Source organism: Heterocephalus glaber, unplaced genomic scaffold (assembly GCF_053883595.1).
Source record: "Heterocephalus glaber isolate CG9 unplaced genomic scaffold, H.glaber_assembly_v1.0 deba00001610, whole genome shotgun sequence".
Taxonomy (NCBI): domain Eukaryota; kingdom Metazoa; phylum Chordata; class Mammalia; order Rodentia; family Bathyergidae; genus Heterocephalus; species Heterocephalus glaber.
In genome coordinates this window covers 24,998,231-26,151,663 of record NW_028258381.1, presented here as the reverse complement: position 1 = coordinate 26,151,663, position 1,153,433 = coordinate 24,998,231, and the positions used below count along the sequence as shown (strand labels likewise).

At 40.6% G+C, this 1,153,433-nt stretch overlaps 8 protein-coding genes, 3 long non-coding RNA genes and 6 pseudogenes across 19 annotated transcripts; 10 read left to right on the top strand and 7 right to left on the bottom strand.

Annotated features, from left to right (window-relative positions):
* Positions 1-165,036: 165,036 nt before the first annotated feature.
* On the bottom strand, positions 165,037-176,803 carry LOC110348239 (uncharacterized). 2 transcript variants are annotated; one of them, XR_002393290.2, is made up of 3 exons: positions 170,275-176,800; positions 168,959-169,058; positions 165,037-166,174 (listed from the first exon to the last, which is right to left on the bottom strand). It is a non-coding gene; the product is annotated as an uncharacterized LOC110348239 (long non-coding RNA). The 2 variants fall into 2 exon arrangements; XR_015445482.1 differs by having other exon boundaries at positions 168,959-176,803.
* A 17,991-nt stretch (positions 176,804-194,794) lies between these two features.
* Positions 194,795-355,610, bottom strand: LOC106008990 (uncharacterized). Its single transcript, XR_015445481.1, has 11 exons — positions 347,022-355,610; positions 334,846-334,994; positions 333,450-333,737; positions 312,314-312,401; positions 272,848-272,959; positions 272,666-272,760; positions 272,281-272,523; positions 268,581-268,743; positions 248,834-248,905; positions 246,216-246,303; positions 194,795-243,553 (listed from the first exon to the last, which is right to left on the bottom strand). It is a non-coding gene; the product is annotated as an uncharacterized LOC106008990 (long non-coding RNA).
* Positions 344,331-345,125, top strand: LOC147822666 (bridging integrator 2 pseudogene; annotated as a pseudogene).
* A 5,771-nt stretch (positions 355,611-361,381) lies between the features above and the next one.
* On the bottom strand, positions 361,382-363,853 carry CUNH7orf25 (chromosome unknown C7orf25 homolog). Of its 2 annotated transcripts, none has more exons than XM_004840247.3 (2): positions 363,750-363,853; positions 361,382-363,030 (listed from the first exon to the last, which is right to left on the bottom strand). In XM_004840247.3, exon 2 carries the CDS (start codon positions 363,007-363,009, stop codon positions 361,744-361,746), a length of 1,266 nt encoding a protein of 421 aa, XP_004840304.1. In that variant the 5' UTR covers positions 363,010-363,030; positions 363,750-363,853; the 3' UTR covers positions 361,382-361,743. The 2 variants fall into 2 exon arrangements, with proteins under 2 accessions (XP_004840304.1, XP_004840305.1); XM_004840248.4 differs by having other exon boundaries at positions 363,678-363,847.
* Positions 363,854-369,038: 5,185 nt separating this feature from the next.
* Psma2 (proteasome 20S subunit alpha 2) lies at positions 369,039-379,299 on the bottom strand. Of its 3 annotated transcripts, XM_087196394.1 has the most exons (9): positions 379,101-379,153; positions 377,340-377,416; positions 375,485-375,561; positions 374,525-374,657; positions 373,156-373,278; positions 371,993-372,074; positions 370,613-370,686; positions 369,406-369,463; positions 369,039-369,320 (listed from the first exon to the last, which is right to left on the bottom strand). In XM_087196394.1, exons 2-9 carry the CDS (start codon positions 377,354-377,356, stop codon positions 369,204-369,206), a joined length of 681 nt encoding a protein of 226 aa, XP_087052520.1. In that variant the 5' UTR covers positions 377,357-377,416; positions 379,101-379,153; the 3' UTR covers positions 369,039-369,203. The 3 variants fall into 3 exon arrangements, with proteins under 3 accessions (XP_087052520.1, XP_004840303.1, XP_087052521.1); XM_004840246.4 differs by lacking the exon at positions 377,340-377,416 and having other exon boundaries at positions 379,101-379,299; XM_087196395.1 differs by lacking the exons at positions 373,156-373,278; positions 377,340-377,416 and having other exon boundaries at positions 379,101-379,299.
* A 19-nt stretch (positions 379,300-379,318) lies between these two features.
* On the top strand, positions 379,319-384,143 carry Mrpl32 (mitochondrial ribosomal protein L32). Its single transcript, XM_004840245.2, has 3 exons — positions 379,319-379,510; positions 381,352-381,533; positions 383,616-384,143. The coding sequence occupies exons 1-3, from the start codon at positions 379,381-379,383 to the stop codon at positions 383,868-383,870; spliced, it is 567 nt and encodes a 188-aa protein (XP_004840302.1). The 5' UTR covers positions 379,319-379,380; the 3' UTR covers positions 383,871-384,143.
* A 189-nt stretch (positions 384,144-384,332) lies between these two features.
* On the top strand, positions 384,333-392,419 carry LOC101702033 (DDB1- and CUL4-associated factor 5 pseudogene; annotated as a pseudogene). The gene has a single exon (XR_015445480.1). The product of XR_015445480.1 is annotated as a DDB1- and CUL4-associated factor 5 pseudogene (transcript).
* Positions 392,420-428,785: 36,366 nt separating this feature from the next.
* On the bottom strand, positions 428,786-430,959 carry LOC147822665 (erythropoietin-like). Its single transcript, XM_087196396.1, has 3 exons — positions 430,396-430,959; positions 429,952-430,131; positions 428,786-429,577 (listed from the first exon to the last, which is right to left on the bottom strand). Exons 1-3 carry the CDS (start codon positions 430,480-430,482, stop codon positions 429,422-429,424), a joined length of 423 nt encoding a protein of 140 aa, XP_087052522.1. The 5' UTR covers positions 430,483-430,959; the 3' UTR covers positions 428,786-429,421.
* A 106,282-nt stretch (positions 430,960-537,241) lies between these two features.
* Hecw1 (HECT, C2 and WW domain containing E3 ubiquitin protein ligase 1) lies at positions 537,242-938,649 on the top strand. Its single transcript, XM_087196392.1, is given in 29 exon segments — positions 537,242-537,984; positions 537,987-538,036; positions 721,517-721,841; positions 733,952-734,059; positions 760,050-760,144; positions 791,753-791,828; positions 796,348-796,517; positions 830,713-830,855; positions 835,557-835,657; positions 837,183-838,529; positions 842,375-842,476; positions 846,308-846,458; positions 852,831-852,970; positions 855,861-855,982; positions 858,116-858,301; positions 868,085-868,219; positions 876,280-876,385; positions 877,284-877,380; positions 884,430-884,513; positions 884,880-884,989; positions 890,595-890,715; positions 891,693-891,806; positions 892,667-892,819; positions 925,916-926,014; positions 927,137-927,266; positions 928,393-928,539; positions 929,993-930,107; positions 932,802-933,000; positions 936,854-938,649. Coding segments are annotated over 29 exon segments (4,908 nt in total). The 5' UTR covers positions 537,242-537,914; the 3' UTR covers positions 936,966-938,649.
* LOC101723665 (pre-mRNA-splicing factor SLU7 pseudogene) lies at positions 643,632-692,812 on the bottom strand (annotated as a pseudogene).
* LOC147822664 (E3 ubiquitin-protein ligase Mdm2 pseudogene) lies at positions 811,362-816,456 on the top strand (annotated as a pseudogene).
* On the top strand, positions 908,179-909,100 carry LOC147822663 (putative elongation factor 1-alpha-like 3 pseudogene; annotated as a pseudogene).
* Positions 938,650-953,331: 14,682 nt separating the features above from the next.
* On the top strand, positions 953,332-982,628 carry Stk17a (serine/threonine kinase 17a). The gene is made up of 7 exons (XM_004840241.4): positions 953,332-953,643; positions 961,001-961,213; positions 964,376-964,520; positions 977,205-977,331; positions 980,355-980,403; positions 980,493-980,672; positions 981,595-982,628. Exons 1-7 carry the CDS (start codon positions 953,441-953,443, stop codon positions 981,914-981,916), a joined length of 1,239 nt encoding a protein of 412 aa, XP_004840298.1. The 5' UTR covers positions 953,332-953,440; the 3' UTR covers positions 981,917-982,628.
* Positions 982,629-982,713: 85 nt separating this feature from the next.
* On the bottom strand, positions 982,714-1,018,211 carry LOC147822662 (uncharacterized). The gene is made up of 6 exons (XM_087196393.1): positions 1,017,828-1,018,211; positions 1,002,089-1,002,140; positions 992,811-992,887; positions 988,897-991,983; positions 988,659-988,777; positions 982,714-982,794 (listed from the first exon to the last, which is right to left on the bottom strand). The coding sequence occupies exons 4-6, from the start codon at positions 989,091-989,093 to the stop codon at positions 982,733-982,735; spliced, it is 378 nt and encodes a 125-aa protein (XP_087052519.1). The 5' UTR covers positions 989,094-991,983; positions 992,811-992,887; positions 1,002,089-1,002,140; positions 1,017,828-1,018,211; the 3' UTR covers positions 982,714-982,732.
* On the top strand, positions 1,014,000-1,059,974 carry LOC147822661 (uncharacterized). Its single transcript, XR_015445479.1, has 4 exons — positions 1,014,000-1,014,150; positions 1,033,132-1,033,318; positions 1,052,053-1,052,209; positions 1,057,089-1,059,974. It is a non-coding gene; the product is annotated as an uncharacterized LOC147822661 (long non-coding RNA).
* A 26,546-nt stretch (positions 1,059,975-1,086,520) lies between these two features.
* On the top strand, positions 1,086,521-1,089,079 carry LOC101723305 (ubiquitin carboxyl-terminal hydrolase 25 pseudogene; annotated as a pseudogene).
* A 17,697-nt stretch (positions 1,089,080-1,106,776) lies between these two features.
* Positions 1,106,777-1,150,283, top strand: Blvra (biliverdin reductase A). Of its 4 annotated transcripts, XM_087196390.1 has the most exons (9): positions 1,107,123-1,107,228; positions 1,122,829-1,122,861; positions 1,133,195-1,133,313; positions 1,134,234-1,134,355; positions 1,136,745-1,136,864; positions 1,138,454-1,138,551; positions 1,141,560-1,141,667; positions 1,144,463-1,144,634; positions 1,149,689-1,150,283. In XM_087196390.1, the coding sequence occupies exons 4-9, from the start codon at positions 1,134,291-1,134,293 to the stop codon at positions 1,149,945-1,149,947; spliced, it is 822 nt and encodes a 273-aa protein (XP_087052516.1). In that variant the 5' UTR covers positions 1,107,123-1,107,228; positions 1,122,829-1,122,861; positions 1,133,195-1,133,313; positions 1,134,234-1,134,290; the 3' UTR covers positions 1,149,948-1,150,283. The 4 variants fall into 4 exon arrangements, with proteins under 4 accessions (XP_087052514.1, XP_087052516.1, XP_087052517.1 ...); XM_087196388.1 differs by lacking the exon at positions 1,133,195-1,133,313 and having other exon boundaries at positions 1,106,777-1,107,228; XM_087196389.1 differs by lacking the exons at positions 1,107,123-1,107,228; positions 1,133,195-1,133,313 and adding an exon at positions 1,107,324-1,107,620.
* The last annotated feature ends 3,150 nt before the right edge of the window (positions 1,150,284-1,153,433 follow it).

Sequence of the window (1,153,433 nt, the reverse complement as noted above, 5' to 3'; positions counted from 1 at the left end):
CCAGAGCGTCCTCCTGTAGATGTCCTGTCCTGTGCTGCCCCTTACCTCACTGTAGAGAGCTGTCGTAATTGGGATTCCCTTGGAAGGAGACCTGGGGACAGTGATTGAGGTGACCCCAGAACTGGCAGAGGAATGGGGAGGTAAGACAGAAAAGAGCTATGTGCTGGAGCCACTTGTTCCTATAGTTAATGGGAAATCTAAGAGAATGTGGACACCTGTCTCAGAGGTATCCCACCTGAAGGATACAGGAATTGGGGCATTTATCTGCCCCTTCCTGTTAATAGCTGGGGACAGCTGTTGAGAGTGAGGGTGGGGTGGAAATGATGTTAGTATTTTCTGGAATTTCCAGCTTTCTTTGCCTTTGCATTAAGAAGAGAAAGGCATTTGGAACTTTGGCTGTTGTGCAATTGTACACAGGAGTAATGGTGGGCGCCAGTGCCTCAGTTTCTCTCCCTCCCTGTGCACTGGCCCTAGGAGAACTGTTTGAGTGACGTGCATTGCTTTTCTTATCAAAACCTGCTAAGTACCCACCTATAAGTGAGATAGCTGTGCTTAAATAGCATATTCTTCTACTCAAACATGAACATTTCTCCAGTACAAAATCCTCCCAAGAGCCAAGCATAATGGTGCATACCAGTCATCCCAGCATTCTGGGAGGCTGAGGCAAGAGGATTGCAAGTTCAAGCCCAACCTGAAGAATTTACCAAGACTCTGTCTCAAAACAAACAATAAATGGCTGGAGATGTGGCTCAGTGTGAAGGCCCTGTGTTTAATCTCTTGTATCCTGGTCTGTCTCCACTAGAGACCAATATAAACATGCTTGCTTGCTTTGAGACTTAGATGGAATAAGCCACAGCAAGCTCTGGCAGGAAAACAAAAGGCTGTGGTGACCAGTAAGTCGCTGTCTCCTGATCATTGTGCTACCAACAACCTGTTTTTCTTCTGAAGCATAAGAAAAATGAGGCATTTCTGTTTTTCCTCTTTTGCTAAACATTTTTCTTCAGCTACAATATCATTCTTGTTCCTTTGCCGGTCTCTTTCTGTCAAAGAGTTCCATGTGATTTATAAGGAGACTGCCCCAACTGACTCCAATCCACCCGGCAAGTGTTATTTGCAACATTGTGGTTGTTGCTCTGTAGCTGCCATTTTCCTCCCAGATAGGCCCTTTATTGTCAGTGATTTTCTTTCCCTCACATCTGACTCTTTGGCTCCACGTTGCTTTGGCCCCAACATCTCTCCTCCTGTGATCCTAACCACATTAATATGTTTCTTTTCTATCACCCCTACTTTCGTGTCATGGAATATTTCTTAGAGAAGGGGTCAGAAAAGAGTCTTTGATAAAGAACAAAATAGAAAATATTTTGTTTGTGGAGAAGGTGTTCTCTGTCAACTCTGCCATGCTAGAATGAAAGTGTCCATATACAATACATGAATGAAAGAGTGTGGCTGGGTTCCAATCTTTTTTTTTTTTTAAATGAGACTTGGTCCAGATTTGGCCAGTAGGCTATTACTGTTTTTTGAACCCTGACTTAAAACATAGCAACAGCTTTCTTTTAGAAAACCTGGAACATAGTTTTTCAATAAATATTTGTTAATATGTTTTTGAGACATGCAAGAAAATAAATTAATACTCTTCCCTAAACAGAGATGTTTAGAGGAAACAATAGATTTTATACCAGTACACTGAAGAAATTTACACAATTTTCTCCATCAAAATGAATGAGTAGCACATTATTTTTTAGATAAAAGAAATCACTATATATAATTGTACTTCTTCATCTTTCCCATGATTTCTTAAAATCTGAACTACTTTCAAGCTAATTATATAGCCAGAGAGTGCCCTACATTCTCACACCACTTGTAGCAAGGATGATATCTCTAAAATATTTCAGCCCATCTCTTATCTTGACTATCTCTGATTGCATTAATGAGAATCCACTTCCTAGGCTATGTTGCTGTTGAATATTCCATGAACTGCCACAGCAAAAGGTATTGTTTGCACTCATTTTGTTATTTAGTAGAACTCTAATACTGAACAAAGATAACTGAAACACCTAGAGCAGCCAAACATCCTCAAATATGAATTGTTAACCAGAGTAATTGATCTCATATCGACTATAATGTTATCGATGAACATACAAATAATTGATGGTCTGGTAAAGTGCTTTGAAGTAAACTATAGACATCATAGGGAAAATAATGCCTAGTGATGGAGAAAATTTTGAACTCTTTTTTCCTGAGACACAATCACTTAATTCATATTGCTACCAATCACCCCAATTTCATTGATTATAATAAAAATGATCATGGTAAAGTATCATCGTGGTCTCATTTTCTTTTTCTCTATTTCCTTCCTTGAAAAGAAGTTGATTTTTCTGTCACAGTTTATGACCCTGGAACAGCACAAAGATGAACATTTACTCAGAGTCAATGTATAGTTTAAACTCCAAGAAGGCCCAGAGGGGCTGCCTTAAGGGAGATCCCTCATCATGAGAGAGTCTCAGGAAAAAATAGCTCTGAACTGAAGCTTCTGTGGCTACTGATAAAATCAGGAAGCAAGGATAAAGGGCAAAAGAAGGACACCTGTGCAAGAACTCATGTAGGGGACAAGGGAAGGACAGGAGAAGGACAGGGAAAGGACAGGGTGGTCTGTTACATGACTGACCTCATGTCAGAGCCAATCTAAGTAACAAATCAGAGTACGGGGAAGATCAGAGCCAGAGCTTATATTCCTTAAGGCAGTGTGTTTTGATCCTTCATGGATTTGTGGACCTACTGTAGGCTATCTTTCCATCTTTAACCATGCATTATGGGAGGTTTGGGGCTAGTGGCCCGAAAAGCACCTTATCTCTGTATATCCACGTCATACATACCTCTAGCCAACACTCTCACATATCCTCTTTTTTGTTTCGTACATGGGTTTGGGAAAGAGGGATAGAATGAAGGCAGGAGGGACGTTAAGGTTGACGGAGAAAGGTCATTATGGCTTAAGCATGCAGTGTCTACCAAAATAGTGTATGAGGGCTCTGAGGATTGCAAGAAACAGTAAATAGAAAATTATTTCAATAGAAATCAAAATTCATATGTGTAGATTGAGGCCTGAAAATTCAGTTTTGGGATTTAGCCAATAGGCAGTATCATTGAGATGATCTAAAGTAATATTACAAGCTTCAAGTTGAAATATATGTAACTGGGCCTGTAGTCAGCCTTGGAGAGTGGAAATCTCTCCATTGAGATTAGAATGAAAGGCACCATGGAGCATGTGCTGGACTTTGCCCCAAGATTTAAAATAACTAAATGGAATTGAAGTGATGCACACGGGACAGTAACCAGCAACACAGCTGAGCCTACTATGTGTCTAAAGAGTTGATGTTCACTGAGCCATCCTACTGTAGCTTGGAGAGGGTTCAGTCTTTGTAAAATTTCCTTATCAAGATTGGTTTGAGTTAAAGGCTTGGAAGTAACATTTTGAAAATAGCCATACATGGTTTGGGCAGTTTGGATGGAGTGAGTCAGGGTGATGGCTGTTGTGGCTGCAGTAGCTTCCAGTGCCATCACTGCTAGAATGGCAGCAATAAAAACACCCAAACCCACTTTTGTCTGGTACATTCAAGAGCTGAGGTAATTTGTTTAAGAGCAGAATTTCCCATCCATTTGTGTGTAAGACTGGTGGAGAGTTACGCTTTAGCCCTTTGTCAAAACACCATAATGTGAATAATATTTAATTGAGAAAAATTATTATTAGTGACACATGGAGTGAGCCATATGGAGTTTGCAGGGAAGGTAATATTGAAAGCTTTAAAAGGTCAGTGCTAAGGAGTGGATGATTGTAAACGGTGAAGTTTCCTCCTTAGTGAGGACCAAAATACATGAGTGGAAAGTACAGATCATGACATGATCAGAGATATTATTAGCAATCCATGTGCGCTTATTTATATGTTGATAACTGCCAATTATGATAATGTCAGGAAAGAAAGAAATGGCTGAGACTCAAGACTTTTAAAAGGGGATATAAGTAGGTGCTGGAAGAGAGACGTAATAAAGGTACAGAAAGCCCAGGATTCCATGACGGGGGGCTGCCACAGTGATTAAATGGTAAACTATAATTTCAGGATGAATTAGACTATAACATCATCAAATTAGGGGGCCCTCAAGTTTTTAGGGTTAGGTTCTAAGCAAAATGAATAACAGAGAGATTAGTGGACTCACATGAAGTCCATCCAAATCTACATCATCTCTCACAGGAATGTACAGATGAGAACACACAGGAATACTGGGATTTAGAAGGTACCTGCCAGACACAGAGGAATCTCAGTCTCCAGCAGTATTGATGAAAACTTGATGACAAGTCCCTTTAGTATGGTTAGGCCCCAGAAAAATATGAATTATACACCATGAGGCTGAAAAAGAATACAGTGGTTACTGGAGACAACATCAGTGACCATACACAGAAGGAACTACTTGGCCAGAATGTACCATTTGTGTGGCAGTAAATGCCAACCATTAGAGCATCCAGAGTGGCCATAATCCCTACAATAATCCCTTAAAGGGCCAGGAGAGGGCATCCAGGCTCTGCCAGTGTAAGAGGTGTCCTTGGAGGAGCAGGGAGGCTCAGCCTCTACTCCTAGGCGACTATATCAAAAATAAGATACATGCGGCCAATATACCATGCCACTTACATTTGATGTGCATTTAAACAAAAGCAGAATACAAAAAGGGATCCTTTTACCTTTGCCATCTTAGAGTTATGGGTGGCTTGTGCTACCATTGTCAGGAAGAGGTTTTCTGAGGTACAAGGGATGCCAGCTTGTTGCAGCACCTGTTCAGCCATGCAGTGTGCTGTTTAATCTCTTCCCAGGTGGGCCCAGAGGGTTGTATTTAAAGAGTAACAGATCCACTCTCTTTTCTTAGGTTGTTCATATCCAGAGGGGAAATGCCATCTCCTGCAGCTCAGGGATGGGGTTGGTTCTCACCTAGTGATAAAACAGATGTATACTTCCTTCCCCAATTGAGCAGTTCCATAGGGCCAAGGTTTTGTGGGCCAGATAAGGTCTATCCTTTGTGGAAATAAAATGTTTTTTCACAGCTGTGAGGTCATCTGAGTCACAATTTTAATGTAAAGACTGCTTTGTATAATTATTTATGTGGATAAAGTCTCTATCATAATCCCCTTTTTGTTTTAATAATTGAGTTTTAAATAGTAAATCTTTCTCCCAGAGGGTGAATAGTAGATCAAGAACAAAGGGCTCTAGGTAGACTTTTGCCCCTCTGGGCTGACACAGGTGAAAGGGAATTTGTTTTGGTGTGGGTTTTATAGATGCCAAGTCCTGAAATATTTATGAAAGAAAAAGTTGTCTGTCAGAAAGGAGGCATATATGTAATCAGAGTAGGTACCAACAGAGACATGAATTTACTTAAGTTTGTCAAAAGATTCATAGTCACAAACACATGTAAATTTTATTGTCTTTTAAACCACAGGGATTGACTTTTGTCTGAGGAGTAGATTTTATAAATCATAGTTGTTTTAGAAGTTGAATCCTTGTAAAGTGAGAACAGATAGCAATTATAAAGTTTTATGAAGAAAACTTGCAATCAAGGGCAACATAACATTTTAGCATAACAATCATGATGACATATTAGGAATATTAGGCTTTGTTATTATCTCTGAAACATATATAAATATTTATCTTAGTGTGGAATAACATTTTAGTCATTTATCTTTATCTATTTATAAGATATTAAATAACATAGGACAAGTAAAGGAAAGCCTGATGTTTGAGCCTAAAGAAGTTTATCACCATAAATAACTTTAGCTGGAAGTCACCAGTGTGATAAGCTGTTTTTAGTTTTTTTTTTTGAAGGTTTGTATACTTGAGAAATACAAATATACCATTTAATATACCATGAGGTTAGCAATAATTGGTATCACAGATATATAGAAATCTTTATATGTTTTATTTTTTAAAGACAAGTTTTAGACTCCTTGAACAAGTTTTATAAGGTATAAATATATTGACAATAATTAAGGACATTTTTACAGCTTTGATAAGTTTAGGAAACAGTGTTAATGACCACAAATAGACGTATTATCCAATCTCATTTATACAATAACAAAATGTTTGTTTAATCAAAGCCAATAAATATGGATCAACTTTAAATGTCACAACTAAATTTAAAGACATCAAATTTTGAGCATTTTATATGTTTAAGACCTAAACATATATGTACAAAAGACAGCACCATTTGGTTACATTGTATGTATTAAATTTTCATAGGCTTAACTCTATAAACTTAACTTTAAAGTTTATACTCACAGCATATATATGTAATATAATATATAATATATGTCAAATATGTGTTATGTCATAAACTAAGATAATAATTATTTATTTAACCACTCATGATCTGATTATTGAAAGCATTTTATATGTTAACATTTAAAAATTCTTTAACTCTTAAACCTCACACTTTAGTAACCAAAAGCCAAAAGATGAGAACACAAGAAATTTATTTTAGTAAAATATAGAATCTTTGTTTTTAAATTTAGTTTTGTAAGTTTAATCAAAAGCATCTCAATATTTTTGGAAAACCATATCATTTTAGACATAGAAAACATAACTTTTTAATTATAGCCAAAAATAATTACTTTAGATGACTCATCATAACAAATAATGCTTCTTAAAAGCTATATACATTATATTTGACCAAGAAAATCTTTTAAATTATGGTACATAGACAATAATAAACATCACATTTATAAAACTGATGTTTGATATTATTTTGGTTACCTAAGAACCTGGATGGAAAAATGTATGTTACCAACTTTAAAGACATCTTTACTCTTACCAGATGAACTAAATTAGTCTACTTTTTTAAGCTATAGGAACTACAAGCATTTGAGACAATGTCTTGAGTGTTTATAAAACAAATTAAATGAATATGTACTTAAAGGAAATGTATACTTAAAGTTAACACACTGAAACACACATATTTACCTAAATCATATGCAACTTTTATGTAACCAAACTTTAAGGGTTTTATTTTTATGTAAGCCTCGAGCCTGTCAGTTTTTATCTGGTAATGTTTTAAATAAATTTGGCTACCCTGAAAACTTACATAAATAGTCTTTTTATGGAAATCTCATAAAGAATACCCCAAAATTTTTTAATTCAAAAAATGTTTTTTAAACAAAGAAGGTATAGGCATTTTAACTAGTTGTTAACACAGATTGAACATATACAGAGACAAACATACAGACAAGACAGTTGTTTTTAAATCAGAGTCCACTCTCAGAGGCCAAGGTGAACTATAACTATAACAACCCTTATATAGTTTTTGGGTTTGTAGCTATAAATAAACTAATCAAAACTTTTTTGTACTTCATCAGTTAGCAGAAATTTCTTATAATAAGGATCAGAAGGAAAAAACCACTTTCACACTTGGGAAAATAAAGTCCATTTTTAAGAATGGACTCAGGGTGATGGTTTATCTTATTGGGATAGATTTGTTTTTGTTTAAAACTGTTATCAAACTCATAGGGGTCCCTGGGAATACTCTTTATTTTATCAAAGAACTTATTTATACCATAAAATCCAGCCAGTCTTCCCTGTGGTACAGCATTTTGTTTTTGTTAAATTCTTTTATTGGTACATTGTAGGTATGCAACACAATTACATTTCTCATTGGGAATTTTACCTTTACATAATGCATCTTGGTTCTTGTTTTTTCCCCATTCCTAGCCCTCCTTTCACCTCCTCCACCCTTCCCTATTTACAAAGACTTTATTTCCATTTTTTCCATTTCTCATCATTTTTCCTTTCCCTTCTTTCCTTTCCCCTGCCCCTCCCACTACCTCTACCCCTTTGGACCTTTTCTTCCTATTTTGCATTATCGATTATTCATTTTAATCATTGGTACATTTTAGGTATACAATATAATGACATTCATCATTGGAAATTTGTACCTTTACATAGTCTCTCTTGGTTCTTATTTTTCACCCTTGCCCAGCCCTCCCTTCAACCCCTCCATTCCTCCCTATTTACAAAGATTTTGCTCCTGTTTTTCCATTTTCTCATATTAATCCCATTCCCTTCTATCCTTTCCCCTACCCCTCCCACTTCCTTCCCCTTTGCCCCTTTTCTTCCTATTTCACATTACCTATTGTACATTTTAGTCTTTATTTACACTTTCAGTTCCTCACACCAGAGAAACTATTTGGTATTTACACATGTGTGTCCTATTTATTTCACTTAAGAGTATCACCTCAATGTGCATCCACTTAGCTATAAATGTCTCTAATTTCTCATTTTTTATGGCGGAGTAGTACTCCATTCTATAAAAAAAACCACATTTTTTTTATCCAGACTCCAGTTGATGGGCATTTGGGCTGTTTCCAAGTTTTAGCTATTATATATCACTGTGGTATGATTCTTTTAATTCTTTGGGGAAGACACCTAGCAGGGGAATAGTGGGGTCAAATGGGACTTCCAGTCCTAGTTCTTTGAGGTATCTCCATACTGATTTCCACAGTGGTTGCATCAGTCTACACTCCCACCAGTAGTGGAGCAGGGTTCCACACAGCCCCACCAGCATTTGTTATTGGTTGATTTCATGATAGCAGCCATTCTTTCTGGAGTGAGGTGGAATCTCAGCATTGTTTTCATTTGCATCTCTCGAATGACCAGAGATGTTGAATATTTTTTCATGTATTTATTTGCTATTTCTACTTCTTTGTCTGAGAAATGTCTGTTCATTTCAGATGCCCATTTTTGGATTGGGTCTTTAAATTTGGGAGGTCTGATCTTTTTAAGTTCTTTATAGATTCTAGATAGTAGACCTTTGTCTGAGGAAGAGCAGGTAAAGATTTTTTCCCACATTGTGGGTTGTCTCATCACACTGCTGGTGGTTTCTCTTGCTGTGCAGAAGCTTTTTAATAAGAAGAGATCTCACTTGTTGATTGTTTGTGCTAATTCATGGGCAACTGAGGTTTTGTTCATAAAATCTTTCCCTACACCGATGTCTTCAAGAGTTCTACCTAACTTCTGTTCCAACTGGTTCAGAGTTTCTATTTTAATATTTAGATCTTTAATCCATACAAAGATTTAAATTTTGATATTATGATCCTTTCTTGCAGTCCAGATACTAGCATAATTAGTAAAATGCTAGTGTGTAAATGGGCAAAAGTTTTACTAAATAAATAATAAATGTATATAATAAGTATAATAATGTATATAATGAGTTTTTCAAAGGTACTAGAGACAAAAGAAAAGAGGAAACTCAAGGAATTTATCAACTTCTTATTTTGGCATGTGTAATTTTCATTCTTTTTCTCCACTTTGCATTGTGTTGATGAAATTACTTTCATGGTATAATCAAGTTTTAGTTCATTCAACAAATATTCACTGAATAAATCCTGACTTTCAGTTCCTGGGATTCAAAAGAGAATTAAGTTGACAAAAAGTCCCTGCCTTTGCATAGCTTATGTGCATGTAGGAAATGAGGGAGGGGGAATGGTCAATAAATACTGCATATTACAACAGATTGATATACGTACTGGTACTAAAGGAAAAGAAATTACAGTAGGGAAGGGGGCCAGGAACATTGTATGATGTAGGGAGATCAGAGTGTACCTTTCTGATAGTATATCCTTTGAGAAAAGACTTGAAATAAAGAAGGAAGTCATGTGGATTCCTAGTAAAATAGTGTCCTATAGAAGGATAGTAAATTAAAAACTTGGTGTGTATGATAGTCAATGTCTCAAATTGACTGGGCCATGGACTGCCCAGGTATTTGATAAAAAGTAATTTTGAGTAATTCTGTGAGGTTGTTTTGGGATGGCAGTAACATTTAAATTGTTAAATGGTGTAAATAGTACCCTGAATGTGGGTGGGCCTCATTGAATCAAGTGGAGGCTCTCGTTAGAAAAAAAGGCTGACTTTTTTTCCCTCAGAGCAAGAGAAAATTCCTCCCCAGCCTTAGGGATATAGGCTCTTCTAGATTCTATAGGGTTCATTTGGCTTTTTTATTTGAACTAACACATTGGCTCTCTACATTTTATGAATGTCCTAGCCTTCACAATTTCATATATAGATGAAATCAATTAATTCAGATTCTCTGGAGGACCATGCTTAATACAATGGGGGAAGTGATGATCAGCTGTTTGGATGTTTCAGAGAAAGGATGAAGGAAAGGAAACTAGAGAAGGACTAAGACAACCAAAGCATATAGGGACTTTTAGGCCATTATAAGGAAATAGCATTTAATCTAAGTGAGATGCTATGGAATGGTTTTGGACTGAAGGTAACTTACATTACTATATGGATTCAGTAAGAGATGACTGTAGACATCTTGAGTTGTGGTCACAGTGACTGCTACAGGTAACCATAGTTATTTGTTCCTGTGTAATTTCCCAGCAAACTGTAATACAAGTGGTGATTCAAAAATACAGTGAATGTTGAATACTTTGAATATTTATTACAGTAAAGACATATTACCACTAATCCTCATCCAAATACTCACTCCTCTCACTTCAAAAGCACTTATCCCTCCATTCTTGCCACTTGCTGAAATACTTCTGGATGTCCTCTTTCCTGAGTGTCTTTTTAAGGTATAATTAAAAAAATAAGGTGAATGTGACTTCCAAGTGCTGTGAAATAGAATGGCAGGCTCATAAAAATAATACAGAGCATGTTTAACCTCTTTATTCACTGGATCTGGCACTGTACACTTTCTGGTTCTTCCTCAAAGTCAAAATAAGGATGAAAGGTAAAATTTTGACTCAATTCAGAACATTGAGGTAGCCACAACAGTGCAACTCAAGGCTCATGAAAGAAGAGCCCCAGAATTGCTTCAGACAGTGACAAGAATGATAAGATAAGTACTATGTTCAAAAGGAGAGTGATTATTTTGAGGAGGATTACGATGATATGTCTTGTACTAAAATAATTTTGGGGGTAGTATGGGAATCGAACTCAGTACCTTGTGCTTGTGAGGTAGGCGGTGGCACCACTGAGCTAAATCCCCAGCCCAATAATTTTTTTTATTTTAACACACATCATATTTGTTGATCACGCCTCATAAACAAAACCATGAAAGTGATCTATGAAGCTTTTCAACTGAAATCTGGTGTGAAGAATATGCCTGGCTCACTGATAATTAGTTTAAGGTACGCCAGGTACATTCTGAGTTGAATGAAGTCACTTTTATCTGAACTCATATATATACACCCTTCCTCTGACTCACATTATAGGGATCCACTTGTTCCTTCTGCTACCAAAAACCATGATTCTGTCAATAAGTCCTCCAGTAAGTTGCACTCTGCAATCCTAGATCTCTTTCTTTGGTCTCACAGCAACTTGAGGTCAGTTTACATATACTTGTGTGGGTTATTCTGGAATAACTACATTTTAAGAGGGTTGTTCTAACTGCTAAGTAAAAAAATAGTCGGTTGGGGGCCATAGACAGAATGTAGAAGACCAATTCAGTGGTTATTTTGTGAGTTTATAGGAGTAGGATCATGGTGCTGGCTAAGCAGTTGGTGAAAGGTTATCAAATTTTGAATATAATTTGAAGATAGGTCTGACAGGGTTTTCTCAGGGATATGGAATATAAAACAGAAAATTAGAATAGATTCCATATTGCTTGTCATAGGAACTAGAAAAAATGATATTTTTATTCATTGAGATGGACAAGAATGTGAGACTTGCAGGTTTGTTAGCATTTTGAGTTGGGCACTGTTAAGTTTGAATCCAATTGGATATTCAAACCAAAGAGAGATTTGAAGTTACATGGTAAGATATCCACATACAAGGCTTGGGAAGATATTTCAGACATAAATTTGGAGGGACCAGAATATAGGTGGTATTAATTACCATGAAACCAAAACAAGGCTCCCAAGAAAGTGAATATAAATAGAGAAGCCTAAGATGAGTTCTGTGCATTCAATACTTAGAGCTCAGGGAGATGAGGGTCTGACAGAGAAGATAAAGATGCTGTCAGTGGAATGAGAGGAGAACCAAAAGGGAATGGAGTCTCTAAAGGTTTGTGGAAAACTACTTTAAAAAGGAAAAAGTGTTCAATGTTCTTACATCTCACTGATAGATCAAGTAGGATGAGGGTTTGGACTGGGATCTAACCACTGAATCTGATGAAGTACAGGTGAAGGAAGGAGGATCTTAAGGAAAGTTATAATGATGGAGCAATGTAGGAGAAAGTTTGATTGGAGTCAGTTTAAGAGGAATGAGAAAAAGTAATAAAACCAATAAAAATGAAAAAAGTAAATAAAAGTAATAAAAGAAAAACTACAATCATTTAGGAGATTTTTGTGTAAAGGGAGACAGAGAAGTAAACTATTAGTAGGAGAACAAATATTATACAATGACTATTTCCAAGCTGATGAAAATGACCTGATAGGGAAATTGGATGATGTAGGAGAAATATGGGAGATGTCTTTGCATGTACAAAAGAGAGATGGGCATCGGTACACAAGGGTAAGAGTAGGCTTTGGATAGGAAAGCACTTCAAGGCAAAAGTATTTGGAAACTTTCACCCTTTTGCAAGCCTTTCCACCCAGAGAACACTAACTACTCTGTGAAGTGCACTAGTGAACAGAAATAAATGTCATTGTAAAATTAATTCTAGCCCTGTTTTCGTTTGTGAATAGAAGACTTAATCTCCAGTGGAAAGGTATGATGAGAGGGCAGTAGAGAAATTCCATTCCAGTCAGAAAAAAGTGAACTCTGTCCAGCCTCAGATTCCTGTCCCAACTAAGGAAAAAAGATAAACCATACTTTTCAGAAATGGAAGGCTCAAGGGAATTAACTAAGAATACCTCAGGGTAAATGCAGCCAGGAAAGGAACAGAAAACAGGATAGGGATGAAAATCTACCCTGAAATGAGGGACAAAAACACTTGTAAAAACCATATTCCAAAGACATAAAGTCACTACACACTACAAAGAGTGAGACTTCATCAGAATATTAGAAATAGTTTGTCTCCCAAACTCTACTACAATAACACCCTCCAGTAATAATAAAGCCATTGGAGTAGAAAGAGCTGTGATAGACAGAATCTTTCTGGGAGGTAACATAAAGAGAAATTTCCAAGCCCAATAATGAAGATAAAACAAGGTGGGTGGAGAAATTTTAAAGTAACTAGTAAGCATTATAACAGCAATTATTAATCACAGACCAGACCTAGCCAGATTAATATGGATCTCCACAATAAGACCTCTGTACATTAGTATCTACTGCCCTTTAGGACAAATCTGGCTTTAAATTAAAAAAAAAAAAACAACCACAAGATATGCTAAGGCAAGAAAAATCACCAAAACCATAAAATAACCATCACAACCAGACTCAGGTCTGACACATGTCAGAATGATCAAATAGGGAATTTAAAGTAACTATGATTAATATAGTAAAGGTTATACAGGCAGAAGCAGACTACACACAAGACCAGATAGGTAATTTAAGCAGAGAGATGGGAATTATAAAAATTAAAAACAAATGGCAATGCTAGAAAAAAACCCATAGAACAACAGAAATGAATAATGCCTTTGATAACTTCAACATATGCTCAATAAGTCAAGAAAAATGCAAGTGAACTTGAAGATAGGTAGAAAACATAAACTAAAATGCAGAAAGAAAAAAAGTAAAGCTATACACAAAACAAAGCATCCAAGAACTATGCGACAACATCAAACAGTGTAACATATGCTTATTTCAAATCTCAGAAGAACAATAGAGAAAGAGGCAGAAGAAATATTTGAAGAGTTAATAATTGAGTTCTTCCAAAATTATGATAGGCATCAAACCAGACAGGTATATAAGAAGCTCAGAGACCACCAAATAGGATGAACAATAACATCGAAACAACACAATCACAAGCAAAAAATACCCATTAGTCATATCACATTCTAACTGCCAAAAAGTAAAGACAAAAAAGAAAATCTTAAATGAAACTAGAAGAAAAAAACATAAAAATACGAATTATGGCAGACTTCATAGCCATAGCCATGGAAGGAAAGAAACAATGGGGTGACAAATTTACAATGACGAAAGGTAGGAAAAAACCTGTAAACTCAAAGTTCTATACTCAGTGCAGATATCCTAACTGTGAGAAAGAAATAAAAGACTTTCTAAGAGAAATAAATAAGTAAACAAACCTAAAACAAAAAGCATCAAAACAATAATAATCGCACTAACAACAACAACAGCAACAATAATAACAACAACAAAAGAGTTCGTGGGCTGCAGATCTACCCTAAATTATAAGCTAAAGGAAATTCTTTAGGGGTAAGAAATATTAGTATAACATTTTTAAATATACACAAAGAAATGAAGAACTTTAGAAATGGACTACCTGAAAGTAAACATAGTCTTTTCTTCTTATCTTTAATTTCTTTCAGAAATAACCATTTAAACCAGGTAAGAAACAATTAGGTGTTCACATAGCACATGCGACAGGTGAAATGTGTGACAAACACATGAGATGGAGGGAAGGAATATTCTGTTATAAATTGTATTTTTTTTCCTGTTTGGAACTGTCTTTTAAATTGATGTCTAGTTCAATTGCATTTAGTGTAATTACTAATATGTTTAAGCTGAAATCTGACATCTTACTATTTATTTTTTACTTGTTCATCCATTTTATCTGTTTTTATCCTCATTTTTATTGTTATTTCTTTTTTAATGTTTCATTTCTTGCATCTGATGTGTCTATGTGAATAATTTGTTTGCTAACATGTTAAAGTGCACCTTAATTTTTTTGATAGAGAATGGAATTTAAGACATTTTAACTACATTCCCTGCCCATCTCCACAGTCTTCTTTTTGCTATTTTCAGAAACCCTGATATTATGCACACTTAAAATTTAATTAGACATTATTATTAAGGTTTTACTAGCCAGTATTGGTTTAGATTTATGCAGTATATACTATTTCCAAATGTTCTCTAATTCTTTTTGCATTACTATGTTTTCATATCAACTTATTATTCTTTTTCATGAAGTAGTTTAGTCTTTCATCCTCCTCAGCCTCCCCCACACTGGTGAGCTTTCCTGTCACTGAACACAATGCCCAACACCCACAACTTGAAGGAAGAGGTTTAATGTGGCTCATGATTTTAGTTTATGATCAGCTGGCTCCAAGGCAAAAACTTCATGGTAGAAGGTTGTGGTGGAGAAAAGCTGCTCAATTCATGGCAACAGGGAAGTGGAACAGGAAGACAGTGCCAGTGAGGAAGGGGCTAGGGAATGGACATAGACCCTAAGGCCACACCTCTGTGACCCACCCAGGTACACCTAAAAGTGTGCTCCACTAGTCCTCTGGGCATTCTGCAGGGCTGTCTAGGGAAGTGTTTCCCCAAGTTCAACCATCCTGGCAATCAGAGGCTTATACAGTCATTGTCCAAGCAGTTTAGCTTACTGCTCCATTTGGTGGCAGACCTTGGTATCCATGTGGCACTGCAGTTTTAGGCACACAGAATGCAAGAGTTGTGAGATCATTGAGGCTTCCATCCAGATTTCAAAAGAAGGCCAGAGAGGCCAAGCAATGTGCCCTTGAGAGGACTATGTGTGGAGCTGTGAGAATGAAGCCAAAGGTATGATGGAAACTCCAGGAAGTTGGTGATGCCAGGAACATGGATTTTCTGCTGAGGAGAGTTGTAGGCAGTGAGCAGAACTGACTTATAAGAGAGACAATGAGGGCTGCCACCAGCAAGGCCTTAGAGGTGGCGCTGCCCAAGTCCTTTGGAGTTCACATCTGGACACAACCTTCCCTGGATGCTGGACATGAAGCTACAGAATTTAATGTTTGCCCTTCTAGGATTTTCTCTTGCTTTGGTCTGATTCATTTCTACCCCTTCCCACACACCCCATATTTGGAATGCAAATGTTTACCTTTGCCTTTTTATGTTGGAAGTTTGACTTTGTTTTGACTTTTTTTTTCTGGTACCAGGAATAGAACTCAGGACCTTGCACTCGTGAGGCAGGCACAGTGCCACTGAGCTAAATCCCTGGCCCTTGTTTTGACTTTTAAAGGGGCTCATAGCTGAGAGTTTGCCTGTAGTCTCAGATGAGACTTCAGACTTGACTTTTTAGCCCTGCTGAAACCTAAAATTTTGGTGAATCTTAGAAATAGACCAAATACATTTTACATAATGAGACAGACATGAACCTTTTGGGGCCCAGTGGCAGAATGTTTAGAACTAGAATTCTCCCAAAAGTCTCATGTGTTCAGAAGTGGGACTTATGAAAGGTGATTGGACTATAGGAGTGCTATACTCATTAGTGGATTGATCCACTGATGAATAATAGTTAAATGTGCTGTTAGGAGGTGGCAGCTGGTTGGAAAATAAAGGTACACTGGGGGTGTACCTTTACAGGCTACGTATCCCTTTCTGGCTCCTCCTTTTTGTCTGTTTCCTGGCTGCCATGAGGTGCCATGGGCAACTTTCCTCCACTATGTCCTTCTACCTGAGGGCCAAATTAAACTTCTCCTCCTTTCAGTTGTGTCAGGTATTGTGTATAAGCAACAGGAAAGCCAACATATTTTTCGTTTTTTTTTTCCTTGTGCTTCAACTTAGTTATTTTCTATTTGCCTATCATCTAGTTTATTAAACTCCCCCTGTACTGGATTTAGACATTTATTAAATCCATGTGTTCAATTCTTAATTTGAATTATTGTGTTTTTAATAATAATAGTCAAACTACATATATTTTAATAATTTTAGTTTGATGACAGTTATTCATGTTTTATTTTCATTTCTTTCATATTTTATACAGTTACAGTGTGTCTGATAATTCCAAATCGATGAATAGCGTGAATGTATTTCAATGATTTGTTTATTACCCTTGGACTTGGCCATTTAGTCATATTTCCTGAAATGATTGATAATTTTTTGGCTAAATGTCAGTTCTTTTAAAAGACATATTACAGAGACTCTGGAAAATGTTATCTTCTTCTAAAGAGAATTTAATTTTTACTGTCAGAATATGATACATGAATCTCAATTAAATCCTGTTGGTACTGCCTATATCTGCTACTTCTTACCTTGTATTATTCCTTAATTGACTTCAAGTACATCGTGTGTTATTGACTCAGGTCTCTCCAACTTAAGAGGCTCTGAACTCCAAGTTTTGTTTTCTCAACCCTTTGAAATTAATGAAACTTCCAATTCTTGTAGCAGCTCTCTCTCTCTCCCCTTTGGAAAATATAAAATTAGGCAAATATCTAGAGAAAATACCTATAGAATATATAGTTTACTTGTCTACAGTTCCTTTTTTCAGCATTCTGACCCTTCAAGTCCTGGGCATTCTTGTAGTCATCAAACCCAATGAGACTGTGCAAGACCGGTGGTGTCCAGTATGGTAGTCATGAACCATATGTCCCTACTGAGCACTTGAAATACAGCTATTTAGGAAAGAAGGCAATGGAATTAACATGAGAAAATGAAAAAATGGAAACAAAGTCTTTGTAAATAGGGAGGAATGGAGGGGTTGAAGGGAGGGAAGGGGAAGGGGGAAAAAGAACCAAGAGAGATTATGTAAAGGTGCAAATTTCCAATGATGAATGCCATTATATTGTATACCTAAAATGTACCAATAAAATTAATTTTAAAAAGAATTTGTATTTGCTTTAAATGTGAAATACACATTAGAGTGTGAAGTTGTAGTGCCAAAAGGTAAAATATCTCTTTAATACTTTTATATCAAATATATGTTAATAATTTGAATTTATTGGATTAAATAAATGCATGCCTATAATCCCAGTATTTTGGGAGGCTCAGACAGGAGGATTGCAAATTTGAGCCCAGCTGAGTGACTTAGCAACTTAGTCAGAACTTGTCTCAATATAAAAAAATTTTTTTAAAAAAAGGCTAGGGATATTGCTCAGTGCCAATAGCACTGTGTTCAATCCTCAGTATTGCAAAAAGAAAAAGAAATTTAAAATAAAACTACTTTTTGCTGTTGTTTTTATCTTTTTTAATGTTGTCACAAAACCATTTACATTTATACCAAATGATTCACAGTATTTCTATTGGAAAGAACTGCTCTAAATTACTGTTTTCTGTTTGGACTGCATCCCATACTATCATGGGCATTTGCTTCAAAGAGATCAAGTTATTTCAAAGGTAGGGCTTCCTTCACTATGCCTCTCCCTTCTCAAGAATCTGAGCTCTTCAAATTCTGGTTGCCTTGACTATTAGCCAATCCCATTAAGCACTTTTTAAACCCCTTGAAACTTCTTTCCTTCCTTCCTTTCCTCCTTCTATCCTTGCTCTCTCCCTCCCTCTTTCCTTTTCCTCTTCTTTTTCTTTTTTGTTCATCTTTTGCAATTTTCTAGGCAACAGGGAAATCTAATGTCATCCATATGTCACAACCCCAAGCCAAACTTCCCCATTTGATTATTTTAAAAATTGTTTTAGCAGATGCTATCATTGTCCCCATGTTCCCCTTGGACATTATTCTGTGTGGTTACAAATTACTTCTAACTGCTGGTATCTGCCCTTCTGTGCCTGCAGGCTTTTTATGGGACCACAAGAATATTTCTTTTCTCCCTCATAGGACCGGCTGGAAGTGTGCAAAAAATAACAACCTGTGCCAGCAGCTTTCACCAAGACTGATAGGAGGAAGAGACAGGAAGCCTCCAGCTTCTTCTCTACACAGAACAGCATGGAAGCCTGTGTTTTATTCTAAATAATATATATTCTTTTGCCTAGTTTTTTCTTTGTGTGTCTTAGTTCTCATCTGTCTAGTGTTTTCTTTTTGTGAGATTCAGCCAAGTTTTTATGTAGAAAAGTAGATTTTTCGTCTTGCTGGTAAGCAGTGTTTTACTGTATAAATGCATGTATCACACACTTTGATTATCCAATGAATTTTTTTTTTGGAAACATGCCATCATTCTATTGGATCAGTGTCCCTAATACCTGGGCCACAGACCATACAGGTCCATGGCCTGTGAGGAGCTGGGCTACACAGCAGCAGGTGAGTGGTGGATGAGGAGTGAAATTTCACCTGTATTTCCAGCCACTCCCCATTGCTTGCATCACCACCTGAGTTCCTGCTCTTCTCAGATCAGCAGTGGCATTAGATTCACATAGGCATGCAAACATACTGTGAGCTGCTCATGTGGGAGATCTGGTTGCTTCTTTGAATAAGTCCAAAACCTTCTTCCTCTATTCCTCATCCCAGGTCTGTGAAAAAACTTCTCTTCCACAAAACCAGTCTCTGGTGCCAAAATGGTTGGGGACCACTTTCATGGCTAATTGTCTAGAAGTAAAATTGAGGGAACATTGAGTCAAGATATTTTTTTAAATGTAAAAAACAAAACTTAAAAATGTAAAAAACAAACTTTCAACAACTCCCCATGATGAATGTATTCATTATGCATTGCAAACATGTACTAATGACAAATAAATTAAAAAGTAAAAAAAAGAACACCTTCAATTTTCCAAAATAATTTATGAGGTTTCCAGTTAGTCCACATCATCATTGATATTCAGTGTTGTCATTTGTTTAATATTAGCCATTCCAGAGGATTTTGAATTGTACTTCATTGTGATTTTAATTTGCATTTCTCCAATGACTAATGAACATTCTTCCATATGTAGCAATGTGTGTTCTAGTACTTAATTGTTGATGTTCTTTAGTTCTTGTTATATTCTACATAGAAACCCATTGATAGCACACACAAATGTATATAATTATATATATAATGTTTATATTTATATACACATGTATATATGTGAATATTTTGTTCATTCTGGAGGTTGCATTTTTATATTTTCACTTGATGAGCAAAATTTTAATCTTTGTGGAATCTAATTGATTGTTTTTATTTTATCATCAATTTTGTATCTGTATAAGAAATATTTGCCAGTATCATGAAGAGAATATCATGAAGATATTCTCTTAGGTTTCTTTACTAGAGGATTTATATTTAGTTTCATGTCCTACTTGGTTTTGAAATTGACAATAATTTGATTTTCTCTTCTTTCAGACCTTGACCTCAAAATTCTCACTAGTTTGCTAGCTCTTTGATATTTCTGAAGCCAAATTTTTAAGTATTTTGTCTATTTTCCTTCTTATATTCTGATTGCCTGTTTATTTATGTGTAAAACTCTCATGGAATTTCTTTTAGCATAAGGTTCAGAAGAAGCTTTGTCATGGGCTAGCATCAGGGAAAATTTTAAGCTAAAAGTTTAGGACATGATTTTTGAATGAGAAACCTAGAACTCTTTAATTCTACGTTTCAGAATAATGATTAGAGCAAAATTATGAATATTCTAATGTGTTACATATGTTTATTCAGTGCTATTAGGTTCTTCCTACCATGCATTTAATATAAGGAATACTTTTCTTTCTGTTTCTATTTTTGTAACTGAAATAGTGCCACTGTTGACAGAATGAGTAGTGGATATCTCTCAGATAGTTTCAATCTTCTCTCAGATCAATTTCACTGAGTTTCCTTGGGCAAACAGGAAGCAAAAAGAAACCTTCCCTTGTTTTCCGTGAATAGTATGCTTTTAGTAATGATTGGATAATATGTTCATTTCTTAAATATTTTACCAATTATCTGATGAATGTTCTTGCAATTCAAAACATGTTTTTGGTACTGTATGAACTTTATTTTTCCTTAAAATTTTCTAACATGAGGTATTTCTCCATTTCTTGAGATCCGGTGTTGGTTACGGTAGGGACCTTTCCTTTTCTTACTTACAGAGTTATGGAACCCCATGTCTGACACTTAACACTTGGCTGGTGGCCTAATCAAATTCTCCTTACTTCAAACTAGCTATTTCATCCCTGTAATTAGTAGAATTTTCCCCCAGATTCTGGCAATGGCTGTTTATATGTTCTAGTTTTCTCTGTTGTTGTGTTTATGTTTTTCCGGGCCTTTAACAGGTAATTTAGTAGGAAGTTGGGAAACATGTTTTTTAAAATATATATTATCAATCAAATTGTTGATATAAAAATGAATGAGAATGATTAGATTTAAAAAAAATAACCAATCATGACCAAAATTACAGTGCATTCTAATCTAAAAATGCCAGGCTCTTGCAATGAATATTTTCAGGCAATAAGCGATTTACTCCAAGTTATACATTAAATAGGTAATTATCTTCATTTGTTTAGGAAAAAATGATCATCCCTGAAGAACTAATAACTTGCTATTTTCTAGATTGTAGTGAAGTAGATTTTGTTGCCCTCTTTAAAATGATAGCCTGTAGAGTTTGACTTCTGAGGTTAAATGGCACACCCACCCTTCAAAGGTTGAATGCCACATTCAGGTTATTGTCTGTGATCTTCCTCTGCACTAAGAAACTAACTACAATTCTGTTGCCTTTAAAGCATAAACAAAGACGCAAGATTCTGTGAACAAAAGATGAATCAACCAGTTACGAGGTAGGGAGAGCTTGCCAGTTACTAAGCTCAGCCAAGTCTCAAGTACTTCAGCCCTCACTAGTATTTGTCCTCAGCCATCCTGTATGTCACTTGTGCTGTCATCCACAAAAACATGGCTTTTCTAATCCCATTGTAACGAGTAACTGAAAAATGCAGGCAGTTCTCAGTATGATATTTCTGATTGATAATGTTTCTCAGTGAGGCATTTCCAATCTGTAACGAACAGGTCATGGCAAATTCTAGTGGTGTTTCTTGTGGCAAGAACCCATTGAGAGAAAGAAACAAAGAGAGAGCTGATAATATGTTAAAGTTTACAAAGCTAAAGTAGAAGTAAAGACTGGACACAGAATCTACAACAGGTCCCTCCCTAGCCACCCCCTCTGAACTGTATCTAGAATTTAATCATTTGGAAACTTTTTCTCAGGATGGGCTCAAAATCTTCCTAAAGACTGAAAAAATAAATAGGAACAGCATTCAGCATAGACATGGGTGGTTTCCTTTAAGATTTAATATTTCCCAAAGATTTGAGATGTTGTCAAAAATTAACATATTGCTCGGTATCCTGATTAAGACATTAATGATACATCTCAGAATGCAAATATTTTATGAAAGAAGATAATATATTAAATAATGGTGAACATTAAAGCCTAATGAGATTATTTTCTAGAAATTAGATAACAATTCATTTAGCAGAGCTCTGAGGAACTGTGAATAAAGCAGGTAGTGTAGATTAGAGAGAACTGATTAATCAAGATTTGAAGTATTGGGGCCATCAGAAAATATTTTTGCCAGTTGCAGAATTTTTGTTTTTTAGAATTTATTTAATAAGGAATCTTTAGTAAATTGTCCCAGTCTTTTCTGCCTATTCCCTTTCATGATTATGTACTTGTACCTCATGAAGGAGTCATGGCAGAAGCCAAAACTAAAATCCTCAGTTGCATTAGTCAGCTTTCCACTGCTAAGACAAAATACCTGAGAAAAATCAACTTAAAAGCAGAAACAGGTTATTTTGGTTCACAGTTTCAGAGGTTTCAGTCTATGGTCACTTGTGCTTTTCTGCTCACATTGAAGCAAAACTTCACGGTGCCTTGTCATTTCCCAGAGGCCCAGGGTTGTGAATTATAACACAAAACAAAGTGACATCAGGAATTGTTCTTCTGGGTTGGTGAAAAGGAGAAGCCTGTTCTGAAGTGCATGCCTGACTGAAGTGGTTTCCCCCAGAGGATTATGTGTGGGAAGCCTAGTCCCTGACTGGTGGTTGCTGAGATTGTAGAATCTTTTTCAGAGGTGAGGCCTTGATGAGAAGTAATTTAGTCATGAGATCTCTATCCTCAAATTGTTATCTCTTGGAGCTGGGTCAGGCCTGCTGGAACTGGGTTCATTCTTCAGAAAATGAGTTGTTATAAAATTGAGCTTGGCTCTTCCTTGTTCTCTTGCTTCCTTGTTGCACATGTGCAAGAAGGCAGGCCTGGTTTGCTTTTGGCTCCTTGGGCATTTTATGGTAGAACCAGATGGTGGCCCCATATGCTGGACTTTCCAGTCCCTAGAATCTTAGGGCAAATAAACCTCTCTTCTTTCTATACTATCCAGAATTAGATATTTTGTCATAGCAACACAAAATGGACTAAGGCAACTCCTGTACTCAAGTGTGACTCTGTGTACATGTATTGTCTAAAATCCATCTCCACAGACCAGTTTAGTGGGGACTCTTACATGGCGTGGCACTGGCCCAGTGGTTTGTGGCATGCTTCCCAGAGGAGTTGTTGAACAGACAGCATCTTGGGGGGAATAATCCAGACATAAAATTCCTGGGAGACAAGATAGGCACAGGACCTGGGTAGAAAATGCATAAACAAGTGATGAAATTTGCAAAGTTATGGTTTTGCTATGGCTGAAAATCTAACCAAAGGTACACACTCCCAACGACCTCCTGAATACTCAGTCAGCAGCTCTAAGCAGAACTACAGTGTTAGAGAAAGTCTCAAGCTACTCTTTATTTAATATGCTTGAGGCTTGTTACACAAAGTCAATTATTTTAAAATATTCTAAATGGAACACAACTTAGCCTTAAATGAAATTAATTTTCTCTTAAAATAATTATAAAAATCCAGCTGGTCAACCAAACTTGCATACTCAAAACTTTACGGGTAACTTTCTTCAAAGTTTCTTCTGTGACTGTCTGTGTTGACATCTAAGACCTTTTCTAGCTTTAAAATTGTATGTGAATGAGATCTAAATATACACATCGTAGGAACTAGAATATTACTGCTGGAGTAGAAAGAACCTTACTATCACCTGAAGCATCCTCCTCCCTCTGCCTGCTGCATGAATCTACACCAGGGTAACTGCAGTGAAGGGGGGTGCATGCCATCTTGTGCCTTCTGGGATAAGCTTCCTTCTTAGAAGGGATAATTTCTTTGTACCATCCATCCATTAGCCTTAAGCTTATGGCTTAGTTGCATAAAGGCAACTCCATTCTCTTCTTTAAAATCTCTAAAAATCAGTTACCAGATTCTCTGAGACTTGAACTGACCCAATGTTAAAGTAGTTCCTTCAATGAAAAGACATTGGTATCATTTTGAGTAATTTTCTCATCTATCCAATTTTCTTTCTGAAAAGAATTACACTTTTCATATATTGAACATAATTGGACAGCTTTCTCAGCAGACCTAAGATTTAGTTCTCAGGATTCCAACTGCAGACTAAAATGCTTTTCAAAGCTTTAGTTATTTTAAATGATAGATAATTCTCTTCAAGAATATAAATATTATTAATTACAGATAAACATTGAACAGATTTAAAGCTTATTTATTCATTCAGTAAGTAGATCTTCCTTCTGCCAGGTTCTGTTTTGTCTTGGAGACACAGTGGGAAAAAAAATATAGCAATATCCTCACAAAACTATGCTTGGGGAAATTAGCAGAAGAACAGCAGATTAAAGTACAGTACATTAGAAGGCCCACAAAGAGCAGAGTAGGTCCACCGAGCAACTGGGCAGACTTCTGAACAAATCACAGAAGCAAAGGCACAGGTGTCAGGGCAGGGTGAGCAGGATTTTGCACAACAAAGTGCACCATGTTTGGCAGAGGTGAATGGTGTGGAGGAGATCTTCTGAGAGGGAGGATTATTGGGGCTAAAGATTTTCAAGCGGGAGAAAAGACACATTCAAAACCTGTCATTGCTTATACATGACCTGAAATGGAGGAGGAAGGGGGAGAAAGAAGAGAGAAAGAAGAGGAGGAGCAAAAGGGGGAAGAAGCGAAGAGAGAGTCAGGAGTAGGGAGTACAAAGAGGGTAAGGGCTACAATGAAGAGCTGAGTGAGGCCATGCTGTGACAGTCTTTGTCATCTTGCCAAGAGCCTTTTGTCTGCCGACAATGAGAGAGCAGCACTGAAGGATGCTAAAAAGACTCACATCTTAGAGAGATCACGCTGGTTGAAGCATGATGTGGAAAAGGGCTGAGGATCAAGACTGGATGTGGGGACATCAATCATGAAAGTGCAGGGACAACTGAGTCAGGGAAAGGCTGTGGCCTGGACCCAGGTTGCACCTGGAAGATGGACAGATCTTGGAAAATGTGAAATGTGCTATAAAAAAAGAACAATCCAGGTAACAGGAGGAAAACAAATGTCAGTACTGACATCCAGGAATCTGCTTGAGCAACCATGGGAGGAAAATGGCAGATGGAAGGAAGAGAAAATTGTTTTGGTTGTAGTTGTGTTAAGACTGATGCATTCAGCTGGATGTGGTGGCACATGCCTGTAATCTCAGCACTCTGGAGGCTGAGGCAGGAGGATCATCACAAGTTCCAGGCCATTTGGGCCTACATAATAAGTTCAAGGCTACCCTGAGCTACATAGTAAGACCTTGTCTCAAAAAGCCCCCCTCAAAAAATTGATGTCCTCTAGGGGAAATCTGAATGATAATATGTAGTAGCATATATATGTGCCATAAATATATCTGTATAACATATATTACCATATATATAGCATATATATGCTACAATATATTATATACACATAGACATATATACAAATATAATCAGAGTGAAAAATATACATGCACATACATATATATACTCTCCTAAATTCAAAGCTCAGGAGAAATTTTTAGGATAGAGTCAGCAACTTTTGAACTCGGGACATTGCGCTGAAGGTGGTGGCATAACCACTGAGCTAAATCCCCGGCCCAAGTCAGCAACTTTTAAGCAGAAATAGAAGCCCTGTTGTTCAAGGAGAATATGAAAGACTGAGATGATCAGGAGCCCAGGGAAGGGTCCCTATGGGGTGATCAAAGAACGAAGTCTTTCAATAAAAGACTACTGAGTGATCTAAAGAAAACTGTGCCCCTCCCGTGAAGGAGGAATTGGCTAAGGAGGAGGAGGATATAGCAACATCAGTGTCCCTCCCTGCAGCACCCACCAGCATGCGTGTGGCTCCAGCTGCCGCTACTCAGCCAGCCCAGCTTCCATGATTCTGGTTCTCCAGGCTGGTTCTCGAGGTATGTGGACCTTGGCTGAGGGCTCTATAACCACTGTCTCTTCCTATTGGACCTCCAGCCCTGGGATGCAAGCACTTCTGTGCCACTGTGAATCTTTAATGCATCCTCTTCCTTTGCTGGCCTCAGCTCTCCTGTGGCCCATGTGACCGAGTCCTGAAATTAAATCCCTGCGGGCAAACGCTGGAAACGGTTTCTTCTTTCCCAGATGGACTGATGCTGTCAAAGGGCCCCTCACTCACAGCACCTCTCATGCTCCCTCTCTTCCTCCAAATTCTGAAGACAGCTATTTCTTCCGTTTTTGTTGTGTGGTCTCACTCCTACACTAACTAGAAGCAAGAAGGACTGGAAACCTAAATGGCAGACCTAGCTCGAGCAAAGAGTTAAAATCCAAGGTTTCAGAAGAGGTCCCAGAGTTATGATTGTAACAAAAACAGCCCCTAGATTTTGGTCGTTGGGGGTTCGGTGCTTCTTGGCCACACCACCCCATTCCCACAGCACAATCTCCACTTAGGCTCTTGTCAGAGACTCGTCTCAGTCCTTTCTTGACTCTGCAGATGCAGCATGTCTGTGGAAAAGTGCTGAGGAACCATCCTTGTGTTCACTCCATTACTACCACAACTTTGTGGATTAGGAAGCCCCTGCTAAGGACTTCTGGCCACGGGGTATGTTGATTTCACTAGGACATGGGAGAAGGGTATAACTTTTTCTCCTGTTACCATCTACATCTACAAGGAAGAGAAGACATTCTCCAAGCAATGGGTTCAGCTGTGAAATACAGATTCATTCTGCAGCCCACCGTAAGTGCAGGAAGGGGATATTTTTTCCTATATCTTTTTATTCATTGTTTCACCAATGAGACAGCTATATGTTGTAGAAAGCCATCATTCCAACCCTGTGTAATTTGCAAGAACTCTGCATTACATCATCATGACCTGACGACCCCACAGCTGGCTTCCCGTCTGTCTCCTCAGTTGCACTGTGGGCTTGTGTGCCCACCGCACCTTTTTCTAATTCTCTTCAGGAGGAAATAGAAAGAGGAGGGGAGGATATTCATTCAACAGCTTGTAGAAAAGACCTGAAAGACCTATCTATTATCCTGTGGTCTAGAGGGAATTTGTTTCTGGGGTTTGATTTCAAGTCAGATATAATGAAGGAAAGTAAGTTTCAGAATCAAAGCTCCTCCCCCTCATCACTACTGGTCCTAGTGATGCTTCTGAACTCTCTCTAGTGTGTCTGCCTTGGACTTTGGCTCTCTCTCTCAAGCTCTTTTGCTCTGCTCTTCTCACTCTCTCCCTCTGTTCAACTTCACTGCTTCCATTCTCATCCTATCCAATGATTTCTTTGCTTATTCCTTGTTCATGTTCTCTTTGGCTCTCACAGTCTCTTCAAATCCTTGATCCCTTTCTATTCTAATGTCAAATAACTAACATCGCTGTTAGGACCACTCATGCCTTAGTGGGACTCTTTCTTCCAGAAACTCTTTATAGCAGTGTTTCCTAAGTCTCATTTCATGATTTTTTTAAGTTTCTCTCCGCAAGCAAGTTTGAGCTCTTCACTGTTTTTCTTCCTTTAGTATCTCCCTAGCATCATGACACTGTGTCCTGTGCAGAGAAAGGGTAACAACTTCCTGGCACCCGCTTCTGTGCATTTCCTTAGATAGAGGGTGTGTACAGTAGAGGTAGGTGCTCCAATCACAGGCACCAGTGTGTTTGTACTCTGTGGTGTGCATGCCACTTTGCAGGGAGACTGGCTACCTCTCTCATCAGGGATGGGGTCCATTTCTCTAGTCCTTAAACAGTCACTTGCTTGGACCAATGCAATAAGGGCAGAAGTCATGCAAACAGGATTGAAAGTGCTCAAACCCTGGGGCTTGCTCCCTTGCTGTGAGGAGCCTCCTTTACCAAAGGAGCAAAGCCAGGCTGGCCAGCTGCATGGTGAGGAGTGCATGCTGGCTGAGCGGACCTTGCAGAATTGTGACATGAACTCTTGGGGTGTTCTTATGTCCTTTGACTCTTCTTTGCCTTTAAATGGATATTTGGCAAAAGTTTAAATTTAAAAAAAACCTTTGAAAACACTGTTTGACATCATTTCTTTGTGAATTTAGATTTTTAATTTCTTGTTTGTACATTTCAATTTTAAATCTCCTTGTGGTTTAACTAGCAGGTTAACCAGTGGGATATGTTTGTGTATTAATTCATTCTTGGCTTGTGATTGTGCATCAAGTCATGAAAGTGTTGTTTGTTACTCTAATTCACTAGCTTTGGAGTGAGTCGCTGGGCTGCACAATCTACTCGTGTCTATGTGAGTTAACCAATACACAACATGGGATGTTCAAACATGTTGACTGAATGATAAAAAGGATGTCTAACTCATTCTTCAAATTGAAAGTGAAACATTTCTCCAATTTTGAGTTCCTCTTATATGAAACTCTAGTATACTGCATTTACTTCCTCATATCTTCTTCTTAACAGAGATAAACTAATTTTGCATTTGTAAGTTTTTGTTTTGTTTTTGCCATATTTGTAATTGAACCTAGGGATTTTGCACTGAGCCACATCCCCAGTCCATATTTTTTTTATTTTTATATTTTAAAATTTGAGACAGGGTCTCACTAAATTACTAAATTGTCCAGGCTGGGCTTTAACTTGCAAGTCTTCTGCCTCAGCCTTCCAAAGTAGTGGGATTACAGGCATGAACCACAAAGCCTGGCTTACCTGCACCAATTTTTGATACTCACTTAAGAGAGAATTACAAAAGGTGGAACTAGGAGTGGGAAAGAAAAGGAAATAAAGCAGCAGGCAAAGTTGGGAGAAGTTTTTACAGTGTGGTCTTAGCTCAGCTATAGGAAGCAGATACAAAATAAACTTGGCCTTAACAATTCTCAGGAATGGGTTGGGTGAAGTAGGCACTTAAGAAGCACTGAAAGAAAAGGTACTTCTGCTGTCTTTTCACATGTGCATGAGGTAGAGTTAAGGCTGTATTTAACTTTTGTGTTTCGGGGACAGGTTGAGAAATACCTACTTAGCTTTGGCAATATGACTGAATTAAATAAACACTTCCCAGACTGTTCTTATGTCAAACTTCCATGCTAACTGCAATGTGAGACCTTAAAGGCATGTTTCAACAGGCCCTAATTACAAAGCATTGAACATTTGAACTGAAGACAGAGAAAAACAAAAACAAAAGAAAATATCAATCAAATGGTTTTTCTCCATATATGATCAGCAAAATGAATTTCAAGAGTTTCATTTATACTTTAAAGAAGGAAGATGTTATGCATATTGAGACCATACTCCTTTTTTTAACATTTAAAAATCAAGCAGAACAGAAGTAAATGTTTTATTCTTCCAACTAAGTTCCAGTACTACAAGGGCAGTAAAACAATGACACACTGGAAAAAAATGCTGCAATAAACATTTGTTAAAAAGACTGGTAGAATAAATAAAACTACCAAAAAATCATATAAACCCATTCTGAAACCCCAAGAAGTCCTGGAATATAGAAATGCCCTCCTCTTTCACTATTTCCCAGGAAGCACTGTAGGTTATTTGCTTAACATGGTCCTGGGGTTACATTCTAAATTATTAATAACTGGTTACAGCTTGGTTGTAGTGCACAATTAAAATCACACTAACTTCATCTGAAGTGTCATTCTACAGTTTTATTTACACAACCAGTGAAGGGCACATCTAGAATACCAGTTTATCTTTTTCAAACATATTAATATAAGAAGCCAAATTGTAATGATACAGCAAAATGAGGCCACTGGTATTAAAACAGGTAGCAAAGGTCCACATTCAGGTTGTACTGATGTCAGGGAAATTTCCAAAACCAGTTGCTGCTGCCTAAGAGTGGTTGTCACTGATGAAAGCTTGAAATAACCCGTATTCACGGGGCTATTGGCACTGCTGCATGTCATAATTGGGACCTCCTCCAGCAATTTGACAAGGAACAAGGCAGCCCACAAGTGCAGAAAATGTGATTCATGAAACATAACTAGCAGGCTGTTCTCCATATCGTCGCATTATTTGATCATGCATAAACTTCACAAATGCATCATATTGTTCTGCAAGTTTTGAGGTCATACTCTTAAGTGAAATAAATAGGGCACACGTGTAAATACCAAATAGTTTCTCTAGTGTGAGAAATTGAAAGTGTAAATAAGGATTAAAATGAATAATTGATAATTTGAAATAGGAAGAAAAGATACAAAGGGGTAGGAGAAGTGAGGGGGAAGGGGAAAGGAAAGAAGGGAAAGGAAAAATTATGAGGAAAGGAAAAGTGGAAACAAAGTCTTTGTAAATAGGGAAGGGTGGAGGGGGTGAAGGGAGGACAGGGGAATGGGGAAAAAATAAGAACCAAGATACACCATGTACAGGTACGAGCACCCAGTGATAAATGTAAATGTATTGTATACCTAAAATGTACCAATAAAAGAATATAAGCAAAAAAAAAGGGAAGATGTTAAAATATTTCAATTACAAGGAACAAAGGCTGGCAAACTATAATCTGGAAATCTAGTCTGGCCTGCCACGTGCCTTTGTAGATAAAGTTTTATTGGAACACAGACATACCATTCATCTATATAGTATCTATGGGTACTCAGGGGGGTTCAAAAGCAGAATTGAGTATATGGGTGCAAAGCCTAAATATTTACTGTCTGTCCGTGTGCAGAAAATGTTTTTCTAACCACTGACATAGAAGCAGGTAAATGATAACTGCATTTATAAAGATCTGGTCATTGGAAGTATGTAGAGCAGTGGTCCTCAACCTTTTTGACACCAGGGACCAGTTTCATGGAAGACAATTTTTCCATGGACCTGGATGTGGGGAAGTGCGTTTGAGGTGATTCAAAGGACCATACAACCTATGTCCCTTGCATGCGCAGTTCACAGTAGGATTTGTGCTTCTATGAGAATCTAATGCTCACTGATTTAACAGGAGGCTGAGCCCCAGTCAGAGGAAGCAAGAGCTGCAGAAACTCACTTTCATGGGAACTGGGGGCCTCTTTGGAGCATGAGGGGTGATAGAGTCAGGACAACAGGTCACCAAGTAAGAAAACACTGGCAGCCAAAGAGAGGCATTTCTGAGTACAGTTCAGGTCCAGTTATTGGAATTTGTTTTCCAAACACAACTTCATGGGGTTAATTTCTGCATCCCCATGAAATCAGGGCCAAAATTATTCTAAAATATTTCACTGAAGTCTCTTGAAGAGGTCAGTTATATTCAGTGCTTCTATGGGATCACTTTGAAGGGGCGTTAACACACACACAAATGAAGGAAAGAGAGCATCTTTCCCTACAGTCCAGGTTAAAAAAAATATATCATGCAGTTTGGGCAACATTTGACTTTGGTGAGATTTGAGTGTCAAGGAAGGGAGAGGCCAAGATGGTGGATGGTGGATGGTGGTAGGACCTGAGTGACTGTCTAATGAAGCTTGGTTGAACAGAAAGGTTGAGTAGAATCACTCTGCCTTGGAACTTGGTGTAAACTGCAGTGTAAGTGCACAGAGAATCTCAGAAGAGCTCCAGAGGGAAGACTGGCAGAGCTGGATGGTATTTGGAGACAATCACTCATCAGTGATGTCTCAATAAACTTTCTAAGTTGCCTAAAAGATCACCTTTAATTGGAAGAAATTAACATTTTATCAGAGTTAGTTTTACATTTGTTTAAAGGTAGCTGAAGGAAGCTGGGTGTGGAGGCTGAGGCAGGAGGATCACTAGAGTTCCAGGCCAGTTTAGGCTACATAGTGAGTTCAAGGGCAGCCTGAACTACATAGTGAAACCCTTTCTCAAAAAAATAAGAACAAACAAAAATAAAGTAGCTGAACGAATCAAAGTAGATGGGAATCAGAAAATTAATCTTAGACCAGCAGAAATATGAGGAAGAGAAAATGTGCCTAAGTTAGCTTTTCCTCCTACCCTCAATCTGCATATTTGTTCTTTGATTTAAAAAAACAATGGGCCTGGAACTATGTATTTTTCTCTGCAAGTTTATAGGAGCCAGTGCAAGATTCCCTTATCTTCAGGGGCTTTGAGATCAAGCTCTAAAATTGCTATCACAAAGAAAGACCAGCTCCTAAGAAAATATAGCCTCTTCACAAATCAGAGAAAGATTTATTTTTCACCTAACTTCAACCATGTCATTTAATATTTCATAGTCTGTGCTAAAACATGGTCTACTTATAGAAAGATTCTCCCAGGAAATGGGTCCCATGTCTTTTAATTTCACAAAGTATTTATTCTATAACAGGTGTAATATCTTTTCTGGAAGAATGGTTTACATGTAAAAATAATACGTCACCTACAGACCACTGCAAAATAGCTTCAGATTCATCACGAAAGCAAAGTGAAAGGAGCAGATGTTAGCTAGTTCCACCAAAAAAACCTTCTGTCTTTCTCATCATATATACTAGAGAAGTGCTGAGTCAGAAAATAAATGGCTTGTTTTCTTCTAAATTCAGGTTCTTAAATATGCCAATATGTAAAGCACAGTTCTGTGAGGAGGATATAATTTAGAGTCATATTCAAATGTATTAACCAATGGGACCCTTTTGTGTGTCATAATATCATGCAAAGTACATTTGGTCTTTGTATGTTTAAAAATCTCTACAAGATAGGAATTTGCTTAGGGTAGAAGGAATCTGAGATTATTCATTGTATTAGGCAGAACTCTTAAGGATGAAGGTAATAAAAACTACAAAAACAGAATGTGCTGCCCATAAAGCTGAGAGAGAGCAGATGTTCAAAGGGAAGACTTCTTCTCCTGTCATTCCAAGCCATTTCTTTCTTCTTCCACCTCTCAGCTCTGTTTTTGCTTTGTTTTGGTTTGGGCTGGGTTGAGTTTTTGTGTTTTGTTTTGTTTTATTTCTCCTCCAGGTGGCAAATGTGAAGTTTCAACAGGAAAGAACATCTCTTTTCTGAGAGTCCCAGCAAGATTCAATGACTGTGCTCACTAGCCAGCTTGAGTGCCATGTCCACCCTTAACCAAGGCACAGTGGACAAGTGGGTGCAGAATTGGGAAAGGGGACGTCTAGGTCATACTTTCACCCCGTGATGGAAGGAAGAAGGATGTCATTTCCAAACCATGTGGAGTAGGTTCTTTTATTTTTTTATTAGTATATGATTGCCATACCTAAAAATTACATTCGTCTTGGGGAACTGGTACACGTACATCTCACATCTTGATCATTTTACCCCTCCTTCCTTTCCTTACTTTCCAGAGCTCCTTTCCATCTCCACAGAGTCTACTTCTTTTTCTTACCATCTCTGTTTTATTTTGTTTTCAAAATGGTTTATATTTGTGGTCTCTCATTCTAAAGAAATGATATGATTTTTTAGCCTCTGTGCCTGATTTATTTTACTTAATAGTATACTCCTAAAATCCATCCATTTTCCTACAAATGACTCAATTTTATTCTTCTTTATGGCTGAGTAATACTCCATTGTGTATATATACCACATTTTCTTTCTTTTTTTAAAATTTTGTTAAATTCTTTTATTGGTACATTTTAGGTATACAACACAATTACATTTCTCATTGGGAATTGTACCTTTACATAAGGTATCTTGGTTCTTATTTTTTCCCCATTCCTAGCCCTCCCTTCACCCCCTCCACCCTTCCCTATTTATAAAGACTTTATTTCCAATTTTTCCATTTCTCATCATTTTTCCTTTCCCTTCTTTCCTTTCCCCTTCCCCTCCCACTACCCCTACCCCTTTGGACCTTTTCTTCCTATTTTGCATTATCGATTATTCATTCCAAACAATGGTACATTTTAGGTATACAATATAATGACATTCATCATTGGAAATTTGCACCTTTACATAGTCTCTCTTGGTTCTTATTTTTCACCCTTGCCCAGCCCTCCCTTCAACCCCTCCAGTCCTCCCTATTTACAAAGATTTTGTTCCTATTTTTCCATTTTCTCATATTAATCCCATACCCTTCTATCCCTTCCCCTAGCCCTCCCGCTTCCTTCCCCTTTGCCCCTTTTCTTCCTATTTCACATTACCTATTATACATTTAGTCCTTATTTACACTTTCAGTTTCTCACATCAGAGAAACCATTCGGTATTTATACATGTGTGTCCTATTTATTTCACTTAAGAGTATCGCCTCAATGTGCATTCATTTAGCTATAAATGTCTCTAATTTATCGTTTTTTATGGCTGAGTAGTACTCCATTTTATTTAAAAAACCACATTTTCTATATCCAGTCTCCAGTTGCTGGGCATTTGGGCTGTTTCCAAGTTTTAGCTATTACAAACTGCACTGCTATGAACATGGGTGCACATATATCACTGTGGTATGATTCTTTTAATTCTTTGGGGAAGATACCCAGCAGTGGAATAGCAGGGTCAAATGGGACTTCTAGTCCTAGTTCTTTGAGGTATCTTCATAGTGATTTCCACAGTGGTTGCATCAGCCTACACTCCCATCAGCAGTGGAGCAGGGTTCCTCTTTCCCCACCGCCCCACCAGCATTTGTTATTAGTTGATTTCTTGATAGCAGCCATTCTTTCTGGAGTGAGGTGGAACCTCAGCAATGTTTTCATTTGCATCTCTCGAATGACCAGTGATGTTGAACATTTTTTCATGTATTTATTTGCTATTTCTACTCCTTTGTCTGAGAAATGTCTGTTCACTTCAGATGCCCATTTTTGGATTGGGTCTTTAAATTTAGGAGGTCTGATATTTTTAAATTCTTTATAGATTCTAGATAGTAGACCTTTGTCTGAGGAAGAGCAGGTGAAGATTTTTTCCCACATTGCGGGTTGTCTTTTCACACTGCTGGTGGTTTCTCTTGCTGTGCACAAGCTTTTTAATAAGAAGAGATCCCACTTGTTGATTGTGCTAGCTCACGGCCAACTGAGGTTTTGTTCATAAAATCTTTTCCTACACCGATGTCTTCAAGAGTTCTACCTAACCTCTGTTCCAATTGGTTCAGAGTTTCTATTTTAATATTTAGATCTTTAATCCATTTTGATTTTAGTTTAGTGCATGGTGAGAGATACAGGTCTAGTTTTAATCTTTGGCAAGTTGAAGCCAAATTTTTCCAGCACCATTTATTAAAGAGGCTATCTTTCCTCCAGTGAGGGTGTTTGGCTCCTTTATCAAAGATGAGATGGCTGAGTGTGTCTCGCATTGTTTCTGCATCTTCTAATCTGTTCCACTGGTCCTCAGGTCTGTTTCTTTCCCAGTACCATGCTGTTTTTATCACAGTAGCTTTGTAGTAGAGTTGCAGGTTGGGGATTGTGACAACCCCTACCATGTCTCCATTACCTAGAATTGCTTTTGCTATTCTGGGTCTCTTCTTGTTCCAAATGAATTTTTGGATTGTTTTCTCCAGGTCCATGAAGTATGCTGCTGGGATCACAATTGGAATTGCATTAAATCTAAATAGCACTTTTGGAAGTATGGCCATTTTCACTATGGTGATCCTTCCAACCCAGCAACAGGGGATGTTTGTCCATTTTCTGATATCATCTCAATCTCTCTTTTCAGAGTGCCATAGTTTTCAGAGAAGAAGTCTTTGATTTCTTTCATTAGGTTGATTCCTAGGTATTTCAGTTTTTGGATGCTATTGTGAAAGGAATTGTTTGCCCTATTTCTCTCTCAGTGAGTCTGTCCTTCATGTAGAGGAAAGCTATTGATTTTTGTGTGTTGACCTTGTAACCAGGTACTTGACTGAATTTGGTTATTAAGTCTAGAAGACTTTTGGTGGAGTTCTTGGGGTCTTCTATAGAGAGTATCATGTCATCTGCAAATAATGACAATTTGACTTCTTCATTTCCTATCTTTATTCCTTTTATTTCTTTCTCTTGTCTAATTGCCATGGCTAATGTTTCCAGAACTATACTGAACAAGAGTGGTGATAGTGGACATCCTTGTCTTGTTCCTGATTTGAGTGTGAAGGGTTTCAATTTTTGGCCATTTACTATGATATTGGCTGTTGGTTTTTCATAGATGGCTTCTATCAGTTTGAGGTAGAGACCATCTATTCCAATTTTTTGTAGGGTTTTTATCATAAATGTATGTTGGATTTTGTCAAATGCTTTTCCTGCATCTATGGAGATAATCATATGGTTTTTGTCCTTGGCTCTATTGATATAGTGTATTACATTGATTGATTTGCATATATTGAACCATCCCTGCATCCCTGGGATGAATCCCACTTGATCAGGGTGTATGATCATCTTGATGATCTTTTCATTCTGTTTGCCAGTATCTTATGAAGGATTTTTGCATCTATGTTCATTAGTGAGATTGGCCTATAGTTCTTTTTGGTTGGGTCTTTCTCTACTTTGAGGATCAAGGTGATGCTTGCTGCCAGGAATGAATTTGGGAGTATTGCTTCCCCTTCAATTTCACTGAAGAGTTTAAACAGTAGTGGCAGCAGTTCCTCTCTAAATGTCTTGTAGAATTCAGGAGTGAGGCCATCAGGGCCCAGGCTTTTCTTAGTTGATAAGTTTTTATTTACCTTTTCAATTTCATTGGTTGATATTGGGTTGTTCAGAATTTTTAGGTCTTCTTTGTTCAACTTTGGTAATTCAGATGTATCTAGGAATCTGTCCATTTCTTCTGTGTTGTCCATCTTATTGGCTTATAGGTTCTGGAAGTAGGTATTGATGATCCTCTGGATTTCTGCTGGGTCTGTTGTAATTTCACGCTTTTCATTCCTAACTGCATGGATTTGAGCCTTTTCTTTCCTTTTTCTCATAAGGTTGGCTAAGAGTTTGTCAATTTTGTTGATTCTTTCAAAGAACCAACTCTTGGCTTCACTGATTTTTTGTATCATTCCCTTAGTCTCCATTGCATTGATTTCTCCTCTGATCTTTATAATTTCCTCCCTTGTATGAGCTCTGGGGTTGTCCTGCTCTTCTTTTTCTAGAAGCTTGAGGTTCAGCATCAGGTTGTGTAATTGAGTTTGCTCTGTTTTCCTCATATGAGTATTCACTGCTATGAATTTCCCTGGTAAGACTGCTTTCATTGTGTCCCATAGATTCTGATATGTTGTATTGTCATTGTCATTTAATTGAAGGAACTGTCTGATTTCATCTTTAATTTCCTCTGTGACTCATTGGTTATTCAGAAGTTTGTTGTTCAATTTCCATGTGTTTATGAAATTTTTTGAGTTTCTTTTGCTATAAATCTCCAATTTCATCACACTATGGTCTGATAATATACAGGGGATAACTTCAATTCCTTTCTACTTACTTAAACTTGTTCTATGTGTGAGTATGTGGTCTATTTTGGAGAATGATCCATGTGCAGCTGAGAAGAATGTGTATTCTGATTTTGTGGGGTGGAAGACTCTGTAAACATCTGTTAAGTTCATTTGTTCAAGAGTTCGATTGAGTTCTAGTATTTCATTACTTTTTTGTCTAGTTGATCTATCTATTTGTGACAGTGGGGTGTTGAGGTCCCCCACTACAATTGTATTAGTGTATATATGACTTTTCATGTCCGTTGGTATTTGTTTTATATAGTTGGGTGCACTAGTGTTTGGTGCATAGATATTTATGATTATCATCTCTGCCTCTTGGACTCTTCCCTTTACAAGGATGTAGTGTCCTTCTTCTTCTCTCTTAATCAGTGTTGGTTTGAAATCTACTTGATCTGCAAAGAGGATAGCTACTCCTGCTTTTTTTGAGTTCCCGTCCCATGGAGTATTGTTTTCCACCCTTTAACTTTCAGTCTATGAGTTTCCTTTTGAATGAAGTGTGTTTCTTGTATGCAGCATATTGTTGGATTTTGCTTCTTGACCCATTCTGCCAGTCTATTTCTTTTGATTGGTGAATTGAGACCATTAACATTGATGGTTATAACTGAAAAGTATTGACTTGTCATTGCCATGACTTTTTCTTTTAGTTGAGTTCTCCCCCTTTACATTTAATTTCTTGTCATGCCAGATGGGTTCATTCTGCTTTGCTTCCTGGGGTTGTGATCCTCAATGTCTGTTCCTAGGCTATTGTGTAAAATTCTTTGGAGTGCTGGTTTGGTATTCCTGCAGTTCCTAAGGTGCTCTTTGTCATGAAAGCATCTTATCTCTCCATCAATTTTGAAGGATAGTTTTGCAGGGTACATCAATCTGAGTTGGAGGCTGTTTTCTTTTAGGGCTTGGAATATGTCACTCCAAGCTCTTCTTGCCTTGATGGTTTGTGTTGAGAAGTCTGCTGTGATTCTGATGGGCTTTCCTTTGTATGTGATTTGTTTCTTTTCTCTAACTGCTTGTAGAACTGTATTCTTCTGTTGAGTTTCTGGAATCTTAACTATTATATGCCTATGTGTAGATTTTTTTTTGATCAAGGCTATTTGATCAAGGCTATATGCCTCACTTGTATGTATGTCAAGTTCTTTTCCCCTGCTTGGGAAGTTTTCTGCCATTATTTCTGTGAAAAGTTTTTTTATGTCATCTGCACTCTGTCCTGTTTCTTCATTGACTCCAATTAGTCTTATGTTATTCTTCTTTCCATCATCTAGCAGCTGCTGGTTTGATTTCTCATGTCCCCTTATAATTTTGAAGCAATTTTTCTTTTCCTGGTCACTAATTGCAATCTTATCTTCTATATCTGAAATTCTGTCCTCACATTGGCTCATTCTGCTGTGTAGACTTTCAGTGGAGTTTTTCATGTCCTGGAAATCTATTTGCATCTGTTTTATGGATTCCATTTGTTTCCTGTGTTGGGATTCCATCATGTTCCTCAGCTCCTGTCTAGATTTATCAATCATGTCTTGCCCTAGGGGCACAATTTCTCCTGTTATCTTAGAAATTATTTCTGATTTCATTTTTTCCAGACCCCCTTTTGTTGCCAGTTCAGTGGGTCCAGGTGGTTGAGTATCAGAGTGTTCCTTCTCATTTCCCTTTGGTGTTGCTGTAGGTGATCTGGAAATCTGGTTTTGAGACTTATTTATGTGTTTTCTCATTTCGACTGGCAAGGGGGGTGCTGTTGGTGCCTGCACAGATTACCTCTTCTGAGCTGGGAGAGGTGGGACAGGGGCCAGGAGCAGTGGTAGGGATGGTGCCCCAAAAGCCCTTTCCTGTGGGCTGGGAGCAGTGGGAGGGATGGTGGCCGGGAAGCCCCTTCCTCTGGACCAGGAGCAGTGGGACGGTGGCTCAGAAGCCCCTTCCTCTGGCCCGGGAGTGATGGGACTCAGTACTGTGGTCTGGTGGTTCGGTGTCCTCTGCATCTTTGTAGTGTGGAACCAGGTGGCTGTGCAGAGGAGCGGGGTGTGGGGGGCTGTCCAGTGGATTGTTGCTGGGGCGTGGGCTGATTTGGCATGTTCCGCGTGACTCGCGACCTTGGTAGGGTGTGTGCAGACGTGCCTGTCTATAGCAGGCTCCACATTTTCTTTATCCATTCATTTCTTGATGGACACATAGGCCACTTCCATGATTTAGCTATTTTGAGTTGTGCTGCTATAAACATGAGTATGTGTGTATAATTGCAATATGATGACTTTAACTCTTTTAGGAAAATACCCAGGAGAAGTATAGCTGGGTCAAATGGAATTTCTGGTCTTAGGGTTTTGAAGAATCTACATACTGATTTCTATAGTTCTGTAGTTGTACTAGTTATATTCCCACCAACAGTGTAGGTTCTTGATAAGGGAATTCTTTTAACAGAAGTCAAAGAGATGCTAGACAGGCCAATAATCAACAGATATCAATTAAATTTTCCCATGCATATCTATTAGTCATCAGATTGAATTGGTGAACTCACTGGGAATGAAACATTTCTGACACTCACATTCTCCTTGACCTTGCACAAATTACTACAGTAACTCTGTAACCAGACAATACAAAGATTCTCTCATAGAGTCATCCTCAAAGTGCAGTTCTGGAACAATACTACCAATATCAGCTGGAAGTGTTAGAAAGGCACTTCCTGAATCCCTACCTTAGAATCTTTTAAACCAAATATCTGAGAGGAATCAAGCTATTTGTATTTTCTCAAACCTTTCAGGTGATGCTGAAAGAGGCTAAAGTTTGAAAAGACTGCTGTCTAAGTCATTGGTCACCCCAGAATATTAGGTGGCTGCTTTTTCTTAATAATCTCCATGTGGAGCTCTTCTCTGATCATTCTGATTCAACAGTTCTTGAATGGTGTTTGTTCATCTGTATTTTACAACAATAAAATAAATCCAAATGCACAAAGTGTGCAGCTCCTATTTGAAAAGAGCAAAATGATTAAGTTAAGGCTGATGGCTAAATTTCAACAGTGCTGTGGCAGCCACGCTGATCCAACCACAGCCCTTTCCTTGGAAAAGATTGGAAACTGAGTGATCCCAGGATTTGAAAGCAGTTGCTGCAGAGAGAGCTGGAGCCAGGCTAATGACATGTGATGTGGCGTGACTGAGCCACACTCAGAAACCCAAAGAGAGACAGGCTCCAGAAACTCAACAAATGGGGAGAGATTTGGAGGGCACAGAGCCAACAATGAGAGGAGAGTGCTTCAGCAAAAGCATTAGGTAATCTTGCAAGGGCAGGAGGCAGAGCTCCAAGCACCAATAGATTCTGCAGCCAGGTTGTGAACAATATTCATCCAGACATTTCTAAGATGACAAGTCTCTTATTTCAGCCCTCCTGACACACATGGAAAACAACTCATCAGCCTTGTCATCTCACACTATGGATGGCAATAACATCCTCAGTAAGAATCTTGGCAGCCCTGGGCATCTCATTATGTATTAGAAATACCAGGCACAAGTGCTTGATTTCCTGAGGGATAATTACATGGAGAATAGCAACCAGTTGTTCTCCCTTTCCAGAGGATGTGGACTTTAGTGACAACACTGGGGATACACATCAGCATAAGGAAATCTTTTCTAACTGTGTTGAGATGGAGACAGCAGCTGAAGAAGGCAGTTCCCCAGAAGATGCCACCTGCTGAAGTGTTGCCCATAGTGCTCTGAGATGGTGCACACTCCAGCCAAGGAAGCAGATATGGAACAGGTTCTAATGGCTGGATTGCCAAAACATCAAGGACTTGATAGAATGAGGGAAACAGAGACTGTTAGTTTTCACTACTCCTCTGAAGGCTCCATTGAGTGCTCCCTGACAATCCAAATTAGAGCATGAGATCAGCCTGCTCTTGGTTATATAATATGAGGTGTTTGCATTGGTGGATTTTAGTGGCCTTTGCTTCTTTTTCCACCTACTTTTAATCATTTCACTGTCTCTTTGAACTTCTATCAAGTGCTAATGATGGATGGAAGCTGAAATCAGTTTTGCTTTAGGGTAGTAGCTCTGCTACAGGAAGTGGCCTCCTAAAAATGCAGAGAGATCAGAACTTAATAAACTGCAGAGAAGCGAGGACCTTCTGTTTGGTCTATCCCCAGAACTGCGCAGTGAAGGAAAGATGGTCTGGGGGTGATGACTGATCTGACCTCATTCTCTTACATATTGAACTTCTGATCATCACTGGTAAGAGTGAGATCACACTACTTACTCCATAGGGGATCCCTGTGAAAACCAAATGGGCTAATGAATGTTCAGCATGGAGCACTGTGTTCCCATCCTGTTGGTGCTGCTGAGCAACAGAACACCAGTGAGTCTTCCCAACAAGATCCCAAAACAAGGTGTGAAGGGTGGAAAAAGAAATAAGGCAGAAGGAAAAAAGAGGCAGCCAGAAGTGGGAACGTAGGAGCTGAGTCAACAGCACATAAGTCACCAGGGCTGTGGCTGTGTCTCTGATGTTTCTGACTGCTATTACTACCACCACCATCCCTGCTACCTTCAAAATGATTGAAGATCAAGTAGTCAAGTCCACTCCCTCTGACCGTCTTGTCAGTAAGAGGCAGGTCCTGGATCTAAGCCTATATATGCTAAAATCTAAGGTTATGCAGCATTTGTTATACCCCGAGTGATAGTGAACAAGGACCAGATACCAAAGAAACAAGGCTTTCCCTTGCTTGTAAACTGCTTTCCCTTTTTGTAAATTGATGTCTTGCTTTGTTTTGTATTCCTTGTGTAGATGTGCACTACATTAGGTTTCCTAAGCTTACTCTTGTTCCCTAAGATCTGACAGAGTGTCCACACATAGCTTTGGTTCTTTTATGTTTCCACTTCAAATCTTCAGTTTTGGAGATCAGTCCTTCAAACAGAAACTAGATCTTGGACACTTCTGTCTTAAGATAGTCGGTTGGTATTTTAAATCACCTACTGGGAACTGTATTACCTGCATCCCACAAATTGCAACATATTTTCCTTTTTGTTATATTTTTCTAATTTCCTTTTAGATTTCCTCTTTGATATAATGATTGTTTAGACTGTGTTGTTTAATTTTCAACCAATGGGAGATTTTACCACTATCTCACTATTATTGGTTTTATGTTTAATTCCATCATAGTTAGAAAACGTGCTTTGTATAATTTTATTATTTTAAATTGTCATTTGTTTTATGACCAAAATATGGTCTATCTTGGTGAGTGTTCAAGGGCACTCAAAAGGAATGTGCCTTCTGCTGTTGTTGGATAGAACACCATATAAGCATCAGTCAGATCCAAGTGGCTGTGGTGTTCTTTTGTTCTGTTTTTGCATTGATTTTATCTCTTTTTATTCATTACTGAGAGGAGTTGTGAGGTCTCCAACTATAACTTCTTCTTTTATTTCTATCACATTACCACCCTTCTGTTTTGAAGCTTTGTTGTTAGATATGTAAACATTTAGGTTATTGTTTTTAGTAGGTTATACAATATTTTCCTTGCATTGAAGTCTACTTTTGCTGATTTTTATGTAGCAACATAGTCTTTTTTATATCATTGTTTTATGGATTATATTTTCCATTTTCTTACCTTTATTTTATCCATATCATTTTTAAATAGGATCTTCTTGTATAGTTTATAGTTGAATCTTGCTTTTATCTGTCATGACAATATCTTTTGTAAATAGTACATTACATCACTTACATTTTACATAATTATTTTTATTGTATTTGGATTTAGGTCTACCATTTATTTTTGGTGGTACTGGAGATTGAACCCAGGGTTGTCACATTGAATTCCACCCAGTCCTTTTCTATTTTTTATTTTGAAACAGAGTCTTGGTAGGTCAATAGGTTGCACAGGCTGGGCTAATAATTGTGACCATCCTGCCTCAGCCTTCCAAAGGGTGTGTGTCACCACGCCCCATTCCTTGTTTATTTCCTTTTATATATTCTTTTTCATTCCTTTCTTCCTCCTTTTATTCTTTCTTCTGAATTATTTGAGTTTTTGAGTATTCCATTTATTTTCTATTTAGTTTATATTTCTTCATGTGGATTTTCAGTCATTGATCCAGAAATTGCAAACTCTAATACACATGCTTAATTTTCACAGTTTCCTGAAACTTGATAGAGTACTACTTGACAGGAAACACTGAAATCTTCCCACCATGTATTTCTCCTTATTCTTCTCCATCATTTGTCATAGTCATTACACATCTATATTTTTTAAACCCCATCAGTAAATGCTACAACCTTTTCTTTCAACTGGACAAATATTTCAAAGAACGTAAGTCAATAGCTACAATCCCTGTTTATAAGTTCACCATTTTTTTCTTCTTCCTTTCTTGTTATCATAAGTTTCTGTCTGGTATTATTTTCATTCCACTAGAAGAACATTAGTAATTCTTTTATAACAGGTCTATTATTGACATATTCTCTTAGACTTCTTTTATCTGATAATGTATGATGTATTTATTTCTAAGAATTTTTTTCTGGAAAAACTATTTTTAATGGATAGTTCTTTTCCTTGAGCACTTTATCTATATTGCTGCCTTTCACCTCCAATGGTCTCAGTGTTTCTCACTGTCATTCTAACCATTGTTTCCTTACAGGCAATGCATTGCTTTCCTATGGATGCTTTCAATTATTTTTTTTCCATTTTAAAAATTCACAGCTGTTAGAATATAATGTGTCTGGGTGTGGATTTCTTTGACTTATCCTTTTTGGAATTTGCTCCACGGTGATTTGAAAGTTTATGTCTTTTGCACAATTTAGGAAAATTCCAATCATTTTTTTCTCAAGCTAGTTTTCTGCAATACAGTCTGTCCTCTCCTTCTGGGATTCTGATGGCACTTTTATCTTTTGTTTTTTCTAGAGGCCTCTGAAGTTTTGCCCTTTTTTTTTTTTGTACCAGGGATTGAACCCGGGTCCTTGAGCTTGAGCAGCAGGCGGAGAAACCACTGAGCTAAATCCCCAGCCCCAATTTTTGCCCATTTTTAAAATCTTTTTTTTCTGCTGCTGCTCAGATTGCATAATTTCTGTCTTCAAACTCATTAAATATCCTGTAATTCTCATTCTGCTGCTAATGCCATCCACTGAATTATTTAGGTCACCTTTTTACTTCCCAAATTCCCATTTGGGTCTTCTTTATATTTTCTAATTCTTTGCTGAGATTTTTTAATCTTTCTATTTATACTTAATCTTTCTTTTTATTTTATGAATGTTCAGCATAACTTCTTAGAGCATGGTCAAAAAAGCTATTTTTTATTATCTTTTTCATTTATTGTGAGCTGAGATTCATTTAGTCTCACTGAGCAATTTTGGACTGTATCTCAGACAATTTGAATAGTATATCATAAGACTTTGTGTCTTATTTAAATCTTAAAGAAATTGTTGACTTTTGTTTTTTAAAAAAGCAAGAAATTTACCTGGTTAGTTTAATTCCACAACTTTTGACCCACCCGTTTCCAGCCATGGTTCCAATTCCATTACTTTTCCATGACTTTGAAGTGCTTTTTGTCTGTTCCATATGTGCAACCCCCGTGACCAGCCCAAGGCTTGGGTGGTGGTCTGTCCTTTTGTGAATTTATCAAAGCCTGTAGCAGGTTGTTTAAGATTCCATACACCAATGAGTAGCTCTCAAGTGAGCTTAGGAATTCTTAAACTGTGCTATGGGATGGATCTCCTGATTGACTGCTTCTCTTCAATCTCTCTGAAGTTTTCATGGCCTTATCCTCCCCTCTCCTCTTCCTTCAGACTCGAGTTGGAAAGCCAGGGCATTTTCTCTGTTCTGCTTGAGAATTTCCATGACAACATCTATAATGAGACTGAGAAGCTTGAGGAGAAAAACAGAGCAATAGGAATTGCCTTGCACTCCTTGGACTACAACTTTTCTGGAGAGTGACTCCTCCTCCCTCGGTGTGGTTCCCTTTCAACCACTGTCCGCACCATCCTCAACCCTGCCATGCTATCAAGCTACTGTGTAGGGGGCAGGAAGGAACAGGAAAAGCTGCACTTCTCCCACTCTTCATAGCATTTGGAAGTCTCATTCTGTGTTCAGATCTGTAAGAGAGAAATTCTTTTGAAAATTTTTCTTTCTCCACTTACTGTGAACTTCTGGCTATTTTGGAGTCCAGGTGGGAAGATCCTGAAGGCAGGAGAAAGGAGAAAGTCCCTTCTCAGTGTCATAGTCCATCAAACTGTGGTCTCTTGTCTAATCTGTGTACTATTGCTTACTTTTCAGGATGCTCAGATAGAAGTTTCATCCTTCTGTCCATAATTTAGATTTAGATTCAGTGACAGAGTGTCAAAAGACAGTGTGTTTCCTGCATCTAGCCTGGAACCAGGACCTCAGAGACAGGAGGACATGTTTTGGAGTTAATTTTTGTTTCATGAGGAAACAGCTCAAATCATTGCTTCTGACTGTAAAATGTTTTAATTTATTTTCTGACCCTAGTGTCATTGTCCTCATGAAAACAGTTTTGTTTTGAATGTTTCATCCTCAGAGTATATCCTGATGCATTATTTTTCAGTCTCTTCTGAGAATATTTTATTTTATCCAAAAAAATCTATTATATTGTATGCTGGACTTGGTCTTTGACAAATTTCATTAACTGCTGTTACAGCCTTTTTCAACACTAACCATTACTGACATTGATCATTAGCACAGAATGCATTTACGATTGCTTTAGGACCTAAAAATTTTATAGAAGATGCAGTTCAACTAGATGAGCATAATTTCACCATCCTATTCAAAGAGATGCCTCATCCTGAAATAAAGTGACAACTCAGCTATTTATCTTGGACCAGGTTGAATAAGAGTAGAGAGGAGGATAGAAGCTCAATATTTTATAGAAGCCAATAATTAGATATGGTCAGTATGAAGCCCGACTTTCTGAGGCTGGGACTTACGATGTGTGCTATGGCCTGAATGTCCCCTCCAAGACTTATGTTGAAATTTAACCCCCAGTGAGAGATATTAAAAGGCAAAACCTTACACCCAATATGGTATTTGAAGATGGGACTTTGGGAAGGTCATTAAGGTGAAATGGGACCATGAAGAATGGAAGAGTCCAATGGGATTGTGGTGTTGAAGGAAGAGGAGAGATCTGACACTGGATGTCCCATGCCATTATGCGATGTCCTGTGCCATTCCGGGAATCTGTGGAGTCCCCACTAGCAAGGAAAGCCTCTGCGGATTCAGCTTTTCAGTCTTGCACTCTCCAGACTTCAGAATAAACTTCATTCTTCATAAATTACTTACTCTTACATATTCAGTTATAGCAATAGAAAATGGTCTAAAATAGTCTGTGTTACAAAAATGAAAACTGGTAGAGACTCATCAAAGAAGCCAAGAATAACTTGTATTTTATTTTCTGATACCATAAATTGGAAGTGTAGAACCTCCATTAGATTAATACTCAAAAGAGGTCCCTAAATTATTAGGTAAAATAATAGCTAATCCATAAATGTCAGAATCCTTTCTGTCACACAGAGCAAATGTCCCATTTTAGGTCACATATGTTGAGCTATTTCTCATGCTCCATTCAACTAGATGCCAAGATAATTTTCTTGTTTACTTGGCACAAAATTAAAATTTAACTACATTCATAAACACAGCCTCTTTTTTTAATGCCAAATTTATTTGAGTGCTTTGATTTTCTTGATATTATTTACAATATGGTAAGAAGATGAACAATCCTTTATATTTAAATTTTGTCCTAGCAATCACTGTATATGTTTACAAAAATCAAAACAAATTCTATTTGAATTTGAAAATCTTATGAAATTCTCATAAGCCTCTTACTCATAATAACCCTGTGGGCATAAATAAATGCACATACACAAACACACAGAGATGACAACACAGGCTACACACAAAGCAGAGTACACATGGAAGAAAGGATAATGATCCACTAAAAATTTTTATACAGAAATCCAGGGAAGGTGTGAACAGATTACCTTACATGATAAAAGACACTTTGTAAATGCATTAAGGTAAGCATCTTGAGATGGGGGGATTATCCTGGAACATCTTGGAGGGCCCAAAGCAACCACAGGCTTCCTCAGAAACGGGAAAGTTGAGTTGTCTTGATGGCAGAAGCAGAGCTAAGAGTGATGTAGCCACAAGCCAAGGAATTTGAGGAGCCCGATGAAGATTGGAAGAACAAAAATGGATTCTTCTCTACAGCCCCTAGAGAGTATAGCCTTTCATTTTAGCCCCATAACACTCATGTGAGACTTTCGACATCCAGAACTGTAAGATAATTAATTTGTGCTTTTGGAGTCCTACGTTTGTGGTCACTTGCTTCTGCATCTGTAGGGAACTATACCAAGTTTCAGGGGTAGAATCACAACTGTCACATAATTGTGCCTGGTTCCTAGGAATCTGTCTGAGGGAGCAGAAAGGAAAAAGGAAGGAAAGAAACAGAAGCTAGACTATTTTGTTAAAGCTAGAAGGCCAGCTAGAACTTCTGTTCCACTTTTGATTTTTCCTGTTTCTGTAACTTGAGTGAAAATTTCTCTCTGTCTTTTGTTCTTACATTGCTTGCTCTCTCCTTCAAAGGTCAGAGGTGAAATGTTTCAGTCCTGCAGTATTATCAAATTCACTCAGAAGGTTTTAGGCTTTCCTGAAGAATCAAAGAGAAAGACTGCTCATGAAACTTCATTTAGCTAATTATAAAACTGGGCACATTTGCTCTTGATTAAAATGATATTTTAAAATTTGAGTTGGCTCTTTTTGGTCTTCCTACTTAAAAATATTTTAAAGATGGATTTCCAGAGAAGAACAGCAAAATCAGCAGGGATACATCAGATTGTCAGCTCTCCTTTTTTTTAATTTAAATGATGAATGGAAGTGAAATTACAGATAAACTTCCTTGAGTGTGGGGAATGCCATCCACCTACTAAAAGCTTCAGGGAACACAGTTAGCAGAGAGTCCTATAAATCAGACTCCTTTCCTGAGAAGGAGCAGCTGCCTGCGAAGTCATCAGAGAGGTTTCTGGTAAAATACCCCCAAGGTCTCCTAAATCAGAATGAGAGCCAAAGGTAAGGAGAGACCAACAAGCTTTTGGAGCCATGTGGAAGTCACCAGATGCACTGGCAGGACACAACTGGTTGAAGGACAAGGACCGGCAAGAGGAAGGGGAGGAAACACTTCTCCCCACTGGAGTTCGAGTGATACTAAAGAGAAAAATGAATGAGGAGTAGAACTTGTGTTTACCTTTGTTTTTTTAAATACAGTGAAAAAATATCAGAACCAAAGGACAGGAAATTATAAATTGACTTCCCCAGGTTTCCCTGGAAAGAAAATAAAAGTACAGTAAATGTCATTTTTATTATTATTTTGGTTCAAAAATTTCAAGAAGGTGCTTATCACCTGGAAGAACTGTAACTCATGTTTGGCTATAAATCAATATGTAAAGGAGCAAAGAGAGAAAAACCATCAACTCTTTGGAAACATAGTGCATGCTAGTAGAAGAAAACTTCCCTACAAAATCAGACAAACTTGCTGCCAGGAACAGGAGAAAAATTTAGAGAATTTCTCACTTTTAATTTTAAATGATTGAAGAGGACATTTTTATCTTTGCAGCAAGTTTGCGAAATTATGACTATGGCTCAGGGGAATCTGCATAAAGGATATAAATATATATGAGCTGTTGGAGGGATTATAAACAATACAGGTAGAGAATGACAGATGAGCTTTTGTAAAAATCACATTGGCAAAAGATATATATATAGATATATATATATATAATTTAAAAATTGCATGGGAAAGGTAAGGAGAGAAAAATAAAAAATAAAAGTTAATTTTTCCTCCTTGTTCCCTTTCCCAACTTACACAGTTGGCTGATACAGTGGAGCAGTGTCTGAAATGTTATTGTCCCATTAAATGATTCATGATTCAATATCTCATTCTGCAGTGAAGGGAGCAGGAGCACTGACTTTGTCCAACTACAAACAGATTTCTCTGGACAACATCTTGAGCAGCAGAATCTTGGAAATGGTGAGAGCTTGATATTATGGATTAATGTCCTTGGCCTGCGCTTGATCAACGGTGAGAAAGAGTTTAACCATAGTTCATATATGTAATTTGATGACAATAAATTTATTGACAAAAGCAAGTTGATTTGTAACTTCATTTTTAATTTAAGGTTGAATTGGCTACAATAATGAAAGTTTGAAAAAATTAATGAAAACATTCTGTGAGAACAATTGTCCATGTAGAACACAGAACAAAATTTATTGTTCATGCACTATTCTCTTATAAATTGTGGACTATAATCCTTCACATCAGCAAAATTTATTCTAAACCTGTTAATAATTTTGTATAAATCTTAATGTTATATAAATATAACTTTATAAAAATATATAATAAACACATGTACATGTTTTTCTAGAGCCAATTGTTGAATATTTACCGGCGCATAATTGTGACCAATAATTACTCCTTTTTTTAGTCATTAAGTATATTGGTGCATTTTAGGTACACATAATGATCACATTTATCATTAGGAATTTGTACCTGTACATGATATATCTTGGTTCTTTTTTTTTTTTTTTGGTGCCAGGGATTGAACTCTGGTCCTTGCGGTCGCGAGGCAGGAGGCAGAACCACTGAGCTAAATCCCCGGCCCCCTTGGTTCTTGTTTTATCCCCATTCCTCTTCCTTCCCTTCCACCTCTCCACCCCTCCCTAGTTACAAAAACTTTGTTACCATTTTTTCTTTTCTCATATCTTTTTCTTTTCCTTCTTTCCCTTTCCCCACCCACCCCCCTATTTTCCTTTTGGACCTTTTCTTCCTATTTCACATTATCTATTATACATTTTGGTCCTCATTTACATTTTCAGTTTCTCACACCAGAGAAATTGATATTTACACACATGTCCTATTTATTTCACATAAGAGTATCACCTCAATGTGCATCCATTTAGCCATAAATGTCTCTAGTTTATCACTCTTTATGACAGAGTAGTACTCCATTTATAAAACAAAACACTTTTTTTAAATCCAGTCTCCAGCTGATGGACATTTAGGCTGTTTCCAAGATTTAGCTATTACAAGCTGTGCTGCTATAAACATGGGATATATATATATATATATATATATATATATATATATATATATATATATATTGCTGTGGTACAATGCCTTTAATTCTTTTGGAAAAGATATCCAGCAGGGGAGTACCTGGATCAAATGGAACTTCTAATCCTAATTTCTTGAGGAATCTCCACACTGATTTCCACACTGGCTGCACCAGTCTACACTCCCAACAACAATGGAGAAGGGTTCCTTTCTTCCCACAGCCCCTCCAGAATTTGTTATTGGTTGATTTCTTGATAGGAGCCATTCTTTCTGGAGTGAGGTGGAATCTCAGTGTTGTTTTCATCTTCATCTCTTAAATGACAGGTGATGTTGAACATTTTTTCATGTGTTTATTTGCTGTTTCTATTTCTTCATCTGAAAACTGTCTGTTCACTTCAGATGCCCATTTTGGACTGGGTCTTTAAATTTGGGGGGTCTAATTTTTTAAGTTCTTTATATATTCCAGATAATAGACCTTTGTTGGAGGAAAGGCTGGTAAAATTTTTTTCCCATATTGTGGGTTTTCTCTTCACTTTGTGGGTCATTTCTCTTGCTGTGCAGAAGCTTTTTAATAAGATGAAGTGCCAGCTGTTGGTTCTTTGTGCTAGTTTGTGTCTAATTGAGGATATGTTCATAAAGTCTTTTCCTATGTGAATGTCTTCAAGAGTTCTACCTAACCTATATTCTAGCAGGTTTAGTGTCTCTGTTTTAATATTTAGGTCTTTGATCCATTTCAATTTTAGTTTAATGCATGGTAAGAGATATGGCTGTAGTTTTAATCTTTGGCAAGTTGAAACCAAGTTTTTCTAGCACCATTTATTAAAGAGGCTATCTTTCCTCCAATGAGGGTGTTTGGCTCCTTTGTCAAAGATGAGGTGACTGAGTATGTCTGGAGTTGTTTCTGCATCTTCCAATTTCTTTCATTGATCCTTGGGTCTGTTTCTTTGCCAATACCATGCTGGCTTTTTTTTTTTTTATCACAGTAGCTTTGTAGTATAGTTTCAAGTTGAGGATTGTGATATCCCCTGCTTTGTCTTTGTTTTTTTTAAATTAAATTCTTTTATTGGTACATTGTAGGTATACAACACAATTACATTCCTCATTGGGAATTGTACCTTTACATAATGCATCTTGATTTTTATTTTTTCCCCATTCCTAGCCCTCCCTTCATGCCCCCCACCCTTCCCTATTTACAAAGACTTTATTTCTATTTTTTCCACTTCTCATCATTATTCCTTTCCCTTGCCCCTCCCATTACCCCTACCCCTTTGGACCTTTTCTTCCTAGAATTGCTTTTGCTATTCTAGGTCTCTATTAGTTCCAAAGCAATTTTTCAATTGTTTTCTCTAGTTCTTTGAAATATGTTGTTGGAATTTTAAATGGGATTGCATCGAATCTATATAGCAGTTTTGGAAGTATGGCCGTTTTCACTATGTTGTTTCTTCCTACCTAGGAGCAAGGGATGTCTTTCCATTTTCTGATATCCTCTTCAATCTCTTTTTTCCAAGTGCTGTAGTTTTCAGAGTGGAGTTCTTTTACTTCCTTCATTGATTGATTCCTAGGTATTTCATTTTTTTGGATGTTATTGTGAAAGGAGTTTTTCTCCAGTTCCTCTCTCAATGAATCTGTTGTTCATATACAAGAAGGCTATTAATTTTTGAGTATTGGCTTGTATCCAGCTACCTTACTGAATTTGGTTATTAAGTCTCAAAGACTTTTGGTGGAGTTCTTTGGGTCTTCTATATAGAGTATCATTTCATCTGCAAATAATGAAAATTTAACTTCTTCATTTCCTATCTTTATTTCTTTAATTTTTTTCTCTTGTCTAATTGCTGTGTCTAATGCTTCCAAAACTATATTGAACAGGAGTGGTGATAGTGGACATCCTTGTCTTATTCCTGACTTTAGCTTGAAAGATTTCAGTTTTTGACCATTGAGTATGATGTTGGCTGTTGGTTTTTCATAGATGGCTTTTATCAGGTTGAGAGAAAGACCAATATTCAGTAGGGTTTTTACCATGAATGGGTGTTGGATTTTGTCAAACACTTTTACTACACCTGTTGAGATGATCATATAATTTTGTCCTTGGCTCTATTAATATAGTGTATTGAATTTATTAATTTGTGTATGTTGAACCATTCCAACACCACTGGGATGAATCCTACTTGGTCAGGGTGTATGATCTTCTTGATGATCTTCTACATTCTGTTTGCCACTATCTTACTGAGGATTTTTGCATCTATGTTCATTAGGAAGATTGACCTGTAGTTAAGTTCTCTTTTTTGGTTGGATCTTTCTCTGTTTTAGAGATCAAGGTGATGCTTGCTTCCAGGAATGAATTTGGGAGTGTTGCTTCCCTTTCAATTTGACTGAAGAGTTTAAACAGTAGTGGCAATAGTTCTCTAAATGTTTTGTAGAATTCAGCAGTGAAAGATATCGGGATCTAGGCTTTTCTTTGTTGGTAAGTTTTTAGTTATGTTTTTAATTTTGTTCATTGATATTGGGTTGTCTAGAATTTTTATATCTTCTTCATTCAACTTTGTAATTCATATGTATCTAGAAATCTATTTCTTCTGTGGTTTCCATCTTATTGGAGTACAGCTTCTCATAGTAGGTATTGATGATCATCTGGATTTCTACTGGGTTTGTTGTAATTTCACCCTTTTCATTCCTAATTGCATGGATTTGGGCCTTTTCTTTCCTTTCTTTTTGATAAGGTTAGCTAAGGATTTGTCAATTTTGTTTATTCTTTCAAAGAACCAACTCTGATTCATTGATTTTTTATCACTCTCTTAGTCTCCATTGAATTGATTTTTGCTCACATCTTTATAATTTCCTCCATTGTCTGAGCTTTCAGTTTGCCTTGCTCTTCTTTTTCTAGAAGCTTCATGTTCAGCACTAGGTTGGTTATTTGAGCTTTTTCTGTTTTTCTTTTATGGGTAATCACTGCTATAAATTTCCCTCATAAGACTGCTTTCAATGTGTCCCATATATTCTGCTATGTTGTATTGGAATTGTTGTTTAATTGTAGAAACTGTCTAATTTCTTCTTCAATTTCCTCTGTGGCCCATTGGTTGTTCAGGAGGGTGTTATTCGATTTCCATGTGTTTATGAAGTTCTTGTGGTTTCTTTTGTTATTGATTTCCAATTTCATTGTGTTATGGTATGACAATATATAGGGGATACCTTTAATTCCTTTGCATTTACTTAAGCATGTTCTATAAGCTAGCATGTTGTCTATTTTGGAGAATGATCCATGTGCAGCTGAGAAGAATGTGTATTCTGATTTTGTGCTGTGGAACACTCAGCAGATATCTATTAAGTCCATTTGTTCAAAAGCTTGGTTCAGTTCTAGTATTTCGTTGTTGATTTTTTTGTCTAGTTCATCTGTCTGTTTGTGACAGTGGAGTATTGAGGTTCCCCACTACTCTTGTAGTGCTTATTTGATTTTTCATGTCTGTTAATATTTTTATATAGTTGGGTGCAGTAGTATTTGCTGCGTATATGTTTATGATTGTCATTTCTTCTCTTGGATTGTTCCCTTTACAAGGATGTAGTGACCTTCCTTGTCTCTCTTAATTATTTTTGGTTTGAAATCCACTTTGGAAATAGGATAGCTACTCCTGCTTTTTTCCAGTTTCCTGTTGTGTGGACTTGTTTTCCATCCATTGACTTTCAGTCTATGGATTTCTTTTTGAATTAAGTGTGTTTCTTGTATTCAGCATACTGTTGGATCTTGCTTCTTGATCTATTCTGCCAATCTATTTCTTTTGATTGGTGAATCAAGACCATTAACCTTGTTGGTTTTAACTGGTATGTATTGACTTATCATTGTCATGATATTTTCCTGTTATTGGCTCTTATTTTTTCATTTTTTGCACTTTCCATTTAATTTCTTTCTGTGCCTGATGCTTCATTCTGTTGGGGTTTATAGAGTTGTAGTCCTCATTATCTTTTCTTAGGATATTGATTAGAATTGTTTGGAATGCCAGTTTGGTATTCATGAAGTTTCTCAGGTGTTCTTTGTTGTGAAAGTCTCATTTCTTTATTGATTTTGAAAGATAGTTTTGCAGCATACATCAATCTGGGTTGTACGTTGATTTCTTTTAGGGCTTGAAATATTTCATTCCAGGCTCTTCTTGACTTGAGGGTTTATGTTGAGAAGTCTGCTATGATTCTGATGGGCTTTCCTTTGTATGTAATTTGTTTTTTTTCTGTAACTGTTTATAGTATTTTGTTCTTCTGTTGGATTTCTGAAATCTTGACTATTATATGCCTACATGTAGATTTTTTTTATATCATGGCTAGTTGGTGTCCTGTATGCCTCACTTATCTGTATGTCAAATTCTCTTTCCCTGTTTGGGAAGTTTTCTACCATTACCTCTCTGTAAAGGTTTTTTATATCATTTACACTATCTCCTGCTTTTTCATTGACTCTGATCAATCTTATGTTATTCTTCTTTGCATCATCTAGCAGCTGCTGGATTGATATTTTTGTGGTCCCTTGCTAATTTTAAGAAATCTCTCTTTTCATGATCACTAACCATAATCCTGTCCTTTATATTTGATATTCTGTCCTGACATTGTCTCATTCTGCTGTGTACACTTTCAATAGAATTTTTAAACTCCTGGATATCTATTTGAACCTGTTTCATGGATTCATTTTATTTCTTATGCTGGGCGTTCATGATTTCCATTTCTTTCCTATGCTAGGTATTCATGGTTTTCACCTTGTTCCTGAGCTCCTTTTTTTTTTTTTAAATCTGTATCTGTTCTACAGTCACTAAGCATATATTCATTCTGGTCACCATCTCTGTAGTTATCTGGGAAATTATTTCGGATTTCATTATTTCATTTTTTTCCAGAGCCTCTTTCATCTGATTTGTTACTTCATTTGTTACCAGTTCAGGGAGTCCAGATGGTTGACTTTTGTTCCACCTCAATGGCCCTGGATTTGCTTTTGGTGAGCTGAAAGTCTGGGTTGGTGTCTTGTTTTCATGTTTTCTCATTTTTCTTTTTTTGTTGTTGATGTTTTTGATTTAATTCCTGTATTGATACTTGTATATTGCTCATTACAAGTATCTTTTTTGCTACTATTTAGAATGCTTAGGGAATGACTACTCCTCAGAGGTGTCTTTCAGTATAGCTGGTCTTTGGGTTTTGAGTCTGTAATGACCCTTAGGTAATCTCAGTTTTGGTATACCAGGAAGGACAACTGACTAAAAGAATCATGTTACCTTGGCCAAAGTAATACAATAAGCATCATCAATAGCACCAAACACAGCTTAGAAAATGACAAATTGTGGTATTAATCTGTCACCTTTAACCACATGAACTAGACTTGTGGTTATATATCAAAATCAAGGACCAATCAGAAATATTTGCAGTAATTAAGCCCTTCAATATAGTAAATTTACCCTCTGGGCAGAAGATTTAGGAGTTGGAGGGGAAGGATAGAGAAAGAGGAGAGGGAAAGTTTAGAAGTAGGGCTAAAGGGCACAAGAATATCATGTAAAGTTTGGGAAACTGGTGCAGATAGGAGGAAAAGAGAGAAGTAAGGAACTAAAGCAAGAACAGAACAAACTAATGGCAACAGGAAAACTAGAAACTGTATTCACACTCTTACAGAAATAAAAACAATCAAGAAAAAACAAAATAGGAGACAACAGGAACAAGAAATGAAGAGGAGGAAGAAAGAAGAAAAGAAGAAGAAGAAGGGGAGGAGGAGGAGGAGGAAGAAGAAGAGAGAAGAAAGAAAAAGAAAGAAAAAAATGTCCTCTTCAAGGAAAGTCTCTGCTGTCACTCATAAACAAAGTGGGCAGCAGCTTGCAGATCTGAGTTGATTAATCTCAGTGAACCAGCCATAGTCCACTGAGATTCAGGCTGGTTTCTGTCCAAGAGGCTGGAATTGAATTTCCTTTACTCCTGTGCATTTGAACTCTGGATGATTCTGTTGCAAGTTTGAGTTGCCCCTCCCCCATAGCAAGTCTGGGTTCCAAGAGGAGGTGCTGAACCCAACCACTCACCAACCGGTATAGTCCATGCTATCCCAGTGGGCTTCAGTTCTCAACAACAAGCCTTGGAGAGGTCCTCTCTCTGCTGCTCACCACTCTACCATCTGCCAGAGCTCAGAATGATGGTCTTTCTCCTCTCCACCGCTGTCTGGATTGGTCCATTGATCTTGCCAGTGGTTCACTGGTGATGACACACATGGGCTGTCCTGCTGGTGCATGCCCACATGGGCCAAGGTAACTCTTGTAGATGGTGATAAAGCAGAGATTTGACCATAGGAAGTGTGGACACAGAGCCTGGATTATTAAGTAATGCACTGCCCTGACTCATGAGATGCTGATGATGGAGAGGAGCTTATCTGCCAAAAGTATTCACTGTAGGAGGCACCAGTCAATGTGTCTAATAGGGGAACCAAGGGCATTGGTGATGGAGATATCTGTTACAAAAGTTACTATAGATCTATTTTAGAAAAGCAATAACTAATTTAAAGTTATCATAGAACCCTCAATTCAAAATCATAATGAAATACTATTTCTCACCCACTAGTTTAGCTAGAATAAAAAAGTTGGATAATAAGTATTGGTGAGGGGCGAGGGATTTAGCTCAGTGCTTCTGCTGCCTGCCTCACAAGTGGAAGGACCTGAGTTCGATCCCCATACAAAAAAAAAAAAAAAAAGAAGTATTGGTGAGGAAGTGGTGAAATTCAAATGCTCAGGTAGTGTCAATGGTGTAGTCGGTATGGAAGATGGTCTGACAGTTACATAAGTGGTTAAATGTAGGGTTATGATATGATCCAGCAATTCTACTCAGAGGCATCTACGCAAGAGAAATGAAAATATATGTTCACACAAAAACATATACACAGATATCCCCTGAAGCATTTTCCACCCTAGCCAATATGTGAAAATGCATATGTTTCATAACTGTTTTAAAAATCTCAATAAAACTCTTAAAATATATATTAATAAATGTAATAGGAAATATACTTATTTAATGTGGAAAAAAGTGTTATAACTTTGATAACAGACATAAAACAAGACTTAAAATAGAGAAAGGTAGATTTAGACAAAAGGAATTTTATAAAACAACATATTTAAAATTAATTAATCCATTTAAGTTATATTTTAAATTTACATGCGTTATTTAATTTCAGTGGAAATTTCATCTCTTCCCTTTGTTGTACTTGTCAAAAAGTTCCTAAAGTTCATTGAAATTTTAGAAATGATGGTAATTTTCTTGAAGTTAAAAAATAAGAATAAAAAGAAGAGAGTTACTGCACTACATATAAGGTATTATTAAATTTCAATACTTCTACAATCATAGTAGGCAGATATTAAAACTGAACAGAGAATCCAAGAACATACTTTAAGAAATAACTAAATTTGTATACAAAATAAGTAAGGAGAGGAATAATTATTAAATAAATTATACTGAGACATCTTGGAAAAGATAAAATTCATTTCATAGTTCACATTGAAACACAGTGGAGATGGATTTTTAAAACAAATGTAATCTACTTAGAGGTGGAGACAAAGCTCAGTGGTAGAGTGCTTGGCCAGCATGCACAAGGTCCTGTGTTTAATTCCCAGCACCACACAAAAATTGCAACCTACCTAAAAAATATAAATCTATAAAATAACCAAAATGGGAAAAAAATGTCATTTCAGTTGAGAAAGCATATCTTTCTAGGAAGAAAATCTATAAAGGAAACAAATTAATATGTTGACATATACAAAAATCTGCCCTCTATCAAAAAGTGTTATAAAATTTAGAATAAAAAAGAAGGGGAAAAATATGTGTAACATAAATGCCTTTTACAAATCCAAAATAATATAATATCCTCAATGTGCAATGTGTAAACTGCTTTTACAAATCACAAACAGAAACCATAAATCACATATATAGTGAATTTATTTAATAAAAATTTACTTATGAAAACACACTGCCATACATAAATAGTAGATTAAGTGCAAATCCATAGGTCATGAGCTTTTTTTGCAAACTTTGAAAAATTTAAAATGAGTGAAGTAAAAAATAATTTCTTGAAAATTTATAGTTTTTTTTAATAACAATTTCAGACAGAAATTATCCTAAGGGAATAATTAGTGATTTAAAAAGTCAAAGACCTGAGGACATTCATAATTGTATTATTTCTTTTTTGTCATAATTAAATAATAGAAGCAACTCTAGGGTACACACCAAAACAAATTATAATAAATCCACATGACTGAAATTATGTAGCCAGTAATAATTACAATTTTAAAAGAATTTCATTGTATAACAAAATATTAAGCCCAAAACTTAATGTACACAATTCCAGTCATTTTCTGGGTACACACACACACACACACACACACACACAAACTCTTTACAAAACACACATGAACTGAAAAAAATACAAAAATGTATTTTATGATTACCTCTAGTCATATATTTCTCTAGTCAATAATTTCTATTTTTGTTTTCTATTTTATTTTATGAAAAAATAAAACAAAATTTCATAACAAAATAAGGAGGATAAGAATAGTTAATTCACTATGTACCATTATCTTCAAAGTAGTTACTCAGAGTACAAGACTACAAGACATAAACCAAAATCACCAATAATTTCTATTTCTTCATGTAGTTTTAAATATTTTCTAAATTTCCTATAATCAACTTATTTACTTTAATACATAGAATTATATTATTAAAATATAAACATATCAATTTTGAAATTGAAGACATTGCAGAAACTTTTATGATTCAGCAATACTCAATGAACAAACATTTATTAATCATTTACTACGTACCCAGCACAATTCCAGGCACTATGGGGCATAAGTTTTCTGCCTTTTAGAACCTTATATCCTAGTAATAGACCACATAAAACATTTCCCCTAGACTTTGCTGTCAAAAAGTTTATGCTTTAAGAGTGCAAAGGCTATCACTGATAGGGAATCACGAGCCACGTGTTCTTATTTCAACTCATCTATCTCAGGAATGCTCTATCTGTGTAAACAGTGGTGACCGTGGACTGCACAAAGTCCTTCACTTATGAATATTTGAGTTGGGAACTTTCACAGATAGAAATGGACCTCACATTACAAACATTTCTAGATGTAAACAAATCGAGTAAGTAGCTCACATGTCTGCTAGACATTGTCACAGTTGTGCTTCCTGTATAGTGCAATAGTGTACAACAGTACAATGCTCAATCAGAGCCCAGGATGTCTGGAAGCAAGAGAAAATGCAGTGACGATGTGGAGGGACTGCTAGGAAGTGCAAAGGAATAATCATGGAAACAAAAGTGAAAATAATTGATATTGAACTGAGGTGAAAAATGGTAGACCTCACTCCACTATCTCCCACCTACCCTCCCTCCTCTAGTTAGTAATTCTCTTCTTGTAAGTTCACTCGTGCAATCCCCTGTATGCCAGTTGTTATGCTCTACTGTACCACCATTTTAAGGTAATGGTAAAAGTAAAAATCGTTTACAGTATTTTGTGTTTTGTTTTTTTTATCCTTTACATTGTACATTTGTATCAAAGGTGTATAAGACTCACTTTGTTGGATTTATGAATGAATCTGACTTACAATCATTCTCCCAGAATGGAACTCATTCATAAGTCAGGGACTTACTGTACTCACAGGTAAGCCACAAATGCGTGTCACAGTGGTCACATATCAATCGACATAACAGAAGATAAAGGTTTCTGTGTTAGCTTTCTGTTACTGTGACAAAACACCTGAGAAAATCAACTTAAAAGGTTTACTTTGGCTCATGATTTCAGAGGATTCAGTTTATAATAGTGGTGTGGTCATACTGCTTTGGCCCTGTGTCAGCACAGTACATCATGGTGGGAACACATGGAGAAAGTTTGTTCCCCTCATGGCAGCCAGGAAGCAAAGAGAAAGAGGAGGGAGGGGCCAAGGTCCCAATATTCCCTCCAGAGACACACCCCACAATGACTTCACTTCCTTCCATCAGGCCCCACCCCCTGATAGACTCCACTTCTCCCCACAGCATCCTGGGATGGAGACCATGCCTTCAACATATGGCCCTTTGGGGGAACACTCTATATCCAAACTATGGCAATAGCTTATGTATGGACTAGATCTTCCTAGAACTTGGATTGCAATCCTGTCTTTCCAAAGTTTGGCATTTCAAGGGTCTGTATCTTTGTAGAAGATTCATAGCCTTTCTACCTCATGGTTTGTGCAAATTTATTAGTAGTCCCAGACCAAGATAGCCAGAGGGAGAGAATGTTTTTCAGCTCTGTCAGTTAAACAAATTCAGCTACATCCACACTCTTTTGTCCACTTTGGTTTCTAAATTTCTGAAGGACAGGGGCCCTATAGGAAACTTGAAAGTTTGTATAGACACGAATTTAAGAACATTAATTTTTTAAATTAATTTATTGGTACATTTAAAGTATACAATATAAGGATATACATCATTGGAAATTTGCACCTTTACATAATCCACTTTTCTTCCCCATTCCCCAGCACTCCATTCAACCACTCCACCCCTCCCTATCTACAGACTTTGTTTCCATTTTTTCTTTTTCTCATATTAATTCCATTCCCTTCTTTCTTTTCACCTACAGCTCCCGCTTCCACTTCCCCTTTGCAATTTTTCTTCCTATTTAACATTATCTATTGTACCTTTTTGTCCTTATTTACACTTCCAGTTTCTCACAGTAGAGAAATGATTCAGTGTTTACATGTGTGTCCTATTTATTTCACTTGAGTATCACCTCAGTGTGCATCCACTTAGATATAAATGTCTCTAGTTTCTCATTCTTTATGACTGAATAATACTCCACTTTATTAAAAAACCACATTTTCTTTAGCCAGTCTCTAGTTGATGGGCAATTGGGTTGCTTCCAAGTTTTAGTTATTACAAACTGTGCTGCTATAAACATGGGTGTACATATATCACTGTGGAATGATTATTTTAATTCTTTGGGGAAGATCCCCAGCAGGGGAATAGCTGGGTCAAATGGGACTTCCAGTCCTAGTTCTTTGAGGTGTCTCCATACTGATTTCCACAGTGGTTGCACCAGTCTACACTCCCACCATCAGTGGAGCAGTGCTCCTCTTTCCTGACAGCCCCACCAGCATTTGTTATTGGTTGATTTCTTGATAGCAGCCATTCTTTCTGGAGAGAGGTGGAATCTCAGCATTGTTTTCATTTGCATCTCTTGAATGTAGGTCTAGTTTTAATCTTTGGCAAGTTGAAACTCAATTTTTCCAGCACCATTTATTAAAGAGACTATCTTTAACAAATATCTTTAATAATATCTCCAGTGAGGGGGATTCTTCGGCTCCTTTGTCAAAGATGAGGTGGGTGAGTGTCTCTGGAGTTGTTTCTGCATCTTCTAATCTGTTCCACAGATCCTCAGGTCTGATTCTTTGTCAGTACCATGCTGGGTTTTTTTTTTTATCACAGTAGCTTTGTAGTGTAGTTTCAAGTTGAGGATTGTGATATCCCCTACCTTGTCTTCATTGCCTGGTATTGCTTTTGCTATTCTAGGGCCCTTCTTGTTCCAAATGAATTTTTGGATTGTTTTCTCAAGGTCTGTGAAGTATGGTGCTGCAATTTCAACTGGGATTGCATTGAATCTATATAGCAGTATTGGAAGTTTGACCATTTTCACTATGTTGATTCTTCCTACCCAGGAGCAAGGGATGTCTTTCCATTTTCTGATATCCTCTTCAATCTCTTTTTTCAGATTGCTGTAGTTTTCAGACTTGAGGTCTTTTACTTGCTTCATTAGATTGATTCCTAGGTATTTCACTTTTTGAATGCTATTGTGAAAGGTATTGACTGCATCATTTCTCTCTCAGTGAGCCTGTTTTTTGTGTATAGAAAAGCTATTGATTTTTGTATGTTGACCCTGTGTTCAGCTATTTTACTGAATTTGGTTATTAAGTCTAGAAGACTTTTGGTGGAGTTCTTGGGTACTTCTATATAGAGTATCAAGTTATTTGCAAATAATGACAATTTGACTTTTTCGTTTCCTATCTTTATTCCTTTTATTTCTTTCTCCTGTCGAATTGCTGTGGCTAATGTTTCCAAGACTACATTGAACAGGAGCGATGATAGTGGACATCCTTGTCCTGTTCCTGATTTTCATGTGAAGGATTTCAGTTTTTGACCATTTAGTATGATATTGCCTATTTTTTTTTCATTGATGGCATTTATCAGTTAGAGATAGAGACTATCTATTCCAATTTTTGGAGGGTTTTTGTCATAAATGCATGTTGGATTTTGTCAAATGCTTTTTCTGCATCTATTGTGATGGTCATGTGGTTTTTGTCCTTGACTCTATAATATAGTGTATTACATTGATTGATTTGTGTATATTGAACCATCCCTGTATCCCTGGGATGAATCCTACTTGGTCAGGGGGTATGATCTTCTTGATAATCTTCTGCATTCTATTTGCCAGTATCTGAGTAAGGATTTTTGCATCTATGTTCATTAGTGAGATTGGCCTATAGTTCTCCTTTTTGGTTGGGTCTTTCTCAGCTTTGGGGATCAAGGTGATGCTTGCTTCCAGGAATGAATTTGGGAGTATTGCTTCCCTTTCAATTTCATTGAAGAGTTTAAACAGTACTGGCAGTAGTTCCTCTCTAAATATCTTGTAGAATTCAGCAGTGAAGCCATTAGGACCCGGGATTTTCTTAGTCGGTAAATTTTTAATTATGATTTCAATTTCATTGATTGATATTGGGTCATTTAGAATTTTTAGGTCTTCTTCATTCAACTTTCGTAATTCACCTGTACCTAGGAATCTGTCCATTTCTTCTGTATTTTCTATCTTGTTGGCATACAGGTTCTGAAGCAGGTATTGATGATCCTGTGGGTTTTTGCTGGGTCTGTTGTAATTTCACCATTTTCATTCTTAATTGCATGGATTTGGGCCTTTTCTTTCCTTTTTTTTGATAAGGTTGGCTAAGGGTTTGTCAATTTTGTTTATTCTTTTCAATAACCAACTCTTGGCTTCATTGATTTTTTTTTTGTATCATTCTCTTAGTCTCCATTGCATTGATTTCTGCTCTGATGTTTATGATTTCCTCCTTTCTATGGTCTTTGGGTTTGTCCTGCTCTTTTTTTCTAGAAGCTTGAGGTTCAGCATCAGGTTGTGTAATTGAGCTTGCTCTGTTTTTCTAATGTGAGGATTCACTGCTATGAATTTCCCTCGTAAGACTGCTTTCATTGTATCTCATAGATTCCGATATATTGTATTGTCATTGTCATTTAATTGTAGGAACTGTCTGATTTCTTCTTTAATTTCCTCTGTGACCAATTGGTTATTCAGAAGTGTGTTGTTCAATTTCCATGTGTTTATTAACTTCTTGAGGTTTCTTTTGCTATTGACCTCCAATTTCATTGTACTATCATCTGGTAATATACACAGGATAGCTTCAATTCCTTTGCACTTACATGAATACGTTCTATGAGCAAGTAGGTGGTTTATTTCACCGAACAACCCATGTGCACGTGAAGCTGAAAAGAATGTGTATTCTCATTTTGTGGGATGGAATACTCTGTAAATATCTGTTAAGTTCATTTGTTCAAGACTTTTATTGAGTTCTAGTATTTCATTATCTATTTTTTGTCTAGTTGATCTATCTATTTGTGACAGTCGGGTATTCAGGTCCCCAACTACTATTGTATTAGTGTTTATATAATTTTTCATATCCGCTAGTGTTCATTTGAAATCCACTTGATCTGCAGAAAGTATAGCTACTCCTGCTTTTTTGTGGGGGGTGGTTCCTGTCACATGGAGTATTATTTTCTGCCCGTCAACTTTCAGTCTATGGCTTTCTTTTTGAATTAAGTGTGTTTCTTGTATGCAGCATATCATTGGATCTTGCTTCTTGACCCATTCTGCCAGTCTATTTCTTTTGATTGGTGAACTGAGATCATTAACATTGATGGTTATAAGTGATATGTATTGACTTATCCTTGTCATGAGTTCTTCTTTTTGTTGGATTCTCCCCCTTTGCTTTACTTTCTTGTCATACCTGATGGATTCATTCTTATGGGCTTCTTGGGGTTTTGATCCTCATTGTCTTTTCCTAGGATATTGTGTAAAATATTTTGGAGTGCTGGTTTGGTATTCATGAAGTTCCTAAGGTGCTCTTTGTCATGAAAGTATCTTATTTCACCATCAAATTTGCAAGATAGTTTTGCAGGGTTCATCAATCTGGTTGTTTTCCTTTAGGGCTTGAAATACATCACTCTGAGCTCTTCTTGCCTTGTGGGTTTGTGTTGAGAATTCTGCTGTGATTCTGATTGTGATTACCTTTGTATGTGATTTGTTTCTTTTTTCTGCTTGTAGAATTTTGTACTTCAGTTAGGTTTCTGAAATCTTAACAATTATATGCCTATGTGTAGATTTTATTTTTGATCAAGGCTAGTTGGAGTCCTATATGCCTCACTTATCTGTATGTCAAGTTCTTTTCCCCTGCTTGGGAAGTTTTCTGCCATCACTTCTGTGAACAGCTTTTTTATGTCAGCTGCACTCTCTCTTGTTTCTTCATTGACTCGAATCAGTCTTATGTTATTCTTTGCATCATGTGGCAGCTGCTGGATTGATTTCTTGTGGTCCCTTACTATTTTAAAGAAATTTTTCTTTTCCTAGTCACTAATTGCAATCTTATCTTCTATATCTGAAATTCTGTCCTCTCATTGGCTCATTCTGCTACATGTACTTTTAATGGAGTTTTTAATCTCCTGGAAATCTGTTTTGCATCTGTTTTATGGATTCCATTTGTTTCCCATGTTGGGATTCCATCATGTTCCTCGGCTCCTCTATTCTTTTTTTATCTGTGTTCTCTCTAGATTTATTAATCATGTCTGGTACTATGGGCATAATCTCTGCTGTTATCTGAGAAATTATTTCTGATTTCATTTTTTCCAGGTCTTCTTTCATTGCCAGTGCAGGGAGTCTAGGTGGTTGAGTATCAAATTGTTCCATCTCATTGCCCTTTGGGGTTACCTTAAGTGATCTGGAAGTCTGGGTTTGAGACTTATTTACATGTCTTCTCATTTTAACAGATATAGCCTGCTGCTTCTTTATTGAGGCTACTTTTTGCTCACCTGGTGGTGTTTAATTCTCATCAAGCCACTGGGCAACCTTTATGCTGCTGCTCACCAGTACACCAATTCCTGGGTTCAGAACAGTGACCTTCTGGATCCCTGAGCTGACCTGTTGTCTGGGTTGGCTTCTGGCTGGGGCCTTTGCACACTTGGAATGGTATCTAGGTGTGCCTCTCACTGGGGCTGCTATGTAGCTGTTGTCTGGGAGGGCCTTTTTCTGGGGGCTGTGCACCCCATTTCCTGTTGTCTGCACAGGCTTCTGGCTAGTGTCTCCATGCACTTAGCCATAGTATCAGGGTGAGCCTCTGGCTGAAGCTTGTGCACCTGTGCAGCTCTTTTCTGGGCAGGCCTTTGGCTTGGGCAGTTTTTCCTGAGCTTCTGGGGTTGGAGCAGAGCCCTGGCTGGGATCCACCTGCATCCGCGCAACTCTGGTCCACACAGCTGCTCCCTGGGATCTGCACGCACTTAGCAAAGGTGTGGAGGGCCTCTGGCTGAAGCTTGAAGCACACTAATTCTTAATAAAAATCTAATGCTTCATGATGATTAACTCTGGGCTACTGAGTACATAGTAAAGGACTGTGCACATTATCTGATGAAGGACTTACCTGGGTGCTGTATAAATATGCTCTTACAAACTTGTCCATACATGCTTTGCTCGCCATGCTGAAAATCAGGTTTCCAGACTATTTTACAAAATTGAGCTGATGCTGAGAGAAAAAGGAGTTATTCTGAGTTAAGAGAATGTATATCCTTTTATAGCAGCCCACAACACTAGAAGAACACAAAATAATTTTGATGTGCATTTCTCTCTTGTTCTGCCACATTAACAGAAGCAGAATTGTTGTCAGGCATACATTGTTTTCATATTAAAACTTATATTGAATATGTGAATAAATGGCTTACAGGAATTCTGTATTTCGTTGTCCTATCTTTTCCCTTCCTGGACAAAAAAGCCTGGCTATTTTAGTGTGTTCATCATTTTGCTCAATTAAGACACTTGGGCAGTTATTAGGAGATCTAAGAAAGTTCTCCCAATCTATGTGGAGCACAGAAGAACATCATCATCATCTATCTATCTAAAGCCAGAATTTTTAACCCTTTGGAGAGCATCAAAATATCCACTAGGGCTTTTATGAAAAATTTCCTGGACTCAACTTTCAGCAATTATGGTTTTAGAGGATTTGGCTTTGGCCAAGGATTGGTATAAACAAAACTTACATAGATGATTCTGATAAGTCCCCAAGATAGAGAATCACTTATCTGAACACGTATTAATAACTTCTCAATGATTTAAAAAATTATATCAGAAAATTAGGTGTTCATATAATAGAGTTTTCTATATAATTTAGATATGTAAAGTTAATTCAAAGCTGGGCATGGTGGGACACTTCTGTAATCTCAGGACTCTGGGAAGCTGAAGTAGGAGGATCACAAATTCAAGCACAGCCTTGGCAACTTGGTGACCCACTAAGATCTTGTCTCAAAAAAATACATAAATAAGAATTAAAAGGCATGGGGATATAACTCTGTATGAAGATGTAGTACTGAAAAAAAGTTAATTCAATTACACCAATATTTATGATATACATACTGTGTATAAGTCACCTTACTCTGATTAAGGAAATAGAAAGACATGCCATGAATAAATAAATAAATAAAATGAAACTACTGCATAGTAGTTAAACTCCAAGGGAGAATCTGATAGGATCTACAAGAGATAGAAAAGGTGCTGTCCTCTTAATGCCTTTTGATATTTAAAGGAAGGAGAGGTTTTAATCCCATAAAATCATGAAAATCTTATTAAACAGAGAATATGTGCAGTAGACAGTAAGAGACTGATGGGAATTGGACAAGCAGAAGCTTAGAGAAAAGCTGGAAGGACATGGTAGGAGAAGGCAGTGGGAAAGTATGGGGCAGATCAGCTGGAGCTGAGCGGAAAAAACAAAGTGAGAAAGTTCTTTTGGGAAATTAATTTCATTGGCGAAAACCTAGTTCAAGGAAAAGAGAAAACTCCTTTACTTTCACAGAATTTAACCAAAGCTCATTTTCAGAGAAAGCAGAAAAATAAAAGGAATAATAAAAACAATAGAATGAAGTAGCAAAAAAGGAGATTGCAAAGTTAAAGAAACAAAATAGGGTACAAAACACCAATATTTAAAACATACATTGGAAATAACAGGAAGCAGAATAATATGCCTAAAATATAATTATTAAAATGAAGCTTGAGATATAAGAATTAGTGAGAGAGGAAATACAAAAAATTAAAACATTTGGATAAATGATGCCATATTTCATTAAATCAAACATGCTGTCATTTGTAAGATTTACCATTATTTTATGTACCATTTGAAATGAAAAAAAATGTGCTGCCCATTATACTCTGACCCAATGGTGTCATATTTTTGAGAATTTTTACGTTTACCAAAGCAGCTCATTTAATCTTAGACAGAGTTTTGTAGCACATAGCATTCTGATGTATACAACAAGAAAACTATAAACACAGTAAATAAGTTAAATCATTCCTAGTTCTTCACATTGTGTCCAAATGTTCTGAATTAGTTTTCAACTCAGAGTCATTGATATCTGTGTTTTTCTGATTAAACATCTCAGTAACACAACATAATATTTTCTAACTCGGAGTAATAGTAATGTGTGCTAAAAAATATATGACACTAGATATATTTATGTTTCAGTGATAATGATAGATGTATCTGAATAAAAAATTCAAAGGATAGATTTCAAAGATATGTTCAAAACTTTAAAGAAGAAGTATGCAAGAAAAAAGATATACTCTGCCCCAGAAAAAAATGGACTTTGCAAAAGGGAGCAATAATATTAATATGAATAAATTATCATATTTCAAAAAATGGATGTGGTTTGTCTGAATTAATCACACCAAGCTGAAATTTGGACTATCAGGCCTCAGATTACAGTCTTCCAATCTTCACAGTGCCCTCCCTGATAATCTGTGCCCCCTCTCTGGGGACCAAGATAGCACATAATCTCGTGGGATTATCTTGAGGAGTAAGAAGCTGCTAATAATCATTCAGAGTTCTAGTCAGGATGGCATGGAGAAACAGAGACTCGATTTACCCACTAGTCCAGGATTTACCTGTCAGAAACTAAAAACATGGGTCAAAACTTGAAACAAAGGCTTTCAAGACATTAGACACCAGGCAACAAGCCACAGGAATGCCCGAGAGAGTAAGAAACATGCTAACTCCTGAGATAGCCCCATTTTTCTGCATGGTGAGTGTTTCTGACCTGCAGTGCAGGTGGGGGGCCCTGGGCACAGGCTAGTGGTTTCCTGGAAAGGAGCTGGCAGGAAAAAGTGTCTGCGGAAGTCCAGGTGTCCAGATTCCACAGGACAGAGCAGAGGAGAAGGTGGAGCTGTGTGGCCAGCCCTGCAGATGTGCTGAGGGCATCATGCTAAGAAGAGCTGTGGGTTTAGCTAAGTAGTGATCAGTACAGACCCGGGAAGAAGCTTCCTGAACCAGGTGCAAGAATTAGAGAAAATGATTTCTAGCCTCACACAGAGCCAGCAACTGCCCTGTTCCCATGAGCCAGACTGGAACCTCATAATTCCTGGGCCATTGGGTAGGGTGCTTAGATGCCTCCAGTTTAGCTTTCCATGATGATAAGCTACATATCCCTGCTACCCCACCCCACTTAACAAACCTTAGAAGCAAAACCCAAGACCTTTGGGGACATGTCTGATCACATCTTTTGCCTATATTTTTAGTTGAGGTTTTACTGAGTTTTCAGAATTCTTTATATGGCTCAGAGCTTGGCTACCATAGGTGAGACCCAGGGTTCAATTCCCAGTAACAATGACAAAAAAAAATAGTTGTTTATATATTTTTTATACAAGCCCTTTATCAGATATGTGGTTTGCAAGTGTCTTTTCCCAGTGTGTGGTTTGTATTTTCATTGTCTAAACAATGTCTTTCAAAGGGCAAAACTAATTTTGATAAATTCCAGCATATCAATACACACACACACACACAAACACACTAATATTCATAGTAACCTTAATTGTAATAGCTAAAAGCTGGAAAAAATTCAAAGCCATCAACAGATGAATGGATAAGTACATTTTGGTATGCTCATACAATGGAATACTGCTCAGCAATAAAAAGGAATGAACTATTCATATACACAACAATGTAGATTAATTTCAAAATACACTTATTGAAAAACATCCAGACTCTCCTCCAAAAGCAAGCATACATACTATGTGATTCCAGTAATATATAACTCTAGGAAATCTAAATTAACATGGCATGACAAAAAGTGGATCCATGAGCCAGGTACAGTGACAAATACCCATCATCCCAAAACTCTGTGAGGCTGAGGCTTGAAGGTCACAAGTGTGACCATATCCTGGGCAACTTAGTAGCCTATCAATGACCTGTCTCAAAATAAAAAATAACAAAGCACTGAGGATGTAGCTCAATGTGAAGTGCCTGAGTTCTACTACCAGTTCTACAGAAAAAAAAGTAGGTCAGATGATCCCTGGGGAGGGTGCAAATCAAAAGGGCAGAGCACAGCAATTATAAATGGGCACAAGGACACACTGGGCAGTGGTGGATATATTCAGTACTTGAGGCTGTGCTTATTTCATGGAAACACATGTATTTCAAAACCTAACAAGTCACACACCATCATTTATGCAGTTGACTGCCTGTGAGTTATACCTTGATAAAGCTCTACAAATTAATTATTCAATCTTTGAAGCATAAAAAGACAAATACAACTAAAGATAAAAAGATCATGCTAATGGCAGATTTCCCCATGGCCCTATCATTTCATTTACTTAAGGATTTTAAGAAGGTAATTGATAGACTTTCTCAAGTTTGCAAGCACCCAAGCAAATAGCATGCACGAAATTTAAATGAATAAATAATAAATAGGATTCATTCTGAGTGTAATAACTGTATAGCATACTCCAGAAGCTACTGGAACACATCCCAAGGCTTGATTCAGTCTAAGTACCCAAAGATGGTGTCCCTAGGGAGAGTACATCTGTACGAAAAAAGTTTTCTGGGTGAACAGAAGTCTGAGGAGTATTGTTAAAAGAAAGAGCCTGTGGGGAGGGGGTCTTTCCTGATGAGGGGCTGAAATTTGCTTCTGAGGAAGCAGATCTACAAAACTCCATTCAAATATTTCAGGGTTTGGCTAACGTCTCTCCATTAAGTGGCAAAGACTCATCAAAACCTGAACAACTCTATTTCACCTACTGAATCTTTATTTTTATTTTTCCCTTTTATGTTAGTACATGTTCGTGACACACGGTATATTCATTCATTGTGGTGAACTAGTACATGTATGTTATGGTTTGTATCTAAATGTTCCCCCAAAGCCCCATGTGCTCACAGGTGGGACTTTTTGGAGATGGTTGGATCTAGGGTGTGTGAATATGGGTTAAGGATGTGTGATAAATAAATGAGCCCACTGACTGGTTTAGCATAGTTCTGGGTGTGACTGTAGATTTTCTGTGAATAGAGAACAACCAATAGGCTTGTAGCCTGAATAGGATAAAGAGGGAAAGGGCAGCTCACTGTTGCTCCTTGGCTGCCATGCCATGGACTGTTTCTCCTCTGCCATGTCCCTCTCCATGCCACCTTGCCTTGGAGCTAGCCAACTATAGACTGACACCTCTACAAATTGTGAGGCAAAATAAACCTTTCCTCCTTTAACTTGTGGGTGTCAGGTATCTTGTCCCAGCACTGATAATGTAATTAAGACAATATACATATCACATCTTGATGCTTTTTTATTTCCCCTTCCCCACCCCTCCTTCCCATCTGCCCCCATCATCAAATGCCCTTCCCATCGTGAAAAGAAGTCAATAAAATTTTACCTTGTAAGCCAAACAAGGGAAGAGTCCTACTACTACTGGGAAAACACAGACATTTTCAAGTAACTGCTTTTTGAACAGAGACTTCCAAAGGCTTACCAATTTCTTTCTGGATAAAATTCAAGTAGAGTTGCATGAGAAGCAAAGCCCTCACTATTTGCACACCACTGATTTCAGCAAATATTCGGTGCCTATCTTCTTCCTGTGCCTTCCACTCCTATTGGATGGCTTCTAACTTGCTGATGTATGGCTGACTTCTGCCTCTGCTGGCTCTGCTCCCTCTGCCTGAGACAGGACCCCTTGCACAGCCTTCTACCTGCTAAGACTCCTCTTATCTGGTTGCTCACTGCTTGGAACAACCTTTGCCCAGGTGTGAGTCACACGATGAGCCAGCACGAAGGCTGTGTGCTGTCACAACTGCACTGCATCCCTGTCATGGCATGCTGTGAAAATGCATTAATTATTTGCAAAACCTGAAAGCAGTGTTGACAGAGAGGTCTGAAAGGTAACCAAATTAAAATGGCAGCATGTCATGGTTGATGGGCAACACTCAAATTCCCTGGTAGAGAAAAAACATTCTGAAAGAGTTAAAAATCACTCTGTGGAGAAGTCTTTTTCCAACAGTGGTTGTTAACTGTGGAGCTTTTTCTTTTTCCCATGTGAAACATTAAGCATGCCGACATATAGTACAGGTTAAAATGGGACTTTATCTGTAAAAGTGTAATTTATAACTTCACGTGTACAAGAGCCATCAATACAAACAATGGAGCAGATTTAGGAACACCAAATGTTGGTATCTAGCTCACAAGTATATGTGCTTTTTAATTATAGTTTTACTAAAAGTTTTAAATATGTTTTTCAAAAAGCCCATCAAACATTTGCAGACCCCACAGCAGTCTTACACTTGGCTTGAAAATTACCGCATAAGTCAGGAGGAGCAGGGCTCAGCCTGGAATCAACGAGCATCCAGGGAATTCAATGGTGTTGCTTGAATTAAGCCCAGATCTTTCCAGTTCTGAAACCCTGTGCTCTTTCCATTGCATCACCCTTCTCCAGGCTCTGCGAATTTGCCCTGAGGAGTTACAGACAGGCATTTGCACAGGCTTGACTCTTTAATTAACAGACCAGAAAATGCAAGGGAGGAGGTGGGGTGTAGAGGCCTGAGGACTCCACAGTCTGCTAACTACTCCCTCTTCTTTTGTGCTATGCCTTGGTCCTAAAGCCTTCCAGGAAAAAGCATTTGGTGAGGTCACAATTAACTGGCCCTGGGAAGCTTAACAGTGATAACGGTGATAATGGTGATAACGAGGGAAAGTATTTAACTTCATCCAATTACTTTCCGGAGCAACCAGTAGTATCAAGTGCATTTGTGAGGTTCCTTCACCTCAATAGGAGCAGATAGCTTCTAAATGAAGTGATTGTGCACAAGCTTAGAGGAAATCTGAGCCACTGCCAAGCCACAGGAGGATAACAGGCATCTCGACACAGCGACGGGAGTTACAGAAGGCTAATACACATGGACACTGTGAGCTTCAGGCCGGCAGAAAGGCAGGGAGGTTGCACGGTATATTACAGTCACTGAATTTTACAGCTAACATCTGGCTTAAGGACAGCTGTGGTCAGGTTTAGTGAAAGACTTCAGTGAAAAAGGGTAAAGTCAAAATATTTGAGCCTCTCTGCACTAAAGCAATTTGTTCACCGGTCAATCTGCATTGGGACTCATATTTACCAGCTTCATTTTACTAACAGCAAAAGTAAACTTCTCCAAGAGTTAAGCATCATCTTTTGGACTCAAGAAAGTTTTAGCCATATAGTGCTGTCTTTTCTGTTTGAGAAACACTTTTATTGTTAAGAAATGAAGAACGTTTCTCTTAGCATCCCTCATATTTTGTTCACTTTGGTATCACTGGCATATGGGGGATGAATAATGTGGGAGGAGCATGTGAAATGATCCACATCCAAGCCAGCCTCTCTACAGCTCTGAGATTTTGAATAAAAGTATATTTAGCATAAATAGCAACCCCTACATTGGAAATATGAGGACAAAATGGAGGTATTTTATGTTCAGGGCAGAAAAGTTGCAGCTCAAGATCTGTTGAGTACCCTTTGCAATCTGTTTCTAATCTCCAGGAAAACACAACATGGATTTAATGTGACCCTGAAGAGTATAAGAAAAACAGGGCTTGCCCTCCAAGCCCCGCTTTGAAGCTTGTAGAATTCACCCAGCCACATTTGAAATGAATCAAGATGGGTAACAGCTGCCTCCTTTTATTAGAAAACTTCTCTTTTTATTTATAAATAAATACTTTGTTTGGGAGCGATTGTGAATTCCATTAGTCTAAAGGCTTGTGTTTCCTGAACAATTTAAGCATTATCTCAGGAGCATGAGCCTCACTCTAAATCTCTCTAGGATCTATCAGTGGACACAGAAAATGGGAAATAATTTGCTAATATACTGCAGGCATCTGCCCAGCCCCTGTGGAAGCTGATGCAGCCACACCAAGGAATCTGGGGGCATTGTCTGGACTTTTCGATGTGAGCACAAGGGCATGGTGCTCCTGAGAGGCCAGTGTTTCCACATTTGCTGTTTGTCAGGGCACAGAAGGGACCATGGTGACATTACATGCTCCTAAGCCTCCTCAGTGTGACTGCTTACACTGAGGATCTGGGGAAGGTAGCTTGTTTAAGGGGCCAGGAGTATTAGAAACTATGTCCTTAAAGAGGTGGAGTCTTCTTCCATTGCTCTCATGAAGCTACAGTGTGTGGCTTAGCATGGCTCCCAGAGACACCACAGGGATGTTATCTACAGTGCATTGAATGGGTGCAGAATTTGTGAATTCAGGTATGTTACTCAGCTTTCCCATTACTGCAACTAAATACCTGGTACCTGCAATTTAAATGAGGAAATGGCTTCCTTCAGCTAATGGTTTCAGATGGTTCAGTCTATGGTTGGCTGGCTCCAAAGCAGAAACATGGCAGAAGGGCATGGTGAAGCAAAGATGCTTAGTTCATGGTAACCAGGAAGCAGAGCAAGGGAATAGTGACAGAGAGGAAAGAATGAGGGATCAGACTTAGGTCATGCCTACATGACCCATCTAGAGGTATGATTTACTCATCCCCCAGGGGCTCCCAACTCAATCAGGTTGACACAGTGAAGTTTAACCACCACATCAGGAAAACAGGTTCTCTATAAATGCTAGACCAATTAGAAGCCTGAATTGAGAGTCAATCCTTTTCACTGAGAGGACCAGAACCTTTCACACTTACCCTCCCTTCAAAGGAAATTGATTTGCTATGAGCAATAAATTATTATAGTGTGACTTTGGATATGATAATTCCTTTAGAGTTATTTCTCTAGTTCAAAAACAGAACATTGACATTTTCATAATAATTTTCACATGGTGACTTCACTTACATTGTATAGTTAGTGCCCTCAAATAACACTGATGGAGACATAATAAACTGACTTATTTAACCCAGGAAGAAAATGAACAGGATTATATTTTCTGAGTTTAAAGGGAACATTTAATCTATTATAAAAATCAGTGTGGATTTTTAGACCTGTTTAGAAAGGGAAGGGGGCTCTTATCTTGGCTTTGATCATTTCAAGTCACTAAAATCAAAGGTGTGTAAGAACATAAAAGTAAAAGCTATCACCATCCCATTTTAGACAGGACTTGATTGAAGGAAAAAAACTATTTTTGTAAATATGTCAAGCCAGGTCCCTGGAACCACCAATGGAACACAACAACAAGGAGAAAGCAGAGTGAAATATTTTTTCAAATCTTACTAAAGCTCAGTTGTTGTGATACAAATTCCTCGAGGGCACAGATTGTTGTCTTTCTTTTATACTACTGCATCTCCAGCACACAGAATAGTAGGTGGTGTATTAGGCATGCCACAAATGTTTGTTGAATGATTGATTTGGTAAAGTACCCAAAGCAGCAACAACAAAAGCCAAATATTCAGGCCAAAATTGAAGCAACAATATCCACTTTGGGAGGCAAGCACAGAATTTCATCCATCATTTTACCTTGAGATTATTTGCAAAGTCTCACAATTTGTTATGAGACTGTGAGCTGCAGAGCTCAGAAAGTAAACATCTGTCTCTTCGAAGTAAGAGCATCATATGGAAGATGTCTCCCATAGAGTTGGTACACCAAAACCTTGCACTGTAACTAGAAACAAATTCTCTCATCCTCCTACAAAAAAATGGTAAAAAGGAAACAGGGGAAGGGGAGTGAAATTGCACATTCTCCAATCTTAACAATAAGTAGAAGAGAAAGACCTTAAAAATTATATCTACAAGGAGGCCTACCATTCCATCTCCATCAGTGAGTGCATGCAGATCCCAGGGGAGCAGCTGTGTGGCCCAGACAGGCATGGCTGCGGGTGAATCCCAGCCTGGGGGACACCCCCCCAATACCAGAGGCTCTGGCACAACACCCCAGGCCAGAGCCTGCCCAGAGAGGAGCTGCATGGGCACATGGGCTCCTGCTGGAGGCCTGCCATTCCATCACTAACTGTGGGCAGATCCTGGGGAGCAGCTGTTTGGCCCAGGCCAGCACAGCTGTGGATGAATCCCAGCTGGGGCTCCAGCCCAACCCTAGAGGCTCTGGCACATGCACCCAAGCCAAAGGCATGCCCACGAAGGAGCTGTACAGATACATGGGCTTGAGCCAGAGACTCACCATACCTTTGGCCACAACCAGGGACCAGCTTGGAAAAGAGCTGTACAGCCACACAAGCAATACGCAGAGAATTGCCCTGATACCACTGATAAGTGTGGGGAGATCCTAGCCAAAGCCTGTGCAGGCAACAGAAACTGGGGTGCACAGCCCCCGGCCAAAGGCCCTCCCAGACAATAGCTACATAGGGGCTCCAGCGAGAGGCATGCCTGAATACAATGCCAAGTGTCTTCAGGCCTCAGGCAAAGCCCACCCAGACAAGAGGTCAGCTCAGGGATCTGGAAGGCCACAATTCTGAATCCAGGAATTGGTGTACTGGTGAGCTGCATGAGCAAAAAGTAGCCTTAACAAAGGCACAGCAGGCTGCATCTGTTAAAATGAGAAGACATGTAAATAAGTCTCAAAACCAGACTTCCAGATCACCTAAGGCAACCCCAAAGGGAAATGAGATAGAACAATCTGATACTCATCCACCTGACTCCCTAAAGTGTCAACAAAAAGGATCTGGAAAAAATGAAATCAGAAATAATTTCTCAAATAACAGCAGAGATTGTGCCCATAGTACAAGACATGATTAATAAATCTAGAGAGGACACAGATAAAAAAAATAGAGGAGCTGAGGAACATGATAGAATCCCAACATAGGAAACAAATGGAATCCATAAAACAGATGCAAACAGATTTCTGGATTAAAAGCTCCACTGAAAGTCTATGGAGAAGAATGAGCCAATGTGAAGTCAGAATTTCAGATATAGAAGATAAGATTGCAATTAGTGACCAGGAAAAAAAAATTCTTTAAAATAGTAAGGGACCACAAGAAATGAATCCAGTACCTGCTACAGGATGCAAAGAATAAAATAAGACTGATCCAAGTCCATGCAGAAACAGGAGAGAGTGCAGATGACATAGAAAAAACTGTTCACAGAAGGAATGGCAGAAAATTTACCAAGCAGGGGAAAAGAATTTGACATACAGATAAATGAGGCATATAGGACTTCAGCTAGCCTTGATCAAAAACAAAAAAACTACACATAGGATATAATTATTAAGATTCCAGAAACCCAACAGAAGAACAAAATTCTACAAGCAGTTAGAGAAAAGAAACAAATCACATACAAAGGAAAGCCCATCAGAATCACAGCAGACTTCTCAATGCAAGCCCTCAAGGCAAGAAGAGCTTGGAGTGATGTATTTCAAGCCCTAAAGAAAAACAAACTCCAACACAGATTGATGTACCTGGCAAAAATATCTTTCAAAACTGATGGTGAAATAAGATACTTTCAAAGAGCAACTAAGGAACTTCGTGAATACCAAACAAGCACTCCAAAATTTTTTTGACAAAATCCTAGGAAAAGATGACGAAGATCACAACCCCAGGAAGCCCAGCAGAATGAATCCACTGGGAACGACAAGAAATTAAAAGCAAAGGGGAAGAACCCAAAAAAAGAAAAAATCGTGACAATGATAACTCAAAATGTATCAGTTATAGCCATCAATGGTAATGGTCTCAACTCACCAGTCAAAAGAAATAGACTGGCAGAATGGGTCAAGAAGCAAGATCCAACAATATCCTGCATACAAGAAACACACTTAATTCAAAAAGAAACTCACAGACTGAAAGTTAAAGGGTGGAAAACAATACTCCATATGACAGAAACCTGAAAAAAAGCAGGAGTAGCTATTCTCTTTGCATACCAAGAGGATTTCAAACACACACTGATTAAGAGAGATGAAGGACACTACATACTTGTAAAGGGAACAATTGAAGAGGAAGAGATGACAATCATTAATATATATGCGCCAAACACTAGTGTGCCCAACTATGTCAAACAAATGCTAACAGACATGAAAAATTATAGAAGCACTAAAGCAACAGTAGTCAGGGACCTCAATACCCTACTCTCACAGATAGATCAACTAGACAAAAAATAACAATGAAATACTAGAACTCAATCAAACTCTTGAACAAAAGAACTTAACAGATGTTTACCAAGTGATCCAGCCCCAAAAATCAGAATACACATTCTTTTTAGCTGCACACAGGTCATTCTCCAAAATAGACCACACACTTGCTCATAGAACATGTTTAAGTAAGTGCAAAGGAATTGAAGTTATCCCCTGTATATTGTCAGATCATAGTGCGATGAAATTGGATATCAATAGCAAAAGAAACTGCAAGAATTTCATAAACACATGGAAACTGTACCACGCACTTCTGAATAACCAATTGGTCACAGAGGAAATTAAAGAAGAAATCAGACAATCCCTTCAATTAAATGACAGTGACAATAAAACATATCGAAATCTATGGGACACAATGAAAGCAGTCTTACGAGGGAAATTCATAGCAGTGAATACTCATGTTTGGAAAACAGAGCAAACTCAGTTACACAACCTGAAGCTGAACCTCAAGTTTCTAAAAAAAGAAGAGCAGGACAAACACAAAGCTCATGCAAAGGAGGAAATTATAAAGATCAGGGCAGAAATCAATGCAATGGAGACTAAGAGAATGATATAAAAAATCAATGAGGCCAAGAGTTCTTCAAAAGAATACACAAAATTGATAAACCCTTAGCCAACCTTATCAGAAAAAGGAAAGAAAAGCCCCAAATCCATGCAATTAGGAATGAAAAGGGTGAAATTACAACAGACCCAGCAGAAATCCAGAGGATCATCAATACCTACTTCCAGAACCTATATACCAATAAGATGGACAACACAGAAGAAATGGACAGATTCCTAGATACATATGAATTACCAAAGTTGAACAAAGATGACCTAAAAATTCTAAATGACCCAATATTAATCAATGAAATTGAAAACATAGTTAAAAACTTACCAACTAAGAAAAGCCCGGGTCCTGATGGCTTCACCCCTGAATTCTACAAGACATTTAGAGAGGAACTGCTGCCACTACTGTTTAAACTCTTCAGCGAAATTGAAAGGGAAGCAATACTCCCAAATTCATTCCTGGAAGCAAGAATCACCTTGATCCCTAAAGCAGAGAAAGACCCATTGAAAAGAACTATAGGCCAATCTCACTAATGAACATAGATGCAAAAATCCTTCATAAGATAATAGCAAACAGAATGCAGTAGATCATCAAGAAGATCATACACCCTGATCAAGTGGGATTCATCCCAGGGATGCAGGGATGGTTCAATATATGCAAATCAATCAATGTCATACACTATATCAATAGACTCAAGGACAAAAACCATATGATTATCTCCATAGATGCAGGAAAAGCATTTGACAAAATCCAACATGCATTTATGATAAAAACCCTACAAAAAATTGGAATAGATGGTCTCTACCTCAAACTGATAGAAGCCATCTATGAAAATCCAACAGCCAATATCATACTAAATGGTCAAAAACTGAAATCCTTTACACTAAAATCAGGAACAAGACAAGGATGTCCACTATCACCACTCTTGTTCAGTATAGTTCTGGAAATATTAGCCACGGCAATTAGACAAGAGAAAGAAATAAAAGGAATAAAGATAGGAAATGAAGAAGTCAAATTGTTATTATTTGCAAATGACATGATACTCTATATAGAAGACCCCAAGAACTCCACCAAAAGTCTTCTAGACTTAATAACCAAATTCAGTCAAGTAGCTGGTTACAAGGTCAACACACAAAAATCAATAGCTTTCCTCTACACAAACAACAGACTCACTGAGAGAGAAATAGGGCAAATAATTCCCTTCACAAGAGTGTCCAAAAAACTGAAATACCTAGGAATCAACCTAACAAAAGAAAGCAAAGACCTCTTCTCTGAAAACTACGTCACTCTGAAAAGAGAGATTGAAGATGAGATCAGAAAATGGAAAGACATCCCTTGCTCCTGGGTAGGAAGGATCACCATAGTGAAAATGGCCATACTTACAAAACTGCTGTATAGTTTCAATAGAATCTCAATTGAAATCCCAGCAGCATACTTCATGGACCTTGAGAAAACAACCCAAAAATTCATTTGGAACAAGAACAGAACCAGAATAGCAAAAGCAATTCTAGGTAACAGAGACATGGCAGGAGGTATTACATCCCCCAACTTGAAACTATACTACAAAGCTACTCTGATAAAAACAGCATGGTACTGACAAAGAAACAGTTCTGAGGACGAATGGAACTGATTAGGAGATGCAGAAACAACTCCAGACACACTCAGCCACCTCATCTTTGACAAAGGAGCCAAACACCCTCGCTGGAGGAAAGATAGCCTCTTTAATAAATGGTGCTGGAAAAATTGGGTTTCAACTTGCCAAAGATTAAAACTAGACCTATATCTCTTGCCATGTACTAAACTAAAATCAAAATGGATTAAAGATCTAAATATTAAAACAGAAACACTGAACCATCTGGAAGAGGTTATGTAGAACTCTTGAAGACATTGGTGTAGAAAAAGATTTTATGAACAAAACCTCAGCTGCCCGTGAACTAGCATAATCAACAAGTGGGATCTCTTCTTACTAAAAAGCTTCTGCACAGCAAGAGAAACCACCAGCAGTGTAAAAAGACAACCCACAAAGTGGGAAAGAATTTTAACCAGTGGTCCCTCAGACAAATGTCTACTATCTAGAATCTATAAAGAACTTTAAAAAATCAGACCTCTCAAATTTAATGACCAAATCCCAAAATGGGCATCTGAAATAAACAGACATTTCTCACACAAAGAAGTAGAAATGGCAAATAAACATATGAAAAAATGTTCAACATCATTGGTCATTCAAGAGATGCAAATGAAAACAACGCTGACATTCCACCTCACCCCAGAAAGAAAGGCTGCTATCAAGAAATCAACCAATAACAAATGCTGGCAGGGCTGTGGGGAAAGAGGAACCCTGCTCCACTGCTGGTGGGAGTGTAGACTGGTGCAACCACTGTGGAAATCAGTATGGAGATACCTCAAAGTACTAGGACTGGAAGTTCCATTTGACCCAGCTATTCCCCTGCTGGGGATCTTCCCCAAAGAATTAAAATAATCATTCCACAGTGATATATGTGCACCCATGTTCATAGCAGCACAGTTTGTAATAGCTAAAACTTGGAAACAACCCAACTGCCCATCAAATGGAGACTGGATAAAGAAAATGTCCCCCCCTTTTTTTTTGTAAAATGGAGTATTACTCAGCCACAAAGAATGAGAAACTAGAGACATTTATAGCTAAATGGATGCACATTGAGGCCATCCCCTTAAGTGAAATAAATAGGACACACATGTGTAAATACTGAATAGTTTCTCTAGTGTGAGAAATTAAAAATGTAATTAAGGACTGAAAGGTATAATAGATAATGTGAAATAGGAAGAAAAGGGGCAAAGGGGAAGGGGAAGTGGGAGGGGTAGGGGAAAAGGAAGAAGGGAATGGAATTAATATGAGAAAAAGAAAAAATGGAAACAAAGTCTTTGTACATAGGGATGGATGGAGGGGTTGAAGAGAGGGCAGGGGAATGGAGAAAAAATAAGATCCAAGATGGATTATGTAAAGGTGCAAATTTCCAATGATGAATGTCATTACATTATATACTTTAAATGTACCAATATAGTTAATAAAAATTTTATCTACATGGGCAGCTTGTGCATGAAATTGCTGCTCCAGGTTCATTGTACCCACATGGTCCCAAATTTTTTTAAATGCAATTTTGTTTGAGAACTGATGTTTTTGTTTTTGTTTTTGTTTTTGTTTTTGGTACTGGAGATCGAACTTGGGAACTTGCACTTGCGCAGCAGGCGGCAAAACCACTGAGCTAAATCCCCGGCCCAAAATTTATTGAGAACTGATGTGTTTTTGTTTTTGTTTTTGTTTTTTTGAAATGCAATTTTGTTTGAATTATCCTATCCCTAACAGAGAAACATAAAAATCATCTTCAGAAGTATCCACTTTTGTCTTAGCCCTTGAAAGATTCCTGTACGCACACAAAGTTAGCAGCTCCCATTTTAAAAATCAAAGCAATTTAGAAACATGAGAACCAGCAGAGAACTGTTTTCTCTTTGTAAAGACTTTAAACATAGAAACAAAACAATTGTGTTTGCAAATGTTTAAATAAATTGAAGTAACAAATTTGCAGATGATACAGGGTGGAAAATCAAAGACTATAAAGAAAAAACAAGAAGATTTGAAATAAAAATCAAATAAAACTTCTCAGAAGGAAACATAATGATGAAAATGCTAAACTCATTGAGTGTGTTTGAAAACAGATTAGACAAAGCTGATGATTAAACCACAAATTGGAAGATTGAGATGTGCCTTTATCTAGAATATAGAACAAAAAGAAAAGTAGCTATACAAGGGGATTGAGATATAAGAGTAAAATTAAAAGATCTAATTTTACTTAATTGGCATTCAGGATGGAGAAGAAAGAAAGACTATGGTATTTCTCTCTAATAGAATAAAGGAAGACAGAGACAAAAGACAATTTACCTTCAAAAGTGTCAGACAGCAAACATGGACACTAGAAGATAGTGAAATGTAATTTTCATTATACTGAGAGGAAAAGTAAACAAAGAAATCAAAATAAACCCAACAATTCTTCAATGTAGAGTCTATAAATATATCATATACAAACAATATATACATATACATAGATATCTTAAAGCCTTTCAGCTTTCTAGTAAATAACTGAAAAGAAATCAATCAATTGCCAAATAGACTGGGACATATTTATCCAATGGAATACGGTAAAGTGGTACAAATGAATAAATGACTGCTTTATATATCAACATAAAAGAATCCTAAAAACACAATAATGATAAGCGAGATTATCAAATCATAGAAAGTCCAGACAGCATGATTCCATTCACGAATTTCAGAAACAGGCCAAAGTAAAAACAGCCATTCCTCCTGCAATAGTCATGGTAGACTGATTCCAGTACCCCTTGGCAGATTCCAACCCCTGGTAATGGTAATGTACCTTATACAAATAATGCCTATCTTCCTGTATAACTTAAATTGTTTCTAGATCACCTATGTACTGAATACAATGTAAATGCTATGTTAGATAGTTATGCTTAGCAAATAGTTACAAGAGTAGGTACATGTTCAGTACAGACACAATTTTTTAAGGAATATTTTTGATCCATGGTTGGTTAAATTTATAGATACAGAACTGGTGGATATGAAGAACCAACTGTAACAAATAACTTGGATCCATTTGGAAGTCATAAAATCATAAAGAAAACCATAGCATTAACTAAACCTAGAAGTCAGCATACTCACTACAGTTCCTGGGCCGGCAGAGGTGAAGCACGGGCATTGGAGGAGGCATTTCAAAAAGCAAAATAATTTACTTCTTTATCTGAATCTTAGGTTCTCAAGTCTTCGCTATACTACTTTTATCAAACTTGTTATATACAAAAATGCACATATAGACACATACAAGCTGGAATATATAAAGCAAAAGATTCTAACCATTCCAATCTTGAAATCTCCAAGGCACAAGGCCACTAGTCAGATCTTACAGCTTCAAAGTTATTGAGTGTTACTACAGCACCCTGGGAAGCTGAAGGAAGAGGATTGCAAGTTCGAGCCCAGCCTGGGCAGCTTAGTGAGATCCTGTCTCAAAAGAATCTCCATTATTAAAGGGATGGCTCAAACTTGGATGTATTTGACTTGAAAATTCACATCCTTCAGCACAATATGGACCACTCCTGAAATTCTCAGCCTCCCTCGCAACGCCTTGTTTCTTTCCTCCCAGGTGAATCCCATGGCCCTGTGCTCAGCTGCTTCATGATCTCAGTGGACAGCTCCATGTCAGCTGCTACACTTGAGATGTTGAAAGAGGATCGGAAGATTCTCAATTCTAGGCATTACTGCAGTTACTATTCTGTAGTCTCCTTGTGATAGTTCTCTTTATTTGATTAGTTAGGGCTTGTTGACAGTACGTAATAGTTTTGTCTGAAGATCTGAATCAATCCCTTCTGAGTGTTCTTCTTTATCTCCACCCTATCTTCTCTTCTGTCTCCTTTCTTTTAGTTCCTAAACTCATTCAAGTGTCCCTCAACAAAACAAAACAAACCAACACATTAACAAAAACTCTTACACTCAATAATTTCCCTCATTGGACCCTTTTACATTTGATGGATCCCTCCTCTTCTTTTGTAAATTAAGTGTCCTGAAAAATTGGAGTGTTTCCTCTCTACATTCTTCCACTGCCCAGTCTCATCTCAAATCCTCCTAATGCAGCTTCTTCTTTCACTAACCCATGAACTGCTCCAGCAAAACTCACCAGGATTCTCCCTATTAACATTTTAAATAATTTCTTCTTTCACTATCCTTGATCCTCTGCCTAATTTGAGACATCTTACTAACCCACTTTTTATAATTCTTTACACACCTTTCTTCTTATACTGGCTTCTTGATGTGTCTTCCCTCCAAGGCTACTCTCTTCTTTACTCCTATCTGAGATACCTTTCCCAAACTGAGCATTTTTTCTCAGTCTCTATTTGGAGCTTGATGCTGTAGTTTGGATGGTGAATGTCCCCCAAAGATGTGTTGGAGGCCTGATCCCAGGCTGTGGCACTGTTGGGAGGTGGGGCTTAGTGGAAGGAAGTTAGATTACTGAGGATACCCTTGAAGGGGGCATTGAGACCCTGGCCCCTTCCTCCCTCTCTTTTTCTTCCCACCCACCTCCTTTACCACACGGTACCACTATGATGCACGGTGCCACCAGGCCAAGTGACCATGAAATGATGTTTCTGCAATCTGAGCCAATATGAATCTTTCTTCCTTAAAAGCAGATTATCTCAGGTATTTTATCACAGTAATGGAAACCTGGAGTCCCTCCTTGGATCCCTGGCTCCTCACTTGACTGCTGCCCCAGGGGATTTTTACCCACAGTGATGGTTCATATACCACCAAGGCTGCCCAATCTGGACTTCACACCAGTGCATCAAACATGCATGCGCACTCGCCCTGTGGAGATCCAATGTGCTGTTATTTTCCACTGATGCATGTTCCCTGTAATCCCTAATTCCACCTGGTCTGGCTCTGCACTGCAGCAGCCACCTAGGCTGGAAATCTGGGAATCCTTTGAGACTCTCCTCTCCCCTCACTGTCCAATATTCAGTTATCCACTTTTTATTTCCCCTCCTTTTTTTGTTTTTTTTAAATTTTGGCAAGACTGAAGATTGAACTTGGGGCTTTCGCTTTGAGTTACCTGCCTAGCCCTTTAAATATTTCTGTTTGGAGACATGGTCTTGTTGAATCACTAAGCTGCATGTTCTAAACTCAAACTTGCATCCTCCTGCCTCAGTCTTCCACAGTGCTGGGATTATAGGTAAGCACCACCATGGCTGGGTTCTCCTGTTTTTAAAACTTTCTCCCTATTATCTGCTATTTTGGGGCCACCCCCCACCCAACTTTTCTCCCTGGTTCTCTTATGATCTTCTATGTACTCCATTCTGCCACTAGGCTAAATGAAAGCATCACTCAGTGCTTTTCTTAGTTTGTTTTGTTCTTTTGCTAGGGATTGAACTCGAGGCCTTATGCATGCTAAGCAAACACTTTACCAGTGACCATCACTCAATTTTTTAAAAACAATCTTGTCCTCAGCTCCCTGTTGCCCGCAGAGCCAATTTCAGGCCCCTGAGAGGCCAGGCTCAGCCTCCATGGTGTGTGGGCAGAAGCCAGGCCTCCCGTGCCTCCATCTGGCTGTGGCCTGTCTTGGAAGACCCCAGAGGAAGCACACAGAAGCACCTGCTCTGTTTTGCTGACATGAAATCTGAACACGCATAAACCAGCAGCAAGGTGATGTAATCCCATCCAATTTTCACAGATAATATCCAGGGTGGAAATGTTTCCAAACCACAGCTGAAAGACACATGTGGTTTTATTTGGCATGAAATTCAGCAAGTAATTAATACTCAGCCCTGTCATGCTCCTGGAAGCAGGGCCACTCTTGGGGATTTGGGGAGCGAGAGTGAGACCCTCAAGTTGGCCTGTGCTGACTCCCTTTGTCCCAGCCCAGAAGTCCAAAGCTTCCAACCTACTTCTGGGTAATCGCACACCTGTGCTGGCTGCTTCTTGGGGTTCATGGAGATGTGTGGGAGGTTCTGGATAATTACACAGGGGGCTCCCTGAATCAAAACCTTTTCGGGGACCATCTGGAGCTGGTTCTGAGATTGATTCCTCTCTAACTCTATCCAGCAACTGTACACAGTGAAAGACATTCTACAAGAAAATATAAAATCACACAAAAGGCCGATACTAGACTAACATATCAAATGATACAAAAGCTCATGTTTATGCTAAGCTCATGCAAACTACAGGGACAAATGACACGGAGTGGCCGAGTGGCCAGGCTTCAGTGAAACACACAATAGATGACCTTGGCTAGAACCTCACTTCCAGGGAAGCTTTATAAACACTTGCCATGTCCAATGTGGAGCTTTCCTTTCTACTCTGTCCTTTCCTTTGTCCTTGCTCCTGCTAGACATAAGTACGTCTTACTTGATCCTATCTTTACTCTCCAACTCTATTTGATAATTGACATTGGTGATTTTCATCATTTTTTGGTTTTCAATCGTATTTTGACTTTTAATATTTTGGGACTTCTTTCAGAAACAAAATAAAGTTATGCACTTTCCCTCCAGGACAAAACCTAAATAATTATAATTATGACATATTCTTATAATCCAGAGTTCATATGCTTCTCTTCCCCCAACAAAGCACATCTACAGCCCTCACAAAGTGTAATAAATCTTCCAAATGACAACCACCAGGTATCTGAAGAGAGCTTTCACAAACTACTTCCTCTTTCGACCTGCCACTGGAATTTCCTTCATTGTCATGTTTCTCCTGCAAACTGAATCTGTCCATTTTCATTTTTGAGTAGAGTATGGCACTGCAGATATGCACGGTGGGATGGGCCACTACATCCTCTCTAAGAGCACAGCAATGCCACCAGCCCAGTGGGTCCTCTGCAGCAACTTGGGCAGACCTCATGGGACGTATCCCCAGCAAGAATGCTGAGGATGTTCCTGGAGACATTGTTGTCAAACTGCATCTCCATGAATCTTCACTTGTTGGGTCTCTAGGCATGGTACAGAAAGGCCCCACTCAATTGTAATCCAAGAAGGCAGATTAAGAGGATGAGGACCTAGAGTCTGCTCTCCAAGGGAATAGGAGCAGCTGTTGTGCTGGAACCAATTGCAGTGCTGGAGGAATCCAAGGTAGCTCTGCATAGGGCACCTTCCTAGAGCACCCATAGGCACAGGCACTGGTTACAGAGCCTATGGTATCATCTCAGCCCACCAATGGATGGAAGCAAAGGAAAGCACATCCATTTACCCAAAGAACCCGTATTCCCTGTGCTCCTCCTAATTCCAAGCTCTGTACTCCATGCCTAGAGAACAATGATGAGAAAAAGTGGGCATGGGCCTACCTTCAGAAGACTTCCCGTCTAATATGTCATACCATCATGATGGTGTGGTCATTGTACCATGGAACTAAGTACTTTATGAAACTTTACAGAGAACTTAATTGCATACAGGACATACTTTGGGAGGAATCTGGGGTAAGGCTCAGGGAATGCTCCTAACAAGGCAGGGACACCAGGGCTGAAGTGTTCAAGGTCACTAGCTGTCAGTTGAGCATTTCAGAGGGTGTCTGTGTGCTAGGGATGGAAGGTACAGACACTGGGTACAGAGGCCAGGGGAATAGTGGTGACTAGGGGCAGTTGGCAATGAAGAGCAGAAGCTAGGAGCTCCAAAGCAGCAGATGTTGCTAGAGAGTGTGCAGGGTTTTGATGGCATTCTAGGAACAGGAGGCTTTTAAGCAGGGTGTGATTAAAGTGGACATGAATCCCAATTCTGAGCAATGCAGTGGAAGTCTGGTACCTGGGCCAGTTTGGAGCAGGGTCACACCTCCCTCCAACTATGGCAAGACTGGGTGGGAGAAAGGAGGGAGACCCATCAAGGCCCAGTCCTTCCCTGAGGGGTGGTTAGCAAAGCTGGGGTGTACACAACAAGGGCCCTTGTTTCTTTTCTACATCTGTGCCTCCATTTCCCATACTAGCAAAGAAGGTTCATCCATTGAACTCCTTTACTTTCCCTGCTTTTCCTAGGAGAGGAGCAATTTGGTGATGCCCAGAAATAACTGAACACTATAGGGAGTCATCAGGAAGTAAGTACAATTACTGGCCCTTTGCAGAACCTCACACATGCAGGCGCAGAGGACAGCCCTCCTTGGGATTCTGGAATTCACCCATAATGCCTGCAAACTCCACATCTTTGCAGACCAAGCAGACTCAGGAACACGAGTAGTGAAAGCAGGGAGGTGGGTGGGACTCGATCTTAGGCGGGATCTGAGGTTTGTGGGCGGGACATGGTGGTGGGCGGGGCCGAGGCTCCGTTATTCTCTCACTCGGGAAGTGAGCGAATTGTTGATTAAACTTGACATGTCCCGCGGGAGCAGAAAGAACAGGTGGGGCTTGTCTTTTAATAAAACTCACAACAACAAGCTTTTGAATGTCTGTTTAAAAAATGTTGGACCTGATGTGCAGAAAAGAAGAGCCATTTACACTTCTTTTGTTTGAGCTCCTAGGGGATGAGCTACGAAGTCTGTTCTGCTTCTCTCTCCCCAGCCTTCTCCTCGCGGGAGGGCTGCGGCTGGCAAGCAGAGCCCTTTCCTCCTGGAAATACCGCGATGCACCGCTGCACCGTGTCTGCTTCTGCTTAGAGGACAAAAGGGTCCCAGGTGACCTTGTGCTGGCCCCGCCCCAGGGGGCAGAACCCAGCCGGGCAGCTAGCTACCTGGCACTTCTGGGAAATCATAGGACCCTCTCTTAAGTACTCATCAAAGTGCAGGTCTCTGACCAGTAGGAAGCTCTGGAAATTACTTTTGCTGAGAGAATCCCGGTGCTTGCACCTGAATTAGGTTTTTCCGGGAGCTCAGAAACCGCGGATGTTTTACTGAGCCCTCTATTTTTGCAGCCAGCTTGTAAGTCCTGGATGACACTTGTTAAATGGGTTTCCGAGGTCTTGTGTGCAGCCTGTTTATGAGTCAAACTGGAAAACTCAAGCCTTTCACGGGGAAGGTTCCCACCCTGCGTGTGTGGGTGAAGTTTGAGGGCATCTGGGATTATCTTGGCCTGAAAGGCAGCGGAACGTGTTTGTCCTGCTTTGGTTTTGAAAGCACTTACGTAATGCAGTGTCGGGTGGGAATAAAACTACCAGGTCTGTTCCCTAGAGCCAAGGTTAAAAAGAACAGAAGCTGAATCCATAACCCCCAAGCGCCTCAAACCACGGAGCCCCTCACTCAGGCAGCCCATCTCCCCTGTTCAAAGAATTTATTCTTCCTCCTCTCAGAGATGGAGGCAATTTGCAGAGTCCAGTGGATTCCATCAGTAAATGTTCTGTGGAACATTTATGGTGAGTGATAGTCAGGAAATAGATACCTCCCATGTCACTTAGAAGCCTGATTAAAGAGAAGAAAGCCAGACTCTCCAGATCGGAAAGGGGTTAAGGGTCATCACATAGACTGACCATCTCTGGGAGCATAGATCTCCTGGATTATCTTCTTATCTGGCAGGATTTGAGCCCAGGAGGAACAATCCTAGTGACTCACTGTGCCCTAAAAGCACTAGTCCCTCTTCCAGGGAACAGCCCATCAAATATCCCAAATCCAGTGCCCACTGACCCCTTTGGATCCATTCTGGAGCCTTCAAATGTCCTTGACATGTGGTGCATGGAAGGACATTTAAAGTTACTGAAACTCATTCCACTCCTGTGCCTGTAAGGCTGATTCCTTAAGTCTAATGTCAGCATCTCCTTTTTAATCTTTAATAACTATCCTTTTTTGTATTCATTCCAATATTTTGTTCTAGGATTGAGGTCAACAAATAACCTACAAGCCAAAGGTGGTCTTCCACCTGTTTAAGAAGTACCCCTGTCTAAGAAGTCTTTTCTCGTTTGTAAATTGAAAAAAATCAAAAGAAAAATTGTTAATGACACATGAAAGTTTTAGGAAAGTACTACAACCCTCAGTTCTAACTGGCGGTTTCTAAAGCCTGCAATACTTACTGTATGGCCATTTATAGGAAAAGTTTGCCAAACATTTAATTCTGTTGTTGAATATGGCATAATCCATTCCTTTTTTTTTCACATGGACTCAAATCTATTAAAAATGATGTTTTATGTCTTCTATAAAAGCTGCATACAGAGTAGGACAGCATTAGGGATAGAATGCATCCTGCTGTGTGATATGTGAACTATTACTGGGGTAATATAATCAAATAATCAATGCTTACAATCATGCCTATATTTAGGGATATCAAGATAATGGTACTAATGATCTGACTGACACTCCAATAGACATACTCAATATTCCAATGCCACTCACTGCAGTCGTCTGGAGGAGTTGATTCAAGGAAGACTCTGACATAAATCTCTAGATGCCAGTCTCCTTTTCTAACAACATGCAAGATGTGGGACAAGATTTTTCCAGTAGTAGGCTGTATGGTTTCTGGCCTGAGGTTAGATTGTTGCTTGTTTCTGAAATAGGCAAATTCCACCATCTCAATGGATTAGTGCAATACAAGTTTGTTTCCTTCTCAGAGCCATTTGTAATTCTTCCAACTTCCACATCATGATTTAAGGACTTCATCACTCATGCCTCTGTCTTCCCCCTAAGGCTTCAGAGCAGAAAAGGGATGCAGGGACGGTGTGCCTGCCCCTTGGCCCTCTGTCGTTTTTATTTACCTGTCACTGATGAGAACCAGCATGTGGCTCTACCAAAAAGGAGCCTTTCCCAGTCATGTGCCACATTCTAAGTCATGGAAAGGAAGTGTAAATGGAAATCATTGAGGGCAGCTATGATATTTCCTTTTTCTTTCTTTCTTTTTTTAAATGTGTGGCACAAGGAATTGGACCTAGGGGCACTATACCACTGAGCTACATCCCTATACCGTTTTACTTTTTATTTGAGGCAGGGTCTCCCTGATTTCTCAGGCTGGTCTAGAACTTGTGCTTCTACCTCAGCCTGCAGAGCAGCTTGGGTTACAGAAAATTGTAACTATACTACAAATATCTAAATTGAGGGAGGTCTTTTTCTCTCTCATCATTTCTCCTTGTTCAATGACAAAGGTATTTGTTCTGACACAAAAGCACAAGACCTAGTTTTAAAAAGATGTTCTGTTCGAATTACTTCACTTACTAATACAAATCTTATTGCGGTTATTTTATTTATTTATTTATTTATTTATTTATTTATTTATTTATTTTTGCTGTTATTTTAGAGACAGGGCCTTGCTCTGTTGTCCAGGCCAGCCTTGAACACCTACACTCAAGTGATCCGCTTGCCTCAGCTTCCCCAGTAGCTTGAACAACAGGTACACTGGCATGCCTGGCTAGAATTACTTCACTTATTGAGAGATTCTATTTCCACTTTAAAAAATTCATTCTACCCCTTTAGGTCTTAAGATGCTTCTCTTTAATTGATATCTACTTAACAAAGACTGATAGAAACCCAATTTAAAGTAGCACAAATGAAAAAAGACAGTACTAGTTGTGTGAGAGAAATAAAAGCCCTAGGAAGCCATAACCTTGGGGATTAGAAAGGGGATTTAATAGATCTCTTTCTCCCACTGCCTCTGAGATGGTTAAGTGTGAAGCATGATTCTCAGCTTGACTGTTGAGAGACACCTAGAAGATGAGTAATGCACACTTCTGAGTGTCACTGGCTGTGTCCAGGATTATGGGCATGTAGACCAGCAAATGGAGAAGGGAGGACCCACCCTGACTGTGGGTGGCACTATCTAATAGGCTAGCAGCCTAGATGGAAGGGAAAGAGAAGAAAAGGAAGTCAGTTTGCATTTAGTAAAGTTCTATTCTGCTTGAAGGGGTGTGTCTTGTGCTGCTGCATTGCCTGTGGATATTAGACTCTGGCTTCTGCCTTTCCACATGGATTCACATTGGGGATTTCCCAGGGAGCTTCCCTCTTTCAGCTTTAGATTGATGCTGCATCCTTGATTCCTCTTGTTCTGCAGCTTCCAGCTTCTTGGACTGAAGCAACTATTGGATCCTTGGGCTCTCTAGTGTATGGACAGCCACTGTGAATTCTCCTAACTGTGACCCATACATGGCCAATGTGGACTCTCCCACCTCTGATCCTCTGAGACTACCTTGTAAAGTCACTTGCATGATATCTATGTCTATATCTACATCTATGTCTGTATATCTGTAGATATTTATTCTTTATGTTCCTCTAGAGAACACTGTCCAATAAAATCTTTCATTTTTGTCTGACTTTTTTCTTTCTAACTGCAAACACCAGCAGCCCCACATGCCAGTCTTAGAGCCCCAAATCCTTCTCACTTAACGTTAGATAAAGAGATGAGAGATAAGAAAGCTGATTGGCTAGACTTCAGACACCCACAAGCTCCTACACCAATCACCAGTTGACAGAAATGGGAGTAAATTCATAGCCACGTCCAAGCAAGTTTGATACCACCACTACCCTGTCACCTATCACTCTGCCCTAACTATAAATAGCAAAACCCATAACCAGAAATGTCTTGGTCATTTTATTGTTACTGGGACACAATATCTGATACCCATAGTTTAAAGGAGGAAAGATTTAATTTGGCATACACTTCATAGAGGATTTAGTCCATAGTAAGCTGGCTCCAAGGCAGGAAGGCATGGCAGAGGAACAAGGCAGAGGAGAAAGAGCTCATGGCATGGTACAGAAAGTAGAGAGATCAAGGGAGAAGGGAGGGAGACCATACCCCCAGGACCCCATCTCCTCAGATAAGGATTCAGCTCCCAACATCAAATTTAGCTATAAACTCATCAGTGGACTCATCACACCCCTATGATCCAGTCACCTCCCCAAATACCCACCTATGACCAATGAGGCTTCGCGGGGACATCTAGACATAAACCATAATAGGAATGTTTGGTGAACACATACATGCCAGCAATCCCCAATCTCTACTGAGGGACAATGGAAGTCCACATGCTGTCTACTTGTGTTTATATATAACATGTTATTCACAGACATTTGTATTTGTATCATTTACCTTGACCTAAAATTTCTTTGGTTTCTTATTTTAAATTATTAATTTTTGCCTTTATCACATGTACACATGCACACTTATACATACTGCTAGAAGAGCATGTTTACTAATAGTATGTTATAATTGAAATATGTACACAGTGCTGTAAAAGTTTGGAGTTAAGAGAGATCTTATGTTATGATTTGAGGGATAGATAGGATTTCAGCTAGCAGCTACAGAGGAAGGGGGAAGAGCAGTTGAGGCCATCATCCCAGGCAAACTAAAGGTTCTGAGAAAATCCTGAGCAGTGACCTTTATTAGAGAAGGGACAGGGTGAAAGGAAGGGTGGAAGAGTTCCAGTGAGTGTTTTGGGAACAAGAAGTGGATTACCCAGGTCTGGCAGAGGCCTAGGGAGGCCAGAGAATCAGGATACATAAATTCTGGTACATCTGTGTGAGAAACAGTCTCATTTCCTTATCATCTCTTGGAGATTCGGTTTCCCTCATTACATTCCAAGCTCCTAGAATCCCCAGGGAAAGAAACTCTTTTAGAGAAAGTCAGCTGCATGCTGATGTTTTGTTAAGTCTTCATAAATCATGGGCGCCCTTTCATAAATCACGCAGAGCTGCCTTCCTTTTGCAGCTGCAGCACACAGATACTTCAGGGGAATGCTTCTATTTGTTCTGGGTTGAACCATCAAGACTTTAGCCATCCGAGACCCCTCTGTTTCTAGATGGTACCTCTTCCCAACCCTTTCATTTGCCCACATGCCTTTTGCCGTCTTCCCTCCCTTTCTCCCTTCCCCCCCCACTACCCCTATGAAAACAGGAAAGACTCTGTTATCAGCCACTTATACTTGATGATGGATTGATTAATTGCACTTCAGCTGAAACCCAGTCGTACAGGTATAACCCCCTGCTCCCAACTGCTCATTTGCACTTTAATCTTTTTATCTTCAACATGGAAGAAAAAACTATTTGACACGCTAAAAGAAATTCCAGGCTTTAACTAGTTTACAGGGCTATTTTAGATGTGATGAAGGAGAAAGAAAAAGAAGAAGAGATCAAAAATAAGAAAAGGAAAAGGAACAAGCTATAGAGCAAATAGAGAAGAGGAGGAGACAATAGAGAACAGGTAAAAAAGGCATAATAGAAGCTGACTAGAGTGCGCTGGATAAATAAATGTCTGTAAACTTTTGCTGATTGAATGGTCGCATTTTAAATGCACAGCCAGTGGATGCTAGATTTAGAAAAATAGATAATTTTTCTCTTTGCACCTGGAGATCAAGTTCTTTGGAACTGGGAAACAAGAGTTTTTAAATACTATGACAACTAAGATCTGCTTCTCTATCCGGGAAATAAGTAGACTCCTAATGAATGTATGCAGATTGAAATGTTACATGCATATTTAGTAAATATTGCCAAAATATATTTGAGGCTTGCAGTCTGCCAGTGAAGCATTGATTCAGAAAGCCCCAAATCTCTATCTTTTATTTGTAGACCCTTGGCTTTTAAATCATCTAGCTGTGTCACTTTAGCCACCAGGTGATCTTTCTGTGCCTTGTTTCTTTCTGTGCTCAGCAGCTGCACATGATGGCAAATTTCAACCTGCATTCTATGGAACACTAGAGGTTTGTCAAAGTGCCCCTGAAGCCATCAGGAAGGGGACAAGAAATAAGCCAACTGGCAAAGGTAGAATGCTCTCCAGCACTGCCCTGCTTCAGTCTCCCCTGTCCTCTTCCTGCAGCCTGGAGACAAGGAAAGCATCCCTACTTTTGCCTTCACCAACTTTAGAGCTCTAAGTAAAGTTTTCCTTGGTGAAGAGAAAAGTTTAAAGATGACTTGAGTTAAATTTTGAGGTAAAGATACAGGCTTCCAATCCCAGCATTCTGGGAGGATGAAGCAGGAAGATTACAAATTCATAACCAGCCTGGGCACTTAATAAGAAAGAGAGAGAGAGAGAGGAAGGAAGGAAGGAAGGAAGGAAGGAAGGAAGGAAGGAAGGAAGGAAGGAAGGAAAGAAAAAGGCTGAGAACATAGGTCAATGTGAAGGTCATGGATTCAATTTCCAGTACAAAAAAAGAAAGCAAGGCAGAAAGAAAGAGAGAGAGAGAGAGAGAGAGAGAGAGAGAGAGAGAGAGGGAGGGAGGGAGGAAGGAAGGAAGGAAGGAAGGAAGGAAGGAAGGAAGAAAGAAAGAAAGAAAGAAAGAAAGAAAGAAAGAAAGAAAGAAAGAAAGGAAGTTGAGGTAAACTCAAAATGTCTTCATCTCTCTTATTTATTAGTGTCAGGACATTTTTCCAAGCAGTAGTATCTCATGGTACCTTCTCAACTTTTTATAATTAATATCCTTAAAATTAAGAATTCAAAACAATACAATTTCTAAAATCTTTCTACATGTCTTTGTATAATAAACTGAAGATAGATTGAGATGATACTAGAATTACTGTTAGCATATTTTGAAGTGTTCTGAAATAGTTGTGAAATCCTGGAAATATATTTATTAAATATTTCTTAAATTGACAGTTATTAAGATTAATTTGTGAAAACATCTTTTAACCTAAGCAGAAAGTTGTCATATTTTGTGTGTTCATTACAATTAGTGATCTCTTTGCTATGTTGTAATTGAAAAAATATACAGTTTTATATTAATGAAGAATTGAGCAAAAAATAAATTTTCAAATGATTGACATCCATATTGGTTCCCCTTTTCTTCTGGGGATACATTCCCAGATTCCCAGTGGATGTCTCAAACTGCAAGTAGGATTGAACTCCAATACACTATGCTTTTTCCTATACATATATATCTATCATAAAGTTTAATTTATAACTAACAACAATTAATATAAACTAGAAACTAATATAAACTACAAATTAACAACTAATAATAAATAGGACACTTGTAACAATATACTGTAATAAACGTCATGTGAATGTGATCTGTTTCTCTCTTTCAAAGTATTGGACTACACTGTTCTTACCCTAATCCTAAGAACACAAGCATTACAATACCTTAACAGTCAATCTGATCATTGAGATGGCAGCCAAGTGACTAATGGTTGGGTAAGTGTACATAATGTGGATACCTTGGACAGAAGATTGACTCTTGTCCTGTTCAGGATGAAACAGGACAGGCCAAAATTTTGCCATGGTAGTCAAAATGGTATGCAAGTTAAAACTTATGAATTATTTATTTCTGGAATTTTCTATTTAATATTTTTGGATCACAATTGACCATGGGTAACTGAAACTGTGAAAAGCAAAATCACATGTAAGGAATAACTGCTATAGTCATTTATTTGGCTTATAAAAATATGAAGATCAAAGGTAAATATAATATTTAACCTCTACTTAATGATAACAGTATCCATACTCAAAATGCTCTATATATGTAACCTAAAATGATGTCTAGTGACAAAGAGGAGGTGGGAGAAGATGGAATAACTTATATGAATTATAAGTGACTTTCAAATTCATTGACACTTCTATGCCAAGAAGGAACAGCTAAAGGCCAACCTGTGAGTAATTCAAGTAGATGTATAATTGTATGTGTGGCCTCATTTAACGCAGTTGATCAAATATTTTTAGTGCATGGCATGCCTTGTAGTTGGATGGTGTAATGTGACTAGTTCTGGGCAATATTCAATGTAGGTGGATTCAAGACTACTATGGCTTGTATCTAAATGTCCCTGTAAAGCCTTAGGTTGTCATAGGTGGGAGTTTTGGGAGGTGGTTACATTGTGTGACGCTGGGATTAAGGTTGTGATGCTGGCATTCATTCATAGTGCGATGCTAAGATTAAGGGTGTGGTTCTGGGCATGAGTGCAGCCTGCTCTAAGGGCTGGTAGCCTGGCTAGAACACAAGGGACAGAAAGAGGGCTGTGGTTGTCACTTGCTGCTGCTGCTGCTGTTGCTTCCTTGCTACTTTGATGCTTTGTTGCCTTCTGCCTGTCATGAACAGTTTCTCCTTGGCCATGCCACCCTGCCTTGGTGCCAGCCAACTATGGACTGAAACCTCTACAAACTGTAAGCTGAAATAAACCTTTCCCCCTTTAACTTTGGGTGTTGGGTATTTTGTCTCAGCAATGAAAATGTAAACAAGACAAAGGCTAAGCATATAATTATTAATGGAAGAACTTACGGGGCTCTCTTCTCATGTGACAGAAATCTTGTCAAAATCTAGGTAGTGATTGCTCCCCAAACTCTGATGATCAGCGACCCCATGGGGACAAAGGAGATGTACTTGTGTAACATGAACGAGAAATAAGCCACTGTAGTTTTTAACCACTAAGATTTCAGGGTAAATCCCTGCAGCATTAGCTAATAGAATGAGAGAGGAATTTGTTTCTACCAGCTAGCAAGTTAACTTCTTTTTCTAAACAAATTGGAAAATTTCCAGTACACCCCTTTTGAAAAAGGGGAAAAAAATCTTACTTATTCCTCAGGATTCCATGGAATACTTAAATACTGTACTTGTCTGTGAGATTGAAAGAACTATTTTAATTGGAAGCACATGACTTTTATTCTCTCATCATAAAGATTTTAAATGGCATGTGTCATATTTATTTGAAAACAAGACTAATGGAGGTAAAAAAATAATTCTTGTAATGTTTCTCATTTGAAAAAAACTCTGAAATTTTTCCACAAAGCTTTATTTTTCCAACTCTCTTTTAAATTTTGAAACAAATGCTAGAGGAAGAAAAAAAATTCTTCAGAACATCTCCTGTCCCACAATCCACTGTCTTCAAATACATGATGATTCATCATGTGCTCCTTTTTCCAGGTACCCTGATGGCTCTTAAAATGCCTGGTATAAAGAGCTGGGGTACTGGATGATGGAAGTGGTCAAGTCCCTTCTGAGAATGGTAGAAGAAAGTTCTTTCCCGGAATGAGTCACAAGATCCACATGGCTGCTAAGTTGAACGATTCCTCTTAGCCAGTTTCTTCCCCCCTCCTTCTTTTTACAGCAATATTAATTCCATTCCTATGAACTGAGGTTTGGCTAAGTTCCCCCTTGATTTTTCAAAAACATATTAGCAGTAAATCAGGATGGGCCCCCAAATAAGAGAAAAATTATACAAAACTTCTGCATGGTTCCATTCATATTAGACCATAAATTCTTCAGTTACTTATACTTAATACTTTTTCCCATCATTTAGTCTTACTGGAAAAAGTGATTAGAATATTTTCATATCCATCCTCCAATTAACCAAATAGTTACTGAAACTTTTATTCATTGGTAAAATTAAATAGGATGTAAATCATTTATTTTGGTGATACTCTTTGAGAATTTTTTAACATAAAGTTCATATCTTTCTCCATCTCCCATCACTGCCAACTACCACTGGTATTTTATAGTGTGATATAGCATGGTATAGTGTAATCCACATAGTCCATGGTATTTAACTTCCATGGTATTTTAAAAATACATAATATTTAAAACCACAGTGCCCAAATATAGCTTTAGTTTTTTTCAAGTCAAGTTGTATTCTCCATGTTTAACCCTGGAACTTGATAAATTGACACTTTAACAATTGCACCTCAGAAGACTTTAAAGAGAAAGCTGATGGTGAACACCATGGCCTAATATAGTCCATTAATAGTTATTGTTAGTTTGTTATCACTTGGTACACTGAAAAAGCAGATAACTTTCTTGCTGGGCCTCCATAGAAGAACTTGCTTAAAATTGTGACTTTTGTTCACTGGTAGTCATAACAATGAATATGTCAAAGGTGCTTTTATCCTTATTGTTGGAGCCACATTTCTGACACTAAAACAGATGCTCTGATCTAGTTTAAGGAATAAGAAGAGAGACAAGTGCCTTTTGGTCATCTGCTAGGATAAGATACGTGAATAATATTAACTTAATTGCCCTTTGATGAGGTTCCTCCTGGAAACCATACAGGTTGGTAAGTGTGCTAAATCAGTGGTTTGGTGCCTAATGTCAGGCTCAAGGGAAGGAGCAGTGGAAGGCATGAAGACCAGTGGGAACCTGCAGAAGGTCTGTGATGTGATGTGCAGGGTGCCTGAGCTCACAGCGTTCTCACCAATGCAGAGAGATTCTGTGTGCTGCTCCAAGTGTGCAAGAACTTGACCGTGGCCTCTGGGGTGCTGATGAAATGAGATTTAAAATTGGTGCTGCAAACAGTGGTAGCAGTAAGAGAGCCATAAAAACATTAAGCATCTGTAGGAATGAAAATCATAAGTTCAAACCCAGCCTGGGCAACTTAGCAACTCAGCCAGAGCCTGTATCTAAAATTTTTTTTAAAGTAAGGGGGAACTGAAAATGTAGCTGAATGTGAAGGTCCTGGGTTCAATTCCTAGTCCCTCAAAAAGAAAAAAAAGTCACTAGTTTTATGACCAAGAAAGGACCTTGTTGGTTTTGTGAAATAATAAGTGAGATAATCAGGGAAATGTTAGATTAGTGGAGTTTTATGTCAGTAAGATGTCCAAAGTTATATTAGGCAGTGCTGTATGTATAAAACCATATATGTTTTTTTAAATGGATGGATTTATCTTCCCACTGAGCTACATTCTCAGCTGTATATATGTATGTATGTATGTATGTATGTATGTATGTATGTATGTATTTTTGAGGATCTCACTAAGTTGCTAAGTTGCCCAGGCTAGTCTTGAACTCTGAATCCTCTTTCCTCAGCTTCTTAGGTGTTGGGATTACAGATGTGCACCACCATGTTCAGCTGCCTTGAGCTTTCCTTAAAAGAAGTGAATTTTCCTGACCAAAGATGCCTGAGCAACTCTGTATCTGTGGATTCAACACATAAATATATACTCTTGTATAGACATGTTCCAACTCTGATGGCTCCACTTAGGAATTTTTTTTGACTTTACAATAGTAGAAAACCCCTTAAAATCATTCTGTTTTCCATGTCCAGCATACATTCAATACATTGCATGAGAGAGTCAATACTTTCTTATGAAATAGGCTTTGTGTTTGATGATTTTGCCCAACTTATGTTAATTAAGTGTTCAGAGCACATTTAAGGTAAGCTGGGCTAAGCTATGATAGTCCATAGGCAGGAGGTATATTATATGTATTTTTGACTTGTATATTTCCAACTCACAGTGGCTTTATTGTGATGTACCACCATCGTAAGTTCAGAACTACCAGTGGATATTCTACATATATGTCATTTTAAATTTTCACATTATAATTTTCCAGTTAAGTGCTTCAATGCATGAGTCTTGTGTCATTTAGATATTCTGTAAATGCCTACAGAAGGAATATGTGGCATAACAATAGTCTGTAGACTACCTGGAGAAATTCATGCCATCTTGTCCCAGCCTATGTTGTGGTTTGCATATGCAAATATTCCTGAGTGTGGAAATGTAAATGGACCAAGCTAGCAAGAGAGTCAATCTAGATCCTAGCCATCTGTTTGAATGAACTTTCCTTTAAGGATTTCTTCAAGTATCCCAAGCAGACTGTGTTTTACATATAGAGACCAGGACCTAAAAAAAGAGAGGTCTTAGACACTTTTAGACTAAAGTACGTATTTTTTTTTCTCGGCAGCAGTTTGACTTCTGGATTATCACCTCCTATTCTCTCCCTTACATTTCCATCCCCAAAGTATAATAGTTCTATGCAGCCCAGTGAAAAATTTAATCTTCTGGACAAGCATAACTGAGTGGCCCCTCTGGGAACATGGCTCAAAGGAGGATTAGCTTCTAGCTGGAGTGCTGTTTACTTTCATGAGGTCTCTGTGAAAGATAAGCCCCAGCTTCTCTTGTGACTGCTCCTCCATCTGTCACAGTGGACTCGATGGCCACCTCCACCTTCTTGATAGGGGAATAGGGAGAACAGAGTTAACTACAGACTGAATGGGTTTTCTTGGGGGAAGATCTGCCTTCTTTAGCTAGTGGTCTGCAAGGTTTGCCTTCCATCTTTAAGATTCCCAACACCCCCTACTTGGTCTCATTACTGCTAAATTGCACACAAACAAGTCCTTTAAGCCAGCCCTTTTCCAGGCATCTTCATTTCTCCTGGTTAGGGTTCCACGTGAGTCCTGTCTGCTCACATGGTATTACATGTGGGGAAATTGACTAATAAATCATAGTTATCCTAGGCTCCTTATATAAATAGACTTTTTCTTCATATATCTTCTATTTGATGCAAAAATGCATTGAGGACTGATTTTCTATGAGTAATTGTGTAATTTTATGCATTTGCAAGAAACCAAGCCTTTAATAAATCAGACCTTTTGAGTCCTTGAAGTATTTTTTTCTTCATACCTTGGATCTGAATATTTTGTACGGTTTGTGGCTGGTCATTTGTTGCTTTTAATATTCTGGCTGGTTTTCAGTTCACTTGGTGGTGTTGGCTGCAGACTTGTAATTTCTGCTAGAGTTGAATTTTCCACTCAGCACAATTTTATAACTCTCTGGAGTTCAGAGAGACCAGAAGAGACATTTTTTGCTAATTTAACCAACTTCATTGACAGACACCGAATCATAGGTGTCAGCCAGATAATGGATGTGCTTCGTATCTCACAAGCACCCTTTCTGGTTTGCCCAGGACCTGATGCTGACTTCTTGTGAATAACATTCTCCAGTCCCTCAGTGATGTGTCTTGGAGTATGTGAGGTCCTTTCTCACGTGGTGATGCAAATGTTGCCCCTTGTCCCCAGCACTTACTTAGTGTCTGGGTCAGTTGAATCCTTTGAGAGAGCTGTAAATGTCCACACAATCATGAATCTCTTTCTGCATGATTATGTGTGAGGTGAAAGAGTGCTTAAATTTCAAGATTGATGCTGAATTATCACTCATCCAACCAATAGACTGGTTTCATGAAGAAAAATGCTATTATAAGAGTTGATTGCATTGGAAGGCTAAAATGATTTTAGAGACTCCTTCACTGTGTTCCAAAAAACTGATCTCAGGAGAATGACAGATAACCCAAATGTCATTTAAGGATAGCTGACATAAGGCATTACTTGCCTAATGTCACTTATCAAGGCAATGAACATTCAACACTCAGATCATTGTATATAATCTAGGTTGAGCTAAAATTAATGCTAATTATTATACATGAGCAGGTATTCTAAGTGAAGTTCAGTTCCACCCAGGAAACAAACCCTTTAGGGAAGCTCAGGGAGGGGAATTAGCAGTATCTGAGCACCTGGTACATGACCCATGCCTTCCTTTTATTACACTTAAGTAAATGTGAAAGGACTAATGAATCCCATGTTATAGATTAACTACTCAAAACAGAACAATGAAGCAGCATCTCATGTTTCTTTCACTCCTGCATTCCATATGCTTCCCACTCTACAGTTACCTCCTTAATTATACAGTTTTAAGTTTAAGTTCTGAATCTTTTACAAAATTTGGCAAGCTCCATTGGAGCTCAATGCCCTTTCCAACTCCCCTGCCCTTGAGTTTGAGAAGATGTTCAGCTAAATGTGCTCCCTTCCAAGAGTTTGTACAGTGCCTACAATCCAACGTTGTGCTAGGGACCAATGAATACACCCATGAAATAGAACACCCTGCCTTCCGGAATGTTGTGATCTAAGAGATGAGGCATGAGGTAACCACAATAATAATTTAGTAACAAAACAAAGTATTTATATCCACTTCCATGCATTTATTCATCCTTTCACTCACAGTCAATGAAAGCTAATTTTTCTATAGCATTATTCACTTTTACATCAATTAAAACAGTTTTATGGTGGCAAAATATGCATTATATGAAATTTACCATTTTATCCACTTAAACGAACATTTTTGTGGGACAGAGTACATTCAAACAAGTATCATGTCAACCATATCCAGAACTTTTTATCTTCCCACTAAATAAACTTTACACCTGCTAAACACCACATCACAACCACCTCTCTCAACCTCTGGAAACCCCCATTCTACTTTCAAAATGTCTCACTGCATTTGAATACATCTAGGTATAAGTAGAATCACATAATATTTGTCCTTTTAAAACATAAAATTTACTGTATATATTTAAGATCTATAACATGTTATAAGAATATATATCTGCAGCAAATAGGTTACGATAGTGAAACAAGTGAACATACTCTTACCTCACATGATTAACCATTTCTGCTTCCCCAATCAAGAACAGCTATAATCTTCTCATTTAACAAAAATTCTGAATATGTCTTCATGCTGTAATAAAATCTTTGTACATACCTGCTACTCTGTATCATTTAATTTATATGACCCCATTTCCTCCCCCACCCCAACACTTGTAACCAGTTTTCATCTCTCTGTTCATATTTCTCTCTCTTTCTCTCTCTCTCCTCAAAAAAAGTGAGATCATGCAATATTTTTCTTCCTGCATCTGGTTTATTTCACTTAGTATAATGTACTCTACCTCATCCATGTTGTGGCTAATGCCATGATCTCTTTTTTTCCAACTGAAATACAGTGACTTATTTCATTCCCTCTGTGAATATGCCAGAAGAGGGAATGCTAGGTCATATGGCAATTCTGTTTTTAATTTCTTTAGAAAGCTCCATAGTGTTTGCCACTGTGGCAACACAAACTTACCTTCTCATTTACAGTGGGCAAGAATTCTCTTTTCTGCCTACCCTCTGGCCCTGTCTTAGTTACTTTCTTGTCATTGGGACACAATACTCAACATCCACAACTTCAAGGAGAGGTTTGTTTTGGCTCACAGTTTGTAGAGGATTCAGGCAACAGTCAGCTGGCTTCAAGGCAGGGTGGTATGTCAGAGCAGCCTGGCAGAGGATAAACAGTCCATGGCATGGCAGACAGGAAGCAGAGAGGGAGATCAAGGAGGAAGGAACGAGATAGATACTTACAGGCCATTCCTCCAGTGACCTATCCCCTCACTAGGCTTCACTTCCCAATATCACATTTACCTATAAACTCATCAGTAGACTAATCTACTGATAAGTATCCCACCCCCATGCTGCAATTACCTCCCCAAAACCTATCTATGAGAGCATCTAGATATAAACCATAATAAGACCCACACTGTTACCTTTTTGATAATAGCTATCTTAACAGGTTTGCAGTGATGTCTAATAGAGGTTTGGATTTGCATGTCCCTTACAATTAATGTTGTTGACACCCAGAAGGAGGCTCCTGCACCAACATTCCACGCTCCTAGGGCAGAGAAGCTGAGCCAGTCCCAGCACCCAGAAGGAAGCTCCCCCGCCACCATTCCACACTCCTAGGGCAGAGAAGGTGAGCCACGTGGGTGCCAGAAGCACCCCCCAATGGAAATGAGAAGACACATAAACAAGCCTCAAAAACAGACTTCTGGATCACCTACAGCAACCCCAAAGGGAAACGAGATGGAACAATCTGATACTCAACAACCTGGACTCTCTGAACTGGCAACAAAAGAGGATCTGGGAAAAATGAAATCAGAAATAATTACTCAGATAACAGCAAAGATTGTGCTTATAGTGCAAGACATGATTAATAAATCTAGAGAGGATACAGATTAAAAAAAATAGAGGATCTGAGGAACATCATGGAATCCCAACATAAGAAACAAATGGAATCCATAAAATAGATGCAAACAGATTTCCAGGAGATTAAAAACTCCATCAAAAGTCTGCACAGCAGAATGAACCAATGTGAGGGAAGAATTTCAGATACAGATTGTAATTAGTGACCAGGAAAAGAAAAATTGCCTTAAAATTGAAAGGGAACACAAGAAATCAATCCAGCAGCTCCTAGATGATGCAAAGAAGAATACCATAAGACTGATTGGAGTCAATGAAGAAAGAGAAGAGAGTGCAGATGACATTAAAAAATGGTTCACAGAAGTGATGGCAGAAAACTTCCCAAGGAGGGGAAAAGAACTTGACATACAGATAAGTGAGGCATATAGGACTCCAACTAGCCTTGATCAAAACAAATCTACACATAGGCATATAATAGTTAGGATTCCAGAAATCCAACAGGAAAACAAAATTTTACAAGCAGTGAGAGAAAAGAAACAAATCACATACAAAGGAAAGCCCATCAGAATCACAGCAGACTTCTCAATGCAAACCCTCAAGGCAAGAAGAGCTTGGAGTGATGTATTTCAAACCCTAAAGGAAAACAGCCTCCAACCCAGATTGATGTACCCTGCAAAACTATCTTTCAAAATTGATGGAGAAATAAGATGCTTTCATGATAAAGGGCACCTCAGGAACTTCATGAATACCAAACCAGTACTCCAAAAAATTTTAGACAATACCCTAGGAAAAGACAATGAGGATCACAACCCAGGAAGCCCAGCAGAATGAATCTGTTGGGCATGACAAATTAAACACAAAGGGGGAGAATCCAACAAAAAGAAAAAGTCATGACAAGGCTTTTAAAACTTTTAACTTCATCTCCCTAATGAGTGTATAATTCAATCTTGTTCATGTACTGATTAGTATTTTTCTGATTCTAGAGTTGCACACCTTTCCTTGTGCTATACTGGCTATTTATCATCTTCTTATGTCTACTTTTTAATTGGGTTGTCTATTAATGAGCTGTAAGAGTTCTTTATGTATTCTGGTAATAGGTTATATGCATTGTAAATATGGTCTGTTTAAGGACTACTTTTCATTTTAATGATGTCATTTAAAGTTCTAAATTTTGATGGAATCTCATTTATCAACATTTTTCTCTTGTACCTCATGTTTTTTGTATCCTAGGTAGTTCTTGCCTACCCTAAATTCATAAACATTTTCCCTTATAATTTCTTCTTAGAGTTTTATACTTTTAGGCTTTCATATTTAGGTTCTTAGATCCCTTCAAGTTATTTTTATGTATGGAAATAGAGGGTTGAGGTTAATTTTTATATACGGATACCAGGTGTTCTAGTGCCATTTGCTGAAAACACTATCTCTTCCTCGGCTCTTGAATTGAGTTTATATGCTATAAAATGCTAATGTTAAATAATCTTTCAAAACTCAGTGGACCATATATGTGTGGTTCTATTTCTAGATTCTCTGTTTTATTCAAATGATCTATATGTCTTTCCTTACACACCAACACTGCCTTGATTGCTATAGTTTTAGAAGAAGTCTTAAAATTAGGTACTAAACGTCTTCCAACACTGTTTTTTTTTTCAACTTTTCTAGGTCCTTTGTACTCCTACATAACTTTTAAATTTCAATATCCAATTCTTCATTTACAGCAAGTATACACAGACCTGAATTTTTATGTATACCTCGTGTTTTCTAATCCTGCTAAATTCAAATAAAAGTTCTAGGGGCTCCTAGAGATTTCTTAGTATTTTCTCTGTAGATGATCATTTCATCTACATATAAAGATTTCGCTTCTACCTTGCCAATCCTATCCTAATTGTGTCATTTTATTGCCAGACTATTTTGGTGGGCCCTAGGTTTCAAAGTTTAATGGACAGATAAAGAGTAAGCATATCTGCCCTTGTTCCCCACCTTAAGGAGAAAGCATTGTATCTTCTCCATTCATATAAGACATTCTTGCTGGAAGTATGGAGTACATGTCTTTAATCTGTTGAGAAGGTTCTGTTCTACTTCTAGTCTCCTGATAGCTTTTACCATGAGCAGCTGTGGAATTTAGTCCAATACTCTTTCTCCAACTAGTGACAGGATCATATGGCTTTTTCCTTTCCTCTGTTAAAATGATTACTTTTGGGGGTGGATCTTCCAAAGCTGAACCAACACTGCCATCCCTATAACAAAACCACTTTCTACATCCTGCCAGATCTGACTTCTAATAGTTTGTTTTGTTAAACAAATTTCTATCTATGTTCATACTTTTTTTCTATTATATTTATCGAGTTTTAGGATTTGTACAATGTTGATTTCCTAAAATGAGAGGAGAAGTGTTCATTTTTTTTCTGCTTTAAATGTTTGATATAATTCATCAGTTAAAATGTATATGAGCCTGTTGTTGTCATATGGGTAGGTTTTCAAGCTAGGAGTATACTTTCTTTAATAGGTGCTATTCAAATTTGATATTTCCTCCATGGTTAGTTTCATTAATTTGTCTTCCAAGGTACTTCTTAAAAGTTGTCAAATTTATTTCAAAACAGATTTTTGAAATATACTTTCTATATCCTTTTAAATTCTGTAAAATCTGTGGTAATGTTTCCTAGATCTTGATATTTTAATTTTAAAAATGTGTAATTGATATTGTGTAACAGGAAGAAAAGGTCTAAAGGAGCAGGGGAAGTGGGAGGGGTAGGGGAATGGAAAAAAGGGAAAAGAAAAAATATGAGAAAGGTAAAAAAATGGAAATGGGATCTTTGCAAGTGGGGAGGGGTGGAGGGGGTGAGGGGAGGGCAGGAGAAGGGGGAAAAAAATAAGAACTAAGATTCTCATGTAATGGTACAAGATCCCAATGATGTATGTAAATGTATTTTATACCTAAAATGTACTGATAAACAATGGTGGAAAAAAATGTTGAGCACTTTGTCTTATCTGTTGATCATTTGCATGTCCTCTTTGGAAAAATGTCTGTCAGGTTATTTGCCCATTTAAGAAATCACATTATATGTTTTCTTGTTATTGATTAGAATGAGCTCTTCACAAATTTTGATATAAGACTGGAGTGGTAGTGTTTGCTTGTGATCCCAGCGCTTTGGAAGAGGGACACAGGAGGATTGCTATTTCAAGTTCAGCCTGGCCAATTTAGCACCTTAGTGAGACCTTGTCTCAAAATAAAAAGTAAAAAACAAGCCAGGAATGATAGCGCAAATCTGTAATTCCAGCACTCAAGAGGCTGAGGCAGGAAGGTCACAGCAAATTTAAGGCCAACCTGAACTACATAGTGAGTACAAGGCCAGCCTGAACAACATAGTGAGACACTGTCTCAATAAAAGAAAAAAAAGGGAAGGTGAGGGATGTACTTCAATGGAAAAGCCCCAGGTTCAATCTATAATATAAAAATAATTAGATACCACACTATTATCAGATACCTGTCTTGAAAATATTTGTTCTCCCAATCTGTTGGTTGTCTCTTCATCTTGTTGATTGTTTGCTTTGTTGTGCAGAAACATTTTAGTTTGATATAGTCCCATCCATTTATTTTTGTTTTTTTAGTCTGAGCTTTGAGTGTGACATCCAACTTACTTGAAGTTTATTCAATTCCAGTATTTTCTTATTAATTTTCTGTATGGTTGACTTGTTCATTGTTAAAAATTGAGAATTGAAGACTCCTGGTACTATCATATTGATATTTCTCCCTGTATTAGTAATTGCTCTATTAATATTTGCTTCATATATTTAGGTGCTTCAAAATTGGGTACATTGTATTTATAGGCATTAGATTCTCTTGGTGAATTGACCACTTTATCATCAAATAATGACCTTTTTGTGTCTTGTGGCACCTTGACTTGATGTCTATTTTATCTGATAAAAGCATAGCCACATCTGTTCTCTTTGGTTACCATTTACATGCAATATTTTCTTCCATCCCTTCATTTTCAGTCAGTGTGTGTCCTTAAAGATATGTAAAGTGGAGCATATAGTTGGATCTTGTTTTGTTATCCATTCAGCCACTCTGTCCTTTGGTTGGAGAATTTAATTCATTTACATCTAAAGTCATTGTTGAGCCCCCGTCCCATGCTCCGCTTGGCATGACCAACCAGCACAAGTGGAGGAGCCAGGCAGGGTGAAGCCCCCTGCCACTCCGTTCTGGGCTTCGTGCATGGCACAGTGAGGACCCAGGCGCTGCTTGGAGCCCATGCTCCATCCCACACTCTGCTTAGCCATGTGGGCACCTGCAGGGCCCAGTCCTGTTCCCCCTCACCCCCGTTGTCCATGTCACCTCCCTCCCATCCCCGGCCTCTGGCCTCCTGGATGTTCTGCTACCTGGTTGCACAGTACAGAGGCACAGGGGATTATAAAGGCCCTTGTCCTGAGTGCCACAAGATAGAGCAGAAGTTAGCAACAGAAAGAGGGCTTCTCAGGCTCCTTGATGAAAACTGAAGCTCAGTGGAAAAGTAAAGATAATCTCTACAATAAAGGCACACCAGACCACTGCACCTGGTAAGTTGGAGGGATCATTACCTGGGATCATCACCTCCCATCGGAACCTACACTATTTTCAGGGGAAGGGCAACTGGAACCTGAAGTAGAACTTTCCAGAGTTCAACCCTGCAGGAGGACGGGGAGCTCAACTTGGGACTAGCATCCAGAAATCTACCTGAATCTCACAGGTCTGCTACTGGCTTGCTGAGACTCATTGACTTGTATATGCACACGGCTGCCTACCTTGCCTACTGTGACAGCAGAGACATACCCTGAAGGAGGCCCATCATTTTTATTTTTTGTTGTTTGCAAAAAAAATTTTTTTTCTTTTATTTTTAACTCTTAAGTTTTACTTTTTTCTACTCATTTCAAATTTTTACTTTTCTCTTTTTCTTTCTTTTATCTGCTCTCTCTCTCTCTCACTCATTCTCTTGCTGTCCCACATTGCTCTTCATCTCCCTATTTGTTCCTTTCTGGATTGAATTTGGATTTCTCCTTTATTCTTTTCTTCTCTTTTTCCTTCTCTTGATTATCATTAGTTTTAAAGGAAAGCAAATACAGTATCTAGCCTCCCTATTGCTGTTAGGTGGTTCTGTTCATGTCTTTGTTCTTTCATTCTGCCTTTTCCTCTTGCCTTTAACAAATTCTTAGAGTTTGTGTGATCTTCCTGTGTCTTCTGGCCTCACTGCTAAACTTTTCTGATCTTTCTACCTGCCCCTCCCCCCCCCCAAATCCTTCTAACTCCCCATCCCAAAGGGTAAAGTTGCTATATTGAAGAATTTATTCACTATAAACATATGTTGGGCTGGTCCTCAGTTTTGATTTAATTCACACAGTTAAATGTGATAGATTAATAACTACCACAAATTGTCATTTTCTAAACTGCGCTTGATGCTATGGTGTTGTTGATTGTATCATTTGGGCTAAGATGCTGTGATTGATTTAATCAGTTTTCCTTCCTGGTACACTGAAAATAAAAGAGCCTCAGAGTCATTAGAGTCTCAAAACCTAAACACCAGCTATATCTGGGAGACACCTCTAAAAAGCAATCATTCCACAAGGGTTTTACACACAAGCAACAAAGATACCTACATTAATCAATTTAGAAATGTCAATCCAGGAATTAAACCAAGGACAGTACCAAAAAACAAAAATGAGAAGACATTTAAGCAAGGCACAAACTCAGGCTTCTACCCCACAAAAGGCAAATTCTAGGGGAAATGAAGTGGAAAACTCTGATAATCAACTACATGAATACTCTGAACTGATACCACAGGAAGTAACAAAACAGATGCATGAGGTGCTTGAAAAATTTAAAGCAGAAATAATCTCCCAGATAGCTACAGAGATGGTGAGCAGAGTAAAAGACATGATTAGAGGCTCTAGAACAGAAACAGACAAGAAAATAGATGAGATCAGAAACATGCTGGAAGCCATGAATACCATAAGAAAGAAATGGAAACCATGATTGCCCAACATAAGAAAGAAATCGAATCCATGAGACAGATTCAAACAGATATTCAGGAGATTAAAAACAATCTTGAAAGCATGCAGAGCAGATTAAGAGAACCTGAAGACAGAATAACAGATATAGAAGACAAGATTGTGGTTAAGGACCATGAAAACAGAGATTTCTTAAAAATAGTAAGGGACTATGAGAAATCAATCCAACAGCTGCTAGATGATGCAAAGAAGAATAACATAAGACTGATAGTCCATGAAAAAACAGGAGAAAATACAATTGACATTAAAAAAAACTGTTACAGAAGTAATAGTAGAAAACTTCCCAGAAAGAGGTGGAGAATTGGACATATAGATAAGTGAGGCATGTAGAACTCCAACTAGCCATGATCAAGAAAAATCTAAAACTAGACATAATAGCCAAGATCCCAGAAACCCAACAGAAGAACAAAATTCTACAGGCAGTTAGAGAAAAGAAACAAATCATCTACAAAGGAAAGCCCATCAGAATCATGGCAGATTTCTCAACACAAACCCTCAAATCAAGGAGAGACTGGAGTGAAGTATGTCAAACCCTAAAAGAAAATAACTTCCAACCTAGAATGTTGTATCCTGCAAAATTATCTTTCAAAATCAAAGGGGGAAATTAGATATTTCCATGACAAAGAACACCTCAGAAATTTCATGAACACCAAACCAGCACTCCAAACAATTTTAAGCAATATCCTAGAAAAAGACAATGAAAGTCACAACTCCATGAGGCCCAACAGAAAGAAGCCACCAGGCAGGGTAAGAAACTAAAGGGAAAGGGGGGGAAATAAGAAATAAAAGAGCCAACAAGAGTAAAACATTGTGACAAGGATGAGTCAATATCTCTCAATTTTAACTCTCAATGTTAATGGCCTCAATTCACCAATCAAAAGAAATAGACTAACAGAATGGATTAAGAAGCAAAATCCAGCAATATGCTGTATACAAGAAACACACCTAACTCAAAAGGAAATTCATAGACTGAAGGTAAAAGGATGGAAAACAATTCTCCATGCGACAGGAACCCAAAAAAATGCAGCCATAGCAATCTTATTTCCAGACAAAGTAGATTTCAAACCAAAACTAATTAAGAGAGACAAAGATGGTCACTATGTCCTTGTGAAGGGAACAATCCAAGAGGAAGAGATGACAATCCTAAATATATATGCATCAAGTACGAATGCCCCCAACTATACAAAACAAATATTAATGGACATGAAAAACCAAATAAGCACTAATACAATTGTAGTGGGGGACCTCAACACCCCTCTGTCACAAATAGACAGATCATTTAGAAAAAAAAATAACAATGAAATTCTAGAACTGAACCAAGCTATTGAACAAATGGACTTAATAGATGTTTACAAAGTCTTGCACACCACTAAATCAGAACACACATTCTTTTCAGCTGCACACAGGTCATTCTCCAGAATAGATCACATCCTAGCTCATAGGACATGTCTAAGTAAATGTAAAAGACTTGAAGTTATGCCCTGTATATGATCAGACCATAGTGCAATAAAATTGGAAGTCAATAACATAGGAAACCACAAAACTCACACAAACACATGGAAATTGAGTAACACCCTTCTGAACAACCAGTGAGTGACAGAGGAAATTAGACAGTTTCTAGAAGTAAATGATAATGCCAGTAAAACATACAGGAATCTATGGGACACAATGAAAGCAGTTCTACGTGGGAAATTCATAGCAGTGAATGCCCATATTAGTATAACAGAGAGAACTCAGTTAAATAACCAATGCAGAACCTCAAGCTCCTAGAAAAAGAAGAGAATAACAAACCCAAAGCTCGTACAAGAAAGGAAATTATGAAGATCCGAGCAGAAATCAATGCAAGTGGAGACTAAGAGAATGATACAAAAAATTAATGAATCAAAAGTTGGTTTTTTGCAAGAATAAATAAAATCAATAAACCTTTAGCCAACCTTATCAAAAAAAGGAAAGAAAAGGCTCAAATCCCTGCAATTAAGAATGAAAAAGCTGAAGTCACAACAGACCCAGCAGAAATCGAGAGGATCATCAATACCTACTTTGAAAACCTCTACTCTAATAAAAATGGAAAATACAGAAGAAATGGACAGATTCCTAGATAAATACTAACATCCAAGGTTAAATGAAGAAGATATAAAAATTCTAAACATCCCAATTACAATGATTGAAACTCAAAATGTAATAAAAAGTTTACCAACAGAGAAAAGCCCAGGTCCTGATGGCATCACTGCTGATTTCTACAAGACATTTAAAGAAGAACTAATGCCATTACTCTTTAAACTCATCAAGGAAATTGAAAGGGAAGCAAGGCTTCCAAATTCATTCCTGGAAGCAAGTGTTACTTTGATTCCAAAACTAGGGAAAGACCCAACTCAAAAAGAGAACTACAGACCAATCTCCCTAATGAATATAGATGCAAAAATCCTCATCAAGATACTGGCAAACAGAATACAGAGGGTCATCAAGAAGATCATACACCCTGACCAAGTCAGATTTATCCCAGGGATGCAAGGATGGTTCAACATCCATAAATCAGTAAATGTAATACACTATATTAACAGAGTCAAGGACAAAAACCATACGATCATCTCAATAGATGCAGAAAAGGCATTTGATAAAATCCAACACCCCTTCGTGATAAAAAAAAAAAAAAACTACAGAAAATTGGAATAGAAGGTCTTTATCTCAACCTGATTGTGGCTATCTATGAAACACCAACAGCCAACATCATACCAAGTGCTCAAAAACTGAAAACTTTCACGCTAAAATCAGGAACAAGACAAGGATCCCCTCTATCACCACTCCTGTTCAATATAGTTCTGGAAACATTAGCCTCAGCAATTATAAAAGAGAAAGAAATAAAAGGAACAAAGATAGGAAAGGAAGAAGTTAAACTGTCAGTATTTGCTGATGATATGATACTTTACATAGAAGGCCCAAAAAACTCAGTCAAAAGTCTTCTAGACCTAATTGACAGATTTAGTAGAGTAGTTGGATACAAGGACAATACTCTAAAAACAATAGCCTTCTTATACGCAAATAGCAGACTCATTGAGAGGGAAATTTGGGAAATAATTCCTTTTACAATAGCATCTAAAAAAATGAAATATCTAAGAATCAACCTAATAAAGGAAGCAAAAGACCTCTACACTGAAAATTACAGCACCCTGAAAAAGGATACAGTAGAGGATATAAGAAAATGGAAAGACATCCCTCGTTCCTGGGTAGGAAGAACCAATATAGTGAACATGGCCATACTTCCAAAACTACTATATAGATTTAATGCAATGTCAATTGAAATTCCAACAATATACTTCACAGAGCTAGAGGAAACAATCCAAAAATTCATTTGGAAGCAGAAGAAACCTAGAATAGCAAAAGCAATTCTGGGCAACAGAGACATGGCTGGGTATTACAATACCCAACTTGAACTATACTGCAAAGCTACTGTGATAAAAACAGAATGGTACTGGCAAAGAAACAGATCTGAGGATCAGTGGAATAGATTAGAAGAAGATGAAGAAACAACTCCAGACATACTCAGCCACCTCATCTTTGACAAAGGAGCCAACCACCCTCATTGGAGGAAAGATAGCCTATTTAATAAATGGTGTTGGAAAAACTGGATTTCAACCTGCCAAAGATTAAAACTAGACCATACCTATCAGCATGCACTAAACTAAGATCGAAGTGGATTAAAGATCTAAATATTAAGACAGAAACACTAAACTTGCTGGAAGATAAGTTAGGTAGAACTCTTGAAGACATTGGCATAGAAAAAGACTTTATGAACAAATCCTCAGTAGAATGGGAGCTAGCACACAGAATCAACAACTGGGATCTCATAATATTAAAAAGTTTCTGCACTACAAGAGAAGCCACCAACAGAGCTAGGAGACAACCTACAATGTGGGAAAATGTTTTTAGCAGCTCTACCTCAGACAAAGGTCTACTATTGAGAATATATAAAGAATTGAAAAAAATCAGACCCCCCCCCCAAATTCAAAGACCCAATTCAAAAATGGGCATTCAAAATTAACAGACATTTCTGACAAAGAAGTAAAAACAGCAAATAAATATATGAAAAAATGTTCAACATCATTGGTCATTAGAGAAATGCAGATGAAAACATCACTGAGATTCCACCTCACCCCAGAAATAATGGCTGCTATCAACAAATCAACCAATAACAAATTCTGGTGGGGGTGTGGAAAGAAAGGAACCCTTCTCCATTGTTGGTGGGAGTACAGACTGGTGCAACCACTGTGGAAATCAGTATGAAGATAGCTCAAAGAACTAGAACTAGAGGTCCCATTTGACCCAGCTATTCCCCTGCTGGTTATCTTCCCAAAAGAATTAAAAGAATCATACCACAGTGATATATGTACACCCATGTTTATAGCAGCACAGTTTGTAATAGCTAAAGCTTGGAAACAGCTCAAGTGCCCATCACCTGGAAACTGGATAAAGAAGATGTGGTTTTTCTATAAAATGGAGTACTACTCAGCCATCAAAAATGAGAAATTAGAGACATTTATAGCTAAATGGATGCATATCGAAGCCATACTCTTAAGTGAAATAAATAGGACACACATGTGTAAATACTGAATAGTTTCTCTAGTGTGAGAAACTGAGAGTGTAAATGAGAATTAAAACTATTAAAATGAATAATTGATACTTTGAAATAGGAAAAAGTCCAAAGGTGTAGGGGTGGTGGGAGGGGAAGGGGAAAGGGAAAGGAAAAAGGGAAAGGAAAAATTATGAGAAAAGAAAAAAATGGAAACAAAATCTATGTAAATAAGGAAGGGTGGAGGGGGTGAAGGGCACATAGGTAATAGGGGAAAAATAAGAACTAAGATACATCATGTACAGGTACAAGTACCCAATGATAAATGTAAATGTATTGTGTACCTAAAATGTACCGATAAAAGAATTAAAAAGAAAAAAAATAAAGTCATTGTAGATAGCCAAAGACTTATCACTACCATTGTGTTCATTGTTCCTTGGTTGACTTGTAGGTCCTTGGTTCCTTTCTCTTTTGTTATTTACTTTTATGATTTGGTGACTTTTTGTAATGGTAAACTTTGATTAGTTATCATTTGTATAGTTGCTATAGATTTTTTGCTTTTGTGGTCACTAGTAAGCCTAGAGATGGATAGGGGAAACAGAAAGGATAAGGGATGCAAAAAAGGAACTGGGATGTGTTATGTACATGTACCAATTCCACACAAAGAATGTAAACATTATGTACTGCAAGCATGTACAAAAAATATAAAGCAAGGAGATCAAGGGATGGCTTGAGAGGGGATGCAGGGAAGGGAACTGCAATGAAAAAAGAATTAAGGTCTGTTAGGTACATTTACTAACTTCCTACAAAGAATGTAAACATTATGCAGTACATACATGTACTAATGAACTTGAAAACACCTTACAGTTATTTTAGACCATTTTATACTGATAATTTAACCTCAGTCACATGCAGAACTCCAGACTTTTACCTTCCCTTCACAATTTATATTCTTGATGTCACAAATTTACATTTCTATATTGTGTGTTTCGTAATAATTTTTGTAGCTATAGTCATTTTTGACTGTTTTGATTTCCAACCTTTATACTGGAAATATGAGTTACAGACCACCATTTCAATATTAGAATATAGATTTAACTTTATCAGTGAATTTTACATTTTCATGTTAGTAATTATCATCTTTCTGTTTCTACTTGAAGAAGTCTCCCTAGTAGTTTGTATAATTCTCTCAGCTTTTGCTTCTGTGAAAAAGACATTTCCCTCTTCACTTTGAAGGGATGGCTTTGGTGGCTGCAGTGTTCTTGGCTAACAGCTGTTTCCTTTCAGGACTTTGAATATATCATCCAATTTTCTCCTGGATTCTCAAATTTTTTTGCTGAGAAACCTGCTGATAGTTTAATGGAGATTCCCTTCTCCATGGCGTGATACTTTGCTCTTGCTTTTAAAATTATGTGTCTCTGATTTTAACAGTTTGATTATATTGTGTCTTGGAAAAGATCTCTTTGGGTCGAAAATGAAGTTTGTGAATCAGGATACCCATCCCACTGCCAAGATTTGGAAAATTTATAGCAATTATTTCATAAAATAAATTTCCTGCCCCTTTCTTGTTCTTGTCACCTTCTAAAACTCAAAATGCTAAAGTTTGTTTACTTAAGGTTAGCCCATTAGTCCTGTAGGATCTCTTCACTGTTCTTGTTTTCTTTTTTCCCTTTGCTGACTGGGTAATTTCAAATAACCAATCTTTGAGTTTAGAGATTCTTTTTACTGCTTAACCTTGTCTACTCTTGAAGCCATCTATTGTGTTTTTCATTTTCCTTGTTTAATTTTTCATCTCCAAGATTTCTGTTTGTTTTTTTATATGTTGTTAAATATCTCATTCAGATCATGCATTGCTTTTCTGATTTTGTTTTCTCATGTGTCTTTCTAAGTTTCTTTGAGATCATTATTTTGAATTCTTTTTTAGGCAGTTTGTAAATTGTCTTTCCTTTGAGGTCTATTGCTTTAAGGTCCACCTGCATGTCCACATCCAAGACACATTTTCCCACTTGAGCAACAGAAGACATACTGAAGAAGTTCCTAAGAAGCTTTCTTCAGGATAGCCATGACACAGAAATCACCCAGATACCCAATAGTAGCAGAAGGATGGTTGACTTTGTGATCAAGTGGCAGAGACAGAAGGAAGGTTTTTCCTTTTGTCCTTTGTGGCCACCTTAAGCTTCTGCATTCTGTGAGGTTTCTACCACTCCTTTGACGTACTCCATTTGATATTTTCATCAAAATTTGAATGTTCACTCATTACTTTATCTGTCTTTGTTGTGGAGGCATGACTCATCCCTCTTGCTGACCTCATCCTAGAATAATTCATTTAACTCATATTTCCAAAGTATTTGAAGTAGTTTATCATGTTAAAACATACGTGATGCAAAACATTTAAAATAATACTGAAAGATGAAAAACAGTTCAGAAAAGAGAATATTAAGCAGGAGTCTCTTAACAGTTGAAACAAAACATAAAACTCAATGGACTTTGATGTTCTCCTTAGGTCCACCTGAGGATCAAACACTTTCCTGATGCAAAATGTAAAGAGAATTGATTAAATGGATCCATAGAAATGTTGACATGATCAACAATGTGTCAGAATCTCACAGGATTGTCCAGGAATTGATTATGATTAACAAGAGTTTCTTTTAAACAGTATTACAGAGAACCAAACTCTTGGATGGCAATGCAGATGATTGTAAAAGTTAATATTATCCAGCAATGAATACAGTAAATCACAAAATGAAAAAGACATCTTATTTTCAATATTCTTTCAATAAAATTGCTTCCATTTGATTCTCTGAGTCATAATCTCTAGCAATTGCTGGATTGACCTTTTAATAAAGGAAATTTCATTCCATTGATAAGAGTATTTAGTTATATTATTTAAACATAATTTTATTTTGTTTTATTTATTATCATGATTTCTTTCTGTTTATGATAAAGGAAAGTAGTTGTCTATTTGTGATAAAAATATAAAATTTCTCTCTACAATGAGTTTATGTTTACAAAAGGGTAACTTTTCACCTATTTCACTAGGGGAAATTAAGCAGTCTGTGAAGAGGATTCATGAGGTCCCTGTGTATGACTAGTGGAAGAATAAAATTAGTATGAGTATTTGGAGTCCTATATGCCTCACTTATCTGTATGTCAAGCTCTTTTCCCATGCTTGGGAAGTTTTCTGCCATTATTTCTGTGAAGAGATTTTTTTATGTCATCTCCACTCTCTCCTGTTTCTTCACTGACTCCAATCAGTCTTACATTATTCTTCTTTCCATCATCTAGCAGCTGCTGGATTGATTTCTCATGTCCCCTTATAATTTTGAAGCAATTTTTCTTTTCCTGGTCACTAATTGCAATCTTATCTTCTATATCTGAAATTCTGTCCTCACATGGGCTCATTCTGCTGTGTAGACTTTCAGTGGGGTTTTTCATGTCCTGGAAAACTATTTGCATCTGTTTTATGGATTCCATTTGTTTCTTATGTTGGGATTCCATCATGTTCCTCAGCTCCTCTCTAGATTTATTAATCATGTCTTGCACTAGGGGCACAATTTCTCCTGTTATCTGAGAAATTATTTCTGATTTCATTTTTTCCAGATCCCCTTTTGTTTCCAGTTCAGTGGGTCCAGGTGGTTGAGTATCAGAGTGTTCCATCTCATTTCCCTTTGGGGTTGCTGTAGGTGATCTGGAAGTCTGGTTTTGAGACTTATTTATGTGTTTTCTCATTTCGACTGGGGCGGGGGGCTGTTAGGGCCTGCATGGATTACCTCCTCTGAGCTGGGTGACGTGGGGCAGGGGCCGGGAGCAGCGGTAGGGATGGTGACCCAAAAGCCCTTTCCTGTGGGCTGGGAGCAGCCAGAGGGATGGTGGCCGGGAAACCCCTTCCTCTGGACCAGGAGCAGTGGGATGGTGGCTCAGAAGCCCCTCCGTCTGGGCCGGGAGAGGTGGGAGGGATGGTGGCCCAAAAGCCCTTTCCTCTGGGCTGGGAGTAGTGGGAGGGATGGTGACCGGGAAGGCCCTTCCTCCGGACCAGGAGCAGTGGGACAGTGGCTCAGAAGCCCCTACCTCTGGGCCGGGAACAGTGGGACTCAGTGCCTTGGTCTGGTGGTCTGGTGTCCTCTGCTTCTTTGTAGTGTGGAATCAGGTGGCTACCTGTCTGCAGCGGGGTGATTCGGTGTCTTCTGCACAACTCAGGACCTTGGTAGGGCGTGCACAGACCTGCCTGTCTGCAGCGGGCTGATTCGGCATGTGTTCCACGTGACTGGGGATCTCGGTAGGGTGTGGGCAGACCTGCCTGTCTGCAGTGGGGTGATTAGGTGTCTTCTGCACAACTCAGGACCTCGGTAGGGCATGCACAGACCTGGCTGTCTGCAGCGGACTGATTTGGCGTGTGTTCCACGCCAAGTATGAGTATTTGAGAAAACATTTTGTCATTACTTCCTTGAGTCAAATATTTGCCTACTCTAAGGACCCATCATTTCCATCTAGATGTCCACATCCAAGATACATTTTCATACTTTAACAGCAAAAAACATACTGAAGAAGTTTCTGAGAAGCCTTCATAACCAAGACATGGAAATCACCCAAATACCCAATTGCAGCATAACACTAGATGAATAAATGGTAAATTCACATCATGTAATATTATATAATGGTCAAAATGAATGAGCTATAGTGATACAGAACAGTATAAATAAAATGAAAAAAGCAAGAAGAAAAATAACATGCAGTCAGATTATGTTTTAAGATTAAAATCAATTAAAATGTAGATTTTAGGTATGCATGTTGATGAAATGGGATTATATACAAAAGTAAACAATAGTGAACACCAAATTCAAGGTGATTTTAAAGTGGTGGTAGGTAGTGGTAGAGACAGTAGAAAGATGTTCTGTAGTTGGATTTGGTTTTAAGTGGTTTATAGATGCTTATAACAATATTAAAAGTAATTAAGTAATTTAAAAATAGGGAAAAGAAAGCCTTGAGTAAGACAGTGAGAAGAGTCTGTCATGAACCAAAAATTACAATTTACTCAAATATGTGCATTTAAACTTCACTATAAAAAACAAAGAAAAGAATTGAAAGAAAGATAGTAAAGAAACATAGCCAAAAGAATATACATAGAATGGAATTTGAAAAATATTGCAGTAAAAAAGTTCACAGGAAGAGTTCAAATAGACTAAACCTTGGAAATTAGGTCAAAGACAGCTTGCATCTCTAAATGTCAGTCACAGAAGTTTTGTTAAGACTTACTACTGTAACCAAGAAACAGAGGGTCGACTATTTTATCTATTCCACCATGCAGTATCCCTTTTATTAATCCTAAATGCCAACTGCTCTTCCCCTAGCTGGCATTTCCTAAACTCAATGTTTTACATAGAGAGAAACTATTTGACCTTCAAAATCAAGGACTACAGTGTGGAGTAATTCAGGAGAACTCTGAATTTTGAATGTAATAATAAAACTATATTTCTGTCTTAGTTAATTTCCCATCTGAGACACAGTACACAACATACACAACTTAAAGGAGGACAGGTTTATTTTGGCTCAAAGGTTTTTTTTAGAAGATTCAGTACATAGTCAATGGATTCCAAAGAAGGGCATGGAGAAAGAGTTTGGAGTAAGCAAGCAACTCACCTCATGGTGGTCAGGAAGCAGAGAGAGAACAGAGGAGCCAGAGTGAGAGACATAGTCTCCCAGGCCATGCCCCTGTGACCGTATCATCCAACTAGGTCCTACCTCCTAACAGCACATTCAGTTCTGAACTTTTCAGTGGATGACTCCACCAATAAGTAGAGTACTCCTATGATCCAATCACCTTCCAAAAGCCTCACCTCTGAACATATCAGACTTTGGGGAAATATTCTAGTACTAAAGAATAACAATTTCTACAGTATTTAATAATTCAAATACATATGCACTGATGCTATCCTGTAAAGTAGCTCTCACAGGCAATTCCTGTTTCACTAAAATTAGCTTCTTTTCATTTTTTTCCCTTTCTTATAGTACTAGAGATTGAACTCAGGGCTGTTGCATGGATCTACATCCTGAACCATTCTTATATTTTATTTTTTACTTTGAAATGGGATCTTGATGATAAGTTGACTGGGCTAGGCTTGAACCTGCAATCTTTCTCCTTTATGCTCCCAGGGGGCTTGGATTACAGGAGTGCACTACCATGCCTGACAGAGGGAGGGTGTTTCCTGATTAACAATCTTATAGTATTCAAAGAAGCAGGAAGAGGTAAAAATGACCTTTCTCAGCTCAGAGAAGGAGGCTTCTGGGCCTCCACAGCACTGCTCCCAGTGCAGAGGAGGAAGCTTCCTGGCTGCCATAGCACCACTCACAGTGCAGAGGAGAAGGATTCTAGGCCACCATACCACCACTCCCAGGGCAGAGGAGGAGGCTTCCAGGTCACTGGAGCACTGCTCCCAGGGCAGAAGAGGAGGCTCCTGGACTGCCGTACCACCACTCCCAGCACAGAGGAGGTGAGCTGTGTGGGTGCCAGCAGCAACCACCCCCTGTTGAAATGAGAAGACATGTAAACAATCCTCAATACCACACATCCAGATCACCTACAGCCACCCCAAAGAGAAACAACATGGAACAATATGATACTTAACCACCTGGACTCCCTGAACTGGCAACAAAAGAGGATCTGGACAAAATGTAATCAGAAATAATTTCTCAGATAACACCAGAGATTGTCCCCATAGTACAAGACATGATTAATAAATCTAGAGAGGACACATATAAAAAAATAGAGGAGCTGAGGAACATGATGGAATCCCAACATAGGAAACAAATGGAATCCATAAAACAGATGCAAACAGATTTCCAGGAGATTAAAAACTCCACTGAAAGTCTACACAGCAGAATGAGCCAATGTGAGGACAGAATTTCAGATACAGAAAATAAGATTGCAATTAGTGACCAGGAGAAAAAATTTCTTTAAAATAGTAAGGGACCACAAGAAATCAATCCAGCAGCTGCTACATGATGCAAAGAATAACATTGATCCGAGTCAATGAAGAAACAGGAGAGAGTGCAGATGACATAGAAAAACGTGTTCACAGAAGTGATGGCATAAAACTTCCCAGGCAGGAGGAAAGAACTTGACATAGAGATAAGGGAGGTATATGAGACTCCAAATACTCTTTATCAAAAAAAAAAAAAATCCAGAAACCCACCAGAAGAACAGTTAGAAATAAGAAACAAATCACATACAAAGGAAAGCCCATCAGAATCACAGCAGACTTCTCAACACAAATCCACAAGGCAAGAAGGGCTTAGAGTGATGTATTTCAAGCCCCAAAGGAGAACAACCAGATTGATGTACCCTGCAAAACTATCTTGCAAAATTGATGGTGAAATAAGATACTTTCATGACAAAGAGCACCTTAGGAACTTCATGAATACCAAACCAGCACTCCAAAACATTTTACACAATATCCTAGTGTTGGGAGCAATGCTACATAATTCTAGGGATAAATCATTTGGTTAGCCTAGTTCTCTTGCCTACAGCCCAGCTACAGAATAACTCCAGTTTGGCCTCCGGTCACAACTGAGACTTCAGTGATCCAGTGATGCTGTGATTCTCCAGGACAAGAAACATCCTGGGAGAACAAACATCTGCTCAGTTCCTCACTGTTCTTGGACTGATTAACATCTTGTTTGCCGGAGATGTACTGAACTCTCTGCACGCCTTCCGTTACACCTTGTTTATCCCAATGTGAACTATTGAACGCTCTGCAAGTCATTTGTTACATTTGTTTCTCCCGATGTACTGAATAAAAGGTGTGGTAAGCTGGGGGCTTTGTCTTTGCTGCCCAAAGCAGCACTGATCAGACCCAAAGCTCAGCTTCTTCTCGGTCTCATTTTTCTACCTTTCCTGTAATTTGCCTTGTGCTGCCATGGCTCACAGGAGACCAGGACTCACTGCAGAGGTTCTGGTAACGTCCCCTTCCCCTGTCCCCTACATCCTAGGAAAAGACAATGATTATCACAACCCCAGAAAGCCCTGAAGAATGAATCCATTGGCCACTACAAGAAATTAAACACAAAGGGGGAGAATCCAACAAAAAGAAAAAGTTACAACAATGATAAGTCAATACATATCAGTTATAAAAATCAATGTTAATGGTCTCAATTCACCAATAAAAAGAAATAGACTGGCAGAATGGGTCAAAAAGCAAGATCCAACAATATGCTGCATACAAGAAACACACTTAATTTCAAAAAGAAACTTGTAGGCTGAAAGTTAAAGGGTGGAAAACAATACTCCGTGCAACAGGAACCTGAAAAAAAAGCAAGAGTAGCTATCCTCTTTGCAGATCAAGTGGATTTCAAACCAACACTGATTAAGAGAGATGAAGGACACTACATACTTGTAAAGGGAACAATTGAAAAGGAAGAGATGACAATCATTAATATACATGCGCCAAACACTAGTGTGCCCAACTATATAAAACAAATACTAATAGACATGAAAAATCATATAAGCACTAATACAATAGTAGTGGGGAACCTCAATACTCCATTCTCAAAAATAGATAGATGAACTAGGCAAAAAAATAAGCAATGAAATACTAAAATTCAATCAAACTCTTAAACAAATGAACTTAACAGATGTTTACAGAGTGTTCCACCCCACAAAATCAGAATACACGTTCTTTTCAGCTGCACATGGGTCATTCTCCAAAATAGACCACATACTTGCTCATAGAACATATTTAAGTAAGTGCAAAGGAATTCAAGTTATCACCTGTATATTGTCAGACCATAGTGTGATGAAATAGCAAAAGAGAGCATAGTGAGATCAATAGCAAAAGAGATTTCTTAGTATATTCTCTGTAGATGATCATTTCATCTACATGTAAAGATTTTACTTCTACCCTGTCCTAATTGTGTCATTTTATTGCCAGTCTATTTTGGTTTGGGCCTATGTTTCAAAGTTTAATAGAGTAATAGAAAAGTAGGCATATCTGTCCTTGTTCCCCACCTTAGGGAGAAAGCATTGTATCTTTTCCATCCATATAAGGCATTTTTACTGGAAGTATGGAGTACATGGCTTATCTGTTGAGAAGTTCTATTCTACTCCTAGTCTCCTGATAGCTTTTACCATGAGCAGCTATAGAATTTAGTCCAATGCTTTTCTCCAACTACTGAGAGGATCATATGGCTTTTTCCTTTCCTCTGTTAAAATGATGACTTTTGGGGGTGGATCTTCCAATGCTAAACCAAGACTGCAATCCCTATAATAAAACCGCTTTCTAGCTACTACCAGATCTGACTTCTAATAGTTTGTTTTGTTAAACAAATTTTTATCTATGTTCATACTTTTCAGTCTATTACTTTATCCAGTTTTAGTACTTGCACAATGTTGATTTCCTAAAATGAGGGGAGAAGCGTTCCTTCCTTTTTCTGCTTTAAATGTTTGATATAATTTATCAGTTAAAATGTATATGAGCCTGTTGTTGTCATATGGGTAGGTTTTCAAGCTAGGAATATACTTTCTTTAATAGGTGCTATTCAAATTTTATATTTCCTCCAGAGTTAGTGTCATTAATTTGTCTTCCAAGGTACTTCTTAGAAGTTGTCAAATATTATTGTAAAAAAGATTTTGGTAATATGCTTTCTATATCCTATTAAATTCTGTAAAATCTGTGGTAATGTCTCCTAGATCTTGATATTGTAATTTTAAAAATATATAGTTTATTTTGTGTAATAGGAAGAAAAGTTCTAAAGGAGCAGGAGAAGTGGGAGGGGTAGGGGAAAGGAAAGAAGGGAAAAGAAAAAATATGAGAAAAGGAAAAAAATTGAAACAAAGTCTTTGCAAATAAGGAAGGGTGGAGGGGGTGAAGGTAGGGCATGGAAGGGAAAAAAATAAGAACCAAGATACTCACATAAAGGTACAAGATCCCAATGATGAACGTAACTGTATTTTATACCTGAAATGTACCAATAAACTTAATGGAAAAAAAATAGCAAAAGAAATCACAAGAATTTCATAAACACATGGACATTGAACAACACACTTCTGAATAACCAATAGGTCACAGGGGAAATTAAAGAAGAAATCAGACAGTCCCTTCAATTGAATGAAAATACCAATACAACATATCACAATCTATGGGACACAATGAAAGCAGTCTTACAAGGGAAATTCATACCAGTGAATACTCATATGAGGAAAACAGAGTGAGCCCAATTACACAACTTGATGCTGAACCTCAAGCTTCTAGAAAAAGAAGAGCAGGAAAAATCCAAAGCTCATACAAGGGGGGAAATTATAAACATCAGAGCAGAAATCAATGCAATGGTAACGAAGATAAAGATACTAAAAATCAGTGAAGCCAAGAGTTGGTTCTTTGAAAGAATAAACAAAATCGACAAACCCTTAGCAAACCTTATCAGGAAAAGGAAAGAAAAGGCCAAAATCCATGCAATTTGGAATGAAAAGGATGAAATTACAACAGACCCAGCAAAAATCCACAGGATCATCAATACCTAATTCAAGAACCTATACGCCAATAAGATGGAAAACACAGAAGAAATAGACAGATTCCTAGATACAGGTGAATTACCAAAGTTGAACAAAGAAGACCTAAACATTCTAAACAACCCAATATCAATCAATGAAATTGAAAACATAATTAAAAACTTACAAACTAAGAAATACCCGGGTCCTAATGGATTCACTGCTGAATTCTAAAAGACATTTAGAGAGGAATCACTGCCACTACTGTTTAAACTCTTCAATGAAATTGAAAGGGAAGCAATACTCCTGAATTCATTCCTGGAAGCAAGCATCACCTTGATCCCCAAAGCAGAGAAAGACCCAACCGAAAAAGAGAGCTATATGCCAATCTGACTAATAAACATAGATGCAAAAATCCTTAATAAGATCCTGGCAAATAGAATTCAGATGATCATCAAGAAGATCATACTCCCTAATCAAGTGGGATTCATCCCAAGGATGCAGGGATGGTTCAACATATGCAAATCAATAAATGCAATATACTATATTAATATAGTCAAGGACAAAACCCATATGATTATCTCCATAGATGCAGGAAAAGCATTTGACAAAATCCAACATGCATTTATGATAAAACCCTAAAATATTGGAATAGAGAGAAATACCTCAAACTGATAAAAACCATCTATGAAAAACCAGTAGCCAATATCATACTAAATGGTCAAAAACTGAAATCCTTCACACAAAAGTCAGGAACAAGACAAGGATGTCCACTATCACCACTCCTGGTCAATATAGTCTTGGAAATATTAGACACAGCAATTAAACAAGAGAAAGAAATAAAAGGAATGAAGATAGGAAATGAAGAAGTCAAATTGTCATTATTTGCAGATGGCATGATATTCTATATAGAAGACCCCAAGAACTCCATCAAAAGTCTTCTAGACTTAATAACCAAATTCAGTAAAGTAGCTGGATACAAGGTCAACACTCAAAAAATCAATAGCTTTCTTATAAATGAACAGAATCACCGAGAGAGAAATAAGGCAAGTAATTCCTTTCACAATAGTATCCAAAACCCTTAAATACCTAGGAATCAACCTTACTAAAGAAATCAAAGGCCTCTTCTCTGAAAACTATAGCACTCTAGAAAGAGAGATTGACGATGATATCAGAAAATGGAATGACATCTCTTGCTCCTGGGTAGGAAGGATCAACTTAGAGAAAATGGCTATACTTCCAAAACTGCTATATAGATTCAATGCAATGCCAATTGAAATCCCACCACCATACTTCATGGACCTTGAGAAAACAATCCAAAAATTCATTTGGAACAAGAACAGAACCAGAATAGCAAAAGCAATTCTAGGTAACAGAGACATGGCAGGAGGTATTACAACCCCCAACTTGAAACTATACTACAAAGCTACTCTGATAAAAACAGCATGGTACTGACAAAGAAACAGTTCTGAGGACGAGTGGAACTGATTAGGAGATGCAGAAACAACTCCAGACACACTCAGCCACCTCATCCTTGACAAAGGAGCCAAACACCCTCGCTGGAGGAAAGATAGCCTCTTTAATAAATGGTGCTGGAAAAATTGGGTTTCAACTTGCCAAAGATTAAAACTAGACCTATGTCTCTCACCATGTGCTAAACTAAAATCGAAGTGGATTAAAAATCTAAATATTAAAACAGAAACACTAAACCAGCTGGAGAAGAGGTTAGATAGAACTCTTGAAGACATTGGCATAGGAAAAGATTTTATGTACAAAACCTCAGTTGCCCATTAACTGGCACAAACAATCAACAAGTGGGACCTCTTCTTACTAAAGAGCTTCTGTACAGCAAGAGAAAGCACCAACACTGTGAAGAGACAACCCACAATGTGGGAAAAAATTTTCACCTGCTGATCCTCAGACAAAGATCTGCTATCTAGAATCTATAAAGAACTTTAAAAAGTCAGACCTTTCAAATCTAAAGACCCAGTCCCAAAATGGGCATCTGAAATGAACAGACATTTCTCCCACAAAGAAGTACAAATAGTAGATAAACATATTAAAAAATGTTCACTACCACTGGTCATTCTAGACATCCAAATACAAACAATGCTGAGGTTCTACCTCACCCCAGAAAGAATGGCTGCTGTCATGAAATCAACCAATAACAAATACTGGAGGGGCTGTGGGGAAAGAGGAACCCTACTCCACTGCTGGTGGGAGTGTAGACTGGTGCAACCACTGTGGAAATCAGTATGGAGATACCTCAAAGAACTAGGCCTAGAAGTCCCATTTGACCCAGCTATTCCCCTGCTGGGGATCTTCCCCAAAGAATTAAAAGAATCATACCACAGAGATATATGTGCACCCATGTTCATAGCAGCATAGTTTGTAATAGCTAAAACTTGGAAACAGCCCAAATGCCCATCAACTGGAGACTGGATAAAGAAAATGTGTTTTTTTTTATAGAGTGGAGTACTTCTCAGCCATAAGAAATGAGAAGTTAGAGACATTTATAGCTAAATGGATGCACATTGATGCGATACTCTTAAGTGAAATAAATAGGACACACAAGTGTAAATACCAAATAATTTCCCTAGTTTAAGAATGTCAAAGTGTAAGTAAGGACTTAAAGGTGTAATAGGTAATGTGAAATAGGAAGAAAAGGGGAAGGGGAAATGGGAGGTGTAGGGGAAAGGAAAGAAGGGAATGGAATTAATATGAGAAATCAAAACTGGAAACAAAGTCTTTGTAAATAGGGAGGGATGGAGAGGTTGAAGGGAGGGCAGGGTATGGTTGAAAAAATAAGAAACAAGAGAGATTATGTAAAGGTGCAAATTTCCAATGATGAATGTTATTATATTGTATACCTAAAGTGTACCAATTAAATTCAGTTTTTTTAAATGACCTTTCCGCTTATGCTGCCTTATCAAATGCCAAGGTGTCATTTTTTGGAGTAGCATGTCCTTAACCCCATCAGGATCAAATCTTATAGAAAAGGAAAGTAAATAGAGAAGACCTGGAATATTGCCGAAGCAAGGAGTCACTTTCATTTTGGAATGGTGGAGGTGGGTCTTACCTCAGAACTTGGAAAGCAAGTTGGTTGTTAATGTGAAAGAGTGGAAGAATTCTCACCTGTCTCTGTTTTCCAGGAACACAGGCTCAGATGAAGTCCAAGGCTGTCAGTCCCAGTGTATCCTACAGCTTGGATCTCTTTCTCCCACCTTTGCTGTCCTTGCCCTTGAGGCCTGCTTCTTCATCCTGATCTGATTTCCTTGAGTTCTGATGGTTACTTCTTTCAGTCTACCCATCTTCTGACAAACTTGGAGCTTATAACTTACCTTGACATTCCAAGTCTCCCTCTCAGCCACAAGAGCCACATTTGTGGGCCCCAGCACTGTACCCAAGGCTAGTAGCCCATGAAAGCCTTTCCTGGTGATGTCTCCTTCCTGCCCGAGTAGATTTCAAGGTCTCCTTTCCCCATGTTCTGCTCACCTATCAAAATATTGACATCACACTCCCCTAGTGTCTACCACTTCATAGACATGGGCATTTGGATATTGCTCCCAACTCATTGGGTCACTCATACTATCTGCCTCTACAGTCTCCACCAGTTACCAGGTTTGGATATTTAGCAGGACTTTGGCTGTCACCATCTCCTCCCAGGACCATTTTATCTCACTGAATGAACAAAGCCTCGGATCTGAATTATTAATTGTGATAAATGGTCCAATATCACAGAAACAGAAGGAATAGCTTTTCAACTGCATACCTTGAGTCAGCAGGTGACTTCAGGAAATTTCTCATTTTATACTTTCATGTGCATCATTTATAGAAAAATGTTGATACCTGCTATGTGATCTGCTCCATAGGAAATGGAGGAAATGGAGTTGAGTGAAAAAGAAAGAAGGAAGAAAGGAAAGGAGAGAGGAAGGGAAAAAGGAGAAAAAAGAGGGAGGAAGGAAAATAGTGTAATATATGCCTTTCAGACAGTTATTGGAGGATTAAATAATTAATTATATGCAAAGTGTTTTCAGCTTCCTGGAAATTCACTGCTTAAATCCCATGTTACTTTTTGTTGTTATCAACAATAGACTAATAGTTGAGTCCACAGAGGCTCGATGCTTTTTTAGTGATGTCAAGCTCACAGATACTGTGGTTGTTAACTATTAAGAGAATTATAAGCTCAAAAGCAGAAAAAACACAGCAAAAACAACAAGAGGGCCTCTGAAGGCAGGCAGAAAGTGACTGCATGAGCAGGGAGGAGGGAGAGAGATCCTGTGTCTTCTGAGGGCTCTAGAGGAGCAGGGGGATCTCAGGAGAGGCTCTGTGAATGGCTGGCTCCTTAATCAAGTAGCCTTGTGTGATCAATGATAGTGCCTTCCCCTCTCCTGGAGGCTGCCAAGAGTGGAGCCATCCCTGCAGCCCCAGGAGAAGCTTCCCCCCCAGACTTCAGGAGGGAGAATTCCCTACGCCTGTCCACCAGACCTGTGTCCTTTCTTCCCTAATCGCTGGGCACTGGGGATTGAACCCAGGGCCCTGCACGTATTAAACGTGCTCCACCACTGAGTTGTGCCCCAGTCCTTTCCCGTACTGTTTTTGCATCTTTATATTTCTTTTTTTGCTTTAAATTCTTTTATTGGTACATTTTGGGTATACAATACATTTACATTTATCATTTCTTTTGATGGTGCTATGGCTTTTGCTGAGTTTTTAATGTAGCTGTTTGCTTGCTATGTGATAAGCTTAGGGAGTTCTTTACATGTTGTTTATTCAAATATTTTAACAGATTTGGGATTTGCAAATACTTTTATCCCAGGCTGTAGTGCATGTTTTAGTTCTCTTAACTTTGTCTTTCACAGAGCAAAAGTTTATATTTTATTTTATTTCATTGTTTTTGCAGTACTGGGGATTGAACCCAGGGTCTTCCCACTGAGCTACATCCCCAGCTCTTTTTTATTTTTTAAGACAGAGTCTTATTAAGTTACCCAGTCTGGGCTCCGATCTTGTCTCAGCCTCCCAGAGGACTGGTAATATACATGTCATGTTCACCACCAGGCCTGGCTAGAAGTGTTTAATTTTGGTGAGATCCAGTTTATAAATATTTTCTGGTCTTTTTCATGCCTAAGAATTTTGATCTTTGTTATCTTGTAAAAGTTTTATCAATGACCTCTTTGAGGTTAATTTTTATATGAGGTGTGAAATTTATGTTAATTTTATATGAGTGCACTAATAATTTGTTAAATTGTTTTTGCACCTTTATCAAAAATCAATAGGTCATATTTGTTCATGGGCTGTCTCTGGATTGCTCATTCTGTTCCACTGATATACATGTCTAGTTTTTCACTGCTCTCAGAGTATTTATTACAGCTCTATACTACATCTTTAAATCTCATAGTATTATTCCTCTAACTTTATCTTCTGTCTCAAAATTATTTTAGATTTTATGAGATTCTTTGCTTTTACATATAAATTTTAGTATTAGTTTTTCTGATTAACAAAAAATATTCTGCTGGGGTTTTGATTGGGACTACATTTCATCTATAAATATATTTTACAAAAAAAGATATCTTTATTATCTTGAGTCTTCCAAGTCTTGAGTATGATAGGTTCTCTTAGTTCTTACTTGAGTTTTCTCATTGGAGTGTTATAGTTTTCAGATTGCAGAAATTATATGTTTTGTTAGATTTATCTTTAGCGATTTCATTTTTAATACCTCTTATAAATCATATATTTTTAAAAAATATTCCATTTGTACATGGTTAGTGTATAAATATGTATTTCTATATATTTTAATATATTGATCCTTATGTATGTTGAACTTGTGTCCTGGATACCTTGGTAAACTCACATATTATTTCTAGGAGTTTTAGTTTTGATGATGATTCCTTAGGATCCTCTATATAATCACATTGTCTATAGATAAAGATAGCTCCATTTTCCATTTTCCCATCTGTATCCCTTTTTATATATAGTTTTTCTTTTTTGTTTATTACTCTAGTTAATATTTATAGGGCAATATTGAGTAGGAAGTCAGGTATGGTGACACGTGCCTATAATCCCAGCACTCTGGGAGTTTGAGATAAGAGGATTGCAAGTTCAAGCCCAACTTAGGCAACTTAGTGACTTAGTGAGACTGTGTCTCAATATAAAGAATTTTTAAAAGCACTGGAGATGTGGCTCATGGGAAAGAACATCTGAATTCAGTCCCCAGTACTTCTAAATAGATAGATAGATAGATAGATAGATAGATAGATAGATAGATATTTTAAAAGGAAAGAAAAACGAAGTTAGGAGGTCTTGAGAATGGAGAGTCTTGCCTTATTCTCAGTCTTAGAAATAAAATAGTTAAGTCCAACATGATAAAGTACAATGTTGGTTGTAAGCTTTTTACAAATTCCCTTTACTGGGTTCAAGAAAATTTCTTCCACTGCAAATTTTTCTAAGAGTTGTTAATGTGAAATTATATTTTGTTTGCTGGAAGAAATTGGGTAAAATTTGTGTTACTTTTGCTTTAAGAGTTTAGTAAAAATTGACAGTGAACATATTTTGGCTTAGCTAATTTTGAGATGCTTGACATGAATTTGATTTCTTTATGTTTATAAGACTACCATATATAGGTTACCTGTTTTCTTATCTTGTGTGAATTTTGATACTTTGTAGATTTTGAGGAATCAGACATTTCAATGAAGTTACTGAATTTATGCATATACCTTTCTTATTTTCCTTTGGGATGAAAAACCTACAGAATAATTGTTCCACTAAAGATAATATGTCATTTCCTCTTTCCTGCTTTTTAACATTTTTATCTTTATTTTTAGCCTTTAATAGTATTAGTGCATATTTAGACATGGATTTCTTTGATTTTTATCATGTTCACTTTTTTAATTTGTAGGTTTGAGTTTTCCACCAAGTTTGGAAAGTTGTCATCCATTATTTCTTCATATGTTCATGAATATCTCACCTCTTCTTTCACTGAGACTTTGATAATATTAGACCTTTGTTATTGTATCCCTGTGGTTCTCTTTCTTGTTTTCATTCTTATTACTCTCTGTTGTTCAAATTGGGTAATTTCCATTGTCCTCTCCCCAAGTTCATGGGGTGCCTCCTTGTCATGTCCATATAGTGTCTTTAGGTCCATCCACTGAAATTTTATTTCATGTATTATATTTTTCAGTTCTAAAAACCTTAATCTGGCTCTTATTTATATCTTCTATTACTGTTGAGATTTTCAAATCTGACATTTTTTCTAGTAGCACTTACAACTGCTACTTTGAACATTGTTATAATAGCTTTTGAAAGTCTTTGACAGATAATTCTAAAATCTTTATCATCTCAGGTTGTGCTGCTATTGATTGTCTTTTACAATATGAGTTATACATTCCATCAGTTTTCATAGCCAATGTATTCTGGAAATTTTGCATATTAAGTTCTGAGATTCTAATTCTGCCTCTATAGAAAATGTAGATTTTTTTTAGAAGATAGAAAGTAGATGAACTTAGATTCAGGCTGAAAGTTTCAAGCTTCCTTCTGCGGCTTGTGGTTCAACTGACAGAGTTCCGTTTTCTGAGTCTATAGACTCAGGTCCATCATAAGTCTATGTCTCTATGTGGCTAATCTGGAACATGGGCAGTGGTCTGTGAGTCTAGGTACACGGTGGCTAATTGGGATCAGGTTCACATGTATGTAGCTCAGAGATCATAAATAACTTCTTGGGGTAGCTTTCCTGAGCTGCTTTCTCCTCACAGTTTCAGGTTTGGGGGCCTTATTTTGACTCTTCTAGTCAGAAATTTCTTGAGGCTTTAGATACCACTTTGTTCTATTTACTACCATGGTAGAGGACAAGCAATAGGAGCAAAGAAAAAGGAAGGAGAACAATGGATATTTATCTTTCTTTCTTGGAATTGCAGCTCCACTGAATGGGGAGGGAGCTTCCCTTCTTGATTTAATCAAGACTCTTCAGGGAAACAGAAACTATGGTGTGTGTGTGTGTGTGTGTGTGTGTGTGTGAGAGAGAGAGAGAGAGAGAGAGAGAGAGAGAGAGAGAGAGAGAGAGAGAGAGAGAGAATGTGTGTGATCTTATTCTGATTTATTCTAAGAAATTGGCTCTGAGAATATGAGGTTTGGAAGCCTAAAATCCCAAGTCTGGCAGGCTGAAGACCCAGGAAGTAGTGGGTGTAATAGCTCAATCCAAATGTAATATTTTCTCTGGGAGGAAAACTCCCTCTTCCTTGAAATCTTTCATCTTTTTCTCTTAGGGCCTTCAGTTAACTGGATTGAAGCCCACCAATATTATGAAAGGTAAGATGCTTTACTCAAGAGTCAAATGACTAAAATGTTAATCTCATTTGAAACACTACCTTCATAGCAATATCTAGACTGATATTTGACGACATACCTGAATACAATACCCAAGTTTAATCATAGAATTAATCCTTGCAAGTCAAGCCCTTGTCAACTTGGCACCTAGACCCATCTCCTTAAACCACATTTAGGGCCCAGGATTTAGCTCAGTGGTGCTGCGCCTGCCTGTCAAGTGCAAAGTCCTGAGTTCAGTTCCTGGTTCTGGAATCCATGAACTATGTAAAGACAAAAAAGGGAATACTTCCATCTAACACAATACACTCTTCCATATAAAACAGAAAACATGCTTGCTAATCTTTTCCACAAAACAGAAGGCAGTGGTGGCTACTCCTTTTGATATTCTGAATACTGTGCTGTGAAGTTAACAGCACTTAAATACTATGATGTACAGTCAATATAATTTATTTTATTTGATAAGGGGATAAGAGGGAATAAAGCAAAGACATTTTCTTGATATGCACATATGCATCATATATACATACACAAACACATGCATAACAAAATACAAAGGAAACACTCACGATGATTATACCTTCCTTGGAGTTTTGGCTTCCTCAAGTTCTTCTTATCAGCTACCTCAGGATTGAGGGTTGGATGAGGAGAGAACAGAAACATTAAGAATTTACTTTGCAGGTCATGGCATCCAAGCAAATGTCCCAAGCGGGGCTCTGAGAGCCCCCGGCGGGCTAGACCGCCTTCGGTGACTTCTGCTGGCTGCAGGCTGCATGGGAAGAACTCCGGGGATCGGGAGCCACGCAATGGAGGGAGTGACTTTTGAGGATGTGGATCTGAACTTCAGCAGGGAGGAGTGGGCTTTGCTGGATGCATCCCAAAAGAAGCTCTACAGAGATGTGATGTGGGAAACCTTTAGGAACCTCACTGTCACAGGAAGAAACTCAGGTGACCAGCAAATTGAAGATGAGTACAAAACTTGCAGGAAAAGTCCAAGATTTTCCTCCATTCTTACAAAGAAAATTTAAGCATCGAGAACACTGATCTTCACCAAAGCCGTAAACCTCATAGCGATCGTTTCTCCCACGGTGAGGGGCACGTGTTGGCATCGGGACCTCACACATCACAGACATGAAGTTCAAATATACTGCTCATGACTAACGATTTTATACATCTTAGAGACACTGAAGACAACAACGTCAATAAGTCTACCGTATACTAGCCCACAAAGCATTCCTATGTAAATACAATAGAATCAAAATTATTCCATGCATATTATCAGATCTTAGGGCAATGACACTAGAAATGTCAAAAATGTATAGAAACTATGGGAACTTGAGAACACTATCTTCTATTAATGAGTCTTAGAACAAATTAAAGAAAACATGAGTTTCTGAAGTCCAGTTATAATACCATTTGTGGGAAAATGGAAGCACCTTAAGACCATAATATTACGTGAAGTAAATAAGACACACAAGCTTAAATAATATTTGTTTTCTCCTAAAGGAAAGCCACAATATATAACTGAGGTGCAGAATAAAAGATAGGCAGGAGGAAAAATCAAAATGAATGTTTGGCATGTGGGAAGTGAACTGAGAGATAGGAGGAAGGAAGGGAGGGAAATGAGATTGGAAAAGAGTGAGAAATTGTGAAGTGCTGTGTACATGCACCAAGTCTCCATCAAGAAAGTGCTCATCATGTACTACAAACACACTGTAACTAAGAGGCCCAGTGGATTCAGGGAGGGGAGGGGAAGGGTAACCATATTACAAATTATGTACATGTACCAACTCCTCACCACACATGTAATCATCATGTACTGCAAACTTGTACTACCAAGAAACAGTTTAACAGTTAAAAACATCAGACTTGGGCCAGGGATTTAGCTCAGCAGTTCCACTGCCTGCTTTGCAAGGGCAAGGTCTGGAGTTTGATCCCTGGTACCAAAAAAAAAAAAAAACAACAACCAAACAAACAAACAAAAATATCAGACTTGCAAGCTTAAATATCACATGGTCTGTCTTATATGAGCAACTGAAAAAAGTAATTTGAAGAGAAACATACAAAGTACATAGTAGAAAACAAAGAGAAATTTCTTTTTCCAGAGTTGGGGTCAAGAAATGGATGGAGGGAGAAAGAGGGAGAAGTGGATGAAAACAGGTGAAGATGTGTTGTATGTATGCACCAACTTTCCATGATGAATGTGATTATTATGTACTGTGAACATTTACTGATACAGATAAATAATAAGAAAGATTTAAAAAAAGAATTTACTTTGCAGCTCCTTGAGCTGAGATGGATCGTCCTCTTAGCATTCTGTCTGAGCCTTGATGATCTCTTCCCAGTTTGGGGAATGTGTTAGGTATAGGCCAGAGAAAAGTGGAAAGAAAAATAGTAAATTCACCATCATGTCAATGCTACTTCAAATTGTGATGTTCTTTCCCAATCTTTCTGTTACTATTTTCTTTTGGTATCCTTAGATAGCTGCGTGCCTGCGTGCATTCTGACCAGGTTTTATACTTGTAATCAAAGGAAGAAAAGGGACAAGTGTATTTATTCTATTGCACCCAAAATCTGGACCTCTCATCTGTTTCATTTTACCTTATTTAATGTAACTAATAGAAAATCTTACTTTTCAATTTTATCGCTTTTGTTCTGAAGACTGAACCCAGGGACTTGAACAAAGTAAGCATGCATTCTACCACTGAGTTATACTCCCAAATCTGGAAAAATTTAAATTACATATGTGGCCCGTATTTGTGGCTTCCATTATATTTCCACTGGACAGTGCTGGTCTAGAAGTTTAATAGACAATAAAAAAATCCATGATTGGGGACCTACTCTGTGTTAGACATTTTGCTAAGTTCTGGGTTTTGGAAGACTGCAAACATACATTAGGTGTTTTCTAGACTACTTTCCTACATCTTCAACCATAGAAGTCTGGTGGAGAAGAGAGGGAAGGGGGGGAAGGAAGAGGAAAAAACATATGTTTGTCATCACCCTTTTTACTCATGCCTTTGGGCTCTACCTAAGGACACTGTAGAATAAACTCTCAACAATGAGAAGTGTTCTTGCAGCTCTCATTATCAAAGTATAGGTTGGAAAATTATGAGGTGCAGAGGAATGACAATGTGAGTGCACAATAATCATTCAAATGTGTAGCAGCAGAGCGAGGACCAAGCCCAGACCTCCCTCCTATTTGCCACAGGAGAGCAGAGGTGCTGACCTCGACCTCTTTCAGGCTGGGCTGCTTTCCATGTTCCCTACTCAGCTCTCACTGGCTGGGAGACAGGTCTCCATTTTCCTCATCTTCCTACATACAGCTAAGTTACATTGGTATACTTTTAAAACCATTGCCTTGTTATACATTTCCTTTAATTTTGAGACTTCTCTAAATCCAAAGGGTGGGATGAAATCAGTTCTAGAATTTTTTGTGGACCTGTATTTGAATTAGGACACATATGTTTGGATAATTCTTAAAAGAATACTGCTCTAACATTTTTATGCTGAATCTCTTCATTGCCCCTTTATCAATTCTTTCTACATTGAGAATACTGATATAGAATGTGTAGGTTTTCCTTTTATATAAAACAAAGCCTCAATCTCTCTCAGCTTGACATAGGTGATTTAACTCATTACAATGCTGATTAGACAGTGGACAGCCTTGGTAATAGAGTTTTGGTGGCTTGGATCTTTTCTAATCCCAGTTTAGCTTCCCACAAGAGACCTGTGGACATTAGTTATGACTTTCCCAGCCCTGGAGAAGAAAGGCATTTTCCTGACTTGTAGCACCAACAGTTTTTGGTGAGTAATACATAGAAGCATTTGTAGCCAGAGCTACGAAAGAGTCTAGCCTGGGCAGATAATTACAACTTGACAATTACCCAGCTGATAGAAGGTTTTGTCATGTGCTTATCTAATGGGCAGTCATATTAAGGGTTAAGAAAGCAAAGGTGAGATTTGAGGGAGCAAACACCCATGTCATTTGCTTGGTCAGAACTTGTCACCCAGTATCACCAGTAGATCAGAGGTTTATTCTTAAGTACCAGATAAGCAATATTTGATGGTCCTTTTTCTACACATGCCTGTCATTTGTGGTCAATCCAACAAGGATGGAAGAGGAAGAAGTGACCAACCATGAAAAGTCAGCTCTGTAGAGCAAGGGCTGGGCAGACATGTGTACATGGATTTTGCTTTAAAAAACTAGGCAAGAGGCAAAGATTTGTGACCTGGGAACTGCTTTCACTGAAGCAAACAGCACAAAGAGCTGGCTGCTTGTGGGTCCTGGCTGTCCAAGATGGATTGTGATTCCTCTTACTGTTGGTCAGATAAGAATAAATATGCCACTCACAGGAAGAGTGACCTGGAAGACTTTCCTCAGGCATTCTGTAGGACATCCTCTCCTCTCACCACATCTCCCACTTTCCCACTCCAAAACTGCAACTTTCCCATATGGCAAAGCCATTGTGAATTTAAGGTATGCTGATGGCATCATTAGACAGTGTCAACGAAGAGGTCCGAGGTCAAGACCAAACAACACCTGAAGAGAATGCTCTATCCAGTATATGCCAAGTTGCTTGAGCATGTAAATAGATGTTTTCCTAGAGAAAAAGGAAGAGTTGAAGACAGATAACATGACTGCAAACCTCTTAAGGACCACCAGAAGGAAAAGGGGTTAAAGGTCTGGATTTACCAAGAGTTGGTATTGCAAGTGGAGAGTAAGATATAAGCAAAAGTAAGTGATCATTTGCCAAAACAATTCATTTTCCCTTTCATATATTTATTTTGCCCCCTATAAAAATGATATAGTGTTATTGCTAAGCTAATCATTATCATACACTATAAAATTACTTTTTTTCCATATTTATGATTTTAAAGTCCAGTATAATATTATTCAATTAGATTAAGTTTCTCTAGCGCTTCCTAGCAAAACTTCAACTCTAAAGGAAAATGAATGAAGGTACAAAAAATTCTATTTCAAGGTAGTATTGTAATGCCTGTGTTAAAGTAGACAGAGGAAATCATCTCTTAAATCTTCCTACCCTTGTATTCATATTTTCAGTCTGTATTTTTCCTTTTATTTGCCACACCACACTCTCTTTTGCCCCAACTCAGACATGCACAGAAACAGCCATTTCTTCTGGCTTTCAGTAAACATTGGGCCTTAATTAAACCTTAGAATTAATAGCATACAGAAAAGGCGATGAAGATAGTTATGAACCCACATTTCTTTCCTATGCCATGATTTTTAATGGCAAGCAATAATGACCAAGAGACCAGAAAGCCACCAAGAACCCACACTGTAACTCTCACTGTGAATGCCATGTTTTCTCTTAGAGTATAAATGTTTAAAATATGAGCAAAGTTTTAGATGGTCACAAAAGTTCGCACACAGCAGGTTACAGAGAGCTTCCAAACCACTCCATCCTCAACCCTGCTCCTCAGTCAAAGTCTAGGCATATACCAGCTATTTCTGGAAAGCCACCTTCCCTCACTGCAATGGAAAAACAAACCAGCCCCAACATTGAGACTAACAGACAGTGTCCAGGAAAAATACAAATGATCCACCTGTGACATAAAGTTGGATACATTTGCAAATAACTCACAGTGATGACTTCCTTCTGCTTGTCAATGAGCAGTCTTCTCATTCACTCTAATTGCTGGGTGGACAGCCCAGCAGATGATGTAGCATTACTGCCTGAGCCTCAGTGAGACCACAGGGACCTTTCTGTATTCTGACCCTTGAGCTCTTCTGTGACAAGAATCTTGCCTCATTTCTCTTGTAGCCAAATGCTTAACCAACTTTCTTCCTGCAGCAGGCACTTGGGAGTACTTACCCAAATGAATTTGAATCCATGGCAATGAAGAAAGGTTCTGGTCTTGCAGGTTGTCTTCCAGGACATAGGTGGGCAGGTTTATTAAGGATTTGTTGATTTTTAAAGGATCTTTGGAAAGGTCCATACTGTTTCCATACTGAGTTATTTTGCCTGGATTCATGGACCTTCAAACTTACAGGATTTCTCAGAGGTCATCTGGTCACAGAGATCTGGTGTATTTATGCTTCTCCTGCACAGCAGTGACTTCTCAGCTCCTCCAAAGGTCACATACTTCATCACCATCACTCAGGGAGAAACCCACTTCTGTCCAATAAAATTGGTGCTCAAGCTTGCATTCTAACTCGTGGATAGAATTTTTTTATTCTCCTTTATCTTATTGTCAAGGAAACAAAATGGGTAAGAGAACTATTAAGTGTCATATACTAATCTTCAGTTGCATTATTTTTACAAGTAGAAGACATTTGAAATTGAATAGAAAATACCAAATGCTAAATTAAATCAAAGAATACTAAATAGTATAATATTCTGTGTATGTATGACATATGCACCTATGGTGCTAGATTAATGTGCAACATTACTAACTATGTGTTGTGCCCTCCTTAGATAAAGAAAAGAAAGAGTTAGAATCCCAGAGAAAGGGAGCATACCCAGGAAGATGTAGTGACCAAGCCAATTAAAGGAAAGAGAAACATCAACAAAGAGGCAGGGAGAAACAAAGATCAAGCCAGAAAGAACAAAGAAGAGAAATGAAAACAAAGACAGAGAAAAGAAGCAAAAGAAGGGGAAAGAGCCAAAGGAGTCTAGTAGGAAGAGAAGAAATAGAGGGCCAGAGAGAAAATGATAATGAAGGCCAGAAAAAAAGAGAAATTTAAAAATCTTAATACAAGAAAAACTATACAATAACAATTAGAAAGATGTAGTTTGAAGTCTAATCACATACGAAGAAATACCAACTCTTTCTTACTAAATCTGGGATCTTGAGGAAGTCACTTTACTCTTTTTCTCTCAACTCTTAAATGGGAGTAATCACAAAGCCTCCCTCACAGAGCCACTATAATATGGTGGGACGTCGTGATCACTATACAAAAGTGTTTGCTTTTGTTATTATCTGCTAATCTGCCCTCCAGTCTGGGGTGCTTTAGCTCTCAAGTATCTTATTCATTGTCAAAATCTAACAATAAGCATTTGTGAACCATGTCTTTCTTATTTTTAAGACCCTGAATATGCAAGATATTTTCTTCTATTGCCATATGTTTTTATCAAACTCAGATAACTGGTCTGTTCAAAGCAATTGTGGTGACTACATTTCTGAAATAATCTGAACTTTAAATATTCTTTCCCACTGTCACTATAAATAAACCATGTTGGACCATATGCTCCTACTTCCTCAGATACACAAAAAGTACAGTTGTGCCTCAGTGTACATGGAGTTTAGATCCTGAGCCCTACAGACACCAAAATCTGTGAATGTTCAAGTCCTTTATATTAAATGATGTAGTTACTATCCAAATCTTCCCATATACTTTAAATCATTCTTAATTTATCATACAATGCTAATGCTATGTAAATAGTCCTCATACTGCAATGTTTAGGGGAAAATGACAAGAACAAAATCTCTGTAGATGTTCAGTACAGATGAAAATTTTTTCTGAATATTTTTTATCCACAGTTGGTGAATCCATGGATATGAAATGCTCAGATATGAAGGGCCAAGTATTGTCCTTGTTTGGGCATACAGAGTGAAGAGATTCCCCAGGAAATGAACACAGGAGTGCTAATTCATGTGAATTTCAGTTGCAATATGCACTTCTCTAAGTCTTTTAAACAAAACCTTTCCTTGAGTCACCAAATTGTCTCTGTGAACCCAACTGTCCAAGTAAAATTGATGTATGTAATTCTTATTTGTTCTTCATTTCTATACCCTACACTTCCACTCTCTCTATTCCTATCAGCCAATTATATTTCTAGCCACTTAATTCGCCTGAATCTGACATTTCAGATCAGTTGCCGGAATCCCAATTTGGATGCTTTTTGGCATCAAGGACCAGTTTTGTGAAAGACAGGTTTTCCATGGATGGAGTAAGGAGGGGGTGGTTTCAGGATGATTCAAGCACATTATATTTATTGTGCACCTGATTTTTGTTATCATTACACTGTAACACAGTCATCTTTGCTAATGTACACGCAGTCATTCCCTAGTGCTAGCATCACTGCCTCAGCTATGGCTCAGGTCATCAGGCCTTAAATTCTCATAAGGAGCACCAACCTCAATTCCTGGCATGTGCAGTTCACAGAGAGGTTTGCACTCCTATGAAAATCTAATTCTGTAGCTGATCTGACAAGGAGGTGGAGGTTAGGCAGTGATGTAAGCTATGGGGAGCAGCTGTAAATACAGATGAAGTTTTGCTCACTTCCCTGCCACTCATTTCCTGCTGTGCAGCCCAGTTCCTAAGAGGCTATGGGCAGATATGATCTGGGGCCAGGGTTTGGGGACACCCGTCCTAGAGGGAACTCCTCATTGACATGTTGGCCATGTGAATGTCCCTAGAATTCAAGATGGCTTTAAAATCTGAAGAAATTGAATGTGCATCTTGAACCACTCAGACTTCTTGAACTCACAGTCATAAAACAAGCAGAGCAGATATTATGGTCTGACCCCTTCAGATTTCTCCACTGCTGTAATGAGTATGTAATCTACAACTAGTAAAACATGGATGATTTTATCATTACTGTTTCCAGTAGTGTGCCTTTGGTGCAACTGACTCAGGCAGCGCAGAGTACCAACATTAATCCATTCATTAAAACACAAAATACAGAATTGCTGCCGTTATTTAAGAAAACTTCAGTCCCTGTCAGGATGATCCAAAATAAAATTTCGTGGGAATTTTCCAGTTGGGAAATCCTGAAAAATTCCATAAAGTTCACCTGGGCTTTTAGGTCATGATGCTAGTTCCCTGCTGGGTCCTCACTTCTTCACCATTAGCAATTTGGAAAAGTTACCAAATAAATATTTATTGGAGCTGTTACTTAAGGATGCACTCAGACTCCACATTGCCTCTCATTAAATATGGGTAAGTGGCCAAAGACAGTATGATGGAATCCACTACTGCCTGCCTTACTTCCACTGAAGTGTTTTTACTTGCTAGGATGATTCTGAACTTAAGAGCACCACTTCAGATATTGACTATGGAAAGAAAGGGACCATGGGCATTAAAGTCTGAAATCTTGAAGCATACAGAAAGGTGTGCTTCAGAGGATTGTGCCCAAAAAGGAGGTGGTAAAGAGAAAAAAGAAACAACTCCTGCCAGTTCATACTGGATCTTCTGTGATATGGCTGTTCCCCCTTAGCTCTTTAACCACAATTAATTTTAATATACTCTATCACATATGTGCATGCACATAGTATACATACATATTGTATGTGTGTGTAGACAAACATACCTTATAAACCCCTGGGTATTCAGTATGCATTTATAAAAGCAAAATTAAAAATTCACTGAAGTCTCCTTTCTCCCCATCTCCAATATCATTTTCTTCCCAGTACACAGAAGAGAATATTATCTGTTACTGAGTATTCAGATACAACACCAAATATATTATAGAGAATTGTTTTGTATGTTTGATTATTTATTTGAACTATTATGTAGTTCAACTATTAAATCCAAGGCCACCTGTCATTTTACAAGGTGATCCTTTCTGTCATTAAATGACTGGGCCTTATAGAAATGAAGTGATGGGCCGGGGATTTAGCTCAATGGTTTTGCTGCCTGCTGCACAAGTGCAAGGACCCGAGTTCAATCCCCGTTACAAAAAAAAAAAAAGCAAAAAAAGAAATGAAGTGACTTAAAATGGAGGTAAGAAAATGAAAGAAAAGCCTATTGACTGCCAACAGTTCCAAATTCCATGAGGGCAAAAATGGGCTTCCTTTGAAGGCTCTACTGTGTGTCCAGCACCCAGTGCAATGGCTTGATGTGTAGCTGGTGCCCAGGGAATATTCACAAGGTGAACACCTGAGGCATGAAGATGAAGAGGGGACTCTCACCACAGATACATGCTGATGTGTTCCCCTACTCTTTCCTCTTGCAGTAGAGCTTGAGGGCTGAAATCCACATTTCCTTCCTCCAACACACTCATGGCAGGGAACAATTTCTGCTAAAGAAGTCTGCACTGCACTTTGGGGTTGTAACCGGAGAAACAACACAACTATTACAATCCTCTAAACTCTAGTAAAATGTATTCAGGCAGGGCCTCCATCAATAACCCTGGAGTTGAAGAGAAAAGAAGGAATTGTTGGCAAAGCTAACTTATCTTGTTTGAATGATTTGATTTCCTCAAAATACAAGGTCACATATGGTCAATTTAATTCTTTCTACTCATAAAGAACTCCAGATCAAAACAAGTAAATTGAACCCAAATTTCACAGTTCTTTTCCCTTAGGCCTGACTCAGAAGCTCAGAAACATCAGTGACTGATGATTTTTATGACAAGCTCCAGTCTTGGCATAATGGGGTCCCTCAGTTAGTTTTAAGACTTTTTCATGTGTGAGATAACAGCTCTGTTGTTGGCAGCAGTCAATGACATCGCAGTCATAAAACTCAGCAACAGCAAGAAGATTGTTTGGGCGTGGAAGTGGGATTTCTGCTGTGCCAGCACCACGTTGTCCTATGTTCTCTGTTCCAGTTCAATGTTCAGGCACTGACTGTAACCAGCTATGGGCTACCGCCAATGTGTAGGGCTGCTCATTTTTCATTTCTGCCTCCAGCTAAGAGACACAATTTGTCCCTGACATTTTGCCCCTAGGACACTCCTCTTTCCTGGCCATCAGGGTCAGTAAGTAACTCAGGAGGCCACATCTATGTAGGTCTTTGGTAAGTGTCTCAAGAAATTTCTCCACCAGAATTGGGTTCAATTAAATCAGACTTCATTAGACTTATTAAAATCCAAAGACTCGAAGGACAAGGCCATCAGCTTTCTGTGATGGTGTCACATGGCCCTGTCCCTCCTCTGGTAGCTGGCTACATGCCCACCCCACCAGCTCCAACCCCACTGCGGGTTAAGGTTAAGGTGTCTATTGGGCACTGGACAACGTAGGCACTGAGATGGCACGAGAGCCAGGACCAGAGGGCGGCAGAAGCACACATGGATCTCAGCAATCAGCCATTTGTACTGGACAGAGACAAGAAAATTGTCCACTCACCCTCCATTTGCCTTAAATATTATTAAAAATAATCAAGAGTAGAAATAAATGCAACACAAAGGGGTCATTGTAGAGAGAATAGCATTATAAAAGTCCATGGAAAAGAACTAAAATCTCGGTCTCCCTAGGTAAGAAGCAGATGTGAAAATGATTTTAACAGGAGGTATATACATGAAGTCACAGCCTCGGGAATGGCCACTCCACTTTCCAGATATTCTGTAGGAAGCACAAGCTTTGCAGACAGGGGCTTTCTGCCTCTTTTGCCATGAGACAAACACAGATTTTTTTCTAGGAGTCAACTCTATTCTTGCCCTGCCTGACTCCATTCTCACTCTGTCTGTTATCTTAGGAAACAAAAACAAACAACATCCAAACAGGACCTCAGAATATTATTCTCTCAGAGGACCAAAAAGTGTTTCTTGAGGGCCCCTGACCTGAGGCAGTTCTCTTACTGAGTTCAGCTGAGCTTGGATAAGTTCATTTTCTCTGTCCATGGGAAGGATTTTCTCCCTACTGACCAATTAGGGCTCCTCACAAGGGCTCCTGCTGTTCAAGGTCCCTGGAATTCAGGTCAGTCTTTCACCATTTCCACAATTACAGCGGGCCAAGAACTTCTCTTTCTGTCCTGGGTACTGTGATTTTAATTGCTCTTCCCTGTGTCCCTGAAGCCCTCCATGGAGCCACCCCCACAGCAGGATTCTCCAGTGCCCGCACATCTACTCTGCAGGCTCAGAGACCAAAGCTGATGGCTGCAGATGTGGGGCCTGGGGCTTTCTTCCAGAGCATCCCAGGGAGAGCTGATCTCACTAGCGTTCTTGAAGACTCTTAATGACAGCTGCTCTGAACTAGTTCCATAGGAACAGTCCCTCTGCTCCTTCTGACTAGCACTTCATTATGTGCTACCTGTGCCCCTGCTCTGAGTCCCTGAAAGACTTTTATCATCAGGCTTTTTTCAAATGGTTCTGAGACTGGGCTTGGCATAGCATTCATTCCAAGGGATAATAGGTGTTACACACACACACACACACACACACACACACACACACACACACACATATGTGCTCTCTGCAGGCACCTATACCCATACCTGCTCACACCATGCATCTATACACACTGCTGTTGCACATATGCACACACTACACGCATATATATTATGCAACTATACACTATTCAAATAGTTTATACACATGCGTATTTCACACACCATGGACCTATACACTTGAGATAGTTAAGCTTCATTGTCAATTTGATTGGCTTGTGCACTACCAGGGAATTGGTGATGCACACTTCTGGGTGTGTCTGAGTGAGCTGTGCAGGTGTGATGTTGGAAACCATGTCTTTTTCTGGCCCCTTCCTCTCCACACTATTCCCTTGCTCTACTTCCTGACCACCATGAACTAAGCAGCTTTGTTACCATGGAATGAGCTGATACAGTCCAGGCTCTTGTGTATAATGAGGAAAGAATTGCCAGGTGCACACCCACCCAGTAGCCAGTGGCAAGCAGCTATACTTACTGAAGATCATAGACGTTGTGTTCAGGACAAGTCTGTGCCCACAAAAGTTATGGCACAGACAGAGAATTGGTGCCAGAGTAACAGAAAAGTAAAAGCACTGCACACAGGTCACAGTACACACAATCAGTAACACAAGAGTACATGCATAAATCAGGCTTTTGGAATTTAAAGGAAATGCACTTCCGCCCAGTTGCCTTCCCCTGAATCCCTAGGTGATTGACAGGAATGACTGACACGGTCCTGAGCCATCTTAGAAGCTCTCAACATCCATGCTTCTCCCAGAATTCATTCTGATTTTAATTAATGCATGACATGTAGTACATATTTCTGAACGCTTAATGAGGTGGGACTAGGATGAAGGTGACCAAAGGTTAGGCGAGGAGATTCAACACACATGTGCTCTTGCCTAGAGCATCAGAAATCTCCTGGTTTTTGTTTTGTTTTGTTTTTGTTTGTTTGTTTATCTCTCTTAGGATAATGAAAGAAAGAATAACCATAGGGTGCTATTTTGAATTAAGTGGGTGGAAGGCAGTGACTCCTTCAGCTCCATCACTTCTAACTGTATTAATTTTGCTCCACTACACCTTTCAATCATGATGTTCCTGCCTTGGAGCCAGCTAACCATGGACTAAGCCCTCTGATATTGTGAGCAAAAATAAATCTGTCCTCCTTTTAAGTATCTTATCACAACTGCAGAAAACTGATGAACATGATTCTAATATGCATTGAAGACCTTTTAAAAAAAATTTTTATGCAATGTTTCCTAACCTATTTCCACACAAACTCTTACTTTGCAGAAAATACCTTGTGGGTGGATAAATGTGCCTTTTTATGTGCAAAATATATCAGAGCAATGAGAAAAAGACTGGTTATACATGTAAAACTGGAGTGACAACGTCAATTATTTTATTAATATTAAAATTATTTTTCAAAAGTTTTGAGATAAGACATCAGGGGTAGCAAACTATCACTCATCAGCCAAACCTAGCCTGTAGCCCATCTGTACGTCCTCTGAGCTAAGAACACTTTTATACATTTTGAAGTGTTATGAAAACAAAACAAAAAGTGTATGTGACAGAAACCATCTGTGGTCCACAAAGTATTTCATAGAAAAAGTTTATCGCTATTAGCCACATGTGTTATTTAAATTTAAATTAATTGAAAATTAACAAAATTAAAAATTCAGTTTCTTGGTAGCATTAGCTGCATTTCAACTGATCAGCAGCTACATGTGGCTAATAGCTGCCATATTGGAAAATGCAGATACATATAGGCTTTCCCAATATTGCAGGGAATTTGATTACATTGTGCTGACCTAGATAAAACTTTCTGTTGATGTTAGGGTAGTGCTGTTTGTGGCTGTTTCTTGTTGATGCTGGGTTTAAGGAAATTGACTAAACAATGTGGACGATGCTAGTCTTGCCGAAAGCATCTTGACTGGTTTCTGATGGATTTGCATCTAAATGTGTTTGCAATCTGAAGCCATCACTTGTACTCTGGGCTGCTGCAGCTCCCAGAAACTAAATCTAGGCTGACCCCAACATGCCACCAGCCCCACACCAGACTCCTGTCTCAAGAGCCTGAGACAAGCTATTAGGTAACAGGGAGATTCTCACTGGCTATTTTCACAGCACCCAGTTATAAGTTATTTTGGTCTACCTTCTATCATCTTCAAGTTTCTGTCAGCTGCATTGTTTCTTGAGTTCTCTCCTTTCTTCTACCTTCCCTGTTAAAATGCAGTTCCCTTCACTTTATTATTTGGAATAATCTGTTCCTCATTTCTTTCTTGGCTTTGAATCTGTATTTACATATTTTGAGACTCATAAATATATTCTGCTAAACAATGTGTCATCTACTAAGTTATCCTTTAATATGGAAGAATTGGCAAAATCCTTGAAATTTTCTTTCTGCCTTCCACCACCAATCTGCAACCGGAAGGACATAGTATCAACACTTAGTTCCTCGTGTCTTCGCGTACATGTGTGTGTGTGTGTGTGTGTGTATGTGTGTGTGTGTAGAGGTGGGTGTGTGATGTATAAAAGTCTCCCTTATGGGAAGGGCAGATGCAGAGATTTTATTTAAATGACATTTTTTCTTTGCTACACTAGGTTATCAGGAAGAACAAAACAATTATTAGAAGAAAGAAGGGGACCAACATCATCAAATGCTAAAGAGGTAAAAGAAGATGAAGACTTTACCAAACATTTTATGGGGTTTCTGAGAACTTTCTTAAAGTGATTTTAGCATAGTGGTGGTTGTTGAGAAATGGGTAGGAGTCAGTATAAACTACAATTTTAAGGAATGGAATTTGAGAATGAAAAAAAACAAAGAGCAGAATGTGCAAGTGAATTATATCATTTTAAAGTATAACAGACCGGAATATGTAGACTCCAGGTTGAGGGGAGGCAGTTATTACAGGGAGAAAAATATTATTATGAGAAATCAAGCAAGTTTACAAAATAGGCAGATGTGGGGTTAGAATTCATATCTGTGTGGTGCGGCAAACAGCAGCCACATCACCAAAACATAATCCCATCCAAGAGTCAAGAAATATCTAGGGGCTCTACAGCACCAAATAAAAATTTGCTCTGTAAAGTTAGGGTTAAGTGTTAGTAAAAAATTACCTTAAATCGTTGTCCACATAAATAACCTCTTAACATCATATCCATTTTTATTAATAAAAAAGATAAAAAAGTAAATATATTAACTTACTTTAAAAGTCATGTATGTACAGTAAAACCTTGGATTGTAACTTGTCCTGCCAGTGTTCCACAAGACAACCATTTCTAATAAATTTTAACTTGATAAACTAATGATGTCTCATGAGCAGTAAGTGATGCCAAATGTCACTTGATCACAACTGAGCCAATGATTCCTCTCTCTCTCTCTCTCTCTCTCTGAATGTGGGTGATCATTTCCCAACACCAAAAAGTTATGAAGTAGATCTCATCTGCAGAGAGGAGGGGAAAAAGGCAGAGGGATCCGCCACTTCAAACAAGATTTGAAATATGTGTAAAATGTGGGAAACAGCACAAAAGTTTCTAGAAAAGCACCACTTGAATAAGGCCCAAGCAGTGTGAACGATGAATCTGCTTAACAACAATGCAATACACATTGATGTGAAATTCTCAAAAGGATGTAAAGCAAGTGCCATTGGATAGGTTCCTTGTTAAAACTGCATGAAGAGGAAAAGATTGCACTGAGCCAATAGATAGCATGACTCCATTAGTGATGGTGAAAGTCCCCATACACAATAACCCTCCTCTCTCTTGTCCCCTTCCCAATAGCCGTGAAAGTTTTCAAAGGTAAGTGCAGGTTAATTTCTTTATTTTTCTTTATATTTTATATTTTCTTTATTATTATGTATTATATTACAATACTGTAATCATTTTCTTATTTTTTATTTATTTATTTTTATTTTTTTGGTACCGGAGATCAAACTCGGGTCCTTGCGCTTGCACAGCAGGTGGCGAAACCACTGAGCTAAATCCCGGCCCTGTACTGTAATCATTTTATATAAGTCTTTCTGAGTTGTGGGATGAATCATCTGAGTTTCCATTTCTTATGGGGAAATTCACTTTGACCTACAAGTGCTTTGGATTACAAGCATGTTTCCAGAATGAATTATTCTCACAAACCAAGGTTTTACTCCATGTTACAGCATGTGTGTAGATGCCCCCTCAAAGCCTCATGTGGTCATAGGTGGGGATTTTCAGAGGTGGCTGGATCTAGGGTGTGTGATGCTGGGATTAAGTGTGCGAGGCTAGGATTAATTGTGCCCCATCCAGGGTGTGATAGAATATAAGGGACAGAAAGAGGATTGCTGTTGTCAGTGCTTGCCACCTACTTATTTCTTCCTTACTCTTCACTGTTTTGTTGCCTTCCTGCCTCCTGTCTGCTATAAACAGTTTCTCCCCTGTGATGCCCCTCTGCCATACCACCCTGCCTTGGAGCCAGGCAGCTATGAACTGAAACCTCTACACACTGTGAGCTACAATAAACCTTTCCTCCTTTGACTTTGGGTGTCAGATATTTTGTCTGAACAAGAAGCAAAGTAACTAAGACACAGTACTTTAAAATATTTAAGTGCATTTCATTTTAACTAAATTTCATGAAAGATAAAAATGGCAAACAGAAACTAACAGGGTCACTGAACATGAGATAAGTACTTCTTCACCTGCTCTGCATTCACACAGACCAAAGAGCCTGGGTCACATGTCTGGATCTTTTTCCCTCACATGTCTATGCCTGAGGTGCCGCTCCCACTTTGATTCATTCATTTAATAAATATTTACTGGTGCTAAAATTACTGTGGGCCTTGGTATTTACAGTGGCTATCTGTAAATGGAGTGGCTTTGGAGGCTTGAAAACATGAGCCAGTAGGCCAGGCACTTCTATAATTGCAGCACTCCGGGAGATTGGCACAGGAGAATCACAGGTTTGAGCCCAACCTGGGCAACTTAGTGAGTTAGGTGGAGCCTATCTAAAAATTAAAAAAGAAAAGAAAGGGGCTGCTGATGTGGCTCAATGTAAAGGCCCTGGGTTCAATCCAGAAAGGCTGACTTAGAACCTGTTACTCTATCTGTAAAACAGGAAAACTAAGGACTGGATTGGCAGCCCTGGAAGTTTGATTTATATGCTTTCCCCTGCTGATGATGGAAAGTATCTTCCTTTCCAAACTCACAATGCATACTGACCTGGTCTGAGAGCACAGTGATCTAGGGGTTCTTTTCTTCAGAGAGTGTGGCTGTTGGTCACTGAATGCAAATCTTCTATTGATTTTTCTAAATGGTTTAATTTAAGGCATCAGCACAGAGCTACAAAGAACATATGATTAAGGAACACATAGGTTCAATCCTCAGCTCCACAACTTACTCCCCAGTAACCTAGGGCAATTTTCTTAAACCCACTTTCTTTCCATTTTTTCACCTGAGCATTCGGGATAATCATGGGACCTGATATGACATTAAATTATTTAATGTAGTTGGACAAACAGAAAACTGCTAGTCATATAATGAGTACTCAATAAACATGTTTAGCATCAATAATAATAACACTGTAAAAATAGTTGGTGACCAAAGACTGATCTGAATTACTGGAGAGAAGGAGGACAAAAAGGAGGAAGAGAATAAAAGCTACAAAGGAGAAAAGAAAGAATTATCAAAATAAAAAGAGGATGAGACTAAGCTATGACTCATGTGGGACAAAGTGGGAGGCGCTGATCTCAAGGTGAGCCTCATGTGTGAGAGCGTAGATTTGCTGTACGACAGAAGGAAAGCTGTAGGTGATCTGGACCTGCAAAGGGCCATGGCTTGTGTTAGATTCAACCTGTAGGCTGGTTTTTGCAACCAGTAGAGCAAAGCTAGCAGAATCAAGGCTTTATTGAAAATGGAAATATTACTCTTAGATACCAAATTGATTTGACACACGTAGATTCTTGATTCCGTGTTTTTTCATCATGCATTTCCAAAACAATTTTCTAGAGATTGTCTATGTAGATTGACACACTGTAGTTCCATGTCAGTCCCTTAACATAACAGTATTATTCTACTCAATAAAAATATATTAAATCAGGACTAAACAGATAGCATAATTCCACATAATGCAAAAATAAATCAAAATGAATGCCAATCACAAACCATCCATAACCACACTAGTCTCGTAGTCTTCATTAACTTCGTTGCCTGATCTAAAATGTTTTTGTTGTTTTTCAGTTGGAACCAGTTTTTTTAATTCATTAAGTTTGTTGGTATATTTTAGGTATACAATATGATGACATTCATTATTGGGAATTTGTACCTTTACATGATGTATCTTGGTTCTTATTTTTTGCCCCATTCCCCTGCCCTCCCTTCAACCCCTCCACCCCTCCCTAATTACAAAGACTTTGTTTCTGTTCTCTCCTTTTCTCATATTTATTCCTTTCCTCACATTTATTCCTTTCCTTTCATTCCTTTCTCCTACCCCTTCTCCTTCTCCTTCCCCTATGTACCTTTTCTTCCTATTTCACATTATCTATTATACATTTTGATCCTTATTTACACTTTCAGTTTCTCACACCAGAAAAACTATTTGGCATTTACACATGTGTGTCCTATTAATTTCATGTAAGAGTATGGCCTCAATGTGCATCCATTTAGCTATAAATCTCTCTAGTTTCTCCTTCTTTATGGCTGAGTAGTACTCCATTTTATTTTTTTTAAACCCATATCTTCTTTATCCAGTCACCAGTTGATAGGCAGTTGGGCTGTTTCCAAGCTTTAGCTATTACAAACTGTGCCACTATGAACATGGGTGCGCATATATTGCTGTGGTATGATTCTTTTAATTCTTTGGGGAAGATATCCAGCAGGGGAATAGCTAGGTCAAATGGGACCTCTAATCCTAGTTTTTTGAGGTATCTCAAATACTGATTTCCAGAGTGTTTGCACCAGTCTATACTCCCACCAAAAGTGGAGAAGGGTTCCTTTTCCCTACAGCCATTCTGGCATTTGTTATTGGTTGATTTCTTTGTTGCTTTTTGTTTTTTGGGTACCGGGGATCGAACTTGGGTCCTTGCGCTTGCGCAGCAGGTGACAAAACCACTGAGCTAAATCCCCAGCCCTGGTTGATTTCTTGATATCAGCTATGGAAACAATTTTTTTAAGCCAACCTCCAACCCTGTGATCAGAGCTTCCAATCAACAACACTGTGCACTGCTTTTACAACAAAGAACTAGCCAAGGGCCACCACAGGCCAGAAGTTCTGAAGTATGAGAGACAGAGTCCACAAAAGAAAAATTAAGGCAACTTAGATAAAGCAGACTAGGCAAGGAACTGGATGCTTAAAAATCTATTATTATTCTCAGGGAAACAAATTAAATAGCATTCACGAAACAAGAGTTGGCACTGTAAAAAAATATTGAAAAAATTGGTAGGAGTTCTTGGAAATTAAAAACTATGCTAGCCGGGGATTGAGCTCAATGGCACCATGTCTGCCTGGCAAGTACAAGTCCTGAGTTTGATCCCTGGTACAATAAATAAATAAATAAATAAATAAATAAATAAATAAATAAATCTGTGCTAACAGAAAAGTAAGATCAACAGTTGGGCTTGAAGATATGTAAAGTCTCCCAAGCAATAAATAGAGCTATAAGGACAACATTGAAAACAACCAATACACCACAGATAATAAAACTTCAGCAGTTATTCAAAACATTTCCAGAGATAATTCCAAAAAATGCAGAATTGAATAAAAAGAAAACTTCAAGGATAATTCAAAAAATTTTCAAAATTTTTCAATTGGAAAATTACTGTTTAGTGACCAAGAAAATGGATGAAACTTGGCAGGCAACAGAGCACAGTATGAAATATCAATACACTGAGGATAAAGAAGACTTCCTAAGAACGTACTTCTTGCTACGTTTGGTGGTACACATCTATAATCTCAGCTGCTCAGGAGTCTGAGACCTCTCAAATTTAAGCTTAGCTAGGGCAAATTACTAAGACCCTGTGTCAAAATAAAAAGGGAGGAGTATGTAGCTCAGTGCAGGGGCCTGAGTTCAATCCCCAGTACTAAAAATACAAAACAAAAAATGACTTCTTAAAAGCAACATCAAAATGTAAAAGACAATAGAATAGTCTCCAAACTTCTGAATAAAAATTACTTGTAATATTATTACATAGGTATCAAACTATTATCCAACTGTAAAAGTAAATCTTAGTCCATTTTTCTGTTGCTATAACAAAATACCTGGGATCAGTTAACTTATAAAGAATAGAAGTTTAGTTGGCACATTGTTCTGGAGGCTGGGAAGGCCAAGGGCAGGACACTAGTATTTTCTCAGGGTTTGGTGTCATGTATGCCGTGGTTTAAATCTATAATGTCTCCCAAAGGCTGAATGTTCAGAGGTGGGACTTTTACAAGGTGACTGGATCATGGGGCATTGTAATCATCAATGCATTTGTCCTCTGAAGAGTTCAGAGCTGAACATACTCTTAGGATGTGGGGCCTGGTTGGAAAAAATAAATTACTGTATGCGTGGCCTGAAAGGATGGCTCTCCCTCCCCAGCTCCTCCTGCAGCCTTCTGCTTCCTGATCACCATGACTTGAGCAGTTTGCCTTTGCAGGGCCTTCCGTCATGACCCTCCTGCACTGGGGCCAGATGCCTATGGTCTGAAACCTCTAAAATCCATGAGTCAAAATAAACATCTCCTCTTTTGAATTGTGAATGTCAGGTACTGTGCCCAAATGACCAGAAGATAAAAGAATGTGATAGAAGGTATTACATAGTGAGGCAAAAATCATTCAGGCTCAGGTGTTTCTTACAAAGCCACTAATGCCATGATGTGGGCCTTACACTCACAACTTATCTAATGCCAACAGTTCTACCTCCAAACAACATTAACCAGGAATTTGGGGGCTAAGTTTCTAACAATAGAATTTTGGGGGGAAACATTCAAACCATAGTGGGATAAGATAAAAATGTTATACATAGCGGCAGCATCTAAAACATTATTGAATTTACTTATTAAATAAAGGACAGGTCTGGCTCCCAGTTGCCCGAGTTGGGAGTGTCTGCCCCCAACTGCCTGAGCTGTGAGAAGGATCTCAGTCTGTTCCCACATCCTGTTGCCACCCCATGTTGTACTCAGATATGCTGTCTTACAGAGAAACATCAGACTTTGCTATGTCAGCTGCTGCTATGTTGCCCCACAGCCACTGCCACTCAGCTATTCTCACCTCCCCAGTCTCAGGCCTCACCCAGTCTAAGCCTGGTCAACTAACGCTCTATAAAAACCCCATTCAATAAACCCCCAGCCGTCTCTCCTTTGGAGTTACTCCCAGAGTTCCTCTTTAGAAGTCTAAATTCAGGATAGCTGAGTTCTTTTACTGGGTTGTTACGGTTTTACCTAACATCTGGTGCCAAAACCCATTTTACCTAACAATGAAGATTTACTTTATATGTTTATGTGAATAATTAAAACTAAATATCTATTTTATAGTAAAATTTTATTGTAAAAATGTATGTTTCCTGTGCATCTTTCGTAAGCAGCTGATGAAGCTTAAGTAGTCAGGTTGTTGCAGAAAATAGACATCACACTGAAAGAGAGCGAAGTCAAATCTCATGGAAGTGATCTTTGCAAAGGTGGGAGCAGGTAGGAAGGGAGTAAGGAGGGAAGCCCTCCTATACTAGAAATGACCAGAAACAGTTAATGCCCCAGGCCAGAAGGAGCAAGGAAGAGGCCCCAAAGAAGTAGCTTTGATTTTAGTAAGCTATTCAGAAGAGTCTGTGGGCATCAGTGAAGGGAATGTGTCTCTGGGAAGTGTAAAAAGGCCCCTTGGACCCATGACAAATACAGACAGTGGAAACGCTGAATGTTTAATCATCATGTTCCGTCCATTTAAGGAGCCCGAGAGCCATAAAGAGTCATGGGTATTCAGTCAAGCACAAAGCAGCAGGTGAATGAGAAGAGCAGAACTTAACACGGAAAAGCAAATGCCAATGGGTAAATGCAATCCGACACTTAGGCCCTTGGGGTGTTTGTTTCCTGCTTAACTACAAAGTTCTGGGTGCAGTTTGTACCCCAAAGCCTCACAGATTGCTGACCTTCCAAGCAGCCTGGTGATCTGGGCTGCACAAAAGCTGTAGGCATGACAGGGCCAGGATCTGCTGGAGAAGCAGCATGAGAATTCAGATGGGAAAGTTGAAAAAAAAACAAAAAACTTCTGGCTACTGTTGCTTCTGAGGGTAACTATGTGGGTGACCAGGAGCAAGTAAGAGCTTACAAGAATGTTTACAAGGGGGTTCAGCATGCAGAAAGTGCCGCCTCATCCCAAATGCTGTACAAGTTAGCAGTTACTCAGCATTTACAAATTTCAAATAGGGTTTGATGACATTGGTTTCTGGATGCAATGACTTAATCATAGGCATGAAGCAACTTTTCTAAGGTCAGGAAGTAGCCAGTCTAGGATATGACTCCAAATCTGATGCTCTATGCTTTCCAGCAAGCTGTTTCAAGTCAGATCTCTGGGCTTCAGTCTCCTCAGCCATCAAAACAAGAAGACGAAAAAAAAAAAACCCCAAAAAAACCAAAACCAAGATCACAACAAAGGATGCTTTCTACTTTTCCATATTTTCTTCCCTAGCAATGGTGGTGCTGGGATCCACTCTGAATTCCACAGCCTTTTCCACATGCAAAATTCCTGAGGACAGTCACCATGACTTGTCCTTGCAAATTTGCTTTTGGTCTCTGAGACTATTGTTCGACAAAGGAATGTGAAGAGTAATGACTTCTTCCAAAGCTGGGGTAGAATCCATAACAACAGCTTGGTGACTTCTCCATTTATGAGAACTTTTCTTGGAACTGACAGATGTTGAACCAAGGTTGGGTGCTCCATGTTGGAGCTGTGGTTGGAATGAGCAATGGCAAGATCTTGAGGCTAGATGTATTAGTGTTCTACTGTAGTGTAACCTATTACCACAAATCTAGTGGCTTAAAGTAACTATTGCAAAGTAAAATAAATATTTATTATCTCAATTTCTGTGCTTCAGTGTGTTCTGGACACCACTTGGCTGGGTTTTCTGCTTAAGATCACACATCGCTGTAGCTGATAGATTGCTGGGCTCCATTTTCATTTGAAGGCTCTACTGGGGAAGAATTGGCTTTCAGACTCACACAAGTTGTTGGCAGAATCATTTTCTTGTAGTTGTAGGTTCTAGCTCCTAGGTATGGCTGTCCTCAGCTCCTATAAACTGTTCTGAGATTGTAGACTTTCCTAGCACAACCTTCTTAGTCCAGCGGGCCAGTGACAGCAGTCTCTAGATTGTGATTTGCCTTTCCTCCTACTGGATACATTAATGGGAAACTGCTTAACTGGGCATCGTGGCACACACTTGTAATCCAAGCACTCTGGAGTCTAAGGCAAGAGGATCAAATATCTGAGCCCAGCCTGAGTAACTCAGTGACTTAGGGAGATCTTGTTTCAACACTTAAAAAAAGAAAAAAAAGAGCTAAGGATATAGCTCAGTCAAGGGCCCTGGATTCAATCCCCAGTACTTGAAAAAAAAAAAAGAAGAAGAACTGTTTTTGCTTAGCAGTAGGTATGTGAAATATAGATTTTCCTCCAAAGAATTTTATGGAAGACTGCATGTATAAATACCTAAATGTTAAGTAAGTACCAAGTTAATAATGGAAATACTCTAGAATTAGATAGTGGTGATGGCTATTCAACTTTGTGAATATAATAAAAATGGATATAATAAGATCAAGCAGTACAGCTTAAAAGGATGGATTTTAAGTATTTAAATTACATGCAAAAGCAACAACAAAATCCGAATTATTTATTAAGTGTGACTGCAAAATAAAAATTTTCATATATGCAAGGATTTAGAAAATGTACTTTTCATGCACCATCCTTTGAGAGGCATCAAAGAGTGAGTGAGCCATGGGAAGACAAAGGATTTCACCAAAAGAAAGTCCTTGAACCTGAGGAACCGCAAGGACGGAGGATAGGTTTCAGAATAAGCGCTGTGCTCTAGGCCCCATGACGTGAACACAACTGTCAAGTGCTGCCAGAATCCCCCAGAAGGATAAGCTGGATAGGCCAGAGATGCTCAGCAATAATTTCTACCAGCAGCACATGTGGCCTTTATGATGCCCTAATCTTCCCTGGCAGAGGGAACACCCCAGAAAAAGACTATTATTTAGAGACCTTCAGAAAGCCAAGCTGGGAAATAAAACAGAAATTTGGCCCTCTGCCTGCAACCTTGGATCACTAGGAGATTCTATTAAAAAGATCTCAAATTTGACTTAGTCATTAACGTGGTAGCTTAGTTAATGGGTTTTTATACCTCTCCTTTTAACTTCAGGAAATGAGGGAGGCATATTTGATTTTCAGAGAGAGTAAGATTCGCTTACAACTTATGGCGAAGAAAGAGTTTCTTGAACATTATTGTGGGTACCTCGAGTAATGAATGTGTACAGAATTATATTTGAAATAATTACATAGTTATTTGGGGTGAGGAAGGAGATAACAGGTAAACGAGCCTCATGCCTGTATTATAGGAGGAAATAAAAGGATAATATCTACAGGTGATCAAGGAAAACAGCATTTTTGGAAGCAAATGTTTCAAGTATGTGAAAGCAGCCAAAAATAAAATTATAAAACAGAATTGATTATACAACAAAGTGACTATTCTCAATATGCTATACTTAAAAATGGCTAAGATGGTTAATTTTATGTTATGTATATTTTACTACATGGAAAAGTTTAAAAAGTTGTACTTCCAGCTGCAAGTAACAGCATTTCCAGCTAATTAGTTGATTGGGTAACAGATAAGTAGAATTTAGGGCTGCTGTATTTTATGAAAAGCCCTACAATAACATTTAGGTTTCTTGGTCATGTACATATAATATTTTGATAAGTATAAAACAATGATGCTTTATAATCAGATAAAATTGCACCATGCATCATTAATGACAGGGCTACACTGTTAGGAATGTGTCCTGAGACCATACTGCCATTGTGTGAGCATCACAGAAATCCTGAATGTAGGGATAGCATCTTATACCTGGGTGGCCTGGGTCAGCCTCCTTATGTGGCCTCTTAGTGAGGAAAACCTTAGACTCCTGCATGCCTACAGAGCAAGGCAGACTGTTTCACAGCAAGATTTTGGTTTTTTGTTTGTTTGTTTGTTTGTTTGTTTGTTTTGGAAAGATTTTGTTTTTAATAAGTATGAGGAGTCCACTCTAAAATAGTGATCAAAAGCAATAAATGGATAGAACGTGTAGTCTATATAGACACAATGAAATATTATTCAGCCATAAAGAAGAATGAAAGTTTGTCATTTGCAAGAAAGTGGATGGATCTGGGGACCTTTATGTTGAATGAAATAAACCAAACTCAGACAAGTATTATTTGTTCTCTCTAATATGTGAATTCTAAAAAACCATGACAAGAAACTAGAAGGTAGATGATTATTAGCCAAGAGAAAAAGAATGAGGGGAAATAGGAAGGGGTATAAGGGTGGATAATAGGAAGATGGATATGACCAAAATACATCGTACTTATTGAAGTTGCCTCCCCCAAAATGTGAAACCAGGGAGGAGGACTGGGCTAGGAGGGTGATAGAGGAGAGGGTGGAGGTGGTGTGTGAAAACAGCAGAAAATAGAGTGAAAGAAAAAAAAGAAGCATATTTAGACAGGAGGAGTACAGGATACATACTTCAAGTGATGGATATATTAACTGATTCAGTCATTCCACATTACACACTCATGTCACACCACCACTTTGTAGCTCATAAGAAGATAATATTCTATAAACATTTTTAGAAAGAAGAAATCATGATGAAAAAAGTGATAGAGCAAATACATAAGCCAGTAACACAGTGGTTTATTATCATTACCAAGTACTATAGATTCTACCCAATTCTCTGTGTTATGCTTTTACATGACCGGCAGGACATCAGGTTTGTTTTTACCGGCATTCCCACAAATACATGTGCAAGGCCTTGTGCTTGGGCATTATGGTGGCTCCAGTGTCACTAGGTGGTAAGAACTACTCAGCTCCATTATAACCTCATGGGGCCATCATGATATGTGTGATTATTGTGGAGTATGTGGTGCCTGGCTACAATTCCAGCTGCAAGTAACAGCGTTTCCAGCTAAAAGCGGTATGAAAAATAAATGATGTATGATCTCATATGAAAAAGAGTCTGGAAACAGAGCTGGCTTAGGCTAGGCTTGGATTGGCAGGCTTCCCACGCCATCCTGGACACTTTTTCCTGCCGTTTATCCATTCTCCTCACCTGTGCCAGTCCTTAGTGCACTGCCTCTCAGTCCTTGTCTCTCTCTTCTTTGCTCTGTTTTGTAATGCTGCTCTTGGACTCTAAAAACATCTCTCTTTGGCAGAGGACTCCATGTGAAGCTTCCCCCACCAAAGGAGTTCGGGGATAAAATACCTAACATCGAAAGTTAAAGGAGGAAAGGTTTAATTCATCTCACAGTTTATACCGGTTTCAGTCCACAGTTGGCTGGTTCCAAGGCAGGCCAGCATGGCAGAGGGGCATCGCAGAAGAGAAACAGTCTGTGGTGTGGCAAGCAGAAGGAAGGGAAGCAGCAAGCTTCCCTTCTTTCTGTCCATTTATATTCCATCCAGGCTACAGGCCTATTGATTAGTGCCATCCATATTCAGAGTGGAGCTTCCATTATCCATACTCTTAGTCCTAGTATGACACCCTTAACCCACATTCACACACTCTAAATCCACCCAGTTCTGAAAAGCCCTACCTATGACTACATGAGGCTTTGGGGGGAACATCTGGATATAAGCCATAACAGAGAGGAACGGTCTTCTTTCCTGGTTGTGTTGAGCTCTTCCCACTTGCACCAGTAGCAGTTGTAACTTGTAGGCCATGAAGCTTACTAGGTGCCCTCTCCCCTCCAAACTAGGATCTCTAGTGAATCCTGCTTCCTGGCCAGCTTCCCTGTGAGCACCAGGCACCACAGCAGACACCCCCCCACCCCCCAGCATGTCTCAGGGGCATCCCAGAGGGCAAAGCTCACCATTACCCTTTGTATCCGCCAGCGCTCACTAGAAGAAGAGATTTAGTATAAGATATATATGTATATGGGTGCACAAGTTAGGCTTACAGTGGCTGCCCATGGAGTCAGGTGTGAAAGAGTACAAAAGGGCTGTTGGCCTGCTGGAGATCCAAAGGATCCAGTCAAAGGTAGAAGACCTGGAGCTCAGAGTAGTGTTCCTTGTGAGTCCATATCAGGAAGCTGAAGGGTCCGTGCTGGAAGGCTAAAGGGTCTGACCTGGAAGCCAGGACATGACGTCCAAATTGAAGGTGAAAACTGGAGCTCCTCTGAAGAAACAGAAATGAGATTTCCTTCTTCTTTCCCTTTTTATTCTATTCAGGTTACAAGCCTATTGGTTGGTGCCACCCATACCCAGGGTGGGTCTTCCATCTTCATGAAATCCATTCAGTCACACCCCAAAATATGCTAGGCCAGTCAGTTGGGTGTTTCTCATCCAACTGTGATAACAGTTAACTATCACACCCTGTTCACAACAACTTGCACTTTTCTGAGGGAAGACAAAGTGTGCTTTCCTGGCACATTTTGCCAGCATCCTGATGGGCAGTTTGCTGCCTGCCAGCCCTGCCCTGGGGCCCCTCAGCCCGCTTTGCCGCTGCCCAGAGGACCTGTCGTATTCTAGAGTGAGTGGTGACTGCAGTCTCTCAGGGGTTGGGCTTTCTTCTAGATTTGTTCCTTCCTTAGCTACTCTACAGCAGCTCCGAAAGTCTGGCTTTTCCTTAATCTGCCTTTTCTTTATTCTTCAAAGTTCTCCTTATCTGTTTCTAGTGAATCTCCAGTTTAGTTAATAATCCTTCATGGTAAACTCTCCCTGTCAAGTTGCTGGCTGCACCTCAGAGATGGACAGCTCACATGGACAATGTGTCCTCTCAGAGTCAAAATTTGACCCCTACATACCAAGTATCCCACATGGGAAAAATGATTTCTGGAGAAAGACACTGAGGGACATTCCCTCCTATGTCCAAGCAGATTTCCTTTCCTGCTCCAGGACTAGACTAATGAAAGGAAAACTAGAAAATTATGTACTTGCCTTTTGTGGGTTGATAGGCTGGCAGCAGTGTCTGTCACAAGCCTGTAGGGCACAGCAGTCAAGAGATGCCATGTGACAGGGTGCGATTAAGCACTAATGAGAAATGAAAATGTCTTGGGCTTTACGGGTAAATCTTAGTTAGGTAAGGGGGCAGGACTTGAGCTGGAATGTGAAGATACACAGCATTTAATAAGCAGGGAAGGGGAGGCTCAGTATTTTACATAGAGATGAATTACATTAGTCTGTCCAGGCAGCTGTAACACAATCTCATAGACTGGATGGCTTATAAACAACAGAAAGCTGCTTCTCACAGTTCTAAAGGCGGGGTGGCCCACACTGAAGGTGCCAGCAGATTCAGAGCCTGGTGGGGACTGCTTTCTGGCTCACAGATGGCTCTCTTCTCACTTTGTCCTCACACAGGAGAAAGGACAAGAGACAGGAACTAATGCTATTACTTAATCCCCTCCCAAGGACCTCATCTCCTTGTATCATCACCTTGGGGGTTCAGATGTCAACATATGAACTTTGGGGAAAAACACAACATTCAAACACAATCAGTGACTAAGATGAGGAGAGACAGAGCACAAATTTTATTCTGTATGCAAATGCGGTTGATTTTGGAGAAGGAGTGGTAAACGAAATTGACTCTTTCCGGTGTAGCCAGGTCGTCAGAGCTAGTGACACCCTTAAGATCGCTTTCCTCTGTATTTCTGGATGCTATATTTAAGCTGCTCTAGTGCAAAGTTCTTGGGAGATGTAATCAATTGTGATAGTTAACTGATTGTGTCAACTTGAGCAACAGTCAGTGTAGTTCTGAGGGTGGCTGAGGGGGTTTACTGAAGACAGAAGACCCACTCTAGAGCAGCTTGTCACCTGAATGATATGAAGGGGAAACAAAGGAGGAAGGCTCGCCCCTGTTTCTTCAGAGGAGCTCTGGTGTTCACATTCACTTTGGACATCATCTCCTGGCTTCCAGCCCAGACCCTTCAACCTCCCGATAAGGTCTCTCTCGGGATACCACACTGAGCTCCAGGCCTTCAACTGGATACTTCAGGTCTCCAGCGCAGAGATAGACCTGTTAGATTCTTCCACACCTGACTCTGTAGGTGGCCACTGTAAGCTAATCTTGTAAATTCTTTTTTTTTTTGGTACCGGGGATCGAACTCGGGTCCTTGCTCTTGCGCAGCAGGCGGCAAAGAAACCACTGAGCTAAATCCCTGGCCCCAATCTTGTAAATTCTTACATATTTGTATATTTTGTATTAAACCTCTTCCTCTAGTATGCACCAATAATACAACAAACAATAAATGATACAGCAAACAAGAAATCTCTGCTAAATGATAATATAAATTACACTCTATTTGTATGTTTTCATGACAACCTCCTTTATATGAATTTCTTTAGGAAAGAGCAATGTCACAAGCACCACACATCTTGCTCAGATACAATAGATCTGCAAAGCACTTTTTAAATTGATTTCTAAAAAAGAATAAAACTTTTAGGTATACTGTGCATGTCTATGTGTAAGTAAAATATGCACAGTTACACTCTTTAGAGCAAACACAAGAACCACTTTGATTTTGAACCCCTGGTGTGTTAAACACACTCTTCTGCCCTCCTGTCCTCAACATCAGGGAATGAGAATGGGCAGAGGGCATCTTCCAGCTGACGTGGTACTTCTACCTGAGGCTGCAGTTCTCATGTAGTGCCTGTGGGGCTTCTCGGGGCACTCTGTGCTCTCCATGATCACTGATGAAAACCCATGGTTTAGAAAGATCACCCTGAGTGTGGGGTGAGGAATGATGGGAGGCCAGGAGACTGTGTAGGTCTGTCACAGGCATCTAGCCACGTAGGAGAGCAGCCACCCGTGAGCAGGTAGGTGCGAGTGGCAAGAAAAGGCTGTGTGGGTCAGGTTTGGGGACTGAGTCCTGCAAATGCTGACAAGACACAGAAGTCTTTCTCACCCCCTGGACCATCACACATGTTCAAAAGGACATATTGGAGAGTGGTACCTCTCTTCCCTAATAGCGCACCCTACAAAGACTCTTATAGCTGCAGTGGACCCCACGAAGGCCTTCTTCATAAGGACCTTTTAGTTATTCCTGAGGCTGGCCCTGTTCTCCACAGGCTAACCACCTTGAGAAACTGGTGTGCTTGCCCCGCTGACCTCTGCCTTCACCCTGCAGTGACCACCACTCAATCCAGCCTCTTGCACTCAGGATTTCCCATGCCAGGTGGGAGCCTCACCATCCATGGCTGCAAACTCTCAGAGTGACACAAAATTATCCTGAGTTCTCTCCCCTACACTTCCCACTGCTGGGCTGGCAGCCCTGGTGAAGGCCTGCAGCTATCATAGCTCAGCAAATACTTCACTGTGGAGGAAAGTGCAGGGTCCCTTTCTTTCAGGGATACCAAGTTTTCAGGCATAGTTTTCTTTGTGGCCTTCTCACTTGGCTTGAAATTCAGTTAAGGTTGCAAAATCAAAACGTTGAAGCTTTCTCCACTGTATGCAAATCTCTATACATTTCTAGTCTTTTCTTCTTAGGAGTATGTGAGGTTTAGGATAAACCCACTCAGGCCATCTCATAGTGATCTCTGGAGGGAACATGGGCACTTACAAGCGTATGCAGGACTTAACTCTTGTGCCAGCTTTGGGCCTTTGACAAAAGTGTAAGATGGCAGAAAAAGTACAAATCTTGGTTTATCATATATAATACACGTATGTGTTCCTACATATATGCCCAAGCATTCCTTTTTTTTTTCCTTCTCTTCTCTTTTCTTTCATTTTTCTTTTCAGTATTGGAGACTGAACCTAGGGCCCTCACACTGAACTACTTTCCCATAGATCCCCAGCTATTCATTCATTTATTTATTTATTTATATTTATTTATATTTTGAGACAGGATCTCACTATGCAGTTCAGGATGGCCTTGAACTCAGTGTGTAGCCCAGGTTGCCATTAAATTCACCGCAATCTTCTTGTTTCAGCCTCCTGAGTTCTGGTATCACAGGTGTGCACCACCAAGCCTGGCTTATTTATTTACCTTTTATTTTTATTTTGAGACATGGTTTCTTTAAATCACTAAGTTGCCCAGACTGGGCTCAAATTTATGATCCTCCTACCTCAGTCTCCAAGTGCTAGGATTACAAAGCTGCATCACCACACCCAGCTTATCCCAGCTTTTTGTTTTGAAAAAGTGTGTACAGCTGCAAAATGTTTAATAAACATGGGTAAGACCCAGAAAAAATGCATCCAATGCTACAAAGATACCACAGATACATCTGAAGAGTTTTGAGTAGGGAGTGATGTGAGGAAAAAGAATGGTTTAGAGAGATTACACTAAGGGTGGGAAGAGGGATGAAGACAGACATGAAGACCATTAAGGTCTGTCAGAGGCATCTAGCCACATAGGAGACCTGCTACCCATGAGCAGGTCGGGGTGGCAGGAAAAGGCTGTGTGGGACAGGTCTGGGGACTGAGTCCTAGAAACACTGACAGGAAGTAGAAGTGTTTCTCACCCCCTGGACCATCACACATGCTCAAAAGGACAAGCTCAAGGGCAATGCCTCTCTTCCAATGGCAGGTCTCCAGCTTTCTTGCCTGGACAATTTCCTCCAAAATCTCACTCATCAGAGTCAGCAGAGCTGTACACATGAGAACTGGTGGGCACATTGGATGAGAGCAGCCAAGCTTTGGGATTTTGCTGAATGCTCTTTAAGCAGAGGGGATGGGGAAGGGAAGGAGGGAGAGAAGGAGGGAGGGAGGGAGAGAAGGAGGGAGGGAGGGAGAGAAGGAGGGAGGGAGGGAGGGAGAGGGAGGGAGAGCAACACAGAACACAAGTGAATCAGCACTAGCTGAACTCCCACCCCTACCCCTGCCCTGAGGGCGGTCCTCACCAGATAACCAGCACTATATTAGATTTAGGAAAATAGCATAGCGGTGCCAGCTTCCACAGTAAATCATCCTTACAGTCACTCAGAGCAGAACAAACACCTTGTTGCTCCTGCTGTGGAAGAAGCTGTGTCTCTCCAGTCCTGAGTCACCCTGGACCACCTCCAAATGTGGATTCACAGGCATTTAGAAGAGGCTCCAGTTGAGCAGCACATCAGGCTGACATATTTCTGGGTCGTCCAAGATGGGCTCTCCAACTGTCCTTCATCACGATCCAGAGTTCTCTACAGTTCCCAGCCTGGCTGCTTTGAAATGGTACTGGGCGAGTCCTCTGGAAGGTTTTGCAGCACCCTTCTCCACAGCTGTGGAGACAGCTCTTTGGGTGAAATCCAGCCTGATGAATCACTCATTTCCTGTTCTTGATCTCAGAAATTTCTGTTTGATGTTGCTTTCTCAAACAGAAAGAAAAAAGAAACAAAACCCAACATGATTTTTGGAGGAAAGTATTTTACATAATGTAGCCTTATGGGCTATAACACTACAGCCTCACCATTACCATCATAATCATTTTCCTAGGGAAAGTTCTGGATGTTGAGAATAACTACATTGGCCCTGCCATGACGTGAGGAGTTGGATGTTGCAAGCAGATTTCCCAGTTCTGTTTATACCACAAAGTTGAAGATATTGCTCAACTTGTCACTAACAAGTCAAGAGAGGCTACCATTTATAAAACTGTCAGATGCATTTGCTAGTACGACCCAAGACTCAGCTGCGTGGGTTTCCAAGTTTTCTATCTCATGGGAGCACTACCCTTCTCCTAATGTTGAAATTAAAATGATTTGATTCCACATTCCTCCTTTAGCTGACTCCTGCATTTCTCAGGAATCCTGGGGACTTTCCATTTCTCATACTTACTCCCTCACCTAACAGCCCTCTTTTGTTTCATTGTCTTTCTCTTGGGTTCTCACCTCTTGTGACTCCTCCCTATCTCTGCCTCAAAACTAATGTGGAAACGCGGTTGCTCCTCTGAGATTTTCCCAAGGTATCACGCAGCAAGATGGTACTTTTAGCAAAATTCACTCAAGGCTACAAGTAAGGGAGCACATAATTGAAAGCTGCCTATGAAAGCACATAGGGTTTCCACTCCAGGAAGTCTCCGGGGCGTTTCCCTTAGGCAGCATCTCCAGGGCTGACTTCTGCCTCCTCCAACAGCTGGCTTTACCTCCTGTTCCTTCGGAAACCCTCTCTCCTGCTTCTCTTTTCATGTTAGCTCTTTGTTTTATTGGGCATTCCAACTTCATTTTCTTTGTCTTATTCTTCCTCTTTACAGATCAAGGTCTGGGTCTGTTTCCCGCCAAACATTCAAAAACCATCAATTATGCTGCCAGCCAAATTTTGTTCCCCACTTCCCATGCCCTACATTAGCTTTGAAATTGTTAAGCTAAAAAGTTTATACAGATATTGTAATTCATCTATTCTCAATGGAAATCAGGAAGAGAAGAGAAAACAGAAGTGCTCTGTTTCAGAGCATACCAGTCTTATATATATTTCAAGAATTCCATTTACTTGACTCAGAAAAAAATAATGTTTGTATTCCACAGTATTTAGACTTTTTCTGGGGTCCCTGTTGGAGGTAAAAGGGGGCTTTATCTGTGGATTTCTATGTGGACAATGGTGTCTTCTTCAGACGAAGAAAGAAGAACCTTCAGCCAAAACCGACACATTCCCTGTTCTTGTAGAAGAGAGGAGACCATGAAAATGCTCCCATTCTCCCAATATATATAAGAAAAGGTACACAAAATGCATGACAGTGTTGCTATGCAGAAATACACACAATGTACATGCACTGTGAGAGAAAGGGATGATGGGATCTTTCTGTGGAGTTTACCACTGCAAGATCATTAATAAAAATACACAAATGGGCCATCAATTTTTATCGAGGAATCCTCCCTAAGAAGGTGACCTCAAAATGCTGGTCCAAAATGCAGAATGGATGCCATTCTGCAGTAAAGTGGGTTTTTTTGTATATCCTTTTATTGGTACATTTTAGGTGTACAACATAATGACATTCATCATTGGAGATATGCACCCTTAACTCTCTTGGTTATTATTTTTCCCCCTTCCCTTACCCTCCCTTCAACCCCTCCATCCCTCCCAATTTGCAAAGACTTTGTTTCCATTTTTTCATTTTCTCATATTAATTCCACTCCCCTCTTTCCTTTCCCCTACCCCTCCCACTTCACCCTCCCCTTTGCCCCTTTTCTGCCTATTTCACATTATGTATTATACCTTTTATCATGAAATCAACCAACAACAAATGCTGGCGGGGCTGTGGGGAAAGAGGAACCCTGCTCCACTGCCGGTGGAAGTGTAGATTGGTGCAACCACTGTGGAAATCAGCATGGAGATACCTCAAAGAACTAGGACTAGAGGTCCCATTTGACCCAGCTATTCCCCTGCTGGGGATCTTCCCCCAAAGAATTAAAAGAATCATACCACAGTGATATATGTACACCCATGTTCATAGCAGTACAGTTTGTAATAGCTAAAACTTGGAAACAGCCCAAATGCCCATCAGCTGGAGACTGGATCAAGAAAATGTGGTTTTTTTAAATAAAATGGAGTACTACTCAGCCGTCAAAAAAGAGAAATTAGAGACATTTATTGCTAAATGGATGCACATTGAGGCCATACTCTTAAGTGAAATGAATAAGACACACATGTTTAAATACCAAATAGTTTCTCTAGTGTGAGAAACTGAAAGTGTAAATAAGGACTAAAAGTTATAATAGATAATCTGCAGTAAAGTTTTAACTGGTGTAAGACAAAAAGAGAAAATTAAGGGTAATGTTATATTTTCAAACACATCTATGAAGAGTTTCCAATTTCTGTGGCAGACATTGCACCATGAGGAAAAATGGGAGTCTCTCTCCATCTGACATTGCTGTGTTCTGATGTTCTCTGCTACATGAAATGATGGTAATTTTAGATAGTTTTGTGGGTTTTTTAAATTGTTGTACTAAAGCAAACTATGTCCTCAGTTTAAAAAAAAAAACCATTCACAAATGTCTGGGAAGGAGATGTCTACAAACATATTTAAGAGATTCAGAAACACAACAAAATCTAAATTATAAACCTCCCAATATCCTAGAACTTAAAGTAAAATCACACAGTGCTTTTTGAAGTTCAGGAACCAGAAAAGCTGTAGAAGAGGCTCACAGATGGGACTTACCTTCTCAGGAAGGAGGGTGTATGCCAGGTGTGGTCGAACAAGCTTGTACTTCCAAGTACCTTGGAGACAGAGGCAGGAGAATCGAAAGTTCGAGGCCAGCCTGGGAAATTAGCAAGACCTTGACTCAAAATGAAATGTACAGGGCTGTGGATGGTCCTCACTCTTGGGTTTAATCCTCACAACACACACACACACACACACACACACACACACACACACACACAGAGTCTAGAAAGGTCTCAGGGCCACACACAGACTTGAGAATCAGCCTCCCTTCTAATCTGTACCCATCCATGGTTCCTCTCACCCCACACTGCCAATCTTTTCACTCCCTAGATGTTCATATTTTCCCTAGGGAACACTAGAAGACACTATGTGAAATGTTAGATGCATGGAGGAAAGAAGATGTGATAAATGGAAGTGAAGGAACATGCCTGTGCTACTGGCACTCTGGGAGGCTGAAACAGGAGAAATGCAAGCTGGAGCTCAGTCTGGGAAACTTGGCAACTTAGTGAGACCCTATTTTGAAATTTTAAAAATTCTCTAAAAGGGCTGGGAATGTAGTTCAGGGAGAAGGTTTTGTATTCAACTCCCAGTACCCACAAAGCATGAGGCAGGAGGAGATACAATTAGAAGATTTTAACCATTTATTTTTAAAACTAGCTGTGCTAATTGCAAAATCAGAGAGAACCCTATAAACTGTGCCTGTTTTCCAGGTAGGCGAAAGCAACCTCAGGGGAACTTTGGAGGTTTCTCAAGGGTCCCATCCTGCTCCCCAGCACATGGATATGATTTGACTGTTGAACTTCTTCAGAAAAGTAGTTTTTCTAACAAATCCTCTCCCTTTCCCTTCATGTATCCGATCTTTGGGAGACATCAAATTCTTACTACATGTAAATCCAAAATGCATACAAAATCAAAAGTTAGGCAAATGCTTTCAAAGCCTCTGGTCTGTGTTTGCCAAGAAGGATAAAGGTAATACAGATTTTATAGCTCAAAGAGATCTTGGAGATTTCATTCAAGATGAGAAACAGTGATGCCAAAAGCCACACAGTAAACCAGGTTGCCCAGCTCACTTGCTGAAACTTCTGCATCCAGGATCCCTTCAACAAAGCACGAAGCACATCACTCCTCTTATTTTCCAGCCTTGTATCTTTCCAGGACATAGATTTACTATACACTTAACAGCAAGTTCTTTATCTTCTCCTTTTTTGACAAGGATAGGCAAATATTTGTGCTCTGAAATTTCCCAGTTTTTTATTCCATCTTATGAACCTAGAAGATAACACTAATGGGTGATACCTTCTTTATCTTACCTTATATTTCCTATTTCTTCTTTGATTCATACCATTGTTCCTCTCCATGCTTCTGTCCCTGCCAATAAGCAAACTGCACATGACATTCACATTTGTTGAGCCCAATCCATGATAAGTTAAATCAAATACACATGTAGATCATGCATGTAGACTTTCCTCTGTAAGTTTAGATAAAAAGAGAGGATGATACTTTTTTAAATGCAGTGTCTCATCTTTCATCCTTCTTTCCACTTAAGAGGGTAGAGCTCAAAGGTTTGCACCTGGTGAGGTCACTTTCCAAGATTTCTGCATTTTGACAGATTCTAGTTCTCAAGGGCACTGTGCTTAACAGGAAAGTATGGATCTTAGAAACTGTGGCCTGAAGAAATACAAGAAAAATGCAATGGTGTAGCATTGAAAAGTTGCAAACTAGCTCAAGGTGCTAAGTGAAGACAGGGATAAAGCAATCACAGATGGAACAGAGGGTGGTAACCATGGAGGGATTCTGAAGCAGGCATGTGTCCCTCTAGGCATGACTTCAAACCAGCCTGCAGATGCAGTAAGGAGGAAGAGGCAGGATGAATGGGAAACTGTTGCAAAACATGAATAGGAAGGAGGAGAGGTGTGGAGGTATGATCACTAGCAGAGATCATGAATGAGGCTGTCCCTCATCAGCAGAGAAGCACTTAGGCAGGCAGAGGGGCTGATGTCCTTGCACACAGATTTGAAGATGGAAGGCAGTGGGTGGTGAAGCCATTCACATCCCATCCCTTTACTCCTTGATGTCATTGGTGGTTAGGTCGTGCGTATAGTACTGGTAACAGCTGAGTGGGGAGGAGAGGAGCATGGTGAAGATCTGCTCACTGCCACAGGTTGCAAGCAAGGACAGGAGAAAGACATTGCAACGAAATTATGGGCTCAGCTGCCACTGCGGACCATCAATGTGCTGAGACACTAACCTGCATAGATGGGGGCTTTTCCCAAAGGAGCTGAGATACAGGAAAGAAGATGAGGTATTTCTGAACTGATCTAGAGTAGAGGGTTTTCAGGGCAGGGTTTCTAGAGAGAGTAGGGTTTGGAGACAGAGTACAAGGTGCTGATGTCCAGAAGAAGAAGAAAGATGGGGCTCAGAGTATGGTATGGTTGAGGGGTCACTGTAGCAGGAGTGAGTGTGAGATGCAGAGCACAGGTGGAGGCCACAGTTTTTGGTATTGCTGTTTGCTTGTGGTTCTGGGGACCCAAGCCAGGGCCTTCCACACACCAGGCAAACTCTTGGCCCCTGAGTTCTATCCCTAGCCCTCAGAGGCTGGTGTTGAGGTGCAGTGAATCCAGGATTGGCTCCAATTGCAGTGGGTTGGAAAACTGGAAGGATGGTGCTTGGCAAGAATCTGCACCCTGAGCAATCTCCCAGATAATAGAAGGAATTGTGTTCAAGAGGAAGATTGAGCAGGGCACCTGTCTACATCTTCAAGAAATGAAATGCAATAGCGGGGTGGGGGGCATCATTGCCATAAAATATGAACTTCAAAGGCAAGGAGATGTTTATTAAAAAGAAAACGTCAAAGAGCAGGAAGGACACAAATATGATGCTAGGAAGCTGAAGTGGGTGGAGACTGAAGTATTTTTGAAGGAGGAAAGAGCACAGTGTCCAGTATAAATCCAGGGAAAATGGGCTCTGTGGAGTCCAGGCTCTGCTCCCAACCTGCCTCTGCAGAATGGCATGATCAGCAAAGTCACTTCTCAGTGGAAAATGAGGCTTTAAATCAGCAAGGTCTACAGTTCTTCATAAGTAAAAAGAAAATGAAAACAAAAGAACCCACGGTGTAGCCTCTTAAGAGCAAATCAGTGGCTCTACCTGTGGCTTCTCCCAGTGTCAACTGTTGGTTTCCTGGATAACAAAGACTTTCAAGTGAAGGCACCAGGTTGCTATGTGCATATTAATTGATTAATTTTTTGTGATACTGGAGATTGACTAGGACTTTTGCACTCAGCTACGACCCAGTCCTTTGAAAAATAATAATAAAAAATATTTTTGAGACATGTTCTCACTAAGTTGCTAAATTACCCAGGCTGGGCTCAAATTTGCAATCCTCCTGACTCAGCCTACCAGAACACTGGCATTGTAGGCCTGCACCATCATTCTGGGCTCATTGGTCTTTATTTTATTCAGCCCCCATCCATCCATTCAATCCATAGGTGCTGAGCACCTTTTCTATACCAAGCAATGTGTTACAGATTAGGCAAATTGTGTCACACAAAAATAGAGGGGTCCCCTTTCCCATAGCTCTTCCACTCTCATGGAGGGGACCCACCTGTTCCAAAGTGTAACCCCCAAAATGAACAGTTACAGCTGTGACTGTAATGAAACCCACATGAATGTGAGCCCTGATCTATGGTGGGGATCATGAGGGGCTGCTCCACCCCACGTTTGACCTAAGATCTGACAAGGACTTGGTGGTGCAGACCTGTAACCTCAGCACTCTGGAAGGCTGAGGTAGGGAGGATCGCAAGCTGGCATCGGCCTGGGCTCAGTGAGACTCTGTCTCACAATAAAAAATTGGCTGGGGATGTAGCTCTGTGAGAAGGCTGTAGGTTCAGGCCTCAGATAAAAATAAATCAAGGAGGGTAGTTCCAGAGCACATAGAGGGCTCAGAGCAGCCCCACGCTCTGCAGCCAGGTGGACGAAGCGCCCAGAGACCACACAGCACACATGAAGCCAAATAGAAAGCTCTGCACATGTTCCTGAAAGAATGGGGAGTGACTGAAAGGTTGGGAATGAGGAAATAACAAAATTAGATTTGCTTTGAAAAGATCATTCCACCTTCTCTGTGGAGAATGGATTGGGGGCAAGGGGCAGAGCAGGTAAGATTAGGTATGGAAGATTAGCTGCCTTCCGGAAGAGATCCAATGATACCAGACATGGGCGCACTGAGCACAGCACCTGCAGGGAACAAGCATGCCACGAACGTTAGCAGTTGGAGCTGTGCAGATTTCAAAGGGAGAAACCCAGCTAAGGTGGGATTATTTAGGTTATATAGTATTTCTGGTTTGCATATTATATCTGTTAAATCTATTTTTCCTTTACCTTCTAAAGTCAGTCATAATTTTTTTCTTTTTTGGTACTGAGGATTGAACTAAGGACCTTGTGCTTGTGAGGTAGGTGGGAGAGTTATAATTTTTTTTAAATAATGGAACTGAAGCAAAGAAAGATGAGATACAAAAATATGTTCAATCCACCGCTTATATATGTTCTCTTCTTTTTAAAACTTAAAGTCACCCTGGTCTTGCTCCTAAATGGGTGCCAAGCACAGGTCCCCGAGCTCTGCCTGTGTCACATGATTCCAGTCTTGGTCACCATGGCCCTCTCTGCCTCTCGCCATGAGACCTTCAATTTCAGTTATTGTCCCTTTCATCTCTAGTACCAGCCTGGCAGAAGCAATGAATAAAGTCAAATTGTTTCTTTGAAAACCAGAATTTATTGTGCTCCAGTGTCACTTTTATTAATTGTTGAGTGTTAATGGTATCCAGACCTACAGGACTTTGTATAAACATTTAACTTTTGTTTTTCACCAAAGGGAAACCTCTCTTATCTTCTATATACGGTGTTATGCCTGCCTTCTGTTGCAGACTAGTTATACATCCTGAATTTATTTACACCAGGGAAGCTAGGAATTTGACCTTTGAATAACATCACTGAGAGAAATATAGGGAGCTGAACCAACCACACAAGTTCACAGGAGTCTTTTAAACTGTGTTCTCACTTGGCCTCCTGAAAGATTCTCCATGTGCTTGTCCCTGTCACCCAGGATCAACTTCTGCAGTCCATCTCAGGGTCTTAGGGAGAAGGACCCTCTTTCTCAGGTTCTGAGCCAGGACCACTTAGAAAGAGGAATAGAGCATTGTCTTCTAGATAACATGAGGGGGAGAAAAATAAGATGCCTTTTGCTTTATTTTTTTTTATCCTAAACTTTTAAAAGCAAAAGTCTGGGGGAGATATCAAAGGAATCCTAACCTCAATGTTAGGAATATTTTAGCAAACACAACACCCCGGGGGAATAAGAAATGGTTCAGGATGCATAATTTCTCCCTAGGGTAGGCAAAGTCCTTACAATCATTGTCCCCCAGGAGGATCTTGTACCTTGCAGTTTGAAAATAAATTGCGAGTAGACATTAGTAGCTAGGACAGAGGTCAAAATTCACACCTGTCACCCCTAACTTTTGGGACAAGCATGTGGGCTTCTTGCACAAGTAACCCACTGATCAACTGCCTACCTGAATGCCTCTCAATGGAGGAAATGTACAGTGTTTATTATAGAGGGAACACTGTCCATTTAGTTCTAATCTCAAGATTGAATGGTGAGCATAATTCCTAGCAATGCTGCTTTAATTTATGTACACCAAGTTCATAAAAGCCATTTCATTAGACGAGCTGGAGTTGCACCCTATGCTTGGTGTGTTGCATGTGGCAGGCAACTTGATTTATATCCTGGCGCCCAGTCTGCCACGGGCAAGCATTTCAATGCTCTGCCTTTTATTTAGATGTATTCGGCGTCGCGCCCTTTCTTGCCAATGGATACTAAGCTTTCTCCAGAGCTCTATGTACATGTCAAGATATTCCTTTCCTCAGAGAGATGCCAAAACCAGATTTATCCTCTTCCCCCAAGGTTAAAGAAACGAGGGAGATGTCCTTTGCTTTTCTCTACTTCTTACTCTCAGAAAATAATTCATCTACATCCACACAGTGACAGCTCTCGGCATGAACAAAGGTGTCCCAAGCAAAGCCAACAGGCATCCATGTAATTGTTCATGATTGTATCATTGCCTAGTTAGCATATTTGTAGGACCTGAGGTTTCAACACCAGCCTTACTCAAAATAAAGCAAAGCAAAACAAAATTTTTCAATATTCTGTTGTTTTTAAATTGTATTTTAGAATATGGCTTACAAAATACCAATGTAGTCCAGCAGGTGAGGCAGTCTAATACGGGGGTCTCCCAGGAAAATTCATGAAGCAGTTTTCACAATAAGGTTCTCTAATTTTCTTCTTTGGCTCTGCAGTCATTTATATATAAAGTCTATCTGCAATCACATATGCTGAGCTTTTTTTTTTTCTTTTTCTGCATTAGTATTTTTCTTTTCCCTGTGTCATATGTACAGGAAAACTTTATGCTAATATTGACTTCAGCACACACCCACATGTGCTTAGGGTGAAAGGAGGGACAACCACAGAAGACAATATATAGAATCTATTCCAGTGAAAGAACTGTTCTGAAAGGTTGACTGTTTTCTTCTCTCTTCTTTTATTTCTTTAAGCATCCCTTAAGAAATTTATTTTGAGATTGGCAATTATTTCAGTATGTACAAGTATCTCATTAAGTTATTCTCAAGCTATATGTTCAATCAGCTTTAAGCACAACAGATCTTATTTGCATTTTATAGACAGAAAAAGAAGAGATACCTCAAACAAACCCAGCCAGAACAAATTGGAATTTGCCCAGTTCAATTTATTTCTATATACTGAGCAATAAACACATAGAAATTGAAACAAAAATATTATTTACATCAAAAAGCAGGTAACACTTAAATACAAATTTATCAAAATAGGTTCAAAATGTGCATATTGAAATCTACAAAATATTCCATGAAGATTTAGACTGGGAGATTCAGTACTGTTACAATGTCAATTCTTCCCATCTTTACCAATAACACAATTCTAATCAAAATTAAAGTAGATTATTTATAAAAAGCAACTTAATTGTAAAATTTTGTGGAAATGCAAAGGATTTGAAATAACCAGAATGATTTAGAAAAATGAGTATGAAGTTGAAGGAGTTACTATATGGGATTTCAGGACTTATTATGAAAGTAGTAAAAGAATGGATTTGAGAATTCTAGATTGTTATGGCCTGAATGTTTATGCACCACCCGCCCCCCCCAAGTCATATTTTCAGACCTAATCACAATCTGATTGAATTCACAAGTAAGGCTTTTGGGAGGTGATTAGCTCATAAGGAAAGAGCTCTCCTGAATGGTATTAGTGCCTTAATAAGAAAGGCCCCAGAGAGCTATTTGTCCCTTCTACCATGTGAGGACATAGCCAGGAAGTATGGACCAGAAAATGAGTGCTTTCCAGACTTCAAATCACCAGGCAACTTGATCTTAGACATCACAACCTCCAAATCTGCGAGAAATAAATTTCTACTGTTTATGAACTACTCAATGTATGATGTTCTGCTTTAATAGCTGTAACAGACTAAGACATAGATTAGTGAAACAAAATCAGGAGTCTAGAAATAAATGCACATATATTTTCCTAACTGTTGCTGTTCAGCAAAGGCACTAAGATAATTCATTGTAGAAATGATAGTTCTCTTTTCAACAAATGATATGTAAACAACTAGATATCCACATTTTAAAAAATCTCAATTCCTATTTCATGTCATAAACAAAATTTAATCCTACATGGATCATAAACCTAAAAATAAGGACTAATATATAAAACTGCTAGAAAAAAATATAGGAAAAAAATCTTCATCTTGGAATGATCAGATATTTCTGAGATAGAAAACAAAGGCACAAAAACTTTTAAACTATGATACATTGAACTTTCTTAAAATTAAAAATTGCTCTTTGAAAATGTTTAAAAAAAGAAAAAGCAAGTCAAAATTTACTTCCAAAACACTCTTAGCACCTTAAAAAGACAAACAATATAGTAAAAATAGGGAAAATACTTGGACAGGCACTACACAAAGGAGATATTTAAATCAAAAAGAGACACTCAAATCATAAAGTATTCAAATGGCCAAGCATCACCTAACAAGATGCCCAACATCAATAGTCACAATGAGATACCACTGCATATGCTTTAAATATTTTTTAAAAAGAAAAAGACAGTGCCAAGTCTTGGAGAAGATGTGGAGCAACTAGAACTCTCATACACTGTCAGCCAGAATGTAAAATAGTGCAAAAAACTAAAAAACAGTTAACATAAACTGTCCATACAGTCATCTCAAGCCCACTTATTTGCCAAAAAGAAATCAAAACATTAGTCTTTACAAAGATTTGTATTTGAATATTCATGGCAACTTTATTCGTAATAGTAAAAAACTGGGAGCAAACTAATACCCATCAACATGTAAACAAATAATCATAATATATCTGTATAATGGAAAATTGACAGTCTCCAACTTATGATGCTCAAGTTATGGTATCTAGCCCTTACAATGGTGCAAAAGTGATTTGCATTGAGCTGAAACTGAAATTAGAGAGACAGGAGTCAGGATTCTATCAAGCGGTAAAGACAGTGGCCCCAACTTGGAGTCTGCAGAGTCACGACTCTGCAGGGATCTTACAAAAACATTGGCTCAAGGGCATATGGACTCTGCGTGGACACTGTGTGAACAGTGCAGATTGGACCCTAAATGTATAGATTATAGATTCTATTGCTTAAAACACCAGAGCTCCCTTCCAAAATCCCTTAAAAACCCTCAGACAAAGAGCCCTCCTTCTCAGAACCTCCTCCCAGCTAGCAGAGGCTTTATATCTTTTACTTCCTTGCCTTTATATGTTTTAAGTAAGCTCGCTTGCACCCTGCCTCCTCTGTCCTGCGGTTTCATTCTTCATTGCCTTGGGATGAAGAATTCCAGTAAAATGTGACCAGAATTCCAGTAAAAAAACTACATTTCAAATTTTAAATTTTAGGGTTTTTTCCTGGGCTAGTGATATTCAGATCTACCTTTGAAGCTGAACAGCAATAGCAGCCCATAGCTGCCAGGTAAACATGCAGCCATGTGATTGAGCACATTCTCTTTATGGTGCATTGTGTGGCCAGCATGTTTTGGCTATTGTGGTTTCTGTTCTATACCCATACAACTATGCCATTTTTCACTTTCAGTAGCAGTGCTCAATAAATTACATGTGATATTCAAGACTTGATTATAAAACAGTCTTTGTATGAGATACTTTAGCCCAATTATAAGCTAACCTCAAGTGTTCTGCGTGTGTCAAAGGTGGGTTGACCTAAACTATGATGTTCAGTAGGTGAGATGTATTAAATGCATCTTCAATTTATGATGTTTTCAGTTTGCAATGGATTTATCAGGACATAGCTCCATTGTAAGTTGAGAAGCTTCAGCATTAGCTAGATATGAAAAGGAGTGAACCACCAATATGCACAACATAGATGAGTCTCAAAAATACGCTTAGTATATTAAAATAGAAACTCTGAACCAGTTGGAACAGAGGTTAGGTAGAACACTTGAAGACATCGGTGTAGGAAAAGATTTTATGAACAAAACCTCAGTTGTCCATGAACTAGCATAAACAATAAACAAGTGGGATCTCTTCTTATTAAAAGGCTTCTGCACAGCAAGAGAAACCACCAGCAGTGTGAAGAGACAACCCACAATGTGGGAAAAAATCTTCACCTGCTCTTCCTCAGACAAAGGTCTACTATCTAGAATCTATAAAGAACTTAAAAAGATCAGACCTCCCAAATTTAAAGGCCCAATCCAAAAATGGGCATCTGAAGTGAACAGACATTTCTCAGACAAAGAAGTAGAAATAGCAAATAAATACATGAAAAAATGTTCAACATCACTGGTCATTCGAGAGATGCAAATGAAAACAAAGCTGAGATTCCACTTCACTCCACAAAGAATGGCTGCTATCATGAAATCAACCAATAACAAATGCTGGCAGGGCTGTGGGGAAAGAGGAACCCTGCTCCACTGCTGGTGGGAGTGTAGACTGGTGCAAGCACTGTGGAAATCAGCATGGAGATACCTCAAAGAACTAGGACTGGAAGTCCCATTTGACCCCACTATTCCACTGCTGGGGATCTTCCCCAAAGAATTAAAAGAATTATACCACAGTGATATATGTGCACCCATGTTCATAGCAGTACAGTCTGTAATAGCTAAAACTTGGAAACAGCCCAAATCCCCATCAACTGGAGACTGGATAAAGAAAATGTGGTTTTTTTATAAAATGGAGTACTACTCAGCCATAAAAAATGAGAAATTAGAGACATTTATAGCTAAGTGGATGCACATTGAGGCAATACTCTTAAGTGAAATAAATAGGACACACATGTATAAGTACCAAATAGTTTCTCTTGTGTGAGAAACTGAAAGTGTAAATAAGGACTAAATGTATAATAGGTAATGTCAAATAGGAAGAAAAGGGGCAAAGGGGAAGGAAGTGGGAGGGCTAGGGGAAAGGATAGAAGGGAATGGGATTAATATGAGAAAATGGAAAAATAGGAACAAAATCTTTGTAAATAGGGAGGAATGGAGGGGGTGAAGGGAGGGCTGGGCAAGGGTGAAAAATAAGAACCAAGAGAGACTATGTAAAGGTGCAAATTTCCAATGACGAATGTCATTATATTGTATACCTAAAATGTACCAATGATTAGAATGAATAATCAATAATGCAAAATAGGAAGAAAAGGTCCAAAGGGGTAGGGGTAGTGGGAGGGACAGGGGAAAGGAAAGAAGAGAAAGGAAAAATGATGAGAAATGGAAAAAATGGAAATAAAGTCTTTGTAAATAGGGAAGGGTGGAGGGGGTGAAGGGAGGGCTAGGAATGGGGAAAAAATAAGAACCAAGATGCATCATGTAAAGGTACAATTCCCAATGAGAAACGTAATTGTGTTGTATACCTACAATGTACCAATAAAAGAACTTAATTTTTAAAAAAATACGCTTAGTGACAGAAGAAGAGCACATACTACATGATTTCCTTTATATGGAACTCCGGAAAAACAAAAACAATCTATAGAGACAGACAGTGGCTGTCTGGGGCTGGGAATTAGGGGGGACTAATTGGGTAGAGCTTTGCGGACCAACTGAAATATTTCAGATCTCGTTCATCATGGTGGTTACATGTGTGTGTGATTTTGTCAAAGCCATCGTAAAATATACATCAAAAATCTTTGATTTGGTTTTGCTTTATTTCGGTTCTGGTTCAGTTTTTGTTTATTTTTATAGAAAGGCTGCAGAGTGAGTGTTCCCCATCCATCAGGATGTTGCGCATCAGCCTCTGTCTCCCACTAAGGAATGCTGGGGATATCTTTCAGTCTACTAAGCCAGTTCCCCAGCAACTAAGAAGAGAGAAGCCAGCTTCACTGTCTAGTTGCATTCAAGGAGGAAGCAAGGGCTAAAGGAGGGTAGTGTCACACAAAGACTGATTCTCTACTCCGGTTTCACCTCTGTGCCTCACAACCCCAGGGACCCATACTGCAGCTCTGTTGAGTCATTTCTACTTGAGGGATCTTTTGTTGTTTTACTGTTCTCAAATCCTATTCTTCAGGTCACCTTGAGGTGGCTCATATCCCCCTGCCTAGCTGCAGAGAAGCCTCTTCTCAGCAGATGTGGCCACAGTGCTCTGCTGCTGTGGAATTAGAGCCCCTGCCCTCTCCCTACTCACTTCCGTCCTCCCTCAGGAGGGAGGAAGGCCTAGGGTGCACCAGCTCTCAGCTCGTGCACCCTAAAGGCACCAAACTTCAAGTCCAGGGAAGAATCTGCCTTCAGCCTGTGAGGGCTATCAGCAGACACAGAGGCTGACACGACTACATGGGTACCTGAGTGCCCTAGCCAGCAGCTGTAATCAGGCATGTGGGGCTGGTTCCCTGTCTTTGTTCCTGCTTTCCCAGGCCCTCCCCTTTACTGTAGGGTGTGATCACCCTCTAGGGGTCAGACTTCTCTTTGCACCCACACAAATTTTCAGGCCAGGGGAAATCTCTGGCCTTTCAGACTTGGAGACTTTCAGGCCAGAGGAAATCTCTGAAGATCTGAAGATGTGCACCTCTGATGGTCAAGCAGAAGCATGCGGTAGGAGGTAGAACAACATGGCTCAATGTGGCTCAGTGTGACTGGGAATATTTGCATAACTTGAAAGGAGGCAGGTATAAGCCAGCCCTGTTCCTATTGTCAGCCCATCACAAGTACACAGAGGGTGGGGACTGGCTCTATCATATACTCACCCCAAAATGCAGCCCATAGGCCCCTTCTCTTTCAGCTTCTAACTCTGATGTCTTCCTCCCTGCCGTGCTTAACCCCTTTTCCTTTATCACTCACCCAGTTCACTGTGAGAGAATTGGATGGGAAGAAATAATTCAAGTCCCAGCAGCCCTGATACAGAAACCCATGGGCCATTGGGCACATAGGGAGCTCCTTGCTGACCTGTCCTCCCCTCCCTCAGGCTCTTTCCCTCTTCCAAGCTCCTCCTCCAAACTGCAAGGGCCAAATTCCTGTCCATCTCTTTCCTGTCTAAACCATGCCCAACTGGCCTTATTTGTTTTAATTACCTTAAAGTATTTTCCTCACTAAAAGCTAATTTTGCCTTCTAAGACAGTAAGTTATTGTACTTCCAGACTGCTCTTCATATCTGCGTGTACATATGTGTGTGCTTTTGTGTGTGTGTGTGTGTGTGTGTGTAGGTGAGTGCTTATGTACATGTATATATGGGTGCACTGGATGGTACATTTGTGCATGTGAGTATGTGTATTCAGAAGTTAGTTTATATGTGTGTTTTGGATGTGTATGCGGATGTGTATCTGTAGATGTCTGGAATTTACATGTGTGTTGCATGTATACATGGGTATAATGCATGCTATGTGCATATATTTACATGTGCATTCCAGTCATTAAAGAGTTCTTTACTTTATTGATTTTGGAGAAGAAGAATGAATATTTACTTGTTTATTTATTTATTGTGCGGGGAATTGAACCCAGGGCCTTGTACATGTTAAATATGTACTCTACCCCAAGATAATCTCCAGCCATAGGAAGGACAATAATTCTAATTGGGTCCTATTAACCATTTTATTTATTTATATTGATTGATTGATTGATTGATTGATTGATACCATGGAACGAACTCAGGACCTTGCACTTGTGAGGCAGGTGCTGGAATCACTGAGTTAAATCCTGGCTCCCTATTAACCATTTTAAACTTTTCAACTATTTAAGTGACAAAAAAGCATCTTGTTACACAATTACAAATTGTACACAATTTTTCACATTGGCATGGGACTTTGCAATTGGTTGATTATTGGACTATTCTCCCAAACACTAATCCCTGAACAAAAAAATTTCCCAGTAATGGTTTCCTTCCCGTCACCATTCTCCCAAAAGCCTTCCATGAGTGTCTTTGAAGCTAGCTCAAATCACAGTTCCCAGAGACACAGAAATCAGACAGATTTTTCAAACTCCTCTCACACACTGTACCTCAGGGAAAGGTGGATGCACTCCCCACTGACTGAGGCCTCCCTGAGCCCTGGATCGTGGCTTAGAAGCCTCCTCCTCACTCACTTTCCTCTCTTGTGCTCACGAAGCAACCGCAGTAGCGCCATGTCTTTGTTCCCTCCAGAAGCCAATTAACCCTTTGGGTAAGAAATAAATTTTCTGACCTAACTCCAGTTTTTTATTTTCTAGTCTGCCCTTCAACACCAGACATAAGAAGCAGCCAGGCTTAGCCTCGGTGTGGAAAATATGACTCAAACTCAACACTCACTCCTTCCAGACGGCAACATGGCACCTGACTGTAAAGCAAACTGCAACAGAAAACCTGGTTTTCATTACAAGAGAGGAGTCTGTGTGTAGCTAAAAAGAATCAGACCAGAGAGGAAGCAGTCAGTAATTCTATAGGCTCAAGAACCTAATGATGCCATAGCAGAGAAGAACTATGAATCAGAGGAATCTCGAAGCCCTGGTGGTAATGTGTGAGAGCTCTGCCATGGTGTTGAAATCTCAGAACATTTATTATCTTCCCTATGTCAGCGCGTCTTCCTCAGTGCTTGTGATCTTTGCCCCCTTTGCTCATTGCAAACACCTGGAAAGCAGGTGTGCTTTGTCCTTGGCCCTCTCTTGGCTTCCTTTTTAGTCTCTTCCCCCTTTCCCACCCTTTGTCCTCAAGAAAGCACAATCCTCCAGTGGCCTCTAGCGAGGTAAGTACTTTTCCAGCTCCTGGAATACCCCTAGGATGCTGCTATCATCAAATATTTGAGGGATACTGGAGTAAATGATTCCCCTTCCTTGTCTGACTCACAGAGATGTGCTTGACTGCCTTTATTTATCTAGCTCAGTTCTCAGCCCTAGTGAAGAAGGTCCTGATACAGAAATCTGCACATATCTTCATCAGTAAATCAGCTCAGCAAGGGTCTTCATAGAGACACTGAACACTCAACAAAGACAATTTTGATCATGACAGAACACAGAGACTCAACTATTACAAAGATCCCAGAAATAAAATGTATCAGAGTCCTCCCCATTCCCTGGAAATTATTTTTAATGAATGATAAGCTCTTTGAAAAACAATGTTGAAATGAACACATGATCATAGTCCACTGGGAGATTGAGCTTCTTTCTCTACACGATGATCTGGACGAGTTTATTTTATTTCCATGTGAGACCCCATCCTGACTTCCATTCTGCTGAGGATCCTGTGCTAGTCCACAGTGCTTTGGAGCCAATCTGACTTTTCTGTCCACCCTACTCAGCCCCCTGGTTTCTCCTGAGACTCAGAATCAGGATCCCCACTTCCTCACCCCTCCATTGAGGGGTGGAGGAGGTTGAGGGACATCACTCAGTGTTTCTGTACCCATCTCTCACTCCAGGCCCTGAGCCTGATGCACCGTGCTTAAGTGCCAATGGGTGACTTCTGGGGAACTGCAGAATCTTGGCTACCTGTCTTTAGTGGTCCTCCAGGCTTTGACCAGGCAAATTCCCCATGTAGAACACTCTTTCTTATCTCTGTCTCTGGACTGACCAACTCCCACTCATCCTCCACTTTCCAGCTGACCCTATAGACTAGGAGCCTCATCCTGTCCTACCACAGTGTCTGGTAAGTTCCTTCATATACCTCATTTGTAGCAGTTTGGTTATATCTTGTGGCCCCCCCCCATAGGATTATATGGCCATGAGAATCTTGCCATCTTAGCAGTAGGCTATGAAAAGAAACTTGCAAAGAATTGTTGAATTAATCACAGCTGTACCTGGAGGTAAATTGGCTATGTCCTGCCAGACCTTATCACAACCAGAGTCATTGCATTAAATTTGAGTAGAAAAACCATAACTTGGAGAAGTGAACAAAAAAGAGGGGGAAGAAAATGTTGTAATATACCCAAGGAATGATGTTAAATATTTGTGAAAACATAGAGTCTGAAGGCCTGTTATTATGGTTCAGCTGTACAACTCTAGAAACATCATGTGACTTCTTTATGCTCTGTTTTCTTCAATTGTGAGTTGGTAATAAGCCTGTTACTAAATTAAGCTGGTGTGGTGGCACACACCTGTAACCCCAGCACTTTGGGAGCCTGAGGCAAGAGGATCACAAGTTTGAGCCCAGGCGAGCAACTTAGCAACTTAGGGTGGCCTGTCTCAAAATTTAAAAAAGAATCATACCACAGTGATATATACGCACCTATGTTTATAGCAGCACAGTTTATAATAGCTAAAACTTGGAAACAGCCCAATTGCCCATCAACTGGAGACTGGGTAAAGAAGATGTGGGTTTTTTTATAAAATGGAGTACTACTCAGCCATAAAGAATGAGAAACTAGAGACATTTATAGCTAAATGGATGCACATTGAGGCTATACTCTCAAGTGAAATAAAAGGACACACATGTGTAAATACCGAATAGTTTCTCTGGTGTGAGAAACTGAAAGTGTAAATAAGGATTAAAAGGTATAATTGATATTGTGAAATAGGAAGAAAATATTTAAAGGAGTAGGGGAAGTGGGAGGGGAAAGGAAAGAAGGGAAAAGAAAAAATATGAGAAAAGGAAAAACATGGAAACAAAGTCTTTGTAAATAGGGAAGGGTGGAGGGGGTGAAGGGAGGGCAGGGGAATAGGGAAAAAATAAGAACCAAGATGCATTATGTAAAGGTACAAGTTCCCAATGAGAAATGTAACTGTATTGTATACCTAAAATGTACCAATAAACTAAATGGAAAAAAAGAAAAAAAATAGAAAAGGCCAGGGATATAGCTCAATGAGAAGGCCCTGGGTTCAATTCCTAGTAATAGAAAAGACTATTAGCAAATTACAGGGCCAAAAGCTAATAAGGCCACTGTGGAGTCATACATGCACATAAAGCACAGTTGAGAAAGAGTTCTTTGCCATCCTCATCCCAAAGCAGGGTCAATACCTTAATCAAGGACATGGCAGTGACAGTGTGCCAGATTCATACCTTCACCATCGTGGGCCATTGACCCAACCACTCCTGTCATAATCCATATGCTCGGACCAAGACTCATGGTGAAGTGACATAAGATGTACCTATTTCTCCCCAGTTCAAGTCTGGCAAACTTTGCCAAAATACACTTGGCCATGCATAAGAAGAAAAAAGTCAGGAGTGATTAAATTCCAACCAGAACTGGACTCACTGGTTTGCCTGGACAGGCTCCTTCTCTGTGAAGACACCTGTGACAAATGGTGGACCAGGGCACCAAAGTCCTGGGCACCACAGCACTCGGACTTGCTGCCAGGACCCAATCCTAACACTGCAGGCAGCATCATGATGCTTCCTGGGATAATTAAGGACCTTAGCACTCTGCTCTGTCAACTGAACAGAAAAGAAAGTTCTAGGACAGAGTGAGCTGTCTTGAACCTAAGCAGTCATTGGTTCTTGGCACCAGAGCTGGAAACAGAAGTTGGCTCTAAGTCAAAGCTATAAAAGGGGTTGTGTGTGGAATAATGTGTAGTTAAGCAGCTGCTGACATTGCAGAGTTCTACATAAAATCTTTAGGTCAGTTTCAGACATTACAACCAGGAGATCTCTTTATAGCATTCACCGGCAATTTCAGGCAGGATTCCTTAGGGAATAGAAGGGGCCAGGTTGAAACAGCTAAATATTCCAAGCCTACGAGTCCTGCATCCTTCCTTCCACAGTTCAGCAAGGGGAGGAATGTGAGTGGGACAAGGTGCAAAGAGAAGTAGGGGGCAATCCCCAAGGCAGCTGAGTTAGGAGAGAGGATTGAAGATTGGAAAGGAGATGCTGGAGTTAAATGCAGTGTTCAGTGACATGATAGGGAGCTAATGAATTATTCGGATGAAGCATTTGTTCCAGCTAACCTACATAAGATCCGTCTAAAGAATGAAGCTATAAAGAACCTGAGAAATCTTTCTCAATCAACAGCCTGAACCTCTCCCAGCCTGCCTCTCACCAAGACTGCCTTGTTAGCAACACCACTCCCCGTGCCTCCCACCCTGGAGGAGTCCATGAGGAGTAAACATGGCCAAAGGGCATGCAGCCCAAGGGAGAGAGAAGGGGGGAACTAAGGCCCCAGATAACTTTAAATTGTACAATCAGGTTCCAGAAATTTTACTTCATCTGGGTTAAGGGATTTTTAAAATATAAATCTTCTAATCAAAGAATGTTAGGACTGGAAGAGACCTTTAAAAAGATCCTTAGAACCTTATCTCTTTAAGGGTATAGATAAGGCCACATTTATCCTGGAATAAGGGACTGATAAGAATGTTTCAGAAAATAAATTTCGGTGGTGTAGTAATTCATGCACCTGACAAGATACTCAGCGTGTTTCAACAAGAGATGGAAAGGCATTAGGTTTAAGAAAGAGGAAATGATGTTTTGGAAGAGACCCTGAAAGACAATTTAGAAATGAGGATAGAGGATATTCAGAGTGGTTCCTCAGCACTAGAAGAGTTAATATTTATTGAAGACTCACTATGTACCACGTGTTTTCAGATATCCTATTTCCGTTCATCCCTGTCACAAGGCCTTTAGATTGTGTACAAAGGCCACTTGACCAGCCTGTGTGGGTAAGAGAGAGGCTGAGAAGACTTTTTGAGGTGAGTAGTCCTGAGCTGACTCTTGAATGCAGGGGTGTGGTCAGCCACATGGCAAGGAGAAGACTTGCTCCTGAGGCAGGAACAACAGCATGAACAAAAACTCTAAGGCCAGAGGGGTATAGTGCATGAGGGGTTTTCTAGGGCTCATGGAAACAGGAAGCAAGGGAACAAATGATCACGATCTTAAGGAGTGTTCAGAAAACACAGTGAAGATTTACATTAAAAATATTACAGTAAAGACACATTGCCGTGAATCTCCCTCACAATCCTCCCCCTCACTTCAAATGCACTTGTCCTATCATTCTTGCCACTTTTTGAAGCAATTCTAGAGTCCTCTTTCATGAGGATCTTTACAAGACAGGATCAAAAATATAGGGAATGCTACTGCCAACTGCTGCCCAGTGAGTGGAAAGGCAGGATCATGAAAACATTGCAGTGTGTCCTCATCCACCTCATTCCCCAGATGTGGCAACCTGTGATTTCTGGCACTTTCTCAAAGTCAAAATGCCCATGAAATGTAAATCCTTGGGATGGGTTCAGGACATGGAGGCAGCCACAACAGGAAACTAAAGAGAACTTCCAGAGCTGCTTCAGAAAGTGCAAGACTGATGCAATACGTGTGTTCAAAGAAAGAAGGAGTGTTTTGAAGGAGAGGGGTTCATGGCAACGTTATAAATTTTTAAAAATTTAAACACACACTGTAGTTTTCCAGTCACACCTTGTATTTTGCAGAGTTGTGTCAGCCAGGTCTGGACCTGCGACCCTGGTCTTTAAAGACATGAGGAACCACTTGAAATAATTCAAGGAGGAAGTGTGAGAAGAGAAAATGAGTATTTTTGTCAACAAAAACTGTTCTTGTTCTAGTTTATTGGACTATAAAATTTGAGGCAGAGAGATCAAGGAATAAGTTTCCAGGAAAAAAGTGCTAAGAGGAATGAAGAACATACTTTGCCCTTTTTTGATCTGTCTAGAATATTTCCAAAGTGTGAGAGATAGTCCACTGTCTAGTAAGTATGGTTGATAGTAAGAAAGAGGTTAAAGAAGTTGAATGTTAAATAAATGGTTTGCAGCAGAAATCAGAGAAAGATTCGAGTTTGTAGAAGAAAAAGAAGAGTTTCCAAGATATTTAGACATTAAGTCGGTCTAGTAGGAATCATCATTGCTTCATAACACAATTGCACATCCCAAGCGAAACCACAGTATAACCAGGCACAAGCAAAGAACCATAGGACAGTGCTTTAAAAAGTCAATATTAGTTTATAGCCTGGCTAATTTTTTAAAATCAAAAACACTGTTATACAGCTATCTGAACAAATGGGAGCCTTTCTTTAACAGCAAATTTACTACAAAAGTGGAGGCAGATTTAATTTCCCAAGACCTATAAGATGATACGTATTTAATTTTTCTGGTACGGAACAAAAAGCTGAGGTCTAGAGAGAGTAAGTGACCTGCCTGAGGTCATATACGTAGTGGAGCTGGGGCTCAAACCTACCTCAATCTCATTTCAAAACTTGTGTTCTTTACCAGTGCACTACATGTGCCTGTTAAATAAAAACTTGAAATAATTTATGTTCTTTAGAGAAATATTAGAAAGTATTTGCAGGAAGACTCCATGAACTTTTTTTTGAGGCAGGGATTTTCTGTATCACTAAAGTTGCCCAAGCTGCCCTCCAACTTGCAATCCTCCTGCCTCAGCCTCCCAAGAGCACTGGAATTAAAGACATGCACCACCATGCCTATAAGCATTGTTGTAAATGTTGAAGTACTGGTCCTGGTCTGTATCTGATAAATGGTTCTGATGTGTGTTTTCTATGTAATTCCAAACTGGGAGATAAACAATAGATCCACATCAAAGAAAATTGTATTTTCTTATTTTTATTAAAGACTTTTAGCCTTTTAGTGAAGCAACACTTTTGGTTTTAATTGCAGTCCTGTCTTTTCTTCCCACTTGGCCAAAACTTGGGTATGTAAGAGTTACATACAAGAATCAGATTAACTTGTCCTTAGACCAAATTAAGGATATAGAGTTTTTTGTAAGAAGTTCCTGCTTACAGCCCTTGCAGAGTGTTTGGCCATTTCATGTTTAAGAACTGATCATAAAACCTCTGTGGTATAGATTAATGTGTATCTTCAGGCAATGACTAAAGGAGTTAGTCACTACTCCTAAAGTTAGTTAGGAGTTGGTTGGTTTTAATAGACCTGTTTATAATCCCTAACTAGGTCCAGTCTTAAGAATACAATCAATTATAATAGACCTTTATCTTTGGAATTGGACTTGGTTATCATAAAGTAGGAAGCATAATGATCCCACATGGCTCCACTGTCTCAAAAGAAATTCTAAAGGAGCTAAGGAATTCATGTGGTCACCGTGATACTTGTATAACCACTCAAGACAATTTCTTCAACAGACAGCATTTATCTAGTTGTTTAATTTTAAAATTAGTCCCTTTACTATTAGCTGTACCTTAGGCATCACTCTACTTGAAATGTATGGTAGAGGGAGGGAACAAAATTTGATAGCTTTAATGAAGGCTGAAGGAAGCTTCATATCCATACCAGCTGTTGGCATATGTTGCATTTTACATTATGTCCTTCTCCTGGGAGTCATTCATTAATAGGGGTAAAGAATCATCCTAAACCATTTTTTGGCAATTTCACATTTCAATGGGCAAGTGCTAAACACTAAAGCATTATATTTGAAAGTAGGAGGATGCCAAACTATGCCAAACTGTACATTTTTCCCAGTAGCATTCGACTTTAAGTCTGCTCTGTCTTAATCCATAGGAGAGGAAAACTTAAACCAAAAAGAAAAAAATTGGAAGACTGCCACATATCTCTGCACTATAAGTTGGATATGAAATAACTTTAAAATGCAGTAAAACTCAGTAATTGAGCACGTAGGTTAGTGAAAATGTATATGTTTTGTCGAGGGCTGCACACAGATGAAAATCCCATTTCTAGACACCAGCACATTGGGTACTACACGACCTCAGTTTACTTTGTTCATTGTGGAGTCTAGTTTTATTTGTAGTTTTTGTGGCAAAATAGTTGGTACTAACTGCAAAGAGCAAGCAAATGTCTTAAGAGTGATCTTTGCTACCCACATTCATATCGGCAATCAGTGAGGGGGAGAAAGTGGGTGAAGCAGTGAAATATAGACCTGCCAAGTGATTGCAAAAATTAGGAAACTCTTCTTGAAAGAAAGTGGTAGGAGATATATGGATGTTCTAACCTTTCATGTGTTGGATGTACCCCACTAGTTATATATCTCTGCTGTCAGCAGCCACATGGAGGTAGATAAGAGGAGAGATTCCCCTCTCTCAACATTCTGTGTATTGTTTCCACATACAAATATCTGCTTCAGTGTCAGATGTTCTGTAGGCAGAAAAAAAATCATGTGGAAGGGAAGAAAGGTCTAGGCAGCTGGGGTCTGAGCAGATAAGGTTGTCACCTTTTCAAGATTGATCTCAACCATCCTGGAAGCCTAGGTAACTAATTCATTCTAGTGGAGAAAGCCTGTGTCGAGCATTTTTAGCACCCTGGATTTTCCAGGATTTTCATAAGCAAGAAGTGCAGCAATGCTAGTGATGCCAGGCCCGGAGGAGTTGGGGGCAAAGACAGTGTGGCAGTTAGGGTGGACTCTTAAATTAATTGGCTCTGTGATCCACCCCTGGAGTTGGTGGAGTGTACTTCTAAGTAAACCTGGCTGGGTCACTGAAGTGTGGCCTTGAGGTCTAGGTATGGTCCTTCTCCCTATCCTTTCTGGGCTATATCCCTGGTCTACTTTCAGATTGCCATGAACTGAGCATCCTTCCTCTGCCACACCCTTCCCCAATGATGTCTTTGCCTTGGAGCCAGCTGATCGTGGACTGAAGCCCCTGAAATCATGAGTCAAATAAACATCTCCTTTAACTTATGGGTGTCAGGTATTGTGTCCCAGCAATAGGAAAACTGGTACTTTACCTTTTGAACCTGGAATTAATGTGCCAATAAGATCTCTTTTACTCACTATAAAGTGACAAAAGAAAAAAAAAAGCCAAACCAACCCAGCAAATGAAAATGATGAATAGTGAAAAGACCAACCAGAATAAGCCTAGTCTTGGTCACACTTTTCTTTGGCTAGTTCCCCTTAAGAAAGCATTGTCTATTTTTAACTTTTTATATTTCCCAGATTTTCTATGATTGCTTTCCTTCTCTTAATCTCCATATGGTTAATTTTTAGGTTGGATTTATTTATTAATCTGTACTTTCTAAACCATGTCATGTTTCAATGTGTTGAGATTCTGTTAAGCTTATGATGTAAATAAAATGTTCTGGAGAATTCACTCTGAGTCAGAAGAGAGATGAATAAAATCAAAATTATGAGTTGAACCTTCAAGGACATTTCAATAAATAAACATAATCATTGCATTGAAGATAATTAAACACCATCTGGTGAAGACCAATTCCTGAAATGGAAAAGCTGGGAGCCAAGTTAATAAAGCAGGAAACAAAGTCCTTCTGGTCAGGAGAAATCTAGAGCTCTGAGTTGAAGTTCAGAGTGAAGTACTGCATGTTTGAATTTTTTCCTTGGCATCTGCAGTTTGCAAAACTCTGTTTTTCCTGCTCACTAACACAGGGAGTGACTTTGAAGTTCAGTGGTGGTGGTGAACTTCAGTTTTGCCATCTAGGGAACCTTCAGGAATCAAATACTTCATCTCAGCTCCCCAAGGAAGCTGAAGTCATTGAAAGAAGCAGAAGAAACTGTGCAAAGTGCCGTGACAAGTTCTTTGGAGTTAACAGGCTTTATCATACACCTACTGTGCACCAAATATGGTGCCGTAGACCCTAAAGTCATGTGGACGTAGCAGGACTTTTGGCTTCTAGCACAGAGTTTTGAAGTAAGTTAAAAAGAAGTCTCCAACTTAAACCTTGGCAGAATTCCAAAGTGAAATTAAGCAATATTTGATAAGAGTCGGGGACCTCCTTTGGCCTTGGCTCACTCAATGCTCAGCTTGGAATGCTCTTCCCTCCTCTTTCTCCTCCCTCTTCCTTGTCTCTCTCCCAGCTGTGGGCAAGGATGCCTTGCACACAGAAAGGACTGGGAAGTCTAAATAGTGGCTCCAAAGGGAGTCAAAGGTCACAGACAGACCTCAGAGGATTCTTGGTTTTCAATCTATAGACCTTAGTGCCAGGCCTTTATCAGTTTTTCAAAGAAACAGAACCAATGTGGGCTCTCTCTCTCTCTCTCTCTCTCTCTCTCTCTCTCTCTCTCTCTCATCTAAACAAACAGATTTGTTATTAGGAATCAGTTCATGCAATCATGAAAGCTGTGAAATCCCAGAGTCTGCATTTGGGGAAAGAAAATCTGGAAAGCTGATAGTTTAAAGGCAGTAGACTCTCAGACAGGAAGAGCTAATCGCATCCTCAGCCTTTTGGTTCTATTCAGACTCTCTGCAATGGAGAGAGCAATCTGCTTTCCTCAGTCTCCTGATGCAAATGATAGTCTCATCCAAAAAGACTTTCACAGACACACACTGAATGTCTAATCAAATATCTGTCATCTTGTGGCCCAGAGAAGTTGACATACTTTTATATGACTTTGAGTCAATTGGGTAATCTCGGAGCACCTCAAATATTGTCTTTGTGAAAGTGGGGCTCATTTCTCACTGGGGTTTTGGGTTTAAATTATAGACAAAGTCCTTGGTGTAGTGGCCATATAGGGATAAGGGGTCAATAATCAACAGCTGTCAACTACATCTAGGACATTACATACTCCAAGCACTTTGTAGATGTCAAGTTCTACAGTACCAGCATTTTATATATTATCTCACACCATGCTCACTCACATCAATCCTATGAAATGCTTTACCTCTATTTTAAGGATGAGTAAACTGAGGCTTCATGAGTCATAACCTGCTCCCTGAGTCACACAGACAGTAGGTCACAGAGCCAATATTTGAACCAGATGTTCTGACCCCAGAGTGAGCTCTATGTGCTCACATTATACTAGATTTCCCCAAGCTATAGGCTACACAAAATACATAAAAGTTAATTAGCCCACCATTATTTTTTAATTTCTGGTGTTACAATGGCATCATTCTCTTCCATTTTTACTATAAACACAAAATATTTCAGCTATGATGCATTAAGTAGGTTTTTATGAGCTAGCCTGAAAACCTAACTGCCATTTATAATACTCTTCCTAAAATATGGTCTGAATTTTAAAGAACTAACCCCAAAATGAGTTTTGAATGATAATGTTTCCAAGTTGGCTACTACCTGCCAAAATTTTTGAATTTGGACAGTGTTGATTCTTGGCTGTTTCATGAAGATTTGATTTTAATTTTTGGAAGAGATTTATGTGAAAAACTATGCCAGGATCTCTCATAGTAATTTATGTTAAAAGAAAGGCTAGTTCCAGGACAGAAAATCTAAAGTGCTCACTTCCAGCAGACAATATAATTGCAGGTAAACTCTTGAGGAGAGAAAAGTAGCCCCAAATTTGCAAGCATGGTACTGAGACTGCAGAACCCTGTAGCCCCACACACATACTCACACCCCACCTCCCTCTGTCCAGAGGCTCTGCTAGAGATTGCATCTTGTGTGTCCCCCAGAGGGGGACATGCTTTAAAGTCTTGTTCCCCAGAGTGACACTGTTGTGAGGTGATAGAACCTCAGAGAGATGGACCCTATGTGGGAGAGGTGTTTAGGTCTTTGGAGAAACCTGACTCCTTCTTTCTCCTCTTTTTTGCCTCCTACCAGTGAGGTGAACAAATTTGTTTTACCACAAGCTCCTTCCAGGATGTGTCACACAGACCCAAAGCAATGGGGTCAATCACTTGGGGACTGGAAACTCCAATCTTGTAACCTCAAATAAACCTTTTCCCTTTATAACCTGATTATCTCAGGTACTGTGTTTCCCCCAAAATAAGACCTAACCGGAAAACAATCAGCGCTTGAAAACTAGAAACCAAAATGCCAGTCCCAGTCAGCCTATCCCTGCCTTAGCCATTACAGAGTAGCCACTGAGCAAGAGAACAGTGAGGTATAATCTTGTGCATGACACTGGCTATCACCATGGTAATGACCAGCTAGGCCTTATTTTCAAAGTAGGTCTTATTTTGGGGGAAGCGTGGTAGTTGTTATTGTGACAGGAAGCTGATGAACACAGGCTCCCACTTGCCCTCAGAGCAGGGGCCTCATGCAGACGGTGTAAACACAGGGATCTCCTTACGGCTTCAAGCTAGCGAATTACTAGCTGTGCAAGCTTGGTTTCTAATTCAGTGCCTCCGAACCTCATATATTACATCCATAAAAGAAATCTGTTAGCGGTTCTTTGTAGAATTGATCTAAGGATTAAATAAGATTTTTTGTGTGTAATTCCTGGCAACCTGGTGCACATTCAGCCTGTATACATTATTAACTGCTTTTCTTCTATTTTCTATGATAATTTCTGAGCAGGTTGAAAATAGCGGTAACAGCGATTATTACCAAAGGTCTGAGAGCACAGAATGCTAGCGAAGAGGTAGATGGAGAGAGGAGACTGGGACATGCCTAGATATTTGGCCATAAAAAAAAAAAATCAAAGAAAACTCCATGAATATTCCCATTAAGGAGGATTTCTAGGATCAGGTTTCATTTTTAATTTTTGCTCTGAAGATGTGCCGAAATACTTCAAGTCCTCCTGGACTGGGGCAGAGTGTTTATGGCTGCATGAATACCAGGCTCTTCCTTGGAGAGCAAAGGAGTCCCTGCCTGGTCTGGGAGTCAGAATCTCACAGTGCCACAGTGCTTCCTCTTCTCTTCCAGCTCTGTGTCCACCCTGGAGAAAGCCTGGGAATGCTGACCTTGACCCTAAACCTGGCTTCCAACAAGATAATTCTATTAGGTAAGCCCTTTGGTTCATAGAGAAAATGCTTCCAAAGTATACTACCATTTAGAAATACAACTAAGAAGCCACATGGTAATAATACAACTGAAGGGTCCACACATTAAAAGTCAAACCCTTGTGCAAATAAAATGCTGCTATATAAGACACTTCAGTCAGACCAGGAATCCCGTTCATTCTTGGGTTCTACATATTCTCTGTTCAATGATACAACTAGCGAAAGCAGAAATGAAGCAATGGATGTCTTTCAGTACCCAATCAGTCATTTGGCCTACCAAAAACAAAGACAGAACCTACCCCGTGGTTCAGTTCTCAGTCTGACAATAATTAAACAATTAATTAATTAACTAATAGATTACAGATAGATAGATAGATGATAGATAGAGATACGGATATAGATAGCAAAATTTAATCATCCTTTAAATAACAGTGTCAACCTCAAGTCCTTTGACCCCAAGATCCACAGTAATTTCTAATACATATCAACTGTCAGGAAGTTTCCAATATATGTAGATATTGCAAAGCAAATGTTAGACCATTTTTTAGGCTGTTGCTCACGATAAAATTATCTTAGAAAATGAAAATTTACTGAGAATTGTTTTGATTTTACTAATGCACAATTAACTCATGATTATCCTCAAGTTGACTGAGACACGCCATCTGTATAGAAACACTTCAGGGACAAAACAGGATGTCCAGAAAGTGAGGTCCTCCTGTCACAGGGGATGACACCCAGCTCCTTGGACAACCTCAGACTCCTTCCTCAGTGCAGATTGTCTTGGCCTTGGAGTTTTTCTGTACAGATGGAAATCATAACTCAATCAACTCGAGTCATTATAAAGCTACTTAGTAAGTGAGTATGATGACCTCAAATCAGTGCTATGGTTTTCATTTTGAGGACCACTGAGATGCCAGGAAGCAAAATGATTAATATAAGGGAAAGTAAGGTTTTGCCAAGCAGGTCACTACTCCACCACAAGAAACTATCCAGACTCTGTACTGTAGAAGGGCCTCAGGTTGACCCAGTAGCTGAGTGCCACTCTGGGGCTCTGACTTCTTGATATTCTATGGCACAGGACACCTCCAGTGGTTGACATCAAGGTGACCCTCCAACTGTGAGTTGGCCTGACAAAAAAAGCTGCTCAGTGAGATTGTCTCTGGGGGTGGGGGGGTGGGGGTAAAAATAAGATGCAATCATTTATTTTTAGGATGAGCAGAAGATAAAATGATGCGGAAAAGGGAAACATTTGGAAGCCTCAAATAAGTTCAAGTTGTGAGTAAATCCAGGAGATAGTAGATGGAAACTTCAAAGCAACACCAACAATAATGAGCAATAGTATACCATACTTACAAAATATCAGGCTCTATTTTAAGGACATTATATCTATTGACTCATTTACTCTCAGCAACAAGCCCTCACTGTTGTCCTCAACAAGGAGGTAGGTGACTCACAGAGTCACAGTGCCAGCAACCATAGAAAACGGTAGAGTAGCAACAGGAGATCTGTCCCTGCAGCCACCCAGCCTTGCAGATACCATTCAGCACTCTTTCCTGCACGTCCTGGCTCAAATATACCTTTCCCTGAGATTCCATCTCCCTTAGTGTCAATTCCTTCCCTAAATAGAATCCCATTACTTGAGGTAGCAGAAGTGAGTTTCTAGTCTCTGCAGCCCCAAATTTTGAACAGACAGAGTTCATCCACAACTGTATGGAGGACAGTCAGAAAAAAGTACAGAGATCTAGATCCACAGGTACTTGCTCTGAGGTCAGGAAGGTAGGAGGCTCCCTCCCATAACCCCAGAAGGGGGTCAAAAAGGCTTTCAATCTAAACCAACAGTTAGACTAAATAAATACAGTACTGTGCATTGTATTGCATGAGTACTTTGGCCTTTTGCATGAAATCAACTAACTGTATCATCTGGAATGATGCCCAGTATTTAGCACTTCAGTAAATGTTTGAGGAATGCAATTGAATGATAATGGGTGTGGGCCTGTGTGTATAAAAATATGCAGTATTTTATAATCATCTACGCATGATACCAAGCATGCTGCCAATGTTATCTGTTATTTACAGATATTGAAGAAATAACAAAGCAAACCCCAAAAAGCTTATGAGCTAAGATGCTGCCTAAACCCCTCCAGGTTCCTAATGCCTTATAGGGACAGTCCAGAAACTCCCTCATGGGGTTCCTCTTCAAAAAATTACTGTGGCCACTGTGGTGTTTACTGCACTATGTATCTTTTAAAATTTACCTCATCAATTTTAATAAAATATTCTGTAAGTTTTAAATAAAACTGTAGCAAACTGTATTGAAATTGTTTTTAATACCATAATTTCAGGGCTGGTTTTATTTTACCTACCTTTTTTTCTCTTAACCTTAATTAAAAATTTGTTGTATGTCTTTCTCATATATTTCATCATAAACAACTACATATCCTTTGTGTAACTAAGCAGAGCACAATTGAGAAAAGGTGTAAATAAATGTTTTTCTGTGTGTTTTGTGGGTAAGCAAAGTGTTCTAGAATTGTAATATCTTGGTAGAGTTAAGATTTTCTACATTTCTGATTATCTATCCCATAGCACAGAAAGACAAATACAGATATCAATTTTTAAAAAGTGTGCAAAATTGTAGACTAAACCTACACTAAGTCCAAAAGAAGAAAAGACTTGTTTGGGTTGGGGTAAGGAGATAATTAATCCAAGTTATTAATACCCATTTATTTTCCTGCATATGGAACACAGAAATGTAAAGATATTTTTATTCCTCATTAAATATGTATTATACTGCACCTTTGTATAAAACATGAACACAGACATAGTGTTTTCAGCTGCTGGCAGAATTACTTCACTCTCTCCAATCTTCATTGATCTAATTTCAAGCTAAATTCATATGACAGTCACCTTGTGTGAACGTTTTTCAAAATGGCATCACTTTCCTTTGCATTAAAAGTGCTTCCCCTCCTTTGTGGTGCTAACAATGGTCATTACCTCTAAGAGTTGTACTCAGCACTAAAATAATGCCCTACAGTCTAGAGATTTCAAAGCATCTTTTACCTCATTTTCCTTGTACCTGTCAGAAATGTAAGTGTAGGCCCCATTTGATAGATGGTGGAGTTTAGGTATGAAAAATCAAAAGACTCATTGCACTTCTTCCATTAGAGCCTGATGGAGTGAAAAGCACAGATTGGCCAGTCACCTGGTGACATATAACCTTTGTGGACAGCCCAGCCAGGTAATACTTACAGAAAGCGCTCAGGATGATGCAGATGGGCGGTTGGGGGATCAAGCCACTTGCACGATTGCTATGCTCTGCTTTCTTTGTGAGTCCCGGAGCTAGTCAAAACCAGCATGCAGTGGCTTAGGGTACAACAGGCTTCCAGTCTTAGTGTCCCTCCTATGAGTTGCTCATTACCCAACATTTCCAAAAAAGGGTGATGGAGAACATAGGTTTTAAGAAACATGGATAGTATAAATAAGTGAAAACCTTGGACACATAGGTTTGGAAATGTTATAGTGTAACAAGTTTCCATATTGTAAAATTTGTAAGATCTCTTACTGTGCTGTTAAGAATCTCCAAAAGATACCCACGTCCTCAAAGTTTTTGATAACACCATTTCTTCTATTATACAGCAGAACTCACTGGAACTAGTGTGGCACAAAACTAACTCCAGGTGCCATTGTTTTGTAAATCTTTCAAAGAATACATCATTTGAGAATCTTCTTCTGGTATGGAAGATTTGCTACCAATTTCTTGCTTGAATGGTGTAAGAGTAGAGCAAACAACTGTACATTTCACTTAACATCGAACTGCCCAAGTTAGAAAGAACAGATTGTGCTCATTTGAGAAAGTCAAGATCTTCTCAAATTCTATGTATCTTGCCACTGAAGGTCAGGCTGGAGAGAATCATCTTGCCATTTTAAGATGTCAGAAAATATGAATCCATGTGCCCAAAAGGATAGTAAAATCTTTTCACTATCAGCATTCTTTTGGGCCATTTCCCACCTCCTTGTCTTTCAGTTGCTGGCAAAATATAGACTCTCTGGACCCTCAGGCTGACTTTCTGACACTCCACGAGCAGGTACTTGGCCCAGGCTAAGGTATGGAAGCAAGATGGCAGGATGTGTACTGTGCAACCTCAGCTGGCTTTTCTGAACTGATAGATACACATGAGAAGCCATCTTGCCCCAAGACCATTAAATTCTCCAGCCCAAAATTTCTGCCAGATTGGAGAATAGGATACCTGATAACAGTTTAGCCCAAAAATCTTCACTCTAGTGAACCACTGTGTTTTTACATTTCAGAATCATTTCTGAGAATCCCCCCAGAATGTTTCAAGACCAAACACCCTTCTCTAGGATTTCAGATGCTTTCCTGTAAGAATGGTTCTGCCCAGCAGAGGATCCAAGTTTGAGTAGAGCCTCCTGGGTGACAACAGGTAATTGGGCATTTCCTTAGCCATGTGGATGGTGCTCTGAATGGGCAGAGATTTGGCAAACACAGGAGACGCGAATTCTGAGATCTACCACTCTCTACTGTGCAGTTAGGAAAGTTACTTCAACCTCTGAGACACAATTATCTTACCTAAATTAATTAGTGAATAATACTCTCTCATAAAATTGTTGAGAATATTAAATGCAGTGACGTATTCAAAGCACCAAGGATGATTCTTGGCACAGAGTTAGGGCTCAATAACATAAAAAGTCCAGTATCTCTTTATTCTGATTAAATATTCACTGGTGTTATTCCCTTAATTACAAAAGAAGTTCAGCAGTCCATCAAGACTTCAACTGAGTGAAAAAAGAAGTGAAGATCATGTAGAGCATAAAAATCATCAAGATTGCCAGGCTGAACCAAAAGTCAAGACTTGGTAGCCTATTATCAGAGACAAGTGAGCCCACTGCTTTGCCTTCCATGACAGACATTAGTAAACAACACAATCACACAGAGAAGGAAGGAAGTAGCCATGAATACCAACTCTCCTGCAGGAAGGTGGAAACTGGTCCTGAATAAAGGAGATGCACCTGTTCTCTAAGAGTATAGATTTTGTCAGGCAGAGAATCCACCCTTCATATTCAAGCCAGTGTAGGTACATACACTCTTGTGATGCAGACCAAATTCCTTACAGATTGGAGATGGGAAGCCCTGTTGGAAACCTGATTGGTGCCAAAGGTTTGTCTGAGAGGTGGAGCTTCTGGCTGGGCCCTGTTGGGTTCTACCTTGCTAAAACAGCTCAGAGAGTTTAATTTCTTTGAGCAGTTTTTAGTCTTCTAGGCACAGGATGACTGAATGGATAACTATGGGACTCAGAGATGCTACCATGTACCTCATCTGAGAAAAGAGTTGTTTACATGGAGACTGTATTAGTTCCGCATTGCTGCTGTAACAAATTAACATGAAGTTGGTGACTTCCAACAGTGCAAACATTCTCTTCAAGTACTGGATATCAGAAGTCCAGAATGAGTGCTATGGGGCTCAAATCAAGATGTCAGCGGGGCTGGTTATTTCTGGAGGCTCTAAGAGAGAATCCGTTCTATGCCTCTTCTACCTTCTGGCAGCTATGGACATGCCTTGATTTAGGCCACATCATTCTAACCTCTGCTTTCAGCTTCACATTGCCTTTTCCACTTCTATAGTTTAATTTCTGTCTGCCTCTCTCTTATAAAAACACTTGTGATTACATTGGGCCCAGCAATTATATGTAATTTTCCAGAATAACCTCTCTATTCCAAGAGCTTTAATTTCAACACACCTTCAAAGTTCTTTTGGCCATATAAGGAAACATTCACTGGTTCTAGGGATCAGGACCTAGATATCAGTGAGGGCCATACTTCAGCTTACCATGGGGATAGACAATGGCTTTCCACAAACTAGGTCTCCAATGCCTAAGAACTTGTCCAGATTATATCTCTGCTGGGAATTTTTCAATGGATCTTCTGATGGACTCAGTGTGCCACTGGAAAGTGGACCACTGGCAGAAATGGAGAACTCTGGATAATGTTGTCTAAAGTCAGAAAAGTGATTGTAGGAGAAGATGATCAAGGTTATAGATGGAAGAATATTACTCAGATCACCAAAACCAATGGGGTAGTTATAGTTGATGCAGACATATGGCCACTGTTGAAGGGTGGACTGAGATTGCGCTGGTTTTGAGGAGACAGTTGGTCCTCAAAAGAGTATAGTATGATGGATTCTTATGACAGTTTCAGGTGTCAGAAAGCCGTGAATAAATTCACTGGGAGTCCAGGGCCCATCATTGACCTATGGCTGAGTATTCATTCATTCAATACATATTTCCTGAGGCTTTGGAATAGATCAGTCTACAAACACATGAAGATCTTACCCTTCTGTGGGTCATGGGGAAATCAGAACTTGAAGGTGTCATTTTTGACATAGGGCTAGCAAAGCTTCTGTGGACATTTGAAGGAGCTTGGAAAGGGATTGTATTGAAACACAGCCCATTTTTGGGAACACACTTCTCCTGGGAGTCAGAGCCTCCTGTTCTGGACAGCCAGTTCTCTGTGTTCTCTGTTATTGGACAGATGTCAGCCAGGAGCTGTGGTGAATAAACACTTGCCTGCCTCTTCCCCTGAATCATTGCTTCAGCTGTTAGACACTGTGTGGGCTGAAAGCCTCTCAGGCCAGAGGGTTTCTTGAGGTTCTGAATCTCTCTGGATATTTCTGGGTATTCTGATTTATACCATATATTTATCTGCTCAAGAACTTGGATATACAATTGATAACATCAAACTTGAACCATTGGAAGAACATGGACTGCCTTACCTAGCAATAGCTTAATTTCAAATATCCACGGTCAAATCATGTTGTCACAATGTACTGAGACATTTAAAGTTATGTCTCTAAGCCATTAGAGGGCTCCAACTCCACATATCCAGTTATCTCTCCTGCTAATAATACTGTGCTTTCTTTTATCAGCAGCCTCAAGGAGGGTAAGAATAGGAGATCTGCTACCTATGGTCATGTAAGATTTGCCTCTCAGGAACATCTTTAGCATCATACTATGTAGGAAAAGCTTTCCTTAAGGGTGGACAGTGAACAGTGTACAGGGGAGTCCTGAAAGAAAGGCCTTCAAAGTACAGCTGCAGGCTGAGACATAGGACTGTGACCACTGAGATGTCAGTAGCTCTTGTGAGCCTGTCAGGGTTTGCGGCATGGCCCATAGTAACTCTGGAACATATCATGGTGTGGGTGAACACCTGTTAGTGAGATCCAAGTGTGGTAGGTGTGACTGCTGTTCCAAGCTGGATAACCAACCAGGGACTCAGTGTTTTTCTGGAGGTAGGGTTCTCTTTTCTCTGGAAAATGAAGAGAGGTCCAATTTCTGGAGGTGGCATGAGATCTTCATGTTTAGTTGATGAGCACAGGTCAGAGCTGAGTGGTGAGATGAGGTCCAGAGAGTCCATGTTTTCCAGTGAGTCACCAAAGACAAGTATCAAAGCCAGGACCATGAAGCCAAGAATCTCCAAGCCAAGAAGATGAGAATCCAGGAGATGCACGGATACCCATCATCGGCTTTCTACCTGGAAGACTAATTGAAAGCATTAATTTCACCACTGAAGTCACTTTTCTGATAGAGAAACAAGGGCTGGAATTCCAAGAGACTTGCCAAGGAATGGCTGGACAGACCAATTTCCAGGTTCCTAAAGACTTCCAGTAGGTGATTCCTTTCCTCCTAAGTTCATGAAACATCGGAATCGTACTTTCCTAACCATGGGCTACAGCTTTGTAAAAAGCATCTTTAAAAAGAGTAGATTGTGTCTCTCAAGTCTCCCAACTCTTCTCCAAAGTTACTCTGAGATTTTTCCTTCTATCACTGCCTGACAGGCCATCCAGGCCTCTGGTGAATATCTGATTAATCTGAAGATATTTCAGCCTACATCCCCAATAGTTTTTTATTTCTGAAGATTTTTATCACAGGTAAGCCTGAAGGTTTGCTAAGCTTGCAGAGTTCTTTCTAGAGTGAACAGGCAACTGAAGGGCAGGCCTCCGTCTCACTGCAGACCTTCGGCCAGGAGAGCAGGCATTGACACCTGAGTCCACAGGGTCTAGTATGGGGTCCCTCATGGGAACTAGATAGCAGATGAGCAAAGGACAAGATCTGGCTCACAAATGTTCCTGGGAAAAATGAGGGACAAGGGGAAATGCAAACTCATAATGGTCTAAGTAGCCTGGTGTATTTTATGATCCTGAATTCCATAGGCTTCTTAACACAATATCTAAGATGCAGGATGACTGCCCTACAGCTGGAATGAGAACATGAAGGGGAACAAACTGATTTTTATTTGCACAAACATTCCTGAGATGGAGAAATGATGTGGGCGTTGTGGCTACAAAGTTCTTAGTACATTGATTGTTGGCAGGGACTTCAAGGAGGTAGTTCTGACTATTTTTTTCCCATGTTTCCATTCAGCATCTTAGTTCTTGAGTTTTGAGAATCTCCAGCCCTTAATCAAACCTAAAAGCTCTCTGGGCCTACAAGTCTGCTTTTGGCTGTCTTCCCAGTAGAGATGGAAGGGTGATTTCCTTGGCAGAGAAAGATGGGTGTAAGGAACGAGCAGCTCTCCATGTGAACACCACCATGCTCAAGGAGGGGCTTTGGAAGCCACTGTGTGGGTCTAAATGGCTTTGCAGACATTACCCCCAAAGTCAGTATCTGCAGCCTGCTAGTTTATCAAGGTGCTGCTACCCAGTACTTGCTCTCTTTCCTTACACAGGTCCTCCAGTTGTGATATGGATTCTTCTCTGGCTCCACCCCTTACTCCTTCTGGTGAATATTAACCATCCCTTCCCTACTGAATGGTCACCAAGACATAAAGCTTCACTCGAGAAATATTCCTAGGAGCTTCCTACCCACCACCACAGACATAAGAAAATTCACCAGCAAACAAGGCAGATATAATGAATGCCTTCTTGGGAGATAATATATAATGATTACAAAATAAGTATGTCACTGGAAACATTTTAAAAGTACCAAAGATAACCATTAGCTGCCATGCAGTATATATGAGGGGATATGTCCAGGGGCTTGGGGTTAGGTAGGTTTCTCTGGGACGGCACACATCTGGGTGGACAAGGGTCAGTAATAGATGCAAGCCATCTACTTCATGGTTGATTGTTTCTTAATTTTGAGATTTGTCTCTTCCCATCCCTAAACCTGCATGTTTCTTCTCCCTTTGTAGAATAAATCTCTGTATGTCTGGCCCTCTTGTTCTCCTCAATTCATTGTTGTGTGGCTTCTATTTCTGCTCTAACTCCAGATCTGTTCTAGCAAGGTCACAATGACCTCCTGATTCTGAACGAAGGACACTATCTACTCTGTGTTAGAGTGGAAATTCATTAATAGTGTCCAAACAGAGAAGCTAGTACATATGGACTTCAGGACTTATTGCTAGGGTGTGTAGGCATAACATCTCTAATCTCATGAGATTAAAGTGAAGAATAGGCGATGACATCAAGCATAAGAGATAAAGAACTTTACAAGAATAATATATTAAACGCTTAGTACTTAATTTGAAAATCTCAACACAACAAACTAACATCTAAGAAAAGGCAAATAACTAAAGTTGACTCAAAAAGAAGTAAAACACTTGAATTTTAAAAAATGAAGCCACCAAAGAATTCTTTAGTGATTTTGCATGACATTTTTTTCTTTCTTTCTCTCTCTCTCTTTCTTTTTTTAACAATATCAAGAGATATACACCTCCTATCCTATAGATGACAGATGCTACATCTCTGTTCTCCAACAACATAACCACTAGCTCCAGTCAGCTATTGAGGAGTTGAAATGCAGCTTGTCTGAGTCGATATGCTCTGTACCTGGAAGCATACACACAGTTCAAAGGCTTTAGATGGGGAAAGGATGTAAACTATCTCATTCTTATATTGATTAAATGTTGACCACATTTTTATTTGTGATGACAATATTCTTACTTAAACAGACTCTTACAATTAATTTTAGCTGTTTCTTCTTACTTTTTAGTATGGCCATTAAAGAAATTAAAATTATGCTTCTGATTTGCCCCATATTTTTATTGGACAGAGCTGGACTAATAAAAGAAGGGGCAGGGGATACCTAGCATAAAAGTAAGGGTGCTATCAGAAAGAGTAGTAGTGACATCTAGCATTTCCTGCAATTTTACTGTGCACCAGTGGGATGCTAAATGTGTTACAGAGATCACCTCTCTTCTGGTCTAGGAACAGGTACGCAGGCGACCACAGCGGTACTGTGACCTCACTCAGGTCACAAAGCCATTGTGTGATGGGTTTGCCAGACACATGCTCCTGTCCAGCTTGACAGCTTCCTCTCCTCCATCCTCCAGCAAAGGTTAAGAAGGACATTTACGGTCACTCATTTGAACATGAGACTTATTTCTTAGCTGCTGTTGAACTTTCTGTTTTCTCAGTTCTGGGCTCAATTGCTGATCATGACAAGGGAAGACACTGGGCCCTTCATGACCGAGTAGATTATTAGGAATGGAACCCGTGATGTGTATCTGGAAGCCCAAGAAAGATGCATAAAGGTCCCCAGGGCCAGGCAGGCCACAATCTGCTGCCAGTGGTTTGACCATTTGGATTCCATTTGCGTTCCCTCAACAGGAACAGGCCTTTTCAAATGGGCTTAGCTCTCCAAATCCACTCAAAATGTCACAAAATTAAATGAATGGTTTCTTAGACACCACAGGGAGTAGAAACCCAATAGCAAAATACTAATGGTTTCCTTTGCAGGAAGCCCCTTTGAGGATAAAAGAATTCATCTAAGAGTCAGATCCCTTCTTGGCCGGTGCATCCGTCTGCCACATGACAAGCGGTGGGGAAGTCAATAGCACCCTCACCCCTCTCCACCTGTGATCCTGCAGAACAAGGGGAAGGAAATCCTGATCCTGTGATTTCAATTACAGGGAGGTGAAGAATTATTTGATATCCGAGCTGGCTAAAGGCTCCCATTCCTTCTGCTCCAAAGATCTTTCCTGCTAAACTGAACAAAAGAGGAGAAAGAAGTGGAGATGCATATTGAGGGGCAAGGGTGGTGGGGAAGAAAAGCCAGCACGGCGGGTGGGGAGGGGAGGACAATGCAGACAAAAGGAAGAACTTCTAAAGATTCTTTCTAAGAAATGGAATTTGCGCTGCGCTGGCTCTTTTATTCGGACATCTCGAACCTTGCTTTATACCTCTCACACCAAGAATTAGATTCTGAGTTGTGAATCCACGCTGAAGGCACAGATTTGGTTGTTACTCTCCAAAAACAATGTCTCCTCAGCCTCTGAGTCTGATACTGAGAGAGCAAGCTTGTTGCAGCCCCACTGGGGGCCCTTGTCAACCCTTGGCAAATGTCTACGTTGGTTTTCCTGGAAACGTTTCTTTTCCAACTAAATAAAGACACAGGCCTCTATTAACTGTGGCCTGGCTGAGACAACTTCTCCCTAGGAGAAGGCATTGTAGGATGCTGACCTTGTATCCGATAGACCAGCATTCACACCTGCCTGGACTTCCCGCTGGAAGATGTTGACAAGTTATCTCAACTCCCTGAGCCACAGCTTCTCCATCTGAAATATAGGAGTAAAAAGTAGCTGGTAGGGCTGTGTGAGGCTGATAGAAAACACACATAAATTATTTGAGTTAATATTAGTACTTCATGTTTCTAGAAAACAGCTCTCCTCTGCGTAAAGAAAGGATGGTGGGGGTGCACACTTGTAATTCTGACACTCTGGGAGGCTGCAGCTCCTAGGAGGATCACAAGCTCAAACTCAGCCTGAGCAATTTGGGAGATCTTGTCTCATGATTAATAAAAAAATTAGAAAGGGCTAGGGATGTACCTCAGTGTAATGGCCTGGGGTTTAATCCCTAGTATGAATGAGTGAATGAATGAATGACAGGAAAGAAAGAGAATTAGACTTTTTCAAGAGGAAAATTTCTTGTCCTTTACTAGCTCAAATTATAGTATCCAAACAGTGAAGTACATTTGTCCCCGTGCCCTTTTACTGGTTGAGCATCACCAGCACTCTGTCTAACTTCACCTTCAGGTCCTCAGGGAGGGTCACTTCTGGCTACATGGAGGCTGAGAAAAATCATCTTATTTGTACATTTCTGCTGTCCAACATAGGTACTATAAACAAGTTGCAGTGCAAAGTTGTGTAACTTTAATATAAACATTATGTAATTGGAAGTGATAATATTTAATATAGAAGCACATAAGGGAGAATTAGCCATGTAAAACTTCTGGCATGCTTGTTTTAAAGCCTCAGTCCCACTACCTTAGAGTTACTCATTATAAATTTGGTCTCTTCATTTAGGTTGTAAATTTGCCAAAGGCAAGAACCCTTTCTAACATCTGTATTTCCTCTAGCATCTGCCTTTGCATCGCCAAGGGATTGTCTAATTAACATTTGTTACTTGGCTGATTGATTGATTAATTAAAAGACTAAAATTCCTCATTTGAGGCTACAGAGGCTGAACTAAAGGAGGAATGGTTCTCCTTCCTTTCTAGACACCACACCCTCACACTAAGTCTCTGGGCGCCATCTTTGTGTAACAGTCCTGCCAAAATTGGCCCACTGGGAGTTGGGGGCTGGAAACTTCCCACCAGGCTCTGAAATGTTTGAAAGTACAACTTCGTTTCCCTGCCCCATTTCTTCACCAATGAGCTCCTCTTGTGGAGAAGCTGCCAAACAAAGCTGAGACCTCCTGGCAGTACACCTAGGCTAAGAAACAGATGGGCCCAGGCTGCAACTGAGCAAGCAGGCCCAGGGTTGTTAGTGGGGACTGTTGTTGGAAGTGGAGAAACACCAAGGAGGTTCCAAAATCTAGGCAGGAAAGGAGTAAGAGAGGCTTGGGATGTCAGGAAAAGATTACTGTAGGAGACCCCTAGTAGTCTGTTAAAGGAACTGCTCTGTCTGGAATTCCAATCCCTGTTGAGCTGAGCAGGCCTGGGTTCCATGAGCTGGCACACACAGCCAGGGTCTCATAAGACTATCTTGGTAGGCACCTGGAGCAGGCCAACTCCTCAGTGCCTCACTCTCACTGCCCACCAGGTCTGAGTGTGCCCAAAGTGAGGCCAGGCCTGACTGGTTATTGAATCTAGAGTCACAGTGGGTGGTGGCCGGAAGGAAGCAGAACTCAGGCATTTAACAGACATCAGTACCCACCACATTGCATCTCTGGACCCCATCAGGACACACACACACACACTAGCACCTGCTTTCCAGTTGCTAGTATCTTCCTGTTGGTACCAAAGTGGCCCTCGGTGCCCACCCTGGAAGTAGGCAAGAAGACCCAGAATTTCCACCCCTCCTTACCCAGTAGCTCTCCAGCAATGGTTGAAGAGAGGGAGGCAGCACAACTCTCATATCAGAAGGAGTAATACCAAGCCACATGATCTACCCTGGTTCCCAGGCTTCTCTTGTGGGGCTAAGCACCAATGTTTCCTGAGATCACTACTCAAAGAAATGACGTGCACTGCAGTCCTTGATACAGGCCTGCTTCTTGCAGCTCAGTACAGAGACCACCCTGACACTGATACATGCTGCAAGGGTGGCCACATGGGAGGAGGTGAAGGTCCCAGCTGTGGGTGCAGAGCCTCTGAGATGCCCGGGTACACAATGTTAGAATGGTCTGGGCCAGCCAGTGGTGGGTAATGCAAGTGAGAAACTCTTCCTTCTTCCCTGTCACAGGGCGACAGACGTGAAGACATGCCACATTGCCTTGGCAAAGATGCCAGGCCACAGCATCCTCCAGAAGTCCATGTAGGACTTGCATGCTTAATCTTGCACTGCTTCTAGTCTCTTACCAAGTGAATGAGAACCTCATGGAATCCACACCCTCAACAGAGATATCCAGACTAAAATCATAATCTTCAGAGAAGCCACAAGAACTACTCGGGCCATGGCTGACTCTAAATTGGGCAAAGATTAATGAACCATCAACAGCCAAAAACAGTCCTGTAGCTGTAAAAGAGCAGTGACAGCCCAGCCAGGATGCTCAGAGGGAGCATTCTCAGAGCACAGGATTAATGTGGAGCAGCAGGTCTTTAGACACATAGGCTTGGAGGACAGATATTTGGGTGCTTCCTGGTTTTCAGGGAGCTACTACCACCTGGCATCAAGTGAGCTGCTTGGGTGTGGAGACATCAGAAACTCCCAGAGTTGGTAGGATGGCCAGGGGCCAAATCCCCTTCAGAACTCCAGGCTTCAGAAATAACCTTAAATGGAATGAACCTCCATGGGAAATTTCTCATACCCAGCTGTCACTCTTTGATGCTCATTTTATAGGACATTTCAACAGGCCTAGTTGTTCGCTCTCTCCTTTTATAAATTGACTTTTTGAACTCCTTTGCCTGTCTGGTCAGATTTATGAGTCAACATTTCTGTGTGTTTTATGGGTTTGGGGGTGGGTGAGTTTTAACTTCTCTAGCTCCTTAAGTATGTCAGGATTTTTCTTTAATGAGAGGAATCTGTAATTGTCATACTTGATGATGATTTTTATATTTATGGTTCTCCATGGCAAACCATACCAATTCTAATTTCATAGCGTGTTCTGATCCACCGATGTAAATGTCTTCTTTTTCCTAAAGTCATGAATTAAGTAATTTCTCCAGATTGTGTTATATATCAGACCCCCAATTGAGTGCCTTCTCCCTGACTACTGTGTTCAAGATATGATCTGAAACAGGCAACCAGAATCCTGGGAGAAGGTATCCACGTGACACCTTATTTTTCTATTACACGTCGTCATTCCCTGTCAGGAAATATCCACTTTGTCATTCTGCGTGTGCAAATTTGGAACTTTTCATAGCTATTAAGGAAAAAAGACAAAACATGTAAGAAAATATATGCAGACATGCAAAAAAGAACAATAGGGACATAGACTTTTCTGGACCACTTGGCAAGGGTTGTAGCAGTTCAGGAAAGGAGGGTGTAAAAGGCAGGCACGGCATCAAGCGATCCGGCTTTGGATGAGTCTCCAGATAGTGCAGAGGGAAAGAGTTTCAAAGAGCAGGCCAATTGGTTGATGTCCCCTGGAGATCTTTTATCATTTTTTCTATCTCATTGGTTCTCACAACCAATGAATACTCCTTTCTGAACTTAGGACGCTGGGTATCATCTGTCTTCTAGTGTGAAGGTTGAAACTGGAGTTGTGTCTGTTGGAAACTCACACTGACAAGCCTTAATTCATTTCTTTAAGTCCAACTGAAAGAGAAGTTCTCTATTACCTCAAAGATATTAAGTCCCTGGGTTTATTTCAGTGTGCCTTCGACAGATGTATGACAGGTCAGTGCCCATGACTGAGAGATGTGTCAGAAGCCCCTTTATCCTCCTTCATTTCATCATTTTAGAACCCAAATCAGGAGTATGTGAGGCTGTGCCTGATTTCTCTTCCCATTACTCAAAATGATCACAGGGCACACTTTTAGGAGAATGTTGGGGATGTGATTCAAGCTTGTCTCCTGAAAGTGATTTTGTGTTTTGACTGCTTGTGAGACAGAGGGGAACTGGGTGACATTGCAATGGATTGCGTGAAGATCATCCACAACAGACAGGCAGGTAAGCTTGGCAAGGGTGGGGCCTTTAAGTCCAATTTGTCTCTTGCTCAAACTCTGGAAAATAAATAAATCTGCACACCAATTTAAAAATCATTTGAATTGCTAAAATAACGATAAATTACGTAAGTGTGGAAAAGGCAGCATGATATTCTCACTGCTTAATTGGCTAGAGAAGGAGGGAAATTTCCCTCTCAAATATTTGGTGCAAAAAGTTCCATGGCATCCACAATTTGTTTCAAAGCTCAGAGTAACATTCTGAATTTTTCATCCATAAATGTTTTGAAAGCACTCATCCATTTCCCAATAGCTCACAGCAGATCGATTAGAACTGCCAATTCCATGCACACATGCAATTTGAAATCTCACAATATAGCCAATTTACCTGGATCTAGGTGATATATAACTCTACTTTCTATAAAAATGCATGTATTAAAATATATTTTTTTCTGGTGTCTACATCTGTGCACAGTCTGGCAAATACTCTGGTAATGATGTAAATATTGTCTCTGCACTTCAAATCCTGCCCTATAAAAATCCCTTAAGGATTGCTGGTGACTTTCCTCCCATCTTTCATAAAGATAAAGGTACTGGCTTAAAATGGGATTAATATTCATTTATTATCATATTCAAAGAATGACTCCAGAGTTTCAGTTTGGGTGACAACAAAAAATCTCCAAAGAAATTGTAGCAATTTAAAAATAAGTCTCACTGAAAACCTGAACTATCAGCCATCTCTTGATAGCAGAAAGAACAAAGGCTATAAGCCCAATTTTGATCTGCATTGAGAAATAAAGTGATAAAAAGGAAAGCAGAGTGGGACCATCTCACCTTTTCAAGATCAGGAAAAGATCATTAGTATCATTAATGTTAGGAAAACAAGATCAAAAATATTCAAGTCATGATTACATGGTATGAAACTCTAGAATTCAAGTGGCAAAAGAGTAATATGAATCTCTCTGAAAGTTACTCCAAATAGCAATTGTAAATAATCCAGATTTTTTAAAATACGGAAAAATATATTAACTACTTCAGAAAATCTCTTAAAAGCTCAGATTTTTGGATAATGTTATAAAGATGGTTTGATGTCATAGAAAATATCCAAACATCCATTGAATGTTCTTTGTGGTTTGAAACTGAGATGCTATGATTTTGCAATTATATAGTATTCTTTCACAGTTGTAACTTCAAGTTGAAACAACACCAGTATTTCAAAGACTCCCTTAAATGATAATTCTGATAAATTTCCAAGTTTTATAGCTATTCTCCAAACCATCCACAGAGTTTTCATTCAGTGCATACTAAATAAAACTCAGGTCATACAAGATTAACATAGCAACCTGACTGACTTGTTAGCAAACCGAACTAATGTTAAAATTTTGAGCTTTAAAAACTAGAGAAATAAAAATGCTTGCATGATGCTTCTGTGGTAGGATTATAAGCCAAGGGAATGGACCAGCCCTGACTTTGTGGCAGGAAACTACGCTCACATGTTTGAGTTACTGTGATGAACATCACTGGGATTCTGTAGAGCACACCAATACTCTAGATTTCCACAGGCTGCATTATACACATACACAAACCCTTTTAAGCCTGAAATTCCTCTCTGTTCTCCTATATCTATGCTCAGATTTGGATCCTGAATGAGAATTTATTTTTTACTGCACCAAAGATTGAACCCAGGGTTTCCTCACTGAGCTACATACCCAGATCTTTCTTTACTTTTTTTTATTTGTTTATTTGTTTGTTCTGGTACCAGGAATCAAACTCAGGGCCTTGCACTTGCCAGCCATATGTGGCACTAGTGAGCTAAATCTCTGGCCCTGTTGTTTGCTTTAAGACAGGGTCTTGCTAAGTCACTAAATTGCTCAGTCTGAGCCGGAATTCATGATCCTTCTGCTTCAGCTTCTCAGAGCACTGGGATTACAGGCATGCACCACCATGCCAGACTTGGGTAAGATTTAAGGGATCCTTTGGCGTGAACCTAAATTGGTTGGAGCATTCTGTTCAGGCATTGTCCTTTGCTTGTCATCTAAGTGAGACCTTCAAAGTTGACCAATAAGAGTCACAAGGAGATAAATACAAGAGAAAATGTTTCTCTCCATACCTAAAACAGAGATGGCCTGTTGTTTCTGTTCCTGTTTTCCCTGAACCTGTCCTCAAATGGCCTTCTAAGGTTGAGTGACAGAGTGCCAAGGCAGAGCTATGCCTGCTTTAGAGGAGAGAACCAGCCTTCTCATAACAGTCCCACAAGAGGGGACAGAACACAGAGAATCAGTCCCAAGAGAGAACATGATTTTCAACTGGGATCTGGAGGTCTACGGATTTATTATCAGATATCTGCAAGTTTTCTACAAAGATTGTTCTCTTAATTTCATTTTTGTGACAACTATCACCTAAAGTAATCAAATATAAACATATCCTAGATGTCCTTGATAGTAACTTTGTAACATGGTATGCCACACTATTTCAGTCCTTGCATTTTTACTTAAATGAGCAAAGCTATTGCCACAAAATTATCACTTAAATGATGCCATTTCAAAGAAATACAAGTTTTCAAACTATGTTTTCCAAATCTCCTGAGACCAAGGAGGCCCCCACGTCTCCAGTGTGAAAAATACCATCAAAATGCATTTTATAATATGATTCTATTTACAATCTCTCTATTCCTGCTCTAGAAAAATCTATTCTCTTGGCCTCATGACCTGATTGGAACCCATGTGGTCCTAGGCTAGTATCATGGACCATTTTGCTTGATAGTAATGAGCTATGTTCAATGACCACAAGACGGAGAGAGAAATAAAAAATGTCAGAGGGTCCCAATAGGGTTTAGAATGCCTAGCCCATATTGTTAATGGCTTAACCCAAGTTCTTAATACAGAAATTAATATTATCTGAGCCCACTGAATGTGTTCCATTTAAATATAATTACACCTTGAAACAGATTTCATAGCACTATGTCACTACTTTACATAAACAAAATATTTTTCTCCTGTCAACCTTATTGAAAATGAAGAACCCAAATGTGTCTTGTTAATTAACCGGTAGTGATCAGCAGGGTAGGGACAGTATTTGCTTCACTTCTAAGATCGCTTAGTACTCAGCAAATTAAGCATGAAAGTACTTGGCAAATTAAGCATGCTATAGTGGATGTAATGACACATGAATTTACTTTCTTACCTCATCAAAATATCCATGTCAAAATGTGCACCTAAGGATGAAGAAGGCCAACCAAAGCTAACCCATCAATTTACCAGATACAGAAAAATGACTGCAATGTGCTATTGAAATCTTTCATTTTTAAAAAATCCGATCATATGCAAACATATACAAAAGCTTCCACATTAATGATATTTAAATTTTAGTCCAAATATGTGCAAGGCCTGGGAACTTGTTATGAATGCAGATTCTCACACCTCACCCATGACCTCTTGACACCCTGAATCAAAATCCAGCAAGCTCCCCAAGCTCATGTTTGAGAAGGAGTGTTCTACCTGGACGACAGACAATCCATGCACATGTCAAATTGATAGAATTTGCATAATACATATTCACAATGCATGTAGACATATAACTCATATAGTCGTAACTCAGAAATTTAACTCAATGCAAGCAATCTGGGTAAGTTCTTGATCCATCTTTGCTAGTTTCTCTCTACTCCCTGTCTACCCTCAGGACAGTGTATTACAATGGCTTTTTACCCAGTTAGGGGTTATTTTACAGGTTAAGCTGATTGCTGAATTGGAACAATGCTTATATTTATTAAGAGTTCCCAGCAGAATACATGGCACATGGTTATATTTTCAATGAATGTTTGTTGCATGAATTAAAACTTATCTGTATAAATGGAACTGGAAAGAAGTAATAAACCATTTTGGAAAAAATAAATCCAGGCAATAGTGCTGCTAAATGAAATCATCTAAGTTGTCCTCACAAAAGCTATTGGACTCTAAACTTGAAAATATAAGCAGGAGGTAAATTTCAAAATGAATCTATCTAAATTTCCAAAGTTTTTATTTTCATGCTGTGTAAATACTGTCAAAAGCATCCCTAGTTTTCTTTCCCAACACCATTGATTGGTCCAAAATAGCTTATAATTCAAGTTTAATCTTTGACAGTCCAAGTGAACTGTGGGTCTGCCAAGTGTCCTCCAGATCTACCCAGCTACACAAAATTAGAAAATGGAAAATAATTTAAGTAGTTCATTGTACACCAACATTGGATATGCCTATCAGATATGTCTTTGTCTTCAACATCTTTCTTTCACACTGTAGTTACTACTCTAAATGCATAAAATTGCTAATGTTCTATGATTTTACTGCAGTTATTTCACTTTAGCTATAATTCTTCCACAAAAATAGGCAACACTCCTAGAACCCAGTGAACTGCTTACTTTGGACAGTCAGCTAGAAATTTGAAATGTCTTTTTGCACTACATCACAAATGTTAGAAACTGCAACACGTATCTTTTATTGAATGAATATAACTGGAAAATTTTTTAAATTTATAATTAATCTTAATGAATACATAGGGAATATTAGTAGCTAAGCAAATATTAAGCCAAATCATCATATTTCTTCATTTTTAAATCCTTTCTTCAAATTAATCAAAATCATAAATATATGAGACCGAAAGAAAGTCAATTGTAATTATTTTTAACACTGGAATAGCTAGTAAAAAAAAAAGAAAAGAAATATGCTAATAAAAATTTTCAATGACATGCGTTCTTTTTCAAATACTCAATAAAACATGTAGATGGTTTTAACATATTACAAATAATCAGACATTATTTTTAAATAGAAGCTACCTCTTTCATTGTTAGAACCAGAAATGTTTCTCCTCTTTATCAAAAATTGAAGTTTAGGCTCACACAATAATTGTAGCAGTCAAGGGGCATTCTTTAAGCAATGGAGAAACCCATGAACTGTTGTTGATGATGTAGAAAATTATCCAAGATCCTCATGCCTAGGCAATCATTCATTCCCAACAGAACTGGAAAAGAGAAACTCATGTTTATGGAGTGCCTATTATATGCCAAGAACTCTTACATTCTATTTCATTTATAAAATCCTCACACAATTATAGGAAAGAGCTTTATCCAGTCTCATTTTTACTGATATCTGAGGAGTCCAAGATTATATTGCCACATGTGGTCAATATAAGCCAGTAGTGGAATACAAATCCTAACATATTTTATAGCCAAGGCCATTATCTATAACTCAAGGAAAGCTTAAAACTAGGTGCCATTTCATCTTAACTTTAGAGCCGAGGAAAATCGCACACAGAGAGCCCAAGATGGCGCACCTAGGAAGTGATAGAGTCAGTTAGAACTCAGACTGGCCATTAGACTTCTTGATGTTAGCCATGATGTCTTCCAGCCTCATCAGACTTTTGGCTCAAGATGGTGTACTGAGGATGTGTACAAACCTTGGATCCACCCATAAGCTGACTAAAATAATGACACCCACAAGTCTTTACTGCTGTGTCTTTTTAAAAAACATGATAATAATCAGTATTTTGATAAGACTTAAACATCAACGTGAGTATAACACTTAAAATTACAGTAAATACAAAAAGAAGAGAGATCAGAAATTATTGGAAGCTGTGGTCTCTGGGGAGTGGGGTTTGTTCACAGTGGCGCACAGAGGTAAAATTTACTTTTTCCTTTAGATAGTTTGAATTTTTATTACCATGTGCATTTTCTATATGTTGTTTCCTCTAGAGAAAAATAACCAAAGAAAGAAAAAAATGAGACAAGGAAATAGAAAAACGAAAAAAGAAATAAACATGCATGAAGTTCCACACAATGAAACATTAAATGTGCAAAAGATTGGAGCAGAATTAGCAGATTGTCCTGCTTTGGAAAGATCTTTATGATCTATTGCTAAATTAAAATAATCCTAGATTTCTGTGTGTGTGTGTGTGTGTGTGTGTGTGATGCAGTTGATTGTATAATACAATGCTGTACTTATTGGCATATGCATACAAAAATACGGAGAAAGATGCACATCCAGTCTAAGGAATAGAATTAGGTCTGGGGAGAATCACAGAGGAGAAATTCACTTACTACTCATTAATGTAAATATACCTATACTGTTCATCTACCTCTATGTCTTATACTTTTATACTACTTCCACAATAAATTTAATTTTATGTATAATTTTTATTAGTATGTTTACAATATATACTAAGTACATTCACTGTGGGAAATTGGTACATGTACATATTGCAGTCTTAATCTTTTTTACTTCCCCTCCTCCCATCCCCTTCCCATCTCAACAAACTCTTTTCTGTTTCTTATTATCTATCTTTATTTTGGTCATTAAATTATTTATACTTTGGTTTTCTCATATACAATAAACTATGGGATACTTAACCTGCGTCAGATTTGTTTCACTTAACATTATGTTCTCAAGGTGCATCAATTTTCCTACAAATGACTTGGATTTATCCTTCACTATGCTGAGTAGCACAGTGTTATGTATAAATACCACATTTTCTTGATCCATTCATCTGCTAATGGACATATAGGGTGCTTCCAAGATTTAGCTATTATAAGTTGTGCTGCTATCAACATGATTATATACATACCACTGTAGTATGATGACCTTAACTCCTTTGAGAAGATACCCAGAAGAGAAATAGCTGGGTCAAATGGAATTTCTATTTTTAGTTTTTTGAGAAACCTTCATACTGATTTTCATAGTGGTCGTACAGTTTATATTCCCACTAACAATGTAAAAGGTTTCCTTTTCTCACAACCTCACCAGTATTTGTTGCTTCTTGAGTTCTTGATGGTAGCCCTTCTTTCTTGAGAAAGGTGGAATCTTAGTATCATTTTGATTTGCATTTCTCTAAAGACTAAAGATGTAGAACATTTTTCCTATATTTATTTGGCCATTTGTACTTTATCTTTTGAGAAATGTCTATTCATTTCACTTGCCCATTTTTGGATCGGGTCTTTTGATGGGCCTAATTTTTTGAGTTCCTCATATATTCTACATGTTAGTTCTCGGTTGGAGGAGTAGCTGGCAAAAAATTTTCCCATTCTGTAGGTTATCTCTTCACTCTGTTTCCTTTGCTGTGCAGAAGCTTTTTATTTTGACATAATCCCATTCACTGATTGTGATCTTATGTATAGTTTTTTTATCTTTAAAATGAATAGAGATACTGAGTCAGTTGAGTTCTCCAGAAATAGATATGGAATGGGTAGGTTATTGAAGGACACACCAGTGCAAAAGGAAAGGGAGAGGAAGTAGAACGAAACAAAGGAAAGCCTTCAGGCTTGCAGGCAACTATTTCACCAGTGAAAGAAAGAGGAAGGAAGTGGCATTTGAGAGAGAAAGGAAATAAAGAGACAGAGAGAGGTAGAGAAGGAAAGGAAGGCTATTGTCTTTCATTTATAAGATGGTGGCTCAATTCTTCACAAGATTCTTTCTCTTGACTCTTATTAGCAGTTCAACTAAACAGGGATAATTCTTTAAAAGAAATCAAAAACATACTCATTCTGGCTCACAAACAAAAACAACTTTCTCTTTCATAAAGGCAAATCCATACTTGAGTTTTATGTATTTAGTGTATTGTGTACTGCCGCAATTTGTAGCATTACTATTTCACTTTTTTATTCTGAGAGAGAAAAGAAGCATGAGATTGAGTTATTGAGGAGAGAGAGAGAGAGAGAGAAAGAGAGAGAGAGAGAGAGAGAGAGAGAGAGAGAGAGAGAGAGAAAGATTCCTCACATTAACCAAAAGCATTCAGGCAATAAAGTGACCCAAAGCTTTATCATCCTGAAATAATCTGGAGACTCTAAAGTGCTACCATCCATGTCACGCAGGCAAGTACTGTTTGCACTGGCATTTAGATCCTTTGTGGGGGGTAAATAGGCTTTGGGCTGGGGATTGTTTCTCAAGGGTAATGCAGCCAGTGATACTTCCCATGGAGAAAAAGGGGAAAGAAAGCTTATAATTCCACAAGGTAACAACACTTGATCATTCAACAAATATTTATTGGGATCTTACAATAAGCCAGGAAATGTTCTAAGAGGTAAGGATAAAGCAGTGGATAAAACAGATGAACATTTCTCCTCTCACTAAAAGTACCAGAAAAAAATTCAATGAATTTGGGCTTCATTAAAATGAGAAACGTCTGCTATGTGAACTTAAGAGGATGAAAAGACAAGCCACAGACTGGAAGAAAATCTTTACAAAACACATATCCATTAAAAGATAAAATACACAAAGAATTTTAAAGCTCCAAAATGAAAAAACAAACAACCTAAGTTAAAAATGGGCCAAAGATGTTAACATGTTGACACTTAACCAAAGAGGGTCCATGGGTGGAAAATAAGTATATAAAAAGATGCCACTAGGAAATTGTAAGCTAAAATGATAATGAGATACCACCACATATTAGAATAGACACAATGTAGAACACTGACAACATCAAATAATGGTGAGAATGTGACGCCAAAGGAACCATCACTTATTGTTCCTTAAAGTATGAAACTATTCGACTACTATGGAAGAGTTGATAATTTCTTACAAACCTAAACACACCTTTACCATTTAATTTTAGAATTGTTTTCCTTCCATTCATCCAAATGAATTAAAAATACATACCTATAAAAACCCTACATAAATAATTATATTCATAAGTGAAACAGGCAATTTTGAGGGCAGAAATCAACTCAATATTATAATATAATGGTGGATAAATGTCATTATACATCTGTCAAGACACACAATGTTAGGATGGACAACACAAAAATGAATAATAAACTTTAGCAAATAATAATGTACTCATCAACTGAAACAAACATACTGCACTTATTATGATGTCCATATGGGAGAAAATGTTGGAGGATAGAGATGAAAGAGTATATATTTGGTGCTTAATTTCTTTTACAAATGTAAATCTACTCTGAAAATAAGTCTATTAATATAAAAAGATCCTACTCCCATAAAACTTATACTCCAGTGTATTAGTCAGTGTTCCCGAGAGATAAGAATTAATAGATTATATATGATTTTTAGGAGAGGAACCCTTCTCCATTGTTGGTGGGAGTGTAGACTGGTGCAACCACTATGGAAGTCAGTATGGAGACACCTCAAAGAACTAGGACTAGAGGTCCCATTTGACCCAGTTATTCCCCTGCTGGGTATCTTCCCAAAAGAATTAAAAGAATCATACCACAGTGATATATGTGCACCCATGTTCAAAGCGGCACAGTTTGTAATAGCTAAAGCTTGGAAGCAGCCCAAGTCCCCATCAACTGGAAACTGGATAAAGAAAATGTGGGTTTTTTACAAAATGGAGTACTACTCAGCCTTAAAGAATGAAAAACTAGAGTCATGTATAGCTAAATGGATGCATACTGAGGCCCTACTCTTAAGTGAAATAAATAGGACACACATACGTAAATATCAAATAGTTTCTCTGCTGTGAGAAACTGAAAGTGTAAATAATGATTAAAATAAATAATTCTTAATGGGAAATAGGGAAAAAAGGTCCAAAAGGGCAGGGGAAGTGGGGGGGGGGCGGGGAGAAGGGAAAGGGAAAATTATGAGAAAAGGAAAAAATGGAAACAAAGTCCTTGTAAATAAGGAAGGGTGGAGGGGTTGAAGGGAGGGCTAGGAATGGGGAAAAATAAGAACCAAGATGCATCATGTAAAGGTACAAGTACCCAGTGATAAACGTAAATGTGTTGTATACCTAAAATGTACCAATAAAAGAACCTAAGGGGAAAAAAAGGAAATTTGCTAGAGTGGCTCACATGGTCAGAAGCTAGACAGTCCCATAATGGGCATCTGCACACTGGAAAACCAGCAGCTGCCCTGTCTAAGAAGTTCCAAGAAGCTGGAAGCCTTGGAACAAGAGGGACAAATGATGCAGTCTCAGTCCAGGGCTGGAGACCTGGCTGATGAAGTCCATGTTCAAGGGCTCAAGAAGAGCTGATCATGTGTTCCTATGCAAGCTTTTCCTTTCTTCAGTTTTTGTCCCATCTGGGCCTTCACCCTGTTGGATGGTACCAGCAGATTCAGAGCAGTTCTTCTCTTTCAGTTGGCTGGCCCACATGCCAAACATCTCTGGAAACACCCTCACAGACATGCCCAAAGTGTGGTTTCCCAATTTTCCAGGTGTCTCTTAGTCTGATCAAGTTGACAACCAAGATTGTCATCAACCAGTGAGGGGAAAGAGAGGATGCAGGGAAATGATGAGCAAACAAAACAACTACGGATAGTCTACAGCCATGTGAGGAGAGTTTCATGGGGGCATGGCGCAGGCAAGCTCTAAAATGGTGGGAGGGGTGTCCCACAGGGGCAGAGGAATCCCCAAGTGGACCCAAACTCTCTCCCAAAGATTGCGGATCCCAAGCAGCTGAGAGATCCTGTATGTGTTTATGTCAATTTAAGGGTGGGCTCCCAAAAATATTTTAGCAATGCTATCTTGAAACACTGAATGTGTTATCTGTGCACCACCCTCCATGAAGCATTCCAGTTCTGTGACCTGTCTCTTCACTACAGTTATTGATACCATGATGACTTGGAGACTTCACTCATTTCAATGATTTTTTTAAAAAGTATATAGCATGTCCTGGGATCAAGTAATTTCTTATGTCTCTAAACCAGTAACTGTCAACAAGGGCAAATTTGCCACTTCAGGACACATGTAGCAACATGTGGAGATTTTTTTGGTTGTCAAAACTAAGGGTGTTATTGGCATGTAGTCAGTAGAGGCCACGGAGGCTAAACATCCTACAATCCATAGGACCTTTCCCCACTACAAAACATTATCTGATCCAAAGTGTCAATAGTGCCCAAGATGAGTCGGTCTGATTTAACACCTAATGTGTACTGCAAGTCCCTTTTCTCAAGGGCCATTTTTATTATCTCAAGCCCAAAATGAGTGTTCAGGAAGATCTAATTTGTCTTCCATTTAACACACCTGGAAACTTAGTAGAACTAATAGGTAGAATTCGTGATACAGTAAACTTACTTAAAAGTTCCACTCTCCTTCTTCCCAAATTTGCCAGTGTCCTGGTTCAGGAAGGGAGGGACAAGGCCCTAGCAGACACAATCTCTATCTCTACATCTTGGAGTCAGTAGCAGCAACAGTCAGTCTGTCAGTATTTCCACCCAGGGGACCAGAGCAGGGACTGGCTGAGTTGGGGTCTTCTGAATCAAGATGAAGAGGTCTCTCCCAGTAAGAAGGATCTGCTCCTCCAGCTTCTTATGTTGCTTCGTGTCTGAGAGACCTTGTCCAGGGGGACTTCCTTTTTCTGGCTCCAGGCTGAGCTTCCTGGGGTGGGTCTCCCACAGATCTGGGAGTCCATTGATGTCATTTTGGTCCATCGTCAAAGTCAAATTCCATGGGTATGTGTGGTTTCTCCTCCTCTTCTTCTTTAGCCTCTGTCTCCTCATCAGATCTTTCCTCTTCACTCTGAGATTTGGGCCGGCTATGCAGAATCTGAGCTGGAAGCTCCAGTGTACCTGAGACACTAGCCGTCCATAGGGCATGTTCTCCACCCTGCCAGTCCAAAGGCACCTCCACCTCCTCATCCTCATCTTCATCACACACAGCCATCCTGGGAGTCCCCCCTCTGCCTGCTCCTCCCTTCCCATGCTGGGGGCTTTTCCTTGTGCTCCCTGGACCCCAATCCCTCATGCTCTTGGCCTCCTCTTAGCTTTCTTCCTGCTCTTACTCAGCCTTATTGGCAGACAGAGGGGCCTCTGGTATCCTCATGCCCAGACCCTGGAGACCGGAAGTCACTTCCCCTTCTTCTGACATAGGCACCTTCATGGTGGCTGCAATGTCTCCATAACCCCATCCAAGAGACAAGAGCCACTAGGAAAAGGGTCCAAGGATATGGGAGATGCTGGAGTACCAAACCTGGGTTCCCCTACCCCAAGGGACTAGGATCCCCAGGGGGTTAGGAAATCCTCTCCAACCAATTAGGCTCCAACAGCTGTCTCTATGGCTAAGGTGCCCACCCCAGGAGGAGGCCGACTATTCTTCATCTTTATGCCTTTGGGAATGACATGCATCTTGTGAAGAAGTGGAGAATGTGTACGCAGAAGTTCTACCATAGGAAATCTGACCCTCCTAAAGTAGCTTAGTAAAACATATATGAGTTCACCAGTATTTTAATTTGGAACTATAATCTTTAGCTAGGCTTATATCATTTTTATTCTCTGAAATATGTGTTAGCTCATCATACACACCTCCCTGCCCAGATTATGGTTTGATCCAATGTCTTAGTTACTTTTTCTTGTTGCTGAAACAAAATACTCAACACCCAAAGTTAAAGGAGGGAAGATTTGTTTAGTTCATGGTTTGTAGAGGTTTCAATCCATAATTGGCTGGCTCCAAGGCAGGGTGCCCTGGCAGACAGGCATTGTCTGTCTTGTCGTCCACAAGGAACCAAAAGCAAGCAAAGAATGGGACAAGACAAGCCTCTTTCTGTTCCTTATATTGTATCCAGGCTACCAGGATTGAGATGGTGCTAAACCAATTAGTGGACTGATTTAGTAATCACACACCCTTGATCCTAGCACCCTTATTAATCCTAGCATTGCACCATGAATCAATCACACACTCCAGATTCAGCCACATATGAAAAAGCCCCATCTATGACCACATGAGGCTTTTGGGGGGCATCTAAACACAACCTATAACACTCAACTTCCGTGACATTTGCTAATTTACACATTTACAAACAAGGGCACAGGCACAGTACACCACCACACAGACTACCTCTTATTCTCATATGTTTCTGAGAAGTATTTTCCATATTTACACCAACTCTGGTCTGGCCCTATGGTAAGATAGGTTATGCTGAGGTTCATTAGACAAAATTTTTCATATTCCAAAATCAGTAAAGGAGAGAATTACCTTTCTTTTGCTGCCTAAAGAGATCATCACAAATTTAGCATACTCTGCAGCATACACACATTTTATTTTAGTCTGTTCATGTTGCTATAACAAAATACATGAGACTGCATAATTTTATAAAGAACAGAAACTTATTTCTCACATTTCTGAATACTGGGAACCCAAGATCAAAGTGCCGTAGGGTTAGTTTCTGCTCATGGCTCAGAATTGCTTCTGAGATTTATGTTAAAAGCTGCATCTTCCAGAGGGCATAAATGCCATGTTCTCATATGCCAGAGAGGATGGAAAGGCAAAAAGGTGTTGTACCTAGTTCATTCCAGCCCTAGTATCATTCATTAGATTTTCATTAGGTCACTAATTCCATTCATGAGGGTTCTACCCTCATGATTCTATCACCTCCTACAGGTCTGATCTCTTAATGCTATCATGTTGATGAATAAGCTTCAACACATACATTTTGGAGGACAAACCACAGCAGAACTGTTATAGTTCTGTGGATCCAAAGTCCAACACAGAGGTCACTGAGCTAAAGGAAGGCAATGGCACTCCAGCCTTTGCTGCCTTCTAGAGGTGGCCTACATTCCTTGGCTCATGCTTCCCTCCTACCATCTGCAAAACCAACAGCATTGCCTGGCGCTGATCCTTTTTCTACTGTTTTATCTCTCCCTATCACCATGCCTCACAAAGGTCCTCAGCTTTGGAAGACCCATGTTATTAAATAAAGCCCATCTAGATAGCCCAGGATAAACTCTCCGGCTCAAATTCCACAACCTTAATCACATCTGCAAAGTCTGTTGTACTATTTGCAATTGCATACTTGCAAGTTCTTGGGATTGGGGTACAGACATCTTTCAGGGTCATAGTTCTTCCTACCACAGGAAATATGGAAGTGACAAAACAATGAAAAGGAAATCCTAAAGGAGCGCATTAACAGTACAGTCACTGCTGTAAGCACCTGAGACTCAGTCCCCTGGGACATATAGGAAGTGGTGTTAAACTGAACTCACAGTTGTCCCACCCTACTGGGCAATGTATCAGTCCATCACTGGCTGAGGGTTGCTCTTAATGTTTCTTCCAAAAGCCATTAAGCTAAGAGTCATTTTCTAGGTAGAAGCTGGTAACAGAGCCCCTGGGAACTGTTGGTGTTGAAGAAATGTGGGTGATGTGTCAACAGCACCTGCTATACACAGAAACAACGTCACGTGGAAGTCACAGAGTCCCTGCAAAGAAATGGATAAATTCTTTGTGATCTCTCCATCTCTTCAACTATAGGTGGCAAAATAGAATGATGTAACCAAAAACTGGACACCTGTGTTCATGTCCTTTGTCTACCACATAGTGTTGGATTATTGGCTCAAAAACTTACGAGACTCTGATTCCAGTCTGAGAAGTTAGACCAAATAAGCTCAAACTTCCTGCTAGTTCAGAAATGGTATTTTCTATGACTTTTCAGAGTTCCTGCCCCAATGATAGCTTAGACAGACACATAGGTAGCATAATAATACACAGTAGTCTTCAAAAAAGATAGGAAAGTCTTTCTCATCTCTGTGGACTTGACAGAACATGTTTCAAGGTCTTAGCTCCACACTTTCCTAAGACATCTTCTGCTTCCATCTTTCCACTGAAGTTGAAGAACACTTATGGATATTTCATTTAAAAAAATCCACATTACAGCAAGGCACAGCTAAAACTTATGCACTTTTTCCAAAGTCAATTCTAAATGTTAACACATAATGCACTTACAAAAAGTGGCAGGAAGCAAAAGAGAATTATTTAATGGGAGGTTGTAATTGTACTGTAGGCCATCTGCAATTGACTTAGGATGCTAACCAGGGAAAATCAAGAACTAACTAACCTAGACCTTGACTAACCATAGGGAAGCTATAAAATTGATCAAGTGCATCAGACTGAAAATGGTCTTGACTTTGGGAATGAGTTCTTGACCTTGAGAAAACTTTGAATCAATGCAAAATTTCCTGGGAGTCCTTGATGCAGATTTGAAAATGGTCAACAGACACTGAATTTACAAATGATTATGGTTCATCATAAAAGCTTACTCCAGGGAAGTGAGAACTGTCTTAATACAACATGAGAGGAGGTTCCAGATAGAAGCACTGGTAAAATGCAGAATCACTTGGCTTTCCCTTCAGTGTATATGTTTGAAACAATTGGATCCTATCTCAGTCATTCATATGTATTTCCTTTTTGTGTTCCCACAGGCTTCTATCTTTATAATTAATCACTTGGACATACAACATAGTCAATACCATTTGCTCTTGACCCTGCTAATCACACCTAATGTATTTATAGAATACAATGCAGGACTTGGGAAGGTTACCAGCTTGAACGTGTGGTAGCTTAGCCTTTGTCTTCCAAAAAATTAAGCTGATGTTTGGGATTCAGAGTCTTGTCTTTTGTTTTGTTTTGTTTTTTACCCTTATAGGAAATTTCAACCCAATATTGAACAAGTGCTATGAAATGGATATACATCTGAGTGGTTTGTTTTTAAATTTGTTGGCAATCAAGTTAATGTGGACTTATATATAATTATGCTTGGTTGTAATAATTTTAAAGTAATAACTGTCTTTCATGGATCACGTTTTTACATTCCTGGGTGAGTGTTTGGATTTCCTCCCTATATTGCTTTTAGATATTAAAATTGGACAGGCATGAATTTAAATAATTTTAATTATTCAGTATTTGCTTCAAATTACAAAATAGGGAAAAGCATTCTTAATTTAATTGCTGGACTAGAAGGTATCTAAACCATTTGTAGTTGACTCTATGCAGTTTAAATAATACATTCCAATTATAAACTGAAAATGAAAAAATCGTGTATAAGCTTACCTTCATGAATGAATAGCACTTGGTAATTCATTAAGCATGCTTTTCTTTGTTATCCCTTGCATGGCTCCTTAGGTAGAAGACAAGCATTAACTTATTTGATGTAAAACAAAACAGATACTGAGAGAAGGAAGCTAAGCCACTTGCCCAGGGTGATCAGATGCAGTGCTAAGAGCTCCAATCCTGGCCTGGTTCCATCCTCATTCACACAGGGAAAGGACTTCGGTCTGCTAGCCGCACAAGATCTGCTAGATGGAGTAAGATGGGTGACATGGTTCCATGTCTCCAAACTCTTTGTTCTATAACTTTCCCCTCTTTGGCCCTTGTGAATGTCTAAAGGCTCTCGGGCTAATTTTGCAGCACAATTCATGTTCAGGGAGAGCTTAAAATCAATTAACATTAGCATGTAGTCTAGTGTTTTCCACACTTTTCATAAAGCACCAACACTTAAACTGTAGAAGTAAACTTTTTGGAGAACTTTGAACTGGAAAACCCAGATGGAGTGTTGGGGTTTTGTGGAAAGGAGTTGTAAGACAGGAAATAAATAGGCAAGACGACATCTTTACACACCAGTTCTGTAAGTCCATCACCATTAAAATAGGTTTTTCTTTTCCTTTATTTTAAGCCTTCTTTACTCCTGCTATCCTCAGTATTCTTTATAATGTTAAAATAAAACTTCTTTGGGGAACTTTGTTGTGAAATGGAAAATTTGAGGCTTTATTCCAAAACATGGTTTCTCAAAACTTGTTCTCTTAGAAACCAAGTGGTTTGTGTGGTTTAGATTTTCATCACTGGCTGAGACACATTTTCCAAAGCAGAGAACCACACATGCCCACTGGGGCTCTGCTGGTGTTGGCAGCCCTTGAAAGCTGTTTTATTTTTTGGTGACTTTGGACATCTAACACTTAGTTAACCTCGCAGACATCACATAATTATCCACAGGACTCTGCATATGCATTTTTAAACACTGATCATGAAAGTTGGGAAATTGCAAAGTTTTGACTGTTTCATTTGATTGATACTTCAATACTCTTCATTTAGCTTCTTAAAGTTTCATTCTCTTTATCTCCATACTTGCACAGATAGAAAAATAATAACAACCACCAGAGGTTAAAAAAAAAAAGAATGTAAGATCTCAGAGGACCTCTGATATGTTTGGAAGGAGGAAAGTGATGGGTGTCGTTGAAGGAACAGAGATAGAAGAGAGAAGCTAAGAATATCCTTTAGTCAGAACCAAGTAATGAATTTGTAATCAGAAACATACATTTAAGTCTGGACTCAAGCCACCAGTAAGCTGTACAAATTTAGACAAGTCATTTGACACTCATGATCCTCTATTTTCTCAGCTGTAAAATGAGAGGTTGGACAACAATATTGTAAGAATCAAACCAGCATTCTTTGTTTCCATGAAATCCAGTCTACAGCCACAAGAAGCAGAAAAAGCAGTAAGAAACTCACCAAGTTTCCACCCCAAAATCTTGGCAAGAAGCCAGCCCTGAGATGGGACTCTGTGGGTAGATGAATTCAATGGTTGAGCCACTAACTTTTAAATCTAAGGAGAGAGAGAGAGAGAGAGAGAGAGAGAGAAATCCAAAAAAGATACACACCTCAGGGAATTTTAAACCTAAATAAGATTATATGTCTTTCTCAAACAATCAATAAGCATTATAACTTAGGGCTAATTAATTCACTTTTAAGGGCATAAACTCCATGACTTTGAATTGATGTCTGAGATACAGATATTTAATAAATTTTTAGACTTTATTCCCAGAAATGAGTCAGAAAGGAAGAATATCCAATTGCGCATTATTTTAATCACTCTAGTTGAGTATATTTTACTATTTGGGCCAGAATTCACAGACTAAGCCCAGTGGAGCTCATAGTACAAAATCAATCTATACTAGGATTTGAGTTCATTGAGTACAAATGTTCACTAGTATCTGTAACAAGAGTAGTTAGCTCTAAGACCCAAGTGGAAAAAGATACCCAAGTATCCCAGAAAGAAAGAAAAAACAGTAAATTTAAAATTACAGTTCTACAAATGCCCTAAAATTTGCACTGGGCCTTAGGCCTTGCTTAGAGTTATCAGCATGTATAAATGTTACTGCAACTTGATTCTCGTGTATTTGAGAATTAAATTAACTTATGAAAATTTAGCCACATTTTTCTTTACTTATTGACACTAAAGGCCCTAACCAAGCAAAATAAGTTTTCTCCTACAATAGAATCATTAAGATAATCCAATTATATTAGTCAGCTTCTCCTTACTACATCAAAATACCTGAGATAACTAACTATAAAGGAGAAGGTTCATTAGCTTCATTTTGGATCTTCAAAGTCAAATGGCGTAGAGCAAGCAGGCTATGTGAGGGCTGCCCCTTAACTGTATCACTTTGTGGCATCTGGCTGACGGAAATGTGAATTAGGGGTGGTACATCTCATTCCAGGAGAAAGAGAGAGAGAGCGAGAGCCCATAATCCCCTTCAAGGGCATAAACACCATGACTAAAGCCTCACTCACCTGTTGAAGTTCTGATATAACCACCCTGCAGACCAAGCCTTTACATATGAACTGTTGAGAGACACTCAAATTACATCTAAACCATAGCACCAGTGTATCAATTTGATCATTTTTCATCCCTTCTATAGACATTTGGTCTAGTGGTGTTTAGTCTATCCAATGCATGTAAAGGAAGATCTATCCAAACATGCACCATTATTCCTAGATGAGGGGTAATGCTGATAGGCAAATCACAGAGAAATTGTGAGAGTTATACTGGATTGTCAACTGGATTGGTTTGAGAGCAGCTCAGGGAATGAGTCAACCACATTCTGAATGTGTCTAGATGGGTCATGGAGGTTTGACCTTGGGAACTCTATCTGGTCCCTGGGCCCTTAATCTCAAGTCCTTCCTCTGCTCTGCTTCCCAGCCACTATGAACTGAGCTGCTTTGCTCCAACATGCCTTTCCACCATGATGTTCCTGCCTTGTACTCAGCTGACCACGGACTGAATCTCCATAAAACATGAGCCAAATTAAACCCCTCCTTCTTTAAACTGTGGGTGTCAGTTATTTTGTACCAGCAAAGGGAAAGGTAATATAGAAGGCTAATTCTTTTAAAACCTGAAAAAATCCCAACCCAGAAGTGACTAATCTAAAGAAAAAAGAATTTTAGGGAAGAAAACTATTGTTTTTGTTTGTTTGTTTGTTTGTTTGTTTTGTTTTCTTTGTTTTGTTTGTACCGGGGATCAAACTCTGGACCTTGCACTTGCAAGGCAGGCAGCAGAACCACTGAGCTAAATCCCCGGCCCTATTATAATTTTTAGGACTGAATGATGGTAGCTTTGGGCTAGATTAGGAATAAAACGGAACATAACTAATAGAAATTTTCACATAAAGATTTGGAGCTAGGAAAAAAATTAGTTACTTTGGTGATGAATTATGAAATACCAAAGTAGCTATGGGTTCAGCCATGGGGGCAGCTCTGCTTCAATAAAACTTAAAATCATGGGTCCAAAGCCAAGCCCCCTCCTAACACCCTCACTCCACCTGTCCTGGAGTTGATATGTATGATGGACTTTTTTAGACTACATGGAAACAGGTCTATGCATGGGTACTGGGGAGACAAATGGGAAAGAAAAAGATAATGAAGGATAATATGATCATTTTGAACCCTTTGGGCTTTCTTGAACATGAGCATATCTGTTCCTCAGCCCAGATTACATTGTCTCTGAGCAACTGAGAAATAATTGATGAAGATTCTGAAGAGAGGCCAAGCTTCTTTGCATGAGGAATGAGGGGCTAAAATCTAAAAAATTCAAATATCAGTGTTCAAAATGAGGTCTTAGACACTTGTAGCAGCCTAGCTCAAGTTTATGTCTGCTTTCTCTCCCCCCTCTCACTCTGTAGCTCCTTTGTCTTCCACTCCAACTACTCTACTGAAACATACTCTCCTTTTAGGCAAATTCTCCTGTATTTCCATTACTGACTGGCCTCCGCAGCACTAGGCCACAATGCACCTTTCTCTAATGGCTGAGAGCCACCTCACCCATTCTCCTCTCTACCTCACAGCAATCTTTCCACCTCCTACCCAATTTTTTGATCTTTTCCTAAATATGAGTTCCACAAGGCCATTTGCAGCTCTTTGACTTAAATTTCACAGCAAAACTGTGTTTATGTAAGATGCCACTTCTTCGTGGAGGAATTTAATATTTGGTAAAGACTTGAAAAGTTTCTTTATTTTACCTGTAGCCATTCACTACCATTATATTTCCTTCTGAGTAATTTTATTGCATTTAATTTTGTAAATGTTATTTCAGCTGTTGCATTCAGAAATAATTAGATCAATATAAGATTTCTTGCTTTATTGTACAGCTGCCTCCTACAATTATGTTATTCACTAGTGCTTATGATGTCATGGTTTGTTGCCATGGTAATGAATATGCAGTCACAAGTATCTCATTGTCTTTCCATTAGACTGCTGACATATTTATGTATTTAGGAACAGCATAGCTCCTGTAAATAAAATGCTCCTATTTGCATACAGATACACTTCTTCCTCAACTCTACATTTTCCCCTGTAGTTTCCATTATTTCCTACACAAACTGTATACAGTTTGTTTATTATGTATGGAGGAAAAAAAAGAAGGCTGGTTTAAAAAGAGATAAGGCAATGTTTAGATATTAAAACAAATAGATCTAAGAGAGATAAACCTTTTATGATAAGAAATTCAATGTAGTGCTTCATTGCTACCAAAATTAAGCTACTCAGAACTTAATGAATATCAGGAATTACCAAATGTTTACTAAAAATATTAACCTTAAAAATGAGAAACAGTAATTTTTTTTAAGTAGGAAGATATTTATTGATAGGAAAGTTCCCAAGGGGCAGGAGGGGTCCTGAGAGGGCAGCCAAAGACCCCCCCTTTACAGAGAAGTTTTATAGGATGGAACCCACTTGGGTACAACGTGGGCCACAGCTATGAACATCCAGTAAGATTACAAGTACAGTCACTTAGGGAATGGGGGTCCAACTGGGAAGCGAGTCACAGAGCAAGCGTACAAGGACTTTCAGTAAGGGTAAAGGTCAGGGATATTTCTGGGAGAGGTTGGGTTTAGACCTTAAGGCCCCTCCACCCCCCACCTATTTAGAATATCAATCACTGCTATTTATCCCCAGGGGAAGCACAAGGGTGTGTAGTTTCTCTCCCTTTACAATTGTGGCCTTTAGTGAATGTGCCTTGGACCACAATTGTCCTCTGTGCGGAAGGCCCAGCCCTGTATAACTGGCTGTAATATTTATAGCTAACTTAGCTGTCTACAGTACCAAGAGCCCCCAATAACCTTCCAGCAAATCCCCTTGGCTTAGTTTGGTTTGTCCCTCTCTGTGCTACAGCCAGGAAGTCTAATTGATGTGTGCTGTGGTTTGTTTCACCTTTGTCCTAGCCTTCTCCAGGATTTAGCCCCATCTGATTGCCTCTAATATTTCTTTTCTTTTTCTTTTTTTGATACCGGGGATCAAACTCGGGTCCTTGCACTTGCGCAGCAGGCGATGAAACCACTGAGCTAAATCCCCAGCTGCCTATAATATTTCTACCTAGCTCATCTATCTATGATATTCTCCCCTCTGAAGAAGTATCCCCAACCGCCATGAGGGGGCAAGGGGCTATGACCGCTCAAGCTACTTAAGGCTGAAGGGGGTCGTAGTTGTGGTTGGCAGTCAGGGATACCCTTCAGAAGGTCTATCTAAAGGTCCTCAATAGGCATCATGCGAGAAACAGTAATATTTTAAATAATCTAGAATTTCCTTTTCTTGGAGCATAAATTACATATCCATAAAGAGATACTTGAACATTTTAAACTCTTATGATGTAAAGCAAGCATAAATTTCTATTCATTTAAGACCTGAAGACTAATAAACAATATCAGGTCACACATTTCAGATCATTCAATGAATATGGCTCTTTATTCTTGCCACCACCATCCCCCTGCCTTTTCATGAATCCTACTCAGAAGTAAAGCATTTATTCCGTTCAGGGAGATTCTCTCTGGAGGGGAAATAATTTTATCAGTAAGACTCCCTGGTGATCATGCTGACTTGGAACTGCTGCTAATCAGCCTTTTTGACATGCTAGCTTGAATAGCACTTCCCATGATGCCTTGTGATTCTACCTCAACACTTTCCTTTTGAACTCACCATGACTCATGAGAGCCTTTTTCTCTCTTTGTGTGTCTGAAGTTATCCCACTATTAACTTTAATTGGAAAGGTTCCTTTTGTTCCACTACTTAGTCAGACACTAACCATTGAACTCTCCAGACTGAAATTTCAGGGGTAGTAAGAACAAGTTTTTAATAATTAAGGAGAATAAATAATGACAACTCTGATAACTTTATAGTAGTTAATAAGAACTTACTGAAATGGAAGGATGAAAGAATCACATAAATTTGATATTTTAAAGATGTTTTGGTGCAAAGGTCCGGCATGAGATGGATCTGTGTTCACTTTAGGATTTGACAATTCCCAAATAAAAGACTCCTCCAAAACAGTTGAAAAACAAACCACAGATAAGGAAGTGGGAGTTCCAGGAAGATATTTGCATGTGGATCAAAGTAGCTTCTTAGCAAAGAAGTAACTGTGGAGAAAGGGAAGGGTGAGAATAAGACCAGTATCTCACCATGGGAGGAAAGAGGTGATGTGAGCACCAGTAGTTAGGTATATGCTCCAACAGTGCCATCTAGCTTGATCCCCAGGGACTCCTCCCTGGCCATCAGGAATGGCCTTGCGAGCAAATAAGAAAAAGCTGCTACACTTGAATTTCTGGAAGATTTCAGGAGCAATTGGATGCTTTGCTTTGAGCCCTGGAGCCAAAAGTTCAAGGAAATGGACTCAGCCATCATTTTCGTGTTCTTTGGAGCTCCCAGTAAACCTGCCAGACTACCTGCCTGACAGACAGTATGGCCATGGAAATCAATCATCAGTCACCAACTCAGACCTGCCCACATGTCTGAGCATCACCTGAATTGGGACACCTTGTCTGACATCCCAAGTCTAGTGCCCCTGGTGGGCATTAGGTCATAGGCTGCTTCACAGAGATAAGAGACCGAGAGCAGATCACAGAAATGCATGAAATGGAGGCTTCCATGTGGGGTGGAGAGGATGCATTTGTGGATCCATCAAAGATATCCTCAAAAGTATAGGGACTGTGGGCACAGGAGCATTTCACCGGGGCAGACAGAGGTGAGAGCTGTGGAAATACACTACTGTTGCTGCCTAATGACCATCTAGTTGGCTCAAGAGTCTGGTGTGGTCTAAGAAAGTGCAGATTATTATACTGGAGGCACATAGTTTGAAGGCCATACAGATCACTGTGAGCCAAAAAACCTCTTTGTATGTTTATATTTGCTGTCCTCCTCATTATCCTTACAATCACACTTTTCATAATAAAGTAAACAAGTCAAGTCAGATTGATATTTGCAGCTTCAAGAGTGAAAACAAGGTCAGTTTATATTTGTTTTTATTAAAAATAGCTTTTGTCTCATTTCAGTAACTTCATAATGCTACAAAGCACAAAGAGTAGTTGAGTCTTTCTCGGGCAAGAAGCAAGATTGTTCATCCAAAGGAGAGGGTGAGAGAGATCCACCAAATATTTGAAGAAGAATTTTATTGCCAAAATAATAATAGATCCTTTTATATCAGTCTGTGGGGAAGTCTGAGGGATTGGAGTATCTAGATTCTAGCCTCAGCTTTCCAGGACCCTATGACCTTTAAGTAAGTCACCTAACTGTTCTAAATGTACATTTCCCTATATTTAAAATTATCTTAATAACATTCATCCTACTTCTTTCAGCTTTGTAACTATGATGCATAGCAATGACACTTTAGCTACAATTTCTGGTTTCAGCTGGCTTTGAGCTAGATATGCCTCCCAATAACTTTTTACCGCTGTACCTTTGATATGGTCTTCAGAGAAACGATTGTTCACTCAAGGCCTCTGTGATGAAGCAATCTAGGAGTCTACAGACTTTAAATGGCATTGACTTAATACATGACCCCATCAACAAATAATGAAGCAGCAACTCCACCCTTCCTGCAGAGTCCTCTCTTCTGGCATAAATAAGAAGATGAAGAAAAGAGTAATTGTTTCCTGATTAATTTTATCTGTGTTTCTCTCTTTAAAACTCTTACTCCTCTTTCTTCACTCCCTTTTTCCCCCTCAGCCTGTTCTTCCAGAACACTCTCCCTAATATTCATTCTGAATTTCTTTCCCAAAGGCTCCAAAGTAGCCCAGTAGGAATAAAAGACTATCTAGCCTGGGTCAGGGTGACCTGGGCTCAAACTCTGGCTCTATTATTTATTAGTCATGTGACCAAGAAGAAATTAGTTACCCTTCCTTAAACTCGATCTCTTTTCTATAAACTAGTGCCAACAATGCCCCTGGAATATGAGGTGTCTGGTGCACTTTGACTTACCAATATTTAATGGATATCCATTATGGACAAGGCCCAACTCCAGACACTTGAGAATGCAAAATTGAATGACAGACCCATTAGGTGCAAAGTAAAAGTATTTATTGTTCTTTCTCCTTTCCCATTTTACAAAAAGCCTCTAGATCCAAGGTTCTCCTAGCACTGCAGAGTTCCTCCGGTATAATGGGGACTCCCTAAACCTGAATCTCACACACCACAAAACCAGTGAACAAAAAAGAGGCAAATCATGTTAACCTTAACATACTCCCCTGGCATACCAACCAACCAAGAATATTACAAACTTGATATCTACAAAAATAGGAAACTAAGCATCCCACACCACACAAACTCATGCTGGGGAGGAGAATCAGGCAGGGACTGCCTTTGCAGAAAACAGAAGCAATTATCCACAAAGAAAGGGTTCACCCTGAGCAGAGAAATACTGAGTAGAGAATAGATCTGATTACTGGTGAAAGAGACTGTGTCCCCTAAGGATCTGAAAGGGAGGAGCTTAAAAATGTGTACAGCCAGAGGTGGCACTTTGGGAAGTCAGGGGTTCTAGAAGACAGAAAGACTTGGAAGGCGCTGGCAGCCCTTGTGGTGAAACATTGAAAGGAAGCAATTGTTAGAAAGAAATTTAAAATTCAAATGTCCCAGCTGCCCAAAGGAATCATCTATTTTAAAAATCATAACATTCATGAAAGAAGCCTTCCAGAACTGCTTCAGAAAGTGGCAAGAATAATGGAATAAGTGTACTTGAAGCAAGGTGGAATATTTTGAGGTGTGTTAATGCCAATGTGTCTTACTGTAACAAGTTTTTAAATTTAAACTTCACCATAGGTTTTGACCCCACCTTATATATGTCCTTTATATAACATATATATCCTTTATATATAGGAGAGGCCTATTATAAAGTATTGGCTCCTAAGACTCTGGATAAGTCCCATGACCTACTGTCTCCAAACTGGGGCCAAGAAAAATAGGGGTACAGCTGGAAGGCCTTACAGTCAGCAAGACAATGGTGTAGACTCCAGACTGGGCTTGAAGCCCTGATAACCAGGAGGACCAGTCGTAGAGAAGACCAAAGTTCCTGCTCTAACAGACAGAAAGTGAATTTCTCCTCCACTACTTCATGCTCTACTCAAACCCTCAGTGGACTGGATGACACCCATCCACATTGGCAAGGACCACCTGCTTTTTTCAGTCCACCAATTCAAATGCCAATCATTTCAGGAAACCTCTCACAGACACACCCACAAATAATGTTCTGCCAGATAGCCAGGCACCTCATCCAGTCAAGTTGGCACATAAAACTAACCATCACCAAAGTCTGACAAATATCTCAACACCTCTCCCTTACCTACTAGTGACACATAATGATTGTAGACTAGGAAGACGTAAGAAATTTAACACAGTATACCAATGTAAGTTAAATGTCATTACATCATAGTATTTGTAAATGACTTCCTTAATGAAAGAGTATCTCAAACCAAACATTTCAAACTCAGGGAATACATGAACAGAAACACAAGGATGGGGAACAGTTTATCAAACTCAGGAAAGGGACTGAGTGAAAAATGAAATGAATAAATACAATTTAAACATGAAGGCTAAATTAGAATGTACTTTAAGTAAAAGAGAATTGGTTAGAAATATAACCATGGACACTGAAGAGGGAAATAGCTAAGAAAACTCATAAATAGATTAAAAGGTTGTAAGAAAGCATTGCATAGACAATCCAACATATATTTAACTTGAATGTACTTAAGACTACAAAGTAAGACAATTTTCTAAAAATAAAAAATTTGAATGTATATATTGAAAATACCTACTGTATATACTATTATCAGCTCCACAGCATAGTTCAGGAAAACTCTAAAGACTTTAATGAAAAAAAAATCTTCAGGCAGAAACAACCATGCCACTTATAATAAAAAGAAAATCAGGTTGGGTTCAGATTTCTTGACAGCAATATTAATGCTGGACAACATGGCAGCAACATTTTTGAGAAACTCAAAGTAAGAAATCATAAGCTCAAAGTTCTTATATGAGGCACACAGATTAAAGAAAACCCAGTTAAATCTCAAGAACCCAGAGAATGCTGTGTTCCTGGCCCCTTCCCGACACATGTACTAATGGTTGAGTTTTCCTAATCAAGAGGTGACTGGAGAAGTTGTCAAAAGTTCTGACAATAAGAACAGGGTATATCTGAAAGAGCTGATACTAAAACAGAGATGGAGAAAAAAGAATGGAAGAATTTTATGTAAGTGTTATATTTCACCAAAGTAGAAATCATTCAACTAAGAAAATGAGAGAAGCAGGGAAATAAAAAACATGGGGAAAGCTCATTGACTATACTATAAATAAGTGAGAGTCAGAGAAAGAGAGCTTTCTTCATCCTCCTAGATGACCACCCAGGATAAGACTATCTCAGAAGAAATAATTAATGTTCATCACTACTGTGTAATATTTTATTATAATAATAGATATTTTATTTTTTCTCTTTTCTCTTGTATTTTCTATTATCTTTTCAATTTTTAAATGGTTCCAGTGCCCAAAACTAGCCCCCATTTAATCCCATGCAGATTATATGCCATTCACTTTACACAACACTAACTGATTTGACTCTGGGATTTTCTCCTAACATGTCACTGACTCCACTTTTATTTTAATCAGGTTCAAAAATAGACCATACTTTTCTGAATTTGGAGAGTCACCTACTCTGAGGCAGAAGAGGAAAACTCAAAATAGGAGTTCTTTGAATGCTTGCTTCAATTCCCTGAAGCTTGACTTAGAGATCTACTGGGTGAGCTGAAAGAAATGAGAAAGTCGAGAGAGGAATGATGAAAATCAACAGGCATGAAAATTGGAGTCCGAGAGATGGATGGTAGAGAACCTGGGCCAGGAATCCACATGGCAGGAGTCATATGGAAGCTTCTGGAGGAAACAAGGCTAACCAGCTGTCTTCCTCAGCAACCTGCAATATATGTAGCTTTCATAGCATGTCCGTGTTTGAGCAGGAGGGGCTTTGGAGTGAATGGAGAAAATTATCCAGGGTTGAGCTTAGGCCAAGAGATGTTTTACATAACAGAAAATACTGATATTTTAAACAAACCAGCTCCCTCAAATGTCTTTCTTTTCTTGTTACTCCAATGCCATGTGTAAACATTTCATTCTTTTCTGCTAAATTTTGATGAAGAATCTCTTTAAAGACTGAAAAAGCTTCAAGAAGCTCATGGAGACATTGTGGTTTCTGTGACAGATCATAGTTTAGGGGAAATCCTGCTTCACTTGCTTATATTTACAAGATACATTAGCTTGGAAGCCAAGAACAAGGTTTTAGAGATAATCCTGAGCACTGGCCATTTTGAGGACCTCAGAAAACCTAAGCTAATTTCAGGCATAAATTGGACTCCTGTCACTATTAAATGTAACTGATAGTTAATGTACTAGTAAATGTAACTGGTCGCTTCTTATCTATATATTATTGATGATTGATGGTTGATGGTGACTGCCACATAAGTCTAGCCCCATCAAACCCAGATACCCTTCTGAGTTTATAAAAATTCATCTCTGTCTAGGGACATGTTTGTCACATCAGCCAGTGCCTCCTAGAAGATGTAGGAGAGGTAAATATATTTTCTTCCCTGATACCCATGATTTCCCAACTCAGGGATTAGGCCTTTACCACTAAAATTCACTAATATTCATTAATTCACTAAAAGTCATCAATAACTCATGTTTGTCACATTACTGAACTAATTTTATAAGTTTTTCTACGTTTTCCTTTTTGTTCCTTCTATTTTTTATGCCACCTGTATAGCATACACAGGTGATCAAAATATATAATGAATGTTTAAATATTTTTAAAGTTACAATAAAACACACTGTCATGAATCCCATTCAAAATACTCCCCCTCACTTCAAACACACTTATCGCATCATTCTTACTACTTTCTGAAACAGTTCTGGAAGTCTTCTTTCATGAGCATCTTTACGAGATGGGATCCAAATATACAGTGAATGTTGCTGCTAAGTGCCATCCAATGGAAAAGCAGGCTCATAAAAATATTACAGTGTGCCCTCATCCAGCTTATTCACTATATCTGGTACTGTGGAACTTCTGGTTCTTCCTCAAAGTCAAAATGAAGGAAAACATTTTGAATCAGTTCAGAACATCCAGGCAGCCACAACAGGACAACTATAAAGACCCTCACAAAATAGGATTTCCAGAACTGCTTCAGAAAGTGGCAAGAATGATGGTATAAGTATGTGTGAAGTGGGAGAGAGGAAGTATTTTAGAGGGATTCATGGGCAATGTGTCTTTTACTGTAATTTTTTAAATTTAAGCATTCAAACTATGTTTCTATCAATCGATATTTACACATTAAGATGGTTAAGGAAAGAATATTACTTTCAATTTGATTAGTACATAAAGATTCTATAAGTCATTTGGATACTAGCAAATGGTAATATCTTGTTAAATAAACTTCTTCGTGATTCCCCCTAACTTTTATATCTATGAAGGATCTCTTCTATACATCAACCCATGCCAATCAAAGTAAAGGGGTGTGTGGAGGAATCAAAAATTCTCAAACTCACACTTGAGTCCCCTTGAATGCGCCCCAGGGTCCCCCTCAGGTAGCTCCATATTAGGCTTCCAGAACCTACCTTATGAGCTTTTCCATACTGGAAAGAATGTCTGAGAAACAGACTATAGGGTTTATAAACCATTTCTCTCTTACTTCCCAAAAAGCTAGCTGTTGGTATCTGGACACAAGCTGAGCATTACAGTTATTGTTTTAAATTTTAGATAGATCTTAAAAACCCCTTTGATCTGACTTAAAAACATAAACAGAAGAGCCTTTGGCCAATCTGAATTTGACATGTGTCCTTTGAGTCTGTAAATAATCAAATTTCAACATAGTGTGTCTTACAACCACAACTCCAGACCATGGGGTGAGGCACATTTTTGTTGTAAGAGGATAATTTGCTTTTATTAAGCAATATTTTCCAACAATACAGTCTTCTTTCTGAGGGTCTCAGTATATTCCTTCATCAGCATAAGTACTAATTATTTCTTTTGCTTATCCATCCCCATAATTCTCAACAATAAAGGGACATTTATTTAAATGAAGTTTTTTCCACAAAGAGAAAGGGGGAAAGTGCTTTCAAAGTAACCAAAACCAAAGCTATTCAGGTCTGTTCAATCCATGCCTTCTGGGCAGCATGGCTTCTTAGTGCAGTGTGATTAGTAGAATCGCTTCACCATGGAGACCTGAGGTTAGCACTGTCTGGACGTCATCCTCACAGAAAGCACAAGGCCCAGAAAAAGAGAGGATGATGGAGGAAGCAAGAAAATATTTACTTTCAACCTTTTAAGTTAAGGAACACAAGCCAGCAAGCTTACTTTCTTGGGTCTTTTGGCCTCTGGATATGTAAGGCCTGGAGCCCCAAGGAGTTTATAACCTTGAGACCAAGCTTCCCAGAGCAACAGTCATTTCTGAACTTACAGGGTGAAATGTATTTAAAACCCTTCCCCAGAGTGAGCTGCAAAAGTTGGAGGTTGTTTCACTGTCAGGGTCAATTTGTATTTAAGAGAGTGCAGAAGATGGGGTCTTTGCCCATGGGGCTTCCTAGGAAAGAGAGAATTGACCTATTTTTAAGGGAAATGAATTCCAGAACTCAGTCTCTGTGGCCCATTCCCTATCCATATCTATTTTCTGTTCTTCCAGTGGAAGAGAGAATGTTTTGCAAATCACTTCTGCTAACAATTTTCCCCCTGACAAGAAACTGCCAGGATCTGTGGGTCCCTGACCCATGTCATTCACTTTTACCAGGCAAAGATCCTCATGGAATTTCAAAGCCAAAAGTTAAATGCCAAATGCAATTTGCACAGGGTATTGACTTGCTAACATAGCAATATTAGCTCCTCTTATTCCAATACTAATAGTATTAACTTTTAAAATGTTTATGTCTTCCTCAAATAACTATTAATACAGAATAACCACTTGACATAACCTGGATGGAGAACACTCAAGCTTTTGTTTTTTCAGAAATTCTGAAACAGGCTTTTCCATAAAAGCTCCTTCGTAAGTCTTCTACAAAGCTTGTATCTTGAAAACTTAAAAAAAAGGGAACCAAGACATACATATATCTCCACTTGCAGCCAAATCACAATTACAGAAAGCCTTATTCTAAATAACACAGAAGTGGCTATACCGTGGAGAAATTAGAACTACATCAACCTGCCCCAAGTGTATTCATACAGTAGATTTTATGAAGTAGATATGTCAATTCTAGACACCAGTCTAGAATAAAGAATGCAGTATGAATACTTATTTCATATTACAAACAAGACATGTCATAATCCTTCCCAAATGCTGAAGATCTATTTTGATAAAAGTTGTATGAAAATTTTTTACCTTTCTCTGTTCTTTCAGTAGCCACCAATTTTGCTTTTGTTTAGGTTTTTTCAGACAGGATCTTTTTTTTTTTTTTTTTGGTACTGGGGAATCGAACTCGGTACCTTGTGCTTTCGAGGCAGGCACCGGAACCACTGACCTAAATCCATGGCCCTCAGACACGATTTTGCTACATTTTAGGCTGGTGTAGACTCACAGTTCTCCTGCTTTAACCTCCCAAGTGCTGGGATTATAGGCATGCCCCACCAAGCTTGGCAATTAGCCACCAAAATTTGTAACAAGTATAGAAATATCTTGCAGAGAAGGTAAATTGCTATATTTTTCTAGAAATCTTCACAGTGTTTTCATTAAATCAGATTCATCTGAAATCACCTTTGTGTTCCTGCTGTCTTATTTCTACATGCACAAGAGAAAAACAGTGACCATCTCTAATCATTCCTCACACAATACAAATAGCACTTAATATCAGCTGGAACCCAGTGTAAAGAAATGTCTGAAATGTATGCTTCTGTTGTTTCCAGTATTACATTCTTAGCACAAAGGGTCAGATTCCACAGAAGACATAAGGACTTTTTGAACTGTTGAAGGAATCAAGTTTGCCTCTGGAATCTAGTACCTCTCCTGTGGCTCTCTACTAAATGGCTCAACAAGCCAGGTGAACATGGGGCTTCTTACCTGTACCCCAGCAAAGAGATTGGTGTGGTCCATTTTCTTATTTTGGTTCTTAAATGGCAAAGCTGGGTTTAGGGGGAAAAAAGAAGGAAAAGAAACAAAGGTACGAGCTCAACAGGACATGTTTATTTCGGAACAAACCAGAAAGGGACCTTTCTCACACTGAGACCAGACTTGATCCTCTTGTACAGGGTACAGGGTCTTTTAGAGGGTCATGGGATTGGGGAGAAGTTCAGTGAAAGGAGGTTGTGACTACCTGCCAAGAACAAGGCTTGAGAAAACACAAGAGGTAATGGTTTCCCAAGGATGAGGCTTGAGAAAATGCTGGGAGTAGTGGTTGCTGTCAATAGCAGGACTGATAATAATATGAGTGACTGAGTATAGCTGTAATGGGAGGGGGAGCTTAGTGTGGTTTTTGATCAACCTAGGATGTGGTGGTCATATTCCTTCGTTCCAGACACTATGGATAGATAGGGAAAACAGGCAGCACATTTCTTCCTTACCTACTTCCTGTTGAATAGGGGTGGTGATGATCAGAATTTCATCTGGACTAAAGGAAGAGGATCTTATTGTTATGGCCTTTGGCAACTGCTGGTGAAATAGCCACAATCTTCTTGGTGAAAAAAATCTTTGCAATAGATTGATTAGACATGGCAATAATAAACAGGTGAGTAAAAAGAGAAGAATAGGCACTGTAAAGGGAAGAATCCAAGATAAGATAGTGGTCTTTCATGAACCCCATGAATTCTGTGAGGCATCCTGAAACATTTGATATACTGCCTGAACCTCCTGTGTTTATCTCCTATTATCATGATTATCTGGGATGAAAGTACAACGTGTCATATGAAGCATGGCACATGTGCCCCTTGGGCAGTCTGTGCAGGGGCAATGGATCCAAAGCACTTTTATCATTGGTTCCATCTGCATGCTCATTAGGAGTTTGGCAGCACCTAGGTGAGAATAAACAATCTTTACCAAGATGTTAAAGTATTCATAACCAAAGCATAAGCAGCAAAATGGAAAGACAAATTGGCAAAAGAGCCACATTAAGACACTGCCCTTAAGGGACTGGAATAGCAATTATAGCCAGTTGGTTTCTAGACCTGTATACAGGTGTACCTAGAAACTGTTAGCAGGGGTCAGTGATTGGAGCCCCCCTTTTGTGTTTTGACTACATTACTCTTACTTTAATATCTCTTTGGTTAAACTTTTCTGTTGAATGTTCAAGATCAAGTTAAAGTGATACCTGTGTTAATCAAAATTAACCTCTTGCTATTTATCAAGGTCAGTTAAGGCTCCTCAGGTATTACTTTTGGAACTATATGCAGAGCCTCTCAGCTCCTCTGTCACAGCTGCCAGGATGAGTCACAGCCTTTCTTACCATTTGGCTTCCTGTGGAAGCAAGGGAGATGTTTTTCTCTCTGGTGACTCTTTTTTTTTTAGCACACTGCACATTGGTTTACTCCTATTCTTGAAGGTCTAAAAATTTTCCTGTTCAGGAGTTTGGGGGACTCACCAAAGTTGTAGTATCCTGGAGAAAAGTTCTCCCCATGTCCTGGGTCCTTGTTGACCTTGGAGGACCAGGGCCAAAATATTGGCTATCCTCTTAGTCCAGTTATCTTTTTAACCCTGGTCTTCAAAACTCAGTTGTTAAACGTCCTGGAGATCAGTTATCTTATCTAGATATGAAGCACCTTGAAATACACAGCATGCCCAGGGAACTGTAATTTCCTTACCAATCATGGTTGTCTTAGAAGTTGAATACCTGCAAAATGTTAACAAGTAACAATTAAAAAACCTCACTGAGAAATCTTGAGGTGAAGGGAAATATAACATTTCAGCATAACGATCATGATGACTTTATTATATTAAATGACATGAAGAAATTTTATCTATATTTGTCATCCTTCAATAGAGTGCATCTAAAAAGAATGCATCTGTCCATAGATGCACCTTGTGTGACACTGAGTAGACTCTACTGTGTATGAGCATCTTCCTTCTTTCTTAAAGAAAGAATAGCTGGGCTCTTTCCCAAGGGTGGCTGATAATTTCAGCAGGGTTTTGAGGACAGTCAGGCCTCTTCCTCCTCTACAGGAGAATACAGGACCTCTTTGATCTTACCTGTTATATTTTTTGTGCATAAGCCACTTTACCTCTTTTTATTTTCTTTTGCTAAACAGGTCTAATTGGCATATGGTATTGTAATTTAGAGCCTCCTTGTCATTTTTCCAGTGGTCTATGTGTAACTTCTTTCTGTCTGTTTATTTGTTCTTAATCAGGCCTCATCTCCAGGGTTGGGCAGAGAAATTTTGGTGGGGGAAGGGGAGAGAGAGAGAGAGAGAGAGAGAGAGGAGAGCAAAGAAAATTTAGGCATAAGAGACCTCCTGACATTTTCCTGCAGGTAGTTATCAAGGTTGTGAGGAATTTGGAAATCAAATGTGCCAAATTTAGGCCACTGGCTGAATAAAATATGAAATGTTTAGGCCAAATAACTCCTTTTAAACTGAGGGTCAAGAGATTTTTTATAATGCAACCCAAAGGGTATCTGCAACCCTGCTCCAATTTCTCCAGAAGTCCACCACAGAGCTTTACCCTGCAGGACACCCTGGGGGTCTGGAATTCTTTACATGGCCAGGCTATGTCATAGAAGGTTTTTCTGGGCATTTGGGTAGAAATCCCAAAGGGGTATCTACCAGAATTTGGGAAATTTAGAAGCCCATAGTAACTGATAAGAGAACATCTGGGAGTCCACAGCCTTGTGCTGGACCATCCCCCAAACAGGACTAGCGACCCAGAGTTCTCTACATGGTTCAACCACATCAAAGAAGGCTTTTCTGAGAGATTTAGCAGGTGTCCCTCCTGCAATTTCTGTGAAAATCTACTGCAGAACTTGGCCCTAGGGGACCTGCCACCTCCCCAGGTCTGGGACAACAAACCTACACTTCCCAGGCACATGGGAAAGGCAAGGACTTCTCTTACCAGTCCTAGGCTGGATAATGAAGTATTCAGTGTTGAGTGGAAGGTTATCAGGAAACACCAAATGAGCTCCTGGAGCTCATAAGGAAGAGGGAGGGAAAGGAAGCTCACAAATGGAAGAAGTGGGGGATACTGGAATAGTCCCCTCAACCTACTTGCCCATATGGGCCACCATAATGTTAGGAAAAGGGGAGAAAAAGAAACAAAGGTATAAGCTCAGCAGAACACTTTTATTCAAAAAAAAACCTGAGAAGGACTGCTCTGGCACTGAGACCAGACCGGATTCTGCCCTACAGGCTATGGAGTCTTTTATGAGGTCATGTGGGGAGGAGGAAGAGGGGAATTCAGTGAAAGAGGGTTGTGCCAAGAACAAGGCTTGAGAAAGGGTAATGATTGCCCAAGGATGAGGACTGGGAATGTTCAGGAAATAGTGATTGCTGTCAATAGCAGGGCTGATAGTAATATGAGTCACTGAGTGCAGCTGTGCTGGGGGGTGAACAGGGCTAGAGTGGTCTCTGATCAGCCTAGGATGCAGTCATCATATTCTTTCACTGATCACTATTGGCTCCCAACCAGCTGTCTGGCTTACTTTACCAAATATCAATTTCTGCCTCTCGAAGATAAGGGGATCAAATCACATGATCATTAAAAATGCTCTATAACTGGTGGTCTGTGTTTATTTAGACAACTGTGAGGTACCTGTGATTAACTGATTCTTAATAAGGACAAGATAAAATTAACTAAATCTATTCTATATGAAATCATCTTAGAGATACTACTGAAATATTTTTCCAAGTATTTCCAGTATTACAATAGTAAGCAGAATTAACTCATTAACTGTTATACAAAAACTGATAACATGGAAACATGCAAAATTCAAAAGGGTTACCTAGAAACTAGATCTAGAGATGTCATTGGAAATGTATCATTTGACTCAAGGATTTATTCCATCCTGAAATAAAAATACCACTATGAGAAATGACAATTTCTTTTCCTTAGAATGAATAAGCTTAATGGTTTGTTTTCTAAGAGAAGCTTTGCAGAGGTAAAAATCAAGAGAGAACTTCCTGGTAAGAGATAAATTTCATGGGGGGAAAGTATGAAGTATAAACCAGAAAGACCTGTAGCAAACCTGATTCTCTCTGAGGCTGATTTGAATTATAGAAAAAAATCAAAATCTTTTTTTTCAACTGAATTATCATTTTGTCAATAGAGAAGGAACATTAATAGGCAGCTTCTGGGTCAACTACAATCTAGTTGACCCTAGGTTAAGGGGTGCAGAGATTCTTAGCAAAATGTTTTCTTATCTAATTAGCTGGCATACATGAACTAATTAGGGTCTTACCCCCTGCCAGCTGGAAACTTGGGAAGTTCGGTCTACACATGGAAAATCTGATTTCATGTTCAAAGGTTGTGACACCTGCAATGAATAGGGGAAGAGAGGGACTTACTCAAGTCTAAAGAGAAAGCTGGTGTTCCCAGTTTCCATTACATCATTCATTAATAGGGTTGTGCTGCAGGCTCCCCGTGTCATGTTCCCTGCATGATGGAATGGAGCAAGTGATTAGACAGTGAGTTAAGGGGTGCATAAGTGCTTGGCAATAGCTTTAAATGTTTATGGAGTGTTTAGAAGACTGACTCCAAGGCAGAAGCAAATGACTGCAGCCACATGGATGAAACACAAAACCACTGAACCGATCAGCAGAGCTGCTATCTTAGATGAAGGACTTTTTTTTTTTTTTTTAGTGGAAAGGCTCTAAGCTTCTCTGTGAAAGACTTATAGATGGGATATCAAGTTACACAATGTAGGCACCAGAGTTCAGATATTCAGTTGAAAACAATCCATATCTGCCTTCTAACTCTGCATTCTAACTGCATGACCTTGGCTAAGTTCACTTACCTAGTTTCAATTTCATATGGTTAACCTGAGGCTGTGTTGAGAGCATGTTTATTTTTTCTTTTTACTAATTTCATCATCTTTGCAAAAATTTTCATGCTTTTTAAATATAGTCAAGCAATCTAGAAAGCTTCAAAAGACAAATGACAAATCACCAAATCCCTAACATACAGAAAAATCTGTTAAAACTTAGTAAACAAACAAACAAACAAACAAAAAACTTAGTAAACATTCTTCAAGATCTCGTTCAAGGTTAGATGGATGGATGAATAGATGAAAGGGTGGATGCACAGATGGCCACATCACATGTTATTTTTATGTCTGTGATATTTAATTTAATTCCCTCAAATTTAGCAGAAAAAGGAAATTAAAATGACATTAAAGGAATTGCTGAGCATTAATTTGAAAACAAAATTATAAAATCAAGCTGTATATTTAAAAGATTTGTATGAACAGACATCCATGTAATACAACAAAGTTTAAGAAATTTTAAAACTCCCTATTGTTTTTCCTGGATTTCATTCCCTTCACCTCCATTACTTTTGCAATAATCATTCCCTTGCTTTATTTAGTATTTTTCCTGTAACAGAAGGCATTCCTAAACACTATTTGTTTAGATTTACCTCATTTGAATATTATACACAAGAAGCCGCAATATATTCATTAGTCTGTGGCTTGCTTCTTTTGCTCAAGATTATACATCTAAGATTTGTTTGTGTTTATAGAAATAGTTGCACTGCACTCATTTGTAGTATTGTATATTATTCTATTACTATATGAGCAAGCTACAATTTATTTATCCATTACTTTTATAATGGACATTTGGGTTTCCAGTTTTTAGTTAACAGAAATCAGGCTTCCATGGATATTTTAAGCTATGTTTGGTGTACATGTGCAAGAAAGTCTGGGGTATATACTGTGGAGGAGAATTGCTAGGTTGTACACTATGTAAACATTTCACATTTTTAAGGTAAAATCAACCTTCTGTTATATATTCATTAGTTATATGTTTCATGTTATATATTTATTGATTATGTGTTTCCTCTTTTGTTAATAGCTTATTCAAATGTAAAATATTTGATCACAAAATATTGTCTACTTTTGTATTTGGTTGTGGGTATTTATATAAAATAGATTTATAAGAGATAGAAACAAATGATTGGCAGATACTTATTGATTTATAGATACATACCTTTTAAATATTAATTTTCCAATTAACATCATCTTGTCTTTTCAAATCAATCTATAATTTCCTCTGTGATTCTAAAGGTAAGCCTATTAGCTACTGCTGTATAACAAATTACTCCAAAACCTAGCAAATTAAAACTACAAACATTTATTTTTTCCCAGTATCTGTGGGCCAGCATTTAGCTGCACTCCCTGCTTTACAGACTCTCAAAAAAGCATCAATCAAAAAAAAAAGCATCAATCAACATATCATCTCAGAGTGGTGGTTTCATCTTAAAGCTCAAACTGGGGAAGAATCACAACCAACCTTCCACAGTGGGGTTTTGAGATAGAAGATAGGCATGGCTGAGCTTGGCTGGGAAAGGCAAGCATAGCTGTATGCCAGAATCTACACAGCTCCACCTCTCAGGTGTATGTAGAACCTCTCCCTGTATGTAGAACTTCTTGTGGGGTCCCATGAGATGTGGAAGTCATAAAAAAGACTGGGTGCCATGAGGAACCCACAACTGTGACTCTTCACAGTAGCCCAGCCTGAGTCTCCCAAACCCAGGTTGAATAGTGCTACCTCAGTTCATGAACTTCATTCTTTCCACAATTCTGGTTGCAAACTGAATTGGTTGAGAAAAAATTCAAATTTCTCGATAAAGTCAACATTAAACCTACCCATTGAATTTGATTCAGTTCTCAACCAATTCAGTTTGCAACCAGAATTGTGGAAAGAATGAAGTTTGTGTACTGAGGTACCACTGTACTTTTATAGTTTTGCTTTTTCTCTTTTCCTCTTTTGTTCAGCCCAAGTTTTCTCTGCAAGACCAGTTTCTCCTTTATGTCTTCACCCTCCACTTTTCAAATAAATTTTTGGCATCATTTTTGGCTTTTTTCTCTCAATTCTTTGTTCGAGGGATGAAGAACCTGGAATACATCTGACTGGTGAGCCATTTCTAAAATAACAAGTTACTTGAAGACTATTATTCAATTACTTACAGTTTCAGGTCCTTACTTGCTGTGAAATGTAGATTTATTCCACATGCAGCTTCCTTCATCAAAGCAAGAAATCTAAAAAGAGAACAAGAGGATAACTGCAAGATGAAAGCCAGAGTTTTTAATAACTGAAACTCGGCAGAGGAGGTGAACTTTCTGGGCCACCATACCACTGCCCCAGCGCCAAGGAGGTGAGCCACAGGGGTGCCAGCAGCATACATTCTCCCCAAGCCCCCGTTGAAATGAGAAGACAAATAAACAAGACTCAAAACCAGACTTCCAGATCACCTAAAGCAATCCCAAAGGGAAATGAGATGGAACAATCTGATATTCAACCACCTGGACTCCCTGAACTAGGAAAAAAAGAGGATCTGGAAAATTGAAATCAAAATAATTTCTCAGATAACACCAGAGATTGTGCCCATAGTGCAAGACATGATGAATAAATCTAGAGAGGATACAGATAAAAAAATAGAAGAGCTGAAGAACATGATGGAATCCCAACATAGGAAACAAATTGAATCCATAAAACAGATGCAAACAGATCTCCAGGAGATTAAAAACTCCATTGAAAATTTAAGCAGCAGAATGAGCCAATGTGAGGACAGACTTTCAGATATAGAAGATAAGATTGAAATCAATGACCAGGAAAAGAAAAATTTCTTTAAAATAATAAGGGACCAAGAGACATCAATCCAGCAGCTGCTAGACTATACAAAGAAGAATAACATAAGACTGGTTGGAGTCAATGAAGAAAAAGGAGAGAGTGCAGATGACATTAAAAAAGCTATTCATAGAAGTCATGGAAGAAAACTTCCCAAGCAAGGGAAAATAACTTGCCAAACAGATAAGGGAGGCATATAGGACTCCAACTAGCCTTGATCAAAAAAAATCTATACATAGGCATTTAATAGTTAAGATTCCAGAAACCCAAAAGAAGAACAGAGTTCTACAAGCAGTTAGAGAAAAGAAACAAATCACATACAAAGGAAAGCCCATCAGAATCACAGCAGACTTCTCAACACAAACCCACAAGGCAAAAAGAGCATGGAGTGATGTATTTCAAGCCCTAAAGGAAAACAGCCTCCAACCCAGATTGATGTACCCTGCAAAACTATCTTTCAAAATTTATGGAGAAATAAGATACTTTCATGACAAAGAGCACCTTAGGAATTCATGAATACCAAACCAGTGCTCCTAAAAACTTTAGACAATATCCTAGGAAAAGACAATGAGGATCACAACCTCAGGAAGCCCAGCAGAATGAATCCATTGGGCATGAAAAGAAATTAAACACAAAGTGGGAGAAACAAACAAAAAGAAAAAGTCATGACAATGATAACTCAATATGTATCAGTTATAACTACCAACTGACCAATCAAAAGAAATAGACTGGCAGAATGGGTCAAGGAGCAAGATCCAACAATATGCTACATATAAGAAATGCACTTAATTCAAAAAGAAACTCATAGACTGAAAGTTAAAGAGTGGAAAACAATACTCCATGTGACAGGAACCAAAAAAAAAGCAGAAGTACTTACCTTTTTTGCAGATCAAGTGGATTTCAAACCAACACTAATTAAGAGAGACAAAGAAGAACACTACATCCTTGTAAAGGGAACAATCCAACAGGAAGAGATGACAATCATAAATATATGTGCACCAAACATTAGTGTGCCCAACTATATAAAACAAATACTAATAGACATGAAAAATCATATAAGCACTAATACAATAGTAGTGGGGGACTTCAATACTCCACTGTCAAAAATAGATTAACTAGACAAAAAATAAACAATGAAATACTAGAACTCAAACTCTTGAACAAATGAACTTAACAGATGTTTACAGAATGTTCCACCCCACAAATTCAGAATATACATTCTTTTCAGCTGCACATGGGTCATTCTCCAAAACAGACCACATACTCACTCATAGAGCATGTTTAAGTAAGTGCAAAGGAATTGAAGTTATCCCCTGTATATTGTCAGAACATAATGCGATGAAATTGGAGGTCAACAGGAAAATAAACCACAAGAATTTCATAAACATATGGAAATTGAGCAACACATTTCTGAATAACCAATGGGTCACAGAGGAAATAAAGAAATCAGACAGTTCCTTCAAATAAATGAAAATGACAATACAACATATAGGACTCTGTGGGACACATTGAAAGCAGTCTTACGAGGTAAATTCATAGCAATAATACTCATATGAGGAAAACAGAGCGCATCCAATTACACAACCTGATGCTGAACCTCAAGCTTCTAAAAAAAGAAGAGCAGGACAAACCCAAAGCTCAAACAAGGGAGGAAATTATAAAGGTCACACCAGAAACCAATGCAATGGAGACTAAGAGAATGATACTATAAATCAATGAAGCCAAGAGTTGGGTATGCAAAATAATAAACAAAATTGACAAACCCTTAGCCAACCTTATCAGGAAAAGGAAAGAAAAGGGCCAAATCCATGCAATTAGGAATGAAAAAGATGAAATTACAATGGACCCAGCAGAAATCCAGAGGATCATCAACACCTACTTCGAGAGCCTATATGCCAATAAGACGGAAAACACAGAAGAAATGGACAGATTCCTAGATTAGTATGAATTGCCAAAGTTTAATGAAGAAGACCTAAAAATTCTAAACAACCCAATATCAATCAATGAAATTGAAAACATAATTAAAAACTTCCCAACTAAGAAAAGCCCAGGTCCTGATGGCTTCACTGCTGACTTCTACAAGACATTTAGAGAGGAACTACTGCCATTACTATTTAAACTCTTCAATGAAATTGAAAGGGAAGCAATACTCCTGAATTCATTCCTGGAAGCAAACATCACCTTGATCCCCAAAGCAGAGAAAGACCCAACCAAAAAAGAGAACTATAATCCAATCTCATTAATGAACATAAATGCAAAAATTCTTAATAAGATACTGGCAAACAGAACTCAGAAGATCATACACCCTGACCAAGTGGGATTCAACCCAGGGATGCAGAGATGGTTCAACATATGCAAATCAATCAATGTAATGCACTACATCAATAGATCCAAGGACAAAAACCATATTATCATCTCAATAGATGCATAAAAAGAATTTGACAAAATCCAACACGCATTTATGATAAAAACTCTACAAAAAAATTGGAATAGATGGTTTCTACCTCAATATGATAAAAGCCATCTATGAAAAACCAGCAGCCAAATCATACTAAAGGTCAAAAACTGAAATCCTTCACATGAAAATCAGGAACAGGACAAGGATGTCCACTATCACCACTCCTGTTCAACATACTTTTGGAAACATTAGCCCCTGCAATTAGACAAGAGAAAGAAATAAAAGGAATAAAGATAGCAAGAGGAGAAGGCAAACTGTCATTATTTGCAGATGACATGATACTCTCTATAGAAGACCCCAAGAACTCCATCAAAAGTCTTCTAGACTTAATAACCAAATTCAGTAAAGTACCTAGATATAAGGTCAACACACAAAAAATCAGTAGCTTTCCTCTACACAAACAACAGACTCACTGAGACAGAAATAGGGCATACAATTCCTTTCACAATAGCATCCAAAAAACTGAAATACCTAGGAATCAACCTAACAAAAGAAATCAAAGACCTCTTCTCTGAAAACTATAGCACTTTGAAAAGAAAGATTGAAGATGATATCAGAAAATGGAAAGACATCCCCTGCCCCTGGGTAGGAAGGATCAACATAGTGAAAATGGCCATACTTACAAAACTGTTACATAGATTCAATGCAATCCCAATTGAAACCCCAGCAGCATACTTCGCAGACCTTGAGATAACAATCCAAAAATTCATTTGGAACCAGAAGAGACCCAGAATAGCAAAAGCAATTATAGGTAACAGAGACATGGCAGGGGGTATTACAACCCCCAACTTGAAACTATACTGCAAAGGTACTGTGATAAAAACAGTATGGTACTGGCAAAGAAACAGACCTGAGGACCAGTAGAACAGATTAGAACATGTAGAAACAACTCCAGACACACTCAGCCATCTCATCTTTGACAAAGGAGCCAAATATCCTCGCTGGAGGAAAGATAGCCTCTTTAATAAATGGTGCTGGAAAAATTGGGCTTCAACTTGCCAAAAATTAAAACTTGACCTGCATCTCTCACCATGCACTAAACTAAAATTGAAATGGATTAAAGATCTAAATATTAAAACAAAAGCACTGAACCGGCTGGAAGAGAGGTTAGGTAAAATTCTTGAAGACATTGGTATAGGAAAAGATTTTATGAATAAAACCTCATTGCCATGAACTAGCACAAACAATCAACAAGTGGGATCTCTTCTTACTAAAAAGCTTCTCCACAGCAACAGAAACCATTAACAGTGTGAAGAGACAACCCACAATGTGGGAAAAAATTTTCATCTGCTGTTCCTCAGACAAAGATCTAATATCTAGAACCTATAAAGAACTTAAAAAAAAATCAGACCTCCCAAATTTAAAGACCCAATCCAAAAATGGGCATCTGAAATGAACAGACATTTCTCACACAAAAAAGTACAAATAGCAAATAAATATATGAAAAAATGTTCAACATCACTGGTCATTGGAGAGATGCAAATGAAAACAATGCTGAGATTCTGCCTCACCCCAGAAAGAATGGCTGCTATCAAAAAATCAACCAATAACAAATGCTGGCAGGGTTTGGGGAAAGAGGAACCCTGCTCCACTACTGGTGGGACTATAGACTGGTGCAACCACTGTGGAAATCCGTATGGAGATACCTCAAAGAACTAGGACTTGGAAGTCCCATTTGACCCAGCTATTCCCCTGCTGGGGATCTTCCCCAAAGAATTAAAAGAATCATACCCCAGTGATATATGTACACCCATGTTCATAGCAGCACAGTTTGTGATAGCTAAAACTTGGAAGCAGCCCAAATGCCCATCTACTTGAGACTGGATAAAGAAAATGTGGTTTTTTAATAAAATGGAGTACTACTCAGCCATAAAAAAGGAGAAATTAGAGATATTTATAGCTAAATGGATGCACATTGAGGAGATACTCTTAAGTGAAATAAATAGGACACACATGTAAATATCAAATAGTTTCTCTAGTGGGAGAAACTGAAAGTGTGAATAATGACTAAAAGGTATGATAGATAACGTGAAATAGGAAGAAAAGGGGCCAAGGGGAAGGGGAAGTGGGAGGGGTAGGGGAAAGGAAAGAAGGGAAAGGAATTAATATGAGAAAATGGAAATAAAGTCTTTGTTGATAGGGAGGGATGGAGGGGTTGAAGGGAGAGTAGGGGAAGGGGGAAAAATAAGAACCAAGTGAGATTATGTAAAGGTGTAAATTTCCAATGATGATTGTCATTATATTGTATACCTACAATGTGCCAATAAAATTAATTTTAAAAATCAAAATTAAAAAATAACCTAAACTTGGAAATGTCCTATAACTTTTTTCCTATTCTAGCAAATCTCTGGGGCCAGTGCACACTCAAGAAAGTGAATTACACAGGGCACGAACATGAAGATCATCGAGGTCCAAGCCTCTTGCTGCGGGCCTGAAATCTATACTTTCCATTATCAGTGAGCTTCTGTTCAAGTCCATCGATAAAGAGGCCTAGAGGATATGAGAGAACAGAGGAAGAAGAAAGATACTGTGCCTTTCTATTGCCTCTCCTCTTAGTACCACTGCAACAGTGAAATGGCTTTTCATCTAGGAAGCATCAGGTAGATACAGAAGCAGTTGATTAGGTCTCCGTGATTGTTTTGTTTACTTTACACTCCCAGAACTGATCTTATTCCACCTTCTCACAGTACTGATATGAGTAGGGTGGTGGGTGTCCGCTCACTGAGGCCTGGACTCCAGCTCCAGGACCTCCTCCAAACCATCCAGAGGCACTGCTCTGCAATGCTCTGAGTCCCAACTCCTCCAGGCCCTTCTGTCAGCTCCCATAATTCCACCACTTCCTTAGGGTTCCCACCCCTGCTCTAAGGGTAGTGACCGCTTCTTGCTGTGACTACCTCCACCTTACCTTGGTGCTTTCTTTTCACATCTCAGGCTACTACCCTGATTTTACCAGTTCCCTATATTTAAAAAAATAACATGCATGGTTTCTGACTGGTGTACTGATATCATGTCCCAATTTAAGAGATTTAAATCAGAACTAAAAATACCATTTCATTCAAAGACTAACAGCTTAGTGAGAAAATAATACAAAAGGAAAAATAACTATAATACAGAGAGAAACTGACCAATGCCATACTAAACTGCAAATTAGGACTTTGCATGTGTATGGGGCAGGGGGTGGGGGGGTGGGGGCCGGGTGCTTCTACCTAGGAGAATCAGATAGTCTCCATAGAGCAAGGAGGATATCAGTTAGACCTTAAAAGGAAGAGCACTCTAAGAGAAGGGAACAGTAAAAGAAAGGCAAGAAAGAAAGCATAATAGTAAACAAGGTTAGAAATCTAAATACATATGGGAGGAGGAGTTTGTCTCCACACTAGTGCTGTCTAATAGAAAAATTCTGTCAACCACAAAAGAAAATCACAAGAGTAGTTTTAAATTATCTAGTAGCCAACTTTAAAACAAAAAGTGGGGAAAGGAACAAGTAAAATGAACTGTATCTTATTCTATTTATCTAAAATACTATCCTTCCAGTAAGTAATATAACTCTTAATGAAATATTTTACATTCTCTTTCTTTTTTTTTTTTTTTTTTTTGGTACCGGGGATCGAACTCGGGTCCTTGTGCTTGTGCAGCAGGCGGCGAAACCACTGAGCTAAATCCCCGGCCCTACATTCTCTTTCTGATACTATGTTGTGTGTTGTGTATTTTATACTTACAGCACTTCTCAAAGTAGACATGTCACATTTCAAGTGCTGGGTAACCACACACATGGCTTGTGGCTACCATCTTGGACAGTGTGACTCTAGATAATAGGGAACCACTGAAGATTCCTGAGCAAGAAACCAATATAATCAGAAATTTTAATATTGAAAAACTATTCAGTGGACAGACACTTATTGAACACCTAATACTTAAAAATAACAATAGAGAGCTGCTATATACAGAGTGAAAACTGTTCAATAATCCAAGATATTTGGAGTATTTTTAGAGGCAGAAATTAGATGTTCTACTCTAATCTTTTATTATTTTTAAACTTCATGAATTTTATAAATGCAGTGAGAAATTATCAAATTTCCTAAAATAAATTAAATAGAAAACTTTAGGTTTTCTAAAAAGCATTCTTTTTAGAAAATCCAAGGATATAAAGCTACATTTTGGATTTATGCTTCTTGAATATTAGGATCTGCCTATCTACCTACTAATCTCCTCCCCATAGAGACTTTTAATATGGGTAATTACTGACATTCTTTCTAAAATGATAAAAATACAGGAAATGTCATTTTAACGATTGTGGGTTTCAGCTTTTCCAAGTTACAAGATTTACATGAGAAATATTTACAAGTGGAGCATGCTTTTCCCCCTGAGAATTCATTTGGCTCACCTGGATTTATGGGTTTTGTCTGTTTTCCATTCCATTCTATAAATGTTAAGCTGGCTATTAAGATAGGAAACACACATTGGTAATGCACAGGGTGGGAGCACAACCATGCTCTTTGCATAACCAGCAACACTAGTGTTCTCATTTTATTTAAATTTTGAGGGAGACTCTGTGTTTCTCTTTTTATTTTAAATATTTGTTTATTATTCTACAAAAAGAATAATTTTGTAATTTTTATCAAATTCCTTTTGAAATCAAGATGAGTATAAACAATCTTCAATCAATCATAAATACTAATAAAATTTCTCTGTAATTCAATATATTTGAGTGGACTCCATAAATGTGCTTTTCCCCTGAGCATGGTGGCACATGCCTGTAATCTCAACATTCTGGGAGGCTAAACCATGAAGATCAAAAATTCAAGGCCACGCTGGCAAGTTAGCAAAACTCTGTCTCAAGATAAAATTTTTTTTTTAATTAGGCTGGGGATGTACTTAAGTACAATGCTCTGGAGCCAATCCTCAGAGAAGAAAGAAAGAAAGAGAGAGAGAGAGAAAGGGAGAAAGGGAGAAAGAAAGAGAGAGAGAAAGAGAGAGAGACAGAGAGAGAGAGGGAGGGAGGAAGGAAGGAAGGAAGGAAGGAAGGAAGGAAGGAAGGAAGGAAGGAAGGAAGGAAGGAAGGAAAAGAAAAGAAAAAGTACTTCTTGGTTTGAGGTCAGGCCACATGATTGTAACAGAACAGAGGAATCTACTTCTGATCAGAACCTCACTAGCTGCTAAATAACTCAGGACCTGGCCTTGATTGATGGTAGTGTGGAAGTAGGGGAGGGAGGAAAAGAGAACTGAAAATAATTTTTAAATTTCAGAGTGTTTTATATATGTGAGGCACTGGTTTATACCAGGTGCCTATTTTTAAGCACATTTCCATACGTGATTGGGGATGAGTAAGGCTGCAGGGAGGAGATCTGTTTGGCAGGGGAACATTGCTCGTGAGACTTAACCTAATGTCTGTGGAAGAAGACAGGGTCAGACTGAAGGGAGTTAGCCTTGACACAAATCCCACAGTTGACACTGATACTAACAGAGACTGTGGCTTCAGAGGTGTCTTTTCTCTAGGTTTTCATATTTTCATGACTGGGTACACCTGGTTGCACCTCTTTCCAAGAGAGAATCACAGAACAGGAGTGGAAAGGGAGTGGTCTATGGACATGATGGATTCGAGGTTTTGTAGGTTGAGAGGACCATGACCACAAGAAAAGAGACATCTGGGTAGGAAAGACACATTTCAGAACCCAGGTAATTGAAGGGATGATGGTAGATAAGCACTGCTGGGAGGTGAGTGGAGAGAAGAAAATAGAGCAAGGACAGAACACTAGGGTAAGCAACACTAAAGGAAAGAAAGAGAAAAACTAGTGCATCAAGGATTATGAGAGTGTTGATGATCACCTCGTCCCCTGCCCACATCTGTGTGGTTGGTCTCCATCTGGGCTGCAGAACAGGAGCTGACAGTTGCCTGTCTTTCCATGTCACTGCCTGAGATTTTGTCTGGTACCCAGAGATCTTGCCCATCAAGCAGCCTAAATGTGCTGAGAATTCACAGATTTGAGTTTAGGTGGAGAGGTAATCCAGCTTCCCATTCAGTCAGGTCCGAGACCTGTGCTACAAGGTTCATCAGAGACCCCTTAGGAAGGGACCCCTGTTGCCCACCAGACTAAACTGCCCATCCACACACCCTTATTGGCTCTTTCCCCTTCCCCATTTCACCTTCTCATTTTCTTTCCTTGTGCTTCCTGAGATCACTTCCTAAATCAAGTATTTATTTCACATCACAAGCCTTCCAAAAACTATCCATTTCAGGATGTTGGAGGGAAAAAACAAACTAGGACAGAAGGAAAGACTAAATAAGTAAGAGTCAGTAGAGTGGAATGACATAGGAGGTAAAACAGGAAGGATAGAGTTTCAGGAAGAAATTGAACAACAGTGAAAATTAGTGCAGAGATACTGAACCAGATGAAAAGACTGAACATATTTCTCTGAATTTAGCAGTTGGAAGGTGACTTTGACAGGAGCATCTTCAGTTAAATTGTAATATTGAAAGGTAAATTTCAGGCACAGTTATGTGATTGTGAGTTGAGGCAGTAATAAAGGAAGGAGAAATGGTGAGGAGAATTGTTTTAAGTTGTTTAAGACAGTCTGGACTGAGTGTGCCACAGAGGAAAAGAGAAGGAGAAATATTGCCAGTAGCAGAGCATGGACAATTGATAGAGTAGAAGAAGCCCCTTGGGAGAAGAGCTGCCATCTTGGACTTATCTTGTCCACAAAAACCAGACCAAATGATAAATGGAGAATGCCAAACTTCATGACATTCTTCATAAGTAGGAAAGAGACAAAGTTCCTAACTTGACTTCTATTTTCTCTACAAAAAGGAGACCCATTATTGGTCAACCCCTACAGCAAATATGATTAGGAAGAGCGCTTTGAGGACAGTGGTGAGGGCCAGAAAAGTGATGTGGGGCCCTGGTGCCTCAGAATGTGTAGTTGCACAGAAAAATGGCTGGGAAGAAGTGAGATCCCCACATGACTATAGAATGTGATTTTCTAGTAGCTGTCATCCAGTGGATTGGGTTCAGCAATGCTGAGACAGATGCATAGAATCCTGAAGGATGTATTTATTCAAAGTAAGGTACACACATATGGCTATATTAGGATTCTCCAGAGAAATAGAACCAATAGAATGGGGTGACAGAGCCTGATTTATGTCAAGGAACGGACTCATGCATCTGTTGGGGTTGATCAATCAAATTCTACAGGGCAGCCCATCAGACTAGAGACTGAGGGAAGAGTCGATGCAGTTCAAATTCAAAGGATGTCACTGAAGGCAAAATTTCTTCTCCCTCAAGGGACCTCTGTCTTTTTCTCATGAGGCTTTTAACTTATTAAATGAGGCCCACCATATTAGAGAGGGTTATCTGCCTTACTCAAAATCCACTGATTGAAATTTTTAATCTCATCTTAACATATCTTCACAGTCATATCTAGATTGATGTTTGACCAAACATCTTGTATCAGAGACTAGATAATTTGACACATTAAATCAGCCATCACAATAGTGATAATAGGACAGAGATTTAAATTACATCTAAAAGCTCACACTGATTATAAGTAAAGTACAGCAAGAGAAGCGTGATTTCCTGAGGAAAAAACATGAAAGAGTTGTCTGTAGGTCATGCACTAAAGTCATGCAGGGTATTTATGAAATGCAAATTTCTAGGCATTACCCCAGACACAAGTAGGCAGTACAATCTATGGGGAAGGATTTAGGAACTTGCATTTTTCATGATCCTAGAGTGATTGTTATATTCATTAAAGTTTAAGAACCACTGGATTAACAGAGACTTGCTGATTAAGTTGCCATGTAGGTGTGGTAAAAATAAAAGAGCAAGTAGAGTTTAAGAAATGAGACACTGTGTCTAAAGTGTGAAGATTTTTGTGCTGTCCAGTTGTAAGATGATGGCAAAGGACTACTGAGAGGATGGCAGAGTGGTGAACAACAGAGAAACACCCTTTCCAAGATCTGGTGTCCAGGCGCTGGAATATAGCAACATGAGGAAGAGAAGAAAGAGGGCCAGCAAGGGAAAAATGAAGGGAGAATTGAAGTCCATAGGGTGAGCCAAGAAAGAGACCTCAATGGAGAAAAGGGAGGTGGTAAGTGGATGCTTTCTCCCTGACTCACAGTGCTGGAGGAGCAGCTCAAACCTGCAGATGTACAGTGACTACTGGCAAGCCCAGAGGCCTCCATGTAGAAATGCATCAGTGGAATGGAGCAATCGAAACAGTGGACTAGAATGGATGGTGAGTTATTCAGGTTCAGATGCCCCTCAGGAGAGGTCAATTGGCCAGTAGCCATCTTGGAGAGGAACCAATTGTGTTCAGAACTCAGAGCAGCTGCAGGCTGGTTCCATTTAGCAGCTCCTAGTGTCGGGGTGAGGCAGAACCAAAGTCGAGTCAGCAGGAGGTCAAGGAGCTGAGTTCAAGACAGCAGGAAGGTGAGTTCAAGCTGGCCAAAGACACACAGTGTGTTGCAGACAGAACAAATTGGGTTCCAGCTTCACAGGCAAAAACCAGCCTGGACTTCAGTGGAACTAAAGGTGCAGGCTTCCTGGGATTATCCACTGCCTCACCATAAATCTACAGCTGGCTTACTGGTATTAATCAATGCAGATCTGGGTTCTGTCTGTCCATTCTATCTACCAGTGACAGCAGAGACACACCCTAAAATGGTCATTTTTTTTCTTCTTTTCTTCTTCCTTTTTCTTTTTGTTTCTTTTCTTTCTTGATAGTTTTTTCTTGTTTTTAATATAAGTGTGAACATTGCTTCTAGGTTTTCTTGTTTTTGTTCTGTTTTCTTGTTTTTATTTCTTCCTTCTCTCCTTCCCTCTGTTTTCTCAAGTTTCTCAAAGTTCTAATAATCTTCCTTTGTCTTCCAGCCTTGTTTTTAATTCCTTTATTTTCTTCTGTTTCTCTATTTTTCCCCCAATCCCTTTTAAATTTTCTCTCCTGAGGGTAAAATTTTCACTTTTTCATTTAGATTAGATAATTTCTATTGCTCTATATTTTAGTTCATTGATTCTTCTCTGTGTTTCCTCCATAGTGCTTTTTTCAGACTATTCAATAAGACTTTTATTTCAGTTATCATGTTTTTCATATATAACATTTTCATTTGTCTTATTTATACCTTCTAAGTCTTTGCTGAGGCTTTGTATTTATGGGCTGCAGTTTGCTACTTTTTCATTTGCTTTAAGAATGTTTTATATTTCTCATTATGTAATTTGTTATCAAAGAAACTTAAAATATTTGTCACATACTTCTAACATTTATGTCATCTTTGTATTGGTGGTTATTGAGTGCTTTTTGTGATTTCATTTGAGGTATTCTTTGTTCTTAGTATAAGAGTGATTCTCAAGTGCAACTTGGAATTTTTCATATATGTTATGAGACTATGGATTTTATTTAAATATTCTATCTGGATGTGCTGCATTGAATAGTATCTCCAAAATTTCATGCCCACCCAGAATCTTATAAAGAGATCTTACTTGGACATAGGATCATTGCAAATGTGATTAGACTGCAGTGAGGTCATAGGGTCAGCCAGTGACTTGTTTTTTCCTATAAGAAGATAGAAATTTGGACACAGGGACACACATGAAGTAAAGAACATCATATGACAAAGACAGTAATGATTGGAGTGATGTCAAGTATTGTCAATAGCCAAGAGGCAAGGAAGGATCTTTCCTCAAGCCTTTAGATAAAATATATCCCCAATGACAGCTTGATTTTGGAGCCCTAGCCTCCAGAACTGTGAAAGAACAAGTTTTTGTTGTTTTAAGCCACCCAGGTTTTGGTCATTAGTTATGAAAACTCTATGAAGCAGGCACATTGACTTTTTCTGCACTGCCAGGGAGTGGGAAGTGCTAGCTTTTATTTCTAGGTGTCTGTAAAAGTCTAGGATCTTCAGTTGTCCTCCACTAACATACAGGAAGGGGGTGCTCTTGCAACAGCTGACCAGAGTGTGAATTCTTTTTACAAACTCCATGTTTCTGTGGTAATTGGCTGGAGTATGATCTGAAATTACCCTTATTGGTAGAGGTTTCAATGTATTTTATATCATTGTTTTGAACTCTAATGATAAAGTCTTCTGTTTTAAATGATTCAATCCTTTCATTTCTTGTTTCAACCAGAGATGATAACTTTTAAAAAATTAAGAGGAGCACATTAATGGTTCCATGTAAAGCCTCCCATAGATGGCCAGTCTTATCTCTCCTTACTCCTGTTCATTTCCTATCCCTGTCAATAATATATTTATTTTTAGATTGAAAAAATTGATGATTTTGTTTCAGTAACATTGTTGGAGCTGTGTGATTACTCAATAAAAATATTTTCTTATTATTATGACTACCTATATGCAAAATGTATTTTTTCTCTGATCCTAAGAATATACTAAATTAAATTTCATTCTTTGTAGATTAAGTATCATAATCACTGTGTCGTTCAAAGGAGAATGACCATGGTACTGCTTGAGGTTTAAAATTCAAGTATATTTTCCTTGTTCTTCCTTCCCCTTACACATTTTTTTTCAAATTTTTCTAATCTCTAAATTATACAATCTCCTTCATTATCAAATTTAAGCTAATTTCTTCCCCTATAATTTACTTTCTAGATTAGATACACTCTTTCTTGAAGAGTGGTCTATATTTCTTCTTTCTTTTTGGTTTTCTCTTATTTTATTTGTATGCATCTTCCATTATATTTCTAAGAAGGGAAACTGACTGAGACCTTGGTATTACCTGAGTTCTCTCTTGCAGGAAACAAAATCTTTTGCATCATATCTTAAGAGAGAAGAGAATAACTGGAGAAATTTGGGGATCTCAGAGTTGCTGTCTGTCTAGGAGACCAAGATTTGGAGCAGAGGAACCAAGAAATCAGAAATCAGGAAACAGCCACTGTCTCCCTTGGAGGAGTATCTTGGAGAGGATGCCAGTGGTCCCATTTCTCTGCTGTTGCTGGAATCTTTGTGAGGAGGAGTTTTAAGAGTTTATGTAGCCTTTGCATTCACAGTCCAATGGGCAAGAGACCTTTTGGTTGAGCTGAGACCATGGGCCCATATGTTATGCAGCATATATCATGTGGCAGAAAAAGGAGAAATTATCTTCTCTGTTTGAGCAATGGCAAGTAGGAAGTGGGAGGTCAGTCAGGAATCTTCCACTAAGATTATACATAATGTGGAAGAAGTGAATCTGTAAACATATTAGGATACTACTAGGAAGGATGTTGGATGCTGGACAACTGAGACCTGAGAAATCAAGTAACCATTACATGGTTTAACCTTTAATCATACATGTATGATAAATCTGAAGGGCGAGAATGATTGGCCATGATTCTGAAAATCATTATTCTATCATCTCCTAACTGTACTGCTGAGATGCATCATGCATCATGTTTGTTCCTTTGGGGCTGAGAGTTTATTGAGTGCTTTACTCATTGTTTAGAGTTTATAGGAATCTCTTTCTCTCTCTCTCTCTCTCTCTCTCTCTCTCTCTCTCTCTCTCTCTCTCTCTCTCTTTCATTCCTTCCTTCCTTCCATCTCTTTTTTATGCAATACTGGGAATTGTACCTAGGGCCTTCACATTGAGCTACATTCCTATCATTTTTTAATTTTTTAAAAAATTTGGGGACATGATCTCAATTCTCTAAGAGGCCCACGTTGGGTTTGAAATTGTGATCCTCCTGCCTCAATTTCTCAGAGAGCTGGATTATAGGCCTGCGCCACTAGGCCCAGGTAGACCCTTTCCTTTTCTCCAGTGTTCTGAAATTTTATACCATACCTCTAGGTAGAGATATTCATTTATTGACCTGAGCATTTTCTGGGCTTTTTCCTTCAGTTTCAGGAATTGTCTTTTCTTGTCAGTGTACAGCTCTCTTTGCTCCCTTCCTTTAATTCCCTTTCTAAAATGTCCATCAGGAGGAGATTGGATCTGTGATGCTGTTTCTCAATGTCATTTTCTCTTCCCTTTTTGTTCTGTTTCTGTGATTGATTTTGATTGAGTTAATTCTCTTCCACCTCATCTCTTAAATTGTTTCTACTTCACAATATGCTATACTTGATTTGAAGATAAATATATTCTCAAAAATTTCTGAGGCTATTAACTGGATCAATTTAAAATATATATTACAGTGTTCCTTTCATATATGTGTAGCTTCTTTTGTCCATTTTTTTCACTTGAACAATCATTGCTTAGGAGCACTCCGTGTTCCTTATTATGGCTTTTTTTCTCTTTTTCTTTTCCTTTCCTTTTATTTCCTTCTTTTCTTTACTTTTTAAAAAACTATATCCTCAGTCTCTGATACATTCTTCTTTTAAAGATCTTTGATTCATTTTGAATTAATTTCTCATATAATATGAAGCAATGGTCCAAATTTATTATTTACATGTGACTATTCAGTTGTCACAGAAATATTTGTTGAAAAATAATTCTTCAATGAAGTAATTAAGCACCATTATTGAAAATCATTGAGAGGTAATCCACAAACAATACAATTTACCCAATTAAAATGTATAACTGAGTAGTTTTTAGTGTATGCACAGATCTCTGCTACCATAACCATTATAAATTTTAGAAGAGACCCTACCCCAACTAACGCCCTTTTACTCCTCACCTCCTCCAGCTCTAAGCATACACCTGTCTCTCTCCTGGGTGCAGTACATTAGTGGAGTAAGACACAATGTGGTCTTTTGTGGCTAACTTCTTTCACCTAACACAGCCCTTTTAAGCTTTACCCACTTTCTAGCATATATTGGTACAACTGAGTTTTCATATCTGCAGGTTCTGCATCTGTGGATTCAACCAACCATGAATGGAAAATATTTGAGAAAAACCCAATTGTATTTTTACTATACATGCAAGTATTTTTTTCTTGCCATTATTCTTTAAACCGTACAATATAACAACTATTTGCATAGTATTTACACTATTAGGTATAATAAGTAATCTAGAGATTCTTTAAAGTATGTGGAAGGACATGTGCAGGTTCTATGCAATACTATGCCATTTTGTATAAGGGACTTGAACATCCACAAATTTTGATATGCAAAGGGGTCCTGGAACCAAAATCCGTGGATACCAAAGGAAACTGTTCTTCATTCCCTTTATATGGCTAAATAATAGTCCATGAAATGAATGTCCTACAGTTTGTTTATACAGTAGTTGATGGACATTTGAGTTGTTCTCATCACTGAATATGATGAATAAATGCTGTGATAAACAATCATATATAATACTTTGGGTGAAAATATATTTTTTTCTTTGGGTGTATGCTTCAAAGTGGAATTCCTAAGTCATATGGTAACTATGTTTAAAATTCCCAGACTATTTTCCAAAGCAGCTACATCATTTTACATTCCCACCACCAGGTATGAGTAAAAGAATCTGACTGCTGCCATTCTCACAGAGACTAGTCTAAGTCCCTCCCACCCCCAGCACAGCTACATTCAGTGACTCTTATCACTTTCAGCCCTGGTAGTGATAGCAACCACTACTCCCTGTACATTTCCAAGCCTCATCCTTGGGCAACCATTACCCTTTGGGTCCTTGCTCTTGTGCAGCAGGCGGTGAAAACACTGAGCTAAATCCCCAGCCCCTCTCAAGCCTTATTCTTGGCAGGTAGTTACAACCCTGAAACTACTGAAACCACTCTCCCCACCTCATGACCCTATAAAAGACCCAATAGCTGTATGAGAGGAACTGATCTGATGTAGATGCCAGAGTGATTCCTCTCACTTTGTTCTGAAATAAATCTGTCCCATTGAACTCATATCTCTTTCCCCATCTTTTCCCCAAAATTATTGTGGCCCATTGGGGAAGGAGTGAAAGGGACTACTCCAGTATCCCCCACTTCTTCCTTTGTGACCCTGCCTTCCCTTTTTCTCTCTCTTCCTTACAAGATGCAGGAGGTCATTTAGCATTTCCTGTTAACCTTCCACTCAACACTAGACACTGCCTTATCCAGCCCAGGATTGGTAAGATTGGCCCCTCCCTTCCCCCCGTCACCAGGGAAGTACAGGTCTGCCATTTCAGACTCCAAGGGGATCCCACAGGGCCAGAATCTATGGTGAACTTCTGAAGAAATTGGAGTGGGAATGCCTGACCAATCTCTCAAAAAACCTTGGATGTGACCAGTCCATATTCATGAGAGATTCCATCTGGGTCCCTAGTTCTGTTTGGAGGATGCCCCAACACAAGGCTATGGACTCCTGGCAACTCTCTTATCAGTTACCACGGGCTCTCAACTTTCTCAAATTCCAGTAGATATCCCTTTGGGACATCTTCCCAATATCCCAGAAAAACCTTTGATGTGGTTGCGCCAAATAGAGTATCCCAGACTCCTGTGGGGTTCTGCAGGGCCAGGCTCCATGTGGACTTCTGGAGAGATTTGAGGGCAGCAGATACCCCTATGCATTAATTTGGCATATTTGATTTCCAAATTCTTCATGAACTTGATAATTACCTGCAGGAAAACGGTAAGGAGCAGGAGATGTCTTATGTCTAAGCTTTCTTCACTCTCTGCTCATGTTTCCCTCTCTGCCAAAGTTTCTCTGCCCACTAGTTACTCCTTCTGGAGGAAAAACCTACACTTAACTCCTTAGACTCTGACCCTCACCCAGCAGATGAGCCTCTGTCACACCAGCTTCCTCCCTGTGGCAACTCTTGAGCCAACTCTGCCTCCCAGCCCAGGGAACCACAGAAGCAGCTTGACCTTCTAGCCCTTCTCCCTTACCCTCCCCACCAGTTACATGAGCTCATTGCTGTGTGACCCCTGCTGCTCCTGAAATCTTTTCACTAACAGCCAAAAATGTAAATAAAAATTCTAGGCCTAGGAAAACAAAGATGGATACATTTACTTTTGGCTTCCAATTTGAGTTGGTATTTTTGTTTACTTAATATATGTAACACATTTCTTGAGCTTTGTAAATTCTTAAACTAAAATTACAGGGTTAAATTTTTTTTCTGCTTCTTTCTGGTACTAAGATAATTTATACTATTCAAGGTTACTTGAAAGTCTGTTGGCAGCTAGTCAAAATTTAAAATGTAATAATCTGAGACCAAAGAAAGGAGCAAAAAAAGAGAGGACACTTTAATATCCAAGTGGCAACAGCCAAGCTTGTTATAAAAAAAAATTTCAGCAAGTAGGAAGAGTAGAATATGAAAGAAAGCTATATATTTTTGATGTTGAGAAAAGTTTTGTGGAGGATGTGGTATATAGAAATATGTTTGCTCTTATTGGTTTGTTCGAGCCTAGGCTGTTCCTTCTAAAATCTACTTGTTGCTCAAAGGAGACTAGGAAGTTATGGCCCTGACTCTCATCATTCACTCCTCCTCAGGTCCCAACTTTCCTCTCTGGTCTAACTGGTGCTTTGAGACAAAGGTTTGAACTCTCATTTCTGAAATTAATATTTGTCATGGGATTTTCTGCATAACTAGCTGGGACTACCTAGACCACCTCCTTGGGCAGTTCTGACCTGATTTGTGGCACTCATTATTGCTGACTTCATGGCATCTTAAATGTATTTGTTTCCCAAGTGTACAGGTCTTTAAAGATGCAAAACTGAAATACATCTCATCATACCGATGACTTCCAGACTAAAGTTATTTATGGGTGAAAATTTTCATCTTCAAGCATTGGGCTTACCCTTACTTGTGTTCCAGCTACATGTGATAAGATGTATATATTAACCTGGCATCAGCCAGCCAGCCAAGTTTCTTCATGTCATTTATGTCATGATTGTTATGCTAAAATGTTATGTTACCCTTGATCTTAAGTTTTCTCAGTGAAGCTTTATAGTTGTTATCTGTTAACATTCTGCAAGGATTTAATTCCTAAGACAACCATGATTGGCAAGGAAATAAGAGTTACCTGGTCATATTATAAATTTCAGGGTGCTTGATATCTAGATAAGATCATAAGATTAAACATACTGTTCCAACTACAATCCTGATTTAACTGATTTCCTGGATGTTCAACAACTAAAGTTGGGAGACCAGAGTTAAAAAGAATAACTGGGCTAAGAGGAAAGCAAATATTTTGGCCCTGGCCCTGCAAAGTCAACAAGGACCGAGGACATGAGGGGACCTTTTCTACAGGATTCTACAGCTTTGATGAGTCCCTCAACCTTCTGATCAGGGATAGTGTTGGACACCATGAGACAAGAGTGAACCAATGTACAGTGTGCTAAAAAGGAGGGTCCCCATCCATGATTCCATGGGAAGCCACATAGTCAAGCAAGGCTGTAACCTATTGTGGTAGCTGACACCAAACATCTGAGAGGCTCTGCATGTAGTTCCAAAAGTAATGCCTGACTGACCTGATAGACAGGAGGGGGTTAATTTTTATTAACATAGGTCTCACTTTAACTTGGTCTTGAACACTCAGCAGAAAAGTATAACCAAAGAGATATTAAGGTAATAGTAATATAGACAAAACATAAAAGAGGTGGTGGACTCTAATCACTGACCCCTGCTGACAGTTTTCAGCTATACCTGTAGACAAGTCTAGGAGACAGATAGTTACAAATGCTATTTCAATCCCTTAAAAACAATATCTGGATGTGTCTCCTTCTCCAATCTGTCTTTCCATTCCAGTGCTCATGCTTTGGACATATGTGCTTTAACATCTTGGTAAAGTTTGTTTATTCTCACCTAGGGACTGTCAAATTCAGAGTGGTCATGCAGATGGAACTAATGATAAAAGTGCCTTGGATCTACTGCCCCCACACAAGTCTGATCAAGGGGCACATACATCATGCTTCATATGACATGTTGTACTTTTATTCCAGATAATCATGATAATGTAACAGCAGCTCTGCAAGAGATAAACACAGAGATTCAGGCGGTATATCCAATGTCTCAGGACTCCCTAAGAGTTCATGGGACTCACGGAAGTCCACTATCCTATCTTGGATTTTTCCCTTTATAGTGCCTGTTCTTTTTATTCACCTGTTTGTTATTGCTATACCTGATCAATCTGTTTCAAAGATTTTTCACCAATAGGATTACAGCTATTTCACAAGCAGTAGCCAAAGACCTCATCAACATGGTTCTCTTTCTTCAGTCCAGACAAAATCCCAACCACCACCAGCCCCAATCAGCAGGAAGTAGATAAGAAAGAAATGTGGTGCCTGTTTTCTCTATCTAACCATAGAGTCTGGAATGAAGGAATTCAGCTGCTGCCATTCTGACAGACTACTCTAAGCAGCCTCCCAGCGTAGCTGCACTCAGTGACTCCTATTACTTTCACCCCTGCTATTGATAGCAACCACTATTCTCTGCACTTTCCTAAGTCTCGTCCTTGGGCAATCATTACTCTTTCTCAAGCCTTGTCTTTGGCAGGTAACCACAACTGCCTTTCAATGAACACCTCCACCATGACCCAGTAAAAGACCCCATAGCCTGTATGATTTGATCCATTCTGATCTCAAGGGCAGAGTGGTCCCTCTCAGGTTTGTTCTGAAATAAACTTGTCCTAGTTAGCTCTATGTGGGCAAATATTTGGACACATCCTACAGTTAGTTAGACACTTTACTGTAGTTAGTTTCTTAAATTAATGCTTTTCACAGTCTTGCTAATGGTAAGAATGAGTAGTTTCTGTCTTATATCATTTTTGAGCATTTTTGGTCAAGGAATTTAAAAAAACTAAAACTGTTTTTGTTTGTGGTAATATAAAATATGGAATTGATCTTTCTAAAAAATTAAGTTTTTGAGTTCTGTATTCCATTACTAAAATATAGTATTTAACATTTCATATAAAATTATATCAAGATTAAAATGTTTTTCAGTAAAACACTGTTTTGATTTCTATTACTTTGTAGCAAGTTTTGAAATGAGGAGGGCCTAAGTCTTAAACATTGCCATTTTTCAGAGTTGTTTGGGTCATTCTGGTCCCTTGCAATTCCATGTGAATTTCAAAAGCAGCTTGCCAATTTCTACAAAGACATCATCTGGGCTTCTGATTAGTATTATGTTGAAATTATCTGGTGTATTCATAAAGAGCAAAATTCAGAGGCTTGAGGCTACAATACCCTTAGTGACTTATCTAAGTAGAAAATTTTTATCTGAGCAGAAATTTTGTTCAATTCATTAAAAAAATCTTTTTTTGTAGAATAAAACAAAGATATAGAAAATGATATAAACAAATATATAGTTTAATAAGTAAATAGCAAACATTCATATCCACTCAGTAAAAAATTTGAACATCATTAGGTATTACAGAAGTCACTGCATGTGTGATTGGAAATCCTAACTTCCCTCCAACAAAAAGTAATTGTTCTCCTGACTTTGTATTAATCACTTCTTTATTTTATCATGTTATTATCCTCATATGCTTCCCTAGAAATTACCACATAAACTTGTTATTAAAAATAGATACTATTAAAGTACTTTTAATCTATAAGTCACTCCTCTGTTCATTTCATTTTCCTTACAGTGTATCTGATGAATAACCGGTGAAGTTTTATTACAGTCTAGATTCTGCTGACTGCATTCTCTTGGTGCCAGTTAAAAGGTTCCTCTATTCTTTATATTTCTTATAAATCCATAATTGGGCCTTGAGCCTTGATCATATTCATGTTTGATCCCGTTGGCAATACCAACAGAAAAATATATGATGCTAATAGCAGTTGGTGCTCAATGCCTAAATCTATTAATTCATTGTATAGGAAAAATAATGGTATAATTATCATTAACAAATAATAATCTATTATTTACAATACTTTTGTGATTCTAATTATATCATTAATAAATAATAATCTATTATTTACAACACTTATAATTCTAATTATGTCATTAATAAATACTAATCTATTATTTACAATACTGTTATAAAACGGTAGTATTCCTCAGGTACTATTTTGTTATTCTGATATAATTCTTATAGGGAAAGATGATTGATTTTTTTTCCTTCCTGTTCACCAGTTTTCAAAGTAATGACTTTATTACTTATCATCACCCAAGGAAATCAGGTTATTTTAATATTATTATAAATTCATAGATTTAAACATATTGTATGTTTCAATCAATTGCAATTTTCATGTATCTCCTCATTACCTTTTGCTTTTGTTAAGGAATGATCTGTATTTTTGCTTGCTGTTGATCTTTCTAACTTGTTTTAATTTCCGGCATGTTTTTCTCCTTTCCGGAGTTCTGTATTTAAACTTCTAAGTATGTGTAGTTCTGATTTATGTTGCTTTTTCAAATTTAGGTGCTGAGAGTACAAAAATGAATCAGCATTTGTCCTTGCCTTTGACAAACCACAATCTGGTACTCGAGATAATTGCAACAGACTGTGATACATGCATCATGAAAAAAATGTATAAATAACACAAAAGAAATGGGGATGAGTAACTAATAATTTTAAGTTTGTGAATTCTATGTTTAGGTTATTAAAATATAGTACTTAATATTTCATATAAAATTATATCAAGATTAAAATGTTTTTCTTAAATCTACACATTCCATCTCAGCACTAGTTCATTAAATAAGGTTTGTGGGGTTTTTTTGTTTTGTTTTGTTTGGGGGTTTTTTTGCTTTACTTTAGTGTTGTAAGATGTAAAAGTAGAAATTATGGCAGGAGCGCCACTATTCTTGGTTTTTATTCTCCAGGCAATGAACTCTGAGATAGAGGATACTGTTTTAGATGTTTATTAAGTAGTTTTGTTGAATCAAATCTGTAAAAAGTACAAGGAAACACCAAGAATGGGCAGAGGAAGAGTTAAGCTGTCCTGTAGGTCCACCAACCTCAGCCCACCCCATGGGGAACTCTGGGTATAAATTATCTGTCAGAGTTGTTCCATGTTGTGCCAGAATGGCTGGTCCTTGACATCTTTGCCTTGATGAGTCATTAGATGTTGACTGTCCCCAGAAGGCTGTGGCCTTGGGCGAGACAGCTTTCTGTGGCTGAATCAGTTTTGGGAGGGACTGTTAGCTGAACACTGTCTTACCCCTGCCAGAAATGGGGACAATCAGTCCTCTTTTGAAGGGGCATGAGTGCCACATATCCACGTCTCCCACCTACTATGATGAGGGATTGACCAAGGGGACAATCACAATTTGGTTTTGTGTTTCTTACATCTCTCACCTACCCCACAGGCATAACACAATAAAATGAGAGATTATGATTGTAATTACTGAAAGAAATATTAGACTTGTGATTACTCCCCACCACCTTTACCTTCTTTATTTCCCCGTAAGTTTGTTGGTGCATTTTAGGTATACCTTATGACCACATTCACCTTTAGGAATTTGCACCTGTACATGGTATACCTTTGTTCCTGTTTTTTCCCATTCCCCTTCCCTCCCTTCCACCTCTCTACCCCTCCCTAATACTTGGATGGGACACCCTTACCTTCTTAAATCAAGGCAGAGAGGCTGCAACAGGATCAGGTAAAGAGTACCACGTGTGTCCACTACAGCTTAAGGGATGCCATGGGTTGTTGCTAAAATTCTCTTGAGGAATCAATATGCTGAGATATGGGCCACCAGGTCATGTTAATGGAAGACTGAAAGATCAGTGACTTCTTTGGGCAGTGGACACTCAAAGTGTTTGAAAGGACTCAGGCAGAGAAAGCATTTTCCAATTGTGGGATATCTGTAATAGAGAATAGAATTGTTATTTTCATGAAAAATGTGGAGAAAAGAGATTTAAATGTAAAAAATTTCTCATTGAGCTAGGTACCTAGGAGCTAAAGAAGGAGTTATAAGTGAGCAATTAGGGAAAATGCACTACATACATCACAGATATAGTAGATTGAAGATTTCCAGAGACAAAAGAGATTGGATCCCCCAAGCTATGCAAAGTCCCCATGAAAGACCCTGGTTTAGACACCTGTAAGAGTCAGAGAGCATGTCATGAACTCACAACTGTAAACATTGAATCCCCTCAAATACTCCCCCTTTCTTTGAGCACACTTACTCCATTTTTCTTGCTATCCTCTGCAGCATTTCTGGACATCCTCTTTTGTGAGTGTCTTTAGTTTCATTGTCTCGGCAGCCTTGATGTCCTGAATTTCATGGTCATTTTGACTCTAGGGAAGAGCCAGAAAGCACATGGTGCCAGATCAGGTGAATATGGTGGAGAAGGACACATAATCATGTTTTTACCACCCTGCCTTTCCATTGGATGGCACTTGGCAGCAGCGTTCACTGTATTTTTGGCCATACCTCATAAAGACACTCACAAAAGATTTCTAGAACTACTTCAAAAGTGGCAAGAATAATGGGAGAAGTGTGTCCAAACTGAGAGGGAAGATTTTAATGGAGATTAATGACAATGTGTCTTTTATTGTAATAATTTTTTTAAAAACTTAAATAGTTACTGTATATTTTGATCACACCTTGAATTTGCTTAGGTAAATTCATAGACTTTTCAGAGCACTGATATTTCTAAGCAGTTGTTTCTAGTTTATTTAGCTGGACTTAACTCAAGGACTCTCTGAATCCTCTAAGAAAAATTATGCGCTATTTACTATAACTACATGGAATAGATTTCTAAGGAGAAATCTGATCCTCTAGCTATTAGCTCATGTTGGGAGCAGAATAACTCCAGACCAGAATGATCCTCACTGTGAAAGAAATGAAGAAGGATGTTAGAGAAAGGTAGTTGTTAGTCTGAATTGGATCAGACTGGGGATTGCAAATGCCACTAAGAATCTGGGCCTATCAGTTATCATGGGTGTACCAGATATCTTTCCAGAAAGCATTTATAATCTGGTAATATCCATAATTGAGATCTGCAGCCACTGCTCCCATATTTTAGGGTTCAAGCTAATTTATGGCCCTGGAATGAAGTCAGTACCTATCATACACTTACTGTTTTTTTTTTCTTTCTATTGAATATTTCTTGGATGTGGTAATTGTATGGTCTTCATCACAAAACGACACACATGGGTAAATGCCAAATAGTTTCGCTAGTGTGAGAAACGGAAAGTGTAAATAAGAATTAAAATGAGTAACTGATAATTTGAAATAGGAAGAAAAGGGCCAACAGGTTAGGGGAACTGGGAGGGGAAGGGGAAAGGAAAGAAGGGAAAGGAAAAATTATGAGAAAATAAAAAAATGGAAACAAAGTATTTGTAAATAGGGAATGGTGGAGGGGGTGAAGGGAGCACAGGGAATGGGGAAAAAATATGAACCACGCTGGAAAAATTGGGTTTCAACTTGCCAAAGATTAAAACTAGACCTATATCTCTCACCATGCACTAAACTAAAATCAAAATGGAGGGGCCGGGGATTTAGCTCAGTGGTTTCGCCGCCTGCTGCGCAAGCCCAATGACCTGAGTTCCATCCCTGGTACCAAAAAAAAAAAAAATCAAAATGGATCAAGGATATAAATATTAAAATAGAAACACTGAATTACCTGGAACGGAGGTTAGGTAGAACTCTTGAAGACATTGGTGTAGGAAAAGATTTTTATAAACAAAACTATAGTTGCCTGTGAACTAGCAAAAACAATCAACAAGTGGGATCTCTTCTTATTAAAAAGCTTCTGCACAGCAAGAGAAACCACCAGCAGTGCGAAGAGACAACCAACAATGTGGGAAAAAATCTTCACCTGCTTTTCCTCAAAGGTCTACTATCCCAAATCTATAAACTTAAAAAAATCAGACCTCCCAAATTTAAAGACCCAATCTAAAAAAGGGGATCTGAAATGAACAGACATTTCCCAGACAAAGAAGTAGAAATAGCAAATAAATACATGAAAAAATGTTCAACATCACTGGTCATTCAAGAGATGCAAATGAAAACAATGCTGAGGTTCCACCTCACTCCAGAAAGAATGGCTGCTATCATGAAATCAACCAATAACAAATCCTGGGGGTACTGTGGGTAAAGAGGAACACTGCTCCACTTCTGGTGGGAGTGTAGACTGGTGCAATCACTGTGGAAATCAGTATGGAGATACCTCAAAAAACTAGGACTAGAAGTCCCATTTGACCCAGTTAATCCCCTGCTGGGTATCTTCCCCAAAGAATTAAAAGAATCACACCACAGTGATATATGTGCACCCATGTTCATAGCAGCACAGTTTGTAATAGCTAAAACTTGGAAGCAGCCCAAATGCCCATCAACTGGAGACTGGATAAAGAAAATGTGTTTTTTTAAATAAAATGGAGTACTACTCAGCCATAAAAAATGAGAAATTAGAGGCATTTATAGCTAAGTGGATGCACACTGAGGCAATACTCTTAAGTGAAATAGATAGGACACACATGTGTAAATACCAAATAGTTTCTCTGGTGTGAGAAAGTGAAAGTGTAAATAAGGACTAAAAGGTATAATAGATCATGTGAGATTGGAAGAAAAGGGGCCAAGGGGAAGGGGAAGTGGGAGGGGTAGGGGAAAGGAAAGAAGGGAATGGAATTATTATGAGAAAATGAAAAAGTGGAAACAAAGTCTTTGTAGATAGGGAGGGGTGGAGGGGTTGAAGGGAGGGCAGGGGAATGGGGAAAAATAAGAACCAAGAGAGATTAGGTAAAGGTGCAGATTTCCAATGATGAATGTCATTATGTTGTACACCTGAAATGTACCAATAAAATAAAATAAAATAAATAAGAACCAAGACACATCATGTACAGGTACAAACACCCAATGATAAATGTAAACGTATTGTATACCTAAAATGTACCAATAAAAAAATTTAAGCAAATAAATTAATTAATTAACACCATACTGAATGACTAATACAAAAAAGGAATTGTACTTTGAGTTACATTTAAATTACATTTAAAATTTTTATTTTTTTTATTTTTTTTATTTTTTTCAGTGTTGAGGATGGAGCCCAGGACCTTGCACATGCTAGGCAGCACTCTAACCCTGAATTGCACCTCACAGCTGAAATTTAATGTTTATCCAGGTATGCATATAAATAGTTTTAAAATGCAAATAATACTGCAGGGATAGTAATTAAAAAAACAATTTCTTGCTTCATCTCTCCCATCCTTCCCCCTGCCCAAGTACCTCTTTCTGCAGAAGAAACCAATTTCAGCTCCTTTAAATAGTTCCTCCTGTAATTATTTCCATATTTGTATAAAATATACTTAAATTGTCATTTCCTGATTTTCTCTCAATATTGCACTTCCTGCTACGGAAGATGGAGATTTAGCTTTCCTACCAATCCTGCACCTTACCTCCAACTTCACATTTCCCTCCTCCTTTCTTATGTAGCATATATAATAACTTTTACTAAATAAATATTTACTTTAGTATGACCATGTGGGTATTATTTGTAGCCACAGCTATAAAATGTTAAGTAAAATAGAAACTGTTGGACATTTCTTTGAGTAGAAAGAAGTTTAATACAAGAAAATAAATCTGTAAAAATTAATTAAAAATACAAATATTGCCAGAAATTTGCCAATAGTTTTAACTGCCTGTAACCTAGATGTTGATTCTTAGAGAACATTTCAAATTTCCAGAAGTTGCTGCTGCTGATAACAATCATAGATTCATATGGACCACTAAAAGTTTTAGAGCATAAGAATCAGAAATTGTCAAATAGGACATTTAGACAAATCCACAGTAATAGAGATTCTAGTACTCCTCCCTTAACAACCAGAAGAAAAGTAGGCAAAAATTCAGCAAGGACAGAAAATCTGAATATTGTCACCAACCATCCTGACTTAAATGGTATTTATAGAACACTAAACTAACAATTGCAAAATACAGCACCGTATAGGTAGACTTACCAAGGAAGAAACAGAGTAGACAAAAGTTACTACTATCAGGAATGCAAGAGGGGACATCAATATAGAACTTATTAAAAAGATAATAAGGGAATATTAAAACTTTATGCCAGTAGATTTGACAGCCTATATGAAAGAGTACATTCCTTGAAAAATGTGAATACTAAAATAGAAATAACACAAATTATCAAAACAGAAACAAAAAATGGACTCTATATCAATTAAACAAACGGAACTTATAATCTAAAACTTTCCCTTACGAAACACTGCAGTCCTAGCTCTTATTGAATATTTAAAGAATAAAATAAAGCTACTCAGAAAATTCTTTCAGAAATGTGGGGAAAGGTAAAACTTTTCAATTTATTTTATGAGGCGACAATTTCACTGTTACCAAAATCAGACAAAAAATGTGGCAAAAGAGGGAACTACAAATCAGTGTCTGTCATGAACATAGGCACAAAGATTCTTAAAAATTAGCAAATCAAATCTAACACTTTATGTATGAAGGATAAGACATCACTCTGGGGGAAGGTACTTCATCCTAAGAAGGCAAAATTGTTTTCATGTTTGTAATAAATGAAGCTCACCATATCAATAGAATAAAGGAGAAGGAAACATGCAATCACTTCAAAAGTCAAAGAAAAGCACTTGATACAATTCAACACTGATTTATAAAAATTTCCATGAAAGATGGGTTTTAGAAGGCAAATTTCTTAATCCACTTAAGGCCGTCTTCAAACTAGCAACTGTAAGCATAAAACTCAGTGATAAAGTTCAGTGATTTCTACCTTACATCAGAAATAAAGCATTTCTGCTTCAGTACCCTTACCTATCATTTTATTACAGATCCTAGTTAGTGCAATGAAGCAAGAAAAAAAGGCTTGATGGCTGGGAAAAAAGAAGTAAGGTGCTGTTATTATTTGCAGATAACCTGAACTTAGGGAATAAAAAAAAAAAATCCTAGTGGAACCAATGAACTTAACAGAGTTATAGGATGTATAACATCAATGTACAAAACCAGTAACATTTACATGTGCTAACAATAAACAAAAAATGAGATAAAACATACCATTTACAACAGCATAAAATTAGTTTGGAGAGACTTAATAAATTCAAAACCTAGAGTAATTAATGAATAGATATATGTACTATCAGTCTGAAGACTTAATATTGTTTAGATGCCAATTGTACCCACAGTAATCTACAGATTCAATGAAGTTTCAATTAAATTGTGAGCAAGACTTTTTTGTTTTGTTTTGTTTTCGCTTCTTTTCTTTTCTTTTTTTGGTATCAGAGATGGAACTCTGGTCCTTGCACTTGCAGGGCAGGCGGCAGAACCACTGAGCTAAATCCCCGGCCTGCAAGATTGTTTTTCAGGAAGAATGTAATTTTAAGATTTATAGATAAGTAAAATATTTGGTACATCTTAAACAATTTTCCAAAATAGAAATGAGGTTGGAGAATTATGCTATTTCATTTCAAGAACTCCTATTAAGCTATAGTAATTTAAACAGTGTAGTATGGTACAAAGTAGACATAATGATACCTGCAACAGGATAGAGAAATGGACCCACACTCATATGCTTAATTGATTTTTCACAAAGATGCTAAGAATATTTCCTCTTTTTTTCTTTTCTTTTTTGGTACCGAGGATTGAACTCAGGTCTTTGTCCTTGCGAGGCAGGCAGTGCAGCCACTGAGCTAAATCCCTGCCCCACTAAGAATATTTTCATGGGGAAAATGTATTATTTCCAGTAAATGCTGTTGGAAAAGCTGAATTTCTGTGAAAAAATAACCTAGGCCCTTATGCTATTCAAAAAACTAACTCATAAGAGATCATAGACTTCAATATAAGCACTAAGGCTCTTCAATTTTTGGAAAATTAAATAGTTGGGAGTTGGAGATGAAGAATGGGGAGAGTTGAGGTGATAGTTGTATCAGGTATATGTTATTTTAGGAATTACCTAAAAATGTACGTAGCTAAATGTTACAACTGTAGAATTGTACATGAGGCTATATGAATGTTTGTGATATACTGTAGTCCGTTATTTTCCATATGTAGAAAATATTTCATAATTAAAATATAGTAACACATTATAGTGAGGAATAGTAATGAAGTAATTAACAGTAATGAAGATTATGTGTAAAATAAAAAGCAGCACAATTCATAAGGGCTAAATCTTGGAAGCAGGCCATCAACAGATGAATGAATAAAGAAAATGTATTTACAAACAATGGAGTATTATTCTGCCATAAAGAAGAATAAATTAGTCTTTTGTAGGGAAATGAATGCACCTTGAGACCATAACGTGAAGTGAAATAAACCAGACATACAACTATACATATCACATGCTTTCTTTTATATGAGAACCCATATACCCCAAATAATGAATAAAATAAAAGGTAGACAATAAGAAGTAGGAAGATAGATCTTTCTCGTATGGGGAGGGGATTAACAGATGAAAGGAAGGGAGAGGAGAAGGCATTAGAAAAAGAATTCAGATGTGCCATGTACATGTATCAATTTCTCATAAGAAATACAATCATTATGTAGTGGAAACATATACTAGTATAAAATAAAAGCTGAGAAAAATAATTTTGCTGTTAGATTTCCAGGCAGATAGGCTTGACTACGGAAGACCTAAAATTTATATATGATAAAACATAAAAAATCTTGAATGATTTTCAGTACAGGTAAGAGTCAAAATGCTGGTAAAGTTAAAATATATAGTTGCTTTAAATTCATAATAGATGCAACAGAAAAAATAAACAGCATACATAATAAATTGACACAAAATATACATAAAAATAAGAAATGATTATTTCACTAGTAATTAAATTCTGAGAAATAGAGACCACTTTTTGTATATTTGATTGGCAAGGGTAAAATATAATGCTCATGGTTGGCTGGAGTGCCAGGAAATGCTCAATCTCACACACTGCTCGGAGAAGATGAGGTGATACAACAGCTGATCAAAAAATAGGGTGTTTTGTTTAAATTTTTTAAATTATTACAGTAAGAGACACAGTGCCATGAATTTCCCCAAAAATACTTCCCCCAGCTTCAAATACACTTATCCCATCATTTTTGTCACTTTTGAAGTAGTTCTGAAAGTCCTCTTTCCTGAATGTTTTTTCCAGATGTTACCAGAAATATAATGAATGCTGCTGCCCAATGAAATCCAACAAAAAGGCAGGCTTTTAAAATGATGGTGTGTCCTCATCCATCTTATTCATCGAATTGTCATGGGACTTCTGGCTCTTCTCCAAAGTCAAAACGATCATGAAAGGTAAATGTTTTGAACTGATGCAGGACATCAAAGCAGCAAAGACATGCAACTAAAGACACTCATGAAAGAGGATTCCTAGAACTGCTTCAGAAAATGGCAAGAACGATGCGGTAAGTGTGTTCAAAGCTAGGAAGTATTTTGAGTGGGTTTGATGCAATGTATCTTTTACTGTAATAAATTTTTAAACAATTTAAACTTTTATTTTATTTTTTGACCAAGCCTTATACAACCCTTTTCTTGGTCAATTTGGTAATGTATAAAAAGATCGTCAAAATTATGACACAATTTGGCCCAGAAATTTCACTTATAGGAGACAGCATAGCATTGACAGAACCCACTCCCTGGAGCTAGAATTTTTTGGTTCAAATTCTGGCCCCACAACTTCATAACTGTATCTTGGGAAAGGGTACTTTACCTATTTGGGCCTCAGTTTCTCTGATCTATATAATTAGGGAAAATAACCCCTGGGTGTTTTTTGATGCTTATATAGGTATATACAATAATGACTTAGGACACTGTTTGTCATGCAGTCAGTACGCTATGTTTGTTTCTCTTCTTTCTCTCATCTTCTTTTGTTTGTTTGTTTGTTTGTTCTGTAATACCAGGGCCTACACACTGAGCTACGTCCTCAGGAGTTTTATATTTTTCATTTTGAGACAGGGTCTTGCTACATTGCTAAGGTGCCCGGCCAGGCTTTAACTTGCAATCCTGATCCTCCTGCCTCACCGTCCTAATGTGCTGGGATTACAAGCGTGTCCCACCAGGCCTGGCTTCTCTTGCCATTTTATTAGAATAAAAATTTCAATCTGCTTTTCCCTGACCTCTAACTTTGATTTTAAAAGGAAGTTTCTTCCCCAGGTTAGCCTTAGCAATATTTTCTTGGACCTCTGCTTGACTCAGTAGCAGAGTTCTTGGACTCTGTCTCTGAGTTACAGATTCTGCCCTCTATGGACCTTCACCCGCCTCGTGTTAGTGTCATTAAGTTACCTGGAGTGGGTCTAACTCACTCATCTCCTGCGTCTCTTTCTACCTGCCCTGTTGTTGACTCTGGGTTGAAGCTTGGTTAATCCTGGGCTCCCCGTGTCACTTGACAATTTGGAAGCACTACAGGAGACCTATGTTGGCTATACCCACTGTGTTTCTTGTTTGCACAAGCTGAAATAAGGGTGAAAGGGAGAAGAATGGAAGAGGTCTGATGAAAGATCCTCTCCTTCTCACGTATGTGAATTAGACATTCCCTCTGGGAAGACTCAGAATCACTAATTCCCAACATGTAAAGAGTGTCCCATTTCTTGTCTTAGATGGGGACTCATTTAACTTCTTAACACTCATCAGCACTTCTTTATGGAGCACATATTCTCTGGCAGGGCCTGAGACAGACACAGTGGATGCAAGTTTGAATATGATAAGAGCTTGGCCCTAAAGCAATTAGATCATCATGTAAACAAACACAAAAAAAATTACAGGGCATTGGGGGTAAAGACAAGCACAGAGTTGTGTGCCTGTTTCCAGGGTGGCACGAGAAGAGAGGGGCTGACTTGGTCTGAGTCCAGCGGTGAGTTTACGTAGGACTTGACTTTGATCATGTTTCACATGGTGGGGCGGGGGGGCATTCCCAGTTATGGGACAGGCATATCTGAAAGCACAGATCTGTGCCAGGAGTCTGGTGGTTTCCTCTGTACCAGTAATGCCTGGTGTGTCCAGAGCAGGAGGCATAGGTATAGGAGGGGTTTATGAAGCCATAGCATCAACCAGAGGCCACACCTTTTCAAAGATTACATATAATTTTCCAGATAATGAGGGCTTTAAAGCAGGGGAGTAACGAGATCAGATATGTGTTTTATTTAGGCAATTTGTGATAGGATGTGGAAGATGGATTGCACATGAAGAGATGAAATCAGAACGTTCCCCTGTAGCCTAGGTATGAGGAAGAGGGGAGGTGGGAAAGGAGAGGTGGAGAGCCTCAGGTGTCAGCACCTGGCAATAAATCAGATATTGTGACTGAAAGTGAGCGAGCATTAAAGAGGGATGTGAGCTGGGTTTCTGACTCAGGTCACCAGGCAGATAACAGAGCCTCAGCCAAAACAGGTTATAGATGAGAACACTGGGTGCTAAAGATATTTGGAAATTTTGAATATGAGATACCTGTGGGATACCCAGGGACAAGTCTCCAGAATATCAATAAAATACAGGTCGGTTGCACAAGAACAGAAATATTAGCAGCAGATCTCTACCTAGGGTCTTCATCCTATATGTAGTATTTAAAATTGTTGGATCAGATGTATTTGCCCAGGGTGAGCACAGGGAGGTGTTCAGTGCATAGAAGGGGAAGTGTGCTGACGTTAGCATGGAGAGTGGACACAGCAGATTGTACACTCTCCCAGGCACTGATTATCACAGAGGGCAACCCCTGACATTGCAGAGTATACAAACTGTGTGGCTGTATTTACAAACAAGGGGAAAGACCAGAATATTTGCATAAGACTAAAATGAATAGTACTAGAGGTAGGAGGAGAACGGAGAAAGAATGTAACACAGAAGCCATGGTAGCAGAATATTTCCCAGGGGCTGGAGGATGTGATAAACTGTGCCTAGGAAAGCTCACATATTGAGGGGCTGCTGGATAGGAGCTCTTTGGCACATCTTAGGGGCGAGGCTTCCATGCACTGGCAGGGACAAAACTGAGGGTCAGGCTTCTCCAAGTGGTGACATTGGAACATGTGGAGTGAGGCAGTGAGAGAAGAAAAGGAGGAGAAGTTCTCACAGGGGAAACAGGAAGTGCAAAGACCAAGGAGTAGGTTCCCGCTTAGATCTTTCAGGTGCTGACGACCATCCTAATCTAAGGCAAGGGCTACCATATGTAGTGTGGCGGGCTGTGGTGGGGAGTTTTCCTGCTACCAAGAGGATTAGAAGCTGTTCTGTGGTTTAGATCTAGAATGTCCCCCACAGTGTGTTCAGAGGTGGGACTCTTAGAAGGTGACTGGATCATGGGAGTGGTATACTAATCCAAGGGTCCAGTCGGAAGTGGTGGTCACTGGGATGTGACCTGGAAAGATGTATTTCCCTCCCTGGCTCCTCCCTTCATTCTCTGCTTCCGGGTCACCATGATGTGAGCAGCTCTCCTCCTCTGGACCTTTCCGGCATGCTGTATCTGCATTGGAGCCCACTGGCTATGGATGGAATTTTCTAAAACACACGAACCAAAATAAACCTCTGCTCTTTGAGTTGTGGGTGTTAAGTAAGGTGTCCAAAACAGGAAATTGACTGAGATAGAGGTTATTTTTTTATTTATATATATATTTATTGATACATTTTAGGTATAAAATACATTTATATTTATCATTGGGTGTTGGTACCAGAACATGATATATATTAGTTCTTATTTTGTTCTCCCATTACCTGTGCACCCTTCCCTATTTGCACAGAGTTTGATTCCACTTTTTTTCTCATAGTTTTTCCTTTCCCTTCTTCCCTTTCCCCTTTCCCTCCCACCATCCTGAAACCCTCGGACCTTTTCTTATTTCAAATTATCAATTATTCACTTTAATCATTTTCATCCTTATTTACACTTTCAATTCCTCACATTAGAGAAACTATTCAGTATTTACACATGTGTGTCCTATTTATTTCACTTAAGAGTATGGGCTCAATGTGCATCCATTTAGCTATAAATGTCTCTAGTTTCTCATTCTTTATGGCTGAGTAGTACTCCATTTTATTAAAAAACCACATTTTCTTTATCCAGTTTCCAGTCGATGGGCACTTGGGCTGTTTCCAAGCTTTAGCTATTACAAACTGTGCCGCTATAAACATGGGTGCACTTATATCGCTGTGGTGTGATTCTTCTAATTCTTTGGGGAAGATACAAAGCAGGGGAATAGCTGGGTCAAATGGGACCTCTAGCCCTAGTTCTTTGAGGTATCTCCATACTGATTTCCACAGTGGTTTCACCAGTCTGCATTCCCACCAACAATGGAGAAGGGTTCCTTTCTCTCCACACCCCCGCCAGCATCTGTTATTGGTTGATTTCTTGATTGCAGCCCTTCTTTGTGGGGTGAGGTGGAATGAGATAGAAGTTATTAAAGATGTTTTCTCAAAGGCTCTTTCAAGCCTTGGGAAGAAAAATCATTGTTGATACCAGTTTGGCTTGTGATTAGATGTCCCCCCAAAGCCTCATGTTTTTTCATAGAGTGCACAGTTGATTCATGATTGGTTTAGGCCTGAAGGCACTAGGTATAAGGGCGTGAGTGCTACCTGCCCTAGGTAGTCTGCATGAGGTAAAAGAGGCAGAAAGATGCTGTTGAGGGCTCTTGTTGCTTTTGCTCTCTTCCGCTGCCATGAACGGTTGCCCCTCTGCCACCCTGCATTGGAGCCAGCTGATTATGGACTGAAACCTCTATGAACTTTAAGCCAAATAAACCCTTTCCCCTTTAACTTTGGGTGTTGGGTATTTTGTCTCAGCAATGAGAGAAAAATAACTAACACAAACCGGAAGGCAAATATGTTGTTGATTTTCTCTTTCTTGGTCTGACTCTTCCTGTGGAGTACTTTGTTAATGTATAATTTTATTTTTAAAGTTTTTACTGTCCATGGATTGTCCTAGTCAAGAGGTACTGAAGGCTGTCTGATACAGAATCCAAAATGCCTCCTGGGAAGAACAGAACCCAGGATTCTGCAGGCAGAGACTCCAATTGGAAATGTGTAGCAGATTGCAGCATAGAGATTAAAGTCTTGCTTTGGATGTCTGTGATCCCAGCACTCTGGAAGGCTGAGGCAGGAGAGTTGCAAGTTCAAGCCCAGCCTGAGTAACTTAGTGACTTAGCTAGACTCTGTCTCAAAATAAAAAATAAAGGCCAAGAGGCACACAGCTGTAATCTCAGAATTTGAGAGGCTAAGAAAGGAGGATCACTGCAAATTTGAGGTCAGCCTGGGCTACGTAGTGAGTTCAAGACCAGCCTGAACTACATAGTGAGACCTTGTCTCAAAAATCCAAAAAAAAAAAAAAATTAATCCCCAGTGGCAGAATAAATATTCTTCTAAGAGAGGTTAGAAGGTTAGAACAGAGCAAAGAGAGCGCTATGGTTAGATCTAACGTGCTCCCAAAGCTCTGTGTATATGGAAGACGATAAGGTCTTGGCACTGTGCTCACAAATGTGAGATTTGCAGCTGGTATCTGGTTGGAAGAAGCAGAGCACTGCGGGTGACCTGGGAGAGTAGACCTCCCTCCCTGGCTCCTTTCTTCTCTGCTTCCTGATCTCTATGACCCATGCAGCTCAGCTCTCCTCCATGGAAGGCCCTCCCACCACTCATTTCTGTGTTTGAGGGTGCTACTCATAGACTGAATTTTCTAGAAACCATGATCCAAAATAAACCTCTCTTCCTTTAAGTTATCGGTGTTGGATGTTATGTCTCAGCAACAGGAAAGTGACTAAGCTATAATTCAAATTCTCCCTAACCTCATGAAATTACCTGGCTACAATTCATTATCTGGTAAAATTACCAGATTTAGCCTACAAAAATGGAGGATTTAAAATATTACATAAGACACACATGCTAATAAATTATTCATTGTGGATCTCAAGTTCAAATTTAACTGACTGGCTGGAGATGAAGGTGCATGCCTGTAATCCCAGCCCTCGAGAGGTTGAGACAGGAGGATAGCCACAAGTTCAAGGCCAGCCTGGGCTACATAATAAGTTCAAGGCCACCCTGAACTACATAGTGAGACACTGTCTCAAAAAAATAATTAACTGATGTCCTATATTTTATCTGACAACCTTGTTTCTAAAGGTGATGACCCAGGGGATGATAATCTATTGGGGAAAACAAGTTTTTAGCCAAAGTTTTGCTCTGCATTTGAGATTAATGTCACTTTTTCAGAGAAAAGAGCAGCTACCTTCTGGTAATATCTCCTTAGACCTACAAATATATCTGTTGCTTCAAAAATCTCATATTTCTCATCAAATGAGGCTACCTCTGCCCTTCATCATTAGCTGGGTGCCTTGTGACAGGCTGCTTCACTTTTCTGAGTCTCAGATTTCTCAGCTTTAACTATTTTGAGGACAGCCTTGAGACATTAAAGAAAAAGTGCTTTGTAAAATTGTGAAGTGTTATCTAGGTATAAGCAGTAGTTATTATTTCTTCACTGATTTTTCATTTTATCTCCTTTTCTATGAGAACTATGAAACAGTTGTTGGTATACTTTCAAGTTACTATAACTTTATGGATTTTTCCAGAAAAATTACATATTCTTTCAGAGGGAAAGATGTTTCATGGTTCCCTTTCCCATGCAGTCCAAGTTGGTTCCCCTCAGGAAATCCTACTCTGGCCCCTTGGGAAAATCAGTGACCTTTGGACTTCAGATAAACATAGCAATGGTTCCAAAATATTCTTGCTTTTTTGACCTAAGTGCTGACCAGCATGAAGTTTCCAAATCTCACTATTTCCTGTTGATCCCACAACCTAGGAGGCCATGTGGTTACTGGTGATCTCATATGACTTCACTGATACTCTGTAGCTGAACAGTCAGCCGATCCATGGATCCCCTAAAATACCTTCCTTAGGGGCTTGGGCAAGTGGATTGTCACCAACCTCCATTACTCCCTGCCAATATCTTCCATGACCAAACCTGCAAGTAGTCATGGTGGCACATGCCCGTGATCCTATCACTTTGGGAGGCTGAGGCAGGGAGATCACATGTTTGAGCCCAGCCTGGGCAACTTAGCAACTTAGTGAGACCCTGTCTCAAAATTTTTAAAAAGATTTAAAATGGGCTGGAGATATAGCTCAGTGCAAGGCCCCTGGGTTCAATCTCCAACTTAAAAAAAAACAGAGAGAAAGAAAACAAATTGAATCTACAACCATTGGTAAGATTAATTGTACAAAATGTTCAAATTGCAGAGAAGTCTGATTAAAGAATTAAAACTAATCAGCAAAGAAAAGCACTAGAGGCATGTTGATATATTTGTTTATAAAAATTTGTATAGAGTTAAGATCATATATAATACTGTGAAATAAAAAATCTTGGGTCCTAGTTTTTCATGTTGCATCATGATTGTTTTTCAGACTGCTATATAGTTTTCAAAATAATTTTTAAAAATTTACTTCATTTCCTTTATAGTAGTCCATCATTTGGATGAGCCATCATTCATTCAAGAATTTTCTATATGTAGAAGCATTTTAAGCATAGCAACTACATTAAACAAGTACTATTCTGAGGATATGATCAAAGTTTATATTGATTTTTGTACCTCAAGATTTTTCCTTATCCTAGGACAAGATCCTTGACTCCCCAGGTAATAGAAGGTCTTTGGGCTTCCCATTTGACAATTAGCATTCTCAGGCTGTGTATATTTCAAAAGCCCAGAACTTGATTTTGAGTTATACTTTTCCTTTCTGCCAACTGGCTGCAGGCAAGAAGCTGCTATCTATGGCACCTCTGGGCTTCATGCACTTGTGGCCTGGCTGCTGTTCAAAGCTGGTGATTTTCTGTAGGAGCCCATTCCTGCCTACCTCCTTGGGTCCCCTGTTGGGATTTCTTGACTACACTCTGTGATCTTCCACCTGCATTCTCTTTTGCCATCTCACCTTTGACAGGAGTCGCCTTGGACAAGATCCCATTAAAAATAACCCCAGATCCATGTCCCTGCTTGAAATGCTGTGTCTGATCTGTGAGGCTCAGGCAATTTTGAAGAGACGCTGCTCTGTTCAAGTCTTCGTCTGGACGTATGTTTTCATTTCTTTTCTGTAAACACCTAGCTGTGGGAAGGCTGGGGCATAGTTAGGTTTTACATTCCCACCAGCAGCGCACAGGGTTCTAGTTAATCCACACACCCACCAACGTTTGGTATGGTGTCTTCTTAATTTTATCTATTCTAATAGATGTGCAGTGGTATCACACTGTGATTTTAATTTGCATTTCCCTAATGACTAATGATGTGACAGCTTTCTCCTTACTCACAGTCAGAGTGCAGAACATTCAAGATGCAGAATTTTTGTGTCTTACTTGGGCAGGGAGAGCACAGAAGGGTCAGGCTGAGGGGTAGATTGAGGGAACTGCAGTCATGAAGACTAAGGTAGGAGCTGTGGGCACCTTCAAGACCAGACAAGGTAGTGCCCACCAATTAAAGAAGAGGAGGCCACAGTGAGCAGCAGAGGGTACCCAAGGACAGGACAAAAAGCAGACTCCACTCTCCTGTTGCTTTGAGGACATTTGGAAGGAGAAGAGAAAGAGATCCCATTGGAGGAAACCTTTTTGCTTGAGTCTGTACTTTGAATTGACTGGTTATTGGCTCAAGAGAGACTGTTTTAAAGCCAAAAGGATTCATAAACCAAGCAGGGCATTAGAATAAGGATATGCAAGATGAAACTTAAGGGATAGAACAGATGATTACACAGAAAAGAGACCCATTTTTTTGCTGGGTGCTATGTGGCTCATGGGACCTGATGTGTTCCTGAGCTAGTCAGAAGGGTTTAAAGCCAAATTGGGGTGAGTCTCTCATGGTTGATCACTGCAGAGTATATTCTCAAATATCTCTAATCTCCTTTTATAAGTCTGCATTTAAGCCAATTTTTCCATTCTGCACTTATACAACTATATTTTGGAATCCAAATCAAGGGATTTTTGAGTCCTGTGTTTATCTTGTTGAATTTGGACTATATTTAAGTCTTCTAAAAGATTTTTATATTTTAATTTCCTCACCAATAGGGAACTATAGAGAAATGATAATTTTGGAGACAGAGTATTTGTATTGATATTTGATTTCTTTACTTCTGGATTGTGGAAGGTCACTCAGTCTATATTACCCACCTTTTCATTGTTGTCTCTTCAAAATGCATCACCTATAATGACCCAATGTGGATTAAAATACCCAACAAATAATGTTGGTAGTGAGTAGTGTGCTGGTCAACAGCTAACAACAGGTCTGTTATTTGTGTGTTAATTTCTGTGATATTGATACTTGCATCACTGCTGGTCTCAGACTATATTGTGATGTGTAACATTGGGAAGAGATGCATGTAATCTGCTCTTGTGAGCTAGTGGGTTGATCATAGTCATAATTTGATTCTGTCCACTAAGGTACTGGGGTCATCTATAAACAAATAAGCATTACTTCAATATCTTTATCTAAATCACAATTAGCATTTTTATTGGAATAGGAAAGAGACTTATAATTTGCTAGGAGGACTCCTTTGGGTTGTGACCAGTTTGTTTCAGCTAATTTAAACATTTTTTTCAGCAATTAGTTTTTAATCAGCATAATGGTTAAACTAAATTTGATCTGAAGATAACCTTCATCCTTGTCTTTTCATAATGCGTTGTAACCTATGGTGGGTAACTAACTGAGACTCTTACATAAGAGTACACTTTTGTAACAAAAAACTGATTCTCAGCTATCACAGCAGCCATCTTTCAATCACATAAAGCCAACTAATCAGACCACATTTAAGTAATGCAAATGTCAAGGTGTAGTCAATCAACCTGACTTTGGATTTCATGTCTGTTTTCCATTCAGAAATGCTGCCTCCCAGGCTGTCGAGTGGAGTTCTCTGAACTTCTGGGTCCAAGAATTGCCCATTTAGTGAATTATTCTTTGTTCAATGAAATGCTAATAAATTTAATTTGTCTACTTTTAAAAATATAATTATAAGATGATTCACTCAACACTTGTCCATCTCAACTATGATGCCATCTTGAAATTTTGTTAGATCTCTTCTTGAAGTTGTATTCCATTTTTTCCAGTACATTCCCTAACTTGGTGGTTCTCCTCACTCACTATGAGAAACCCCCCGGATATTTGAAAATACCCCTAAGGCCCAGCTCAAGACTGGCTACATAATTTGTGGGGACCAGTGCAAAAAGAAAATGTGGGCTTCTTGTTTAAAAAATTAAGAATTTCAAAATGGTGAAAGCAGAACATTAAACTAACTGTAGGGCTGTCTGGAACCTGCACCTGAGGCCTCTGTCTGGGGTGGAAATGCATAAACCAGATCCTTTTCCAGCCTCATCTACTCACTTACTACTTGGTAGAAAGTGAAATATGGGAGTTTGTAGTTTTTAAAAACTTCCTAGGATAGCCATGAGTCATGAACTCAGTGAACCTCAGACTTATAGCTGAATGACTTGGAGAGGTTGTTAAAGCACAGATGGCTGAGCCATGTCTTAAGAGTTTCTGTTTCAAAAAGTCTGGTGTAGTGCATGTCTTAATCACTTTCTCATTGCTGGGATAAAATATTCAATACCTACAACTTAAAGGAGGAGAGATTTATTTTAACTCATGGCTTTTAGAGGATTCTGTCCATGGTCAGCTGTCTCTAAGGCAAGAAGGGCATAGAGGTAGGGATGGAAAAGGAAAGCTGCTCACATCATGGTGGCCAGGAAACAGACAGTGAAGACGGGCACTGGGGAGGGATATACCTTGCAGATCATGCTCCCAGTGCCCTGAAACTTCCACCAAGACCCCACCTCCTAATAGCATATTCAGCTATGGATTTATTGCAGATTAATACACTGAGGGCTTCTGGGTTGCCATACCACTGCTCCCAACACAGAGGAGGTGAGCCACGTGCGTGCCAACAGTACACCCACTGCCCACCCCTCTGTTGAAATGAGAAGACACGTAAACAAGTCTCAGAACCAGACGTTCAGATCACCTAAAGCAACCCCAAAGGGAAACAAGATGGAATACTTTGATACTCAACCACCTGGACTCCCTGAACTGGCAATGAAAGAGGATCTGGAAAAAATGAAATCAGAAATAATTTCTCAGATAACAGCAGAGATTGAGCCCATAGTGCAAGACATGATTAATGAATCTAGAGAGGAGCTGAGGAACATGATGGAGTCCCAACATAGGAAACAAATGGAATCCATAAAACAGATGCAAACAGATTTCCAAGAGATTAAAATCTCCATTGAACATTTAAGCAGCAGAATGAGCCAATGTGAGGATAGAATTTCAGATATAGAATATAAGATTGCAATTAGTGACCAGGAAAAAGAAAACCTGCTTCGAAATTGTAAGGGACCATGAGAAATCAATCTAGCAGCTGCTAGACTATACAAAGAAGAATAACATAAGACTGATTGGAGTCAACGAAGAAACAAGAGAGAGTGCAGATAGCATAAAAAACTGTTCACAGAAGTGATGGCAGAAAACTTCCCAAACGGGGGAAAAGAACTTGACATACAGATAAGTAAGGCATATAGGACTCCAAATAGCCTTAATCAAAAAAATCTACACATAGGCATATAATTGTTAAGACTCCAGAAATCCAACAGAAAAAAAGAGTTCTACAAGCAGTGAGAGAAAAGAAACAAATCACATACAAAGAAAAGCCCATCAGAATCACAGCACACTTCTCAATGCAAACCCTCAAGGCAAGAAGAGCTTGGAGTTATGTATTCCAATCCCTAAAGGAAAACAGCCTCAAACCCAGATTGATGTACCCTGCAAAACTATCTTTCAAAATTGATGGAGAAATAAGATACTTTCATGACAAAGAGCACCTTAGGAACTTCATGAATACCAAAACAGCACTCCAAAAACTTTTAGACAATATCCTAGGAAAAAACAATGAGGATCATGACCCCAGGAAGCCTAACAGAATGAATCCATCAGGCATAACAAGAAATTAAATGTAAAGGGGGAGAATCTAACAAAAAGAAAAAGTCATGACAAGGATAAGCCAATACATATCAGTTATAACCATCAATGTTAACGGTCTCAATTCACCAATCAAAAGAAACAGACTGGCAGAATGAGTCAGACTACTTTTCATTTTCTTAACAATGACATTTAAAGTTCTAAATTTTGATGGAATCTTATTTATCAATTTTTTTTCTTTTATACATCTTGTTTTTTATATATCATGTTTTTTATATCCTAGGAAATTCTTGCCTACACTAAATTCATAAACATTTTCCCTTATAATTCCTTCTTAAAGTTTTATAGTTTTAGTCTTTCATATTTAGATTCATAAATCCTTTCAAGTTATTTTTATGTATGGAAATAAAGGGTTGAGGTTAATTTTTTACATACAGATACCAGGTGTTCTAGTGCCATTTGCTGAAAACACTATCTTTTCCTCTGCTCTTGAATTATGTTCTATAAAATGTTAATGTTAAATAATCTTTCAAAACTCAGTGGATCGTATATGTGTGGTTCTATTTCTAGATTCTCTGTTTTATTCCAATTATCTATATGTCTTTCCTTACACCAACACTGCCTTGATTGCTGTAGCTTTAGAGGAAGTCTTAAAATTAGGTAACAAACGTCTTCCAACACTCTTTTTTTTTTCTATTTTACTTTTTTAGGTCCTTTGTACTCCTACATAACTTTTAAATTTCAATATCCAATTCTTCATTTATAGCAAGTATACATAGACCTGAATTTTTATATATACCTTGTGTTTTCTAATCCTGCTAAATTTAAATACAAGTTCTAGGGGCTACTAGGGATTTCTTAGTATTTTCTCTGTAGATGATCATTTCATCTACATGTAAAGATTTTACTTCTACCTTGCCAATCCTATCCTAAATGTGTCATTTTATTGCCAGACTATTTTGATTTGGGCCTATGTTTCAAAGTTTAATAGACAGATGAAGAGTAGGCATATCTGTCCTTGTTCCCCACCTTTGGAAAAAAGCATTGTATCTTCTCCATTCATATAAGGTGTTTTTTGCTGAAAGTATGGAGTACATGGCTTATCTGTTGAGAAGGTTCTGTTCTACTTCTAGTCTCCTGATAGCTTTTACCATGAACACCTGTAGAATTTAGTCCAACACTTTTTGTCCAACTAGTGACAGGATCGCATGGCTTTTTCCTTTCCTCTGTTAAAATGATGACTTTTAGGGGTGGATCTTCCAATGCTGAACCAACACTGCCATCCCTATAATAAAACCACTTTTGGGCTGGGAATCTAGCTCAGTGGTTTCGCCGCCTGCTGCAAGGCTCAAGGACCCAAGTTAGATCCCCGGTACCAAAAAAAACCCCACTTTCTACCTACTGCCAGATCTGGCTTCTAATAGTTTGTTTGGTTAATTTATCTATGTTCATACATTTTTCTTCTATTATCTTTATCCGTTTTTAGTATTAGCACAATGTTGATTTCCTAAAATGAGGGGAGAAGTGTTCTTTTTTCTGCTTTAAATGTTTGATATAATTTATCAGTTAAAATGTATATGAGCCTGTTGTTGTCATATAGGTAGGTTTTCAAGCTAGGAATATACTTTCTTTAATAGGTGCTATTCCAATTTTACATTTCCTCCAGAGTCAGTTTCATTAATTTGTCTTCCAAGGTACTTCTTAGAAGTTGTCAAATTTATTTCAAAAAAGATTTTTGTAATATGCTTTGTATATCCTCTTAAATTCTGTAAAATCTGTAGTAATGTCTTCTAGATCTTGATCTTGTAATTTTTAAAATGTATAATTGATACTGTATAATAGGGAGAAAAGGTCTAAAGGAGCAGGGGAAGTGGGAGGGGTAGGGGAAAGGAAAGAAGGGAAAAGAAAAAATATGAGAAAAGGAAAAGAATGGAAACAAAGTCTTTGCAAATAGGGAAGGGTGGAGGGGGTGAAAGGAGGGCAGGGGAATGGGGAAAAAATAAGAACCAAGATACTCATGTAAAGGTACAAGATCCCAATGATGAAAGTAACTGTATTTTATACCTAAAATATACCAATAAACCCCATGAACCAATCATCTTCCACACACATGAGAATTTTGGGGGACATTTTAGATCTAAACCATAGTAGGGCCCTAGACTTGGCATTTCTGATACAGTCCCTGGGGTCCTTAAGACTGTTAACCTGAGAACAACACTTTGAGGACCGTTGATCTAAAGAGTAAAACTCCAGGTTCTTACCCGGTCTGTGTGTCTATGACCTGGCCCTTGCCTATCTCCAGATGATGGAGTCTTCATCTTAAGCTATGGACAACTCTTCACCACTCTTCAAATTTCCAGTTCTCTTCCTTCCTCCATGTAAGAATCATCCTTCTGGTGTCTTTGGGAATTTTTCTTTTCCTCCCTCAAAGTCTCCCATTGCCAGTCCCCAACCCCATCACTCCTTATGCTGAATGTTGTTTGCTTCTCTGACAGCAGATGGGTATGTTTTTCATCTGTGTCTTCTTGGAGCCTACTACACTATGACTATTCCAAATAGTCCATTAAGAGAATAAGTTATTTATTGTATGCAAATGCATGATTGTTCTTCATGATTACTCTTGCATGACAGAATTTAAGAATGAAAAAAAGGAGTTTATTTCAATGTAACTACTCCATAATGACTTAAAAATACACACTGATGGTCCCAAAGAGCTAGAGTCAGTTAATTATTGTGGATCATTCCTTTCTACAGTTCAAAAAGCTATTCAGATTATATTTTCAACTGAATCAGCAGTTTGATTTTTGCTTTCAGTAACCCCTCTTTAAAAGATGTCTTCAGTTCTATGGCAAAGTACAATGGTAGCTTAGGAAAAAAGTCCATCAGCATTTGGGATTTATTTTTCCACTTGACTACATACAACCAAATATTCACTGGGTTAGGAAATGTGTGAAAGTGAGAACATACACATATGTGTCTAGTTGAAGAACTAATGTCCAAATATCCAAAATTTTTTGGTCAATGCTTGATCAACAGAGCATTGTTTGGGGAAGGGGGGTGCGAGTGTGTGGGGTTGTGGGTGTGATTGCGTGTGGCATATTTGGGGCTGTGCGTGTGTGTGTGTGTGTGTGTGTGTGTGTGTGTGTGTGTTGTGTGGGATGGGATGGAGGTGGCAAGGAAAAGAGAGGTTGCTTGAGGTTTCTCCCTCAAGGGATCACACACACCCACATAAAATCCAAATATAATAAATTTCAGAATGCAAGCACAGATTATCCATCTAGCTGCAGAGGTGGAAGGCTGCCTTCAGACATGGAAAATGACAGATAATTATCCAGTCTTTTGACAGCATGTCTGCTACCTAATAATTCAAACTACTGGTACGAAGAAAAAAGCCAAGAATCTTGATGAAGTTGGAAAAGGAGCTTAGCAGTTTGCCTCTACCTCCTGACTGGAGTCTGTTCTTCTATATTTAGCTGGAGAAGTGGCTAAAGGTAGCCAAGCAGAGAATTCCCACACTTAACAGAGCTGCAGTTTTACTTTCAGTTTATGTGTGGTACCTTTTTCTGTAAATATTAAGACAAAGTGCAACTCCAAAGAAATATTTAATAGTAACAATCCCTTACCTTTGCCATGTGCTTCAGAAGTTAAAAATGTTTGCATTTATTTCATTGGAACACTAACTTCATAGTGAAGCCAAGATAAACATTATGTCCCTGTTTTACAGATTGGGACATAAGACAGCCACTGGCATAGCTAACGATAATCCATACTTACGACTTTTCGTCTGCATATTCCATTTAAATTAAAACACAGTACTACTTTTATATTCATGATGTTAGATTTTAATAAGGAGCACTTAGAAGTGCCTGAGAAGTTTTATTTGGAATACTCTGATTAGTGTAGCTGATTTCACAAATTTTCTCTTTACCCAAAAAGGAGTTTTAAAGGAAACCATTATATAGATAATTGTCTCAAATTTTTACTTGATTTTTCTTCCATCTACTCACACATTCTTTATTTATTACCTTGCTTTTCTACATATGATCTAATGTAACAAACCTCAAATGATACATAAATCACTACAGTATTGTCAGCATAATCAGTTCTAGTTAAGAGGAGGAAGCCAGCCCAAGGGCTACAAATACACTATGATATTCCGTTTCATTAGTTATCTGATTTAGCTCCCTAGAAAGAAATTCACCATTAGATTATATGATAAACATTGCTCAAATGTATTTCTCTAATTGTGAATACATACACACATATGGAATTCTGACTTACAAATTGAGTGTCTGTAACCCAAGTTTTGCAGTACAGGAAGACTAAAAATGTTTTCCTAGGTCCCAAGTGATCCTGGTGGAAGGGTGATATGTGGTGAACCGAAACTCAGTGCCTTATATTTTCTTTCACAAGAAAATCAATTCATTATTCAAGGAACAGGGAGGAATTTATCAAAATCCCTTGAAAACTATTTTTATTCAAGTCTTTTGTACTAAATATTGAAACGATGTGAGTACTTTCCTTTTAATTTTTGGGTGAAATGAGTGTAAAAAACAATAGTTCCCCAATGAGCTTCTCTTTCTTCCCAGCTGATGATGTTGTCCCTGGGGTAGATGGAAAGAGAAAACTTTCCCAAGTTCTTCTCCACATCATTCTCTTTAGCCAGATTTTGATTAGCTCACTCTGGTGTTCTCATGCTTTGAGAAAAAGCCAAGACTTTTGGTAAAGTCATTAGGAATCACCATAGGGGGTGTAGCCATATCCCAGGCAGGAAGCTGGGCCTCCAGCAAATGCTGCTCAGCTTCTCTGGACCCATCAGTTTTTGGAGGTGAAACCAGCTAAGGAGGGGGGGTCACGCTTTTATCCTCTGTTTTTCAGGACAGGGAGGACAGCCCTGAGCAGCTCTGTGTACACAGCCAGCTCTGAAGAACTCACCCAACCCACACTGGACATCAGTGACTATAGACACACATGAGGGTCTCCCAAGGACCAAGCATGGCAGAACCTCATCCTTACCATTTCACATCTGGTCACACAGACCCAGTGTGCTTTGCTTTCTCTTTCCTTCGTATTTTTGCTCCTGCTATTCACTCATCTGAAATTCTGTTCTTTTCATCCTTCCTTCCCAAACAAGCTAGTGATGCCTCTTCCAAGAAATGTTGGGGAACTAACCAATGTCTTTACTGGTATATCTGATGGGATTTCCCCCGGGATCAAAATGATTTGTTCTACTTGGAACCCAGCACAAAAGCCAATCTGGTGTAATCATCCTGTTACAAAACAACTTTCAAGGGCACTGACTTTTCTTAGCCCCCAATTCTAGCTAATCCTTAAGATCCCAAATCCTGGCCTCCTTGACTTCTGTCCCCAAAGGCCCACAAGTCACTGAGCTTCTTCTCATGCCCCAGACCCCCTTTTACAAACTCCCTTCCCTCCAGCATTTTCATAGTGCCCCTGCCACCGCTGCTCCAAGAGAAAACCAATTTCCTTTATGTTTGATGGCTCTTTAAAGAATCAAACCCTTGTCTGGAGTAGAATCTCCAAAGAATTGTTTCCCCTGCTGATTTCTTAAGAGGGCTATTCTTCCCACACCTAATGCAGTAGAAGGCCAAGAGAGACGGTTTTTTAAATACTGTACCTTACCTTCTGCTCCTATCACTTTAATGTATCCCTTTTGGTTCCTATTCTCTCTTTAGTTATACGTTGGTCATCTATCACTCAACCCCAATCCTGGTCTCAAACAGGGTGATGGACAATGAATGGCCTAGGCAGCAAGCCAGTGTCCCACCCAGTCCCTTGGTCAAGGAGGCCATACTGATCTTGGCCTTCACTTCAGACACCTGTGGCTTTGTCATCCTCTTTTGTAAAATTTATTTTATTGGTACATTTTAGATATACATATAATCACATTCATCATAGGGACTTTGTAATTGTGCATGATATATCTTGCTTCTTCTTTTTTCACATTCCCCTCCCTTCCCTTCAACCCTTCATCTTTTTATTTACAAAAGCTTTGTTTCTATTATTTCTCCTATTTATTTTCTTGTCCCTTCCTTCCTTTTCCCCTCTTCTCTCCATTGTTCCCTGTCCATTTAAACACTTTCTTCCCATTTCCTAATGTCTATTATACATTTTGGTCCTTATTTACACTTTCAGTTTCTCACACCAGAGAAACATTATGGTATTTAAACATGTGTGTCTGATTTATTTCACTTAAGAGTATGATCTGAAGGTGCATCCATTTAGCTAGAAATGTCTCAGCCCTATCCTTTATGGAAGAGCCTATCTTTATGGCAAAGTAGTACCACACTGACTCAAAAAAAACCCCACATCTTCTTTAACCATTCATATGTTGATGGGCATTTGGGTTGTTTCCAAGATTTAGCTATTGCAAACTGTGCCACTATAAACATGGGTGTGCATATATCACTGTGGTATGATGCTTTTAATACTTTTGGGAAGACACCCAGCAGGGAAAGAGCTGGGTCAAATGGAACCTCTAGTTTGAGTTTTTTGAGGAATTGCCACACTGATTTCCATGGTGTTTGCACCAGTCTACACTCCCACCAACAGTAGAGAAAGGCTCCTTTCTCCCTACAGCCTCACCAGCATTTGTAATAGCCATTCTTTCTGGAGTGAGATGGAATCTCAGTGTTATTTTAATTTTCATCTTTCAAATGACCAGTGATGTTGAATATTTTTTATATATTTATTTGCTGTTTCTACTTCTTCATCTGAGAAGTGTCTATTCACTTTAGATGCCCATTTTTGGATTGGGTTTTTTAATTTGGTGGGTATGATTTTTTTGAGTTCTTTATATATCCTAGATATTAGTTCTTTGAGGAACAGCTGTCAATTTTTTTACCACACATGGGTTGTCTCTTCACTCTGTTGGTGGTTTCTTATTCTGTGCAAAAGCTTTTTAATAAGATGAGATCCCAGTTGTTGATTCTTTATGATATTTCCTGTGTGACTGGGGTTTTGTTCATAGTCTTTGCCTACACCAATGTCTTCAAGAGTTCTACCTATTCTATCTTCCAGCAGATTTAGTGTTTCTGTTTTAATATTTAGATCTTTTATTTCTATTTTAGTTTAATCTATGGTGAAAGACATGGGTCTAGTTTTAATCTTGGGAATGTGGAAAGCCAGTTCTCCCAGCATCATTTATTAAAGAAGCTATCTTTCTTCCAATGAAAGTATTTGGCTCCTTTGTCAAAGATAAGGTGGCTGAGTGTGTTTGGAATTGTTTCTGCATCTTCTAATCCGTTCCACTGATCCTTGGGTCTGTTTTTGGCCAGTACCATCCTGTTTTTATCACAGTAGTTCTGTAGTATAATTTCAAGTCAGGGATTGTGATGTTCCCTGCCTTGTCTTTGTTGCCCAGAATTGATTTTCCTATTCTAGTTCTCTTCTAGTTTCAAACGAATTTTAGGATTGTTTTCTCCAATTCTGTGAGATATGCTATTGGTATTTTAAACAGGATTACATTAAATCTGTATAACAATTTTGGAAGCACAGTCATTTTCACTATACTAGTTCTTCTTACCTAAGAACAAAGGATAGCTTTCCATTTTCTGATATCCTCTTCGATCTCCTTTTTCAGAGTACTGTAGTTTTCAATGTAAAGGTGTTTTAATTCCTTCTATAGATTGATTCCTAGACATTTCATTTTTTATGCTATTGTGAAAGGTGTTATTTCCTTCATTTCTCTCTCACTGAGTTTCTTATTTATGTATAGAATGCTATTGATTTTTGAGTATTGACTTTGTATCCAGCTACATTACTAAATATTACTGGTTATTGAATCTAGAAGTCATTTGGTGGAGTTTTGGGGGTCTTCTATATAGAGTATCATGTCATCTGCAGATAATTATAATTTAAGTTTTTCCTTTCCTATCCTTATTCCTTTTATTTCTTTTCTTTATCTAATTGCTCTACCTAATGTTTTCAGAACTATACTGAATAGGAGTGGTGATAGTGGACATCCCAGTCTTGTTTCTAATTTTAGAGTGAAAGCTTTCAGTTTCTGCCTGTTTAGTATGATGTTGGCTGTTGGTTTGTTACAGATGGCTTTTATCAGTTTGAGATAAAGACCATGTTTTACATTTTCTGTAGAGTTTTTATCATGAATGGGTGTTAGACTTTGTCAAATTTCTTTTATGCATCTATTGAGATAATCATGTTTTTTGTCTTTGGTTCTGTTAATATGGTGTATTACATTTATTGATTTGTGTATGTTGAACCATCCCTGAATCCCTGGGATGTCACCTACTTTATCATGCTGTATAATATTCTTGATAATTTGCATTCTGTTTGCCAGTATCTTATTGAGGATTTTTGCATCTATGTTCATTAGGGTGTTTGGCCTGTAGTACTCTTTTTTAGTTGGATCCTTCTCTGGTTCTGATATTAGGGTAGTGCTTGGTTCCAGAAATGACTTTGGGAGTATTATTTTAGTTTAAAATTCATTCAAGAGTTTGAAAAGTAGTGGCATTAGGTCTTCTCTAAGTTTCTTGTAGAATTTAGCAGTAAATCTGTCAGGACTTAAGCTTTTCTTTATTGGTAGGTTATTAATTACATCTTCAATTTCATTGACTGATATTGGTTTATTTAGAAATTTTATATCTTCTTGATTCAACTTTGGTAAAACATATGTATCTAGGAATCTGTCTATTTCTTTTGAATTTTTCGTCTTATTATAATACAGGTTCTTGAAGTTATCTTCTGGATTTCTACAGGATCTTTTGTGATTTCACCCTTTTCATTCCTAATTGCATGGCTTTGAGTGTTTTCTTTCCTTTTTTAGGGGGGGTGGTAAGGTTGGCTAAGGGTTTGCTAATTTTATTTAATCTTTCAAAGAACCTACTCTTTGATTCATTGATTCATTGTATTGTACTTTTAGTCTTCACTGCATTAATTTTTGCTCTGATCTTTTCTTTATAACTTTCTCTGTCTTATGAAATTTGGGCTTGAGTTGTTCTTTTTCTAGAAGCTTGAGGTTCAACATTAGGTTGTTTATTTTAGCTTTTTCTGTTTTTCTGATATGGAAATTCACCACTATAAATTTCTTTTGTAAGAATGCTTTCCTTGTGTCCCATAAGTTCTGGTGTGTTGTATTTATTGTTTAATTGTAGAAAGCATCCAATTTCTTCTTTAAATTCACCTGTGACCCATTGGTTGTCAGGAGGGTGTTAGTTAATTTCCATGTGTTTAAGTAGTTTTTATGGTTTCTTTTGCCATTGATTTCCAATTTCATTTACTATGGTCTGATAATATGCATGGAATAACTTCAATTCATTTGCATTTACTTAAGCATGTTCTATGAGCTAGTATGTAGTCTATTTTGAAGAACATCCTCTGTGCGGCTGAGAAGAATTTGTATTCTGATGCTGTGGGATGGAACATTCTGTAGACATCTACTAAATTCATTTGTTCTCAGATTTAGCTCAGTTCTTGTATTTCTTTGTTGATTTTCCTGTCTAGTTTAAATTGTCTATTAGTGACAGTGTGGTATTGACATTCCCCATTACAATTGCATTAGTGTTTATTTGATTTTTCATGTCCATTAATATTTGTTTTATATAGTTATGTGTGCTGGTATGTGGTGCATATATATTTATGTTTGTTATCCCTTCCTCTTGAATTGTTCCCTTTGCAAGGATGTACAGACCTTCTTTGTCTCTTTCAATCACTCTTGGCTTGAAATCCACTTCGCCTGCAAATAGAATAGCTACTCTTGCTTTTTGCCAGGTTGCTGTCACAAGGAGTATTGTTTTCTATCTTTTGACTTCTAGCCTTTGAATTTCTTTTTGAATTATATATGTTTCTTGTATGCAGTATATTGTTTGATTTTGATTCTTGATCTATTCTTCCAGTCTGTTTCTTTTGATTGGTAAATTGAGACCATTTACATTGATAGTTATAACTGATATGTATTGACTTTTCATTTTCATGTTATATTCCTGTTGCTGGTTCTTTTTTCCTTTTCCTCCTTCTGTTTAACAACTTGTCTTGCCTAGTGGGTTCATTCTGTTGAGCTTCATGGAGTTGTAGTCTTTGTTATCTCTTTCTACAATGTCTTTCAGAAGATTTTGGAGTGCTGGTTTGGCACTCAGGGGTTCTTTGTTGTGAACGTATCTCATTTCTCCATCAGGTTTTGAAAGATATTTTTGCAGGATATATCAATCTGGGTTGTAGATATTTTTTTTTAGGGCTTGAAATATTTTACTCCAAGCTCTCCTTGACTTGAGGGTTTGTGTTGAGAAGTCTGCTGTAATTCTGGTGGGCTTTCCTTAATAGATGATTTATTTCTTTTCTCTAACAGCTTTTCATATTCTGTTCTTGTTGTTGAACTTCTAGAATTTTGACTATTATATATCTTAGTGTAGATTTTTTAAATCATGTCTAATTGAAGTTCTATATGCCTCATTTATCTGTATGTCAAAGTCTTTTTCCATGCTTGGGAAGTTTTATGCCATTATTTCTGTGAACAGGTCTTTTTATATCATTTGTGTTATTTCCTGCTTTTTCAATGACTCTGATCAATCTTATGTTATTCTTCTTTGCATCATCTAGAAGTTGTTGGATTGATATTTTTGGTCCCTTGATATTTTTAAGAAATGTTCCTTTTCATAATTTCTAACTGCAATCCTGTCTTTTATAACTGGTATTCTGTTCTCACATTGGCTCATTTTGCTGTGTATACTTTGAATGGAATTTTTAATCTCCTGGATATCTGTTTGTATCTGTTTCATGGATTCCATTTCTTTCCTGTGTTGGGTGTTTGTGGTGTCCATCATTTTCCTAAGCTCTTCTATTTTTTAAAATCTATATCTGCTCTAGAGTCACTAATCACATCTTTCATTATGGTCACCATCTCTGTAGTTACCTGAGAAATTATTTCTGATTCAAACTTTTCTAGAGACTCATTCATCTGCTTTGTTATTTCAGCTGTTGCCAATTCAAAGAGTTCAGGTGTGTAGCTTTAAAGTTGTTCCACCTTATTGTCCCCTGGGTTTCCCTTTGGCAAGCTGGAAGTCTGGGGTTAGATCTTGTTTCCATGCCTTCTCATTTTCTTTTCTCTTTTAATTCATGGGTTGATGCTTGTAAATTACTTATGGTAGGCAGCTTTACTAGTAGTATTAAGAAAGAACTAGGACTGGAAGTCCCATTTGACCCAGCTATTTCTCTGCTGGGTATCTTCCGCAAAGAATTAAACAAATCATACCACAGGAATATATGGGCACCCATGTTCATAGCAGCACAATTAGTGATAGCTAAAACTTGGAAACAACCCAATTGCTCATCAACTGGAGACTGGATAAAGAAAATGTGGATTTTTTTAATAAAATGGAGTATTACTCAGCCATAAAGAATGAGAAACTAGAGATATTTATAGCTAAATGGATGCAGGTTGAGGCAGTACTCTTAAGCGGAATAAATAGGACACACATGTGTAAATATCAAATAGTTTCTCTAGTGTGAGAAACTGAAAGTGTAAATAATGACTAAAAGGTATAATAGATAATGTGAAATAGGAAGAAAAGGGGCAAAGGGTAAGGGGAAATAAGAGGGGTAGGGGAAAAGAAAGAAGGGAATGGAGTTAATATGAGGAAAAGAAAAAATGGAAACAAAGTCTTTGTAGATAGGGAGGGGTGGAGGGGTTGAAGGGAGGTCAGGGGAATGGTGAAAAAATATGAACCAAGATGGATTATGTAAAGATACAAAATTTCCAATGATGAATGTCATTATATTGTATACCTTAAATGTACCAATATAATTAATTAAAAAGTGCCAATTAAAAAACAAGTGATATGTGTCCTTATCCACATTATTCACCAGATCTGACACTATGCAACTTCTGGTTCTTCTCCAAAGTCAAAATGTCTATGAAAGACAAATGTTTTTAATCAAATTAGGACATTGAGACAGCCAGGATAGTGCAACTAGACCCAAAAGAGGACTTTTAGACCTGCTTCAGAGAGTGGCAAAAAGGATAACTGTGCTCAAAGTGAGGGTGAGGATTTTAGGGGAATTCATGACAATGAATCTTTTACTGTAATAAAATATTTAGGCATTCACCATATTTTTTATCATACCTGTAAGTCACAAAACTTGAAAGACCTCTAAACAGGATAAACTCCAAAAACTTCACACCATGAAACATGACAATTAAATTCTAAAAACTAAAAAGGAACAAAAAAAATTGAAATAAATCAGAAAAAATAAATGACACTGAAAAATCCATGCTGAGACAGCAAATTTTCTGAAAAAATCAACGAGTGACAGAAAATATTACATCAAAAACACTAAAGGTCAGAAAAAAGTGGTACGGTATTTTCTACTTGCTGAAAGAAAGCAACCATCAACCCAGAATCCTGTATTTATCAAAAATACTCTTTAGACATGGGGGGGGGGAATGTTAAAAAAAAAAAGAAAAGTAATGAAATGAGGAGGAAGATCAAAATGTTCTTAGAAGAAAGAAAACTAAGAATATTTCTCACCAGCAGATCTACCCAAAAAGAATGGAAATGAAATGATAAAAGAAGGAATTTAGGAACTCAGTTTGACCTGTATGCAGCCATCTTGAGTTTTAACTGTGATTACACTTATGTAGCCCTGGTCTCTTTTCCCTGCATAACTTCCCAGCATAGTATTTTTGTTAAGGGAAAGACCCTTTAGATTCATATTCAGAGCTTTATCAACTGGATTTTGGTGCTGTCGATGCCAGGAATGTGCTGATGCCTTTGAGATAAGCCAGGTACACTCTGGCTTGGATGAAGCCCCTTTTGTCCTAACTACTATATAACCCCCTATCTCTGGTCCAAATGAGAGAGATACACTGGTCTTGCTGCTGCCTTTGACCATGTTCTTATACATGTTCCCTCATAAATTACACACTGCATAATCCTGAATCTTCCTCTTTCTACAGCCCTTCAACACTTGGCAGCCAATTCTGATACACTGAGACCAGATATTTTTGGAACAAAGAACTCTTTAAATGTCAAGAAGCAAAAAATATAGGGAAGCACTATATACTTTCCTTCTCTTCATAAGTTTTCTAGTTCATGCCTGATAGCTGAAATATAACTATAGCAATATCTGATGTGATCAAAGCAATTATATTGTAAACAAGGAGAATAAAAAGATGTAAAGGAAAGTAAAATGTACATACTTCACTTAAACTGGTAAAATGATGGGACCAGTAGATTATGATAGGTTATGTAATACCTCTAGCACTAAATAAGTTATATAATGTGATACCCATAGCATTAAAAATAGCAAAGAAATATACTCACAAAAATACAGATAAATCAAATAGAATGCTAAAAAATAACCCACACGAAGTGAAGAAAAAGAAAACAAAGGAGAAATAGCAATGAAAAATAAAATACTAATATCCTAGTAATTATATTAAGAAAAACAGTCTGTAAATATACTAATTAAAGAAAGGGGTTACCAGAGAAGTTTTAAAAAATGATCTCCTTTATTCTATCTACAAGAAGTCCCATTTCAAAATAACTATTTAGGCATATTGAAATTAAAAGAATAGAAAAAATGATCATACAAATACTAATCAAATGAAGCCAGAATATACAGGACAAAAATTTATCCAAGAAAGAAAGGGACATTGTACAATTATAAGACAGTCAACAGGCTCAAAAGACATAGCAATTCTAAATGTATATGCACCAAATAATAAAGCAAGAAAATGAGTGAAGAAAAAACCAATAGGACAGAAAGAAGAAATAAATCTGCAATAGAATTGGAGACTTCAACACCTTTTCTCAAAAATTTATATAACATTTACAGAAAATGTCAATGAGTATATAGAATAACTCAACAGTACCATCCATCTAATAGATTTTTTTCTCTTTTATTTTGCTCTTCAAATTATTTATATTTTGGATCTCTTATTAGACAAAACATGTAATAGTTAAACTTCAGTGTCTGGTTCATTTCATTTAACATTGTCATCTCAAGATTCATCCATTGTTCTAAAATGACTCAAACTTATTCTTCTGTATGGCTCAATAATACTCTATGGTGTATATATATTACATTTTCTTTTTTCTCTCTCTCTCTTTTTTTGGTACCAGGGATCGAACTCGGGTCTTCGTGCTTGCGTAGCAGGTGGCGAAACCACTGAGCTAAATCCCTGGCCCTATATTACATTTTCTTTATCCATTTAATTGACTTTTATGGAAGCCTCCATCACAAAGTACTAAATACACATTCTTTTAAAGTACCAATGAAGCATACACCAAGTTAGACCATATTCCAGGTTATGAAACAAACCCAACAAATTTCAAAGAACTGAAATAATACAGAGTATGTTTTAACCACAGTGCAATCAAACTATAAATCAATAACAGAAAGATTGCAAGAAATTTTTGGTTTTTCCCCAGAATTTTAAAAAACTTTGAAGTCACTTCATCAAATAAAAATAAGAGCAAATAAAAGGTTGAAATGAAAAATCAATTACTCTTCTGAGAACCATAAGAAAACCAAAATCATACTATGAACTACTATCTCCAAAACAGAAAAGACAGATAAGCAAATAGAGAAAATCCCAACTTACTGGAGCAGGAATCTATGTGGAGAAATCTTATCAAGAACCAAAGCTAGGGTGGGAAAATGTCTTAGTTGCTTTCCTCACCATTAGGACAAAATACCTGACACCTGCAACTTAAAGGAGGTGAGGTTTCTTTTGGCTTGCATTTTAGAAGTTTCCATCCTTGCATGGTCACCAGCTCTAGGCAGAAGCAGCATAGTGGAAGGGTCTGGAGGATAAAGCTGCTCATATCATCATATTCAGGGAGCAGAGAGTGAAGAGAGGAGCCAAGAAGGGAAATAGGGAAATGTACCCTTCCAGGTCATGTCTCCCAGTGACCAAACCCCAACTTCTAACAGCAAGTCAGCTATAATCCAATCCATACCCATATTCCATAATCTAAGCACCTTCCAAACACACAAGGCTTTGGGGTTATTTTAGATCTAAACTATAACAGAAAATATAAATTATAACTGGCAAATTGCTGGCAGCTCAGAATGGATAAGTCTGAACATTAAAAAGTACAGAGACAGCAACTGGGAAACATCACACTGCTCTCTATAGTTTTGTGAAATTTACCTGCTGGAGCCCTACCAAATTCTGAAAGAGAAAATTTCCCTTGTTCTTCCACAGAGGAAAGGGAAAGGAAATATCCTGAAATTTTTCAGGGCATTCTATTCTTCTCAACAATGTCTGTCCTCAAAAGAAAATATTTTACAAGGGCCTAAATTGCTGGAGTCTTTTAAGAGCCTAACTGACTTGGGGGAAATGAAATACTCAAGTTCAGCTAGCTCTTGCTTTCAATATGGAGAAAGGAGCATACTCAGTTCCAGTCTTCTCTGGCTTTCTATCTGGATAGAGGGAAATCAATTTCAATCAATTTCAGCTGCCTCCAGCCATCCTCTCTCATATAAGAGAGTAGGGGAGAAAGAAGAATATGAAACATTTGTGAAGTTCCCAGTCCAGAGGCACAGGTTCATTGCAAGACTGAAATCTAACCCCAGGACAATAGAACACTTCTCCTTATTTCCACACCTTACACCACATTATTTAAAGGAATTCTCTTAGCTTCTTGGTTGAACATCAAGTCTAGATGTAAAATTTGATACACAATAAAGAGCAGAAAATACAGTTTGAATAGACAGAGAAATCACCAGAGCCAGCTTAGATATGGAAGGGATGTTGAAATTATCAGACCATGAATTTAAAACCAACTATGCTAATTTTCATACTATGTTCTTAATATGCTAAGGGCTCTGATGAATGGACAGGGTCCAAGAACTGACAAGTAACATAAATAGAAAAATGGAAATTCTAACAAAGAATCAAAGGGCAATGCTAAAAGTCAAAAATATTGTAACCAGCTGGGCATGGTGGTACATGGCACTTGGGGACACTGAGGCAGAAGGATCACAAGTTTGAGACCAACTCAGGCAACTTAGTGATTTAATGAGATCCTATCTCAGAATAAAAAGTTTAAAAGGTCTAGAGATGTAGCTCAGTATGAAAGCCATAGACTCAATTCCCAGTACGAAAAAAACTGTAAAAAAATAAAAACTACATTTTATGAGTTTATTAGTCAACTAGACAGCTGAGGAATCTCTGGGCTAAGGATATTTTAGTAGAAACTCCCAAGGCCATAAAGCAAAAAAAAATGTATCTAGGGGAAAAAGGCATAACATATAAAAAATAGGAACACCAGAAAGAAAATGAAGAAATAGAAGAAATATTTAAAACAACAATAACTGAAAATTCCCCCAAATTAATGCCAGACACCCAACCCCAGATCCTGGACACTCAGAAACAGCAGCAAGGTAAATGTCAACTACACCTTGGCATTTCTCTTCCAAATAAAAAAAAAAAATCAGAGATTAAAAGTCCTGGAAAGATCTAAAGGGAGAAAAAATCTTGAGGTAAGAATTACATTCAACTTCTCAGAAACTACTCAAGCAAGAAGAGAGTAGAGTGAAATATTTAATGTGCTGAAAGAAAGAAAGAATCAACCTAGAATTCTGTACCTGAAAATCTTCTTTCAAAACTGAGAGAAATAAACTTTCACTGACAAACAAAAATTGAAGAATTTATTGGCAGTAGACCTGTCTTGGAAGAAATGTTTTTCTATAAAGTTCTTCAGTAAGGAAAATTAAATAGATAAGAAAATTAGATCTACATAAAGAAAGGAATAAAATCAGAAAATACATAAGTGTATCAAAATAAAACATTTTATTTTTCATACTCGTAATTTATCATAATACAATATAATATTTACATAGCATTGACACTGTATTACATGTTATGAGTAATCTAGAAATTATTTTGTGTATATGGGAACATTGCCTAGTTTATATGCAAATGAATCATTTTATGTAATAGACTCAAGCATCCATAAATTTTGTCATCCAGGGGATCCTGGAACAAATTCCCACCCATTCTGAGAGGCAACAACTGTATATATGCTTATGTAGAAGTAACATAAATGACAACAATGATACTGGGAACAGAAAGGAGTAATTAAAGTTATTATGTTATTATAAGTCACTACCTGTGAAGTGGCATAATGTTATGGGAAAGTGGACTTAAATTAGTTGTAAATGTATATTTCAAATTCTAATTCAACCACTGACGAACACAAAATGGGGAGGCAAACTGACATACTAAGAAGGGAGAAAAATAGAATAACATAAAATGCTCAGTTGAAAATACAAAAGACAGAAAAGAGTAACCTACAAAAACAGGAACAACGAATATAAGCAACACACAAAAATAGTAACAAATATGAGAGATATTAATATAACTATTAATAATCGCTTTAAATTCTAATGGTCTAACTGCACCAATTAAAAAACAGAAATTATCAGAGTGGATAAAAAAATAAAAATAAATCAGCTTTAAAGATAAAAATATGTATAATTTAAGTAAATAGCAAAAGGCATACCACATTAACACTAATTTTAAAAAGCAAGAGTAGCTTCATTAACTTCTCCCAAAGCAAATTTCAGAGCAAGGGGTAGAAATATGACATAATGATAAGAGAATTAATTCTCTAAGAAGACATAACAATCCTTAATACTTATGTGCCTAGCAACACAGTATTACATTTTGGCATGAGGCCAAAACTGATATAAATGGAAGAAGAAATAGATGAATCCACTATACTAGTTAGAGAATTCAACATCCCTATATCAGAAATGGACAGATCCAGAAGACTACAAATTAGCAAAGATATAATTGAAAGCAACAATACCATCAATCTAGATTAACTGACATCTGTAGAGTACTTCATCCAACAAGAGTAGAATACATTCTTCTCAAGATTCGTGGAACAGTCACCAAAATTAGGCCATAAGACATACCTTAACAAATTTTATAAAACAGAGATCACATAATTTCAGCTCTCAGAACACAATGAAGTTTAGCTAGAATACAACAACAAAGATAACTAGAAAATCCCAAACCTGGAGATTAAGAAGCACATTTCTTCCCACAAGGAATGTGATCATTATGTACTACAAATATATACTAATAAAAAATAAAACATATTTCTTAATAAAAACATGGGTCAAAGGAGAAATCTCAATAGAAGTGTTTTAATATTTTGAACTGAATGAAAACACAACTTATTGAAAGCAACACTTAGAAGGGAATTTATAGCAGTGGACGCATATAGAGTGGTACATCAGTTCACGAACTTAATTTGTTTTACAATTTGGGGGAAGATGGCCACATTTGTGTTTGTGTGGGGAAGATGGCCATGGTTGTGTTTGTCACCTGATGTAGACTTTGTCAACAGAAGCAAAATTTTGTCAAATGCTTTCATTTGGGAACTAAATTGTGAACTGAAGAGCTCATGGACTGAAGTATTACTGTATTTGAAAGAGGAAGAGATCTAAAATCAATAAGCTAAGCTAACCTCTTACAAGATTAGAAAAAAACAAATTAAATTCAAAGTAAGCAAAAGAGAAATTGCCGGGGATTTGGCTCAGTGGTTCTGGCGCCAGCCTCATAAGCGCAAGGACCCAAGTTCGATCCCCAGTACCAAAAAAAAAAAAAAAAAAAAATTAAAAAGAGAAATAAAAATATAAAGCAAAATTAATAAAACTGAAAATAAGAAATCAATAGAGAAAAGTAATGAAACCAAAATATTGTCTTTTGAAATGATCAGTACAATTAATATGCCTCTAGCCAGGCAAAGAAAAAAAGAAAGGACCCAAATGATTAATATCAGGAAAAAAAGAAAGAATATCACTAAAGAGCCCATGGACTTTAAAAGGATAACAAAGAAATACTATGATTTACACTAGGCCTATAAATTTGATAACCTAGATTAAATAAACATTACAGTAAAAGACATCGCCAAGAATGATGAAATAAGTATGTTCAGGGAGGTTCTTTAAGGGGCTTCTGGCAATGTGTCTTTCACTGTAATAATTTTTAATTTGGATATTCACCTTATTTTTCAATCACCCATCATTGATCAAACATTTATAGCCATTTCTGCCAAATAAAAACACAATAATGTGTCCTCATCATCATATTCACCAGATCTGACACCCTGAGACTTTTGTCCCAGAATCAAAACAACCATGAAATGTAAATGTTTTGAAATGATTTAGGACATTGAGGCAGCCAGGGCAGTGCAACTGAAGACACTCATGAAAAAGAACTTCCAGAACTGCTTCAAAAAGTGTGAGGGAGGATGTCCAAAGTGAGGGGCAGTATTTTGAGAGTCATTAATGATTTCTTTAAACATTAACCATATTTTGTGATTGCACTGCTTCTAATGATACATGTGTCAATTCTACAGAAAGATATAGGATTAAGAGGACCTAAATACTTAACACAAGTATTGTCAGAGCTGAAGACAGAAACTGACATCAATACAATCATAATGGGAGTCTTCAATGGGAGAATATGAATAGAACATCAAGAGAAAAATCAAAAACCAGCCATTTACACAGCACTACAGACCCCATAAACCTAAGCAATATATACAGAACTTTCTATCTAAAAGCAAAAGAATATACATCCCTCTCAAGTACAAATGAACTTCCTCGAGGATAGCTCACATGTTAGATCACAAAGTGAAACTTAAGAAAAAAATTTTAAATTGCAGTCATTCCTGACTATGGGAATGAAAATTATCTTTTCTGGCTCCAATGGAATGAAATTAGAAATGAGTAACAACAAGAAAATTAGAAATTTCACAAGCACAGAAAAATGAAACATCACATTCTTAGTTCAAAAAGGAAATCAAAAAGGAAATTTAAAAGTATCTTTAAACTAAAAAGAAATCACAATGTATCAAAATCTATGGCTTGCAGCAAAAGCAGTACGAAAAGGGAAATATATAGCAATAAATGTCTACATTATAAAAGATGAGAGATTTCAAGTAAGTAACCTAACTTGACATTCTGGAAAGACAAAAGTGCAGATATGGAAAACAGAAAGTGGTTGCCAGAGCTCAGGAGAGATGAAGGGTGAGAAAGAAGAAATGTGGTTATCAAGGGGCAACTGGAGGGACCCTTGTAGCATTGGAACTGTTCTGTTCCATTCCACAGACACTACTGCACCAGAGTTAATATCCTTGCTATGAGATTGGATAGAGGATTTGTACAATACCTTTGCAAGATATTACCACTGGGAACAACAATAAAGTGTATATGAAATCTCTCTATTATTTCTTGCATGTAAATCTATCAATATCTTAAAATAAAAAATATAGTTAAATATATATAATAAAAACAAAAATACATTGGGAGCAAAGAGGTGTGAGGAAGCTACAAGCCCATTTAGCAACACCAGGGACAGCAATATACAGAGTTCAAAGGCAATTTTAAAAAATCAGTGTAAACTCATGCTGGCAGAATAATTATTGTACAAAATCGGATTACTTAGAAATATGAGTAATTCCCAAATAATAAAAGTCAAAAGTGTTTGTCTATTAAGGACAAGCTTTGAGAGGGAGAAAAATAGAGAAGAAAAAAGGTAATTTCATACTAAATTCCTCTGTAGAGTTTTATTAATCTATGTGCATCACTTCAATTAATTTTTAAAATTAAGGTAGTACTGGACTACCTCTGAAGAATTCAACTGTATGTGTGTATCCTTGCATTACTGCTCATCTTTATTAGCAAATGGCTGGATTCAAGGAAGGCCTTGAAAGACATTTTCTCTCGACCTTTCCTTATCATAGATCAATTCCTTTGCCAGATCAGAAATAGAAACAAATGGGAAAAGTTCAACTTACTTCCTTCACCACATTTTGTTGAGTTCATGTCAACTCACTCATGGTTTTCAGTCCTCTGAGAATTCCCAGGAACATGCACTTTGTGCCCCTTAGGATGAACAGGAATGAAATTTCACATTAGTCATTCATTCCTGAAGCTTTAATCTCATCATTCTTTTTCAGCAGAGATCTCTTCACAAAGAGTCTAAAAGATCTTCTCATTCTGAACACATTTGAACACAATTTAAAATCAACTCATTAGTTCAAATAAAGTTATACAACAGCTTCTTCCTAATAGCCCTTCCTTTTGTTACCCAAGCATTTATGCACTTCATTAGGCTACAAATGCAAATCAAGACAGTTTCCCAGACCCTTGGTAAGGTGCCAGATGTAAGGATGCCATTGTTCTGCATCTGGGAAGGAGCCACTGCCAGGAGCAAGCTACTCTGAACCCACACTCCGCCATCCATCTGTGAACCCATGTTCCACCATCAGTGGAATTTTAAATGATCACAAAAGAAAGTTGAACTGAAAAAGACAAATGCAGAGAGAAAAAACAGGGGGCTTGTGGAACTGTGTTCATGGGTGTTATGCTCAGCAGGTAAAGCTGTGTCAGAAGTTTTACAGTTTAAGTCAAGTGAGATAGTATGTGTGCTGCAGCCTTGGAGTTTGGGGCTGGAAATCTGTTCCCTATGATAAAACAGAGAACAGTTCATATGTATGACATATTTTGATTATGGCCAGGCCAACTTTGCCAGTAATAATAGGGCATCCAATTTCTCATTTATTGATTATATTGCATTTGCCACAGCAGTCCAGTCTGCCATAAGATACCATTAGATGAGGCTTGTACAAGAAGCAGGACTCAAGGAGCAATATACAAAGAAACTCAGGGTACTTTCTTCACTATCCTTGCTATTGACAATCATTTTTCTCAGTATGACATATGTTCATATGTATGACAGAGTTCGCTAAATGTTTTTTCTCCAATCAAAGGCTTAATAAGCAATATTTTGAAAATAATGTTGGCTCCTTGCATAAATTCATACCCAGAAGGGAGTATGGCCACTGGAAAAACACTCTCTTTGTGTTTTAGAAAATTGGAATTTAGGAGCCAGGCCTGCTGGTGCACACCTGTAATCCCAGCACTCTGAGAGGCTAAGCCAGGAGGGTCACAAGCTTGAGCCCAGCCTGGGATCCTTTGAAGCATACAGAGAAAGAGAGATCCTGTCTCAAAATGAAAAATAAAAATAAATAATGGACTGGGGATGTAGCTCAACAGAAGTTCCCTGGTCCATTCCCCAGTATGGAAAAAAGAAAAGAAAGTTAGCATGAATCCTTTCCTTTACATTGCTGTACCACTGGGAGAAATAGGCGGTGGGTCTGAGTCTGCAGCATGAGGACCTTCCAAAAACCTTCCCCCATGCCAATCCTGCCTCCTTAAGGCTATGACACATCACCATCCTCTTTGCATCCCATGGAAATAGTTGTGCATACACAGGATGGTTTCCTCATCTTGGGGAAACAGACATTAACCTCAAGATGATGCATTATGTGGGCTAGGAAGTCCAATTTATTTCGCCATTGAATGTATGGCTTTACAAGTCATTTGGTTGAGCTAGAGGCCCTACATCTGGTTTGGTCCAACTCCAGCACATTAGGTTTCCCATCCTTCAGAGATCGCATCTGTGCATTTGAAATCCCTCGCCAAAATGCCACTATGAGGCTCTAGTTCTGGCTGGATATAGCACTCCTCCTAATCAGAACTGATGCTTTAATGGAAAGAAAGCAAGCATCAAGTCTCCAACAAATCCATTCTTTGGCACCTCTTTTAGCTTTTATTAAGACTGATGTGAACAGGGGTGATGTGAAGTCTAATAAATACAGAGGACAGAGAAAGTTCATGTTGGATTATGGCCAGGCCAACTTTGCCAGTAATAATAGGGCATCTAATTTCTCCTTTATTGATTACACTGTGTTTGGCAGAGCAGCCCAGTCTGCCAATAAGATACCATTAGACAAGGCTTGTACAAGAGGAAGGACTCAAGGAGTAATATACAAAGAAACTCAAGGTACTTTCTTCATTGTTTCGCTATTGACAATCATTTTTCTCAATTTTGGAAATAAAAAATTTTAAATATTAATGTGAACTTGGCCTTACAAGTTAAATGTCTGTGCATTCAGACGTGCTCACGTGAGTGTGGGCTTTGATACATGTACACATTTGTAAAATCTAATTCTTTGATAACTTGCTGCCCTGGTCATACTTCTTACCCCCACAGATCTTGCTATTGGAGGAATTCCTCCTGAGTTTTAACAGGAAAAATTTAGAACATTAAGTTCCATTAGCAGAGGTGATTAAGATATTCATTCACAGATTCTTGTTCATCCAACTTTAAAAAATTACAAACATTCACATTTGGACACTGTTGAAATTAAGGTTAATGTCTACTTATAAATTAATATTCTCTTCCAGAATCAGTATTTAGAGCTTAATGATCATGACTTCACCATTTTCATAGTTTCTGACCTACATTATGTTCAACTCATTCAGGAATATTTTAATACATTATTTGTTTAATACAGTGGCACAAACATCTTCTCAATAGGCCTGGATTTTATTCCCTCCTAAAGGCACAAAGAAAAGAAGGACCACTCTTTGATCCAGACCCAAAGGTGTAGACCATTGAGATATTACAGTTTGAAAATACACATGGGTTCTTTTTTGGTACACATTTGGTTTTCATTTGGTTGAAATAGTTTTGTAGCCTAATAAAAAAAAGAACTTACATTTTTATATAAGGAAGTTAACTGGCTGTGGCTGGACGGTTTTTCCTTTTTCACTTGGTTATTTTAAGTACATTATTACAGTAATGTTCAACACTCCATCAGAATAATGGCAACAAGCATTGGCTTGATTTAGGACCTTTTACTATTCATTCTCTAAAATGCCAAATTTGATGCCTACAGATGGTGCTATGGCCTACCTAAAACAAGAGACCATTTTCTAGAAACAGTAGGTCTTCTATAGCATAAGGTACCCAAGTACCAATCATTCCTTAACCAATGCCACAAAAAGAAAAATCAAATAGTTAAGCTGTTTCCATGCATAACACTTCTATGGACTCTAACCAAGTGAATGATTCTTAGGGATCTGAATCTTAGGAAATCTCCTATACAGAATAAGCTTAACTAATTTGAGTTCTTGAGCAAGGGGCATCTCACAGATCTATCAGAATTCAGCACATTTGACCATTCACACATTCCCAACTTTCAGGCTTAATTCAATCCTTAGGAGTTCCTAACCACAGGTGGAATCATTCTAAATATTTGTACCATATACTCATTCCCTAAAATAGCAACTAACAAACACCATCAGAAGAATTTTTAAATTCATGAGTTCCAAATACAACCCAGAACTGAGCATTTAGAATCCCCATGACCCAAGTATCTAAAGGTTTACCCTACCTATGCTTAGACATCAAATAAAGAAAGAATATAAAAGCAAATGTTCAGCAGAAAGCAAAAATCCCAAGAAATAAAATCCCAAAGAGACTATATCCCATAGGTCAATGTTCATCTCTCTTATTCGGGGAGGATTACAAGAACATATATTCTTCTTCACCCAACCTCTTAAGAAAGCAGACAATAAAAAAAAAATTTTTTTAATAAAAAACGAAAGCAGACCATAAGCACTAATGTGGGGGCAGGAAAACATCCCACCTACGTACAACAATGGTTGCCCATGAGTGTTGTGCATGTGACCAAACACTTCACAGGCCTCTCATCTTTGCACATTACTCAAGAAATAGTAAGACAGGGATTATTGATAGTAGCAAGACAGCTAGCATTTCTGCTTTAGATTAATTATTTGAGGATTCTGGAGGGTAAGTGACTTGCCCAAGGACACCTAAATTAGAAAGGAGAGCTTGAAGTGCTTTGAAGTGAGGCTGAATTATGGCCATCTGTACACTGGAGAAAAAGGGAAGGGAATCAGACCACTTTCCTCATAGCTACTCCCTCTGTGACCATCTTTCTTTTTATTTCCTACTAACACCCATGTGGCAAAGGAGTGAACCAGATGGAGCTATGGGAAGGAATCAGGGGAAGTAGATGAGTGGGGAGGGTTTCCTCAGTCCCAGAATTGTCTGTGCCTGATCTGGGAGTGCGTGGTGATTCTTGCACCTGGCCAGCATCATCAGTGCTCCCTAACTAACTCACACACTCTGCCCTTTTTCTAGTCTTCAATGTTTCCTTCCACCATTTTCAAGTGGAGGGCAGCTTGGGGTGCTTGGGTTTTCCTCTATCAGTCTCCTGCATGGTGCTCTGAAATGTAAGAATTTATCCAGAATCATCTTGCCAGTGGCTCAGCCCACCGGATTTTGTGACTTTGTTGTTACTTCCTGCTTGCCTCTCCTCCCTATTGAATGTGATCATACTTCTCCTTCTCTACTGGAAGGAGCTCAGAAGGAGCCAAATTATTGGCCCTGTGTTCATAGTAAAGTCCCCAAAACAGTTTCTGACACACAGGAGGTGCGTGATACTCGTATGTTGAGTTAGTGACTGAAAAAATGAATATAGCTAGTGATTAGCAAACAAACAGGGACCCCATTGCTATGGTCTAGAGGAGGATGATCTGTTGAGACAGGTTCTGTGGAAGAAAGAGCCAGTCATTCCTGGCACATGATACTTGTCATCCAGCAGAAGGAGGCTCTGGTCATTATTGTCACTTGGGGAGCCAGACTCAGCAGCAGCTTCCATCCCTCTCTGGGGCTCTTTGTTTAAAGGTGTGGAACTGGGAACTCATCCTCTGATCTAGAAGTGAAACACACCAGTGTCAGCAGCCACTGACCCACTGTATCTCAAAAGGTCAGGAATTACAAACCTCCCATGGCCTGTACTGCAGAGAGCTGGGAATATCCAGTGAACAAGACAGCACTGAATGGGAGCACTGACAAGAAATGGAACAGTCACTGTGAAGTGCCAAAGTGCAGTGTGGAGATTCAGAACACTACAGCCATGAAAGGGTAAGGAAGGGAATATCTAAGGTCAAACAGCCAAGGGTGGTGGTGCACACCTGGAATCCCAACACTCTGGGAGGCTGAGGCAAGAGGATTGCAAGTTTGAGGCCAGCATGGAAAACTTAATGACTCAGCAAGACCCAGTATCAAAAACAGAAAGATAGAAAGATGGGAGGAAAGAAAGGTAGGTCTAGGATGCAGCTCACAACAAAGGTCCTCAACTCAGTCCCCAGCACTGCAAAAGAAGAAGTGGAGGAGAAGGAGGAAAAGGAAGAAGAGGAAGAAGAAAAGGAGGAGGAAGAGGAAAAGAAAAGAAGAAGAGGAGAAACAGGAGGAAGAGGAACAGGAGGAAAGGGGAATAAAAATGAAAAAGAAAGGTCAAACAGGCTTCATGCAGCCCAGCATTCTTTTGTAAGCTGTTCAAGGCAAGATTTGTCTTGTGGTGACAGCCACACTGTGTAGCACAGTAACTGACACATAGGAAAAACTAAAAAAGTATTTGCTGGATGAAGGATCACACAAATCATGAATTCTGCAGACACAGGAAGGCTGGCCATTGCTACTTCTATCTGAAATGATGTTGTTCCATGGAAGGGTGTGAGGTTTGTACATAAGCCAACCAAAAAAAAGAAAGAAAGAAAGAAAATAGCTCATTTGTCTTTTGTTTCCCTGGAGTTTAAAAATGTGGCTCCTCAGAGTTACACAGACAAGATTGCTGAAAACCAATATATTGGACAATAGGCCACAATCCTAAGGCCTGGGACTTCTGCCATGTGACAACTACCCACCGGTCCTGGAAGCTTTTCTGCCTCCTGAGACAGGGGCCTAGATTGAGTGGTCCCCAGCCCTGGTCTCCTTCCAACTTTGAGACACTGCTGCTTTCTGATCCTGGGTTTGGCTTTAGCACTGAGTTCCATTATATTTCTGAGGTCATTGTTTATTCTACCACATGATTGTAGCAGCCGCATTTTATAAGTGAAGGAATAAAAAATAAGAAAGTTCATGGAGAGTCCTGCCTCACACCCTGGCTTCCCAGCAAGGGCTGGTTTTGAAAGTGAGCCTGAGATTAGCTTGCAGAAGAGGCCAAGACTGCTCCATGTGGCACATGACTGCGAGGAAGGTCCTCAGGCATGGCATTGTGCATGTCTTCTGACATATAAAGCCAAGGTGCTCTGAAATTCCTGCTCAAGTTTTAAAAGGAGAGAGAATAAATACCAGGTGTGATCAAAATCTACAGTGCATGTTAAATTTTTTTAAATTACAATAAAAGATACTTCGCCATTAATCCTCCTCTAAATCCTCCCCTTTTTCAAATACACTTATCTCATCATCCTTGCCACTTTCTGAAGCAATTGTGGAAGTTTTCTTCTGTGTCTTTATGAGGGGTGGTAAAAATTAGTGAATCCTGCTTGCTGAGTACCATCCATGGGAAAAGCAGGCTTGTAAAAATGAGGGTTTTAGGGCATGTCCTCATCCACTTTATTCACTGGATCTAGCACCTTGTGACTTCTGGCTCTTCCCCAAAGTCAAAATGACCATAAAAAGTAAAGATTTTGAATCAATTCAGGGCATCAAGGCAGCCATAACAGTGCAACCAAAGACTTCAGGGAAGAGGACTTCCAGAAGTGTGTCAGAAAGTGGCAAGAACAATGGGATAAATGTGTTCACAGCAAGGGGGAGTGTTCTGAGGAAGATTCATGGCAATGCATCTTTTACTCTCATAATTTTTTTAAAAGTCCACTGTATTTTTCGATCACATCTAGTGTGAATCTGTGCCTCAAATTTGAAGGCTGCTCCAATTTGGACAGAAAGCTCCCTCTGCTGGCTCCAGCACTCCTAGTCTTCTTGTTAATCAAGGACCCAATTCTCCACCTGGGCAGGTCCCCTGAGGAGGCCAGACAAGGTACCAGAAGGGAAACCAAAGGATACAGGGCAGCACCACTTGGCCTTGGGCCAGGGAAGGCAATGCTACTGACAAATGCTGAGCCACTTTCTCAATAAAAGGTCCAGAAATGGATACATGATACAGCATCTGTAATTAACACTCCAATCATCTCTGCCAGCATTTCACACACTGTAAGGCATTTGGAGTACATTTTATGTTTGTGTATAGTTTTCTTAGGAACTTCTAGGAAATAGGGACCCAAATGAAAGCTCAGCTCAGTGAGCCGCCAGCGTTACAGACAGTGCTTATTTGGAATGAACTCCCTCTCCGTGGTGGAGATAATGATCCTGGCTCAGAGCTCCCCCGATGGCCCAGGGATGTGGAGGAAAACAATCTGTTTAGTGGAGGAACAGGAGGCGTCTGTCATCTGAATGGCTGTTCCAGCAGAGGTCAAAGCACACCACATCCACAGTGTCACGTATACCACATGCACACCCCCCATACACGCACATAAACCACACACACATGCGCAAACCACACACAGAGCCAAACACAGGAACACTAAAAGTCACACACAGGCACACATATTCACATATCATACACACGCTGTACACACAGTCACATCCACTACAGACACACACCACACACACACATTCCTCGAACACATTGTGCAACACATACCCCATACACACACCACACATAACACACATCCATACACTCACAGTCACACACATTACACTTGCACACAGAAGCGCTTACAGATCACACCACACACTCATACTCACATCACACACACAGTCACGTGTGAACAGACCACACACACAAAATAAACCACCTGTTTATAATTCAAAGCTTTAAAGTTAGCATGTTCATATTAAAAATTAGAATTTAAGAGGCTATACCGCACTTGCCCAGTATGTAGAAGGTCCAGGGTTCAATCCCCAACACCACAAAAAATAATTACTCTACATCCTGCTCACTCCAAAAGATGTTTGAATTATGCCTTCTGACGGTTTTGACATTCCTGAGTAACTCATTTCTTAAGAGGTCACTCCAACCTCTGAAACAGCTTATGCAGGGAGGAGGGTGCCAGAAATCGCTTGGCCTAATGAGGGTAGTTTTGTAAGTAGCTGAAGAAGGTGAATAATGATTTGATTATATTTTCCAGAGTTTGGGCAACTGTCTCTAGCCCTCAAACACTTCTCCTACTTTCTTTTTTCATACCTGAATACAGAATTTAAGATCTCCTTTATTTTAACCTAAAGCCACACAGGCTTTAAATAATTTTTATAAATATTTAGAGTTCTAGAGTCATTCATACCCAGAACATTGAATCTCAGATTGGAAAAGCAAGAATCACCTGAAGGGTTTGCCAAAAACAAGTGCTTGGTTCCCCTGACAACTCTTAGCTGAGACTGAAGAATGGTGATTTTTTTTTCTGTCGTGGGTGATTTGATTACAGACGACACTTTAGGAAACAAATACTGCATGAGCTCAATTAGAGGTAGAACCTGAAATAGTGAAACTCACAGGAGCAGAGAGCACAATGGAGATTGTCAGAGGCGAAGGTGGGAAGATGTTAGTCAATGGATACAGGACTTCAAGTGTGCAAGGTGAAGAAGCTCTGGGAATCTAGTGTACAACATGGCACAGCTGACTATACTACACATGCTTGAAGCTTGCTGAGAGGGTAGGCCATTAAAGTAATGTGAAAGGTGATGTGTGTATTAATTAACTGGATTTTAATGAACATTTCACAATGTATACAAGAGGTAAAAGACGTGATTAATGTTTAAATTTTTTTAAATTTATTACAGTGAAAGATACATCTCCAAGAATGAATAAGTGTGCTCAATGTGAATGGAGTATTTTGAGTACTTTTAGCAGAATTAATGGCAATGTGTCTTTTATTATAATAAAAAATTTAATTTAAATATTCACCATATCTTTCAATCACCTTTTGTTAACCATTTACAGCAGTTTCTGTCAAAAAAAAAACAAAAACAAAACACCATGATGGTATGTCCTCATCCACCTTATTCACTGGATCTGGCACCATGCAACTTTCTGACTCTTCCCCAAAGTCAAAATGACTGTGAAAGGTAAATGTTTTGAATCCATTCAAAGCCATGACAACCCAACTAAAGAAGGAAAGAGAATTTCCAGAACTGCTTCAGAAAGTGGCAAGAACAATTGGATAACTGTGTTTGAAGATGGGGTTATTGAAGGGGGTTCACAGCAATGTGTCTTTTACTGTGTAATACATTTTTTTAATTTAAACATTCACCGTATTTTTCAATCACATCTTGTATGTATACCAAAACATTAAATTATATACCTGAATATATACACAATTTTATTGTTCATTATACTTCAAAAAAAGGCTTAGACCAAGAGGCTATGAGAGTCTCTCATAAGAAAATGTTGGATGGAGGGAAGGGATAGGGTATGTGATCTAAAGTGAAGTTGGAGGACAGTGACAACACCAAGAGGAAGAAGGTTCTAGAGAGAAGAGCTTTGAAATTGCTGAGGAGATACTGTATCCTGTTATGTTCTTACTAAACAAGGACATGGTTTTGTGCCATTAATGATTAGTGGTTGCTCATCATTATTCCTACTTACTGAGCACTATGCCATGATTCTCCTGTCATGAATGCCCTCACATTCTTATGAGGAAGGTATGAATCCCTCCATTTTACAAACAGAAAACCTAGGTTTAGTGTCTGAGCCAGGATTAAAGAGATTTGCTCTGAGGAAAAGTCTATACTGCTTCTGGCCTAATAGGGCTGCTCCTATAGCCAGGGATGGAGTTTATGGTGGATATCATGGGATGTCAACTTGACTGCCCTTGGGATTCATTGGCAGAATTGCTGGGGCACACTTCTAATGGTCTCAGTGGGTCATGGAGACATGGCCTTGGAGTCTGTGTCTGGCCCCTGGCCCCCTCATATCTGGTACAGTTCTCCTGTTCCCAGCCACCATGAACTAAGCAGCTTTGCTCCACCATTCCCTTCTGCCATGATGTTCCTGTCTTGGAGCCAGCTGATCATGGACTGAATCCACAGGGAATGTGAGACAAATTAAGCCTCTCCTCCTTAAATTGTGAGTGTTGAATATTGTATCTCAGTGACAGGAAAGCTAATACAAATTTATTATAATTTTTTCAATGTTTTTAAATCACTAATAGGAATTAATTCTGATAATGCCAGAGCAGTGTCTTATAAATGCTGGGACTTTCTCCATAGTCATCTTTAGTTCCTTTCATTTAAGGATAGAGATTCTGAAGGTTAAAACAGGCCAGTAACATGAAGCAGCATCACTCACCTGATACTCAAGCTCCGCCCCCCCACCCCACCTCACCCACACACACACAGCTGGAGAACAGCAGGACCAAGAGACAGCACATGTTCTGGAAAAGACTCAAAATTCACGTGCAAGTATTCACAGCTTCACTGAGGAAATAACTATATGTATATTTTCATATATAATTCTATAACTACCTCCAGGTTTGTAAGTGAAGAAATATTCATATGTCAATATTTTAATTACATTGTATAGTTCTTCCCTTGAATATGTTTGCTTAATTTAAAAAAAATAGTTGTGGTAATCCCAGGACTCTGAGAAGGTGAGGCAGGAGGACTGCAAATTGCAGCTGAGCCTGGGCAACTTAGCAATTTAGCGAATCTCTGTCTCAAAAAATTTTTTTTAAAAAAGAGGGCTGGAGATGTAGTTCAGTATAATGGCCTTGAGTTCAATCCCCAGGACTACTAAAAAATGTTCTACAAGTTCTCAAATTCCAGCATCCATAAAATACAGATGAACCAAGTGGACCTACTGTTTGTCCCAGGAAGCCTTGTGCTATAAAGACTTCGCATTTGAAGCCTTCCTGAGAGGAAATGGGCTTTTGATTTTACTGTCTCCAGGAAGAATGTCCCAGCACTCAGAGGTTTGCTTTCCATTTAAAAATCCATTTATCAAAGTTGCAAATTCAGAATATTTAGTTCTCCCTTACACTTTTACATTTAATCTATACATCTTACTCTCGGGTGTAAGTCACTTGAGAGAGACCTTTCGTTCATGTTTGATTCTATTTACAAACTTCACTTTAAAGTTCCAAATAGGTAAATGGCATTTAAAATATTCAGACTATTGACTTCCTTTTAATCATTTGATTGAACAACCTTTTCCTACCTATGTAAATGTTACAATATGAATTTAATAATTAAACTTACAAAGAAAAACTTCATTTTTTCTAACATGATCTAATATCATTTATTTACATTGGAGCAATTTTAACTTAGAAATGACAAATCAATTAATCCCACATTTTAAATTTATTGACAGGGTTGAGTTATTCTAATAAGCTAAATCTTATAAACGTATTCAGATACCTTGTTACAAAAATATTAACATTAAGTTTTGATTCTATTACAATTTTTTGTCACAATACTGGGAATCGCTAGGCAAGGGTTGTACCACTGAGCTACACCCCAAGCCCTTTTTAAATTTCATGTTGAAACGGTCTCACTACATAGCTCAGGCTGACTTCAAATCTGCCACCCTCCTGCCTCAGCCTTCTGAATAACTGAAATTACAGGCATGGGCCACCTTGTCCAGCAGAACCTTTTTTTTATAGTCTATGGGCCCATTTTGTACTCAACAACTACCCATGAAATGAACCTGGTAGAAGTTGTCCAGGTTAGGCCTGCATATTTGTCTATGAATTGCAATCTTAGTGAACTACAATTATTTTTGTAGAAGAGTAAATTATCATTGTAAAGCTTTCTATTGTTCATTAACAGACTTTGTGGGCCTTTGTGCTTAGCCAAAGGCAATTTTCCCAGGCTTAATTGCTACTGACAAGTCTGAGGCTTGGGAGAGGGATGGACACTGGACTGACTTGCTCAGCATCCACTGCAGGCTCGTCTCATGGGCCCTCACTGCAGAGGTGAGTGGCCAACCACAGGTTCCTGAGCTCCTCTGTGACTAGGGTTCAGCAAGTGGGAACCTCAGCAGGTGTGGATGAGTCCGAGGGTTCCTGCAGCAGGTGCCTGAAGAGGATGGTGTTTTAGAAGGTGATGGTGAAGTACATCATGCTGGTTCTTTCACCTGACATCCCAGATGTGGGGACTTTTGAGCCTTCTGCAGTGACAGAAGCAGAGACCAGTGACGTCTTAACTTTGGTGGTGGTGAGAACGGGTGATGATGATGGTGATGATGATCATGGTGATGATCATGGTGATGATCGAAATGATAATGGTGGTGAAGATCAAGATGGCGGTGTTGGTGATGGTGATGAGGATGTTTTCTTCTCACTTCCACTCCAGTGTTTCATCTATTTTTCCCCCACGTGTGGTGAAATCCAGAAAAGTGGTTTTCGGTGAAGGGTGATTCTTAGCCTCCCAGGAGGCACTGGGCAACATCCAGAGATATTTTGATTGTCAGAAATGGGCATGAAGCAGGATGGAGTGGAGGCATGACTGGTATCTACCATAGAGAGGTCATAGATGGCACCAAACATCCTGCAACACACAGGGCAGCCTCCACAGCAAGAGCTGTCCAGTTCAAAGCGTCTTCCGTGCTGAGGCTGAGAAACCCTAGCACCATACAAAGGGCTCAGTGTATTCACTAAGTGACTTTGATCTGGGAATCTGCCTGTATTTGACACCACAACATGAAGAGATAATGAATGAGAAAGTCGCAGAGAGGCAGAGCCTGAGAATATTGTAGGGAACAGAAAATTTATTAGTTAGCAGGTCACTTGTTTCCATTTAATTTTAATGAGTGATTCTAATTTTCCAATGCTAATTTTTCTGCACAGGAAGAGTGGTCCTAATTTGTCCTAAGAGAGGAACATTGAGGAAATTTTGACCATTATAAATCTGTTGACATTCCATAGATGGTCACTACTCAAATGTGATTTAGAAGCCAATGCCATTGGTACTGCTTGAGAGTTTGTTAGCAGAGCTTTTAAACAACATTCTCATTGTGAAAAGAGAAACACGCAGGAGACTAGAATGCACATGGAAAATGTACTGCCCAGGTAACACCGACAGGTGTGTGTGTTTCAGAAGGAGAACTTTTAACTGGCACGGGGCCTGAAGGTTGAATTGGCTGGTTTCATACTTTCAGCAACCTGCCTGATTAAACGCAAAATTTCAAAATCAGACATATCAGTACATCTTCAGATCTGCTCTGCTTTTATATCTGATTGCCACTTAAACAGCAGTGGCCTGGAACACATCAATCCTTTCTTTCTTCCCCAGTTAAGTATTTAATGATCTGCAAATGAGCTTGGAGAAGATGCCATTTAGAGACCCAGTGGTCCTTTTCTCCTGTGAGTCATTTCACCCTTATTGTTTCATTTTGTAAGAAAGAAGCATAGATGCCAGTGTTGGGTGTGAGGATGTAAAAGGTCCTTTTGGTAGACAGGCACCCCCACCAGACAGGCAAACCCTGGGACTGAAGGAAGTACCCTCCCAGCTAACTGCCTGTGACGCCTGTGTCTCTGTCCACAGAGGCTCTGTGGACAGCACGCCTTGGTGACCCTCTGTTTGTCCCTTCCCAGATCATATGCAGGCTGTGGTTCCACATCACAAAAATCACTCTGGAGGCAGCAGATATCTGTCAAGGAGGAATAGGACAATACTAGAGGAAAAGAAAGAGTCTCCAAACCTTGGTCCATGGACCCCGGGTGTCTCATATAGCATTCTCCCGGGTGGAGGGATAGCTGAGTCGTAGGCTTATGGGAGCCTCCATCTGCCCTCCAACTGGAGTACATGCATCTGTTTGTTTTAGAGATTAAGTGCTCAAAACTTCATTTGAAAAATGTACTCTATTGCCTATAAGAAAAACTTGAAGGGGCCGGGGATTTAGCTCAGTGGTTTCACCACCTGCTGTGCAAGCACAAGGACCCAAGTTCAATCCACAGTACCAAAAAACAGAAAGAAAGAAAAACTTGAGGGACATGGGACCAAGTGATTGCTAAGATCTAGATAAGTTGCATCGCTGGATAACCTAAAGTAACCAAATATATGAACAACAAATAACCAAATGACCACTAGTAATAGCATATGAACAACTAGTACCCAAACAATATGGACAACTAGTAACAGACATAGGGATAACTGGTAACAAATATATGGACAACTAGTAAAGAAACATATATACAATTAGTAACCAAACATATGGACAACTAGTAACAAACATATGCACAACAAGCATATGAAAAATGTTTTCCCTTAATCAAACACAATTTTATTTTTCCTGCCAGGGATTTTTTCCATTATTTTATTATAAACAAAATTTTAAAGCACTCACAGCTCACTGGGATGAATAAAAAAAACATTTATGCATATGTAGATGAGGTTTTTTGTTAGTTAGTTTGTTTTATCGTACAGGGGAACGAACTCGGGACCTTGTGTTTGCGAGGCAGATGCAGGAACCACTGAACTAAATCCCCGGCTAGATGAGGTTTTAAGGTGGTAAAAAATTTGTATGAGTAATTGGAAAATATGTATCAAAATCTATAAAAACATATGTTTGCTAATAGAGAAATTTCACAACCCTTTATCAGTCCAATGATTTAAATACAAAATGACTAAAAATTGCATAATTTTCTGTTAATTTTTATAAAATAATATAATAGGAAATATAAAAATGACCATTTCATCAAATTTATTCAATACAGGAACCAACTGGTTGACTTGACACCTGCCCAAGCGATGCTCAGGACAGTCAGTACATAAACACGTTCACTGACAGAGGGACACTCAGGGTAAACTGATAAGTGGTTAAACTCTTTCATAGGGAGATAATTCAAAATTGATTCAAAAATCACATATACTAACATTTATTACACTATTTCCTAAATTAGAAAAAAGGAAACCATCTAAACATCTAAAATAGTATAATTAATGAAGTATAATTATAATTACTATGTAAAAGCAGAATAAATACTTATGATGCCATGTTAAGATAAATAAAACTTTTAAAGTGTATAACTTACTTTGAAAGTGTATAACTTAGGAAGTGTATTACTTCCTAAGATTTTATTATGTATAAAAAGAATGCTCACAGTGGTTGCACAGTTGTTGAAATTATCATGGGTCTTTTTTCTTGTCACTGTCTTCTGAGTTTGGTACAATTTGGATAATATCCTGCTTTTACAATAAAAATAAATATTTTAAAGGATCTTAACAGACTTAAGGGCCTACCTTAAAGATATATTTGTAATCTTTTATATAAGGGTCACTGTCTAGGAGGGAGGGAGGAAGACAGGGAAAGGGAGGGCAAAGGGGAGGGAAGGAGAGGGGAAAGGGGAGGGAAGGGAATGGAAGAAATAAAATAGATCTCACTAACAAAGAATTCAGTATGGTAAGGTCGGAAAGGGAAGTATATCTAAATACATGCAACGAAGGGGGCCCAGCAGTTGAAGGAGCTAATTCTGATCCCTGAGGTGAGCTTTGAAACATATTATATACATATTAAGGTCATGACACATAAGAATACTTCTACCCAGCTTCATTGCTTTGTAAAATTGACACTCTCCTCCCCTCAGCACTCTTTTTTTTAAATTAATTCTATTGGTACATTTAAGGTATGCAATATAATGACATTCATCTTTGGACATTTGCACCTTTACGTAATCCATCTTGGTTCTTATTTTTTTTCCTCCTTCTCCTGCCCTCCCATCAACCCCTCCATCCCTCCCTATCTACAAAGACTTTGTTTCCATGTTTTCTTTTTTTCTCATATTAATTCCATTCCCTTCTTTCCTTTCCCCCACCCCTCCCACTTCTTCTTCCCCTTTGCCCCTTTTCTTCCTATTTCTCTTTATCTATTAAACCTTTTAGTCCTTATTTACACTTTCAGTTTCTCACACTAGAGAAACTATTCAGTATTTACACATGTGTGTCCTATTTATTTCACTTAAGCGTATCACCTCAGGGCCGGGGATTTAGCTCAGTGGTTACGCTGCCTGTCTCAAAAGAGCAAAGACCCAAGTTTGATCCCCAGTACCACAAAAAAAAAAAAAAGAAAAGAGTATCACCTCAATGTGCATCCATTTAGCTATAAATGTCTCTAGTTTCTCATTCTTTATGGCTAATACTCCATTTTATTAAAAAAAAAAATTTTCTTTATCCAGTCTCCAGTTGATGAGCATTTGGGCTGCTTCCAAGTTTTAGCTATTACAAATTGTACTGCTATGAACATGAGTGCACATATATCACTGTGGTATGATGCTTTTAATTCTTTGGGGAAGATCCCCAGCAGGGGAATAGCTGGGTCAAATGGGACTTCCAGTCCTAGTTCTTTGAGGTATCTCCATACTGATTTCCACAGTGGTTGCACCAGTCTACACTCCCACCAGCAGTGGAGCAGGGTTTCTCTTTCCCCAAACCCCACCAGCATTTCTTATTCGTTGATTTCATGATTACAGCCATTCTTTCTGGGGTGAGGTGGAATCTCAGTGTTGTTTTCATTTGCATCTCTCGAATGACCACTGATGTTGAACATTTTTTCATGTATTTATTTGTTATTTGTACTTCTTTGTCTTAGAAATGTCTGTTCATTTCAGATGCCCATTTTGGGATTGGGTCTTTAAATTTGAGAGGTCTGATATTTTTAAAGTTCTTTATAGATTCTAGAGAGTAGACCTTTGTCTGAGGAACAGCAGGTGAAAATTTTTTCCCCCATTGTGGGGTGTCTCTTCACTCTGTTGGTGGTTTCTGTTGCTGTGGAGAAGCTTTTTGACAAGAAGAGATCCCACTTGTTGATTGTTTGTGCTAGTTCATGGGGCAACTGAGGTTCTGTTCATAAACCTGAACACTCTTATACTCACAAAAGATATGAGTGCTGGGGGAGGACTTGGCTCCAGTAGAGGGATTTATGTGGGCCAATGTTCCAGTCTTACAGAACTCTGGGACTGAAGAATGTACCTTCCCAGCTAACCACCTGTGATGCTGACCCAGCACCGCATGGGCATGCTGTCCAACATGCACAGACACCCATAGGAGGATACTGGTTTTTGCCAAAAGAGTTTTATGGAAGAAGACAAGAGGTATGTTTAAATCTGCCTCATGGATTGGCCATAAAGAGCTTAAAAGAGCTTTTGGGAGCTAATGAGACTGATAATGTCTTGGGTCTTGTGACTTTCGAAATTTTTACTATTTTAGTCCCATGTGGTAATGTTACTGTCAGCACCCTCACTTTTGACTTAGGCCTCACAGCTCCGAGTCCTGAATCTAAGGTTCTGTTGGTCTGAGACTGAGTTCCAGGCAGCTTGAGGTCATCCTTAGGTCAGAATTTAAGGTACCTCCTGGGACATTTTTCCGTGAAACATCTTACACAGCAGTTAGAAATGAGGATGTTACCTTAAAATGCTTAGCAGCAGAGAAAGAATGAGCTCCATTCCCATTTGGGGATTTTAGGAGGGGAAAGTAGAATGCTCAGTACAGTCAGAGAGGTAAAAGGCACAAAGGGTTGGTTCATGTGAATGAGAGGAGGCCACTGTGTCTGTGAGCTGGTGATTATCAAAGTTAGGAGTCTGTCTTCCATGGAGCCTTGGAGACAAGTCTCATTCTTTTGATGATTACCTTCTTGGGCTTAGCTCTCAGGTCCTTGAGAGAAGCTTCTCAATTGTGAGGTATGCGTATATAAGATAGGAAGCCCCTTGGGTAGGTACTTACCTGGCAGTAAATTGTGGCCTATTGCATGAAGGCTGGTTTCAACAGGAACAAATATGGTGCCATGGTGAAGAATCCAGGAGACATGGACATGGCCCTGTTAGCTTAATGCTTATAACATGTACTCTCCACCTGAATCCATAAGTTGAAGGATTTTTATGTTTGCTACTAACTTGTTGATAGATGAAGAATGGAAAGATGCTTAGCTTAACAAATTAAAGACTGAAAAATTGTTAGACCTTCATGGAATAAAGACCAGCAAGTACTCATCTGCTTCTTTGTCCAGACTTCTTGCTCATGATCTGTTTGTTTCATACTGGCATGATAGGTGATTCGATTAGGAATAGATTAACTAATTGTTAACTAAGATTGAAATCTCCAGGGTACTATTTTGGTGTAGAAAGAAGTAATCTACATTAACTGCTACATTTACTGTGTGTTGGTCACTGTGCTGGACTCTTCACAGATTAAATTCATTAAGCTGGAAAAAGAGGATCTATGTCAATCTCTATTAAACAAATGTATGAGGTATGTGTTAGTAACTGCATTTTACAAATCAAAAAACTGAGACTCAGAGAGCTTAATTAAGCTGACCATCACACACTATAATAAATGGCCTGCTATGAACAGGAAGTGGTCCGTCAGAATCCTGATGCCTCTGGTCTTTCTACCAAGTCAAGTGATCAACCAGAGTCAAATTGGATTCCAAGTGTACCCAGCATCCTAGGCAGAGCTGACTGGCTATACTGACCCGGAAGCATCAGTTGGGCTGTACAAAGAAAAAAAGCTGGGCATGGTGGCACACACCTATAATTCCAGCCATGTGGGAGGCTGAGTCAGGAAGACCACAAATTGAAGACTGTTCTGGGCAACTTAGCAAAACCCTGTCTCAAAATAAAATAAAAGGACTGACAATGTAGGTCAGTAGTAGAATGCATGCTTGCTGGGCATGCACAAGACCCTGGGTTCAATCCCCAGGAGAGAGAGAGAGAGAGAGAACAGAGACAGTTTTAGTAAGCAAGGCAGATTGCTGCTTGACCTTACAGCAGATCTGCCAGTTGGTTGATTCAGCCTTGGTTCCCTTGTCTCATTCTTACATGTTAAAAAGCAGCATCAAGAAACCAGATGCTGGGCCAGGAGAAATCTGAGATAAACCTTAAACATTGGCCATATCAAATTGCAACAAAGATCCAGAAGTCAATTTGAATAAACTCCCACTAGCAAACATAACACAGTAACTGCAGTAAGTTGAAATACATCGCACATGGTTAAATCCATGAGTTCATGAAGATTACAACAACAAAAAACTTTATTGGTCACCTTTGGTTGATGCTAGGTAATGGATACATTAAGAAAACTGGTAAATAAAGGAAAAGCCTCAAGCATTGATCTGTCTTTCCTCTTTTATTTGAACCATGGAGAATCAAGTGATTGATGAGATGAGGTCTCTATAGAAGTATTCTAGCTAATTTTTAAAAATGAGAAGCCAGGCATGGTGGCACGTGCTTGTAATCCTAGCACTCAGGAGGCTGAGGCAAGAGGATCACTGTGATTTCAAAGCCTCTCTGAACTACACAGCAAGACCCTGTCTCAAAAAAAACCAAACAGCTCTAATCCTAACTGTTCAGTATGACTAATCAGAGTAGCTGACAACATGATAGAGAAACAAATATGGTGGGGGGAGAGAACATCTAACCAAACTTCCACTCTAAACTCCCACTTTACAGGAATTGCTGTGGGTAGGAAAACTTGCCAACAACAAAGTCAGAAGCCAACAGCAAGATCAGACCGACGTAAAACCCTCCACGACAAAAGACTCAGTTTCCTTAACAACAAACAACAGAAAGAACATCCCAGGAGGTGTCAGAGAAATGTCACATAGCCCGGTGGAACTGGGATGAAAACAAACTGCTAAAAACTTTACAAGACAATCAGGAATCTATGAACATTGACTGGGTCTGTAATGACATTAAGAAATTACTTTTAATGACCAGGGTGTGATAGTAGTGTGATTAACTTAGCTTTTAGAGACAGAGCGAAGTTCAGTCAGGCCATGTGTGAATTCAACCAACCACCAGTTGAAAATATTAAGAAATAAAGTTATGTCTGTGCTGAACATGTAAAGATTTTTCTTACCATTATCCCTTAAACAATATGGTACAGCAACTATTTACACAGCACTCAAGTTGTATTAGGTAATCTAGAGATGATTTAAAGTATACCACGGGGGGGGGGGCGTGTATGGTTTCTATGCAAATATCATGATATTTTATAAAAGGGACTTGCACATACGCAGATTCTGGAATCCCAAGGGTCCTGGGGCTAATCCTGCACCTACACCAAGAAACAACTGTATAAGGAAAAGATGTCTGGGATTTGGTTCAAAATAACTTTAAAGTGTTTATAATTAAAATAAGATGCCCCAGGTGTTGATATTTATAATTATGTGGATAAGTAATAATACACCAGGTTCACTATGCTGCTACAGTATAGTACAATATAACGCATACTACACACATTTGACATAGTCAATAAGAAGAAAAATGTAAGGGCCAGGGATTTAGCTCAGTGGCACCGCGCCTGCCTTGGAAGTGCAAGGTCCTGAGTTCGATCCCCGGTACGACAAAAAAACATAATAATAAAAGACCTCAAAGTCACCTATAAAATAGCATTGTTTTTCTTTCCAAACTTGACGATGGATTATGTTTACTGATAATAGAACCTGAGGGGTCTGGGGCTTATTTGCAAATTTAATAATTTTTTCAACTCTAAATATAACCTGTTACATATAAGTCATTTCCCACAAAGGAATCTTGCAATATCCTCCTACTTTAATTTGACTCTGATTTTCAGTGACAAAGGCCACTTCAAATGATGTTGGTGATATTGTCAACAAAATTGGTATCTATTTAGTTGATCAAATTGCGGCCATCGTCCGGGCATGGGCGTCGCTAATACGTACTGTACTGGGAGAAGGCGAAACTACAGAGAAAAGGCTTAAAGCGCCCCTGTGTGGCCAGTGCAGGTTATAACAGGCAGTGCCCTTTTGATTCAGCACGTAGATGTGGCTGGGACCTCATCCTTTCAGTCCAAAGGGCAGTTGTAGCCAAAGATTTTTTTAAAGAGCATTTCCTTTTCAGATCTGATATCCTCTTAAATATTAATCCAAAGTTCCCATCATACTAATAATAAAATATAAATTTTCCCAAAAGTTCTGTATGGAAGAGAACCACCACCAAAAAATCCTTCAGTAATGACATAAAATGATGTCATAGTTTAAAATGTGCCAACTTTTGCAGGCAGTGAAGTAGAGTTCACAAGGATACACGCAGACCCAAGGATACCCCACAAACCCATTCGAGTGGCCAGTGTGGAAGGAAGTGAGGTTGGGAGAAAGAAATTAATTATTTTAAGTGGAACAAGAAAACAGCCTGGCATAGACCAATCATGCCGATGAGCTGAGAGTATCCAATGCAAATCTCTCCATTTGATTTGGGAATAAAGGGAAGAAAGCAAGGTGGGAAGCAAGGGTGGTACAGGACCCCCAAATCCTAGAATCTTACCTCCATGCATCGGGAGTTGATCTCCCAGATCTTGCTTCTCCAGCAAAAGTTCTGCTCCTGGTTCCTGGGTCCCTCCTGACCAGCCTCCCCAGCATGACTCAGGATGAGTTCTGCCAGGCGTGGTGAACTCAGAACCCACCCAGGACAGCTGCTGCCAATGAGGTGCAGGGGTCTCCAAAGATGCTCCTTTGCCCGGAGACTGCAGATTGCCCTTCGGAGCAACAGGGGGCAGCAGTGCTTCCTTGGTCAATCCAGTTCCACCAGCAACAGCAGCATCTGAGGTGCTCCCTGCGGGGAATTCTTGAGTGTGAATTCTAGAAATAAAACATCTTTAAACAACTCTCCAGATGACTCTGATGCACAATTTAGGTTTGGAACCAATGAGGGTAACAGATTAGAATTACAAAGTGTTTGGTTTTTTAGAGAAGTTTTGGAAATATTATTTGTCAGCTAATTATGATAAGAAATGCCCAGATTACATAACACAAAAAGGTAAACTGCTCCAAGGTCTATTAGACTACTTATTCTCAATTTACAAGTGACTAAATAGTACTCTTTACTTATCTCATTTAATATAATTTTTTTTAAATTTTGAGACAAGGTCTCAGTAAGTTGCCCAGGCCAACTCTACTGCCTCAGTCTCCTGTACCCGGGACTACTGCTCATGTGCCATCCCACCTGGCTAATGTGAACTATTTCTATGTTTTACTGCTGAAATATTAATGTGATTCTGTTTAAAGAGTGCTGCCTGAGATGCCATGATACATGCTATAATGTCTTTTTGCTAAAATCCAAACTATTACAAAATCCAAAATACATCTAGCTGCAAAGATCTGAGATGTGAGGTTGTGAAAAAGAATGTTCTGGGAAAAGAATGCAGCATAACATAACCTACCTTCTCATTGGGCATCAACAATTCTTCATTATTTCCCTGCTCCTGGAGTTTTTCCCACTGCTTGGGAAGGAAAGATCTAAAGCCTCCTACCCTAGACCCATGCACCTGGAGCCCTGCTGTGTTTCTTTTTGCTTTTGTGGGAGTGGAACTCAGAGCATGTGTATGCTATGAAAGTTCTTTACTGCTGCGAGATGCACCTAGCCCATGGGGCTCCATTTTGAGCCGCTACCTGGTGGTACAGTACTTAACTCCCACATTTGGTTCACACCCTAGTCAATGAGGTGCTCTGAGTCACCTTTGCTCCTCTGAATCTCTGACAGAAACTGCTACTAGAGCTTTCTCAAAATTATCCCTAGAGCTTATCAAATTTTCTTGATAGAAAGCTCTTTCTAAAAAACAAATAAAAGAGCAAATCACTGCCCCCTCCTCTGACCTTCTCAGAGTCATATAGCAATAATGTCACCTGGGGCCAGCATGTGGTATGTGTGTAGCCATACTGACCCCTGCAGCCAGGCCTGACTCTGTGTCCTCAGAGAAGGCAAATTCTCAGCCTCGAGTTTCTTCTCTGTGAAATGCAGGCACATGTTCTTCTGCAATAGTGCTTCTTATCCTCAGCCTCCAGGATTGGCAAACAGGCCCCAGTCTGAGAGCTAAACAAGCAAAAACAACAAACGGATACTTTAATAAGTTATCTATACTCTAAAAGATATGATATCCCCTAAAAGAATCAGGAGAAACCAAGCTAAAAATGAAGTCAGTGATGGAAGGGAACAGCACACACATATTTAAGAAACCAAGGAACACTAAAGGAATGCCATGAAATGTTAAAAAGGTGCCAGGAACTGTCAGTGGTCTCCTGTGCTCGTCAAGGGAAGAGCTTGGACCATTATAAGCATCCAGTCAACTCCTCTGAACTTGCTGTAGGCAGCTTCTGAAGATGCTCAGTATTTCTGTGTCCTGGCCTCCCTGATGGTGCACCGTGGTTCCTATTGTACTAAGGTCCTTTAGTGTACACTAGGTCTCAAATATAACAGTACTGAAAGGTGATGGAGCTCTTAAGGGGCGGGACCTAGTGGAAGATGATTAGGTGATGGGATTCCCTGTTGGAAGGGGTTAATGTCATTCTCTTAGTTATCACCGGAGTGAGTTGTTATAGAGTTAGGCCATCTCATTTGCCTGGCTTCCTCTGCATGCATCTGTTTACCTTCTCACTTCTCTGCCATGTTGTGGTGCAGCCAGCGCAGCCCTCACTAGAAGCAGATGCCATGATGTTTGCACTTTCCAACCATCAGAATCATAAGTCAAATAAGTCACTCATTTTATCCAGCATTGAGTATTTCATTATAGCAACACAAAAAAGATATACGTGATTAGCAGACAAGAGCATTCTGGTCAGCTTTGTAGTATTAGTCTTTGATAAAGACTAGCACAGCAGCATTTCTGTCAGTTTTCTTGTGAATTTTTTTGTGGTGAGTCTGCCCATGGCCTGCCTGGTCTGTGACATGGAGGCCACTGAATTTATAGGCTAATGAAGGTAGGGGCTATGGCAGCTGCACCTTTAGACCAAACTGTCTCTTCCGTGTGCATCGCCAACCACCCAGCTTTGTTTGTGTGGTCCCCCAGGCCTTTCTCAAGGCCTTACTGCTTTAGATCTGTATTTACCCATGACTGCTTTCCAGCCAAGAATAAAATCAGCTTGCCTCAAACTTGAAGCTCCATAAAGATGCCAGACTGTTTTTCTTTCTAATACCAGGAAACAAAACAAATCATTTAGAAAGGTTCATTTAGGACAAGCCTAAAGAAAAGGTATGTTTTCAGAGGTTACCTATGATAGGGGAAAAAAAATCTAGCTAATTCTCAGAAAAAACAAAACCATGTCTAGACACACATCTCAAGGAACAGAAACCATTGCCTGAAGAAGTCTCCCATCTGTGCTGAACTCTTGGTTTAAAGGCACAGCACATCTTGTTATTTCTGAAGTGTGTGTGTGTGTGTTTGTGTGTAAACATCCTCTGTAACCAATATTTCCATGACAGCTGTATCTGAAGTAGGTTTGGAAGGGAGGACTGGTCTCTGGCCACCTCCCACCAAGGGTTAAACGCTTGCTGTTGTGTCTATATAGCAAAACAAACCCCTGTGCAGCCAGACCTTGCAGGGATTGGATGCACACTGCATCAGGGGACATCAACAATATCTTTCAAAGGTAAACTCCAAGGCTCTTCAGCCAAATTCCCTCGCTCACTTTTCCTAACAGCTGAGCTGTTCCCTAGTGCCTCTCTTCATGCCTTTTTGACTCTCCTTTTGTGTGGACATGTCTAGAATAATCTCCTTTGGAGGGGGGTTCTCTGACACAATCAGCATGATCAGGAACAGGCTGGGGAACAGAAAGATTGGACTAAACAGAGAGCACAGGCACATTCAAAAACTTGAGGTCAGAAATCAAAAATTTGGATTGAATGATCCTTAAGTTTAAACTCTCATGGATTTCTTTTCATGTACATGACCAAACAACCTGGATTTTAACATCCTATCCTGTAAGTTTAAAGATAATGATCTCACCATTGTCCATTTAGTAATATTACAAATTTTATTTTTAAAATATTCCTGCTTTGAGACTGGACCATAATAGTTCCAAATTCTTAATGATATTCTAAAATTTCAAAGCAAAAAAAAAAAACCTAGTAAAATTTTCAGAAATGTGTGTGTAGTATTTCCAAGGGGGATAGTGGTCATTTATTTTTAGGGAAAACAAGAAGTTTTGCTCTATTTTTGATGCAGTCTTTTTCTTAGAGATTAAGGGCAGATACTCTGTGTCTTCAGTTAGCACCACATAATAACGAATGCCTGTTCCATTTAAATTATGCAAAAATCTACCCTACATTCTTACAGAAAAAATAACCAGCATTTTTCCATGTAAAGAAATCAGCCCTTTGCCCCACTGTTCTTGAAGACAGGATTTAGAAACAAACATGATAATGTCCAAGATACAAGTATTTTAATTGAGGCAAGGGGGAATTTTTAAGCACTATCTATCATATTTCCCTGTTTTATAAAGATGATGTAGCATATATATTGAAAACAGCGACAGGAATGTACAACCAAATGGCTGACAAAAAAATATATCTCCTGCAGATGAGACTGGAAGGGACAGTTTATGGTTTCATTTTACATATTTCTGGGAAGCTTTCATTGTTCAGCTTACGGAATCAGAAAAACCCCAGGAAAAAGTTTAAGCTGGCTATGACTTTGAGGTACCTACACTCTGGCTTTTGGAAACAGGCTACATGTGATAATCACTTTCAAAGTACATACCAGATTTGCCCACACAAATAAAACCAGCGGAGGGATGCTGCCCACTAGCCTTTTTACTCAAAGTGCTGGGCCCTGCTGGAGGCGAGGAAGGCAGAAACTCGAGGTGAGACTAGTGGGGAGGCCCTCTTCCCCTAGCCAGTCTCCCCAGCCTTGCTCCCCCTAAGCCTGCGCCCGTGGGCCAGGGGGCTGCACCTGGGGTGGGGCAACAGGGGAGCAAGGGGAGCTGAGCTAGGGAAGGGACTTTGTTAATGAAGCCCAGTAACCCGGGGATGTTTGCAGGCAGCCCAAGCTTCTGGCCTCTATTCTATGCCCATATCCAACCTCCAGGTCCTGGGGAAGAGCAGGCAGGGAAGCAAAATCCCAGGAGAAAAAGGTGAAGTCCCGAGAAAGAGGGAAGGTGATGGCCATATGGGGAAGAATAGAGGATGTGGGTAGGGTGTGAAGAAGGAGACTCTAGAGTGAGCATGTGAGTGTGAGAGAGAGAGAGCTAGAAAGAACGAGATAGAAAGGTGGCCATGGGCTGGGACTTAGCTCAGTGGTGCCGCCGCCTGCCTTGAAAGCACAGGGTCCTGAGTTCGATCCCCAGTACCAAAAAAGAAAAAGAAAAAAAACAAAAAGGTGGCCAGGAAGTTCTCAGCATGCTTCCTGGCTTCAGGAACCAAATCCCCCTGATTCCCCCTCTCGTCATTCCTGCCCGTTGGCCTCAGCTTCTGTAAATGCAGAGGGCCTTGAGCCTGGGCCCCTTGGGTTGCAGATGCTTCCAAATCTAACAAGGACCAAGAAGGGGATGCAGTTCCAGGGGGATGGGGGGTGCAGAGGGAGTGGGGAGGCCCAACTGCTGTGCCATCCAGTGACCTCAAGAGGATGCTGGGCCAGCAGAAATCATTACCTAGATGCAGGCAGAAGCCCCCAAATTCAGGAAGAGGTGAGAGTGGAGAGTGGGTTAAGAAGTGACATCGCTCTTCTGCTTCCGGGCACAGCCTCCCCAGACACAGTACTCTGGAGATGTTTCTGCCTCAGCTCACTAAGGGGAGATGGGGGAAAGTAGGTAAGGAATGGCCTATGTCACAGGCATGAGGAACGAGCCACAGAGTGAATGACGGAGGAACGCCTGTCTCCTCCACTTGGAATAATCAGTGGGTCTAACCCAGCAGTGGAACTGAGCTACTCCTGAATTCAAGTTTGAATTCTTTTTTATTAATGAGTTAAAGGAAATCCTTCGTGAAACTGACATGTCCAAAGTAAATGATTTTATAGTGAAGTCCTTTTTTAAAAATGCAGTGCTTAGCCAGGCACAGTGGCTCACACTGGTAATCCCTGCTTTTTGGGAAGCTGAGCCAGGAGAACGTCAAGTTGGAGGCCAGCCTGGGCAACTTAGCAAGACTCTTCCTCTAAATTAATTAATGAATTAAAGCAGTGGTTTTTACACTCTTGATTTTGGTTGTCTGACATCTTATGTTTTTTCAACCGTATTTGCAAATACATGAATGAGTACTTCCTGCCCTGTCAAGTAGAAACCACTGGTAAAGCCAGTTCTCCAACTATTTGAATACAGGCTCTTTATTCCTAAAATAATTAAACCTGGGGTTTGGACCTAGAAGCCCTAGGCTTTAGGTTCCACTCAACTACTGACTTGAGCAAGTTACCTCTCTGCAAATCACTTTCCTCAGCTGCAGAAACTGGCTAAGAATGAAAATTCACAGAGCTGTGCCAGGGAAAATGAGAAAAAAAACAGAAAAATGCATTGCACAGCACCCAGCACATCTTAAACTTAGTTTGCTGCCCTTTCAGATTACTCATTTGCTTTGCAAAAATATTTTCCCCCATCAAAAACTCAGCAAACTCTAGGTGAGTATTGAGATGCATAATTTTAAATTGTGGGTATATGCAGTCATTAGGTTATTTATCATAATGACTTATTATGATTGATATTAAACTCCATTCTAACAATACTTCTTCTTTTTGCAGTATTAGGGATTGAACCCAAGCCCTTCTTCCTGACCTACATCCTCAGCACTTTTTTTATTTTTTAATTTTGAGAGAGGATCTCTCTAAATCACTCAGGTTGGGTTAAAACTTATGATCCTCCTGCCTCAGCCTCCAGAGTGGTAGGGTTTTAGGCATGCAGCACCATACCTAGCAACTCCTTTTTAATATCAACACAGAAAATCAAACCATTCTAGTCAACCATCAGCTCTCAGTCCCTGGCGTGACCATCATGTTACTAACAGTCTATCTTGGACTGATGTTAGCACCCAGTCCTAGTGCGGGTTTCCCTCTCATTCCTATCTATGTTTGGGCTCTGGGTCTAGGCTGCATCTTCCTGAACTGACCTGTGTGGACATCTATCCAGCACCTCTACTCTCAGTTAAAATACTCAAAAGGCAGAAGTAGGGGTCTATGAAGGGGGCATTGCTAAGTGAACATCAGCAACTCTGTCGCCCTCTGCCGACCATGTCCCGGGAAGTGCTGGCAAGAGAACATGTATTCATTCATCAGTTTCCATGCTGAATGTGATTTTCATCAATATCACTTACAAGAATTCTTTTATAGGCTTCAAAATTTGGCTGAAATCAGGACTGCGGCCATTACCAAAATTAAAAACTAATAGTTCTATATCCAGTTTCCAACGTTGCATGAATGGGCCAGCATCCCTGTGGGCACCGGCACAACAGACACTTACCCAGCATGCCTCAGTGGCATCCCAGAGGGCAGAGCTCACCATTACCCTTTGTATTGGTCAGTTCTCACTAGAGGAACAGATTTTATATATGTATGGATTTACAAGGTAGGCTAAAAATGTCCACCTGCAGAGTCAGGTGTGGAAGAGTCTAGAAGGGCTGGCTGTGCACTGGAGAGCAGAAGGATCCAGTCAAAAGTCAAAGGCCTGGAGCTCACTGTAGAGACCAGGAGGGTCCATATCAGGAAGCCAAAGGATCTGCACTGGAAGCCAGGCAAGAGACACCCAAGGCAGTGCTGAAGACTGGAAATCCTTCGAAGACCCCAAAGTGAGACTTCCTTAGCAACTTATTGAGACCCTGTCTCAAATGGAAAAAAAACCAACCTTTCAAAAGGCCAGGGATCTAGCTCAATGCAAAGGCCCTAGGTTCTATCCCCAGTGCTGAAAAGAAAGCAGTGACCTTGATTGAAAATGAGAAAATTCAACAGAGGGCCGGGGATTTAGCTCAGTGGTTCTGCCACCTGCCTCGCAAGCGCAAGGTCCTGAGTTCGATTCCCGGTACCAAAAAAAGAAAAAAAAAAGAAAGGAAAATTCAACAGAATGATAAAAATAATCTTCATAGAGCCATGTTTGTTATTTTTCAGAGCTATCTCAAACCTAGCTACCTGAGAATATAAGTCTGAAGCTTGCAGAATAAATGAGGACTCCACTTACCGTATTTTCCCCAAAATAAGACCAGGTCTTATATTAATTTATGCTCCAAAAGACAAAGTACAGGATGCATTCTTTTTTCATGTACAACAATCTACATTTATTCCCTTTAAATCTACCATTAAAGATTTACAAAACAGGAATGACAGAAAAATTATGACAGTTAAGAATGAAGGTCCACACAAATGCAATGAAAAGTTACGGGCCCAAAAATTCAGAAAACATTTCTTTTTTTCACTTGAATGCATTAAGTACATCCATTACAACACATGAAATGTTGAATTATGAATATTCATATTAGACACAACCACATCCATTCTTTATCAAGTGCATATGTTATTCGTGCATTGTGTCAGTACTCCGACTGGTCATTTGGCAGTGAGTCCTGAGTTCATCTGTTTACATATGTGTTTACCTCTTGTCCAAATGTACCCACTTGGGTATTTATAAATACTTAATTATAATTTATATTAGCATTTATTTAAAGTATTAATGTCAATTATATTTAATTATATATGAATACTCTTATTTTATAATTCAATACTTCCATCATGTGTTGCAATAGACACACTAAATGTGTCCATCTAGCTGATGATTTTAACTGGGGGTTATTTTGGGGGTAGGGCTTATAAGTGTCCTGAAAAATCATGATAGGGCTTATTTTCCAGCTAGGTCTTATCTGGGGGGAAATATGATAGTTAAGGAACTAGCCACAGCATAACAGAGGGTCACAACATGGTTGTAGAGCTAATTGAACACAAAGACACCACTGAGGGACCATAGGACGTGAGTCAGGAGCCCACTTAGGCCTAAGCCCTGGCAGTGTGATTGAGGGATGATGGGTAGAGGTCAGAATCCAGGGGCACTGCTAGTGACACACCAGGAGCAGCCACTATGGATTCCATTCCCTGTAAGCAAACTCCGCTTTTGGACTTTATGTGGAGACAACTTGTTAACTTTCCATTGCAAATTTTGCTTTTGTTAGAATTAATCTATAGGTCTGTTTTCCCTTTTCACTCATGCACCTGTACAATCCACCCCTTTGCTTAGCTTCCTCAGTACACATAAGAAGAAAACAATGCTCTGCTCCAGCTAAGCCACAGCCTAACTCAGTTCTCAGAAATGAATAGGGTCTATTAGCATCCCCCATTCGATTTTCTTCCTGCAAGACTTCCTTTAGGGTTGTAATCTTATCCTTCCGTCATATATTTTCTTTTAGACCAATATTCTGTATTCTAAAAATCATGTAGGAAGAGTATGATATAGCTCCTCAGTTCAATGTGCTCATGCAAAAGAGAAAGAGAAAGAGATACAGCATGGAATACGCAAGGCACCCTCTTGAACAAGCAGGAATCAACTTACTCTGTGATTCCAACTCACACCTTTCCCATTTATTTTTCTTTTATAGACCAAGATCACAAGAATCTTCAACAGAAGAACTGCCAAGAGGGCAAACATTATAATAATGGAGCAAACTAGAACTGACAATAGATATATCAAGTCTAAAAATGACACAAAGTATATAAATATTATGAGGTGACTCCTTCCAAATTCTTCCCTATTTGCCAAATATCTTCATTCTCTTTCTACGGTAAAATACGGAAAATGGAATCACAAATCACAGTCAAAACTGTTCTTCTGGTAACACATATGACTCACACTTTTGTCATACATGTCTTTAAAATAAATCAGTGGATAGTGGATACTAAAGTCACAGAATGTTTAATAGGAGCTTATTTTACTTATATTACCTTAGCAATTCCCCCCAAAAAGGATTTAAGATGGCTTACAAGGAAAGATGGAAAAAGATAAAAAAAGGTAAGAACTTTACCTACCATAAGAATTGAAGTTGATCTTTTAGGAACAAACAGCACACTTCTCCTGGATGTTCAGTGTATGTGACCAAGGAGAATTTGGGTCATCAGTCCCACCACTGTCTGCCTCAAGGGTTCGTATATGGTTTGGCAAAAGCGAAAGTCACAATTTGCTGAATAAGTAGAAGACTGCAGATGTATAGATGAACAGTCTTGAAGCTGGGGGCCAAGAGTTATTTCTACATCTGGGCAGTCTTTGAATTGTTTACCCTCAGCATTGAAAGTGCTCACACACAACCTGCTGCTCACAAAAGTCCCATCTTTTCCCCAATCCACATTCCCTCTTTCATCCCCAAATACACCAACAGGAAAGGGGTCTCAGTCAGTGTGCTCTTCACCAAGGATGCTGAACACATGTTCCAGAAGGTGTTTGTTCATGAAGCATATCCTGAAGCCCCATGAAGTCCTCTGGTTGCCACATCTGATTATTGAAACAATTATTACCTGGGGTGGAGTAATTGTTCTTAAGACTCAAGCAAAAGAACCAGAAAGATTGGGAATTCTCAAAATGAAAAGTAGTTGAGATGCAAAACAACAGAAGATCAAGGAAGAAGTGTTTGTGTGCATGTGTTCATGTGACATGCATCATATATAAATATAAAAATTATTCAAAAAATAATTAGCCTGAACATTACAAGCAATTGCACTTAAAAGTTATGGGGAATATGATAACTAACCAGAGCTGATAGCTACTAGCCCTGTGTGCCAGATTCTGCTCTAAATGCTATATAGTATCTTATATCATTCTAATGCCCAGAAGAGCTCCATAAAATAGATATCATTCTTATGTTACAGATAAGAACACTAAGCTTAGTGAGATTAAGCCACTAGCACTGGGTCAACCAGATAATGGCAAAACTAAGAATCAAATAAAGACTGTGTAACTGGAACAAAAACACAGTTAGATAGGAGCAATTTGTTCTGGTGTAGGTTAACTACAGTCTGCAATGATGTATGGTATACATCAAAGTAACTAGAAAAGCCGTTTCCTACATATAGAAATGGTAAATGTTTGAAAAGATGAAACGCTAATTACCCTGATTTCATCATTAAATGTTGTATACACATATCAAATTATCATACTGTGCTCCATAAATATGTATCAATTTTGAAATAAATTAAAATTCTTAAAAACAGCCTGCCTGATTTCAAAGGTCAATGTCTGTCCGTTGCATTATGCTGCCTCCTAGTGGGAAGAAATTGGTAATTGGCAAACTGAATTTTGCCTTTATTATTTCTCTAGAATTCTTTCTGCACTTGAAACATAAGATGATCTCCAAAATGCTTTTTTCTTTCTAGCATTGTTCATTGCCCCCAAGTTAGGAAAACATCAATATATTAAATTGATTATTATTCCTCAGTGGCCTGCAGAAACCACAGGGTGCAGGGCTGGGTCAGCCGCCAGCAGGATGGGCAAGGGCAAGGCTGGCAGTGACACAGGCCTCTTCCCAAGCAGGTACAGAAGAAGTGCAGCAGGACTCAGGAGAAGATACCACAAAACTTAGAGAAAACTACAGAAACTAAAGATGAGCGACCCGAACAAAGTGCCAGGAACTTCTACCAACAACAGGCAGAAGTCTATAAGCTGTAAAAGAACCTGAAGAACTTTCTTAGTGGAGTCAAGGTAATGCATAGAAGTTCAGAGAGTGTCAGAGACGCTGCAGGAGACCTACAGCAGTGAGGAGGGTGGGCCCATTGGGAATCCTTTGGGTAGACTTTGAAGAGAAACTGAATGATCAGGCTTTGGGGACCATGGAAAACTATGTAATCCAGTTCAGTGAGATTAAGAAGAGGATTGCCACGCAGGTAAGAAAGTTGTGGACTGTAGCAGTGCCTGATACTATTCAGAGGTGGTGCAGAACACTAAGAAGAGAGATGAGGCCAAGACTGCCCAGGCAGAAGAAGATTCAACAAAATCCAGCTTCTGTTTGACGATCTGAACCAGGAACTACTGGAGGAACTGTCTATTTTTTATTGTAGTCACTTTGGTGGCTATGTGACCATCGTCCAAAGTATTTCCAATTTGAATGATGACTTTCACAGGAAGATGAGCAAGCTGGAGAAGCACCATTCCAACAGACTCTTTGTGGTGAAGGGATGGTCAAGCAGCAGCAGGTCCACTGCAGTCATCTCTCCTCCAGTTTGAACATCTACCATTAACAGCTCTCTTACCTCACCTACCAGTCCCTCAGAACTTTCCTTGATGAGTGAGGGGTAAATCTGTCTCAGCAACTGAAAAAGAGGTGACACCTAATGCAGCCCAGGGAGAAAGTAATTCTGAGATTCAAGAAGAGTCCTTAAAAGACTAGGGAGTGCAGGAGGAGAGGTCTGAAGCAAGCTCCTCTGAGGAGGAAGAGCCTCTGCCAACCTGCAATACCCCAACCCAGTCCCAGGCCTCTCCGACCACTGAAGGTGACAAGTCCCAGAGGAAGTTCTTCCTTGCTCCCCAGCTCCATCCAACAGAACTCGGACTGTTTCCGATCCATCTTCCTCAGTCCCAGAAGTAACCCTCCAAACCCACACCTGAAGTGAAGGATCTGAACAACCAAAGGGAGCCTCTCTTTGGAGGGCCTCAGTGCCCTCTGGTAGGCCTCCTCCTCCCAAAGCCCCTCCAAGCCCCAGGACCATCTTGGGGACTGGGACTCCAAGTCCTGGGGCCTCCGTAGAGGCCTCTTCTAATCCAGAACCACCAGAGAAGCCACTAAGAGCTCCTGGGGTCAGAGAAAAGGAAAACACCCCTGAACAGAACACAGAAGAACTTGAAATTTTGACATTTTCCCCCACCTTGGATATTTCTTGGGGTTTTTCAGAACCTAGAGATTCAAAGAAGATGGATGACAAAGAGAACAAGCTGATCTCAGCTAACTCTCCTGAGGGCCACAGCAATCAGATTTATGTCTGTGTGGTTCCAGGTTTTTGTCTGTGTGGTCTCAGGTTCCCGTCACCTGAGCCTCAAGAAGAGGTATCTGCAAATGAAAATGTATGATTCTGAAGGGAAACTGCAAAAGCCTCCCCTACATGCATCTCCCCAGAGAAGCTTCTCAACCAGAGGGTACAAGTCCATGGAATATAAAGCCAGCATTCATTTCCAGGTTCTCAGAGGGTACAGATGCTGATCATCTCTAAAGACCTGGCAATAATGGAGGCTGAGGAGCAGCCTATGGAGGGAAGGTGAAAGGTGTCAGGAGCCACCATGATCAGGAGGTGTCTTGCCCACCTCCTGCACTTCATGACTTCCCTCTCTTTGTGCCTCGATTTACCCTGCCAAAATAGCCCAGAGTGCAAGGAAATGTTCCTTGTTCTCTGTTTATTGTAGTCCTCCTTGACATGGTCCTAGAAACAGCAAGCTTGCATATCCCTGTTCCCACCAGCCTTATCAGTCAGCTAGTCTCAGAATGTATTAAACCACAAATTACCAAGGACAGTCACCCTGCCCCATCTCCTTGTTTATACTTCCCCTCCTCATTCCTTAAATAAAGTGACATGCAGCCTGTGGTGTTCTTCTCCCCTCAACAGGTGGGAAGCCCCACCCAGTCCTGCTTTAATTCTCTTTTGTTTTCTGCATCTTCCGTCACCCTACTCAGGCCCCAGACCTTTGCTGCACAGGACATGGCAGAAAGGGAGACAGGCAAGCTTGGAGAAGAAACTTTTAGGCTCAGGGAAAATTGTAATCCAAGTTTTAGCATTATCAGAATAAGACTTTATATAATAAAATGGGCTGTAATGATGCTTAAAAAAAAAGTACCTACAGACAAATGTGCTTGTCCATACAGAGACACAAAACCACCCATACTGAGAAGATAGTGAATAAATATGCCTTTGACTTAGTTCTCACTTTGCAAGACTTAAAAAGAATAGATTGTATGGTTTCGACTCTTTAGAAAAAAACAAATTGATTCCTAAGTATCTTGATCTCATAATCAAATTTAGAGCAATCCATTATACCTAGAATTTACAAATTACATATTATGATTAATTAGTATGTCTCACATCCTAATGAGAACTATACAAAGCTCCACAAGAACCATAACCAAGAGGGTCTCATTCACTTTTGTTTTCCCAGCCCTAAGAACAATGTCTTTGACATTGGATGTACTCACAAATGACTAGAGTGTCCACAGGAGTAAAATAAGATGAAAGCACATCTGTGGCCTTCTCGTCTGGAAAAAAAAAATGAATTAAAAAGTAGAAACTATGGACATTCAGGGAGGGAACTGAAGTTAAAGAACATGTATTTAATTTACTCTCTTTGTTTTACAGGTGATCAAATCAGGCCCAGAGAGGATTTTTTGTTACCATTGATATTGCTATTATTAACAACAATCATTATCATTGCTATTATCATTGTCTTCAACTTCTAAGGTATTTCTACTGGCCGAGTATTGTACCTTTTCCATCCACTGTGAAATAGCACAAGAGAAAAAGTCTCAAGGGCTCTTTGCCCTTTTATTCTGAGCTAGAGATTTAGGAACCACGATATTCTATCTCTCTGCCTCTCTCTCTCTCTCCATATATAGACAGATTTCCATCAATATATGGAGAGACAGAGACATGGATCACTCAATCAGAAATTCCACTTTAAATCCTTCACTTATAAGCAATTATTGTCCTTACTAGATTCTGGAAGAAAGTTACAATTTTTATTCAAATGAAGAATATTATATGTATATGTATAATCTACTTCTGTGTCATTTGTGTATCATGAAAGAAATATCTACTTGAAATTAATTTTAATTTAGATTTGTAGTCATTATGTATGATTTCTAAACTCTTTTGTTACATATCCCAAGATGAAGGGATAAAAATAATTCGTTCCTGAATGAAATATTGTACATTAAAAGTGTCTATTTCTTGGGCTAACTCTAGTATCCAAACCAAAATCAAACACAAAAACAAAAGCAACTATAAAAAAAACTTTTTACACTGATATCTAGATTATTTTCTCCTTTGATGCAAAGAATCATCCAAAATTTTTCATATCCAAAGAAGTTCTTTCAAAATCCAATGATATAACAACATAATATCTCTAAAAACTGCATGGACTTAGCAATAAAGAAAAATTGGAAACATAACAGGCCAAATGGCAATGCTCTTTAAATAGGTGGGATAGTCTGGCAGGACACAAACCTTCAATATCTGTGAGAAACCTTTACTTACATTGGACTAGTCTTCAAATTATATTGAGGTGTATCTGAAATGATATTCTATTAGTATAATATGGAAATTCAAACTAGAATTTTGTTCACTGAGTAATAAGAAAAATAAAAGTAGCAAAAAATTATTTTTTTATTCTGGAAGATATTTCATAGGTTATGACTTCATATTATATCCAGAAATAAATCACAAACATATGTATATTTAATAGATCAAACATGTATATACCAAACAAAACCAAATAAACACTAGAGAAAAGTGTGAGTGACTTTTTTAAGTAACTTTGGCTGGAGAAAGCCTTCTAAGATGACATAAACCCAGAAAATAGAAAACAGAATGAAAAACTGCCAACATATTTTATTACATAAAAATCTTACAATTTTATGTAATCAAAAACATTGAAAGCCCAAAGACAAGCAAGCAGGAAAAAAAATTTGCAATTTATATAACAGGGAAATGGTTGCTTCCTCATGAAGGATTAAAAATGTTTGTAAAATCTGTACTGCTCTTCTCACCAAGTGCTGGGACCCGGCCCCTCCTGTATAATCTGAGTGTGGCTGAGATTGTTTTAACTACTTTAGGGCAGTTCCTGTGCTGGCCTGGGGTTGGCTATGTTTTAAGAGACTAAGGCTTTGGCTTTCTATCTCCTAGAACACTACCCTCCACATGCCTGAGGTGCCATGAAAGAACTCCAATACTCTGCTGATGAGACTATGTGAAGATTCCTGAGCCCTCATAGAGAGAAAGAGGGCTCAGCTGAACACAGGCTCCCAGACACTCCTGCCAAGGTGGCAGCCATGCTGGTGGTGCCATCTTGGAATCTCCAGACACTGCCAGTTTCCAGCTAAGCACCACTGAGTGACTCTTGCCAATGCCACATGGAGCAGAAGAATCACTCAGCCATGGCCTGCTTGAGTTCCTAACTTATAAAATCATGAGATAATAAAATGGTGGTTATTTTAAGCCACAAAATTTAGGAATTACTAGTTATGTAAAGATAGATAAACTAGAATAATTCTTAATTTATATAAACAAGATTTAAAAATCAAACATCTTAAGTATATGAGAGAAAGAAAATAGCAATAGACAATTGTCATGGTTTGTGCTAGCTGCTATAATAAAGCACCATAAACTGGGTGGATGAGAAACAACAAAAATATATTCTCACAATTTTGAGGCTTTGAAGTTGAATATCAAAGCATTAGCAGATTCAATGTCTGTTGAGGTATAATGACACCTTCTCACTGTGTCCTCACACAGTGAAAGGAGCCAGCTAGCTGTCTGGGGTCCCTTTTATAATGACATCAGTTCTATTCAGGAGACCCCAACCCACACATTAGGGGAATAATAGGATTTACTCAAGCTTTCCTTTTCAAATCTTAATCTTGTTCAAAAACAACTTCACAGATACAGCCAAAAATAAAGTTTAAACAAATATCTGGGTACCCTGTGGTGCAGTCAACACAACAGTCACAGGTGGATCTATGGAAAATTTCAACACAAACTTGCATGCATGTGTATGCCACTCATATGCATATGAATTGCACACAAGACACTTAACATAGACCAAGTTATAGGCTCATAGAACAAGCCTCAACAAATTTCAGGTAATTTAGACTATATATTTTATATGTTCTTTCACCCTTATGGAATTAAATACTCAGTAACAGGAAGATAAATAGAAAAAGCAACATGCCTCAAATTACCTATAAATTAATAAATAAATGACAAAAGGAAGTAGAAAATATTGTGAGCTGAAAGAAAAAAACAGTAAATCAAACTCATAGTATATACCAAAGAGTGCTTTAAAGACTAAAAATAACTTTAAATATATATGTAAGAAAAGAGGCAGAGGAGGTGACCCTTCCAGGCCCCCATAGCACTGCCTTGAGTGCATAGGAGCAGAGCTGTACCCAGCGCACAGGAGGTGACCTTCCAGGGCCGCCGTACCACCACCCTAGGTGCGGAGGAGCAGACCTGCCCCCAGTGCAGAGGATGTGAACTTTCTGGGCCACCATACCACCACCCCAAGTGCAGAGGAGCAGAGCTGCCCCAAGCACAGAGGAGGTGAACCTCTCAGGCCTTCATACCACCTCCCCAAGTGCTGAGGAGGTGAGCTGCATGGGTGCCAGCAGCACACATCCTCTCCCCACCCCACTTGAAATGAGAAGACATATAAACAAGTCTCAAAACCAGACTTCCAGATCACCTAAAGCAACCCCAAAGGGAAACAAGATGGAAGAATCTGATACTCAACCATGTGGACTCCCTGAATTGGCAATGAAAAGGATTTGGAAAAAATGAAATCTGAAGTAATTTCTCAGATATCAGCAGAGATTGTGTCCATAGTGCAAGACATGATTAATAAATCTAGAGAAGACACAGATTAAAAAAAATAGAAGAGCTGAAGAACATGATGAAATCCCAACATAGGAAACAAAAGGAATCTATAAAACAGTTGCAAACAGATATCCACGAGATTAAAAACTCCATTGAAAATTTGCGCACCATAATAAGCCAATGTGAGGACAGAATTTCAGATATAGAAGATAAGATTGCAATTAGTGACCAGGGAAAGAAAATTGCTTCAAAATTGTAAGGGATCATGAGAAATCAATCCAGCAGGTGGTAGATGATGCAAAGAAGAATAACATAAGACTGACTGGAGCCAATGAAGAAACAGGAGAGAGTGTAGATGACATAAAAAAAACTGTTCACAGAAGTGATGGCAGAAAACTCCCCAAGCAGGGGAAAAGAATTTGACATACAGATACGTGAGGCATATAGGACTCCAACTAGCTGGGATCAAAAAAAATCTACACATACGCATATAATAGTTAAGATTCCAGAGGCCAAACAGAAGAACGAAATTCTACAAGCAGTTAGAGAAAAGAAACAAATCACATACAAAGGAAAAGCCATCAGAATCACAGCAGACTTCTCAACGCAAACCCTCAAGGCAAGAAGAACTTGGAGTGATGCATTTCAAGCCCTAAAGGAAAACAGCCTCCAACCTAGATTGATGTACCCTGTAAAACTATTTTTCAAAATTGATGGAGAAATAAGATACTTTTCATGACAAAGAGCACCTCAGGAACTTCATGAATACCAAACCAGCACTCCAAAAAATTTTAGACAATATTCTATGAAAAGACAATGAGGATCACAACCCCAGGAAGCAGAGCAGAATGAATCCATTGGGCATGACAAGAAATTAAACGCAAAGGGGGAGAAGCCAACAAAAAGAAAGAGTCATCACAAGGATTCGTCAGTACATATCAGTTATAACCATCAATGTTAATGGTCTCAATTCATCAATCAAAAGAAATAGACTGGCAGAATGGGTCAAAAAGCAAGATCCAACAATATGCTGCATACAAGAAACACACTTAATTAAAAAAGAAACTCACAGACTGAAAGTTAAAGGGTGGAAAATAATACTCCATATGATAGGAATGCAAAAAACAAGCAGGAGTACCTATCCTCTTTGCAGATCAAGTGGATTTCAAGCCAAAACTGATTAAAAGAGATAAAGAAGGACACTACATCCTTGTAAAGGGAAGAATTCAAGAGGAAGAGATGATAATCATAAACATATATGCATCAAACACTAGTGTGCCCAACTATATAAAACAAATACTAATGGACATAGAAAATCAAATAAGCACTAATACAATAGTAGTGGGGGACCTCAATACCCCACTGTCACAAATAGATCAACTAGACAAAAAATAAGCAACAAAACACTAGAACTCAATCAAATTCTTGAACAAATGAACTTAACAGATGTTTACAGTGTGCTCCACCCTGAAAAATCAGAATACACATTCTTTTCAGCTGCACATGGATCATTCTCCAAAATAGACCACATACTCACTCACAGAACATATTAAGTAAGTGCAAAGGAATTCAAGTTGTCGCCTGTATATTGTCAGACCATAGTGTGATGAAATTGGAGATGAATAGCAAAAAAAACTGCAAAAATTTCCTAAACACATGGAAATTGAACAACACACTTTTGAATAACCAATGGGTCACAGAGGAAATTAAAGAAGAAATCAGACAGTTCCTTCAATTAAATGACAATGGCAATACAACATATCGGAATCTATGGGGCACAATGAAAGCAGTCTTATGAGGTAAATTCATAGCAGTGAATACACATTTTAGGAAAACAGACCGAACCCAATTACACAACCTGATGCTGAACCTCAAGCTTCTAGAAAAAGAAGAGCAAGACAAACCCAAAGCTCATACAAGGGAGGAAATTATAAAGGTCACACCAGAAATCAATGCTGGAGACTAAGAGAATGATACAAAAAATGAATGAAGCCAAGAGTTGGTTCTTGAAAGAATAAAACAAAATTGACAAACCCTTAGCCAATCTTATCAGGAAAGGAAAAAAAGGCCCAAATCTATGCAATTTGGAATGAAAAGGATGAAATTACAACAGACGCAGCAGAAATCCAGAGGATCATCAATACCTACTTCGAGAACCTATATGCCAATAAGATGGAAAACACAGAAGAAATGGACAGATTGCTCAATACATATGAATTACCAAAGTTCAATGAAGACCTAAAAATTCTAGATGACCCAGTATCAATCAGTGAAATTGAAAATGTAATTAAAAACTTACCAACCAAGAAAAGCCCAGGTCCTGATGGCTTCACCACTGAATTCTATAAGACATTTATTGAGGAACTACTGCCACTACTGTTTAAACTCTTCAAAGAAATTGAAAGGCAAGCAATACTCCTGAACTCATTTCTGGAAGCAAGCATCACCTTAACCCCCAAAACAGAGAAAGACCCAACTGAAAATGAGAACTATAGGCCAATCTCACTAATAAACATAAATGCAAAAATCTTTAATAAGATACTGGCAAATAGAATGCAGAAGATCATTAAGAAGATGATACACCCTGACCAAGTGGGATTCATCCCAGGGATGCAGGGATGGTTCAACATATGCAAATCAATCAATGTAATGCACTATATCAATAGAGCCAAAGACAAAAACCATATGATCATCTCAATAGATGCCAAAAAAGCATTTGACAAAATCCAACATGTATTTATGATAAAAACCCTACAAAAAATTAGAATAGGCAGTCTCTATCTCAGTCTGATAGAAGCCATCTATGAAAAACAAACAACCAATAACACACTAAATGGTCAAAAAAACTGAAATCCTTCACACTAAAATTAGGAACAAGACAAGGATGTTCACTATCACCACTCCTGTTCGATATACTTTTGGAAACATTAGCCATGACAATTAGACAAGAGAAAGAAATAAAAGGAATAAAGATAGGAAAGGAAGAAGTCAAATTGTCATTATTTTCAGATGACATGATACACTATATAGAAGGCCCCAAGAACTCTACCAAAAGTTTTCTAGATTTAATAACCAAATTCAGTAAAGTAGCTGGATACAAGGTCAACACACAAAAATCAATAGCTTTCACCTACACGAATAACAGACTCACTGAGACAGAAACAGGGAAAACAATTCCTTTCACAACAGTATCCAAAAAACTGAAATATCTAGGAATCAACCTAACAAAAGAAATCAAAGACCTCTACTCTGAAAACTATAGCACTCTGAAAAGAGAGATTGAAGATGATACAAGAAAATTGAAAGACATCCCTTGCTCCTGGGTAGGAAGAAACAACATAATGAAAATGGCCATACTTCCAACAGTGCTACATAGATTCAATGCAATCCCAGTTGAAATTCCAGCACCATACAACACAGACCTTGAGAAAACAATCCAAAAATTCATTTGGAACAAGAAAAGACCCAGAGTAGCAAAAGCAATTCTAGGTAACAGAGACATGACAGGGGGTATCACAACCCCCAACTTGAAACTATACTACAAAGCTACTGTGATAAGAACAGCATGGTACTGGCAAAGAAACAGACCAGAGGACCAGTGGAACAGGTTAGAAAATGCAGAAACAACTCCAGACACACTCATTCATCTCATCTTTGACAAAGGAGCCAAACACCCTCACTGGAGGAAAGATAGCCTCTTTAATAAATGGTGTTGGTAAAACTGGGTTTCAACTTGCCAAAGAGTAAAACTAAATCTATATTTCTCACCATGCATTAAACTAAAATCAAAATGGATTAAAGATCTAAATATTAAAATAGAAATGCTGAATCGGCTGGAATGAAGACACTGGTGTAGGAAAAGATCTTATGAACAAAACTTCAGTTGCCCCTGAACTAGCACAAACAATCAACAAGTGAGATCTCTTCTTACTGAAAAGCTTCTGCACAGCAAGAGAAACCACCAGCATTGTGAAGAGACAACTCACAATGTGGGAAAAAATTTTCACCAGCTGTCCCTCAGACAAAGGTCTACTATCTCGAATCTATAAAGAACTTAAAAAAATCAGACCTCCCTAATTTAAAGACCCAATCCAAAAATCGCATCTGAAATGAACAGACATTTCTCACACAAAAAAATACAAATAGCAAATAAACATATGAAAAAATGTTCAACATGACTGGTCATTTGAGAGATGCAAATGAAAACAATGCTGAGATTCCACCTCACCCCAGAAAGAATGGCTGCTATAATGAAATCAACCAATAACAAATGCTGGCAGGGCTGTGGGGAAAGAGGAACCTGCTCTACTGCTGGTGGGAGTGTAGACTGGTGCAACCACTGTGGAAATCAGTATGGAGATACCTCAAAGAACTAGGACTGGAAGTCCCATTTGACCCCGCTATTCCACTGCTGGGTATCTTCCCCAAAGAATTAAAAGAATCATACCACAATGATATATGTGTACCCATGTTCATAGCAGCACAGTCTGTGATAGCTAAATCTTGGAAATAGCCCAATTGCCCATCAACTGGAGACTGGATAAAGAAAATGTGGTTTTTTTAATAAAATGGAGTACTACTCAGCCATAAAAATGAGAAATTAGAGACATTTATAGCTAAATGGATGCACATTGAGGCAATACTCTTAAGTGAAATAAATAGGACACACGTGTAAATACTGAAGATTTTCTAGTGTGAGAAACTGAAAGTGTAAATAAGGACTAAAAGGTATAATAGATAATGTGAAATAGGAAGCAAAGGGGCAAAGGGGAAGGGGAAGTGGGAGGGGTAGGGGAAAAGAAAGAAGGGAATGGAATTAATATGAGAAAATGAAAACATGGAAGCAAAGTCTTTGTAAATAGGGAGGGATGGCGGGTTTGAAGGCAGGGCAGGGGAAAGGGGAAAAATAAGAACCAAGAGAGATTATCCAAAGGTGCAAATTTCCAATGATGAATGTCATTATATTGTATACCTAAAATGTACCAATGAAGTGTCATCTATATTTATTGCATAATTGCCCAGTGTAATTTACTGATATTGCTGGCAATAAATGTAACCATCCAAGCTGTGAATCAATCTGGCCCTATCACCTGTTTGAGAACAAAGATATTCTAGACTGGTTTCTTTTCAGGAACCTTTCCTCTCTCACTCCAGGAACTCTATGTACTCTCTGTTGTCTTGTGATAAATCGTATTATTTACTCACAATTCTTTATAACCTCCTTGTTCTATCCATGAGTTTATTGGTGATGATGAATATGTTCCTGTCTCCTGATTTTGGATGTTCAATGTCATTTCCTTTGATCAAAAGTATGTGAGACGTTAAAAAGTTTCCTAAATTAAAAAGAAAGAAAGAAAGAAAGAAATTAAAGAGTAACATCAGAGATCCTGCGGTGGTAAAAATGTCCTCTATTTTGACATAACCAACATCAGTATTTCGTGGTCCTGAATTATTCCTTTCAAGATGTCACCACTGGGGGAAGCTACACCATTCTTTCAGCATTCTTTCTTATAATGCATGCAAATCTGTAATTATTATTTCATAATAAAATTTCAGTTAAATCTATAATTATTTCATAATAAAACTTTAGTTTAAATATAATAAGTCTAATTTCTTTGTGCACATGAAATATAACTACAGTCCAAAAAAGTAAAAAAATGGAATTGCCTTCTTTAAAATATTAATATGATGTTGTTGAAGGTAACTATTACACCAACTCCTTATTCTGAAAATCACTGAATTAAGGATATATACTGCATTCCAGACGGGTAACCAAATCTCCCCAGTTCCTAAGGGAGAGTTCTTCCTTATGGAAGAACAACAAGTATTAAGTATAAAAGAAAATGACAGAATTGTAGAAATCACCATTTCATCTCTAGCGTGAATAACTGATTCAAGTAATAATCATGATGCATGGTAAAATCACTAAGTAAAGGGCCTTAGGGCTCAACACTCACACTCGTGCACAAGTATTATTTCATAGTTGGCTTAGTAGTTCAAAGGAAGAAAATAGAACTTTACAATGGAGAGCTGTGGCTATTACCACCTCATTCAAGAGGCAATGCTTCACACCAATTACAGTAGAAAAAGATATTTTGTATGTGCTGGTATAATGAAAATTAGCAACACAAATTCACCTATAAAGTATCCTTTCCCAAATGTCTAAATGGAAATGATGAATCCAGTCTTTAAATCTCATTTCTAGCCTCAGGAAAGACAATTTATCACTGCAAACAATCAGATAAATAAAGCGTAGGTCATTATATAAAACAAAACTGTCCTGATGTCTTTAAAAAGCCAAAGTCATAAAAGAAGGGTGAGAATGCATTAAGTTTTAGGTATAATTAAGAAATAGTAGACACACAGAAACTCAGTTAAGAAACATAAGAAACCCACATTTACTGCCTGGTATTTGACTGCACCCTAGCTAGGCAAATCCCCTGAAATCTAGCTATCAGCTGGGCTTTAGCCGAAGTGCAGAAATAAGGTTAATTTTGTTAGACATGTTCATGGAATCATGGCTTCATAAAAATATTGTTCTTTTTAGTGCTGAATACTGAGGGATATATAAGCCAAAGTTGGTGGTGTCTGTGACTTACTCTAAAATAATTTCATCAAAAGAAAAACCTACATAAGGCAAATAATACAAAATGATATTTTTTAAACCTAGGGACTGGACTCATGGTGCTCATATTCTACTCGAATTCTTTTCTATATATTTGAAAATGTCTCTCTTTTTCATGGAACAAATAAACCTTAATATTAGTGAGAAATGTTTTCAACCTCATGTGATAGGAAAGCCAAGTGGCTTAAACAAAATGGGGCTTGACTTTTTTTTTCTACACAGGAAGAAGTCCCAAGGGAAATGTGTGTCACCACAAGGTCCTGGACATGTCCTTGACCTTTCTCTCACTGCCATACACATGCACAGCCACTCCCCACAGGAGGGGGCACGTGAGTAGACTTCCCCTGTGACTCTGTTGCTGGTCTCCCTGGTGAAATGCCGGCCTGGGAAACTGAGGGTTTCATTGTTCCCTGGCAGGCAGAGGAAGTGAGAGCTATGAGCAGGACCTTGGACTGTCAGTCCTCCCAGGATTCCTGGCTCACCTTGGCCCTTTCCTCATGGTGCGATGTTCTCTGCAGGTCTTTTGGGACAAACTCTCCCTGTCACAGGCCTCTGCACTACTCTACCTGCTAACGTCTGCCTAACTATGGAGCTCAGTGTTAGCAAACACACTAGCTGCACATCCTCCACTCAGCTTTGCAATGCTTTGCTACAAGAAATATGTTAAGTCTCCATCTAGTTTGAGTACTTTTTCTCTTTTTGCCAGAACATAGATAGGGAACACTTCAGAGACTTTAAAACTCACTTCGTAGTTGGCTATTACACATATTTTACATATTCTATAATGTTCTATAGTCATATGTCATGTATATTACTATTAAGCTCTTGAGAAACTAATGCTCCTCTCTGTTGCGGACTCCCTTGGGGTGGCAAACCCTAACCCTAAATTTCCCATTGTCAACTCAATCAATCACTTACTTGTTCTAGTGCAATCTCTGAGTCTGGGAAATAGAAGTGCCCCTAAGTCCAGAATGTGTATCTCTGGCAGGTGTCTAAGGGATAGCACTTGCCTGGGGCCAATTCCTACACAATCTCACATCCCTGTTCTCCCCTGTGACCTCCTTAACAGATTTTGACTCCCTGTGGAGCCTAAGCAAGCTTTGATTTCTCTCAGACTTCTTTCTTCTCAGAACGGCTTGAGTCAAATTCCCTTGCTGTGTCACTGCACTGAGTATACAAGATCCTTTCACTGGGCCTGCAGCCTTTCAACGGCTCCAGCTTCAGAGGCAGGCAGTGTTGGGGTTACCATTTTGCCTCAAGAGTCCTCACAGCTCTGATTCTGGCCCATCAGAGGATAATCCTGACTAGTGGGATTCGCCTGCTCTTAAAAGTTCGGGTGTTTTCTGTCTAGACTCCATTTTATCTGCATAGCAGTTTATTTGGGATGTTTGTATGTATATTCTTACTAAAACTGTGTTGCATCTTGTATTTTATGCTATCTTGTAAGTTTGGGTGCCAACACTATGCCCACAATCTATAAAATAAGTTTGGCAACGTTCTCAATACAGTGGTGCCCAGTCAACCAGCCTACTACTAACAGGAGGAAAGTTACACCCCACAGGGTCCCTTCTTTCTCTGACAGGAGTGAACGAAAGTTCTCACCTTGGAGCAGAGGAAGGAGAATAAACCAACTCATCTTACTATGCTAAAAATCTCAACCCTACAGATGGTCTTAAGTGCCATATTCCTAGAGTAAGGGGGTTATTTGATATTTAAAAGCAAGAAAAAAGACATTTAATGAAATCAACTTGACTGGAACATTGTTTGAAGCTGCTTAACTACTTTAACATTTTTTCAGTGACTATTGCTTACTTAAGCTATTTCTTTAATTCTAATGCATATTTCCAAAGAAAATGTTTCAATGAGATTTCCAAATCTATCAAAATAGTTGATAGTACATTTCCCTATAGTTAATCTTTTCCATGGCTATTTTACATCTTTTTTTTACCTTGCAGCTCTCTTATTTTATATTTTCTGTGTTCTTTGCTTCCTTTTGACTTGGCTTTTTCTACATGGACTACTGTGGTTTAATTTATACTATCAGTTATATTTCTTGTTTAATACCCTATATTATGTTGGTCTATTTTTTCAATAGTAAAAGCTTAGTTATCTGACTTCCCTCTAAAATATTTTTAACATGCTTTTACTTTTCCCTATCACTTCTAAGTCCCAGTTTTGTCTTTTCTTCATTCTCACTTTTTAGACATATTAACTGCACACGCATTTTGTAACTTCCCACACTTTTCCTACTCTCATTTTCTCCCTGTACGAACTGCTATCTTTAGTCAGCTAGGTGTGCTGTATAAGTATGTATATGAGGTTTCTAGACAAGGGCCTATTTCTTCCAGGAGCCAGTGCCCCACTACTTGCGCCTTCTTTTCTTTGCATTATTTATTGCATAGTTAGGAATTGTAATCACTGAATGTCTGGGAAAGGATAATGGTCTTTGACAGGGCCGTAAGTGTGGCCATTTCTAAGAGCAGTTTCTCCATAATGCTGTGGTTGTCCACTTTCTAATCAGCAAAATTCCAGGTTCTTAGGAACTGATTCACAGTGAGCAGAAATAGAAATTAAGTCTTTTGCATGTCCAGCTCTTCCTGACACATGGAAGGCACTAGATACAGTAAATGTTTATTAAATGACATTACTATCCCAATTCTGCCTCAAACAAATCCAGCAAACATCCATGACACTGCATCCCATCATTCTCACTGTGGCTGTGGTCATTATAATAGTTTCATTTTTACCCTTTTAAAGTCTTTCTTCACACTAGGTTTCTGTTGTTTTCCTGAGATCTGATCACAGGCAGCCCTTTCTTAAAAATCATCAATGGCTCTCTAATGCCAAACTCTAGGCAACTTCGACTACATTCCTAGCTTCATCTCTAGTTTTATAACTGTCCACTTGAGCCCGGTCCACAACAGGCCCTCATATTCATACTTCCATACTTTTCCAGTCCCATTCCCTGGGCTTCTGAGCACCCTTTTTTGCTTGTTAAGATTTTACACCCAACACCCCAAACATCACTTTGACTTCCTGATTCCACAGCAAGAATTACTCCCTTACTCTATACTTTCAGTACTTTAAACATAATTTACTATATTAATTATATTTCCCTCCAGACTAATTCCTTAGAGCAATTATTTACCTTTTCATAGCAAACTATTGTAAGAATGCTTGGTAATTACTACTGAGTACTTTAGCACCGTAATGGTTATGCAAAAAGCCTCAATTCATTTTCTAACATTAGACAATATACCTCCCTACACTACATTAGAAGCCCAATCAAACACAGCCTTTTGCCTAGCAAATATTGTTCTCATTCAGGTGGTTCCCCTCCCAAGAAAACCACCCCACACATTTAGTTTTGCATTCATATTAGTGTTCTTGGATCCTGAAAACCAAATTCTACTTCATCAAACAATGTTGCTAGATACTGACTTTCCCTTCTCACAATAAGAAAGCAGGCAAGTAGAAAATCTGGATGTGCCTACACAAATCAAATTCCAATAGTAGTTTCTACGACTCAGCATAAGTTAATATTTAAGCTTCAAGGTTCAAATTCTCACTTTTAAAAATGTGGTCTTCCTTTATTGCAAACAGAATTTTTAAAACCACTGATTAAAGGTGGCCATTTAAGTTTATATATTTATTTCTTTAATTACTTGTGTGTGTGGTACAGGGGAATGAACCAAGGGCCTTTTGAACTGCACCCTCAGGCCCATCTATGTGAAATTTTGACACAGGATCTCAATAAATTGCCCAGGATGGGCTCAAACTTGCCATCCTCCTGCCTCAGCCTCTCAGAGTGCTGTGATTAGGGGTGTGCCAAGCTTGGCTGCAGAAAATTATTTTTAATTACAACCTGTGTCATGAAACTGACATGGACTCTTCCATCACCATTGCATGACTAAGTTAATGCAGCTGTCACTTGCCACTTGCAAACGGAACAGGAAACGTGGTATTTATAATTCAAATACTTGAATATGGGGCAGATGGACTTAAAATAAAACCTGATTTTTAAAAGTATTTCATGTCATTGTTTTTCAATTTATTCAAACTGGTATTTTACTTCATAGGTTCTAGGTGTATTTTATAAGAGTAGGATTGTTTGCTATCCTTCTTTTCATCAAGATGTATCAATACATTCATAGCACTTGCATGATCAGAATTCACCTTCTGTATTATGTACTCTTTATGAACAAACCCACCAGACTGTGCCTGACACACAGTAATCAAATGTCTTCATTAATGGTCATTAACTTTAGACTCTAATTATAAATGATTACCTCCCAGCATTAAGCCACATCAAGTGCTAAACCAATACAATGAAAACCAGGCTTCAGATTTCTCCAAAGATTTAATGAATGCAAGATGCAGTGTAGCCATATTCTACAAAATGTGATTGCCAATAGGGAGGATGCAGCCCTTCTCAAACGTAAGTATTACAAGACATCTAAAAGTCATACATAGATGTATTGTTTATAATTGCTATCATGTAGACAGTCTGATAAATAAGGTCATCTCTTGTGCTTTATCTACTTTAGATTATATACTTTAAATACAGATGCCACACATAAAGAAATTCTGGTTTAAGAGTTCTAAGTATTACTTTTGCTATAGACCTTATTCTCAATTTATATGGGAAGACCCAGCCTTTGGTATAAATAACTTATTTTCATGACAGTTTTTAAAGGGTACCACTAATGTTCACTGTCATTTGTATAGTCTTTTGGTAAGGGGGTGGCCAGAGCCTCTTTACTCTCAGTAAGTGCTCTAGGGTGATGGATAAACACACTAAATTTAACACCTTGGTTGTTTGCAGCTCTGACAAAACCACTATTGGCAGTCATCGTGATGGCTTTTAAGGTGTCTCCCGTCCCAAAAATCGTTAATGAACGGCTATTAATTTTTGAACTGGCCACTAGTCTTAAGGCACGCTCAGAAGGCTGGTCTGGCACTACACTGATTCGCTTAATTAGCACAGCAGCCCTCTCTCTCTCCCCGGGGCCTCCTAAGGTATCTAGAATAGACTGAAAATCCCTGACAGCAGATTCACAAGCAAACAACTCCTTGTCCTTCATAAATGCCTCCAGCTGAGGTAGAACCTGCTCTTTCCTCTCTTGCTCTGCTTGTTCTGTGAGTACTTTTTCTTTGAAGATAAAGTGGCAACCTCCATAACTAAGAGCAGACACATAGGTGATTAAGGTAGTAATGTCCAGATTGACTCTTTTACACACATCAACTTTGATCTCCGTTGGAAATGCAACACTTGCTAGGATGTTTTCCCGGTCTACTCTGGTCACTTGCAAGAGTTCCAGGCCCTCCTCATCTGATTCACTCTCACTCAGCTGTAGCTCTTCAGGGTGATCTAGCAGAGAGTTCACTGCCACTATGTCTCCTCTCACAGATATACCCATTTCTTTCAGCTTCTCTGCCATGGGACTGGAAACACTGTTGTAAAATGCAAAGACGATGTGGGGGTTGCTATACTGTACCGGCTGTTGGTGACTGGCCTGGAGGAAGTCTTCAGCCTGCTCAATGATGCTTTTGTCACCATACTGGCCCCTGCCCAGCCAGATGTTATGCAGTGCTTCAGCCTTTCGGCCAATGGCTTTCACCCAAGTATGACCACCATTTGCAACGACATCCACCACAAGGGTCTGCTTTTCTCCCAAGGTATCTGTGTAACCGAAGACATGGAGAACACTAACAACTTCTTCCAGGTTTTCTGCCGATTCCACGATGGCTCTCAAATGTGTTAGGTTCGTGCTTTTCAAATGAGATTCTTTAACAGCTACTTTCCCAGCTTCTACTTTCTGTAAAAATTTTAATTCTGCCTTCAATTTGCTGCACAGCTTTGCACCCCCTTCTATGCCACCTTTTCTAGATAGAGAAAGTGACTCGGCTCTCTTGATCAGTTCCTTGGCTATGGCGATTCGTTCACAGAGCATGGAGTGTGCAGACATGCTGACAGCATTATTCCTTTCCTATGAAAAGACAACAAAGTTCAAACCCTTCTCCAAAATTTCGAGGACTAAAAACCTCAATCTAGAAACAAAGCTTATGGGGGCCAAATCTATCAACCCGGACTTCTGAGTGTTTAATTTTGAAGGGACTCCTTCCCTTCACCGCTAAGGAAAGCTATACAATACTTTTGAACTTTCTGTAGGTATTCTGGAACCTGGAACACTTGTTTAGAACTTCATTTCTTCAGAAGCCAGAGGCTCCATTGCTGTCCCAGAAAAATTCTAATAAAAGTTTCAAAACATTCAACTAAAAGCTTAACATGAAACTAGGCACACGGCAGCTAGTCAGCAGTGTGCAAAACTGGAGAGTGCAACCCTGACCGAACCACGTTCGCCTCCCCGGCCTCCTCCCCTCCAAGCGGTCTTTAACCAGCTGCTCCTACACTTGCCAGGCAGTAGGTCCCGACACCGGGAATCAGGACCCGCTCCGCTGCTCGTTAACAGACCGAGGCGGCCCCGCCCGGCCCACGCTCCCTTTAGTAAGGCGCCGAGGGACGGACGGAATGAAAAGGGGCCAAGCGGAGCGCAGGGCGCAGGCCGCAGCAGAGCGGGCTCCGTGCCGGAGACGCACCGCCACCCTTCCCTCCCGCGGGCCGTCTGCTTCTCACCGGCAGTGCCCAGGACCGCGAGCGTGAGCGGGCGGCGCCGGCACGCGGAGCCGGGACCCCTGAAGCTCTCACCCCGGCAGAGCCCGCCTCACTCGGCGCCGGTGCCGCTCTGCCAGAGCGAACCCGCCGCCTCCGGCGCCTCCGACATCACGTGACCCCCGCGCCGGGTGACGCCGAGCCCGCAATTCCCAGGCGACAGCGCGGCCTGAGTGGCGCTGCCGACGCCGGTGTGGCAGCCATGTTTATTGAGGGCACACCCTCCCACTCCGCCCCCCCATACCCTGCAGTCTTCCACCCGCTGGACTAGCTCCGAGGGACTGATCCCCTGGCACCAGGAGAGAGCGGGGGCGGGGCTCCAGCTCAGCCGGGGCGCGTGGGGCTCCACTGCACTATCCAGGGCTCCCCACAGAAAGTCTGCTGTTACAGGACAGGTATGGTGGTGGCACGCCTGTAACCCTAGCACTCTGGAAGGATGAGACAGGAAGATCACAAGTTCCAGGTCAGGCCAGGCGATTTAGACCCTGTCTCAAAAAAGAGCTGGGGATGCGGCTTTGTGAGAAGGTCCTGTGGCCCCCTCCAGACCCCTAAAAGTGTGCTGTTCCAGAGATGTGCTGCCATACTGAAGAGGGTTAGTGTCCAAAGCCATCCAGAATGATTGGATTGAATGTAAACTAATTCTAAATATTAAGACTTCCAGTCAAAATTAATCCCAACTATTCTGCTCCTTCTCCACACCCTACTTAAATGACAGGAAAAGTGTGTGAAAGGGGAAAAAACAAAACAAGAGACGATACCGCAGACAAGACAGACAACACTTTCAGAAGACAGCAGTAACTCAGTGCCGCGACAGGTACAGTTCTAAGTGTTCTATGCGTATTATTCAGTCTTCCTAATCTAAAAAGCAATATACAGTATTTATAGGTAAATGAGCCACAGATAAATTATTTAAACGCAGGCGACCTCTCTGCAGATGTAAGTCGGCAGAGTTGAAAGCGTGCCTGCCTGCAGAAGGGGTTATTAAGCCAGTGAATTAAAGTGATTCACAAAGCTAAGGGCTTTGCACCTTCAGGGGCCTGGAAGGTGGGAGGCAGGATTGAAGTCGGCCTGAGGAACACGGAGGTCCTCTCTCCTACCCACTGCAGGTGGGCCATTCCTCCCCTTTCCCGGGGCAGAAGACTAAACTTGGATCCTGAAGACAGGGAGCCAGAGGTTCCAGACAAAAGATGGGAAGAGGTGCCACTTGTAATACCCTGTTTTCCTACTGAATGGGGGCCTCTGCCCCTCTACAAATGCAGGTTCCCCCTTCCCTCCCACTCCCACCCAAATCCTATTTTTCTGTAGAGAAATTAAGCAAATGAAAGACCCCAGAGAAATCTGACATTCAGCATCTCCCAGGAAGTAGGGCAGACCTCATTCACAAAGGCTTCCAAACATTTTTAAGGAAATGCAAAAAAAGTATCTTGTAACTAGAACCTTCAATTAAAAGACTATTTTGGCCATAAAACAAGGATTTCTTTTTGAGAGATGGCAGAGGACAAGTAACAGTTCCTCAAAAGTAAAAAGAGTATCTCCAAAAAAGTTGAGATGTTATGTACATGTACCAGTTCCCCATAATGAATGTAATCACTATGTACTGCAAACATGTATTCATAAAAATAAAAAATTTAAAATAAAATATTCCAAAAAATCCCAAATTTTAAATAACAGATAAACTGGGAGAAAAAAATCTACTAGAAAGATTTTTTAAAAGTCAAAACAAAAAGGTCTAGTAGGACCAGGGGTTGAGCTCAGTGGTTCCACCACCTGCCTCGCAAGCACAAGGTCCCGAGTTCGATCCCCCAGTACCAAGATAAATAAAAAAGGTCTAGTATCCAATTAACAAGTTTTAGAACCAAAAATGAAAATTCACTATGAAACTTCGGAATACTGCAGATGAAAGAAAACCTAAGAGCCCTGGAGGGGGAAATCATAAACAAAGGATTTGGTATCACATAAACAACAGCATTAGGATTCCATCAGCAATACTAGAATAGAGAAGGGCATAATGCTTTCAAAATGTGGAGATAATTTATTTCTAATCTAGAATTTTTGAACCCAGCCAACTGAGAGAATAAAGATAGTTTCAAGCAACCAGTTAGCCTGGGTTGTTAGAGGGAGACAGAAACTTCTGGGAGATGTAGAGGGGAGAATTGTTATAACTTATACATTAGCTGGCCATGAAAACAATATACAGAGGGTTTTCTAGTTTTCTTGGGGGAAGCTGGCAAGCATTTGAGGGACAGTTACACAAGAAAACAAAACAAAACCCCCAGTGAAGCAATATAAGCTACAAAAAAGTTACAAGGAACCAGTCAAAGCACACTTGAAGTCAGAAGAAAAACCTCTTAAACTAAGCATGATTAACTGAGTAAACTGAGGCAGGGAAAGGGGCTGTGACAGTGATAGGACTGTCATTATCAGGACTGTCATTATCTGACAGAGTAAAATGTCAACAGAGGGGCTAAACTTCAGGAATCCAAAAACCATTATTATCCTATTTTGAAATATGGAGTCCAGGAAGCAACTGATGAAAAACCTAAAAAAAAAGTAAGGGCAGAACTCAGGACATCGCTGATGAAGTATTACTTCACATTTTAAGCACATCCTCATGCTTAGTGAGTTATCATTCACTTGGCTGCCAGGTATTTCCAGCCCCCTAAACAACAGGGTAGAGGGCAGAGCGTTAAGTTGAAGAACCACAAGGCAACATGACACTGACATAGGACCCTTGGACTGCTTTTCAGGATATCAGGATTCTAACCCAAGGGCTGACCAGCTCCTCCATGTTCTTGGAAATCATGAAACATGTTTGCTGTTCTGTACAGTGCGGGGTCAGAGAACTCCCCTACAGTGGCAAGGAGAATCTTGTTTACAGATGAGGTTACTCACTGTTAGTGGGTTCCTCCCATAAAAACAAGTGGGCAATGTGAGACCTAACTAACTCCATTTTAAAGTTTGACTCCATCTTAAAATAAGACAGTGAAGTGGCCTTGACATAAATTCCACTTCACTGAAGTCAACTATTCCCCTAGTCTCCTTTGTGCCCATAAAATGATGATAAAATGTCCTTGCTGTGGGACAACAGATAAAAAAAGGACACAGCTCCTAACTCAATCCTCTGTCTGCCCAGAAAACAGATGCTCCCGGGCCCATTATCTATAGAACATTCTGTCAATGTGCTGATTGTTCCTTTTTCCCATAAACTCTACATGTAGCCACCCCTCAACCCCCCATGCTTGCTAAATATCAACCAATCATGTAACTGCTAAATGGAACATCCCCAAACCTTGCGGTAGCCACAATAAAAACCCTGCTGATTTGGAATTCGGGCTCTCAATCCTGATCCGCTGCATCGGTGACGGTTGAGTGCCCCTGCTCGAGTTTGAATAAACGACCCTCGTGTGTTTACATCGGAATCGGCTCCTTGGTGGTCTCTGGGGACTTCGCGATCTGGGCACAACAGGCAACACATGAAAATTCCTGATGTTCCTTTACTGATGTGGAATATTTTAGCACTCAGTAATCATAAGCTCTGTGTTAGTCCTCTTATTTATCCCTCCTCTCTTGCCTATATGTGAATTTTAAACATTTCTGTGTTTCTCTGCGAATAACTTTTATAACTGTAAATTCATGGTTCAGTAAGGAACTGGGACAGGGAAAGGCTGGAACAAAATGAAGATAAAAGTTTTTTAAGATACAAATTGAACCCAAAGTAGGGGGCTGTGTACATTAGGAGCATTATGATACTTAAGTCTCCTCTCCCAAGAACTGGACAAAAAGGAACAGCTTAAATAGTAAGGACAATGAAAAGAATAACTGAGCACAAAGGGAGTGGAACTGGAGGCAGCTTCAATTGGAACTGGACTCTGGAGCAGGAAGCAGAAAACTGAACCTGGATCTAATCCTCTTCAGCCAATTTTTCCTCCTTTATTCTGTAGGATGAATTACTGGCACTCAATAAAAACATACAAGCTTTTTGTCACATTTATGTATCTTTACTCTTCCCTTCTTTGATTTGTAGAAATCTGGCATTCCTTTGGTTTAATACTAGACACTAGAAAGGGCCTAAGTAAATTCAAGGGCAGCTAACAGGGTATTTAACTATTAATCATGCCAGGCTTTACACTTGCTTTATGAAATTTAGTCAAAAAAGAAACAAAAAGCCCTCTGATGTAATTACCTTTGCCATTCCTTTCACTACTATGTTCACTTTTAAGTGTGCTGGAATCACAACAGACCAACAGCTCATACGAGGTTTAGCAGAGATGTCCTCAAGACAGACATCGTCAAGCAATGCCAAGTTGCCATAGCCCATCTCCTAAGATGCTTCCTTCACCCTAACAAGACACGGGTGCCATGGGAGAAGTAGCAGAACTGCAAACCCTGCTAAAAATGCTCTAAGGTTAGGCTCTTTCTGTAAACTTAGCTAAACCTTAAACAAGTGTTTTAACTATATTTAAATAATGGAACTGCCTACTCCCTCTTCATGCTGTTAAAGACTGACAGTCATGAACTCTGTTCTGCAAACCAGACTAATGATCTGATTTCTTTTTCCTAAGAGGCCTTAAAAAAACTTCCAAAGAAACAAAGCTATCTTATATGTGAACACTGCTGTTTGCTTCCTCCCAAGAACCTTACTCAGAGCATAGCCTCTGACTACAAGATTAGTGAGGGACAGCCTTAGGCTGGTTCTGATATTTAGGTTTAGTATTTTCTTCCCAGCACTTATGTCCACCCTTGAACTAAAAAGGTCTGAACAGTTTAGGAGTTTTAAAAAATATTCTTACCTACTTGTGACAGGCAAACCAATAGGACAAGCAGACCATGGCTTATTTACTTATAAAATACGTCTCCCCCAGGAGACCTGTGTGGCTTGGTTCCCAAAGCTCCAGTGCAGCTGTACCAAGCACTCTAGGACAATGATAGCGAACCTTTAAGAGCTTTCAATGGTAAGCAACAGCCCACCGTGGCAGATGTGGCCTAAGTTCACCACCACTGCGCTAGGATCTCACTGATCCCACATCTAAATGTACGCAACACCTGTGCTTGTCTCATGAATCTGTGAGGCTGTAGATTCTCTCCACTCTAAACGTAGTTTACCAAAACCCACATTGTGCTTTACAGAAACACAGGCAGCATCTGCTATAAATGGGGTGGGGCCTGACTGAACTAAAGTGCATAAAGCAGAAGAGTGATTTCATCATTCTGCCTTGCAGTATAGTTTCTAGAAATCAACTGTAAGGAATAGCAGGAAATAAAATGCTCAATGTTAAAATCTCCAATGAAATGTTAAAATTTTACTAACTCCTAAAAATCTGGAAGTTGCATTTAACAGTTTATTATGATTTATAAGTGTCATTTTAAAAACATCAGTCCATTAAACCATGTAGAAATAAGTATGCAAAAAGTCTGCAAAACAAAACATACTTTAAACATGTTTAAGTAGATGGATTATCTGAAATTTCAGGTCACTCAGTCACTTCATTATTATGCAATGGCAGCCAAGTAGTCCTTAACTTCTGTCGGTGTGAGCCTCCGGAAACCAGCTTCATTGCAGATGCCAACCTCTATGTTATCTTCTGTCATCTGCCCTTCAAAGCTCTCCTGTTGGGCAAGGGAGGAAAAAAAGTCAACTTTTCAGACAATCAGTCAGAAAACCATAAATCCAGTTGGCAGATGCTGAGCTAACCTTTAGGGTTAAGATGGCTGTGTGAATGGCATCTTCAAGCTCCAAATCTTCATTGTATCTAAAGAAATTTTTTTAAAATTAATTTATGGTACTGTTTACATTCCTTATGATTACACAATGACAGCAACAGCATTAAGGTTTTCTAAAAATCAAAGAAACTCTTAAAACATTACACATTAATTCCTCTAAATCACTTCACTTTGGAGACAGATGTCCCCAAATAAGGAATTAGGGCCAGGGATTTAGCTCAGTGGTTCTATCGCCTGCCTCGCAAGTGCAAGGTCCCAAGTTCGATCCCCAGTACCAAAAAAAAAAAAAAAAATGAAAGAAATTGACTATGACTTAGTACTTAATCCTAAACATTATAGAAAGACTATAATTCTAAAATGAATTTATTTTAGGAAACTTCATAAGTATTAATGCATTCATGTAATTGGGGTGTGGCACCAGCACGCATCGCAATAATTTTAAAAAGTAAAGCAAAAAACCAGACCTCTGCTAAAATCTTGTTTGTCCTTATAACCTATCAGATGTTACGACATGTGAACTATTTGGAAGACTCACTAATAAGTACAAGTTAAAGAAAAGTGTTTTATGATCCCATGGTTAAGTTTACTACTCATCTGTAATAGCCTTGGTATTAACATTATATGAAGAATGGATGGAAGGATCATCTGTCAGTCCAAGCCAATTACACAATCTTTCTGTTCAAAGGCAGGCTGCTGTTGGAAGACCACATAACAGTGAGTGTGGATACAGCTGGGATACGGGACAGCAGCCAGCCGTGCTCAGAGGGCTGCAGACCTTATAGTGCCCCACCACTACATCATGTATTAAATCTGCTCAACACCAGGTACTGGGTTCTCCAATTTTTATTATCATTATCATTAAATCGCTTAAAATGTTTTCTACTCTAAATATAATGTTCTTCTTTTGTTTATTTTTTTAAATGGTGGGAAAAATGAAATAAAACAATATAAAATACTTAGGATACAACCAGAAGAATGTAGAAAAAGACGTCCTTTAGAAATAAATAACTCCTTGATACTGAACTTTAGGTTGCCAGGATGTTGACAAGTTTTGTTTGCCTGTAACTAGGTTCAAATACAGACTGATAAGACGAATTTGTTCAGATTCATGAAATGACTAAGTAGTGCTGAAAATCGTAAAGTGAGTTTGCCAATGAATCCAGTTACAGTGAGCCTACCTTTTCTCAAGGAAAGTTTTCCCATTCACATAGTTCTTTCCCATTGCTGTGGCCTTCCAGGCAAAGTAAGCTCCCTAATCAGGAAGGGAAAGAGCCTTATTTAAAAACATTAATACAACTACATGCTCTGCCTTTTGCTTTTTAACTCTACACTTGTTCTCTTAACTTCTATGGTCAGAGTATTTACTGGGATGGAATGGAAACATCACAGGTTATTTTTTCAAAAGGTTATTAAGAGGGATAGATGACAGACATGAAGGAATCTGAAAGCTAAGAAGTTTGGTACCTTGAATGTGATGATGGTTTCCTCAAGTATTTACATAGATCAAAATTCATCAAGCTTATGATGCAACTTACTGTACATAAATTGTTCAAAAGCCAGTAAAAGGAAACTAAGGTTAATGTACAGCAAATAATCAAGGAACTTAAAAATGTGTCATTTAAATTTGAAAACTAGTTATCAATTCATCATTACTGAATACATTAAAAAGGCAGTTTTTCATTAAAAACATTCAAAGGGTCTGATATTTTATAATCTGAGGTGAAATGAAAGCAGTAGCAATGTCATATGTAACATAGCCTCATCTGTTGAAAAATATACACATGTACATAGAAAAGAATCCTAACAAAAATATATCAAATACATTAAAAGACACAGTTGCCTTCTAAATACAAGAAACAACAGGCCAAAGATGAGCATAATTTTATAGACAGTGGCTTTTGCAACCCACTGGAAAGCAAGGGAAGAGGGCTTGTCATTTACCTTCAGAAGCTCAGAGATGGGGTAACAACACTGTCAATAGTTCCCAAAATACTTACTTTTCTGATTTAAGTAAAAGCCAAAATATTTTTCTTTTGCCTTTTAACTTTGTAGGGTTAGGTCATAAGATTTGCATTGAGTAACCTTGTAATTATCTAATAATCCACAATGAAAGATGAAAGTTTTCCTCACAGCACAGGGACAGGTGTAGAGTGGTATTTTCTCTAGAAACACCTTACCCAGATCCCAAGCTCCTATAGTAAGAGTCCACAACTCACTGAAGATATTGGTTACACACTCATTTTGTAAAACACTGAATGAAAGATGAGGAGAAAGATTACAACAATGTCTTCCAGGTCCACATCTTTAATTGCAGTATTTTCCAAAATAACAAACTTCTATAGATTTAATGAGAGTGGGTAACAACTATTTCAACAAGTCACTGAAGTATGTGGCGTTAATGAACATGATAGAATAAGAGGGCAAAACTAATGTAGTTTGTAACTACTTTACATATTCTAAGGCCCAAATGAAAAGGAGGAAATTGTTAAGTTTTCATGGCTTCTATTTTTATTAGATATTCAAAGAGCAATCCTTCAGATATACCAAATAATACTTACAGATGGGTCTGACTGAAATAAATATGGTCGTCCCTCATTCCAACCACAAATAAGTAAAGAAACACCAAATGGACGAACCCCACTGCAGAAAGAAAAATAGCAATTGGTATCTTTGTGGTGTTAAAAATCATCCTCAAGTGCGAATCTATCAATACTCTCAAGCAAAGTAAGTTATCAAGTAAACTGAATTCGACCGAAGTTTATTAAAAAGTACTTAACTCCTTTCTAAATGGGTCAACTGAAAATGAGTTTTCTTTAAGGCAGAGAGGAAGAGTAATTCTGGAGCCACACCTGGCTGTGGTGCTCCCTGAGGCTCATGTGTGGAAGTTGGCTCCTGACCTGATGATGCTGAGAAGTACTGAATCTTTAAAAGGGGCACCCAGTGGAAGGCACTGTGGTCACAGGACACCATCCTGAGGAAGGACTGCTGCTGGTTTCTTAGAGTGGGCCATCTTGATGGAGTGGATTACTTCTCCCAAGAGTGGCTGTTACAAAGGAGCAAGCCGCTCTGCCTGCCCTTGCTTCCTTTCTCAACATACAAACTCTCTTGCAAGAGCTCTAGCCATGCAGTGCTACCTGCCAGAAGGCCTTCATCACACCAGCACCAGGCTGTCAGGCCTCCAGAAACGTGAGCCTCTTCTGTAAAGGACCCAGCCTCAAGTGTCAAACACAGTTAAGACAAGAAACATCTAATAAAGACAATGGACCCACTAAGTGTGGAGTAACATTCAGTGCCCTAATAAATACAATTTTCAACTAGTGCAGACTTTCCCAGGTTTACATATCAACAACTACGTTTACACTACCTTACTTAAACCCAGACTTAAAAACACTGGAATTAGAATCGACATAATGTCTTTCACCATGTGCTCAAAATCATTTCCGGCCGGAAAGATAATGTAGCAGTGCAGATTGCCCATAAATAAGTATGTTAAGAACTCTGCATCTACAAGCTTTCTACTACTGTATGAATGAGGAAACATTCACTTTTTCCCTAAGAAAATATTCTAGGTCCAGTTAAGAACAGAAACATTCAGCATAGTGATTGTCTCTACTTGTTATACAAATGCAGGAATATTAAGTCTCCTCCTAAAAACTCACCCTTTTAAAATGACTTTTTTCCCTCCTAATTCATGACATTTCAAATAATAAAAGCACCTTACCCTGACTGGGTGTACTCCTGCATCACAGAAGCTACTCTCTGTACCAGCTGGGCTGTGGGGATGGGCTCCTGGTAAACAAGGTAGTACTGCTGGGCCAGTTTCCGAGCTCTGTGCACAAGCACTCTAGCACACAAGGAAGATGGTAGCATCAGTTAAAATTAAGATGCTCTACTACTTGAAGACCCATTCCTTTTCTATAAGCATACATGTTATCTTAAAGACAGCTGTTGGTCAGTCAATCTTACTCTGCCATCCGATTCCAATCGATTTAGAAGAACAAAGTATCAGAGGACCTCACTGATAGGAGATAAAGACAAGAACATGGCAAAAAGGAGGAAAAGCAGGAACTAGAATACCTAGTTTAAAAAGTGAGGTTTCTTTCACTCCATGGATTCTCCAAGGCTGCAACCCTTATCCCCAGGGCAGCTACTCTGTCTTTTTATGTCTCACCATGTCAACACCCACAATATACATGTGAACGCAATCCCAGGATATTTTTTTCTCTACCTCTATCTTCTCTGCAGACTGCCTACACCCCAGAATACTCTTCAGAGGTTAAGAAAGAGTAAAAAACTACTTTTAACTTTAGGTATATTGTCAAAAGTTATTAAGGATCTACAACAAACAGATTAGCCCGACATACAGAATTTATCTTTACCTGCTCATGTATCACAGATCTGAAATACATTATATACTCACCTAAATTTATTCTATCAGTGGTGGCACAATGGCCATGACCCTTCCATTCACAGTCACCCCACCCACTATAATGGAGCCTGATCACATTCCAGTGACCCTGTTGGTTTTTCTGACCCATTAAAGTGAAATGTTGGCTTTATCTCGCTCTACAAAAATCATGAGTATTAAAGATTGACAAACACAGCAAGCTGCCCATCACTTTCAACTTGCTGGTGAAATACAAAGGCAGCGATTCTACGAGCATCTGTATCCCAGCTGGCTGTCACTCTGTAACATCCAGTGGCCTTTGGGAATTTTGATCCTTTGACCAGAACAGAAATAATGATAATGAGGTTAACTCTGAATGGTAATGATTTCTTTTGCCACCTGATATTTTTTAAAAATCACTAATTATAACGTGTATTGCTTTGATCATTTTTAAAGTGCATTACAGAACACCAAAGCTCTTTATGCTCTATTCCTTTTTTTTTTATGCTCAATTCTTAGATGGTAGAAGAGGACAATTATCAGAAGGTAAAGTCCACTAAACAAGAGAAATAAGTAGGCACAACAGAGGGGTACTGAGTTCCTTAAAGTGACCCAATCCAGTTGCCAATGACTTTTCTCCTTAAAGTACAGATTACAATCAATTCATGAGATAGTGAAAAACTATATAAATAACATAAAGTACCTGTAATCTGGGCCCATGCCACTGTACACCAAACCTATGTGCTTGGTAATTGGCTCCACTTTGTGTACACTTCGCTCATCATACAGAATAGACTTCTGTTTCTTCTCAGTTGCTAATACCACACCATTTGCAGCTTAAAGGAAAAAAAAAAAAAAACCTGTATGTTTAATCTTCTAAAAGATATTATTTCAACAGCTTTTTAATTATGGATGTATTAAACCCAAACTCTTTATTTTCTGTAATTTGTAAAACCTTTTCATCAGGATTTTTTTTGGGGGGGAGACAGGTATCAAAGATGGAACTCAGGACCTTGCAAGGCAAGCGTGGTGCCACTGAGCTAAATCCCCGGCCCGATACAGGATTCTTGTATCGGAATTACCTAAGAAATAGTAAAATCCATTTTACCCTCACTGGCCCATTTACATTGCACTAAAAACATATCCCTATAGCTAATGGTATTACGCAACCTCTCTTAAAGTACTCCAGGATACCTGCAACCTTATAGGTTTTAGAATAATGGATTTCTGCCAACTTGATCAACTGTTCTTTTAACATAAAAATTTAAAATAAATGTAGATCCTTTAAAAAAATGCTAGGAAATGAAACACTTATAGAATCTTTAGGCTGTTTTATAATTAGCCTTTTTAAAAGATATATGTGGGGAGGAAAAACTGCCAAGGAACAGTGATAAACAGTGGAAAAAATGAAAGAATATTCAATTTTCTGAGTGATAAGAACTATCTGTGGGCTATCACAACTAACACATAGAGGAACTAAATTTACTCTGAAAGGAAACTGTAATCACTTCATAAACTTACTATTTTCTTTAAAATTAAAAATATGCTAACAAAAAAGAGCTGCTAAAAATTATGCTGCCATAGCTATTATTTATAAATTACTAATTTTAAAAAAATAGGATAATGACTAAAAAACATCTCAAGGTAGGAAGCACTTCCTTACCTTTAATTCCCACTGAAGGGGCTCCTCCAGCTACAGCAGCCAATGCATATTCAATCTGGACAAGTTTACCAGACGGGCTGAAAGGAAACACAGCTATGTGTGAAGGTCACATATTTTCAAGTATTTATTGTTGGACATCTCTGAGAAAGGGCAGATGTGTCAGTCAAACGCATTAATCAATCGTACCCCGAGGAACAGCTGGCCCTTGAAATCTGTCATGAAGTTATTCATTCATAAACTAAGGCAATTTGAACTCGCTCATAATGAAGCGCTGCTTCTCTTTCCTTCAACTGTCTTTCATCTGCCACTCAGAGCAGTATTACTACTTATGCCTCTTTTACCACTTACCAACCCCCTAAGTGTGGGCAAATTGCATGACCTTTCAGTGTGTGTTTTCTTATCTATAAAATGAGGATAATCACCATTGTGATGATTAATGAACTGATACCTGTAAGATTCTGGCACAAAATTAGTGAGAAGAAAGTACTGAAAAATAATATTATTAAGAATAAATGTCTCTTAAAAACAAAATAAGATGTTTTTCATGTGCACTTCTTTTAGAAAGTAGACAGAACCTAAGATGTAAGACCTAGCTTATTATTCACAACAAAGTAGTCTCTGTACAATGGTACCTTGGTTCACAAACTTGATTCCACAATTCTGGTCGCAAACTGAGTTGGATGAAAACCAAATCAAATTCCATGGTTAGATTCAATGCTGACCTTACAGGAAAATCTGATTCAATTCTCCTGCAGTTCGGTTTGCAACGAGAATCGTGCAGAGAATTGAGTTCGTGAATTGAAGTATTACTGTATTTTACTTTTGTATTATATTTGATTCCTAATTCTAGGAACCATTTGATGGTCGATCTTAACAGATCCAGTCCCACTGGTTTGGTAGCTAAATATCAGTCCCAAACTGGACCTTTAGGTCACACTTTCACACTAGTCATTCAGTTAGTGATCATAAACATCACAAACTAACCTCATTTTATAAAGAAAAAAATCCCCCAAAATAATTTTTGCAACGTGACACAACTAGATCCACATCTCCTGTCTACTACTGAAAAAAAAATCGTAAATTTCAGAAGGCCAACTGTTTTCATTTCATACAATTATAATCTGTCACTCTAATCTCAAGACATCATTCCACCTTGCTCCAGTCATACAGACTAGTCTTAAACCTCAGAAACTCTTCCGACAAGCTAATTCCCCTGTCTCTGAAATTCATTTCTCTATTCCCTGGTGAGCTCCTTCCTGGCCATCCTGCAGTCCTTAGTGGCTGTGCCATGTCCTCAGGAAAGCTGCCTGAACTCTCATACAAGACCAGATGCCACACAATCATGCCTCTGGTGTCCTGTACTTCTTCCTCTTTGGCTAAAGCTCATCATATTTCAACTATTTCAGGATTCCAGCATATAACCTAGCAATAGAAATCCACAGTTATTTGGATGATAAAGATACATTTAGACTGATTTAAAAAATAAAACTAAGAGCAGCAGCTTAAAGACAACAAAATTAGCTGACCTGAGAAGAAAACATCAGTAATTATTCAGATTTTAAAAGTTAGGCTGGGGCCAGGGATGTAGCTCAGCGGCACAGCATCTGCCTGGCAAGCACAAGGTTCTGAGTTCAATCCCCAGTACCAAAAAGAAAAAAAAAAGGCTGAATATTTGCTCCTTTAATAGTCACTGTTTCAGTGACCCTCTGGGTCTACCCAGCTTTCAGTATTGTTCAATACTTAGTTCACAGACCTGTGAGGAATATTTAAAAACTCATGAAAACTTATTTTCTCCACTCCCATTATCTGTCCCTGCCTCTATCACTGCATCATTCTGTGTGTTAAGCTCACTAACCTGGGTATGCTGAACATTCAAACATCTTCTCTGGTCTTTAATGCCACTATCCCATTCTAAAGCACCAGTATCTCTACCTGGGATAAATGAAAGATCTATTAGTTTTCCTCGCTCACCTCCAGCCAGTTATCTTTGTACATCACTCCCACTTAAGTCCTGTAATAATGTCCTGGCTCACTTAAAATAAATATTACTCATTTTACAAGCCCTCAATCACATTATCTCCTTGCTTACAGTCTACTCTCTGTCAGCGGTTCTCTCTACTGCTGTATTTTCGAATAGCTGGCTTCTTTTCAGCTTCTGGTCTCAAAAATCTTCCCTAAGCATGGCCCTTTCCTGACAGTTATGTCCCTTGTTTCATCCTTTTTAAATAAAATTCTTAAATAAGAGAAAAACATTTTCCAAATTCATTAGTAGGCACCAATTTGCTCATCTATTGTTAATAACCCCAACTAAATGTAAGCCACAAGAACGCCTTTCTGGTGTCTAGTCACTTGCCCCAGTGTAGTTTAATTCTGATTACAAGACAGAAAGTTTCCTTTTTTGTCTAAAAGAGTTGAATCCATCATGTTAAAAAAAAGTTTGTTAGGGGCCGGGGATTTAGCTCAGTGGTTCCAGCGCCCACCTCGAAAGCGGAAGGACCCAAGTTCGATCCCCAGTACCAAAAAAAAAAGAGTATATGTCCTTAGTACTTATTAAAAAGTTGCCAAGAGGAAGGCATTTCTAATTTCAGAAAGACAACATGATGTAATGGAAAGTTTTAATTTCTGTCATCAGAAAAAATTTAGTTTGAATGTCAACACAACTACTCATGGATAACCTTTGTCTGAGGAGTGGTTAGCTCATCTGTAACAGGCTGACACAACATTCATCATAGATGGTAGTGGAAAGCAAAAGAACTGGTCAAGTTGCACCTAAACAGAAAATACTCAACAAGTGACATCCCATCTGTCTTCAGTTGTTCAGACAGGACAACAAATAGTGTGGCAATAACAATCCTTGAGAAAACGGTCAAACTAGAATCCTTCCCTGGTGGATTTAAAGAATTTTTCCGTGATTTTCTTACACTGGGTATAATTGTTTGTCAACTGTATTTTGAAAAGTATACTTATTACTTTAATTCCCTGTTCTACAATAGAAGGCCTAAAACCTTTTGAAAGTATACCTCCATTCGAAGATTTAAAAAAAAGGATTTAGCATGTATTATAACCTAACGGTTTGGATCCACAAAAAACTGTCAGACAATCAGTGCTTTCGTTTCTCAGTCCTCGTGCTTCTATCAGGGGCCTTGGACAAACCGAAAGCGGAAAGTTTCAAGAGTCCAAAGAGAGACCAGCACTCCAACCTAACAACAAAGCTAAGATTTAAACAAAACACGCGACTCCACGCATTGACTAAGACTCCAAGCTTCAGAAGCTCCCGCCCGCATCAGGCCTACTTGGAAGAAAATCCCGAGTTCTGAACGGGCCACCTGGAAAGAACTGGTACAAAAGTGCCTTTTTCTTCAGTCTCCAGGGAGAAGGCGAATGACTGCCTAGAGCCCCCCAGGAACGCAGCCCCAAGTTCGCCCTGATCTCCGGGACCCGCTCTTCCGGGCCTGGAGTCTGCCCTACTAATGACTATGCAAAGCCGCATTCCCACCTGCGTCCCCTCTTGGACTCTCGGAAAGCACCAAGCCAGAAGCAAGGACGCACAAAGCAGAGTTGGGCGAGCTCCTGCAACCTTTGTTACGCCGAGGTACCTTGAGGGTCCCTTCCATACCTGAAAGTTGTCAGCGAAAAGCTATACCCGCGTTCCGCCATCTTTACCCGGAGAGCCCAAGCACATCCGCACACATGCGCACTATAGTCACTTTTATTTTTACTTCCCGTCCCCAAGCCCTCCTTTCTCTCTGATTGGAGGAGAAAGTCAAAGCCGTTCCGTAGGAATTTTGGGAGTTATAGTTTCAGAAGCCAGATTTGCCCTATTCTGGATCTGTGCGCATGCTCGAAGAAGGGGCGGGACCCAGCAGCCCAGTGAGATCAAACTTCCGGCGAGGAACATGGCGGGAGCCTTGCTGGTGTTGGTGGTTCCGCGGGGGCCGGCGTCCCGGGGATTGCTCCGAAACTGTTGGGATTTTCTGCAGCGGAAATTCCAGCAAAGCTGGCCAGGTCTTCCCAGTCCTCCGTGGGGTAAGTGCAGAAAGGCTCCTCGAGGAGTGGATTGATGCGGGGACCCCAGAGTGCGTAATTAAACGCTGCTCTTAGATTTCGCTCCCTCCCTCGTTTGATCCGCTGCTCAGCATCCAGAATGTACCCAGTGCCTTTTGCTTAGCAGCAGCTCACTTAATTTTGCGTTCTTCACAAAAACAAAACAAAAAGGCTGTGTCTGCTAGCTCGCATCTAGCAAAGTTAGGGTTCTCTTCCCCCACAAAGACTGGGAGACAGAGCCCCTGTCCAGACTGGCTGATTATATTTCAAAGGAATTGCCTCCGTGCCTTGAGCTCATGAGCTGCAGGGGATGCATCTGTACAGTTGTTAAGTCCTTTGCAGTTAACGCAGTAAAAGAAGAGGGGCGGGGGTCAGGAGCCTGTCATAAGTTGGTGTTGGTGTATGTGTATTGACGAGAACAAAATATATTTTCCTGGCAACATTGAGTTTTCTCAGTTAAGCACATTAAGAGGAGCTGAGGTCATCCTGGGGACAGGATCTTACGCTGCTGGCGGTCTTGCTGGAGTTTGGATAGAGTTGTGCGTGTACAGCGCCACAGCGCCGCAGTTCTCTTTTGGCCTCAAAGATGGTCACTCTGGATCTCTGTTGTCTTTCCTTTTCAGACCTCACCACATGCACACGGGATGCAGTTTGTCCTGCTGTGTGATGTTTAAGCTTTATGAATCCGAATTCTGATGCCTGTATTTACTTCAGGAACTAATTTTAATTAGAAATATCTTGGATGTAAAAGCTGTTGTCTTTTTGACATTTACAAAGTATCTCAAAAGAGATAATACCCGGGCAGTATGAACAGATACACGCCAAGAAGATATGTATCACTATGTACTAATCACTGTGCTAGGACAGTTTTCTTTATGTGCTGTCGGGGATAATCTTAACAACACTGGTAGGTGTCTTCACTTTTTCAGGTGAACAGGTAGGCTCAGAAAGGTCCTAAATCACAAGGTCAATCCAGAGCCTGTCTTACAAAACACCAGGCTGTTCTTAACAATACTTTTAGATCTACGGAAAAACAACACCATTTGTTAAGTGTACTTAAGCTTTATGTACTTTGAAGAGTTCTTAAAATCAAAAGAAGTATCACAAGTCTGAAGAACAGCAAAGAAGATAAAGGAATTTCTTTGATTTGTAAACAGTTTGGAAAAACAAGATTGAAACATTGATAGTCATGTAAATAGTACTATACATTGAAGTGGAGAACTAGCTCTTTTTCCTAGAGAACAAATGGGGAATCAAGATTACATATTAATGAAGAACTTAATGACAAGGAATCTACCAAGTTATATGATAAAAGGCTCTGTGTTTGAATTTAAAAAAAAAAAAAACCAGTACAGAATGATCTCAGTGCACGTTAGAAATACGTTTATGAAATCTCAATCTTAGATTTACTTGTACCTTAAGTAGATACTGTTACCAAGTAAAATGTGGACAATTGAATAACTTCTTTTAAAGTTATGCACTTGTCAAACTTTATTCATGTTCACTACTAAACCCTTGAGTCTTATATTTCATGATGTAAGAAACTAGAATTTCACTCATCTCATTTCAGCAAGTTCCATTAAAAAACTTCAGTTTGTATTATTTAAAAATGCCTTTTTTATTAGCTGTAGTACTATATATTTTAATGGCTACATTTCCTGTTCAGTGTCTACAGAATTTAACATGCTAAACTGTCTATGTATATGTGTATTTGTGTGTGTGGGTCTTGACATGTCCCATTGGATTATGAAGGAGAATGATATTTATAGATAGTCATTTAGGAGCTGGAAATTGATCCTATATCTCCATGTTTTATTTTATAGGACCAGCATTAGCTGTCCAGGGCCCAGTGATATTTACAGAGCCAGCAAATGATACCAGTGGAAGTAAGGAGAATTCCAGCCTCTTGGATAGTATCTTTTGGATGGCAGCTCCCAAAAACAGACGCAGTATTGAAGTTAACCGGTGTAGAAGAAGAAACCCCTGGAAGCTTATTAAAGTTAAGGTAATTTATTCATTTCTGTGAGTATTCTTTTCCTCAAGTCCACAGCATCCAATATTGTTATGGTTATATTCATGTAGCCTATGGATGAATTATTCTCACATCTTATATGTCTACTGTCTGCCCTAGCTAAAATACAGTAGTCTCATCCTTTAAATCTACTGTCCTCTGTCCCAAATACTAAAAACACAGTCAAAGAAAAGGTTTAGAGATTTGACAGAGGACTAGGTTGTGAAGAGCTCACATGACTTTTAAATTATGAGCTGTATCAGTCATGGACTGAGTGATTTGAATTACAAATGGATAAACATACTGCAGTAATACTGAGATTAAAGTCAGAAGTGGTGGGCATGTTGGATCTTGGATTTTACTAGTCCTTATATATTTCACATATTCTTTACTATGTCCAATAAAATACTGTGAAGGACAATCCTAGCCTCTGATACATCGCTCAGTGCTTTCTGTGCATTGTCCCATCATATTCTCATATCAGTCCTCCAAAGCAAACATCACTTTCTTCATTTTATAGGATGAAGAAATCGAGGCCAAAAGAATTTGTCTGGGATCACAGAGCTATTAAGTGGAAAAGCCAGAATTTGATTACTAGAAGTCTGATTTTTGAACTCATATTTCTCTTGAAACTTTTCTTTGTGCGCCCAGACAATTCCGGGTTCACCTACCCTGTAATATAGATGAATTCTGTTCACTGATCTAACTGAAAAAAAATTATAATACTTATAGTGTTAATTTGTGGCTATAACAGTTACCATTTCAATTCTTGCTTACTTCATGGCATTTCACCACAGCAGCTCTGTGTGGATGAAATTCAAGAGCCGAGTTTCTACACTCACATTTAAACCCTTGGAATTTAAACCAAAAAGTATTTCTGAGTCACGGTAGGGGCTGAAATTTAGATCTGGAACTGAAAAACATTTTACTTAAGACTCCATAAAATTTGATCTTGAGGATTTAGGATTTTAGAAATGAGATCTTGTACCAATCAGTTACCTAAGTTCTCTGACTGGTCTTATCTTGTGTATACATTTTCTTTTATAGGTTATTTCCTGCTACATGTCCTACTATATTGTGTTGTGTGCTTTGAGCATGAAAAGACCAACTGACTGGTTGTCTTTTCATATCTTTAGGTGGACATGCAACCCGCCATAGCAAAGTAAAATGAGACTATGACGAGGCCAGTAATTACCGAGATTCTTTGTCCTTTCAGAAAATGAAATTTCTTTGCTCTCAGCCTCACACATGTTAGTATATTAATCTAATGAAGTATTTGAAACTTCTTCAGTGCTCTTGTTTTATTCTTTTTCTTTGTATTTTTTCAAGTCTACCTTGAAAATATGTTGATGTTTTTTAGAAGGTATAATTCTCATAGAGTTAAAGTTGGATAAACATGTATCAAAACTCATTAAAATACTCTTAAATTGTAAGTAACATCATGAGGGTTTTACATTAAAGAATAATAGATCATGAATAAAAACAAAATTACCATCTACCAAACCCATATTCTGAATAGGAATTTGAATTACACTAATAAATCAGGGGACTCCAGCTTATAAACTTACTTTTCTCAAGGTAGATTGAAAGTGAATTTACTTTTCCTTGGCATCTTATTTGAGATGCTGTCTGTATTGATCACCCCATTATGCTGATGGACTCCTTATTAGATATTTGGAGTTAGAGGACTAAACTAAAGACCACTGCTATGTTTAAGAACCAGATGTAAAGTTGGCAAACATGAATTCTAGTCCTGATTTTCTACTAATTCAAACTCAGTGTTGTTATTTTTAGTTTCTTTATTAAAGTAAGGTTGAAAGCTGGGCATGATGGCACACACTGGTTATCCCAGCACTCAGGAGGCTGAGGTAGAAGGATTGCTGTATCAGAGGCCAGCCTGAACTATATAATGAGTCCCTGTCTCAAAAAAATCAAAGTGAGATTGAATCTAGTGATACGACCTCATGTAACATGAACATTCTCAGAAAGCTAGACTGTGAACATCACTCCTGTTGGGGATTATTCGTGCATCATTTGCCTCTTGTTAATAAATGTGTTTGTTGTTTTTTTTTAAAGAACAATATCGATGTTTGTCCTGAATGTGGTCACCTAAAATTGAAACATGTCCTTTGTGGCTTTTGCTATGAGAAAGTACGCAAGGAGACTGCAGAAATCAGACAACATATAGGGAAACAAGAAGGAGGCCCGTTTAAAGCTCCCCCCACGGAGACTGTGGTCTTGTACGCAGGAGAGACACCATCCCCACACAATCAGGGCAAGAGGATCATTGAGCAAGACAAGAAGCGGCCATCCTGGTTCACCCAAAACTGACAGCAAAGATGTTAAAAGGGTAACTTCACAGTAAAACATTTCTCCTGAAATAGGAAGAGGCTTTGTTTTTTATGTTGTTGGGCTTGTTTTTAAATCAACCAATATAAAGTATAATTTATATGCAGTTATATGTGAGATAATTTGAAGAATATATGAGTAAACTAAGTGTTTATGCAAAGGTTCAATGAATTAATGTCTGTTTCTATTACAGTGTCTGGTTTTAAGGAAACAAACATAAAATTTCCAGAACAAAAATAAAATTCATAGCAAGAATTGCCTGTCTTGCTCTGGTTTTGTTTGTTTGCAAGACTTAACACAAATATTTTCATTTAAATAACATAGAAATAGGCTTTTTGAATACGTGGTATTGTTTTGTTAAGATGGTAGTCATGTCGGAATAGATTTTATTCCTTTTGTTTGTTTGTTTGTTAAATTGGAGGAATTCACTTTTATATGGACTACAGTGGACCCTTGACTTAACAAACTCAGTTTATTCACATGGGCTGATTATAACTGAAGTTGTTTGTAAGTCAAATCTATTTTTCCCATAATAAATAATGGAAATACCCATAATGCATCCCGAGTCTCCCAAAGCACCCTTTAACCTTTTCATAAAAAGGGGTTGTATAATATACGAAATTTATCAGAAACACCAATAATTTTCCTAGTATATTCACTAAAAGGATAAAATTGCCTAGTTTACCAGAAACAACAATTTCATACTGTACTCACCATTCAAGTTGACATCTTTGGCTTGCAGGAAGGGAGGATGAAAAGAAGGTGGTTATTGTTGGGAAAGAGAGCGCCCTTCCATAAGAACATCAGGAATCTGGCTCTCCAGTATCCCTTCTCTCCTTGGGAGAGTCTGTAGCCCACTGGGACCTGCTTCTGGCTCACTAGTGCTCAACCTTTTCAGAACTAAAAACTGGTCTATGGTTGTCTGTTTCTGTCTTTTCTTTAACACTGTCCTGTTGTATGACATGACATTGTCATTAGGCAGGTGAATGCAATGATTGGCTTTTTCTCTATCTGGGTGGGTTTTCTCTACAAATGTTTGTAGCTCTGTCCATTTTATCAGGATTTCCTTTATTTCAGAAGAATTTTACTGTGCTGATTATGATACTCCCCTCTTCAGAAAGCTCCTCAGCTGCCATTCTCTGTTGTTAGCCAGAAGTTGCTGAAGTAAGTTCCTCTGTAGACAGTTCCTCTGAGTGTTCCTCAACATCACCACTGTCTGCCTGCAAGCCTGTGGACTCTGCCACAATGACATTGTCATCAACCAGAGGTCAGTTGAAGGCTCAGGCTCCTCTACACAGCCTTCAGAGTCTCCTGTGTAATTTTAGACCACACTTTCTTCCAGGCAGATCTCAGTGTCCTTAGACACCGGAAAGACCAACATTTGAGTCGTAACTCAAGACTTTGGTCATAAAATTCCAGTCATAACCCATGTTGTTTATGTGTGAGGCTGGTCATAACTCAAGGGTCCACTGTAATTTACTTAGATGATAAAAATAGTTTCTTACATTTTAAATCAAAATGATATTAATTAATTTAGGTAACTCGTGAAATTTGTACTCTATAGTTTGGGGAAAGATTTTTAGTAGACAGGAGCAAATTCCATTGAACACAGAAAATATAAGGACATTACTTCTGCATTTCCTTCTAGTATGTCCATTTATTTTACTATTTTTTATATTTAATTTTATAATTCTATATTACATATTTATTTTATGATTTATTTTATAATCTTTTACATTTTATAATTTTTATATTAAAAGCCTCTTTAACTTCCTGTAATTAATTTCTTTCTTCCTCCTGTCCTGTTCTTGTGTCCACCTTGAGCCCAACATTTATTATTTTGTCTCCTGCTTCTCTTAAAAAGATAGCCTATTGAAACAATAGAGCAGCAAGAAGTAAGGGAATTATAGTTAAAAGGGAAAATCAGTAAATAAGATAAAGCTCGAGGATATACTTAAAATTCATGCCACAATAACTTGAATACTTATTAGGATTAGGCAGCAGATTCAATACTTGATCTTTATTTTCTTTGGAAAGGAGTATGTATTCATTTGTATGGATCAGTCTCCATAATCAGTCTGCAGTAGTATCTTGGCACTAAGGCCTAAGGCACACTTCTCCCATGGAGCTTTATAATGAAGATGGTGTAATGGAATAGTCCACATTGACATAACTAGAGGTAAAATGACTAGTTTCTTGGTACAGTATAGGCCAGTGATATGTTGAAGGGCATTTCCATAAAGGGAAATCTTTAGAACTTTCAAAGTATTGGAACTTCAGTAAACGGCTCCCTCAAGGTTTGGCCAGGTCCAAGCCAAGAAAAGGGTTCCAGAGCCATTGATTTTCTGCATGCTATTAAGGCTGTTTTCTGCAGGTAATTATTTTATACCTTGACAAATCACAGGTGCTATGTATTAAGGTAGATGTGCCTGAGATAGAATCACTGGTTTATGAAAGCTAAGCCTGACTAGGTATATACCTGAATATGTTCCACTCCTTACTCAGTATTGCCACTTTGGCTAATAAACTGCAAAGTGTACCTCCAGGTAACAACTTGTCCTTTGATGATGTAGACTGAATGTCTTCCCCCCCCAAAAAAGTATGTCAGATTTAATGTCTACTGTTTTGGTATTAAGAAGTGGGGCCCTTGAGAAGTAATTAGGCCCTAAATGTGAAACGTCACAAATGGGACTGCCCTTTTTAGAAGAACTGTAAGAGTTTTCTCTCAGTTCTCCATCATGGACAGATAGATTGGTTATAAAATACACCCCCCAAATAAGGCAATTATTAGATGGCAAAAGCAGTTCATGTCAGGTAACCATGTCACAAAGGAAAATGCTTAGGACTCTTTCAGGATGGTATTTTCCCCTCAGAATTACTTCTGTGGTGCATTTTATCACTTCCTACCTCAGTTTTTATCACAGAAAAGGAAAGCATCCCAATTGTATTAGGGTTCTAGGAACAGACCCAATAGGACATATAAGCGGACTTATTAGATTGGCTTACCCAGTCAAGGCTGACTTCCACCACAGCTGTTGCAACTGGAGGGCCATGTAACCCTGTACCTCCTCAGTCCAAGAAGCAGGGAGCCTCAGAACAAGAGCGACCAAGGATGCAGTCCCAGTTCAAGGCTGAAGGCTTGGAAATTCCCTGCTCAGCCATGTCTATTTGAAGGCTGAAGAATCTGGGGTCTGATGTCCTTGGGCAGCATCATTAGGCTTGGAAATTCCCTGCTCAGGCATGTCTATTTGAAGGCTGAAGAATCTAGGGTCTGATGTCCTTGGGCAGCATCATTGGCAAAAATGCACTTGCTCAAGAACAGTTGAGTGTGGATGCATATGTGAGCTTCCCCTTCTGCTTTGTGTCCCATCAGGCCACCCTGCCTGTTGGTCAGTGCTTCCCACATTTAGAATGGGTCTTCTCCGCTCCGTTTAGTGACCTAAACGCCAGTCATCTCTGGAAATGTCTTCACATACACCCAGTGTTTTATCGGTATCCTAGGCATTTGTCAACCCAGCCAAGCTGACACTCAGGATTACCTATCCCAAAGACTTCGAATGTAATCATTTACATAACTTGATTCACCCATGTTTTGAACATTAGAAATTAACTCCCTTATCCTTGGTCTCCTCCTGCATCAAGATACTGAGACCTTTGGACTCTTCCAGAGGAGTTACCCAAGTTGCTTAGAGGGGAATGCCGCCAGGCGTCGGCACACCTCGCTGCTCTGCCATGGCTGGCTAGGGCACCATCTGGAGCACCGCACAGCGCGGGGGGGAAGGTGGGCAGGTGGAAGTGGTGGCCACACTCGAGGCCGAGGGAGGGGTGGCGGTTCCAGCATGAAGAGGACAGCTGGCCTAGGGGGCAGCATGAGGTCAGTGGTGGGCTTCTTGTCCCAGCGGGGCTTGCATGGGGACCCCCTGCTCACTCAGGACTTTCAGAGGAGATGCCTGTGGGGCTGCAGAAACCTCTACAAGAAGGACCTCCTCGGCCACTTGGGCTGTGTCAATGCCATTGAATTCTCCAACAATGGAGGCCAGTGGCTGGGCTCGGGAGGAGACGACCACCGGGTTTTGCTGTGGCCCATGGAACAAGCCATCCATTCTAGGGTCAAGCCCATACAGCTGAAAGGAGAGCACCATTCCAACGTTTTTTGCTTGGCTTTCAACAGTGGGAACACCAAAGTATTTTCTGGAGGAAATGATGAACAAGTTATCCTCCATGATGTTGGAAGCAGCAAGACCTTGGATGTGTTTGCTCATGAAGATGCAGTATATGGCTTGTCGGTGAGCCCAGTAAATGACAACATTTTTGCCAGCTCTTCAGACGATGGTCGAGTTCTCATTTGGGACATCCGGGAGTCTCCTCATGGAGAGCCTTTCTGCCTGGCAAACTATCCTTCAGCCTTTCACAGTGTCATGTTTAACCCTATGGAGCCCCGGTTATTGGCCACAGCCAATTCAAAGGAAGAAGTAGGACTTTGGCATATTCGAAAACCTCAGAGTTCTCTCCTGCGCTACGGTGGCAATCTATCCCTCCAAAGTGCCATGAGTGTGCGATTCAACAGCAACGGGACCCAACTCTTGGCCCTGAGGCGTCGCCTGCCTCCTGTGCTGTATGATGTCCACTCCCGCCTGCCCGTCTTCCAGTTTGACAATCAGGGTTACTTTAATTCAGGCACCATGAAAAGCTGCTGCTTCGCAGGAGATCATGACCAGTATATCCTTTCAGGCTCTGATGACTTCAACCTGTACATATGGAGAATCCCTGCAGACCCAGAAGCAGGTGGCATTGGCAGTGTGGTCAATGGAGCCTTCACGGTGCTGAAAGGGCATCAATCTATTGTTAACCGGGTCCAATTTAATCCCCACACCTACATGATCTGCTCTTCTGGGGTAGAAAAGATTATCAAGATCTGGAGCCCATACAAAGAGCCAGGATGTACCGGAGACCTCGATGGCCGCATTGAGGATGATTCCCGCTGCCTCTACACCCATGAAGAGTATATCAGCCTGGTGCTGAACAGTGGGAGCAGCCTGTCCCATGACTACGCCAATCGGTCTGTCCAGGAGGACCTCCAGATGATGGCATTCTTTGACTCCCTGGTCCGCCGAGAGATCGAGGGCTGGAGCTCGGACTGGGACAGTGACCTCAGTGAGAGCACCATCGTCCAGCGGCACACAGGGGTCAGTGAGTGCTCCGGCTACACTGACTCAGAGTCCTCGGCCTCGCTGCCCCGCTCTCCACCCCCCACCGTGGATGAAGCCGACAGTGCCTTCCACCTGGGGCCCCTGCGTGTCACCGCCACACCTGCGGCAGTGTCCACCTCACCAGCCGCTTCCTGTGAGGACTCTGCCTCTCGCCAACAGCGCCTCTCAGCTCTGCGGCGTTACCAGGACAAACGCCTCCTAGCCCTGTCCAATGGGTCAGATTCAGAGGAGAACGCCTGTGAGGTCGAGCTGGACACAGACCTCTTCCCCCAGCCCTGCTCACCCAGCCCTGAGGATGGGTCCAGCAGCTCCAGCAGCTCCGAGGACGAGGAGGAGCTGAATGAGTGCCGCACCTCCACTAGGCAGTGGAACGCTGCACGGAGGAGGCAGAAGACGCTTCGGGAGGAAAGGCCTGGTGCGCCCACCAAGCCCACCAGCACCTACATTGGCGAGGACAATTTCGACTACCCTCAGATCAAAGTGGATGACCTCTCTTCCTCCCCAGCCTCCTCCCCTGAGCAAAGCACTTCCACCCTGGAGATTCAGCCGAGCCGGGGGTCACCAACCTCAGACATAGAATCAGTTGAGCGAAAGATTTATAAAGCTTACCAGTGGCTCCGTTACTCCTACATCTCCTACTCAGATAACAAAGCCGGAGAGGCCTCCCTAGTAGCAGAGGAGGCAGATGAAGGGAGAGCAGGAACCAGCCACAAGGAAAACCCTGCCCCTTCTAGTAAGGAAGCCTCTCTGAACACAGCCTTGGCCCAGAGGAATCAGGACCTGCCCCCAGAAGGCTGCACCAAAGATGCAAGTAAAGAAGGGATGTCCACTAGAAATCCCAGCAGTGGCCCAGGCCATGAGCTCAGCAGCCACCCTCGGGCAGAGGCACCAGAGGGCACCTCTCAGGACACCAGCAATGGTAGCTCTGTAGAACACTCTTTTGAAACAAAGAAGCTCAATGGAAAGGCCCTGAGCAAGGTCCTGAGCAGCCGGGCTGAAGAGCCACCCTCTCCCCCTGTCCCCAAGGCATCTGGCTCCACTCTCAGCAGTGGATCTGGCAACTGTTCTAGGACCCAGTCTGATGACAGTGAGGAGAGGAACCTAGAAACCATCTGTGCCAACCACAACAATGGACACTTACACCCCTGGCCCCCTCATCCCCACAATGGGCAGAACTTCGGGGAGCTGGAGGTAGTAGCTAGCCTGGTCTTCCCTAGAACACTGAGACACTGACCATGTTAACTCACCCCTGACAGGGACTCTCATACACAAAGATTGTTGTGGGTCTGAAATGGCCTGTGAAACCCCCAATGCTGGAACAAGAGAGGACCCCACTGACACCTCAGCCACAGACAGCAGCAGGGCTGTTCATGGCCACAGTGGCCTCAAAAGGTACCGAGTTGAGTTGGAAGACACAGATTCAGAGAATTGCTCCTCAGAGAAGAAACTAAAAACATGATAAATGGAAAGGGAAAACAAAAAGCTACAAAAAATAGCCTTCAGAAAATATTCTTGTTTAGTGAACACAGCAGAAAGGAAAAAAGTATTAAAGGCACATAAAACCAGGGCCTGAAATTTTGTGTCTGCTGCTGCTCCCTTCTATTCAATATTCAACCGTGGGTCTGAATGTCTAGCTGGCTTTTGGCCTGTGTTGTGTTAGGAATGGGGAGAGGTCCAAGTAACTCTTTTCTAGTGAGACAAGAGCATTGTGCCCCTGTGCAAGGATCTCTGAAAGTCATTGTTGAGACATTTGACCTGTTCTCCTCTGTGTGTGCACACTGGCACTGTGAGCTCACTGTCTTGTGAGACTTTTCTTCTAGTTGTCCATCAGCAAGGACCTGTGGGTTTGTAGTTTTTGCCATCTCACCCTGTTCACATGTCATAGGTGTTCAGGTCTTAAGGAGGAGTGCCTGATAGATCAGGTTGTGCAGCCATTAAGTTGTAGGTTTATACCTGCAGAATATAAACAAGCCTTCAGCCATTGGCTCAGCTGGAGAGGAAATCATGGTTCCTTTCTTAAACCTTCCATGTTTTCTCTAACACTTCTTCAATGAGCGTATAATATGGAGATACAAAAAGTGAAGCATTTTCATTTCTAACAAGAGGTTAGCACTTCAGATTCAAGAACATATAGCTCCCTGATGAATTTCATTGTTTGCGAATATGTCATAAATTATTGACTAGTCACGGATAACGCACTTTAACCAGTTAGGTGCTAGTTCCGAAGAGACACTCAAAAGGCCAGGTGCTTCCTTGGCTCTGACTGATGGTGACCAAGCATACTAAAGAAAAGGGAAAGACAGCTCTCCAGAGCTTTGTGTCCAGACGACTAAAGTGGGTGTTAGAGGTGTGTTAATGAAGAAGTGTAGTAAAGACCAGAACATGGTATTCTTTTAATTCAGCCCAAAACCATTGGTCAGAATTGATGGGACTGTCGTCTTCCCTTGGGCTTGCAGTTGACCGAGGCTGTGGTATTCTAATTGAACTTTGCAGAGCAATAGGCATCTTTTAAAGTCACAGATTCTTAGTAAGAGCCAGAGGGTGTGGGAAGAGGAGTCTTTGCTTTAACTCCTGGCTCCCAAAAGAAATTCAGTTCTGTTGAAGTAGGTAATGTTTGAGGGGGGGAAAGGCCAAGAGATTTTCAGCATTGTAATGGTGGTGGTTACAGTCACTCAGTTATCAGTGAAGGGTTGTGCAAGACAGGAAGACCTAATAAGAATGGTCAGATGTCTTATTGGCACAGACATCGAGAAAGGCAGAATACTGGCAAGGAAGAGAGAGAACAGTATACTTTTCTTGAGTGCAAAGGTACTAGGCAACTAGGAGCTTTATAAAAGGACAGGGGTTGGTGTAAGCCAAGAGGAGCTGCCACCTTGCTAAGCTTTGTGGAAAGGAGGACGTGCCTAGTATATATGTGATGGGCCTGCGTGTGAGAGCACTGTTTTTGAGGGCATGCAGGAGTGTGAGTAGAGTGGGATGTTCAGTTCAACCCCTGGACTCTTACTGGGGGAGTGGAACGGTGTTTCTGTAACCAACATTAGTTACTTTGGATTTGTAATTAAAATGGTTCTATGATTTGTCTTTAACTCTTCACAGATAATTATAAATTCTGGTTTTATAAGTCCAAGTTATTTTACATTTGCTTTTCCAAAATGTATTAAATTGGAATTTTGTAATCCTTTATATACAAGAAAGAAAAAAAAAAAAAGTTGCTTAGAATCTGAACCTTCATCCCCATCTGCACTGCTACATCCTGGTCAGAGGCTCCCTGGTCTTGCCTAGAATATTAAAATTCTGTCCTCCTTGGGTTCCCTGCTTCCACTTTGGTCTCCTGTGGTCTATTCACAGCACAGCAGCCAGAACCCTGGTCAGAGAAGAGGTCATGTCTGTTCTCAGTTCAAACTCCTTTATGCAAAACTTTTAACTCAAACATGAAACACATGCACATATATAATTAAGTATCTTCATGCAAAAATTATGCCTCATGGGCCTTTTTTTTTCTTTTTGAGATTTGATCTGGAATTTGGGCCTACTTAATTACAAAACCTATAAACTTCCCATTAAATTATATTTTTAATCTAAATTACAAGAAGGATACATTTCTTACCACTTAAAGCTGAATTGCCAACTTTACCTGTAGAGATAAAAATCACTATGGTGAGCATTTCCAGTTATGCTTCCTCATGACGGAACATAGAAATGTTTTTTTATTGAGTATAATAGACAAAATCATATATCTATATTTAAGGTATACAACTCATGTTTGGAGATGGATATACCTTGTGAAATGATGGCTTCAACCAAGCTGATTAACAGATCTACACCTTAGAGAGCAATTCACAGTTTCCTCTGTTCAGAAATAGTTTTATAATTTTTATAGTCAGAAAAGTGCTTGGCATCACATTCCCATAGACAGATTGAAGCAGTTAAGTGAACACCATTCTAGGTGATTTCTTGATTTCTCTCTACATTAGTGCATTTTTGAAAGCAAAACATTGGCGGTGCCATATATACCGTTTTGTTACCTGCTGATTCGCCTGAGGGAGTGTAGCAGATCCCAACATAATCTCTTACTGATACAATTGATAACTTTATTTTCCATCTTCTTCATTACCATCTGTTACACCTCCCTCCCTACTCCCTTATTCCTTTCCTCTTGTCCAGCAGTCGTGTGCCTTCTACTTTCACATCATCTTTTGTAGATTCCGTACATTAGGGAGAACACATAATACTTGTCAGAGTCTGGCTTATTTCATTTACAGTAACATGATCTCCAGTTCCATTCATTTTCATGCCAATGGAAAAATTTCTTTATGGCTGAATAAAACTCCATTGTGTATTACATCCCACAATTTCTTTATCCATTCACCTGTTCGTGGGCAGTTAACTGTTCCATATCTTGGCTATTGTGAATTGGGTGGCAATAAACATGAGTATTCAGGTATCTCCATAGTATTCTGTCTTTAATTCCTTCAGGTATATACCAAGGAGTCATATAGCTGGGTTGTGTGGTAGTTCTATTTTTACTTTTATGAAGAGGAACCTCCATATGATTTCCTGTACTAACTTACATTCAGCAGTGTAGAAGGGTGCCTTTTGTCCACATCCTTGCCAGCATTTGTTTTATGTATTATTGATGATCGCCATTCTGACTGGAGTGAGGTGGAATCTCAATGTGATTTTGATTTGTAGTTCCCTAGTGGTGAAAGAAGTTGAATCTTTTCTTCCATTCTATAGGCTGTCTCTTCATTCTGTTCCTTGTTTCCCTTGCAGTGCAGAAACTTTTTAATTTGTTTTAATGCCATTTATTGAATTCTTGCTATTATTTCCCATGCAATTCAGGTAGTTTTTGCCTGTGGCTATGACTTTGGCTGTTCTCCCTGCTTTCCTCTAGCAGTTCTAAAGTTTCACATCTTAAGCTTAGGTCTTCAATGTGTTTTTCATTGATTTTTTGCATAGAGAGAGAAGGATCTAGTTTCAGTGTTCTACACATAAATACCCAACTTTCTCAGCGCCATGTTAAAGAGGCTCTTTTCCAGTGTATGCTTGTGGCTCTTGTCAACTAGCTATGGTTGCGTGGATTTGTTTTTGTGTCCACTATTCTATTCCACTGGTCTATGTGTCTGTCTCTACGCTAGTCCCATGTTTTTGTTACTATACATTTGTAGTTTAATTTGAGGCTCCATGCTCTTCATAAATCAAAAATACTTTAGGTGAGCTGTAAATGATGTCAATTTCTTTTAAATCTAATTTTTAAAAACATGAAATTTTTTTTTTGCATAGTTGGGTGTTGCAAATTCAAGATTTCTTCTTTTAAAACATTACAAAGAGTAGGGGCCTTTAACACTGGTGGAATGGAAATTGCTTTCACCTTTTCAGAGAACTATTTTGTATTCCTGCCCTACCCTCCCATGTGCATTTGTTCTGTTTCAGGGGTAGGATTTGTGCCTCCAGGTTTTAAAATCTGTACTCAGAAACTGCTCTTGATTAGCATTTTCTTTTCTTGGGATATGCACAAAAATAGATGCTCTGTCTTCAGCTGGAACTCTTAAGGAGCAGTGTCATAGCATTGCTCATAAGGAGCAATGTATTTTGAATAACATTGTCATCTGTGCCTGTACGACAGAATAGTGTCACTTTCAACTGCTGTTCATCAACTACTGTAGCAAAGGGCATCTAGTTCAGCAACACCAAAGGCAAACGGACAGCATGTTCCCTGTTTTCAATAGTTTCCCTGACCCACTCTTCACAGGGCTGCATTTAGTTTTCTGAGAACACTCTTTGCAATGCTCATGCTCTTACATTACCTGTCCACGTTCCTCTGCTGTTCCCAGTGACGTGTGTTCACCTTTTCCACATTTGTGAAGTGCCTAGTGAGTGTTAGGGATGCAGTTTGGGGCAAAGATAGGAGGACACTAGAGGGCTGACACATTTGTATCTCCTTGATCCTGGTATTCAAGCTCAGAGCCAGCTTGACAAATTCAGCTTTGAAATCAATATGAGGAAATGCTAATAAGCCATGCTTCACTGTGCAACCTCACTAGAGGGCAGCAGGTGAATTGCACTGAGTCTTCTCACATGAAGTAATAAATAGTCAGGTCTAGCATGCTGCGGACATCGCCTCCATCTACCAAAGCTATCAGCCCACAGCTATGAGATGAGGCAGGTTTACTGCAGGGAGACGGGCTGTCTGCAACATGGAGTGAAGGCTACTGGCTTCAAACAAATTAAGCCTCATCCATAATTGTGTTTAGGACTTCTCTTCCTCTGCCTCTGTCTCTGCCGGTTAATTTTAATTATCAACTTGACTGGTTTAAGAGACTTCCATGTGAGCAGTGGTATACTCAGAGCTGAATGTGCTGTTAGGAGAGAGGCCCCAGCTGGAGTAGCTGGGTCCCTGGAGATGTGCCTTTGGAGGGTACATCCCTCCCTGGCGTTCTTCCCCTGTCTCTGCCTCCCGGCTGCCATGAGGTGAGCAGCTTTGCTCCACCATGCCCTTCCACCATGATGTTTGCCTCACCTAGGACTCACAGCAATGGGACCAGCCAGCCATGGCTGAAACCCCTGAAACCTTGAGCCACACTAAACCTGTGTTCCTTTAAGTTGTGAGTGTTGGGTGTTTTGTACCAGCAACAGCAAAGCTGACCAATGTACTACCCTATCCCTTGGGTGCCAGCTACTCAGTTGTAAATTCCTTCCCCAAAGTATTTTCAGGATAAAAGCTTAAAATGTCCCCATTTAGTAGCTATTTAATATTTCCCAATATTAACATGCTAGTGGCTAGGGAGAAAGACTGATTTTATCTTTGGTATTCTAATCCAGTAGTTCTCAATCGGGGCAGTCCCTTCCCACACTCGGGACATTTGTCAGTGTCATTTTTGGTTATCATAACTGGGAATGTGGAAGTTAACTATTACTGGATTCTGTTAGGTAGAAGCCAAGGATAGTGATTAGCATTTTCAGACCCAATTAAATAAGTTCTATTTTGATTGAAAGATGTGATATGAAAATACTTTAATTCATAAAAATCTCACTGTACCAATCTTGTGTTTTCCATACTTTAAATGCTCAGAAATAACTCTCACATCTGTGCTCCCAGATCTAATTTTCCTGTTGATCTCCAGACACATATACCCATGAGATTTCTGTTACTACCTCACGGAAATCTTTATCACATCACAGCCTTAACAGCTTTCCCAAACCATTCCCCTAATTCTGCCTTCTCTGGTAGTCTAACTTGGTTTACTTATCATTCTACAAGTACGTCTAATATTTCTGTATACACTTCTGCTTAGCTGACATTTCAGGGTTACCACATCAAAAAGAGAACTGTTGGTCACTTCTCCCTCATCCCCACCAGCCAAATTTGTACCTAATCCAAAATTTCCCACTTTGATTAAAGTCCACTTGCTTCGGCAAAACTCTAGTCATTCTTGATTTCTCTCTTTCCTTCTTATACCATGTACAGTTAATGAACAACTCTTTTTAACTGTACTTTCCTAATGTGTCCTGACTCCCCAGAGGCACTTTGGTTTGGAATGATGAGACGGGGTGTTTCAAAGAGAATACATGGAGTGGGGGGATGCGAGTGGGTCCAGGGAGACAGGACCCAGGTCTCCGGCTATTATGTGGGCCAGGGATGAGGTAGCATAGACCAGGATGGTGGCCAGGGATATAGAGAGAGCAAGAGGGAGTTGAGAAAGATTTTGGAAGCAGAGTGGACAGGACTTGGTGATTACTTGTGGTAGAGAGGCTAACACGGATGACTGCCAGGTTTCTAGCTTGAGCAGCAAAGGGGCTGTGATTAGGAAGCCTGTATGAAGTGAAGGCAGGTTATGGGGGAAACTCGAGATTCCCATTTTCAACCAGCTGTATTTTAAATACTTACTGGACATCCAAACTGAGATGGCAGGAGGCAAACGTATGCAAGTGTATAAATTTGGAAACGGTCAGCAGATGGAGTATATTTAAAGTTATAGAAATGAGGGAGATTATTCCAGGCAAGTACTCAAGAGAGAGAACCTTGCATGGAGCCCTGAGGAGGGGGAGCATGGACCCTGAGAGGACAGCATTTCAGGAGGAGGGAATCACCCCTTCTGTCAAACGCTTCTGGGACGTGAAGTAAAGTGAGATGAGGGCGAAAAAGGCCCCAATGATTGTGGTAAATGGAATTCATTTGTGACATGACAAAAGCAATTTCATTTTAGTGTTGGTGACAGAAGCCAGATTGGAGTGGGCTGGAGAATAGCTGTTTGCTGGGTTGGTGGAGGCAGTATTCCTAGAAAATTCTTTCCAAAAGTTTTCTTCTGCCAGGGAATAGAGAAATGAAGTAACAGCTAAAGAAGGACAGAGGAGGATGGGGCAGGGAGTAGAGAGAGAGAGAGAGAGAGAGAGAGAGAGAGAGAGTGTGTGTGTGTGTGTGTGTGTGTGTGTGTGTGTGTGTGATACTGAGAGATCACGTATTATTGCTGATGGGAATGATTCAGGAAAGGGAGAGACCATTGATACAATAATGCAGAGAACGACAGATAGAGACAGATAACCCTCTGTCTGGGACTCAAGGTGGGACCCAAAGCTTGCTTTTATTAGAAAGAGGAATCTGTCCTCTATTATAGCACTTGAAGGTTGAACTAGAGGAGGACCTGTAGTAGTACCCTAGAAATCAGAAAGCCTGACTCGTTTTCATTCTCTTGGACATACCTAGAAACCTGAGTCTCAGAATCTGTCCTCACAGCAACCCTGTCTCTGATTTTGCTCTCCTGTTTTTTGCTGCCATTAGGTTTAGATGAGGCAAGTAATTCCATTCTGTCCAATATATTGATGATTTAATGGCTGGTGTCACATGTCATGTGTTGTTCCAAAGGCTTAATGGTTATTTTTGCTGATACTATCTTCTACAGTATGAAGACCGAGAACATCAGAGTGCATAGTTTGAGTTAGCATAGGATGTGATTTACAAGAGCTAAAAAGATAGTAATAGATAAGGCAAATTCCCAAAGCTTTTAAAAAATCAGTATTTCCAGTGAATTTCTTCATTCAAAAACTGTTAGATAGGGCCAGGGATTTAGCTCAGTGGTTCCGCCGCCTGCCCCAAAAGCTCAAGGACCCGAGTTTGATCCCCAGTACCAAAACAAAAAAACAAAAAACTGTAAGACAGTTACTAATATATATAAATATTTAATATTTTTAAATATATACTTATTAATATAATGTTGCATTTTTTACATTGAGCTCAAAATCATGTTTCTTCAATATGATGGGTGATATTTACTGAATACCTGTTATACCTCAAGCATTTTACATGTTATAAATATCTTCAAGATAACACTGGGGCCAAGTAATAATCAGAGCCACTGTTCAGACAGTATTTAAATATATTAGGCACAATGCTAAGAGTTTTACATGGATTACTTATTAAATTTTATATGGGTCAAAATTATTATAAGGTCTTAATATTTTTCAGGAATTATTTTTTCAGTGGTATTTCTGGAATTATTTTTTCAGTGATATTTCTTTCCTTCTACCTTTTGCCTTTGATCTGCTTCAGGGAGCCTAAGCACTTTATTTAGGATCAAGGAAGAAAAAGCAGGAAGAGAGAAGAAGGAAAGGAAAAACTAAAATAAAATAAATTATTTCGTGGCAGACAGGAAAAAGAGAGAAAAGGAGGAGCCACAGACAATACACCCTTCCACCCCAGTTTGTTTGTTTGTTTGTTTGTTTGTTTTGTGGGGTCGCAGATTTAACCCAAGGCCTCATACATGCTAGGATAGGGCTTTGTCACTGAGCCACAACCCCAGCCCTAAGAAATACATGACACACAGGAAAATGAAAACCCTTGTCCACAGTCCAGAGCCCATGGAAAGAAGTTGGTGATGACCCGAACATAAGCTCTTCCATGTTCCTTGCTGCCTCCCTGCTAATCTAAAAGCTACGGTGTTTCGGAAGGAAGTAGGCATTTACAGTGGAGTAGGTTATACAACTCAAAAGGACATGACCTAGTCCAATGGCTTCATTTTGGAGCTCTGGAAATACAGCCCCAGACTTGCCCCAAATCACAAAGCTAGTGAATTGTAGAGGTGGGTCTAGAAATATGTATCTGAATCAAAATAATAACCATGCTTAACTTTTAAAATGTTAATCCTTTTAAAATACAAATACTGATATTTACAAATTTGAGATATGAACTTCCCAATGGTTTCAATACCAGTTTCTACAAAGAGTAGTGAGTATAGGAGATATGATGATTTTCTCCTAACAGTAGGATGACAATATAATTTATCATCTACCTGACTCACTTCTGAAAGTGAAATGGATATATTAATAATTTTGTCAAGAAAATACACATGAATAGGTTGTGTCCCTCATCAGCATCCACTGTACCAGACCCCATTATGGAGCACTCATGCAGTATTCATGTTGCATGGATACCAAGGCTGGCTCTGATGAAGCAATTTAAGATTATGTTTTGCTACAGTCTGGTTGTGGTTTGACCCCCAGAGATCATGCATTGGAAGCTGGGTTCCCAGTGTTGGGAGGTGGTGGAGGCTTTAAATGGGTGGGCCTAGTGGGAGGTAAGTTAGAATTATCCTATAAAAGACACTTTCTGGTACCGATTAGAGTTGCTTGTCCTAAAACATAGGACTACAGGAAAGACAGGACAGACAGAATTTCTTTCTTTTATTGGCCAATTTTCAGAATATGGAGTTGATGTCCTTGTACCACTAAGGGTGATTGGATATAAATCATGTTTTGGGAATCACAAATTCACAGGGCTGTACATAATATTTAATGCATTCGATAAATTTTTGGCTCCTTTATCAATTTTCATTCAATATTTGGTTGTTAAAATTTTTTAAATATAAAGAAAATTTGGAAAAACTCCAAATTTGGAAATTTGGAAGATTCTACTAAGAATATTTTAGTATATTTGCTTTGTTCTATCTATCCATCTGTTATGGTTTATATCAGAAATGTCCCTCCCACGAAGGCCCATATACCAAAGGCTTGTTCACCAACCTCCAACCACTGGAAGATGGTACAAATTTCAGAAGTGGTAGAAGGAAGTTAGGTCATTAGAGGAATGCCCTTGAAGGGGACATTGGGACCCCAGCCCTTCCTTTCTCATTCTCTCTTTGCTTCTCTAAAGCAAGCAGCTTTCCTCCAACGCACACTCCCCACCATAAGATTATGCCTCACCACAGACCCCAAAACAATGAAGCCAACAGACCATGGACTGAAAGCTCTGAAACCATGAGCCAACATAAATGTTCCCTCCTTTTAAGTGGCTTATCACATAAGCAGTTTTATAATACAGACAGAAATCTGACTAATACATCCATTGCTATACTATCCATTCATCCTTACTCCTTTTCTGATGAATTTCTAAGTAAGATGAAAACATCAGTACACATCCCCTTAAATATTTCATCAAGGATAATGTTAACTAGATTTGGGTATTTATAGTTTTTTCCTGTGTTCTTTGGACCTTAGTTCATTAGTCTTTTGGAGCTTTCTCACTTTCTGGCACAAAAGATGTCCACATCTCACCTTACATATTTCTTGTCCCAGAGCTGGACCCAGCCAGTCTTCCAAGAAATCTTGATTCTGTTTAATGCTTCTATCAGTTTCTGCTATGCAGCCAAATACCTTCAAACTTAGAATATACCAAAACCACACTTGTTTAGCTTCTAACTAGGGATTGGCTTGGTGACTCCGTAAAGTCTAGGACAGCTTGCCTTGGCTCTGCTCATCCCTCTTGTGTCCCTGTAAGAAGTACACAGGCAGCCAGATGGTCTGGGCTGAATTTATTCACAGGGCCAGGTTTGAACTTGATCGGTCATACATGGCTTTCCCTTCTAAAGGGCCCCACATTTGGCTGAATGCTCTGGAGTTGCCCTTTTGAAATTCTTCTTATTTTTTATTTAGGCAGTGCACATTTTCATTTTGTACTTTCCTATAATTTCTGTAGCTGGTCCTGCTCACCTGCCTTGCCTTTGGCAGGCCATGGGCAGCAGGGCCAAATGAGCCGTGTTGCTCACCTGACAGTCAGCCTGGGATCCTCTATACAGCAAAGAGAATAACCCTATGGGACAAGTGCTTTCAAGCCTCTGCTTGTATCACATTTGCTGATGTCCGATTGTCCAAAGGAAATCAGGTGGCCAAGTCTGGAAATGAGAGAAGAATGCACCCCAGCATGTGAATAAATACAAGAATTGTTGGGATCATTGCTGCAAACAATCTCACAGGGTTGACAGACATTTAGAAATATTTATCTGCTCATTTGAGGTGCCCAATTCTTCCAGGCTGTCTTTGCCTCCAAGCTTTTTGGTTTTTTGGTACCAGGGATCAAATTCAGAACCTTGCACTTGCGAGGCAGGCGAAGGAAACTCCAGGCTTTTTAAGTAGTTTAAACTAAGAAATACATGTTTTTGAAAGAAAAATAATGAGTTTGTACTGTTGTGCTCATTTCAAATACAATATTACAGCGCCTTTACTTCTTTGATTGTACACTTGCTTGTAGCTTTGCTGTGTGCAGAAAATCTCAATATTGACGTAATTTCTATACTTCCTCAATCTTATAGTTTAGCCACGTGTACTTCAAAGCAACACCACTGTTTAATGATGGTAATATTACTGAATGAGTATTTCTTCATAGCTCTATTTCCACTTACATTTCAATAAAGAGATCACATCAAAATACTAGGTTCCAAAGTAGTTTGAAGTAATTGTGTTTTTCATGTAATTATGTCACTAACTTGAAGTACAATTGGATTGTTTTCATTTTCTTTCAATCGATATGACATGCTTTTTATTTTCTTGTTTTATTTTGATATTTAATTGAAAATTTGGTAATTATGGATTTGTATGTAGTTGTCAGAAATAACACAGCGAAAGGCTGCATGTACCCTGCTCGGTTACCTCAATGGTAAAGCTTGTAAAACTAAAGAATAATATCACAACCATATCATTGACATTTGAACAATCTGTGGACCTTAGAGTCCCTAGGTTTTACTTTGACTCATGGGTATAAGTGTGTATATGTGCATATTTAGCTCTAAACAATTTTATCACATGTGCTGCCACCACTGTCAAGATAGTGAACAGTCCCACAACACAAGGACCCCTCTGTTGATTCACTTCTATTTTTTGACTATGAAAAATAATCACATAATTAAAAAGTTATCAATCTTGAGGTTTAATCAGAGCAGTCTGGCTTCTGTCCACATCCTCTTAACTCTATTTCCTCCTTTTCCTCATTGATAATCTTTTAGAAATTAGTTTTTCCTTCATTCTCCAAGTTTCTTTTTGAAAACATAAGCAGGTATATGTATCTATTCATATTCTTCTCTCACGTCAGGACACATAAGTGTTTCCCACCACTTGCCTTTTCTATGGAACAATGGTATATGTCAGGAAAGGCGAGGATCCACTATGTTAAAACTACACTGAAATCTCAGTAATTTAATGAAACAAATTCATGTTTCATCTCACAGTCCATGTCCCTGTGGGCAGTGGTGACACTGCTGTGCCATTGCTGGTCTTCCTGTGGGAGGAGGCCAGTGGGCAGCTATGCCTGATGCAGTTACTGTGGCAGAGCCCACAGTGACTTCCAAACGGACTTGGCTACATTCCTGCTGACATTACATTGCCTGATGAAAATATCATAGCCCTAGCTAACTTCAGGTAAGTAGGGAAAAATGATTTTATGATATGCTTGGTATATTTCCCAGCTTTACCATGCCTGGGGCAAAACACTGACACCCAGATCTTAAAGGAGGAGAGCTTTATTTTGACTCAGTTTCATTGGGTTGAGTCCAAGGATGAAATGGCATGGTGAAAAGGCCTGGTGGAGAAAAGCTACTCGTGTCGGGGTGGCTGGGAAGCAGAGAGAAGGGAGGAGCCGGGGATAAGAACATCCCTTCCAGGTCACACCCCAGTGACCACCTTCCAGCAGGCCCCACCTCCCAACAGCACTTTCAGTTAGGAACTCATCAATGGGTGGATTCACTGATGGGTATCGCGCCCCATGATCCAATCACTTTCCAAAAGCCCCACTTCTGACCAAGAGACTTTTGGGGACATTTTAGATCTAAACCATAATACTTGGGAGGAGAGGCAGAATATTTATGAACAGTCACAACATAGATCAAAGCCCACTTTTCTTTGCACTAAATATTTGGTTCAAGCTCTTTCCTGCGTACAAAATACACTCATCTTCTCCCAAGGATGCGAACATATTCATGGCATTAATAGCATCTACTTCAGATATGTATCTCTCCATTGAATCAGGAACTTTATACAACAAAGGTCTCTGTCTTCCTTATTAAAGGCCCCTTGTCAGTCAGCTAGGAGAGCTGTTTTGTGTCTCTGTCATCCTGACTCTGAGATCTAAGCTACTAGAGCAGCCACAAACTAGAACATTACCTTGGCAAAGGAAAATAACAGTCATGCTGACTCTTTGCAACTCCAGGTAAAAGTGATCCATGCACGCTACCTCCACTCATATTTTATGGGCAAAAGCAAAGTCAAGCGGGCAGATACGATATTGTGAAGTATGTATATTTAGCCTCCCTCTCTTTTTCCTGGCACAGAGCACCTAAAATCCTTGGCCTCTCCGGAGAGAAAAAAAATGCCTCAGCCGGGCATGGTGGTACAGGCCTATAACCCTAACATTCTGGGAGGCTGAGGCAGAAGGATTGAAAGTTTGAGCACAACCTGGGCAACATAATGAGACTCTGCCTCAAAATTTAAAAAGAGCTAGGAATGTAACTCAATTCCTAGTACCAAAAAATTTTATTTTATTTTTTGCGTGCTAAGGAGATGACTGGTGGCTGGACTCTAGACAGCTTGAGGAAGGGGGGCTGGTTACCAGACTTTCAAGACATAACCCTTCACCTCCAGAGAAGCTAAAGATTAAGCTAACGAAAGTCAGCGATGTCCCCAGTCATGCCCGCATGAGGTTCCATAAAAACCCAGGACAGGGGGACCAGGGATTTAGCTCAGTGGTTCCGCTGCCTGCCTCGAAAGTGCAAGGACCTGAGTTCAATCTCCAGTACCAAGGAAAAAAACCCCAAAAATCCCCACCCAGGACAGGGATGGGGAGAGGCTTCAAGAGAGCTGAAAACCGCGCGGTCCCTGCAGAGAGGTGCACCTGGCTGGACAGGCCCTGTGCACCTCTTCCATCTCACCATTCATCTGTATCCTTTCTGACATTCTTTATAATTAACAGGGAAATGGAAAGCAGTGTTTCCCTGAGATCTGTGAACCACTCTAGCAAATTAATTGAATCCAATTAGGATTCAGTTGGGAAGGGGTTATCCAAACCCCACTTCATAGCCAGTTGGTCAGAATTACAGATGACACCTTATGACTTAGGACTGGGATCTGCCACTGTCCCAGTAGATAGTGTCCACACTGAATTGAATTCAGGGGCACCCACCTGTTTCCACTGCAGTACTGCCTGGTGTGGGAAAACTCTCACACATCTGGGGTCAGAAGCTTTGTGTTGAGTGACGGAGAACATGGAGTAGGAAACACTTTGGTTTCTTCCTTTCCTATAGAAGAGAAATGCACTGCAGTGATGTCACCTGGAAATGTCTCCACAGCAGGGTGGAGAGATCCCCTTCATTCTAGCTAAAGCTCCAGAGATTGGGCAGTGCTCTGTTGCTTGGATGTGACATTGTTCATTCAACCTATGGCCTAACAACTGATGCTGGGCTGTTTGTATTCCTTTAGTAGTAGTAATAATATGATGATAGGGCCGGGGATTTAGCTCAGGGGTTCTGGCGCCTGCCTCGCAAGCTCAAGGTCCTGAGTTTGATCCGAGGTACCCCCCCACCAAAAAATAATAATGGGATGATGATTAACCTTGTGTATAAATTATTTTGCATTTTTATTAATGTATTTTGTTTTTTTGAACTCTTCTTTCGTAAATATTCATTTTAACTGGTATCTTAGGCTTAATTTGATTTTTTTGCATTTCCATAATTTTGACTGATTGACTCACCTTACAGTCAAATTGACATATTTTGATGTACTTCTCTGCATTTAATGTTTCTTTTTGTTCTTTTTTTTTTTTTTGCTGTGTACTTTATTTTCTAGCTTGAATAGGCTATGCTTCATTTATTTTCGCCTCTGAAGTAAGATAGATATTAGAAATCATGCCCTAAATCTTTAATTTAAAACCATTTTCATTTTAAGTATATGCAATAAATAATAAACATATATCAGGATAAAACTATAACATTTGCTCATCTTTTAAATATAAATGTAACTAATTCTGTGAGTCAAAATTTATTCATTTTATTTGGAAATATAGGTCTAGATTATTACTGTAATATCTCTTCTCTATGTCAACAATTCACCCCACAATATCATTTTTGCTTTTGCATTCAATGTGTTAATCATAGCTACAATGGTCATTTTTATGTAATATTAAAAGACTTCCAATCAGCTGTATCTTCTCTTTCTGATTTTTTGGTTTTGCTAATCTACCTAGATTGTATCTGACAGGGTTGTTGCTTTGTTTTCCTTTTCTTTTGCTTTGTGTCTTGAAGGAGCAGCAGAAGGGTCATACTGAGCTTCAGTTGCACTCTGATTCTCCGTGCTCCTCTGCCCTCTTCGAGCATTTGCTGTTCCCCTATAGTAGCCCTGTAAAGGCTGCTGGTGTCCTCCAGTGCGCTGTCTTCACCCCTCTTTCTTCCTCATTCTTTGGACTCTTTTTACATCCAGGACTCCAGCTATTATCCCTATAGAGAGGACTTCGTATCAATGCCCCTAACCAGATACACCCTCTCCATTAAGTACCCTGTGTGTGTGTGTGTGTGTGTGTGTGTGTGTGTGTGTGTGTGTGTGCGCCAAATTGTCCTGTCCAGGACTTGGAGGATAATGCAGCTCTAACATTTCACTCTTCAATCTGCTCTTGCTTTTGTTTTGCCTTCCTTTAAATCACTGCTATCATTCAAGGCACTCAAGCGAAAGTCTCTTGAAATCCTTTTAAGTCCCCTAAATCCTTCTTTGTTATGTCTGGTCAGTTCCTAAGTCCTTCAGGTCCCTCTCTGGTGCTTCCTTTCTTTTCCAACTCCACATTGCCTCCCTCTTTCCTCAGAATACTCTCAGGTTGGGCTCACTCTCCCCACTCTTTCTCATCCGATCCGATGCTCATATCTGCAGTTCCGATTAAGAACTTCATGCACAAATACTTGCCTGTCTGGCACTCAAGGGCTTACAAAGCCTGTTGCCCACTTGCATTTGAAATGTGAATTTAAAAAGCCACCCTGTCCACAGATGATACCACTCAGCTGAAGTGATATTTACTACATACAGAAGACTCTATCTGTTTTTTGCAAACATGCTTTTTATTTTGAATTACTTGATTGCCAGAAAAGTTGAAAACTTTCCCCACATCGCTCTCACCCGTCTCCTCCACCAATAACCATTACATCAGTACAGTGCATTTGTTACAATGAACCCAATATTGACACCATATTATTAATGTCCACACTTTTTGGAATTTCCCTAGTTTTGACAAATGTTACTTCTCTGTGCCAGAATCTTCTTTAGAACACACCTTCCATTTAGTTACCATGTCTCTTAGGCTCAATAATGGTTAATTTTAGGTGACAACTTGACTGGATCATGAAGTGCCCAGATATTTGGCAAATGTTTTGGCTGCTTCTGTGAGGGTATTTTTGAATGAGATTAATATTTTAAATCAGAAAACCGAGTAAAGCAGACAGCTCACCATAATACAGGTGGGCCTTATTCAATCAGTTGAAGACCTAAGTAGATCAAAAGGCTGAGTCTTACCCAAGGAAGATATCATTTCTCCTGCCAGATGGCTTTCAAACTGGGTCATTCTGTTTCTCTGGAGGACCCCATACAGGCTTCTCCTGGCTGGGACAGCTTCTCAGATTTTCCTTGTTTCTGATGAACTTGGACAAATAGTGTGCCCCACAGTCTGGGTTTGTCTAAAGATTTTTTTTCTTATGATTTGACTACACTTAGGCCTTTCACTTCATAGCAAGTGCACATGTTTTCAATAACAGTTGTCTTTATTATTGCCAGCCTCCACCCCTCACCACAGCAGCTCTGCCAGCTTTCTCTACAGTAAACTCATTCCCTCTTCCATATTCTACTCTTTAAAACAAGTCACTAAGTAGAGGCACCCTGAAGGAGTGGGAAGGTACTTCCTTCTCCTCAAAAGGGGAAGAACATACGTAAATTATTTGGAATTTTTCCATATATGAGATTTGTCATATATATATTTATATCGAGAGAGAGAGAGAGAGAGATTTCCATATATGAGATTTGTAGAGAGAGAGAGAGAGAGAGAGAGAGATGGATGTTTATTTTGTATTTTGTATTATAATCCAATACTATAACTTTTGAGAACATACTTTGAAAGAGAATAGCTGGGTCAATTTCCTTTTTTTTTTAAATACACTGATCATTGTGTCTCAGTTTACTTGATTTCCTTGATAATTCTATATATTTTGTGATGTGGATTTAAAATCTACTCTGAGCAAGGGTCTGAGGACTTCACTGAACTGCCAAGGTCGATGTTAGAAAAGGTTGAGTCTTGGGGCCGGGGATTTAGCTCAGTGGCACGGCGCTTGCCTCACAAGCGCAAGGTCGTGAGTTCAATCCCCGGTACCAAAAAAGAAAAAAAAGGTTGAGTCTTAACTAGTTGGAAAGGTGCATTTTACAATCCCAGCACTCTGAGAGACTGAAGCAGGAGGACTGCAAGTTTGAACCCAGCCTGGGCAACTTAGCAATTCAGTGAGAATGCTGTCTCAAAACAAACAACAACAAAAGGGCTGGGAATGTAGCTTAGTGTGAAAGCGCTGGGTTTGATCCCAGTGCCAGGGAATAAATAAATAGAAGGTAGGGCAGCCCCTGTTCTGGAAGAAGGGTCCCTTCCCTTCTCAGAGGTGAGGATTTTGAGAGCCTTCTTCCATCCCCGACCCCCTTGGCACTGTGTGCAAACTTAGAAGCAGCTGCTTATTTTTGGTGTACTGCTTGTCTGACCCAGACTCTTGCTGTACAGGTCAGGTGGGCCTCAAGTTTAGATCCTCCTGCCTCAGCCTCTTGAGCACTGGGATTGCAGGTGTCCATCGCCATGCCTGGCCCTGGTGCACTTCTTTTTCTTTCTTTTTTTCTTTTTTTGGGGGACAGGGTCTCGCTCTGTAATTCAGGCTGGACTTGGACTCACTATGTAGCCCAGGTTGGCATGGAACTTTGCAGTGATCCTCCTGCCTCAGCCTCCCAGAGTGTTGGGATCACAGGCATACACCACCACACCCAGCCAAGGTGCACGTTTTTGATAAATGCTCCCCCCACCCCGCCTGCGCCCAGGGGGCCTTCAAGCCCCAGTCAGGGGCGGGGTCCTGCCAGCCCTGTCCGGCCAACAGCCACACCAGCGCCATCGGATTCCCGGTCTGCCAGTGCCTGGTCGGGTACTACCGCGCCCGCACAGACCTGCGGAGTGCAGCCTGCACCAGTAAGTGGCCGGCCGCTCCTCAGGGCGGGGAATAGACTCCCAGGCGCTCCTCCCTCCATGCGCCACCAGCCCTGCTGATTGCTGACTGCTGGCTTCCGCAGCACCGCCCTCGGCCCCCCGCAGCCTGGTGCACCACCTGAGTGGCTCCTTGCTGCAACTGGAGTGGAGCGCGCCCCTGGAGTCGGGCGGCAGGGAAGACCCTCATCAGTGCCTCAGCTCCCCGGGGCCTCCCACTGCGCTCAGACCTGGTAGCAGACGCCGTTGGTGGTGCACCCACAGTTGGCCAGGGGGAGGCTCTGGGTGCTGCTATAGGCATAGCCAGGCAGGCTGGCACAGCCTTCCACGCAGGGCCCTCACATTACCCAGGGGCCACCAGCTTGGCACAGGACTCCGGGCAGGGTGTCACGCAGCTCTGGTACACGGTGTTGGGTGGACATGCCAAGGCTGAGGGGGTAGAGGCATGGGCAGGAGGTGGGGCCAGCAAACAGCGCAAGGTGGAGCGGGAGGCGCAGTGTCAGTAGCACAGAGTTGCCTGGGGGCTGGGAAGCCAGAATGAGCACTGGGGACATGAAAACATTCGCAGGATCTGGATAAGCAAAGATGGAGTTCCAGACAGGAGGAGCAGGATGGGGTGACCAGCAGGAGGAGGCTCCCGGGAGGGGCAGAGAAGCAGTTGGCCTGGAAAGACGCCCTGCCTCAAACTTGCTGCAATCGAGGCATGAGGGACGGAGGGAGCAAGACGGGGAGCCTCGGGTGAGGACGGATGGGAGGAGTTGGACAAGGGTGGAACGGCTGGCAGGGGCAGTGCCTCACGGCAGTGGCTGTGGTCCAGCCTGCTGGCCACGCTGGCACCTGCCTCCTGGCAGACAATGGCCTTCCCTACCCGCTGAGGACCCGGCCTCGGAGCTCCTCTTGTTCTTTGGGGTCCTGACTGTACACATATCCGTCACACAGTGCCTGGGGTGGAGGGGGACTGTCAGGGACAGGGAGGCGAGGAGAAGAGGGCCTGGAGCCCGGACAGAAAGAACCCAGGCGGAGTCGTGGGCCAAGCCAAGCTGGAGGGCGTCCCTGGCACTGAGCAGGCACAGCTGAAGGGCAGAGCCGGCCCGGCCCTTCCCCCACATCTTGGGCCCCTGCCTCACTCCTGGAAGGGCTCGGGGCCACGGTGTGATGACAGGCAGCAAAGGGGCCCTGCGGGTCCCCAGCACCCCACAGGCCTGGGTGCCGCTGATGAGTGCCCGTTGCTCCGGGCTGCACCAGGCCCCTGCTTGGGAGCCTGACTCTTCCTCGTTCTCCTCTTCCTCCTCCGGGAGGGCCCTGGAGCAGAGAAGCCAGGCCCGGGAGGGCCTTGAACTTCAGGAGAGGCCAAGGCCACTCGGGGTTTCCGGGAGCGGTGTGTGCGGAGGACCAGAGGGGCGGCTGTGCTCACTCACGGTCGCTGGGCCCCCAGCACTCACCTTGGGGAGCGGAGCTGGGCAGCATGAGGTTGTTCCTGTGATCGCCATCGTAGTTCCTGCACAGGCTCGCACCAGCCTTGGGTCCGTGCTGGGCAGAAAGATCACTGCGGGACCAAGCGGGGCCCGGGTGAGCCTCTCAGCAGCTGAGGACCCCATTCTCAGGCAGGGCTCTGCTCCCCACGGTTGGCCTGAAGGCTGCTCCACCTCCCCATCCCACAAATGCACCTCTCTCGGGTACCTGCATTGTTCCCTCCATGGAAGCTGAGGACCAGCTTGAAGTCTGTGATCAGATACAGCCTCTGGCCGAGCAGGGTGACCCGCAGGTGCTCACTGGGCCTGTAGGGCACGGCCATCTTCTGGCTGTTGGCCTGGAGAGGGAGGACAGGAGCTGCTGGATTGCCTGGCTTTGTCCACGTCTCCTTCCCTACCTGCTTTTCTTTCTTTTTTGGTGGTATTAGGGATTGAACCCAGGGCCTTAACACTCTGCTACATCCCCATTTGAGCTCACTGAATCACCAGATTGCCCAGGTAACAGTTGGGATCCTCCTGCCTCAGCCTTCCAGAGTGCTGGGATTACAGGCCTGCACCATGCCCAGCCCCAGGCTGCTCTCTTACTAACCAGAAGCACCAGATCCTTCTGGAACTGAACTCTGTAGCCGTAGACGGTGGTGATCACTTCGTGCAGGAAGATGGGGCTCGTGGGCGAGTACATCTTGTTTCGCCCCTCCACGACCAGGTGCTGCATGCCGTCAGGGAGCGTGCCCACTGTCTTTACCAGGATGTAGGTCATGCGGCCCTGGAAGCGGTAGCTGCGGCTGTCAAACGTGTGGTAATGGGGTCCCCGAAGACAGAGCAGTGTTGTGACCCTGCCAAGGGGAGCACAGAGTGGGCATCACACCAGACATGGGTCCCCGGAATCTGACCCCACCACGGTGCCTCCTGTCCCCCCACTTAGGCCCAGCTCCCTAGATACTTGCTTTTCCACTTTCTCTCCAGGCCCCATGACCCCTTATTGTGGATCTTCTCATTCTGCCCTTTTGTCCCTAAGGTAGGGGACACCAGAGGCTCAGTAATTTGAACGTGGCTGTGGTTGGTGAGAGCCCCAGTTCAAAGCTAGGCTGAACCCCTGCTAGCCCTGCCAGCCACTGTTAGTGCTAGCTCCCCAGCTTCCTACTGTTGGGGGCGCAGTTGCTGTCCCCGTCTTCGCTGTGCTGGCAGTGGGACCCAGGAGGGCAGTGGAAGGCTCAGCACTGAACGATTCCTTCAGAGCAAGTGCAGCTCTGGGTGCAGCTGCTGGAGATCCAGGTCTTGCCCGCCTGTAGGAGCCACCAGAAGAGAAAGGGAGTGAAGTCAGGTGTGGTGATGCATGCTTGTGATCCCAGCACTTGGAGGCTGAGGCAAGAGGATCACTGCATGTTCAAGCCCAGCCAGGGGTACACAATGAGTTCAAGATCAACCTGCACTGCAAAGCGAGACCTTGTTTCAAGAAAAAAAAAGAAATGAAAAGAAAAAAATTGGCACTGTACTGAACGTACACAGTCTGTCTGTCTGTCTCTCTCTTTTTCTGAGACAGAGTCTTACTAACAGCCCAGGCTGGCCATTATCCTGGCTATTAGAAGTCAACCAGAGATAATTTAAAGTCTGCAGGAAGACATGAGAAGGCCCTGTGTAAACATTAGGCATTTGACACAGGGAACTGAGCCTCTATGGGTTTTGACATCCTTGGCAGACCCCGGACCAGCTACCCTGGTGGAAAGCCAGGGACAGGCGTAAAGTGCCCTGGCCAGAGGCAGTTCCATTGGATCTCTGTGTCCCCACCTCCCCTGTGAGGTACCGTGCTTGGTGTCTTCCGTGTGTGTTCAGGTGGTGCCACATGTTTTCCAGATGAGGAAACTGAGGCAACAGAGCTCAGGCCTGGGTCCTCCTCACCAAGGCCCTGACCTCTGCACTCTGCCCTGCTGTGTCCCAAACCCAAACCATGGACCCCAGCCCTCGCTCCCCAGGGTCAGCCAGAAAGGCAGGGTGCCCAGCTGAGGAAGGACGCCAGTGCCGACCTCAGGGCTGTGCCCCCCACCCTGTTCCCGTCCACTCACGGGGATGAAGCCACCCTGGGAGTCCTTGCAGCCACAGTGACTTCTGGGCACACATTTGTCCTTGCTCAGCACATAGCTGGGCTGACAGACACAGCCCTCGGCACAGGTGGAGGGGACCCTGGCGCCCTCACAGTGACCATCCAGATCCCAGCAAGACGCTGGGCAGGAGGGGATGCAGGTGGTGTAGCTGCTGTGCGCTGGGCACTCCAGAGCTGCAGGCAAAGGGGAGCGGGTGAGTGGTGAGGCCCAGAGGGCCCTGGATCCAGGCTGGGGTAGAGGGGGTGACCAACAAAACCTGGGGCTTCTTTTTCCTTTCCTTGTTTATTCTGAAAACGTTTACTAAACACAGGCTGTGGGACAGATAAGCGAGGAGAGAAAAGAATGGGAAAGACTCTCCCAAGTCAGCACAGGATCAAGGCTGTCAGCCAGCAGCAGCAGCTCGACTTTGGGGTTTGCAGAAGTCAGTGTGGAACTGGCAGGTGTGTGCAGGCATAAAGGGCTGCAGAGCACACAGGTGCTAACTCTATTAGGGGAGTTAAAGAAAGGCCTTTAAGCCGGGCAGGGTGGTGCACACCTGTAATAACAGCACTTGGGAGGCTGAGGCAGGAGGATAGTGAGTCTCGGTTCACGACTAAGTGAGACTCTGTCTCAAAATTTAAAAATGAACGATGGGGATGTTGCTCGGTGCAGGTGTCCTGGGTTCAATCCCTAGTACCTCCACACACAAAAGAATATATAAGGGAAAGAAGTTGTGAACATATGGAACTGTCATGCCTGACCTGAGTGAGACCCTCTCAGCAAACATGTGGCCCTCAACAAACAACAGGAAACCACTAAAGGGCCCCGCTGTCCTCAGTAAACAGAACAGATGGCCATAAAGGAAATTTAGGACAGGACACACAATCTCCCCAGCTCCAAGAAGCCCAGTATTATCTGCACCCCTGCACTGACAGTCCTGGTAACTTTGACCCCAAGCATTCCATCCCAGATTCCTTCAAATTATAATCCCCATCCCCAAACTCTATAAAAACTTAACTTCTCTACTGGCCAGCTGCTGACATCTTTCTCGATCTCAGCTTGCCTGCACCCAGGCAGAGTAAATCAGCTCTTATTGCTCACACAAAGCCTGTATCCAGGTGATTTCTTGTGCACCATTTATTATAGAAACATTCATTTAATATGATCCCAATAAAACAGACCAACAGGTTGTATGTGTGTGTATACATGTGTGTGTGTGTGTTTAATAGGATATGGTAATTCTGAAGGTGCAATGAAAATTAAGCAAATTACAAAGGTTAGGGAAACTTTTAGAAAGAATAGTGATTAATGAGGTATCTTTGCCAAAAATTAAAATGCTTTTTTTTGTTTTGTTTTGTTCGTTTGGTTTTTTTTTTGAGACAAGTTCTCACTTTGTAGTTCAGGCTGGCCTTGAACTCACTATGTAGCCCAGGCTGGCCATGAACTCACAACGATCCTCCTGCTTCAGTCTCCCAAGTGCTGGGATTACAGGCATGTACCATCATGCATGCACGGCATCCAACACATTTTAGATTTTTTTTTTTTTTTTTAGTACCGGGAATCAGACTCAGGAACTTGTGCTTGTAAGGCAGGCAGCGGCACCACTGAGCTAAATCCCTGGCCCACATTTTAGATTCTTGATGATCACAACATTGCATTACTGGCATATGCAGACATAGATGGGCCAATTGAACAGGTAAGAAAACTCAGATCTGCATTCAGTTGTATGTGGAAATTTAGTCTATGATTAATTAGGGCATCTCGGTGACTAGTTGTTTAAAAACAAGGGAACAACTTGCTAGTGTTCTAGAAAAAAATTTTTTAAAAGTTGACATATTTCTTACTGTTGTAGACAGCTAAGTTAGTTAGAAATATTACAGGCAGTCAGACAGGCCTGGGCCCTGGACGAAGTCAGTGTAGAAGACAACAGTGGCTGGAGGTGCATTCATTGAAGGTTTCAAGACAAAGAGAACTGACTATACCCACGTACATCCCATCCTGTAGGGAAGAAGAGCAGTGACTGATATGCTAAATAGGCATGGATCACCCAGGTGGGGGATGAAGACATTAACCCATCCCTTCCAGGAAAAATCCTTGTTCCTTCCATGTACCCTTGCTACATCACTAGCTTCCCCATTTGGTGCCCATTTAATCACTATTACCTAAGTGACTGTACTTGGAATCTTATTAGTTGACTGTAGATGTGCCCCACCTTATACCCACCTCGTCTTGTGGTTTTGCTCTATAAAACTCCCTTGAGAAGTGAGCTCAGCTGGCAACCCATTTTCTGGCCCCCTTTTGTGTCTTAGACAGAAGCTTTCTTTCAACAAATTCTTCCTACTCTTAACCTCTGTTGTTCCTAGAATTCATTCTTCGATTTTAGAGAACATGAACTTGACCTCAGAATTTTAAAAAAATGTCTAGGGAGCCGGGTGTGGTGGTGCATTCTTGTAATCTCAGCACTCTGAAAGCTGAGACAGGAGCATCGCCACAAGTTCAAGGCTAGCTTGGACTACTACAGAGTGAGTTCAAAGCCAGCCTGAACTACATAATAAGGCCCTGTCTCAAAAATCAAACAAACAAAAAGTCTAGGGAGGTAGCTCAGTGAGAAGGCCCTCAGTTCAGTCTCCAGTACCAAAGGAAAAAAAAGTACAGATGCACACAACTCTTTTGAGGTACCTGGGATCGAACTCAGGACCTTGTTCTTTCAAGGCAGGCGCAGTGCAACTGAGCTAAACCCTGGCCCTTACAATTCTTTTGTTTTGTTTTATTTTTTGGTAGCCGGGATCCAACTCGGGTCCTTGTGCTTGCGAGGCAGGAGGTGGGGCCCTTACAATTCTTGACCCTACACTTCTACTTCTAGGAATTTGTCTTACAGACAGCCATACACATAAAAAATCATGCATGCACAGGCTTTTCCCCTACAACATTGACTGCAATAGCAAAAAGTTAGAAATCACCACGAAGTCCATCAAAAAGAAAGCAGTTAAATAAATTATGGTAGGGCAGGGGTGTGTCTCAGGGACAGAGAGAGTACTTGCCCAGCAAGTATGAGGTCCCGAGTTTGCTCCCCAGCACCACAAAAAGAAAAGACAAATTACAGTATAATAAAGTGATAGAGCCTAAGGTGTGGAGACACATGCCTATAGTCCCAGTACTCAGGAGGCTGAGGCAGGAGGATCAAAAGGACAAGCCCAGACTGGACAATTTAGTGAGACCCTGACTCAAAAGATAAAAAGGGCTGGGGATGTGGCTCTGGGAAAAGGCCCCAGGTTTAATCCCCATACGCAGAAGAAGGAGGAGGAGGAATAGAAGGAGGAGTGGTGAGGGGGGCTGGGGGTGGGAGGGGAGGGAAGGAGGGAGGAAGGAAGAGAGGGGAACAGCCTGAAAGGAGACTGAAGGAGCTCGGAGGGACAAGGGAAGAACAGGCCTCAGGAGGGTTGGAGTGACAGGACACTCAGGGCAGGAGCTGCTGCTCCTCCAGAGCGGGACCCTGACACCCTGGCTTTGGCAGGTGCCCCGAAGGCCTGCAGGGCCTCACACAGCGCCTGGTTGAGGCCTCCGAACTCACAGAGTTTGTTGGTGCAGCCCAGCAGGAGGGGCTGAAAGGCCACCTGGGTGGCGCACTCGGCCCAGGCCAGAGCCTGCAGGGCCACCCGGCAGTGCTCCTGGGCCACCTCGAGGTCCGCAGGCCTGCAGTTTCCGTTCAGGTTCTGCTCTGCCTGCTCATCCTCCCCCTGGCAGCTGGAAGGGAAAGGAAAAGATCAGCGTAGGGAGGGCCACTCTGCCACCCATGACAAGGATGTGCTGCTCCCGAGTGACCCTGAGACCCTGAGGACTCCTGGCCCCTCGCGTCTTCATGGGAAGCCGGTCTGAGCTGGGGCCAACTTCACACGCGGCCTCTTGTCTCCTCCTGGGTTTCTTTTCTTTCTTTCTCTCTCTTCTCTCTCTCTGACTCTCTGTCTCTCTCTCCCCTTTTTTTTTCATACTGGGGATTGAACTCCAGGGCCTCTGCACTGAGCCACATCCCGTTGTTTATTTTTTATTTTGAGACAAGGTCTCGCAAAGTTGCCCAGGCTGGACTTGAACTTGTGATCTGCCTGTCTCAGCCTCCCAGAGTGCTGGGATTTAGATGTGCATCATCAGACCAGGATCCTCCTGCATTTATGTCTTTTTTCTTTCTTCTCTTTCTTTTTTTTTGTTTTTGTTTTTGTTTTTTGAGACAGGGTCTCACTATGCAATTCAGGCTGGCCTTAAACACACTATGTAGCCCAGGCTGACCTCTAACTCACACAGGTCCTCCTGCCTCAGCCTCCTGAGTGCTAGAATTACAGGCACAGGGCACCATGCCAGGCTTTCTTTTGCTTTTCTTTTGTTTCTCCCTCCTGTGTTTCTAAGCACAGAAAGGGAATTTCCTACTTCCCCAAGTCGGTTCCACCAGCCTGAGGCCCAGAAGCCTCCTTCCTCAAACCACGGCCCTGAAGGGACCCCTGCTCTCCCTGCCCCAGATGTGCCCTGCTGTCTGGCTTCCCCGCTCCCGGTGTCACCCCCAGGAGGAGGTGGGGCACTGTTACTCTGAGTGAATGTCCTTGTCTCTCCAGCTGTCTATGAACTCGTGCTCGCTCTGGGCCGGTTCGTCTCGGGGCATCACCAGCTCATCTTCCAACTCGCCGTGGAAGTTCCCACACACGCCGCAGACCTGGGTGGGCAGGGGGCTCTCAGCTCTGGGAGGCCTGAGAGCTTTTTTGTTTTAAAGCAGTACTGGGGCTTGAACCCAGGACCTTCTTACTGAGTTATATCCCCACCCCTTTTTCTTTTTTCTTTTGAGGCAGGGTTTCGCTAAATTGTTAATTTGCTCAGCCTGGACTTCAAACTACGATCGTCCTGCCTCAGCCTCCTGGAGTGCTGGAATCACAGGTATGTGCCCCCACCCCAGCTCCCAAGGGCACTGTTTGTTAGGACCTCCCCTCTCCCCCAGGAAGGCGACCTGACCTCTCTGGAGCGGGGAGATTGGGATGCTGCCCCCACCCCAGGCTGCCCCCCGCACCGAGTTGCACCTTCCCATCGTAAGCCGTAAGCCGCAGGGACTTTGAGCTCTAAGAAATGCGGGCCCGCAAACTTGACTTGCACTCCAGTCTGCAGGGAGACCAATGGTGTAGATGCCGCGGGAAGCGATGCTGAGCCCTGTGATCCGGGAGGTGGCGGGAAGGGTGACAGGTGTGCCATTGATCTGAAGAGGAGGGTGGCGACTGTGAGTAGGAGGAAGCCCAGAGGCCTCTCCCCAAACTCCCTTCTCCCTCCAGGGCCTGTCACCATGCCCAGCTCACCAGCACTTGCTGGCCTTCTTGTAGAGGGACCTGGACATCGGTGACGTTGATGTAGACCTGGCGGAGCTTGAAGGCTCCGGTTCTGCCCTGGTGCTGCTGCTCGCTCCTGGCGCTTATCTTGAAGACAGGCAGCTCCGTGTTGGGGTGACACACCTTCACCAGGACGTGAGGGCAGGCGTCCTGGACAGGGTGGCTACTGCCATGGAAGCCCACGTACTCAGAATCCCCCAAGGCCCTGCAGACCCCTGCACCTGGGGGACAGCAGTGGCTGAGGGGTCACCCACATCGCTGAGATTGGGCCCTGCATTCTCCCCCCCTGGAAAAGACCAGGGAGCCCCAGCATGGGGAAAGAGGAACATCTGGTAAAAGGCTCAAGGCCCAAGGGCCAGCTGGTGTGTGGCCTGGGGTGCAGGGGTGTGAATGACATCCCATCTCGTTCACAGTCACCACGGGGGAAACACAGGTGCTGTGCTTTGGAGGTTCCCTGCCCCATTTCCTGTGTTAGAAACTCAATTCCCAAAGTGGCATGGTGAATGGGATTTTCAGCGGGAGCCTTTGCGGTGTATTGTGGTTTACATATAACATGTCACCCAGGGACTCATGGATTGAGGGCTTGAACCCCAAAGCAGCGGTGATCAGTGGTGAGGCCTGGGGAGGTGACTGTGGATCTCGGGGTGCTGACCTCATCACTGGGTCAATTCCAGCCGGGTGGGCTGTTAGGAGGCAGGGCCCGGGAGAGGGAGGGAGGGAGGGCACTGGAGGTGCTCCTTCGAAAAGTGTGCGACAGGTGACCGAAGTGTACGGTGAATGTTCACATTCTGAAAGTTTATTACAGCGAAAGACACATTGCCACATGTCCCCCTTAAAATCCTCCCCCTTGCTTTGCATACATTCGCCCCATCCTTCTTGCCACTTTCTGAAGCAGTTCTGGAAGTCCTCTTTCGTGAGTCTATGAGGTGTGATCAAAAATACAGTGAATGCTGCCACTCAGTGCCATCCAACAGAATGGCAGCTTGTGAAAATGTGACAGCATGACCTCATCCACTGTATGCACTGCCCCCCCGCCCAAGTCAAAATGACCATAAAAAGTTAATGTTTTCAATCCATTTAGGGCATAGAGGCAGCAGAACTAGAGACACTCAGGACAGAAGACTTCCAGAGCTGCTTCAGAAAATGGCCAGAATGATGGGCCGATTGTGCTCGAAAGAATGGGGAAGATTTTAAGGGGGATTCATGGCAATGTGTCTTTTACTGTAATAATTTTTTTTTTTGGTACTGGGCATCAAACTTGGGACCTTGCGCTTGTGAGGCAGGCAGTGGAACCACTGAGCTAAATCCCCGCCCCCGGCTGTAATAATTTTTTTAATTTAAGATTTACCGTATTTTTAGATGACACCTTGTTCTTACCCCTGGCTCCTTCCCCTCTCTCCTTCCTGGCCACTAGGCGGTGAGCAGCTCTGCTGCCCCACACAGTCCTGCCATGAGGACTCTGCCTCACCACAAGCCCAGAAGGAATGGAGTGCCGTGACCATGGACTGAAATCTCTGAAACCATGAGCCCAAGCAAACCTTTCCTCCTTTAAGTTGTTATTCCCTGGTGTTTTGTCACAGCAACCAAAAGCTCACTGCCAGAGCAGTGACAGAGTGGTCAGGATGCTGCCCTCTCTAATGATTTATCTCTTCATGGAGTAATGGACTCATGAGTTGTCAAGAGAGTGGGTTAGTTATCAGGAAACTGGGTCCATACGAAGGCCAGTTTGGTCTCTCGTGAGACATCCCCATACTGCCATGTAATCCCAGCACTCCGGGAGGCTTAGGCAGGAGTTCGAGCCCAGCTTGGGCAATTTAGCAACTTAGTGAGACCCTGTCTCAAAATAAAAGGAGCAGGAAAGTACCTGAGTGCAAGCCCCCCACCCACATCCTTTTTAAATAAACCACCCGGTCTCAGGTGTTCCGATGTGGCAATAGAAATGGCTAGGCCAGTGGGTGAACCCTGAGGTGCCTTCCCGAATGCTGCAGAGGAGACTGGGGGCACTGTGGGCCCCTCAGCACAGCGGGCTCCTACCTGGGGTCCAGCAGCCGAGCAGCCCATTGCGGGCCCAGCACACCTGGTACTCCTGGCAGGTGGTCCGGCGGCAGGTGATGATGGTGTGGACCAAGCAGGTGCAGCGGGAGGTGCAGGTCCTCTCTGGGTACCAGCTTTCCCCGGCCTGTGAGGCGCTGGGATCAGCAGGGCCCACAGGACCTGGGAAGCCGGAAGTGGCCAGAGCCTCGGGAACCCGGGCAGCTCCCTAAGTCTGACGGTGCCTCCATCTCTGCCTCTGCATTGGGCCTCATCCCCCGCCCAGGCCTGCCCCACCCCTTCGACCCTTCCCAAGCTCTGAGTCCTCGGGCTGTCTGGCCTGAGCTCGTCCACACCCACACCCCCAGGCTTGCAGCTGGGAGGGCAGAGCGCCCCCTGCCGGCTGCCCGCTCACCGGTTGGTAGAAGCCCTTGGGGTCGACGCAGCCGCACCGGCTGAAGGGCACGCAGGAGGTTCCGCTCAGGACACGGCCTTTCTGGCACTCGCAGCCCTCGGTACAGGGCAGTGCTGCCGGGCAGTCCTTGGGGCTGCTTAGGCTGAGGCAGGTGGCCGGGCAGGGCCTGGCACAGGGGCTGTAGCTGCTGTTGGGTGGACACCTCGGAGCTAAAAAGGACACGCGTGTTAGGAAGACAGGCATGGAGTTTCAGCTGTTGACCTTGGGGGCTTCCAGAGCTCCTGGGAATGTCCACTGATTGATGGGGGAACAGACGCATCATATGCAGTCTATTCAGGCGATGGGCTGTTATTCGGCCTTACAGAGGAAGGATGGGCAGGCCTGGTGATCCACACCTGGAAGGCTGAGGCAGGAGGGTTGCAAGTTCCAGCTCAGCCTGGGCAACTTAGTGACTTAGCAAGATTCTGCCTCAAAATACAAAATAAATTTTAAAAGGCTGGGGATGTAGCTCAGTGTAAAGGCCCTGGATTCAGTGTCCAGTACTGGAAAAAAAAAAGTCAGATCTGATATTTGAAAAAAAAAAAAAAGTGACTATGGTAACTTTTGTTATATATATTTTGCCACAATTTTTGTTTTTGTTTTTAGTACCGGGGATCAAACTCGGGTTCTTGTGCTTGCGAGGCAGGCAACAGAGCCACTGAGCTAAATCCCCGGCCCATTTTGCCACAATTTTTTTAAGTTTCTGGGGAAGGCCCAGGATTTAGCTCAGTGGTTCTGCCACCTGCCCCGAAAGTGCAAGGTCCTGAGTTCCATCCCTGGTACCAAAAAAAAAAAAAGTTTCTGGGGAAAAGAGGAAGGGAACAGAGCTGGCCCAGGTAAAAGTGGAAGGAGGCAGTAAATAGGTAAAAGCGGATGTGTGTGTGTGCGTACGTGTGTGTGTGTGTGTGTGTGTGTGTGTGTGTGCTGGGGATTGAACCCAGGGCCTTCACACTGAGCTACATCCTTCCCCCCTTTATTTTTTTATGTTGAGGCAGAGTCTAAGTCACCCAGGCTGGGCTTGAACTTGAGATCCTCCTGCCTCAGCCTCCTTCAGCGCTGGGATTACAGGTATGCGCCACCATGCCCGACTAAAAGCAGACGTTCTGATGAGGTGAGAGCCAGGGGACAGCAGAGGAGGGGGCTGGGCCAGGAGTGAGGCCCTGTGGAGGGTGAGGGCTCTGCAGGCAGAGGAGCAGGGCTGAGGGCAGAAGGGGCTGGGGCTCCCCGGTTCACTCACTGCCAGAAGGTGCTGCTGCACCAGGCAGGAGCCTGGCCGGCCAGGGCGCACAGAGACGCGTAGGCCTGCAGGGAGCTGCACGGGGCCAGGGCGTCGCCCTTGGTCCCACATTGGCCCTGTACACAGCTGGCGAAGCTGGCCTGCGGGGGCACCAGCCGGTGGCAGTTGGAGAAGGGCCCTGGAGGATGGGGAGGGAGAAGGGTGAGCCCGGAGCTTCCCAGGTTGGTTTGTTTAGTTACTGATTGACTTTTGCAGGTCTGGGGATTGAATTGAGGGCCCCGTGCTCACTAGGTAAATGCTCCAGAGTGAATTACATCTCTAGCATTTTATATTTTATTTTGCGACTGGGTCTTGCTAAGTTGGTCAGGCTGGGCTCAACTGTGCGACCCTCCTGCCTCAGCTTTCGGAGTAGCTGGGATTACAGGCATGCGCCACCACCTCCAGGCCCAGGGAGGAGGACCAAGCTTGGCAGTGGGGCTATGTCTCACCTAGAGGGTTCACCAAGATCTCACAGTCCTTACTCCACATGTCCTCCGTGTTGTCCTCTGAGCAGCTGGAGGGCTCAGCGCCCCCCAGGAAGCAACTGGGAGGAAAGGAGAGAAACAAGCTGGGGAACCATCCCCCAAACGGTAGGGGTGCCAGAGAAGAGATGGAAACAGTGCCCTCAAGCAGGAAGGCTAGGGAGTGCAGCCGGAAGGAGCAAGGCTAGCTGGCAGGAAGACTTCCTGAGTGGGCTTGCCAATGGGGTCATTAAGCATGGGAGAACAGGCTTTTCAAAATTTAGCCAGGGTCGGGCAGGGTGGTGCATGCCTGAAATCCCAGCACCCTGGGAGGCTGAGGCAGGAGGATTGCAAGTCTGAACCTTACTTGGGCAATTTAAGTGACTTAGTGAGAACTTGTCTCACAATAAAATTTTTAAAAAGGCTGGTGTAGCTCAGTGTGAAGGTCTTGGGTTCAATCCCCAGTACCACAAAATAAATTTTAAAAGAGAGAGAGAGAAGCAAAGCAAAATGAAAAAACACAATAAAAAATTCCCAACCTCAGAGCATCAAGAGGAGACCCCTGGCTGGTTTCCTGGCAGTGCGGGGTACAGCACGGAGGGAGCAGGGGCTTGGGAGACAGACACCTCCAGGCCACCCCCGAGGCTCTGCCAGTGATCAAGCTGCTCCTGCCCAGGTCCCCAGCTCACCCAGGCTCGGAGCCTCCTGAGGACCGCCAGGCGGCCCCCAGCTGAGAGGCGCTGCCCGCAGGTTTCCCATCTGGGCGCAGATTGTCATTCATGCTGTTGTTGTAGTTCCCTGCAGGGGCGGGCAGTGGACAGAGGAGACAGAGGTGCCACTGGTGCCCCCAGCTCAGGGCCACCCCCACCCCCCACCCCCAACCAGAACAGGGACTTCTCACTGACGTCCCCTCTGCGCACTCGAGCTTTCCTTTTTCTCTTTTTCAGTAGTGGGGCATTGAACTCAGGCCCTTCACACTGAGCCACATCCCGAGCCCTTTTTTATGTTTTATTCTGAGACAGGGTCTCACTAAGTTGCCCAGGCTGGGCTCCGATTTTCTATCCTTCTGTCTCAGCCTCCCAGAGTGCTGGGATTACAGGCCTGCACCACCAAACCCCGCCTCTCCAGCTTCCCTGAGCTCCTGCGCTCACACCCAGTGTCCCCAACTGATCCATCAGTAGATGGGCAGTTAGGACACACAGTAGAGTTGGGAGGAGGTGCAGGACACAGCCTCATGTGCCCCTTGTCCCTGCTTCTCCCGGGGGTGCTCAGGGAGCTCACCACAGAGCCCGCAGAGCTGGCCAGCATAGGAGGATGGTACTGTCACTTCCACCAGGTGGTTCCCATCGTAGCGAACCTGAAGCCCAGAGTTTGTGTAGAGCAGGATAAAGGAGCCACTGAGCCTAATGGCCACCCAGCCTTTCGACAGCCACACAGGTAGGTTCACCCGAAGGCCGTTCAGCTGTACAGATGGGGGTGGGGGAGACGGTGGGGAGAGTCAGGCACTTGGGACACCGACCAAATAGGGGCAGAAATCTGGGGTAGGCTGGGTGTGGTGTGCACGCCTGTAGTCCCAGCACTCTAGAAGGCTGAGGCAGGAGGATCCCAAGGTGATCCTAGACTGGGCAACTTAGAAAGACTGTCTCAGAGTATGGGATGGAGAGGTAGTCAGTGCCAAGGCTTTGGGTTCCATCCCCAGTACTACAGAAGCAAAGAGGCAAGACTTGGGGGAGGAGGGGAAATGAACCTACACACTGCCGGTTGTGTAAAAGTATACGTAGCATGTGAGGCCCTGAGTTCCATCCCCAGCAGCCCAAACAAACAAACAAGCAAACAGTTTCCAGTCACTCTTCAGTGTGATACCAGCTCCAACTCCAGCCAACCCGTGTGTACTTCGTGTCATGTCGACACGAGGAGGCCACCTGCAGTGGCTGACTACACCATCTAGAACTGTGTAAGTGCGCTCACTGTGTGATGTCCCAACAACGAAACTGCCCGATGACGCATGTCTCAGAACACGTCCCCTTGTTCAGCACACAGGGAAAGGCAGAGAGGCCAGACTAGAGGGACATGGAGCGCGAGGACGGGGGTGGAACCCAGAGCCTTTGCACTGAGCTACATCCTCACTCTTTACTTTTTACCTAGAGCAGGATTTACTAAGTGGTTAGGTTGCCCAGACCTGCTTGTATCAACTTCCTAAACGGCAGTTCTGCGTAAAATCTCAGCCAGAAGGGTGGGGTTGCTGCTTTTTAAAAACCCACTGAGGGTGGGGCGGTGGCTCAGGGTGGAGCACGTGGTCAAGGCCCTGGATTTGATTCCCAGCACCCAAAACAAAACAACAGCCCTGACCCCTTCTTCACACACACAGCTCACGGGGCCGGAGGGTGGGGTCTGGGCAGTGTGCTGAGCTGTCCCAGGTCCAGATTTCCTGACCCACCCCGTGCAGGTGTTCCCAAACCTTCCATTTCGTTCCTTCTCCTCGGCAGCCCACCCCCACCCCCACTGTCAAGTCTAGGCTGTGGGCGGTAGGCAGGCGCCCGGCCTTTCCCTGGCCATTGTTCCGAGCTGTCCGCCAGGGGCCAGCGCAGCCTTGCACAGTGCCTAGGAGGAAAGTCCGAAAGGCCCTTTGTAAGCTGGGTGTGGTGACACACACCTGTAATCCTAGCTACTCAGGAAGCTGAGACAGGAGGATCCCAAATTTCAGGCCAGGCTGGACAAACTAGTGAACCTGTTTCAAAATTTAAAAAAAAAAATTTTTTTTAAGGGTTGCGAATGTAGCTCAGCATGAAAGCGAGATGCAAGGGTCCATTCTGAGGGGAGAGAGCCCTGGGCCTCCTTGGGTCCCATCCCAAGCCCTTATGCACCCCTCAGCCATGCTAGGTCAGCAGAGTAGTGAGCAGAAGGGACAGGGCCGGGAGACGGTTAACCCAGGGAGGAGCAGCAACAGTGGTTATTGATGTCCAGCGCCTCCTGGTTGGGCAATAATAAGTCCTCTGATGGCTGCTCTTACTGACCTCCCTGGCACCCCAGCGCTGGGCGGTCACAGCTTCCAGTTGGTCTGGAGGTTGGCGTGATTGGAGCTCAAGGCAGGACAGAAAGTTGGGGGTGGTCCGCTGGGTTCTGCTTTTGGGGGAGCCGGGGACAGAGCAGAGACCCGGAGACTTGATAAGCTTGGGAGCTGCAGGAATATAACATGAGGACTGGGATTTGGGAAAACGTGGGAAATCACCCTAGAGTACAGGACCCTCCACACACGTGTCTTCAGGTACTTTCCTCGCCCTTTCCAGGCCTTCATTCCATTTGACAAAGGGAGGGAGATTATATCAGCACAGTCAAGGTTTTTTCAAATCAGAAATCTACATGTGTAGTTACATGCATGATTTTCTTCCTTTTTCTTTTTTGAGATGTGCTCTTATTTATGTTGCCCAGGCTGGCCCTGAAGTCTTGGGACAAAGCAATCCACCTGCCTCAGTCTCCCAAGTAGCTAGGATTATAGGCACCACCACAACTGACTTAGTGATTAATTATTTTTTGAGGTACTGGGGACTGAACCCAGGGCCAACTGCACTGAGCTACATCCTCAACCCCTATTTTATTTTGAGATAAGATCTTCCAGGACCAGGGATTTAGCTCAGTGGTTCCACCACCTGCCTCGAAAGCGCAAGGTCCCTAGTTCGATCCCTGGTACCAAAAAAGAAAAAAAAAAGAAAGAAAGATCTTCCTGAGTTACACATGTTGGGCTCAAACTTGTGATTCTCCAGCCTCAGCCTTCAAGGGAGATTACAGGTGCACACCACCACGCCTGGCTAATTTTGAACAGTCAAGAAGGAAGTTTACAGACCTTTGGATGTGGCTCTCATAAGCTGAGGAACTCCACTACTCTGGGTTTTTTTCTGTTGCCAATAATCTATAACATCACGGTTTTATGGTAGAAGAAGCCTTTGACCAGCTTGTAAGAATATCACCAATACTCACCTTAGAGTCCAATGATGAAAAGATCCCATTTAACTAACTCTGAATGAGTATTTGTGGGAAGGACTCAGGTGACTTGGGAGCCAGCCCCAGGCAGGTGCATTTGGCCGCTCTGCTGATTGGCTGGAGAGGACCCAGGCTCACGGGTGGGGTGGGGCGGGCCCCTCCCTGGGGAACTCGGGTGGCTTGGTGGGTGGATGGTGGGCTCCTGCCTCCTCCTTTGCACACTGGGGACCCCTTTCCATCACTCCCTTTCTCGTGGGGTTAGGAAAACAAATGAGGAAATGCCAAGAAAACTCCTTGTAAATCACTGAGCTCCTGCAGCAGCAGGCAACACGGTCAGACAATTAAATAACCCTGAGTCTCAGAACTGCGGTGCGCTGGCTCCCGTCCCTGCTAGGAAGTCAGCAGAGCTGGCTCGGTCACTTGCCTAGTGGAACTTGGCTTGCCCGTGTGACAAATGGGGGTAACACTTAGTATACGCCTGCTTCGTGTCGTTAAGATGAGAATCACAGCCGGTCATGAGATGCCAGAGATCCAATGTGACATTAATTATCAACATCACAAGCATTATCAGAGAAAGTTCCTTCCCTGCAGGACCCTCTGAAATGTGGCCACACCCTGCCGTGTGTCTGGGCCTCTCTCAGCCAGACTCTCTCGGCCCCCTGAGCTTCTCCACGCTGTGGCCCTTTTCTTCCCAGGCCCCACCTCAGCACTCAGTCACACACCAAGCGGACTGGGTCTAATTTAATGCGCTTCTATCTTTTCTCCCCAGGGGACTGTGCGCTCCCGGACGCTGGCTATGTGTGGCACAGACTGAGTGTCATGCCACATATTCTGGCGCTGGGGGCAAGACTTGGCATTCCACAAGTGTGGAATGAATGAATGGTGTTTTAAATGTCTCCAACACATCATCCCAGCACACTTGGCCCACGGGTGGTCATAGATTTCTGGTTCAACAGCTACAATTTTTTAAAATTGAAAGCAGTAAGAAGCCTGAAGAGAAGTAGAGAATAAAGTCAGTGACCCTGAATCCTGGGGAGAAAAAAGAGCCAGCTACTCTGGGCTGGGATGCCTGTGTCTTAGGCAACAAATCAAGCCGAGGGGTGGACAAGACTTTGGAGTTATGAGTCCTAAATCTTTTGTTCAGGCCCCAGCTGTCAATTATTAGCTGGATTCCTCGGACTTAAGAACAAGCCTGCCAGATCCAATTTCACCAACCTAAGGGGAGGTTTGTCCCTTACTGACCCACAGCAGTGGAGAGATGTCAGATGTCACTTGTGGAAACCACATTACAGATTTGTATTGAAATGCCAGGGGTCAGAGACCTCAGGGATTCTAGAGCTTGTAATTTCTCTGGCAGTTCCCAACAGTGCCTGAAGAGGGCACTGTAGCCCAGGAGCAACCGTAGGTGGCCACGGGGAAAAATTGGGGGGGAATCTTCCTCCTTGCCAGGTCCTCTCACCTCAGCTCGACCTTTCTCTCCACCTCCCCAACACCTGGTAAATGCAGTACCCTCCAACTTCTAGCTTGCTTTTAGTGTTTGTTCTTTCTTCTCTCTCTCTCCTTTCTTTTTTTTAAACTTTTTTTTTGTTTTTGAGACAGGGTCTTGCTATGTAGTTCAGGCTGGCCTTGAACTCACCAGGTAGACGAGGCTGGCCTCAAACTCACAGCAATCCTCCTGCCTCGGCCTGCTGAGTGCTGGGACTACAGGCATGCATCGTCAGGCCTGGCCTCTTTCCTTTAAGCCAGTCCTGGAGCTTAAACCCAGGGCCTTGACATCAGGCTATATCCCCAGCCCTTTTTATTTTTTATTTTGAGACGGGGTCTCACTAAGTTGCTAAATTGCCCAGGCTGAGCTCGAACTTGCAATCCTCACACCTGTTGTTTTTCCTGCCCCAGACTGCAAAACACTGTCTCTCTTTTGCTTATGTGCAGAGGTACAGACTGACCTCTCTATGTCATTTTAGAAGCAGAAAGACCAGCTGCCACATATACGATAATGGCCAGGGGTCCTCACATGTGGCATCTTTTTCTGGCTGCATGGGTCTCTCCTGGGTGACACTTCCTTTCTAGGTGAAGCATTACTTCGAGGAAGGAATCAAGTCATTGCCAGAGTCAAGGGCAAAATTAGAAGTAGAATCAAGAGTGGAGGCTGGAGTGAGCATGGTGGCACCTGCCTGTAATCCCAGCACTGGGAGGCTGAAGCAGGAGGATCCCAAGTTTGAGCCCAACCTAGGCAATGTAGCGACTTAGCTATACTGTCTCAAAATAAAGAGTAAAAAAAGGCTGGGCATGTAGCTCAGTGGGGAGACCCAGAGTTCAATCAGATGAATTCCTCCCACCCTGCAAAAAAGGGTGGAGGTTGAGTTTCTTGGCCCTGAGGTCCATGCCCGCCACCCCAGAGGAGTAAAGGGGCAGATGGGGATTACCTGGGAGGAAGAGCAGATGAGGGAAGGAGTGAATGGGGGAATTGGGGATCCTTGTTTTCTTGGCCCAGATAAGTTACTTTGCTTCTTCCTCTGCTCAGTGGGAACTGACGGGAGTGGCAGCAGGAACGTGTCACAGGGTTGTGTGAGGAGATATAAGGGACCACCGGGATGGCACCTGTCACAGAGCAATGTCCCAACAAGACAACTGCCTGTGAAGGTGGCTCCCGCTGTGCCTGTCTACCTGACCTTCTGCAAGGTGCACGTGGGCCTGAACGCTGACAGTCCCTAGGCCACTAGATTTAAGGGAGGATTTTGTGCCCAGCTAGGAGGCTGATGCAGGAATGTGGCATGACCCAAAGGGGCCAAGAGGAGGGGCAGGGAATAAGGGTCTGGTAGCCCCTTTCCAAAGGGGGCCCCCTCCCAGCTCCGGTTTCCTCGATGGCAGCCTTGATTGTTGCGGCGGGCTGGCAGCTGCCCACTGAGGGACAGCCTTGACTGGGGCCTCCTTATTGACCAGCGTGGGCAGAGCCTGTGGCCTCGGGCCCAGTGGGGTCAGGAGGTCACCCAGGCCATGCGAGGCAGCACGTAGGGCCCAGCCCCCTCCATCTCCGGCTTCCCAGATCTGACGCCCCGCTGCCAGGATGGGGAGAGACTGGGGAGTAGGGGCTTCTGGGAAACAGACAAGCCAAGAGCCATGTTGGTGGATTCAGCTCTTACCAGTGAGGTTTAAAAAACACAAACAACTTGGACACACACTCCCACGAGAGCCAGGAGCCAGCCCCATCCCATCTTTCTAGCTCCCACCACCCCCATTGTCCAGTGGGCTCTGTGGCCGTGGGAGTCCCCGCGAGACCTGGAGAATTCATGTTTGCCACCTAAATTCTCCACTCCATCCTGTCCCTGCGTGGTGCCTGCAGAAAGAAGCATCGCCTCCAGAGCTTGTGGCCGTGTCACAGTTCTGCAGGGCACCGAGTGAGGTGGGGCAGCTCCCCAGCGCAGCTCTGCCGAGTTTCAGGCCAGTCTCTGCATTCCTCCTGCTCTGGGCCTCAGGCTGGGCCTGTGACACCCTTAGAGCTCAGAGCTGAGCTCTGGACAGTTTCTCTGGCCCGAGATGTCATCGCCGGCTGGCACTGGAGTGTCCGTGTGACAGGCTGGCGCTAGGGAGACAGCCCCTGGGGGGTTGCGAGTGGCGGAGGGGAGGCGTGGCACAGGCAGCAGCAGTGGTGGTGGTGGTAGCAGTGGTGGTGGACGAGCCTGGGGGAGGCACCTGGTCACCTGTCCCCTCTCCTGCAGGCCTCCCCTGTGTACAGCTTCAGTTTCCCCCGGAGGAAATTGGAGTAGACCCGGAAGAGTTTGCACAGAGAATCCACAGTGAATGTTTGGAGTGGAGCAGGGGAGGCTGCATCTGGAGGCAAGATGGGTTCTTTCTGCCAGGGGAGAACAAGAGGTTACCATGGTGCTGGGGACCCGGATGGAAATGGGATCAGGGACAGAATAGGAGGGGGTCATGGAGAGCACCAGTATTCCTTGGCAGGATTCTCTTCCCCATTTTTTTTTCCTTTTCTTTTTGCAGTACTGGGGATTGAACTCTGGGCCTTTACACTGAACTACATGTCCACCCTTTTTGTTTTTTGTTTTGAGACAAGGTCTTGCTAAATTGCTAAGTTGCCCAAGCTGGGCTTCAACTTGCAATCCTCCTGCCTCAGCCTCCCAGATTACAGGCATGGTGCCACCACACCCAGCCCTTTTCCTCTGTCTTACAGAAAGGACAAGTGGAAATACCCATGTCCCTCCTGCTCACCTGAGCCCCCAACATGCGGAGCAGGGAGGTGAGGCTTCGCAGGCCGCTGACCGCTTTGTCCACATGCAGCCGCAGGGTCTCTGACGGCTGGGAGGAGTTGGCCAGCAGGGCCTGGCCCCGAAGGATGGCTTCTGAGAGCAGTGCCAGACCTTGCCACACCTCTGCGGCTCGCTGCCCCACCTAGAGGAGCAGAGACTTGGAGTCAGCTGTCCCATGTCACCTCCTCCCTCTCCCCGACCAGTGCAGCAAGCTGAGCAAAGAGGTTTGCAATAACGTTCTTTGAATGAATGAATGAATGAATGAGCAGCATCTTTGCTACTCGGTTTCTTTTTTCATTCCCTTCTACCCTGGCAAAGACACACACACACACACACACACACACACACACACACACACACACACACACACACCCCAAGAGGAAGAGGAAGGAAAAGCTTTGCTTACCTCCATCCTCTTCCAGGCACAGAAGTTCACTTTGGTGTCTGGGAAGGTGATGTTCTCACCTAGGTTGCAGCTTTCCATGCAACTCATCTGAAAAGCACAGTCGGGGAGTCACACCCCCAGGGGCTGTGGCTCTTGGCCCTTGGCCCAGAGTGCTCTGGCTTTGCCCCCTGCCTAGCTTCCAAGCTTGCTTTTGGGGGCACCAGATTTATCTTGGGAGTGTTGGGTCTGGCTTCCACCTCCACCTTGAACCAAGTACCAGGTTCCCGGACCTGGGAGGAGACCCTGGGAGCCCCAAGAGTCAGAAGAGTCAGTCCCGTGGAGTGTGCCCGGGAGGGGACCTCGCCGTGGCGTTCTCGGCGTCCTTGGCCTCCAAGATGTACCTCTCCAGGACTCTGCTGTCACAGATGAGGCGTGGGGGGCGTCCAGGGGGGCTTGGAGGCCCAGAGGAAGCAGCAGCAATGACAGCAGGAGCCAGGTAGGACTTTCTAGAAGAGAGGCAGGCTGAGAGTGAGGCCGGGTTCTGCCCCCAGCCAGTCCCCGCCAGCCCGGCCGTGCGAGCGCACAGCCTTCATTCAATTCCGCCGCGCGCGCACCCCACCCCCCGCGCCCGGCAGCTACGTCTCCGGTCAAACTTCAATCCCAGTGCGCGCCAGAGCAGATCTCGCCTGCTGCTCCAGGACCCAGGTATCCGCTGGTGGGCTTGCTCCCCACCCACAGACCGGCGCCTCTCCTTCCCGGACTCTCAGACCTCGTCCCCGGCTCCGGATCAGGTTTTGGCCATTCCCAGGGACCCCGAGGTCCTGCCGGGCACGTGGAGGCTGCCCCACCCCCCTTCCCCTTTCGCGGGTCCTCGGGCCGCGGGTCCTTGAACCCAGCCCGCCGGGCCGGCAGCCCCGGGGGTAATCCCGCCTCCTCCCGCAGCCCGCGAACACTCACCGAGCGCCCCCATCTCCGCGCCTGGCGGGGCTCTCAGCCACCCGGGGCTTGGCCGGCACCCACGCCGGGAGCCCTCATCCCGGGAAGCTCGCTGGGACAGGGACACCCCACTGGCCTGGAGGAGAGGGTCACGGGCACGTCGCGGCCGCCCAGCCGGGGGTCGGAGGAAAGCGGGTCCCGGAGGACGGCGCGACACAGCGACCGGCCAGGGTTGGCCTGGGGACACTGCGGCTCCGGCGGGGGTCGGGGCTGTTATCAGCCTGTGTGCGTGCGCCGCGGGGGTGGGGGTGAGGCTGTGTGCGTGAGGGGTCGCCGGGGGTGGGGGCCACGCGGGGTCACAGCCAGGGGCAGGACGCCTGGGTCCGGGGTTCGCGGGGCCGGGGCAGGGCTGCCGGAGGCGCTCGTGCAGGCACGGGGCGCTCTGGGCCGGCGGCCGGGGGCCGGGGTCCCGGGACGGCCGGGATACCTGGCCCCGGGCTGGGGGCGCTGGTCTGGGAAAGAATGGGGACCCGGAGCCCTGCCCTGGGGTGGGGGCTAGGAGCGTCCCAGTCTCGGGCAGCCACTCAGGGCTGCGGGGTTCTCGGGTTCTGGTGGAATCGCTGGTCTGGAAGCCTGGAAGCAACTGGGCTGCCTTCCTTCACAGTCTCTGGGCGCCGTCTAGAAACCACTGTGGTGCACGTTGAGGAGTTGGATGGGGTCAAATGGAGCAAGGAAATTGGAGTTCTTCTCCTCCCCAGTCCTCAGGTCCTCACTTCCTAGGACCCTGAAAACCCACTGGTACCGATTCAGGACACTCCTGTGCTGTGACATCAGCTTTTTTTCCCTCTTTCTTTCTTCTTTCTCTCTTTCTTTCTTTCTCTCTTTCTTTCTTTCTTTCCTTTTTTTTTTTTAGACAGGGTCTCACTACACATACCACACTGGCCTTGAACTCACTATGTAGCCCAGGCTGACCTCAAACTCATGGTGATCCTCCCGCCTCAGCCTCCAGAGTGCTAGGATTATAGGTGTGAGCTTTTCTTTTCTTTTTTCTTTCCTTCCATCTCCCTTCTTTCTTTCTCTCCTACCTTCTTTTCTTCCTTCCTTTCTTCTTTCTTTCCTTTCTTTCTCTCTTTTTTTGCTGCTGGGGATTGAACCCAGGGCCTTTGCACTGAACTACATCCTAACCCCTGTTTTATTTTGAGACAGGGTCTCACAGAGTCACTAAATTGCCCAAGCTAGGCTCCACTTGTGATCCTCCTGCCTCAGCCTCTCAGAGTGCTGAGAATACAAGCGTCCACCACCATGTCCAGTTGACGTCCGGTTTTTTGACCTATGATATAGGTAACCTGCTGGTGAAATTCTTACAAGCCTAGAACTTGAGCTGATCCCAGGAGTGCTGGCAGTTGGGATTTGCAGCTTAGCTTTTGTGGCTTCTGGAAGCTTCGAGGCAGAGGGGCAAGCTCCTTGAAGCAGGCTAGCTGGCCTCTCAAACCTTAGAAAGTGGCCTCAACCCAGGGCTGGGGATTTAGCTCAGTGGTTCTGCCGCCTGCCTCATAAGCACAAAGACCCAAGTTCGATCCCTGTACCAAAAAAACCAAAACAAAACAGCCTCAACCCTTGAGCCTCAGTGTTCTCACCTGTCAAATGGGTATGAGGAACATACCATCCTTACCTCACTTAGAGGTCATAAAAATCAGCAGTCCTGGCCCAGGGATTTAGCTCAGTGGTTTCATCGCCTGCTGTGAAAGTGCAAGGACCGGAGTTGGATCCCCGGTACCAAAAAAACCAGCAGTCTTACAAACGCAGAGGTTATAGCTAGTCCTCTGTGCTCTACCCAGTCACATAATATTAGAGCTATCTTACGTGTGCATTCGGTGCTTACTTTGTTTCATGTTTTATTTTTGCTGTGCTGGGAATCGAACCTAAGGCCTGGTGCACGCTAGGCAAGCACTGTGCCACTGAGCTGCACTCCTTTGTGCGAGACACTTTGCAGGACAAAAAGAGATGCTGAGACCTAGCTAGCTCCGGCGGCCTGGAGTTTGTAGCATGGGAGGACTGCGATGACTTGGTTACCCAGGGCAGTGTGAGGGCTGCAGCCTGCAGAGCTGCTCTGTGCAGAGAGCTGGAAGGAGGCGCTGCCTCCAGCTGGGGGAGGAAGACGGATGGGATGAGCAGGATGCAGCTCTGAAGAGTGGGCGGGGTTCCAGAGGGAAGAGGTATGAGGGGGGGGGGCCCAGCTCTCAGAGTTGAGGGAGGGTCGGAGATGCGGGGGAGAGCAGGAGCTGAGGTCAATGTGGCTGGGGAGGAGTCAGTTATGAAGGGCCTTGAATGCCACCTTGAAGAATTTGGATTTCTTTTTTAAAAGGTAGGAAATCATTCATTCATTCAAGAAAATTTTTTTTAAAGAAAGAAATGTGTATGGACTACATACTCTGCCAGGGACCCTGGGAGAGAGCTGTGAACCACACAGACAGGAGTGGTGGCTTGCACCTGTAATCCTAGAACTCTGGGAGGCTGAAGCAGGAGGATCACAAGTTTCAGCTCAGACAGGGAGCTTATCGACTTAGTGAAAAGACCCTGTCTCAAATTAAAAAAAAAAAATTAGAAGGGCTGGGATGTAGCTCAATGTAAAGGCTCTGAGTTTAATACCTATCCCAGTACTGAAAACAAAATAAGAACCCCCTCCCCGCAAAAAAAGCTCCAGGGAGCAAAGGCCATGAAGGGAAATGAAGAGTTTGCAGTTTGTCACTGAGGCAGTCAGGGATGCCACGCTGCGGCGACCTGCTGGGGGTGAAGAAGGGAGCCATGGGGCCCCAGCGGGGAGAGCATGACCGAAGAGGGGTATGGAAAGACGGAGAGGCCCGTGGGAGACGGGGCTGGGGAACGGCCGGCTGGACGAAGGAAGACCCGATGCCTGCCTTGCGCTGCCCTCCGCTCACCTTGGGCCTGCTCCGGCCTCCCCTCTGAGCCCAGTGCAGCTGCGGGCCTCGCACATGCGCACACGTGCACACGCGTCTGTGTGTGCGCTGTCCCGGCCCTGCGCCCCTCCAGGCTCTGCTCCCCAGGGCCCCTGACTCCTGCGTCACTGTCCTGACCTGACCACGGAGAGGGGGCCAAGGCAGAGGGCTGGGGAGGACACAGCCAGAGGAGAGGGAGGGGACTGCCGGGCCGGGGACTCGTTCCTCCACTCCTGCCACCAGAGGGCCCGGAAAGGGCCTGGCCCCCAGCTCTGGACGCTGGAGCCTGCGGCACAGGGTGGCTGTGCTGCTCAGGTGGTTTCCCACTAAAGAGCCTTGTTCGTGTCACCCCTACCTCGATTGTTCGTGTCACCCCTACCTCGAGCAGGAACCTGCTAGAGCTGCCCGTCCCCTCACAAGCCAGACCGCGGATCCTGTCACCTACCTCCTTCCAGTGCACCCTCCTGCTGTGCCCACTCCCGTGGCCTCCATCATAGGGGCTGAGCTTGGTGCTGGTCATTGCTCAATCTGTGCCCTCTACCTGGGTGACCCTCCTACTCACCCCTCCTCCCCAAAGCCTTCCCAGGCCACCAGTGTGAAGTTGCCTCCTCCCTCATGTGTGTATACAACGTAGGTTTCTCCGTGGTGGGGCCACCATGTCCATCTGTCAAAGTTGAGCGCTGTACAACTCCAGGAGGTATTAATAAAGTCTCAGCTAGGGGCCGGGGATTTAGCTCAGTGGTTCTGCCTCCTGCCTCGCAAGTGCAAGGTCCCGAGTTCGATCCCCAGTACCAAAAAAAAAGAGTCTCAGCTAGGATTGGTTCCCTCTGCGGTAACACCACATGGGGGCCCTGATACAGAGAGCAGAGGAGAGCACACGGCAGATCTCGGACCCCTTTGTGCCCACTGAGAACCCAGCATGCTGCCCTTGTATGGCCCTTCATGCCAGGGAGTACTCGGTTTCTGAGCTGGCGGCCACGGAGCCAGGCTTGAAGGGGACAGTTGTGAGGAGTCAGTGGCGGGGGTGGAGGTCACTTCCATACCACACACCCCTCCTGGCAGCCATTTCAGGTCGAAGATCCAAAGAGAAGCAAATTTATGGCCACCTGGAGTTGTCCTCGACCCCAGGCAGTGCCGATCCCCCGCTCCTCCCCTCCGAGCAGCTCAGCCAGCCACCCCAAGACCTTGTGTGCTGGGAAGTGAGGTGGCCGGGGGGCCTGCAAGGGTGTGAGGCCGGGAGGTCTCAGGAGCCAAGGGAGAGCGCTGGGAAGGGATTCCTGCTGAAAACTGCCAAGTCAGTTTAGAGAAACTGAGATTATGGTACACAGTATGTTAAGTATTGTTATTCTCTAATTATTTTATTATAAATTTGGGGGTTTTTTCATAGAGGTAAGAAGAATGTTTTTAAATATTTTTTTATTAATATATACATGTATTACGTTCAAATAAAAATAAGTAAAAATGTTCTAGCAAATAAAAATACATGTGTAGAAATACAAGGTGTGTTAAAAATACCACGCATATCTAAACATTTAAAAAAATTACTACTGCAAATAAAAGACATATTTGCCATTAATCCCCCTCAAAATACTCCCCCTCGCTTCAGACGTACTTGTCTCATCATTCTTACCACTATCTGAAGCAGTTCTGGAAGTCCTCTTTTGTGTCATTAGTTGCACTGCTGTGGCTGCCTGATTCCAAAAGAAAGATTTCCCTTGCAGGGTCATTTTGACTTTAGAGGAGAGCCGGAAGTCACAGGGCGCCCAATCTGGTGAATGAGGTGGGTGAGGTCAGACCTCAGTGTTGTTACAAGCCTGCCTTTCTACTAGATGGCACTCAGCAGCAGCAATCACTGTATTTTTTATCACACGTCCTAAGGACACTCATGAAAGAGGACTTCTCAAACTGGTTCAGAAAGCGACAAGAATGATGGGATCAGTGTGTTGGAAGGGACGGAGAGAATTTTGAAAGGGATTAATGGCAATGTCTCTTTTACAGTAATAAATTTTTTATTTAAATATTCACCATATATTTCAATCACCACTTGTATCTCTTACTAGAAATTGTAATTAGTGCTATGAAAGGAAATGAACAGGGTGTGATTAAAAAAATGATGGGGGGGGCGGGGATTTAGCTCAGTGGTTTCGCCGCCTGCTGCGCAAGCACAAGAACCCAAGTTTGATCCCCGGTACCAAAAAAAATGATGGGGAATCTACTTTATGAAAAGCTTCTCTGAAGACTGAGATAACCTGAGACTTGAAGGATGAGTGATAGGTAGGTGGGCCACAAGGAGGAGAAGGAAATTTCAGGCACAGGGCAATATGGGTGTTCCAAAGTACTAAGTCAACATCTCAGGTGACTTTTCAGGGTGCCTACATGCTTCTGTGATGTGGTTCCAGATGTTAGCATACTCACTTCCAACATGGATAGAGGAAAGCCAATGAAGGATCTCACAGGAAACTCGAGGAGCCTAGAAGGTAATTATTTCTGCCTATATTCTACTGGCTAGAATGAGTCACATGATCCACCAAGAGGCGAGGCACCTGGGAAATGTAGTTTTGCTGACTTAGAGGAAAGAAGAAACCAATGAATCAACACAGAACACCATCTCTGTTGAATATTTTACAGTACAGTTTGTAGAAAATCTTGAAGAACATCACTGTAAGAAGACTTTTCAAATGCCTAAAGAATTATATTCATTTCAAGCTATCTTCTCTCTTTTCAGGGTGAGAGAGAACTATTTTTCTGTAACCTTGAACATTTTCCCTGCTCTTTTCTCTGGCATTTGGAAGGCCTCCAAGCCCCTCATCATTTTTCAACAGCCAGGCCTCCCGCAGTTTGTTCACAGTTTTCTCAAGGTCAAGTTTTTTACAGGAACACAAATGCAGTTACTGCTTTTAGAGGACACAGTGAATCATCTCCATTAGGAAATATAGAACGCCCCGTGGCCTTTGCAAATGGTCCCACCATACCTACTGCCAAACCAGAAGCAGAGAGGCCAGACAGTCTGGGTAACCTGTTGTAAGTAACCGTCATCTTTTATCCCAGACCTAATGTTGAGACCTGTTACTTATGTCTGGGAAAGAGTAGTGGATGGCTTTCTTTCTTGCTAGGTTGCTTTCTTGCTTTCCCCCTGCCTCAGCCCCTCAAGTGCTAGGATTAGAGATGGGTACCACCACATGCAGCTCTATTCATTTATTACAGTTCTAAGCATTGAAATCCAGGGCCTGTGTGTACTCTGTCACTGAACTGCTCCCATCCCATTACCAGCACCAGCACTAAAATAGTGGCTTTAAAGTTGGAAGACATGAGTTTTATATCCAATTTCTCCATCTATTGAGTGACATTGGACACATTCCTGATGCTAAAAGGTGTAGGATGCACCTACTGTGGTCCAAGTACATTAGGATGGAGGTTATGAAGATAAATTATGGGCATTGAAGGAGCTTACTGCAATGCAATATGGGAAATGTTCTCCCTTTTCTCCATGTGTCTGCAGTTGCCCACAGAGGAAAGGGCTTCTGTCTCCTCAACTTGGTAGCCCTCCCCTACTTGAGGGACGTCACAGTCATTTCCGTAAATGATCTATCACAGGTATCTGTAGATTTAAAATAAACACAGATTTGTATCCTTTCTTTGTACAAAAAAAAAAAACCTCGAAAAGCCATGTAGAGAGAAAAATACAATGAATCCTTACATTATGGTTTAGATTTAGAATGTGCCCTCAAACTTTCATGTGTTCAGAGGTAGGGCTTTCGGAAGGTGATTGGATCATGGGGGCTATGTTCAGTGGTGAGTTAATCCACTGATGAGTTCAGTACATGAATGTGCTGTTAGAAAGTGAGTATGTGTTGGAGGTGGATTGCTGTGAGTGTGACCCGAAAAGATGTATTCTAATTCCCATGTTTCCCTTTCTTTCTCTGCTCCCTGGCAGCCATGGGTTGAGCAGTTTTTCCTTCCCCATGCCCCTCTGTCCTCCTATTTCTGCCTTGAAGCCAGCCAACCATAAACTGAAACTAGGACCCAAAATAAACCTCTCCTTTAAGTTTCAGGTGTCTGGTATTATTTCTCAGCTACGAGGAAGGTGACTAAGTCTCCCTATATTGTCTTTAGTCAGTTTCAACAACTACCAGGGTCTTGTTCTATCTATCCTGTTTTTCTTTCTTCATTTTTGTCAAAGTGTTTTGAAGCAAATCCTGTATATGCATTGTGGAGGACGTAAGGATTCAGTTTGTACCTGCAAAAGTTATGGACGTGTTCCACGACACCGCAATACATCAGCAAACTTATTCTGGTAGTAACTGTTTTTGGCTTTCCAGCTCTGTGGTCTCTGTCAAAATTACTCAACCTCTGCTGTGATAGAAAATAGCCTCAGACAACACATAAGCAAACAAGTATGGCTGTACCCTACTAACACTGTTTACTACAGTAAGTGGCAGACCATGGTTTGCCAAACATAATATCCAGTCGGTGATGAAATTTCCCTGACTGCCTCAAAAATGTCTTTTTAAAAAATGACTATTTTTAAAACTTGAATCAGGATCCAAACAAAATTTTATGCTGTTTTAAATGATTTTTAAAATTTCAAACATATTAATAAATACCAATATTTCAAGTACATATTATTTTTGGTATTGCCAGACATATTCCATGAAAAGAGATTAATAAATTCAAAATATGTATTTATTCCTGAGAAATTAGAGAAGAACAGTAAGCAAACCTAAAAACATAAATCCTTCATAATCCTCTCAGAATAACCAAGATTAATATTTTGGTGTATATGCTTCTAAGTGTAAATCTGTTGATACAGATTTATACATAAATATAAATCTAAAGTAAAAATTTAAATTAACAAGGGAGCCAGCTGTACATATTACTTTGTAACGTGCTTTTTTTCCTCTGCTATGTGAGGTTACATGTTATAAGATAACATTTTATGTTAAAACATCTTTTACAACTTCTGCAATGATTCTATGATGGGATTGCTTTATCTCATTGTTTTGATATCAGCTGGAGATGTAGTTGCACCGTCCTGGCTCCCTTGATGTCCTGAATTGATTCAAAACATTTCCCTTTCATGGTCGTTTTGACTCTGAGGAAGAGCCTGAAGTCACTTGATACCAGATCCAGTGAATCAGGTGGGTGAGGACGCACCATCAGGTTTTTATGAACTTGCCTTTCCATTGGATGGGACTCAGGGCAGTGGCATTCACCGTATTTCTTAGTAAAGACACAAAAGACACTTCTAGAACTCCTCCAGAAAGTGGCAAGAATGATGGGATAAGTGTGTTCAAAGTGAGAGAGGTGTTTTGAGTGTTATTATTGACAATGTGTCATTTATTATGATGACTGGTTAAAAGTTAAACAAGCACCAGAGTTTTCTATGACTCCTTGTGAAAACCCCGAGTGCAGCTTTCCACTTACCCTACAGAGCTCAGTCTCACTGCTGAAAGGAAAAGTTTCTCAATTAACAGTGATAGTTAGGGCTTGGGATTTAGCTCAGTGGTTTCGCCCCCTGCTGTGCAAGCACAAGGACCCAAGTTTGATCCCCGGTACCAAAAAAAAAATTAACAGTGATAGTTACAGGAGCCAGGCACTCAAACACATGGCTGACAGGACAAAAGTCATCAGTAGCCAGGCCTTAGGGACTCCAAATGGCCTATTTACCATCTCCAACATGTACCACTATGGTGGGCACGTCCATTCCAGGGACATTTGGTAGCACAAGTTCTTCCTGTGGGTTGATTTCTGTCAACCACAGAACTCTGTCTTTGGTCCTCAGTGTTTTTAGTAGATATTCTCTGCCAAGGGCATAAAGTTCTCTAGACCACTAAGAGATTTAAGGAGGAGGGAGGAAGATGTACCACCCTAAGTGTTATAGCACAGGAATTCTGATTGTCAGTCACTGATTGTGGCTGTCTTGTAAGATGCCTTCTGCCCTAGTTACCTTTTTGTCACACATACACAACGCCTGGCACCCACAACTTAAAGGAGGAGAGGTTTATGTTTGCTCACAGTCTCAGTCCATGATTGGCTAGCTCCCAACACAAAAACAGGATGGCAAAAAGTCCGGGAATAGGAACAGCTGCTCACATCATGGAGGCCAGGAAGCAGGGAGAGAATGAAAAAGGTGGAGAGGGACATAAGACCCTTACAGGCCATGCCCCTAGTGACTCCTCATCTGAACAGGGCCCACCTCCTAAGGACTGTGTGGATGCTTCTTGAGATACTTGAATTACAAACATGCTATTCTCATGCTTTACTTAGGCCATTATTCAGCACCATGAGGATTACTTGAACACAGGCACTGTAGTGCTGCAACAGTCATCTGAGACACCACTCAGTGACCAACAGTGAGTGGCAGCATATACGGTGTAGATACGTCTTGTAAACAGGTGGTTCATCCAGGACAGAGTGATTTCATCACACTATCAGAATGATGCACAGCTGAAATGTATGGGTTGTTTGTTTCTGGGATTATGTATTTAATATTTTCAGACTGCAGTTAACTGTGGGTAACTGAAACCACAGAAAGTAAAATTGTGGGTAAGGGGAGGTAACTGTATGGTTTGTGGATTGTAATTAAGGTAGAAATATGTAGAATTAACTAAAGACAACAGAGCCAACAATGCCTTCTCTATGCCGGCAGATCATAGAGTGCTGTAAGAATAAGAAAATAAAATCAGAGGGAGTGTCTGTGTGAAAAGATAGAAAAGAATAAAATGGAAAAGGCATAATTTGTACCACTTAAATCTGTGCCTTTATCTTTTACCTTCTGATTGTGACCGTAAGTGATAAATCAAGATAATAAAAGCTGATAAATGTGTTGCCTTTATCTTTCCCACTGGAGAGGTGAAGGAAGATGGAAGAACACATGCAAAACAACCCCCCGCCAGACACTTCTTGTGACTTTGCATTTTACTCTCTGACATTGAAAGGCTCCAGGGCAGTAACTGGTGTATGTAAGGTCGTAGAGGAAGTGGGTCCTGGGATCCGAAAACAACAGCTGAAGCCTAGGCAAGGTCATGGAGAGCATCTTCCCAAGTAGGGGGTTTGGGAGAGCTCTGGGGGCTGTGGGTCTTGTGCACAGACCCTTGTGCTCATGAGGCTACTGTCTGGGGTCCACTCCTTGTCATCAGAGGAAGCAGTGGGTGTTGCTAATTACTTTGCATTTGGGAGTTTTGATGTCAGGGGGAGTTAACCAAGGAGGGACGGAATTAGTCTCCAGTTTGTCAGATTCCTAGCTAATGTACATCTCCTGAGATTTTATGTGAAACAAGAAGACATTATAGACACCTAGTTTTTTGGTCTTCTTTTGTTAAAATGATATAGATGGAGATGCATGAGACCTGGAAGCCCAGGAACCAGTTCAGGAAATGCTCCCTGCTGGATTTGTCATCATGTGAAGTTGTTGGCCTTACCCAACAACTGATTAATAGATTGGATGTCAAGACTGATGACACTTCACACAGAATTTGAAACCAAGTTTATCATTCATACAAAGCTTTCTTGAGGGAGCAGGGTAAACACAAGACAATCTGGCTTGGCAAGACAGGAGAAAGTGGATTGGGGCTTTTTAACGGCTGACACAGTGGTGTTCCAGTGGTGGTCACTGAGACGAGACAGTGAAAGAAACATGAGAGACATGCAGAAGTGATAGACAGAAGAGGTAAATGGGAAGAACCAGGAGACAACAGCAGTAAGTTGAAAAGAGTTTGAATTGGTGGATAGGAAAAAGAAAAACAAAGCAAGCTTCTTTCATCTTACCACCTGCCTAGAATGACCTTGCACCTCCTCTTCTTCAAGACAAAGTATAAACTAACTTCAAGGTCTTGTGAATAATTTTTTACCCCACGGAAGGCCTCTTCTGCCTCTCCCATGCCATGGTGCTCTTTCCCTTCATCTGCATTCTTTCACCAATCTGATCAGCTCCACCAAGACTCACTACATCCTACCTAGGAACAGTCTTCCAAACTTCCAGAGGAAATGTGGAAGCAAGTGTGGCATATGCTTATAATCCCAGCACTGGGGAGGCTGAGGCAGAAAGATGGATGCAAGTTCAAGACCAGCATAGGCTACATAGTGAGACCCTGAGAAGGAGAAGGAGAGGGGCAAGGGGAAGGGGAAAGGAAAGAGGAAGAGGAGGAAGAAAAGAAGGAGGGGGAGGAGGGAGGAAATGACAATGAGAAGAGAATGTGAACGGAGACACCCCATGATTGCTTCTTTCATGGTAAGACTTTATAGTAGTACTCTACTTTGTAATCCTCTCCCAGTAGCTCAGGCCCCTCAACTGCTCTCTGTGGACAGCTCAGTGAGACCTCTGAGGGAACAGCTGCAATTGGCAGAGAAGTAACAGATTGCTCATCCTGCACACACTTCACACGCTCAGAAAAAAAGGAAACATTTTCCCTGAAATCCTGTGCATCTCCAGAATGCAAGGGTTCTCAGGGAAATTGTGGTCACTAGATTCTTGGTTCTCCAGGAGCCTTCCTTCCATTCGCAAAAACACAAGTGCCTGCTACCAGGGCAAAGCTATTTAATTAGCTCTCATTGAAGTTTCTTCTTTTCCCCACAGGTGTACTTTGGGCACCAAGCATGTTATTTTGAACTTGACTCAACATAAAATGATATTTATTTTCAGACTGTCCCTGGCTCCAAAGAGGGAGGCAAAGGCACATTCAAGGCCTACAGAGCTTACCCTTCACTCCCTAATCCTCTACCTGGGAGAAATCATGCACAAGGACGTTTGCCAAGCAAGTTAAAAAGCCATTCACTCTTCCTGCAGATACCATTATGGCAAGCAGTGTTGAAGGTATTCTAAAAGTGGTTATACAGACAGCATTTTATTGTCATGTACCAAAGTAAATTTCTCTTTGGAAAAAAACAAAAAAGAGAAATTGTAAACTCAGAATTAAGCCTATGCTTTGCAAAAGAAGTTTGATCTAAGGATGCATCAGATCTGGCACAACTCACCCACATCTGACAGCAAAAACAGCATGTTTTCTCCACCGGCTCTTCTGATGATTTCAGCTTGGTTCTGACAATTTCAGCTCCGTTGTTTGCTCTTCGATGGCCCCTTGTAATGTACAGCACATGCAATTCCTGATCTGGCCACAACTCTCTAGCCAGTTTCACCATTTGCCACTCTCCCTATGTGTACCTTCTACTTCTGCCAAGCTGGATTCATTGCATTTCTTCAAGTGGGTCATATTCCTTCTCACCTCTATTCCTTTCCCCATGCTATTTTCTTCTTGGCACCTATTCACACATACACATACACACCCTCTGGATTCTCTGGTTCCTAAGTAAAATTCTTAGGGTCTCAGGTGCTCTTGGCATTGTGTTAGGCACTAATATGCAAAACATGCATAGAGCCCCAGGAGCATGGGTAAGATGTGCCTTCAGAATCCAGCTTAGCAATACCTTCTCCAGAATCCACTCTAATCTCTTAGCTTTTAGGAGTCAATGAGGGTTCCCTCTTTTGCACTTTTCTGTACTTCATACTCCATTGTAGTCAGTTGTTTACTGATTATGTCTCCTACCATAGTGTCAGCTTTTTGAGATCAGAAATAATATCTTCCATTTCTATCCTCATTATCCCCATCCCTAAAGCCTGGAACTTATTCAATAAATATTTATCGAGTAATCAGAAAACAAATTAATGAATTGGAACTAGCAGAACTCAACAGTATTCCTGAATTAAGGAATAAGAATAGGGAGTTCAGGAATATTAAAGTGTCTAGAAATCACAGACTAGAAGAGCAGAGAAGAGAGAACAAAAGGAAGAGCCAGAATATGAACTCTGAGGATCTAAAAGGAGTTCTATTTGAGCATCAGCCAAATACTGACCAGCACGACAAAGGCGAAGGAAAGAACCGCTCAAAGAGATTAGAAGGAACAACACTGACCTCACACAGGGCCAAGTACAGTATAGTTCCTTTTTCCATCAGCCAGAGTAAAAGACCTACTAACTTGCAGATTTTTCACAGTGTACTCACAAGAGTTTTGCCTCAGCAATAAGAAAAGCATGTTCCTGAATAACAACTGCTCTGGTTGTGCCTAAATACCTGACTGAAAGCAAGACACACGATATATTACAGAAAGACAAAGATATCTGTCACGCTAAAAGGAAAAATCACAAGGTCTAACATCAAATCAAAAATTGTTAGACACTCAAAGAGGAAGACAAATATTACTAATAATGAGCAGAAGTAAACAATCAAAACAGGAAATTATACAAAAGACAATGTTAGGAAAAAACATTAAAACAATTTTTATGACTGTTTCATGTGTTCGTGAAGCTAGAAGAAAAATTGAACATGCTAACTAGACTTAGAACATTTTCAAAATCCATGTCAAACTTCTACAAATAAAAACTACAATATCTGAGATTAAAAGCTTGTATGAGATAACTCTTTAAAAGAGCAATGTAGAACAAAAGCTTTGATAACCAATGAAATAGCTAAACAAGCTTCAAATATATGAACCAAGATAATGAGAGGTTTCTTCTAAGTCTACACAAATATGAGCAAATGTGGCAGTGGTAGTCTCTAATATGTCACATTTGGGAGAATACATCTAAATAAGCATAGTTGTATCACAGTTTTTCTTAAATAAAATAAAATCATTCCTTGATGTCAATAAAAAAAAGATATAGATGGAAAAAAGAAATCACAGGGCATGAACTCTACTTTGTAATAACAGGTCTCACCTCCACAGACCACCAGAGTGTATCTCATAATGTCACTTTCTTCTCTGATGAGAAACAAGAGGCAAACAAATAGGAGAGATGATCTTTCAGGTCCCTTCAAAACAGGAAATTTCAAGTTTCTATGAATTCAGAGTTACTTTATAAAACTGGCTTAAGCAAATAATTTCTATTACAGCATTTCTCCAGAGTTCCAAAGAAGAATCAAATATACACTAGCGTTCTTCTTGCTTCCCTGGGTCAAACTCATGTTCAACAGCAACTAGGCTGATCCCAACCTCCAGGAAATGGCCAAGGAAGAAAGCAGGGCTGGAATAATCTGCAAATCAGAGTATAGTCCTGAGTAACCACGTACCAGCTGAGGCTCATGGGCCTTCCTCCCATTGAAACAGCAATAGCAGAGACCAGGCCACCAATGGAAGTCACTCTGTCCCTTACCAGCCAGCAGGCACTGGCAGCCTGAGAACCTGAGGCCCAGCAGTAGAATGGATAACTTGAATCCAGGTCCTGGCTCTTCACTTTCTCATTAGTTCAGCAATGGTGAACAGATGGGTCAACTTCTCATCTGTCAAATGTGCACAAATGTACAAGTGCACTTTGGCAGCTTTCTGCTGTGCAGCAGGGGCTCAGTAAAACACTACTTTTCTTGGTAAATTCTTCTTAGTCAGTGTCATTTCTCCTCCTATTATCTTTACTGAGACACAGGAAGAAATATACCTCAAAATAAGCATCATAGAGCTTCATCCTATGGATAGGTAAAATGAATAATTCCTCAAAAATAATCCCTAAAGGAGATGCTCAAATGGGGATTTAAAGGAGACATTAGCTAGAAGAATCAAAGAATCTTTGGAATGGTGGGATTTAAATGGTGCCTTGTAGATGGAATGTCAAACTCCATAGCCAGCAGAGGTGGGTTGAACTCAGGAGAGAGAAAGAGGAGCAAAGTGGAGCTGTGGGGAGGAGCGGGCACAAGCAAAGTTCATAAAATATATAAAAAGGAGTCCTGAGAGGTAAGCCCACAAAGCTAGGTCAAAACTAGACCATGGAGGGACTATACCACCACGCTTAAGAGTTGGGCTTGGTTTCCATGTTTTAAAATTCATCTGCTAAATTGTTAAACTAGAGAATGTAACATGAGCAGAATATGATTTAGGTCAGGCTGCTGTGATGTTCCCCACTCCATCCCTTCTCCATGCACATTATGTCCTTTTCCCGAAAAGAAGTTAGCCATAGATAACAACCCAACTTTGAGGTAATTGTGGAGACAATTTTGCTTGATTGTGATTTAATTGTTGATTCAGTTAACAAACATCTAATGAAGACTCTGTCTCACAAGCATTTTATAGATGGCACTAGGAAATGGACAAATAGATGTGGTTACTACCATTGCAGGACTCAGATCTGTAAACTATAAATGCAATGGAAAGCTAAAGTTTTTTTATATAAAAAAATGATGGGATATGGTGGTCAGAAAAAGTAGTTAAATTTGTCCAATGTAATATATAGTCCATCAAGAAACATTCAAAGAGGAAACGTCACCGGAATCTTGAGAGCCAGTACAAGTGTATCAGACAGACCCTGAGCTGGGGGCAGGAGAGAAGAGGTATTCCAGGAAATGAGGGGCTGTGGAAGGATATGACTTGTAAGTGGAGCAAAGATAGGAAGATGACATCTCACCTTGTGTGAAAAAGTTTGAGCTGTCTCTTCAAGACCAAGGGTGGGGCATTGGATGATCACATTTCTAGCACCAAAAATGTGCAGAAAGAGTGGAAATGTCTAGATTATAACAAGGGAGACCAATTAGTAGACTATTCTAATGATCTGACAGATGACAAAGGTTTAATTAAAATAAGAGTACCAGGAAGGGAAGAGAAGGGAAAGACATAGGAGATGTTATTGAATTAAGAGATATAATTAGGAAAACCTTAACCTTAATTAGGGAGATAAATAGAAGTACAGAGTAGGATAAAGGGAATAAAAATAAGTAACTATAATAAAACTGGGTTTTGTGCAGATCATTGATATCAATGTGCTATGGAGGAAAAAAATTGATTATCCATATCTCTGTGTCTGATATCCAAAAGAGAAAGCTAAAATTCTATGCATGGTGGCAAATGTCTATAATCCTAACACTGCTTTTAAGTCTTTTAGGAAGATACCAAGAGGGGAATAGTTGGGTCAAATGGGACCTCTGGTTTCAGTTTTTGAGGAACCTTCATACTAATTTCCATATTTGTGGCACCAATTTACACTCCTACCAACAGTGGAGAAGGGTTCCCTTTACCCCACAGCCTCACCAGCATTTGTTATAGTTTGATTTCTTGATGATAGCCATTCCTTCTGTGATGAGGTGGAATCTCAGTGTTGTGTTAATTTGTAACTCTCAAATGACCAGTGATGTTGAACATTTTTTATATATTTATTTGTGGTTTCTAATTCTTTATCTGAGAAGTGTCTTCATTTCATTTTTGGGCTGGGTCTTTAAATTTGGGACATCTGACTTTTTTGAGTTCTTTATATATTCTAGATTAGTCCTTTGTCTGAGGAACAGCTGGTAGAAATTTTTTCCCATTCTGAATTGTCTCTTCGCTCTACTGGTAGTTTCTCTTGCTGTGCAAAAGCTTTATTTTGGTACCGGGGATTGAACTCAGGACCTTGCGCTTGAGAGGCAGGTGCCAGAACCACTGAGCTAAATCCCTGGCCCTCAAAAGCTTTTTAATATCATGAGATTCCAGTTGTTGATTAAAAGTAATCCTGACTTCTTTCCTATCTTTTGCTTCCTCCCTGAGAACATCTCAGACGGGGCTTACAGCAAAAGCCAAAAGTCTTAGTGGGGGATTTTTCTGCCTGACAGGACTTTGGTCCACTCCACTACTGGACCTTTAAAACAGGAAGATTAAACTGTGTGACATAAATCTTTGGATCCATAAAGCTGAGTCTCAGCATAAGACCCTCTGTCCGATCTTTCCATTCACATTCTCTTGCCGCCCAAATGCAAACCTAAACTCAACTTCAGTTTCTATCTTTGATCTCACTTCACCTTTAAACCTCCAAGCATTTGATCTCAAGTTTCTTTTATGGACTATGGATTTTCTCAGTGTTCCAGTCTCCTACTTTTTCCTTTCTCTCACATTGAAATTTTCTGTTTCCAGCCCCAGCCTGAGACAATTGCTCTTACTTTGACCAATTGGCCTAGCTACCAACCTCCCTTCAGAGAATCATCCATCCCAGCTGTTAGATAGAGGACATTAGAAAAGTTAGGTCCAACAGAGTAAATGATAGGCTTCAATCTCCAAGTCATCATTTGCCTTTGTAAGACCTACAGTGAAATTATTATATCAGGAGTTTGAATGACTTCCATTTCCATAACTAAGACTTAAAGGTGTGATTTGAAATGCCATTGTCCATTGAGTGCTTCAGATTTTTAAAAAACATTCTAATCAGAATCTGGTAATGTTAGCTCAGGTAATGAGGTCTTTTTTGATCAGATTCTGAGAATGTCTTTTGGAGAAAACAGTATCAAAACTCAAAATCATGCCTGACTTTCAGTTCTCAGAGTAAACATAAATCTTCAAGACTTCAGCTTTACAATTGGAAAATGATAACAGGTCAGCAATGCTTCAACTGTTTCAACTGCAAAAAGACTCTATTACGATCTTTGGGGCATACAGAAAAATAAAGATCAACTTTATCTTATTAAGAAATTATACCTTATCTTATTAATTCAATTGTGTCACATTATATGTGATAGTGAGTAGAGAGGGAAACTTTGCCTGACTGAAGCAGTGGTTAATTATTTATTATACTGCAAACATACAGTGGAAGTATTTTGAAGTGTTGTTTTATTTTGAGAGAGAGAGAGAGAGAGAAAGAGAAATGTAGTGATTAACATAAGCCCTTAGGAATTCACCCCTCTTATTTAAAAATTCAACTTTGGGGCCAGGGATTTAGCTCAGTGGTTCCGGTGCCTGCCTCACAAGCACAAGGTCCAGAGTTTGATCCCCAGTACAAAAAAAAAAAAAAATTCAACTTTGTAAATGAATCTCTATACTGAGTATCAAATGTGTCTTGAATTAAGAGCCAGGGTAAGTCCTGTCTCTGATGCTGGTTTCTTTCTCCCCAAGTTAGCCCTAAACTTGAATAAATCCTAAATCCAACTCTTGAATCTCCAGTCCCATCACCAGAGCATCTGAACCTAAGGATATCATCTACTATTGTGGTTTCAGCAATCGAATTTTTGCAACTTCCTATCTTCAGATCAATCACTCTCTTGAACTTCTGGGGCTTGGATGTCACACCAAATTTAATCTGTACAGCTGAGAATCTCCAACTAAAACTGTTCTTCTTCCTGGATCCCAACATCTTCCTTCTTTTTAGAACTCCAGAATCTTGACTCCTTTAGTGCTGTTGGTAAGGGAATTAATTTTAATCTGCTTGGGAAATTTATTCATAAATTCACAGATCCTTTGCCATGGCCATTCCCAGGTCACACTGCTGGTAAGTCTAAAGGGAAAAGCCATAGCGCCCCACCCCCCACTATTTCATGCCTGATTTTCTTTCTTTTTTCTTTTTATTGGTACTGGGGATCAAACTTGGGTCCTTGCGCTTGTGAGGCAGGCAGTGGAACCACTGAGCTAAATCCCTGGACCCTGATTTTCAGTTTTCAGAATACACGTAAACCTTGGAGATTTCAGCTTTCCTGTGGCTTTCTAGTACATTCATTAATTTTCATGTCTGTTTCAAAAATAGAATTCCAAAATATGTACCCTTGGATACAAAATGGCAGGGTACTCGAGCATCTCCCAATGAGCTATTCCTAAATATAAATTTTTGAAATACCGAGTACTTTTCCCTAAGTATATTCTTTTTGGAGTTACTCTTGATTTGAGAGAAAGTATCAAGTCCTTTTCTGTGATCATTGATCACTGGGATAAGACCACATATTTACAGTTTTTCCAATCTTAGAGATCAAGCACACTTTTCATTGTTTTTCCACTCTAAAATTTGGCTTTTTTTGGGCCTTACATGTGAGCTGAACTAATGTTTTATGAGAGTGTATACTTAGATGCTACAAGCTGTGGTCTGAATTCTAGCATATATGCACTTAAAGATCAGTAACTTTTGGGAGTGAATGGAACATAATGTTGATGTTTTAGGCAGTACATAAGCTATACTTATGGACAAGAAATTCCCTTCCACCCCGGTACCCGCCCCAAAAAAGAAATTCCCTTCCAAACCCCACCTCCTCGTTCCTTTTCTAACAGTTTTAAATATGTAGGAACTGATTGTAAATAAGGCCGTTTGTTTTCATCCATACTGTTAACTAGAAATCTTCTTTATTGTAAGTTTGTAGAGGAGAACATTAAATACTGAGTTAAAAATAAATGTTGCTTTTCTTGCGCCAAAATTAAAAGATAGTTTGAAAAAGGATTTGCCTTAGAGCTATTTTGGACTTGAAAGAAGAAATTCCTAATAAACTTTGCTTTTTATCAACCCACCTATCACACCATCGGAGCTACTGAAAAACAACATTGCAAAAAGATGGTGAAATCAGATTTCGATCAGCTACACACTTTTGCAACTTAACTAAGAATATCTGTAAAATAAGAGTCAAGTATAATCGATATTCCTAGCAATTCACTCACAAGGACAAATTTCTATAGATAAGAAACCTTTTCTGCCCCAAAGAAAGTGAAATTGCCCCATGAATTATGAAGAGGCTATCTCCACGTGTGGCTCTTTAATCGTATCTGGCGCGGCTCTGGAGCGCTCCTAATGCACTTACTCCTGAATTAGTAATAGCTTTGTTCTTGCTTGAGTTTCTCCCTCTCAGCGATCAACCTTTTGTGGTCCAGCAGGCTGCATCCACAGATGCGACTAGCATAGTTTCCCTTTTCTTTATTTCTTTATTTTAAAAAAATATAACCCCAAATGCAACCTGAATTTATAATGATCTTGGTTGAAACTTCTCCTTGTAGTGGTTTAGGATAACAAGAAACATCTCTTTCTCCCTCCAAATCTGACTGAATTATTTTAATACTAATTAAGCTCATAAAACACATTCTCTGAATCTTCTCATGTTCAGCTTCTGATTCTTTTTATAATTTAGAAGGGCTAAGAAAAAATTGACTTAAAATGAAGTAGGCTTTTAGAGCCTGAAAATCAAATGTGGTCATTGGGTTGTTCTCACCTGCGATATTGCTACAAAATTGACCCTGCAATACTGCTACAAGAAAGATACCTTTAACACAAAACAATTTTAGCTGTATATGTGGTGTGATCAACCAATGCATAAAAATGTGTACATTTAAAACAATGTATTAGAGTAAAACACACATTGCTGTGACTCCTCCACAAAATCCTTCCTGTCCTATCAAACACACCCCTTCATTCTTGCACTTTCTGGAGCAGTCCTGGAAGTCTTTCTTGAGCGTCTTTACAAGGTGGGATAAAAAATGGGGCTGGGGATTTAGCTCAGTGGCACTGCACCTGTCTCACAAATGCAAGGTCCTGAGTTCAATCCCCAGTACACACACGCGCGCACACACACACACACACACACACAAATGGCAACTGCCAAGTGCCATCCAACAGAAAGCCAGAATGATGAGTGTGTCCTCATCCACCTTATTTACTGCATCTGGCACTGTGGAACTTCTGGTTCTTTCCCAAAGTCAGAATGACCATGGAAGGAAAATGTTTTCAATTGATTCAAGACATCAAGGCAGCCTCAACAGCACAATCAAAGACAGTCATGAAAGAAGACTTCCTGAATTGCTTCAGAAAGTGGCAAGGATGATGGGGTAAGTGTGTTTGAAGAGAGGGGGAGAATTTTGAGGGACATGAATGGTAATATGTCTTTTACTGTAACACATTTTTTAATTTTTTATTTAAATGTTCACTGTATTTTGTGAACATTTAAATAAAAATTTCATTGGTGGGCTGCAGATTAAATGTGTCCAACTTTGATTGCAATAAAAAAGGAAAGTCATTTTTCGGGAATGATGGCCTTCTATATTTTTATTAAACTTATTAGTACTACAAGAAATGATTTTAAAAACTAAAGAAAGTCTAGAGCTCTGGGGCCCTAAAATACTTCTCTTTGATTCTGAGGATAAGTTACCCAAAGGATGTATTTATCTGAGACCTGCATTTCCAAAAATGATTCATAGCCAGCTTGCTATGATTGGTCAGTCCTACTGAGAAAATTCTCTGTTTACTCTTATTTTACCTGTTTTCTTTTCTCTATATTAAAATGTTTTTCTTAAATCTTGTCATGATGAGTCTTCAACACCTGATTATGAAATTAGTAAGGACCAAAGTCAGATTAGGCTTTTGGTTTTTTGTTTTGTTTTGTTTTGGTACTGGGGATCCAACTTGGGACTTTGCACTTCTGAGGCAGGCGGTAGACCCACTGAGCTAAATCCCCAGCCCCAGATTAGGCTTTTGAAGCATCATTTGAATAATGCAATCTCCTCTTGGCTAAAGCCTTCTCTTTTTTACCTATTACCCCAGAAGGAGTCTTCAGAGTGGCTTGCAAGTTGTTCTTAAAGTGGCACTGAGTTGCTGCCTCTCTCCTCTCACTCCACCCAGTACCCATTTAAGCTCTATGCTCTCTACTGGTCTTTATCAGGCTTCTTTGTGAGTTTTGCTCATAATTCTCTTTTGGGAGGCGTTTACTTCCTTTTATGCCTGAATATCTAAGCCAGAAATGTTAAATTATGATAAATGCAATGCCAATAAGAGAGAAAAATATCATCAATTAGAATTTTTTGAAAATATGGAAAAATCCAGAATCTGGGCTTTGTTTTGGCTTTTCATTTATGTTGACATAGTCTGCGTTTTCTCATGAGACAACTGGACTTTTACCGAATCCTTTCCAAGTGTTACATCAATGAGCCATTGTCACAGCAGTGATATTTAACAAATCACCATAAAATTCAGTGTCTTGGAATAACTGCATGGCTGATTGGCTCTGTGCTTTGCTGGACTTGGCTGACCTAACACCAGGTCAAAGGTTGGGCTCCACCTCCTCCTCCTGTTCCTCATTTTTCTGGTCACATCAGGCTATTTGAAGGCATATTCTCAGCATAATAAGTACAAGAGAGCAAGTCCAACTACTCAAGCACATTTTAAGTCTGTTTTTGGTGTCACATGTTGATAAAAGTACATCACAGGCCAATTCCACACCTGGAATGGCAGGAATGTAGATTCATGCTGATTGTTCTAGGTAGGTGAAGAATTGAGATCAATAAACGAATCAACCATACCCATTTACTCATGATTCTCTATTTTATTTTGTCAGTTAATGGATGTTCCAATGTTCAACTATTTTTTGTCTTGGAAAAAAACCATTTTGACGCATTATCACATGCATTTCACTGAATTTGGTTTGCTCACATTGTCCTTAGGGTTTTGGAATTGATGAATGTAAGTGACACTACTAACTTTCTCATAATATCTTTGTCACAGTTTAGTAATAAGGATATGTTGGTTTTATGAAATAAATTTTAGATAGTTTCATTTTATCCTTTTTTTAATATACTATGAAAGAGTTTGTGTAAGAGTGGATTTATTCCATCCACAAATGTTTGCACTGTTGTGAAGAGTTTTAATTTCATATTCAGTTTCATTAAAACAGAATTATGCAGAGTTCCATTTCTTTTTAGGTCCATTTTTAAAGGTATAACTTCTTTCTTTCTTTGGTCTTTTGAGCCAGGGTCTTGCTATGTAGTTCAGGCTGATCTTGAACTCATTATGTAGCCTAGGCTGGCCTCCAACTTATGGCAATCCTCCTGACTCAGCCTCTCAAGTGCTGGGGTTATGGGCATGCACCACCATGCCCAGCTAAGATGTAACTTTTTTTTTAAGTAGGAAAATTTATTGGGGACTAGGCATGGGGATAGGAATAAGAATGGGAAATAGGAATAGCTCCTGAGAGAGAGTAGGGATCCGCAGTGGGTTGCCAATGAGCGTACTTCTCTGAGAAAGTTTTATACAGCAAAGTCACAAGGGGTGGGCACAAAGTGGGTCAAATTATAATCAACCAATATGATGACAGTATAGCCACATAGGTAATAGTAGCAAGGGCATATAGTTGACATCAGTAATCTTAGTGAATAATCTATAGTCTTAGTCTTGTCTTTAGTCTTAGTCCTAGCAGTTTTAGTCTTAGTGGGTAAGAGAAGATGGCCTACCCCTAATGAGATAGTGGTTTATTTATGGGAAATCTCCAAAAGGTGGTAACAATAATCTCAAACTTCCTTAGGGAAGTGTGTACAATGTGGCAAAAAAGAGAGTCATCAAAGAAGAAAGTCTCCCATGCTTTCACAAAAAGCAGCATGGTCAAGTAAGACAGTGACCCATCCCAGCCACTGACACTGACCAATGTAACATTTTCAAAAGAATTTAACATTACATTAAGATTTAATAATATTCTCTTATCATTTGTATTCCATAGCACTTATAGTGATGTTACTTTTTTCATTCTTGACATGGATTGTTTTTGTACTTTCTCTTTTAATTTGATAAGCTTTCCCCAAGAGCTTTTCAATTTTATTTTTTAAAAAGTGAATCCGATTTTATTTATTAAAAATAATTTTTTAAAAAAATTCACATAAAAATTTTAAACAGGAAAAATTAACATATGGAATCAGAGTTCAGACTAATAACTTCTCTTGTGAGAATAATTAAAGAGGGGGCATGATCAGGCATGGGGTGCTTGCTCCAGGTGCTGCTTGCACGAATGTTCACCTTGTGAATATGATGTGTGATTTTTCCGTATGTATGATATACATCAATAAAAATAAAATTCAAAGACAGCTTTTGGTTTGTTGATTCTATTTGTGCATTTACTTTGCATTACATTATCTATTGTACCTGTCTTCATTTCCTTGCACATTAGTAGTTTTTTGGTGCTATTCTTTTTTATAATATATTGAGGTAGACAGTTATTACTTTTCATCATATAAAGCTAACAAAAGTTCCTTTTATTTGTAGCTTTTGATATATCTAACACATTTTGATATGGAATAGTTCATAACGATTTAGCTTGAAATATCTTCTAGTTTTCATCGTTCTTTTAACTTCAACTTAATTTTAATTTTCCACTATATATCTTTTTTCACCCTAGATGATTTATAAACATTTTCTTAACTTCAGAACAGATGATGTTTTATGAACTACACTTTAAATTTATTTCTTTGTTAATTGCACTGTGGCCAGAGAAGACACTGTATGCTTTTAATCTTTTGTAATCTTTGGAGACTTGTTTTATGACTCAATAGATGATCAATAATTGTAAGTGGTCCATTTACTTTCGAAAATAATGCTCATTCTGCAGATGTTAGATACAGTACTCTATATATGTCTTTTAGATTTAACTTGGAGACTTTGTTAGTCAAATATAAACTCATGCTGACATTTTGTTTCTCAATGACTATTAGTTGTCTACTGATTCTTATATTTATCCAATTTTTTCTTTTCTATAAGATCTTGTTATTAGATGTTTATATGTTTAGAATTGTTATATCTTTTGAAAGAATTAGATCTTCCATCATTCTGTTGTGCTCTTCTCCTATCTGGTAAGTTTTTTTCCCTTAAAAATCTACCTTGATATTAATATTTCTTTTTTTTGGTACTGGGGATCAAACTCAGGACCTTGCACTTGGGAGGCAGGCGCCGGAACCATTGAGCTAAATCCCTGGCCTGATATTAGTATTTCTTTTTCAGCTTTGTTGTAGTGTGTGTTTGTGTGATTTTTTTTAGTCCTTTTATTTTCAGTTTTGATCCTTGTGTTTTAGACATGTCTTCTTTAAATTACAAATAGGTTTTTATCAGTGTTATAAGTCTTGTCTTTTATTTTGAGTTATATTTTGTACTGAATGTCATATTTGTATATTTAAATATAAATCCATGATCTACCATATAATTTTTATTTTCTTACTCTATTTTTTCTTGTCTCTCTTTAACTTTTTCTAATTAAAAAAAATTATTCCATTTTGGCAGTTTGGAAAATGTGCACACTTCCACTATTTTTATTTATTATTATTATTTTCTTTTACTTCTTCAGATAATCTGCATCCTGACTTGACAGAATTTAACATTACTTTGCACTTCTACCTGCTTCCTAGGCGATGCCAGGAAGTCAGAGTGCTTTAATTCCGTTTAATCTCCCCATCATTTAAGTTTAATTCTACCTACAAAGTAAACCTTACAAAATTATATACAGTCAATATTCATTTTGGTTAATCTACATATTTGTAATTTTCATTCTTTCTTGTTTCTCAAACTTTCCATTTGACTTTGTTATTTTCTTGAAAGTAATCTTTTTGTCTTCTTTTATGATTTTCATTTTAACTTGTTTCCCCTACTCCCACCACTGGTTTTACTCCCATGTTTTTAGATGTGGAATTTTTTAATTTTTTATTTTTTTGCTTTTCTGATTTGGAATTTCTTTGAAATTCTTGAAACTGTGAATTAATATTTTTTGTTAGTTTTGGAAAGTTCAAACCCTTTATGTACATTTGGATTTTTAAATATATTCCCAATATTTCAATCTTCTGCATTTTCCATCCTTTTACTTTATGTTTTTTGATTGAATCCAGAGCCATTGTACTAAGCTACATCTTCAGTCCTTATTTTTTAGTTTGAGACAGGTTCTAAGCTGCCCAGGCTGGGCTCAGAGTTGCAAACCTGGAATTACAGGGATATACCACTCTGCCTGAGTTTATTTTATGATTTTTAAAGTATATTTTTATTTTGACCCTGAATCAGTCAGTATTTACTAGAGAAACAGATATATAAATATATCAGAATTTATAAGATTGGCTTACACTGGGCACCCACAGAGTCGGATGATGAAGAGTCCAGAGGGTCTGTCTGCACACTGCAGACTGAAGGATTTTAGTCGAAGGTCTGGAGCTCACTGCAGTGTTCCATGAGTCAGTGTCAGGAGGCCTATGTGTCTGCAATGGAAGACTAAAGAGTCTACACAGGAAGGAAGGCTGAAGGATCCACACTGGAAGCTGAAGAGGCTGGAGATGATGCCCAAGGTGAAGTCAGAAGCTCCTCCAAAGGAACAGAGGCAGTGCATCCTTCCCCATTTCTGCTTTTTAGCATCCAGGCCACGAGTAGCCTAGGGTGGATCTCCCAGGCTCTAGGGCACGGAATTGCTGAGATGATTTATCTGAGCTTCTCTTAACCAAGCTTCTCAAGTTGACACACTCACTCAACCATCACAGATCTTTTATGCAGTTCATTAATTTCCTCTTTAAATTTCCTAATCTACCACCAACCCTAATGATTGAGTTGTGAATTTCAGTTATGATTTTTAAACTTCTATACTTTGTTTGGTTTTTTTTCAACGCATGATTATTTATGTTTTCTAGTAAATATGCCCAATATTCTATGCATAATATTCAGTAGTGTGTTTTAGTTCCTTGACCATAATAAGACGAGTTATTTTAAAGTCAGTGTCTAACAATTCCAGTGTCCGAAACCATATAAATCTGTTTCTACTGTGTGTTGTTTCTTCTGGTTCTTCTTTATGTGGGATAGATTCTAATTCTGACTGATTTCATTTTTATTGGGTTCCAGGAATTGTATTTGAAAATATTTAAAAGTAAGTTGAGGATAGGAGCTGTGCTGTTTTCTCCTAAAACATGATTTTCAATTGCTCATGCTACATGGGGGACAAAGCCAACATGGAATCTAGGAATCCAGATTCACACTGACACATTTTCAGAGTGTGATATTTTCCCAGCCACCCAGATGATGTGATTCTGAGATAACATCAGAATTAATGCATGCTGTTTGCCAGGGATCTACCCTTAGTGACCTGAGATTTTTTTCCTTTTTTTCCCTTCTCCACAGATGTGAAAAGTGTGGGTGCCTCTCAGCTGCCTCTTCTGGACTGGCAGTCGTCCCTGGGCAGAAAGATGCCTTGAATATTAGCCTTCTCTCTCTGCATTTTTTGATTTTGTTTCCTTCTCTCAGATTTGATTTAATAATCTCTCTGATCTGACTTATTAACCTTAAAAACATCAGGTTAACTCTGATAACTTCAAGCAAATTTTTTTTTTGCTGTGGTAAAATATATATAACACAAAATTTACTTTTAATCATTTTCAACTGTACCATCAGTGGCATTAAGTACATTCACAACCGTCACCATCATCCATTCCCATGCTTTTTCCTCATCCCAAACTGAGCCCACTAAATATTAACTTCTCATTTCCTCCCTGCTACCTTTCTTCCCTGCCAGTCTGTGGTAATCACATTCTACTTCCTGTCTTTGGAAATTAGTCTCTTCTAGATCCCTCATTAAACAGAATCATCAGATACTTGTCCTTTTGCATCTGGCTTTTTTCACATAGCTTATTGTCTTCAAGGTTCATCCATGTTGATGTGGTGTATTTCAGAACTCCATTCTTTTTTCAAGCTGAAGGATATTTCACTGCATATACGTATGCACCACATTTTGTTTATCCATTCTGCATGGATGCATGGGTGCACAGGTGGATTCTCCCTTTTGCCAATTGTGAATAATACTGCTATCTTTGGGGCATAAATCCATAAGGGTACCTACTGGATCATGTAGACATTTTATGTTAATGTTTTAGGAATCTCATATTGTTTTACATAGCAGCTGCACCATTTTATATTTCTACTGGCACTGCACACATGTTCCTGTATCTTCACATCCTTCTGAACACTTGCCCCCCCCTTCTCTCCCCTAATGAGTGTGAAATGGTATCTCGTGGTGGTTTTAATTTTCAGTTCCTAATTCTTAGTGATGTCCAATGTCTTTTCAGGTGTTTATTGGCTATTTGTACATCTTTTGAAAAATGTTTATTTAAATTCATTCCTCATTTTTAATTGGATTGTTTGGATTTTATTGTTGAGTTTTGGGAGTGGTCTATATATTCTGGATATTAATTTCTTGTTAGATATGTTCTTTTCAAATATCTTCTTTCATCCTACCTATCTTATGTCAATCATATTGGCAACACCATTCAGTAGAACTTTCACTTAGTCTGCGTGCTCAGTGTGTCTCCTCACATTTACCTCTGCCACACCTGTTTCCTGTGGGTTCTATGCTATCTGAATCTTCTGGCTATTTCTCTCCTATCCTGTTTTCACTGCAGAGGTGATATGCTTTTATTCTAATGGTGTCACTTCGGAGAGGTGGCAGCAGGGAGCAGGGGTGGTAGTATGTGTTTAAGCCCCAAGGTTTAAACTTGAGGGCCATCTAGTTCTCTCAACTACACTTACTGTGCTAATTTTATACATGAAATTTCATGATCACTTGGTTAGTAGGTGGTAAGTCTGGATTTGGTATCCAGATCCATCTGATGCAGAAGTATCTGCTACTAGGACATTTTATTGTATGCTCATCATTATTGTACTAATCACTTTCCCCTTGCTGGGACAAAATGTCTAATACCTACAACTTAAAATAGGGAGAGGTTTATTTTGACTTACAGTTTCCAGTGGGTTCAGTCCATGGCTCCAAGGCAAAAGCATCATGGTTGAAGGTGTGGAGGAGGAAAGTTGCTTAATCCATGGCAAACAGGAAGCAGAGAGAGGGAAGAGGGGAGGAGTTGGATCAAGAACTTACCCTTCGAGATCACAGGCCTGTGACTCACCATTTCTAAATAGGTCTTTCCTTTCAATAGCACATTGATTAACTCACTGATGAGTATAGCTGCTGCATGATTTAATTAGCTTCCCCCAAACCCCACCTCTGAATACAGGAGATTTTTGAAGGACATTTTAGATCTAAACTGTACCACTTATGTGATACCTTCTTCTCTAATTTACCAAAAGCTATCCTTAAAGAAAATACATTAATTTAGTGCAAAAAAATCTTAGACAAAATCAAAGTTTAAATTTTTTCTGATAAAGAAGGAAACTTACTCCAACATCCCCCGGTAATGATGCACATCTCAGAAAGTAATCTTTCAACTCATGTATTGAACATCTTCACTACAGCATGTAAGAATTTAGCTTTCAAAATATCAAAAGTAGAAAATACATATCTGCTTCCTAAACTCAATATGCATCTTATTTTCAAGGAGTCTATACCTTGCATAATAGCCATGGGCAATCTCTTTCTGTGCCATTAGTGTACGTTTCTTTTAATAGATGTGATCTCCTGAGGCAAGAGAGTAGCAAGTAATCCTTAGAGTTCATGTGCTTTATCAGCAGCCCCCAGCAATATTATTTAGAAGTCAAGAACTAGAGGGTTATCTGGACATGAAAACCATTGGAAAACTCTACTTTCTTGGCTTTAGGTTACATGAATTGGCTGCCTAGTTGATTAAGTATTATTTGATTTTTTTTTATAACAGGAAAAACAATGAAAGTCTCTTATTGTATAACTTTCAAGATAGGAAGGAAGAAATATAGAGTGGTGGCTGATGATTGTATGGACTTTAGAACATAACTGAGCTTTGTTCAAATCTGGGGGTCTATTGGTGTGATCCTGAGGAGTTGCACATCTCTAAACATACACATTCTTTCTTTAGAAAATAAGAGAAAGAAGAATAGTGTCTACTTCATGGGGCTTTTATAAATACTGAGGAAATACAGCTAAAGATTTAGCATGCTGTTAAGCCCTAATTAGAATGTAATAATGGCGAGTATTCCCAGACAAGTGTTCAAAAGTTTTATAGTTTTACTGAGAAGACCCCTAGAAAGGCTAATGAAATGGAAATAAAGAAAGGAAATAATGAATGGTAATGGGAGAAGTGAATTTCTTGAGGGTCTGCTGCACATCATGCATCACGTGGTTACACAGCTGAATCATTTACATTCTGCAGCATCTTTTAAAGTTGTGCAGATTCCCTTATTTCCCAGACAAGGAGGAAAGTATGGTGGTCACATGAAGATGGCAACAGAATCTGTTTGCCTGGCTCCAGAGTTGATTCTCAACCCAATGGCACTGGCAAGGCAGGATTCAAGCTATCTGTCCATTTATATTCTATTTTTGTTTCATTAATGTTATGTTATTATGTGTCAAGTATAAAATTAATTCCTCCTTCTTTCTTTAATCATCCTTCAGGAGGGTTAACAATAATTGTTCTTCATTTCTCACAGGGCATTAAAAATAATAACGTCCTGAGTTATTTCAGAGGGCAAATCCCTAGATAAAAAGAACAATCAAACTGAACTGAAAGAGCCTTTAGCAATCAGCTGGGAGAACCTACTCTTTAGGCAGAGGAGGAGACCCAGGCTTAAAAGAAAAAAGCAGCCTGGAGTGGTGGCACAGGCCTGTAATCCCAGCTACTTGGGAGCCTGAGGTGGAAAGACTGTAAGTTAGAGCCCAGCTTGGGAAATATAGTGAGAAACTTGTCTCAAAATAAAAAGGGCTAGGGAGGTAGCTCAGTGAAAAGGCCCTGGTTTCAATCCCCAGGAGGGGTGGGGGGAGACAAAGAGAGACAGAGAGAGACAGAGACAGAGACAGAACAGGAGAAGTAGGGGAAAAGGGGAGGGGAAGGAAGAGGAGAGAAGGAGAGAAAAAGACTTGCATAGGTTCTGACCATGTCTTCCTGGGAGGGTGTTGGCTTCCCAGCTGAGAAAGAATGGGTTGAGGCAGAATGATGCCCTTCCTCACTGAAGAAGAGGCTGGGGAAGAAAGGATTAAGCCTTTGCGTGAGTTTTGCACAGCCACAACCTTCAGGGATCCTTCCCTGTTTGCCTGAGGGAGAGGAAAAGCAGCTTAGCCCCCCCCCCCCCCCCCCCCCCGTTCTGGAGTCAGTCACCACCCACGTCCAAATATTCTAATCCATTCTTGCAAAGCTCCCTCTGAAACCACTCATAGCTAATCGAAGTAGTTCCTAATAACAATAATAAGTGGATTTAACGTAAGAAATATTTATAGAATATCTTCATTTATGATTTTTAATGATTTTTCCCCTCTCTTTTCATCTTTCCCTGTTTAGCAGAGTCTAGGCAATGGGGGTTCCAAAGTATTCCCAAGATTACAGAACACACATGTGGATGATCAGACTTTTAGACATGCACTAGGTATCTGTGGAGAGGCACAAGAGGAAAAGCTCATTCTAATGACACTCCAGACCAAATATGTGTCTTGCTTTCCAACACCGCTTGCTCTATTTTTAGTGACAATTAAAACCAGTAATCTAGCTAACTCTTTCAACAGATGTCCATTCAATTTTTAGCTTTGAAAAACAATCACTTATTAATGACTACAGTAGAAATGGAATTTGATTTCTCTGGCCAGTTGTGGATGTAGACTGCAACAGCAGTTCCCCAAATCACAGTCCCAAGGAGAAATATGTTGCACACAGTACACAGAGGAGGAATTAAGCTTCTTGTCACACCATTATTAGAATGTGATCAGGTGCTGAACTGTGCATACATTAGCAGAACACAATAAATATTAAGTTACTGGTCCAACCTTTTGTGCTGGTGACAGCAAATTGAGAACAGGACCAACCATTACAGTGGCTCCAGTACTCAAAGTATGACAACTGTGAAGCCATATTTGGTACAGTTTTTTGTTGTTTTTGTTTTCTTAGTTTTGCAAATTTGAGCTTAATTTACTCAAACATATATCACCCTATCATTAAACATCAGGAAAACAGCTTGAAAAAATATGTAGAAGAATGCTTCTGATCTGGATTGGGCTTTCTGGTGGAATTCACCAAATCATTACTGTCAACAGTCAAGGCATATGATCATACCACATGGGGCCCCTCCCAAAGAGACATTATAAAAACCAAGAAAAGAGTTACATAGCTTTGCCCATTGGCCCCTTAATTGATTGTGGTGATTGCATTCCAACAGTACGAGAAAGAAAGGAACATTAAGAAACAAAGTGGTTTGGAAGTGAGGTCCAACACCCCACAGAAAGAAAATGGCAACTCTGAGAGACTGCAGGCATTGCAGTAGCAGCCAAGATTGAGTCTTTCTACCTCACAGGGGTGGCCTGCGTCCTTTTTCTTCCAGCCCTTTGTTAAGAGTCTCTGGCAGTTAGAGAAGAAAGAAAAATGATGTTTTTCACCTGGCAAAAATTATTAGAACAAATTATTGAACACTGAAATTGAGAATTTTTATGAGCTCACGGTAATTAAGGGAATTTTGCAAGTTTCCCCCAAATCCATTTGTGAGTCTGTATAAGGAAAAAAAGAGTCATTAACAACAGGAAAGGAGGAAGAAATTATTAGCTGGCACTGTTGAAAGCAAGTGCATGTGGTATTTCTTTGTTTATCTTTCAAGCATGTCTCAGCCTCCTCACATAGTGACCCCACCCCGCCCTCAGGTTATGTTCAAAGGGAAGGTTGGACTCCCTCCTTAATTACACTCTCTTTTTCCCTTTCCTGTCTGCTACCACACTCTGCCTTGTTTTGTAATTTCCTAAATCTTATGTGTGGTCCCTCTGAGATACAATTCTGTCTACAGCTTTCAGGAGTAAAATGAGAAGTCAGAAGCTTGTGAGGAGACTGCAGAGACAACTGGAACAATTCTGAGAAACAGCTTGTTCAATCCATACCTCTCAACTCCTCCAGTGACTATAAGTTGAAACACTTGATGCTATCTAGGTCTTGACCTAACCCTGTCTTCAGGTAAGAAGGATACCAGAGGCCCTGGATTCATCATCAAGCAAGTGACTTGACGGGGAGCAGAGATAACAAGTTCCTTGGAAGCAGAAACCAGAGTAGAGAGTCCTCCCTGTGGGACAGCATGAACTCGAAGACTATAATGCTGGAAAACTCAAGAACCAGTAGAAAGAAACTAATAGCAAAAGTTGGGGGAGAGGTAGAAAGAGCAATGCAATAACACTGTAAAAATCACCCTCATGGCTGGCCTCAGGCTGCCACTGAGATCCTGCATTGTGGACATCTGGCATTTTTATCAGCCCCACTGAGAAATGAATATTGACCAAGACCAATCTGCAACAAGTAAGGTTACAATTGCTCTGGGAAAGTCAATCTCAGGAGGGAACTGAAATTGCTATTGAACAATTTACTGGAAAAACCCCACTTCATGTCTTCCAATCTACTAAAAGCACCTTCCACTTACCCTACTCATTCCTCATTTCCAAACCTGACTCCCACATCACCAGAGAGTCTCACCTGACCTCCTCAGCCCTAGTCCCACTAAAATCTAGCCATGAATTTCCTTCTGGATGAGACTTTGTTAGTGTTTCCCCTTGCCAAGCAAGACTACGTTCAACTTAACCAACAATTCTCCCAAATAATCTTGCAGGATCCTTGGCATTCTCATCTGGTAAAAGCTCTTCAAATGGTCTTGGCAGAATTTCTCCATCCTCTCATCTCCAGTATCTTTGGGTCTTACTGGCTTCACCTCCACTTCTAGTGGCAAATGCATGGGTCCTACCTAGGTAACTACCGCATCCCTCTTGACATTTGAACTAGTTTTGGACATGTGAATCATTCCAGGCTGTCAGCACCCATGATAGTCAACCTCAGGGTTTATTGGTAAATCTGTATTTTTTCTTTCCATTGAGATTACTAAGTCAGCAAACTCCAAGTCTGGAGATTCCAAGGGCTTTTTTGAAACTTATGAAAGAGACTACTTGAATCAGAGAGAAAGTGAATTCTGGGGGTAGATAGTATCTGTGAACATAGATCTGGCTTGACTCAACTCTTGTGCTTGTAGTTATGTGACACCATTAATTCCTTTTTTCATCGAAGGTGATTTGAGTTACGAATCTATTGCTCGTAATAAAAATGTTATACGTCAAAAATCAGTAATTGAGTTTCTGCCCATTCTGTGTAGACAAAAACCTGCCTTGGACCTCTGCTTGTAACTACTCTTTGTCTCTCATCCTCTCCACTAACCCATCTTTTCTAATTTTGTCCCCAAATATTTGCCCTTGCTCTTCAATATGATTTTACATACCAACTCTGCTGTGCTTTCCCACATCCTAGTACATGTGGTCTAGACTGGGTCCAGCTGTACTTTGGTCAAAGAATTATAAATGGTCATGGCATTGGCTTTATTTAATGGCTTTCTTGCAGTCTTACCCTCTCCCAAGGTCTCATATAGAACCTTCTCCCTGTCAACCTAGAGTCTGACAGATCTACACCCATGTAACTTAAGCAAGAAATAGTCTTGTTTTTGCTGTTATTGTAGCCTGCTCATATTTCTTCTACTTGTTTATCATTATTCTAAAAACTGAAACTGCTTAGTTAATCTTGGCCTAGGGCTGCCTTAATGCAACACTTCTATTCTTAATCTTAATGTGCCATTTTTTTTATTTCTTTGGAAATTTTTGGGATGCTTGTATACCCATATATTAGCACTAATCGTCACTATTTTGGGGGGGGGGTACGGTACTGGGGATCGAACTCAGGACCTTGAACGTGTGAGGCAGGCGGAGGCACCACTGAGCTAAATCCCCGGCCTGCAACATTTCTATTCTTGGACTTCCAATGGCAAGCTTCTGTTTCCAGCTGCCTGTCTGAACCTCCTAAGCCCACAGGGAGCAGAGATAACAAGTTCCTGGGAAGCAGAAACCAGAATAGGGAGTCCTTCCCCTGGGACAGCATGAACGCGAAGACCCTAGTGCTGGAAACCTCAAGAACCAGTAGGAAAAAAAAAAAAACCTAACAGCAAAAGATGCGGGAGAGGTAGGAAAAGCAATAACACTGTAAAAATCTAGATTTTTATATGGACCAAGCAGTAGTTTGGAATCAAGGAGTTGGAACTACTAAGGGTAAACAAATGAAGCCTGGCAGATCTGAGGAAGGTGTAGTGTGGGAGAAATAAGTCCTGAATCATTTTCTGCGTCTACAATAAAGTTCTATGATGGACACTACTTCACTTACCCTCCAAGGGCTGGGCTGGTTTGATGCAGGTTAGGACATTTTTGAGGTATAGAAAGATAGATTGTTTAAAGTACTCTAACCCATATCCTGACAGTAGAACTGAGTGTGATTATTTCCAGGAGCCCATCTTTCTCACCATCTTCTGAGTTATTTCTCCCTCTTACACTGTTCATGCGGGATATTGGATAGGATGTTGGGATTTCGTGTTGGGCTCTTTGGAGAGGGGGATAGAGGAAGCTGTGGAATGGAGAACAGAGTCCTATGATGCTGAAGTGGAATGCTAGAGAACCAACATCTGTGATGCCTTCTAGGGAGCTGTATTTTTCCCAGAGTAGTTTTCCTGATTTCAGGAAGAGTAGGTTAAATATAATTGTCAGGAAAAAACCCAGCCAGGTCTTCAATTCAGATTGTTTTCCCTGAATCTTTGCCTGTTTGCCATTGGTTTTTGTTGGGTGTTGGTGTGTCAGAAGGTGTTGTGGCAGTGATTGGAGTGCTAAAACCCACGGAGGGGCACAGTTGCCATAGAGTGGCATTTTCTAGGTACAGTGCAGTGAGTTGCTACCCCCCATTCTGTGATGTGAGGGTGGGTTGACTCATTACAGAGCCTGCAGATGTGCAATAATAAAGGGGCAGCTTTTGTATGATCCTATAAGATCCACCAGTGTGTGAAGGGTATGAAAGACAGAAGAACAAGGTCAAGTGCTCTTGGAAGCCAACTTTGAACAATGTTCTCATGACTGGAAAGGAGGTGAGACTCAGGGGCCAGGGGATCCCAGAAGGTGGAGAATCTCCCCGTGTGCAAAGTATGTGAGGCAAAAATTGGATGGAGCCAAGTGCTGCGAAGCAGTTGGGTGGCAGAGTGACATGGCTAATACCTTGCTTCTATTTTGGTTATTTAGCTGCATAGTCTACTCTGCTGTTAAATTCTAAGCTCCTTGCTTTCTTTCCTATTCACCCTCTTACCTCCTTTAACATCAGAATTGTTCCTTGTATCCTGGGTGCTCAACAATAATTGCTGAATAATAAAAATAATAGTGGCCACAAATGGCTAATTAGATGGATGAATGACATAAATCTATACAGATGAACTGCCAAAGTAAAATCTGCTTTAAGATCATGCTGTTTTCAGGGCCTGGGATTTAGCTCAGTGGTTTTGCCGCCTGCTGCGCAAGCGCAAGGACCCGAGTTCGATCCCTGGTACCAAAAAAAGAACATGCTGTTTTCATAAAGTAAAATTTATAGAATTTTTGTTATTGTTAAAGATGGAACTTGTTTTCATGAAAAAAGTTCGACGACAGTCAATAAAACATATTTAATTGCTCATTCTAGGTTTAGAAAAAGAAAATGCAATAAGCAGGAAAACAGTAAATAAGGAATATAGCAAATGGGTTTCACAATAATTCCTGGAAAAGTAGTCACTTTCCAAAGCAGTTCACATTTTATCACCTCCATTAAGGACATCACACAAGGGAGCTGTGGCATCCTCTGAAAAAGGCACCAGAGGTATTCAATCCTTTGTCACCTAATAGCAAATCCCTTAACCTGCTGGCTTGCCGGCTAATCTCATGGAAACAGGTAGCTGGTAAAGCTGGGGGAAAAAACCCTGCATAGTTGATTAATTATCTAGGACTTCAGGGTAACTCTTAAAGAAGGGGGTGTTAATTCTCATACCCTCTCAGGAAGACTCTGTTGATGTTTTTCTTGCATCAAAATAAAGAGTTCATGTACCACTATGGGATAGAATCTCTGAAGAAGTATTTCTTCTCAGAAAAAAAATGCCTTTGAAGAGTTGAGGGTATACACAGCCCCAATAATAATGTAGTGCACAAAGTAATTATGTGCACAGAATCATTAAGTTTATAAAGAAATTTGAATATTTTTTGAATGAGGATGGTAGGTTTTTGTTTTGTTCTGTTTTGTCTTGTTTTATTTTTCATTGTTTTGAGTACCATTATGATCATGCCATGATGGACAATATTCTTGGTGTTAATTTATCATTATTTATCCCCAAAGGACCTGTTAAAATTATTTATTTTTTCTCAGCACCAGGGATCAAACTCAGGACTTTGCACTTGCAAGGCAGGCGCAGTGCCACTGAGCTAAATTCTGGGTCCCAAGACCTGTTAAAATTAGCTGAGTAAAGTATGATTCATTTCCATCTCTGTCCACCACACAAGTTTGGTTAAAACAGACCAAAGCTAACAAGGATTCTTCCACTCACCCACCATCAGTATCTGGATACATGGCATTGTTTTGGCAGTAGCAGAAATGGATAGGTCCTGATATATTCACATATCTTATTGACTTTTACCTAATGGATGATTGCATTTGGATAGCATAAATATTTTGGGCTCATTTAGCACAACAGTTTAATAATCAATCAACCTCAATAGATACTCATTGAGATTCTTTACGAAATACTATAGAGGTTCTAAATCATAAAAAATAATTACTATCTTCAGAAACTTACCTTGTTCTAAACTCTCTTATTCTAAACAATGAAAAAATAAGCACTCAGCCCCTTTCTGATTCCCAACCAGGTTATCAGTCTTTTGGAAAATTTAACCAGAATAGTCCTAGAAATAGGAAAGAGAAACTGATTAGCCATAGGTCAGGACTCTGTGGTAAGTAGACAGGAAGGAGCAGAAAGCACATGAGAGAAGTTAAAGGAGAGTTATTTCCAAGTTGGGTCTCCAGTTTTCCGTGAGGTATAAATAATCTGAGTCCCACTACTGGCTCCAAAGTTATAGTAACTGTTTGAGGAGTTCAGAAAATCAGAGGCCAGGAGGGTATTTCATTAGCATTAGTGATGATGGTAAAACAAATAAACCCTGGTGGAATTAAGACTGTGGGTATGTTAATTCTTCAGCTCAGCCTATGAAGCTTTGTATTCCTTCTAAGATAGTGATCCTTTCCAGGGAACAGAGCAACTAAAGAGACCATGATTAAGGATTCTATCTTCAAAAGGGATATTCATCTATAGATTTTTCTACCAGCTTTTGGCAATAAATAAATAAGTAATTAAATAAATTAAAAGTCCTGTGCCACCAGTCACGTGGGCTACTAGGGGAAGAGGAAGATGAAGGAGTTTAGTACAAGTCCATTTCAACCAAAAAAGAAAAGATATTTTAAAGTATTTGTCTTTGTGTGGATATTTGGTTTATTCAGTTAAACTACAGAAAGAAAACAGCCTTCTTCGAATGCAGGAAATTTTATTTTGTTGTTGGTAAGTGACTAATAGTCATCATGAAATCTACAACTGTTTTTAAAAATCCTTTCACAGCTCACTGCTGAAGGAATATATCAATGTTTTGGTCTTCTCACCTACTTCTCTAGATCCAAGAAAATTAGGCCACTATCAGAATAAACATTTTCTTGGGCACTGTGGCAAAAGTTCGGTTAAATCAGACAAATTAAGTCACAATGACCTGCAGGAAGCTCTGTCTGAGAATTACAAAAAGGGGAAGATCTTAGCTAAATATCTGTGCAGTTAAATACCTGGTGTAGCCTGACAGGCTGTGCCTTGGAAGCCTGTTCTGACCTCCGGTCTATGCGGATGCCTGCTCTGTTCAGAAGTATCCTGCACTATGGCTCATGTCTGAATCCTCCACATTTCACCTTCTCAGTCCCACAGATTCATTCTACTTTTCTTATCTCAGTGTATAAAATGCCCTGAAGAGTTTACTAATTGGAAAACACAATAATCTTATTACTCCATAGTAAACTACAAGCTTGCAATAGTATGTATCTGTCAAAAGAATAAACAAAAATATAACTTTTAAAAATCTGGCCCACAAATTAACATTTATATAGAAAACAAAGGATTCTTTGTACACTCTATAAGTACTCCCAAGTGATTTTTCCTGATGTATACCACGGTTTTGAGGGAAAGTGGAGCTTTTCCATTGAAAAGGATGTGCTAGCTTTCTAGATCTGTCAATAAAGTACCTGAGATAATCATCTTAAAAAGAAGAAAGGTTTATTTTGGCTCACTGTTTTGAAGGTTTTAGTTCGTGGTAGGTTGGCCTTTTGCTTTGAGGCCTATGGTGAGATAGAACATAATGACAGGTGTTCATGGTACAGAAAGCTATTCACCTCACTTTCTAGTGACCAGCAAGCAAGGAAAGAGGCAGGAAGGTACTGATGTCTCAATATCCCTATTGAGGTTCTTCCCCTGTTGGCTTATCCTCCTTCCACTAGATCCTACCTCATAAGGATTCGAATACCTCCCAATAGTCCCATGGGCTAAAGACCAAACCTTCAACACCTAGGCTTTGGGGGATACATATTCAAGTCAGAGCAAAGGAAAAGGGAGGAAACAAACATTTTTAACTAAACACTGTGTGCTAGATGCTATAGTAGATGCTTCATGGATATCATTTCCATTACATTTCATTTGTGGGAAGCTTTAATGGTATTTGCAGTTGGCAAAAATTTCAATTTTCATCAGGGAAATGATAAAAGGAATTGAGGATAACTGGAAGGACAGAGTAGCATTGAAAGAGAAATCTGAGCCAAGGTACATTTGGCAGTTGGCATATAATTGATGATTTTGAGAGACAGCATAGGTCAAGATGTTAATAGTCATCTCTATGAGCAGGCTTGTTTTATGAGGAAGTGCAATTGCAAATATTGGTTGGCTGAATCATAAATAAGAGGAAACACAATTAAACCTACATTTAGGAGGATAAGAAGAGTAAAACATGAATGACATAAAAAAGCAATAGAGAAATTATGATTATGTGCATGATCAGCTGCTTTTCAGTTTAAATTTACCCCTTCCCCTGTTGTCATGAAGGAGAGGACTTTCCCATAACTTCCCATCAATTGCATGTCACCTAATTTAAAGCTGTTTGCCAAACTCAAAATTGGTCTAGGCTTTTAGAAGTCAGAACAGTGGTTGTCTTGGGGATGGGAAGTGGCTGGATAGGAGGACCCCAGGGGAGGAGGATTCCAGGGAACTGGTGAAGTTCTGCTTTTGATCTGGCTGCCAGTCACACATGAGTGCTCAGTTTGTGCAAGTTCAATACACTGTATAATTATCATATACATATTTCTTGTATATGTATTATAGTTCAATATTATAGTTCAAAATATTAAAAGAAGTTTGACAATCTATATAATCTTGTTACAGTTTTAATGTGAATACCTCCATTCCCTTTGAGATTGAGAAATCTTGCATGTTGAATGTACCCCACAGGCCATGTGTTGAAGGATTGGTCTCCAGTCCACTGTGCTCCTGGGAGATGGGACATGGTGGGACCTTCCGGTAGTGGGCTCCACTGAGAGGAAGTTAGGTCACTGGCATGTGCTCTTGAAGGAGAAAGTAGAACTATGGCTGCTCTTCTTTTTCACTCCTTGCTTCCCGGCTACCAGGAGTAGCATGCTCCACCACACCCCACCTGCCATGATCTCTTGCCTCAGCACAAACACAAAGCCAGTGGAGCCAAGCAACCTAGACTGAAATCTCTGAAACCTTGAGCCAAATAAACCTTTCTTCTTTCTAAGCCAATAATCTTACTTATCACAATAACATAAACTTCACTAAAACACCCAGCATCTTTTTATTTTATTAATCTTCTATTAATATTTCCAATCCATGCATTGATTGAAAAGACCTCAATGCATCACAGTGAAATTCTGATTTTCAAAATGAAAGAAAAATCTAGCAAAGCATCTAGATACACACACACACACACACACACACACACACACACACACACGCACAATGCATACTTCACACATAAACAGAAAACAAATTTTGTTTCACCGTAGAAAAATATGTCTCCTAAATTATGTATAAAGAAAAAATGCAAGTTCAGATTTAACCCTCACAATATTAAATGGTATATAAGAATAAAGACACACAAGAAGGCAACAGGAATACTATCACTTGCGGAATAATTGTAAAATAAATCTCATATGTCCTCTTATAACATTTATTAAAAGCATTTCCAGATGATTGAGAAAATAATAAAAAGAATAGGATCATTAAGATCTAAACAAATTTCAGGTTAACATTAACACCTACAGAATTTAAAACTAGTACTAGGCATGGTGGTGAACAATTATAATCTCAGCATTCTGGGAGTCTGAGGGAGGAGGACTGCAAGTTTGAACCCAGCCTGGGAAACTTAGTGACTTAGCAAGACCCTGTCTTAAAATCAAAAGAAATGGGAGTAGGAAAACCAGCTAGCAGCAAGTAGGTCCTGGGGCATAGGTTTGCTGGCTAGTGCAATGGCAGATGAAGAAGATCCTACCTACAGTGTGTGATGTATGGGTTCGGGGGTGACCAGAACCCTGATAGTAAGTCAGTGTATATTCTTAAAGACCTTGTCATAGAGTTCATCGCTGAAATGACTCACAAGGCAATGTCAGTTGGAAGACAAGGTTGAGTACAAGTCCAGGATATTGTCTTCTTGATTTGAAAGGACTTGAGGAAGTTTGCTAGCATTAAAGACTTGCTTACTATGAATAAAGAATTGAAATGAGCTAGAAAAACATCTGATGAAGTAAACAATGGGTCTTGTCACCTTTTGTACTTTCTGAAACTTCATTACTTTCTGTGGACACTATATATGATAACTTTCTTTTCTGCAGTCATGTCCTGATATCTAGGCACATACATGAGAGGAAGAAACACAAAATTTTCAACCTTCATTTTCGTGTCTTTGGTTTTAGAGTCTTTGATTTGAGCCTTTAATTGCCTGCTTTGATATGATCATACTTAAATTACATACTGGGTTTTAATGACTACGTATACTTTAAGTACCTTGCAACCCATGCAGTTCATTCAGACTTTGGAGTGTCTGAAGAATAAACTCGTATTTCTTTCTGCCATTATAAGCTTACTTTGGCAGTTTAATATGTAAAATCTAAATGCCCTTTCTGACTATGACAGGTGAGGCATTTGCTTCATGTGCTCTGAAGCTTTTAGACAACAGCTGTCTGTGAGGTTATTAAAGATAGCAAACTAGTTTGTGTTTCTTTTAAGGAAATGATATAGGAAACTACAAGTTTTTGTAAGAATGTTTACCTATCTTAAAAAATAGTTTGTTTTACTATCTTTTCTAAAGATAACTTTATTTTTGAGAAACTAAGTTTCATGTCAGTGCTTCTGCGTTAATGCTTTCGTGATCTAAAAGACTTTTGGCTTCTATTATTTGTTAAGTTTTAGGGTAACTCATTTTCCTGGGTCAAGGATTCTAAAACTAAATGCTTTCAATAGGAGGAAAAGCAGTGCTTAAAAGGCTGATGACAAGATAAGCATTTGAAGTAGTGTTATGCTAGCATATTTGTAAGTACTTGCTCCTTGTGGAAACATGCACTTGATTAAAACCATATGTGGCCATAGAAACCCCTTTTGTAACTCAAGATATACAAGTTTTGTGTGTACTTAGCTTATTGCATTAAATTATTATAGCCCTTAGCTTAAAATAAGGATTAAAATTGTATTTAAAGAGACCATGTAATGTTACTTTGTGAAACTGAGCTTTTTAGTCCTACTTATAAACATTATCTATGCATCATTATTGGGGAAATTTTAATTTCTTAACCTACTGATACAAGGAATAAAGTATGAAAAAAAAATTTTTTTTTTGGTACCAGGGATCGAACTCTGGTCCTTGCACTTGTGCAGCAGGTGACGAAACCACTGAGCTAAATCCCTGGCCCTAAGTATGAAAATTTAAAAAGAAAAAATAAGAACTGGGAGCCAGGTGTGGTGGCACACGCTTGTAGTCCCAGCACTTGGGAGGCTAGGCAGGAGGATTGTTTCGACTTCTAGGCCAGCCTGGGCTACATAGTGAGTTCAGGACCAGCCTGAACTACAAAGCAAAACCCCATCTCAAAAAAGAACTGGGAAGGTAACTCACTGTGAAGGACTGGGCAAAATTCTCAGTACCACAAAAAAGAAAAAAAAGGTTGCATATGTATCAAAATCATTCTCATACGTAGAACAACTCTAGATAAAATATACAGAAGATAGAATAGAATATGGAAAACAAAATAAATCGAGGATAATAAGAGAAAACAAAGCTAAGATAAAAACATTAGTTTATATATGCAGTTTATACTAAAAATTATGTGCATTAAATCCTTTTATTAAAAATTAAAGAGAAAGCTCAAATTAAGTGAAATAAACAGCTTCATTTTAATAGTAAGAAGGCTAAATTGCTATCTTTTTCCTTTACTCGAAGGTAAATGCTCATATCTTTTTAATACCATTCTTAAACAGAATCCATTTCCAGGAGAAACAAACACAATTATCTTTCACATAATAACGAACAAACAAGAAGTGAGATGACTGCAAAATGCTGCAACTCAAGGGCCGGGGATTTAGCTCAGTGGTTTTGCCACCTTCCGCGCAAGCACAAGGACCCGAGTTCGATCCCCGGTACCAAAAAAAAAAAATCTACTGCTCAAAACAGTGGGCAAGATTCTGAGTTAAATAATAGATTGGACACATTCGTTTTATCTTATTCCTTCCCTAAACTCTACTAAAATCACATAAAAAGGACATTAGCAGATAACACATAAATCCACAAGAACACTGAGAACAAAGGAGAAGACACTGCAACACACTTCTGGCAAATGGGTGCCAGGAAACAGGTGAGGTTAACCTGAGACAGTCCTGGGGAAGGCCGAGGACCAGGCCTGCTGGATGTGGCTTGTGAACTGCAAGGAGCTGCTGGGTCTAGGGGCTGAGCTGGAGCTGCAGTCTTGGCTTGCTCCTCCAGCAGGCATTAAGCTCTGTCCCGACACCTCAAAGTCTGCCCTGAAGGGCTCCCTCTGCTAATTCATCCTGCCGCCATGTGCTCAACTACATCTCTGTCCAGAGTGCACACTTCTGGACATACTCATAGAGCTTAGCAGGACTGTCCCAACTTAATTTGCAACCAGAAGCCTCAAAAGGCTTGAGAACTATTAGCACCAAAACTGAGATACTTGGGGCAAAGGGGCTGCTAAATTAAGGAAAGGTCACATAAGTTGTTGGGACGCACCCACATCACTAGATCTTCTACCTCACTCACTGGGCAGCTGTCCTTCACGGCTCTTTCTTCACACTGTCTCCCAGATGTCTGGATATTTTCCCTTGGAGACTAGAATGGGTTCCTAGATTGGAAATCCAATCTGGAGTCTCTGGGCCTGAACAAAACCAGAGGAATTAGGAGACTCCAGCATGCGGAGCCCTGACTCCCAAGACACTGCCTGCCAGGCTTGGGCCTTATTTGAAATATCACCAGCCAGATCTTTACTTTTCAGGTATGACGCCCTTCTGGGGAACATGCCCAGATCTAAAGCACAGATATGAAAACACCGACACAAGGGTAGCCCAGCCAGCACCTCCCCAAGATAAGCCTGTGGTGAAGCTTGAAGCCGAGAAACACTGCCACACAGCAGGAGCTTAGTCTCCTCGTGGCTCTGCTGCTCCTCCACTTTTAATCTTGACTACTCCGTGAAGAATTGCCAGCCACCAGAAGAAGCCCTTCACTTGTAGGAGACGACAACAAAAGGACACTGTAGGAGATAGTTTCCTAGTTAGGCACTAAAGGCGCTCTGAGGAGGTAACTTTAGGGCAAACTCTTGAACGGAGTGATAAAAGGGTGCATGTGAAAATCTGCAGGAAGAACTTCAGGCCAGGGGAAGAAGAGACCTTCAAAGACAGAACTCTGCCTGTTGTTCACACAAATGCTTGGTTATGTAGTTGGAGTCCCAGGTAATGAATAGGAGTCAATGGTGGGAACTAAGGTCAATCCTGGACTAGATATTTGTAGACATGATCAGTTATGCTAAGGGATTTGGCATTTGTGGTGGAAGGTGAAGTCACTGTTGGGTTTTGCACTAGAAAGTAACAAGTTACGTGACTTGACTTTGACTTTAGAAGTATACCCTTGGCTGCTGAGTGGAAAAGGAACTTCAGACCAGGCAAGACTGGAAGCACAAAGCCCATCTTGGAAGCAACTTATCGTGATAGCCCAGATGAGAGATGATGTGGCTTGGACCAGAGTTTAAGAGACTGAGTTCTATTAAGTTTGGGCTGAAAAACTGAGAGTGGCCCTGAGGTTTTTGGCTCAAGTAATTTGATGAAAGGGGGTATTGTTTCTGGGTATGGAAAAGATAAGGGAGGACCAGCTTTGAAGAGGAAAAACTAAACAAGTAGTTTGGCCAAGTTAATATTGATATTCTCAGATATCCAGTTGGAGGTATCATGTACACAATCATTTAGATTTGGCAAACCAGGGCAAAGTTGGAAGTTGGAGCTAAAAGTTAGGATCTGTCAACAAAGCCGTGGAATTGACTGTGATTATGCACAGAACCACTGCTGACTGAGAAAGAACAGGTTGCATGCCCGAGCCCTGGGGCTGTCAGTGTTTAGAGCTCAGCAAGACAAGGAGGACCTTGTACGATCCAGAGAAACAGCAGCCAGGGAGGACTGAGGAAAACTGAGAGCTTGGCTTCCCAAAGCCGACATAGCTTCCACACAAAAACGTGTTTGACAGTTCTTAAGCGTTTGTTAAAAGTTTGCGCAAGAAACACATCAACATATTTTATATAACACTTCAGAAAAAAATAGAGAGAGAGAACACAAAAGTAAAAATCTTCACTCTCCATTCTTTCAGTTTTAACAAAAGAGGTTTATTTTTAACTTTTTATTAACATGTTTACAATGCCTATTGAATACATTCGTCATGAGGAATCAGTACACGTACACATCGCACTTTAATCCTTTTTACTTCCTTTTACTTCCCCTTCCTCTCCTCTCCTTCACATTCCTCCCCATATCCAGATCACCTTCTTATCTGCACAAACTCTATCTCCCTGTTTCCTATCATCTGTCTTTTATTTTTCTCTTTAAATTATTTATATTTTGGATTCCTCATATAAGAGAAATCATGGGATATTTAACTTTCTTTTTTTTTCCCATTAAGTTTATTGGTACACTTTCGGTATAAAATACAGTTACATACATCATTGGGCTCTTGTACCATTACATGAGTACCTTGGTTCTTTTTTTTCCCCCTTCCCCTGCCCTCCCTTCACCCCCTCCACCCTTCCCTATTTGCAAAGACTTTGTTTCCATTTTTTTCCTTTTCTGGTATTTTTTCTTTTCCCTTTTTTCCTTTCCCCTACCCCTCCCACTTCCCCTGCACCTTTAGACCTTTTCTTCCTGTTACACAATATCAGTTATACATTTTTTAAATTATAATATCAAGATCTAGGAGACATTACCACAGATTTTACAGAATTTAAAAGGATATAGAAAGCATATTACAAAAATCTTTTTTGAAATAAATTTGACAACTTCTAAGAAGTACCTTGGAAGACAAATTAATGAAACTAACTCTGGAGGAAATATAAAATTTGAATATCACCTATTAAAGAAAGTATATTCCTAGCTTGAAAACCTACCTATAGGACAACAGCAGGCTCATAAACATTTTAACTGATAAATTATATCAAACAATTAAAGCAGAAAAAAGAAGGAACACTTCTCCCCTCATTTTAGGAAATCAACATTGTGCTAATCCTAAAACTGGATAAAGATAATAGAAGAAAAAAATATGAACATAGATAGAAATTTGTTCAACAAAATGAACTATTAGAAGTCAGATCTGGCAGTATGTAGAAAGTGGTTTTGTTACAGGGATGGCAGTGTTGGTTCAGCATTGGAAGATCCACCCCCAAAAGTCATCATTTTAACAGAGGAAAGGAAAAAACCATATGATCCTGTCACTAGTTGGAGAAAAAGTATTGGACTCAATTCTACAGCTGTTCATGGTAAAAGCTATCAGGAGACTAGAAGTAGAACAGAACCTTCTCAACAGATTGAAGACATGTATGCCATACTTCCAGCAAGAATGCCTTACATGAATGGAGAAGATACAATGCTTTCTCCTTAAGGTGGGGAACAAGGGCAGATATGCTTACTCTTTACCTGTCCATTAAACTTTGAAACCTAGGCCCCACCAAAATAGTCTGGCAATAAAATGACACAATTAGGATAGGATTGGCAAGGTAGAAGCAAAATCTTTATATGTAGATGAAATGATCATCTACAGAGAAAATACTGAGAAATCTCTAGGAGTCCCTAGAACTTGTATTTGAATTTAGCAGGATTAGAAAACACAAGGTATATATAAAAATTCAGGTCTGCGTATACTTGCTATAAATGAAGAATTGGATATTGAAATTTAAAAGTTATGTAGGAGTACAAAGGACCTAGAAAAGTTAAAAAAAAACACACAAACAGTGTTGGAAGACGTTTAGTACCTAATTTTAAGACTTCTTCTAAAGCTACAGTAATCAAGGCAGCATTGGTGTAAGGAAGGACATATAGATGATTTGAATAAAACAGAGAATCTAGAAATAGAACCACACATATATGGTCCACTGAGTTTTGAAAGATTATTTACCATTAGCATTTTATAGAATATAAACTCAATTCAAGAGCTGAGGAAGAGATAGTGTTTTCAGCAAACGGCACTAGAACACCTGGTATCTGTATATAAAAAATTAACCTCACCCCTTTATTTCCTTACATGAAAATAACTTGAAGGGATCTATGAACCTAAATATGAGAGCCTAAAAGTATAAAACTTTAAGAAGAAATTACAAGGGAAGAGGTTTATGAATTCAGGGTAGGCAAGAACTATCTAGTATACAAAAGACATGATGTATAAAAGAAAAAAATTGATAAATGAGATTCCATCAAAATTTAGAACTTTAAATGACATCATTAAAATGAAAAGTAGTCCTTAAACAGACCATATTTACAATGCATATAACCTATGACCAGAATATATAAAGAATTCTTAGAGCTCATTAATAGACAACCCAATTAAACAGTAGACATAAGAAGATGATAAATAGCCAACACAGCACAAGGAAAGGTATGCAACTCTAGAATCAGAAAAATACTAATTAGTACAATAACAAGACTGAATTATACACTCATTAGGGAGATGAAGTTAAAAGTTTTAAAAGCCTTGTCATGACTTTATCTTTTTGTTGGATTCTCCCCCTTTGCATTTAATTTGTCACAGCCTATGGATTCATTCTGCTGGGTTTCCTGGCGTTGTGATCCTCATTGTCTTTTCCTAGGGTGTTTTCCAAAATTTTTTGGAGTGCCGGTTTGGTATTCATGAAGTTCCTGAGGTGCTCTTTATCATGAAAGTATCTTATTTCTCCATCAATTTTGAAAGATAGTTTTTAAAAATTTTTTATTAAATTCTTTTATTGGTACATTGTAGGTATACAACACAATTACATTTCTCATTGGAAATTGTACCTTTACATAATGCATCTTGGTTCTTATTTTTTCCCCATTCCTAGCCCTCCCTTCATGCCCTCCACCCTTCCTTATTTACAAAGACTTTATTTCCATTTTTTCCATTTCTCATCATTTTTCCTTTCCCTTCTTGAAAGATAGTTTTGCAGGGTACATCAATCTGGGTTGGAGGCTGTTTTCCTTTAGGGCTTGAAATACATCACTCCAAGCTCTTCTTGCCTTGAGGGTTTGCATTGAGAAGTCTTCTGTGATTCTGATGGGCTTTCCTTTGTATGTGATTTGTTTCTTTTCTCTCACTGCTTGTAGAATTTTGTTCTTCTGTTGGATTTCTGGAATCCTAACTATTATATGCCTATGTGTAGATTTTTTTTTTTGATCAAGGCTATTTTGAGTCCTATATGCCTCACTTATCTGTATGTCAAGTTCTTTTCCCCTCCTTGGGAAGTTTTCTGCCATCACTTCTGTGAAGTTTCTTTATGTCATCTGCACTCTCTCGTCTTTCTTCATTGACTCCAATCAGTCTTAGGTTATTCTTCTTTGCATAGTCTAGCAGCTGCTGGATTGATTTCTCATATTCCTTTACAATTTTGAAGCAATTTTTCTTTTCCTGGTCACTAATTGCAATCTTTTCTTCTATATCTGAAATTCTATCCTCATATTGGTTCATTCTGCTGTGCAGACTTTTGATGGAGTTTCCAATCTCCTGGAAATCTGTTTGCATCTGTTTTATGGATTCCGTTTGTTTCCTATGTTGGGATTCCATCATGTTCCTCAGATACTCTATTTTTTTAATCTGTGTCCTGTCTAGATTTATTAATCATGTCTTGCACCATGAGCAAAATCTTTGCTGTTATCTGAGTAATTATTTCTGATTTCATTTTTCCCAGATCCTCTTTTGTTGCCAGTTCAGAGAGTCCAGGATGTTGAGTATCAGATTGTTCCATCTTGTTTCCCTTTGGGGTTGCTGTAGGTGATGTGGAAGTCTATTTTGGGGGCTTGTTTATGTGTCTTCTCATTTCCATGGCGGGGGGGATGCTTCTGGCACCTGTGCGGCTCACCTTCTCTGCCCTAGGAGCTTGGGATGGCAGCAGGAGAGCTTCCTTCTGGGTTCTGGGACTGGCTCAGCTCCCCTGCCCCGATATTTAACTTTCTGTGTCTGATTTATTTCACTTAGCCTTATAGACTAAAGGTGCATCCATTTTCCTACAAATGACTCAAATTTTTCCTTCTTTATGGCAGAGTAGTACTCCACTGTATGTACATATCACATTTCTGTATTCATTCATCTGTTGATGGATATATAGGCTGCTTCTAAGATTTAGCTATTATGAATTGTCCAGCTAAAAACATGAGCATGTATCAGTGTAATATGATTTCTTTAACTGTTTCTGGAAGGTACCCAGAAGAGGTATAGCTGGGTCAAATGGAATTTCTGTTTTTAATCTTTTTTTTTTTTTTTGGTACGAGGGATCGAACTCGGGTCCTTGCGCTTGCAAGGCAGGCAGCGGAACCACTGAGCTAAATCCCCAGTCCTCTATTTTTAATCTTTTAAGCACTTTCCATACTGATTTCCATAGTGGTTGTACTAATTTACATTCTCACCAACAGTGTAGAAGGGTTCCTTTTTCCCCACAGCCTTTCCAATATTTGTTGCTTTTTGATTTCTTGATGACAGCCATTCTTTCTGAAGTAAGATGTACTTTCGATGTTGTTTTGATTTGCCTTTCTCTAACGTATGCTTTACTTTTATTCTCTAGCATAGAGGTAATCTCTGTCAACACTTACTGTATATCTATTTTGGTCAAGTTCTTTAATTTTAGATGTATGTGTGTGCACAATTTTTACTCTTTATATAAATAGGATAATCTGCTCATATTTCTACAAAATGTACTTTTATATTAAGAATACATCATCATTATTTTTTCCAAGTCATGTATAGAAATCCACATCATTTTTCTTTAACTTGTGTGGATAACCCTACAGTTTGGAGGTCCCATATTCCACAAAGCTCATTCATATTGTACATATATGCGCAATTATGAACACCACTACAAGGAAAATCTTTGCATGAGCTTTCTGTATATTTACTCCCAGGTACAGAGCGCTACAGGCTGAATTGTTAGATTCACATTATGCATTTTTAAAATATTGGTATACACACTATATTCCTTGACAATCCTGAATATTACCAGTTGTGTATGTTGCCATTCTGGTGATAGATACATGATATTGTTTGGACTTTTCCAATTCCTGGTGAGGGTGACTATCTTTTACTGATTTTAGACTATTAGTATTTTTTTCTTTGGGAAATTATCTGTTCATTATTGTTAGATTTTTCTGAGGAATTTATTTTTTTTAAAGAAGATATTGTCTAACCTATGATTCCAAAAATGTTTAACAATATTTCTATAGTTTTTTACAACTTTTAAAAATGTTTAGGTTTGTTGTTGTTGCGATTTATTTTGTTTTTGCAGTACTGTACTGGACATTGAGGCTTTGCACTGAGTTAATTCTCAACCCTTTTTAATTTTGAGGCAGGCTCTCCCTAAGTTGCTCAGATAGGATTTGAACTTGTGGTCCTCCTGCTTCAGCCTCTTCTGGTGCTGGGATTACAGAAATGTGCCACCACACCCAGCTTATTTTTAGGAATTAATTTTATATACGGTCTGAAGTCTAACACTTTTTTTCCCCAAAGTGAACAATTAATTTTTCTAACACATCAGATGGAATTTCTGTGTCTCTTCGTGATCACTAGTGTTGCTGCCTCCTCTGGCACTGAAGCAAGGCAAGAGATAAGAGGCATAAAAAGAACTCTTACCTGCTTCTGATACAAGATACAATTGACAGAATCGGCTGCTGCTTTCCTTTGGACACAACAGTGGTTTCAAGCTAATCTTTCTCTAGGGAACCTTTAAGGACATCCTGGAAATTCGCCTGCTGGGCACCTGCAGCTCAGCTCCATGTCTGCAGGACAACATTTGACCTTCACAGGCCACCTGCAAGTGCCCCCACCTCTGCATCCAAAGGTATGTGTTTGAGTCATCCAGACACCTGTGCGACTGTTCCTTCACAGAAGAAATGGTCTCACCTTCAATGTGACTTTTGAATACTTTAGTAAACATAATTGAAAACACAATTTATAATTATGTAAACCTAGAACCAATTCCAATTCACATAGATACACAAAGTAATTTTGCATGGTTTTAATATGCTCCAAATTATCTAGAAGTGAACATGGTGACTAAATCAAGGGTAGATTTCATTTTGTGTTGTTCAACATTTCCTCACAGTTGTCCAACACTTCAGAAAATCTCATCACCATGACAACAAGGTCCTTGACTCACTAGTGCCATGCCCCTGTATCATTTAGCTTGGTCACTGTCACTATCCTGGTGATCCCATGTACAGGCACAAACATCCTTATATTAAGTACTTCATGATGTGGGTTTCTTTTTTTTGTTATTGTTATTGTTGTTTTGTTTTGTTTTGTTTTGTGCAATACTGGGAATTGAACCCAGGCCTTTGCAATGAGCTGCATCATTACCCCCTCTCCTTTTATTTTTTTATATTGAGATGGGGTATCACTAAGTCACAAAGTTGCCCGAGCTGGGATTCAACTATCGATCCTCTTGCCTTAGCCCCTTAGTGCTAACATTACAGGTGTGGCTACCACACTCAGCTATCTTCTGTTTTATGTCAGGTGTAAGCCTTCATAGAAAGGACATATTTTTCTTTGGCAATCTTTATGCTTTACAGTTATTTTCATTTTGTATTTAATTTTCTGTTATGTATAGAGGGAAGTTATGGCAATAAGAATTAATTTCATCTCAAGGAGTATTATATAGAAGGCACTCCAAAATATTTATTATAGCAGAGTTGAAAATCACTGCTGTTCAGAACAAATTCTAAACTTCTCGGCTTATCAGCCCAACCCCTAGATGTTTGGGCTTCCCTCCCTGGTCCTTCCCTACACATGCCCTGCTCACCAGGCACCTGGAACAGGTTGTTGTCCCCTCAGCATGCAATGCTCATGTATAGTGTTCCCCAGCATATTCAGTGCTCCCCAGGCCTGGAGTGAGTGCCCTCCTACCCATGAGCCTGGCTGGCCCACGCTGGCCTCCATTTCTGCCCACAGAGTCTTCTCTACAGGGCTCCTGCATCTTGCTCTTAGTGGTGTCCACATTGCCTTCCAGTTTAGCTGTGGACATTTCTCCTTCCCCACCTGGATTTAAACTTTGAGCACAAGGTCCAAGGACTCATATGATACCTCAGATTTTTACCTTATGCCTGTCTAGCAGTCTGTCCAGCAAATCACAGGTGAATACCCAGTATTGATTAGACTCATTTGATTCCCACATGGCAAAAATCAAGAGCTAGACATTTCTGTAGTGGTATCTCGGTCCCCTGGAGTATAACTTCATGGCAATGGGCGAAGGGGAACGAGTGAAAAGAGATGAAGAGGAAAATGAAGCATTGGCCTGAGCTGTCACCTTCTTTGAGAACCCCTTTTCCCCAATCCTCTGTTCCTCTTTCCTTTTGGCAGTTCCTAGAGCTCCAGCTACCCACTAGTGGGGTAGGAACCCAAAGCACCTAGAGGAGGCTACACAGTGTGCTTGTTTGAAGGGCCCTGGCTAAAGTCTGAGAGATCTGGCAGAAACTGGCCTTGAAGAACAGGTTTTGGGTCCTTGCAGGACATGGGTCATTTGGAAGTGTCCCTGAGTGTCCCAGTTACATGATCACAGACTACAGACCTAAGAGCATCATAGGGGATCCTGTGAATCCCAGGTCCTTCCATCATTCTACCTATGAGATTATGCAGCCCTGAGAGGGAAGAGAATTTCCTAAGCTATAATGCCGTGCATGTTGGAAGCTTGCTTGGACTGCCTGGGCTCTGGCCTGCACTCAGATCCCTAGTAGGGCTCTGACGTATTTCTGACTGAAGCACTGTCATCCAGAGTGAAGCTTTTTTCCATGCTATACAGCTGGTTAATATGTGCATACTGATAGACAGACACAGAGAAAATGGACTAGAACTATGGAGATCTAGAGGTACTACCTATCCATAGGAAATTCTGAAAAGGAGCAGAAGAAATTATATTTACCTCTGGGGACTAGAACGTTGGAAACATGTCAGGAACCTTAAAATTTTTTTTTTTGCCACCATGCATCTTTCTTTTTGCTATTTCAGTTCTTTTTAATCACACACACATTGTGATTTACAAGAAAAAGTAAGTTATGTTTTTAAAGAACAAGCTTTAGATTCAAAACTGAATCAAAACAAAAGCCTTCCCCCAAAGCGTTTCCGATATTAATAACTGACTGCACTCTCTCCTGAAGCATACATTCTCTTGCTTTGTAATATGCATCACACAATTTCAATTCCCTCCTTAGCACTCCAGCTTGCCTCCATGCTTTGATATTCAGAACTACAATGCATGACTGCTTTCACTGAAATTCTTCTAACCATTTCCATCAGTAAGTAAGTAAGCCACCACGGTGCTGTTTTCAGTAGGCAGACTCAGAGCTTAAAGATGGCTGCAAGCCTTTTATGTCAATTAAGTTTTATCTTTTTTTCTCTTACAACCAGCAAATCCCTCATTGTAGAAAATTAAGAAAATTCAGATAAGAATTATGCATATTACAACTAGAGAATTTTTTTTCCAATTTCCATGAATGTTTACCTCCCAAATCATATTATGGTTCAATTAATGTTTGCTTTTTCTTTGAAGAGGAAAAGAAAGGAATGTCTGTGGGTGTCTCAATGTAATTGTGTGGTACTCACATATAATTAGGATGCAATGCTGAAGAACCCATTTTGAAATTTCTGCCCCTGTTCATTAAACCACCGAAGGATTTCTGAAAAGCAATGTGAATGATCCATTGCCTTAATTAGACTACCTTAGGCTACTCAGAGTGGTAAGAGGGAAAAATACTATGCCTGTTAGTGGGAAATCTTGGAAAAAATAGACAGAGGCAGCTAAATGAAATCTTCCAGGCAGAGAAATTCTTACTATCATTTTCTCTTCCCAAGAGGATTCAGTTTTTTAAAAAAACTGGGATTACTCCATGGCAACTGACTGTCACACTGGATGCATTTCATTTGTTGATAACTAGGTTCTTTTTTTAAGCAACACTTTCAGTGAACAACTGTAGACTCAAAACGTAGCATTGTGTACCATTGGCATAAAAGCAGGAGTTACTGAGTTACCACAGAAAACTGGCAAAGAATTATGCCATTATTGCAAAGCTACTTAATTATCTGGCTTCAGAATTTCATTTCCAAACTGAGTCCCTGGAAAGGAGAAGAGGGAAAGGAATATATTGAGGACAGAAAGGAAAATAGAGTCACAGTGCTCTTAGATAACTGGAGGTCAGTGGAGAAAAGATTGTGAGCAGGTGTTTCAGGCCCTGGGGTTTGTCTCCCCAGCCTCCCCTGCTGACATCTGTTATTCCAGCAAGTCCTCCAGTGAATATGAATCAGACTCCCATTTTGCAGGCCTAGGAGGCAGGACACAGCTGCAGACTGTAACACTACTGAAAGGCTTGGAGCCGTGAGAAGGCTTCTAGAATCTGTCTTGGAATTTGAGGATGCCAGGTTGAGCATCCATCTCTCAGGGGAGAGATTGGAGACCAATGGACAAAATGTAGGAAAAAAGAGTAAAGGACTCAATTAAGATATTCAGAGAAATACTCTCTCAATGGCAGAAAGCTCAGTTCATGGGTAAAAGAAAGGCACTCGTCAAAGTGAATGTGGGGGCAACTGTGTGAAATCTCTCATAAAAAAGAGTGGCTTAGGTAAAGAGTGAGACATAAGAATCAAAAGCAGGATTTCAGGATGGGGCTTGGAGCCAATCTTTCCATTACCATATGAATGAAACAACATACATTCTAATACTTTACTCCCCACCAAAATAGACAAACAGCAAACAGGAAAAGTAAAGAACAAGACAATACAAAAATATGAAAAATACTTTCAACTGAGATAAATGCAAATGAGTCAAATTCTATCTTTAAAACAATAATTTTCAAATGGGGGTCAGAAAAAATCTAGCTAGTTTTCAAAAGGATGCAAAAACAGATTAAAGTAAAAATATTTTTTAAGAAGATGGGTAAAGACACACCAGGTAAGCACAAATAGCAAGTAGAAAGACGTTAAGAGGAGGTCAGCTAGAATTAAGGAAAAATCTCTTGAACAAAGGGGGCTATTTTATAAATAATAGGCAGAATTCCAAGTGCAGATATAATAGGAATAATTAAGGGACCAACAGAAGCATCTCACTGAAAGATGAGATCAATTCTCTTAGTAAACAAAAGAAGCCAAACTGAAAACACAATAGAGGATTGCTGCATATGGTAGGGCTATATTCCTAGCCCTTTTTATTTTATTTTGAGATAGAGCTTTGCTAAGTTGCCCAAACTTGAAATACTCCCACCTCAGCCTCTCAAATAGCTGGGATTATGGATGGCCACCACCACATTCACATACTTTGGAGAGTCTAAAAAATTTTAATGTTTGCATTAGCGTCTTCTAGATATCTGAGTTATTTCATTGTTGCTGGGACAAAATACTCAACATCCACAAGTTAAAGAAGGAAAGGTTTATTTTAGCTCACTGTTTGCAATGGTTTCAGTCCATAGTCTGCTGAATCTGAGGCAGGGTGGCATGGATAAGGAGCATGGCAGAGGAAAAACAGTCCATAGCAGGGTAGGCAGAAAACACAGCAAGAGCAAGCTCCCTTTTCCCTTTTTATTCCATTCAGGATACAAGCCTGTTGATGGGTGCCTCTCTCACCCAGGGTGGGCCTTTCCTCTTCAGTAAATCCATCCAGTCACACTCAGAACTATGCTGATCCAATCAATGGCTAATCCAGTTATCATACACCTATGATCCACTATCACACACCCATGATCCAGTCACTCCCCAAAGTCCCACCTAGGGACACAGGAGGCTTTGGGGGACATTTTAGATATAAACTATATCACAAGAGAAACAGTGTATTTGAGAAAATGACCCATTTTAGAAATTGGCTTATGTGATTATGGAGGCTGAGAAAATCCACCATCTGCTATCTTCAAGCTGGAGAACCAAGAAAAGCTGGTGATGTCATTCAGGGCAAGCCCAAGGGCCTGAAAACCAGAAGCAATAGCATCTGAGAGCAGGATGAATCTTCCAGCTCTGAGAAAGTGAATTCACTCTCCCTTTGTTCTTTTGGTCTCTTCAGGTCCTCAGTGGATTGGATGGTGGTGAGAATATTTTCTCTACTTGGTCTATGGATTCAAAGACTAATTTCTTTTGGAAACACTCTCACAGATATTTCCAGAAAAAAAGTTCCGTGGCTAGCTAGGCAAAAGAGCCTCGTCAAATTAACAGATAAAATTAACCACCACAATGTTTAATTCTATTTTCTTCTTCAAAGTTCTTTCATTCATATTTTCTAAATTTTTTATTGAATACTTAACCAAGTATTCTTTCTTGCTTAAGAATAAGAATATATAAAATCAAGTATTTTCTTTTGAATGTGGCTTTGACCATATTCATATTGCTTGAGGAATCAGTGTCTCATTGAATAAGTTGTGATTTGTTTTAAGATTTCTTGCTTACTCAAGACTTATTTAGGGGCATCTGCTTTTAATTCTCTAGGACTTTAATTTTCTTTTTTTTTTTTTTGGTACTGGGGATCGAACTCGGGTCCTTGTGCTTGCATAGCAGGCAGCGAAACCACTGAGATAAATCCCTGGCCCCTCTAGGACTTTAAGATTAATCCTAGATTCTTCATACTCAAAGAGTTGGACTTAAATAAATATTATAAACATTTAATGTAAATTAAAAATACACACTTCATTTGTAATATGTGACATTCTTATTTATCTCAATGTTCTTAATTTTCTAAAATAAGCATTACTATCTTCATTAAGAGAAAAAGTATGCAACAGTTAATTGACAGACTCAACAACAACAGCAAATAAAACCTATTTAAAATGGGCAAATGAATTCTCCAAAGAATGATCTCAGGTTATAAGCACTTCTCCAAAAAAGGTATACAGATGGCCAAAGAACACATGAAAAGATGGTTAGCATCATTTGCCATTTGAGAAATACAAAACTACAGTGAGCTATCACTTCCCAACCATCAAGGTGGCTTCATGAATAAATAAATACCTAAATAAATAAAAAAGTGTTAGTGAGATTGTGGAGAAGTTGGAAGTCTTGCGCATTGTTGGCTGAGATATACAATGAGAGCAACAGTTGCAGAAAATAATGTGGTGGTTCGTCAAAGTACTTAAAAGTAGAGTTACTATATGATTCAGTAATTCCAATTTTGGGTATACCCAAGAATCAAAAGAAGGGACTTGAATATAGTCATCCTAATAAAAACATTGTTCACAACAGTGAAAAGCAAACCTTGGGTCTCTTTTGGTATGAATGGATAAAGAAAATGTGATATATATATATATATATATATGCATATATATGCTAGAATATTATTCAACCTTGTAAAGGAAAGAAACTCTGACCTGTGCTATAAAGTGGATGAGTCTTGAGAACATTCTGCTAAGTAAAATAAGCCAGTCACAGAAAGATAACTGCTGTGTGATTCTATTTGTAAGAGGTACTTAGTGTCGCCACCTTATGGAGTCAGAAAGTAGAATGGTGGTTGCCAAGAGATGGTGTGAGAGGAGGAAAGAGTGCTGTTTTGTGAGTGCAGAGTTCCACTTTGAGATGATGGAAAGGTTCTAGAAGTGAGTGGTGGAGATGCTGTCCCATAATGTGGATGCAATTAATCCCACTGAGTTGACCACTAAAATGACTACATTGGTCGATTTTGTGTTATGCATACACTATGTATGTAATGTATAGTATAGTTATCTACATATGCATAGTAAGAATTGAGAAGAGAGATGCTGAGAAGAGTTGACAAGCAGACTAGTCTTGGGCAGCTCCTGAGAGCAAGTAAAACCCAGGAGGCCACATCCTATGTTCTGTGGCTTCAGAGCTTCTCTTTCTTCCTCACCAGTAACATGTGCTGGAGATGAACGTCCATGCCTCAGCTCCCTGGGAGAAGAGGAGATGGGAGAATAGTGGTACTCCTGTGCCTCGGCTCAGCCCAGGGTCTTGTCCATGCTCCACTTGCAGACTGTGCCGACCTCTTTACTTTTTCCTCCTTCCCTCTGCCCCCCTTGAGTCCTCCAAAGAGACCAGAGATGACAGAACTCTTCTACCTTCTCTTGCTGCTCTCGCGTGACCCGCTCCTGTGCAGCATCCTGGCTTCCTGGCTGCTTCTTGGTCGTTTAGGGAGGTTCCCACCCAAAGATCTGCCCTGCCCTGGTCCACTCTTCTCCTCAACTGCCACGTGGTTCCCACCCTCGATCTTCCCAAATGCTTTTCTTCTAATCTTTCCAACGAGGGCTTCTCTGACTCCCTTACATTTTAAAAAAAATTTATGTTTATTAGTACATGAGGGGTGGTACAGATGCATAGCATATCTTAACTTTTTTGCTACCCTTAGCCCTTCTTTGCTTCTTTCCTCTCCCCATCTCTGAATCTACCTCCCTATTTTGTATTATCTATCTTTTATTCTGCTATTTATATTATTTATACTCTGGGCTCTCATATGAGAGAAACCATAGAATATTGGTGCTTTGTGTCTAATTTACTTCATTTAATATTATGGTCTCAAAGTACGTCCATTTTCCTACAAATGACTCAAGTTTATCTTTCTTTATAGCATAGTAGTACTCCATTATATATAAATACATTTTCTTTATCCATTCATCTGTTGATGGACACATAGGTGGCTTCCAAGATGTAGCTATTATGAGTTGTGCTGTTATAAACATGGATATGCATGTATCACGGTAATACAATTTCTTTAACTCTTTTACGAACATACCTAGAAGGGGAATAGCTGCTGATTCCCTATTTCACATTGAAACCTGTCCTGCCTCGGCCCTGTTTTCTTTTTCTTTAAAAAAAAAAGTACTTACTATTTTAAACATATTACCAATTTGTTCATTAATATATGATATGCGGTTAAAAGTACAACGGATGTTTAAAATTTTAAAAACTTATTACAGTAAAAGACACATCACCATTAGTACCTGGGAGTCATTCTACATAGTTTTGGGGGTAAAAATCATTTCACAATTAAATCATTATTAAAGCTGTCTGAGGCCTCAATGGTCCCATGATGCTGTGAAGCTCAAGGGCAAGATTACATCAGCTGAAGACACCCTGGTTCTTTGAGAACCGAGTAGTAATACAAAAAGAGAAAGGTTTCACCTGGGAAGGGGCAAATTTCTTATCAGCTTAACTCATCCCACCTACTGTTGTAAGAACATTTTGCTCATCTCACTGTCCTAATCAGCATAAGCTCCTCATCCACCTTAGATCCTCATCAGCATAAAATACTCATGGTCATAGGATTACTGCCACCCTCTGAGACATCTGATACTCTCTCTGATTATACGATCCTCCTGAATTTAGGGTTATTGCTGCCCTACCACTCACTGAGTCATCTGATACTCCTTATGAACCTAATAAAAAGTGGCAAACTTGGAGTGTCTTTGTGTTTGGGTGCTCTGAGACGCTGACCTCCGGGCATCCCATATTCTTTGAAATTATGCAAATCTCTATAGTCTTTTTTTCTTTAGCCCTCACCATCCTCCCTTCTAGGCAGTCAGAGGATTGCTTGACCACTGCTAAGTACCCCTCAAAATACTCCCCCACACTTCAAACACAGTTATTGATGGATCTGGCCACTTTCTGAGCAATTCTGGAAGTCCTCCTTCATGGATATCTTTAGCTATATTATTGTGCCTGCCTCTATGTCTTGAATCCATTCCAAATGTTTCATTTTCCTGGTCATTTTGACTTTGGGAGGAGTCAGAATTTGCACATGCCAGATCGAGTGAATAAAGTGGATTTGAATACTCAGTGATGTTTTTATGAGCCTGCATTTCCATTGGATGTCACTAGGCATCAGCATTCACTGTATCTTTTATCACACTCTGTAAAGACACTCATGAAAGAAGAATCCCAGACCTGCTTCAGAAAGTGGTAAGAACTGTGAGGCAAGCGTGTTGTAAGTAAGGGGGAGTATTCTGAGCTGAATTGATAATGAATCTTTTATTGTAATATGTTTTTAAATTTTCACTGTATATTGTGATCACCCCTGGTAGCTCTTATCTTCTGCCATCCCCTGCCAGAATGTAAGCACCATAAAGACATGGATCTTTTTTTGTTTTGTTCACTGATGCTCCAGTTGCCTGAACCAGGCCTGGGACATGGCATGTGCTCACTATGTATCTGATGAATGAGCAAGAGACAGAGTGAATAGAAGGCAGGCCAAAGCACGCAGAGCTCCCTGTTGAAATGAAAATGTCACCATGCTTTAAATATAGGACATTGGTGGGTGATGCAAGTCCTCACGCAATGTGCAGGAGTGGAGGTTTATAACACTCCACCAGCCAGCCCTCAGCCCCTGGTCTTACCGTCCAGATCCTTCTGCTCTGCACTGATGCCCAACAATTCATTAAGAGAAACTAAAAGGATTGCATCAAAGATTTTTTTCTGCTTTCACAATGATTGGATTCAAAACCCATTTATTGCAGATTCAATAACATCACAAGGCTGACATTATTTTCAGATGAACCAGTCAGCTTTACAAATTAGTACTTGACATCCCTGCAAAGTAGCTGTTCAAAGATTGCTTGCTTGTGGAATTTTGGCTAAATATGAGGTCTGTTTAATCTGAACTGAAAAAGCCTTGAAATTATTAACATCATTTGGCCCATCAAACTTATCCAAAAAGGCATTCTCTAACATTAATTTCACCCCAGTTAAAATATAAGAATGAATTAAACATAGAACTAAAATTCAAGCTGCCCCTTTCTTATATTAAGTCCCACTTAAATGATAACAATTTCCCCCAAACAGTATCAACTATTATTTTACATTAGTGTGGCTAATATGAATTTTTTACACTTGTACTTAATTTTAAAGTTTGTTTTAGTTTACAGCCCAATTTATAGAGTGTTTATATTTAGTTTCATGTTGTCATAAAGACTTGAGTTTAAGAAGATCTCCATCTGCCATCTACCAGGATTTGGAACCAGTTCCCCAAAGGAATGCATATGAAGCTTTACCATGGAAAGAAATAAAAATAGGGTTGGAGTTCCAAGAAAAAGCATGCCTGGGACCCTTCTGCCTTCAGAGGAGAGGCAGGGCCTGACGAATTTGATGGGCATACAATCAGGCTGGTGGGTCTTCGCCTTGTGGGTCTTCCTATTTACAGGGCAAATATACATATGCAATTTTGTCAATGGGGAGTGAATCCAATGGCAGGGTGCCAACAGCTGGGTTGTGGGTGCCAAGCATTTGCAGAAGTGGTCTAGAAAGGGCAGCCCAGGCTCTGCTATTAGGGGAAGAAGGTTACTGGTCTGGGAAACAAGGGAAATCACCTGGTCCCTGGGTCTGTATAACCCAGGCCATCCAGCATGCACAAATGATGACTCTGACGAGTACATCACAATGTTTATTGTATTTTAAGCAACAATATAATTAAAAAATCATTTAAATCAATGATTGATATCTGTTACTCACCTTTTATGGATTCTAAACAATACTCAAGTTTATTTGAAATTCTGCCTCATAGGCAATATCATTTATAAATAGCCTCATCCTGACAGGCATGGTGGCATACACTTGTAATCCCAGCACTCTGGAGGCTAAGGCAGAAGGTTTGCAAATTCAAGCCCAGCCTGAACAATTTAGGAACTTAGTGAGACCATGCTCAAAATAAAAAAAACCAAACAAATGAAGAAGCCTGGAGATGTAGCTCAGTATGAAGGCTCTGGTTTCAATCCCTAATAGCGCACGCACACACACACACACACACACACACACAATACTACCAACCTATTTTTGTTTATTCTTGGGAAATATTTTATGACCTATGACTACTACCTAACCCCACCTAAATCCTTCACTGCAGGGAATTGAATTTTGAGGATTTGGGATGAGTATATATAGAAGTAAGTCACTGGATAATTTCTACTTTATGGAAATGATTTTTTTTTCCCCCTTGGAGAGTTATTCTGCGGCTTTGAGATTTTCCAAAGATTAAACAAATACCAATGTGGGACCTTGTCAGAAAAGAGTTGGTCCACCTCTAGCTTCAAATTTCAACAAAATACAACCAATGGTTCAGTCAGTAGAGAATCTGTATTTTCCCTTGTCAAAAGGTATTGGCATGAGTTTAAGATCAGGCTGTTATAGACCACTTACATACTAACCAGATAAGGACTATAAAGGCAATTGACATTGGCATTCTGTGAATTGAGCTTTAAAAAAAAATAATTACTCTTTAAAATTATGTCTGTGTATGTGGCTGATGAAAATCTTAAAGGATAATGTTATGTATTTGATTTTCCAGCAAGGCATTTTGGGCAACTACTCTAGTCTCCAAAGCCTGGGCACTTTAAATTTGAGAAGACCAATCACAAATCCCACTAGTTGAAGATGCATTTTCCCTCGTGTTCCCAAAATTGCAGCAACTATTACATTCCCTGAAGAAACAATTATCTTCTCCACAGGACCTGTTCCACTTTGTTCGTTATTTTGACACTATCACATCAACGAAAATCTTGTGCAATTAGCTGTAGTTCATTTGAAATCAATATATCTCCTTCAAGAAGCCTTGTTGGAGGCTACATTTTATGATGACTTTCTACTTTATAGGCAAGGAGTTTTTCATGAAGAGCTATAAGGATTTCCTTATGTTTAAACTAGCAATGCAACCAAGCTGGCAGGTTGTTTCCAGGCTTCTAGCAGAGAAACCAAACTTAGCTTGTACCAGATTTGCATTAGCCCAGTGAGTAAGCATTGATCAGGGATAGAATATGATTAATTTGTGGAGCCCCTTGGCAGTTTACAAAGCATCCCTTATGGATATTTTTTTTCCAACAACCTTGGGAAAAATCTATTGTCCTTCCTAGGATGTGGTTAATGAAGACCTAGAGAAGTTGAAGCTTACCAAGGTAAGTACAAATGAGGGAAGAATCAGAGTTTTCTGATCGTGAGTCCTGTGTACCTTCTACCATGTCATGCTCCCTTCTGATCAGTGTGAGGCAAAGGGTGACTGCTGCTTCACACCCACTTTCACACCCACTGCCATGGACTGAGGAGGGCTCTTGCTGTAGTTCAGATCTTGAATGTTACTCAAGGGCCATCCATTGGAGGCTTGGTCTCCAGTCCATGGCACTACTTGGAGAAGGTGGAATCATTAGGAGATGGGGCTAGCAAAAGAAAGTTAGGTCATTGGAGGCATACTCTTGAAGGGGACATTGGGACCCTTCTCTCTCTCCCTCCCTCTCTCTCTCTCTCTTTCTCTCTCTCCCTCTCTCCCTCCCTCCCTTCCTCTCTCTTTCTCTCCCCTCTCTCTTCTCCCCTGCTGCCACCTTCTTCTGCTACATGCTCCCACCATGATGTCCTGCCTCATCATGGGCCCGTAGGAGCAGGGTCATGCACCATGAACTGACACCTCTGAAACCATGAACCAAAGTAAACCTCCCTTATTAAGTTGATTATCTCAGGAATTTTGTTACAGTAACACAAAGCTAACCAATAGTGAGAGTTTGCAGTACCTCTTCTGCATTACCACCGTGCAATAATATCAAAACCAAGACAAGGACCACTCCACTTGCAAAATGTGTTGAAATGAAAAATCAGGTCATTCTTTAAAAATACCCTGAGGGATTACAGTGCTTGAAATTCTATTTTTTTAAAAAAAATACCTTATTTTTTCATTATTAATTAACTGCAATACTATTCAGTTTTTCCCTGAAGGATTTCTGGGAGAGAAAAAGATTGACTTACAAAGCCAAAATTAAATCACATGCAAATTAATATTAACAATTATCAATAAAGTTTTTGACATATGGTAGTTTTGTGGCCTGTGGCCCATATCACCTTCTACGGGGTGACAGAAAATTAAAGGAAGCAAAATGGAAGATTAAAGAGAGCAAAATGAATGCTCTTTAAGTCCAGTGCCTCTCAGCACAGTCCGAACTATGATGAAGAGAATCAAGACACTCACCTTATGGGAGAAGTTTAAGAAGATATCCTCACTCAGTAGTGAGGGTAAGTAATGTTTTAATGAAATCTTTTGAAAACACAAATGAATGCAAAAAATTGATAATGAATCAAATAAAAAATAAAGGCAGGATCAATATTATTGCTTTTCCTATTGTCACAGGCCTCAGCGTGGCTCAATAGAGCACCAATACTGATCCTCTGTTTAATATTTTGATATTTTGTTCACCGTGAATTTTTTTGTATTAATCTTGAGTTTTCAAAAATATTACACTAAAATATCACTGACAGATTTGTCACTGGGCCCTGGCTGTCAACGATGTCTGAGAGTGAGAGACAGCAAGAAGAGAACCTGAGAAGAAGCAGTGGTACAATTCCTCTAGCCAAGATTGGGATCTGCCCGTCTCCAATGTGTCACTGAGGGAAAAGCAAAATGCTGGGTAACTGGATAGCCTGGGTGGGGAGCCTCAGGGGCAACCTGTGAGTTCGGCCGCATCTCGTTCCCACAGCCACATAGAAGGGAGGAACTGTCATCTGCAGAATATAGTAGAGAAAGCACGCTCGGCAAGGTTGATCAGCTTGTCTACAGTCACACAATGAAGTGGCGGAGGCGAAGCGGCAGAGACTCCATACAGCGTGTTTGACCTCAGAGACCATAGTCTTCTCACCCTATGAAACAGCCTTCAGAACTTCTTTTTCAAAGGCATTTGTAACATAAATAAATACTTAAACCAGCATGGCCACTCCAGTATGGCCAGTTTTTGCAACCAAAAAGCAATAAGAAAAAGCCAAGCACCATACTGGTAAAGATCAGTAAAAGTCAATGACTCCAAATGAGACTGAAATCGTGAGGTAAAAGACACTAATGAGGCTTGAAGATGGTTTGAATTCACAATAAGCCTGATTTCAACAATGGAAAGATATCAACTTCAATATCAATTCAAACTCAGCATGTCAAGTTCTCTTGGGATGCTTAGGAGAAACAAGGATGATACGTAAGATATCCTAAAACTTTCCTCTATGATCTGTATTTTTTATGTTATTTTATTGTGAAAGATTTTATAATGTTGCTTTTGTTTTTCAAACACATTTCATTGCCTTCAGTTTGGCATCAGGCACCAAATACACAAACTACAAATATGTTTAGATTTGGACCAAAGACTTAGATATTTCAGGGATTTTTACAGTAAAGTTTCCAAAACCTAATTCTACAAAACAGAAAAAAAATTCAACATTTTATTTTATGATTTTGGAATAAATAAGATTCTATTTTTACTTCCATCAGACAGGAAGATGAATTAAAGTAGGTGAAGTTTCAGTGAAGATGTGAACATTGTGTGATGCCCAAGGAGATGCATTTCACAGCATAATTGAGCTAGAGCCCATATACTTGTGCTGAAGTTCATTGCCATGTTTGAACCAAAGCAGTGTTTCCCATGGGCTGCTCCCTGCCAGCAACTGAGTGCAGCGGGGATTCTAGGGCAGATCTGTTTTAGGGAGACATGGGACCCCTCTGACCGCCAACTGTGTGTCAAGGATGCCTGAAATCTTGGTGAACCATCGTGGTTGCCAAATGGGGTCTGAGATAGTCCTGACCCAGCTTCCTTCCCTCTGTCCTTCATCCAGGCCAGCCTTCCAATCCAGGCTGACAGAGTTCCGCTCTATCCAGCTATTCCCAGCCCCCTCTTCATTTTCTATTTTCTCAGCCCACAAAACCCTCACATGTTTAATCCTGTTGTGATGTTGGCTTCTCTAAGTACACGGACTAACATAGAACATAAACATGAGGGAAAATGACGGTAACTTGTTTGCTTAAATTTTGTATTCATTTCTAAATTTCAGAGCTTAATGCAGTTCCTTTTACATAGTATGTGCTCAATCACATTTTCAAAAGAAAAATGAATCAATGAATATTATAGTAAAAGTGGGTAGAATATATAGTTTCTAATTATTAGTAAGCCTTACATATTTCTGATCTTAGAGTGTTTTGTCCATATAAGATAAGGAATATGTCTAATGGAATCTGCCCCCCAAAATTATATATTTCTAATAATAATTGGAAACCAAAAACATTTTAGGCATTAGATTAAACCTCTACTCACCACTTTAGTGTAGGCAGATGATATCCATGTGTGTTACTAAAAAGAAGTCAGGAATATTTCTGTTACCTTACTTTTCCTTGTCATTTGTAGTATTATCATGTCCTAAATATGTGGCTTGGAACCAAACTTTACATTCCAGAATAGCATAAAAGCATCAAACCTATGTTGTCACCAACCGAGTGGCTCTGGGGAACTGTGCCTTTGCCCTTCTGGTAACGATCCTTTTATCCTTTTTGGCTATTCTAGGATGCTCTCCAAGAGCCCCATGTTATTGTAGTTTAGCCTAAGCAGAAAATAAAAATCCTTTGAGCACTTACCTTATGGTTTTTAATAAAGTGCTTTTTCACTCTCGTACAAGCTAGACAAAGTTAATTAGCTGGGATATGAGAAGCTGTTCCCTGTCCTCTTTCCCCTCCAAGCTCTAATTAATATAAATGAGTAAAGGGATAAAATTACTAAGTACTCCTATAATTGTACTTGCGGATCATTTCCATAGCATGAGCCTGAAATGTAGATAAATAAGACTTAACTGTGGACTATAAACCAGGAGAGAAATGCCAGGCCTTCCATAGACTTTATAGAAGCTCCTCACGGGAGGCTAACTCCACCTTTAGGGAAGAGGATTAAGAGGATTATTGTGCAAAAACAGATTGATTTACAGTGATAGGTTTCCCCTTTCCCTTCCTTCTTACTGCTTTTTGTCCCCCTTCCAACCCCAATTTGGCAGGGAGAAGCAGTGAGATTTGAGATTCTGCCATGCAACTAGTTTTAACTCTCTCACATACAAAGCCTTCAGACTTTTATCCCAACCCTTCTTCTTCTTCTTTTTTTTCTTTTTTTTTTTTTTTTTGCTTAAATTCTTTTATTGGTACATTTTAGGTATACCATACGTTTATATTTATCATTGGGTACTTGTACCTGTACATCATGTATCTTGGTTCTTATTTTTTCCCCATTCCCTGCACTTCCCTCATCCCCTCCACCCTTCCCTATTTACAGAGACTTTGTTTCCATTTTTTTCCTTTATCCCAACCCTTCTTGAGGCAAAGAAGATAAAAGAGAGCCCTACATTCTTTTTTCTTAAACTGAAGCCCTTGAAGGAGGAGGATGTCAAAAAGTATGATAAAACGGAAACCTGCTCTGGAAATTGAAAGATGATGTCAAGGTTTGTCAAAAGCAAGGCCCTGCTCTTCTGGCTGCTCTTCGAGGAGGCAGCTTCAGCAGTCATCCTCTGCTAGTGTTCCCAGCCCAGTTTGAGGTAAGAAGCTGTTTTCCACATGTTAATTAGGCTGCTGAGATGTAGGACCAAAAGAAACCCTTGGTCTGCAGGGAATCACATCCTGCGATTGAATCACTTCTGCTCCCCACTTCAGCTCTCCCAGGGACAAAATCTGATCCAGCGAAGCTACTCACCACCAAATACTGAAAAAGGCATTTTGAGGAGGTGCTGTGTCTGAAAAACAAGAAAGGATTTTAAGAAAATGAAAAGGTAGGCATCTTTTAAAAGGCAGTCTGTTGTGTTAGAATAAAAACAACAATAATTTGTTGTAAGATGTATCCTGATAAAAGCTATGCTTATATTTAGTGAGACGCCTTATAAACAGAAGGGAAATTTCACTTATATGTACTCAGAAGGTTTTAAGCATCTTGGGCAGGAAGACAAATAAAGCAGCTCTACGGGTGACTGACAGAAACAGGGAAAATACAAATCTCAGTTATAATTATAAGTCATTAAAGATATAGCCAGATGTATCCAGGGATGGCGAGTCTCCACAATATTTGAGTTCTGCCTGTCTCCCCCACAAATATCTTTGTGACAGATTCTGGCCTCATGAAAGCTGCACATAAATGAAAGAAATACTTTCTTTCTAGGTTGGGGACAGAGTTTGGGGATGGTCCCAGGGTTTTCAATAAAGCAATGCAATGAGGCATGGCTGATGCAGTCAGGACCACTGGGTGTCCCACAGCCATGTGTCACAGGCTTGTCAGGTGGCCATGGCTGCGCAAGAGAACACCTAGGGTGGGAAGGTGCTGCAGCTCCTCTCTTGATGAAGTGGCATCAGGGAGTAGTCCTTGCTAGCAGTCTGCAGAGCCTGCTACTTTGAGAACTCTTCCTGTCCCTTGCTACTACCAGAAGGACTCGGAGCGGGTAGCCAGGGGAGGGAGTAACACTTCATCCCATTTTTCTTTCCTTCCTCTGAACTGCTATTTGGACAAAACTAGATCACAGCTCACATGTCAAATCAGACTCCATACTCCCGAAAGAAATGGAACTGCACAGAATATGTATCTATTTACATTAAATGCCGATAAACTGAGCATTCCTTTTCTGGAAATATTTTTTCTCTGTACCATGCTATAATAATTCATAACAATGTCTGTGAGGTGAGGGTTAGCTGAGAAGTGACCAGGAACAAAGGAAAATTTTAGGGGCTCTAGAACTTTTGTTTACTGTCATACTACCCTTTACTCTGCAGTTAAAGGCGAGCTTTAAAAAGCAATTATGCCTAAGGAAGGGAAAATACGAGGCGTACTTAAGTAAATGACATAACCCCCCTCCTTAAAAAAATGAAATGATAAAAGCTAGGCCTGGTGGGCCAGATCTGTGATCCCAGCACTCTGGTAGGTTGAGGCAGGAGGATGGAAAGTTCAAGGCTGGCCTGGACAACTTAGCAATTTAGGGAGATTCTGTTTCAAAATAAAAAATGTACTGTGGGTATAGCTCAGTGCAAAGGACCTGGTTTCATTTCCAAATAAATAAGTAAACAAACAAACCTGTCTCCTGGCCCATGGCTTGGCTCATGTGTTAGAATACCCTTCTTTCTTCCTGTTTCCTATTACAATGTCACTTTCTGTTTAGACGGGACTAGGTGAATTCTGCCTTCAGTAAACCCATTTGCCCCAGTCTTCAACCCATTGTCCTTTGGCTTTGGTTTTTATGTTCCTCCAGAATGCTTGTGCCTGAAGTTACTAACCACGTTCTCACCACCAAACTCAAAGCCCTTTATTCCACTTGTATCCACCTGGCTGTTCTGGAGGTTTGGAATTTCATAAATTACAAAATTCTGTCTTTTCTTGGCTTGCGCAATACCATTTTCTCATTTCTTGTCTTTGTGTTATTTTTATATAAAATCTCAACCCCTGGACCCAGGTTTTTTATAGAAGGAAGGAAAGAATCTGAATGGAGCATCCTCAGTCACTACTACATAGCTGAATGTAAGGAAAGCAGCGTGTGTGTGTGTGTGTGTGTGTGTGTGTCCTCCCACAGTGACTGCACATATGTGTATTCACACATACAGGAGGCTGTTAATGCCAAACCAGCCATCCCAATTATTTATCTCCCTTTCTAAAGCATAGGAAACTGCAGTACTGGAGAAACAAAGGTTGGCTCTCAAGATGGTCCATATACAATGGTCCCACAGCTCCTAAAAGCTAGAACCTTGACATGTAGATGTTACAATTATCCCTCCCCAACACACTCATCTTTTTTCTCTACCACTGCTTCCTTAAAGCATTACAAATAACAGTGGCTGAGCATTCAGTCCCTCCAGGAAGGTGGACCATTAGCACCTCACTAAGTTGCAGACCTTGTCCCATGTTAACCTGTCTATCATACAGTTAGTGGTGGGAGGGAATGCAGCAGTCACACCTATGGCAACAACAGATGGAATGACCAGCATTTTGCTAACACATGGGATTCCCTTGGTGCTCAGTGTGTGGTGTTTGTTACCATTACTTAGCCTGTAATCCAGGGAGAGTTTAAGTTCAAGAACATGAGCCTCATGCAGAATGTGGCTTCTCTCTTACATTCTTTGATGCGACTGACCATCTGAAACCCCCACTCACCTTGAGCTCATTTGCAGACTGGCCATGGACAGGTGTACTGCTCATGCATTAGCATAATCCCAGCCTTTTCCGATACGGACTCCTGGAAAAGATGACAATCCATTTCTGACTGACAGCATACATATATGTGCCCAAGAAGATGGTTACTGCAAAGAATTCTTAGCTCTCCTTGAGCTTCTTGGCCCCAGGTGCCAGAGATAGCTGAGTCAGAGGCACCAGGTGCCAATGATCAGGGGCATGACAAGGACAGGAACACTAGAAGGCTGTGTGGGTTCAAACCCAAACTCTACCGCTCATTCCCTGGGTGGCCAGTAGGTTACTTTACCTTCCTGTGCCTCTGTTTACTTAGCTAAAAAGCTGGAAATAATGACATCTACCTCACATAATTTTGTAAGCCTTAAATGATTCAATAAATTAGAAAAGTTTATAATGATGCCCATTACATAGTGAGTGCCATATGAAAGTTAATTATTTTTCTTTGCTTCTTCCTCATCTCCTCCTCTACCTCCTCCTCCTCCTTCACTTCCTCCTCCCCTCTTCCTCCTTCTCCTCCTCCTTCTTCACAAAGATAGAAGGTTTCTGAATAAGTGTCCATCAGGTTGAAAAGGGCAAGGAAAAATCTAATATATCCCAAACGAAAAACAAACAAAAGCCCATATATGTGAAACAGATGCAAGAAGTTTTAGGAAGACAAATTTGTTTGTTGATTAAGATTGAAGTCCAGGGATTTTTCTGAAATGTTAAGTTTTTATAGGCTCCCAAGTCTCCATAGGCAGCTAATACAATGGCATAATTTTGTTTAATGGAAGGTAGCACATTTGAGCTTCTACTGATCTGAGGTGGCCTAGGTTCATTATGTTCATCTTTTAAAAAGTGAAAAAATAATGAAAAATTTTGTGAATATGTGACATATCATTCGACAACTCTTACAGTAATTGACCCATATAATTAAATAATCACTGATAACATATGAACCAGTGATATGCAAATGATATTGAAATGAGCATTTGACTATTTGGATTTCCAAAGGTCTGAGTTGAAGTGGAAATTTAATATCATATTTTGGCCAGATGCTGAGAGGTCAAAGCTGCATTTCAGAACATCCCTATAAATCCTACAAATTTCCGATTAAATAAATCAAGAAGGGAGAGGGAAAAGCAAAGATAAATAATGTTAAAGTTGAAAGCTAAGATGAAAAACCAATACTATGCACAACTTTATGACAACGTATTTTAAAACGTGGACCAAACAAATTTCTACAATAAGATAACTTACTAAAAAGTAACTCAAGCTAAAATAGAAAGTTTGAATGCTTCTATAACCATTAAAGAAACTAAAAGTCTTCTTACAAAAACATCAGTCTCAAATGGTTTTATAGTCAAGAGCTACAAAACTTTCAAAGAATGTATTTTTCCAATATTACACAAACTTTCTCAGGGAATCAAAAAGAGGGAACACTTCCCAACTCATTTTGATACCAATGTTGGAAAATGACTTTTTTTTTTTGATACCAGGGATTGAACTCGGGTCCTTGCACTTGCGCAGCAGCCAGTGAAACCACTGAGCTAAATCTCCAGTCTGGAAAATGGCATTTTTGACAAAGAAATAGTATAACCTAATATACATAAAATAGATGCAAAACTCAAATAACAGAGTAATAATCTAAATCCAGTGATGTGGAAAAAATAGATGATATAACACAACTGAGATAAATGCTAGATACACAAAAGTTAGCATTAAAACAATCTATGAATGTAACTTACTTCAAGAAGTTTTAAAATGTGATCATCTCAATCCATTTAAAAAAACCTTTTGATAAATCCATAACGTGTTCATGTTAAAAATGACTAGTAAATTATAAACATACATAAGCTTTTTTTTTTTTGGTACCAGGGATCGAACTCAGGTCCCTGCAAGCAGCAGAACCACTGAGCTAAATCCCTGGCCCTCAAAAACTTTCTTAATATGATGAGTCATGTCCACAAAAATTTTCAGAAAATGTCATTATTAACAGTGAAATAGTAAAAGTCTTTCTTTTAAAACTGAGAATAAAATACAGATATCTAGCACAGTTACTTTATCCATCATTAGCTTGGCGATCTTATCCAGTAGAGTGAGTGAGAGGGAAAAAGAAGAGAGAGTGTTGGGGGCTGGGAGTGTAGCTCAGGGTAGAGGACTTGCTTAGCAAGCAGAAGGCCTTGAGCTTGATCACCAGCATCTCCAAAAAGTGGCAGGGGTGGAAGGCAGAATACATAGTAAACCAAAAAGAAGGACCAAGGCTGCAGATACTTGTATATGATATGATTGTTTACATAGGAAATCCAAAAGAATCTACATACAGATTATAAGGAATATAGGGGTACAGTCATCCCTCACTACCTACAGGGGATTTGTTCCAGGAATCCCAATACCAAAATCCAAAGATGCTTAAATTCCTTGTTTAAAATGGCATAACATTTGTATATACCCTACATAGGTCCTTCTGTGTACTTTACATCATCTCTACATTACTTATAAATATAATACAAGAAAAAGGAGCCTTCACATGTTCAGAACAGATACAAAATTGTTTTCCTAACATTTTCAATTCTTATTTGTTTGACACCACAGATTCAGAACCTCCTGTACACAGAGGCACCTGTCTGGCAAGCCTTGTGGATTCAGAGCTAAATCAGTTGCATTTTTTGCACACCAGCTATAGGGGGCGCTTTTTAGCTAATGTTGATACCTCCGAAGCTTTGAAGCGGGATTTAAACCTGAGCAAAGGTCACTACCAAGGTGATGGTTATACTTGCACAGCAGTACAGTCAAGTTGGGTCTGAGAGTGAAAAACAAACAAACAAAAACCAGGCTGGAAACTGGAACCATTTTGGCTGGAACCAAATGTTTCTACCATGGTAAAGATCATTGTTAGAGTGACATTAACAAGGACAGGTCCCTGGTCCTGCCTTCCATTCTTCCTTTTGTGTTCCTTTTGCAGAAACCAGAAGAAAGCTGAGTTTGCAGAGACTTCACTTACGTCACATGGCAGAGTACAGAAGGGTGGGGTTTAAAATGAGAGGCAAGAGTTTAATAATCCAGCCCATATGTGCACAAGATATTTAACATTTAGAATATTTTAACATTTAATTACAGGTATTTAAAAAATGTAAGACTGAACCAAGTGGAAAAATTTACAATATTCATGGCAATTAATCATACTCCCGAAATTTATGTATAGATTCACCAGAATTCCAATCCAAGTTCCAACAGGCTTACTTTTGATAGAACTTGTCAAAATAAGATTCTGAAATTTGAACAAAGCAACAAAAGCTCAAGAAGAGTGGAGCCATTGGTGCAAAAAAAAAAATTAACAACATACCCAGTTATTGTTTTGGAAATAGCAAAGCACACATTATATTTTAGGGGTATAATTTTTGAACAGCCTTTTTAGGTGTTCAGTTCTGCGTTTTGACAAATGTATATAGCCTATAATTCTCAGTGCAATCAAGATGATCTCTATCTCCTCACCCGCATCTCCTGTTTTTTCAGTCAATCCCCTGTTCACTCCTACTCTGAGCAATCTGACTTCTGTCTCTATAGTTTTAACTTTTCCAAAATGGTATATTTAAAACCAAGTTTTAAAGGCAGAGTTAAACATACTGACCAAGGCACCAAAATAAAGAGCCCAGAAACAGACTTGTGCATATAAGAAGATCTGATACATGACAGAGGCGAAATTGCCCATCAATAGAAGGGTAGATTTCCCAATAAATTATTAAGAAATAATTGACTCATCCACATGGAAAAAATGTCATTAAATTTCTCTCTGTTACCATACACTAAAATTTAATGGATTAATGACAAATACAAAGGCTACATAAGGGGAATATTTTTGAAACTTTCAGAAGAAAATATAAGACACTATCTCTCCAACTTTAAGATAAGAAAATATTTCTTAAACAAGACCCTAAAATCATTAACATAAAAGAGCAATAAAATTAAAGATGTTAAGGTTAAGATTTACTATTCTTCAAAATATGCCTTAATGAAAATAAAAAGAAGCCACAATCTGAGAGAATGTACTTGCCCCCCATATTACTGATGAAATTTTAAAATATAAAAAATTGTGACTTAAAAAATAGGCAAGCCAATAGAGAAATGAGTAAAGTATAAATAGTCATTCCATAGAAAAGCACTTGATAGTGATAGTTTGGAGGGTGGGTAGGATTGATGGATAGAAGATAGATAAAAGATCTAGTGAGGATTGATTAAAAGAAGAATGGGAAAAAGGAAAGCAAGAAAAGTGCTTAGTAGTCAGGGAAATGCCAAGGAAGAACGCATTTTGTTAAATGGATAAATACATAAGAATTTTGGGGCCAGGGATTTAGCTCAATGGTTCTGACTCCTGCCTTGTGAGCAAAAAGTCCCGAGTCTGATCCCTGGAACTGAAAAAAAAAAAAAAGAAAAAAGAAAAAAGAATTTGGGCAACACCAAGTGTTAGGATGCAAAAGAACAGAAACGTGGTTCCGCCACCTGCTTCGCAAGCACAAGGTCCCGAATTTGATCCCCCATACCAAAAAAAAAAAAAAAAAAAAAGAACAGACAGAAATGCATGTTGTTGATGTATCAACTTGGCATTAATTTTAAAAATTAAATACTCAAGTTTCTTGCAATCCAGCAATTTCATTCTCAGATATATTTTCATGAATATATTCTAGGTGTCACGTGTTAAAATGTTCATAGCAGCATCATTTGATATTTCAAAACATTGGGAAAAACTCAGATATCAATTGATGAGAGAATGAATAAAGTTCTGCAGAATATCTACATGAAATAGTATATAGTAGAGAAAAATGAGCATTTTGTATCTAAATGAACAAAAATGGATGGATCTGAGAAATAATTATCAGCATGAAAGAGTAAGTAAATAAAAATCAAATTATAGAGGAATATTTTAGGAACGGTTAACTTTTTTTAAGGTTCAGAAACAAGTAAAAGTGAATAATGAAATGCTTAGAGATCTGTACATATGTGGAAAACTAGAGATTTCTTGGCTGTGGCTGGCCGGAGTGAAGGGAACAGGAAGCGCACATGAGTAACCTCAGGGACACTGGGAAGGTCCCAACTCACAATCTGACTGTGAATCCACAGGCATACATTTCATTATTATGCTCACATCTCAGATCAATGTTATATAGATACAACTCTTAGATGATAAAAGCAAGTTACTGAGTGAGAAGCGCTATTTTTTTTAAATGCCAGGTTTTTAAAAAAATGCTCATTAATTTTTGGTTCTAAAATATCGTGAAAAAAAGGTTAAACACTTGGAAACTTAAAGTCTCATTTTTGTCAAGATAAATTGCTTGTCTAAGTAGACGCTAATGCTGAGATGGCGAACCTTTTAGAGACTGAGTGCCAAACTGCAACCCTATGCATCCTTATTTATCACAAAGTGCCAACACTACAATTAAACCTGAATATTGAGGTTTTAGTTTTTTAAAAAACTCTACATTAATATCTTTGTCTTAAAAGAAAAACAAATAACACGCGTGCTGTAGGTTCGCCACCACTGTTCCAATGCTACCTTTGAAGTTGTGGTGTGCACCAAAGGGAGTGAGAATCTGTAGACACCGTGTCCTTCAGAGATTTTATTACAGCTGTTCTGAGGGCTTCAGAGGAGAAGACAGCTTCCTTTTGATAGAGTATTAAATTTTCTGTGTTAAAACTGTGGAAAACAATCTTCTTCTACAGTATCTTTTTGAAAATAGTGATGCTTTGAAGACATAATTGCCATTTTCCCTTGCACTTCCCAGTTCTTAAAATAAGATTTTCTTCAACAAAGATTTACCTGTTGGCCCGAATCTGTCAAAACCTCGTTTAATATTCTTTTTAAGTTCCTGTGATAAGTGCCAGCACACACATTCATGATTTCTGTATGGGTCAGTGATGGCAACATATTAACTGCGAATGTATAAACTTCATTATCTTTGAGGCTTTAAACGTATTTCTACTTGGGCAGCAAAAGAAAAAACAGTACCCTGAATTGACATAAAAATAGAACATAGAATATAATTAAGATTATTGTGAATATACTTTATTTATACATGTTTGACATATTTTTTTCCCAAGTATGTTCAGTATTTATTAAAGTCATCTGGCCTCCCACTTCTCTACCTTATTTTTCTTTGCCCATACTTTCTTCCTTACTTTTTTTTTTTTGGTTTGTTTTGGATTTAAATATCTTTTCCTTTTTGATTAGCATATGTTTGTGGTACATAATGAATACATTCATTGTGGGGAATTGGTACAAACACATACTACATCTTGTTACTTCTCCTCCCTCTTCCTTCCATCTCCTCCCGTCCCCTGACTTCCTTTCCCACTCCCTTTTATTTTCCAATTCAGGGAACTGAACCAAGGGCCTTGGGCATGGTACACAAGAACTCTACCACTGAGTTGTATCTCCAGTGTTCCCACGTCACCGTATTTTAAATGGAATTTCATCTTGCCTGTTGGTATTTGTGCATACGTATCCTTAAAGAATATTCCAGGTACTGTACAGATGAATAAAATAACTGATGAAATAATTATATACTTATATCTATATCAACACATATTTTTAAAATCAGAAACTAAAAGTACCTAACATTAGTAGATTCTTTTACCTAAGGAAAGGGGAGTCCTGATAATCCGGGGCAAATGGGGAGTGAATTCCAGATGGGGCTGAAAGAAACTGAGCAACAGAGCACCCAGCCCAGACAGACTGGGCTCTAAGACGGACTGGGGTACAAATGCTATAATAGCCCATCCAAATATTGAGGTACCTGCATAAGTGCACCTCTGCAGACTTCCACAAAAGCAAACATGACAGATTATAATTGTACACTATATGCAGAATTTTCTGCATATTATGATGTTTTGACATCTTGAAAAAACATTTCTGATTGGAAAGAGACTGCCTCTCCCTGGGTTAGCTAGTTCTCAGAGGTAACAAAAGAATCAACCCAAGTATTCTTCTTGGAGCTTAGAAAGCAATACCCAAAGTACAGCGCTTGGCATACCGAGTGTTTTTTTGTTTTTCAGTGCTCTATTTTGAACCCAGGCCTTCACACTAAGCTACATCCTTAGGCCAAAGGCCTCATTTTTTTTTTTTTTTCTTAAAATAGTCTTTCTCTAAGTTGCCCATGTTGAGCTCACACTTGCAATCCTTCTGCCTCAGCTTCCTAAAGTCCTGGAACTATAGCCATGCATCACCATACCTGGCTGCCTAGTGCTTTGAATTAAAGAACCAAAATCTCTCACTTTTGTTTCTCCTCCCCAAAGCACAAGAAAGGGCTTTCCTTGAAGTCCCTTTATCTGCCGAAAAATAAATCCTACCTCCTGTCATGGACCCTCTCTCTAAGATTCTCATCAACCAGGGAAGAGAAGTCACAGGAGAAAAGGCTGGAGTCAAGCTCACACCCAAACGGACCATATCACGGGCATCACCCATTCCTCTGAGAGCTGCTCTGAGATCAGACAACTTTAATTTTCTAAGAGACTTTTTATCTGCATTATCTGCAGATAATGTTCTCTGGGTGTTTCCTCCCTGCACCCATGGCCTCAGCTCCCAGAAGTCCCAAGTCCCATGCCCTTCCTCCTCCCTATAGCTCCAGATGTTCTAAAAGCTTCAATCATTTGGCCTTCTTTGAGTCTCATATGCTGTGGAACTCCTGCGTGTATGTATGTAATTAAATGCTTTTTGCCCAAGTTAATCTGATGATGGTCAGTTTATTTCATAGGTTCAATTATGGAAACTTCAGAGGAGAGAGAGGAAGTTTCCTCTCCCTTTCACCTTGGAAGTCCAGACTAATCAACCCTCATTTGTGTCAGGCTCAGGCATCCTGGTGCCTTCACCTCTCTAGGCCCAGGTACCTGGCAAACAGGAAACACATGCATACCTTAGGGTCTGCTGAAGTTATTCAAACTAGCCAGCCTAAACCATGTATCCTGTGCCACCTTGCTTTTCCCGTGAAAACCAAAATAAGGTTTCTGGATGCAGCTTTCGTCTTTCTACTTTCTCTGCCACTTAGCATTCTCCCTGTAGCTCCGGTAAAATACTGTGCACCCTTAACCTAGTGTCACCGGATTCTGGGGTGCTAGCATCTCCTTTTAGAGGTGGTTTCTAGATTCTTCCTGTCCTGAACAAAGAATTGGTCAAGACAAGCACAAAATGTAGGGAGGTTTTACATTTATTATAGGTGTAAAAAGAAAAATGCTGGGCAGAGCAAGTTGGAGCCAATTAAAGGTTCGAAAAGAGATGTACCCTGAAAACAACAACTCTCAACTGAGAGAGTTCACACTCCTCAGGCTGATGTTAGATCTAAGCCCTCCTATCAAAAACCTGTTGGAGTTTTCCGAAGAACAACTGAAGATAGCCCTCTCTGACTGGTTCCAGGTGCAGGGCTCTGGGAACTGTTTTGCAAGTGTGTCTTGGAACTCTGTGATTAGCACGTCATGCCCACTCCCCCAGCCACTTTGCCAGACCTTAATCTCCTCCCTCATTAGGACCTAGGAGTATGAAAAGCTTTGTTCTCTTGTGCCTCTCCTATGTCCCCTCTTCTGATTGCCTGTACCTGACCACCACACAAAAAAGCAAAGAGCAAAATACTGAACAGCAACCGATGACCCTAAAATAGCAGAGAGCTAGGACAGCAGCAGGAAAGAGAGAGCTTGTACACGACTGTACGAGCATTCTATGCTAAGACCCCTAAGGTAGGACCTCGGTAAGTGACACAAGCAATCACTCATCTCTAAACAGCCCTAGGAGGCTGTTCCCATCTTTCTGTTACAGATGAGGAAACTGAGAATTAACAAGGCAAAGTAATCTGCCTGCTTCACAGTAAGTTTAGTTTTACAAATTTTGTATCATCATACAGGATGTAAGAAATTTAATTGCTTCTTATTTTCAAATCAAATGGAACATCAGTGCTGAAAAAAGATTCGGTCCCTGACATTAGTTGGCTCCTTGACTTGCCGGGGATTATACAAAAGGTCCCAAAGAATCATGCCTTCCAAAACAGTTCCTATGGTCTTTGACTCACACCAGTAACCAGAGATGAGCCACTACTCAAAGCTTTGTAAAGTCTTGATGGTAATATGACCCTGAAAGGTCTTTTCACAGCCTAGCACCTTGGTATCTATTGATTAGTCCCCCGGGGCCCCACACACTAGTCCTTTCTGAAGCCTGAGCAACCTTCCTCTCACTGGCTCCCAGGTATCAAAAGAGAGGGAGCTCCCTTCTACCACCTTTGTTATGGTTTAAATCCAAAATGTCCCTCCAGAGGCTCATGTGTTCTGCAAGGTGAGTGGATCATGGAGGTGTTGTATTCTTCAGTGAATTAATCCACTGAAGAGTTCAGAGCTGAGTGTGCTGTTGAGAGGCGGGGCCTGGTCAGAAGAGGTGGGTCACTGGGGATGTGACTTAGAAGGTGTATCTCCCTTCCTGGCTCCTCCCTCTCTCATTGCTTCCTGGCTGCCATGGGTTAAGGCTCTTTTCCTCTGCCATACTGTTTCCACCTTATAGCACTCAACAATGGACTGTGGTGTTAAGGTGTTTTGCCTCAGCGATGAGAAAGTGACTAAGACATTATCCCTTTCCTGGAGGACATTCTTCCAATGTTTATCCCTTCCAACCCAAGTGCTGTTCCTCAAACTCTACACTCACGCAAAATCACAACCATCAGGAAAACCACACTGCAGAAAACAGAGTATAGTGATGGCTTCAGGTTGCAGTCAGGTAGATGTGGTTCCCACAAATGAAAAATGTGCTTTGGTAGCATTGCATACTAGACATGTCATGGTTTTATGTTAAAAGCCATTTTACCAGATTGTTATCCATGGACTTAAAACTTAAGAGCAAAAGAGTTTTTTAGGGGGAATTATGCCATAATCTCACCCCTCCCAGGCTCTGGCTGTGTGTCTGTGGATGAGGGGATCAGCATACAGCAATGTACATCATGATATCCAAAATCAGTTTCAGGGATCTAGTATTACTGCACTGTGTGACATGTTTGGCATTGGCCAGTACTGAGAGCATATTTGCTGGGTACATTCTGTGGGAAATAGAGATTAATAAGTGGTAACAACATAGGGAAATGACATGGCTATACCTATGCCTCTTTAGAATCACTCCATTGATAAACAGACATGATACGGTAAGTAATGACACCAGAAAGACCAGAATAGCCCTTGACATCTATAGTCAATTCTCACTATTCCCAAATTCCAACTTTACGCAGTTGTCTACTTGCTAACTTTTATAACCCCTAGATCAATACCTGCAGCACTTTCAAGGTCATTCACAGACATGTGCAGAGCAATGAAAATTTCAGTCACCCAATGCACACATTTCCCGATGTGCTCAAACAGGCCAAATGTCTACCCTCTTGGTTCACTGTTCATACTGTACACAGGTGGCCTTTCTGTAGTCTGTGTTGTGTCACATTTTTCATAAGTTCATGTATTTGTTGGTGATTTCTCTGTTTACAGTGGCCCCTAAGACTATCTAATGTCCCTAAGCCCAAGAAATCTGTGCTGTGCTTTATAAATAATTGTACGTATATATAATCTTCATTCAGGCATGAGTTGCTGTGCTGTTGGATATGAGTTCAGTGCTAATTGATCACCAATGTACACTAAGTAAAGTGTATTTAAACCAACAAAAAGCACACAAAATGAGGTTATATATTGATCAATTGACAAAAATGTTGTGACTAGACTTTTGCAGAAACCCAAATGCATGTTTCTCCTAGGAGTAATGAGTCAGTATGATGTTAGTTAGCGTTCTGTAACAGTAACAAAATACCTGAGATAATCAGCTTGGAAGAAAGGCTTATTTTGGTTCATGGTTTCACAAAGATCAGTCTATGGTCACTTGACCTGACTGCTTTTAGGCCACGGCAAAAAATCATGACAAGAGCATGTGATGGAGGAAACTACTCAACTCATGATAACCAGAAAGAAAAGAGAGAGAGAGAAAAATGGGGTCAGGGTCCCAATATCCCTATGAAGGGCATGATTCCAATGACCTAACTTCCTTCTACTAGGGCCCACCTCCACCAATAGCTCCATGGGCTGAGACCAAGCCTTCAAACACAGAGAGCTTTGGAGAACATTCAAATACAAACTATAGAAAGTATTTACTAACTCAGTGTATGTGATGACTTTAAAATGCATTACTAGGGCCGGGGATTTAGCTTAGTGGTTCCGGCACCTGCCACTCAAACACAAGGTCCCAAGTTCCATCCCTGGTAACAAAAAAACAAAACAAAACAAAAAAACAAAAACAAAAAGCATTGCTACTCTGAAACACAATAATAGATTGTATGACCACATAAGTATTTCATCTGTTTTTATTTGAAAACCTGACAACACCACCCATGGACACTGAAAAGGCTCTGAATACAAGTTAGCAAACACAAAGTCTGTGACAGCCTCTGCTCAAGGATGAACAAAACCATCACAGGCAGGAGGCAGCATGCTGAGCAGAGAGGATGCAGAGTCGGGGAAGCAGAGTAAGATCAGAAAGTCTCAGAGGAAGCATAGAACTGAAACTTTCACTTACTGAGGCCAGGAGAATTTTTGTTAAGCTGTATCCCCAAATCAGATTGAAAACATGGTCTCTGAAATAAATCCGTATGGAAAGTACAGTCAGAAAAATTAAAAGATGCAGAATAAGATTGCTTACTTGAGAAGACCACACAGGGGAATCCGAAATACAACAGAATTAAAACACAAATAATGACAGAAAATGTGGAATAAAAAATCTTGCTGCTACTGAGTAAATGGTAGGAAAAAAAAAGCTGGTTAAATCCCCAAGCGTACAAATATCTCCCAAGAGAAAAGGGTAAAAACTTAAATGCTTCCAGAGGCCCAGCCTCTAAATGCCACGTGGAGAAAAGAGAGCCAACCACAGAATTATAGGTTTTTTTAGGCAGGAAACAAAGATACATGAAATAAGCAGTGGAAATTAAAAACATTATTTAAGAAAACTTTCCTTAGCTGACAAAACATCAAATTATGCAGATTGAACAGCTCCACAGTGTCCTGAGCAAAAATCAACAAGGGATTTACATCTACACCCATTCTATCAAAAAAGGCTGGATCACACACTCAAAAAATAGGTAAAAGAGCAACAAAATGTCCAATATTGGAGATGTTATGCTAAGATATACTATAGCTAACTGGGAAAAGGAAGTAAAATTAAGAATTCATAAAGAGAAAGTAATGTGCTAAAAACCCTAGTAATAAATCACACTGAAAGAAACAAAATGCCAAGATAATCCTACACAACCATCGCCACTCTAAACATGAAACTGAATTGCCAGGTCAAAAGTTGTTCTTAAAAATATATCTATGTACAGTATAAAAATACTTGTGTATTGGCAATAACGTAAACCCACATTTTATTTATAATATATTATTAATGAATTATATCACATAATGTACTTATATTAACAAATTGAGAACTGTATGAAAAAGGAAGGAAGGAAATTTGAATGCTTAGAGAGTCTTCATCTCTAGTAGGATGAATTGAAACATACAATTTTGCTCCTTACTAGACACTAGAGAAATTGATTATAAAACACTTTTGAAATCTGTAGAGAACTGTATTAGTATGAGTAAGCAATAAGTTGCTATAACAAAATCCTACTGAGAATGCAGCAAAGTTCAAGGCAATGATATTCTCTGATTGAATGGCTCTTGTCAGGAGTTTAGGTTTTTCTAATACATGATTCCACTATCTTGGAGGTCTTCACTTCCAAGCCATGTAGAAGAAGAGAGAAGGTACATGAGGAAGATTTCCATGGCTCTTTTTTGACCAGCACTGACATTCTCTCAGATGATCACAAAATCTTAACTGGATATAGAGTAGGGATGGGAAAGTTGCTAGGACATATAGCTTAGCTTTGGTTCAGGAAATATTGGATGTTGGTGAAGAGTGGATGCCTTTGTTATAATAATCAGTACATACATATTTACTCTCCAAAGTACTAGGGAGAATAAAGATACTTAAAATATGCACCACATAACCAAAGATAGAAATTAAAGAAGAATGGTTATCATGTAAGAAAGCCTAACTTGGCCTCCCAGAGGGTGGCAGGCCATGAAGAGGGAAGAGCCTCACAGAAGACAGTGCCAGAGCTAGCCAGATAAGAGAGGTTGTCCTGGACCAGCAGGCTGACACATTGCCAAATGGCTTCAGATGCTTGAGTGAACATAGCTGATGCCATTGGAACCTGAAGAATTATCTAATTGAGCTCAACAGAAATTGCCAGCATGAATGGTAAACAAAGTAATAGTTATCTATGAGTTATCATATTAATTTTGGAGAAAGTTTACTGCATAACAGTATATAATTGATTCAAGTAGCTATGTAAAATAATGAGTTCAAAGCCAGTCTCTAAAGAGTCTTCTGTTGTCAAGCAAAATGGGGTAACAGCAATGAGATTTACTTTACTTCTTTTCATATATTCAAAGCCTGATAAAAATTCATGAAACAGGGATGTTCAAATATTGGACAATGAGCAGCATAGGGCAGCAATCCTTGAAAGGAGAGAAATAAGTAACCCAAGTCCTATGGTTGTTTCAGCTTCTTGCCTAGAGATTTCCCAGGCTCCAGGGTTGGGAGGGGACACCCACAGGGCCTGGTCCTCTCCCTGAGTTGAGGAGAGAGATGAAGAAGTTGGTAGGTCAGGGAGCTGGAATTTACAGCCCAAGGGATGAGGAGATAGTACTGCTAATAGAGAAAAAAGTGGCACAGCGAGAGCCTTGGAGACCTATAGTGGTTTTCCCTCAAGCCTTAGCTGAGTACAAGTCAGAGCATGCATATGAGCAAGGTCTTTGAGACTGGAAAGGAACTACCAGAAGAAATAATCCTGGGAATTCACACAGGGCCAAAAGTAGCTTGTATTTTTGTCATTCTGAATAAAGGAATCGTGCTTCGTATGTTCATGTAGGCAGAGGAGAGAATAAGCATGTTAACAAGGGACAGAGACAGGGAGGGTATTTTTTAAAAGACTCAATTAAGTGTCTGAAAATGAAAAATCAACAGCTGTGTTGGAAACTAAATATGATGGGATTGATGGAAAATTGGACAGTGCAGAAGGAAAACTCACTGAATGCAAAACATAACATTAAAAATTATATAAAAGAGAATGGTTTAAACATAAATGAGGTATCAGTGACCTATTGAACAACTCAAACAACTTCAAGCTGCCTAACATACATGCACTTGAAGTCTCATAAAAGAGCAGGGACTTATTTTTTTAAAAAGATGGCATAGTATATTCCAAATTTGATGCAACTAACAACCCCACAAATCCAAAAAGCTTAATGTCTGAAGCACAAGGAACATGAAGATAACTTCACCAAGGAACATCGTATAATCAGACTGATCAAAATCAGTGAACAGAAAATCATAAAAGAAGCCAAAGGGAAAAAGACACGCCCTATACAGAGGGGAAAAATTAAGGCTGAGAGGGGTGGCACATACCTATAAACCCAACCCCTGGAGAGCTGAAGCCAGGAGAACTGAAAGTTTGGCCCAGCCTGGGCAACTTAGCAACCTTGTCTCAAATCATTAATTAGGTAGACAAACAAACAAAATTTTAAAAGGGATAGGGCTGTAGCTTAATGCAAACTTGCCGAGTTCAATCCCCAGTACTCAAAAAAAACCACAAAAGTGTGAAGCAGACTTTTTGTTGGAAACTATACAAGCCATTATAAGCCAGAAGACAGTGAAACAGTATCTTTAAAATGCTAACAGAAAAACAAAAACAACTGAAAAAATCAACCTAGAATTTTATACTTCTCAAAGAAATCTTTCAAAAACAGAAGTGAAATATTTTTCAGACATACAAAATCTTAAAGAATCCATCACCAGTAGGCCCATACTACTAGAATATGAAGGAAACAGCTAGATCAAATAAAAAGAAGGAATAGAACAAGAGATGGAAGATCAAAGAGACCAAAGGTTAACAATCCATAGGAATGATTTGAACTCTATTATTAGATGATGTCTTAGTTGTTTTTTTGTTGCTGAGATAAAACACCCAATACTCATAAGTTAAAGGGGGAAAAGTTTATCTTTAGCTCATAGTTTGTAGAAGTTTCAGTTCATAGTGGTCTGGCTTCAAAGGAGAGCAGCATGGGAGAGGGGCATGGCAGAGGAGAAACAGTTTGAGGCATGGCAGACAGGAGGCAGCAAGCAGCAGCAAGCCTTCCTTTCCCTTTTATTCCATTCAGGCTACAAGCCTATTGGTTGGTGCCTCCCATACCCAGGGTAGGTCTTCTCATTATCCACATCTAGAATTCTGCTAAACTAATCCATGGATGAATCCAGTTGTCACATACCCTTGATCCATATTCACATGTCCATGATCCAGCCACTCCCCAAATCCCCACCTGGGCGCACATGAGGCTTTGAGGGACATTTTACATATAAACCATAATAGGTGACAATGAGCTTTATGTTTTGTCCCCCAAATTCTGACTGTTGCTGCCTATGAGTTTGTCATCATTTTAAATGAGGTTGACAAATTATTGAATACTTCTCCCCAAAATGTGGAGCCTCATTCTCCTCCTTTCAGTGAATATTTAGTGACTAATGAAGAGCATATGATGGAAGTGATAATATGTAAAAATTGAAGGCATTAAAAGGCATTGTGGCTTCCTTCTTACAAGATCATTAATAGGTATTGTGCGCTCTCTCTCTCTCTCTTTCTCAATCACTCCAGTGGAAGCCAGCTATCATGTTGTGAGGATGTACACGACATGGAACCAGGTCATCCTACCCACAGTCAGTACTATCTGGTCACACATGTGGAGGCGCCATCTTGGAACGAGACCCTCCAGACCCAGTCCAGCTCTCAGAAGACTCTGTAGTCCCAGAGACATCATAACTGAGAGACCTTGAGCTTTGACCATCAATATTAAGCCTCCTGAGTTTCTGATACACTAAAACAGCAAAGTAATACATTTATTATTAATTAATTATTTTCTTTTGGTACCTGGGATAGAACCCAGGAACTTTTGCTTGTGAGGCAAGCATGGTGCCAGTGAGCTAAATCCCTGGCCCCCACTTTTTATTATTTAAGCCACAAAGTTTTAATAATTTGTTATGTGGCAATAATCAGTGATAATCAGTTATTAAGATCTCAAATAAAATAATGTGTTAAAACTATTACAATGGCTAGCATCATATAAGGGAGATGAAAACAAAAATACTGTAGACGTCATGGTAATATTAGTAGATGTAAATTTAAAACCCATGTATGCCAAATTTTTTCATATCTGAATCTGGAAAGGAGATTTAACCAGCAGTAAATGAGTAGATGAGCAGCAGTAAATGATCTATGGTACAATTCATGATAGTCTGAGATGGAAACCTAAGGAGAGAAAAGGCTGGTACTCAAATTTTTCAGACCTAGAAGACTTGCTCACTGCTGCTACCTGTACATAGCAAAGGGCAGACCAACATGTGCTACTTATTATTATCCAGGATCAGATTGAATCTTTTCTTTTATAAAAACTGAAATTCAAAATGAATCGTTCACTGTCATGCACTTTGATGTCCCAGATAACACTTTGAAAAAGTATATAAAACACAATTAGAAATATAAAGAGAATTGATAAAAATACAATATTAGTAATAAACTTTGCCCAACTCAAAAGACAATTGGAATGTCCTAGAAGTATTTGAACTTGGATTTACTCACTGTTCCAAGAATTTATTAAAGGAAACATTGCCTACAGGGTTGGGCATTAGAGAGATCTTGCAAGTCTGAGGCCAGGACCCACGGCTCCCAGAAGGCCTCTCTTCCTTGAGGACTGAGGCCACTTGACACAACCGCCCAAAGCTAAGTGCCTACAAGCATTTTGGCAAAAGAGGTTTTTGGAATTCCCCCATCTAATCAGGAGAGCCTGCATCATCCTCAACCATTGTTGTGTATAAACCTCTTTTTTGTTGTTGTTTTTTTCTTCAGCAGCTTTTTCCATTTAATCTTTCTGTTTAGGTGAACTTGGTCACCTAGCTTTAAGCATCTCAACTAACTCTTGCAAATATAGGGAGGTTTGTAAAATATTCTCAATGATGAAAACCACCTGGTAAATCTAAGCAATGAGTAGATGAATTATGTTAGCCTTCCAATTTTTAAAACACATTTGAAATTTTTAAAAAGTAAAACTTCTGGAAGGATGTTGCATATTAAATAAATAACATTGATCTAAGATATGGGTGGCAGTGGATAAGTGAGGGTAGAGTTGAAATGTGATTAACCTTGAGTTGTAATTGTTGAAGCTCTGTAGTGGATACATAGATGCTTATTATATGTATATGTTTGAAAATTTCCACAATAAAATCTTAAAGGAAAAACAATTGTAGACTAAATATAGTATTATTCTATTTTAGTAAAAACAAAGAAAGACACCAAGACAGCATGATATCCTTAAATGTATGGCATGATTTAAGGCCAAGGGCCAGCATGCGTCATGCCAATATTTCAACAAGATGGGTGAGGTGGCAGGAGGAAATTTACCTTTGCCATTATACCTATTTATTATGTACTGTTTGACTTATTCTAGAATGTGAATGCATTATTCTCATAATTTCCAAAGCATAAAAAAGAACATTAAAAATACCATGAACAAAAATATATTTAAATGTGTTCAGGGCTGAGGAAGATGATATAGATATGTGACCAGGCCTAGGGGTGTGGAGCACTGTAGGAAATGGGTATGAGCCAGTTCATTTAAAAGCACACTCTTTGTGTCAAAGAAAATACTTCCACTTTTCAGCGTCTGGACAGACACTTCTTCAGTATGCACTTCCCAGGTTACTTAGTGTAGCATCCACACTGAGAATATTATTCAGCTTTACATTGCTGGGACAAAATACATGACATCTGCGGCTTAAAGGAAGATTATTTTGCCTCATGGTTTCAGAGGTTTCAATCCATGGTCCACTGGTTCAAAAGCAGAAACAGCATGGGAGAAGGGCATGGAGGAAGAAAGCTACTCAACTCATGGGATCCAGGAAACAAAGAGTAGAGGAAGAGCCGAAGAAGAAGGGACCAGGAACTAAATATGATCTAAGGTCACATATGCATGACCCATCTAGACCCACTTAGAAGTGCACCTTGCTAATTTCTTAGGAATCTCTCAAGCAAATCAAATTGACAGTTGAGATGAACTATCTGAAAGGGCTTCCATTACACAGCTCTACACATTGCTCATTTGTAATTCCTATCACTGGTTCAGGACCCAAAAGTCAGTTCTTGCTAACATCACATGGACTTTACCATACCTCACCTCAGCTTTTGCCATGTCTAGGACTCTGGGAGAGATATAAACTGGAATAAAATAAATCAATGATCATGAAAAAAATGGGACCATTGTCAAAAAACTATTGACTCAAAATATATTGCACTAGACTTTCATTGGCCATTTGTATGCATTCCTTTGAGAGCAGCTGATGCTTCTGTTTGCATAAATTGCTAACGGGCTTGGATAAACTGGAAATCTTCCCGACATATTGTGGATAGCTATGAAAATGCCAACAAAGTTAACACAGCACAGAAAATCATTGGTCATTCTTGATTATAAATGTAGGTAAGAACAGATTGAAACCAAGACTATATAAAAGAATGTGGCATCATAGCCCAGTAGAATTGTCTTTCCAGGTAGTCAGCATTAGGATTGTAGTAGCACATTTGTTTCACTTTAATAGATTGAAGGACACTGCCCACTTGATAACTTCAGTGGCAGTAGAGAAACCATCCTTTTGACTGTGTATAGGTGACTGTTCAGGGAACTCTCCACCTTATGACTATTAAGATGAGACAGACAGCAAAATGGAAAATGCCTGTTCTCCCAGCTTCTCTACATCTAGGACATGAGCACATTACTAGGTGTGGCCAACTATACCAACACCAGAAGTGAATAAAGATTAAATAGGTAAGGAAAGTAAGGAAGTGAAGTAGGAGGTCACTATCAGACTCTGGGGTGGCAGGGCAGCTGTGCCAAGGTAAGATTTCAGGGTCACTCAGAAGTGATCCACAGTGCAGGTTTCATGGAATGATTTGGGTGAGACATCCTGGCTGATGCCTCACTTTCCTGAGAACTTTGGAGCTTCCTTACAACTTCTATGGAAATGAGCTGGCCTGTGATTGGAAAAAAAAACAAACAGAACAAGCTTGCAGGCTGCTCTGGGCCTCTTCTGAGTATGCACCTCCCTGAAGGGTAGGGAAAATTTGTGGATGAAGGAGATGTCTGCCTGGTGCTCATTTGATGCTCATTGGAATGCCATTCTCTGCTTATAAAACCCTGTGAGCTCCAAGTAACCTTTTGCCAAAGTCCTTCATCCTGCAAATGGGCAAATGCCAGGTATAAGCCACTCCTCATCTGGAAGAGAGATCAAAAGTGGCTGCTCTGGGGGTTGCACAGAGCTGGGACCTACATGTGAGGATCTTTTAGTGTGGGATGGAACTGAGGTGGGAAAAGGGGAGCAGGCTGAGGATGGAGCCAGGGTTGGCTCTCCCACCACCCACTCCCATCCTAGCTCAAAATATCCCAAGAATTTGAATTCCAGCCTGGTTTTCCAAGTCCTTATTAAGGCATATCTATCTGTGCAGCAGGAGGATACAATGTGTGTTCTATAAGAGTTATCTTGATTTATAATTTTAATGCTTACTCACATAGTTTGGGAGTCTCCATTTGAATTCTTCCCTGCCCTTTGTACATGACAGAGGAAGGCTGCTGAAAGAAAACCAGGAGATAGCGTGAGCTTGGGGCAGGATGGAGCCGTGTCTTTCCCTTATTACAGAGAGAAGAATGCTGTCATGGTATGAGTCAGGAAACACACAGGCGCCATGACAGAAATGAGAGAGATCTCTTATTTGAGGTAAGAACTTCTCTGTATATAAAGATAAGAGCTTTGAGAAGTGATGATGCTTGGATTAAATTCTGGAAAGGAAGAAGCATAACTAAGGAGAGAGTTCTTCTAAGCTTCATTTTCCCTCTCAGTGTCCTAAATATTTTTCCATACCATATATAATCATTTCTGCATAATAGTCCACTTGAATGATATACCCATATTACAGTTAAAATTTCATGATTTTGGATTTGAGCATTGTTTATAATTTTTTCAATTATAAAAAGTACTCCATCATCATCACCATAGATAAGTATCTAAACATATCTTAGATGCTTTCTAGGAGGAAGTCCTAAAAAAGTGAATTTTTAAGTCAAAGAATGAGATTTCAAAAGCATTGTCAATTTGATTTTCACAAATTTGAACCAATTTACCCTTCTATTCTTACATTCCAGATAAATTTACAAGTTCTATCACCATCATTAGGTGTCTTTCTTTTCATTTATCATGAGTATCTGTGGATTTCTTAGGCAAAAAGACTCATAATTGTTGTTTTAAAATTTTTATATCTTAGAACACTAGTAAAATGGAACTTCTTTCATATTTATTGGTTACTTCTTTCATATTTATTGACAATTCTTCTTTCATATCTAGATTGTTCATTTTGGTTTTTCCCTAATGCATTTCTCATTTTTCTCCAAGATTTGTAATTGCTCTTTAAATATTACAGATTTCTCCATTACATGGGTGACAACATTTTTGCCTAGGTTTTCTTCCTTTTTACAATTTATACTTGTGCTCATAAAGTTAGGGTTGTAAAATGCAATGTGAGAAAACACGACTTGTTGAGACTTCTTTTGTCTTTTTTCTAAAAGATAATGAGAATATAAAACAATTTTTCCAAAAATCATACTCTTCAGGAGAAAAAACATACATCGCAAAATTAATCTTTGCAAATATATTTCTAATTGTGGGTGTTATTTAAGGAACATTACACATCTTATCCTTTTGACTAAGGCAAATGTTGAGGGGTAGTCGCTTCATGGAGACAAAAAGAAGAGAATGGTTCTCCAGTAGGACTCTACCTGGGTGTTGTTAGTACGAACTCCCTATAATTCTGGGAGAAAGAACATGCTCTCTATCTTTCATAGAAACAGGATTGTCACAATGGAGCTATATCCAAGAGAAACCTGAATGGTGTTGAGACGTGGTTAAAAAGGAAAAGATGTCACACTGATATCCTGGGGTGTGTATGCGTGTGTGTGTGTGTGTGTGTGTGTAAAGCATGAGATTTGGTATATTTTCCTAGCTAGTAGCTGGAGAGGTAATTAGTATAAAGTCTGATATAAAAAAAATGAGTCTTGGGAGGTAAGTGGTATTTCAATCTTGTTGTGGGGTTTTTCAAAATAGCCCCCGCTCAGCCCCTCACTGACATTGTGCACATTATTTTACACTTTCTGGGAACTAAGAAACTCTTGGGTCCAGTATATGATAATCATATTGAAAAAACAATGATTAATATTCACCAAAACCTCACCTGGGGGCCAGGGATTTAGCTCAGTGGTTTTGCCACATGCTGTGCAAGCGCAAGGACCTGAGTTCGATCCCTGGTACCAAAAAAAAACCTCAGCTGGGCTAGATAGACACTATCTCCCATAAGTTTGTTTAACCTTTATAATAAACTTGTGAAGATGACATTATTATATCCTTGCTTTCAAATGAGGGAAACTGAGAAAAAGAAAGCGAAACACAAATATATGTGAGCCACTCCTGCTGTGGGGAAGAAAAAGAAGGATCTGGGCCTGGGACTACTGAAGGCAATAGAGAAGGCTAGAATTCGAGAGTAGAATGTTTGCTTTGGGATAAATGAACCCTGACTTAGGAAGAGTCTTCTGGGAGTAGTTTTGTCTTTTTGGGAGGGGTGGTTCATTCAACATCTGTTATTTCCTCCTGAACCCATAGGTGGATTCACTCCAAAAGCAGTGAGAGGAGAATGTCCCAAGGCAGTGCCCCAAATCATCCTGAGACGGGCCTGGCTGGGGTTCCAAAGAAAGAAGCACTAAGCTCCAGGGTGATTAGTTCAAATAATTTATTAAATGAACTTATGTACCAAGGGCTAAGTATAAGCGGACAGCGATGTTCTACCAAGATGTATCCATAACGAGGAGGGTAGAGCGGTCAGGTAATGAGGGTTTGAGAAACATGGCTCAGGATCAAAGCTAGTTTCTACAAGTTCAGCAGCATGGTTGGTCTGCTGTGTTTTGAATCAAAACCTAAATGACTTTTTCACTGCCTGGGGATGTTCGTGATCCTGGCTTGGGGTTCAGGTCAGAGAGAAACATGCAACTGTCCAGGTCACAGAGCAGTCAAGTTACTCTCTATTTCTTGGTCAGTACAAAGAAAGCAGGCGTAACTGAAAGACTACTGTATCTCGTCTGTGTCAACACGGTGCAAAAGCATGCAGAAGGAGCTGTCCATGGGCAGATATGACTGAGAATGTGAGCACCTCAGGAATTTGCAGGACTCTCAGGCAGGCTTAGAACTTCACAGACTGTGGAATTTGAGAATTTGATGCAATTGTGATGGCATCAAGACCACAGTGTGAAAAAGTCTGAGCTGACATCTAGATCACAGAAACACCAACCATTTGGGTAAAAATCTGATCGATGGAAAAGGACGTATTTTTAAATATTGGCAAAAAGCAAAACTAATTTAGATCCTTGACTTTTTATATGCACACTGCTATCCTGGCTGGATTTTCTTAACTGCTTTAGAATTCTTTAACAAAGAAAATGGCAGACTTGGTTTGATTAGTTCACTCTGTGAAGGCTGCTGTGAAAGCCAGGTCTCCATGACATGGTTTTGGGAAAGTCTTACATCCTTCAGCTGCAGGGGACCCTATGCAGAAAATCAGGCTCAGAATTTTACTGTAAAAAAGTGGCAAGGCTGTAAAGGACAATAAATGCTCAGCTTTGATAGGTCATGTATGTCAAAGTTAGGTCCTAACTTTAGATAGGCAATGACTGGTACCCTGAGACCTGAGAATGGGAAATTTGGCTGATTTCCCTGAGAGCCTCAAGCCAGCAGAAGTAGTTCTTTGTCTCCCTGTTAAAAGAGAGTTCTCTTTGCTTGAAAGCCTTACAAAGAATAATCGAGGCAAGGACCTTATACGATGAAGTTTGTCTTCTTAGAAACTTGCCCCCATCTCTGGACATCAGGCCCATCCTGATAAATTAGGATCAAGTCTTAGCATAAGAACTAATGGTTATTGTCTGTCTTCCAGGAAAGAGGAAATAGGTTTCACTCTATACGAACTGCAGGACCTGCTGATGTGTACTAGTGAGATCTGAGATTTTGCAGCTAAGACCTAGGAAGAAAGAACTAAAAAATATTTGTCCAATAGAGGAAAATGTGAAGGAATAAAGAATGTTTTGCCCCATTAACACAGTACTATAAATGGAGTCTAAAATGTTTTATTTCAGTGTTCTAGAGGTTTATTTTGTAGCCTTGTATCTAGTCTATTTTTAAAAATGTTTCATGGCTGGCTCAATAAAATACATCTATTTGATTTTTAAAATGGAATATATGTCTGCTCAGAGTTTCTGTGTAACCTGACACTGACTAGTTAAGATCAATTGAAGTCAACTAAAAAAAGATATTAAAAAAATTCTCTCCTTAACATTCATTAATATTTTAATACAAGGTGATTCGACACATTTTGACTTTTAAAACTTCTTTCTAAATAATTGATATCAATATAAAATTATTCATTATGGATTTCATTGTATAGCTAAGGCTTGAATTCTGACAATAAGATTGCTTATGCTATTTTAATAAATCATGTATATTCTGTCTGCTTTCCACTTTAATCACTTCAAATTACTTCATTTTAGTCTTTTAATTTATGAAATGTGTATGTGACTTAATCTGTTGTATCTATATTAAAATCTGACAGAGAGATTTTCAAGCATATTTAACCTATCTATTTCAAACAGGTTAACTTTCTTCAGCCCCAAACAGTATGTTTGATCTCAAGTCTGTCATTGCTATATGTATCCTGTCTTTACAAAGATGGGCTATGAATATGTTTCCTTCTATCTTCCAGATTGAAGAAATGACTGCAATCTTTTTTAAAATTCTAGTATTTAAGAAATTGAAATTCTGTTTTATGTTCTACTGAACTTCATCAAAAATTTTAATCAACTTTGTACTTATTTCATTACTTGCCATTCAACCATAGGTTTCCTTGTCCTTATCAACCCAATTTATGGAAACACAATTATTAATTCATCATGATTTTTCATGTGTATCTTCTATTACAATATGAGAATTAAAACAATTTTGCCTTTGATTATGTAATTATGTGTTAGCTTTCTGTTGTTGTAACAAAATACCTGAGACAATCAACTTAAAAGAAAGAAATATTCATTTTTAACTTATAGTTTCAGGGCTTTCAGTTCATGTTTACTTTGCCCTGGTGCCTTTGGGCCTGTAATAAAGCAGGAAATCATGGTGGGGAGTTGCATGACAAAGGAGGCTGCTTACAGTATGGTAGACAGGAAACAAAGAGAGACTGAAAGGTCCTGACGTCCCAGTATCCCCTTGAAGCACATGCCCCATAGTTACTTAACTTCCTTCTACTTGGCTCCATCTCTTAGAGGTTCCACCACCTCCCAATAGCACCACAGATTTATGACCAAGCCTTCAGTACATGGGCTTTGGGGGAACATTCAAAATTCAAACTACAGCACCCCATTTATCAGTCACAAAGAACCCTACATATTTAATTGGTTTCAGTACTCTGTTGTAGTCTTGTATATTTTCATTTTTGTTTCTATTTTGTTGCCTGGATGTATATTTTAGAAAAGTGTTTTATGGTAGTACAAGAGTGGTATATTTCTGAATTCCTCTATATCATGAGGTGTATTCTGCAGTTTTACACATTAATCACTTATTAAGGTAGAGATTGTTAACTTGGAAAATACTTTACTGTCTTGAGTGTTGTTCAAATATATTTTAACTTTTGATGTTGCAGAATACAAATATGAATCCATTTGGTCTTTTGTTCCTTTGAGTTAATCTATACTTTAATCCTATGACTTAAATAACTTTTTTCAGTGAGGATAATAATTTAAAATTCAGCATATGTTTAAAGGTAGTAATGACTTTTGATTAGCAGACCCAATGATTACAGCATCTCAAGAAAGTTTGTGCATAGGTTAGCTTTTCATCACTGTGACAAAATTTAAAGAAGAAAACAATTTAAAGGAGAAGAGGTATATTTAAAAGAGAAAAGGTATTTAAAGCTTTCAGTCCGTGGTCAGCAGACTCCAAGGCAGTAACATCATGGCAGAAGAGCATAGTTGAGAAAAGCTACTCTTAACAGCCCAGAAGCAGAGTGAGAAGGAGGGGAGGGGAGAGAGAGGTGGGGAACAAGAATATTCCCTTCTAGGTCTTGTCCCTGTGTTGTACTTCCTCCAAGGCTCAAGCTCCTAAGAGCTCATTAACTAATTAACTCATCAATGGAGTAATTTATTGATTAGGTTAGCACCCTATGACCCAATCACCTCTCTAGGCTACACCTCTGAACACTGCTGCATGGAAAATCCAGCTGTTTTTTCTGTCTTATTTGTACCTCTATCTTAACTAATTTTTTCCCTTTATATTTCCTGGATGAATTTCATAAACAGGAAATAGCTCCTGGTATTTAAAATATCTTTTTCAGTAGAAAGTCATTTCATAGATAAAATCTTTTCTAATTTCTCAGAACAATATTCTCTCTTTCCTTAAAGTACACTTCCAGAGCTCCCATTTTTATGTTTTTGAATTCTCAAATGATCAGAGAGTTATCCAGGTTCAAGGGTGTCAGGTGAGCAGAATACTTTAGCCTCCTCATTGTGCACTTGAGTGTTTTCCTGCTCTGAGATACAGACCTGTAAGCCAGGTGTAGGCTTATACTTCATCATTTTCCAATGCCTTCCAGGCAACATGAGTCTGGAGAATGGTGATTGGATGCATACATTCTTTAACAGTTTGGATTATTTAACTAAGTTAGAGAGTTGGATTACAGTTATTTGAATTGCATACACAATTTCAGACTGCGCTCCTACTCCCTTCTTCGCTGCTTGTCCTGGGCCCGTGGGACTTCATAAAGCGTTCAGCATGGATGACTAAGCACTCTAGAGAGCCATGTGTTGCTGCCTGGCCCTTCTGTTCTGTGTCATGTCTGTTGTCTGAGATATAGATCTGAGTGGATGCGTGGGGGTGGGGGAAGCAGTTGCAAGATTTTCTTTAGCTAGTTCAGAAGACAGATGTCACACAAGTTCAAGGGGCATCAAGAAAGTGGAACACTGTAGCCTCCTCACTGTGGTCCAGGGGAAGGAAGGATGGCCACTGGTGTGTTTAGGTTAATATCTCACAGAAAATGAGGTAGGAGGAGGACTCCAAGTTTTATCCTTCCTTATTTGAAGTTATATGATCTATGCTAGATTCTAAAGGTTGGAGCATGTGATATATTGCCCGAAGTCGCACTTCTCAGTCCTTCACATCAAAGATGAAACTGTAAGAATTCTGCCCAGATTTTTGTCCAGCACGATCATTTTGTTTCTTCTTGTTTCTGCTAATGTGATCACTTTTAGTCCCATTTTTACAAGTCTTTCTTTATCTATATCATTTACACTGGGGCCTTGCAATTCGAAGATCAGTTTGTTTTCCCATCCCTTGAATCTGCGCTGGATCATAAGGGGCTCTGGTCAATGAAAGAGAAGTGACAGTGTACCAGTTGTGAGACCAGACCTCAGAAGCTTGCCTGCTTCTACCAGCTCTCTCCTGAGTGCCAGCCGCTACTATGAAAACAAGTTTGGATTAGCCTCCTAGAGGATGGGTGTTGTGACCACATGGAACAGAGACAGCCTGCCCCAGATGAGGTCAACCAGATCAGCCAGCTCCTAGGAAACCTGCCAATTGCCCACACAAATAAGTCCAGCTGAAAGGAGTTTAGGCTGTCAAGATCAGCAAGGTATGCTTAATTTATAGGCTTATGAACACATTGCTATTCTTTTAACCAATTTTGGGGGATGGTTTGTTATGTAGCAATAACTGACTGATGCATTACATTTAACCACAGGAATGTTTTTAAACCTTAAAATAAGTTACAGTTGTTTATCTGTGTTATAGTTTATATTTCAATGTCCCACTCCTAAAGCATCATGCTCTCATAGGTGGGGCTTTGGGGAGTGACTGGATCATGGGTGTGTGACACTGGATTAGCCCACTGATTGGTTTAGCACAGTTCTGGGTGTGGGTGATGGAATTACTGCAGAGGGAAGACCCATCCTGGGTACAGGTAGCACCAAACAATAGGCTTATAGTCTGGATAGACTATAAAGAGAAAAAAGGAAGGCTCATTGCTTCCTGCCTGCCATGGACTGTTTCTCTTCTGCCATGCCCCTCTGCCATGCCACCCTGCCTTGGAATTAGCTGACTATGGACTCTACGAACTGTGAGCTAAAATAAACCTTTCTTCCTTTAACTTGTGGGTGTCAGGTATTTTGTTGCAGCAATGAGAAAGAAACTAAAGCAATCTGATAAGTTGGCTTACTTTTGTACTAGCAGAAATTCAAGTTCCAGCCTTACTGCATCCTGACTAGTACTTTTGAAGATGTACCAGGCCATTTTTCTGTTGCTATCACAAAATACCTGAGCCTGGATACTTTGTAGAGAAAAGAGGCTTATTTAGCTCCAGTTTGGGATGCTGAAAGTCCAAGATCAGATGGCACCATTTGCTCAGCCTATGGTGAGAGCCACTTTGGCTGTGTCTTAACATGGCAGATGGCATCATGGTAGAAGCATGTGCAGGAGGGAGAGATCACATGATGAGTTAGATCCAAAGGGATTCAAGCAAGCTTGCTCTCTTTCTAACAGCCTACTCTCCTGGGAACTAGCCAGGGTGTGAGGAAAATTTCATCAAACTCTTCCAAGTGTGGTGTCCCTGGTAACCGCTTTCCACTGTGCCCCTCCTCTTAAAGATTCAGCCACCTCTCAACTTTGCTACCCTGGGGACCAGGATTCCAGCACATGAACCTTTGGAGAACACACTCACAGCAAATCCAAACCACAGCAGAGAGCAATGAAAATGCCCTCTTGTTTTAGCTTGTATGTATGCTGTATGTTTTTTTCTCATAGAACCATTTTATATGCTATTCTTTCGTCTTAGGTTGTCTTTTAGCCATGCAACAATGTCTGTTCTCTTTTTAAAGCCCTAGCTTCCCCAGTTGGTGTGGCTGTTCCTGTCTCACTGACAACGCACCTCTAACTCTTAACACTTGCATCCTATTGCACTCATTGAACTTGACCACAACTTTATGTGCTCTTTAAGAAGAAATATTAATCAGACAGAGTCAGAAAAACAAATACCCCATGTTTTCCTTCCTATGTGGAATCTAAAAATGATAAGAAAGTAGAAGGAAGACTATTATTAGATGAGGGGAGGGTTATAAAGGAGAGTAACAGGGAAGAGACATGAGCAAAATACAAATATTGAAAGCTTCCCCCTAAAAACTGTGAAACTGGAGGGAAGATGGGGCAAGGGATGTTATGGGACAATGATTATATTATGTGCATGTACAAATCTACCAAAATAAAACCCATTGATCTGTATAACTAATAAAAGTAATGAAACAAGAATAAATATTAATCATATTTATGCTGCCGGTCATGAATTAGAATCTCCATAATAAATTATTTAATTAATAAATAAAATGAAAATATGCGGGAAATAGAAAGGGTAGCCATTGAGAAAAGGTGAGATAAAGAACGAAAAGGTACACTGATTGGAAAGCAAGGAATAAACGTCTCTCAAGTCACGGAGTACATGACTGTCTAAAGAAATCAACACAAAAATCTCTTGGACTAATAAATGAGTTAAGCAAGGCCACGTGCTACGTGATAAATACATACATAACCAGGCACAATGGGACATGCATCTGGTCTTAGCTACTCCAGAGGCTGAAGCAGGAGGATGGCAAATTCAAGGCCAGCCTGGGCAACTTAGTGACATCATGTCTCAAAATATTTTTTCTTTTAAAAGGGAGGGCTGGTAATGTAGCTCAATGGTAGAGTGCTTCCCTGTCATGTAGGAAGCCCTGGGTTACAGCCCCAGTATTGCAGTCAATCAATTGATCAATCAATCAATACACAAATTAATTTCATTTTTTCTAGTTTAGAAAAAACTTATTTCCTGTATTTTATTATGTTTTGACATGTTGGAGGCCTCACTGGTTGGGGAGAAACTGCCCCTCCCAGGCCAACTCATTCCTAGAGATAGGAAACAACTGGCCTAAGGAAATCAAGCCAGTCCTAGCCTCTACTCCCACCTAGCTCCTTTGTCTCACTGTCACCAAGCCAAAGCTTCACCTGCTCTAATTCATAGACCAGAGCCAAGGACCACCCGATGACCCTGAGCCACTGAAATTATTCGTGCTATCAGATCCTATATCCTCTTTCATTTGCCTACTTTGCCTCACCCACTCCTTCCCACAGAGCAATGTTCCCCTGGCTCTTCTGGATCCTGACAGGGCAGGCTACTTCCAGAGTGGCCTGTGTGGCATGCATGGCTCCTGTCTTTAGGGATCTATGAGTATGATCTTCTTCTTTCATGATAATCACTTCTGGATTTGTCATGTCGTATGTCCCTACCAGATTAAAAGGAATTCTAGGTACATTTAACACAAAGTGAAATTCAAAATTAAAATGAATATAATAGTGCCTCAGTTCATGAACTTAATTATTTCCATAATTCTAGTCACAAACAGAACTAAACGCAAACTGAATCAAATTTCCCTATGAGGTCAACATTAAAACTAACCATTGAATTTTTAAAAGTTAATTTTATTGGTACATTCTTGACATATATATATATATATAATGATTGCATTCATCATAGGGAATTTGTACATAATATATCTTAATTCTTTATTCCCCTATTCCCTTCCTTTCCCTTCAATACTTCTTTTCCTCTCCATTTACAAAATTTGTTTCTATTATTTTCCTCCCATTCTTTATTTAATGCCTATTTCCTTCCTTCCCTTCCCCCTCTCTCCTCCCTTGTCCTTCTTCCCATTTGAACATTTTCTTCCTACTTCCCAATATTTATCTATCCTACATTTTGATCCTTATTTACCTTTTGGGTTTCTCACACAAGAGAAACAATACAATATTTAAACATATGTAGCCAAGTTATTTCACTTAAAATTATGTTCTCAAGGTACATCCATTTACCTAAAAGTGTCCTAAGTTTCGTCTTCTTTATAGCAGTGTAGTATTCTGTTGTATAAAAAAACCACATCTTCTTTATCCATTCGTCTGTTGATAGGCATTTGGGCTGTTTCAAGATTAAGCTATTACAAATTGTGCTGCTATAAACATGGATGTGCATAGATCACTGAGATACGATGCTTTTAACTCTTTTGGGAAGATACCTAGAAGGGGAATAGCTGGGGCAAATGGAACCTCTAGTTTTAGATTTTTGAGGAATCTCCATACTGATTTTCACAGTGGTTGTACCAATTTATACTCTCCCCAACAGTGGAGAAGGGATTCTCTTTCCCTACAGCCTCACCAGTATTTGTTTTTTGTTGATTTCTTGATGATAGCCATTTTTTTTCTGAAATGAAATGAAATCTCAGTCTAACCATTTAATTTGATTTGGTTCACAACCAATTTGGTTTGCCACCAGAATCATGGAAAGAATTAAGTTCGGGAACTGAGATACCACTCTACCTTTCACAGTAATACAAAAAAAATTCATAGATCTATATTTAACAAAATATGTGTAGAATCTATATGTTGATAACCTCAACTACTCATAAAATAAAACAAATAAATGCAAAGATACACAGTTTATGGAGTGGAAGATGTTAAGAAATTGAAAAACTGAAAAGATCAATTCTTCCAAAATTGATCTATAAATTTAATATAATCACAACCAAAATCTTAGCAGGAATTTTTAGTAGCTATTGACAAACTGATTCTAAAATTTAAATGGAAAAGCAAGGAAATGAAAGTAGTTAAAACAATTTTAAAAAAGAAGAGAGTTTCAGGACCCATATGAGCTGATATGATAGCATACATTTATATAATTAAAATAATGTAATACTACAAAAAAAGATAGACACAGATCAGTGGTACAGAAGAGCGACTCAAGAAAGAAACCCTTACAAATACGGCCAATTGATCTTTAAAAATTTGCAAACGCAATTAAATTGATAAAGGATAGTCTTTTCAATCAAAGGTACTGGAATAACTCAACATCTAAATGCAGAAACAAATAGGCAAACAAATGAAAAACTATGACCCATCTCAGAACCAAAAAATAATAATTCAAAGTGGACCAAAGAACTAAGTGCAAAGTGTATAACTCTAAAGCTCATAAAACAAATCATAAGCAAAACTCTCTGTCACCTTGGTTAGTCAAAAAAGTTCTTAGGTATGATACCAAAAGCATGGTTCATAAGAGAAAACATTGGTAAGTTGAACTCCAGTCTTAGAAATGTTTGCTCTCTGAAACTGCTAAGAGAATAAGAAGACAAACATTTTTTTGAGAAAATATGCAGAAACTGCACATCTGACAGTGAATTTGTATCTAGAATGTATAAAGAACTCCTCCAAATGAACAGTATTGAAAGCAAACAATCCATTTTGACAAAACTTTTGAACACTTTACTAAACTTGATACAGGGATGGGAAGAAAGCACAAAGTGGTTGCTCACCATAATTAGCCACTGGGAAAGCACAAGTTACTACACACTGAGGGACCATCACACACTCACGCATTTCCATCAGCCTGAAATCTCCTCGACTGTGATACAGACTTCACTGCCTGTCTTCTGACCTTGCCGCATGAATCCAGATACTCCTCTCCCACTCCCATCACCTTCCAGCTCCTACTGATCCTTTAAGTCTCAACTCAGGCACCAAGAGGTCTGCCCCTGAGTTCTACTCTCTCTCTGCCGCTGGAGTCTTAACTGGGGCTGTGCACTGTGCCACAGATGTCAGGCTCCCCACTGCATATATACTGCGTAAATCAAATGTACAGTGCTTGTTTATTTAGCTAAAGGTTTTAACACCCTCAACTCTAACCTCTAAGAAAACAGATATTCTGTCTTCTGCAAGGTTATATCCCCAGGAATTAACACATTCCCAAGAATGGTGAATGAATGAATAAATATGATAAGGGAAGTCCTATGATCCCTCATCGAATTGCAGCCTGTACTTGATCCACTGTGGCTCAAAGTCACCCTGAGGTTTTCATTGTTGTCAAGAAAGCCACTGCTACTCAAGTTTAAGTTTACTCACTCTTTAAAATTAAAAATCCTCAGCCAGCTGTGGTAGTGCACACTTATAATACCAGCACCCTGGGAGGTGGAGGCAGAAAAATCACAAGTTTGAACCCAGGCTGGGCAACTTAACAACGCGGTGAGACCCTGTCTCAAAAAAATAAAAACCAAACATGAGTATGAAAAAAAAAAAAGAAAAAAACCAATCAGTGCAAAGGTCTTGGGTTCAATTCCAGTACTACAAAGCAGCAAGAACAAATCAAAACTCCTCTTACTGTCATTATAGAAAGAACTTGTTCCTCTAGGTAATTTGCTCAGCTGACCAAGTCAAACACCCTGGACACCATGTTCTTATCCCAAGCCTTACCACTTACGGTGTCCAAATGATGACCGCGTATGGCCACCTGCACTTTAGCTCTGTGGAGACGTTGTGTCAGACATTACATGACGAGCACAGCTCACATTTCCATCCTCTGTGAGGCACTCGTTTCTAACAGCACGGTAAAGGTCTGCTGCCAAATAAGCCCCCGATCAGTTCAAGCCAGTTTTCTCACACAGTGGAGACCATTTGTGTACGTGGGGTGGGGGGCTGTATTTGTTCCTTTTTATCTGCCTGTGGCCTGAACCCAGCAGCCATGCAAGCCCCTTCCCCATCTGCAGGGCTCAGTTACAAAAGGTGGAAGCACTAGACTACATCAGCGTTGGGGTAATACAGGTGTCTGCCTAGGCTTCATTGACTTATGTATCATTCAGGATTAGTACTGAGCTGGAGGTGTGGCTCAGCAGTGGGGCATTTGCCTAATACTCCTGAAGCCCTGGGTTTGATCCTCAACACTTCAAAAAAGGAAAAAAAAAGAACTATTTTTGAGAGCATCAGCACCATGACATTACTATTGTATTTACAACAGCGTTCTGAGTATAGTGAGTATATCAGAAGCTTTATACATATGACTACTAAGAGAATAGCTTTAAAATTCATGCCAGCTTTCTTCCTTTGTCCGCCATATACTTGTGTCTTTAAGGTAAAGGCAGCTGACATCAGTTACCTCTAGATCAGAGGATTTCTCATAAGACCTTAAGGGAATTACAGAACCCATGTAGCTTTGTTTGTTCTCTGTAAAATAGGACAACACTATCCAGACTATGCTGGGACTATTAGGAATAAAAAGGCAACACACAGGAGTCTATTTAGTGCCCATGCATTGGGAAGGTAGAAGCTGTTTTACAAGTTTATTTATTGAAAGCATTGAGATGGAAAACTGTGTATTTCTACTTTAATATCTTTTGCCTTTAGTAGGAGAAAAGAAAGGAAGGAAGGAAGGAAAGAAGGAAGGAAGAGAGAAAGAAAGGAAGGAAGAGAGAAAGAGAGAAAGAAAGAAAGAAAGAAAGAAAGAAAGAAAGAAAGAAAGAAAGAAAGACTTCCCCAGGGGAAAATGAAGCTCATCTCAGGATCGTTACATCAATAACCCTTAAGAGAGATGTTAAGCTGTCATGTCATCTCCATGATAGATAGAACAGGGAGAAACTGTCCAAAGCAGGCTCAAGCCACATCTCTGAAAATAATGCAGTGAACATCCTGCAATTAATTGAGGTAAAGAATTATCCTTTATTGTGGTTTGGTGGCAATGTGCCAATTTAAAAACCATGCACAATGGTTTATGCAGGAGGCATTTCTCTTTCTTTCTTTCTTTCTTTCTTCTTTCTTCCTTCCTTTTTCCTTCCTTCCTTCCTTCTTTCTTCCTTTTTTCCTGTTGGAAACACAGTTGGTTTATACTAGTGTTTACTGCTTCAGCCGGCCAACTCCATTCTCAGAGGCTCTTCTTCGTATAGTAGTTGATATTAATTAAAATGCAAAATCTGGAGAAATGTGTGTCCAGAATTCTGTGTGGATCCTTAGTGGAGGTTTGAAAAGTGGTCAGCTTTGAGCTCATCTGACCAAAAAATCTGACTCCTGCCAGACAAAGAGAATGGTCCCGTGGGAAAGGACCAAGCACCCAGAGTGGACTAAGGAAAGGGAGAAGAGGTGTTTCTTGCAGAAAGGGGCACAGCTGGTGAGGCTGCCTTTGCCAAGTGCAAGGGTTCCATCCCTGGAAGGTGCCCACCGTGAGTGAAATCAATGCCCAGAGGCAGGCCAGGGAAATGGGGCCATTAAGAAGTCACCCCTGGTCTTGGTGAGAGGTGCAGGCCTTGGTTTGTGCAAGTCTGCGCTCATGTCTTCAATGAGGAACTCTGGAGCCAGGTCCACCTTTTGTTTATCCTAGAAGAGTCTTGGGTTTGGGATATGGGGAAGAAGATAACTTCTCAGGATGTGAAAAAATGGCTTATGCAAAGAGTGTTGGGCAGGAAAATGGAAGAAATAAATAAGCATTATGAAGAATGCAGTTAGAATCAGAGACAATACGCCCAATATCTCAGCACCCTAAGTGAACAGGCAGAAGCCAAGTATGGACCAAATGCACATCCATTTACATTCAGGAAGCAGCCAGCACCCACAGAGGCCAGTGCGTCATCTTCCTTTGGATCTTGGTTGTCTGGACAAGGAGAGGGTTAGACTCTTTCCCTCCAGTTCCAGGATTCTGACGCTGCGTCCAGCTTAATACCAAACCCTCCTTGAAAGCCAGGTTTGGCTAAGTTTGCTAGGTTTGGATTTGCATTTGTAATAACAGTGTTAGCTGGGCGCTTTCACCGTGCAGACACAGGACGGGGTCCCAAAATGTGTCCGTGAGTGGTCGTAACTGTGTACAAGATGGGTGAGGAAAGTGTGTAAGGCAGAGGCCAAGCACACCTGTCACGGGGCACCTGCCCAGGGTGTCTGTGCCGCATCCTTTTCACAACACGCCCTTCGCATATACACAAAAGGGCTGAGGAGCCGCGGTTGACGCCGGATGGGCCCAGCACAGGCGCTCGTGTTGGAAGGACTGGGCCGGAGGGAACAAGAATCAATATATATTTACGGCTGGGCGGGGGCGGGAGGGGGCGCGCGGAGGCTGCGGGGCGGGGCGGCGCCGAGCTGAGCCAACCGGGCTGTGGTTGGCTCCGGAGTCTGGTATCCACCGCGGAGCGGCGGGGAGGGAGGAGATGCGGGCGCGAGGATAAAGCGAGGAAGTGCGCCGCGCTGCCGCGCGTCAGGCGCCGCTGTGGGAGCCTCAGCCCCGCGCGCCTCGGTGCGCCTGGCCCCTCCTCGTTCGCTCGCAAGCGCCAGGCACCGAGTGGCTGGCGCCCCCGGGGTCCCCGAGGCAGGTCCCCCGGGGTCCCCGAGGGAGGTGACTGCGCGCGGACGGAGATGCTCTGCGCCCAGCCCGGAGCTGCCGAGGTGAGCGCGCCGCGGGCACCCTGCCTACCGCCCCCGCCCGACCCCAGTCACCGCGCGGCTCCCGAGAGCGCGAAGCCTCAGCGGTGCTCTCCTTCCCTGGGCCGGGATCCACCTTCCTCTCCACCTTCTCTTTTCTCCCGCGAGGTTCAATTATCAGCCTGGGGTGCGCCACCGCCCGCCGGGCTGGGTGCGCGGCTGGGGACCCCGGCTGGGGTGGAGCGGGCTCGCCGGGCCCTCCCGAGGGGCGCGGAGGGAAACAAAGAAGCCCCCCAGCGGGCTCGCGGCGAGGAGGTGCCCGGGCAGGGGCGGAGAGACCTACGTAATCCTCTTTCCTAGCCCACACCCACCCTGGGGACCCGAGCTGGTATCGGCGCTCCGCCTCGGGCTAGCCGTGGGCGATTGTGTCCCGGGAGACGCCGGCCAGGGTCCCCCTGCCTGCGCCCAGGTCCCCTCACGAGCCAGCCTGCGCTGGGTTCGTTGCGGGGCCAGGTCCGGCCCCGGCTTTCCCGGGCGAGGATGCACCCGGTCCCTGCCGGCTATGCCCTCCGCTGGGCCTGGCACCTGAGTTGGAGAGGAAGCAGCCCGTCACGTCGCCTACCGTATTGCGACCTGCACCCCGGCGGGCGGGAGGGAGGAGGGAGGAGCTGGGACACGCGCGTCCGGTCCATTTTTGGCTGGAGGTGCGCTTCCTCCTACCCAAGCATTCCGGGACCGTCACAATGCAGCAAAATCCGAGCGCTCCAGCAAAGTGGCCCCTCCATACCCCGCATCCCCCAGGGCTTTCTGATTGCTAGGCTTCTTTGACTTCCGAGCCACTTGGCCGATTCCGGGAGCGCGGATGCGTGGTCTGCCTTGCACACAGGCTGGGCACCGTAACTTCTCCCCTGCCGAATTTTAGCGCGTGGGGGTGGAGGGGCAGTTGGCAGGGACACAGGCTGCAGAGACGCCCGTGCCTCCGTCTGCATTGGGCTGACACCCATTCAGAGTGGGGATTTTCCTAGTTGCCAGAGATACGATTTGACATTGCTGTAGTTTTGTTGCTTACTCCTCTTGCGATCTGCAGTGGCGTGATTACCCCCTTGTGTTTTGTTTGTTTTTTGTTTTTGTTTTCTTCTCTCTTTGAAAAGATAACAATGCTGTGCTCGGCAGAAATGGATACAGGAAGAGCAGCGTAGTTCAAGGATTAAGGGAGAGGCATCTTCTCTCTTTTCCTGGGATTTTAAAGGCGATTGTAGAAGGGCAGATGCCCTACCCGAAAAGGCCAGCCTGTGCACACCCCAGCGGTGTCGTGGTCCAAGGCGTCTCAAAGCAGGTGGCCGATCTGCGTTCCTCATCAGCGGACTCGCTCCCGCTGTGGCTATTACGGTAATTCATTCTAGATTGGGGATTCATTTTGCAAATGTGTGTTTTCCACTAAGAAGGGATTAGAGTCTACATGTCTATCCTAGTATGAACGTGTGTGCCTGTTTGGTAGAGAAATAGATTGTGGGAGAATGCCCTGCCCCCCCCCCCGTGGAAAAATGCTACCTCCATTGGAAAATTGAAACATTATTTTAATTGCTAGACCTAGAGGCAAATCAGACTTTAGGGGATTTCATTTGATAACTATGTTCTGGCTGATTCTGCACTCGGATCCCAGTCTACCGCAGTCGGCTGCTTTGTGGAATGACAGTTTTCTTTTTGTCTGAAGAGGTTTTTTCTTCAAAGCCAGTTGCCTAAATTTGCTGGGATTATGACATTTTTGACTTGGTAGGAAGGCCACGTTCTGAGCTGGACCAGCCTGTCAGTGCATTAGTATGGAGGGAAGATGGGTCAGAGTATCATTTGACTCGATTCTGTGTATGTGTCTAAAGATGGACATATTAAAAGATCACTTTACGCTTTACCTTCTGTGGATGAGTGTAATCAAGCAAATATTAAAGTGCAGAGGTGATGACGAGAAAACCACCTCTGTCTCATTCCTTCTCTACAAAGTAAGTTGGACCAGCTTGTTCTCTGGTTCTTTTTGGCTTCAGCATCCTGTGATAACTGATAGAAGAGTCAAAAAAGTTCCACAGCTTAGGAAAGAGCCCACACAATAGCAGCAAAGGATTTACTATAGAATTTATGGTCACGTTTACATCTCGAAAAATTTTAACTTCAGTGCCTGCATTTTTTTCCCTATAAATGAAAGTAGCCAGCAACTCAAACAGGTAATTTTTTTGTCCACTATAGAAAAAGATTGTTGGGGGGAGAAAAATTTGAGTTAATTGGGTTATAGGTTTTCTTCTTTGTGGATTTATTCATTCCAATCTTGTCTTGAGTAATTAAGAGTTTCCGTATTTTCAGTGATTGATTTTTGTTTATTTGTAATGAAACACTCTAAATAGCTGCTTCATCCTACGCAATAATTAACAGTGGTATCAGACAGCCCCTGATCTAATTTGATATTGCTCATAAAACCTGTTAGTGCTATTGTGTGTTATAAAAATGAGCCAGGCAATGCTGGTTCACACAGACAAGCAAAGTGTTTTCATGTGCTTCCAGTAATTATTACAATTTAGGGATGGTTGAGGTATTTAGTCATTGATTCATGCTTAGCCACACCATTTTCCATGGTTATGCACTCATTTTTTTTTTTTTTAAAGTTACAGTCCAAATTCACAGCTCAGAGTAACAGTTCTGCCAGGCATAATTAACCACTTCCTTGCCTGTTTTCCCTTTAGCCTTTCATTCATACAGCGAAGGTGGCCCTGATCACACTGTAGTTCCCCGAGTTGTAAATGTGCCACAGCCTCCTTGTTCAAACATCAGAGTGTCTTCAGGACAAGGACATTGTTAGAGCCGTCGCTCCTCTCTCCAGCACCTAGCACTTTGTCTGGTACGTGGTAGGTTCTCAGGAATGCTTAGTGAGTGGATTTCAGGTCATAAAAATGCCCTGCGATTGAACAGGCAGGAGGTAGGTGGGAACCTCAGCTTTGGGAATCAGCTGTGGGAATCAGAGGGGTTATGTAAGATGCTTAAGGGAAACGGTGAGCCAGGATTCAAATCCACACCTTCCAGACTGTCACAGAGAGAAGCTCCACCCCTTCAGAAAAACAAACAAACAAACAAGCATGGAGAGTATCCAGTTCAAATGTTTGTAGGTTTGGGTTATTTATTTTTGGTTGAATGATCTGGATTCTCCATTTTGACAAATTGACCTGGTGGCAGTGCTGTGCTGTCTCTCCTCTACAGGAACCTCATCTGTCCCAAGCATCCTGTCCTCAAACCAACAGGGTGGGCATGCTTCTGCCCATTTTCTCTCCAGGTCTTCATTCCACCACACGGAGCTTGCTAGGATGATGGGCATAGCTAGGGAAGGCCACTCACTGGCCACATTTAGCCCCCCTCACTGTGCTTCTGAAACAACCCAGCAGTTAGACCAGAGACACCTGTCATTCCTGGGCCGGCCTAGTGGTGACTGTGTCCCCAGATAGGCCGATTTCTGTACCAACAAACAAATGTGACTTAGAGACCTTGAAACCCTTGCCTGCTTCTCTCCCATTTGCCTGCTCCCTTTGTCACTAAGAACGGGGTGGTTACCATTAGGAGACCAGGGAGTTCAGTACTCAGGGGTCCTTGTCCTTTCGATACCATAGACCCGGGCACATTTGATGTTCACGGACTTTCAAAGACGACAGCCTGAACTATTCTGTATGGCTTTCTTCCAGTCACTTTTCCTCTCTGAAGTTTCATTTCCTCTTCTTTAAAAGTAGGAACGGGGGCTGGGGATTTAGCTCAGTGGTTCCGCTGCCTGCCTTGCAGCAAGTGCAAGGTCCTGAGTTCGATTCCCGGTACAAAAAAAAAAAAGTAGGAATGGAAGCAGACAGTTCTATTGCCGTGATTTTGTGATTGTTTTTGTTATTTTATTTCAGCGATCCAATTGGAGAGTGAAAAATACAAAGGATAATTTATCTTTGCAATATATGTACTACGTAATATATGTAGAAATACGCAAGGCTTTGTGTGTCCATCGGTGGGCTATCTGATAACCACTTTAAGCCTTTTGTTAATGCTCTTTTCTATAGCTATCTTGGAGCAATTGTTTCTTAAAACTGAATTTGCTGTATTAAAGGGAAAGAGAGCCATGTGTGGCATTGCACCTATAGTCCCAGCTACTTGGGAGGCTGAGGCAGGAGGATCACAAGTTTGAGGCCAGCCTGGGCAACTTCGTGAGACAAAATTTTAAAAAAATGAAAAGGGTGAGGGCCTGGGTTTAATCTCTAGGATTAGGAAAAAAATGAAAGGAAGGAAGTGGGGAGGGAGGAAGGGAGGGAGGGAGAAGAAAGGAAGATTGACTTTTCAGTAGTGAAAAAGTATACAGTTTAGAATTCAAGTCAAGGACCTAAGAACGGCAGTAAAGCACTGTCCTTCTCACCCTTGAGTGTGTTTCCCAGCTGAATAACTCCTGTAGTCGAAAGTGTTCCCTGAGATTCATCCAACAATTTCCCCTTTCAGTTCCTCTTTGGTTTCTTATTTTGCTCTTTCCCCACACAACCTTCTGGGACCCCTCCCTCCCATTTCTAAGACACACCTGAGAATTACACTGTCAGGCACCCTCACCTGGCCCTGCCCAAGGCAGGCTTGAGAGTCTCATACACTTCTTACTGTCTCAACCATTTCTGTTTTCTAGGGCTTATTTGTTGGTATTGCTGTCCTAGTTAAGATATCATGAGGTAGACCAAGCTAGTCTTCTGATGACTTTGTAGTGTACCTGTCTTTCTCCCAGACTTTCTGGCCATCATTTGAAACTTAAATACTAAGTGCTTGTGACTTAAGGCTTCTTTAAGCACTTTAGAAAGCAAAATAACATGTTGATGATTGTGTGTATTCCCATGCCTTAATGTGTGGATGTAGGAGCATTGGTAAGAGGCGCATGTGCTCTGTAACATAGGCACTGTAGGAAAAATGATAAGTGAAAGACAGTAATGTCGCTACTTATTGACAAAATAGCACTAGACTTTTAGGTCATCTGGATTTCCATAGCAACAGGTGATGTGCAGAGTCCACATTATCTGTCTAGAAACTATTGTCTCTGCTTTATTGGCCCCACACTTGATGTACTTAATAAGGATGTAGCTCGTGGATGGGCTCTTCTGCTGCTATCAGGCTTCTATTGCATGTGATATTTTTGGGAGAATTCCGCGGCTGAAACTTAAGCTGGTGTTGGGGGGCGGGGCTGGGGTGGGAGCTGGAAGAGGATGCCATCTGTGCCCACAATGACGAATGCTATCGTGAAGACTTCATTTGGGGTCCCTTTTATATATTTAGTGGAGCAGATTTTTCATTTCACACTTTCTAGATATATTTGTATTGCACAGATGTCAGGGAAATATCATGTGTGTGAAAGAAAAAAATAAAGACCAAAATTCACATCCGTGGCCGGGGATTGTAATTCAATCAATTTGTCCTTAAATTGACACCTATTTAACTTGCCTGAATGTTCTCTGCTTTTTCTTTGGGATTTTGAGCAGAGTGCTTTGAGAAACAAAAAACTCAGGGTCTTGCTAAATTCCTGACTTGTCCAGGCTGGACTCAAATTTACCATCCCCCTGCCTTGGCTGGCTCCTGGAACGTTGGGATTACAGGTGTGCGCCACCACACCTGGCAAAAATCTCAGCCTTATACATTATTAAAAGTCCGCATTGAGTTTTTGAGGGTAAAAAGACGGAGAGGGCTAGAATTAAACATAAAAGACCTTGCTGTAGTGCTATGGGCCCCAGGGCTGATGGAATCCATTAGCATCATCTTCCTTCCTGTATCACAGATAGGGACACAATCAATAGATAGCTTCTCTTCAGAAGGACTTCTTTTTTTTCTTTACCATTAGTCATAATTCCTTTTACCATCAGAACTTAAAACCACTCAAGTTTTTGTTCTCTGTTTTGATCAAGAGTTACTTTTGTAGGAATCTGCTTTTGGAAATTGAGAAAAAAATAGTTTTGAGGGTTTTGCCACTATTATTTGTCCCTCTCCCACCTCCTCAGTATGATGCTTCAGGTCCCCTTTGTAATCCACAGCAGGGTGCAGGTCCTGCGTGTACAGGGGATGGTAGTGAGATATGCTTGGTATTCAGAGGACTGAAATACATTACATGTTATTAAGTCTCTCCTGTGGATTCACTTCCTCCTGCGATCAATTTTCTCTTCTCTTTTGTAGAATATGCTTCCAAAAAATTATCTCACTGGCTTTCTTCATTCTCCCTGTCTCAGACTCCAAAGACACTTTTGTTGTGTAAGGTTTGGTTTGTACAAACCACGCACTTAACATATGTGTAAATTATGAAACAAAATAAAACAAATACCTTCTCCGTGGTTCACCTGAAGCTACCTCTTTTTATCTGCCTCTTCACTCCTCTGCCTTTCTTGAGAGCCATCTATGGGACTTTTGTCCCTGTCACTGCCCCTCCCACTGTTGTCATGGTGGTCACCAATGACCTCTGCCCTTTGACAGACAAAAGCCAACGCCCCGGGCTTCCTCCAGGGCACAAATTTCCCTGGTCCTCCTGCTGCCTCTCCGGGTCTGCTCTCTGATTTGCTCCTGAATTTTAACCCTTGAATGCCGTGTCATCTTAAAATGAACATGTGCAAAAATACTTCCACATATCGTCACTCGCCAATTCAGACCTCTTCTTTTCTTATCTGTATTCCTTCTGTTGGTTTCAACATGATCTTCGTGCTGATGATCCTCAATTTTTCCCCAGCCCTGACTCATTCCCAGAGTTCCAGACTTTAATAGGCATCCACCCAGTACCTTCCCTTGAATGCCGTGTCATCTTAAAATGAACATGTGCAAAAATACTTCCACATATCGTCACTCGCCAAACCTGCATCTCCTCCAGGGTTCTGTTTTTCTGGAAGGGCAACTCTGTCCATCTAGTGGCTCAGGCTGAAGTCCTGCAGCTCCTCCTGACTTCTTTCTCTCATCTGTATCTAACTTTCAGCAAATCTCTCTCTCTCTCTTCCTTCCAGCTGTTCCATCCAGCATGACAATTCCTGTCTACACTACAGGGAGCTCCCTTCCCCGCCTCCCTGCATTCCTTGCCCATCTGCATTCTGTTCCCTATACAGCAGCCCAAATGTGCTCTTAAATATGTAAGTCGCATCGTATCATTCATTCACTTGTTCAGTACTGACTAAATATCTGCTGGCTTTAACTGCAGTGATGTGGCAGGAACACAGCACAAATTCTCGTCCTCCTGGAGTGTAGGCTGCGTTACTTCTTAGCCCACAACCTCCCAATAATTTCTTCCTCCTCAGAATGAATCCTAGACTCCTTATTTGGCCTACAGGGTTCTGGATCTGGCCTTCCCTGGCTCACTGGACCCCAGTGTCCTGGCTTTTCCTAGAATGTGTGTGGTGTGCTGTCACCTTGGGTCTTCACTAGACCTGGGGCGATTGTCCCCCAGCTCCCAATCAGGTGTCTTCAGAAAGGTTTTCTCTGACCACCCATTGACAATATGCTCTCTTCCACCTCCTTGGTTTCCCTTTCTTCACACCACTTAGCATCATAGGATTTGTTAAATATTTTATTACTCATGTGCTTGCTGCTTGTCTCCCTTTCTGTTACAGTTTACCTCTAGAGTGGCTCCAGAGGTATCATGTATTCAGAAGGTTTGGAAGGTAATTGTGTGCTATCCTCATCAGCTGATTGCTCCGTTGATGAGTTCCTAGCTAAATGTGCTGTTAGGAGGTGGGGCCTGGTCGGGGGTGGTCACTGGGGGCATGGGCTGGAACAGTGTATCTCTGTCAGGCTCCTCCCTTCTCACTCTGCTTCCTGGATGCCATGGTAAGCAGCTTTTCTTTGCCACACCCTTCTGCCAGGATGTTTCTGCCATAGAGCAAGGTGACCATGGACTGAATCCCCTTAAAGGATGAGCCACATTAAGCCTCTCCTCCTTTAAGTTGGGAGTGTCAGGCATCATGCCCCAGCAATGGGAAAGCTGACGGAGACACCACTAGGAACCTATTTACTCCATACTTAGAACAGTGCCTGGAGCATACCACAGACTGTACTAGATGTTTAGTGACTGACTGACTGATGTAACAGGGCTCTTTTTAACTGAAATTTAACCTCAAAATGCTCTCTGACTCCATTTTATACCAGATACAATCCCATTAAAATCTTCTGGAGCCTAGTCTGACGATATTTTCAGGTCTCTCTGGATCCTTTGAGAAAATGCTTTTCCTTTCCCACAAACCATTTCCCCCTGGCCTACAAGGTGGTGGCTGAGGAGTCCTCATTGCCTAGACACTTTGTAGGTACTGAACCTCTGGATTTTTCTCCTGCCTGGCGTTCTCTAGTCGTTAAAGAGAGGTGCTACCTTGCACCTGTCTTTTTCCTCCTCAGCACCCAGCAGTAGTAGTCAGTCACTCCATTATTGTTGAATTGAGTCACTTATTTGCTGTTATTCTGTTGCTAGGACTTGATAAAAACTGCTCTTTGCCCTCCGGTTTCTGCTTTCTCTGGGTCATGCTGACTTTGTCATCTTGAATGTGAGCATGTCATTCCAGGGCTCAGAATCCGCTGGAGTGGCTGTTCTATTCAATAAAGAGCTAGCTCCCTGGGCTGGCACCATAGCGTGCAGGCCATGGCCAGTCCATGTCCCCATTTGCTCCTTCTGTCCCTTGCAATAGCTACTTAGATCTTTTTATTCCTATTTTTCAAAACCTGCTCTGCTTTTCTATAATTATAATATTTTTCCTTATGCTGTTTCTACTCTTAGCAATCTCCCCACTTCTCTAAATGTACTCTTTTTTTTTTTTTGGTACCGAGGATTGAACTTGGGTCCTTGCGCTTGCGCAGCAGGCGGCGAAACCACTGAGCTAAATCCCTGCCCCTAAATTTCCTCATTTTTAAGATCCCTCTTAATTCTTATCTGCTAAGAAGCCATCACTCAGTTTTTCAATGGAATATGATATCTCTCTCCTCCCCCAGAGTACCCAGTGTGCTTATCGTTGTGTGCTCACTATTAGGATTGTGTTGCATTTATCTTAGGGTTCCCAGTGTCTACCCCTGAGTGGAAGATGAATGAGTGACTCAGAGAACCACCCAACAGTTGAGAAGGTCCCCAGTTTTTTGCGTGTAGAATGTTATTTGCGTGCATGTATCCACAAAGGGCATACCGGAAAATGTTATTGGAAGTAAAGGTCAGGACTGCCTGCCACTCAAGGGCCAGGACCCATATCAAAGGATGAGAGTTGCTGCTAAGAAATCAGGGTATTCAAAGGCTAGCAATCTCGAGAAGATAGAGGGACTGCTCCTCAAAGCTCCATCTTGGGGGCTCAGGGGTGCACAGGAATTTTATAGGGAGGGAAGGAAGCAGCAGGCAGGAAGGCTACATGCTGAGCAGGGTGTTCATTATCCAGGGCATGTTTCTTTTTTATTTTTTTCCAGAAAGTCACAATGGACCTTGACCTCCTGGGACTACCGTGTTTCCTTGAAAATAAGACCTGGCTAGAAAATAATCAGTCTTGGAAAGTAGAGATCAAAAATGCCAGCCGCAGTGCTCGCTTCGGCAGCACATATACAAAAATGCCAGCCCCAATCAGCCTCTTTGCCTTACGCACCCTAAAGAGTAGCCACCAAGCAAGAGAATAATGATCGCAGGTCAGGCTGATTGGGATTGGCAGTTTTGATCTCTGGTTTCCAAGGATGAATATTTTCCAGCTGGGTCTTATTTTCGGGAAAAGAGGGTAGCTCCTTTTAGACACAACTAAAGACTAAGGAGGAGCATTACAATTGTTCTGGGTTCTGTAAAACTAATGCAAGATTTAGCAGTCCGCATCTTGACAGCTGAGGTGGGGTTTCTCTTCAACAAAAGGACTGGAGCGGAGTAGAAGTGCAGAGCAAGGGGAGAGTAAAGGACAACTCTGAAAGAGCAGTCTTGCTGCACAGGGAAGTTAGAAGAGGTGAGTTCCACAAGACAGGGATTTTTCTTTATCTCGCCATCCTGCTAAGTGTCTAGAACAGTAGTACTGTGTGGTCAACAACTGTTTAAAGTCTGGGTGAAGTGTATAGGTAGCATTTTAAATGTCTGCTACCCTGGGTACATAAATGACCAAACTTGAGAGCTGGAGAGGCTGTCCCAAGCTCACATAATTAAGAGGTGGAGCGTTGTTTTTCTGTAGAGTGTGTCCTGTGCTTCCCTTGCTCTCCAGTCCTGAACAGTGTCAGATCCGAATGAGGACTGCTCACTAACCTTTTCCAAGATAATGTCCCAATGTTATGATATCTGAGAGACTCCTTTCTTTGAACCTGGCCTGATTTTTAGATCTTTGGAAAAGAAGCAACAGAGTAGAAACTTCAGGATCTCTAAGGATTCAGGCACTCAGAAGAAGATGTGGCTTCTTCATTCTTCCTACGCCTCAGCACATCTGGGCCCCTTGGCTTTGGAGGGTTGACACACAGGGAATTTGCTTAAACCTGTGCCATTGTGGAAGGGTGAGCTGGTGGTCAGTGCCTCTTGGAGCCTGTCTAAGGGCAGAATCAGTTGGCAGCGTCGAAGTTATCTGGTTGTAATTTCAGCAGGAGCTTTTATCGGCAGTGTTGCATTCTTCGCTCATAACACAGTGTTCAGGAGCAAGCTAGTACAGTTTTTGATGAGCCGTCTCTCATAGGAACTTTGCAAGCACTTTCCTTCATTTTGTTGCAATGAAATAAAATTTATCTTTCTTAGAACCGTACATTCTGATCATGGCATGACATCTTTGGGAAAAATAGTGAAGTTCTCAAATTGTTATGTTACCTTTGTCTCCAGAGAGAAGAAAAATATTACTAAACATAAACAAAATTGGGGAGGTTTCCAGTTTCTAAAGAGAAAATTGATCAAGGAACCTTTGGAATCACAAACAAAAATAAGAATGTATTATATGTGTATATATATATACACATGTGTATCTGTACTCAAATACTATGTAGAAATATATGTATGTACAATATATAAACACATACACTGTTTTAGGGACTGGGGACTGAACCCAGGGGCTTCACACTGAGCTACATCCCCAGCCCTTCTTATTTTTTTTTATTTTTGAGCAGAGTCTTACTAAGTCACCAAGTTTCCCAGGCTGGGCTCAAATGTCTGGGTATCCCACCCCAGCCTCAACTGAGATCCACTGCCTGTGCAATGCCCTGTGTATTTAAAAATTTTTTGGGTTAAGTATTTTCAAAGAAATTTCTCATTATTTATTCATTCAGAAAACATTTCCTGAGCATCTGTTATATGAGGAGGATTTATGCTTTTTGTATGTGAGATTTTTTTTTCCCCCACTTAGACAAAAATCTATTTATATAGTTTTGGGTGAAAATGTCTGAAAACAAAGCAGATTAAAATCGCCACAGTGAAGAAACATCCAATTTAAGAAGCAAATTTGAAGAAGTTGTGGCCTTTAAGGGTGATTATTTTATTTTCCACACGATTTATGGAGCTTCTATCATGGGCTGGGAACTGTTTCCATGATGAATGGCCCCGCAGCCGCATTTCTTGTTTTCATAAAGCTCAGAATGAGATCCTGAAATTTGCAATATCGCTTCCTAAAGAACAACTCATAGTTTCATCATCAAACAGAACATTGCTTTTGTCAGTGGCTTAGAAATCTTTGGGATATTGTTCAATTAAATTAATTTAACCAAGACTGAATGCCCTGGATCTTGACCACCCTAGGGCCAGGACACAGAGTTCATTAACTGAGCAACCCCCGCGGTAGGAATTGCTCCCTCAAGTCTTGGCGCTTTGCTACAAATGTCCCCTTGCCCAGTGATGCAGAGAATCTTTGAAATATCCCCTGGGGACTTGAACAGCTGTGTCGAAAGACACTGTGCAGTTCAACCTTGCCTGCAATTCACGTTTCTTTGGTTTCTGCCCACTCAGGACCCAGAGGCAAAGTGAAGGGGCCGGCAGGGTGCCCATCCCTAGCAGGTGGGCCCGCCGGTGGCAGATGTCCCCAGACACTGGGCCGCCTGATGCTGTGGTCTAGGGTCCCATAGCCCTCAAGCGCGGTGGGCTTTGGGTTGAGGAAGGAGGTGAGAAGACCAGGCCCTACTGTCCAGAGCTCTATGTCCTACTCTGAATTAACTGGCGTTTATCACCTAATCTGGGATAATTTTGGTTTGTTGGAGAAAGCATTGTATGAAACATGTCAGCTACATAGAGAAGGTGGAGGGTTTCTGGCAAGAGAAATAAAAAATTGAAACCCTAATTGTACCTACAGGTGTGGGGCTGATGGGCATGGGAGCAACTGGGAGAAAAGCATTAAGGTCTCAGGAAGGCTGTATTTAATCTTTGTTTTGATCCCTCTTTCAGGTGTTCACTTGCCTCTCCTCAACATTATAATCAATGCGCCTTTTGTTTTTTTTCTGGTATTGGGGATCGAACTTGGGACCTTGGGCAGTGGCACCACTGAGTTAAATCCCTGGCCCAATGCACCTTTTAAAAATAGAACTATTAAACTTTGTGGTGGGAATTTTTCTTAACGATTAGCACTTTTGGCTTGGAAATGTCATTGTATAGGCAAAAGAGAGTGAATGGCTTTGTTTTTTTCCATTGCTCACATCTTGGTATGAATTTGCAAATGGCTTTTGAGGGATCCAGATATTGTATTTTTCAAATCTGTTTTTTTTTTTTTTCAAAGTGCTATTAGCAGGTGGAACTCATGACTTCAGGCATTTTTCAGGCGATGAGCTCAGTGAGATTTGGAAATTAGCTAAACCATTTATAGATTCATAGAATGCTGGCTGGGTGAGGAATCTAAGCTGAGTGTCATTTACCCTCTGTTTTTCCAAACAGTGGAACTCAAGCCCATCTGTCTCCCTGGGTCACAGAACTTGCATTTGCTCAGCTGTGTACAAGACCCTGTCTCTGGGCTTGTGGCTGTGTGTGCAGCCTGCTTTGAGAGCTCAGTAAGGCAGGAAGCTCCGATGACCCCCGGCTCAGGCAGGTGGTGTAAGGGAGGGAGCAAGAGGCCCGGGGTTTTAGTGTGCTGGGGTGGCTGGTGGCTGGTGGCCCAGATCCTGCTGGCTTCTACTTAACTTCCAGCTCATTGCTGGTGCACGGGAATGTGACCTGGGTTGCTAAGTCTTCAGATTTTTCTCCAAGAAAACTGAAAGACTAGAATTTGTAGGAGAAATTTTTAAGATGTTTTTGTCCATTCAATTTAATGATTTCCCAATACTAGGTGAACTAACTAGGCACAGTTGTAATCCTCTAAATTAGAAAAACTAATTTCAACTAAACTGTTCTTTTAGGGTGTTTTAGTCTGTTCAAGCTGCCATGGAAGTGCACCATACACTGGGTGGCTTTTGAACAGCAGACAGTTATTTCTCCCAGTTCTGGAGACTGAAGGTTCCAGATGGGGGCAGTGGGTGAAAGAAAGCAGACTTCACCTTGCAGCCTCACAGGATGGGAAGGAGGCTGGAGAGCGCTGTCTCTCTCTCTCTCTCTCTCTCTCTCTCTCTCTCTCTCTCTCTCTCTCATTGGTTATTGAACCTAGGACCTTCGCATTGAGCTACAAACCCAGCCCTTCTTTATTTTTTATTTTGAGACAGGGTCTTACTAAGTCACTGAATTTTTCAGACTGTGCTCAAACCGGTGATCATCCTGCCTCTGACTTTCAGAGTGCTGGGATTACAGGTGTGACCCACCATGCTCAGCTTCTGGGTCTCTTATACAGGCCCTAATGGCACTCAGGAGGGCTTTACCATCGTGCCCTAATTACCTCTCAAAGACCCCTACTCCAAATATTACTACACTGGGGGTCAGGATTTCAACATATAAACCTGGGGGAGGGGGAATCCAGCCCACAACAGGATCTCCAGAGAATGAAACAAAAGGTCAAGATTGGGGATTCCGGGGCCAGGATTTAGCTCAGTGGCACTGTGCCTGCCTCGAAAGGGCAAGGTCCTCAGTTTGATCCCTGGTACAGAAAAAAAAAATATTGGGGATTCTAATAAGCAAACTCTGAATAGTGGGAGGAGCTTAGCAGCTCCTGTTCCGAGTCAAGAATAAAAACTAATGGGTAGAAGAGTTTGACTCAGTCGTAGGCAGTATTTTCTTATACTCAGAATTAGTCTGAAGAGAGTGGCATTAGTGTGCCAGACACCCTGAGCAAAGGCCAGAGGTCTGGAGAGAGTCTCACTGCAAGGATCACTAGCACTGGTCCTCTCCTAGCCAGAGAGGTGCTACCACAACCTCAGGAAGGTCCTGCCATCCAGTTGGCTTTGCACTTCCTTGAGAACCTCCACCTGCCATGGGAAGTGGTCTAAAAGCTTTTGGACATACTCCTTTTAGATCACAGGTGTGCCTCTGTAGTCTGCTCTGCACTTTCTTCTCCTTTCTTCCTTCCTTCCCTCCCTCCTGTCATTCAGTCATTCATTTGTTCTTATGCATTTTTAATTTTGAGACAGGGTCTCACTAAATCCCTAAGTTTCCCAGGCTGGACTGAAACTTATGATCCTCCTGCCTCAGCCTCCCAGAGTGCTAGGATGGGAGGTGTGGCCCACCACACCCAGCTTGCTTCCCCACTTGCTTATTTGACGAAAATCCCACCAGCCCGTCTTCTTCTGTTCTGACTGCTTGCACTTTGTCTTCTTTTGTAGTTGTTCTAATTTCTTTTGTCAAAAAATGATTGTGCAAACCTTCTTCACCTTCTATATTTCTGCTTCATCTCTAGGGAAATCCTCTTTCCTTGTTTTTTCCCATACCTTCTTTACAGTTTTATCTTAAAAATATAATGTGTATATCATTATGTAGAACATAGGTCAAGAAACTGGGGTTGCCTGGTCTTTCTTGTAGATATGATTTTATTAGAAAATAATCATGCCAGTCATTTCCATAGCATCTTTAGCAGCTTAGTGTGACCGTGACAGAGCTGAGTGATAAAGACAGATATTGCAGACCCCTAAATGCTGCAATCTTAGCTGGATGTGGTGGTGCACCCCTATAACCCTAGCACTCTGGGGGGCCAAGGCAGGAGATCGCTGCTAGTTCAAGCCCAGCCTGGGCAATTTAATGACTTAGATCCTGTCTCAAAATAAAAAATAAAAAAGGAGCAGGAGTATAGCTTACTGTGAAATCCCTGGGTTCAATCCTTAACACCACACACACACACACACACACACACTCACACACACACAGATGGAATCTTTATTAGTTGACCTTTAGGAGACGCTCGACCCCTGATTTATATGATAACAATTAAATTAAATTAAATAGATAATTTCTAAACAAAATAATGTACAAAGAATAAAACAGTCACCCCCAGTGCAATGGCAGATAGAAGAACCGTTTGTGTCTTAATGTATTTCCTCTAAGCATGCATACATTACATTATTGAAATTACACCATAAACACAAGTTGTGGTCTTTCTGCAATTTATCGGGGGTGTTTTCTTTTCATACTATTTCTACATTGTGTGTATATAATTTTAATTGTCTATATAATAATTTATATAATACTCCATGTATATGTATATGTGTATATGTATATATTTATAATGTATTGATGTGTGTGTGTGTGTGTGTGTGTGTTTGGTACTAGGGATTGAACCCAGGGCCTTTGCACTGATCTACATCCATAGCCCTTTTTATTTTTTGAGGCAGAGTCTCACTAAATTGCCCAGGTAGGACTTAACTTGCAATCAGCCTACCTCAGCCTCCCAAGTGCTGGCGTTATAGCCGTGTGCTACTCCACCCAAGTTGCATAAACTCTTTATTGTGGCATGTTGCTGTGTGTTTAATACAGTGGAGCCTTGACTCAAAAACTCAGTTCATTTCTGAGAGCTGGTTGTAACTCACGTTGGTCAGTTGAAGGCTCAGGCTCCTCTACAAAGCCTTCAAAATCTCTCTCCTGTAGACAGGCAGATCTCAATGTCCTTAGAGAGACATTGGCCCAGGATTTCTTAATTAACCCCACACAGGAAAGGATGTTGTAGTGTTCCTTCCAGAACTCTTGAAGGGTTTAACGTGTATCCATCTGGAGGCATAAACAGCCGGCATTTGGGTCGTAACTCAAGACTTTGATCGTAAGTTAAAACTAGGTCTGGTTGTATCCAAATTGTTTGTGTATCAGGCTGGTTGTAACTCAAGGGTCTTAAGCTCATGCAGCAAGTAGCATTAGCTCCATTTTACAGCTGGGAACCTTGAGGCTCGCATAGCTCTATTCTCTGGCAGACAGCCATCCCTGCCCCTTCAGCCACTCATCTGTTCCTGGGCCCTGCAGTGACGTTTGCTTTTAGGACGGTAAATCTAGAAATATTGAACTGATGAACACAATGTATGCAGTTCATTAACTGCATTTTATATGGTTTCCATACAGAGGATTCTCAAAAGCAGAGCTGGTGAATCTAAAGGTACGTGAAGCGTTCCTCCGATGTCAGATACTCGCTGAGGGAGGGGCGGTGCCCCATCTGCGCCTCCGCCCCCTCCCACTCAGGGGGGCGTGGCCTGGGAAGCTGGCCTTTTCCTGCCGAGATGGGACCCTGGTGGCTCCCTGGGCCTCTGCCCTCTGTCCCCTCTACTCTTCCTGCTGTGTGTGAGCCTGGACGGCCAGTGGAGGAAAATGCCTGTGTCATAGAGCTGGGAGAGACCTCGTTTAGGGAAGTCCGTGCTCTGCCCAGACAGGAGGGCAGAGGCGACCTTGGCCTCTGTGGTCTTCACCTGACAGTCCGGTAACCATGTTTGCCTCCGGGTTTCTGCAATTCTCTCTCCTGGCGTCCTCGCCTCTAAGCCGGTCAAATGAGACCTTGGTGTTAGTTTTACCAATCTGGATGAAGTCTTTGTGTCGTAAAGTTTTTTCGTGGTATTGGGGATTGAACACAAGCCTGCCTACTGAGCTACAGCCCCAGCCCTTTATGTTTGTATTTGTATTGTTGAAGCTCTCACTGTCTAATTTGCCCAAACAGGGATCAAATTGCAATCTCCCGCCTCAGCCTCCCAGAATGCTGGAATTATAGGTGTGTGCCATCATAGATACTAACTCTATCATCTTTGAGGTTTAAGATGTGTCTTTTAACTTTACATATGGGACCGTACTGGTTAGGGTGATGATCTTCAGATGTCTCCACTAAAGGGTACAAACCCTCATCTGCACCTCAGTAAGGGGAACGAATCTCTTTTCTCCAGCAACCTTTCACTTAATAATTTTATCACACCATGGATCTGCCTCTGAATCCATGATTGCATTGGGTGTTGCCAAATGGTGACTTTCCAGCTGAATATTTTCTCCTTTATGTATTATCGGTCATTCTTCTGTGAAAATCTCTCTCTTCTTTTGGGGAAAGGGCATCACCATGTTCCTGTAGATTTTTACTTACTCAGTATGATATAATAAATTAGAATTATTCTTTTCGATGCCCAAATTAACCCAGTTTAGCTCAGTTTTAGCCTTTTATATTATCTCTAACACAAGGAATTGAGTGCTTAAATTTCTTTTTAATTTTGTACTCCTTCCTTCCCTTCCCTCCTCTCTTCCTTTTTCTTTGGTTGGGGGTACGAGGAGGTGCTTATAATATTGGCTAAACTCAAAGCATGGATGTGATGTCATGCTGATTATTGTCTTAAATTTAGAAAGCTTCTATCTGTAAACTGTCCTGTGTTTTACACCTCCTTGAGGGCCAATCCTATTAATTCGTTAACATGCTTATCAGCCTACTTAAGAGTTTCTACTTCTACTTGACACAAATGATCTCTTCTAAGAAAATTATCCCTTTTCCTAAATTCAGAATTTTGATCATTATTCTTCTATAGCGTTGAGTTGCTTCTTAATTTGTGGTTTTAGTGTCTTGATTTTTAAAATTTTCTGTTTCTCTCTCTCATTCCCCTTCACCCTTCCCTCTCTTTCCCTTCCTCTTTGCTTCCCTCCCCCTCTTCTATTTCTTTCTCTCTTAGTAAATGAAACTTGTTTAGACATTTTTCTATTTTTTTAACCCAAGAACTATTGTTGGTATCCATTATTTCACTTCCATCTTATCATATCAAATGTTTTGTGTGTGTATGTGTGTATTTGGTGGTGCTGATTGGGGATCAAACCCAGGGCCTTTGCACTGAGCTACATCCCCAGCCCTTTTTATTTTATTTTTTAAAAAATTCTGAAACAGGGACTTACTAAGTCGCTAAGTTACCCAGACAGCAATTTGAGGTCCTCCTGCCTCATCCTTTTAGAATGCTGGAAGTACAGGTGTGCACCAAATTGTATATTTTTAATAATACATTCATCATGAGTTTATGAGTGTCATCTGGTGTTTTTACACTGTGTTATATTTTAAAATGTATTTATTCATTTATTTCCATCTTGTCATGGGAATACTTTTAAGCCAATCCTTCTCTCCTGATGAGCTTAGATATGACCTAAGAATTCTCCTCAACGCAGAGCTTTACATTGGGAAGTGTTCAACAGAAGATTCTACTGTGTTGTTTTTTGGAAACCACAGTTGCTACAGGATCTCTCTAACTTGTTCAGATTTACTGAAATTGTGATCTTTTGCAAGTTTTGCATTCTTAAACTTTAAGAATAAACTTATTCTGAATTCTGAATGGAATGAGCTTCCCAGCCATTCCTACACTTTGTGGAAAAGCTGTTTTTACGTCATTCATGTATGGGGGACTTTTTTCTTTCTTAGACAGTATTTTGGCTGTGACTGTCATCTTTGCATCATGACTTTTCCCCAAGACTCCTAAGATATTAGTCGACCTTTAGTAATCTGGGGAATTCAGAGGACAACCTAAAATTCTTCGTGGATAATCTTCAGATTTTTTTTTCCTGGTTTGGGTATCTTTAAAATTTTTAAAAATGGAGTGAGAGCGTTTTGCTAAGCTATCAAGGTATGTAGGGTTTTGTTGCTGTAGTTCACTTTATGGAGACATGAATAACTCTTCTGATTTACATACTCAGTGCAGGAAAATCTTTACTTCCTATATCATGTGGATTGATTCTGCACCTTCATTATTGTGTTTCTCAGGCTGTTGTTTATCTACCGATCTCTCCTCTCCCTTCTCCCCTTACTCACAGAACCTGACTTAATTTGGAAACAGTCCCAATCTAAAAGCTTTATTTCCCAGGCTTCCTTGCAGGGAGGGGCAGTCATTGGCCTACTTGAATCCACTGAGATATATTTAAAGGTCACAGAGTGAGGCTTCTGGGACAGCTCTTTCAAGGGAGCTGACTCATCAGATGGGCTGCATTTTCCGCTTACTCTTCCTCCATATTGCGTCTGGGATGTGACTGTGGTGGCTGGCGTCCCAGCAGCCATCTTGTAAGCTAGGAAAGCAGTCCAAATACTAAAGATGATGGGTGAAAGGAAAAGTAGTCCAGGTCCTATGGCACCGTGTAGCTGCCCTACTGGCCCAAATCTCTGGACAAGGGGAAAATAACTCTGTTGGCTATGCTAATGTTAGTGGCTTGTTGGATCTCTCAAACAAACTTCCTCTCTGATAAACAAATAAGGTAAATTATCTTTCCATAATTGTCACTTTTCATTCATCACGTTTTCCTCTAACCTTTCACTTGTATTCTTAGAGATCTCTTTATTTCCTTCCTACATCTTTCATTTGAATTTCCACTCCAGTGCTGACTTTATTTCCACTATTGCCTTTTATTTTTTTCTTGATCGATTTTTCCTTTTCCCTTTTTTTTCATTTTCACTGGTACTTTGAATTAAAGTATCTTCTGAAGTCAGATTTAAGTTCTTTTTCACCTTGTTTTCTCATCTGGTTTCACCAGGTCTTTTATGTATTCATGACATTTTATTCAGAGTGTAAAAACAGAAACAATTTATACTTTTTTACTATTTTCTAGTATCTACTTTATAAACTCTGCTTTTCCCCAAATCCTTAGAGTTGCAGTCTCCTTATTTGACTACTACTAACAATTTGGTTTCTTCAATTTCCACCTTTGGACAGTTAAACCATCCGGACTGCTGTTTACAGATGAGCAGGGGCACATGCTCGGTCCATTCTCCTAGATGCTAGGTGGGTTCTGCCAGAATCACAGGGCCTCCAGTATTAATTAGGGGAGAGGGTGGAATGTACAGATCGAGGCAAATTCCAGTGCTTCTTTGGCGTTTATCTACCAAGGCTCATCTCTAAGGCGTAGTTTAAGAATCTTCTGAAGTGGCTGCATGAGTCTCTGTGGTCACTGCCGCAGGAGTCTGTGCTGTTCTGGAGACAGCATGGACGGGTGTTCCCACAGGCCACATAGCTCTTCTTTCCCAAGAGGGACAGATTTCAGTTCCAAGCCAGGGAGCAGCCTGCCTGGTCCTTTTTCCTCTGCTGGGTTGAAATCATAGGGAAGCACTCTCACCTCCCAACAGATGTAGAAAGAGGCTACTTAGGAAAGAGAATTGGGGAGAACAGGTCACCTGAGGGTGGCCTCTGCTATGGGAATGACAGCTGTGGGGTGTGGCTCTTGCCTGAGCCCTCCTCTATCTAAAACCAGTGTATGCTACAGGCAGATGCTTCCACCCATGTATTCTCCGAGATGCCTCCTCAACATATCAATTTTGCAAGCCTATCTACCTACAACACAACTAAGAAATTTCTCCCATGGTTCTGCAAAGTATTGATCAGAGCTGTGTCTTGGAGAATGTTACAGTTGATGGACGTTCATTAGTCCAAGATTTTCCTGACCTAGCTCTGGTCTCAGTAGGGAATTTAAAAGCATTTCATCTGAGAAATTGTCACCTTACTTTAGTCAACTTTCCATTGCTGGGACGAGATCTCTGACATGCACAACTTAAAGGAGAAAAGGCTTATGTCGTTGGTTCACAGTTTTAGAGGGTTCAGCCCATTGGTGGCTGGCTCCAAGGCAGAAATATCATGGTAGAAGGGTGTGACAGAGGAGAGCTGCTTACCTCTTGGTACCCGAAGCAGAAAGAAAGGGAAAGAGCCATAGAGAGACTTATATACCCAGTGACCCATCTCCTCCTATTGGGTCTCACCTCCTAATACCCCATTCAGCTACGAACTCGTCAATACATTGACCCATTGAATCAGTTAAAGCCCCCAGGATCCATTCACTTTCCAAAAGCCCCACCTCTGAACACATGAGACTGTTGGGGACATTTTAGATCCATACCGTAACACAACTCAAGTTTAATGTATGCAAAGCCAAAATTATGACTTCTCTTGGTAATGACATTCTAAATCTCCAATCACTTCAGGCTTGTAGTTAACTACACAACTGGACCATGTCCAAGCCAGCACGTTGGAGTTAAGCATCCAGACACAAATGCCACCTAAATATCCTTGAGATCGTTCCATCCTTACCATTCTCGTTGCCATCCCTGTTGTGCAGGCTTTCATCACTGGGGGTCTGAATCACCCAAGCAGCATTCCTGTTCCTCTCCAACTTTCTAGCTCTTCCTCTTACCCTCTCACCATACACATCAATTCCAGGTTGGTCTTCTTTTAAGCAGAACTTCAGTCCTGCTGCTCTTATCCAAGAACCACCTCTCCTCGCTGTGCCCTGTGGTATTGGTTCACTGACCTGGACTGAACCTTCCAGATGCTATAGGTGCACTCCTAATTAATTAATTGATTAATTCAGATTCCTTCCCAGCACTCTGTAAAAGAAGAAATCCCAGACTTCTCATTCATTCACATCCTCAGCAGCTGGATTTGGTCTTTGATGATTTTTCTACCTGGAATACTTCATTCTTCTCACCAATTTACATCTTACCCTCTCCCAAAGATCCCATTGAATTCTGGTTGCATATTATCCTGATTAATTTTTTTCTAAAAGATTCTGATCATTATCATCTGAATAAGAGACATACACAGTTGGACATTATTTCAAGGATTTGTGTGCTTCTTCTTTTACATCACTCTGATTGAGGTGTATTACCTGTGCTGTTCCTCCAACAGGTATGCAATAAATAGACCTGCTTTTCCCTCTAGCTCTGAAAGTCAGGATGTCAGTCCTTGAGTCTGAGAGGTCCTGTAAGAAGATGCTCTTCTCTGTTGCTGACATTGCTGCTGCTCTGATGTTGCTTCCTGGCTAGGTGGCTGGTGATTTAATTGGTGCTGATGATTAAATATCTCTATTGAAAACATGAGGTTTTGTTCTGATTTTGTTTCTGTTTCCCTGATTCCTTTTTTTCCTATTGGATCCCAAAGCACAGGTTGCTCCTGCACTCCCAGTAAATTAATCATGAGGCACCAGCTGATTTTCCCCAGGGAAGTGGGGGTTGAGTGGCGCTGTGGAGAAGTTCACTTATCATCTCTTCACTTCCACGTTTCTAGCTTCCACAGTGCTGTTATGAAAGGCCCAGGTTTTCCATCTAGATGGGTACTTGCTTCATGGTATATTTATCACCCGATAAAATCATCACCTTCCAGATAGAATCATCATCTTCCTGTTTATTTTTCAATAAATTGGACAATGAATACAGTGGTCTTTGCTTTACTTACATGACTCTCTCTCTTAGACCAAGTGATCTAAAATCTTAAGCAACATTGATTTTGAGGTACTGGGGACAGAACCAAGGACCTTCGCATTGAACTCATCCTAAGTCCTTTTTTGATTTTTCAAGTTTTGAGACAGAGTCTCCCTCAGTTGCCCATGCTGGGCTCAAACTTGTGATCTTCCTGTTTTAGCCTCCCAGAGTACTAGGATGAAAGGTATGCACTGCAGTGCCTGGCTCAAACAGCATTTTTAAGACAGAGTTTTCCAAAGTGCTTTCTACAGAATTGCTTTAGGATGAAAATAGAATTCTTAAAGCAAAAAATGGAACTAAGGGTGAGGAGTGATGTCCAAGATCAGAATATGTGGTCTGAACAGAGCCACATTTCTCAGGGCTGTTGGCTGCTGCTGCCGCGCATGGTAACGCTCCATGGGGGAGCATCTGCTACAAGCTGTGTAGTGCTGCCAGAGCCCCACAGTGAGCAAGTAGTACCCCCGGGAGGTGTGCAGGGAGAGGACCCCAGAGGGGGCTACCATTGCACTCCAAGATGCACTGCGCTCGCACCTGGTTTTCTTCAAAGAATTCTTTTTCCCAGCTTCTCAGTAGGCTGAGACAGGAGGATCACAAGTTTGAGGTCAGCCTGGGCAACTGAGTGAGATCTTGACTCAAGACAAAAAAAAAATTTAAAAAAGCTGTTGGTGTAGCTCAGTGATAGAAGCTCACCTAACAGATGCAGGGCCATGGGTTCAACCCCCAGTGCCGCAAAACAAAAAATCTTTTAAGATGGTGTGCAGTGGGAAACACCACTTCACAACTCCACCTAAGCTGTCACAAATCCTTTAATCAGGGTAAATGTGGAGTTTGCCCCAGAGTTTGGCCACAAAAATGTGATCCCCAGGTTGTGGGCTCATCTTGTGTGTTGCTGGGAGATTGTGCTGTAGGAACCACTTGTTCCTTAGGGCTCCCATTTTCCTGTTTCTGGTATTCGGGTTTGATTGAAGAATGAGATGACTCCTTTTGTTCCTTACTGTCTGGTCTGGATACCCTCCCTGCAACCAAACCATTTGAGGGGTGCTAATTAAACATGCAGATTCCTAGCCTCCCAATATGAAGCCCTCAGTTATACTGCCTGGTACTTGGACAACCCTGTAGCTATCACCTAAAATCAGCATTTAAAAATTATTTCTGTCTTTTCTTCCCCCCTCTCTCTCTCTCGTTCTTTCTATTACTGGGGGCTGAACCCAGGACCCTGCTCTTGCTAGGCAAGAACTCTGGAGCTGATCTCCACCCCCAGCTTAAATCAGCATCTTTTAAACGATATTCAGGAGTAATTCTTAGACACGCTGCAGGGTTCCTCTAGGGAAGACTTGTCATCCAAATAGAGAACCCTGAGACATGTAGTCCTGCAGAGATCCTGGCACATGGAACTGTAGCACCAGGGACCGATCTGGCAGATGTGGGCTCCTCCTGAGCCCAGCAGTCAGATCTTCCCCAACTCAGCCCTGCCTTGTTGTTGTTCCATTTACTCCCCATACAAAGCCAGCCTACCTTTGTGGTATCATCTCAAAGTGAAACCAGGCTGGCTCTTTATCCTTTCCCATCGCTTTTCCCTGTGGCATGGCCTCTCAGCATCTTATGGGGCTTCCAAGTTTGTTTTACCCCTGGAATTTGACAACACAGCTTTTGGATGTGCTACTATGCTTAAACCTTGATTTTTCTTAGGACTCGAATTTCAGCATCCACTTGTTAGGTTTCTGTGTCTCACACTCAGAAATGAGGGGTCTTGGCTTGTCTTGTACCCACCTGTCACGGGCATATGCAAGATGGAGCACAGTATGTAACATCGATCAAGTCCTGGAACTTCAGGACCACTTGGGTGATGGATGCTATGTAAGCTACACCTGGGCTCTGCAACCTGATACTTTAGATGAGAAAGTATTGATATCACACATTCAAAGGTGCATATATGAAATAATACATGCAGTGAAATAATTTCAACATAATTAAAGAAAAGTGTTGGGGAAATAACAAGAGACATCCACATTTAGTAACAAGAATGTTATGGGAGGCATTCTAGTTGAACATTTGAGCTAAACAGAGGCACCGAGGTACCTAGGGGCCTGACAAGCTTGGCTTCATTGCTCATCCACCTCATTCTGGTTGTGTCAACAGAGGAAGGAGAAGTGGAGGTGTTTGGTGTGAGTTATAACTTTAAAATGCAGTCATTTCTTTGTGGATCGATTAAATGAATTACCACATTTTGGGTCTCTCATAAGCATCTTCAAAGTTGACAGTTTTATTAGTTTATAATGAGAATCTTATTCTTTATCCAAATGATGTCCCCTGCATGCTAAATTTAGGCTCACTATGGGAACCCACTTTTACCATCCTTCAGAGCTAACATATAAAAGCTAAATATGTAGAAAACTCAGGTCAAATGCTGCTAATATTTGAAGTTTTTTTTATCTCATTGAGTACACCTGTAGTATTATTACTGGATAGTATATTTTGATTTTTAGTGTTTATGTCATTGTGAAATGGATGGCTCTACATTTAGACATAAATAATTTGTACATATATCATTGTTATTTCTTTTTTATTTTTTTTTAACTTTTGAATCTTTCAATACGTGAGCTATACTTTGGGTGCATGGTATAAAGTAGATATTTTATATTTTTTTCCAAAATAAATGAATAGTTCTCTCAACAAGGTTCATTTTATACTTTTTAAGTGTTTTTTCCTTGGTCTTTCAACCTTGTCTATGGATTGATTGATTGGCCTGTGGGTTAAGCTCTATGAACTCAGTTGAATGTTCCGGGCCCCTTCATTCCTGACAGAGTGGATCACTGATAAAGTCAGAATTGTTTTGTTCTTTCCTTACTTCTTATATTTTAATTAACACATTCTGGAGGCAGCAGTGTTTCCCTGCTGTAGAATTCTAGAGAATATATTTCTACTCAACTGAAAAGTATCTGCTCCAGCTTATTGCCAAAAATTATGGTTTCAAACTCTGTTGCCCAGCTATTATCCAGAGAGTGGTTGTCAGAAACAGAGTGCAGTAGACAATTTCTGAAGGATCTGCTGTCCACCAACCACTCTCAATCTTCTGCATTACCTCCAGGCTGGAGCAGAGCAAAAGATAACAAAGAAGAGGTTGACGTGATCTTCTAGGCTGGCTCTTTTGTAGTACGGCTCTTGCTGAATCACATTGGCTTTTGCCCTTCTTCACACTAGTATGTTTTGTGAAGCAGCTACGCCAAGACAACATGTGGAAACGTTGGAAGATGTGGTCCTCCCCACCATGCTGTCTTTTTTATTCTGACCTTATGAAGAGTTATCAGGCTTATAGGCCAGAAGGAGCTGGTAGTTTTTATCTTTAATCAGCATGTAAAGCTATGGTTCTCCCTCTTTGGTTTTGCTGATAGGAAGCTCAGAGCCAAATCTATGGGCCATTGACAGCCAAACATTTGCTGCTGACTGGATTTTACTATCCTGCTTTCCCTTTGTGCATTGTCTTATTTTCTTTTCCATTGATTTTTTAATTTGTTATTGGATTTAGAGTTTTTCCCTGTGTTGGTCAGCTTTCTATCACTATACCAAATACCTGAGGTAATCAACTTATAAAGAGGAAAGGTTCATTTGGGCTCCCAGTTCTTGAAATTTCAGTCCATGTTCATGTGCTCTGTTGCGTTGGGTCTTTGAGTGGCACATCTTTTGGTGGCAGAGCAAAACTGCTCACCTCACAGGAACTGGGAAGTAAAAAGGCAAAGGAGGAAGAGACTAGAGACTAGAGTCATACAATCCTCCTGGAAGACATATCCCACTGTCTTAAAGCCTCCTGATAAGCCTCAGCTCTTAAAAGTTCTGCTACCTCCCAACAGTCATGCTGAGGACCAAACCCACGGGCTTTTAGGGGGCACTTAAAATCCAAACACTTCCCCTTGGTCCTATTGACATTATGGACTAGATCATCCTTTGTTATAGAGAGTAGTCCTGTGCTTTGTAGGCTCTTTAGCAACATCCACTAGTCATACCCTGCACATTGCCTTACAGCTGAAAAGGTATCCAGAAATTTCTGTGTGTTCCTTAGGGAGAAAAATCACCTTTTGTTGAAAAGCACTTGATTATATGTGTTTATGTCATCATTAAAATATTTTTGGTTACAAGTCAATGCTTAACATTTTGAATTAATTATAAATAATAAAATGAATATTCCTCAACTGGTAAAAAAATGAGAGAGTAGAACATATTTATACAAACCTAGAAATTATAGTGTTAATAAGTTCCCAAAGCATCATTGTTAATAGCTCTGACCCAGTGATCATTCTGCAGTGGAATTTAGCCATGATGGTGTGGTGAGTAAGGTAATTATGTCAACTTGAATGGCTTTGGAGCCACCAAGGGGGACTAGTAAAGAACATTTCTGCATGTGTTTGGATGGATCATGGAGGTATGACCTTGGGTCTATGTCTCGTCCCTGGCCCCTTTCTCTCTGGTACTGTTCCCTTGATCTGGTTCCAGACACCATGCAAATTAGCAGCTTTGTTCCATCATGCTCTTCTGCCATGATGTTCTTGCTTTGGAGCCAGCCAACCACAGACTGACTCTTCTGAAACCATGAGCCATATTAAACCTGTCTTCCTTTATGTTGTGTGTATATCAGATATTGTATCTCAGGGATGAGGAAGCTGACTAACAAGATGTCATGTTTTTAAAGGGAGAAAATTTTGAAGAGTTGAAACAGAAAATGTTTAATAGGTAAGGCTCTTTGGCTTGCCCACTGCTCTTATGTACAGCTGAGGAAGGTAAGCCAAGCATGTCAGTAGCCAGAGGGCATTGGTCAAGCCCACTGTAAGTACTTGGGCAGTTCATGGCCTGTAGCTTCTGCCACCCTTGAGAGAGTGGCACATAATCCAGAGCAGTGGACATGTGGAGATGAAGACGGGAGCAGGAGTAGATCATGAAGATCCTCAAACTGGGACACAAGAGCTAAGTTATTTAGCACATTGAGAAAGGGCATTTATTGCTTCTAAAGACTATTTTAAAGCTGCATTATATGTGAGTACAATTGTATACCCCTTGAGGACCTTGCCAGCAGTGGGTAATGGAAATTTTGTGCTTGAATTTTTTTTGTGTGTGAAAAACTATTAAAATTGTCTGTCGTCCAAGAAAACCTGAAGTAGGCTTTCAAAGCCAGAGCTAAAAAATAATAGGTATTGCCCAGGCACATATTTTAATGTGCCTGTGCTGAATTTTCTAATGGTAATACAAATTCAATCATGCAAGGATGTGTGTGTGTTTAACAACACTCCAGGCCAAGAGATCTTTCATCATAGTAAATAACTGAGCATTGTGCTTATGCTGTTTCAGCCTTGTCAAAGAGAGACACAGAGTGAATTTTTCCCTTTGGTTGAAGAAACATGATTTTGTTGGCTTTTAGGGTACATTTCTTTGCAATAGAAGCCCAGGGTAGTTTTTCTTTTATGGCTGCAGAACAGTTGATATGAAGGCATAGAGAAACATATAAAAAGTACTTTTCAAAACAGAGCTGTAAGACTCATCCTACTTGACATCTTGGATATCCAGAAATTACTTACCCCTGTCTGTGGACTTTTTGCATCAAGGATGAGAAAAAAGTTTTTAGGGAAACTGAATTTCTTCAGTTTGAAATCCAGTCGCATGGCTTTTATTGTTAAAAAGCAAATGGTGATAACCTATCTCCTGACTGAGGTTCTCCAGGGATGGCCCTCGATGGATGGAACTGTGTAAGTTGTAGATAGCAAGAGTTTGGGTAAAAAGGGGGTTGCCTGCTGGCTTTGGAGATCTTGCCAAAATTGTGTTTTGGTTAACTGCACAATCTTGTTTATGCTAGTTAGCAAGCACTGCTTTGTTAAACTCTGTATCCCTAGCTGAGCTTGGGCCAGGTGCATATTAGGTACTTGTTAACACATATTTGGGTCAGTAGCTATGTAGTGATAGTGGACAGTATGTAACCCCCCAAAGCATAACAGTTGTATTCGTAGCAGTGGCTCCCAACTCAATTTAGGATCCCAAATGGACTCTGAGCATAGAGAGTGCTCCTGAGTTGAAGAAAGAGGCAGAAAAGGGACTGAGCTGAGGGAGAAGAGGAGCTGCCCACAGACGGTCAGGAGACCCCATAGCACTCTGGAGTGGACAGTTAAGGCCAGATGGCTGGGTCTTGACATCATGTCTTTGCATGTGAGTTATCTTTGGATGTACATGCCCTGGCTGAGGCAGCACTCTGTCATTGAGACTGACCCGGTAGACGCAGGCGGCAGCTGAAGTCGTGTGCCAACAGCACACCCAGTGGCTGGGCCACCGTCCTTCCACAAAGGGGGATTTGCTTGGACTTCTTCCTGCCCTCACATCGCAGCCAGCCATTCATCCGGGTGCTTTCCACCTGTTAGCTGCTGGTCTTCACTGTGATCCTTAGGGTACTTCCCCCATTTCCATATGCAGACCCTGAGGCAAGGAGTTTCCAGGTAAACAATGTTAATTATTTAAATTCAGGTCCAGTCCAAAGCCAGTATGCTCTGGATTTCTTTAGGGATGAGGTCAACCAATATAGAAAAGGAGAATGAACTGAGATTTGGGAGAATGACTTTAAGTGTGACCTTAATTGGCCAATTCTGTTAATAATAAATGTGGACCTGAAGTGACATTTGAAGCACAAGAGCTCCTCGGGGATCTTGTTAAGATTCAGATTCCAATCTGGAAGGTCTGGGGAGGCTCTGAGTCTGCATTTCTAACAAGCTCTGAGGTGCCAGCCTCTGAAGTCTCGGATGACTCCACAGTTTCCTCCAGCTTAGTAAGTCAGTGGGTCTTAAAAATGTAGGGACAGCTCTTCTCCATAGAAGGATCCAAACTGATCAATGCAAAAGAAATTAAGAAAATCAGAAATCATCATTAGGATATCACGGTAATATTGTTGCAGGTAACATTCATGGATGGAGGCTGAAATTAGATGAAACTTTGAGGAGAAATACAATATTTGCATATTATCAAAGTATCTCATCTGAATATTTATTGAGGTAAAAGTAAGTTTGGAGCAAATGCCTTAAATAGGTGATCAATCTCATCAATAGTAAGATTACTGACATAACATACCTCTTAACCTCATGCACTGAGAGCGACATGTCCCTTTTGTGTATACTTATGAAACATACAACCTCAGTCTAACTATGAGATCATATTAGAAAAGCCCACACTGAAGGATATTCTGCAAGATAATTGACCAGAATTCTTTGAAAGTGTAAGAGTCATCAAAGGCAAGGAAAGACTGAGGAATTGCCACAGATTAAAGAAGACCATGGAGTCACAACAAATACTGTGGAGGATCCTGGATGGAAAAAAAAGATCAGTAAAATGTGCAAGTCTATATACTCAAAGATCACAGTATTGTGCTGGAATGCAGTTTTGACAAATGGATCTTGGTGATATAAAATCACATGTTAACATAAAAGGATGCTTGTTGGAAAAGGCAACTCTGTTCTATGTTCCAGCTTTTTTGTAAGTCTAAAATTATTTTTAAATAAAAGTAAAAATAAATGAAAAGATCTGTAAGTATATTCTTCAAAGCGTTCTTCTAATACACTTTTAAATATATGTGCTCATACAACAGAGTTGTTTAGACATTGTATAACACATGATTTGCAAATAATTATACTTTTGCTCCTATTTTTTTTTTACTATTCATAACTTATTTTCCCAAAAATCTAAAGCACAAACAATTCTGAATCATTGTAGTGGTCTTAGATATCCTTGTAGTATTGCTAACTCTAGCACTTTTATGGTTGGAAATAATGTGATAACCAACCGTTATTGCATTTACTGTAAATCAGGCACTGTGCTGAATCTTTAAATGCCTTACCTCATTATTTTTCCCATTCACCCTATTATTATGATGACATTACAGGTAAATAAATATTTAGAGCTGTAAGAAAACTTGCTCAAGTTCACATAGTAATTTGTGAAGTCAGGATTTGAACCTAGGTCATATAACTTCTTGACTAAGCTTTTAGTTATAGCATCTTGATCACATTAAGAATTGATTTGAGATAGATTTCTTTTTTGGACCATAGAACGATCCTATCACTGAATCATCATTTAGTAGATGCAGTCATAATGGCAAAAAAACTGACTGGTGCTTTATCCTTGTCACCTAGTATATATAGTCAGGTCATCTAGGGAAGATGGGAGTGCCCGGCCAGCTGGCCCCTACCCTCTTGCTTAGAATGGGTAGGGATGGTGAGGGTTTCGAGAAGGAAATGAGTTCATGAAAGACTCCAGTTATCTTTCCTAGCCTCTCTCCAGACCCATATCTATGTCCTAGAACCCAGGCTAAGTAAAGTGGGGAGAGGAGGTTCCAGCAGACTCCTACCTGAGCAGGTCTCCAGCTAACTCCAGGTTCACACAACAGAAAAGAAGAAAAGGAAAGGAAAACTTGGTTCATGTGCTCTTTCCTGATTTCTCTGGGCACCTACAGCTCTGACTGCAGAGGTGGCTGGTGGTCCCAAGACAGAAGCTGGAGGAGCCAGTGAGGTTGAGGGGCTGAAAAATCTGAAGTCACTTGGACAGAATCCCAAGGTAGCTAGCTGTGTCTTGTCACCTCAAGGTAACCCCTGGGAAGAGTAGTAATAACATTTACCTTATAGGGTTATTTTGGGGTTTTACGTGACTTAACATTTACATTATTTAGTGCAATGAGTGGGTTGCAGAAACCACCCAATAAAATTTTTTTTGTAAAAAACGATTCATTTTCATTTTTATTTTATAAACACAGACAGACAATGAATCTTACCTGAAGACATTCAGAGGGAAATGATATGTCAAAAAATGTATACACAGTTCAGGAAAAGAAAAACTTGTATTATATACATATATATATATTTTTTTTGTACCAGGGATCGAACTCAGGACCTTGCATTTGTGAGGCAGGCAGTGGAACCACTGAGCTAAATCCCTGGCCCTTGTATTATATTTTTATACTAAATTTATTGAGACATCATGAGATTAATACAAGTTACCTTTGGCCTCTACAATTACAAGAGGGGCTCAAAGCAGTGCCCGTGAGCTTCCAGACATGAGTACAGTAAATTGCTGTTTGGGTGTCGTGGTCATCGAGACTGCTGCACGTGCATTTTCAGTGTCTTCTCTAAGGACTTGCAGTGCAGTGGGTTTTCTGTGATATATAACATCCTCTAGGGTCTCCCATATGAGGCTAACACCATCTGTTGAAAAAACATCATACTATTTTTCTTTTCCTGAAGTCTGTGTATTTTTTTTGAGTGGACTCTGTGTATGGAGGGAAATGTGAAGTGTTAAAAAAAATACACAAAATAGAATTAATTTTTAAAACTAGGAGAAGCATTAAAATATACCCCAGTTAGCAATCTCAAGGAATGCTGAGGGGAAACATTTAGCCAAAAAAGTGGGACTACAAAAAAAGGAAATACCAAATTTGATTGCTGAATGAGCCCCAACAACATTGGTAAAAAAATGCCAATCAAGCACTGCTAAACATTGAATGAGGGATACAGAAACTAACTTGAAGGGTCTTCATAAAACATGGAGCAAAAATATGAATGAATAAGAATTTTAAAAGATAAGGGGTTCAGAGGATAGATTTAGTATATCCAAAATACGTCTGTTCTCTTCAGCTACTCTATTTGGAGCAGATGGAGAAAGCATGATGTTTAAAGATATAGCAAAGAAAATTCACTTGAGCTAAAGGAAGATTTGAAATTGCTGGAAATCCCAAGCCAAACAGGATAGCCAAACATTAATAATATTTTAACTTTATAGGCAAAGAGAAAAAGTCTATAAATCTCTAAACCAAAAAGAAAATCTGGAAGAGATCAATAATGTTATCAGATAGCTTACTTGCCAAACTAATTGTCTTAATGAGAAAGGAGCAAGATTCACCAGGTCTGTGAACCTAGATTACTTTGTGTAGCCAAACTAGCATTTGTACCACCTCAGAAGAAAGATACCTTGAGATGTGCCAATACTTAGGAAGCATTCTACCAATCTTTTTCTGGGAAGAAATGTTTGAGAAAATATACTACTCATTAAAATACATCAGAATGTTTAACTACCAAAAAAGATAGTGAATACATGAGACATTTGTAACCACTGAAACCAATAAGCTCATAGATAACCCAACATATATTTTAGAAATATGTATTTTCAGAAGTTTAATATTAATATGAACAAAAAGATCCTCAAATAAGAAGCATAAGTTAACATTGTATTAATAATCTGGATCTAAATTCCAACTAGTTTAAAAAATTTTATAATGAATAGAAGAAACTATTTTTTGACAGCTTTATATTACTCCTTATTGTTCTTTTTTGTAGACTCTTTATATTAGAGTTCTTTAGAAAAACAGAACCAATAGAATATATAATTATAAGAAGAGATTGATTATATTGACTTAGAGCATTAGGGGCTGGATGGCCACCTGTAGGCTGGAGCCAGAAAAACCAGTAGTGGCTCTATCCAAGTAGCTGGAAGCCTCAGAGCAAGAGGAACCAAGGATGGTGCCCCATTTCAGGGCTGGAGGCTTGAGAGCTGTCTGAAGAGTCACTGATGAAAGTCCATGTTCAAGGAGTAAAGGATCTTGATTCTGGAGTCCAAAAAATGCACTAGCTCAAGAAGATTTGAACATGTGCATGCAGACTCCCCCCCTTTTTCTGCATTTCGTCCCATCTGGGCCCCCAGCATACTGGATGGTGCTACCCACTGTCAGGGCAGGTCCTCCCCACGTATTTCTGTGACTCACAGGACAACTGTCTGCAAACCCTTTCAGAGACATATGCAGAAGAGTGCTCGAACATTTATCTAGGCGTCTCTCCAACTAGTCAAGTTGACAGCCAACATTAACCATCATTAACTTGTTTCATGGAAGAGCTGTCTCATATAAGGGTATAACATGACTGTTTTGTTGTTAGTTTTCTTTTGCCCCTTGATACCTCTGTTTCTTCCATGTTCTTTCTCTCAACCTGTTTGTTTATTTTAGTCTTTTTACTTCCTATTGAAAGCCTTCTTCCAATATCTGGTGATTCTTGGCTGACTGGTCATATGTAAGAGTGAGGTTTAGTTTATCAGTTAGTGGACCTCACTTCATTGGAGAGCCCTCCCATCCTGTATCTGCAGGTAACCCTTTACACTGGTTGGTTTCTCAGGGAAGAAGCTTCTAGACTTCCTTCTGTGGGTGTGAGCTTGACTTCAGAGCTCTAGGAGCCAGGAAGGGCTGGAGCCAGCAGGCATCAGATCAGTCATGCACCTTTCCCTTTCCCCTCCTCTTGTGCCTGGTGCCTCTTAGTCTAGAGATTCTTTTTTAAAAATTTCCTCTGAGAATAGACTTTCTATTTATTGCTATGGCAAAGGAGAGGATATGAAATCCAACTTTAAAAATGTATACCTTCTCCTAGTTTGGTTCCTGTCCTTTCCAATTCTGGAAGTTTCTTATGATTATGTGATCTAAATTGGCATGTCTTCTGTTTTCTGCCAACTTCTCTTTGTAGGGGCTACTTCTCTGTCTCTTCTTTTCTTTTTTTAAACCACTTAAATCCTATAGAGTCCATCATGAAAAAACATACAGATGTTTCTCATTTATTGTCATTATCTCTCCTATTTGCTTGTCTTTGTGGATTTATGGCTTTTCAAGTCTTCTAGTGCATCTCATCAGCATTGAAAGTGGGGAACAGGGATAAGCATATGTATCCATTCCCTGTTTTGCATATCAGTGAACCTAGGGGTAACATTTCCATAAAAGAGTGCCTCCCCTCAAGAAAGTAAGCTCCATAGGGATTTGGGTTATAGTTACATTTTAAAATCTGCACATTATTTTGAGAAAGAAGAAAAGGACTTCTTTTTTCATAGCCACTTTTCCCATCTGGGGACAGTGATGACTATATCCAGTTCAAGGTCCTCCCTGCAGCATCTTGAAGATTACTTTGTAGGGGTCACACAGCTGGCCAGGAGACAGGGGCAGTGGAAAGACTTTGAAGCGGCTTTGAAGGAAGACAAAGGTCTCCAGCTTTCCTCTTTCGACTGACTCAATTATCTGGCTTCATTTTCCTTAGGTCCAACAGAACATTAACATAGCTTGTGTACTTGTGAGAATCAGAAGGAGCTCATAAGAAGCATACAGAATTGTGATTTTAAAAGTTATAGATGATCTGTACTACTTTATTAGTATAAGGCTACTTCTGGCTACATGCCTCTCTTGGTCCAATTTCTGCTGCTAGAACAGATAACATAGACTAGATCATTTATAAGAAACCAAGAGATGTATTTCTCACAGTTCAGGAGACTGGAAAGTCTGAGATCAAAAGGCAACACTGGGTGAGCGCTTTCTCGCTGCATCATGGTATGACAGATGGCATCGCATAATGAGAAGGCGTGCACTAGAGAGGGCAGGAGTGAGAGGACACGCAGGCGGTGGAGGCTTTAACCAACCCACTGTGCAATAACTAATCTACTTCTGAGACAGCTGTCTTTTTTGTTCCCTTTAAGTTTATTGGTACATTTTAGGTATAAAATACAGTTACATTCATCGTTGGGATCTTGTACCATTACATGAGTATCTTGGTTCTTTTTTTTTTCCCCTTCCCCTGCCCTCCCTTCACGCCCTCCACCCTTCCCTATTTGCAAAGACTTTTTTTCCATTTTTTTCCTTTTCTCACATTTTTTCTTTTCCCTTTTTTCCTTTCCCCTACCCCTCCCACTTCCCCTGCTCCTTTAGAACTTTTCTTCCTGTTACACAATATCTATTATACATTTTTAAATTTACAATATCAAGATCTAGGAGACATTACCACAGATTTTAAAAGGGTATAGAAAGCATATTTCAAAAATCTTTTTTTGAAATAAATTTGACAACTTCTAAGAAGTACCTTGGAAGACAATTAATGAAACTTACTCTGGAGGAAATATAAAATTTGAATAGCACCTACTAAATAAAGCTTGAAAACCTACCTATATGACAACAGTAGGCTCATATACATTTTAACTGATAAATTATATCAAACAATTAAAGCAGAAAAAAGAAGGAACACTTCTCCCCTCATTTTAGGAAATCAACATTGTGCTAATCCTAAAACTGGATAAAGATAATAGAAGAAAAAAGTATGAACATAGAAATTTGTTTAACAAAGCAAACTATTAGAAGTCAGATCTGGCAGTATGTAGAAAGTGGTTTTGTTATAGGGATGGCAGTGTTGGTTCAGCATTGGAAGATCCACCCCCAAAAGTCATCATTTTAACAGAGGAAAGGAAAAAGCCATATGATCCTGTCACTAGTGGGAGAAAAAGTATTGGACTCAATTCTACAGCTGTTCATGGTAAAAGCTATCAGGAGACTAGAAGTAGAACAGAACCTTCTCAACAGATTAAAGACATGCACTCCATACTTCCAGTGAGAACGCCTTATATGCATGGAGAAGATACAGTGCTTTCTCCTTAAGGTGGGGAACAAGGGCAGATATTCCTACTCTTCATCTGTGGGACAGCTGTCTTAATCCACTCAGGAGGGTGGGACCCCGGGACCCAGTCACCTCTTAAAGGTCATACCTCTCAATTCCACCTGAACTGCAAATAAATTTCAGCATGAACCTGGGGAGAAATAGTCAAACCACAGAGACACCTGTGTATTTTATTCTTTTGTTGTTGAGGTAAATGGATGTTTACTTTCTGTATTTTAATTTTTTTTCTTTAACATTTTGCTTGCTTGTTTTGGGTGCTGGGGATTGAACCCAGGGCCTTTGCACTGAGCTACATCTTCAGCCTTTTTTTATTTTTTATTTTTTTTGGTGAGACAGAATCTCATTAAGTCACTAAATTGCCCCAGCTGGGCTCACTTCCGATTCTCTTCTTGGGCCTCTCCAAGTAGTGGGATTACAGGCGCGAGCCACCACACCCAGCTTCAGTTGTATGTTTGATAGCTTTTAGAAAATCAGTTTCTCTTTGGGAATAAATATATCTTTAATTCTGATATGTTACTCAAATTCCACATCAAATGTAATAGTGAAATCAGGTTAGGCCCAGATACACCTAGACATAAATTCCTTAAATTGTCTTCCAGGAAAAGTCTCCAGGGCTTTCACTCATGATTCTTAAAGTTCAGAGCCAGCCTTTCAAGAATGGACATAAACAGAAGCAGCCAGCTTATTTGGTCAGTGGTGTCCGTTGTGCAGAACGTAACTTCCCCACAAGGAAATGCACCTTCTCTTCTTAGTCTATCAGTGAGCAACCTGAACTCCTCTCCTCTCTGTAAATTTCCCCAACTGTAAAATTACTGACTGACAGGGGACAGATTTGAGCTTCTAGCTTCTGACCTCCTTGCTGATCAGATGTACAATAATGCTTTTTCTTTTTGCAAAAACTCATCTGCATGATACTGGTGTCTATGCACGTGGGACGGTAAACCCTCGCTCATTAGCAGTCGTGTTTTTAAGTCAGTTCTTGTGTTTGCAAATAATGAATGATTATCTCTATCTTTTTTTTAACCTTCTTTTTGTTAGTACATGTTTCAAATACATGATGTTTACCTTCATCTTATGGAGTGGGTATATGTACTTCATATATTTCTTTTTATTCTCCTTCCCCTCCCCACCCACTGTGGCAAAATATTAACTTAGTATAAAGACCTTTACAGTAGTTGTTTATGTGGGTCCATGTCCAGAATTTTACAAATGATTCTTAATATTTTTGCATTGCAAAATAGAGTGATGGGGTTTATCAAATGTGTTGATGCAGTTGAGCATCTGCCATCTACAAGGAAGACACACTTCCTGTTTATTCTGTTTATTGACATGTAAATTAATTTGTCCTTATTAATTAAATATCAGAAGACCAATTTCATTTATTCATTCATTCATTTGCCTATGTTACCTGTCAGAGAAAGAATTTTGGTAAATTCTCTCCTGTTTCATGTCTTTTCTGCCCCCTTTACATATCTAGGTTGTTAGAAGTTCTTCCCATTTTCCGGTGAATTATTTTTTCTTTGTGATACTCAGGGTTTTTTACAGGCATTGCACGTTGTCTTTCTTCACATCTTTGATGTATTTGTGTGAAGAGGTGAAGAGTGCATGTCAGATAATAATTGAATTGAAAGAAATTTTCACCCTTACTGTTTAAGAGGAATTTTCAAGAAAGCCCTGTACTTCCCATCTGAAGGTAGGAATGTTTAAACCATGCTGTGCTGTTTGTTTTTGAATCCAGGCTCACTCAGAGGCCTGGGGAAGTACTTTCCCTAATTGGTTGCTTGAGACAGTGTCTAGCTATGCTGCCCGGGCTGGCCTCCTGCCTCAGCCTTCTGAGGAGGTAGGATTACAGGTATGTGCTAATGCACTCAGCTTTCCTCTCTACGAAGATGCATTTTTGTAGAGTAATATTTCTCACAGAGAGAAACAATCTTCTCCTGTGGCAATGTTAGGGGCTACCTTTTTGTATCTTTAAAAATTATGTGACATTTGCTATATAGACAGTGCCCGATTTCACCGGTTCAACTTTGCAGTGCTACAAAAGCATTTCCACACAACTTTTCTGTTTTTCACTTTCAATATAGTAATCATAAATTACACAAGATATTTGACACTTTATAAAATAGGCTTTGCGTGGCATAATTTTGCCCAACTGTGGTCTACTGTAAGTGTCCTGAGCCTGTTTAAGCTAGGCTAGGCTAAGCCTTGGTGTTCAGGAGGTGTGTTCGTGAGCTTTCCATGACTGTAACAAAATATCTGGGTCAGAAAACTCAGAAAAGGCTTATTTTGTTCCACAGTTTGAGAGGTTTCAGTCCATGGTTCGTCAGCCTATTGTTTTGGGCTCTGTGGTGAGGCAGACATCACAGTGGAGTGTGTGGTGACAGAGGAAGCTCTTGCCATCATGGCAGCCAGGAATCAAGAACAGAGAGGGAAGGACTGGGGTTCCAGTGTCCCCTTCAAGGGCCCACCCCTAATGACCAACTTCCTTCCACTAGACCGTTCTTACAACTTCTACCACCTCCCCAAAAAGCCACAAGCTGGTGACCATGCTTTCAACACATGGCCCATTGGGTGAAACATGGCAGTAGATTAGTTGTGTTAAATGCATTTTTTTTTTTTACTTACAGTACTTTAAAGTTTTTATGAGTGTATCAGGACACAACCCTATAATAAGTCAAAGAACACCTGTATAGAGAAAGTAACTTCAGAAGGAAAACATCACTCCCTCTGTGGAATCCACTGGGTGTTCCTCCCCTTTCCACTCCTGACTTATTGACAGCACCTTTGGAAATGGGTACAGATGGCTACACAAGGCCATGGATCTCATGACTTAGAGAGTCTGCCTTTTGCTTTCAATCTAGGCAGTAAACCGACACATCTTTTGAAAAACAGCATTTCAGTAGTTGGCTAACTTTTAGCATAACCTTCAAAAGAACAAACTTTCTGCTTTTGCTTTATGAAATGAGACAAAATTCTTAGAAATTATAAAATCGCACATGAAAGTAAATGTCCCCAAGAGGATTCAATATACTGCTTCAAATTTAACAGCTTTTTAAGTTGTCCTCAAGGCAATAAAATTACTTTAAATAAACGATAAACAGAGAACAGGGCAAGAGGGCTAAGCTCCATGGCAACCAGAAGTGTGTGGTATAAGGAGACGGGACAAAAATGATTTGGAACTCTTCAGACATTTTTTTTTTGATAAAACACAACATGAAAAGAGTAATCAATGAGCAGAGGAAAACATAACTACATTGTAACAAATTTGAATTTATTAAAAATTACAACACAGTGTTTATGGAGATTTGATTCAGCAAAAGTATTACAAATATATATTATTTAAATAGTTTGTATAATACATGTGTGAACATTGATTAAAACATGCTATTTGATATCGAGTAGCTATTCCTGTATTCAATATTAAATTATTATTTTGCTCCTTCTCTATAATAATTATATTATCTCCAAGATAATAAAAGCTGACTGGCATTTATCATGGGATACAAAGGACAGTTATTTTATGAAATTTGTGTGATAGAAACCCTTGCACTCTGGCTTGTGGTGCTCAGGTAGGCCCCTGCCAACCTCCTGTGTCCAGGACAGGCCCACAGCTGTGGCAGTTAGTGAATTTATAAATGAACACAAAGGGCATGCACTCAGATAGGTCTTTTATCCATAGGTGAAGCCACTGGAGCTGGCAACACACTACATTTCCCTGGTCTCTTTCTTATTCAGTGTTTGACATAATAAATCTAGAATGAATCCTGTTACAGTAGTGCAGGAAGAAAATTATCAACTGCAGTTCAGTACTTACAAACACTTCATTTTGAGAAATAAATTGTACCATGTAAACTCTAGATGAAACATATTAATCATTGGAAAGGTTTTTATTTTTCTTATAAAAGTAACACAAGAAATACAAGGCAGAAATCTAATTCCCAAAAGACTACCATATAAAGAAAAGATTATTCCTTCTAACATTCTCATGTTGGGATGTATGGTACATCTTAGTCATCTTCATACTTGTAAGCGCCTGGGACAGAGCAGGCCTCCAACAGGTATTTGCTGAGTTGAGTGAATAAATTATGGGTAGCCCTCAAGCCATTCTGCTATCTCCTACTTTTATTCTGGGTCATTATTAATCAGTGGTTAGTTCTCTTCACACCTACAGAAAGATGGAACTAATGAATGAAAGTAAAATTGATATGAATTTTCCCACACAGTGAGATACAATGAATCGATATTTCTTCAGGATCATTCTTGCAACCTCAGACATATATAACTAAGCTAACTATTTCTATGTTTGTTTCAATTAGTCTCAAGAAAGATAAACTGATGTAGGTACCAACACCAGCAAGTAAATGTATTAATAAGGTCTAATTAATAACACTGTGATTCGTTCTTGGAAGTTTTTGGAGCCATTCCTACTATTATTACCAAGTGTTCTTGGCTCTTCCTTCTGTTCCCGTGGTAGTATTGCCCTTTTCCTGCACCTTGAAATTAGGTGTACTCATGTGACCTGCATTGTCCAATGGAATATGAGTGGAAGTGATGTGTGTTTTTGGTAGGGGGTACAGTGTAGGAAGTCATTGGCTATGTTCTCCTCTCACACCAGGGTGATCAGGGAAGTATTGCCAAAGCCAAGTTTCCATCAACATTTGTTCCTGATAAGCAGCTTTTCCCTGGAAACTCAGATTATACATGCATGCGAAGTGACTGAGAAAGAAAACGTTATTGGTCTAAGCCAAGGAGATTTGTGGGTTGTTTGTTACCACAGTGTAATTAAACTTACCCTGATCACATTCATTCACAAATGATATTTCATGCCAGGCACAGTGGGAACCAATTCTAATAAAGTGTGCATCTTTATTTCCAAGGAGTTTGCACTCAATAGGAGTGGCAGATATAGAAAAATGTACCACTCAGACCAGAAGGACAATAAATCAAACATTTGTAAGATAGATTAAACATTATGAGAAGTATTGTTTCAGGTATAGTGGCTTGCATTAAATATTCTTCATAAACTTCAGAGAGTTCATGGTTGAAAATGAATTCATTCCAATAGCTTTTATCAAACATTCAAAAAATGTTTATCAACAGATTAATTCCTCTGGCTGTATTATTTAAGATTGAACTAAGAAAAGTAAGATGTTTTCGCATTTGATATATTAAATTTTATCTGAATAGACAATACTTTTGAATGTCATATTAAGATATCAATAAGAGGGCCAGGGATTTAGCTCAGTGGTTTTGCCACCTGCTGCGCAAGTGCAAGGACCTAAGTTCGATCCCTGATACCAAAAAAAAAAAGACAACAATAAGAAATCCATAACTCTATTTTTAGGGTAGTAAATTACTGTGAAATTATGCAGGAATTAGGCTTTTCCAGGTTTACTGTTTAAGCGTAGAATTGATATATTCTTTTCAGAATCACATCCTCTCGCATTCACAGATTTTGCCTTACAGTTCTGAGCTGAATTCTCATTCTCCACTGAGAAGCGAAGTTGCAGGTTAATAACTTCATGTATCTTAGCTTTCATTTCCTTATCCGTACAGTGGAAATAATAAAAACTTTTGCCTTTTAAGCTTCTCATGAACACTGATTAAGATAATCCAAGAGATACTTGGTTCTCAGGGTTGTATTTGTAGCAGTCAGTCAAAAGGTGGTTACTAAATCATACTAATTATTACTCATTATATTTTTCTCTTCCTGTAGACATGTTGTTTCCAAAAATTTGTTAAGGTAAAAGGCAATAAATGTTGACTAATATGGGTGATTATCACTCATAACATTAAAAAATTAAGGTATTGAGAAAACATAGTGGTTGCACAATGTTCTTTGAAATTATGTTCATAATTTTGTTTAAGTAAATGCATTACATTTTCTTTCTGACACGGTTATTCTGGACTGTTAGAAATATAGACAAGCCTATAACAAGAACTTACCCATTGTCTCAAGGTCTGGGTATAACTGCTATTAATACTTAGAGATGTCCTGCAAGGATTTTTTCCATACACATATGTGGGCGTATATAAAATATGTGTGACATATATTTCTGGATAAAAAAGAATGTTGGACTTCTTATACAAGTTTGATATTTCATAAATATCTTCCAGTTGAATATTCTTTTGCACAATCCTTTTCGATGGTGACATGTTCTGTCTTCCATTTGCCCCTCCAGGGCCATCTTCTACCCTTGTGATCTAATAATTTTGGTAAAGAGTTCCTTTTAAAACTCTCAGACTATCCAGTTTGAGTGTCCAAGCTAGTTCTTTCTGGGACCATGATTTGTGCACCAACCGAGAGGTTCTCAGGGTATATGAGCACCAGAATCCCCTGCAGGTTTGTTAAAACTCACATTTCTGGGCATTAGCCACTGGAATGTCTGGCTCAGTGGGTCTGGGGAGAGCCAGAGAATCTGCATTTGTAACAAGTTCCAGATGCTGCTGGTCTGCCCTTACAGGGGCCAGACTTTGAGAACCATTGTGCTGGGATTCCTTTCATTGCATGAATCCAGTAGTTTAGGTAACCAACAATGTCACCCTCATACAAGTAACTCTGACACCTGTATTCTTTTAGCTGAATCTTCACACACAGACATGTGAGTTTCCTTCAAACATTCCTGAAAGGAGAACTTGTGTGTGTGACTCTTTAAGGTTTTTGGTATTTATTGCCAAAGCGCTCATCAGAAAGTTAGTATGAATTTATATTTCAATTCACAGACACAAAAATCAGCATTGCTTTCTATCTTTGAAAGTATATAATAGCATTTTATCATTTATTAAAACCTTTGGCAATTAAACCATTGTTTTCTTTGAATTATTTTGATAACTGGTAAGATGAAATGGTTTTGCATGTATGTTTGTCCTTCTGACCTTACTGATTTGTAGGAGGCCTCTCTCTCTCTCTCTCTCTGTACTGGGGATTAAATCTAGGGATGCTGCACTGAGCTATATCCCTGGCCCTTTAAAAAAATTTTTAGAGAGGGTCTTGCAGAGTTGCTCATGTTGGGTTTGAACTTGCAATCTCCCTGCCTCAGCCTCTCACTGCTGAAATTATAGGCATGCACCATCGCACTCAGCTTCTGTTGACCGTTTCTCAATTGGCCTATATGTCTTTTGCTTTATAGTGTAAGATATCCTTTATTTGTAAAGAATACCAATTATATTAGATATATATTAAAGAAAATAAATATCTATATAAAGTTTTTGTCCTCATTCTGTGGTCACAGCTCTTAATCCTTCCCTTCTGAATGTTTTGGGTTTTCTTTTCTTGTCATTTTTCTTTTCCAGTACTGGGAACTAAATCCAGGGCCTTTGCAATGAGATACATCCCCAGACCTGTTTTTGTTTTTGAAATTTGACACAGGATCTTACTAAGTTGTTAAATTGCCCAGGCTGAGTTCAAACGTGTGCTCCTCCTGCCTCCTCCTCCCAGAATGCTGGGATTTCAGGAATGAAACTTTATTTTGATAATATAGAAAGAGATAAAATCCAAACTCTATGTCCACAGGTCCCACATCCATTGGATCAAGCAGCCACAGATTGAGTATGATCAGAACAAATTGTGTCCTGGACATAAACAGACCTTTTTTCTTGTTACTTGCCCAACAACATGGCGTAACAACTTCTTACATGGCATTTACATTGTGTTAGGCACTAGAAGCAATTTGTAAGTGATTTAGAGTCTGAGGAAGGCAGTGTGCAGACTCTGTGGAGATGCTGCACCATTTTATAGGGGAGACTTGAGCATCTGAGGACTTGGATGTCTGTGGGGGTCCAGGACCAGACCCCCCTTGGATACCCAGGGATGCTTGCAGCGTGTTTTCCTTCCAGAAATATCCTACCACCATTTGCTCAGTAATTCTTCAAATCTGTGTTGGTTTGGGAAGGATGTTTTTGTCAATCCCAAAGTAAACTGGAGTTTATGGTTTTTGTCCCGTGAATCTGTCAACCCTTGTACCAGAACCACGTTGTTATCATCACTTAAAGTACTTCTACTCCATCTCCATTTTCTTTATTCCTCTCGACATTTCTTCAGCAATTGTAATGACCTACTATTTCCAGGTAGATAAGATGGTATTTTTTCTAGTTCCCTCAGAAAGGCCAACATTTTGTGCCTAATTGGACCTCAAGGACCAGATCTTTCTTTCAAGAGTTTTGGTGCTGTGACTGCTCTGCTCCACAATTCTATTCTTTCAACTATGGGTCGTGTGTGTGTGTGTCTGTGTGTTTATTTTTTTGAGGCAGAGTCTCACTATGTAGTTCAGGCTGGCCTTGGACTCACAGTATAGCCCAGGCTGGCCTTGGACTCACGGCGATTCTCCTGCCTCAGCCTTCCAAGTGCTGGGATCACAGGTGTGCGCCACCATGCCAGCCATTTTTTTTTCCCTTTATTTACCTTATTAAGTTTGCTTGTTTGGCAGTACTGTGCTGTGGACTGAACCCAGGGTTTTTACAATGAACTACATCCCCAGCCTCCCTTTTTAATTTTTTTTTTTGTATTTTGAGATGGTCTTGCAAAGTTGCTAAATTGCCCATGCTAGGCCTGAGTTCATGATCATCTTGCCTCAGCCTCCCAGAGTGCTGGGATTTCAGGTGAGTGCCACCATGCCTAACTCCTTATTTAATTTTTATAACTTCTCTCTTCATCTCTGTAGCTTATTTCTCCTAAGCCATCAGCTTCCTTGAGGGGCTTTGGGCTCCAGGTGTGAGTCCCTAGGCTCCATGGGGTGAGGCAGGGCACCCTCAGGAGACTTTGGGCCTTTGGAAACTGAAGACCCAGAGCAGGGGCGTCTCTTGGCCAGAGACAGGGGTAGTAAAGAAGGGCGACAAATGAATTTGAATTAGTCACTGTTTCAAAAGAACAATATCAGTCGTTCACTGTTTCCATGAAAAGGTTTTGGCGATCAGTTTAGATTTTTTTAAATCCTATAGGTACAATTACTTTTTCATTATTCTCTTTAATGACATTCATATGGGAGATCTTTTAGACTTGGCCTGAGAATGAGAAGAGCCGGAGAAACAGATTTGAACTCAGCCTGGTCCTGGGGCTTCTAGGGGTTCCCTCTTTGCTCACCCAGCATCTCCTATTGGAAACCAGCCCCTCGGCACCAGACTGTCTCAGTCTCCCTCTTTATATCCTGCTTTATATTTTATTCCATTGCCCTTGTTACCACCTGACATGCTCTGTCTTTCCTTATTGGCTTTATTTATTGCCCGTATCTTCTGCTACTTATTTTATTTATTGTCCATGTCCCCAACCAGAGAGGAACCCAAATGAGGCTTGGATATTTTATTTCTTTTCTGTGTGTTCTCAGAAACTGTAACAGACTCTGGCACATACTGAGAAGGCTCAAAAACGTTTGATAAATGAGTGACAGCCTAGACACCATCCACTCTGGGGGTACCCCACACCTTCTGTGCATATAAGGGGTGATGGGGAACTACAGTAAATGTTTAAATAAAAAATTGATTACAGGACAAGACATATGGCCATGAATCTCCTTCAAAATACTTCGCCTTTCTATGAACACATTTATCACATACTTGCTGCTTTCTGAAGCAGTTCTGGAAGTCCTCTTTTGTTAGTGTCTTTATGAGGTGGGATAAAAAATACAGTGAGGGCCGGGGATTTAGCTCAGTGGTTCCGCCGCCTGCCTTGCAAGTGCAAGGTCCCGGGTTCGATCCCGGTACCAAAAACAAGAACAAACAAAAATACAGTGAATGCTACTGCCGAGGGCCATCCAACAAAAAAGCAGGCTTGAAAAGACACCTTGCTGTGTCCTCATCTTCCGTATTCATAAGATCTTGTACCATGTTACTCCTGGTTCTTCCCAAAGGCAAAATGACCATGAAGGGTAAATGTTTTGACTCAATTCAGGACAGTAAGGCAGCCAGGACAGTGCAACTAAAGACACTCAGGAAAAAGAACTTCCAGAACTGATTCAGAAAGTGGCAAGAATGATGGAATAAATATGTCCAAGGAGAGGGGGAGGATTTTGAGGGAGTTTCAGGCAATGTGTCTTTTACTGTCATAAATTCTTTATTTAAAACACAGTATTTTTCCATCACACCTGGTACATAAACTTACACAGGCAGGGACTTCATCAGGTGTGTGACTGAGCTAGTGAGTTACCTCTGGCAGACCGCGATCTGCATTGATTCTCCCTCCAGGCTGGCTCCCCCTCCTCTGCTACCCCATTATAATGAATCTGGGCCTGAGCACTAACTGGCTCTTGAGTCTCTGGACCCCACGTATATCATGGTACGAGGCTCACAGCCCCAGGCTATCTGTGAAATTTATCAATGCAAGAATTGTGCCCAGCTCTTAAATCAGAACCAGCACCAGTGAACGTATGATACAGGGACGTGTTTTTGCTTGCTTTAAAAAAGACATTTCAAACAAAGCTTTCAGGTAACACAGACTTGTGAGGCAGCGAACTTCCCATTCCTGGAAATATTCAAACTGAGGCTGATAATAATCATCAGTGGCTTTGGTGGAGGTGATTACGACTTCCATGATCTCAGAGGGCAAACTGAATGGTTTCTAAGCTCTCTGTGTTATAAGCTTTATGATTCTGCTATTCCTGCTGAGTCAGGCGTATGTTTTAGTTTTTTCTTTTCATTTTTCTCCTTCCACAAATCCCCTTTATTCACCTTTGTCTGAGTTCAGTTTGTTGTACTTGGGTGTGGGTTTGTGATCTAGGGTGCCATATGATGCATTTCCTGGGAAAGCGGGAGTTCCTTGCACGCTTGCTCCTTTTGCCACCCATTTGTCTTTATTGAATATGCAAATTGGCGGCAGCATCTGCCACTTGCTCTGTGATCTCTCTTTTCTCATAACTGATGGAAAGGAAAAAAAATGATCTCAGGTTACTAAACGCCATAAGCAATTGGGTCCTTTACAATGAGCATCATTAATGTGTTGTGATGGCTTCTCTTTCTTTCATTATATTTTGTAAGGAGTTCAAAGAGATGAAGATCTTTTAAAAAACTGTATTTGGCAGTGTGTGTGTTTCCTGAGGTCTCCCATACCAAATTATCACAAACTTGGTGATTTAAATGATGGGAACGTAATTCTTCAAATCTCTAGGGGTCAGACGTGTTAAAGCAAGGTGTTGGGAGAACCATGCTCCAAAAGGGCCTGGGGGGGTCAGGTCCAGGGTCCTCCGGGCCTGTTGACCCCAGATATTCCTTGGCTTGGGGCTGCGGTGGTCCACCCTGTCTCCACAGCCACCTCGCCACCTCCTCTCTGTCTCTCCTTCAGAGTCTCCTATAAGAATTAAAAGTCCACTGGGATGGTCCAGGATGACCATCTCAAGATCTTTTTGTCCATTTATTTATTTGCTTATTTAGCAGTGGAAGGAACTGAACCCAGGGCTTTTGTATTGAACTAAATCCCCAGCTTGCTGGCTTATATATGTATGTATGTATGTATTTACTTATTCATTCTGAGATAAGGTTTCGCTGACTCACTAAGTGGCCTGAGTTGGTCTCAAAATTTTGATAAGAGAGGTGATGTGGGGAGAGGGGTGATGGAAGTAGGTTAGGAGGACGTACAAATGTGCCAGAATGAAACCCATCAACCTGCATAACCAGCATGCACTAATAAAAAATGCAGAAAAGAAAAAAATTTGTGATCCTCCTGCCCCAGCCTCCCAGAGTGCTGGGTGTCTTAATATCCTAGCTGTCTTGATTATATATGCATTCTTTTTCCACATAAGGCCCCATTCACAGTTCCCAAGGATTAAGACATATTCATATCTTTGGGAGGCCACCATTCATCCTACTGTAGGCAGTAAGCCAGAAGAGAAGGAAAGTAAGATGTCACTTGCAAGTCTTGGGACTGCTACCTTATACTGCATTAATGGTCCCTATAAGCAAAGCTCCTATACTGCCACTACAACATTCTAAAAATAGCAGCTCTGATTTATGGAACACCTGCTCTGTGTCAGGCATTGTTCTAACTTGATGAGCATTGTCTCAGCTAATTCTCTCAGCAACTCTGCCAAGGGGCAGCTCTGGTTACTGTTGTTTTATAGTTGAAGACGATGAGTTTTAGAGAAGTTAAGGGACTTGCCCAAAGCCACATGAGCAGTGGGCTGAAGAGTCACTTTCTGTTGACTCCAAAGCCTGTACTGGTCCCCGTGAATGGTGAGCTCACTAAAAGAAATAGCATCTTCTGACCCATCCAGGTGAAGATCAGGGAGCTGATCAGGAGCACAGGGTACGAAGGAACTGGGGAACAGTCACAAAGTGCTCTCTGCAAAACGAGAAACACTCAAACCAGCCTGGTTTCCAGAACAGTTTCCCTCTACTACCCAACTATTGGAAGAAAGGAATGCAAACCCCACTGAAAAAGTGCACAAAATCCACCAGATTTAGCCTTTGTCTGGAGGTAGCAAACATGTCTCATCTTTCCCTGCATCATTTCAACTTTGCTAACTGTACTTGGAAAAGAAACCTTAGTTGATGAGCGCTTACACACACATGAACACACACACACCGTGTGCACATTGACGGAACTGTTGTTTCTTTGCCCACTGCTACCTTGTTCTGCCAAAAAAGGGGTCCTGTGAGGAGTGGGAGTGGAGGCTGCCTCTGCTTTAGCCTGCATTTCTCAACCCACAATAGCCAAGCCACCTGACCTGCCATTTGAAGGTCCAAGCTCATTCCCGGACTCTGGAGCAGTCACCCACAGAGTTTGCCCTGGGTAACTCAGGGACCATACTCCCATGGGCTCCTGGACTTCTTGCCACTGGTCAGAATCCAGGATCAGTGCCCCACTGAGTGCGCCTGGGAAACAGTGGCCCCAACTCTGATCAGCTGGGTCCCCTAAATAGCCTGTGTTTTGATTCTGCTACTCTTATGCGTTCTCTTGAATGCACGTACATGTACATGTACATGTACATGTTGCCACCCAAAGCCACCCCTAAGACACTCCAGGTCGAGCATTGTCTTTCTATTTTTAGAAGGAAGAATCTGCACTCAAGTCCAGTCCAGGTCCTCAGATTCCATGGAAGACTTTGGACAAGCAGAGATCGAGCATCCTGCAGCGGAAACCAACAGTTGAATGCAACTGTGGAGAACAAGAGCCGGAGTGGAGGCAGGCTATTCTTGTGAGCAGAAAATTCAGAGTGGCCCTGTGTGGTGGTTTAGATCTAAAATGTTCCTCCAAGCTCTCACGTATCCAGAAGTGGGGCTTTTGAGAAGTAGTTGATCACAGGAATGCCATACTCAGCAGGGGAATAATCTACTGATGAACTCATAGCTGAATGTGCTGGTTAGAGGTGATCACTGGGGTGTCACGTGGAAGGTGTATTCTTGTCTCCTGCTCCTCCCTTCTCGCTCTGCTTCCTGGCTGCCTTGAGGTGAGCAGGTGTCCTCAGCCAGGACCTTCCACAGTGCTGTGTCTGCCTTGAAGCCACCAGCCGTGCAGGAACTGAGACCTCTGACACTGAGTTGTGGGTGTCGGGTATTTTGTTCCAGAGGCTGGAAAGCTGACTAATACACCCCGAGTGGTAGGTTTTACACGAAAAGGGTTTAGGGAGGCAGAGAAGTGAGAAAGTGGTGGCCCAGGCTCCAGGGGAGGCAGTGGAAATGAAAAGATGATAAATGGGAGAACAGAAAGGGAAACTGAGGCCCGACTGGGGAGTGAGGGCTGAACAGGGAGAAGTCAGAGCTGGCCACATTGTGGTATCTCAGTGCCTGGGTAGGACGCAGGCAGGTGCTGGGAAGGAAGGGGGAAGAAGTACTCAGCTACTGGTGCTTAGTATTTAGTATTTATTTTTTATTTATTTATGCCATAATTACTTTAAAAATTAAACCACCCAATAAAAAAATACATGAACAATGAAACCTTGAAGTGCATTTCCAAAAGGTTTGATACAAATGGAGCTGAAGGGCCTAGCGGGGACCCTGGGAAGATCCCAAGGAGTCTGGAATCGGGGGCACTGGTGTCCTCTGGCTGGAGACTGAGAGTGGACCGGGCTGCCTGGCGCCCACGCTGTGCGCCTGTGCTGTGTGCCCTGGCTCCTGTGAGAATGCTGCAAGGGTGCCCTTGTCCCCATCTCATCCCTTGTCGGGGACCAGCAGCCCTGGCCCAGCCCAGCCCGTGGAGCATGGCAGGTAAACGGTCAGGGCTCTGGCCTGGGCTTGCGTGCAGATGCTTCTTCCAAAATTAGAGATGATGCCAGCCAGGAGCACATGCAGCGGGTGTGACTCAGCGTGTCAGTCCTGCTCTGTTAGGGACCCTGAGGTGGGCGCCATGGTTGGAGGCAGAAGATGGTGTTACCTCTCTCCTGCCAGGAATAAGCCCGTGTCTTTACTGGAAAATGCCCCTCTTTGCTCCAGAGTCTGCACTTCGGGAGAAATGCCAGAAGTTACTCTGGCTTGAAGCTCAGTTTTGATGGTGAGGGTTCCTTACTCCCTAGATAATGAAAACAAGGAAATAATGAGCATAAAAAGTTTTTTAGTTTTCCGCTGGCATATATTTCAACAGGGCATTGAGTAAATGGTCTGCAGTGTTTATTGCATGTGTAAATTTCCCCCCCCCCATATTTTCAAAGACCTGTGTGTCCACAGTTGGACATTTCTAAAACACTCTAGTAGCCACACATATGACATTTCTAATTTTAGCACCCTATGCATGAAATATATATGTGTGTGTGTGTGTGTGTGTGTGTGTGTGTGTATAAATGGGATTAGAAAATTAAGTAGTAATGTAAGGGGAAATGGACTCTAGAGGGTCAGTGTGTGATTAAACATTCTAACATCATCAAAACCTATTAATAACAACTCAATAAAGTAGCTGTAAAAGTGCAGGATGTTTTTTCTGTGAATTTTAGTTTATTTTGAGAACATTAGAGGGTTTTTATCTTTGTTCTTTGTACATTTGAAGAAGACATAATTATCCTATATAGTTTTTTCATTTATTTGAGGTTTTTATCCATATGTAGTTATTATGAAGCCATCCTAATCATTTAACATTTTTGGTAATTGTTTTCCTACCAATTGATCACGTGAGCAGCTATGAAAACATGACAAGATTTATGTTCAGGCTAATAAAATTGAGAGACTATGTCCCCTGCAGAAATAACTTCCCTGTGGAGCCTTCTGTGCATTAATTATGCCAGAGACATTGAAACCATGTTTTTGGGCCATTGGAATGTGGTAAGATTTGGGTCTCAAACCACATTTTAAAAGGACTTTCCCTCTCACTCCTTGCTTCATTCATTCATTCAGTCAGTCGACCAGTGTTTAATGCTACAGGCAAGTTAGCATGGCTGAGTCACAAGGATGAATGGGACATGCACAAAATCCTTACAATCTGATGAAGGAGACTGACAAGGAGTGAGATGATTTACATGATAAATGACAAACTAGAAGTCTCCCCAAAGTATAATGCTTCCACATATCTAGAAAAAGGATCCAACCTCACTTCAGGGCAGAGATGGGTGAGGGAAGGCTGATCTTGAGCCAATTCTGTTACTATGGATATTTTTAGAAAAGTTGGGGATTAGTCACTTTACCAACCAAAGCTTCCTGCGGTGGTTTAGCTATGGTCTGTGTGTGTCCTCCAAAGGTTGGAAGCTCGGGCTCCATTGTAGCAGTGTGGAGATGGTGGGCCTGGTGCATGGTGGTCAGCTCATGTGGGGACTCAGAAGACACTAAGGCAGCTAGCTCTTCTGGGACTCTGTTATTTCCGTGCCAAGGTTGTTAGAGAAGAGCAAGCCTGGCCCCTCTCTGCATCTCCCCCACTCCCCTGATCTCTCTGTTGCACACACTGCCACCGAAGTGGAGTCCACTGGATGTCCAAACCACAGCCAAGCCAATGCAGGCACTGACCCGGAGCATCGGGAACTGTGAACTAAAGGGAGGGAAGAGGGAGTGAAAAGGATCAAGATGTGATAATGCGTATGTATTCACTCCCCACAATGAATGTGTTAATTATGTATCATAAACATGTGCTAATAAAAACAAAGGGGAAAAAGGGAAATGAGGAAGAAGTTCAAAAACAAAAAACAAAAACCAGGAGGAAAAATAGAAAGCATTTTCCTTTCTTCTCCAGTCTCTCAATTCATCGTAGTGTTTTTTATTTGGTATTTGTTTTCATTTCTAAGTGAAGAAAAATTAAATTTTAAATTATTAGTATAAAACAATCTCCCTTCATAAAGTACCTAGCCCCAGGTTATGCTTTATAGTAATAGATATACTGCCTTTCACCACAAGTGTTTTATTTATTCTACATTACACTTCAGATTACACTTTATAGATTATTAGAACTGATTTGTTGCTTGAGAGAAAGCCTAACAGAAATATTTGCCCATTAAAGAGTGATAAGAAATTAAGATCAATAACTACTGCAGTTCTTCTGTTCATCAGACAGGGAGGGCTCCTTTGGATTATTGATTTGAAAGAGGAGTGACCCAACAGGCCTCGGGTAGGGCTAGGAAAAGCACAAAAGCCTAGGGTGTGGGCCAGGTGATAGCCAGGTGATAGCCCCTCCCCGCCCCCCCGGAGAGCTCAGGGCTAGGGCCCAAGGCTTTGCCCTTTATTCCAGAGGTTGTACAGCCCCTGAAAGATGGTAGGCAGGCAGGAATTAGGTCTCTCAGAAGATCCAGGGGCATTCCTTTCTGAGGGACTAGTGGGACCATTTCCCTGGGCTGCTGTAACAAGTTGCCACAAACTTCGTGTGCTTCAATAGGAATTTATTCTCACATAGTTCTGGAGGCCAGGAGTTTCCTATCACAGTATGGGCACGGTCATGCTTCCTCCAAAGTCTCTGGGGAAGATTCCTTCTTTATCACAATCTTTCAGATCCTGCTGGCTCTTGACATGTCTTGGTTTGAGGCAGCATAACTTCACTTTCTTCTTCTGTCTTCTCAGGGCTTTCTCCCCATGTCTGTATGTCTGCTTGTCTTCTCCAGGAACATCAGTCATTTGGTGTAGAGCCCACTCGAAAACTAGGATCATTTCATCCCAAGATCTTTAATCAGTCAGCATCTGCAAAGACCCTATTTCAAATAAATTCACATTCTGAGTGGCCAAGTGGATATGAATTTTGGGGGTATGCTGTTCAATGCACTGCAGATGGGGAGAGGTTGGAAGAAGGTCAGAGGATGAGGTACAGAAGAACCTGGGGGAACTTAGAAGGAGAGGGAATGAGTGTATAGGGCAGGATGGAGAAGGCTTCTGAAAATGTGTACATTCAAAAAAGGAGAGAAGAAAATGTAAAAAGGATGAGGGATTGTGGAGTAAAGACCTAACCTTCATGAAATTTGCATTTTGCATACCTGGGAGTTTTCTGTTGATTAAGACCCAGTTCAAATGCCACTCTGTCTCCTGTGATGGCTAGCAGAGCTGTTACTAAAATTACTTCATTTAATTCTTACAGCATTTTCAGAGGTGGATGCTATTTTCATCACTCCCTCCCATTATAAAGATGAAAGTCTGCAGCTAGGATAGGTCAAGTGACCTGCTAGGAGATAAATGCTGGAGCTGGGATTTGAGCCAGATAACCGCACTAAGCCTGAGCTCTCGACCACTCACATGTGCCATGCCCTCCTACTTCCAACCCCATTGGTAAAATCACAGCTCCTTTCCTCCAGCCTCCATAGCATGTGATATGTGCTTTTCTTGAGGCTTTTGTCAATTTCAAACTAGTTTATTTCTATAAATCAATTAGCATACCTGTCTTGAAGAGAGGGTCTGAACCTGTTTCGCCATTGTGTGGCACCCCCAGTATTACACACCTTGTGATGCACAAAGATCATGCTTCTGAGTGTTCCTTGACTAAAGAAAGGATGTTGTTCCATTCGGCCACAATTATATATGTCGTCCAGCCTATTCAGGAAGAACACATGGTTGTCACACAGTATGTCAAGTGCAGGGATACAAGGGCTGATCCAAGAGTGCAGTGTGTTTACATTTTAACAAATTATTATAGTAAAACACACATTGCCATGAATCTCCCTCAAAATCCTCCCCTTGCTTTGAATACACTTATCCCACTGTTCATGAGACTTTCTGAAGCAATTCTGCAAGTCCTCTTTCCTGAGTGTCTTTACAAGATGTGATCAAAGATGTGGTGAGTGCTGCTGCCATCCAATGAAAAAGCAGGCTCCTAAAGACGTTAAGCTGTGTCCTCATCCTCCTGTTCAGTAGATCTGGCACAGTGCAACTTCTGCCTCTTCTTTAAAGTCAAAATGACTGACTGTGAAAAGTCAACATTTTTAATCAGTTCAGGACAATGAAACAGCCACAACAGTGCAACTGAAGACACTCATGAAAGAGGACTTCCAGAACTGCTTCAGAAAGTGGCAGGAGTGGTGGGAGAAATACTTTTGAAGAGGGAGTATTTTGCTAAGAATTAAAGATGCTATGTCTTTTACTGTAAGTTTTGCTTTTTATTCTTTTTGGTACCAGGGATCAAATTTGGGACCTTGTGCTTGCAAGGCAGGTGCTGGAACCATTGAGCTAAATCCCTGGCCCTTTTTCTGTAAGTTTAAAGAAACAATTAAAACATTCCCTGTATTTTGTAATCACACCTCAGAGTGGTGAGCACACAAGGACCTTGAGATAGGCCCATTTCAGGCGGAGTCTGGGATGGGGAGAGGGATAGAGAACACGGCTACAGCTCAGAAGTCAGAGCTGTGCCAGGGGGCAGATGTGGCCAGGGCAATGTGTCAGGCAGAGAGACTAGGTTCTGTCTGGAGCCTAGAACTGGACTCAGTATGTCTGGAAAGGAGGCTGCTGGCCAGAGAATACTTGGGCAGCAGGAAAGTCAGCAGAACCTTTTGTGTTGTGTTGTGCAGAAGAAACAACCAGTTAGGAGTATTTTAAACAACAAAAGCAATATCTTTAAAGGAAACGGGGAAAATTTGACTTCATTAATCTCGAAAACTTCTGTAGGAAAGAGGACAATGTGTAAATGAAATATAAGTAAGGAGGAGGAACCTGGAGAAACTCTATGCAAGGCACGAACTTATTGAAGCATTTTATGTGCTCAGGAGTGGGGAGAGGGACATTTGAATACAGACAGAAATGAGAAGTTAGTGAACAGCTGATTCACAGAGGAAATAAGATAGTCAATAGATACACAGGAGGACCCTCAATTTCACCTGTAATTAGCAATATGCAAGTTAAAACAACAAGCTAGGATTCTGTTCCCATGCAGTTGATGATATAAACCCCTTGAAGTGCAGGGAATTTGTCTTTGTTGGTTATAGAAAGCTGTACACCAAACTGACAACTCACTGACGTGATTGCTTGTGAGAGTGGAAGGAAGGGGGAGGTTGCCAGGAGGACTTTATTTTTTTATCTGTGATGTTAAAATTGTTTTACCAGGAGAATGTGCTCATGCATTACTTGTGTGAAAACAAGTATTACTTGTCTTTAATGTTAATAAAGAAAGGGATCCTGTGCTCCCCACATTTTACATTATTGGGTAATTACAAGGAGTCTCGTGCTGCACATAACTGAGAAAGGAATTCAACTACCAATTCTGGCATCTCCCCCCACTTTTTGATGATTAGTGAGACGGGATGTGGAAATGAAGGCAATACCAGTTTGGAGGTAATATATGGAGCCAGAGCAGCATTTCTTGGGAACTGCATCATGGGGCCAGACTCTCGCTCGATGGGAGGCTGCCCCTGGATACCACCAGAGCCCCTCCCAGACTGTGGCAACCACTATGTCCCTGGCATTGCCACATTCCCCTGGACCTGGAAGATACGAAGTGCGATCAGAATACATGGTGATGACATAAAATGTATTACAGCAAAAGACGCATTGCGTGGCTCACCTTCAAGAAACTCCCCCTTGCTCTGAACTTATCCCATGGTTCTTGCCACTTTCGGATGCAGTTCTGGAAGTCTTCTTTTCTGAGTGTCTATGAGGTGTGACAAAAAACGATAGCGGAGTCGCTGCCCAGTGCCATCCAGCAGAAAAACAGGCTTGTAAAAACATATCGACATGTCTTCACTGACCTTCTGGATCAGGCACTGTGCAACTTCTGGCTCTTCCCCAGAGTCAAAATGACCAGAAGAGTAAACTTTTTAATTGATCCAGGACTTGAGGCAGCCAGTGTAGTGCAACTAAAGACACTCTGGAAAGAGAACTTCTAGAATAGCTTCAGAAAATGACAAGAATGATGAGACAAATGTGTTCACAGTAAAGGGGAGGATTTTGAGGGGGGTTAATAGCAATGTGTCTTTTACTGTAATAATTTTTTTTTTTTAAATGTAAACATTCACTGTAGTTTTCAGTCACACTTCATATACAGTCTCCTCCCTCCATGGAGGACCACTGGTCTAGGGAAAGCCCAGAAAAAAAATGTAAGGGTTCAAACTCAGCCAGTTCCACTGTGATGAGAGTGAAAAATAAAGACAATTATATAGTTACTCTATTCAGCTATGTTGGAGGGCAGCAAATTGAAGGACTGGACTGAGCGGCATGACCTCTAGCTATGGCACTGCTAAGAGGTAAGATCTGTTAATGTGTCCTGCCTGGCACCTGGCGGGGAGCGAGGGTGCCTGGAGAGCCAGGCTGCATTTAGAGGGCCTTGTCATGGTGTGAGGAAATGGACAAAGAGGAAGTGAAGGGTATCAAAGCCACGAACCATTGGGCTGGGGGTTCAGAGAGGACCTGCTTAAGTGCATGCCAGCAGCAGATGACAGGTGAGAGCAGCCCAGCTGCTCATGTGACAGAGCAGAGCAGGTTCACAGACACCCAGGAAATCATATAATTGGGGCCACTGAAAACAACGGATGGAGCAGCTCACATGCAGTGCTGATGTCCTTTTGTACACAGCAAGGAAAAGAAATACGTGCAAGAGGCAGGTGGGTGAAGGAAACAGCAAGGAAACCAGTGTCCTGGACTTGGAGAAACAGCCCTACTGTGGCCGGGTGACATTCGCAGCTCCTCCACCAGCAGTGGGGCTATAGGAGAGTGCACAAGCCTGTGAATTTGGTATCTAATGTGTCCTTTCCTCAACTCCTAATTTTCAAACAAAAACAAATGAAAATAAGCGTGAGTTCATGCCCCGGACTCCCTTGAGTGGGATGAAGGTCACAAGTAGACAACAAAGCAAATCCAAAACTACTGGGGGGTGTTGCTGCACTAAATGTTGGGGGTCTCAAACTCGGGAATCAAACACACACACGTTTTGATGTTTAAGTTCGGGTACTTTGTTTTTATAAAGTCCCACTTTTTCACACCTGTATCTCTCATCCTGTAAGTCTGATACTTCTTTATTTAGGTCTTGGTCAAAGTTTGAAAAGTACCTGTAAAGGGGTAAGCATCACATTTCTAGTAAGGTTACTGTGTGCTGGCCACACTTCATGCTTATTAGGGCTTTTTATTAGGGTTTTTGAGCTTCTCATGAACAATCTACTGGGAAAGACAGTTTCATAAAAATACTTCATTTGGGGCTAGGGGTGTAGCTCAGTGGTAGTTTACGCTTGGCATGTATGAAGCCCTGGGTTCAATGCCCAGGACGAATATAATAAGGACAATATTATTCCTTTACAGTGGGCTACAACAGAATGTGTGGAGTGCAATGAAAGGAAAAAAGAGGTTTTTAGCTCGTGTCCTAGACAATTCTAAAGTCTGAAATTTTAAAGAATTTCCCATGACTGATAAGCCATCAGACTTGAAAGTATTTAATATAGAATCTTCCTCATAGGGCTGGGCATTCTTGTTCCTTCTTCCTGTTCTTAGCTGCATTGCATTGTCATTTTTTCAGTGAGATGGCTCTTGTAGATAATAACAGTAAAATGCTTCGGGGTTGGTTTATCAGACAGCTTTTGAGATTAGTTTAATGTTGCTTGTGTGCTGTGAGCTTAGGTTCTGAGGAGTTGAATCTTAAGTGGATGCAATATTTTTCCAGTTACTGAGTGTTATTTATGTCCATTATATGTAAGAAACAAGCTAAAAAAGTACAACTCTTTATATTTTCACTATTAGGCTTTAAAGACGTCCAATATTTTTCTCACAAACTCTTTCATATATGCCTGTTTGTCCATCCAACATATAGATACACACAGACAGAATTAAATTACACTTGTGCTTTCTAATTAAGCTATTACTGTGTGCATTCAAATGTAACACGTTAATGTAGAATGCCACTTTTATACCCCCGCTTTCAGTTTCTGGGAAGTAAACAATCAAAAGAGACACAGGGTGATTAGGGTTCAGCCCTTTCTGCTCTATCTCCCTTCCCCAGAACTCAGAATCTTCTTAATTGGCACAGATCCCTTTAGGGAACAAATGTGACAATTAGAAGTCTGCCCTAATTATAAGAGGCTCCTGGGAATACCTGGTGCTGGGAAATACTCTTATTATCTGCATCGAGTTGTGAGCAGTTCTCTCACGCAGTGTGGGGAGGCTCCTGTGTTTGGGGAAAATGATGTTTTCTCACTGAGGATGCACAAACAAATAGCACAAACAGACCATTTCACCCCTACCAGGCTTGCAGAGTTTGCCCTTGTCATGTCCTTGGCTATGCCTGTAAGCGTCACCTGATCTGGGAGCCCAGGCCAACTCCAAAGTAGTGGTTACACACTTCTGTCCCAGAAGCCTCAGAGTTCTGACCCCCCTCCTCTCCTAGCCCCCAAATCTGTTCCTCTATTTTATATGTTCAGGTTCTATGCAAAATTTAGCCTGAGACCAGGGCTCCCTGAGGTGAAATAAACAAACACGCAAACCCCAGCTTTCAGATGCAAGTGACCAGCACCGGAACATTCCAGTCTCACCTGGGCCACCTGAGCATGGGTCTTTGTGGTTGGTAAGGGAGGCAGTTTTCCCGCAAAGGAGACAGTAAATCTTGGGATCCAGGGAGAAGTCCTAAGAGTCATTCCCAGTGGATGAATGGAATGGGCAGAGCAGATGAGCTCCTAGGATTCTAGAAATCTAGTCTCCTCTTATCCTTTCGTGAAGGAAAGACTGAAAGGGAAGCAGAGGAAAATGAAAGGGCCGCCATTTTGCACGGCTGAGCTGGGCTGACTGGTTTTGCTGTCTAGTTTCTGGAAAGAAAGGATTGGTTTACATAGGACCAATCAAATGGAAGGTTTCAAAGTGGCTTTTAGAGGGTTGAGGATGTAGCTCAATGGTAGAGGCCTGCGGTTGCTTCTCCCGGGCACCATGTGACCATACGTTACCTGTGTAAATGTGCATTCCTAACCATGAGTTAGAAAAACTATCTGGTTACCTATAGTTGTCTAGGGAGCCAGTGATTCTGGGTAAGACAGTAAGACTTCCGTCATGTAGATGCCTGTTAGAAGTGAATCATGGTAACAGATTGAGACGATAAATCCTCCCACGTAAGATAAAGGTTTGTCCCCCCACTGCCTTTCAAAGCCCCAATTTCTGAAGCATTATCCTTGCTCTCGGGACCCATGGAGGTTCCCCATGCAGGCAGCTGGGTCCCATCATCCCAGTGTCCTGGGTCCTGTGCATGACATCCCAGCCAGAGCCATCCCCTTTGCCCCACCAGTTTTCCATGTGTTGTTTCTCTCGTAGCTTCTGCAACCATTCAACTTCTTGATCCAAATTTGTTTCTTTGTTCTGCTTCCTATTGATGTGACTTTAAGATAATCCTCATTCCTTTTTCTGCTTCCTTGATTTTCTCCTATTGTCAGGGAAACCAAGAAATAACTCTCAGCCTGCCTCCAGCCAAGGTCCTGGCTTCTTGGGAGCTAGAATGAGCTCAGAGAATGCCTGCCTCATCCCTGCCACCTACCCTCATCAATAATTATCTCCTTTGCATTGAGTCTTGAATGCTTTTGGTATTTTGCTCATAAAAAACCTGTCCATTCACAATAACATAATACCTCTAGGGAATTTTGCTTTTTGCAAGATGCACATGGTTTTTATTTCAGTGCACTCATTAGCCCTTTGGGGACCTTATCACAATGCTTCTTCTTTTGCTGTCCCATGGACAGTAAGCAAAAGAACAAAATAAAAAACAGTGCTGAATCGCTGACATTTAGCCACGCCCCTAAAAGCAACTCAGGTGTGATATACTTAATTAACTCATGATTATCTCATTTTTGTTCTATTTAAGTGTGTGTGTGTGTGTGTGTGTGTGTGTGTGTGTGGTACTGGGGATTGGACCCAAGACTTTTGTACTATTATATATGATATTTGATTAAAAAGAACAGATGGTGAACGTATATGTACATGGTGAGACTGTTAATAAAACAAGCCTGAGGTGGACGGGTATAGCTCAGTGGTACAACACATCCTTAGCATGTACGGGGTTCCATCCTCAGCACCAAATAACTGGCTGAGTGAATAAATGACCAAAAACTCATCTCCCAACTTAAGAATTAGAACAGTTAAAACTACCTAGATGACCCCCAGTTCCATCACCCTGGTTTCATGATACGATTTTCCCAGTATTTTGTTGTGAAATTTTCTTTCTTTCTTTCTTTTTTCTTTCTTTCTTTCTTTCTTTCTTTCTTTCTTTCTTTCTTTCTTTCTTTCTTGTTAAGGTATAACTGAGGCATTTCATGTACAAATACATGGAAGCTAATTAATGTGAGCTAATCAACATACATAGCCATCTCCTTATAAATGTATCATATTCTTGTTATGAGCACTTTCAAAATCTGCTGTTAGGGGCTGGGGATTTAGCTCAGTGGTTCCTCTGCCTGCCTCGCAAGCACAAGGTTGTGAGTTTGATCCCTGGTACCAAAAAAACATCTGCTGTTAGCTGGGCAAGGATGCGTGTCTGTCATCCCAGCATTCTGGGAAGCTGAGGCAGGAGGATCTGGAGCTCCAGTCCAGCCTGGGCAAATTAGCAGCTTAGCCACATCCTGTCTCAAAATAAGATAAATAAATAAAATGGATGGTATGTAGCTCAGTGAGAAGTTGTTTGGTTCAATCCCAGTACCACCATTAAAAAAAACAAAAACAAAGCAGAGAAACTGCTGCTGGCCATATTCAAGTATCTGATGTATGGTTATTAACTATATTCACCCAGTTGTACAGCAGCTACCCGGAACTTACTCCTTGTACTGACATTTTGTGTCCTTTGACCAACATCTCCCCAGAGGGTTCAGTGCATTTTATCATGAACATTACTGTTTATTTATTTATTTATTTATTTTTGAGATAGGGTCTCTCTATGCAGTCCAGACTGGCCTTAAACTTTTGCCTCAGCCTCCCGAGTGCTGGGATTACAGGTGTATGCTACCGTGCCCCTGGGCTCATTACTGTTAAAGTAAAAAAAAAAAAAATGTTTTTCAGAACTGGGGAAGACTGAGTTTGCATAACATCAAAGCTGGTTGATTTATTCAAATGGGAAGTTTCGAGTTTTCTTTACTCTGCAGGCTGTGAATTTGCAGAAGAAAGGCCTTTTAGGAATTGCCAAAAAAAATGCAACTGATTCCAAGGCCAGCAGAGAGGAGTTTAATTTTTGCCAGACCTTGTCCTGGGACCTGAGATGAAGCATTGGGAAGTGCATAAAGCAGCCTTGTGTAACAAGGGAGTCAGGGCCGCTGGAGGGTGTGGCTTTTCTCTCTTCCTGCCCACAGACCCCTCTCCATGATCAACACTGGCTTTGCTACTCTAGACAATTTTTTCCAGCTCCCAGACACACCTTATATAAACATTCTCTCTGTTCTGCTGCTTTTTCAATATCTAATTACGCCTTGAGTTTTATTTTTCCCTAGCCCACCGAATCACATTTCCTCTTAATGTTCACAGTGGCTAACAGCTGGCTCACATTTGAGTAACCTTTTAGATAATTCTTCCTAGTGAGCCCATGATATTTTTCTCAGCATAATGTTTACCTATTCGGCAAGGAACACTCTGGGAAGAAAAATGGATTGGCTGGTGTAATAATGGTGTTTGCAGAGAAAGAGTAGCCAACATGGACAACTATGGGTAAAGGATGGTGGGTCTTATTTACCCCTGGATTTAATGGTGGTATCCATTGCTGTGTGCAGAGGGCCTCATGGGTGCCCCCACCCACTGTCGCCGTTTGCTCCCTCATATTTTTTCAAAAAGAGATAGGCTACCCAGCCAGAAGAATTATACAGTGCATCGATTGTGAAGGGCCATGAAATAGTGCTCATTTTGTCTTTTGAATTCATTTTCAGTATGTAGTGTTAATGCTCTAGAATAAGAGACAGGACTTCTTCTAGAGACAGGCCTCCCCTGGGACGTGGTTTCTAGATGTTGTCTAGAGGCCACTTGCATTGACAATGCTGTGCAGTCCCCATTCACATGGAGATTCCTGGACCCAACCACGAAGCTCCTGGATTACTATATTGGGAGTGGCATTTGAGAATTTGCATTTTAACACACTCTGGCTCCCCCTCAACCTCTTCCTTTCCCTCTTCTTCTACTTCTTTTTTTCCCTCCCACACACTGGCAATTGAACCCAGGGTCTTTGCACTGAGCTACATCCCCAGCCCCTTTTAAAAATTTTATTTAAAAAAATTTTTAGACCAGGTCTCCCCAGGTTGCTAAGTTGACCAGGCTACGTTAGAACTTGTGATCCTCCTGCCTCAGCCTCTCAGAGCCCTGGGATTACAGGCGTGCACTACCACACTCACTATTCTTTTAAGTACATTAAAGTGTAAGAATCACTTCCCTTGAGTTTCAGAGTTGGAAACTCCCCAAAACGTTAGGAATACATTTTTATGATTCACATATGAACACTTTTTCCCATGGAGGTCCAAGTATTTGAAACTATTATCCTATAAAGTAGAAGCCTTGGACCTTGAAGAAATTAACAACGCTTCCCTCACACATCTTTGGTTGAGTGGCTCAGCTTCTGAGAAAAATGGCATTGAGAGAGACTTGATTTCTTGAAGAATTTTCTAGACCCAAGGCCCATCTCCAGTCCATCCGTGCTGGGATTTCCACGGAGCCTGGCAGACAGTGACAGCGACAGGGTGATCTCAGACCCCCTCTTCCAAACCGACCCCTCTCCTCCCAGCCGCTTCCCAGGCGCACCCTATGTTTCCCTGCAGGGGGCGCGCTCGCGCTCTTCTGCACTGTAGTTCTAGTCTCACCTTTCTGTAGCACTAACCGCCCCCTACTTGGCAAAGCTTTTAGGTCCCCCTTTTTCCGCTCCCAGGCTTCTGTGGGCGGAGACCCTGTCTGATCATCTCCCCTGGCAAAGCCTAAAGCTGCCTTGCACTGAACAGTGCTTAGGTGGAACCTGGTTTTCAGGCTGTTCAAGTTAGAGGGGAACTTTAGCAGGTGTTTCCCACCTTGCTCGGAAATTCACCCGGTTAAGCAAGGCCCTGCAGAACATGGGAAGCAGCAGGTTGTTGGCCTCTGCATGGCTTTCTGCCCGGAAAGCTCATATTTCTTTAGCTAGGTGATGTTTATTATGCACCTGCCACTAGGCAGCTCTATCTCACACAGTACCCACCCTGGCCCTTTGCTGTGGGTTCCCCCACATCCACTTTAAGGGGAGAAAACAAGCCGAAAGGTAAGAAATGTGTCCACAGGTGCCATGGTGAGAGGTTGGACAGCCCAGGGGAATTTATGCTTTCAGCCACCCTGCCGAGTGCTCCACCTCCCTGGGCTGTTGTGACTTTCTCATTTTACAAATGTCCTTTCATTGTCCTTTCTTAAATGAGGGATGGGTTGGGAAATAGAAAGCTCCATTGCAAGCCAGGTAGGGCAGCATAGGCCTGTATCCCAGCACTGTGGGAGGCCGAGGCAGGAGCATCAGGAGTTCAAGCCCAGCCTGACAACTTAGTGACTTAACAAGACTCTGTATAGAAGGAAAAAAAGAAAAAAAAAATATGAAAATGGCTGGGGGGGTGTAGCTCAGCATGAGGGCCCTGGGTTCAATCCCCTGTACTGAAAAACTAACAAATAAAAAAAACTCAGTTGCAAAAGTAACATTTTCAGAAGTCTTCCCCAAAATATCTTTCTTGTGGAGGATGATACCCGATTCAAATTTATGAAACCCTGAAAATAACGTTGCCAGGAGAAAAAAAACCTTAGAGAATATCATCCACTTTCTTGGAAGTGCCAAGCCCTTCACAAGAATCACCAAGAAAAAAAAAAAAGCATTTTCTCCAGAATAATTCATCCTCTTTGCTTTCGTGCAGTGAGAAGCCATCAAAGTTGTTGACACTCAAAAAAGACAGATTCTTGCTTTACCCAGGAAATTATAGATGGAAAACAACCATTCTAGGCTGCTGGGGAGAAGGCCTGACAGCTGTGACCACGGCTCCAGTGTGAGGGGGCTGTGTGACAGGGAAGGCCTCCCTGGCGAGGCTGAAATGGCCCTCGTGCAGAGCGAGGGGCACAGCAACAGATGCTCTGGCTCCCAAGTCAGAGCTACGAGTATCATAAACGTCAGCCTTTGATTGAGTTATGCCGCACTCCAGCAGAAAGGCCTTGTTTAAGAGCTGTGGTAGGTGGCTTTAAAACTGAACGGCCTTTATGTTTTACAGGAACCTAAGCCCTTACCGTGGTTATAGTCACCCATTAAAAGGAGACCAGTGGTTATTTGGGGAAATTTTATGCATGTTGTGTTGGGTTTTTTTTGGTTTTTTTTTGGCTGAGAGATCAAATATGTTGGGATGCAAAAACTATACTTCCATTTAAAAAAATGAATACAGAAAACTGCAACATATCTGTATTGTGCATTTCTGTACTGAACACTGCAGCAAGGCAGGTGTAGTGGGACACACTTGTAATCTCAGCACTGGGGGAGGCTAAGGCTGGAGGATCGCAAGTTCAAGTCCAGCTAGGCAACTTAGTGAGGTAGGGAAAGACTGTCTCAAAGGGAAAGGACTGGGGATGTAAATTAAGTCTGCCTTAAGTTACACCTGAGAGAAATTAGACCTCAGGCCTCAGGACATGCAAAAGAACCTAACCAAGAGTTCCTTATCCGGAGCATGACTGTTTTACTTAACATCATATATATCAACCTTGAAATATGTTAGCAATTACCTTTCACAGGTAAAGTGGGTAGAGCCTCCATTGGCCAGGAGTGTTCAGCTGGCACTTGTACCTCCTGATAATTGGACATTTCCAGTAACCTTAGCTCCTACCCACCTTGGGGTCCCTAGTGGGTGGAAGTCTCCGAACCACATCAACAGCTTTCTTTATCTTCCCATCTAGAGTTGATAACATTAACATTTATGCAAGATAATCCTTGCAATGCCCCACAGGACGAAGGTTGGGGACAGCCCCAGAATCTAGCATGGGTTGTGTGACTGAGTTTGGGCCTGCAGGCCATGCAGGTGACTGGACAGATGACTGCACAGTAGCTCCTGGAACAGGACCCCTCGAGTTCCTGCCTCCCTTGTAGCTGGCAGCTACACAGAGTACCTGAGGGTTCTAAGCATTCAGTCAACTCAGGCTCACTTATACTGACTAGATTCTTCTTATTTTCAATTATTTAAGTGTCACCAAAGCTATGGAGATTGTATAAAAGGCCATGTGGACTTTCGTAGCCCACATGCCTACCCAAGAACCTCACCCAGTGTCCAGCAGGGGACAGAGCCTGCATAAAACTCTGCTGGCTGTTCACAGCCATCAGGGGAGAGAACAGCACTCACTGTACCTTTATTTTACTGCAGGGTTTTGCCTAATATTTACTGAGCATCTCCTGGGCTTTGTCCTGTGAGGGTGGGTGCATGGCGGTGGAAACAGGATGCAGAGGCATAGAGCGTGGTCTTTTGTGCAGATGGTCACCTGCCATTTGCACTTGACCTTACCACTTTGGTTACAAATTACAGATGGGTGTGGTGGAGGAGAGCTGTTCATAGCATAGTAGATAGAGAGAGAGAGACAGAGATAGAGACAGAGACAGAAGGAGATAAGCCCTCCCAGCCACACTACCAGTGAGCTGCCTTCTCCTACCAGTATCTGTCTCCCTGAATCACATTTGGCTCTAGACCCATCCGTGGACTAATCCACTGCTGCAAGTCACACCTCGTGATTCAATCACCTCCCCAAACCCTACCTAGGATCCTATGAACCTTTGAGGGAACATCTAGATATAAACCATAACATCCCCTAGACATTTCTTCAGTGAAAACAGCTTTTCCAGCCTGCTTTGTCCATCCGGAAGGGGAATAGATAGATTCCCATTCTCCTGCCTTATTCCTGTCCTCCAGTAAAGATGCCCCAGCATCCTGCTCCCTCATGCATACAAAACTCTGGGTGTTTATTAACAAAAGTGATGGAAGGACTACACCCAGCCTGAGTGAATGTCAGTGGTACACTGGTAAATGTTTAAAACCTGGCCATTTTTGAAAAAAAAAATATATCCTTTACTGACATAAAGGATGAGCTTAGCATGATGAAATATAGTCTTCTTGATGGCAAGTCCCATAAAGTCAATTGATTTTCATAGAATGTTGTTTTGATTGTTGCCACTTTTCTGTATCCATAATCAATCTATGATTGCAACTGCCTAGTAAGTATAAATCAGATTGAATGTTGGTTCATGCTTTTGTTTATTTTAACCAGTAAGTCAAAACATGAAGATGTATGTTCGAATGTTACTCATCTGCTGTGATGTGAGCTGCCATATTGTTGAACTGAATACAATTTTTCATTCTTTGGTTTTTGTGGTACTGGCAATTGAACCTAGAGCATCACACTGAGCTATATCCCAGCCCTTTCTTATTTTTTATTTTAAGACAGAGTCTTGCTAAGTTGCCTGGGCTGGGCTTGAACTTGTGATCTTCCTGCTTCAGCCTCTCATAGTGCTGGGAGTACCACCCTTCCTGGCTTGGATGAAATTTTTTAAATACTGGAAAATATTTCCTGAATAATTGCTGCTTTTCACAATGTAGCAAGTACAAAAATGACGCATGTTTAAGTTTAATCTGTCCTGCTAAAATTTTCTCCATCGCTGTTTTAAAACTACACAATTTTTAAAACCACTAGATCCAGAGCTGCTATGAAGCATTTACCAGTCCTCGTGGTGAATCAGAGCAGAGTTCAGGCTTTTGATGGATTGCAGGTGATCCTGGAGTTGGGGAGACATGTGCGGCAGCTGACCGTAATTTCTTTGTTTATTTTTGGTACTGGGGATCGTGCTTGTGCGGCAGGCGCCGGAACCACTGAGGTAAATCCCTGGCCTAGCAGACAGTTACATAGAGTGATGTCATGAAGTATGTTTGGTCTTCCTTGGGTTTCCTGAGGAAGAGTGCTTCAGCCTTTGGAAACCCCAGAGAGATAAGAGTGCCATTAGTATGCTAATGGGACGTGGCTGGGCTCCCAGAGGGCTTCAGGATGGGACTGGTCATTAGAAAGAATGTTAGAGCAGTGGGCCCAAACTTTTTGGCATCAGGGACTGGTTTTGTGGAAGACAATTTTTCCATGGATGGGAAGGAGGAATGGTTTTGGGATAATTCAAGCATGTTATTTTTTTGTGTATTTTATTTCTATTACTATTACATTGTGTCCTTTATTACATTAGATTCTCATATAGTGCACAGAGCTTAGATCCCTCACATGCACAGTTCACAGTTGGGTTCGAGTTCCTGTCAGAATCTCATGCTTCACTGATCTGACAGGAGGCAGAGTTCAGGGGGGTGACCTGAGCGATGAGGGGTTGGGTTGTAAATAGAGATGAAGCTTCACCAGCTGCTACTCACCTCGTGCCATGTGGTCCTGTTCCTAACAGGCCACCACCAGTACCAATGGGTGGTTCATGGTTCTAGGGGTTGGGGACCCCTTCATTAGAGAACTGAGACTTTCAGCCCCACCCCCAGCCTCTGGGAAGATGGTGGCTGGAGGTTAGGTTGATTATTGATAGCCAGTTGTCTAACCAATTGTGCCTGCCCAGTGTGAAGCTTCCATAAAAATCCAGAAGGATTGGGATCTTCCAGACACTGCAGCACATGGAGGCTCCTGAAGGGTGGTGCGCCTGGAGAGGTCAGGGAAACTTGGTGCCCTTTCCCTATGCCTTGCCCTGTGCATCCCTTCCAAATGACTGTTCACTGTATCCTCTTTACTGTTCTTTGTACCAAATGACAGAAATGTGATTTCCTACGTTTTGGGAGCAGCTCTAGCAAATTAATTTAATCAAAGGAGGGAGTTTGGGGAACCTTGATATATAACCAGTTGATCCAAAATGTAGGTGACAACCTGCTTCTTGCAACTGGCATCTGAAGTGGGGACAGCCTTGTGGGACTGAATCCTCACCCTGTGGGATCTGACATTACCTCAGAGGAATGACCTCAGAAATGAAGTGGAGGTCAGGAGGGTCCACTGGATCATCAGCTCAAGGGTGGCTTGGTGAGGAGAAATTCCACACAGCTAGGTGACCAGGAGTTTCAGAACAATTGGTGAATGAGAGAAGGAAGAACACTTTGGCTTGTTTTCCTATATTTAATAGTAGTGTTTCCATCATATAGATTCAGTAAACAAACAGTAACCTCAGAAGCACAGATGATTGTATAATGCAGTAAAATAATTAGGATAATATGTATTTTGAGTATTCATTGCCCTCTTAAACTGTAATTTAATTTTATGTAATGTAATTATTTAGTAATAATTTATTGGCTGACATACACAATTCCTGAAAACTTAAGTCATTTCTCACAAGCCATTCTGAGCTGGCTCCAGTGTGCAGAGACAGGATGGGTCCTCAGGCACCTGCAGCCATGAGTGGCCTGCTCCACCTGCTAGGTCCTGAATAGGGAATGCTTCCCATGCCTCACCTGCTCAAAGGGCAAGAGTACAATTATTCTTCAGAGCTCCTTTGGGATTCCATGCTTTGAGATCACCTCTCTCTGGGATGGAAGCTCCATCAGAACAACCCTTCTCTGTCTCCTTCCTACCTTCTACAGATGATTTTGTGTTAGTCAGCTTTCAGCTACTGTAATAAATAGCTGACATAATCAACTTATAAGTAAGGAAAGCTTATTGTGGCTCACAGTTTCAGAGGCTTCAGACCAGGGTCACTGGGCCCATGCCTTTGAGCCTGTGTGAGAGAGCACATCATGGCAGGGAGGGTGTGGTGGAGCAAAGCTGTTTCCCTCATGGTGGCCAGGAAGCAGAGGGAAAAAAAGACTAGTATCCCACAGTCATTTCCAAGGTCACACCCCCAGTGACCTCAAATTTCCTACTAGGCCCCACCTCTTAAAGTCTTCCCCACCTCCTAATGAATCCAGAGCTGGAGACCAATCCTTTCATCCATGGGGCTCATACGTTCCATACCTAAACTATAGCACTTTCTCTGGTTACTTATAAAAAGAGCTCTAACAGTTTCTATTTCTGCTTCACCAACTATCTGGAACTTAGTAGTTTCAAGTAACAAATACTGATTTTTATCACACAGTTTCTCAAGGTCAGGTGACTGAGAGTGGCTCTTCCAGAAAGTTCTGGCTCAGTCTCTCAGGAGATTGCAGGAGGATGTTCACCAAGACTACAGTGTCTGGAGGCTCAACTGGTCCCAAGGGCCTGCCTCTATCACAAGGCACAGAGCTGTGGCCCTTGCCACTCAGAACTTGAGTGTCCTCACAATATGGCAGATTCTTCTGCCTGAGCAAGTGACCCCAGACAGAGTAAGTAGGAGACCACATGTCTTTGAAGACTTAATTTGGAAAGTCATGTATCATCATTTGTGCATTATTTCATTCACTAGACTTGAGTCACTAAGCCAAGGACTGTCAAGTGGAGAAAAATTAGCCTCTACCTTTTGAAAGTAATGTCAGAGCATTGCTGTTTATATTTTGTACTACCACATACCGTAATTTTAGGTGACTTTGCCTCATTTTGATATTCTGATTTAGGTTGTCAATATTTAGAATTTTTATTTTACTTTTTAATTGTTTGTCATATTATACCGTGTTCTCATAGGCACCCTTAATGTTTTGTCCATTCTAAAATCTTTTTGTGACTTCTATCACCAGTATTCTTAACTAATATTGTTTGTCTCAAGGCTTTATTTCTATATGTTCAAATTTTGGCTTTTGACTTGCATTGTAAGTTGCTTTTCCATCTTAATTATACTATTTCAATAACTGGATTTATTTCTTCTTAATGTTTTCCCTGGCCCTCTCTAAGTCCACCTTATCACTCAATTTGAACTGATAAGTTCTTTGGATAATTGTCAAGCTCTTTTGATCATTGTTGGCAGCCTCTAACATCTAGATGTGCATAGGAGCTGTAACTCACAGGACTTGCCCACATTTGCAAACACATGCTCACAAGCAGACCCAGAACAACTGTCTGTCCCATCTGGGAACTTAAGACTCCCCCCGTCCCGCAACTGTCCCTTTGGCACCTTGACACACCCTTGTGGGAAAGGCAGAATAACACATATCCTGATGACAGGATCAACCATACTGAGGGTGGGATCAAGTGAAGAATGTTCTGTGGGCTCAGGATGGAATGCAGTTCTGGACCTGGAATGTTCCTCTATAGGTGCTGGTGGTCTTGGCTTATTAGATGCATCAACTTCATTTATACCAAGTGGGAAGTGTCTGGAGTGCTACTCATCAATGAAAAGATATTTCCAGATCACACAGACCAACTCGTGATCTTCTCTGATGGTGACTGAGATTGGGGATTTTGAAGGAAAACCATAGTCTGTCCATTACTCCTGCCTGGTAGAAGGCAGTGCTGGCTCCTAGGGAAGAGGAGTGGGATTTCAGATCAAGGACCTGCAGGTGTTCTTTAATCACCTCTAGGTATTGATTAAGCTCAAGCACTTCATCTATACTGAGAAATTTTAAAATTAATTCCTGATAGTATAACATTTAATGCCTTAAGTGTTATTTTAGCTTACATATTGATCATTCATTTTACTCTTTGTTGAGTTCTTCTTACCTTTACCTTGCCAATCTCTCATCTTCTTATTATGCACATTTAAAAATTTACATTCTCTTGATATAGAATTTATTATCTATATTTTATTTTGTTTTATTTCACTGAGGGTTTTTTTTTTGCAATCATGGGCAGGAAGCATGAAGTATAAGTATGTACACTTCACCAGAAACAGCAGGAGCCCCCCAAATTGAAAGACTTCTTCTTTACTTCTCTTTCTGGAGTTGCCCTCAGAATCTCCTAAATAACTTTAATAGTTTCTTAAATAGAGGTTTTCTCATCCCCACCAAATTTCACATTATTTAGCTATAGAGAACAGGAGATGAAAAATTTCTGCAGACAAATAAAGACTTTCTCTTTGTAGAACACTCATTTGCATCACTGATGACCTATTGATCATGTGAATTTTGTGATTTAATCCAAGTGCAGTCAACTATACACTCCTGTCGCCATCAGTATGGACTAGATTCTGCTGCAATAAACCCCAGAATGTCAGGGGCTTCACATGTCACAGATATTATGTGGCTAAGTAGCTGGTACCACTGATGCTGATGTTTGAGCCATAGGGAAGACTCTCACATTCATAATTATGCTTGCTCATGACTCACTGGCCAGATAAGCCTCCTGTCCCTCTGTACTTTAGATCTGAAATGTTTTCCCGAAGGTCCATGCATTAAAAACTTTGTCCTCAGCTTAGTGCTACTAGCAGGTGGTGGAAACTTTTAGAAGTAGGACAAAGTGGGAGGTCTTAGGCCCCTGGAGATTTGAAGGAGAATGTGGGATGCCTGTATCTTCCTCTCTCTCTCTGCTTCCCAACTGCCATTTGATAAGCAGCTTACCTTGCCATACACTCCCACCATGATGTATGTACTGCTTCACCACAAGCCCCAAAGCCATGGAATCAACTGGCCAGGAACTGAAACCTCCACAACTGTGAGCTAAAAGTTGCATTTGGGAGCTAGCTTCTGTGGACATCAATCAGAAAAAAAATCCTGTCTTTGGTTTTATTATGAAAAATTAATGTTTGGAGGTAAAAATGTCAGGTGTTTTTGAAGAATTCACTACTTAAGAAAACTTTTCTCATTAATTGACCAATCATATTGGAGAAGAGGGCTTCTGCCATATTATCTTAAAAGCACTGTTATCAGTGGAAATTGTTAGGATTCTTGTCAGTTAACCAAACTGGGCTTGAACCTGTATAAGCAGATACATCACACAAAGTCTCGGTTAGCTCCACCACATTGCCCAATGCCAGGGGATTCTTTTGCATGGAATTCAATAGCAGATCTGCAATGTAATTTGAACCTTAGGGCTTTTTGTGAATTGTTTTGCTTTCCACTATGAGGAAAATTATTAACTGTGGTCTATATTCAACAGTGTCTGGGTGAGCAGAGAGGACGACTTGCTGAGTGGATTCAAAACAAATAAATGCTCTTCAGTTCTGACATTTTCTTCACATACCCATGGTCATGCCAAGGAAATGTATTTTATAGTCACAGTAGGAAGGAAGTGAGGAAGTAATGTATTTCTCCTTTGTACTACTAAATCCTGATAAGCTTGAGGGATTTTGAAAATAATGACAATGAAATGTATTATATGTGGGAGCCATGAATTAGGAATTATTTCTCATAAAATATGCAGTTAATCAGTGATATGTTTACTGAATAATTTCAGCCCTCATATTTCTAGACCTTTTCCAAGGGCCAGAGAACTTGCTGCTGTAGGATAAATGGCCCCCCTTGCAGTCATCTTTGCAGCCTAGTCTTAGCCTTCTAAACAAAGCTACCTGCACATCCTTTGCACAAGACTCTTCTACCTATGCAAGTCCTGCAAGTCTATACGGATTGTTCTGCACAAAATATTTCCTCTTTTATTTAGGCACAGTCTTGATTTTTCACTATTAATAAGTCATTGTGCACTCTGAGATTCTGAGGTAGGAGGGTCACTAGTTCAAGCCCACCATGGGCAACTTAGTAATACCTTGTCTCAAAATGAAAAATAAAGGGTTGGTGATGTAGTTCAATATGAAGCCCTAGATTCAATCTCCAGTGCCATGAAAAAAAAAAAAAAGAAAAAAGAAAAAGGTCACCGTGTGCCTTTATGTTAAATCTCAACCTGTTTTAAGGACCATTCTGTGGGCAACAAGGACAGTTTCTTCTTCCATATGTTGTATAAGGAAGGACTTTGGTGCAAGTGCCTACTGAGCAAGCTATCCTAGAAATCATAAAATAGAAAAGTTCATCACACTGGATTAGTCAGCTTTCTGTCACTGTGATAAAGCACCTGAGATAAATCAACTTTAAAATGAGAAAAGTTTATTTTGTCCCCCAGCTTTCAGTCCATGATTGTGGTGGAGAACACAGAGTGGGGCAAAACTGCCCACCTCATGTGCGCCAGGAAGCAGAGACACAGAGAGGAAGGGGTGGTATCTCCCACAAGGCTACACCCCCAATGATGTCACTTCCTTCTACCGGGCTCCACTTCCTAGAGGCAGGTGGAAGCCCTCTCTTGTATGAGAAACTCAAAATATAAATATAGAGCAAAATAAAAGATAGATAATAGGGCTGGGGATTTAGCTCAGTGGTTCTGTCACCTGACTTGCAAGCGCAAGGACCTGAGTTTGATCCTTGGTACCAAAAAAAAAAAAGACAGATAATAGCAAATGGAGAGATCTTTTAAAAAAGGAAAGGGGGATCAAGAGATGAAGGGAAGGCAGGGGAAGTGGATGGAAAAAGGACTAAGATGCTATGCACATGTCCCAGCTGCCCACCGTGATTGTGATCATTGTGTGCTTCAAGCATGTATTAATAAAAATTAAAATAAAATAAATGGTGAAGGGCTGAACTCATCTTCATCCCTCTCCATTGCTGTTAGGAGATATTCTTCAGTGTTTGGTTCTGAATTTTTGACATTGAATAGTGTTAGGAGAAAAGAAGGAAAATTGAGAGAGGTACGAGCTCAACGGGACAGGTTAATTTCAGAACAATTGTGAGCGGGACTGCTCTGGCACTAGAGACCAGACCAGTCACTCTCATACAAGCCATGGGGTTCTTTATAGGGTCGTGGAGGGGTTCAGTGAAAGGGGAGCTACCTCCCAAGGACAATGCTTGAGAACAGGTCAAGGAGGAGGCTTGGGATCAGGAGGGAGTAGAGGTAGTTATCAGTAACTGGGCTGAATAATAATGGGAGTTGATATCCACAGCAAGGATGATAAAGATGCGAGTCTCCAGGTACAGCAGTGCTGGGAGGAGGGTTTAGAGGGGTCGCTTTTGGGCCTAGGATGGGAGTGGTCAGATTCCTTCAAATGCAATTTCAAGCTCTGTGTATTTTTAAAAGTTTGCAGTTGCATAGGTATTCTAATTGAAAAAGCACACAGGACCTCTATCTTTACCTGATTTTATCTTAGCCCAGAAGTGTCCCATTGTTTCTAAGGCAGTTATTTTCTTTCTCAGGCCTGGGAAGGACTTGTCACATTCAGTTGTTTCACTTTACCTGCAGTGAACTGTGCATTGATGACAAACAGCACCTCTGTGAGGGTCTCATTTAGCATTAGCCTCCAGGGCAGGTTCCATACTGGGGCTCAGGCTCTGGGAGTGACTGTAAGTGGAATCCCCAGCCTCTGAGGGGGGGTGCAGGGGCTCCCCTGAGTGGAGCCAGCCCTGGGCTGGGGAGAAGCTCTAGGAGTGCCATTTCCTTTCTCCTCCCACACTTTCTTTGTACCAGGATATAAAGTAATTTCATTAGTGTATATTTAAGTTTTGGAATTAGATTGCATAGCATCATGTATTAAATTTAAATCTGGGCGATTTGAAAACTCGCCTGAAGAATAATTTGTAATATTTTACACTCATGTACATCAGAGAGTGGGAAAATAATTAAACTACATTTAAAAGAGTTTTATTTCCCCTTCCATTCCAGTGGGTCTTCCTTTTTTAAAGAAGTAGATACATTTCTAAAATGAATGAGACTCGTGTGTGTGTGTGTGTGTGTGTGTGTGTGTGTGTGTGTATGTGTTCATTCCCTAAAAGCACTGCTGTGGAAGGAAATTGGTGAATAAGACAGACAGATTCAAATCCCTCAGACTTATTTGTATTATCCAATAAATTAAATTCTTTTTCTGGTTTTTGCTGGTGGTACTGGGGATCGAACCTGTTACCATCCAGCTGGTGAGTTCTTCTCTCAACCCAGAAAGAATGTAATTCTTGTAAGACAGAAATTCAACAGAGAAGCGTACAAAAGCATTTATTGGGGTTCAAAAGCAGAATGTTCCCAATACTAGGAGAGGATATGAGCGGGTTGCCACGGGGATCGAACTCAGGACCTTGCGCTTGCGAGGCAGGTGCAGTGTCACTGAGCTAAATCTCTAGCCCTGTCTAGGGGTATTTTTTATACATGAAAATGACTACATCTCAGACTACTCTGGGGCCAAGTTGCGGTGAGCCTGTGGGGTTACAAGCAGGAAAGTTTGATTTAAAAGTGGGCGGATAGGAACTCAGAGCTTGTAGCAAGCATACTTTTTTGCAAGTGCCATTAATTATAACTTTTCTAAACTTAGCAGAACTAAAGCACCCTCAGAGAGGTGATACAGTATTGGTTATCTTTCACCTCGTTTTTGTCGCATCCCTGGACAGGAGGATCCCACTAGTTTAACATGGGACCCTTGTTCATCAGGCCACCAGAGCCCTGGCCTTGGTCATCAGGTCCCGATCCTGGGGCCTGCCTTTTTGTTAGCCCTCAGTCCCAGGCTTTATCTTGTCTTGTCCTTCACTAGGTCATCCTGACTCCCTCTGGGCCTGGCTTTTCCCTGGCTACCTGTCCTGCCTGCTTAACGCCCTCTGCCTTAATGCCCTCTGCCTTAACACCCTCTGCCTTAACGCCCTCTGCCAGAACAGTACTGGATGTTTCCTTTCAGGGAAACTATACCTAGGCCTTAAGGAAACAAAACCAAGCCCAGTTATGCATGTGTGGAGGGCTTGTGGTTCATTTCCCCCAGGTTGTCGGTTGATTCCCTGATTCAGAACCCAGGGGTGCTCTACTATTGAGCTATATCCCCAGTGCCTTCTTATTGTTTTGTTTTGGGGCTCCCTAAATTGCCCAAACTGGGCTGGAACTTTCAGTCCTCCTGCCTCAGTGTCTCTCAGTGCTGAGACCACAAGCCTGTGCCACCACACTCAGCCAATAAGTTAAATTCTGAAATAAAAGAAAAAAGCTTGATCCAAGTACATTGAGTGATGTAGTCAAAAGTGGACTTTTAGAAAAATATTTCTGATTCTGTGTATGCTCAAGAAAATTAGGAAAACAAAGAAAGGAAGAGAAAAGAAAATCCCTTCTTTTCAAGGTGCGAGTGACGCTCACTGTCTCCCTGGGTAGATAATCATCACGTGTGGGAGTGAGGGGAAACAGCCCTTCTGCTCTTTCTCCATGATGGATTATGCAAATTGGAGGAAGGGCCCTTGTCCTCAGAACTGCCGAGATAAAGCCCCCCTTAAAACAGTGCCAACTTCTGGGTGAATGCTGTCACCATGCTGTCCGTTTGCTCAGCCACCCGCCACAGCTCAGAGCAGTGGCCCTGAGGAGAGATCCAGGTGTCTGGCCACAGAGCAGTTGCTCCCCAGAGCAGCCTCTAGCTCCCCAGACCCTGCACAGTTCCTTCCTTTTCTGACCTGCTAGCTAAGGCCCTGCTTCGTGATGCCACAATATTAAGCAAGTTAGTCACCCACAGGACATAGGACTGGGAGATGATGAGGAGAGGATGATGAAGTGTTTCAAGACCGGGTGAGTCATAAAAAACCCCTTCCAGGATGGGCTACAATGTGGACCCCAATGAGAATGGAAAACATGAGACATGGCCTCAACCAAGATAAAACCAACCCAAAGAGAACAAAAAAGGATCTTGCTTATTTGGGGCTTATTAAGATTATAATTCCGAGACATGAAATTCAACCAGCCTTGAAAATTGCACTCTGAAGTTTACAAGATGCTGATTGTTTTTGTAGCTGAAACTGCAAGAGCTGTTGTTAGTTACGTCTCCTGTTTGTGAGGAATTGATTGGCACTGCAAAAGTCTGGCACTGCTGGAAGAAGGAACTGGCAGGCTCAGGAAGCAAGGGGCCGGTCTCATACACAGTTCCAGAGGTTTTGCTGGTGGGTTTTGCTGAACAAGCGTGAGTTAGCCTAGTTCACAAAGTCAGTGTGACAGGATGGGCAACTGCAAACAGCTCAGTTCCAGTGTTTAGCTGTGTGCAAGTCTGAAACTTGCCCTGAACCATGTTGCGCCACACTGATTTCTTCCCTGACAACACCTTCTGCAAAGTTTCTTCAGGACTTCAAGATGGTAGCTGGGCCTGGTGGCACAGGCTTGTAATCTCAGCACACTTGGGAGATAAGACAGGAGCATCCAGAGTTTGAGCCCAATCTGGGCAATTTAGTGACTTAAAAAGAAGAGGGGGAGGTATAGCTCAATGTGCAAGCTCTGGATTCAATTCCCAGAGGGCCCCCCCCGCCCCACGATGGTGTTAGCAGAGCATGAAATTGAGTGCATAGTTTTAAGTGCAAACATTGGGTTCTATACCCACAAAGCCAAACCTAAGCCCTTTTCCTCCTTGGATGTGACCCATCAGTGTACTCTGAACAAGGGAGACCACATCTTTCTGGTCTTCCCCTAGGCCATCCTGACTTATACTCCACACACACACACACACACACACGCGTGCGCGCACACACACACACACACAAACTATTGTAATGGGACAGTCTGGGTCAGTGTCTCACAAAATGTAAGAATCAAGTTGAGGATAAAGGAGGTAGACAGGAGAAATATTTATTAAGAAGAGAGAACTAGCTCCCACTAGTTGAGAGGGGACCTGAAAATGGATTGCCATGGGGAATCTTTGTCTAGGAGTTTTTATACCAAAAATTGGCCAAGGCTCAGACTGCTCTGAGTCAAACTAAAGTCAACCCGGAGGACTAAAACAAGCTTACTTCAACTAGGAATGGGCCTATGAGGAGGATTTCTGCAGGTGCCTCTTGGCCTCTAGGCCATCTCAGTGGTTCATTAAAAGAACAAAGTAAGAAGGGAAAATAAATTTTCCAGATATTTTGGGGCAGAAGTGGTGGTCATGGGCATCCATCACCTTGCTTGTTTTACCATGCTCGTTACATCCAAGAACTTAACTGTCTATCTGGTTCTTACTAACTTTTAAAAAAATTATTCATTGGGCCGAGGATTTAGCTCAGTGGTTCTGCCACCTGCCTCAAAAGTGCAAGGTCCAGAGTTCAATTCCCAGTACAAAAAAAAATTATCCGTTAAGTTTATTGGTACATTCCTATCTTGGGCCCAGTGCCTCTCTAGCTTCCTGCTGTCTTCTACCTAACTCACCTTTCTATAATACTGTCTCACTCACTCATACTCACACAGACACACATACTACACTTCCTCTTTCTTACACACACACACACACACACATACACATACATACACACATACACGCTGTCCTTGTTGCTCTTTGAGCCCACAGCCATTTAATTCTCCCTGAGACAGTAGATAAAATGGGAACCAGACTTATCTATCATCATTCTTGTCAGCAGGAGCAAACTGGAAATTATCTCTCTAAAGGTTCTAACTGTGCTTAGAACCCTGTATTTGCCCAATGATTTTCCTCTCCAGTTCCAAAGCTGCAAATTGTTTGGCACTTCCTATATTACATAGTCCAATATTCTACTTTAACCCTCAGAATTCTCTGGAAGCTTATTTCATAGTTCCTCCATTGCCTTCCCCAGGCAAGGGAAGCTACTGAGTTGTCAGCTTTCCATCACTGTGACCAAATATCTGAGAAAATTGATTACTTATGGTTTCAAAGGAGTTAGTCCATGTTGCTTGGTCTCATTGGTTTGAGCTTGAAGTAAAGTCAGTTACCATGTGGAGAGCATGTGGTGGGGCAAAGCTGTTCACCTCTTGGGGGCCAGGAGGCAAAGGGAGAGAAACAGAGCAGGGACAGGGAACAAAATATGCCCTTTCAAGTCATGGCCCCAGTGACATACTTCCTCCAGCTGGGCCCTACCTCCTAAAGTTTCCACCATCTCCCATGGTTCCATGGAGTAGAGACCAATTCTTCAACATATGAGCCTGTAAGGAACATTCCAGATGTGAACTATAACAGCTGCCTCTCATTCAGGGGCTATACCCTGTTTTCTCTCATTCAGAATGTTCTGTCATGATTACAGCTCACCTGCATGTCTCTGTCTCTCTCTTTGTGTCTTTAGACCATACTCTGAATCAATCTCTCTCTCTCTCTCTTTCTCTCTCTGTCTCTCTCTCTCATTCTCTATAATAGTGGCCCCCAGACTTTTACAAAAGTACCCTAAAATAATTTTTTAAAGCTTTAAAAAATTCAAAACAATTTTTTGTATTTTTAAGGTTGGCATTAAAAATGTTCTCCATATGTTTATAAACAGTGGCAAAGTATGTGATTCTTACTGACTTAAATACTGACATTTTATCATAAAATTTGCATCAATAGAATTAAACATTATAGACACCAGTAATCATCATCCTCAATTTATGAAATACAGTAAAGCTTTTCTTTGACAGTTGGGCATTTGCACTATTCTTTTTCCCTAGAAATGATATTTTCATTTCACAGACCCCAATTAAATTTGACCTAATATTTTTTATGCCAGGAAGTCTTAATGATCACTTTATCCCTATCTTCCTATGTTTTAGATTCAAATAGTGTTTGTGAATATGTGTGGCTGAGATACCCACCTCACTTCTGAATTCTCCTTTAAATATAATCACATAGATAAGACATAGACATTTACCATACTGCCTTGCCTGTGGCATAGAGTTCTCCTGCCACCAGTACTTTGTAAGAAGCTCTTTGTTTTGCTCTTATGGGAATGACCCTTAGGACCCATCCATTATTTGGCATCAGTTGGTAAATGAAAGAGGCAAGGACTTGAAACATGATTATCACTTTGTCCTCCTATTTGGTGGTATGTTTTATTATGGGATGTAGAAATTTGGGTCAAAATGCTAATCTAATTCTGAGTCCACCCTTAATGACAATAGTTATAAAACAGGAAACCTTACCAAAGCACCATAATGGGAAGCTTCATAAAGGACATGGTCGCCTTAATCCTCTTTTTATTTTCCAGAGAGTTTTCATATCCAGCATTGGTGTACAGGTAAGGTATGATCAAAATACATGTTGAATATTTAAATTTTTAAACATTTTTTTACAATAAAAGACACATCGCCATAAATCCCCCTTGAAATACTCTCCCTCGCTTCAACTTATCCCATTATTTCTGCCACTTTCTAAAGCAGTTCTAGAGTCCTCTTTCATGTCTTTATGAGATATGATAAAAAAAATACAGTGAATACTGCTATTGAGTGGAATGTAATGGAAAGGCAAGCTCATAAAAACATTATGGTATGTCCCTATCTACTTTATTCACTGGATCTTGTGGTATCTTGTAGTATCTTGTGGCTTCTGGCTCTTCCCCAGTCAAGAGGGCCACGAAAAGCAAATGTTGTCAGTTGATTCAGGACACGTAGCCAGCCACAGCAGCACAACTAAAGACACTCATGAAGGAGGACCTCCTTCACTGCTTAAGAAAGTGACAAGAACAATGAGATGTGATCAGAGCAGGAGGACACGGGAGTATGTTGAGAGGGGGTTAATGGAAATGTCTTCACTGTAGAACTCTTTGGTTAATTTAAACACTCACTGTATTGTTCAACCATGCCTCATAAGATTCACAGTGGGGCAGAGATCTATCTGTGCTTTTTGAATTGTAGGAGGAGAGCAGCTGAACAAGGAAAGGTGTGTACCTACCCAGTTTAATGAATGTGGATTGAAAGTAACAGCTTTACTCTAAGCTCGAATCCATCACATACTGGCCCTTACAGTCTTTTGCATCAAAATCTCCCTTGCCTGTTCTGCCTGACTCTCTCCTTCTAGCTGGGCATGATGAGTTAGAGGACCATTTAAGTGGAAGAGATAGTCCCAATCACAAGGCATCAGTGCAAAGTGTTCTGGAAGCTAGGTTTTCAGATTTCTGGGTCGTCATCCTAATGGGATAGATAAGATCATGGAAGTTCATGGATGTATAGAGGCAGGATATGTGGGGAAGGAACTCCAGGACATCCGAAGCAAACCATGCTGTTCACACCAAGGACACCTAGAAGCTGAACTGAGAATCCAAACTCTCTGTGATGCTCGATATCTTTCTACAAGCCTGTAATGTCCTTAGCACAATTACTATAAGAAAAAACTAGGGCTGGGGATTTAGCTCAGGGGTGCCGCCTCCAGACTCACAAGCACAAGGTCCAGAGTTCAATCCCTGGTACCGGAAAAAAAAGAAAAGAAAAAACTAGTATTGAAACAATCAGCATTATTCCTCTTTACATTTCGCATCACAGATGTGTGGCTTAAGATATGCCCGTGGTTAAAGGTACCATTTTCAGCACAGTCACACAAGTCTTTTCCTTGTACAAAGTCACCAGAGGAGTTCAACAAGTCTCCTACACCCTAGGCTAGAGAGCCTTTGAGAATCTGTGTGCAGTGGCTCAGGTATTTAGAGAATGATCTCATATGGAGAGAAATGTTGGTGCTAAGTTCTTACTACTTAGTGAAAAAATTATGTTCATGAAGATTTCATTAACTATTTATAAAAGTAAAACAAAAACACCTAAATATCCAAATATAACTAAAGGACTCACTAAATAATGGCGCATGTTAGAAGTGAATGTGATTGTTACTCAGGGATGAAATTCCTGTTTTATTTATGAGAGCTTCAGAAATATTTAACAGGGCGCCTTCTGGGAAAGGGGTTCTTTGGTAATAATAATAAAAATAATACTTAGCCAACATTAAAGTATTCATGTTGTTCCAGATATTGTTTTAGGTGTTACTCATTTAATACAGTAACTGTGAAATAAAAGTAGATACTGTCAAGATTCTCATTTCACAGACAGGAAAACCAAAGGCCATGGAGGTGCAGTAACTTGCCAAAGGGCACCAAGCTTGGCAGGGGCAAAGCCAGAATGTGAATCTGGTTCTAGAGCTTGTATTATGTACCCTGCCCTAATGGATTTCTCATGTTTTGGTAAAGAGCCATATTATATAAGACTTTTTTCTCATACTTTGTGTGTGTACTTTGGGGATTGATAGGGATTCAAAACACTGTCAATTACAACAATAATTACAGACCTAAAAAGACAAGTCCAAACACATACATAATTATTATAAAGTATGATCATAGCATTGATAAAAACATTTCACCTTGCTTTCTATACTTATCATATTTCAAAAGATTTCATTTCACTGCATTGTCTTCATAATAGTTGATTATGATAATTGTAAAATCCTCCAATAAGTTGTAGCTCCATAATTCATTCCAGCAATCCTCTCTTGGTTTTCTTTTGTGTGTGGAATATTGTGAATAACATGGCAGTGAATACAGTATTTTTTTCCTTCTTCTGAGTTATTTCTTAAGGATAAATCCCAGACTGCATATTGAACAAAAAATAGGATATTTTTCTTCCTTGAAAAAATAAAGCTACATTATTTTTCAAATAGGTGTTTTGTCTGTGGTCATCAATGTAGTGTGCTCTACATTTCTCTGTGATTGCAAGTATTGTACCTGAATGTTAAAATCCTTTTGCAGTTGTATCTTGTTTTAGTCACTTTCTCATGGCTGAGGGAGCATTCTCAATACCCAAAACTCAACGGAGAGTTTTATTTTGGCTCACCATTTTCAGATGAGTCAGTCCATAGTCAGCTGGTTCCAAGGCAGGAAGGCCATGATAGAAGGTTCTGGTGGAGGAAAGCTGCTCACATTGTGGTGGCCAGGAAGCAGAGGTCAAAGGGAGGAGGCCATAAGGTTAATATACCCTTCCACATCACACCCCCAATGACACACCTCTTCTGACCAGGCCCCGCATCTTAGCACATGCAGTTATAAATTCATTAGTGGATTCCGGTATAGTGCTTCCTTGATCCAATCAGCATCCAAAAGCCCCTTCTCTGAACACATAAGGTTTCTAGGAGACATTCTAAACCTAAACCATAATGTACCTACTTTCTTAAATTATATGTTTTAATGACTGACAATTTTGGACATTAAGGAATATCTTTTATTCATTACGTTTAGATATGTATGACTGAAAAAGCATAAATTGAATTATAAATGCATTCTCTTTGTCTTACCCAAATGGTTTATTTTGAAGTTGTAATAACAAATGAGATGGTGTTTAATAAGACTGCTGATTGTAGCTATTTTGCTCAGAGTATGAATAATTCCCACAGCTTTTGGCAACTTATGATTAGAAAGCCTCTGCTGCTCCATAAATTAGATAAATATTTTTACTTTTTTCAACAGTAGCTATCAGTTAATCTTTTTGCTCCACTATTGTATAAGTTCATTCTTATGAGAAATCTCAGAAGAAGGTTTGGAGCCAGAGATTATTTTACGTGACGTGTGTAGTTTGTTGAAAAAAAAAAAAAGAAATTTAAGGCCATGAGCTCACTCTGTTTCCTAACTGGCAGTAGATTTTGTTCAAGAAATTCTAAATCATTTGCTTTGTGGAGTAGTTTGTCCAGCACTGTGTGTTTTGTAAGATGGCAGTGAAAGGAAGCAACTCACTTGCAAATCAAGTGCAAAAATCTTATACTCATTTTGCATTATACAAATATGTATTGTGTACCTTCACTATAAAACAGGCATAGCCCTACCCTTGCAGAATTTTTGGCCCAGCTGGGCACTGTCAAAGAAAAACCAACCTGAACCTTAGGTAGGGCAGCAGTGCCACTGTAGCAGGAAATCTATCTCAGTTAGCTCAGCTCAGCTCCTCTGAAACAAGGTGGGAGGCCCTTGAAGACCAGTGTACGTTAAAGGAAAGACACTAAAGGAAAGTAAGGGGTTTGGTCTCTGTGACTAGGCCATGTGATCCAGGGTTGTTAACTGGTATTTATCTGAAGGAGAAACAAACTTCTATCTTAAAGCAGGACATGGTTATGAAAATCGAAGGAAGCCTTAACCAAGTCAGGTTCTTACCCTCCCACAGGAGCTGGGAGAAAAGACCCAATCTCTCCAGATGTTTTAATGTCAAAGAGGTGTCTCCTGGGCCCTTGAGGAGACATTTCTGGGTGGTAGAAGAGTCACATCTCAAAGAGACAGGTAGAGAATTTGTGATTGCAGACTTTCTAAAGTAAATCTCTAAAAAGAGTGCGCTCAGGGGCCTACCCTCCTATGCTGGCTGGAACAAACAAATTGGTGTGGCCGTCCTGACTTTTCTCCAAATTGCAATTCTTCTAGAGCAGGTCAAGGATTAGCTGAACCCCTCAGTCATGTAGGGCACAGCCAGCCTGGCCACATCCAATAGTCCTGTAACCAAAGCTGCTAAATTGGACAGAAACATTTCTAGTTCTCCCAGTTCCGTCTTGGTCAGTGAACAACATCCCTTTGTTGCCAGCTAGCATGAGTCCTTGCTTTAGTAGGTATAGAAATTAAGACTAAAGCACAAATTTACAGGAAGAAGCTTTAATTGCAAAGCTAGAGGGAAGACAGGGAAGGACCCTAGCTACGGTGGCTGGAGGGGGTGCTCTGTGATACAGGGTCCAGACTGGCCCACTCACCAGGGTGGGGGCCCAGCTTTCAAGGATTGGCTGGCGAGCTGGGCCAGGGGTGTCATTATCTTCATCTTGGGTCATAGCTCTGTAATCCTCATGCTGGGGAGTGGTCTCATCTTCAGGAAAGGACACTTCTGTCTGCAGTGGTCTCAGTCATGTGGGGGCTCTGCCTTTCCTGGAATCCAGGTGGTCACAGGTTCAGGACAATGGCTGGAGACTTCAGGGTGCAGCTGAATGTCCCTATGAACCTCTTGTCTTGGTGCTCTCAGTCTTGAGAGACACCTCCTACCTGACCAGCCCCTATGCTGAGCTGGGAAGAGATCTGACCCAAGATTTACATTAACAGGGCACAAACTGAAGGTCTAGCTTTGGTTTGCTTTTAGTTACCCATTGGGCAGCTGTAGGTCCAAGTAAAGAGTCAAGGTTCATAGCAGAAATGGTTTTTAAGTCCTTGACTATGTCAGGAAAACCCAGAAATCATGCTTCTAATGAGTTGCAGGTAAAGGACCAAGGTTCTGCCTGTGGAGATCCCCAACTATGTCACACCTGTGTCACCTTCTGTTCTACCCCTGCTTGAGATGTATGGGGGGGCAAAAATGCCCAGGACTGTTAGGCAATTTGGGGTCCATAGTGCAGGGGATAGGGCCACACTGAGCACAGCTCAGCCACACTGCCTTCCATCCTGTCCTCTGGTCCCAAGGAGAAAGTCTTTGCTTACCCTGCCCCTCCCCACCCATGAAGTTCCACTCCCACCCTCTCTTCCTTAAAAGCTAAAAGCCCTATAAACCCACAGTGCCTATCACCTGAGGCTGTCACACCTCCTGTCTTTGTTTCCTTTTGCAGCAAACTGGGGAGGAAAACCCATCCTTTGGAGCCAGAGAGCAAATAAAGAGCACAGGAAAGACAGGGATTAATGTTGCCATCTTAGAATCTGTCATGGCCACCTACAAGGGAGCTTTCAAGGGTTCTGGGAGCAGAAAGCTGTCCAGGGCAGAGCTAAGAGAATCTTTCAGGAGGCACTGACATTTCTGCCCATCAAGGGGTTAGAGGGAGAGGAGAGGAAAACAGTACACAAGAGAGTACTGGAAAAAATTAACTCATCATACAGTACTTTGAGGGGCTCCCCCCTCCCTTCTGCTTCCCATTGAACCAACCACATTTTCTTTACAGCTTCCTCCCCTCCTCTCCCCAACCCCATCCTGCCCTCTGTCCCCTCTGGCATGGACATTATGTGTTCTATTTCAACTCTTGTAGTGAGTACGTTTACATGCCTAAGAGGCACAGTTAACTGTACCAAGTCTAAGCTCATTTTGAATCTGTGTTTTCCTCTAACACATGTCCAGCTTCTCCCCACAGCACCCCCACTTGGGACTGCCTTTCTCTCCTCGCTTTTGTAAACTTCCAAGTCTGATCATGTATCATTATTCTTAGTCAGTTCACATTTAAATGAATAAAAGTTTTTGGCCAGTTTCTTTGCTTCACAGAGTTACCTAAATCTAAACTCGCTTCTAGTTTCAATATCCTTTGTGCTGAAATAATCTTTAAGCTATTCAGAGTGGGAAATCTCTGTCTTTGTCATCTCTGAGTTAACCCTTACTCTTGAATTATAGACTTGCTAAATATATAATTCTAGGGTAGCTGTGATATTTTCCTTTGGCACTTTGAGTATATTATTATATTGTCTCCTGAAGTGTTTTACTGCTTTGTAAAAATGTGGTTTTGTCTATTTTACATAATTTTTCTTTTCCTTTTTGGTAATTTTTAAAGTAGCTGTCTCTTTATGTTCTGCAGAGTCACTATGCTGTGTTTATGTGTAGATTTATTTAATTTATTCTGCTTGGGAATTGCTGTGCTGTCTCAATCTTAGGAGTTATATTTTTCTGTACATTGGGAAATTTCTGCACTGTCATCCCATCAAACATCACCCTTTTCCCATGTATTTTTCTAAGTTTCTAAAGCTTCTGTTAATATTCTTCTCTATTTTCATTCTGCTTCCATAATTATTCAAACTCTTCTATTTTCCAGATCTGACTTGGGTGCTGCCCTAAATGATTTTCTCTCATCTTTCTTGCAATGGATTAATTCTCTGACGTCTGCTTTTTCCATCTTTCTGTTAATTTCTTTATTTCAATGAGCAGATATTTCATGTGGAGAATTCCTTTGGTTCTTTGGAGAATCAATTTATCTTTGCCACAGGGTCTTGTTGTTATGATTCTTAATTCTTCCTTTATTTCTTTGAACACTTTAAAGTGGCTTTCTTATTTAAGTGCTCTCTCAGGTTGTTTTACGACTTTAAGTTCTTGGGGTTCACAGTCTTTCCTTGTCTCCCTGCAGACTCTCTTTTAGTGGCTTTCTCTCACCAGGAGTCCCATGGACCTGGTCATTGTAGTGTCCCTGTGGCATAGCTTACATTCACCTCTTCTGAGCCCCATGGGAGTCAATGGATCAGGGCAAAGGGTGATGTCAAGTTGGCTGGGTGTGTGCGCATGTGTCCCTTTATTCCCTTTGTAGTAAGAATTCTGCCCCGATTTCTATTAGAAGTTTGGGTCTGGGGCACTTTGGAACCTTGGCCTCTTTGGAACCACTATTTCCCTGGGCTGGTTATCTCTTTTCTTTTCTTTTTACTTAAATTCTTTTATTGGTACATTTTAGGTATACAACACATTTACATTTCTCATTGGGAATTGTACCTTTACATGATGCATCTTGGTTCTTATTTTTTCCCCATTCCTAGCCCTCCCTTCACGCCCTCCACCCTTCCCTATTTACAAAGACTTTGTTTCCATTATTCTCATTTCTCATCATTTTTCCTTTCCCTTCTTTCCTTTCCCCTGCCCCTCCCACTACCCCTACCCCTTTGGACCTTTTCTTCCTATTTTGCATTATCGATTATTCATTCTAATCAATGGTACATTTTAGGTATACAATATAATGACATTCATCATTGGAAATTTGCACCTTTACATAGTCTCTCTTGGTTCTTATTTTTCACCCTTGCCCTGCCCTCCCTTCAACCCCTCCACCCCTCCCTGTTTACAAAGACTTTGTTTCCATTTTTCCATTTTCTCATATTAATTCCATTCCCTTCTTTCCTTTCCCCTACCCCTACCATTTTCCTTCCCCCTTTGCCCCTTTTCTTCCTATTTCACATTATCTATTATACATTTTAGTCCTTATTTACACTTTCAGTTCCTCACACTAGAGAAACTATTCGGTATTTATACATGTGTGTCCTATTTATTTCACTTAAGAATATCACCTCAATGTGCATCCATTTAGCTATAAATGTCTCTAATTTCTCATTTTTTATGGCTGAGTAGTACTCTATTTTATAAAAAAAACACATTTTCTTTATCCAGTCTCCAGTTCATGGGCATTTGGGCTTTTCCCAAGTTTTAGCTATTACAAACTGTACTGCTATGAACATGGGTGCACATATATAACTGCGGTATAATTCTTTTAATTCTTTGGGGATGATACCCAGCAGGGGAATAGCTGGGTCAAATGGGACTTCCAGTTCTAGTTCTTTGAGCTATCTTCATACTGATTTCCACAGTGATTGCACCAGTCTACACTCCCACCAGCACTGGAGCAGGGTTCCTCTTTCCCTACAGCCCCACTAGCACTTGTTATTGGTTGAGTTCACAATAGCATCCATTCTTTCTGGAGTGAGGTGGAATCTCAGCATTGTTTTCATTTGCATCTCTCGAATGACCAGTGATGTTGAACATTTTTTCATGTATTTATTTGCTATTTCTACTTCTTTGTCTGAGAAATGTCTGCTCATTTCAGATGCCCATTTTGGGACTGGGTTTTTAAATTTGGGAGGTCTGATCTTTTTAAGTTCTTTATAGATTCGAGATAGTAGACCTTTGTCTGAGGAACAGCAGGTGAAGAGTTTTTTCCACATTGTGGGTTGTCTCTTCACCCTGCTGGTGGTTTCTGTTGCTGTGGAGAAGCTTTTTAATAAGAGATTCCACTTGTTGACTATTTGTGCTAGTTCATGGGCAACTGAGATTTTGTTCATAAAATCTTTTCCTACACCAGTGTCTTCAAGAGTTCTACCTAACCTCTGTTCCAGCCGGTTCAGTGTTTCTGTTTTAATATTTAGATCTTTAATCCATTTTGATTTTAGTTTAGTGCATGGTGAGAGATATAGGTCTGGTTTTAATCTTTGGCAAGTTTAAACTCAATTTTTCCAGCACCATTTATTAAAGAGGCTATCTTTCCTCCAGTGAGGGAGTTTGGCTCCTTTATTGAAGGTGAGATGGCTGAGTGTGTCTGGCATTGTTTCTGCATCTTCTAATCTGTTCCACTGGTCCTCAGGTTTATTTCTTTGCCAGTACCATGCTGTTTTTATCACAGTAGCTTTGTAGTATAGTTTCAAGTTGGGGATTGTGATACCCCCTGCCATGTCTCTATTACCTAGAATTGCTTTTGCTCTTATGGATCTCTTCTTGTTCCAAATGAATCTTTGGATTGTTTTCTCAAGGTCCATGAAGTATGCTGCTGGGATCTCAATTGGAATTGGATTAAATCTATATAGCAGTTTTGGAAGTATGGCCATTTTCACTATATTGATCCTTCCTACCCAGGAGCAAGGGATGCCTTTCCATTTTCTGATATCATCTTCAATCTCTCTTTTCAGAGTACTATAGTTTTCAGAGAAGAGGTCTTTGATTTCTTTTGTTAGGTTGATTCCTAGGTATTTCAGTTTTTTGGATGCTATTGTGAAAGGAATTATTTGCCCTATTTCTCTCTCAGTGAGTCTGTTATTTGAGTAGAGGAAAGCTATTGATTTTTGTGTGTTGACCTTGTATCCAGCTACTTTACTGAATTTGGTTATTAAGTCTAGAAGACTTTTGGTGGAGTTCTTGGGGTCTTCTATATAGAGTATCATGTCATCTGCAAATAATGACAATTTGACTTCTTCATTTCCTATCTTTATTCCTTTTATTTCTTTCTCTTGTCTAATTGCCGTGGCTAATGTTTCCAAAACTATATTGAACAAGAGTGGTGATAGTGGACATCCTTGTCTTGTTCCTCATTTTAGTGTGAAGGATTTCAGTTTTTGACCATTTAGTATGATACTGGGTGTTAGTTTTTCATAGATGGCTTTCATCAGTTTGAGGTAGAGACCATCTATTCCAATTTTTTGTAGGGTTTTTATCATAAATGCATGTTGGATTTTGTCAAATGCTTTTTCTGTCTCTATGGAGATAATCATATGGTTTTTGTCCTTGGCTCTATTGATATAGTGTATTACATTGATTGATTTGCGAATATTGAACCATCCCTGCATCCCTGGGATGAATCCCACTTGGTTAGGGTGTATGATTTTCTTGATGATCTTCTGCATTCTGGTTGCCAGTACCTTATTGAGGATTTTTCATCTATGTTCATTAGTGAGATTGGCCTATAGTTCTCTTTTTCAGTGGGTCTTTCTCTGCTGTGGGGATCAAGGTGATGCTTGCTTCCAGGAATGAATTTGGGAGTATTGCTTCCCTTTCAATTTCATTGAAGAGTTTAAACAGTAGTGGCAGTAGTTCCTCTCTAAATGTCTTGTAGAATTCAGCAGTGAGGCCATCAGGATCTGGGCTTTTCTTAGTTGATAAGTTTTTAATTATGTTTTCAATTTCATTGATTGATATTGGGTTGTTTAGAATTTTTAGGTCTTCTTCATTCAATTTTGGTAATTCATATGTCTCTAGGCATCTGTCCATTTCTTCTGTGTTTTCCATCTTATTGGCATATAGGTTCTGAAAGTAGGTATTGATGATCCTCTGGATTTCTGCTGAGTCTGTTGTAATTTCACCCTTTTCATTCCTAATTGCATGAATTTGGGCCTTTTCTTTCCTTTTGCTGATAAGTTTGGCTAAGGGTTTGTCAATTTTGTTGATTCTTTTGAAGAACCAACTCTTGGCTTCATTGATTTTTTTGTATCATTCTCTTAGTCTCCATTGCATTGATCTCTCCTCTGATCTTTATAATTTCCTCCCTTGTATGAGCTTTGGGTTTGTCCTGCTCTTCTTTTTCTAGAAGCTTGACGTTCAGCATCAGGTTGTTTAATTGGGCTCATTCTGTTTTCCTAATATGTGTATTCACTGCTATGAATTTCTCTGGTAAGACTGCTTTCATTGTGTCCCATAGATTCCGATATGTTGTATTGTCATTGTCATTTAATTGAAGCAACTGTCTGATTTCTTCTTTAATTTCCCCTATGACCCATTGGTTATTCAGAAGTGTGTTGTTCAATTTCCACGTGTTTATGAAATTTTTCCAGTTTCTTTTGCTATGGATCTCCAGTTTCATCGCACTATGGTCTGCTAATATATAGGGGATGAGTTCAATTCCTTTCGACTTACTTAAACATGTTCTGTGCACGAGTATGTGGTCTATTTTGGAGAATGACCTATGTGCAGCTTGTGTATCCTGATTTTGTGGGGTGGAAGACTCTGTAAACATCTGTTAAGTTCGTTTGTTCAAGAGTTCAATTGAGTTTTAGTAATTCATTACATATTTTTTGTCTAGTTGATCTATCTATTTGTGACAGTGGGATATTGAGGTCCCCCACTACAATTGTATTAGTGCATATATGACTTTTCATGTCTGTTAGTATTTGTTTTATATAGTTGGGCGCACTAGTGTTTGGTGCATGGATATTTATGATTGTCATATCTTCCTGTTGGATTGTTCCCTTTACAAGGATGTAGTGTCCTTTTTTGTCTCTCTTAATCAGTGTTGGCTTGAAATCTACTTGATCTGCCAAGAGGATGGCTACTCCTGCTTTTTTTCGGGTTCCTGTCACATGGAGTATTGTTTTCTACCCTTTAACTTTCGGTCTATGAGTTTTGTTTTTAATTAAGCGTATTTCTTGTATGCAGCATATTGTTGAATTTTGCTTCTTGTCCCATTCGGGCAGTCTATTCCTTTCAATTGGTGAATTGAGACCATTACCATTGATGGTTATAACTGAAACATATTGACTTATCATTGTCATGACTTTTTCCTTTTGTTGGGTTCTCCCCCTTTACGTTTAATTTCTTGTCATGCCCTATGAGTTCATTCTGCTTTGCTTCTTGGGGTTGTTATCCTCATTGTCTGTTCCTAGGATATTGTCTAAAGTTTTTTGGAGTGCTATTTTGGTATTCATGAAGTTCCTAAGGTGCTCTTTGTCATGAAAGTATCTTATTTCTCCATCAATTTTGAAGATAGTTTTGTAGGGTACATCAATCTGGGTTGGAGACTATTTTTCTTCAGGGCTTGGAATATGTCACTCCAAGCTCTTCATGCCTTGAGGGTTTGCATTGAGAAGTATGCTGTGATTCTGATGGGATTTCTTTTGTATGTTATTTGTTTCTTTTCTCTAACTGCTTGTAGAACTTTGTTCTTCTGTTGAGTTTCTGGAATCTTAACAATTATATGCCTATGTGTAGATTTTTTTTGATCAAGGCTATTTGGAATCCTATATGCCTCACTTATCTGTATGTCAATTTCTTTTCCCTTGCTTGGGAAGTTTTCTGCCATTACTTCTGTGAACAATTTTTTTATGTCATCTGCACTCTCTCCTGTTTCCTTGTTGAGTCCAATCAGTCTAATGTTATTCTTCTTTGCATCATCTAGCAGCTGCTGCTTTGATTTCTTGTGGTTCCTTGCAATTTTGAAGCAATTTTTCTTGTCACTAATTGCAGTCTTATCTTCTATATCTGAAATTCTGTCCTCACATTGGCTCATTCTGCTGTGTAGACTTTCAATGGACTTTTTGATCTCCTGGAAATCTATTTGCATCTGTTTTATGGATTCCATTTGTTTCCTATGTTGGATTCCATCATATTCCTCAGCTCCTCTCTAGATTTATTAATCATGTCTTGCACTACGAGCCCAATCTCTGTTGTTATCTGAGAAATTATTTCTCATTTCATTTTATTCATATCCTCTTTTGTTGCCAATTCAGGAGGTCCGAGTGGTTGAGTATCAAAGTGTTCCATCTCATTTCCCTTTGGGGTTGCTCTAGGTGATCTGGAAGTCTGGTTTTGAGATTTATTTATGTGTCTTCTCATTTTGACCCAGGGGGGTGGGGTGTGATGTTCTTGGTGCCCACTCAGCTCACCTCCTCTGACCTGGGATCAGTGGGACAGCAGCTCAGAAGCCCCTTTCTCTGGGCCAGGAATGGTGGGATTGACAGTGGCCTGGAAGCTCCTTCCTCTGGGCCAGGAGCGGTTGGACGGTGGTTCAGAAGCCCCTTCCTCTGGGCTGGGATTGATGGAATGGACAGCGGCCCAGAAGCCCCTTCCTCTAAGTTGGGAGCAGAGGACTGGTGGCCCAGAAGCCCCTTCCTCTAAGTTGGGAGCAGAGGACTGGTGGCCCAGAAGCCCCTTCCTCTGGGCCAGGAGGGGTGGGCAAATGATGGCCCGGAAGCCCCTTCCTCAGGGCTGGGAGTGGTGGGATGATGGCTCAGAAGCCCCTTGCTCTGGGCCGGGAGCGAATCTCTTTTCTACTAAGTCAACAAGACAGCCTTTCATGGATCTGGCCTCTAGCAACGTATCTCGGGTCTGGATTCATGTCCTTTGGAGAACATCAAAAGCCATAGCCCTGAGCTGAAGGACATGTCCTGCTCTGTACCTGTCTTTGAGGTAGGACAGGTTCCCTCAGAGATTGGTATACATGAAATCTCATGCCCTTATCCTTGACCTCTTACCCAATGAAAATGGCAGCATCCCTTCCCCTGTCCTCCCTCATTAGCAATGTGTGGAATACACCCTCCCCTTAACCCTCCTCTTATTATCCCAGGGACCAGACATGGTGTGCCAGCAGAGGAGAGGCCAGTATATCTCCAAGGATGTGGGTTGGGAATGTAACTCAGTGACACAGTGCCTGCCTGGTAAGTTCGAGGCCCTGAGTTCAATTCCTGGTACCAAAATTAAAAAAAAGAAAAAGATGAGAATGGCCATGATCTAAACCTTACACTATGAGGAACTCCCCTAAACATGAAGCCATACTCACGATGCAGTGGGAAGTTACCAGTCCCTTGCCCACCCCAGGAAAGCCATAAGAGCTTGTCCTAATCTTGCTACTTTCTTTAAGGCCAATCTGATCATCAGATTGTGACTCCTTTAGCTGCTAAGCTAAATTTCTTTTTCTTTTTTTTTTTTTTTTTTTTGCCTTTTAACTCTGTCTAGTAAACCTGCATGCCTATGTCTCTCTGTAATGAATCCTGAAATCTTTTTTTCTGATGATAAACTTGATGAATACTCTGTATGGGATCCAGGGGAAAGCTGGTGTCCCCGTCTCCTCTCTGGGGGACCCCATTTGTCAAAATATCAATTTGGTGATTTTCATCCAAACTGAGCAAAAGACCCTGTCTGCTTTGTAACACTTTTGGTTTGAACACTGGCCCAGTTGTTCCAGCTTTTAGTTAGTTTTTTCTTTATTCTTGGTACCTCTCTGGGTGATGAACTTGAATATATGCCCAAAGTAGATTCTGATCCCTTTGATCAGGTGTGACAGCATGAGGAGCGGCAGGTGGGGGCTTCCCATGCCAGCTCAGCTTGCCCTGTGGTCTGACACCCTGGACTGTTTGTAAAAGCAGCACAGGGGTGACCTCCAGTCCGCCGAACCTAATCATCAGCCTGTGTTCCTGACACAGTGGATGGCATTGAGATGATGATCACTACCCTGGCCCGTGAAGACTGAGCCTTACTGGTCACTGCTACTGGCTCAGATGCAGATGACACCATACAGGCAGGTCCTCTGTCAGCCTGGGGTCTATGACTGTGACGTTCTCCTGACATGAGAAGCATCCTCTGCTTCTTGAGAGACTCATGCTGGATTCTGGTCTCTCTTCTTCAGGGTGATGAATTTTTTCTTTCTCAGGGATGTCTCCTCTGAGAGCACTGGAATATTTGAGAGGTCTTCCCCTACCTCTTTCCTCTAACAGATTGGGTTTAGCAAGAAGGAACTTCTTCCTCCCCCTTCTTTTTCCTATTCTTTTTGGAAAAAAGTTAGGGTTGGAGAGTAAGTTTGTAGCCAGGATACAGCTGGGTAAGACATGAGGGAGATACCGAGGAAGGAAGCCAGGAATATAAATGTCTTTCCATAGCCTGCAGAGAAGGGGAGAAGATAAATAGGTTACTTGAGTGAGAAGGAAGTAGGAGAAGAGTGAACATATTTGAATGCTGACAAGAAGAAGCTGAAATAAAGTAAAAGGTTAAGAGTTCCAGGAGAGTGAAAGAATAATTAATAGGTTGGAGTCGTGGAGAAGGGCCAGGCACAGTGTTCTGTCATATGCTTATCTGACTTACAGGGCCCCGAAGTTTCCATTTAAGGCGATGCAGTAGCTACATCAGAGGGAGAGCATTAAGGCACCGTGGCCTGAAGCTTTGGGTTCTGTTCCAAGAGTGCAGACAGAATTGAGGGTTATTTGAAACCAACAGCTTTTTGTTTCTTAAGTTTAGTGACTGGCAGCTTCTTGGCCTGTCTGGGATTGGCCACCAGTGGAATCAGCTGAGTGGCTTTGCTTCCCCAAAAGACCTCTGGAGTCTGTAACCTTACCTGGATTGGGAGAGCTTAGTAGTCAATGAGTTCCTTTTTTTTGTTTTGAATACTGGGGACTGAATCTAGAGAGTGTTGAGCTACATCAAGGGCCTCTCTACGTTGTGTGGGTTGACTGTGTTCCTTGTGCCTCAGCCTCCCAAGTAGTTGGAATTACAGGTGTGCAGCACCACACCAGGCTGAACAAGTCTTTTAACCAAAGGCTTTTCCTAGAAGCTGATGTGTCTATTGTCACTGTCCCAAAAGAACTTGTGGAGATAGGTCATTAAAAAGATAGGTGTGATGGCCTAAGAATAGGACAGTGCTCAGAGAGTGAGGCCTGGGGTGGCTCTGGTTGAATATCATAGAGTGTATTAGTCACTTTCCCATCACTGGGTCAAAATACCTGACAACCCACAACTTAAAGGAACAGAGGTTTATATTGGCTCACAGTTACAGTGGTACAATCCATGGTAAGCTGGCTCTAAGGCAAAAGCTGTGGTGAAAGGGCTTGAAGGAGGAAAGCTGTTCACATCATGTTGGCAAGAAAGCAGAGAAGAAAGGGAGGAGATGGGGATGAGAATGTACCCTTCCAAGTTACACCCTCAGGGACCACCTCCAACTAAGTCCCACCTCTTAACAGCACATTCAGCTGTGGACTCATCCATGGATGAATCCACTGGTGAGTGTAATCCTACTATGATCCAGTTACCTTCCAAAAGCCCCACCTCTGAATATATGAGACTTTTGAAGTATGTTTTATATCTAAACCATAAGAGAGGGACTCAGAGTAGAATCTGTGCATGCTCAGGGAAGGCTAATTCAGGACTCAAGAAGGGTTAAATTGAAAATCCCTCTCTGTGTGTCTCTGTCTCTGTCTCTGTCTCTCTCTGTCTCTCTCTGTCTCTCTCTGTCTCTCTCTGTCTCTCTCTCTCTCTCTCTCTCTGGTAGAAAGAAACACTGGCTAAAACTCAGAATGAAAATTCTAACCTTTACAATTTTACATAAATAAAACTGCTTTTGCCTTATTGAAGCAGTTCCCATCTTTTAATCTGAAATGCCACCCTTTTCTTTTGTGAATGATTGAACTAATTCCATAAATGTTTATGTGTGATTGTTCTGTGCCAAGCACCAGGGCAGGTGCTGGGGATGCAGGGCTACTTGAGTTGATCCATCCTCAAGGAACTCACACTCTTCTGGGACAATGTGAGTTCCCTGGGGAAAAAGAACACTTTCTAGGGGTTACTCAAGCATGGGGATGCCTTGTGGAATTCTGCTCTCAAGCCCTCAACTTCTGTCTGCTTTTTAAAATTGATCTGCTAGAATAAACCTGTGTTTATAATCATTCTTCCCAAGCAGGAAGTGCTTTCTTCACCTCCCTCAAATGTGACCCTGTTCCTTGCCCACAAGGTGTGATACTTTGAGGACATCCAACAAAGAGAAAACCTTTTAAAATGATAAATCAAGATAGCATAACCCCCTGAAACATCTTCACACTTTGCATCTTTTGTGTTTCTGTGAAGCAAAGCATGGTGTTGGGGAGGGGAGGCTTTGTCCTGTCTGTTTTTGGTGTCCATAGACCTCTGGTGTGTGACAGGTTTCATTTTAATGACTTCCCTCTCCCATTCTCTTTCTGCTGTGAAAGGAGTTCTTAAGGGAGACTTACTGAAGAGCACAGAAAGCATCAGTAAGAAATCCTGAAGCTGGGACAAAGTAAGCAATTCTTACACCTGTCCTTGTGGTCACCCTATGATAAGTCATCTGCTGCAAGAACAGTCTTTTCAAAAACACAGAGCTGTTCAGGCTCTTTTTTGGGGAAACTGCCTCTTGTAAATGCAATCATGATGTTTCTCAGAACTATCGACATTTTCAAGGCTGTTAAACAAAATCCATGAATAAAACTTTTACCCAGTTTCTCTCAGATTAGGAATATGTCATGAAGAAAATTAAAACTTAGTTTATCAAACCAGATCCTAAGAACTCGCTTAATTCTCATTTGTCTTAATACTCAAATCTTATTAAACTTTGAATATTTTCTTCCCACTATTATTACAAAACAAAATTATACATTAGGTGCTTAACTGGTTATTGTAGCAATATGTTAGTCTCACTTTTAAAACTCTATTAAAAATTGATAATCATGTCTAGCAATATTATTGGAAGTATTTCTGGCTTTATTCATGAGATTCATTTAATTGTCCCTCAAATTTGAACCGTATTCACACAGCATGGAAGAAACACTGGACCATTAAGCCCTACTCTCCTTACGTGAGTGGAAATTTCAGCTTCTGATTGCACCATACCAAATTAAGTAATGAGAAAGATTTATTATTTTGTTTATATAACTTACTTTACAATGGAAATTTTACTAGATCTTCATTATTTTAATCTTCCTGGAACATTAATGATTTACTTTATAAATTATACATTTTACTTTATTTCTAATCATATTTATAATTATTCTTTAAAATGTGTGTTAGTGCATTTATTTGGGTTTAAGACTGAGGTCACACTTTTTTTCTAACCAATGAAAAAAATCTGATTTGGCTTATTTTATGTATTTATTTATTTCTGAAAGAGACTCACTATGTAGTTTAGTCTGGCCTTGAACTTACTCTGTAGCCCAGGCTGGCCTCAAACTCATGGCAATCCTCCTGTCTCAGCCTCCTGAGTGCTGGGATTACAGGCAGGTGCCACCACACCAGGTTCTGAGCTAATTGGTTTGATAAAATGACTTTGCCATTTGTTATATTGTACATGTTTTCTATTAATAGAATGATTAAATCTGTAGCTCTATGGTTATGATGAAATATATTTAAAGTATGAGTTAATCTAAAATCAATTTATCAAAATATTATATTGGTAAAATGAATGAAAATAGTAATATGTCAATTTTCTCACTTTTCTTTGAGTTAGTCTATGTGCCTCTCAGTAAAAAAAGAGCAGGTAGGGCCGGGGATTTAGCTCAGTAGTTCCGGCGACCAAGGTCCCAAGTTTGATCCCCGGTACCAAACAAACAAAAAAAGTAAATCTTTCCTCCATACTTCCCAGAAAATTAATCACTCCAGGACTGGTAGCAAACTGTCCCAAGGCAGACATTTTCCAATTAATGTTTTACTTTCTTTTAAAAATTTTTTATTTTTATTAGTACATGTTTGCAGTACATAATGATTACATTCCTCATGGAAAGTTGGTACATGTACATACTCCATCTCAGTCCTTACATCCTTTTCCTCTCCTCGCCCTCTCCCTTTCCTCTTTTACTTCCATCAACTGAAGCAGGGCTTAATTAGTTGTTTATTGTAAGTCAACAAAAATGATTTTCTGATACGTGCCATTTATCTTAAATGACATTTATATCTTTTTTGTTTATATCAACTGTGCACTACTGAATAATTTTGACAATGATAATTGATTACCCAACCTAGAAGAATTTGTTTACTGTAACTGGTAATCATAAGAAAAAATTTTAAAGTCTAGTTTAACTCTGTAGACATTTTTGTCACAGAAAGACAAAAGATGTAAAATATCTGTATGTTGTGAACATCAAATCAATATGTATCTTTTTCAGAAAATTGAGTATACATCAGGATTTTGGAATTTATTATAGTAGACCTCTAGAAAATTTTTGGTTCTTTAGAAGCTATTTTCCTATGAATGGAATTATGAGCTCTCCTTATAGTATTAATATTATTTATTTACTTTTTGTCTGTAGCTTTTCTTTCTAACTTTATGTGTGTGCTTTCATTTATGTATATATGTATATACACAGACGTATTTCTGTAGTATTTTATTTTTATTTCTCTATAGTTCAATTTTAGTTTTTCAAGTACATTTTTGTGTATGTATGCACATATATATATGTAAAATTAGAGAAAATAAAGCAAATAAGATTAGTAATATAAAAGAATATTTATAATTACTACTGATGGGGCAAGCAGCTTTTAAAAAGTAAAAAAGCCAGCTAATATGCTGAGGTAACAAATATAAGGAGATAACTTATTCAAGAAAGATTATATTTAAATATATTCAATACAATTTCTGAATAATTATAAAAATCGAGAGAAACTAGAGTTTCATATGTGAGTGTGTTTATGTGTGTTTCCTTGTCAAAAAGGGCTGTTTAATGCAGATTACAATTCCACCTGCCCATGTTTTCTTTCCCAATATTTGGACATTATGGTAGTTGTTATGGCTTGTGCTCATAGGTGGGACTTTTCAGAGGTGTCAGTGTCTGTGAATATGCATTAAGGTTGTATGATATCTGGATTAGTCTCCTAGTTGGATTAGAATAGTTCTGGATGTGGCTGAATGGATTTGCCCAAGAGGGAAGCCCCACTGTGGGTGTGGGTGGCACCAATCAATAGGCTGATAGCCTAGATGGAATATAAAGGCACAGAGAGAAGGCAGGCTTCCTGCTTGCTGCCTGCCCTGCCATGGACTGTTTCTCCTCTACTGTGCCCCTCTGCCATGTGACTCTGCCTTGGAGCCAGCCAATTATGGACTGAAATCTCTACGAACTGTGAGCTAAAATAAGCCTTCCCTCCTTTAACATATAAGTATCAGGTATTTTGTCCCAGAAATGAAAACAGTAACTAAGACAGTGATGCTGGCTGGTAAATCTCAAGGTGGTTAATTCAAGGAGAGGGACTCTTCGCTGAGGGATGGGCAGTGTGTGGGAGATCACACAGCAGCCAGGAGGCCTGGGAGCTACTGCCTGGAGGAAGGAGGATTGGAGCCTAGTGGAGAGGACACGACTGGGGCTGGGACCTGAGGCACCCAGCAGGACTCACAGTCCACAGTTGAGGCAGCAGGGAAATGCTCTGCCATACGCCTTCTCCCTCCCTCCCTCCCTCCTTCCCTCTCTCCCTCCACATTTCTGTTTCTGCTGAACCAACCTTAAAGACAGTAGGGAAGGAAGTCCATTAACTCCCCACCAAGTCAGCTTCCAGGGCCCCAGGGCAGAAAGAGGAGGGTGGAACAGGAGAGGCAAGTGCACATTTAGAGTGTTTTTCCTTTTCACTGTTCACTATTCTTCTTGGTTTTGTTTGTTTGTTTGCTTGGCTCTTGTTCCCCCCATCCCATCCCTATCCTAGAGATTGAACCCAGGACCTTTACACTGAGCTACATTCCCAGACCTTTTAAATTTTTTTATTTTGACACAGGATCTTGCTTAGGTTGGACTCAAACTTACCATCCTCTCGCCTCAGCTTCCCAGAGTGCTGGGATCATAGGTGTGCACCACCACATATGGCTTTATTTCCCTAATTTTAAGAAATCTAAGAATTTAATGCCAAGTGCATGTGTTTACATTTCCCTGTTTGGCAATGAAAACAGTTAAGACAGAATATTTACTTACCTGTAGCTACATGGGTCCTGACCAGCCCGAGTGGACACTGTCTTTGGGACTCCAGAGGGCCCTTGCTAAGATTGGACTAATCTGTTAACTGCTGCATCTTGGAAGTCTTTGGGCTCCTAGGTGAAAGGCTCGGGGTGGTACAACTTACCAATCCATTCAGCAACCTTTCCATGCTTAAACAGGCAGCATGGTCAAACCAGGATGTGCTGGCTACATAGCAATCCCATTTAAGGCTACGAGTTCTCCTCTTGCATATTGTTCTGTTTGTGCACCTTTTATAGCATTCCCATTGTCACTGACTTCTAAACAGCCTATAATTGTAATTTAAAATTCCTTTTTAACCAAAAAGCTTTTCCGTATTTTTGGAAAGTTCAAATTTGTGTTATATTACTATCTATCCTAGTTACTTTCTGATCAGAAAATGGATAACATCTGACCCTTGTATAATAAATTCCTATTAATTGTCCGTAGATATTAGAAAACAAAGCTTGTTTCTTTTTTATTTTATTTTTTATTAGTACATATTTGCATTATATAATGATTGTTCCTTATGGGGAGTTGGTACATGTACATAACACATCTCAATTCTTTTTTAAAATCTGCTTTCAAAGCTGATTTCCTGATTATAAAGATGTTGAAAGGCATTTACTGAACTAATGCTACTTTATTCATGTTCTCTGTGTGCTGTTATCTTTCATCAACTTGAGGTGCCAGATGCTGAAGGAGCGGGATCACCATCCTCTGCCATGCATGTGCTTTTCAGTAGCTTTGTTCTGGTCTTCACTGTTTCACAAGAACACAGAAAGAGAGTGTGTGGAAGAGACTCAGGCAGACGCAGATGATTACACTGCCGTTTCTTCAAAGGATGCAAGGTGTTCAGTTCTCTAATGGACACAGGCACTGGTACTCTGAGTTAGGGAGAAGACAGAATAGGAAGTCATATGGGTGTGCCTGTCATATCATGTGATCTTTGTTTTCTAAGGTGAAACCCGAGTCCTATGAGATAAAGCAGATTTTTGAGGCCTTGTCGGTCCCTGCTATGTGGATGGTTTGTCATTTTCATCTCCAGCACTTACTGGGTTTCTCTATCTTTCCTGCACCATAGATGTTAAAGATGTTGCTCAGTGCTGCCTTCCAGAGGATGGGTCCACCCAGGACAAAGGTCCATGGCACATGTTTGCCTTTGGCAGGTGACAAACACAGTGCGATCTTAAAACACTATTGGCTAGATCTCAAGGAGAAAGACTCAGAGTCTGATCATAGATGGAATTGGAGTTTATTAGCCAGCTTTCAGTTACCATAATGAATATCTACAATAATTGACTTACAAAACAAAAAGGTTAAGTTTTAAAAGTTTTACCCCACAACTCATAGATTCCATTGCTTTGGGTATCATGGCCGAAACATGTGGAGAAGCAAAATCACTCACCTTAATGCCTGGAAGAGAGGATAAGGGAGAGACTAAGGTCTCAAAAAATCTCCTTTGCCCAAGGGCCTGGCCTCAGTGACCTCCCACTAGATCAGTCATGCATGTCAGTAACCACTGTTTAGTACCAATTATGCTATCAAATTGGCCCCTTCTTTAATAAAAAGGCATTAACAATATACTACAAGACTCTTAGAGTCTCACCTTTCTCATCTCTCTGTATTTTGTTTCCTGGGCCATTTATGTTTGAATTCTGATCCTGGACCCACTATGTAAATTATAATTGAGTCTTGGTTAGCTATGAAAAATACACTCTTGGCTTCAGCTAATGAAGTTCCTCTCCAGGAATGCAGATAAGAAAGAAGAAACATGCTTTTCCCTACTTAAAGTGCATGAGTTCTGTTAAATAGGGTGAATGTTGGATGATGCTTGAATGTCTATATCAAATTAATGAGATATACTGAGGCTTCATTCCATTTGTATTTGAATTAGAGTATCCTAGAGAGGAAGGTCTGTCTTACTCCGTCCAGAATCACTGCATGCCAGGAAGAGAAACTTACTTGAGCTGATTTAAATTAGCAAAAACACAAAAAAAGTGAGGAGTAGAAAGGAAGCAGTGTTGTACACTTACAAAACAACAGATTCATCTGGAGAATAACAAAGGCCTAGGAGTCTCCCTCTGCCCCTTCTGGACCATTTTCTATTACTTGTCCATGTGCTTTACATGGTCTTTGGCCTGAGATCTGGGTAACTTCACAGCACTGAAACCTTTCACTCATATCTTTTAGAATCATCAGGAAAGGAATTATTTTTGGTCACTGACCAGCTCATTAGCTGGCACCGTTTGGGAGCTGCACCACCTCTGACAGACAGCTTTGACCTAAGAGTGTTGTCATCAAGGGCAAGCATGGCCACCAGCAGCTGCTCCTTGTGGGACTGGAGAGCAGAGAATGCCCCAGAAGAGGCAACTCCCAGGCAGGAGGACAGGCAGGGACTTGTGTGGTTATATTCTCCTTCAGTGGAAACAAATATAAATGGCCTCGCAAAGTGTGCGTCAAAAGGGATTTTGAAAGCCTTAGAAGCAGAATTTTCTAGGTGGAAACTGAGAGTTTGCCTTGTACTTTTAAGTTTAAAAATCAATATCACAGTGTTGGGCCATCCAACAGAAGATATCTTTAGATCACTGATAGAATTATTGTTCCTGAGCAGCAACTCAATCTGTAGAGCAGGAGAGGAGTCAGGAGGCCTCACCTCTTTCTCATGCAGCAGCATGGGGTCACCTGGAGCATCTTGCGAATTCAGTCCTCATTTAATGGCTGAGTTCAGTTTCTGCAAGCAGGTCATTAGATGAATCGGTCGCTAAATGAGGAATTGTATGTAGTATGTATATTGTAATATTCAGAACAGAGAAATATTCAAAGGAAACTCCAACTTGATGACTTCGCTTTAATTTGTATAACTTACGTGCAATGCTCTAATGTACAACAGAATATAAAACTACAGTATTGTACTGTGCAGTACAGTCCGCAAAATTATATACTGAATAAACAAAGTGTACTGTTCAAAAAAAGTCACTGAGTCCTTATAAATAAGATGTATAGAACTGTGCAAAAAAGTTTTTTAAAAAGCTGTGTCATAAGTCTGAACAAGTCATTAAACAGATAGGTCACTAAATAAGAAATATCTGTATTGACCTCTCTGGAGCTAAGGGCATTTTTTCCAAACAAGAGGATGTATCAGATTCACATGTATCCTAGATCTGATAATGGATTCAGGAGAGCACGGCTTGAATGGATAGACTTAGCCTAGAAGCAACTGGGACTTAATAGCTTATGTTAGTAGAGAAGAGAAGGGTGCTAGAGTAGGGTGTGGTGGGGCTTATGGAATAAACCCAGCTGTTGCGCCTGACCACAGGACAAATCACAATGGCCAGGCATCACCTGCCTGGGTCCAGGCAGTACTTCTATCCAAGAACATTTTATTTATTGGTAGGCTGTGAAAGCCATGGTGATCTTCTGGATTGGTGATACTTGATGAGCAAAGTCCAAAGGAAAAAACATCATGTAGTTTGAAGGAAGAAACCTGCTGGGTTAGGAGGTGTATACGGAAAGATTCTTTTAAGGGAAAAATTGACTTCTTCTCCCAGATCGGGCCAGGCCTCCTGTGCACTGCTGCTGGGGAAACTGACAAAGACTCTTGCAGTGGGTTCTGACACCTAATACCTGGGTTCAGTCCAGACTTCATGAGTCATTTTCTGGCCTATAGAGAGTAACTTCACTATGCTGGCAAGTTTGTGTTTTATCTTGGAGGCAATCGGAACATTGAGCGCTTTAAGCCAAGAAATAACATGGTTAAATTGATGGCAGGTCAGTACCTTTAGCAGAAGTGTAAGGGGGATGAAGCCTGGCTTCTGGCACTTTGGAGGTTTGTCCAGGGCCAGTCAGTGGGCTGAGGAGATTCATGGGCCTACAGAGCTATCATAGCATGGCTGACTTGTTTTTAAAATGCAAAGCTACCTGAATATGGTGATGCATACCTATAATCCTGGAACTGCAGGAAGCTGAGGCAGGAGGACCCCAAATTCAAGCCCAGCTTGGCTGTGGATGTAGCTCAGAGCAAAGTCCCAAAGTTCAATCCTCAGTACAGGAAAAAAAAAATAAAACAAAGAAAAAACATAAACAAAACACATGAAGCTCTGACTGGGGAATGAAATAATAGGTGCTATTAATAAGAAAAATATAAACTAAACCCCTTTCACATCTATGAAGTTAAAAATGAAAGGCGGCAGGAGCAAGTACCAGCAAGAATATAGAAATATGGGAAATGCAGTGATGGTGGGAAAAGACCTGGATGCATCCACTCACTGTACCAGAGAACCTGAGCTTGTGCAGCCCTCGGACTTCTCATGTGCATGGGTGATAGGGTGTGGATAAGAAAGCAACAGTGCTTATCACAGCAAAAGAAAAACATGCTCATTGGTAGGGAAATCAGATTTGCAAGAGACGTTGTTATGGCTGTATCTAGATGTTCCCCCAAAGCTTCATGAGCTCATCAGTGGAGCTTTTGGGAGGTGGCTGGACCATGGGTATGTAATACTGGGATTAAAAGTGTGTGGTTCTGGATTAGTCCACTGATTGGTTTAACATAGTTCTGGGTGTGGCTAATGAGAAGGCCTACCCTGGGTGTGGGTGGCACCATCCAATAGGCTTGTAGCCAAGATGAGATAAAAGTCCAGAAGGCTTACTGCCTTCTGCCTGCTCTGCCACAGACTGTTTCTTCTCTGCCATGCTCCTTTGCCATGCCACCTTTCCTTGGAGCCAGCTGACTATGGATTAAAACTAAACAAAGTGTGAGCTAAAATAAATCTTTGCCCCTTTAACTTGTGGGTGTCAGGTATTTCGTCCAGCAATGAAAAAATAACTAAGACAGATGTCACTGAACTTTTACAGAGTAAGTAAACCAGAAAATGAGAGCTGTACTAATGTAGGTAAATATTCCACACATAAAATTTTATTTCTAGACTATGAGGAACTCTTTTTCTACACCAATGTGAAATTATTTATACCACCAAAGAATAGTAAAAAACCATGACTAACATTGGAATATCCTGTCTTATTTTTCATGAGCTCAATCTGGAATATACATAGGAGACAGTGATTATTTAGTAGACCTTTGATTGTATTTTATTAAATTACTTTTAAGTGCCTACACGAAAAGTCAAAATGCCACTAAATACTATCTTTTATTTTATAAACCAAATAATAATCACTAATTTTGTATGAATTTAGGGATCACTGAGAATAAATTGGGAAATTTTATGAATAAAAATTCAAAAGGTATAAAGCTCTTGTATCCTTGCTCGTGTCATTTAAACTTTCCGAGACTTCTGTTGATTGCTGTTATGAAATGAGGACAGCAGGTTGCCCCAGCAACACTGGGGACCTAGGGGGCAGCCTCAGGTACAGGGCCTTTGGCAGGGTGACACTCCCAGTGCTTGCTGCCATTATCTCACTGTCCAAATACTTTCTCATCTTGTCAAAGTAATAAGCTTCAAAATAACATTGTCACTCAACCTCCACAGCCAAGAGGACAATCGAATAGTTGAACTTTTCTATTCACAGAGCAAACCATGCAGGGCCTGGGTTATTCCAGATCCTCTGAGAAGCAGGTGCTAAAATGGAATTTGACAGACAAGTGATTAATGAAGGCAAATAGGCAAGGAGCTGAGGCTGGGAGGCAGAGCAGTGACCTTCGGGAAGGAGACAAGAGGGAAGGAAGGTTGATGGTGTGGTTCTAAAATGCTGTCCTTCAGAAAAGTCTAGCATCTTCCAGAAAGGGGCCTTTCTTGGCTTCCTGCCATACTGGGTCATTGGTTTGCATTTTTGTTTGCTTGCTTTTGTGGTTCTGGAGATCAACCTCAGGGCCTTGTGCATGGTAGGCAAGGTCTCTACCACTGACTTATTTCTCCAGCCACCTGTAACAGCCACCCAAAGAGGCATGGCCCCTTGTGACAGGTTCTAAGCACAGAACTCAGGCATCTCCAGCAGCAGAAAACATTGATCTTTATTTTTATGACTTGCATTTACATAGCTGTCACAATGTCATGAAAATTTCTTACTTTATATATTTGATGATATATGGCTGCCATTATTTTTAACGAAATGGCTTAGTAGCTAACATATTCATTTGGATAATATGACGTGGAAATTAACGCTTCTTTCACTATTGACATTTCACTATTAACTATTTCACTGCTTATTAGCCATGCTCCTGCTTCATTTTAAATGCTTTCCTGTCAGTGGTAGAAATAATATAAAATTTATCATCATTTTTAATGATTATTTAACATTAATCTTAACATTACTAGCCTGGCTAATGAAATAAGATATGAAGCAAAAGCTATGAAGGTAGATGTTGTAAAGTTGAAAACAAATGGCCATTATCATTTCATAAATGATTGTTCAACTGTAAAATATGTAGCTAATTATTTGAATGAACAAGATAGTTTACAAAGTTAACCATATTCAAATATAAAACTAAAAAAGTCATTTTAAAAGTATCTGATTCATAATGGCAATGAAAATGTAAAATAGCCATACTGTAATCATTAAATGGAGAAATTATGTAAATAAAACTGTACAACTTTACTAAGAAATAACAATTTAATCTATAGACACCCTATGTTCTTTCATGAGAAAATTGAAAATGGTAGTTATCTCATTTCATATTAATTCATATATAATCTATAATGTTATACATAAAATATCCATAATTTTTCCACTAATTAAACTTTCATATTAGTTGAAATTAATAAAATAATTTTAATTTTTCCTGTTTCTTTTCTTCATCATCACTCTCTGAGCTGCTCTTTTGGTGCTTCTTTTTCTTTTTCTTTTTCTTTTTCTTTTCCTCCTCTTGTATGTTTTCCTGGTGCATCTCCATGAAGGTCTGAGGTTTTTTTCATAGATTCTTCTCCACTTATATCATTTGTAGTACATTCCTCTGAATTAGTGACCTCCTTCCCAGCTTCACCTGTACAATAGGAATATTTGAAAAATGAGTGGCAGCATTTGTATTCCCATTTGCCTTCTTTAAATCCCCAGATATGTGTGTGATTGTTGATCTTCACATCTTCCTCGCACTTGGAGCAGGCAATGGCCCGCTCCTGCCCTTTAATGACTGTGCCAAGTCTTGAGTACTCCACACAGTCTTCAGTCTGGGCTAAGAGCAATTCAGCTGGAGGCGCATCCAAGTGTTCTTGACCACCATACTTTTCCAGGATGCTTTCTTTCTGCTGTTCTTTGAAATCTTCTTTTTTGACTTTGAAGGACTTATACAACAGCTCTAGTTTTGTAGGATCTGCCTGTAGATGAACTTCGGATCCTCTGTCATAGGCTTCCCAAGCAAACAACTGTGTCTGAGCCATTGAAATAGTATCTCTTGTGTATCTAATGAGGTTATCTCTAGCATAACTCACTTCGTCTGGATTCTTTCCTGCGTTGGCATATGGATTCTCTCTCATTGCTCTAGTTTTTGGATCATAATAGGCAGAATTTGGATCCAAATTTCTCAAGTATTTTGCAATATCTTCTCAAATCCTGAGATTCCAGACAGTAATTTGTCTCTTAGAGTCAAAATTCTGTCCAGGCATGTCAACGTCATCTGCATATTTATCTTCATCCTCATCTTCACTGTTATGATCTTTTTCCATCTGAGAATTTGGTTCCTCTTCTCCCCACTGGTGTTTTGGAGAATTAGCTTGTTCGACTAATTTTCCTGAGGCTAATTCTTCTTGAAGTTTCTGGGCTTTCAATGTTCGTTTTGCCAGATCAACTTTGGCATACTCTTCCACGATTTTCAAGTGTTCTTCCAGATTATAGCCATTCCACCGATCTCTCTTTCAATCATAGTCAGACATCAACTGAGGCTGGACGTGTTCATCTGGAGCTATATTAGTGCCTGTAAGTTTGGCTCCAACTTGCCTCGGTCTCTCAAAGCAGTCTTCTTTTTGTGTGTCCTGGCCCCACAATGCTCACATGCTCCTTTGTGGCACTTAGTAGTTATGGAATTCTCTTTTACATCTCTCTTGTACCATTTACGGATAAGCTGAATTGCTTTTGTTTTTCTGGTTGTGGTCGCTGATGCTTTAAAGAAGGTCTTTTTGATGGATCAATGTACCATGGCACTGAAGAAATATACTGACGAATATGAGGATTGATGTCTTTTACTTCTTCATCAACTTCTGCAGGGGCATTGCCCAATTTTTGCTGTTCTTCTAACTCCTTCTTCTTTCTCCAGTCCTCTCTGGTCATATTCTTTGGTTCCTCCAAATTCATCTCTTTGGATCCTGACAGGGGTGCAGCATTAACTGTATCCACAGCTGCTGCTGACAGGATGACGGGGCTTCCCAATTCAGCCACCCCGACTCCAAAACCATCCAATGCAAAGGTAGTTATTAAAGTAATTTTAACATATCTCTTCCTCCAGAAGAGGTACACTTTGGGAGGGCAAAAAAAAAAATGAATTCAATTAGATAGCAATAACTTAACTTTTTAGTTAGCTAGGCAAGAGAATTGAGCCCAGCCTGGATAACTTAGCAAGTTAGCCAGACTGTTTCAAAATTCAAACAAACAAACAAAAAAATGGGCGGGGGATGTAGCTCCATGCAAAGGTCCTGGGTTCAATTCCCAGTACTTTATTTTTTACGGCAAAGAAAAAAGAAAACACCCTTTAATGTTTTCTAATCCTCCCTAAAATTAAAACTCCCCACCATGTCCTCCAACACCATATATGACAGGAACGTTATACAAAGTAACTGTCCGATACTCTTAAAAACCAGCAGTGTCATGGAATACAAAGAAAGAAAATTGAACTACAAATAATACTGTATCATCCTGGATCTTGGGTTTTCCGTCTCCATAAAGGGCATAAGCAAAAAAGTTGACAAAATGTAAATAAGGTTTATAAATTAGGTAACAGTGCTGTCAATATTAATTTCCTAATTATATAATTTTATAAGAGAATTTGATATTTGGGGGAAATGTACACCAAGTGTTTTGGAGTAAAAAGTATTCTGTCTACAGATTGCTCTCAAATGGTTCAGAAGAAATTATGCATATATATATATATAGGAATATGGGTAAACATAAAATCCAATGCCTTTCTCACACACAGGAGATAGCAAGGAGAGCAAAGAACACAAAATATATTTGGAGAGTCAGTTCATTATAGTGTTAGAGAGTTCGTTACAGTATTCTTGCAATTTTTCTGTTAGGGAGTCTGTTACCATATTCATACAAATATTCTGTAAGTCTAAAAGTATGCAGAATTTTTAAAAAACATAAAGCAGAAAGAACTGGAAAGTTTCAGCCTCCTCCAAGATGACCCCCTCCTCTCCTGAACTTGACGTACTTACTGAACTCTCTGTCTCAGAGCTGCCATGTGTCTGGGGTTGTTCTTAAGGCCTTTTATACATCTCCCTACCTGAATCTACAGAAAACAACCAGGCAATTACAATCCTCATTTACAAGTCAGAAAGTAGCATCCGAAGCAGCTACATAACTCACTTAAGGCCTCAGAAACAGAAAGTGGCAGCAAGACTTGAACTCAGGTTTCTCTCCCTGCCTCCACTAACGTGGCTGGAATCATCGCCTCTCCCACTGCCACCCTTTGAATCTCACTCTTTTTGCTCTGGATATTTGTATATCTGAAAGCCTCCCTGTGCTCCTTGTCCATGACGTGGCTTCATTGATTGCTTTGCACGAGGGTGAGTTATCACACTCCGCTCATTGTACCACCATTAAAATCATGCTGTTCTGCATCTAAAATCCCTCAGACTATTGGATTCTAGTTAAGGAAAATGAAGCCGTGACCTATTTCATTAAGTCTATTAAATTGAGACCCTTGAAGCACTTTGCCTTCGCGTGAACAATCTCTACCATCCTCCCGGCTCCATTTTGTCATGATAAGCAGCAGAAGGGGACAATTTGATAACCTCCCTTGGCAGGTCCTCCTCCTGCTCCCTCCCCAGCTGCTGTGACTTGAAGCAGCTCTCATCCTCAATGCACATGCAAAGCTGAAGTCTGCTACACACTGACATCATTCTTGTTGGTGTCCTAACAGGGACTAACTTGCCAGCTCAGGAGACTGTGAAGGATGCAAGACAGTAGATTAGAGGAGGTGCAGGCCTCAGAGGGTGCTAGAGACTTATGTTCCCCTGGTTTCTACACTTGGAGATTAAAAACCTAGCGAAGATGACGACATTTAGTTTGGGCCCTCCAGCAACATAGCAGTGCACCCCAGTATAGACTCCTTCCCTCTCCTTTGCTGCTAGCAGGGGTCGAGTGCCCGAGGGGAGCATTGAAAAAGGGCACACAGAATCACAGCTTCTGGGAGGAATTCAGTCTGAGAGCTGACAGCAACCAGGGGAAAATGTTCATTAAAAAAAAATTTTTTTTGAATTTCAGTGAAAGGGAAAGATCAGAATATACATAAAGGAAAAAGTAGAGGACTTGGCTGATTGGGATAGTTTGAGTGGAACACCAGGGAGAAGAAACACGCCTCGTGGTGCTACCTTGCACACCCCTGATTTGAGCTGTGAACGCTCTCCTGCTTGTGACATAGGTGGCTTCTCTTCTGAGTAAGCCAGGGAAACACCAAGTTCAGGTTGGCATAAAAGAATCAGGATGTGTGTTCTGATTTAGATCTGGAACCCCAGAGGCTCATGTATTCAGAGGTGGGGCTTTTGGAAGGTGATGGGATTATGGGGTGCTGTACTCATCAGTGCATTAATCCACTGAAGACTTCAGCATTGAACGTGAAGTTAGGAGGTAGGGTCCGGTCAGGAGAGGTGGGGCACTGGGATGTGACCTGGAAGGGTAGATCTCTGTCCCCAGCTCTTCACTTCTCTCTCTGCTTCCTGACCGCTCTGCCATTCCATTTCTGCCTTGGAGCCCATGGACCATGGGCTGAAACCTTGAGCCAAAATAACCTCTCTTCCTTTAGGTTGCGGATGCTTGGCATTGTGTCTCAGCAACAAAGAAAGTGACAGAAACAATATGACATCTTGCCCTGAGCAGGAGGATTAATTCAGAAGAAGGGTAGAAATGGAGGCTGGCTGCACAACTGTGTTAGTCTGATCGGCTAGTTATGCTGTGAAACTAACATCAACACATCGGTGGCCTCCACACCAAAAGTCTGTCTCTCACACCTGTCCCGTTTAGGCTGTGGGTCACCGCAGCTGTCCTGCATTTTGAGGGTTGGGCTCAGCTGTGCCACACGCACCGTCTTTCTGACATCCAGCCTAGAACCAGGACATGCGGTTCTCATGGGACAGGGACCTGGAGAAAGAGAAATGGTGAAAACTCAGAGTGCCTCTTTTAACTTCTCTTGCAGAAGTGGACGTCATATTTAATTAAACAATGCATGGCCTCTGGACAATGCCTCCATGAGGCACAGAGCAGATATTTCCCCTCCCCATGGGCAGCATGAGAGGTCAAATGTTAATGACAGGGACGAGTGACCCCCTAAAGTGTAAGATAGGGTGCGGGACAGCCACAGTGCACTGTGTGATTGGGAACATCATTACCGTCCCAGGCAATTCGCCTTTTATTTCTATATCTGTTTTTATTCTAACAGAACGCTCAAGGGTTCAGGATCAGGGGACAGATTAATTACTATAGCAATCTTACCATCATTTCCTCACACCCAATTCCCCGTGGGGTGAAGTGACAGGAGCCAGATGTGCCCCTTGTGTGCACAGGTTTTTGCCACCGGAGAGAACCCTAAAAGGATGGCTCTTAGAGTTTACATAGCAGCCAGGTGCTGGCACATCTGGCTTCCTCCCCTCTGGCATGTAAAATACTCCTCTCCAGGGAGAAGAGGCAGAACACTCAGGGCTGATGTTCATCTCCAGAGGAGAAGAGATTTTACATCATTCCAGAAGTCCCTGTGTAGGGTAGCCATCCATCATCCATTAACTGAAGCACTTTAGCTCAGAAATACCTGGCCTCAAAACATGAGATATTTGTGGAATACCACTCTCTGACCCTTGTGGTTTTAAAAAATTCTGCTTACTGTGTGGTCTTAGACATCTATGTTTTCAGGGTGCCCCTCCCCACAAGTTCTTAGCTCATGTTTTTGGGGTTCAAAATAAAAAAATTCTCTCCCTCTTTCCACCTGTTGAGATTATTTCCTAGAAGCCCCTTCCTTGTACATCTGGAAAATCTGTGATTTCATACACTTTCAATGTGAAAATAATAGTTACAAAAAAAAAAAAGAAAAACAGTTTGGATATTATAAGTCTTCTTGCCTACAATGCCCTCAATAACTTTATTATTAAGTAATATACTTTATTTAGTCCTGTAACTCTTTAGACACTATTGTGGAAAAGACAAGAGTTGACCACACAATCATACCTATGTGGGTCACTGCAAGTCTACAGATTTTCATATATGTAGTGCACAGTGAGTTAAAAAAATACCTGCTATTGTTTGTTTTTCAATGTCTGAGAAACTCTTTCTTGTGTCTAGAGTCAAAATATTATCCAGCAGGAACTTGTGTTACTGAAAAAGATGGTGGTGATAATCTACTCACAGGGTTGACAGAGTAGGAGTGATAGATGTTACTGGATGCTCACAAAATAACTTCCATGAACATAATTTTATGGAAACTTCCAAATGATGCAAAATTATACTGCTCTGGAATCTAGGAATAAGGATGAGGATATGTGGTGTGACCAAAAGTACAGTGAATGTTTAAATAAAAAAATTATTACAGTAAAACACATATTACCGTTCGTCAACCTCAAAATATGCTCCCTGGCTTCAAACACACTTAGCCTGTCACAGTTGCCTCTTTTGGAAGCAGTTCTAGACATCCCCTTTCATGAGGGTCTTGAGTTGTCCTGTCATGCCTGCCTCCATGTCCTGAATTGATTCAAAATGTTTACCTTTCATGGTTATTTTGTGTTTGGGGAAGAGCCAGAAGTTGCATGGTACCAGATCCTGTGAGTAAGGTGGATGAAGACATAGCGTGATATTTTTGTTGCCAGAAATTGCCTTCAACATTTTGAATTGATTCAGGACATGGAGGCAGCCACAGAGAGACACTCATGAAAGAGGACTTCCAGAACTGCTTCAGAAAGTGGCAAGAGTGATGAGATAAGCGTGTCTAAAGTACAAAAGGAGTTCTTTGAAGTGGGTTCATGGCAGTGACTTTACAGTGATAATTTGTGTTTATTTTAAATGTTCACCACACCTTTTGATCATACTTGTATATGACTCCAGAACCGATTTCCAGAATAACAGTGTGCCTGGGACCCTGAAAATAGATGAGACCTCTGCCTATTTGCAAATTTTGTCTTCCCTTCATAACTCCAGGCCTTCACCAGTCAGCCTGCAACCTTGAGTTTGCTCTTTTCTCCCTGTTTTTGTTGAGGCTCTCAAAAATACACAAAGCTGGAAGTGGATACAGAGATACAATGGGATTATTGTATCTGCAATACTCACAATCGAAAAGCGGGAAGAGAGAGGGACACAGGAGCAGACTGTATTTCCTGGCATGGGGAAGATAAGCTGCTTCATATCAGTCAGAAATAAGCATCACCTCAGCAGTCAGATGAGCAGATCTAGAGCAGCGAGAACCCCTTCTCGGTCGGCAGGAGCTGTCTTGGTCGAAGGGATCGCTAAATAAGCAGGACAGCCAGGGCCTTCGAAGACTGTTTGCAATACAGCGCTGCTGGAAGCAGCTCTCTTCTGTCTTCATTTCTGACCAAATTTTCTCCCCTAAGACCACCTTCATGCCTGGTCTGGATTCCTGCAAGGTCTCCCAGCTCCCTCCTTTGCCTTACCTTCAGTTTTCTTGAACCAGAACCAGCCACACGACTGTACATGGCTGTTTGGGGCTCCCCAGGGGCTCCCCACCTCCTACCTCTCAACACCTGCACACCAGTGTCCTTCCAGTGAGCGGGAAGCCTCACAGGACTTGGCCCCTGGTTTCAGCTCCCACTGTACTTTCTGTTGGTCTCCTCTCCATTTCTGGAGTCTCTGCCCTTTCTCAGGAAGCCCCGGGCTCTCCTACCACAGGACCTTTGTACTTGCGCTTCCCTTACCTGAGATATACTTTCCCTGGACGTGCGTGGGCCCTTCCTTTTCTTCTTGCAGGTCTTTGCTCAAAGTCTTCTTATCTTTGATACTTTCTTTCCCCAGGAAAATTTCATCTCCTACCTACATCCTAACATTTCTTTTCTCACTTGTTGCTTCTTGTTATAATCACCTGCTCTCTTAGCAAGCTCATTTTGCTTATTTATTGTGTTTATTATTGTTCCCATCTCTCAAACATGAGTTCCATCAATGAGGGCTGGTGGTCTGTGTTGTACACTACACATGGCACTCTCTGCAGCATCTGGCCGTGGTTGGCCTCCAACAAACCTGTGTTGCATGTGTGAGTGAAGGAAATGCCTTCTTCACCTGAGGTCTTCAAAGGAAACACATGCACCTAAGTTTAAAGTCACTTTATGACCATTTGGGCCCAGACTGGCCTTAAATTTAAGATCCTCTTGCCTCAGCCTCCCTGAATTCTGGGATATAGAAATGGAATCATGTTAAACCAGGGAAAGCCACTGTCCCTTTGAGGCCTGGCTGTAGCATAGGTGCAGTGGGAAGACCTGGACTGGTCTGGTTGGGAGAGTCATCACCTGCAGCCAGTGAAGCAGGGCAGCGCTCTGCCCCAGGACCTTATAGGAAGAGCCCACCTCAGACTTGTTGAATTCTGCTCAGCACCCTCTCTGCCTGCATGAGCAGCTTCAGTTGGAGGGGTGTGGCTCCCAGGGCTGGAGGTCCTCAGACTGGACTCCTCCTCCCTACCCTACCCCAGACCTGGGGTGAATGGAGCCTGATAAAAAGATTCTGAAAGACACAAGAAGGAAATAAGGTAGTGCTATTTTTTAAAAGTGCAGAATAAGGAAAACATCCTTAGCTGGGGCGGTGGGGGTGGGGGCGCTGGACTGGGGGCCCTAACCTGTAATCCCAGCATTCTGGGAGGCTGAGGAAGGAGGGGCACAAGATCAACCAGCCTGGGCAATTCAGAAACTTGGTAAGGCCCTGTCTCACAATAATAACTAGAAAGGACTAGGGATGTAGCTCAGTGTGAAGGCCCTGGGTTCAATCCCTGGTACTGAAAAAAAGTTCCTTTGGCCCAAACCCATGATAATGTCAGAAAACATCGTGAATTCTTATGAAAGAGAAAGGAAAACTGGGTGACGCATGCCTGTCTTACCAGCACTGGGGAGGCAGACACAGGAGGATCCCAAGTTAAAGGCTGGCCTGGGCTACATAGACAGACAATTAGAGAGAACATGGGCTCCAAAACAGTAAGGACTTCGTGGGACCCACTTGAAAATGAGGAATATTAATTTAGGAAGTCAAAATAGGGATTTAAGTAGAGAACGAATTGTGTACTTGGCATGCTTCATGTGCAAACCTTTCCTTGAGCCATTCGTGGGTTCCGTTTGGCAGCACTGACAATGCACGGAGGGTTTTATGCTCTGGAACACAGCTAGCTGCAGCTTAGGGCAGGGGCTCGTTGGGGGGGCCCTGCCAGCACTGCTGTCCCTGTGGCGGCTGCCTGTCCTCCTGGCTCCGCCCCTTGTGATGACCATACCCTCTGTTCCACATTGTCACGAGAGTCCCCCTGGCACACACTACCCCAGATCTCCAAGTTCTAGAGAGAAAAATGCAAGCACAGCTAGAAGTTATTTCCAAAATTGTGGAATCTGTACCCCTCAAGGTGGTATAATTTGTAAAGACCAAGTAAATACGTTCGTGTCTAGTCCAACTCTATACCTGCATACAAACATTAAAAGTTTGTGTGTTGGCATAAAAATACCAACAGAAGGGATTGCTAGTCTTGAATTAGACATGAGATTATAAAAAATTTAATATATTCTAAAATATTAAATTATGACTTAATAAGCATTTGGAAAATTCTTGATGGGAAAGATAAAATTTATAAGAAAACCATTTGAAGTAAGCATTTCAGAAAGATCAGACTATCATGTAAAGTGGAGGCTGAAGGAAAGAAAAAGAAAAGAAGGAGGGAGGAAAGAAGGAAGGGAGCAGTGTGGGAAGCTGGGTTTTTCTAGGATCTGGTATGTTGCTATAGCATTTTAAAGGTATTTCTGGCCACAGAAAATTTAAATCACCGAGCAGGAGCTGCCCAGAGCCCCTTGCAGCTCTTAAATTTAGAATCCTAACATCCCATTGTGAATTTCATTTATCTGTTCACTGCATGTCCCCCAGTGGAATGTTGGCTTTTAGGGTATGGACCATACCAGCCAGCAGGTACCAAGCAAGGATTGTGGGCTTGGGTTCTAGAGCCCTAGCATGGCTACAAACTCTACCTCTGTTCCCTACTATTTATTTGTGTGACATTGCGTGACCTGGAGAGTCTTCCACTGCCTCAATTTCTCCATCTGTAAGATGTAGGCAGTAAGAGCAGCTGCCTTCAAGATGGTTGTGGGATTAAATGAGTTAATATATGCAAAGCATTTAGAACCATGCCTGGCAACTAGGAAATAAGTGCTAGATATTGGTTTCACCACTGTATTTCCACTGCCTAAACCCATGCCAGCTGTGTGGGACTTTGTCACTAAATATTGGGTGATTCTGAGCCTGGCCTAACTAAATAATACATCTCTGCCTCCCTAAGGCAATAAGCAAACTCCCCAAAGATATGAAGCGTGATTGAAAAATATAGTTAATGTTTAATTTTTTGAAAAAAAACTTATTACAGTAACAGACACATTACCATGAATCCCCCTCATAATGCTTCTTATTCTTCAAACACACTGATCCCATCATGCTTGCCACTTTCTGAAGCAGTTCTGGAAGTCTTTTCACGTGTGTCTTCTATTGTGCTGTCTTGGCTGCCTTGATGTCCTGAATGGATTCAAGATGCTTCCTTGTCGTGGTCATTTTGACTTTGGGAAAGATCCAGAAGTCACAAGGTGCCAGATCCATTGAATGAGGTGGCTGAGGACTCACTGTCACGCTTTTGTAAGCCTCTCTTTCTATCGGATGCCACCACGCAGCAGCAGCATTCACCATATTTTGGATCACACCTTGTAAAAGAGCTCACAAAATAGGACTTCCAGAACTGCTTCAAAAAGGGGCATGAACCATGGGATAAGTGTGTTCAAAATGAGGGGGTTGATTTTGAAGGGTATACATGGCAACGTGTCTTTTACTGTATTCACATTTTTAAAATTTAAATATTCATATATTTTGATCATGCTTTATAATTGGTGACATATTTTGAAAGTAGTGGCAGCAATGCAGTTCCCTAGTCTGTTATATTTTAATGTTTCGCTTTTTTTTGCTTCTTGGATCATAAAACAATCACTGACTAGGACCTATTTGTTACCATGCCCATGATGGCAAGCTTAAATGAGATACCGAACCCAGTAGAAGCAAGCCCCATGTTGCCGAGGGCAGAGTTAAGCTGTATGTTTTGCATCTTTCTGCCTCATCATATTGCTTATTGTGCAAGGGAAATGTTTTGATCATCTGTCGCTGAAATCTGTTTTTAATGAAAACACCCGGGGATCAGCTATTATTCTTAGAAGACAGCTTTGTTGAGGAATTAGTTATTCGAGTATGGAGCTCTAGAATGAGTGCTTCCCTATCACAGATGTACTTCTGGGGTAACACAAGAGTTGGGGGGCAAAGTAAACAGACTCTAGCTGCATGGTGATGAATCACAGCCTCAGGAGGGAGGGAAGCGGCGTGGAGAAGCCACGGCTCATAGCCGGACTGCCTGGCTAGGCTGTGTGCTCACGCTTGGGCTCGGCCCTCTCCTTATCTGACTTGGTCCCTCTGCTGCTTAGAGCTGGATCTGAGGAATACGGTGCTGGGGAGGACAGGCTGCCCCCACAGCTGCTAGATACTGTCAGGTTGCAGAGCTGGAACTCTCCCTTTAAGAACAAACCGGTCATCTCAGAATCAGTCTTTCTTAGAGCCAGGATGGGTCCATCTGGTGGGGGAGAAAAATATCAAATGAGAAGCTTAGGGAACTTGGAAGTGTAAAGTCAAGCCAACCTGATTTCCCTAGGTGCAGCAATGTTTAGCCATGGGACTGCTGGGGAATGGAAAATACATGAATAAATGAAAATTTAAAATATATGAATAAAATAAATATTTTTAAAAAAGGAGTATCCCACTGGCTATGCCTCTAAGTGCATGCTTCTCAAGTAAATCCTGGCTTGCTTATGAAAGTCATGTTTTTTTGTTAAATTTAGTCAAGATGATCTATAAGAGTGAAGGAAACTGAGAATTTAAGGGGTGTCATAGGTCTTTATTGATACAGAAGGAGGCTGTTTTTCTTGGATCGTGAAGAGATCACCTCTGAAAAAATGAACTCAGTGACAGTAGCACCATCAGGTACTGTGATAGTCACTTTTCCATCTTCTGAAAATATAACAGCATCAGGAAAAGGGGCTGAAAGAAAATAGATCGGGACAAAACCAAACCAGTCTGACCCTAAGTAATGATGATGGATTCCCTGTCACTAAAGTTGAGGACAGGACTTCCAATGGGAACCAAACTGTTGCTTTTCAAAACCTCCTCTCCGTGCTGGCTGTCAGCAGATCACACTTGCTGTGACACCGGTAAAGGGTGCAGACCCAGCGAAACAACTTGCAAGTGGAAAAAGTTCTTCGCATTGCAGAACAAAAATAATTTTGTTAAATAACCAAATAAAAATGCCTCGTCCTTATGAAGAATTTTTAATTCCATTCACAATATATGCATCTGACCTTAGTTTGTCCTTCTGAGTAGGTCACGTGTCTGGGATTAGACACCTGCAGGGTACTCACAGGGTCCTTCCTCCTTTTGTGTTCCTGGATGGCCAGGATGTCAGCACATCTTTATCACTGGCCTAGGGTCTCTCTATATCTTAGAAAGTGAGGTAATAAATCTCCTCGTAGGGTTGGGGTCCCCAAACAGAAATTGTACATCTTTAGCTGTCTCTGCAACTTGGTGTCTCTTGCTGGAACTCTAAAGCAGATCCTAAAGGGCAGTGATCCACACTTAGGACAACTTAAAATAATTGCTCTTTTGTGAGAGGTGCTTGGGCTGGCTGACTGTTCTCTGGGGACATCAAGTACACCTACTTAAAGGGAGCGGAAATGATTTTCAAAGCCTTTAAGGGGCTTTTTTCTGTGATGCTTACCTCCGACCAGTGGGACCCAGAGGGACTTGTCCCTCCTAGAAGGCCACACCTTGTCTGGGCATCTTTCAGGCCACCTCTTAGCAAAGGAAATCTTATTCCAAACTGGAAGCTCTGGCTTTATTCAGGCATGGGATGGCATGTGACTTCTTAGGTTGTCATTCATTGTCTGTAAGACTTGGCTTTTTTTAATAGCAAATGTATGTTGCTTCTATAATTATGGAGAAGTTTTCTAAAGTGTGTCTTTTACATTGCTAGTTTATATACTCCCTACCACGATCTTAATCTCTTGTTAAAAATCCTCCACTTGGGCCAAGGATTTAGCTCAGTGGTTTCACCGCCTGCTGTGCAAGCGCAAGGACCCGAGTTCCATCCCCGGTACCAAAAAAAGAAAAAAAAAAAAAAATCCTCCACTTATCAGACGATAGACTGGAAGGAAAAAGAAGGATGCTAAACAGCAAAAATGCAATTATAGTACATGATAAGCACTGGGTGGTCTGAGGGCTGAATGTTGTCTTTTGTTATTTGGTTTCTAACATTTGTTCATTTGGGTAGGGGCACATCAGTATTAGCCCAGAAGTAATATCTGATTTATTTTATTTTTAAAAATCACAGCCGGATTTGGTGGTGCATACCTCTAATTCCACTCTCGGGAGGCTGAGGCAGGAGAATGGCAAAGTTGGAGCGCAATGATTTAATGAGATGACCTTATCTCAAAATAAAAAAGAAAGGGCTGGACATGTAGCTCAGGGTGAAAGTCCTGGGTTCAATCCTCAATTCTGGAAAAAAAAAATCACACCTCTGCCCAGGTGACCTAGCAGGGGTACCAGAGCATCCGGCCATGGAGGTGGTGCTGCCACCTTCCAGCACCCACCAGGAACGACAGCCCCTGTCCTGTATTAACTCATGGGTGCTAGAGAGGATGCAGGAGGCTGGGGGCTGAGGCAGGGGGTACGGCCTTGTGAAGGGCTGAGTCTTAAAGGCTGCCCCTGCTCTCCTGTCACCATGCCCAGGGCCTCCAGAATGCCCTCCCTTGACATTCCTGCAGCTCTGTGCAGGGCTGTAAGAGTATGTCCCCAAGGGTCACAGCACTGGCTCTCAGGAGAGGAGCTGGATACAGTTGCAGATAAATCACTGCAAAGTGTCTCAGGTGATTTACACAGTGAAACTTTGTTGATCCGTAACAAGGTTGCTCATCATCTCTTGAGGTTCCCAAATCTTCGCATTCCTTCCCTGCAGTTGGGCTGGCTTCCAGGGTAGAAATGCAAAGCAGTGCAGAACTGGAAAGCCAGAGTCAGCGAAGGCAGGGAGTGGAAACACGTTCTTCCTGGCAACTTTCGCTAACAGATCACTTGGTCCCTGTCTGATTCCTTACTGGGCTCAGGCCCAGAGGGTCCCTTCTGAATTCTTCTTGATCAGGTGGTGTGAAATTTCAGGGTCTAGAGCCGGTTCCTCGTTCACTTTCCTTAGAAAATCTCCACTTCTGCTCTCATTCTTCTCCTCTTTTGCAGAGTCACATTTTGCAGTTAAATAATTAATATACTATACTATAAAAAAATTTACAATCTGATCATAGTGATGCATGCCTGTAATTACAGCACTGTGGGAGGCTGAGCTAGGAGGATCAAAAGGTCAAGCCCTAGCCTGGGCAAATGAACGCCTTAGTGAGACCCTGTGTGAAAAAGAAAAACAGGGCTGAGGGTATAGCTCGGTACAAAGACCCTAGGTTCAATACCCAGTACTGCACAAAACAAAAAAAAAACCTTACAGTAAACCATACAGTGAAATACATTAATATTCCCAGTGATAAATGCTAACTAGATAACATTTGATTTGAATGGTCTTCTTATTCTTTTGTACTTACCTAACATGCATGTGGTTTGATTAATTGGACCAACATTTGGCTCAGGACAGATGCAACCAAAGTTTTCTTTTCTATCTTCTAATATCTAGACAATGGATTCCTCAAGGCCAGAGCCAGCCCTGGCCGTTCATACATTCACCAACCTCTCGTGGACATAGTGAGACTACTGGACCAAGGCTCCTGCTAAGTACTGAGATGCCAGCCCAGTCCCAGAGAACTCTTAAGTCTACTTTGCAAGACAGATGCTGCATACTTAGAGAAAGTTTTTAACTATCAGAGTAACTGCAGGGTGCTCTTCCAGGTTCTCTTGCCTGGAGTAAAGGGACCCAGAGGAGGCTGGGGATGAAGATCAGGGCAGAAGAAAGGCTGAGGAAAGCAGATGGCAAGTGGAGGGAGAAACAAGAGCCCCTGAACACTGTAAGAGTCCTAGCAAGGATGGAGCGAGCAGGAAGGCCAGAACCAGATCCAGCTTGCATGTTTGTGGGAGATGCATCTCAAGCTAGTATTTGAGACTTGAGCTTCAAGGAAGCGAGAAACCACTAAAGCAGGGAATTTACACCATCAGGTTTCCATACATAAGAGGTGTGATTGAAAAATACAGTACATGTTTATAGTTTTTTAAAGATGTCTTACAATAAAGACACATTGCCATGAATCCCCCTCAAAATACTGCCCCTCACTTCAAACACACTTATCCCACTCTTCTTTCCATTTCTGAAGCAGTTCTGGAATCCTCTTTCTTGAGTGTCTTTAGTAGCACTGCTGTGTTTGCCTTGATGTCCTGAATCAACTGAAAATGTTGACCTTTCACGGTCACTTTGACTTTGGGGAAGAGCCAGAAGTCTCACAGTGCCAGATCTCATGAATAACACGAATAAGGACAAACCTTACATATTTTTATTTGAAAGAAATTGTCATAAATGTTTTGAATTGGTTCAAGACTTTGACAAAGCCATGGCAAGACAGTTGTTTGGGTGGTCACAAGATGTGGGTTGGATTTGAACTGCAAATGAGTGCTCTGAACTGGCATAGACATTGAGGAGATGCCAGTGTTGGGAGGGCCATGGAAACCAAGGGCAGAGATTTGGGCCCATGTGTGAATGAATATTTGAGGCTCTGAGGGCTGCCAAGCTGGAGAAGTTAAGCAAGAGAAGGCTGCAAATGAAGCAGACCTGGGGTCACCAAAGAAGCTACCAGGAAGTCAGTGGTCATGGGGCAGGGGGCTGGAGGAAGGAATGTTGCATGGTGTCCATCACTACCTGGAAATCCAGTAGTGCCCGGTGTGGTGCTGGGCAAAGGTTAGCACAGGGCTGCTGACTTCTCTCTCCCCTACTCAAGTCCGCCCAGACCAGGGGTTGAAAACATAATCCGTGTGCCTAGAACGCAAGCTTGCTGTTCATTTCTTACACGAACTCATTTGTCAGCAAAGCTTCAGGTTTCCCTGAGTTTGGGAATGCTGACATCACACACTGCTTTTTGTCTAAAATAAGGCCATATTGATTACTTTCATGGCAACTCTGACTTTGGTGGAAGAAGATGAGGTTATAAAATCAAAATACAGATTCATGAGCCAACTTGATCTACAGATTGAGGGACCCTGATAGATATTGTTAGCAGTTTTCCTATTCTGTTCAAATTCCTTATGTTCATTTTTTGCATGGTTGGTAAGTGCCAATGGGTGACCAGTGACTTTGGGGTGACAAAGGCTCCACTGGACAATTCATGGAAAGGGATGGGACTCCCCCTGTGTCTTTCATATCTGAACACATGCAGGAGGCAGTCAAGGCTTTGATCTGAAGTCAGCATATTTATAGCATATTTATAACATTCAGCTGGAGTAGATTCAGTGTCTTATGGTGAGGGATCTTACAAGTGAAATACCGCCAACCATACTTTTATGTATGGAGAAATGGGGGAACCCAACTTCCCTTCCTCCACAGACCCTGCCCCCAGCAGCAAATCCTTGCTTAGTGAAAAGGAAAAAGACATTGTTTTTCTAGGCTCATGATCTTACTCCTTAAGGTACAATGTAAAAACCAAATCAAATGATTGGTGAGAGAGAATGATAATTGCTTGCTACCTTTTATCCGTTTTATCAGAATGAGTAGGACGTTTGTGTGGTTTTTTGCCCAAGCGAGATGTGGGAGCAGGGTGGGGGTGGGTAACAGGGATCTCTGTGCAGATAATGTCACTGATTTCCTTTGCCCGGATGCTCCCTGAGTTAACCTCGTTGGACTCTTCCCAGGAACTGATGCGTGTGCGCGTGGTGGGCCATTATGCTGCTGCACCTGTGTAGTGTGAAGGTCAGTGTGCTTTTCTGATTATAAGAAACCATCCATGCCATTCCATTATAAACCCTCTCCACTCATGATGGAATGTGTCTCGGCCCAGAGCCCGCTCCAGCCACCCTGCCCGGAATTACCTCCAGTGCACCCCAGACATTGAGATCCATCACCCACTTCCTGCATCTCCCCTCGATCCCCCAGAATTCAACTGTGCTGCATTTTGAGATGATGTTCTTTGCATGTCAAGTCCTTGTGTGATGTGAACATACTGTTGTCCTAAATGAATTTGTATCTGGAAACAAAATCTGTAATGATCCTTCCAAATTGACAGCCGAGAGCTCCAGTGCCTTACAGCTAATGTGGACATGTGGAAATTCACCTTGAGACAAGAGCACCAAAATCTCCTCCTCACTCAAAATCAGGTCACCAGGAGGCTGCAGGGTTGGCAGAATGGACCTGTTGCCTCTTTTTTGGGTGACTTTCCCTGGAAAATGCTTTCCACCATCTCCCCCCAGACTCCCTGCCAAGTCTCCTTCCTGGGTCTCCGTTTTACTTATGGCCCTGGTTTACAAGAAACACAGTTCACTTGCTGTGCATGATTTCCCCCACGAGCCCTCACTGGAGAGGTAGGTGTGATTCTCGCCCATGTGTATATGAGGCAGCTGGGCCACCCTGGCTGCAGTCTCCACAGCTTCCCTGTTGGTAAGTGAGGGATGAGGACTCAGAGGCGGCCCAAGGGTCTGAGCAGGAATCCACACTCACGGGGCCCTTGTGCTGCTCTGCTCATATTCCCTCAGCCAATACTTAAAGGAGGCCTTTCAAAAAAAATGAACAAAAACTCACATTTGTATAGCGCCCTGCAAGTTTACTAAGCAGATCCACCTGTATATTCAGCAAATCCTTGCACTAACCCTGCAGCAGGGAGAGGGATCCCAGTGCTGATCGGTGAGTGTCTTGGTGCAGGGTAGGTGGCGGGAGGGTGAGGCCACCTTCTCACACCCTGACCAGGAAGCTTCTGTCCCAGGGCCCTGCTCCTGGCTCACACAGCTCATACAGAGGGTAACTTCCTTCATTAGTCATTTCAGTGTTACTAAAGAATGATGCGTTGCATTCAGGAAGCATTAAATTAGTGCCTAACCCATGCTTCCAAATACCCAGGGATGGGCCCAGTGCAAGAACTTTAAGTCTCTGTTTTTCTTATCAAGTCTCCCCATCTGTTGTGCTGGTGGGAAACACCTGCTCTGTGACATTGTGACATGTTAGAATTCTGCAGAGGCTTCATTTTTCTCAGCTCCTATACAGCCAGGCTTCCCCACTTGGAAAAGCTAAGCTAAACATGTGGGAAGACAAAGTCCTCCCGCCACCCCGACCTCTGATGCACAGCACCTCTGTCTCTTTAACCCCCACCCCTCAACGTCTGCACTTTTTCTTTGGCTGCAAAGTTAGGGTGAGAAGTTCTTTTTGAAATGCCGAATCACTCCTTTGAGGTGTCCCCTTTTTCTTCTTTCCTGGACTAATGTCCTCAGAAAAGTAGGGTTTCTCAGTCCTAGAGAAACTCAGTTCATGTGCATATTTGTGTACAAGCTTTGCCCTGCAATAAAACTGCTGAAACTTGACAGCAAAGCTCAGTGTACACACACATCATCACAGGTGATTTTATTCAATGATCCAGGAAACATGGTGGCTATGCTTCTCCCTTGACATTGAGCTGAGTGACCTCTCCCTGAGAAACAGGGAACAGAAGACTGGATCTCAACTGATGCTCCAAAGCTCAGCCCTTGGTGGACTTAGTTTGTGAAATATGAGCCTAACCATGGCCCCCTGGGAACCATAAAGGAATAATACAGGGACCTATTTTCAATTTCCAGTGCCAAATTCCTTGCCCCAAGCTCTCTATAATCATGGAAAACTTTGGCTCCATAACATTTGTATTTTTGCTTAAATCTTCAAAACTGAAAATGATACCAAAGTTTTCTGCCCCTTCTTAATATTTTCTAAGAAGTTTAACTGTACTCTGAAATTAGTCTGCAACATTACTAGCTGGACTTCAAAATATTTGGAAATGAACTCAGAACCATTCAGCAGGCAATTTAAGGTATGCACACATTTGATCCTCTGGAATGATCTTCGGCTGACAGATGCTCATCTCAGAAAGAGGCCTAAACAAGAAGGAATTCCTTGCTGCAGTCACTGGCACTGCAAACCACCAAAGATACAAAAGTCTTTGGAGTGATTCTAATATGCATCCCTGGTTGAGAACCACTGGCTAAAACTGATGGAAACCAGTACTCTGTGTGTCTGTAAATAAGAGAACGAGAAAGAGATCTATGTTGTAGATCTTTATGCTACAAAGTTAAGGATCTCGTCACTCAAAGATGATTTTCTGAAGCTAGTATAAGGTCCTTTTTGGAAAAACAAAACAAAACATTAAGGTGGGGTGTATGCACGGGAGTGGCTAGCATCTCTGTGTTGGGCCCCCTGGGATGTAGATATTGATTTTTGTAAGAAAGAAGTAAAACCAGTGGAAGACGAAGGGAGGAAGGATTGTGTAGGGACCTGCAGCCCATGGGAACTCCAGGAGCGAAGACTGCTCTTCCAGGTGGATGGAATTGGCTTGGCCTCTGTAACCCCAGCTAGCTCCACCGTCAGCTGGACACCCTAAGAAGACCATGGGAACCTCTCAAAACTGAGGTGGACTTGAAGGAGTTGGCAGCCTTCTAGCAGCTGAGCAGGGTCCTTTCTTGAAGGGGTATCTGTGTGACACATGTTCATGTCTGCCACACTCTCTGACAACTTGAGAAAATCAGTTCTTGGCTTTTCAGAATTTGGCTAAAAGCAGCTAGAGTCAGGAGGCAATGCTAAGGGGTGGTCCTTTGCCAGAATTCACTGCCTTTTGCGGGGTATGAAGCCACAGGAATGGAAACCATAGGGAGACTAGATTGGCTCATTTGATTGTGGCAAGACTTGGAAGAGGGGGCATTAACATTTGAAGGGTCATAAAAACTTCTCACATGGAAAATAAGGCCCAGAGAGATTATCTGACATCCAAGCCCAGGCTCCCCTCAACTTCATGCTACCTTGACAGGTGTCTCTTGTCAGTTCATCCTCCTTGATAGCAAGTCACACAGTAAAAGAAGGCTAGGGCTGCAGAACTTTAGTGTCCTTGCTTCCAGAGGAAAAGTGTTCCCAAAGTTTCCTACCTTCCCCCACACCACCATATCTTTAGTTGTATCACTCAGCTTTCCATTTGCTGCAACAAAGTGTCTGAGACTCACAAATTAAAGGAGGAGAGGTTTAATTTAGCTCATAGTTTTGGGGGTTTAGTCCATGGTCAGCTGGCTCCAAGGTGGAAGAGCATGGTGGAGAAAAACTGCTTACTTCCTAGAGTCCAGGAAGCAGAGCCAGAGAGGAAGGGGCAAGGGATCAGGTGTAGACCCCAAAGTGACACCTCTGTGACCCACCCAGAAGGATAAATTTGAATCATTTGTAGGAAAATGTATGCACTTCACATCCATAATATCAAGTGAAGTAAATCAGACTCACACATTTAAATATCACATTTAAACTCTCTAATATGAGAAACCCACAGTATAAAAGAATAAAGTGTGTCCCACCAATCCCTTGGGGGTAGATCCCAAAGCCAATCAAATCGACCCTCCACTCTAACCACCACATTAGTCTAGAGCAGTGATGGCAAACCTTTTAGAGCCTCCAGTGATACAAATAGCTCTCTGAGGCACACATGCCATAGGTTCGCCACCACTGGCCTGGAGGGTGTTAGTTGACAGAGGTGTAGATCATCAGTCATCAGGAGCCCACAGAGTCCTACGCCACTGTATTGTAATACGTCCTGGAGGACAGGTGATAAATGTCCCTGCATATGGAGCCACACCTCTAGACTCCACAGAGTCAGGGATCACAGTGACCAGCGCAAGCTCCCCTCTGTCTCTTCTCCAGTCTCTGCCTGGAGCACAGGCTTCTTGGCCTGAGGGAGAGAAGTAGCATCATCCAGCAGTGCCATGTGTGAGCTGAGTCATGCCCTTGGCAGGGTCAAGGAACCACCGCCAGGAGGACAATGACCCTGTCTGAGTCTTTCTCCCAGGCTGCTTGCCCCCTGCCTGCAGCCCACTGGTGGGCCCTGTCCCCTGCCCAAAACTCAGATCATCTGGGCTCCCTCAGTGGCTGCCTGATTCCTGGTGGTAACTCTGCCACCAATATTTTCCCATCAGGAAGCAGCAGTCTCAGCACAGAAATAAAACTCCTGCTGACTTGCTTACAGCCTGTCCCAGTAACTGTTCCAGAGTGTCATCTTGACACAGCACCCCAGGAGGACCACACCACATGGGCTGCCAGCCTTTCTGCGAACCATGCCCAGCAGGACCAAGCCACAAGCACAAATCAAGGCCATGGCCACTGAGCAACTTCTGAGCCTGCTCTTTAAGAAGGTGCTCTTGTTTTCAATACATAATCTGTCCTGTTCTTTCAAAGTAAGTGCTTTTCTAAAGGGCCTGGACTGTCTTTTAAACATAGCTATTTCTCACTTAAAGGGAAATGTATTTCTGTCTAGAAGCAGGGAGAGTTTGAGGAAAAGACTTCAGTGTGAAATCCAGGCTTGGTTTAAACTAGGGCATGCACCTTGTATAGCTATTTTCTTCATGCTGCATGTGGCAGAAAACGTGTGTGTGTGCATGCATGTGCACGCGCGCGTGTGTGTGTGTGTGTGTGTGTGTGGTCACTGTTTTGAGCTTTGCCTATTTGAAGTCCTGTATAGTAAGTGATTTTGTTCAAGCAAGGGAGTTTCAGCTTTATTTTCAGCCACAGATGCCTCTCCTCTCTGGTAGTGCTACATTTAGACCAAAAAATTTTCTTTTTCAGCAAGAACTAAAAGTTCCCTAGCATTATTGTCCCCCCAGCCCCCGCCATGCCCATATGCATTGTGCAGAATTCTTAGAGAACGCGGCATTGCTAACACTCTGCAGCAGCCTCAGTAGAGCCCTGGGTGTCAGCAGATATGGGCCCGAAGTCTGTTTGCTCAGCACTGCTTTTCTAATGCAAGTTCTTGCTTTTCATGGTTGCAAAAAATAAGCCTGTGTTTTCATGATCCTAGCTGACTATGTGCCATAAATTTATGTTCCTTTCTCTATTACAGATTTTTACACACACATGCACAAGCACACGCGCATGCACTCCAGAAATACAAAATAGAAGTAGAAGTAGTTTTAAGAGTAATTTATTCTCCTTGAAAATGTCAGGCAGGGATCACAGCAGCTTCACAAAGACTAGGAGTGAGATGGCAAACCTTGAAATCTGGGCCTCCTGACACATCTCAGACTGGCTGGGGTTTTTCTAGATGGCGGCATGGAATAGTCATTCATTATTCAGCCAGCAAATATTTATTAAATATTTACTCTGTTCCAGACATAGCTGAGGAGCTAGGGAGACAGCTGTGAATAGGTCTCTCTTCTTGTGGTGGTTTCATTCTGGCATGGGGAAAGGAGTGTCAGAAGATGCAAAACACAAATCAGTGTAGAATGTGACCTAGGAGCTGGGAGATGCTAAGAAAGAGAAAACGGGGTACAAAGAGGCAGAGATGCCCTGTATTTCCTGTTCTGCCTAAACTTGGATGCAAAAAAAAAAAGCCTGCAGGTTCCCAACTCTCTGCTCCCTAGTGAGGCTGTTTTATTTGCCTGCTAGTGGATTTTTTATATATGATTTTGTTGATGAATTTATTATAAAATAAATACTTTTATATAAAAATTCAGAATCTTAGCTTCTCTTGGAAAAAAATAGAAAGCTCTTTACAATCCCGAGCCCCCTTCTGCGCAGGCCCAGTTAGCAGAGCGGAATGAGGAGGCGCTGTTAGGTCAGAGAGGCAAATAAATGACCTTCGAGTTGTCGGAGTCCCACTCGGCTGAGCATCCCGCTGGCCTCTGAAGGTGACCTTCTCCCACCCTGCTTTGATGCCAGCTCCACAATCATTTTCCTTTCCCGAGATGGCGATGGTAGATTCCCTTTCCTATTAGATGGGCCCTGTGGACCCATCCGCTCTGTTTTCCTCTGCTTTCTCTCCCAATCATTGTGCAGAGCTTTGACTCTCACTGAAGGTGTGAAGTTATCAGAGTCCCATCCCATCTCATCGCAAGCTGAGCCCTGTCCTTTTGCAGTTCTGTATTGCTTTCCCATTGCCTACCCAGACAGGTGGCTCGGTGTGGATTCATAAAATTTGTTGGTTCTTATTCACCACAGTCACAGATCTAAAAACCAAACATGCTCTGGGAGATATGGATTCATTAGACTCCTACCTGTTTAAACTCAAGGCCATGCCCTTTCATCTTGACTACCTTATCCATTTTATTGATAAGTTTTATTGATACATGGTTTCACCTTTTCTGCTTTTACCAATTTCACCCACCAGAGCTTTCATAGACTTTCCCTTCCCCAAGTAGAAGTAGCCAATCAATGTGTTATTTTGTTCTCATTATGATTTACTTTATTTCTATGTGGCTTTTAAGAGTATTCTGCAGTTACCTGACAGGTAGAGATATGACCACCGTAATCGCCAGCGGCAGCATCATCAAAGCCAGACCTGGTGCTCCATGGATCACTTCACAAGAATGACAGGCATGGTGGTACAAGCCTGTAATCCTAGCACTCTGGAAGGCTTAGGAAGACCTCAAATTTGAGCCCAGCCCAGGGAAATTAGTGACTTAGTGAGACCCAGTCTCAAAACAAAAAATAAAAGAGGTCTGAGGTTGTGGCTCGTGCAAAAGCCAAGTGGACATTGAGTCAGAAAAGCACTAGCTTATCCCACTGCCCAGTGTGGATGCAACATTTTGTGTCTACTTCTGTGTAGAGCTCATGGCTTCTCATGGCAAACTCTCTTCTCCAATGCACGGGTGTTCTCTGATCACTGGTTGAGTTCCTGCGCGTAGACATTTCCCCACGTTTTGTAATCTTAATCATTAGTGGTGAGACACCTCAGCTATAGGTAAATGCTACCATGTCATTAGCGTCAGTCAGAGTATAGAATATCCTTGAGAGCAAAGCCATTCATCATAAATACCTAAATGGTTGTTAGGGGAAAAGCAATCTCTCAGTGTAGATTCACAGTGGATGCAGAATGTGAAAAAAAAAATTAAAATCAACAAAAGACAGTTGTTAAATTAAGTAGTCTGAGTCACCAGTCAGACAAAACAAACTGATGAAGAGCCAGCAGAGTACCCAACAGCTGACCCAGGGTGGAGTTAGCTTTGCCTCTAGCTGCAGAACCCCAGGAAGTTACTTGGTCCAGGGATTCACAGTCTTGCCTGCTGAGGAAGGTCCTTGTCGAGCACGGAGATAGATTTTCAGCTGCTGGGATGGACCGTAACTTGCTGGCCAGGCCTAGGTATCTGGATTTAAAAAACCTCCTGGGCCATTTGGATCTAAGCTTGGGAACCCTGGCAACTTCTTGGGGCCTCTAAGGCCTCTTTTCCTGAATGAGGACGAGGGCAGAGCAGACTCCTGGGTTTTTAATCTGGCGGTCCCATGAAGGGAAAGATCTTGCCGCACACCCAGCCCAGAGTCATCGCTCTGCCACCGGTAGTGAGGATGGTAGCGATGACAGTGAGACAGGACGATGGGCTTGGTGATAAGTAACGATGACGCAGGCTCTGTGGACACAGCAACTGGATGCGCAGGTGCCTAATCTCCTGTTTTCTGAAACGTGAGATTTGCTTTGTATACAAGTCTGCTTAGAAGCCCACAAACATAAATCGTCAGAATAAATCAGATTACTTTATTGGGGCTACCAGTATCTCTCTGCACCAGGCTTGATGCTACCTTTTTAATAATTCTGTCTTATGTTTTCCAAGTGCTTTCTGTTTTCCAAGCACTGGAATGCACATCATCTCCCTTGCCATTCTCACATTCCTTCCAATCTTAAGAGTTGTGAAAAGCTACCTCATGAATGAAAGAATTTTTTTTTCAGTATTAGAAATTGAACCTAGGGTCTTCGCACTGAGCTACATACCTAGCTGGGGTTTTTTCCCCATTAAGTTTATTGGTACATTTTCGGTATACAATACAGTTACACTCATCATTGGGATCTTGCACCATTACATGAGTCTCTTGGTTCTTATATTTTTTCCCCTTCCTTTGCCCGCCCTTCCCTATTTGCAAAGACTTTGTCTCCATTTTTTTCCTTTTCTCATATTTTTTCTTTTCCCTTTTTTCCCTTCCCCTACCTCTCCCACTTCCCCTGCACCTTTAGACCTTTTCTTCCTGTTGCACAATGTCAATTATACATTTTTTAAATTATAATATCAAGATCTAGGAGACATTACCACAGATTTTACAGAATTTAAAAGGATATAGAAAGCATATTACAAAAATCTTTTTGGAAATAAATTTGACAACTTCTAAGAAGTACCTTGGAAGACAAATTAACGAAACTGACTCTGGAGGAAATATAAAATTTGAATAGCACCTATTAAAGAAAGTATATTCCTAGCTTGAAAACCTACCTATAGGACAACAGCAGGCTCATATACATTTTAACTGATAAATTATATCAAACAATTAAAGCAGAAAAAAGAAGGAACACTTCTCCCCTCATTTTAGGAACTCAACATTGTGCTAATCCTAAAACTGGATAAAGATAATAGAAGAAAAAAATATGAACATAGATAGAAATTTGTTCAACAAAACGAACTATTAGAAGTCAGATCTGGCAGTATGTAGAAAGTGGTTTTGTTATAGGGATGGCAGTGTTGGTTCAGCATTGAAAGATCCACCCCCAAAAGTCATCATTTTAACAGAGGAAAGGAAAAAGCCATATTATCTTGTCACTAATTGGAGAAAAAGTATTGGACTCAATTCTACAGCTGTTCATGGTAAAAGCTATCAGGAGACTAGAAGTAGAACAGAACCTTCTCAACAGATTAAAGACATGTACTCCATACTTCCAGCGAGAATGCCTTATATGAATGGAGAAGATACAAATCTTTCTCCCTAAGGTGGGGAACAAGGGCAGATATGCTTACTCTTTATCTGTCCATTAAACTTTGAAACCTAGGCCCCACCAAAATAGTCTGGCAATAAAATGACACAATTAGGATAGGACTGGCAAAGTAGAAGCAAAATCTTTATATGTAGATGAAATGATCATCTACAGAGAAAATACTAAGAAATCTCTAGCAGCCCCTAGAACTTATACTTGAATTTAGCAGGATTAGAAAACACAAGGTACATATAAAAATTCAGGTCTGTGTATACTTGCTATAAATGAAGAATTGGATATTGAAATTTAAAAGTTATATAGGAGTACAAAGGACCTAGAAAAGTTAAAAAAAAACCAAAAAAACACAGTGTTGGAAGACGTTTAGTACCTAATTTTAAGACTTCTTCTAAAGCTACAGTCAAGGCAGCATTGGTGTAAGGAAGGACATATAGATGATTTGAATAAAACAGAGAATCTAGAAATGGAACCACACATATATGGTCCACTGAGTTTTGAAAGATTATTTAACATTAGCATTTTATAGAATATAAACTCAATTCAAGAGCTGAGGAAGAGATAGTGTTTTCAGCAAACGGCACTAGAACACCTGGTATCTGTATATAAAAAATTAACCTCACCCCTTTATTTCCATACATGAAAATAACTTGAAGGGATCTATGAACCTAAATATGAGAGCCTAAAAGTATAAAACTTTAAGAAGAAATTATAAGGGAAAAGGTTTATGAATTCAGGGTAGGCAAGAACTATCTAGTATACAAAAGACATGATGTATAAAAGAAAAAAATTGATAAATGAGATTCCATCAAAATTTAGAACTTTAAATGACATCATTAAAATGAAAAGTAGTCCTTAAACAGACCATATTTACAATGCATATAACCTATGACCAGAATATATAAAGAATTCTTAGAGCTCATTAATAGACAACCCAATTAAACAGTAGACATAAGAAGATGATAAATAGCCAGCACAGCACAAGGAAAGGTGTGCAACTCTAGAATCAGAAAAATACTAATTAGTACAATAACAAGATTGAATTATACATTCATTAGGGAGATGAAGTTAAAAGTTTTAAAAGCCTTGACGTGACTTTTTCTTTTTGTTGGATTCTCCCCCTTTGCATTTAATTTGTCACGCCCTATGGATTCATTCTGCTGGGTTTCCTGGGGTTGTGATCCTCATTGTCTTTTCCTAGGGTATTGTCTAAAATTTTTTGGAGTGCCAGTTTGGTATTCATGAAGTTCCTGAGGTGCTCTTTATCATGAAAGTATCTTATTTCTCCATCAATTTTGAAAGATAGTTTTGCAGGGTACATCAATCTGGGTTGGAGGCTGTTTTCCTTTAGGGCTTGAAATACATCACTCCAAGCTCTTCTTGCCTTGAGGGTTTGCATTGAGAAGTCTGCTGTGATTCTGATGGGCTTTCCTTTGTATGTGATTTGTTTCTTTTCTCTCACTGCTTGTAGAATTTTGTTCTTCTGTTGGATTTCTGGAATCCTAACTGTTATATGCCTATGTGTAGATTTTTTTTGATCAAGGCTGTTTGGAGTCCTATATGCCTCACTTATCTGTATGTCAAGTTCTTTTCCCCTCCTTGGGAAGTTTTCTGCCATCACTTCTGTGAAGTTTCTTTATGTCATCTGCACTCTCTCCTCTTTCTTCATTGACTCCAATCAGTCTTAGGTTATTCTTCTTTGCATAGTCTAGCAGCTGCTGGATTGATTTCTCATATTCCTTTACAATTTTAAAGCAATTTTTCTTTTCCTGGTCACTAATTGCAATCTTTTCTTCTATATCTGAAATTCTATCCTCACATTGGTTCATTCTGCTGTGCAGACTTTTGATGGAGTTTTTAATCTCCTGGAAATCTGTTTGCATCTGTTTTATGGATTCCATTTGTTTCCTATGTTGGGATTCCATCATGTTCCTCAGATCCTCTATTTTTTTTGTCTGTGTCCTCTCTAGATTTATTAATCATGTCTTGCACCATGAGCAAAATCTTTGCTGTTATCTGAGTAATTATTTCTGATTTAATTTTTCCCAGATCCTCTTTTGTTGCCAGTTCAGAGAGTCCAGGTGGTTGAGTATCAGATTGTTCCATCTCGTTTCCCTTTGGGGTTGCAGTAGGTGATGTGGAAGTCTATTTCTGAGGCTTGTTTACGTGTCTTCTCATTTCCACGGGGGGTTGGGGTGTGGATTGCTTCTGGCGCCCGCGCGGCTCACCTTCTCTGCCCTAGCAGCTTGGGATGGCAGCAGGGGAGCTTCCTTCTGGGTTCTGGGACCGGCTCAGCTTCTCTGCCCCAGGAGCTTGAGATGGTGGTGGGGGAGCTTCCTTCTGGGTGCTCTCCCCAGCTGTTTTAAAAATTTTTTTTTTCTGGTACTGGGGATTGAACTCGGGTCCTTGTGCTTGCACAGCAGGCAGTCAAACCACTGAGCTAAATCCCTGGCCCGTTTTGAAAAATTTTGAGACAGGGTCTCACTAAGTTGCCTAGTCAGGACTCAAACTTATGATCCTCCTGCCTCAGCTTCCCAGAGTACTGGGATTACAAGGGTGGAACACCAGGCCCAGCTAGCCATAACTTCATTTTATAACTGAGAAGAAAGACTTGGAGAAGTGAAGGGCTTGGTTAGAGCCACTTTCTGAGTAACCTAGGGGAGGTTCTGGCTTTCGGACACTAGTCAGTGCTGACTGCTACTTTTTCTACCAAAAGCTCATATGAAGAGGAGGCTTCTAGGCAAACCCCTTTGATTGACTGCTATGCAGTCTCCCTGGATTAAATTAACAGCAGCCTTGGAACCAACTCTGTTTCCTGAGTTGGCTCCAATTTAGTCTCATCAAATGTGAGGAGACCGATACAAAGGGTCCGTTTCTTCAGTGGAGAATCAGTGACCACCAAGAGCAAAATAATGAAGGCCTGCTTAGATTAAAAACAACCCATAAATTAGATAATTATTAGTGAGAAGGAAATATGGCATGGTCTACTCACCCTGATTGCAGCACTGGTCTCTGCAGTTTTTCATGAATTTCCTTAGGTAATTCGTTTGAGGGAATCTTGCCAGGTGGTGTGTTTCTGCCTTCCCAGCCTTTGTGAAGATACTAGATGAGTAGAAAAGCCCTTGTACTGGAAAATTACGCCAAGGAGTCCCACAGAACGTTCAGATAGCAAACCCTAAGTCAATGTGAAATCTGTTGACACCAAGCTCAGGGTGCTAACAAAAGCATTCTTGCCTCCCCCACCCTTGTTTTTCCACAGCAGGGGGTCCATCTTCAGCTCCCTCAGAGCATGATACATGGAACTATGGGAGGAGCCAAGAATTCCCTCTCAAGTCCAGCTCGGTTGGACTATCATCCCTTTTCTCTTCAGTTTTAGCTTCTCTACTGAAAACCATAGAAGTTGCTGTAACTGTTACCTATCTGTACTTGTTTCTTCCAGAGTCACTTATATACCTAAAACCCTTTGGTGCCAAGGGAAGAAGGGATATTCCCTTACTCCTCCTTGTTGGGTGTCCTCTTGTTGACAAAGGATTGCTTTGTGCTGAACAACAGCATCTGTATGCACTCAGCCTGGTAATCCACTCCCCACTCAAGTATGAAAAAATATAGTTACAGGTACAGGAGAAGGAACACAATGTCCTAATGAATCAACATAATACATTAGAACTCAAGAGTCAGGTTAAAAGGTAGAGCGTTATTTTGGTCCACCTTTTTGTCCCTATAACATGGTAGGAGGTTGTAGGAACTTGAATGAGAGACTGGATGATTTATAAAGAAAAGAGGTTTATTTTGGCTCATGGTCCTACTGGCCAGGAAGTCCAAGAGTGCACTTCTGGCTAGGGCCTTGTGCTGCTTCAACTCACAGGAGAAAACAGAAGGGCATGTGGGTAACACACAAAAGAGACAAACTGTATAACAACCCACCCTCATTGTAACTAAAGCGGTGCCACTACAGCAAGAGCTCCCTCACATGAGAAAGGTATTAACCCAGAGACCTCCGGCCCCATTACACAAACAGCTCCTGCTAGGCCCTGCCTCCCAGCATGGCCACAGTGTCAGCCAAGTTTCAGCAAGAGTTTTGGAGAGGACCAGCCACGTTCAAGCCACAGTGGCATCTAAGACAGGACTACACAGTGTGATTCTGCGAGCTCACCTGTGTGTATTGATTCCTCTTCCGGAATCCTACTTCCAAGCAGGAGTTTGAAAAAGAAACAATAGGAGTTGAATAGAATTTCAGATACCCTGTTATTTTATTTTGATAACTTTAGCCACCATTGCATAAAGCAAGATTTACTTAACAAATATACACTATTCCACATATATTGATCATAAATGATTTGTGGAATGGCTACTCTGGACCAGATATTGGGTCTGTCAGGGGATGCTGTGACAGGCCAAGCCAGCCTGGATTTTCCAGGTTTTCAGTCTAGTGAAGGAGAAAATCACTCAAATTATGGTCCACGTGAGTGATCTGCAGGAACAGAACACAGCTCTGTGAGCACAATAGGGGTGGAAGATGCTTTCGCTGGGGCACTTTACTTGGGCTGGAGTTCAGAAAGTCTTGGAGAAAGGAATGCTTACCTTGGTAACAGAAATGTGAGTTGTAGTTAATCAGGTAAGAGAAAAGGATTTCTTTTCCTTATGATAAAAGTAGTGTCATCTGCTTCTGGGAGGATATGGCCTCACTATTTAGTGTGAAGAGATATGGAAGTCAAAATGAACTAATGTTCGTCATATCTAAAACTGTCTTTGTGATCTTTACAGCACCCTGCTCATTATCTTGGACTCTATCTCTTAGAAATGGTGGCTCCTTTCAATGGCCAGTTGCTCTTTGAGTTATTGTACACTCTACCTCCATAGTAGGCTCTCCTAAATATTTTTAATGTCTTCAAGAAAAAGCATAAAGACTGCTAGTGGCTTCATCCTATTATCTAAGATAATAGAGGGAAAATGTTAGTATGTGAGCCTTAAAGCTATGGTTGGCAGCAGAGGTCTTACTGAGCAGCATGAGCAGCATGAAAAGGAGGAATTATAGTTCACACCATATAAAGTCATAATAGAGTAAAAGATGGACTCCAAAGTAATTTCTCCTGATTAATAATATCATGGCAAAGTACTAGAATAATTAATAAGTAATGCATTAGCCTAGTGTGCACCAAGGGAGTGATCAGTTAAGTAAAACCTCCTGCACTGAAAGCAGCATTTTCTAGAACAGAAACTACTTTCTTTTATCTTCTTCTCTGCCAGTGATTTCCCTTTACCCCAAGCCCAGCCCCACCAAAAACTAAGAGAAAGAAATGAACACATATGATGTATAGAGGATCATTTATTTGGTTCCATTTATGTCAAGGCTGAATTTCAATCTGAGATCTGAACATTTTAGGAAAATTGGTACAGAAATCAAGAAATAAGAAAGGAAGAATGCTCTCTTCTCACACTAGAATTAACAAATACTATTAAAATGATTAGTATTAAATATTCCCTCATCATTTCCATCATCCATTCATTCTTTGAGGGGTAACTGATTGCTCTATTCAGTGTGGTTATGAGGCTACCCACATGAACAAGACAGAGGTTCACGCAAACACAGTATATGTGTCAATACTTTGTGTTATGGTTTTCTTAATCTACTATGTAGTAACTCATGATTCCTTGGGTAGACTTTGGGAATCACTAATCTGAGCTGTAGAACCACACTCTGCCTTCAGGTTAAGAAGGATATTGGCCAGGTTGGACTCTCCAGAAGGAGGTAGGGGTTCAGATCAGATTCTGCTTCTGATGGAGAAGTAGCCACAAACCTGTAGTGGAGAAGAGGCAACACCAAGACATAGCCCAGCCAGCCACACCCAGCCAAGTTGATGAGGGCTGATTGTGTTTCCATTATTTATTAATTTTAATAATTTGAATTATAAGTAGTAAATGCACTGGGTTGAGAGTTCATAAATGATAAAGACAATGGGCTCTTGCTTTGTTAAAGTTTTGTTCAGTGCTAGGAAGAATTTTTTAGGTTTATCTATCCATATTTTATCTTACGGACTTACATGACCTGAGGTAAATTACTTCAGCTTTCCAAGCCTCAGTGAATTCATATGTAAGTGTAAGTAATAGTAGTAGTAGCAGTAGTAGTTACTGCGGAAAACATCATGAGGATAAAAGGGACACTGCAGGTGAAGTGCTCTTCCCATCCCGGCACAGAGCAGGTTTTTATTAGTGCTGATTATCAAGTGTACGTGAATCCTGCCAGTCTCATGAAGCATATCCTGTCTTCTCTATTTCACAAGTATATATATTAAGGAAGCAAAATTCAAAACAATTAATAAGATGCCTGGGTCACACATATAAAAGGTAGTGGACCTAGTGTTTGAACTCAGGTTAGTTTCGCCCCACAGCCCATGTTTTATCTAATGGACATGCCATCGGACTAATTGTAGACAGTGTTTACAGGTAGATCTTGACCAGGAATGTACCAAAACTGGCTTGAGCTAGTGTAGTTAATGGTTATGTAGATAGCAGAAAGACTCAGCCTCTTTTTGATGTATTGGCGCAGCAAAGCCAGAAATATTTTGCTTGATCGAACAGGAATTAAGTAAAATGAAAAGCAGTATGTTTACTTGTTAAGCTTTCTGTGCTCATAGAGTTATTGCTGGCCTTGGCATAAGTGTTTAGCAATAATAGACATATTTTTTATGTATTTGAGTTAGCAAAAGCAAATTTTGTGAGCTGAATAACACTTAAGGTGCTGAGGATGAAGAATAGCTTCAGTGGGGTGAAAGCTAAGATGGAAAATCCCTACATCTGTCAATGGAGATGAAGTCCAGGTTTAACCAACTCAACTCTTAGTACAATGTGAATAACTGCCTCTTCCCTGTGGCCCTCAGATATAAGTAAATGTTAGCATTCTCCAGGAAGAAAAAGACTTGACTGTGCTCTAGTCTGCATTGTTCTTATACAATGTCTAGTCTATAATTCTTTAAATTATAAGACATGAAAAAAGTAAGAAAATATAATCAATCAATGAAAAAGTACTACCAATAGCAGTAGGCCCATAGATGAACCAGATATTGGAAATAGCAAAGAAGAATTTTTAAATATCTGTTAGAACCATTCTCAAAGACTTTCAGAAAAAAAGATAGCCAGAAAAGAGGAATAGATAAAGGATTTCAGCAGAGAAATTAAAACCATTTTAAAAAAACCAATTAGAAATTCTTAAGTAAAAGTAAAAGATGTGAAATAATGAATTCAATGAGCTTAACAGTAGAATACCAGTAGAAATGGAAAGAATCACTAAATTCAAAGATTAAATTGGCCCAGTTAAAGCACAGAGAGAAAAATGTTGAAAGACACTTTACAGATTTTGAGTGGTCTAAAATATGAGTGGTTGCAGTAATAGAATGGAAAGAGATAGAGTGGGCCAGAAAGTAATGGAGGAAATAATAGCTGAAGTTTTAGATGCAATGGGAAGATATCAATCTACAGATCCAAGAATCTCAGTGAACTCCAAGTAGTAGAAATATAAATAAAATCATACACAGCAACATCACAGACAAATTTCTGAAAACCAAAGTTTTTTTTTAATTCATAAAAGCAGCCACAGGGGAAAAAAATGGACCATCATGTAAAGGGGATCAGTAACAAAAAAATTATAGCTGATTTCTTATCAGAACATGGAAAGTTGAAAGGCAGTGCAAAGTCATCTTGTATTGAGTAAGATTCTGTGGCAAAAGAATGCATCATGCTTTGAGGACAAATAAGACCGAGTATAACCCAGAAAGTCAAGGGGTCGAGAGAATGAATCTTCCTTAAGAAAGTACCATTTGAGCTAAAATCTGAAGGGTTGGGTGTTAAGTAGGCATACAAGAAGGGAAGATGTTTTATGTATGTACACAGCTCCCGTTGTAAGGGAAAACATGTCATATGAACAAACAGAGATGCCCCAAGGTAAAAATGGAACACAAAGATCAAGGAAATGATAGAACCCAGACTAGCCACTGTAGGGCCCAATGTGGATTCTTACCTTATTATTTTTAAAAAATAAATTAGTTTGTTATAGTGGGAATTGGACCATGGACTTCACATTGAGCTGCATCCTTAGCACCCCACCCTTTTTTAGTGAGACAAGGTCTCACTAAGTCTCCCAGCCTGGGCTTGAGCTTGTGATCTTCCTACTGCAGCCCTCTGTAATCCCAGAGTGCTGGAATTGCAGGCATGCACCACAATGCCTGGCTGGATTTTATTTTTATTATAAGAAAAGTAAGATTGTCAAGAGCTTTAGGCAGCAGGGATCATTTAAGCATATTTGTGTTTTGAAAATCTCTTAAAACACTAAACTACAGAGATATGAGAATAGCTGAAGACAGACCGGAAAGAAGGCTGTAAATGTAGTTTAGGTGAATGATGATGACTTGGTCTCCAGTAGTATCTGTGAAGATGGAAGGAGGTGGACTGATGTATTGATGTAGTAGGTAGAATTGGTAGGGAGACTGAATTATTGATTGGATCGGGGAAGGAAGGTGACAGAGGTAGCAAGAATAAACTGCAGGTTTCATGTAGCCAGGTGGGTGAAGGTGCCATTTACTAAACTCAGAAGTGGAACAAGACTTATTTATTTTTATTTAATAAGCATTTATATCTATTGTGTACCAAGCACTATTCTAAGAAGATTTACAAATATGAGTCCCTTTCACGAGAGTGAGAAGCTGGAGCTATTTTTGTCCTATTTGACAGATGAGGAAACCGAGAAGTTAGGTAACTTGCCCAAAGTCGTAATCGGTAAATGTTGATGTAGAACTGGAACCCAGGCAGCCTGGCTCCAGGGACCGAGTTCTTCACCACTACAGTAGTTACCTGAAAAGAAGTATAATGATGAGTTGCAGGAGATTGAGGTTTTCAAGTGGATCTAGAGACTTGGAACAAAAAGAAATTAGGGATAGGGCTTTTGAAGTTATTGACATAGAAAAGGGTAGACTCGGTCTTGACGTAAATGAAATTAACGTTTGTTTTCCTTTCAAAGGAGCTTCATATCTAGAGGCCCAGACCTGCTGCTGTGCTCTGTATTGTATCCCAGTGTGTCCTGTTCTGTTATTATTGTTGTTTTATTGTTATTATTTTGGTGGTACAGGGATTGAACCCAGGGTCTTTGCACTGAGCTATATTCCCAGCTCTTTTTAAAAAAAATTTTGAGACAGGGTCTCACTGAGTTGTTAAATTGCCCAGGCTGGGCCTGAACTCAGATTCCTCCTGCCTCGGCTCCCAGAGTGCTGGGATTACAGGCGTGTACCACCACACAGATCCAGTGTGTTCTTTGGTTAAGGAAGAACCTTTTTCCTGAGGAACATTACGCGTCTTTTTTTGTCCCCAGATTTATTTACTCCCATTTGCTCTTCCCAAGCTCTTTGCTGCCCTCTAGTGATCACTGAAAGCTCTGCCCCAAATGCAGTGGGTCCACAGTTGGCCTTGCTGCCCCAGAGAGGAATTCAGAACCAGACAGCTATAGACACCTGACGCTTATGGCAGAGACTGCACCCTAATTACATGGCCCCTCATTATACATGAGGAATATTCACACCAGTGGGGAGACAAGCCACAAAGTGTTTGTCTCTGTGCATGATATATTTCTCACAAAGTGGTTATTGTTAGAATTAACACTTCAGGGCAGGGGATTTAACTCAGTGGTGCCACCACCTGCCTCACAAGCGCAAGGTCCTGAGTTCGATCCCCGGTACAAAATAGAATTAATACTCAGATTTCAAGGGTACCTGAATTCCAGCCATACCTTTGCAACAGCAACGGGCTGGTTTCATAACAAATAGATGATTGGCAGATTTTTGTTTTCCATGTTACTTGCTTATTCCTTGCCTAATCAAACTAGTCAGCAAAAATTACAAACCTACAGGGATTGATAAATATTTTAAGCTAAAAGAAAGTCAGAAACAATAGCTATTATTCAATTAATGATATGTCCATGTCGGCTCATATATATATATATACACATATATACACACATATATATATGTGTGTGTGTATATATATATATATATATATATATATATATATATATATATAATCTGATTTAACATTCACAGCAACTTACAAAGTATTGATGTGACCATACTGTCATATGCGAGGAAACTAAGGCTCAGAAAGATTGTGAGGCTCCCCCAGAATGCTATAGCTATTGGGATAAAGGCAGGATCCAGGCTCAGTCTTCACCACTCCAATATTATGTTCTTTTCTGGATGCTATGATGTCTTCAGATGAATCTGTAATTATTTAGCAATTATCTTAAAAGAACTAAGCTACGAAAAGCAGTTTTCTTCCCCAAAGAGTCTTCAATGCAGTAAAGAGCTTAACACTCATTCTTTGAGGGAAACAAACTGATACAAATAATAACTGTTTAGTTCAAAATGGCATTTCCTCCTTTGTTTCCTCTGAACAGCTACTGTGAATGTAGCAGAGAAGTGGCATAAGAAGTTACACCAGTCTTGAACTACTATCCCAGCTCATCTCCACATCCGCTTCACAGTCTTCAGTCACATCTGTAGGCTCTTGCACCTTGCATAACACAAATGAGATTTTGCTACCACATTTTTAGAGCAAATCCCGAACTCTGAGGTTCCCACAGGTCAGGCGCAGCCACCGGCCATGACACCAGTCAAAGAGGAGAGTGGAAGAGAAAGGCAAGAAAGGAGCTTTAGTCAGCATGGCCACAGCAGGAAGGACAGAGGAAGAGGTCCCAGGCCTGTCTTCCAGGGGCTCACACCGAAACTTTGGGGTTTTCTAGAAAAGGGAAACAAAGGCAAAGGTTGAGGGCTGGCATGGCTGGAGTCTGTGTAGCTGGAAGGGTCGGGGATCCTGGTCAATTCTTGATTGACCGGTATCTCAGGACTGTTTCTGTGAGATCCTGGAGGAGCCATCATCACCTGAGGGGATGGTTCTATTCCTGCCATGGGGGTGATCTCATCATGGAGTGGTCTGCAGGCTCTGCTTGAATCCAAGGGGACTGCAGGTTTATAAAAATGAGACAGTGACTGGAGACTTCTAGTCACCCCCCAGGGGTCTGGAACTGAACTTTGTAGAAGCTGGCGATGAGGTGTTCCTGCAGGTCCTGTAAACGAGTTTCTCATACCTTTGTGTCCACACTCTTGGAGGGGGATAAGACAGGCTAGGAAAATTTAGAGCTGACAAAGCTTGTAATACAGCCGCTTCTTAAGTGAGTCATGTGCTTATGTGTAGATCAGATTGAGGATTTCCCAAAGCTTTGAAGTAATAAGGGAAACAAAAATGAAGACAGAGATGTGAAGTTTTATCCTGCTTTTAGTTACCCTTTGGGTGGTCCCTCCCTGTTACATTTCACCTCCACCCAGCTAAATTATGTGTAGGTTGAAAGAGCTTGTTACAAATCTATATGTAAAAGCTGTATTTAAAATAACAGATACCAAAGTGGCATGAGTGCTTGTAAAGGCTGATAAAATTTTGGATCCTTCTTTCCTCATCTAGATAATGTGGGTATTACTTGCTTATGCAATAAAAAGAAAATATAATTTAATTTCCATATTCTGAAAAACAAAAGTTGGCTATTATTTCCCTCAGAGAAGAAATGGTAATTTTATTGAAGCACCTAAAAACTTCAGGCATGGAGGTGAGGATTTTCATTAATTTCTAGAAAACACAGAGAATGATAGGAAATGATGGGAACCCCCGTCAGGCGAGGACTGCAAAGCAAGGCTTCTGTCTTTGTCCATTTTCGTTGCTATAACTGAGCACCAGAGACCGGGCCATTTATAAAGAATGGAGGTATGTTTACGTCATGACTCTGGAGCCTGTGGAGTCCCAGGGTCTGGCGCTGACACCTCATGAGGGTCTTCTGGCCACAGCCTCCCACGGCAGTGTTATGACCAGACTTGCAAAGGTGACAACTCAGGCTGTCTGCTCTTCTAGAAAACCCCAGACACCATCCTGGGGCCCACCCCCATGACCTCAAGTAATCCTTAGCATTTCCTGAAAGTTCCACCTCCAAATACCATTAACATATAAATTTGGGGATTAAATTTCCAATTCATGAACTTTTGGAAATTATTATTCAAACTATGGCACTATCCAATTGCCAAAATACTACTCTGGACTCTGTTAATAATAATGAGACCATATGGAGAAGCATTAAGAAACAGACAAAGACGAGGTGTTGTGGCACACACCTGTAATCCCAGCATTCGGGAGGCCGAGGCAGGAGGAGCACTGTGAGTTCCAGGCCAGCCTGTGCTACCTAGTAAGTTCAAGGGCAGCCTGAATTACAGGCGAGACCTTGTCTCAGAAAAAAAAAAGAAAAAGAAGAAACATACAAGGGAGAGACAGAGGGCCAAAAAAGAGAGAAGAGAGGCTCCAGAATTTATTCTATTCTTGCTAGCATTATTTTTTAAAATTTAAGCCCATCTTTTTCTATTCCTTACTTTTTTTCCTTATTTACCATTCACATATCACAAAGTAATGATAAGATGCATAAGTATCTATTTTTAAATGTAATTTACAAATAATAATTGTATATATTTATGGGGTAAAATGTGATGCTTTGATATATGTTTATATGGTAGAATTATTAGAACAACCTAATTAATATGTCCATCAGTTCACATACCTATTTTTTGGTGTTGAGACATTCAAAATCAGCTCAACAGTTTTGAACTATAAAATACATTATTATTATCTGTAATGCTGTGCAATAGATCTCTAAAACTATTCCTCCTCTAACTGAAACGCTATACCTTTCCACAAACATCCTCCATTCCCGCCACAATTAGTAACCACCATTCTCTCTACTTCTATGATTTCTAGGGTTTACACTTCACACAAAAGTGGGGTCTTCCAGGATTTGTCTCTCTGTGCCTGGCTTTTTTCACTTGGCATAATGTCCTCCAAAGTAATCCACATTGTCACAAATGACAGGCTTTCTTTCATTTTCAAGGCTGAATAGCATTTGCCTGTATATGTGTACATATGTATATAAAATATAATATATATTTTTTTATTCATAAGACTAAATCTTGCTCTTGTGCTTGCTTTTTTAAGTAGAGCATTTGTCTTTACTAAGAAATGATTACTATAGTCAAGAAAGGAAAGTGTCTACAGTGTACTTTCTCTCCACGATATATGAAAATAGTCTAAATGACTTGGTACACTAAATGAGTTCCTCTGTTTCTTCTGATTTGCCAGAAAACTTGAGCCCATGGAGACAAAAGCATATTGTTCATGAGTCTAGAAACTGAGAAAACAGCAGCAGAAAATAGGTCAGGATCCACTAGATTATATTTTGTTAACAAATGACCCCCACATCTTAGTAGTTTAAACATGGATTTGAGGTGCACACCCTCTTGGAGTAAGAATTATTTTCTAGCTCCCCGAACCTTGTTCTTTGGAGATTTTGATGGTGGCATTATTGATTAAATCACTCACCAGCCATGATGGGTTTCATCTCAACCCCTCCTTACTAAAGGAGGTCAATTGAAAGGCTGAGAGACCCAGTCCAAGAGTCACATGGTTGGTTCCTATGGCAACCAGCCCCCATCCAGAGGCTAGTTAGGATCCTGTGAAAAGTCATCTCAGCACAAGTTCATTTGTTGGTGAAACAGATTACTTACAAATCACATGAAGTTTTCCTCTCAGGAATTTCCCAGTGTCTTGGGCACTTTTTGCCAGGAAATGGGAACAGAAATCAAATATATATTATACCACACACTTCTTCTAATAATAAATATAAATAAATAGCTCCTGAAGATAGAAAATTTCTCAAGCTAGACCAAGCTACAAAATTAATCGATATTCTACTTAAAAGAGATACAAATAAAAGAAAACAGTTAAGGGTAGAAAGCTTACATAAAATTTTTTTTTAAAAAAGCAAAAAAGTCAGCTTAATATAAAATGAGAAAAAACATCCTTAATGGGATAAAGGTGAAAATTTTACGTGGATGAAGTTAAAATTCAGTGACAATGGACCATAAACTTCTATGGTCCATTAATGTAGGCTTGGAATAAATAAACCTTTAAGAACTGCAAGAAATGGGCAGACATGCACTTCCACCTGGAGCTTTAACTCATTGCTTAACATATAAAGAGATAAATAATATTACATAAAAATCAAATAATATTTGCAATTAAAATTCCTAGGGACCATCTTGCCAAGATACAGAATATCTCATCATGGTGTGTGAAGAACATCAGCACAAACTAGCAATATATATGCTGGCCATGCATCTTACCTCAGTTAATACGAGAAAGGGTGAATTATTAAGGTCACATATTTTCTGGTCGTAGTGCATAATCCACATGAAAGTTTTTGGAGGCAGTTAAAGACAGAACATGTTTTCTAAAGGTCTCATAGTCAGCGTGTCCAAATCTACAAGTATATTACAAAATGAGAAAATTAGAAACTGACATCTTTCATAAGCGTAGATGGTAAAATCCCTTTACATTATTGATAAATCAAAACCAACACCCTGCAATTCATTCCTTTAATAAAAATGTATTTATTCGGTTTCTCCAGTGTGCAAGGCATCTGGTGTGCAGCATCTCTGCTTCCGAGAGATCGTACTTTCTAATGGGGGAAAGAGTCATATGGAAGTGACTGCAGAGTTAGTTTCACAGCTGGTGGAGTCGAATGCTAGAAGCAGGCATGTAGTGTGTAGTGACAGGGCTCTTGCTCCCCAGCTCAGTGGGGAAGAAGTGTAGGTTAGGGCCAGACCACCAGGGTTTGAGAAAAGATCTGCTGCTTCATTAGCCCTGAAACCTTTAGGTCACTAAAGAAAGTGGCTCACTCATGTGGGTAGCAGGCTGCGAGACCATTAGAGGGAGTCAGGAACTTGGACCTCTCCCCCAGACCACGTGTGTGTGCTTTTCCCACCTTTCCCCAGAGCCAGGCAGCCACAAGACCCCGGGGAAGTTGCACTGGCTTTGTGATCAGCCCAGGAAGCCAGCACTGCCACTCCACCACATCCTTCTGGTCCCACCGACCTCCTCCTATTCATTGTGGAGGGCCCTTCACCACGTTGTGAACTGTAGGACATGAGGATCATTGAAAACCTTCTTGGTGGCTGGCTAAGGGTCTACCAGATAACACTTGGAGATGTCTAATTGTCAAACTAGAAAACTGCGAACAGCAACCGAAATGTATGAGAATTTGAAAAAGTTAAGTAATACGCAAGAAACAGTAAATATAATTGATAATCAACATATTTCATCTAAAACAGTTGTATCAATTTGGAAAATATAAAGGAAAGAAAATACTATTTTCAAGTGTCTAGAGATAACTTCAAACAGGAATGTGTGAAAACTCTGAAGAAAAATATAAAATTTCACCAAGAGTAGTAAAGGATTGGAATAAACAAATCGAGTGTATATCATGTGGCTGGATGGATACTTTACATAACTTCAAATCTTCACATATTAACACACAAATTGAATGTAGATCTAAAACTTTCAAGGCTTTAGATTGGTATAAATGTAACTTCATACATACACACACACACACACACACACACACATATATAGTGCATATGTATTTTAATCAACAATTCCAGAAATATTTAGATGAATGAATGGAAAAGAAAATCAAGAGGAAAAAGAAGTATATGTATCATTAATATATTATGAAGTAATTGAAAGGATGTAGTATTAATGCAGCAACATAATAAAAAATTTAGTGAAACTGTATAAACACAACAGAAATTATCCCTAATATAAATTTTGTAAATAATCATGATGGATTAAAAAAACCTTTGAATAAAGGTTATCGATACAATTAACTACTTTGAAAACAAGTTAAGATATAATTTGACTTAGCAGTATATCAAGCCCTGGTAGATTTGAGTGAGACATAAAATATGAAATCATAAAAAGTCAAAAAATGGACGGATATTATCTTGAGATGGAGACAGAAACCTTCTAAGTATAAGATAACAAAGATAATAATGGAAAAGAAATCTAGATGTTTGACAATACAAAATGTAGAACTTTCTTTAAGTTTAAAAAAATAAACAAAATAAAATGATAAGCAAATATTGGGAAATTTTATTATCCTTACAGAAAATGGTGGGTACCCTTACTAGATGTAAAATATACATGTATGGGGCCAAGGAAAGCAGTAGAACCCTATTGAAATAAATAGAAAAGACACGAGCCATCTCTCAGTATAATTCATTCATTTGACACAGGTTTATGGAAACCTACACTGTACTACCATGGACTAGGACTCGGTCCCACAATAGGGCATGTGAAAGATTACTGAAGCAGTGAGAAGGTGTGTCTTATACAGAACACTAGTGAAAATGCTATGCCATTTGCTTATCACATTAAAACTACTATAAACTGAAGATGTGCTGACACAAATGCTGAAACAGAGCAGAGAGTAGAAAGAGTCACACATCTGCTTCAGGCAGCCTGCCCCTCCGCATATATAGTACCCCTGACCTGTTGGGTCCTCAGAGAATAGAATAAAAACACTCAGGGACTGGTATGAAGGATAAGCTAACAGTGTTTATTATGTTCATATTTTATTGTAGATAACTTGTATTTATGATGGCAAAAAATTAGACATCTTAAGAATCCAACCGAAGAAAAGATTATTACTTAAAATACATTTTAGGGAAAAACTATATAATATGGAACAATGTATAGCCTTTATAAAACAAGTTTCCTAAGATTATTTAATAAACTAAAATTGCTCACCACACAGTGTTACATGAAGTTACATACGTAAAGTACCATATCAATGGCAGAGGTACACAGTGGATTGGGAGGGAGCCTGGTGTGTTAATGGTGCTTATCTTGGGCTGATGTGTCTTGAGGTGGTTTTTGTTTCTCTCTAGATGTTTTTTGTACCTCATAATTAGTAAATATTGTTTGTAGAATAAAAACTGTGTGGAAGAAATCGCATTAAATTTTGGACAAATAAGTACAAGGAATTGTCTGCCCACATCGTGGTGTTCTTGAGCCTAATCATTAATTCATCCCCAGGATCCCCCTCCACTTCTCCCTCAACACACAGCCTCTTCACACACACACACACACACACACACACACACTCGTGCACGCGTACACACGTACCTGTGACACATGCAGTCATTGTTCATTTACTGGATAAGCGACTCTAATGCTTTATAGAGTTTTCACCAATATCTTGCCAATTGATCCACAACCCCTTTCCTCTGGTGGTTGGTGGTATTTTATGTTGTCAGATCCCATTGAATTTCCTTACTGGATTTTTGTCATTACAATTGTTTCACAAATTGAGATCTATTAGAGGGGAAAGCACTCAATACTGGAGGTCAGAGGTGGAGGCAGGGGAGAGTCAAAGGATTAGAGAATTGAGTGTGCAGAAGGCCCCGTGTCACAGGGCCCGGGTCTGGGTCTGGGTCCTTTTGGTGGAAGCCACATAGAAAGAGGTGATCCTTGTAGTTATTTTCTCCTTTGTGGGCAGTGATGGGAAATCATGTTACATAAAAGCCATGTGAGACAGTTGGTTTGGATCAATCTAACAGACCAACTTCCAGCCCAGCCTGTTTAGAGTCATCAAAGGGCCAGCGACATTGATTTTCACATCAACACTCATGAGCTCCCTGCATCGGAGGCTCCCCCGAAAGTCACTTCTGTCCCTGCAAGTGACCGGAAACCTGTGGGATGTGGTTCCACTTTGTTATTGAGTTTACATAAGAAAGTAAAAGTGCCTCACGCTGTAGGATTTAAGTCAAGATTAAGGTTTTTTTTAAAGTCATAAAGTTACAAGGTACTAAAAATATAACATAGAAAGTCACATGATGATTACTTTTAAAGCGGTAGTAATGGGAAGCTGAGCCAGGTGGATGGCAGGTTTGAACCCAACCTTGGCAACTTAGTATCTTAGTGAGACCCTGTCTCAAAAGAAAAAACTTACAAAAGGGCTGGGGTTGTAGGTCAGTGCAAAGGCTCTGGATTCAATCCCAACTAACCACACACACATACACACACAGAGAACAGAACAGAAAAGTTGTGATCAGCATCCCTTTTTTCTCCTCTGTTGCATCCAATTTCACCATTGTCACACCATGATAAATTATTACTAATCCTGATTAGTTTTATTTTTTGATGATACTGTTTATTTTTGCATCGCTAAATGCCTTAAGCTGAAAGCAGTCTGCCCCACCCACTGGCACACTGTTCTATGTTGGAAAATAGAACTCAGCCGAGGGATGTCGTGTAGCGGGCACAGAATTGGGTGAGCTGGCTTCCTCCTCAGGAGCAGTCTCTATTCAGCGCGTGACACCACTTTTCTATCTTCTTAGTTTTTCTAAAGTGAAATCAAATGCCCTATAACCAACCCTTCTTCGCTCATGGGGTAGCAAGAACTCTCAGCTGAAATGCAAATGCCTCTTCTGCCACTTTGCCAGGTTGTATTTACACTTAAAAAGTCTCCAGGAGATCTTCTCAGCATTGGCCGGAAGCTCCATTTGGAGTTTCCCTCGGGCTCTCAGGGTGCTTCCTCTAACCCTGCTCCTCTTCTTTCTCCATATGTGAAAGGGAAACTGATCCATAAATCAGTTAAGATGCAAGGATGAGTGAACCTTCCTCACCTCCTCCCCACCCTCCGCCTAGGTGGATGAGGCAATTGCAGGAATCAGGAAAGAGCAGCCTCAAGCGCCAGCAGCCATCTGCGTCCTTGCTCTGCCCTCCTGCCCTTTGTGACAGGTGAACTGCCGTGGTCCCTGCCACCTGCTGAGAACATCTCTCTGGCAACTCGCCCCTGTTCGACCATCCAAGCACACCCAGCCATTTCCCCTGGATCCTTTCATTGCTGCTCCATTTCTTTCTCCCTGGTACAGCAGGACTTCTTCCAAGAGGCATCCGAATTACCTGCCTGTAAAAAGATTCTCCTCACTCCTCTACAGCTGTTTTTCCTCCTTTCCCCCTTTGGTACTGGGAATTGAACCCAGGGCCTTTACACTGAGCTACACACCCAATCCTTTTTAAAATTGTTTTATTTTAAGACAGGGTCTCACTAAGTTACTAAGTTGTCCAGCTGGGCTCAAACTTGTGAGCCTCCCGCTTCCACCTCCAGAGTGCTGGGATTACAGGTGTGCACCACTACACTGGCTTTCACAGCTGTCCAACTACAGTCATCAGTGGCCCTTGGTCCCTTTCAGTTCTTGCTTTACTACACTTGGCATAGTTGACAGCATCTTCCAGGAAACTCAGCTCCCTGCTTCCAGGGAGACATCCTTTCCTGTTGGTTTTCCTCATTCCCTGGCAGCTCCTTCTTTGGCTCTTTTCCCGACTCCCCTGAACTTTAACCATGGGCTTCCCCATGGCTCACTGGGATCCTACCCATCTGCATCCTTCCCCTTGTGGTCTCATCCACTCTGTCCACTCCCATGACTTCAGATCCCGTCTGGAGGCTGGTGACTCCTGGTTGATGTGCCTATTTCAGACCTTTCCACTGAGCCCTGATGTTGCATATCCAGCTCCTCTTTGAGGTCTAGTAAGAACCTCAAATGCAAGTGTCCAAGCTGACTCTCCAGCCTCCCCAACTCTAATTTAACAGCAGTTTCTTCCTGCCTGATTCTCAGGCCAGACCCTGTAGTATTGTCCTTGACTCATCCTTTCTCTGCAACCTGCATGCAAACCTGCATCCTCCAAACCTAGATCCAGCATCCGGTTGTTTCTCAGTACATCCGCAGCTCCCGTCCTGGCTCCAGCAGCCAGCAGCTCCCGGGTTCTGATAGTCACTTCTCACCCTCTCTTCCTGGTTCCACAGCAAGGCCTCTTCTCCACGCTCACCAGCAGGCGTCTCCGGACCTACACTGAAATGCATGCCTTCTCTGTTCAGAGCCTCCAAGACTTCCGGAGCCTGCTTAGTGCCCTGCAAGGCTCCACATGATCAGGTCCCTGTTTTCCTCTCCAGCTCTTTTCTCCTTTCTCTTCCTTACCCCTCTGCGCTACACGCGCGGGCCTCCCAGTTGCCCCCTAGGTCTGCCATACACATCCGCTTGGGCATCTCCAGCTCACTCTTCGCTCCCAGTGCTTTCTCCAGATGTCCTGATTGTCACTTTCTCTCCTGTGCCACCTACTTAACACTGCAGTGACCCTCACTCCCTAACTCTCTTTCCTGCCTCATTTTTCTCCAAAGCCCTCACCCCTTTCCAATACAGCTGATAATTTATTTCATTGTTTTGTGCTATTTCCCCCCTTTGGAACCCTACACAATGAGAACAGAGGTCTGTTTCCGTTTTGCCTAAGGCAGTAACCGGCATGGTAGGCATCCAGTAAATTTGCTTGCATGAAGGAAGAAATCCAATAGTACCAGTGATGAAGAATGAGGACTCAAGTGTAGATGTATGTTTTTTTATTCCTTTGATCTAGCTCTAGATTATGTTTCCGACTTGCTTATCTCAGGTGCAAAATGTAGCATTCCACATATACATTGGAACCAATACAGGATCTTTGTGGAAATAACCACACGGAGACTGCAGAGACACACAGTGAAGTCTCAGCTCCACCAGTGAGCAAGTGTGACCCGGGGTCAGGAAGCTCAAAGTTAGGATACCTCCTGCCTCAGCCTCCAGAGTGCTGGGATTCCGGGTGTGTGCTACCACACCTAGCTACAAGTTTCTCTTTCTTTGGATAAATTCTAGGTCCTGGTGAGTAGAAACACAAGGGCACATGTCTTAAACATTTAAACAAGTTGTACAATAGGGCACTTAAGGAAGATGAAAAATCATGACGAATCCAGTGAAATGCAGAGAGCTAGCGCCCCTTCTCTCAGGCATCTGAAATGGGCCACCACTGTTCTCTACGTAAAGTCTCATTCCTGTTCATTCCTGTTACAACTTCAGTGTCAGAAAAACAAGAAATATGCAAACTTCAAGTTGCTGTCAAAGTCTTGAAGAAAATAACCTCAGCCAACTATTTCCCGACCATGGGAAATACCACTCTCCATCATTAAGAGTAAGTAGGATGGAGGAGCAGGGAGATGGCAAGAGAGAGAGAAACAAGCCCATTCCGGGAAGCCTGGAGATTTAACCCAAATGCTGGGCTTTCACGCACAGCCCCATGCGGAATTCTCCTTTCCCATTCTGAGGCTCCGTTTTCCCCAGAAAATCAGCCTTTGAAATTGGTGATGGTTTAGGATACTGAAATGTTCGGCTGAGAGAATGGAGGAGAGGTGACTTCTGACTCTTCTCTCGGGCTAGAAGATAGCTTGCTGCTGCTTTGGGCAGCCTTGTGCCCCACACCCCAGTCAACACCTATCCAGGCTTGTAGCAAAGATCGAGTCCAGGGCCTCTGCACACATTTGACTCTCCATCACAAGCTCAGCTCAGTCCCACACCTGCAGCTCCTGTGTCCCCTAGCCGCAGCCCCTCTCCTGGGCTCCTTGCCCCAGGTCCCCACAGCCTGTCTCCAATAATAACTGCCATCAACTGGATGCCTGCTGCACACTGGGTTCTGCTCTGACGGCAGCCTCACTCTCCTAGCAGTGTTACCAGGGAAGTACGATTGTTCCTATTTACAAATGGAAACCTGTTCTTCAGAGATCGCACAGTAACATGGTAATAGTAAGCAGAGCTGGGAATTCAACCCAGATCTGACTCCAAACATGAGCTCTTTCGAGTTCATAGCCCCCTTCCAGCCTGGCTCTTCATTCTGTGTCCGCTCTTCCTCAAACGTGCCACCACGGACAGCCAGGGCCTCTCGGGGCTGCTCCAGGCTCTGTCTCCAGAATTAGATTCTCCTTGAATTCTGTAGGCCTGACACCCCTTCCAGGAGCCATCTCTATCCTCTCCTCCTCCAGCTCACTCAGCCCTCCCCTCCCTGATGTCCAGAGCAGGGACTTTAACAGGCAGCCTCCGATTACAGCCGCATAGCTACTGCATTTAGTTACAGGTTTACTTTCTATTGCTGGGTTGAATGGCATCTGTTTATGACAGGAGAAGTCATATTCAGCACAGATAGCCCCACAGGGGCCATAAGGATGATCCCATGAGTCTCGTCCACCTTTCTAGACCAGGATGGCCAAACCCAGCCCACAGGCAGACACATGACCGCAGCAAAGGCAGGGAGAGGGGTAAAGACAAGCACCTGCCCTGCACGAGCTGCTGCAGGCAGGGCCCTGCCTGGTCCCCTTTCTAAAGGCCGGCTTTGCTGATCTACGGAGAGCATCCTGCCCTGGCTAGAATAGTCAGATCTGTTCCCAGAAAGTTGCTTGCAATCCCACAGTGTGCACTTCCCTGGTGTTTAGTGTTCGTTCAAGGGCCGCCTCCCCTCTGACCGCTTCTATCCCCAACACACAGCAATAGTAATAAAAAAGGGCCACCTGCCAATGATTAAACTACTGAAGTTATAATGTTAGGTAATGTCAGCTATAAGTTAGTTACCTAAATCAAGCTGATTTAAACATTTGCAAAAAATATCCCCCCCTTTTTTGTGCAGTATTGGGGAGTGAACTCAGGACCTTGGACTGACCTGCATTCCCAGCTCTTTTTTATTTTTTAATTTTGATACAGGCTCTCACGAAATTGCTAAGGTCCCCAGACTAGGCTCAAACTTCAGATCCCCCTGCTTCAGCCTCCCCGAGTGCGGGATTACAGATGTGGACCACCACACCTGGTGTAATTACATTTCATTAAATATTGTTGGAAGACTGCCATTCTAACGTCCAATGGCCATTTCATTGCAACAGCACAACACAGAATCAGTAACCTGTATCACAGATGTTTTAGCTGGAGCAGAAATTGTCAACACACAACCTGGAGACCTCTGGGAATCCTGGAGAGCTTTTCCAGGGTCTGTAAGGTCAGAACTAATTTCATAGTAATATGAAGATTTCAATTCACTTTTCAGTCAATCTGCCATGACTGAATACTTGAGTTTTTCAGAAGCTCCATGATGTGCGATACCGAAACCAGCTGATATCAGAAGCAGGCATGAGAATCCAGCTGTCTTCCATTAAACCAGGCCTTGAAGAAATTTGCAAAAATGTCAAATGATGTCACAATTCCCACCTTTTTAATTTTAGAAAATATTATTTTGCATAAGGTGTTACCCTTTGAGTTTACTGTTGTACTTTTCAATGCATTAGTATAAATACTTTATGTTTTTGTCTTAGCTTCTAATATAATGAGTACAGATAGGTATACCTTACATACATAAAATTTCTTCCAGATCTTCAATAATATTTATGTGTGTAGATTAGTCCTCAAAGCAAAGTGATTACAAATCGATCGATTTATGTGGTTTAGACACCCAGGTCTATTATTGTAAGAACAACGTGCATTGTTCAGTATTGTGAACTGTCCCTCAGCCTCCATCACGAGTTCACGAGCAGAAGTGGGACCTTCAGTTGGAGATGGAAGAGATACAGAGCTGGACGCTGCTGGGGGTGGACACTTTGTTTTCATTAATCCATTTAATTACCACTTTCTGAGACCCTTGACGAAATAAGGAAATTATCTTTTCTCTTACCAGAGTGAGAGGACAGGGTGCCAGTCTTCCCTAAAGCCAAGGCCACCCTGAGGGTCAGCTGCAGGGACAGCCACACCCTTTTGACTTTGGACACGGGGAAGAGAGCAGGGAAGTGTATCCGGGCCTGGGTGGGGTTAATCATGGGGTGCCCAGCAGTATGGCCCCCGTGTATTTGAATACATGACTTTAAAGCCAGGCATCAGGGCCAGGACCCTGCCTTCCCTTCTGCATCCCTAGCTCTCATAGTGACAAGTCATGCGATTGTAACCATTGAAGGCCCCAGTTGCTGCCACCTGATGTTGCCAGTGACTCCAGAGACAGTAAGCAGTAAGGAAGGAGCTTTGGTGACAGCAAACCAGCAGATGGAAGATGGAGGGCTTTCGCCCAAATTCCTTCTTGGAGAGGATCATAGGAGCAAAACCTTAGATAACAAGGATTCCAGAGGGCCCAATTTTGGCCATATCCTGTGGACACAGGAACACTTACTAGTTCTCCAAGTCTTCATTTCTACTGACACATTTTCATTCCTCTCCATGGCTCAGCTGGTGTTCCAGCCGTTCCTAGTTCCTATAAGCCTTGATGAAAAGGTCACATGGGTGGTGATGTTCTTTGAGGATCTCCCCTGTCCTTCCTCTCAGACGAGACTGACTTTATCCATGAATTATTTGGAGAGTGAAGCATGAGACAAATAAGGAGAAACAGACTTGATACTTCTAGGAGTGAGTTAGCTCATTCACTGAGTTCACTATTACAAGAAACAGGAAGGCTATGTTTCCCAGACCCGAAATGATTTCCTTCATATTTATTTTTCATTGACAAGTAAAATTTACATATATTTACTTTGTCCAACATGTTTCAGAATATACCTACACCATGAAATGGCTGAAGAGAGCTGACTAAAATATGTATTACCTCACCTAGCCACCACTTTTGGGGGGTAAGAACCCTTAAAATCTACTTTTGTTAATTTTTATAAATACAAGAGATTGCTATTAACTGTAGTCACCATGTTATACAATCGACCTCCTGAACTTATTCTTCCTGCCTCATTGAAATTTGGTATTTTTTGACTAATGTCTCCTTCACTTCCCTGAAGTAGCTTTTATTCTATTCTTAATACATCAATAACTTTATGAGGTACATTCACAAGCAATATTCCATTTTCTTTCCACCACAAGCCTGGAAAGCCCTAGTGTTTGCACTTTGATGTTGGCACTGAGGAAACTGAGGAAGGAGAAGGTTGAAACTCTTGCCTGTGATGGTGGGGCTGGTGAGTGGTAGATCCAGGCCATTCATAGATATTATGGTCCCAAGTCTTGAAGGGATTTGATTGTATTCACTTTAGGTTTTATTCATTCTTGTTTCCTTTTGCTTCAGGATAATTTTTTTTTTTTTTTTTGGTACCGGGGATTGAACTCAGGTCCTTGCGCTTGCGCAGCAGGAAGCGAAACCACTGAGCTAAATCCCTGGCCCCTTGCTTCAGGATTCTAATGGACTCTACTCTTGCTTTAAGATTCTAGTACATATTTAAATTTATTAAACTTGGAATAACTTTTTGTTAAAACAAATAGATTGGCCCCTTTTAAAAACAGAAGGTTTTAAGGATAACCAGGACTTCCTAGGAGAATATTTGTAGACACTGTGTAATTATTTGAGGTTTCAGTATAACAAGCAGCTCAAAGCAAAGAGGGAAAGGTAGAACAGGTTGTTGGCAAAGCTTCTCGGAGTGAGATGTGCGCGCGAACTGGGTGGAGGGCTCGCCTGCAGAGCTTTGAAGGATCTGATACCCAGACTACAACACCTGTCCATTAAGTCAGAAGCCCCAGGATAGAGGATCCTTTAATATCTGCGTTTGTTAAAGTTCCTCTCACTATTTCAATGTGCATTTCAGGTTAACAACCATTGGACTAGTACATTGGCAAACAGCCTGCAGAGATTGCTAGAATCTCTGAAGCTCATAAGGCTTATACCACTTGGACTCGGGTTCCAGGGCGAGCACATAATTGCCTGTGGTTGTAACACAGGAGCACAGGAACCTGATGGGCAAGGCAATTGGGAGAGCAGGCAGAGATGTGAACAGAGAGGGGATGAGACATCATCACAATCCAAACAGGCAAGTTTTGCTTGAGGAAGACAGCAGGTCTCAGAGATCCAGCTATTGGATCTCTAAGGGAAGCTCCTGGATCTTCATGCTAAGGGAAGCATGAAGCTTAGAGACAATGCTACTAAGACTGACCCATGTAGAAGCTCATTAGAGCCCTAAGATGCCTTCCATTATTTGGAGATAAGGTTACATCCTTCAGCCTTCAGAGCCACAGCAGAGGGAGGAGGGCTTGCTGCTGCCTTTCTGCTCCTGCTTACTTTCTCTTTATTGTGCAGCTGACCATTGCTCAGCTCCTACTGTGCTGGGTGAAGTTGATGTCAAGTTGATTGGCTTTAGGATTCACTCAAGGGATTGGCAGATCACATTTCTGAGTGTGTCTCGGTGGGTCATGTTGGTGTGTCCTTGGCCTCTATTTCAGATCCCTCACCTCTTCTTCTCTGGGGCTGTTCCCCTGCTCTGCTTCCCAGCCACCATGAACTAAGTACTTTTGCTCTACCACACCCCTTCTACCATGATGATTCTGCCTTGGAGCCAGCTGACCGTGGACTGAATCCTCTGAAATCATGAGCCAAATTAAATTTCTCTTCCTTTAAATTGTGAATGTAGAGTGTGTCTAAATTAACTAATACATATACCTCGAAGAAGTAAATTTAATGTCAGTTTTATTGTAGTAAAATATTTAAAGGAATATTAGCAAAATCACTGACAAATGGTAAACTTTCAAAATTGGTAGCTGTAGTTTTTTTCTTTATTGGTAAATACCCAGAGTTTCTATGTGCTGTTTTAAAAGTGTGTTTTGTTTCCAACAGACTTCCAAAGTGCCGCCCCTAGGAAAGAGTACTCGGGAGGTGGGACATCACCAATTTAGGGTTTACTCTGAATCGTCCCTTATAATGGCTAGACATCATCATGCTTAGGCTACTTAGACTTTGAAAGTCATGCACGGAGTTAGGAAACTCCATGAGCTGCATGAATGCCAGCCATGAGCACTAAAGCACCCTGGAGGAGAAGTCTTACTGGCAGAGGGAAGAGTGCATGCAAAGCCCCTGCAGCATGCGTGTGATGGGTAGGCTGGAAGAATAGCCATGTGGCCAGGGTTGCCGGAGCCAAGGGAGGAGGAAGTGAACAGTGGGCACTGAGGATGCTGATGTAGGGGCTGAAGGATAGGCCACAGGAACCTCAAAGCTACTGTTAAAGGCCCCTGTTGGGAAGCCATAGGGTATCTGGCAGAAGGAGCTGAGATCTGATTTTGGTTTTTGAAAGGTTACAGTGGATGCTGTTTGGAGAATAATTTGTAAAACAGATAAGAGCTCCCCTCTCTCCCAGACTTCCACAACAGAACACTTAGCCCAAACCACCAGGATTAAGTTGTCTCCATGAACAGAGGAGGTGAATTCGCTGGACAGGCTGCTGCGAAGGCTGGCAGTTAGCAGAATCGCAGGCGCCTTTGCCAAGTAGATGCATCAAGGGGAAGCTGTCAGAGTCTGGGAGCTGGGACGATGTGGGGAGAGAGGACTGGATTTGGAAGAAGTCCCCAGGCAATTCTGACAGGCCTCCTCTCTCTTGACATTTTTCTGTGAATATTGCAACAACATTCCCGATTTTCAAGTTGAGGCTCTACTTGGAAAGAGTCCATGCGATGAGTAAAGAGTAAAGACAGTTTTTTTCTGGGAGAGGGAAATGCACAGCCTAGAAGATGAAGTGTCCCAAGACTGGAGTTGGATGCCTGCCTCACTGCTCACCGGGATATTCCCTCCCTGGACCTCAGGTCCCTCCTCTGCTCGGGGCCAAGATCTGCCTCTGAGAGCCACTGCGAGGACTATGACAGGGAGGCTCAAGGGGCCTCATGTAGATCGGAAGATTGTTGATATTTACCTGTCTTCTGTATTCAGACTCACCTTTCTAAAAGTCTGGTTTCATCCTGTTGCTTGCCATCTTTCCTGACCAAAGTGCAATGACTTCTTACTCAGTGAGGATGATAATTCACCCCAAAGATAAATTCCTGGGCCTGACATTTAATGCTCACTAAACATGGCCCAGCTCTACCTGTCTCACCTTACCTTGCATTCTAGTTGGGTCGATACCCAGGTGGGCCATGTACAGTCAAACTGAAGCTTCCCACCAGCCTGGCCTTTTGTCTCTTTAATTCCCTGATTTACCCAATTACCTGCAGCAGTGCCTGGCTGGTGGCAGAAATTCAATAAATCCTTGTTCAGTGACTGAATGCAGTGAGACTGCCAGTAATTTCTAATGCTGTTCCTCCTGGCAGCCCCTTTTAGGGCTGGGTTTTAGCTTCTTTATGAGCACGATGTGCTCACTTGTGAGAATGCCAACTTGGAGTTCAGGAGGTCACGGACAGAGTAGAAAAGAAGGACAAGGGTCTGGGGACCGTTATTAAACCAGTGTTGCTGGATCCAGTATGTGCAGGGTTGACTGGCCAGAGATCCCTCGGAGGCTCCAGAGCACAGTGAGGGCCTGAGGGACCAGCCACAAAAACACGTGTCCAGAGTGGAGGTGTCTCTATAAGGACAACTAAAAGCCAAGTGTGGTGGTACATGCCTGTCAACCCAGCACTCTGGGAGGCTGAGGGAGGAAGATTATAAATTCAAGTCCATCCTGGGAAACTTAGCAACTTAGGAAGACCCTGTCTCTCTCTCTCTCTCTCTCTCACACACACACACACACACACACACACACACACACACACACACACCTGTTTAATAACCAGGGTCCCAAGTGAGAGCAGAGTAGAAAGCAGTTGTATCTCAGGGCACAGCTGAGCAGCAAGTAGTAAGTATGAGGACAGGATGGGAAGGGGCAGGGCAGAGCTAGGGAAGTGGCTCTTGGTGACACTGGCACTCATCACTGGCACCCCGGGCTCTTCTCTGACAGGATCATTTGTGGTGCTGTGAGACCTCCAGCTCTGCTGAGCCCCTGTCTCAGGATGAGAGGAGGCCTGGATGTCCGGGCTGATAACTCTGTTGCTCCTTTCCGCGCCTTTCCTGAATTTACTCTTCCATCTCCAGCATTGCATGCCTCAAGGCATTTTCTCTCTGGAGTGGAAAAGCAGTCTCAGGTCTAGAAGTGGGATTTTATTTTGCTTAAATTAGCAACAGCTTTACTTTAATGCATTATATAACCTTTCCACCAAGAGGAGAAAGTCTAATATCCATTAAAGTGAAAACCTCTCAGCACACTCGGCAGAAACCCTTGCCTTGACCATGAGCTGGGTATTTCTTAAGGAGAGATGATACTACATGCCTGAGAACCCCGAATGCTCTGACACCTTCCATGTGTCCCTCAACTCTCCGTGAGACCCCATGTGCATCTACACACGTGACCATACCAGGAAAATCCTGTAAGACAGTGGCAGCAGGTCTACAACCAGCTGTCCCTGTCGGAGCTGAGGAAAGTGGTGAGAGGGGGAAGTCTTAGTTACTTTGTTGGTCAAAGAGACACAATTCCTGAGAACTGTAATTTAAAGGACGGGTTTATTTTGGCTCACAGTTTTAGAAGTTTTAGTCCATGCTCAGCAGGCTCCAAGGCAGAATCAAGATGGCAGAGAGGCCGGGAGGAGGAAAAGGTTCTCAAGCCATGGCAGCCAGGAAGCAGAGAGAAGTGAGGAGCAGGGGACAAAGCACAGCCTTCCGGGTCACGCCTGGGGGGACTGCTGCTTCTGACCAAGCCCAACCTCCCAACAGCAGATTAAGCTACGAACTCATCAATGGATGAATCCACCGATGACTGTGACACTCATGATCTAATCACCTTCCACATGCATGAGGCTTTTGGGGGACATTTTACATCTAAACAATAACAGAGGGTGTCTCTAAAAGAGTACTTTCTTGACAGGGAGAGGGAATTGACTCAGCCTCTGCAATTCTCACAGAAGCCCTGGGAGATCAGCTGCACTATAAAACCAGATCTTTCCAGACCCACCGGAAGAAACATTATGTAAAGTCAGGAGAAGGCAGAATATTCACCTTGCTGCTGTCTAGGCTCCTCAAGCCCCAGCCTGATCTCAGCTCTGCGGCTCTGTAGCAACCATGCTCAGGGGAGGTCAGGTCTTGTTTTACTGAACCAGCTGGAGTTTGGAGAGCTCGAACCCTTGGTCAGTGTCACACGGCACATGAAGAGTGCTAACGCCCAGGTCAGCCTCACTGAACAGGCTTTGCCCCTGTCCCTGCCTTTATGTCACTGGGAAGGATGTTCCGTTGTTCCCCATCCTCAGTGTGGGCAGCAGGATGGAGGACAGAGAAAGGTCCCACTCCCTGGGACCTGGATGGGCCACTCTTGGAGGAAGAGCTTTTCTAACTTGAGGGGAAGACCAGAGGGCGGTGGGCAAGGGGCGCTGAGAGGGGAGGGCTTAGGGGAGGGCTTGGGGGAGGGTGGGTGGGGGAGGGGCTGGCGCACATAAGTACTTTTTAGCCCCTTTAAGGACTTTCATAGAAATCTTTGTTCATATCCCATGACCTCTCAGCCTCCAGCACTAAGCAATAATTCCTGTCACTTTCATAAGAGAAAAGAAGTAGTTGTAAACCCATTCGTGCCCATACCCAAGAGAAAGACATGCAATAATTTTTTTCCATATTGCTGGCATCTGTGAAATCAGTATATTTTTCTTAATTTTTAAAAACTCAAATGTATAAACAAATAACACTTTTGACTTGGATTTTTTTCTTGGGCATATGGTCATGTCCGCTTAATTACCAGTAGTTATAATGGAGAAAGAAATAGAACCAGTAAATTTGCAAAGTTAGAATTACCGTGATAATTATTATAAATGTCCATGTGTTGAACTATTTTGATTATTAAAATGATTTTGGTGATACATTTTAACATGATAAACCTCCTTACACTCTAGTAGTTAAGCATAAAAATCAGAATACAAAAATGTGGTCTCAAATACTCAATAAAATTTGTGAGAAAAAAGGAGGAAATATTTCTAAATAACCATTCTGGTAGACTGTGAGTGACATCGTTATGGGGGTTTGTGTTTTCTTTTTAATTTTGTGTATTTTTCAAATTTTTAGTATGCATTATTTTAACCAAGAAGTCCTAAATTTGAATTTCTTTGAAGTGTTTGAAATTTGTAGAGTGAAATAATTTTTTAAAGAAATGTAATTATTTATGCCTGTAATATATAATAATTACATCTTGGGGGAATTAGTACATATACATATCAAAACTCAATCCTTTTTATTCCCCCTCCTCCCCACACTCCCCTCTCCTCCCTTGCCAGTCTCTCTTCCCATCCTCACCAAGGCTACCTCCCTGTTTTCTACCATCTCTCTTTTATTTTGTACTGTAAATTATTTATATTTTGGGTCTCTCATATTAGAGAAACCATGAGATAATTAACCTTCTGTGTCTGATTTCCACTCAGTATTATAATCTCCAGATCCATACATTAGCTTACAAATAACTCAAATTTATCCTTCTTTATGGCTGAATAGTACTCCATTGCGTATAGATACCACATTTTCTTTGTCCATTCATCTTTTGATGGACAGATTTCCAAGATTTAGCTATTATAAATGGTGCTGCTATAAACATGGTTATGCACATATCACTATAATATGACCAGTTTAGCTATTTGGGGAAGATACTTAGAGGAGATATAGCTGGGTCCAATAGAATCTCTGATTTTCTGAGGAGTCTCCTACTGATTTCCATAGTGGCTGTTCTAGTTTACATTCCCACCAATAATGTAGAATGGTTCCTATTTCCTCCACAGCCTTACCACTCTGTTTTTCGAGTCCTTGACAATGGCCAGTTTTACTTATCCTAGTGGCCAGGGAGGGTTGTGCGTGTCCTCCTGCTGGGTTGGGTGAGGGCCCCTGCCTGGTGGCAGGACACACTCTTGTCTCTGCACAGGGTGGAGGATTCTGGGGCTGCTGCAGCTGAAAGCTGGTCCCTGGTCTCTTCTCTCCTCCTTGGTGCTCTGCTGACTAGGGGTGTTCTCTGCCTGTGTTGGGGATCCAAAACTGATACCCCGAAGTATAGTGCTTTGCTGTGCTGCTCTCTGACCTCCGGCCTCCCCATCTCTCTATCATCTTTGATCCCTTTTCTCTCAAAGCACCCAGAGGGACTTCCACTGAAGTTCTTTCTCTAAGGGATGCTCCTCCCTTCCCAGAAGGAATGCTACTGTGACGAAATCTCATTGACCAGAAGGAATGAACCACCACAGCAAGCCAACCCAGACCTGGGCCCCAGAGAAACTTTGTGTTTGGGCCCACTCATTTCCTGTGACAATCCTTTACTTCCTTTCTAAAATCACCAAAGCTCCATTGCTGTCTCTCTTAAGAACAGGCTATTTAAGCCTCCACCTACTGGCTCTTCTTTGAGTTTCTACCTCTTGTTTGGTGCCTGTACCCATTAATAAATTCCTGTGCTTTTTCTCCATTAATCTATTTCTTTCAGCAGACTGAATTACCAAACCCTCAGAGAGAAAGTTTGAACTTCCCTACACGTCACTTTCATTTCTTTCAATTCAGGTTTAAGGCCCCTTTGCACCATTTTTGATTGAGAAACGAGGCCAAGTGTGAACTGATGGGAAAAAAATCAGGCTGATGGGTCCATTTAGAAATGAACTGCTCTGTGATTGTTCCTGGCATCTCTTAAGAGGGGCGATGGTCAGAGCACTCTTTGGAGATTCTGTAGCTCTTCTTTATCCTGCTTCCAGCCCAAGTCTGACCCTGCCTTCCAGGGATTTAGCATGCAGCTGTTGTTGACATATCTCAAGGTGACCTTACCTCCTATCAGCAGCTTTTTCTGACAACCACCAATTAGAGATAGCAGTGGCTCCTCTTTGCAGCTCGCTGGCTGATCAGAACCAGACTTAGCACACACTTGTTAAAATGTAGCTGCCTGAGCCCCACCCCAGACCACAGTATTAGAATCTACAGGCAGGAGAGATGTTTGTTTTATTTTTAATTTTATTCATCTCACGCATTCAGCTTTCTGTGCCTCAGCTGTGTGGATTGGAGAGCAGGGCTCACATCCAGAACAGTAGCTAGTGCAGAGCTCCCCAAAGATGGGGCATTCGGTGGATATTTGTTCAATGGGATTGAATTATATACAATCCCAGCAAGGGCACCTTTCAGTCCTTGAGTTAGGGTCTTTGCCAAAATCTCACAGTCATTTTTCTTTATTTTTGACACTTTTAAAATCAGCATAGAGACACCTTTTAAATTGGAGACATTGCTCTTTATCATCAAGCAGTGACTACAGAGAAGTTGTCTCTGGGATATTGGCCATTGTTTCCCTGCGATGGTGCTCACTGCCCCAGCTAGGAGGAGAGACAGCCCAGGAGCAGTCAGGGGAGCCATTCTCTAAGACAGCTTGCAGGGCTCCCTTGTCACAGTAAGGACTCCTCATGGCTCCTCTTCCCCCACTGTTGAAATGAACATTTCTACCCAGATTTCGATGACATTCCAAGACTGAGAAATTTTTCCTTCCTTATATGAGATAGTTGGATTGAGTCTGAAGGTACTTCTGGAGTATGTTTTCACATCCCAACTTAAAAGCACATAGAGTAGAGTCATTAGAAAATAAGGTAATAGTTTTCTGAAAAACCTAAATTGAATAGGATTTAGGGCCATAATTCTAAAAGATATAATCTTAAATGCTATAATCCCAAATGTTGAAATCTCAAAAGATCAGAATCCCTAAAGAGCAAAATCTTTAAAGTCTAAAATCTCAAGAACTCAAACACAAAAATATAATTCTGAAAAAGTAATTTTAAAAATTCTCAGGGCAGGTATGGGAGATTGGACCCAGGACCTGGAGTATACTAAGTAAATTCTCTACCACTGAACTGAATCCCCAACTAAAAAGGAAAATTCTTTTAAAAACTCTTTACACTTTAAAGGGGAATTATTTAACAAGTATCTTAAAAATGATAGAACATTTCCAGGGTATTCTATACAATATAACAGGCAACAATAACATATGTAATTTTGCAAGCATTAATCAGCAAGTTAACTAACAATATGCAGTAGTATAACAATTAGTAGATGAACTATAATCATAAAGAAATAGGTAAAAAAGTGAAATGTATATAAATATATACAACTACAGTTGGTAACTGTGGGCAACCAGTTTTATAACTGACATCACGTGAAATACAGTAACAGAGGATTAAATTCTTTTGACAAGATTGGTCAAAATCAACATGCATCACCACCACATATATAGTCACCCAGAGAGCTAAGACGGCAAGAAATTTTATCTTTCACAAACGTAGGTACAAAAAGGTCATAGCTTCATTTACTGAGGATGTTTCCACATGTTTTTATGTACAGGAACAGTGTTTACACAGAAAGTCAACATAGTGATAACACACAGAGTCAAATTTGCAAAAAAAGTATGAAATAAATTAGAACTCTCTCAAAGTCTTGACACAAGTTATTGGTCCTATGTAATAAGCTGGAGACCCTAGGGTGCTGGTGGCATTGCTCAGTTCAGGTCTGGAGGCCTCAGCACCGTGGAGGCCCAAGGACCCAGGGGTTGAGGGTATACAGCTGGTGTAACTCCTGGAGCCCAAAGGCTGGCAACTGTTATGGTGTCCTATTGCCTCATGCCATCGTAGGAGAGACCTTTGAGAGCTAATTGGACTATGGGGGCATTATATCTGACTTGCTATTAGAAATTGGGGCCTGGGCAAAAGAGGCAGGTCACAGAGGACATGACCCAGAAGGTTATATCTTCCTTCTTGGCTCTTCCCTTGATCCTCTCAATTTCCTGTCTGCCATAGTGTAAGCAGCATTCCTCCACCATGCTGCCGCCTTGGAGCCCCCTGGCTATGGACTGAAACATGAACCAAAATAAACCTCTCCTTCCTAAACTTCAGCTGTGAGGTATTTTGTCCCAGCAACTAGGGAAGTAACTAAGACAGTGAGCCTGTAGTTCTGAAGTCCAAGGCAGCAGAAGAAAAACCCTGTCCCTGCTCTAAGAGAGAAACCAATCTGCCTTTACTTATTCTCTAGTGTTCCAGCCAATGGCCAGGTACCTCCCACAGCAAGGGTGGGTCTTCCTCACCCAATTCACTGAGACCCACTCACTTATCTCTTCCAGAAACATCCTCACTGGCACTTCCAGAATGGTGCACTACTATGCAGATTTCTATGCATTAGTTCTGCCTAACATTATGTAGTTATCCTTCCTATAACCAAAAATTCAATCCTTTTTATATAGCCCCCAACCTTTCTTTTTAATAGCTTTGGGGATTTTAGTTTTCAGGATTTCCAAAGTCAGGATTTTAATGGTTCAGGATTACGATTTGGGGTACTTAGACATTACAGATTTTGATCTTTGGGAGTTTCAACCTTGGAGATTACGGCATCTGGGGTTGTGCCTTTCAGGATTATGATTAGCACCACGATTTGGAGTATGAGTCCTGGAACTTTTCTATTCTGGTTTCTCTTCTCTTCTCCCAGTCAGGAATACTCACCCTGCTATCTGCTTGCATTTGTCTTTTATTCTAATAAGCTGACTTTGGCAACTGGGTACACCAACTCCATAGAATGTCTTAGACTATTATTAATTTTTCATTGGAGCATGTCCTGACTCTCCGGAGTAAATGCCATAGTTTATATTCCAGTTCAATTTCCAGTGTTTGGCATGCACATTTGTTGTCAGAATGAATGAAATACATGAAGTCTGGGTGGGAAACACACTGTTAGCAGTGTAAAGCCATCCTGACAAATGGTTCTGACTATCTACAGGTAATATTAATAAAGCAGTAGTATGATGCCAGCCACTAGCATGGCTCATAACTGAGTGTGCTGATTTGGAGAGCTTCGTCTTATGATGATACTCTTCCTTTGCAAAGATCAAAGCCAGTGTCTTGGAATATGGGGGCACTTAAGATTCATTAGCATTCACCTGTAGCTCTTGCATCCTCAGAATTAATGTTTCATTTGAACAGCCTTTCAAAAACCCAAATTACTTCCATTTTGTCATTTCCCTTTCAACACTACTGTCTCTTGGAGTTTTGCAAGAAAACGTAATGAGCAGTTTGAATGGCAGCTTGGGTGCCTCATTTTTGATGAGAAAAATCTCTGTCACTACCAAGAGTTGTGTCTGTGGCATTTTGTGAGTCTTTACAGTAGTTATTCTCTAGAAGGACAGGAAAGTTTATTCTCTGCTGTTTTCTGTATGGGAAGTAAAATGGAAAATGACAGATATTATCTGAATAATAAACTCAAGGCTCAAATACAGAAAAAAATATCTAAAATATCCAGATCATCGAAAATTTTTCTGTATGTGGGCAGCCTGTCTTGTAACTAATTGAAATGGAGTGAGTGCCCCTGAATACATTACCATATCATTGAGGCCTGCGGTCCTAGGCATCAGCTTGCATCAGCTTGTGGTGAAAATATCTTGGTGAGATGATAGTCATCTAGTTTGCTTTCTGTTGACTGCCACAGAGGCAAGAAGAGAGAAGCAGTTAAGCTGTGTCCTCACTGAATGTGATATAAACCTATACCATACTATTGATCAAGGACTTCCTTGGCTGGGAATTGGGGTAGAAGAACCAGGTCTTGTATATTTCCCTTGGAAGCTGCATCTTCTGGTGTAACAGACAAGCATGGGTGACTGTCACAGGCATCCAAGCAAAAGTGACACACTACGTGAAACTGTGCTTTTGTATTCTCTGCAAAACTGAAAATACTACCCAGAATCCCACAGGAGACTGTAGCTTTTCCCTTGAAGTGAAAGGTAGCAACCTGCCTCATTAGTAGATATACAAATATCAGAAGGAACTTCCTGTTAAATATGTTAAAGATCTTCATCAACCCGGATGTGGTGGTACATGCCTGGAATCCCAGCACTCTAGGAGATTAAGGCAGAAGGATCACAAGTTAGAGCTCAGCCTGGGCAGTTTAGGTACTTAGCAAGACCTTGTCTCTAAATAATACATTTTAAAAGGACTAGGGATGAAGCTCAGTATAAAGACCCTGGGTTCAATCCCCAGTACTGAAAAAAAAAAAAAATGAAAGGAAGGAAGGAAAAGAACATCATCAGTATTCTGTAAGACACGCATAAAAAGTAATAGCTGAGAGTTTGCTTTCCATTAATGCATTTTAGAGTCAAACAAAACCTTGCACTGAGTGATTTGGACACTGCCAACCCACATTCATCATAATCTCAGTGAATTTCCCCAATACTGTCAAAGCTAAATAACAAATTCCATTTTTTGTTTTCAAAATAGTATTGTTCCTTCCTTTTACCATTTCCGATAATAAAATGGTGAGGGCACCCATCTAAGTCACCTGATTTGCTTGTTTTGACCATAGCATATCTTGAGGTTGTTGCACTGTCCAACAAGGATCCCTCACACTCTTACACACTTGCCCGTATAGCTTTGGCTCACTCAAAGCACAATTCTTTGTCTTCATTTTGTCATTTCTCGCTTCTGGTGATGGTAAGAGCTTGATGGAGATGCTAGTGGATTGATTTTTATTTTATTCTTTCAACTCTCCCATTTTATCCCAGATCACTAAAGATAGGCCCTGTTAAAAATAGCACCAATTCTTTCTATTTCTTTCTTCTTCCAACAGAAACCTTTCAATTCAAACTATCTCTGCTGGCGTTCCTATTATACCCCTGGTGTTCAGTTGGAACAGCCAAGTGTAGCAGCTAGAATTGAAACCAAGTAACACGGGCTCAAAATACCATGAGAGTGGGCACAGTGATGACGGGGAAGGAACCTGGCAGGGAACATGTCACCTGTGACCCCATCTGGGATAAGAGCTTGCTTTGTCACTTCTCAAGAGAAGAAGAGAGATACATATGAAATACTGAAGGAGAGAACAGCCAGATGCTTTTATAAAGCCAGCTGCTATTTATGTTTTTCTCTTCATTACTGCCCTGAGTCACTTTCCAAAACTGGTCTCAGGTACTAACACTGAATTCATATCAGAAATAGCTCTGCATCTGAGACACCTTGACCCAAAAGGACCATGCTGTTGCTCTGGGTCAGCCTCCCTGTATACAGATGACAGGTTTGGTGGCTCGTGATCCTAAGCTGTGTTATCCTTGAGGGAGTTGTGATCCAAGATGGCGCCTTCCCCTGTTCTGATGGGAGATCTAAGAAAGCAGGTACAAATGACCTTCCACACTACAGTATCCATCAACATACCCACAAGCTTCCCCTGGTGCTTCAGCAGAAACTTCTGCCCAGTTGCTCCCGAAGAAAGATGCTTAGTGGTACTGTATTTGTGAAAGCATGGTGAAGATGAGGCCTCCACTAGATCTTTCCCTATCTTCAAAAGAAGCCCTTCTCACTGGGTATGATGGTGAATCTTCATGGTCAACTTGATTGCCTTGAGAAACACCTGGGAAATCAGTAAAGGATAAACCTGGATGTGTCTGTGAGGGTGTTTTCAGGGATGATTGGCAGATACACAGCTAACCGAGGGGGGGAATCCAGCCTTGAATGAGAGCAGCACCACCCAATAGGATGAGAGCCTGAGTGGAACAGCAAAGCAGAAGAAGGACACCCTTGAGTTCTTTTTCATTTTCTCTTTCCCTTTTTCTGTGCTTTCTGGCTACCATGAGATGAGCAGCTTTCCTTGTCACCTTCCACCATAATGTTTCTGCCTTGGCCTAGAAGCAGTAGAGCCAGCTGACCACTGAGCTACATCTCCAGACTGTTTTTACGTTTTAAAATTTTGAGACAGGGTCTCACTAAAATGCCTAGGCTGGGCCTGAATTCCCAATACTTCTGCTTCAGCCTCCCAAGGAATTAGAGACATGTGCCATCTATCCAGGCGTGGACGGGAACCGTGAGCCAAAATAAATCTTTCCACCTTTAAGTTGTTTTTCTTAAGGTTTGTGGTCATGGTGACCAAAAGTTGACTGACCTACCACGGCACACTTGGCCTTCAGGTTTGGTCTCATTTCTGCTCCAGCCTCATCCCTGTGTGCTGCTCCTAGCCAAGCTCCCTCTGCCTCATGTGCTCTGGTCTTCCTGTTCCCTGCATGTGTCAGGCAGTCTATAACTCTGCGGCACGGTGTATGTTCCTTCTGCCCACTTCTCCCTAAAGTCTTTTTTCTTTCCTAAAGTCTCATTTCCTTCTCCACCAGACAAAGTCAGTAGATATCTCTCTATCCTGTAAGTCTCTGTCAACTTGTTAACTGTATCGAAATGGCTTGCTTATGTATGTATCTTTCTCACCCAATAATTGGTATTCAGCTCATCTCATCACCTAGCATGGTACAGACCATGTGCTATATTCTCACATGTGTGTAATTTATAGATTCACTTATCCTCCTACACTGTTGGCAATATTACTTTGCTATATAACCATGAAGGATAGACTTTGTAACATATCCTGTAGCAAGATGAGATTGTAAGTACAATATGTTCTAGAAATTGAGTCCAATTCAGTCTACACTGATGTGAGTGAAACTAGAAAATTAAGGATGCAAAAATCCTGAAATTTACTTCTCCTGATTAGCTTTGATGAGTAAAGTATTCTGGGGCTCTGCACTTAAGTGATGCAAAGTCCCCTATAATAAAATTAGGCACAGTGGCGTTTGGCTTAGAATGTGCTGCATGGTGCATGAATCACTCACATATTGTGGATGAATGAACAGCTGGGAGAGCCCAGTAAAAACAGAGTGTGTGTTGTGCTGTCTGAGTGCTCCTTGATTGTGCCTCTGGATCATCCTTCATTTACACAGCCTTTCAGGGGCCCGGGTCAGGCTTTATTATTTCATCCTTTACTACCATCATGACTCCTCACAACTAAATTGTAGTTAACGCTGTGAGTTTAGACTTAGGGATACCTGCTCAATGAAGCCCCTCTCTACATATGGCTTTAGCCTTGAGAGAGCTGTACAATGGCATCCCCCACATATGGCAGCCCTATGCTCCTTGCTGTCCAGTGAGAGATTTCTAGAGTAGACATAGCACTCCCCAGATTTAAAATCTCCCTACCCCACAATGGAATAGGTCCTGTTTATTTGGCATGGGAAATCCTCTTCCCAGACTTCCCCTGACCCTGATGCTCTGGTAGGTGGCTGAGCAGAGTGCTGCAGAATCTGGGAGCACATCATGCTTTCTGCAAGGCTGCACCTTCATGCATGGAGCTCCTTCTGCTTACATTGGATTTCCCTCTGCCTTTAGTCATCAGTGACCTTCGCCTTCTCTCCAAGGACAGCTTTAGTGTTCCCCCAGCTGGGAAAGCTTCCCAGAATCTCCTTGCCTCCCACAGGGACCTTGTCTACGACTCCTGTCATTATCCTCAACATTGTTTCATATTTGACTGCTTAAATGTCTGCCTCTTACACAAAACACTTTGGGGGTAGCAGCACTGTTTAAGTCATCTCTGTCTCCATCCTCAACACTTAGCACAATGTCTAGAACATGGTAAAGAACACATAGATACTATGGAGTAAAGGAAGGAAGGAGAAAACCAAACCAAAGATTTACTGAAAACCTACCTAACCTCACTGTGTCCAACCTTCCACAAGGTATAAAAATTTAAGATGCAGTTATACAGCACCTTGAAACTCCACAGTGCATAATGTATTTGAAGTATGAATTTCCATATGTATGCAAATGTAGCACCATATTTGAAGTTCTACTGATATGGGTTTCTCAAAGCCATTCATTGCCTATTAGCAGGAAGCCCTGAACAGGATCATGAGTAGAGGAGGGAAACGCACTTTCTCACATTCTCAATAACCTTGATAAGCCCTCCTAGGCAGGACAACAGGGCAGTGATGAACCAGTGAATCAGCTAACGGGTCACTGCCAGGAGGCCCAAGGTCAAGTCATGACTGCTACTCACTTATTGTGCAGTCAAGGTAGGTGAATGACCTTCCCAGGGCTCCAGCTTCCTTCCTTCCTTCCTTCCTTCCTTCCTTCCTTCCTTCCTTCCTTCCTTCCTTCCTTCCTTCCCTTCTTCCTTCCTTCCTCCCTCCCTCCCTCTCACTCCCTTCCTTGCTTCTTTCTTATTATTTTTTGCAGTACTGGGAATCAGCGTTCTACCACTGAGCTACATTCCTAGCCCTTTTTATTTTATTTTGAAACAGAGTCTCACTGAGTTTCCCAGAACAGGCTCAAACCTGCAGTCTTCCTGCCTCAGCCTCCCAAATAGCTGGGATTACAGTATGTACCACTGTAGCTGTCTTAAGAGGGGCCTGTGACAGGCTCGCTGTAATGCTTACTTGAAGATTCTGTGTGATTTGTTTTATGGGTTGGTTTGGGAGGATGGGAATAGAGCCAGCACACAGCTCTGGGGATCGAGGTAGGGTAAACTGAGGCAGTCATGGGGCATCTCATACCTAGGTGGCCAGGAAGATGATGTAGCCTGCCGACAGCCAGCTCCATGCCCTTGCCATGACCAAGTCGGTGCTGCAAGGTCAGCAGGGGACCTGGAGCTCCAGGCACCAGGAAGGTTCTATGAAATGAAAGCATGTGCTTTATCCGGCTGTGTCGGGGTGCCGGGGGGGAGCTTTTCCAGTTTCTATCAGGTTAGTGCTCTCCCGAGGAGGGAATTGTCCTGTCTAATATTGAGAAAGCATAAACAGTTCCCTCTCCTTATCTGCACACTTCCTTTCATTCTGCCTCCTACACACGCACACACACACACACACACACACACACAGAGACACACACACACGAATATCACTTCTGATGACCCTTTCTTTCTGTGTTGATCAGAAGAGGTGCAAGGTAGGCATTTTCCTCTGAATAACATAAGGTGTCCCTCCTGCCTCCTTCCTTCCCCCTTTTCCTACACCAAGCCCTCTGCCCATTGCTCTGGCTGTACAACCACCCAGATTTCAGCAGCTTCACTGTTGAACACTTCCAGACATTTCTCAAGTGACCCAGAGGTGCAACAAGAAATTCCAGACTTAGAAGCAAAAGTTGCATGCGTGCCCACACATGGCGCAGGAGGCCCCTGCTCCCTTCTCCCATGCGTCAGTGAGAACCATGCCTGAGCCTCAAGAAGCAGAGGTTTCCTCTCTGCATATCCACTGTGCTCCAGAGAAGACAAGGAGGAGCCAGTCAACTCTCTTAAACCTGTCACTGAATCATATGTCTCTCTGTGGATATTTTTCTGACTTGGCTTGATTTGCTTATTAAAACTTTCTCTGCCTAATGTTCCCATTTAGCCAGCAACGTGTGGGCTTTATTTCTTTTTTCAAAGAAAAGGAGCCCACACAATGTAGTTTATGTAATCCTCTGATAGTCTTCTACACAATGGCCAGCACAAAAGAAAGCTTTTTCGACACATGGCTTGGAGGCTGCAAACGCAATTGAGGCCCAAGTTGCAGGAATCAGTGTCTGGGAGCTGAAGAGTTTGGCAGATAGTGGGAGGGCAGCCATCTCCCATATTCCTCCTATGACATCTAAAATGGGGTCCAAGTCCACGCCAGGCCTGCCATACCCACCTCTGTCCCCCATCTCCCTCATACACCTGCTTGTATTTCCAAGCAGAAGTCCAGATGCACATGCAGGATGCCTGCTAGGGTTTGCAACATGCTTTGGCCCCCAAAGGCTACAGGCTGGAAGCTGCGCTGATGTGGAGGTGGGGGAACCTTTAAGAGGTGGAGCCTCATGAAAGACAGTGAGATCACAGAGGCTCCACCCTCATCACTAGATCATTGCTGGTCTTGCAGGATGGCCTGGGTCTCACAGGAATGAATCAGTTCTCAGCTGGCCTGGTTGTTAAAAGGCAAGGCTGCTCCACACATCTGCTGTTTTCTTCACCGGCCACTTTCCTTCCCACTTCTCTGCCTTGGTGTGATGGGGTCAGGGGGCCCTCATCAGGATGTCAGCATCACAGTCTTTGGACCTTCCAGTTACCAGAATTGTGAGCTAGAGTCAGCTTTTCTGTATAAAGCACCTAACCTCAAGTATTTTGTTTCAAGAACACAACAGACTTTGACAATTCAAATCTCAGGAAGTGAGATGGGGAAGGATAACCCAGGCAATGCTTTATCTTGTTCCCAAACTCTCTTTTTACCAAACAGCTATAAAATAACTCTCAAGGGGGTGGACTTGTTTCTTTTTAGTCTGAAAAGCCATTTCACTTAGCAGTGGTGACTCAGAGGAAATGTGTAGGCAGCATGATTTTTGTGTTCCTTTGCACTTCCGCCTAGGACAGGCCATTGATTGGGGTGGAAGGTTTCCCCTTCTCGGGGCTTCAGGTAAACCTGCCCCAGTCTTGTGGGAGGCTGTGCCATCCAGCCCGAGCTGTCCTTGTACTGTCTCTGGGAGGTCTCCTGGGACTTCTGTTGGTCCTGCCATCTGGGCATCCGATCTAGATCATTGTAATTCAGGAACAAAGACCTCAGGGATTCTGGGTACCAAGCCTTGTGGCTAAGCCAAGATAAGTACTTAGGGGTTTCAGAGCCCCAGGAGCAGAGAGAGCATCATGTCATGGCTCTGAGAAATGGGAGGCAGATGCACCCATCCCCCACATCCCGCACATATATATTCATTCATTCATTCATTCATTCATTCAATCAAACGGTCATTAAGCATCACCAACATTCTTACCAGGTCCTCCTCTAGCTGGAAACACAGACCTAAAGTAGCTAGGCAACCATCCAACCCCACTGATGGCTGGCTTCTATGAGAGGAACACTGATTAGAAATAAGTGAACAAGGGAGAGAGATAATTTTAAATCAAACATGACACTCAGGGTCTGCTTAAATCTACATCAAAGCCAGAGAAGGGGGGTTGAGACTAAGCTGAGTTGAGACCAGAGTCTCTCCATAAAAATACCTCCATTTTGTCAGCTTTGTATAAGGAATCTGCCACTGTATTTGTGAGGTTTTTTTTTTTCTTTTTCTTAAATTCTTTTATTGGTACATTTTAGGTATACAATACATTTACATATCTCATTGGGTACTTGTACCTTTACATGATGCATCTTGGTTCTTATTTTTTCCCCATTACCTGTCCTCCCTTCACCCCCACCCTTCCCTATTTAGAAAGACTTTGTTTCCATTTTTTCCATTTCTCATTATTTTTCCTTTCCCTTCTTTCCTTTCCCCTGCCCCTCCCACTACCTCTACCCCTTTGGACCTTTTCTTCCTATTTTGCATTATCGATTATTCATTCTAATCATTGGTACATTTCAGGTATACAATATAATGACATTCATCATTGGAAATTTGCACCTTTACATAATCTCTCTTGGTTCTCATTTTTCCCCCTTCCCCTGCCCTCCCTTCAACCCCTCCACCCCTCCCTATTTACAAAGACTTTGTTTCTATTTTTCCATTTTCTGATATTAATTCCATTCCCTTCTTTCCTTTCCCCCACCCCTCCCACTTCCCCTTCCCCTTTGCCCCTTTTCTTCCCATTTCACACTATCCATTATACCTTTATATCTGCATGAAAATCTGCTTATATCTGCATCAAAGCCAAAGAAGGGAGGTTGAGACTAAGCTGAGTTGAGACCAGAGTCTCTCCATAAAAATGTCTCAATTTTGTCAGCTTTGTATAAGGAATCTGCCACTGTATTTGCAAGTTTTAAAATGCCTCTGAAGATACTATTTACCATATCATGTGGGGTTTGTTGCAGAAAGTCTAAGATGAAGCATTTTATTAAGGACCTGGAAGAAGAAAAAAATTCCAATTTTCTGATCATAAGAACTCAGTTTCCTTGTATCTTCTTGGCTGCTGAGAAGCTCAAAGAAGTATCTGAATCTCCAATGCAGCCACTCTGTCATGTTATAATTTGGAGACAGTGCTTAAGTATAAAAGTACACACTTAATCACACATACATGGGCTCAGATCTGCATTTGCAGTGGTAAGGTCTACGACCATGGGAATTCTTACTCACTGAGCTGAGTTTTCTGCCAAACTGAGAATAGTGATACTGGGTAGGGTTTTAATAAGATAGAATGCAAAATTCCTGCATAGAGTAAATGCTCCTATTATTATTATCCTTTTTCTTATCAAGACTTCTACACTTATGTTTTATATCTTCCTATTTCTTTTGTTGTAAATTTTCCCAAATCCTTGTAGAAAAAAGTAAGTTTTGATTGCTTTTTTCAGCCCCATAGACCCCCTGGAGGCACAACCAGAGCTGAGTACAGAATAAAAAAAGCTGCAGGCATCTACTTGATCAAAATAAAATTTGCTCTTGGACTCAAAACTGTTATGCACTTCTTCCATCTAAATTATGCCAGTTTCTGTAACCGTAACCGCGTCTTATACACTTTAATGAAGTTTCCTCCCAGGCCTGTTTTTCTCTTATGATATTTTATTTCTTAGTGTAGAGGCAATGTTTAAGAATTATTTTCTTATTCTCAACAGGTCTTGATTTCTTTTCTTTTCACGTACAAGATGGTACTCACTCACAGCCTTGTGTTCCAAAACGGCAAAGCTGGTAATGACTTTTTCAGACAGAAACTGACAGAGTAGAGCCTTTTGTTTTCCTGCATTCTTAACAAGGTAACTCCATGCCTAAAACATACTTCCTCCCTAGAAGAGATGATTTTCTGTTTTTAAGGTCCTATCTCCTTACAGGAGGCTTTGTTTTTGCTAATGTGTTGTACTACATACAAGTATCTAGAAGTACTGTAAATTATATTAAATACCCAAAGCCTGTTCCAAAATTAAAACAACAACATCAAACAGAGAACATAGTACTTAATTCAAAACAGTTTAACAATTATGAGGTTCTTCAAGTTGAAAAACAAAACATTGGTGGATCCTTTGCTATAAATAGAAAAAAATCCAGCAGATGGAATTTCACTCCTTATAAAGTGGGCTCTTTTCAGGATATATTTCAGTGGTTGTCACTAGATCCATTGTCTCAAGAGTCAATTAAAAACTGTCCTTAACATAGCCCATAACTAGGCACCCTGGAATACAGCCAGTAAGTGAAAAATCATCATATTATTGAGACAGTTTGTGATATTTTTAGAATCCTCCTATCATGGTCATATTGCCGGTCACCAAAAATGAGAGCTGGAAATAGACACTTCCACTATTGGTGGGGTGGAGAAAAATCCAGGACCAACTTGCCAGTGCCGGCTGATTCCTCTTTATACAGACAGTGGGGAGATCCAGCCTTCCCCTCCCCAGAGAGGAAGGGGAAAGGAGGGCTGTTGTCAGGGGAAATTTGCCTTAGAGATTAGGAAGAATTGAGAGGTTGTGAAACATTGGAATAACGGTCTAGGAAGAGACAGTGGCTATTGAAAATCAGGGCAGATCTTCATCTTCATCTTTCTCTGGAGGCTCCGTTGTGAAGGGAGAACCATACACTTGTCTCTTGCAGCCTGATGAGTCTGTGCTGTGTACTGTGAACATTTGGGAAAGCCCAGGAAACACAGTCAGAGAGAAATTGCCAGTTGGACTGACAGCGCTGCCCACCTGCTGCATCCAAGAAGCAACAACTGAAGTTTGCTTAGCTGTTCTCACCACAAAACAAAGCAAAGCGGAAAAAGAGTAACTAGGTTAGGTGAAAGACGTGTTAACTAGCTGGACTGGAGTAATCATTTCTTAAAAGCTAGGTATGTCAAAACATCACCTTGAAATCATCAGATTTTATTTGTTGACTGTACATCAATAAAGCTGTAAATTAAAAATAAAAGAAACAACTGTTGTGAGTCTTTAACAAAAGAACCTGTTGAGGACATGATGGAAAATAGTTTTATGTTAGCCTCCTTCCTACATAACTCTTTGCCTCTATCTTTATTTTCTTCTCATTCTGTACCACCTACTCCTAAGTTATAATGTCTTTCTGTATTTAATCTATTTTTATAATCCACTTTAAACCCTTCCTAGTACAACCAGTGTTGAACTGAATAAAAATTTCTTAATTGAAGTTTTAAGGTTTTTTTTTTTTTTAAAAAAAAACTAGGAATTATGCCAGGCATGGGGGGCTCTGACGATGGTAAAGCTTCACAGTGGAGGAGTCGACACAGACAGGCCAGCGAGGTGTGAGACAGAAAGCAGGGGAATGTAGTCCTGGGGCCACGGAGCAGAAGAGCCCTCTGTCCTGTGTGTGGGGAAGGACACAGGAGAGGTGATAGCAGAACTGGTTGGGGCCAAAGGACAAATCCTGCTTGCAAGTATGAATAAGTGATTATTAAATCCCAGGTCTCACATCCGTGTGTTTCTAAGAAGTCGCACTGCGTATTCTACCAATGTTCTTAGCAGACAAGGAAGGTAAAGCCAGGCTAGGTGGGAGAGTGGTGATCTTCAGGAAAATCTGAGGCTGTCCCTCTTATTCCTCACAAATATCAATATTCCATCCCATGGTTCAATATACACAAATTAATCAATGTAATACACTATATCAATAGAGCCAAGGACAAAAACCATATGATTATCTCCATAGATGCAGAAAAAGCAGTTGACAAAATCCAACATGCATTTATGATAAAAACCCTACAAAAAATTGGAATAGATAGTCTCTACCTCAAACTGATAGAAGCCATCTATGAAAAACCTGCAGCCAATATCATACTAAATGGTCAAAACCTGAAATCCTTCACACTAAAATCAGGAACAAGACAAGGATGTCCACTATCACCACTCTTGTTCAATATAGTTCTGGAAACATTAGCCACAGCAATTAGATGAGAAAGAAATGAAAGGAATAAAGATAGGAAATGAAGCAGTCAAATTGTCATTATTTGCAGATGACATGATGCTCTATATAGAAGACCCCAAGAACTCCACCAAAAGTCTTCTAGACTTAATAACCAAATTCAGTCAAGTAGCTGGTTACAAGGTCAACACACAAAAATCAATAGCTTTCCTCTACACAAATGACAGACTCACTGAGAGAGAAATAGGGCAAATAATTCCTTTCACAATAGCATCCAAAAAACTGAAATACCTAGGAATCAACCTAACGAAAGAAATCAAAGACCTTTTCTCTAAAAACTATAGCACTCTGAAAAGAGAGATTGAAGGTGATATCAGAAAATGGACAGACATCCCCTGCTCCTGAGTAGGAAGGATTAATATAGTGAAAATGGCCATCCTTCCAAAACTGCTATATAGATTTAATCCAATTCCAATTGAGATCCCAGCAGCATACTTCATGGACCTTGAGAAAACAATCCAAAAATTCATTTGGAAGAAGAAGAGACGCAGAATAGCAAAAGCAATTCTAGGTAACAGAGACATGGCAGGGGGTATCACAATCCCCAACGTGAAACTATACTACAAAGCTACTGTGATAAAAACAGTATGGTACTTGCAAAGAAACAGACCTGAGGACCAGTGGGACAGATTATAAGATGCAGAAACAATGCCAGACACACTCAACTATCTCATCTTCGATAAAGGAGCCAAACACCCTCACTGGAGGAAAGATAGCCTCTTTAATAAATGGTGCTGGAAAAATTGGGCTTCAACTTGCCAAAGATTAAAACTAGACCTATATCTCTCACCATGCACTAAACTAAAATCAAAATGGATTAAAGATATAAATATTAAAATAGAAACTCTGAACCACTTGGAACAGAGGTTAGGTAGAACCTTTGAAGACATCGGTGTAGGAAAAGATTTTATGAACAAAACCTCAGTTGCCCATGAATTAGCACAAACAGTCAACAAGTGGGACCTCTTCTTATTAAAAAGCTCCTGCACAGCAAGAGAAACCACCAGCAGTGTGAAGAGACAACCCACAATGTGGGAAAATATCTTCACCTGCTCTTCTCCAGACAAAGGTGTACTATCTCAAATCTATAAAGAACTTAAAAAGATCAGACCTCCCAAATTTAAAGACCCAATCCGAAAATGGCCATCTGAAATGAACAGACATTTCTCAGACAAAGAAGTAGAAAAAACAAATAAATACATGAAAAAATGTTCAACATCACTGGTCATTCGAGAGACGCAAATGAAAACAACGCTGAGATTCCATTTCACTCCAGAAAGAATGGCTGCTATCATGAAATCAACCAATAACAAATGCTGGCGGGGCTGTGGGGATAGAGGAACCCTGCTCCACTGCTGGTGGGAGTGTAGACTGGTGCAAGCACTGTGGAAATCAGTATGGAGATACTTCAAAGAACTAGGACTGGAAGTCCCATTTTATGTTGCTATTCCACTGCTGGGGATCTTCTCCAAAGAATTAAAAGAATCATACCACAGTGATATATGTGTGCCCATGTTCATAGCAGCACAGTTTGTGATAGCTAAAACTTGGAAACAGCCCAAATGCCCATGAACTGGAGACTGGATAAAGAAAATGTGGGTTTTTTTATAAAATGAAGTACTAGTCAGCCATAAGAAATGAGAAATTAGAGACATTTATAGCTAAGTGGATGCACATTGAGGCAATACTCTTAAGTGAAATAAATAGGACACACATGAATAAATACTGAATAGTTTCTCTGGTGTGAGAAACTGAAAGTGTAAATAAGGACTAAATGTATAATAGGTAATGTGAAATAGGAAGAAAAGGGGCAAAGGGGAAGGAAGTGGGAGGGCTAGGGAAAAGGATAGAAGGGAATGGGATTAATATGAGAAAATGGAAAAATAGGAGTAAAATCTTTGTAAATAGGGAGGACTGGAAGGGTTGAAGGGAGGGCTGGGCAAGGGTGAAAAATAAGAACCAAGAGAGATTACATAAAGGTGCAAATTTCCAATGATGAATGTCATTATATTGTGTACCTAAAATGTACCAATGATTAGAATGAATAATCGATAATGCAAAATAGGAAGAAAAGGTCCAAAAGGGTAGGAGTAGTGGGAGGGGCAGGGGAAAGGAAAGAAGGGAAAGGAAAAATAATGAGAAATGGAAAAAATGGAAATAAAGTCTTTGTAAATAGGGAAGGGTGGAGGGGTGAAAGGAGGGCTAGGAATGGGGAAAAAACAAGAACCAAGATGCATTATGTAAAGGTACAATTCCCAATGAGAAATGTAATTGTGTTGTGTACCTACAATGTACCAATAAAAGAATTTAATAAAAATAATATTCCATCCCAGTAGTTATTAACAAAAGACCTCTTTTATTAATGTTTCCTTCTGTGCCTTTGTTCTTACCATGTGGTCAGTGGACAGTGACCACTGGTGTAATTTGACAGTTGCAAGAGAATTACTCAGTTTCCAGGGAATTCTGGTAAGATGCAATAGCAGAATGGATGTCTTCACCAAAAGAGAAACACTCAGTAATTTTTTGAAGCCCCAGTTGAAACCATATGGATAAAAACCATTCTGTCAGCCTCTTCAACACTAATGCAAAAATATCCTACTCAATCACAGACCTTACAAATAAAGGGGCCCCCTTCTTGAGAGCTGGCATGAACCACTTGCCTGTAATCTCAGTTTTGTAAAGAAACCTAGAGGGCCATGACCCACGGCAGCTTGTAGGGTCTGTGCAGAACGAGCAATGTGTGAGGACTCTGGGATGTCGGGAAGGGACATTTGATCAGTGGCTTGGCCCAGCTGACTCCACAACCTGTGTTTTATTTTTTTATTTTTTATTTTTTTTTGGTACCGGGGATCGAACTCGGGTCCTTGCGCTTGCAAGGCAGGCGGCGGAACCACTGAGCTAAATCCCCGGCCCCCAACCTGTGTTTTAATCAGACTTCTTCTCTAAAGCAAGACCAGTGGTATTTTTTTTTATTTTTTAATTTTTTTTCTTGCCGGAGATTGAACTTGGGGTCTTGAGCTTGTGAGGCAAGTGAGGGCACCACTAGGCTAAATCCCTGGCCTGACCAGTGGTATTTTACATCTTTGTTGACCTCTTATTGTACTAAGAACATGATTTGCACTGGCTTTTTAAATTCTCACAACGACCCATTTGTAGATGAAAAACCCAGTTTTATAAAGATCCACTTATCCAATGGGAAGATAGAGCTTGGAGCTGGAAGTTGCTGCACCAGCTTTGATTGTGGTTTGGTATATACTTGATTGTTCCATTTAATTCCAAGTTTTCCATCCCCATAGCATTATAGGATGTTATTAATCCATTTGAAGTATATATCAACTGGAGAAATTTTGTGTCTTAGCAACAGTCTTTCCATATTGGAAATTTTGCAAGGGTGTCTGAGGACAGAGCCCCAGAGGAGTGTCAATCTTGAGACCATCCCTGAACTGCCCAGAAGAGCCATGGTGCTGGGAGATGGATGGGTATTTGGCACAAGCTCCACTGGGCTCAGGTACATGGCTTGTCTTCCTGGCAGAAGAACTTGGTGTAGTGACAAATATTTTTTAGTACGACATGCAGGCCTGATAGTGTGATGAGATGCTTTCCAAGTCTGGCTTTTCTGCCCATAGTAACTCTATGGTTATCACCAGTAGGGCCAGAGGAATTCCTAACAAGAAACAAAACAATGAATGAAAAAAGCCTCCATCTGGCCATTAAAGACCAAGATTCAGAAGCCAGCCTGTACTTTATCACCTTAATGGACTTTTTACAAGTGTTCCAGTCTAGGAAAAAGTGCAGGCCTAAATCACTGCTAAAGAGACTTATATAATTTAAAGTGGAAATGGCTGCTGGGGCCTGCTCTTCATGGCAGGTAAACAAAAAGTTAATAACTTCCATTTGATTGGTGTGTGTAATAAGTTACAGTATAGTTCCTCAACTCTAAACGGCATCATTTAACACTTTTATTAGGACTCCATTTTTCTTTTCTTGAAAACAAAAGTGTACTGAGTACCAGTTGCTCGGGAAGCTGAGCCAAGATGATGACAAATTTAAGGCTGGCCTGGGCAACTTAGCAAGACCCTATTTCAAACTAATTTTTAAAAAGTTCTGGACATGTAGCTCAGTGGTACAGCATTTTCCTAGCATGTGTGAGGCCCTGGGTTCAGTCACCAGTATTGATTTCGAGAGAAACAGGGACAGAGAGAGAGAACAAAAGATGTTATTATTTATAGAACAGCATGTATTTTCATAGCCAGAAATCCAAACAATGTACATTTAAATTCCAATTTTAATATTCTTCGATGAAGCCAGAATCATCTTTGCTTGTTTCAAAAAATGAATTTCCTTGTAGAAGTTCTATGTGACGTTCTTTCTTCCATGTTTCTAAAGTTACCTGTACCCAAAACAAGTTATTGAGCTGCATTAGCTTAGCTCATCTTGAGTACTCAGTGTTGTAAATAATTTTTTAAAACGTGCATTTTGTTCATCGATTGCAGTCTTTCCTATAATAACATGGGCTGTGTGGGAGGCAGTCCTCTGAGGTTGGGTTTTATTGAAAACTCTGCTGTTTGAAGAAGATTACTAGGATGTCTGAATCCTTAATAGAAATGTCAGGCAGCCCAGAGCTGTAAAGAGAAGGGTTCCTAACTGGAGAGGGAATGGCTGCATCACCTGGCAGGGCCCACCTCTAATTCCGGCTGTGTGTAGGAAATGGAATATTGCAACACCCCTGGAATACTCAGTGATGATAATCATTTACCCCAGAAAGGGTAAAATGGGATCTGATTGAATTGATGTTGAAGAGCTCAGGAGACAGCACTTTGGTTGGGCCCGTCACATCTTCAGGGCCATTCTGCACACATCCCAGTCTTTCCAGAATCGAGTAGGCTGAAGTGAGCGGAAGAGGCTGAGACTACAACGGAGCATGCAAACATGGGTGTTTTGGTATGTCTGTGTCCTTCTTACTGTTGTTGAATTGTGGTCTTTTTCTCCAGGAGCATGCTGGATGTTGTGTTTCACATCTCCCAGGAGGGAGGCTCCCTCCTAGTTTATTTCCCTCAACACATTTTAAACTTCCCTTGAAGACAGGGACAGAGTTGCCAGCACACCTGACCCTGTTCACTGTCTGTTTGCCCCCACAGAATCTGTACCAGAATAGGTTTTTAGGCCTGGCTGCCATGGCGTCTCCATCTCGAAACTCCCAGAACCGGCGCCGGTGCAAGGAGCCACTCCGCTACAGCTACAACCCTGACCAGTTCCACAACATGGACATCAGGGGCGGCCCCCACGATGGTGTCACCATACCCCGCTCCACCAGTGACACTGACCTGGTCACCTCGGACAGCCGCTCCACGCTCATGGTCAGCAGTTCCTACTATTCTATAGGGCACTCGCAGGACCTGGTGATCCACTGGGACATCAAGGAGGAGGTGGACGCAGGGGACTGGATTGGCATGTACCTCATAGGTGAGTACTTTGTCCCTTCCAGCCTTGCTCATGGAGCCACTGACTTAACCAGGGCAACTGAGAGCATGCTGCAGAAACAATGGTCTCATGCACAGGTTTGGGCATTCAACAAGTATATTACTCATAATTCATTTCTACATACATTTTAACATATTTCTAAACTCAACTATAATTAAAATGCACAACACCCTGAGTTATAACGCTCTGAATACCACCAGTCCTTTGCTTTGTGTTTTTGCAATCCAAACAATCAGGCCTCTTACCATCTCTACTGGATGGAAGATAATCATGAGATAGCAGAATGAGGCATGGTTAAACACAAATGCCATTACATTTGCAACTAAAGAAGCTCTTCTAGGTATGAATAAGAGAATATCAAAAGTCTTTTTCTAAATTCATGTGTTTAAGACCAAAGTAACACTGTATTCCCAACCAGTATGCTGGTAACTTCACTGTTTCCAACATAATAATTTCATCCAGTCCTTCAACATTCTTATTGCTTTGTTTTTAAAAGACATGATGGGTTCATAGAGTCATGGGACTGGAGAAAACTGACTTACTCTACCTGAGATCGAGCTTTATTCAAAATTATGAAAGTTTCCAAATTGAAAGTTCATTAGGAGAGATTCTTCTATGTGAATTTTCTCATCTGTCCAAATAAGTCAAATTATGTAAATAAAGTAGATGCTGAGCCAACTACTTTGTAAAAGTTTCACTGTTCTCACTGATTGGTTTTGAAAATAAATCTTACAAATTTGAAACTATGAAAAATGCATTTCCTCTATTTTATATGGTACAATCAAGTGTAGCAGAAATTAACATGGTATTACACAATCCAAGGTGTTATTTGGAAAGGCCCACAAGAGTCATTAGATCCAACACTAGGTCCAGGAGAGGCCAAGAATTGTGCCTTCAGTCTCATGGCGTACCATGTACACACCACGGCACATAACACCAGAGTTAGCATCTCTGAACATCACAGGAAAGAATTCATTGTGTTGTGGCCTTACAACCTGGGCCACTTTTCTGATAGATTAAAAGGAATCTCATCCAACTGTCAGGAAAACATTTTTGGCTCTCTTGAAATTTCTGCCATTAGCTTGGTTAGTATATTTACAGAACATACACAACTGAAGATAAAGAAGCATAACTTTTGAAATTTTTACACAAATAGTTCTTACTAGATAAATTGGACTTTGAAACAGTGAAATGTCATGTTTTTAAAATTAGCCCTTGAATAAAAGTAAATACTTCAATCTAGGACAAGAGATAAGATAACAGGCTACCAAGCATATTTTGTTCAGTCCAGATGGTTTTAAGTTTAATTATCAACATTTAAAAATGTAGAGACTTCATGTTAAAGTCCATCTTTTTAGTGTCCTCCACAGATGCCCCCAAATTTGTCAGAATCAGCCTGAAATACCACAGGGCTGCAATCAGCTGGAGTTAAGGGCTTGTTGCCCCTTTAGCATGGCCTGCAGCCTTCAGTTTTACAACAATCCTCCTCCAACCCACCCTGTCTTTAATCAAGGATATGACTTGTTTAGCACCTGAGGTTTTCGCCTTTACACACAGAGACCTAATTTTGAATCCACTCTTCACAGGGGTAACCTTCTGCAGATGATGAGTGTTGGTGCCACTTTTCTTCAAGTTAGGGACAATGGGAAAGAGCATGTTGGGGGAGAAAGGGATGAATTTAGTGGGCACGTACAGGGTGTGAAGGGCCTGAAGGACTCACAGCTATGGCTGGGTCTGAGCTCAGTCATAGATCCTGGCTGGAGATGTAGATCTGGGGTGACTGGCACTGCAAGGATCAATACAGTTACTTGTGGACTGGGCGTAGAAAGAACACCAGAAGTTTCCCCTCAGAGAAGCAGAGGAGATGCTCAAAAAGAAGATGGAACAGGTGGTGAAGTGGAAGGACATTAGGAGCTCACACCACTGAGAACTAGAGAGGAGGGTGTTGGAAGAAGGGAGGGCCGTCAGCCACATCAACTATCATGAAACTCCTCAAATGACTAAAATCTAGTGTTAACATGATGTTTGGGCTGAGCCAAAAGTAACCACAAGTCATCATCTTGGAGTCTTAGCCTGACAGGTTGTTATTCTCATAGTAGATGCACATATATAACTGTGAAGCTATTTAATGCAAAATGCCAACACTTTCAATCGTGTAATATTTTACAGTTTTCCAATCCAAAATTATCTGAGAATCTTCAAGTTCATAATTTGCAAGTCCTTAGTAACTTCTCTCGAAGATTGGCAGAACCTTGCCAAACCTCAAGCCATAGATCTAGACCTAGACATTCAGAGGTAGTGATTTCATCTAATCTGTCATTTCCAAGTGAGGAGATGCCAATTCAATGGCTCCCACGGCTATTCAGCTGCCACCTTTGGCAGCAGAACCCATGCTCGCCATGGACATGTTGGCACTGTGGTGTGGCCGCAGGTGTAGGTCATTCCACATCAGTGGGCCACAGGAACATCATGCACATGAGAACAAGTATGCGATGCCTTCAGCATCATCTGACCTCTACAGCTCTCCAGGCAAACATGTAAATGTGACTTTCTTTTGCCATAGGTGGGTGAAGATACCTGGACACAGAGGGTGATTGATGTGTGTCTCAGTAGCACCATCCCCAAGTCCCCAGTGGTCCTATTACAGTAGAAACCCAGCAACAGGACAATAACAGTAGCATGAATGTCATTGGTTACCCTCACAGAGTGCCTCAGGATGAGCTAGATGAGAGGAATAAATGATTCTCTCGTGGTGGCACAGAATGGGGAAAATTCTGTGGTTACAGGGACAGGTGGACTCGGTTTAGAGTCATGTTCTGCTTTGGGCCAGGTGTATGATTTCAGCCAGGTGTTGTCTTCTAAGCTTCAGGCTGCTTATCTCCAAATTGAGGGGGACAAACATAATTCGTTTCTCAGGGTCAGTGACAGGAAGTGATGAGATGCTGCACCCTTACTGCCTGGCATTCAATACTGTATGTCACGTTTTGATTTATCTTTTCAAGAAGCTTTATTCCCTGCATGCATGGTGGCAAATTACCCTGATTGCCACACTTCATTCAGCCCAGCCTTGACCCATAGATGAATATTCAATTCTTTTCATTGAGCTTTATAGACAAAGGCTCCTGACCAAACCAATGGGGGCCTGGAGAAAGACTTTTTAAATGTCAGAATGTCAGTAAATGTGCAGAAGCTTATCATGTGGTCAAACACAAGTACATAGAGGCAGATTTCTTAGAAATCAGCACTTCCAGCAAGTAGTTCTACATTTACTCATTCAGTAGTGCCTATTTGACTTTGTCAAATAAAATCTAATTGTTTATCAGTCCTGTAGTATTAGGGTTAATGAAAGACTCAACAATACCCTTGGCTTACACTAATGGAACATTATTGTCTAATTGGGTTAGGATACATAATTTGATGGGTACAATTGAAATCTCTAATCATTAGAATGCTATATTAATGAGAATATATTTACCGTATATAAATATTTTACCTCTTTATTTAACATTTTGATGTTTTTAAAAATCTAATCTCGTAACACTCTTTTGTAGAATTATGAGTTTTTAAAAATAGCCATGCCTTGACTTTTGTGGAAGCAGTCCCTATTAAAACTGCTTAAATATGAACTAAGTGTGCAATTAAAATCACAAGAATACAACTGAATGGGTAAAGTAGGCACAGTACACTCATAATTTGGAAAGATACTTGCCTTATCCAGTTACAGTTTGAATAAATCACATTCATGCCATGTTATCCCAATCCCATGCTAGAATTTGGCCTGTAGCTTGAAACATAATGAAACTAGACTACAGTTATTCATTCAAAGTTCCATATATCAAGAGATGATAACTCAGAGAAAAATTAAAATAAAAAATTACCCTGAAATTACACTGTTGCAGCATACCCATACATTGGTGCCTGGGGATGTATATTCTCTTTCCTACCTTCTGGGTCGCTCCATCCGTGTGATGCTAGCAACTATACGTAGACCATATTAAACTGATTCTTTTGAATTTTTTTTTTAGTTTGTTTCTATTATCTGTGTGCTCACCTATATATGGTATTATGCTAACTAAAACTCATACACACTGAAACTGTCCTTCTTTTTCAAGTTCATGGCAACTGAGGTAGCAGTGATGAGAGTTAACACGGAGCCTGCAGAGACAGGATATGTACAGGTTTCAGTTACCATGGCACTGCACAAAGCAAGGATTGCCCCTCACTCTCTTAATCTCTCAATCTGTCTCTCTTCTCCCTCTTCCTGTCTCCATCTTTCTCCCCTCCTCTCACTCTCATGTATACAGATGATAGATAGATAGATAGATAGATAGATAGATAGATAGATAGATAGAGATAGTTCAATCTTACTCATTTTATTTGGAACTCGGGACTTCACACTTACTAGGCAAGCATTCTACCTCTAAGCTACACCTCTCCTCCATATATTACTCACATGTTACATATTGTGACACATTTTCATCATTTGTTTTGCATTTTTGAATGGAGTGTATTAAAATTTCTAGCAAAACACTCTTAATTAATCTTTATCTACCGTATTAGTCTATTTTCTGATGCTAATAATGCCATACCAAAGCCTGGGAAAGTTACAAAGAAAAGAGGCCTATGGGCTGGGGATTTAGCTTAGTGGTTCTGCTGCCTGCCTCGCAAGCACAAGGTCCTGAGTTTGATCCCCGGTACCAAAAAAAAGGGCCTATTTCGGCTCATGGTTCTGTCCAAGGTTGAGGAGCCTGGTCTGGTGGAGACCTGAGGTAGCACAGGGGATCACATGGACAGGTACAGGAAGTATACAAGCATGTGCCAGCAAGTGTGTGTCTGTGTGTGTGCATGCGCGCACACATGCATGTGTGGCAGCTTTCCCTTATGGTTAAAAATACCAGAGATAACCAGTTTATAAAGAGAGAAGATTTATTCTGACTCATGGTTTCAGTGGTTTCAGTCCATGGCCCATTAGCCTTGTTCCTTTTGGGCCTGTAGTGAGGAAGTACACATGGCAGGGAGCAGCACATAAAGGAACAAAGCTGTCTTACTTTCTCCTTGCTGGGACACAATATGCCACATTCAGATGCCCACAACTTAACTCACAGTTTGTAGAGGTTTCAGGCCGTAGTCAACTGGCTCTAAGGCAGGACAGCATGGCAGAGGGGCATCACAGAGGAGACAAAGCTCATGGCATAGCAGTGGGAAGCAGCGAAAGAGTGATGAGGGATATTAGGAAGAGATAAACCCTTCCAGGCCACACCTGCAGTTGTCCTCCTCTTCTGACGAGATTCTGCCTCTTCACAGCAAGTCAGCAATAAATTTACCCGTGGACTGATCCACTGATGAGAATCATGCCCCCATGATGAAATCACCTCTCCAAAACCCCAGCTATGAGTGGATGAGGCTTTGGGGAAACGTCTAGATATAAACTAAAACAAAAGCTGTTCACATCATGGCTGGAAAGTGGAAAAGAAAGACGAAGGGGCTGGGATCCCACTGTCCCTTTCGAGACCACAGCTCCAGTGACTGGAAGACCCCACTGTAGTCTCCACCTCTTAGTTTCCATCACCTCGCCATAGCATGCTCTGTGTGTATCTTTTAATTCTGGTAGGAGATTATCTAATTTTTAACTAGTTAGGATAGGACATTTACATTTATTGTACTTACCATTATGTTATGACTTCTTTTTGCCACTTGTCTTTATATTCTTTATTTAATGTATTTTCTTTGTCTCTGTTTTTCTTTCCTTCCTTTTTTGGGAATGATCTGTTGATTTACAAGTTTTGCATTCTCTTATTATTCTTATGGTGATTGCTTTTAAGTATAGACCAGTGATTCTCCACCAAGATTAATTTTTACTCCTCGGGAAATATTTGTTAATGTCTGAAGGCATTTTTGATTTTTGAATTGTAGGAGGCACTGTTGGCATCAACTGAGTAGAGCCCAGGGATGCTAGTCAGCATCCTACAAAGCATAGAATAACTTCATCATAAAAGTATTTGTCCAGCTTGGCATGGTGGTACATGCCTGTAACCCCAGCACTCTGGGAGGCTGAGACAGAAGAATCACAAGTTCAAGCCCGCCCTGGACAATTTAGCAAGACCTGATTGCCAAAAAAAGGTAATTATCCACCCAAAGATAAGTCAGTAGTGCCAATGTTTAAAAGCCCTAGGCAATTCTCATTTATTTTCCACTATTGATTTCCTAACCTGAACAATCTCTTCTTGTAGGAGACTACGTAGTTCAGCCAGAATGCTTTCACATCCCTGTGATCTTCAGGGCTCTTCTTTTCCATGGACAATTTTTTTTTTATCCCCAGTATTCCTTAGCCTTTCTGGTATATTTTCTGTCTTTTTTGTTCTTGTTTTCTTTTTGAATGTCTTCTCAGTTAGATCTAGCTTCCCAGTTCATTTTTCACCAGAATTCGCACAGCAGAGTAGGATAAGAGCAGCAGTAACCACTCTTCCTCTTCCTCCTTCTCCTCCTTCTCCTTTCTTCAGTGCTTCTTTATGTACACCAACTCTTGAATAACTGAAAATTTTCCTTTACATTAGGCACCCTATTAGAATACAGAAGAGCTGATGCTATATTTTTAAATTAAGGCAGAAATAGAATCCACGAAGAAGCACCACGAAGGGAAAACCACAGAAGGGAGAAAGGGACATCAGCTTTTAGGACCTTCCCTGCCACTTTATCCTTAGAGTGCCTTCCTAGCACAACACAGCAGAGCTTCTACATCATTGGCTCAGTTTTATGCAGGATGAGCAGATTCTCTCATTTTCTGTTGTCAAACTATTTTAGTATTTTAGTAAAAATACATAGTGGAGGACTCCTTAGAGATCTTTCCAAGGTTTTAGTATCGGAAGGCATAGAAGGCATGAGTTACTCTGAGAAATGAACGCCATGTTGTATTTTTTTCTGATGAGCTTCGGAGACCTGGTTACTGGCTTGATTTTCCTTGATTATTGTTTATAAAGGAGAATGGCTCACTTGCCCATTCTGCTTTTAATAACAGTAATATTTTTCTTGTCCCCTCTGTGTACACTTAGAGTGTGGAAACCACTGGTATAGTTAGCATTTTGAAGAATAATCAAGAGAAAACATGTTTCTCATTTCTTAGGTATGTTTGTTTTTGGAAGCTTTATTCTGAGACTAGTGCCTGTAATTGTTCATTTAATCCTCACTACAAAATTTTAAGGGAAGTCCTAATATGATCCTCATTTTGTAGTGAAAAATAAGACACAAAAGAATTGAAGAAGCTGCCTTGATCATAGGTAGATGATGGTAGATATAACCTTCCTTTCACAAGGGGGCGTTAAACGTGGTTTCCACAAAGAGAGTCCTGCCCTGATAACACTAAACAAAGCCCAGGAAGTGCCATTCCATATCCAGTGCACAGCAAGAGTGGCTTGGCTCCCAGCATCCACCCTAGTCCTCCCCTCTCCTGGAGTGCTTTCATCCAGTCCAGAGTCTGGTCCATGGAGAATCATATTTCCCAGACTCGTGTGCACCCAGGTTCTGGATGCAATTTGGTTTCTTCATTTAGCTCCATCTGCTGAAGATTGGGAAGTGAAAGTGGGGATTTTCTTTCCTAAATATGCCCTTGAGAAATGGAGCTTTTCTCCAGCAGTGTCATGTGTCCCCTCACTAGGTTTCTGAGTATCAGCAGGCAATGATCCGGTGGTGGCTATAACCTACATTGGAGCTGGCTGTCACCATCTTTGTGGGAGGATAGGCAGTTGCTCTGGCTTGGACACAGCTACTGTCCTGAGTTCTTATCCTCTGCAGGTCCAGGGTGACCTTTCTGAGTGAGACACAGGCAGAAACCTTATTGGGAGCCAGGTGGGCAGGATTATTCTGAGGGCCTTTTCTAGAGACTCAACCCAAAGCCCATCTCTCCAGTATTGAATTCCTTTCTTTAAATTTACTTCTGTGTGGACTGGGGATTTAGCTCAGTGGTTCCGCCGCCTGCCTTGCAAGTGCAAGGATCAGAGTTCAATCCCCAGTTTCAAAAAACAAAAAACAAATTTACTTCTGTGCAAAATATGTAGATGCATTCTGTTTTCCTGCAACTGACCTGGCCAATGCATTTGGATTCCTAGACAAATATAATAAGTGTCCTAACCAGTGATGCTAAGTACCTTGGAAAAGAGGTTGACTTCTCGGGAGAGTTGGTCTAGGCAGGAATACGACAGTTCTATTCGCTTGTGTGATATTTGTTATTGAGTATTATTATTATTAGTGTCAGGGAAGGGAGTATTTAGGAACTAATGACCAAACCCTTACAATATGTCCTGCTTAAGTGTATATAGCAAAATATATCTTTTTCTCTTTAAAAATGTTTTATTTTGCTATTTTCATTAGTTGTTTTTCCTGGTTCTACCTAGTCATCTCATTCTTTTTTCATTTGTGTTCTTGTGGTTCCTTCATACTTAATCCATTTTTATACTATCTCTATTCTAATGAAATTGCTTGTTTTCTTGAATAAATTCTCAAGTACATTAGGGACTCCCTGAGAATTCAGGCCCAGTGTATCCCCAGCATAATGCCTGCAACAGAGCCAAGTATGCAATACAAATTATCTCACACAGGAATGGGCATTCCCATCTAGGTGTCACAGTATGTAAATACCTAACCGTGATCATTAAAGTGAATACTCAGGTGATCCAAGTAGAAGAATTTAGGTAAATACCACCCCCTTGGAGAACTACAATAATGAGGCAAATTTCTACCTAGGTATGAGACTTTATATCTGTCCTGAAGACCCAGGGAGCTAAGAAAATATTAGGCTTCTTGCAGAAATGAGGCAATTACTGTAAAAGATATATTATGCAATCATCTTAGAAGCCCAAACAGGTCTGTGAGCACACACTGCGCATGTAAAGACAGGCAGATTTCACAAACAAGTGACTTTCTAAAGCATACAAACAGTTCTTATTGTAACAAAGCGGAGGCAATATTGTTCTGCCCAGTCATCTTTACAAGGAAAGGGCATCCAAAAATGTGCAATCAACATGTCCGCTTACAAGTCATTTACCAGATGTCTCCTTCACTCCTCCCCTGTAAGGTTGAAGTTACGTGTCCCTCACTTTGCAGATGAGGAATCTAGACTTGGCTTCAAGCTCAGCCCTTTCTGAACTTCCTCACTGCCCATCTTCTCAGTCCTGCTGGATTCAGGATAAGGCTATTTTAGGAGGAAAAGGGCAACCTATATGCCTGTCTAGGGGCCTGGTGCTCTGGGCTGCCCTCAAAAGTCCCTGCTAAAGTTGTCCCTCCAGCTCTTGTGTTGGATTTGGACCCTCAAAACTTAGTTTTTCCCACAGTCTCAGATCCAACTGTCTCAGCTGATTTCTGGGAAAGTGGAAACTATAATAGCCCATAGCAGATCAAGATAAAATTTGTATCTCTGTCTTCCTCTACACTGAAAGTGTAGGGTGTGAAATTAAAGAGGTGAAAGTGACTTTGATCTTCTAGGATCTGTCTTTCCCAAGAGTACAGCTCTCCTCTGTGGGTGTCAGCTTTAAGATGGAGATCAGTGGCTTGCAAAGTGAGGAGGAGAGGTACAGGGCAAAAGCGCACAATCACTCACCAGCTGAGCTCAGGGTATCCAGGCAGCAGCTCCACCCATCTAGGCTTCATTTCCTTCCCCTGTGGCTCATCTCACCCTTCAGCACTCCCGGACCACCCTGTTGGCCTCCTTCCGTGCCCCTCTCCATTACAGCACCCTCTTCTTTTTTTCCTTCCTATCTCTTATCACAAGTTATAATGGTACTTTTTTTTTTTTTTTTTTTTGCTTCAGTTGTTTGTAAGATTTAGCTCAGAAGACGCCATACTGATTTCACCCGAGAACACAGCCCCGGAACCTTCCCTGGCACCTGGTGATGAGTCTCACCAGTGAGAATGAACAAGGGACTGCTTGAACTCATGAAGGAATGAATGGATGAGTTTCATATGCTGCCCAGAGAGATGATATAGGGTGGGGTCCATAAGAGCAGAACTCCAGATGGAAAGGGCGATGGGGCATTTCCTTATTTCTTAAATATTATTTTATTGGTACATTTAAGTATACAACACAATGACATTCATCATTGGAAATTTGCACCTTTACCTAATCTCTCTTGGTTCTTATTTTTCCCCCTTCCCCTGCCCTCCTTTCACCCCCCCATCTCTCCCTATTTACAAAGACTTTGTTTCCACTTTTTCATTTTCTCATATTAATCCCATTCCCTTCTTTCCTTTCCCCTAGCCCTCCCACTTCCCCTTCCCCTTTGGCCCTTTTCTTCCTATTTCACATGATCTATTATACCTTTTAGTCCTTATTTACACTTTCAGTTTCTCACAGTAGCGAAACTATTTGGTATTTACACATGTGTGTCCTATTTATTTCACTTAAGAGTATCGCCTCAATGTGCATCCATTTAGCTATAAATGTCTCTAATTTCTCATTTTTATGGCTGAGTAGTACTCCATTTTATTAAAAAAACCACATTTTCTTGATCCAGTTTCCAGTTGATGGGCATTTGGCCTGCTTCCAAATTTTAGCTATTACAAATTGTACTGCTATGAACATGGGTGCACATATATCACTGTGCTATGATTCTTTTAATCCTTTGGGGAAGATACCCAGCAGGGGAATAGCTGAGTCAAATGGAACTTCCAAGTCCTAGTTCTTTGAGGTATCTCCCTACTGATTTCCACAGTGATTGCACCAGTCTGCACTGCTCCCCAGCAGTGGAGCAGGGTTCCTCTTTCCCCACAGCCCCGCCAGCATTTGTTATTGGTTGATTTCATGATAGCAGCCGTTCTTTCTGGAGTGAGGTGGAATCTCAGCGTTGTTTTCATTTGCATCTCTCGAATGACCAGTGATGTTAAACATTTTTTCATATGTTTATTTGCTATTTGTACTTCTTTGTCTGAGAAATGTCTGTTCGTTTCAGATACCCATTTTTGGATTGAGTCTTTAAATTTGGGAGGTCTGATATTTTTAATTCTTTGTAGATTCGAGATAGTAGACCTTGGTCTGAGGAACAGCAGGTGAAGATTTTTTTCCCACGTTGTGAGTTGTTTCTTCACACTGTTGGTGGTTTCTCTTGTTGTAGAGAAGATTTTTAATAAGAAGAGATACCACTCGTTGATTGTTTGTGCTAGTTCACAGGCAACTGAGGTTTTGTTCAGAAAATCTTTTCCTATTCCTACCCCAATGTCTTCAAGAGTTCTACCTAACCTCTGTTCCAGCCGATTCAGTATTTCTATTTTAATATTTAGATCTTTAATCCATTTTGATTTTAGTTTAGTGCATGGTGAGAGATATAGGTCTAGTTTTAATCTTTGACAAGTTGAAACCCAGTTTTTCCAGTACCATTTATTAAAGAGGCTATCTTTCCTCCAGTGAGGGTGTTTGGCTCCTTTATCGAAGATGAGATGGCTAAGTGTGTCTGGAGTTGTTTCTGCATCTTCTAATCTGTTCCACTGATCCTCTGGTTTGTTTCCTTTCCAGTACCATGCTGTTTTTAACACAGTAGCTTTGTAGTATAGTTTCAAGTTGGGGATTGTGATACCCCCTGCCATGTCTCTGTTAACTAGAATTGCTTTTGCTATTCTGGGTCTCTTCTTGTTCCAAATGAATTTTTGGATTTTTTCTCAATCCGTGAGATATGCTGCTGGGATTTCAATTGGGGTTGCACTGAATCTATATAGAAGTTTTGGAAGCATGGGATGGGGCATTTTCTTGATGTCCCTTCTTCAGTCTCAAATGAGTAAGCTTTAGGAGGAACACTTTCATACTGAAACTTTATACATTAAGAAGTATTAAAAAGTGAAATGACCTCTCAACACAGTGATTAGCTCTGCTTTTGGAGGTGTTCAAGAGCCAGCTAGATGACCACTGGCCAGAAGTGTTAGGTGGCGAGAAGAAGGGGTTGGTCCTGCTGGTGCCTTCAGATGTTCCAGCTCTCTGACTCTGACTCCAGGTGCTTTTTCTTCTGTTAAGCTGGAAATGGCATTCATATCCTTTGCTCTTTTCTTTTTTTTCCTCCAAATATGCTGTTGACTGATACATTTCTTTGCATTGCTTTCTTCTTCTGTGGATATAGATGAAGTCTTGTCTGAAAACTTTTTGGACTATAAGAACCGTGGAGTCAATGGTTCTCATCGGGGACAGATCATCTGGAAGATTGATGCCAGCTCTTATTTTGTGGAACGTGAGTAGTTTTACCATTTTTTGTTGCTCAGCAGATATGGCAGAAGCAAGAGTCAATTGCTTTATTCTTTGTTCTGATGGATAGTCTCCACTTAAAAATGCACCATGTAAAAGAATTAGGTAGATTTAATGGTACCTTTAAGAAGATTTTTAGAAATGAGTAGTGAGCTCTAGTAAAGGTAAATAACAGTCATCCAAACCAGCTTGGAGGACCAATCCTTTAATACCAAGGAAAACTTAAGTTCATGTTCATAAGCCTCTGGACTTAGGACTCTAGACTTTCACTCCATGGCTCCTCCAGTTGGTCCCCAATTTTGCCATAGTTGAGACCAGGTCTTCTCAACATGTATCTTGTCTTTCAGTTTTGCTTTTGCTTCACCAAATCTTTCCGAGGCTCCCAGCATGTTGGTAACATTCCACCCTTTGCCCTTGCCTTTGACTCTTACCACAGCTCTGCAAGATAGAAATGATAGAGATAGTATATACCTTACTGATCAACCCACATTGCTATATGTATAAACTTGGTGTCCTGTATTTTACTGAGATATTTTTAAAGATTTTCTTTCATCTTTGAAAATAAATCATTTTCATAGTTATGGGGGGATTTTTTTCCATTGGTCCCCACACTGATGTATTTCTCATTGCATGAGGAAATACCTATATAGGCCTCATGTTGGCCAGCTGAGGGAATGCATGGATGACCTTTAGTTCACAAGTCCTTGTCTTCCATGTGAGTTTACGAGAATGCTTTCATAGACAAACTATTTTATGCACTCTGTAGCTCTTGGTAGGTATGTATTCATTCAAGATAGCATGTCTGAAAGGAAATGGAATAATATATTGTTTTAGGGGCCCAGTTCTCAGAGGAAAAGATATATATGGAATCTGGAGATATCATTGTAATTTAACTTGTGGGCCAAAAAAACCTATGCTCGGCTTCCATTTTCATTCACTCTCATTTGTATTTATTCACCCAATGAACATTTTGTAAGACCAGCTATATTCCAGGGATTACCAATTTGAAAATGAAAGGCCCTATGTCTGCCCTCCCGAGTCTTATAGTGTCTCTGCTCCCAGCAATAACACTGTCTTCGTTACTTTCCTGTTGCTGGGACAAAATATCCAACACTGACAACTTAAAGGAGGAGAGGTTTATTTTAGCTCACAGTTTCAGTACGTGGCCAGCCACTCCCAGGCAGAAACAGCATGGCACAAAGGCATAGCAGAAGAAAAGGTGCTCAGTCCATGGCAGCCAGAAAGCAGAGAGTGAAGAGAGGAGCCTGGGAGGGAAATTTCTACTGTTGGTGTGCAGAGTGGAGACATGATTTTATGAGATGTGGTTGTAGAGATAGACATAATACATTTCCTAACAGAAGAATTCTTTTTCCTTAATATCTCTCCCTGACTCTAGCTTTCCTTCCTCTAATCCACTTCCACATTCATAGCAGACAAAATTTCCTCAAACCCAGTTCTGCTATCATTTGCCCCAAAGGTTCCTGTACCACCTGAAACCTTTCCCACTGCATCACCTGAAATTTCTCTGTCCAGCTGCCAAGGTCCAGCCTAAAGTCACCCTCATTCCTATGTCTCTATGTCCCCAACAGAATGTTTTCCCCTAGTCATGCCAGTCTCTCCCCCAACAAACAGCACCATTTAGCAAAAGGAACATGGGCTTGGCTTGGGTATAAAGATGACTAAGACAAGCAGTACTTAATACAAACTTCCCGAATCTCAATAAAAACAAAAAGGATAAACACTTCAATTAGCAATGATTGCTCAACACTGTAGTTAATGTTATACACCAATTTACATTAGAAGTTTGGTAAGAGACTTTTTCCTTCCCTACTCTGGGCCTGTTTTCTTCCTTTAAGTTATAATTAATTTAAAAATAGGAACAAGAAACCAATTTAGGACCAAAATACAGTAGCAGTAAATTTGTGTTATAAATTAAGTAATCAATAATGCCATTTCCTTTGAGGCAGTCTTTAAAGATTTCTATGACATTTCCCTCTACATTTTGATTATATAAAAACCTCCTGTCTCCTCCCGAGTCAATGAAAAAAGACAAATTTGTGTTATGAATTAATTTATCAATAGTGCATTCTCTTCAAGGTAGTCTTTGAAGATTTCAATGAAATGTAGAAAATTTCTGTACATTTATCTCAAATAAAAGATCATCTCATACAATTGTCTTTCATCAGAAGTATGAAAACACACCTTAAATTTTTTAGAAAGACATGAGAATAGAAAATCAGCTCTGTGCAATGTATAAACATAGTCATAACTGAGTGCAAGCATATTCAAACTTGGTTAAGGAGCAATATCCTAAGAAAAACAAATGGTTTGCAAAGAATGTGTTCAGGATAACTGAAATTTGAACATTCTGGAAAGGGGTCACTTTAAAACTCTTCTTGTGCAAACTTGAGAATATTCTGGTCTGTAGATACTTATTGGAGTACCAGTGAGTGAAATTAATAAGGTGGATATTTACATCTTACATCTACATCAAATGAATGACCAACACATTAAGAAGGGATTATTCTGTACTAGTGTAATAATTTGTCAAGTTACATAAATGGACAAATTTGTCAAAAGTAAAAAATTCACCAAGACAAAGCTTAATTGAGCTTGCAGATATAAATCAAGTAAATTAAAATGTTGCAATGAATTATAGCTCAAAGAATCTGGGTGCACTAAAATTGTATATTATATGTTATATAAGTTTGTATTTTTAATGCATAATAATTTGCATTTTCAAAAATATATAATTGGAAATGTGCCACATTAACAAGTAAGGAGAAATGGGGTGTTCTAAAGGTTCTGGTATCACTGTCTTTTATTAGTGAATTAAGGCACCAAAGGTCCACTGACAATAATAAAATCCAGGCCATTGTCTGGAAAATTACAGTTTTGTTATGATCCAAAAATAAAATTCTTTGCAGTCTTCTGGGAGAGATAAACACATTACTCTAATTAGTACACTATAGTCTCTTAAAATTAAAAATAATTTTGCCAACAACTGAACATTGGCCAGATTTTAAACATTCAAGTACAACAGAAGGTTACTCTTTCTACCTTGGGATTAAATTAAAATAATAACATAAAATGAAATTTCCCTTTCCTTTTTGTCCTCAATATTTTCCCTTTATTATTTCTTTTGATGAGAGTGGAGATGTATTGCATATGACCTGGAGTTCATAATGTTTTAATAGTACATTTCTTTGGAGGTTATGATTCAGTTTAGAAGCAGGTAATTGCTATTGATTCATATCATTTTTTAAATGACCTGACTAATCAGATTTTGAAAATACCACTAAATAAGAATTATTCTAAACAAATATTTTCTGCACTCTCCAAGGAGTTACATACGCAATAAAAAATAAAAAGAATATAAAGCCTGAATCATTTCCTCTTCTCTGCCATGATTTTTCCCTAGCGGGGACCTGGGATTTAACTGTAGTAATAATGTTGTAAGAAGACTATAGCAATGCAAATTTAATACTGATAAAAGAATGAACTGGTAAAATTTTAACTTTACCCATAGTGATAAAATCTTGCAATGGAGTACTGTTATAGTCATTTAATTTTTTTTCTGGTACCAAGGATTGAATCTCGGGCCTTCACACTGAGCAATACCCGTTTTTTTGTTGTTTTGTTTTGTTTTGTTTTTTGAGATACGGTCTCACTAAATTGCTGAGTTGCCCAAGATGGCTTTGAACCTGCAGTCCACCTGCCTAAGCCTCTCAGTGTGCTGGGAATATACACGTGTGCCACCATGCCCAGCTTTGATTATTAGTTTTGAACACGTGCAGTTTGGCTCCGCTGGCCAGCCTTGAGCTTTCAGAAGTTACCATAGTCCTTGCCCATCATGTGGTCCCATCGGGATGGGGCTTGGGTTAGCCAGAAACACTGAGGAGGTGAGGTTATCCTGAGGGAAAGGCATCCTTGTCTTGACCACTGGCCCAAGTCTGCTCTGTATCTCCCTGTTCTTCAAATTCTAGCAGGAAGAGCTGAGCAGTGTGGTTGAAACCACTGCTGACTACAGGCAGAAGAGCCCAGGGCTTCCTTCTCTACCTGCTCCTGTGTTCCTGCTAAGTCCTGCCACTGCCCTTTCACCGCTTCCCAGGTGGAAACCAGAGGCTGGAGTCACGTGATGTGTTGGCCTCCTCGGTGTCCTGCCTCTGGTCAGCACTTCCCAACCTCTCACCTGTCCTCCTTTCCCAGGGTGAAAACCTGACTTAGATTTCACACCCATTTGTCAGAATGTCCCTCAGACCCCTTTCCAGCACATCCTTTCCAAATCCTTTCCCACCATGCCATCTGTCAGTCCCTCTGGCTGCCACAACACAATGCTTTAGACTGGATCAATTACACAGAATAGAAGTGTATTTCTCACATTTCTGGAGACTGGGAAATCCAGGATCACGTTACCAGCAGATTCAGCCTCTTTCAAAGATGGCCTTTTTATTATGTCAGAGAGATCAAAGGGGATAAGGCACTCTCCTTCAGCCTCTTTGTTTGTTTTGGTGCTGTGGGACCATGTCTCATTATGTAGTTGAGGCTGGCCTTGAACTTACTATGTAGCCCAGGCTGGCCTCAATTTTATGGTGATCCTCCTGCCTCAGCATCTCAAGTGCTGAGATTACAGGTGTGTGTCACCATGCCTGGCCTTCAGCATCTTTTATAATGGCATTAATCTCATTTATTGTCAGCTCCTTAAGCCCTCACCTGTTAATACCATCATATGGACAATTAAGTATTAACTTTTGAATTTTAGGGGGGGACACTTTCACACCATAGCATCAACCCCAATCACACACGCACACACGCAGGGCTCTGACTGTACATAGTCTAAGCAGTGACTGTCTAAGCAGTCATTCTTGCTAGAAGTTCATGACAACCCCCTGAACATAACGTGGTGGAGTTCCACATGTAAGGCTGGCAGAATTTGCCCCTTCGCTTTGAGCCTCACCAGTGGCTTCCAAGTGAGAGGCAGATGAGGACCTTACCTTTCCTCATGGTGGCCCCTTGCACTCTGAGCTGCTGTTCCTCCATCTATCAAATGGTAATGTGTGGGAGGATTCCCACAAAGGATCGTGTGAGATGAGCTGAGACAGCTCTGGTGGCACGGCCAGGTGTGCGTGCGGGGCAGCAATTGCTCAATAAATGCTAGGCACGCTGCCTTCATTGGATGGCTTTGAATTGGGAGTTGTGGACATTGCTCCAAGAGAGGTCAGGACAGGAATATACATTCAACTTTCATTTCTGCTCTAAAAATGGTCATCTTAGTGTCTGGGTGACAAGCAGGACTTGCATGACTTTACACTGAGTTTCTGTAGGAAATTGTTTGCAGCCAGAGTTGGAAGCTGCAGGACACCGAGGGGAAACAGGGCTCCAGGGGGCCTGGACGACTTCCTTTCATTAGTGAGTCTGGAAGGTGCCTTCTTCTCTCTAGTGATACAATCAGAGTTGGACTGACACTACTGGAGCCAGAGGCAGCCAGCTCTGTGACAGACACAGGGCCCTTGTCAGGCCACAGATGGTTAAGGTGACCCATGGCTAAAGCTTTGTGTTTGAATTGGGATACATTTTGTCACCAAGTCTATTGTGCCTTTTGAGTGAGACCTACAGACCATACCCCAGACTGCTATTTTCCATCATGTCTTTCAAGGAGCAATTTTTGGTCCAGTAAACATTTAGCCATGAGCTTGAAGCACCGAAGAAGTTTATATCCTAGTGGAAGCAACAAAAAATTTAACCAGTGCAACATAAAGCTGCAACAATAATAATACTTCATGGGTTTTTGGTTAGAAACAAGCATGACTCCTTACAAATATTTACAAGGTAATGAGCATATGTATTACCATGTCATCTTTTTATTGTATAACTCCATGGAAACCACAGTGAAGTGAAATTATGGTTAACATTTCTGTGTAACAATCATGAAGAAATTTCAATATTTCTTATATTATTGTAGTTGTTAAATTTTGAGGAAAGAGTATATGGTTTACAGTAATGCTCCTACAATTCTTTTTTAAAATTCATCTTCTACCTGTGTTCTTCTACCACATGAGTCTCCTGGTGTCCCGCCTCCATCTAAACTTCCCCATAAGCACACTAGTGGTCATTGCTCAGACTTCTGCTGCTTTTCCTGCCTTATTGTCTTTAAATTTTCTTTCAAAAGCCTAAAAGAAGTAATCTTGCTAGGAAAGAGCCTCTTGGGATGGTAGAGGAAGGAATCCAAATTTATAATCATTCACTCTTTAGCAGATGAGAGTGAAAGGGTTGGAAATACTCATATACTGGTAAATTTGCCCCTTTGATGTTAATATATACCATGTACTTTAAATACCATATATTTTATATTATACATCTCATGTGCTAGTAGAATGTAAAAAGAATATAAAAGTGATTAAAGTTAGGTGGAGTTGGTTACAGATGGCTTTGTGGAAGAGGTCTGTGGCAGTTAGGGTGAAGCATCAATTTGATTGGCTTTGGGCTCTTCCAAGGATATTGGGAGAACACACTTCTGGGTGTTTCTGGGTGGGTCATGGAGGCATGACTTTGGATACTATATATGATCCCTGGCCAGTTTCCTGGATGGCACTGTTCCCCACCTGTGTTTCCTGGTCACCATGAACTAAGCAGCTTTGCTCCACCACACTCTTCCACCATGATGTTCCTGCCTTGGAGCCAGCCAACCATGGACTGAATCTCCTTAAAATGCAAGCCAAGTTACACCTCTCCTCCTTTAAGTTGTAGGTATTGGATATTGTGTCCAGCAACAGAAAAGCTGATGAATACAAGGAATTAATACAAGAGCACAGTTGAGGGGTGTGGCAATGGTTGGCAGAGAAGCATAAACAAAACCTGACACAGAGAATCCTAACTGTGGAAGGAAGCAGGAATGCAGCTGGGAATTATGTGGAAGATCGAGGTGCTCATATTTTAGGTAGTGCAAGAGATGATTTGCTACTTCTGTTTTCATTTTAGGATGTGATGAAAATGGGTGCGGGGTCCACTCCTGCAAGGCAACCTAAGGGAAACTTTCTGCTTCAGTAATCAGAGCTGTGGCTTTCAGCTTGGGACACACAGTCAGGAAAAGGACTGAGAGGGGCTATGGTCATTGGCTGGTCACCCTATGGGTTGCACTGCCAAAGACCAACCCAAAGGTGCAATGCTTCCAACTAAACAGGGTCAATGAGACAGTGGGACTGCAGCAATGGAAGGACAAGGGTCCAGGTGGGTAGAGACAACATAGGAGTGAGGACACATGGCAGAATCTTCCTGAGTGTCTGCATGGCAGAGGGGCATCACAGAGGAGAAATAGTTCATGGCATACAGAAGCCAGCAAACAGCAAGCCAGAGACAGGAGACAACATTCTTTCTGTCCCTTTATATTATGTCTAGGCTACCTGCCCTTAGGACAAGTAGCACTTAAACCGAGGGTGAGGCACCCTTAACCCTACCCAGAACTACGCCAAACCAATCAGTGGACTGATTTAGTAATCACACACCCTTAATCCCAGCATCACACACTCTAGATCCAGCCACCTTTAAAAAGCCCCACCTATGACTGCATGAGGCTTTGAAGGAACATCTAGACACAAACTATAACAGCACTCAAGTGAGAGAAACAGAAAAGGAAGAACTAGAAAGAAGCTTAGGAGGTCATGTCTGTGTGGTTTGGTGAGGAGCTACACGTGTGTGCATGTGTGTAATAAGCCTCCCAATTGTCCTGATATACTCACTACTAGTTGGAAAGATGACTGATAGCAGGGGGAGGAAGTGCAGACCGATCACTGACTGTGACAGATAAAGTTTTTTTAAATTAATTTTATTGGTACATTTTAGGTATACAATATAATGACATTCATCATTGGAAATTTGCACCTTTACATAATCTCTCTTGGTTCTTATTTTTCCCCCTTCCCCTGCCCTCCCTTCAACCCCTCCATCCCTCCCTATTTACAAAGACTTTGTTTCCATTTTTCCATTTTCTCATATTAATTCCATTCCCTTCTTTCCTTTCCCCTACCCCTCCCACTTTCCCTTCCCCTTTGGCCCTTTTCTTCCTATTTCACGTTATCTATTATACCTTTTAGTCCTTATTTACACTTTCAGTTTCTCACAGTAGAGAAACTATTTGGTATTTACACATGTGTGTCCTATTTATTTCACTTAAGAGTATTGCCTCAATGTGGATCCATTTAGCTATAAATGTCTCTAATTGCTCATTTTTTATGGCTGAGTAGTACTCCATTTTATAAAAAAAAACCCCACATTTTCTTGATCCAGTCTCCAGTTGATGGGCATTTGGGCTGCTTCCAAGTTTTAGCTATTACAAATTCTAGTGCTATGAACATGGGTGCACATATATCGCTGTGCTATGATTCTTTTAATTCTTTGGGGATGATATCCAGCAGGGGAATAGCTGGGTCAAATGGGACTTCCAGTCCTCATTCTTTGAGGTAACTCCATACTGATTTCCACAGTGGTTGCACCAGTCTATACTCCCACCAGCAGTGGAGCAGGGTTCCTCTTTTCCCACAACCCCACCAGCATTTGTTATTGGTTGATTTCATGATAGCAGCCATTCTTTCTGGGGTAAGGTGTTATCTCAGCATTGTTTCCATTTGTATCTTTCGAATGACCAGTGATGTTGAACATTTTTTCATATGTTTATTTGCCATTTCTACTTCTTTGTGTGACAGATAAAGTTTGTGAAGTGGAAAGTCTGGGTGGCCCCTAATGACCTTTTGCCAATTTTCATAATAAAGTTATGCTGTGCCCCCTCCTGGGTCCAGGCCTCATGATACTGGAAGTTTGTGCTTCACACCTCTTGGATCCCTGAGGCAGCTGTGCCGAGAGAAGCCTACACTGGCCATGTGGGAGGATGTACATGGGAAAGGCCCGCCGGAGCCAGCGCATCCAGTTTTCCCTGCTGAGACAGGAGGCCACATGAGAAGTTCAGCCCCAGCCACAGTCAGTCGCAATGGCAGAGAAGACCCCGAGAAACACAGCTCACCACGCTGTGCTGTTTAAGCTGTTCAGTTTTGTATTTGATTTTTACAGGTGTCCAACTTTTTCTTTAATTTTGGGTTGCTGAGGGTACCGTGAGATAGGGGCCATCGCAGTCATATCGGGTGTGAAGTCTTCATGTCCAAGAACCATTTTCAGCTGAAGTCCAGAGCTGGATGGGGGTGGAGCTGGGATCGAGCCCAGGCTTAGGTGCTGTGGTTATCAGCACCAGGGAAGAGCTGGCGGGGATTCAAAAGGGCAGTTTGAAGGGCTGAGGCCCAGAACAGTCCGAAAGGAATGTGATCCAGTGCATAGGTGGGAGTCAGGCTTTTCCTAGAAGCACGTGACTAGCTAGGGACAAGATGCCTTGGAGGTGTGGGTGGACCAGATGGCCGGAGTGGGATGCCGATGAGAGATGTGAAGAAATACATTTCTGCTGACCACTCTACGCTGCTTCTTTTCCTAACAGGAAGGGAAATATTAAGAAACTGGAAGAATACTGGGGTGCTTCTCACCTAGGTTGGCATGGTAGATGAAACTTAGAACTCTACAAAAGAATAGACCCACTCTATCCCTCTCACAGCCATTCTATACACAAAACAAATCTCCTTTGCACAAAATCTCAACCAGGGATGCTGAGACTCTCCATATCCCTGCCCCATGGAAGGTTTCAGCAACAGAAAGAGAGAGCAATATACTTGTTTTGATCTCCACAAGATGGGTACACAGGGTAGCTTTCTCTAAAAGCTCATGGCAGGTGAGGGCCATGAGAGGCCAAATTTGGGAGGTGAGTATGTGGGACAGCTGGGAGATGCTGACCTACCTAAGGTGCTGTGTCTAGATCCACAGCCAAGTGGGTGAGGCAGTGTCTGAAGGGCATGGCAAGCTGATCACCACGGTGTCCAATTAAACCGACAGACACAGCAGATGGGAAAAAAGGTGGCTGCAGTGATTCCAGGAGGCTGACCTGAGCTCACCCCAGGGGACATGTATGTAAGCTACAAGGTTGACCCTGGGCTGTGGATGGGTTAAGGCTGCTGTCCTGAATAAAGTCAGAATAATGGCAATACTAGGACCTAAACTTCTCTGAGCTTATGTAGTATGTCAGGCATCGCTCTGAGCACCTTAATCTATTCCCCCATTTAATCTTTATGGAAACCTTAGATGGCATGTTTTACTATTTTCTCTTTTTGTGGATGAGGGACCTGGGGCACAGGAGGACAGTGCAACTGGTCCAATACTCACAGGTACAGACAATCAATGGGACCAGGATCTGAACCTAAGCAGTCAGCCTTTAGTGAGTTCATTATCCCCTCTGTTGCCCCAGCGAGACCAAAGTAGGTCAGGAGCATTCCCACTACTCAAGTGGAGATTCAGTGCAAAATCCTGGTCCCATGGAGGTTGGGGTACTGGCTTATACCGTGGAGAGAAGTTTGCAGTAGGAGTCAATCGAGAGTCTTTACCTCCCTAGTGTGATTGGCAAAGAAATTATTTGAGTGCCAGATTTGAACCCAGACATTACAGTACTATCAAATCCATGACCAGAGAGAAGGTGGCTGTGTTAGTCAGCCTTCTGTTATTATAAAAAGATACCTGAGATAATCAGCTTCTAAAGAGATCTGGCTCCTAGTGTTGGAAGTTCCAGTCCATGATGAATTAGCTCCATTGCATGGGGCTTGTAGCAAGCAAGGCAGCACATCACGGCGGGACCGCATGGCAGAGCAGTTGGGGGACATCTAAAATGCAAAACATAGCAATGTGGTGCCAAGAACATCACAGAAGCCACCAACTCCCCCAACAAAAGAAATCCAGATGCAAACAACCCCTCACCCTTTGCATCCATTCTAAGCCCCTTTCCTCTTTCCAAGCAAAACCAGAGTTGCAGAGCCTGGTTCTTATTTAGACCTACATTGTTATTGGCAGCTGTGCTACCTGAAGGAAGGAGCCAGCCCAAAAGTGTAAGGGAAAAAAGAGCAAAGCATCTTTGTCTCAGCTCCACCAAAGTGAGCACTAGTCTCTTTAGTCTTTTTACTCAAGGCCTGCAAGCTTAAAATTCAAGCCATTGAACTCACCTTTCTGGAAGAATTGTAACATTATGTCTCCCATATCTTTGGGGAGAAAATACAGTTTTAACTGTTGTGTCATCTACCAAGAATGCATGAAACACTACTGTCATCTTTTTCTGGAACTGGGGATTGAACCGAGGCCCTTTGCATTGAGCCACATCTGCAGCCCTTTTTATGTTTTATTTCGAGACAGCATCTTGCTAAATTGCTAAATTGCTCAGACTAGGCTCAAACTTGTGATTCTCCTGCTTTAGTCTCTCAGAGTGCTAGGATGATAGTCATGTGCCACAATAAGCTTGAAAAATTTATATCTTTGTACAAAATCCTGAAGTTTGAACATACACTCTCAGCCTTTTCTTGAGACTTCTCTTTGTCTACTTGAAATTGCTTAATCCCCTCACTGTCTCACTCTGCATTACTATTTACTCTTGAGAAAAAGGGGCTGACTTTACAGTGGAAGTGTTCTGCAACACAGAACATAAATTTCTAGTGAAAATAAAATTCTTCAGTCCTGGTGAACTCTTGGGCAATGGTAAAGATAAGTTTTAAAAGAATCTGAAGTATTGTCCACAGAGGCAGGAACAGATTATGTCAGTCATTTTTAAAATCAGAGAAGGAAGAAGACAAAAAGAGTACAAGAATCTGAAAAAGTAATAGTCCAAATCATCTACAAATAGTCCCTATCCCTAACCTAATCACAGGCAGCTATCAAATTGGAAGTAACTGCATTTCAACCAACTCAGTATTAAAAACAAACACAGAAACACCACAACCAGTGAAATGGAAGTCAAAGTGCTTGATATTGATGAAGTGGCCACCTTGCAACCTCACTGCAATAGACTGAATGTTTGCATACCCCCAAATTCATACATTGAAGCCCTTACTCCCAATGTAATAGTATTTGGAGAGAGGCCTTTGGGGAGATAATTAGGGTTGCATTAGAGTAGAAAGGGGTGGGTCGTCATAATGGGATTAATCCCAGCACCCGGAGAGACTGAGGTAGGGAGATCTTAAATTCAAGGCCAGCCTGGGTAACTTAGCAACTTAACAAACTTAACAAGAATCAGTCTCAAAATTAAAGGGGGAGGGGTGGTGGTGGCTGGAGATGTAGCTCAGTGAAAAGGCCAGGCTTCAGTTCCCAATATCCACCCTCGCCCCCCATACACAGAGAGGAAGTGGCACATGACCTTGTAAGGACACAGCAAGGGAGCAGTCACCTGCAAATCGGGAGAGAGCCCTCCCTGGAAATCGAATCCACCAGCACCTTGATCTTAGATTTCCCGGCCTCCAGAACTGAGAAAGAAATGTTTATTGTTTAAGCCAACCAGTCTGTGGTATTTTTTATAGTAGACCAAACTGAGACACCCACAAAGCAAATTCTTACAAGACTGAGACAAGGAGAGAAGATCCAACATTCTTCCCAGGGATCATTGCGGGGAAAGACCTGTTCTTCAGCCACCAGCTCAGCTCTTGTTCCCACTGCCTGGGGGGATTTTCATCTGTTCTGTGTGCACTTGACTGTGGCTTTCATTTGTGGGCAGTGCTGTAAGACACCATAGGAGAATAAAAAGAAGAAAGTGAGTCAGGTGTGGTGGTGCACACCTGTGATCTCAACACTCCAGGAGGCTGAAGTAGGAGGTTGCAAGTTGGAGCCCAGCCTGGGCTGCTCGGAACCGGTCTCAAAATAAAATACTAAAAAAGGGCTGAGGATGTAGCTCAGTGCAGTCTCTGGGTTCAATCTCCATCACCACTAAATAAATAAGTAAATAAATAAAGTAATTAACCATGCTGCTGTCACCAATTAAGGGCGGGGAAAAAAAGCTGAGGAGTCCAAAGCATGTCTGTCCGAAGGATCAAGAAAGGGATCCCGAAGAGGTTTTGTAGAAAGTGAACATTCCCACAGATCTAAGAAGATGGGTGTGAAAATAACTGACAAGTGGGCACCAGTTACAGAGGATATGACTCCTGCTACCCAGAGGGAGAACAGCAGGAAGGATGTGTGTGTTTGATGAGGTTACATCTCTAACTACTGATGCTCCCCTTACTGGAACTAAAGAGCCCTGACAACATCTCCCACACAAGCTGCTGTTGCTTCTGCACTTCCGCCCAAGGGCAATTCTTGGTGATCTGATACAAACTCATCTTTGAGCCTACTCAGAAAAAAAGAAGTATTTGAGAGCCCCAAAGTGAAATCTCCATCAGCCAAGTGGCCTGCACATGCCAGACGCCTTGTGGGGCAAAGCAGGTGCTGTCTCCATGTCGCACAGCACAGTTCACACATACTGCTCCTCACCTTCTTATCCTCCTAGCTTGACACTACCCTGCCGCATCCTGGCATCTGTGTCTGCAGCCTCTTTTCTTGGATGCCCTCCCCAGGGTAACCAAGCGCCAAGATCAGTGCCTCCAACTCGGAAATGTTTGTCAAAAAGAGCAACAATTCCAGCAAATTTCAAACTTATGAATAGAACTTTTTTCATGAAATTCCACATCAATGAAGCACAAGCCCACCCCACCACCCCCCCCCTTTTTTTTAGAAAAGATGCTTGCTACAAAAGCTGCTTTTTCAGTGTCAGTTGCTCCCAAGAGAGACTTAGATCAAGTTACTGGATCCTTGGTCTGAGTCCTCTGCAACCAGGAGGAGTAGCTGCCAACTTAATATGCAGCCTGCCAGATGGCCTAGTGTTTCTATATAGGCTTTGTGTTACCATGCCCCATGTGCCAGGGAGCCAAACTGGCAGGTGGGCTTTCCTAGAGCCGGGAAAAGCAGGCCTGAATGTTCCTTGCCAGCAAGATCGTTTTCCCAGAAAATTATTCAACCCCACCTGCAGTTGACCAAATTAGTCCTGGCTCAGCATCAGATGAAGGAGAAAGTATAATGGTGTCATCTGAAGTCTCAGGGAAAAATTGGATAGGGGAACTGAGGGATAAAGAAGCCATTTCCACTAGGGTGGATTCCTGTATCTCTTTGCCAGGGAAGCCCACTGCTGGAGATGGCACCTGTCATAAATCCTGACCAGCAGTCCCAGCAGCCTCTTACCAGATTAAAGCATACTTCTCTGTGTTTCACACCCCTGGGACAACTATTACCTTAGACTTCCATGTAGACGGGCCCCTGGAGCTGATAATACATGAGCCTCGTTAAAGAAGGTTACAAGAATCCTGATGATCACAATTCAGAAATGACACCCTGCCTTGTACTGCCACCTGGGAGACCTGTGTATGGTCAAGGACAAACCCCATAGCCAAGGAATTGTAACTTTCTCAACCTCCTAGGTAGTCATGGATTTGAACTCTGCCTTTCTGCTGTATGGACCCTGTTTACCATTGAGATCTTTTGAAGAAGCCACTTGACTTTCATTCATGGTCTCCTCTGGATACACTTTTAGAAGGCAATAATGGAAAGCCCTCTCCCCAACAGTAAACCCTTCATTTATAGTCATGTTGAGATTTATTCTCCCCTACACAACACACGTGCATACACAACCAGACATTTATAACTCTGCCCCACTGTGTTCTTGCACTTCTTGGCAGCACTAATCTGGAAAAAGTCAATTAATATCTAAGAAATATATATGCTTCCCAGAAAGACATCTGGAATACCTTATACCAGGTCAAGGGACGGCAGAAGACATTGGTAATCAGCATAGGATGTGGACAGATTCTCTCTATGGCTTTCATGCGGGTAGCATTCTTTCCACTTCTGGAGCTCTTTACTATAGCAGTCTGTCAGGGTTTATGCATCTGACCTCAATCCCAAGAAACTCATTCCTCTATCATCTGACCATCCAAGACCCTTCCCTACCTTGGACTGAAATGCAGGATCCTACTCTAGTAATCCAGATTGGGGATGCTTATGCCACAGAAGGCACTGGATAAGTGGTGGCAAACCTATGGCATGTGTGCTGCAGCTGGCTGCTTGTATCATTGAAAGCTCTAAAAGGTTCACCATCACTGCACTAGACTCTGATGGTATTACTACCACTCCTGCCTCTAGCCTTAGAAAAACTGTTAGGATCCCCTCTGCCCAGCTTGAGTGTCCAAGGGAGGCTTGGAGACCACTCAGCCCACTATATCCAGGAGAGGGGATTGTAGTCACAGCAGCTATGTGATGTGCCTTTTTTATTTTTCATATTTATTACTTATGCTGCCTATAGGCCTCACCAAGGATTTTTTATTTTATTAGTATTTTAAAAGGCCCATCCTTTTGTTTTCTTGATCCTCTATATATTTGTTTTCTCTTTAATTACTTTCTGCTCCTATTTTTATTTTTGATTATTTCCTTCTTCCTAGTGATGTGGTAGTTCTTTTAATTTGTTGTTCTTTATCTAATTTCCTAAGATTGCTGCTTAGCTCATGGGTTTTTGCCATTCTTTTTCTCTAATGTATGCAAAAAGGCTGTAAATTTTCCTCTAAGCGGTTTTCACTTTGCTTTATTTTGATGAAATTCTTCCTAGAGCTCAACACACACATGGAAAAGTACACAAATTTAAATGCCGAGCTTATGAATTTTCAGAAAGGGACTTCTTGCATGTAAACAGCACCCAAATCAAGAAGTGGAGCTTTACCCCAGCTTTAACCCATTCTCTTTCTCTTTCTCCTTCTCGTGCATCTGTGTTTCCATCTGGGATCATTTTCCTTTTAAGAGGAAAAGTGCCCCCTTCAGTGCTTTCTGTGCCGGCCGGCTAGTGATTTGTCCTCTCTGTTTCCACCTAAGAACATCACTCCTTCAAGGTTATGTAGGAAGAATGATTTCATCCCATTCACAGAATTCCAGATTGCCTGTTATCTTCTTCAGCACTTAGGGGTGTCATTTCTCTCCTTTCTAAAAAGTCAGTGGTTAGTCTTTTTGTCACTATTTTGAAGATAGTGCATTTTTCACTCTAATTCCCTTAAGACTTTTCCATTTGTCTTTGGATTTCAAAAGTTCAACATTTGCTTAGAAGTGGTTTTTGGGTGTTTTTTTTTTGTTTGTTTGTTTTTTGCAGAGCTTCTTCATAGCTATAAACTTCTCAGAAGGTGCATTGGCCCATGCTCTGAAACTCTAGTCATGTGGATCATTTCACCTTGTCTCATATGTCACATTTTCTCTCCTCTATACTTTCCACCTTCATTCTCTCACCTCCTTCAATCTGGATATTTTCTATTTACTCATCTTCTGGCTCTGTTTATCTTGACTTCATCAGGATCCTGTTTTCATTTTCTGTCTTGCTTGTGGTCATTTGTTTTTGTCTATTGCTACACCTAGGATTTTTCTATCAATTGCTGTACACTAGGTATGAAATACTTAGACACTTTGGGTGAAGGAATCTTCCCCCCAGAGAAGGTGTATTGGTCAGCTTTTCATTACTATAACAACACACCCAAAGCACGCTAACTTTATAAAGAACACTTTTATTTAGCTCATCACTTTAGAGGCTGAAAGTCCAAGATCAGACAGACCCATTAGTTTAGTGTAATAGCATCATGGTGGGAGTGCATGTGGGAGTAAGCGATCACATCTCAGAAAAGGAAGCCAGAGAGAAACTGGAGTCCAACAGTCTGTCCCAAGGCCACACCCCAAGGACCTCCCACTAGGGCCATTCCATCTCCCAATACTGCCACCCTGAGGATCCAGACACCAACACATGAACCTTGGGGTACCCACACAAAACCATCTCCAAACCACAGCTGAGGGGTTTCTGTGTCCCCAGTTAAGCAATGAGAGCACTTCTGACCTCAGCTCAGTGAGGGTGAGCCAAATGGAGAGCAGTCCAGTTTTGGTTATACCTCAGTCTCCCCATGGCTTGCCCCTTTCCCTAGGGATTCCTCTCCAGAGCTTTCAGAGAGCTGAGGATTTCAGCAGGGTCTCCCTCCTGCCACACCTCCTCAGTATTAAGAGATGGAAATTTTTGCCTCTGCTTCTCAGGTATTTTCATGATGAGATATTTCATCTTTTACTCTCAAAGGATCGAGATCTGGCAGATGTCTGAGGCAAAACTGGCTTAAGATCCCCATTGCTGTCACTCTGGCCCCAAACACTTGGATACCAGAGAAAAAGGACTGGATGTTATCAGCTCATCTCACTAGAGTCCATCCCCCTTTTAGGATTCTTAGACCTTGTCACTTCTAGTACTTTATAGCATTTATACATTTTGCTTTAAAAGAGTTTATCTAGTTAGCAATCAAAATGTTAATCTGCAATAACTACTCTATGCTAGCAGGAAGAGGAAGTCTCTCATTATCTTTTAACTCCACATGAATTGACGGACCCCAGAGATCAAAAACTGTCTGAGGGGTGTGGAGGAGTGGCAGTAATATGCACTGACATTGGAAACAAAATACATTTATTAGATTGCTTTTGAGTTTGGAATTGTCCCTCTGGGACCTGAAATACATATTTCCTATAAATTGAAGTTCCAGAAGTTCCAATGTCATTTCACATAATGGTTTATTTTGAACACTTTGCTCTATTAGAAGGATTAACTTGGACTTATTCTTCTATTCTAAATAGGTAATTGGTTGAAGACATAAACAATTCTACATGTAAAATATTTGATTATCACCGTTGCTCCAAAAAGTTGTAATTAACCATTTTTCATTCAGATAATGAGATAGTTTATAATTTAGCTATTAGAGAAACATAACTACCACATAGCAATTTTTTGTATATTAGGCTAATGTGAAATACTAAAGATGCAATCATCTCTGTTTAAAATATGACTTATTTTTCCAGTTATTTTCCAATTTAATTTAATGTAACTTACATTTAAATTAATATACTCAGTTAAGACAGCATTCCAAATCATATAATTTGTAGAAGCACAAATCTAAGATGAAACCTTTACCAAATTTTGACAAATCGATGTGATACTCTACAATACAGTAAGATTATCTTTGTCTGTTAGACGCATATATTACTTTAATTATTATTTACTACAAAAATAGAATCTGAGTAACAAAATCACCATGTTTCTCAGGGGTGTTGGTAGTAGAGCAAGATTTTGTTGTTGTTTGGTACAATGTAATATAGCTTTTAGAATCATATTATTTTCTCTTTATTGAATGAGTTCATGGATAAAAGTAACAAATATTAAATATGGCACAAAAGGTGCTAAAATGTGACTCTATTAAATTCTGATTTGGTCCAAGCCAGAGCCCCATACCTGAGAAACTTTAGAGCTTAGAGAGAGCCAAGAGGCAATTTCATTTTTACATTAAATTTTCCAAAGTTAAATCTTCACATTAACTGTGGACTCTTCAATGTCAGATACTATGTCAGCTTTTCAATACTGTAGCAAGCACTTGAGATATCCAACTTATACAAAAGAGAAGTTTGTTATGGCTCAGTGTTTCAGAAGTTTCAGTCCATGGTCCATTAGCCTCAGGGCTTTTGGGCCTTTGGTGAGCAGCACAACATGGCAGAGCAACCTGCTCACCTTGTGGTGGTTGGGAAGTAAAAGGAAGGGGAAGAGGAAGAGACCAGACTCTCCCCACCCCTTTCAAGGGCACACCCCAGTGATCTTCCCACTGCACCCAGTTCTAGTAGTTTCCACCACATACCAGTAGTGTCAAGCTGGGGGCCAAACCTTTAACATTTAAGACCCAGACTGAAACAGCTGCCTTATCAATAGACCTTAATTCCATTTGTCTTCATTTATTTGGAAAGCCTTCACTTCACTTTTGTTTTGGCAAAATCTGGTCAAAATCCATTTAATATATATTTGTTTTATTAAAAACTACAAATGAACATATTACATGTAGGGTAGACTAAAAGATTGAAAGTTTTATACCATTAATATTATTTCTCCAAAAGTGCTGCTCTTGTTATTTTCTCTTGCTGAAGCTAAATACCCTTCAGATTCAATTTAATTTATAACTGATTCTTCCATTGCTTCTTGATCTCTTTGAGCATTTGAAGACATTCTTTCTGTTATTTTTGCTACTTGACTATTTAGGCTGACTCTTTCACAAAGATGATGGCTTCTTGAGTTAAAATTGCTTTTCCTGAATTTTGAGGACATGGTTTTTTATCTGCCTCACATGTATTTTATAAATGAAATGTTAGTAGATTTGAGTTCATTGTTCATGCCAAAGAATGTTGTTGCGTAGATAATTTGGTTCTTTCTCCACAAATAAGTAGCCTTATAATGGAAAATGTCTTTCCCATGCTGATTCATGCTGTCTGATTTATCAGTTCTGATCACACTTTGGTTCACAAGATTTGGGTGTTTCTGCATTGCAGATACTGTAACATGCGGAGAGCTAAAACTTGCCGTGAAGTTCAGATATTCACACTGCTACAACCTGTATAATGTTCAGACAGCAATAGGAAACAAGCAATCCTGTGATTTTTGAAGATTATACTGCTGGTTTCAGAGTTCTTTCAGTTATCTTCTTTCTGTACTTCAAAGCCCAAATTTCTTTCTCTTTCATTGTTTCTATTTATATTGTGAAGTCATTTGTCAATTTAATTGTTGCTCCTTTGAAAATGATCTAGCTTTTTCCTTCATTAGCTGATGGCACTGTTTTTCTCTTCTTTTTCAAAAGTTTACAGTGATACCTGTTTGCTTCATTCTTTCTCAATTCACAGGGTTCTTTGAATATATAGCTTGACATCTTTCATTATTTTTGGAGAATTTTTATGGATTTATGTGTGTGTGGGGGGGTACTGGGAATCAAACCCAGGTCCTTGCACATAGTAGGCAAGTACTTTATCACTGAATTGAATCCCCAGACCTGAAGAATTTTTAGATTTAGCACATTATCTTTCTCCTATTTATATTCCAGTTGCACACATTTTAGACCACCTGCCAGTATCCTGTGTGTTTCTTGCAGTCTTTTCTATATTTTCCATTATTTGTCTCAGCATGCTTTATTCTGGATATATATATATATATATATATATATATATATATATATATCCAGGATATATGTTTCATTTGCCTAAATTTTCTTCTCTGTTTTGTTTAATATCTGTTAATCCCATCCATTGTGTTCACTATCTCAAAATTATTGTTTTTCAGGTTCAAAATTTGTTGGTTCAGTTTATAGACTTTATTCTTGGCTGATGTTTTCAATCTTGTCTTTCATTATCTCAAATGCTTTGAACATGTTTTTATAAAGCCCGCATCTGTAACTGTTTGTGTTGCCTGTTCTGTCTTTAGTTTTTGCTATTTGTTTTGTTTTTGTTTTTACATTGCCTTGGTTCTGAATTCACTTGGTTAGTTTTAAATGAAGAACTACACACTACAGATGTTCCTCATTTAACAACCTACTTGTTTAATGACTGGTTGGACTTATGACGGAGGTGGGCTGTTCAGACTTCTACCTGCCACTCAGATGTAGACCTCCATTGAGACTTGTGACACAGGAACTTAAGCAGCAGAGCAGCCTTATGATGGCTTCTTCTGTACAGTACTATAATATTTGCTGATTGTACTGTACAGTACAGTACTGTAGTTTCACATTCTGTTATACATTACAGTACGGCATGTAAGAAGTATGCAAATAAAACCAAAGTCATCAAGTTGGACTGTCCTTTGACCATTTCTTCATTCTGGATATTGTAATGTACATACTAGACACAATTCTTCATTTAGCGACCAATTCATTTAGCAGCCTAATCACAGGCTCAGAACTTGGTCATTAAATCAGGAGTGTCTGTATAAATGACAACTTACAGAAGTAATTAGAGGCTTAAAATCATGATATTTTCCTCCTGATTTACATTTCCTTCTGATCTATGTCTAGCAATTCAGAGTAATCTCAGTTGAATTTCAACATTTGAGATGAATGAGGGATGGTATATTTGTCAATAGTAAATCTGGTCAGCTATTCAGGGCCTCAACTTGAATCATGAGGGATTTTCTCCTTGGCAGGCCCTGGATTCTTAAATTTTATTCCTTTAACCCTGCAAATCTGTCAAAAGTTCTTTTCATTTTCCCAGCCTCTCAGAGGCTTGTTTTGGAATCAACATGGGGACCCTTAGGGAAACAGCAGTTGTAATTCTGGGCCCATCTCTGGGTTTTGTCTTCCGGATCTTGACCTTATTATTTTATTTTACACTGCTTAGCTAGGTCTCTGATGCCTTCAGGCCAGGGTTTTCACATTTAGGGAAAGAATTATAGGATATTTAAATTTGAATTTAAGATAAACCATGAGTAATCTTTTAAATATATTTCATGTAATAATTGTGATATACTTATACTGTAATTTATTGTTTATTTATCCAAAACTCAATTTTAACTGTACGTCTTGTATTTTATCTGGAGACCCTACTTTAAGCAGATTAATTTCTGTATTTTTCTAGCTTTTTTAGTTATTCTTTAAATTCCCTGGTACATGATGACTGGAGAGGGAACTTTACTTTTGAACTTGAGTTATAAAAAATTTCTGAAAGACAGCTCATTAAATGAAGAGTTAATGCATTTACTAAAATTCCAGCTCTGCCTTGAACCACATGTGTGACCTTGAATAATTAGCCCTTAAATTTTGGCCTCATTTTCCTTAAATGTAAAATAGGATTGATAGGTGACATTTATTGAGGCCTGATTCTTTTTCAACTATTTTGCTAAACACATAAAAAAGAAAGATTTATAATAATTGCCTATACATCAGAAGATTGCTATGAAGATCAAATTAGAAGTTGGTGTGAGTGGTTAAGTATATATTAAGTGCTAGTGAATTAAGGTCAATGTACATCATAACTTTTCAGCTTGCTTACTCCCAATCGGCTACCCTCATTGAATACTGAATCTCAAGTCTATAGCAGATCTGCTGAGCCCTCAGAAGCGTAGTAAGACCAATTTTCTTGATTCTTTAAATAATACTACAGCTGAAGTGAATCGGCCTGTACTTTCTGAACACATTCTCCAAAATAAAAACTAGTTACAGAATGCATATTTATAAGGTAAAAACTTCAGTTTTGCTCCACTTCATTAATAAGCTGATCCTCCCTGGTCAAATTTGAAAATAAATCATGTGTCAGGCAAAAATAACCAAAAGATTAACGAAACCTGTTTTAAGGTTACCACTATCCATATAGTGTTAAGATGTCAATTTCTTTCTCTGGAAAGGCAAGAACTACACTCCTTGATGAGTGGAGAATGGGTTGGATTTCAACACGCCATGCAGTCTTTGGTTGGATGCCCTCATGTTAGACATCCCTGAGCACTTGTCCATGTCAGCCCCATTGACTTAAAAAGACAACACATAACTTCTTCGTATATACTATGCCCAGTACATTAATCTACTTGTTCTACATGACAATAGTACCTGAAACAATAAGTATGCAGTAACATTAGCACTCTGTAGTGAGGCAAAGACTAAGAGAGTCCTGTAGCTTACAAGAGCAATGAGAGCTGATTCAAGAACTGAACTCCCACTTATTCCATCTCACAGTCCTTTCCTTTCCTTAGATCACTCTGCCTTCCTAGACTTCTGTTGCTGCACACATAAACATTCCACATAAACAATGAGACAGACACCTGTGTTCAGTGGATGCCTTGTACTTTGAAGAAGTTTTTAAATGATTGTTATCATTTTACCTAGAAAAGCAGAGAAAGGCAGAACTAGTGTAGGTCTTCCTAGACAAAGTGTCTGAAATGGTGACCAAAAATCATTTAATATTTTTTGGCCTTTGAACCTTGATATTTTTCTCAGAGAGAGCAATAATTTTTAACTGCAGAAGCTACTTTATCTGCACTTGAACAATTCCAAAAATTTTCCAATATTAGGCTTAGGAAGTGTGTGCTCTCCATGTAGAATTAGGACTCAACAGGACAGGGTATCTCCTCCTGGGTTACTCTAAAATGGTTACATCACTAGACAATACAGTAGTACCTTGGTTCAGGAACTCAGTGTTCTCCACGATTCTGATCACAAACCAAACTGGATGAGAGCTAAATCAAACTTCCCCATAAGGTCAACAGTGAACCCAACCATTGAATTTAATTTAATTTGGTTCTTGTCCAACTGATTGGGGCTAACATTTTTGATCTCTAGTTTTCAGGGCTGATTATTTTTCAGATAGGTTTTATTTTGGGGGAAACATGGTATGACTAAAACAGTTGCTTGAGAAAAAATAAAAACAGCCTTTGTCAACAAGTCCTCAAAAGGAGGACACCACACTTTGAAGGAGTCCATGAATTCTTGGCTCAATATAGGAAATAATCTCCTACCTGGCAATAGGATTTAATACACAGGTGTGTGTAATTTCCCTGATCTTTGTGCTCAAAGGCATTCAAATAATTTTTATCTTTGAATGAAAAGCAGTAGTGCCTGTCGCAGATGACTGTTATCTCAGTGCTTCTTCTACCCAGCTAAGCTTAAGATGAGGCCTTCTGGCCCCTGCATGCTGATCTCCTGGGAATCTATTGGCAGAGTAACTCATGCACTAAACAGCACTAACTCCTTGTGATTAGATAGCTGTATCACTCACTGCTTTATGCAGGGTCCATCCATGATTCCTGACCTATAAAAAACCTGGCTCTCAGCTGAGACTGTTGGATCTGAGTGTGTAGACCTTAACATGGGGACAACTGGGAGGAGTCTTGGAGAACAGGTAGAGAATGAGTTTATTAGATTGTTCACCAAGAGCTGGAAAAGAGAGTCAACAGATATGCAAAATACCTGCAGGGAAAGAACGCCTCAGGAAGGAAACAGGAAGTATATTGACGTAAGACCACGTCCACTAAAGGGGGGCCGTGAGCACACACGCATCCTTTAGCCACTGGGAAGTCTTAAGAACCACAACTTAATGGATTTCAAATATTCCAATAGTTCATTAAAATTAGATGGAAAATGTTTCGCTAGTAATCAAATAAATGAAATGAAAAGGATAATGAGATTCTATTTTAAGCTTCTTTTTTTTTTGGTACCAGAGATCGAACTCAGGTCCTTGCGCTTGTGAGGCAGGCGGCAAAACCACTAAGCTAAATCCCCAGCCCTTTAAGCTTATTTATAATTGATAATACTTAGTGCTAACAATGGTCAGTATCTTGATGTTACATTTTCTGGTGGAAGTGTAAACAGCTGTTTGGAAAGCAGTTTGGGCACAGGAAGAGAGGATTCTTCAAATATTCATATCTCCTAACCCAAGGGAGACTATTGTAATATTTATAACTTCTCCATCAAAGAATCTTTCTGTATCTGGTTTAGGTTTAGCGACATATGACGGGAATCCCTAAATAACAATGGTAAACAACATAGATGTTATCTGTGAGGGAAGCTGCAAAATATAGGCCTTAGTTGGACATTATAACCTAAAACAAAATTCTATTACTAAGGAGGAAAAGGAGAAAGAAGGTTGGATAGGTAACTACTGTGTTTCCCCAAAAATAAGACCTAGCTGGAAAATAATCAGCCTAGAAAACTAGAGATCAAAAATACCAGCCCCAGGGCCAGGGATGTAGCTGAGCACCACAGTGGCCTCTGCCTGGCAGGTGCCAGGTCCTGAGTTTGATTCCCAGTACCCGCCCAAATGGCAGCCCCAATCAGCCTGTCCTCGCCTTACCTGCCTTACAAAGTAGGCACCAAGCAAGAGAATAGTAATGGCAACTAAGGCAATGACAGGCTGATTGCGGCTGGCATTTTTGATCTCTAGTTTCCAAGGCTATTATTTTCCAGCTAGGTCTTATTTTCAAGGAAAGATGGTAGCAATTTTTGCTCCATTATCAAAGTAAACATACTTGAACTTTTCAAATGATTGATAAAATGTCATTCCTTTTTTAGAAAAAAGCCCAAATTTTCAAAAATAGGGGAATATTCACAAATTATAATTCTATTCAGTTGTTTCCCAAAAGAATCCTATCTACAAAGTCTAAAACAATAGCTCACTATGCTGAAGAAAATAAATTTAAAAACAGCATGAGTGAAGTTGATACTCTGAAGTATGCCAAAAAACCTCATAGAAGATTTTATTTACTTTATACTTTTGTTCTTTTTCCATATGAGTATACCTTAAATGATTAGTAAGAAAATTGCAAGCATTATTTTCTTAAATATTATAATTGAAAACGATTTCCCATATTTGAGAAATAGGATTGCAAATTGCAAATTCCCCAGGTTGTTCCCAACAAAATAAATATAAAGGGACTAAGACACAGCATGGTAAATTTTTCAGATTTTAAGAAACCAATCCTGTCAATTGTGAATTGGGGAAATCAGGTCACCATCGAATAACCTAAATTTAGGTTGCCTGCCAATGTTCTTTTCTACAAAACTGAATGCCAGAAAGCAATGGAGTCACATCCTTGTTCATTCACTGTGTTGTCACTGTCACCAACATATCTGAGCCCTTAATTGAACTCTGTAAGTATTTTTATTTGCTTTTACCCTCTTAGAAGGTGTACGTTTTGGTTAGTTCTATTTTACACCTAAGGAACATATGGTACAGAGAGGTTAGGAAAATGGATCACTATCCCACAGGCTGTAAATAGTAGAGCTGAAATCCAAACACAAGTAGTGTGATTCTTAAAGCAAAAACTTTCCTGTTTATCATCCATAGAAATTTGAAGAAAAAGATTGCGATGCAAAGAAATTGTGCATTAACATGTCATTAACGTACCCAACCACATACTTCAATAAATGCCTTAAAATTTCCAAGATATTAATTGCAATCATTTAAATAATAGGAAATTATTCAAGAAAGGGGTTGTAGGCATCAAGGTTTTAAACTTCTAATGAGAAGCAGTAAGTTCTAGGGAGATAAGATGGGTGGTCACAGAAAGGTTAAGGCCAAAGCAGTTTTTCCTAACATATTTTTAGGAAGAAGTCAGGCCTGCTCATGAGGCCATGTGTAGAGCATCATTGCTGAGTGTGGCCTGGCTGGCTGGGGAAGGAGTAGGCTGCTGTCCCTGGGCTGTCCTCTCTGCCATGGCTGAGCTATATCGTGCTTCTCAGTCTCCTTTCACTTCTGTCTTTCAGCTGAAACTAAGATCTGCTTCAAATACTACCATGGAGTGAGTGGAGCCTTGCGAGCCACCACCCCCAGTGTCACGGTCAAAAACTCAGCGGCTCCTGTAAGTCCTGGCTCTTCCTCTTTAATCAGACCTACCTCTGATGCTTCTATCCTGCTTTGTATTCTGGTGTGTGCTTTTATGTGTGTGTGTTTGCATGCATGTACACACACATATACAGAGACACATTGATTGATGGGTTAAGAATAGACAGACACATTTCAAAATAGTGAAGAGGAACTCATGTTGGCAAAGGATGTGCCACTTGTTTGTTAGGGGAATGCCAAGCTCCAGTAGTTCCCTAGACAGCCAAATGTTTCTACTAGAGAAGGGCTTAACAACAGTAAGTATTACTTTGGAGCTTATTTTTTTAATTTGTTGATTTTAAATATTTACATTTTCCTATGTTTTCATTTTGAGGCTTATAAATAATAGAATAGAATTTATTGCCTCAGATTGATCTAAGTCATAGGAGTATGAAATGGTTGGCTTAAAAATTACCAGAATCTCTCTCCCTTTGCTTCTTTATATAAATAAGGACACTATACCTAAGGGGCCTAAATAAGGTGCCTCAGATCACACAGTTAGCCAAGTGCCCATCCAGAATTTAAATCACATGTTTTGTTTTTTACTTTGTTGCTCTGGTCAGTCTTATGGTAATAGATGCCATCTTTTCCTAAATTACAGTGTGGTCTTAATCCTTGCAGTGGTTCTTACTTAATTCCCATGTACCAGATGAGGCTAGCTGAAATCTACTTGGAAATGGTGTTCCTTTTCCTTTTCACATGAATTAAAAATGACTAGCTGAGAAGGCTGAACAAAAACCAGTGAAGATTTGGTCATGCAAGTGGAAGTAAAAAAGAAAGATCTTTGGTATGCAAAAAAAAGAAAGAATAGTGGAAGCATTTGAAATGTAATATAAATGATTCAGAAAAGACACTGACTAAAAAAACTACCATTTTGCCATTTCACAAATCAGTTCAACAGGGTGTTGAAGATGTGCTGATGGAAGCCTCAGTAATAAGTGGTAAATTAAGCAGGCAGACTGCAGAGCCTGAATACTATCTGCCTCTCTCCTAAGAGGTCCAGCAGGACTGGATGCCAGGCTGAGTTTACCAGAGGGGATGCACGGGGGAGAAGGGAGAGACAGGAAGAGCCATGCATGCTTTGTGGTTGCCTTTTCTCCCTACAATGGCCATGTATGTGGGAACATGGTGTCTGTCACTTCATCTCCTGGGTGGGACAGGAGTTTAAACGTGGAATCTGAAGAAGTATCCTCAGAGCTCCAAGCCCCCTTCCAGGACCATGTTTACAAAATAGGATACCTCCCAAAGTCAAAAGGATCCTGATACATGTTACCCAACCATTGAGGCTGGAATGTTAGTTACTTAAGGCGAGAGAGAGAGAGAGAGAGGAAACCAGAGTTGGATGGACAATCAGGAACGCTTTGAATATATACCACACAAAGATAGAAGGAGCCAGACAGTGGAAAAAAGCCAATCCAGAAAAGTCTTCTGTGCTTACATCTGGCCTTTCCCACCACATAGCAAGTCACTCATGGAGGCTGATTCTTGCCACACACATTGCTCCCTCATCAAGGCAAGGGCTCTCCCACTGATGGGACTGGTTGGCTCAAGGCTGGGACAAGAGAGGAGAGATCCTTGCTTTCACCTGCTCAGGTATGATATCATGGTGAGTGTGGACCAGCCATGGAATTCACTTGTAATTTAAAGAAAGCTCCCTAAAGTATTTGGTTTCTCTGAACTCAGCCTACTGGAGGCTCCAGATGTTTTCCTGGTTCTTGGAGCAGTTTATAGTGTGACCAACATCACCAGTGAGGGCCAACAAAAGCTTAAAATGAAGCAAGACACCAACTCCCTGGAAAACAGTCTTGGAACAGACAGGAAACGATCCAACACTGGATCAAGTATTAGCAAGTACATGCTTTCCAGGGGCTGCAATCACCAGAAACAAGGACTAACTTACATCTGAGAAGTGAAAACAAGGTGCTTTGGTCATATTATTTGACATAAAAGTCCAGGAGATTGCATGGATTCTACTCCACCTGGCTTCATCTTTGTCATTCTGTGCATGCTGCTGTTGCTGGTACTAAAAATTCAGACACCTTGAAATATTCTGACATATTGCTTTTGTCCTATCCTCGCCACCTTGATGATTTTCTCATATACATCAACAGACACTCGGGTTGACTCTTCATGTACATCCTGCAGCCAACTTTTGTTCCTCTCTCTCTCTCACTTTTTTTTTTTTAGGTACTGGGGATTGAACTCGGGTCCTTGCGCTTGCGCAGCAGGCAGCGAAACCAAATCCCCAGCCCCAAAAAATGAAAATGTTCCTCTTTTTAATCACCAAGCATGTGAAAGCCTGATCCTAAGGTCCATGTGATGTCAGGGACAGTGATCTTGGGTGTCCACTGCCACACTGTGACAGTAGGCAAAATCCCAGGCAGAGGGATCATGTAGTTGGGCTTTATGGTACATAAGCTATCATTGCCTTTACTGTTGGATAGTTTCTTTTGCATTGCTCTTGTTGGTTCCCCGCACACATAAGGCAGACAGGGAGAATATTTTCGTTAAGTGACCATTTGGCTATATGGTGATGGAATGGAACCCAACTTAGCTTACAATTTGCAAGCCAGTTTGGTATAATTTACTTACCTTCTGGATTGCATAAGCCTTTGTGATCTGGTCTAAGAACCTAGGCATGCTGTTTCTAAGGGGAAATGGCATTAAGTTGCCCCAAATCCATTTGTCAGTAGACTTTGACTATCCACTTTTGAATTGAGTGTGGCTGGTGCTACAACAAACTTCTATGAAAAGTTGCTGTCAGTAGCCATTCTATTGTGTCAGTCAGTTTATTTGTACAATATGCTAAAATGGTAATGCTTTGAAAAAGAGGAATGAGATGTCAGATGCTCCTTTGGCATAATCAGCACTTAAATTTTCTGAGCCTAGTAGATTCTTGATATGTATTAGCTCTTCTCATCTTTTCTTTCTCCTTTAGCTTTGTCTAATTGGCAACAATTGAGATCTTTATTATCAAAAGAGGTTATTACCTATTCTTACCATTCTGGAGCTCTCATTTATTTGGTAGTCCAAATCATAGATTAGAAACTGTAAGGGAAAAGAGCTATAGAGATAAATTAAATGTAAGTCTTGTCATTAAGAGCTCACAGTTACTCTAGCATCAGTTATAATACTATCTGAAATGTGCAGACTCAAGCCCCAGTGTTGGCGTGTAGCAAAAGGTGCCTGTAGCAGGAGGTGGCATATAGGCTGAAGCACGTGGCATAGATGGGACTTTACCAGGCCCAGAAGGAAAGCCACACAAAGCTGACAGCATGTGCAAAGGTCCGGTGGCATGTGTGACACTGACCTGTCAGTAAAGGAGATCTAAGTTATGCTAGGGTCTGAAGAACACATGACTATAATTTTTCCATATATCCCACTGCACGTTGTTTTTCATATGTTCTGTGTACCATTGGGAGCGCCTACCCTATGTTTTCTATTTCCTTCCATTCCCTGTACAAAAATCATTTTGATGGTAGGTTCCTCCTTGCCCTTAGTACCCTTTCTTTGTAAATTATATCTTTCTTAAAACTCTTTTGATACACATCAAAGGACAGAAATCTCTATACCTATAATTTGCCCAAAACAGGGTAGGTGTTATGGTTTAGATCAAGCATAGCCCCCCAAACTCTCCTGCACTCAGATGTGAGGCTTTTGGAAGGTGAATCATGGGGGCCCTGCAGCTGAATGTGGTGTTAGGAGGTGGAGCCAGGTTGAAAGAGGTGGTCTCTGTGGTGTGACCTGGAAGGGTGCACCTCCCTCTCCAGCGCCTACCTTTGCCTTCTACTTCCTGGCTGCCATGGAGGGAGCAGCTCTCCTCCACCCCAGGCCCTTCTACCATGCCAGTCTTGCTTTGGAGCCAGTCGTCTGTGGACTGAAAACATGAGCCAAAGTAAACCGCTCCTCAGGTTGTGGGTGTCAGGTTGTGCCTCAGTGAAGAAGACAGTGACTAAGACAGTAGTTTAAACTGCTCTCAGCCCACCAGCAGTCCACCAGGAACTTTCAGGCTTCTCCATCAGGTCTGTGTCCTGACAGTAGATTTTCACACTCACCTCTTCCCTTCTCAGAACCACCAGGCATCATCCACAGGGCCTACTGGGCCAGCGTGGGAGCCCCTCCTTTGCCCTGCCTGTCAGTTCCTACCAATTCTGGGAATTAGATGTAGTCTCCAGCCACTTCTAGCATGAGTCAGGTAGCTGAGACCCTTTGAAGTCCTGAGCACACTGCCCCCGTACCTGGTCTACACGTCCCTCCCTGAGGAGTACTCAGCTGACAGCACAGAGGACCACATCCCCACCCCACTGAGTCCGGGGGCCAGAGCTTTTGGGTACAGAAGGTAGTTTCTACTGGAGGAAAAACTGACTGGCTGAGGAGTTTGGAAAAGGCCAACAGAGAGAGGGGTGGGCTGAGGACATTATGCTCTTATTTGAGACCATCTACCCTGAGGGCTCCCCTAATTTAGAGGCTGAACCATTTATATAGTCCAAGAATGTATTTCTTATGTTGTCTTCAACATTAAAATCTATGGAAATTCCTTTTGGATTTTGTTATAGTGGATTATTCTTATCCTTATTTTAGATTTCTATTGTTTATTCTTTCATGATTTGTATCTTCTAGCTCTTTCCATGAGAAATTGGAAGACAACATACCAAGATTCTTTTGCAATATTTTTCCATAAGCTCATGTTCAGGCAATGGTTTTCCCAACTGACCAGTCAGAGGCTCAACTAGACCATGGAATGGCAGTTTCCCAGCTATGCTTTTCTTAATCATAATTTTTCATTAGTTATGCTGAATAAATAATTGCCTCAATCAAAGAAAGAGTTGGGAAGAGTTCAAAGCCATTTTCCTCAAATTGATTTAGTTAGAATCCTAGCTTTCATGATCTCACCCATTCATGCTGATACAACCATGCTCTAAAACCTGCCCTCTCACATCCAGTCTTGATCTGGAAACCTGGCTTCATGAAATTTTGGGGAACGTTACGAAAGGTTCATTTTTTTAAAGCTTGGATTTTAGTAATAGCCATGTGTGTTAGTCAGCTTTCCATTACTATGATAAAATACCTGAGATAATCAAACAAAAGAGAGGAAAAGTTTAGTTCGGCCTATAGCTTTCAAGGTTTCAGTCCATGGTCAGGGGTGTGCCATTGTTTGAGGGTCTGTGGTGAGGAAGGATACTATGGTAGGAGCACATGGTAGAAAGGTGCTGATCTCCTGGCAGCTAGGAATTGAAAGAGAAGAACGAGAAAGGTCTGGGGTCCCAGTATCCCCTTCAGTGGCACCCGTGATGACCTAACTTTCTTCCAATAGGCCACATCTCCTAAAAGTTTCTCTGCTTCCTAATAGCACAGGCTGGGAACCAAACCTTAGGCACGTAGGCCTTTGGAGACATTCAGGATCCAAACTATTGAAGCCTTTTATGAATTAATTCTGTTTGCCTGTTACTTCTCTAACCCATCTATAATTTATTTTTGCAGCATGTAACAGTTACTTACCTAAGCAGGCACCCAAAAGAAATTTCATCAGTAATTCTATGATGAGACAAAAATTCCAAGACAAACCAGTAATGTGCTGAAAATCAGTTTCTAAATGAAATCATCTTAGTTATGCTAGAGCAGCATAACATTTGAAGTAATTTTATAGTATAATGTTCCAATTTTTCATTTCTTTACCTCATACATATTTCTGTTAGTCTTTTCTTAGAGGACAGTTTTAGAATACATTTTGATTTGTAAGTGAAATGCTAGAGATAATGCACAATAAATGTAAATTTGTGTGCTTGAAGAAAAATTGCATACAAGATTTATTTCTGTGAAAAGGATCAGTGTTGCCCAGATATTTACTAGAGAGTTTCAGAATGATTTTGTAATGAGTGCTTCACAAGATCATCAAACTGTTGCTGCTTTAACTTCTGTCTCTATTCTGTACAGTCAAGGTTGAAATGGGAAAGCAGTTTCTAAGGGTGACAGAAATAGATGGTTAGTTATTGACATAAAGCATGCTTTCTTCCAAATGAGAATCCACAACCATATTTTGTCTCACCTCACCTGCCAAATTGTTTTATGATGTTCAATGCCTCATTCTTCTTCCCCATAACCAACTCCCTCTTCTGGGCCCCCCATGCTCACCCACTGACACAAGCAGTGCTCTGATCCCTCAGGCTTAAAAGTCTGCTCAGAAAAGTTTTTCTCTGCATCTTTGTGTAGCATATGGTTTCAATGATTCATTTGTGCATTCGATATATATTTATCAGTAAGCTCCTCTGGGGGAGAGCCACTAGACATATAAAACTGAGCAAGATAAATCTCCATCCTCAAAAGCCATCTGCCCAGAATGGGGTAAATGGGTAATGATAAACAGATAAGACAATGGGAAATAACCCAGCACAGCTCTAAGCCTCTGGTTGAAATCATATAAAGTACCTTGGGAGCACCAAGGATGAGCAGGCCCAGACTCTGAGATGGAGTAAGCTTAAATAGGTGCACACCATACCCTTGCTTCCTGACCAGACCCTTTATGTTTTCTCTGCTGATTTAACCCAAAATATAGAGGCATGTTATACAAATGTATATTAGCAGCAGAAATCTCTAGCATTTGATCAGACTAAAGCGGGGGAACATTTGGATGTAGGTGCATCAGATAGAGTTGTTATAGAAGAGAAAAAAAAGTAAGTCAGAGCTACACTGAGTATCCTCTCTCTAAAGAACATTCCCAGATACAGTGTCTAAAATGTCTAAGAAGCACTTGGAAGTTTGAATTTTATCCTGATCCAACATTATTAATTAAATGTTATCAGTTTTAGGGGAAAAGGGTCAGAGCTCACTCTAAAGAGGCATTTTGAAGTTTTGAATTTGGAGATGTTTTCTGAGGTGCTTTCCCCACCAGCACGGTTTAGCTGCCAGTGCCTTGGGATGATTTGCATCCTTCCTTTCTTAGATCCAAGGAGCAAAGCATCAACTGCTAGCTCTAAACCTCTTCAAGTTGAATTTTCCATCGAAACCACACTAGAAAAAGTTTTAAAAATATATCATTACTGAAAAGTTGAAATCCTTTCTGTTTTTTAAAGATCCACGGTCTTAACTTGTGTTGGGAAATCTATGAAATCCTGGTGTTATATGGATATGTTTCTGCATGATCCTAAGGAATGGATCCAAGGCATTCATCAGATTCTGAACAGGATCTATGGTCCCTCTGTCATGAGAAACACCAGTGTCGCACTTTGCTGATGGACAGAGTCAATTTGACAGGCTTTACATCTTCCCAAGGACTTTGTTCAAAGTCTACCTTTGCCTTCATTGGAAAAAACACTCTAGTCTTTGAGGTGGTATGAAAGCCAGGAATGTTCTTAAGGAAGGAGATGGGGAACAAATACCTAGATAAGAAACCCAGTCTCAGAAATCTTAAACATCTCAAGATGAACATATTCATCTGATAATCTTCATAAATCTTGATGTGAACTTATCCAATGAGCCTGATACAAGAGAACTTGAAAATGAAATGAAGTGCTCTTTTTTTTTTTTTTTTTTTTTGGTACCGGGGATCGAACTGGGGTCCTTGTGCTTGTGAGGCAGGTGGCGGAACCCCTGAGCTAAATCCCTGGCCCAGATGAAGCCCTCTTAAACAGAAAGCTTTTTCATTCTTTTCCTGCAGCTGGATCTAAATATTGACTTCTCAGGTATTAGAGGCAAGGTTGGCGCAACATAGACAAACAAAAATGTTTTTCCCTAAGGCCAAACAAATTGAATGAATTCATAGGTGAAGTCTTTCAAATGACTGAGGAATAGAAATATCTGACATGATTTAAATTTTCTAGAGCAAAAATAGAAAGACTTCCAAAATAACTTTTCTTTGCCACCTTACCAATGAAACTAGAACTATCAAAAATAGAAAATTTTTAAATGGAAAAATATAGGCCATCTTCTCAATAAATGTAAATATAAAATCAAAAGTTAAATATTTAAAAAGAGGTTGCAAAAGCACATCAAAATAGTGTGGCTGCATGAAGTTCATACCCAGATTATAAAATTTGTTCAAAATTTTGAAAGCTATTAATATGATAAACTATATTAATAGAAAATCACGTGATTCTATAGATACAAAAAAGGCATCTGCAAAGTACAAGTTCATGCTATTAAATATGTAACTATCATTAAATGTGAGTTACTTTCTTAACTTGACTTACATATTTATGTATATCTGAAGCTAAATACTGGTATCATTTTCTGGTGAAGCATTAGGTATGGTTTCATCAAAGTTGGGAACAAGACAAATAGGCCACTGCACCGTTATTATTTAACATTGTTTTGGAAGTGCAAGCCAGGCATTAGGTAAGAGAAAGAAATGAAATGAAGATTCAATATTAGAAACAAGATGATAAAATTATCACAACTTATAAGTGTCCTGAATTGATTTAAACTATTAGAACAAATAAATTCTCTCTCATATGTAAGAATCAATAACTTTTACTATAAGCAAAGGAAAACCAATTAGAAAACATAATGAGAAAGAGGCTTCAATTTTAATATTAACTAATAAAAGTAAAATAACTTAATAAGAAGTACAGAGGATTAATGTGATGAAAACTTTAAAGCTATTGAAAGATAAATAAAATGTGGATACAGACAAAGATAAACCGTATCCCTGTCTCAGAAGCTCAGTGATTTAATTATATAAATCCTCTCTAAATTAGACTATAAATTCAACACAATGGCAGCTGAAGTCCAGGAGAAGAATAGTCCTAAGCAGAATGTAAAGGCATGAGGAAAAAGTAATAAACTGCATTACATAACATAAAAGCTCTAAATGAAAAAAAAAAAAAATCCCGAAAAGGAAAAAGTTGAAAGTAAAAACAAAGACAGCAAACTGGTGAGTAAAATTTCGGCAAAGGCTGACTAGCACAATTTACATACAACTCATTCACATCATTAAAGAGAAAAATAGACAAAGAACTTAAAGTCAGGTAATGTCTAATAACACATGAAAATAACACATGTCTAGTAACACAAGTGAATAAGAAGACAAGTCACAGACTGGGAGAAAAAGACAATAGACGAAGGATTGATATCTAAAATATACCAAGAACTCTTAAAACTCAATGATAAGAAAACAAAGAACCCAATTAAAGAATAGGCAGCGATCTGAACAGTCACTTCACCCAAGATGATTTCACTGATGGAAAATAAGCATACAGAGAGGTGCTCGACATTACATATCACTAGGAAATGACAAATTAAAACAGCGAGAGGGGGCCGGGGATTTATCTCAGTGGTTCTGGTGCCTGCCTCGCAAGCGCAAGGTTCCAAGTTCGATTCCCAGCACCCAAAACAAACAAACAAACAAACAAACAAAAAATAGTGAGTGGCCCCTACACTACTATGGGAGTCATCAAAATCCAAAGCGCTATTTTGTGGATGTGGAGCAATGGGATCTCTCATTCACTGCTGGTGGGATGGCAGAATGGTGTGGCCACTTTGGAAGGAAGTTATACAAAATAAAACATACTCTGTACAGTCCAGCTATCACATTCCTTGCTACTTACTCAAAGGAGTTGAAAACTCATGTCCACAAAGATAAAAAGTGCAAGGATATTTTATTTATAGTTACTGAAATTCGGAAACAACAAGATGTCCTTCAGCAGGCAAGTAGATAAACTCTGGTACATCGAGACAATGGAATGTTATTCAGCAGTAGAAATAGATGAGCTGTCTTATTAAATTCTGAAAAGACAGGGAGAATCTTAAATGGATATAAAAATCTGAAAAGGTTTGTACTTTAAAATTTTCAACTACATGACATTCAGGAAATGACATAACCATGGACACAATAAAAAGGTCTTTGATTGCTAAGGTTTAAAGGCAAGGGAAATAAATTGGAGGGGAGAAGAGGATTTTTAAGTGAGTAGCTATCCCATATAATACTGTAATAGTGAATATGCACCATGGTACATTTATCAAAACCCACAGAATGTCCAATACTAAGAGTGAACCCTAATGTCACCTATGGGCTGTAGGTAATAATGATGTGTAGATTCATCCTCTGTTCCGAATGTGCCACTCCCATGTGGAACGTCAGTAGCGGAGGAGACTGATGAGGCAGTGGATACATGTAGCTCTCTCTACTTGTTCTTCAATTTTGCTGTCAGTGTAAAACTATTCTAAAACAATAGTCTATTTAAAACATGTTCCTATCAGAAAGCAAAAATTTAAAGACTTTATGATACTCAGGGATGATGGGGGATAAAAACTCATGCACAAATTATTGGGTTCATTTTTCTCAAGACTGTTTTTACAATGTTTATCCAAGTTTTTGTTGGACATTTTTGTCAAGAATCTTGAGGATATATGGACAATTACTCATTGCTGCAGAGTGGAAATAGCAATAACAGGAAAAACAGTATGCAGAGTAAAGAGACTGATAATTCCCCAAGGTGAAAGAAAGAGGCGAACCAATTGGGATTATGGAGAAAGGCCCTCAATATATGTCTTACTGGATGAAAAAGCAAGACATCAAACAGTGCTGTGAAAAGTACCTTTTTTTGTGGTAACGTGGATTGGACCCAAGGCCTCTTCACTGAACTACATCCCCAGCCCATTTTTCTGTTTTATTTTGAGTCAGGGTATCTTAGTTATTTTATCATTGCTGGGACAACCACAAGTTAATGGAGAAAAGGTTTATTTAGTTCACAGTTTGTAGATGTTTCAGCCTATAGTTGGCTGGCTACAAGGCAGGGAAGTGTGGTAGAGGGGCATCACAGAGGAGAAACAGTTCATGGCAGGGCAAGCAGGATACAGCGAGCCTTCCTTCTTTCCCTTCTTAGTCCATCCAAGCTACAAGCCTATTGGTTGGTACTGCACCCATGATCCAGTCACTTCCAAAAGTCCCACCTATGAGTACATGATACTTTAGAGGAACATCTAGACATAAGACATAACAGAGTCTTGCTAAGTCAGTAAGTTACGCAGGCTGAGCTTGAACTTGTGGTCCTCCTGCCTCAGCCTCCTATAGTGCTGGTATCAGAGGCCTATATTACCACACTTGGCTTTAAATTTTTTTTTTTTGGTACTAGGGGGATCAAACTCGGGACCTTGGGCTTTCGAGGGAGGAGGAGGCACCACTGAGCTAAATCCCTGGCTCTAAATTTTTTTATTAATATCTAGGTATATAAATATATAAATACCTTCAGGAAATGATAATAAGAACTTAGTAATGTAAAGATTGTACAGGTGTGGGAAGAGCATTCTCCTGAGCAAGATTTGACCTCCTGTCCCCCTTTTTTTTTTAACCTGTTTATATTTTCTAACAATATATTATTTTCCCATTTTACCTGTTTATGTTTTCTAACAATATATTACTTTTTAAAACATCAACCAAAAATATTGAAATAATGGGATCATGGTATTTAATGTTTTCTCTGTTTCACTATTTTTAAATCAATAATTTTTTATTCCAACACTTCATATTGCTCTCAACTGGTAGACTTAATTAATATATGCATATTTATGAATTGGTATCATTTTTAGCATGTGTTTGTGATACATCATGACTGTGTTCATTGTGAGGAATTGGTACATATACATGACACTTCTTAATTCCTTTTAGGTCTCCATTTTCTCCCCCTTCCCCTGCCCTCCATCTCTGGGTCCTCTTCCCATTTGCAAAAGATCTCTCTGTTTCCTATAAAATCAATAATTTTTAAAAGAAAAATGCTAATTACATCAAGGAAAAAAAGTTCCCTTTCCTCCCTTCTCATGACTTGTCTAGCTTGATCTAGATGGTTAAAAGCCTGTAGCGACACAACTTAACCCACAATAATGCAAGTGACATAATGTCTCCTGCCATTCCAATGGGAGTGATAAGTAGAAAAAAAGACCAAAACTTGCTCAATACTGAAACCCACAATCAGGAATTAAAACCACAGATGAAGACAGTGCTCAGGCCAGAAATTGAGGAGAATTTCTGACAGTGAAAATGTCTAAAATGCACCTAGTTTTGAGCTGGAAGAGCTAGACGCACAGCAGGTTGGAGGCCATGGGAAATCCTTCCATCTTCACACCCCTACAGGTAAGCTTTCTGGAACTACTGACACAGTCTGGTGTCATGATGTCTTTCTGGGTGCATCCTCTTTTGCTAACTTTCTCTCCCTCACTTTCTCTTGCTCTCTCTCTCTCTCTCTCTCTCTCTCTCTCTCTCTCTCTCTCCTTGTTATGCTTATTTTGCCTGAATATAAATATGCAACTTTCAGTAAAATGGCCCTTTTTAAGCAGCAGGTGTTGGCACATCCCAACATTCTGGGAGGCTGAAACAGAAGAACTATAAGTTTAAGCCAGCCTGGGCAACTTAGCAAGACCCTGTCTCAAAATCAAAAATAAAAGAATATAAGGACTAAGGATATAGCTCGGTGCAAAGGGCCTGGGTTCAATCCCTAGTACCACTTTAAGAAGTTCCTTGTTACAGTAAACATTGAATATAGTTCATTTTTAATTTTTAAAATTTTTTTTGTGGTAAGATATATATGAAATAAAATTTACCATTGTACGTGTACAATTCAGTGGCGTTAAGTATATTCATGTTGCGCTAACATCGCCCCATCTTTCCCAATTGAAACGCAGTACCCATCAAACACTGACTCTCCATTCCTCCCTCTCTCCAGTCCTGGCAACCACTACTCTATTTCTGTCTCTAGGAATTTGACTATTCATGTAAATGCAAAAATATAGTCACATAAATACAATCATACAGCATTTGTCCTTTTGTGATTGATTTGTTTTACTAGCATAATATCTTCAAGGCCTGTCCATGTTGTTATATGTATCAAAATTTCCATTCTTGTTAAGGCTGACAGTGTTCAATTGTATTTTAATTCCACATTTTCTTTATCCATCTATTCGTCAGTGGACACATGGGTTCCTCACTGGAGGCATTTCTTAGGGGAGATTCCATTGGTACTCCACTGGGCAAAAAAATCATTTATTATTTCTTTGTGTCCATGTTTATTATCATTACTCATTATCTATAAAATGTATTCAGTGGTTCAAATGAAGAGAAATTTTAAGAATTTATAGAGGATGACTCCTTGTGCAATAAATTCAGTGTAATAAATACAAGGAAATTCTAGAAAATTCTACATGTGTTCTCAACGTGATTCAAGGAAACATTTGTCTTTGAGGCTTCAGCAGAGCAGTGAGCAGTAGGAAGACCATTGAGGAGATATGGGTCCTACCTTCTGAATAACTGTCATAGCTACAGGACTTAAGAGATCATAGGAAAAAGAGTTACATTGAATTAGAAGACAAACTAAAACACTTAATCCCAAACATGTCATAAGTAAGAGATGAAAATGTAAAGATAACTTTTTTTTAAACCTAGACATCTAATTTATGGACAGTGGATGTTTCCAAAACAGAAAACATAGAATAATAACCACTAAAATAAAAGATGAAAATATTCTCTGGTCTTAAAAACAATATGCTTCAAATTAAATAGAAAGTCCTTGGGCCGGGGATTTAGCTCAGTGGTTCCACTGCCTGCCTCAAAAGCAGAAGGACCCGAGTTCAATCCCCGGTACCAAAATAAATAAATAAATAAGTAAATTGAATTAAATTAAATAGAAAGTCCTTGTCATGTTTTAGATAGCTGAAATTTGTAAGAAAGTATATATATATCTATGTCTGTGGTAGAAATCTCAATAAACATAAATCAGAAGATACATAATAGGTGAACATGCAGTAAGCCTCTGGAACTATACAGTTAGGTATTTGGGGAAGAATTTTCAAAGACTCCTATAAATAAACAAGAAAAACTGTCAGGATACTGAAAAATAACAAAAGGAAAGAGACTTTATGTCCTCTCCACAGCACTAAAGAGACTATTTAAAGGGAAAAAATACTCACTTCTGTCATATGAAAGAAATACAATACAGACATCAATACCCACACATCAAAGATAAAATTTTAAGTTTGAGAAAATTGGAAATGGAAGAGACTAGTAATGAATAAGAAAATAAGTTAACTATAAAAGAATGAGGTAAAATAATTATAAGGGTACAGTATTATTTTATGATTTAAATATGTATTGTGTGGTTTACTGTATCAGGCAGTTAAACAAAAAGTACTTTAGCTTTGGTAATCAAAAAAGCATTTTTAAAAAGTCATTTAAAAAACATTTTACTGGGCATGGTGGCGCATGCATATAATCCCAGCACTCTTGGTGGCTGAGGCAGAAGGATCACAAGTTCAAGACCAGCCTGAGCAATCTGATGACTTTGTGAAACCTTGTCTCAAAATTTAAAAATTTTTAAAAAGAGCTGGGGTTGTACTCAGTGTGAAGGCCCTGAGTTCAGGCCACAGTACCCCATCCCAAAAAATAAGTCTTTACAAATATGTGTGGGTAAGTCAATAAGCTCCATCTATAAATTTATGCCTCAGAGGACTACAGTGATGACTGTTGAGTGGCCTCAGGCTACCCTAACAAAACACCGTAGACAGCAGGGCTTAAAGAGCAGCATTTATTCTCCCACAGTTCCGACAGCCAGAAGTCCAAAGCCAGGGCATCTGCAGGCTTATTTTCTCTTGAGGCCTCTCTCCTTGGCTTTGCAGATGACTTTGCTCTTGCTGTGTCCTCATGTGATCTTTCCTCCGTGTGCCTCTCTAGCTCATAGCATCTTCATGCTGGGTGAGGGAGCACCCATCTGACCATGTGGACCCTGAATTAATGCCTTGAAGACCCTGTTGCCAAATGCAGTCACGCTATAGGTTAGCCCTTGCTTCAGCGTGGGAATTTTGGAAGGGCACAATTAAATCCACAAAACGCGCTGTCTCCTTGGGCTGATTTGATAAAATCTATTCCAGCTATTACTGTGCTATACAGTCTTCAGGTCCCAGGAATATATATATAAAATAAGGTTATATATAAGGTTTTATATATATATAAAATAAGGTTTTATATATAAGGTTATATATATGGTGTATATGTATATATATATGGTTTTCTAAAGATCTTTGTTTTAGTTTTATTTACATAAGCTTGATCATCTCTACACAATGTAATGAACCAAATGTATTTTCATTCACTACAACTCTTAGCTATAGAACAGGATACCAGAGATTTAAACAATTTAAATTAAGACCAAAGTACACATATAGGGGGTCACCATTTAACATTTAAAGAGTATATAAATAGTATATGCTCCCTGAGAAACACGTTGACAAAAATAATCCATAATCCCTCCGCCTGAGGGGCCTCGGGCACTTGCAGAAATGAAGCACTTTTATTATCCCTGGCCCCAGAGCCACTGTTGGAAGGAAGGTGAACAAGTTTCCCAGGAGAGGAGTCACCAGCCATCAGCTGAGCTATGAAGATTCTCATGGCCATACCACCCAGTGCCTTTTATGCAGGAGGCCAATAGTCATCCAGCTGGCAAAAGTCTAGCAGAAGATATTGTTTTTAAATTCTAAATGGGACTGTTTCAGCATTCTGAAAGGCTGAGCTAGAGGACTGCAAGTTCAAGCTCAGCCTGGGAAACGTGGAGACTTAAGAGAGACTCTGTCTCAAAATAAAAAATCTAAAATAAGGATTAGGGATGCAGCATAATGTGACGGCCCTTGCTTCGATCCTCATAACACACACACATGTGCTCACACACACAAACTTTGTTAATTAACACTTCACAGAAAGATAAGAAATTTTAAATTTAAAGATCCTGACTCTAGATTTGCAACTTTTATCCCCAGCTAGCATGGGTTCTTGCTGTTGTAGAAACAGAAATTAAAACTAAAGCACAGATTTGCAGGGATAGAACGGACTTCAGCTTTAGTAGCTGGAGGAGCATGGCACACTGAGCATTGGACAGGCCCACCCACAAAAGAAGGGAGACTAATTTTATGGGGTGCTGAGTGGGTTGGGGCCTAGTCAATCACAACCTCAGTCCTGGTTTCATAGCTCCAGAGTGATCCTCATGGCCTAAGGCCAATTCCATTTCCATAGAAAGACTGTCTCTGTTTGCAGTGGTTTCAGTCGTGGGAAACTCTGCCTCTCCTGGGACCCAGGTGACTGCCAGTTCAGGACAATGGCTGGAGACTTCTAAGCATCAATCCAGGGAGACAGATTTGGAACTGGAACTTGTAAAAGCTGGTACTGAGATATTCCTCTGAATCCTGAAAATTACTCTTTCTCTTATCTTGATGTCCTCCACCTTAAAGGGGAATGAGATAACCTAGATAAATCTAGGGCTAATAAACTTAGTTTTGCCATCTTTTAAACAGACACTCCCTAAATGATTAACATGCCTTTACACCTAGCTGAGAAGAATTTGACCCAGAGCTTTATAAAATGAAGTTTAAGCTTTATTCTACTTTTAGTTATCTATTGGATATTTGTAGGCCTGAGCAAAGAGTCAGAAGTTTTAGCAAAAATCACTTTTAAATCCCTTATATTTTTAGAAGAAAACACAAATCATGCTTTTAATAACAGGGGAGTTTTTTGTCCTCTGTCTCTATAGTGGTCCCTGACTACATCACTTTCAGTGTTAAAATCTAGAACTCTTTTCTTCATGGAAACTATCTCCATGGGTCATAAATTCTTGTTTTTCAAGGACCAGCTGGCATAAGTAAATCCAATCTGACCTGTAAGCAAAGGTAGTATACGAAGCATGAGGGGGTGGTCGGGAGGAAAGACTTGGCTCTACCCCAGGCAGCCCAGAGGCTCCCCACACCCAAGAGGCTCCCTTCCTCATGCCAACTACACTTCCACTTCCAAACCTAATGTACAGATCTGAAGGTATTATGTGCTGTTATCTGTGCTTTTTTCCTTTCTTGGTCAATAAGAGAAGTTCAGGTTGATGAGCAAGTGGATTAACTCTGACCTATGAAGATCTTTACTTCAAAACACATAAGAAGACCAACTCAAGGAGCAAAGACCTCGAAATTTGCTTACTCAAGACTTTGTTATTCACTTCCAACTTCTTGTCTTCTCACAAGGGTAAATCATTAGATCCCACTTCCTTCAGCCAGCTGAACTGGACCATGAAGGTGTCTTGGGATTTAAGATACTAAAAGTGACCAGGGAGGTAGCACCACCACTTTTAGATCGGTAGCTTTTACCACTGTTGTTCTGTCAACGAGTCCAAGATAACTGGAATAAAATCTTTACATTTTAATGCACAGAGACAATATTTCTATTTTCTCCTTTTGGATTTTTTCTGTAATATTTATAGCTAAGATTGCAAAAGCCCTTAAATTAATGAAGACCTCAGGCATGTGGCCAGTGTAGAAAGCCCCTCCCTGTGCTCAGCCAAAGGCAAGTCAGAATTATCAAGCAGCCCTTACATCAAAGGGAAGCCTGATTCTGGGAATTTTTTATATCTCCCCCAGGGATATCAATGATTTCCCAGCCCATGTTCCTGACTGCAGCTATCTTTTCTGTAGCTGATCTGTCAGAACGTAAAGATGATTGCATGTCCAAGGACATTAGTAGAACCTCAGTGTTAATATTCACCATGGGTTATAATGTATTAAACATCCAATTTATACACTTACACATAGTCAATAATGAAAAGTCTCTTTTAAATTTTTTTGAGTTTAATATGAGCCTATTTAATTTTATTGCCCATATATACAAAATATGTTACACTTGCAGATTTTAAAAAAATTTTGCTTATTTAAATTTGTCAACATCAACCCAAGTTGTCTTAATGTAGTCATTTAGAATCATTTTCTCCGTCCCTCTTTCTAGACCGTTCATGTTTAGAGATTTCTAAGTCCCTTAAGTTTGCCTCTTATTAAGGATGTGGGTGATTTGCTTCCCTGTGTACACAGTGACTACTAGATGAGGAGAAGAAGAAGGGGGAACTTGTCAGAAGTAGGTTCACTCAAGAGCCGGAGAATCTAGCTCTTCAAAGAGCTGATTATAACCAAAACAGTCATGTGATTTCTGGGTAGCATTGTCTCACAACCTTAGGAAAATTCTGCATTGATCCTTCAGATGTCCCCAAATATGAATCTTTGAAACCCTTCACATTTTGAACAGAAAAGAAAATATTGGATGCATTAAGGATAGTTGTTGCTTATAGTGTGTGTGTGTGTGTGTGTGTTTACATGTGCACGTGCAAGTGCTTTTTCTCACACCAGCACCTTGCTGGACTCATAGGAATAGCAAAGTCAAGAGCACAGTAAAGTCAGTCAGAATGAGATTCAAACATCTTCTCCCTCCCTGCCAGCTATGTGTATGGGAAGGGAGTAAAAACTTTTAGGTTAATCAGAAACCTGATCAACAATTCTATAGGCAATTTTTGCTTTACTCTGTCATACACCCAATTCTCACTTCTAAAATCCTTTCAGGAAAATGGCATAAAGAAATGGATCATACTATTTGTCACAATTTGTCTTACTTAGGTTGTACAAACTCAAGCTGGACTAATGCTTTCCTCCTTCATGCAGTATCTGTTAACAAGTGTTAAAGAAAAGGTTCCATTTCCCAGACAGTCACCAGGGAGGCCAAAAACTGAAATAGGATATTATAGCACTGCCCTTCAGGACTGTCTGTGTAGACTTTATCCAGAAAGGGGAGTCACGATCTTGAGTTCTACCCTCTAAAGTCTCGTATAAACAGAGGTTGGTGACCACTCATGTTAGTCACATTTCCATTATTATAACAAATACCTGAGGTAATCAGCTTGTAAAGAGGAAATGATTATTGTGGCTCATGCTTTTGGAAGTTCCAGTCCATGGTTGATGAAGCAATTGCTTTTAAGCCTCTGATGGAGGGAGCAGCACATTATGGCAAGAGCACAAGTAGAAAAAATGTCCACCTCATGGCTGGGACACAAAAAGGAGGAAGAAGAAGGGGCTGAGGTCCCAATATCCCCTCCAGAACACACCTCAAGTCACCACCCAGATTTCCCACTAGGCCCTGACTCTTAATGGTTCCACCTCCTCTCAATAGCACCACGGGCCAGGAGCCGAGCTCTGACACATGCACCTTTGGAGGATGTTCAAGCACCCTCTTCTGTTGTGAGTCCTGGTGGTTTCTATAGTCATAGGAAGTGGGTGACCCAGCCCCTACCTTGACTTTTCACTCCTAACATCCACCACCCTCACTCCATCCTGTGTAGCCATTGGCCTTTACAAGTGATACCTGCAAATGCGCAAATTTCTCCACACTCCCAAAGCCAGTAACTGGATCACTTCCAAACACTCAATCTCAAGCCTATCACTCTTGGGCCATCATCTCCCACCTTTGTACCTCACTTCCCTTCCCCCAGTCTTTTGATCCTAACTGCAAGCCTCAGATATTTTAGACTCCATCCTTAGGTAAGATTCTGTCACATAATCACTGTCATGCATCACTTGCTCCTGCATCCCTCTGTCGCTCTCAGCAGGCAAAACTTAATGCTGGTTAGGCCTAGTTCTCCATCTATCTTCTCTTGCTCCCAGGCAGGAAAAGAATCCTCCTTTAATCTTATGACCCCAGGTCTCCATGGTCCTTTAGAATCTTCTCACAGAAACACTCTGCCTTCCCCACATTTACATGAGGCTGGTTCACACTTTTTTCCTCTTCTTCAAACCTATGGCACCTTCTCCTTCTCTGCCATCAATGGATGACCTTCCTTCTTTCATTGAGAAATTGAACCAATCAGAACACACCCAACTTGTCCTCCACCACCAGCTCCTCCAGCCTGTTGCACAGACTCACAGGCTGTGCCTCCTTTCTTGTGGCAACTGTCACAGGCCAGCTTCTCTGTTTGTGCACCTGCTGCTGTCCTGCCTCACCTTCTAAGAAACTTCCATCCTGAAATTAGCTCCTACATTGTCAGTTCTCCTCTTCCCTATCATTCCATTCCATCACAAAACAGTCTTGCCCAAAACTCACAAAACTGCTCTTGCCTACTGCTTCCTTTTAACCCACTTATTTCTAGCCTTCCTGCTCTTATTCCTGAGTGTGAGTGTGTGTGTGTGTGTGTGTGTGTGTCCCCAGTACCTACTCCACAAAGGGTTTAGCACTACTTACAAAGCACAAAAGCACTTACTTTTAACCAATAATGAGGGAGCTTGTGTGAATGTCACGTGAACATGGTGCCACAGGAAACCTGGGGATGTAGTTGGGAACTGACCTCTATGTGTTCAAGCACCTTGCTCTTCGCAGGATCAAGGCCAGTAATAAAGTTCTTGGTCTGCAGGGAATGAATATTTGCCACAGACGCTCAGCAGAAATACAACTGTTGTTGATTCTACAATCAGGCAGATATTTCCTTCAAGGCAAAAGAATGTGCTTTTTAAAAAGGCAGTAGATTGAAGAAAGCTGTTGTAGTTTCTTATTATTGTGTTATAGATTAGCACAAAGCTTGCTCACCAATCTATGGTCAGAAACTCAGCATGGCATGGCTAGAATCTCTTTCAGTCTACTGGAAGACAAAGACTGAAATACATATCAGCCAGGCTGAGCTCTTATCTGGAAGTTCTGGGGAAAGCCCACTTCAAGCCCACTGTTGATGTTGGCAGAATTCAGTTTCTTGGGTTGCAGGACTGAGGTGCTTCTTTCCTTCTGGCTCCACCAGGGATCAATCTTGGCCCCAACATGGCCTCCTCTATCTTTAGTCCTCACTTTGCATCTCTGACTTCCTCTCTTACCTCTAAATCCAGATGTACAGGGCTCATGTTGGGGCCACCTTTGTAGTCTCCCTTTCTTAAAGTCACCTATAATGCACAACATAACCTAATCACAAGAGTAACTCACAGTGCTGAGGATTGTTCAAGGCATGTACAGCACAGGGTTAGGGAATATTGGAGTTCATCTTAGAATTCCACCTTCTGCAAAGACTCAAAAGAGCCCCCTCCCTCCAGTGCCCCTAGTATTGGTGGGTTGGAAGTAGAAAAGGAAAAGAATGGAGCCAGTCATCCCAAATCAGCCCAGAGTTTCTAAATACCCTCAGGACGCAGAAATCCACTCCCATGGAAGTGCATCACCCCTGAGGAAGCATGCTGCCCTGGCTCCAAAGCTGACCTCCCCAACGAGCTGCCAAGTCTGGTATGGTCCCAAAGTAGTCAGGTAGATGCTCCAAACTTCCTGCATGTTTTTCCTTCCTTCTAACAAGACCCTTTCAAAAATTTTGCTCACCCCCACTTCCCCACATTTTCAACCCCATTGCCTCTAATCTCAAGCCACACTCCCTCATCCCATGTCCATGGGCTCCAAGACCAACTTCCAGATAAGGAAGTAATATTTGTCAGCTCCGTTATCTCGGTCCACTAATGAGCACAGAAGCTAATATAAGCTCACTGCAATGTTGCTTTTTTTTAAAAGTTCATAAAGGACAGGCTTTTTAATATTTAAAATAACAGTATAAGGCCATGGATTTAGCTCAGTGGTTTTGCTGCCTGCTGCGCAAGCACAAGGACGGGAGTTCAATCCCCAGTACCAATAAATAAATAAATAAATAAAATAACACAACAGTATGACATAAATTCCTTGAAAAACTAGGCATAGAAAAACATGGACAAGACTTCCAGTGAATTAAATAAATCCAGATGAGTGTAGTATGGGAGACACATTTATCTTCCTGAGGAGGCACAAAAAAATGATCTGGCCATATGGAAGGCAGGAGCAGCTTCTTTGGATCAGGCCTTTTCTCATAGCTACTTTTTCTGAAGGCCTGGGCCCTCATGCTGGATCTCTCCCTCCATACCTCCCCTGTGGCCCCCTCTCAGCCCCAAAGGAGACAAGGTCATGCATACTAACTCATTATTCTTCCTGTCTTACCTTTTCCTGAGGTTTAGAGGATAGAAATCTTTCTCTGTGGTCTTTAATTAAAACTACTGCAATTTTAGCATCTATCTGATCAAAGGACTCTCTGAAGTTCCCCAAGTTGGAAAGAGAAGGCAAATATAAACACCTTTATAAAGGAAACTTTCTCTCTTGCTTCTGTTTATGTATTTATCTCATTCTACAATCACCTAGAGTCACAGAGTGCTGTAGTTTGGATATTAAATGTTCCCTAAAGACTAAGTACTAAAGCTCTGATCCCCAATCCATGGCATCTTTGGGAGATGGTGGAACTTTTAAAATATGGGTCTCTTGGGAAATCTGGTGGTCACTGGAGGGATCCCCTTGGTAGGGTTAATGGAACCCCAGTCCCTCCCTCTTCTTTCAGTTCCCTGTCATGAGGTGAGCACCCTTGATCTATTCCTCCATCCTTGTCATGATATACCACATTGCCACAGGCACAAAGAAACAGGACCAACTAACCGAGGACTGAGACCTCCAACACTCTGAGGCAAAATCAACCTTTTTGTTCGACATTAATTATCTGAGATATTTGTTACAGTAACATAAAGCTAACTGACATATGGGATCGTGGGATCATCTTTAGATCTTTTAAAAACTTGCAGACATGGAAAAATTGTTAGCAGCAGCAAAATATTTAAGTGGGAAATCTGTGTAAAAAGGGTAAGTATATGCTATATCGATAGCTTGTAGGTGTTAGACCTATAGAGCAGTGCTTTTTGTTGGTTTTTAAGAGGGTGGTATATTTATAATACCCCTAAACTGGACCAAATTATCCACTAAATGGAAACAGATTGCTCCTCTATGATGAATTAATGGTTCAGGGTTCTGGGCTCTGGCCCAGTTTGTCAGGGGCAACCAGCTTTGTGACTTCAGGTAGCTCCCTTGATTGGTCTGTTTATACTTCACATCTGCTTATTCAGTTCTTAACAGTAAAAGGTCGGAGGTTACATAACAGTATAAATTCATAATGACCTCGGCCTAATTTAGAGCATTTATTATGTGCCAACCTTTGCATTCAGTGTTTTATGTGCATTAGCTCATTCAGTTCTCAGGAGAATTTGGTGATGTAGATTCTACCAGGCTCTCCATTTGACAAGAGGTGGGGGGAGCCTTGAGCTTTAGAGCAATTGATTGCCTGCCCTGGGCCTCACAGCTTGAGGAGGGGCTGGCAGAGAACCAGAAGCACTGGCTCCAGTCTGCCCACCTACCAATGCTTGCCTCATAGCACCTCCACACATGCCCCTGCCATCCATCCACTCTTCATCCAGGAAATTCAACATCCATTCCTGAATTTTTAATCTCTTTACAAAGAAGGAATGAAATACATTATTTGCTTATTATGCTACATACAGTCTGCTTTAAACCAATGGCCAACATCAAAGTTAATGAACTTCCAGAGCAAGGATGACAAACTCAAAAGCTTCCAAGGTGCCAGGAGAGTATCGAGTTTGCAATACTGACATGGGTTGGAAGAACAATTACTGATTTTCATCCCTCTAGAATATAGGGCCTAGATGAAAACAAGCTTAGCAGTCTCAATCACACCACATTGGTGGTCAGCCTCACCGTGATTTCAGGAACCATAAAATCTGAAGGACTTGGTGACTCATATTTGATGAAACGTGGTCCCAGGAGGCCTGGAGAGGTGTGGCGCTGCTAATGAAGACGGCTGTTTCTCAGCTCCATGGTTGGTGCTGGGCATTCTGACTTTTTAAAAGAACCTGAAAGCCCTATTTTAAATATATCTTCTGATTTTTTTAAAAAAAAAAGGAAACTAATCTTTAAAAAGCCCTCAAAAATTCCATGGGCCAAAGAAAACATGCCAGTGGGCCCTGCAGCCTTACCTGTGCCCACTGAGTGCCTCTTGATGAGTCTGGACCAGTGGGAATGTTTGAGCCATGGAGAATGGAGTGAAATCCCTTTCACAGAGCAAGGTACAAGCTAGCTGGATATAATCATGTACCCAAGAAAGTACGATGACCTAGACTAAGCTGCTAGCCCTGAGGATGCAGGGAAAGGTCGCATGTCCCTAACAGATGGCATAGCCCCAACCTCCATGGCCAAGGCGGTGTCAGCACCTGGGTCTCCCACTCAGAACCAGGATCAAGGTAGTTCTGAGGGCTGGTCAAGTTTAGATAGAGACAACTTGAAGACCTCCATCTTCCATTACATTTAGGAGTGCAGGCACTTGAGTCTGATGCTCCTCCAAGTGTGGTCCCCATGATACAGGATACCATAGGAAGAGAAATATGAAAATATTTTATCTCCCAACCCATTAGATATCTGACACGCAGGGCTCATGTTCTCTAAAAGTTGAAGAATGAATTCTAAGAACCACAGAGGTTAAGAGTAGGAAAATAATTATTGACAGGATAGCTCCTGAGAGAGATAAGACGGGACCCAAATGGGTAGCTCAGGGACCCCACTTTACAGGGGAGTTTTATAGAGCAAAATCCACGTGGGTACAATATGGGTTACAGCTGTGATCAACCAAAAAGGTTACAAGTATAGTTGCTTAGGTAATAGTGAGCCAATTGGGAAACAAGTCACATAAAAAGTGTGCATGGAAAGAACAAAGACTTCATCTAGGAAATGATGAGTCCAGAGGTCTTTGACCACCCACCAGGGTGACTGGTGTCTGTCTAGGCTTCATTAGGCCCAGTGTTTGTCTTTTGAGGACGTATACAGGCCTGGTCATCTTGTCTTTACCTTGAGGCCTGGTCTCTAACAGATGTGTCTCCAGCCACAGTTGTGATGTGTTTCACTGTTACGGTTTGTGTGTAGATGTCCCCCCAGAGCCTCATGCAGATGAGGTGGGACTTTCTCTTTCAGAGGTAGTTGAATCTGGAATGTGTGATGCTGGGGTTAAGGGCATGTGATTACTAAACCACTACATGTGAGTAATTAGTTTGGCACTGCCCTAATCCTGGTAGGCTGAATAAGATAAAAGGTGCAGAAAGACATTGTTAAACTCTCTTGTTGCCTTTGCTACCTTGTGCGTGCCATGTTGTTTCTGCTCTGCCCTGTCTGTTTGTCATCCCTGCCTTGGAGTTGGCCAAGTATGGACTGAAACCTCTACGAACTGTAAGCCAAAAAAACTCCTTCCCCTCCAGCTTTGGGTGTCAGGTATTTTGTCTCATCAAGGAGAGAAAAGTAACTAACATATTCACCTTTGTCCTGACTCTCTCTCGAGTCTAACCCTATCTGACTGCCTGTAATATTTCTATCTAACTTAGCTATCTATAATACCCACAGCAGAATCAGTGTTACCTGCAAATTTTTTGAAATTTCAGGCTCTAGGGCCCTCGGTAGACTTACAGAATCAGACCTTCTGGTTCAGGTGGGCAACCTGGGCTTTTAGCAAGCTCTGCAGGGGATTCTGATCCCTGCTAAAGTTGGAGAGCCTCTGTTCTAAAACAGACATAATGATTCAAGCATTTTTTAGTATTTAGTACACTCTATTATGTCCCCGCTTTCAGAACAGTCTGAAACCCACAAGAAACTACATTTAAAAAGAATAGATTTATGGCCTAAAAATCACTGGGGAAAATCCTGTATTTTTATAGTTTGTTTTTGGTTTGGTCTGGTTTTTTGCAATACTGGGGATTCAACCTCAGCCTTTGCTTTGAGCTATATCTCCAGCCCTTTTCTATTTTTTATTTTCGTTTTGAGACAGGATCATGCTAAGTTGCCCAAGCTGTCCTCAAACTTGTGGTCCGCCTGCCTCAGCCTCCCAGAGTGCTGGCATTACAGGTGTGCACCACCACACCTGGCTTCCGTATCTCACTAGTTCAGGCCACATCCACGCGCACATGCACCGCTTCTCACACATTCTCATACCTTCATTCCAGTAGGCCAAATGCTGAGCTTCACAGACACACCATCCCCTTGGTTGAAGCAGATTTCCTCCTGCTGCCGCTAAAATCTTGCAATCCTGTGTGGTCCTAAGCAGTCAGCACTGACCCCATACTTTACCTTCTGTCCCTAGAAGTCTTCCATCTCAAGTGGCCTTGAAGATGGGGAGATTGTCTTGGGATGCAGTTGACTTGGAATTTTATGATTCACTTTTTCAGACCCCTAAATCTTCCTCCAGTGGGAAGGGGATGAAGACATGAAGGGAGGAGAAGAGAAAGAGATGAAAAAGGAGTTAAGATGTGCTGTGTACATGTTCCCGCTCCCTGCAAGGAATGCAAACACTGTGTACTGCAAACATGTACTGATAAAGTTATGAGACTCTAACTAGGGATAGGTACCCAAAGGGACTCTATAAATATTTCTAACGTGTGTCTATTTGTTTACGATTTGCTTGTTTGAGGGTGCGAGAATTTCAGAGACTTAGAGGTGTAAATAGAACTTAGGCCTTGGATTGGGTTTGATTTTACATTTAACATATTTTATTTATTTATTTATGTATGTATTTATGTATTTATTTTCTATTAATTTTTAATTTTTATTAGCACATATTTGTCTATGCAGTGCGTAATAACTACATTTACTGTGGAGAGTTGGCACGTATACATAACCTATCTTAATTCTTTTTTTTTTTTTTTTGGTACCGGCGATTGAACTCGGTACCTATCTTAATTCTTTTGCATCCCCTTCTCTCTCTCTTTCTTCCTCCATCTCTGAGTTCCTTTCCTGTTTGCAAAAGATGTGCTTAACATATTTTAAATTGACACATACTAATTATACATACTGGTGGAGTAAAAAATGACATTTCAATATGTATATAATGTATAAGAATCAGATCAGGGTAACTGGCATATCTGTCACCTCATTTATCATTTCTATGATTTGGGAACATTCAAAATTCTACTTTTTTATATTCAATTAATTGCTGTCAACCGTAGTTATTCTGTGGTGCTATAGAACACTAGAAGCTCCTCCTACCTATCTGCACCCCTGTGCCCATTACCCTTTCTCTCTCCATCCCTCTCTCCCTTACACCCTTCTAGTTTCAGGTAATCACCATTCTAATTGTGTGAAATCAACTTTTAGCTTCCATATGTAGGGTTTGTCTTCCTGTGCCTGCCTGATTTTACTTAATTAACATGATGTTTTCCACTTCCATCCGTGTTGCCGCAAATGACAGAATTTCATTGTCTTTTTTATGGCTGAATATTTCATTGTGTTGAAGGAGTTAATGACGTGCCATCTCAAAATATACCTAACTGGTATGTTAATCGTTTCAAGGTGAAATCACCTTCAGAAAGGTGATAACTTCAGAAAGGCCATTTGGCCTGTCTTTGCCTACATGCAGCAAGCTTTAAAGACTCTTTCAGGAGGCATGGCCTTCATATACCAAGGCTGGAAAGCAGTTGTGATCACTGAAGACTTGACTGGGGGTGAAGTGAGCCTGACACAAACTCTGAAGTAGCCTTCATCTTGCATGAACCTCTCCAGTCTCCCCAACGCCCCTAGGTCTCTCAGTAACATCACTAGAATGTACTACCCTTGTCCAAAGCTCCATCTGTCCTCTCATTCCTTCACAAATTTATTATACTGTCTAAAAAGTATAAACCCATCGGGCTTTGATCATTTCTTCCAATTCCTGTCTCTTATGAAACCCTCACATATAGGTAAATTTAATAAACATTTTATGCTTTTCTCTTGTTAATCAGCTCTTGTATTCATTTGGTTCCTAGATCCAGCCAAAGAGCCCACATAAGTACTAAGTGGAGAGAGACATAGAGGGAATCTCTCTCTCCCTATATATAACATTTTTTTATTCATTTATGTGTCAAATCTTATTTTTTTAAGGTGGCTTCAAGGCCTATCAGATTATTTAATAGACACTATCTTGGAGGCAAAAGATATTGAACTTTAGGAGGACCTATGATCTCAGATATAAAGTGGAATTCGTAATTCTCTGCTGCAGATTTCTGGTTTGCTACAGCTCAGGTGTTTTGTTATTTATAAAGTAACATGACTTTGCATCTGAGTTTTAGATTCTGCTATTAATCATGGAGAATTGTACTTTTCATTTATAGGCACATCAGAATTATCTGGACAGGTGAATAGAAAAAGGGCTCAGTGAAGTCATGAATTTCCATTTCTGGGATCACTGTTGATTTAATTGTTCCAGTTTAGTTAAAAGAATTCTGTAGTTGGGGCTGGGGATTTAGCTTAGTGGTTCCACCACCTGCCTCACAAGCGCAAGGTCCCAAGTTCGATCCCTGGTACCAAAAAAAAGTCAAAATGAGCATTAAAGGTAAACGTTTAAAAAAGAGAATTCTGTACTTATTTGAGAATAATCATGGGTATAAAATAAAGTTACTTCATCAAACTTGAGCATGACATAACCACAGTCCTGCAGGAAATGCCATGTGAGCTACAGAGAAATCTCCAGCATTTGCCTGAAGGAGGAAACCCAAGGACTGAATCATTTGGGGAAGCAGCTCCAAGAGTTCTTCGAAACCTCCTTTAACCTACACAACTCATGCACATTTTGCTTTCAACTTTACATTTCCTTGTGTTTGTTTTTAAAATAAAAATTTGCCCAAAATTTTGAATTTTGCACCCATGGAAGGCATCCTTAGCCCCAGGTGCACCTCTCTGGGAATGAGAAAGGGCCCATCTGAGAAGTCATAGGAGGCTGGAAGGTAGAGGAAGCAGACCAATATGCATATAGGCTTGTGTGATTGGACACCACTGGTTTTCTTAGAAAATCTCATCTGTCATGCAGTGATGCTCCATAAAGGAAAGGTAGAATTGGAATGTAGTGGCGAGCAAAGGCTGAAGGAGCTACAAGTCTTCATACTGCTGAGACAGAAGTCCCCTACAAGAGTGAGAAGAGTGATTGTCACTGTTCTGCTGAATTGCACTCTTAGGAGTGTGTGACAATAGTGGGAACTTTTCCAAAAGAGAACAGGAGAATGGGAGTGGGAGACATAGACCTGACTTAACCCCAAAGCCCTTAATGCAACTCCAAGAACCTTGCCAATATCTTACAGAACCTTCTGCACACTACCAGCAGATTCAGTTTGGAATCTGTCACACCATTTGCCAAGCAGGCTTTGTTGTGGAAACATTTGTGTGTAAAACATCCACAGAGAAATTGCCAGAGCTGCATCTGAGACAAAGCAGCAACTTAACCCAGTGCCGAGTACTTAGAGGAACAGTCATCACTGGGGAAGGCACAAAGCAAAGGGACCACATCAGACCTGGGAAAACAAGAGATCTCCATGATATGCCTGGCCTCAGGTGGTTCCAGGGTAGAACTATTGTGGCTGAGGCTTTGTGTCTTTTTCCCAGTCACCAAGTCGTAGGGAGTCTATCTGCAAGGAGCAGCTTCCTCAACCTCAGATGTGCCTTTGCCACTCATCTCAAACAGGAAGTCAGGACAGATCTTGTCCCAAGACCAGACAAACATTTCTTCATCCTGGAAGTTGTTCACCAAGGTTCTCTGACCTCCATTTTTGTACCATCAATCTAGACCTTAGATGGTTCTGTAAAAAGACTAGTTAAAAAATAAGAATTTAGGTAGAATTCTGTGGAGTTTTAAATGATGTGTGTCTCTCCTCTGAGTTTAGTAGCTTCTGAAAAAAATACTATTTTTTCTATTTACAGTCCTGTTTTTTAAAAATCTTGAATTAATTTTAACTGACACATAAAAACATAAAACTACACATTTATAGAGTACCATGTGATTTTCAATACGTGTCTACATTGTGTAATGTTTTAATCAGGGTAAATATATCTATATCCTCAAACATTTATCATTATGGTGAAAACATGCAGAAATTCTTTCTTCTAGCTTTTTGATATATAGTACTATATTATTATCTGTGATCAGCCTACTAGAAAATAGAATAAGGGACATCTTACTCTCATCTAACTGTAACTTAGTACTCATAGATCAACCTGTCCCCACTCCTTCCTCCTGTCTTTGATGCAATAATGTTTAAAACTCTTCTTTGTAAATACTAGGAATAGCTGGCAGAGGAATACTTAAATGTAAAGAACCAAAATATGTATCCTTTTAAAAGGAAGAAACAAATTGCTATCCTTTATTATCATTGCATATCGAAGCTGATTTTAGGCCAGGGTGAGATACACAGTTTAATTCCATGCCTTTTAGAAAATGCATATAATTAGAATCTACATCCTCTAGACCTCAGTCTACAAGGCTCTATTAAAATTTTCGTATTGTTCTCTCAAAGAACTTATACTCTAAGAAGAAGATGAGTTAGATGTGGGCCTTTTAAAGCTAGAATTAGAAACTAGACTTTAACAGTTGATTGTTAGCTGTCTCCATTGGGCATATACAACACTGTAAAGGAATGTGGCTAACCTGCCCATGTCTCCCACCACCTTTGTCCAGCCAGAGTTCTGAAAAAAAAGAAAAATCTACAACCTCCAGGAATTTTGAAGCTCTGATTATGCCCTTCAGGCTCTAAGAGTTAGAGGGTGGTCCAGCCTGAGGATAGAGCTACAGCTATTTGCTGACTGCTGCTCTGTGTCAGCCAATCAATGGGAAGAACAAACATGGGCTCTCCAAGGTGGAGATGGCTAAGGCTTCATCCCAGCCATGCCTTACTCTGTGTCCATGTCAAATGGGACTCTAGGAGACAGAGATCTGTTGAGGGGTTTGACAAGCTCTTACCTCACTTGATGCCAAGCTGAAACCCACAGTGGTTCCCTCTGCTAAGCAGCCCAGCATCCCTGAGATGCAGCTCACACTTGAGCTAACCAAGTTTTCCCAGAGCTGCAGCCAAACTCCTGGGCTCACCAGGGGTACCTGTTTAGGCAGGAGGAAGTGAACCAAAAATCCTTTCATATTTCCCTGAGCCGAAGCTGTGAGCCCCAGTGATAACCAGTCATTAAGCCCAGGAGCTATGTAGAAACATCCACTCACAATGTTTACATCATCAAGAATTCTGAGAGAAGAAAGAAAGAATAAACCCACACACTCTCCAAAAAAGAAGGATTTCAACAAGTGGTTGTTGAGTTCTCTGCTTTCCCCTTCTTCGGTGTAGAATATCTTCTAAGAAGTAGACGTTGTGTGATTGTGCTTGATACTTAGATCTTAAAATTTGTTTTCTGCAAACATACAGCACATTCAGAGATAACTAAAAAGACATTCTGCCTTGGAATAGATACTCAAAATAATTTTTGAATGCAGTCTTTCTAGAAGAGAATGGAATCAAAGACTAGCTGTTTTGATTAACCAGTTAACACATATTGAGCAATGATCGACAACCTGATCTGCAAATACTTACTAGACTGCAGATAACTCATGTAACAATTATGTTCTGAAATTTCCCAGGAAAACAACTCATTCAATAAGAGAGAATTCTGTGTAGTTTCTTAATGCTGTTGTTTATGCTCCTCCCTAATGAATTGAGTTTCCTAGAAATCCCTAAATAATAGTAATAAGTGGAGATGCAGTTTAACCCTGCACCTTGCTAAATGGGAACACATTGTAATTACAACAGTAAACATCGATTGATCTATCATTCTACTGCTTTAAGGCACTGCCTTAATAAATATTTTTTGCAAATTTGAATCTGAAAAGACATTGTTTGCATAAGTGGTTACGAAAGATTAGAGTAATTATGTTTGTCGATTTCCATTTCCCTGAAAAGCTCCCCTCACTCCCACTAGCATATCCTCTATTCCTGGGAAAGACGCTCGGTTGCTAGGAGCTCATTTTAATCAATAGTTGTCCAATGAAATCACAACACTGTTCTCTTCCTTGCCTGTGGCTGGAGAAATAACTGTGATTAAGCATGTTTGTGTTGGAGTGAGAGTATCCATTTCAATGCTGGATTTGCTTGTTTCCTATTTTCCTTCTTCCTACAGATTTTCAAAAGCATTGGCTCAGATGAGACCACCCAAGGGCAAGGAAGTCGGAGACTGATCAGCTTTTCTCTCTCAGGTATGTGTTCCTCAGCTGGGGGCCTTGTGGAGAGAGTAAGAATGTTAACCAAGAGTAAGAGGGCTGCTTCAATTCAACCCATAAGTTACAAGTTATTCAGCCTCTCTGTGCCTCGGTTTTCCCAGCTATAAAGCAAAAATAAAAAATACCTGCTCTGCTGGGCATAGTGGTACACACCTGTAATCTCAGCACTCAGGGAGGCAGAAGCAGGAGTATCACAGGTTCAAGCCCAGCCTTGGCAACTTATCGAGACCCTGTTTCAAAATCAAAAGAGATCAAAGGTGTAGCTCAGTGTAAAGGCCCTGGGTTCAATCTCCAGTACTACAAAAAAATTTTTAAAACCTGCTCAGTTTACCTTAACCTAAGAAGGAATTCAGGTAAGTAATCAATATGAAAGTGCTTTGAGATGCTAGGAAAGGAAGCTATTCTGTTTTTCCTAAAGACCAAGTGGCAGGAAGTGAGAGTTTATACAGGGAAGGTTGGGGAAAGCCCAGGGAAAGATGTAGCTATCCAACCCGTGTCTAAACAAAACTTCTGGTAGAGTTTGATTGGTAAAACAGATGAACACTGGGCTGCTCAAAAAAAAAAAATCAGTCATGGAAAAAAATCAATGGAATCCAAACAAAATCTGTTGATTTAATTAATAGTAGTTTAGTTAATAAAGAGAGTTAATTTTTAGTTTTTGTGATTGGACCATGGTTCTATAATATGTTAACAAAGAGGCAAACAAGGTAGAGGGTACGGGAAAAGCTCTGTGCCACTTTCGGATTTTTCTTCTAATTCTAAAATTATTTCAAAATTAAAATTGTAAAAAAAGCTTTGAGTTGCTTTAGCTAAAATGATCTATGAAGCTCAGGGCTTCCACACACTCCGTTCCACCCAAGTCATCTTCAAGAGAACACAAGATCATGAAGCTCAAGGACTACATTGAACACTGTTTGAACCTACAACCTTAGCTTGTCAAACAAACCAGTGAGGCTGGCCATGAATGTCCAAAATCATGGGCCACAGGCATGAGACACTCAACATCTCTGGGGGATGGATGAAGTTAGCTGGGGCTTTCCAAGCTGAAGTGTGCCCAGGAGATCACATATGTACCTAAAAATGCATAGATAACATGAGTGTGGGTCTGTCTAGGTTTCAGGGGCAGATACTGGAGGGGAAGAAGAAAAAGCTCAATAATTTTATACTATTAGGGCAAAAGCTAAAAGCCTTTTCTTTTCCATTTGTATATTCCCAATGAAATGCTTAAGAAATAACAATCATTAATACCAGTCCTCAAAAGCAATAGGAAGTAGGAATACTACATGACCATATGCCAGAAACCAAGCAAGCGCCAATATAACCCAAGAGGGATGCCACGTAGCAGGGCAGTAGGGCCAAGCTGGGGAAAGACCAAGTGTCTGTTCCTTGGTCTCAATTTTGCCTCTACCAAAACTGGAGAACTGGATTCATAGACCTATCAAAGGAAAGGAAACTTCCTTCACCCCAAAATGGTTCACAGAGTTACTTGATAGTGTGATGGACATCAGCTCATCTCCTATAATCCTCCACTTATTCCAAGACAATTCCCAGCAGTGAAATATGGCTGGGACACAACGTCAGCAGAGAAAGAAAGAAGTCTGAAATTCTCATGGAAATATACTACTCAGCAACTGGATAAGTCAGTGTGTGTCTAATTCGTTATGTCTGCCTAGGGAAAAAATATGTATTCCTGAAAGTATCAAAATAAATTCCATGCCTCAAAGAAAGACAAGATAAAAAAGGTCAGCTCATCTGTAACTAAGCAAATCCCATCAAGCATCAGTAAGTTAATTAGACACTGGTTGGCTCTAAGTATAGAAGCAGGGATAAAGATTCCAGTGGCAACCAGCTGGACAACCAAACTAAAGATGGCCAAACATCAAGACTAAAAGACCTTTTCATGCATGAATAACAGAAATCTTGATTTGAAGAGTGTGTGGAGAAAGAATGTGTAAATTGAAGAATACAAACACAAGATACAAAAGAATTATTCTTACTGACAGGCATGTACTAAAAATAAATGAAGTGTTTATCACTCACCAGCTTTACCATAAATAAAATTCAAAAACGTGAGCAACATACAAGTAAATATGTATATTGAGATGAGAAAGATGATAAAAGAGTTCTTCAAAGCTGGAAGAAATAAAAACTCAGAAGGCAAAGTGTATTTGTTTCCTATTGCTGCTATAACAAATGACTACAAACAGTGGTTGAAACCACCACCACTGTATTCTCATTGTTCTGGATGTCAGAAATCCAGAATGAATCTGGAAGGGCTGATCCCTTCTGTTGGATCCAGTCCAAATCTATCCCTTGCCTCTTTCAACTTTTAGATGTTGCCAGCATTCTTTGGCTCATGACTGCATAGCTCTGATTTCTTCTTCGGTCATCATCTGTCTTCTACACTTTGCTTTCCTGCTTTCTTCTTACAAGGGCCCTCGCACTGGACCCACCTGGATAGTTCAAGCTAATGTCCCTATCCCAAGTCCCTTAATCTAATCTGAAGGCCCCTTTTGCCAGGAAAGGTAACATATTCACAGGCCCCAGGCATTAAGGCATGAACATCTTTGTGAAGTCATTTTTCTGTCCACTACAGTCAAGAAAAGGTTTAAAGTGAATTTTAAAAGTGTGCAATCAGAATGAAAAGTGAGCTCTTGGAAGCAGGGTAAAGCACCATCTACTAAGATTTGGAATCAATGACATGGCCAGCTAATTTAAAACTCACTCCTAGCATGCATAAGTAAAGGCAATACATGAGAAGGCTTAGGAGGAGGAAAAGAATGACAACACATAGAGAGTAAACATAGAATTAGGGTTTTTAGTAAAGAAATCAAAATAAATGGGACAGAAAAAATAGAAGAAAATTTTTCCTGAGCCAATGATCATGATGAGTCCTTACATTATCATCCAGTGCTAAAAAGAAAAAATGTATATAAAGAAACCAGTGCTCATCAAACCTCACTTTTTAAAAACATTTTCAAATACAGCCAGAGTAGACTTCTGGCCTGAAGCACATATGTAATCCTCCTAGCTCGAGCTGTGGCTCTCTGTGTGCAATGCTGTCTATCAGGAAAGCTTATCAAAGACTTCATGCTATGGTTGCTACTAGGAGGGGTATGCAGGTTATGTGGGTGGGCATCTTATGTTAGGTGTACCAAATCCCAGACTCCCAAGAAGAAAACAGCATCCATGATAAACCACAAATTTACACAAACAGCCACTCTTACCAGTTCTAGGGAGGTGGGAACTTCTTGAAATCCACTTTCCCAGATTTTATCTAAGAGCTCGCCATATGAACAGGCAAGTTGTCTCAGCCTGCCATTGTTAACTTCTTTCTGCAAGCACTCCTATGAGCATAGCCTGAGTTTTATAAATTGCCATGGTGCTTGTTCTTTCTGCCTTTTCCCGTTGTGGCAATATACCATAATGCAAGACGGTAAGAATCATTTCATTACGCAGGTCATATTGAGTCCACTCAGAATAACTTTTAAGTAAATGTACATGAAAACACTGTTTTCCCCCCATTGGTAAAAAATTATGCAAATGCCTTACAATTTATACCATGGTTGAGTATCACTGATTGTATCTTCGCCTTAGTTTGTTTCACTTGAATGTAAATGTGAATAATTCTGTTTAAAAGATACTTCAAAACTAGGAAAGCTTTGGGCCGGGGATTTAGCTCAGTGGTTTCACCGCCTGCTGCACAAGCGCAAGGACCCGAGTTCGATCCTCAGTACCAAAAAAAAAAAAAATAGGAAACCTTTAAAAGTTGTATTACTTGACAATATCATAGACATATTTCCAATAAATACAAAGTGATTTAAATGATCCCAGAAAAACTAAATTGACTCTCTCTCTCTCTCTCTCTCTCATGAAATTGTATGAGAGCAAACATCTTCAATTAAATTAAACAGTTCAAATTGTCATCTTGCACTTCCTGGCAGCATGGATTCTTAAAGCTCTCCTCATGGATGGCACCAAGCTCTGTGGAAGACTTATTTTCTTTTTCTTTCCTTCACTTCCATTCTCTTTGCTCTTTAATCCTCGCCTTTCTCTTTATTTCTCCCTATTCAGTGAAGTACACCTTTATTGTGAAACTCTGTGCTTCTTATGTCTGTACCTGGTGGAGGAATTTTACACCTTAGACCCATCACATTTCCGAAGTGGAGTTCCCTCCTTCTGTGCCCACCACCTTTCTCAGTGACCCTGAGCTCCTCACCCTAACCACTTTATGCCCTTCCTGAGGAACAGCAGAAATCCAGCGCAGTAAGGTCCAATAGTCCTCTCGACGGTCCAAAGTGTCTTGACCATAGTCCCAGTTAGTTTGATTTATTAAAAGAATTTCTCGCTAAAATACAATTTAATATGTGCCAATAAAAGTTCCATGTTGCACACACACATCGGTATATTTGCAATGAGGTGGAAAAGTATATGAAACCTAATGTGATCTTTAGCCTTCTAAAACATACTTAAATAAAATATACTTTATTTATAGATTTCCAGGCCATGGGGTTGAAGAAAGGGATGTTTTTCAACCCAGACCCATATCTGAAGATTTCCATCCAGCCTGGGAAGCACAGCATCTTCCCTGCCCTCCCTCATCACGGGCAGGAGAGGAGATCCAAGATCATAGGCAACACCGTGAACCCCATCTGGCAGGCGGAGGTGAGTGCTGGGGCCCTGGAGAGAAGCCTGAGGGACAGCACAAAAGGACCAGCATGTAGCTGCCCTCGAGTTTCCCAGCGATGGAGCCCCTGACTCTAAGGCTCTTGCTCTTTGGGGCTGTGTTCTCCCAGTTTGCAGCTTTGCACTTCTGAGGGATCAGCATCCAGTCCTCTGGACAGTGCTAGGAAACTCCCTTGCAGTGGCTTTGAGTAGACACTGTGTGTCTGTAGGCAGGAAGAAAAGCATTGTGATCTGAATATTCATTTCTCTACAGCTCTCCCCACACTCATGGCCTTCAAACAAGAGTACCAAATTGTAGATATGGCCCTATGCATCAGGTCCAGAGATTCTAGAAGCATCAGCTTCCTGGGGCTGGTAAATCAACAACCCCTAGAATAATCCTTGTTGGGTTGCATATGGCTTGGTTGCCATAGACATGAAGGCTTGTCATGTATCACATCTTTTCACAGTTTCCAGCAGCTTGTTGGTCTTGAGTAGGTGATTTGGTCTAATGAGAGCCCTTCTCCACCCCGGAATGTATCTCCTCTGCCAGCTGGCGTTAGGAAGTTCTTCAACAAAATACAACGTCAGCTCAACCCCACAGTCCTCTTCTAGAGAACATGCAGAAAGTTGTCACAACCTCTGTGGCTGCCTAGCCTGTGAGCTTGTGTTAAAGACACGACCTGCTCACTATGGCTGGAGGGACTGGGAGGCTGAGGGCATAAGAGCAGATGCAGGGCTTAAAAGTATAACTTTGTAGTCACACAGCCCTGGATTCAGGTCCCAGCTCAGCCAGAAAATAGACTTTGCAAATATAAGAGATCAGTTACCCTGGATTAGAGCTTCATATTGTCCTCATCTGCCAAATCTGGATGGAGATGTGCTCCCACCTAATGCACTTGCTTTCAACAGTGCTTTGTCCTTTACTCTTCTGAGTAGACCGCATCTGGGGTATTTGGGAGCAGAGCTGCTTCAGTGTTTCTTTTTTTTTTTTCAGTTCTTTTATTGGTACATTTTAGGTATACGATTCATTTACATTTATCATTGGGTGTTTGTACTTGTACATGATATATCTTGGTTCTTATTTTTTCCCCCATTACCTGTGCACCCTTCACCCCCTCTACCCTTTCCTATTTACATAGATTTCATTTCCATTTTTTTTCTTTTCTCATAGTTTTTAATTTCCCTCTTTACCTTTCCCCTTCCCTTCCCTTCCCTTCACTCCTTCGTCTTTGGACTTTTTTCCTATTTCAAATTATCAATTATTCATTTTAATCATTTTAACCCTTGTTTACACTATCAGTTTCTCACTCTAGAGAAACTATTCAGTATTTACACATGTGTGTCCTATTTATTTCACTTAAGAGTATGTCCTCGAGATATGCATCCATTTAGCGATAAATGACTCTAGTTTTTCATTCTTTACGGCTGAGTAGTACTCCATTTTATTAAAAAAACACATTTTCTTTATCCAGTTTCCAGTTGATGGGCACTTGGGCTGTTTCCAAGCTTTAGCTATTACAAACTGTGCCGCTATAAACATGGGTGCACATATATCACTGTGGTATGATTCTTTTAATTCTTTGGGGAAGATCCCCAGCAGGGGAATAGCTGGGTCAAATGGGACCTCTAGTACTAGTTCTTTGAGGTATTTCCATACTGATTTCCACAGTGATTGCACCAGTCTGCACTCCCACCAACAATGGAGCAGGGTTCCTCTTTCCCCACAGCCCCACCAGCATTTGTTATTGGTTGATTTCTTGATAGCAGCCATTCTTTGTGGGGTGAGGTAGAATCTCAGTGTTGTTTTCATCTGCACCTCTCAAATGACCAGTGATGTTGAACATTTTTTCATATATTTGCTGCTTTTACTTCTTTGTCTGAGAAATGTCTGTTCATTTCAGATGCCCAGTTTTGAATTGGGTCTTTGAATTTGGGGGCCCTGATTTTTTTCAATGCTTTATATATTCTAGATAGTAGTCCTTTGTTTGAGGTACAGTTGCTAAAAATTTTTTCCCACATTGTAGGTTGTCTGTTAGCTCTGTTGCTGGTTTCTCTTGCAGTGCAGAAGCTTTTTAATATGATGAGATCCCAGTTGCTGATTCTTTCTGCTAGTTCCCGTGCTGCTGAGGTTTTGTTCATGAAGTCTTTTCCTATGCCAATGTCTTCAAGAGTTCTACGTAACTTATCTTCCAGCAAGTTTAGTGTTTCTGTCTTAATATTTATATCTTTAATCCACTTCAACCTTAGTTTAGTGCGTGGTGATAGGTATGGGTCTAGTTTTAATCTTTGGCAGGTTGAAATCCAGTTTTTCCAACACCATTTAGTAAATAGGCTCTCTTTCCTCCAATGAGGGTGGTTGGCTCCTTTGTCAAAGATGAGGTGGCTGAGTATGTCTGGAGTTGTTTCTGCATCTTCTAATCTATTCCACTGATCCTCAGGTCTGTTCCTTTGCCAGTACCGTGCTGATTTTATCACAGTAGCTTTGTTTCTTGAATTATACCACCTCCTTCCTAAGCTTCATCACTCCTCTTCCAGGCTTCACAGAAGAGTTCCAGGAGAGCTTTGAGGTGGACAGAGGAGAAGTAGAGTAGTGCTAAAACTTCCTACCAGCTCTGGTCATTAACAGACTCTAAGGCATGGACAGTATTGCTAGCATGAAAGAATGAATCTTAAAATCATTTGGACCTTCAGTCCTGGTTATTCTCACCAGACTCCTCAAGCATTCCTGGGGTAAAGAGAAGATGCTATAGGAACTTCGAGTATTTGTAAAAACAACTAACAAAAACTGAGTGACTTATTTTAAAACATTTAGTCATAAAGGTGTTATAAGTCTTAGAAAACATTTGCGAAATCTATACCTTCAGAATGGTTTTGCTAAAAACATTGATTAGAATCCATTTCTAGCCATGAATTTTTTTCTGCATTTTTGGTTAAGATTGATTTTTTTCCCTGACAGGATTCTGACAAACATTTCATCCTCTCATGGACTTGTCCATTCCATCCAAAGTTCTGTCATCAGAGTGATTGTACTGACATGACATTTCTTCTAGATAAGGCTCAGATTGAGAATAATTGTTTTCTTAAATTCAGTAGCTAGGCATTAGCTGAACTGGGATTCAAACAAAGTTTGGTGCGACTACAAAGCTCTGTTTTCAGCAACTATATTATAGTACAGTTCTCAGTGAGCAAATGTCAGAAACCTAGAGACTTCCCAAAGGATGTACAGTTAGACTTTGTCTTGACAGGGGACACTTTTGGTGTGAGAGGGGGGTGTATCAGACAGAAGAAACAGCACGTGAAAAGGGAGTGGGGCATCCTGCAAAGGAGATGATGGGATTGGAGCTTGTGGAGAACAGGGGCACGTGATGGCAGCTGAGCTGGGTTTGCTGCAATTGCACATGCCCCTGGCTCTCTCATTTCTTACGTGTGAAAGCTCATGTTAGCTCCAGGTCTTGCATTGTATTTTGGGAAATGTGATGATTCCTTGCTCCTCTGGAGTTCACACAAGTCTTTAAATTCCTGTGCCAGAAGGTTAAGTGGGACCCAAACTGCCCTATTTCCTGTTTACTAACTAACCTACAAAGGACATTCAGTAGGAAACACTGAAGTCGCCTGTACTTAACAGTAAGAATATCCTTTACCATGTAGTTTAAAGGCCTCATTAATGTCAATAGTTAATATGGCATTAATCTTATGTGATTTTTTTCCAAATGGATGCAATCTCCAGTTTAAGAGATATTTTTTTGGCTGGTTAAAACAAGTTCAATCTTAGAAAAATTAAAGGTCTTATCAGAATTTTAAAATGAGAAGGGAAAATTACGAGAAATATATAATTAAAGCAGTGCATGCAAGCTAAAATAAAGAAGAGACTTTCATGTTTTTGCTCACTCTCCTCTTCTTCATTAGTACTGTAATTAGGAAATATTTCACCCAGGGAGTACTCTTCTTGACTTTCAGGTCTGTTTACTTTCCTGGATGGATCTAGTGAGCTCTTATAAGATTATAGTTACACAAAGAAGCTAAACAGAAACACCAGCAATTAAAGAGGCTTGCCTTCTATATTTGGAGCACCCCTGTAGAGGGTGCTTTTAGACCTTAAAATAAAACAAGGACTCCTAAAAGCAGGTTCTTGGAAATATCAAGTGGATTGAGCTAATATTCAACTGGAGCCTGGAGCCGTGGTGTTTGTAACCTCCCACTCATTCTCTCCCCTCTGCCTTCCAAAGCTGGGTACCTAGAGCTTCATGCATGCATAAATGGTGGTGCACACCTGTAATTCAAGCACTCTGGGAGGCTGAGGGAGGAGGATGGTAAGTTCAAGTCCACCCTGGGCAACTTAGTGACTTAGCAAGACCCTGTCTCATAATTTAAAAATTTTAAAAAGGGCTGGGGATGTAACTCAGTGTGAAGGTCCTGGATTCAATCCCCATTAGAGTGGGGGAAAAAAAAAGATTAGACAAGACCTTGCTCATGGAGTTTACATTTTAATGAAAGAAGACAAAAAATAATGAACAGTATTACTCCAATGGAAGATAAGGAATGTGAAGAAAATATCATATTTTTAAATGAGCTGCATGATGAAGAGAAGTGGTCCCCTAGGCCTCCCTGAGCTGCTCACATGAACTGAAAGCCATACATGCAAAGACTGGGTAGGGCTGAGCAGCAACTGTAAAGGCTGAGGACCATGAGCTTGGGGCCGTTTACCAAGCAGGAAGGTCACTGTGGCTGGAAGACCAGGTGTATGAGAGGGGCTGGCTGACAAAGGTGATAGAATCACAGAGACCCAGGGGGTCACACCTGGTCGGCCATGAAGGCCAGTTGAGATTTAATTCAAAGTATGATAAAAAGCTGTATTAGAGTATTTTTAATAGGGAAGCATCATGCTCTGGTTAAAAGTTTATAAAATCCTTCCTACTGCTCCAAGTGAGATGGATTATAGCACATCAAGAACAGAAGCAGAAGCAGCCAAGTGCAAAGGTTGGAGGATTACTGCAAGTTCAAGCCCAGCCTGGGCTACATAGTGAGACCCCATCTCAAAAAAACAAAAAGCGAAAGAAGAATGGAAGCAAAAGTTTCTGCTTCTGGCTTGAGTGGAGCACCGCAGGATACACTCCCTTAAAAGCAGCTGAAAAAGCTGAACAGAGGACCACAAAAAAACATATGTGATGAAGATACAGAACAGAATCTGGTACTCAGAACTCATGGGGTCCAGATCCCAAAAGGAAAGGAACTTCAGGTGAGCCAGCTGCCTGCAACTGCTTCTTGCAAAGAGGACTAAGAAGGTAGGCAGAAGCAACTGGAGATCAAAAAGGAGTGTGCTGGAGAAGATACAGAACCGGAAGTTCTGGATTCTCCCAGGGGGTGGTAACCTAGCAAGGCCCCAGGTTCTAGCAGCACCCCTGGCTAGCTACAGTGAAATGAAAACCATTAGTACAGCAACTCCAAGACAACCCAGACCTCTCAGTCAGGCCCTGATTAATTAAAATTATCTCACTCCAGGGACAATAGAAACAGTCTCCTGGATGGCTTATTACCTGGATTGTCAGAGATAGATTTTAAGTACTGTTATATATATATATATATATATATATATATATATATTTTTTTTTTTTAAATCTTGAGACACTGAACATAAACAATGAAAAGATAACTTAAAAATGCCCAGCTCTCTTGAAAATGAAGCAAAAACTCCTCTGAAAAAATCTATATGGCAATAAATAAATCACAACAAAAACTAAAACATTTTTTGAAATAAATAATAGTGAATATTTGACATATTTAACTTTGTGGGATGCAATTAAATTAGAACAGAAAGGCTGAAAATCAATGGCCTGAGTTTCCATGTAATAAGCTATAAAATTCATAGCAAATTGAACAGGAAGCAAGCAGAGGGAAGTATTTTAGTAGATTGCAGAAGGTAAATACAGGGAAATCAGTGCACTATAAAGCAAATTCAAAATAGTGAGAATGAAAGCTAAAACTGTTATGATTTTATATATATTTTAAAAATATAAGCAGGGAATATTATAAACACATTTATGCCAAAAATTTGAAAAATTAGATGAAATGGAAAATTCCCAGAACAACATATCTTGTTAAATTGACACAAAAATAAATGGAAATGCCAAATAGCCCTGTGTCTTTAAAAGAAATTGAATACATAATTTAAAATCTTTCCACAAGAAAATCCCTAGGTTCAGATATCATCACTGTGGAATTTCCTCATTTAATTAGAAAATAAACATAATCTTATATAAATTCTTCCAGAGGAAAAAAACTTGTTTTATGAAACCTTGATGGCTAATTCTGACAAGACCAATACAAACAAAGTAAATTACAGCCAAAGGTCTCTCATAGAAATTTATGCAAATATCCTAAATAAAATATTAACTAATTGAATCCAGCAACATAAAAGGGCTGAGACTTAATCAAATGGTATTTATTTTAAGAATGCAAGATTAGCATCCAAAACATCAACCCACGTACCTGTTGCAGTGCAGGTCTGGCACCCATGTGCCTGTTGCTGGCTGAGCTTCCACTGTAAAAGGAAGGGGTCAGCAGTTGTCTATGCTGCGGCATGTACAGGCAGACTTTCCACAAATCTACCCCCTGAAAATACCCAGTACACAATTAAACACAAAGCTTACTCACAAGAGGGTGCCAGTGTTACCAAAAGTCCATTGTATTCCATTTTTATTCTTATCCTTACCTTTTTTAAAGAACAAATTTACATACACATGTACTATCCTTTACATATAAGAAGTAAATAAACTGCTCCCTCAGATTTGTTGATTGCTATAGGTCCTTAGCCTGGAAAAATGTTACTAAATAAGTATGAATAAAAGCAAATATAAACAAGATTTTTCAAAATTAAAAGTATCAGGAAAAAACCAATAGAGTTCCTGTCATACTGTAAATTAAACTACAATTTTTTTAGCAATTGATTTAGTACGCTTAGGCTATTGAATTTCTGTATTACAAAATTATCATTAAAGTAATATCATGATTAAATATCCTATCTTTGACATTTGCTGAAATTTTGGCTTTTTAATTTCAAAAACAGAATGAGGAAAAAGAAGATATATTTTCCTCTAAAGGTTCTTGGGAAATAATGTAGGCCATAATGACATCCATCCTTGACTGAAAGGACATTATGTTTAAAGGAGGTATTAATGAGTATGGGTAAAACTTAGTGTGTTTGTAAGAGAAGAAAAACAGAAATCATACAGCACAAGTCCAGGGATTTGCAGCATGATTAAAAGAAAATGTAGAAGAGAATTGCAAATTGATAGCGATTGAGTTAGCAGGAGGATATTTGGGTAGAAGGGAACATTTTATATATTTACAAAACATACACATGTTATAGTGAGAAGACAGACAGACAGACGGATGAGCAGCCTCAATTCTATAAAGTAATACCTTAATCAGTTTCAATTTTTTCCATCACTGCACTGACCCATGCTCCAGGGTCTCTTAATACTGTCTTGAGCACATTCTATAACCATCTATTTTAAGCTGTAAACAATCCAATTAAGTCTACTTTGATATTCATCATCAATCTCTTTTACTCTCCTCCACCGAAGGCCAGGACTCTTGGAGAAGAAGCAGGATACTGTGTTCTTTTGTTCCCTTCTCCTGCCACAGCACACTTGAGAGGAATGGGATCATGGCAGGGCTTAGGGACCCCTCACCTTTTCTCTTTGAGGACAGTGGCCCCATTGTTGGGTCTGGGTTGGCGAATACGTGGGACTAAATTATTTTACTTAATAAGCTACCTGATGGTACAGGGAAGAGGGTGTAGGCCCTGTTTGTGATCTGTCTCTTTCCATACGGGGCACTTAGTACCCTGACTTTTCGTATGGCACACAGGTGCCAAACCTGAGGCCACAGAGCAATAACCATGATCATATGAAGAAAATTTTCCAATATTTACCTTTCTTCTTGAACCGGAAAACATATGGAACATATCATACACCAAGATAAAATATATTTAAATGTAAGTTAGAAAACATGAAGCCTGGGGAATTTTTTATTAACAATTAAACTGAAATACATACAGTTCATACACACAGTGGACATCAAGGCTTGTACACCCAATCAAAGAACTTAGCAACAACCAGGGAGGGGCTCTTGATCTCAAAGGAGAGGTCATAGAGAACAGCACCCTCCCTGGAAAACATATTGGGGTATTTTTCATATAAACACTGTTTCTGATATACAGCTAATTTTCTTTAGGGTTTTGAAACAATCTACATTGTTATGATGTCATAGATTTCTTTTCTTGTAACATCTTTGTCCGGTTTGAATATCACCAGAAAATGACACAAGCAGCTGTCTCTTCTTTTTAAGTTTTCGTAGACAGTATAAATAAGATACAGATGATCTGTCCCAAAACTTTTTGGTAGAATTTATTTATAAGGTGATCTAATGATAAGATGTTTGACTATCAAGTCAATTACTTAATGGTTATTGATTTATTCAGGTTTTCTATTTCCTTTTAAATCAGTGTTCAAAGTTATATTTTCTAGAAAGTAGCCAGTATGTTTTCTATTTATTTTCAACTCTTTTTTATAATAATATCCCCAAATATGTTATTACATATTCATGTGGAAGGTGTATCTTTAAATATATATAAACCATGTTTTGATATCTCTACTAGATCTTTTTTTTACTTTATTCTTGAATGAGGGTTTAGTGAGCATAAAACTCTGGTTGATGATTATTTTTCCTTCAGTGCTTTGATGTTTACTTCAAAATACTGGTCCAATATAGTGGATGCAACATACCAATTTCCTAAACTGTGCTCTATATAACATCAGTCAACTACATGATACTAACACACACACGTGCATGAACCAAAGGGGATATCACCCATCAAATACAGAAACAGTATAATATCATGCAGATTCACAGGGCAAATTTAATAATCAAAGCCTTGGAATCACCGAACAGTGCAGAAATCTGTTTCACTTTATTTTACCTAACACTTTTCATGACGACTCTTTTTCTTATAATTTTCAACATTACATAGAATGCAGTTTCAGAGAGGCTACAACAACTGATATCAAAATTAACTGTCATCAAATAATTGTATGCTTATTCAGAAGACACCCTCATTCTGCTGTTATTTACCCCAGTTTTTACTATTCTGTTAAGTGTCTATCACCACATAACAAACTGCTACAAATTTAGCAACTTAAAAGCTAGCAGCTACTTATTACCCTACAATTTTGTAAGTCAAATATCTAGGCCCAACCTGTGTTCTCTGCTCAGGACCTCAGTGCCTGAAATTAAGGGGTTGAACAACCAGTGTTCTCCTCTAGTGACTCATGAAATAAAGAGATTGCTCCCAAGATTCAAGTTCTTGGCAGAATTGAGAACCTTACTGGTTATTGACTAGAGATTGTTCTCTGGCCCTTCCACCCTGGCCTCTCCATCATGAAAGCCAGCCCAGCAATGGGATATGTTCCTCACACAGACTCCTTCTTCGTTTGCCTTTCTGATTTCAGAAAGGACCCAGTATTTTTACTTTTTTCAGGTCCTGTCTCACCAGCTCAGGCTCACCCAGATAGTCTCCCTTTTGATTAACTCAGAGTCATCTAATCATGGCATGGTGACTAATAGAACCCCAGATTATATTCCACTTTTTACCTATCAGTGTCTAATATGGAATATGACCTCCATATAGCTATCTGTTCATTTCCTTCTTTGTCAGTATGCCCAGTACACATGTCACATGTAGTTGCTGTTTGCAGTGAGCTTTACTAAAAACACATGTAGTGACATGGTGAGAACTACAGAAGAGATATTGAAGCAGCAGAAAGAACAGCGGTCTTTGTTTGTGGTTGCCAAAGTCAGGAGAGGCTCCACCGACAAATTTTATTTCAACAGGTTTTTGAAGGATGAGTAGGAGTTTAAAAAGTTTATCTCTAGGCAAATAATAAGTGAAAATGTGTGCAAAAAATGAAGTTTCTGTAGAACAACTGTAGTAAGTGAAACTAGAAATATAGGCAGGAATCAGACATGTCATTAGGAAGTTCAGATTTCATTCTGTAAGTTGTAAAAGACCAGAGGAAGTTAAAATGAATGAGAATGAAATGATCAAATATGTGTTTCAGAGACATCATTTTATTGGCAGCTGTAAGAGAAGTTGAAGACAGAGACCAGCTAGGAAGATTTTCAGAGCCTTCTAGAAAATGGTGGGGGCTGAGTCACAATCCAGTTTATTTTCTCTTATGCACTAGAAGAAATGTAAATTTCCCATATATCACAAAATTGTAAAGCACCATTTACTCTTCGAAGTAGAGTCCTTGAAGTTGCAAGACTCTCATCTCAGCAGGATGGTCTCTGTCACTTCCTAGTTCCTAGGATACAGTCCAGCTATGCATCACTTAGAGGAGCTAATCTTCTAAACCTAGACTCCAAGGGGACTACTTTTTATTATAAAACCCTGTTATGTTGGCCATGAGAGAAAATGAAATTGCTCCTGATTCAATTACTACGGTACAGTAGTAACGGAGTTGTTTATCTATTGTTACCCTTGGCTTTCAGCAATACTAGTTTTGAATGTCATTTTAAAATTCCATAAACAGTGCCACCTGGATTGAAAGTCACGTAGATGCGAAGTTCTAAGGAAGAGTAGCTGTTGTTTGCATGGTCGATTTACTTTCTGTTCTTTCTGCTCTTTCTTCTCCTTGGAGAGCATTTCCTCAGGAAGCTCCAATCCTAGTCCATTTAACTTTCATTAGTAGCAAATAATGGTGTTGGCTGAATGGTACCAGCCACCCTCCTTTGAAGAAAGCTGGTGTTTTATTTTCCTTCCTTGTATCTGTCTGCAAGAAGGAGGCAAAAACTAGATGAAACACTGATGATATGTCACAATATAACAGTGTCAAAGGACAAAAGTTACAATTTAAAGATCTTGGAAAGTGTTCAGAAAGGCTGAGCAAAAGAGATTGGTTTTATAGACAGAGAATTACTGAAAAAAGCAAACACAAAAAACAATAAGCAGATTGGGTTATTTAGAAGTTACTTTCCTTGTAAGTTGGGAATAGAGAGACAGGACAATAGAAAAATAACTGGTTAACATGAGATTACTTCCGGTTCCTTTTTTTGTAAGGATTTAAAGCAGGGGGAATTGCATTGCTTGCTAGGGCAAGTAAAACTCACCTCCTTGGAAATTTTGGCTCTTATCTCCTTCTCTCCTGATTTCTTGGGAGGTCAGATAAAGACTCAGCTTCAGTTTGTATACACAAGAGACTCGATTTTGATTTTTAATCTGGTCTGTTGGGGCCCAGTGAGGAGCTTAGTCCAAACCAATGACCTCCTGTAATTTTTATTAACAACTGTGACCACTTTTACTCCCCAGTGAGAGGAATTTAGTCTCAGCTTCTAATTGGTATTCCTGCCTTATGCCTGAATATCCTCTAACATGACCCAAGCCAAATGAATTGTTCCTGTCGTTTTAAAATTCTTTCCCTTTTCTGACTTGAGTGAGGATAAACAAAACACTATACTGCTTTCTTAGACTAGAGTCATGTTTTTTTATACTCCTACCTAAATGCCTAAGAGAATACGTTCCAAATCATTTTGAACATGTATCTGAAATTCCCTACAACCATTTTCTCCTTTTTGATAATAGTATTGTAACTGATAAAAGCATCTGATTCTGCTGCCATTTGATAAAGACAGTGACTCAAGAGACAGAGTGAGCAAAAAGACAAGCTTCATTCAGTGGCCAAAGAATGAAGCAGGAGCCTCTGCTCCTAAATTGGTCTTTCATCTCCAAGGAGTTAAAGAGTTGCAGATATTGGAAAAGAATAATGAGGGAGGGCTGGGGATTTAGCTCAGTGAGACAATATTGGGCTCCATTATTTACCCTGCCACAGCTCGTACAGACCTTTCTAACTATGCTACCTTCTTCCCTGTAGGAGGTCATTAGGAAAATTGAAAAATTTATTGTCATATACAAAGTACAGATCACAGAGTTAAAACCAAAGGGTAAGAAGCTCCCTTGCATCAGTTATAGACCCATTTAGGAAGAGAATAAAGGAGGAATTATTTTTACTTTTTTGTGATTGGCTGTTATATAATATCATTTTTTTTTTAGGGCAAGGAGACCTGTTTAAGATGATTTGTCTGTATCTGGTTGACTTAATTTCACTGAATCATGCTGACAAGAATGTATGGCTTACACTTTGAGTTTGTGACTGGAGATAGCATTTTGCAGAAATCAGAATGATACAAGCTTTGGTTATAGGGTGAAGAGCAGGTGGCCTTGTGATCTACCTGCACTGTAGCCTTCACTTTTATTTTTCTATAACAATACTCAGGACCTACCATTCTCCCAGATGATCAAGATCCACCTGAATGAATGATAGTTCCCTTGACCTTCATTTCCATTTATCACCAGCCATGCATTTAATACCCCAGAGCTTGTCAGAATATCACAACGTCTCCACCTCTCACTCCCAATCTTGTAACTTCCCATATCAACCCCCCTATTTTCATTACTTTGTTCCTTGATTGCTTCATGCATTCATTCAGCCTTTTCTTCGTTCCTAGCTAGCATTCATCCGACAGGACTTCAGCCTTAGCAGTTTAGTCTTCTCAATGTATGGCATGTTCTTCTCACCCTCCTCCCAGCTCTTGCTTGTAATCAGCCACCCTTTCCTTCTTGGCTGCAAGGCATGTTCCTTGTTTCTCACTTGTCAAACCTGGTCTGCCTCTTGCAGACCCTACCTCTCTAGGGTTTCCTCCTGAGCGCTACCACAATGCCTTCTCTGAAATGCAAACAAGAGTGTGTCATTTGCACGATTCAGATTCTCCACTTGGTCCCAGAGGTTTTGAGGGAGGTTTGATTTTTGTTTTGTGAGGGAACCAAACCCAGGGCCTTGGCACTGAGCTACATCCACAACCCCTTTCTTACTCTTTATTTTGAGAGAGAGTTTTGCTAAGTAGCTAAGTTGCCCGGGTTGGGCCAAATGTGCAGTTCTCTTGCCTCAGCCTCCCAGAATGTAGGATTACAGGCATGTGCCATCATGCCTTCTTCCAAGGTAGCTTTGATGTAAGTCCAAGTTCTGGTCAGGAGGCTGTTCAGGATCCGAGGCCAATGTATCTATTCTGTTTCATCTCACATCATTGTGACCTCAATCCACAGTTCCCAAAGGAACCCAGGCACTGTAAACTGCCTTTTGCTCACGGCACCCTCTGCCTGACATGTTACCTCATCCCCACTGATGCTTGCACATCTGTTAAGAGTTAAGACATCCCATCCTCTGGGAAGTTCGCTTACCTATCCATCGAGCTCCTTCTCTCCACCATGACCACCACCCTTCGGGTCTCTAAATAGGTCCTTCAGTTAGTTACACTGTTTGCATCTCATTAAGTTTAATTTACAGAAGTCTTATGAGTGCTACCTCAGATCTTTCTTGAAGCAAGATGGAATAATATTCATAAAGCTTCTTAGTTCTATAAATGACTTATTGATTGACAACACAAAATAAATATCCCCATATACTGGAACATCAATCCTTATGTCTCCTTGGAAAAGTGAAATAGTCTGTATAAATCAGTGGTTATCATCAAGAGTAATTTTGTCCCCTGAGAGACACTGGGCAATGTCTAGGGACATTGTTACATGTAGGGATGTGTTACTAGGAGACCCAGTGCCATTAATGGCCTGTGCATTAATTGGCCTGTGCATAACAAGTATCCGGATGATACACAAATTCCAGTACAGCCCTCAAGTGGGAGGGGCACACACTGCCAACCACAGCAACCTGAGCAACTTTTGACCTATGTGGCTATGTGAGAGTGGAAGGAAGATGGCAGAAGAAGCTGGTCGAGGAGCAAATCTTTTCTGCTGTGACCAGAGTCCTGTTCTTCTGCCGCCAGGAGCCTCCTTCTTCTACAGGCTTGGTGCGTTCCAAGTGGAATGGTCACTGGGCTGCATGGACAAAGTGAAATGAACTGGGGACCCTCAAGGGACACTCTCAAGTGTGAAAAATCTCATGAGGAGGAGCAGAGAAATGTCCAATAGACTGATGTTTCAGAAAGAGAGATTCCAGATAGACCAAAGCCACTGCATTCACAGTTGTCAAAACCTGTATGTGCCCAAAGAGACACACAAGGAACATGAGTATGTTTTATTTGGGCCAGTATATTATAACACAATTTATGAGGAGAAGCAGCAGTGTGGTGGATCAACTAATGGTCAGCTTGGCACACCCAGGTGAACTGAGTGAGCATGGTTCTGGGTGTGAAAGACCCACCTGAGAATTGTTGCTAACAGCATAAAAGGAGAACTGAAGAGGAAGATTGTATGCTGTTGATTTCCTGGAGAAACTTGCCTTGGCTGGTTTTCCTGATATGAACTCTGCTGTTTTCATCATCAGAGGAGCTCAGGTCCTTGCTGTCTCTGGGAATGGCTGCTGTTCTCCTCAGAGGAGCCTGGCCTTCACCTTGAGTGTTGCTTCCTGGCTCCAGTGCAGATCCCTCAGTCTGGTGGGCACAGATCCTTCCCACCATCGCACACTTTCTACCTTCTACTGGCCTTTGGACCTTTCCAGTGCGGATCCTTTATGTGGACTTGCGTGAGACACTGCCGTGGGCTCTAGGCCTCCAGCTGGACTCGTGAAAGACATTGCCTTTGGCTCTAAGCCTTTCGCTGGACTTATGTAGGACATTGCTGTGGGATCCAGGCCCTTGGCTGGGTTCTTCAGGTCTAGAGTGTGGACAGATCTCTTGCACTCCTCTGCATTTGACTTTTTGGGTGAATATTATAAAATAATCTAATAAATTATGTGTCCTGTATTAAATCTATTCCCTTGCAAACCCTGACTACAACAAGCAGCAATTGTATTTTGTTCAGATTATCTAGGAGATTTATTTGGAGTACCAGCCTTCTCTATAAATGAAACACAGGAAAATACAATGATCTACAGAAACTTGGTGGTGGCCAACCAGCAGGAACCATCAGATTCAGGCACAGCTATAAGCGAGATCAAGTGTCACCCTGAAGGTAGGAGTGATCAAAAAGCATCCTGTGCAAGATGGACATGAAGAGAAACCTTCATCTTCAAATTTGGTTTCTATATCATCTACATCATCTAAAGGAGAACACTTAGCAAGACAAAAGAAAATTCAGATAACTGATCTGGTGAATGACAACTACCACAATTCTGATAGTTTTTCTTTCTTATGAAAGCCTGTCTCTGTGAGTTTCAAGGGAAATATGCTGTGCATGAAATAGTTGCAAGTAGGCAAGAAAGACCACCTCAAATCTGGATCTTGATTGTGGTGTAGATTAACGTTCAGGTGAATGGTTGGATCAGGATTTAGTTTCAAGTCAATACAGAATTTGAAATTTAATCTCTCTGTTCAAAAGATTATAGCTTTAGTTCAGGATAAGAACTCTCAGGTGCAGAAAATGAAGTGTATCCAGTTTCTGTGTTACTAAGTAGGGGAGAAGTGACACAAATTCATCTGAAGATCCTGAAGATTCATCTGAAATTCCCTTCTCCAGCTATTGGAAGAGGACTTTATACAACCAAATAAATCCTCCCCTCCTGTCACATGGCAACACATGATGGGCCCTTCATGAGAACTGGTTTCCTGAAGAGAAAGGGGAAATCCCTGAGAAAGCTCAACAGGAGCAAAAGAAAACTCACCACACATAGAAGAGGAAAATGTTGATAAAGTCACACATAAGCCTTCTAATGACAAGAAAGTGAGGGATGACTCATTTCAGCCTCATCTAAATCTAATCGCTTTATTTACAGCAGTCAGGAAAATGTCAAAGAGTTTGAGAAAGAAGAAATACAAGGAAAAGAAAAAAAATACGGAATCTAGTTTCCCCCTTAATACCACTCAGCCTTGTGTGAGTTACCAAGGTTGACCGAAAAATGGTTGCATTTGTTCATGGCAAAATAAGACTTCTACACTGTGTTTCATGCAAGCAGAGAGGCTAAAGAAAAGGAATACACCTTGCTCAGGATGTAACAACCAATTCAACTAATTGTACTAGCTTATTGCAACTAGTTGACTAGTCCATGAAAGTAGAATTATATATTTTTATTATATAATTCAAAATTTAGACAATATGGAATTTATTTTCACTTACATATGTCAAAGCAAGAAAGTGTCTCAGCCCATGTAGATTCCTTCTCTGTAGGGTAGTTTACCTATTTGGGGAAGGGGAATGGTGAATATATATTTCCTTTTAAGAAAATTTTAGTTCTCTTTGTATTTTGTATTTGTCTTAACATAATTTGAATTGGATATGTACTTCATCCTGAACCTCTACCTCACAGTTTAGATAATTTCTACTACTCTTAAATGTGAAATATCTGGTTTTTAAAAATATAAGTAGAACACTTAAGTATAACTTATTTAGTGCCTTTTGTGTAAAGAGAAAAAGTGTATGTGAAAGATTTATTGTTTAAATACCCTTAAATCCTCCAATCGTTCATTTCCATATTCTTTCAGTCTCTTAAAATACTTTCCATCAAAAAGAGTTGATAGCTATATTTGGTGCTATTGTAAATAAGAATGTAGTTACTCTCCAATCTCTTTGGTACACATAAATGGTAAAAGATAAATTATAATGATGTTGCCTATTGAAAAGTGTCCTGGGGGTTAACCAATATACTAGTCCCTTTTCTACATATAATTTCAGGATTTAGTGGAATTTCTTGTTCCCTTTCATTTTAAAAACAATTCTAAGACACTTTGAAATATCTTCTTGGGCTGAGTTACATGGCTCTTGGCAAGTACCTAGATTTTAGATCTTTCTTAAGACCAGTTTTAGAGAACAGTGAATTCTGAAAGATTAATTCCAGAATTTGATTAACAGACCTATTCATACTAAAATTTTCTGGAAATTTTATATTAGTTATTTTCCAGCATCATATTCCTTTTAGAATGACAAGGGAAGAACATGGGATTCTAAAATAATCTTTCAAACTGTAGATTAAATTTTTATATTTAAATATGAATCTCCAGCAAAATTATAAAAACAACCACCTTAAGACTCTGTCAGGTTTCTCCCTGGTATGAAAGTCGTGCGTACTCAAGTGAGGACAATAAAATCGACTGGACAATTAAACTGAGGGATTGCACAGAAACTTTATTTGCCAGTTACTAAAGAGTGCATTGTTGGTTTAAGCTTCAAGAACAAAAGCCACATAACATACAGCTTGTCTACGTCTACATTTCTAAGTAAGAAACAAATTACTGAAGAATTTAGTACATTAGCTCTGGTGGTTCTCAGATATAGTTAAGCTTTGGTAATTGAGAATTTATACTTCAACTGGAACCAATTAGATCCCATTCTTTCTTTTTTTTCATTTATTTTTCTTTCAGATATTTTTATTGATACATTTTAGGTGTACAATATAATGACATTCATCATTGGAGATATGCACCTTTACATACTCTTTTGGTTCTTATTTTTTCCCCCTTCCCCTGCCCTCCCTTCAACCCCTCCATCCCTCCCTATTTACAAAGTCTTTGTTTCCTTTTTCATGTTCTCATATTAATTCCATTCCTTTCTTTCCTTTCCCCTACCCCTCCCACTTCCCCTTCCCCTTTGCCCCTTTTCTTCCTATTTCACATTATCTATTATACCTTTTAGTCCTTATTTACACTTTCAGTTTCTCACACTAGAGAAACTATTCAGTATTTACACATGTGTGTCCTGTTTATTTCACTTAAGAGTATAGCCTCATTTAGCAATAAATGTCTCTAATTTCTCATTTTTGATGGCTGAGTAGTACTCCATTTTATTAAAAAAACACATTTTCTTGATCCAGTTTCCAGTTGATGGGTATTTGGGCTGTTTCCAAGTTTTAGCTATTACAAACTGTGCTGCTATGAGAGAACCCATTCTTTCTGAAGAGAATTGGTAGTATGAGATTATATGTGATGAGCATTAATGATACATGTATGCAATATTTATACAACATCCAACTCTTGGAATGGAGTCTCATTTTACGTGCTTATGGGTTACCAAAGTAATCTTGATAGTCTAAAATTATAGGTGTGGTATATATTTATTATAAATATAAAATATTTACAAATAAATATTCAATGTTTTTTAAAAGAAATTAGTAAAGTTGGGATTGGGAAATCTGTTACAGATAAATGACTAAATATTTTGGTCACAGAGGAAGATTTAGATTTATTCTAAGGAATGTTTTCCTTGCAATGCTATTATTTGATATTAAAATGAATTATTACTGGCAGAAAGGTAGTTCTTCACCGGGGTCTCACAATGGAGTCACCAGGGTGGAGTCACTCCCAGTGGCCTCTGCACCCTTCAAGTAGTCTGATTTAATGAGTCAAGAAGGGGGTTCAGGAATGTTATTGTTGTCAGAACGCCCAGATAATTCTAATGAGAATCAAGGTGAAGAGGTGGTGGTCAAAAACAAAAGTCCCAACCATCCGTGCTTAAACAAAAGAAAATTTACTTTAACAGAAGAAAGTTTAGCAGAAGGACGCTGGAAACCATAGGAATGCCATGTCCATCACCTTGCTTTAATGGCCCCAATGTTAAGCCTCATCTATCCTTTCTGTTCCGAAAGGTCTGACCATTGCTTCCTGATGTGGAGCCCAGAGAGAATTTAAAATTCAGTGTTCTAATGGAGAGGTGACCTATGTGACTTTAGTCTCTCACTCTTGAGCACCAGAAGTCCTTTTATTTAAAGACAGTTTTGTGGCTTGTGAAGAGATAAAATGTCTTTTATTCATTGCTTGGCCCAAGCTTGTGTTACAGTTGCTCTGAAAAACTCATGAGCAAAAAATGAAGAACGAAGATGAAAAATGGTCAGACTTCAAACTTTAAGGCTGCCCAAGATTTGCTCTTTCGTTTCTGCACTGGTTTGTTTCACAGGTAAATTACAATGCGGAGTTAAAATTCCCAAAGCAGCAGAGGGCTTGAGGCCAAAACATCCTCATTTTTAAACATCTTTTGAATATGTAATTCACAAGTATCTCTTGAAATCAAAAGTAATACAGGCCGTTTCCTTGAATACAAATATAGAGTAGGTTTGGTAGTAAAGAAAGTGTAGCTTTTCTCTGTGCACTAGGGTCTGTAGATTACTACAGACAGCTGTCTAGAAGTATTGGTCATTTAGGGGCATCTGAAATGAGTTAGTAAATTTGAAGAAAGTCCAACAATTGTAGAATCAAAAGGAGAAAATATAGAGGATGGGGCAGATAAGGTGTGGCTAGAACCGGAATGGAGTGGGAAGAATTCACTTTATCTAACACACCATGGACCTTATTTTCCCATTCTAGAGGAGAAGATACTGAGGTTCAGGAAAGTTATGATTGACAGAGTCAAAAACTTGAATATGCAGAGTGAGGAATAAAAACTAAGTTTATTACACTCCAAAGCTTCCTCAGAGACTTACAGTAAAAGCCATGTCAGCAGATGGAACCATGCAAAACCAGTCATCCTGGCTGTAGACTCATGGGTGCAGGTAGCTTGTCTCTGAATAGGCAGAGTTACATTTTAACAGAGCCCGGTCTAGCTGGGGGTTGACATGGACTTCAAGGACCTCAGCATACAGGTAGGAGCCTGGTGAGGAAAGGCTAATGTCTAGAATAAAGGGATAGGTAAGGGAAGAAAACAGAGATTAAGAGGAAGTTCTTGTAGAAAAAGGAAAGAACTCAGCAGTTACCACTGACTTCCACAGCACCTTTTGATAAGCTCATTTCAGTGCCCCACTCAGGATACTGTAGGTGGAAATTATCTCATTTAAATAACAGCAATTAAGTTTTTCATTATGAACATAATAAGTATTACATAAAGTATGGAAATACAGAAAAAAGAAATGCAGAAACACATACCCTTATTTGGTAAAAGAACTGCTATTAAAATTTGTTGTAATTATTTCCAGTCTTTTTTCTTCTTAGACAGTTCACATTACAGTATTGTTTGTAAATTATATGTAATTGTTTGTCCTGCTCTTGTTGCTTAACATATAAAACAAGCAGTTTTTATCTGATTAACATTTAATGTATGATAATTATATTGTAATTATATGTATTTTATATAAATTATTATAATATAAAATATTACAGTTTAGAAAATTATAAACTATACTAGCATATGGATATACTAAGATGTACCCAACCTAATACTGGCCATTTAGTTTAGAAGATCTTTTATAATATATTCCCAAAAGGAATAACAAGACTACAGCGTAGATATTTTAGGAACAGTTAGGCTGGCCTGATTCTCATGTCAGCAGACCTTTTTAGAGTAGTACCTATTTATTCCTCAGTATGAGGCTCAAATTTGGTGAGCCCATTAATCAGTTTTGTCAGTACAAGGATAATCAGTTCTTAGGAATTATATAGGAGTTAGCAAAAATTAATTTAGAACAGAAACTAGAAGTACCGTAAGCCGGACACAGAAGGGCAAATACTGCATGATCTCACTCAGATGCTGAATGTAAATCATTGATCTAATAGAAAAGTAGGATAAGGTTACCAGAGGCTGGGGAGAGTAAGAAGAAGGTTGGGCAATCAATACTAAACTACAATAAACTGCAATACTAAGCTACAGTTAGGTAGGATAAGTAATTTCTCATGTTCTGTTATATAGCAGGGGGATTGTAGGTATTGACAATGTATTGTATATCCTGAAAAAGCTAGAAAAAGTATATGAATATTTTCACAACAAATGATAAATATTTGCAGATATATATATATATTTGCATGCTTATCCTGATTTTAATATTATGCAATGTATAACAGTACAAAAATAGTACATGATATTTCATAAATATGTAAGTTTTTATGTACCAATTTAAAATATATTTTTATTTTTTATTGGTAAAATTTAGACATACATAATAAATAGCATTCATGCTAGGGGATTTGTACCTGTCTATGATATATCTTGCTTCTTTTTTTCCCCATTCCCCACCCCTCCCTTCAACCCCATTTCCCCTCCTGATTTACAAAAGCTTTGTTTCCATTTTTCCCTTGTATTCTCCTTTTTTCTTGTCCCTTCCTTCTTTTCCCCCTCCCACCTCCCTTGTTCCGCTTCTCATTTGAACATGCTCTTCCTACTTCCCAATATCTATTATAAATTTTGGTCTTTATTTACACTTTTGTTTTCCGACACCAGAGAAACAACTGTAGTATTTAAATATGTGTGTCCATTTTATTCCAATTAAGAGTGTGTTCTCAAGTTGTATCCAATTAGCTAGAAATGTCTCAAGCCTATCCTTTATGCCAGAATAGTACTTCATTGTATAAAAACCCCACATATTCTTTATCTTTCATTGGTTGATAGGAATTTGAGCCCTTTCCAAGATTTAGCTATTACAGACTGTACCACTATAAACATGAGTATGCACATATTGCTGTGGTATGGTGCTTTTAATTCTTTTGGGAAGTCACCCAGCATGGGAATTGCTGGGTCAAATGGAACCTGTAGCTTTAGTTTTTTGAGTAATCTCCATATTGATTTCCACAGTAGTTACACCAGTCTACACTTCCACCAACAATGGAAAAGTATTGTTTTTCTCCCCACAGCCTCACGAGCATTTGTTATTGGTTGATTTCTTGATAATTGCCATTCTTTCTGGAGTGAGATAGAATCTCAGCATTGTTTTAATTTTCAACTCTCAAATGATCAATGATGTTGAATATTTTTTCATGTATTTATTTACTGTTTATACTTTTTCATCTGAGAAGTATCTATTCACTTCAAATGCCCATTTTTGGATTGGGTCTTTACATTTAGGGGGTATGATTTTTTGGAGTTCTTTATATATAGTAGATATTGGTCCTCTGGCTGAGGAACAGCTGTCAAAATTTTTTCACGCATGGTGGGTTGTTTCTTCACTCTCGTGGTTTCTTTTGCATTGAAAAAGATTTTTACTAAGATGAGATCCCAGTTGTTGATTCTTCCTGGTATTTCTTGTGCAATTGCAGTTTTGTTCATAAACACTGCCTACACCAGTGTCTTCAAGAGTTCTACCTATTCTATCTTCCAGCAAATATAGTATATTTGTTTTAATATTTAGATCTTTGATCCATTTCAGTTTTAGTTTAATGCATGGTGAAAGATGTAGGTCTAGTTTTAATCATCAGCATGCGGAAAGCCAGTGTTTTCACCACCATTATTAAAGAGGCTATCTTTCTCCCAGGGAAGATATTTGGCCCCTTTCTCAAAGATGAAGTGGCTGAGTGTGTTTGGAGTTGTTTCTGCATCTTCCCATCTGTTCCGCTGATCCTTGGGTCTGTTTTTGTTTTTGTTTTTGCCAATACCATGCTATTTTTATCGCAGAGGCTTTGTTGTATAATTTCAAGTCAGGGATTGTGACGCCCCCTGCCTTGCCTTTGTTTTTCAGAACTGCTTTTTTTGGGGGGTGGTACCTGGGATTGAACTCAGGAACTTGCACTTGCCAGGCAGGCAGCGGAACAACTGAGCTAAATCCCCGGCCCCTTCCAGAATTGCTTTTACTATTTGAGGTTCCACATTAACTTTAGGATTGTTTTCTCTAATTCTGTGAGGTATGATATTAGTATTTTAATCAGGATTGAATTAAATCTGTATAACAACTTTGGAAGTATGACCATTTTCATTATATTGCTTCTTCTTACCCAAGAACAAGGAATAGCTTTCCATTTTCTGATATCCTCTTTGATCTCCTTTTTTTGAGTACTGTACTTTTCAATGTAAAGACATTTTACTTCATGGATTGACTCCTAGGTATTTCGTTTTTTGGATGCTATTGTGAAAGGTGTTCTTTTCCTAATTTCTTTCTAAGTGAGTTTGTTATTTGTGTACAGGAATGCTACTGATTTTTGAGTGTTGACTTTATATCCAGCTACTGAATTTGGTTATATATCTAGAAGACTTTTGTGGAGTTTTGGGGATTTTCTATGTAGAGTATCTTGTCGCCCACAAATACTGATGCTTAACTCCTTCCTTTCCTAATCTTATTCCTTCTATTTCTTTCTCTTGTCCAATTACTCTGACTAAAGTTTCCAGAACTATATTAAATAAGACTGCCAACAGTGGACATCCTTATCTTATTCCTGATTTTAGAGTGAAAAGATTTGGTCCATTTAGTATGATGTTGGCTGTTGGCTTGTTATAGATGGCAATTATCTGATTGATATAAAGAAAATCTATTCCAATTTTCTGTAGGGTTTTTATCATGAATGGATGTTGGACATTGTCAAACAATTTTTCCGCATCTATTGAGATGATTATATGATTTTGGTCCTTGGCTCTGTTAATATACATTTATTCATTTGCATATGATGAACCATCCCTGCATGCCTGGGATGAATCCTACTTGGTCATGGTGTATAATCTTCTGGATGATTTGTTGCATTCTCTATGCCAATATCTTATTGAGGATTTTTGCATCTATGTTTATTAGGAAAATTGGCCTGTAGTTCTCTTTTTTGATTGGATTCTCCTCTAATTTTGGTATCAGGGTAATGCTTGCTTCCAGAAATGAAGTATTACTTCCCTTGCAATTTCATTAAAGAGTGTGAGAACCAGCGACATTAGGTCTTCTCTAAATTTCTTGTAAAATTCAGCAGTGAATCCATCAGGACCTGGGCTTTTCTTTGTTGGTACATTTTTAATTACATCTTCAATTTCATTGACTAATATTGATTTATTTAGAATTTTTATAACTTATTGATTCAGCTTTGGTAATTCATATATATCTCAGAATCTGTTCATTTCTTTGGTGTTTTCCATCTTATTAGAGTAAGGTTCCCAAAATAGGTGTTGATGATCTTCTGGATTTCTGCAGGATCTAAGATGATTTGACACTTTTCATTCCCACTTACATGGATTTGAGTCATTTCTTTTTTGATAAGGTTGTTAAAGATTTGTCAATTTTATTTAAGTTTCAAAGATCTAACTCTTTGATTTCTTAATGCTTTATATTGTTTTCTTAGTCTCCATTACATTAATTTCTGCTCTGATCTTTACATTTTCTTCCCGCATACGAGCTTTAGGTTTGGCTTGCTCTTCTTTTTCTAGAAGCATGAGGTTTAAGATTAGGTTGTTTATTTGAGCTCACTCTATTTTTCTATCTTTTTAAAAAAAATTTTATTCTATTGGTACAATTTAGGTATACAATATAGCGAGATTCATCATTGGAAATTTGCACCTTTACATAATCTCTCTTGGTTCTTACTTTTCCCCCTTACCCTGCCCTCCCTTCAATGCCTCCATCCCTCCCTATTTACAAAGACTTTGTTTCCATTCTTTCATTTTCTCATATTAATTTCATTCCCTTCTTTATTTTCTGCTACCCATCCCACTTCCCCTTCCCCTTTGCCCCTTTTCCTCTGATTTCACATTATCTAATATACCTTTTAGTCCTTATTTACACTTTCAGTTTCTCACACTAGAGAAACTATTCGGTATTTACACATGTGTGTCCTACTTATTTCACTTGAGTATCACCTCAATGTACATCCATTTAGCTATAAATGTCTCTAATTTCTCATTTTTGATGCCTGAGTAGTACTCCATTTCATAAAAAAAAACACATTTTCTTGATCCAGCCTCCAGTTGATGGACATGTGGGCTGTTTCCAAGCTTTAGCTATCACAAACTGTGCTGCTATGAACATGGGTGGACATATATCACTGTGCTATGATTCTTTTAATTCTTTGGGGAAGATCCCCAGCACTGGAATAGCGGGGTCAAATGGGACTTCCAGTCCTAGTTCTTTGAGGCATCTCCATACTGATTTCCACAGTGGTCATACCAGTCTACACTCTCACCATCAGTGGAGAATGGTTTTTCTTTCCCCACAGTCCTGGCAGCATTTGTTATTGGTTGATTTCATGATAGCAGCCATTCTTTCTGGAGTGACTTGGAATCTCAGCATTGTTTTCATTTGCATCTCTCGCATGACCAGTAATGTTGAACATCTTTTCATGTATTTATTTGCTTTTTCTACTCCTTTGTCTGAGAAATGTCTATTCATTTCAGATGCCCATTTTTGGATTGGGTCTTTAAATTTGGGAGGTCTGATCTTTTTAAGTTCTTTATAGATTTGAGATAGTACACCTTTGTCTGGGGAAGAGCAGGTGAAGATATTTTCCCACATTGTGGGTTGTCTTTTCACACTGCTGGTGGTTTCTCTTGCTGTGCAGAAGCTTTTTAATAAGAAGAGATCCCACTTGTTGATTGTTTGTGCTAGTTCATGAGCAACTGAGGTTTTGCTCATAAAATCTTTTCCTACACCAATGTCTTCAAGAGTTCTACCTAACCTCTGTTCCAAGTGGTTCAGTGTTTCTATTTTAATATTTAGATCTTTAATCCATTTTGATTTTAGTTTAGTGCATGGCGAGAGATATTGGTCTAGTTTTAATCTTTGGCAAGTTGAAGCCCAATTTTTCCAGCACCATTTATTAAAGAGGCTATCTCTTTCCTCCAGTGAGGGTGTTTGGCTCCTCTGTCAAAGATGAGATGGCTGAGTGTGTCTGGCATTGTTTCTGCATCTTCTAATCTGTTCCACTGGTCCTCAGGTCTGTTTCTTTGCCAGTACCATGCTGTTTTTTTTTTTTATCACAGTAGCTTTGTAGTAGAGTTGCAGGTTGGGGATTGTGATACCCCCTGCCATGTCTCTGTTCCCTAGAATTGCTTTTGCTACTCTGGGTCTCTTCTTGTTCCAAATGAATTTTGGGATTGTTTTCTCAAGGTCTGTGAAGTATGCTGCTGAGATCTTAATTGGAATTGCATTGAATCTGTATAGCAGTTTTGGAAGTATGACCATTTTCACTATATTAAGCCTTCCTACCCAGGAGCAGGGGATGTCTGTCCATTTTCTGATATCATCTTCAATCTCTCTTTTCAGAGTGCCATAGTTTTCAGAGAAGAGGTCTTTGATTTCTTTTGTTAGGTTGATTCCTAGGTATTTCAGTTTTTTGGATGCTACTGTGAAAGGAATTATTTGCCCTATTTCTCTCTCAGTGAGTCTCTCATTCATGTAGAGGAAAGCTATTGATTTTTGTGTGTTGACCTTATAACCAGCTACTTGACTGAATTTGATTATTAAGTCTAGAAGACTTTTGGTGGAGTTCTTGGGGTCTTCTATATAGAGTATCATGTCATCTGCAAATAATGACAATTTGACTGCTTCATTTCCTATCTTTATTCCTTTTATTTCTTTCTCTTGTCTAATTGCCGTGGCTAATGTTTCCAAAACTATATTGAACAAGAGTGGTGATAGTGGACATCCTTGTCTTGTTCCTCATTTTAGTGTGAAGGATTTCAGTTTTTGACCATTTAGTATGATATTGGCTGTTGGTTTTTCATAGATGGCTTCTATCAGTTTGAGGTAGAGACCATCTATTCCAATTTTTTGTAGGGTTTTTATCATAAATGTATGTTGGATTTTGTCAAATGCTTTTTCTGCATCTATGGAGATAATCATATGGTTTTTGTCCTTGGCTCTATTGATATAGTGTATTACATTGATTGATTTGCGTATATTGAACCATCCCTGCATCCCTGGGATGAATCCCACTTGATCAGGGTGTATGATCTTCTTGATGATCTTCTGCATTCTATTTGCCAGTATCTTATTAAGGATTTTTGCATCTATGTTCATTAGTGAGATTGACCTATAGTTCTCCTTTTCGGTTGGGTCTTTCTCTGCTGTGGGGATCAAGGTGATGCTTGCTTCCAAGGAATGAATTTGGGATAATTGCTTCCCTTTCAATTTCATTGAAGAATTTAAACAATAGTGGTAGCAGTTCCTCTCTAAATGTCTTGTAGAATTCAGGAGTGAGGCGATCAGGACCTGGGCTTTTCTTAGTTGATAAGTTTTTAATTATGTTTTCAATTTCATTGGTTGATATTGGGTTGCTTAGAATTTTTAGGTCTTCTTCATTCAACTTTGGTAATTCATATGTATCTAGGAATCTGTCCATTTCTTCTGTGTTTTCCATCTTATTGGCGTATAGGTTCTGGAAGTAGGTATTGATGATCCTCTGGATTTCTGCTGGGTCTATTGTAATTTCACCCTTTTCGTTCCTAATTGCATGGATTTGGGCCTTTTCTTTCCTTTTCTGATAAGGTTGGCTAAGGGTTTGTCAGTTTTTTGATTCTTTTGAAGAACCAACTCTTGGCTTCATTGATTTTTTGGTATTGTTCTCTTAGTCTCCATTGCATTGATTTCTCCTCTGATCTTTATAATTTCCTCCCTTGTATGAGCTTTGAGTTTGTCCTGCTCTTCTTTTTCTAGAAGCTTGACGTTCAGCATCAGGTTGTTTAATTGGGCTCATTCTGTTTTCCTACTATGTGTATTCACTGCTATGAATTTCCCTGGTAAGACTGCTTTCATTGTGTCCCATAGATTCCAATATGTTGTATTGTCATTGTCATTTAATTGAAGGAACTGTCTGATTTCTTCTTTAATTTCCTCTATGACCCATTGGGTATTCAGAAATGTGTTGTTCAATTTGCATGTGTTTATGAAATTTTTCCAGTTTCTTTTGCTATGGATCTCCAATTTCATTGCACTATGGTCTGATAATATTCAGGGGTTAACTTCAATTCCTTTCAACTTACTTAAACATGTTCTATGTGTGAGTATGTGGTCTATTTTGGAGAATGACCCATGTTCAGCTGAGAAGAATGTGTATTCTGATTTTGTGGGGTGGAAGACTCTGTAAACATCTGTTAAGTTCATTTGTTCAAGAGTTTGATTGAGTTCTAGTATTTCATTACTTAGTTTTTGTCTAGTTGATCTATTTGTGACAGTGGGGTGTTGAGGTCCCCCACTACAATTGTATTAGTGCATATATGACTTTTCATGTCCGTTAGTATTTGTTTTATATAGTTGGGTGCACTAGTGTTTGGTGCATAGATATTTATGATTGTCATCTCTTCCTTTTGGATTGTTCCCTTTACAAGGATGTAGTGTCCTTCTTCATCTCTCTTAATCAGTGTTCATTTGAAATCTACTTGATCTGAAAAGAGGATAGCTACTCCTCCTTTTTTTTGGGGTTCCCATCTCATGGAGTATTGTTTTCCACCCTTTAACTTTCAGTCTATGAGTTTCCTTTTGAATTAAGTGTGTTTCTTGTATGCAGCATATTGTTGGATTTTGCTTCTTGACCCATTCTGCCAGTCTATTTCTTTTGATTGGTGAATTGAGACCATTAACATTGATGGTCATAACTGAAACGTATTGACTTGTCATTGCCATGACTTTTTCTTTTTGTTGGGTCTTCCCCCTTTACATTTAATTTCTTGTCGTGCCAGATGGGTTCATTCTTCTTTGCTTCCTGGGGTTGTGATCCTCAATGTCTGTTCCTAGGATATTGTGTTAAATTCTTTGGAGTGCTGCTTTGGTATTCACGATGTTCCTAAGGTGCTCTTTGTCATGAAAGCATCTTATTTCTCTATCCATTTTGAAAGATAGTTTTGCAGGGTACATCAATCTGGGTTGAAGGCTGTTTCTTTTAGGGCTTGGAATATGTCACTCCAAGCTCTTCTTGCCTTGATGGTTTGTGTTGAGAAGTCTGCTGTGATTCTGATGGGCTTTCCTTTGTATGTGATTTGTTTCTTTTCTCTAACTGCTTGTAGAACTTTGTTCTTCTGTTGAGTTTCTGGAATCTTAACAATTATATGCCTATGTGTAAATTTTTTTTGACCAAGGCTATTTGGAGTCCTATACACCTCACTTATCTGTATGTCAAGTTCTTTTCCCCTGCTTGGGAAGTTTTCTGCCATTACTTCTATGAAGAGTTTTTTTTTATGTCATCTGCACTCTCTCCTGTTTCTTCATTGACTCCAATCAGTCTTAGGTTATTCTTCTTTGCATCATCTAGCAGCTGCTGGATTGATTTCTCGTGTTCCCTTATAATTTCGAAACAATTTTTATTTTCCTGGTCATTAATTGCAATCTTATCTTCTATATCTGAAATTCTTGCCTCACATTGGCTCATTCTGTTGTGTAGACTTTCAGTGGAGTTTTTCATCTCCTGGAAATCTATTTGCATCTGTTTTATGGATTCCATTTGTTTCCTAAGTTGGGATTCCATCATATTCCTCAGCTCCTCTCTTGACTTATTAATCATGTGTTGCACTAGGAGCACAATTTCTCCTGTTATCTGAGAAATTATTTCTGATTTTATTTTTTCCAGATCCCCTTTTGTTGCCAGTTCAGTGGGTCCAGGTGGTTGAGTATCCGAGTGTTCCATCTCATTTCCCTTTGGGGTTGCTGTAGGTGATCTGGAAAACTAGTTTTGAGACTTATTTACATGTTTTCTCATTTCAGTTGGGGGGGCAGGAGGGGTGCTGTTGGCGTCCATGCAGCTCACCTCCTCTGAGCTGGGAGAGGTGGGCCAGGGGCTGGGAGGGGCGGTAGGGATGGCGGCCCGAAACCCCCTTCCTCTGGGCTGGGAGCAGTGGGATGTTTGGCGGCCTGGAATCCCCTTCCTCTGGATCAGGAACAGTGGGACAGTGGCTCAGAACCCTCTACCTCTGGGAAGGAATTCTTTAAATGCTGAGAACTTGATTAGCTCTAGTACAGTGGTCTGGTGGTCCAGTGTCCTCTGTGTCTTTGTAGTGTGGAACCAGGTGGCTGTACAGAGAAGAGGCCAAAGGAGCGGGGGCGGGGGGGGCGTCCAGTGGATTGCTGCTGGGGCGTGGGCTGATTTGGTGTTTTCAGTCCGACTGGCGACCTTGGGACTGCGTCCACAGACCTGCCTGTCTGCATAGGGCTGATTCGATGTTTTCAGTATGACTCTGAATTTCTTTTTGAATTAAATGTGTTTCTTGTATGCAGCATATTGTTGGATCTTGTTTCCTGATCCATTCTTCCAGGATGTTTCTTTTGATTGGTGAATTGAGACCATTTACATAGACGGTTATAACTGTTATGTATTGACTTATTTTTATTATGTTATTTTCCTGTTGTTGGTTCCCTTTCTCTCTCTTCTGTTTAATTACTTGCCCTGCCTTGTGGATTCATTCTGTTGTGATTCATGGAGTTGTAGTCCTCTTATCTCCTTCTAGAATGTCCTTCAGAACATTTTGTAGTGCTGGTTTGGTGGTCATGAATATTTTCAGGTGTTCTTTGTCATGGAAGTATCTTATTTCTCCATCAATTTTGAAAAATAGTTTTGCAAAGTACATCAATCTGGATTGGAGGTTGTTGTCTTTTAGGGTTTGAAATACTGGGCTCCAAGCTCTCCTTGACTTGTGGGTTTGTGTTGAAAAGCCTGCTGTGATTCTGATGGGCTTTCCTTTATATATGATTTGTTTCTTTTCTCTAACAGCTTTTAATATTCTCTTCTGGTGTTGAATTTCTGTAATCTTGACTATTATATGCCTTGTTTTAAATTTATTTTTATCATGACTAATTAGAGTTCTATATGCCTCACTTATTTGTATGTCAAAAATTTTATTCTGTACTTTGGAAATTTTCTGCCATTACTTCTGTGAAAAAGATTTTTTATGTGATTTTCAGTATCTTCTGCTTTTCCACTGACTTCAGCCAATCTTGTGTTATTCTTCTTTGCATCATTTAGCAGCTGTTGGATTAATTTTTCATGCTCCCTTGCAATTTTTAAGAAATTTTTCTTTTCATGGTCACTAACTGCAATCTTGTCTTCTATATCTGTAATTCTGTTCTCACATAAACTCATTCTACTGCATACTTTCAATGAAATTTTTAATTTCCTGGATATCTGATTGAACCTGTTTCCTGAATTCCATTTGTTTCCTATGTTGAGTGTTCATGGTTTCCCTCATTTTCCTAAGCTCCTCTTTTTTTTTTTATCAGTATCTGCTCTAGAATCACTAACAATGTCTTTCATTATGGTCATCCTCTCTGTAGTTATCTGAGAATTTATTTCTGATTTGATTTTTTTCTAGGGCCTCATTCATCTGCTTTGTTACTTTTGCTGTTACCACTTCAGGAAGCCCAGGTATTCCACCTCATTTGTCCCCTGGGTTTGCCTTTGGTGACCTAGAAGTGTATTCACTCTGTTGTGATTCATGGAGTTACAGTCCATTGGTGAGCTGGAATCCCAATTGCATCTTGCTTCTCTGCCTTCTCATTTTCTATTTTTTTAGTTTAATTCCTGGGTTGATGCTTGTAAATTGCTAATGGCAGGTAGCTTTATTGCTTAGAAAATGACTACCTCTCAGAGATGTCTTCCAGATGGTTTCTGGATTTTGAATCTGTTGTAAGATTCTACCTCTTCAATTTATTGGGGATGAGAAATTGCTGCCTATTTCACCTAGCCCCTGTTTCTTTGGCACCGGCCTATAGTATTGTTTATGATCCTTAGGCAGTCTCCTTCTTAGCATACCAGGGAGAACAACAGATGAGAACAATTATATCACCTTGGCTAAAGCAGTACAATCAGCAATAACAATAGCACCAAGCACAGACTAGAGAATGACACAGTGTGGTAACTATTAATTTGCCCTTTTAACAATATGAACTAGATTTGTGGTTATATAACAAAATCTAAAACAAACCAGAAAATTGTATACAGTAAGCGTGCCCTCAATTTAGTGATCTTACCCCCAGGGAAGAAATTTTTTAAAGGGTTAGGGGCAAAAAATAGACAAACAGAAGAAGAGGAAGAGATTAGAAGCAAGGCTTTATGATAAAGGAAAATTACTTGAACTTTGGAAAACTGGTGAAGAAGACAGGAGGGAAAGAGAGAAGGAAGAACAATCAAGATAAAAGAAATCAAAAACAAGAAAAGAAAAAATGTTCATTCAGGGGGGATCTCTGCTGTCACTGATAGACTGGGTGGGCAGACAGAGCCAAGATCCATGTTGAATAATTCCAGCAAGCCAGTTGTACATTTACAGTGGGATAGTAGATAATCCCAGCAAGCCTGCACCTTTGGTTTCACTGAAATTCAGGCTGGTTTCTGGCTATGAGGCTGGGACCCAATTTGTTCAGCTTACAGTACTCCATATGCCTCCTGCCTGCTTGAACTTGGCTCTGCTGACTTGAACTCGGCTCCTTGACCTCCTGCCTATTTGTACTAGGTTCTGCTTCACCCTGACATAGGGAGCCACTAGATGGAGCCAGCTCACAGCTGCTCTCAGTTCCAAACTCAGTTGGTTCTTCCCCAAGCTGGCTACCAGCCAATCACCCTCTCCTGGGGGACATCTGAATCCAAATAACTCATCAGCCACTGTAATCCCTTGCATCCACTGCTCCATTCCACTGGTGTGTTTTGCCATGGAGGCCTCTGGGGTCACCAGTAGTTCTGCAGCCTTGAGCCATCCCTCCCATGTTGTGAGTCAAGGCTCAGGGAGAAAGCACCACTTGCCACTTCCTTCTTCTGCATTGAGATCTCTCTTTTTGCTCTCCCCATGGGCTTCAATTCTTGCTTCAGATCTTTGCTGGGTCCCAGGGACACACTGCCCTCCTTCTTTTCTTCCTCACATTGCTGTATTCCAACATCTGGGCACCAAATCTCGGGGAGGCTGTTTCTCTATTGTTCACCATGCCACTATCTTCCCAGAAATCTCAATTAAGAGTATTTTTTAAAAAAAGAAATTAGAAGTACCACATGGGGAATATAGATGTCATGATTACCGTTTGCCAAATATCTCTGTTCTGTACCTCCTAGCACACTATAGGATCCTACTCCCTGCTTCCTGGGATTGGCTAGTATGATGAGGAATTATGTTTGGAAATGAACATTTATTTGCCAAAAAAAGAAAAGAGCTTCTTGAGCTCTCTTCTGCCTCTGTTACCGTGCCTGGCAATGTTTGTGCTGTTGGCAGTTCCAATGGCCCCCAATAAGTATGAGAATATGAACTCAGATTTGGCCATTTTGAGTCACTGAGATTTGGATGTTGGTTGTTACTATAGTATGCCTTAGTTTGTCCTGACTGCCCCAGAGAAGATATTAACATTGGCATGCCCAGTATATTATATCTCAGTAAATCAAAATCAACTAAAGTTAAAAGATTGCTGTTAGGAATTAGTCAGAATGAAAGAAAATAACCGTATTGTTGAAATGTTTCCTAGTCCTTGATTAAGGTTCAATGTTAAGACTCCTTCCTCCCAGATAGTCTGGGTTGTCTCCTTTCTACCCTTTGTTGATGACCAGACCAAATTCAAATGATCACAGTCTTTATTTAAAATTGTTGTTGCTTCCATTTAAAAAGACACATCATGTGCTATTTTGAAAATGAACAGTTTAGAATCAAATGCAATAAAATGTAAAAGGCTTTCTTCCTCTCCTCCCCTCCCACCCCATTCCCTAGAGTTCACAGTTTGTAGTAAACTCCTCTAGGCATTTTCTGCAGTTCCAAGTATAAACAGAATCCCATTCTTCATATTCTTTTGTGCTTTGCTTTTTCATTTATTTTACCAGGTGTCTTGGTAGTGCATATTCAATTTACCTATCTTTTTTGTCTGTTTCATAATGATAGACAGTTTAGGGGTTTTTCCCACTCTTATTCTTAGTAATGCTCCAGTGAACATTCTTGTAAAATATACCTTTTGCACACTTGTGTGAGTTAATCCAGAAGAAAAAAATCACTATAATTTGAATTCTTGGTTGACAGGAAATGGCAGTTTAAATGCCAATAAATATGGACTATTCTAGTGGTGGCAAACCTGCAGCTCGCATACTACAGTGGGCTGTTTGTATCAATTGAAAGCTCTAAAAGATTCGCCATCACTGGGCTGTTCTCTTTCCAAAGATCAATTCAATTTACATTCCATCTAACATAGAGTGAAATCCTTCCCTTTTCCCAGCTCTCAAGAATGCCAGGTATTATACTGTAAAACTTTTTTAAACCTCTCTATCATTATAATTACGAACTATGATGTGGCCTTGTTGATTTATGGGACATTTCCTTAACTGTAGGTGGGTTTATTCTTGTTCTTTCTTCAATGATGGTAATATCTTTAGTCAAGTAAAGTATTGTGAGGCTTGGGTGGTATTCTTTCTCTTTCATTTGTGCTGATTTTATTGTTTATATTTCAAAGAATAACCCTATTTTTGAGCACCCAGGAGCATCTCACTGCCAACCCCCATGTACTGAATAAACATTGCTCACAGCATTTCTAGACCTAGACATGGCAGCTGGGGATTTTTACCATGACGTCCTCCAGGCAGATGGACTGGGAATTGGGCAGCTCCTGAAGCTCTCAGTTAATTGATGTGACCTATTCTTTCATTGCAGCAATTCAGTTTTGTGTCCTTGCCCACTGATGTGCTAGAAATTGAGGTGAAGGACAAGTTTGCCAAGAGCCGCCCTATCATCAAGCGCTTCCTGGGAAAGCTGTCGATGCCTGTCCAGAGACTCCTGGAGAGACACGCCATAGGGTAAACCTGTGACTGGGAGCTCAGTGTCACTGGGCTTTGTCCAACAGGCCAGGCCACAAAGGAGCTTGGAAGCTACAATAATATAGAGTCTCACAGAGAATAAAACTAAAATGTTGCATTTCCTTGGCTTCTCCCAGTAGTTATATTGTCTGCACTATAACATTCAATTAAACAAATCTTTTCCTTTTCCTTGTATATCCCAGGTTACATATGTAAGAGAGCAGAGAATTCTAAGACAGTATTAAGAGAAATCATCAGTGAGACATTTTTCTGCATAAATAGATGTTAAAGTTTGTTTTACTATAAAGAATATTATTTTCTTCATATGCCTATCTTGTATTTAGAATTTAATCATAAATGACATTTCTATAACAAGATGAAAAGCTAGGTTACTTGAGTAGAGTATCTCAGAAGATGCTTCTATGTGCAGAAAATGCTAGACAAAATGAATGGCATTTTGAAAACACAAATTCTTATGGAATAACATTAATTATGTCACTTGCAGAATTCAGTTATTTATGAGAATATGTTTCTGTGCTTTGGATCATTTACGTTCATGTTCACCCACAGTTCTCATTAAAATGAATAATGACCCAAAAAACTCCTTATGTATAATACTTACTTCTTTAGGTAAAAGCAACTATATTTGCAAACACTAGGCATAACTCTTTGACTATAAACATATGCTTCAATATGATATAACCCTTAGAATGAAAAGAATGAGAAACACCCTGCAGAATTTCCCCATGTCTTAAAGTTCTTTGGCACGACTTGGGCACGACTAATGATTATTGTAAAGCTATTTAATTGGAACCTTATAGCATGTGTGCAGCCATGTACACACATACTGTTAACTCTCAAACCAAAGGGAGCCGATGTATATTGAGCGATTGCTGTTTCAAACACAGTCCTTTCGCTTCCCCTGTCATGGTTGTAGGCAGGCATCAAACAAACAAAAAGTGTACTTAAAGATCCTAACAGAATCTCTACACATATTAGGAACTCAACAAAGGAATGGTGCTCTTCACGATCCTTGTTAGTTCATCTAGTCCTCATATCACTTCTGTTCTTCCAAATACAGAAAAAGAACTTAGAAGGGATGAGTAATTCCCTAAGCCGAAGCATGTGAGGGCCAGAGATGCAGCTGAGGCTAACACACACCTGTCTCTCTCCAAAAGACCAAGACCCCTAGTAGGCTCTTTGCAGGGTTCCTGGGACTGATTGTCTATGAGGTATGATGAAAATGTACAAATTTTTAAAATTTTATTACAGTAGAAGACACACTGCCGCTAATTTCCCTCAAAATTCTCCCTTTGCTTTAAACACATCCATCCCATTGTTCTTGCCATTTTCTGAAGCAGTTCTGAAGTTCACTTTCATGAGAGTCTTTATGAAGTGTGATCAAAAATGTAGTAATGCTGCTGCCAGAGTGCCATTCAAGGGAAACCTAGGCTCATAAAAACATGCTGTATCCTCCTCCACATTATTCACTGGATCTGGAGCAATGCAATTTCTGGATCTTCCCCAAAGTCAAAATGACCATGAAGGGGAAACATTTTTGAAACAATTTAGGACATTGAGGTAGCCATGACAGTGCAACTAAAGACACTCATCAAAGAAGACTTCCAGAACTGCCTCGGAAAGTGGCAATAGGCCAACAGTGTTTGAAGTGTGTGTGTGGGGCGGGGGGTATTTTGAAGGGAATTAATGGCAGTGTGTGAATGTGTGTTTTATTATAATAAATTTTACCAAAAAATTTAAACATTAGCTGTATTTTTCAGTCACACCTTATAGTTTTATCATTGGCCTCACTTCATTATTCTTCTCTAACCTACTCTCTGCTCTTACACTGGTAAAACTCTGCCAGGAGGCAGGCTGTAGGAGAATAAAGAGGCTGTGTAGGTATATATACACATAGAGAGAGGGGCCAGGGTTGAATCAGGCCCTTCACACTAAGCTACATTCCCAGCCCTAGTTTTATTTTTTTATTTTTTTATTTTGAGATAGAATCTTGCTAAATCGCCAAGTTTCCCAGGCTGGGCTTGAACTCAACATTCTCCTGTCTCAGCCTCACAGAGTGCTGGGATTACAGGCTTGTACCACTATGCCCAGCTATGTAGGATTCTTTACACCCTAGCACTGAGCACACTGCTGCTTAGTGTGTACTAAATATTCAGTTAGTACCTGTTGAACTGCTCTGTGGTGCTCACTGCAGCCACGGAGAGAAACCATCTGTACCTCAATGCTAAGTATTTTTCATAAGCTCAAGCTCCTGGCTCATTTCTTCTTGTCATTATCCTGCCCTCCTAGACTAACTCTTTTGGAAGACACTTCCCGCAAGTGGTGAAAGCAAGCAATTGAGGTTTAAAAATACATTCTATAACCTGCACAGAATTAGCTTGATATTTCTAGTGTTCTTGCCAACCAAGGCAAAGGAAAAGCCCAAAGTATAACTGAGCTTAAAACCCCTCTCTAAGAGGAGCAGCAGCAAGCAGGGAGGTACTCTCTTCTCACCTCCCCTGATGGGATGACACACAGCCCCTGACAGCCACTTCTGCAACGCTGCCCATCCTGGAGCCATCCAGTATAAAAGGAGCAGGACATGAGGGTGATGACTTAGAAACAATAGTCATTTGGACTAGGCCATGGCAGATTCCCAGAACACATCTAGAACAGAAGCAAACCCCCCTTCCACTGCAGCTTCCCTCTGTCCTCACAAATACACTTCCTGTAAGTCCCCTGAATCCATTGCTTTCTCCCTGCCTTCAGACAGTTGTGCCCCGCCCCGCCCCCCCCCACACCAGTTCTAGCACTCCCTCCATCCTTTTACCTGTAATGTCCTATCCTTCAGCTGGCTCTTAACCTCAGCCATCTTTTCTTCACTTTGGAAGACTTCTTAGTGGTGCTACCTCAGACCCCAGTTGGACAATGGAAGTTACTCAAAGACACAGTACACACTTCGTGTCAACAGAGTACTTTTTAGGGCAACTTGTGGATTGAGTTGTATAAAGAAAATCTTAGAAGGCAAATGCAAAGCATAATAAATATACAGTGGTACCTTAATTCATGAGTGCTTTTGTTTGCAAACAATTTTGGTTCACAAATAGAAGCATTTGGGAAAATTATTTGTTTGTGAACTCTGCGTCAGGTGACAACAGGACCACGGCCATGTTTCCCACACAAACACGAACATGGTCATCTTTTCCAAAATCATGGAGCAAATTAAGTTCATGAATCGAGGTACCACCGTATTTCCATGTTACCATCTGGTCATTTTTAAGTTGATTCAATTAAGATTTGAGTTCATATATCTTGCTTACTGTCAAAATATACCTACTTCATAATGTTAACCAAGGTCTACATAGACGAAATTTTGTAGCTCATCCTGTTTTTCCTATCTATAATGCTTTAGTTTAATGAACTTCTGACACTAAACACTAAATTATGGCTTAGCAAAGAAAAACATCAAGTCAGTGAATCACTGGAATATATATTGTTTCCCAACATCAGTGTTTTCTAGAACAAAATGTTAAAACACTACCAGCCAGTGATTTTCATCCTTTTATGTAAATGTCACAAATGAATACATGGAAGGAATACAGCGTAGGAATTGGTCTTAGAATACTGTATGTTTTTGTTATCATTGGGGACACTGGATTTGTTAATTCCTGTACATCCCAAGGTAGTCAGTCTTTTTATTTTGGCCAAGGTAGGGGCAATTTACTTTGCCAAAGCTGCATTTTTTATGAAAAAATAACGGCAAACCTTTAGGTTGATCCCCCTGGATAACTTCCTTTCTAGTAATTAAGAAATTGCTTTGAGTGTGTAGATGGGATGGAGCCAAGAGTCCAAGGTGGAGACTAAGGGTCTCTGTACGTGCAAGCCCTGCAGTTGGTGTAAGTGGAAGTCAAAGACCACTGAACTTGGCCCACAAGTCTTGCCCTGCTCCATCCTGCAGCAGGTGGCTTTCCACAGCAACCACAGGCTCTTACCACACCTCGATGGCACCTCTTCTTACACATACATTATATATGTACCCCGTGACATGCATGTTTTGGCACTGTCCTGAGTTAAGGGCATGTTTGGGAAATAGTGATCTGCACAAGAAAAGCAAGCAAAAGATGTTGACTTGTCTTTATTTTTCCTTCTTTTTATTCTCTAGAACACAGGTTAACAAACTTTTTTGTAAAGGCTAGGAAATAAATAGCTAAGGCTTTGCAGGTGATATGGTCTCTGTACAAACTGCTGAACCCCCCTACCACAGCATGAAAGTAGTCACAGACAATATAAGCAAATCAGCGTGACTTCATCCCAATAAAACCTTATTTACAGACACTGAAATTTGAATTTCATGTAATTTTCATGTCTCGTGAGATATTACTCTTCTGTGGATTGTGTTTTTATTTCCAACTATTTAAACATGTTAAAAGCTCCAGGCCACACAAAAACAAGTGGTGGCCAAAATTAGAGGCTATAGTTTGCTGGGTTTTGGAGTATTAAGAATTACCTTGTAATTGACCATATCTGTGTTCCCATTTTTACCTTAAGATCATCTCCTATGTACCAGACCAGATCAAGGCCTCCTGTTATCAAGGCTCCCCTGGGACTGCATGTCTCAGCTGCTAGTATAGACAGCACACTGTATGGTCTATACAAGAAGAAGTATTGACCAGATCTGTGATGGTGCTTATTTCCTTCTAGGGATAGGGTTGTCAGCTACACACTTGGCCGAAGGCTTCCAACAGATCATGTGAGTGGACAACTGCAATTCCGATTTGAGATCACTTCCTCCATCCACCCAGGTATTTTCAGCATGAATTTCATGTCTTGTCCTGTCCTAGGCTACTGTCCTAGTGTGTTCCTTTCTCTAAAACACAGTAACCGTGGTTCTCTCCAGACATGTCCTAGGTTTTGTGCTTCTCTATCTTCCTTTGAGACCTAGAAGCCAGTTATGTATTCTGGAAGCCAGGTTGCTGTTCCTTGATTGAGAGGCTCTTCTTTGCTTTGGTGACCCAAAGGTAGAGGGTTACCCAGTGCAATGGGGGTCGACAATGTGGCCAACGTAGACAGAGAGACATCTTCATTGGCAAGTACTGGCAACACCCACATAGAAGGTGCTCAATAGATATTTAATCATTGTACACAAAAGCAAGTGAATGAATAGGAAACATCTCTTTCTACCACATCACTGGATATAGACTACCCCATAGCTGAAGATTGTTGTATTATTGAAGAACTATGACTACACAATGAATTCTTACAGTATCACAGAGAAAATAGAAAAATATACATTAGAAAATTTCAGAATCATCCCCATGTTTGGTTTTGGAGGCTAAAACATATTTCTAAGTAAGAATGATGAGATGCCTCATAATTTCCACTTTTGTTCTCCTCCCATAGCCCCAATAGTATGTATAGATCATGCTGAGACTTGCTAGGCTCTCTTGGGCCACATTTATGACTTGCTGTTAAAACCTGCAAAGATTTCGAGAATCTAGACTGAGGAGTTTATTATGACACAGTCATTAAACTCCAATTGTACTGTTCTACACCCAGTGTATATCTCAGATTATAAGTAAACACTTTGACTGCTTTAGCCTGTGAAAATCAGCCTTTTGCTACCTTTTGAGAATAAAACTGACTCTTCTGTGGTGTAAGCGTAAGTATAGCTTTACCGTTCACTTAAGAGATTATTTTTCTTCAACTAGTGAATTGCCCTAGTGTACTTGAAATGCAGGCATTCACCTCAGGTAAGGAATCCTATGGTGAAGCAGTTGAGGGAGGGAGAGTTAAACAGTACTTGCTGCTCCTTGAATGGCTGCTTCCTGTGGAGACCTTGTTTATTTTTCTGTTGCAATAAGCTCAAATGACTGTGATTGCTCCCATCTGTCATCCACCCCTTTATTCTCTCTAGTTGCCTAAGAACCTGGCTCATCCGTTCAGGCACCCTTTGAGATCCATCCAGAGAAAACATTCTGAGCCAGTACAATTAACTTTGCCAGTGATCTCAAAGAACCATAAACCACCCCATCTCTGGAAGCCATCCCCTGTAGCAAACACTGTCGGGCATCTTCTATCTGGGCATTTTAACAACAACAACAACAAAATTCAAAAATATACCCACTACTGTAAATTGTCATTAACATAACAAGAACTCACTCTTACAGAATTTTTCAGCAGATCTCTGCCCAATGAGAAACCCTCATCAAACCCTACATCCAATACCCTACTGTAGAAATTCCTTAGTGGCAACTTCCATTGCTGCACAGTGGACCATTAGCCTTATGCTTTCTTCCGGAAGGAATGACATAGTTTTCTTCTTGCCAGCAGATGATGAGGAGATTTCACTGAGCACTGAGCCTGAGTCCGCAGAAACTCAGAGCAGCCTCATGAACAGCCTGGTGGGAAGCAGCCGCGTAGAACCTCCAGATGATGTTCCCAATCCCTGCGAGATCTTGAAGGCAGATCCCTTGAGTGAGGACAACGAGATGGACGGTGCAGGAAACCAGAGCCTGGAGCCTGCAGGGCCAGTGGAAGATGTGTCCTGCATCATGGAGGCAGGAGACCAGGGCAAGGCCTTTGAAGAACCCGAGGGGGCTGGGGAGCCACAGGACACCCAGCCCACCCTGAGTGCAGAGGAACTGGCCGAAGGGCTTGGCCTGGATGAGGAGGCACCACCATCGCTGCTGCTGGAGGATGGCGATGCTCTCGCCAACGAGGAGGAGCTGGGGCAAGAGGAAGCAGCTCCCGGGAGCGGGGCAGGAAGGGAAGAGGAGGAAGAAGAGGCGGAGAAGCAGGAGCAGGTGGAGGAGGAGGAGGTGGAGATGGAAGAGGGCGAGGCTTCCAACCCGGAGCAGGGCGAGCGTGCCTTGCAGCTGCGGGCCTTGGCCAAGAGACGAAGCCGGCCATGCTCACTGCCGGTGTCCGAGCTGGAGACTGTGATTGCGGCGGCCTGCGCAGACCCCGAGACACCGCGCACGCACTACATACGCATCCACGCGCTGCTGCACAGCCTGCCGTGCGCGCGCGAAGAGGGCGGCGCTGACGAGGAGCCCACGCTGCGCGACGCCTCAGACAAGGACGCGCTCAGCGAGGAGGCCGACACGCTGGCCGCCGACCCACCCGCGCTGGACGAGGACGCAGCCGAGCCCCAGGGTGGCCTTCCAGGCGTGGGGACCCCCGGCCACCCCGAGGGCCTGCTCCCGGGCCCCGAGGGCGATGCGCATCCTAGCACGGGGAGTGAGAGCGACTCCAGCCCGAGGCCGGGTGGCGAGCACAGCTGCGAGGGCTGCGATGCCTCGTGCTGCAGCCCCTCGTGCTACAGCTCCTCCTGCTACAGCACGTCGTGCTACAGCTCCTCGTGCTACAGCGCCTCCTGCCACAGCCCCTCCTGCTACAATGGTGGCAGCCGCTTCGCCAGCCACACGCGCTTCTCCTCGGTGGACAGCGCCAAGGTCTCCGAGAGCACCGTCTTCTCCTCGCAGGACGACGAGGACGAGGAGAACAGCGCCTTCGAGTCAGTACCCGACTCCGTGCAGAGCCCTGAGCTGGACCCCGAGGCCACCAATGGCACCGGGCCGTGGCAGGACGAGCTGACCGCGCCCGGAGGGACCGTGGCGAGAACTGCAGAAGGGCTGGAGTCCCCCATGGCAGGTCCGAGCCATCGGAGAGAAGGTTAGACCTCAAACCTGGTCAGAGTAAGAATAGGACCACCCGGGGCCCGCAGGTCTCAGAACAAGACGGGAGGGACCCAGCCCCAGTGGGGTTGCTGGGGTAACGTGTGCCTGTGTTGTGCCCAATATGTGTGTGTGTCCAAGTGTACATGAGGGTAGATGACTGTGGATCGCTGGCACCCCACCATGTCTCAGACACACACCAAAAAATACAACTGGTTGGATGTGAGTGTGTACTTGTGTGTTTCCCTGCTTTAACCAGACATCAGAACTGGGTGGTGCAAATCACCTTTCTGGTCTTGACAGCAACCCAAGCGCCAAGACTAGTATCAAACGCTACCACTGAGAAATGATCACTCTGTCGTTGATGTTAGAAGCATAATGTGTTAAAAATATCTGCTGACTTCCCAAAACACATTGAGGTTTAGCAGTCAATGTTAATGTTAGTTGAGGAGCATGGATTTTACCTTTGTTTGATAATTTAACTAGTCCATGTATATGGATGGAAAAAAAAAGCCTATCCATGTTTGTCATTACAGTATTTCTGTCTCCTCAGTTCTTGTTATAATTGTTGGTTTTGTTTTGTTGGTGTTGTCCTTGTGGGCTTTTGTGCTGGATGAAAGGGAAGGATAACATGAATGTGTAAATCAGAGTGTTTCTAATAAGATTCGAATCCCAAAGCTGCCACCTTTAGTTTTCAAATGTATTCTATGTTTTAACCAAGGATATTCCTTCTTACACCTGTGGGATCATATATTAAATTAACCTGCTTTTCTTTATCCAGGATTGGGAACCATCTTCCAGTCCAGTGACGGTGGTGTAGGGGAAATAGACAATAATATAATTCAGTTGTTTTAAAAGGGCAAGATATGGATGCTATTTTGCTGTTAACTGTTTAGTCTGCAAACAAAAAGTGGTGGGATTCTTTCTAGATTGTAAGCTCATCAAGGGCCAGAAGTATGTCTTTTTATTTCAATCCTCAGTACCTAAACAAATGCCCAGTGCCTACAGAGTTTTTTGAACAGAAACTAGAGTGAGCAAGATGGCCAATTTGTTCACTGTAGAAACTGCAGTAGGTGAGCTAGGTAGACTGCACAGCTAGGTAGACGTACAGCTTAGTCGGCAGCAATTTAGAGCCTTGTCAGCTCATTATTAAGTATGAACCGACAGCCATACAAACTAGTACTCTTTATCTACTTTTTTGCTTGCTTTCTCTTTATAAAAACATTTTTAAGCTCCATATAAAATAATATTTAAGCCGGGCATGGTGGTGCATGCCTGTAATCTGAGCACTTGGGAGGCGGAGCCAGGAGAGTTGCAAGTTGGAGTCTTATCTGGACAACTTAGCCAGACTCTGTCTCAAAAATAATAAATAAATAAATGGTGCTATGGATGTAGCTCAGTGTGAAAGCCCAAGGTTCAATCCCCAGTACCAAAGGAAGTAAAATGAAATGAAACAGTTTTTTAAAACCTTGCTCAGATGAATGAAAGGAGCAAGATACTCCTGTGAGTAGGAGATCAAGCCCTAGAGGCCTGCTTGGTTTATATCCAGTCTCACCATGTCCTCAGCAAGTGACCTAACTGCTCTGTGTCTCACTTTCCTCCTGTGTCAAGTAGACATAATTGGAGAATGCACCCCAACGGCTTATTTGAAGAGCTAAATGAATATTATAAAGTGCTCTCTTTTAACAGACTGGAAGTTCCTCCAAGGAAGCAATGGGGCTAACAGCATACAAAGCCATCCTTTAATTCTGTATTTCCTACACTGTGTTATTTAAGGGAGATTTTCACACCGTTAGGTGTAGATCACTGCTTCAAATAATATTCAGTGTAGCTTGTGTTTTCCTACAATGCGGTTGTATTATTTATAAACAGAGGAGAATTGAAAAGGACCTCTCTGACGTTTAGCTGCGAAACAGGTTTTCATCCTGGATGCTCTACCAGGTCGGAACTCTTGCTTTGCACTCAAGGCCAGGGTGGTGGTGCGGCGCTGGCTCCTGGTACAGGACACAATCGCTTGCTTCTGCAGTGCACTCCATGCATCCAGTCAGCTGACCTGTCAGTCACATCATTGCATCTGCTTAGGGGTCCCAAGCAGGTGGACCAGCTCCATTAACCCCAGGCGAGCAACAATATTGTAATTTCCACTAGCTTGGAGGAGTAATTAACCTGTTTGGCTGAATTCATTACAATGAGATATGTCTGTTGGGTTTTTTAAAAAAGAAACTAAATTAAAAGTGCAGCAGCTGATGACATAACAACTGTACCATTGTTTTTTTTTTTAATCTCTGACACTGAACACAAAGAAAAACAAAAAATATCATGCCCACTTAAACACAGAACCCATGTTTGAAACAGCGATCATCAGTCCACACTGAGCTAGGTGCTGGCAGGAGGGTTGGTGCCTTCTCTGATTTACATTAGCATCTTCAATGAACAGAGGATTTGTTTAATATTAAACAATTTTCACATGGAATAATGTTATGTTTTTAACACTTTGAAGGGTCTTTTGTTCCTGAATACATCTGTATTTTTGTTTGCTAGTTACTGCTAAGAATTGAGCTACTAAACTAAATCTTCCTAACTTCCTTCCTCATTAATTTATTTTTATTTTTGGTCAGGTCAGGGAAACAAAAGTAGGAGGAAAAATTCATCTTTCTCGGTGTGGATATTCTGAGAAATGATTAGCGTTTTGAGATCACACAAAGATCTCAACCATTGTTTGCTGCAGTTTCTCTCCCTTTTGACCCAAGGGGTAGTAGGACATTTGTTATTTGTGTTGGCCTTGGAGGGCAGAGGAAAGAACAGGGCTGACATTTATCCTCTGGCCATAGGTGTGTGAGGCAGGAGGAAATCAGGCTGGAGTTGGGTGGAGGCTGTCTTGTTGGGTCCTTCCAGCTCTCCAAGATTAAAACCAATCAGCTGGTTCTGTAGGCCATCGTGAAACAGGAGCACTGCTCTAGAACATTGCTGTGTCCATTGTAAGTCTGAACTGACAACAGCATAAGCTATGTCTATAATAATCCAGGACACGCATCCTGTGGCTATAATGTTTATTTCTAGAATTTCTCCATGTCTGTCCTTCTTCCTTCCATCCTGCTTCGGTGTTTCAAGTTTTCCTGTTTCCGTCTTCTTGCTTTCTATATACTTCCTTTGTCTTTTGTCCTTTTTCCAGAGCACCATGACTTGTCTGATTCCTCCTCCAAATAGTCTGAAATAGTCATGAGTTTCCAAAGCACCTTACGTTCCCTGCCGCAGCATCCCTATAAGAGGAATTTACCTGCTTGAACCAGGCAACATCTGAAAGTTTCATCCCCCCCGCCCCCAAATATGGGCAATGGTCTCTGTGCAGGCTTCTGATGAACCCTAGTCTTACAATGAGATATACTGTTTTACAAGCCCACCAAGCTTTTATGGGACCTTATAAATGCTACACATCCCTCAAGCCCATTTCCTTGTCTGGGCCGAAATCAGGCTTTGGTTTTTGTCTCTTGTATTTCTTTCTGATGACACCTTCCCATCAAGAAAATTCAAGTGGTCACAGAATCATATTCTAGTCCTACATATGAGTTTGTGTGGCATGCATCATTACTCATGAAGTGTTTGGATTTTTTCTTCTTCTTCTTCCTCCTCCCCTTCATCTTGTTCTTCTCCTTGTTCCTCCTCTTCTTCCTTTTTAAATAATTCTTTCCATCATAAATGACTGTGAATGTAGCAAACTATCACAGAAAATAGATTGCCAAACTAAATGTGTTGTTCTTGTAGTTTGTTTTACAGTCATGCTTTTTTTGATGACGTTGCCATAGCAATGAATGAATCTGAATTTCTTGACTATCTTGTCCATAGGTGAATGTCCTATTCTCCATAATTCCCAGCCAGTAAGCCAGCTTCCTTCCCTGAGGCCTGAACATCACCACTACCCAACAATCGATGAGCCTCTTCCACCAAGTAAGCTTTAGTTTTTAAAATCTGTGTCTTAACTCTTCCTATCAAGTCTAACCAGGTCAGTATGAATTTGTATGTAAACATCCAAACTCTTTTCCAACTTTGTACCTATCACTGTTACCAAAAACTATATGACACCTAATTATAAAAATGGTATTTTTCGACTAGTTTTTCAGCACGTGATCTTGAAAAAATAACCAGATGTTTTCAGTGTCCCTCACTTCCTGAAACGGAGAGCATTTCTTTACAAGCAGCACTACTTTTTTCTTGATGAACTTTGTTACTTGGAAACTGTCCATGACACCAAAATCCCAAATTTTACTATTACATTTAAATTTTTCTATCCAAATAGTATAATTCTGCCATTCTCCATTGGATCTGTTATCCACAAATATCTTCACACAGTACATACTAACTTCAACCCACAGGGCCTAGAACTTGTACTTTCTTTGGTATAATAGCATCAATAAGTAATAACTCTAAATTTCTTCTGTAGTTCTTACAGATGGCCAGGCAAAATATCATCTTTAGGATAGAATTCAATGTTGTTTTTCTCCCTAGTAACAGGGGTGTGTAATTAATGACCCTAACTAGTTATCTGACCTTAGGAAATTCATTTACTCTCTCAGACACTCAGTTTTCTTATTTGTAAAATGAAGCTTTAGTGTCCTCATCTGCTAAGCGCTACATTTGGACTAGGTAGTTTCTAGGTATCATTTCAGAATTAACTTTATAACACTCCATTTTAACAAATTTATGGGAAGGAACTGCCACCCCCAGATATATAAACTCACTTAGCATCACATATGTTTGTGAATTCTGCAACATCTCTGTTTAGATTTAGGATTTTTTTCCACACAAAGATAATCTTTAAGATTTGATAGAGATATTTTTACAACTGCAAAATCTTTTTAGGATGCAAGAAACCAGAGTTTCTTTACATTCTTTTGCCTGTACTTATGTTAAACAGTTACAGTTTTCAAAAGAAGAATTGCTTAGTTGTTAATTCATCTGTTCTTGGTGATGTGATGTCTCTTGCACAAACACTACTTTTTTGCACAATTCAACTGTAGTTTTTTTTATCAGTAAAGAAACATTGAATATTTTTGTTTTTCTGAGGCCAAGCCAAATGTTACCTCCTTTAATTTTTGATGCTTGATTTCTTTTTTAATCAATACATTGATTTATGAAAATTTCATAATTAAATAGTACAATTTCAACATTACTATAAATACTTTACTGTCAGCACTTATGTGAAAAATATCAATAACATGTTTCTGAGACACTTCTCACAACAAATAACCCACCAATGTAGGTGTGCATACACGTACTTCCAGTTCCCAAAAAACGACTTAATGTAAGCCACTTTTAATAAATAAAACAAATTTATCTTGCCAGAGGTGGTGGTGCAGGCCTGTAATACCAGCTACTCAGGAGGCTGTGTTCCAAGTTCTAAGCCATGTTGGGCAACTTAGCAAGACCGTGTCTTAAAATTAAAAAGGTTAAAAAGACTGGCGATGTAGCTCAGCGGTAAAGCACCTACCTACCATGTGTGACATCGTGGGCTCAGTACCCAGCCCCATGAAAAAAATCTCCAGATAGACTTCAATTTTCTATCCACATGACACTAAAAAATATTGGAAGAGTTGTTAGCGAATCCTAGCAGCTGAATTTTCTTAGATAATCTCAAATGGTACCTAAAAGATGTCATTACTCTAGTCATTCATTTGAGGATTCTACTGAATGCTTACTCTGTGCTAGGTACCAGTCTAGGCAAGCAAGATGAACAAAGATCCCTGCCCTCATGGAGTTTACAGTCCAATCTGGGAGGCCTGGTAGAGTACAGAGGGGCTTTGGCTTTTACTCTGAATAAAGGGGAACATTGCAGGGTTTTGAGCGGAGAAGAGACACTGAGCATCTGGAGGACAGAGACCTGAATTACCTAGCTCTGTGTCCTAGGACCTGGCCTTGTTGCTGGTTTGTAGTAAATACTGAAGGCATTAATAGCAGGATATTCTTTGAAGATCCGTATTTATTCTTAGATGACAGTCCTGTTAGAGTCAAGGAAAAGAACTGTCCAGTTGCTTTTCTAGTATTCATTTGGGAACCATTGAAATTTCAGAATTTTTGAATTGAGATTGACTGCCCAGTAACACAGTCACATATATATACAGTTTCATCCATGAGCTAGTTAATGTTTACCACTAACACTTGACAGTGGGATTATCTCATCGCCCATTCTAGCCAAAGCCTCCTAGAATACACTATACAACATAACTGTGTTTTTCCTCAATTTATTTTAGAAGTTAAATTTGGTGTTTTGAGTATTCTGGTTTTTATTAGACATCATTTGACAGTCCCTCAGGCCAGACATGTGCCAAGGTGTTCCCAGACAGGTATGCCATGTACATATAAAGCCATAAATAGGCCACACTGATTTTTTTCACTTAAAAAAAAATGAGAGTTGCTATGTCATTACCTGAATGAGTTTTCAAGAGAATTTTTATGATCTGACCTACTCCCAAAAGCTGTGGCTTTTCTCTTAAGAGGCTGAATAGTTTTTCCCCCTTTTGCAGTCATTTTTGCTTTTTCCCCCCTCTGTGGTCCAAGGCATTCCCAGCATATCATTATCATGTTGCTGCTATTTCCACTGCATTTTTACATGTGGTCTCTGAAAGCTTCATCCATTCCTGTGTGGCAAACATTGCTCTCATATGTCAAGCTCATGCATGAGCACATTATTTCCAGCCCTTCAGATGTGAGGGCTCTTTCATGCGTCTCCCCCAGTGCAACCCCTCCATGTATTATTATGTAGTACGTCATCAACGTGTCTGCCTTTTTGTTTCTGGTTTCTTTTGTGTGTTCAATTTGAGAAGCAAAAGAATTTGTCTATATCTAGGGCTCCCTCTACTGTTCAGTAGTGTTATTTATCAACATACTGGTACATATTTAAAAGTTTGATGTTTGCCAGTAGCTCTCATGGGTTTGGTTTGGCTTTGTTCGGAGATATTTGGCAGCCACAGGTAGGTTGAATATACACTGTGAATTAACAACTTTCCTCGGGATCAAATCTGCCTATCTATCCTCTCGAGAGGAACAGCAATCAGTTTGACGTGTTAAGCATTTTTAAAAGGTCATCTGAATTTGCAGGTGTAAGGATTAAAGTTAAAATTAGTTTCAGTACAAGAGCCATCAGCACTGAACCTTGTCATCGTCTGTTAGATTTATCAAAGAAAGGATTCTTAGCCAGATGTGTGGTGTACACTTGAATCCCAGCACTGTTGGAGGCTGAAGCAGGAAGATGGCGAATTCGAACCCAGCATGGCCACTTAGTGAGACCCTGTCTCAGAATTTTAAAAAGGGCTGCCATGTAACTCCATGTGAAACCCTTAGTTTCAATCCCTAGTACAAAAAAGAAAGACAGAGGGAGAGAGGGAGAGAGAGAGAGAGAGAGGAAAAGAAGGGAAGATTGATTCTCCAGTGTCACAGTGTGGACTCGACTCTCACCTAGAGGACATGTCCAGTCTTCCACAGCTGTCATTTGAGTAGCCGACAATGTTTTTAAAAGAAATAAACTGGCTCTCTCTTTAGAAATTGTAAGGATTTGAGCAGAGGCCATATCCAGTGAACCATCATTACTGTTCAGGGTGGCCCAGCAGTGAGTCTAGGTGCTGCAAGCTCTTTTCTGGAATGCCCCATCCCATACCACTGGTGACTGGCCATTGTCAACAACCAATGGTGAGTTCTACCTGCAGGAGACCTGGAATGGTAGCTGTTCACATGGATCAGTGGTTTGTCCTTGATTTTTCTTTCTGCCTTTTTGTTAAACACTAGACTGGGAAGCTCGGATTGACAGCCATGGGCGGGTCTTTTATGTGGACCATGTGAACCGTACGACCACCTGGCAGCGCCCTACAGCTGCAGCCACCCCGGACGGGATGAGGAGATCCGGCTCAGTCCAGCAGATGGAGCAGCTCAACAGGCGGTTGGTGATCAGTATGCAATGAGCTCCTCTGAACCTAAAGACACCCACACTTTTCTGTAAAGTGTGCAGTCACGGGAAATAATTACGTGCCTTAAGAACCTGTTCAGGGCCAGGGATTTAGCTTTGTGGTTTCGCCGCCTGCTGTGCAAGCGCAAGGACCCGAGTTCAATCCCCGGTACAAAAAAAAAGAACCTGTTCATGGTGGGTTCTTGGAAGGCCAGACTTAGAGTAAGGAGGCAGGATACGAATGGAGCTTGAGGTCATTTAAAATGGGGGCTCCCCTGAACTTCCTACTGGCCCCACTGGAAACCAGGCATTCATAGCCACAACCCCCTCGCCTGCGTCTTCACCAAGAATGCTAGTGTCCTACAAACCCTCCAGAAATGGACCCCTCATTGCATGTGGATGGGCGCTTTTCTGCTAGACTGGTCCATATCCATCATAAAGTTCTCATACAATTCTGAACATTCCAAGGATAGATTACCTAAGAATACTAAACACTGGCTGCCGGAAAAGCTGTCTCATAAATCACTATCTTAGTCTCATAATTGTTATGTACTCACAGATAATAATTCTTCAAAAACCTTCACCTTAGAAAAAGAAATGTTCAAAAGCATCCTTGACACTGGATGCATTGGCACGCTCCTGTGATCAATCCCAGCTACTTTCGAGGCTGAGGCAGAAGGATAGAGAGTTTGAGGCCAGCCTGGGCAATGCATAATAAAACCCCGTATCAAAAAGAATGATCAGTTTTTGGGGGGGAGAACTGTTTTCTTTAGAAACTAGACCCTTACTGTTGACCTTGTAAATGTGTCATTTTAACATGAAAATGAAACCGTGGGTCACGTAGACAGTAGACAGTGGCATCTCCACCGTCTGGTTCCCAGAAGGCAGGGAACTTTGAGTTGCCAGGAATGCAAGCTCGCTTCAGTTGTAATCACATCAGTGTGCAATGTGCAGTGTGCAGTGTATGTGTCCAGTGTGAAGCTAAAGGAAAGGTCGAAAGGGGCCAAGAAGAGTGAAGACTTGAGCTTGAAGGGCTCCTGTTGATAGCAGAAGACTGAAACTCAGCTGTATCAGCCACGGGAGGGAAAGTGGACTATTTAGTCCCATTAAAAACACATGCAGACAACAAGTTCAATTTCTTGTTACTGTTGTCCACAGAGGAACATGCTTTAGGTGAAAGTCACCAGAAGATTTTATTGCTTGAACATTTGGAAGGTATTTGCTTTCCATTTTTCTCCGTCAGTGTTTAAGCCATTAATGAGAACCATAAAGGATTTTCATTGGCAGCATAGCTCTCCAGTCATTCATGCTGTTACAAAGCATGTCCTAAGGATGATCTTGAGATCACCTAGTTTTACTAGACGTGGGTGCACACAAAAACCTATGAACAATTCTTTGATGGTGTCTGCAACAAAGTTCCTGCCATTCAAACTGTAGAAGACACAGCAAGCAAAGACCCTATAGGCAGAAGTTAGCCTCCAGAACTGTCTTGCCAGAATAGATGAGTTGAAATTGTTTAGCAGGCTGAGAACGTGTTATCAGGTGATGTCCACAAGAGGCACTGTTTGAATACTAAATGCTAAACATATCAACAATAAATAAAACAAAGAAATAAACTATAAATCTGAAGCAGAAGGAAGCACCTTATCCTGTGCATAAAAATCCATAAAAGTTCAGAATGTTCCGTCGTAGAGCATAAAAGTTAGGCCAAGGAAGCTGGACTTGGTGGCACTCACCTGTGATCCCAGCATCCTGGGAGGCTGAGGCAGGAGGATCACAAGTTTCAGTCCAGCCTGGGAAACTTAGTGACTTAGTTTGAACCCAGCCTGGCAAGTTAGTGACTTAGCAAGACCCTGTCTCAAAATTTTTAGAAAAAGAGGCTGTGGCTAGAGCTCAACATGAAGGGCCTGCATTCAATCTCCAGTATAGAGAGGGGGAAAATAAATTAAGCAAGTCCACCTGGAACTAGACCTCTCAAGAAGTTTTGCAGCTTTTCATATATCAATCCCTGTGCCCTCCAGTGGGACTGAACACACTGGGAGGAACAGCTGGACTGCCAGATAAGAAGCTGTATTTGTCGTTTATCTGAACAGATAGAGAAGGACCTTAGTGATTTGAGAAAATACTTATTTCTTATGGGAAAGCCTACCTAGAGAAGATCAGACAACCTTCAGATAAGAATCCAGAATGTTTAATATTTATCTGACCCTAATGCCTTCAAGCATTTAGTGTTTTCTATGATTTGGCATGATATGGGGAGCCACAAACAGCATCCAACCAGTCTGGTGTCTAGCTCACCTGCGATCGCACATAGGGGTCATTTTTTGATAACCGGCAGTTATCAGGAGACATTTACAGGAGTCACTGTCTCCCCACAAAACAGAAATATGTCTTAGTGTTGCAAGAAGGACTTTCTCCTGAATCCCCACTGCGTGATTGTGACTATCAGACCCGCTGGTGCTGAGAAGTGCAGAGGGCCTGCTGACAACATGTGATCTCCTGTGGTCACCTGCAAGGACCGTGGTCAGACTCAGCCAAATGTGGCACGGCCTCCTGAGCCTTTGGGGCTTGACCACAGGTTCCCACTGTGGGGAGGTTCCTCACTGCCTGCCTCCGCCTGGGACCCATCTCCTCACTCACCAGCCAAACATGGCCATCATATGCCCTGTGACACCTCCCAGAATCCTCCACAGGAACGGGGAGGCAGGGACTTCCTCCTCCATGGCAGCATGAATGTGTGTGTCTCTGGTTTGCTTCTTACCATCCTGCCTTGTTTTTCTTTCTGCCCTTCCTGTTAACTAATGTGATTCTGAAATATAGCAGGACTCAGTACAAGATGTTTCTCTGAATTAGTGCCTACACTTTTGGAATATCCAGAATAAATAACTCTACTTTCACATACATGTAATGAGCAAGCAGAAAATATAAATATTCATTCTAATTTTAAATAGCCAACTAAAGTTGATTTTTCAAGTTACTTTTATAAAATTATAGTAAGGGTGATAAAAAAATTTTAGAGTAAAAAATGATCTACAATCCCAAGTATTAAACTTTTTAAAAAATGAGTACATCTTAAATTGCTATATGCATGCACAATTCTCACAGAGTTTTAATAATAAAATATAGTTAAACATTAATTTTTCACTTACTACACTATAAACATCTTTTCTATTGCTGCATCTTCTTCACATTAATGTCTGAATGCTTATAAGTATCTCACTGAGTGGCCTCAATTTCTGACACTGTTGAATGTTTTGCCTGTGGCTTTTATCACTGTATTTTATTTGGCCACCAAGAGAGCATTGTTACACATTAAAATCATCTAATAGTAGAGCATTTCCTGAGGATTCCCTTACTTAAGGAGCAGGTCCTGGGAGGTAAACCTTTTGCCAGTATCTAATTCCAATGCCTGTTTACTAACATGGTCCAAGGTTCATTTTGCCAACAACAACTTCACTTCCATCTCATCTTTGGTTTCTTTTTGCTGATTTTGAAGTACTCCTGGTATTTTGGAACTGCTTTCATTTTACTTCTCAGAGGTCAACATTTTCCCATAATATTTTCTTTAAAAACTCTAGTTATTCCATGTGAATGTTCTGTTTTTAGGTTTTTATTTTGGAGCGGGGGTGTGGTTTTAAAAGATTTTTTTTTTTTCTGGTTAAATTGCATGTGTGTCTCTGTTTGCAAATTATGTATTTTGAGGGTTTTTTTAAACCAGTTTCCCTAACCCCTTTATATACTATTAGTGTTTAACCTTTTGCTGCAAAACAAAAGGAAAGAGGAGATATATATATATATATATAGAGAGAGAGAGAGAGAGAGAGAGAGAGAGAGAGAGAAAGGACAGAACAGGAACGGAGGACATTCATGAGTAATTATTGATGAAATAGGAGATTTCCTCTTTTGTTTCCCAGCTCCATGTACCCTGCTTCCCCAAACTGCCCCTAAGCTTCAGCAAAGATCGAGAATGAGGTATTTGAGACAGTTGGCTTAACAAAGCATGAGATAACCAGGGTCCATCTAAGGACATGTGAAGGAGGTTGTGACAGCGCAGACATTTACATTGTCAAATAAGATCACATTTACTCAAAAATTCTCTGCTGCAGTCATTCCACTTTGGGAAGGAATAAAGGTTACAACTCAATCTTTGTCTAAGCCCTATTCCAGGTGTGTATTGCTCAGTAACAGACCTCCCTACACGTAGCAGCAAAAATCAACCAGTCATTTATTAGGATCATTATTATTATTTCTCATGGTGCTGATTGATTGGGCCCAGCAAAGCACTGTCCCTCAGCTTGTCTTGTGGTTACAGTTAGAGTGACTGGGGCTGGAGGTGACATATTTGGAGGTTGATGCTGGCTGTTAGCTTAAGTGTCTAATTCTGACAGTCACCTTGACAGTTCTCTTGCAAGTGGTCTGGGGACCACACTGAGGAATCCTGCTGTAAGGGGGAAGGAATGTGATGCTCGTCTTAGAAGCCTGCCATAGTAGGCTAAGTTTTGACCTAAGACTTCACTTGGAGACCTGATTGTTCCTTACTGTCCTTCATCCATCTGGTCTAAGCAGAAGCCTTGAACTTCACAGTTGTCTCTTCCCCCATCTTCAACACTTATGTTTAGTGCGGCCCCTAATACTGTTGAGTCCGCTTGTAAAAATACTACAAATACTGCCACCCAATATATATCTTGAAATGGCCCTTTCACCTATCCCTGCTGTGGCCTGAGGAAAGGGAAAGCTGAGTCCTGGTCCTGTCACCCTGGGAGGATGAGAGCTTTTAGACAAAACAGAAGTCTTATGGGGAGAGTGGAGAGGCTTCTTGGAAGGCAGCTATGCTCACCACTATACCACCAATGCCAGAGGTTTCTTGGAATGAGAGAAGTAGTGGCTGGACATCTGCCTACAAAATAACTAACAAAGCAGATAGAGAGGCCAGAGAGGTGTAGCAGTGTTCTGAGAATCCTGTTGGCAGATACCACTGACCTAAGAATCCCTGCAAGTACGTGGGTGTTTTCCCTCTGCCAGCAGCTCCACCCACCATCCCCACCTGGGTTGGCCCTTGTCAGCATCTCCAGCCGAGACTGTTGTAGTATCACCGCACTGTTCTCCCTGATGCAGGCTCTTCTCCATCCTCCACACCAGTGAAGGTTGATCATTCTCAGGGTGAACGTGGCACTGTCATTCTTCCTTAGCAATGACTCTTCACTGAGTGTTGATCCCTGGACCTACGGCGTCAGGATAATCTAGGAACAGGTGCAGTGCAGATCAGAAATGCAGATGCTTTGCCCTGACCCCGGACTTGCCAAATCACAGATTCTGGGGTGGAGCCGGGGAATCTGTCTTGTAACAAGAGTTCTGCAGTGACTCTGGTCAGGTTGGGAAGCCTGAGCTCACACGGCTTCTGGGGTACACTCTGATTGTCCCCTACCTCCCTCTCTGCTGTCTCCTCTCACTTCCCAGTGCCAAAACATCTCATGCCACCCTTGAGCTTCTCAGAGCTTTCCCAGTGTGCTCTACTTGCACATGTTTTCTCTTCTGAAAATGTTCTTTCCGGCCAAGTATCCTGATAAATTCACCCTCTGGTTTCAAAATGTATCTGCCTTCTGGTATCTGTCTTGTATCTACCTTGTCAGTTGCCACGGTCTCTTACATGTCTCAGACAGCCTTTCTCTTAGCTGGAGTTTTTTTATTTATCACCTCCCCTCTTTGCTCCATTTCAGCAGTGTGTTCCAAGGACAGTGGGATATTCTAATCCTCTCTTTGATCTGAAAGTCTAGCTCAGAGCCTGCACACAGCAGAAGGGCTATTTAGTACCTATGAGAATGACTGGCTGGTCAGCCACCTGATTTGATCCTCAATTTAGAAAAAAGGATAAATCTTCAAATAAGCAGCTAATATTTTGTTTGCCTGTATGCTTTTAGGTGTAATATTTCCACAACCTCTCCCCAACCATGTCAGTTACCCGTCAAATAAAAATGTGAGTAGAACAACTATTCAACTTTGTGTACTTACTACAATAATGTAGAGGTAATTCCATATATCTGGGTTGTAACATTTTAATTTACTTCCCACACTCTGATTTCAGACTTAGCCTGATTTTGTCTAATAAGCTATTTTGCATGGTTATTATCTATGTCACTTTTTTAAAGATCACTATCCTCAAAACTCATTATAGCTTGCAAAACAAAAAGAAGTCAAATACTGGTCCTGCTAATTATTTTGGCTAGCTCTTGAGAATTTAAAACATTTCTCTCCTGACCTCCAAGACAATTCTTTACAGACTTCTCCAGTTGTCTGATTCAGAGCACCTGCTTCCCACAAGCAAAGCCATGAAAATTAACTCCTGTTCTCCATTTTTCTGATACAAAGGTATCAAAATATTCAGCGAACCATCGCAACAGAGAGGCCTGAGGAAGATTCTGGCAGCCAAAGCTACGAGCAAGTCCCAGCCGGAGGAGGTGGAGGTGGAGGGAGTGACTCAGAGGCTGAATCTTCCCAGTCAAGCTTAGGTATTGGAGGAGGGGTCGCCGGACACCAGCAATGGCATGCAATGGCTGTGTGACAGAAGTGTGCAGGCCCCTTACCCTGGTCTAGGGGATAATGATGCACCCTACAGTAAAGGGGAACAGAATGGGTGGTGGACCAAGGACCAAGGACCAAGGTGGAGGAAAAAGAGGCGTGGTGCCCACAGGGCAAAGCAGACAACAGAGCTTCCTGTCCACCAGGAAACTTGGAAGGAGAGGTGGAGGAATACAGTGCTGTTTCCACCATGGCTTGAGGATCTGGAAACAGGGAACCAGATGACTCTGGGATGGGACTGAGTTTGTTATGGTACTTGTGTATCAAGGCAGCTTATATCATGTGGCTTAATCACGTGTTGCTAAGTATATGTATCTGTTAGTGTCCTGAGGATTTTCCAGTCATTAATAAACAAGTGATTGGGCTGGGGATTTAGCTCAGTGGTTCCAGCGCCTGCCTCGCAAGCGCAAGGTCCCGAGTTCAATCCCCGGTACCAAAAAAATAAAAATTAAAAAATAAATAAATACATAAAATAAACAAGTGATAAAAATGCACACCCTGTTTCAGAGGAACACTAGGAATAATTACCTGTTTGCATTTAGAATAAAACTCAGTTCTCTCGAAGGAAGAACATAAGGACAAAGAGGCTTTTCACAGTACTCTGGGTGTGTACACTGTCCAAGAGCATTTTTTGCCTTTTACAGGACACACCCACCCAGGGCCTAGTTTTCCGAGCTTTCCTCGTTTTCATTTCTTTGAATATCCCAGAGTAGATGCCAGGGATATTCAGAATACATGAGATTGGATTCTACTTCCTGAACCATATAAGATTATCATAGTAACATCCTGATGACACACTTCCTCCTTGAATTAAGTGAGGGCAAATTCATTTGTCAAAAGACAGCTTACACTCTGGGCAAGCAGACACTGTGATTTCCATCCCACGGGGTCTCAGGCATCTGTGGTAATGTGGATATTGGACATTTCTGTGTGACCTCTTAAATGCACATACACAGTTCCACCAACAGTTTTAATTACCACCATTCTATTCATTTTTCTAGACAGACTGATTAAACTACTAGTCTTCTTCTGTTACTAACTTCTTCTTTTGGCTTGCTGAGAGAGATATACTGTAATGGTTAAGCAATCAGAAACATGAAGAAAAAAGGAACAGAAAATGGATTTCTGGGTTTTGATATTGAATCACTTGGGATTTACTGTGTAATAATTGTGAGTCCGCTTTCCAACTCTGTCATAAAATACCTAAGAATATCAACTTTGAGAGATTTATTTTGGCTCATGATTTCAGAGGTTTCAGTCCATGTGAACTGCCTTCATCACTTTAGGCCAGTCGTGAGGCAGAACCATCATGGCAGAGGGTGTGGTGGAGGAAAGCTGCTCACTGTAGTCAGGAAGCAGAGAGAGAGCAGAACAGCCAGGGACCAGACATAGTCCCCACGGTCATATCCTTGTGACACACTCCCCATGATACCGTCCCATCACCCTCCCATAATGCCATCCAATTACGATCTCACCTGTGGAGATCTCATCTCAACAGAGACTGAGCCTTCAACACCACGAGTTTTGGGGGGATGAGGCTTTGTAGATAGCAACCATAACACTAACTTGCCCCGTATTTAGTGGCTTGAGCTCCCAACCATGCCTGTACCCCTGGTTCTTCAGGTTGACAGTGTGAACGAGCCCTACTGGGGGGCCTCAAGATGCCACAGAGTTCATGGTAGGATGTCCTGGTAGAATGTTTTATTGCCTGTGGGCTGGCTGATCTGAGATGGCCTCAGCTGGGTTGCTGCTCCTCATGACTTCTCATCTCTCAGCAGACTTGCCAAGCTTGTTTTCATGGTAATAGCAAGGGTCCAAGAAAGACACACAGGCCCCCTTAAGCCTTGACTCAGAACTGACAATTTGCCACTTCTGCCACATACATGCTCCTAGTTGGAGCAGACCACAAGGCCAGCCCAATTCAGCAAGGGGGAGAAAGAAATGCAAAGTCCCATTGCAGAAGGGTATGAGACAGGGAGGGGAAAATTGTGAGCCTTTCTGCAAACAATCACTCATAACCATAGCTAGCTACTTGTAACAAAAATTTAAAAAGTCCCTGGACCTAAGAATGTCTTCTTAGGCAGGAGATATTAGAGGACTCAAGCCTCACTGAAGTTATACAGGAACCCTGTGAGGAAATAATGATTCTTAACTGGTCTATAAAAAGTGATACAAGGTGAGCATCTCTAATTCAAACATTCAAAATCCAGATACTCCAAAAGTCAAAGCTTTTTGCTCATCAATGTGATGCCACAGTGGAAAATTCCACACCATGAAACTTAGGGTCAGGCACCAAATTAATAAAGATATTGTATAACATTACCTTCAGGCTGTATGTATCAGATGTATGTGAAACATAAGTGAGTTTCAGGTTTAGATTTGGGTGTCACTCTCAAGACATCTCATTATGGATCTGAAAATATTTCAGAATCTGAAAAGATTCAAAACACTTCTGGTCCCAAGCATTCTGTTAAGGAATACTCGACCTGTAGGACATCTATCATGTCACTGTTAAAACAACATCTGCCACAGTATGTGGGTGAAGGCCTGTGTGCTGCTGCCGCCACTTACTGTGGGAAAGGAAGTACTATACGGTGCTACCTCAGTTCACGAACGCTTTTGTTTGTGAACAGTGAGGTTCACAAGCAGAAACGTTTGGCAAAATTTTGTTTTTGTTTGTAAAGTCTGCATCAAGTGACAAACATGACCATAGCCATCTTTCCCAGAGTCATGAAACAAATTCAGTTCGTGAACTGAGGTACCAAGTTTGAAGTGAAGTTTTCCCAATATATTCTGTTCCTTTGCTCCACCTTTTTCCAGATCTGAGGAGAGAAGGGTCACTTTCTCCAGTGAATTCACAAAAGATCACCTTGCTGCTGCAGTCCCCCGCTGTCAAGTTCCTCACCAACCCCGAATTCTTCACCGTGTTGCATGCCAATTATGTGAGTGTTCACGACAGGGAGGAGGCCTGGCCTGGCTTGGCTCCTTCAAGACCTAAGGAAAGATTTTTAACATCACTTGATAAATTAAAGAGGTTCAATTTTTATCCATGCAAAGGAAAAAAAGAGATCAGTCCACTCTTTTCACTATCTGCCAGTCCCCCTAAAAGCAAAAGGCTAGATTTGGAAACACTATTGCCTCTTGAGGCTTTTGTTAGACTTGAATCAATGAAAATGCTTCAGAAACAAATATGTGTTTTTATTACTGTTAAAAATTTTCAAATGGAGTCTTTAGTTTTATTTGTTTTCTTTTTCTCTTTTCTTTTTTCTCCGATGGGTTGAACCCAGGGCCTTTGCACTTAGTTACATACATACCTACTCATTTATTTTTATTTTTTCCACATTTTTATTAGTGCATATTGGTTACACAAATTAGTTGTTTCATTTGGGTAGATTTGTATACGCACATAACATACTTTAATCATCCCCTCCCTTCCCTTCTTTATTGTTAAAATTTTAAAAGAACAAGTTTATGAAGTGATCAGATTCCCTTCAGCCTAAGCTATTTTATAAAATAATTTGCCTAAAGAAATTTTAAAATATACTCGATAACTAGGTCTCCTCTTCATATAATTTTTCAAATATCATGCTGACCTTAAATTTGGTCTGATTTCATATATATATTGCTTTTGGGGGGATATTGGCACATTAGCACTATAGTCATTAATTTTCCATTCCACAAATACTGTACTGTCTGTTGTTCAGGCACAGATCTGGGTGCTGGAGTCACAAAGACAGATTAGAATGACACCTAAACAGTAGGTGGCTGTTTGGGAAAATGCAATAGGACAGAGCCCAAGCTGAGACAGGGAGGGGGACACTGGGGAGCAGACACAAGAGCTGATTGCATGGAAGTGAGAAGATGTGTCAGCCGAGGGATGGTGTGATAGGAAGGATGCAGTTAGGAAGGCACCCCTGTGCCTGGAGGTTAGGTGGCTGCAGATGGAGAAACGGTTGGAGGATAAGCAGCAGACACCTTGTAAGCCAGACGGAGGAGCCTGGATCTATTGCAGTGGGCAGTAGGAACCTGCCAGGTCTTAGGTCCTGGGGATATGATGAAGCGTGGTCTCTGCAGAGTGTGGGGAGCCACCTAGGGGCCAGAATTAGAGGCTGATTCAGCTGCTCAGGTGATAGATGAGCTGAGGAAGGGGATGAGAACATGGCAAGGGATGGCTCAGAATAGCCAGAGATTCTCTCAGGGCATCGATGGTGTTTGAGCCCCTTGTCAAAGGTTGTAGAAGTTGGAGACTTAAGAAAGACCCAGTAGTTTCTGCTTTAAGCACCTGACTTAGGTGGAGATTCCAGGAGGCAGGAAGTACAGGGTCTTGGTGAGATGCTGAGAAGGAGGTGGACACTCATGGTCAGGCTCAGAACACCTCCCGGGGGTGCAGTGGGGAACCACCAGAGGGGAGAAAGTGTGGCTGATGCTGAAGCCTCTGCACTACACACTGGGCACCAGGTGGGCTCTGGGACAGGAAGGGCCATTGGGCCAACTCTCCCTGGCTTGTCTGTCACAGTCACACGAGTGCACACACACACACACACACACACACCCTGTGTACCATAAAATTGTCATTTGACACGTTTAGAAACACCTAAAATCTCATAAGCTGATCTCTCCCCTGCACAAGGTTTCACGTAGGATTCAGAGGAATGCCAGACCTTTCAAGTTCAGTCTTAAATTCCCAGGGACCCCGAGGTACTGCCCTGTGTTAGACCAAAGGCAGACCCCTGCAATCAGAGAAGGAATGGGGAAGAGAGGAGTGATGCTCAGGGAGGGGGAGCTCGGAAGAGCCAGTGCAGCTGGGACCAGTGCAGGAGGGCGCAGAGATTTATAGGGCTTGTAGTGCCTAAGGCTGGTGAGCAGTCAGGTCGAATGGGGCTGGCAAATAGGTCCACATGTGTACCTTTACTTCCTGAGCAAGCCCTCTGTTTCTAAGGCCTCCATCTCATGATCACAATAAATCACTGTAGCCACCATGTTAGATCTTGTCAAAGTGCTCCCAAGTCTACTTAGTCTGTATTTTTCCTCATTTCCCACCCTGTCCCCTAATCCACCTCACCCACCCCTCTCAGAGTGCCTACCGAGTCTTCACCAGTAGTACCTGCTTAAAGCACATGATTTTGAAAGTCCGTCGAGATGCACGCAATTTTGAACGCTACCAGCACAACCGGGACTTGGTGAATTTCATCAACATGTTTGCAGACACTCGGCTGGAGCTGCCCCGGGGCTGGGAGATCAAGACCGACCAGCAGGGAAAGGTGAGTTTGACGGATGTGTGGGGCTTTCATCAAATGCTGTAGTTCCCTAGGGAGAAGACTGGGGAGAAACAGAGGAGGGCGTGAGGGGGAAAGTCTGTGTGTCTCCAAGATGTGTACTGGCTGCCAGGAAGAAGGGAAGCAGTGACTGTCAACTTGGGAGTGTTTCAACCTCAGCACTAGTGTTGGGGAGTGTTAGATGGAGGGACTGTCCTGTGCTTTATGGGATGGTTAGCAGCATGCCTAGCTGCCCACTAGATGCCAGTGGCACCCTCCTGTTGTGACATGGCTGCTCTCCTGTTGAGGGCAAGGTCATGTTCTGTGCACTGTTTTAAACTTAGATTTGGTGCAGGAAGCCAACTTCTCCTCAGCACCCTGTCTGCTGCATTGTCTCCTTCGGTAGCTAACTCTCAGGGTAGAAGATTGGTTCAGTGGGGCTATCATTATTACATCCTTGTGATCTCCCTAATAAGACTTCAGTTCTCGTTAAAACAGCCTGGCCAGCAGGGAGGGGGTGTACTGGGCCAGTGTCATGTTCCTGGCCCAATTGCCTGTGTGGCTATAACCCCCATTGTCCTTCCCAGCAGTGCTCTGTGAGTCTAGCTGAGTTCGCCAGAATGAGATTTTCTCCTAATCATCACTGGACTTCTCAATGTATATAGAGGGCAGTCCCAGAAGTTTACTAAAGGATGGTTCCCATGTGACCTTTGATGAATTTTGCCAGAGAGAATCCCTCCCTCTTTTAAGTGTAAGGAAGAGGAAGCTTGGCCAACAGCCATGCCCTTCAGTAGAATCTGCTCTGGACAGCTCTTTGCCCTCATGTGGACCTACAAAGCCATAGTTTCCCAAAGGCAGCTGATGAGAGGCAGCATTGTCCCCTAGGAACCACAAATCCCTCTCCCACAAACCGCTTAGCATGCCTGAGAACCAGGACTACCCAGAGTGTGTGGGCAAAGAATGTGCTACTGATCATTCGTAAGTTTGTTAGTGACTCTAGGACTGCTCCTCTGGAGTGGGTGGTAAATTGCCGAGAGAGGGAACATCCCTATGTAACAAAAAAGCCACCATGGCCAGAAACTACCACCTGGGACCATCTTTAGTGGCTGTGGCCTCCGCTGGAAAAATGAGAGTGATGATATGTGTTGTGAGGCCTTAATGACCATGTCTTAGGGTAGGAAATACGCCTGAGTCAGCACAGAGCATAGAGGAGCATCTTGTTAGAGCCAGAGCACACCTGCCTCATCTCATTAGTCTTCAGTAGCCACATTGCCATGTAGTGCTTAACCAAGACGCCAAGAGGACATGAATGAACCAGTAAACAAAACAGCACTGTTTATTATGCAAAAGTGTATGCTCATGTGCACTTTCCTAGCCTTGGATTTCCGTGACTGCAACTCTTGCACCAGGACAGGAAGCTCAGTGGAATGGTGGGTGTCCAAGCACTAGCCTCTAGTTCTCCATGGTACCCAGCCAACGATATGGTCACCTCTCAGTCATCACACTGACAGAAGCCACAGCGACTGAGACACACACCAAGAGTTTGATTTCATTTCAGAATAGAAACTAGGGAATTTCTGATGAGAGATATTTCCCTTAAAATTCTATTCAACAAAATGTATCGTGTGCAAAAAAAGAAAAAAAATGTGAACTTGAAATGAGAGCACTTTTTTACTTTCAGTTTAACTAGCCATGACTAAACATGTGCACAAAAATGGTTTCACCAGTTCCTCTTTTTTTTGGTACCAGGGATCGAACGCAGGTCCTTGCGCCTGCACAGCAGGCGGCAAAACCACTGAGCTAAGTCCCCGGCCCACCAGTTCCTTATTAATTGGACACACACACTTGTAATGGGCAACCAGAATTTCCAAGGCATACCATGTACGGAGTCACTGAAGTTTAGCTTTCAATTTCAGAAGATATGATCACGGTTATAGGGTTAGAGAGAAACAAGGGAGCCTCATAAGAAAGGAGCAGGGCCTGAGTACCCAGGCCGCTCCCTCCCATTCCGAACACATCACCCTGGGCAAGTCCCCTCACCTCTCTGAGCCGCACTTTGCTCACCATAAAGGAGCAGTAATAATGCCTTCCCTGCCTTCATAATTTTATAACCAGATGAAAAAAATAAGAAATATAGGAACTCACGGAAATACTATGGCAGATTACAAGTGTCTGCTAATCTTATTATTCCTGTAGTAAATGTGCGCCCAAAAAATCATGGAGGAAATTTAAAAATACTTCATTGTCAAAGCACATTGATAATGGGAACAATTGGGAAAAACATTTTGGGACCATATCCTACAGGCTCAATCCTGTAACCTGGAAAGAATGTGTTCCACAGAAGACTGGGAGTTGGAACACCAGATTCACCAACAGTTGGAATGACGGGGTCATTGTGCTACAGCCAGCTTCACAGCTGGCCAGACCAGGTTCCACAATACCAAAATCATCGTCTTGCCCCTCATCCTGGCCAGTCTTCTTGCTTTATCTACATGTTTAGAGATTCCAGCCTTCCCTTTCATTATGCACCATGGCAGGAAGTAGAATGGCTGGGCCAGAGCTGTTTGGTATGTCTGAAGGCACAGTCATCCCCAAAGGGAAACATGAAGAGCTTGGGGCTGTGACAGTCTAGGAAGACTGGAGCAAAGATCAAAATGGCAGCTCATTTCTTTGTCATGTTAAAAACCTAAGAAAGGAGGACGCAGCCTGGGCCCAACTTTGATGGAGACTCTCTAGAGGTCTCATGTCTGGGACAAGGGGTACAGTTATCATACAGGGAGGTGGCGGGTCCTCAGGCACCATGGGTCCTGCCATAGGACAGGCATGGGCCTGAGAGGCCTATAGAGGTGCTACTACATCGAGTAAGCCACATCTTGTTTTGAGGAAAAGTATAATTTTCTTCAGAAAATGGAAGTTTTGAAGATATCTGCTCATCATCCACAAAATGATACATGACTTCTATTAAGTAACAGGAAGAGGGCATAGACTAAAAACAAGCTGAGGAGAAGCAGACAGGTGAAGAGGATGAAAATAAACTTGTTTAAGCTAACGGTAGAGAGATAAACAATAAAACTGACGCTATGGAAAATCAAATCACTGATGGAGCCTATAGTGGAGGAAACAGCACCCAACATAGAAGGAAGGGACCAGATTTCAATTGATGGAAGAAGGGGGCGGTGCAAATCTCTCCTAAAAGAAAACCTTACCTCCTTTTCTATGAGGCCCTTCCAACTACTCAGTTAACTAACACAAGCTCCCTAGACCCCTCACCCATTAACTCCGCTATATAGTGTGTGTGTTCTGTTTCTTGTGGTAGAACCTTAAGCTCCTTAAAAGCAAAAATCTTTGTTTTGCTCATTGATAAAACCACAGAATAGTGCCCAGCACCATAGTTGACACTGAATAAATCTGTTGGCTCAATGATTTATAGAGATTTCTAGAGAAGAAACCACAATAATAGGTATAGCAGCAATCATTAAATAAGTAAATAATAAATATTAATTATGAAGCCTTTGCTAATCTAAAATTATTAAAGTAGGCAAATTAATTGGGCTCATGTAGTTAAAATAATTCAAATATATCTCATAAAGATCTACAAATATTACTTGCAATTAAATGTTTAAAAACTAATTAAATTTTGTACCTGTGCAATGTCTTTAAGTAGGTTTTTAAATCCTATCAGTACATAATCATACTAATATAAAAGTTGCTTACAACAGAATAAAAAGCAGACAACCTCACATTCCTTACCCAAAAACTAAACTCTAGAAATCCACACAGCAATGATTATAACATACTGATGATGAGAAAGGTTTGTAGGCCAGTGATCCTACAGGCAAAGAAAAACAACCTCGTGGGCAAGATCAGAGCTTACCCTATGCTTTCACCTATCCTGATCAAATACCAAAAGCCATTCTCTAAGTGGATCACTCATGAAGCAAAACAAGAAATCAAAATTGGACAAATCACAGTTAAAAGAAGAAAAAAAAAGGACTAGTGATGAAGATTCAGACTACTCCAATCCAGAAATCTAAACATCAATAATTTTTGATATAAACTTTAAAAAATTTATCAGAGAAGCCTGAGTAATATACAGAAAAAGATGCCTAAAAAATAATACAATAACAATTTGGATCAGTGTCCCAAGACTGGAATAAAAAAGATGAAGATGCACCAAGAGGAAGAGTGGGTGAGGAAGGAGAGTTGTGCCAAGGTCCAAGACGGAGGAGGGGACACAGATCGAGTAATTTGCAGAACGAAGACTGCGTGCAGTTGCTTGACAAACTTAGAAGGCAGTTGTTTGGTGCTCCTCTTCCAAATTCCTACAGAAGATAAAATCAAACAAAACATGGTCTGTGTGACAATACCCAATAAAATCATGAAGGAAATGGGAAAAAACAAAAATAAGATAACAAAAGTAAAGTCAAACATAATAGATAGGCCAGTAGGTGGGAACGAGGGTACCCTTACATGCCAAAAGGAAAACATTTTCAGATTTGGCAACAAACAGATCCAGCTTATTAAGACATGTTAAGAAACAATTCAGAAAGTTTAAAAATTGAAGAATATTTATATAATGTAAAAAAACAATAGCAGAAAAAAGCAGTGGCATGTTAATGTTATATAAAGTAGAGTTCAGATCCATAATCATTAAATGGGGTCAGAGAAAAAATTTATATTAATCCATGACACAATTAAAAACACTGTAACCACACAGGTTACAAGCCAAACAACGCTGTATTATATTGAATAAGGAAAAATCAATGGGAAATAAAAAATGAAATAAAATCCTACACATAGTTGTATAAATGTTTGAAATCAATGTTAGAGAATATGGAAAAATCACGTTTTAAAGAGTAAAGTATATAATTGATAAAAAGTTGACTTGGGAAATATGATTTCCTTGATTAAGTGGGATAAGTGAGAAAACGCATTAGTGACTTACTTGCCTACATAGCTTTACTTCAGATGCAGGAAAGATGCATGGTTCATCTTATGAAACAATCCTAATTTTGCTACTAAACCAGACAAACAACACCTATTGGCACAACCTCTGCTCTATCCATGCCACAGAATACCGCTCAGTAGTTAAAAAATAGACCGAAGGCAGCAACATGGATGAAATCAGGAACTTTGCAAATGAAAACGCCATCCCCAAAGTGTTACATATCATATGATTTCATTTATATGACCTTCCTCAAATGACAAAATTACAGAAATGTAGAACAGATTTGTGGTTGGCCAGGAGTGAGGATTGGGATGGGCATGGGGAGGAGGTGGGCGTCATTATAAAAGGGCAGCTTGAAAGAGGCCAGGGGTAAGGAAGCTTCGGCGTGTCTTGGTTGTGGCAGTAAATACAGGGACCTGCGCAGGTGATAAATTTGCATAAAACTATGCACATAGGAGTACACATTAAAAACTAACAATGTTATTGTGTGGTGTTGGAAATTGAACCCAGGGCTTTCATATTGAACTACATCCACAGCCCCCTTTTTAAAAAGTTATTATTTTAAGACGAGGTTTTGCTAAGGTACTAAGTTTAAATTGCCCAGACTTGCAATCCTCCTCGCCTGACTTAGCCTCCCAGAGAGCTGGAATTATAGGAGTGTTCCACCACACCCAACTAAACCTAGACAATGTTAAACCTTTAAAAAAAAAAAAAAACCTATAGGCAAAACTCTCTTGAGTTCCAAAAAGCCAACATTAAAACATGAAATATTATGGGCCAAAGGTGTAGCTCAGTGGTAGGATTCATGTTTAGCATGTGGAAGGCCATGGGTTCACTCTGCAGCACTCAAAAAAGAAAGGGTCAAGTTAAATTAGACAGTATAAAAGTGACCCATCCAATCAAACAGTATTTCTCCAAAAGATTTAAGAGTCATTTACTACAAATAAATATATTATCACTAGCACTTTAATCAATAGTTTATAAACTATTGAGGAATTTCAGCAGATCATTTTAAGAAATGCTAGAAAAGTACTTTAAAAATGCATAAAAATATTGTTAGTAACAATAAAGTCTAAAATATTATATGCTCTCATCAGTATTACAGGAAAGGAAGTAAAAATCTAAAATTTCTTGTGAAGGAGACAAAATTATTATTTGCAAATGAAAATCAAATAGTTTATGTGATAACTTCTAAAAAAAGCCATTCCATCAGTCAACTTTCCGTTATTATGATGAAATACTTGGAATAATCAACTTATAAGGAGGAAAGGCTTGTTTTGGCTTATGGATTCAGAGGTTTCAGTCTATGGTCAGTAGGCCCATGGCTGTGAGGTCTAAGAAGAGGTAGCACATCATAGCAGGAACATATAAAAGAGGAGGCTGTTCACCTCATGGCACACAGGAAGAGGGCGATATCCCAATATTCCTTTCAAGGGCATGTCCCCAGTGACCTAACTTCCTTCCACCAGTCCCTACCTACTAAAGGTCCCACCCCCTCCCAATAGCTCCACAGGCACGGGGACCCAAGTCGTCAATATATGCCCCTTTGCGAGCCATTCAGGATCCAAACTATAGCACAATGTAAATATGTAAAACTGTAAACAGCGTCACATTTAGCAAATGGTCCCCAGTCATCTTCCAATGAAATTAAAGAACAAGAAAAGATTGCAACTGGCCCCTCTCATTTAACAATACTCTAGAACTTCTCACCAGTATTGCAAAAAAAGTAGAAAAGATAAAGGACCCCTTCCAAAGAAGACAAAATCATCATTACTTATAAGTGAAAAGCAAAGAGGATATATGTACCTATACAGTATCTTAGTCGGAAATATGAGTCTTTCAGGAAGACATTAGAACACTTTTACTAAGGGAAAAAAAGGTCTTTCATAGACTTGTTTAGAAACGGGAAATGGATATACTATTATGAAGAATGAATTACCCCCCACATCATTTGTAATCTTAAGGTGATTCTAAGCAAAATCGCCATAGAACGGTTTTAGAATTTAGTAAAATAAATATCAGTCTATCTGAAAAAATAAAAGTAAGCAGACAAGAATACCTAAGAAAATCTTGGAAAAAATGAAGAGGAAACTTGGCCTACACACCTTAGCTGGAAAGCTCACAGACTATTAGGACCCATGATAGGTTCCTGAGACAGAGTGGTGTTAATAAGAAATGTACATGTGATAAAACAGTAGAAAGCAGCTGATTTGGGGAAATGGACTATATGAAAAAATCATCAAGTTACAACTCATACCATACCAAATAAGTTTCAGAAAGATCCAAGTTTGGTGTTAACAATTAATTCACTATTTTTAAAAAGAATAATGCACTTAAAACATTTAACTGATCCCTAGAAAGCAATGACTAAGAGATTTGAGTTCATACAAATGCAAAAATTTTCTGTATTATAAAGCAAAGCATAAAAAAATCAAAAGCCAATGTGAAGACAGGTGTGGAACTAAGCGCACATTTAAATAATAAGATAATACCCAACAACAGCAGAAAAGACCAGCCATAGTAGCCTGTACTTTCTCTAATGAAATAAAAACTATGAGAAAATGGGCTTTTTTTGTAAATTCCATGAATTAAATTATAATTCACCTTTATTTACCATTTAACGTTTCTAAGAGTGCTTACAATTACACAGCATTTTTTGACAGCGTAATGAAAAGGAGCATACAGAATGAACTTCTGGTAAGATGGTAAATCTGTACAGCTGTCATGAAGGTAGTGTGTTAATACGGATCAGTAAGCTCAGATATTTCTCTAACTCTTACCTCAGTAATCAATTCAACTTCCAGGAATTTATAATAGGAAAGATGCATTATGTACCTGTACCAACTCCCTATGATGATTGTAATCATTCTGTACTGCAAATGAACACTAATAAAAATTAAAATTTAAAAAATTACTGAAATATACATAAATATAGGGACCCTATTTAATTTAATTTATAAATTTCTAGGCATGTTCTTGAATAATTAAAAGCCTCCTTTCAGTATTTATTAATTTAATTTATACTTGCATGTTTAGAATCTCATATAAACACAGTTTTATTTTTTATACTAACATTACAATCTTATTCAGATTTTTTTTCAATACTGGGGATTGAATTCAGGGCCTGGCAGTGAGCTACATCATCCCCACCCCTTTTTAAACATTATTTTGATACAGGGTCTCACTGAATCACTAAGTTTCCCAGACTGGATTGGAACTTGCAATCTTCCTGCCCCAGCCTCCCAGAATGCTGGCATTACAGGAGTGTGCCACCACACATGGCTTTTGTTTAGATTCTTACTTGTATTTTTTACATCATTGCCATCACTTGTTTAAAGTCCCCATAATAGTGACTTTACTAAAGTAGTTACTTCATAAAATATTTCAGATGTCATAATTGTTAGCAAAACAGTTTACCAAACTGTAGTTAGTCAGAGCAGTTTGCTGATCATGGTTTTTTTTTTTTGGTATGGGGATCAAACTCAGGACCTTACACTTGGGAGGCAGGCGACACCACCACTGAGCTAAATCCCCGGCCCTGATCATGCTTTTTAAAGCATCAATTACTGAGTCTAATTACTGAGCACTTCCCCTTCAGTTCTGGTAGGACAGACAGCCCATATTGAACCTGTGTGGGATGCTGTCTTGTGGGATTTTATTGCAGACCACAAATACCAGCTCATATGTTGTTAGAGTTGTTATTTAGCTTTGTCCTGGTGGCGGGGTGGGGGTGGGGGCATTTGTGATCTTCAAAACGAAGCAACTTCCTTGTATGACTTTTTGCAGATATCTTTGAAACCCTTGTTTACTATGACATCTAATACTTGAAATTATCAGCTCCGACCTCCCAAGAGTAATTTCTAAATCTATCAAGTGACATCTAAAAATATCTAAAACTAGCAGCGATTGAGGTCATTTAAAGCGCATGTCTTCAATCAACATTACACTTTGTTCAAAAGAGAACAATTGAAAGATTGTCCTGTAGTTTAGAAAGATGTTAAAAATAATAACTTTCTCTTGTATAAGAGGTAATTTTAAATTTAAAGAGTAGCTTTTGCCATGTATTGGAACACACACAATAATCAGACATGCCACGAGGATTTATGTACAAGAGTCTTTATTGAAACATTATTTTAAAATGGTAAAAAAATGTCAAACATTCAGCCATGAAGGGAACTGAAATTATTATATATCTGTCAAACTTAACACTCTTTACTCATTAAAGCTAAACATTAGCCATGAGCACACACATGTAACCCCAGCTACTTGGGAGACTGAGGCAGGAAGATTTCAAGTTCAAGGTCAGCCTGGGCAACTTAGTAAGACCTTGTTTTAAATAAAAAATAAAGAGTTCTGTGTGGTATCGCTCAGTGGCAGAGTGGTTGTGTAGCATGGCAAAGCCCTAGGTTCAGGACTGTGGGTTGGATCCCAGTACCAGGGGATCTCTGTGTTAGAATACTTAACAACTTAAGGAAAGGCTCAAGAAATAAAAAGTGAAAATTCTTGTAATAAAATTATACATTCGGACATGGAAAATGTATAGAACTATGCATATATGCATAGGAAAAGACAAAACTAGATATGGAGAGCACCAAAATATTTTGGCAGTTATCTTTCCCTTGTGCTATTTGGGGTGATTTGGGTTATCCCGTTCATTCAGCTAATGCGCGCACAGGCACGCTGTACCTGCAGGCCCATCTAGCCGGATGACTTTGGAGTAGATTGCAAGAGGTGTGGCAGGGGTGGGGGAGCAGAAAGCAGCCTAACACATGGGCCCTGTCCCGTTATAGACCATCTCCACACCTTTTCACACTGTGCTTCGTTTCCCTGCTTGTCTGCAGTCTTTTTTTGTGGACCACAACAGTCGAGCCACCACTTTCATCGACCCCCGCATCCCTCTCCAGAACGGCCGCCTGCCCAATCACCTGACTCATCGCCAGCACCTCCAGAGGCTCCGAAGTTACAGCGCCGGCGAGGTAATGCTGTCTTCACCCCTCCCTCCACCCGCACTGTGCCTGGTGCTCTGGAGGGGCAGAACTATTCGTGGCTGGGATCTAGAGCTGCCTGCTCCGTCAGAGAGGAAGCCACGTGCATAGTGTGCTCTAGAATAATAAGTGACTGCTATGGGGCACCCATGGGACTCCCTCAATCTGCCTTCTAATCACCTTCCTTCTGCTCTCCCTTTGTCCAAATCACCACCACTAAAAATCTCTCCAGTTTAAAGGAAGCTGAAAAGGCCATGTTAGGAGATCCTAGCACTAAATGCTAGAGCTGTTCTTCCTACCAGTCACGTGTGTGTGCTTACAAGATCATGGCTTACTGTGCACTCCATGTGCATAGTCATGCACTCCATGACTGATTTTGAACTGCATCTCCATAAGATCCTGGAGAAGACTTCAGTAGTGTATCCATGGACTAAAAACTAGGGAAGTGAGCCAGGTCCTATGAATAGTCTACTCTCAACCTGCTGTATCATCTTCCCTGGTTTTATATCTTCTTTCACTGCCATGGATGGTTTCCTTCTACTGAGCCATGAAAGGTGGCACTTCGTTGTCCTTCTGCATTACTCCCTAGACCCCATACTTTTCCTGTCTTTCTTTCTCAAGCCAAAACTGACATCAGTCAGTTCTATAGGATTGTGAGCAAATCCCTTCTTATGTCCTCACTGACGTTTCCCAAGAATCTATCCCTCTTCGTAGAAACCACCAGGATCTCAGGAGATGTAGGCTTAGAAAACCACTTCCTGTAAGACAGCTTGTAGTATTGGATTATTGTGAGGCAAAAATATGAAAAAAAGTGATATAGAGGAAGAAAGGAGTAGAGAGAGAAAGGCATGTCAGGGAGAGCCATTGTGGACCTCTCAGGGGAAACTGGAAAAATGATGACCCACCCAACAGCCATTCCCTCCAGGTAGGGAACATCAGTCTCAAGATGTTGTTGACTTATTGGAACTAATTATTTACTACTTTTTTGAAAGTAGTTCTCTGTGCACTCTGAGAGGCATAACTATTTCTAACCAGAGGCACTCATGGCTTAATGCCAGTGTGACAAAATAAATTTTTCTTTCATGGGCCATCTTAAGTAGTTTTGTTTCAGGACACTGCTAAAAACATGTTAAATCTTTCTTTCTGCATATAAGTAAAGTGTAGTTTTGGCCATGCAGAAAAGGAGTATTATATATCCCTGAACATTATGTGGATGTTGGGATTCTCTCGATGCAGATGATTTCCAACTAGAGAAAGCAGTGGCCCAGCTTCCCAGCTCGGCGTGCATATCCCCCTCAGTGGTGGCACTTTTGAAACACTTGAGGAAGTACAACATACAGTTTCAAAGATTATAGTGAATAGATTCAAAACTCTGCATCAACTTGAAATATGCCATTTTAATGTATTTAAAATGCCCAACCTCCTTAATATGATGGCAGTAATATCAGTAATAATATAGGGTAACTATGGGTAAGAAAGAAGCTGAGCACAGCAGACAGATTTACCACCAATAAAACAAAAACATCAAGCACTCGATGGAAGATTGATCTCCTAAAGACATAGATTATAAGAAATCATCCAATTATAAGAAATTCATCTGAAAATATAAATATTAAAAAACTTTCTAATGGAAAGAACAAGATTGAAGCCAGAGTACCATTTCCATTACCTATTCCGAAGCATTTATTTGATATGAGTGAACAACCAAGTATAGTTCCTCTCATATCAACATAATAGCAAAGTGGCACCAGCATCAGCAAAGAACCAGCTGGAAGACTAACATGTGACAGTGAAAGGGCATAATGGTGCATCCACCATCTGTCTCCTTCCTAATGCACCCACTCCAGACTCACTCTGAACGTTAGATGTTCAAACCTCACCCATCTGTCTGCCCATCCCATCCCTCCAGGTAAAGTTGTAGACCAACATGGAGAAACCAAGAAAAACAATAGAGAGCAGGTGGGAGGCAGAGGATGTCTGATCTAGAGGCAGCACAGCAAAGAAAACAAAGAGTCCACTTCGAAGAAAACAAATATGTGGTTCTTCCTGCTGTGACAACCCTCAGCTTAGGGAATGAAGAGACAGGAGGGACTTTGCTATAAAAACAGAGGAGGGACACCATGAGTCATGTGGACGGTGTTTGCTATAATGTGTTCTTGCTCACCAAACACTGATTTGGGCCATATCTTGCTATGAGCATTGTGAAATGCAAAAGTGTGAAACAATTGTTTCTGTTCTATTTTTGAAGCCAGGCTAAAAGTACAGAGTTGAGTGACAAGAGAAATAAGAATATGATTGAGTGCCATGAGAGACATTAGGACAAGTGCCATAGGCGTTCAGAAGAGGCCAAGGATAGTAGGTACCTTCTAAAATAAAGTATCTGACCTGGAACTTGGGAACTGGTAGCCTCCAGCCAGGCACAAAGGAAGAGAAAGGGCAGCCCTGCAGACAGCACAGAATCAGCAAAAGTGCAGAGGCAGGATGAGGAAAGATCTACAGGAAACAGTAGATCGTTCATGTGACCCCCACTGGCTGTGTCTTGGTTTTGGGAAGGCTTTACACACCCACTAGAAGAGCACATGGAATGAATTTGAGGAAGATATTGTGATGATTTTCATGTAAAAATGCTCATTAGAGATCATTTCACCTATTGCTTCTCGACAGGGGGACTTTTGGCATTTGGGATCAGGACAGTTTCTGAGATGTGAAATTGTCCCATAGCATTCCAAGACCTTTGCTTCCTATCCTGTCCATTAAATGTTCAAAGCGACCCCATTTCACCAGTCATTGTGATGGTGACAACAAAGGCAAAAATAAAGCAAAACAAAAAGCCCTGAACTAGTCAAGATTCTTCAAGAAACAGAACCGGTAAAACAGATGGATATGTGGATAAATGGATAGATAGATGAGTGGTGATGAAGTTAACTGGTTTATGCGTTTATGAATCTGAGAAGTCCCACATACGCTTTCTGCAAATGGAAGAACTAAGGAAGCTGGTGGCAAAACTTAGTTCAAGTCCGAAGGTCTCAGACCCTGGGGACTGGTGGTTCAAGTCCTGCACTCTATAGGCCAGAGAGCCTGGGGTGTTGGTATCCAAAGGCAGGAAAAGAAGGGTGTCCCAGCTCCATATGAGAGTATTTGAATTTGCCTTTTTCTGCCTTTCCGTCTGTCAACCATTCACTCTGGGTGAGTGGACATTCCTAACCACTCTGTAATTCCAATGCCAGTCTCTTCCAGAAACACCCTCAAAGATACACTCAGAGACAATGCTTTACCAGCTATCTGGGTATCCTTCAATGCCAGCAGTGGACACCTAAAATTAGCTGTCATACCCCTAAGCATTTCCAGCCCCCAGCCAGGTAGTACTACCACCCTGGTTAAGAATCATATTTTATAGTTCAGCAAACCAAAGAACTCAAGTCACTCAGGGAGTTCAGGAACACAGCTCAGATTTCCTAATCCTCACCCTGTAAACTGGAATCTTTAAAAGAAGACTGTAAAGGGCAGGAAGGAGGACTGTGCAGGATTTGAGGGAGAGGCCCCATAGAGGCCATTGCCACAGTCCAGTGGGAAGTGAGGAAGCCACTATCATTTGGATGTTGAATGTCTCCCAGAGGCCTGGGTAGTAAAGGCTTGTTCCTCAGGCTATGCTACGTGGAGGTGGTGCAAACTTTAACAGTTGGGGCCTAGTGGCTGGTAGTGTGGCTTAACAGTAGAGTGTGTGCTTAGCAAGTACAAGGTGCTAGATGCGATCCCCAGCAACCACCCCAAAATTGAGTCGTTGGGGTCATGCCCTTGCATGAAGGACCCTGGCCCTCTCCTCGCTGTCTTTTGCCTCCTGGCTATGAGATGAACGACTTCACTCCACCATACTCTCCCATCATGATGTGCTGCTCACCACAGGCCCAGAGCAATGCGTCCAATCACTCATAGACTGGAACCTCCAGAACTATGAGCTAAAGCACTCCTTTTCTCTCTATACCTTGATTATCTGGGATCTTTTGTTACAGTGATGGAAAGCTGACTATTGCCAGGCCCAAGTCAGGGTGGCAAAAGAGGGAGAAGACAAAGGTTCACGGGTGTGGAGCAGAGTGTAACTGGAGCTTCATCAGCAGATGGGAGCCCCAGTGCCGGCTTCTCCTAGAGGAGCCACGTGGCTTTGCACCTCCCTTTCCTTTTGGGTGAAAGAGTACATAGGGTTGTAACTCTCAGACGCATTCCCTGTCAGTAAGGAAATCACTGAAGGTTAACAACTGTGTTCTGTCTTTACTGTAGTTAATAGTATCATTTAATATTTATAAGGAAAAATAAGCAGAACACATCATTTTTATCACCTTATCTCTTTCAGGTTAGGAAAATCACTAGTCATAGAAAATTTCTGGAGATAGACACATAAAAGCTTAACAGTGGCCACCTGCCTTGCAAGTGCAAGGTCCTGAGTTCAGTCCCCGGTACCCCCCCCCAAAAAAGCATAACAGTGATCGTTCCGGGGAATGGCAAAGGGGCTGGCAGGGAAGAGAAACTTTTGACTTTAAAGCAGACATGACCTCAGTGACTCTTAGCAGTGAGCTGCTTTTACAGCAAAAGTCACTGCATAGGCTCTGTAGACATAGAGGAGTTTTCTTGAGGAAAGCTCGCCTTTGGAGAAAAAAGTAATTTCTGCATTGCTTCTTAAAATTGGTAGATGTCTTCTTCATGCTATATGACCTATACTTTATGATAGGTTTTGCTGGAAGTTTGTAAAATTCAGACACCTTTGAAAAGAAACTAATTATAAACAATATGTGATGAGGGTAGAAAACATGGACAGATAAGGTAAGCATCTGGGGTCAGTCCTCAGTGCCTTCAGAAGTGGGAGATTGGATCTCGGTGTCTGTGCCTCTGCTTTACCATTATGAAACCTTGGAGGTAATTCACAGGCCTCACATGTCTCGTGTGATATTTCACTGTGTGGATCTATTATCACTTAATTCAAGGATTTCTGCATACGTTATGTTTTTTGCCCACTTTTCACTGCTCCATTAAACAACCCAATGTATCCAACAACCCGTATCTAAATCTGTTTTGTTTCCATAAGGAAATTCTGAAGATTTTGTTGATTTGGTTTTGTTTGACATTACTGGGGAAGGAACCAGGGCCTTACAGTACTGAGCTATGTCCCCTGCCCTATTTATTCATTCATTCATTCATTTATTAATTTATCCTTTTATGTGTTTAATTTTTATTTTTGATACCAAGGATCAAACTCAGGACCTCGTGCTTGCAAGGCAAGCACCTGGCCCCTGTATTTAATTTATTTAGAAACAGGGTCTTGTTAAGTTGCCAAGGTGCCCAAACTGGGCTCAAACTTTGCATCTTCCTGTCTCGGCCTCCCAGAGTGCTAGGTCTATAGACAAGAACCACCACTTCCAGCTGAAAACTTTGTTAATGATCCTTTTTTTTTTTAAAGCACACAAGGTATCTAATGATTATGGAAATTCATCATTTGAGCCTTTCCTCTGATTTTGTTTTTTTAATCGTCAGGTCTCCAGAAAGAAGATTAGCTGATCATTACCCAAATGCTGTCCTGCAATTTTCAATCGCAGCTTTTAAAAAGCATGCTAGTATACATGCCTACATCGCAGTGCTGAGGATAAGCTTGCATACCAGTCACTGGAAGCTATTTTCTGAGAGTATCAATTCTGTTTTTTCTGGAAAGCTAAATGTTTGAAGTTTACATATTTACAATTATGACTAAAGCAATCAACATATAAAAAATATTTTTAAAATCCTAAAAGTAGGCTCTACTTACCCAGTCATAGAATAATCAATCGTAGCATGTCTGGGGAGAGGCAAGCCACTGGGGGACATTCTCATTCTGTCTCCCTCTTTCACACACACACACACATACACACACACAAAACCACACACTTACCCTGAGAAACCCAGGCCAAAAGGGCCAAACAGCAGAAAATTTGACTCTTGTACTGTTGGTGTTAAATGAAAACTCCAAGCTTCTAGTCACCTTCCGTTGTTGAAAAAGCAACGTTGGCATCAGGTTTGCAGGGAAACTCAAGTCAGTTCTTTGGGATGGATTGTTTAAACCCGAGCAGGGCGAGTGCATTCTAAATTCTAGCTAATTTTTAGAATCCCCAGAATTTCCTGAAGGTTTGATGGAAATTGACTTCCTCTCTATCAAGTCCTGGGTCTCAAATTGCAAAAGACTCTTTCTGTCTCACCGTGCTGAGATCTGGGCTCTGAGTTATCCATGACCAGCCCTTGACAGATGTTTGTGCCTCAGGGAACCTCAAGCCTACCTGTCTCCCGTGTTTCCTCCAGCTCACTCAGAGGTGACCGGAAGCCTATTTGTCAGTCTGCCTCTGGGGTTGCTGGACTTGATGGGGATTCTGAATTTCCCAATCCAGTTTAGTTTTGCAGTGAGCAGGTGACCTCGGGAAGTAGGCGCCATTTTCCCCTAAGCATATCTACAACACAGGACTTTCCTGCGAGAGCTTGGATGAGAAGGGAGCTCTTCCTGTTTCAAAACCCTATTCATTTTGGGGTGACCCACTAGATACCTTCACTTGAGGTGAGACAGCAGGGGTCTCTTGAGTTCAGTACACCAAGCCTCCTCAATCTCAGATTCCAGATCTATCTACTTCTCCCATTTCTCTCTGTAACTGATCACTTAGATGATGTACAATTGAGTGGTCTTTGAGAATTCTGTCTTTTCATCATCAAACATATCTTAAGCACACATTAAGTTGGACCTGACAGTTCTCTCCCAGGAAAAGAGCCATATTGTTTCAGTCCCAGAGAAATTTTACACATTAATTAATTTATGAAGGAAAAAGAGAAGTGTGGGGACTCCATACTCCATAATCTATTAGTCGGTAAACCTCTTTCACCCTTTTTCACAGTAACCATTTAATTGAGACTGGGAAGTGCTGCTGCAGAAATAGCAGCTTCCAAATCGTGGTGTCTGAGCCAGGCATGGTGGTGCACACCTATAATCCCAGCACTCCAGGCACTGAGGCAAGAGGATCGCTTGGAGTCTGAGGCCAGCCTGGACTATATAGTGGGTTCATGGACAGCCTGAACTACATAGTGGGACCCTGTCTCAAAAAATAAAATAACAAAAAAAATTCTTAGTGTCTGTCTGGGCAGAGCTGAGAGCTAATGACAACAAAGTGAAAAATTCCCCAAATTGGTATGTGCTATTTCCATCTCCACCAAGTGAGCCATGGGCAATAAGAAGGACCAGGAGAGAGAGAAGATGGTGGTGCACCCTTCACACTTCCAGAAGAGCAGTGAAGGCTACCACCTGCAGATAATGAAATGGTAGCACGTCGCTGTTTACAAAGGATGCTATTCTTGGTATGAAGTGTAAAAATAAGACCCAAAGGAATGCCAGCAATTACGATGATTTTAATTAGAAATGGCTATTTGTCTGACATTGCAGATGGCCTAGTCTTAAATGACCAGTGTGAAATTGACTTGACCTTTCTAGACTTTGTGTTAATTTGTAAATTCGGTTTCATCTTGCTTCTCTTGCAAAATTTATGAGGATAGGAAATACTCAATATCTCAATTTTAAAATTTAATAGATCCTCCAAGTTCTAAATCAGGAGAATAAGCTTTCTATCATGATACCATGGGCATTCAGCAAAGAATTTCCTTTGAGAGTTGCCAGCCCTTTTTGTAAGAGCAAATTCATACCACATTCAGTATTGAAGTTCAGTGCTACCTCTTGGAAATGATACAATTTATGTGGAATTTATCTCTCACATAGTTCTGATGAGAGCTGTTTCTTAGTCTATTCAATGTATTTAATAACATCCATGACATTTGTCACAATCGCTTTCTTAACTATAATATATAATACATCAAACACTCAATCATTTTTAAGAAACTTGTTTATTTTTTCATTATGTGAAAGATTGTAACTTTATTATTTTTTTAAGCTTAGATGATGTCAGCATCATTTACCACTCATGTTGAAAAATTGTTATCAAAAGATCATCTGAAATTGATGACAGATTTTCAGTCTTACACTTTTATTTTTAAATTAGGCCTCAGAAGTTTCTAGAAACAGAGGAGCCTCTTTACTGGCCAGGCCAGGACACAGCCTGGTAGCTGCAATTCGAAGCCAGCATCAACATGAGTCATTGCCCCTGGGTATGTATTCATGTTTCTTTGCACCTCTGGCCACCCAGTATTTAGCCTTGTTTTCTTATCATGAATCATTTAATACTTAAGAGTCTGTGTTTTCTCTCTCCCCTGTTATGACACTTTCTCCACAGCCTTTTGCTCCTATACTCTTGTCCTTTTCCTCTTCCTTTTCCCCTCACTGTGTCTTTCTCCCTTCCTTCCTCTCTCTTCTCTTTCCCAGACCCTCACAGATCTTCTTCTTTATCCTATTCTATGATTTTTTGCCTCCATCCAGAAGAGTATAGTTTAAGTGCGGCAATGGGCTTCACTGTTGCAAGATGCAGTTTTCAGTTTATATCTCTCTTTCCCTGTATGGATAGGAAGAGCTGGCATAGCTTTTATTCCTAACCTCAGCTACCTGTTTCTGGAACACAGACCGCTGTCTGAAAGGAAATGAGGCGAAAGAGTCTGAATTGTGGGTATTTCCATCATCACAACAGGGAAAACAGTAACCTCAGCCATGGGTTCTATCAAGTGCTCAGGAAAAATTTCTTAGAACTCATGAAAAATCTACTGCCACAATAACTGTGGCAAGAGAACCAAGAAAAATTAGAAGTGAAGAGAATGCTTCTTACAGGAAAGCTATTTCATTCTCTTTTACCTGTTTCCACAGAGATGAGTTCACACCTAGCAAAGTACCTGACATACTGTGAACGATCACTTAGACCTTGTTCACCTTTAGTTTGAGCTTTCAGAAATAATAATGCTATAGTTCACATTTGAAAAATAGAAGAGCTTACTTTTTTTTGATGAGTGCTTCAGGCTTCCACATTCATTCTGCTATCAAGCGGGCAGCTTCCAGGCATCAGAGAAATTATCTGTGGCTGCAGACTCAACCACAACTCTGCACTTTTGTCTGTTTCAGCATATAATGACAAGATTGTGGCATTTCTTCGCCAGCCAAACATTTTTGAAATGTTGCAAGAGCGCCAGCCAAGCTTGGCGAGAAACCATGCACTCAGGTAGGCACATCCCTCACCCCCTTGGACTCCCTCGTTGCATTGCTGGTGGTAAAAGCTCTCTGTGGAGAGAAAACAGAGGCTTATGAAGCATTTTACCCGTGCATTTAAATTCCAACTTAAATATCCACAATGAAAAGCCCAGGGCTACCAGTGTTCTGGAAAATGGCACACATGTGGTCATATTGATGAGTTATATGTTAGTTTTGTGATGCTGAAGTGATGCCCATTGATTCTGAGCAAAGCACAGAAAAGGAACAACATAGCTTTCATAAAAAAGTATTTCTGGTGGCATCAGCCTATAATTCCAGCACTCAGAGAAGCTGAGGCAGTAGGATCATGTTTTGAGCCCAGTCTGAGCAACCAAGTAAGACTCTCTCACAATAAAAAAATTTTAAAAGAGGGTAGGGATGTAGCTCAGTGCAAGGCCCTGGGTTTAATTCCCAGTACCACAATAAATAAATAAAAATTATGTAAAGCACTATAAAATTCTGTTTTAATTTTGAAATACAGTTGTTTAATGGTAAACCAAACATACAGGGACCATACTCAAATGCAAAAGCAAATACAAAGTTCAGTGGTACCTCCCTTCATGAACTTGATTCTTCCCACAATTCTGGTGGCAAACTGAGTTGGACGAGAACCGAGTCAAATTAAATGGTTAGGTTCAATGTTGACCTTACTGGGAAATTTGATTTGATGTTTGTCTAGTTTGGTCTGCAGCCAGAATCGAAGAGAGAATTCAGTTCATGAACCGAGGCACCACCGGTATCCAGTATGTTGTAGCTACCTAACTCCTAATATCCATTAGGGTCATTCTTGAAACTGAATTACTTTGTCTGATGAGAAGGCTGGCCTCCTAAAATGACAAAAAGAAAAGTGTCTCCAAACCTCAGTCTTTGTTTTCACAAAGAAGTTCAAACACCTGCGCCTTCAGTGGACACCCTGAGGATATTTGGGAGTTGAGGCTGTGCGGCCGGGAACTGGAGCTCTTACTCCAAGCCCAGGAGCTGCTGACCCAGACACGTTACCCAGTCCTCCACCCTCGCCTCCTCGTTACTGGCTCTGGTCTCAGTGTGGCCATTGCTGAGATGCTGAAGTGAGGATGTGTGGAAGCACTGGCCAGGCATGTGGGGACCATGTCGATGATGGCCTTTGCTTCTTCCTTTCCCATCTGATGGAATCGAGGACCTGGCTGGTCCCTGTAACATCCTCTTCCCTTTCGTCGGTCAGGTCTTTGCCAACCCCTCCAGATTGCTCATTCACTGCTCTTCCTCCTGCTCGCCCCTCAACACTGCTTTTCCCTGCAGTTTCACTCTGTGTAAGTTTGACCCATCACCACCCACCCAGCCTCCCCACCGCCGCTGGCCCTGTCCTCAGCTCCTCCCTCCTGGGTAACGTTTACCTCTGCACATTCTCTCCTCCACTCCTTCTCCCTGCCATGGTTTGGGTTTGGATCCTTACTGGTTCTCCGCTGCACCTTACAGGAGTCTCTCATAAGATAACCCGTTATCACCCCACCATGGCCAGCTAACTTCCAATCCCACAGATCGAATCTTGTCCCTACTGCCCTTCAAAAAAGACTCCAGAGACCCCATGATGTAGGAAATAGATAAGCACAGGATCCTTTAGTCCATGGCCTGCAAAGTCTGGCCCTCACCTAATTCTCTATCCTGAGCTCAGTTTGACGCTCCTGGAGTCTTCCACTCACACCAGACAGCCTGTTTTCTCTTCGACCTTTGTCCTTCCTAGATGTCTTTTCTGTTATGGGCATCTCATCCCATCGCAGATCAAATGTAGAAACCCAGCAACCAGGCAGACTTTATTATTTCTTTTGTCTGGCTTTAGTAACATTCACTTGTACCTCTAAGATATATTTAGATCACATATTCTGTTGTTTACTGTATCTCTGTATACAACGTCGCAGAGGGACCTCTGTCTTCTTCAACTTTATATCTGCTCTGCCCCTCAGAACTTTGTCCTCTACCTTTAGATGAAGACAGGAAATGCTAATTACTTTCAGAGTAAGTAAAAGATCTTTAGCATGAACACATCAATGTTAGTGTGAGAAATTATCACCTTCACTGACACATCTTACATAAGAACTTTAGCACAAGACATTCTTGCTCTCACTTACATTGAAGGGGGTTTGGGTTTATTGTTGATGTAGTGGGAATTGAACCCATGGCCTCACTCGTGCTGGGCATGTGCTGTACCACTGAGCCATATCCGCAGCCCCTGGTAAATGCTTAAGAATTGCCTACTTGAGTTTCATTAGTGTACCACAGAGGGCAGTGGCATGCTTGGTCTTTTATCCAGGGGCTGCTCTTTAACAAACATACATACATAACAGACATACATACATAACAGACATACATAACAAAGTGGGAATTTTCAAGGGATTTCCAGGGAATTGTATTATCTGAAAAGACTCACATATTTCGGCTCTTGAATAGTTTTTGTTACTGATTCTATCAGTAAGTAATGTCAATGCCTGGGTTGTTTGTTTGTTTGTTTGTTTGTTGGAGGACTTTGAACTCACCAAAGGAGCTAGAGTCCCTTTTTTTAAGAGTCCCATTTTAATCTTTAGAAAAGTTTTTAAAAATATTAATCCCCTGTGCAAAAAGAGTAGAAAGTCTTTCCAAAGGAGAGTGAAATGTTTTAGCCCTACAGTGTGATATCACATTATAACAAACTCCAAGAAACTTTAGAGATTTTTGTCAAAGTGCAGAATTGTACAGTTATGGAGAGGACTTGACATCAGAGTGTATTGGGAGGTATCTAGGGTAGAAATAACCTTTTTAAGGTTATGGATGCCTTTGAAAATCTGATGCAGGCTATTATAGACTCTCCCCCATGTGTAAACATAAATCTGTGCATAGAATTTCAAGCAGTTTGTGGACCCTAAGGAGACTCTGGCCCCAGGTCGAGAGCCCAAATATCCCATCAGAAACCAAAGGCCCACGGTGACTATCAGAAATGACCGAGAGGGCCTAGCACTCAAAGGCAGAAAGAAAAGAACAGGAACTTTCTGTTCAGGAGGTCAAGGCCAGGGGAAACAGGAAGCTGGGGCTGCTCCCTAAGACTAAGCTTCTCCCTGCCCCTGAGTGCCGTATGAGAGGAGTCAGACCCATCTAATGGTCTGAGAATTGGAAAGAAAACTCCCTCTCCTCAGGACCCTGCCCAGAACAACTTACTGCTTCCTCCCTGGTCTTCAGGTGGGGACCTGACATCAGTTCAGCCAATGTTATTCTCAGGGAGACAGGAAATCTCTCTCTTCAGTCCACCAAGCCAGTTGGAATTCTCAGAAAACTATTCAGCAGACAAAAGTGAAAATATAAACAAGCCACACTCAGAGAGAGACAATGAAACCAGAAAACAGAGGTTCATTGGGATCTCTTTAGGTGTAAAGGGCATGGCAGCAATCCTGAATCCTTCAGTCTTGCCTTCAACTAGTATTTTTAGTGTGCAGCTATCCTGATAATGTATTAAGTGTCATGAACACCGTGGTCAGAAATTAGTGATAGTAGATAATTTCCTGGTGCAGAAGACAAGGCCGTACATCCTACATAGAATACAGGCAAGACTTCTTTCTCTGAGTAGGTCGTGCTTAAGCTGAAACCTGAAGAATGAGAAGGAATTGTTCCTCAGATCCAAGGTGGGGGCCAGGGAGAGTGTGCAAAGTCCCTGAGATAGGAAAAGCTTGATGTCCATGCAGGACAAAGGAAAGGCATCGCGGCTCAAGGATAGGCTGGGAGAGATGGAAAGCCCATGGTGATGGTGGAGAGGGAGGCCTGTTGACAGTGGAAAGGAGCTGGGATCATTCTTTGAAATGCAGTTTTATTTGAGAAGCAATTAAAACGTGTTCAGCAGGAGTGAAATATTATTGCATTTGTGTTTTTAATGATCTCTAGCACTGCTCTATGGAGAACAGCTAGGTTGGATGAGGGGCATAAGATGGAGCAGATGCTATGCACCAGACGATTAGATTAATGCACGTGAGAGGTGATGGTCATGTGGATGCTGCTGAGCCATGGATGGAGAGGAGGAACATCTTGGGGATACAGAGATGGTGGGGGATGATGACAGAATGGGTATGGTGGGCAGTGAGGAGTAGGGGACAATCCAGAATGACAACCAGGCCCCCAGCACCAAAAACAAGACAAAAGAATGCTAGTCAGAAGCTGGGCATGGTGGCACACTCCTGTAATCCCAGCACTTGGGAGGCTGAGGCAGGAGGATCACTATGAGTTCAAGGTCAGCCTGGCCTACATAGCAAGACCCTATCTGCAAAAAACCAAGAGTGAGGGGAGGATACGAGAATGAAGGGCAGTCAGAACTACACACAGCAGCCAAGATGTAAAGACAGCCTAGGTGCCCATCAAAAGATGGACAAAGAAACTGTGGTATTCATACACAGTTGAGTATTTTTCAGCCATACAATAGAGCGAAATTTTGTCACTTGTCAAAAAATGGATGGATCTGGAGATTTGAGTTGAATGAAATGAGCCAGACAGAAAGGCAAATCTAGCATATTCTTCCTAATATGTAGAATGTAAAAAAGATGACAAGAAAGTAGAAGGGAGACCATTACTACACAAGAGGAAGGGAGTAAGGAGGAGCGGGTGTAAGAGCAGACAGTGGGGAGATGAATATAATCCAAATACATTATATGCATGAAACCTCCCTGAAATGTGACACTGGGGGGAAGGTGGAATAAGGGGGTGCAGGGAGGAATTGATTAAAGTATGTTATGTGCATGTATGAATACATGAAATCTGTATAACCAACATGCACTGTTAAAAAAAAAGATGTGGAAAAAATGCCAGCCAGGTATGGGGCTTCTGCAGGTAAATGGATAGTGGCATCATCTACCGAGATGGGAAAGAGTGAAGGAGGAACTGGCTTGAGTAGAGGAAAAATGATAATGATTTATTTCATTTTGAATAGTGGGTTTTGAGGCCACAATGGCAAATGTCAAAGAAGCAGGTGGCTCACTGGTCCAAGCCCTGAGTTGAGAGTGCATGCGAATTTTCCTGATGCCCAAGGGACGAACAGAAGAGAGACAATTGGTATTATCACCTTCAGATATCTTCTCCTGTTCTCAGCTCTCTTGGAATGGGGTCCCAGGATGTTTGGAGAAACCTCACACCCTTGAGTCTAGGTGAGATGCTCAAGATGATAAAGGGTACATGTCAGGTGGGGAGTCACCTACACCCCAGGGAAACTGCTTAGCATTCAGACATGCGCTCGTGATTCACGTGAGCGGCACAATGATAGAACTACTGCGCTGAGAGGCACTTTCTGTGCCCGAGTGGAGGTAGCCCTCTCTGGACTTCCTTTCCCTTAGGGACCTTGAGAATACCCTTTTCCCCCCCAGCAGAGAGACCAGGGTTTAACCAGATGCAGTCCCTTGGGACAGCAGGATAACATGCCCTGTGGATGTTACCATTGGGAGAACATATAAATTAGACAGTCATTTGTGGAGCTGAAGGCAGTAAATCAGAGGAGCAGGTCCAACATGCTCTTCTTCTTCTTCCAAAGAAGAGAGCTAAGAGGTGGCATCAGGACTTGGAGGACAAAGGCAGAGAGAGAAGCAGGTGGTGGTGGGAGCTGGCAGTTGTGCCCTTGGCTGGGCTTGTGCTGCGGCAGGTGTGGTCCATTCTCCATGCCCCAGGTAAAGCCGCTGTGAACATCCTCAGGTTTGGCTCATTGCATTTCCTGCAGCGATGCTTTACCCAGACGGAGAGGTTGAAGTCCAAGGCACTTCACTGTTCAGTCTCATTTTGTTTATATTTACAGAGACCAAAAGTTTCCTTTGCCTTTAAGAAAAAAACCCCCACACCAAAAGGTCAAGTTGAATACATTTTTTCCTGAAAATGGGCAAGTTATGATGATTTTAAATCACAGTAATACAATCAGACAGAGCAAAAAGCTGTATCTGCAGTATAAGTAGACTTAAAAACTATCCCTATGTTACCATTGAAGGAAACTGAGGAGGGATGACATCCCTTTCTATTATTTCTTACAATTCCAATATGAGTCTCAAATTATAAAATTAAAAATAGAAAAAGAGTTAACATTTTTCTTAAAACCAACCCTTAATTTTTTTTTTTTTTTTTTTTTTTTTTGGTACGGGGGATTGAACTCGGGACCTTGCACTTGCAAGGCAGGCGGCGGAACCACTGAGCTAAATCCCCGCCCCAACCCTTAATTTTTCCCAGATTTCTGCTATATCTTGTCAAGGAAGGCAAAAAAAAAAAAAATTAACTCCTTTGAAGCCTGCATACATGGAATGATTATTAAGTGTGGTGTTGGTAATAACCGAATAATATCGAAGAGCCAAATTGCAAAGTTAATTTGATCAATACAAATGCTACTTGAAAAATTTTTATGAGTACTTGTTTACATAGTGATTCCATTCATTGTGGGGAATTGGTACATGTACATAACACATCTCAATTCTTTTTTTTCCCCCCTCTTACCTTAGACTCCCTGTTTTCTGTTTTAAATAAATGCTACTTATCTATAGACCTATACTTGAAACAGTTTTCAAGGTTGGAGGATGTGAAAAAGGTCCAGAAGGGGGAGCTGGAACTAAACAGAGACAAACTGACGCCTACACGTTGACTGACCTGGGAGACCCTTGTCTGTCTTGGGGGCCGGCCCCTTCTGTGCCCGTCATGGCGTAAATTCACCATCCTGCACAAGGTTTCTCAAGCAACTCCCCACACTCCCATGGCTGCCAAAGCACCAGGACCCCAGAGCAGTTTCAGCAGCTCCCCGTGCCCGGCTCCTCTCCTGTCCTAGCCCTGTGAGACCGAGCTGTGCTGTGCTCCTCCCTCAGCTGTGTGCCCCCAGATTCTGAGGAAAAGCAACCCTTCGGAGAGCATCCTGTGAACCTGCAAAGGAAGCTGAGCACCACAAAATCCACTGAACACCAGAACGTGGCTATTTGGTCACATTGACAGAAGGAAAAAAGGAACCCAGAAAAGATTTCTCCCTTAGCTGATTTATACGTTGGTGTGTAATTCTCATTTTCTTTCCCCCAGGGAGAAAATCCATTACATTCGGACCGAGGGTAATCATGGGCTTGAGAAGTTGTCCTGTGATGCAGATCTAGTCATTCTGCTGAGGTAAGAGGCTGTGCCTCACAGGATGCCAGAGAAGCCAAACTGGGCCTCTTTGACCCACAACCACCTACATGAGAGAGACTGGACAGAAACACTGGCCGCTGTTTCTACAAGATTCCAGCGGCAGGGACTGAAGTAGACACCCCAGTCCTCATCACTGCTAAGTGATCATGAGCTCCATGAAGGATGAAGGATTTGTTGTCGGTGTAATCGGGGCTTTAATAAAACAATTTGCAAGCAGGATGTGCCTATTATAGTACATCTAAATCAAATTATTTTTGTTGCTTGATGAGAACTCTAACTGCCACCTGATTTGTGGGCACTTTCTCAGGGGACAGAGAACTAACTCTTTTTCCTTTAACTTCACAGTCTTTTTGAAGAAGAAATCATGTCCTACGTCCCCCTGCAGGCTTCCTTCCACCCTGGGTACAGCTTCTCTCCCCGCTGCTCACCCTGCTCCTCACCTCAGAACTCCCCAGGTAACCGGAGAATTTGGCCAGATACTGCTTGCAAGTGTTCCTCTGTGTGTGTGTGTGTTTCCAGCATCAGAAGGGAATTCATGGGCACTGCATTTGTATCCTTTCTCTTTTGGTCTCTCTGAATTTCCTGATCAGAAGTGCACTCTCTAAATTGATTGTTGACAAATTGCTGCCTATTTTTTTTCCTTACATTCTTTTATTGGTACATTTTAGGTATACAATACATTTACATTTATCATTGGGTACTTGTACCTTTACTTGATATATCTTGGTTCTTATTTTTTTTCCCCCATTTCCTGTCCTCCCTGCTGCCTATTTTTATAATGCCCTAAGCTAGAAGGGTTAACTTTTAAAAGCTTGAAAAGAATTTTTAAACATGTTTCAGGACATATGAAAATGATAAGAAACTCAAGTTTCATTGCCCATAAATAAAGTTTTATTGGAACCTGGTCATTTCTGAATATGTATGTATCTTCTATGGCAGCTTTCACATTACCACAGCCGAGATGAGCACTAGGGACAGAAGACATGTGGCCTACAAAGTCTAGATTATTTACTATCTGGTCTGGCTCTTTACAGAACAAAGTTTGCATCCCCTGCTCTGAATCATTATTGAATTTCAAAGGCACTCTCCAGACATTTCAAAGGAAGGGTGCTTCCTGAAACATTCACCTAATGTCTTAGAATTCTGTTGGATACCAGCTCTAGTAACACATTTACTGGGGACCATTGTTACTTCTCCACAGAGGGTTTTCTTGGCACTAGGTGAAGTTGTTCCCCCTCTGATCTCTTTATATATAAAAGAATGAACTTACTCATAATACAGAAATTCTTACAGGTTTTTGCTATTCCAAATGAGAAAGTATATGTTGAGCTGTTCAGTGAAAAACAGGTATTTCCTGGAGTCATCAAGATAGTTGCCTTATGTCAAATGTGCACACACAAACTGATCCAAATATTGGAGAGTTTCTCCCTTTTCATTTGGCTTACATTATCATATTGTTGTAGGTTTCTATGATAAACCTAAACTTCTTTTTGTAACTTGAAAAGTGAAAGAGGTTTGTTTGAAAATCTAGGTCCAGGGTCCAAGTTTGGGTTCTAAAGCCAGCAGGGAAATTCAGAACAGATACAAAATTTAGCAGTATGCTCTGTGTTTTGAAAGGACTGTCTCCCTCAGAATTATTGCCCTAGGTATGATGTTGTTATAGATGGCATTTATAAGATTGATATAAAGACAATCTATTCCAATTTTCTGTAGGGTTTTTATCATGAATGGGTATTGGACATTGTCAAATAATTTTTCTGCATCTATTGAGATGATTATATGGTTTCGGTCCTTGACTCTGTTAATATGGTATATTACATTTATTGATTTGCATATGATGAACCATCCCTGCATCCCTGGGATGAATCCTACATGGTCATGGTGTATAATCTTCTGGATGATTTGCTGTGTTCTGTATGCCAGTATCTTATTGAGGAGTTTTGCATCTATGTTTATTAGGAAAATTGGCCTGAAGTTCTCTTTTTTGGTTGGATCCGTCTCTGCTTTTGGTGTCAGGGTAATGCTTGCTTCCAGAAATGAAGTATTACTTCCCTTGCAGTTTCATTAAAGAGTTTGAGAAGTAGCGACATTAGGTCTTCTCTAAATTTCTTGTAGAATTCAGCAGTGAATCCATCAGGACCTGGGCTTTCTTTATAGGTAGGTTCTTAATAACATCTTCAATTTCATTGACTGATATTGACTTATTTAGAATTTTTATATCTTCTTGATTCAGCTTTGGTAATTTATGTATCTAGGAATCTCTGCCCATTTCTTTGGTGTTTTCCATCTTGTTAGAGTACAGGTTCTCGAAGTAGGTATTGATGATCTTCTGGATTTCTGCAGGATCTGAGATGATTTCACACTTTTCATTGCTACTTGCATAGACTTGAGTCTTTTCTTTCCTTATTTGATAAGGTTGTTAAGGGTTTGTCAATTTTATTTAATTTTTCAAAGATCTAACCCTTTAATTCATTGATGCTTTATATTGTTTTCTTAGTCTCCATTGCATTAATTTCTGCCCTGATCTGTATAATTTCCTCTCTTGTATGAGCTATGGGCTTAACTTGCTCTTCTTTTTCTAGAGGCTTGAGCTTCAACATTAGCTTGTTTACTTGAGCTCACTCTGTTTTTCTATATGCGAATTTACCACTGTAAATTTCCCTCATAGGACTACTTTCATTGCATTCCATAAGTTCCAGTATGTTGTATTGGCATTATTGTTTAATTGTAAAAACTCTCTAATTTCTTCTTTAATTTCATCTGTGATCCATGGGTTGTTTGGGAGGGTTATTTAATTTCCATGTGCTTATGAAGTTTTTGTGGTTTCTTTTACCATTGATTTCCAGTTTCATTGCACTATGATAATATGATATGGTCTGATGATATGCATGGGATAATTTCAGTTCCTTTGCACTTACCTAAGCATGTTTTGTGAGCTAGTATGTGGTCTACTTTGGAGAACATCTCGTGGGCAGCTTAGAAGAATGTGTATTCCGGTGTTGTGTGGTGAAACACTCCATAGACATCTACTAGGTCCATTTGTTAAAACATTTAGTTCAGTTCTGATATTTCTTGATTGATTTTTTTGTCTAGTTAATCCATCTATTTGTGACAGTAGGGTATTGAGGTCCTCCATTACAAATGTATTAGTGCTTACTTGATTTTTCATGTCTGTTAATATTTGTTTTACATAGTTGGGTGTGCTGGTATTTGGTGCATATATATTTATGATTGTTAACTCTCCGTCTTGGATTGTTCCATTTACAAGCACTTAGTGACCTTCTTTGTCTCTCTTGATCAATCTTGGCTTTAAATCCACTTTGTATGCAAATAGAATAGCTACCTCTATTTTTTTTTCTGTGTTCCTATCACATGAAGCTTTCTTTTCTATCCTTAGACTTTCAGTCTATGATTTCTTTTTGAATTAAATATGTTTCTTGTGTGCAGCATAATTGGATCTCCCTTCTTTATCCATTCTGCCAGTTTGTTTCTTTTGATTGGTGAATGGAGACCATTTACATTGATGGTTATAACTGATACATATTGAGCTCCCCTGGTTCTCTCCATTTTATTTATAACCTCTGGCAGAGCTCCACCACTAGGAAGCCTTCCTATCTTCTTTATGCACCCCTGCAGTCAGACACTTCATAGTTTAGATCTATAGTGTCCCCCAAAAGGCTCAAATGTGCAGAGGTGGGGGCTTTGGGAAGGTAAACAGATTATATAGGGCACTGTACTCATCAGGGAATTAATCCATAGTTGAATGTGCTGTTGGAAGGTGGGGTCTCTTCAGAAGAGGTGGATCAGTGGGGCATGACCTGGAAGGGTGCATCTCCCTGCCTGGCTCCCCCTTCTCTCTTGGCTTCCTCGCCCCTGTGACATGAGCAGCTTTCCTTTGCTACACTCTTCTTCCATGCCATTTATGCCTTAGAGCCAGCTGTCTAGGAACTGAATCCTCTAAAAACTGTGAGCCAAGCTAAACCTCTCCTCCTTTAAGTTCGGGGTACTGGATATTTTGTCCCAGAGAGGAGAACATTACTAAGACAGACACTCTTAAGGAAATTCACTTGACTTGTCAGATAATTAACTGTAAGTTATTAGTCATCTCTCACTTCACGTGAACCTTGAGCACCAGAAGGAAAATCCTAGTATATTTTTGTGGGGCTTCTCTCCTACTGTTTCAAATATTTCCACTTGCCTCAACCATCCAGGCTCCAGCATCCCCTCTTCTCTCCTAGCAAATTGTATTGCTGTTTACTGCACTGAGAAAATCAGTCATCCAGCAGAACCTTTCCCAAATGCCTGCAAGATTACCAGACCTGCACCCATCTCGTCTTCCTCGGTGCCTGTCCATGAGAGGAAGAGTCCTCACCAGGCTCACCAGGACCTCCGGTCACCTGCTCTCCTGCATAGTTCTTGGCCCTCCCTCTGATCTCTCAGTGCCTCTTAATATTACTGACTGCTGTCCCCTCAAGTCACCAGTTCAGTTAGCTTCAGTGACCTCTCTCCAGGCATGGCATCTGCTCTGGTGTTTCTTGCAGCCTTTCCCTCCTCTTTCCGTGACCCTCAAGGCTCATTCCCAAGTTTTTGGGTTTTTTTCTTCTCTACTCCTTCAAACTATGTCTCTGGAATCAGTCAAAGAGCAAACTTATAATCTTCCTCCACAAATTGGTTATTTTTCCTCTGTTCCCCATCTTAGTGAATATCACTTCGGTTCATTTAGTTGCAAACTCTGAAACACACCTCTCCTTCACTGCTTGTATCCAGTTAATTGCCTCCTATTTACATTTCCAGTCTGTCTCCCTCCCATCTTCATTGCATTGACACCAGACTTGTTCAGTATGACCTATCTAAATCTACCCTGGTTCTCTTCAGTCTTTTCTGTCTACAGCAGGAAGTCACATCTTGCCAGCCCTTATGCAATGGCTTCCTGTTAGAATTAGCAGGAAACAAAATTGCTTAGCAAGACAGCTTATCCTGTTTGGTGTGGTTCCTGCCCACCTCTCAAAAGCTGTTTGTCATTTTGGTCCTCATACCCTGTGCTTCTGACAAACCAGAACATTGCTTTCCATTTGGCCACAGGACAAATGTGCTGATCTTCTCTCTGAATTGTTCTTCTCCCAGCTCCTCTCTTTTCTTAAAGGAAAACTTTCCTGGACTATTCTGTCTATGTCATACCCACGTCTTAGTTTTTTCCCCAGGGAATGGTTCCTGGGCTTGGCCAGCAGGTTCTGTGTCCTCAAAAGAACTGTGTTCCTTTCCTTCATGGGTAGCAACCATCTCAACCTGTAATGGTATATTCATTTCTATGCGTTTACTCATGTAAGTCTTCTTCAGGTTGTAAGACTAGTGTCTGGAATACTCAGATAATAACCAACTAATAAATACCTGTTGAATGAGTGAACCATGATTTTGGCCATCTGTAAAACTTGGATAAGAATGTTACTTTTTCTTTTTTCATTAAAAGGTATACAAAGTAGAGGATATGCAAAGCGTTCTCTATAGAGTCAATAAAGTATTATTATTCTTGTTATTGTTCTAAAATTTGTTTTTATGATTCAAGGTAATCTAATACAAGTTCCTAAATGTTCTGAGCCCTACTGTACAGATGTGTCTCTCCTAGAATCAACATTAATAGAGAAGCATGGAAAACGCATATTAAAGTTCTGTTGTCTCATTACAGTTTCAATCAATTCTTAGAATATAACAACTTAGAAGAAAAGTGTAGTTCAGTTCATATTAACTGTTTCAGATTGCCCAAGTACAATTAAGCCAAGAAAATGTGGATCAGGATCCTTTTAAGAGAAATACATTTTGAAATAATTAGAGTAGAAGACATAGATATTTATTCTCATCAGAATGCACTTTTTCTCTTTGCTATATTATTTCTGTGTGTTAGAAAAGTAACAAAGGGAGTCGTGGAAATAGAAGCTGCTTAGAGAAGAAGACAGGAAGACCCAGGAAGCTGCCTCAGTCAGGCTCTGGCTCCATCTTTGCTGTGCATATTTGTCCTTGGATAAAAAGTTAATGACCTGTGCACCTGTGCGCTTCTCTCTGCAGGTTTACAGAGAGCCAGCGCAAGAGCCCCTTCACCATACCGAAGAGACTTTGAGGCCAAGCTCCGAAATTTCTACAGAAAACTAGAGGCCAAAGGATTTGGGCAGGGTCCAGGAAAAATTAAGTGAGTGCTTCAGTGCTTGGCACTGAATTCAAATGGGAAACATTTCTATCTCCTCATCCTTTATATCTGTGTCATACTCTTTGGAGATTGAGTACTCTGGTGTGATAGCAATTATGGCATAAAGGGAGGAAAGGAAGAAAAAAAGAAAAAAGCTAGGTAGTTGGAAAGAAAGAAAAAAGGAATTTAAGGAATTGGAAGGGAAGGAAAATGGAAGGAGGAGGGAAAAGGAAGGAGAAAGAGAAAGAACAGTAGAATTTAGACAAAGTCACATATAGCATCAATAGTAGATGTTTTTCAGAAAAAAAAAAGAAGCTTGTACTAAATAAAGCACCTTGTGTTTATTTTCTTTTACTTATTATTGGGAAAAATTTAACTCTAGTCAAATTCATTGACTCTTTGCAGTTGAAGTCCAAGTAAAAAGGAGCTTTAAAATTTTTTTCCTCTGGTGTTACTATTTATATCTTAAAAAGCTGAGCCCATATTCAAGAGGTTGTGGTGCTTATACGCCTGTAAGGGCAGCACTCTGGGAGGCTGAGGCAGGAGAATACAAATCCAAGCCCAGGCTGGGGAACTTAGCAATTTAGTGAGACCCTGTCTCAAAAAAAAAAAAAAAAAAGAAAAAAAGAAAACTTAAAAAGGGTTGAAGCTATAGATAGCTGAGTGTGAAGTGCCTGCATTCAGTTCTCAGTTCACAAAAAAGGAGATATGCTAGGAACAAATCATAAAGCAAAAAGAATCTTAAAGTAGTCCAATGCAATGGAAAATATCCAGTGATAAGTGTACTTGTTTTCTTCATCTGCCAATGTTTTGAAAAGTGTTAAGTCCATCAACTTGGGGGACTGCACCTTGCCCTTTCCTGTCCTGTTGGAGAGGCTGTGGAAGGAGACCATAAAACTGGGCATTCACATCTTATGTGTGACACTGCCTGGCATCCTCCATATAGAGCCTTCACTCACCACCCCTTCTCTCCTCCACAGGCTCATAATTCGCCGGGACCACTTGTTGGAAGGAACCTTCAACCAAGTGATGGCCTATTCCCGGAAGGAGCTCCAGAGGAACAAGCTCTATGTCACCTTTGTTGGAGAGGAGGGGTGAGGCACCAGAAATCTTTCACACATACCTCAGTGTGAACAGACTAGAGCCCCAGGATCAGGATGCTTTTTCTCAAGAAGGAGCAAGGTGTCTTAAGCCTGGGTCTCAGGGTGATTCTGATCCTGTCCTCCCATGAGATCTTCCTCTTTCCAGGTGTCACCAAGATTTAGACCCCACGTTCTTCAAACTCCTAAGTCCTGGGCATTCCAGAATCTGAGATCACATGATCAAAGTATAAGCCAAAAACACAGTCTTAAGCCACTGCCTCTTTACTTTGTAGGTAGTGGACTCTTTGAGTATATAATCAAAACACTCTTCTTTTGAAAGTGCACGAATATAACTACATACCAACCTTTTCATATACTTTCTGTGTTTTCATGGAAATCATTTAAGTGTGGAGGGCAGGCCCACCTAGCTGGGAACATCAGAATGTACTTGAAGCTTTTCCAGTTCTCACACACACACACACACACACACACACACACACACGCACGCACAGGTACACACATGCATGGCCGCAGGAAATTCTTTTACACTTCTCCCAGCAGAGACCTTGTTTGTATTGGGCCAGTTGTGTGTTTTATCCATTAGATATTAAAGGATTGGGGAAAAAAAGATTAAGGACCATTTCCACAAGTTCAATCATGGACATCTGGTTAACACTTCAAACCAATAACTGCAACCTCATTTCCCACTGTAAAATAACACCTCCATCGGGATCCACTCTAATGGGCAGAAACTGAGCCCTCCTTTCCCCAGTGGCCCCTGATTCTGAAAAGCTCACTAGAATCTGGGTAACAGACTGTCCCTCCCCTGCTGGGCACAAAATGAGCTTCCTGGACCTGTTCTTCCTTTGTAGCTTGGACTACAGCGGTCCTTCTCGAGAGTTCTTCTTCCTTTTGTCTCAGGAGCTCTTCAACCCTTACTATGGACTCTTTGAGTACTCTGCGAATGATACTTACACGGTGCAGATCAGCCCCATGTCAGCATTTGTAGAAAATCATCTTGAATGGTAAGATTTATAATGTTCACTTTCTTGCATCTGAGAGTTCTTGTCTTTCTTAGAAGTATTTCTCTGAGGTCGAGGCTTCTAGAGCAGTCAGGTAGATATTATGAGAGGGCATGGGAGTGAATAACAGAAGCCTAGAAGGAAATACAGGTTAATCTTCACCCAGAACACAAGATAAATTACTAAAGACACTGATAATATAACAACGATAGACTGATGTAAGATAGAATAGTTGCCTCCTGAGGATGTACTAGGAATATAAAGATAGAAGCCATAAGTGTTGATAAGTTTACTAATCATACCAGTTCCCAGTAGAAGCTTCTTGGAAATATCTGGATTTGAAAATTCTCTCTGATCTTGGACCAGTGGTTTTAGCAACAGCTTCTATGTTTTACTGAAAAATAAATGTGCTGGGCTAGGTGATCTCCAAGCACTCTGCTGAACTGAAAATCCAGCGTAACTTTGGTTGTCTCCTTTGAGGCTGAGAGACGGGTGTGAGAAGATAGGTATCAGCCAATTCTGTGCAGGTTTGTGGACAGGATATCTCCGATGTCGTTCCTAGACATCTCTTGAAAGCTGCATGAGACATCAAGGATGCACGCACAATCCCTGCAACCTCCCCACCAGGCTCAATTTGAAAATGACCCTTGATCTCCCGCAGGAGTTCCTGCTGTTGAAGGGAAATGAGTCCTGGAGATGGCCAACGTAGGTCTTTTCTGACATGGCTTATTTATGCTACTGTTGAAGGGACTTGTGAGATGACACAAGGGCCTCCTAGGTTTAGAGCCCAAGTCCCTATAGTTTTGTCAACATAGCATCAGATATCCACCTAGGGCTTGCAGATGGTGGCACATGCCCTCTCTCCCAGCACACGCTCAGCTCTGAAGTTCCTGAGCTAAGGTAGAGTGTGTCTGCATCAAGTGTCTGGCACAAGATGAAACAAAACCTGCCCTTTGTCTCTATAGCTTGTCCTATAACTTGTCAATAGGCAGATATGGAAGTCTATAGACAGAAACCCACGGGCTGGGAAGGCGGAGGAGGCAGGTCGTTGCAAAAGGGATCGATAGCCCTGAGAACTGACTGCTACCTCTCAGCCGGGTCCTGCTCAGGCAGACTCCATTCCAGCAGTAGAGCACATCCTAACCTGAGACACAAGAATGCACATGTGCGTGAGTTGCACGTAATGTAATCCTTCAACTATCTCTCATTTCTTGAGCATGAAATTTAAGGTAGTATCTTGGGGGTTATGAACTAAGTCAGTAATCAAAAAAAATACTTTCATCGGATCTTTCATTCCTACCTTATGGCCCTATGCTAGGTGTTTTGGGGAAATGCCACTAATATAGCAATTATAAATTAAGCACATACTAGGTGTTGAGAGTACACACAGTTGGAATGAGCTAAGTCCCTTCCCATAAGAAGGAACAGTGGGAGGAGCACAAACCAATAATTACAATATCTTAAATGTTAAGTTAAAGACATAACATACACAGGTGTGTGTTAGCCTGAGACATGTAATACAGATGCTCCTCTACTTTACAGCGGGGTTACATTCCAATAAATCCATCATAAATTGAACATATGTATTCACCACACCTAACCTACCGAACATCATAGCTTAGCAGCTCAACACATTGCAGAGGTGGAGTATTGCTTGCTTACCTGCAAAATCATGCAGCTAACTGGGAGCTACACTTGGGCTTCTACCCAGCATAGAGAGAGATTCCTACTGCTTATCACTAGTCCAGGAAAAGATCCAAATTCAGAGTATGATTTCTACTGAATGCATGTCACTTTTGCACTGTCATAAAGTCAGAAAAATCATAAGTCAAACCATCATGAATTGGGGAACATCTGTATACACTGAATCGTATTCAATCACAAGGGAAAATATCTTTCCACCCAAGTAGAGAGTGAAACCTGTGAATCTTACAAAAAGAGAGGATTGTGAGGGGAAGTGCGTTCGGAGACGCAGGTGGGGATCAGAAGAATGTAGCCCCTCTGGAGAATGTTAAAATGATATCTATGTTTTCAAACAGTATATCTTGCCAGAGAGTGGAGATAAGACTGGAGTAGATAAGAGTAGAGCAGCTGTGAAACAGTTGATCTGCCGAGGGAAGGGAGATTTGGGGGCATACCAGCAGAGATGGGCAGCTCAGCTGTGGGACACGAGAGCATCCAGAGCTTGTGCAGATGGAGAGCAGTGTTTGGCCCCAGTCAGAGTGGCCAGCACTGATGTGTTGGGGCAAGGTGGGAAGAGTAGCAGGATCCGCTTAGCAGGAAGCTAAGCAGGGGTGGCCTGTGCTCAGGGTCAGAGAGGACGTGATGAGGAAGTGAAGGGGGCCAGAGGGGCACAAGAGGGTCAGCACACAGCCCACTGGAGTGAGGGGAGCAGGCGGGCTGAGAAGTCACAGGCCAGCGGGAGTGAGTAGGCAACAGAAGGGGGCCTTCAAGGGCAAAAGGTGGGGAGGATGTGGCCGAAGACCTCGAAGGAGTAAGTGTTCAAATGACAGGCAGGCAAAGGAGCTGCACGGTGGCCAAGGGAATAGGAATAAGCACCATGGTGGAGGAATGGGACTCGGCATTGTGAAGGAGGCACTGGAACCAAGCATGCATCTGTGTGGCCACATGTGAGGGCCTAACAGAAAGCTCAGAAGACACACTGGAGTCGGGAGAGTGGCCTCCTCCTTGCATTAAGAGGCTCTGTTGGAAGTGACAGCTGTGCTTTATTGCACCAAAGAGGGAAGCTCTGTGAGCCAGGGGTGTTGTAAGAATTAGCATGTTCCCTCGAGGGATCTTCCACAGGCTCAGAAGTCCTCCTTCACTTGAGGACTTGGCCTCAGACATAGGCAGGCTGACTTCTACACACTGACATTCCCACTCGTGTGGAGAGTATTTGCCGTGGGTCCTGGAGTCAGAATTGTAGGTGGCTTTCTGAATCCACTAGCAATCTAAGTGGAGTTCAGGGAGATTGCAGGTTTCTTTTCACATTGCTCATAGGGTTATGAGTTACCATGAAGTGCGTGAGGCCCCAATTCTGAGTGCATCAGTCCTCAGTTGAAGGAGAGAACTCTGCACACCTCCCTTGTGAAGCTGTCGGTGTGTCATGAACTCCACGTGAAGTTGGACTGTTCTCTGTCAGTGCCTCAAAGTCCCTGAGAGGGAAATAGCCTTGTTCTGTGCTTATGGCCAGGCTCAATGACTTGACCTACCTTCTTTACCTTTGAACAAACAGTGTCTTGGTCACTTTCTTGGTCACTGCAACGCAATACCCACCACCTACAATTTAAAGGATGTCCGGTGTATTTTGCTGTAAGGTTTCAGTCCATGGTTGGCTGGCTCCAAGGCAGAAGCAGCATGGTGGAGGAAAAGGTCCTCAACCTATGGCAGCCAGAAGGCTGGGACAGAGGAACAGGGGCCCACCTCCAACCAGGCCCTACCTCCTAACAGCACATTCAGCTACGAACTCATCAGTGAATGAATACACCAATGAGGATAGGGGCCACCACGATCCAATCACCTTCCACACACATGAGAATTCTGGGAGACATTTTAGATTTAAACCCTAACAAACCGGAAGCCCATGGTGGGCTTTGGGGACTCAACAAAGCCAAGACACTGGAGTTATTCCTTTAACTTTCCTGCTGTAAGTCATCCTGTGCCAAATGGATTAACAGGAAACTCAACTCAGGGGTGCATTTCCTGTGTCCCCGATTCTCTCGGTCTCACATGTGAGTGGAATGTGGGTGACTGGGATTGCTCCCATCTGAATGAAGTGGCTCTGAGTCTTGCACGAAAGCAGGACACACACACAGTGTCAGGAAATAATACCCTCAGCAAGTGGGTGCAGCAGCTCCTGCCTGAAGACCTGTCACTGTCACTCATGCATCCAGGAAGTCTACGATGCAGGGGAAACCAGAATCCTGAGTGCCAAATCGGATCGTCCAGGACTCATTGCCACTGGATGCCTCTTATCCTCCAAGAGGGTGGACAGGGTTGCAGCCCTCCTTCCTTCCTCGCTCCACAGGTGTTCATCACCTGGGCCATGAGAAAGATGACAACCACCATAACCTGTCCATCACTTGTAAAGAAACACAAAGGGCAAAAATTATAGGGCTTATCAGAGATAGCCCTCACTGGGTAATGCTGGAGATTGTCCTGTGACGCAGGACAAGCCAGAGCAAGATTCAGCCTGGCCGGGACATGGAGATGGATACCACCCCCTGCTCACCTTCTCTTCCTTCTGGAAACAAATTAACCTGACCACAGACCAGAAGTAAGTGTGGCAAAGATGGGAGGATTAAACATCCATCGCTCAGGACTGAAACATTACACAGGTGTGGTGTTGGTTATTGGTCATCTTAACCTGTTTTTGTTATTCTGCTTCTTCTGTGTCCCACGCTGTTGTTTGCTTTGTCTGACTCACCCTGGGAAAGATGAGCTCTATGTGAGCAGAGATGGTGTTTTCTTAGTTTCCTCTTGCATAACTCTGGGCACTTCCAAGTGTTCCACTGAGTATTGGACGCATAAATCAGTATTATTCCTCAAGTGACAGCAGTGCCTTCCTTGTCCCAGGGCTATTACGATAAACGGTGATCCGTCCTCCCTTGTGCAGTTAATTGCCACAGGTTCACTCTTTTCGTTGTCATCTATGGTTCTAAAGCCCTCGGCCTGGGAGGGTAGGTGCTAGAGGCCTGGTACCCCCTCCCCAGGCCCCTACAGGGCTTGGGCCCCATCCCGGCCCTGAAACATGCCCCAGATGTCCCACCGTGTCTGGGCGCAGAGCGGATGACTGAGGTGTTCCATCCTACCCAGGACAGTCCTGCATTGCTGTCCCCTCTTGATCTCACGTAGCACAGTGAGCAGAATGAGCAAGAAGGGCATCTGGGCTGTGCAGTGAACACACACTACTGAGGGCCCTTCCTCCAGGCTCGCCCCAGTTGGAGAGGCCCACACACTGGGCAAAGCCAGTGTCTGTGAGCCCCAGGACTCCACTCTGCTGCTGCTCCCTGAGTCGAGAGGAGAGACCTGCCCTGGGGCTGCCCCTCCTGGGCCTCGTCTGTCTCAGTCCTTTGTCAGTGTTGCACAGTTTTTATTCCCCTTCTTTGGGGTGGGCTAAGTTTTAAATTATAAATTTACTGCCCCCCAAAAAATTAATTAAATAAAGCCCTTGGGATGTCAGCAATAAATGCACATGTGCCTTAGAGGCTTTGCACCCTGTGCAGTGCCTGGGGCGGTTGTTATTGAAAGGCAGCTCTTCCTTGTCACTCTGTAGGACTTTCTATAACAGCTGCCTCCAAGGTAGACACTGCCAAAAGAAGCCTTATCACTGTCTGTCCTCACAAAGCATCCCTGTAACTGCAGGGACTTCAGATTCTGTGGCTTCATGCTCAGTGTGTGGGCTTTATACCCACTGGAATAGAGCCAGCTAAATCAAAAGCCTCCAACCGTGAGATGTAGCATTTCCACCTTCTTCTCCTTTTGTCATGTGTTGAAAAATACTAGTATGAATAAATAGGCTGAAAAGTTCATGTTATACACATTATGTCAAGTGGCCTAAAGGGGCTTCGTGCAATCACTGTTTCATTACTAACTTGCATCACTGAAATTTCAGGCTGATAGGGACCCAGTCAAAGACAGCAGTGGAAATACACACATCAACTGAGAAAATGCAGATGGAGTCTGGAGTGCCCAGGGAGAGCTAGAGCCCATCAGGGGCCTCCCATGGGAGTTGGGGTCTTGGACACAGAGCCCCTGACAGGCAGGGAGAGACCTGGAAATAACACCTACAGCCCTCTTATTCCACCCTCCAATCGCTCTGGCCGAACCCAACCATAAGCCAGAGGGTAAAGAGTACCCAGATATTGCAATCCACAGTGGCCAGTCACAAGGCAGGACAGAAAAAGGTGAAAAATTCATGAAGGGAAGGGATAAGGGAATTGAAAGTAACTTCCAGAGCCCATACAATCCAAAACATTCAGTCCATCTGCTAGAAGTCTTGTCATTTGCTGAGTTGTATCTAACTGTGTCTACTATGTGTCTTTGGGGACAGAAATCTTGTAATACTATTTTAAATGTCATCTCTTAATTTTTTGATTATGATTATGATTTGATTATGATTATGTTGATGAGGCACTCATATGCCACTGTTTTTATTATTTTCATATTTATTGCATGCAGATTTTATCTGCTGGGTACTGATCCTTTTTTTGTTTCTATAACTGAATATGACAGACCAGGGGATTTAGAGAGGTGGGTCTAGCTCATGGTTCTTGGGAAGTCCAAGAGTATGACATCCACGTCTGCATGACTTCTGATGAGGAGCTTCTTGCTGCATTGTAACAAGGCAGAGGCACCAAAAGACAAGACAGTGATAAAGCCAGAGAACACTCACTTCTAGGACAAAGCCATGCTAGCCAATTAGTCCACAGATGGACTGATCCATTCACTAGGGCAGAGTCTTCATGACCCAGTCACCTCCCAGTGGTGCGACCTCTTAACATCACTGCCTTGGCAGCCAAGTTTCCAACATGTGACCTAGGAGAGACACACTCAAACTTTGAGGATACAGACATTATTATTAAAACTAAATGAGTAAAGCATCCAGTGAGAACATAGTAAATATACCAAGTACAGTTTCAGACATTTTCATCTAACAGCACTGTAACCTAGACACTGAGTTATTCTACTTTACACATGAGGAATATGAGATACAGACATCACCAAAGTCACAGATAGACATAGACCAAGTCAGGGTTAAAACCCAGGGACCCTGACTCCAACATCAGGCCCTAGCCTGATACAAAGGTAAAGTCAGCTGTACAAATGGGCAGATTACAATATAATGTAGCAAATGTACACTTACCTCTATTTTAGCAGTTGTCACAGTATTGTGATACATATTAGGTGCCAGGAGCTTTGAAAAATGAGTAAGAATAGTTGACTGATAGACAATGGGAGAAGAGACTTTCAGATAGAGGACCTAACATCCTTAGCAAGTTCAAGGCATGAACAAACTGATGGTTTGGTGTGGCCTCAAAATACAGCAAGATGCTGGAAAGGCATTCCAGGGTTATATAGGGAAGGGCTATGATGGCAGCCTATGGAGTTTAGGTTCTATCCTGGAGATGGCGATGATAGGGAGCCAATCACGTTTTTAGAGTAGAAGGACCTGTCAGATCTGTATCTAAAATCAGAGAGTAAACTCTGGCTACAAGTACAACATGAAATGGAGTGGGCAGTGGGGGTGCCACTTAAGGATCTATTGAAAGAACTTCTTGGAAGAGAGAATAAAGAATTAAAATAGAGCAGAAGCTGTGGCATAGGAAGATATTTTGGAAAGAGAATGAATTATAAATGGTGAGAAATTAAGTATATCAAAACCTAAGTTGCTCCCAATACATCTAGTAGTCCTCTGAAATTCTGCCAAAATGTTTATCAGTGCAGAGAAAGCTTTTTAAATCAATCTACCATTCCTTCTTTTTGTAGCACCCTCTATTTTAAATTACACTTCTTCTTTATCTAAGTGAGGCATATTACAATGGCCACAGCCTCAGATGCTGTGAGATTTGTTACGTCAACATTTTTAATATTTGCTAAAATTTTGTGTCATTGAAAATTTTCCACTTGCTATAAAATGGTGTATGAGGAAATGTCAGGCAAAAATTATCATATATTTTGAATGGATGCATAAACAAGAAAACTATGGATGAAGTATGAAAAGCTCCAAATTTATTTTTATATCTAATACAATTCATGAATGATGCAGAGTTTACATATTTTCAAGTTATTATGCTTAGATAGGAAAGTTTCACATTTCAGTTCCGCTATCCCCTTTTCTAAGAGGATGTCATTTAAGGGGCATCCCTGTGCACTCAATTTAAATTCACTCATCTACTTATAACTTTCCAACTTAACACTATTATATGGACAGAATTTATCACTATCTCAAATAAAATAGATGGTATATTTATAGCTCATTTTATTTTTTTCTCCCCCTAGAATGCAAGCCCTATAAAACCAGTCATGCTTGTTGTACCTTCCCTAGTCACAAACTTGGCACGAAAGAAGGAAGGTAGCTAGAGGAAGAAAGGAAGGGAGGGAGGAAAGGGGAGAGGAGGGAAGGGAGGAAGGAAGGAAAAAAGGATGGATGGGTGGATGGGTGGATGGATGGATGGATGGATGGATAAATAACTGGGTGGATGGATGACTTGGACAGATGGGTTAGGTGGATGGTTGGATAGATGACAGATGATTGGGATATTTTATTAAAGCTCCTTGGCTATGAGAGTTTCAATATCATTTCAATTTTTAGTTCAGAATATTTGGGATTCACAAAATCTCTGCTCATTGTTGAGTGTCATTTAAGTTCCTACCAACTGCCCTCTCTAGAATCACCACTAATAATTCTTTTTCTGCCTCAGGCATTCTGAATGCCACTTTTCCCAGACCAAATCTAAGATCCACTTACATCTAAGCAATTATTTCTTCTGTTTCTAGGGATGTTGCCAGAGGCACTGCTTCGTTGAGTATTAACATGGATCATTTTAAGAATGCATGTGTTATAAATATTTATGAGTTATAAATATGCCATCTACTTTATTTGAGATAGTGATAAATTCTGTCAATATGATAAAGTAGAATGTTAAATTGGAAAGTTATAAATAGATGGTACCAAGTCACTCTTTACATAATTGTCTGTGTGAGAAGAATTTTCAGAATACAGGTTTCCAACCTGATGGTACTCTTCCATCGGTTTTGAGCAACCACCATAAGGTTTATGTGCTCCTTTTGTGTCAATGGTGGTGACATATCCAATCCTACCAGTGTCACAACTAGACATTCTAGGACCTCTCAAACTAAAATCTCCCAGAAGGCCCCACAGCCCTTTGTTAAATTAAAACTAAGTACATGACCCCCTTTCTGCTCCATCCCCAATCTCTCTCCCTTCCTAAGCAGATACTATTTGGATGGTGAAAATCCTGTCCTCAGTTCTTCAGCCAGAGGAGGTGGGGGGAGGAGGGAAGCTTCCTTGAGCATGTTCAGAGTTTAGCCAAGTGGATATTAAGTGTAAGTATAGAGTTTGTGGTATTTAAGAAGTCCTGGCTAGCATATTTTAAATATCTCTTGCTCCATCTGCAGTCTTAAATTAGTAGGTAGGAAACAATACGATGAGATCCCACTGCCTGTCTCATGGCCCTTCAGCCTCCAGGCTCTCTCCTGACAGAAGGGCTCAGCCTGTGCTTTTGATTTGAGTCTAGGATCAGATAAGCTCTCCCAGCCCCACCCCACCCCAGCAACAGTCCCTGGGTTCTTTCCTACAGACCTATAACAGTTTTGCTGCTCCCATGTCTAGATGAATCTGAATAGCCTTCTTAGCAATTCCTTGAAAAAAAACTGTAGGGCCAAAGTTAGATGAGAAATCAGCATGAAATATGTGTGCTCCATAGTGAGTATCTCCACCCTACCCCTTTCCTAGCTTTCCTAACTAAGCTTTCTTTAGAGATTGTGGGAGACTTCCAGGTGGCAAAGAATGAAGTATTTAGTTAATGATGCCAGTGCAAATGGCTATGCAACTGAAAGAAAATTATACAGTATTCGATTCCTCTCTAATTTGAAAACACATGTCTAAAAAATACAACAGTAAAACGTAAATGATTTTATGCATATTCTAGAACACAAGCATTTCAGAGAACATATAGCAAATTCAAGAAACCTTGAGTCATAGAAATCTTTTAAATGAAAATTGGGACCCTAGAATCTATAAAAGAAAACAAATTTGAATATATAAAAATTAAAATGACTCATATTATGAGAAAAATCCCATGAACAAAGTCACAAGAAAAGCATTGGTTTTGAAAAAATAATCTTCTTAACTCAGGAAAATCAGAAGTTGACAATCTGTAAGGCAGATTTCAGAGAGCTCTTACAACTTGAAATTAAAAAAAAAAGAAAAGAACCTATCTTAGCTTTCTGTCACTGCCACAAAATACCTAAGTAATTAACTGAAAAGGAGAAAAGATTTATTTTGATTCATGGCTTCAGAGATTTCTTTCCTTGGTCACTTGGCCCCATCACTTTGGGCCTGTGGCAGCACAGACACTGTGGCAGGAAGACCCGCCAGAGGAAGCCTGTTCACCTCATGATAGTAGGGAAGTAAAAGAGGGAGGGGCTGGGTCCCAGCATTCCCTTCAAGGCCACGCCCCCAGTTACCTAACTTCCTTCCAGTAAGCCCCACCTCCTAAAGGTTCCACCACTTCCTAGTAGCATTACAGGCTGGCAACCAAGGTATCAGCCTATTGGCCTTTGAGGAACATTGAAAATTTAAGACTAGAAAAAACTAGAAAAATCAGCAAGGCTCTTCCAAGAGCAAATCCAAATGATCACCAGACCCATAAAAATGGTCAGTGAAAGGCAAATTAAATGATGTATCACTTTATCTATCAAACTGACAAAAATTTAGAAGATATATTACCTGTTTTGGGCAGAGACTAAGTAAAAAGATATTCTCCTACATTGTCAGTAGACAGATTTTTATAGACTTCTTTTTAAAACACATTCCACAATATATACTACAATTTTGGGGGGGCGGGTACCTGGGATGGAACTCGGGTCCTTGAGCTTTCAAGGCAGGCGGCAGCACCACTGAGTTAAATTCCTGGCCCGTATATACTACAATTTTTAAAAATCCATATACCATTTGGTCCATAAGTCTTATCTCACAGAAACAAAACCACTAGTGTTAAGGATTTTATCATAATAGGCAATATTTATTGAGCCCTTATTATGTGCCTGGTAGTTTTTCAGAGTCTCTACCTAAATCCCACATCCTATTATTACCTTTATCTTTTGAAAATTGGAAAACTGATTCTCAAAGTTTTAATACTTGCCCAGAGTAACAGCTAGAAGGTGGTAGAACAAGGGATGAAACCCACACAGTCTCACTGTACCACGTGGACTTTTAAAAGCTATGCTAGACTGCATAACAGATACGGGGTTTTATTTCAGCATCATTTGTAAAGACACAAAGCCAGAAGAAATGCATATGTCTGTCATGAGAGAAATGGTTACATTCATTACAACCGACACACCATACAGTAATATGAGGCATAAAAAGACTGGAAAGTCTTACCAAATAATGGAGATAGATTTCAAGAATGTTGAAAACATAAAAATCAGAGAAGCACAAACAATGCTATTCAAAATAGAAAAATAAAGACCCCCCCCTCCAAGCTTGTATGTGTAGATATATATATCAACATGTGATTATATGATTCACATGAAAAGCATGGAAGGGTGCATCTTAGATTCAGCATGCATGGGTCACAGCAGGTGAGGTGAGATAAGAGGAGAATCCAAGATGAATGATAATAAAATGTATGTGTAATCATATTATGAATTTAGATAAAAATTACATATGTGTGTGAAAAGAAGTAAATTCTTAACAGCCACATTTATTCCCTTTGCTTTGCCCTTGTGTCCCTTGCACAATGTGATGACACAGCAGGTAGGCCCTGCATAGACACACTACTGTTGATGCCTTGGTCTTGCCTCTCCCAACCTCCAGAGCCATGAGAAATACGTTTCTACTGTTTATGAGTATGTAGTCTGTGGTGGTTCTGTTATAGCAGCATAAACAGGCTGAGAGATTGTGTATTGGTTTACTGTGTTTCCATAATGAAATACCATAGACTGGGTAGCTTAAAGAACAAAATGTATGCTTTCAAATTCTGAAGGCCACAAGTTAGATACCAAGGGGTTGTCAGGATGTTTCTTCAGAAACCTCTATCCTTGTCTTGTAGATGATCTACTCTCTCTCTCTCTCTCTCTCATATATATATATATATATATATATATATATATATATGAGAGAAATGGTTAAATTCATTACAACAGACACACCATACAGTAATATACATATATACAGTAATATATATATGTCTTAATTTTCTTATAAAGATAGCAGTCATAGTGGATTAGAATCCTTCCATATGACCTCATATTTACTTAATTGCTTCTTTAAAGACTGTGCCAAAACCAGTCACATACTTAAGTATTAGGACTGAATTTAACATATGAATTTTGGGGGACACAAGCCTCATAACAGTGCTTATTCTTTAGGGTGGTTATAAAGATAAAAGGCCAGCATGGTGCTGTATGCCTGTAACCCCAGTACTCTGGGAGGCTAAGGCAGGAGGATCTCAAGTTCGAGCCCAGCCTAAGCAACTTAGTGACTTAACAAAGCTCTTTCTCAAAATAAAAAGGGGCTGGAGAGACAGCTCAGTGTGAAGGCCCTGCATTCAATCTCTAGTACCACAGAAAAAAAAGAAAGATACAAGAAAAGAAAGTGGCACTCAGTAGCTGTTTAACATGGTGGATGTTATCAGTCTTCCCTGGAGTGTACCATGTGCGTTTTGTAGGGATACCTGAGGGTGTTAGGGAAAGGCAGATTGGTTTTTTCAACCTGAGATTTCTCAACCTCAGTACTAATAACAGAGCCAGGTAATTCTTTCCTCTAAGGGACAGTCCTGAGCATTGTAAGATGCAGAGCAGAATTCCACCCCTCTAACCACTAGGGGGTAGTAGCATCACTACTATTACCCCTAGACATTGACCTCTCAGAGGCAAAAATCACAATGTTGAAAGCCACTGTTTTCAGCTACACATGTGGACAGAGATTGGATAAGGCTCTAGAAGAATTTGTGTGAGATAAAGAATGTTTCTGTGTGCTTATTGTTTGATAAAAAAAAATTTGTAATCTAGAAATAAGTCATTGCTGTGGCTTGAACATATATGTCCCTCCATAATTCATATGTTGGAATTCAACCCCCATGATGATGTCATTTTGAAAAGAAGCCTTTTAGGAAGAGCACTCTACCTTCGTGAATAGGGTTCATGAACCCTATTGAACAAAGATGAAGAAAGCATCTAGTCCCTTTTACTTTTTTGCTTTTCCTATGTGCTGTTAGGGTAAACCGAGGCATGACTGAGACCATCAGAGCAGGCAAAAAGGAAGCAACAAGTGAAGTTTTATTTCCAGCCTGGGTGCAGGCTAGTCTAGGGAGACAAAGCTATTGACTCTGGGAGGGCTTGGGTGAGGGGAAACATAGGGGAGTTTGGGTAGGGGAGGGATGGTACCAGGAGGAGTGGAAAATTTTGTCCTGGAGTGGAGGAAGTCTTTTGCTCTGAGGCGGAGGAAGTCCGGTGGCCTCCAGAGGTATCTGGACCAGCAGATGTTTCTGTGTGGGGCAGGGTGCTTATCTCGGACCCGGGCTTTAGCTTCCTGTTACTCCTTTGCATCTTGCAGGATGTGTAACCACATTGCCTGGGAAGTTTTTCTTTTTTGCCTGGGCTGGGGTCTGACACTGACATAGCAAGAAGGCGCCATCTTGGAAGCAAAGAACAAGCCCCCACCAGACATAGAATCTGCTGATGCCCTGATTTTGAACCCCCTGACCTCCAGAACTGAGAGATGGGAATGTTGACTATAAATTACCCAGCTTGTGACATTACAGCAGCAGGAACAGATTAAGGGAGTCATTTATTAAACATGTTTGATTACTAAACAAGAATGTGCAAGCCTCCAAACAATAACCAGCAAGGTCCTTGGTGTAGTCAGCCATTGAGTTCATGTTCTAATTCCCTTCCAGGCAGTCCAGTGAAGAACCATCCACTTTCTTTAATCATTTGCTTCCCATGACAGTAACCTCTGTTGACTGAGATAAAATCAGCCTACTTAAAGAAAATTGTATTTATTTGGGGCTAATTAGGATTGCAATCCAAGAAAACACAGATTCAAGCAATCTTGAAAATGTGCTATAACGTTTTACAAGGTAATGACAGTATTGAAAGCTTCAAACTCCAAGGAGACTAGTGGTTACATCATTTGCTCATCAAGAATTGTGACAGTACTAACAGGAGTTAAGCTGTTTTATAAGAAGGGAATTAGGTGTTGTTTTAATCTATAGGTAATTTAGGGGAAGCAGGGAAGTTTCACAAATGAATAATGAAAGCAAGTAAGTAAGTTTGGCCCAGTCCCAAGGTCAATATGCATTGGGCAGGTGACCCAGTTCAGAAAGGCTCAGCAGCAGATGGGTCTGCAGTCTGATTAACAGTGGCCCCCCTGCTCCATTGTAAGTTCCCTTAACCAGTGCTACTCCATTTTGATTTTTTTCCTGGACTCAGAGAGCAAAGCTTAGAGGCCACACCTCTTTGAATCAGTGTGCTGGAAGGACTCCTACAGAAGTGCCCTGGGGTTTTCAGGAGGGCAGGGGGATATGCTATGACCCTGGGGTGCTCATGCCTGCCTCAGAAAAAGACTGCCTCTCCCTCTGAGCTGGCCTGCAGCTGTGTAAGACACAGAGCAAAAGGCCCAGTCCTCTGCATTCCAACAGGAACAATTACAGAGCAAACCACTGGTGGAGAGGCCAGGGTCTAGGCTGAACTCACTATTAGCTGTGCAGATAGGAGACTAGCCCAGGCCCAAACTGAACACAGCCCTCAAGAATGTGCACTGAACTGAGGGAATGACAACAATCCTGAGCATGATGTGGAAGCAAGGAGCAGGGAAATGTGCTTGTGCAAGGGCAGAGGGATGTAGAGAATGGAAACTTCACTTTCCTAGAATTTATTCCCAAAACAGCTCCATCACAGGGACTTTTACTATTGGCATTTGTCCCTTACTATTTCTACTGTGCTTTCACTTTCCTAAGGTAGATCTGCTTACATTTTTCTATATGCACGATAAATGGCCCTGAAAACTCTCTTTCTAGGAGCTTGGCTGTATGGGGCATCTCAGAGGACATAAGCCTTTGAGAACACAGTACCAAAAGAGATGGGAGGTCTGGAATTATAAGAGAGTGCACAAAATTGGTGGAACAAGAGCCCAGAGGAGACAGGAGGGAGAGATCTATAGCCCAAATGGGGACGTTGACTTTGAGAAGAGGAGCTGACCTTTTCTCAAGAGAAATAAACAATGATGTACATTGCAGGTGCACTTTTTTATTAATGAAGGAAATGCAATGAGCAAAGAGCCAGGTGGAGGGAGGGAGAGGCTAGTGACACTGAAGGAAATTAGACGAAAAGAAGACCCCCACCCTATTTATTGGGGTTCAAGGAGGTAAGGTTCCCCTTGACTGCAGATAAGTGGGTGAAGAAGAAGCCAAGTAGAACACTTCATGCCCTTTGCTTTCAAGAGAGACAAAATCTGTGCTGCCCACTGGTCTTCCCAGTGTCTGTGCAGAGAGCTCAACAGGTGATGCCTAAGGCAAAAAACTTCACTTCTGACTTCTGGACTATTTTTGTCCATCTTGAAAAACAAGATGAGGGGCTTTTTCCGCAGTAGGTTTGCTGCGAGAACACAGGTGCAGTGAAAACCACCACTAAATCAAAGCCACCATGGGAAAGGAAAAGACTCATATCAATATCGTCGTCATCGGACATGTGGATTCGGGCAAGTCCACCACTACCAGCCATCTGATCTACAAATGTGGTGGCATCGACAAAAGAACCATGGAAAAATTTGAGAAGGAGGCTGCTGAGATGGGGAAAGGTTCTTTCAAGTACGCCTGGGTCTTGGATAAACTGAAAGCCAAGTGTGAGCGTGGTACCACCATTGACATCTCCCTGTGGACATTTGAGACCAGCAAGTATCATGTGACTATCCTTGATGCTCCAGGACACAGAGACTTTATCAAAAACATGATTACAGGCACATCTCAGACTGATAGTGCTGTCCTGATTGTTGCTGCTGGTGTTGGTGAATTTGAAGCTGGTATCTCCAACAATGGGCAGACCCATGAGCATGCCCTTCTGGCTTACACGCTGGGTGTGAAACAACTCATTGTTGATGTTAACAAAATGGATTCCACAGAGCCACCCTACAGCCAGAAGAGATACGAGGAAATTGTTAAGGAAGTCAGCACCTACATTAAGAAAATTGGCTACAACCCTGACACAGTAGCTTTTGTGCCAATTTCTGGTTGGAATGGTGACAACATGCTGGAGCCAAGTGCTAACATGCCTTGGTTCAAGGGATGGAAGGTCACTCGTAAAGGTGGCAATGCCAGTGGAACGACACTGCTTGAAGCTTTGGATTGCATCCTGCCACCCACTTACCCAACTGACAAGCCTTTGTGGCTGCCCCTCCAGAATGTCTACAAAATTGGTGGTATCAGTACCATCCCTGTAGGCAGAGTGGAGACAACGCAAACCTGGCATGGTGGTCACCTTTGCACCAGTCAATGTCAGAATAGAAGTAAAGTCTGTTGAAATGCACCATGAGGCTGTGAGTGAAGCTCTTCCTGGTGACAGTGTGGGCTTCAATGTCAAGAATGTGTCTGTCAAAGATGTTTGGCATGGCAGTGTTGCTGGTGACAGCAAAAATGACCCACCAATGGAAGCAGCTGGTTTTACTGCTCAGGTGATTATCCTGAACCATCCAGGCCAGATCAGTGCTGGCTGTGCCCCTGTACTGGATTGCCCCACACCTCACAATGCTTGCAGGTTTGCTAAGCTGAAAGAAAAGATTGATCGCTGGTCTGGTAAGAAGCTGGAAGAGGGCCCCAAATTCTTGAAATCTGGTGATGCTGCCATCGTTGACATGGTTCCAGGCAAGCCCATGTGTGTCGAGAGCTTCTCTGACTCTCCACCTCTGAGTCGTTTCGCTGTTTGAGAATGAGACAGACAGTTGCTGTGGATGTCATCAAAGCAGTGGACAAGAAGGCTGCTGGAAGCACAGGGGCAATTGATCATGGCCTGAAACCTGGAGAGTTGGTAGCCAGAATAAACCATTCCTCTTGTGAGCTGATTATCTCATGTATTTTTGTCACGGTGATAGATGACTAACAGAGTAATGTAAGCAGGAAGCGCTTAACTTTTAACAGAAATGAAAGAGCCCAGAAGTGATGGACTCATCAGTAATCTACCTGCCTGAAGAGAGAATCAGTGAACTTGCAAATATCAATAGAAACTTCCCAACTTGAAAAACAAAAAGGAAAAAACACAAGAACTATGGGTCAATTCCAGAAGATGCAACATACTCACAATGAGAATACCAAAAGGAAAAGGAATACAAGAAATATTTGGAATAATAATAGACTGTTAACAAATATCAGGCTGCTGATTCAAGAAGCTCATCAAACACCAAGAATAAATACCAAAAAATACCTAATAGGCATATAATAGTTAAATAATATCCATATAATAGTTAAACTGCAGAAAATTAAAGGAAAAGAGAAGATCTTGAAAAAAAAGCACCTGTAGAACAAGGACATGAATTTTATCATAGTTCTCTTCATAATTTCACACTCTGAATAAACAGTGCTATTTACACGGGGGGAAAAAAGAAGGCTGATGGAGCTGGCAAGGTCACAGAGGTGGAAGAGCGGTCTCAGAACTGTTTCTCCCAATTGGCCATTTAAGTTTAATAGTAAAAGACTGGTTAATGATAACAGTACATTGTAAAACCTTCAGGAGGAAAGGAGACTGTGTTTTGTGGACCATTTCTTTTCTTTTTGTGTGTGACAGTTTTAAGTTATTTGTTTTTAAAAACGCTTTTTTTTGGTACCAGGGCTCGAACTCCAGTCCTTGCACTTGCGCAGCAAGTGGAGAAACCACTGAACTAAATCCCTGGCCCAAAATCATTTTTTAATGGAAACAACATGACCAAAAACCTTTTTAAAAAAAGCAAAATGAGGGGCTTGGAGTCAATAGTTTTAAATGCAGATTCTCATAATCTGCCCTGTAAGGTTTGCACTCTTGGTACCTATGTTTTAACAAGCACCTAGTTGGACTCAGCTGCCAATAGAGGAGTCCCCCCACCTTGAGAAACATTGCCTTAGATGCAGTCTCATGAGCCCTTCACACAGTGTGAGAAAAAAAAACGAGTTGCTCATGCAATTTTCACACCTAGAAATGAAATTCACCCCAGGTGGAAACAACAGATTTTTGCCAATTTTCTACTACATGAGAAGTTAGCATGAAAGGTCCAAAAATGAAGGCAATAACATTGGGTGAAGCATGGAACATATATTGTGTGGGAATGTTGTCAGGTTTTATATACTTAAATAATGAAGTGGAGAAAGGATAATTATTTTTAATTAACCAAAAGTTATGAGGTTAAGGAAAGAAGAGAATCTTTGAGATGGTTTTTTAAAATATACTAGAACTTAGCAATTATGAAGTGCTTTTCATCTTCAAAGAACGTATTAACATTAAATTACTGTTCTTTTTAATTCTCCTGTGAGGTAGGTAAGCAAATATTAACATTATTATCTTCCATTGTAAATGGGAAGACAGGGTTGGAAAGGCTGTGACATGCCTATGCAAACTTAAAATTGAAAGGACTCTTCAAAAGTTCATAGTGTAGAGGGAATAGAAATCCTGGTTTTCAGGCTGTTTCATCTTCGCTGTCTTGTATATTTGCTGTATTAGAAAGAAAAAGTTACAGCAAAGTGTACATGAACAACCATTAATGGAGGACAGAAGAGGCTGTATTCTGCACAAAGATGGGAGATGCCATTTATAAGTCTCTAAATTTCCCTGGTATATCAGTACTTAAAGTGAGGAAGGGCTTCAAAAGAACTGGGGTTAATTAACTTGAGCAGATTCTTTATCTTGCTTCAGCATCCTAACTTGTAAAATAAGGATTAAAAATTGTGCTTTGATTACCCAATTAAAACTTTGCTTTCAATACAGGTGGCTTGATTACATTAAAGAACAGCATTGCTATCTATTTTAAACTTTGCTTTAAGGACAAAGAAAATTAAAGCCCTTTGATGATTATATCAACCCCCCTAATAAATTAGAATATGTGTCAATTCCATGGCCAAGAAATCCTTAGGCTTGATCCAAAATACAAAAATTGGAATTATTGTTTAAGTCACGCAAAGATGTACTTTCCATGTAATGTGTTCATTTTCTGGTTTTAATGCCAAATAGAATTAGCAGAATCAACATCTTCCTTCAAAAAGACTTTTTGTCTATTGAGACAGATTTCAAAAGTAAGTCATGTGAGGGCCAGGGAGTTAGCTCAGTGGTTCCACCGCCTGCCTCGCAAGCACAAGGTCCCAAGTTTGATCCCCACTACCAAAAAAAAAAGTAAGTTATGTGAAAACATAAGGGTTTATCTTCTGTTGAGACTCCATTTCATGAAAGTAAGTACATATTTGGAAGAGTAGGAAGGGTGGAAAGTTTGACAGCAACAGAAGCTGAAATGACTGGAAGGATGGAACCAATATAAATCACCTAGAATGGATTTTTTGAGAACAGTAAAGCTGTCCAGCAAAAGTTCCACCCAAATAAAGCTGAGAACAGAATCAAGGGATCCAAATGATCTCAAGATCTGAGAAGGGAGGCAGCTGGGACTAAAAATCAGGACTATCACTGTGGACAATAAATAGAAATATACCCTAGACTTCTACGAAGAGGTGTGATGTATAGTCCAAGAGACAGATCCTTGGCATAGGCTGAGAAAAGATCAGGTATCTTAGAAATTTTAGGGGACAAAGGAATAGAAAAGGAAAATATAGGCCCCAAGGTTGACTTTCCCTACTCCCTGGATTCTAGGGACTTTTTCTTTATATTCAAATCTCAAAGAATATCAATTCTGTTATCTAAAGAAAAAAATGCAATCGGTATTTGGATCATTAAAACATAAAGCTGCATAGATCACAGACAGAAACTTCAGTATCATGTTGATTTATTTGGTTTGGCGTCTGCATGCTGCATTTCCCCTCTGTCAATGTAATTAATTCAGAACCAATTACTTAAATAGCTTCAAGTATTTCTGGTATCCTGATTGTGTCAGCACTTACACCTTTGTGTAGCATGGGAACTTGATGTTGTCGAAGAGCCATTATTATTGTGCCAGTCATGTGCCAATTATGGAATGCCATTTCATCTTAGATGTATGTAGTATTTAAATCTAATATTTTCCTGACACATGATGTCACTAGATTGTATGTTTCCTGGGAGCTTGGGAGTCTTATCTGTTGTTCTCCAGGAATCCCAGGAACTAGCACACTGTCTCTCATATGGTAGGCACCTTATGTTATTTGTGGAAAGAAATAAAGGAAGGCAGGAGGAAGGGAGAGAGGGAATCCTGAAAGGCTAAAAGGTGTTTGGGTTACAATCTGACTTGGCTTTAATAAAACACTGTGCGTTGGTTAATAAGTCACAAGTAGGAGAGAAATACACTGTCTAAAGGGCCACGAAGACACTATTGGTTCTATAAGGAATATAGTGATATTAACATACCTGCATTCTCTTGTTTGTATAGTTCAAATAACTAAGAAAACTTTCTAAACCTTCACCTTCCTCACTTGCACAGTTGGATGAGGATATAGCAGGTTTCACAGCATTCTAGTTACCCAGGCAAGTATCCTTATTGGTCAAACTTTCTATATAATTCTGGACACAGAAGCACATGCAGTGTCTCATTCCAAAACTAGATAAATGCTTCTCTTGCATAAAATTAAATACATGACCTTAGCAAAACAGCTTACAAATCACCTGATAATATGCGTAGTGAGGAGTGTTCCAGAAAAGTAAGGAGGAATATCCTTTGGTTGGGTACTCTATAACTAGGGCTGCTGCAGCAGTCAAACAGGGTTCTCATTTCTGGAGGCCAGAAGTCCATAATCAAGGTATCAGCAAGGCTGTGTTCCTTCTGACGGTCGTAGGGAAGAATCTTTCCTCACCTCTTTCAGCCTCTGTTGGCTCCAGTGCTCCCTGGCTTATATACCAATCTGTGCCTCTGCCTTCATACATTTTTCTGATGTGCTTCTATGTATTCTCTCTATCTCTTCTAAGGAAATTTGTTGTTGGATTTAGGGTCCACCTGAATAACCCAAGATAATTTCATCTTGGGATCTTTTACTTAATTATGTCTTCAAAGACCCTTTGTCTAAGTATAATTACATTTGCAAATTCCAGGGTTTAGGACCTGGGCATACATTTTTGGGAGAAACATTCAACTCACTGCAGGTACCTATTCACATACCTTCCACCATAAAAACCTCCACATTTAATAATGCAATATTACATTTCACCCTGGTCCTTTGGAGTATCTCTCTAAAGAATGCACCACATTTTGACAGAGAAGTCACCATTCTAACAGTCTCCAAGAAGCCTTTAAGAAGAAATCAGTATCCTTCAAGATAAATAGAGAAACTGAGATGAACACTTCAGTAGGCTGCCTGAATTTGCAGGGAAAATCCACATAGAATTTAACTTGAGAATTAATGGTTGAAGCTCAGACAGTAAAAGAGCTAGAAAGCTAAATAGCTAAAAAGTTAAATGGAGAGCTTCGCTATTTTGGGTCCATCATTTAGAGACTCAGTTGATTTTGTCAACAAGTTATCCAGTTGTTTGACCCAAGTAATGACAATGCACATCATTTTTGTGGTTTATAAATATATCTCAGCCATGAGCATGCATGATATTGTACAAAAAAAATTAGGACTCTCCCAATAAAGAATTCTTGAAGGTTAAGTTTAATGTAACATCCATCAGGGTTCAATGATATCATCACTGAGATTTCATAAAAATTATTTTCTGGCCCGGGTACCTAAATACATCTGAACACAGCTGGAATCAAAACCAGAAGTGATATTCTTTCTACTTGTCAGAATGTTTATCTTCTTAGACCTCCATTTCTCTGCCTCTTTCCACATTAACCTAAGCTAACCCATAATAATCTGTCAAATTGTGATTGGCATATCCAGTATTAACCAAGCTAATCAGAATAATGGATCACAAGAAAAGCCACTATCCACACTGTCAGCTGATATATTTTACCGTAACTATTGTTTTATTTAACATTTTAGTCAAATCAATACTAAGTCAGTTACTTGAAATCTATATATTGTCAGAGGTTATGTTAAAGTATGCATAATTCTTCCAGATGAGCTTTCTCTAACAGAGTTGCACATTGGGCCTGCCATTTTGAAGAAAAACAGCCCTGTTCTCACTGCCTCTGCGGGGCAGATATTAATGGAGGGACTTGGCAGCATCAGAGCTAGACATTCATTTCAGTTGCTAATTAGCAATCAGAGGATAATATCCTGTCATTATCTTGTGTTGGCAGAGTCTCTTTCATGGCATATGAAGAAACCTTCAAGTTTCTCAGCTAATTTGCAAAACTGTTTCCACATACAGGGAAGCTATAAAGACCAAATATAAACCATGCCTTGCATTTGCAATAAGCAACTTCTGCAGGGCATGGAGAAGGGAATTCTTTAAACATCCCCCAAACATTATCTGAATAAAGGTAGGTGCTGAGAATAAGCTACCTAACCCCAGTAGCCTTGATTGATCAACATTCCAGTCTAGCCACCTGCTCCCTCAAGTCCCACCTGACCTCATTATCACCCAGAACTGTGCCATCTCAGAAACTGAAAACTCTAAAATCCCATTAATACTCTACAGCTGGTGTTCCCACCCCCTCCCCCCAACTGCTGGCCAAGTTCATTCACACCTCAGACTCAGCCAGCATGGTGCCCCTCACCCCAGGTCTCCTCAGCACTTCTTTTCCCTATATACACAACTCTCTGTGCCTGTAGACCATCCATGGGCAAGAAGCAAGTATAGATCAATATTGTAATTCACTGTCCCACACATTCAGTGTCTCCTGTTTCCATGGCACTAAAGGTGAAGGAAACCTGAGAGATGGTATAATTCTAAGCCACACTCTCTGGTCAAAGCAGGTTGTACAGCATTGCTTCCATGTCCTCTTAGTGCTTCATCATCCATGCCATTGTCCTGAAAGCCCCTACCAACCAAAGTCTCCTCCACTTTGAAGAGATGACTTCAGATCCCACTGGATTGGAAACACTGAAACCACCACCTCAATTTCCCATATTCACTACAAATGCCTACCCAACCTTAGCACCCTCTCTGGCCTACCCAAGGCAGACCTACCCACCTGTGCTATTCATTTCCTCCATGCCCTTGCTCCAGTATTTACCCTTTTCTCATCAATCTTCACAGAAAATCTATACTCTCCCCCAACTTCTGGTTCCATTTCCTCATTCACTCTTCTTCACCTATTAAAACTAGATTTCAGGAAGGGGAAAGGAAAGAAGGGAAAGGAAACATTATGAGAAAAGAAAAAAATGGAAACGAAATCTGGGTAAATAGGGAAGGGTGGAGGGGGTGAAGGCTCCACAGGTAATAGGGAAAAAAATAAGAACCAAGATACATCAAGTACAGGTACAAGTATCCAATAATAAATGTAAACATACTGTATACCTAAAATATACCAATAGAAGAATTAAAAAAAAATAAAACTAGATTTCAGTAATTTCCACCCAAATTACTCTTTCTATGAACAGCAGAAACCTCCTAATTGATAAACCCAGTGATCTAGTGTCACTCCTTACCTTAAAGGACACTTTTCTGTAGTAGATATCAGCTCCTACTTGAAACTTTCCCACTTGGATTCTGAATGCCTCTGTCATCTAATTTTCTTTATATGTCTGTTTTGTGTACATAAGCATACAATAAAACTATGCACTCATAGAATATTTAAATTTATAAGAAATATCTCCATGCAGAAACAAATATTATTATTTTGACCTCAGTCCTTCCATGCTCTTTTTTCTGCATTGATGTGTAAATGAACAGATTGATAGAAAGAAAGATATGATTTTGTATAAAATATAGCAATGTAGCCATTTTTACTGATTTATAAACTTTCCTCCATGTCAAAGTATGAATTCTAATCTATATTTTAGTCTTCAAACTCCTACACATATATCTACCAGCCACCTTTTCTACCTTGGGCCTCTTCCAAGTTAACATCTAATCTTTCTCACTGAGCCATTTTTTCCTGTCACCCTCCACCTTTTCTGTTGCACCATGTCCTTCTAATTTACCTTCAGAAGCTCCATGTCTTGCCAGTTTACCTCCAAAACATTTTTCTCACAACTCTTTCTAGGAATTTTTATTCCTAGAACTCAACTATCTTCACTGCTTCTTCTCCCATTTTCTCCAACCAGCCCCCTCCAGCCCCTGTGGCAAGAACTTATCATCAACGTCACCAAGTCCATTGGGCAACTCTCAGAGCTCATACTATCTGATCTCAGCAAGTCTTGACACAGTCAGTTTCTGCTTTCTTCTTGAAACCTGCATTCCCCATCCCTTGGTTCCTCTTCTTACTTCACTGCTGTTCTCTCTGTTTACCTTATTCTTGCTCCTCATCTTCCAAATCCCTAAAAGTTGCATCAGTTCATGTGCAGCCTTTGGTCCACCGCCATTTACACAAACTTCCTTGGTAAGCCACATAGACTCTAGTGCCACCTACACTCTTACGGCCCCCATATTAACATCTGTAACCTGCCCTGTTCTTGGGAGTGCTGACTCTGGTATAACTACCTATTCAACAGCTTCACTTAGCCATTTCTTAGTCCCAAAAACCTAATATATCTGAAAGAGAATTCTCCACTTTCTCCTCCAGATCCTCTCTTCTCCTTTATCCCATTTCAGAAAATGGCTCTGCTGTCTGTGCAGTTGCTCCAGCCCAAGACCACAGACTGTCCTTGGTGCCTCTTTTTCTCTCCTCTCCCAATGAATTCATCAGCAAATCCTCTTAACCCTGTAATGAAAGTACATCTTGAATCTGACCCCATCACCTCCACTGCTACCCCTAGTGAAAGCCACCATTGCCTCCCATCTGGACTTAGGAACCTCCACACTGATGGCTGCTCCTGTACTTGCAGGCCTCACCTGTCTCCATGGAGCATCCAGAATGGCCATTTTAACACATCAGTCAGTTCATTCCATAGACCCTATGTGAAGCTGCCAGTGAATTCTCATCTCATTTAGGATTAAGTCCAAAATCCTTCCTCGGACATGCCAACCCCTTCATAATCTGTTCCCAGGATATCCTCCCAAACTCAAGTTTTTACCACCTTCTGCATTCTGTCTCTGGAGTCTAGCACAATCGGCCTCAAACACGCCATAGATGTTCCTACCTCGAGGATGGTAATACTCATTCTCCAGGTCACTCTTTTCTTAATTCAGAGACTTCATCCTCTCAGAAAGATTGATACTCCCTGGTGCATTTGGGACAAATTATTGTCCCCTCCAGTCATTTCTCCAAGAAAAACTCACAGCCAGAATTTTTGAAGCAAGTTTAAAATGATAACTTGGTGAAGAAGGCATCCTTAGAGATTCAGGGAGTGATGGAATGATGGAAGATTGCTCAGGGTTGTACAGAGGAGTACAAAGACTTGGGATTTATAATTTTCATCACCTCAGGGGACCCAGACAGTTTTCCTCAGGCCTTCAAGAAAGGCAGATGGTGCTTGGGTGTCAGATAGAAAGGAGGACAAGATCACTTTTCATATATCCTTCCCATGCCCTGCTCTATCCCAGAGGTTCTCAATAGAGAGCCTTTTCACCACCATATGGCAATATGGGGAGATGGCCTGGGTTGTCACAACTTAGGAGCTGGTACTACTGGCATCTAGTAAGTGGAGGCCTGGAATGCTGTTAAACATCCTACAGTGCACAGGACAGCAAATGTCAGTAGTGGCAGGATTGAGGAATCTGCTTCATTTTTTTGAGAGCCTTTTCAAAGGATCCCGTAAAAGACCTTAAACCCTACAGGGCCTGATCTTTTCCTAGGAAAGTAGAGGCTGGAAAAGATCCAGGAAGTATCAGGAATGGAAAACATGACTGCTGCAAAAAAAACTCTTCTAGAACTTAGCTGACATGAACCTTCTGACTGACAGCTTGCAGGACGTAGGCAGTGCGTGTGTGGATGCAATCACCTGAGTTATGACTTGAGCATACAGGCATAACTAGCCCTATTCACTGATCCATCGAAATGTTTCTGAGCCCCTAGAATCTGGCAGTACAGAACCGGTTATGATGAATGTTTGTGCTGTAGATGTCAAGGTATTTAGAAGAGGCCTTTAAAGTCTAAAGAGCAGGCCTCAGTGTCCTATCAGGTGTTCCTGCATCTGCCTCAGTCCTTCATCCTCTCACCATGGCAGCATGAGTCAAGCACACCCTCAGCCAGTGTCTGTCTTCATTACAGCACTCCAGTATGCTATCTGATCCCCTCTCCAGACTGGAAGGCCCCTAAGTGGGGTCAGCTATGGGTCCCCCATGTCCGAAGCTGGGGCAGGGAGCCATCTCTCATGCTGATCTGTGATGAATGGAGAAATGCGGAAGCCAGGAGCCAAGCAGAGGGAGAATGGTGGCTTGATGCAGCAGGTCATGTTAAAGAGCCTAAGAAGGTCATCAAAAGCAGAAGACACCTTGAAACATTTCCCAGGCACCTGAGTTCAATGCCCACAAATCAGATTTCTAGAAACACCACAGTGAGCTCTTCTGGATTTGGCATAGTGCCTGAGCACTGCACTGAGGGTTTTACACATAAAAAGATTAACCATAAGCCTGTAAAATCTTTTGTTCCACCTTCTAAAATGTCTTTCCACGATATCATCAGGTCTTTTATTTTCTTCACCCGACAGACCACCCTGCTGCCCCTTCCATAAATCTTGGCCTGTGAATGAGAAATTTCTCTTTCAAACTTACCAAGTGTGTTGTTGGGGGTTTTTGTTTGTTTTAGGGGTTATTTTTTTTGTCATTGGTGGCATTTTTTGTTATTGTTTTGCCATTGAGGAGAGCTGCTGTCAATTTAAAAAGCAGTTGAAAAACACACTGTGAAATAATTACAATCTAATTCCTGCTAAAGTATATTCCCATGCAAAGTTTCATTAGAGTAACTGAGGGATTGAAGATATAAAGAGGAAAGGGGAAGAGATCTGCTCTTGGTATAAAAATTAATCACATCTTTCCATAAATTAACTCAATCACCTAAATTCTCCTCTCATTTTGTTCTTTCTGTCCATCTTCCTAGATGGAGACATGCTATCTATATTGGAAACAGAGCAATTAACTTCATCAAAAGGGTCCAAATGGTGCACGATATTTCAGACAATTTCAGTTCATAGAGTTGTGCTCCACTGGAATAAAAGCAGATGGTGATTCTCAGTTTAATTCAATAAATCTTTACTGAGTCCTTCCCTGTGCCAGGCACTGTGATACATGAACAGTGTTTGTAAAGAGAGCAGAAGGTTCCTGCCCCAACAGGAAACTGCTAACCAGCCACTGTGGGTTTAGTTCACATTCTTACCCTTCAGTCTGAGTGTTCAGCCCAAAGGTACTGCATGTGGTGTAAAAAATCAGATGTGCCCACCTGTGGGGTGTATATAATAAACTCACACGGACCCTGACCTCCACTAGTCTCTAAGAGTTTTTTGGCATCTTGGCAATTACCTTGTACACTTGGTACCATCAGGGTCCTCATTTTGCAGATGAGTAAATTGAGATTCATGGATTTTAAATATTTTACTAGAGTCACACAGGTCAGTACATTGAAACCAAAACAGCCTGACATCAGACATTGTATTATCATCCATACCACACTGCCTTTCTTGGATTATGAGACAAACATCCCAAAGACTAGTTGAGACAATAACTAGTAACACACTCAAAGGGAAAGCCAAGTCTTTGTTGGGCCTTTAAAACACTTGGTATGAAGGCTGGAAATGGGTGAAACTTCATTACCTTTTGAACTCTCACTAAAATGTACAAAACCCAGAGGGAACTATAAGAAGTCCTTGCTGATAACATTGGTTCCTTTCAGATGTCCTGCCACCTGGCCCTCCCCATCTTTACAAAAAGTCAGAGTGACTGTAGTTTTTTCTTCAAGGTGGATCAAGTTCATCCCCAGGCTGTTTGGCAAGATGCTGATATGGATGCCTGAAGTGTGGCATCTGCCTGCTCCCAAAGTTATTCACTGGCCAGCATTAACTGGCTACATGTGGACAGCACTTGCTCAACCCAGCCCCAGCCCCACCTCCAGGACCCATGGTCAGATGAATAAAGATAAAAAAAGATTCTTCAGTTCCTATCAGAGAGGCAAGGGCTAAACCAAAGGTAAAGCATTCATAAAGTGAAACCCTGGGCAGTTGACTTGAGGATGATGAAAATCTGCTATTTGCAGACATGGGAGGGCGCCTGTGCTGCACTGAGATGAAGACACGGTAGCAGGGCCCTGCTGTCTACCTGAGCATGCTGTGCTCTCACCAGCCCACACTCAGGGTCAGAGTCCACTCACGACCACAGATGTTGCCTTGGCTGCTAGATTTGAGTTATTTTTTGTTTGCTATTTTCCATATTGCTTGTATTTTCCTTGACATTAAAAGATACTCAGTTCTGTTATTTTTCTTCAGCTGAAGGAAAGAGTTGATGATACCAAAAGCAGAGCCTGGCAACCTACTAAAACCAAGGACATGAAAATAACTTATTTCAGAGTCCAGGGGATGTTTCCACAAACCATATGGTCAGTGGGTCAGATTGAAAAGTCTGCAAATTATCCACACATACAGCCCAAGAGAGGCGGAAGAATAGCACTGTAAGCCAGAGTGGCCCCAAAAGCCTGAGGCAGAAATGTGAACAAGGGGTGGTAGCTGTCCCCTAAACCCACCATAACCTTGCCATGCTAAGGATTGAAGGACCCTGAGCAAACTCCAAAAGAGGCTCAGGAAACTCTCAGGGCCCAGGCAGCTCCACCATCTAACAGAGCATGTCAAGCCAGAGGGGCCATTCCCCCTGGCAAAATAAACAGGAGTTCAGGCTGCTCAGAACAGAGCTCAGGCAACCTGGGTGGACAGTGGTAGCACTGGAACAGGCAGCACATTTAGCACACAGGCCATGGGCTGGGATCCAAAGGCCGAGGTGGTAGGAGCTGCATTTGAGCATGGTCTCAAAAATGCCAGCTCTGAAAACAGGAGCAGGACCACCCCCTAGGAGCAGGGCTGGCTTGCGATATCAGACAAGACTGGTTCTGGGGCCCCCAGGGAAGACAGAGTAACTGAGATCCCTAGACCTGGGTACCTGGGCCTGGATATTAAAGTAATACCTGAACACCCACAGGGAGACAGAGGTCCTCTGCTGCTTCTCTAGGGTCTTATTTTAATGAATCCCCAGATCTCTTTATTTGTGCCATCCAACTTCGATCAAAATACAAATGTTTGGTGGGGCTGAAATCATGTGGATCATTTCGTTAGCTATCTTCTCGCTATGCTTGTGGACATACTGTCTGAGATCCAGAACCTAAAGAAAAGCATTTCCTTTGTGTCACACTTCTTACACATTTGTAACCTGACCAGGTCAAGGTCAGGAAGATAAATAGAGAAAGAGCACAATTATTAGAAGGTGTTTTCTCATTCATGGAAGTACACCACAGCCATTCATCCACTGGTAAAGCCTTTCCCTTCCAATCTTTTTAAACTATTGTTTTTTCATTTGAATTGTACAGTTGCCTCATTGTGCTTCATACAAAGGTATCCCAGATCATAGTTCATCGCTCTGGAATACACGTTACTGTGTATTCTGGGCTGGCTAAGAGCCGTGCCGTCTGTGTTTGTATGAAGCCACACCACATTATCACAGCCTGCTTGCACAGTTAGGGAAATCTAATGCCTGCTTGTCATCCACATTGGCCTGTGAACCCAGTGTAATTTTGCCTTTAGAAATTCCATATGATGGACTATTCCATTCAAAGCAAATAAACAATTCTTTACTGGTGGTCTGCATGGCATTCTTTCAGTGAGGAAAGCCCCTCCTCTCCTACACTCCCTTGGTCCCACCTGTTAGTTGAGAAAGAAGCAAGAATGACCCTAGGTGCAAAGTGCTGACAAGACTCCAAACTCTGGCATTCCCTCCGAAGTCACTCATGATTGATCCAAGGTGGGCATCCAACCTGAAGGGAAACCATCAGTGAATCAGGCTGGAAATTGAGCCTGGGTCAGAGAGGGTCAGGTTGGCCTTTCTGGGTGCTTGGAACCAGGAAGTTATCCATGGGAAGCATTGGCAGTGAAAGATCAATAAAAAAAGAACAGAGAGGAGCCAAGGGGAAAAAAACTGGATGAGGAGGGTAAATAGAAATAACTTTTATTGCATGGCTATTGAGTCAACATGTTATTGCTAAGATAGATGCTACCAGTTGTAGTGAGGGCCAGTGAGCTATTCTCAGTAACATGCCTTGCCTCAGTAGCTATGCAATAAAAGTTAATTCTAAAATCTATTTCCAATTTATCATTTATAATTAACTACAGTGACTAAAACTGATAGAACATTATGCAAAGTGATGATAACCAGCATTCTTCTATTTTTTTTTACTGTTATAAACCTTCAACCCTTGATATCCAGAGCCTCCCTCTCCATATCACAATCCACAGAGCTCACATACCCTACCAAAAAATCCCATAATATTTACATATGACCTATACATATCCTCTCATATAATTTAAATCATCTCTCTAGATCATCCATAAGATCTAATCAATATAAATGCTACGTAAATACTTATTATGCTGTATTTTTAAGAAGCAAGTACACACGTACATGTTCAATCCAGATGTTTTTCCTTTCCTGAATATTTTCAATATACATTTGGTTGAATCCATGGATGTGAAGGACACAGAGGGCCAACCGTATAGTGCTAAGATAGATGCTAATTAATAAGCTAAGTAAACATTCTTCTATTCTGATTTACTACAAGAATGTTTTTCTCTAGAAATTGGTGATGGGTATTATCAAGTATCTTTTCAATAATAAACTTTAACAATAATAAAAAAGCCACATGACTTTGTCTTTTGACCTTGTGATTAATTTTATTAATAAATTCCTAATATTATCTTTTGTTTCCTAAAAATTAAACATCCTTAATCATTTTACATTTTTCTGAGGATAAAGTGTTAAGTTCAGTTCTGTTGTGTTTTATTTAGGATTTTATATATTCAAGTGAGATCTCTTTACAGTAAGTCCCCAACTTATGAATAAGTTCCATTCCAGGAGAATATTAGTAAGTACATTCCTTCCTGTATCTAAAAAAGTGAGTCTTATTCACCTTTGACACAAATATACAATGTAAAGCATTAAAAAATCAAACACACACAAAAATGCAGTAAGTCCCTGACTGTACTGTACTACTGTACACTACTGCACTGTACAGTAAGCACACAGTATGTCACAACTGTGATAGTGTCCAGCAGACACATGATCTACTTCTGTGATTTGTTTGCATATATGAATGTTCATAGTGTGAGGTCTGTTCATATCTGTGAAAGTTCACAACTGGAATATTCATAAGGGGATTTACTGTAGTTTTCTTTCTTGCTAACCTTCCCCAGACTATGGCTGCCTCAGTGTCCTGAATTGATTCAAAATGTTCATATTTCATGGTCATTTTGACTTTGGGGAAGAGCCAGAGATTGCATGGCGCCAGATCAGTGAAGAAGGCGGATGAGGACTGTCATAATTACTTTCCTCATCCCTGGGACACGATACTTGACACCAATAAATTAAAGGAGGAAAGGTTTATTTCAGCTCACAGTTTGCAGAGGTTTCAGTCAATAGTCCGGTGGTTCCAAGGCAGGGTGGCATGGCAGAGGTGCAGGGTGGGGGAGAACGCCTCACAGCATGGCAGACAGAAGCAGAGAGAGAAGGGAGAATCTGGGGAGGGAGAAAAACCCTTTCAGGCCACACTCCCAGTGACCCAGCTCTTCCAACCAGACCCCACCTTCTAAAAGCAAGTCATCTATAGGCCGCCATAATCCAGCCACCTTCCAGTGGCCCCTGCCATAAGCACGTGAGTTTTCAGAGGGACATGTAGATATTAACCATTCCAAGGACACATTGTAATCCTTTTACAAGCCTGGCTTTCCATTGCATGGCACTGGGCAAACAGCAGTTGTTGTTGTTGTTGTTGTTGAGACAGCATCGTGCTGTGTAATTCAGGTTGGTCTTGAACTCACTATGTAGCCCAGTCTGGCCTCGAACTCACTGAAATCCTTCTGCCTCACCCTCCTGAGTTCTGGGATTACAGGCAGGTGCCACCACACCAGGCTGTTTGTATTTTTTCTTATGCCTTGTGAAAACAAGAGAGACAACTTCCGGAACTGCTTTAGAAAGTGGCAATAACATGGGATAAGAAGAGAGGAGAATATTTTGAGGGGGATTTTTGGCAATGTGTCTTTTGCTCTAATTCTTAAAAATTTCAACATTCACCATATGTTTTTACTACATCTTGTATAGAATAGGGAATCTTGAAAAAAGCCACATGGAAGGCAATAAGAGATGAGTTAGTTAGAAATTCCAATTATGCTGACGTGAGAAAAGTCACAACTAAATCTGTGATTAGATGAAAAGCTGGTTGGATAGGAGACAGGGGACCCTGTTATGGAGCTAGGCACAGAGGTGAGCAAGGTACTCATGGTAGGAAGTCACACACTGCTGTGCCAGGCAGATTGGAAGCTGGTTCAGGAGCAAGGCCATACTGTATCAAGCTCCAGGTAGCCTCAGCATCTCCCATCAGCAGAAATTCCAGGAAGCAGTTACCAACAAGGATTTAAACCAGTAAGGGCCCTTCTGGAGGTGGCCCGGTAAACATGACCAGTTCTTCCCAGCAGGGGCCTTATTCTTTCTTTGAATATGGCAGACAGTAGAATCCTTGATGCTCAGTTAGCATATCTCCTATCCCATTTCGATTGCATATAACTCTTCCCACTGTCTGAGCACAAGTACCAGAAATGATTCACACTTAAATCCTCTACCTCCCAGCATGGACATTCAGGAGATAATATAGAAGGCTTGAATAGGTAAGGACGCTCTTGACCAGAAAGCTTTCTGTGTCCATGGGTTCAGCTTCTCCTTGGATTGGTGTGGGCCTTTTATCTCAGATTCCTGCATTCTCCTTCCCTGGTACTTCCTTCTTCTTGGATCCTAATAATCCCAGTTCTGAGAAGATTCTGGAAAAAATGACTATTCTGGTACATTGGGAGAGGAGGTTTCCTTAAATACATATCAAGCACATGGCACTGTTTATGGTAAAGAGTAAGAAGGACAGGAAATGGCTGAAATGGCTGCTGCCATTGCAACATCTGTGTGAAAATCCCTGAAGCACCTTAAAATGGACGAATGCTAGACAGAAACACATGAAATAAAACTACAAATTATAATATTTAATGTTGTAATTCCCACTGATCCTCAAATTTCTCTGCCTTGTCTGTGTTCCAGGTTTAGGTTTAGTGGTCGAATCCTGGGCCTGGCCCTAATCCATCAGTACCTTCTGGACGCTTTCTTCACGAGGCCCTTCTATAAGGCGCTCCTGAGGCTGTAAGTATACAGCAGACAGTGGCCACGCAGCCTTTCTGCAGGACAGCAGCGCTGGTCTCGCTGGTGCCTTGGGCCCTTTGTCTCTGTTTTGCTCCAATCATTCCTGTTAGGTTCCTGTTCTGAATGGCTTTGCAGGTCACATACGCTTTTTAGTGTAATTAAAGGCATTTGGGGCATTTATGTAAACATAGGAAAAGACTCTTAGCAAAACATCATATAATGGACATCAATCAGTTTGTATAAAAATTATAATATTACAAACATTGCAATAAACTATTAAGCAGAATTGATTTGCTTATCCCTTACAAAATGTGATAGAAAAGCACAGTGAATGTTCAAATTCTTAAAAAATTCATTACAGTAAAAGACACATTACCATTTATCCCCCTCAAAATCTGCCTCCTCACTTCTGTTCTGACACATTCCTTCCCATTGTTCTTGCCACTTTCTGAAGCAGTTCTGGAAGTTCTCTTTCCTGAGTGTCTTTACAAGGTGGGATCAAAAATGCAGAGCATGCTATTGCTAAGTACCATCCCACAGAAAGGCAGGCCCATAAAAGCATTATGATGTGTCCTCATCCACCTTGGATGGGACTGTGTGACTTCTGGCTCTTCTCCAACATCAAAATGACCATGAAAAGTAAACATTTTGAATCAATTCAGGACACCAGGGCAGCCATGACAGCACAACTAAAGACACTCATGAAAAATGACTTCCAGAGCTGCTTCAGACAGTGAAAAGAAAGATGGGATAAATATGTCAGAAGAGAAAGAGAGTACTTTGAGGGGGATTAATGGTCTTTTACTGTAATAATTTTTAAAATTTAAACATTCACTGTACTTTGCAATCATACCACATAGTGGCTTTTATGAGAGTCCATGAGTCAGTGATTATTTATAATTACTTTATTATTGTAACATTTTTAATAGCTTGTGTTCAAAGGAGAATTATTGAATGAACCAAAATTGTCAATTATGCTGACTTAGCAGTATATTCAAAATTATCAAATTGTTAAGTCTGTAGTATTTTAGCCCAAAGTGGCATAACCACATTTTGCAGTAGGGTTTGGGCTGCAATTTGGCCCCTAATTCTGTCCATCTTACACCCTTGGAATCCACACAGGCCCTGTGATTTAAGTGACCTGGAATATCTGGACGAGGAATTCCACCAGAGCTTGCAATGGATGAAGGACAACAACATCACAGATATCCTTGACCTCACTTTCACTGTTAATGAAGAGGTTTTTGGACAGGTTTGTGTGATGCGGGTATGGAGAGGGATTTTGTGTTTTATTGTGGTGAAAACATATGACAAAATTTACCATCTTAACCATTTTAAGTGTGCATCTCAATATTATTAAGCACATTCTCATTGTGGGGCATCCAATCTCCAGAACCTTTTCATCTTGCAAAACTGAAACTCTGCCCATTAAACAAAGTCTCCATTTCTCTCACCGCTGAGCTCCTGGCAACTCTATTCAACCTCTGTTTTAGGAACTTGACTGCCCTGCCTAGTGCATATAAGTGGAAACATGCAACGTTAGTCTTTTGTGACTGACTTATTTCACTTAGCCTAATGTCTTCGAGGTTTGTCCAGGTGGGAGCTTGTGTCAGAGTTTTCTTTCTTTTTAAGGCTCAGTGATATTCCATTGTATGTATGTGTCAGTTTTATCATTCATCTATTCACCTGTTGATAGGCACCTGAATTTCTTCCACTTTTGGGGTGTTGTGAATAATACTGCTACTATGACCATGAATGGGCAAATATGTGTTCAAGTCCCTACTTTCAATTCATATATATATGAATTAAAGTATATAAAAATATATATGCTGAATTAAAGAAGGAAAGGAGAGAAAGAAAAAGGAAGGAAGAAGAATTTTTATTTGTAGTGTTGCAGCAAGGAATACTGCTGTAGATATAGCACAAAAGCTCAAAGCCATAAAAGACTGACATAAATAAATAAAGTTTTGTTTTACTTCTGCATGGCAAAGTGCACCAAAAACAAGATTAAAATGCCATAATGTGAATACAGAGGCAGGCATTGTGGCACATTCCTATAAATTCAGCACCATGGGAGGCTGAAGCAGGAGGATCCCAAGATCAAGCCCAGCCTGGGCAACTTAGCAACTTAGGAAGAACCTGTCTCAAAATTAAAAAATTAAAAAGGATTCAGTATGTATCCCACACCAAAGGCCCTGGTTCAATCTCCAGTGCCACAAAAAAAGAAAGAACAGAAAGAAAAGAAGGGAGGGAGAGGGAGAGGAAGACACAAAATCTGCAAGTCTTCTGAGATGCTGCGGTAGGCTCCTGAAATCAAAATGTCTGCCCAGGAGATGAGCTTCATGGGTAAGCATCATGGCCTTCCTGTTCCCCCACAGGTAACGGAAAGGGAGTTGAAGTCTGGCGGAGCCAACACCCAGGTGACAGAGAAGAACAAGAAGGAGTACATCGAGAGGATGGTGAAGTGGCGGGTGGAGCGTGGCGTGGTGCAGCAGACTGAGGCACTGGTGCGGGGCTTCTACGAGGTGAGGCCTGGGGAAGGCTGTCAGGGCCCCTGCTCCTCAAGGGTCCTTGGGGACAGCAGCTCAGTGAGAAGAGTGGGGAGGGAGAAGCAAGGCGGTCAGAAGACCTAGCTGTGCTTCAGAGCATGAAGGACCACAGTGCTCTGGGAAACCCAGCAGAGAGGAAAATGTCAGAGAGGAAAATGCTCTCAAAAACTCCCAGCAATGTAGCTCTGCTGTGCCAGATGTAGGAACTTTCAGTGTCTCTTTGAACTGAACATACTGTGAGCATTTGGGGGCGTTGTCCACTCTTGCTAGATTTTCATTTTGTTGTAATATCGTTTTGTGCCACATCAGCTACGCCAACTGGTAAACAGAGAAGACAGTGACAGCTGCTAGGCTTCTTGTGTACAAAAATGATGTTCTTACACTTCTCCAGTTCAGAAGTAAGAGGCTGTAGATGTTTTCTTGGATCTCAGGCCGTGAAAGGTTCTCTTTCCCTGCCAGGAAAAGAGAAGAGCATCAGCTGCTGGGCTGTCCATCACTGGTTTACTCAGAGTGTAATTGTAGAGGGTCACTTGAGCCTGGCACATTTGCCACAAGCTGTAGAGCCAGAGCAGAGAGCCCCAAGGAACAAGCAGGTCCTCCCAGATCTTTAAAAGAGGGAGGAAGGAAGTGAGGCGAGAGCAGCAGGAAATGTGGTCATTTTAACATATAATGCCTGGTCCTAACAAACGAGTCATAATTTATGTGACAAAAGTACACTTTAAGTGAAATGGTAATAGTAATAACTACTAAGTCACTTGCGAATGATTTGAATTTTTTGCCTTTACAATGCAGTGTTTCTTGGAAATTTCAGTGTGACTTCAGAAAGTCAAGTCGGGGTTGTTTGTGACCTTCCTCCCGGAGTGCTTGTCTGAGGTGGTGCAGACCCTGGGATCTGTTTTCTATTGCCAGCCCATGAAGGGTTATGTGCCAAGATGTTTACCTCAGTGACTGCCTTCATCCATCCTGGTTAACAATAAAACCACACATAAGCACCGGAAGTCTATTTTTCAGTTTTTGGAGGCTGGGAAGTCCAAGATGAAGAGGCATTAACAGATTTAGTGTCTTTTGTTCACAGATGGCAGTTTCTTGCCATGTCCCCACTCAGAGGAAGGGAAAGGGGTCATTCTGGAGCCTCTTTGATAAAGAGCCTGAAACCCATTCATGAGGGCTGCACCGAATGACTCCAACGGCCTCACCTCCTAAGGCCATCACCTTGGAGGTGAAGATTTCAACACATGAATGAGGTTGGGGGAGGGGGCTAAGCATTCAGATCATTACAACGATTTTGAACATAAACATAATTGCATGTTGGAAAAAAAAAAGAAAGAAACAGTGATGTCAGGTCCCCAGTTTAACCCATGTAATAATCAGGTGACTATATCCTGCCATGGCATGTGGACCTCTATACTGAAGCCAGTCTGTGTCTCAGGTCGTAGACTCAAGGCTGGTCTCCGTGTTCGATGCCAGGGAGCTGGAGCTGGTGATTGCTGGTACTGCAGAGATTGACCTGAACGACTGGCGGAATAATACCGAGTACCGGGGAGGTGAGTAAGCCCTGGGTGTGATGATCCTGCCACAAACAGAGTTCATCGCTTTTTTAAAAAAATTTTTGTTCAGGTGAAATTGACATGATATAAAATTGATCACTTTAAAGTGAACGGTTCAACGGCATTCAGTACATTCACAGCGTTCTCCAACCAGATAACCTCTAGCTAGCTCCAAAGTACTTTCATCACCCTGAAAGGAAACCTTGTACCCAGTAGTCGGTTGTTCCCCACCTCCTGCTCTCCTCTCTCTCCAACCCTTCAACCATCTATCTGCATTCTGTTTCTGTAGATTTTCCTACTCTAGATATGTGTTATGAGTAGAATCTACAAAAGTCTTTTTATGTCTGTCTTCTTTGACTTAGAATACTATCTTGAGATTTATCCATGTTGCAGCATGTTTCTATTCTTCATTCCTTTTCAAGACTGAGTAATAGTTCATCGTGTATACATATAATTTACTGTTGTTGTTGCTGTTTTCTTTGCTGGGGATTGACTCCAGGGCCTTGTGCATATTAAGCTAGTGCTCCACTTTGAGCTGCATCCCTAGCCCAATTCATCATTTTCTGGAGAGTGTAAGAAGCATGGCCTTACTCCAACACAAAGTGGGTGCTTACACTGAACACTCCTTCCAGGGACAATAATCCCTGGCCAAACTGAGCAAAAGCTTACAGAGGATAGAGTGGATGGTGGGCTGTCCAGAAAGCATCTCTTGCTTCCTGTGATTAGGGCCCTGTCTTCCTTACTTTTCTCTCATTGCTGGAACAAAATATCTGACACCCAAAGTTAAAGGGGGGAAGATTTATTTGGCTTACAGTTCATAGAGGTTTCAGTCCATAATCGGCCAGCTCCAAGACAGGGTGGTGTGGCAGACAGGCCTTGCCAGTGAGAAACAGTTCATGGCACCCACACGGCAGCAAAAGCAGCAAGGGACCTTAACAGTGCCTTCTGCCCCTTTTATCTTTTCCGGACTACTGGGATTAGGGTGGAGCCAAAGCAGTCAGTGGACTGATTTTATGATCACACACCCTTAATTTCAGCATCACACACTCTAGACTCAGCCACCTCTGAAAAAGCTCTATGACCACATGAGCCTTTCGGGGGACAGCTAGATGCAAACCCTAACAGGCCCTCTGCACCTCTAACTGTGGTCTCTCTGGAGCCCCTCCTATCTGCTCACCCTGCATGATGCCAAAGTAGGCTCCCTGAAACCTGTTACTGTTCTGTGGCCCTGAGGATTAAGCCCGGGAACTTCACACTGAGCTACCTCCCCAGCCCCTTTTTCAGTATTTTATTTTTAACACGAGGTGTCTCTGAGTCGCTAAATTGTACAGGCTGGGCTCAAACTTGCTATCCTCCTGCCTCAGCCTCCCAGAGTGCTGGGTTAAAAGTGTGTACCACCATGCCTGGCCTGAAACATCATTTTCATTAGGCCATTTCCCTACCCACAAATATGCTCCTTACAGACCTTTGTAAAAGTTTTTTTTTTAAGTCTCATAACCCTTCCTTCATGTAAAATATTACAGAGAAACCCAACCAATGGATCAGAGAGAGAGGAAACTGGGGGTGCCATTAGCTTCCTCGCTCCCCACTATACTCTGCGACCGGAACCCTCTAGAACTTCTAGTTGGCCTGGTGTGGAAACTGCTGGTCTGCAGTGTCGGACAGAATGTCTCTGCCTAGCTATCAAGCCCTCTGTGCTGGCCAGCTGAATGGTCCCTGCATGTTTTTTTCATCCTTATTGTTAGTTCGTTTGCCAAAAATGTTGTTCCCCTTTTCTCCACTTATCCAATCCTTCCCATCCTGAACTCATACCCCAGGTCCATTATGAAGCTGTCTCTGTTTCTGCCTCAACCCACACAGATTTCTCCCATCTCTGAATGCCTCTTACATTTGTGATGTATCATTTATCTTCATTGATCAGTCTTAGCTTGGCCTTTCCTGCCTAAGAGAGAGGGGCCAGTACTTCTACCATAGGTCCCACCAGGGCCCCAGAAACCACTGATAATGGCACAGGGCTTCTCCTGGCAGCAGTGATGGCTGCCAGCACCTTCAACCAGACTTGCTGTTCACCCCCAGCCTTTCTCCCTGTTCCTGAGGTGTGGGGTTGCCAGAAGCTAAAACGTCAGAACAAAGGTGAAAACCTATATCCACAGAGGGTCTGTCTCTACCAAGCCTTCCTGTTCCTCATCGACATTTATATAAGGCAGGGACATTTAAAGTGGTGTCCCAGTTGTTTAAATAGGAAATATCTCTGAGGACATCTCCAGAATATAAGGTCTTTTTATAAAATAGCTATTTTCTAAATCTGCTTTTGTTTTAAAACTTGACCTAGCTGCACAAATTATTTTAGACCTAACCTATCTAAAGGCCATTATTAGAAAAATCAGCATCAAGTCTGTAATTCTAGCACTCTGGGAGGCTAAGGCAGAAAGATCTCAAGTATGAGCCAAGGTTGGGCAACTTACGGACTTAGTGAAACCCTGTCTCAAAATTTTAAAATTTTAGAAAGGCCAGGAAGGGGTGGAGGGAGTCAGGGATGTAGCTTATCAGGAAAGCCTAGTACCACAAAAAGGAAGGGGAAGGAGAGAGAGAAAAAATCAAAATCAGCAGATCCAAAGCCATTGTTCTGTTAATATACCTTACCTGTGTTCCATTCTCCACATCCCCTCTCCCTCTCTTTGTTCCCATCAGGCTATCATGACGGGCACCTTGTGATCCGCTGGTTCTGGGCTGCAGTGGAACGCTTCAATAATGAGCAGAGACTGAGATTGCTGCAGTTTGTCACAGGAACCTCAAGCGTGCCCTATGAAGGCTTCGCAGCCCTTCGAGGAAGCAATGGCCTTCGGCGTTTCTGCATTGAGAAATGGGGGAAAATCACGTCTCTCCCCAGGTACAGAGGTCCTGCCAACCTTCAGGAAACTCACTGAAGAGGGCAAATTTTATCTTCGCTATTAGAGGTTGGGTAATCATCCTTTGAGATGAAGTCTTGCTTGTCATCCAAAGTATTGTGATGTGAATTAATAGTGGAAGGTGTAGGTGAGAAGTCCCTGAGACTTGGATTGGGACTATAGTCTTGGTTTGGATGATTGACGGTATGTGGGCTGTAGTGTGTTGGTCCATATGTCAGTCATGGAAAGCTTGGAATCTGTATATAATCCAACTTCAGTTAAAGAAGAATATCTAACATGGAGGAGGGAAGTAAAGGCGTTAGTATAAGGATGCTGGAGGCCCAAAGTAACCGTTCCAGTGCCACGTTGTACTTCTATAACGTGTCACTTGATAGTTGATAAGGTACTTTTATATTCATGTATGTGGGTCATATTTTTCCCACTTAGTTTTAAAACATTTGAGGATGAGACCATCTGTATCCCTGGGGCTCTTCAGTGACTTCCATGTAGAACCCTAGGAAACAAGAATTATGGGGTAAATTCAGGGAAGGAGCCAGTGGGGGCCCAAGCAGTTTTACAGAATAAATTCTCCTTTCCATACATCTTTTCTGCGACACTCTGGGTAATATATTCCTGATCATGAAACAAAGAACACCAAGAGATGCTTCTATGCAAATAATATGGTAATAAATATCGCTTCAAGTCTAGAGCCATATCATCATGAACACGCCTGATCTCATCTGATAAATACTGCTTTAACAAACAGAAGATCACATTGATCTCTCTTTCTTCTTCTGATATTTTCTAATTAGGAAAGAAGATTTACATTTAATTCAGACCTATATCGACATGATCACTTGTCTTAATCAGCTTTCTGTTACTGTAACAAACACCTGGGAAATACCACCTCAAAAAGAGAAAAGGTTTATTTCTTTTGGGCTTGGCTGTTTAAGGAGCTTGAGCAAGTAGGGATAGAGCATGGGCTTCTGGATTTGTGGATAGAATTACTGACAAGCTTGAGAAAGAGTGGGTTTAGCAGAATGAGGATGAGACCTATCTGAATGAATGAGGCTGTAGTTCAGGAATGGAAAAAGATGCATGAAAGGATTAAACAACTTTCTCAACTGGCCTCACAACTGAGTAAATAACCAGCAGTCATCATGGCTGCCTCTGTTGTTTCTTGATGCCTTTAAGTAGTCTCTAATGGACAGGGCAAGTCTTTCTCTGACACTGTATTGGTTAACATTTCCATCAATAGCTTGTAACAACTCAAGGAGATAGATCAGCTGAGCAAATGACATGGCTCGGAGGGGTAAACAGTGCACCAAGTGACACAATCTAAATCCAGAATTATCCCAGAGTTTCCAGAGCCCTAAGTTGACATCAACACGGTGGAATTTGACGTGGCAGCATTGGAAAGATCCTTGCGGAGTTTCGAAACATCAGTTAGGAGATGAAGATGATTCACTTGCCAGTAGGTCATGAGGAAAAGCCTAGGGTCTTCAGTCACAAGCATGACACAGTTCCTAAAACCATTACCCCACCCATGATTGTGTTACTAGAGATTCTTATGATTACATGATGATTCACAGGGTATAAAAGGGATTTGTATGCATTCTGTCATCGAGCCACCCAATAACTCTCTCAGGTGCATTTAGCCCCATTTTACAAGTGAGAAAACTGAGGCTCAGAAAGATTAATGGACTTCCCCAAGGTCATAAAGCTGGCCAGTGGCTACACTGGGATGAAAAGAGAGGCCCAGCCTGTGGTTCCCTGCTTGCTCGCCAGGCCCTCGTCTGCCTGGCAGTGCTTGGTCCCTTGGTCCTAAGCACAGAGGAATCAGGTCAGCAAATACTGTTGTGGTGAGAGCCGCACCTAGAGGGCAGTGAGTGTGCAGGAATGCAGACCCCAAGTGAGATTTGATTGGGTTCCTTCTAGATAACAAATTAGAATTCAGCTAGGGGAGTTAACCTACGCTACTGACAAATACAATAAAAGCAGCCAGTAAATAAACTGTGGGCGTTGTAACTGTTATTTGTTCATACTTCCCATTTACTCCACAAAATTGTCTCTGATAGAATTAATTTGGTTCCAACTAATTTGTAAATATAAGGGGTTTTTTCCCTATAATATTTCTGCTCTCAAGTGACATTAAAATGACCAGAGGGAAAAGAAAGCAAGACGGTGCCTGCTCATAACTCACTCCTGGTTAATTCACCTAGTTCCACAAACACACTTGGGACCTTTCTGCTCCACTTAACTCGGTGAGCCACAGCCCAGTGCATGTTTGCCCGTTCTAGTTTCACACTTTCTAAACATAGAGAAGAATCACTGCCATCATTGTCCTACTCAATTTACTGGCTTTCCTTTCACTTTCACTTGAATACTCTGGTTTAGGTAAAATATTTCAGGTGTTTTCTTTTGAAGTGAACATAGGTCAGGATGAATCTTAGGTAATAACTGAAGAACTCTGCTCTTGCTGTCTTTTGGGGGTGGGGAGAAGAAGGGAGGGAGTGGGGATGAGGGAGGGACAGTTCCCCCAAGGAGGAGGAGGGAGCTGTTCCAAGAAGAAGCTGGCCCTGGAAAGATCAAAGAGAAACCACCAGCTGCTTCCTGATTCTCCCTGTGCAGGAAAATGCACCTTCCCTCTCCACAGTCCCCTCCTTCCTTATCCCTAAAAATCTCCCCTGTACCTGGAGTGTCATTGCGTCTCCCTTCACAGCGATCTGGGGCTGGTACGCTGGCTATGGGATTTAAAACAAAAATATAAATAGATAATTCCCAGAGGGATATTACAATTAAAGGAGTTTAATGTCCCAAATAAAATCCAATGGAGAGAATTTAGTTTTGTTTGTGCATACATTAGTTTTTGTTTTATTTTTATTTTATTTTATTTTATTTTATTTTATTTTATTTCAAGTGTCCTTTCTGTGCTGGCTGGTGACTCCAAACACTATTTCAACATGTGCCTCCTAGGGAGGAAAGGGCATAAAATTAGCTTTCCCCTGCACTCATTCTCCTTTCTCCCTACTTTGATACAGGACTCAGCATCAATAAAAGCTCATAGAAACAAACAACTCTTGACAGGAAGTAGCTAGTCGGGTGATTGAGGTGCCACAGAAGGAGTCTGTATGCTGCACCTCTGTTCTCACTGCTGGAGACCCACAGGGCCATATCCTGGTCCCTGTGTTAGCAGCTTTGCAGGGAAGGCATTCATGCTCTAGGGCAGACTCTGGCAAGCATGAGCCTGCAGGATAAAGCACATGACAGGTGAGACAGAACCTGGGGCCCTGGTGTTAGGATACCTTGGCCTTGAGGGAGGGCTGTCTCACAAGCTCAGCTTTTCTTGGAAATGCAACACTTCAACTTCAGGTGCTGGGTATCCTATTGGGGTAGAGGAGTCAGACTTGTCTCTAGTGCATACCTGACTTGAATGCAAAATTGAATCTCTGAATTCCAGAGCATTGTGGATACCTCTAAGTAAATACACTCGGTTTACAGCAGCCCAGAAATCAGAGGGAGGCAAGGAGACTTAAGAATCAGATTCTGTAATAGTAATTATTTTTCTCCTTCCTTCACTGACCACGTGTAAGTTTATGTCTCAGTTGCAAAAGCCAGCTGGTACCATAGAGTTGATCATTGGTTCAATAGTATATATAGCTTGCTTACAGATCCCAATCACTCATCCTCGTTGTTCCAATTTTTTCCTCAACTGGTCTGTTGTGGTTTGTAGTTGGCAGTGTTTTATAACTGTCCTCAATCATGGTCCTTTTGTTTTCCCTTTGAAGTCACAGATATATCCAGAGCCAGGTGTACCCCTGAAATACTCTCACCAATCTTTTCTCCCCCATTCAGGGCACACACATGCTTCAACCGATTGGATCTCCCACCATATCCCTCCTACTCCATGTTGTATGAAAAGCTCTTGACAGCAGTAGAAGAAACCAGCACCTTTGGACTTGAGTGAGGAAACGGAACCTCGCCTTGACATTTTCCTGGCCAGTGACATCACCCTTTCTGGGATGACTCCTTTCCCATTCCCTTAATCAACTCTCCTTTGATTTTGGTATTCCGTGGCTTTTATTTTCACACCAAATCAGGATTGACAGAGCTGTGCATGAAGAACTGCCTTCTTCCAAGATCTCACCTTCAGGCTTCCCTCCTCTGTTTTCAATGAACTGCTAGCCTGTATGCAATATTAAAAAAACAGCTGTCTCAAGGTCTGTGCATATCTCCACATACCTCCATTACTAACAATGAAATATGAATGCAAGTTATGCTACACTTGACCAAATGGTAATAAATGTTTACTTCCATTTCTAGCATATAAGAGAAAATTTGAGCATTTGCATTCCAAGCTTTTATACGCCCATGTCTTCTGAGCAGAGCCACCATTTTTTTTAATCATTTCTAACAATCAATTCCAGACCTAGGAGGTGATCAACTCTGTTTTCCTCCCACTCTACTTTCCCCATGTGTACTGCCCATCCAAAGGGCAACAAGCGGCAACACTGAAATTTTCATACATTCAGCTCATGATCCATAGGTGGCGTTAGTCCCTTCAGCCGGAACTAGCCTAGACAAATGGTGCAAATATGACACATCCAATAATTAACAACATCAAGAAAAACACGTTCTGCTGATGTGACACAGTGCATCCCAATGATTGTGGGGACCATGGGCTCAACTTGAACTCAGAGAAGTTGGGAGGTGGGGGAGCACCCCCAGTAAACACCACACAAGAAGCACAAACTTGTGCACATGTTTACGAAAGAAATCTTCACTGATGTAGGCTGAAGGATGAGACTTAACCCCCTTGTATTGTATAGAATGTGGTAACCCAAACAGGAGAAAGGAGAGAAAGACATAGTGCATTGATTTGAATACCTGGCTTCTGTACTGTTTTGTTTGGTCTAGGTATAGTTCTTCACAACAGAAAAAAAGATGGATATATAATTTCATGACTTTCGTTAAAGCCAAGTTTACTTACTTGGCAAGTGAACCTTATTTTTTCTTTCAGCTGATTTTTTCAGACTTTCTTCTTTTTTAAGTCATGGTAGTCAAGTTCCTCTACATCTGGTCATCCACAGGTACCACACTAAGAAGCTGCAGAGAGTGACGGTGCTTGTTAGGGGTCAAGGGCAACATGTCCTTCTCCTCCATCCACAGCAGTCCTCCAAAGGCATGTCCGTTTGTGTCAAAATAAATAGCCAGTTTCGTTTAGCATTCAGTCAAAAGATAACTTCAAAAACTGTGTTTTCAGAAAAACAGTTGCAGGCTCTAAAGACAGCCTCACTACTTGATTACATCTGAGATAACCCCAACCACAGTGGCCATTTGCTATTTTTGTAACCTTGTTATCCATGTTGTCTGAAATATGTCAAAAATGAAAGTGTTTTTCTTCACTGGGAAAAGAAAAAGAGACCTGAATTTGTAAATGTCACATTATTTTCAATATATTAGAAGATGGAGAAATGTGAAAAATGTAAGACAAAATTAATTTCAGGTGAAGCTATGTCTTGTGGCTCATTATACCAGTTTGTATATGGATAGGGAATTATTTGTGTTCCGTGTACTCCAAAATAAAATAAAACAAAAATAAACTCTAAAGCAGAATAAAACTCTAAAATAAAATAGAATTAGTTACAATGCCCAGCACCACTTGCTGCTGTTTTTCTGTTGTCAGTCAGGGAGTATATGTTACAGAAATTTAACCTATATCTATTATTACCTAAAAAGAATATTTACCAACATGGGATGGAATGTGTAAGTCACATGGTACAGAATTTGGGGAATATGTAAAATTCAGTACACATTTCAGTATCTGAAAAGTAATTGATTCCAGTGCAGCTGTTATGTATGAAATCAGAATATTAGGATTGTGTAAATCATTTTATCATATCCTTATCTTAATTCTTCACACAGTATCACTAATATGGCGGGCATCTTTGATCTTTAGAATTTGGTATTTTACATCCATAATCATTAATTCAAACATTCAACTCTTTTTTAGTACTGTTTTTCTTTGTGGTACTGAGGACTGAACCCAGGATGCTCATACTGAACTACATCCTCAGCCCTTTTTTTATTCTCTCACTACTGGGGATATAATCTAGGGCCTTTGCACTGAGCTGCATCCCCAGAATTTTTGCTTTTTTTAATTTTTGAGATAGAGTCTCATTAAGTCACTAAGTTGCCTGGGCTGGACTCAAACTAGCGATCATCCTGCCTCAGCTTCCCAGAGTGCTGAGATTACAGGCAAGCACCACCACACCCACCTTTTTTTTAGTACTTATATTATTTGTCAGGCATTGGAAAGGAAGAAAAGTGCTCAAAAGACAGAATCTGTCCCTGGAGGGCTTTACAACTTACATAAATATCTACTTAATTTATTATATTAGTTAATATTTACCATATACAGAAGGAATAGGTTATCATAAAAATTATACATAAATATGTAACATGGGTGTTAGTGATTTTTAACTAACTTTTCCTTATCCACCACTTCTACCACAGATGCCTTACCCAAGATGTCGCTCACCAAGTGTAACAGGAACATCATTTCACAAAAGTGCAAAATGCTATAAAGAGATACTGTTGTCAAAGTTGCCTGAGAAAATGTGAAGTTCGCCTAACTTGACTCCAGTGTTCCATTTGAGCCTTTCTTGAAGGAAGAAAATCAGAGTGAATTAACGCTCAGAAACCAGTCCTTTTACCTAATACCTAGGGCTGATTGTAAAACCATGTGTAATTTTCTCATATATACAATGAAATAGCTATAAAACTAAATTTTTCCATTAATTTCACCAGATGGAGCTGTGAACCACCTCAAATAAAATAATTTAAAGGGTAAGGCAGATCTATTTGTTGCAATATGTACTTGTTTTTTAAACTTAAAGCATGAATTTTCTTCGTGAAGAAAGGTTGCAAAATTAATCACTTATAAGTCACAACCCCTCTAAAACAAGATTATATTTTAGCAAGAGCTTTAGTAAAAGTGTAAGACTCTTTGTTGAGGGACAAGCAAGAATGATAAGAGAAAATTTATGTTACAATTTTGAAAAATGCTTTAAGGTATTACAATAATTTCATGGATGCCACAAACATTTTACTCTAAAATACTAAGTGAATAATGCCAAAAATAAAAGGCAATTCTGCAGGGTCAGAAGAAGCATTCTAGATCTACTACTGAATTCTTTGTGACTTCCTCTGTATATAAATGGACAGAAGATGTGAAAAAATTTTACTACTATCACTTTGTAGCACAAAAATTGAAGGGAAGGTGGTGAGAAAATTAAGAAGAAAAGATATATGATTTCTTGGCAGGATTTAAATATGCAGTATTTAAATCTTTTTCCTTTTAATACATGATCACATGTCCTTTAACTGTAAGAACACTTGTGCGGCAAGCCAGTGAATTTGGTTTTTCAGGACAGTTCTAATGTATCAATAGGATTGTCAGTCCACGTGTCAAACCCTGTGCATGAAATTTGGGTTCGGAACATTTCTCAAAGGCCACAAATGTTTTCCCAGTCGAGATGAAAACACTTTCAAATGAAAGTAGTTAGAACTTTACGTAACAAATGTGGTGCTTTATTATGTATTTCAGTGTTCATGATTAAAACGACTGCAATATTATATCATTAAAATCTGGGATGGATATTCCCACCATCACAAGGTACAAAAGAGAAAGTGTTATTTTCTTGTTAGTGACATGTAGTCCCTTTGTTCTAGTAGAAAAAAACAAAGGTGCCTAGAGGTAGGTAGTATATAGAGTAAATATTGTTCCATTAGCCTACTTCCTGCAGCTTCAAGTTTATCTAAGGAAACGTCTATAACAATTTTGTTAAAAAGTCTTTGTTCTAGTCATAGCAGGAGAAGTCCACGTCACTGGACTGATTTTGCTTGCATTGACAAAAGAAATGTCACATGATACTCAGGCCACGCTTTCTCTTCCATCCTACCACCTTCAAGGAATGTCAATAAACTCACTTTGGTATGTCACTGTGTATGCTCCTTATTACAAAGGGAAATCCAGGGTCATACATCACGATTTGTGTCCTGCCCGCTCTTACTGGATACAAGCAATAAAACAGCACAGAAGGCTGCCAGGCGCTGTGATAACCAATCCCCAAGGGGGAAAATATCATTTATGGAAAAAACAGTATGTGCTCACAGATCTGTGAATAAAGGAACCACTTTTGTTATGAAGTGCCTTGTGTGTGCCTCTTAGAACATAGATCACATGGGCTTCATTTTCTGAAATCCTTCACGTAGAACCAGGAGGACACTGACATGTATGAAATCCTATCTGGTCAGGTGCTTCTGACAAGACTTCCAGCCACAGCCTACTACTCAGTGCGGCCCTAGGACAAGAGTTGGCAGCACTAAGCAACATGTTGTGCCCTCAGGCACAAACCACAGATGGCGTTTGTTCCTTCCAGGGCTCCGGAAGACCAACCATGTGGCTCTTACAGAGGGGTCAGAAGCTGACTGATTTGGGGGAAGAAAAATATTTCATTATGAGGGAAAAATATGAGTAGGATTGAGAGAAGGAAATCCAGAGGGACTGACAGAGTTAGGAAGACCTAATGATACATTTTTATACACATGCTTGGTTTGCTTTAAATTATTTTTCTAACTCAAATTAGTTTTTCTCTTCAGTATGAGAAAACGATTAACCTGGACTTTTGACTTGCCTGGGCCAAATTTAGTTTTGTCTTGAGCCTCCTATATATAAATAACAAAGCTTCTCCTCTTACTTTTAAATATTTTTTATTATAACATTAAAAAGAGCAAGTGGCCTGCTCTCTAAACGCTGCTCCAATCTGTGGCACAAGCATTTAGGAAGAGTAGAAAAAAGAACAGTAGGTCAGCCAGGCGTGGTAGCTCATGCCTATAATCCCAGCACTTGAGAGGCTGAGGCAGGAGGATCACTGTGAGTTTGAGGCCGGCCTGGGCTATATAGTGAATTCAAGGTCAGCCTGAACTATGTAGTAGGACCCTGTCTCAAAAAAATAAAAAAGGTTATATTATTTTGTTTTAATCTGATCATTATTCTGAAGTCAAGATTAGACTCTGGAGTTCCTCCTTCCCTCCCTCTATCTTGCTGTCCTGAGACTGAACCCAGGACCTCACACATATTAGGCAAGTGGTCTACCACTGCACTACCCCCACAGACCTTTTTATTAATTTACTTACTTTTATTTTGAGATAGGGTCTCACTAAATTCCCCAGACTGGCCTCAAACTTGTGCTCCTCCTACCTCAGTATCCCATGTAGCTGGGATTACAGGTGTGCTTCACCACATGGACAGAGGATATTTTTATAACGAGATACATGAAGGGTTAGACAAAATCAGACCAACCTTTATTGCTCAGGAACCACCACCTTCACAGCTGGGGCTAGATGCAGGTACCTGTGCCTGGCTGGTTTATCTTGGAGATAAGCAATCTGATGCAAGGAGAGCTGACTTGCTCAAGGCCACTAAGCTTTATTTTAGGAACTAACAGATGCCCTGTCACCAGATACTCATTGGAGCCCTGGACCTGGCATCCCCGTTAGGAAATCTGCTGAGAGGGTACAGGATGCAGAAGAGATGAGAACGGAGAATGTGCCATCAGGACATTTGGCATCCCCAGCTGGTATGTATTCTCCAGAGAAGGGAGTGACAGTTTGTTCCCAAAGCCCCTCTCTGACTTTGCCAGGGCACCCTAAGGAAGCAACACCATGGGGGGTGTAGTCATGTCTAACAGCTTGAGATGGAGATTACCAGGAAGCTGGTTCTTTCTGAGGACTACAAGAGCTAATTATTCCGTCTCTGTTTCCTAGCTTCTGGTGGCTGCCGGCAGGCTTAGGCATCTCTTGGCTTATAAATCGCTTCCTCCATAATGTCTTCCTTATGTGCTGTGTATGTGCATGCGTGTGTGTGTGTGTGTGTGTACGCACACATGCATATACAAGTCCCCCCTTTTTATAAGGACATCAGTCATGGAGGAGGGGTACGACCCATCCTAATCCCCTCATCTTAACTTGATTAGCTCTGTAAAGATTCCTACTCCAAATAAGCACACATTTGAGGTACTAGGAGTTAGGACTCCAACATAAGGTATCTTCTTTTGTGGATATAATTCAGTCTACAACATCCTCTTTCCTGCTACCTTAAGAGCACTGACCAGTAATAATAATATACACTGGCATGCCTTTCATGTATCACCCTATGAAATAGCTACTTTTATATCCTCATTTTAAGCTGGATAAAAATAACCTGTTGTGGTGGTATACACCCATCATCCCAGTACTGTAGAAGAAAGAGGCAGGAGGAGCCCAAAGCTCCAGCCCAGCTTGAGCTACCCCTTTCTAGGCAGGTCAGAGGATTTATCAGCCTCTGATAGCTTCTTATTTGGGAAATTTCCTCATAAGAAACTGAATGGGATCATATAAATTTTCCTCCTTTTATTTGGGTTGTTCAAACAATTTAAGAGAAAGTGAAATTCTTATTGGACCTAACTCAGCAGCCTGTCCACACCATTAAAGGAGCCTGGTTTACCTTCCAGCCCAGACAAAAGAGGAAATGTGTATAAAATATTGTGTGATGATTCTGTTACCATATGTACCAAGCTCATGGTTCCACAGACATCTAAGAATGAAGTCACAAACCAAGAGAAGTGGTCAGGGGAGTTTTATTGAAAATAAGAATAAGAAGAATAGCTCCAGGATTTCCAAAAGGGATCCAGAGTGGGTGCCACATGACCTCCCAATCCAGAACTAATTATAGATAACAGAGCACAGGAATCGCTCGATTGTTTAGTGGCCACCTATCACAGGTGGCTCTGTGGATTTAAAATGACCATTTGGAACTCAAGCTTCTAAACCTGTTTTTCAACATTTAGCGTTTAAAGGAAACTGGGATTTTAGCGGGAAAAAAATGGTTATTTTGCATTTTTAATTTTCTCAGAACTCAGACACTTAATAGGGAGTGGCTGTACCTCCCTTTTGTAAAGAGTGGACTGCATCCCATATTGCCTGAGGAAAAGCACTAATTCCCTGTCTATTCTTAATCTTTATCAATATGGCTGGTCACCCAACTCTGTCTCAGGCACATCCCCTAGCTAGCTGCCTTACTCATTAGCTGACTAGAAAAACTATTTTCTGCAGTTCCTCTGACCTGTCTTTTGAGTTAGGAAGTTAGCGGGACCTCCTTTTACTTTCAAATTTAGCCCACTGTAAGAAGAGGGTTGATCTCTGTCGGCCTTGCCTTCAAGAGTTTGTGCCAATGTGAGGCAGGAGATTAGAGCATGGAAAAATGGCTGAGCAAGTGGGAATGACCAGACAATAATGGAGATCCAGGGAGTGTACAGAAAAACAGTTTCAAGCCCTGCATCTAAAACTAACAGGAATGTACTAGCTTCAATTCTCAAAAGAACTCAAGCAGGTTTTTGTTAGGATGGCTTACACCTGATGTCAGGCTGAGGTTTGGGATATACAAAAGATGACACTCATTAACCTGGTGGCCACTATGCTCTCTCTTTCATGGTGGTTCACTCTCACACCATAGATTATACTTCTTTTCCTTCTTTAGTTGGCCCACTCTCACTCTGCAGAGTATGTTTTTCTTCCTACCTTTAATAAATATAAAACCTCACTACCTTTCATGCTTATTTTGTCCAGTTCTTTGTTCAGGATAAGAAGAACCTAAAAAGAATCCTAGGAGTCCCAGAACCCCAAAACCTGGTAACAATCTGAATGAGATCTGTCCATTTGAGCCCAAGACCTGATCAGAGTAATGGATGCTATAGGAGGGATCCCATGGATAGGTGAGCTCTCTGGCTTCATATCCTGGCTCCACTACGGAGTAGCTACCTGAACATATGCTTCAATTTCTCCGATCTATAAAATGGAGATAGAAATAAAATAGTACATATATATATATATTGATTTGGTTTTTTTAAATAGACTCTATTTTCCAGGGGAATTATAGGTTCACAGTAAAATTAAGCAAAAAGGAGACAATTCCCACATATGACTGGTCCTCTTGAGAAATCCAGCTTATTACTAATTTCCTTCACGGATTATGTTTTTAATGTTGTATCTAAAAAGTCATTGCCAAGCCCAAGATCATCTACATTTTCTTCTATGTTATTTTTTTAGGTGAGAATAGTCTGCATTTTACATTGAGGTCTATGATCCATTTTGAGTTAATTTTTGTGAGGGATTGAGGTCTGTCTTTTTAGCATGTGGATCTCCAGTTGTTTCAACACCATTTGTTGAAAAAGCTATAATTTCTGTGTTGTAATTCCTTTATTGTATTGAAAAAAGTTTAGTTACCAGGCCAGGGAGTAGCTCAGAGGTGGAGCACTTACCTATCCTGCACAAGGCCCTGGCTTCTATCCCCACTACTGCAAGAAAGAAAGAAAAACAAAAAAAATCAGTTACCTGTGTTTCTGTGGGCCTATTTCTGGGTTCTCTGATCTGTTCCATTGTTTTATCTATCTTTCACCATTTCCACACTGCCTTGATTACTGTAGCTTCACAGTAGTCTCGATGTGTAAATCCTTGTATCAGTCAGTGCTTACTAGAGAAGTAGATTTAATGTAAGATATATTAATACATAAGAATTTGCAAGATTGACTTACAGTGGCTGCCATTAGAGTCAGGTGTGGAAGAGTGCAAAAGGTCTGTTTGCACACTGGATATCCAAGTGTCCTGTCAAAAGGCTGGAGCTCGGTGTAGTATCCCATGTGACTTCGTATCAGGAGGCCAAAGAGTCAGTGGTGGAAGGCTGTAAAGTCTTCACTGGAAGCCAGGAGAAGACATCCAAGGTGAAAGCAAAGACGGAAGCTCCTCCAAAGAAATAGAAGTGAGACTTCCTTCGTTTCCCTTTTATACCATTCAGGTGACAAGCCTGCCCACGTGGGTCTTCCACACCCAGAATTATGCTGAGCCAATTTAGTTGGGTGTTACTCATGTTGACACAATCAGTTAACTATCACAGTCCTCCAACTTTGTTCTCCTTCAATATTGTGTTGGCTGTCTGTGTCCTTTGCCTCTCTCTATACTCCTTAGAATTACTGATACTATACAATCATTTGCTGGAATTGTGACTGGGATGGTGATGAAATTATAGATCCACATGGTGTTGTCTGAGGCCACAAGAAGACATTGAAGTTATCAAAAATAATGGCTAGAATACATTAGAGATTTAATAAGTATTATTTGTTATTTCTTGCATTAAAATACCAGAATTTCGGAATTAAAACATTCTTGTGTCAGGTCAGTAAAGTCCAGGATAAGACATTCTTTACATTATCTCCGTAATCCTTGGAGAATATAAAAAGGGTTATCTTTACCTCTCCACTGATTTTCCAAGGACAGATTATCAGAAATAATTTCTAAAGCATACTCATGAATCTTGTTTTCTAATCTGGTATCTTCAGACCTCAGAATTGTGAATAGTACAAACAAATCCTAGACATGTATAGTCCACACACCTATAATCCTAGCACTCCGGAGGCTGAGGCAGGAGGAGTACCTTGAGTTTCCAGCCAGCCTAGGCTACACAGTGAGTTCAAGGCCATCCTGAGCTACATAGTGAGACCCTATCTCAGAAAGAAGAAGAGGAAGAAGAAGGAAGAGGAGAAAGAGAGGAAGGAGGAGGAGAAGGAGAAGAAGAAACAATAACTAATTTGATTGATTTTTTTTTCTTATTTTATTCTGCAGATAGGCATCTTTTTCTCAACTATTTAAATGAGAAGTTAGAAGGAGGACTCTTGCACTGCTGCTGCTTCCTTAGATGTTTGGCCTCTCTTCGTGATGTTGCCCCTTGTGCAAAGATTTCCAGTTCTATTTTGCATAACAACAATTAATACCCTAAACGTCACAGACAATAAAATCCTAATAATATTATATTTTCAACCAATCCAAAGCAGTCTACATCTTCCCCCTTTAGGTGATATGCTCTCCTTTTATTATAAAAACACAGAACTGCAGAGAATTTTATGTAGTTTATGAAAATATTTGACTTTATATATGTGATGATTAATTTTGGTTGTCAGTTTGCCTAGAAAATTGCAGGGACGCCTACAAAAAATTGGTAAAGCGCATTTCTGGGTATGTCTGAGAGGGTGTTTCCAGAGAAGACGGGCATGTGGGTCAGGGAGTTGAGTCCAGAAGACACACCCCGAATGTGTGCAGCAATGTCCTAGACAGAGGCTAGAGACTCGGATGGCATAGAAGGAAGAGGACTGAGAAAGGCAAATGCGCATGCTCCGTCCTTCTGGAGCGGGTGTGTAGTTTTTGCTGCTCCTGTCTTCTGTGAACTCCAGATTCTTCCACTTTCCATTGTACACTTGCATCAGTGACTCTTACAGGGGCTTTCAGAGCAATGGCCTTGCGCTGGGGCTGGATCCTTGGTCCCTCTTTTTCTGAGGTGTCCAGCTTTTTGGACTGAGCAGCTACTGGCTTTCCCTGCTCTTCTGGCTTGCAGTGGCCATTGTAGACTCTGATCACATGAGCCAATCTAATAAATCCCCTCTTGTAATCATACACACACACACACACACACACACACACACACACACACATTTTACTGGTTCTGTTCCTCTGGACAGCAGTATATTGACATTTCATTTTTACCATTAAATATCTCAAGATGTAGGTTTTAACTTGGGAACTGAGTTACACATTCATTAATCTTTCAAAGCATGTGGATTACACCACATTCACCAAACAGCTATCATTGGACATGGAGTAGCTACTTCAGTTAATATTCTCTCCATAGCCTGACCCTCGGATGTTTGGGGATTTTTATCTAGTTTCAGGACAATCTCCTCACCAAAGTTATAGCTCTGAGAAAACTGTCATTCTTTCAAATGTTATCTATCTAGAAAGGTTAAATTGCAAAGGAAAAGAGAAGAGAGATGACCATAATGAGCTGCTCTTTTCTAGGCTAAATTTTGGGAATAAAAATCACTGGGAGATTAGACTCCAGTGTAGTGTTTGACCTAAATGCTAATTTTGACACAAGAGTATCAAGTACAAATCAACTTTTTCCCTATGACATCGTATGTCAAAGGAAATGATGTTGTTTAGCTGAACTACTAATCTCAAAAGCATGTTTTATCCTTGAAGAGCCAAGATCTGTAACCTACATATAATTTCCCAGAACAATACTCTTATATTTTAAAGTAACAGTGGTTTGGACATAAGGCAAGCTTCAACTCGAAGTGCTGTGGGGTGAAGAGGGTGTGATTTAAACCCATCAGTAAATGGAGAGATAGAAAGTAGCCATGGGGGGATAAGTATGTTTAAAATAGCCATACTCTGTGCCTGGATGTATTCATATGAAAAGAAATATAGTATTCATATAAAAAACAAAGCATTTGAAACTTTCTACCTTATTCATTTATAAAAGTGATAATCATCTAAAGACATTCAGAAAGTATAGAAAATTATACAACAAAAGTCACTTCACTCAAAGAGAATCACTGTTAAGAGTGCTAACTCCACGTCATATTTTTTACATGCACTTTTAAAATTATAATACACAGTAGAAATTATTTCAAAGCATTCTTTTTTATAGTTATCATTGCAAAACAAGTACTGTATAGTCTAGTGTTCTTAAAACCCTGTAAAACTGCTGCATCATAACCTATCAGGTAAATATGTATCATAATTCAGTTAACCATCCCTTTCCTGCCAGGTAGGAACTGAGTTCTGCAAGTTCAACTTGATCAAATTTATTCATCAATATTTATAAAGTATTACACACATAGTATACAGAAATAAATGATCCGTGTTATTATTTGGGTCTAGATGTCTCCCCAGAGCCTCATGCAGTCATAGGAGGGCTTTTTCAGAGGTGGCTGAATCTAGAGTGTGTGATGCTGGGATTAGGGGAGTATGATTACTAAATCAGTCCACTGATTGGTTTGGCACCACCTTAATCCTGGCAACCTGGATACACTATAAGGGACAGAAAAAGGCTTGTCTTGTCCTTTGTTGCTTTGCTGCCTTCTGCCCACCATGAACTGTTTCTCCATTGTGATGCCCCTCTACCAAGCTACCCCACCTTAAAGCCAGCCAATTATGGACTGCAATCTCTACAGACTATGAGCTAAATAAACCTTTTCTCCCTTAACTTGTGGGTTTTGGGTATTTTGTCTCAGCAACAAGAAAAGTAACTAAGACAGTCCCTGTCCTATTTAACTCGGAAAAGAGGTCTGTAATACACTCAGAATGCAATTTCATAAAGACAAATGCTGGTTGATATGGAAGCAGTTTTGGTCAGGTAAACTACTAAAGTCAGGGAAAGTGCCCTAAAGAAGGTGATACCTCACAATCCCCAACTTGAAACTATATTACAAAGCTACTGTGATAAAAAACAGCATGGCACTAGCAAAGAAACAGACCTGAGGACTGAAGGACCCTAGTTAGCAAGACAGACTCCATATTGCTGCTTGACCCACCTGCCTGCCCTTTGGATGAACTCAGAAGGAGGAAGCTTAGAAACCTCCTCCCCTTAGAAAGTCTCTTTAGAAACCATAATTAATCAACTATTGTTTTACAAATGTTCCACTTCTGTACCTTTTGCTTGCTTTGCTAGTTCTATCCCATGGTGGGGGGGGGGGCTAGAAACTGTTGGCCTCAAAGGTGTATAAAACATGTTTGTCTCCCCCAGTCAGGGCTCGAGGCCAATGCTTGGCTCGGCTCCCGGCCGGTAATAAACTCCTGTGTGGATTTAATATCGGTCTCTGGTTGGTTCTTTCTCACTGGGTGCAACAAGGATCAGTGGGATAGATTAGAAGATGCAGAAACAACTCCAGACATACCCAGCTACCTCATCTTTGACAAAAGAGCCAACCATCCTCACTGGAGGAAAGATAGCCTATTTAATAAATGGTGTTGGAAAAACTGGATTTCAACCTGCCAAAGATTAAAACTAGACCCCTATCTTTCACCATGCACTAAACTAAAATTCAAGTGGATTAAAGATCTAAATATTAAAACAGAAACACTAAACCTCCTGGAAGATAAGTTAAGTAGAACTCTTGAAGACATTGGCATAGGAAAAGACTTTAAGAACAAATCCTCAGAGGCACAAGAACTAGCACAAAGAATCAACAACTGGGATCTCATCTTATTAAAAAGCTTCTGCACTGCAAGAGAAACCACCAAGAGAGCTGAGACAACCTATAATGTGGGAAAAAAATTTTAGCAGCTGTTCCTCAACAAAGGACTACTATCTAGAATATATAAAGAACTCAAAAAATTAGACCCCCCAAATATAAAGACCCAATTAAAAAATGGGCATCTGAAATAAACAAACATTTTTCAGACAAAGAAGTAAAACCAGCAAATAAACACATGAAAAAATGTTCAACATCACTGGTCATTCAAGAGATTGCAGATGAAAACAATGCTGAGATTCCACCTCACCCCAGAAAGAATGGCTGCTATCAAGAAATCAGCCAATGACAAATGCTGGCGGGGATGGGGAGAGAAAGGAACCCTTCTCATTGCTGGTGACTGTGCAGACTGATGCAACCACTGTTGAAATCAATATGGAGATACCTCATCTTCCCAAAAGAATTAAAAGAATCATACCACAGCGATATATGTGCACCCATGTTTATAGCAGCAGAGTTTGTAATAGCTAAAGCTTGGAAACAGCCCAAGTGCTCATCAACTGGAAACTGGATAAAGAAGATGTGGGGTTTTTTTTAATAAAATGGAGTACTAATCAGCCATAAAGAACAAAAAACTATAGAGTCATTTATAGCTAAGTGGATGCATATTGAGGCCATACTCTTAAGTGAAATAAACAGGACACACATGTTTAAATACCAAATAGTTTCTCTAGTGTGAGAAACTGAAAGTGTAAATACGGATTAAAAGGATTAATAATGAATAACTGACAATTTCAAATAGGAAAAAGTCCAAAAGGGTAGTGGTGGTGGAAGGGGAAGGGGAAAAGAAAGAAGGGAAAGGAAAAATTATGGGGAAAAAAATGGAAACAAAGTCTGTAAATAGGGAAGGTTGGAGGGGGGGAAGGGCACACAGGTAACTGGGAAAAAATAAGAACCAAAATACATCATATACAAGTACAAGCACCCAATGATAAATGTAAACATATTGTATACCTAAAATGTACCAATAAAAGAATTTAAGGGAAAAAAAATATGGAGATAACTCAAAAAACTAGGATTAGAGGTCCCATTTGACTCAGCTATTCCCCTGCTGAGTATCTTCCCAAAAGAATTAAAAGAATTATACCACAGTGATATACGTGCACCTATGTTCAGAGTGGCACAGTTTGTAATAGCTAAAGCTTGGAAACAGCCCAATTGCCCATCAACTGGAGACTGGATAAAGAAAATATGATTTTTTTTATAAAATGGAGTACTACTCAGCCATAAGGAATGAGAAACTAGAGACATTTATAGCTAAATGGATGCATATTGAGGTCATACTCTTAAGTGAAATAAATAGGTCACACTTGTGTAAATACCGAATAGTTTCTCTGATATGAAAAACTAAAAGTGTGAATAAGGATCAAAATGTATAACTGATATTGTGAAATAGGAAGAAAAGGTCTAAAGGGATAGGGGAAGTGGGAGGGGTAGGGGAAAGGAAAGAAGGAAATAGAAAAAATATGAGAAAAGAAAAAATGGAAACAAAGTCTTTGTAAATAGGGAAGGATGCGCAGGGGAATGGGGGAAAAATAAGAACCAAGATACAGCATGTACAGGTACAAGATCCCAATGATGAATGTAACTGTATTATATACCTAAAATGTACCAATAAACTTAATGAAAATAAAAAGGTGATACCTGGGTTTTCACAGAAGTACAGAAAAATGTATATCAGAGCAAAAAAAGAAAACAAAGAACTTACATTTTTTGCCTTCTAGTATGTCGCTCCATTATCATTGACGTTAGACATGGAATTACCCGAAAAATTTTTTCCTGTACTGTAGCTCTTCAGAGTCCTGCGTAGAAGCCTAAAGTGTTTACCAAAACCTTTTTCTTTAAAGATCTGAAACTCCAGTGTGTTTCAGGAGCCTCATGACATGCTGAAGGCTCTGCTTACTTTGTCGACTACTCAGCTATTGCTATGGAATCACCAAATAATCCACAGGAAATCCTTCCTGGACTGCCCCTTCTGGGACTGTAGTCATCCAAGTCCATGCTGCTTTTGAAGTTCCTTGATGCCTTCAGGCAAGGGACTTTTTAATATTTATTTAATTTTGCCTGCTTTTCTAATGTTAGTGAGAGTGCTGATCCCAAATGGACTGGTCCGTTATTGCCAAAAACAAAACTCTATAGGAACAGTTTGAGCAGAGCAGCTATATGATTTGATTTGAGTTTGTTAAAAGATCATTTTCATTGCCTTGATAAACAACACTATGGGATGAAGGAGGAAGCAGGATGTAAACAGATGGCTTAATTAGTCAGCTATCATCAAAATGCAGGCTACAAATAATAGTGACTCAATCCACAGTGGTAATGTAGAAGCGGAGACAAGTGATTGATTCTACATAGAGTTTCCAGGTAAAGCCAGGAGGGTTTGCTGAGAAACTGGATGAAGAGTATGAGAGAAAGGATCACAGCTGACCCAACTCTCCACGAGAAAGGTGAAGCTGGGGAAACTGAACAAAAGTGCAATTGTGAAGGTGCGCAGGAATTTACTTTCGCATGTGTTGGTTAAGTCCGAGATGGTAATTTGACATCTAAAGTAAAAATGCCAAAGGCACAGTTGAGTATACAAATCTGAAGTTCCGGGAATGGTTGGAAACTGTAAGTATAAATTTTGTAATGATTGGTGGTCATTAAAACCAAGAAAACGGATGAGAGCTCCTCAGAAGTAAATACAGAGGAAAATATAGACAGCACAACACTGTACTGTGCTGCCTATTTCAACTCCTGACTATAGAGCCTCCTCCCAGGGTACGAAGGCGCTGTACGAGAGACCGGATCAGGGTCTCATCGCCGCTCCCGCCCACCCAGTTCAAAGAATCATGAAGCTGCAGTTCACAGTTCTTATGCCCCGCTTTCCTCAACCTAAGGTCAGTTTTTTGGAAAGCTCAGAGGTTCAACAGGTAAAGTAGGGCGGTCACCCGATGTCGGGCCGCCTAACCCAACGGTACTACCTGTCCGCCGAAGCCGGCCACTTTCCCAGACCAGGCTGCACTTTCTCCCTCTGGGCGGCAGAGGACGTGAGCGAGGCGCAGGACGCTCTGGGCCCCACGGGAGATTTCCCGAGGGGCGCGGCCTGCGTGAGGGGGCGGGGCATAGCGCTGGGCGGGGCTTTGCGTGCGGGGCGGGGCTTGCGTGAGGGGGTTGCTGTCAGAAGCCGGCCGGCGGCCGCAGTTCCATCGCGGCGCGGAGCACTGCGGGCGGAGGAATCTTCTCAGACGGCTGCGAGGAAGCCGCTGCCGCCGCCATGATTCCGCTGGAGAAGCCGGGCCGCGGCGGCTCGTCGTCGGCCGCCGCCTCGGGCTCCCGTGCGGCCGGCCCGGGTGCGAGCGCGCCGCGCCGGCCGCCGCCGCCCCAGGCTCGCGGGCTGCTGACGGAGATCCGCGCGGAGGTGCGCACCGCGCCCTTCCAGGACGGCTACCGCCTGAGCCCGGGCCGGGAGCTGGGCAGGTGAGGCGGCTGCGAGGCGCGCGTGGGCTGCGCTGTAGGCCCGCGGGTCCGAGGTCGGCGTGGCTTCGCCCCTCGCCCTGCCGGCCCGTTTCGGTCTGCGGCTTTTGGGAAGGCCGCCTCGTTGACAGCTTGCTTTGCACCGGCTCAGGGTTAACTTCCGCCAGCCGCCTTCCGCTGCCTTCCTCTCTCTCGTCTTCCTGATTGCTTTTTCGCTCTTTTGGTTCTAAAAATTTTAGGTCCCTGTGCTTTATGAGTTCAGGCTGGTTTCTTTCATAGGTCTTCGGCCCTTTTCTCCCCCTCTTGTACTCCGCTGCGAACTGGCTCTCGTCTCCCCCGCGCCCCGCGCCCCGCGCCCCGCTGGTCTTTTTGTAGAGTTGGAGAAAGCTTGCAACTTGGTCAAAATTTTTTAAAGTTGTGAAAGGGGAAAGCAGTCTGGATGCTTTACGTTTTGTAAGTTGAAGAGCGGTGATAAAGCGGTTTCTGTGGGGTTTTGAGACGTCTTTTCTTTCAGAAGAGCGGTTTAGAGAAATTGTCAAATGCACTAGGTTTAGGGCAGACCTCAGTCCATGTCCTCGCCCTGTTTGCAGTTTTCGCCTTCGGGCGAGTGATTTAGACTCCCCAGCCGCACTTTTATGATCTAGGAAGTCAGTATCACAACAATACTTACCTCTGGAGATGTGAGATTCGGTGCCTTTAAAGCACATACCACTGTGTCTGGCACATAGCGTTCGTGTTCCCTTTTATTGCAAACATTTGTCATGGTTGCAAAATAACTACGTGTCGTAATGGGAAAGTGCTTTACTGTTACGACAGCCTTCATCTGGGCGCTCCGAAATGGCATGGTTACAAACAGTGATCAAAATGCATAGCTTTACAAATACTAAGATAACTTCTAGAAATAATATTTTTGAGGCCCCCTTTAAAATGCCCTACTTATTCCCAATGTTAGCAGGAAAACTAAGCTTTCAGGAACATGACCTCACTGGGCTAGACACTAATTGACCGGCCCTGTGCACGCTGCAATTATGACAGAAGAAGAGAGCAGAACTACTGAGCTAGGTAGGATTCTAATTCCTTGACATTCCATACATTCTGAGATAACCCTGCTTACATGAGAAGGAGACGCTAAGTTTTTCATTATTTGATTGAGCTGTCTCTCTTCATTCCACAAAAGGAAGCAAAACTGAAATGTCTTCAGGTGGCAAACATTGTCTTGCAGGTTTTATGAGGAGCATTCTAACCTGAAAAAACTGACTTGCACCCTATCAAGTGGTAGGGTACCAATTCCTCCAGCAGTGTTTCTTTCAACTTTCAAGTATAAAATTAGTTTGCTTGGAAGGTTTTGTTTTATATTTTAAGGTTGAGATAGTTTTTGCTTACATTTTATATATGCATAGTATATTGCCTTATAATAGATATAGAGGAATAAATCAGGAGATAGCTAAACAATGCAGTTAGATATTTAATGTAACAGCTTGAGACTGAAAAATACAATCAATTCTTTTTACCTTTTTCGTTACGGAGTTTAATGCACCAGTTAAGAACATGAGTTGTGGAGTCATTCAGTCTGGGATTGAACTCTCGACTTTTACTGGTTTGGTGGACTTGAGTACATTACCTAACTCTTAATTGCCTCATAGGGTTCTTGAGAAAATTAAACACATCTGTAGCTTTAAGGCTGTGCTTAGCTTAAGAGAAGCATTCAATGTACCACATAACTCAACATATATTACTATTTGCGACGTAACCAGAAAGCAAAAATAAGACATTCTGCACAGTTGTAAAATAATGCTTCTCTGGCAAAGTAACCAAGGAATTGTTAACAATTTACAGAAAATAAAAGTTCTTCCTTGTATTATAAATAGTCCTTTTTGGAGGTTCCTACATTTTGCCAGTAGATTGTTTTAATGTAGTTGAATGTGTTTATGTATGATATTTTTACTAATAAGATGAAAAACTTGGCTTTTTCCAACTGTTAATGCTGTTTGCATATCTGTTGATTGCTCTCATGCTAATATATAATGGCCTTCAGGAAAGTGGAAAAAGTTCAAAGATGTAACTGTTTAAACAGAAATCCCTTTTTTTTAGGTGTTTCTCTTATCCAAAAGCTTTCTTTCAATGTGATGGCTGTTCAAAGAGGAGTTTTAAAACTCCAGTATTGATTCCAGAGTAATGACAGAGTACAGTGTTATTATTTTTAAGAAATGTCCTATTCTTTCATGTCCTTGGCAGAGTTCTTAGCAACCTAAATCTGTGTAAATATATGATGGAAAGCTTGCTTTTACTGCTTCAGAGTTTGATTTGTTATTCCTAAGGCTTGTTACCTTTAAGTCAGTTTTGTGCCAGTATAAACAACATTGATGATTTCATTACTGAGCAACAGGACACATGACCTTGGGTTCTGCCAATTTTTTCATATATAGTTCCTGTGAGTTTATTGATAATATAGAAATAGATGTTTTTATCAATTTAAAGTTCTGCTAGTTTTGTATCAGATGATTTGCCTTGCAGGTGTTTTCCTTAGGTAGTCCCCAACTTTAACATTTTAAAATATATTCATAAATTTTATCTTTAAAAAGGTTTAAGCCAAAGGACATCTCTTGTTTTTTATATTACATACTCATAGTTTGATGACTGTATGGGGGGGATTATAAATGTGAGTTTCCTGCGGATGTTACAGTTTTATAAGTGCTTTCACTTGTTTTGTTCCGTTGACTCTCACCACTTGTTGTTTTTCTTGTTTGGAAAACGCTATTTTTCACATTAGAAAACAACTCAAAATTTGAGTCTTCTGAAAGACTGCAGAGCTGAGACTCCTGACAATCATTCCTGTTACAGCACTGATGTTTTACAAACAAGGAAACTTGTTAAATAGTGTTATCCTGGTAGAATCTGCCTTGTTTTTGGACAAATGTTGTTTAAGATTTCTTGTCAGTTACTCATTGGTTTGAAGAAGCATATTTACAAAGGGTTTGGAAGTAATCTGATACTTCTGGACAGATAAAAGAAAACTGTGGTTGATCAAGAGCAGTTTTAGGAAGTATATCTTAATTTAAAATATATGAATTTAAAGATTTAATGAATTTCAAGCTGGACATGGTGGTACATGCTTGTATTACCAGCCCTTGGGACCCTGAGGCAGGAGGATTGCACGTTTGAGGCCAGCCTGGGCTACATAGTTCAAGGACAGCCGGAACTATACAGCTAGACCCTGTCTCCAAACAAAAAGCAAAGCAAAAAAAAAAAAAAAAAAAAAGAAGAAAAAAATCCTGTAAATAAAAAATTGTTTAAAATCTGATAATCGAACCAAATACATTAGAAAGCTAAGTAGCTGTAGTCATTGATTCACTTCTCAGAAATAGGAATTACAGTATGGTTTAAAAATTTTTATTTTTATACTGTATATTTATTAAGGGATTTTACACTTCATGTAGAGTTCAAGTTAAAGGGCTGAGGGCCATAGCATAGGGGTAGAGAGCACTTGCCCAGTGGGAGGCCCTGGGTTTGATCCTCAGCACCAAGGTGAAAAAAAAAAATCACCCTCCAGAACTCTCCTGTTCTGTGTTTTGTTCTGTTTTTGTGGGTTGTTGTGTTTTTTTTGGCATGAATTGTTATCATTGGTTATATCATAGATCTGAAAGTGCTGCAAACAGTAAAATAGCTGCTGATTACTGATGTTTTGCTAAATGCTATACACTTTAGAGAAATAATTTTGTTTCGCCTTTATCATCATCATTGCCATCATTTTACAGATGAATCCAGGGCCCAGAAAGATCAGTTACATTGCCCACAATCACACAGTTACTAGCCAGAATTTAAAGCCAAGTTTGGCATTGATCTTTTCTTAAAATTTAGGAGCTGGGGATTTAGCTCAGTGGTGCCATGCCTGGCCTGGCAAGCACAAGGTCCTGAATTTGATTCCCAGTGCCACCAAAAAAAAAAATTTTTTTAATTTAATTTATAAAGTAAAAAAGGTTATAGTAAGTTATGGTTAATTTATTGTTGGAGAAATAAATTTTTTTTTTACAAATTTAGTATGGCCCAAGTGTTCAGTGTGCACGAAGTCTAGCGTAGTGTGCAGTGATGTCCAGACCTTTGCATTCACTTGCCACTCACTTATTCCCAGAGCATCTTCCGGTCCTGCATGTTTTCTACACCGAGAATGTCGTAGACAGATGTATCTAAATGGTAATTTTCTGTACCTTTTCTTACCATTGTTTCACTGTTGCCTACAATATTTAGTGCAGTAACATGGTGTCCAAGTTGTAACCTAGATGCATTAGGCTCTACCATACAGCCTGATTGTGTAGTAGGCTCTGGCATCTAGGCTTATGTAAGTACACTTTAAGATGTACATACAACCATGAAATTGCCTGATGGTGTGTTTCTTAGAACATATCCCCATTGTTGAGTGATGTATGGCTGTTATATATGATAAGCACATAAGACACTACCCTAGACTTCAGAAGTTATTCCCAAAAGGAACAGGTCCATTACTGGCCTCTGTACAGGCAAGATGACACTTCCTGGAAGATCTTATGGAGGAAATAGTGGAGCCTTAGAAAATGGAAGGGATCTTGGTAGAGTTGATGTTGTGCTGGCATTGGTAGCACAACAAACAAGGTACAATGGCAGGAAAGTTCAGTGAAGAAAGGATGGGAAGTAGTTCAATGTGTTAAACATGATAAGGTTAAATTGTAAAAAAAAAATAAATATTTACCAAAACAATAACAGCGTATTACTGGATGTGCCATCCGACATATTTGCATACCTGCTGTGTTCATGAACTATTCAGTGGAGCTCTTGTCTGAATCCTAACACATGATCTTCTCCCAGAGCTCTGTCACTATTGTTAATAATCTCTTATATCAGTTGATGATATACATATACACAGTACTTATACTAAAATTCTTGAAGTCATTCTGAATTTCCATCTTCCTTTTCTCCACCTATTTCTACCTACAACACACCCATCAGGGAGTGTTAATATATCTTAATCTTGAATGTCTTTCAAATGTGCTGCTCCTTGAAGCTTGGTGGAGATGTTCACCTAATGATTTCGTGGGATAAAATATTTCTATGAACAGAAGAACTTTGATCTGAATGAGAGCTGTTATGTAGCTTGTTACGAAATTAAACAACCAAAGGGCTATGTCTCAGGATTTGTCACTCAGCATTTTATTACTAGTGGTAACAAAAACAGAGGGAATGAAAGTCATATTTGTGGTGTACAGTTGCTGGGAAGGAAGAATTAGTACTCAAAATTAATCTACAATGATGAACTATAATCTCAAAATTAGAATTTAATGGAACAAATTAAAGCTTTGCATTTAATTTTTCAGAAAGGATTTTTAAAACACAGTTTGTAGATACCATCTAGGTAAAAGTTCAAGGGGTACACAGTCTAGATAATTGACATGTATTTCTGAACCAAATATAAAATATGAAAAACCCGTCAATTTTTAGCAAGCAATGTTAAATTATATTGTGCTAAGAGCCACAAAATAATAATCCTGTAATGCTTTGATCATATAACTGCAGTAGTTGGTTTAGATTTTGGTTGGCATATTTTCTAATAAGCTGTAATAGTGAGGGGGTCAAAATATCCTGTGGATGTGAGAAATTATGGCAAATTTGGAAGAGAAGAGGGATTGGCAGTTGGCAGATTGTATTCTCTGTATTTGATAGCTGATAGATAGTCAAGTGGAAGAGAGAATGGGGTTTTTTCTGTTTCATTCCATGGAGAACTCAGACGCCATGTAGCCCTTCAGTTGAAGTCAGGCTTGGCTTATGATGAAAGCTTTATTAAATAGTATGTGGAATAGATCACTGTACCTCATAGTTTGAAAGACGCCATTGGCACATGACATTAGTTAAAATATCATGATTTCTAAGTTGCCTTCCAGCCTAAAGATTCAGTGGATGTATACAAGCGAAACACATTTAATCTGTGGCAAGTACCATGCTAAATAATCGACATGTATTACATATATATTATTTTTATGGATTCAACCAACTATGGGTCAAAAATTATCAGGAAGAAAAATGCATCTGTACTGAACATGTGCAGACTGTTTTCTGGTCATTCCAAAACAGCACACTGTTACAGCTATTTACTCATATATAAAATTTACATTGTATTAGGTATTATAAGTAATCTGGAGATGATTTCAGGTGCACTGGAGGTTGTGTGTAGATTATATGTAAGTACATATGTATTATATGTAAGTACATTCAATATGAGAGACTTGAGTATTCTCAGATTTTGGTATCTGTGGGGGTCCTGGAAGCATCCTCTGTGGATAATGAGGAATGAGTGTATTTTAATTTTCACAACTCTGATGTAGATGTTATTCCTGTCTCTTTGTACAGATAAGAAAAGTTTAAGTTGAGGTTAAATAAATTACCTAAGATTATGAGTCAGATCCTATTTGTGGGATTCAGGCCAAGGTCTGATTCCAGAGATCGTACCCTTAACCAGTATTGTACTGGTTCCTCTATTTGACTTGCTTATTACATTAGTGACAATTTGTAATGTGTCAAGATAATACTTGTTGTATCTTTTTCTGTAGGAACATTACACATTTCCAACTGATATTGTTATTAGACTGACAGTTGAGTGAGATTCTTATTTTTATCATATGGGAAGGTGATAGTTTTCTCAAAGTCAGCTGAGGGCAGTGAAATTCATCATATTAGGAAATCTGGTGACCAGTTTCTGTTTTAAAATTTTAAATGTTTTTTAAAGATTTAAATCATTTTCTGTACAAGTGTGGAAGAATCAAGTTATTTTAATGAAACTGCAGAAAATACCAGCTTTAATATTTGGCTGTGGTCTTAGTCTGTTGTGTGCTGCTGTAACAGAGTACCATAGACTGGTTAGAAATGAGCAGGTACATATTTGGCTCACAGTGCTGGAGGCTGGGAAGTCCAAGATTAAGGGCCCATGTCTGGCAAGGCCCGTCTTGCTTCTTCATGCCATGGTGAGGGAGCACGCGTGGGGTGGGGGATGTGCCTCATTCGTCCCTTTATCAGGATCCTGCTCCCTCATGACCTTTTCCCCTCGTAATGGGCCCATTTCTCAACTCTGTTGTTTCTGTGCATGAATTTAGGAGGGCACGTTCAAACCGCACTGTTTATTCAGAAAACTGATTTTTGTAATTTTAAAAGTTACATTTTATTAAATAAATCTATAAATCAATACATGTGTGGCCTATTATAAATCAAATGATGTTGCTATTTTGTGATTACTAGGATAAATCTAAATTTCTGCTGATGTATTTAGAAATGTTTATTAAAATTTACTGTCTCTGGAAAGTTACCAGCTTTAACGGTGAATGTTTTTGTTTAATTCTAGGGGAAAGTTTGCAGTGGTGAGGAAATGTATAAAGAAAGATTCTGGAAAAGAGTTTGCAGCAAAGTTCATGAGAAAAAGAAGAAAAGGCCAAGACTGTCGGATGGAGATAATTCATGAGATTGCTGTACTTGAACTAGCACAGGACAATCCTTGGGTCATTAATTTACATGAAGTGTATGAGACTCCCTCAGAAATGATCTTGGTTCTGGAATAGTAAGTAATTGTCTTTTTTGGGTTAAATTTGATAGTTTATACTTCCATATAGGATGTCGCTTCTGCGTGAGAATGTGCATAGCCTGGTTCTCTGGAAAGGATTTTCCAAATCATCTTGATGTGTTCCTCATAAATACTTTTACTCCACTTACTGCATCACCTACTTCCCAGCTTTTATTAGATACCTGGCCTATTCTCCCCTTTGTGGAGAAGATTTGGCCATCAGACAGACACCCTTAGCATCTCTCCAAAGCCTTCTAAGCAAGAAAATCATATCAGCATATTTGTGCTGTCAGTACATTATGTTGGATACGTTTACCCAGGATGATAATCATTTGTCTTTACTGCCTTACGCCTTTCCCATCTGTTTGACAGAAGTGATTCAACTATGTACTGCCCAGGGTGAAAACCTTATCTGTGTTAATTTTTATTCTTCCTTTCCTGGGACCTATGTTTGTTTTTTAATCAGTTGTGTAACCTCTTTTAAAGTTTCAGTCTCTTCTCCTTGGGTGGCACCTTTCCCTTTGTCTTCTGTTATTTCTTCTAAAAATCCCGGTCCTCAGCTTTGACTCTTCTTAAACTGTCTTTGCTGCATTGCTCTTTTCTTTATTGCTGTAATTCTTAAAAGGATAGTCTGAAAGCTTTATAGCTTTCCTCGCCCTCCAATCAGTTCTGTTCTACTTCACTGATCCATTCATCTGTTCATGTGGCAATAACTCCATTCACTTTTCAATATAATGCCATCTGCTCTCTTAAAACTTTTATGAGGTCACCAGCCCTGCTTGCCAAAATCAATCTCATTTTAGTGTTTGTTCTACCTCTTACTATCTTTAAACATGAGATATAATTCATTCTTGAAATTACTTCCTTGGTGGTTATAGCTCTGTTATTTGTTGTTCTGTTTTGTTTTTCTCCTCAGAAATTTTTACCCTATTCTGGATATTGTAAGTGTTCCCTAGAACTCTGTCAGTGTTACTGTTGTTACGCATTTTTGTTGAGTAAACTTACTTTGGATGATGATTTTTTTTTATGCCTTCAGCTATTACTTACATGATATTTTCAAATTTTTCCAACCTCAGCCCCTCTCCTGAGTTCCAGTTACCTACTGCATATGCATGTGTCCAACTGTAAAATCATTATCAATTCAGTATCAGTATACTTGCATTGCCCTTCTAATGCTCGTTTTTCTTTTGTTCCCATTTCCATTGGTGTAGCCGTTGTTTGATTGCTCATGCTAGAAGCATTGATCCTGTCCTTGATTCCTTTATCTTGTTTAGCCTCATAGATTATGAGTTACCAAGTCTCCCATTTGAACCCCTCCAGTAGCTGCTTAGCTGATCATCTTGGCTTCCACTCTAGGACATCCCTCTGGTGCTGTTAGGTGACAGTCATAGATGTCCTGTGTTATTTTCTTATCTAGAAGCCTTTGATGGCTTCTGTTACTTAAGTGATCAGGTTTTTTAGAATCCAATCAGTATGATTTGGCCAAAAATTTTTGTTTTAATTTGAAAAAGAACTCTTGGAGATATATTCTAGATAAGGAGATATCAAGACCCTCAGCCAGATCAGTAAATTACTGCTAAGGAAACAGGCAAGTTATGATCACTGTATCAGGCATTACTGAAGCATCTGCTGTGTGCCCTAGATATAGTAGGTGTTGATAATATAGAAGTAAGAATAACATAGCCCCTTCCCTCCAGGTGCTAAAACTAGCAAGGATATTAAATATAAATGATTGCAGCAATAGTGGGGTTTTACCAAGAATTCTTGTTAGGTGCTATGTGAACAAAAAGTATTATAGCTATAACGTGCTAAACATTAAATGTGTGCTGGGCACTATGCCAAGTTCACTTTGTACATGTGGTTTATGAGTTAGTATATGCTTTAATATATATGATTTATACATTTAAAAACAAGAATTTTGATTTGTTTGTTGTACTGGGGATTGAATCTAGGGCCTCATACATGCCTCTGGCTTCTGAAAGTCTTTTTCTGTGAAACTCCCTTCTCTCTGATATCTGCTTGCAAATTTGAGCTGCCTTAGCCTCCTCAGATTTCCAGTGTCTTCTCAGTATAACAAGGCCACCTCTTCTGCTTGGATTTCTCCCCTACCCTGTACCACTACCCGTAAGTTGCCTCCAGGTAGGAAACCAGGGATCCAAGAAAGCTCACCTTGTTTCCTTCCTTCCTCTTATGGTCCCTCAGTTCAGTTAGTGGATGAAGCTTACATTAAGCAGAGTAAACAATGACACAGCTGCACATTGTACTGAAAGGAGTTCAATCTTAAAACCACACAAGTAGCTTTCTACTTCTAAGAGTAGTCTACATTTGAAGTACTACCTTGAAATTTTTCAGAAAAGTGAAGTTAGCAATATATTTTGTACTCATGTGAACTAGTTCAGTTGTTGAGAAAACAGGAATGAAACCCTTTGTTAAAACAGATGGGGTGGCACACACCTGTGCCAGCACTTGAGAGGCTGAGGCAGGAGGATTGCCATGAGTTTGAGGCCAGACTGGATTACATAACAAGACCCTGTCTCCAGAAAAAGAAAAAAAAAAGGATGTGGAGATGCATGCCCCCTACAAGGCTGAGGGTGAAGCAGGAGGATTGCAAGATTGTTTTATATAATAAATGAATTCTCTTAGTTTTCTTAGAGTTTGAATTTTACATTTGGCCATTTTACTTTTATCATTTTATATTGATATTTTTGTTTTTATTACTGCATGTTTATAGTACATAATGATTACATTTGTCACATGGAGTTGGTCCATGTACATAACACGTCTTCTTTTTACATCCCCTCTTCTTCTCTCCCCCCTCCTAAATTTTATTGTTGATCATAGAAATGACTAAGGAACTCAAATGACAATAAATTGTGATTAAGAAACATTTTCAGCCAAAGTGCAGTTCCTTCCTTGAGTTGTGAGTGTCCCTGCACATGGTGGCCTGTGTGTGCAGAGGCTGTGGCCATACTCTCCAGGACCTGCATCTCCAGCTAGTAGGGACTGAGCTGGGTCTGCTCCTACTGTACTTTGCTTCAGGTGGTCAGATTGAAATTAACACCAGAGCACTACCAGGCTGTGGCTAATTTACTCTTTATTTTTGTGGTACAAGTTTACCATTTCCTTTGTATGATTTATATTTTACTTTAATTTGTCTAGCGCTGCTGGGGGCGAAATCTTTGACCAGTGTGTTGCAGACCGAGAAGAAGCCTTTAAAGAAAAAGATGTTCAGAGGCTCATGAGACAGATTTTAGAAGGTGTTCACTTTTTACACACTAATGATGTAGTTCATCTTGATTTGAAGGTAAGATCTGCATTCTTTTTCAATTTGAAATTGCTAAAAAATGACATTCAGAATTTTAAATATGTTTAGCAGCAACTTATCCAAATGTGTATCAAGTTTATGGGTTTATTAGATAACAAAGATATTAGAATTGAGTCTTTTTAAAATTTTTTTCTTACATGTTTGCAGTTCATGCACTTTACGGTCATCTTGGGGAGTGGTTTCATGTAAAAGCCACAGATTGTTTCTTTTTTTTTTATTCCCCTTCCCACTTGGTCCTTCTTTGCTTCTCTTCTAATTCCCCTATCCCACTTTTAATTCTTGTTGATATTATTAATCTTAGCTTATGCAGTGGCATATAATGTTTACATTAATTGAGGTTATTAAGTTCCTGTACATGGCATATCTTTATTCTACTTATTTCTTTTCCCCTTGCTCCTCACCACTTGCACTTTTTCCCTTGGACCACTTCCCTATTATAGCAAGGGATTCATCTCCTTGTCCCCTTCTTTCCAGCCTTTAATATCTTCTTTGTTTGTACTTTGCCTCCCTCAAATGAGAGCTATCATACAGTATTTAAGTTTGTTTGTCTGGTTTATTTCACTCAACATTTTATTTTCCAGGTGCATCCATTTTCCTACACATGTCTCAAATCTGTCATTCTTTGTAGCAAAGTAGTATTCCATTATATATAGATACTACATTTTCTTTATCCAATCATCTGTTGATGGATATACAGGATGTTCCCAGGATTTAGGTATTGGGAGTTGTGCTGTTATAAACATTGGTATGCATGTATCTCTGTAGTGTGATGACTTAAGCTCTTTGGGGAAGATGCTTCGCAGAAAGATAGTTGGGTCATATGGAATTTCTAATTTCAATTCTTTGAGAAGTCTCCCTACTAATTTCCATAATGGTTGTACTAGTTTACATTCCCACCAACAATGAAGAAGGGTTCCTTTTTCACCACAGCCTCACCAGTAATTTGTTATTGCTTGATTTCTTAATGATTGCCATTCTTTCTGGCTGGAATCTTAGTGTTGTTTTAATTTCTATTTCTCCAGTAGCCAGAGATGTTGAGCATTTTTTCATGTATTTGTGGACCATTTGTATTTCTCCTCCTGTGAAGTGTCTGTTTATTTCTCTTGCCCATTTCTTGCCTGGGTCTTTAATTTTAAGTGGTTTAATTTTTTCGAGTTCTTTATATTCTAGAAATCATGTGTCTGAGGAGTAGCTGGAAAAATTTTGTTCCATTTTTAGGTTATCTCTTCACTCTACTGATTGTTTCTTTTGCTGTACAGAAGATTTTTACTCTGATAAAATTCCATTTGTTGATTCTTGCTGTTATGTCTGGTGCAATTGAGATTGTGTGTAGAAAATCCTTCCCTACATCTATGTCTTCAAGTGTTTTACCTATTTTATCTTCCAGTAGGTTTAATGTTTCTGTTTAAATGTTTGGATCTTTGATCCATTTTGATTTTAATTTAGTACATGGTGAGAGCTAAGGGTCCAGTTTCAATGTTCTGCACACAGTAACCAGTTTTCCCAGCTCCACTTGTTGAATAGGCTGTCTTTCCTCCAGCATATGCCTTGGCACCCTTTGTTGAGGATCAAATAGATGAATGTGTCTAGGAAAGTTTATCCTTGGTTCTATTCTCTTGATCCATGTATCTGTTTTTGTTCAAGTACCATGCCATTTTTATCACTGTTGCTTTGTTAGCATAGCTTGAAGTCAAGTATTGCTATGCCTCCTATTTTGCCATTACTGCCCAAGATTGCTTTTGCTCTTCTGGGTCTCTTCTAGAATTGAGTCTTGACTCTTATCCTCCAGTCAGTTGGTTTTATCAGGGAGATAACATACAGGTGAGTATATAGAAGATGAATGATGACGAAACAATCCTTCCATAATATAACTCAGAATATTCCTGGAATAGGTGACAACTTCTGGCAAAGATAGAACTTGAAGTAGACATTAATAAAATGTTAGGATTTGGAAAGTAGAGAGGAATGAGAAAATTATCTCAGGAAAGTTAGAAACACTTGTGATATGTTTGGGAAAAAATAACTACTTTCACTGGAATTGAGACGTTATATTGAGGAAATGCCGTATTTCAGGGGTTTCAAATGCCATAAAGAAACAAATGGTTTTTGAGGAGAAATATTTGAAAAGAAATGTTTTGAAAAATTAGGTAGACAGGAATTAATAAATGAGAACAAAATGAGAGGCAGTTTCTTACTTAAAAGTGTCAAAGAGGTGGTAGAGGAGGGAGTAAAGAAAAAGGACAGTGTATCACTTCTAATGTTTTCAAGTGGTCAAAATGCCAGCTGAAACTAAAACAGAAAAGTAAATATCAGTGGCAGAAAAGTGCAGGGATCATTCTAGCTTCAGTTACTCTGGTATTCGGGGCTCTGCGAATATTGCCAGTACTCATGCTCAACTCTGCGTTCTGAGAGTCCCAGAAAGTGAGCTGAGGTGGATGCTGCTGTTTTAACCTCAAAACTGCCCAGACTCAGCAGGAAGGAGCTGGTCTTTGTTCACAGCTCTTTTCAGAAGTCCTGAGATTCATGCTAATCTGCCAGCTTGGATCAACATGGAAGTAAGTGTGCTGGTGGATGTTGGGTCTCCACTGGCCAGGCCTGTGTTGTTCTCAAGCCAGTTCTATTTCTGAAGGAAGAAAATGGATACTTAGGAAGCAAATAGTAAATATTCTCCATGGGTATTCTTATTGTATACCTTGCGGGGACTAGGGACTGTGGTAGAAAAGTTTCAGATCCCTGTAGATCTTTTGATGGGTACTTGTATATCAAAGTCCACATATGACAGCCCTCAAACAGAACATACCACAGTGACTATAGTTCCTGGTTTACTCCACTTACAAAGATAGCCTTATAGGCTAGAGGAAATGGGATTAGGAAGGAAGGCAGCCTGAGAACACCATGGCCACTGGACACCCCCAACAAGGTTTTCTATCCTGATCTGGATCCTCATCTCTCCACATCATCTGCTGATGCACCTTGCCCTCTGCTATGGGGTGCCCTCTAGCAGGAAGTAGATGCTTTATGGCAGTGGTTCTTCATCTCTGCCACACATCAGAATCACCTGGAAGAACTTCTAAAAACAAATTAATAGGCCCCAACACTAGAGATTTTTATGCAGGTAGGGCGAGTTGATGCTGCTATTTCCTATCCAGGGGCTATTTAGGGAAGTACTGCTGTAACACACATTCCGTAGACTTTTTATACACCTCGTTCTGTGTAAATAACAGTGCACACAGGAACACTGTTAAGGAACTACAGTATGTATAATCTGGAGATTGACTTCCAGAGTAGCCTCGATCATGTCCGATTTGAAATCAGGTGGGAGGATAATAGATAACCCTTTACATACATAGAAGTTTTCTTTCTTTCTTTCTTTCTTTCTTTCTTTCTTTCTTTCTCTTTCTCTCTCTCTCTCTCTCTTTTTCTTTTCTTTCTTTCTTTCTTTCTTTCTTTCTTTCTTTCTTTCTTTCTTTAATACTGGGGATCAAACTCAGGACCTTGTGCTTCCAAGGCAGGCGGCGGAACCACTGAGCTAAATCCCCGGCTCTACATACTAGTTTTCTATAGATCATAGGAAGGAAAATAGTCTGGAAGCTTTCTTATTTTATTCTAAAAGATGCCAATATAGATTGTTTTTTGTAATACTGTGGCTATCGTGGACAGTCACAACGCTTGTGAACGTGATGTTTCACAGGGGCACTTTTTGAAGGCTAATGTGGATATTTGTACATCCACGTGTAGTGCCAGAATATGAATGCTAAAGATCACATGGTTAAAACCCTTCATAACATAGGCAGTTGGAGGACAGGACTGATCTTTGCTTTGCCCTTTTAGTTTGTCATATGCTTAAAAAATTCAATAATCTTCACTGCAAGACATTGTCACCTGTGTTTCCCTAGAGAATATTGACCAGGAAGCAACAGCCTCTGCAGTCATCACTCTAGTTAAGAAGTCTTTCTCAGTATTGATTATACAGAAAAAGTCTCCAAAGAAATGTTTATGCTGTAGCTTTTTTTGTGTTTGGTTTTGCACTCTTTGATTAGTGAATCATATTGGTTTTATTTTTTATAATATTCTATTAGTTGTATGATATACAAGGTCTTCTAGGAACAGAACCCCAATTAAATGACATTGCACCTGTAGGAAATGAGCTTTCAATTATGACAGCTCAATCTGTGACCATTATTCAAGAACTAATGAGGTAGCTAGTCAGACAGGTCACCAACACCATGTGTCATGGATCTTTGATGTCACTTGAAAGCAGTCAAGGTGAATATTAAGTTTGTGAATACACAGTTCAACTGTGTTTATACGAGAAAATTATATCCCTTTCTCCCAATACCTTCCGTGTAAATCATATTCCTTTCTCTTCAATGCACTGGCTGTACAATTCCTTCCAGATTTAATGGAGGCCTTGCTGACAGTGATGCACCTTTGATGTTGGCAGCTGGGCTCTCCATGTTTCCTATACCCAGAGGAACTAGAAGACAAGGTGGTCTGAAGCTTGGAGCCTTTCTTCAGCCCTCACACTCCTTGTGTATGCACTCAGTCTCTATGGAAAATGCTGAGGGTTCGCGTCTCTACGTGAACTGTTGAGATGGGGTTGGTGTGGCAGTGGTCCAGGTGGGAGAGTTTCTACCAAGAGGTTACTTCTGGTTGACCTCTCTGAGTCAACATTGTAAGTATAAAATTCTCACTGAAGAGATTGCTTTAAAGGTACAGGACCTTTGTACTTACAGTGTTGATTATCAGCCTGTGGAAGAGTTTGAAGGACTAAATTATTTTTTAAAAGATTATTTTCCCATAGTGCTTCAAAGCTTGATATATTCCTCATGTTTTTAACTCTGGAACTTGACAATCCTGTTATGTGAATTAATAGGTTACATAGTCTCCCATTTCTCAATGGGAAATTTTGTTTAGCTTCATTGTAGATCCTAAATGATCAGTTTGCCAACAGAGTGATTCATGGAAGGCTCTCAGCCAAGTACCTTACATTGAGCATGGGGAATTCTTTAAGGAGCACCAGATACAAATTTAGGAGTCCACAAAAGTATAAATCCCTAAGTTCATGAAAATGGAAAGAAAATATGACTGAGGGAAAGCCCATTTGTTTAACATAGAATGTGTTGCAGTCTGAGAAGCAATGACTAGCAAAGTCAGAACAGAGCTAACTACAGTCCAAAATAGCCTTTGTAACTTGGTTAATTAGTCATTCAGCCTATCAGCATAGTGGCCTGCTTTTACTCAGTCAAGGGGAGGAATAACCAAAAGTAGCACAAAGAAATCCAGTATTACAATCCAGTGCTCTTTGTCTTTGAATAGTCTTCTTTTGGTTTGGTCATTCTGGTACATTGGTACAAAGTATTATATCATTAACTTGTCCACTCTGTTAAAAGTATGGTTAGAAATGGACTACATGCTGGGAATTTCCCATTGAAGTTGAATTATTTATTCATCAGTATATTATTTAAAAGTAAGGATATAACAAGATTTTCTAAACAGTCCTACAAATTAATTTAGACAGGATTATCAGCCTATTTCTCTGCTTTCATCTAGGTTTTAATAACAAAAAGTTAATTTCTTAGAATTTTCATTGCTTTATGAAATGTTCTTAAAACCTTGTCTATTAATACTGGAAGCCTTATCTAACGGTGATTTCAGCTTTACATGATCTTACTCACTAAATCAGTGGTGACTTTTTAAAATAAATATTAAATGGATTATATATACAGAGGTGACGATACCAGGATAAGTGAAAGAATTCCCATAGACCAGGGAAATAAGACTTTAGAAGTCCTCCCTGCAGCTGTTGTCTGTGTGAGGACTCTGCAGGTTTCCAGTTTATTCTGTTATTGAGATCCCTCCATTTACTGACTGACTTCTCCCTCTCCCTTACCACTCAGGATTCTTGTATTTTAAATAGAGTTCAGGCCAGGTGTGGGGACACACGCCATAATCCCACCACTCTGGAGACTGAGGCAGGAGGATCTTAGTTAGTTCAAGGCCATTCTGGACTACATAGTGAGGTCAAGGCTACCCTAAACTACATAGCCATAGCGAGACCCTGTTTCAAAAAAACACAACCAGAATTAGGTATTCTGTGCCACAGTATCTTTATCATGAACTGGATTCCCTTAAAAAGAAGGTTTAACTGAATGATAAATGCAAAAGTGCTTATTTGCAGTGCATATATTTTGCTTATGGGAAGTAGGTGTATTTTACCATTAGAAATTTGACAGAATTACAACTTTGTAGATACACTTATATTTTATTTAGAGAAATAAAGTGTTTTTAAAAATAACTGGTCCAAACAAGGCACAGTTGGTACTGTAGAGGCTACATAATAAAGGTTAAATGAAATTCCTTGAAATAGATCTGATTTTATGAGGTGTGTGCGTGTGTGCACATGTATGTATATCCCTTAGCAACTTCTCTTTCAACTGTTTAACTTCCTTTTCCAGAAATTCTCTCACTTTGGTATATCGTAGATATGTGTGACTGTTTCTGATATTCTAATATAATTTTAATAATTGAGTACACTAACTTAGGATTTATGACAGTGCCACTAAACTGTTTAGCTTTTGCACTGCAACAAAAGAAAGTTTTTCTCAAGGAATGTAAAGTATAAATAAAATGTAAGAGCAAAGCATTTAAAGTATTTAAGGAAACTGGTGGTATTTAGGAACACGTACAGGAACAGAATGTACATGTTTACTAATCACAAATGTGACAGTTAATTGTCAACTTGATTGGTTTGGGAGCCCCTAGGAGATTAGTAAAGAAAACTACTGGATCTGCCTGGGTGGGTTGTGGAGGCATGACCTTGGAATCTAATCTGGTTCCTGGCCCCTTCCTCTCTGATGCTATTTCCCTGCTCTCCTTTCGGCCACCATGAACTGAGCAGCATTGCTCCACCATGCCCTTCCACCCTGATGTTTCTGTGTAGGAGCCAGCTGACCATGGACTGAATCCTCTGAAGCCCCGAGCCAAATAACCCATTTCTTCTTTATAAGTTGTGGGTATCAAGTATTTGGTCCCAGCAGTGGAAAAGCTGACCAGTACAAACAAGTGAATGTCAAGAAATTCAGTGTTTCTCCAATAGCAAGATTTTACTTGGCATTTTGTGTATAGAAAGAGCAAAATATGTTCAACTTTTAGTATCTCCCCCTGATTCAAACTCTTTCTATCAAATTTGCCTAAATAATTAACATTTTAATGTACTATAATATCTTATTAACAGACTAAAACTAAAATTCTCTTTTAATGTCGGTGGGGGGCGATGTTTTCTATAGACTTTTTTACTCCCGAATAAATAATGTACTATTCTGTTTGCTGTTACTGTAATAAAATGCCTCATTCTGAGTACCTTATAAAGCATGAGAGTTTATTTAGCTCAGAGTTATGGAGGATCAAGAGCATGGTGCCACCATTGATTGGCTTGGCTCTAGAGATGACCTCGGCAGACACATCCCAATGACAGAAGCAATCACCTGGGAAACAGGAAGCCAAGGAGCAGTTCACGAGTCAGGCATGCTCTTTGATAACAACCCTTTCATGAGAACTAACCAAGCATCCCCGAGAACTGCCTAATCCCTTCAGACTCCTGCAGCACTCAATGACCTGATTGTTTCCCACCCAGCCCTACCTTTTTAAGGTTTCAGCCCTCTCACATTAATACGCTGAGGACCAAGCTACCAACATAAGAACTATCGGGGGTCACATTCAAACTTTAGCAAATATCTAGAGGGTAATTAACCAAGAAAATGTGCTTGCCTTCTTTCATTTGCCCCAGAAAGGCCTACAGAGCTCTGTGCTTCCCGTTCCTCTGTTTTTCTTTTCAGTCTCCTTCCTAATACATCTCCTTTCCCTTCTCCTTGTGCTGTTCCCCAGAGAAACGAGACTTGTTGAAATCCGTCGCTGGTGATTTGTCCTCACCTCAGGGCCGTTATATGAGCTCTTCTCTCTGCCTACACTGTTCAGAGATTATTGTGCCGAGATTAGTTCCTTCTTAAGCTTGTCCTTTCCTTCAAACATTGCCTTTTACAGAACCTTCTGACTCCCCTAACAGTGGCACGTACCTGTGCAAACCGCAGCATCCGCTCTCACCATCACCCTGCTGAGTTCCCCTAGCACTTCACACTACTCGAGGGTTTTTGTATTTGTACTTGCTTGTGTCCGCAGTAGAATGTAAGGCTCCAAGCTGGAGTGCAACTCAGTGGTAGGGCTGGTTCAGTCCCCAGCACCAAAAAAAAAAAAAAAAAAAAAGACTGTAGATCTTCAAAAGAGGGCGCTCATGTCTTGTTATTTCCCCAGCACATAGCTGTGTAAGAAGTCGGTGAAAATTTGTTAAATAACTGATGAGATGAATTCCTTTTTATCTTGAGTGTCTACGTCATACCACCTCTGTAATGTCCCAAGGTGTGGAGCTAGTGCCTATTATGAGTATATAACCTAGCATGTCACATATACTGCTATCACTGAGCAGCATGCAGCAGAGTCCGTGGAGCCTGATAGGTCCAGCTCCTCCTCTCAGCACTTCTGTGATAGTAGGGATTCCTTAGTACTGCCATTCATGCTACCACCATTCCTGACACAAAACAGACATTCTTTCCATTTCTTGTAAGTATGTTTCTCCTGTTCATTCATCCAGAAAATATGTGTCACTGTGTGCCAGGCCCTGCCCACTCTAGTAAACAGTGCTTGGTACTGTGACTCCTGTCTGCATCAAAGCTGTAGATTCTTCCCTTTGTTTCTGTCTGAATTCAGATCTTGATAAACATATTATGAGCTTTCATAACAGAAAAAGGATGGATATTAGGTCAAGAGTAAGACCCCTTTTGGGGGGGGGGGTCTACCGGGGATCAAACTTGGGACCTTGCACTTGCAAGGCAGGCGGCAGAACTACTGAGCTAAATCCCTGGCTCGTGAATAAGACCCTTTTTAAAGGGAAGGACCAGCTATGTCAGTAACCTTTTTCATATTGCAGCCCTTCACATTGTTGAAAATCATGGTTATCTGCTTTACTGCCACTGTGGGTCTTCTAAGTTGACATTGGGTAAAGACCAGGAAAAAATAAAATGCAGAGGAAAGGCTGCATGCAGAGACATTCTTGAGAAGAGAGAGCATCCTGAGAATCGTCCAGTGAAACTGAGTTTCACTGAGCTGAGGTGAGAGAGGCGTCTGGAGAGCTAGGTAGCAGCTAGCTCTGCAGGTCTGTAATTGCTGTCAAAGAGCATGGGTGTCTTCTAAGAGCAGGGCTTAGGCAGGGAGGTAACATCAGACTTACAAAGTACAAGAGATCCTTCTGGCTGTGGTGTGGGCAAAATAGATCCCTAGCAAACCACTGAAGAGACTGTTGAAATTGAGCAAGAAATGATAACTTTAAATAGCTTTTCATAGATGGAAATTAAGTAGATCAAGTCTAGAAATGCTTAGAATTTACGATTGAAAGTCAACAAGATAAAGTGATGTACTAGTTAAATGGAGAAGGAAGGAAGAAAAAAGGAATGACCAAGATGATTCTTAGTGTTCTGTCATGCTGGGTGGTCATAACTTTCACTGAGATGCCTATCAATGGCAGGAGAATCTGATTGAAGGGGGAAGATACCAGTCTGGTTTTGGTCTTGATGAATTTGAGGTGCCTTTGAGACCTCAAAGGAGAGAGATTGGTAAGCAGTTGGTTAAAGGGGTTTAAAAGAGAAAAAAATGTGTTTGAGTCGCAAGGCGTAGGTGATCTTGAAGCTTTAATTGCAGATAGACTGCAAGATGAAAGTATGGAGTGAGAAGGACATGAGATCAAGCCACGAGAAACCCAGCAGTCAGTGGGCCAAGTAACGGCAGATGACAAAAGAAGCAGCCAGAGAGCTAGGAAAAAAGCTGGGATTCTTGTTTGTCATGAAAATGAAGAGAAAAAGTGTATATAAACAAGGGAAGACTGGATAATAGTGTCAGACACTGATAAGGTAGTAGTCCAGAAGAAAGCATCGCAAAATACCATTGGATTTTGTGACTTACAGTTAAATGAAAGGGACAGAAGTCAAATACAGCTGGATATGGTGGTACAGGTTTATAATCCCACCTCTGTGAAGGCTGAGGCAGGAGGATCACAAGTTGGAGGCCAGCTTGGGCTACATAGTGAGTTCAAGGCCACTTGTACTATAAATCAAGACCTTTTCTCCAAAAACAGCAACAACAAAGTCAAATGCAGTGGTTAGGTCTGAGTGAAGGGAAAGAAAATCTGAACACTCATTTTCTGCGTTTAGAGAACTACACTGTGGTAGAGGAAACGGAAGAATAAACCCTGCACAAAAGAGTGAGGTTTCTACATTCAGGATGGTGAGGAGCAGAGTGGGCAGCCTTTGTGCCCTCCCTGGAAAGGGTAAAGAGGGCAGGGTGGATGGAAGCGCTTTATGGAAACCCACTCTGCCTGGAGTGTGTGATGAATATTAATGTCAAGGAGAGGGCTTCCTGGCACAAATGGCACATGTAGAGGCCTGAAATGTGAGAGTGCAGGGAAGAGATTGCAGCTTGTTTGATTTGCAACATAGATTGCCTGTGGGAAATGATAGGAAATCAATCTTAGAATGGAGGTAGTCACCGGCTCATGGAACACTGAGGTGGGTACATACTTGTAATTTATTGAAACCAGTGCTTTGTAATGTATTGATACCAGTGCTTACCTGTGAAAATATTCTTAAATGGTAGAAGACAGTAAATGTGGACTCTCTCTGAAAAGAATACAAACTTTACTCTCAAGTCTCATATTTTATTTTAAAAGTTTGGATGATTTTACATTCTAGGTCATAATGCATTTGCTTATCTTTTTTTGTGAAAGTATCTTGGATAATTTTACACTGGGTAAAAATAAGTCCAAGGCTATGAACCTTGTTGATTCTGTGCCTCGGGTAGCCCTTGCCATCTCTGTCCTCACACCATACCCATTTGAGTGTCTGTGGGTGATGAACAGTGAGTGACCTTACAGCCATCATGATCAGATTTGAGTGTGGGGTGGGTACAGTTGGCTCTGCATCATGTGCCCTGCATCCATGGATTCATCCAACTGTGGATCAGAAATATTTGGGAAGAAAATTGCATCTGTACTGAACATGTACAGACTTTTTTCTTGTCATTTTCTAAATAATACAGGATAATAACTACAGCATTTATATTTCATAGAAATTATAAGTAATCTAGGAATGATTTCACGTATATCCACTAGGATATATATATAAGTTATATGCAAATACACCATTTTATGTAAGGAACTTGTGTATCCACATGCTTTGGTATCCAAAGCGGGCTCTAGAACCAATCCCCCAGAGAGACTGAGGGATGACTGTGTAATTACACAACAGAGGATGGGTTGAAGATGGAGAAAACCAGAGACAGGAGGCCACCAGAGTGGTCTGGGTAACAAATAACGAAAGCCCAGACTAAGTAGTGGGGATATTGAGATTTAACATGTTCCCCCCAGCTTGGACCACTGGTGGTACATGTATGACTGTCCCATTGGGCAGCTTGTACTACTGGAAGTACACGTGGATCTAATCACTTTTTTTTTACTAATAAAATTAATATAAAGCTTCCAGATAGGATAGTCACACACGTTCCACCAATGGTTCAAGCTACCTGGTGGCCAGATACACAAATTAAGGCCCCACTGTGAACATGTTAAGAAATGGAACTGACATGATTGGTGACCTCACAGGATGCGAAACGTGATGGAAAATGAAGGAGCACTTTAGGGTGAACCCGTGTTTTTCTTAAGCATTGAGATTGAGACTACAGAAGAGAGAAACTGGTTCGTGGGGCTGGGGATGCTTGTTTCCTCCAAGTGTGCTGCATTGAAGACCTGTCCTGTGGTGGGAGTTGAAGGTGTGGTACAGTGATCAGTATATGAATGGCTGAAGCTTTAGGTGTAGATGGCATTGCTGGAAAATAGAAAAAGAAGTGGAAAGTGCAAAGAAGTGGAAGAAGAGAGCCAGCCAGTGCAAGATCTTGAATAACACCAATATGTAAAAAGGGGGCAGAAGTAAAAAAAATTCTGAGAAAATAAATGAAGAGTCGATGGAGGGAAGAAGAGATCCGAAAGGGAGACACAAATGGGAGGAATATCAGGAATATTGAGATAATTCACCATGCACAGTGCTACAGAAATCAGTGCATGCAAATAGTCCTGGAAGGCATCCATGGCATTTTCTGAGTCTTGGATAATAGTTGTCTTGACCTTGTGAGGGCAGATTTAGAAGGCATACAACAGATTAGCTGAATTGAAAAGTGACAGCAAGTGCACTTGACCATGCTTTCACGAAGCTGAGCATAAAGGGACTAGCAGGGAGTGACTGCTGGCTAGAAAGAGATTCAGGGTCTTTGAGGATAGTCACTAGAAGCACAGTGGTTTGTTTTTAAGTTAGGAATAAAAGCATATTTATATGCCGAGAAAGAGCCAGTATTGGGGAAGAGATTGAAAATATAAAAGTACAAAGCCTGCTGCCTTACACATAGGAGGAAGCATATCATAAAAGTATGTCTTTAATGAGTGATTGCTTACTGTTCGATTCCTCAATCTCCGTTTCACAGGTGGAATTTGTGTTTTATGGGCTGCATGTTTTTGTGTTCTTAATCATGGTTTTATTAATCTTTGGGGGTGTACATTTTATTTTTTAGCCTCAGAATATTCTGCTGACAAGTGAATCTCCTTTGGGTGACATTAAGATAGTTGATTTTGGCCTTTCAAGAATAATGAAAAACAGTGAAGAGCTTCGAGAAATTATGGGTACTCCTGAATATGTGGGTAAGTATTCCTATGAGCAGATGGTTTTGTATTGGAGATAGGAATCATGTTCATTAAGGAGCTCATGTGTGGCCTGCTTCATAATAAGGCCTTTGCTGTATTGAAATTCTACCACCAGAGTCTCATTCCTTTGAATTAAATCTAAAATTGACTTAAGGATGGAAAACTTTGAAGAATAAGGTACCAAATTGGTAATCCTCTTCATGCAAGGCTAAGAAAGTTTGTTTTTAACTTTTTTGGGGGTTTTTTGTTTGTTTTTTTGTACTGGGGATCGAACTTGGGTCCTTGTGCTTGCGAGGCCGGTGGCAGAACCACTGAGCTAAATCCCCGGCCCCAATTTTTATTTGGTTTTTAAAAAAAATTTATTGTGGCACTGGGTATCTGACCCAGGGCCTTGTGCATGCTAAGCAAGACATCTTCAAGCTACACCCGCAGCCCCAAGCTGAGAGAGTTTGAAGGTATTGCCTTTAAATGAATAGGAAGCTGAGAGTGCAGTTCAGTGTTGAGTACTTGCCCAGTACATGCAAGGCCCTGGGTTCTATCCCCAGCACTGCAGAAGACAAACAAAGGAACAGAATAAGACAAGGAAGGGCCTTTGAAGAAGTTCCAGTTGATAATAAAGTAATTACCAATCCTGGGTTCCAGAGAATGTGAAGCAGAGCCGGTCTTTGGGATCATGCCAGATTGAGGTCACTGACAGAAAAAGCAGCTTGTGGAGTGATGCACCATGGGTCTAGGTTGTATAAAAAAAGAATTAAACTGTTGCCTTTGTTGACTGACTGGAAGAAAATTGGGATTTGAAGGATTAATAGTTTGATTTTAAAATGAAGCATAAGGCCATAGAATGATTTAGAAGTTATAACCATAGAAACAGGTAATTACAGGGTTTTGGCTGTAGGTCTAGAAAAGTGACTTTTCAGACCAGAGGTCCCGAGGCATTGATGCTGGGCTGTGTGAGCTTGGACAGAAGTGGGAAGTTGCCTGGGGTGCTGGCAGGCCTGAGAGGGGAAGAATGGCTACGGCCTGAGGGCAGAGGCATGAAGTCTCCATGCAAGGGCCCCTGAGGAGCAAGAGGCTAGGGAGAGCAGGACACCTTTCGGAGCAGGGTAGAAGGGGCAGTGTTGGAGCAGGAGCCGAGGATGTTGGGAATTTGTTTACAAGACAAGAGTATTCCAGAGGATGCAGATAGAAAGGCAGACAGGTCAAAGGAAACAAAGCCATTGAGCAATGACAGTAAAAAAAAAAAAAAAAAATTAAGTCAAGTTTGAACCTAGAATGGGCAACTTAGCACTTCACAAGACCCTGTCTCAAAAAATAAAAAGGGGCTGGGCTTGTAGCTCAGTTTGAAAGCCCTGGGTTCAACCCCTGGTACTGTACGTGAATGGATGCAGCAAGGATGGGGTGAGGGGAGGCCTTCTAAACTGCTTGTGGGAATGTAAGGCTCATACAACCCCTATCGAAATCGGTTCTGAGGCTCCTCAAAACCTAAAAACAGCTGCCATTTGATCGAGCTATACCACTTGGTATCTGTTGTAAGGATACCTGTACACCCCTGTTTATTGTAGCACAATTACAAGCTATGGAGGCAACCTAAGTGCCCATGAATAGATGAATGGGTCAGGAAAATTGATATATATGCATAATGGAATAGAATTCAGCTGTAGGGAATGATATTTTGTAGTTTGTGGGGAAATGAAGGCAACTAGAGACTATTATGTTGAGTAAAAAAAGCCAGACTCAGACAAGTATAGCTTGGTCTTTCTAATACATGGAATCTGAAACAGTGACAGTAGGAGGGAGATTATTAATAGGTGGAAGGGAATTAGGAAAAGGGAGGGGACTGGGGGCAGGGACATGATCAAAATATGTCATATGCTTTGAAACCCAATATTTTATAAAATTAATAGGCACAAATTTTAAAAAGCGACCATAGGCAGAGAAACAACCTTCAGAATTTTTATATTTTTTATAGGCTAGAATACCTACTTTTCACTAGGCTAATGCACATTTGACCTGTAAGTAAGTTTTACAAGTGTAACTTAACAGTGTTTCTTCAGAGAAAGCAACAACCCAAATATGTTAGTCAATTTTAACGAGTCACAGTAGGCAGGGAGAAATATGGAAGACTGCACAGTGGAGAGCTATGATTTGCAATATCAAAATAGCAGTTATTTTGATATTGAGTGGGGTGAGGGATTTGTTTCAATGTTTTCTGCTTTTTGGTCAATCTAAATTTCCTACCAACTCCCCTCCCCAAACAGTGCTGCCTTCTCTTATGAAAGTAGTACAGACTTGACCCAAAACAGAAAGGAAAAAAGCAGGGGAACTCCAGAACAGCCTTTCTCTGCTTGTCTTTACCTAGGTGATTTCCTGCTGCCCCCAGGTGTAGCATTAACTATGAAGTGAGAGCCTGTCCGGGGGAATGGGGTGAATCATAGATCAGAGGGATGAGACCAGTTACTGACAGCCGAGGTGAGAGAGGAAAGTGCCTTGCACTAGGGCTGGGCTGTGAGGAGGAAGAGCTAGGGATGCACTGAGAAAGATTTGAAAGCTGTTATCTGGTAGATGTGGTGGTTGATGAGATAGAAAATGTGAGAAGAGAAAGGCATCGGATTGTCTTTTTATATTGCAGTTTTTGCAGTCAAGTATTATTTTCAGATACTAGGGCTGAACAATGAGGGTGGAAGTATGGAAACTTGTAGTTAAGATTTGTACTTCTGGTTAAGATTTTCTGTTCCTTCAGCAGTACGGAGGCTGAGGCAGAGGATCGCCATAAGTTCCAGGCTGGCCTGGGCTGCATAGTAAGTTTAAAAACAGCCTAAACTACCTAGTGAAACCTTGTTTCGAAAAACCAGAAGAAAAAAAAAGATTTCCTTTCATTTTAAACGATGATGATATTTCTTTTTAGGCCAAACTTTGATTGTAGTGACTTATAGTTTCTAATGCATACTCTGTTTATCTTTAAGAGCAAATTAGGACATCTTTTTCCACAAAACTAAACATTTTCTTGTTTCTCCAACTAGCTCCTGAAATTCTTAGTTATGATCCTATCAGCATGGCAACAGATATGTGGTACGTGTTATTTACAGGAAAAATCGATGAAATTAGTTCCCAGAAGTGAACTTGGTACTAACTGCGCTTACACTTTCCTTCTGATCCAGGAGCATTGGAGTGCTAACATACGTCATGCTTACAGGGATATCGCCTTTCCTAGGCGATAATAAACAAGAAACGTTCTTGAATATCTCACAGATGAATTTAAGCTATTCTGAGGAAGAATTTGATGGTGTATCTGAGTCAGCTGTAGACTTCATCAAGCAACTTTTACTTAAGAAACCTGAGTAAGTATCAGTATTCCTCTTTATCTGTGGGGTTCTGGGGACCCTGCTTCTGAGCTAAACTCCCAGCCAATTTTTGAGTGATCTGCTCTGAGCAAAAGTAGTTCAACAACTGAAACCCCAAAAATGAAGACAAAAATATTGACATGAAACTAGATGACCCTCTTGACTTAATATACGTATTGAAAGAAAAACTGCCCCAAATGAACATATTCCTAGAAAATGTGACCTGTGCCTCAGGCTGAAAGGTTTGAAATTAGTGAAATTGTGTAACTGCAGATGTGTCATGCAGTGACTGGCACGTGTTACTCCTGGGTAGTAGAAATTGACAATGAAATGACAGCTGCTCCCTAGCAGACATTTTCTACCATTCTTGGGTTGCTCAAAAGAACTTTGGATTCCCTGGGTTCAGTCACAAAAGGAACAAGCAAGGGCTGGGGATTTAGCTCAGTGGTTCCGCCGCCTGCCTCGCAAGCACGAGGACCTGAGTTCGATCGCTGGTACCAAAAAAAAGGAACAAGAAAGAAAGCATGCAAACAAACTAGAGTTTTAGACAATGTAGCAAAACCATGGGAAATTAAATAGATAATTGGCTATGTAAATTGATAAGGAACAGAAGACAAGGTAATTATACTACACATTGGTGACACACCATTGTTCATTGTTATATGCAAAAAAAAATTTAAAATTTTCCAAACTAGAAAAAAAAGAAGAACTTTTAAGTAAGAAATACCTTACTTAAAATACATTTTCAGCATTCTAGTTAATGCACCCAAGTTCTAAAACTTCTGGTTCTACTCAGGAAGCACAGTACGATTTTTGCCATCTCCTTATACTTTCCAAAATATGACACAATACAGGATCTTACGCTCTGATTTTTCAGTGGAAATTTAATGCTGTCACCTGTGTGAATATCTTTATACAGAGATCGAGCCACTGCTGAGGGATGTCTTAGACACCCGTGGTTGACACCAAGCAGTATTCCCAGTCCTTTCAAGGTGGAGGGAGCAGTGGAAGCACCAGACATCCTCCAAGAAGGTGATTCTGTGGCTGAACTTAATGAAGATACTGAGAAGTCAGAATCCGAGGGACCACTTGTGACGGAGGAGTTAATTGTAGTTACTTCGTATACTTTAGGACAATGCAGACAGTCTGAAAAAGAGAAAACGGAGCAAAAAGCTATTTCCAAACGATTTAAATTTGAGGAACCATTGCTACAAGAAATTCCAGGAGAATTTATTTACTGAGCTGTATCTCCCTTTAAAACTTTAAGATTTCTCCATTGAAAATGTTAATATTATTTATGGACCTCTGGCCAAATGTATGTATACTGGAAGTCAATAGCCAGGTAAAACTGAGAGAAACAAAAATAATTTTGTAAAACTTTTGGAGTTAAATGAATCAAACCAGGTTTATAAAATTGCCAACCAAGGATTTAACAGGTAAAGTTATCTGTTTCAGTGTTCTTTTTAAGAAGAAAGATGTTTGTACCTTTTAACATCCTGTTTCTCTAGAATGAGAACTTGTGTACAAAGATACTTGTATTTACTTTAAAAATCCAAGTAAAAGTGCCAAAATGACACTTCTCATAAATCTCTTTTTGCATTATTTGTATGTACCTATACCTGCATATATGTATTTACTAAAATTTCACTTTTTCATTTTGGATTTATTTGGGGGGACAAGATTTTAATTTAAATAGACATCTTTAAATATTGGAGACATAGTGTCATCCATTATAGTTTGATAATATTTTTGTATTTTATAACTACAGTGAGTGGATTCAGTTTCTTTGTATTGTGTCTGTTTTTGCCTAATGCATATAACTTATCAGTACCTAATTCTTTTTTCTCTTCAGCATCACTCGTAAGAGAAGTGATTTTTCATCTCTGAAATTATTCCAGTTTTTAGGGTCTTGTTCTGTCAGCCAATGATATTAAAATGTGTTTTCCTTCCTCACACCATCCTCGTCTACCTTCTTTCCCAGGCTACACCGTGCCACCTCCTCCCTACCCCCACTTGTCACTCAGTTTTGCTCACTTGCAGGTGTTATTGAGATCTGATCAACACTGGTTGCCTTGGTCAGTGAAAAGATGCATTGTTTTTGTCCCAAAGTGAGTGAAACCTAAAGCAGAAGAGAAAGAGATATAAAGCGTAGTCCTGGTGGCCACCGAGCCTATAGTTCCCCTGTTTTCTTATCAGCCCCTTAAGCTACATTAGGAACAGTTACAAAATACTGGAAATCTTTGTTTTGCCCATTAACAAACTGACATTGGATATTTTATCATTAGGCAAGTACCTTATTCCAGAAAGAATTAACTCAGGCTGGGAGTGTAGCTTAGTGCTAGAGTATATGCAAGGCCCTCAGTTCAGTCCCAAACACCAAAATAAATGCACACACACACGCACTTAATTTGATGAGGATCAGGTTGAACATTTCATTGGTATTGAGGCCCACGGTGAACAGTAAATTCCTGTTTAAGTAGGAAATGTGAAATGGAGATGTGAAAGTGTATGTGATATAACTTAAATCCTTCTCATACAAAGAAATCTGAGGTTCCTCAGCATGTGAATATGCATTAGTGCAGCTTGTCCGCCACCTGTGTGCTGTGTGCACATCCCTGGGCCCTTACCTGTCCTCTTGGTTCAGAGGACAGGTATCTCTCGCATGTCAAAGTCATGACCTGGCCACGGTTCTAAGCTGTGTGCAAGGCCCAGTGCCCGACACTTCCACAGATGTGCCAGTGATCTCCTGCTGTCCATCGCCACTGGATGAGGTGGCTGAGGCAGTTCAGTTGCACCGTTTTTCCAGTAAATTGGCTTCATTTGTACAGCTTCCCAGAAACAGCATTTCTAAACAAGCTGTGAAAGGGGAAGAGGAAATTCTGCCCCAGTGGCAGAGTTTTTGGTGAAAACCTGTGGCCACAAGGCTGTCTCAAGTGAGTCCTAAATGAAGTAAAACCATTTGAGGTAAATTTGTACAAATATCTCTTTGATAAAAATAGGGGGTAAGTGATGAAAAAACAAAAGAATTTACTATATAATGTCACATGTTTGTACTTGATGAATTTGTCATTTTAAAGTCAATCATTTGAACTTCTTCAAAACCACTAGATGCTACATTTAATGCAGTTACTCTGTTTGTGGAAAAGATGTGTTTTCTGTTAGGCATTTGCTGCATATCCATAACTGCTTGTTTACCTTAATTTTGAGCTCTGTAGTACCTTTTAAAGAAGCCCTCAGAATATACTTCTAATGGTACTAGCACTTAAATATGGTGCATAAACAGAGAACACCCATCACAGTATTAGGCTGAATACAATCTTTCTTTTAGTGCTCTACACTTTGAAATGCTGTTAACGTTCAGTTTTTCCTATGACCAAATTTAGTAATGACCAAACAGTATCTTAGTTTATTCGTTGAGTTGTTAAATCTAGTTTTAATTGTAATAAAATTCAGTGGTATGATACTTCAGTGTGATGAGATGCTTATGAAAATACAAAATAGATGGTATTTGTATTTCAGTTTAAAAATTTTTAATTAGAAAATTTTACTAGAGGATTCTTGTGTTTTGTTGTTTTCCCAAGAAAAGTGGGAGAAAATGCCTTTCTTTAATAGTTACAGGGAAAGGAAAGACCCTAATTGTGGAATCTCCAGCCACTCTCAGTTTGGAGGGAAAATTTTATACAGGAGGTGGATTCCAGTCCTCAGTACTGGGGGGGGGGGGGGGTTGCTGTGGGGCTCCATGCAGAGAGGCCTGTGCATGTTTAGAAGTATAAACATCCTTCAGTGGATATCAGTACAGTTTTTTTACAGGAAAAGATCAATAGCCAGAGTATCAACAAATGAGTCCTAAATCCTAAGTGTACTCTTGTAGAATTAAACTATACAAATTAGACAATTTTTTAATTCTTTGGCTTTGGTTTCCAGCTCTCACTCAGCCAAGTATTTGAGATTCATATGCAGTATTTGGTTGTTGTTCCCTTTTCTTGCTGGTTAGTACTGTTTGAATATATCACCGTTTGTGTATCCATTCTATTTGTGGACTCTGACTTTTAGATTTGAACTGTTAAGAATAAGCTACTAAAAATTCTTTGATTTTTGTGTACATGTTTTCATTTTTCTTAAATTTGAAAGCTAGGAATAGTGCTGGGCATAGTGGCACATGCGTGTAATCCCAGCACTAGGGAGGCTGAGGCAGGAGGATCACTGCAAGTGAGAGGCAGCCTGGGCTACACAGTGAGTTCGAGGCCAGCCTGGACTGCAAAGGGAGACCCTGACTCAAAAAAACAAAAGAAAAAAAATGCTAGGAATAGAATCTCCAGGTCTTAGGGTAGATGCATGTAGAACTTTTTAAGAATCTGTCCAGTGGTTTTCTAAATTAGTTGTGCTATTTTCTGTTCTCCCAGCACAGTCTATGAGTAGCACAGTGTATTGCTGATGTTGCTATTACCCATCTTTTTCAGTTTAGCCAATTCTCCTGGTTATGTGGTGTTTTCTCCTGCCGATTTAATATGCATTTACTTGATGAATAATGAATAGAACTTTTTCACTGCTTACTAGATTATTTTGTCCTTTCATTTTAATTGAGTAATAGGAGTCCTTTATACATTCTGGATACCAGTTGTCAGGTTTATGGGGAATGGGGACTCCAACTCGGGCCTGCTGGGCAGGTGCATACCACTGAGCTACACCCCAGCCCATTCCATTTTTTTCCCCAATCTGTGGCCTATTTTGTCAACAGTGTCTTTTGGTGAAAAGATTTTAATTTTGGTGAAATTAAATATCAAACGTCAACTTTTAAGTTTAAAATTTGTATATCCTCTACAAGAAGTCTCCTAACGCAGTGTCTTGAATATATTACATTTTTTATGAGCTTTATAGTTTCAGCTTTTATGTTTAGATCGATGATCCACTTTGATTAATTTTTTATATGGTATGAGGTAGGGGATAAGTACTTTCATTTTCCATAAGCGTGTTCAGTTCCATCACCATTTGTCAAAGATATTTCTTTCCCTGTTACATTGTGATACCCATCTCTAAGAACTGACTGTATGTCTGTGGACTTACCTTTCTGTCCCTTTGCCAACCTTCTAAGTCTTGATGTCAGGTATAGTAGGGTTTTCCACGTGCCTGGGGGACTGAGGCATAAGGATTTCAAGTTTGAGCCCAACCTGGGCAACTTAGTGATTTAGCGAGACCCTGTCTCAAACTACAAGAATTTTAAAAGGCTGGGGATATAGCTCAGTATGAGCTATAAGGTTCAACCCTTCAGTACTACAAAAAAGAAAAAAAATGCACTGAGTAATCTTTGTTGGGGGGGATTGAAATAGGGTCTCGCTGTGTACCCCTGGATGGCCTTGAACTTGCAGTGATCCTCCTGCTTCACTCTCCTGAGTGCTGTAATTACTGGTGTGCACCACCATGCATGGCTGAATAATCTGTTTTTTGGTACCAGGGATCGAACTCAGGACCTTGTGTTTGCGAGGTAGGGGGAGCACCACTGAGCAAATCCCTGGCCCCATGGCTGAATAATCTTTACAGAAGTGTCATCCTGTGTCTGTGCCAGCATACCTCTGGGGCACAGTCCTAGATGTGAGATTGCTAATTAGGTCAAATGTTAAATACACATGAATTATTTCTTGATATTTTCAGATTCATCTCTACAGGAGCTCTAGCATTTTGTTACCACCAGCAATTTTAGAATACCTGTTTCACCACAGGTGGCCAAGAAAATAGGTTGTCAAATTTAGAGATGGCTGCCAATTTTCCGGAAAAAAAATTGGTAGCTCCCTGTAGTTCTCATTTGCACATTCTGTGAAGCTGATGTCTTTTTAGTATGTTTGAGTCATTTTCATTTTTCTACAAATTTGCACCTTTTGTCCATTTTTTTTCTAGATTATTTTCTCTTAATTTTTGTATGCTCTTTACAAATTTGGGATACTCTTTTAACTTAAATTGTAAATATTTCCCCCAATTTATCATTTGTCTTTTTAATTTGCTTGGTTTAAAACATACAGAAATTTGTTTTTATTAGTCGAACTGATCACTTTCCTTTGTTACTTCTAAATACCAAATCTGGTTATAATCTCCAGGTTATAAAAGAATCCACCCATAGTTTCCTGCCAGTTTTTAACATGGTTTCATTTTTGCATTTAGATCTTTGATTTATTAATTTAGAACTTGTATGGCAAACAATGAACCTAATTTTGTCCTCATACATAGTGACCTGTGTCATTTTTTAAATGCTCATTCCCAGCTGATTTGAGATGCTGCTGTAACTATAAATATGTCAACTCTGATATATTTTTGGATTTTCTATCCTGTGGCATTGCACTGTCTTTTCCCCTCCACACTCAGTTATTTGTGCTTGTGTTAGTATGAGACCAGTTTTTCCTTTGCACGATTCCCCGTCTTCCCCTTGCTTAATTATTCTTCCAAATAAACTCATAATTAGCTTGTCTAACTTGAGGGGGAAAAATCTAGCCATATATTTATCAATAGCATTAAATTGAATGTGGGGAGAACTGACACATTTAGGATGAAAAATCTTAACTATCCAAGAAAATGGTATATCTTTCCATGTATCTAGTTCTACTTTTGTGTCTTTGAGGAGTGTGTTTCAGCACTTCTTATGTAAGTTTTCGCAGATTTTTTTTTTTGAGATAGGATCTGTTATGTTGCCCAGACTGCTCTGAAACTCCTGAACTGAAGCCATCCTCCTGACTTAGCCTCCTGAGTGCCTAGGCCTACGGGTGCACACTACCACGTCTGGCACTTTTGCAGAATTTTTGCTTTTTCCTAGGTAGGTTTTGCTTTGTTTCATGTAACTATTATAATACGGTCTGTGCTCCGCTATTTCTTCTAACTGGCTGTGTTTTGTATATGTGAAGAATAGTGATTTCTATGTAGTAGTCTATCCTTGCATGGTTTGGTTATGGTTTGAGTGTCCCCAAAAGCTTCCTGTGTGAAATGTATTCCCCTTTGTGACATAGACAGAGGGCCGGAACTCAGCCCTACTGCCGTGGATAAGGTAGAGGAGGAGCTGGTGGAGGTAGGGTTCGATGGGTAGTTCGAATGGAGACCTCACCACGGAACCTCTTGGCTTTGAGGGAAGGAGACCCACAAAGTGTCTGTTTTCCTCTGATAAAAAGACACGATTTCCTCCTTAGCTCTACTAGTATGGTGAATTACATTAAGAGATTTCCTAATATCCACCCTAATATCTTGCCTTCCTGTAATAGACTTCCTTGTCACTGTCACAGGATTACAATCCCAGCACAATGGGAGGCTGAAGCAGGAGGATCGCAAGTTCAAGGCCAACCTGGACAACTTACGGAGACCCTGTCTCAAAATAGAAATTATAAAATAAAAGGAACGGGGTTGTAGTTCAGTGTGAAAACCCTGGGTTCAATCCCCAGCGCAGAAATAAATCTGAAAGTAAAAAAATGAATAGTACTTAAAGGAAACTGACAAATGGTGGCCATTGTTAAAAGGTAAGTATAGTAACTAGTGAGGAGAACTAATTTTTGCCTTAATGGCTTGTTTAATAAAAGGCTTTTAACGTTACAGTACCTGTGATTTGTCTGACTTTAGCAACTAAAGATTCCTTGTAAAAAGGCAGAAAATCCTTTTGAAAATTCTTCCTGGAAAGGAGGGGGGAAACCCTGGAAGAATTTAGGAATGGAAGGTACGGTCCGTGGACCTGCACCCAACCTGTGTCCCAGGGGCTCGGTGTTAGCATTTTCTGCCCCACCTCCCTGCCCTCGGGGTTGTCGCAGCGCGGGCGCAATTTTCTATTGCTGTGCAGCCGAGCAGCCCTGGCGACCACACAGGACAGCGGGGCGGGAGTGGCCCGCAGGGAGCAGGAGGTCTTCCCCTTTGTGAAGTGGTAAGGGTGGAAACTCACAGCATCTGGGCCCCAAGCATCCCAACAGGCAGCATAAACGCTGCCTCACCTTGTGAGGCAGGTGGCCGGTGAATACTTACCTGCACTTTTTGTACTAACTGAAAACCGGTAGTCCAGCAGCCCAAGGCCACTTGCACAGCTGCTTGCTTCCGAAGCCCCCTCGGGAGCCCCTGCCACTTCAGCACCTTTCTTCCCGTTCCTGGGGGCGGGAGACGCCAAGTGTCAAGATCCAGCTGTTTCGTGTTCCGTGCAATTTATTCCAGCTTCGTCATCGGGATGCAAGTTACCAAACCTGGGAGTAATAAAACCTCGACTTACGTAGGTGCTCTCGAGTCCCAGGACTGGCAAACGGAACGCTGGAGGCTGGAGAGGGCCACGTCTAGAAAAACGGTCTTTCCAGACGCGCTCAGCCCAGGCTCTGAAACCCCATAACAGCAGAATCGATACTTACTCCAAGTCTGGTGGAAGCCCCAAACTGCATGTAGAACTCTGTCGGTGGCGTCCACACCGGCCATCGCCTCTCTTCAGGGCCCTCCGGACCTCCTGGGCAGCTCACCGTCACTCTACACCCAACTGCTTAGCACCGGCTTAGACTCCAGGCCTCAGAGGACACCACCCCTCCAGACGAGACACCCTGGTCTCTCCCACATCCTTTAACACCCTGCTAGGCCTTGCCCTGCAGTGCGGTGTTACTTGGTGGAGGCCGGGTGGCTCTGCTCAGGGAAACAGTCCCACTCCCCCTGCAGTCTTTAGAACCCCTTGCTTCCTTCTCCGGGAGTCCTGTCTATGGGATGCGCTGGGGGCGCTTGTTCAAAGGTCACTTTTTTCTCTGGTGACAATATGCATTATCTAAGACATCAGTGAGGCAGTGGATGAGGGTCCATTGGCTGCAAACACACATCGTGGTTGTCAGCGGGAAAGACACAGCGGGTGCCAGTGACAGGCATCGCTTGGTCAGAATCACCGGTGAAGACACTAAGTGCTGATATGGAAGTAAACATAACCAGAAAAAATACCCAAGATGGGAGCTCTGAAGTAGGAATCAAGGAGCTTTTCTTTTACAAAATAATACTGCTTACTGTCAGCTGAGTTAGAAAAGCCTCTTCATTGATTTAAATCCTACCCAAAGGAAACCAGCTTCCTTAAGAAAGGGAGATCCATCCAGGCCCTTTTTTTATGATTTGGCCATAGCAAAGAAACAAAAACTCTACAATGGAAGGAAGTAAAAGTTGTCTGAGAAGAGTTGGATGAAGCAATAGACTGACATACACAATAGAATGGAATAGAATTCTCAGACAAGCGGCACAAAACTGTGACAGCGTTAGCCATTTAAAATACTGAATAAACACACCAGCAAAAGTGCTTTCAGGGAAAGAGATTATCACTGTATAACCAAAGAACATAGAGATATATTTTCAAAGACACACTCCAGCCAGGTGTGATGAGGCACATCTGTAATCCTAGCTCCTTGGGAAGCTGAGGCAGGACAATCACAAGTTTGAGGCCAACCCAAGCAACTTACTGAGATCCTGTCTCAAAGTCTAAAAAAAAATTAATAGGACTGGGCTCAGTAGGCCCTGGGTTCAATCCCCAGTGCCACACGCATGCGCGCGCGCACACACACACACACACACACATGCACACACAAAGACACAAACCCCTCTCCAGAACAGCTACAATTAAAGGCCTTGTATGCCAACAGTGCTTTTTTGTTTTCCCCTGAGAAGCTTCTTTCCAGGCTATGGTGTCTCTTCACAGTAGCCACCCTACACTGTAGGATGTATTTTTATTTTTCCTTCCCTTTTTTGTACTTTTACTTGGCCTACATCCCTCTGCAAAGCTCGTTTATTCAATAGCCTTCTGGGGTTTTTTTCCTACCTTTACTAAATGTGAAATGTTGCCACTGTTTAAAAAGAAGGCGCTGGGCGTGGTGCACACCTGTAATCCTAGCACTTGGGAGGCTGAGGCAGAAGGATTGCCTCGAGTTTGAGGCCACCCTGGGCTACACAGCGAGTTCAAGGCCAGTCTGAATGAACTACGTAGACCCTGTCTCAAAATAAATAAATACATAAATATTTTTAAAAGCTTTCCAAAAATGTCCCTCATTGTGGACAATTACAGTTGCGCTAAGCCAAGTAATATTAAGAGGGCTAAACTGGCCTTTTCAAATCAAAGCTTTCTGGTTTGTAGGCTCTGGTGCTCAGAAAGAAGGTGCCCCACCGACTCACCCTTAGGAACTGGGGACTGAACCTAGGGCCTTCACACTGAGTTACATCCCCAGTCCTTATTTATTTTGCATTTATTTATTTATCTACTTATTTATTAAAGTTCTCAATAAGTTGCCCAGACTGGCCTTGAACTTGCCATCCTTGTGCCGCAGGCTCCCAGAGTGCTGGGGTCACAGGTGTGCACCACCACCCTCAGCTTGTTTCTCCTAAGACTAACAGAAGCTGAGGAAATGATTCTCTAACACCATATGCAGCTAAGCTGCTTGTAAAGCACAGGGACAAGGACCATTAGCTTTAACTTCCCCACATTTGTTTGAGACATATATATGTACTTACGTAAGTTTTTAAGCTTTCAGAATGTTTGGGATAAAGGCAATTATTTTGTAAATCGTTAGTAGGGCAGACAGTTGTGACTAAAATAGAAATATGAACAATAAAACAAACAAAATACTCCAAAGTGACTGAGAATTCCCACAAGCTACTTCACAGGGATCCACAGAAGCCACGCAAATGAAAAGGGCTGGTCTTTCTCAGCATTCTGACATCCGCAAACTTCAAAGCCCTGATGGTGCTGGTGACCCTCAGCACTACATTCCAAGCCCTCCACCCTTTTTAATATCTTGGTTTTTTGCTTGGGCTTTGTTTTGTTTTTTGAGGCTGGATCTCACTGAATTGCCCAGGCTGGCCTCAAACTTTCTATCCTCCTGCCTCAGCCTCCCAAGTAGCTGGGCTTACAGGCGTGCACTGTGGCATAGGCTGAACCTCGGCCTTATTCATGGAGCTGAAAGCCATGGGAGGGGATGAGGAGAGGAGGAGAAGAAAAGAGGTGAGAACTAGCAGAAATCCACCAACATTTTACTATTAATACGGGGCTATTTTACCTTGTGCTTTGCTTTTTTTGTAAGGAGCACTTTTAAATAAATATAAACCTTTACTGTAAATTTCTCTCTGAATTAAAAGAAGCACAGCAGCATCTGTGGTAGTCATGTCAGCAGGACACGGGAACCACCTCAGGCCAGCAGCCACCGAGAACCGGTTCACGATGGCTGGGAGGGCGGGCACAGCCTTCTGCTCATTTCTTCTCCTTGCTGTGCATGAACACTGCAATCTGCTGCCCATCCTGAAGCTGCAGGACGACCTCCTGAAGGTTCCACCCGAGAAAAAGCAAGAATGGAGTCTTCTCATCCATGAAACAAGGGGCAAAAGACAGGTCCAAAGGGAAAAGATTAAAAAGCAGTTGTTAGGAAACCTGTTTCCAGTTGTTTTTAAATGTTATTTGGCCCAGTGCTGTGAGAACAGAATGCTTTGTTATTTAATCAAAGAAGCACTGGCTGGCCTGACAGCCAATGGGCCAGTAGATCAGGAAGAAGGGAGGGCAGCTTACTTCCCATTTCCTAACTCACAGGGACTTCAGCTTCTCCACTAATCCCAGGCTCAAAGGTCAGGGAGCCGGCTGAGCAGGGTAGGGGCTGCTGATTTTGTCCTCGGGAATTCAAACACATCCCTGCGAAACAGCAAAACTCCCAGAGCAGCTTTCCATCCTGGAGAGAGGCTTGCTGTGGGGGAAGTGAGTGGATGTAGCCATTGGCAACCAGACAAGAAAAGCCAATTAAGGGGGTGGAGGGCTTCTGCAGAGAATTGGATGAATAACTTTGCAGTGAGACTAAATGCCTTTATTCATCTGTAATGATGGAGGCAGCAGAGGGAGAAGCTGGAACACAGCGTCAAATCACTGTAGACCTAGACCACTATAACTGTCAAGTGTTTCAAATACAGCAGGATGAGGAGAGGACAATTCAGGAGATTGTGTTGGATAAATTGTCTGGACTGAGCTAAAAGCCGAAATGCTGGCTTGCTGCCCAGCCTCAAAGCCTTCTGCTCCAGGCTTTGAAAGCTGATTCTTCTTGTTACTGCAGTCATTTAACCACAGACACAAATGGAAACCGGGACTGTTTCCATCTGAGGTTCTCTTCCTGTGCCCATCCCCCCACACTTCCCGCATACCTCTGAAAGGGGGCACCTCTGGATGACTACGTGTAGAGGATGCCCTTTGCCTTGGCCCCAGAGACCGGAATCTTCGACTGGGGGGAAAAGAGACACAAAGGAGAGATGTCACTGGATACGCTGGCTGTTGACATCTCAAAAGATAACAAAATGTACTTTCTAGAGCCAAGCCCATAGTATCTATCCAGTGATGAGCCAGCGTCAGGAGAATCCACCTGACTTTCCACACAGCCTCCTTGGGGGTCCTAGTGAGGTCAGCGGCCGACCTTCTGCTCGACACAGAGACCTTGTGGGCCAAACTCAGCATTTCCAGCAGCCACACAGGATCCATCCTCAGAGAGCAGGAAACCACCCACCCGTGCCACACCGCAGATGAGTGTTGAACAACACCCGAAGAAAGCAGCACGACAGGGTGTGACACCCGCTCCCACTGAGGTCTAGATCCAGTGACAGTACGCTGGCAAAAGAACTGGCAAAGTGATTGGCAGGGTGGAGCTGGAGGTGGGAGGGAGGACGTGCAGGGAGGACTGGCGGGATAAGACAGGCTGCATCCATGGGGATTTGTCAGAGCTCACGGAGCAGGGCCCGTGGATGTGCACCCTTCAGCACTGAACTCTGCTTAATGATATGCTCGTGTGTGTGTTAGGAGGTGCAGTGCACAGATGTGTGAAGGATACCTAGGTGAAGAAGCATGGCCTCTATAGGTGTACTCGCAGTATAAATTCTGTCTTTTCTGTTTGAAATTTTCCATCATGTAACAGGAAAAAACCAAACGCCAAAAGTACACTGTGAAAGGGAAAGGGGAACTAGGCTGTGTGTCATGGTATAGGCCTGTAATCCTACTACTGCGGGAGCCTGAGGCAGGAGGATTGCAAGTATGAATCCAGCCTAGGTTTAATTAGAGACTTAGACACTGTCTCAAAAATAAACTTTTTAAAGGCCTGCAGATGTAGTTCAGTGTAGTTCAATCACTAGTACATTTTGTGGTTGTTGTTTTGGTTTTTTGAGACAGGGTCTCCTTGTATAGTTCAGGCTGGCCCCTAACTCACTGTGTAGCCCAGGCTGGCCTTGAACTCATGGTGATCCTCCTGCCTCAGCCTCCCAAGTGCTGGGATTATAGGTCTGTGCCACCACACCCAGCACTAGTACCATTAAAAAAACAAAACAGGTGGGTAACTGGTACCAGCAAATTGGTACATATTTTGTTCTGGACCATAAGTAATAGGCTTTAAAGAAAAAGACAAACAAAAACAGTAGGATCTCCATATCTACAGGGTCTACATCTACAAATTCAACCAACAAAGAATCAAAAATATTTTTAAAAATGAGTCTGTTTTCCTGTTTCCAAGAAAACAGCTTGTTTTTCCTGTCATTCTCCCTACCCAACACCAAATAACAATTACTAGTGACATTTACGTCAGTGTTAGGTATCTGTAACCTACAGATGACTGGATATGTTCATGATAGGCTATCATTCATATGTCCCGCTGCTGGGCAGCTTGAACCACTGGAGGTACATCTGTGACTGTCCCATTGGGTAGCTTTTTATTAATTTCATTAGTAAAAAGACCCATAAAAGTGATGAGATCCATTTGTACTAGCAGGGGCACAAGCTACCCTGTGGGACAGTCCGGTGTTCAAGCCGTCTGGAAACGTGTTAAAGTCAGCGGCCGGATGTGTGTGGTTTACTGTATACGAAAATACAACCAACCCTTGAGCAAAACAGGCTGTGAAGGTGCACTTATACATGGATTTGATTTTGGAGATTTGCACTGGGGATGATACTGGAAATGGAAGCCAGGGCCTTTTTCTCTTTTTTTTTCTTTTCCTTCCTTTCTTTCTTTTTTTGCTTGGTTTTTAAGACAAGGTCTTGCTATATCTTCCAGGCTGCTCTTTAACTCACTACGTTGTAGCCCAGGCTGGCCCAAACTTCAGGCAATCTTCCTGTTTCAGCTTCCAGAGTGCTGGGATAACAAGCATAAGCCACCATGCTAGGATTTTGCTGGAGAAGGAGGGAAGGAAGGGAGGGAGAGGGAAAAAGAGGCCAATGGGGTGAGAGGGCAAATGAGGGGGAGGGGAGGGGAAGAGTGGGGGGGTGGAGGGGAGGGAGAGAGAAAGGAAGTCAACCAGACCATCTCACTCCCGTCCTCACTCCGTCCTCAGTGCTCCCCAGGCCCCTGCCACCGCCTAGCCTGACCTGGCCATGCTTAGGTGCTCTGCCGCAGCTGCTGCCGCCCTACCTGTCCTACTGCCTGGGCCCAGCCCACCATGGCTCCCCTGCTGGGCCTCCCAGGAGGGAACACAGGCCTCACAACTGCCCTGAGCCTCTGAATGCTCAGGTGAGGCCCACACCTCAGCAAGGAGGCTTGCTGGCCTCTGGTCAGGAATTTCAAACCCTGAACTCCCTGCAAGCCCCCAGGTGTCCTGCATCTCCACACCCAACACAGCGAAGTTCTTCCCAACCATGTGGACTAAACAGAAAAACCATGCCCTGTACTTTATATTCACTCGAGACTTATCAAACCAAACTATTCAGACAGAGAAGACTTGCTGCTGAAGACCGGGCTGACGTTAGGAAAGCAATGTAAATGAACAAACTTTGAAAGGAAGGTGAAAGCTGAGTCATCTGGATGGGAACCGACTGGACAGGGGCATATTTCAAATCAGAGACACTGCTCACTCCTCTACCTTCAGTCCAATGAGATGGTGACTCCCACTGCATACTCTGCCACATCAGTTCCCCACAGAGGAAGAAAAATATGTACTATGACTCCATACGAATACAAATGGAAGTTTTCTGTATATTAAAAGCCCATCTTTAAAGGTGTGACATCTAGTGACGAGGAGGAGCACGAACCTGGGCATTGGTGATGTCCACCAGGTGGTCCTGGCTGAGCATCATCGGCAGGTGGTGCACCATGAGGGGCAAGTCCAGGGCTTCCAGCGCCTCGGTGTGGCCGTGAAGCTGCTCTGGACCTTTGTAAGCCTTAGCTGCTTCACTTTTCATCACCTCTCTCCCTGGCTCATTTCCCTTCCGGTATGGGGTTCTGTCAGCTCTTCTCTGAGGCTCCTGTCATTTCTGAAGTCCTGTGTGACAAGTTCAGAGTCACAGCTGGCCCAAGACTAGGAGAAGGGGCAGAACCTGTGACAGCTGACTCTAAACATGGCTGCTCCACTCCTATGAAGAATAAGATAATCCAGGTTGGTGCCACATACCTGTAACCCAAGCACTCTGGAGACTGAGGCAGGAGAATCACAAATGTCAGACCAGGCAGTTTAGCAATTTAGCAAGACCCCTATCTCAAAACAAAAAAATAGGCCAGGAGTGGCCATAATCTCAGCACTTGGGAGACTGAGGCAGGAGGATCAGCCTGCCCCAGCTACATAGTGAGTTCAAGACCAGCCTGAACTACATACAAACAAACAAACAAAAACAAAAAAACCAAAAGAGCTGAGGATGTAGCTCAGTGCCAGGGCCCTGAGTTCAATTCCCAGTATCAGGAGGGTTAAAAATGCTGCTCGAAGTATGGTAGGTAGGGTAGACTATAACATTACCAACAAGAAAACCCTCAGGCCAAGAAACAGGTGCGAACGTGCTCATCTGTGTTCAGGCAGAACTGCTCTGGGTCCCAGGAACCCTGCTTAAGCCGAAGGCTACTGCAACCCAAGGAAGCACCTCCCTGCAGGTGTAAGGTGCAAGAGTGGCTCCGGGGAGAGGGCAGAGGTGGGCCTCCCATGGAGGGGTTGGTTTAGAGGAACACAGAAGAGAGAAAGATACAGGTAGAAAGGAGACAAGGAAATCCTAATCTTTAAATTACACTTGCAAGGAAACTGCTGCTTCAGGACACAATCAAGTTGCCCAAGGCTGCAATGGCTTTTCACCCCAATCCTACTTTTTCCCTTCCAGGCTACTCACTCCCAAATTCTGAGGAGTCTTTAAAGATCCATGTGTGACTGGTCTGCAATTGGGTGGTGCTTTTCTTCTAATAGTGTGGATTCAGATTCCCAACCTCCACAGACTTCCGCCCTCAAGGAAGCAGCACTACTAATCGGGAACCACAGCTCTAACCTTCAAACATACTCAGATGCTTCATATTCTAACCTAGTCCACTAATGGGGAACCTGACCCACCAGAGCAACTTAAGGACAGGAAACCAGATAAACACCCCCAGCTGCAGACTAGAATGCACCTCATCCTGGAACCCACCCTCCTTTCTGAGTGTGTACTTCTTTGATTGTTTGTTTGCTTGTTTGGTCTCGCTGACAGGGTCTCACTATGTCGTTCATGCTGAATTTGAACTCACTATGTAGATCAGGCTGGCCACAAACTCACAGGAATCCTCCCGCCTCAGCCTGAGTGCTGGCATTAGAGGCCTGCGCCGCCACAAATGGCCTTGATTCTGTTTAATGAATCTACCTGTGCCTCTCTTCGAGGGGTCCTGCAATGCTTTTCTGTGATGAAAGTCAAGGTCCTGCTCTGTGAGGAGAGAGGGGAGGGATTGGGGTTCTTACTTCCTCTCTGGGGGACCTCCTCTGATGCCATGCAGTGAATCTGGCAATAGGAAAGTGCTTCATTCCTGCAGGTCCAGTCACAGTAATGAGGTTGGCCCTGGCCTGAGAGGAGCTGCAGGTGTGACCAACGTGCCAGCTGGAATACAACAGGAGAGGCGAGGCCAGGTACAGACAGCTGAGCTTTACTGCATTTCTATGACAAGGCGCCGATCTTAGTATTTCAAAAATCTCACAATCCTTAACACCTCAGTAGTTTCTGAGGTATGATCAAAATACACAATGAATGTTTAGATTTTAAAAAATCCATTATGCCCTGAAACACACTGCCATGAATCCCCTCAGAATCCTCCCCCTCACTTTGAACACACTTATCCCATCATTTCTGCCACTTCCGAAGCTGTGTGGAAGTCCTTTTTGGTAAGAGTCTTTAGTTGTGCTGTCCTCCCTGCCTCGGTGTCCTGAATCATTTCAAAATGTTTCCTTTTTATGGTCATTTTGACTCTGGGGAAGAGCCAGAAGTCACACAGTGCCAGATCCAGTGACTAAGGTGGATGAGGACACAGCGTCATGTTTTTACAAGCCTGCCTTTCCATTGGGTGGCACTCAGCAGCAGCACTCACCATATTTTTCTTCTTCTTTTTTTTTTGAAGCAAAATGTTTATTGGTACATTTTATTTTTATTTTTTTATTTGCTTAAATTCTTTTATTGGTACATTTTAGGTATACAATACATTTACATGTATCATCGGGTGCTTGTACCTGTACATGATGTATCTTGGTTCTTATTTTTTCCCCACTACCTGTGCACCCTTCACCCCTCCACCCTTCCCTATTATTGGTACATTGTAGATATTCATGATGTTAACACTCATCATAGGAAATTTGTAGCTGTACATGATATATCTTGCTTCTTCTTTTTACCCATTCCCCTCCCCTCCCTTCAACCCTTCTTCCTCTCCTTATTTACAAAAGCTTTGTTTCCATTTTTTTCCTTCTGTTCTTTTTTTTTCCTTGTCCCTTCTTTCCTTTCCCCTCCTCCCTCCCTCATTCCCCTTCTCATTTGAACATTTTCTTCCCATTTCCCAGTATCTATTATACATTTTGGTCCTTATTTCCATTTTCAGTTTCTCACACCAGAGGAACAATGCAGCATTTAAACATGTGTGTCCGATTTATCTCACTTAAGAGTATGGTCTCAATTCACCATATTTTTCATCATGCCTCATAAAGACACTAACACAGAAGAAACTTCCAGCAGGATGCCTCTGATCCCAGCACTTGGGAGGCTGAGTGGGACTGCTGTGAGTTCAAGGGCAACCTGGTCTACACAGGGAGACCCTGCCTCAAAAAAACCACACACACACAAAATGGCAAGAATCGCAAGTGTGTCTGAAGGAAGGGGGAGGATTCTGAGGAAGATGAATGACAATGTCTTTTACTGTAATAATTTTTAAATTTAAATACCATATATTTTGAAACTATATACATGTGTGACTTAATTAATTCTCACAGTAACTGTACATGCTGATAGTAGCCCTTATCACACGAGGAAGGTAACTAAGGCCTAAAAAGGGGATAAATCAAGAGTTAGATCTGGGGTCCAAGCAGGGCAACCAGCTGCCGAGCCCAGGTCTCACCACCAGCTGGGCTGTTATGACCTCCGCCTTTCGAGGGGGAAAAGGCTGTGGGGTCAGAAGGCTGAGTAAGGCCCGTCCTGCCCGTCCAGGAGGCTGAGCTGTGCCACTGGCTGAATCATTCCTGGGCCACCTCACACTCCACACGCAGGTGCATGGCCAACACTGACATGAAGATTGGGTGGAGGGGACACGAGGCGGTCTGCCTGCTGGTGACAAGCTCACATCCTGGCAAGTAGTGCAAATGCTGCTGTGCCAGGGTGAGTGGCCAAGCCGGGCGGGAACAGAGAAGCCTCGAAAAAGTCAGTCTAGAAAAAAGCTGAGGCTGCTTTGCCACCGGTGGCATTGAAATGACCTTCAGCGCCCCAGCTGCTGACAAGTATGGTGGCCTGTCTTTACAAATTCAAATTTGGGTACAGTGCAGCTGGAAGCCACATTTGCAGGGATTTTGCCTTCCTGGATTCTGCTTTTATTTGCTGCTCTTGCCAGAGTCTTTCCTCGATGTGCCCTCCTCCACTAAGGCCACAGCGGAGAACAGGCAAGCGGCCTGATGACACTTGAGAAAAGGCCACCGTTTTCCTCATGAGTGACCATCTGGTACTCTCCCCTTCCTTCCCTATATAGAATCTTGGATTTTTTTTTTTCCCCCCCTAATACTGGGGATTGAAACCAGGGCCTTCATGCTGAACTACATTCCCAGCCCTTCTTATTTTTTATTTTGAGACAAAGTGTCACTAAGTTGCAATTCTCCTGCTTCAGCCTCTCCCAATGCTGGGATTAGAAGCTTGAGGGCTGGAATCTCAGAAATCTTGACAGAAAATGAGCCCTGGTCCTTTTATTGTACTTGTGGCTCCTGGAGAAACAGATTATGGGGTCAAGAGGAAGCTTCGGCCAGTGGAATGGTACACTGGCTTCTAAGATAGCCTCTCCTCCTTTCTCTAGTCTGCTGGAAGCATCTCTAGTACCTCCTTTGCTAGAGGAGCAGGACCTGGGAAGGAGGAGGCCAGGCCCAGCAGTTAGTGGGACCCTTACTTTGTATGAAGTACTGCAGCAGGGCCCAATTCCCATGCACAGCGCCCCACGGTACAGAAGCTCTTTATCTAAAGGAGCTCGCTTGCTGCTTCTGGGAGACTTAAGAACAAAAGATACACATTTACTATGGAGAGATTCAGTTTGGTGCCAAGAGCCTTTGCTTGGATTGGGTTGTGCAGGGAAAGGAGAGCTGAGGAGGAGGCCGCCCTCCCTCTCCGGCTTCCTTCCCCAATGCTGAGGCTAGTTCTGCAGCCAGAGCAGTGCCCTCCAGCAGGTGCCTGCCCGAGGGTGGCTCGAGTCCAGGCCCAGGCCACGGGGGCCCTGCCAGCCCACTGGCCAAGCACAGAGCGAGCATTCAGCCCACCATCCTGACAGACAGAACCTGGCCTGTGTGCCAGGCCCAGCGCAGCCAGGAAGCACAGCCACTTTGTCTCGGGCCAGCTGGTAAACAGGAAGCTTAGCCTTCTGTGGCAACAGCCGGTCTTGGAAGCCCGAAATGGGCTGGGGCTGTCACTGGCTTCTTTCTTTCATATTTTGTAAAGAGGCCTCACCCCTCAGTGAGGAAACCTTCCTTATAACCTTCAGGCTGAGTGAACAGATGGAGTGGTGCCAGCAAACCTGCCCCACCCTGGCCATGACCCCCCTACTGAAGGCCTGGTTGGGCTGGCACAGCACGTGGGCCTCTAGGAGCAGATTTTCCTCCTGCAGCCATTTAACCACTGCTCACAGCAGCTCGGGCCTGTTTGGAAGGCTGTAAGACACACAGAGAAAGACCCTGGCAACAGGTGCCACAGGACAGGTGGAAGCCACAATTCAAAGGCCCCTAGAGCCAGACAGTCATGTTAATGAGAGCAGCTGCTGTGGTGAAGGCCACACGCCCTACCAAAGGGGCCGCTTCCACCCGGCTCCAGCTAACTCTGACGACAGCGGCCAAGTCTTCGTGGACCTGACACTTCTTGAGAGGTGCAGGAATCAGATCTGTATGTGAAACGGCCCCAATTCTGAATGATATAACCACTACCACTAGCAGCACCACCATCAAAGATCTAACCAAATACAATGTGGGTCGAATTCTTTCTGTGAGCTTTAGTTTGCTTTGACCCTCAGAGGACCCTTACTCCAGGTGAGAGTTAGGCAAATGACTGTCTGTCTCTGATGACAGTGCTCCCAAAGGAAATGAGAGTTTGGATAGAGATGGGAATTTCACCTTCAGTCAAAGGAAAAGACCCCATAAGGACATGTGCCCACCTTGAAGACTGACTTTAGAAATGATTGTGCTTTAGAAAACAAGGCCTTGGAGGTGGCCTATGGGGTCAGAGGCACTATAGCACGGAGTGAGGGCTGGCGTGAGTTCCTCCATTGGCCAGGGCTGCCAGGAGAGTGAGCAAGCCTCAGCAGGTGCCTCTCTGCAGAACACAGAGAGGGGTGACAGTATCTCTCCCTATCATTCCCAAGACGAGAAGGTAAGTGAGCCCAGGGAAGCCCCGGTGGACAAAGTTCCTCGTGTGGACACTTTCTGAGAACTGATGATTAAATATACCCAGTTCTGTACAGAAACATAAATTTAACAAATTAGGAAGGGTCAAGTTATAGATCATCTTTGTATTATTTATTTTGATACTGTTTTGTCCAACTATGAAAAGGCCGTTGAAACTCCCAACTAACGTATAGTAAATGCTGGGAGTTTGGGTGGTACTGCTGTATAGCACGTAGGGAAATGTGCTAAAGTCGAGGATAAAGATAATTACTGAAATGTGATCTGGGAAAGGCCATCCAGTTCTCATAATGAAATGTCAGCGGATCTCCAAAGAATGCATGAGTCAGGCCGCCTTCATCGGCAGGGTGGGGCAGCCAGGCTGAGGTAGCAGAGCCTCCCACAGTGGCTGCCACAGCTTCTAAAGCCAGCTGGGACCCCAGGGAAAAGTGTGTCAGAAACAAGACAGAAAAATCCACCTGTCCCCCATGTGAAGGTTCAGCCACAAGGGAATGCTAAGGTCCAGCAGAAACCCACAGTGCTCAGGAGGTGACAGCCACCTACAGTCTGACCTGACAACTCCTGCAGGTTCCAGTGGGGAGCTGGATAGCAAATCAGGCCATTACCTTTGCCACTTCGTAGCAGAACTCTCTTGAAAGTTCTCCAAGGAAAGTTGTCCTGCAATCAGAAAGGATTTTACATTAAAACCATTGTCTTAAGCCAGGGATGGCAGCACACACCTATAGTTCCAGCCCTCGGGAAGCTGAGGCAGGCAGATCACTGCAAGTTCAAGGGCAGCCTGGACTACCTAGTGAGACCCTGACTCTACAACCGTCCCCCTCCCCAAATAAAATAAAACCATGATTTCATGATTTTAAATGCAGCTCTCTATGGTTTCTAGAGAGATTTTATACTAGTCTAAGCTGTGGAGCATGAACAAGAAATTACATTTAAACTCAAAGACAAACAAACTTTGTTAAGGGCCCTGGTTTTCCCCTTTCTCTTCTGCCAAACTAGGAAGAAGAAATAAAGCCAACTGGTTTCCTGTTTGTGTAGTATGCACCTTTGTTGCCGCAACCAGATAGTTGGTGTGGGTGGCAGCAGGGTAGCTGGCAGCAGGTGCTGTGACAGCGGTGGACAGTGGGCAGGGCAGCAGGCGCAGGGGAGGCATCAGTGGTGTCAGCTGTGCCACAGATTAAGCCCAGCTTCTCAGGGGCTGGGGTGTCCTTCACGGGGACAGTGTATGCCTAGCATTTGTGAGGCCCTGGGTTCCATCCCTGCAACACACACGCCCACACACGCGCACACACAAGCCACCAAAAAGCCAGCTTTTTGGGTTTATGAAGAAGCAATGGAAATAGCACAGCAAAACTACACGTGGTCTTGAATAACACTGGTAGTTTCGGCTGACCCTTCCACTGTTCACTGTTATGTGCCTGGTCCTACCCTAAGTATTTTACATAAAATAATTCATTCTCATAACCCCATGATGCATGAACCATTATTGCCCAATTTTACATGGTAAACTGTGGCACAGAGAGGCTAAGTTACAAGCTCAAACTCACACAAGTCAGTGTGTAAATGGTAGAACTGTGGGATTCAAACTCAGTCTGCCTCCAGGGTCTGTTTCAACCACCAAGGTACCTTAAAGTGTAAAATGTCTATTATAGATATAATGAGTGGGGGGGGTCTCAATTCAAATAATACGCTCTTTTTCAGGTGGTGCTGAGAACCAATCCCAGGGCCTCATGTGTGAGAGCAAGCACTCAACCACAATGTCCCTCGGCCCTCACTATACCTTCCTGATGCTCAGCGTGGAGGCCAACAGCCAGGCCTTTCCTGCTGTTCCTCCCCACAATGTGCTGCATGGCGTTTGCAGCATTATTCCTTCTTTCCTTTAGCAAATGGTTACTGAGGGACTGGGCTGGTCAGAAGTGAGACTATGAAAGTATCAAGACAGAAATACCCGCCTTGGTCCTGAGGAGAACACAGTTAAAAACTGCCACACAGAGGCCGGGGATTTAGCTCAGTGGTTCCACCGCCTCCTGCGCAACCGCAAGGACCCAAGTTCAATCCCTGGTACCAAAAAAAAAAACCCAAAAAAACCTGCCACACAGATAGGGCCATCAATGACAGCCCTAGCACTGCACAACTCTAGCAGGGCGCTGGGCCAGGGTCGAGGTCACAGATGACAGTCACTAAAGTGGCTCAAGACAGCCAGAGCTCTATGAAGTACCTGGACGGGTGTGCACTGCCTTTTAGCTCACAGAGAGATGCCCAAGGACCCACAGCACCTGGCTCCTGCAGCCATACGTGTGCACCAAGAGAAGAAGTGCACCCCGGAAGTGGCGGCCCACAAAGGGATCAGCAGAACTTTCACCCTGTGTAGAGGAAGGTGAATAAATAGCAGAACAACAAAAAGAGGCAGAACAGGAGTATGAGGAGCAGGAGGGGCCACAGGAAATGGGCTTAGAAGTGGTGGGGGCAGGGGCGGCTATTGCTAAAAAAAAAACAAAAAAGACCCTGTCTCCTGAGCTGCTGCGCTGCTGACTGCCTGGGACAGGGGCACAGGCAACCTGGGAAAAAGGCAATGCTGTGGGACTGACCCAGAGGCCTCTGCGACACGGAGCAATGCCAAGGGCTAACCTAGGGTTCTAACATGGATCGAAGGGATGCTTCTTAAAATAATTAGGACAGTTCTTGCTTACAACTGGTACAGTAGTTCATTCGCAAAACGATGATGGGCCTGACAAAGATGTATACTTTTAAGAAGAAGAAAATAGCCAGGTGTGGTGGCACATGCCTATAATCCCTGCACTCTGAGAGGCTGAGGCAGGAGGGTTCCAAGTCTGAACCAGCCTAGGCAATTTAATGGGACCTTGCCTCAAAATGAAAAAGCAAAAGGGCTGGGGAAGGCCCTGGGTTTAATCCCCATTATAGGAAGGAAATAAAGGATGGAAAGAAAGGAGGGAGGGAGGAAGAGAGAAGGGAGGAAAGAAGGAAGGAAATAGGTTCATGAGGGAATGAAGAGAAATGGAATGCAATTTAAGAAAAGCTGGTAAGGTTAGTGCACAAAGGGTCTATACTATCATGCACCAGGGACTCCTGAGGGTGGCCACATAGCTGACATTAAGCCCCTCACAGCAGCAGGCAGGGCCTGGGTAGCTACAAGATCCACTGCTGTGGGCCAGGTGGTGCTTGTGGGGAGCCATGTTCTGGGTAAGCCCGAGGCCTCAGAAAGACCTCTCCCTCAGATGCTCAGGTGGGATTTCCTATCATGGCTGGTATTGCAAACAAGGTCCTGAGATCCAAAAGCAAAGCACAGAGAGTTCCCAACTTTTAAAGGACTATTTTTTAAAACATTCAATAATGAAAGCCATGATAATAGCCCCCCCAAAACAAAAAGTACAATTTTGCAAGTAGCCAAAAGAGGGAGGACTCTGTATAAGGCCACTAGTATGAGCTGTCAGGGCAGAGCCAGCAGCAAGGAGGGCCTGGTGTACAGGAGCCGGTCCAAGCGTCCCAGCAGGGGGTGCATGTGGCATGTGGTGGGGGTTGGGGTGGGGGCAGCCCTTGTTCCTTTTTTTTTTTTGAGACAGGGTCTCACTATGTATGTAGTTCAGGCTGACCTTGAACTCACTATGTAACCAAGGCTGCCCTCGAACTTGAAGCGATCCTCCTGCCTCGGCCTCCCAAGTGCTGGGATTACGGGCATGCACCACCATACCCAGCCTTGCTCTGTTTTTTAAACCAGCTTCAGGGTATCTGTCCCATTTGCTATCTTTCATAAAGGACCCCCCTTACTTATGCACAGAAAAATTAATGCACTATAGAAACAGATTTTTGGTTACCACCAGGAATGTTACATCTTAAAATTAAACTTCTGCTGAGAATTGAAAATTTAATAATTTGATGTTACTTTTCTTTATAAATTCAAGTTAAGTTAGTCTACTAGGCTGCTAAATGAGTGATTTGCTTTATGGTTAACCAAGAAGAAAGGCTTTTGTTTTGTTTTGTTTTGTTTGGAGTACTGGGATTAAACCCTGGGACAATGCACAGAGCTACATCCCCCAGACCTTTTGTTTTTATTTTGAGACATAGGCTCACTAAGTCATTAAACTCCCAGAGTGCTGGGAGGCCTCTGCCACCGTGCCGGGCTGGTTACGTACCCTTGTAGAAACCAAGGGACTTGTTCACCACAGGAAGATGGAGCAAAGTACGGGCCAAGATCTCCCAAGAAAGCAGTCCCAGCTGCACTCTGATACACAAAGGGGTGGCCTCGGCCTCCGGAGACAATGGTTAGATGCCACTTTCAAGATACTGAAGGCCTTTCTGAAGCCAGAGGACAGGATGTGAAACAGATGCCAACAGTGACTCAGGCAGGCACAGGCTGGAGGCTCTTCTTGCTGGCCTCCCCTTAAGCCCAACAGGATGAAGGAGGCTTACAGGAAGCAGCAGGATGGGGAGAAGAGAAGCAGCACCAGGTATAACTTCAACCTGTATGTGCACCAGAAAGAATTACCCAAAGAGTTAAGAGACTGACAGAGAGCGAGATCAAGACCATAGACGCACAGATGTCCAGGCCACACCCTGACCAGTTAAACAGAATCCACACTAACAGAGTCCATATGGCTGAGACCCAAGCACTGGTACTCTTTTAATGTCCTTCAAGGTTCCTAATCTGCAGCCAAGCCTGGGACCCATCAGTGTATTGGGAACAAGGTATGGAAAGGAGCACAGGGCCTGAGTGTCAAAGATGGCTGAGCGATCCTCTTAAAAGTCAGAGAACGGAGCTTCATCCTCCATTTTTGATACACAAGCCCATCATGTCTTGAGCAATTTGAACCGAGGGTTCCAGCACTGGATAAGAAGCGAGCCACCCTCGGGGACGATGGCTGACAATGGGAGCGTCAAGGAGAGATTTGACAACCTCCAAGGTAAAATCCTAGAGTAGGATCAGGGGATCCTCTCAAAATGGCAACCACCTCAGAACACGTCTAAGAAGGAAAATGTGCAAGCTACAGCTAAGAATCCTTGACTCTCATGGACTGGGACGTAGCTCAGTGACAGAGTGCTTCACCAGCATGCATGAGGCCCTGGGTTCAATCGTTAGTATCACAAAAATGTAAAAACCTTGATTTGAAAGGAGATGTTAATTGATAAAAATTAAATATATTTGTGAGGTGCAATGTAATGTTTTAACATATGCATACATTGTGCAATGATTAAATTAAGCCAACTGACCTATCCTTTAACTCATGTACTTATCTTTTTGTGGTGGAAACACTTGAAATTCACTCTTAGCAGTTCTGAAATATACATTATTGTTAACTACAGTCAGCACACTGGGCTCTAGATCTCACTCTTCCTATGTAATGAAACTGACACACTATGACCAACATTTCTTCATCCTCTCTTCCCCAAGAATACTTAATTTTTAAGAGGCATTTTTCATTGGGCATGGTAGTACATGCCTGTAGTCCCAGCATTTGGGAGGCTGAGGCAGGAGTATCACTGTAAATTTGAGAACAGCCTGGGCTACATAGTGAGACCTTGTCTCAAAAAACCAAAAAAAAAAAGGGGCGGGGGGATTTTTCTTACATTGCACCATTTCTGAAATGACATTGTCTTACAAGCTGAGTTTGTTCCCTAAAGTGATTCTTTCTCTTGACCGCCATCCCCAGATTGTTAAAACCAGGGTTTGTCTCTTATCAATGCACTAGAAGCTGCATTACCAGCAGCTGCTGCAGGAGCAGAGCCTGAAGCCGGCTGTGGACACAGGCCAGCGACCTGCCCAGCAGGACCATACACACCACGGCTCTTTCCCAAAGCTGGGCTTCCCCAGAGCCGACCCTCTCCAGACACAGCCTTTCCACTCAGCTCTTTTCCTCTGGATAGCGTGTGACAGGCCTGGCTCACCCCACAGCCAGCTGACTATGGAGGGCAGGCACCACGCACGCTGTTTTATATGCACTACACCTGTTTCTCATGATACCCACGAAAGGGCTCTAGTACCGTCATCTTTGTAGCTAGAACTCCAGTGGTACCTCTGTCCTCATCATGCACTGATTCCAGGAGGCACAACAAGTACCCAAAACAATGCATACCAAACAAGTTGTTCTGGCTGGAAAGGGTAGCAAGTCATGAGGCAATGGACACTGACAAGCTGTAGCTTGTGGGACAAGTACCCAACAAATGACAAATACTGGGACAAATGTTCCGGTCGGATGCACTGGGCACCAAATTCCATGAGTTTCAAAGTAGTCAAGTACCAAGGTCTGACTGTAAATGGCTGGAGAAGTGCGCCCAGGAAAGGCTCTCATGCCCACTGCGCCATGACGGAGCCGTGACACGCAACCCTCTGACTCCAAAGACCACACTCTTTCTGCTGAACCTCAAAACCCACGCTATAGAGCAGGAAACTCAGAACAATAGCCGTCTCACACAGCAGCGTGCTGTCCAGAACCATCCCCATCTGCAGGAGGTAAGTCACTGCTGCTCCAGGAAGTTGTTTTGTCTTGTCCTGGGAACTGAACACAGGGCACATGCCAGGGAAGGGGTCTACCACTGAGCTAATCCTCAGCACTTTTTACTTCTTATTTTGAGACAAGGTCTTGCTAAGTTGCCCAGGAAGGCCTTGAATTTGTGATCCTCTTGTCTTAGTCTTCTGAATAGCTAGGATTACAGGCCTGAGCCACCATGACTGGCTGGGAAATAGTTTTTTTGTTTTTTGTTTTTTGAGACAGAGCCTCCCTGTGTAGTTCAGGCTGGCCTTGAAGTCACTATGTAGCTGAGGCTGGCCTTGAAATCACAGCATCCTCCTGCCTCAGCCTCCCAAGTGCTGGGATTGCAGGCATGCACCACTACACCTGGAAGGAAATAGTTTTAACTGATATATTTCCAAGTTATAATTTTGGGGAAAAATGTAAAATCAATTTACAGACTACTGGGAGGAAAAGGAGATGTTTCTTCTTCGAGTGTTGCAGGAATACTGCCCACTGCTCCTATCTTGGGCGTCTATAGCCTTCCAGTCTTTAAATTCAAACCATGGGAGTATAGAAGTTATGCTTAAGAAAATAAGGGTGGAAACATTAAGGCAATTAAAACTAAAATGTAAATGGAAGAAGAATAAGGAACAAACAAAACCTTAATAATGACTTAAAAACTAGCATTTAAGAAAACAAGTATGAATGGCAAAAATAAAGAAATAAACATGAGTAAACTTTTTAAAGGAACATGATACCTTACATTTAAGAAACACAAAAAACGAAACCTGCTGGGTATGGTGGTACATGCCTGTAATCCCAGCATTTTAGAGGCTGAGGCAGGAGGATCTCAACAAGTTGGAGGCCAGCCAGGGGTACATAGGGAGTCAAGGCCAGCCTGTATTACAAAGCCAGACTCTGTCTCACATAAATAAATAAAAGCATGCAAGTAAACATCATGGAAATAAGGGAAAAGAAGAAAAATAAATGACTAAGAAGTTAAACATTTTAGGATTGAGGTTGTAGCTCAATGGCAGAGAGATTGTTTAGTATGTTCAAGGCCCTGGGGACAATTCCTAGCATCAGAAAAAAAAATTATAAGAAATTAAACATTTTTAAAATTAAGCATAAAAATGTTCATATGGAGGATGGCACCGTGGCACACATCTATAATCCCAGCTGCTTGGGAGGCTGAAGCAGGAGGATCTGCAAGTTCAAGATGAGCCTGCGCAATTTAGCAACATTCTGTATCAAAATAAAATTTTCAAAAGGGCTTGGGAGCCAGGCGTTGTGGCACACTTCTGCAATGCCAGCACTCTGAGAGGCTGAGACAGGAAGATCATAAGTTTGAGCCCAGCCTGGATAATTTAGCGATTTAGCAAGGCCTTGTCCAAAATAAAAAATAAAAAAGGCAAGGTATGTAGCTCAGTATAAAGGACCTGGATTCAATCCCCAGTTCTACAAAAGAAGAAAGGAAAGGAAAGAAAAGGAAAGGAAAGGAAAGGAAAGGAAAGGAAAGGAAAGGAAAGGAAAGGAAAGGAAAGGAAAGGAAAGGAAAAGAAAGCAGAGGAAAGCAGAGGAGAGAAGAGGAAAGGGCAGAGCCTGGGTATGCACTTCAGTGCTAAAGTGCTTGCCTAGCAAGTACAAGGCCCTCAGTTCAATTCCCTGCACCAAAAAAAAAAAAAAAAAAAAAAATGGTGCTGGCATGGCTCTCTTACAACTTCCAAAGGAAAAGCTTCAAGTAGCCTTCCATTCCCAGCTCAGGTTAATCATGAGGTAAGCTCCTTGCAGCCGTGCCCACCCTCTGAGGCCAGCAGAGCTCAGAAGGTTACTGAGAGCTACCCAGCGCCCTCAGACAGAGAGGTGACACCTGGAGAGAGGGTCTCGGTGCTAACAGGAAGGATGAACACTTTTTAAAATTGAATGAAATATAAGACAAAAAAAATGTTACTTAGAGAGGGCACCAGGCTACCACTTCTTGATATGGCCTCATAAATTCAATTTAATACACCTATCAAGACACAAGAGGGGCAGGGGAAATAAAAAGGATCAAGATGTGATGTGTGTGTATACCAGTTCCCTACCGTGAGAAGTCTAGGTGAAATCTCCACTAGCTACAGTGTCAGTGGAGAAGGACAGAAGCCCAGCCACGGCCCACTGAGCCCTGGCCTCCAGCGGGGACAGCACAGCTGCACCGGAAGTTGTGAGGGCAAAGGGCTCAGCCCTTCAGCTCCCCACCCTCCACTCAGAGCCACAGGTTTGCAGTGGCAGGCTGCAGTAAGGAGGAAAGCCGGGAGGGCACGACGATGGTGCACCCCAACAAGGAACCTGGAGAAAATCTGCCCTGTGGCCTGTTAAGGAGGTAGAAAGGCACTGCCACAAAGAAAAAAAAAGCACAAGAGGAATAAAGAAGCACTGTGCTGAGCAAGTGAGGGAAGTCACTCAGCGAGACTTGCAACACAGAATCAGCGCCGCACAAAAGCTGAACGCATAACAAGGAAGTGACAGTGGAGAAGTTTTCCCACAATGTAGGATGAAAGAACAAAGTTCAGGGTGAGAAATGCCAAGTGCAGATTCAGGAACTAAGGTCTGACCAAGATCACTATAACTGCTATTAGAGAAACTAGGGTAAATGGAATAAGAGAGACAACAGGACAAAGTTGAAAAAAGACAAAGATGGAGACTGACACTTTACTACCACTCCCTGGTAAAAATTTTACAACAGCACTTCATCAACAAGGCGTGGAATCTGCAAAGAATTGAATATTAGAGGGGCCTTGGGTTTCTCTGCAACAACAAATCCCAGCCCCATGGAATAATAACTGTAAATTTCTAAGAAACAAAGAGAGCTCTGTACCCAACTAACTGTGAAGACAACAGGCAGGCGTCATAAATTGGAACAAATGCAGATATTATACAATATATACTGCCGCCTTTTCAAAACACTAGCTGAAGATATATTGTACATTATCAAAAAATAAATCCAAATTCCTCAAAAGAATCATATATTAGGGCTAACAGCATGCATTAAGGCCAACTAAGTTAATTAGACCTAGGCAATTACTGTTTACAAAATGACTGAAAATATCTCGTACTTTTAAAAAGTGATATACAAAATTTAAATTTATAATATGGCCCAAATATAAAATGTAAGTAAAAAGGGGAAACTAAATCACATCAAAGCCTTTCTTCATGGTGACTGAAATAAAGGTATTTCTGGTCTTGTTTAGAGAAGTTCATCAAATCAAAAACCTGAAGCAAATGCTTTAAAGGAAATGCAAGCAAATCTACCTAAGCCACAAGAACAATGTCCCATCAACTCGAAACAATAAATGCACAGGCTTTAAACTCTTGTGCTGTGGTAAGCAAGAGCCCCATTTCCTGACTTTACATGCTTGCCATGAATTGGGCCAGCCTGGTGACTCACTTCACCCAGCAGCACGAGGCAGATTGACACTGACAGTGTCACACCTCAGCCTTAGGGAGGCCTGGCAGTTTCTTGGGGACCCTAAGCTGCCATATAAGAAGTGTGGTCACCCTGCTGAAGAGACCGCTTTTTTCTTTTCTTTTTTTGTAGTACTGGGAATTGGACCTTGAACTCAGAGACACACTACCGCTGATTTACATCCCTAACCCTTTTTTCTGTTTCTTTTTTCCCTTTTTTCCTTTTTTGATATGAGATGATATGGGGCAAAGTTGCCCAGGCTGGCCTTGAACTTGTGATCCCCCTGACTCAGCCTCAGATGACAAGCAGGCAGCACTGTGTGGGGCTGAAGAAACACTTTTAAGAGACTATGTAAGAGGAAGAGCCTGAGACTAGACAGAGGCCTCACTGCTCTAACACTCCAGCTGGGCCCAGGGACACCCTGCCAATGTGCTGGCCATATGACTGAGGCACTAGGTGAGCTACCAGAGGGCTGCAGGACACAGACTATCCACGGGGAGAAAGAGCCATCCACCTGCACCAGGCAAACTACAGCACCATGAGATAACAAGATGAGTCCAGCTTTGTATGCAGCAACAGAAAGCAAAAGAAATCCTTTAAGAGCATCACTGAAAGATTTTTTAAAAACCTCTCAAATATATACTATTTAACAGAATCAATTAAAATGCAAAGAAAGACTAAAAAATAGAACTCATATTCAAACACAAAGCAAGGTAGAAATATTTCAAGAGTAGAATTCAGGGCAAAAGCACTGAATTGGGACAAAGGTGGAAAAATATAATAGTTATGAATATTAATATCAAATAGCATTACCTCAAAATATACACATAAAGCCAAAAATACTAGAGTTGTAGAAAAATGGGCCTGGGGTGTAGCTTGGTGGTGGAGTGCATGCTTAGCATGCATAATGCCCTGGGTTCCATTCCCAGCACCATTAAAGAGTAACAGTGAAGAAGAAAGGGAGGGAGAGGGAAAAGGAGTGAGGGAGGGCACTATAAAGGGATAAACGGGTAACCAGCCAGACACTCAGGAGGCTGAAGCAGGAGAATCACTGCAAGTTTGGAGATCAGCCTGGGGTACTTAATGAGTTCAAGGCCAGCCTGAACTACATAGCATGACCCTGTCTTAGAAAAAAAAAAAAAGGATACCAACATGTCATGTTCCATCTTTTTTCCCCTGAGGCTAGGTTGCCTAGTCTGGCCTTGAACTCATGATCCTCCTGCCTCAGCCTCCTGAGCAGTGGGATATAGGTTACTGGCTCACTTTCCACATCTTTAACAAATCTGGTCAACAAAAGGCAATCGAGAATGGTGAACGTGAATATCTTTTCCCTTACAAAGTTCTCTGTGTGTCTGTGGATGTGTATTTGGATACATATTTGTCGGTACTAAGAACTTCCAGTGTCTAGCTGGTGGTACCCCTCCCACAAAGCTGTGTGAGACCCACATAAACTTCCTCCTTTCCCACAGCCCAGTCCTGAGAATACTTTCTAGGAAGTAAATCTGTGCTGCTCCTTGAGAGGGCAGACCGAGTATAGACTCCCAATTATATATCATACAGAAACTTGTGGATATTCCTCTCACAGTATTCCAAGTGGCCAACTATTTGCCTTAATTTTGATAATACAACCAAAAAAATTGAAACTGAATCCGGGCATGGTGGTGCATGCCTGTGATTCCAGCCCTCTGGGGACTGAGGTAGGAGGATCAAAATTTTGAGGCCAGCCTGACCTACAGAGCAGCTTCCAGGCTCACTTGAACCTGTCTCAAAAGAAGAGAGAAAGAAGGAAAGAAAGACAGAAAGGAAGGAAGGAAGAAAGAAAGAGAGAGAGAAGAGAGAGAGAGAAAGAGAGGAAGAGAGGAAAAAAGAAAGAGAAAGAAAGAAAAGGAAAGAAAGAGAAAGGAAAGAAAGAAAGGGAAAAAAAAGAAATTAATTGAACTTCGAGCTTTTAAATTAGAAGTTGGAAGAAATCCTATCAGTTTAATATCATATACAATAATAGCAAATCAAAATACAAATCTTAACAGTTGTTACTCACTCATTCAGTCAACACATATATGTCAAATGCATACGAAACCCCAGGTACCACACTAGAGCCTGGAAATACAGCAGAGAGCAGAACAGATAGGTCCTTTGCTATAGTGTGAGGAGACAAATATTAAACAAAATCATTTTAGTTAATGACAGATACTTTGGGAAAAAATAAGGTATTAAGTGAGAGGGCAACCCACAGACTGGGGAAACTATTTGTAGAAAAAGCTTCTCATCTGGGTGTGGTGGTTCACATCTGTAGTCCCAGCATTCGAAAGGCTGAGGCAGGAGGATCACCGAGGCCGGCCTGGACTACACACTGAATTCAAGGTCAGCCTGAACTACAGAGTGAGACCCTTTCTCAAAAAACCACAAAAAAGGGGAGTCACAAAATGGCTAAGTAGTGAGTGTCAGCAACTCAGCTTCTCCAGAACAAGGTGTTTTAGGGTCTGGAAAACAATAGCTGGAGAGGAATCAGTGAGTGGAAGTTACCCAGGCACCACTAGGGAACTGGCAGAAAAGAAAGGATTAAGTGATGCAGAAGAAGCATCACACTGCAGCGGAGAGGTCCTGCTAGCTGCCTGCTAGGAGGCAGAGTGAAACTAACAACTTTTTTGCTCACGGAGAACTGGAGAACTGCATGGGACGGAAACTGCATCGGAAGTTGGAAGCAGCAAGGAAAACGCTGGACACTGCTTCCAGAGCGGCCTTCCACAGTCGGCAGTTGGTGAGTGACCTCGGTACAAGCGCCCACAGGCACAATCACAGAGCAGGAGCTGGCAGACGACACTGAGGCAGGGCTGAGTGTTCAAACCTGGATCCCGGAGCGGCTCCTTGGCTGCTTCACACTGCCAAGCTCCCTCAGCGAACGAAGGAAAGATGTCACAGGACACTGCTGGCAGCTGGAGAGCAGACCAGGGGGGGTCCTGCTGACAGGACTGGCGAACACAGACCTGGCTCCTGCAGTCAGAGGCTGGATTAAGCCTGAGCTGTACAGGGCTGGAAGCTCACGTTGGCGCTGTGTTCTCAGTGAGAGCAGATCTCCACACCCGGCACGGTTCGAGGTGCAGCCTGCCACCTTGGACTGCCAGGGTAAACAAACACACATCCTGGCTTCAGCTCTGTCCTTAGCCTAGGCTGAGGAAAAGAGCCATGCATCCCAAACAACAGAAAACTTTCGTTTATTTTTCTTTATTTGATTGGGTTATTTTTTACTTTTTATTTTACTTTTAATTTTTGCTCTTTGCTGTTTTGCTCCTGTGCATTTCGCCCCACACTTTTACTCCACAAGCATGTCTGGGCATGTGTGCTTCTCTTTCTCTCGCCTTTTCTCTCCCATTACTGTTTATAGAGGGTAAGTGACTCTTCCCTTGTCCCTTTTATATTCCTTTATCCATATTTCTTCACCCGATTTCTCTTTCACCTGTGTCAGTCATTCTCAATTTTTCTTTTCTTTCTTTTCTCCCGTTTCATTTCTCTTTAACTTTTTCTCTAAGATTTATATCAGTCACAGAATCTTTTCCCATCCATCCCTGTTTCTTACTGCCAATTTCGTACCCAATTTTCCCTGTTATTCCCCTTCTAGATATGTAATATACTCTTACCATCATTAGGATCCTTTATCCCTCTCCTATTTCTTCCTTCCCATACCACAGAGCAGAGGACTTTTAAAAATTTTAACAAAAATTTTTTTCTCTTCTTTTCTCACCTCTGGCATTACCCAGTCTGCAATCTCCTGAGCTTTAGATAACCGATTCTATAAAATTACTGTTGAAGGCTGTTTTTCACCCTTAGAGGAGACACAACTGTGGCATTTAGTGCACATTAACTGTGGGTTGTTATGATGCTTACACTGTGACTGTGGATTTCTTCTCTAGGCTAAAGGGAGACCCAAAACAGTCTCATGGTCCATCATTTCTCAAATAACCCTGATAGATACGACTGTAATGGATTAGCCTGTGACTACTGTAGCTGATTTGATTGCATAAGAATAATCCTGACTCGTTGGACAATTTCGTGTCAATTAACCTGTCTGTCAAACCCACATCACAATCAAGGAGAGGGACAGCAAAGAGTTCCTCACCCGAGAACTCATACTAGATCAGACTCTGCAAGAATGCCTGCAGCCTGGCAGAAAGAAGTCCTGAGTCTGAGTCCTGAGACTTCAGTATTGTGGTAGAGGGGAAAGAGGAGGTACTGGGGAGTGAGCACACAGACTCTCTGGCAAAGAAGCTACCTGGGAAGCACATGCGCAATGTCTCATTGGAATATTTAGTCTGTGTTCCCATTAGTCACTTTATTTATTTATTTATTTATTTATTTATTTATTTATTTATTTATTTTTGGTACCGGGGATCAAACTCGGGTCCTTGCGCTTGCCCAGCAGGTGGCAAAACCACTGAGCTAAATCCCTGGCCCCCACATTGGTCATTTTATAGGTTTAAGTTTTTGTTTGTTTCTTGATTTATTTAGTAATGTGGGGTTATGTTCTTGGACAGTTTCCTGTGTTTATTAGGTTGCTATTTTTGTGTACTTGTTCTTTCATTGGCTCTGACTTAGTGGGTGTCTAGGTTCTTTCCCTCGGCTCCTTATCTAGTTTCTTCACCTCAAACCCCTGAGACAATGTTATTAATGTATTTCTTTATTCCTTTTCCAAACACATAAATTCCTCCACACGTAGCTCCCTCACTGTCCCTCCTATGTTCTCTAGTATTATGCCTCAATCGTTCCCATCCTAATGGCTCTTCCTCATCTACCTAGCTTATTGTCCTCCCTATCAGCAAGTTCTGACAACCGTATATATAGCCTTCCTCAATCACAAAGTAAAGCCCCTTTCTTCCATAACTTGCTCTGGCCCCCCAAACAATATCCTCTGAAAATTCTCAGTACTGACCCTTCAACTCAACTAAAACGACTCCAATAAAATCGGACCCTCCATCAGTCTTTTCTTCTCATCTACCTTCAAACCTCCCCCTTGGTGTCTAACACTGCTCATCCAACCACCTGGAATTCTCCCCACCCCCCCTCACTTACTTCATGGCAGAACAACCACAAATAATACACTGTCGGTGTGCATAGAGAATAGGGAAAGGGGTAAGTGTAACTGCAAGGACTATCATATAGAAGTGTTATAAGATTGAATCTGTGGATGCTGTGACAACCAGAAGTAGTTCTTTTGGCAAAACATGGGGACAGAGACAAAATCACTTAAAGTAAATAATGAAGTAAAGACTAGCACTGGGCATACAAAGCTAAAAATTACTTTATGGAGAGGCAATAGCCTACTAAAAATCTCCATATAAACCTTAAACTCTCCTCACTTCTCTAGTCCTCAACTGGCAGTAACACCCCCCCCAAAGGCGGGGAAAAAAGGGGCCATATATAATTTTAAAGATGTATATATCTTTTATATATATATATATATAAACAAATAAACACAGATACACATAGAATGGGGAAGCAAGGAAATGCAGTAATACCTCAGCTCACAAACACTTCTGTTCGCAAACAATTGGGTTCACAAACAAAAGCATTCAGCAAAATTCTGCTTTTATTCAAAAACTTCACACCAGGTGACAAACATGACTGCAGCCATCTTCCCCACACAAACACAAACACAGCCATTGTATCCAAAATTATAAAACAGATTAAGTTCATAAACTGAAGCACTACTGTAGAAGATCATCGAACCTCCCCTCCCAACTCTCCCAAGGCAGAACCAGGCGTCATAAAGGGAGAAGAAAACAAATACCAGGTAACAGAAATCTATGAAAGGTTCACAAAGGGATGAAGAAAATAGACAACTTCAAAGAAGAAATGAATCAAAAGTTCACAGCAATTTCACTCAATATGCCTATGGTGAATTTGGGGTAAATTGGTAAAAAACTGGACGAGCTAATTAAAATAGTTCAAAATCTCAGTGACACACTCAACAAGGATATGGAATCCTTGAAAAGATGTCAGACAGAAATACCTGAGATAAAAAACTGTGTAGAATTCATACACTGCAGAAATAACCACTGTGAAGACAGAGTGCCTGATATTGAGGACAAAATACTGAATTACAATAAAGAACTCAAAGAAGCCAGAAAGAAAATGAGAGAATAAGAGAAGAATATCCAGCAGCTACTAGATGACAACAAGAAGAACAATCCAAGGCTAACTGGAGTTAGAGAAAAACTAGAAGATAGCACAGATGGATTTACTATCATACTTATAGAAATCATGGAAGAAAATTTCCCAAATATAAGAAAGGAATTTAAAATACAAGTAAGCAATGCTTATAGAACAAAAACAATTACAATGAAAAAAGAAGCTCACCAAGGCATATGCTTATTAAATTATCAGATATCCTGCAAACAACCAGAATTTTGGGCTAGTGTGGGTTTCCTCATGATAGCTCACCTTGTGTCTTCCAGGGTGTACTTCTGTCTTGCTTCTTCCTCTTTTAGTTGGCCTAAGCTCACTCTGCAGAGCCAGTTTCTCCCACTCTTCACTTTTACTTTTTCAAATAAACTGTCACTGTCAAAAAAAAAAAAAGCAGTCTGGCTGGGGGATCACATATAAAGGCAAGCCAATCAGAATCACAACAGACTTCTCAACACAAACTCTAAAGGCCAGAAGACCGTGGAGTGAAGCATTTCAAGCCCTAAGAGCAAATAACTTCCAACCCAGACTAACTTACCCAGCAAAACTATCCTTCAAAAGAGACGGAGAAAAAAGATATTTCCATGAAAAAGACCAGCTCAGAAGATACATGAGTGTTAAACCAGCTCTAGAGAAAACACTTGAGAATATTCTCAATAGAAACAACAAATTGGACAGAGCTAAAAACACAGAGGAAACTAGTGAGGCCAATGGATGAACAGTTAATAACAACAACAACAACAACAATAAAACATCAGGAAAGAAAAACAGATACATCAACAGATAAAGGCAATGATAGTAAATAACCAACACAACTCAGTAATATCTCTGAACGTTAAAGACTTCAACTCTCCAGTTAAGAGACACAGACTTGCAGACTGGATCAAAAAACAGAATCCAGGGCTGGGGACTGACTTGCAAGCACAAGGTCCTGAGTTTGATCCCTGGTACCAGAAAAACAAACAAACAAACAAACAAAACAAACACCAGAATCCAGCAATCTGTTGCATTCAAGAAACTCTTCTAATCCAAAAAGCTATTCATAGACTAAATATTAAAGGATAGAAAGCAATGTCTCAAGCACCAGGACCCTGAAAACAAACAGGGATAGCAATTCGAGTAGCAGACATGGTATATTTCAAGATAAAACTGATTAGAAGAGACAGAAACACTACCTACTAGTCAAGGGAACAATCCAACAAGAAGAGAGAACATTGATAAACATATATTCACCAAATACTGGAGCACCTATCTTCATAAAACAAAAACTGCTGAAATTAAAACATCAAATAAACACTAATACAATCATAATAGGAGATTTTAACACCCCACTTCCACAAAGATATACAGCAACTAAACAAAAAACCAGAAAAGAAATTTCAGAGCTACACTACACCCTTGGATATGTACAAAGTATTCCACCTCTCTACAACAGATGATACATTCTTTTCAGCAGCACATGGTACTTTCTCTGATATAAATCACATATTAGTTCACAAAGCCTGCTTAAGTAAATATAAAAGAATGGAAATTACCCCCTACATACTATCAGACTATTGTGCAGTGAAAATGGAAATGAACGACAAAAGAAATTTCAGAAAAGGCAAAAGCTCCTGGAAAATTAACAGTATACTCCTTAACAACCAATGGGTCACAGAAGAAATCAAAGAAGAATTTTAAAAGTTTCTAGAAGTTAATTACAATGTACGTACAACTCATCAAAACCTCTGGGAAACTATTGAAGCAGTTCTAAGAGGAAAATTCCTTGCAATTAATGCTCACATTAGGAAAACAGAGCAAGCTCAAATAGACTATCTTATGATAAATCTTGAGATACTTGAGAAATAATAATAAAAACCAGCCCCAAACCAAAATTAAGGAGGGAAATTATTAAGTTGAGCAGAGAAATCAATGAAATGGAGAATAAAAAAAAAACCAACAAATTGAAGAGCTGGTTCACTGAAAGAATGAATAAAATAGAGAAGTCCCTACTCATACTTACCAAGAGAAAGTGAGAAAAGACTTACATCAATGCACTTAGAAATGAAAAAGGTGAAATCACAACAGACACTGGAAATCCAAAAGACAGTAAATACTTCAAAAAATTATATTCCAACAAATTAGTAAATTTTGAAGAAATGGACAGATTCCTACACACATACAAACTATCAAAACTAACCCAAGAAGACATACATATGCTTAACAACCCAATAAGAAGCAATGAGTAATAAAAAAAAAACCTACCAACTAAAAAAGTCTAGGATCTGATGGATTCATTGCTGAATTCTACAAAACTTTTAAGGATCTTATATCACCAATATTCTTCAAGCTGTTCAAAGAAACTGAAAGGGATGGAGTGCTCCCAAACTCATTTATGCAGTTTGGAAGCCAATATCACCCTGACCCCAAAACTGGATAAAGAGCCAACTGAAAAAAAAAAAAACTATAGGCCAAACTCTCATGAACATAGATGCAAAAATCCTCAACAAAATATTAGCAAACAGAATGCAGCACATTATCAAAAAAAGATGATACATCATGATCAAGTAGGTCTCATCTCAGAGATGCTAAGATATTTTAATATATGTAAGTCAGTGAATATAATACATTACATAAATAAGAGCAAGGTCAAAAACCATATGATCATATCCATTGATGCAGAAAAGGTTTTCGACAAAAACCTTGAAGAAAACAAGTATAGAAAAATAATACCCGAATATGATAAATGCTACATATGACAAACCAATAGCCAGTATCATACTAAATGGAGAAAAACTAAAAGTATTCCCTCTAAAATCAAGAACAAGACAAGGATGTCCACTATCACCTCTTCTATTCAACAGGATACTTGAAACAGCCAGAAACATTGGGCAAGAAAAAGAAACAAAAGGGCTACATATAGGAAAGGAAGAACTCAAATTATTGTTCTCTGCAAATTATATGACATTCTACACAGACGACCCAAAGAACTCCACCAAAAACCTCTTAGAATTAATGACAAACTTCAGCAATGTAGCAGGATACAAGATCAATACAAGAAACATTACCATTTGTGTACACCAACAATGAACAAGAGGAGAAGGAAAATACCATTCATAGTACCTTTAAGAAAAATGAAACACCTGGAATTAACTTAACCAAGGAAGTGAAAGACCTTTACAAAGAAAACTACAATACTCTGTAAAAGGAGACTGAAGAGTACGTAGGAAAATGGTAAGATGTCCTCTGCTCCTGGATACACAGAATCAACATTGTCAAAATGGCCACACTCCCAAAACTTATACAGATTCAATGCAGTTCAGTCAGAATACCAACAGCATATGTTATAGATCTAGAAAAACACAATCCTAAGATTCATATAGGACCACAATAGAGCCAGAATAAAAAAGCAATTTTGGATAACAAGCACAAAGCAGGAGGCACAGCAGTACCTGACTTCAAGCGATATTACAAAGGAATAGTGATAAAAATGCCATGGTACTGGAACAAAAACAGATACATGGATTAAGGGAACAGAATTGAGAATACACAAACTTTCCTAGACACATTCATCTATTTGATCCTCAACAAAGGGTGCCAAGGCATATGCTGGAGGAAAGACAGCCTATTCAACAAGTGGAGCTGGGAAAACTGGTTACTGTGTGCAGAACATTGAAACTGGACCCTTAGCTCTCACCATGTACTAAATTAAAATCAAAATGGATCAAAGATCCAAACATTTAAATAGAAACATTAAACCTACTGGAAGATAAAATAGGTAAAACACTTGAAGACATAGATGTAGGGAAGGATTTTCTACACATAATCTCAATTGCACCAGACATAACAGCAAGAATCAACAAATGGAATTTTATCAGAGTAAAAATCTTCTGTACAGCAAAAGAATCAATCAGTAGAGTGAAGAGATAACCTAAAAATGGAACAAAATTTTTCCAGCTACTCCTCGGACAGATGACTAATTTCTAGAATATACAAAGAACTCGAAAAAATTAAACCACTTAAAATTAGAGACCCAGGCAAGAAATGGGCAAGAGAAATAAACAGACACTTCACAGGAGGAGAAATACAAATGGTCCACAAATACATGAAAAAATGCTCAACATCTCTGGCTACTGGAGAAATAGAAATTAAAACAACACTAAGATTCCAGCCAGAAAGAATGGCAATCATTAAGAAATCAAGCAATAACAAATTACTGGTGAGGCTGTGGTGAAAAAGGAACCCTTCTTCATTGTTGGTGGGAATGTAAACTAGTACAACCATTATGGAAATTAGTAGGGAGACTTCTCAAAGAATTGAAATTAGAAATTCCATATGACCCAACTATCTTTCTGCGAAGCATCTTCCCCAAAGAGCTTAAGTCATCACACTACAGAGATACATGCATACCAATGTTTATAACAGCACAACTCCTAATACCTAAATCCTGGAAACTTCCTATATTCCTACCAACAGATCATTAAAGAAAATGTATCGACATATAATGGAATACTACTTTGCTGCAAAGAATGACAGATTTGAGACATGTGTAGGAAAATGGATGCACCTGGATTTAAAAAAAACAAACAAAAATAAGCTGTGGTATTTACATGTAACCACTCCCCAAGATGACTGTAAATTGCATGAACTGCAAATGTGTACTAATACAATTAAAATTTACATATAAAAATACAAATTTTATGAAGTCTATTGCATACACTTTTTTGAAAAGATATGTTATCATTGAAAAGAAATTGGCTTGAAAATGTTATCTGCAAATAAATCAAATCTATGAAAGCTATTTAGTATGTAAGATAAAATTAAACATCTGTAAAAAATGTGTCAGTATTCATAGAAAGTTATTAAATCCAAATGCTAAATGAAATCTGAGTTTTTTCTAAATTACCTTTTCTTAGATGAAATAACAATCTTCCTTTAAGTTCCAATTTCATGCTTACTTCTTGCCAATACTATCAAAAACACTGAAATAGTTAAGTAAGTAATAGATGTGAATACTCTCTGAAAACTAAATAAATACTGTGACCTGACGTGCTAGAATCTGAAAGGGGAAAGAAGTGATTTTAGCCGTGGTGATTAAAAGAAGGTGTCTCTGCCAAGGTAACGTTTGAGTTGAGATGAAAAGAATCACATGGGAACCTGGGGAAGGCACAGGTTCCACAACTTCAAGGAGCAGAAAGCAGGCTGATGAAGAAGGGAGGGAAATGAGGGCAGGCAAGGGGCAGAGTCTTCATTGTGCAGGTCTTTGTAGGGTTTAGTAGGGAGTCTTTGATTTTATTCCAAGTGTCATAAGAAGCTACTAAATAAAGGTTTCAATTAGAGAATGACACAGTTTGGCTTATCATTTTAAAAAAAGATTTCTCTAGAAAGGGCAAGAAGAAAGGCAGGCCATCTAGCTAAATGTTCCCACAGTGGTCCAGGGCAGAGCTAATGGTAGCTTGAACTTGCTCATAGCAGTGGAAATACAAAGAAGTAAATAGACTTGAGATAGGAAGCAGAACTAGCAAGATTTGTTGAATTGGATAGTGAAGGAAGGGTAAAGGACAAAGCACCTAGGACAGTAATTTCACAGAATTTATAAATGTGGTCTTTAAACCTCCTTAAAAACTTTTGAGCCCTCAGACTGGGGCTGCAGCTCAGTCAGAGAGTCCTTGCCTACTAGAGCAAGGCCCTGCATTTGATCCTTAGTACTGCAAAACAACAAGAACAGGACACTCAAAATTACCACTACCATGCAGTTGGATTTGCTTTTTTTGTTACTGTTTTTGTGTGTGTTTTGTTGTTGTTTGGGTTTTGTTTTGTTTTGCTTTGTTTTATTGGTATAGGGGACTGAACCCCTTGCTCTCTACCACTGAGCTACATCCCCAGCCCTTTTAATTATTTTGAGATGAGGTCTTGCTAAATTGCCAAGGCTGGCCTCTAACTTGCAATTTTCCTACCTCAGCCTCCAGAGTAGCTGGGATGATAGACTCCCTTCCTCCACCCCCACCTCCAGGCCAGTTTGGATTTGGTGATGATAATGTCTTGGTAGAAACTATACTTTCTATAGTATAGCAGACTATACTTTCGAAATCCGATCGGTCATGATTTCTCAATAGTTTGACAAAAGTGCATTTCAAGGCCATTCTCTTGTTGGTGTCAAGCCACAGCAGTAAGATATTCAGTGCTTCCTGACATCAACTCATATAATAGACTCTGATCCATAACCATTTTGAATATGAGTAAGACAGACCCCACTAAACATTTACTTCAGTTTTTCTATTAAAAGCTTCTGCTTCAGAAAAATTAAGTACTGTATTTGTAAAAACAAACAACTTGGTATCAGTGATTAGAAATGGAATCTAGAAGGTACAAACTACAAGGCTGACTCCACCCTCTGCAAACCCTCCCTCCCTACCTGTTTGCCTCTTCACATCTGGGTCGGCAAACTTGTGGCTTGCCTGGGCCAATGAAGAGGAATTGTCTTGGGCCACATATAAAATCTATACTATAATTAATATATATGTAACAAAACTTCCTTTATTTTTAATATTTTTACATTTTTAAAAAGAGGCCAATATAAACATAAAGCTAGTAAAATATTTGACCTTGTCTTGTGAAATGAATGCATCAATGTCAAGTTCTGTTGTTGCCTACACAGTCTATGCTCAAGTACCACACAATCAAGTTAAAAATCATATAACGTTGAAAGTTTATAATTTTGTAGGCCAAATGGTTAGTTGTCCAGGAACACATGTGGCCTGTGGGCATTTGGGTTGGATACCTGCTTTAAGAAATTACTACTCACCTGGATTTCGGTGTGGTATTAAAGAGGAAAATCCAAACTTATCTGAAAAGGGCTATTAACATTCCTCCCTTTTTTATCCTCATATCTATTTGAGAAAAGATTTTTCTTCATATAAATCATCCAAAACAATATATTGCAACAGACTGAATTCAGAAATAGATATGAATATCTTATTGTCTTCTTTGAAGCCAAACATTAAAGGATGTTTGCAATAATGTAAAATAATGCTACTCAATCTTGAAGTTTTTCATAGTTTGTAATAATGTAAAAACATTAAAGAATGTTTGCAATTATGTAAAATGCGACTCAATCTTAAAATTTTTCACAAAAATAGTTTGCAATAATATAAAAAATAGCTTGCATTAATGTGAAATATTGTCCTGTTCTTAATAGCTTGCAAAGCTATTATTAGGCCTACTCCTAATTTATATATACATTGTAGAATGGTTGTTTTTGCATTTCACTTTTGTTTATAGGTACTATACAAAAAGTGTTGATTTTTTTTCCATTTAATTTATTGGTACATTTTAGGTATACAATACAGTTACATTCATCATTGGGATCTTGTATCTTTACATGATGTATCTTTGTTCTTATTTTTTCCCCTTCCCCTGCCCTCCCTTCACTCCCTCCACCCTTCCCTATTTACAAAGACTTTGTTTCCATGTTTTTCCTTTTCTCATATTTTTTCTTTTCCCTTCTTTCCTTTCCCTTTCCCCTCCCACTTCCCCTATTCCTTTAAACATTTTGTTCCTATTTCACAGTATCAATTTTACATTGATTCTTATTTACACTTTCAGTTTCTCACACTAGAGAAACTATTCAGTATTTACACATGTGTGTCCTATTTATTTCACTTAGGAGTATGGCCTCAATGTGCACCCACTTAGCTATAAATGTTTCTTGTTTCTCATTACAAAGTGTTGATTTTTATACTGGCCTTCTATGCAGCTACCTTGCTAAATCTACTTAATTCTAAAACTTTATTTACAGAGTTGTTTGTATTCTCTCTATATACCCAATCATGTTGTCTGCAAATGACAGTTTTGCTTACTTACTTTCCAATTCTTACATATTTTATTTCATTTTCTTATGTGTTGCACTGACAAGGACCTCAATTATGGTGCTGATAAGAAGTGATAATTTCAGGTATCCTGTCTTAGCTCTGATCTCAGGAAGAAAGCCTCCATTAGTTCTAGCTAACTACTGAGTATGATGCTGCTGTATGTTTTCTATGGCTACCCTCTATCAGATGACAGAAGTTCCCTTCCATTCATAGTTGGCTAGAGCTTTTTTACAAGATGAGTTTTCAAAGAATTTTATCAAATGCTTGTTATGACTTATATCTAGATGTCACCCAAGACCCTCATGTGCTCATAGGACACCCAGTACCCACAATTTAAAGAAGAGGTTTATTTTGGCTCACAGTTTCATCCTGTAGTCAGAAATGGAATGGCAGTGGGAAGAAAGGAACCCTTCTCCATTGCTGGTGGGAGTGTAGACTGGTGCAACCACTGTGGAAATCAGTATGGAGATACCTCAAAGAACTAGGACTAGAGGTCCCATTTGACCCAGCTATTCCCCTGCTGGGTATCTTCCCAAAAGAATTAAAAGAATCATACCAAAGTGATATATGTGCACCCATGTTCATAGCAGCACAGTTTGTAATAGCTAAAGATTGGAAGCAGCCCAAGTGCCCATCAACTGGAAACAGGATAAAGAAGATGTGTTTTTTTTATAAAATGGCGTACTACTCACCCATAAAGAATGAAAAACTGGGGGGCCAGGGATTTAGCTCGGTGGTTCCACTGCCTGCCTCACAAGTGCAAGGACCTGAGTTCGATCCCCAGTACCAAAAAAAAAAAAAAAGAACGAAAAACTAGAGTCATTTATAGCTAAATGGATGCATATTGAGGCCATACTCTTAAGTGAAATAAATAGGACACACATGTGTAAATACCGAATAGTTTCTCTAGTGTGAGAAACTGATAGGGTAAACAAGGGTTAAAATGATTAAAATGAATATTTGATAACCTGAAATAGGGAAAAAGGTCCAAAGATGAAGGAGTGAAGGGAGGGGAAGGGGAAAGGAAAGGAGGGAAAGGAAAACTATGAGAAAAGAAAAAAAATGGAAATGATGTCTATGTAAATAGGGAAGGGTGGAGTGGGTAAAGGGCACACAGGTAATGGGGAAAAAAATAAGAACCAAGATATATCATGTACAGGTACAAACACCTAATGATAAATGTAAATGAACTGTATACCTAAAATGTACCAATAAAAGAACTTAAAAAAAAAAAAAGAACGAAATGGAATGGCAGAGGAAAAGGTCCTCAACTCATGGCAGCCTGGAAGCAGAGGGAGAGAAAGAAGACGAGACAGGCACAAGAATACACCCTTCCAGTCACACACCCAGAGACTCACCTCCAACCAGGCCCCACCTCCTAATAGCGCATTCAGCTATGAACTCATCAATCGGTACCTTGGAAGGATATAGGGGTCCCATCATCCACATACATGAGAATTTCAGGGGGATATTTTAGATCTAAACCATAACAAAGACATAATGACTTTATATATAGAGAGAGAGAGAGAGTCAAAAATTTAAAAGACAATTTCAAATGTTGGTGTGGATATAAAGTGAGTATAAGTCTCATCCTGTTGGTGGAGGATAAATTATTTTTAAAAGAAAACTGGTAGTATCAATTTAAGTATGCATATGCATACCCAATAATCTAGCAATTCCATTCTCAGATTTCTGTTTAATGGAAAAGCATACATATGTTCATCAAAATGCATACACATGCTGGGCACATTGGAACATGCCTTTAATTCCTCCTACTTAGGAGGCTGAGGCAGGAGGATCACAAGTTCAATGCAACCAAGCAATTTTGTGAGATTCTGTCTCAAAATAAAATAAAAAGGTCTGGGGTTGTAGCACAATGGTAGAGCACACACATGAAAGGCACGTACATGAATGTTCACAGCATGTTATTTAAAATTGTTCCCCAATCGAATGTCCATTAATGACAGAATAGAAAACAAGAACAAAAACAACTTTGGTATATTTATACATTAAAATACAGCAATGAAAATAAACAAGGAGGATAGAACTCAGAAACACAATATTGGACAAGAGAAGACTGGATGCCAAATACCACATGGACCCAGGATAGTCTTCTGCACATCAATATTTTTCTTCTCCAACGTTCTGGCTTTTTATTATGGCAAAAAACACTAACATAAAATTTGTCATCTTAACTATTCTGAGTGTACAGTTAGTAAGGTATTTATGTACAGATTTGCAACAGACCTCTAGAACCTTTGCAGAACTAAAAGTCTATACCATTAAACAACCACTCTCCACATCCCCTTTCTTCCAGCCTCTGGAAACTGCCATTTTGCTTTCCGTTCCTATGAATCTGACTTCTTTAGCTACTTCAAGATAGCACTATTATTCAATATTTGTCATTTTGTGATGACTTATTTCATTTAACATAGTCTCCTGAAGGTTTATTCACATTGTAGTATGTGAAGGAATTTCCTTCCTTTTTAAGGCTGAGCAATCTGTTAAAAAAAAATTGAAGCCAGGTGTGGTGGTGCACACCTGTAATCCCAGCACTCTGGCAGATAAGGCAGGGAGCTTGCAAGCTGGGGCCCAGCTGGGGCAATTTAGCAAAAAAATCCATTTCAAGATGAAAGAGCTGGAGATTTAGCCCAGTGGGAAGGTCATGAGTTCAATCATGAGTTAATACCACTACCACCAAAAAAGCAAAACATATTTTAAACAGGTAAGATTTATGGTACTGTAAAGCAGAACAGGAATAACCTTTGCAGAGTAACTACTGCAAAGACGGTGCCTGGGCACAAAGGAAAGAGGCTGCTGGATTGTTAATCATGTGTCATTTCCTGAGCTGTGTGGTGATCACGGAAGCACGTTCACTTTCTGGTAACTCACCAAACAGTAAAAATATTACTTTTTGTATTTTTAAATATAATTAAGTTTTTAAAATCATACGACAAGTCATGTATTTGCAATGTATGTTGTCAAGGTAAACCTGACTGTACCACTCGGTTTTAGTTTTTAAGTGGTTGCTCCAGGCTTGCACACTCCAGAATCCCTGTGTACCCTAAACCTGAGCAGAGCAGCGTTAGTTATACTTGGTGTTGCACCCAAAATCTATCAAAAGAGCATGAGGCTCAGATGAAACTATTACCATTAATGTTTCTTTTTTAAAGATTAATTAAGTCTTTGTGGGGGGAGGAGTGCTTATGGGAATTGAACTTGGGCTCTCATAATCCAAGCTCTTAATACTGAGCTACACCTCCAGCCCCAATTAGGCTTTAAATTTAAATTCAAGATTTTTATTTAGTATCCTAGCAAAAAAGATGTTAGCTGGATGAAAATGATGCTACTGCTAAAGAATTTAGTTCCTGGGAGTTATCAAGTCTACCAGGACCCATCTGCTAATTCAAGGCAGAGATGAAATCCAGTCAATGAACGGCTGGTATGGAGGAAGAGCAGGAGATTCTGCAGAAGGAACGTCCTCCTGTGTTTCCTGTACTTACTGGTACTATGAGTGTTCATCAAGGGGAGGGGTGGGGTACTAATAACACCTGCTAAACCTAGATGGTCTAGCTTTAAAAGACAAAGTTTCATACTTGGGAATCTGAAAGTTTAGCAAATGCTTCAGGATATATCTATACTTCTAGACAGCTCCTAACCACCATATGGAAGTCTGTCTGGGTGAAGTGGTTTACTCAAGAATTAAAGAGACAAGGTTGTAGTGAGGGTAAAACCATGCCAAGGGCCAGAGAAGAGGAAGAGTAGTATGGTGCAGCAGAACCCGTATTCCTACCTCTGCAGTGTCACAGGTATGTTCAAGAGTCAGTGTTCAGGGCTAGAGGTGTAGCTCAGAGGCTGAGCACTTGACTAGCATGCAGGAGGAGCTGGGTTCAATCTTCAGTATAAAGGGGAAAATCAATGTTCTCAAAGGTAAAGAGAGCATGTCTCTTCCCCCCACAAACCCACCTGCATTCTGGGCTACAGCACCTCTTCTTAAGTCTAACAAGCTTTCCTGTTACATTTTCACTTTCTCAAATACGACAGTTTCTCCATCTGAAAACCAATCCAAGATGACAAAGTAATGGGGAACTGATATACGAAATGGTTATGAGGCCCTCAAAAGAGAGTTAAAGAGAGTTAAATTACACTGTCCGATAAAGTATCTAATGTGCATGGGCCTGCAAGTATTCTTCAAAAAACATGGGTAAATATCTGAAGGGTGAGATACTTAACAGCCAAAGAATAATTATGAGTATCTTTAATTAATGCTTATTTTTATTAGGGGGCCAAAGAATTTTAACAGATCAGTGATACTATGACTAACTATATTTTGCTTCTTGCAGTGTACACTGCAAGATGTCCAACATTTTTTTCCTTCAAGTAACCTCACGGGGGATGACTGCATCTGAGTTTTCATCACTACGGGATCAGTTTGCTACTTCACACAGTCTTATGTTTCAGTGACAATAGGAAAACAACCCCTTCTGCTTATGTTTCTGGTATTAATTATAATTAATTAAAGGCTAGCATCAGTCTTTAAACAAAGACACAGATAGTTAAAGTTATACAGTAAATTTTTTTCAGTGCTACTACTATTTCTTAAAAAAAGTATTATTGCACCAAATAATCAGGTTTTAAGATAAAACAGATTAACTCACTGTTAAGGCAAAAGTACATATAACTTAGATTTAGGGTCATTGTTGTTGGGGTCTGGGTCTTTCCAGGTTCTTGTTCTGAACAAAGAACTGGACAAGAAAACGTGCAAAAGATAGTAAAATTTTACATGTACTAAAGGTATTAAAGGTAAGAAAAGAAGTATGCTCTCCAGAATGCAGAGCAGACCATTGAGAAAGAATGCAGTAGCCACGAGGTTAATGGCAACTGTCCTTTGTAGCCTCCATTCTGAAGTCAGATCTAGGCTGTCCTGTCAAAAACCTACCTGATCTTGTGCCAGAACTGAAGATAGGATTCCCTGATTGGTACCAGGTACAGGACTTGGAAACTGTTCTGCATGTGTCCTGGTCATGCCCACTTGCCCATTGGCTTTGTCACACCCTACCCTTCCGCCTCAGCATTAAACCCCTCCTGCCCGTTTGACCCTTGGTAAAACCACTGACTTGACATTAAATACTGTTGTAATTTATGCATATCTTCTGCCGTGGGTCTAGGGTCCAAAGCTGGTAGAGTGGTGGGAGATGAAGAAATTTGGAAAATAATAGGAAAGAAGACAAAATTATTCTTTATAGCTGGAACCAGGTGGGACCATAGCCTGATGAGCTAATGGCTGCCTGGCGTCCGGTGAGGTCTTTATTTATAGTGTAGGAAGGCAGGGTAACTAGTGCCACGTGGCCCATGTGGCCTAGGCTGAAAGTGATTTATTTCATGATCGGGGCATGCGCAGAAAGGGAACATGGCTACATAATGTAACTGTCTCCTGGGGTTGTGCCATCCAGGATCTACAATCTTAGTTTGACTCTCTAATCTATGGAGGAGAAAGGGAGTAGGGATTAGGCGAAAGGGCATCTTCAGGCTCGGCCCACGGCAATCTTCAACATGCTTGTTTCCAGAGCTGCCCATCAGCTGGGATCATCTCTCCCTAGAATAATATACATAAAGCAGAACAGTGCTCCTAACAATATAAATCAACCAACATTTATCAATCTATTACCATTTCCTTATGTTCTCTTTTTTTAAAATTTTTTTTTGTTTTTTTTGAGACAGGGCCTTGCCATGTAGTTCATGTTGGCCTTGAATTCACTATGTAGCCCAGGCTGGCCTGAAACTCAAGGAGATCCTCCTGCTTCAGCCTCCCAAGTCCTGGGACTATAGGCGTGTGGCACCACATCCAGCCCTTATGTTCTCTTCTTTTTCTTCTACTTTCAGTTACTTCTAATTTCATAAGCTCTTCTGTGGCTCTTCCTTTCATTGTAGCATATTAGAAAACTGCATAGTCAAACATGAGAATTACTTATTTCAAAGTATGCTTCAAAGGGTTGAGTATGAAAATTATTCCATTCTGATATAAAATTATTCCACCATCCAAAGACAAGAAAGAAAGAAATCAAATTTATTGATTACCTCCTGCTACCCAGGAGTAGGTGGTTACTTGCTAATGAATAAATTGCTTCTGGGGGGCCAGCGATTTAGCTCAGTGGCGAGGTGCCTGCCTTGCAAGTGCAGGGTCCTGAGTACAATCCCTGGTACCAGAAAAAAAATGTGAGAATAAATCACTTCCGTTGACTATAGTACTATTATTACCACTGTGAACTACAGCTTCAGTGGAATGCAGAAAAACAGACATTTTTCCCAAACAGATTGAAGTGCCTGGTCTAAATCTTAGTAGATCACAAAACATACTACTTGACATCCTACTGTTATTATGTAGGGAAAGGAATTATACCCCAATGCAGTGACGGTGATCCTTTAAGAGGCCAAGTGCCCAAACTGCAACCCCAAACCCACTTATTTATCACAGAGTGCCAACACTGCAATTAAACCTGAATACTGAGTTTTAGTTTAGAAAAAACAACTCATACATTAATATCTTTTGTCTTAAAAGAAAAACACACTAACATGGGTGTCGTAGATCCTCAACCACTGCCCTAGTGGGAGTCAAGTGGTATCTCAGTATCATTTGTTTTTCTGAACCTTCATACCTATCTATACTCCCAAATCTTTTTAATTAAGCATGATTAAATTACTAAGCATATAACAACAGAATCAAACAGAACTTTCAATTAGTACAATGTCTGACCTATATTATGCACTCAACAAATGTATGTCCAAAAAATACGTAAATGTAAATATCTAATTTCTTCAGTGTCATCAGACTACTAAATGATCTTGCTTAGCCACTTTGTCAAGGCACAGTGACTCAAAGACAAAGGCCCCTTGTGCTACCTCACATAGCTTATTACATAGGTTATCTAATTCCTCCACAATTAATTGGTATTTCACAAAGACAATGCAGAAATACAGGATTAGGCAAAGAATCCAGTCCATTCTTCATTGAGTCTCTCTGGGCCTTCTTTACCCCAGCTGGAAAGCCCAAAGGATGCTGTTTTAAAGAATAAAGGAGATAAAACCTTAAAAGCAATGTGTATTTTGTAAAAAGGAAGGTAGTTGTGAGTTGTTCTTATGCTCTTACTTTGAGTGTCTTGTGGGATAACCAGGTCTTATTCATCTTTGTAACCCTGACGACTATCAGTTTCTGGAATTAAAAATGGGGATTTAATAATGGCTTCCTAAATAGAATTTTAAAATGTCTTCCTTCTCTCCCACCTAATAAAATTCTAATCCTTCAATATTATACATTATAAATCTTTAAGTTACTAATAACTAAGATAGTTTTTGATAAAAATCAAATCTATTCTTACATTCAATTCTGAGTAACCTTGTGTTCTGTTTCATGTATTATATGGTCCTAGTAAGATTCTGTTTGACCAGAAGTAGACATTGTGTGTTACTCATCTTGGGTTCAATATAACACAATGTTTGGCATGGGAAAAGCATTTAATACACAATAAAGATTATTTCTTTTGTGATTCAAAAGTGAAAAGGGTTTTATAAAGCTGTAGACCTTTGAAGGAGAGTTAGAGAAATCACCATAGATGTCTAAAACTGCTGGTGATAATACTGTGGGCAATGTGATCATAACCACTCCTATGTCTTAAAAGAATTAACACAGTAATTTGCTTTGTCCGTAATTTCAGCCTGATGTAATCCTGAAGTTGGAGGGTGTGATCTGTGACAAATGGACCTGAGTCAAGGACAAGATTTCCTTCATGAATAGACTTTATCCAGTTAGTCACAGAGGAAGTAAATATGAAGGGGTCATATCAGAGTTTATCTTCAGTGCATCCAAGGGCAGACTTCCTGTGACCACCTCACCCCAACCAGGTCTGTATTCTCCAAGCGGAACCATGGTCTGGGTACTGGGGATTTTTTTAAAAAAGCTGATGAAACTGATATTAATTGCTTGGTTGAGGGTAATTTTAAAGATGAATGGTCAAACATCCAGGTTTATTTTTCAACAGATACTACATTTTGTGTTCTTAGAAACCCCTTCCGGTGTTACGTGTACAGCCCTTCTCAGTCTTACTTTATTTTCCTATAAACAGGACAGACAACATTTATAATCACAAATACTCTGGCAGGCTGTAGAGTGAATAAATGCATTCACCGTTAACATATCACTTTCTCCCCAGTTCAGTAAAACTATTACAAGTTTAGGTGTGAATTGTAAAAGTAAATTAATTACAAACTTTAGTTCGCCTTTTAGATGTAACAAATTACCAGCTAACCACTTTAGGACCACTCACTCACTGCTCTGAATGCAGAAGGATAATGTCTGTCACACAGGGAAGGATTGACCTCAAAGGAAGAAAGTGTTACACATAGTTCCAGCAAATTTTCATGGAAATTCTTATCAAAGAATCCTGAATTGAAGTCCAGCAAAACCAGATGTTAATCAGTGGCTCACTTGTGCTACCTGAATAAAATTATTGACTTCCGTATCCTTGACAGAAAAATATGTCTTTGTTTTTCCAACTAACCACTTAATAAGATTTATAGCCTACTATAAAATTTAACTACTGATTGGGTCACACAAAAAAAGAAAAAAGATCTGATGAGCTACACTTTATTTCCATTAAAATTGCAGCCAAACAGTATTTAAAAGCTAAGGATACTGACTAGAAGCTATTTCCCTGCACGTTTTATATGATTTAGGACACAACTTGTTCTCTCATCTAAATGATTTAAAACGTTAATGAAATTTCCTATTACCAGTAAAGTGAAGTAGGTTTTAGAGATCAATTGTCCTGATGAAAACATTTAAACTGTATACAGTACTTTAAAACATCTTTTTAAAAAAATGACAAGTCATCGCCGCCTGCTGCGCAAGCACAAGGACCTGAGCTTGATCCCAGGTACCAAAAAAAAAAAAAAAAAAAAAATGACAAGGCAGTAAAAAATTACCAACTCAAAAGGAAAGGAGGAATTCAACACACTGTGCTGCGAAGACTAAATATCCACACACAAAAGAATGAAGTTGGAGTCTTACAATATACATGAAAATTAACTCAAAATGGATCAGAAATATAAAAATAAGAACTAAAAATATAAAACTCTTAGAAGTAAACAGAGGGAGAGCTTTACAACATCGGATTTCACAGTGGTTGCCTGCATATGATACCAAATCAAACTATAAAACTTGTGCATGAAAGAACACTATCAACAGTAAAACAGCAACACATAATTGTGTGTTGGAGGGGTGTTTTCAAATCACATACATAACATTGGGTTAATATGCAAACTATAAAGAACTCCCACAATTCAACAACAAAATGGGAAAATTCAAAAATGGAGAAAGGATGTAAATAGACATTTCTTCCCCCCAAAATTTACTATTTCTGCGTAACAAATTAAATCAAAAGGTAGTGACTTAAGTCAACAATTTTATCATAGTCATGGATACCATGGGTCAGGACATTAGAGAGAAGATGAAGTTAACGTGCAACATCTGAGGCCACAACTGAGGAGACGTGACAACTAGTGGTCCGAGCATTTTGGGGGGGTACTGGGGATCAAACTCAGGACCTTGGACTGGTGAGACAGGCACGGCATCGCTGAGCCCCATCCCCGGCCCAGTCTGGGCTTTCTTCATAGCACAGCAGCTTCAGAACAGGATGTCTTACATGGCAGCACAGGGATCCAAAAGCAAGTGTCCCAGCAAACAAGGCGGGGCTGCACGGCCTCTTCTGGCCTAGCCTCAGTCCTCACGCAGTACTTTCACCACATCCTACTCGTCATATACTGGTCACGAGCTTGGGAAGACTCAAGAACAGAGGCTAGAGATCCATCCTTTCTATGGAGGAGTGTCAAGATCATAGACAACGCAGATAGGAGGTTGGAAGGCAGCCATTTTGGAAAAAAACAGTATGTCCCCATCTAACTGTGGAGAGTCATAGTACATGGTCTTTTAAAAAAAATTCTATTCTCTCTCTCCCTCTCTCTCTCTCTCTCTCTCTCTCTCTGTCTCTCTTTCTTTCTTGTACCAGGAATTGAACTAAGGGCCATGTGCTTGCCAGCCAGGCACTGCACTGCTGAGCTACCTCCCCAGCCTTGCATGGTCTTAACTAGCATACTGGACTGTGAGTTCAAAACTCAGCACTCTTTATACTGTTAAACAACCATGCCCTTGATCTGCTCTAAAAGCTCTGAAGTAGCCTGCAATACCGTTCAGAATCTGGAATGGACAAAGGGAGCACAGGTTCAGAGACTGAGTTCTGACATAACTTCTATTTAGGCGACATTCCCTTCACATTCATCTCCTTGTGCAACCCACCAGGCTTCCTCACAGTGAGAGGATTCTCTATAAAATGTGTGTCCCTTACAACCTCTCCATCATGACTGCTACTCTTAGTGGCAAATTCCATCACAAACATCACTGTGAATGTTTCCTAGAAAAGGACAGAGCTTGCGTTATGGACATCCAACTCCCATAGACTTGACTTTCAGACATCTCACCATGCTCTCTTGCCCAGTCTTACAGACCCAACCCAAATCTGACCTTGACTCCTGACCTCTCATTAAAATGTCCACAATGCACATACCACATGATTTGCAAATAAATATACAGAATATTCATATATTCAGATGGGAAGCTGCAATTCTATGAGCAAGTTTACAGAATCTTTTTTGTGGAATGAGATGGAGTGAGGATAAGAAGAAATGTTGGGCATGCCATTCAAAGCAAATATTAATTTGTTGTGTCTTGTATACTTGATCAAAACCTGTTGCCAATTTCATATGGTCTGGAAAGACTAAAGTGGCACTGAGAGAGCTGAAAAATCAGGCTATGAAAAGCCTCTTCAGGTTAAATCTGTCAGAATCAGAGTTCCGAGACAAAGACAGAAGAATAAGGCTGAAAACTGTCTCAACGGACTAAACACCTCAACCTTCACCAGCTGCCAAAAGAGGATAATGTTTTAATGTGGTAGACTTATCATTTGGGTTGTGGACAAATACAGTACCTCCTTCGCATTAGTGCACTGTCCTACAAACCTCAAGATTACCTGAGAATCTTCATTAAATCTGGTAATTATTTGTTAAAAATAATAAAATTTGATCTTTCTCCTTCAGGACAAATATGATGGATCTGTGGTTTATCAACAGACATTATGACAGAATTAACTGGCTAAGTATTACTTACTTGGAAATGCTGATTTAATGCTAATTTTATAAAACAAAAATTGCTTTCCAGGTTTAACTTTATTTCAAGAATTCAAGTCAAATTTTCATTTTGAATAAAACTTCAATTAGCGCAAACAACTTGGGCTAGACTACTAGACTACTAAAAAAACAGACAATGAATATATTCTCCTGTTAACCTTTTGCCTAAGTAAAATTTTCCGGGTGCACTGTTATGATTACGTGAGCTTAGCTTTGTTTCTTTCAATAAATCAGAGAAAGGAAAAAGATAAGGAGGGGAATGTGACAATCACACTTAATCTACACCAGGCTGCCATATGTCACTTTTTGTCCTTTGCTGGTTCATTGGTTACTCATGAATTAACTACCTGAAAAGTACTATATTTATCTTCACAGCCACAAAGCTGTCAATTCAGTTTCAAGTATGCTTGCCTTTGCTTTCACTGCAACACACAGTTTTGGAGGAAAAAGCTTTGCATATCTGACACTGCCCTACTCATAATACAAGTATAAAAAACCTATGTGATATAACATGGTGAGTTTCCACATTGATACCAAGCCTGTGCCTTACTATTATGTTTGAAGACTGTTACATCAAAGGAAAAGTGAAACAGTCTCAGCTTTTAGAGCCTCTGGCCCCTTAGAATTTCCACAGAGGTCCCAAATCCTATTCTTGCCTGTGTTTTGTTATCAATGGTCTTACTGTTTCCATTTCTTTCCTTCTTTTATATGCGCTCATTTCTGGCAGTATCCTCTGCTATTAACTTACCTCCTTCCTCAAAGCTACCCAGTTCTGACCACTGCTCCCCAGGATGCATTATATCATCTCTAGCTGGGAATCGGCCCTACAGTTTCCTTTCCCACCCACAGACATCACTATGAAAGACTGCGTAGGTCATTCAAATTCCAACGCATTTGCCACTACTGTACCTAGAGAACACATGTCTTAACAGCCTAAAAAGAAGCACACTCAGGTCCCCAGGGATTGGGTATGGGGGCAGAAAGAGAGACGCAGGATGGGGCAGTGTGGGGAGGGGTGCCTTTCATTACTATCAGACAAGATGAGAGGGAAAATAATCTTGCCTAAGACATTTTAAAGTGCTTCTTGAAGGCTTCAAACTTAAAACTACCACCACAAGTCCATTATATTTGTCCTGAAGGAGAAAGATCAGAGATAGAGGGTAATTTAAAACAAAAACAGATGTATGTGTGTATGCATGCATTCTAATCATTCTTTGAATATCTTGAAAAATAAAAAAGCTTGGTGAAATCTATATTCCAAAACTACTGGCATTTGAAAATTTTATGATAGTAAATAAAACAAAAGGATAAATTTAATTTTTCTTAGGCTCAACAGTAATTCTGACATGTACTACCAAAAATATATAGTGAAAGTTCTTTAGCAGTTGGTGACTGAAGCTAAAGATCTGATCCAAAGAGAAAATAGCACTTCATAAATATGCATACCTGCATATTTTATTTCATCACCTTTTGAGGATTCCAAATCTAAAAATTGCTCTATAATTCAGGAATGTGGCTCATACATGTACCTCCATTAGCAAACAGGAAAATGGAGCAGAGGGAATGTTGATATTTCAGACCTCCATTATGATGTAAGACTAAGTCATCAAATTCCTAAAGTAATTAATGTATGAGATCAGTGCTTATTATGCCTAAGAAACAAAAGATTCAAATACAGCTTTTAATGTTCTTATGATCATTTAAAAACATTTAATTGAAGGTCCACGTCAGTACAGAACTGCTTTAGAGGACCTCTGGAAGCCCCTAACCTATTAGTTTCTTCTGTGTTATTTAATTTACCAAGTGCATCACCACTTCTTTAGTCTTCTAGATAAACACCGATCAGGCTGCCTCCATTAGTCAGAATTAGGGTCAGCTGCAGATACAACAAAACAAGACGTGGAAAACAGACAAAACCAATGGGCATCACAAGATAAAAATTGATTATATTCTCACAAAAGAGAATCCATACTGAAGTCAGCCCAGCTGGTAGCAGCTCATCGTGTCAGGGACTCTTTTTCATGAAGTGTTGGTGACTTCAACGCGTGCCTTCTGCTTTAAGGCCCAAGATGGTTCCATGAGCTCTGGATGTCACATGCACATAACAGCTAGTAAAAAAGTGAAGTAGGGCTCAATCCTTTTAATAACACTTTCTAGAAATTGTACACAATGCTTCCACTTTCATTTTACTACACCAAATGTAATGCTACCGCCACATCTAGCTATAGAAAGAAATGGAAAATACAATCTTTTTTTTTTCCCCACTGAGCAACAATGTACCCTGCTAAGTAAGGGTTGTATTATAAAATACAAGAAGAAAGTGGATGTTGGGACTGGTGTAGCCAACCCTCCATGTTACTTCGCTCTTCCCTGTGTGTCAGTTCTTTATCACTATTTAGCTAAGCCACCTCAACCAGAATGACTATAGTTCACACCTTCATCACCCCCACCTAGAACAGTAGTGGTGAACCTATAGAACACACGTGTTATTGTGTTTTTCTTTTTCTTTTCATTTTTGGTACTGGGGATCGAACTCAGGACCTTGAGCTTGTGAGGCAGGCGGCGGCACCACTGAACTAAATCCCCGGCCCTTTTTCTTGTAAGACAAAAGATGTTAATGTATGAGTTGTTTTTTCTAAACTAAAACTCAGTGTTCAGGTTTAGTTGAAGTGTTAACACTTTGTGATAAGTAAGTAGGTTTTGGGTCAGTTTGGCACTCGGTCTCTTAAAGGTTCACCATCACTGGCCTAGACCACGGCATCCTAGCTCGTCTGCTGGAAGGAAACTAGCAGCTCCATTCAGGCACCGACACTCAAGAATAACACAAACTGGCCTAAGTGTAGAAAGGGGCACCTGAGAGGGAGGTGCCATGGCTTCTCCGCAGGCTCACACCCCCTTCCTGACAAGGGGCTTTCCATCCATTCTTTTGCACCAGCCTGGTAAGGTGCCTAGAGGCAAGGAAGAGATGACTCCAAGCTGGTGCATGTGTGACTGTGCAGCACCTTGCTCCCATTCAGTGCTTAGAGACAAGCGTTCTCACAGGCTAAGAAATCAGTCTGGGTATCAAAAAACATTGCCCAAGGGACAGAATGTAGAGCTAGAATTTTAAAAACAAAAACAAAAGTCAATCTAGAATTCTAAGCCCAGCACAAATATCTTTCAAAAATAGAGGCAAAATAAATGCCAACTAGAAATCTGGAACTACAAAAGTGAATAAACAAGCCCATTTTCTCATTTTAATGGTCTTTATTTGACTGTTTAAAGCAAACTTGATAATTTATTATAGGTTTCATGACATATAGAAGTAAAATACGTGAAAAATATCACAAGAGATGAGGGATTTGAATAGACGTATACTGTTGTTAAGGTTCTTGTGTGAAATGGCATATTATTTAAAGTAATGATACATTATTTAAAGGTAGACTATTATAACTTGGATGTATGTCACCCTGTAGCTGCTAAAAACAAAACAAAAGGTATGGTTTATCAGCCAATGATTGTTATAAACTGGAATCATTAAAAATACTCTATGATTCCAAAAGAAAGCAGGAAAACATGGAAAACGGAAAACAGACAGATGAGACACAGAAAACAAAGAGCAACGTAAGATTTAAATCTAATCATATTGATAATCAAATTAAATGTAAATGGTCTAAACACTGCGATTAAAGGCAGAGATAGTCACAATGGATAAAAGAAGAAAAAGCAAGACTCAATAATGTACTATCCCTAAGACTGAGACTAAGGTCCCTCAGCTCAACAAAGATATAGACTATTCTCTTTCCTATGCCTCAGGAATTAGTGGACCAGAAGAAAGGAGGGACCAGCAAGGTGCTCACTTCATAGTAAGTCAAGAAATTTTTCATCAATAAAACTTTCTGGTAGGGAAGAAGCAAATGCATAAAGTCAGACTCATGGATTCGGTCTTACTAGTAAGCCTAACATAACAGATAACTTGCCAAGAAAACAAGAACTTTGGGTAAATTCAAGCCTTCAGGCCACATAAAGAATCACATTACAGTAAGTCTCCAACTTACGAACATTCCAGTTGCAAACTTTTCACAGATACTAATGGACACGCATTACAAACACTTGTAGATACGTAGATACAAATAAAGCGCGAAGGTAGCTCACGTGTCTCCAGGACATTGTCACAGGTGTGCTGCTGTATGCTTACTGTATAGTACAGTAGTAAAATACAGTTAGGGACTTCTGTATTTTTGTGTGTTGGTTCTTTATGCTTTACATTGTACATTTGTGTTAAAGGTATAAGACTCAGTTTGTTGGACCTATGACCAAATCTGACTTACAAATGTTCTCCCAGAAGTGAACTCATTCGTAAGTCAAGGACTTAGGAATTTAGAAAATTTAGTAATTTAGAAAGCCTGGGAGAGTGTACTGTAGCTAATTTATATCACAATAATCCATTGACATTTCTGCAAAACTGAGTCAACACCAATCAGTTTATTTTTAATCTTTTCTTTCTTTTTTTTTTTTTTTTGGTTCTGGGGATCAAACTCTGCACCTTGCGCTTGTGAGGCAGGCAGCGGAACCATTGAGCTAAATCCCCGGCCTTAATCTTTTACTTTTTAATGTAAAGTCTGTGCCTAGTTTCACCAGTGCTCACTGTGAGTTGGGATTGGGTATTAGACCCCTCAGATAGAATTTTTTTCCCAATAAAACTTATTTTCGAAAAACGCGGGGGTTTTTGGCCCAAAGTCAAACTAGTTGGATAATCCCTCTTCTAACATTTTTTAATTGATACATTTTAGATATACATAATGATAACATTCATCATAGGGATTTTGTACCTGTACATGATGTATCTTTTTTCCCATTCCCTTCACCTCCCTTCAATCTCTCTTCCCCTCATTTACAAAAGCTGTTTCCATTTTCCCCTTCTAGTCTATTTTATTCTTGTCCATCCCTTCCTTTCCCCTTGCCACCTCCTTAGTTCCACTTCTCATTTGAACATTTCCTTCCCATTTCCCAATATCTATTATACATTTTGGTCCTTATTTCTACTTTCCATTTATCACACCAGAGAAACAATGTGGTATTTAAACATGTGTGTTCAATTTATTTCACGTAAGGGTATAGTCTCAAAGTGTATTCATTCCATTAGCTAGAAATGTCTCAAAGCTTCTCCTTCTTTATCTTAGAGTAGTACTACTTAGAGTAGCACATTGTATAAAAAGACCACATCTTTATCCATTCATCAGTTGATGAGCATTTGTGCTGTTTCCAAGATTTAGCTATTACAAACTGTGCCACTATAAACATGGGTGCAGAGATATTGCTGTGGTATGATTCTTTTAATTCTTCCAGGAAAATATTGAGAAGGGGAATAGCTGGGTCAAATGGAACCTCTAGTTTAGTTTTTTGAGAAATCACACTGATTTCCACAGTTGTTGCACCAGTCTACATTCTCACCAACAGTGGAGAAAGATTCCTTTACCCCCTTAGCCCCCCAGCATTTGTTATTGGTTGATTCTTGATAATAGCCATTCTTTCTGGAATGAGATGGAATCTCAGAACTGTTTTACTTTGCATCTCTTGAATGACTAGTGGTACTGAACATTTTGTCATATATTTATTTGTGATTTCTACTTCTTCATCTGAGAGGTGTCTTCATTTCTGATGCCCATTTTTGGACTGGGTCTTTACATTTGAGAGGTCTGATTTTATTGAATTCTTCATATATTGTAGATATTAGATCTTTGTTTGATGAACAGCTGGCAAAATTTTTTTTCCCATACTGTGGGTTGTCTCTTCACTCTACTGGTGGTTTCTTTTGCTGTGCAAAAGCTTTTTAATAAGACGAGATCTCAGTTGTTGAATGTGATAATTCCCGTGCGATCTGGATCTGTTCATGAAGTCTTTGACTACACCAATGTCAAGAGTTCTACCTATTCTATGTTCCAGCAGATTTAGGGTTTCTGATTTAATGTTTAGATTTTTTTTTTGTACCAGGAACTGATCTCCGGGCCTCGTGCTTGCTAGGCAGGTGCGGCACCACTGAGCTATATCCTCGCACCTAATATTTAGATCTTTGATCCATTTCAATTTTAGTTTAGTGCATGGTAAAGATATGGATCTAGTTTTAATATTTGGCATGTGGAAATATAGTTTTTCCAACACCATTTATTAAAGAGGCTTCTGGTGAAGGTGTTTGAGCCCTTTGTCAAATGTAAGGTGGCTGAGTATGTTTGGAGTTAGTTACTTCTGCATCTTCTAATCTGTTCCATTGATCTTTAGGTCTGGGTTTCTTTTCTTTTTTTATTTGCCAGTACCATGCTGTTTTTATCACATTAGCTTTGCAGTATCATTTCCAGTCAAGGATTGTGATGTCTCCTACCTTGCCTTTATTGCTCAGAATTGCTTTGCTATTCTATGTCTCTTCTAGTTTAAAATGAATTTTAGGATTGTTTTCTATAATCCTGTGAGATATGCTATTGGTATTTTGATGAGGATTGCATTAAAGCTGCATAAGACTTTGGAAGTATGGCCATTTTCACCATATTGGTTCTTCTTATCCAAGAACAAGGGATATCTTCCCATTTTCTGATATCCTCTTCGATCTTCTTTTTCAGAGTACTGTACTTTTCAATGTAATGTAAAGGTCTTTTATTTCCTTTATTAGATTGATTCCTAGGTATTTCATTTTTTTGGATGCTATTGTGAAAGGTGCTGTTTCCTTCATTTCTCTCTCAGTGAGTTTTATTTGTGTACAGGAATACTATTGAGTGTTCATTTTGTATCAAGCTACGCTACTGAATTTGGTTATTTTATCTTGAAGTCATTTGTGGAGTTTTGGGGTCTTCTATGTAGAGTATCGTGTCATTTGCAAATAGTGGTAATTTAACTTCTCCCTGTTCTACTCTTATTCTCTTTCTCGTTTCTAATTGCTCTGGCTAATGTTTCTAGAACTATATTGAATAAGAGTGATGATAGCAGACATCCTTGCCTTGTTTCTGATTTTAGAGTGAAAGCTTTCAGTTTTAGTGCTGTTGGTCTGTTATAATGGGTTTTATCAGGTTGAGATAAAGACCATCTATTCCAATTTTCTGTTGGGTTTTTATTATGAATGGGTCTTGGATTTTGTCAAATGATTTTTCTTCATCTATTGAGATGATCATATGGCCTGTACTTGGCTCTGTTAATATGGTGTATTACATTTGTTGATTTGCATATGTTGAACCATCCCTGTATCCCTAGGATGAATCCCACTTGCTCATGGTGTGTAATCTTGATGATTTGCTGCATTTTGTTTGCAAGTATCTTATTAAGGATTTTCTCATCTATATTCATTAGGGAGATGGGTCTGTAGTTCTCTTTTTTGGCTGGGTCCTTCTCTAGTTTTGGTATCAAGGTAATGCTTGCTAAAAAATGAATTTGGGCGTATTGCTTCCCTTTTGATTTCATTAAAGAGTTTGAAAAGTAGCAGCATCAGGTCTTCTTTAAATTTCTTGTAGGATTCAGCAGGGAATCTGTCAGAACCTGGGCTTTTCCTTTTTGGTTGGTTTTTAATTACATCTTCAATTTCATTGATGAATATAGATTTTTTAAAGAATTTTTATATCTTCTTGATTCAGCTTTGGTAATTCATATATATCTAGGAATCTGTCCATTTCTTCTGTGTTTTTCATCTTCTTAGAATACAGATTTTCAAAGTAAATATTGATAATTTGGATTTCTGCAGGATTTTTTGTGATTTCACCCTTTTAATTTCTAATTGCATGATTTTGAGTCTTTTCTTTCATTTTTTTAATAAGTTTGGTTAAAAGTTTGTCAATTTTACTTACTCTTTCAAAGAATCAACTCTTCGATTCACTGATTTTTCACACTGATTTTTTGGTCTCCATTGCATTAGTTTTTGCTCTGGCCTTTTTAATTCCTTCCCTCATACACACTTTGGACTTGATTTGCTCTTCTTTTTCTAAAAGCTTGAGATTCGACATTAGGTTATTTATTTGAGCTTGCTCTGTTTTTCTGATATGAGAATTCACCACTATAAATTTCTCTCAGAGGACAGCTTTCATTGTATCCCATAAGTTCCAGTATGTTGTGTTGGGATTATCATTTAATTGCAGAAATGGTCTAATTTCTTCTTTAATTTCATCTTGACTCATTGGTTGTTCAGAAGGGTGTTATTTAATTTTCATGTGTTTATGAAATTTTTGTAGTTTCTTTTGACATTGATTTCCAATTCATTGCACTATAGTATGATAATATGCATAAGACAATTTCAGTTCCTTTGCATTTACTTAAGCATATTCTATGAGCTTACTAGGTGGAGATCAAAGTGTATGGAAGATACATTCTTGTGTCTGAGGCTGGATGGCAGAATATTTCTTTACCTTTTCCAGCCTTGAAGGCATTTACTGGGCTAACAGCCTCTCCCTCCACCTTCAAAGCTAGGAACTGCCATCCTAGTCCTTTGCCCACAACAATCTCTCTAGTTCCCTCTTCTTTCCTCTTCCACTTTTAGGAACTTGTGATTAGATTGGGACCACTGGTTTAATCCCAGATAATCTCCACAGTCAGATGATTAGCATTCTCCATTCCCTTCTGCCAAGTAACCTAACATGTTCACAGGTTTCAGAGATTGGGGCACAAACATCTTTAGGGAACCATTATTCTGCATATCTCAGTGCCCTTTCCAGCTGACCACAGGAATTTCTCCACTGGTTCGAATGGATAAAGCAGTGCTGATTAGGAGAATAGCACAAACTGGGCGCGGGGTGGGATGGGGGGATGATATACTACCAGTGTGGTTCCAAGTCTATGCTTAAAGATGTATCAGCAAGGCTGCCATAGAGGCATCAGCAGTTATACAGACCAGGCTGACTCAGAACAGACTGGCTGGGCATCACGAGTGTCAAGTACAAAGAGGCTAGAAGAAGTAAGCCAGGTTAGATTTCAGAGTCTAAAGGGCAGCACTGGCTATAGCACTAGCTATAAGATCTTAGGCAAGTTACTTACATGTCTTTTATCACCTGTAAAATGAAAAGGTTGATTAATGCTAAAGTATTTTCTGAAGGCCCTTCCGAGTGAAAATGCTTTGAAATCATGTGAAGAAAGGGAAAAACAAGAGACCAGAAATTTATTCTCCTTAAATTTGAAATCAAGGTTTAGCATTTCATCTTCCCATGGGAAGAGAGAGTAAAAGAATAGACTTTCTGTTTTGAAGCCAGATAAATTATATCTTAAAAACAGTAAGTATATGGAAAAATTTGACTCTTTATAGCATCTTTAACACTTAAATTTTCAACTTAATCTGTTTTAAGTAAAAACAGCCAAAAGGTGACATATTTTGAGGATTCTGACAATTAAAATATATAAAGTAGTAATATACCTCTGGGGGAAAAAAGATGAAAAATTTAAGTTACTCAATCTTCAGTGCATGAGGAGAAAGATTAAGAAAGCTGAAGCAACCAGGTCCTAAGAATCAGAAAGTGTCATTCAGGAGTATTTATGACTTATGAAACTAATAAGAGAACAAATGCTTACAATATAACTTTAAAAATTAATCAAATGAATAGTCATTCTACATGATCTTTGAATACTATTTTGTTTTTTTGTTTTTTGTTTTGGTACTGGGGATCGAACTTGGGCCCTTGTGCGTGCGGGGCACATGGCAGCACCACTGAGCTAAATCCCCAGCCCCTTGAATACTATTGTTTAAAAAGATAAAGTATAGTGCTTACTTTGGCAGCACGTATACTAAAAATAATTTTTTTATTTTAAAAGACCCTATACAAATGTGTCAAAGGAATACTGAAAAATATAAAGAACAATCTACCTAAAAATAAAGGGAACTGTCTTCAAAATAGCAATTAAGATGTTTCTTTATTGGCCCCAATTAACTTTTGTAGAAAAACTAGTAAAGTTCTCTTGAAGAATTCACAAATAAGTGTATCTGGGTAATATACACCATAAAAGAGTACTATAGTGTTATAAAGAAATTTCTGTTCTAAACAGTGAAAGTGTAAAATAAAACTTCTCAGAGTCAACATTTTAAGGCTATCATACCAGATTTAGAGATACAGTAGTTACAAAGTGACCTCAGCCTCAAAGTTATAATTCAAGTGACAATGAATTAAAAGTCTGGAGACCTGAGCCCCCTGAAGGTCTAGGTTTGCTCACTTGTATAGTGAAGAGACTTTAATATTTGAGAAGATGACAGTTATTTTCATATTTTTCACTAATAGAAAATATTAGGATGTTTGTAAATGAGGATTACTGTCCAGAGGAAAGACAAAAAGGAGTGATTTTGTTTTAGAAAGTACTATTAAATATTGAAACATGCCATTGAGAAAGCTTACAAATTACTTTTCTATTTCTTTAATGAACTATTTTTTTGGAGTAGTTTTAGGCTCACAGTAAAACTGAGCATTAAGTATAAAGTCCCCCTATATCTCTTCCCCTACACACCCTGACTCCTCCACAATCAACATCTACACCAGACTGGAACATTTGTTACAACTGATAAATCCACTCTGACACAACATTATCACCCAAAGTTCACAGTTCACAATACAGTTCACTCTTTGCAGGAGATGGGGGAATATGTTACTAGAGATAGCACTTGGGGCCTTCTGCCTGAGCTACAGCCCCAGCCCTTTCTAATTTTTTTTTTGAGACAGGGTCTTGCTAAATAGCTAAATTGCCCAGGCTGAGCTCAAACTTGAAAGCCTCTTGCCTTAGCCCCCCAGAGTTCTGGGATTATAGTCATGTATCACCATGCATGCCTATATTATGGTAGTATACATATTCTGGGTTCAGATAAATATACAATGAAATGTTTCCACTACTACAGTATCATAGAACAGTTCACTGCCCTAAATATCCTATCTTTTTACCTATCCATCCCATTCTCTTCCCAATCCCTGGTAATCATTTATCTTTTTACTCAAATTATTAAAAATCAAAACAAAACAAACCAAAGGGTTACTTGGGAACATGACCATTCAATTTTTTTTTAAGACAGGGTCTCTCTATGCAGTTCAGGCTGGCCTTAAATTCGCCATGTAGCCTAGGCTGGCCTCGAACTCCCTGGGATCCTACTGCCTCAGCCTCCTGAGTGCTGGGATTACAGGTGAGCAACTCCACGCCCAGCCATCCAACATCTTAAACTGTCTTCACTCACTACCATACAATATCACAGAGCACCTAAACTATGTCGCTATTTTAACAGGTAGTAAAACAGAATGAAACAGAAATGTAGATGAATACATTCCACTCAAAACATTTAATAAGTTATTGAAGAATTTATACATCTGATTTGTACTCATCTAAACTTTGAAAAAATTTAAAGAATATGGTACAATGTAACTACGTATGTTGCTTTATTTTCTCCAATGTTCTTTAATAGTTATGAAGTTATTTTCAATAGATTCTAAAGACATAGCTAAAACAGACTGGTATTTCCTGCTCCTGGTAGTAATGAAGAGCTTCATCATAATATCCTACAGCTTTGACAACCTGGCTTTCTTCCAAGAAATGAAAAATGGAGTTCATTGTGGTGTCCAATCTATGAACCAAAAATTCCTCTCTCTCTCTCTCTCTCTCTCCTTTTGAACAGCAGTGGTCAAAATAGTGGTAATTGATAGTTGCCAATGCCAAAAGCAGAAGCTGGTAATTTACATCTACTCAATGTATTTCACAGTTAAGAAAAACCTTGGTGATTATTCTAGAGTTCTTCCTTGCATCACACCTGGATTATGCTGTTTTACAATCCTTCCCCTAGACCCCAAACACCAATCAAGCAGGTTCAGGGGTCCTAACTCTCTGTAGCCAACTGGCTGAGGTCCTGGCACCTACAGCACATATGCACTTGCCAAAACAGATCATCTTCTGCCATGCAGGGGTACAGCTGATGCAGGCACGGCAGAAAAGGCCAGGCTCTCTTATGTCCCCACCCACATGAATCTGCCAGGGGACCAGTTTTCAAATTTAAAAAAAAAGTTACCTTGGTTTTATAAGCCCACTTCTGAGTAGCCCATGTACTTTAAGAGAAAAACAGAACCTATCACAGCCAGTGCACTCTGACTTGAAGAAATCTACACGTTGTTCAAGGGAAGCAGAATGTAGCGCTTTGTAAAAATGAGACATTCTTGGTGGTGGGGAGAGCGAGAAGGAGGGGCGCAAGGGCCAGCTTCTGGAGGGCCATGCTCACTTCATGACATGGACAGGTACATACTTTTCAAGAGTATAATCCCATAATACTTTTTTATAAGGCTCAACCCAAAACAAAAATCAACACTTACTAACAGGAAAAAAGAATCATGGATATAAACAGGCAACTCACAGGATGGAAAATCCAAAGATGCCCCATTCCTCCCAAACTCCCAAATCTCTTTCCTGATATCTGATGAAATGCATATTCATCCATCCAGATGACTCAGCCCCTTCCCTGCAGGTGGAGCAGGGATACAACCCTGGCTGTACATTCTAATCATCGGGGAGGTAATGAAATCACCTTTGCCTAAGCTCCACCCCAGCCTGGGACAGAATCTCCAGGATTTGGAAGCAGGAAATGGAATGTATGCCACCTGCCTCCCTAAGATTCCAGCTTTGAGTCTCACATCACCAGACTACTCCATCCCTAATCCTCCTTGCTGAGCAGCCAACAGGACACCCCCAAGCTTGATCATTAGGATTTCAGCTCCTGGCCATGACACTCTCTCCAGCACTGCTCTCCTAAGAACACCTGACGACATCCTTCTCTCTTCCCAGTATCCATACTTCCCTGGGCTTCAGTTACTCATCCTACAATCACGTCCAAGAAGCTGACGCCTCTACATCCTCAATTTCTACAATCCTACTCTCCAGCAACCCCCATCTTTTCAACGCCTCTCTTCAAACTCTACTCCAACATTTTAAAAGCCTGATTCTACCATTAATTCCACCACCTTTTCACTCAGCTTAGAGTCCATGATTCACCATTAAAAAGCCTCCTCTTTTGACTATACAGTGGACCCTTGACTTACAAACTCAATGCATTCCAGAGGGCTGGTTGTAACACAAGTTGGTCAGTTGAAGGCTCAGGCTCCTCTACACAGCCTTCAAAATCTCTCTCCTGTATACAGACAGATCTCAGTGTCCTTAGAGAGACATTGGCCCAAGATTTCTCAATTAACTCCACAAGGAAGGATGTTGTAATGTTCCTTCCAGAGCTCTTTAAGGGTTAAATCTGTATCTGAGACCACCTGGACAAGCACCCAGCACTCAGATTGTAACTCAAGACTTTGTTCATAAATTAAAACGAAAATCCTAGTCGTGACCCAAATTGTTCGTATGTCAAGCCAGATGTAACTTGAGGGTTCACTATATATCCTCATTATGTTGCCAAGTCTTCTATCATCACCCAGCAAACATCAATCCTAGATGAATCTCTATCTAATCTCTACGGGTGACTTTGGTTAAAGAAAAAAAAAACAAGTATTACCTCTACTGACTGACCTCAGTGTACACTTAAGACCAGCGACCCCAGGGCCGGGGATTTAGCACAGTGGTCCCAGCACCTGCCTTGCAAGGGCAAGGTTCCAAGTTCTATCCCTGTTACCAAAAAAAAAAAGACCACCAACTCCAAGTGTGCCTTGTGGTGCAGGCCTACACACACACACACCAGCTCTCTAGACTCATGAAAGATCAGATCTTATAGCCTAAACTTTATCATAGGTGTTTTCTCATATGTGTATTAAAAACAGAATATACAGGGCTCAGCACTATCTGTGCTTTCACACAACCACTGGGGTGCCTGGAGTATGTCCCCCACAGATAAGGGCAGATCATTCCCCACCTTCATTTTCTACAACCCTGGACTAAGTTCCCATCATCTTTTGCCTGGATTATAACAGCCTCCTAACTAGTCTCCCTGCTTCCTCCCTTGGCTCCCTATAATATCTCAATGAAGTAACTAGTGTGATCCTTTGAAAGCCTAAATAAAATTATGTCACACCTCTGTTCAAACCCCTCAGATTTCAGACAATTATAACATCCAAGCTAAAAGACGAAGTCTCTCCAATGGCTCATAGTCTCCCTATTAATTAGCTCACCTCCTCTCCCTCACACTATGTTCCCTACTCTAGTCACACTGGACTCCTGGCACTTCCTGACATGCCACGCATGAGGATCTCACCATCTGCTGTTCCTGCTGCCTACAGTGTTCCCCCTCCAGGTACCAATGTGGCCCTTGCTTCCTGCTCTCTGTCCACAGCACTTAATGTCATGTAAAATACTGTATATTCTCTTGCCTGTTTGTTTTTAGGACCCTTCACTAGAATGTAAACACGTGGCACTTTCCTTGCCAATTAGCAGTCTTCAATTCACCTGCTGAATGAATGAATAATACTCTCATTAATAATTAGGAAAATGTGAGTGAGAGCAATATGAATACCCATCACAGTGGCCCCTCTTATCTGGAGGGGGGAACACACTCCAAAATCCCTAGTGAGTGTGGGGAAACACAGACGGTGCTGAGCCCTCTATATCTTATCATTTACTATACATATGAGTGCACACCTATGATAAAGTGTAAGATATAAATTAGGCACAATAGGAAATTAACAAAAACTAAAAGTAACATAATTACCGCAATATATTGCAATAAAAGTTATTTAAAACCTATGGATAATGTAGTTCTAGAATTTTCCATTTAATATTTTCAGATCACAAGTAAACACAGACAAGTAAAAGTGCACAATATGAAACCACAAATAAAGGCAGACTGTGGTGCATACTGATCATATGCCAACAATTTAAGTCTGAGCCAAGCATGGTGGCACCTGCCTGTAATTCTGGCACACTGGGAGGCTGAGTCAGGAAGGTCACACACCCTGAGCACCTAGGAAGACCCTGTCTCAAAATAAAAAAATAAAAAAAGTTGAGGCAGCAAGGGGTTGGGGATATAGCTCAGTGTGAAGGTCCTGGGTTCAATCCCAATTCAGCAAACAAAACAAAACTTAAGTCTGATAAAACCAAGGGTAATTAGAATATGCAACAGAATGTTTTGTATACCACTGCTGGGAGAATAAATTGGCACAAACACTTTAAAGAACATAATTCAGTCCTAACTAGTAAAGCTGAAGATGCACATACCCTTCCTTCTAACAAATGCACTGCTGCATGTGTATCCTAGATTCTAGGGTCTACAGCAACCCTCTCACAAGTACAAAAGGAGCCCCTGTAAAAATATTCACTACCATACTGTTCACAAAAGGAAACCTAGGTATTTGTCATTAGGAAATGTATAAACTGTGATAGAAGCATATAATGGAATAGTATTTAAAAAGCTAAAATGAATGACTAATCTATAATATAGTTAAATGACTATAGTTTAAAATTATAATGCTAAATGTTATAGTTTTGATCTTAAATACCTACTCTTAAAGGTTCGTTGTGAAGGCTCAAACACCAGTATATGGCTCTACTGGGAGGTGGTGGAGACTTCGAGAGGTAGGAAGAAGTGAGTCATTGGAGAGATGCCATTGGTGGGTACACTGGAGCCCTGACCCTTCCTCTTGCTGTCTGTTTCCTGGTTTCCATGAGGTGAGCACCCATCCCCGTGTACTTCCTCCATGATGTTCTGTCTCACCACAGGCCTAAAAGCAGCCAGGTCAAGTGACCATGGACTGAAACTTCTGAAACCATGAGCCAAAACAAATCTTTCCTCCTTTAAGTTGATTTATCTCAGGTATTTTGTCACAGTGATATAAAGCTGATTAACGCACTGAACTAATGAAAAGCAAGTTGCATAATGTTAATACAGAATAATATTGTACACTATGTATATCATTTGAAATACATAATGGAAAACAAAGTTATCTAGTGTATGGCTATACTTAAATATAATAGATATGTATCAGAAGAGCGGTTGTATCAGAGCAAGTAGAGAGAAAGAAAAAGACTCAGAATTACACAGGTGCTACAGTTGTATCCATTTTGCTTTATGTCTTTAAAAAAAAAGATCCTGGCAAATATCAAGATTCAATAGAAGTGAATGATAGGTACATGGGTATTTGTTATGTTGTTGTCTAAATTCTTCTATATACATAAAGTACTCATAATTTTAATGAAGCATGATTATATCCTACAGAAATTTACTAGATTAAAATTTCACATGTTCCAAACATAAACAACAAGGGCCAGCTTCTTCTAATCACAATGAATGGTAAAGCCACAAGGGCTTTTCTGAACTTGCACAAGAAGAGTATTAGCTGGTGCTTACACATTCAGTATTCACTCCAGCTTCCTTTCCTTAAAAAGGCCTTCAAGAGGCACATTTCTATTTCAATATTAATCATCTGTAAACATTACCACACAAATGCACTGCCCTAGGCAAGGGCTGTGAAATAAAAATGCAACTCAAAGTAGACACAGCAATAGGCACCAGGGCTCACGTGAGCTTATAAAATCACCAGTTGGTACCGATGAGTAATGTAAAAGCAGACAGCTGCTCTTTCATTTAGAGACCTGGGTTTCTGAATCACCTAACAAGGATATCTCTGTGTTCTCACACACTTTGCCAAAACCGGAAAGTGCCTATGTAAGTTCCAATAAGTAGAAAAATTCTCGATTATTTCTTAATTATATCAGTACAGAATGAAAATCCAGGATCACACTACAGTATAATCAGTAGGAAAACTAGCTGCAATGTCAAAAGAAAAGTTATGGAGTCATATACAATATAAAAATCAAATGTTTACACCACTGTGTTCTCTTTTGCATGGTGGGCCCACCCTCACGCTGTAGAATGTACTTCTTTTCCTACTTTTACTTGGCCCAAACTCGCTCTGCAGAACATGTTTATTTTCCTACCTTTAATAAAACTTTACTACCTTTTGTGCTTGACCAGTTCTTTGCTCAGGATAGAAAGAACCTAGAAACCACCTCCAGAAGGAGACTCCAGTACCCTAAAATCCAGTAACATATTTATTTGGCTTAGCCAGCCAGGGGAGTAGGTAAGGCCCTTTGACCACTTTTGTTTGTTTCTAAAATGCCACGAAGGGTTTTTTTTTTTTTCTATGTCTTTCCCTGTCTCTCTCCCCTAGGCTGGGGAACTCAGGAGACCCTTCTCATGGCACCAGGAACAGCTTCCTGGTGTGTGGGATGTGGGATGCAGGAGGGAGAGCACATGGCCCCTATGTTTCTCATAAGAGGCCTACAGGCCTCCTTCACGTTTATCTCCCCTTTTCTTTCTTTTTCCCATCTTTGCTTACTCATTGAAGATACAAGTCAGTAAAGAGCATCCAGAGGGCCTGTTACTAACCCAGTTGCAGAGCATATCGTTCAGGTTACCACTCAGAGGATCCAGAGTTTGGCATGCCTGTTTGACCTCAAGTTTCTGTCCTCCATGACATGGTACTTTGCTCAGCTTTCTCACTCATTTTGGTAATTTGGTCTCTTTCTGAGTGACCACCTATCCCAGTTTATTCCTTTTTGTGCTCAAAGTCTTGTCTGCACTTCTCCCCTAAATCAGTGGTGGTGAACCTTTTGAGGGTCCAAATTGCAACCCAAAACCCACTTATTTACCTCAAAGTGCCAACATTGCAATTAAATCTGAATACTGAGGTTTTAGTTTAGGAAAAAACAACTCATCTGTTAACATCTTTTGTCTTCAAAGAAAAACAAATAACCTGCATGCCATAGGTTCTCCACCACTGCGATGGACTTTTCTTTCTCAGGGCGCTTAGAGTACACTTCTTTTCCTACTTTTACTTGGCCCAAACTCACTCTACAGAGCCTGTTTCTTTTCTTACCTTTAATAAAACTTTGCTACCATTAAAAAGAAATGTTTAGCCAGTATATAAATAATAAAATTTGGATTAACTTCAGTGACCTCAATACAATAAACTTAATCTTACAGAAAGGATTGTCTTTGAAAATCTCAGATGTGAAGACTGATATATAACTTACCCGGGTACAGAGACATAAACTGACCTCAGTGGTATAATTGACAAGTGCTTTCCTTGTTATAGTACACTGCAGATACTGAATGACTGCCACCCACTAATATTTACATAGTATCTTTGTCTCTTTCTACCTTTTTCTTTTCTTTTTTTTCTTCATAGTACCTTTAAGAATCACAGGACAACAGGCAATGCAAGCCTGTGAAAGAGAACCATAGAGAAAATTAAAGAGTTGATGCCCTAGGTAGACATATGCCAAAAATGATACCTGCTACCTGGCTCCAACAACTCTAGTAAGCTCATCATTTTTATAAACTCTGTTAGTGGCTATGTGATTTGAATCATAAACAGCTTGCCATATTGGCACATGAGTTTTGGACACTCAAAGGGCATGTATGTGCTTTGAACACCAACACTCTGGGAGGCTAAAGCAGGAGAATTGCAAATTCAAGTCCTGCCTAGGCAATTTAGTGAAACCCTGTCTCAAATTTTAAAATAAAAAGAGCTGAGGGTGTACCTCAATGCAAAGGCCCTAGGTTCAAGCTCCAGTACTGGCGTTGGGGGGAGGGATTTTATCAGTACTGATTAAATAAATAATTTCCACAATTAGATATTGCTTGAAGGACACTCCAAACACATGCTTTTCTATCAGGCAAAATGATCTATTTGCTAAGGGTTGCCCTATCCATTCTGAAAAGTGTCTACACATTTGAAAGTCAAAGCCCTCATAAACACCATCTTACATTAGCATAAACATTCTTGCAACTGTCAACCAAAAAATTTCAAATTCCCTAGGACTTTATTTTAGCACTGAAGCCACATCTAAAGCTTGGGAAAACTCCACAGAGGGTAGGATAGGAAAGCTACAATTATATCTTGCCTGCCTTCATCAAATTATACGAGTGGGAGGTAAAGACATTAATTGAGACACTTATAAAAGAACCCACCATTAAGAGAGAATCCTGCACTCTGATATGCTAGGATCAAAAAAAGAAAAAGTCACATGTACCCCTAACCTGTGAATTTCACAGAGCACAGTGCATAGTTCCTGTCTCCTTGAGAAGAAATTTATGTATCTTTCTGGCTATCACCAAGGCAGTTATTATGATTTAATTAGAAGTTTTTATTCACTTTATTAATTACAGCGTTAATTATGTCTGCTTACAGTGAACCTGAACCGTGGGATTTGCAGAGCCAACCAATTATTTGTTTTTCTTTTTCTAAGTGAAGACGTTTTTCTGTATTCATTGGCATGGGTGTGTTTTATATTGTTCCTAATAAAGCGTCCAGTCTTGAAAGATTACTAGCATTTCCACTTGACTGTCTCCACTACAGACAGTACCCCTGTTGCATAGCCACATAAAGCTAATGTTGAACAATTCTGCTGGAGAATGTTTTGATTCAATGTGTCCTGCATAGTTCATTTAAAATGCTGTTAATACCTAACAACTAATTATCAATCACAAACACTATTGTTTCAGAATTGAGCTATCTTAGAAGTCCTGACAGGAAGCATTTGAGAAATACATTGAAAGGAAAATTAGGCAAGAGGTAGGCATGATTAGTGAGCCTTATTTTTGTCCTTTTTACTTTTTATCTAGTATATTTACCTGGAATATCACTTTGTAAATACTTTAAGGACAAAGGCTTAAATTTCCAGCTCTTTAAGGTCCCCCACTACAAAATTAAGATGTGAAATCCAAGGACAATCAAAGGCTAACTGCTAGCCAATCTCCGGGACTCCAAAGTTTTGACAGCCCTCACTGAAATTAATGTCCAAATATTTAGCACCACCTAGTGGTAAGTTTATTTTTTAAATTGGAAAAAAAATTTTGAAATGCAAAAACCTCAAATCAGTTAATATTCTAAAAATCAATATCCTATGTTCTTGAATTTTATGTATGAAGTTTTTTACAATAAAAGAACAGAAAAAAGAGAGGCGGGGGAAGCCTCTGAAAGCAGCCTGCCTTGTCTTATGGAAGAATCTAAACCCACATGCTGACTCATTCTGGCCTGAGGTTTCAAACATAATTTCTGGTAACATCACAGAAAGAAATGCCATAGAAGCCCTGATCAACTTTATAAAAATGCAGGGAGTCTCATATACATAGGGAGGGTAAAGACATAAGTTTATAGTTTAATACTCAATGTTCACACTGACTTTGCAGTATTTTCTCACAACAGGTCCATTGGGTGGGGGTTGGATGGTAAAAATTCAGTTTACAAATGTAGTGAGTTAAAAAAAAATGCCACAGCAATACTGTCCTCTGCACCCCAAGCAAACAAAACCCTACTAGGTACTCTGTGAAGAACCAGCTACATCTTGGGTCACTGGCAACAAACAAGGGGGCCCTTGACTCACAGAAATGAACATGGACTAACATATGATTTTGTCAGCAGCAGTAATGAGTATATATCGACAAATCCTGCCTATTGTATGTGTTTCTGCCTACAAAAGAAAGCAAGCTACAAATAAAAGCAATAAAGATTACTAAAATCTATTACTTTTCCTTTCACAGATCCACAATCCACTGAGAATTTAATTTGGCTATGGCATGAGACAGAAGTCCTGATTCACTTGTCATGTATGAATATATACAGCGATCCACCACCATTTACAGGAATACACCTCCACTGTTCTGTATCCCACTGGTTTCACAAGTTAACTATGTAAACCAGGTGTGGTGGTACACACCTGTAATCCCAACACTCTAGGAAGCTGAGACAGGAGAATGGTAAATTCAAGCCCAGAGTGGGTTACTCACAGTCATAGCAAGAATTTATCATGAAAAAATAAAACAAAAAAATGGGTTGGGGATATAGTTCAGTGAGAAAGCCTCTGTGTTCAATCCCTAGAACTACAAAAAATATACTAAAAAATAAAATGTATATATCATAAGAGGTAAGAAAAAACATTTTTAAAGAGGCATGAGAAAGATTTATTAGAGGACTATATAGAACACATTCAAGAGCAGAGAATGGGTGCTCCAAGAAATGAGGATCAGTAAAATATATTCAATTCATCCATATTTCCTTAAATGCCCTAATAAGCCCTTATTCTTAGACTTAGTTCGGTCACGTAGTGGACAAGGACAAGGACGCTGGAAAAAGACTCATTCCACAGATAAGTTTTCTCAAACCTGGGGAGCCAGCAGGTTGAAAATAACTAAAGAATAATACAGACAGGGGAAAGGGTAGGGGAAAGGGGTGGGGAGGGAAAGAACAAGTGTAGATAAAGTACATGGCTGGGAATAGATGTGAATCCTGGATCCCAGGCCATGGAACAGGGAGGGAGGGAGTCCTGAGAGTTAGGAATAAAAGCACAGCGTCTCAACTGGAGTGACTGTCTCTGTATGGGCACCACTCTTACAAGAGTTTGGATTAAAAGCCTCAGTCTCACTGCCTCTGGAGTCCAATTTCTTTCTTTCTCTTTTTGGAGGAGGTTCTGGACAGATGAGATCATTTCACACAACTGGGGCCTCAACTGGGATATTCTGCACCTGCGTGGCCTGACGCGTCCCACCCCATTTTTGTGTGGCCTGCTCTGCCTGGATACTCCATCTCCTCCTGGAAGCCACAAAACATCCGAGACTGTTCTGAAGTCAGCAAAACTGACGCAGAGGAGATAGAAACAAACCACGGCAAATGAGTCATCTCAGGCACAGGGCAAGTTAGAAATAATCGGATAAGGTCTTGCCTTGTTGGTTGGGTGACGTTCTCTGGAGGAAGTTGAGAGTGCGTGGTTGAAACGTGTCCCCGACAAGCGATTCTCAGGAGTGCACAAGAAACCTCTATTCTCTTTAAAAGCTGTTATAGGTAGACACCTGCAGTAGGGCAGGTTGGAGCCTTGACAAAAAGAGGAGCCACTAGGGCCCTGGTAAGGAGGGTTAAGCACAAAAGAAGACCCGGGCAGAAGGACTTCTTGAGAATGGGGAACAGTCTAGGCCTAGGGAGCCAGGGAAAGGAACCCTGGAATTCTCTCTAATAGTTCACTGGGAAAAATGCTTGAAAATTGGAATGATAGTTTTCAGATCAAGGCTAAATATTTCTTAAAAGATGATTAAATATTGTTGCTTCATTTGGGCCAGAGATCCAATCAAAGAGCTCTCTGTGTTTTGCCTCAAGTTTGGATCTGATGAGGACTGCGTCTGTCAAGCACTAGTCCTCTTTGTAAATAATAAAACCGCAGCCTCACAAGAGGAGAAAGACTATGCCATCTCCTGGCTTCCAGGGTCAACACCAATGTTTCTTCTTAAGGATAAAGAGAAAACTCAAAATAAAAATCATGGGACCCTTTATCTTGTTTGCCCCACTCTGCGCACAGCCACATGAGGGACACCATGAAGGGGCAGGAGCTCAAGCAGAGGAAAAACAACTCCCAAACTAATGATCCTAAACAGGTAAAAATAGTCAAAAGAAAGGACTTGAGACAGACTTTAGAGATTAGGATGGGATAGAAAGAGACAAATGCCTGGGTTGAATGGGCAAAGTTTTTAGTGTAGGCTCTTACACAACAAAAATGACTGTGATGCATGTACCATGGCAAGGCCGCAAGCACAGGTGGCCCCTTTCCCTTTAGGATGCGACACTGAACGTGATGCATCATGGTCATGATGGTGGTCTTATATCAGGACAACGATACTTGGGAAAATGAGACCTGTACGAGTCGTTCGCTGCTGTTCCATGTTGCAAGAGATGGACCTGAAGGAGGTCCCTCCCTTCTCTGCAGGGAATGTGTTACTCTTCTTGCCTCTCTAGGCAGGGAGAATGATTTATTGAAGCCATAGGAGACTTGACTACTGCACTCACGCCCTGAATGTCACAGGTGGGCCACATAATTATTCACCCTTTACCATTCCCCGGGCTGATGGCTGGTGATATGTGGGAAAAGAAGCCTCTGTAGTTTATTCCCTCCAAATTGGACCAGGACATGTGCCTTAGTCCAGCTGGCCATTCCCTTCGCCTCAGCATTCCATAAGCTCCCAAAACACAAAAGGCTTCTTGAACTTAAAGATCCTTACCAGGATCTCTCAACCCCCACATATATATTGATTCATTTGGGGTACCCAGAGGAGTCCCCAGTGAATTTAATGCACAAAATCAGATAGCTGCTGGATTCGAGTCAGTACTCTTCTGTTGGTCCACTATTAATAAAAATATAGATTGAATAAACCATATGTACTGTCCAATTTCTGGGGGGTTTTTTTGGTCTGGACAAGATCATTTTAGATAGATAGATAGATAGATAGATAGATAGATAGATAGATAGATATAGATATATCTGATTCTTTATTCTGCTCTATTGATCTACTGAACCAAGAATGTAGTACAGTATATCCTTGCACCAACACTGTCTTTATTAATCTATTTTGTGAATTCTTGCTGTCTGATAAAACAAACTGCTTAGTCCCTGAAGATTGCCTGGGCTTTTCTTTGTTTTTTATATTTTTAATATAGATTTATCTAATAATGATTTGACAACTCTGGTACTAAATGTTGTTCAGGAAAATGAAATCACCAAGTGATTTCATGCTTGGGAGGCTGAGGCAGGAGGATCATCATTAAGTTTGAGGCCAGCCTGGGCTACATAGTTCAAGGCCAGTCTGAACTACACAATGAAACTCTATCTCAAAAAAAAAAAAATAAATAAGTGGTAAGCAACCCTAGAAAAAGTGTGTCACTTGCCTGAGGTCAAAAGAGCAGAGGACCTAGATCTGAAACCCAGGAGTATCTCTTTATGCAAAATGCACTTTTTTCACTACAATGTCCTGCATGCTTAAACTTATATGTGTAAAAATGTTAAGCCTAAACACAGAAATACCTAAATGTAAAAATAACAATGAGGCATTATTTTAATATCTGTTCAATTTTGGGAGGTTGGGGTGGTCTTTTTGGTTTTCATTTTTTATGGTACTAGAGATGAAACCCAGGGCCTCATGCATGCTAGGCAAGTGCTCTACCATTGAGCTAACCCCAAGCCTATTCAACTTACTACAGGTAATATTAAGATGATGAACACTGCCAATCATCTTAGTCCATTTTGTGTTCCTGTAACAGGATACCTGAGACTGGTAATTTGTAAAGAATAGTGATTTATTTCTTACAGTTCTGAAGGCTAGGAAGTAGAAGACTGAAGGGCCCACAACTATCAAGGGCCTTCCTGATATGTCATTTCATGTCCAAAGGTAATGAATAAGAAACCAAGAGAGGGCCACTATTTCATGTTAATAAGAAACTCACTTTCACAATAACAAATTCATTCCCCTGAGGAGAGCAAGTGACAAGCAACTCTTAAAGTTTCCACCTCTGGACACTGCTGCATTGAGGATAAGGTTCTAACACAAGACCTTTGGGGGACAGATTCAAACAACAGAAGTAATGCTGGGAAACTTATCAGGAGGCTAGAACTAAGCAGCAGTAAAAAGTGAAACTTATTAGTTCTAAAAACTAATAGTAATTACTACTAGTAAATGTACAGGAGAAGTTGGTGTCCTAACAGATTGATTTAGTTACTGCCTGGTGAAAAACCCAATTGTTATAAAACACGAATCATGTCTCCTGCCATCGGAGAACTCTGAAGAGATGAAATGGACAGAGCTTTGGCAGGTAAAGGGGAGAAAAAATTCACGGATAGTTCCCAGACCTCTGGCTTGAGCAAAGGATGCTCATAAACAGGTTCTATATTTCTTTCACAACTAGGCAGTGTGGTAAGTGCTTAACATAAATTATCTAACTTTATCCTCACAACTACAGCAGGTATTATTGCTGACCCAAATTACAAGTGAAAAGAAATTAGATTGGAAAAGGTTAAATAACTTGCCCCAAGTCAGAAATTGGATTTAAGACTGGATTTAAGACCTTCCCTGGAAACTCAGAGGCTAAGTCTTTTCCACACAGCACATGATATTTGTTTGACAACTAAGCTGAAAGACTCAATTTTGCACCACAGAATTGACAAGTGATACTAAAACAACAGCCAGGGAGCTGCCAGGGTTTCATTGTGATTAAATGCAGTTAAATCACGTGGGCACCTTTTGACATTACTGCCTGGAGAGTCACTTTTAAAGCATTACTGCATTCATTGGGTTGTTCTTAAATTATTTTTAGAGATGCCAGACCTTTAATACATGTTAGAGAACTTGCAGTATTCACCACACACTTTTTACAGCTTCACTGCAGTGACAGCAGAAACCTTACAGTTTGGTTTTTCTAAGAAAAATTGAAACGAGGCACTGTAGGTTCATAAAAAGGATCACTTGGGCAGAAAAAAAATTCTTCACATACAGAAAGCAGGATAACTATATGTAGGGAAGAAATGTTCCCACTTTATTATATATTCATCAGATCATATCACTGACACTGGGTAACACACTTTATAAGAATGATCAACAAGACTAGAGTTATCAAGGAGTAAGATTTAAACGTGGATTCCTGGGCATTATCTATAAAGTTTCTGATGTATTAGGTCTGAAGTGAGGCCTTCTTTTTAAGAAACCTTCTTTTTTAAAAGCTTGTATTTTTATATGTATCAAATACACACAAGACCATATAAAATATACATGTGAATATGGAGAACTAATATAATAAACTCTATGAATCTACCCTGTCAAAATACATTTACCAGAACCTTAGAAGCTCGCTGACTCCATCACCCTCCCTCTGCTGAGTTTATTATGCTGATTTCTGTATTAATCATTTCCTTGCTTTACTTATTAATTTTACCTCTACTATGTAACAATATATGTACCTAAATAATACATTTTTAGTTTTGAAAAAGTGAAAAGAAATCAGAAGCCTAGACACACAAAGTCAGTGGTACCCTTATAAATGAAGGTAGGACAGAGTAGTACAGGGAAAAATCTGAACAAAGCCTTTGCGACAGTCCAATTTCAGCATCTCAGAAAGTTAACACATTTCCTCTCTCTGAAAAAGTTGCAAAGGCATGAGTCCTGGAAAACAAGTCAAGCAATCATCGTGAGGAGCAGGACACTGCTATGGAATGAACAGCAGGGTGATAGGCAGGAGAGCAAGCTACTACTGTCCATTTCTTGTTTATAAGTCCACCATGGCTACCTGCAAGGACAAGCTCACCGAGAAATTCTGTCCTCGGGTTAAAGACAGAACAGTGACCAAAACAAACAAACAAACAAAAAGAGACAGAACAGTCAGAGGAAGCAGTTTGGGAATTACTGCTCTTGACATGTCTACGTCTTGACTCACAGCCCTCCAGTCTAGAGTGGTTGCCTTCTTCATTGGTAACACAGTGGACATCTTGACATCTCTTTGGCACTGTTCTGGGGATTCCCCTCACCTCCCTTCTGGGTTAGATCTGTTTCCTGTATCCCATGTCTTCCTCTTTTTTAGTTTACTTTCTGCTTGGTGTTTCTCACCCTCCAATTCCTTTTAATAAACAGGACAGAGAGCCAGCCATAGCCATTGTGGCACATGCCTGTAATCCCAGCGTTTGGGAGACCGAGGCAGGAGGACCACTGGGAGTTCAAGTCAAGCATAAATTATATAGCGAGACCCTATCGCAATCAATCAGTCAATCAATCAATCAAATAAAAAGGATAGGGGAAGTAAATGTCTTGAGACTTTGCATGTCTAAAAATACTTTATTCTAACTGACCATAATTTGGCTATATATACAGAGTCTGCCAAAAAAATGTATAATCGGGAAAAGAAAAAGTTGTATAAATATTTTACTACTAAATTTATTGAAACATCATCAGATTAGTACAAGTTACTTGGGCTTCTACAATTACAAAAGGTGCTCAAAGTGGTGGCCATTAGCTTCTAGACATTTGTTAGTACAACAAACTGCTGAAGTGTGTATACATGTTTTTGGTGAACTCTGTATAATTCTAAGTTTAAAATTATTTACCTTCAGAATTTTAAAGGCATTGGGCTATGGTTTTCTCTCCAGGTTGCTGCAGAGAAATCCAAAGCCATTCTGATTCAGGATCCTTCATTTGTGACTTTTTTTCACACTAGAATCACCTCTTTGTTACCCCTCTCCCCAGCCCCAGTGTCCTAAAATTTCCTAATAAAGGGAACTAATATAGGTATATTACCAAGGTACATTACTCAAATAACTTGTAATCTTCAGGTCTTTCCTTAGTGATTACGATTGGAGGACTAAAAGAGCTTATAAGTGAACTTGTGGTTGGGGGTGGATGACTAGGTGTTTAAAAGAATCCCCCGAGGTCTTTTCTCTGGGGCTACCCAGAAATCCCCAAGAATACAGCAAGCTACCAGCATTCTGTGGGCTTGTGGGAATTGGGGGCGAGGAGGTCATAAGGGCTACTGTTCTCTGACTCAGATGCATATAATCACTTTCTCCTCTGTTTTTAGATTGACAGCAACTACATTTCTTTCAAAATGCTGAACAGATACTAATGTTTGAGATTTGGGAACAAGAAAATTTAGATTTCTAAAACAAAATCACAAGTTATTCTGTACTTCAAAGGTGTTTTAAAATAATGATGAATGACAAAACAATAAATAGTGAATCATTTTTCTGTGGTATGATTATACTAAAAGTTTCAAAAAAATTTTTGGAAAAAAATAAAGCTGTAATAATTACTCCATAGCTTGTTATTATTACAATCTAATATACCCTAATAAGATTATATACCAAGAAAACAAGAAAAAATTATTTCTGATATAGACATTGGATACCAGAAGACATTAAAAAAGAAATATTAATACAAAATAAATGCCAAATTAAAAATCATAAAAACTGAAAGATAATAACATATTTAGAAGCTATCATCCCCCCCCCCCAGTACTTGGGAATCAAACCCAGAGGATATTCTACCACCGAAGTACATCCCCAGGCCTTTTCATATTTTATTTTAAAACAGGTTTCCACGAAGTTGCCCACGTTGGCCTCAAACTTGCCATCTTCCTGCCTCGGTTGCCCCGTGATGTCAGCAGAGCTGACACACGCAGAATCTACACACAGACGTGTATTCATCCATAGACTCAGTTGGAGTTGAAAACTGACCATACAATATGTTCCAAATAGCTACGAAAATGTTCCTATGGGCCACAAACTTTAATATACTAATAAGCATTTTTTATTATGTGAAATGCGTGTTGGCTTACAAACAGGTCTCTCCACATCTATTCTCCCCATCCCCTCCAATCAAGAGACAAAGAGGATAACTCAGTGGCTGGAGCACAGTAAAAAAGGGGAAAGTAGCACAAAATAAGTTGTAATTGTAAGCAGATGCCAGGTCACAAGGTGGGGATGGAAGAATGATGTAGGTCAGGTAAATATTTGAGTTTATTCTAAGTATAATGGTAAGCAATAGAAGAATTTCAAGCAAGAGAGTGATATGATGAGATGCTATGTTTTTTGAAATGGCTGTTGTATGAAAAAGAGAGGGAATAATACATCTTAGCATGCCAGTTGAGAAGCAAGCAGTATCCAAGTGAAAAATAATGGTAGTTTGGATAGAATGATAGAAATACCAATGAAGTGACCACACTTGAGAATATTTAGGAAGTAGAATCAAGAAAATGTTGAGAGGTCTTGAAGATGTCCCCAGATAACTCATGTGCCCACTTCAATAAATGGCAGTCGCAGTCCCTGGGGAAGTATACACTGCCAGACATAAGTTGCTTACACTGTAAAGAAAAGGGAAGCTCTTTTCTAGATGGGTCAGGTTTGAAACCTGTAAGTCATCAAACTGTGAATGTCTCACCAGCATCACCTCCCACTAAAATCTCCATTAAAGCTTTAACTCAGGACACTGGCAGCTGAGTGGACACATATTCCATTTGCTGATTAATGTTACCAGTTGCCAGAGATGCTATAGAAGATGTGGTAGAGAAGACTGGCACATAAATATCTGAAGCAAAAAAAATCTGATCAGATTCTATGACTCACCCATTTATCCATAACATGAATTACTCTTACCACATCGGTTAACTCTACAGAAAGTTAACTCTGCAAACCATTAAAACCATTCAAAAAAACACAAATGTATAAAGGGATACTTTTTAGTCACGGAATGTTTTGCTAACAACATTATAAGAATTGGATATATTTTAGAATAGATTCAAAAAATAGATTCCAGAGTTAAATGTCAGTTCCTACTTAACTGTCTTATTGATCTAACATAAAAACAGTAATCAGTTGCCCCTGACAAGAAGCCAGTCCTCACTGATGGCCTATGATAGCACAACACTGCCGCCTGCTGGAAGACATTACTAGCAAACTTTTTATTCCTAATCACTTTTTTGGGGGGGTGAGGGGTGACGAAGACACTGCTTGATTTTATCCTTTGTAGGCCATCACGCGTAGATAAAACCCCAGTAAAGAGGAAAGACAGGGATGCAACTTCGCTATTTTCCAAAATTAAAAAGCACAAAATCTATTTACTTTTTGGTTTTGGTTACTGGGATGAGGGGAAGGTGTGACCATGCAAAAGCACCAGGGAGCTTTTGAGGGGTGGCAACTTTCTGTATCCTGACTGCAGAGGATTACACCACTCTGTGCATGAGTTACAACTCAGACTACGTTACACCAAAGGAAAGAGTTTTACTCTATGATGATGTTTAGAAAGACAAAGAATTAAAAGAATAAAAATACTTCATGCCACATATTTGCAGAAAGAAAGGAACATTTTTTTAAAAGTTACTGTGTGTTTTGTAAATAAAGAGACGAAGAGAGGTTGAAGGGGGGGATGAGAAAAAAGAAGCAAGATATATCATGCACAGGTACAAATTCCCTATGATGAATCATGTATATCTAAAAAGTACAATAAAATGTTTTAAAATGCAAAAAAGTTACTGTGTATAGTATTTACTTAAAATTCAACACTTATGGGGGGCGTCATGGCACATACCTATAATCCCAGCTACTTTACAGGCTGAGGCAGGAGGACTGCAACTTTGAGGCCAACCCAGGCAACTTACAAGACCCTGTCAATCAATCAATCAATCAATTAATAAATAGGGCTAGTGCTATCACCCAATGGTGGAGTCCCCCTAGGTTGACTCCTCAGTACTGGGGAAAAATTTAACAGTTTTACAATTTATAGCTCAAAGGCCTGAGGCCCAAATAAATCAGAAAGGTTATACTATGATTTTAAATATGGACATAGAAGGGTTTCAAAAGAATCCCAAGGTACACAAAAATTCCTAGTACAGGAAGATCTGATGAAAGAAGGCCTTTTTTATTCTACTGTGTTTTGTTTCCCTCACAAAGCTAGGGCATAATCTGGCAAAATTGGGTGCTTAGCATTTATGTAATCTTAGTATTTGCTGGGTGTTGAGGAAGTCACATAAGAATCTATGTGATATCAAACTTCCAAGAGATCCAGTGTACACACCACCCATGGTGGGACCTTGACAGTGCACTGGTCGGTGACAAATGTCATAAGGTGTTAAGAGGCCCAAGACCACAAGAAAACAAAAAGGTAAAATCCAGATGAAAAACAGACCCAAACAGAGAGCAAAAGATATATTAACACATTTGTTCCTCCCATCTCTGCTGATAACATACTTGCTGTTTATAATTGATATGGGCTGTGACAGTAACTGGAAGCTTTTGAAATACATGTCAACTGAAGAAAGAGGGATTAGAGGGTGGACCCCCCAGCAAAAACCTCTCTGTTGTTTGTCCTTAGAGCTTAGTCATTCTGTTCCCAGTATATGGCAGGCAATAAGAGATCTTAGTATTCTAAATTCTGCTTTTGCCACATTGTCTCTGTTTTTCTACATTTCTCTGTAATCCCAGGAAGGTCACACCTTTGGAGAGGAATCCCAGGAACCACAATTTAACAGTTCCAACAATAGGAGAATAGTTGGAAAAGGTAAAGTCAAAATTTACTAACAGTCATTTTCCACTCCACTATTTAATGACATGACTACCTCTGCTTTGGGGAGGATAAATTTGCCTGTCAGAAGGAGCAGTAGTTTCAGCATACCAGAGTAACCGTCACAGATTCCAAATGGATCAACACTATGATACAACAGCAATCCACAGACCTTTGGATTGCTCACACAGAGACCAAAATATACAAGTTCTCAAAGTTGGCTCCACTTTAGAGTCTTGTGGTAAGTGATATTAAAAAAAAAGAACCCAAAACACAGAAAGCATTAAGGGAAAAGAAAAGGAGAATCTGGATCATAAAGACATTTAGGTCTTCAGAAACTATCCAGGTAAATCTTTTTGTCTGAATTCTAATAATTTTAAAATTCAAAAGTTTTCCTTCAGCTAGAAAATGGCTCTTTGAATTTATATTTTTAGAAAAGTAAATGTGCTAATATGGATATGCCTAAGTTACATGATTCATTTAAATATCATATTTTATGTGAATACAAAAAACATTGAGGCATATTGACAGTTCCCTCAAAATTAAGAGTTCTCTAATCCAGGAATTCCACTTGTAGATATGTATCTAAAAGAACTGAAAGCAGGAACTTAAGCCAGTATTTTATACCAATGCTCATAGCAGCGCTGGTCACAAGAGCCAAAAAATGGTAACAATCCAAATGCCTATCCACTAACGAAAAGATAAACAAAATGTGGTATATATTGCAATGGAATATTAGTCAACCTTTAAAATGAAGGAAATTTTGACACATGCTACAGTATGAATGAACTTTGAAGTCGTTATGCTAAATGAAATAGACCAGATACAAAAAGACAAATACTTTATGACTCCATTTATATGAGATACCTGGATTAGTTACATTCATAGAGACAGAAAAGAGAATGAATAGTGGTTACTAGGGGTAGAAAGAAGGAAGAATAAAGATGTATTGTTGAATGGGTACAGAGTTCCAGTTTGAGGAAAGTAAGAGTATTCTGGTGATGAAAGTGGTAATTGTTTCATAACAATGTAAATGTACCTAATGCAACCAAAATGCACATTTAAAAATGGTTAAAATGATAACTTACGTATATCTCAACACAATTGAAAATAATAATAATAAACACTGACATGCAAACACAGAGTCTAAACCAGGCCATGGGAAGGAAATCAAATCTTGGACATTATACAAATTTCCCTAGGGAGCTATTTCTTCAGATTTTCATAATTCCTAGTACTACTCAACTAATGAAATGAGAAAAACAAACATCAAAACAAAGTTAACAGGATTTTATTAAACTATTTTTCCCAGCATGTTCCAAACAATAAAGACCAGAATAGTTACACTCAAGCTCTGCACACATTAAATCTTAAAATAAATGTCAGCTAACACAATATAAGGGCCTAAAAATTGGTGACCAACTATCCACAACATGGCTCTCACAAATTTAATGCAGTATATTAAACATGAACAAGGGAGTAACTGCTTGGAGCCTACCTGAAATAGAAAATCAAATAAAATTGAAGTAGATTATAGTGTATTTTTCAAGGTAGAGAGAAAAGGAAGCACCGATGCCTGAAACAATGAATACTATTAAATATCATTATCAGGGACTCATACCCAAGGAATTGCTATGTCAGTTGCTGTTATTACTATAATTTAAAAACAATATCCCAAACTATAGAAACCTTTTAAAGTTAGAGATTAACAGTCCAGACTACACAAATACATGAAACATCAGAAATAGTAAAAGATATTAAACAAGGCCAATAGGCAATTATAGTGAAAATATGTTACATTTCTGACATTCAATGGGTTCATATCCTTACAGAAAGAACTACTAGTCAGCAAGAAAAGGCAAGACTTGATAAAGAATGGACAAATTATATGAACAGGATTCCCTTTACAGAGTCTTCCCAACATTTTGTCCTGGGCCTGGGCCTTCCACCTAAGTTTTTTGGGAAATATTACTCTCTAAATTATCTCCATATACCTATAATGAGGTCTCCTGGGGGAGTAAAAACTAACTTGACCTCTCTTTCATCTTAAGGAACTACAGCACAATCTGAAAGACTGTCACATATCTGATAAGTGACTGGTATCTAAGATATATACAGAACTCTTGCATCCCCAATAATAAAAAAAACGCTAACTTTAAAATGGTCAAAGGGTCTGAACACACATTTTTCCAAAGAAGATATACAAATGGGCAATAAATACATGCAAATCAGGAAGATGCAAATCATAACCTCAATGACACATACTTTATATCCACAAAAGGATGGCTTAATTTAACCAAAAAGATAGATAATGACAAGTGTTTGTTAGGAATGAAAAAATCAGAATCCTAATACATGCTGGGGCAAATGTACAATGATGCAACTACTTTGAAAAACAGTTTGGTGGTTCCTCAAAATGTTAAAACACAAAGTTATATGATCCAACAATTCCACCCCAAGCCAAATAACCAACAGCAATGAAAAAATGATGCCCATATAAAAACTCATACACAAATGGTCATAGCCAAATAATAGCCAAAAGGTGGAAACAATCCAAACTTCCATCACTGAAGACAGTGGTATATCCCTGCATTAAGTATTTTCCAGCAATAAAACAATAAGAAGAGTTGATACGTGTCACAACATGGATGAACACGAATGTTTGGTGAAAAAGGCCAGTTGAAAAAAGATCACTTATTGTACAGTTCCATTTATAGGAATTATCCAGGAGAGGCAAACTATATAATATATACTATATAAATACTATATTATATATAGTTGCTTAGGGTTTAGGATGGGAAGTAGGGATGGGAAAATCAGATTGATAAATGGGTACAATGTTTCCTTTTGGGAATGATGAAAGTGTTCTAAAATTGTCGTGATGGTTGTATGAACGATGCGTGGTTTATGAATGCACTAAAAGTTACTGTACATTCTAAAAGGATGAAATCTATGCAGTATGTGACCAATATGTCGGTAAAGCTGGTATCTTTTAAAACACTATAAAATTATTAGAAATTACACACAGCACCCTGATAAACACTGACACTGACACACACACACACACACGTATATATATGCTTCCCACACTGACAATCGCCTGTGCCTGTGCAGTGCAGTCAGCTCCTGCTGGGTGTCCTATTCCTCAAGTACAAAGGCCACTGAGCCAGAATATTCCTTCCTGCAAACACCGGGCTGTGGCACTGCGAGGCGAGGGCCACCGTTGGCTCCCGGGCGGTGGCTCTTGCCGCTGGAAGGTGACCTCTGAAGGACTCCCTTGGGCAGCAGCCCCGCGCACACGAGGCCACAGGACTCAGCAAAAGGGCTTCTCGGACGAGAAAGACCAAGAGTCCCGCTGTCCGGGACGTCTAACCTTTGGGCCACTGCACAACAGAGTCGCAGAGTGTAAAGGGCCCTGCCCAGGTGAAGGGGTTCTGCGGCGGATACCGCGCGTCCCGCGAGAGCACTCGAGACATCCGGTGTCGCCCGCTCGCGGAGCTAGAGCGTCGACACTCGAAAGGGCTGTAGGGACGGACCTCTGGGTCTGGACGCCAGCGGGACTCAGGCGTCCTGTCTGCGACTTCTCAGGACTGTATGAGGGAAGGGTTTGCCTCCTCCAGTCCCTGCCTTTTTTGTCTTTTTTCTGGTCTCTTTCGCTATCTGCTCTTTTAGTCCGGCCGCCATTAGATCATTTACTTCATAAGTTTGTTATGAGGATGTAAATAGTGTCTGGAACTTTGTAAGTATTCAGTAAGTGTTAGCTATTTTCATCTTGATCACTCCGCTGTCACCATCAACACTTTTATCATCATCATTCACGTTTTAAAGGTCAGGCTTGAAACCTTTCCTCCAATGAGTCCAAGACTGATCAAGCTTAGCCTAAGGCAGTGGGCTTGGAATTCTTGATCACACTTGTGTCTCCAGGGAAAAAGATTACATATCTGTACTATCTTGGTATTGGTATATTATACATACTATAAAACTTTGATGAGAAGTTCTTTTTTTTTTTTTTTTTTGGTAGCGGGGATCGAACTCGGGTTCTTGCGCTTACGCAGCAGGTGGCGAAACCACTGAGCTAAATCCCTGGCCCTAGAAGTTCTTTTCTTATTACACAATTAGGTTGCCATACATACATCCCAAAACTTTGGAGTCCACTGGCTAAAATGAGCACATTATTCTCAGAATGGCTTGGTTTTGTTGTGATGGTTGTTTTTTGTTTGTTTGTTTTGCTTTTTTGTGGTATTGGGGATTGAACCAAGGGAGCATTTAACCCAGCCCCCCCCCCTTTTTTAAATTTGAGAAAGAGTCTTGCTGAGCTGTCCAGGTTGACCTTCAATCTTGGGATCCTCCTGCTTCAGCCTCCCTAGTAGCCAGGATTACAGATTTGTGCCACTAAACTAGACAGAATGATTCTTATATGAAGAAGTAATAGGAAATAATCAGATTATGATGTACTTGAACTATTAGGACTCATTGAATGTTTCTCACATGAAAGGAAAGGAAGAAGTAGACATCCAATAAAGAAAATGTGGTATTTATATACAATTGAGTATTACTCTGCCATAAATAAGGATAGACTTGAGTCATTTGTAGGAAAATTGATGCATCTCAAGACCATAATCTTAAGTGAAATAAATTGGACACATAAGTTTAAATATTGCATTCTTTTGTGTGAGAAATGCAAAGGTAAATAAGGAGCAGAATAGAGGGTAAATATTGGAAAGTAGGAAGAACATGTTCTAATAGGAAGGGAAACAAGGAAGGGTGAGGAGGAAGGGGAAAGAATATAAGGAAAAACTGGAAACAGCTGTTGTAAATGGGAAGGGAAGAAGGATGAAGAGAGGGGAGTGAATGAGAAAAAAAATAATTAAAATATATATGTACAGGGACAAATTCCCTATGAGGAATGTAATCAATATGCATAATAAATATATACTAACAAAAATAAAGGTAAAAAATTAATAGGAATCAAAAACAAATAAATAATAAAAACAAAATAGGCATCCTTTGAGCAATGTTTATTTATCTGGCATTGACTATTGGCTGCTTAACCTTTCAAAGAGATAAAGGCTGTAATGTGTTACACAGATGTGATATTTTTCTTTTTTTGTAGAAAATGTTAATTGATTACAGTTGGAAGTCACAAAGAGAAGTATGGCAATGCCATATATATCAATATACATGTATTTATACATAATATACACACGTGTACAAATCTAAAGACTACTACCTCTACATTTGAATCTCAATTTTCTTTTGCATATTTGGACAGTGCTCTTGCTTCTCAGTTAAACATATCTTGACCAATATTTCTAAGTCATACCTTGATGACATCTTACTGGCTCACCCACAGAGACAATGATTAGTAAATCAAACTCTGATAGTGCTCTTAGCATAGTCTATGTACAGTGCTACATTTATATTGGTGTGTTAAATCTGACAGTTGATTACCATCTTAGTTACTTTTCTCATTGCTGAGACAAAACACCCAAAGTTAAAGGAAGAAAAGTTTATTTAGGTCACAGTTTGTAGAGGTTTCAGTCTGTAATTGGCTGGCTCCAAGGCAGGGTGGAGTTATAAAGGAGAAATAGATCATAATGGGCAGAAAGTAACAAAGAACAAGAAATGACTGGAGTTCTTTCTATCCCTTACATCTTATCCAGGCTTCTTAGGGCTGGTAGCACTCACACCCTTAATCCTAGTCCCCTTGATCCTAGCATTGCATCATGAATCAATCCCAGAATCACACACTCTAGATCCAGCCGCCTCTGACAAAGCCCCACCTATGTGCGCATGATGCTTTGGGAGGACATCTAGACACAAGTCATAAGAATTATGTTCTTTTTTGGCAGACCTAAATAATGTTTTCATAATTTTAATAGCCATAACTAACAAGCTTCAACTTCCATATCAGTATAATACCCAAATTCCATATTTTCTGCCCTTCCTTAGAAAGTTTTTATGTTTTAAATAGTTTTTAGAATATGAACATTTGGTTGTACATCAATTCTGTAAATTTTGAGATTTCCAAAATCCAAAGTTACTTTCTTATGTAAAATGGCCATGCAAATAGCAGTCCTGAATAATGTGAAATAAATTTTCTTCTGCATAGTTCCTTTAAAAAATGGCCAACTGTACACACAAACTTACACAGCACAAAGACATAAATGTAGTTAGTCTGAAAAAACACTCTAGCTCCTTAACCCCATTTTTGAACAACAAGGCCAAGGCAAATTTACATTATTCAGAAAACTAATAAATGCCTTTATTTGGTACATTGGAGAAGCTCCTCCTTCCTTGGAGGGAAATGAAAGTGCTGTAGGAGAAACTTGAACTGTTTTCCATGTAATTCTCTTTTCACATTAATGCTGGTAAGCCAAGCTTCTGGCATGCCTGATGAATGGTGGGAAACTGTTGCTTCTACCTCCAGGTCTGCCCCCAGGGCTATTGTTACAGTTGAATGGGGCAAAAATAATCCAGGTTCTTGTGCATGACAAGGAAAGAATTGCCAAGCATATACCTCATAAGTAGTAAGTAGCTGTGTTTATTGAAGATCATGGGATGGTAGCAGGAGGAACAGGTAGAAGGAAAAAAGGAGGAGAAAGAGGAACTCTGATAACTCAGGCGTCCAGTATTTAAAGGATTAGACACCTCTGACTCCAGGTGCCTGCCATTCTGTCTCTCACTGGCATCAATGATCTGCTGCCTTGAGTATCATGACCTTCTAAACTTAAACATGCTTAATCAGTAGGGTGGTGTTGTATTTATAGTTGAATGAAGGGAAGGGAGTAGCTCCCTCAACTTCCTACTACTGTTGCAGAATCCAAGAGACAAGAGAGACCAGTGGGAAACAAGAGGACTTTATTAGGTGCACCTTGACTCAGTTGGAGTCCTATCCAAAAGACTAAGTGCCAAACAAAGAAATGTTCTAGTTTTTCTACATTTTCTGAAGATGTGGCTGCAGTGACAGTTCTACAGCTTGGCCTTGTGAACCAGATATCAGGAGTTTTAGGATGTCACAAAGCCTTGTTTACAGGAACACAGTTGTCAACCTTGTCTGCATCTTTTGAGAGCATATAGTTCCTCAGAGCTTACAAGACTTCATTTACAGGAATATGACCGTCTAGCTCATCAGTACCAGGAGGTGGTCATCCTTGAAGGAAAGTAGATTCCTGAGAAACTAGGACATCACAGGACTCTGTTAGCAAGAATCTTTCTGTTTACCTTATCTGTAGCAGAGCAGAGGTCAGCAGTTGGGGGGCGGGTGGTGGAAGCTGAGTGGGGAGCTGCTAGGAGAGACTGCTTTCAGCTAGGAAACTTATTTTCTTTTAAGTTCTGCTTTATTCCCCCCTTTGATGCTTTTCATAAATGAGTTTTAATAGTGAGCATAATTATCATCTATATTTAATAGGTGTGATATAGCAGGGTCCTTCCTTTAATGTTTCCTGAGCACAGGGTGTAAATACAGTGGGAGCATTCCTAAAAGATTTTCCTCCTGATTGAAGCAAGAAGAGAATTATAACAGCAAGGAAAAGAGACTTATGGGTTGTTGCAACTCCATGTCGATCTTCAAGCTTTGGCCAAGCTTCTGGAGTGACCAAACCAAGGGTGCTGTTTCTTCAGGCTTCTGCTGTGTCTAGACTAGTCAGCTCTGGGATGACTAAGTAGGGGTGCTGTCCTCAGTGGTGGCTTGGTTTTGCCTCAGGATCAGCTGGTTTGGATGGTCTGGATCCTGCTGACTGGTCTTGGGCTGCCAGTTTTAGCCATCTGTGGTGGATCTGAGACACAGTTCCTGCAACCTTAACAGCAGTGGGGGTAGGCAAAATTACAACATGAGGCCCATCCCATATGGCTCCCAGGTGGTTGGATTTCATTTTTTCATCCAAACACTATTGGAGGCTGATTAGTCCTCTGATCTGCCTAGAGAAGGGTGTGTTGAGGGTTGAAGAAAGAAAAAGAGACACGTTTTCAAAGTACATGGGGGGCTGGGAGGTCAATGCCAGAGTGGGCAAAGACAAAGACACTCTGAGCTAGCCACTATTTATTGGTGCACACAATAATCAGAGGGAGCATAGAGTGACTCAGAGGGTGGTGGTAATCCTATGTTAATGAGGATATTAGGTTCATAAGGGTTTTATGTTGATGAGGACAGTGAGATGGGCAAAGCATTCTTATAATAGTAAGTGGGATGAGATACCAAGCTAATAAGCAATTTGTCCTTCCCCTGGATTAAATCTTTCTCTTTTTTTATTACTACTTTGTTTTCAAAGAACAAGGATGTTTTCAACTGATGTAATCTTGCCCTTGAGCATCACAACATCATGGGACCATTGAGACCTCAGCTGTGACCAGAGGTACATGGAGTTATGTTTCCACATGCCATAGCTGGTCCACACAGAAAGGAGACATTAGGCCTCAGACAGCCCTGACCATAATTTAACTATGAAATGATTTTCCCCCAAAATTATATAGCATGGCTCTCAACAAAACAGTCTCCCCAGACTTGAAGGGGTGTATTGGGTCTATCAGACTTATGGGAATTTTTTTCTTATACCCGGCCATGGATATTTTACATAGCCATTTCCAAAGCCTGTGTTTGTCTCCTCGGGGACAATTTCCCTAGTTTACAAAGATTACCCTTAATTTGACTTACAGTTGGGGTGGGGGGACTGGCCAAATAGAATCTCATAAAGGGAAATACCCAGTTTGTTTGGTGAGGATGCACTACACTGGATTCAGAGAAGGAACATGGGTAGGACTTGATCCCATCTCAAGTGGGTTTCTTTCATATTTTTATGAGCAGTTGATAGATTATCCAGTTCATGTGTTCTACCTTTCCTGAGCTCTGTGGCCAGTAAGCCATATGAAGCTTCCATTTTATCTTTAACATCTGTGTGAGCTTCTGGACTATCTCATCTACAGGTGCTGGTCCATTGCCTGACCCTATGGTCAGGAGAGTCCAAATCTTGGGATGATATCTCATACCAGTGCCTTGGTAACTTCTCGTGCCTTTTCTCTTTGGGTGGAGTAGGCCTCAACCCATATAGAGAAGGTGCAGACAAGCACCAACATATATCAATACCCACCAACTTCAAGCAATTCAGTAAAGTCCACAGGAAAGTTTTCACATGGGGTAGCTCCTGTTTCCTGGATACCTGGGGGCTGGGTGGGTCCTTGCCTTGGGATGTTTTAGACACAGATTAAGCGTTGCTCACAAACAGCCCGAGTGATGGCAGTGAACCATGGCACACGGAAATGATAGCCTAGTAGTGTTTTCAATGCTGTCTTTCCCATGTGAGACCCCGATGGAATTATTTTTTGAACCTGGGGCTCAGCATTTTGAGGATGGCTAGCCTCCTATCAGCAAACTTCTACCATCCCCCCTTTACATACTTTCCAGCTTTTCTGGTAAACTAGGCTTTTTTACTTGGAGAGTAATTTGGGATCTCTGGAAGAGGAGGCTCTGGGATGAAGGGCATCGCTAGGGTCATTCTTTTGGGTTGGGGAGCTGTCATAGCAGCCTGTTTTGTTTTTCTGTCTGCTTTTTGGTTCTCTCTGGCTTCTAATGTTCCAGTCCATTGGTGCCCCCTGAAGTGTATAACAGCTACCTTCTTTGGGGCCCACATTGCATCTAGTAGCTATAAAATTTCTTTTTTGTACTTTAGCCTTCTTTCTCTCTATATAGCCCCATGTACAAGTTATGTAGGAAAAGCATATTTGGAGTCAGTATAGATGTTAGCTTTTTTGTCTTTTGCTAGTAAAAGAGCCCTTGTCAAGGCTATTAACTCTGCTTTTTGGGCTGAGGTTCTTGGTGAGCAGAGGCTGGGTCTCTACCACAGAGTCCAATGTCACCATTGCCTATTCTGTACATTGGACTCCTTCCAGCACAAAACTATTTCTAGCTGTGAAATATTCAAAATCTGGGTCTCTGGGAGGATGATCTGTGAGATCCTCCCAGCTCAAGAATAGTTCATCCATGATTTCCACACAATGATGAAGGAGGGCTTCTAGTTTTACTGGTAGGAAGGCAACTGGATTATGCATTTTTACTGTCTCTAGAGTTATGTGAGTATTTTCACATAGGAGCCCTTGATACTGGGTCATCCTCGGGTTTGATAACCAGTGGTGCCCTCTCTGGCCCATCGAGGTTATAACTGAGTGTAGTACTCGAATGGTCAGTTGTTGTCCCAAGGTTAGCTTGTCAGCTTCCTGCATCAGCAGGGTAGTGCCAGCTACTGCCCTGAAGTAAGGAGACCATCCTAGGGCCAAAGAGTCTTAACTGTTTTGTCAGGTATGTCACTAGGTGATGCCAGGACTCCAAGACTCAGGTTAAGACTCCTATGGCCATTCCTTTCCATTCATGGACATATAGGAAGAAAGGCTTATATATATGAGGTGGTCTTAAGACTGGTGCCTGAGTGAAAGCTTCTTTGATCTGTTTAAATCCTCCTTCGTGGTCAGCTTCCCCCCTTTGCAGCTTCATATAGGGACTTAGCCATAAGTGAGAAATTTAGGATCCATATATGGCAGAATCCCACTGCCCCCCGAAATTCTCTTATTTGGTACTAGGTGGTTGGGCTTGAGAGGGCATGACAGCCTGCTTTCACTCTGTGCCTAATGAGATGCCCCCTGGGTCTCTATGAAGCCTAAGTTTTTTTACCTCTAGTTGGCAAATTTGTGCCTTTTTCTTGGATACCTTATATCCAGCCTTCTAAAGCAAATGAAGGAAGTTGTTGGTTCCCTGATAACAGTCCCCTTGGGTTGAGGTGGCCAGAGGGAAGTCATCTACATACTGCAGCAGAGGGCAATTGTCCCCTGGTGCGATGAAAGCTTTGAGATTTGTGGCTAGTACTTCTCCAAATATTGTAGGAGAGTTTTTGAACCTCTGGGGAAGCCTAGTCCAGGTTAATTGTTCTTTTGTGCCCATGACAGGATCCTCCCATTGAAATGCAAAGATGGGCTGCCTGACTGACACAAGGCGCAAACAGAAAAAGGCATCCTTTAAATCTAAGCAGGTACACCAGGCAGCACTTGCTAGAATAAGTCCCATTAGTATGTACAGATTTGGCACTGTTGGGCAAATTGTCTCAGTAGCTTGATTTATAGCAAGTAGGTCCTGTACTGGTCTGTATTCATTTGTCCCTGGCTTACATACTGGCAAGAGTGGGGTATTCCAGGATGACTGGGATCTAGCCAGGATTACATGTTCTAAGAGCCATTTTAAATGTCCTTGAATACCTTGTATGGCTTCCCGGGGGAGGAGGTATTGGTGAACTTGAGCTGGAGTTGCTTCTGGCTTTAGATCTAGTATCACTGATGTTTAATTTACAGCTAGCCCAGGTGGGTTGTCTTCAGCCCACACACTAGAATCTCATGTGCCATCCATGTAGCTCATCTATCTTTGGCTTTTGTGACTTATCTGAATACAGTCTCTATTCTTCTACCTGTGGGACAGTAAGAGTTGACACCATGACTCTTGGTCAAGCCAGGTTTATAGTCATATCTCCCTGTGGCCTGAAGATAATTTGAGCCTATAGCTTTTGTCTTTTTTTTTGGTACTGGGGATTGAACTCGGGTCCTTGCGCTTGTGCAGCAGGTGGCTAAACCACTGAGCTAAATCCCCAGCCCCAAGCCTATAGCTTTTGGATAAGTCTCTCACTAACAAGAGAACTGGGAAGTTTGGCAGATACAGGAACTCATGTTGGACTTCTCATTCCCCTATAACAAATCTTTTAGGTCAGCAAAACAGTCTCTTCTCTGGAATCCCAGTGGCTCCTACAAGAGTCACATTTTTCTTGGATAATGGCCCAATAGGTTATATCACCATTGAGTGCTTGGCTCCACTGTCTACCATAAAGTTTATCAATTGGTTCCCCACATTTATTGTGACCATGAGCACCTGGGGGCCTAAGAAAATGGAGTCCAGTCTGGCCTAATCCTCTTAACCTTTAGTTCCTGCCAGTCCAATAAGGCTGGCATCTGGCTCCTCCTGGGAGCAATAGCCTTTAGCAGGTAACCTCCTAGTTTTGGAATTTTCATCATTTTTGTCATTATTTTCTGGGCATTCATCTTTCCAGTGACCAGACTTTTTACACATGCACTTTGATCTCAAACTAGCTTTTGCCCATGGGCAGATCCAAGCTTGGCTTGGCCCTTGTGCTTCCCACATCTGGGCCTTTACCCCTTAGTGATTTTTGTCTTTTTTTAAATGAGCACTGCCAACAGATCTACTTTCTTTTTGAGCCTCTGATCAGCCTCTCACTCTGCCTCCTGGTCTTGGTTAATATATATCTGATGGCCTCCTCCAAGAGCTGGGTTGCATTCATACCATCAAAACCCTCCAGCTTTTGTAGTTTGTGCCTGATGTCTCCCTAAGCTTGCCCTACAAACGTAGCATTTACCATGCATTGATTCTCAGGGATAAGTGGGATATAGAGCCAGAAGACTTTACAAAGTCTCTCATAAAACTGGTTGGGACTTTTAATCCACTTTTTTTTTTTTTGAGTATTTTTGAGATTTTTCCCATATGTGTTACCTTTTTCTCACCTCCTTGAGACCTTGTATGAGGGTCTCCTGGTACTTCAGCAAGTTTTCCAATTGCTCTGCATTTTTTGGATCCCCAACTGGGGTCAGCCTCTGGGAATTGACCCTGAGCATATGCTTGTACATTTAACACACCCGCTGGGGCATTATTTTCTAACCAGCAGATGGCTGCTTGGGTCACTCTCTATTGCTCCTCAGTATTAAATAGCAACAGGAGGAGATGTTTGCAATCAGGCCAGGTTAGATTATGCATCTGGAAGATGGACTATGTCAAATCCACGAGGGCTTGGAGCTTTCTCAGATAGGAAGGAGTAGTGTCCAATTTAGGAGGTTAGTGGTTGAGAAGTGCTGGTAGTTAAAACTCTGTTGTCCCCCTCAAATTTGGCATTCCATATCATAATAGATGGGTCCCCTAGTTTCTTGGAAAGACATCTGTAAAACCCTAGTTTGGCCTGATCAAAGGTGGCTTGATTGACTGTCTGGGCTTTTCCTACTTTTTCTTTGAGGCACCGACTCCAGTTTCCCTCCTCAGGCTGGCAATGGGGAGGTAAATTAGAGCATAAAGGGAGGGACCTCTGCCTCTTCTAGTGGCTTTTGGAGAACAGGGTTTTTTTTCTGTCCCTCTCTCTTTCTTTTGCTGCTGAGGCTCTTAGTAAGGCTAATCCTCTCTTTTACTTCAGGCATGGCTCAGGCTGCCAGTGTCTTATAATATGCCTCCAAGCAGGGGTGTAGCCAGGCTGGTCCAGTCTGGACTATATTTAACCAGGAATCAATGTAAGGAAACTGATCTGGGTGTCCCGGTCATCATCTATCCCAGGTTATCACCTTATGTACATGTCCAATCATACCCCTGTCAGTCTTCCCCTCAGCCAGCCACCCAACATCAAAGGCAGGTCAATCGATTTCATGAAGAGTTTTCAACCTCTGGGAGAGGGGGCCAGTTTTACTCCATAGCCCTCAGTATAGCCTCTTTTAAAGTTTTTTCAACTTAAATTCTAATGAGGTGTGTTTTGATGCTTTTCCTCCCATATCTACTCTGTTGTGATGCAAATCACTCTCTCAAGCACTTTCACTTCAGGCCAATTAGATCATTCCCTTCGTGGGAATATTAGAAAGAACAACCTGAGCTCCACCAAACCAACAAGCAAACACACCTATCTTTGATACACTGCTTTCTAAGCTTTCCCTTGACATACATAAGCTTTGCAGTCTTGTCATTATCTCTCTTTTTATCTTTCTAACAGGACAAAACTTTTGTCATATGCAATCCTCTCATATCAAAAGTATATCTCTTATACTTATAGCCTTTAAAATATTTTTCTATATCTCACTATAAATCTACAACAAACTTGGCTACAGCTGCTTGGATTTTAAAATGTCCTTTTCTCCCCTTTTTTCCTTTGTTCTCAGATTGTTACATTTTAAATTTGACTGGCTACCAACAGACTTTTAAGTAACCTGAGTCAGCGTTCTTATCATAAACCAACAAACAGCAAAGAAAAAGGCAAGTTGACCCTGTACTTACAATTCAAGCATTCACAATGCACAAGAAGTTCTTTAAGCACACCAGTTAACTCAAATTGGAAACCAAAAGTACATTTATCAATTAACTAGAATTTGTAATTTGATTCTTTCTATGAACGCTCTTTATGCCCAGCAGGACTTGGTTGCAGCTTTTCCACTTTGGCCATTCAACCCAAGGCTGGAGCTACTCCAGCTCTTAGACGGCTGCAGGCAGCACCAGGTTGGTGACACTGAGCAAGTGCTGGCCGTGGAGCTCCCTAAGCCAGAAGCATCCCTCACACTGTCTCGCTCCACGCTTGCTAGTGTTTTCTTCCCCCACACACTCCATTTATTTATATATACTCATGTGTCTCTTTTTTTTCCAAATTTTTTTCCAATCAGGGAGTGTTAGTTTCACCAGACTCCCCTTGAGTCTGACTATTCAGCACACCCCTTTGTGAGTCACTCTTGCTAAAGGCTTCTCCTGCTCCTTTTGGAGATATAGGTTTTGTCTGACTCAATTCACGTCAGATTGCTTGGTACACCTCAGGAGGTGATCAGCATCCCCTTCCATCCTAATGGGAAGGGTTTTCTCCTAGGCCCGAAACCCTTACTGTGGTCCTCTAAACCAAAAGTATATTTCATTTGCTCCTCTTGGGGTTGTAGGTTTCCTTTGACTCAATCCACATCAGATTTCTTGGTATACCCCAGGAGGTGATCAGCCTACCCTTCTGGTCCTATAGTGTGCTGTTGTTCCAAAATTGTCCTGAATCCCAACAAGTTCCGTTGGGCTGGCAGGGTGGGGGGATGCCTCTGGGCTGCAGGAGGCCTGATTTCTTCTCTGATCTGAAGTCTCATCTGGTGATGCCAGAGGTCTCAGGATTCCCACAGCTCAGGCCCCTCTTGGGCCTGCAGCCAAAGGAGACAGCAATTCTGACATTTCTAGTCCTTTCATGGTTGCCAGGAATGTTGCAGAATCCAAGAGAAAACAGAGCAATAGGAAACAGGAGGACTTTATTAGGTACACTTTGCCTCAATTGGACTTCTGTCCAAAAGACTGAGTGCCAAACAAAGAAATTTTCTAGCTCTTATACATTTTCTGAAGGGGTGGCTGCAGAAAGACAGTTATTCACTCAGTGACAGTTTTACAGCTTAGCCTTGTGAACCAGATATCAGGAGTTTTAGGATGTCATAAAGCCTTGTTTATAGGAACACAGTTGTCAACCTTGTCTGCATCTTTTGAGAGCATATAGTTCCTCAGAGGTTATAAGACTTCATTTACAGCAATATGACTGTCTACCTCATCAATACCAAGGAGTGGATGAGCTGGGGAGCATGGATCCTGAGTGAGGTGCTGCTGGGAAAGACTGCTTTCATCTAGGAAAACTGATTTTCTTTTAAGTTCTGCTTTACTACCAATACCAACACCTGAGCCTCTTGGAAAGCTAGTTTGTTTGTTTATTTGTTTGTTTTATTCAACTAACTGTTTAAAAAGGAACAGGATGCCTTCACTTGTAACACAAGGATAGGTGATACACAACATTGGATGATATAGATCTATTTGGTGTTTTAGGGGAGCCTCTGGGGACCATTGGTGAGGCCACTACAGGCCTTCCAAGTGCAGTCAGTGCCTTCTTTGCTAAAAAGGACTATAAATTTATAAGAAATGATTGTCCCTCTTCTGCCATAATTTTATTCTTCTGCATGAACTTTCAAACAAGTGATATCTTGAATATTCTCTTCTGCTATTAGTGTTTGAAAGGCAGAGCCCCACCTGACTGGGACCACAGATAGAGAAAATCTTTTCCCCTCAGCCGTAAAGATTCCAGAGCTATGACACTAGGCAGAGATAATGATCAACTGGACCCAGTCCACCAGCTAATCCTTGAAAACTAGCCTCCTGCCTTTGTGAGTGGGCCACTCTGAAGCCCATAACACAGTGTGCCCCAGCCACCTAGACTAGAGTCCTATCATGTCCCCAGCCTTTAGAACCAATTTACTGTGAGGTATTAACAATACAAAGTGAAAGAAAGACACAGAAACAAGACTTAAACAGATAGCAGGGAACTGGGATGGGCCACGCAGAACATGTGTCCAGGAAGACAAGCAACCAGGTCCATCAGTATTTATTGATTATACAGGCCTGTGTAAGAATAAGGTAGAGGGACTCATGTGGCATCCAGTGATCTCAGCTGACACAGGCAAAGCTTGTAGTGAGGAAGATCAGACATACTTGCAGAAGGAGTGGAACTGATGAAAGGTAGGTCGAGTTTTAACTAAGAAGCTACTGAAATGGGATGGAATGTGGATTGGAATCCTGCAGTCCTCAGCTGCAGTATTATCTCACTAGGAGCCCTGGAGTTTCATAGATCAAGATTTAGATCTCCATGACAGCTGTTGGCATGGAAGCTGTACTAGCCCACAGCACCATCATGACATGCTCCTGTGAGTCACATAGGCTTCAGTCCAGCTCCAAGCACATTACCACCAATTATAAGGGGAAAATGCTTGCTTCCTATTACAGCCTGCTGTGATTTTGGTCATAGTGATCTGCCACAGTCTTTCTTGGCTTCCCTTTAGCTTTCCAATTGAAGCCTTTTTTCTGTAAATTTGTGCTTCAGTTTTAGAAATGGAATTCTATGAAAGCAAGGATCCACTTGACACTGAGTCATTGAGACATTGTGACACATATTTCTACTCTGAGAAGAAGGTAGGAAGTCTTCTCCTGGCTCTACATTCTTGGAAGTCTCTAATCCACTCTGCTCCATTTTGTTCACCAGGAGGAATTTTTCAAGTTGTCAAGATTGCTTGTTTGTTTTTGCTAGGGATTCAACCCTGTATTTTTTAATTAGTAATTTTTTTTTTTTACAAAACAGTAATCATTTATATTTTTAAAAAGAAAAAATATTAACATTTGGAAGTTTTCCCTTGTAGGAGGAGAAGTTAATAAGAAAAACAGAGCTGGCTCCTACACAGTCAGCAAGTCAAGTATGGACAGCTAAGCAATCTGGGATGTGATGTTTTCACACAGCATTTAATAATAAAAATTCCATTTTTTCTCTTGTTTTGTGTTTTCTGGTTTTGTTTTTTTTTTTTGAAAGGGGAGAAGGGCAGGGAAGAGAAAACCAGAGAAAAGGGCCAAAAATCATTATCTACAATATTTAAAAATGGATAGCCATAGTTCTTGTCAAGCCATATGAATTCTGGATATTTTTTTCCAGTTTTCAACAACAATAAAGATTTTTTTCAAAATCTGTGGCCATCAGAATGCTCATCTTCCAGACAAAATACCCTCCTTCCTCTTCTGCCTTCACTCCTCACTTTTCATAAGAGGATTAAAAGGTGCATTTTGTTTTTGCAAACAATAAAAGCTAACAGTAAGAGAGCACTACTGATACTTGTGTTACAGTTGAATGGGCCCAAAATAGTCCAGGTTCTTTGTATAGAATGGAAAGAATTGCAAGCATACACCATGTAGTGTAGTGTCCAGACATGGACTGCAAGCCACTGCTCTGCTGGGAAATGCAGCTCCCGGTGATTGTAAACTCAGCGTCAGTAAAAAATTAAAGAAGCCATATTTGTAGTGGCACAGTTTGTAATAGCTAAGTCTTGGAAACAGCCCAAATGCCCATTAACTGGTGACTGGATAAAGAAGATATGTTTTTTCCATAATATGGAGTAATACTCATGATAAACTAGAGACATTTATAGCTAAATGGATGCACATTGAGCCCATACTCTTAAGTGAAATAAATAGGACACACATGTGTAAATAACAAACGTTTCTCTGGTGTGAGACACTAAAAGTGTGAATGAGGACCAAAATGTATAATAGATAATGTAAAATAGAAAGACAAGGACCAATGGTTAGGGGAAGTGGGGGGTGGGGAGTGAAAGAAAGGAAAACAGGGAAAGAAAAAATATGAGAAAAAAAAGAATAAATGGAAACAAAAATTTTGTAAATAAGGAGGGGCAGAGGGGTGGAAGAGGAATGGGGAGAAAACAAGAACCAAGATGTATCATGTACAGGTACAAATTCCCGATGATGAATGTGAGCATAATGTATACCTAAAATGTACCAATAAACTCAATGGAAAAAAAAATTAAAGAAGCCAAGTTTAAACTAAGAGAAGACAATTTATTTGAAGGTGGATAAAAGGGGCAAAAGAGATGATAGATAGCTACTTAATGAGTAGGGAGCATTGAAAAGCAAAATACTCATGGATTCTCATCTGTGGCTCCTTTTTATTGAGATCCTTGTCCCAAGTAGGCTTCTGGAATCTTATTGGCTCCATGGCTGTCTTTGTTTTTCCCCTTGGATTTCTTCCAGTCATATGATCTTTCCTGTTGTTTGGTGGAGGCTAGGATTATGGGTGAGGGGGCTTAGGGACAAGTAGTTTAGGGTTAAGTATTAAGTTAAGGGGCTTATGTTGATCACTCTACTTGCAGAGGGGAGGAGGAGTTCCAGAGGGAGAAAGACAGCACCATTTCCGTCTGCTCCCTGAATCCCTCACTCTCTTACCCATAGGGGCCCAGGAGCTGCCAGGCAAGGAGCACTCCAAGCACGTCACTGGTCCTGGCTTGCTCGTGTCCTCCTGCATCCCGTTGCCTGCCCGGGGCACTGTCCTCCACAGCCGCCTGGGCCCCTTGACTAAACTAGGAGCAGAAGCACCAGCAGACATTTTTGAATCAACTGAGAGAAATTACTGGGATTAATGACACTCAGATACTGCAGCAAGCTTTGAAGGATAGTAATGGAAACGTGGAATTAGCGGTGGCTTTTCTTACTGCAAAAAACGTCAAGACCCCTCAACAGGAGGAGACAACTTATTACCAAACAGCCCTTCCTGGAAATGATAGATATTATTGGTGTAGGAAGCCAAGCAAATACAAAGTTCTTGAAGCCAGCAGAGCAGAAAATAAAGCATATTTGAAGAGAACACCCACAGAAGTTTGGAGGGATTTTTGAAGTCCTCGAGATAGAAAAAGGCAGGACAAAGCTCCAGCTGGGCTAAAGAATGTTGGCAATACTTGTTATTCAGTCATTATTCAATCTTTTGGAATTTAGAAGATTAGCTCCGAATTACAAGCCTTCTTCAAATGCTCAAGATTTACCTCGAAACCAAAAGGAACATCGGAATTTGCCTTTTATGTGTCAGCTGAGGTATCTATTTGCACTTCTCTTTGGTATGGAAAGGAAATGTTGATTCATCTGGAGCAGTTGAAATTTTTAAGAATTCTTTCAAATCATATGACTCTCACTCAGCTGCAAGATATGAGTTTACACACAAACTATGAGATTGGTTAGAAGATGCCTTCTAAATGAAAACTGAGGAGGAGACTGATGAAGAAAAGCCAAAGAAACCTGTGGTGGTAGAATTGTTCTGTGGAAGGTTCCTGGCCATGGGAGTGCTTGAAGGTGAAAACACTGAAATGTTTGGTCAGTATCCACTGCAGGTCAAAGGATTCAAAGATCTACATGAGGGCCTAGGAGCTGCAATGACTGAAGGAGAAATTGAATCTTTACATTCAGGTAATTCAGGAAAATCAGGCCAAGAGCTTTGGTTTACTGACCAATGCTTTAACCACCTGTGTTAACATTTGAATTGTCGAGATTTGAATTTAACCAGGCATTAGGAAGACCAGAAAAAATTCACAGCAAATAGAATTTCCCCAAGTTTTATAGCTGGACTAGTATATACACAGAAACAGAGAAATAAGAATTAAGAGAAGAGAGATAAAGAGATTTAAAGATTACCTCACAGCATTGCAACAAAGACTAGAAAGATATTTAAATTATGGTTCAGGTCCCAAACAATTCCCATTGGTAGATGTTCTACAGTATGCAATGGAATTTGCTTCAAGTAAACCTGTTTGCACTTGTCCCATTGATGATATTGATGTTAGCTCCCAACCTAGCGATGCCATGCCATCACAGACTTTACCAAGCGTGACAGAACAGGGAGCTCCTTCTTCAGAACTGCCTAACCCATCAGCTGCTTCTGTTGCTGCCATTTCATTGAGGTCTATAATACACAAACTATTCACTCAGTCTTGGATACTGCCAAATTTGCTCCTGTGTCCCACACCAAGGTGCATAATAGAAGAAGAACTTTAGGTACTGGAAAGCTGTTTACATCACTGGAGGATAAAAACAGAAAATGACACAAGGAAATGACATAAGAAAACGACACAGGAAAGCATATTCAGAATCCATGGAACAATTGAACTAATGTACTCTGACAAATCCATGATCCTTATTGCTTACATGCTGTTTTAGTTCATGAAGGCCAAGAGAATGCTGGACACTATTGGGCGTACATTTTTGATCATCGTGAAACCACGTGGATGAAGTACGATAGTATTGCTGTGACAAAATCATCATAGGAAGAGCTAGTGAGGGACTCTTTTGGTGACTATAGAAATGCCAGTGCTTATTGTTCAGTGTATATAAATGATAAGTCACAATTCTTAATACAACAGAAATTTGATAATGAAACTGGGTAGGCCCTTATTGGAATAGAAACATTGCCACCAGATTTGAGAGATTTGTTGAGGAAGGCAACTAGCAATTTGAAAAAGAATAAGAAGAATGGGATGAGCAGCTTGCTTACCCAGAAAGCTTTGCAAGAAAAGCTTTTAGCATCTCAGAAGTTAAGAGAGACTGAGTCTTCTGTGACTACATCACAAGCAGGAGAACCAGAATAGCTAGAACAATCATCAAGAAGTGATTTCTCAAATCACTTGAAAGAAGAAACTATTTGAATAATTACCAAAGCCTCACATGAGCATGAAAAGTCCTGAGACATTTTGCAGTCAGCAATTAAACTGGAGTCTTCAAAGTTGGTTAAGTTGGCCCAAGAAGACACTCCCCCGAAACAGATTATCACTTACATCATGTAGTGGTCTACTTTATCCCAAACCAGGCCCCAAAGAAAATCATTGAGAAAACATTCCTAGAACAATTTGGAGATAGAAATTTGAGTTTTTATGAAAGGCGTCACAACATAAGGAAAGTTGCTCAAGCCAAACTGGAAATGATAAAATAGCAAGAAATAAACTCAGAGGAAAATGAGGAGTGGTATCAGGATTACAAGAAGTTCAGGGAAACAATTATGAATGTCATAATTGGACTAGAAAATTTTCAAAGAGAAAGTTATATAGATTCCTTGCTGTTCCTTATCTGAGTGTATCAGAATGACAAAGAACTCTTGTCCAAAGGCCCATACAGAGGACATGATGAAGAGTTGACATCATATTATAGAAGAGAATGTTTTATAAAATTGAATGAACAAGCTACAGAACTCTGAATCTGGAGAAGATAGAGAAGTAAACACTGGTTTGATTATTATGAATGAGTTTATTGTTCTGTTTTTGCCCCTATTACTGGTGGATGAAATGGAAGAGAAAGATATACTTGCTGTAGAAGATGTGAGAAATTGATGGTGCTTCTAGATAGGACAAGAAATAAAATAAATTTCCAAGAAAAACTGACAGATTTTCTGTCAAAACTGCTTGACTGTTCTACAGAGATTAAAGGTTTCGATGGGCCACCAAAATTACCTTCATATGAACTCTGTGAGCGATTTGCCTGAATCATGGGATCATGTCGTCTCTCAGTTGAACTCCGCTGATGGAAGATAAACTGCACACATTTTCCCTAAACACTGTACAAACTTTTAAAGCTCTTGACCTTTGCCTTCCTGTCACAGGGTTTGCTTGTTGCAGCTATAGTTTTTAAAAAATTTTAATAACTGCAGAAGACAATGACTATACAGACTTTAGCTAGACTTCAAACAATAAAGCTGAGAATCGCATGCCACTTAGACTTTGTTTAAACCAGAACTGATGTATAATTATAAATCTGATTGATTTTATTATGGCAAAATTATGCTTTTGCCACCTTTCTGGTACAGTATTACTTTGCTTTTATCTTTCCTTTACCAACAGCTTTCATTCAGTCTAGAATCTTCCATGACTATAGTCATTTAAGTGTTCAGCACTGTGTATTATACATAATATTTGGTAGCTTATAAATGAAATTAAAGAATAAAGTTTTACTTATGGCCACCTGTGTGTCTGTAAGCAAGTATATTGTATATTAGTGTTATCTTTTTAGTTATGATATGCAAGTGAATTTTGTCTTGGGACAAAGATTGGGTAATGAATAGATAAATACTTTTTTTTTTCTGTAATGGTAGCATATTGGAATTTTACTAAGTGTTTAACATTCAAATATAGCAGGGCCAGGATGTAGCTCAGTGGTGCTGCTCCTGCCTGGCAAGTGCAAGGTCCTGAGTTCAATTCCCAGTATTGGAAAAAAAAATCTATATTTTTTATTAAATTGTTCAATGTAGTATGGCATCTAAACCTGTTTTGAAGTCAGTCAGGTTTTCATTGAAGTGGGTGATTGATTTTTACCTCAAATTACATGGGTTTTTTTCTTTTTTGTGTTTTTACAAGTAATATAGCAAAGTGATTATTTCAAGTGAAACATGAAAAAAGTACTTGAATAAGGGTTATTTGTGAAACAAAACAAAATATATATACATACACAAGTTCTTCATAATGGAGGACAACGTTTTGCATTATATAATCATTCTATTTTTGTAAATTGTATACCATTTTAATTGAAAATGTTCTTCACTAATCAGTGCTATGAAATGAAGGTGATATTGTTTAACTAGAAGTTATGAGTATATTTCTTTCTTTTTTTTTTTGGTACCAGGGATTGAACTCAGGACCTTGTATTTGCAAGGGAAGTGGCAGAACTACTGAGCTAAATCCCTGGCCCAGTTATGAGTATATTAAATGCTTTGGTTTACATTAATTTTTCAAAAGGGAAAAACCTAAAAGACATTTTATGGATGGAACTGTTGTTTAAGATTAATGAAGTGAAGGGCTGGGGATTTAGCTCAGTGGTGCCATGCCTGCCTTGCAAATGCAAGGTCCTGAGTTCGATCTCTGATACTGCCAAAAAAAAAAGGATTAATGAAATATTATTGTGAATGAAAATCAAAATGAATCCTTTAAAGATACTCATGTTATAACAACCTATTTTTGAATTTATAAAAATTTCTTTATAAATAAAGAGAATGCAGGAGAGATGGTGATACTTGGAAGAAGGGACTCCATGAGTTTTCCATTTTTATAGGGGTTTTCTTTGCACAAGGACAGGCCCAAGTTGTTACCTTTAATTTTTTACTGGCTTGGAAAACCAGAAGACAGAGTTGGTACAGCAGGAAGAGCTAGAAAGTAGAGTGTGTGTGTGTGTGTGTGTGTGTGCGCGTGCGTGTGTGTGTTCAACAAAGGAAATCCCAGAAAGGAAAGAAGTCAGAGAGAAGAAAGTTCTGCATATAAACTGCCCCTATTTCTGGCTGACACATGAGACAACACGTCCAACAGACTTTTGGATCATCTAACCCTAAAAAACTGAAGAGAGATTTTAGCAGGTACCCACCACAGGTGAGAATGGCAGAATGAGAATGACAAATAAATCTATATTTATGGCTGGAGCTTTCAATGCTCCCATCTAGGAAAGTAACAGAAGGATTTGACCAAAAAAATTAGTAACAATGTAAGCAATCTGAGGTACATTATAAATCCCTTTAATCTAAATGATTTCTCCCCCTGCCCCAGTATGGGGGATTGAACTCAGGGCCTTCACACTGAACTACATCATCCCAGCCCTTTTAATTTTTTATTGAGATAAGAATTTGCCAAGTTGTCCAGGTGAGACTTAAACTTGTAATTTTTCTGCATATACCTCCCAAGTCCTGAGATTACAAATATGTGCCACTGTGCATGGCTCCTAACTGATATTTTATAGAGCACCGCACACAACTGTAGACTACACATTCTTTACTAATGTATGTGATTTGATCACCAAGAAAAAATATATGCCAGGCTCTGAAACAAGTCTCAGTGCACTTTTAAAAATTAAGGTCATACAGAGTACATTCTCTAACAATGGGCAACTTTGCAAATCAAACATAAAAACATAAGAAATAAATCAGAAATAAATAAATAAATAAGAGAAAACATATGAAAAAACTCAGATAAGGTTAATTTATACTTCACTTATATTGAAAAAGAATAAAGGTATAAATATGATCCATGTTTCCACCTTAGAAAGTTGGGAGGAGAGCAAAAAACAAAACAAAACAAACAAAAAAAAACAACCAAAGAAAGTAGTAGGAAGGAAATAAGAAAGTCAAAAGCAGAAAACAGTGAAATAGAAAACATTTATAAAGCCAAAGGTGGGATCTTTGGAATATCAACATTTATAAACTGCTAATGAAGCAGGTCAAGAATTTGAGAAAAACAAATTAACAATATCAAGAATGAAAGAAAAGCTATTATTAGAGACCCTCCCCATATCTACACTTCTGAAAATAGGATGACCTTTCTAAAATGTCCTGAGATGAAATAATAGGCTGGACTTTTATGCCCCTATATCAGTCATTGGATGTCAGCCACTCCAGAAAAGGGTCATGGATGAGATAGCTCTCTTCAACCGGCCCAATTCCTGAAGCAGCTCTTCAGCGAGCGCAGTAGTGAGCTCTTCACGCCCCACTGTGTGTCACACCAACAACTGTCCACTTATGAGAAAAAGAGAACATGTTTGGCTGGTTAGACTGAGGATGTATCAAGTTGCTCCACAAAAGAACAAGGAAGTAATAAATTACATAAAACTATCTGGAAGGCTTTCTAAAGTTAGGGTTTCTGTGTTGAAAGTGAAGAACATTACCAGCCAAGGAAATATTGTGTGACAAAGCACAGAATTATGAAAAAAGCAGGTGATTTCTAAAATTATATCAACTTTATGTGGGGTTCCAAGTATGCTGTAGTTTTTAAACTTTTTACTCTGAAATAACTGTAGATTCACAGGAAATTTGAAAAAAAATGTAGAGTGGTCCTGTGTGCCCTCTGCCCAGTATTCTCCAGTTGTAATAGCTTGCGTAACTATCCTAAAATATCAAAGCCAGGAGATTGCCTTTGGAACAAGACACAGAACCTACTTAGATTTTACCGGTTTTATGCACATTTGTGTATGTATATGGGCAGTTCTATGCAATTTTTCACTTGCTTACACTCAGCCACCATGCCAGTCAAAATACAGAACAATGTCATTACAAGGATTTCTGACACTACCCTTTTTATTGCCACAATCAATTCTTGTCTTTCTTGTCCCTAACCCACTTTTTAACCCCTGGAAACTGCAAATCTGCTCCTTGTCTTTTCAGTTAAAATATAACTTTCATCACAGCCACTATTACTTCATGAGACACTTACTAACATCTTTACCTTAGACTTTTAAAGTATCTCGTAAACTCCTTAATTTAGTAGTCAGATTCTCCACAACACTTCCTACTAAGGCTGTTATAAACTTATTCTTTAAACTCCAATTCTCCATTTCATCATTCTTTCTACCTATGCAGGTGATAGTGTCAAATGCTTTACAAACCAATAGTGATCATCAGATGTGAGTGGTTTTATCTACCTATGAAATCTTTGCTTTTTAAACTGCCAGAATTTGTTCATTGATCATTTCCTCCACTCATAGAACACAAATATTCTCACTCATCTCTATTTTTTGTAGACACTTCCTCTGTAAGCATTTCTTCCTCCTCTAAGAGTGTTACCCTGTCCCCCCCTTAAAGAGTTCTTTTCTTTCTTTCCTTCTTTCTTTCTTTCTCTCTCGCTTTCTCTTTGTTTTCTTTCTTTTTCTTTTTTCTGAGCTTGTAACCCATTAAAAATGAACATCAATTAAGTATCCATGTCAGACTTAGTTCATAGCCACAAAGGCATCTTATCCTTTCAAAGGACCTGAAGCTCATACTAAGAGTTTGACTGCTACCAGGGCACACCAGTTTGGCCCTATTGGTTGCCACACATTAAAATACTTCTGTACACTAGATAAAGAGCCAATAAGAGCCATAAGACCTTGTGTGTTTCACTTAGCAACAACAACCTTAGGTAAAACCAGCCCCAACTACTGACACTCACTAGATATCCCCATCACCTGACACTACAGACTGCTTCTGTTATAATATTTTTAGTATAACTCCCTCTTATAGCACTAAATCTAATAAAATGTGACAAGATGCTATCTTGGTGACTTTAAAAAGTGTTATAAAAACACAGAGAGTGGAGTACTCCTTGACCACATCAGATGGGATGGAGGTCAGCAAGATCATCTATCTAGGGAGAGCATCTATCTAGGAGAAGTTTACAGAATATATTAGTACTTCACAGCTTGTGTAAATAACATAGTAATAAATACCAATTATCAAGTGCTTGCCTTGTCATAGGCTCTGTACCAAATGTCTTTTTACAAACATTTATAATTATTCCTCCCAAACTACAAGTTATATAATTACAATTCCATTTAACACATGTCCAGGCAATTCATACTGGTACGGATGAACCAGTTATTCAAAACCATTATTTTTGTTTAGTCAGTGTTTGTTCTGATCCATTAACTACCTGGGCTTTACTGGTTCCTAAATATTGTGAATATCTTTCCTAGGGTTAAAAAAACTAAGGCTAAGAAGAAATTAGCTGCACAAAATCATACAATAAACACCAGAACTGGCGTTTCGGGCCAAGACTAAGAGTAACTAACATTCATGCTCTCAACCACTCTTTCAAGCATATTTCAAGTATGAAAACAACTTTAGGGAAATTTTTCATATATGTTTCCCTCTTTTTATTTTCTGGGAAAATGACAGCAGTACCATATTTTTCGATTTCCCCATAAATTCAAAAGAGGAAATAGGCACCCAAACCAAGTAAACAAGAACCCCACTCAAAACATTAACAATCTAGGTGAAAAGTTATTCTCATAAACTCTGAAATATAAATAGCCAGAAATCAAGAGTAAAAAAACTATGCAGGAAGGAGTGGAGAAAATAAAGAAAGACTTCAATAGCCTTGACAGTGAAAAAAGCTCTTGTATTACCATCAAAACTCAGAAATGCTCCCAAGGCCAATGTGAAAACAACAGGCAAAACTGGACGGAGCTTCGCAGACTACAAGTCCCAAGTAAAAGCAGAAAGAGTGGAATAGTTTGAGCTCCATGGGCTCTCAATTCTGGCAGCCAAAATGTGCTTAGAGCTAAGAAAAGGTCCACATTAAGAAGAAACTGCTAGAAGTAGAATCCTAATTGAGCAGGACAGGAACAGAAAGAGCAAAGGAAACAAAGTTAGTCCTAAAGAAAGAAGAAACACTATGAAAACAACAGAAGAGGGAGCTCTAGAACTGTGAGGTGAGGCCAGCTCTCCTTGCCCTACTTCCTCACTAGTACAGAAATATTCCTCTCAGGAACTGGGGATGGGAGGAGTTTCAATGGTAGAGTTCATAGTTAGCATGGGTAAAGCCTGTGACAGTTAATCTAAATTGTCAACTTGATGAGATTATGAGACTCCTGGAGTGGTGATTGGATCACTGGGTGCTGTATTCATCAGTGGATTAATCTGTGGATGTTTATAGATGAATGTGCTGTCAGAAGGTGGGGGCCACTACAGCTGGGTTGCCTGGGGTGGGAGCTGATCTCTTGCTGGTGTTTTTCCTCTGTGCTCTGCTTCCTTGTTGCCACGAAGTGGGCAGATTTCCTCTACCATGGCCTTCCACCATGATGTTTCTGTCTCAAAGCCAGCCAACGTCTGAGTCCCTAAGCCAAATTCAACTTCTTCTCCTTTGAGTTATGAGTGTCAGGTATTTTGTCCCAACAAAGGGATTGCTGACCAGCGGCTCAGCAGTTTGTACACCAGCCTGGGTATGCACTGCAGTTTGGGTATGGTTTGGATATGGTTTGACCTCCAAGGGTTCATGTGCTGGCAACTGGTGTATCAGTGATGAAGTGGTCAAACCTGAAGAGTTGCAGTCTAGTGGAAGGTAATTAGGTCATGGGGGCATCACCCTCGTGGAGAGATTAACACTGTCTCACAGAGGTGGGCCAGCTTTCATGAGTCTGGATTGGCCTCCACAAGAATAGTCATCACAAGTGAGCCTAGCCCCTCCTCTGAATCATTCAGTTGCATGTGCTCCCATCATTGTTATACCACCCATCCTGAGACCCTCATCAGAGCCAAACAGATCCCTACACCATGCTCTGGAATCTGCAGAGCAATGAGCTAAGCAAATTGCTTAATAAACTAGCCAGCCTCAGGAATTTTGTTATATCAGCACAAAAAAAACTAAGACACCAAGTCTCTTTGAAGAAACAACTGATTCCAGATACGGGATGGGAAACATGAAAAGCGTACCTAGGATGTTTTCTTATATTTGAAAGTAAGATAGCTATCAGACACTACTAGAGTCACGATAAATGACTCAGACATTAATTTGACCTGAGACAAAATTTAACATCAAAAAAACATGCCACACACTTGTAAACCCAGTACACCAGAGACTAAAATAGAAAGATTGGGAACTCAAGGCCAGCAAAGTGGGTAGGCACAGTGGTACACACCTATAATCCCAACTATGAGGAAAGCAGAGGCAGAAGGATTGTAAATTTGAGGGGAGCCCAGGCAATTTAGCAAGGCCCTGTCTCAAAATAAAATTTTAAAACAAGGTGAGCGGGATGGTTGGGATGTAGCTCAGTGGTGAAATTCTTGCTTAGCATACACGAGACCCTTGGCTCAATCCCTAGTACTGCAGAATACTAATACTTATAAAAATAAGAATTATTATTATTATAACTGCTTGGTCCAAAATGCATTAAATATATGGAAATCTATGAGTTCTTAGTGATTTCTAATGAAAACAAATTCTCAGATCTCTTCTGGTAGTTGTTAGGGCACTAATACAGCACTCGAAAAATAATTACATAAGGAATAAATAAGCATTCACTTGCTTTTTTATGCATACTGTATTTCAGGGTAAACAAATAATAGAGCAGCTAATTTTGGTGGAAAATTCTTATGAGTAGAATTCCCAGTAATAAACACAAGGAGAATGCTGGATTCAGGAAGCCATGAACAAGGTACATAAGCGTATAGGTTTAGAGCTTTGGAGAGCAATCTAGCTTGCAGTTATGTATTCAGAAGTCCTTCTGGATATCGCGCATGATGATGGCCTTGGGAATGTGTGAGAATCCAGGAAGGGAGCAAACAAGAGGCAAGGGTGCACCTGGCCATGTTGTCAACATGAAGTGGTAGAAAAGAAGAACAACTCGGGGGAGCTAAGCTGAATAGCCAGAGATGTATGAGGAGAAACATAGAGAAACAGATTAGTGACGCAGAAGCCTAGAGAATTTCTAAAAGTGTGAAAGAAGGGGAAGATGGAGAGAAAGAGCTATAAAATACAGTGACTACTCTGATGGCAGTACAAGGTTCAGAAGTGTGAGGCTTGTGAAGGCCATGCTGGCAAGAGGAATCTTCAGTTAACAGAAATAGAAGCTTGATTTCAATATATTAAGAAATAAATCGAAGAGCAAAAATGTTGCTAGTAAAAATGGAGGTGTTCTGAGAGTCATGTAGATTCCATGAGAATTTCAAAGATTTCAGCAAGTCTATAGCAGAAAGGGGGGGGGGTGTTTCTGTAGAAGTTCTGTTACCTGTCCCCTTCCCCTCAGACCTTGACAGTGTTGAGAACACAGGGTTGTTTGTTTGGTTTTTTTTAAATATTGTTGCCTCACCACATCCTAATTAGGGGTTAACAAACTGTGACCAGAACACCAAATCCAGCCCACACTTGTTTTTATAAATAAATTTTATCTGATCACCATCATGCCTATTTGCTTGCCTATTGTGTAGGTCACATTCCCCCTACAAGGGCAGAACTGAGCAGCTTTGATAGAGCATATATGGCCCAGAGAGCTGATAACATTTCCTGTCTGGCCACTCTCTGTTGTAGGATGTTGCCTTCTTGCACATAGTCAAAAGAGCATGTTACTCAGTTTGCTGGGTCTACATGCCAGCCAAAAGGAAGGGAAAATGAGTAGGTGAGGGAACACTTGTTCTGTAGGAGAATGCCATGGAAACTGTGTGACTCCCTTCCATTTGCATACTTCCAATTAGAACTTATTCCCGTCATCACACTCTGCTGCAAAGGAGACTGGGCAATGTGATCTACTTGGGCTGCATGTGCTCGGCTAAAATCTGGAAGGCCAAAAGCAAGAGAGTGGACACAGGAGTTGATGAGCAGTTTTCTACCACTTAAACTATGCTATTTGATAACAAACCGTAGATTACTGAGTGGGCATTTACTCCAAACACTTAAAAAGAGGTGGACACAATCTAGTTTTCCAAGGTAAGTAATAAGAGATGGATAAATTTCCATAGATGGCTTAATTAAAATGTAAGGTTTAAGTTCAGAAAGCCAAAGATTAAGGATAAGAGTTGAATATAGAAAGTCATGAAGAAGGTAGCACATTCCCATGTCTTGAGGTGTTGGAACTAAGGTGCTCCAGCACAAATGGGGTGGTGGGTGGGAATGGTGGACTAATAATGGCCCTAATGACTATGCACTTTGTCATGCTATTGGAAAAGCAGAACTGGGCCAAGGGACATTTGCCACTTCCTAGTCTGGCAGGAAGGTGGAGGACACAGCTGAGCATGTGAAGCAGAGAGAAGAGCAGCTTTGGAAGAATGCCAGTAACATCTGCCCCTGAAGTTGACTCTCCTCCTTTCTCCCTCTTTCTTCTTCTCTTTCTTCCTCCCTCTCTTTCTTTCTTCCTCCCTTTCTTCCTCTCTTCCTTTGTTCCTCCCCCCCCCTTCCTTTTTTGAGACAAGTACTGGAGATGTAGCCCAGGCTGACCTGGAACTCTCAATGATGCTCCTGCCTCAGCCTCCCAAGTGATGGCATTACAGATATGTACCACCTCACCCAGGCAATCGACATTCTTAGTAGTGCCAAAAAGGGAGCCTAAGTAGTGACCTGGGGGGAGCTAGGGGCTGCAGGCAGGCAGCTAACATTGGTTTCTTTTTTTTTTTTTAATAACTTTATTATCACACACACACACACACTTACAGAAATTAAAACCATTCAAAGAAGAACAATGCAAGGGGAAAAAAACCACAATAATATTCAAATACAGTAGAATTCAACCAAAACAAAACTGAAAAGCACTTAAACATTTTTCCGTATAATTTAAAAAAACATCTCAAGCACCAACAAGACACCAGAGGATGTGATTTATTTCAGAAAGGTCCCCAAAACCAACATTGAACAAATAGTGGTCTGGAAAAAAACTCCAATTAGCTAGCAGACTCCACATAAGCCAAGCTTCTCCCTAATTTAAATTTAGATACAGTCATATGAAATGTGATGGAAACACAATCTGAGAAATATGTTATAAGGCAATTTCATCCGTGTGTATCCTTAATTACACTCTCAGTTTCTCACACTAGAGAAACTATTCGGTATTTACACATACATGTCCTGTTTATTTCACTTAAGAGGATGGCCTCGATATGCATCCATTTAGCTATAAATGACTCTAGTTTCTGGTTCTTTATGGCTGAGTAGTACTCCATTTTATAAAAAAAAAAACCACATCTTTATCCAGTCTCCAGTTGATGGGTACTTGGGCTGCTTCCAAGCTTTAGCTATTACAAACTGTGTGGCTATAAACATGGGTGGACATATATCACTGTGGTATGATTCCTTTAATTCTTTGGGGAAGATACCCAGTAGGGGAATAGCTGGGTCAAATGGGACCTCTAGTCCTAGTCCTCTGAGGTATCTCCATACGGATTTCCACAGTGGTTGCACCAGTCTGAACTCCCACCAACAATGGAGAAGGGTTCCTTTCTTCCCCCATCCCCACCAGCATTTGTTATTGGTTGATTTCTTGATAGCAACCATTCTTTGTGGGGTGAGTTGGAATCTCAGTGTTGTTTTCATCTGTGTCTCTCAAATGACCAGCGATGTTGAACATTTTTTCATATATTTATTTGCTGTTTTCACTTCTTTGTCTGAGAAATGTTTGTTCATTTCAGATGCCCATTTTTGAATTGGGTCTTTGAATTTGGGGGGCCTATTTTTTTTCAGTTCTTTATATATTTGAGATAGTAGTCCTTTGTCTAAGGTACAGTTGCTGAAAATTTTTTCCTACATTGTAGGCTGTCTCTTAGCTCTGTTAGTAGTTTCTCTTGCAGTGCAGAACCTTTTTAATAAGATGAGATCCCAGTTGTGGATTCTTTGTGCAAGTTCCCATGCCACTGAGGTTCTGTTCATAAAGTCTTTTCTTATACCAATGTCTTCAAGAGTTCTACCTAACTTATCTTCCAGCAAGTTCAGTGTTTCTATGTTAATATTTAGATCCTTAATCCACTTTGATCTTAGTTTAGTGCATGGTGATAGGTATGGGTCTAGTTTTAATCTTTGGCAGGTTGAAATCCAGTTTTTCCAACACCATTTATTAAATAGGCTATCTTTCCTCCAATGAGGGTGGTTGTCTCCTTTGTCAAAGATGAGGTGGCTGAGCATGTCTGGAGTTGTTTCTGTATCTTCTAATCTATTCCACTGATCCTCAGGTCTGTTTCTTTGCCAGTACCATGCTGTTTTGTTTTTTTTTCACAGTAGCTTTGTAGTATAGATTCAAGTTGGGGATTGTAATACTCCCAGCCATATCTCTGTTGCCTAGAATTGCTTTAGCTATTCTAGGTCTCTTCTGGTTCCAAACGAGTTTTTGGATTGTTTTCTCTAGTTCTGTGAAATATATTTTTGGAATTTCAATCGGCATTGCATTAAACTTATATAGCAGTTTTGGAAGTATGGCCATTTTCACTATATTGGTTCTTCCCACCCAGGAACAAGGGATGTTGTTTCATTTTCTTATATCCTTCTTGGTCTCCTTTTCTTTAGATTGCTGTAGTTTTCAGTGTAGAGGTCTTTTGCTTCCTTTGTTAGATTGATTCCTAGATAATTCATTTTTTTGGATGCTATTGTAAAAGGAATTGTTTCCCTAATTTCTCTCTCAGTAAGTCTGCTATTTGTGTATAAGGAGGCTATTGGTTTTTGAGTGTTGACCTTATATCCAACTACTCTACTGAATCTGTCAATGAAGTGTAGGAGTCTTTTGGCAGAGTTTTTTGGGTCTTCTATGTAAAGTATCATATCATCAGCAAATAATGACAGTTTCACTTCTTCCTTTCCTATCTTTATTCCTTTTATTTCTTTCTCTTCTAATTGCTGTGGCTAATGTTTCCAGAACTATATTGAACAGGAGTGGTGATAGTGGGCATCCTCGTCTTCTTCCTGATTTTAGCATGAAAGTTTTCAGTTTTTGACCATTTAGTATGAGGTTGGCTGTTGGTTTTTCATAGATAGCCTTAATTAAGTTGAGATAAAGACCTTCTATTCCAATTTCCTGTAGAGATTTTTATCATGAATGGGTGTTGGATTTTGTCAAATGCCTTTTCTGCATCTATTGATGATCATATGGTTTTTATCCTTGACTCTGTTAATATAGTGTATTATGTTTATTGATTTACGAATGTTGAACCATCCCTGCATCCCTGGGATAAATCCGACTTGGTCAGGGTGTATGGTCTTCTTGATGACCCTTTATATTCTGTTTGCCAGTATCTTGTTGAGGATTTTTGCATCAATATTCATTAGGGAGATTGGCCTGTAGTTCTGTTTTTGGGTTGTGTCTTTCCCTGGTTTTGGAATCAAAGTAATACTTGCTTCCAGGAATGAATTTGGAAGCTTTGCTTCCCTTTCAATTTCCTTGATGAGTTTAAAGAGTAATGGAAATAGCCCTTCTTTAAATGTCTTGTAGAATTCAGCAGTGAAGTCATCAGGACCTGGTTTCTTACTAGGTCTTACCCTTACAGATAGATAGTCCATGAACATTTAGTGTTTTTACCTGATGCAAATCTTGCTCTTGATACTCTATCAGTTTCCCCAGCAGAACTCCTTCTTCCTACTTCTCAGCTCACCTACTTATTCTGGAGTCTTGGATCTATTCCCTCCACATCAGATCACTGTTTTCCTCTGGGACAGTATTTATCCCAGAGATAGTTATATATGTAGCTTAATTGGGATTAAAGTGACATAATAAATCATTTTGTGGGGCTCTAAGAATAAAGCAGATACTTCTTGAACATAGGAGGATATGAAGATATTTTCTGTTATCATCTTGCCAGAGGTATTCTCCAAGGACTGAGCCAACAGAGTAGTTAATAGACATAGAGAAACCAGGTTCTGTGACATTACTTGCATAATTGAGTCCAGCTGTCCCGGGGTAAATGTTACCCTTAGAATAGTGTTCTTGCCATGAGTCAATACATTCTCTTTTTCTTTTGGGGGGTGGGTGAGATTAACTTTTTAAAAATTTTCATTCATACATGTCTGCAGTACATAGTGTTTATATTTCTTATTTGGCATTGGTACATGTACATAACATATCTTAATTCCTTTTTCATCCCCTTTCCCTCCCCTCTTCTTCTATCTCTTAATCCACTTCCCATTTGAGAATGATCTATCTCCCTGATTCCTACTGCCTGTCTATTATTTTGCTCTTTATTTATAATTTGGATTTCTCATATAGAGAATTCATGAGATATTTAAGCTTGTATGTCTGATTTATTTCATTTAACCTTATGGTCTCAAGGTTCATCCTGTATTTCCTATAATGACTCAAGTTTACCCTTATTTATGGCAGAGTAGTACTCCATTGTGTGTAAATACCACATTTTATTTAATCTATTCATCTGTTAATGGACATATGGGCTGCCTCCAAGATTTAACTATTGTGAATTGTGCTGTATATTATAGAATGTACAGACATTTATCTGATGTCCTCCTCAGACTTCTGTCACTTATGTTTGTAAACAAGGTCACATTCACATTTACTTTCCATTTTTCTGTCTTATCACTCCCACCTATACATACAGGGCATTCCTCAGTGGCCTCCTCCTCAGACTGCATCTCAGAAAGGGTCAAAACCAGTGCCCTGCCTGCTGGATGCTGACTCTCCTGCTTCTGATTGAGATCCTTCCAAATCTATGACTTCCTCCAGGTACTGTGTTCCAGAGGTGTCTCTTTAACATGATTTCCCAGTGCCCTGCACCAGTGCCCACAGTATGTGTTCAGTGAACATTCGTAGAAAGATGGATGACACAGTGCAATTAGGTGGTGGATAGACTAAATCCCACTACAGACTTCAGGCCCTGTATTTCCCAGCATGTCCTGGGGTTAGATGGCACCATGGGCCTAGTTCTACCAATGCTCTATAAGCCTTCAAATTGCACTCAGATATTCTTAGGGGGAGGGATCTGTAGCTAGAGCCAATGTGTTTTAATTTGCTCTAAAATGAAGTTATCAAAATTGGTGTTAACACTACAGAAAACTCTGTACTGGGAAGGGCAGAGAGAAACCTAAAACTAAATAGTTTAAGTAGAAAATTTCCGAATCTTTAGCCACCCCTATCATTCCAGTGATTTTTGCATTTCTGGTAAAGAAGTAGAAGTCAGTATGTGTGAGTTTTAAAGTCAAACAAGTCCTGACATTTTGATGAGACAAAATGCAGAGGGGAAAACATCTCATAATTGCAAACTTTCTGAAATACAGCAAACTGAATTTATAAGTAACTTGCTGATTCTGTGAGGAGATTTTGAAAGGCTTCTGGCTGGCAACTGATAGCAAATGGAACCCAAGGGAACTGTTCCTACTGTAACAGTTCTGGGATGTATGACCTGCTATTGTCTAATGTTGGGATCCCCGCAAAAAGCCTTATGTTGGAACCTAATTGTATTAGTGACCTTCCCATCACTGACACAAAATACCTGACACTTTACTACAACTTAAAGGAGGAGAGGTTTATTTTGGCTCACAGTTTCAGTGGGTTCAGTTGGCTGGATTCAAAGCATAAACAACATGGTAGAATGGCATCACAGAGGAAAGCTGTTGACCACATAGTGGCCAGGAAGCAGAGACAGCGAGAGGAAGGAAGGAAATGGGGACAAAAATACACTCTTCCAAGTAGCATCCCTAGTAACGCACCTCCTGACAGCACATTTAACTACGAACTCATCAATAGATTAATCTGCTCATGAGTATAGCAGCCTCATGATTCAATCACCTTCCAACAGCTGCACCCTGAATACATAATACTTTGGGGGAACATTTTAGATCTAAACCATAACACTAATAGCCAGTGTGATAATGTTAAGAGTTGAAACCTTTGGGAAATGATTGCATCATGAGGTTCGGAGAAGGAGTAGTACCCTTATCAAAGAGGTTGAAGGGACCTATCTTACCTCTTGCATCATGTTTGTAACAGGAAAGCGCTGTCTTTGAAGCAGAAAGTGAACCCTTACCAGACACAAAATCTGCTGGCATCTTGATCATAGACCTTCCAAGACCCCAGAGCAGTGAGCATTACATGTCTACTATGTATAAATCACCTAAGTATCTTGTCATAGCAGCTCAGTGGGCCATGACAATATATGATGTTAATTTTTGGATTGAGCTTTTCACAAACCCTTTGGAGATGATCATGCATATTATGGTTTAGATCTAAAATAGTCCCCTGCATTCTCATCTATTTTGAAGTTTATTGAATCATAGGGGTGCTATACTCATCAGTGTCTTCATCCATTGATGAGTTCTGTGGCCAAATATGTTATTAGGAGGTGAGACCTGGTTGGAGGTGGTTACTATGGGTATGACCTGGAAGGATGTAATCTGGTCCCCAGCTTCTTCCTTCTCTCTTCTGCTTCCTGGCTGCTATGGGTTGAGTGGCTTTCCTTTGCCAGGCCCTTCCACCATGCCATTTCTGCCTTGGAGCCAGCCAAATTTAAGCTGTACCCTCTGGAAACCCTCTTCTCCTTAAAATTGTGGATGTTGGATAGTCTGTCCCAATGATGCAAAAGTGACTAATACAATGTCAGATTGTCCCCCAGCGAGTCTCCTCCATGGTGGTTACACTCAGACTTCTTCCTCATCTTTCCACACCTGGCATTCACCCACATGTCTCTGCTGAGGGCAACCTTTGCCCCTCCAGGCAGCCTTATTGGATTCTCTGTCCTGCACGGCCCATCACTGATCCACAGGAAACAAACACACATGGTGTGTGCTGGCCAACTCAGCACAGCAGTACACTGGTGTTTCTGCCCCTAGCCCTCCCATGCTCTCCCAGGTGAGAGGTAGATGACAGCCTAGGGAATTCCCCATGTGCACCAACATACACATCAAGTTTCTCAAATAGACTTGAGGAAGCCTGCAGCTGTGGTGTGAAAGAAATAGTCATCCCCAAGTTTCCCATGATGGGGATGAGGGGCATATAGCACAGCAAGGGGTCTGTCAGAGATTTCGTCACTGAATCCTCTCTCCACTCTCAGATTCCTTCTTAAATCTTTGGAGATCAGATCTTAGAATTTCACACCTAGTGTATCTTGTTGTCTTCATCAAAATCTATACTTTAATATCCTGCTACACATAGAGAGAGAGAACAAGGAGAATAACAGAGAAATGGAGCTGGACCCTATTTCCTGATCATGTAAGGTTGCTCTTGTGACCTAAGGCTGCATATTACTGTTCTCCCAAACTACCTCCAAGTATTTCAGGTTGGAGAAGGCGAGAAGGCTAATACAATGGAATGGTCTTACTAAAAATGAAGTTGAAATTGAACATAAAATGTACTAAGACACTCATAACATAACATTACAAGAATGCTGGGGTGTTGGGTGTCACATCCTTAAACTGCTTTCACTCACATCTTTCCCCGAGCTCCTCTGGGTGTGACGATCTGACTCAGCAAGTGCTCATCTATGATTTTGCTTAGCCAGCATTCCTTCTCCTGCCAACAGAATTCAGCGTTTCATTTTGAGGAATTGTCCCTTCTCTTTGTGGTTTATTTAAAGTGATTGTGTATAGAGATTCCAGAATATGGCTTGTGACTTAAGGGTTGACAGTGAAAAGATGCTGATGTCCCTCTGGTGGCAGTTATCTTTTTGAGAAAGGGCATATTGTAGTTCAAGAGGCAGGGGCAGGGTTGAGTGGATGGAAGAGACAGATTGTCTTAGTTACTTTTCTCTCGTTGCTGAGACCAAATACTTGACACCTCAAATTAAAGGAAGAAAGGTTTATTTAGCTCATAATTTGTAGAGGTTTCAGTCCATAATGAGCTGGCTCCAAAGCAGGGTGGCACAGCAGATAGGAATTGCAGAGGAAAAACAGTTCATGATGGGCAGAAGGTAGCAAAGCAAGCAAGGGACCTTAGCAGCTTCTTTCTGCCCCTTTTGCACTCTATCTAGGTCCCAGAATTAGGGTGGTGCCAAACCAATCAGTGGACTGATTTAGTAATCACACACCCTTATCCCAGCATGACACATTCTAGATCCAGCCACCTCCTAAAATGCCCCACTTATGATTGCATGAGGCTTTGGGGAGACATCTAGACATCAAACATAACACAGATCACAAACAAGTAAATAAAAAAATAATAGAGTAAACTAGAGCGTGACAAGTGCTATGGGAAGAAATAACTCTGAGGAAGTCAGGAGCTGGGCAGGAGTTACTTTTGAGGGGGGTGGTCAGGGTAGCTGTCAGTGTAATATAGCTTTTGAGCAAAGTTCAGGGGTGGGAGTTAGCTATGCATTCCACAAAGGGATGGGCCAGTGCAAGAGCCCTTTGGCAGAAGTCTGCCTTCCTTGATAGAGGAATAGCAAGGAAGTCAGAAGGACTGGAGCAAGGAAGCCAAGGGGAAGGCAGCAGTGAGACTGAGAGCAATGGAAGGCAGACCGTGCAGGCTTTTGGCTTTTACTCTGAGTTAAATGGTAAACCACTGGGAGGGTTTTGAGCAGAGAAGGGATTTGATCTGGCTTTGACTTTGTAAAGGTCTCTGTGGCTGCTGCAAGGAACAGACTGCAGGGAGAACAGGGAGGAGACCACTCTAATAGCCCAGGTGGGCAACGTTGGACATAAGGGTGAGAAACTGTCACTCTCTGCGTTCTGCAACAGAATCCCCTGATCCTGGGCCCACAAGTCAAGGATAACAGTGAGGTTCTCGGTGACACAACTGGAAGGGTAGGGTTGCCACTGAGATGGCGAAACTTGAGATCAGAGGCAGGATGGGACACGTTCAGATTGAGATGTATTTCAGATACCCAAGAAGAGGTAAGAACTGGGTGGCTGAACAGAGGAGCAGGAGTCCAGGAAAGAGGCCCAGGCTGGGGATAAAAGACTTGCTTTTCTCTCTGCATCCCAACCCCCCCCCCCCCCCGCCCCGCTCCGGGTTAGTCAGGCCTGTCAGGTCACGGAATTAAGAAATCTTTGGTGGGAGGAATTGCCAGTCAACATTACCAGTCAGACTCCTGCCTTTGAGACCGGAGATGTCATTCCTTCACCCTAAAGCCCCGCCCCCGGTTCCCACAGGACCCACACTCTGCCCAGCGGATCCCTGCTCCTCCCTCCCAGACTCCCTCCCCACTCTCCCGCCATTCCCGGGGGTAAGAGACCAGGCTGCTAGCTAGGGAAGTGCTCTTTTCCTTGCAGGGAATCGCTGACACCCGCCTCCCTGAATCCGTACTCCTCACAAAGGGCTTATTTTTATAAGTTTTGGCACCTGCTGAGTTGGGCCCCAAAGGGCAGCAGGGGTCGAGCAGGACCACAGCGACGCACCCCTCGCCTGGCAGGGGACCAGAGAGGGACCGGGGAGGCCATCCGGCCTTAGGATCCTTCCTGTCCCGCCTCCCCGGGCGTCCCGCTCCGCCCCACAGCCAATCGTAGCCGGCAGCCGCCCAGGCCTCAGACCTGGGTCCTCCGGAGGCGGCTGCTCCTGGAGGTTGCAGAGGGGCGGGAGGTGGAGCCCAGGGCTCAGGTGAGGAGCGCGCTGGGGACGGGGCAGCGGGGGCGCGCGGAGTCCGGGGGCGCGCGGAGTCCGGGGGCGCGCGGGGTCCGGGGGCGCGCGGGGTCCGGGGACGCGCGGCCGGGAGCTGGAGCGGCCCAGCCAGGCCCGCTGTCTCTGTCATCTACGTCCCGGCTGGCGCGAGGACGCGGGCGAGACATTTTAAAAACTAAAATCCGTATTTCATTTTGAAGTGTGGTTTCGGTTTTCGTGGAGAGTTCGGGTCTCCGCGGGACTCAGATGCCCAGCACCAGGCCTGCCCCGCGCCCTGGAAATGTGTGCTACATAGATGTCTTTGTGGGGGTCACTGTACACGGGAAGTGCTCTGAAATATAGCAATAATGAGTTTATACCTTCTTTAAAATGTAAGCATTGTACGTATACACGAGTTGGGGTCCTGATATGTTTTAAACTTAACTTTATAGGATACAATATTTCCATCATATACTACTGTGCAATCTTGGACACATTAGCTAACCTCTTGTGGCCTCAGTTTCCCCATTTGCAGAAGTAGGGGCAGTCACACTACTGACTTGGAGGGATTTCAGCAGGGTAAGAATTCAATAAATGTTGGCTCTCATCCTCATTATCATCCACAAAACAAGTAGTGCGGTGCCAAAAGGTTTGTTTTGCTCCCATAATTAATGTAATTTAAGTAGTAGTAGTTCCAAGAAGTTTTTGAAATCATTGAAATACAGGATATTGGTATATTGCTCAGTTTTGTTCCCAAAATTATATTAATAAATATGTAGATCCTTTCCTTAAATTATACTTTCCAGAAAAAACACATACTGAAGTTAATGTTTTATAAGGGAAGTTCTGTATCCAGAGAGGTGAGGACTATGAAAGCCTCGCTAGCTCTACTTGACTTTTTTAGGAATAGCTGAAAGCATTTTCCCACTGTTATATACATGCTCTTTCTTTCTTTCTTTTTATTCTTTGTACTCCTCTGCTCATATGGTTTAGCATTTGATTAGTCAAAGATTTGTCACTTTGAGCCATGATTATTAATTTCTATCTTTGTATTTAGTTTTTAATCTACGCATTTTTATAAAATAAGTGTAAAGTCTGATAAAACGTTCAAGTTGCATGAGCTTCTGTGTAGAGGCAGTGCTGCTCTGGAACTTCGGGCTGGCAGGGGCCCCCATACAGGCCTGGGGCAGCATTTTCATTCTTGATTCTCCTTGGACACCCAGGACTCCCGTTACATGATCATATGTGTCAGTAGTAACAAGTTGGGCCATTTGTTTTTGCCATCGTGATATATTTAAGGTTTTAGACACAAGCTGATGTTTAGCCTTTTATTTGGAATTTGAAAAAGAAATTGAATTTTTCTGCAGATAAATGTCTTAATTTCCCATCAAAAAAATTTTTTGACAGTGCTGGTTATGGAATTTAGGGGCACTCTATCACTGAGCTGCACGTCCAGCCCTTCTTACGGTTTTACTTTGAGACAGGGATCTTGCTAAGTTGCCCAGCCTGGCTTCAAACTTCTAAGCCTCCTGCCTCAGCCCCACATGTAGCTGAGATTACACATGTGTGGCACTATGCCTATCCTCAAATTAAGTTTTAATTAAATAACATTTTGGAGCTGGGCATGGTAGCACATGCCTGTAATCCCAGTATTCTATGAGGCAGAGGGAGGATAATAAGAACTTTGAGCCCAGCCTGGGCAACTTTATGACTTAGTAAGACCCTGTCTTAAAACAAAAAAATAAAGAAGGCTGCCAAAAAAAACCAACCAACCAACAAACAAATCACCCCCCCCCCAAATCAGCTTCCCATTCTGTTAGGTTTTCTATTCATTCTGTTGGTTGTTTCCTTTGCTGTGCAGAAGTGCTATGGACTTTATCTCTGGGGGACCTTGAGATATTGTCCTATGAAAGTCTATTCAATTAAGGAATTGGGGCTTTGAGAAATGCCATCAGTGAATGTGGCATGCTTTCTCACTCTTTAGAATTATGTGTAATTACATTAATCTTTCTAAAAAAAAGTTACAGAAAATTTTAAAGTATGTGGGTAAGCATTAAGAAACTAAATCTCTAAAAATGCTGCCACTGAGACATAATTACCATTAATATTTTGATGAGTGCATTTCCAGACTTTTGTCCCATATTAAATTTTCCTTGCTAGGTCTTGAAATATCTAACTCCCTCTGCGAGAGGAAAGTTTATTTGGAAGGTGAGGGACACTTTACCTTTGCCCCTGAACCTCTCAGGCTAGCACTGGTCCTGCCTGAGAAGCCACACTCTCCTTAATCCTTCCACCTACTCTGTCACTAGCCTTGTTTTGGGACAATGATTCCAGTGCTTACGAGGGACCTGTAGAAGGAAGGAGGAGAAATGTCACATCTGTAATCCATTCTGCATGATGCTTCACCCAGCCTTGATGCTGTTGACACTAGGCTGGATAACTCCATTGTGTGTGTATGTGTGTGTGTGTGTGTGTGTGTGTGTGGTGTGGCCATGATACCCTGTGCAGCATAGGATGTTTAGTGGCATCCTTGGCCTCTGCCCACGTGTTGCCAGTGGGACATTTGCCTTACTGCTCTGTGATGCTCAGAAATGAAGTGGGAACTTCTGGTTTAGTGGAAAGAACTGTATTATTGCTGACATCCTCTGAAGAGTTCCCAACTTCCAGTTTGCATGTGGGAGAGGGACTGAAACCGAAAGAGAGGTGTCCTATAGGCTAACAAAAAGCTGTTTGCTCCTGCCAGTATGTTAATTTGCTGTGGGGGGTTGAAAAGCAAGTTTATTAGTTAGGCTCCCAAGAAGAAAAAGCACAAAATGAAAGAAACTTCTGTGAATGAGTGGGCAGGTGTAGGGCAACCAACACACGGTGGGGTGCAGGAAAGAGCTTTGATGAATGGGTGGGCACCATCCCATTCTGGTCTGAGGGGGTGAAACTTGGGGGTTACCACAAGTGGGGTGCATGGAGGTGGCTGGAACATGGGGGAGGCCCCTCCAGGGCTGTGGTGGCCATGACAGAATGCAGCCACTGCCAGAGGAGCAAAGGATCAGGCAACTGGGGCAAAAGTCTCCTGGCCTTTTCCTCTCTCTGTTCCCTGACTACTGATACTTCATTGACCAAACCTAGATGGGAACCTACTTTCCATGTGGTGAAGGAGAGCAGTCAGCCACCCCCCTTGAGGAAATAAGGAAGACGGGCTGACAGCAAGGGGTCCAGAGGCTCTATGCCTCTGCAGAATGAAAGATTTCTTATAGGAAATGAAAATATTCTTATGGAATATCATGAGACTAGAAAGAAATAGGCTAGACATTATTTTGAAAAGTAAAGCACGTAAACATGTAGGCCAATGCTGTTTTTAACTCTGGCTCTGTTTAACATAGGATCCCAAGTCATTCTAGTTTTTGGTTCTGCAAGATTTCTTTAATCCCCCCTGTTTTGACTCACTTGTCCCGCTTGGTGCACTAACACAAATATTTGCTGGTTCCTGTGTAAACAGTTGACTGTCTCATATGCCTTGCACATGTACAAAAGGATTTCTTTCCTAGCTTGACTGTTTTTCCCCTTCTATCACAGAAACTATATCAGAAAGCTCAGAGTTTGAAAAGGACTTAAAGTTCCCCACTTGTAACCTGAGAATTTGTTGCTAAGAGGCAGTTTTCCTATGCAAGCTGCATAGGAAAACACAAAGTGATTTCTGAAATTAGTATCAAGGACACAACACATCTTGATATGTTTCTTGATTGAGTCACATGTTTTTATTCTAGAGATTGTTAGAAGCATAGTTATTAAGCTTTTAAAATGTTTAGGAGAAAAGTTAGATTCACATCTGTTTTGCTTGTGTGGAAGACCAAGGTTATATCCTGGACCTTACCTTAGGGGCAGTGGTGGCTCTGTGTGTGTGTGTGTGTGTGTGTGTGTGTGTATGTGTGTGTACCCAAGGACATGTATGGGATCCCAGAATGTCTTAATCTCAATCTACTTTCCTACATTCACTTGGGTTAATGAGTAGTCTCTTAAAATATCTTTCTACCCTTTCCAGCTTAAATATACTTGCCATTTATTCTTTTGTTTGTTTGTTTTGTTTTTGGTACCAGAGATTGAACTGAGGACCCTGTGCTTGTGGGGCAGGCCCTGGAACCAGAGCTAAATCCCCAGCCCCATTTATCCTTTTTTTTTTAAGTGTTATTAATTTTATTGGTACATTTAAGGTATACAATATAATGACATTCATCATTGGAAATTTGCACCTTTCCGTAATCCATCTTGTTTCTTATTTTTTCCTCTTCTCCTGCCCTCCCTTTAACCCCTCCCCCCCTCCCTATCTACAAAGACATTTTTTCCATTTTCTCCTTTTCTCATATCAATTCCATTCCTTTCATTCTTTTCCCCTACTCCTCCCACTTTCCCTTCTCCCCCTGCACCTTTTCTTCCTATTTCACATTACCTATTATACCTTTTAGTCCTTATTTACACTTTCAGTTTCCCACACTAGAGAAACTATTTGGTATTTACACATGTGTGTCCTATTTATATCAATTAAGAGTATCGCCTCAATGTGCATCCATTTAGCTATAAATGTCTCTAGTTTCTTGTTCTTTATGGCTAATGCTCCATTTTATAAAAAAAAAAACTCACATTTTCTTTATCCAGTCTCCAGTTGATGGGCATTTGGGTTGCTTCCAAGTTTTAGCTATCACGAATTATGCTGCTACGAATATGGGTGCACATATATCACTGTGGTATAATACTTTTAATTCTTTGGGGAAGATACCCAGCAGGGGAATAGCTGGGTCAAATGGGACTTCCAGTCCTAGTTCTTTGAGGTATCTCCATACTGATTTCCTCAGTGGTTGCACCAGTCTACACTCCCACCAGCAGTGGAGTAGGCTTCCTCTTGCCCCACAGCCCCACCAGCATTTGTTATTGGTTGATTTCTTGATAGCAGCCATTCTTTCTGGGGTGAGGTGGAATCTCAGTGTTGTTTTCATTTGCATCTCTCAAATGACCAGTGATGTTGAACATTTTTCATATGTTTATCTGCTATTTCTACTTTTTTGTCTGAGAAATGTCTGTTCATTTCAGATGCCCATTTTTGGATTGGGTCTTTAAATTTGGGAGGTCTGATTTTTTTTAAGTTCTTTATAGATTCGAGATAGTAGACCTTTGTCTGAGGGACAGCTGGTGAAAATTTTTTCCCACGTTGTGAGTTGTCTCTTCACACTGTTGGTGGTTTCTCTTGCTGTGCAGAAGCTTTTTAGTAAGAAGAGATCCCACTTGTTGATTGTGCTAGTTCAGGGGCAACTGAACTTTTGTCCATAAAATCTTTTCCTACACCAATGTCTTCAAGAGTTCTACCTAACCTCTGTTCCAGCCGATTCAGTGTTTCTGTTTTAATATTTAGATCTTTAATCCATTTTGATTTTAGTTTAGTGCATGGTGAGAGATATAGGTCTAGTTTTACTCTTTGGCAAGTTGAAACCCAGTTTTACCAGCACCATTTATTAAAGAGGCTATCTTTCCTCCAGTGAGGGTGTCTGGCTCCTTTGTTGAAGATGAGGTATCTGAGTGTGTCTCGAGTTTTTCCGGCATCTTCTAATTTGTTCCACTGGTCCTCAGGTCTGTTTCTTTGCCAGTACCATGCTGTTTTTATCACAGTGGCTTTGTAGTATAGTTTCAAGTTGGGGATTGTGATACCCCCTACCTTGTCTTTATTCCCCACTATTGCTTTTGCTATTGTAGGTCTCTTCTTGTTCCAAATGAATTTTTGGATTGTTTTCTCAAGGTCTGTGAAGTATGCTGCTGGGATTTCAGTTGGGATTGCATTGAATCTATAGAGCAGTTTTGGAATTATGGCCATTTTCACTATGTTGATTCTTCCTACCCAGGAGCAAGGGATGTCTTTCCACTTTCTGATATCATCTTCAATGTCATTTTCCAGAGTAATACAGTTTTCAGAGTAGAGGTCTTTTATTTCTTTTGTTAGGTGATTCCTAAGTATTTCATTTTTTTGGATGCTATTGTGAAAGGAATTGATTGCCCCATTTCTCTCTCAGTGAGTCTGATTTTTGTGTACAGAAAAGCTATTGATTTTTGTGTGTTGACCTTGTATCTTGCTACTTTACTGAATTTGGTTATTAAGTCTAGAAGACTTTTGGTGGTGTTCTTGGGGTCTTCTATATAGAGTATCATGTCATCTGCAAATAATGACAGTTTGGCTTCTTCATTTTCTATCTTTTTTCCTTTTATTTCTTTCTCTTGTCTAATTGCTTTGGCTAATGTTTCCAAAACTATATTGAATAGGAGTGCTGATAGTGGACATCTTTGTCTTGTTCCTGATTTTAGTGTGAAGGATTTCAGTTTTTGACCATTTAATATGATACTGGCTGTCAGCTTTTCATAGATGGCTTTTATCATATTGAGGTAGAGACAATCTATTCCAATTTTTTGGAGAGTTTTTATCATAAAGGCATGTTGGATTTTGTCAAATGCTTTTTCTGCATCTATTGAGATGATCATATGGTTTTTGTCCTTGGCTCTATTGATATAGTGTATTACATTGATTGATTTGCGTATATTGAACCATCCCTGCATCCCTGGGATGAATCCCACTTGGTCAGGGTGTGTGATCTTCTTCATGATCTTCTGCATTCTCTTTACCAGTTTCTTAGTAAGGATTTTTGCATCTATGTTCATTAGTGAGATTGGCCTGTAGTTCTCTTTTTTCAGTTGGGTCTTTCTCTGCTTTGGGGATCAAGGTGATGCTTGCTTCCAGGAATGAATTCGGGAGTATTGCTTCCTTTTCAGTTTCATTAAAGAGTTTAAACAGTAGTGGCAGTAGTTCCTCTCTACATGTCTTGTAGAATTCAACAGTGAAGACATCAGGACCTGGGCTTTTCTTAGTTGATAAGTCTTTAATTATATTTTCAATTTCATTGATTGATATTGGGTTGTTTACAATTTTTAGGTCATCTTCGTTCAACTTTTTAATTCACACGTATCTAGGAATCTGTCCATTTCTTCTGTGTTTTCCATTTTATTGGCGTATAGGTTCTCGAAGTAGGAATTGGTGATCTTCTGTATTTTTGCTGCGTCTATTGTGATTTCAACCTTTTCATTCCTAATTGCATGGATTTGGGCCTTTTCTTTCCTTCTTTTGATGAAGTTGGCTAAGGGTTTGTTAATTTTGTTTGTTCTTTCAAAGAACCAACACTTGGCTTCATTGATTTTTTTTTATTGTTCTCTTAGTCTCCATTTCACTGATTTCTGCTCTGATCTTTATAATTTCCTCTTTTGTATGAGCTTTGGGTTTGTCCTGCTCTTCCTTTTCTAGAAGCTTGAGGTTCAGCATCAGGTTGTGTAATAGAGCTCTCTCTGTTTTCCTAATGTGAGTATTCACTGCTATGAATTTCCCTCATAAGACTTCTTTCATTGTGTCCCATAGATTCCAATATGTTGTATTGTCATTGTCATTTAATTGAAGGAACTGTCTGATTTCTTCTTTAATTTCCTCTGTGACCCATTGGTTATTCAGAAGTGTGTTGTTCAATTTGCATGTGTTTATGAAATTCTTGCAGTTTCTTTTGCTCTTTTTTTAATTTTTTATTTTTTTTGTTTCTTTTTTTGTTGTTGTTTCTTTTGCTCTTGATCTCCAATTTCATTGCACCATAGTCTGATAATATACAGGGGATAATTTCAATTCCTTTACACTTACTGAAACTTGTTCTATGAGTGCGTATGTGGTCTATTTTAGAGAATGACCTGTGTGCAGCTGAAAAGAATATATATTCTGTTTTTGTGGGGTGGAATACTCTGTAAACATGTTAAGTTCATTTGTTCAAGAGTTCAGTTGAGTTCTAGTGTTACTTATTTTTGGTGTAGTTGATCTATTTGTGATATTTGGGTATTGAGGTCCCCCACTACTATTGTATTAGTGCTGATATGATTTTTCATGTCCATTAGTGTTTGTTTTATATAGTTGGGCGCACTGGTATTTGGTGCATGTATATTAATTATTGTCATTGCTTCCTGTTGGATTGTTCCCTTTACAAGGATGTAGTGTCCTTCTTTGTCTCTTTTAATCAGTGTTGGTTTGAAATACACTTGATCTACAAGGAGGATAGCAACTCCTGCTTTTCGTCAGGTTCCTGTCCAATGGAATATTGTTTTCCACCCTTTAACTTTCAGTCTATGAGTTTCTTTTTGAATTGTGTTTCTTGTATGCAGCATATTGTTGGATCTTGCTTCTTGTCCCATTCAGGTAGTCTATATCTTTTGATTGGTGAATTGAGGCCATTAATATTGATGGTTATAACTGATATGTATTGACTTATTTTAGTCATGACTTTGTCTTTTTGTTAGATTCTCCCCCTTTGCTTTAATTTCTTATTGTGCCTGATGGATTCATTCTACTGGGCTTCCTGGGGTTGTGATCCTCATCTTTTCCTAGGATTTTGTTAAAAAAATTTTGGAGTGCTGGTTTGATATTCATGAAGTTCCTAAGGTGCTCTTTGTCATGAAAGTATCTTATTTCTCCATCAGTTTTGAAAGATAGTTTTGCAGTGTACATCAATCTGGGTTGAAGGTTGTTTTCCTTTAGGGCTTGATATATATCACTCCACACTCTTCTTGCCTTGTGGATTTGTGCTGAGAAGTCTGCTGTGATTCTGATGGGCTTTCCTTTGTATGTGATTTATTTCTTTCCTCTGATTGTACTATTTTGTTCTTCTGTTGAGTTTCTGGAATCTTGACTATTATATTCCTATGTGTAGATTTTTTTTTTTGATCATGGCTAGTTGGAGTCCTATGTACCTCCCTTGTCTCTGTGTCAAGTTCTTTTCCCCTATTTGGGAAGTTTTGTGCCATCACTTCTGTGAACAGTTTTTTTTTAATGTCATATGCACTCTGCTGTTTCTTCATTGACTCCAGTCAGTCTGATGTTACTCTTCTTTCCATCATCTAGCATCTCCTGGGTTGATTTCTTGTGGTCCCTTAGTATTTTTAAGAAATTTTTCTTTTCCTGGTCACTAATTGCAATCTTATCTTCTATATCTGAAATTCTGTCCTCACATTGGCTCATTATGCTGCATAGACTTTCAATGAAATTTTTAATCTCCTGGAAATTTGTTTGCATTTGTTTTATGGATTCCATTTGTTTCCTATTTTGGGATTCCATCATGTTCCTCAGCTCCTCTATTTTTTTAGCTGTGTACCCTCTAGATTTATTTATAATGTCTTGTACTATGGGCACAATCTCTGCCGTCATCTGAGAAATTATTTCTGATTTCATTTTTTCCGGATCCTCTTTTGTTGCCAGTTCAGTGAGTCCAGGTGGATCTCGTTGCCCTTTGGGGTTGCCTTAGGTGATCTGGAGGTCTGATTTTGAGATTTATTTACTTGTATCCTCATTTCAACAGATGCAGCCTTCTGTGCCTTTGTTGAGGTGACTTTTTGCTCACCCGATGGTTTTGAATTCTCAGCAAGCCACTCAGCAGCCTTTAATCTGCTGCTCACCAGTACACCAATTTCTGGGTTCAGAGTGGTGGCCTTCTGGATCCTTGAGCTGACCTGTTGTGTGAGTGGGCTCCTGTCAGGGGCCTGTGCACATTTGGAATGGTATCTAAGTATGCCTCTTGCTGGGGCCCCTACGTAGCTGTTTTCTGGGAGGGCTTTTGGGTGGGGTCTGTGCACCCCAGTTCCTGTTGTCTGTGAAGGCTTTGGCTAGAGTCTCCTTGCACTTATCAATGGTATCAGGATGAGCCTATTGCTTGTGTGCCTGCATAGTTCTTTTCCAGGAGGGTCCTTGGGTGTGGCCAGTGGTATGGTGGGCCTCTGGTTGAAGCTTGTGATCCTGTGCAGTTCTTTTCTGAACAGGCCTTTGCTTGGGCAGGTGTGCAGGAGCCTCTGGGGTTGGGGTGGAGCCCTGGCTGGGATTAGCCTGCAGCTGCACTGGCCTGGGCCCCACAGCTGCTCCCCGGGATCTGTGTGCACTTATAGATGAAATGGCTGGGCTCCTATTTATTCTTTAGTAGGAATAATTTGTTGGATGTCATCTCATTTCCCTCTTACTATCTCAAGATCACTTTTAATAAAAGATAAATTGCTTTGGAAATGGCTATGAGGAGGAATCAAGGGTGTGGAGCAGATGAGCAGGGCTAGGAAAGGAGTGGCTTTTGTTTTGAAAAGATAAAGACAGGGACAAGTTCTACTTGTTTAGTACTTTTGTGCCTGGGGCCTGTAAGGCAGCAGGTTCCTAGCTGTTATAACCTGAGCCTTGACCTAGTTTGCATACTCTGTCTGCCCCTAGGAATCAGAAGAGAGGCAAAGAACCTCCAGTTAACTTATTCAAATAGGGAGGACTGGAGGGGTTGAAGGGAGGGCTGGGCAAGGGTGAAAAATAAGAACCAAGAGAGACTATGTAAAGGTGCAAATTTCCAGTGATGAATGTCATTATATTATATACCTAAAATGTACCAATGATTAGAATGAATAATTGATAATGCAAAATAGGAAGAAAAGGTCCAAAGGGGTAGGGGTAGTGGGAGGGGCAGGGGAAAGGAAAGAAGGGAAAGGAAAAATGATGAGAAATGGAAAAAATGGAAATGAAGTCTTTGTAAATAGGGAAGGGTGGAGGGTGTGAAGGGAGGGCTAGGAATGGGGAAAAAATAAGAACCAAGATGCATTATGTAAAGGTACAATTCCCAATGAGAAATGTAATTGTGTTGTATACCTACAATGTACCAATTAAAGAATTTAATACCAAAAAACCCAAAAAACAAAAAACAAATGGCCATGAAAAATCAGAAGAGAACAAAAGCAAAATGCTATGTCAGCACTCAAAGTGAGCATAGGAGTTATCTAAGATTGTTTATGTTTCTCACTTCTCCTTTTTCTAGGTGTAGAAACAAATGCACTGTGAGATCATAGGCCCAAGCCTTGATCACAAAGCTAGCAGAGGCCCATGCCAGACCTAGAATTCTGGTCCTGTGAATTGAAGACAAGGTCTTCAACCCTCAGAGACCCTTAGTGTCTGAGCTTTGGGGTCAAAGCAAATAAAGGCTCAAATTCCTAGACTGTTTAGCAGTCCTGCTACAGTAGATACAGGGGGAGGAGAAGCCTGCTTAAAATTGCTTATTTATTTATGCAAAAGATCCTTCTTTTTTTAACTTTGTACTGAAATTGGAAAGTTGAATTCAGCTTTTGTTTGTCCTTGTGCAGTAATTCAGGAAGAAACTCAAGATTCTTCCTTAGGAATCAACTCATGATTATTCTTCATTGTTTTTTAATTACTTTCTAAATGACCACTCTTGAAAAGGTGTACAGTGTTTCTGGATGGAAATGCTTATTAATTTTCCCTAATTTAATTTATACATCTGAATAGTCAGAGTCACAATCCCAGTGGAATTTTTAACTTGACAGAAATGTTGTAAAATTAATCTGGAGGTCTAAATAAGCAAGAATAGATAAAAATAATGAACAAAATTAACAAGAGAACTTGAATGACCAGGTGTCAACACATGGTAAAGCTATAGTCATGTGAACAGTATATGTATTATAGACATGAGAATATAGGTTCATGGCATATCAGAGACTGAAAATAACTATACCAATAAGATTTAAATATAGTCAGTGGGGGGAAAGATGAAATATTCAATAAACAATGTGGAAGTAACTCAGTTATTTGGGGAAAAGTAAAGTCTTATATACTAAAATGCAATTTAGATTGATTTAAAAAAATCTGGTCTTGGGGTGTAGCTTAGTAGTAGAACACTTGGCTATCATTTACAAGATCTTGTTTCAATCCTTAGCACCACACACACTAATTATAATAGAATAAAAATATAAAGAAGCAGGCATGATGGGTCATACTTAGAGTCCTAGCTGTCTGGGTGGCTCAGGCAGGAGGATCACAAGTTCAAGGCCAGCCTGAGCAACTGGGACCCTGTCTCAAAATAAAATAAAAACACTGGGGATGTAGCTCAGTGTAAGGCCATGGGTTCAATCCCCAATACAAAAAGGGTTAGAAATATAAGAGAAAAAAAATATGTATCTGTTTCTTGTGAAAAAAATTTAAATATAATACTAAATGACAACTTAAAATCCTTTTGTGTTTGACCATTTAAATATTAAATCTTTGAAAGAAAAAAGTAAACAAACCTAATTCTTACTGTGGGGTTAGGTCCTAGATGTTTTAGGAATCTAATAAACTATAGAATACAATTTTCCCTGCATTCTTTTTAAGTGAAAATGGGTCTTGTCAGGAGGGTGAGGAGGCATGGAGGGAGAGGTGCATGATGGGCTGGTAGAGTGTTGGGTTATCTTTCCATCATTGTGACTAAGTACCTGGGATAAACAATGTAGAAGGAGGTAAGCTTTATTTTGGCTCACAGTTTCAGAGGTTTCAATCCATGGTAAGCTGGTCTGTTGCTTTTGGGCTTGCAGGGAGGCAGCACGTAATGGTGGGTATGCATGGTAGAGGCGACTGCCCACCTCATGGCAGTCAGGGAGCAAAGAGAGAGACAGGGAGTGACTTGAGTCCCAATATTACCTTCATGGTCTCACGTCTAGTGACCTAACTGCCCCTAACTAGGCTTCAGCTCTGAAGGCTTCCACCACTTCCAAATAATGCCACAAGCTGGTGACTGAACCTTTAACATGTGAGTCTTTTGTGGACATTTCAGATCCCAACTTTGGCGAGTGTTGAAAAGTGGAGCCAGATCTCACCTAGTCTGGTGTTGCCATGCTTCCTATCAGGGCTATTGTATTAGAAGGGGAGCTGAAAGCTGTAGGGAAAGTTCATCATGGGTGAGACACCCTGTTGCCTAAACATGGTAGCATTTCCAAGGAGGATTCTTTCTCACACATAGTCATTCCTCTGAATTTCTTTTGTTTTACTTTGCTTACCCCAGAGTCTGTGGAAGACTAGTAAAGTTCATAAGTTCATATAGTTTTATAAATTGCTCTTAAAGGAAAGCTTTGCTGGAAGTTCTCATTGTGACTTAGCAAGACTCTATCTCAAAATAAAAAAATTTAAAAAGGGCTGGGAGCACAGCTTAGCACAAAGGCCCCAGGTTTAATCTCCAGTGCCACAAACAAAACAAAACAGAACACTGATGTTTCTACAAAGACAAGAGGATTCAAGGCAATTTAATGATTTCCTCTGAACGTGGTTTGGGGGTGGAGACAGAAATGAGAAGCAGTGGAGTTACTAGGTCACAGGTTATGTGCATTTGGCATTTTAATAGCTAATGCTTACCCATCCTCCACAGAGCTGGCCCCCACCTGGAACCCCCCAGGAGTAGCAGAGAGTGTACTCTTCACCAGTCTTTGCCCAACACGCTCCAGCACACATTTTGATTTATCCATCTGAGAGGATCTTTTGGTGATGTCTTAGTTTATATCTTTGATCATGACTGAGGTCAGATATCATTCCATATGTTTAAGAAGTACCTAGATTTCCTTTTCTGGGAACCAGCAAATATGTTAAAACTAAAGCTGACTTTAGAGTTGAAGTCCAGCTGTTCAGCCTACAAATGTGGAGACTGTTGACCACCATTGTTTGAGAAGCCCATGATGACACAGGGCCAAACACCAGGTCTCGCCTGTTATAAAAGCCTTTGGACTGAGAATAAGACAAGTTCTGTAAAAGTGTCTGGGGCAGTTTAGTTTGGCTTCAGAACTGGAAGGTCTGGAAATGACAGGGCAAGGCCACAAAGCCTTGGCAGTGAGACTAAAGCCTGTGAGACCCTGAATGCTAATCAGTAGCCTGATCAATTGCTCTTGTCACATAATACATTAAAGTCCTCTGGAAACTTGGCTAGGAGCGCTCGTACCTTCCATGAGCTTCAGGTACCTCATCTATACAATGCAATTAATCTTAGCTGTTTCTGCCAAGGTCGTGAGAATTGGGATTAATGTATATAAAGCAGCTGACACAAACAAGCTCCTAACTCTTACCACTCTCCTCATATTTGTGTGGCTTTTTATCTGACTTCCTCATTCCCATGGAAGCTCTAGAGGAACTTCGGGAGGGCAACTAGAGTTGTGTGGCTCACAATGTTATCCCGCATGGACCCTCCACTTAGTTCTAGCTCCCCCACCCCCCAACCCAAATTTAGCCTTCCGCATCTAAGTCATCACTCTGAGATATTTCACGCACAAGGGGACATCACATTTACATTGACTCCCTAGGACCCGAGAAGAAAGTCTGCTCACTATGGCACACTCGACTATTAGGTTTTTCTTCAAGGTCCCTTTTTCACATCTGTTAAGTGATAGAAAAAGGCTCCAGATTGCGAAAGACAGCATATAGCCTGACTGCATCACGAGACCTGCTCTCAAAGCAGCAAATAGTGGGAAGAGAGAAGGAGGGGAGGGTTGCTGGAGATGTGTGCTTCTCAGTGAAAACTCCAGATGATCACCATGTAGACTTCCCTGCATAGTCTTTGGGTCTCCAGAGTCAATGGGGTTATTACTTAACTGTTATTATTCATGTTATCATCCCTACATTTAACCAAAAAGAATCAAATCATATGCAAGGCTGGGCCAAAATGGGGATGCCTCAGCCTTCCCTTTTCAGAGACCACGGAGCTTCCTGGCCTTTCTCCTTGTCCTCCTGGACATTGCTCCTGGGTGGGAAGGCTGGAGAGGTGTGTTTAGTCCTTCTTCATCATCCCTGGTTATCCACTTGCTCAGTGTTAGTTAAAACACAGCAGCACTTCTAGCAGCTCTGACAAATGAATGAAAAAGTTACAGGCTTCTCTGTTCTACTTCCAATTCCAGAGTTTCTCCAAGGCTGGCTCCTGACCACCTTTCTGTCCATGATATCCTGGATGCCTGATGAAAATGCAGATTCTTAGCCTCCCCTCTATTCTAGGCCTTCTGAATCAGGATCTGGGGGTGGAGCCCAGAAATACTCATTTTCAACAAGCAATTCCAGGAATTCTTTGGTTTTGTGCCACTGTTATGCTACACGTCTCTTTGTTTTCCTTCTCTTTCCTGTTTCCCCTTATCTCTTTTCTTCCTTCATGTCTCTCACTCATGCACACCTGTTTGCTCTCTCCTCTTTAATGCTAAGGATCCAGAGTAGTAGCTTGCTGAACTGTCTTTTTAACAAAATAAATTGAAGTCCTCTGGAAACTCTGAGCTAGGAGGGGAGAAAAAGATGTGTCATTCTTATTGCTTTGCTTGTATTCATTAACAAGGGGAAATTAAGAACTATGCTTAGAGGTTCGGTGCAGCTTAGTGCAGAGTTGTTGCCTAGCATGCACAAGACCCAGGGTTCAATCCTCAGCACAGCAAAACAATTAAATTAAACTAAATTAAATTAAATGAGAGAGATCCTCTCCAAGCACATCTTTTCCATGGGGCATCATTTCTAGCTACTCTTCCATAGGAGAGGGATCTTGGAAATGTCCCGAGGAAGTTGGCCATCAGTAGTCCTAGAGTGGAAGACACCTAGAGGTCTTTGCTGGAGGCATTTGTGGAAAATGGGACTGATGGGAGTGGAAGTGGTGCAAGAAAAAGCGGGGAGGAGACTAGGTGGTGCTCCTGTGGAGCTTGGGGTGGTGCCACCAGAGTCCTGACCCTCTGCTTCTGTCTTCACAGCCACTGAAGAAAGAAACCAAGATGAATGCACAGGTGAGTCCTTTATAAAAACTATTTGAAGGAAAGCTTTTTTTTTTTTTTTTTTGGCAGTGTCCGCTGCTTATTTCCAGAGTATCCTTTCCCCCTACAAAGCATTCAGAAACAGCAGCACAAACTTGAAAATATTCCCCTCCAACCTACCAATGTGATCATGGCTCTGGATGATATAGGAAGAATTAGGCCCCTCTGAGTTCTTATCTGTGTCTACCCAGCTTCATTTAGATCTGAATGCACCCACTTCAGCTAATCTTGGAACAACACTCAGGAGCTGAGGGTGGTGGCAGGGTCGGGTGGGTCCTGGGCCCAGATGCCTGTATTATTTGGGGACTCTTCACTCTGTTTACTCAGACTGGTCTGCATTGTCTCCTTGGTGCTCTCACTTCCTGTTCTTTAATCCAAGGAGGTGTCTGTCCTGGTCATACTTTCTTGTCTTCGTTTTACTCATTTGCCCCTTCCTCTTCTAACTCCCTTCCCAGTCTATCCTGGACCTTGGGCTTCATCACTTCAATCACTACGGTATTGCGGTTATCCCTTCAACTCCTTTTGTCCTTGTCCCACAAACTCAGAGGCTTGGTTGTTGTGGGAGAGCAGCTGTTTGCAGCTGGCAGGTGTCTCAGAACCCTTATCCAGGGACTCAGCCCACGTAGCTCTCTTTCCCATTGTCCTGGACAATCAGATCCAGTCTCCATTGTTCTACTCTATCTTTGTACTCTTTACAGTACCCTCCTCACTCTTAGCATCTGGATCACTTTACTTTACAGAGAAATACGTAAAAATTCCACCTGATATTGTCTCACTCAGTTCCTGCCTCCATGTGTCTTGTTTCTGGTTGCGTGGAAGGGATGTTCATCAGTGAGAGAAGCTGTGAGTACTGGAAACCCTAAACAGATGTGCCTTTTGTTTCTTTTGTTCTGAGATAGGGTCTTGCCCTGTAGTCCAGGCCAGCTTTGAACCAACTATGCAGCCCAGTTTGGCCTCAAACTCAAACCAAGTTTGGCCTCCTGAGTGCTGGGATTACAGGGATACACCACTGTGAGCAGCCCTACTGTGGCTTTTTTCCTGTAGCCCAGATGAAGGGTGGTTTTTCCAGCTGGGTGATCCAGTGGCTCAGAGAGCTCATCAAGGGCCCAAGATCTTTTCCTCCCTCTATTCTCCATGCTAGTGTTGTCTCCACCTTAGGGCCCATTCTCCCTGCGTTATGGCATGGCTGCCAGCTACACATTGGGCTGCACCCTTGCTCATTCCCTTCCAGCAGGAGAAAGAAGTGGCTTTCTGCAGCTCTTTCAGTAAGGTGGAAATTTCTTTTTTGTGAAGCCCCAACAAAAGCCTCCTTAGTCTTATTGACCAGAATCAGATCACGTGTCTATTGCTGGACCAATCACTGTGTCTGAGGAGCAGGGGCTTCACTGATTGGCTTAGCCTAGTCAGCAGCTTCTTCACCCCTGGACTTGGTGGAGAAAGAGGAAGGGGGCGTAGATGTTGGGTTGCATCCACACGCACCTCACCTTGTCAGGGCAATCCTATGGAAGGCATACCTTTCTCATTCTCAGGTTGCAAAAGCTCCTGCCTGCCAAGACCTTGCACTGCCTCCTTAATTATCTCCTTTATCAGCTGCATTATTCACCTCTTTTCCACTAGCTCTTTCTCATCAACATTTCAAAATGGTTTCATTTTTACTTTCTTTAGAGAAAAATAACATCTCACATCTTGTGGAACAGCTGCTACCCTACCTTTTTCATCCCCTTTGAGATAGGCTGAGAGAGAGAGGGAGAAAAAGGGAGAGAAAGAGAGAGAGAGAGAGGAGAGATCTGCAGCTCATTTCTCCATTTTCTCCTCCCTGAGTCATTCTTGACCTATTGTACTGTGGCTTCATTTCCTACCATTATACTGAAGCCAGTCTTCTCTGGGCCACCAACAATCTAAGTTGTATAAAAATTAATTTTAGTGACAATTGAAATAAATTGTACATAGGACAGAATTCAAAAGATAGGAAATGTAAACAGTCAAAAGCAAGTCTTGCTACTGTGTTATCTTGACTTCTGTTGACCACATGCTTTTTGTTTGTTTGTTTGTTTTGAGCACTGACATGAATCCTAGGGCCATCATAGTGTGAGCTGTGTTCCCAACCCTTTTTATTTTTTAAGACAAGGTTTTGCTAAGTCATTGTGTTTCCCAGGCTGGGCTAGAACTTGCTATCCTCGTGCCTCAGCCTCATAGAGTGTTGGGATTACAGGCCTGTGCCACCACATCTGGCTGTGGCCTCCTACCTAAGGATCCTGTAGCTCATACTGGGGCTCCCTGTTTGGAATCTTACATTCCAAACAAACAATAGAAAGATTGCGCTAGTATTGAGCTTAGACAGCCTGGCCCAGAAACAGTTCTGTTAGCCACTGGTTTTCTTTTCTGTCTTATCAGTTCAACAATTTCTTTTAGTTTTTTTTCCCTCTCAATCTTTTAAAAACACTTGTAGACTTGGGTTCCCCTCTAAATAGCTCTTTCTTTCTTTCTTTCTTTCTTCCTTTCTTTCTTTCATTCTTTCTTCCTTTCATACATGTTTGCAGTACCTAGTGATTATACTCATCATGGGGTATTGGTACATGTCCATAACACATCTTAATTCTTTTTATCTCCTCCTCTCCTCCCTCCCCTTATGATGTGTTGCCAACCATAGGCCCAAAGCAAGGGGACCAACTGAATGTGGACTGGAATCTCTAAAACCAGGAGCCAAAAAAACCCTTTTTGCTTTATAAATTGATTACCTTAGGTATTTGTTATAGTGACAGAAAGCTGACGAACACAACTATCGATCACCTTCTTCTTGACACCCAGGGTTTCTGCCTGTCACTCTGGTCACTTCTCAGATTCTTTCTTAGGCTCCTCTTCTCCCTACTCCTTAAGAGTCTGTGTTTTCCCACTGCTTCTTGCTCTGCCTACTGCTGGTGAGTGCCTCTGTCTCCACAGCTGTTGTCGTCAATCGTGTGTTCAGGGAAGTCCCAAATTCGTCTGCTGAAGCAGATCTTCCTCCTCTCCTGCAGATCCACACAGCCAGCAGCCTGTTGCTCATCTTCATTTAAGATCCCACTGGTACCCCAAGCTCATGACAGCCCAAGCTGGGCTTGCTTTAGTCTCCTTCACTTGGGTTCCTCAGGACCACGCTCTGATTGCCAGCTACCAAATGCCACAAACTTGTGCTGGCTTTGAGACTTGGCTTGAAGGCTATGATGGTAACAAAGGTTATAGATGTGGTACTTGTATTTGTGGAATTTATTGTTACATGAAACCATAATATCTTTTACATCTTTTAGTTGCCTTTCTTTTTGCCTCTTCATTTCTTCCTTGCTTCTTTAATTCTTTTCTTCCTCAGCTTTACTCTGGATCCTTACCCTCCTCTGAATCATTCTCTCCCCTCTTAGGCACAAAGGACAGACCTCCTCCCAGTGCATGACGTGTTGTTTATGTTGGTCTGTGCAAAGGCCCTCGTTGCATTTATTATTATTATTATTATTACTATTATTATTATTGTGCTAGCAATTGAACACAGGGCTTCTGCACTGAACTACATCCCTGGCTCTTTTTTATTTTTTATTTTGAAACAAGATTTCTCTAGGTCAGTAAGTTGCCCGGGCTGAGCTCTAACATGCTATCCTACTGCTTCAGCCTCCTAGAGTCCTGGAATTATAGGTGTACACCACCACACCTTGCTTGTATTTATTTATTTAATTCAGTTTTTTCTCCATCTCCGTACTCACCCTGCCAAAGACAGCTATCCTGATGTATTAAATACTTTGCTTTGTGTTTCTATGTGTTCATGAAAATATGTTTTTGTATAAATACTGTTTAAATTTATATAGAGTAAATTTGAATTTTGGGGTGTGTGTGCAGGTCTGTGAGTTAAAATACATGCAGATATTTGTGTGACTGTCACCACAGTTGGGGTACAGAACCTCACCCCAGATCACTCCCTTCTGTTGCCCCTTCATGATCTCTGCCTCCCCTCCTGCTCCTGACCCCTGCAACTCCTGTGTGATACATCTTTAGTTGACATAATTGTGTTTTGTTATAGTTTATGTCTTATTGTCTTTCTTTCTTCTACTCTATTTTATTTCAAGATATCACACACACTTTGTCTGCTCTACAGCCCCTGGGTTGTGTATCCATTTACTCCTAACTGAAAGCCTCTGGTCAGGATGTTGTTATTACCTATGTTTTGTAGGTAAGGAAAATGAATGGTATGTAAATTGACCTAAGAAATAGGAACAGGGAGTTAAGAGGCAGAATGGAGATGAAGTCCTGATGTGACTCTGAGTGCCTTTAGTCACGTCCAGAGCCAGCTAATCCTGTCCATGCAGTTCTTCTGCTGTTTATGCATCATGAAGAGTTTTTTAGAGTCCTCTCTTTGGAAGGGACACCTCTCGTGTGTGAGTCCCCCCTGCCTTTTCTTTTTTTTTGGTACCAGGGATTGAACTTGAACTTGGGACCTTGCACTTGCGAGACAGGTGGCGGAACCACTGAGCTATATCCTTGGCGACCCCCTGCCCTTTCTTTATCTCTTTTCTGGTTGCCTTCTGCCCCCTGACTTCAAACACATCATCTGCATGCCTTGTTCACCTTAGTGTCCCCAAGGATCTAGCTGTAGTCTCAGAGTTTGTCCTCACTGAGTGTTATGGCCTGTGTCTAGATGTTCCCCCGAAACCTCATGTAGTCATAGCTGGATTTTGGAGGTGGCTGGATCTAGAGTATGTAATGCTGGGATTAAGGATGTGTGATGCTGGGATTGACTCGTGGTGTGATTCTAGGATTAAGGGTACCCCACCATGAGTGTGAGTGCTGCCTACCCTAAGGGCATGCAGCCTGGATAGAATATAAGGGACAGAAAAAGGGCTGCTGTTCTAGTTTGCTGTTTGCTGCTTTTGCTGCCTTCTGCCTGCTATGAACCGTTTCTCCTCTGTGATGCCCCTCTGCCATGCCACCCTGTCTTGGAGCCAGCCAGCTATGAAGTGAAACCTCTACACACTGTGAGCCAAAATAAACCTTTCCTCCTTTAACTCTGAGTGTCAGGTATTTTGTCTTAGCAATGAGAAAGATAGCTAAGACACTGCCAGTTGACTGACTGGCTGGCTCAGAGGCTGCTGAGCAAAATTGGAATGAGATCTAGAGCTTGGGCAGTCAGTGGAAACGTGGAGGAAGCAACTCACATGGCAGAAGTTGTTGAGGAAAACTTGCGTGACTCAGATGCTAGCAGGAGAGGAAAGGTGCAGAAGGATCTCCAGCCACAGTCAGCCCTTTGATCTCAGAGAGTGTTTTTGTAAGATAGGAATGAGACCCAGGATCACAAGCTTTTCTGGCTGGCAGCCTGGTGGGAGGCTAGAGCCTCCAGCCTTTGCCCAGAAGTTCAGAGGACAGAAGGTCAGGTGGAGTAGATAACTGGGATTCAGCAAAGCATGACAAGCCAGGTTACAAGACAGCCAGCAAGAAATGCCCCATTTGCATTTCTTCTTGGGACTGAAACTGGAAGAAGATGATGTCTTTCAGCAGAGGGTGGCCATATAGGCCTTAAGCATGAGGGACTGTCCACTCTGGGAATATGGAAGCGAGAGAAGAACAGAGGGTTGAGGATAGGGCTTTGGGATATACACGCCTTGGGGGCAGGATGAAAAAGGAAGGTGATGAATTATGAAGCACCATAGCACCATGGTGCTATGAGGTGAGAGAAGATTAAGGAGCAAGTTCAAAGCAGGTCCACTTACATGTCCAGTGTGTGTGAGTCCAGGAGCACGTGGCCGAGGTGCTTTTGAACATGGTGGACAAAGGCCTTGGATGGCCCAAGGACCACACGCCTTAGTGCAGCAGAGAGGTAGGACCAGGAGAGGTGAGAGGAGCAACAGTTGTCACCCACAGGTGTGGGGAATCTGGGTGATTTGGGGACACTGGACAGAGCATGGTGGGGACAGAGAGTCCCAGAGGTAGGACAGCAGATGACATCCAGCACTGTAGGGGAAGTCCAGGAAGGACGAGGACAGTGACCAAAGGCTACCAGCCACACTGCCCCGCCTTCTCAGGGCATCCCTCCACTACGGATAGCTATTGGAGGTGATTGTTTCTATTTGAGTAGATAATACATGCATGTAAAGGATTACAAAAGACTGTGAGGAGCCCTCTTCCCTCCCACCCCTGTTCCCCCGATGGTGTCCTGTCTCTCAGCTCCTAGTGAGAACGTGTCACCACTGCCCACCAGGGCCTCCTTTTAGGGAGATGTTAAGAATATGCGATACATATTTTTCCTTCAGGTTTCCTCCTTTTTTATGCTAAGGATGGCACACAATTCAGCTGTTCTATATTTTACTTTTCTCACCTGATGATGTATTTTGGAGAGCACTTGTTTTCAATACATAAGGAGTTTTTATGTTCATTGTTTACAGGTGTGTACTAGTCCATTTTACAAGTGTACTATAACCTATACACCCACCTGCTTTACAGATTATTTGATCTTTTGTTTATTATAAGTAAGGCTGCAAAAGGTTAAGTCATTTCACTAGTGTAACTCTGTAGGACCTATTCTTACAGATGGATTTAACAGAGTGAAGGGTATTTGCATGTTATCTATGCTGAATACTTCCAAATTGTTCTCCATAAATTAAGTTGCCTATTTTTCCACTTTCCTTTTATTTTCTTCCCTCCTTCCTTTTCTTTCTCCTTTCCTTCTTTTGTTCTTGGTATTGGGAATTGAACTACATCCCCAGCTCTTTTTTATTTTTCATTTTGAAACATGTTCTTGTTAAGTTGCTAAGTTGTCCAGGCTAGCTCCAAACTTAGGATTCTCCTGCCTCAGTCTTCTAGAGTGCTGGAATTATAGGTATGTATTATCACACCTGGCTAGGCTGCCTATTTTTCTCTCTGTGATAGTCAGCTTTCTGTTGGTGTTACAAAATACTGAGGACATCAACTTAATAAAGGAAATGGTTTATTTTGGTTCATGGTTTCAGAAGTTTCAGTGCATGGTTGCTTACTTAACCTTTGTGCTTTGGACCTTAGTGGCCCAGTCCATCATGACAGGACTGTGTGACAGAGCAGGATAGTTTGACTGATGGCTTCCAGGAAGCAAAGTAAAAAGGGGGCAGCAGGACTGGGGTCCCCATATTCTCTTCAAGGGCATATCCCACTGACCTGACTTTTCCCAAGTAGACTACAACTCTTCAAAGTTCCACACTTCCCAGTGGTGCCCAGGCTAGAAGCAACCCTTGAACAAGCTGTGTGTTCACCTGGGCTTTGGGAACATTTCGGATCTGAGCTTTACTACTTTACTGTGTCTGCTTCCTTCTCCAGCATGTGAAGATCTCTACTTTCCCTTGCCAACCATTCTATTGTCAAACTTTTTGGACCTTGCAAATAGTAGATGAAAAATATGAGCTTGATCTGTTTGATTGTTTGGAATTGACTTTCTCTCTCTCAGAGCAGTAGTCCAGCACCTACCTTCATGCCTTGGACATAAAGTTCTTCTGTTGTAGTGATTTTACATTTTCTTCTATATCTTTCACCTTAAACCTTTTTTTTTTTTCTAAGTTGGCAGAATACATTCTCTTAATACTGATTTTCTGTAAACTACATTTTCAGGTGTGGAGTACCCAAAACCAGTTTCTCTGAGTCCAGGGGTAGGGAAGCAGGTTTGCTTTGTGATTATTCCTTGATCTTGAATTTGTTTTTGCTGTCCTTTAGGTGTGTCCCTTTTCTGCTGTCTCAAAACCACTCATGTTCTTCATCTCTTAAAATACTACCACTAGAGTGGCATTTTACTATGTGTTCAAGATGGGAGAGCATGGCTGGATTTTAGACACTCTGGGGCCTAGAAGTCCACTGTGTGCTCCTCTACTGGGCACTTCTTCCGGGCTGCATTCTCTGCAGACTTCAGCCTCTTCCCAATCTGTGTGCACTTTCCCCTCCCACTTGTCTTTCTTCCTTTCTTTCTGTGCCTCTGGTTCCTACCCACAGAGAGTTAGCTGCTGTGACAGAGGGATGGTATGGTGCTGGGGCTTGAACCCTAGGCCTTGAACAAGCTGGGCAAGTGCTCTGCCACTAAGCTATTCCTCGCTAGCCCTAGCCATTTCACTTGCAGTTGCTTTCTTTCATTTGCAGTTTCATTTTCAGAACATGCCTTGAAGAGACTTCACATAAAATGAAGATGCTCTAGCAATTAGTTTTCCTCAAAATAGCAGTTCTCACCAATATATTATCTAGGTGTGTCTTTTTTTTTTTTTAATTGAGGAGTGAACCAGGCTTTTGCACTGAGCAACAAACACTTCAACCCTTATTTTTAGTTTTTATTTTGAGAGATGATCTCACTAAGATGCCCAGACTGGACTCGAACTTATGATCTCCCTGCCTCAGCCTCTCAGAGTGCTGGGATTACAGGTGTGTGCCACTGTGCCTGGCTTGTGTGTCAGTTTTGCAAGGGAACAATATCTAAACCAAACCCTAAAGCAGTTCATAATGCACTCTGACACAATCCACAAGCCAGGTTTTGTGCACACGTTTGTCTATCATTAACTAATGACACAAACAGAACAGTTTAGCTATTTATAGTGAAGCTGTTTAATTGTATGGCTTTTTTTTGAAGCTAATGCAAACTTACTAGCCTGCTGGTTATGTGGAAGGTAGGAAATCTTAGGAGTACCATAAATATTTATTCTAATCAGATGAAATATAGTAACATTATAATAGTCTAATAATCGAATGCTTATCATCTTTTGTCAAAAAAGAAGTAATGTTTGATCATGGATATGTGTTTGAGCTGTCCAGATTTCTCGGGAGGCTATCTCACTGCTGTTTGGTAAAGAGATTGTCGGAAAACAAAGACTAAAAACATAAGACTGGAAGAGGCTAACTGGGTTAAAATGCTTGTTGTCCGTGGGTCACTGTGGCTGGCCCTTCCTGTGTCCTTCCTGCCTGCAGAAGAGAAGTCTGGAATCACAACCCCCAGTGTTCGTGTGTGTGTGTGTGTGTGTGTGTGTGTGTGTGTGTCTGTGTGTGTGTGTGTGTCTGTGTGTGTGTGTGTGTCTGTGTGAAGGCAGCCAGTTAGAATCTCCTGGGAGATGTCGAGGTGGAAGAGAGGGACTTTTACCCACAGTGTCATTTTCAGCTGAGGGTGTGGGTCAAGGCCAGAGCATGTGGCTGAGCAGGAGCCACAGTCAGTCGCCAGGAATCACCTTTTAGCTGCAAGGTGAGAGGCTGCACTGCTTTCTTCTGGGCAGGCTCTGAAGAAGCACACACTTCAGTGTTGCCAGAGACGGTCAGAGATGCTGCTCTAGGTGAACTCCCCAGAGGACGCAATGGTTCCTAGCAATGGTTCACAGCCTCTAAGTCCCGGTGTTGAAATTCTTTACACCTACAATACAGTTGTGTGACACATAAAATGATACTCTGTTCATTGAAGAACTGCATATATGCTGTGTAGGTGAGGTGTGTAATAGGCTATACCATTTAGGTTTGTGTAAGTACTTTCTGCTATGTTCCCACAATACCAAAATCACCTAACAATGCATTTCTCAGAACAGACCTTTGCTGTTAAGTGAAATATAACTGATTTCTCTTTTCCAGACTGAAATCTAACTGGTATTTCAAGGGGTTAATAGCAAATGTAGAGCCAATTGTGTAGCAGTGGTACAAAGTTCAAGAGGGAGAAAAATGGAAATATACTGTCATAAGGCTATTACATGTGAAATGCCATAATATTGCTTTCAGGTAGACTGTGATAATTAAAATATATCCAATAAAAAGCCTTAGAATTGTCTCTAAAAAGTTATTGCTAATGGAATGATAAGAAATCATCTTAATTTAAAAAGGCAGAAAAGGAAACTAACAGATTGGATAAATTAGGAAGATTTGGATTGGATTTGGATTGAAACTCGTATCATTAGTCACAGTGTTAATTGTCCTCTAAATATTGTAACTAAAAGGCAGAGATTGTTAGAGTGAATCAAAAGGTAACACCTAACTAGATGCTGCCTGTAAAATACCCACTTTAGATATAAAACCACCCATAAATTAAAAGTAAAAGCATGAGAAATAAGGCACCATGCTAATCCTAATTAGTGGAAACTGGAAGTGAATTGTTAATAACAGACAACATAAATTACAAGCAGGGCAAAAAGTATTACCAGGAACAAAAATAGTCATTTCAGAATGATGAAGGAGTTGACATAACCATCCTAACAAGTAGGTACCTAATCACAGTTTCAGAATACATGGGTGCAAAACTGTAGAACTAAAAGAAATACACAAGTCTGTAATATGATTATGTTCATAGATTTCACTTCTCCTCTGTAATTGTTAGAACCATTAGAGAACAAATCAGCAAGGATGTGGAAAACCTAACAGCACCATCAGTCAACTTGATCCAGCAGACGTGGACAAGGCTCCACCCAGCATCAGCAGGATTCATGTTCTTTTCAAGTATGCACAGAATACAACCAAGTGTATCTATCAGCTTTTTACTACTGTAAACAACACCTGAGATAAATCAACTCATAAAGAGAAAAGGGTTATTTCAGTTTCAGTCCATGGTCAGTGAGAACATTCCAGATCCAAATTGTAGCACCAAGATATCCCTATTCTGGACCCTAAAGCACGCTTCAATACCTTTAAAAGGATTCAGACCATGTGAAGAATGTTCTTTGACCACAGTGGAATTACATAAGAAATAAATAATAGCAAAATATGTAGAAATTCCACAAACATTTGGAAGAAATCTTGGACCAAGACTAGAGAAGTGGGTAAAGGAACGTGGGGCGGAAGGAGTGGGGAGTAGTCACAATGGGGCCTCAGAGGTGAAGGACAAGGGCCTGCTGAGGTGACAGTGATGTTTGACACTCAGAGACATTCAAGAACTGAGTTAAGAAATGTAGGTTATATTAGAGATGATTTTAAAACTCAGTATGGATTGTATTGAGTTACTGTGTAACTTGAGAAAGTGGACTTGAGTCAGACGTGCTGGCTCACACCTGTAATCCCAGCACTCTGGGAAGCTGAGGCAGGTTTGAACCCAGGCAAGTTTGAACCTAGCCTGGCCTTCACACTGAGCTATATCCCTGGCCCTTTTTAGGTTTTTAAAATATTTTATTTTGAGATAGGGTCTCGCTAAGTCACTCATTTGCCCAGGCTGGCCTTGAACTTACAGTCCTTCTGGGTCAGTCTCCCAGAGTGATGGGATGACAGGCAAGCACTTCCACACCTGGCGTGCGTGATGGCTTCTTGTGTGTCCTGGGCTGGCTGCTTTTGTCTCTCATCAGGACCCTGGATGGTCCTCTGGTTTGCTGTTTTCCCTGAGATGGCTGGAGTGTTCTCAAATCCTGCCTTGGTGCCCTGTGTTTCAGCCTGAGAGGAAGTTTGGCGTGGTGGTGGTCGGTGTTGGCAGAGCTGGCTCCCTGCGAATGAGGGACTTGCGGAGTCCACATGAGTCCTCGGCACTCCTGAACCTGATTGGCTTCGTGTCCAGGTGCTTGCCTTTGCTCTGGGCCTCGTCATTCAACATAGTCACAGTGAGAGATGAGGCCTTAGGGTGTGAAGATTTTCCTGACCTGGGGGAGGGGCAGGGACAGCCTATGAGCTCTCAAGATGGGTTCGGGCCCAAAGCGCACCGGGCCTGCAGCTGGGAGGGGCAGCAAACAGGATGCTGGGGGGCTGCAGAGAAGAGCAGAGAAGGCAGGACAGGGCCTGTCCCTTCCTGGAGGGGCACAGCCAATACATGCTGGGTGGGCCTGATGTCTTCAGTGTGTGCTATGACATCTGTCACCAGAGCAGCCATCCTTGTGGTGGCCCTGGGCTTTACATACATTACATCATTGTAAGATCCGCATCAGCCCCAGTTTACAGATAAGGGGGCTGAGCCTCAGAAAGATTGAGTCATTGGTTTAAGATCACACAGCTGGAAGAATCAAATAGGTAGATTTAAATGCAGGTCTGCTTGATTCCAAAGCCCAACTTTTAAACACTATGTGTTCTCTTCTCATTGGTAATTTTGAACCCCATTGATGATGATGATGATGATGATGTGGCATTGGGAATTAAACCTAGCCCGGCCCTCACCACTGTGTTACATCCCTAGCCTTTTTTTTCTTTAATATTGAGACAGGATCTCACTAAGTTGCTAAGCTGCCCAAACTGGCCTCATACTTGTGATCCTCCTGCCTCAGCCCCCCAGAGTGCTGGGATTATAGGCCACCATCCCCAGCTGAGCCCCCCATTTCTTTAGGGATTCATTTATTTCATGTAATTTGAAGAAAACCAAACTTATTACCCTGTTTCTTCTTCCCTGCTCCATACTCAAATCTCCCCTCACCTACATATATGTGTACACACACACACACACACACACACACACACACACCACTCTCCAGACTAATACAGTGTAACATCATTTATCAATATTCACTATGAGCTATGTCCTAACTCATGCTGGAGCGAGTGTGGAGATGTACGTAAGTAATTTAGGCAAATTGCTATTTTCTAGGGCTTGAGAGACAGCAGATAAATATTTTTGTAAAGCATAAGTAGCCATTGTGATGATCAATGCAGATGTTTTTTCGTATTGTAACTCCCAAGACCACTTTCTTTTAGTCTGCCTGTCCTGAGGCCCAGCCCCTATTTTAAGGATTGAAAGTGGGCTTTGAGACATGAGGAAGCCCCAAAAGGACTGGAGTCTGCTCGGGGCCAGTCCTCTCCTTGGAAGATGCCAAGGGGGCACAGGATCAGGAAACCTCAGTTTGTATGAGCTAACAAACTCTCCTGCACTCCTGTCAGAAGCTGAGACTGAGGTCTACACTTGGCCTCAGGGCGAAGGTGGGACCTTTTCTTTCTCCTGGAGCCCCAGTTTTCTGCCAGTGGGCTGCCAAGCTGGACACAGAGGGAATTCCCAGATCTCCTCTGACTGCATCCCTGATACAAAGACAGACTTGCTAGGTTCAACCACCTCCCCCGGAAGCCTGTTCAGATACCCAGTGGTGGCGAACCTATGGCACGTGTGCCGCAGCGGGCTGGTTGTATAATTGAAAGCTCTAAAAGGTTCACCATCACTGGCCAAAATGAACTGTGTTCCTTGCCTTTCCTGAGTCTCCCACCCATGTTTCTCCAATGTCCTTTGCCTACTGTGGCTGCTGTTGACTGGAGCCTCCTGCTTGCTACCCCGGGCTGCTGTGACCACTGAATGTGACCTCTGCCCTCCAGCCCCAGCACTGCAGCATGGTATAACTGCCAAGGCTCTGGCTCTTCTACAGCTGTGGCAGGCGTGCCTTGCCAGACTAGGCTAGCTCAGCCATGCAGGAGGCAGGGACCCTCACCTTGCCCTTGATGGTCCCTCAACCTGGAAGTCTGTGAAGTCGCCTGGCAGTTTAGAGCCCAGACGTATCCATGTATTGGATTTGGATTAGGTTTCTTTGTCACAATGTGGAACCAAGTACTTGGAACTGGAAGTGACATAGCAATCACTTCTCATGAGACAAAAGCACATTGTTCTTATTTTAGAGGAGGAGGCACTCAAAGACTCTCTCAGGTCCTATGTGCTGTGAGTGGCACTTGATGCCAGATCCTTTGACTTCAGCCCTGAGGCTTTTTTCCTCACTCCACAATGGAAAGTACCCTGGAAACGGGAGAGAGATTCATTTCTTCATTTCCAAAAGCTGATCACTGGGACATTGTTGGGAGGTGGGGAGAAGGATGATGCTTATTAATTTATTAGTTTCTTTTTTACTATATATGTTTGCCATAAACTAAGCACATTTGCCTTGGGGGATTGGCGCGTATACACATTCCATCTTAATCATTTTTATTTCCCCTTCCTGTCTACCTACTTTTGCATTCTTTTGTTTTGTTTTGTTACTGAGAAATAGACGGGAGCTTGGGAACATTGATGGCGTTCAGCAGATTTCTTTGGAAGATGCTCTCTCCAGCCGGGAGGTTGAAGTTGCCTACATCTGCAGTGAAAGCACCAGTCACGAGGGCCACATCAGGTAGGTTTTTCCTGTGTCTGTTTTTGCCTTGCATGGGTGAAAATGACCACAAAAGCTCAGACCCTCAAATGGATCTTGGTAGTCAAGGGGGAAATTATGATTACGCTGTGGCCTTTAAAAATTGTTATCCGAGAGGAGTGTGCCATGGTGGAGCACTTGCCTAGCATGTGCAAGGCCCTGGGTTTGATCTCCAGCACTGCTGAAAAATTTAAAATAAAAATAATTGTCAAAACATTAAAAAAATTCTTATTGACAGTTACAAATATCTAGGAAAAGCAAAACCGTAGGGAAAAGTATATTTATTTGGTATGCTATAATTTGAAACATTAGAAACATTAAGAATTAGATTTTTTTTGGTGAAAAACTCAACTCAGAGAAGTTTGAACAGAGCTACCCCCTTCATATCACACAACTCAGGATATGGAGCCCTAACATTTAATCTTTGCACTTTCAATGTTGTGGAATGTTTCTGAGAGTTTCCTTTCCTAGGAAATGTTTTTTCACGAGGTAGGTGAGCAAGGACATAGTCGTGTCACTGGAAAGGAGAAATGACACTGTTTATAAAACAGCAGGAAAAAGTGGTGGCCCTTTCCCCACCTTGTGAATGCGAAGCCCAGAGCCCTTTAAGCATCTGCTGGGCTCCGGTGCAGGAGGAGGAGCCCCAGCAGGACCTGGTACTTCAGCAGGGAAGAGCAAGCTGGCTTCCTGTGTTGCAGCATCCCCTCCAGGTTCTCACACCAGGCCACAGGTGCCACCACCCTGCTGTGCCCAGAGGGGACCCCATCCTTTGTCAGTCTAGCTCCAGAGTGAATAGACATTTTCCTTGCACCAGAGTAGATTTCTTTAAAATAGCAATCATGTAACTCGCTGCTGATAAATGCTTGTATGCTGGTATTGTTTTTTGGGGTTTCTTTTGGTACCTGGGCTCAAACTCAAGACCTTTCGCTTGTGAGGCAGGCGACGGCACCACTGAGCTAAATCCCCAGCCCTGCTGTTATTAAAGAGCATAAACCCAGACTCCTGACAGCATTCTAGGTCCTTTGTAGTCAGGTGTCCAGCTGCCCTTCCAACCCCATTTGCCTCCTTCTCTGTAGCCTATTCCCCTGCCACACAGAAATTTGCAAATTGACAAAGCACCACAAAACGCCCAAGCCCCTGCCCCTGCTGCTCAGAGTTGCCCTTGGAAAACTCCTACCCATACTTTGAGACCCGATTCTCATGTCATTAGCGAAATCTTGTCAGATTGCTTCAGGCAGCCCTAACTGCCATGGGTTCTGGTTCTGTAGCCATTATTTATAGCTGTTAAACGTAGTAACAAGTAATTTATTTGTTAATGTGTCTTTCTTTTCTAGAGTAACTGGTGAATAGGGATAAATAGCACTTAGTTGAAAAAAATGGCTGAATGAATATTCAGATTAATATGTAACTACAACGTTGTTGTGTCACAGGAGAGTGCAGAATAACTTGAGGTGGAACTTCCTCCACGTCCCGCCTCCATTGTGCTCCTGCACAGACAGAGTCCTGAGTCTTGCATCTTAGTGAAGCTCATTCGAAGCCTTCTTTCTCTGTGTTTTTCTCTTTTCCCAAAGGCAGTTCCTTGACGCCGGCAAGCACGTCCTCGTCGAGTACCCCATGACGCTGTCTCTGGTGGCAGCTCAGGAGCTGTGGGCCCTGGCGGAGCAGAAAGGTGCCAGTGCTCTGTCTGTCTGTAGACCCTCTGCTGAAGGGCTTCTGCTCCAGAATTTCTTCTTTCTTCTTTATGCCTTTTCCATCCTAACCCCATTTCGACACAATACCCTGGCTAACCTGGTCTTTTGGGCTCCTAACTCCTTCCCGCCCCATGCTGTACCTCTCGGGGAGGGCCATGTGGAGGGCAGAGGGATGGGTGGGGCTTTGCAGATGTTGGACCAAGGCTTATTATCTTCTACTGCTCTAATGAAGGTTCACTTCCACCTGTGCTAGGGTCACAACACATGACACTTACATTGCTAACAGAAAAATGCCAGATCTGTCTGAGTATTATATAGACATACATAGTTTTTGTTGTTTCACAAAAGGAATGACTATTAAATGTTTACTATATGTCAGAAACTCGGAAACTCTATTACGCACTTTGTATTTTGAATTATTCTAAAAGTCCTTGGCTGTGGATATTCCAGTCTATTTTCTGTTGCTATAATAGAACACTTGAGCCTGGGTAATTTATAAAGAAAAGAGGTTTGTTTAGCTCCCAGTTCTGGAGGCCGGAAGTCCAAGATCAGGTGGCTTCCCCAGTGACTTTTGGTGAGGGTCTCTTGCTGCTCCATGCATGCAGAAGAGGGGGAAGAAAAGCTGCCACAATCAAAGAGAGAAGGGGCACACTCTTACCAGAGCTGACCTCATCCTGTGAGAGCTGAAACTCATATGAAAAAGGAGTTAATCCATTCATTGGCCCAGATCTCTCCCCATACCCAACACTCCTACTTGGGGACCAGGCATCAATAGTTGGTGAGGACAAGCCATACTCAAAGCCTATATAGCAGCAGGGATTTTCTGTAGCTTATGTGTAGAGAACCATGGCTTAAAGATGTTAAAGAATTCATGCAAGGCCACACAACTAATATAGCACGACTGCAACATGCAAGGTGGAAATTAGAATCCAATACAAATAATGTGACTATGAAGTGGGAAGTGGAAATTAGAATCCAGTCCTGCTAAGACCTCAGGGTCCTTGTTTGTTCCCTAAGCCTGGCTGCCCTCCAGAGGTTTTTATTTCTTTTGGGTTTTTTTGGTACCTGGGATTGAACTCAGGTCCTTGTGCTTGCAAATCAGGCAGTGAAACCACTGAGCTAAATCCCTGGCCCCAGAGGTTTTTATTTCTACAGTGATTGGATCAGTCCCTCTGTGAAGGCAACTAGAATATTTAGGGACTAAAAGAAATCATTAAATGAAGTTTAAATCACAAGTTCTTTTGTTGCAATATTTATTGTTAGAGATGTTAAATCCATAAAAAGAACATGGTGAATAATTATAATGAGAGTCACCAAAGAAAACATGCTGTGCCTACCACGGAGAGAGACCAATCATACTTCATTGAATCTCTTATTTTTCTCCAATACTAGGTTGTAGTCCTGAAGGTCAAGCCCATCTTCCTGTGTAGCCCCAGCAGCTAAATACTGCCTGCAACTTAGCTGGCCCTCAGGAGATGTTTGCGGGAAGAATGGATGGATGATAAATATAGAAATGAATGAGGGATGGGAGCTTTGGGTCACCTATGTGTGTCTGTGGAGAAAGTAATAGGATGCCAAACTATGCCCCGCAGGTTGCCTGCTAAGTGCAAGGAGAAGAACATGTACTTTTATTATGAAGAGCTCTGTTGTCAGCATCTTAACCACAGGATTACTTATATGAATCAATCCAACATCACCAGCCAACTGGTGTGATACGCACAGCATTACCTTTGTGGTATACTTGCACATTGCTTACCTGAATTTAATCCAGACTTTCACTTCAAAAGAGATGCAATGAGAGAGGAATAAGTTAAATTATATAATAGAAAAACAAAACAGAAAACAAGCAGCTGAGTCCTGTGGCACATGCCTGTAATCTTGGCTACGTGGGAGGCAGGGCAGGAAGATCTCAAGTTTAAGGCCACCTGATCAATGTAGTAAGATCCTGTCTGAAAATTTAAAAAAAAATTTTTTTAAAAGGGCTGAGGAAGTAGCTCAGTGACAGAGAAAATACAAGCATGAGGTCGTAGGTTTGATTGCCAGGACTGAAAGCAAAGCAAACAAAACAAAACAAAATGATCAAATCAAAACAAACAAGCAAACTGGAATGTTATATTGAACACTGCAATATGAAAGGCTAAATTTCTTCAAAAGAGAATGCCTCATGTATACTGACTTTCTTTTTAAAGAGTAGGCACAGCAAGGAAAGGGGGCAAAGCAGTGACTTTACACTGGGAGGGCAGACAAACTGTCTCCGAAGATAATCGAGGCCAGTATCATCATGACTTGGTGAAGAGTAGGCGTGAATACTGCCTACTCTTGATAGGATGTGATAAGAATGGCCCTTTGTAGTTTCCTTCCTCCAAACTCATAACCCCAGTTTAATGATGAGAAAGAGGTAGACAAATGAGGAATATTCTACAAAATATCTGGCCAGTATTCTCAGAACTTTCAAAAGCAAGGAAAGTCTGAGGAACTTCCCGACTCAAGAGGAAAGAGCACAAGGAGACACTGAAACAGGCAAAAGCCACCAGGCCAAAACATTTTTACAGCTCCCTTAAAGAATCCAAGATTATAGTTCTGAATGTTAAGGCATTCTCCTCTTTGAAGGAGAGGGGGTCATTTTATAATCAGCTGGTTGTGCCAATTCCTTGAATGAAGAATCCTGTTAGGTCCTGTCATTTTCAGGCGCCTTTCTTCTTTGCATGTCTTAGTTTTTGTCCTGCACTGCCCCCTGCTGTTCATAACACAACTCAACACCCTACTGCCTCGGGCACCTCTTGATATCCTGTTGCCTTTGGGGACAGGTTGGCACTATCTTAGTTAGATTTTTCCTTTCTGTTGTAATCAGAGACCCAGGACCACCTTTACCAGGAGTGTGTCATTCTGGTGTCTGCCCATGGCATTATAAGTGCTATGTGTCTTGTGCTGGAGGAAGACAGACGTTGCCGGTAGGATGTACTTTATCCCATTTTTGTCATGACAGGAAAAGTCTTGCACGAGGAGCATGTGGAACTCTTGATGGAGGAATTTGCATTCCTGAAAAAAGAAGTGGTGGGAAAAGAGCTGCTGAAAGGATCCCTTCTCTTCACAGGTCAGTTGTGTGCAGGATCTCAGGTCACAGGGTAGGTCGGAGACAAATCACCTTCTTTCTTATCTCTCCAGGATGTGAGCTTTTGCTAGAGACCTTCTGACTCTGGCCCAATTAAATTTATTTTTTCCATGCTTCTATGTGCAATGAAAATATGTATTTTATTCTTTCTTTAAGTGAGATTTAATTGCTTGGTGGGATCCTAGGTAAAAAAATGTGTTAGAGCTTAAGCATCTTTTGCTTTGGTCCCAATCCATTAGGTAGAAATTTCCCTCATAACATCTTAACAGTTGGAGATTATTTTTCTTTTCTTTTCTTTTTTTTTTTTTTGGACTGGGGATTGAACTCAGGACCTTACACTTTCGAGGCAGGAGGCAGAACCACTGAGCTAAATCCCCGGCCCTGGAGATTATTTTTCTACAGCAGGTTTTATGTGAAAACTCTTTTAAAAGGCCTGGGAGGTGGGTGCTTGGAGAGGAGGACGTTTCTATACCTCTCCTCGAAAGCAAATAGAACATATGCAGCCTCTTTCCTCCTCTGGCAAGTTACAAAGGCAGAAGCTACTACTATGGTTTGTTTTTTTTTAATTATTATTATTATTTTTTTGGTACTGGGGATCGAACTCGGGTCCTTGCGCTTGCACAGCAGGCGGCGAAACCACTAAGCTAAATCCCCGGCCCTACTACCATGGTTTTAAATGCAGTGTGTATTTGGCTGTTTCATGGTGGTCATTCTTTTCTGGGGTTTTTTTTGGTACTGGGGATCAAACTTGGGTCCTTGTGCTTGTGCAGCAGGCAGTGAAACCACTGAGCTAAATCCCCGGCCCCCTCATGGTGGTCATTCTTGAGCAGCTCCATTAGCAATAGGAAATGAGCATACTGGAGCCCTCTGTTCTTTTTTGGGGGTACCGGGGATCGAACTCGGGTCCTTGCACTTGCGCAGCAGGTAGCAAAACCACTGAGCTAAATCCCCGGCCCCTGGAGCCCTCTGTTCTTGTGGTCACTGTCCCTTTATGAGTTTGTAGGCAACACAGTAGAACCTCATTTCAAGAAGTAGTCATCTTTGAAAATGATGGAAGAGTTGTAGAAATAAGCAATAACTATTAATCGGTACAAAGAACTGTGGTATGAATGTGATATATATTATCAATGATAATTCCTAGGACAGTTCTGTAAAGTGGGTATTTGTCACCCTCATGGTATAGGCAGTGAAACCAAAGCTCACAGTGGGAGTGGCTTCATCAAGGTCACATGGCAGTCATGTGACAGAGCCTGGTTGAAGTGTGATTCTGGGGCTTGAGCTTTTGGTGGCAGATATCTGTTCAGAGAACTAGAGCAGATGATGACCACCTCAAGAAGGAGCTTGTTTCTTAAGTTTGATATTTAGAGCCTAGTAATTTCACTCATTTTATTTATAGTTTTTTTCTATAGAACATGGATATTGTTTTGAGTGAATTTCATAGTCATGTGTTTGGTGTATAATGCAAATTTGTTTAGATTGTGGTTATGTGGAAGATTTGGGCTGGATGCAGAGGAGAGCAATATGTGACCAGATTTCTCTGAGGGACACTCATTTGGGTGTACCTTTTTATACCCAAGATTATGAAGACTGAAAAAACACTTCAGACTGGATTGATTTTCTGATATTGAACTAACTTAAAGGAATTACAATTTTATTCACCTTTCCAGCTACCATGATGCCTTCACCTTGTTACTGTTTAACATACAAACATATATAAAAATCAGCTTTAGGGCCGCTGATTTAGCTCAGTGGTGCTCCTCCTGTCTCACAAGCACAAGGTCCTGCATTCGATCCCTGGTACCAGAAAAAAAAATCAGGTTTGAGGGGCAAAAATATCTTGGTTCTTCTGTGTTTATGAGGAACTTTAAAACAGTATTGGCAAGGATATGTGTGTATGTATATGTGTATATTATATGAGTACTTATCATGGTGTGATTGAAACAGTTTAAAAACTTATTACAATAAAAAACAGATTGCCATCAATCTTCCTTAAATATCCCCCTCAAATATCCCCCTCCTTGCCTTGAACACATTTATCACATAGTTCTTACCGCATTCTGAAGCAGTTCTGGAAATTCTCCTTTGTAAGTGTCTTTATGAAGTATGACCAAAAAATATTGTGAATGCTGCTGCCAAGCACCATCCAACAGAAAGGCAGGCTAGTAAAAGCATTATGGTGTGTCCTCATCTGCTTTAGTCACTGAATCTGGCACTGTGTGACTTCTGGCTCTTCCCCTAAAGTGCAAATAACCATGTGAGGGAAATGTTTTGACTTGATTCAGGACATCAAGGCAGCCAGGACAGCCCAACTATACACATTTACAAAAAAGGACTTTCAGAACGGCTTCAGAAAGTGGCAAGAATGATGGGATAAGTGTGTTCTAAGTCAGAAGGAGTAATGGCAATGAGCCTTTTACTGTAATGAATTATTTTTCATTTAAATACACACCACGTTTTTCAATCACACTTTGTAAGTGTACATAAATCTACAGAATATATTAAAATTCTGGTACTTTTTTAAATTTTTGCTGCATTGACTGCAGTTGCCAGGAGAATTCCTTATTTTAGTAACAAAACTGAATTTAATAAAACAAGTGAAAGGGAGATACCTCCGTGAGAGTGTACATTTGGCATCTGAATTATCCTCAATGCTAGCACTTTCCATGCAGACCCTGTGAGGCAGGGTCTCCCAGCCTTGTTCCCCCATGGCACCTGGGGCTGCTCTTCCTCCGCCGCTCCTTCTTCCCCATGCTTATGGCCTTTGTGGTTCCCCTCAGCTGGCCCCCTGGAAGAAGAGCGGTTTGGCTTCCCTGCCTTCAGTGGCATCTCTCGCCTGACCTGGCTGGTCTCTCTCTTTGGGGAGCTTTCTCTTGTGTCTGCCACTCTGGAAGAGCGGAAAGAAGAGCAGTATATGAAAATGACCGTGTCTCTGGAGACCAAGAACAAATGGTAAGTCAGAAGAAAACCGGAGGGGGCGGGGGGGGGGAGGGGGGGGAGGAGGAGCAGCAGGAGGAGGAAGAGGAGGAGGAGGAATCATCCGGGTCTCTCGGGTGGCCACGAGGGTGAGTTAAAGGGTCCCTGAGGGGCCACACCCTGGTTTCTACCCCAGGAGAGCTGTCTGCTTCTGCAGAGAGTTGAGATGTCACTGACATTGCCTGATTTCCTGGCCCAGCCATGCTGTGAGGTAAAGGACACCCACATGAGCCATTTGCCATTGGTACACAGTGGCTTCCATGACTCAAGCAGGTTGCCGGTGTCACCTAACAATTAACAAGAGCTGGTTTATTTATTTTTGACATGGATTCTCCCTGTGATGCCCAGGCTAGGCCCAACACCTCAGCTCAAGCAGTTCTCTCACCTCATCCTCTCAAGTAGTTGGCACTACAGCCATGGGCCACCATGCCTGGCTGTCATTATTTGTTTTTACTGATAAGGAAGTGGATGTGCAGGAAACATCATGACATTCACCACTGCCTCAAACCCCAAGGTTCTGTGTTATTTGAAAGGACATGAGAAATTTTCCTCTGTGGATCACAGTATTTGGAATACCTCAAATTTATTTTTATCCAGAGTCAAAATAAAGCAATGAATAAATTGCATTAAAATTAGTCTTAAACTGAGAGTGGTGGACACACCTATAAACCCAGAACTCAGGAGTCTGAGACAAGAGGGTCATGAATCTGAAGCCAGTCTGGGCTGTCCAAAGAGTTTGAGGTCAGCCTGAGCTACATAGCAAGACCCTGTTTCAAAACCAACCAAGCAACCAACCAACATTCTTTGTCATCACTTTCTGGAACATTCACAAGGCTGTACTGTGAGTTTTTAAAACTAGTTGTGGGAATGAATTTTTTAGGTAACTTTAGCCCAACTTTTTGATAGAGTTTGCAATGATAATTTTAAAATTTGAGTCAGAACCAAAAAATTTAGTTCATGGAGGTCATTAAGGTCAGTAAAATAAGTAAAACTAATAATAATTTTACTTACCTTATCAATTCAGCTGTAGTTTTCTAGATTCTTTGCATGACCTGGACAGGATGTTTTGACTTACGAGTGAGCTTTAAGAACACATGAATCTTTGTGGTTACTTTCAGCTCAGAAAACTTGCTGAGCCTCATGTCTTCAAGGCCTGTGGGTTCCTGCAGGATGTGTGTGCCCAATGCTAAGTACATTGTATGTGACGAGGAAACACCCCCTTATCCTGTGACAGCAGCCCTGGCTTCTGGTTGTGTCCTGGAAGAATCCTTTGGGATTTATAGGTTTATTGTCTCCCTTTCTCTTGAAGCTTCTCCTAGCCTACAGGCTGGATTCTATTTCCGCTAGAAGTAGACATCTTTCTAGGACTCTGTCACCACACTTCACTTTAGGAGCCACTATGGTTGTCTCAGGAAAGAACTTAAATTACCTCCAAACAACATACTAGACATGAGCAGAACACAGGGTGATGGGATGGGGTGACAATGTGTGATCTTGAAAGTCACCAAGGAAAGGACTATCTAGGCAGGGTTCATCATGTGAATCCATTTTATAGATAGTATTATTAGTACAAGGCATGCCAAGCCCTTTTATAAAGGTTTTCTCTTTTCATATTTATACCGAAACTCTCGGATGTTTTATTTTATTTTATTTTATTTTATTTTTGGTACTGGGGATCAAACTCAGGACCTTTCGCTGGTGAGGCAGGCGGTGGAACCACTGAGCTAAATCCCTGGCCCTATACCAACACTCTGAAGTAGGTCTTAGTATCGTATAGGAAACTGAGGCTCAGAGAAGATAAGGAATTTGCCCAAGGACACAGAGCTAACAGGCAATTGTATAGCATTCCCTCGGCCTGCCCTTCTTTGGGCCCCAAGCTGTGTTCTATTTCCCTAGCAGAGCTCAGGAAGGGAACAGGAAGGGCTATTTTGGGAACATGTTGTGTGCTCTCTGTACCTTATGAACATCTTTATGTGTCAGCCTTGGGGTCATTGGCCCCGGATCCCAGAATTAGCCAGGAAGCCCCAGAGCCACTTACTCCCAAACCCATATGCCTTCCATTTACCAGCAGTTTTCAAACTATGTCAAAATTGGCATTAGAACACTTTTTCATCCCAAATCTTTTGTGGATATCCAACATATAATAGACATACATAGTCAACTGTAGTCAAACCTATGTGAGAAGCTGAAGCAGGAGGATCACTTGAGTCCAGGAGTTTGGGAGCCAGCTTGGGCAGCACAGCAAGACCTTGTCTCCAAGAAAAGAACCGCATGTTTTACCTCTTCTGTTGAAGTCGGTAGGTAGGAGTGGCACCAAATCTGTGCCCTGGCTGCTCCATTCATCAGGGGTTGTTAGAGAATCTCCTCCTCCACGTGCCTGCACACAGAAGCTGACAGTAGGGAAGTGGAGGTGGGTGGACACTGGAGAAGATGAGAAAGAAGTAGCACTTCCGCAGGTAGGCAGCACCCACGTGGTGAAGGTGAATATTTGGAATGCAGGTTGTCAAAGGGAGAGGGGTCCCCAAACTGTACGTGAACTCAAGCTTGTGTTGCTGGGCTGTGGGGTCACTTCCTGTCCAGAACATGCATGGACCAGGCCTTCTTATCACCTCTCGTCCACCAGTTGGCAGGAAAGTGCCAGTGGCCTATGTTCTCCCAGAATCAGTGTGATTTTTCTGAGCTTTTAGTAAACAGGGCCACAGAACGAGGAAGCGCACTGATGTCTTCCTTCACATGTGACTGTGGTCTGGCCCCACTTTATGCACTGCAGCCCTCTTCCTCTTAAGCTTTTGCCCATGCTCCATATCAGACTTGGTAAGCAGGCGAACCCAGGGGGAGGGCTGATCTTACCCACTGTATTAGTAAGGGGTCTCCAGAGACAACCAGTAGCTTATGTGTGGAGATCGAGGAGAGAGATTTATTAGGGAACTGGTTCATGTGATTGTGGTGCTAAGAAGTCCCAAGATTGGTCCTCAGCAAACCGGAGACCTGGGGATACCAGTAGCATAGATCAATCCAAGTCAGAAGGGCTCAGAACCAGGAAAGCTGGTTGTTGTGACTCTTGGTTCAAGGCTGAAGGCCAAAAGCCCAGGGAGGGGATCACTGGTACAAACCCATGCTCGAGTTCAATGGCCAGCGAACCTGGATTTGGGATATCCAAGGTAGGAGACGACTTATTCCCCATCTGTCAGGGAGACAGACCAGATCACCCTCTGTATTTATTCTCTCCATGCCCTTGGCTGACTGGATAATGCCTGAGTGGTGGAGGACAGGTCTTCTGAACCTAGTCATTCAAACTTTCATGGTAACCTTCTTTGGAAACACCTTTGCAGACATAGCCAAAAGTCATGTTTGCCATGTGCCTAGGTATTCCTTCATCCAGTCATGTTGACACCTATAATGACCCATCACACCCAGCTTGGGGGAGCCCTGAGTTCCTCCAGTACCCAACATGTTCTCAAGTGGCCTCCTTGTGCCCTTTCACACAGTTTCACACCTCAGTCTTAAGCCTTGTCACAGCCTAGCACTCTGGAAGCCAATAACAAAAGAAGGTGAAGGTGGTTTCTGGTATCCTTAGCATTGTTGATTTAATCTGCTTGCCCCAGGCCTCAGCAATGCAGCCAAATGGGAAAGGAGGGGAAATCCCAGACCTCTCAGTGTGATGTTTGCCTAGGCTTTAACATCATTCCTACTCCCACTGACAACTCTACCACTGAGCTCAACAGTCCAACAAAATTACCCTGTCCTTGATCCCGGCTCATTCCTGTAGGGAAAGAAGAGGGAGGGGGAAGCAAAGAGGCCCAAACCAAGTCATTTCACTCCTAGGACTTTGTTCTAAGAAGGGAAGAATATGTATATGTGTTTATAATGTGCAGTTACTGAATGCAGGATACCCACATTAATTCAAAAATTGGAAGGAACTTAGATATTTGACAATGATAAATGATTAAATAAATTACATAATCAGTCATATGTATGCAACTAAACATAGTAGCATCTATAAGATCACAAATATACCTAAAAATAAGTAGAAGAAACATAATTTTAAAATTGTGGCTTTATAGTTTATATGCCACATACGTATAGACAGATATTTGAAAAAAAGTTGTTAAACTGAAGATGTTTAAGGAGAAGAATCTGTGGATTGTTTTCATTTTACAAGTTGTTAATACCATAAAGTTTTTAGCATATGTTTAGAAGAGCAAGACTGGGGATGTAGCTTAGTGGTCAAGCACTTGGCTATCGGTAAAGTGCTAGGTTTGAACCCTAACATTGCAAAATAAATAAATAAACAATAAAACATTCACAAGAGCAGATTTAATATTTTTTCTCTCATAATATTCAAGGAAGCTCTTTACATTAGGTTACGATCTACATAGGAGAAAATTTTACAGCTTCTTATAAGCAGATATCAGCTGTTATCTGCTATAAAGAAAGAAACAACCCAAAGAAAGGACTGTGGAGAAGGGAAGTTTATTCTACTTGGATTTTAGATTTGTATGAGTGCTAATTTGTGCCTGAGGGAAACTCTGAAATGGAAAGGGAGCTGCTGTGTTGACCAGTAGTGAGTATTTTCTGGTAGAGACTTCTTAAGAATCTGATAAAAGAACTCTAGGAAATCTTCAAAACAGACACACACACACACACGCACACACACACACACACACACAAATAATGCTTTATTTACAATCTCAGATGATTCCTCCATTGCCTCTGGTCCATTTATGGATCCCCTAAGGGACTCTTAAGATGCAGGGTAGAAAGTTCTGTATAACAAACTGGTGTTGGCACAGACATCATTCGGTGAATTTCTTTAAGTGATGGTAAAAATAATGGATTGTTTCACAGTAAAGTTTTGGAAACAGTGACTCCTGGACATTGGGAAGTGGCAGGCATCAGAATGCCATCAGGCCACCACATTGAGTCACAGTTGCTAGAAAGATGGTCACAAAATGGGGTCCCAGATGCCAGCAAGCACTCATTTGCACTTGCGTGTACATCTCAACGTTACAATTCTTTTGTCTTTGCAGCCCGCTGTCATGGATTGAAGAGAAAGGGCCTGGTCTAAAACGAAACAGATATTTAAGTTTCCATTTCAAATCTGGGTCCCTGGAGAATGTGCCAAATGTGGGAGTCAATAAGAACATTTTTCTGAAAGACCAAAATATATTTGTCCAGAAACTCTTGGGCCAAGTCTCTGAGAAGGAGCTGGCTGCTGAAAAGAAACGCATCCTACATTGCCTGGCACTGGCAGAAGAAATCCAGAAGTTCTGCCACTCAAAGAAGTAAGAGAAGGAAGTGACATGGTGCCTCCCAAATGAAAACAGAGTTTGGGTTTCATCAAGAGTTGACCTTTAGTTCTGTTCTTCCAGTGGATTGGGTAAACAGAATTCACCTAATCTTATGAGCTGTGTTGCTGTGCTGTTTGGGGCTGAGGTTGTGCAGTAAGAGTGAGGAAAGAACTTATCGTAGTGGACATGAGCTAAGAGCTTCCTATGTATGATTTCATTTACTCTTCCCAACAGCCATAGCAGACAGGCATGACATGTCCTGTTTCCTTTGATGTACTGGAAAACTTTGTTTGAAGTCATTCAGACAGTAAATAAAAGTGGACTTTCAAGCCTACCCAGGTTCTGAGCTCTCTAAATACTGCCTCAGAGTCTCTTCCCCACTTTAAAAAATGTTACTGTCTCCCACAAATATTCACTGGATAATCTAGTTACTTTTCTTGCTGCTGAGGTAAAATACCTAAAGTTAGAGGAGGAAAAGTTTATTTAGCTCACATTTTGTAGAGGTTTCAGTCTATAATTGGGTCCAGCGTAGGGTGGCATGGCAGCCTTGAGGGGAAATAGTTCATGGAGGGCAGAAGGTAGCAAGGGATAACCATAGTTCTTTCTGTCCCTTATATCTTATCCAGCTGCTTAGGACAAATAGCACTCATACCCTTAATCCTGGTGTCCTTGAGCCTAGCATTGCACCATGAATCAATTCCAGCGGCACATACTCTACATCCAGCCACCTCTGAAAAAGGCCCTCCTATGATCACATGAAACTTTGAGGGAGGGGATATCCAAACACTTGATGACTCTGTAGTTGCTTGTAAAATACAGCCACTGCCCTTAGTAACACAGTGTCAAAAGGGAGCCAGACACACACTGGGGAAGGTGAGGGGGAGGCTGCTCCTGGCAGAGGTCTGGCATGAGCATGAAGTTGTGCACAGGAAGCAGCCTGGAGGGTGTCTTGGGAACAGAGTTGCTAGAACATGGGTCTGCAGGAGGGAATCCCAAATGGCAAATCCAATTTTGAGGAAGACCTCTAAAACAGATACAAGAGCTAGGGTGTGATGTATTAGGTAGTGCGAGGGCACTGAAGTTTGTCAGTTGATGGAGAAGGAGCATGGTCACCTTTACAGACAAGGGAAAGCACTCAGAAGGCTCCTGGGCACAGGTGAGATTTCAGACGAGGAGGCATCCAATTAAGGGACAGAAGTGAGGTCCTTACCAGTGTCTTCCTACCCCTTTTATCTTATTCTAATGCCAGGTAGCACTCATGCCCTTAGTCCCAGTGCCTTTGGGCCTAGCCCCATCATGAATCAATCACGCACTCTAGATTCAGCCACCTCTGCAAAATAATGAGGCTTTGGGGGGATGTTTAAACACAAGCCATAACAATCATTTTAATAGATACAGAAAAAGCATTTGACAAAGTTCAACAATCATTCATGGTAAAAAAAAAAAAAAACTCTACAGATAATTGGAATAGATGGTCTTTATCTCAATCTGATAAAATCCATCTATGAAAAACCAACAGCCAACATCATACTAAATGGTCCAAAACTGAAAGCTTTCACTCTAAAATTAGGAACAAGTCAAGGGTGTCAGATATCACCACTCCTGTTCTGGAAACATTAGCCAGAGCAATTACACAAGGGGAAGAAATAAAAAGAATAAGGATAGGAAAGGTAGAAATTAAATTATCATTATTTGTGGATGACATGATACTCTACATAGAAGACCTCAAAAACTCCTAGATTTAATAACTAAATTTAGTAGCATACCAGGATACAAAATGAACACTCAAAAATTAACAGCTTTCCTGTACACAAACAAACTCACTGAGAGAGAAATTAGGGAAACAACACCTTTCACAATAGCATCCAGAAAGTGAAATACACAGGAATCAATCTAATAAAGGAAGTAAAAGACCTTTACATTAAAAAATACAATCCTCTGAAAAAGAAGATTGAAAAGGATATAGGAAAATGGAAAGACATCCCTTGTTCTTAGATTAGGAAAACTAATATAGTGAAAATGCCCAGACTTCCAAAACTGTTATACAGATTTAAAGCAATCCCAAATAAAATGCCAGTGGCATACCACATAGAACTATACAAAACAACCCTAAAACTCATCTGGAACCAGAAGAGACCTAGAATAGTAAAAGCAATCCTGGGCAACAAAGGAAAGGCAGGAGACATCACAATCTCTGACCTGAAATTATACTACAAAGCTACCGTGATAAACACAGCATAGTACTGGCAAAAACCCCAAATCAAACCAACACAAAAAATAAAAAACAAAAAACAAACCCCTGAGGATCAATGGAAGAGAATAAAAGATGCAGAAACAATTCCACATGCATTCAGCCACCTTACCTTAAAAAAGGGGCAAACATCTAAAAAGCCTCTTTTGTAAATGATGCTGGGAAAACTGGCTTTCCAAATGCTGAAAATTAAAGCTAGACTCATATCTCTCACCATGCACTAAAATAAAATAAAAATGTATCAAAGATCTGAATACTAAAATGGAAACATTAAATTTACTGGAAGATAGACTAGGTAAAACTCTGGAAGACATAGATGTAGGCAAAGACTATGAACAAACCCCAATCACAGGAAATATTACAAAGAATCAACAATTGGATTCACATCGAATTCAGAAGCTTGCACAGCAAAAGAAACTACTAACAGAGTGAAGAGCAAACCAACAGAATGAGAAAAAGTTTTTTACCACTTACTTCTCAGACAAAGGACTAATACCTAGAATATACAAAGAATTAAAGAAAAATCAGATCCCCCAAATGTAAAGACCCAATCCAAAAGTGGCATCTGAAATGAATAGATATTTCTCAGATGACGAAGTACAAACAGCAAATAAATATATGAAAAAATGCTCAACATCACCGGTCATTTGAGAAACGCAAATTAAAACAACACTGACATTCCATCTCACTCCACAAAGAATGACCATTATCAAGAAATCAACCAGAGGAGCCTTCCGGGCCACCATACCACCCCCCCCAGTGCCGAGGAGCAGAGCCACCCCCAGCACTGAGGAGGAGCATTCCAGGCTGCTATACCCCCACCTGAAGCACTGAGGAGATGAGCCTCGTGGGCACCATCAGCACCCCCAACCTCCTGTTGAAATGAGAAGACACATAAACAAATCTCAAAACCAGACTTCCATATCACCTAAAGCAACCCCAAAAGGAAAAGAGATGGAACAATCTAATAATCAACAACCTGGACTCCCTGAACTGGCAATGAAAGAGGATCTGAAAAAATGAAATCAGAAATAATTTCTCACATAACAGCAGAGATTGCACCCATACTGCAAGACATGATTAATAAATCTAGAGAGGACACAGATTAAAAAAAATAGAGGAGCTGAGGAACATGATGGAATCCCAATGCAGGAAAGAAATGGAATCCACAAAACAAATGCAAACATTTCCAGGAGATTAAAAATTCCATTGAAAGTCTATGCAGCAGAATGA

Bases quoted from the DNA above. Each gene is read 5' to 3' on its own strand.
- Mrpl32 (XM_004840245.2), top strand. From the start codon at position 379,381: ATGGCGGGAGCCTTGCTGGTGTTGGTGGTTCCGCGGGGGCCGGCGTCC. The intron at 379,511-381,351 runs GTAAGTGCAGAA...TTTATTTTATAG, and splicing joins TCTTCCCAGTCCTCCGTGGG to GACCAGCATTAGCTGTCCAG. The intron at 381,534-383,615 runs GTAATTTATTCA...TTTTTTTTAAAG, and splicing joins GGAAGCTTATTAAAGTTAAG to AACAATATCGATGTTTGTCC.
- Stk17a (XM_004840241.4), top strand. From the start codon at position 953,441: ATGATTCCGCTGGAGAAGCCGGGCCGCGGCGGCTCGTCGTCGGCCGCC. The intron at 964,521-977,204 runs GTAAGATCTGCA...TTTATTTTTTAG, and splicing joins TAGTTCATCTTGATTTGAAG to CCTCAGAATATTCTGCTGAC. The intron at 977,332-980,354 runs GTAAGTATTCCT...TTCTCCAACTAG, and splicing joins GGGTACTCCTGAATATGTGG to CTCCTGAAATTCTTAGTTAT.
- LOC147822662 (XM_087196393.1), bottom strand. From the start codon at position 989,093: ATGGCCGGTGTGGACGCCACCGACAGAGTTCTACATGCAGTTTGGGGC. The intron at 988,778-988,896 runs GTAAGTCGAGGT...TCCCGCCCCCAG, and splicing joins TGGGACTCGAGAGCACCTAC to GAACGGGAAGAAAGGTGCTG. The intron at 982,795-988,658 runs GTAAGTATTCAC...CTTCTGCTTTAG, and splicing joins AGTTAGTACAAAAAGTGCAG to GTTTCACTCACTTTGGGACA.
- Psma2 (XM_004840246.4), bottom strand. From the start codon at position 379,141: ATGGCGGAACGCGGGTATAGCTTTTCGCTGACAACTTTCAG. The intron at 374,658-375,484 runs GTAAGGAAGTGC...TTTTCCTTTAAG, and splicing joins CCCTTCAGTGGGAATTAAAG to CTGCAAATGGTGTGGTATTA. The intron at 369,321-369,405 runs GTTAGCTCAGCA...CTTGCCCAACAG, and splicing joins CAGCCATCTTAACCCTAAAG to GAGAGCTTTGAAGGGCAGAT.
- Blvra (XM_087196388.1), top strand. The intron at 1,136,865-1,138,453 runs GTAGGTTTTTCC...CTTTTCCCAAAG, and splicing joins AGTCACGAGGGCCACATCAG to GCAGTTCCTTGACGCCGGCA. The intron at 1,144,635-1,149,688 runs GTAAGTCAGAAG...TTGTCTTTGCAG, and splicing joins CTGGAGACCAAGAACAAATG to CCCGCTGTCATGGATTGAAG.
- CUNH7orf25 (XM_004840247.3), bottom strand. From the start codon at position 363,009: ATGTCTGCACACTCCATGCTCTGTGAACGAATCGCCATAGCCAAGGAA.
- LOC147822665 (XM_087196396.1), bottom strand. From the start codon at position 430,482: ATGAGTTGCATGGAAAGCTGCAACCTAGGTGAGAACATCACCTTCCCA. The intron at 430,132-430,395 runs GTAAGCAAAGCT...CTGCTCCTCTAG, and splicing joins GTGCCTGGAAGAGGATGGAG to GTGGGGCAGCGAGCCGCAGA. The intron at 429,578-429,951 runs GTGAGCAGGAGG...CTCCCCTGGCAG, and splicing joins TCCGCATGTTGGGGGCTCAG to AAAGAACCCATCTTGCCTCC.